This window comes from Corvus hawaiiensis, chromosome 2 (genome assembly GCF_020740725.1).
Source record: "Corvus hawaiiensis isolate bCorHaw1 chromosome 2, bCorHaw1.pri.cur, whole genome shotgun sequence".
Taxonomy (NCBI): Eukaryota; Metazoa; Chordata; class Aves; order Passeriformes; family Corvidae; genus Corvus; species Corvus hawaiiensis.
This window is the reverse complement of record NC_063214.1, coordinates 39,767,357-40,920,789: the sequence shown is the minus strand read 5'-3', so window position 1 is coordinate 40,920,789 and position 1,153,433 is coordinate 39,767,357. Positions and strand designations below refer to the sequence as shown.

The 1,153,433-nt window shown below is 40.5% G+C and overlaps 3 protein-coding genes and 5 long non-coding RNA genes across 20 annotated transcripts in view; 6 read left to right on the top strand and 2 right to left on the bottom strand.

Moving 5' to 3' along the window:
• Positions 1-1,056, top strand: part of SLC36A4 (solute carrier family 36 member 4) — a 203,815-nt gene extending 202,759 nt beyond the window's left edge. Inside the window, 1 exon segment of the mRNA XM_048295281.1 lies at positions 1-1,056. This exon segment is cut by the window's left edge and continues 1,894 nt beyond it. The gene's annotated coding sequence lies outside the window, so the exon portion shown is untranslated.
• A 25,105-nt stretch (positions 1,057-26,161) lies between these two features.
• LOC125322240 lies at positions 26,162-39,199 on the top strand. 2 transcript variants are annotated; one of them, XR_007201893.1, is made up of 3 exons: positions 26,162-26,583; positions 37,151-37,187; positions 39,048-39,199. It is a non-coding gene; the product is annotated as an uncharacterized LOC125322240 (long non-coding RNA). The 2 variants fall into 2 exon arrangements; XR_007201892.1 differs by lacking the exon at positions 26,162-26,583 and adding an exon at positions 32,838-33,029.
• A 6,654-nt stretch (positions 39,200-45,853) lies between these two features.
• LOC125321814 lies at positions 45,854-51,115 on the top strand. The gene is made up of 5 exons (XR_007201697.1): positions 45,854-45,928; positions 48,054-48,165; positions 48,298-48,471; positions 48,563-48,669; positions 50,724-51,115. It is a non-coding gene; the product is annotated as an uncharacterized LOC125321814 (long non-coding RNA).
• Positions 51,116-56,621: 5,506 nt separating this feature from the next.
• LOC125321828 lies at positions 56,622-106,819 on the top strand. Its single transcript, XR_007201701.1, has 5 exons — positions 56,622-56,706; positions 56,821-56,969; positions 60,396-60,552; positions 99,984-100,090; positions 105,901-106,819. It is a non-coding gene; the product is annotated as an uncharacterized LOC125321828 (long non-coding RNA).
• Positions 91,327-118,458, bottom strand: MTNR1B (melatonin receptor 1B). Its single transcript, XM_048295181.1, has 2 exons — positions 118,189-118,458; positions 91,327-96,600 (listed from the first exon to the last, which is right to left on the bottom strand). Exons 1-2 carry the CDS (start codon positions 118,403-118,405, stop codon positions 95,732-95,734), a joined length of 1,086 nt encoding a protein of 361 aa, XP_048151138.1. The 5' UTR covers positions 118,406-118,458; the 3' UTR covers positions 91,327-95,731.
• Positions 118,459-230,914: 112,456 nt separating this feature from the next.
• Positions 230,915-638,769, bottom strand: FAT3 (FAT atypical cadherin 3). 12 transcript variants are annotated; one of them, XM_048294523.1, is made up of 30 exons: positions 565,323-565,348; positions 564,505-564,664; positions 540,776-544,087; positions 449,189-449,503; positions 367,546-367,607; positions 341,337-341,651; positions 339,235-339,445; positions 338,726-338,794; positions 329,909-330,048; positions 320,147-320,422; positions 318,378-318,588; positions 310,957-315,030; positions 302,026-302,222; positions 300,786-300,939; positions 299,711-299,944; positions 285,389-285,778; positions 282,959-283,173; positions 282,067-282,204; positions 279,265-279,408; positions 278,515-278,712; positions 275,194-275,992; positions 267,337-267,471; positions 266,160-266,317; positions 258,143-258,611; positions 248,841-248,994; positions 247,044-247,699; positions 244,179-244,292; positions 240,687-240,746; positions 238,099-238,134; positions 230,915-237,484 (listed from the first exon to the last, which is right to left on the bottom strand). In XM_048294523.1, exons 3-30 carry the CDS (start codon positions 544,068-544,070, stop codon positions 236,865-236,867), a joined length of 13,839 nt encoding a protein of 4,612 aa, XP_048150480.1. In that variant the 5' UTR covers positions 544,071-544,087; positions 564,505-564,664; positions 565,323-565,348; the 3' UTR covers positions 230,915-236,864. The 12 variants fall into 12 exon arrangements, with proteins under 12 accessions (XP_048150480.1, XP_048150481.1, XP_048150479.1 ...); XM_048294534.1 differs by lacking the exon at positions 565,323-565,348 and adding an exon at positions 238,515-238,590 and having other exon boundaries at positions 237,429-237,484; positions 564,505-565,113; XM_048294524.1 differs by lacking the exons at positions 564,505-564,664; positions 565,323-565,348 and adding an exon at positions 638,635-638,769.
• On the top strand, positions 607,448-1,042,755 carry LOC125321528. Its single transcript, XR_007201576.1, has 3 exons — positions 607,448-607,499; positions 799,300-799,306; positions 1,042,715-1,042,755. It is a non-coding gene; the product is annotated as an uncharacterized LOC125321528 (long non-coding RNA).
• LOC125321529 lies at positions 918,918-932,286 on the top strand. Its single transcript, XR_007201577.1, has 3 exons — positions 918,918-918,927; positions 930,509-930,514; positions 932,215-932,286. It is a non-coding gene; the product is annotated as an uncharacterized LOC125321529 (long non-coding RNA).
• Positions 1,042,756-1,153,433: the final 110,678 nt, after the last annotated feature.

Below are 1,153,433 nucleotides of genomic sequence, written 5' to 3'. Positions count from 1 at the left end.
GTGCCGAAGGACTTGTCCAGTTCAGAGTTTGGTGGTGATTTTGGAAGGTGCAAGTGAATGCTGCCATGGTTCTGTCAATGAATATTTCCTGAGCTGGGTACCTACAGCCTACACCGTGCTACCCAGTGAACGTAACATATCCTTGTGAACGTCAGATAACTTGTTCAGAAGCTTGATAGGTTTGAGGGTTCTAATCTTAGCCATCAGAGCTTGGAAAGGCTGGCCCAAATACAGAGCCATGCACATCTTCCTGCTCTGTCTGACCATGGCGCAACCTGTCAAGGCACAGGTTTCCAGAGCAGTGTGTGGCCACCGACTGACCAGGTATGAAGTAGTGCTTTTATGCAGCTGGCCAGTGCTGCCAAGTCTAACAATGTTGTACTTTTGAATCTTTAAAATGTTTATGAATATATTTTGCACAATGTGAATTTTCTCCTACAGTGTAGGCTTTTTTAACACTCATACAACACATTTGCATGGCCTGCTCTTTCAGACAGAAAGAGTCAGGAATCAGAGTGTCCTGCTTTGGATAAGATTAAAATGTCGTGTGGTAAAAAACTAAGTCTGACTAATAAGAGCGTCCTGTGAAGCATTGCCAAAGACTTGAAAGAGAGGAAATTCTGACAGAAACCTCATCTGAATAAGAGTGTTCGTTCAGCTTTTAAAGTACTGTAATATTAGTTGCAAGTTAAGAGGCAGGAAGTGAAACTGAGAGATTTCTTAGGTATGGTTTACATTAAGGTATATATTTAAGATGGAAATGTACTTTAGCACAAGCTAAATTAAACTGCAAAATGTGTGTGATTAGCTTATGTTCCTGACAAGGAGCAGAAAGCTATTGTATTTATATACCGTATATGAACTTATATTTTACAATATAATATTGTTAACAGTTTAAATGTAATTTAATCATTAGCTGCACTACAGGTAACTGGATAATTTTCTTGTCTGTAACTGTTCATCCTCAAGTATTGGGCAAAAAAGAGGGTGGGTTTGCCTGATGTTCTGTAAAACTTAAATCTTCTGTATGAATAAAACTACAAATTACCGTGCAAACTCAGTGTTATCCTGCTGTCATGGGTTAGCAAAGCATAGTCCCGGAAGCGACGTTCTTGCAAAAGGTTGCTTACAGCTTCCTCTGGAACCTGGTAGAACCTATCAGCTGGCCAGTTTGAATATGGACAATTCTCTAAGCCACTTAAAGTTGTGACCGCCTCTGTGATCCACACTTAAGAATAGACAAACTCCCCCCCCAAGCTCTCTCTCGTTTCCGGCACTGGGACAGGTGGCTGCGGGCCCCGTGTGGGGCCAGCGGGCCCGGCCAGGCCCTGCTTGGGCCAGGCGGGGCCGGGCCACGGCCATCCTGGAGCCGATGGACCTGTTCCAGCCGTGGAACCCCCCCCCCCACCAGCAGGGCTGTGGGCAGCCGGAGCAGCTCGTCTCCCCCCCCTCCACTTCGATAAGCCACACAGCTGCAAGGCCGAGGTGAGATTAACCCTTTTATTGCTGTGAAGAGCTGAAAACCTGAGGGAAGAGAGAGAGGAGATGCCTAAAGCTGAAATTCTGTTGTAAAGCTATGATGTATCAGAGTATCCCATTGTAATTTCATGAAGGCATGGGGGTGGAGCATTCAACTTGTGAGCAAAAGCACCTGCGCCAAGATAGGCAGATGCTGACACAGCTGTAATTTCATGAGAAGTTTGAACAGGGAGAGATGGAAGCAATGAGGCCTTTTGCTCCAAATGGAAAGGAGAAGACCTCAGTTCCTAGAGATGCTCCCAGAGATAGTCATAGAGATGAAGATGAGGAGGACCCTTTGCTCCCAGGGAAGGAGAAGGGCCTCTGTTCTTAGAGATGAAATGTTCCCAGAGATGTGTAAAAAGAACTTTTATTTCTGAATGGCTCAACCTTAAAATTTTACCCCAAAATCTTCAGGAGTGGACCCTCTAAAGCAGTTGTGGGAAAAGCTGCAAGTTGGGGGAAGGAACTCGCATGCAAGCAGAGAACCAACCCGGGCGGCTGTCTTGTTGTGATAATGTTTTCATAGCATGGGCAAGAGAGACTCCTCTTCCTAAATGGGCTGAAAAAGGTTATCATGGAAGTGGTAAAGAGACTGAACATCTCAAGGGTTGTCTTTTTACATTGTCAGTGGGAGAAGGGAGAAAGGTGGGGGGAGGAGAAGAGATCTGAAGGTGTGGTATGATTTTGATTTTTTTTTTTTCCTCTTTTAGGTCTGTTAATAAACTTCTTTATATTCTTTTAAGTTTGGTGCCTGCTTTGCATTTCTCCAAATTCTTATCTCATAGAAGGTAAACAGTAATGAGTATTTTGGACCAAACCACTATACCTGCCTGTCACCACTACTGCATCAGTAGAAGAAATAGCTGTTCTAATGCAGAATTTAACTTTGAAGTTGTCCAAGGAATAGTGACTGGCGTGAGACTCACAGGCAAGTTCCAGAGCTTATTTTTCATTGATAATAAATCTCATTTTAAAGTCACGTAGATACTCCTGAAAAATCCCACCTCCAGTCCAAGGGTTTTCATGAGGACACAGTTAAAGTTAGGCTTCTATATCTTTTTAGAGGTGCTTTAGTAAATAACTTAACTTGTAAATGTAAGAAGAGGTGCAGGTGTTCCCACTGAAATTCCAGTTCCTATTTAGAAAACCCCAAAGAAAAATCCAGACTTTTTAAAATTGGACAAGCCCTTACATATTTGCTCTGGACTTGGCCTTATCTGTAAGGATGGAGTGCTGTCTCAATTATTGACCGAGAAGGGAAAGTGTTAACTTGGAAAACTATTGACTAGAAGTGAGGAATGAGATTAGTTGATGAACAGCCTAAAGGATTCCACTCAGTTCATCTTAGGGAGAGTGAAAGGTAAGAGGAACATAATGGAAAGATGCTTATTCTATTAATTCTATATTTAAAATGTTTCCAGACGAAGGTCTAGAGAAGCTGTATACATCACTCACTACCATTCCATAATTGCTGGAATGTATTATGAGCCTTGTCAGACCTCCCATTCTTCTGCTTTAATTCATTTGGTTCTGTATGGATTAATCAGTATTTCTGCTCCTTAACGGGTTTCTCAAGTGTCAAAGTGTTCTCTGGTCGAAAACCAAGCAATGCAGCCAACATCTGTTGAAGTTCACTTTTCACATGCTCTCTATGGGAGAAACCACTGCAACATCTTGGTGGCATTTCAGGAAGGGAGAAGAACGTTCTCCATGTTTCTGTGTGTTATCCACAGATGTTTTGGTCATCCTGGACCATCTTAACATAACACAAGAAGTCTGAATTTTGCCCACAGTTAGCTGAGTTACCCTTCAGACTCCCACATAGTTCTGATTAGTGTAATGTAGATCTGTAAGCTGACTATATCCCTGGACATATGTACTGAGACTAGTCTAAATATTAGTTTGTAATCAATATTAGTAGCTCAGGTTTCATCTCCTAGAATGCTTGGATGAGTAGCATCTGATAGCAGTCATTTTTTTACTCTTGGTTTAATTTGTTTTTCCTAAAATGCTTTTCTTAACAATTAAGAATTGGATCTCAATTTACAGTTCCATAGATTCACTCCACGCAGACAGTAGCTGGGGTGTAGAAAGCAGCATCGAAGTAGACATTCTGAGTTTGAGTTCAGCAAGCTTCTCTGCATGCAAAAGGAGGTGCCTCTCAAATTACAGATAAAGAATCTGCAAGGTTATATGGCAAAGCACTCATCTCCACAGACACAAAGGAGCACAGAGGCACAATTGTGAGTGGATGAACCCCACTTCAGAGAAATTTTACCTTGTTTCCCATTCTTACAGGCTAAGTGTTAATTTCAAAGGTGCAAGTTTCACAGGTTGCACCAAATGATTGAGGAGCCTGTCTTGTAGCATGGCAAGGAAAAGGAACAGGGGCCTTTGGTGTGGCTAAAGACCAATCTCTGTCAATGCAAAGGAATGGGGGAACCTAAATATCCTCATCAGAGAAATGGAGCCCCGACCCGGCTGCTTCTGGGGTTTTCACAGCACTACAATCAGTCCATGGTCCAGGTGAGAGAATCATCAAAAAGGGTTGACTAGGGAGCCTCTCTGAGGATCAATGTATAAACTGAGAGCATTACTGCTTAAAGGGACAGGGAGCATCCTGTAGGACAAATGGGAACTGTATTTTGATTTCGTACAGGACTTGTAATGGAATTTTAGGGTAGGAACAGAAAGTGGGAGAAGAGAGGAATCAAAGTGTATTGGAAAAAACTGCCTTTTATGATTCTATGAATGTAGAGATAAAAGGATCCAGTCAGTCCCATGTGAGCAGGGAATGGTCAATACAGGTGTCAGTCCGTGCATGCCCCGTGCCTGACCAGTGCAGTCTCTCATGTCTTCTCACTGAACTAGGACTGAATCCAGCTGTTCCTGGGCTCCTCTCTCTGAGAAGGAGTTTAGAAAGCAAGGGGGTCCTTTCTGCACCTTGTGACTCAGCGGGAGGGCTTCTTTAATAAACTTTGGCTGAAGCTTCCACTCACACTGACAATGTCCCAATACCTCCCCCAAGGGCAGTTTTCACACCTGAGCCAGTTGTGTAAGGGAGGACATTGGCATGATAAAAAGCATTATCCCACCTCGCAGGATCCGCTTCTTATTGGTCTCTTCTGTTATCTGGCTCAAGCCCCAGCTCGGGGTTGTGGATACACGCACGGTCGCTTATCAGGAGTATGTGCTCAGCCTCACTATGTGCTGGACGGGGAGCTGTGGCGGCCTCACTTCCTTTCTGCTACCAGCTGTGGCAGCTCCTAACAGACCCCCCTCATATTTCCTGAGAAAACTAGATTCTCTGGGGCTCAGTGTCATTGCCTTGTACTGCAGAGCTTTGGCCTTTCTCTCATTTTGCAGGTAAAAGGTACATGTGCCCCCAACACTCCTTTACTTTAGATAATAGTTTCTTTAGTGGTTTTTAAACAGCTCAATTGCTTCTTAAAATTTGTGGATGTGGCATTTTGTGAGGTGTTTTTGTCTCTGGATAATTTATGCTGTACAATCTTTGTCTCTTGACCTGATGGATTTATTTGACTTTGAATGAGTGAGCTCAAACTACTGAAGCCAGTGAAGTCCTTTCAGTTTTGTTCTTACATATGCAGTCAGAAACAAAGTTTTATTTTGGGAGTGTTCCCATTCGTATCTTAGATACTTAGTGAAAATTGATTGTTCTATATTTTAGCTTTCAGTAACTTTCCAAAATTCAAATAATCTTCAATGTATCCAGCCCTCTAAATGTTGACATACAAATATGATTGGAAATTTCAGAGTGTATTGATTTTTTCTGGACCATCTTCATATCTAATATAATAATTTTGCAGGCTCAGCAAACTTATTATCACTAAATATGACCCAACTATATACAGGAGTAAGTCCATTAATGGGAACTTTCACCTCATCAGCCTTACAAGCCACCCTTGAAAGAGTACACAGCTTTTACAACACAGGTACTTTACTTTAATCTCCAAAACTTTGATGAGACTATTGCATGGATAGTTGGATCAGATTCATCTCCTTGCTTTCCTCTCACTTGACAACTCTTTATTGTCTCAAGTTTCTGTTAGAACCCATAGTGTGTATGCTACCTCTGCAGGGTTATTGCATCTGAATGCTCTCTCTCCTGAGGCTGATCAGTGCATGGACAATTTTGTGTCTTCCCAACCTAATGTTTCACCCTATCTGTCTCTGGGGCATTCCTTACTTTGCTATTTTTTAGTGAATTCTCTGCCATTTGAAGTTCTATATTTCTATTATAATTGCTGAACTCATGTCAGTTTGGTTGAAAGGACCTTTTTATATATAAAAATAAATATATTTTTATATACATGTTTATTAAAATTACCCGTTCTCTTCCTATCTAAGCTATTTTCTTGCAAGTCACTGCTATGCCTTGCATCTAATGATCTTTCCTGGCTCAGAATGCAAAGCTAGCTCTGTCCCTGGCTCTCAATTTTAGACTAAGTCACGCTCCTCATCATTGCGCTGTGAGCTGTTGTTTATGCTCTGCCTTGTTCATTCAAAACACCTGTATATCATAAACGCGTATCTGAATTATATTTATTCTGAATCTCAAATTTCTGCTTGTTTTATTGAACCCAGATGTCACAGCCGATTTTAAAATGTGAGAATTGGGGGAGGTTCAAGCATTCAGTTGACAGTGATTCTAATAAGCAAATGTGCCTGTGTCCAGTGGAGGTATCCAAGAAACAAAACAAGGTCTATTCAATTCCATTCTATTCAATTCACCTCCATGAAAGAAGCCTCTCAGGTGCACCCTTGATAAAATCTCCTTAAAATAGCTGTGCTCTTGTGACTGCAGCACAGATAGCTCACGGAAAGGCTTCCTTCATTATGTTCCCTCAGGTAAGCTCCAAAAGTTGTTCACCGGGGCACTTGGACTGTATCTCCGAGGTGCCCTCCAGTCTCCAGGTCTTCAGTCACTCAGTTCAAAGCCCTGGACGGGGTGGGCCTTGGCTCTCTTCTGTAAAACCCACTGTTTGTGCTGATGTGGTGGGATGAGAGCAGGACTCGTGTGGACCAGGTCTCAGCAGAAATGCAGCTGAAAAAGCTGAGCTGAAGTTCCGGGCTGGAAGCTGGAACACCCTTCTGGATGTAGTCCAAGTGCATGGGGACAACCCAGGGAGATCAGAGCTAACAAGACCTGACCCACTGTTGAGAAAATCACCAGCAACAAGCAGTGGCCTCAGCTCTTCCCTGAGGCCTTTATAGGCTATTTTGGGACTGACCATCTGTCCTGCCTGTTTTCTACAGCCTCAGACTACACAATAAAGATGTGCTTTGTTCACAAAAATCTGTACCAGGCAAGCTCTTCCAGAGACTTCCTTCTCCCTCTCTTCAGCAGACAGCTTCTGTTTCCATCAGATTCAGCCAGCTCAGCTGATTATCTTTCCTCTTTCCTATTGCATTTCTGCCATGTAACATTTTATTTCAGTAACATGCCTCTCCTGGCACTATCACATGCAGTGCCAGTTGTTATCACAGTTTCTGTGGTTTTGTCCTGTAAATGTTGGCATCTTGTTTTGGAGGCAATGCTACAGTTTGTAAGAAGCTTTTCAAACATTAAATTACAGAACTTCTTTTCTTTGTTAAATCATAAGTGCTACATTTCTTAATTGAAATGCAGCAGAATGACCCTTCTCAATGTTCTAAATCATAATTCTTTTTTTTAATATAGAACAGGGCTATGGACCTTGTGACTGTCAGAGGCCAGGCTGGCATCACAATTCTCCTACAATAGTCATGTTGTTCAATATGATGACAAATGATCCCTTACAGAGACTGCAATGCCAGCAAAATTTGCTGTGACAGTATTATTTTCCCAGTGTAGTTTGTTTCTTTTGGGGCTTAGGGGAAGAAATCTGTGGTTTGTCCTGCAGTGAGGTCAACTACCCTGTGGCAGCAAACGAGTCTCTGGCTTGCCTGGAGACTTTGCTTCAAACTGTGTAGCTTTTGGTTTTGCAGTGGTTGTTGACTGCCCTGTTTCAGCCCTTACTCTCACATCTCTCTGTATTTGTGAGAGAAATTGGGTTTTTAAATTTTTTTTTTTGTTGGGACTGTATGGTTTCTCTCTCTGTTTCCATGTTATTTTAGAGTTAGCTGAAGTGAGATGGGAAGAGTAGTAGTGATGTTCAATAAAAGAAGTATGAATCAAAAGAGAAAAATGTATAAAGCCATCACAGTATTCCAAAATCAAACAGAAAGTGAAGTTCTTACTAGCACTGAAGACAAGGTGCTGGGCTCGACAAACAAACATAGCAAATAAATCCACTTCCCTCAAGAATGTACCTGCCATAAAGTGTTCAGTGTTCTCACTTACAGACAGCTCTAGTTCACTGTGAACTGCCTCGGAAGCCAGAGACTCATTTGCTGCCACAGGGTGGTTGACCTCACTGCAGGACAAGCTGCACATTTCTTCCCCTAAGCCCCAAAAGAAACAAACTACACTGGGAAAATAATGTAGCAGCAAATTTTGCTGGTATTGCAGTGTCTGTAAAATGATCTCCAGTGTGCTATGCTTTGAGGAAATATTTCAGATTTTTATCAGCTAGCAAGGGTTTAGCTCACCACGGTAGTTAAGCAGGTGAGAAAAACTGATACCTGTCTTCCTGTTTTCTTTCTTCTTTCCCTTCTTCTTTGCTGCTGAAGTATGACACTTCAAGAGCAATACTACAATGTATTCCTATCAAAAGATAAAACTGGAGGGGCAATTACCCAGAACTGTCTCCAGTACAAGTTCTTTTTTTGCAGTATCTCAAGTCAGGCATGCAAGTGAGGTCCCCAGGCCTGATAGGTACTTTGGAGAATCTTGGCTCACATCAGCACATCCGTACTTAGGAAGGGACCATCCATCAGGGAGTTACGGCAGATGTTCAGTGCTCTGCATGCATAAATGTGGATAGGGGTGGCTCACTTTGGGCAGTGTTTGCTGAAAGCTACAGGTATTTATTAGCTGATGCCTTACTCGTGCAACACATCCTCCCCTGTAAAATAGTATATGAGCAGTTATGAGAGTATTGTCATCTCATGTGCAATTACCTCCATCAAAGTTTGGCACAAAACAGGATTTTCTGTCTGCTTGATCCATGTAATCAACAAATGTCATTGCTGTGTGTTATGAAATACCTCCCTAGCATTTATTTTTATCTTCCTCTTTGGTTGTTTGGGAGGTTATTTCTGGGTGTTTGTTTGTTTTGTTTGTTTGTTTTGATATGCACAGCTCTAGTCCTGAGATAGTGGATTTTCCTTCTACTCTGATCTTCTCTTTCCCTGTTTTGACCAAATGCACTATTGATGTGCTCCTCGGTCACACAACGCACAGCTGCTCTCTGGGAGCATTGTGATGTTTTCCTCCCCAATTCTGCAGCAGCAGCTCCACTAGCTCTCGCCTTCGGTGGGATTGCTCAAGGATAGGGTGGAAATTCCATGCTCAGGACTTTTAAATAATACACTCAGTTTGATGAGTGTATTGTTTATCCAGATGTGGTTTGAAAGCAGAAGATATGTAACACATCTAGCTTATCCCTGACATCAGTTAAATGTTGCTTGAAAATATACAATTCTACCCTATGATATTTACCCTTTCTTAGTCTAGTTTAGTTGAAAATATCTGGAAGTTGGAAATTTGGAACCATTGTAGAATCACAGAATGGCTTGGGTTGGAAGGGACCTTAAAAACCATCTAGTTCCAAATCCCTTCTGTAGGCAGGGACACCCCCACTAGACCAAAGCCCATCCAGTCTGGCCTTGAGCACTTCCCAGGATGGGACATCCACAGCCTCTCTGTGCCACCAGTGGCTCACCACCCTCATAGTGAACAGTGCCTTGTTTCTGTTTAAAGCCATTCCCCCTTGTTCCATCACTAGAGACCCTGCTAAAAAGTTTGTCCCCATCCTGGAAGTCCTCTTTAGGTACTGGAAGGTGCTATGAGGTCTCCCTGGAGCCCTCTCTTCTCCAGGCTTGGAAGCTGTTACCCAGACCAATACCTCTTTCTGTCAGCAGATCCTGATTAAGGCTGGTTGAATTGTTCATTGGGAATATATTTCTTTTTGAGCTGAACTTTCTTTGCCCCTTCTTATCTTGTGAATCTCCTGCAGCCTTGCTTAACATTGCAGTTATCATGTGCCTTATAAATGGTGTTTTTAATTGGAGCCTGATAAAGGTAAATGCATTCAAACTTTCCTGTAATAACTGCATTGCCTACAGCTCAAAAGTCTGAGAATCTTTGGTTTCTCCTATTAAATCAATTTTTATTGGGTCTATAATATATATAGAGACAAAATAAATATCTCCAAGAAATCATGCAGTTTGGGATAATGACATGCTGATGAAAAGCCTCACAGGCAATATAAGAAGAAAATAGCAGAAAATATTTTGCAAAATGCTGTATAAATACACAAAAAATATACCTTTCTGGTTTCATTTTGTACTTCACAGTGCTTAAGTGGCATTTGGGAAAAAAATGAAAACATATATAGCCCAGGAGTATGAGTAAGGGACTAAGGCTTTCTTCAACTTCTTCTCATCCAACTCTTGGAACAGAAATGGGTCTGTATTAATAAAATATGGATTGATTCTAGTTAGGCTAGGCAAAAGGTTTTGAGTTCCTTCTCGAATTGGCTAGAAACTGAAACAAGGAAAGGAACAGCTGTGAAGGTGTAAAGACAATATTCACATATATTCATAGAGCTTACAAATGAAAAAGGGCAGCAGGAGATCACCAAACCTGAGCCTAATGCATTACAGACTGTTACATCAAGAGGCTGAAAATCCAACACTTTCTCTGGTGTTTTGCTGATGAGTTTAGTCTCCCTCTCTGCTAGAAGTTTGTTTGTAGTTTCTAATTTAGATTTCCTTTTTGCTTCCAGACATCTTTTAAATTTTTTTGTTTTTATTCCCCACCAGATTAGAGCCCCATTCAAGACTTAGAACACTGTGTTTTCTCCCATAAAGGTATTTCAGCATTTGAATGACATAATTTTTTTATTATCTTTGAAAACTAATTCAACTCTTAATTCTCTCACTGGAGAATAATCCTTTGTGATCTTTTTCTAGTCTTTCCTGATGGATCTGCAATGTGTGCTCACTGCCCAATATAACCCTTATTTTACTGTTGGTAAAATCCCTTGGTGCGTAACTATTGCATTTCTTTTTCCCAGGAATGTGAATTTGCACTTATTTCAATGAAATCACTTCCTCAACACCAGCTTGCTCTTAATAATGTTTTTTCTCTGTTACTATTTTTTACATTTTTTACTTTTTTTTTTACTGTTTTTTGCATCATCAACTCTACAAAATTTATCTGCAGTGATTTTATATTTACTCCCAGTTTGTTGATGAAAATGTTGAACAGTGTCAGGTGTTGTATTGATCCTCAACCGTGACAGCTAAAACGTCTTCAAGCTGAAGAGGCAGTGAGCTCTGAATGGCTTGGCTGAAAGTCCACGCCAGGAGATTTTGGGGGTGCATGTAAGGATGACAGTGGGAGGCAGCCTGGGGCAGTGTTACTTGGCAATATTGCTACCAGAAAAGTATCTTTGTAACAGTACCTTTTACTGTTTTAAAGCTAATATAGAGACTTCACTTTCTTAGCACTTCACCTAGTCTGATTGCTGCGTCAGTTGCTGGTTTTAAGTTGCTCCTCACTTCTTAAAAACTGCATTTTATTTCCAGTCTTTAAGACCTAGATTCAGTCTACAATCTTTGTGCCTTGTTATGGCATTTATCTGTTGCAGAGGGAATCCTTTGCCACTCCTCAAGGATGTGTGAAACAATCACACCTGAATCATCACTTCGTTTTCTCTTTGGTAGAAACATATGTCAAGTTTCTGTTCCCTCCCCACAAAGCAGATTGCATATGGATTGCACTATTTTCTCCTTGGTGACATTTTACTCTGGGAAATTTGAGATTTTTAGCCTGATATGCCAAGGCAATGAATTACATAGTTGCATATTCGGATCTTTGCCTGTCATATCACCTTTTAATGACCTTGACACATTCGGGGCAATTCACCAATCTGGCAGAGGGCATAGCTATCACCTTGAAACTGTTTCCAAAGATACTCTTAAAAGTTTTCTCAAAACTGTGACTTGGGGAAATGCATTCAGATGAACCCTGTGGGGCTGTCATCTGCTCTGATTATCGCACTTGCCCATGGAGCTGCAGCTCCACCAGCAGCACTCCCAACCCTTGCAAGCAACCAGAGCTTGCAGCAGCATTTACCCCTTCAGTTTCTAGGAGATGGATGGGGAGTTTTGCTACAGGAGGAAAGAAAACATGGGGGTGTAAGCATCATTAAGCTCCGATGTGTGTGATATCAGGCTTCATTAGATTTCTTCTTCATGGAGGAACCTGTTTACACAGTGGACACCAACTGTGATAACTGGTGAGATGAGGTGGATTAAATTTGTTTACTTGGTGTTTTTTATTGCTCTTGGACCTCCCTCCAGAATCGGTTTGCATTTACAGTCTTTCATCTGGAAAGAGAGAGAACAGATACGCTATAAAATAGAAAAAAAATCTTTTCAGAGAACAAGAAAAGACTACAAGAACATTGGGCAGATATATATGGTACTGCATTGTTCTTAACTTGGTTTTGGAAATAAAAAACCCACTTTGTGTTGACATTCCCTCTTCAATAGTGTATTACCACAAAACCAGAAGAGAAAGGTGGAGAACTTGACAGTGAATTCTCTGGCCTGTAAACGTGCATAAATGGTTTATACCCTTAGTTTGTTCATGGGAAGAACAGTGTTGTTGGTCTTTCTTCTCCTAAATGATATAAAGTCCAGAATGTATTTCTACAGGAGTGGTAATCTTTGCAGCACAAAGTGCTGGAGCACCTTTAAAGTGTTACCTTTGATGGGAAGGCCAGAGGCCAGGTCTTGAAGGGTTATCAGTAGCTTGTTATGAAGCAGTTGTCATGTTGATTTGTTTTCTGAGAATTAGGGTTATTTTTCCAAATGATACGTAGAAATAAGTTATGTTCCACAGAGTGACTTGATGGCAAGAAGTATCAGCTCACAAATGTAAACCATGCAACATAATTAGTAATATTGAGTATGGAGACAAAATTTAGTATGTTTCTTTTTTTAAATTTGTTTTTTAGTGGTTTAAAAGTTGACCTAGCCTGTAGCTGTACTTATCATCTCCTTTCTTTGATGGGCTGGAAACAATTGTCCTCTTTGGAAGGGGCTGAGAAGGCTCCTGAGCTCAGGTTATCTCTCCAACCACCGTTCAAAGTAATTGGGCAAATATTGGATGAAGAAGAGAGATTTTGTTCTGAGATTTATGTGCATCTCCTCAAAAATGTGTCTTACATGAAAACAAGTGTGGTTTCACTTACTGAAGCACCTCCAGTCTGTATTTGATTTGATTTGAGCTTGGAAGACTTCTGTGTAGTTTTGGAGTCTAAGAGCCATTCACAATTTGAGGAGGAGGATTCAGAAGACCTGGTTAAAATGGAAGAAAATGTACCAGATATAATATCAAATTCTGATCCCATGGAGTATAAACTAACAATCACAGCTATTACAGGGTGCATTTTGCCCTCCTACATGACCTACATGGCACCAAAGTGTAGATCATGTTTTGAGTCAGGTTTTTATTGCAGAAACCTGATCTTGCTCATGTTCCTCATTTCAGTGATTTCCCCTGAGACAACAACTCATCCTGAGTCTGTGAAGGACAAAGTACAGAAGGATAAAAAATGCTATTTTATGTGTTAGCACAAGTAATATAACCACAGCTGAAGTGTAGAAGTTTTCAATAATGTGAGGAGAAGGAAGAAAAAATTAGTTCATGTCTATGGAGCTGTTTACCCGTATCTACTTCATTAGCACAGTATCTGAGATCTTAACTTACAGTGACATGTTTTTCTTCATAATATGCCTGCAAGATAGAGAAGCTGTATTTGCATTTCATGGACAGTGGGAATGGAGGAATGTTAGTGGTTTTGAATATGCTAGTACTTCTGTGGGTCTAACAAACAAACAAACATGTCTGTATGCTTTCAAATGAGATCCAAGATGTCTGAAAATAAACAGATAACTCCAAATCAAGAAAAAGTCTATATGATCTTTTTGAAAATATTGGTTAAGGTCAGTATCCAGAACTTCTTGTCTCTAAAGAAGAGGAATAAACTTTGATAAAATGCCCAGTGCAAAATTGGCATAATGATATTTACTTTTATGGAGGTTTTCCAGCTTAGCAGAGAAACAGATAACCAGCCTACTGGTGAAAAAGATTTGGTCCTTAGAAGCACAAGGAAGAGAAATGAGCATGTTTATAAAGAATAAATCTTGCCAGATTTTTTTCCATAGAATGGCTAAGACACTCATTGAAAGCAAAGCAGTTGATCTAGTTTATTGTGCGTTTGGATTAAAACACATAATTTTCTTAAGCAGTGAGCATGAACTGCAGTGGTTGAAAAACTCACACTCAGAAAGAATTCAGATGAGCCTGAATATGAGCTCTCCTGGGACTGAAAATGAAATTAAGAACATATAAGGTTAGCACTAAGGGTAATATTTTTGGCAGAGCGAGGTGGCAAACCAAGGATCTTTGTAATTACTGTTGTCAAGTAGTTTCTTCAGTAATGATGCAGAAGAAAAAGAAGATTGTGTGTTAGTGCAATTAAATGCCCCACACTGAGAGGAGTCAGGCAAAGGCAGAGATGTTGGAGGTGGGAGTAGAGCAGAAGGAAAACTAGGGACATATTGTGGAGGCATCCTCAAATTCTTCAAGAAAAGGGCGATTGTTCAGAGAGATGTGTTAGAAAGGGAGCAAAAGTAACACTGGAAGTAAAAACTACTGAATGTTAAAGATCCAGTGTGAGGTGTTTTGGATCCCTGACCTCCAAATCTAACTCTTAAAATTAAAACAAAACATAAAAAATGGAACTAGAGAGACTAAAAGAGCAAATATTTGGCTTAAGTTTGCTAGCTGCAGAGGTCATCTGCCAGACTGGAGAAGCTCTTGATTATCCTTGAGGCTTAAAGTAGCAAGTTTTGGTGTTTTGGGAAAATCCACTGGGAAAATAAGGATTTAAGGACACTGGAGTTCCTCTTAAATATACTGGGGAGAAGTATCCAGTAAATATCCAGGAATTAACAGGAGGTATCTCAAAAGGACAGCTCTAGTGAAGATGTGTAATGACATGATGTAAAACTTTTAAAAGGCTGTTCATAATCCTCAGATAGTTTTATAGTAGGAAGGTATTTTTAAAATAAAATCTCAAATCAAATTATAACTGAAATATCTAGTAAATTGTGGATCTTTCCCATTTGCTTTCAATGTTTGGGAGGGTTTTTTTGACAGAATGTAATAAAATTAATGTTTACGTAAGGGAATTTTAAATATGAGCTCTTATCTGCATGAACTCTGACCTGTCATTTTTGAAAGTTTTAGTGGTCTGAATACAGGAAAAAAGAAACAGGGTACCATGACGTGTACCAGTCATTCCAAGTTCTTGAGAAGGAATACGAAATATCCACTCCCAAAGCTGCAGAGAGCCTTCTGGAGGGATAAAATATTTTACTGGAAATGAGTGCACAATCTGGAAGGGTAAATACATTTGATCTTTTTTCAATCTTCTCATGAATCATTTGGAAAAAGAAGAGAGTGAAACACAAGTAAGGCATAACCCAGCATGGTTGCCTGAGCCCCACTCTTCTGTATGTGAGCAGAACAGCACAGGAGGAATATTTATTCTGCTCAGTGTTATGGTTAGAGGAATACTACACCAGTTAGAAAATGGGGGACCTTTGGTAGGCAACAGATGACCCGTGAGTCCGATCTCAAGTTTATTTATTTTCTCTGTTGGAAATAATAGTGTATTCTGTTTGCATTGCAAGGTTTTGATAGTGGGGGCTACAAAGGTGGCATCTCTGAGGAGCTGCCAGAAGCTTGCCCCATGTCTGACAGAGCCAACGCCAGCTGGCTCCAAGACAGACCTGCCACTGGCCAAGGCCAAGCCCATCAGTGATGTGGCAGCGACTCTGTGATAACAAAGAAAAGGAGAGGAAAAAACCTGCTGGGGAACAGCAGCCAAAGGAGAGGAGTGAGAATATGTGACAGGAACAACCCTGCAGACACCAAGGTCAGTGCAGAAGGAGGGGCAGGAGGTGCTCCAGGTGCCAGAGCAGAGATTCCCTGGCAGCTCCTGGCGCAGACCACGGTGAGGGAGCTGTGCCCCTGCAGCCCATGGAGGTCCATTGCGGAGCAGAGATCGGCCTGCAGCCCATGGAGCATCCCAGCCACAGCAGGTGGGTTGTGACCCCATGGGAAGCCCACAAGGATGTTGTGATCCCATGGGAAGCCCATACTGAAGCAGGTTTGCTGGCAGAACCTGTGACCCCATGAAGAGAGGAGCTCACACTGGAGCAGGTGTGCTGGCAGGACTTGTGACCCCACTGGGGACCCACACTGGAGCAGCCTGTTCCTGAAAGGCTGCACACCCATGGAACGAACCCATGCTGGAGCAGTTCATGAAGTCCCATGCGAGGGACCTCAGGCTGGAGTTGAGGAAGAGTGTGAGGAGTCCTGCCTGTGAGGAGGAAAGAGCAGCAAAGACAGTGCGTGATGAACTGACTGCAGCCACCATTCCCCATCCCTCTGTGCCACTGTGGGAAATGAGGTAGAGAAATCAGCAGTGAAGTAGAGCCCAAGAAGAAGGGTGGGGTGAATGGAACATGTTTTTTCAGCTTTGTTATTTCTCATTATCCCACTTTGATTTGTGGGAATAAATTAAACTAATAAATTGTAATAAATTAAACTAATAACTGTTCCCCAAGGCACGTCTGTTTTGCCCATGGCAGTAATAGGTGAGTGATCTCTCCTTTCCCTTAACCCATGAGCCTTTTGTTGTATTTCCTCTCCCCTGTCCAGCTGAGGAGGGGAGTGATAGAGCAGCTTTGGTGGGCACCTGGCATCCAGTCAGGGCTCCTGCATACAAGTACACGCTCCCCAGTCTGCCCTCTACCATTTTGCAAAAGAACAGTGTTCTCCTAAAAACCCACAAAGGCTGTTATAAGTATTCCTTCTTTCTTTTTCGTAATTTTTTTTTATTTTGTCCTTTTTTTTCTAGACCCTTAAAATTTGAAGTTTATCACTGTCAGAATTTTCTCTCTTGGTTTCAAGGCATCCCCAAATTCTTCAAGAAAAGGGAGATTATTTAGAGAGATATTTTAGAAAGGTGTCCTAGTTTCCTAGCTTTATGTGGACCTGATTCATATACCACTTTCTGAGGCAGGTGGAACACTGGTTACACTGCCTTTGTGTAGTGAAGTGCCCCTTGAAGTCTTTCAGAAATAATACAGGTTTGGATCCTCCCATCCTACTGGACCTAAACACAGCTCTTTAATAAATGTAGCTACAGACAGATCTTGGAATAACAGCTAGTTATTAAAAACAAAACAAAGCAAAACGAAAAAGAAAAAGAAAGAAAAGGAAAAAAAAAAGGAAAAAGCAACAAGAAAGCCCTGCCTTTCCACTGAAAAAGCATCATTAGGTACATAAAGCACCTTCCATGACCATTGCTGGGATGAGTTTGGACTGCTCTAAATCCAGTTCTAATGGTTTCTAAGCAAACTGCCCTTTTGCAGTGGTGTGCAAATACTTTGTGCATTTCCTAGGCTTTTCTGACATCCTTTCTTGAAGAATTACTTTCAGTGGACTGCATTCTCATTCAGACACTGTGGAGGTGTAATTTCTCATTAGCTAAGAAAATCTAATTCTTTATTACCTGGAGGCTTGTGGAAAAGTAATATTGTTTCTTTTAACTAAAATAATTAATCATTTCCTGATCCTGTTCTTTAGATCTCTTCTAGCTGGACTCTCTTGGTCTCTGTCTCAAGTGTGGTACTCACTGTAGCAGGGAGAAGCAAGGTGAGATGATCAGACCCACTCCTTCCAGTACTGCCTACACCTTTCTCCTCACTGAAACCTTCTTGTCATTGCAAAGGTATTTGTGCATAAAATATCTTCAGTGTTACCCTGCAAGAAATACTGTATAATACTATATATTTGGTATTAACACCTCAGCAAATCTCTCCAGACCCTTCAGAAGGTGTGGAGAAGTACAATGAGATTTGTGGTGCATTCAAGAGGCAATTTCTGGCAGAATCTTAGGAGTCACAATCTTGAGCCTAAATTGAGAAAAATGGGCAGCATGTGTTCCTGTGACAGAGCAAAGATTTCATCTGTGTCCCAAAGCACACCCTGGGATGTGGCACTTTGAGGCAACCCTAGAGGCAGTGGGAGAAGAGTAAGAGCAGAGAGTAACTCAAAGAAATAGATCATGTGGCAGCAGGTCAGGGAGTTGGAGTGACCTGGTCATAATGACCTCTGTAGTGTAAGTGAAGGGGATGAAGGGCACAAGTTATCAGCTGGAGAGTGTCAAGGGTTTGTGAGTAATATTTTCCCCATTAAACTCCTCCCAGTATTTGTGAAAAGGATTTGGATGTCCTTTGGATTGTTGCAGTGAAATGGCGAAGTGATCTGCTGTGGAATTACTGTGCTGAGCAGTATTTCAAAAGGGGAATTGAGGACAGGGAACGAGACGTGGGAACCTGGTTCTGGCCTTGTGGTAGAAGCACCTAGCCTGGGGCTTCCCTCAGCACTGCTCTTAGAGATCCAGCCTGGTGCAAAGGGAAATGGGCTTGAGGGGTCCTGCCTGTTTTACATACCTGACTTGCAACACAGGCCTGGGTTATGTACCCCGAAGCTGTGTAGTGCTGAGAAAATGGGACAATTTGGGGATTTTTTTTTCTTATGTGGTGGAGATACACCACATAACTGTTTTTTGCCCCACAAATGGGAAAGAAATCGTGAAAGGTTTCATAGGATGATTATAAATTTTGCAACATACCATCTCGTTTCATATATTGTCTCAGACTGGGTGCTAGGAAAGGTTTCAGTAAGGAATAGTGGAGGAGTTGATATGAAGGAGCCGTGAGAGACCAGGTCACTGCCCTCTCTGGTGGGAACAGCCCCTTGGACACTAGACAGAGACAGAGATATTGGCAGCACAAAGGGGAAACAAACTGCATATGAAGACTGGAGTGTGCCTGTAAGTAATGCCCCTTTTTGTGTCTGGGTTAAGCCCTTCATTTTGGCTTCTGTGGCACAATACTAAATGTATTTTCTTTTCTGACTTTGGCATGAGTATCTTTGTTTTCCAATCTCTGCTTATGCAATAAAATGTCTCCCGAGGCAGAGGAAATGGAAGATGTAATCCTGAAAAAAACCAGTCAGGTGACACAGGGTGACACAAGCAGTATTTCCTGTTAAAAACTTGCATAAAAATCCAATGTGATAGTCAATCCTGTGTAATATGCAGATTATACTAGATTAGTTAGTTCGAATTTGGCATAGCCTGTTATACCTGAAGCAGAGATTGTTCTAGAGCATTCCTTAGTCCTATTTCAAAGAGTAGTCTCGATAATATGACGGCAGTTGTTGGAACAATAAAGAAACATACCCAAAATTGACTACAATTTTAACAGATAAACCATGTTTCCACTTAAAGTTTGTCATCCTGTTCTCAAGAGAACTTGTGGTCTTCTTGTGTTCATTCATGTTCAGTCTTAGGCTATTGTGCCGTGCCCTGCTAACAGCAAGAGTTTTGCTCCAGTTGTGCAACTGTGCACTAATTGCCTGCAAATCAGAATTAGATGTGAAGATGCCAATGAATTTCCTTCTAGAAAAAAAAGTAATGAGAGTCATTCTCTGTCCCCCAAAATTACTGTCATTCAATTTGACTGAAATATTCCCTCCTCCACCATGCATTATGCCCAACCAAGCAGGAGTTAATAGCATTCCACTGATATAGCAAATTACTTTTTACTGGTGATGACACAGCATGCTTAAAAAATTTTGCCCCCACTTTCATTTTTTCCTATTCTTCCAACATGATTCACCCTCCTACCCCTTTCTTTCCATTGCCTCATGAGTAATTTCTCTTTATCTGCATCAAGCAAATGTAATGCTGTATAAAAGCTGGAAACAGCTGCTTTTGTACTGTAGTTACTATTAATAAGTCTCTGGTGTTAACAGTTCTCTGATCAATGCATCCTGATTTTTCCCTTGTGAAATGTAATGTTCAATTTGTGAAAAAAATGGAAAAAGATACAGATCAGACATTTATAGTTTCTTGTAACTTGAGCGGGATCTCAGATATGCCCTTTCTTTTAGTCCATCATTAGTAAAAGTAGATTGCATGTGCCTACCCTTTTCAAGGTAAACATCATTCCTGCTCTTAAGTGATATTGTTGTCCATGCAGTAGAAGCAGTATGAGAAAACCTACCAGCTGATACAGCATGTATGTTGTCAGCTTTCTCCACAGTTCAGGACATGAAAAGGATGTTCCATGGAACAAGGAGGTGCAGCAGATTGGGATGGTCACAAGGACAAGACATTTGAGATGTGTTCAACAAAGCCTGGCAATGTGGTAGCTGTGGTAAAGGAAATGGAAGCCACTCATGGGCTATTTTCACTTCATTTAATGGCAGCCATGCAGAAATAAGTCAGTGGTCTCCCTTTGTTGTCAATGTTGTCAGAGCAAACCATGCAACCTGTGGGTAGGACCACCTGTGGAGGTGACCATTTCTCTTCGTTTAGGGTGGACAGCTGTGAGAACATGCACAAAATTAGACAAAAGGAATTCCACTTTGCACTGTACTAAACTGAGAAACATCTGTGGGAATTTCTAGACCCTCAGTCCTGACAGACAATAGACAGTTTATGTAAATGCTCGACGAACTGGATGAATTTGTGTGCTTCAGCAGCTCTGAGAAGAGCACTATCCCCCTGAAGTTTCCCTTTAACCAATGCTGATGGGAGCCAGGGAAAGCTGGGAAGCATACGCAGCTCACACTGCAAAGCTTTTTACGCAATAGCCAAGTGCTTATAGTGATACACACATACATTCCTTGGACTGAAGGTCTTCAGTGATGAGCTGGAAAGGAACATTTAATTACTCTATAGAAAAATGAATAATTAAGTGTATTTAAATTTGTGATTCCAAGACTGTGGTACTGAGACAACAATGTGGAAGGACAGTCAAATCAGAAGAGCAAGTCAACAGCTGCCATTCCCTGTTATTGCTGTGCCCTTGTACTGAGCCATTCCTGCATACCCTCCAGCAGTCTTTCACCACTTGTTCATTTGGCAAGGAAGGGAGGTAAAGAGGTGCTGGATGCATGTTTTAGGCTGTTTTCACTGGCTTGAGGATGACGGTCTTCAAAAACAGCTCAGTGTTTCTGCTCTGGAATAGAGGACTAGTACAGAAGGACATAGCAGTCTTTGAGAAAAGTCAGCAATGGCTTTGCGGAACTGCATCAGTTACACCAGCACTCAAGAACACACATTGCAGGCGTGGGAGAGACGAGTAGCTCCAGCATGCTTCTAATTCAGGTCCTTTGCAGCACATGGAAAATGGTTATGCTGTTCCTATAAAAGCCTTGGAAGCAATAATAAAGTTGGATGGCAAAAGATTACTACTTTGTTACTGAATATAAAAATAACAAAAGGATTGTAAATGTCGTAAGATTGGGTTATTAGGAGGGATTAAACTTCTTCATGAGCCTTAGATTTTTTTCTGATTCAGACTCAGCTGGCTTATTGAAACAACTTCAGAAAGGTCAAATGTTCACCAAGTAACTCTGAAGATGTGGAAGGGCCATCTGTGCTGGAAGTTCCAGATACTCCTTCCAAAATACAGCAGCAGGGGTTGCAAGCAAAAATCCTTTTATTTATTTATTTAATTTAATAAATATTATTTAATTTAGTTTATTTATTCAGAAGAAGCCAAGTTGTGGCTGCCAGACTGAATATGGGAAGTATGAAACAACCCCTGTGCCGCAATGCTACTTCTGCTACATATAAAATCATAGAATTGTTTGGGTTGGAAGGGAGCTTAAACATCATCTAGTTCCAACCCCCAGCCATGGTCAGGGACACCTTTCACTAGACCAGGTTCCTCCAAGCCCTGTCCAACTTGGCCTTGAACAATTCCAGAGATGGAGCATCCACATCTTCTCTGGGCACCTGTTCCACTGCCTCACCACCCTCACAGTAAAGAATTTCTTCCTCATATCTAATTTAACCCTTCAGTCGTTCAGTTTAAAGCCTTTTCCCCTTGTGCCATCACTACACACCCTTGTAAAAAGTCCCTCCCCAGCTTAGTTGTAGGACCCTTTAGGTACTGGAAGGCTCCTAGAACGCCTCCCCAGAGCTTTCTCATCTCCAGACAGAACAGCCCCAAATCTCTCAGCCTGTCTTCACATTATTGCAAAGGAAAGAGCTAAAGGGCTGGTTGGAGAGAGCTGAGCTGGCACTGGGTGAGTTCCTGTATCTTCATGGGAAAACCCAGTGTATGCATTACTCCCAGAAGCAGCAGAGCTCTGCTGACTTGTTCACACACCTTCCTGAATTAAGCTTAGGGGTCTTCTACAGTGTAGGATGTGGAGAGCTCCCTAGCATCCTTATGTCCCAGTCCCTAGCTTTAATTAGCCAGGAACAATCTTGTCCTGCGTTCCATACTGCATACCTAAGCATTGCTTTTGACCCCGCCGGAGACGAAACATATTTCCAAATTTTACAGTCTTGCAGCTGGTTTTCAAGCACAGATAAGAGGTAAGCAACAATTAATATACCAGATGGACTTGTATTAGTCATATTTAGGGCTGATATGCATGATTCTGAAGATTGAAAAGCAATTTTTGAAGCTACTTCTTCAGTTGAATTCCTGTTCCTTAAGAAGGATAGAGACTAAACAAGGTGGGCATGATTTCTAAGAGCTTTGAGTGACTGAGCAGAGCTGTATTACAAAAATAATTGAGGAAAGTGTGAACATGAGTAAGGAAATAAAAGTTAAGTGATAGAAGTGATACAGGATAACAATATATTATCCCTTAAATGTGTGTAGTCTTCAGAAAGATTTTACATTTACATGAAAATAGTCTGAATGCAAAGATTTTTCTTTTGTTTTTGCATTCATGTATTACACTGTTTAGAAATACAAAAGGTATTAACACATTTAATAGATGTTTTGCAGAAGAAGAAGAACGGAACTTACTTTCTCTTCCAAAGTTTTTGGAAAGTATGTGTTAGAAGTGTATTGCAGAGATGGATTGTTGATAAAAACCAGTAAATAATGACATTACATAAAAGCAGTAAAAAAAACCAAAACAGAATACAGGATGGTAATGAAGATAAGACTGAAAAATGTAGAGGAAAACAGAGAAAGATGATGAGGAGGTGAAGTGAAATGAAAAAAACAAAAGAAAAGTGAAAGTTCAGGAAAAATACAACATGTAGAAACTAGCAGTGGATTTTATGCTATTGTAGGGAGTATAACAAGGAGGAAATGTCTTCCAGCAGAATGGCATGTGGCTTGACTACAGGACACTGCTTATTTCAAGGGTGACATACTGTGGTGCAATGTGCCCTTTCAGGAGTGAAGTCTCCAAAACTGGTTAACCTCACCAGAACCTACTGCTGACCTCTCAGCCAGAACCCACTATGCCAATGCAAAGACTAAGAGTGGAACCCATTTGACCACATCTGGCTGGTCACAGGACACTGCCTCTCTTATGCCATAGGCAGGAATGGGTCCTGCCTGTTGGAGTGATGCATCTCGAACTAGAGCAGTTGACTAAAATAGGCTCAAGGAATTGTGATATGAAGGACATCTGGCTGGAAATCTAAATATAGGTAAGGTGAACTTCATCACCCTGACTTCAGCAGGCCCTGGCATGGTTTGAAGGAAAAGCTGTGTGTGACATTTTGTAAAAACATTGTTAGTCACCACTGCCTTCTGCTAGGGCTAGTGAAAATAAGCTATTACTGCATATAATCAAACCAAAATTAGGCCTTTGAGGAGAATGAATCTGTAAACAAATGATGAATGGCTTACATTCTCTGTCTCTTTTCTTCTCATATGCCCAATTATGAGCACTGCAATCAATTTCTGTAATAGATTTTTTTAAATGGAAATGCACTTGTTCAGTCAAAATGGCTTTTCTACCAAGTGCAAAGCTCTGTTTCACTGACTTGTCTTAAGAGGACCACTGGCACTTCATAGGAGACTTTGAGGAACATTTAGGACAGAAAATGTTCTATGTCTTTGGCGAATGTTGAGGAAGAGGGAGCTTCTTTATTCCATTTCTGCTTTTCTGTTATTCTTTAGTGAGATGGAGATGTTGACTTTTGTTCCTTGCTCTTTCTCGTAAATCTGGAGATAGATCTTCTGGGGGGAGATGGACCTCTGACAACAGTAGGTTCAAAAGCTCCTTGGCCACTTCCAAATTATGTCAGCAAGGCAGAGGCTGCAAGCAGACTCCCCCAGTTGGTCCATGCTGACTATGAAGCTGGTACTGTGGGGAAGCCTGTGTTACTAAAACTCTGACTTACGATGATAAGATGATAAACTGGTGTGTGGATGAGAACAAGGGGTTGCTAACTCCAGCACAGCACAGGGCTACTTCTGCTTTGCTCTGAGTTTTCATGGCCCTGTGTGCCTGTGGACTTGCTGACTTGCAACATTCCTACATTAGCTATCAATATCACTTTGCTTTTCAGAGGGTGGACAAAACCCTTAGGCATAATTTGAGGCAACCATCAAACTGTGTCCAGAGTCTCTGTCAAACCGTGTTGGGTGGGCACTGCATTTTGCATCTGAAGTTACATTAATAATTTATTATCTGACTTCAAACAAAGAAACCACAGACAGGTAGTGAAGACTGTTGAAGACATAAATGAAAAAAATCTGGCTAAGGAGTACTGTACTGTGAAAAAGCAAGAGGTATTTTCAGCTCATCTTCAGCTGCTCATGTCTGCTAACAGCTGCTGTCTGCTGGCAAGGTAGCAGCAGTAAGGGGACCTGCAGCGATTAGAGGTTTAGGAACAGGGGCAATTAGCAAACTTTTTAAAAACACCTTCTCATGCAATCAGTAGTGCTAATGGTCACTGATTTTTGAATAGCCAGCTGAAGGCATGCTGTCTTCCTCCTAAGGCTGAATTTAAAATGTGGCTGAAACCAGAGTTGTGCCCCAGTAGCCATTGCTAAATTCTACAGGAACTGATTAACCTGGATCATTCTGAGAGCCAGGCTGTGCCCAAGCACGGGTGGGAAGCACTGTTCTTACCTACAGAGCAGAGAAGATTTAAAGCAAAATACTACCCTAAAGTAAGAGTAGTTTAACCCATGCTCTCCTATGCTGAATAGCTCCCTACCCTGATAGAAAAGTAGCTTTGAAACCTCTAGGACCTGCAGAGACTGATCTGCAGTGTTTCCTAACCACTGAGTATCTTTGGCCCTGGGATGGCTTTACAGAGCTGAGGAAGGTAAAATGCTGAGAAGAAAAACGTGCTGCAATCCCACTTACACTCTGAACATTAGTTTTCTTGAACGTACCAATGTATTTTGGGGAGACTGAGTGCATCCTGTAATGTCTCTGGGTCTAGGCAACTATCAACCTTTTAATTATGGTTAGTACACCATTTCCTCCCTTTCAGGAAGGGTAGGGCAATATTTGCACTACCAACCTTTTATGTAATATTTTAGTGAGTAAAACACATAACCAGACATGATTTTTACATAGTAACACCTGGTTTTGGAAAACCCCCATTTTATAATGGATAAACTATTCCCTGGAGGGTGGAAGAAGGAAGAAGAAATAGGAATGAAAATCATATTGGTTTAGCTCTGGTATTTGAACCAAATTACTTTTTTTTAATTAATCTGCCCAATTTCCTCATTAGAGTGTCACAGATTTTCAGACAGCATTGGTTTTGTCCCAAAACTTATCTCGCATTTATTTGCAAGTATCACCTTAATGCATTAAGGGATCTGTTTCTTTTTGTGCTCGCACAGTGAAAAAAAATAACAGATTTGTAATTCCCTCTGCAGTCCTTTATACTGAGAAATACTTCAGGAATAGGCAATTTTAAAGAACTTTAATTGCTTCTCCCTCTAGCAAAAAGTCTGCAATCATTGATGAAAGGGCCCTTCTTTACTGTTAATGAACAGTCAGCAGTGCGAGCTTCTCTAGCCATCCAGTGTAGAGGCCACTGACTCATGCCAAATACTCTAGTACTCTTGACTACCTATTGAGAGAGAAACAGCCTGCAGAAACAGCTACTGTCTCCATTCCTGAAACTTTGAATTATTCCAAATCAGTTTTCTCACATTAGTCCCTTGTATTGGATTTGCTTGGCAAGCTTTTGGTTTCTGTGAGAATCTGCCGGAAGCTTCCCCCACATGCGACAGATCCAGTGCCAGCGGACTCCAAGAGAGGCCCACTGCTGGCCAAGGCCAAGCCCAACAGCAACAGCGTAGTGCCTCTGGGGTATTGTATTCAGGAAGAGGGAAAAAAATATAACATGCAGAAGTAATTGCGGTCAGAGACAGAAAGAGTCAAAAACAGCCAAAGGAGAGGAGTGAGAATATGTAACAGGAACAGCCCTGCAGACACCAAGGTCGGTGCAGAAGGAGCGGCAGGAGGTGCTCCAGGTGCCAGAGCAGATTCCCCTGCAGCCCCTGGTGCAGCCCATGGTGAGACAGCTGTGCCCCTGCAGCCCATGGAGGTGCAGGGTGGAGCAGAGATCCACCTGCAGCCCATGGAAGACCTCATGACAGAGCAGAGGGATGCCCAAGGGAGGCTGTGATGCTGTGGGAAGCCCACACTGGAATAGGCTCCTGGCAGGACCTGTGGCCCTGTGGAGAGAGGAGCTCACACTGGAGCAGGTTTGCTGGCAGGACTTGTGTCCCCATGGGGAACCCACCGTGGAGCAGCCTGTTCCTGGAAGGACTGCACCCCATGAAGGGACCCACAGTGCAGCAGTTCATGAAGAACTGCAGCCCCCGGGAAGGACTCAAGTTGGAGAAGTTTGTGGAGGGCTGTTGCCCATGGGAGGGACCCACACTGGAGCAGGGGAAGGACTTCTCCCCCTGAGGAGGAAGCAGTGGCAGAAACAACATGTGATGGACTGACCAAAGCCCCCATTTACAGTCCCCCTGCGCTGCTGTCAGGTAGGAGGTAGAGAATAGGGATTAAAGTTAAGCATAGGAAGGAGGGAGGGATGGGGAAAGGTGTTTTCAAGATTTGTTTTTGTTTGTTCTTATCTCAGCCCATGAACCTTTCACTCTATTTTCTCTCCCCTGTCCAACTGAGGAGGGCAGTGACAGAGTGACTTTGGTGGGCACCTGCTGTCCAGTCAAGAGTCAACCCACCACAGCCCTCTTAACCAGGAGAAATTCTTTCTCCCAGAGATGACATTGCAGTCTGTCAGCCAGATGCTGGGGCTAGTTTCAAATTTTATACATGGGAATGTGAAGCAGGAGAGATCCTCCTGTTGGAGTGGAACAAGAGTTATCAGCCTAAATACACTCCGCAAGAGGGAGGTAGTACTTTGCTTTGGTTTTAGGTTGGGTTGCTTTATGCTGCTCCTTAAAGGGATAAGGGAAGGAAAAATGTAAAGAAAATTATCACAGAATGTTTTTTACTCATTTCAGCTGAGTCATGCTAGGTACAACACCAGACATGAATCAATCATCCCCTGAAAAGAGATGTCAAAAAAGACTTCCAAATCCTTCTCATCCTTCTCATACAGCTCTGACTTAGACCCATGCTGGCAATATTTGCAAATAAGGATTTTTTTAGAGGGAAGGTTATAAGAATCCGTGTGTTTTCTTTACCAGAAACAGTTGCTGGATCCTTTCTTTTATTATCAACGTTTCTGAGCTACCAAGAATTCACTGCATTAAGTTTGCCGACTTTTTCTTCAGCTCTTTCAATTCTGCAGCCCAGTGGAATAGGGTGCCTCACTGTTATAAATTATCTTGCACTGTACTCCAACCTTTTTATGAATTTTTCATCCCCCTGAGCAGTGTTCAGTTGCCAACCTGTTATCTCCTTTCTCTGGTCCAATTAATTTAGAGGCGATCAATTTAACCCTTGAATAGTTTGAACAGATGCTTGCCTCCCTCCAGCTCCTGTCCATCTTTCTCTGAGAGCTTCTCTGTTGGTGATACATGCTGTGTGCCAGACCACATTGCATATTCAGGGGTAGCATTCTGGAAGAATGGAAGCTCATGGAATGGAAGAAGAATTCATGACAGCATCTCAGATAGCAAATAAGAGTTGTCTTCATTTATGCAAACTTAAGCCAGGGTTAAATTCAACCTGTCCCATAGGATTGCCACAAGACTTGTACAAAACCAGTGCAATAGGATTCATTTTGCTTAAATAATTTTGTTTACAGAATGGCTTTTCACACATCTTTCTACATATTTGTGTGGCCAAATCCTTGGGGAGAAAGAAGCCAAGACAGTTTTTTTCCTTGAATCATTAAAAAAAACTATGAGGCATTTCATCAAGGGAATGATGCTGGTGAGTTCCTGTGCTCTGCAGCAGAACTTTTGAAGGTATGAACCTACTGTCAGTACTTAAATGAACAGTGTTCTCAAGCTGAACCTTTCAAAAGGAATTTTAAAGAAGGAATTGGTCCAGAGCCAGAAGAAAAGTAGAAAAAAAGAAAAGAGCCACTGAGCAAAAAAGCAGGATGAGGCTCAGCAGTGGGTAGTATTGTGGGGTAGCATTGGAACTGGTGACATTTATACAGTAATAGCATTTAAAGGATGTAGTCAAAGGAAAGGGCACTTCAGACAGGCCTTGTGAGTATGTGAGCAGCTGAGTGATAGAAGAGAGCAGAGTGGTGCACATGGAGTATGAAGGACAATTACTATCAGCTGAACTATCTGGTCACAGTTCACCCAGTGCACTGATCAGTACAGAGGAGTAAATTGTTGAACAAAACATCAGCACTCCCAAAGTAGTGGCAGTCTTTCAGTAGCTGGTTAAGCACTTGACTGGTTACTACTGGTTACAATCCCTGTCCTATGCTTGGATCCCATCGTCTAAAATCCTGTTCATTCATAAAGTCACTGTTAAAGATACGGACAGGGAGATGACTTCTCCGTTACCATCTCATTCAAAATAGACTGGACATGGGAAATTTAGTTTAATTGATTTCTAGTTAGTAAAAGAGAAGGATAATGAGAAAAAAGAACTTGAAACACCTTCCCTTCTATCTCTCCCATCTTCCCAGGCTCAACTTCACTCCTGATTCCTCTACTTCCTTCCCCACAGTGGCGCAGGCAGATGGGGAATGGGGGCTGTAGCCAGTTCATCAGACTCTTCTTCATCATCATGTCTCTGCCATTCCCTCCTCAGGGACAGGACTCCTCACACCCTTCCCCTGCTCCAGTGTGGGTCCCTCTCATGGCATGCAGTTCTCCACGAACTTCTCCAACTTGAGTCCTTCTCATGGGACACAGTTCTTCATGAACTGCTGCACTGTGGGTCCCTTCATGGGGTGCAGTCCTTCCAGGAACAGGCTGCTCCACGGTGGGTTCCCCATGGGGACGCAAGTCCTGCCAGCAAACCTGCTCCAGTGTGAGCTCCTCTCTCCACAGGGCCACAGGTCCTGCCAGGAGCCTATTCCAGTGTGGGCTTCCCACAGCATCACAGCCTCCCTTGGGCATCCCTCTGCTCTGTCATGAGGTCTTCCATGGGCTGCAGGTGGATCTCTGCTCCACCCTGCACCTCCATGGGCTGCAGGGGCACAGCTGCCTCATGAGGGGCTGCACCAGGGGCTGCAGGGGAATCTCTGCTCCGGTGCCTGGAGCACCTCCTGCCCCTCCTTCTGCACTGACCTTGGTGTCTGCAGGGCTTTTCCTGTCACATATTCTCACTCTTCTCCTTTGGCTGCTGTTCAGCATTCATTAACTTTTCTTCAGTATTTTATCACCACCATTGCTCAGCTTGCTCAGTGGCAGGTGTGTCTTGGAGCTAGCTGGCATTGGCTCTGTCGGATATGGGGGGAAGCTTCTGGCAGATTCTCACAGAAACCACCTCTGTAGATCCTCTGCTACCAAAAGCTTGCCATGCAAACCCAATACACCCACACAGACACAGATATGTGCATATCTGTTTGATTAGGTTTTGAGGAAGTTCCTTCGACTGTCTGATTTTGCTGTAGGACTCTATTTTGGGTATTGCATCTTCATTTTCAGTAGTTACTCACTTCTACACATACTCTGTGACAGCTGCTGTGTTCGCTGGCCTCAGTAAAATTCAATATAAGCTATGTCATTATTTTCTATTTGTGTTTCTTTTAGGCCTAATAACACAAAGCTTGGGCCTGATACAGTCAGGCACTGGAAAAACATTTAATACTGTTCTTACATCCTAACAGGGTGCAACAACAACAAAAAAATACTGTAATTTGAAGAGATGGGCCACTTAAAATACGGGAATCAGGAGAGTTGAGAAAGATACAGCAGCAGAGGGCAGAGATTAATGGCTAAATTTTCACAAGATTGTAAATTCTCTCTTTGGGACCTGAAGGAAGTGGCAGGGCTGTTTAAAACTATTGAGAACCAGCTGCCTTATAAATTAAACTTTAAGTGACATATTAACATCTATCCAGAAATCAGTAGTCAACTGAGGAGCTGAATTCAGATTTTCTGACTCCTAGACAAATACCAACCTACAAATCCTCTGGGCAGAATCTAAGTCCCTGGAAAAACTCCTATTATCTTTAATGGGAAAGTTTCCATTCTCAGTTTCCCCCCATATCTGACACAATACATCACAAATATCCCAGGTATATGTATACAAGATGGGAAAAAGGATCTTTCTTGGGAGTCATCCTATGCCTTACAGTGCAAAATCCCTCGCAATGAGAGCACTGTTGTGGTGAACCACTCCCATTCAAATTAACACAATCTGAACTTTAAAGTTTTTTCTGCCTCCTCGCCTGTGTTTCTGTGCGTCCATCAGGAAGCCACAGAAAGCATACAGGTGACATTCTCAACAAAAGCAAGATACCAAACTACTTAATCTTACAGTTTTTACTTGCCTCTGTTGGGGAATATGGTTTGTTCTGGATAGTGCACAATAGTTCTGTTGTTTGTCAAAAAGCTGAGAAATTTCTTTAGATAAAGAATAAAATTGATTCACTGGCAAAAAGGAGTTTTACTTCTCCAGCCCAGAAAACTTCAAAATGTCATATTTTGCTGAGAGAAGAACATGACAAAGAGGAAAACTGAATAAAAACTAAATATAGGACATCTTTGTCATGAAGATAAGAAAGAAAAAGAACTTTCCTTAAAGGAAAAGCAGGAAGACAAGAAAGAACCTTCACCTTCTTTCCCCAAAAGCTTCTAACATTTTGGAAATGTGCTGAGCACAGGCCAAACAAAACAGTTTCTTGATGGTTTGTAATAAACTTTTAAAACATCTTTTTCTGGTACAGGAAATATTCTTATCACCCAATGCTTCCGGTCAAGACTTCTCCAGTCTTGCCCAGCCTCCCATTACCTTCAAGTGTTGCACACCTTCCTATCCCAGGTTAGGCATTGTACATGCTCTAAAACAACCTCTCTGCACATTTGGATTTTAACCTTTTTTATTCTGCCTCAAATTACCACTGTTGCCAACATTTATTATGATTTCCTCTGAAGACATCAGGTAAGCCTGAACTGGGATTTTAAAATGATGTAGATTGTTGGGATTTAGTGATCTGAGTGTGCTAATTTCAACTCACAGTCCTTAAAATTTTAACTCTCCTTGTGGACTATTTTCTTCCTGACGAAGGCGTTCTGCAATGGCCAGCACAGCCTTCATCATCATCCCAGCCAGTAATAAGAAAAGTTTGAACATCATTATTTCACTGGCCTCTGGTATCTTATGTTTTATTTCTGGGAGATTATTGATGTCTTCAAGTTGCAGTCATTTCTCATAGGCAATTCAAACTTTCAAATTAAATAGTACTATACTTATGGCAAAGTGACAATCATAGTATTTTTAGTGGTTTTGGATATGAAATCTTACACTGTTATGATCATCCTATGTTAAAGCCTAATTAATATTCCTCTGATAAATTATTCTTAAATTTCAAATAAATTAATTCACAATAAAAATTCATTTAACTGCACCTAAAACTGAAAACAAGGAAACAATAAACAGGGAATAATAATAATTTTTTTAAAAGCAGCAGCTATCCATTTAACTGTATTGGTTTTATAGTTCATTGGTCATTATATGATCTTCACTCTTGAAACATCTCAGATCTGACTTGTGCATTCGCAGAGATTTTTCTCTTTTGAGGTAAATATCTAGAGCAATTGCCAGAGGGGAGCTTCTACTACTGTCTTTATGGAAGTTTGTACAAATGAGCTGCACCTTTGTCTTTCTATTGTGATTAGCTGAGACGGTGTCCCAGAGAATCTGCACCATCTTGGGCATCCTCAGGCTGTCCTTGGGGCAGGGACCAAGCTCGCTTGTAGAGGACAAACAAAAGAGGACATGGGATATTGTTCTGTACTGTGAATTAGGAGTTGCAAGAAGTGGTTGGGTGACTTTCTACCCACTCTTTGAGCCTCAGGGTCCTTTTTGTAGGACATCTGACACTGTAGCTTTTGCCCAGGGAAGAACCAGGGCTGTAGCTTGCACTGGCATCCGGAGGTGCTGAAACCCACTGGTTTCAGTGGGTGGGACATGCTGCTGTGCCATTTGGTGCCAGTGCCCTTAATGCTGACTACTCTGTTCTTTCACCAGCATTCTGCTTTCGCTGTGCATTTTCTCCACTTTGCTGCTTCCTTTTTTGCTCTGTCCCTTTTTTTTGCAGCAGGGCTCACATTCAGCTGCCACTGCAGAAGGTACCAAGAGACACTCAAGCTCATGAAAGCTCAAGAGTCTCCAGTAAATTTTTATTGCCTTACGTATCATGCACATAATTATACATGATGGTGTACATAACCATTTATTTTCACCTTATCAAATCAATTTGCCATGTAAACCTGAACTATAGTATAGTGCTAATTAAATAGGAAAAATACTTAAAAGGGGATTTCAGGACAAACAAACAAACAAACCCCCCCCAACCACACAGAAGGGTGTGTATGTCACTTATTTTCTCTTATGGGCAGTGCAGATATCTAGACTTAAGCTGTCACCTTACACATGATTATTTATCAATGTTGTCTTGAACCATGCTAAGTATATTCATGACTCTCCATAATACATACAGAAAATGTGTGTATCATTACAGAAGAGACAATATGAATGGCTAATTCACTGACCATTTCTTTCTAGAAATCTATGTTCAGACTACCTTTTCATAGAGGAGGTAAAGGATGTATATTACAAAACACACCTGTCTGCTTAGCATGGTGACAAATGCCTGGCATGTGTTTAAAGAGGAGATTAGGAAGATGATTCAGTGATAGAAAAGTGAACTGCAATGAGATTTAATAGTTCTATACTGAGGATTCCCAAGGGATGTTTTAAGATCTAAATGTCAACTCTATACCTGCAGTGAAGAGGACATCCCTGAAAGCTGGGCATTAGTCCTTTGATGCCACTACAGTTACTGGGCAACCATAAGTGTTGCCATGAAAGTGAAAAATGGGTAAGCAAATCAATTTAATTTTTAATTACATTCTCTTGAGACAGACACATTTGCTTCACTTTTATTAATAACATTGCTAAAAATATATGTGTCCTGCAACATCTTTTCATGTGAGGATGATGGACCTAACGTATACGTTTCCTCTCTAAATTCTCTCCTGAATTGCAATCAACATCAGGGGTTTTATTTACATTTCCATGGCTTTTTCATTTTCAAACTTGCTCACTAACTTAGTCAATTAGTGCGTGTCATTATACACCAAGGCCAAGGAGATACTCTTTTTAAATGCAACATAGAAAATCATTAACCCTCTTACTTTTCTTGTTACAGTTCAAATTTCCACATATTTTCATTGCAGATGCAGTTAGACAGCAATAAGTTTCCCAAGGAAAAGTTGAGCTATGGCATGTGGCCAAGCTAATTGTTTAGCTGAATACAGGAACAAGATGAACAAGCCAAGTAATCATCCTAGAACACAGTGGTCCCAAAGAGAGCTCTGTGTTTACAGGGACCTGCATCTTCCAAAGTTAATTTGGAAAGGTTTCCTATTGCGTATTTCAATAGAAAACAAAATGCAGTTTCTAATTTACTCTCCCTGAATAAGAGCCTTAAAATGTTGACAAGTGCTGTAAACGTCATCTGCTTGGGATGTGCCCTGTATACAGTGATAATACGGGAAATTTCTTGCAGAAAATTCTAATATCTTCAACATTAATCCAAAATCAATGGAGCTCCCTCTGCAGAACTGGGTGGTTTGAGTTTGTTTTTTTTTTTTTGTCCACCCAAAATGTGATATTGTGTCAATTTTTTTTTCTAATTAAACAATACTGGAGAAAAGACAGAAGTAGCAAGATAATTGGCACACACCCCAGTGTGAGCATAGGCATTCAATTTACTAACCAGCCCATCACACTTAGGTCTTAGGAAATAACTCATTGCTTCCAAAGAAGTTCAGATTTTTTTTTTCTGTAAATCTCAGATGTGGAAAATCTGCATGAGAATTTCACAACGTTATATTGCCAAGCACCTGGAAAATAGATAACTCTTCTACACAAATTTCTCTTCTTAGATAAGGCTGGGCTCATAGCATGGTACACAGAGTGATGGGCCAAACTTTGCAGCCTTCTTAAATATGTCTGACTCTCCTATTCTTTTAAAACTTCATCACTGGTAAAGCAAAAAAACTTCTTGCAACCGTCTTCCCTCCCTGACAATTACTCCAGCCTCCTGATGCATTCACCTCTCTTCTCTGTGGGGATTTTGCTGTGTCTCTGTCACTGTGCGTATTCCACATATTTATGGCATTCTGTTTCCTACTTCAGATAGCTTTCATTCTGCGGAATATAGATCTTATATAAATATATACCTATAAAGTATATTTTCCTCCATTATCTCTAATTGTGTCATTTTTAGACATAAAAAATATGTCACAGGTGCAGGGTATGATATTTACTTGAAACGGGGCCAACCAGTGTGCTAGGCAGATGTAGCTCAAGTTTTGTCACTGGTAGGCTTTTTTTACTTTTTCTTAAAGACTTTGCAGGTGTAAATGAGGTCTCAATTTTAATAGTAATCCTGAAGGGATTTGGGTTAAAATATGATGTGATCACATATGAGAACAGAACTTGGTCTGCTGTCTTCAGTGGCTTTAAGGAAAGAAAGAAATTGGTGCCTATTGCTCAGGTTGGCACTTAAAAGAATAAGAAACATTGCCAATAACACATTTGGCCTGAGGATATGACAGTTCTTCAGAAACACTGATAATTAGTCTCATGGTACTCTTCTGTGTAGTTCGTACAAGCTTCTGTTATTCTTATTTTACAAAATACAGGGAAACACAGAGGGTTAACCTGTCACTCCAAGAGCCTTCAAATCAGTGGCAGAAATACAAATGGCATTGCCCTCACCCTTGCCTAATGTCAGATCCCATTGCAGGAATTAAAACCTGAGATTTTGAGTGATTTAGAGCATGAGTGTGACAGTGTCATCATTCCAAGAGTCCTGTTGAAAACAAAGGGAATACCAAGAATAGTATCAGCAAAGAACAAACCTAATACCTTCTGATTTTTTTTGCCTCAAGAAGCCATGTTCTGTTTCCTGTGAAGTCTGAACAAGATTTTTAGGAAAATCATTCAGTGCAGGTCAGCACTGTATTATTTATTAATGTACTCACCATATGGAAGGATGAAGTCAAAGAAGTAACAGTATTCTCTAGGTTTGGCCTGAAAATTCCCCTTTCAAACAAACAAAACAAAACAAAAAAGCATGCCCAAAATAAATTAAAAGAACATAAAGCAACAGCAATAAGGTACTCTAGCGGAAGTTTTATAAGCCCATTACCATACACGCTTCAAGGCCTTAAGGGGAAAAAGACCTTGTTGATGTGCTTGGAATAGCTATGGAAAATATGCCCACTTGTGCTTTACTGCGTAATTAAATGCTCTATAAATTGTTGATGTACCACGATGGCACACGAGAGAATAGAAAAAAAGAGTATTACATGGAACCATTGCTTCAAACCAGTTGTCTCCTTCCTCAGATTAGCTGACGTTTTCACCTCCTAAAAGGAAGCTAAATGATGTATGAATGAGAGAAGGCGCAGACAGCCAAAAGCATTACAGTTAGAATTTCGCTGCTGTGTTTTTTAAAGCATAAAATTGCCATGGATAGTGCAGCTTGGGGGGAAAAGTTTATTTCTGAAACTCAGTCTCAATGAAAGGATATTTTGAAGTCAAAGATGTCACAGTCTTATCCTGAAATTTATTTTTTTCCATCTCTCCTTCTGCTGAAAATCATTTGACTTCTGAGAAATACAGGGATGGGCAAAAAAGAACAGTGAGTTACTCTCATTTGCACTCAGAAAACTTTCATCGTAAAGGATTTGCTAGAGCATATCTTGCTGCCTTCCACAGGATACAATCGGAATTGTCCACTCATTATTTGTGGCCTCCGACATAAGCAGTCAAGAGATTCAAATCACCATGAGATTTTTTTGCCTCACGTTTGTCATAGAAAAGCTTAATTTTTTATATCATTTTTTCAAAAGGAAATAAAAATGAAACATTTCTTTTCAGATTGCTTTTAGCTAAAGTGTCCTTCCAATGGCTAAATACAATAGTATTGTTTCCTGAAGCACTGACTTTTGAATCACAGACAATGGAATGCATTTCTCTGTAGCACATTTCCCCTGGGGATCTCTGTTACCAGGGATCTGTTTTGTTTACTTCTGGATATGGGTCTCTGGAGACTCATAGATAACGTGTTGATTATTGTCTGACTGTCTATGAGGTTTTTCAAGGACACTGGGATATTTTGATAGTAGTCCAGAGAATACGGTCAGGCAAGGCAATGAAGACTGATGAAGTGCTTATGCATTGCCTTGCTGAAAGAAAAGTATTATTAAAATTGAAAAGACTTGGAACAATCATTCTAACAATAATTTGCCTGTGCCCTATGAAACAAACAAATATGTACGTGCCAATATTGTGAATTTCATAATGTGTTATTTTGATGATGCATATCGAAATGAGAAGTCGACATTTCCAAATGCATTCAGTGAAAAACAATCAAAAAACCACACCAACACACACACACACAGACAAAACACACAGACAAAGAAAGACAGGGTAACTTTGTCTTGTTTTTTATAAACCACATGTGGAAAGGATGGAATTTCCCTAAACTGTTCAGATCTTTCTGTGTTTTCTTCCTCTCTGTAACAGATGCTGACCGTACACTTCGCAGGGGACAGACACTTGGCTTTCAGCACTGGAAGCATGGGGACTTATCCTGGTCTCATAAACACTTTTGAAAACTTACTGTGCTTGCCGTGGCCATCTGTCAGTGATACCCAAAACATTCTTTCTGTTCAGATATTTTTTTAAATCCCATCCATTTCTGAAAAGAAATAACCACCATCTGCCTTTGTTTTCTGACAAAACCAAAATTGACAAAGTATAGGACATAGTAAAAAGTGGAGAGTCCTTCCAGATGTCAGATTGTAAGAATTTCATTTTGGGGACAGAGAGGAAATTTGAAATGAAAAGCTAAAAAAAAAAAACAAAAAAAACCCCCAGCATTTATTTGTTGTAATTCTAACACTCCCTCCGTGTTTTTAACAGTGATTTGGAAGAAAGAGGGGTGATCCACGTTCTTCAGGTGAGTTTGCAACAGGATTACTGCAGTGCCAAGTGTTCAAAGCCCAAACAGAAGAGGAAGGGAGTGAGGACTGCTGCAGTGCTGAGCAGCCAAACAGTTTCATGGATCAGTAGTTCATTCAGCACAAAAAAAGCACGAAGAAGATAAGCAGAGATGAAACTGAGATATTAGTGGTTTTCCCCAGGTATGTGATGAGGAAAATGAATTATCCTGAAGATATTTTCAGGGATGAAAGGGGGGACAAAGCAGTGGAGATAACATCCTGACTGGAGTTTGATCCAAGGGTGAGGGCTGAAAGAGGGCAGAGCCTTAGTTTCTAGATTCAGGAGACTGCAGGCAGCAAGCCTGAGATGAACTTTCAATAACACCCATGCAGGCTTTGAGTGGTCAGAGGGTAAAATAGTGACCTGTTCTTGATTAAGGAGAGCTGAGAAATTTTACAGTATCAAGTCATGCACGACCTCATGGATGAAGTGCCTGGCCTTTTCCTTGGGTTAATTCATAGTAAATATTTTGGTAGTATTTTAAACATTCTCATTCCTGTGTGTGGCTATTCACTCCCGTGTTTTACTATTCATGGCATCATTTCATGCCATGAATAGTAAAAACATCCCTTGGATATGATAAATCCATTTGAGGGCTATTTCTTGCAGCACTTTGTGCACAGTTTTCCCTGACTTCACAGTTTGCAAAAGAGGGTTGTTGTGAATTGGTTCACTAATAGTTTCACAATGTCGTTGGCAGGACAACCAGGTGTGGGTCAAGAACTATAAAGCGGTGTTGAGTTAGTGTAGTTTTGTTAGTACTAAGCTGAAAGTAAGTCACAAAGAGTAGATCAAAGGCTATACTGGACACTTAAACAGATGAAAATACAAGTTTAGGTGATGTCTCTCCAATAGGAAGTCTGAAGATTAGTAATGAACTTAAAACTCAGCAAACAGCAAATTATTTATTATAGCAAGAGTTTATTGTGCCTATCTCTTTGCTGAGTCTTGCCTTTAGCTGCCTAGTGGAGTTTTCTGGGTAAGAGATAAAAGTGAAGGGAAATAACTCACTCCTAATGAGCTACAGGTAATTGCAGAAATAAGTGATTACCATGAGATGACTTCTTACTGGAGAAGTACAGAATTTTGTCCTTCTTGACAGATCAGAAGACTGAAGTCAATCCAGAATATCTTTTAGACTCCTAAACTTTAACTGACTTCACTGGAAGTATGTGTGGGAGAGCTGAAATTAGATGACAAACACTTATTCAGTTCCTGACTTAACAGTTTAAAGGAATGATTTTACTTCTTGTTTGGAGAAGGTGATTTCATAGAGACTTCTCTTTCATGGCTTTCACCACACTCTCAGAAGCAGCTCCTATATAAGCATATACTTGTTCCTTAGACGAAGAGGCAAAGCTAGATTAAGCCTGGGAACTTTGTGTAAAGCTATGATACGCCAAATCATGTCTTCTTGTGACAGAAAACCCTCAGGCCCTGGGCTCTTTAGGTGATCTTGGATGTGTTCTACAGCCCTGACAGTTTTAGGGTGTGTTGTGTTCTCTGTACTGTTGCTCCTGACCACAAGATGAGTTTAGTCCCTTGCCTGCCCTGTGCCTGCATCCTTATTTGCTCCTGGGGTGGATGCTCAGGAAAAGCCACCTGTTGTCAGAATAACTCCTTTGGGAGACCCGTGGTGACAAAAAACAGCAGACATAGTGATGGGGGTAGATGAATTGCCTTGATGGGCTCAGGTATTCCCAGGATGTGAGGGGATGCTGTTTTTTAAACCATACATATGAGGAGCAGAGTTCAGGATGCAAAAGTGAGTAATCGTGAGATCGTATGAACTCATATCATATTTCTTTTTCTCTAGGGCCATGGATCATCTGCTATGAGATTGAACTGGGGTCAGATGAAGAATTTGCACTAACCCAGCACTCCAGCTGTCTTGAGCAGTGCTTGAGTTGCTCAGAACCATAAAGTGTAGTGAGCCATAGAAAATACAACTAACACTGAGAGCCAGAAACAAAATATATCAATAAAAACATATGACTTTGAGAAATGATTTCTTGCCCTCGTTCTGAAAACCCAACACCTACCCTTAAAAGAGGCTTTACACACACAATTCATACACTTCGCCAATATAAAAGTTATTAAGAAGGAAAGGGCAGCCAAAATTGGGGTTGCGGGTTTAGGTGTTGTTTTTTTTCCAGAAAATCTAATCCCAGAGTGAGGACGAAAATGTTTCAAATATTAAGGAAGGAAGAAATGAATGCATTAAGCTGTAGGAAATTTGAACATAAATATCTTGGCTCATATGTAGCATTCATCTGCATTGGATCCAAGTTTCTGTAGCCTCAACTGGAACTGGAACACTACAAAGATGTGAAGTTTCAATATGACCGTATGCTTTGGGATAATCGCTGGCATCATGTGCAGGGCTGCAGCCTTCTTCAGTCCAGGAAAAACCAAAAGCTTTTTTATATTATTTATTTTATTTATATTATTTTTTATATTTATTTTATATTATTTTATAAGTAGCCAGTGGCCTAACTCATTCCCCTCCCTCAGTGGGGGTCCTTGCATTTGGCTGTCATGAACTTTTACAACATAATTTGAAAATCAAGCATGAAAAGGGTTAGAAAAAGCGTCAGACATGTAAGTCAGATAAGACTGATCTAGAGTATAAAGAATTATATAATATTTGCTTGTCCTGTGGTGACTGTGATTTTAAGAAGACTTTAATTGGTTAAGACCTCTTTAACTGCTGAATAAGCAAAGAACAAAAATATTATCTCTTCCCACAAGAGTGAACATCTGTAGCCTGCACACCTTAAATTCTTTACTTATTGTGAGGTAGATGTTTTTAAAAATTACACAGGTATTTCAGATGTCTCTTAATTTTTCTGATTAAATGAATAATCTATTGCAAGTCATCTCATAAATTATTTTATCTTGCAAGATTTCCTACATCCTTCACCTTTCCTTTCTGGGCACATACATCAAGAAAAACAGTACTGAATACCTGTAATTTGGGCTAGAATTAGCTTGTCTGATATGCTGCAGAAATATGCTTTAGATAAGGGAAAAATATTTAAGAATTAATTCTAGGTTTCTGTATATGTGGGATTTACTCTCCATGCTGCCCTAAGCATTGAGGTAGGAAAACTCAAAGAATGGTAATTTTTAAGAAAGTCTACATTGAAAACACAATTTTTATTTCGATCACTGTACTGCTCCAGATATAATCGGCATTAAAATTCTTTCCTGTAATGTGGCTAGTTTTATAGTTAAAATAATCAGGAAAATGCATATATATAATAAGAAGGAATAAATAAGAGTAGGGGAAAACTGCTGCGGCTGTACTGCTGTCAGGACATAGCCATAGAAATTTCACAGGTAGTTATTACTGCATTTTACATTCTGTTGGAATGAGATAGTTTTGAAATTATAATGATGCTCAGATAGTAAAACTGAGTAGAGCTCCAGCATTTATGAAGCAGGTAGTAATCTTCTCTTCACTCTGATGGTGTTTGCAAAGTTGATCAACCCTCCCAGAACAAATCACTGGGAATAACCTGTATTTCACATTGGTTTGTTTTCAGCGCAGCCACCACTCTGGATGGCGCAATCAGAGGAGCAAAAGATAAAGAAGGGATAGGGAGTGCGTAGGGCAGAGGAAATTTCAGAAGAAATGTATATAAAACAAGAATTTATTGCTATTATTAAAAATCTAATCCAATAAGCAAATAACAGTTCAGACCTAATAATTATGTAAGAAAGGAGAAGAATACTTCAATGCAGAAAAAGTTTCAGCAATAATATAATAATGATAGCTATACAGTTACAATTATTATTCTCTCCCTGTTTAATTTCTAGACCCCTTCTGCCTCACTCTTTCCCTGCTCCTCTGAGTCCTAAGGTTGATGGTTTCGTTTTGGTGATTGGTGGTGATGAAGAAGCTCTGGCCCACTGCCAACATCTGGAAGTACATGATGTTCATGGTGGTGTTTTCCTCTCCCTCTTATTAAGACACACGTGGGGCCACATTTATGTATTTCCTAACATATTTTTACACCTTACTCTTTTTTCATTGCTCTGCCACTCCACATTACATCTGAATATACGATATAGGGCGCATTTTACATATGTTAGAAGTACTCGCTCTTTGTTCTTTCTGTTACCCCTAAAGCCAGGTTTGGCTGGCTCCAGCTTGTCTACCTTGTGCAGGTTGCAGTGGTCAAGGAAAGCTCAGCTAGGGCAAGCCCTTCCTCTGAGACCTAAAGAGCTCAGTACAAAGGCTGTGGCTTCTTAGTGACAATGGCAATACTCTATTACAGGTTTGCATGGTAATAACCTGCCCATTTTCTGCAGTCCATTTCCCTTGTGCAACAGCCAGCTGTTGCAGTAGGGATGTTTGAAGGCACATCCTGCCCACCCTTTTAGTATCCCCCTATGGGTCTGTTGTGAATTTTCTTTATAAGAAACCTTTCTGTCAGACATTATTCCAGGGAAGAAAAAGTCTTTCAGAGAAAGTTGACTTAAACCAGCCTTTATCTTTGTTCTTTAGATCTCCCAAACTAACTGTGTGCTCCATCTCTTAAGGACCAACTGGAAAAAAAGGAAGAAAGTGAATTCACTATGTTTGTCACATATGATAAGATCCATAGAAAGGACAATATCTTCTTCTAAAATGTCTGTAGGAGACCAAGCACAAGAAGGTGCTCATGTGGTTGGAATCTCATCCAAATTAGTTGGCAGGGGAACACTAATAAATCAGATTAGACAGGTAAACCTACTGTTTCTATAATTTTTAATTAAATTAGCTTTCTTTCTCTCTGTTGAAGATATTCCAAGGTGTCCAGTGGTGAGTCACTTCATCTCAACCACCCACCCAAAGAAGAGGAAAGATAAAATGCAGATGAAAGGGAGCACAGCTCACAAAGGGCCTGCGAGTATTGAGAAGGGTTTATCTGATAAATCTTTGTAAATATAACTTTATCATAGAATCATTCTCATAGAATAATTTAATTTGGAAAAAAAAAAATCATCAAGTTCAACTGTAAAATTATGCTGAGTTTTATTATTTTATTATGTCCCTGGTCCTCTGCCAGGCAAGCCTATGCTAATTCCAGCACTGGAATCTTGCTCCTGAGCTTCCAGCAGAGCCGGGCTGTTCCTGGTGGTGTGGGCACCGGGGCTGGCCATGCACACACACACGGGGCAGGGGGCCCCACCCCACCCACATACAGCTTTCCCTGTTCTCCCACCACTTCCCCACATGGTTGTTCGGAGCCAGCCAGCCATTCCTCCGGTGTCCTGCAGCAGCTCAGTACTGCCAGTTTTACCTAAATAACTTAGTGTCCCAACTTGACTTGAGTGTTTTCTTAAGGACGGTTTAGAAAAAACCACAGGGTTGTCTACAGGCAGAAAGGGACCCAAATCAGGGAAGTGTCTTGTGGTAGTGACACTTGCTCTCCAAGATGTGTTTTGCTTGTACACTGGTGGAAGGAAAGTGCTGTGAGACTGTGACCTGGCCCTGAGGAGGTTTGTAACCACCCTCTCTGCCAACTTCTGTGAGCTTCTCTTCTTGGGACTGTTTCTGGCTGAAAGGCAATTGCAGTATTTATCCCACCAGCAGCATTAGGGAGCTAATGTTCTTTGAGCTTCAAACCATGGAGATAAGCGCATGATGGAAGTTCCTTTGCAAACAGAAGTTGTTGGAAGAGACAAGATGTAATTAGCAGATAAAGAGTTGCATAAAGGAGTATGCAACAGGCTATGTCCTGAGAGCAAGCATCTCCCAATGTTTGTGCATCCCAGGGAGGCTCAGAATATTTTGCTCAATTATTATGATCAGATAATTCAAAAGCCTGGGAAGGAATGTGAATAAAGAGTGTAGATAAAATCACCCAGGGACTAATACACAAGAACAGATACTCTATTGGTATGCAAGTGGTGAAAAATGCTAAACAGATATATTAGTTTTGTCTACAGTGAAGAAAAATATCAAAGCTGATGTTGTGCTCTTTATGAGCTTGGTACTCTGTGGCTGGTCCCAGTAGAACTTAGGGTGCAAATTTCAGAAGGAAATGCATTTCTGGAATGAGGTGAAGAAGGATTATAAGGGATAAAAGAGCAAAGAATCATAGAAATGATTACTTCTGATGCTCTGAGAATAATAAATAAATTCTCTGATTAAAAGTGTAGAGTAATTCCAGTGCACAGAACTAGTCTGTTCATCAAGCAGATAAAATCTAATAATAACCAGTAACAGGTGATGCCTGGGAGCAAATCCTGCTGCTTTCTTTGAGCTATACCAGTGAATACTGGCAAACACTGGTGATGGGATGAACTGTTACAATCAGGGAACATTACATACAGTTGGATTGTGAGAGCAGATTTTTTTTTGCCACATGCTAAATATGAAAGCTCCTGTGTTCTTATACAATACCCAGTGACTATGCTGGAGGTTTGATAGCAATATCCTGTTACTTGCACATCTAAATGCTTTCAAGTTGTAGTAATGACCAGTGTGCTAACAATCAGGTGGAATGGCCTGTGCCATTTCTATTTCTAAGTGTCTATTTCCCTGCAACAAGCCAATTACTTGCAGCAGAGAACCACCACGTGACCCACACAAATCATCAGGAGGCATTAAGAGTAACTGGGATTTTCACTTGTTATTTCAATTAGCACTCTTAATTCTGAATGCTGGCTGTCCAGTGTGCTGGGATAGCATCAAACACAGCATTTGCAAAGATGTGCTTTAGACTAGGCTGCGTGAATGAAATGCAATATTGAATGAATGGAATTGCCTCCAGTCTGGATAATTATCGTCGCACTGTTTATGGCATTCAGTGAAGCAAGACAGTATTTGGGTGACACTTTGGCTCTGGCAGGGTATCTCTAGGGGACACAGAGTAACAGCCAGTGCAGCGGGATGCATTTCTCTATACTGCTTGCTGATACAATCCCTGTAAGTGAGTCTATTACATCCACTAGAACAACTTCTACTCATGTAACTGGTGAAGGATTAATCCATGCAAGGAAAAGACTCTGTGGTCTTGCCTCTTCTTCAAGCTTTTGAGAAGCTAGCATCCAAAGTCCATGCCTTCTTTGGAGGCACAAAAGAATACTTCACAGTTAAGGGCTCTGACTTTTACCTATGTAGTCAAAATCTGGTTCCTGATTATTTCTGAATGTTAATTGTTCCTTGATGCTAAATTACTAGGGAATTATTTTATAACCAACCAGTGGCCTAACTCATTCCCCTCCCTCAGTGGGGGTCCTTGCATTTGGCTGTCATGAACTTCTACCATATAATTTGAGAATCAAGCATGAAAAGGGTTAGAAAAAGCAGTCAGACATATTTTCCCCATTAACAGGATTTAGCAGTTAGATATTAAAGCAATCAAGACTAATCTTTCATTTATATTATTATAGTCTTTACAATGACCTTTTAGGTGAAAAAAAAATCAGTGCATATGTTGGGTATTAGCATTTCTCTAAACTTATTTTCTCTCCTTGCAGTTTTCTCCCACCTGCTTTCCACTGTTTTTCCTGATAGAAGAGGAAATGCAAAATCATTCCTTAAAATGGCCTTCTCCTCAGAAAATTATTTTTTTTCTCTTTGTCTATGCATATGTAATGAACAGCCCCCTCCTGCTCGTGATAGAGGGCTCAAGGTTTTTGCCTCTGAAGTAAGGTATTTTAGTGCCAAGAGAGTAAGTAGATTTTTAAAACGGCTGGGAATTTGGGGTGCTGAATTCCCTTGAAAGTCTGACTTTAGTGTTTCTATAAAAGTGTTTATGGCCCCAGTTGAGGCTCAGCTTATTTTTTGAGTTCTTGCCAACTGCTAGAATGGAGCCATTGAAAACTCATTTTCTAAATTAGCACTTTTAAAGGCTGCCCAAACCAACAGGAATTTTGTCTCTGTTATTGATTTATTTAAAATGAACTTAATGAGTCTAACTGGGGTGTTCAAAGGTAGTTATTAATTAGCTAAAGTTTTAACATAAAATGATCAATGGATTGAAGAGGACAGAAATACAGTTAACTATTGATTGCTGGGATTAGGATATGGTAAACCATGGGAGACTTCCAGTCTGCCTCCTATTCAAAAGCCTGCCCTTGGTTTAGAGGAAACAGGAACAGATTATCTCTAGAACACTGTATGCCGATGGGAAAACACAGTCTCCTGGGAACCAGCAATACGTCAGTTTTGTTATTTATTAATTTTTTTCATCTGGGCTAGCATTCTTCATTATTACAGCACATACGTCTTCAGACTTTCTCAAAAAGAGGAAGTCTCAGGCTGACTGAAACGCTGCGATTTTGATACTACAGGCTGTGTTACCCCAGCTACCCCGCTCCCCGCCGGAGCCGGCCGGGCCCGGGGCGGGTGTGTGCGGCCCTCCCCGCGTGTGATGCCCGGGCGGTTCCCCGGCGGCTGTCCCGGCGCATCGCCCGCTCGTCTGCCCGGGGCCGGCGGGGCTGCCAGCCTCCGCCACCGCACCTCGCCTCAAGGATCTGCGGACCCTGGCCCCGCAGCCGCTTCCCCGCCCCGCCCGGGGCTCGGCACGGGCCGCCAGGCACCTCCTGTGTCTGCCGAACGCAGCCCGAGGCCGCCGAACCCCGAGCCATGGTCTTGGTCACCCTGCACAGCGCGGCCGCCAACACAGACCTGGCCCGGCTGCGGCAGCACTGGCGGCTGAACGAACACCGCATCAATGGCTACAACCGGGACAAGCAGTAAGGGCAAACAGCAGGCCCTCAGCCTGTTCAAAACGTGGAATTTGTCACAATTATCTAAAGTCAGGGTGGTTTCTTTATGTATGTATTTTGCCTACTTTCAAGCCTAAGCAGCAAGAAAGGAGACAATCAGTGGAACAGGCAGCAGTTAGTATTCCTTAGCCAAGGACGTCCTGGAACTAACAACCTTTAAGGAAGTAGTAAATCAAGATATTGTTGTGTCAGTAGAACAGACAGCAGTTAGCATCCCTTAATGAAGGACATCCTGGAACTAGCAGGCTTTAAGGCTGTAGTTAATCAAGATGTTGATGTATTTCTATGTATATACATTGCCAAGTTGGCAAAAGACTCAAGGTCCATGTATCCTATAGCTGTATTGTCATCATTATAATACTTAAATTCACACCTACAGGTTAAAAAGACCCCTGCCCAGGTGAAGACCCCTCCCCTAAGCATGCATAGAAGTTAGCTGTGATTACATAACCTGTATGGAAATTATTAACCAATCATAGTAGAGGGGCTGTACTTGGAAAGTTACTTATTCTGAACTTGGAGGTATAAATAATAGCATGGAAAGTCCGGTGGGGTGTGCTTGATTTATGAAATACCACTGAGCACCCAGGAACGTGTAACTCTGAAACACTTATCAGTGTCTTTCTCAAGTGTGCAACAACTGGCTTGCTGCACACCAGGTAACAAACCCAATTTTGCAGAGAACACCCCATCCTGGCTGGAAGAGCCAGCCAAGCCTAGTACTGTGCCTGGCAATAGGGCCAGCCCCAGAGCACCAGCCTTACAGGAGCCCTGCCTGAGCTGAGTACGAGACAGTGAAAGCCCCACTCTGCTCTGGCCTGCCTTGCCCTGCTCTGCCAGCCTGGGCCCTGTACTTGATCTTTTTCTTGTCCCATCTCTGTTCATCCAAGTGTTCAGGCTGGATGGGGCTCTGAGCATCCTGGTCTAGTGGAAGGTGTCCCTACCTATGGCAGGGGGTTGGAACTAGACGGTCTTTAAAGTCCCTTCCAACCCAAACCATACTAAGATTTGATGATTCTGTGGAGCTCATCAGGCCTTCATTCAAGCAGAGACAAATCCTTCCCAGGTGCCGGACTGATCAGCTTGGTTTAGCAGGGCATGGATTCACAGAAAGACAGCACAGCTTCTAACAGTGCTGTTAGAAGTCCCACCCTGTCTGTCTCTGTGATAAAACTGCTGAAGCACTGATGGGGAAGAAAACCCAGGGGCAGACACTGATTCTGCACTCTCTGTAGACTTAGACATCCTCCATTGCTAAGCACTGTTTACCCTAAGCCAAGAACATTTCAGTGTCTCATGCTTTGCCAGTGAGAAAGTACACAAAAAGCTGGGAAGGAGCATATCCAGGTCAATATTCTGGAAGGGGATTTGGCATCAGTCAGTGGGTTGTGAGCAACTGTATTGTACATCACAGGTTTTTCTTGGGATTTTTAATTTGCCATTATTAGTATTATTATTATATTTATTTTATTTCCTTTGTGCCGACTTTCGGGTGGGGGAAGCCATGCAGGCAATCAATGTGATCTATAGAGCAAGCTTCGTTTATTGGCAATACAGAGGCACCTATATAGTGTCAGTATATATGCTTGTCAGTTCTTGATTGGTTTAAGCTTACAAAAGCACATTCTTACTTCTACATCATTGGGTTAGATAAAAGACTACATTTGGCAAGCTTTATGTTTTGTTTTGAGAGATCAAAAATCTTCCTCCCTTCTCATGGTCAGTATATCTTATCAGCACAGGACTGTACCGCCTTAAAACTCCCTTTTTGTTTCTCAGGCCTGTTTCTCACACAGGCACTTTCTCATGGAGGTTTTTTCTCATGCAGGCCTTTGCTTGCAGGCCTTCGCCTGCACAGCTGTTGATTTGTTCCCTTTATCAATGATCCATGTCCCTGATCCTCTAACCATTTTGCAACACCTTTGATCTATTTATCAATCTGTTTTAATTTAATTGTTATTAAAAGTTTCACTTTTGATTCTCCTCCCTGTTCCACTGGGGTGGGGAGGGAGAGGGTGTGAGACAGTGGCTGCATGGTGCTTAATTGCCATCTGGGCTTAAACCAGGACAACTGTGTATGTTTAATTTCTAGGACTCCTCCGCATCTTGCTTGCGTAAACGACCATGCAGATGTTCAGTTTCTAGCAGAAAAGAAGTGCAAGCTAAACCCTTGTGACAAATTCAATCAATCACCACTAATGAAGGTATGCAGAAGGGGCATATGTTCCCTAATCTTTGAAGACGCTCATACTTTCCAGTGTTGGGAAGATGTGGGAGTTCTGACAGTGAGGAACATAGATGTTAGAAGTTATTCCTCCTTTGTGTCTTGTTTCCAGGCAGTAGAGCACAAGCATGGGGACTGTGTAGCTATTCTGCTGGAACACGGTGCCAACCATGACCTCAGAGGTGCAAGCAGTAACACCGCCCTTCACTTTGCTGTCATGGGTTCTAACAAATCTCTAGTGGAGCTGTAACTTGAGCACGGTGCAGATATTGATGCTGAGAATGAAGTAAGCTTGGAGTTTGTGTAGAGCTCCTCTTCCCAAGTCAACTTGCTCGACTTCTCTCTGTTATTCTAAGAGATATGACTTCTCCTTTCAGTTTGGATAGACTCTGCTTATTCTTGCAATCGCTGAAAACCGTGAAGAAATGGTCATGTTCCTTCTTCAAAAAGGAGCTGATGTGAATGCTCAGGATAATGTTTCCAGGTAAAAGGTTTGCCAAAAGTGCATGTGGGACTCCTTAGCACTGGTTGAGTTGGATTGAGGGGAGGCATAAGAATGAGCTTTGAAAAAGGACCAGGAGTCGCCCAGAAGGATCTTCTGTATGAAAGCAGACCTGTGCTTGGGTGCTCGCTTTCTTCAGGGAGTGATGTCCACACTGAAGACTGCAAGAAAGCATTGGTTGCAGTGCCACATGCCCACACGCATGTACACATGCAGGCATACAGGCCCTGAGTCTTCTCTGGGCAGGTGGTTGTCCTGGAGACCTCCTGAGGTCCCACCAACCTGAATTCTCTGACACTTGTAGGCATTTGGCTGTGCTTTCACTCTGCCTGTAGGAGAGGGGAAATGAAGTTTTTAAGGAGCAAAGAGGGATTAAAGTATTGGCTATGCAAAGTTTGTAGAAGCTGATGTATTTACTCTTATCTCTTGGATGCCCTAGGACCCCTCTTACAGTTGCTACTGGTTCTGGGAATAAGAAAACCATAAAACTTCTTCTTCACCATGGTGCTGTTTTTCCTGAGTCAGACATGGGAAACTACACAAGTCAAGCTTTGACCAAAATGGTTCAAAATGATGTGTAAGTGTTTTACATCCTTGTTAGAACAACTGTACTCTCTGAATGTCTGTGCTGATGTACATCCCTTTTCAGTAACAGCAGGAGGGTTTAATGAGGTGCTGAGAGCTTTGTAGAAGCTGAGCTCAGTAATGTCTTCTGATGTATCTCTTTCCATGTCAAGAGTAGATTTAGAAGTCGAGGAAAACTTTCTCCCTTCCACCCAGTTCTCTCTGAGAATTCACCTGTGTGCTTCCAAGTTCCACTGCACTCATTAGCAGCAACTACTTGCCTTCTGTTTCAGAGGGGATCTAACTGATATTCCCTGTGTGCTTAACTAGCCCGAGGAAAAAAGCCCTCTTTCACAGTGATAGTAGCCAGGGATGGGTGAATGTACTGCATTATGCTTGTGAGCATGCCTTGTCTAGCTATAAACAATTGCCTATGAACTCTTGTCACTGAATCTTGACTTCATTTCTCCTTCCCCGCCCCTTCTGGCAGCCTGCATCAATGGGAAGCAGGAGAGAAGGGAGCCTGTGTAAATTGTGGTGTAAGAACCCCTTTAGGAATAAAGCATGTTTGAAAATTGCTCTAACATCATGTGGTGCTCATTCCTTCTCTCCAGGCTTCTGGCACAGTATAAATGTTGTTCTAATGCACCATTCTGCACAGCAGCCTTGGTCTGGAGAACCAATTTCTTTTTTCTCTTTTCTCTTTTCTTTTCTCTTTTCTCTTTTCTCTTTTCTCTTTTCTCTTTTCTCTTTTCTCTTTTCTCTTTTCTCTTTTCTCTTTTCTCTTTTCTCTTTTCTTTTCTTTTCTTTTCTTTTTTCTTTTCTTTTCTTTTTTCTTTTCTTTTCTTTTCTTGTTTGATTGTTTTGGTTTTTTTTTTTTTTTCTGTTTTTCTGCTTATTAAACAAACCCAAGCCTCAACTAACCCAGGGTTGTTAGAAGACAACACAGGTCTTGGAATGCAAGTGCAATATTTGTTGGTCTTTTGATAACCCACTTGGGAGCTCTCTAAACTCTCAGGTCCTCAGGCTAACCATGGGAATTTCTGAAACCCTTCAAAGTGAGGACCAGGATTAGGAGACATTAAACCATCATGACATGGAGAGTAGCTGCACCATTAGCATAACATCCAGCTGAAGTAGAGGCTTTGGCGATGTCCGTCTGCCAGGGGGCTTGAACTCACTGGCCCTTGAAATGGAGAGGGATTTATCAGATGAGACTGTAGCCAGACTGTAGCAGGGGTGAGTTACTCCACAGATAAGACCAGGCACCTGTACTGTGAGCATGTCTGTAATGAGGATTTCAGTCTTCATTACTCTAGGACTGCAGTACATTCTTTGTGTGTGTGACCCTTCAGCAGCTGTCTCTGAATATGGGTAGAATGGAACATGCATGGCTTTTGCTCTTTCTGCAGAGAGTGCATGGAAGTCTGGGGGGATTTTACCTAATGCATCTTCTTCCTTTCTGTATTTAGTATTGCTAATGAACAAATTGACACCTCCTGCTATGAGAACACTCCTGTCACTCCCTTGGAAACACCTGCATTGGCAGAGTCATGTAAGATACTTTGCTATCAAAGAGGTGAGGAGGAACACCACTGTGGCCTGTGGCACAATGACACCAAATCAATGGGATGCTGGTCTGGAGGGATGGGCCAAAGGACTGGAAAATAAACACTTGAGGCAACAACACGCTTATCTTATTTCTTGGGTGATGTGCCAAAAGAAGAAGCAGTGGAAAAGGAAGACAATGGTCCTGCTGCAGTCCAACATAAAGCAAGTGTGCTCTCTATTGCATTGCAGCCTTACAGAGGTAATTTCAGAGGGACTAAATGGTTACCTTTGTAAGCCTCCCTGGAGTGAAGCAGGTGAGGAAAAGCAGAGTGAAATAAGCACTCACGGAAATTACACACTTCTTATCTTTTGTTAGAAGATTACAAAGCAGAAGGAGCAGAGAAAAAGGAAGACAAATGCTCCCTCTGCACTCCTAAGGTACCTTCTCTGAGGGAGGCAGTGGGATCCCTCTGGCTCCCTGGCTTCTGGGCTCATTTTCCTTTGCTGTTGCTTCTGCCACACACTCATAACTTGGACCTTAACCAGCCGCTGCTTCAGATAGTCTGTTCAGTTAGGACTGGGACAAAGTGAGGTCCAGCTAGTGTCATGTGTCTCCCTATGGGTTACCTCCAAGCAGGACTTCTAGGACAAAGAAGTAAAGCTTCCTTCTGGTTACAATCCTCTGAAGTCCTAGAAGGCTGGTATTGTAAGAACTGATTTTTTTCTCCTCACAAATCTCTTTTGTGAATCATCAATGTCAAATGGTTATATATGACCCACAGTTTAGATATTTATTTCTTCTGCCTAGGTTCTCTTAACCTTAGGGAGGTTTATTTTGTCTCATTTTGAAAACCCTGCTCAACAATGCCAAACGCACTGGCTGTGCTTGCCCTTTTTGTTCTTTCCATCTCCTGATCCCTCTCTTGTTAGGCCTCTTGGCTGAAGCAGAAGATTTGAGCATGGAAATGTGTTCACATGGAGGCTGTGCCAGTTCTCATATGTGTCTTTTAAATTATACAGTGTCTCAGTGATCTTACAGAGAAAGTGATTAACCCTGTGTGGCGTCCTGCTAGAAAACACAGTAGAGTGGGCATGCACTCTGTTGCTGAGGAGCATGGCAAAGGTAATTTCAGAGGGACTAAATGGTTACTTTTGTTGGCTTCTCTGGCGTGAATCAGATTTGGAAAAGCAGAGTGAAACAAGCACTCAGAGCTCTGACGAGCTTCTCACGTGTTCTTAGGGGTCTTGCAACCAGCAGGAGGAGAAGCAAAAAAGGAAGATACTGATTCTGCCTGGGATTCTGAGGTACCTTTTCTGAGGGAGACAGTGAGGCCCCACTGACTCTCTGGCTTGTGGGCTCATTTTTCTTTGATGCTGCTTGTGCTACATGCTTCTTAAGTTCGACCTTGACATGCCACTGCTTCAGACATGCTGTTCAGATGGGACTGGGACAAAGTGAGGTCAAGCTAATGTCCTGGGCCTCCTTGCAGCTGGTGTCCAAGCTAGATTTGCACTAAGGATAATGTAGTGAAGCTCCCTTTTGGTTACAGTTCTGTGAAAACCATGCAAGGCTGGCATTGTGAAGATTGCTGTTTTTCTATCAAACAGCTCTCTTCTGTACGTGCAGTTAATGTCAACTAGGTTCCCATATGACCTACAGTCTACAGATTTATTTCTTCTGCCTATGTTCTCTCAAGCTTGGGCAGGTGGACTTGCTCCTGTTTTAAAAATGCTCAATAGAGATACCAAACACACTGGCTGTGCTTGCCTCTTCTGTTTTTTCCGTCACCTGATCCCTCTCCTTAGGCCTGTTGTCTGAAGCAGAAGCTTTGAGTGTGGAAGCAGCTTGTGCCAGTTCTCACATGCATCTTTTAAATTACACAGACTGATTCCAAAAGTCAAGGGAAAGCATCAGTCAACGTGCAGCTTCCTGCTGCAAACTACAACAGGTTGGATGCACGCTCTGCTGCAGTGGAGAGTGGCAAAGGTAATTTCAGAGGGACTAAATGGTCAGTTTTATATGCCTCTCTGGAATGAAGCAGATCGGGAACAGCAGAGTGAAATAAGCACTCACAGAAATTACACGTTCATCCTTTTTTAGGAGACTACAAAGCAGAAGGAGCAGAGAAAAAGGAAGACAAATGCTCCCTCTGCACTCCTAAGGTACCTTCTCTGAGGGAGGCAGTGGGATCCCTCTGGCTCCCTGGCTTCTGGGCTCATTTTCCTTTGCTGCTGCTTCTGCCACACACTCATAACTTGGACCTTAGCCAGCCACTGCTTCAGATAGTCTGTTCAGTTAGGACTGGGACAAAGTGAGGTCCAGCTAGTGTCTTGGGCCTCCTTGCGGCTGACCTCCAATCAGGATTTCTAGTATAGCACAAAGCAGGAAAGCTCCCTGTTGGTTACAGACCTCTGAAACCAGTGAAAGGCTGGCACTGTGAGGATTGCTGTTTATCCATCACTCAGATTACCCCTTGTCCCATCTTGCTATAAAAGGGGAGTCAGGGAGGATTCCTTTTGATAGATTTCTCGGACGAAAATAAAGCGCAAGTGTGGCAATATTATATCTGAGAACTGTTCATTGCCAAAGAAAAGTGTTGCTACCGAAGGGGGATACAAAAGGGTGCAAAGAGGGGAAGAGAGACGGAGAGAGAAACAGAAGATAGGGACAGATCGCTTCCACTGCACACTGGAGCACGTGTGCCACAAGCTGTGATGAGTCCGCGTGGCTCCTGTGGTGGGCTAGGTGTGATTTCCAAACGGCAGCCAGCTGCGTGTCCCTTCTGTCGGCGGAGAACCAGGCTGCTGTGGCTATGGGAGCACTCGTGGAACAGCTGTGGGTTCTCAGGGTTGGGGCACGGTGGCTGCGGGAGGCGACGGCTGCTCCGCTGGGGAAACAGCGGAGCACGAGGTTGCTGTGGCGTTGAGCTGCCTTGGGGAAACTGCGAAGCAGGACAGGACAGGTGCGGACAGGGAAGCAGGATCGCAGGGAGGAAAAGACGGGAGGCAGGGGGGAGTGAGTGAGCTGACCCTCCAGGCAAGGCCCTGCTCCCCTCAAGAAACCCAAAGGAAATGGTCCCTGTTGTGGTGTGGTTCACTGCTTCTGCGTGCTAAGGCTCCTCCCATCGGCCCCATTTACCAGGCATTTTTTCCTGGGCATCCAGGGTTCTGCCCCACTGGCAAGTTATTGGGGTCGCTTGCCGCCAATCACAGAAACTTTCTCTGCCCTGATCGGTGGCCAGGCAAAGGCTCCCCGGGGACAGGGATTCCAGCACGTGTACAACCCCTATAGTCATTTTTCCCCTCATGTATAACATATGCTGAGGCATAAATAAAAACCAGATTGGTCCCTCTTACTCCTCCAGATGCAGTCAATGTGAAACAGGTCCTGTATGACCTACACTTTAGATAATTTCTTCTGCCTAGGTTCTCTCTAGCTTGGACAGGTGTCCTTGATCCTATTCTGAAAACCTTGCTCAACAGGACACTGAATGCGCTGGCTGTGTTTGCTCTTTTTTTCCTTTCATCCCCTGATCCCTCTCCTTAGCCCTGTTGGCAGAAGAAGAAGTTTTGAGCAAGGAAGCGGGTGGAGAAGCTGCCTGTGCCAGGCACAGTCCTCACGTGTGTCTTTTACATTACACAGACTGATTCTAAAGGTGAAGGGAAAGTGTTGGCCAGCATGCAGCTTCCTGCTGCAAACAGCAACAGGTTGGATGTGTGCTCTGCTGCAGTGGAGTGCGGCAAAGGTAATTTCAGAGGGACTAAGTGGCTACCTTTGTAAGCCTCTCTGGAGTGAAGCAGGTGGAGAAAAGCAGAGTGAAATGAGCACCCACAGAAATGACATGCTTCTTATCTTTGTTAGGTGTCTTGCCAGTAGCAGCAGGAGAAGCAAAAGAGGAAGACAATGATTTCTCTTGGGGTTCTCAGGTACCTTCTCTGAAGGAGGCACTGGGGTCCCCCTGGCTCACCTGCGTCTGGGCTCATTCTCCTTTGATGCTGCTTCTTCCACATGCCTCTTCCTTGGATCTTGACATGCTACTGCTTCAGATAATCTGTTCAGCTAGGACTGGGACAAAGTGAGGTCCAGCTAATGTCTGGGGCCTCCTTGCAGTTGATCCCCAATGTCGCGGGTTCGGTTTGTAACCGGGCAGAAACACCAATTTAGTGTAGTGGTTTGGTCCAAAATACTCATTACTGTTTATCTTCTGTGAGATAAGAATTAGGAGAAATGCAAAGCAGGCACCAAACTTGAAAGAATATAAAGAAGTTTATTAACAAACCTAAAAGAGGGAAAAATAAAAATTATACCACCTTCAGAACTCTCCTCCTCCCCCCACCTTCCTCCCTTCTCCCACTGACAATGTGAAAAGACAACCCTTAAGATGTTCAGTCTGTTTACCACTTCCATAATAACCTTGTTCAGTCCATTTAGAAAGAGAAGTCTCTTCTTGCTCATGCTATGAAAACATTATCACAACGAGACAGCCGCCCACTTCCAAATATCGTTCAGTCCATTTAGGAAGAGGAGTCTCTCTGCCTGCGTGTGAGTCCTTTCCCCCGACTTGCAGCTTTTCCCACAACTGCTTTCGAGGATCCACTCTTGAAGTTTTTTGGGGTACAATTTTAAGGTTGAGCCGTTCAGGAACAAAAACAGAGGCCCTTCTCCTTCCCTGGGAGCAAAGGGTCTTCATCATCTTCATTGTTAGGACTATCTCTGGGAGCATCTCTCGGGACTGAGGTTTTCTCCTTTTCCGTTTGGAGCAAAAGTCCTCATCTGGTTCATCTCTCCCTGTCCAAACTTCTCATGAAATTACAGCTGCGTCAGCATCTGCCTATCTCAGCGCAGGTGCTTTTGCTTACGAGTTGAACACTCCACCCCTCATATCTTCATGGAATTACAACAGGATACTCTGATATATCATAGCTTCACAACAGAATTTCAGCTTTAGGCATCTCCTCTCTCTCTTCCCTCAGGTTTTCAGCTCTTCACAGCAATAAAAGGGTTAATCTCACCTCGGCCTTGCAGCTTTGCAGCTGGAATGTTGAATTTTTCTTATCGCAGTGGAGAGGGGGGAGAGCCGAGCCGCTCCGGCTGCCCACGGCAAGGCAGTGGGGGGGGTTCCATGGCTGGAACAGGTCCATCGGCTCCAGGATGGCCGTGGCCCGGCCCGGCCTGGCCCAAGCAGGGCCTGGCCGGGCCCGCTGGCCCCACACGGGGCCCGCAGCCACCTGTGCCAGCGCCGGAAACGAGAGAGAGCTTGGAGGGGGAGTTTGGCTATTCTTAAATGTGGATCACAGAGGTGGTCACAACTTTAAGTGGCTTAGAGAATTGTCCATATTCAAACTGGCCAGCTGATAGGTTCTATCAGTTCCCAGAGGAAACTGTAAGCACCCCTTAGCAAGGACATCCCTTCCGGGACTATGCTTGCTAACCTATGACACCCAAGCTGCATTTCTAGGACAAAGAAGTAAAGCTTCCTTCTGGTTACAGTCCTCTGAAGTCCTAGAAGGCTGGCATTGTGAGAACTGATTTTTCCTCCTCACAAATCACTTTTGTGAATCGCCATTGTCAAATGGTTGTTTATGATCCACAATTTAGGGATTTATTTCTTCTGCCTATGTTCTCTCTAGCTTGGGCAGGTGGACGATGCTGAATGCGCTGGCTGTGTTGGCCCTGTTTCTTCTTTCTATCACCTTATCCCTCTCCTTAGGCGTGTTGGCTGAAGCAGAAGCTTTGAGTGTGGAAGTGGATGGAGAAGCAGCCTGTGCCAGTTCTCATGTGTGCCTTTTAAATTACGCAGATTGACTCTGAAGGTGAAGGGAAAGTGTCGGCTGCTGTCCAGCATCCTGTTGCAGACTGCAATAAATTGGATGCACGCTCTGCTGCAGTGGAGCATGGCAAAGGTGATTTCAGAGGGACTAAGTGGTTACCTTTGTAAGCCTCTCTGACATGAATCAGATGCAAAAAAGCAGAGTAAAATAAGCATTTGTAGCTATTACGTGCTTGTCTTTTCTTAGGGATCTTGGAACCAGCAGTGAGAGAAGCGAAAAAGGAAGACAGAGTCTTGCAACCAGCAGGGGAAGCAGCAAAAAAAGAAGATGGGGTCTTGCCACCAGCAGGAGGAGAAGCAAAACAGGAAGACAGGGATTTTCCCTGGGATTCTGAGGTACCTTCTCTGAGGAAGACAGTGGGGTCCCTCTGACTCACTGTCTTCTGGGCTCATTTTCCTTAGCTGCTGCTTCTGCCACACACTCGTAACTTGGACCTTGACATGCCGCTGCTCCAGACAAGCTGTTCAGATGGGACTGGGACAAAGTGAGGTCAAGCTAATGTCCTGGGCCTCCTTGCAGCTGATGTACAAGTGGGATTTCTAGGACAAAGAAGTAAAACTTCCTTCTAGTTACAGTGCTGTGAAGTCCTAGAAGGCTGGCATTGTGAGAATTGATTTTTCCCACCTCACTGATCTGTTCTGTGGATCCAGTCAATGTCAAATGGTTGCATATGACCCACAGTTTAGAGACCTATTTCTTCTGCCTAGGTTCTCTCAAGTTTGGAGAGGTGGACTTTGTCCTATTTTGGAAGTTCTGTTCATGAGAGGTGCCAAATGCGCTGGCTGTGCTTGCCCTTTTTGTTCTTTCCATCACCTGATCCCTCTCATTAAGCCTCTTGGCTGAAGCAGAAGCTTTGAGGGTGGAAGGAGGTGTGGAAGTGGCCTGTGCCAGTTCTCACATGTGTCTTTTAAATTATGCAGACTGATTCTAAAGGTCGAAGGAAAGTGTTGGCCAGCGTGTGGTGTCCTGCTGCAGACCAAAATAGAGTGGACATGCACTCTGCTGCAGTGGAGCACAGCAAAGGTAATTTCAGAGGGACTACATGGTCACCTTTGTAAGCCTCTCTGGAGTGAATCAGTTTTGGAAAAGCAAAGTGAAAGAAGCACTCACAGCAGCAACACTCTTATCTTATTTTTTATCTCTATTGTCAGCTGCAAGAGCAGAACAGAAGGAACATTTTATGTCCTTTTCTGAGAATAAGGTACTTAGCTCTCTTCCTGAGCTCTTACATTACCCTTGGCAGAAGTCACATTTCTTCATGCTCTCTGCTTGAAGGCAATGTGATGCTGCAGTCCTGCCGAGGGTTTGCTTCTCTTTTTCCTTGCTTGCTTAGCTTCCTACACTACAGGGAGAAGATCTTCAGCTAAAGGTTGATTCTTCAACTCAAACAGATTCTGACCAGGACGAACAGGTGACTAATTTTAGAGACAGATGCAGATATCCCTAAATAGAACCTACCAGTGTAAGCACGTGTTCTTGCTAGTGAGTTCATGTTGAAATAGTGCCAAGCGGAGGTGATTGAACCTGGACCTGAGCTGTGTTTTGGACCTCATTTCATATGTATTTGAAGCAGAAGGGCTGCAAAAAAAGGTTGCTTGAAGTCTCATTCAGCTTCATTTCGAACACCTCCAGGGATGAGCACAACTTGTGTTCTGGATGTGTGTTGTTCTCACTTTGACCTAATGGTGCTGGTCCAAGCATAGGTCAGGCCTTAGTATGAGCAATGTGCTAGCTAAAACCTGATCAGGAGTTGTGTGAGCAACCGCACACATCCTTACAGGCTGCCTCATTCTGAATCCTCTCCTTTTGTTGAGTTCAATTTCATTGAGTTACATCTCAATTTTGTTGAGTTACATCTTCCAGACAACATGTTTTTGGACAGGCATCCAGTTTAAGCAATACCTGCCCTTTAAGCGCTTCAGTTAAAACTACAACTGTAACTGCCAAGACTTCATTAGACACTGTATTGCTCAAAAAGTTAAATATTCTGTTGTCCTTTTTTCACAGAGGGATTGGTTTCCAATGCAAGGGTCTTTTTCAATCAAGCTTTCATCTCAGCTTTAAGAAAAAATAAAATAACTAGCTAAAAGTACGTAAATATTCAGTGCTTCATAAAAGAATGAGCTGAAAGTGAAAGAAAGTTCATTTTTGCCTAGTCAGTAAACTCCTACACATGGACTTTGAAGAAGTTTGTAGCATTTAATAACACTGCGGCTATTTAGATGTAGACTACTTAGACTGAAAGTCTTTTATTTCATTATTTTTCTGTAGTTCCAGATTGGCAGATGTCATAGCTACTCTTGGAGACTGTTATTACAGAAACTGCATAAAAACATAATGAGGTCAAATAATCAGAAATTTTTGAAGTGTTCACCTAAACTTTAAGTGCTAACCTTACTTCTCTCCTCTGCACGCTGCTTTGGCTGCAGGGCTGTGTCCTCCTTTTAGTTCATAGAGGGAATAGATAAAAGCATTGCTATCTTAACTTCTGCGTAATGTTTTGGTAAGAGCATTGCCAAGAGACTTTAGAAGTCATTATGGTTCAGTTGATGTCTCACTGATGCCTTCTCTGTGTGCGGAGCCGCTTGATCAGTCTCCATTTCCTGTCATGTAGCAAATAGTTTTGCCAAGAGTTAAGAAAATGGAGTATTTTTGGATTTGCCATTCCAGCAGGAGTCCTCAGATTAGGGATAAACTCTTGAAGGATTGTGACAGGGTGTCAAAAAGTCAGTTATTATTATCATCATCTTTTGTTTTTTTCTAAACTGCAAAACCAAATCTTATTTCAAGAGCAATATTGGGACAGTTATTCTGAAAGAAAGAAGCAGCTTAAGATACCAAAATTATCTTCCTGCATATCTCCCATTTCTACTGTCCATTTGACAAATCCAATGCTCCACTTTGAAGTACACTTAGCTGTACACTACCTGCCTTTGGGGCTTAGTCTTCCAAATCTCATCAAATTGTTTCTCCTAATGAAAAAGAACAACAAGCAAATTCTTATGGAATGAAATATCAGAAAGTAAAGATTACACTGATAACAATTTAGTACATAATGTCAATAATTTAAAGCTGTGACTGAAAATGACTTTACGATAGAACATTTCTAAAAGTTTTAGCTGCAGTGTTTCAAACAGAGCTTCAAAACTCTCCTGCCAGGCCTCCTGCCTCCTGTGGTCTCTTTACCTTCATGCAGTTTCTCAGGTTTGTCCTCTTTGTGGCAAATGTCCCTCCACCTATAGCCAAAATGCCTGGTTCTCTTCAAGCCATCAAACACAGCAGACCTGTTGCTGTAGTGCTGCCATTCTCTTCAAGCATGACCAGTTATTTTCCATTTCCACAGCTGGAATTTGTCCTTGGCTGAGTGATTTTAAACTTAACTGCCTTGCTGGCTAAATATTATGATTCAAACAACAAAAAGCTCTAATGATTTAATACCCAAAAATTTATTTTAAAGTAGTACTGATTTCTGGTCAGAGAAAGATGGATACATGGCTTAAAGTGACTGCAGGAGGAGGGATGCTTTAATGAAGATGATTAACATTAATGACAGAGTTTTGAGCTTACACACAATTATGCTTTGACTCAGATTCTTATTTTGAGGTTTGGAGGCTGCCTGTGCCTTGTTCAAATGGGCCCTGCATTTGTTAATATTCATATATGCAGCACACGCATTTCTACAGCCTGTATTTAACTAGTAAGTAATATTTATGTAAAGCAATTTCACATGTTAAGCCACATGTTAATTTGATCTTTAATAGCAGAACTGCTAGAAAACAACCCCTTTCACCACTGCTTGGGTCCATCGGAGCGAACTGTGACACTTAGAAAACAAAAGAAGCAGATCTCAGCTTCTCGTTCCTGAACTGCCGACAGTGTGAACCGTGAGACCCCAGGCGCCATCGATACAGTCTGCAGGTGAGGACCCGGTGTGACAAGGGGCTGTGGGATCCTTTCTTGTTTTCTGTAATTCTTTGCGTTTTCCTACTTTTCTATCTTTCCTCCTTGCTGTCTTCCTTGATAGTAAATAAAAGTGCGTTATTGTTTTGCTTACCCACATTTGACCTCATTTGTGTCTTAATCTTGCTCTGGGTATATTCAAATCCCTTGCACACCCCGTATTCATGGTTTAGGATGCATTCCTGGATTAGGACATAAATCTGTCTCCTGCTACTATACCCACTTCCATAACTGATGTTACCACCGCATATGGTGTCCTTCACATAATGATCTCAAAATGTGTTAAGGTCATTAAATGACCAACCTTACCCAGTGGTAATTATGTAAGGGAGTAAAATGCGTTCTCATTATTCATGTGGGTAAAGTAAGGCACAGAGAGATTAAGCTATTCTATCCATCAAAGCATCATGGGAACTAGCAATCAAACCTTATAATCCTGCTTCTCCTCATCCCAACTGCACGTGATTCTCACTTCCAATCACTGAAACACACACTTATGTGTAGATCCCCCTACAGCTTCCAATAATGTGACAAGATAACCTAACTCTGACTCTGTTTCTTAGGTTGGTTGAAAGATTCTGTAAGGGAAATAACCTATTACTGTTCTCAGACAGAATCACAGAATGGTTTAGGTTGGATGGGACCTCTGGGGGGTACCTGGTTCAACCCCCCTGCTTAGGCAAGACCACCTAGAACCAATTGTTCCAGACCATGTCTAGACATTTTTTAGTACGTCCAAAGATGGAGACTCCACAACCTCCCTGGCCAATCTGTGCTAGCGCTCACAAGAAAAAAGTGTTTCCTGATGTTCAAAGGGAACCTTCTGCGTTTCAGTTTGTTCCCATTGCCTCTGGACCTGGCACTGAAAAGAGCCTGGCTCCGTTTCCTTTGCACCCTCCCTTCAGATATTTATAGGCATTGGTAAGATCCCCTAAAGAGTCGCAGCTCTCTCTGTCTTTCCTGATATGTTAAGTACTCTAGTCCCTTAATAATCCCTGTGGCCCTTCACTGGGCTCTCTCCACTGTGTCCGTGTCTTTCCCATACTGAGGAGCTCTGGACACAGTACTTCAGGTGTGACCTCTCCAATGCTACATAAGGGGGATGTATCACCTCCCTTGACCTACTGGCAATACTTTGTTTAATGCAGCTCAGGGTACTATTCACTGTCTTTGCAGCAGGGGCACTGCTGACTTGCATTCAGCCTGGTGTCAGCCAGGAGCCACAGGTCCTTTCCTGACAAGCTGCTTTCTGGCTGGGTGGACCCCAGCATATATTGCTGCTGGGAGTTGTTCCTCTCCAGGTACAGGACTTTGCACTTCTCCTGGTTGAACTTTGTGAAGTTCCTGTCAGCCCATCTCTCCATCCAGTTGAGGTCCAGCATTGAGAAAGCATCTGATCCATATTCCTCTGAACCATTACTGCAGGATGATGTTAAATTGAATTGACTCGTGGGGGAGCATTTAACAATCCGTAGGCAAAGTGAACTGCATGACACAAGACCATCTTGGCAGAGTGAAAGTTGGATGTCTGTGAGTTGTAGAGAATGAATGGTCTGAGACTCACTAAAAAGAAAAAAGCATGAAATCAGAGCTAGGTGCCCAGTAAGAACACTAAAGGGGAATTGAAAGCTGGAGAAGAGTTTAGCGCACGAACAGCAATGAGAGTTGGTTTACTCCAGCTCTGCTTCAATGCAGTAGAACAAGAACAAGCTTCAAGATTCACATAAACAAATGGCAGCCAAAAATACTCACAGCCCAGGTGGCAGGGCAGAGGCAAATCTCTTTTCCAGCATTCTCCCTGTGCCTTCATTTTGGTTTTGTTTGTGGGGTTTTTTAAGAGAGAGAGAAATAAGGAAATGGCATGTAGAAGGCAAATTGGAGATAACCATGATTGTTCTGTTGCTAGGATTAGCTGGAGCACATAAAATAGACTCAAGATGATCAACGGTCACTTCTCTAGACCCTTGTAGTCCAACGGGTTACTCCTCAAAGTGAATGCACAGTTCCATCAATTCCAAATTGTGTAAGGTATGGGAAATCCATGCAGAAATTTAAGGTGAAGGTGTCACTAAAATGTATGTAACTACATGCATATCTGTTAAGGGGAGGAAGGAGAGCATGGTATGATGGAGTGCAGAGGAGGGCATGCTTGCATGAGACTGTATTTTGGATTGATTTATGGGGTTCGATGACTGTGGTCCTTTAATTTTGGTATAAAGTCCGTGCTTGGTAAGATCTGTTTGTGCAGGTGTCTTTATTGGAAAGAGCTTTCCTTTAAGAACAACAGTAATAATTTGCTTCAGTACATTGTGAAGTTTAATCAGAAGAGATGGAGCTTGTGTCCCGACCAGCTAGGACCAGTATATGGCAAAATGAGCAAAGGAATAGGCTTTAATGCGGTAAACACTAAGCTCTGCTCACTTTGGTGTCCTGATCAATGCCCCTGCTGAAGCTGTTGGTGTTACTTTTTGTAACAGGAACTCCTATAACATGGAACCCTTACCGACTTATGTTATCCAGTTGGCAGCTCTCACCAGTCCTGAATTCTGATGGTACTGGATGCTCCTTCACTTTTGCCCATTAAGTAATAAGATTAGAGTGGGAAGTCCAGGCTGAGTAGTTTCCCTAGCAATGTTTGGTCACAGGGGTGGCTGTTGTGCAGTGGGCTGTGACTCACAGCTGGGAAATCCTTAGGCTGGAAGCGAGCGTGTCAGTGCTGCCTTGCAGCGAGTGAGGGAAAATCCTGTAACAAACATTTACGTTGGCACCGAGTACAAAAAGTAGAGACCAGCCTGTAATGAGGACAGAGCTAGAATGTAGCAGTTTCTGACAGTTTGATTTCTGCTGTTTGTGAGCAACACCGTTGGCAGTATTTGAGGCTGAAAGAAGCTGAGGTGCAAGGTTGTTTGAGCATCTCGGGTGTACTGCAGGAGGGAAGGCACAATTTTATTGTTTGCTTTGAAGACAGATCTTGTGCAAGGTGATAACTTCACTTATGGATACAGTCAAGCATGATGAGAAAACTACTTGAAACGACATTTTTGTTTTGAAGAATCTAGGCTGCATATCCTCAGGAAAAAAGAGTAATAGCATGATGCTGACTGTAATTTCTGGTGGCAGACTTCTAGTCTGCCAGCTTCTGGAGTTCAATGAGATCCAGAGACCTATATTTTAGCAGCTGAAGCATAAGTATTCCTTAATAATTTGTTACATGAAATACTTTTAAGGTCCATGGAAATCATTGTATTGTCTTTTTCTTTTTTCTTCATGTGATACGTGACAGCTATTGGAATTTTTTTTTAGAAACTGAAAAGTGGAATTGTCTAAATTCTGAAAGTTGAAAGACAAGGCTCCTAGCAGAAACAAAAAGGGCTTGCAAATATGATATTCTGAATCTCATTCTTTTTAAAACATTGTGTTTGAGAAATCTCCCCTGTGATATTTTATATGGTGATTGGTCAGACGGTTCATGCTGCTGACTGCTGGTATCTGAAACCTAGACTAGAAACAAAGAGCTGCATTTTAGGCTGAACTGAGGAAATTGAATGTGTTAGCAGGTATGATAAGAAAGGCACTTCCATCATCAGGTCTCCCTGCCAGGATTTCTTGTGTGGTGGCCGAGCAGCTAAGCTATCCTTTGCTACAAAGGCAATATCTCAAGTTTTATTTTTATTTTAAGTTTTTATTCCCTTTTAAAAATCATCATCATAACTTGACATCCTCTGTCTTGGTTTGTGGGATGTCTGTTGGGAGATTTTCATGACAGTGGCTTGATTAACCTGTTGTCATGGTTTATCCCCAGCTGGTAACTGAGCTCCACAGAGCCATTCTCTCAGCCCCCCTCCCCCATGATGGGATGGGGAAGAGAATTCAAAGAGTAAAAGCTAGAAAATCCATGGGTTCAGATAAAAACAGTTTAGTAGGTAAAGCAAAAGCTGTGCACACAAGCAAAGCAAAAAAAGGAATTAATTTGCTGTTTCACATGGGCAGGCAGGTGTTCAGCCATCTCCATCCCACATCATGGTGACTTGGAAAGCCAAACACCATCACTCCAAATGTCCTCCCATCCTTATTCTCTCCCCAGCTTTATCTGTGAGCATGACATCTTATGGTATGGAGTATCTCCTCGATCAGTTGGAGTCAGCTGTCCCAGCTGTGTCCCACCCTGACTCCCTGTGCCCTCCCAACCTCCTCACTGGTGGGGTGGGGTGAGGAGCAGAAACGGCCTTGACCCTGTGTAAGCTCTGCTCAGCAGTGACTAAAACACCCCTGTGTTATCCACGTTGTTTCCAGCACAAATCTAAAAGACATCCCTGTACAAATTATTGTGAAGAAAATTAACTCTATCCCAGCCAAAATCAGCACACATGTGAAGATTTGCAAATTAAACTGATAAAAGCATACTGAGTATAAAATGAGTCAAATTACTCTGTCTTACCCCTAACACAGAAGAAATACTCTGTCAAAGATGCTGCTTTCTGCAGCTTCTCTCTTTTCTGAGCTTAATGACTGTCATCTAGGATTCCTGTCCTGAATAGGTTTCCATTGTCATCCCTATTTGTCTTTCCAGACAAAGCTATCTACTTCCCTGGGTACTTGGAAAGATAAAATATTCATTTTGACCATATCAGACCAGCAGTCTAGTTTCACAACAAAGTGGGTTGTCAGAATTTAGCCATGCTGGACATCTAATCTTAATCTGACATTTAAGTGAAAGTTGAGGTCATTGAGGCCATATTAACTGAAACCAAGAGGCAGAAAAATCATCAAGACTTCTGTGATGTGAGGCTGATAAATTTTAATGGCCCTTCAGTGAGTTCAAGCGTCTTTTAGAGGGATTTAACATTTCACAATAATTGCATCCTTATGAAATAGAAATCACAGTGGATGGCTTGCAGGGGAGTGATGACAATTATTTTTCATCTCATGATGCAGAAGAAAATGAACCTTTCCAAAGTGTGTTCTTTCAGTCATAAGTCAGAGAGTTTTATATGGTTTTATTGTCAATTATGGTATTTATGTTTTTTCATGGTGGGTTACTTCTATTATAGAGAGAAAAAAAGGGTTGATTTTAAGGTTAAGAAATATTGAACCATATTACTTAAAAGAAAATTATAATAGCACAGAAGCATGTTTTAGAATTTTATTTTTGTGTGACTGTGATGGTTTTGGCTGGGGTAGAGTTAATTTTCTTCACAGTGGCTTCCATGGTGAAATAACTGGATCAGAACTTTTACCAGGTATATTTGGGTATATTCCCCCTCATCCACCATGTTTGCGACTTAGGACACATTCCCAGATTGGGACGCCAAGATGCTCTGATTCATTTCTGAATTCTCCAGTTTGGCTGCAGGGCTCAGCTGCAGCATGGATCACTTGCCTGGTCCCCCCATGCCTGCAGATGGAACACTGGGTCTCTTGTGTCTGGCAGAGAAATGGCTCATGAATCTCAGTAGCAGGTACATGTGCTCACAGCAGTGAGCCCAGCATTCAGCAGGAGGCCAGGGTCACTTACCAGCTGTCTTCTGCCTACAGAAAAGACATCTTGATTATTTTTACAGTTTTTAACTTATGGTCTCTGTGCTCTTGACGGGTGTCAGCATGTGGACATGGCTTTCATGTTTTACTAATCTTCCACAATCCTAATGAATTTCTATTTTTTTCTTCTATCAAAGCTTGTTCTAACACTTTCAGTCCTGTTTTGCTTTTCTGACATACTAGTCCTGAAGGCACCTGTTGCTATACTTTTTATACATGATGTTAAGCATTTCCAGGCTTGAAGACATAGCCTTTTTATCTTGAACCCCTTCCTTCTTTAGACAAAACCCGCTCAGGTGCAGAGGCCCATGGTGTTGAGTGCTCTACAAATGTGACACCAAAACAAGTTGTGATTCCCTGCACTGAACTTCTGAGGTTAGACATTCATGCTAAGGAAGAAGACAGCTGAACATGGACTGCACTGTCCAGTTTAGGGGTCTCTGGTGCATGACAGAGATCAACAAACTGGAGAGAGAGCACAGTGAAGCACCACTAGCATGGAGATCAACTGATGAGAACTGGGTAGGTTTAGCTTGGAGCAGAGGAAGCTGAAGGCTGATTTAGTTGCAGTTTTTCACTCTCATAATGAGAAATGTGGAGACGATGAAGCCATCATTTCCTTGAATGTGTGCAGTGAAAGGAGAGGAGGTGATGGTCAAAAGTTGCAACAAGGGAAACTGAACCAGTATAAGTTAAAAATCCTCAGCATGAGTGTTGTGTGGCATTAGGATGGGTGCTGAGAGAGACCAAGGGACATCTATCACTGGAAAAATTCAAAGTTCAATTGACAAGGCTATGGGCGACTCCAGATGAACTCCAGAGGCCTCTTTCAATCTAGATATTTCTAGAATTCTTTGAGAAATTACATCTTTTGCAGAAATTACTGGAAAGATCATTCTGCAATTACTGAAAACAATGGAAGCAACGCTATACTCAAAATGACCCTGGAAGTGTCACTAACAATGTAGTATCTCAGAGTTCTGACTGGGTTGCAAAAATAAGGATTGCACCCCAGCGATCTGTGGAAAACAGTCAGTGCTAAAGGGGAACCAGAACATGATATACCCAATAGTATATTTGAAGGACCATTAGAAAAACTATTTTCTCGCTGGATGCTTAAAGGAAAACACAAAAAGAGATATGTAGAGTATTGCATATATTATGAGGCCATGAAAACCCTAGTTTTCATGGATACATGCGGGTACCACCAAAATGTCACAAGGGATTGACAGGTGAGTGTATTAAGTCTCTGCTACAAAAAAGAATAAAACTACAAGTTGTGTATGACAGGTTATGAACTGCTGGTTCTTCCCTTGCTAATAGGAGTATCCTAGAGGAACCACCTCCTGTAACTGTAGTCACGTCCTGAGGGACCACTATTAATTTGCAGGTCTATTGTCAGTGATTAAATTGCCTCTTTGACAAGAACTCAGTGTAGCCAGGACCCACACACTGGTGAGGCTGCCTGTGGGCTTCTGCCATCTATAGTGAGGAATAAAAACAAGTACATTGCAAATAGGGAGCTTTGTAGCAGCAAGAATAATGTAGCCTTAAATTATGCCTTTACCTCTGATTAATTGCAGAGAGATTAAAGTTTCCAAATAATGGAAGTCAGGTTATTTGGTTTTGTACTGCCGGCAGTCTGGTGCTCTCAATATGTGTTGCTTGATGCATTAACCTTATAAAGATGTTTTTTCAACTAACAGAAATGAAGACAGAAAAGAAGCTGACTTTGAAAAGTCCATTTCATTAAGACTAGCTTCTTGGTATAACTGAATTCTTGTCACATTCCACTGAAATTGTCATGCTACCCATAGAAGCGTAGCACCTTCCTGCAGCAGAGGACATTACCTGCACAGGAAAATTGAGCTGGAGTTGTTAATTGGAATTGGTTTTGGCTAGCAACAAAGAAAAAAGCAAAGTTAATCTAGTGATGAAGTAATGGTTTTAGCAGATTACAGTGATAATAATTTATCTGATGAGGTAGTTACTGGGTTTTTCTATTAGAATTTAGTACTCTGGACTTTTAAAATATATTGTTCTACAAGTATCATTTGGAAAAAGTTTGGGAAGTTGAAATATAACATATATAAAGTAAGTTATAAAAGTATATGAAGGAAGAAAATAAACAAATATTGTGTTTTCTTTCTTTCTGAGTAACATGATATAGTGGAATATTCCCTGCTCATGACAGGGAGGTTGAAATTCGATGATGTTTAAGGTTCCTTCCAACACAAACCATTCTATGATTCTGTTTCTTTGTCTTTAGTTCCACTTTCATCTTTCCAAACTCTTCAGATTTTGCAAATCCTGCTTAATTTTAGTTTATGGATAGAATATTTTTTTTTTCAAAATTGAGGCATTTCAAAAATAAAGTGGTAGTAAAATAAAGAAGAAGAAAAAATACCCATTTATATGTCATCTGTTCCATTGCACGCTCAGGGACAGCTTGCATGACAGGTTGAAAGTGAGCTCAGCTGGACAACCAATGCTGCCAGAGGGGCAGGGATCTAGATGAGTGTATGAGTGTATGTGTAAATCTCTATAATGACTAAATTTCTCTTCTTGAAAATATCTCTTCTAGTTTCTAAGCCTCTGTCGAAGTCAGCAGGTCAGTATTTTGAGGATCATAGAGGAAAAGCTCTGCCCAGAGTCTCAGAGACTCCTAGAGATGTACTGGAGAGTACCTGGGAGATGAAATATTACTGAAATTTGCTGAGCTGCATCCAGACTGTTGGCCAAGGCATAATTCTGCTATTGCACATGAGCCCTGCTGGTGTTCCTACACTGATCCAAACTGACTGTGAGATAGTGGAAGGAAAACTGAAGGACTGGGGACTCCCATCTGTTCCTCTGGTGAAGGGACAAAGCACATTCACATAAAAATGTATCCAGTTAACAAAGCCACAGCTAAGCAGATGGTGCTGTCAGGAGGGCTTTCACTGCTTCATCCAAGGATATTTCATGAGTCATTCTTTGACTGATGGCAGAGTTTAGAACATGTGAAAGGGGAAGAGAAACTCAGAAGATTATTTTGTAAATGTCTTGTGGAGAGTTTTAAACCAGGACCAAGAGTAGCAATGGACAGTGCACTACAGATGAGTATAGCCAAACATGACTTGCTGACTTGAACAAAAGCCAAGAAACTAGAAGAGATATTTTCTTTCACAGGGTTTAGGAGTATCAAAGGGGATTGTAGCATAGGCTGCCAAACATTTTAGGTTTCTGTATATGATAAAAACATCTGTAAACCTGAATATATTCATGCAGAGGATTAGAATGTGATTTAATTTACAGAACAGACTTGGAGAGAAAATTCACATAATTGGCATATTGATTAGAGGTATAAATTTGAAGGGTATAATGGGTTCATGGACAAAAGGAAGGAAGTGTTCCTTGCATATCAAAGATGTAGGCTAGATCTGAGGTCTCCAATGTGGTAGGAAGTGAGTCATACTGAAAATCTCTGGGTAGGGATGAAAGGGAAAAAAATACATACAGCATAAGTGGGTCACTAAGTGAAGAGTGTGGATGAGAGTTTGTGAGAAAAAAGCCAATCAACCAAAACATAAGTCTCATGAGAGTGGGAAAATCACAGAATAAGCTGAGTTGGAAGGTACCCAGAAGGATCATCTAGTCCAACTCCTGGCCCTGCACAGGACACTCCAAGAGTCACACCGTGTGCCTGAGATTATTGTCCAAACGCTTCTTGAGCTCTGTCAGGCTGGTGCTGTGACCACTTCCATGGGGAGCCTGTTCCAGTGCCCAACCACCCTGTGGGTGAAGAACCTTTTCCTAATATCCAGCCTAAACCTCCCCAGTCTCAGCTTCATGCCGTTCCCTCAGGTCCTGTCACTGGTCACCAGAGAGAAGAGATCAGTGCTTGCCCCTCCTCTTCCCCTCACAAAGAAGTTGTAACTGCAATGAGGTCTCCTGTCAGTCTCCTCCAAGCTGAACAGACCTAGTGACCTCAGCCACTCCTCATATGGTTTCCTCTCAAGACCCTTCACCATCTTTGTTGCCCTCCTTTGGACACGCTCCAATGGCTTAATGTCTTTCTTACACTGTGCTGCCCAAAACTGCAGAGAATATTCAAGGTGAGGCCACCCCAGTGCAGAGCTCAGCAGGACAATCCCCTCCCTTACCCGGCTGGTGGTGCTGTGCCTGATGCACCCCAGGACACGCCTGGCCCTTCTGGCTGCCAGGGCACTGCTGACTCATGTCCAGCTTGTCATCAACCAGGACCCACAGGACCCTTTCACTGCTTTCCAGCACTGCTTTCCAGCTTCTCATTCCCCAGTCTGATCATATATCCCGGTTTGACCCATCCCAGGTGCAGATTCCTGCACTTCCCCTTGCTGAACTTCATATGTTAGTGATTTACCAGTCCTCTGATTTATCAAGGCCTCTCTGCAGGACCTCACTGTCTTCAAGGGAGTCAACAGCTCCTCCCAGTAAGAAATAAAGGAACACAGAATTTTTACCTCTTCTGCTACAGGACACAAGGACTGATCTTTGGGTCTGAGGCACAAGCATGCACAAGGGTTTGCTTCCTTACTGTTGAGGACAAACCTTATTTAGAGCAGAGGGACACAGAAGAGAAGAGAGTGTCTGCTCTTCACAACACTTTGTTCTGAGTCGACTCTGATCCCCTGTGGTCCAAGGCACAACTGTGATTTTTCTATATCTTCTTTTGCTATTCAATGCGTGTGAAATAATGCAAGGGCTGTGTTACAGCTCACCAGACTGGTGCTTTCATGGCATGGAATGCAGAACACGTGCTGCTTACCCCAAGGATAACATATGAAGGTAGAGTCCTTCAAAAACAGGTTACATAGTAATTTTTCAGGTGAGATTTTGGTTAGGTGTTTTATTTTTAATGTACAGTCAAAATACATAAAGCATCAGCAAGGCAGCTTTATTGTATTTCTGTAAGTCTGAACAAACAAGTGGCGTAACTAAATAAGGAGCCAAGAAGACTAGAGGGGAGTTTGGATTTAGCTGCTAAGGAAAATTGAGGCATGATGGAAATCCTAGGGGCTTGGGAACATTGCCTTATATAATCGTGTTGCACAGTACTATTGTGCACTGCATATACACACACCTGATTCCAAAGTAAACTGTCAATCACCTTAATTTCAAATAAATGGAAATTGGCTTAGCTCGCACTGATGCTTCTTGGATCAGACTAATGCTCCCCTGACACAGGCAATATCCATTTCTCTAAGAGCATGGCTCCTACTGACCCACCTCCTTCAGGGTCATCCTTTGGCCTCTGCATGGCAGTTGTGTGCTAGAAGAGCTCTGGGACCACTGCATGGGCCAGCATTCTCCTCTTACAGTCTTCAAGTATTGCTCACCCATTAAGGGAGATTATGAGCACCCCAAGACCACACAGTTGTCATCCCTGTAGGATCAAGAATCTGCAGGAGCTCCTTGGAATACAGACAGTCTTATGTCTATTCAGCTCTGTTTTGGAAAACGTGTACAGCTAGCTCAGACACAGTAACACAGTTTTTCTCTCTTTACAAACTGTGTTGTGGTTTAACCCCAGCTGGCACCTAAACCCCATGCAGCCTCTCTCTCGCTCTCCTTACATTGAGATGTGGGAGAGAACTGGAAGAGTAGAAGTGAGAAAACTCCTGAGTTGAGATAAAGAGAGTTTAATAAGTAAAGCAAAAGCCACACACAGCAGCAAAGCAAATGGAGGAATTCATTCACCAATCGTTATGGGCAGGCAGCTTTTCAGCCATCTCCAGGACAGCAGAGCTCCATCATGGGCAACATCGACTTGGAAAGACAAACACCATCACTCCAAATGTCCTCCCCTTCCTTCTTCTTCCCCCAGCTTTATATACTGTGTATAATGCTATATGATGTGGAATATCCCTATTGTCAGTTGGGATCAGCTGTCCCAGTAGTGTCCCCACACAACTCCTTGTGCACCCCCACCCTCCTCACTGGTGGGGTGGGATGGGGTGAGAAGCAAAAAAGACCTTGAATGTGTGTAAGATCTTCTCAGCAGTAACTAAAATATCTCTGTGTTACTAGCACTGTTTCCAGCACAAATCCAAAATTTGCTGCCCGCAAAGTCAAAAAATTTACATTGTTTGGGGGGAAAAAATGATGCAACAAAGGTACAGAGGAAAGTCTCCAATTCACATTTTCAAATCCCTAGAAAATTGTGTGGAAGTATAAGCTTAGAAAAGATGTATTGGTGCAAGCAGCTAACAGTTGGTCCTGACTTTAGCTTTTTGCATGCATGATGTAATGTAATATATTGGGTAGATGATCAAGAGAATTTCTGAACATTCAGGCAAATCTTGACCCTGCTGAATGTACTGAAAAGCAAATCTCAAGCACTGGTTAAAAGATTATTCCAGAAGCTGGTTTTTAATTTTTTTTAGACAAGTGGCCAAGATACTCCTAAATTTATCTTGGTGTGTCTCAAGCTCCTTCAGTTATGATACTGGTTTTGTCTCCTTACTCCACCGGTGGAGCCCTTTTTTCATGCCCTGATTCATTCCCTTCCTTCATACCCTTTTTCACTCTTAGTGGCTTATTTTTCTAAATGATGATTCCAGGGTGTTAGGCTAAAGGATTCTAATGATATAGTTCAATCTGTCAAGGAATAGGATGCAATACGTAAGGTTTGGTCTAACTTAATAGTTCTCATGAGTTGAAGTTAAAAAAGAGGATATAGGAAAGAAAACAGAAAACCACACATCGACTGAATTCTTAATCATCTCTGCTGTATAAAAATACCCCAGAAAGAATTACTTTTTATCACATCCTTGGCTAAATGAAGCACGTATTCTAATTACAATATTAAGCAAAGTTATAATGATGAAAGGTCAAAGTAATCAAGAACTATCTTCACTCACAGTATGTGCTACCCATTCTTACACAAAGAGCTGTCTCTTCCAGCCCTCCTCACTTGCTGCCTGTGATAAGGAAATTAAGCAATTGTTTTGAACGGAAGTAAGATCGAGTGACATATTATGACTAATGAAGATATTGATTTAACACTTGCACAGGGAGGACTAAGCAGAATGCGAAGATTTTTCATTTTATCTTTCTTCCTTTTAAAACTTTGAGTTCTTACTCGCAGTGTATAGACTGTCTTTGCAACCTACAGCTTGCTGAGTTGGGCTGACAGAGTCTCAACCTCAATCACTCAGGGACTGGGAGATTTTGGTTCCATCACAGAATAGAGGAATAGGGCACAGATTCAAAATGCTGTCTTGGGAATCCTAGCACTGTTAGCCCACTTGACACCTATAGACCGACCAGATGGTGGCAAGCCCTGAAACTTACTTAGTCACCATCCTTGGAGATACTAAAAACCTGACTTGGTGTCCTGAGCAACCTGAGACATCCTTCCCACCTTTTGTCGTATGTTTGGTGCCAAGAAGAGACAAAAGTCTGTGTGTTACATTGTGTCTCTGAAGTAAACCCTAAATATTTCTGATGATGCCTGTGAGAGACTGAAAAGATTGATGTCTTGAGACATTTTAGGGTGCATGTGTGTGGGGGAAGGGGCCTTGCCTGGTGAGGCAATGAACCCCCCAACCCTCCCCCACCCCTAGAGCCTGTATCCCAGCCTGGCAGTGGCTCCCAATCCCTGGTGCACTGGAGGCAATGCTCCACACCCCACCTCTGCAGCCTCTACCACACCTTCTGAGTGGCCACATGATTGGAATTCCCACCTGGGGCAAGTGCCCAGAAAAGCAAAAGGCTATTTGACGTGGAACATGCACCTAGCACATGTCTTAACCCTACCTCCTTTTGGTATTATTATCTATCAGCTGAACACCACTGAAAACCAGGAGTTGGTAGCTATGTGTGTCCTTTTCCGAATTTTTTTTGTCTTTCTCTTTCTTCTTCTTATAACTCCATTTTCTTGGAATTTTCGAGTAACTTAGTATTGAACAGGCTTAGAGTTTGCTAAGCTGAATGGGCTAAATTAATGCTTTGAGAAGTGTTTTATGTTGATTGAATGCTGCTCTAAAACTTTTGCCAAAGTTCTCTGGTTTTCTGAAGTTGCCAGTAAAGATTTCCATGTTGTTTTTACCTCTTGAGAATATCTTGTCAGTATTTCTCCCATGTGTTTAACTCAGAGTACATGAAAAACTAAGCCCTTTCAAAGTCTTATCGAGTCAGGGTTTTTTTGGGCCTTACAATGCCAAGCTCTGGCATGTGATATCTGCTGTTTCAGTGGGTGCCATCATATCAAGTATCACAACTGTTTCGTATTACTTATTGACAAGGGACCTAAGTAAATGACTGGGATTTGATTTTCAAAGGTTAGATTCCCCTTGACAAGAGGGGATGCAACCAGCCCTCACATTGCAGCCTACAGCTTTGGAAATCCATGTTAACTTTCTAGTTTTGCAACAACTTTGCACCACTTCGAACAAAAAGCTTGCTTTGTCCTGACTTCTGATGTAAGGCCCCAAAAATTGGCTTTCCCGGGCCCTTTCCCCAAGTAGAACTTCCCTGTTATCTGGCCACTCAGGAGCTGGGTTAGGGACTCCAGGGTTGAGGTGTGGAGCATTGCTTTTGGTGTGCCAGGGATTGGTGGCCACCGTGGGGCTGGGATACAGACCCAGGAGAGTGGGGTGTGCAGGGCAGGGCGTTGCCTCCCCAGATCAAGGCTCAACCTGCCCCTTCCTGCACACACACACCCCTGAAATGTTTTAAGCCAGGAATACTTCAGTGTCTTACACCTGGTTCCCCTTTTTAAAAGAGGAATTATAATGCCATTTTTCTTCTACCTGCTGTCAGCCTTCAGACGTGCGTTTTGTAGGTCGGGCTGTGCTGTGTGTGCGTCACTCTGAGCACAACAGGGTTCCGTGCTCCCTCACAGTCAACAGCCTCTGAGCAACACAAGTTGTGAGTTAATTAAAAAGGAAAGGCTGCACAGTCCTCTGAGTGAACAAAACTTGCAGTGGGGCCTTGGCTAATCTGAAAGCACCAGGGATGCTTTTTCCTACAAGAGGAATCAAGACTCCCGTCTTTCTGTCTTTTATTTTATCTGACTTCCATAAACTGCTTACTTCCCAATGCTTTAGTTTTTAAAAGTGGATATAGTGCTTTCTAGTTTTGCCTTTTCAGCACACTGTCATTACTGAAGAATAAGTATGCAAGGTATAGCAGAGCAACTCTTGCTCCATAGGTAATGGGCAAAGAGCTATCACAGATGAAACTGACTTTATTCATCCTGGAAACATAATCAATGTATGTAACTAAAGGAGTGAAGGTTATTAGTTTTTTTTATTAGTTTGCTACATGATTTGAACACTTCATAGAATCACAGAATTGTAGAAAGGCTTGGGTTGAAAGAGACCTTAGATATAATCCAGTTCCAATCCTCCTGTCATGGGCAGAGACACCCTCCACTAGACCAGGTTTCTCAGGGCCACATCCAACGTAGCCTTGAATACTTCCAAAGATGGGGCATCCACAGCTTTTCTAAGCAACCTGCTTTAGTGCTTCACAACCCTCTGAGTAAAGAATTTCTTCCTAACATCCAATCTAAATCTCTCCTCTTTTAGTTTCAAACTGTTCCCCCTTGTCCTATCACTATCTGCCTGTGTAAAAAGTCACTCTCCCTCATTTTTATAAGCCCCCTTTAAGTACTCCAGGATAGTTAGTGCTGTGCATTTACAATCAAATTTTTAAAGTTCAAAGCTAGAATTTTCAAAAATACTTCTTCACCTTGCTTGTACCAGACTAAGGAGTTTTCCACTGCCTTAATTCAAATCCACATTAGACTAAAACATCTCAACCTTTCAAAAACCAAAATTATCTGAAGACTCTTTTACCAGTTCTGTTGCTGACTGAATGATGGCAAAAAAAACAACAAATGGTTAGAATCTATTGAGTGTTGTAGGGTCTACATGGGAGGGCTTCTCACCACCAGTTCTAAAAAAGTCTTCAAACATATCACAGGGAAAAACTCCCAACTTATTTTAAGACCACATATGGCATATGAGAAGGCATGTGGGATAAGTTCCATTTGGAACCAAATCTGGCAAGGTATGTTGAAGACAACAAGAAGGGCTTCTTCAAGTACATCAATAGCAAAAGGAAACTACAGAAAATGTGGGCCTGCTGCTGGGTGAGGTGGGTGCCCTGGTGACAATGGCTACAGAGAAGGCAGTAGTACTGAGTGCCTTTGTTTCAGTTTTTACTGCTAAGGCCAGCCCTCTGCAATTCCAGACCCTGGAGGCAAGAAAGTCTGAAGAAAAGAAGACTTTCACTTGGTGGAGAAGGATTGGCTTTAAGATCATTTAGGCAAAACTGACGCTCACAAATCCACGGGTCCCAATGGGATGCACCCATGAATTCTGAGGGAGCTGGCAGATGTTACTGCTGTGCCAGTCTCCATCATCTTTGAGAGGTCATGGAGGAGAGTAGTCTGAGGACTGAAGGAAAGCTAGTATCACTCCAGTCTTCAAAAAAGGCAAGAAGGAGGACCCAGGAAACTGGGTAAGAAAACAGTGGGTTTAACAGAGTAGGTGCTTGTGAAGTAATGAGAGGAATCTGTACTTACGCTAACTCAACCTGCTCAGAGCTGTTGAAAATGTCATTAAAAGGATTATTCTCTAAATTTCAATCATGCCTCTCACTTTTTGATAGTTAGGAGTGAAAAGAACATTCTTTGGATGATCACAACCATCTTTATAGTAACTAGTGACAGCATTCATTGTTGGCAGTCTAAGAGTGTGATCAGACATAAAAGGTAAGATAAGGGAACTGCTTTGAAATAAGAAGTGTAAGCAAGTACTGGAGATATAATATGAAACCAGTGAGCAATTTATAATGCAATGTACAGTGTGGTAAAATTTTTGTTGCATTCTGAGCTGTAACAGGAGAGACACCTTGTTTTCTAAAATTAAACTGTTTATTATATAGTGAGATGTTTCTCAAGATTATGTGAGTGGTTCTGATGTTTCCAGCTATAGACAGCCACAGATGCCTGACTGTATCTCCTGCCCTTTGCATGACTCTTGGTTCCAGTCAGATTGCTGCAGTTACTGTTACCTTCTCTTCCAACGTTGGTTTTATTGCATTGTGGAAGGCATTTTCGCCCAATTGTCATGGCCTTTCAGTTTAATTTCAGGTCAATGCATATTCAATTCTGATAGCCTACTAAAATCAATAAGCTTACTATCCTGTTTTAATAAGACAAAAATCTGTGGAAGAAAAAATGTAAGCATTGTAAGTGACTATTCTCAGCTCCTTTTCTCAGAAATTATTTTAACAGGGAGCCCTGTAGCATAAGACTCTTTTTGCTGTGTGTACTACTACATGCTCTCTGGATGTGACTAGATCCCTTGAGCACCATGACAACTGATGAACAAAACCTGGTAAAGGCTAAGCAATCACAAAAATAAGACATGTTTCAAAGCTGGTTAGGATGATACCAACAAAAGGATATAAATGATGGGCTAAAAATGTAGTTTATTTTTGTGCTTTGTTTTGCTGTAATGACTCACAAACACTTATCACCTCTGTATAAGAACAGGAAATGGAGAAGAGCTGTCACTGTTCCACACCTGGCTGCGGCTTCTCTTCCTCAGTTTAGCAAGTATGTCCAGCTCAGGTGTGCAATCCTTGAGAGTCTGTGTTGGGAGGAAACAGTTACAACTGCGAGATTTGGCTAATAGGAGGGAATAGTTTCCCTCAAATTGATCTCGCAGCTGGAAATGATGAAATGTTAGTGTGGGAAAATTCAATTTATTATGCCTTATGTTGTTTATCATCTGCCTGTTTTGAGAAGTAGAATTCCTGTGGAGAGATAACACACTCTCAGACACATGTGGAAGACTTTTGTTATAGTGAGGCAGGTGAGCCCCCACCCTTGCTGTTGGGTAGGATGAACTGAGCCAAAATGAGCCTGTGTTGCCTGTGTGTTGCTAGTGAGGTAGTGAAATAAATCTAGTCTTTGCATTTCAGCTGTGGTTTGATTGCTGCCCTTGGTTACCTGTATGTGTCAATTCCCACAGGCTGGGAAGTTCAGAGCCATGACATCTTGTAGCTTTGCAACCTGGTGTCTCAGCAAGAACAGGCCTTCTGACCAACTGTACATTTATTCTTAGAACCTGGTTCAAGACCCGAGCTCTGTCTTTAACTTGGTGCCAGAGAGGCAAACAAGAGCTGTGACTCTTTTCTTTTCAATTACAGCACTAACAGTTCAGTCTGAAAGTGCATCACTTGATTACATCCTTTTGTCCATAAATATCCTTTGTATCCATTGTGCTCATTTGTGAGCCAAGACTTGCTTTACAATGTTCCGGAAGCTTTATGTACACTGTGGTCTGAACCAAACCATAACAATCGTGATTTATAGCCTAATGTCTCCCATAAAAAGTTGGACAGTGAAAAAGAGAAATATTCAATGTAGATGGAAGATCTCACCCCACACCTTTCTCACTGGTGAGAAATTACTGCAAGTGAGAAACTGAGTTGACCTAATTTGCTTCAATGATAGTGATCCGCTACCTACTTACTGAGAGCACCTCTAGATAATTAGGGTAAAATGAGACTTTTTATCCTGGCAGATAGTTTGAAAGTCTTGCTGGTATTTAATATTTAGCATCTAAGCAAAGCAGAACAGAAGTACACAAGCAGAGCTCTACCGAACAAGGATTTTGTTGTGTCAGAGGCATTATGGAATAAATTTGTCATTAGTAAAGTCCAGAAACTGAAGCATTAGAGAGAATTTCCATGAGTTTCAGTGGTGTATTGAAATTTGCTGTATTTTATTCCAATACCAAAAGTTTTTTACTGAAAACAAAAAAAAAAAAAGGAGAAGGCACACCTTTAATGATCACCTAGTTCAACACCCATGGTTTGGGCTGTACTCTAAGCTTAGTTTTTCTTGCATTAAATTTTTTTTCTTTATTTTCGTCAAATTCTTCAAGTAAAATGGAAATTTAACTTGTACCTATACCCAAGTCTGAGTCCAAGACATTTGGAAACTGTGAAGATGTTCCAATAGCATATAATTATATTTACCTGCTTTTGCACTTCCTATCATCAAGCAGAAGTGCCTGGTTGGAGGACAAATTGCCACAAACCCCAAGCACTCCAGTCTGCCTGGAAGGCACCTGGAAGGGTTTTAGTCTTCTTGCTATGACTCCAAACTCCAATTATCCTTTTTCAAGTTCCTACCCCTGAAGAAGGAGACTAAAACCAGATTGTTCGGTGTGATTTCATAGTACATCTGTAACCTGTGCGTGTCCAGAGCTTTGTAGAGCTTCACTGGAATCATTCTTCACTGAGATACCAATGCTGACTCTGAACCTTTATTTGCCAGCAGAAGTGCTTGTGGAACTGAAGTCTACACTAATTAATTAGGCACAATCTAACTTCTCTTAGGTAGTAGATCTCTTTTAGTCTCAGTTGTACTGAACTAATTCTGCCAAGGAGCAATTACATGGACAGTTATGCCGTTGGATGTGAAGAGCAATGACCAGCCTTTGGGCACAGGCCAAGGAAAGAAAAATTTTCATCAGTCAGCCACAACCAAAGACAGGATATGTGACACTAATTTTGTGGTATTTTGAATAGAGGTCATGAACCCAGACATTTGTGGAAAAGAGCCTACTATTGAGTGCACAGCAAGATTTCAGATTAACTTCGAGCTATAAATACTGAAAAGTCAGGAATGAGTGGTTGTTGGGATTTGATCTAGTCTAACAGGTAGATGAAAGGGAGAAGATGAGTGATATAAACCTCATGCTCAACTTCAAGACAGTTCCCTTCTCCATAAGAGTGGAGATATTTCCCTTGGTTATTTTGGGAACCATTCTTTTTTCTTCTTTAAAGAGCTGACATTGTATTAAATTATGTGTCAAGTCCTCCACAGATCAGTTCTACCCACTACTGACAACCAAGCTGAATTTATTAAGCTTTTAGCCTGTATTGTGTTTCTTAATGTTGGGAATTGTTTGTCTTTTGGATGTGAGTTTTCAACCGGAGGTCTCTGCATCACTAGATCCTAAAGACCTCTAAATGGCCCAAGAAAGTAAGTCAGGTGTCACTTAGCTGAGTCAAGCCCATCATTTTGTTGGAAAATGATTTAGAGGTTTGAGATTCTATAGTAAGAAAAAGAAAACCCACTGACATGCTTTAGTTACATTAGACACTATTATTATTGTAAATTAATTTAATTAATGTCTTTAATTGCTTTAAGTCATTCACTTATTAAATGTAGTTCCTGGACTGCTAGGTGTTTGTATTGAAGATGTTTGTATAAAACAAAGCTGACAAAGCACTAATTATCTGAAGCGTTGCAAGAAAAATGGTGTTTTAGGAATATGAAAGAAGCTGAAAACCATGTCAAAGAGATCCTTAGTTTTGAGGGATGTATAGACCACACTCAAAACTAACTCTCATGTGGCCTGTGGAATTACCCTTTGCTTTCCAAATCTCCATGAACCACTACAATACACCAGTGTAAATGTGAGGTTTCACTCTTTGGTATCAATTTTTCCTTACTGATGTTGCAAAGCTTTAAAAAACTAAATATTTTTCTTGATTTTTGCATGTCAGCTGCCTACCTGATTTAGCTTGATTCCTTGCTAGATTCCCCACAGAAAATCTTCCTTATTCTGGGGTAGAGCAGCCCCTCTGAGTCAGTAGGGAGAGGCAGCAGGGAGCGCTGCCCACGACTCCACACACAGTATGATTCAGATCTTTGTGGGGGTGTCTCTAAATGCTGTGTAAAAAGCTCTTGCCTCCATCATGATGACATAATACAGGGTTTTAACTTACCAACTGTAGATGTGCTCTTTTTGTTTCCAAACGAATAGTGAACAGACTGCAGATACTATAAATATTCTATGTAGTTTCTTAATAAACCCAAATGGCTGTAAATAAAACAGGACCTTTCTGAATTAGTGAGTAAATAGTAATTTCTCAAAGCTCTTTTGCTCCAGAAGACCTCAATTACAACTTCAGAGTATGTCAGAAAACATTTAATTACCTTCTAGAGGATTCTGTGATTCTGCTTATATTGACTACACCTCCCTATTATTCCTGTGCAAAACCTACCCTTTTGATGAGTTATCATCTTGGTTTTGTTTCTGGTTTTGATAAAAAGAAACAAACAACTCTAGGAGGAGTCTTGCTGCCTGTCCACCGGTCCTTCTTTCTGAGCAGAAAATTTGCTGTTCCTTCACTCCTTGTTTTCAGGGCTAGGAATGGTGCTGACACTTCAGTGGGATAAGATCTGACATCATCTGAAGTCACTAGCAATAGGTTTAAGTTATAAATGAAGACATCAAAATGAAAATTATCATTTATGGGCCAAGTGTCTAAGCTCTCATCTATGACAGATCCACTCATAGAACCCATGTGGCATTGAAAGCAAATTTTCTGACCAGACACAAGAGGTCCAACTGACCAGGCTATGCAAAGGCATTTTAAATGGTCTGAAATACCCTAGGGCTTCTCCAGAAATCCGCACATTTCCCACAGGTCCTTGGTCATACATGCCTTAAAATATAGCCTCAGATATCTCAGGTATGATCCCACTACTGTTTGTATGTTATGGATTTATATGAACATGATTCTAGATTTACCTATTTCCTTAAAATTTCATCTGTGGAGGAAAAGTGAACCCAATATTCCTTATCCAGTACACTAAGAGCCTGTTAAAATGAAGGACTACAGGGAACCAAAATTAAGCTAAAATTAGTGATTCTACTCTCTGCAACATGAGGACTTTAGTCTAGAACCTCATTGAGGAGCTTAAAAATGTGGCCCTGTAGCAACTAGGAGGTGCCACCAGGAAATCTGTGGGACCCTACACACCCATGTGTGTGTGCTAGGTGGCTTAATATGCCTGATATGTAGCTTAATCCACTAGCAAAAAGACACTGACATGACAGCCTTACGCACAGGAGTCAGGCCAATCTAAACCCGTGCTGTGTTCTTGGATGTTCCAGAATCCAGACTCTTAGATGAAGAATGTGTAGTGTGTGCAACCATTGTGCCCTTGTAGTTGATCCCTGAATACAAGGAGAAATGCAGAGTACATTTAGATAGTCTATACGTACATCTCTTGCTCTTTCTTCCTACTCCAGGAAAAGAGGGTTGAAATTGTGTGGCTGCACTGATTGACAGAAAGAGTAAATAATGGACAGGATTGGCAGCTGTTTTGGTTGTTTTTTTTAATTTATTTTTTTGATCTCCTGAAGGTTTTTGCTTGATTTCACTCTGGTCAAGAGGATTCCTTCTCATTTCGCCAAGACGTGAAATCTCAGGGTGTTTTTACTTACCTTTTATTTTCTTAAAATATAAACTTGTGGCAGATCAGATGCCATTTAGTAGCCACCTATGATGAAAAATGAAATCTGTGATGCAGAGACTCCCTCCTACACCAAAAGGCAGCATCCCTATTATCATTGGCAGTTTGAACCTAACTGGGGCTGTACATGTATGTCTTGCATAAATACATCAATTATACAGATAGATGGCTGCTGCAGCATGGGATGAGGCTTCTATCTTGTTTTGTGGCAGCATGGGGGATTTAAATGGTCTCTTCCAAGTGCCTTTAAATGCTATGCAGCCTGAGAATGGCTGTCCTCTATTTCAGTGCAGCTATTCAGTTAAAAACTCAGGTATGTTTTCTTCTGCTGGAACCCTTACCTTGCTCTTTTCTCTCTGTAATTATGGAGACTTGTATCTATATAATCTAGAGGAAATGTCATTCCAACATGAAAACCTTCATTGTGGAGTCTGGAAATCATGCAGCAGTTTAGCAGTTTGAAGTTTAGAAAATAGCACATTAACATTTAAAAGAAGTGTTAAAATAATAGGCTGCTGCTGAAGTTCAAAGCTGAGGATGTGAATTTTTTTACAAAGGGCACTTTGCATCTTCAAAGAAAGAATCATGGGCTTTTGAAAACCCTAAGTTAAATCTTGCAGGCAGTGCCAATCCAGTAAACATAAATGAAAAGGGCCATGAGAAGAATTACAGAGGCTCCATAGCAAGCTATGCAATAGTTGCCTGGAATGAGAGCATCTGAAAAAAAAAGTCTCTTAGGCTTAGTTTACTCATCCTTTCAAAATCAGCTAATTTAACACTTGGGTGGCCAGGGAATCCTCAGTAAAATCCGAAACATTTGTCTCTACATGAAGAAAGAGCCATTATCCTTCCAGCAGCTATGGTCTCTGAAGAACCATAGGAAGTGATTCAGCCCTTATTGCTGTCACGTCTCATAGAGCAGAGAAGAAATATGGATGCTACGAGCAATATTTTATCATGTTTTCCTAAAGATCACTTGGGTGCTTGCTTCTTCTTTTCCTGCTGCTTCACACTGTAGAAAAAGAGGTCTACCAGTATATTTAAAGGGAAAAGAAACCAGACATAAAGATGAGGTGGTAAAAAAACCTGCCTTCCAAGTGTTTTCTTCTAAGACATTCTCAAAAAGAAATTTTCTTTATTTTTAAATACTTTGTGTTGCAGTTTATCCAATTAAAACTGTGAAGACACTGCTTAAATGCAACAGATAAGTGAGCTGGGAGCCACTTGGAAACTAGGAATGTGTTAACTACTTGTGGCCTAATGAGAGACTGTGCTTACTGCTTACCCTCCAAAAGTACACAAATCTTTTACAATACAGAATTCCTAATGAAATAATGAGTCTCTAAATACAAAGAAAGGCCTTTAAAATTAAAGGAACATATTTTTAATACATATGCTGGTTTTTAAAATAGAAATAGGCAGTGATGTTTGGGGAAGAATAAAATAAACTTCTTTCCATGTACTTCTGATGAGAGATAAAACATTTTACAGTGTCATTTGTGTGACAGAACTGTTCACCCATGTTTCCGATTACTGCCAATTCAAGTGAACATTTTACCATAAATTAAAAAAAATAATTATAGGATGGAGTGGAAATTTCAAGTAAATTTTCCCCCTTTGTGGAACAAACTGAAGATTGGTATGTCTTGATTTCTTAAGTATATCCCTCCTAAAGGCTCACAGTGGGTTTGGAACTTAATAAATAAGTTTAATCCCATCCTGCTTGTGCAGTCTTTCATGGCATAACAACTCCAGGGAGTTGTATGTGTATGTGTGGTATTGCATGTTCACATAAGTCTGTAGCTGCTATTTTTTACCTGTTCTTACAAATATGCTGCCACCATACCAAACTCTCACAGCACCTTTGCGTGCTGGGTCTCCCTTCACCCACACGTATGGGCACTACAGAACTGGTAAGGAGCACAGATCCCAAAAGGATTCAGGTTCCATTGGATCATAAGGAATTAGGAACCACGCATTGCGGAGCCACGGTCCTCTCTTCAGCTGCTTCAGCAAGGCCCATAAATGCTGAGGCTATGGAGTGCCCCCAGGGTTTGGGTGGGAAAAAAGCCCAGGACCTCAGTGGAGCAAATCCAGGAAGCCAGAACTGAAAGAACTGACAGAAGTGCTGGCTTCTTGTCCTTACCTCGAAGTCATGAGGTGGTGTGTTCTAAACTGGGAATACTAATATTTGCAAGACATCAGACCAAACCTCTCTACTTTGAGTCTTCCATGGAGCCATGAAAAATACTGCAGGTTTTAGCTCTGTATCATTAAACTATAAAGCATCCCATACAAACTACTTAAAAGAAATACCATCTAGGACAAAAGAGAAGCAATATAGAATCACAGAGTAGTCTGTGAAGTGGAAGTGACCTTAAAGATCATCTCATTCCAAAATACTCCCATTTTATTGATTGTGTCTAGCCCTTGTGGTTTTATCACTAGTCTCATGATAGTTAGGTGTTTTCTTTAGCATATAGTCTTATGATACAAGTGCTAGTGGCAGCATTAGAGCAGGAGGAGGGCAAATATTACTGGCAGAGTCATGGAGGAATCCTGAGCCTACTGAACCATTTTCAGAGAACCTGGTTTTGCAGATGCCTGCCTGTGTCCCAGAGGAGGGTGTGAGAAATTCATCGGTGCCTGTATTTGCATATGTGTTGGGAACTGATGTCCTTTCCAGAGGTCATTACTCTGACGAGCAGAAATACTTTCTTTGTTTGACAATTTGCATCACAGCAAAGCACAACAAATTCATCCTCACAACCAGTATAGTCTGGCTTTTTACTTGAATCTCTATTCTTTAAGGCAGTATGATTTGTAGTGCCAGCAAGTCTGTTGGATCAAGAGAAAAAAAACCAAGGTAGAAAATCTGCTTACCTGGGTTTAATTTTCAGGAAGTCATGTAGGACACGTTATGCTCCAGAGATTCCTACTGCTCTGGAGAGTGTTCAGTGTATGCAAGCAATTACAGGCATGGTGTGTGACATCTGGGAGGTTCTCATACCATGGATTGGATTATATGACTGTAGAGATGCCTTTCATGACTTTTATTCATATTCATTCCATGAATAAAAAGTATGAGATGTTTAAAATACCTTCTAGTTAGAGACAGCTTTTCTGAAAGGAATTTGAGTAAGAAAGACACATTATTTAAGAAGATCAACAACAAAAAAAGACGTGGTGTCTGCATATTGGCCCTCTTGCTGTGTACTGGCCTAAGGACAGATAGAATGGATCATGATTTGTATGCATGTTCTTTGGTGATTCCTGCAACTTCAGCTGCCATTCATTAACAAGCTATGAAGAAGACCTCATTGTTTCTGATACCTTTTTAACATAATTATATGTAGTTGAGAGAGCCACATTCAAATTTACTGTAAAATTCCTTCTTAGTTCCAAGAAAATGAGCACATAAGGGAGAATCTAACAGAATAAAAAGGACATGGGATGATAGCCTTGTTGTAACAAAGCCCTCTGAGGTGGCATAGGCGAGGGGCACAGAACTAAATGCATCAGTAGCACATCAAATTCTTTCAAATAACACCACTTTTCATTCATAGGTTTCAGTTCAATTCATGCACTTTTTTGCATTGAAAAAGTTAAGATGATGGCAGAAGTTGTTCAACAAGCAAGTGTATCTTCTGGAGGGTCAGCCAGAGAATGAATCAGAGCATAAAACTCTAGAATCTATATACCTTTCCCCCAAAAAATTGGTACTTGAGGCCACCTAGTTCCTTGCATGTGATGCTTTTGAGAGGTGGTCTCTGTATACGGGACATGATCGTGTTGTTTGAGGATTATTTGTGGGTTTGGGTTTTTTTAATTGTTCTCCACACAAACTCTATATGCAGAAAGTGCTTTAATACAGGTGACTTGAATGCCCTACCAATTTATGATCTACAGCAGAACGGGCTATTAGAGCCATTGTATTCACTTTTTTTATGTCAAATCCAAGAGTATCCAGATCAATCCTTGCAGTAGGTTTTTTGATAGTTTATATCTGCTGATTGTATAAAATACTCTAAAATATTGAATATCTACTTGAAATTTAGCAGCAGAACGGCTTTCATGGTGTTGCAGTGACACCCAATTTAAGAAGAGTGCTACTTCAGGGCAAACGAAAAAAATCTTTTATGTACTATGTTTAAGGATGTAATCTCGCCTTAAATTCCAATTTCCTGCTGTGCTATTGTGTAAAGTGCTTAGACTAAATCCAATTAACCCTTGCAGGAACCTAGTTCTATGAACATAAAATTTTCATTAATTTCCAGTGACATAGCAATTGAAACATGACAAAAAGACTTCCATTGATTAAATAGTGAATTAGAGTTAACTATTTGAAAAGAATCGGAATCACTAGCTCTTAAATTTATGGATTATAATTTATAAACTAAGGCATGTGGTATTGGTGAATACATTAAAGTGTGGAAAATCTAGCTTAAATTTTGAAAGTTATATATATTACATATACTTTTAAATATTTCTGGTTCATTGCCATTTAAACAAAGTGAATTATAAAGGAAACAGAAAATAGGTTTGCAGTATTTCCCCTGACTAAGCAACTTTTGACAAATATGCTGTAACACTAAGAGAGGCACAACTACTTGAACTAGACTTATGAAATGGACTTTCAACAAAATTCTGCTTGAGAGTAGTGAAAAAATGCAGAATAACATTTTCCTTTTTAAAAAATATGTTTTAGAAGTCCCTAGATTGCTACTGAAATACAGGAGGAAAAAAAAATCCCAAAGCCTGTTTTATCTTTTTGATTGATTGATTCCTTCACAAAAATATGTCCTTCTCAACTTGCTCTAGAATTTGATCAAAATGTCATTGTTCAGGAATATTAAATGACATGCCACTACAGTCTCTCTCACCCTGGGCTGTGCATTCAGTCTGGATCATCAAGATTAGCTTGCACCAGCTCACCTTAAGTCACACAAAATAGCACCTACTCCTCCCAGCCACAATCTCAGGCTGCTGCAAACGGAACGGAAAGGAAAAGGCTTCTTCAGGCTCTGAAGGCAAAGAGATTGAAATTGAATTTGTGCAGTAATCACCTTCACACAGCATATAAAGACCAGAAATGAGCAAGGTGAAGGGCAGCAAGGACAGTATCTATGAAAACATTGGTATTAAAGGAAGGGTAAGAACTCTGGGTGCCCACTTACCAGTGGGGCAGGGAATTTAGTGAGAAATCATAAGGAAAAGACTGATTCACTCATTGCAGTTTTCATCTCAGTTTTTTCATTGGAAGGCTTGTCCTCAGGGCTCCCAGGTCCCTGAGCCTTCTAGCAAGATCCATGGGAGCAAACCAGTACCCACAGCAGAGGAAGAAAGTTAGGTATCATTTAAATCTCCTGTGCATACATGAGTCCATAGAACCAGATGGGATGCATTTAAGCTTGCTAGTGCTATTGTGATGCCCCACTGCATCATTTGTGAGATGCCATGGCAACTGTGGAGGCTCCTCAGATCTGGAAAAAGGCAGATGTCACATTGTTTTTAAGAAGGGCAAAAAGATGCATTCAGGGGACTACAGACTAATCAGCCTCACCTCAGTCTCCAGGAAGATGATGGGGCAAATCCACTCAGAATTAATTTCTAAACACAAAAATAGACAAGAAGGAGATTAACAGCAGCCAGCACAGGTTTATCATAGAATCATAGAACCACAGTGTGTCCTGGGTTGGAAGGGACCTTAAAGATCATCTAGTTTCAACTCCACTGGGACGCCTTCCAGCCTTCCACTCAAAACCCCATCCAACCTGGCCTTGATCACCTCCAGGGATGGGGCATTCACAGCTTCTCTGGGCAACCTGTTCTAGTGCCTCATCACTCTCACAGTAAAGATTTTTTTCCTAATATCCAACCTAAACCTACTCTCTTTCAATTTGAAGCCGTTCCCCCTCGTGCTGTCACTGCACGCCCTCGTAAATAGTCTTGCCCCATCTTCTCTGTAGGTTCCCTCAATGTACAGGAAGGCCACAATGAGGACTTTTCTTTCCCAGGCTTTACCTGTTTTTCTAGGTTTACCAAGTGGAAATCATACCTGATCTTCCTCACTGCCTTCTGCGATGAGGTGATGGGTGCTGTGGCCAAGAGAAAGCAAGTGGATGATGTGCACATCGATTTTAATGACGTCTTTGACACTATCTCCCACAATCTCCTTATCATTGAATTTGGAAGATAAGGGCTGTATAAGACAAAATGGTGGGTGGGGAATTGGCTCAACTGGTGGAACCAAAAAGCTGTGATTAGTGGTGCAATTTCCAGCTAAAGGTCAGTAACTAATGGGGTCCCTCAGTGGGCAATAATGGGACCAATCCTGCTTAAAGTCTTCACTATCAACCCAGGTGATAGGACAGAGTGCATCCTTAGTAAGTTTGTGGACAACACCAAGTTGGAGAAAGCAGTCAATGTCCTGAAGGGCAGGGCTGCCATCTGGAGGGACCTGGACAAGCTGAAGATATGGGTTACAAGGAACATCATGAAGCTCTATAAAAGAAAGATACCGCATGTAGGATGGAATAACGCCATGTAACACTACAAGCTGGGGCTCAACCATTTTGGAAGCAGCTCTGGAAAAAGGGTTGTGGGGCTCCTTTGTGAACAAGAAGCTCACCATGAGCCAGGAGCATGTGTTTGCAGCAGGCGGCTGCATTAGGAAAAGGGTCACCAGAAGGGCAAAGGAAGTGATCCATGTTGCTCAGTGATTTTAAGACCACATCTGGAACAGTGTGTCCTCTTTTGGACTCTGAAGTGCAAGATTGGTATTGATATACTGCAGTGTGTCCCGCAGAGACCGCCAAGATGGTTAAAGGACATTGAACACAGGCAATATGAGAAAAGGCTGAGAAAGCTGGGTTTGCTCAGCTTGGAGAAGAGAAGCTGAAGGGCAGACAGTGCTTCTGTCCACATCTAGCTGATCAGAAGATGATAGAGCTAGAGTCTTCTTGAGGGCACACAGTGATAGGACAGGAGGCAATGGGTGCAAGTTTGCAAGGTGGGAGATTACAAATAGATATTAGGGCAAAAATATCCCGTGAGGATGATCAAATACTGATGCGGGATGTCCAGAAAGGTTGTGTAGTCTCCATCCTTGGACATGTTCAGAATTGACTGGGCACGGACCTTAACAACTTGATCAGTTTAGATCTGTTTTGAGCAGGAAATAGGACAATTTGAATTTTGGAGATCTCTCCCAACCTAAGACATGATTCTGGTATTCTGACAGTATTCTTGAGATTGTGAGGGAAAATTTCTATCTCCTGATATGCTGATTGCCACAGAGATATGAACATTGCAAGCCAGAAAGTCTCTTAACAATGGTTTTGAGGTGTGTTTTCTTTTTTTTTATTTTTTTCCTTTTTCATAATAACTATTTGTAACTAGAAAAAGTACTGACATTGAAAGTAAGAGGCTGTGAGAGAGTTGGTTCTTCCTGGAAAAACTTTTCTGTCAGTTATAGAGACTGCTAAAGACTCCTCAGTCACATAAATTGTTAAGGCTGGGGAAACAAGGCTGCACCAAGACAATCTTGACATGAAAAATGGAAAAAAAAAAAGCAGCATGAAAAAGATGTGCTAATGCAGTGAAGAGTCAAAAAATAGAGTCCTGGAAGTTTGCTGTCAGCAGAAGATTAGGAGGTGACAGTGACAGTATATGCTAGAGGAACCACATTTCTATTAGCAATAGTTGAGGCCTTATCCTCCCATAAACCATCGTGGACATCAGCAGGTTTCCAGTGCTTCCTGGGCCTGGCATATTCTTGCACTGGTTCTATGTTCAGAGTAGTCAGGCAAGCTCTGTTTTGTGGGCAAAATAAAAAGCATTTAAATTCACAATTGTGCATCTTCCACATTTTGCCCTCACACCATCCTGTGTATATTTCAGTGTCCTATGGAGACTTCTGAAAATTAGGAGTGCATATTTCTAGAGTAGAGTATCTTTTGCCTTGGAACAAGACTGTATAATTTAACTTTTGCAAAGCCTTTTCGATTTTTCTTCCCAGGATGTAATGGTTACACTTACGCTAAATACAGGCAAACTGGTTATTTGCCACGAGCAATTTAAAAGAATGATCACATGAATTGCTTTCACAGGCTTTTTTTGTTTCTTTTTTTTTTCTTTCTTGAACAAAACCTCACTGTTCATTAGTTTGTAAATAAAACACAGCTGGCATGAACAGACCTCACTTATGATTGCCTGTACTATCAGTTCACATGCATTTAGTTGATTTTATCACATGACTGTAGGTAAAGGGAACCTCAGTAGGTTTACAGAAGAGTAAAATTAGTTGCTATGTATTTCAGACATAAAATATGATTTTTTTAAAATGCTGGTTTTGTGGCCAGCTCTATTTTGTTCTTCCAAAGAAGAATTCTCCTTTTATACAGCAGTTTCAAGGCTACGTTCTGCAGCCACTGAACTATTTTGAGTTTTGCCTGCACAATGTCATGAGATTAACGTGTTCTGTGGGTGAAACTCAGCAGCATTCCATAGGACCTTCCCAGCTATGCACAAGGACTAAAACCCCCAGGGCTGAACACAAGAGTCTCTACAGTTAGTGAATGGGACAGTTCCACCTCTGTGACCGAGTCCAGGGGGTCACACAGTGCGTCACGTTCTTTGTTGGTTCAACCTCCAACTCCAGTTGTTAAATTAGGAGTATTCAATTTTTCACAGCTAATTTGTGTTCTTAACTCGGTGTAATTTTACGCCACAAAAACATTTATAAATATAGACTGAAAAAACAATCTCATTAGTCAGATGAAGGTGCTACTAACAAGACAATGAACAGGAATCAGTTGTGTGTTCTGCAGCTGACTTTTATAGTGGTCTCACTGCATGCTCATTGTAACTTGAGGTAAAATACAGATTTATTATTATAGATAATAATGATGTGCAAGATCCAGTTAAACTAGCAACATATCAATAGATGACTGAAAATAAATTGTCTTCCTCATTTTCCATTAAATCTGTAAACATCTTTAAGTGCAACAAATTGTTCAGATGACCAAAATTGTGTTATATACATATTAAGAAATATATACAATCTTCCATATATATTTATTCATTGGCAAATTCCCAGACTTGTGCAATTCATTAAAATACAATTGGGAAATGAAAGCAAAAATTTTTGTCTAAGTATTTTCTTAAAGGAAGAAGTGGAGAGACAGAAACGCACTTCTGCCTCTGAGAATGAGCAAGGCAGAATTATTTCATTCAGTCAATAATTTAGTGAGAAATCTCATCAAACAGTTATAGGACTGTACCTTTAGTTTTAATTCTTCTTTGAGAGTGACATTTTCACTTGTACAGAAAGACAGGATAAGACTAATGCATTGTTTCAGTCTCATTTAGACATTACCACACCTCCACTTCTCTCTTTACTAAAACAGAATTTACAACTGGTCTTCACCCATCTATGCGAGAGTAAGCTGTTTTCTAATCTGAGTTCTACTGTAAGAACAATTCTAGAATACATTTACTTCTTTTAATCAATAGAAAAGACAACACTTTTTAATCAAGATAACACTAAAAGTTTGAAAACACTCCACATTTTCTGGAAACAGACTTTGTCCCTGAGGCCCTAGTTTTTCCTTCACTAGTTACCTTGTGCAGAGCACAGGATGTACCTGACTTTATTCCTCTTTTTTTCTTAAAGTGCCTATATCAGATATGCTGGTGTAAATACTTTTATACAACAAAAGTATTAATTTCCTCAAAGATGCATGAATCTGTTCAGAGCTGATATGTTCTTCCTGACTACACTTTCAAATCACGCTATAACCATATCACCTCTCTTGACGGTGCATTTATGAAGTTTTCCTTCAGACTTAATTTGAGAAAAAATAGATTTTGAATTAAAGTATGAAAAGGGAGAAAATTAATTTAAGGCTTCTGATGTAGGTAGAAATATACATTCCTACACGAAGACTTTTCACCATTGAGAGCTGCATTTAGTCATCTAAATTAATATAATTTTTATGCATTTGAATGACTTTCAGGAAAATTTTAATTTTATGGATTTGATTGATTTCCACATCAACTCAAATGCAATGCTTTGTAGTAATACATGGATAAAAATTATTTTAATAGGTGTGAGTTATTGTCCATACATCAGGACTCAACAAGTACCAGTACCTGGCACAATAATAGCTCCATTGACTTTGCAACCACCATGCACTGCAGAGTCCCTTTCAGGTAATGCTGTGGTGGTAAAATCCACACCTGATAGTTTAGCACTGTTCCAAAAATCTTCCATCATTTGTGAGGAAGGATCCAATTCTGGAACACTTCTCTCTGTGACAGTGGTGAAACACTGGCACAGGTTGCCTGGAGAGGTGGATGCTCCATCCCTGGCAATGTTCGAGGCCAGGCTGGATGGGGCTTTGAGCAACCTGGTCTAGTGGAAGGTGTCCATGACCAGGTCAGAGCAGTTGAAATTAGATGATCTTTATGGTCCCTTCCAATCCAGGCCATTCCATGATTCTGTGATTCTCTTCAATTACTTGTGTGAGCTTCATTGGGAACATATGAGAACAAGGATTCTTAAAGTGGTATTTAGTTTTTAAAGAGCAGATGTAATTTGTAAAATGACTTTATACAAATTCCAAGTCTTCTCATGAGTATCAAGAGTGATAGCAGCTCATTTTTATGGCCAAAGAAATGGTTCCAACATTTAAATTTATTTTATGAAGCTAAACCAATAATTTTTGGACTCTATTCTGACTCATTCCAGCAAGTGATAAACCAAGATCTACCAATTTACTTCTAATAATAGTTTATCTATTAGTCAGACAACAAATTTTGACTTTCAAGTCACAATTTTGAGTACTCAGAGAAGCCAGAAAAAGTAGGATTGTCAAGGAATCAAATTTTATATCCTTTCCTACAAGTTTCAGAGACTCTTGAAACTCCTTATTTACTCTGGGGGAAATTTTACATGTGGATATAAATGTACATTGATTTTGTGTTCCATATCTTGCTGTGGAAGTCAGGAAGAATGACAACACATATCAAAATTGTTTCAGACTTACAAACTTATGTTTCAGGTAAAACCTACCTATTAATGATTGCTACTTTTAGCCACAATGTTTTTATTTTCTGCTACCAGGTTATATTTGTCCCATCTCTTTATTACCTCTACCAACAAAGTTTTCAGCTTCTTATCAGCCTACTACTGTATGAGTCTGAGGGTACTGAACTTCTGAGATTATCCAAAATCATGTGAAGAACATGAAAGCAGCTAAAATAATTATCACATTTGTTGCTTTGCTGTACTTTACATAGGCTTATGGCGAGCAGATAGAACATTTAAAATACTGTGGTTCTTTGATATTTTTCTATCACTCTAGCAACATAAGGGTGATATTTAATACATCTTTATGGCTTCAGAAGCAGTATATTTGCTGTAAAAATTAATATTACTACAGAAATATTTTTCATAATAGCCAGATCAGGAAACCCAAACTGGAATGTAACAGCAACCTGAATTCTTCATTGTCCCATTTCAATACCTGACATGGATTTACCAGAGACCTAGCTCCTCTACACTGAACAGCACTGCTAAGAAATGCTAAGAGTAATGTGCATTTCAAGTCTAATGTTAAAATAAGCTCATTGACTCTGTACTTGCACATAGATCCTTAGTCTGATTTAGAGATAGTACAACCATGTTGTGTAAATCACTATAATGCTCTGTAGTACAACCCAAATTGTAATCTGATCTGCACAGTCACTGTTACGATGTCTTACCTGGAAAAACGGAAATCCAGTTGGAATTTGAGCTGAGTTTTAAAATTAAGTGGAAAATAATATTTTTATTTTATGAACTGCAAATACGAAGTGTAGGTACACTATTTATGGAATTAATATCACCTGCCTTTGCCTGAAGTGAGCTACCTGATCTCTGTTACAGTCAGTGAAGGTACGGTCACTGAGTTCTGTTGATCAGCTCCCCTGACCAATAAAGATGTCTCTTTCAAAAGAAAAGGAATAATTTCCTAGAACTCTATGGACTACTGTGGGTATTTAGAAAATGGATTGTGTGCAAACATCTACACTGGATTCACCCCAAATTAGGCAAAATAAATCCCTCTCTAGCTATCCAAAATTAGATCTTTGAACTAGTGATCAAAGCTGCTTCTAAAGTCAGTGAAAGGAGACAAGCACCTCCATAAAGCAATTAATCTTGTCCTTGGACATGTGTTTATCATCACATATGGAAGGAAACATATCTCCACTATAGGGAACCTTGAAGGTTGTCTTAGGTTAGACGCCAGCAGTGGGTTTTGTTCGAGATTAGATGTAGACGTGAGTCAAGTATATCAGCTACCATTACAGTCAAAAGGGCTTCTTCTTTTGGTTTAGCATCATTTGAGATGATCTAGGATATCCTGTTTAGTGTCCAGTTGCCACTCCAGATGATCACAGGTCATATGCTATAATCTCCAGTCTGTTGCAAATGTGTAAGGTGTGCTAAAGTGCTTCAAATGACATTTTATATAGATATTTTGGTAAATAAATGAGGTTCAATTAATATTCAATCTTTTCTAAAGGAAGAATATTGTGTAAAGTAAATCTGTGAGAAATCAACCAATTGTATTACATTATCTACCATAAAATTGACCACAAAAGATGAACAGAGTAGACACACTGTATTCCCATTCTCAATGTAGGTGAGTATGAAAAACCTGTGAGGAAAGTCTCTAATGTTAATATTTGCTTTTACACAAATATTCTTCTCTCTGGTTTACAAATTTGATTCAAAGACACCATTACAGTCAGTACACCAGTACATCCACAGAAATGCAATGTTTGGCTTATGTGTGGAAAATAGAGTGTCTGTCTCACCCTCTGTTCAGATACAGAAGGGAGGAAAATACCACTCCAGAGCCTTGATGAGCTGCTGTACACATAGACTCACTACATCTTCTAAGAAATGAATCCTGATCTTGTATAAAGAATGCAAAACTCTCACTGAAGTAAAAAAATACCTCATTCATATGTCTGGAAGCCGGATTCAGCTCTCAGAACTAAAACAGCTTGCACCCACCTGCTGCTTTAATTCTGAAACATATTTTCAATTGATATCTTGTATAAATCATGAATCAAGAGCAATGTGCTTTACTATGAAGACAGTATTCCAGTCATGAAGTGTGATCCAAGTGGAAACTCCCAAAATTAAGCAGGAATGACTGAACATTATGTCTATGATCTTGGTTTTCTCCATTACAAACTCTTGCATTGACTATTACACATTTACAAGGTGTCAGTTTTCATTTGGTTATTGTTGTTTAAAGCAGGCGAAGGCTTGCTCTTCTGGCCATCGGTTCCTCCTTTGGATGTGTCCTGGAAGAAAAGCCTTGGCATCCACAGTGACATTAAAATTCGTTTATATTCATTCCGAAAATTCTGGTTAAGAAGACCATATATTATTGCATTAAGGCAGCTGTTGAAATAGGCCATTAAGTAGCTTATAATGAATAGCCATTCAGGAACTTTTGGTGCCATTTCCGTAGGATCAATGGCTACAGCCAGTCCAATGAAGTTTAGAGGTGCCCAGCAAAAGGCAAAAATCACAAAAACCACAAACATAGTAAGAAAGTTTCTGAAGTCACTTGGCTTCAATCTTGGCTTTGTTTCTGACTTGACTCGTCTTCTGACTTGAAGCACTAAAACCCAAATTCGAAGGTAGCAGAAGCTGACAATGGTGATAGGGACAATGAAGTGAATGACCACAACAGCTATCGTATAGTAGGAGCTTGCAGTCTGGACAAACGTGCACGAATAGATGCGTGGATCATACTTCAAAGAGCCAACAAAAAAATTTGGCACAGTTGCAATCACTGTTAAAATCCAGACTAAGGAGACATACAGCATTGTGTTCCAACAGCTGTACACTTTGTCATAGGCAAAACTATGACATATGTAGCAATATCTGTTTATTGCAATTGCAGTGATGTTGAAAATGGAGCCTATTACACTCAGTCCCATCACAAAGCCACTCGCTTTGCAGTGCGTTTCACCCAGTGTCCATCCATTGCGGAAAATAGCTAAGAGCACCAGTGGATATGGATACAAGGCCACCACCAGATCAGCCAAAGCTAGGCTCACCACAAATGCATTACCTGGAGGGAAAGAAAAATACATAGACATAAGTCTGAAAGCAAGCATAGCTGTGAACAAGAAGAAAAACATTACATTATTTTGGGTGTCTGCAATGCTAAACTATTGATGATGTCAGCAAGCAGCAGATATATAGGACCAATAAGGAAATGATTTTACAATGTAACTTAGAACACCATAGAAATATCTGTAGAAACATGATATTTCAAATCTGTTGGTAACTGGATTATAACGTCCTTGCTCTTTTTGTCTTTAATAAACATAGCCATCAGTGAGCCATTACATAAGCACATGTTGGTTTAAGTGTAGCTAACTCCACAGCTGGATTGAATAAAATGAAAATGAAAAAAAAATCTAAATTGTGCCAGGTAGGTAAGCCATTGTGTCATTCTAACCTATCACTGGAATGCTAATGGGCTTGACAATTATCAAGGAGAAGGATATACAGAGACTAGGTCAATAGCTATTGGAAGGATGTGTTGTTTTATGCATACTCTAAATTGCTACAAAATACTCTGTAGTATAGATATTTTCTGCATGAATGGCCTACCCATACTGCAGTTATTTTCTCATTGGATTGTCTAAGCAGGAGTGAATTGCCTTCACCAACCTCCACAGAAAGGCGTATTTAAATAAACAAAGAAAACTTCCATGCATGCAACAGAAAGTATTCAAATTTTCTGCTGATGACATTATGGGAATATAAGTGATATGTTTAAGCCATATTGTCTCTCTTTAAACAGTGTCCTTTTCATCAGTTTGAAATTTCTGACATTGTATCTAAGGGTATTTTTATAAAACAGTGAGATAATAAACTACATTCCAGAAAAAATGGTCTTTAAGAACTTCACTCTAGAAGACAGAGATACTAACTTCGAATTCTTGGCATTTAGGTAGTATAAAATGTATATAGTTTGTATGGTTTTGTATATGGCTTGCATACTCTTTTTTTTTCCTGAAAGTCCTTCACAGCATGAACCAATATGCAAAAAATCCAAGCAATTTTAAAAATTGTGCATGGAACATAATTACTTTTTTGAAAAGAGCAGTTAGATGCTCCATTCTAAAAATTCTGAGCTTACTAGTCCTCAACTAACAAAGCAGCTCTCCACACCATTTTAAGAATGGCATTAACTGGAAGTCATAAAAGTAACAACCATATAGAAATATACTCATCAAACATGACAGAATTTCACCTCTACTCTGTTTTCTCCACCTGCTTTACATCTGTAGCTTCCTGAATTAAGGAATGGGGAGGTATCTTTCTCCCATACACTTTAGGGGACAACCATGCTCATCAGAATTTGCACAACAGCGAGTAAACTTAATGGAAAGCAGGATTATCCATCTGTACCTGCAGGAATATTGGCTCATCTCAAGAGTGGTGCACAACTTATTTTAGATGGCTCCCTTTTATATATTTAGTAGCCTGTTTTATATATTTTTAAAAGCTTCACAAGCGTTTCCATAGCTGCAGCTTTATGATTTGTGAGGAAAGACTGAACAAATTAGGGAGAAAATTGAGTGGGACATGATAACTTCAAATAAGCAAAGCAGGAAGGATGTAACCTGTTCCCATGACTGTTGTGAATCCAAGCAAACTTCAGTCACAACAAGGAAGTTTCAAAGTAGGTGGCAAGAAATAGATTTTAATGGAAAGAAGAAGGAAGTGTTGGAACACCTTGCTTTGAGTCTGCCATCGAAGGTTGTAAGAAAACATGAAACAAGTATGTGTCAATACTGGCCTAGACAAAGATGATCCCTTTGTACAGGAAGGATGAGATGACTGTGAAGGCCTCTTCTAGACATATGGTAAACAGACAAAAAGCCAAAACTAACAAAAGAACAGGGGCATCTTTATCAGAATGTATTTACATCATAGCAACAAGCATTTCTCTTATGTTTTGTCATCACTGCTGTATCTGACATTTGAAGATAGAGAAGTCAGAAGCTGGAAGAAGGAAGGAAGGAAGGAAGGAAGGAAGGAAGGAAGGAAGGAAGGAAGGAAAAGGAAGGAAGAAAAGGAAGGAAAAAAGACTTTTTTGTGTTTTAGAAGGCCTTTTGGAGAAAAAGAGAATTTAGTCTGGGGTGTGTTCACTAAGATTAATCTAAACTCTAAGGCCTCCCAGCATCAGCTTCTACCTGAAATGTAGTTGTTCAGTTGAAATAGAGTGGGCATTCAGCTCTTTCAATCATATTTGGAAATTTACTGTAAAGTACATTTAGCGAGATATTTTCAAAGTTTTGAATGCAATTTACGACTTGAAAATTCTAGGTGAAATGAATAAATAGAGTTAGCAAGGAACTTGTCAAAAACTTAATTTACTAGTTTACAACTCAGAAGAAAAATGGTCCAATATCTATAAAGGCCTCAGGTGATTTGTCACTTCTATAGCTGTTTACAGGGTTGAATGTTCCCACTGTGTACTGCAAAGTAAGGTCCAATGGTATTTTTCTGTCTTTGTGCATGACTGCAGAATTAAGTTTAATGTTTATTATGGCAATGAATAATCTACAGAAGTAGAGAGAAACTTTCCTAATTCATAAAACATAAATAATTGACATTTTGAGAAACCAAAAGTCTTAGACATCTTTTATGCGCTTGGAGAAAGTTAATGTTCCTTGATACACCTAACCCAGAGCTTTTAGAGTGGCCTAAATTACATTCATAATATAACTAAAGAGGTAACTTTTTGCTGCTTGTAACAAACTAAAAAGCACAGAATTCTCATCTAGCTGGAATTATTATCATTGCTTCTGGAATTTACTCGATGGACTTTGTTCCTAGATTTCAGTTTCATAAGAGAAAGAGATATATTCATTTGTAAGAAAAACATTTGCTCACTGGAATGGAAAGACCCCTTAATTACAAGCAGTAGCTACTAAAAGCCAGATGTCTTGCCAGGTATTCAAAAAGATCCACATCTGTGCTGTTTTAAACACTGGTAGTTGTATGCATAAAAAAGAAAATAAGTTCTGATATTTGCTTTGCATGCAACAGAACTAGATCAATATTTCATGAAGCATTCCTGCTTATTGGTTTTCTTACTACAACTAACAAGAGAAAGAGAACTGCCACACCCTCTTGCAATCTTGATATGACTTGATGTTGTAAGAATTTACTCTCAGAAAAAAATTTTTGGTAAGGCCAAAACTTTTAAGGGCTAAGCATCTGCCTTCTGAAAAGACAACTGACTTCTAATGTCTCTACCAAAACCAGAAGCAATTTCAATCAGCAACTATTTTTTAAAGGTTTTTTTTCTGTCTTTGGTTTGAAACTGGTGAAAATGTTTAATTATACATTGTAGTGTTGTTTGGGGTTTTTTTTAGGTGGTGCTTTGGTTGTTACACATTTGTTTAACAAGTTGTTCTACATTGCACGCAGACATCGCCCTCTTCGATCTATGGCACCAGCAGCAGGTGGAGCAGAGAATTAAGTCTTTCACACACTGACATTTGAATTCCCTGTGACAGTACAAGCCAAGACCTAGGGTAAGCTTTGATTTATTGAGACATGGTGATTTGGTATAATGTTCAACAGAGTGTTGCTAACAGAAGGTGTAACATAATGCTCCAAACAAATGCCAGATGGGTGTTTGTTTTCTTTGAATATGACAGTTTAAAAGCAGTGATATGCTCTTTTGTAGTTATGTTTCATGATTTCAGATATTAGCGAGGTATACTGCAAACTTTGATGTAAGGGAAAGGGACAGGCAATAGATTTCCACCAGAACAGCATATTTTAGAGACTCTAGCAAAAAATATAGCATAAACAATGAATCAAAGCTGGTCTTCCATTTATGGAACATCCAGGTTATTTCTTTTTTAGGAAATGTGTGTTCTATGAAACAGTTCAGAATAATTGGTCACTATAACTGTCCTCTTACATGTACAAAGAAAAACCCATCACTGGGAGTAGAATCATAAAATCATTCAGATAGTAAAGGACCTTCAGGATCATTAAGTCCAACAGTTAACCCAGCACTGCCAAGTCCACCACTAGCCCACCTTCCTCAGTACCACATCCACACCTCTCTTAAATACCTCCAGGGATGGTGATTCCACCAGTGCTTCCAGTGCTTCACAACCATTCAATGAAGAAATTTTTCCAAATATTTAATCTAAACCCGCCTTGACGTAATTTGAGTCCATTTTACTCTTGTCCCTTCACTTGTTACCTGGGAGGAGAGACCAACCCCTGCCTGGCTACAACCTCCTTTCAGGTAGTTTTAGAGAGCAATAAGGTGCCCCTGAGCCTACTTTTCTCCAGGTTAAACACCCCCAGCTCCCTCAGCTGCCTCTTTCCCCAGCTCTGTTCCCCCTCTCTGGACATGCTCCAGCACCTCAATGTCTTTCTTGTAGTGAGGGGCGCAGAATTGAATATGGGATTCAATTGTGCTGAGTACAGGGGGACAGTCACTGTCTTGGTCCTGGCCACACCATTGCTGACACAGGCCAGGATGCCATCACCTGGGCACACGCTGGATCGTGTTCAGCTGCTGTCACCAGCACCCCCAGGGCCTTTTCCATCAGACAGCTTCCCAGCCCCTGCCCCCAGCCTGTAGCACTGCCTGGGGTTGTTGTGACCCAAGGACAGAACCCAGCACTTGGCCTTGTTGAACCTCAGACAGCTGGCTTCAGTCCATCAATCCAGCCTGTCCAGATCCCTCTGCAGGGCCTTCCTGCCTTCCAGCAGATCAATACTCCTGCCCAACTTGGTGTTGCCTGCAAACTGACTGAGGGGGGCACTTGATCCTCTTGTCCAGATCACTAATAAAGATATTAAACAGGACTGACCTGAAGAAGAATGCAGGACTCACAAGAACAGAAGCTTAGCATGTTAAAAGGACCCTGAGATTGTGGCTTAGTGACTTGCAGACTCCTGGACTGGAACAGACCTGTGTTCTTGGCCCTACATCTGAAACTATGAGTTAGTGCTGGAAGCTACACTTGCAGGAACTGAATTTTAGGCTTATTAGGCAGAGCCCTCAGGTGTTGACACAGACTTACTGAAAAGAGGTACCTAAGTTGCACTGTTGTTTTTGAGATCATGATTTTGGCATGGTTGGCCTCTAGGTATGAGTGTAACCCAAAACAAAACCTCCACTTTTCCTGCGTGCTCACTCTTCTTCTTCCTCTGGTTAAATATGGGAACGCCAGTCCTTGCTGCGAGATTGCTGCCTTGGGTTTCCTAACAGACACAGCAAAAGGCTGTGCTGTTAAAAGCTTAGTAAAAAGGCCTGAGGTTTGTAACCCCTGGGTGTACAGTTTTGCTCGCCTGTGGCTTCCTCTGGTGCCGGTGGGGACGGTGGTGACTCTCTGTTGCCACCTAGTGCAGGAGCCACAGCAGAGACAGCACACTGCATCATCTGGCAGGGCAGGAGGAGAACGCCAGCGTCTGGTTCTTGCAAAGCAAAACGCTGATCGTTAATCAGATACTACATTTATGGGGTGATAAATACTTTTCTGGGCTTCTGATACTTTCTGAGATTGCAGGAACCTTTCCAGTACTGGGTATTTTCACAGAGAAAAGGGGAAGCAGAAGAGGCAAGACAGGCTCTACTACTAGAAATTTCACTGTTGCCTAGTGGTTATACTTCCACGGTGTAAGAGCCCTTCTTTGAAAAAGGCTTGAGCTTATGTCTCCCATAGTCCCCAGAGAGTGCCCTACTCACCAGCCCTGCTGCTCTTCTGGGGTTAGCGTGCTTGTCTCTTTCTAGGTTATGTTCAAGAATTTCAGCCTAGAATCAGAATACACAGATTATCACTTGTATTGTAGAGTGCTCTTTATCAGTATGCTCATAAAAAAAAAAAAAAGTAAAAAGTCCTTCTCGTGACTTAACAGTTGAGAAACTGAGATAGACAGGTGCAGGAACTCTCCAAGACACTGATTAGGAAGAATACTCGAGGTTCATGAACCTTGCTCTTATTTTTCTCTATTAGAGAATACCACCACTGTTAGGCATACTCTGGGAAAAGTGGCACTTTTCCGGTCCAGCTTTCTTCTCCCAAATGACATCGTAGTGGCACACTGATGCTGAGGGATGGAGCCAATAGAAGAGCTAGAGCTATGAAGCAAAGCTAATTTTATTAAAAGCAAACAAAAGGGGGTGGTTGCTGCACTAGGTAGTAAATCCTTAACAGATATTGCAGATGTAAAAATTTTACTTGTGTTCAAGGGAAGACTGGAAAAGTACTTGTAAGAGACATAGTTTGAATATTACTTAACAGACATACCATGCTAGGTTTGGGAAATCCTCTCAGCTGGAAGGAATCACAAGTTATAAGAATACAGAAGTATCATACAGGGTTGCTCTGTTCTCTTTTTCTCCTCAGTGCCTGCTTCCATCTACAGTTAAAGACAAAGTATGAGTCTAGCTATGCCTTTTTCTGTGTCCACCCATCTGAAACTGAGCTGCATTTTGCAGCAGGCTCAGGGAAGATCCCTTATATCCATGCCCTAAAAGTGAAGTCAGGCTCCTTGAGGGTAATCTAGGTAATCTAGGATGGAAAAGGCCCATGTTGTTGCTGAGAGAATCACAGACTTGTAGAATCATAGAATGGTTTGAGTTGGAAGGGACCTTAAACATCATCTCATTCCAACCCCCCCTCCCATGGGCAGGGACATCTTCCACTGGATCAGGTTGCTCAGTGTCCCATCCAGCCTGGCCCTGAACACTTCCAGGCATTGGGCATTCACATTTTCTCTGGGCAACCTGTGCCAGTGCCTCACCACCTTCACAGCAAAGAATCTCTTACTAATATCTAATCTAAGTCTACCTTCTTTTGTTTAAAATCTCCCCTTTTTCAGTTTAGATGTCTCTCTCTAGGTACTTTTGCTTTTCATGTGGGGAGCAAAGCCAAGACATTCACTCTGAGGGCTTAGCACTATGGGCTATGGGCACCAGTGGCAACCCAGCCTCAGACCCTCCAGTTGCTGAGCACAATCACTAAATAACAACAAAAACAGACTGTTTTTTCACTGGTTCATGAAAGAAGTCGTGTTTTCTGTATCTGCCAGTACATATCGGCTTAATTTTCTTCTCTTGAAGTAATCACAGCTGTTGATTGCTTCAACTAAGAAAGAATAGGAACCCTACTTGTACAACTGCAAGTATGAAAACGCATTTACTGCTGACAAAGGGGCTAATATGAAAAGCTGTAAAATACAACAGGTGCAATCTAGTTAGATCCTATAAAGAGCTTGGCAACCTATAATTTTTAGTAACTTTTTTTTCAGCACTATATTGCATGTCATAGAAAAAAAGGTGAAATATGTAGCATTTTATAGGATGTTACTTTGTTAAAGAAACAAACAAAAACCCTACCCCAAAACTTGTTCCAGATTGACTATAAAAGACTGAAGAGTGGAAGAAAACAAAGTAAGGATATTTCACTTCTGAAAACTCTGGAAAAAACTTTATTATGCCCTGACAGATTTTAATTTCTATTGTATGAAAGGCTAGTTCATTCCATCACCTTCATTATTACTTTCATCTTTGTTACTGTCTAGAAACTGAATTTTTTCGAAGGCAATTATGGGGGTTTTTTTTTCTTTGTTACTGCAACAAAACGTTGCTCAAGTCCTTAGAATAACTTAACTTCCACCTTCTTTTAGAAAGGAGGACAGGAAATTGAAAAATGAAAATAACTTTGTTCAAACTAAAACCATGTTTTATTTTGTTAAGCTGTTTGTGTTTTGTTTTATTTTAATATTTTCTAGCCGATGAGTTGAATTAAAAAATCCCAAATAAAAAAATCTCAGACATTAAATAATTCTATTTTAAAATGTAAGGCTTAAGATATTACTGAAGATACTCAGGCTATCAGGCTGGTATATGAAGTGAATAAAATTGGGGACTATTGGAGACTATAGGACACAGCACCATTTTGCCAGGAGATTTGATTAGCCATGATAAGGTGCATCCTGTAGTTTTGCCCTGTAGACCAATGTAAACAGCCCAGAACTTCTAAATGTGAGTGTAAATGTTGGGATCTCCACTTACAGAACCGAAGTCATGCCAGTGGCAATTTCCACAGTGGTTTGCTCAGCTGCTCCGGAGGGCTGCAGGTGAAGAACTTGCAGCATGGGACAGCTACAGAGACAAATACGTGCAGAGCATGTACATGTCAGCTGGTTCCATTGGCAAAAAGAAACCAAATCTAAGCCCATTCTTGCTGCTATGTACTTTTAAGTGTTCCCGTGTTCAACTTCCAGACACAGTGGGGGATCCCAGAGTTTTATAAAATAGGATCTGATACACGGCAGTAAATAGAGTACACAGGAACATCTAATTGGAGAGCACTTATGTTGACAAGTTGCCAACGCTTCTAACAACCTATGGAGTCCCTTCATTATGATCTTCTTTTCTTCTCTTGTTTCCTGTTTCAGCAAGTAAGAAAATAGATGACACTTGACGAAAATGGCCATTATAACCTTTCAGTAAGGAAAGGTCTTACCCTTTTTGTTCTGAGCTTTTGGAAGGCCTCATCACTGTACATGCATAAGGAGATGAATGTCTTCAGAAGCTGTTGTCAGTCTCTGCCATCTGCTTCTTTTGGAAACAAGGTCTTAAAGCAAAGTACAGTGACATGATTCATCTTATAATGATACTCATAGGTTTGTAAACAGCACGTGAACAGATGAATAAATAAAATGCTTTTACAGAAAATGATTGTGTATTCTCTTCTGAAGCATTAGCTGCTTTGTGCTCCAACTCAGTACAGACAAAGTGAGTAATGATAATTTGCTGAATCAAGGTCTTTTCTGAGAGCCAGTAGAAGCCTTGAAAAATCATAAGACAAAAACTGCTGTGGCTGGGCCTGCAAGTCATGATATTGTTGAGATAGGTAAATGAAGGGTGATAGGCATGCAACCAGTATAGCCATAGAATCATGGAAGTTGGAATTGATCTCTGGAGTTCATCTAGTCCAACCCTCCCATTCAAAGAGGGACAGACTATAGTGGGTTGTTCAGGACCATGTCCAGTCAGCCTTTCACTGTCTACAGCCACAGAGACTCAACAAGCACTCAGGGTGACCTGTTCCAGTAAGGAATGAGTATACAGGATATTTACTGTTTCACTAGGGAATAGAGGCAAGATGCTGTCAATTTTGCAACCAATGAGGGGTCTACTTGATCTACTAAATAGCAAAGGGTACCTAAGATCATACCTGTTACTATGCATGCAGAGACCAGACATGGTGAGTAACAGTGAGCTAGATTTGCTTGGTCAGAAGAAGAGGCCCCAGTGAAGATTAGAGTTAATGGGGCTTTGTTTTATTTATCCTTCGGCCTTCAGATTCCTTGTGACAGCAGAACTGAACAATCTTTGACTGGACATAATGGCCTGAGCCAAACAGAGAACCTGGACCAAGAAACATTTCCAGACCAGTAAACCTAGAGACTGGTAAAGGTACAGAACTCCAGAGGGGTGGAGCATGGAGTGTGGTAAGGGCTGCACAGAAAGAGGCAGGAGGCACCAGCTCCTAGCAATTTTTGGAAAGCAATTCCCATTGGCTTTAGCAAGGCTAGAATGTTCCTCCTTATCTAGATACTCACATACTAGGTTCAGCTTACCCCTGTTGCAGAATCCTGTTCCACATGCTACTTTGATGACCTTTGACTGCAACTAGCCTTTCAGACTAGCCTCTTGTGGCAGTTCTAGCTGGTACCCCAGTGAGTGACCTGGTGGCCTGTCATCCAGAAAGAGAGTTCTGGGTGACTTCTGTCTGCCTAACCTACTGAGTCACACCTCTTCGACTGCGTGAATACACTTGCAAACTGGACCAAACCAATATAATCTTTACTAAATCAGGCTCAAATGGAAATCACTATATATACTACACGAGAATGTTTGAAGGTGTTTGAAGGTCACCTGCTTCAATATTTTGTTTGGTCTCCATAAGCAGAGCAGATATTCTTGCTTCATCTTTAACCAGGAAGCTGACTGTACAGCAAGTTTTACAATCTTTATGGTCCTAGACTACCAGGTGTTTCTTAAGAGTCACTAAAGAGGATTGCATTGTTTTCAGATTATCTAACTAAAGGCATAATTACAAGGCCTCAACTTAGTTAATTTTTATTCTACTTTGAAACAATGGATGTCCAGTGCTGCAACTGGACTCTGGATTGTGTAGTTGGTGTTTCGTACCCAGGAAACACAGGTAAACTCTTATAAACTCTTTCAACCCACTTACCAGTAAATAATTTTTTCTAGGCAAATCAGTGTGATCAAACCATCTTTTTACAAGGCTTGCCTCAACGTCTAATTAACATGTTACACATTTTGTTCTAATGATTGCAAAAGGAAGAATAAAAAAAGAAAGTCTTGCTTAACATGAAAACTGATTCAGAAAGTAATCTTTTGTCAATAGGCTCTAATCCCACCTATGAATCTAATAACAAGTACTTTTGCAGTCACTTTAAAAATATCACAGGCAGACTTTTTGTCCTTGAGTAGGAGTGCTCTAAATTTCCACAGCACAACACTCACTTTCTGACACTGTATTTTATGCCAGTAAAACACCTGGAACATAATGGTGTACTATCTGACTTGTGGCAGGGAAGTTTGAATTTTAAATATTCTTTCTCTCATGACCTCTAACATAACAAGACAAAGGCATATAAAGATAACCGTCACCTATTAATCAAGTATTTTTTCCTCTGTAACAATCCAAAAATTACACCCTGTGCATTCCATAAGTAACAACTTATTTCAAACAAGCTGGTTGGAATGTTTAGTCTCTTGAACATATTCCCAAGCATCTTAAGAACCATAAGTGGCAGTTCACAGAAAGAAGGGATGAGGTAATTCCCAGTTGGCACATAGTGACTATGCCACTTGTATGTCTTTATTTGTCTTGAAGAAAAGCAGCATGCTTTAATATAACAGCTTTTTATTGGTCAGTAGAAAACCCGAATAGAGTTGGCTGCAGAGATTGAAGACTCTGGCTCCTGTCAGCTGACTGCTTCTGAGAACATATTTTCAAAGTCCTAAAGATTACATCTCCAATGAACTTCACCACGGACAGGATCTGCACAGAATGGGCATCTTGAATAGACACTTCTTTTCTTTAAACTGTGTAGATGATATTCAATAAGTAGGACATAAAAATACCTAGATTGATTATTATTACATATATTCATAGGTGACAGACATCTCACAAAAGTTTCTTTTCCCTATTTGCACTCAAATGAAATGGTGTGAAGACTTGAATCATTTGGAAAAATGGAACTGGCTTTAGAATGAGACGACACTGAGAATTTCAGGCAGTATTAGCGCAAATCATAAAGACATGAGGATGCCACTTTTTGGTTCCTGTCTTCTTTGCAGTGATATATTTTACAATTTGCTGCTAGTTCTAAACTTACAATCAGTTAATGTAATTATATTTGCAAGGCTGAGGTACCAAGCGGATATTTTTCCTGTTAGTCAGACTGTTAGCTTCAGTAGCTGCATGTGATACCTTCTGACAACAGTTGTTGCCTACGTTGTGCAAATATGGCTATCTAAACCAACAGGTAAGCAGATGTTGTTCTATAGCAGAAAGATGACAGTGTTTATGGAAGTACCATATAAATTATTATAATCTTCATAAGGTATTTAAACATTGAAACTGATCCAAGCCCATAAAAACAGCTGAAAAAATTATTAACTCTGTCAGAAGGGTTATGTTTTTTCTGCAGACATAATTTAAGCAGCATTTATTAAACATTGTAATCAAATACCTCTATAATTAATAAATAATTCAAAAAGAATTCCAACAATCAAGATTCTAGTAATTTGATTAATGTGTTTAGGCTGCTGTTATCTGTTTTCATGTCGAGACATAGCTATCCCATATGAAGCTGAAATGTCAGGAAAATGCTGACTCTCTGATATAGATCAGTCCTTATCAGTTTGGAGATGAAAAGTAAACCAGTTTGGAGATGAAAAGTAAACCAGAAGATTCCAAAGCAGCTACTGTTCTTGGGGAGAACACACCACGGTGTTGCACCCACAGTGATTTAGACAAGTTTCTGTGGGTTTTTGCTATCAGGAAGTCTGTTTTATGCCCATATCAAGGTGGAAGGTTAAAAAGCAGAACAACTGCTCAGATTGATCTTTAGGAATATGAAAATTGCCATAGCATTACCTTCTTTCTGCAAATGAAAAAAAAATAGTTTTGTTTTATCAGCTGTGGATAACATAGCTGTTCTCATATTTATTCTTGGGAACATGGAAGGAACATTCTATGTACCTGACAGTCTGACCCAAGGTACCAGTATGGGCTTGTAAAGGATAACTTCTAAGAAGCTAAAATCTGAAGCATATCTGAAGGCAGTGGTACTCATAATAGATCTGAATTGGAGTAGGAGTAGAATTTACTCCTAGAGGCAGAGAATCGGTTGTCACCAATTTAATGGAGTGAGTGTAGTCTCCTATAACATCCTCAACACAATGATTCGAGTCATCTGGTGAATATATATCTGCTAAGAATAGATGAAAAAATTAGTCTTTTAAAATGAGCTGTCCTAGCACTCTGTGGGAAGGTTTGGTCTCTTAGCTCTTGGCTGATTGTGCCAAAGAGCACCATGAATCCTGGAATTGCTTCTGCTGGTCCATCCAAGAATAGAGCTTTACTGCAGAGAGGTCATTCCTCATGCAGTAAGTGAGTCTTGCAAAAGGAATGTCAGTCCAGAGTCCAGGAGAGAGCTGGCAGGAAAGGGAGTGCTCCTAAGACACGTCGGAACTGCCAAAATACAGCTGCTAAGAGCTCCTTCTAATTTCCTGTATCTGAGAGTACATTTGCATTGGTTATTTCAAGGAGATGAAGGGAAACTTATTCATACTTTGAGTTGAAAAAAAAGCAAAAAAAAGCTGTGTGACTGTGTTAGACTTGGCCCTATGGAGAGCCTGAGTACAGTGTTGCAAGAAAAGCACCACACTAACAGCATCCTTTGGTTTTCCTTTCCTTGAAACATTGAGTGGACTTGTGCCAAATGAAATACAAATTGTAAATACAACCTTAGATACTTTTTTGCAGGTTCAAGAAAACATACCTCTGCGGCTCAACTGAATCCTTATCATTCTGTTTTCGCTAAAGATAATCACACCAATACCTCCGCTTACTAAGTGGGATAGGACTTACTATTACATCCTAAAATAAAAGTATATTGCAGCTGATCTTGGCAATAAACTTCCTATTTACTTATCAATAAATGGAATACTTATTGCACAGGATAAAAGTAAATGATAATTCAGAGCAATGATAATTTGGCAATATGGCGTTGCCAAGTGCTTCAAAGGAGGACACAAAATACCCTATGGCTGCAGAATAACCTGCCTCAGGTTAAAATTTTATCCTAAACAGGATTCCCTGTGATGCAGATTGATAGAGAAATTATTTTTCTAATTTATGATGTTTCTGTACTCCTAAATACTTCTTTCAATCCCTCTAGGCTCATAATTACCTCACAAACTTTCTATTTCTGAAAATTAAATACTTTTTAAGAATTTTAGTACTTTAAAATTCTGTGTCCTCTAGAACAATCTTAACTTTCCACTTTTCACTTTTTCTAAATTTACCTGCAAGATTTACCTGCATTGTCAAAGTAATTTTCCTGTTTTGCAAATTAATAATATTGGCTTTTCATTTTGCTCTTCTACTTTTGGATTATTTACAGGTTAACAAAGCTTAGAACTATTATTTCATATCTTTGAAGACTTATTTTCTCATTTGGTTACTGTCTGAACAAAGTCTCAAAGAAAAGAGAATGGAATTGGTGATGAACTTATTCTGTTTCCTCTCCAAGAAGAGAATAGAAGCATAATTACCAGTATGAGATGAGTCACGGGCACATGACTGAATAGTTCTAGAAGTTATATAGAAAGATTTGGAGTATTGATCATTTGGAGGTATTTTCTGAGAAGAGGTTTCATATCTTCACGGACAGACTTCACCTAAGCATATGGGATACCAGCTTGCAATCCAAGCTGGCAGAATGAATAAGAAGAACTTAAAATTGAGAGATGGGAAGAGAGCTTGAGAAAAAATCATACAGTTTCTTCATTTAACACCCAGGGCAAGGGAATTTTGGCTTCAGGAAGGTGGTGGCAACAAATATAGAAAATAGGAGCTCAAACATTGTAGAGTTCAACTGAAGTGGTAATATAAAAAGCAGTAGAACCAGTTAAAGGATGCCAGGAACCTATGCAATAAAACAGGGGATCCAAAACCAGTAAGAAATAAAAATAAAACTTTATGGAAACAATTCTGTTAGAATGGAATTGCACCAGTGATTGGAGAAGAGAAATACTAACAAAAAGGTCTATTGTCTTCATAAAAAAAGGGGAAATGAAGAGAGAAATTGAGAGAGAGAGAAAGGATATCCTGGTAAAAGCCAAAATTACACTGGAGAGGAGTTCTAAAGACAATGTGTGGTGAAGAATGCAGAAACCTGAAGCAGGATGAGAACGCCTATCTTTTAGCAGGAAAACACTAATGGAGCCAATTTAACATCAGGACAATGCAGGTCCTCATATGTAAAGGGGAAAATAAGCACAGAGCAGCTGAGTTCTGGACATACACCCAGCAGATTTCAATTCAGAGTCTGTTTGCCAATATACCCCAGCCTTTGTTTTCATGAAGAACAAAGACATCCCTGAAGAGCCTGCCATAGAAAATAAGGTTGTATTGAAAGCAGATGACATTATTTTGGTTAAATTAAATGGAAGAATAAACAAAGCAGACATCACTAAGAAGAGGGCTTGCACATTTTGATAAATAAAAGCAGCTAATTAGGAAAGTGAAATCAGCTGTATTGAGGAGCTTAGGGACTTAAATGTGGAGGAAGGCTGGCATTTCTTCATATTAAAGGTACAAAAATATTCTCTGTAACTTGCATCGAAAAGAGGGGAAAAAAAAAGCCATAACAAAAAGTTCCAGGTCTAGATGCAGAAAAGGTTGTCTCAGTAAGGATACTGGGGGCAAGAAATGAGGCTAGAAGTACAGGATGCATCCACCAAAGAAAAATGCTAGACAAAGCAAAAATGGATTAAATGGGAACTGACAAACCCCCTAAACTTCACTGACTTTGCAAAGACTTCTAAAATAACTAAAATGCCTTTTCAACACAGTAACAAAAGAGAAAAGATAAGTTACTGGGGAAGGGGGACCCTGAAAATCAAGTTAAAATAGCTTTGGTTTGAAGAAAGATTTTAGTAGACCTTTTAATAAGGACAATAGTGGTGGTCTTGGGGACAAGGCAGGTGAGGAATTAGCATATCTACAATAAAGCAAATATGTCAGAGAGATTGAATATACTTGATGGCAGGAATTTTTTAACATCTGTTTTCTCAGTGTCGTGTTCAGAAAGTACTGAGAGCTACATGTGGGACCTGTAAAAAGGGGCTGAAATGTTCTCTAGTCCTCACTGCCAGTAGGGAAGTGCAGATTTCTCTCAGGCTTGAGTGATTTGATTTCTCTCAGAGCTTGGCTCCCACATGCATCCCGAAGAGCAGTGTTGCCATGACTCACTTGCAGCTGTGGTGCTCTCACACTTTACTACCCATTTCCTCCTCCTTTGCTCTGGTGCTGCACAAATGCTGTTTCTTTTTGCATGAATGGCGCTCCCAGTAAGTCAGAAAAGCAATTAGGGAGTAATGAGAACAGTAAAACAGTGTTGCCATCTCTGGAAGATTCATTTGTCTACCATAGAGTATGTGCTAACATGGCACCTGTATTCAAGGTGGGAAATTGTTGAAAAGGAAGAATGAATCAAGAAATCTTTGGGCTCTTAACCTCATCTTAATTGTAGGCAAGGCTGGAGAGACAAGCTCAGAGGGATAGGAAAATTAAAGATGCAGATACAGACAAATGGAATAAAAGTCAATGTGAGCTTACACAAAGTGGCTGTACCAACTAATCAGATCATCTTTATTTAATAAAAGTTGGGCTTGGATTTTCTGGACCTGGGAGGTTGCTCTAAACGAATCTAGCCTTGGAATCACCAGGGTACCACTCACAGTCTGCTGCTACCACTGCCTGGATGATGATGAAAGAAAATTGTTGGACCAGAGGGAGGTAACCTACATTAAACTAATTTTGTCTGTTTCAGAAGTATTATGTCACAAAACACAAAGAGAACTAATGAAATTTTGTGATAATACAAAGTTGAGAGCATACACTGATACAGGGAAATGTCAAAATCTTTTTTTGCGTGAGGACTAAAAGAGCAGAAAGTAGATAGAGTATAATAACAGGAGGTATGAGGTCAGGTACTGAAGGAATAATTGTGTAACAAAAGAAAAAGAAGAGCTGCATCAGCAAGTGAGTGCACCAAGAACAGCCATCTATATGATGCTACCACATAAAAGGAAAATGTGGCTTCAAGGCATACCAGATCTATTTTGTCCACCCAGGAAAGGACAGAACAGAATAGAATGTTAATACTTTCTTGAAAGTATTGGCGGTACTTCACCTGCATTACTGTGAACAGGTCAGTTTTCTGTTTAAGACAGATTAATTCGGTTTGGATAAGTGATCTAGAAGGCCTAAAAACCCAGGGGAATGAAAAGCGCACCTACTTAGAGGAAACTAAAAGCATTTTACTTGTTTACTATGGCAAAAAAAAGTTGAGGGGTAAATATGTGTTTACTCGCCATTAATATTGCACAAAAGTTCTCAACAGGTGAAGAAATGATCCATTCACATTAGATGACAATTGTAATTCTACAAATAAAAATATCCACTCTAAGTTAGCAACTAAAAATCACAAAGTTAAAGTAAAGTACAAATGAGTTTGAGTCATGGTAAGAGATAGAAGAGTTTAAGTGTTGGGTTCAATGAACTTTAGTGAATGCTGAAGCTCTGTTCCCATCAGTTTCTCAGTGTTGAGCACCTTCAAGCTGAATGTGAGAGAGAATGTGAAGCCAAACACACACAGTCCCAGAACTAAGAATTCCACAGATCCAGGGTTCAAGAAGACAGGAGTACAAAAGCTGAAACTATCAGAGTGGGATCTCATGCTCTGCTCATCTAAATATGTTCTTGTCAGTATCACTGCTGTTATTAAAGGACAATTTTGCCAAGTGGTTTCAGAAACGGGTTTCTCCAGTGTAGTTTTGTAAGAGATGGATTCCATCACAGGAGACAACTGTCCTGTGTCCCAGTGGACAGGAATAATAATAGGGGAAGAATAAAGGAGGGAAAGAGAACTAGTCTGGCCAAAGAGAAGAAGAATAACTGAAAACGGCATTCAGCAATGGGGATAACTTACCTTCAGCTATATCACAGAAATGTGGATTGAAGGCTGTAGAAAGGGAAAGAGCATGGAAAAACACTACAAGCCTTGCTTATATTGGTGAACATGTTTATTTAGTAGATAGATGAGGACCAAAATTATAATTCTACATGCAGGATTGTTTATTTTGTACAGATACACATATGAGAAGCATTGTCCAGCTCTAGAGCCACACACACATTAGACAGAACTAAACATGCAAATACACCAATGTTCTTACAGGTAAAAGAAATATGAGTTTTGAGTTCATTTGTGTTGCAACAGCACCTTGCTATTCAAATGGAAATCAGAGTCTCATTGTGCTGTGTTAGCTGTTATATATAGAAAAGAAAATAGTGGAGAGGATGAGGAGGGCTGACAAAATGCACTAAAAATACCACTTTCCACTAATGCATTCTTTGGAATTGCACCAAGGTTAATATTAATATTCTGCCAAAAGTCAAAGGGTCCTAAGTCTTCATTACTCTTTGAAATGATATTGAGTTAATGTGCCTAATTCTCACTTCTCACTGATTTTATGCTGGCTTTAGTGCCAATGAAGTATAAACAGTTTGCTTTATCTCCATCGTCTGGGAGATGCTTTGCTGGTTCCCATCTTCTGGAGTGCTTCCTACCAGGTTCTTATCGCAGCCCATAACGTTATGTTTACAGCTATGGCTCTACAAAAGTATCTTTAAAATTCTTAAAAGCATCTAGTGGCTTTGATTTACTTGATACACCTTCAGGATACTTGATCATCCAGCAGTGGTTGTTGAGCACATGTAAACTTCACCACTTCAAAAATTCAGCAATTTAAAAGCTGTCTTCAGCTGGGTATGTTTAATTGGAAACACACAAAATCAATAATTGTTTTTGAAAATTCAGAACACATTTGACATTTCAAAGAGAAAGACAAGCTAATTTAATTTTATTATTTCCACATACAAAGTTTTATTTATTTTTGTAGTGTGTTAGATGAAATTACCCTCCTCCCAAATTAGAACTGATAAAAGCATTAATTTCTGTAAATTAAATCACTTTGAAAGATCAGAAGTTGCTCAGCCTCTCACAGAAAGACTGGGTGCAGTTATGTAAGACAAGCATGTTGATTCATACCAATTATGCTAAGCATTACTTGGAAGAGTGTTCACAGATTTTCCCCAAAACCAAATTTAAACATGGGAAAGAGGCTTCTGGATGATCTGAAACAATCATTCTGTTGTAAGGCTGGCAAAATTCCCATGGTTGAGGAGTGAAGGAGCAATGTCCAGAAACACCAGTCTTAGCCATTCTTTATGTCTCTCCTGCTGAACATAATATGTGTCAGCCCAAAGGCTAATGGGTCATATTTCATTCCATTCTTGCACCTCCCATTATATAACAGTATTAGAATAGATTTACTTTTGGTCATGCTTTAATTTTAAGGAGAGTGATGCATAACTACATTGTTTCCACTTATCAGATCTCTCTATAAAGTCTAGAACAGAATAGTGTTGAAAAATCCTGGAAAAACTGCTAAAGTCCTGCTTCACTTTCTGAAGGTAAGATTACTTCTTGTGCTACAGAAGTGGGTAGAGCTGGTTAATTTATTTCTTTTACACCTATGACTTATTTGAAGCCCCAAACTCTCATCCAAAAAAAATCTCTCATTAGCTTCTTCAAAGGGAACTGAGTGCTCATGATACTATAGCTCTTCCTTTTTCCTTCAATCATCTGGATGTCTGCCTGTCATAACCTTTCCCCTAATTTCATCTTTTTCTTCTCTGACAAGGTCTAATTCCTTTCATGCCATTTTTCCTCATCATTTCACTTTCTACCACATTCACTCCCCTTGCAAATACAAATGCGTCGTTTCTTGTTTGCTCAGAAAGGAAAACTGCAAGTCCACCTGTTTTTCCGTCTTCTTTCCTTGTCAGAGGCTAAGGGCTCCCAAGTATTGCCTTAACTCTCCACCATTTTCTCATCCCCTCTATCACTCCACCCACATCAGTTTTCAGTCCTCTTCCACTCTGCTTCCTCCTTAAGAAATTTTACCTGAAAAGACTTCTGTGGACATTTACCAAACTATACCCTTTCAGTTTCACCTCTAAGAGACACCTCTCCCTGACCTAAAACTAAGAACTGGCAATTTAAAAGGTATTTAACCTTATGAAGATTATGCAGAAGGAATTCCCTGCTATTCTTCACAGTACTTATCAAAGATAAAGAGATTGTTGGGACAGGGTCAGTGACATCACATTAAGGATGATCCTAGAAGGAGATCAATTAGCAGGTATTTGGACTAGACGACCACGTTTGCCTTTTTTGTTTTGTTTTGTTTTGTTTTCTGAACAGTCCTAGGGTGCCACTAAGTACTTTGATCAGTATCTTGAAACTTACTCTTCCAGGTATCACTCTCTTCCAGTCCACATCCTCTCCTTCGCTGTAGTTTGGGCGAAGGGAACGTTTCAGAAGAGAGCCCCTCTCTTCCTCCCTCCGGAAAGGATTTGATGCCGCGGGCCGGCCGCCCTCGCCAGCCTGTTCCTTCGGGCGCTTCCGCCCCGGAGCCCAGGCTCTAATCCCTGGGGAACACTCCTTCCCCCGGCGCCGAGCGGGCCGGGGAGCGCCGGTGAGTCACAGCGTGTCCCGCGGGACTCCCTGCCCCGCCGTGGCGCTGCGCCCAGTCCGGCCCAGCTCAGCCCGGCTCCGCTCGCCCGGGGCAGCGCCCGGCGCTGCTCGGCGGCCGCGGTCCCGCTCGGGGCACGCAGGGCTCCGGCTCCGGGTCGCGCCGGCACTACCGGCCTCGGTACGGCTCTGCCTCTCTCGGCTTGCCCAAGCACAAGCGCAAGGACCAGCAGCTGCCTCCCTAAGTCTTCCCTCGCTTAGCCAAAGCACCCTTCCAGACACTCTCAAGTTCGGTGCTGCTCGGTGGGGTGTGATCGCTCCGCCCCAGGTAAACAGGATTTGCCGGCATCCCCCGCTTGCAGTTAGACGTGCAGCGACTGGGGAGCGCCAAGACTTATCCTCCATAAACTGCTTTTGCCCCTAAGTAGGATTTAACTTAAAGCAAGCGCGAACGAGCGCCTACTCCCCGTCAGCAGGATTTCCAGTCACCGCACGTGAGACACGACAGCGCTTGGGAAGAGACACTGGTTTAAAAAAAAACAAACACAAACCAACACCCCCTCCACCCCGGGGAGAAACAAATCAGCGGCTTGTCCCTCCTTCCCCGCGGCAAGGGAGCACCCGCTGACACAGAGGACCGATGGCAGAGCCCTCTAGTTCCGAGTGCGGAGGACGTAGTGCTTCGGACTTCTGCCAGCTCCCAGCAAAGTTTGGTTACCCCGACCTGCGTGCGCATGGCAAAACGAGGGCACTCGTGTCTCGAAGGAATGAGCAGTTCCGGGAACAGCTAGGTACTATGAGAACTGTAGTAGATACACCACAATTTCGGGGGTAGCACTTTATACCGCACCGACACCCAGCATCCAGCCGAGTGCAGGTGTGCCCAGCTCTGCGCATCAGGAAACAACCGGCTCCGTCGACGGGGAGAGGAGCAGCGGGTGTAGGATCCGCACGCAGCGGGACATGCGCGAATCAGGGAAGTTGGCCAGGAGGCAAATCCGCGAAGTTGGTGCTTAACTACAGAGTTTTGTAGCTTGAAACACGTGTAACGAGCCCGGAAGAGGTGAGGAGAGAAAGCCAGGAAGTTTAGCAAGTAAAGGCTGCAGAGCAACATTCTAGCACACGCAAGGAGAAACCTTAGACACGATTCAAAGAAAACACCCCACTTTATTTGTTGCGTTCTGGTTGAAGCACATGCGGTGAGGAGACAAGAAGACGATTTTGTGAAAGCCTACCGTGCACTCTCAGGCAGGCTCCAGAGAGCGGGCTGAGCCGCTTCCCCACGCATGCACAGCACCGCATCTTTAGGACTCTTGAGCAAGTTTTAAAAGCTTCTCCTTCATTCCTCCGACCGCTTTCGGCACGCTTTTTGTCTCCGGTATTTTAAGCAGATGGCACTGATTCCCCTCCTCGGGAGCTCCATAGACACCAGATAATGCCTCATTAGGAACCATTCCACGACCTGCATTCCCGGACGGAGCGCAGGACGGAGCCCGAGGGGAGCGCGGGGGGTGACTGAGAGCCTGGGGGCCCCTGCACACACGACAGGGCAACGGATAGGGCTCTGGTGCCCCGCCTTCAGCGGGCGACCCGCCCGGACTTGACGAGCAGGCTGGACTCCTCAGGACAGCTGGAAGCGAGGACCAGGATGTCCGCAGGACTCCGGGCGCTCGCCACTCCCTGCCGCCGCCGGGACAGGGTGCGGGGACAAAGCCCTTACCTGAGTTCCGAAGCTTGCGGTTCTTGAAGACGGAGAGGATGACCAGGAGGTTGCCCAGGATGTCCACCACGGTGGTAAAGATCAGCACGCTGGACAGCACCGGCACCACCCAGGCGGGCCGCGGGACGCCCGCCGCTGCCGCCTCCCGCTCCGCCAAGCCGAGGCGGCCGCGCCCACCCGGGTCACAGCAGTTCCTCAGGGAGCCGTTCTCCAGCATCGCGGCCACCCCGTCCCGGCGCCTCCCCGCGGTGACCGGCGGCGGCCCCGCGGACTGACCGCGCGGGCCGGCGGGAACGGCTTTAAGGGGCGCGCCGGGCGCTGCTCCACCGGGAGGGGCGGGGATGGGGCGGGGTCAGAGCCCCCTTCCCTTTCCCGGGCGGTGGGGGAAGCCCGGGGGCGGACACGGCTCCGCCTGCCGAAGGAGGGAGGGAGGGGGTGGCCGGCGGGAGCGGCGGCGCGGAGCGGGGAGCGGCGGGGCCCTGCCGGGGCGGGGGCAGCGGCAGCGGCAGCGGCAGAGGCAGCGCCAGCATCCACGGGCAGCGGAGGCGGCCGTGCTCGGCCATCCCCGGTGACAGCTTGCGTGGCCGGAGAGCCGCGGGGACAGGAGAGGGCGGCGGAGAAGCCCCTGTCCCGGAGCGCTGCTTCCGCCGCCGGGCTCAGCCGCGAACATCCGCCATCCGCCGCGGGGAGAGCGCTTGTTTGGGGGTTGTCTGCGTATTGGTTCTGGGGGGTTGGTCTGGTTGTTTTTCCCCTGCCCCGCGGCTCGGACCGCGGTGTTCCCGGCAGCGCAAGGCCAGCGCTCCCCCCGCCTCTCTCGCCGCCAGGCACGCCGTGCGCCCAGACGGGTGTTCCTGGCACATTCCTCCCGTCGGTCTGGCAGCAGATCTGAAGGGGTTGTACACTGCCTTCACCGTGGCCTTGTGCTTTGTGTTTGAGCACAGCGGTCTGTCAGGTCGAGACTAAGGGCAGCGCCCGTGGGGCGATAATTGCGAGCGCCACGGGCCGGACGTGCCCGCGCCGATGTCGGCTTCTGAAGCTGGGCGGGTTTCGCGGGATTTTCCTTTCGAGCTGCAGGGCAGACAGAAGGGCATCGACGGGCTTCACTCTGAAATTACGCTTGAAACATATAGTTTCCTTTGGACCCTCAAAGTGACAGATACCATATGCTCATTTGCGTTAAATAAATAAGCGAGATGCGTGCGACAGAGGAGGGCACAGCCCGCGTGTCGCCGTGCCTGGCTGCCGGCGTGGCTCAGCCGCCACGTGCCGCTGGCAGTGTGACACCGGGCTCACACAGCGGGTGCCGGCAATTAGGGCTTCTCTCAGCAGACGTAACTCGGGAGGGTTTTGTGCCTTACTTCACATTATTTTCAGGCCATCCAGGCCACATTGTAACGTTGTCCTGCTTTCAGAGGAAGGTATGCCCTTCAGTTTTTCAGGAATTAGATCCTGAAGTAACCTGCCTTGTGGTGTTAGTTTGGAAAAACAGGACAAGTTTCTGTCTTTTCTAACGGCAAATAACTTTTTGTGGAACATTGCTTCTTTGAGACTTACGTCTACACAAATGTAATCAAAATGTAATCTACCGGTGTAATCAAGATGCTAAAAGTTACTGTGTGGACTTCTTTTCCTGTCAAATTAGAAATAGTTTATTGTTGTCCATTTTAAATTCCTAGTAAATTTAGATATACCAAAGTAGTCCTGGTTGGAATGAACATAGAATCGTGCATGTGGATTTTTGCACTAGTCATACTTACACCGATTGAAAAAAAGAAAACAACCCTTCAGATGCTGTCTGTTTAATGTAGGCAATATGTAAGGCATCCTGATCCTTTTCAAACTAGAGATGGAGTTATCACAGCTTCATGGCTTGAACCAAAGAATAACCTTTTTTTGAGAATTATCATTCCTGATAGTTATTTTGCAGTTCTGCCATAGGAAAGTAATAATTGCACACGACAGGACAGGCTCATTCTTGATAGAAGCAAAAATTCACTTGATTTTCTTTTTCTTTCTCCAGAAGTTTAAAAGGTAGCTGATCCAAGGAAATGCCTATTTTCTGTATTCATCAGTGCTAAGGAGGATTTTTCATTAGTGAATAATGATCTACCTTTAAGAATAGCTTTTGCGTTACAGTGTTTCCCTTTATCTGCCTCTGTTCCAATTTCCCCTTTCAGAAAGTCATTATCCTCACTGCCCATTATCTATGTACTGCTCTAGACTTATGAACTTGTTATGGAAAACTTACACATATTATCGTTTATTTTCATGCCTGAGGCTTTTTCTGGGCATCTTTCCAGAATCTGTGTAAGTGCTTTCAGGAGAACTGTACCATTTTGTTGTCTGTCATTACTACAGGATTTATCTTTAACTGTTTGTCAAAAGCTTAAACTGTCCCTGAGCATAAATGTGGCTTTTCAAGGTAGGCTTTGCTCCTGGCATTATCCAGGTTTGCAGTTTGTCCCCACAAGAGGAACAGTGTATTTCTCCCTGTCACACACAATTGTTATGTATCGTCGCTCACTGTGTTTTATAACTCCCCAAAGTGTGCCAAGTGATTTAGAGAAAAATTAGAAAGCTATGGCCTGAGCTTGGCCTGAAGTATGAGCCTGCTACAAAATGTGAAACAGAGTAAGTGTTGCTGGCTTTGGAACAAGTCTGACTTCTGTGGCTGCACTGGCATTTGATAGTAGAAAAACAAGCAGGTAGGATAAAAATGGTACCTTTCCTGCCTCAGCAACCCATGAAGAGCATGCTCTTCATCTGCTCTGAATTCCCACTCTCTTCATTTGTATCAGGAACATAGTTTTGAATTATTATTTAGAGTTGTCTGTAAAAGGATAAATTATACATATTAATCTTATTTGCTTTGTAAAACGATTGATTAAGCTGCATTAAACGATCTGTGGATGATCTTACTCAGCTTTTTAGTAACCTTATTTCAAATAAACCAAGTTTTTTTTGAAAGTGAAATGGATTTTTCAGCCTATTGATTGTAGCAGTTAATATGAAATAACTCATGGTTGCAGAAAGCTGTTCATCTCAAAGAAAGAGACATATTCTTCACAGTTGGATTTTTAAGACCTTTATATTTTTAAATTTGGGGAAATTTTCTTCTGTGTCTAGGAAAATTAACTGTGTCTTGTTTTCCTTTTTGAAAGCAATCTAAAGTTTTCTAAAGGCAAACTCTATTTGTGTTGCAGGGTAGGACCAGGAATTGCCTGAATGGTGGAACAATCAAATATTCCATGCATTGCTCTGCTGCCTGAGGCTGAACTCTCATTTGTCTTTTTCTTTTTTCTTTTCATTCTGAAGACAAATGACTGCTTCCTAGAGATACATTCAAGCACTTTGTTTTTGTGATTTGTTGATTTGACTTTCTGAATCTGCAATTGGTCACAGAAGTCAAAAACTTTCATCAGCACAAGTGAAATTTCAGGACAGAGGATCCTTTTGGCAAAATCTTTTGAATTTCAGGTGTTGCACAGAAGAATAAACTGTATCTCTTCTATGTTTGTTATATCAGCACACATTTCTACCAGACCAAGGGGCACTTGGACCTAAAACACACAGTCTCCAAATAGTGTTTCTACTTCTAACTATCTCAGTTTGAGTTGACTGTTCTCACAGTGTGCACCATGGCAGCGGCTTGAGTCTGGACTTTTATACCTCTTCCATTTCTATACAATTTGGGGTATTTTTATATAAGTCTCTCTATAGTTTTAAGTCAGCCTGAGCCCACTGTTTAAATAAAAGTCTGTTTTCTTGTCCACTGTTGTCATGAGCCTGTGCAAGAAAGGTGTATCTTCTCTAATTAATAAGGGTCTTTCTTTTCTGTAGGAACAGAAGATTCACTGATTAACATTTTCTGGTCTGGGTTTCATCTTTTCCCATGCAATGTTAATACTTTCAATGTAGCAATCAAAGCCTTACTTAGAGGAACGTTATTTTGTCCATAATTTTCCAACCCCCTTTTTAACCTGCTGGAAACTGCCCATAAAATAGGATCTGCCATCCCAGTCTCAATTATTTATTGGTGTTTTAGTCACACTGAATTTCCATAGCACATAACAGGATCCTTTTGCTGTGAATTTTCAATAAAAAGAGTCACCCATTTTTGAAGCTTTAATCAATAGATTGGATAAAACAAAGATGTTAAGTGGGAAGGGATTTAGGTTGAGTACCTCACAACCTAAGAGAGAGAGAGAAATTGAGACCTGCTTCCAAAGGACTGTGAGCATTCATTGCACTGTGATCATTGGATGGGTGTGGGAAGTCGGTGGAAAAGATAACCTTGTGCATGTGTTTCTGCCAAAACTGGAGAGGAGCTTTGAGGACTAGCTTAGACCAGATACTGCGGTGTGAGGTGATTAAAGGGAACTCTTGCCTGGGGAAGATTACTCCAAGGGTCATGGCAGGACTAAAACTACACGTCAGATCTCTTGATTCGGATTCAGTGTCAAATTTCAAAACATTTCAAAGCCATCCTATCTCTAAACATGCCCTCCTATTCCACCTTCCCCCTTCTTTAGTGTAAGTAGATGTATGTATATATGTACTTTATATACAATGTATGTACACACACATGCTCTGTGTACATCACAAGCTGCTGTTGCTGTTCCTCTCCTGGGACTGTTCTGCCAATATGTGTTGCGCTTTTATAAGCACAAGCTGAAATGGAATAAACTGATTTTCATTCATGACCTCAACTAATATTTGAACTTACATTTTTCAGAGGTGAAAGGCTAATTCCCTAATCCTGCATAACCCTATGACTAATCCTTTTTAAGATGAAAACCAGAGCCAGAAGAACATAATTGGTTTATATTATTAGAGAGAGCTACCACAATCCCTATGTTTATGTACTATTCAGGTGCTGTTATCTCTGTCCTTCAGCTTGTTTTTTGCAAGCAGCTGCTAGTTTTGTCACAGCCAGAAGACCTACATGGGCTGGGGAGGGAGTGATGCACTGGCAATCAGGAGGCTCTGAAGTCCTGGTGGTGACTGTCCCACAAATCTGTCATGGGACTGGGGCTAACTAACTTTGTTTGTTTGTCTCTTTTGTCGCATTAAAATGGGGCTAAGGAAAGTCTGTTATGCACGTCTTGGAAGGGAATTGAGAGTGAAATTTGTCAACGTTTTAAAATAAATTTAATTTTGCTATGAAGCTTATTGTCTTTTGTTTAAGTTAATGCAAAGCTGTCACGAATGGTCTAAGCTGCATAAAAACAAGCCCGTAGCTCTCTGCCAATACCAGCAGTAGCAGATGGTCTGCCTCACAGGGTTGACCATGCATTCGACATGAGCTGAAATTTGAAACCAAGGAATAATATGGTTTGGTGAATCAAATGAGTTCAAAACTTAAATACAACTTTTTTACAAAGATAGAGGTCAGGTTTCATTCTTCAGCACCAGTTTCCACCAGTGTTGTCCCCAAGACAATATGAACTGTGCTGTCTTGAGCTTTCTCATGGTGTCCAATTGTCAACTGAGATGTGAAGTTTCACCTGAGGTCAGTCAGGTGGCTGATTCAATATACACAAAACACAGTTACAACTGACTTTTTCCCAAAGGAGTGGAAGTCTGGCTCTTCTACCCAGTTCTCGATTTTCACAAAATGTCTGGAAGTAAAACAACCTCAAAGTTCGAGGCCAGGACTCAAATCTGGTGCAATTTAGCAAAAGTTTAAAAGTTGTTTTGAGGGGCTAAGAATGGGCCAGATATGTTAATAGAAGGGCTGATTATCTTAAGTCCAATTTTCATGGGAAGTTTAGGATACAGTGGTTCTGTAATAGGACACTTCCATCAAGACTACCAAGAGCTGTATCCACTTGATGTTCCTCTTACATTTGTTCTTCTGTGCCAGGGAAATAAGAACTGGGACTGGAGTGGAACATGATGGACCCCTGGAAATAAAATATGAATCAGGCTTGGTGATTGCTTGATTAGAATATATAATTTTCTGATAACCACTATCAAGCCAACCAAATAATGTCCTGAGCTGAATTTGTTTTCCCACTATTACCTATGATTCATAGGTAGTGGGTTGACCCTGGCTGGATGCCAGACACCCACCAAAGCCTCTCTATCACTCCCCTCCACAGCTGAACAGGATAGAGAAAATATAATGAAGGGTTCATGAGTTGAGGTAAGAACCAAGAGAGATCACTAGCCAATTACCATCACAGGAAAGACAGACTCAAATTTGGGATGTTATCTGGATTTATTGCTAAGAAAATCAGAGCAGAATAATGATAAGTAAAAACAGACCTTAAAACACCTTTCCCCCACCCTGGGGGTCATTTCATCATACATTGTTCGTGCCCCTGCTCAGGGAGAGGAGTTTTTCCCCTGCTCCAGCATGGGGTCCTTTCCACTGGAGACAGTTCTCCATGAACTTCTCCAGTGTGAGTCCAGCCAACAGGCAACAGCTCTCCACAGACTGTTGCAATGTGGATCACTCTTCCACGGGGTGCAGTCCTCCAAGAACAGACTGCTCCAGTATGAGTTCACAGGGTACAAGTCCTACCGGGAAACCTCCTCCAGCATGGGCTCCTCTCTCCGTGGGTCTGCAGGTCCCTGCCAGGAGCCTTCTCCGTCATGGGTCTTCCATGGGTTTGCAGCCTCCTCTCAGGCATCCGTCCTCTCCAGCGTGGGGTCCAGCTCCTCCAGGGGCTGCATCCCTGTGGACCTCCATGGGCTGCAGGGGCACAGCTGCCACACCATGGACTGCACCACGGTCTGCAGGGGAATCTCATCTCTGGTTCCTGGAGCACCTCCTTCCCTCCTTCTCCACTGACTTTGGATTTTGCAGGGCTTTTCCTCTCATGTTCTTGCCCTGCTCTTCACTGGCCACAATTACATCTGTGCAATAACTTTTTTTTTTTCCTTCTTAAATATGTTATCATAGAGGTCTTACCATCATTTCTAATTGGCCAAGCCCTGGCCAGTGGCATATCCATCTTGGAGTTGGCTGGTATTGGCTCTGCTGGATATAGAGGAAACTTCCAGCATCTTCTCACGGAAGCTGCCCCTGTAGCCCCCTACTACCAAAAGGTGGCTATGCAAACCCAATGCAGCAAGAGTCTGGCTCTTTGACTTTGATGATCAACAGGACCACCAGTGAGTCAACAGTAGCAGATTTTGTGGTGCCATTCAGTTGCAATGTAAGATGGATCATGTCTCCCAGGACTGGGAGACAGAACAATAGATCGTGGCGTAAATTGAAATTTACTGTCTGGATTCATTGCTTTGCCTGAATAACAAAAGCTGACCCACTGAATAATCTACCACCCAAGGTATAGCTGCTGTTCAGGGGCAATGCTATGTGTCTGTCTTCAGTGGCAAAGAACGTAAAGGCTAAACACCAGTTACTCTAGTAGTGTTTAGGAGGGAAACATTATTGTAACAGATGAAGTGATGCAGTGCTCTTGTGATGGCTTTCCTTCCAGGTGAGTTTCATCTATTAAAGTTATTGAGGTGGTTTTATGTGTATTAAATAACTCACTGCACTAGAGTCTTCTTCTACTTAATATTGAAAATATACACCTGGTTTAGGATTTTATTGTGTCAGTTTCAGAATGAATTCAAAAGAATTTCCAACTGCTTTTTCATCTGGGTGATAAGTAATAATCATGCTTTTCTTCTGGCAGTCTACTAGCACAAAGGACAAAATCACATAGGACAAAGCTATATTTATAGTAAATGTTAACTATTCATGCATTGACTGGAATTCATTAACTGTACAAAATGCCTGGAGGTATGTTTGTAGAAGTAGCTCAGAATTGTTTTTTAACTCAGTATGATTATTAGCTCAAACAATAAGAAAGTAAATACTGTTGGAGTTGGTATGGCTGGCATGCAGGATATGACTGAAAGCAGAACAATAAATGAAGAATTCAGGAAGCAAATTGGAACATGCTGTGTTGGCATTATGTTTAAAACGAACATAAAGGAAAGAAGTGTATCTAGCTTTATGAAGTGAAACTTGGCTGGCAGTAGAGGAGGGCTGCATGGTTTACAAGGAAATGGTACGGGCCATGGATGAAAATTTGGAAAGGAAGACATGACAAAAATGGCCGTTTTTTTTCTCATTTTGAATTTTAATTAGTACATTACTGAAAACAGGATACTTGAAAAATGCACTGTATCATAAGGGGCTAGGCAATTCAAACTCTCATACTTTCAAGCTTTCACAGAAGGGAGGGGAAACAAAAACCAGCTCCAATTTTTAAAGTTAAGGTCTCTAAGGTAGGATAAAAAGAACAAGAGAATATATAGTCTTTTCCACTAAAAATCTTAGAGGGGCCACATTAAAAAACCCACCAGTACACTACTGAGATATGCAAATTGACAATACACCATTGTTTTGTCAGGAGAAGCCTAATAATCGTTTCAACACCCGTTGGTGTGGGCAAAACTTGATCCACATATGGAACATATTTGTCCCTTAGAGATAGTAAGTGGTCATCCAAAACTGTGTCGTAGGGTGGCACAAAGAGGGCTGAATTCAGATTTTACCAACACCGATTTTGCTATTTGTCTGACACGTGACTTTGCAACCTTAAGCTGCAATTTCCTGGAATTTTTTATATGTCATGTCCTAGATGTTTTTTTAAGGAAAAGCCACAAAAATTGAATACTCTGTTATTCAGACTACTGACCTTCCTATGGGCTGCCACTGATAATGAAAATTATATATTTAAATGTTCTCTCGAGCTCTCTTCAAATTGATCACATGACAATTTGTTGTGATTCTCTTTTTTTTCATCAACATTACATTAGTCTGAGGCTATTGACTTTCTCCCTTGCTGCTGATTCCTTTTTCTCTCCCCAGGTACCTGTCTGTAGCTCATTATCTCACCTTACTGCTTTGCTCACTTTTCATTTCTGAAAGTCTAGTCTAGGCTTCTCGAGCAGGCTGGCCCCTGTACCAGCGTTTGCCAGCCAGATTGTCCTAACTGACCAGCTCCTCTATGTCCTTCTGACTTCCATTGGATTGATTTTTGTCCTCCCCAGACTAAGTGAAGGAAAATTCCTTGGTGTGCTCTAATGGTGTTTGCATGGTTTGAGGGAAATGAGAACTTAGGGGTCTTTTTTTGTTTGTTTCCAGTCATAAACCCAGTCCAGTCACTCTCAGGACAGAGGTTTCAGGGGAGACTTTGGGAAGCAGCTTTCTAATGAACCATGAAAAGTCAGGTCAGTGTGAGCAGTATGGAGGGGATGAAATACATTCAACCACTCTGCTAAGGGGGCATTCGCAATAGTCACTGAGTGGAGAGAGAAGAACCTCTGCATGTTTGGGGGGATTCCCCCAAATGGGATTCCCCCATTTTAGCCAGCATTAGAACTTGAGAAAAGCTCATACATCTTCAAGGAGAATAGAAGCTACGGACAGGACTGCCCTGTAACTTTGGAGATGACATGACATTAGCCTAAAATTTGGGTCCAAGCAGCTCAGTTCCATAGGACGAATCAGCAACAGGGGGGCATGGTGAGGTTTAGATATCTTCTTGAGGGTCTGTAGCAGAAGGGTTGGCAAGGTTTGAGATTACTTGCCTGTATCTTCTGGGAAAAGGAGGTTGAAGAGAATAGTAGCTCCAGAGCATTCTCTCCCAAGTGTCTGCCTAACCACAGTGTGTGTGATCTGCAGTCTTAGATCCATATATGTGCATGTCATTCTGCTTTGTCATTGTAAATTTTTTTTTCTTTTTTGGCCAACTTTTGGGACAAACTGGACCTTTTTTTTCAGTCGGTTTTTTACTAGCTATGATTACCATTTCTTGGCATCACAGTCCTTCTGTCTCTATATTTATAGTAGAGTTTCTTCATTCCCGAATTTGTGTCTCAATGTTTGAAGAAGCTTTCATAATTTTACAGGAATTTCCTTTATTAAAACCTTTCCAATCTTGTTTTCTTTTTTTTCCTTTTTCTTATTCCACACTAGCATAATTTTAGAAAGCTGTTTCAAAGACTTCCTCAGAGGCCCTTGAAATTACAAGCATTTTCCTGTCTTTTCCCCTGTGTTTGAAACATGATGGCTTACACTGTTATATAAGTTCCCTGTTTCAGTCAGGGCCTTTACGACTGTGGAGACTACATTTTTTCAGGGACCATGGGACCAGGTAGGTGAAGCTGGAGGAGGATAGTCTAATGGGTCTAGTAAAATGGCAGCATTTATATCACCTTGTGCAGTCCTAACTAAAACTGTGTCACTGTAACATGACCAAGCAATGAAAAGAAAAACTAATTGGAAAGGCTAAGGAGCATGCTGGAAGACCATAGAATAGTTTGGGTTGGATGGTGGTAAACTTCCCAGTCTGACCATTCATGAGACTCTCTGGAAGTCACACTCCCAATGCCAGAGACTGGGATCGAAGCCCCTTCACAGCAGGCAGCTCCAGTGACCCATGGGACCTCACTTAACTCCAGACACACCCCACGCTCACACACAGGCAGACCAGGTTTCCTTACCCCAGACTTCAACCCCAGATTTGACCCCAGGTTTTACATAGCAGAGTCTTAGATGTCTTGTTCCATAAAGCAATTTATTCATGGCGCAGTAACACAGAAACAACCCGAGCTGATGCCATCGAGAAGGGATCCCAAACAAAGGAACCCCTGGGGCACTTATACCCTCACAGTCCAAGCCCATGAAAGTCTCAGCTCTTCCTCCAGATCCTTCAGCTCCTGCTGTATCACTGAGTGTCTGGTCACCTGACTGGGCCACAGGTCCCCACATCTTTTGTTATGCAATTGTCAGGAGTTCATGGCTTGGGCCTAAAATGTCTGTCCCCATCTTCCTTGTAGGATCACTTTAAGTATTGAAAGACTGCAGTAAGGTCTTCCTGGAGCCTTCTCTTCTCCTGGCTGAACCATCTCAGCTCTCTCAGCCTGTCTTCATAAGAGACATGCTCCAGGTCTCTGACCATCTTTATGGCTCTCCTCTGGACTTGCTCCAAGAGGCCCATGTCCTTCTTGTGTTGGGACCCCAGAGCTGGACACAGCACTCCAAGTGGGGCCTCATGAGGGCAGAGCAGAGGGACAGAATCCCCTCCCTTGCCTTGCTGGCCATGCTGCTTTGATACAGCCCAGGATATAATTGGCTTTCTGTGCTGCCAGCTCATGTCCAGCCTGCCATCCACCAACACCTCTAGGTCTAAGATATGCTCTTATTCACTGATATGAAATCGTCTTGTCTTCCATGAGACTGCAAAGGCTTCAGAGGAAAGGAAAAAGTAGCCTAACACTGTTGTGTCATAGGACTCTCCTGGTTTTGTAACTCCTACAGAAGCACTGCCATTTATAATGCCCACAGGAATACACCAATACTTCTATGATGCCATGAGGTTTTGGCACTTGAGTAATAGTGCCTGTGAGCCTTAATCTTCACTTTGCTAGTTCTGCCTACTTGTACTTCTGGTACTGCTATCTCACGTCAGATAGCAAGTTTAAAGCAGAATTGTTAAGAATTTTAGTTGTTTAGGGGAAAAAAACCTCAAATGTTAGACTGAAATAAAGTATGTGCCTCCAAAATTTGTTTGTGTCAGTAAAGCCTTTCTGAAACTCATGTTTATATAGAGCAAAGGTTTTACTGGGACGAAGTTCCCACTAATAGTTTTTAATATTGAGACTCTAAATCATTGTACATGAGGTCAGGATCAGGACGGGGCAATGGAGGATCTTCTTCAAGGCTTTCACTTTTTCCCAATTGGTTTTGTGATGTGAGAACTTGCAAAGGTCTAAGGGCAGCCTACTGATATCTTCTAGTACTGGTACCAGCCTGTTAAGCTTTGAATTCCTATATTCCACACAATTTACACAGGCACCAAAATCACCCAGATCATTCTTCAGGCATGAAGTCCAACTCAGCTCACCTTCTAAATACCCTTAGCATTTTTGGCAATTGATTAAAATTCACCCCAAAAGTTTAATGGCCTATTATAACACACATTTGCAATAATTTCATTCATAAATGTTATTTTTAAATGTATATAGTAACAGATAACATCCTTCCATAGAATTTACTAAAAATTCATACATACATATTGTAAAGTAGCTTATGGTAGTTTGGGCACAAAACACGCACGAAGACCATTGCAGCCTGCATAGAGAGTTACAGATTAATTTGATAGGGATGGCACAATTTCAGAGTCACTCTTGACCACTTTTTGAGCAAAAAGCTGTTATCTTCCTAAGTGTAATGCCTATCTTGCCCTGATGTTTGCTGTCTTCCTTCTGTAGAGACTATCCAGATAATTCCATCTTGTTCCACCCCAGGTTCATGATTTTATTCTTAGTCGTTTTAAAAAGCCTACACAAGCGGCACTACACAAACATGCAGTCTTTTAAAATGCAACCCTTACTTTGTGTACCTACCTTTGCTTTTCAGCACTTGGAATAGTACATTCTATAAACAGACAAAATCATATCCATGTGCATTTTTATATTACATACACACCTTTATGAGTTGGTGATGTATTGATCATATTCATATGAATAGATTAAGATATGTCCTCCATCAGTGAGAAAACTAGACAAGGCAATTGACCTATAAAAGCATTATATCTATCCCATTTCAGGTATGATAATAAAATAAAATTAAAATCAAGTGAAACGAAGTCAAGGAACTTATAATTAAATATATTTGTAGTGTTTGAATAGATTCCTTTTCTGCTCTACCACTGGCAGATGAAGCAGAAAGGATTGTTATTAATAGTTATCCGAGTTACTCCAGCTTAAGGGTTGTCATTAATAGTTATCCCAGTTACTCCAGCTTAAGGGTTGTTATTAATAGTTATCCAAGTTACTCCAGTTTAAGTACCTCTCTCCATAGGATTTCCTAGTGATCTTAAAGGCCTGATTAACTGCATGTTTGTTTTTTTATTTCACATAATTCATCAGCTAATATGGCTATGCTATTGTTTTTAAGCACACATTTAATTTTCATTATCCATTTCTTATCTATTATTTATAACTGATAAGTTTGTTTTATCTTAAATTAGCAGTTCTTACATATGCATAGGCTTCTATCACCTTTGCCTTCCTTTTGTTTAGTTGTTTTGGTTGGTACATTTTGTTTTGTTTTGTTTTTTCATTTCCTTCTCTGTACTCTGAAAAAAATACTGGTTTTCACATGTCACTTAAAATCAGACATCATAGTGTTAACTTCAATATTCAAGAGCTAGATCTCTCCAAGTTCAATGAAATAGCTGATCCCTCTTATCTCTCTCCCACTGACGGGTCACACCTAATTCACCGTACTTGCAACTGTTAATTATTTACATGTGTTACTTTGTCCTTTTTCTTTTTCCCTCGATTTTGTAGCCAATGGAACCCCCCCTTCTAGGTTTCTTTCATGCACCTCCTCACATGCCTCACTGAATTTAACAATATTCTCTGTGAATTTGAATGGCTCATTTTCATTCTAATTGTATGCCATTTTCTTGTCTTGTTCTGCAGTTTTAAACACTAGCTACTCTAGCAGTTAGGTACTCTTTTGTATGTGGCTCTCTTATTCTTTCAAAACTTTTCAGAATGAATGTTAGAGGAGTCTCGGAGCTGATGCTGCCTTTTCTTTTCTTGTTTTCTACTTCTGGGATTAGTACCATATTTGGCTCTCCTATTCATACAATGCCTCACTCTTATCCCTCTTTCTTAAGTCCGAGTGCTGCAGGTCATCATTAGTAAATGATAAAGCCCTGACTCATTCTTGTGTTTATTATCTCTTTGAGCCTTTTGTTCACCTCTCAACATTTTTCTTGCTTATTCAAATCTCTGTGTTAATTCAGCCAAAGAAATGGTTTCCAGTCTGATTCAGTACTTGCTGCTGCTCTAGTTGGGTTCCCCTGCTGCTAATCCAATGGTTCTCCCTCATTTGATCCATCACTCCATGAAGGTATGCCTGTTTAAGAGCACTGTCATTTTTCTAACTGGTTTAATTTGCCTGGAATTTCAGTTCCTTGCAATAGCAATTTGCTTTCCCATCTCCATCCCTTCCCATTTACTACAATATTGTTGCTTAAAAGAGCTGTTGGTTTCCTCTGCGTCTGTCAGAGCTGAGTTTGGAATAACGAACAGTGTGGTGAATAACAATGCAGCTGTGGTGAGTTCCTCTCCAGTTTTCCCAGCACAGTTATTATTATCAGTCCCTACTCTGGTTTGGTCTGGATCACTCTGTCTCTCTTCATCCTGGTGTTTCAGGTGTCCTAAAGAGCTGTAGCAAACCCATTTTGACTTTGAAACTGTGCTGATGGAGCGTCTGTGTGTTCCACTCATCCTTTAAGGTCAGCCCTGGCAGGAGAATAGTAGGGGTCAGTAGCCTGTCTGATTCCAGAATTAAAACCTGCACCTCTGGTACTGTCTTTTGGTTTTCTCTCATTCTGCTGCCTCTCACTCAACATTCTAGATTTACTTAGCCACCTTACACCATTTGAGTTTACAGGATAAAGAAACAGCCTTCTGCTTTTCACAGCCACACTCCTATCTGCTAAATCTGACACTTTCCAATTTGGCAAATTCTTCCAAATTGAAGCCTGTTGTTCTAAAACGGCTCCTCAGACCAGGGTCATTTGAGTGCACTTAAGCAGTTGCTACCAAGCATCCGGGAAGTGGCAGCATCCTCACAATCACATTCCAGTCCAATATTACAGGGATGCTCTCAATCCTAGATGCACGTGCAACATTCAGTTGTGCAGCAACTTTGGGCAGATGTTTGGTCCTGCCCAAACATTGTCTCACAGCCAGGACTGGCAACTGCTGCTCTCTTCTACTGGTGCCTTCTCAGTCACTTGGACTTAGGTTTTGCCTTGAAAAATACATCCCATCAGAAACAGGCTGAGTGGCAAAAGGTCTGCAAAGAGGAGCTAGCATCTGATCTCAGAGAAGGGATGTAAATATGAGCAAAGTTGCTGTTTCTGTCTTCATCCAGTTGCTGACATGCTTCTTTCCTCTCAGTGCGGCCAGCAGTGGGAGGTGAGAAGGGCTTGGGGAGAGATCCTCAAGTTTTGGGAGTGTAACTGATTGGTTATAAATTGAGTGCTTTCACACGTTAATATTTATGCAGTGTGTCCACAAACAGCAAAGGAGGGTTAAGTTGTATTTTAGTGCAATGCATATACAAAGAGGTGTTGTAAGACTTCAGTGGCACAGCTAATATGAAAAAGTGATTTTTTTTTGTTTGATCAGTATTCAAGGGAGTATCAACATATAAAATCTTTAAGTTTTCATGAATGGCTGAAGGTACATTAGTTCCTTCATCAGTTTCACAGCCTGTTGCAGACATTTTAATGAAACTGGTTACTGTGCTATTAATTATTAAACGAGACCATATTACCCCTAATGGGCTTGAACCACCACTAAGAATGTTTTAGCTTTGATTTTGACCATACTAATAATAGTCTCACCTGTCTTGTTGCATGGTACTGTTACTCTAATGTTTTACTTTCTGACTACTCTAGAAGCTGAACTTACTTTGGTGACATAATGGTAGGATATATACAGGTTGCAACACGGTTTTGATCTAGATTCCCTTTCCAAGTTCCATTATATCAAATCCATTAAGTGCTTACATGGGCTGTAAAAATAACTATCAGAAAAAAACAGAGGTGCCATATTTCTGTCTCAGTGACTCAGCAGCAGATCTACTGAGTTCACAAAAAAAAAAAATCTATTTTTCAGTCCTGCAAACTAGGTTTCATCTTTGATAGTCAGCAAGGCTCTTGACTTTACAGTTATCAGCACCGCTAATAAAGAAAACTCATTGAAATTATCATTACCATGCTGTGTTCTTTTCACTACATCTAAAATTGCTCTGACAGCCCCCTGTCTCCCCATAAAGACATTTCTGAAATTATTTGAGACCATGATTAGCCAGGACAAACCTTACCTTGATTTCCAGAACCCCTGTTGAAGAAACAGGATTCGCAGTTAAAAAATCCTGTAGTTTTTAAAGTCTGGAATTAAGCAATAACAAAGAAAAAATGCAGAACTTCAGTCACCTTGCAGATTTCTTTACTACTTAAGTTAATTTAGCACCAGTTATAATCTGGCAAAGAAGTATTTATGTTTGGATATGATTTAGACTGTGATTGAATACCTTGGCAAGAAGTAAATGGTCCTCTTTCTGGTGACCTTAAACCCTCAGAGAAGAGACATGATATCCATATGCTGGCTTGCTCTTTCATATATGCTTTAATAAGCTAAAAAGATTTTTAAAAAATAATTTAATTACCTTTAGGCAAGAGATCAGTATTGTCACTGGCAGAGTTCATGCAATTCACCTATTTAATCACAACCATTTTCACAAACTGACAGACCTACATGTAGCAGGTGTACAGGGAGTACACTCCCTATATATTAGCTGTCGAGTTTAGACAGCAGCTAGATCAGAAGGAAAAAAATTAATTCCTGTTTCTTCAGAAGCATCTCTTCCTTTCCACAAAATGGCTATGAGGATGGATCCCGAAAGGCAATGATTTTTTATTTTTTTAATTAAAAAAAAATATTTTTAAAGGGCACTACGGAGAGTTTGTTACTGCTTGTGGACTCTTCTCCAGCTTTAGTTTTTTGAGCATACAATAAAAAGATAACAAGGGTACTGTAGGGCTTGTGTTAAATTCACTCTGTGAACTGGCAAATAACTCCCTGTGCTCTGAGCTCTGAGTTCTGTTATTCTGGTCTGCTCCCAGCATTGCAGCACACAGCAGTCCAAAAACTCCACCATTTAATAAGATTTTGCAGGTTTTGTTAGTGTACACAATACAGCTTCAAGGTTTTCCAAAAACTGTGTGAAACCAAGTAGATAAAAATTTCCCCTCTGTAGGATTGCTGACTGTGGACGTAAAACTGCTCTCAAGGTCTCCTGAAAATGGATAGGCCATAGCTGTGGTTTCATTGCAAAGGGTTCAAGCAGCTGTTAGCTCTGCTTTATCACCACGTGATATATCATGCTGCTCTGGGCATTTATTTTTCCTGTATCCACCACACACAGTGTGCCTGCAACTTTTCCTTGTCAGGCAGAATTAAGTTCAGAGGTGCTGTTGAAGCTAGCAAGCTATTTTACATGCCAGGAAATTGGAGTCTAATAAATTGGTGTAATTTACACAAGAAAGCAAGAGTGATGAGAGGTGTCAGAAAAAGTAGCCAACAGGGAAGCACATGAAAATAATTCAAGACTGCAACAAGGCCAAAAAGTTGACTTTACCCATGTTCTGTTTAACACCCACCACAGGGTTTTTTTGAACCAGTTCTGTTTTCATCTGGCAGCAAGCCAATAACTTATGCTGTATGGGCTCTTCATTGCTTTGGAAGACTGAGCTGGAGTCTCATTGACCTGATCAGTCAGTGAGGAAACAATGGAATTTTAATTATTGACTCTTCAGTGCTGATAAAATGAGTAGAGGAATAGAGAGCAAGGGTGATATCTGGATTCCAGATCTGTGGTTGTTGGTAGTTACACAAGTAATATTTTAACTTCTAAAATAGCACTGCCTTGTTATCTGCGAAATCCTGTTTTATCTTTCTTCCCTTTTATTGCACGAAGTTTGTCATTCTTCTTCCACCTTTAGGGTATTGCATAATGATGTCACTTCTGTATATTTCATCTCCTCGATTGTTAAGTTGTGCTTTTTCTAGTTGCATAGCAGAGCTGTTTGGAAAGTTCTGCCTCTCCTGCCCTGCGAACGCTTTTCTGAGCTTACCTACCAGTCTGCACATCTCTTTTCATTCAAGTACTTCCCTAAAAGTTATTTCCATTCTTACAAATAATCAACCAACTACCACTGAGTGGGAGACACTAGACAGTCACTCCACACAATAAAAATATTTGAATATGCAAAAAATTGTTTTAGTTATTTTCCTCCTAGAATAGATGTCTCCCTTTCCTTATTGTCTAACCTTTTATCCCTTTAGAGGAATAGTTGAGATTACTTCTGTTCAGAGATTTATTTCTTTCCATGGAATTTTCCAGAGATTGTTGGAAAATCAAAAATGTGAATAATCGATAATGCTGGGAATGTGATAATACTGAAAATGGAAGTAGGAAAACCCCCAAAGTCAGACAAAAATAATCTCATTTTTATATCACTATAGTCACATTTTAATAGCTCATGTCACACGCAACACCTACTTTTAAGAGTCCTCATATTTCCTCCATTATCCTAGCTTTTCATTACAGCTTTTCAAATTTAAATTCATATTTGGACATGAATAGCAAGTGTATACAGCATTCTGGGTGAGTCATATCTTACGCAATGCTTCATGCTCCATATGGGAAACTCCTGGACTGATTTACTGCAGGATAACCTTTTTCACTTTGGTGGCTTATGCTTATCCTGAAGAATAATCAGTGTCATCTCTTTCATTTGCTTCCAATTGATGACTTTTCATCTTTCAGACAAAATTCTCATTAGTTGATTGGTACCCAGAGTACCATTTTGCACCGTTCAATGCTCAACATATTTTGGTTACCAAACCATCCAGTTCTTTATCTGTACCTTGGTATTTTCTATGCTGCTAATACCAGCTAAATTTGTGACTATGTCAGTGAATTTATCCTCTATTTCCAGTTTGTCTTCCTTCAAGAGTGTTTGTTGTCACTCATTCCTTTGCCAACATGCAGTTTTTACGCCTCACTTGCAATACAACTTATAGGCCACTAGAAAGGCATGAGGTTATGAAAGTCTCCACTTCCAAATCCAGCAGCTGGCAAAAGTTCAACATGGCTGCAGAAAAGAATGGATGGCTTGACACAGTCCAGAAAATGTGAGGCAAAGAGCCAAAGACTTCTTGCATGGAGTCTGAACCACTGCTGTAATATGCATCGGCTCATTGCAGGAGTGACTCATCTGAAACCAAAGATGGTCACCTTATGTAGTAATGTGATGGAAGAGCTCAAATGTAACACTGTTCCCTGAACAGAAGATTACAGTGAACTGGACACCCCAACCATCCCCAAGAAAACCTCAGGAGCAGTGACTGTTAGCTTGATAGTGTCTTACCACCGGAGAAGTGACTGGAGAAGAAACATCAGGAGAAGGTGCAAAGCTATGGTGGTGTTGAAGAAAGGCTTTCAATACTCTCTTCTGTAACATTGTCATAGAGAGGGGATAGATCAACAGATAATACAGTAGGTAGAAACCTGGAGAACAGCTGAGTGCAAAGGATTGTGATCATGGCAGGAAGTCTAGTTGAAGGCCAATAACTAATGATGCACCCAAGGGGTCAACACTGGACCAGTTTTATTCAACAATTTTATTAATTAACTGGATGGTGGGACAGAATGTACCCTTAAAATTCTGCTGATGACACAGAACTGGGAGGAGTAGCTGATATGCCAGAGGGTTGTGCTGCCACCCAGAGGCATCTGGATGGTCAGGAGAAGTGGTCTGACAGGAACCTCATGAAATTCAATTAAGAGAAGTGCAAAGTCCTGCACCTGAAGAGGAAAAACCCCAGGAACCTGTATGTGTGTATATATATATATATATATATATATATATATATATATATATATGTATATCATACTTCCAGCTGGGAAATAGCTTGGCAGAAAGGCTGAACACCAGGTTGAATGTGGGCCAGCAATGGGCCCTTGCTGCAAAAGCAGCCAACTGCATCCTGGGCTGCATTAGCGAATGCATTGAGGGAGAGGAAGGTGATCCTTTCTCTCAGCACTGGTCGGGCCATATCTGAGTGCTGTGTTTAGTGCTGGGCTGCTCAGTACAGGAAAGACATGGACACACTGGAGAGAGTCCAGTCAAGGGATGATGAAGGGACTGGAGCATCCCTTCAGAAGAAGAGAAGGTTTAGAGGGATCTCACCAATATCAATAAATAGCTGAAAGGAGGGAACAAAAAGGATGGAGCCAGGCTCTTTTCAGTAGTGCCCAGTGCCAGGACCAGAGGCAATGGGCACAAAGAGAAAGACAGGAAGTACCTTCTGAACACCAGGAAACATTTCTTTCCTATGATGATGACTGAGCACTGGAACAGGCTGCCCAGAGAAGTTGTGGAGTCCAAGCATGTGGTTTGTTGAAAGTTTTCAAGAGTCAGTGGGATAAAGGTCTGAACAACCTGGTCTGATCCTTCTGTGAGCAAAATGTTGGGCTAGAGGCCTCCTGAGGTCCCTTTCAACCTGGATTATTTTATGAGGCTCTCATATATTTATCTTCTATGATTATTCTAGTATTATCCTGGAGATAGTACTCTGATTTGTTACTCTAGCCCATGGCTACTTTCCCAGTAATGTAAATTTTTCAAGTACAAAAATGCACCCATGATTAGTTCATTGCAGAATCAGGACAGCAATGGGCATAAGAGCCCATACATATAACATAGTTGTATGCTGTTTCATATCTCTCCTATGTTTTTCAGATTTCAAATGATGCATCTGATTGCCAGCAACAAACTCAAAATCTGTGAAAAAGAAAAGTGAGACTGCCTTCTTATTGTTTCATTATCTGCATTAAGAAAAAAAAGTTTCATTAGAATTTTGTTTTCAGTTGAGGAGAGCTGAGTGTGTCTCTCTCTTGCTTGGTACACCAGAACTAATGCAGCTAGTTAGAAAAAGAAGATATTTTGCCCAGATACTATCCTGTCATCCCAATAGGGGGAACAACTCTGCTAAGCAAGGAAGTGCCATTATTATGTATCTTCTTGTCTGACCTTGGTTACATTTTAAGCATTCTAGAGTCAAGAAATGCATTTCGGCTTGCTAACATCTCATTGTGATAACAAGGCTAGATTTCCTTTTGAAAGGGAAGGATAATCTCTTTGCTTGCTACCTTTGTTGTGCATTTTCACCATGGTTGTAGTGAAAAAAAAGGGAACATTGAAGAGGTGTATTCGAGTGATACAGTAGAAATGATGGAGGTATGCAGTGCTTCATTTGAGTCAATGCAAAAAAGGCAATGTCAGCCATCACCAGGTACTTAAATTAATTTTAATGACAATATAGAGGTGCAGAGCGAGATAGAGCAGAGAAACATTAAAGGCATTTAGATAAGTTAGATGGATTCAATTTGTTCAGACCTACTGAAGTTCACTCTAAAGTCATTAAAGAGCTTAACCATTAAAAATTGCCTGCAAGAATTTCTGTAAGTGAAGAGATCCCAGCAGACTTCAGAGAGCAAAATTTAAAATCAACAAGATTAAATTCAATACAGGTAGTCATGGAGAATGACTTTTAGCAATAGGAAATCAAATGCACAAACCTAAAAATGATGAGTAACCCAGCTGAAGAGATGCGGAAAAAGGATTTAGGGGTGCAATAAATCTGAAACCAACCAAACAAGTTATCATGTCAAAGAAAGTGAGGCACAGTGCAATGTTTTTTCCAGAAATACAAGTTGTGTTGTGCATTAATAGAAGAGGAAATGATAACACAGAGTTGGGGTTTTTTTCCCATCTACTAAGTACTTAGCTAAGGTAAGCCTTACTAAAATGCTTCTTATAGTTTGAGCATCGTGTTTAAAATGTACACAAATTCTAATTGCTCTCAGAGCTCTTTCCAAGAATAATTAAACAATTAGATAACATGACTTTAGAGGAACATCTGAAGAAATTGGATATGTTTAATCTAGAAAAAGAAAACGTGAGACAAAGTATAAAGACAGCATTCTGGTTGTAACAAATTGCTATAAAATAGACAATGAGCAATTGTTCTCCACATGTGCTATGATTGGAGGAGACAGAAGTAATCTGATTTATTACAGTAAAGAAAAATGGGTTCTTATTTTAAGAAAAGATTTTATTTCGGGCTTGGAGACAGATTTCTGTGTGGAGGTAATGAAAAATCTAGATTAAGGAAGGTAAACCAAGCTCAGACTGGAGGCTTAAGGTTTGCTACCAGAGAGCTAGGTAAGGCAAGGTAGCAACAAGGCAAATTTGTACTCTAAAACAGAATTTCTGGAGGCTCTTGACTGTAAATCAAAGGAGGTCATAACTCATTCATGCCCTCCCACAGACACGCCTGTAAAATGTGCAATTACTTATTCATGCGCCTGGCAATGCTGATGTTGAAGAGAGTGACTGAATAAGGAATGACAAGCTGTGTGAAACATGAAGCCTGAAATTGAACGAAATGTATATTGAACAGTGAACGGACAGCAAATGGAAGTGCAGACTGCGAGATCCCTTCCAACATAAAATAGAAATATATTAACATCACTAGTGCTTTTTTCTGCATTATAATTATGTTCTCATTTTGTTCCATTACCTGTTTGCATCAGACCTATGCCTGCCTATGAAAGCCAGTAAGGGTGAAATGTTACTGTCAAGGAGGTTTATGTGACAAAAGATGTCTGGATTTATGGATGAAAGGAGGGATCTAGGAGCAGAGAAAGAAGAAACAGGCTCTCTATCTACCCAAGTGTCCTGGGGTGACTGTATGATACTGTATTCTCTAACCAAGTTAACTGGGTTTGGTAATAACAGATCAGCAGGTGTTGGAAAAGATAATTAAGATATGAAGTTTACAGTACTGTGAAATATTCTATAAGGATGGATAATTGTATTAGGAAAACACCTCTGATGCTCAGTGGGGAGCAGCTCCCTGCCTGAAGAGTCTCCAGGAGTATGAAATACAGTATATAAGTACATCTAATAAATAACAAATACCAATCAGCTCAAACCTTGATTTGCCTGACATCCCTGTGAGTCAGGTATGCAGGTCGCATGTGCAGAATGGATTTAGTTACTGCTTGAAGAATTGGCAAAGTTTGTGGAATCTTGCCTGTATGTTCAAAAGGAAATTTCCTTCAGAGTTAAGACTGGTTTGTGTGTCTGTAAATATCCATGTGTTTATGCATACAAGTACATTTTCTTTGATAAGTAGACTACATTAAAAACTATTGTAAAGTGCAGGGAATAAGAGTGTGTCATTTAACATCTCTTTACATTAAAAAAAGTAATGAAACATCCAAGTTACTCATTTAAAGAAAAGTACATCACTGTTTACCTTCATGTATTGCAGAACATAGTGCCTTCATGAACCAAATAATTTTATCAGTGAATTCATGAAATAATTTATACTGTTAAAGGAAAGCACGTCTTTAAAATGAAGTGGGTTTTTTTCTTCCTCATTTTTCTCTTATAACAGTTGTATCGACACATTCCTTCAGAGGAAAATAGTTCATGGATTATTTCTTAATTAATAGGGCAAGAAAAGCGAAGAAGGAGGGTTTACAGCAGGCCAGTGTATCTGTATGTCCCAAAGCCTATCTATCAACATCAACGTGTGTGAATGCCCCTGCAAACAGAAAGGATGACCAGTAAATCTAAGGTCAGCATGAGTAATTTTTTTCCTGAAGGATTAGTTTCTGGACTCACAGTTAAGCTGAGGAGCAGAATGATTCTTCAGTTTCATCACATTCTTTTCCATCTGCTTTAACCTAAATACAGGTAACTGGTGGCAGGCTGCACATAAACACAGGGAATAAGCCAGAAGGCATTTGTGTTAATTCAGCACTCTTCGTCATGCTAATTCTTTGATGCCTCAAGTGGCTGTTCTTTCAGAATATCTGCAAGGTGATGTGGAGTATTTATGAATATTTGAAGAAAGTTTCTTGCTCATTGTAATTATGCTGATGCTAAACAGCAGAGAGAAGCAGATCAGTTTGCTGTATCATCACTGTGCTGTCACATTGTCAAGCAAAGGCCACCAGGGTCTGTTGAACGCTGACAGCATTTAGGGTAGTTTAAGACATGCAACATAGTTCTTCTTGTTAGAAATTAAAATTCTGGAGGAAATAGGTATGTAAGATGCAATCTCACTGTGAAACTCCCAAATAAAAATTATCCCTATTTTTATTTATTAATTTCTATTGTTTTTGTTGACCCTTTACTTGAGGGCAGCAGGGATCAATATAATGAAAATAGGATAAAGCTTAAGAGAACTGTGTAATTCTATTTATCTAAATTTTTAGAATTCATTCTTTAGCATAGCAGGCGAGTGTCTTCTGTATTGAAAACTAGGTGTCAGAGAAACTTAGGGCTGATTCATCTGACTGTGATATTTTCAACTACTGCTGAACTACTTGTTCCCAATCCCAGTAACAGTAAATTAGTGAAGTAGGTGAGATGGTTTTTCTGATAAAATTGCAGTGGTGGTTTTCTTCTGAAATAGGTATTTAATAAAGCTCAAGTGAACCACATCTGAAGAGTGCTTTCACCAAAGACATCTACAGTAGAGTTGCATTAAATTTTTGATGGCCTCCTTCACGCCCACATGCTTGTTCTGGCTGGGTGCAAGAATTGTCCTGGCCACAACACAGACCTTTAAAGATGCAGATAAGGGAAGTAGATTGGCTTTCTAATAATAATTACATCACAGAATTTCCTAAATTTAATGATATGCATTAAAGATATGGTGGTTTGAAACTGTTTGTACAGGTACTAGATATGAAACCTGGAATAACTAGTCTCTAATAGGGCAGAATGCAGAGTGAAGAACATTTTGCCTAGATTGACATCTACACTTGCAAAACCGGTTTCTCTCTTGAAAGGAAGCCTAGTCTCACTATCTCTAAAGCAAGGCAAGATTAGGCTGGCTCAGAGAGTGCGAAGACACTATTGCTAATTTGTAAGACCTCTTGGACTGCAAAGATTAAATTCCAGTTAGATAAGGCAGACATGAAACAGAAAAGGTGAGAAGGTGGCCAGGCTGAGGGGGAAAGCAAATATCCAATCTGTGGGAAAAAGATGCATCTACCTTTGCTAGCTCAGATCAGTGCTCCAGCTGCAGCCCTCCATGACCTGCTGACACAGCAGCCACCACCAAGAAGGCTTTTTTGTACTTCTTTCTGGAGACGTATTGTACCAAACATATCTGCTTCATAATGCAGCATGTGACAAATACAGTCTTCACATTTTTTTTCCTTTGAAAGAAAACAGCAACACGGTTCTGCATAGTTCAGCTCTTTCCCATTTCAGAGACCACAGCCACAGTCTCAAACTTAGAGTGTCTTAGGCAGGCTGATAGCTTGTGCTCTTTCATTCTGGCACAAGCCCCTGCTCACACAAGGGTTGTTTGTTTCTATAAAGTCTCTCCAGGGGCTCTTGGGGTTTTTGCTGATGTATTTTGTAGACTAGAAGAGAAGTTTTAACAAAGATTATGGCCAGTGCTCAAATGCTGATCAATACGCATACATGGGCTATATTTTTGTATAGAAACACAGAACTGGGGTCATCAAATCAAATCAAATGCAGTCCTTTGTAACTGAGGTCAACCATGTAACTTTTGTCAAACACACAAGATCCCAGATCCCACAACACCCCTTTGGTCGACAGTATTCCTCTGCCATACTGCAAATATCCTTTAGTAGACTAGCTGCCCAGAAAAAAAATGCGATATGTCCAGGATGATTCACCAGAACAGGAAGAGTTTGTCAATGTATACCTGACATAAATCAGTAAGCATTTTCACCATGGTCCATGGGATTTTGGAGCTAGAGCCCCAGTAACATTTATGCCTTCAAATGATGATGAGAGAAATCTCATGCACTACATAGCTTGGTTTATCACAAATATGACTAAACTGAAGTCCATCCTGTCAAATTATAGTTATAACTGAAGCTGTATGGAAAGTAAAAAGTCATTTTCTTCAACGACTTGCTAATTAACCAAGCTGACAGATATGTATCCCAGGGAAGAGGGTGTCTGACTGGCAATTTGTCCCCAACAAACAGAACTGTTTCTCACTCTTGTTTTTCTTTTTTATTTTTCTTTTCATAGCTTCTGATAGAAATTAGTTTTATAGTCAGAACTGCAGTTAAACAATGCAGTTTGCATCAGATAGTGAATAAAAGTTTATGTAATGTCTTCACCATGTTCTAATGACTCATATAGGTGTTAATGATGAGCAAGACACGACTCAAGATCACTAGGTCTCTGGGTTCATGTATTTCATGTTCTATTTCCCAGACTGTCGGTGAGAGTGTTACCATGCACTGCAATCACCACTGCTCATTACACTGAGTGTCACTGCTTCTCATTATACTGTATAATGGGCACTAGTTTAATCTCATTGTGTCCCCCACACAGATACTTGTTGCTTTCTCTTGCTTGAAGCATCATTGACTGTCTCAGGTCATCCCACAGTTTCCTGAAACTGGCTGATCTCATCTGCGGCACCTGAGTACATGAAGCTTGGTGAAGTATGCACCAGAGTTAAGACAAAGGATTCAGTTTGAAATTAATTTCTTTAAACTAGGGTGTGGATGTCTATATGTTAGCTGTGTGTCTAGGCTATGATTATAGTCTGGAGAGCTCTAGGGTTCCTTTCAGCTAACTGCAGTTCAGTACATAGTGTTATGTGACATCCTTGAGGCTGCCCAGAATCTCTGCTCAGGGCTGGCAGAAGTGACAATGGTCATACAGCAAGCCTGTGCCCTTTTGGCATTGCACCTCCAAGTAATGACCCCATACCACCTCAAATAATACTAGAAACATCTGCCTAGGCAGGTAAGTCCTATTCATTACAGTCAAGGGAACCTGGACAGAATGATTCACTTCATCTTAAAGCAGGCATGTAGAGGTTGGTCATTCAGGAAGCTCTACTGACAGCATTGACTAGGACTTCAATTCAGGTTTTGGAAGACAGCTCACTGCCTTTGAATATCTAAGGTATGCTGGCTTGGCACCAGCTACAAGTCCAGAACAGGACAGCTTTTACACAGGTTCTGTGTTGCATTAGCAAATCCCACACAGGTGCCTTAAATAACACAGGGTATCTGCAACAGCACTAGAGCTTCGTGTTTATACAAAAAACATTAGGCATGGAAGCCCAAATACTGTGAAGGAAGCTTAATTTGTGTGCAGAGATGCACAGAAGTGTCTAAGAGTAAAAGTCAGCCTGTAATTGCTCTCACCCAAAAGTGGTGGGTTGACCCTAGCTGGACACCAGGTGCCCACCAAAGCCACTCTATCACTGCCCTCCTCAACTGGGCAGGGGAGAGAAAATAGAATGAAAGGCTCTTGGATTGAGATACTGGCAAGCAAAGAGAATTCACACATTATTGGCATAGACAATACAGATCTGACATGGGGAAATTAGTTTAATTTATTGCCAATCAAATCAGAGCAGGATAATGAGGAATAAAACCAAATCTTAAAATCATTTTCCCCTCACCCCTCCCTCCTTCCTGGTCTCAACTTCTCCCCCAATTTCTCTACCTTCTCCCTGACAGTGGTGCAGGGGGCTGGGGAATATGGTTGCAGTCAGTTCATTACACATTATCTCTGCTGCTCCTTCCTCCTTGGGGGAAGAACTCTGCACACTCATTGCCTTCTCCAGTGTGTGGTCCTTCCCATGGGAGACAGTCATTCACTAATGTCTTCAATGTGAGTCCTTCCCACCGGCTGCAGCTCTTCACAAACTGCTGCAGCGTGGGTCCCTTCTATGGGGCACAGTCCTTCAGGAACAGGCTGCTCTAGTGTGGGTCCCCAATGGAGTCACAAGTTCTACCAGCAAACCTGCTCCAGTGTGAGCTCCTCTCTCCATGGGGCCAGGAGACTGCTTCCCTAGGCTTTCCGGCATTTTGAAAATCCACACTGTTGCAGAGGTTTTAAAGGCATTTAGCACTTTGAATTCAGAACAGCGGGAGCTGCTGTGAACTCATAATAAGACTCAGAGCTATGAGATGATCCACTCCACTTATTTAATTTATATTATCTAAAAAGGAATGCTAGATTCTTTGCTGGCATAATTTGTTGCAGCTTAATTGACTTATATATGACTGGTGGTTTTTGGTTTGTACTGGTTAGGATTAGAGTATGTGAGTCTCAGTTCTAGAGAACTTGAATAAACAGAAATTAAATAATAACCTCACAATCTCTACTGATTTTTGTAGGAACTGGAGCAAGGACTTAACTCTTGGACTTGGCAAGATCAATTCTGAAATGAAATTAAGGTGAAACTGAAATAAAATATCTATATTGAAGACCTTTTCTATTCTAGGTCTCAATTCTATTCTAAATTGTGCCAAAATCTTTCATTTAAGCAATGACTTTGTCGAGGAAACTGAACATGAGAATGGACTGGGCCAATCACTCACTGAGATCACTATCGTAACTAGGCACCGAAAGGTAGCCAGGTGTTGTGTGCTCTGGACTCTATTAAGGGGAGCTGTAGATGGTTCTCAGTCTCAGCATTTAATTAGTTATGAGATCATTAAATGAATGTAACTCATAGAAATGTTCTGTGTTGAATCATGCATGATCAACTGGGAGTAGGATGCACAGAGAGTGATATGTTCTTAGGCCCCATAGGAGAAAATTAGCAAGTTATTAATGCTAAAATTTAAAATAGAGGTTGATCTGACCTTTGGAAAAAATGTTCCTGGTGCAGAACTTTTCTAAACTTGAGGTATACTAAGGCACAGATGTTTCCTAATAGCTCATTAAACTGAAGTGTATCTGTTGTCTCTTTTTGAACCTGCAGATTTACAGAAAATTGTATTAACCAGCTTTCATAATTGACAAGTGAACATCTTTTTCATAAGATGTCTTTCAAATTAAATATGAAAGGAATTGGTCTGGCTTACAAAAAACCTGAATTCAATAAGAGGTTTTTTCCCATAGGTTGCTTTTAATCAGGCCTCAAGTTATGAGTAATACTTCATGGCTAATTCTTTACTTCTGTAATTCCATCAAAGTCAGACACTGTCAACTTACAGAAGTGCAGCTCAGACAGCAGTCAGATGTTTCAAAAATTATTTCTAAATTGTGGGTCTTTTATTCATGTGCATGTCCTTTTCCTTTTTATGACATAAGTACTGGGTTTGTTCCTCTCCATTTTCAGGGAAAATGGGATGAGGGAAGACAGGCTGTGCATAATTTCTGGTGTGAAGTCCACCAGGCCTTGCCAAGTCAAATTCATTATTTAATGTGTCCTTTCTGCTTTCTAGCCAAATTCTTATCTTGTTGAAATTCACATGGATTGTTAGCACGCTTTCTCTTCCCAAACAAAAATTTAAGAAACTACTGAATACTTCAGCCTTCTTTGCATCATCTACTATATGATCTGCAAATAATATTGAGTCTTACTAGACCTGTGCTTTCCTTAGTTTTTTGCATTTCAAACATATTTGTAGGAAACTTTTTTTTAATTGATTTTATATGATCTACTAAGTGAAACTATTTTTTTCCAGCTTCGGTTTTTTACTCAGAATAGCTTATGTAATTCTTTATCCCTTGTCATCATCATGCTCTGCAGATCCACTTGATATGAATCTCTACTGAATTTCAAGTTTTTAGAGACCTCTAATGCAATCATAACAATCTCTGTATTTTCCTTCTTCAATAGGATGGTTTGCTGTGGTACATCTATCTCAGTAAGTCCTGCCTTTGATATTACTCTTGGATGACCCCAGAGAGTTGTACCTCATAGCTTCTAGAGTTTGACACAAACTGAAGTTTTTGTTGATTGCATGAAAACATGACAGCAGCAGAAGATTCACAAAATCATTCTGGTTGGTAGGGACCCAGACATCACTAGTCCAGCCTCTGCCTAAAGAAGGGTCAGCTAGGAGATCAGACCAAGTAATTTCAGTTACTCGCGGTTTTGTCCAGCTGGACCCTGAAAAACCTTCAAGGATAAAAATTCCACAGCCTTTATGGACCAGCTTTTCCAGTACCTGTCTGTCCAGATGGTGAAAAAGTTCTTATATCCAAGTGGAATCTTTCTTCTTACAGTTTATGACCATGGTTACGTGTCCTCATGCCATATACAACTGTCAAGAACTTGGCTCCGTCTTCTTGAAAACTTACCCATAGGTACTGGAAGGCTGCCATAAGGTCCCCCTGAAGCTGTTTTTTCTCCATTCTGAACAAGCCCAGCTTCCTCAGTGTCTCCTCACAGGATAAGTGCCCCATCTACTCTGCTCTCGTGAGATCCCACCTCGATACTGAGTCCAGCTTTGGGGTCCCCAGCGCAGGAAGAATATTGACCTATTAGAGCAAGTTCAGAGGAGGGTCACCAAGCTGCTTAGAGGGATGGAGCACGTCTCCAGTAAGGAAGAGCTGAGAGAATTGGGATTGTTCAGCCTGGAGAAGAGAAGGCTTTGGGGTGACCTAACTGTGGCCTCCCAGTACCTGAAGGAAACCTACAAGAAAGATGGAGAGATACTTCTTCTCAAGAGCATTTAGTGACAGGACAAGGGGGAATGGTTTTAAACTGCAAGAGAGCAGATTTGGATTAGATATTACAAGGAAGTTCTCTACTGTGTGGGTGGTGAGTCACTACTACAGGATGCTCAGAAAAGCTGTAGATATCTTATCCCTGAAAGTGTTCAAGGCCAGGCTGTATGTGGCTCTGAGCAACCTGATCTAGTGGAAGGTGTCCCTACCCAAGGCAGGGAAGTTGGAATGACATGATCTCTAAGGTCTCTTCCAACCCAGGACATTCTAGGGCTCTATAATTCTAGGATCTCCTGGGTATTTTGGTCCCATGAGGGACTTGAATCAGTTTATCTACATCTCTGTTTAGACACCCTGAACAACTTCTCTCCTCAATACTGTCTCCCATGGAATACCATCTCTGACCTGCCTGAGCAGCCTGAGGTCTACTGACCAGAACTCCTGGCTGTGTCCTCTGCTCCTTGCTTTTCTCAGTCCCTCAAGCCCTTGAAGGACACTATTTCATTAACACTAGAGCTAAGATTGTCACCAGTTCTTCCTTGATAGTGAATAGCAGATGCAAGTGTTCATCATCTCTTCCAGAGACATGGAATCCTGCAGCAATCTTCTGGATTGCTTGAATCTGTTGTATCTTTTCCACCGTGTGTCAAGAAGATTAAAGATACCGTTGAAAATCCCCAACAACAACAACAACAAAGTCCCAAAAAAACCTAACCCCCAAAATCCTCTCTGATCCACAGACATCTTCAGTTGGTTTCAGAGTTCTTCCATGGTTGTAATGGTGCTGACACAAACCAAATTTCTGTCGTTTATTTAGTGATAAGCACCACCAAAAGGCCCCAACAATTACAGTTAGGCTTATTACAGTTTATATGCTGTTTACATGCTGTTTACATGTAAGCATTTTGGCCTAAGTGTGTAAAAATAATGTTTACAGATTTTAGCTCATCTAAATGTCATATCATTTTGTTATGCCTAAATAAAGAGTGATTGCATAGATTAGAACCCGGTTATTTAAAGAAAATCTTGTTCAGCATTGGGTTCTCTGAACATTCCCCTTACTGTTTCTCTGCTCTCAGTGGATAACAGCAATGCCATTTTTGACAGCGTAACATATGGGCATTCTGTGGAGTTCCTGGAAGGAGACAACCAGACAGATGACTAAGTACGGGCTTTCCCAGATGCTTGTATTTGAAACTGTAAAAAGGACAGCACCAGACAGAATCACTTGCCTGTGTGAACACACAAGTGCCATGAGCCAATGCAGCTAAATTAGAGTGTTCACACAGAGACAGGCATACTTCTCTAGTGACTTGTCCTCTATAAATACCCCAGGTGGCATCTGAAGTTCATCTTACCACAGGCTGTCTTTTGCTTGATGACAGTCAAAGTCCTTATGCAATCACAGGATCACAGGATAACTCAGGTTGGAAGGGAAATCAGGAAGACTCTTGTATGCAGTCTGTCATATCAGCATAAAATGTATTTTAAAGCAGCATACAAATCCATCACTAGACAATGCAGTCAGGCTCGGGTGAAGGCAGAGGGTAAGTTGGTGACTCCTTGCCATGTAAACAGGAAAAATCTGACACCAGGCACATGAATACCTTCTCTCTCCCAGTAGAATGTCCCTGGGTTTTCCCTTTCTGTATTCCACAAAGAACTTAATTCTAAAACCTAAATCTTTAGAGAAATAGATGGGATAATTCCTGTACTCATCAAAATCTTCCTTGAAAATCTGAGCTCTGAAGTTTGGTTTGATAGCTGTTTCATATTATATTACATTATATTATATTATATTATATTATATTATATTATATTTTGTAAATCCCAGGGGCAGTTAGATGTAAGATCTGTACCAGAATTATGACTGAGTCTTCTGTAGTGGAAGATCAACAATGACCAAAATTAGCGTGGATTTACGTTCAAGATTTTGAGTCGAAATTATTTTCTGTTCCTTTACAGCTGGTGGGAATGTCTAGTACAAGAGAGCATCAAGAGTCTGTTTACACCTCCAGATCTCCTTTAAGTGAAAGTTTGGTGAGGAGAGAAGTAAAGGCTGTGGTCAGCACTGGGAGGGCACAGGGAGCACCTCCTGGGCTAGAGGAAGCAGCTTTGGGAGAACAAGAACCAGGCAGTCCAGATTACCAGAGGAGTCCTGGTGTTCATGCCTACTCAGTGGTCATCTTCAGACCTTTGCCATGGGCAGTGCTCATGCATCAATGTGTAAGGCTCTTTGGGGAGTCCTCCAGGCTGTGGAGTGATCTCCGATCAGAGCAAATGGCTTTTGGAAGCACTGCTGCCTTTTCTGCTGTCACTGAAAGGAGTATTTCTGCGGCCAGGCATTCTCCAATAAAGCATTCAGCAACACACAGCACTGAACAACATATTCTACAACAATCAACTCTGCACACTTCAGCTGTTGGAATTGCCTTGGGTGGGAAGAAACTAAGAAATAAGGCTGATGAGCATAAAGTAAAAATCTGTCAAGAAGGAAGAACTGAAATAGGATTTGTGTTTCTCCATGTTTATTTTTTCAACATAGTAATTGTGTACTCAAAATAAAAATAAATAAAAAGTTATAAATAAAAAGCTATAAATAAAATGTAGTAAAATTATAATTAATATTAATTTAGTAATTATTTTAACATAATACAATAAAAAGTTTTGCTGTTTTATTTTGAAATTGCAGCATATTTGTTAGATTACTTGGTGTTCTGAAGAGAAGTGGTATGTGAATATACTCTTTGGTTCTGTGTTAGCTTTTAATGCTCTATTTGGATAATTAAATTGACAACAGCTTAAATGGTGCCACATTAAATCTTACCTGGTTAAAACAGCCATTAGGTTGTTAGAGAGCTTTCTTGTGACCTGTGTCAACTTAATGTTAGCACACCTGAAGGCTTAGCCTCCAATTTAACCCATCTGTAGCGGGTTGAGTTTGAAACCGGGCAGAAACACCAATTAAATGTAGTGGTTTTGATTCAAAATATTCATTATTTACTTATTTTCCTTCTGTGAGATAAGAATTAGGAGAAAAGCAAAGCAGGCCACAAACCTTAAACAGTTGCAGTACAATGAAAGAGCTTTATTACTAACAGAATTAAAAGTAAAGAGAAAACAAAACAAAATTAAAGTAAATTCCCCCCCCCCCCCCTCTTTCCAGCACTTCTCTCCTTTTATCCAGCTCACACAAGGGATAACAGAACATGGGATGTTAGTCAGTGTTGCAGTTCTTGAAAAGTCTCTCTCTTATGCTTAAGGAAAAAAGGGTTTTCCTTCAGTTGCACGTGGTTCCCAAACTGCCACCAATAGCAGACCCGCCCGGAAACAAACAGTCTGCTGTGTGTAGAACATCTCTCCCATGAAGAATTTCACAGTTCTTTCACACTACAGAACATGGGCCATCACATGGGGTTATTCATCTTTTTAAGGATAAGTTATTTTGGCCTGCACACAGAGGCTTTTCTTCGCCACAGGTCTCTAACAGCCTCTTACTACTTCTGTATAGCCTGGCATAGGCACTCTTCACAAACTTCATAGGCACACGTTGATTCTCCACCCCCCCCCCCCCCATGTTCTTCAAATGGATTAAAGAGACAAACAGTTTGTGGTATTACAGTTTCTTACCACGGCATGCAAGAAGGTTTCTTTTAAGCTGCGCGCCAGAATCGCGGCACCGCCCTCTTTTCTCCTGTCGCCATGCTCAGCTCCGTCCCACGGGACTCACTTCTCTTTCTCTCTGACTCTGAAGCCGCCATGTTGAAGAGTGTTCTTGTTCGGGCTTTACGGTGGGGAAAGCCTCGCTCCCTCTGTGCTGCTGGCTGCGTGGTGTCCTCTTCAGTTCAGCACGGAGTGTGCTGGCTGCAGACAGGAGGCTCTGCCGGCTCCCGCTGGCTCCGCCGGCTCCGCATGGAGAGGAGAGGGACCCGCCTGTCCCCAGAAGCCGCGCTGGATGGGTTTAGCTGTGAGCAGTCCATGGCTGGTTTTAGCTGCCTGCGGCTCTGGGACAGTCCCCCTCAGTGACCCAGGGTCCGTGCTGCAGCGTTGGGAAAGGGGGAAAGGGGCAGTGGCCCCGGCCCGGCCCAGCGGGGCCGGGAGGCTCGGAGCCCCCCCACCTTCCAGCAGGCGAGCTCCGACCAAAAAGGGGAAGTCCCGCCTTTCCGTGCGGTTTAAATATGTAAATTGTGAGAAGCGTAATTGGTCTTAAAGACTGTCCATCAACTCAGGGTCAACCCAACACATTCCACCCCTCGCTTCTTAAAATTTACATATCCAAAAGTTACTTAAAATAGCAAAACCAGAGCTAAAAGAAAACAAATTACATAAACCTCCACCCCTAGAATTTTTACCACTACTACAAAGCAAATTTCTTCTATTATTCTACTTAATTTTATAACTTTCTACTTGCTTTGCTTATTATTTTCTCCTAATTAGTCTTCATCTCACAGCACTCATTAATTGCCCGCATTCTCCACCATAAATGTAGCGGGTTGAGTTTGAAACCGGGCAGAAACACCAATTAAATGTAGTGGTTTTGATTCAAAATATTCATTATTTACTTATTTTCCTTCTGTGAGATAAGAATTAGGAGAAAAGCAAAGCAGGCCACAAACCTTAAACAGTTGCAGTACAATGAAAGAGCTTTATTACTAACAGAATTAAAAGTAAAGAGAAAACAAAACAAAATTAAAGTAAATTCCCCCCCCCCCCCCTCTTTCCAGCACTTCTCTCCTTTTATCCAGCTCACACAAGGGATAACAGAACATGGGATGTTAGTCAGTGTTGCAGTTCTTGAAAAGTCTCTCTCTTATGCTTAAGGAAAAAAGGGTTTTCCTTCAGTTGCACGTGGTTCCCAAACTGCCACCAATAGCAGACCCGCCCGGAAACAAACAGTCTGCTATGGGTAGAACATCTCTCCCATGAAGAATTTCACAGTTCTTTCACACTACAGAACATGGGCCATCACATGGGGTTATTCATCTTTTTAAGGATAAGTTATTTTGGCCTGCACACAGAGGCTTTTCTTCGCCACAAGTCTCTAACAGCCTCTTACTACTTCTATATAGCCTGGCATAGGCACTCTTCACAAACTTCATAGGCACACGTTGATTCTCCACCCCCCCCCCCCCATGTTCTTCAAATGGATTAAAGAGACAAACAGTTTGTGGTATTACAGTTTCTTACCACGGCATGCAAGAAGGTTTCTTTTAAGCTGCGCGCCAGAATCGCGGCACCGCCCTCTTTTCTCCTGTCGCCATGCTCAGCTCCGTCCCACGGGACTCACTTCTCTTTCTCTCTGACTCTGAAGCCGCCATGTTGAAGGGTGTTCTTGTTCGGGCTTTACGGTGGGGAAAGCCTCGCTCCCTCTGTGCTGCTGGCTGCGTGGTGTCCTCTTCAGTTCAGCACGGAGTGTGCTGGCTGCAGACAGGAGGCTCTGCCGGCTCCCGCTGGCTCCGCCGGCTCCGCACGGAGAGGAGAGGGACCCGCCTGTCCCCAGAAGCCGCGCTGGATGGGTTTAGCTGTGAGCAGTCCATGGCTGGTTTTAGCTGCCTGCGGCTCTGGGACAGTCCCCCTCAGTGACCCAGGGTCCGTGCCGCAGCGATGGGAAAGGGGGAAAGGGGCAGTGGCCCCGGCCCGGCCCAGCGGGGCCGGGAGGCTCGGAGCCCCCCCACCTTCCAGCAGGCGAGCTCCGACCAAAAAGGGGAAGTCCCGCCTTTCCGTGCGGTTTAAATATGTAAATTGTGAGAAGCGTAATTGGTCTTAAAGACTGTCCATCAACTCAGGGTCAACCCAACACACCATCTCAACACTGCACTTCAGGACCTGCCTATCCTATATCCTGTGGGGGCTGAAATCACAAAGTGGGGCCCTCATTGTCTCTGGACTTCTCCCTGAAAGATAAGAAGAAATACTAGTAGCCTACAACTGGCCTTATGAAACTTGGAAACACACCCAAAACACAGATAAATGTCTGAAATCTCTGAGAGCTAAGCATTGTCTCATGAACTGAAAAAAAGGTATCCAGGTATTTTCACTTTGAATAGTATCTCTGTCCATACTTCTAAATTATTTTCTAGTGACCTCAGACTGCCTGTTATTATTCCTCTCTTTTTATTTATTTATTTTTTAACTGGATGTGTTGTAAAGCATTGCTGGTGTCTTTTTCTGCATCTTAATACCCCTGCCTTTTTACGATGGGAATGGTAAAATGTGGACTAAGGCTTCCCCACTGTAGTGAAAAACTTTATGGAACAGAGGCAGTTTAGAAGTATCTCCTCCAAGAAAGTGTAGGATTCTTATGAGGCCCAGAGTAGCTGGAGCAGAGACATGGTATACATGGAAAAGTATAGTGTATGTTTCTAAACCAATAGATACAGCTTTACAATGTGTCAGCATTAACTCCAGGACTAAAGAGGATTTTAGTCATGTTTGGCCTTTCTATGATCAAAATAGCTAGTTCTCCTAAAGTCTGAGATGCTTGTATAGTACTAGTAAAACTATTACATGTTCCAGAAGAGTAGCTAAAAACAGTGATTATCTTGTCAGAAGTAAAGGTTTCAGAGAAATGAGTGCCAGTATATATTGATTCTGATGGAAAATATCTAAAATCTACCATGCAATTCCTACAACAACAGGCAGTTCGGAAGAAAGGCATCATCAGCTTATGACTCATCTGTGTCCTTTGAGAGGTCAGAGAGTGTGGGACATAACTGTCTGTGGGCTTTGTTTCTTCTTGGCAGCAATGGAGCCACAGAACATGGTCAGCTGATGCAAAACCACAAATAATCTCCCAGACTTTATTAACAATTGCATAATACAAAGAGACAATGTCAGTATAGATGAAAACCCACTAAAACCTGGAAGAGGCAGATCATCAAAGCTGGCACACAAATGTGCTCGTAGCTTTCTGCACCAGCTTGATTTGCTGTGTTTCATTAGTATTACAGCACTTTCAAAAGGGAACATGCTGATGAATATCTGGACAATGGAGCAGATTTTATGGCTCTGTTGATATGCTAATGTAGGACAGATATGCCAAGAAAGCAAAAAAGTGATGATGAACATTTACCACTTGTCTAAAAGTATGCATACAGCCAAAGTGGTCTGAAGTATCTTAGGTAAAGGACATAATTTATAAATTTATTTGGTAAATGTTGAGAACATGATTGATGCTGTCAACTTGACCAAACACCCTGCAAAATCTTTTGTCTTCAAAGAGCAGTTCTGTTAATGATCTTTCTCAGTGTCACTTTACTGAGCTCAGTGAGTCTATCTGGAATCCCCCATTTGAACATGACACATTTTTTATTCTCTAGCAGTCTTTCACACAATACCTTCCCTGCAATGGGAAGGCCACAAATCAAGCATCAGTAGCTATCTCCATTTTCTTCAAATCACTACCTGAAATGCAGGAGACTCACATGAGCTATAAGCTCAGGAAATAACTTTGGGTGATTAATTTTACAGAACGTTGTTGCAATTAACATCTATCACATCCTAGTGATAAAGCTGCCAGGACTGAGCTGAACATTTGACAGCTTTGCAGATTGTCATGTTGGCTTTATGATTAATGGGCAAAGAAAAGTCCACGAAGATCCAATTGAGTCGGCGTAAAGAAAATAGCATTAGAGACATCTTTATGAACTTCTAGTATGTTCTCAGCATGAAGAGCCCTTAAGTGATATACAAATTTTCTGCACAAGTAGAAAATAAATTCAGTCTGAGGAAAAAAGCTACAACTTTTTCAACTTTTTTTTTCTGAATTACTTAATGTACTTAATCATTATGTTAGAAAAAAGCTTCGGAAAAACTTGGTATCCTTGTAAGACTTGGTACTAGCTATCAAAATTTTTGGTCCTGATACGATATAAGATTGTTATTACAGAAATTATACTATAGTTAACACTTTTTCCCTAGATTTTCTCTGGTGTATTTTTTTAGGGGTTGTTTTGTTTGGTTTTTGTTTTTGTTGTTGTGGTTTTTGGGGTTTTTTTTGGTGGTGTTGTTTGGTTTTGATTGGTTTTCTTGGGGTTTTTTTGGGGCGTTTTTTTTTTTGGGTTTTGTTGTGGTGGTTTTTTTGGTTATTTTTGTTTGTTTGTTTTGTTGCTGTTGTTTTGGTTTTGTTGCTGTTGTTGTCTGGGGGGGTGTGTTAAATTCTATTTCCCTTCTGATGATATCTGAAGTGACTGGAATCTGCATCCAGACTTTTATGAGACTAAATGTTCAGTTTTATTTTTACTATTGCCCAAAACTTGATACGGAGGCTTAGGGCCCCTGAGATCTATGTGAAATTCTGCCCAGATTGATACAACATGACAAGAAAAACCATGAGAAAAGGGGAAAGTCCGGTAAATCACATCCCTCTAAAGAAGGATGGAGTCAATTAAAGATTGACCAATTTTATATTACATGAGTAGCCAGCAGGAGGAATGACTGCATTGTAATATTTTTTGTACTCCGTCCTGACTGTTTTCTAGCCCTATGGTTATCTTGCAAATGCTCCTGGTCTGTCAAGGCAGGACTTATCTGACCACCTCCAGGTGTTTGCATTGCAGGCCCTCACATCTGAGTTAGTCACCCTGATTCCCCTCTATAGTCATGATTCACCTTACTCTGGTTTGATGTCTGTAAGGTGGGTCATGCGAATGCTTCTGGGGAAACACCTGGAAATGCCTCTCCATTGCCAACTGAGTTGTGAGTTTCTCTAGCTGGATAAGATTTATGTTAAACAGGCTCCTAGATGTAGTACAGGGTCAGATCCAGGATCAGGACCCCATAGCTATTAGTTAATCAGTACTAGAAATTAGTTATCAGGGTTATACAATATCCCTAAGAAGTTTAGGCTTATTTTAATGCTTGAAGCACTCAGTCAGTATTCCTTTTACATACCCACAGTATTAGGTCATATCTATGGTCTCTGGGGTTTTTGCTGACCACAGGCTGCAAAAATCTCTGCTTATAATTTTAAAGGAGTTTAGGAGAGATTCCAGGCCTCCTCTTCCTGAACGAGATCATTCTACATTGGACTGTATTCTCTTCTTCCTTCCTAAGAGGACCCTGTCCCAGTTTAAATTTCTAATTGCAGGATTACTACTGTAAGCCAGCGGTGTCCCTTCAAACATAAATCCGAAAATACTGAGCAGTCTGTATGAAGTTATATGACTGCAGCCTGACTAGATTATACACGAACACATCTTTGTGTGTGTATGGATTTATGACATGTTCAGCCTTATAATGTGAACTTTGCAGCTGAAGGGAGGGGATTCTGCTCTTTTAACGCACTCTCCGGGTAGGACCCCACCTGGAGTACCGGGCCCAGCTCTGGAGCCATCAGTACAGGAAGGACATGGACCTGTTGGAGTGAGTCCAGAGGAGGGCCATGATCAGAGGGCTGGAGTATCTCTGCTATGAAGACAGGCTGAGAGAGCTGGAGTTGTTCAGCCTGGAGAAGAGAAGGCTCCAGGGGACCTCATAGAACATTCCAGTACCTAACGGGGGCTATGAGGGCATGTAGTGATAGGACAAGGTAGAACAGCCTCAAATTGAAAGAGCATAGGTTTAGACAAGATAAAAGAAAAGAAAAATTACTGTGAGAGCGTTGCAGCACTTGAACAGGTTGTCCAGAGAAGCTGTGGATGTTCCATCTCTGAAACTGTTCAAGGTCAGGTTGGATGGGGCTTTGAGCAACGTGATATAGGGGAGGGTGCCCTTGCCCCTGACGTAGGAATTGGAAACTTAATGGTCTTTAAGATCCCTTCCAACTAAAACTATTACATGACTCTGTGAATGTGAAAATTTTTGTCCCCATTGAATGAAAAAGCAATTTTCAGCTGTACAATGCTTTCTGTAGTAATTTTTCTCTCTTTCTCTTTGTTGTCATACCCAGTGAGCAAAAGAAATAAAAAAACCCTGAAGATTTCCTGATAACTGGGGTAACAAAATTGTTATGTTATTTTAATAATAGGAGGAAATTGCAAGAGTCTTTCAGCAGAAGTTGATAGAAGTGCAATTAGGAAGGAAAGTGTTTAATTTCCCCATTATATCAAATTTTTATGTTCTGCTTCCCCCTTTAATTTAAGGAGCAGAACCATGACATCATGATAAAAGTAGAGAACGTTTCAGCAAAGAATCATATGGAGGTTTTTTATTCATCATGTGTCCTAAATGAGGAATAAAAAAAAATATTATGCTTCACATCTCCAAAAATCTGAGAAATATTTCTCAAGCTGCATGCTGTGGTTACTTGGGAAGCATTATCCAGCTGACCACAAGCCATGGTGCTGTCCTAAGTTAGGGTAGGGCTGTGTGTGAGCATGCATACTTCCTCAATCTAGCTGTCCAAGGGCCCGATGTTTGCAGGAAATTAGAAACTGGATTTGGAAGACTGCGCAGCTTGGTAGACTGCCTGGTCCATCCCCATCCAAGCCCAAAAAGGTGATTCTAGTAACTTCTGTGCGTTACAAATACTTGTAGGTATCTCATCCTATAAAAGCTCGGAGAACTCTTGAACAGTGAACTTACTGAATGCGAGCCACCTAAATCAGTTGTGCTCTTCAGCTGCTCATGGTGCTGCACTCACAGTACCATGATAGCTCTACTTCTGATTTGTTAATGAATGTTCTCCACAATGACACCAATAAAGGCCAGCTATTACTATCCTCATTTGTATTTGGGGAAATGCAGTATAGAAACTAAGTAGGATGCACATCCAGAGGCAGAAATCGACACGTGGGTGTTTGGAGATGAGACAAGAGTCTGAGCTCCCACAGCAATCAAAGAAGAACAGAGAACAGTGAAAATCACCCAACAGCAGGCATCTCTAAAGTGCTCAGTAGCTTACATTCACTGTACTGCTCATGCACTGATTAATATTAATATTATTAGTAGTAGTTCATCCATTGGCTAAAATGGAAACTTAGACACGGAAAACAGTTCAGTTATTTCAACATGGGTGTCTGGGGCTGTCTGAGAACCATCTTTGACATCCAGATGCTTTGCCAGAAGTACATGGGCTCTACATATCAATTCTGTGCAAATGTGTCAGTTCCCCCACAGCATCTCAGCTTGTCAAGACTCATACCTGGGGTGGAAGGGTCAGGGCTATGAGAAGTAGGTTGGGCATGTCATTTGGATGTTGGAAATACAATCACTGCAAACTGATGCATTTGTTTATAGAAGAAGGGTCCACTTGCATTAGAAATCAATTTGGCTCCCTTAACATCAACTTGTGGCCCTTGAGATGCTGTAAAGGCTGCCTTACTGGTGGTCACAAGCCTTTTCTAGGTGCTGTGACAGCCTTGGGTGTCTGTACCAGGCACCATGGCACACCCTAAATGACATTAGATGTTTCTGTGTGGGCAATTGAATCAAGCCTTTCTTGTTTACCAAGACACTGGTTTGTCCTTCTTGTTGATATAACACACTGGCAAACATATATTGTGTGGGCTTATGGCCAGATGCCTGAGGTCCCTCTGCAATCTTCACGCTCATTAAATATAATTTTAGTTTTCTACTTTAGATATTAAATAATAGCACATTTGAATTGGTAATGGTTTTAAACAGAGGCATTTCAATCAGAAGCAGCAAGCCTGCACTTTCTTTCCTTTTTCTTTTTTTCTGGCTGATGCATTTATACAGAACTGAGTTGGTTGAGCAGAACAGAAGTAACTTCTTTGTGTTTGTGAAATGTCAGTGTGACATCCTGAGCATGGGCTATTGGAATCTCAGGAGAAGCTGAGTGCAGTGAGTAACTTTATTTTGTCCAGAAGTGGAGCTGCAGCCATTGGTGAGATGTGTATGACGCACTATTGACATGCCTTACTTGCGTGCTTTCGTGTGTGATGGGGCAAAAATGACTCACTACTGTGTGGGCTGGCTATCAGCTCAGCTGAGCTTTCTAACTTCAATGCGACTTTGTAATTGACTCTGACAAGTCCATATCTATCTTTTATATAATATTTTATAACACTACACCCTAAGGTCAAAATAAAGTTCTGCTCCTCTTGTTTAACCTTCTTTCACAGAACATGAAAAAAAAAAAAGGACTAAACCAGCTGGAGCTAAGTATTATTTAGGTGAATGTACTGTAAAGTAACATTTTTTGTCTTTGTTGACAAATAAACTCAGTAACAAATGAAATAATAAACTCTGCAAATGTCAGAAGACCCTCACTGCTTGTTAGGGAATATAAAGCTGGTCAAATGTTATTCCTGGAGTGGGTGGTAGGTGCTTTTATTGCTAGCTAGAGAAGTCACTGTGAATTTGATTGCGAAACAACCAAAGCCAGCCTTCACTGTTCTGTAGTGCAGGGTTGCCCTTATGTTATGGAGTACCACAGCTACAAAGAATGCTAATGTTTACAGGTAGGGAGCAAAAAAAGACATAATGACTTTGAAATAAAATCTTCTTTATTCATAGAATCACAGAATGGCTTAGGTTGGAAGGGACCTTAAAGAGCATCTTGTTACAGCCCCCCTGCCATGGGCAGGGACACCTTCCAATATACCACATTGCTCAAAGCCCCATGCAAGCTGGTCCTGGACAATGCCGAGGACTGGGCATCCACAGCTTCTCTGGGCAACCTGTGCCAGTGGCTCCTGCCCTGACAGCAAAGAATTCCTTCCCTATATCTGATCTAAACCTACCCTTTTTCAGTTTAAAGTCATTCCCCTTTGTCCTATCACTACATATCCCTCTAAAAGCTCTCTCTCCAGGTTTCCTGTAGCCTACCTTTAGGGCTAGAAGGTCCTAATGTCTCAGAGACTTCTCCAGACTTAACAACCCAAACACTGTCAGTCTGTCTCCATAGAAGAGATGCTCCAGCCTCCTGATGATTTCCATGACCCTCTTCTGGTCTCACTCCAACAGGTCCATGTCTTTCCTGTACTGAGGGTCTTCAGAATATTTTAGGGTGGGGTCTCATCAGAGAAGAGCAGAGGAGCAGAATCACCTGTTGTCCACACTGCTTTTGATACAGAGCAGGATACATCTGGCTTTCTGGGCTGCAAGCACACATGGATATGGGAAAGTGTGGATATGTCACTTGAGGACATGGTTGAGTGGCGGACATGATTGTGGTGCTAGGTTGATGCTTGGACTTGATGACGTTAGAGGTCTTTTCCTTCCTTGACTATTCTGTGATTCTGTTGTTGTCAAGTTGTGTTGAGCTGCTCATCAACAGACACTCCAAGGTCCTTGTCCTCAGGGCTGCTCTCAGTCCATTCTCTGCTCAGCCTGTGTTTGCGCTTGGGATTACTCTGACCCAGGTGCTGAACCTTGCACTTGTTGAACTTCATGAGATTTGCACAGGCCCACCTCTCAAGCCTGTCCAGATCCCTCTGGGTGGCATCACTTCCCTCCAGCACTGCACAACACAGCTTGGTGTTTTTGGCAAAGCTGCTGAAGTTGCCCTCAATCCACCATTCATATTGGTGACATTGATGTTAAACAACACAGCCCTAGTACCAAACCCTGAGGAATGTCACACATCACTTGTCTTTCCTTGTGGACATTGAGTCACTGACTGCAAAAATTTTGAGTGTGACCACCCAGCCAATTCCTTAATCCACTGAGTGGTCCACCTGTCAAATCCATGTTTCTCCAGTTTAGAGACAAGGATGTCATGTGGGGCAGTGTAAAATGCTAATGATGTAACTCACTGCTGAAGGCCACCAGATTTTTCAGGCATCATTTGCCCTTAGTAAAGCCATATTGGCTGTCACACATTGCCTCCTTATTTTCCATGTGTCTTAGCATAGTTTCCAGGAGGATGTGCTCCATGATCTTGCTGGGCATCAAGGTGAGACTGACTGGCCTGTCAATTGAAAAATGGAAGCTGTGTTTCCCCTTTTCCAGTCAGTGGGAACTTCAGCAGACTGCCACAACTTCCCAAACATGACAGATAGTGCTTAGCCACTTCCTCCACCAGTTCCCTCAGGACCTCTGGATGCATTTCATCAGGTCACATGGACTTGTGCCCCTTCAGGTTCTGTAGATGTTCTCGAACCTGATCTCCTGCAGTGCATGGTTTTTCCCAGTCCTTGATTTTGCTTTCTATGACTTGAACTGTGGCTGGAACACTTGCTGGTTTGAGGCAAAAAATTCCTTGATTTCCTTAGCCATTTCCATATCCTCAGTAACCAGGTCTCTCATTTCCTTCTGGAGAGGGTGCACATTTTCCCTACTCTTTCTTCTATCTCTCACATACCTGTAGAAGCTTTTCTTATTGCTCTTGATGTCCCTGGCCAGATTTAATTCTCTCAGTGTTTTAGCTTTCCTAATCTGACCCCTGGATGCTCACACAATCTCTGGGACAATTCTTCCAAGGCTACCTGTCCTTCCTTCCATCCATCCTCTGTGGGCTTCCTTTTTTGTTTGAGTTTGTCTGGGAGCTCCTTTTTCATGCACACAGATCTCCTGGCATTTTTGCATGATTTCCTCTTTATTGGGATGCATCATTCCTGACCTTAGAGAAGGTGATCCTTGAATATTTCTTGGGCTCATCTTCTCTTGAGTGCTTTGACCCTGAAGACACATAAGTCTGCTCTTCTGAAGTCTAGGACAGTGACCTGGTTTTGTGCCCTCCTCACTGCCCTAAGGATCTTGAACTCCACCATTTCATGATCACTGCAGCCAAAGCTGCCCTTGAGCTCCACATTGCCTCCCAGGCCCTCCTTGTTGGTGAGAACAAGGTTCAGCATAGCATCAGGGAACAAGGTCCAGCATAACACCTCTCCTCGTTGGTTCCCACATTAATTGGAGAAGGAAGTTATCATCAACATATTCCAGAAACCTCTTGGATTGCTTGTGCCCTGCTGTGCTAAGGATGTCAGATGCCCAGACTCTTGAGACACTGTTCATCTGTTTAACTTTACCCATCTTGGTCTTGAGTGTGTCATTCAGGACAGTCCTCTAGTCATCTATTATCCTTTGGCAAAGAGAGTGACCAACATCATACCTCACAGTTGATTAGTTTCTATTTAGACATCTCTTTCAGAATAGGATGAACTCTCCTCTGGAGATGCTAGTTTCTCTTTTACTACTTTAGTTTGGGACTTAGCTTTTAGAATGAGTAAAGTTAGAGAAGGTAAATCCCATCATTAGGTGCTATTTTGAGGAGGCAGGTAGGTACTAGCTTTTTCAGGTATGTTTGTGCAGTGACTGGCCACTGGTTTTTACAAGCAGACCATGGTTTATGATGGAAATTCTCCAGTGCTACTGCCACACCTTCCAGCTTTTAAGAAACCTTACTAATGTCATTGGGTATTATTGTAGTTCAGTTCTTTGGGCTGATATTAAGTACTGTCTAGCCCAAAATGAGGATGTGTATAGATAAGAAAGATAAAAGATCAGACTGAAATAATGAAGATGCATACATGTTATTTGCTGCAAGATAGATTGATAGATAGACAGATAGAGAATGGACAATAAAAGAGGCAATTTTTTGTTTTATCTGTACGTATTTATCATATGTCTCAGATGCTGCAGCTCAAAAAAAGAGAACACATTTAAAAAGTGACGTGGTAACGTCTGAAAATTGTGCCTGAGAAAGTGAAGACAGAATTGGATTCAGTGAGACCAGAAGTATGAATGAGGAGAAGGAAACAGATCTGCTTCTGAGAGTATCCCAGTGGCTTGGTTGAAGACTAACACAGTGTCATGCAGGCACTGAAATCATAAAGCTTGTTTATTGTGACTGTATAGCTAAAGTAACAGAAAGCTTGAGACTGTGACTGATAAATAGCTGGGTAATGAAAGAGTTGCCTGCAGCCCATTAAAGAAATGATGAAAGACTGAAGCTTGCCACAAGGTTTCTGCAACCTGACATAGATGAGGTGGTGAAGACTGGGAGATATCCTGATCAGACTAACAGATAACTAGTAAAAACTGAACACATGGATCTTGCATGCATATGTAGCCTGGGGCTAAAGATATTCACCAATTAAAAATGGTGTGATGAAAGATGGTAAGGGAAGATGGAAAATGCGTGAGATAAGTACAGGGAGCAATGTAAGTGGCTGGGAATGTGCCAAAGATCATGCAAAGTTATTGCACCAGCATTAGTGGGAGGTGAGAAGAAGACCACAGGAGCTAGAATAAAGGCATCAGACCAGTAAGACAGTGCAAACATAGGGGCAGGATGGGAAGGCAATGAGGGAGTATGGCTTTTAATTCAGCAGAAGGGAACTGCAATGCAAAGAAAGTGAGCAGCCGTATGTGCTGGAGAGTTTATCAGCTTTGGGGCTTACTGTACCTTCCCATCTGTACATTACCGTCTGTGCACTTTAGGTGGTCTAATTCTGCTAAGAGTCAGGATGATCTAACAGGATGGGAAGGAGCATGGAAAAGGACATCGAAGGGTTGGTGATACTAGTGAGTCAGAGGGAGAAATTAAAAGTTTCAGCTGCAAGATAAAAAGAAGACAGGACAGTTTTGAACAAGAACTTTGAATTCTGATGAGAGTGGAGCAGGGAGAATGATGTAGTGCAGTCCACAGGCTCCATGATGATAGAACACATTTTGGGGAGCATGAAAAATCTTATGTTCACATGAACACAAGCTGCTTGCCCTCTCCCCTCCCCTCTGCTCCCCTTCCATCCCATCCCCAACCTTTTCATCTAGCTTCCAAACACAAATCTCCAGCCACTGCTTCCCACCCATTTCTTGACCTATTTGCTTTGTCTGAACACACAGATTGTATTTATTCTTAACTGTGTGGGAAGACAGCTCTAACCACACAATCCTTTCTCAGGGTTTACTAGGTTTACCCAACTTGAAGTGGTAATTGACCTGCCACAGCTTTTCAGAACTTCTCCCATGGGAAATGGGGATTTCTGGTTACTTCTTAGGCCCCTTAAGTGGTTTCCTCAGGGCTCCAAACATCCCTGCAGGCCTGTGAGTTGTTGTGCTGACACCAGTGAGGAGCATGAGACAAGCTTGAAGATCTTCCCGCTTGAACAGACCTTGAACAGATCTTCAGATCTTGAACAGAGCACCTAGAACTATAATTCTATATATGGTACATATGAAAATTACATCATTCCTTGACCAAAGTGTTCTAGCATTTTGTTGATTTTTCTAACTGTATCAAAAGGATGGGAAGACAAATTTGTGATGGATGAGGTCTTTTGCTAAAGTAGCTCCCATAATATGAAGCTGACTACCCTTGACTGACTTCTTCTTCTTGGGGCAAAAAGTTTGCTGTTGGTTAAAATTTACAATTTCCTCTAGTTAATTTCACAAACTTCTAATTACAGACAGAGATTTTACAGTCTTTTAAGAAACCTTATTTTATGGACTATTTCATAATATAAACCATCTCTCCACAGTGATAGACACAGAAAGTCTGTAATTTGAATATTTAATGTGTTAATACTGTCTTTGGAAGAATTTTAAATCTCAAGTTGATTACAGTCATCCTTCCCATAGGGCAATAAAAGCACTGTTCCACTTTTTAATACATCTGCTAATCAAACACTAAATATTCCCTTCAAACAAATCAGTGAGGCTCAAGAGAACATTAGAGTAGGCAGTCCAAGGGGTATTTAAAACGTCAGATGACTGTATGAGATAAGAAGGCCTGTGTGGGCTGACAAGTTTAATAAGCACTGCAATATTTAGTAAGTCTCCTTCCTTAATAGCAGTTTTTCTAATGGAATAGGGTAGCCAGGAAAGTCTGTCATTACTTTGAAGTACACATTTATTTTAATCTAATTCCACCCAGTTGCGTGTTCTACTCAGAGTGGTCTGAAAATCCACTCTCTTACAAGATGCCTCTTTCTGAACATCTTCAGCATTTTCATTGTGGCTGCTCATGGTCTACTACAATACCAAAGCTCTTTCCAAACCGGAGAGGAACTTGATTTTTTTCATACATATGAATAAATATGCCTACATGGATTTGACTATAATTAAAATGTCCTACAAATGTCCTTGCACTTTTCTATTGATTTTAAATATACATTAAGATAATGGCTGTCCAGGAAAATGTAGGACAAGTTTTCAGCTTGACTTTGTCTGAAGTCTAACTTCAATATGACTAAAGCAGAAAAGAGGAAAAAGTAATGACTCTTGTAGTCTTTTCCCTACATGCAGTATGTAAACCTACATATATTTTCCATCTTTAAAAAATCAAAAAGTCAAGGAGTAACTTGCAGTATGTATGTAGTTTGCAGAATAAATACTTGGAAAGAGGAACTTCTGTGCTAAACCCAAAATTTGACACAAATCATTAAAATTAAAATTTTTGTTAGCAGCGTGTCTTGAGCTACTTAGCCACTTCTCAGAAAAGAGTGATGAAGAAAGCAAATAGTAATAATGCTGACAGGGTTTTCAAAAAATCTATTTGTAACAAATTTCAGTGAAAAGTAAGTACAACACTGATGGATTATGAGTACAAACCTGTACTTTGTAATCCCAGAATGAAAACTAATGCTAGATAGTTTTATTAGGGTACCAAAGCAGTAATGACTATGATCACCCCAAGCAGTCCCTGCATGTTATTGTTCTTTCTTTCTTTCTTTCTGTCTTTCTGTCTTTCTCTCTTTTTGTCTTTCTTTCCTTTCTTGATGTAATTGAGATGAAACGCTTGGTTTCTTTGGCCTGTGCTCTTCTGCAAAATGGTGTACTTCAGACTTCAGTGAGTCACTGAGGATTTTCTGACTACCATGACGGTGAAAGAAACATCAGGAACTAAGTAAAGGGTTTGAAAAATGTCCACAGGCAGGACTATTCTTCATCATGTACAAGATGGTAAATTATCCTTTGCCAGTGTCTTGGTAGTGCTCACGGTCCCAGCTCACTCAGTGCTGGCCAGTGTCAGAGACAGGGTGATGGACTTCTCAGCATGTTCATTTCCATTAGCCCAGTTTACTGGGGATCTCAGGTCATTGTTTCCAGTCTCCTTCCTCACTTTGATTCCTCAGGGCTGGGATGGAGCTTGTGGTAACGGGCCCTGAAGCTAGTGGTAGTGAAGAAAAAAGGGAAAATATGGGTGATTTTATATCCGAATCGGCTTCAGAATACAGAGCAAAACCAGTCGGTTTGCAAGGACAAAAGTAAATGTAGGATCAGGGATTTCACAAAACCAGAGAATTTTCTGAGTTGGAAGTGACCTAGAAGCATGACAGAGTCCAGCTCTTAAGTGAAGGGGCCATGCAGGGATCAAACATATAATCATCTCTGGCTTTTTCTACCTTTTGCCACTATTGGCACCCAAAATCTTGTTTATGAGTGAAGAGAAAGCACATCTTTTATCAATATATGTATATCCAATCATTTAATTTTAGTATACTCAAAGACTTATCATTCTAATCATTGTTAGTCCAGATAGAATCCATGCATGGTAGCTTTTCCATCATTTCATGTTTTGAAGTCAAAGTTGCATAATCTTCTATAAATATTCTACAGGAAGGAAGGAAAAGGAAGGAGGTAAGACCTAATGCCAAAATGACATGGTAAAACCATAGAAGTTTCAGTTCTTCAGGAAGGCAAAGAAAACTGTCAGTCAAAAGTGTGCTCCCCCCAAAAGCAGGAGCACACTGCTTTTGTGTGGGGGAGTGTGCTTTTGCATACTCACCACAAATGTTAGGCATTTGTGGTGAGTGGAAGGTGTCCTCAGTAGCAGTCTAATGAGGACTCCTGCACATCCCCTCTCCTCAGAGATGAAATGGGATGGGCATACAGAGCCTTACAGACAGCTTTCATCTCCTTGTGCCTCCCTTAAAATGCCAATATACCTGAGTACCCATCTCATGTCCTGACCATTACTCCTCCCCTCCAACTTGAACTCCATCTTCATCACTTTCTGCTTTGCTAGCCTCACCTTTCAAAGAGGGATCCTATATTCTATCTTAAACCTTACTCCCCCTCTCCCCAAACAGCTGTGATCTCTGTCCCAGCTGGAGCAAAAACTGCTGCCCACCAGCATCCCCACAGTAGCTCTTCACGTGAAAAGCCTCCCTACCAGCTTTCCAGGCATAGGACTTCCTTCCTGCCATCAGAAAAACAATTTCTATCTGTGTCATTTGAGGCTTGGATGAGGCCCTGGATATTCCATTTAGTCACTACTACTGATATTTAGAGATACTGTATATGTTAACCTGCTCTGTCACCACTTCCTATATACCCTTTAATACTTGTGTGGGACTATAACACTGTTGTCTTTAAGAGGAGATCATGAGGCAATGGGAGAGGCCATATGATGTTCAGGTTCAGCTGTAACTTGCTTATACAGATTTCCTGGTACTCCAGCAGTTTGTCAGATTTAATTTTTAGAAATGCAGTGCATTTCAAATAAATCAAATTTTAAACCTAGCAGCACAGAGCAAAATTTCCAATACATGAGAATATCTATGGAATGCAATAAGCTAAGCTAGATTTTATTATTATTATTATTATTATTATTTTAAATTGCTCTGACGTGGAGAGAAAGGAGCTTAGAGGATAGTAGTTTTATAAAGAAAAAAAAGTGACAAAATTTTGCACTGAAGAAAAGAGAAGGAAATTATTTTCCTTCTAGAAATAATGTAATTGACACAGAGTGTATGTTTTTCACTGTTTTTTAAGCAATGTATTTTTTATTCCCTTGATTATTCCTCCTCCATCTTTCCCATGCATCCAGGATGTTTGATAGGTCCCTGTGAGTAGTAAAATCACACATTAATTCTGCGGACTTACCTATCCTTAGTCAATCAGGCATGAGTCCTAGAATTTCTGAGCAATACATTTTCCCAGATCAGATAGCATTTTCTCTGTTCTCTTCCAATTTGGACTCATTTCTAAATTATCCTCTGCCACTGTTAAGAATCTCACTTGAGTGAGATCTGACACTTTAGTCCTCAGTGTTTCAGAGATGAACTCACAGCTGGTATAAATCTAGAAGCTTATTCTGTTTGTGAACAAGTTTCTGCGCAACAAATGTCTGCAATAGCAGCAAACTAAACCAGGGACTAAATGTCTCTACTGCTGCCATATTCACACTGGTATGAAGGGAGTGCAATAAATGAAACATTAACCTCACCCTAACCAGTTTATATCTGTCAGCTTAGCCAAAGTAGCTCATATAACTATCAGTGTGGTACAAACTCTATTCAAACAGATCAGGTTAAACTTCAACACAAGTTGCTTCTTAACTACCATGTAATCCATCCACACTGTGTCATTCAAATTATTTGTGCACAGGTACACCAGATGATTATATGAAGCTTCTCTCAAAAGTCATGGGTTTTGCTCTTTTGTTTAAAATCCTAGGCCTTGGAGCCAGATGAATGCCATGGAATCTTAGTTTCTTCATCAGAAATCTTAAGGGTGAAAAAAGCAAGAAAGCAAACAAAAATCCTTAATACAAAACCTAATTATTTTCAAAAGTAAGAAAGTAATTAAAAAAAAGAAATTTGAATATATTGTTCGTACATGTAAAGATTTTCATCCATTCTCAAAACTTCGGGGTGCTTTAATTAGATGTCACCCTGATGTCTTATCTCCATGGCTTTTTGTAGTTTGAAAAACTGTAAAATCAAAACAGCAAAAAAAATTTATGTGACAGATACTAATCCCATCACTCAGGTACATTGGGTCTATTTATGCCTCTCTATTCATGCAAGCTGATCACACCCAGAAGCAAACACTAAAGGAATCATATTACCAGTAATATAGAGCAGTTTGGGTTGGAAGGGACCTTAAAGACCATCTTGTTCCAACTCCCCTGCCGTGGGCAGGGACACCTTCCATTAGACCAGGTTGCTCAGAGCCCCATCCAACCTGGCCTTGAGCATTTCCAGGGATGGGGCATCCGCAACTTCTCTGGACAACCTGTGCCAGTGCCTCGCTAGTGCTTTTGCCCTAGGAAAAACCTGCTCTCCCGCAGAACAAAGACTTGTCAGAGGAAAGGAATTTGAACTAAGCCTGGAAGAAACATGCTAGATGCAATAGCTCCCCTCAGAGCTTTTCAGTGTGCACTGGATAGAAGCTCAGATTACTCATTTCGTGCATATTTTCCTGCAAAATCTTCGTCAGAACTGCACAGGAAGCTTAACAGGGAATCGAAGAGATTCCCTGTTAAGGGATAATCTTCTTCACAAAGTGTAACGTTGCGATGTACTTTATGGTCTCTGCCCATTCTTATTCTTTCCCTGCCAACAATTCCTTCAGCACAGCTATAAATCCCATTAGGTGAGGTCACCAGCTTGAATGAAGAAAAACATGTTCTTATGTACATTTCCCGGTGTCACCCCAGACAATGCATTTTTATGGTAGACATTTGGGTGATCCCCAGGAACAGAAACCATGTCAGTTATAAATACTTTTGGGAAAAAAACCAAACCCGTCAGACCATTACAGGCAACAGAGTTGTACTCAACTGTTACTGCAGAACTATCAGGTGCGATGACAGCAGCCATCAGTTGCTGTTGCTAAAATTCAACCCAGTGGTCACTTTGCTGATAATCTTTGGAGCTAGAAGTAAATCTTGAGCGGGTGCCACATGAAGAAAGGTAAAACATTAGTGTTAACGTTATTATTTTCTGGAAGGAATGTACCTGGTAAATTATGGGCAAACAAATAATTTTCACTGAAAGAAATGGCACTTGTTTCTTTAAAAATATCAGAGAGACTTTACTTAAAAGTACCCTTTTAAAATGTAATACCACTTGCCCTACTTTCCCCTCCTTCTGACAAAACCGATGAAATAGAACATACCTGAATCGTCACTCTTTGAAAAATGACACCTTTAACTTTTTTGCACTGTTGCTATTTGCAGTATCCAGTTTCAGATTGTTCCTGTCTTTTGAAAACAACATGCAGCTGGAAACCTCCTTCCAATTCATTTAGTAGTGAGGCCAGCTTTAGGTTTTAATAATTATTATTGACAAGGTTTAAGAGTTTGCTCTGCATAAATGCCTTTGGATCTTTTTTCACCGCTTCTGTAGAAAGTTGTCTAAGACAATAAATGCTTGTTACATTGAAATACCAGTGTATTCTGTAAGCCCTTATGATTCTTTTCTCCTGTACTTTTATGCTGCATGTCTGGGTGCACTGCTGCCAACAGTGCATTTAATACATAGCAGTTTCATGCTCCTTTTTTCTTGGAAATTGTTCATTATGTGCTTGTGTTACTTTCCTTCTTTGATGGAGTTCCACAAGAAACTTCCCTAGAACCAGAAGACAAAAGCAGAGGAACTCTCTAAGGTTTCACAATAGCAGAAACTTTCCAAGAAAAATTAGCAGTCACATGTCAAATAGGAAAATTACATTCCCTTTGATTCTAGTCACATTTGTTTGCTAATCCATTTCTTTTCTGATATTCCAATCTTCTGGGCAGAATAAAAAACAACCTTTTAAAAATTCTTCATGTGAGAAAAAGGTGTTCTATTTGTCCTTGTGGATAAATGAGTTCTCCCTACTGTGAATTTTTCTTTTGATCAGCTTTGCTGCAAGATGATTAACACTCATTTTTGGGCTAGTAACATGTTTCCAGTATACCAGTTTCAGTGTCTGGAGCCTTGTCATCCTGTAAGTCTGGAGAGTGTTCTGCATGCTGAATCAGAGAGGCTGAGTTGCTGAAGGGGACATGTTATATTTGTTAGAAGCCGAAAATGTCAGGCTATTGTCCTGGAAATGGATACTTTCAATATAGAAACATCACTTTGGAGGAGGGTTTTTGCATCCTTTTTAAGCTTAAATTCTTGTGTTAATTTAAAATGGAGGCATCTAATTACAGGTCTGAGAAGGCACAAAGTTTGAATATCTTAAGCATGAAAAAATCTGTAAAACATTTAAAATAATTTTTCTGTAACCTATGTAGCATATGTGTAACAGCTAAATTTATTTGGCAGGCTGAGATTTGCTTCATAGGCTTCAAAACTTTGTTTCCAAAACATTTGAATTTAACATCTCTCAGTGTATGCTTATTTGGCAAAATTTCTGAAAACTTCAGCTATCATCTATCATGACAAAATTCTAACCTTGCCTAACATAGATGGAGCTCTTCATGCAAAGAAGTCAAGAAAAGAAGACCCAAAACAAAGAGAAGCAAATACACTGGAAGATATTTTCAAATGACATTTATGTATGGTATTCACTTCATTGTGATTGTTTTAGGTAAAAACCAGCAATTGTCCACACAGAAGGTAATGTAGAGAATGTCTGATACTAAGAGTAAAACTGTCATATAAGTAATTTGCTTTCAAAATCATGCACGACAGGCTTTTTTTTAAAAATCAGGACAACTCTGAAATTCAGTTGGTTATTATTTTAATATTTTTCTATTTTTAATTCTAGTTAAAACTAGAATAAAACATGTTCACCTTTATGTATTTAATACATGAGCGACTCAAGCCCTGAGGAAAGTGCTAATTACACCTAGCCACATCACATTGTGGGGAAAGTAGATACTGTTGGAGCTTAAACTGAGATTTATGCCTTTATAAACATAAGGTTTACATCATACATAAGATTAGATACATCTTGGACATTCCTATTATTAAAAAATCTGCAAAACAATCCTGGCTATCTGTATGCAGGACAACCTCATTAACGACATCCCATGGAAGAGAAGCACTGCAATTGAAAGGATGTCACTCCAAATGAATTTTCCCAGCAGAAGCTACTGCTGAATCATCTTATTTCCTGTATATTGAAACAAATTGAAAGCAAGGACCTTCCTAGTCACAACATGCTACTGGAAATTCAGTATTAGAAGCTATTCTGTGCTTTAAAGGCACAAGTAGTGAAAGATGCCTTAACTGCAGATACTGCATGTGCTGCTCCCTTTTCAGGTGAGATATACAGGAAGGCAAGAAAGCGTTCAGATAGATACAGTCTTTTGGAACTCAAGTGCATTAAAATGCTCAGAGTCTGGAAGAGCATTTTGAGATATACCTTCAGGTAACCTAAGGAGGAAACTGGGAGTTTGCTGAATTAAACACTTGTCAAGAAACCAAAGTTGTAAAGCCAGCTCTGCTATCCTCATTATGTGTGGGATGTGTGGGATCTTGGAGCATAACTGGCTTTCAGCAAGCTGCAGTGTGGCTCTCTCCAAGTGCAGTGCTGGGAAGCTGTCCAAGGGATATTGACTTCTGGATTTCTGGATCCAGGAAATAGTACTGTCAAGTCCTGAGGGTAAAATTAATCCTTATTTAATTAAGAATTTTGATTAACTGAGTTTGGGTAAACAGGATGGTAAAGTAACCAAAATATTTTGAAAGCAAAATGTTAAGAACTGAAAGGCAGGTCCCCTGCCAGCTACTTGTCAGTAAAGATACACTCTTAGTCTCTCTGCTCTTGCAGCTTCTGGGGATTAAAATGCAGCCTCCTGGCTGCAAAGGGATCAGTGTGAGCAGACATGGGAGAACACTTTGGTAGAGCTTGTCTAAGGCAGCTGTCAGCAGTGTTTCATAGCATTAGCTGTGCTACCAACTATGTTAGAAGAAAAAGAATGAACCTTCATACTGGGTCTGCTGAGATGAAGTTAATTTTCATAGCAGCCTGGAGGACGCTGTTTTGGATCTGTGGTCAAATCAGTGTTGATAACATATTTTAGCTATTGCTGAAACATGTTTGTCCAGTGCCAAGGCCTTTTCTTTTTCCTACTCTCCCCTCCCCAGTAGGTTGGCAGTGGACAAGAAGTTGGGAGAAGACACAACCAGGACAGCTGACCCAAGCCAGCCAAAGGGCTGTTCTAATCCTATGTTGACATGCTCAGCTATGAAAGCTCAGAGAAAGACAAAGAAAATGGGATGTCTGACATTTGTCTTCCCAAGTAACCATTGCAGACAATGAAGCTCTGCCTTCTAGAGATGGCTGAACATTCTCCTGCTGATGAGAAGTAGTGAATTAATCCTTTTTTTTTTTTGTTTTGCTTGCATGTACTGCCTTGCTTTGTACTTATTAAACTGTCTTTATCTCAGTCCATGAGGTGTTCTTGCTTTTGTTCTTCTGACTTTCTCTCCCATCCCTCTTGGGACGCAACAGGGTGGAGCTTACCTGCTAGGTGGGGTCAACCCACTACAATCTTGCAACAAGGCCCTAACAAGTTCTTCTCTCTGCCTCTCCCTCCAAACCTTCACCCTTAAACATTTTTCCCTTTCAACTCATACAAAACATGTCCAAGAGATACTCAGTAATGGACCAAAAGAAGAAACATGTAAGTATGCAGTTGAGTACTTATAATTCAGGCGCATAGCTGTGAGGTCATATGCAAAGGAGGCACTCAGAAATTAAGGCTGGCATCTTTTGAGTGAGCTGCTCCTTTGATTCTGATTTGTCCAAATGTTATTTAATACATGTGATGTAACTGCTCTGATTGTGTGACTGACCTCTTTGGAACGCTGTGCCAAAGGCTGCCCTCAGTGGTAGCCATGCAACCGCATTGATTTCCGTGTGATCGCACAGGCATGTTTGCAGACACAAGATCACCTCAGTGGCGTGCCCTCCTCCACTGCAGAATCACCCACTGTTTAGGTCTCATTTTTGTCATCAGAGCTGGTTGCTGCTTGCATAACTAATGTGTCAGTGTATGAGTGATTCTGTTCTCCAGTCTGTACAAAGGCATGTTGTCCTTTGTCCATACCAGGTCATCCCAGGAGAGCTTCCTCCTAAAATCCTTTGCCTCCTCACTCATTAGCTTATCAGAATCCTCTTTACAAATCATCCAATAAAATTTGATTATTTTACTTTACAACAAAAAATAATTAAAATGGAAATTATTGAGAAATGTTTTGAGGCACTACCAAAGTTCTTTGACAGAAATTTTTGTAGGAGGTTAGTGTTCAGATCATTCTGAACTGTCTTGCTCCACAGATAGATAGAAAGGCCCTATATGCAAATGTGGGCTGAACAGGCCCCTGATCCAAAAAACATATTGATTCTTAAGGAGGGTGGCAAAGGTCCCTGCTCCAGGAAAAAAAAATGCATTTATTCCCACAGAGGATTGAACAGACCCCCACGCCACAGACAGCAAGATGCTTTGTACTAACACAGACTGAATTGGCCCCTGTCCTAAGGAGGGACACATAATGCGTCCAGGTCTGGAGTCCTCAGCACAGGAAAGACCTGGATCTGTTACAGGAGGTCCAGAGGAGGGTCACAAAGATCATGAGAGAGCTGGCCTACCTCTCCTGTGAAAAAAGGTTATTAGAGCTGGGATTGCTCAGCCTGGAGAAGAGAAGGCTCCAGGGATGTGTTCTAACAGCCTTCTAGTACCTAAAGAGGGGCCTACAGGAAAGATGGGGACAGACTTTTTAACAGGGTGATAGGACAAGAGGTAATGCTTTTAATCTGAAAGAGGATAGATTTAGACAAGATGCAAGAAAAATGAGGGTGGTGAGGCACTGGAACAGGTTTCTCAGAGAGATGGCAGATGCCCCATTCCTGGAAACATTCAAGATTGGGCTGGATGGGGCTCTGAGCAACCTGCTCTAGTGAAAGATGTCTCTGCCCATGGCAGCGGGTTTGGACTAGATGACTTTTAATGGTTCCTTCTAATTCTCTGCATTCCTAGGAGTGGCTAAACAGGCCTGTGCTCACAGGACTGACACACACCAGTTTTTCAGGAGGGTTAGAGAGGCCCTCACCATCAGTTATAGTTATCACAGTATGTCACCACTCTCAGACTGTGTCTCTTCCTTTGTCTGAAATTCCCTGCTCCTTTGCAAGTAATTTGTACCATTACTATACATAGCCATCTCCTCAAAATGTCTTTTCAAAATATACCTGAATGTTTTATGCTCAGTCCGGAAATGAAGGACAATTTTATAAATACCTTGATTTCTTCCGCAATTATCTGTCACTGTATGTCCTCAGCAGCTTTAGTGACCCCTTGGAAGCAGAAGGATAAAAAACAGCAGTGAGGAGAAAAGTTTAATAAATACCCATTAGCATCTAGCATCCACCTTATAACCCATGAGACACAATTTAAATGATGGATGCTTCTACCTCGGTCCTCATGGCCAGGCTTCTTACTCACCCAGCTATGCAGAACAGCAGGGATCAGTGTTGCCAGGGAGCCAGTTAACAGTGTCTTGATACACTCACAGCCCGGGACATAGAGTGCAGCAGGCTGCAGGCTGCTTTAATAAACTCACAGCACATTGCACCTACACAAGAGCAGCTGCTCCAGTCCCTTGTCAGCCCTGCCAATTTACTCCAGTAGGTATCAGGATCCGGAGAGTATTGGCACTGGCAGTGCTGACTGCATGCATCAGAGCAACCAGCACCAGACTCACGGCCTATTTCCTGAGTGGAGCTATGTGATCCTCTGTACAATGAGATGTTAAAGATGAGATATATATAATTTTGTCACTATGTCATCAAATTACTTTGATGGGATTTTAATGGTTTTTTGACTGGCATCCTGCCTGCAGGATTTCTCAAGGGCATTTTCTTCCGTTCTTTGCCCCTGTATGGTCAAGTTGGGTTTTCCACATCCTACTTGAGTCCTGAAGAAATTAGACGTTGATTTTCAGTGGAAGTTGCTGTTGCCTAGGCCCAAGTCACCTGTTCTCAGAGAACAAAGTGAACTAACACCTATGTAAGAGTGTTGGAATAAGGGAAATAAGCTTCCATGGGAAGCAGAGGACAAAAATAATAATTCCATTTGGTTCACTTTCTAAAAAGGCTTGATATTTTAAATCAATTCAATCAACTTCAACTGTTTGAAATATGGATATATACTCTTAGTAAAACAGACGTTAGATGCCAAATTAGGTGTCTATCATTTCACTTTTCAGAGGACCATTGGTGTCTCACTGAGACTGGACATGTCACTTTTAGGAAGTAGCTGTAAGATGGAAAGAAACCTTTTCTTGGAGGAAAATAACACCAGAATAAGGTTAAAGAACCTGCTCTAGGCTGAGTTAGAAAGACAAATCTTATAAGGTAAAGGTCAGGTAGCAGATACTGTCTGTGTTTCCCTCAAACTATGCTTAGCATCTGTGGATAATAGGCAACAAAAGTCTAAACTGCTCCAAGCTAATTTATGTCAACAAATGAAGCATAGGCATCCAGCACACGACCCAGATGAACCAGCTCTCCAAGGATAGTGCTCAGAGCTAGTTACTGGCTCCTGCCCTCAGCATTCACCAACCAAGGAATGAACTGCTGTCCTTTGTCTCTCCCTCTCCATCATCAGAGATTACAATTCGCTCCTTTCTGTAGATTTACACTGTAATAAAACTGCCTGCCCTTGGAAGTGTTAAATAATCCTGATCATAAATTCTCAGAGAGGTATTTTCCAAAACCAAGATAATTTGTCAGAAATAGGAATGAATAGGTGGGGATGGGTTGAGGATGGGAACCACCTGAGCCAGGTGCAATAAATAGAATAGGCTTTCCTCTGTGCTCTAGTCTTTTTCCTCGAACTGAGACCTTGCCAGAGTGAACAGCTGGGTTTATGTAAGAACACAGTCCTGTTTAAGATGCTGAGGTGGAGTATTTTCCTAGAATAAATAAAAAAGAAAAAAAAAAACCTGAACTTTATTTGCTATCCATGTTTCATGTATAAGAACAGCAAAAAGAAAGGCTCCTGTCCCTGAACAGGAATTTGCAAGACCAAGACCAAAGTAATCTTGGGAGGTGCATTTCACATGGCTGTCATTCCATTGCCTGAATAGCTGTTCGGGGACTTATTAGTCACAACAGACTATTCTGCTTGTCTTCCAGTTGCTCCATTAGAAGAGCATGAGTCTTATGTGAGGCTTATGTCATATTTGCTGTGTTGGTGCAGATATGCTGTAACCCTGATATTCTATGTTCAATTTATTAGTAAGGTGAAAATAAAGTATGAGTCACCAATGTGCACTTGCAGCCCAGAAATCCAATTGTATACTGGACTGCATAAAAAGGATTGTGACCAGCAATCTAGGGAGGGGATTCTGTCCCTCTATTTGGCTCTTGTGAGACCCCACCTGAGTGCCGTGTCCAGTTCTGTCCAGCATAAAAAAGACATGGTCCTGTTAGAGCAGGTCTAGAGAGGAGCCACGAAAATGGTTAGAGAACTGGAGCACCCCTCTTGTGGAGATAGGCTGAGAAAGCTGGGGCTGTTCAGTGTGGAGAAGAGAAGGGAGCCTATAAGAAAGAGGGAGAGAGGCTTTTCACAAGGGTATGCAGTGACAGGACAAGGGATTTTAAACTGAAAGAGAATAAATATACACTGGATATGAGAATTTTTTTTATGAGGGTAGTGAGATACTGGCACAGGTTGTCCACAGAAGTTGTGGATGCCCCATCCATAGAAATATTCAAATCCAGGTTGGATGAGGCTTAGAGCAACCTGCTCTAGTGGAAGATGTTACTAGCCATAGCACTGGATTTGGACTAGATGATCTTCAATGTTACCTTCCAACACAAACCATTCTATGATTCTATGATACTGTCTAGTTCACTTCCCTTTAGGCAATTAATCCTGTCTCCAGTCCAGCTCCTTATTTTTTTATGGGGGAAGTGGCTTAACCATAATTTGAGTCTTGATAGAGGTAGGAGCACTTTAAAGGTAAAAGGAAAATGCAGATTTGAGGACATATGAAAGGACGAGAATATTTATGAATGATGTCTTCTGTGGATGCATATGATGTGGTTTCAAACTCAAGTCAAGCAGATCCTGTCCTGCATATGGCACAGTTCAGCTGCCCTTCCATTCAATGCAACTCCTTGTGGAACTGCCACAATTTACCCCAGAGGAAACTAGCATGCAGCTACATCTGCCCAATCCATGCGGCAGTAAGTTGTGACTCAGAGGCAAGAAAAAATGACTAGAGAAGAAATCTATCATATCATCTATAACCTTGGATAAAAATCTGTACTAGATTTCTTTACATAAGCTCACAAACTAGAAATCCTTTATCCTGAAGATGGACTTACTTGAATGCTGCCACTGCATTTAAGAAAAAGGCTTACCAATGATCTGATGGAAAGGGGGAATCAATTTGTAGTTTACAATGAGAGAAAGCTCTTCATTTTCTGTCTCAAGGCCAGTAGAGCAGTTCGTAGAGCAAACCCTTATACCTCTCAAGCTCTATCACACAGGCATTTTACTGCTATTCATTACACGTAAATGTCTCTTTGTCCCAACACAAACTTGCAGCTGTCAACACAGCCAACACTAACTACCAGGAAATTAATCTGTCTGAGAAGGAAATGTTGCAAGCTATCAAGTCCCCACAATGTGCTAAAACATCCGTAGAGGCAGGCTGCCAGGAGTTTATTATAAACTATGGGCCATATGTTCTTTTTGGCTTCCATAGTTTTGAGCAAGGAAATGTGTCATCAAATAATCCTGAAGGGAGGGGAGAATGAACTGTGCAAGGGAAGAATCGTAATGATACTTCACTGGGATGGTACCCCAATGTCTGCTTTCCTGAAGAGTGTGAAGGCTTAAAAGACCAATAGAGATATAAAAAGGGGCTTGTTACTAGAGTGTGGATAGGAATAAACTTGGCAGGAACTCCACCATATGGCAACCTCAGGAGATGTGATGGGTGTCTGAGGAAAACCTGCTATATCATTCATGCTGGTTCAAGAGACAATAACTTTCTAATGTATATATTGCTCCTGACTCCAGTCAAGAGAAGTATGTCAAGGCATGTATGTATCACAAACTCAAGATGAAGCAGACAGGTGACCCTACCATCCAGGTTTGCTGACCATGCTGTTAAACTAGCTCCACATACATGCAGTGTAGATATGATAAGTGTTGAAAAAGAAATGATTCTGGTAAAATAGATCCACATAGGTAGGAGACTGAACTGAGGCTAAATCAATCTTTACCATCTCAAGCTGGTAACATTTCTTTACAGGCTAATGTTTTTTATGTTAATACCAGACAGTGCAGGTATCACTGCCTCTTCCACCCCAAGTCCTGCTGTTTCAGAATACTGAACTCCATGGGTTGTGGCATATTTTTCTTCATTTACCTGACAGCTGATATCACTGGTACCCAGAATTACTCTCACAGTTCAGTGCAATGCCCTTTAGAGCTTGAAAACATGTTGACAAGCAGACACTAAGAGTGAATCAGCAGTGCCTCAGGTGAGGCGACCAATGAAAACAGAGATTGTGGGACACGGTAGGAAGCTCCAAGCATATGCTTCAAGCATAGGCAAGGTTAGGGCAGAAGCTGAGTGTGTTCTTGCAAAGATGAGGTTGGCCAATTGATGACAAAACAGAAGCACACTTATGAAAGACAAATAAACCAAAACATATTTCACTGAAGCATGACTTAACTAAAAGGGGGTAGATTTAGACTAGATATAAGGAACAAACTTTTTGCAATAAGGGTGGTGAAACACTGGAACAGATTGCTCAGAGGTGCCCTGTCCCTGGAAACATTCAAGGTCAGGCTGGATGGGGTTTTGGGCAACTTGATCTAGTTGAAGATGTTCCTGCTCACTGCAGGTAGTTTGGACTAGATGACCTTTAAAGGTCCCTTCTAACCCCAATTATTTCATGATTCTATGATTCTGTCTGATTCTCATTTTTTCTTAGCTGCTTCATAGACTTGTGCTCTAGGAGGAGTCTTGGCTGACAGAGCAGAGGGAACAGATTCCACAGCACCTCCTCCTCTGGGGTCAATTAAGTTAATTTTCCACAAATTGAATGTGTTTTGTTCACAGCAGTAATTAGTAAGCAATCCTTCTGTCTTCATATTGATCCACATGCTTTTTTATTCCTGTTCTTCTTATTTTTTTACCCTTTTCCGCTTCTGTCCTAGGGAGGAGGGAAGTGAGCAAGCAGCTGGGGGGGAGTTAAGCGTTAGCCATGGCCAGCCCACCACAGTTTAGCATCCCTACATGGCATACACATGACAGTCTTAACCGATTGTGTATTTTTTCTTCCATATTTTGCTGTCCCAGCTTTCATCATTTTTGGAGTCTCTGCTGACTTTTAGGCACTTAAAATTTTGTCGAACTAAAGACCTGGTCTGAAACCCACAGTTCTATGTGTTTACCTCTGACATTTTGGAATAAATATCAGCAGTCCTAATTAAAAAAAAAAAAACGTGTTTATTATAAGCACTCTTAGAAATTAATTCATTAAGAACATTCAGCAATTCTGTGCTTTGAGAAAGTACCTATAATTCAGCTGATGGTCTCACAACACTGTTGTGCTTTTTGAAATCTCTCTAAATATCTCTTCAACTTTGCCCAGTTAAAATAGTATTGGACTTTCAGCTTTTGTGTGTGCTGAAGACACCAGGGTAAGGGATTGCAGTTCATTTCTTTGGTATTTGCATGATCAATCTCCTTGATGTGACCAAGACTTCCCTTGTCCTCTGGAGCACATACAGAGGGCACAGATACAGTGTTATGCCAGGGCCTTGAAGGAGCATGTACACCTTGTAGTCAGGTATTGTTTGAGCTTATAAGGTTCCTCTTTCCTGCACATGAAAACCATGTATAAGTGCTGTGCAGAGACAGTTCAACAAGATGCTTTTATTTCAAACTTAAATGCCTTAAGTATCTTCTAACTAGGCATGACTATGCTAGGAAATTCCTTTCTGTGTCTTGACTCCCAATATACTCTGCCTCAGAAGTGTGTTACTTCGTTTTTCTGTATTGGAACGAATAGAATCAACATGATGCAGCTGTGACAGTGACTCAGCAGAATAGCTGTGAATCTTCATGTGCATGACATCCTGTGACAAAAAGAATCTCACATTTTGAAGATTTAAAATGTCTTAGTTTCATTAATTTTTTCCTCAAGGGGAGCTAAAGTTATTTTGAATAGGAGACAGTAAAACTGAAATTCTACTACACCAATCTGTCAAGATGGTAAACATGGAAATTATATCAAGAATATGTTACACTTCAAATTTTATTGAATTCATAATTATTTTCATACATCCCAGGCAAGATTTAGGAGTTTCTAAAGCAAGGCTTAAATGTGAAACATATGGCAGATGAAGTGATGCTAATAACAATGGGGACTAATGAGAAGAGAAATGTTTTGTTAACAAGCGTATCTTACTTTGTAGACTTTTCCTCACGATTAAGGAATAAACTTGGACTTTGAGATCTGGAGGAGCAAAATGATAGAAATCCTTCAGCATCTGAGCATTTAACCTCTAAAAGCCCCAGGTGAATGGACTGCCTTTTACATTTACTAGGAAAAAATGGAATCAATGATTGATGGAATTATCGGTTCTGGTTGGACTTTTTGTTTGTTTGTTTGCTTGTTTTGTTGGGTTGTTTCATTTCCTTTTCAGAGCGTCTTAAGAATTCTACAAGGCCTGACAAAACCAGTAAGATTTGCCTGTTTGAAAATACACATCCGAAGTGGCTTTAGGTGGTTAAGTTTTCATCTGCAGCTCTGTCTTTCTGCCTCTACAGCAATGCACAAGGGTTTCTAGATGTTTAACAGGCCTCTTTCACTTATGTTCCCTCATATCACCTCAAAGAAAGATATACAACCTCCACTTGACTCTGTTGCACCAAAGTTCCCCATTTGCAGATATTTAACTTCCATACTAACTGTGGCAGAGCAAAAAGACAGCCTGCAAACAAGCTCTGATACAAATGCATTCTGACTTTGAGTTAGCCAATAATCTATGCTGAAAGAAAGAGGCACTAGCAAGAAGAGGTGTTTTCCCAGACCTTTTAGGTTACCATATTGTGGCTGGTGGGGCTTTAGCATCTGGAGAGGGACTAGGCTAAGGATGGAATATATCATTAGGTTGGGAAGGGGCAGCAGTGACAATTCAGCTTGGGAAGCAGAACACAGTGGATAGCTGCCATGTGCAAAACCTGAGGGTTTTCAGCTGTTATGTGTACCCTAATCTTCTCTATCTCTGATGTTCCCAGGACTGCTTTCTGGGATGAGGACTGATGGGTACAACCACTGCCTATCTTTCAAAAAATTTGAGATGATCCTGAGCCCCTGCTGAGGCCAGTACCCAGATCGGTTATGGGCTAAGAGAGTGCTCATTGGTCTTGCCCAGAGCTTCCACAGTCCAAAGGTCCAGGGCCCTGTAATGTTCCTACCTATTGTTTGGGTCATTATAAGTAGACTTAGCCAGTGAGCTCACTTTTGGGAGTGCCCTTGCCTTTCACCACTTTACTTTCTGCCTTTGATAACTTCTGAACTCTTGTTCACACTCCTACTTCTTAGGCTTCGTGGGCAAACTGCATCAAACTGCAGGATAAAGACAAACACCATCCAATACTCATGTGACTCCTTTAGAAAAGTGTACCTCTGAATAGTCCAACCAAAGCCACCACTGTCCCTGCTTGCCAGTATCCCAAGTTCCTTTCAGCACCAACTATCTAGTCAATGGTTTCTGAATTTCTGGAGTACTTCATCAATATTTGTCAACTTACATTTCTTCTACCTTTGGTATTCTATTCCATCATGAACTTCAACTTTATCCTCATTAAGTGCAAAGTCCTGCACCTGGGGGGGAAAAACTCCATGCACCGGTATATGCTGGAAAGCTTCTTGGCAGGAAAAGACCTAGGAGTGGACACCAAGCTGAAAACAAGCCAGCAATATGTCCTTGCTGCAAAGAAGGCAGATGGAATCCTGGGTTGTATTAGGCCAAGAATTGTCAGCCTGTTGGTCTCCTCTGCTCAGCCCCACCTGCAGCATTGTGTCCAGTTCTGAGCTCCTCAGTTCTAGAGAGTCATGGACACACTGGATAAAGTTGAACAAGGGGCTACAAAGATGATTAAGGGGCCGGAGCACCTCACATATAATGAAAGACTGAGAGAGCTGGAACAGTCAAGCCTGAAGAAGAGAAGGCTCAAGGGATACCTTAAAGGAAGGTGCAAGGAGAGCAGAGACAGGATCTTTTCGGTATTGCCCGCTGATCAGAAGCAATTGGCAGAAGCCAAAACATAGAAGGTTCCCTCTGAATATCAGGAAACACTTTTTTTATTGTGACATAACTGAGCATTGACAGATTGCCCAGTGAGGAATCTCCATCCCTGGAATTTTTCAGAAGCTCACTGTACATGGACTTGGAGAACTAGCTGTAGTTAGTGCCACTGTAGTGTGGGGGTTGGACCAGATGATCTCCAGAGATCCCTTCCAGTCTCAACTATTCTCTGATTCTGTAAACATCTGGAAGCCTTTCCTTCAAAATGTTACTATATAAAGGCCCCACAGAGTTGCTGCCTATGGACACATGTGGCAAATTCCATGGTTATTTGTAGCAAATTATCATCATATCATAGTGATTTTTTCCAGACTCAAAGGCTCCATCCACAGTGAAAAAAACTCTGTTTTCTGAAAGACTGTATTTTAGCTGCCCAGAGGAGGATTAATCACAGTGTTAGTCTTATCCTGTAGCGAAAAATCCGCTTTCCATCTCCTAGTGACATTCAGTTGAGATTTAGGCACTGAAAACTAGTTATAGGGTAGGTATTTAAAATACTTCCACAGACAATGGAGACCTGAATCCTCATTCAGTTGCCTCAACACAGTGTGTAATGTCATTGGGATTTCCTGGGAAAAACACCTGCATAGGGCTGGCTACCATGATAAAGAGCCTATAGGAAACCCGTATCTTTTCAAAGAGGTTGTTGGAGGCTCAAATGGGTCTGCACATGTCTGGGTATATGAATCCCTACACTAATCAGTACAATCAAGAGTAGAGTAGAAGGCAGCTTGGTAGAGATCAGCCACTAGGAGTGGGGTCCAGGTATCCACATCTAGTCTGAGTGCCTGTAGCTAGTCCCAGCAGCACTGTACTCACAATGTGTTCATGGGGCTGGTAGCTCTGTCATGGTACCTAGAGCATACCTACATACTCCTGAAAGGCTACCTAAAGACCACGAAGAGTATCCTGGCTTATATACCTTGGTTAACTGGCACCTGACAAAATAGTGAGGGCAGTTAAATTTCTGACTGAAAGTGATGGCATTGCAATGAAATGCAGTTTGGGGCAGGTCCATGTACCTTTATGAGGGCTCTGTTAATAGGGATATATCCTAGTTTAGGGAACAACAGTTTTCAGGATTCAGAGGTGGCAGAGCTTGTTATACCTGCTCATTGCAAATGTGTGGATAAGAGCATTCTTGAATTACAAATTCATCTTCCAAAAGGTGAAGAACTGACTCTGTGTATCCTCACAGTGAAAGCTGAGCACAGGCCGAAGCAAAAGCATTTGGTTTGTGTAGGAGGAAACCTAGGCCAGTGATACAGAATTACCTCCCACACTTTGGCTGGTATGTGTCACACTTTGAAAAGGGTATTAAACATTAGATGAGACAACAGAGAAACTTTCAGTCAACTGGCATTTTGTTCTGCTCTGTCTGCACCCCCTACACTTCTCTGAATGCCATTCCAGTATTTCCCTTTTGGCAAAATTCTAAGTTTGTTAAATCTACCATTGATCCAGTGAAGTTCCTGCAGGTCTCCTTGTTCTGCAGGTGACACCTGGATCTCTCTGTCAGGGTCTTGTGAGGGCACTTCTCTCCCCATTCCATCAGCTTCCTTCCAACACCTGGCCTTCATCTTACCATGAGCAATCTAGGTGGTGTCCCATGTGTATGCCAAGATCCTGTGATTGCAAGCTTTGCTTACGGATGCAGGAGAGCTCAGCCTTGAAAGTGTGGTCTGTAAGGTGCAGAGGGTAAGGACATATGACGTGTTCTACCTTGTCCTATTGTCCATCTGACCTAATCCTGCATGTCAAGAGAGCATGTGAGCCTGGCCTGTGCAGTCAGTGGTTTAAGGGTATTGGTGATAAATCTTTGTGTTGTCCTTTTACTATCTCTTAATGTACTTGCTTTCCAAAGACCTTACCTATTAGCCTTTTGGACCTGCCATATTTCTACCTGTATATGCATATGGATACATATGCATGAAATCTAAGGGCAGAATAATTTTCAGGTCAGCTAGTCCACTAAAGATAAAAAATCAACCCAATTCCTCCACCTCCTTGTTAAGTCCAAATATGTATATTACAACAAGCTATTTCATTGCTCAGAAAAAAAATCCCCATATTCCATCCCACAGGGATAAAATAAACATACCCATCCTCCTTACAACAAATTCTGTAAGCCCACATCAGAATACTGACCACACTATATGGTTTTCCTTTCCTGGCTTTGGCTGGTCCTTGGTTTTTAAGAGAAAACCAATATAAAAGAAATCTAGGCCTTCCAAAGGAAAGTACTACTGGGGTAAAAATCATTTATGCTAGTGCAACTGAAAACAAAATTTGTCCCATTTTTATCCTTTTTCTCCCATCAGCCTCCCACTTCTGTGTTTCATTTATCCTCTCCCTCCTGCTGCAAGGTTTTCCTTAAATCATATCTTCCCTCAAGGCTTTGCTATGTGTGTTTTCCAAAAACATTTTGTGTTTGAATTCCTCTGGTGCATTATAATTTTCTGAATGAGGTAGCACATTTATCAGGACCCAGACCCTGTCTTTTAACTTGGAGTGGAGAACTGGGAAAATGTATAACACTATGGAATTATTTACAAGTTTAAGCTCTGTGCCTTTTTTTCCCCTCTGATAAATATGATTTTTGTTCTCATTAATGATCATGGCAGCATGTCACATTTATAAGCTGTTATTGTACCTTCTGATTACAGCAGCACCTCTAAGCCATGGATCTGAAAAAGGTTTGCAGTCTTGTCATACTCCATTTAAGAGACAGGTAGTTTATTATTGCTTTCTGAAAGACACTGAACTTCAGTGGTTTACTTAAGATTTGTCAACAACCAGGCTAAAACCTAACCCAAACATCCCGTGTTTCTTTATGAACAACTTTTAGTGAGATTCAGCTCAGAAGTAATTTTAGGATTGGGATGTGCTCTTGAATGTAGAGAGATGCTGAGTTAGACCAAGCCTAGTATTTATATAATAGAAGTCAGGTCAAATGAATCATAGCATTGGTTGCCATGTCATTACAGAAACTTGGGAAGTTTCTTAAGGCAGAAAGAAGACTAAAAAAGGATTTGGTTGTGCTTCTCTTGACAAAGTGTTCCAAGTCAGAGGACCGGTGCTGCATTGCTAGCATGCCCACAGGCTGGGCTGGGGCTGTCTGCTGCCCAGGAGCAGCACACGGCCTGACTGCCTCCTGTTAGACCAGCTGAGCATGACTGCTTCAGCTTTGCTGCCCTCTGCCCTGCACTGACCTCCAACTGTGCCCCCAGAACTCCCCTCTGAGGGTGTGCATAGCAAACCGTGGGCTTCACACTGTGAAAACATCTTCCTACTGGGCTAAGACCCACAGCCTCACATCTGCTATGGATCTGAACAGGGGAAAACCGCAGGCGAACTGAGTAGGAATTACGGCTTAGGGTCTTCAAGGGACTCATCACGTTGAACTTGGAAGAGACCCAGGGCCTAGGGCTGCGTAGCCTTTCTCCCTGGCTTCATGGCAAGATACTCTCTCAGCAGGATGCTTCCTCAGTTTTGTATAGCAAGGCAGATGTGTTATATGATGTAGTCAGACAAGAGTATATAAGCAAAGCACAGAATTTTGTGTATTGATTTACACATCCTGAACATTGCAGCTCTTTAGAGAATGGCCACATAAAGATTACTCAACCCAGGTCTGCTCTGCTCCAAAGCTGCTGAAAATGACCAATATTTAATCAACTCAGACAGTAAAACTAATGGGATGAGAAGAAAAATATTATCACATTTTTAGAAGAATAAGGATGTGCTATTTGAACTTAAATACTGTACTTTCATGCTTTCTGAGCTTTTCCTGCAATTTAAAAGACATTTTCAGCCTGTGCAAATGTGATGTGGATACTTAACTAAGAGTAGAACCCTCAACAGTTTGAACTGAGATAGTACCAGCTAAGTCAGTTGCCTTAAGCAACTAAATGTTGTATGAATCTAGTCCAAGAAACACAAAAAAATAATCAAATTTTGACTGAAATTGTCTGGACTGATAACTCACTAAATGGCATTTCATATTGTTAGGTCAGCATCAGATGCATGGCAAGTGAAATTGCAGGGTTCTTTTGAAATCGTATTAATGAATAAATGAAGGATGTTCTTATCTCACGCATGAATGGTAATTTCATGGTGAGGGAAAATAGTACATCCTATCCCTCTGCCTCACACTGCTGGCTAATCAGTCCTGATAATACTGGGGATTCCCATGCACTGAAGTGCAACCAGCAGCAGATGAACTTAAATGGAAGGACAGGATCTGGATTATTTCAGAAGGATTTCCCTTTTCAGCTAGATGTCATCATTACTGAAATTCAGAGAGGTCAAATCTTGTTTTCTGATGAGCTAAATGCTGATTGCTGCAGTTGTCCCAGCAGCACAAAACTGTCCAGGCCCATACTTTGCTCCACATGGGATATGACTGAAAGACAGCCTCAATAAACTGTTAATGTATTCACTCTCCAGACAGGTCAAATCGTAACTAATCTCATGCTTGCTGCTGTTACTTTGACAGCTAACTCATTGTGGACCATGCAGCTATAATTTGATCTGATAACTACCATACAGAGGAGGTGATAAAGGCATGCAGCGAGTCACAGGAGCTGTGAAAGGAAGGGGTCAGGCTGAACAGGCCCCTCTTTGAGAAGGATGGACCCCATCACAGGAAGGGCTTCTGTGCACAGGGGTTGCTGTGGGCAGTGGGGTAGCTGAGGACAGACATGGCAGCCTAACATTGTCTGCAGTCCCAGGATCCTGGCTTTGCAGTGAGTGTCAGCCAACCCTCCAGACGTCCAAACTCGTCTAATGGATGAGGTGTTCCGAGGCAGCTCTGCTGATGGATCTAGACTCAAAATAAAACACTTCTTTGTCAGGCAAAGTTTCATTACACCCATGGCAGCACTCCCACCACAGTTTTTTAGTTTGGAGATCTTTTCTACAAAGGCAGACTTGCCAGTGTGTTTTCTGCAGCATTTCTTCTCTCTGGCAGAGACATAAAGATCTTCAGGAGGCATTTTTTCATTTGTTCCCACTGGTGAATACCCTTTTGTGCATAAAACACCTTCTCTTTTATGTAATTTTGCTATTAATACTGTGGTTGTAATTATGCTTTTAGTAAATTGTTATTTCAACTCATAATCCCTCATTTATTGTCCCTTCCTTACTGGAAGAGGAGGGGGAAGGGGAGTGACTTATTTGGAGCTTAATTTCATTGCTGGGGCTAAACCCAGCACATTTAATTGATGCCCAACATCAAGGGCTCAACAGAGAAGTTGAAATAATATTTTGATGGAAGTATTTGTGTACTGCATACAGAACTCTCGGTTTACAGTGCTCGATCTGTTCATGTGGGTGTGGTACCTAGCCCAGCATATCTTCCTGTATGTGCTCCTCCTGATAATATTTGTCAGGGTAGGGAGAGGGAGTAGGATTGCTTTGGTGATGTACTGTGACCTCAGTTTATGACATGATAACGACAAGGACAATAAGGGTCATTTGGGATGTGAATTTGGTGTTGTTCGCCTGTCCTGGCCTTGGCTGCTGCCTCTGGCAGTTCATTAATAATAGTACCCAGCTGATGGGGGGAACAGGAGAGGATGACTTTTCCCAGCCTTTTACCCTCTTATCCTCATTCAGGTCTGCTACAACAGTTTTTGAGAATTTTGAATTCCCTTTGGTTGTTAAGGACAGCATATCCTTGCTGCTAAATCGGCAATGTCTCTCTGTATGGTCTACACTGTGTTAAGAGTCAGGACAGAGATTTCTAGAGAATTTGTCCAGAGACCTGTCACAGGGGTGGATTGCCCTGAGTAGCATGAAATATGAAAGAAAATGGGCCTGCTTTTGAAGAAGTATTCTGCTCCAATGATTTGGAAGTTGATCCCTGAACAAATACAGGACCCTGATAAAATGGCAGAATATTTGAAAGAAAATGCTGTGGCAGTTCCAGAGAGGAATGAAGATGTGCTGGGCCCTGGCTACTGCCTACCACATGCTGTTTCTTACTGTACCGCACCTTCAGGGGAGGGGAAGGAAAGCAGACCGACAGGCACAATGGCCACTGACACTGCAGCTGAACCAGAGGGACAACCCACACCAGTAGTAGTTGCCCCTGTTAAGGAGAAGTACGAGACCAAATCAATTCTCATAGGGGGTGATTAAGAGGAAGCAGGATCTTCAAAACCAGTCAAAGAAACGGGACCAGTGATAATCACCTGATCCCCATCCCTGAGGGAGCCCCTATTGAGCTGGCTGCTCTGATGCTGGGACATTGTGGCCAATGGTGTGGCACTAGATAGTAGTGAAGCCAAACAACTGGGATCCCTCTCCCGGGATGCTGGTATTGACCAAGGAATCAGGAAAAGACCAGAAACTTGCAGCCTCTCTAGACAATTCTTGTCAAGTGTGAGGGAAAGATATCCATGCAAAGATGAGTTTTAGTGCGCCACAAAGGGTGGAACAACATGGCACAAGGTGTCTGGTACCTGAGAGAATCAGCTGTGCTGGAGATAATATTTTCAGATAATGAGCAATTCCCTAATAATCCAGACAGCATCCAGTGCACATAAAACATGAGGCAGAAATTTGTATGGAATGAACCAGTGTCATATCACTGGGAGTGATCTCATTGAAGGAGGGAGAACCAAAAGTGGAAACTTTGGTTGGCACGCTCCAGATATAAGAAGAAACTATTTCTGCCTCGTTAACGGCCTACATCTCTTTTGTGGAAAGAATGATCAAGAATTTCCGGAATTTAAAAGAGGAAATTAAAGAGAGCCACAAGAAACTTAGAGAGGAGATTAAAGAGGAAATTTTCCATGCTCCACCAGTACAGACCAGAGTCTCTGCTATCAAAAGCAGGTGCCTCCCCATTCAAGAGAAGGGGTACACTCCCCGAGGTAACCTGTGGTTTTACCTATATGAACGCGGAGAACACACGAGGAAGTGGGATGAAAATGCACCTCTGCCCTAGCAGCCTGGGTTGAGAAGAAGAATGACGTCTGCCATTGTAGTGCACAAGGCTCCTCTTATTTTCTGAGAAGTTAACAATGAAAAAATTGAACAGTAGATGCAATAACAGACTCTCCTTCTCCCTGCCCTTGATATGATCTGGTAGTCTAGAAAGGCACTGATGGAACAGGTTATGTTATTGCCAATGGATTTCCCCCATGCATTGGGTCTGGAATCTGAGATAAAGGATTTTCCTGAAGCATAGGAATTCAGGGCCAGGATTAGATACTGATGATACAGACTGTACTTGAGGGGACCAAACCTTGACCAAGGCTGCAAACTGACTCTCATGACACTGAAGCCTACAGGTTTGATGTGAATTCTTTATTGGCTGCAAAACTTCCTAAAGAAGGCAGGACAAATCATGGAGTAGCTCATGGTGGCTAATGAGCCCTCATCTTCCAAACCACCAGATGCTGCCATTCACTGGATATTGGAAAGGCAAGGCATGGGAGTAGAGAATATTTCATGGTAAAGCAGCAAGTGAATTTTCCAGTCATTCTTCACTGCCACAGGTAGGTCACAGATCCAGTGTGCCACATCAGATGATGAGAATTGCTTATCTCCTCACTTTCTCTGTTCAACACTTACCTTTCCTATAATTTCCGAGACATGGCAATGGTCAAACGGGTTTAAAACAGCAAAGCAAAGTTAGATTACAGGAGTCTGCACTCGGGTTTAACACGTCTCCTTGTTCCAGGAGAAAGCCACAGCGCTGGGCTGCAGGACACATCTCAGCATGTTTCCTGCAATTAGGGAAAGAGCTGTACCGAGCCGCTGAGGATCAGCAGGGCTCTGCCCTCGCTTTGCTGCTGCTCCCAGGGAAGAGCAATGCTAATGTTCTGAGGCCACCTACTGTTTGCTTTCAACACCTACATGTCAATGTGTAGGATGCTATCCAAGAGAGCAAGCTTATCCTAATGACCAGAAGGTATAGTCCTTAAGCATGTCAAGATACATCAGAAACAGAACTTGCTCTACTTTAATTGCGCTGCTTTATAAGTATAATCATCCCCAGCTTGTTAAGATGATTTTTCAAGGAAAATAAATATTACGATCTTGATAATTTTTTACTTTATTAATAACCTCTGCAATCTCTCTCTGTAAGAATACCCTTAAAAGTGCCAAACCCTCCCAGAGCTTCCACTTTCAAGTACTCAGGAGGAGTCTGGATGCACAGAATGAAATCCTAGCTTCACTGACTCACAAGCAATTATTCCTTTTTGCATGAATAGAGCTAAGTTAGGGTTTTTCTCTCTCTCAGTTCATCATAATAGGAATTTGCTGATCCCATGCTGTTAAATCCATCTGCTGCCTCAAGCTTTGACTTGAAGCACAATGAATAAAAGAAGGAGAGAAAAAAGGAGGAGGAGAATCAGAAACTGTTATCCACAATATACCCTAGACTGAAAGCCTCAAGCTGAGCCCGTGGAGGCCAGCTACTGCTGTACAAATGGAAAGAAAGCTGAAACGCCAGGCACTAACAATCTCCTGCCTATTACTAATAGCAGGATTCAGTTGACTCTAATACACAGGGACTCCCTTCCATTTACACATTCATTACACATTCTCAGATGCTATTTAGGCATTGACTCCCAGTTCATGTTGTAACACAGGTCCCACTTCTCTTCCTGTTAAATGGGGTCAGCTGGGTGCTTAGTCCTCTTCTTTTAGTCTCATCTAATGTGCAGTGACACATTCAGGCCTGTTCACACCAGTATCTCTCACCAACATTTGGCTTGTAAAGGCTTCAATGCATCAATCAATCAATCAATCAATCATCAATCAGTCAAAGCATCAATGGCTTACTCTTTTTTGTCAATTCTGCTCCACTAAAGCTCCCTTCTATTTAAACCACATTCTCCAGAGACCTTTAGGAATCCATTTTCCCAAATTTCTCTCTCCTCTGTTTTCTGTACCTTGGTTGGATAGCAGGTCCCGCTGTGCAGAAGCACTGCTGCTGGGTGCAGTCTCCAGATCCTAACAGAGAAGTTACCTAGCAGGTTCTGCAGACTTCCAATCACGTATTTCCAAGGAAAATGAAACAACTTGGAGCATGTATAATCTCATATACTTTTTAACACATTTAAAATATTGTAGATAGAGGAAAATATATGGAAAATTATTATTTTAAATCTCATTGTAATAAATAACAATGTTTGACGAAGTCCAAGTAAGTCACTTTCAGGGACTGAAGATCTTAAATTCTTTATTGGTTTCTTCACTCATTGTTAAAACAGACCTTAATATTATGACTTAAGAGTCAGTGGTACATGAGTGGCTGGGAAATTTGCTTTTCCTTTCCTCACCATCAATGCAAGATAATTAGAAGTGGCTTGCCCTTTAATTAAAAATATTACAACTTTCTTCCTTAAATTCACCTTGGAGGTTTACAGGACCATGCTGAATTTAGAAAATGAAATAATTTCTGAAACAGCTACATGCTACCTGGATACCAGCTACCATGACCTGATTATTCTGGATTTGTAAAGACAGAGATGGTCCCAACTGTAAGACATATATTTTATGGTTTTTAGGGGACATAGTTTTCAGTCTAAGAAAAATTATCAGTAAAATAGAACAGGAGAACAGTGTAGCCATGAGAAAGCAGATGAAATGGAAGAGGAGTATTAGATTAGACTTACACTGTAGAATGAGGCAGGGCTCAGAGGTGGCATAGAAAATGACAGCTTGGTGGCTTAGGCAGTGTGCTCTTCAATGGTGGGCACCAAATTGAATATGCCTTAGTGGCTGTGTATAACAAATCATCAGCATTAACAGTGTAGCAGACAGGAGCCCTTAAGCAAACAAGATAGTAAAATCCCACAGTGTTGGGCTCAAGTCCCTTCTTCAGCAGAGGAAAGAGGTCAGCCAGTGGACAGGAATGGCAAAAAATAAAAACGTGAAAGTAGGGAAATAGCACTATGTAAAATATAAAAAATGCATAAAACTAAAGAAATGAAAGGGGGGAAATATAATAGTGCTAGCAGTAATGAAACCCTAGCAATAGCAAAGTCCTATTGTTAGGTGATATAATGTAAAGCTGATGTACTGAAGGTTACATATATGGAAGGAAATGTTAAGAATATTTCCATTCTAATCCAGGTTTCCATTCTAATGCTAAAGATAGTGATACCTCTCACTCTTTAGAGCATTTAGCTTGCTTTGGCATTCCTCTTAAAAGTCAGTACTGTACTGCAGAACATGAACTCTGTGGATTAGGCCTTTGGTAAGTGAGGTTACATATGTGCTATCTTTTCAGAGTCAACACACTTGAAACTGCTAGAGAACATTTCACTCACTTACCCACTTCTGTGCAGCCACTGTGAAGCCACAGAGCCTCTAACATGGAGCGTGTGAGCCTGGTGTCCAGTGTCCACACTGCTTCAAGGCAGTCTGAGAGGAAGCTGTCTACCCAATTCGTGCATCTTGGCAGCAAAGAATGTGGGACCCCTATAGGAAGGACTAGCAATAAGCCCCAAGATTTATTTTATGACTATCCTTGATAGAGATCCAAGCAGGAAGGCAGATCACAGCTCAGACTCAGAAAGAAGGGAGTCCCGTACACAGTGTAAAGCTGTTAAATATAACATGAATCACACCTCAAACATGAATGACTGATCCTATCAAGTATAAGCCCATTAGGAGTTTAAGGCATTGAATTGCTTCATTCAGTCTCTCACTCTGTTGCAGATCAAACTATAGACCAACACAGTCGCCACAGCAAACAGGAATGTGCAGACAGAATGACTGATCAGGGTTGCTTAGTATTCTTAGTCCATCCAAGCTGTGTTTTAATACAGCCAACAACAAAGTTACACATGTAAGTACCAGTACGAGGTGGTAACACCATGTAGAGAATACACAGCATGGCAAAGTAACTCCTAAGCAGCAGCAGTTGTGAAGCAATTTCCTGACTGTGTTGAACAAACAGATGTGGTGGTAAAAAGAGCTAGTAATACTGAATCTGTAATCAGGACAGTAACTGGTAAACGTCGTCAGACTGCTCTTTTCATTGTGTATTTGGGATAAATAAACCCAGCACTGGAGTACTGCATCCTTTCAGGAGTGCTTAATAATATCTGTAGATGATCAATAGAGAGCCACAGAAATATTTGAGGGCTGAAGGAAATTCTTGTCTGGGACCAAATTAATGAGCTTAGTGTTTTTAGTTTGTTAGAACAAAATCTTACAAATTACTTGTTTTCAGTCTATAAGACCAATACTTAGTGTGCTCTCATGACACAGAGGAATGCTGGAATTTAAAGAATTAGAGAGAAAGAACTAAGAATCAATACTAGAAGATGGAAATAACCATTTGCAATTAAGAAATTAGGCAGAACTTTTTCTGTTGTAAGCAATTGACAAAAGGAACAAGACAGCAAGGGAAGGAATGGGACCTCTGTTCCCTGATATCTTCCTTTTTGGGCTAGAAGTCAGTCTGGAAGGCTTCCTTTAGTTTGGCACAAGGCCTGTCTGTGCATACCTGGGTGAAATGCAGTGGCCTGTGTTGCGCAGGGCTCAGTGTATCGCTGAGTATTTTACCTTATATGCCTACAGCTGTGTCTTCTCTTGCCTCTGTCTCCAGCTTGCCTGCAGAAACACTGAGCATAGGAAACCTGGGCACTATTATCTATTATCACTGTTTATCTTGTCCACAGGCTCTCTCCTTGGGTACAGGCTGCAGTGATCTCTTCAAGCACTAGCACACAGCTAACAGATAAGCTCTATCTTGTCTTATGCTGATCCCACATGCTACTTTCACATGCTACCAATGTACGGTGCAGGCAGCACTGCAGACCTAAAGGGAAACAAAACTGTTGTGAATGCACATGAGTTTGCAAAAGAATAGAATAGAATAGAATAGAATAGGCAAATTTAGTTGGAAGGACCTACAAAAATCATCTAGTCCTTGTGCCTGACTAATTTAGTTGAAAAACTATGTCCAAATGGTACTTAAACACTGACAGGCCTGGGGAATGGACCACCTCTTCAGAAAGCGTGTTCCAGTGTGTGATGACCTTCTCATAAAGAAATGCTTCCTCATATCCAGTCTAAATCTCCCCTGGTGCAGCTTTGAACGATTCCTATTCATCTTATCTCTGGATGATATAAGGAGGAAGACGTAAGCACGTCTCTCACTGCGGGGATTACTGTAACACGCATATATCAAACCAGGAGTCCTGAGGAAAGGAAGTATATATGGACAGATTCGTGGTAGATATTTCAGAGGTGTTTATTTCTCCAGCTGCATGGCCGGGGCTCTCCTCAGGAACTCTGCAGTCACGGGACCCCAGGGTCCTTGGCCACACCGGGGAACACAAACCAACCAATGGGAAATGAGGCTGACCAGGGGCAGGGAAACCCAGCGTCTCCCCCCCAGGGCCCCTCTCCCAGGGCTCCATGGCAGGGGAGGAGACCCCAACATCTCTCCACTTCCCCTCCTCCAGAAGCTATAGAGAGCAAAAAGTTGCCTGTCAGCCTCTTTTCCTCTAAACTAGACAAGCCCAAGGTTCTTAGCAGCCCTGCATAGGACATTCCTTTCAGCCCTTCCACCAGCTTCCTTGCCATCCTCTGGGTGTGTTTAAGGACCTTCATATCCTTCTGAGCTCTCAGCTCAGCACTGCACACAGCATTCAAGGGGAGAGGGTACCAGTGCTGAATACAGCAGGACAATCACCTCTTCTGGCCAGCTGGTAATGTTGTGTCTGACAGACCCCAGGACAGGGTTTACTCTCTTGGCTGCCAGGGCTCACTGCAGGCTCACACTGAGCTGCCGCCAACCAGCCCCCCAGATCCCTGTCTGCAGGACTGCTCTCCCCAGTCAGGTCTTCTGCACCACTTACTTTACTTAGGACACACTGGAATTGCCTGCTCCTGATCTTATAAAAGATTGTTCTTAAAGACTGACCAGCCTTGGAAAGTGAAAATACTTTGCTAAATATCTTTGTGAATATCTCAAAGCTTGTGCTTCTGAAGGCCGGGGTAGAAACTTCGCTGTCCTTTATTCTTATTTCACTGAAAATTTTAAACTCAACCCTTTTGTCGTCACTGTGGCCAATACAGTCTCCTGCCATCACATCAACCACATCACCACTAACTGTAAGGACTGTGCAATCAAACCTCTCCCTTACATATAGTGTCACACCTGCTATCTTGCCTCTACTGCCTATCCTTCCTGTAACCCTCCACCCCAGCACTCTGGGACTGGAGAGGACCCTCTCTCTTCTCCAATAGGATGAGAATTTCCCCAGTTTTCTTTATCCTGCTAGCCCCAGAAGGAAGGTAGGGAGAAGGTTACACCCAGTGTACTTATTTAAATGCTTATACAAATATAACAAAAATTATGTGTACATACAGCCACATAATTCAAGTACATGTGTCACAGAAGGTCCAAATAAACTGTAATACATGCAGTTTTATTAACAGTCAAAATTTCTAATTAACCCAAGTATAAATCATAAAGTTCTGTAATTGTGAGTTCCATGCCTTGAAAGTCACCTGGTGATTCATGGATATTGTCAAGTTATGCGAAGTTTGCAAGACTTATGGACATAGGAACAACTGATGTCAGTGAGCGATATCTGGCATCTCCTTGTAATTAATACTCCCCAGTCACTAGCAGTAGCAAAACCACCATCAAGATTGACATTTTGTTCAAGCAATATCCAAAAAATTTTTACCTATGGTTATTGCATCTACAGAACAAATCATGTACAGAACTAACCACGTGCACTATGCATGTACTATTTTACCCAAGACATTGCCAAACTAAGGAAAAAAAACCAAAAATTAAATATTAGTTTATAATTTACCATGCCCTAATTGGTTTTTGTCAATGTTTTAGTCTCTACTATAGTAAGTCTCAAGTTAAAAGTAACTCTCAATGCCAGTTCTTCCCCAAGGAGGAATACTGGTTAGGAACTTCACTTGTTTCTCAATCAATTTTCTCCTTTTTCAGAGCATTCCCTAGGAAGCATTCAAAGACTGTGTGCTTGCATATACACACTGTGGTCTTTCAGTATAAAAAGGGGGCTTCTAAGAAAGATGGAGACTTTTCACCATGGCCTGCAGTGACAGTACAAGGGGCAACATTTTTAAATTGAAAGGGGATGGAGTTAGATTGGACATCAGAAAAAAATATTTTTACATTGAGGGTGATGTGACGCTGGAACTGGTTGTCCAGAGTTGTGAATGCCACATCACTGGAGGTGTTCTCGGTGAAGTTGAATGGGCTTTAAGCAACCTGGTCTAGTGAAAGATGCCCTTCCCATGGCAGGATGGGTGGAACTAGATGATATTTAAGGTCACTTTTAACTCAAACCATTTCACAATTCTTTGATTCTAATGCAAAGGTGGGAAAGAATATGAGGACATAATGATCTGCATGTGTGAATAAGTTGATAAAAGCACTCACCTGGGGAAGTGGTTGAATCACCATCCCTGGAGGTATTTAAAAGGCATGTAGATGTGACACTTATGGGCATGGTTTAGTGGTGGATTTGTCAGTGCTATCTATATGGTTGGATTCAATGATTTTAAAGGTCTTTTCCAACCTAAATGTTTCTATGAGCTATGATTCTCTATATGCAGAATAAAAAGAGAGTGATGCATTACTTATCCTCTGAGGAAAGGACAGTTTCTATAAATGTGGGAGTGGTTATGTGTGACTCATTAATTCATCACTCCCTTTAGTTGTCTTGCAAGTTTATGTCAACTTGAAAGTCATGTCCTTTTTGTTAGTGTGACAAAATTCCCTTTGAGACGAGTTGGTCCATTTGTATTCCGTGGTGATCATTATAGCAATTTCTTGCCTGCTGCTAGTATTTTAACACAGAAGGCCCAAACTGCTAGCAGTTGCATCCTGGGCAAGTCCTTTGTCTGCAGTAAAATAAGATTGCATGGACTATTAATTAGTGCAAAAATTGTCCAACTTCTGTATTGTTTTGGGAGCATGCACCAATACAAGAAAAAAAAGCAGTTATTTGATAGAACAACCACCTGGACACCTTAACAGCAATATGAACACAACAAACCACTTGAAAAATCAGTGTCCTTGAATTTTCTTTCACAATTGAAAATGTCATTTTAAGTGTCATGATTCATAGCTACTCAAATTCTGTACTTTACAAAGAGCATTTATACATTAACTTGTAATACAGGTTGTTAAAAATGAAGAAGTAGTGCTTAGGGTTTGTTTTTATTAGGATAGATCACACTAATTAGCCCTGGTATGGAGGGGAGGAGAAGTTTCTCTTGAATGCTCTACGCTGCAGTGCATTATTAATTTTCTCATTCATTCCTTTTTAGCTCATTAGCTTTTAAATGTTATAGCCTAATGCTGAGGGGAGGTTGCAAGTGTCTGTTCCCTCTGCCACCCATTTCAAGCCATCTCACAATCACTGTCATTATGGTTAATTTATATTGCAGTGGTACCCAATCTAGGGTAGGGATGCTACCATCACAGCTTGTGGTGATGACAAGATGGAACTCTTAAAGAATTATTTCTGTATTGTTTTAGAACATTTTAGGCTTAAACTGAATTAAAGAATGAATTAAAACTCAAGTAATTCTCCCTTTTTCAAAGAAAACTTATTTAGCAGATAGGACTAAGCATTATTCTTTGTAGGCAGCCAGCTCAAGAAGGAAGATTATCAAAATACTAATGCAAGAATTGTGGACTGACATCCACAATACCAGATATCCTTTCAGGACCTTTGAGCTGCCAGCTTCATTTTTCAGGATATACCTTTGACGAAGGAATTACTAAGCTCACACTTCTAGAAGAGATCTTCCATATGAGATTGTACAAAACTTTATGGCCTGAGGCTGTAAATAATTAATTTACACTATTTTTTAAAAAAATGCACCATGCAATGAATGTCATAGAGCTCTAGTCAACTGACCTACGATATCTTAGGTATAATTGTTCAATGTACCTGTAAGTCTTCCTTTGTCAGTGGTGACTCTGTTAGGTACACTGCAGAAAGCAGCTCCTTCCAACACTGCGCTAAGGAACAAAAGTACCAGGAGTTGGTGTTTTTAGGAGGCAACTGAAATATGTGAGTTGTCTGAGAGCACTGTGATCCTGCTTTTATGTGTTAGAGTGTACTACTGAAAGGATTATACGGAGTGAGAAGGGATTATTTTCAAGCAGATATGGTTTCTCCCACACTGTGAAAAACATATGACTCACTTTGTGCTAATCACACAGTATTTCTGTAGCAGTACGTGATAGCAATTTCTTCAGTTCTTGTCAGTAATTTACCTTCCTAATAAGGTGGAGCTGCTGAAAGGGAACCAAGAATCAATAGATGTTGAAAGTCAGTGAAATCTGAAATATGAACCTAATGATGAATCTCTTCAGCTTTACACTTTCTCCCATGCTTCCCCCACCCCTTCAAATCCCTTTTAAAATCTCCAATTATTTTAGTCCCTGCTTAGTACAGGTCTCAGAGGAGCATCTCTGCCGCATCTACCTTGCTTGCAAAGCACATGGGAAACAACTATGCAAAGCATGGCTCTACCCCTAATAATGTGTGAGATAAGTTCTGGATAGACATTACTGCGCTGAATGTCCTGCACAGCACAGAAACATTTTTCCCATCAAGACATACCCTTTGCATGCACTATATCACACTGTTAAGGAAGAAAGCTTATTTCAGGTCTTGCCAAAATCTATGCAAAGTCACAAAAAGTTTACATTATTTGAAAAAATGTACGGCAAAGGTCTGATGCTTTTCTGGTCTTTACCTTTCACTCCTTTTCGTGTCTTCACTATAGCATTGCCACCATCAAATGCCCTTTTTCCATGCTGTTTTTTGCCTAAAAATTAGTATGTTTATAAAATAACTTATCTCCTGCTTTCCTGATCCCAAATATCATGTTTGAAATCCACTCTACATGCCATACTGCACAAGTTGACACAAAATCTGCTCTCTATCCCTTTTACCCCAAACGTCTGAAAGCTTCGTAACCACTCCTTTGGAGAGCTGATGATACAGCTCCTGAGTCTGACTGCACCAGCTGGAAGCACAGTGGCCTGGAGTGCTAGAGCATTGCATTTCAGATCTGTATCCCTGTTGGAAACAAATCTACAAGTCTGGATTGTGGGTCTGTTGCTGGAGACTTTCCTTACAGTTTTATAAACTGTACCTATTCATTGTGATCCTCTCTTTTAATCTACAGCTGCTTCATCCTCATGGATGAGTCTTGCACAGAGCTGTTTGCACCAAATATAACAGCTGATTGCTGCCAAAAAGGAGGAGTCCCAGTTCTCCCTCCTTGGAGCACATTTTTGCTCTTATCTTCTGCCAGCCTTTTCTGTTGTTCTTTAAGCTTTTAATCACCCAGTAAAAATGGGGGATATTCTTCTGCTATCTTAGCAAGCCAGGTGGATCATAGTATGCTCCAGTGAGCAGACTGACATTGTGCTCATTCACAAGAGTGAGTGCATGGTTTGGAGGAGACAAGGGAGGAGCCTTACTGCTTTATTTGATGGATGGGATTGAATCAACTTGGATATCTGCTGGATGCATTGACGGTGGTTTATGGTCTATCACAGGTGCACCTTATCACATGCCTTCGAGTCCACTGGCTGGAAATAAATGACAGTCAGTCACTAGTTCTCTATGGACACATCCTCACTGGGACCTGGAATGCAATGCAGAGATACAAAGCTGGTAAACACCTGAGGCAGTAAAGCTACATGATGTGGTACAAGGACTTGATTACTAACAGCACAGCCCTGCCTCTACCATGCTGTGTACAGGGCAGGGTTCCTTGCTTCTTTAGACTGACAGCACATCTGTTTGGAAAGCAACTGGCCCCAAACAACACAGCTGCAGAGGGAACAACTGCCACAGATGTACCAGGTCTGGACAAATCCTCATGGACAATTAGGTGACACTTGGAGAAGAAAACACTATACCTATTAAAATGTTTCAAGTAAAAAAGTGTTCTTTCATTTAAAAGTTACTTTGTTAACACAATTCGTGAATAATAATTGTTCTCTTGCATTGAAATGATTTTGTCTCTTTGTTGTGATAATAATTTTAGTGAATTTCACTCTAGCCTATTCGAAATTAAAAGTTTTCTGCCTCCAGAAATTAAAAGTTCAGAAGGTTCATTTGAGAAATGCAGAGTGCTAGAATAAAAAATGACCATGACTTCATACTGTTGCCACTGCTACTCTTTATAATAAATGGAAAAAAAAAAATAAATCACCATTTTACTTGCAAGTTTGAGCAGTGGAGGCATTTTCGTATCAGCAGCTAATTTAATAGGTTATAAAGGAATTATAAAGGTTCTAAAGGAGCTGGACTTGATGATCCTGATGGACCCCTTCTGACTCAGTACATTCTATGATTCTGTGATAAAGGATATTGATGAGAAAAAGACCTGCAAGTTGTATGTTTCTGAACTCTCTTCCAGATCAGAAAGCTTCTTAGTTCTAAATGTTCTATTATTCCCTTCCTGGAAATATCAGCTTTGTTTCTGAGTCAGCCAAGACCACCCAGGCTGATTTAATCCCCAACCCAATGCATCTCACTGACAATTTCCACAGCACGGAAGGAGGTCAGGCTCTTTCATCGGGCCAATTACTGCATCCCCAGGTGCAGGATTTGGAGGTGAGAGCTCATCTCAAAATCAACAGTCTGGATGGTTCTCTTCATTACACAAAAAGTAAACCACATCCAACCTAGTATTTATAATATAATTGTGGTTTAAAGCAAGCTGGCAACTAAGCCCCACAGAACTATTCGCATTTCCATGACATTGGCATGAATTCTTCCCTTTTCCCTCTGCCCTCAAATCAGTAATCATTTTGATGTGTTTGTTTGTTTGTTTCGGGTTTTTGTGAGTGTTTTTTGTTTGGTTTGGTTTTTTGGTTTTATTTTTGCTTGTTTGTTTTTTTGATTGTTTTGGGGTTTTTTTTCCAAATCGCTGAATTAAAGCAAACAGGGAAAAGATATACTTCTTGGCTGGAGAGTCAAGTTTACATAACACGTTTCTTCTCAAGCTTTTCTTTTATTGTGTTTAAGAGTCATTAAATAATTTTCCAGCATATCCTGTCTGACTCTTACCCATTAGCAGTAATTCCCAACCATGTCTTCTTTTCTCTTGATTTAGAAAGAAGGAAAGTCCATAAAAGAAAGAAACTCTGTCTTTGTAACAGACATGGAAATTTCTGGGTTGTACAGCTGACTGGGCATTTAAGAGGTCTGGCTCATCTTGCTTGTGACCTGTGTCTTAGTAGTGTTAATTGATGAACAACCTGATAAAGAACTAGGCATGAAAATCCCTCCTTCTCCTTTTCGTTCAAGCTCTTTCCTACAATTTTTCTTCTTTTATCTTCTGTTATATGGAAGCCTCCTCAGAGATAAACACTCTGAGTCAAGGTTCATGTTAGTCATCACATTAGCCACTCTACATGGAGTAGTGGAAGTGGAAAAAGAAAAGTGGGAGAGAAGACTTGAGAAACTGGAGCAGAAGGTAGAAACCCCAAAGCACCTCAAACACTCCAGAAATCCTGCCAACTGGAAACATCAGTGGCAAGGATTTTGTGTATTCATGAATGCAAATGGACCTTCTGGAAAGGAAGACACACCAAAGGTAGCAATTTTTATTTTAATATTAATGGATTGGACACACTAGGCTTAATAGCTATATTTAAATGAAGAAGAGTAAGACAGCTAGACAGTCACAGACATTTGAAAAGTACTGTGCTTTGAAAAGAATGATGCATTTGAAAGGCATCAACTTGATATGAGAAGCTGAAAGAAAGGAAGGGACTGCTGCATCATTTATAACAGATTTGAGATTGCAGAGCTGAATATGCAGTTTTGGAGGGTTTGCAGAATCTGAGTCCAGATGGGATATGAGGGACTCAAAGGAGAAACAGAACTGCTAAGGCTCCTTTTTTAAGTTGAGGAAAAGCAATCAGATTTTGTCAGGCTGCAGAAAATAACTGTTCAGAAGGAAAACAGAATAGTGCATAGTGGACTGCAAGATCAGCAAGATCCTAGAGACTGTGAAAACGAAAACCAAAATCACATATCCAGAGAAAGGATTTTAAAAGTACAAGTCGAGTATATTTGCATGATAAAAAAGAAATGAGAATTTATTTTGAGGATAGTCACCATGCCTCTGAGAAGCAGTTATTTTGCAAAAGCCTTCAAAAAAAGGATGTACTTAAAGAAGAATGTTTCCAGTTGACTTAGAGAATCAGTAATCTTTGTGAGAGCTGGTCAAGATACAGGTGCTTCCAGTGCATAGATATTACTTTGAGGGCAAATGCAACTCTCACAAACAGGCTACTGGGGCTCCAATACACGGCATATTGTACAGAGACAACTGTATCTGTTGGAACAAAGAGGTGAACTTCAGATCTTACAAGAGGGAATAATTCTTTGAAGTTCTTTCTGAAAACAGATTACCTTCCGTTTAGGGGGAACACAGCCCACATCAGGGTTAGGGATAGTCTCACCTAACTTGAGGTGTCTGCGGTGCATGTATCTACACCTGACCTGGCCCATTGGGCCCTCTTCTGTGAAATGGAGAGGAAGAAGAACTTTTGTAATTCAACCAATTCACTTATGTGTCTGCACCAGGACACACTGATTTTTGTCCTTGAATTGTCCATTCCTCTCTGCCTGTTTGGACATTGGAGGAGGGTGGCTGGCTCATGTATAAGCACATGAAGTCTGATAAATCCCACTGAAGGTATCAATGACAGGGATTGTTCTTTAGAAGCACTGAAGCCCAGAAGGTTTCAATCACCCTGTCTTCTCTATTAGCAGCTTACAGTTCCATACAAATACGTTTTAAGGGAAACATTACATTTTGTGTGAAACTTGTTTTTATCCACAGAGGGAAAAAATAGCATATCCGTATCCAAAAATAATGATGGGTTAAACAGGCCGTTTTCTGTATGAATATACATTTACTAACAATGGAGACAAGGGATACCACTTCTGTTAATGAGATGATCATCACAGTCAAATTACTGTATTTCCTAGGAAGGTTAGATTTGCAGTTCAGGAAAACAGAGTTTTTGTGCATGGGAGGGCACAGTGGGGCTGCTTCTTGCAGGATGCTTTGCATTTTTCAGGGTAAAGCTGACAAGCAAGGATTTATTGTATATCATTGGAAAAGATGAGTTTTCCTTACATCGATGAATTGATAAATCTGTTTCTGGTAACAGGGGATAATGAATCACCACATAAAGAGCAGAATCAGCCATTTTGTAGTCTGTCATGTTTTTGAGAAAAATGGTATTTTTCTGCCCCCAGTAAGAATCTTGCAATTATCTTTTCTATGACTGTCTGTCCCCAGAACTGCACAAGTTTTGAACATGCTGGGTGCAAAACTAGAATTGTCCTATTGTGTGTGAATCCTTTCAGCAAAGATACTTTTGTGAATATTACTGCCCAGACATACAGATAGACACCATCATTCTACAAAGGGCTCCTTCATTTACCATGTATTTAGAGGCGTACAAGTGGGAAGGACGGATATCAGCTCTATTGTTCCATTCTGCAAGGCTTGAAAAAGCTGTGCTTGAAAATGGCTCTAAGCCCAGACTGGCAGGTAAAGTTGGCCTAGCAAACAGCTGTGGTGGTGTCAGGACTTACCGTATTCTTTGAGGGTGTCTAACAGCTCCTTCCCCATTGGAGTGGGTGGCACTGGCTGTGTGCCTCAGTTCCCAGTGTGCATGCCATGACTGTGGGCCAGCAGGGGAGTCAGGGGCCTGGGCTCTGCTCTGCTTGTTGTTCATCAGGGCCAGCAAGTACCAGCAGAAAGGTCGAGCAGGCAGCTGGAGACATCAGCAGCCCCACAGCAAAATTCACATAAAGCTATATAAAAGCCCTAGGCCGTGTCTGTGTAAGAACCAGGAGTAATGTTGGTTGGAGGGGTCTCTGCAGGTGTCTTCTCCAACCTCCTCCTTGAAGATCACCAGCATTAAAGCAGTGTGGCTTTACTAGCTGACTTGAAAATCTTAGAATGGATAATTTTCTTGGACAACTGTTTCCAGTGCTGATGAAAAAATTAATGTCTAACCTGAAGCGCCCGTATCCTGGTCTGTGAGTGTTGCTAATTTTTATGTATTCTCTTACTGCTGTTGCTGAAAGGAATTTCTGCCTCCCCTTCAAGTCCTATAGACTGCAGTTAGGTCTCTGTTCAACCTCCTCTTCACAGTACCAAACAATCCCAGCTCCCTTAATGTCTCCTTGTTGGAATTCTAGGTACTGACCGTATGTACAGCCATCCTTTGGACTCTTTCCAGTTTCTCCACAACCCTCTTGGTCTGGAAGACCCAAAACCAGACTGAGTTTTGCAAGGTGTGGTTTCACCAGGGCCAAGGAGATGATGCTACTTGCCTTTTTCCTGTTGGCCTTGCTCCTCCATGTATAACACTGTTCTGCAGTTTGTCTTATTTGTGAGGAGAGCACACTTTAGGTTGATATTGAGCCTTGTGTCCATCGTAACTCTCAGGTCCTGTTCAACACTGAGCCAGTCTGTTTCCCATATGTATTCATGTTTGTAACAGTAGAGTTACTCTGCCCCAGATGGAATGCTTGGCATTTCTTGCTGAACTTCTTGAAATTTCTATTGGTCCCATCCCTGAATTTAACAAGGTCCCCTTGAATTAAATCTCTCCTGCTTTGCATATCAAGTGCCTCCAATTTAACTTAATCCACAAATTTGCTGAGGCTTTGTCCTGCCTCATTGCCTGGGTAACTGATGAAGATAATCAACCCCTGACATATTTCATCCATAACTGGTTTCCCACTGGGCACTGAGCCACTGATTACTGCCCTCTGATTCTGGCAGTCCAGCCCATTTTTAACACATCTAATAACCTGTCCATCCGGCCTATGGTTTGGATCAGTCCCAACAAGCACTCTTCCCTTCAATGCCCCGGCAGGGCCTGGCAGACACAGCAAGTTGTGGACCATTCCCAAAAGGCCCTCTGGGCAGGAAACAATTGCATGCTAGTTGGACATAACATTAGATATTCACAGTTTTATTTTGTTATTCAAAAGGAGAAACTGTCTCATAAAATAATGGATGCTATAGTTGGGTTTTAATTGAAGGCAATTTTAAAGCAGCAAATTGTATTTTTACTAAATATTGCATTCAAGCATGGAAGTCAAGAAGGTTCATATGAGATCAGATTAAAAATTTTCAGGGGTTCCCTGAAAAGAGTTTATTCTTTCCCAAGAGCCTTTCTTGTAACTATTTAGGGCTTATTTCTCTAAAAAGACCCAGAGTAAGGAGACATCAGGTATCTCTCTGTTCCTTGATATGACATCTTATAAATCTATTCTATAGGGGAGGGATAATCCAAGTGTTAAGAAGCTGCTGTTTCTGTCTCAAAAATGTTTTGCCATGTAGCAAACAATAACTAGGTTTAAATTTGAATGATAATTCAAGAGATAACACTTTCTTTGGGAGGAGAAATTATGAAAATATTTTGGTTTAAGTATTTTCAATTATCTAGGAGGTTTTAGCCACATTTTAATCCTAATTTTAATTTTTAATAATATTTAATATCAAATGAAACCTCTAAAGAAAAAAATATTTTTGCCTGAAGAAAACCAAATCCAACAACATTGAAATTGGATTTTTAGACAGATTAACATTATCTATATCTTCTTCTACAAGAAAAAAAGTTCAGCCTCACTGGAAGGGCACTTATTGAGAAAAATGTAATAATTTTTCTGGCAATTTCTATTTGCTTTCATGAACAAAGAACTATGTATTTTCTCTAACATTAACCATTTCAGTTGTGTTGGTAGAGAGAATGGAGTGATGCTAAGCAGAGAAAGACCTGGCTAGCCTAACTTCCCCATCAGTGTCTTAGGAATCAGCATCTGGAGATTTTGGCTCAGTCCCAAGTAGGAAAGTAAAGAAAGCAAAGATGCAAAACCATTGAAGTTTATGATAAAATTGTTATTGTATGTCTGCACAGCATCATGTCCACAGAAGTTTACCCTCAGCAGGGTCTTGAAGCAGAACTCTGATAATAAAAAATAATAATTCACTGGAAAGGAAGGAAAGCAGAAATGCAAAATTTGAGACTATGGTGTCTTTTTCTTGCTCTGCTACACCAGTGGAGGTGATTACCTGCTGTGTATATTTTCAGGGGATAAAACCTAACAGTATTCAGACAAAAATATCTAAAATGTAAAGGGTAAGTAAACCTTGTGCTGGATAACAGCACATTTCAAAACATACGGATGACTTTGGCGTGTCTGAGGGAGAGCTAGTGCATTTAAATGGAAAGGTTTTCATCCCAAACCTGTCTTCTCAATGACTGAACTGTTCATTAAACATTTGGACTTGCTTTGAAACGGATGTGTTTTTTACAAAGGGGTTCATCAAAGGACAGCTTGTACCTGTGCATTTTTGTCTCCCGCACAAGAGTTTCAATCCATAGCAGTTGCTCCAGTTTGGGTAAACTATCTGAAAGTGAATCAGTGCAAATGTGGTGCTCTCACAACTGCTCCAGGCTAAGCAGTCACATGGGAATAGCTATTTTGGCATAACGATTCTGGAAAAAATTATCTGCATGAAGATATTTACTTGGGAGTAAGTATTGAAGCATGAAATAGATGCTGTCCTTTACCTTCATAACATATATTATTCTGTCTTAACTGCTAGATGTAGCTGGGTACACTATAAAAATCTCATTTTCCATCCAAAGATTGAATATAGGGTGGAGACACCATAACAAGGTTAGTGAGAAAAGCAAAGCTTTCACTAAAAACTGAGCTGCTGCATCAGGTGCATCATGTGTTAGCTCACACATCCGATGGTGACTAACCCTTTGAAGTCCTTGCAGAGCCTCACCTCTGTTTTTAGTCACTGCATGATCTTCACCTTTTTTGCTTTGAACTTTCTAGTTGTCTGGGCAGCAATATCATCCCCTTTTGAAGTATGTGCTACAGTATTAGGGTAGAGCTCCAAAGTGTTTTTCACATCTTCAGAGTGGCCAATAAAAGTGTTTGGGATTCTTTTGGCTTTTTTTTTATCTTGCTTTTTTTTAATCCCAAACCAAAGCATGCCATAGTCCCAGTCCCTCCTTATCCTTTATAGCTCTGCTGGCACAACAGTGAGGAAAGGGAATTATGATGGCCAGAAAACTGCACCATGAGTGAGAGTAGGTTTGAAATTAATAGGAGCACTCATTTTAACCCCTAAAAATCTTTTAAATAATTTAGCCTCTTTGTTCAAGGAATATCCATGTTCCATACACTGCAGATCCTACATGGCTCATTGCTTTTTAGCCTGAGAATGAAAATGGCCTCACCAATAGAAAGTTATATTAATTTTATTAGAATGTTATTCAAGAACATTAGAAAATATTAATGTCTTTTTATAGTTCTGCTTTTTAAGACATTTTCTATTTTATGTAACAAGGATCATTAACAGTAAGGGAACAGTTCTGTTTTCTTGTACATGTTATTAAACATGTCATAATATTTCAGGTATATTACACAGAACATTGAAATGAAAGACCTCACCTTTAAAAGCTCTTTTTACCCTCATCATTATACATGTCCAAATTTTATACTCTTACTTACAATAAATATGAATTGAAAATATTATTCTGGAAGCCGCACGGTTAAGAATAATGGAGACGTTTACATAGCAATATACTGCTTGCCAGGAATAAGGATACCTGCACTAGTCCCTGTATGTTAGTGATAAAATAAAATAGGAATACTAATGTAGACTTATGCTAAAATAAAATGTGCCACCAGACATTATGCATCACAGGAGATAAGCCTGTTTTCCACTCTTCCAGACTGTTGTTAATCTCATCTTACAGGACTAGCACATTTCTCCTCATCTTTCCTTGCACTTACCACAGAGGTCATACTCTATTACGTTGTTCATTCAAGCAAGAGTGGTAGATGTCAGAGGGGTGTTTAAGGCTAGGAAGGGGTCTAAACAGAGGTAAGTGGACATTATGATCAGAAGCATCCTGCTCTAGGCACACATGTAACAGCCCATCACTCCTCTGTGTGAGTAAAAGAACCATAATTGGCCGCCCTTTATATAATGGACTGTTTTCATTCTACCTTCAGCTGCAGAGACATTAATTTGCTAAAGCTGCAGTGATTCAACAGAGCTTTGCACTTAGGTGAGACTGAAGTATTCTAGAGGCTGTGATCTCCAGAAAGCGTATTGCCTCTCCATTTTCCCTTATTAGGCATGCAGAAGTCATATGCATATTATTATCCCTTCATTCCCTCCCCACCACTGTCTTCTTCTCATACTGCCTTGAAGTTTGTTCCAGTCTTGTGATGCATTCAGCAGGTCTCTGTACAGGTGCATGTGTCATCATCAGGAGACCCAATTGTCCTATGGCTTGGGACAACAGCACTGTAGTAAACCACTAAAGGATGAAGGTTTTTGAAACTGTGCCTCAGGAACCTGTGAAGAGACCAGTGCATGACTCTCAGCCTTCAGAAAAAAGTGGAGCTGGAGGTTAAAGAGAAATATGGTTTGGGGAGACAACTCTGTTACAGGAAGAACAGTCAGAAAGGGACTGCAGTGAGAAATGGGAGCTGATACCTCATAGAAAACTGATTGTTAGTCCTTGCTGTAGCCAAGGTCAAAACCACAACCTGTTTCACCAAGGCAATCAGTAGAAGGGCTTTTTTTCCATGCTTTGATGTCTGTTGAATTCAACAGTAGAGGCTTAAAACCTGGTTTGTTATCACTCATCCCCATGTTACCCTTCTCCTGGTTCAATGCAATTGCCTCACTCCAGAAGTCCCTCCCTGCCCAGCCAGCCTGGAAGCACAGCACCCCACACCTGTGTAATGTGTGAGGGGCCAGCCCCAACACCTTGTTCAGCAGCTGAGATGCCTTTCCCAGCTCCTTTCACCATGCACGTGATTTTTCAGCACAGCTGTGTGCATTTGGCTCTTTTCCTCCAGGTGAGTGGGTTTTTGTACATGATCAGGAGGTGACTTGACCTTTGATAAAGAGATCTGAACACTGTGTGTGCCAGCGGTTCACAGGGTGACACATATGGTATTTTTACTCTGTGCTATGTCCGGTTTCTTTCTGTCCATGTGTACATAAAAGAAGGGGAACTCATGGATTTGATGGATGTGCTTGATAATTCTTTTCAACCAGAACACGCCAATGTAGATATGTATTAAAAACAAACAACACCCCCCTCCCCAGCCCCTACTGGTAAACACACCTCCATGTCTACGTTGTTCCCATTGCCAAGACCCAGTGCTTCCAGGGTGCTGGCAGTCTGTGCAGGAGGAGGCTCCACACCCCAGCTTTCTTTTGTCACAGGTTCATGGCCTGCAGATACTGCTGGCAGGTTCTCAGGGTTTGGATTGGCTTTCTTTTAGGCACTGGAAACAGCAGCAGCTGCTGAGTGCTGAGCATTGCTGATAAAATCGTCAAACTTGCTAGCATTTTGGTAAATAATGCTCTTGCTGGAGACAATCTAACACACGGAGAGAAACTTGGTTTGCAGATGCAATCCATCTTTCCCAGCAGAGAGCACAGAAGGCAGGACGTGCAGTGGACTGGATACTAGAAGGGCTTTTGGGAAGCCCTTGTCAGGGAAAGGACTACAGACTGTATTAGCCCCAGGGTGGGACACCAAGAACCCTTTTGGTGGGAGTCAACACATTGCTGATGGGCACCTTCATGTCTCAGTGCAATTGTGTCATGAACCCCAAAGGAGAACGAGGGCCAACAGAATCCACGTTTAAAAGAAGAGGGCAGCAAAGAAAGTAGAGTGTTGGACACAAGGAAAAGAGAACAAGTGAGGCCTGGGAAAAGAAGGAATGTATAGGGAAATGGAGATAATGACCCAAGCAGCCATATCACCTTTTACTTCTATCCCCTTAGTCGTATGCCCCGCCTCTTTACCAGCCATTTTTCCTCATTTTGGATCTTCAAAGACCTCTAGCTAAGGCATCACCAAATGGGATGAAAGAAAAAACTTATCCAATACCAATTCAGTGTGAATAAGCAGACACTTCTTTATTGGGGGTGCCGGGGACACAGGAGAGAGCTCCTCTGAAATGTGTCCCACTCAACAAAAAAACCCACCCCTTTTACACACTTTTTCTGCTAAATCATTGTTACCTAAGTTCTTTTACACACTACGCATACTATGCCCGCTCTTAAATTTAATCCTTACATTGATTGGTTCCAATAGTTAATAACTTCATCAATATTCACATCCTAAAACAGTCATTGACTATTTATGCTGAGGTCTACTCTTCAGAATCCTTAATATTAAAATCAAGATCGGATGGGTAGAGGGTTTCCAAGCAGCGTAATTGGTGAGTGCGATTGTCTCCACAGTTTCTTGACCAAAACATAAGGGTCGAGTAACTTCTTGGTGAGGTTTCTATGGTTACACAGCACTCCTTATATTTCTATACCTTATACTTCACAATTTTCTACTTAGAATTATAGCTAACCCTTTAATATGATTTAATTGATTATTTGATCAAAATATTCATAACCAGGGGATTAGGAAAATCATGGTGAATCCATTAATCCAGGGGAAGGTTTTTCCTCTATGTTTTTTATTACTTTTGGTATCAAAAGAAAGCCTTCACCAGAAGATTAAAGTGTTAGTTTAATGACATAAGAAGAGACTCCTATTGGAAAATAGAATTTGATAAGGAACTGATGCTCTAACAAGTCTGTGAGATGCTGACAACAGTATTGCTTAAGGCACTTCTATAAACCACGTGCTGATAAAGTTCTCACTCGCCTGATGAACTGGACTAAAAGTCTATCTAAAAAGACAGGCTTCTAAGACTTTACATTAAAAGTTAACTGCAATTTTCCACTCCTCGAGCCCACATGGAAAAAGAAAAGCAGGACAAGACAAGATTTAGGATTTATTCCTTGCGCCCAGAGGTTGTCCCTAAATGTAATGCTTTCAGAAGTCTGCTCAAAAGGCATATTGGGAAGCCTGACTTGGAGGCATTCATGGAAGCCCTGCATGAGCAGTGATCTACCACAGCCTTTTTCTATAAAAAATTACTAATGAGGGTGGAGTTTCTACTGTGAGGGACACACAGGGCCTCTCTCTTGGCCCAAGTGAAGAAGCTTATGTGCTCTTTCCTGTTGAGGATTCCTTTATCAGGGAGTCTCAGAGTTGGAAGTTCACCTGTGCAGTTGACAGACTGTTCTTTCTTAGTTCTCCCTGCATATGCCATGCCCTGAGGCTGTAGCAAAGATCTGTAGTCCTTACACAGGACAGGCAGCACAGGCAGGGGTACTTAGCATTTGGCTCCGCCTTGGCTTAGTTTCTTCTGCTGGAATCTTATGATGGATCACTAAGTACCTGTGACCCATCCATATCCTGCTTAGGACCTCTCAGCTTGTGCATACTTGGTGGTCCTTCATGCCTGTGTTTCTATTTTGCTTTTGTGATGAGTCTTGGAAATGTATTTGGGCAACATACAAAGCCAGCTTTGTGTTGTGACATGAATGAGGATTTGACTGTTCATTGTATGAAAATTGCATCCATAGCATAAAGTCCAAGCTGCCAGGACAGACCACAGACAATGTGTTTAAAAGTGATATATTTTTCTGCTTCCAGGTGGAGGGAATGAATTTCTCATTATTTCAGGTTCCCCCAAGAAATGGGAAAGACAAATGTCATTTACAGTAATAATAGGAATTTAATATAGGAGTAAACAAAATGGTTGTTTTTTTCTTCAAGGAGTAATTTCATCCTGGCAGAGGGACTAAACTGGTATTCTGGGAGATCCTTTGCTTGTCTATCATAAACAGCATTAATCTGTGTATGTCTTCTTGTCTGCTGCAAGCACCCCATGGGTTATGCGCTTGAATATAGGGTTGTATCTTGAACCAAATGCCTGTCTATTATGGAAGCCTCTGGAGAGAGAGTTCTCCGTTAAGAAGTGCCACTGTAGTACATTTATTTTTCTTTCCACCATGTTATTTAATAGACCTTTAGCAATTGTAACTGCCCAATGCAGATTTACTGTTTGACAGGCCATGATCTGGTGGTAACTAAGTGGTGATGACTAAGTGTCCATTTCTAAGGAAAATGCACAAATTCATTCCAAGAAACCTGAGCTTGTTATTCTGAAAACGGCACAGACAAAGACACTTTGGTTCCTGAAACATTTTGCTCCTTTCCCTGCGATGGCCCCTTTGATACCCTCCAGTAACTTCTCATTCTCACAAGGGTGATTATCAGTGTACAAACAGGAGTTGCAGTTTGTGCAGTTTGCTGTGAATATAAGGCATAGTTTTATTTCTCTCTGAGACCTGATAGCTATGGCAGATCAGGGTACCAACAAAATGCTATGGGAATTTTTCACCTCCTTATTAGTATATATGTGTGATATTGAAGTCAATCACAGCATTATCTTAATTTATTCCATCTTTGGTTTACTTCCAGGGCACTTTCCAGCAGACAGGGAAGGCCTTGGTGATGAACTGCTACTGCCACCCCCAGGGCAATAGCCTGGAAACCTACTCAAACAGAGACCCCACAAGTTTTACTGGCAGATTTTCTTCAATGTGGTGGTTTGCTTTGGTTTGGATCCCAGTGTTTTGCTGCTTCTGTCTCTTCTTCTTGTCCAGTGTGTGGTGAGGAAGCGGATTGGTTTATCTAGAATTGCCATTATTTTTCTGTAACATCCCACACTGAGAGGGTTTCTTTTCCCACTGGAGTAGTCCTGAGTTAGTGGAGGGCATTTAGCCTTAATGTTTTCCAGGTCACAGACTCGGTTTATCTAGTAAAAGTGAATGTTTTCCCCATTTGTTGGGTTACTCTGTGCAGCAGGTGAAACACCTCTGAGTCATTCATACCTTTTAATATACAATATATTCAGACAGTATCTTTCAAACAAGTCTTGGCAGTCTCTTGGCAGTTTAGCTGTAGAGGAGCCAAAATTCTCAGTGTGCTTTGATAGATTTTGTGTTCTATTTTTCCTACACATAGCTGCTCCAGTTTAGGCATTTAGGGGCAGGTGCTCTGTAGCTGGAAGAAGAGACATCCCTGTAAGCCTTCTGCCTGAGCCTCTGTGTGGCAAGACTAAATCCAGGTTATTTAATATTCTGCTGTTGGTATGTGATCGTGCAACCTCCTGTTGTCTGACTCACCCTTTGCCTGGATGATGTTGTCCAAGAACCTTGTGAAAGTCTCTGCCTCTTCCTCTTACCCCATAACAAATCAGAGCAACAAATCTTACATTTAGAACTTTCTAGTTGGGGATTTTCCTTCTTGTTTCCAGTGTTATTTCAAGCTGGTGCAAGTCATCATCATTTTTATTAAATCTAGAAGCTGATTTCCTGGCATAGTTACTTTTCTCTCCATGCTTTCCCACTCCTTTCTGCCTTCTTCCCTGCCTGCCATCCCACCCAATACATTTAGGCTCTAATTTCACACATACACTTCCGACATCAAGTTGAGAGAGTCTTCTTTCACTACGTATTCGACATTCTTCCATTAAGTGCTCCCTGAAAGTAAAGTTTTTGTTTCCTCTTAGCAGTTTCCTTAGAGAGAAATGAGTATGAGATGGATGTGCAAGTACCACCTAAGAGAAGAAATGAGAATTTTTGTCTGACTGTAGTGCCAGCATTACTCTTTGAGGGGTCAAAATGGCATCTAAGTGGTTCAGTTCAGCCATGAGTATATACTGCTATACTGTAAAACTCCTAGTTTTACATCTATGAGTCAACAATCAGCTGTAAGCCACCTGTTGTGTCTGCATTCTGAATGACATATATCTGCATATTCGCTCTTCCTTCCCTTCCCCCCTCATGAGTACTGCAGAAGTACAAGCCTGTATTAACAATGTCAGCTTCAGTTCAGTTTTTCAGCTGTCTCTGTCAAACATTTTGGATTTGGGGTTCATATTCTTTAAAAACAATTAGCAATTGCTGAAGCTCATCTGTTTCTCATCAAGGAAGGATGGTGAGGTAACTGAAGGGTCTCAGTTTATGATCTTCTCATAAACAAACTTGAAAAAGAAAGATTCTTGGTTTGTTTTTAAATAAGCAGGATCCACTGACACAAAATCTTTAAACATCCTTATATTTTAGAATATAGTGTGCTGCCAGGAGAAAAAAAACAATGAAGTGCATCCCTGCCTCCAGGTAGTCGTTGCATATAATGATTCATCTACTTAAATGTCAAAGCAGATGCTTGAAATCAGACTCTACTTGAATGCGGAGGAGTGGCCTTCTTGTACCCATCCCCAATAGCAGTGACTGGATATGGTAGTTGCAGTGTCTAAAATTTCACTTTGCTTTTTGTCTTTTCTGTCTCATGTTCCATCCTTTTATTTCTCTTAATGTGGAACCTAAGGGGCCTCACAGGGAAATAGTCTTATCCTAGACAACAAAGAAATCAGAAGTTTGTGCTGAATCCACATTTTTAGGAAAAACTTGAAGTGAGATTATAGACAACTGGCCTCCTAAACAATGCTTCACTTTCTTATTTTTAAGAAATCCTCAGGTTTAAAATTTTTTTTTTTCTTGCTTGATGATCATAGGTACTTAGCACTTGTCACTCATACATGAGACATCAGAAAAAGATGTGAGATTGCAGTTAATTTTGTTCTTGTTTATCAAGAACAGTTGACTATAAATAGCATTTATTTCAGGTTTAGCCCTGTACCTCTTTGAAAAACTTACATGAAATTCAGCAACAGCTTAAACATCATTATTGGGTGATGACAGACACTTGCATTCATGTAAACACAGAGAATATTGTTGGAGTGGATAAAGAGGAAATACACACTCTTTTCTTCTCTCCTTGACCCATCTGTAAACAAGAAAAGTGTAAAAGGGAATTAGGAGCAGTTTCCAGACCTAAATACCTGTGGTAGCTAACTTGGCTATTGCACTGTTCAAAAATCCAGAGTGCCAAAGGGAAGCACTTAGCTACCCTGTACACTCACTGAAAACATTCTGGTACTTCTTAAGAGTGAGTTAAAGCATTCTCTCCACTGACTAAACAAGGTGCCTCAGTACTTCATACATCTACAGACTGGTTCATAACATCTTGACACTGAGCAACGAAAATACCAAGAACCAAGAAGCAAGAAAAACTAACCACAGAGTATGCCTTAAAATGGGCCTGAATTGGACCTGCTTTATGGGCATTGCTGATTACAATGGGAACAATGACACCTTTCAGAGATTGTTAACAAAAGAGGTGAAGGGAGGGGCAATGATGCAGTAGTGTAATAAGCAGAACTGTCCTCAATACTGATGGAGTCCTGGGGAACCCCGCTTGTGACCAGCCACCAGATGGATGTAGCTTCAGCTACCACCACTCTCTGGGCTCCGAAACCCAGCCAGTTTTTTACCCAGCAAAGAGTGCGCCTGTCCAAGCCATGAGCAGCCAGTTTCTCCAGGACAATGCTACTAGGGACATTTTCAAAGACTGTAATAAAGTCTAGGTAGACAACATCCACAGCATTTCCCTCATTCACTAGGCAGGTCACGCTGTCATAGAAGGAAGGAGATCAGATTGGTTTGCTGCATACGATGTGCAGAAGTCCCACTCCATGCAAAAATATAACCTGTTCCCAGGGACTGAGATTGCCACTCACAGTGTAAAGGCTAGAAACACAATATTCACTGGTTTGATGTCATAGCTATGAATTATGAATATTTCTTAGTCATCGTCTCCAGATTGGAATGCTAGTAAGGAAGTGCAATTTGTCCTATTCATTTACTGTGGGTGTTAATACAGAAAGGCCTTTTAACACATTTTTAGCTATCAATGCAGAGAAGATTTTCATCCATAAGCAGAAATCTTTTAAATTCCTTACTATGCTTTAAGCAGCTATTATGATGGTTTTAGTTTCTTTTAAAAAAACAATCATTTTGGCTGCCTGTGTTTAGGATGCCTCACTTTAAGTCTGATTTTCTGAGCTCTCAGCATGGGCTGAAAGCTTTTGTAACCACACTATGCCTCAGAGGTAGCTTCAGAAAGTCTGAAGAATAATCTGCACACAGATTTTTCTGGTCACACAGGTAGCTACTGGACAGGTACAGCTCATGGGCTAGGGTATCAAGCAGCAAACCAAGCCCCTAAGCTCAGCGGTTTTTTGAGGTGTTTGGTTTTTTTTCCAGTGGCAGTTAAGTTTATTTGCATGCAGTTTTAACTAGCCTGGTCTCTAAAGGCACATGGTATTCCAAATCTCGATGTACATACTTGTTTGCATGTATATATGTTTATGTGTGTGTGGATACAGATAACACATGCAGGTGCTTTCTGTACAGCTTCCAGTAAGCTGTATCTGATCCTTTTTCCCTGAATAACAAGAGCTTCAGGAAGCCAGATATCCACTGCTGAGTGCCTGGTTCAGACCTGCTTTGCTGTGTATCTGTAGTTCAGTGGCCTGATGTTTCCTTTCTTCCTTCAAAAAAACAATCCCTTCTCTTTGCACAAGTGCATATAGCTGACGTCCAGCCCCCTCAATGACCTGGTGTTTCTGCAGCTCTGACAGCTGCTCTTGAATCCATTTAACCAGTGAAAGCTGTAATTTATTCTGGCAGCATGCCAACCAGGTCAGTCACACCCAGGAACTGTATGTCTGAACTTCAGATGAACCTTTCCCAAGAACATGATGGCAGATGAAGACAGTAATGGAAATTAATGTAAATGAACATCAGTACAAAAAGTTTTACAGGGCCTAATAGTCAGATCAGAGCTGATCACCCAGACAGTTGTTAAGCACCCTAAAACACTTAGTTGAACACTGAGCATATCAGCCTCTAATTCCAAGAGCATGGTTCAAAAATAGGGTTGGGATTTCAACTGTAGTAATGTAATTAATCTTGTGCGAGACAAATGTCATATTACAGAAGGTAACCTGAAGTCAGATCACTTAGCTAAACCAAAAAGCTGGTGCTTCTTGAAGAGAAATTGATACAAATTAAGTGAATACTGCCAACTTACATTATAAAGGAGTACTGAGTTTTGTGCTCCATAACATAGCAAATTTAGAGTGTAAGAACACAGGGTGACACTAACAGCCCATATATCCTGTCTATGAAGGTAACTAGCACAATATGCTTAGAGAAAGAACATAAGAAATAGGATAACTCAAAGTATGTAGTGATCCTTACTAGTAAAGAGGACTGGGGAACTCTCCTAGGAAATACCTGAACCAGAGATTTCCTTTAAACAATTTCAGTTAAATAGCCATCAAGGGATCTGTAAAACATTTGCTTTATAAACTTCATATGATTCTGTTTCTACTGTAAGCACCAATTGCATTTTAGACTCCATAACTTTTTAAATCAAACTTTTCTCAAGTTACTCTATATAAAGTACTGCTTTCCATTTGTTTCAAAATCATTGCTTAAGAATTTCATGGAGTCCCTCTAATTCTGTCTTAGGAAAAGCAGTGAATAATTGTTTCCTAGGCATGTTATCTGTACAAGTGTTCCATGTTTTCCTAGTGTTTCCAGGTCTTTATCATAAAACATTTTGATATTTCTCTCTAAGATGCAATATCTTAAAATACACCTTCCTGTATGGTGGAATACTGCTATTGATGTCCTTTTCTGCCCTTTCTGCAGTTCAGCTATGGCCTATGTGAGATAGAAGACCACAAAAACACACAAGGGTGCTTTATTGATTTAGAAAGAAGTATATTTTTACCTGAATTTTCAATTGCTTCCCTAATAAGTCCCAATACAAATTGCTTTGGAACAACATCTAAGCATTAAGTTGATGTTCTCAGAAGAAACCTCATTTTCACAATGACTCCTGACAATGACTCCAAGATTTATTTTCTGAATAAAAATGCATCATTAGAACCCACTATACACAATTAGAGTTATTTTTTGCAATGCGCAGTACCTATCATTTATCAACATAAAATTTGATCTGACATTTCTGCAAGTGTTTGTAGTCATCTAAAATTTTGACTATCCTGAATAATTTTATATTATTTGCACACTTTGGTACAACACTTTTGTGAATAGTTTGTGAATATGTTGAACTGCCCAGATTCTATCACAGAGCCTTCTAAAATTAATTTTTAACTCCGTGATATTAAAACTCATGGCCTCTTATCTTTTATTTCTGATGTTTTAACCAGGTTTTCCCCCGAGGGATCTGGCTTTGCACATTAGCTTAATTTCTTTGATGATTTTTTTCTTGTAGGACCACACCGGAAGTTTTTAAAAGACACTAGGTACAGCACATTCACCAGATACTCGTTACAACATCCTCACTGACTTCTCCAAAGAATTCAAGTAGATTTGTGACAGATTACTTCTACCAACCAAATCGATGCCAACTCTCCTCTAATTCTATTCTCTGTCACTGTTTTGAGTTATTTGCTTAATGCAGTGGTCAATCTTATGGGCCTGTAGTTACCTGGAGCTAACTATCAAATTTGGCATCATACTTGCTGTCTTCAATTTCCCTGGTGTTGTTATTAACTAAAGCAATAAGCTCATCACTTAGAAGTGCAGCAAATCTGTAACCGTAGAACTCCTGGGGAAATTCTAGGAAATTCAGATATCAATTCACAATTGCGCAATCCTGGCCCACTACAAAACATGTTTACCTTTACAGGAAACAAATTTTCACTTATTGACCTTATCTAGGGTCACGAGAAATCTCGTCAAGAAACCTGAGATGTTTAAAGCCCTGATTAAATGTGTAGTTTCACCCCATGGTTTGGTTTGTGTGCTTTCAATAAAGTGGTACAAAGGAACTTGAGTTTTAATCTATGTTCCTATTAGTATTTTGTTCCTAAGTTCCTGTTGTAAATAGATGGAGTTGGATAATTGAGAGTTAAGTATTTCCATACTGAGCTAAATTCTAATTATCCCTTATACTGTAAGTGCTCCATTTATTTTGGGAGACAATGGTACGTAACTTAGCAAAAGGGCAGCAAAATTATTGCAATATTAATAAAAATGCATCACAACAGTTGTGGAATAAACTATTAGGCTTTAAATCGGAGAACTAATTATAGGCCTATTATCCAATATGGCTACAGCTGCTCTGTGTATTTATACACACAATTGCTTTCACATATACACCAGGAGGACTAGAACGAAATAAAATCCATTAAAAAAAGTATTTATCCAGGGAGTTGGAGTAAAAGCAAAGATTTCATTTCCATATCAAGAAAAATGGAACCAGGCAGCTGTTCAGTTATTTTGGATTCTTGTTCTTGCTTGAAAATGATTAAAGATATTAAGAGCACCAAAATGACATGTCAAGATAATAAACGAGGTTTTCTTGGTGATCAGCATCTGTCATCAGAACTCCTATTGCTCTCAGGAGTATTTCTCTTCTTATCAGAAATTGCTCCTTCCAATAAAGATTACATTTTATTTTCAGTTTCACATACTTCTTTTTTTTTTCTTTTTCCCTGAATATTGAACTTTTGCATTGCAAAACTCTATATATCCAAAGAGGAAAATGAGAAAAATGATTGGTAATAAGGGATCTCACGAACTGTCCACTTTAACTGAATGAAAATCCAAAGCCCATGTGTGCAAAATGTTCATAGGTTTTCAGGAAATCACTACCAGTATAGTTATGAAGCCCATGTTGGTCTGGCATCCAAGTTCCTTCATTTCTGTTGTGACCATGCACAAACATTTCTGCCACGCTTCTCTTCTCCAATGTGATATTCAATTGCATTCTAACCTAATTCACAAATTATGTTTTCAAATGTCGCTTATTTACGGCTCACGATGCACTTTGAATTGGGGTAGTTTCTGTGGGCACTAGAGGGTGCTTTAGCCACTCTAATCTGCTTTTAGAGAAAGTTAAAAAAACCCCAAACTACAGTAACTTCTTTGAGGAGTAACATTTTTATGTTACAGGCAGGAATTGGGAGAGGGCAAAAGATGAAAAACACCTGTACAGCCAGCAGCAGTTCCATAATCAGCCCCACTGCAGAGTTATCCAGCTTTTGCTTGCCCTGCATTCGCAGGACAGAGGCTTTGCCACCCCATGCTTTAGGAAATAATCCAACATATTCATCTGGAATAACAAGTCACATGATCTCCTCAGGCAAAAAGAGTGTAGGGAGGAGGAATGCCTCTGCTTATCACAGTCACCACAGGCATGCTGGCTCCTGATAGCACCATCTTATCACATCCGGAGCAGCGTCTCCCAGGCAATTTGCTCCTCTCTGTGCTCAGACAATCAAAGTAGCTTAGCTTTGAAAATAGTTTATAGGACAAAAGCAGGTGTCCTGGGATCCTGCCCTGAGAGAAAGCCATGCTATAATTGACACCATGAGTCTGAAGACTAGAAGAATCCACTTGGTGTGAGCAACAGCAATGAGATTGCAATAGGTGGTGGTGCAGAGGCTGTTCGTTAGAGGGACCTGCACAGATGGAAGCACGTGGGAGGGAACCAGGCATCAGAAAGCAAAGGAAAGGGCATATACAGGCAGTTGGCTGCTGAGACAACTTCTGTTTGAGCATTGGACCCACACCAACGCCAGCATCACTACCCTGGTTGTTACAGAGCAGCCCCCACTACTGTGACTCACCCAGGTCATGCCCAGAATCTCCAACCAGCCAAAACACTGCAGAGAAAACAGCTTCTTCAACTTGACTCTTGTTTCCTCCTTGAACTTTATTTTAGTTAAAGCTCCCTTTTTATACACAGCCTCAATGTGGTTTCCCTGAGCTAATTTTTCTATGCATCTTGTTCTACTTTGTGGATATATTCTTCTGCCTCTTCATCCAGACAGGAAAGCAAAGGTTAGAAAAAGGACAACAATTCAAATACACACTGATGAAAGGGCCAGCCTTTCAGGAAAAAAAGATACAAGAATATTGATAACAGCAAGAACAAAAACACTCAAGTAAGCATGGAGATATCTGACTGCTGGACAGAACAGACATCTTCTGCCTTGCTGCTCCCCTGGCTGGTGGAGACTTGCTGTTTGCCTGTCAGGTTGCTCAGTGCTCTAGCTAGCAGGAAATTATGAAAGTTCAGTGATTTCCTGACAAATAAGGAAAGAAGTAGGAGTACCATTTGCTCATCTTTGGCCTTTGATGTGATTCTATTACATGGAGGAGAATTCAGAAGGGCCCTAAATCAATAGGGAGAAGGATACTTTTAATTGTCACTGAGGCAGCTAACCAACAGAACAACATTTCATGGGAGACATTGTTTTGACTGGAATAAGTTTGAGATGATTAAATCAATGTACGTTATTTCAGTGCTGCCCTTCACATACCAGGAACTTGACTACGCTTTTGTAAGAGTTTTAAATTACTACACATTGCTTCCCAACTGGAAAGGCGTGTTGACATCATTCTGGAAGACAGCTGAAAGGTCAGCTGAGATATGCTGACATGGTTACAGTCAATTATAGAGCATTAACTTAAAATACACAGCTTGGATTTTGTTCAGTTTCTCAGGACCATCACAGAACCAGGATGTGTATCTCTGCATTATCTGCAAGACTTCAAATGCTTATCAAGACACGCATGCTAAATGATCCTCTCCCAAATCCTGAAAACTCATATTAACACCGAGTTCTTCAAGAAGCAAACCCTTAAATTCAGTGAAACATATGTCCCTAACTTGCTGTAGCCCTATGCAAAACTCAGTCACTGGCTTCTGCTGTTGAGGACCAGGTGGCTGTGGCAGTGTCTTTGTAAGCACTCACACAGCAGTTACCACAGTAGCCCTGTGGGATGCAGCAGGAACACCCGACACAGAGGTTTTCCCTATAATAAATCTCAAGAGGTCATTGTTGTATCACTACAACACATATTCTAATTTGGTGACCTAGCTGAAAGCCCTGAAAGCCCCTACAACTGTTGTCTTGTGTGCTGCCAAAAGTGTATCCACTGTCCTTTCTAATCTATCTGTGCAGGAACATGGAAGATCTCTTTCAGTTATCTAAAACATTTGTAGTTTGAGTTTCTAGTGAGTGCTTTTGACAATTTGAAGTTTTTCTCTTTTGCTTAGTTTCTCTAAGCAATGAGTAATTCTCCTTCGCATGATAAACTCTATTGTCCCCTAAAATTAGTCCCCTGTGAAGAAACCACGTCAAAGCAGTGATCTAATGTCAAAAACACCTCTGGCTCTTGAAATCAGAGCAAACAAGAAAGAAGGAAAAGAAAAAGAAAAATTAAAAACAACTTCATTGGCAATTTGGAAGAAAATTTATTTCTTCCTACAGAGTGTATGATGAGTAATTCCTTTGCAAATGCTAAATTCCCTCAGAAAGTGTTCTGGAGTAATATTGTTGAAGTCTCATGCTTTCAGTATTGCAGTCAAAAAAAATGAAATGGTCCCTTGATTAAAAATATGACTTCGGAAAGAAAAGAAGCAGGCGTTAAAATAAGAAATAAATACTGAAAATGATGGATTAGTGCCTATAAATCACCCATCTCTCCCTCAGTGGTTCCTATCAAAGCTCAGCTGCAGACCTGGCTGACCAGGGCAGGAGTGCTGCCATGGTGCTCCACAAGGCAGACATACTCCAATACTCCGGGAGGTTTCCAAACAGGATCTGCTCAACACCAAGGGGAATTTTGTATCTCTCAGACTTTTAATTTCTTATCTACATGAATAATATTTTTTTTTTAATCATAGAAGGAGTTAATTTTGACCACATTGACTGGCTTTTTGTTTACCACAGACCAAACAGCTTTCCTGGGTATACTGTCAGTTCTGTAACTTCGACCTGAACGACAGCGTATCTTTCAGAGATACAGAGGGAGGCCTGTTTAAGAACAGACAGATTTGAGATCAGAGTGATCTTAAGATGTCTAGTGATGGGCATTCAATCCAAGCTCTAAGTGAGTAATTTCTCGATGTCAGTTCCCTGCCTTGCTACAGAACTAGCCTGAGATAGACAAAACTTTGTTTTCTCTAGTAATTTTTAACAATCTTTTGATAGCTAAATAAATGAGTCACTGCAAAGTTTGGACCTCAACTCTTATTTCAGTTTTGCGGATTTTCTGAATGCTTTCCAGCTTCTCAACATTCCTTTTTGTGATTTGAATGAGTCTTAGTAAAGCTGGAAATATAATCTACCTACTATCAGTCTTATGCAGCCAAAGATTGTTTCTCAGCCATAGATCAAACTCCTACCATCACACCTAAAGCACTTATTCAAAGCATTGTCTACTACACTATTTCTGAGTTTAGTTCACTGAGACACAATACCAATTCACAGCTGGTAAAAAATCATGCTCAAACGCATTTAAGGAAACGCACCAGCTGCAAGGGTTAAGACACATGAGAAAAGACAATAAGGAAGGACATGTTGTTGGGAAAATGGCTGGAAATGCTCTTGGAAAGAGGTGCTCCATGCCAGAGAACGTACACCTGAGGGGACTGCAGCTGTGGTGACTTCATGCAGGGGGTATGATCCCCTCTGAGGAATTGTGGGCAGGGAGAACCCTGCGGGACTGCATCTTGTAAAACAGTTTTTTCCCTAGCTTTTTGTGCAATTTGTGGTGTTTTTCTCTTCTTTTCTTACCTAGCTATCTGAATAATCAACAGTTATTGTTAAAAAGCAATGAATTATACTAAATAAAATCCCTTAAGTAGAGACTGATTTGAATATGACAACCTCTTTTGTATCACCAGCTGGAGCAATGCTGGCCTCCGTGTTCTCTGGACTCTCACTTGGGAGCGCTGCTCCCACACCTACCTACGTCCAGCCCAAGGGAACAACATGACAGGGGGTCAGACACTGTAGTTGCTTTGAAGAGGGTGACTAAACCACAGCCTCCAACACTCCAACTCACCAGGCCTTTGGGTACTTTTAAGAGGAATTATTATGTTCTTCTGAACTTTTTTCAGTTTGCTATTACTCATAATCAATTTTTCTTTAAATGGCCTAAATTCATCACGGAACAAAACAATCAAAAGACATCAACTAGCCTTACCTCTGGCGTAGGAAAAATGACACCATTTTCCACAATGAGAGGGCTGTGCAGCACAGACAAAGCCAGGCATTCGGCAGTGTCACAGTGCTGTATTTTCCTGCAATCTTAAAATACGGCTGTTCTCCTGGCACCTCTTGCTCTGACTCTGCTGCGAGCTGAAGAAATCCTGCATCTCCTGTAGACCAGCGGAAAAAGTAACATTCCTAAACATTTTCAGGTTTTCAAGGGATGGAAGGAGGAAAAGTGGGTTTGTGGCCAACCTGGCTAATCCTGGGTGTTGAGTAGGTCTTCCTGCCTCACCAGCTGCACTGATGCACAGCTTGAGCGTTGCTGGTTCCATGAGGCTACGTGTGGGTGCATTAAAAAACAGACAGTAGGACAGCACGTGATAGCGAAACTTTGAAATGGAAAAATGCCTTAATCAGAGCATTGTCTTCTTGCTTCAGGAGTAACTTTTTTTTTCCCCTGTAGAGTAACATGGTTTTGAGGTTTGCATTAATTAATCAGTACTATTAAAAATTAACACTAAGCAGGGATTATCTAAAGTGATTTTTCCTGAAGACCTACTAAATTAGATTTACATTTACAATAATTAATGAAAGGCAAATAATATCTATACATAGCAATGGAGAAATTTCAGTAGAATAGAAAACATTTTATTTCTTAGGACACAAAGCACAGAAATAGATAGAATCACAGAAGAAGGTAAGTTGAAACCCTTAAATTCTCCCCATATGTCATATATTCCAGGCCCTGGTCCTCTTAATGGCTCTCTCCTGACCTCTCTCCAGTTTGCTTATCTCTTTCTCTCTCGTAGCAGTAAATGTTAAACATTTATATTAAATTAAATATTAAAGCAATTAGATTTTAATTAAATATTAAAGCAATTATATGAAACAACAATAGGAAATTATGCCCTGGAGGCAGAATCCATAGGACCCAAATAGAAGTTCATGGGTGAGACGATTATCATCTGGAATCCTTAATGGCCACTGAAGACAAATAATCTGTTCTCAGAAGGTGTCCTAAAGTCAATATTAACATTAGTTTAGATGACTTTACATCCTAGATCTCTTCACTGAACATAAAATATCCAAGGATGACTGGCTCAGAGGGAAGCACTGCCACTGCAGATGTCTGAGGGTAGATGACAAAAATCCTTCCCCCATGGTTGTATTTTGGTCTGCGCTGGGAAGCAAACACAAGGCAGAGTTTTGGACTGGAAGCTCTGCAGGCAGCAGCTCCAGTGCTCCAGGTATTAATCTTTGACCTCAAGATGCACAGAAACTGTTAACTCTACTTTGCTTTTGGCAGGATGGAGAATGACATGAACTTGTTCTCCTTGCAACACACCAATTCACAACTAACTTTAAGTAGCATATTTAAGTTTTCCTAGCAAACAGTTCTGAGGAGAAATCTTTCCTGTTTGTATTAGGGCAGTGGTAATGCCTCAACAGCTGGATTGCAAACATCCCATTCTCAGGGAGACCTCCAAAGTTACTGAAGACAACTGGAATGACCTAGCAGACTTAACCAAATCAGCATATCACCTTTTATGTGGAATAAGGCTTAAATACTCATGATGCTTGAATCCTCACACATTGCTCTGTACAGATATGATTGCTTTCTATCATTGTGTTAACACCTAATGCATTTAATTTTCTGTTATTTGAAATACATGCCTGAAAGTGACTTTAAAAAATTATCTTCATATTTCTTTTTCTTTTTTTTTTAATATATATTTGCCATATAAATGATCTTACAAACACTGCCATGTAACTGCTCAGTAGGCAGCTGTTCTCTCTGCTTGGCCTGTTTACAGCAGCATTTTTCCATAGAGGGCAATCTGTGACATGTCTGAGCAAGCCAAGAACTAGCCAAGTGGGACAGCTGGAATTGGCATCTGTGGTTTTTTGTACTTTCTGTCTTCACTGAGCAATAGCTTCAGAGTAGCAGTGTCCACTGAGCTCCATGGATTCACCCTGGCTTTTAACGCCCATCTCCTGCGGCAGGTGCCGGTGGCTATCCAATGGCTCCTGGAAGCTCAGGTTATGTGTGCTGCAGAACATTATTCCAAAGGTACTGGAAGCTAGAAGTCACATGAAAACAGTGGCAGACTTACAACTCACATGCTTGTGAATAAAGACTCCCTTAACTGGCTTGCACTTGATCATCCCTGGCCATACCTCCCTGATAAACAAACACGGAATCACAGAATCATAGAATGGTTTGGGCCGGAGGGACCTTAAATATCATCTAGTTCCAACCCTCTGTCATGGGCAGGGACACCTTCCACTATCCCAGGTTGCTCCAAGCACCGTCCAGTCTGGGCTTGGACATTTCCAGGGATGGGGCAGCCACAGCTTCTCCGGGCAACCTGTGCAAATGCTTCAACACTCTGACAGTAAGTTTCTTCTGTGGCAGTGGCCTAAGGGACACTGTAGGGTTTCCCTGCCACGGCTGGTCACCACATCTTTAGGTGTCTGGCTCATTAAGTCCCATAAGGAGCCCTAGTGGATAACATCTCCTCCACACCAGAACCAGGGGCATGGTTTCAGGTGCTGGAAGGAAGAAATTTAAGTAGTCTCTGGAAGCCTAGAAAAAGCAAGTTTAAGTGGGTATATGAGCTAAATATATGCACAGAAAGACCCTCGGTACCGCTGGGGAGAACATACATCTGAAGAAGTTAAATTAAGAGAGGAAGAACTTGACATTCACCTGCTGTTACAATTTCCTTGCCTGTTCTCCTATGAAACCACGCATTTCTCTCCACAGCCAGGAGTCCTTCCTGCAACAGGCTGACGTGCCTTCTGGAAAATGCTTTCTTCTTTGTGCCTGTGACTGCTGGCTGAGAAGAGGTAGGGGGTTTCTAAATTGCTTTCTTTGAACATTAGAGGAAGTCACAGTCATTGCACTGATGTTTTGTCCCCCATTGCATGACAGGGTGGGGGGAGGGAGAACAAAAACTGCAAGCAGGAAAGGTTTTACCAGCAGGGAAAAGTCTGTCTTTGATCTGAAAATGAAGATGCTTAGTAAGTGCTCAGATAGGAAGGACTGTCTCCTTCATGTCCACCTGACTGACTCCTACAATACTACAAAAGCCCTTCAAGTTTTTCTGAAAAGCTGTAAATGCCACAGCCCGACACCTATCTCTGATTTTCACGTTTTGCACTACAGGTTTTTCTGTGCAAATAAAGGAAAACGTTCTGTGTGAAAAACCTCAGGTCCATTGAAATCACTAGAGCTGTCATTTTAGTGTCTGCTCCTTTTCATACTTTCTCATGAGGCGTTCCCCCTTTAGTTTTTAGACCATAAAGGCTTCTGGTGCTGTGTGACTTCATGCACCAGCAGCACTGCAGTGTTAACAAGGGGAGGGGTTCCACTGTGACGGATTGGGTACGCTGTATGTTTACAAAACCTGCTACCAAACCACATGGAAGGAAGAAATAACTTATTTTTGGTTGATGTTAAGGGGACAATCAGTGGTGCTAGTTCTATTTTTGACATAACACTTAGGTGCATTTTGACCTGTTTGCCATCTCAGTTCTCATCTTTTCCATCCTAATAGAAATACTGATGTCATTTCGTATGTCTAGCTTTGAACATTAAACTGAAGCAAGAATTTTACATCATGTAGTCGTGGATGTTCTCTAAACTATACTCACTTTCTCTTATAATGCTCTGCTCCATCTCACTATGACAGTGAGCCTCGCTGAACTGCCAGGCTACTTCTGCTGCCACAAGTATTTCCCTGAGATTGTGTCAAGATCTCTTGGTAATGGTGGAAAAGAAAAAAAGAGCTCCTCTACAAGTAGAAATAGAAATAGAAAATTAAATAGGAAACTGGCTAAAATAAGGTAGTCTTCCATGCTAGGAAAAAAAGAAAAGGGTATTCTTGAGGGAAGAGACACTTCCAATGTTGATTCGGTATTTTTCCTTTCCATAGCTTAAACTTCTGTTTTGAAGATTGCTGAGAAAGGGGTATTTGTGTGCTCACTAGGGGTGACTGAAACACTACTCTGAGTCCTAGCTCTAATGGAGCACACACTGCAGGCAGCATCCCTCCTCCCCAGCAGCATGAGGGGCGCTCTTGGCTGTGGCATGGCAGGGTGTTCAAAAAGCTCAGGAAGGACCATCTCCCCTTCTTCCTACACTGAGCTTCTGAAGCCATACTTCAGTCCAGTCCAAGGCAGCTTAGGCTGTGGAGCTGGACAGGTGTGATGAAGAAGGAATAAATGGGGTATCCCTGAATGCAACCCCCAGCCAGACGGAGTATCATGCCCAGCACAATGACATCTCTTTCCAAGGGGCAGTGCTAACACATAAACTTGACCTTCTCCCAGCTGGTTCCACCTGCCAGTGCCATGATGCTGGAGCACAGAGATGCCCATGACAGGCACATTGTGGAGTGGGGTGCTGCTTTACACACCCACTCCTTGTATTCCCACTAAGCAACGAGCACAGGACAGCTGGATTGTCCCCTGAAATTGTCTCAGTTGATGGAGCTCACTGTTTAGATGGCTACACAATGCGATGATGCCTTTTGCATTCTTTGAGGATGTGGATTTAATTAGGGAACTGCCTTAGCTTACACACATCAGCTGAACAACTCTTGGCAAGTGTGCTCTGCAGTGCAGGTAGGGGCCTCTATGGAGGAATTTCCATGTAATAATGAAATTAATTTAAAAGACTCCAAAAAAGTAGTATTTTCTGCAACACAGAGAAGCAATGAAATCCTACATTCCTTGAAGAACTGGTCTATCTTATCTTGTTCCCTCCTTTGAAAGTAGGAGAAAAATCAAGAAGCAGTCAACACAGCTGGGCTTTTCTTTTTGTTTACTTGGAAAACTTGTTTTAACCATCAACTTTAGCAAATTTTGGCAGTTACAAACCTGTACACTTTTTTTTGTTGTTTTGTTTTTATAGCAAAAGAACACAAGACAATACTGCCAACAGCAATTATGAAGGAACAATTAGTTTTCAGATGAAGAACTATACCCACTCAAAGTGATAAACCTTCCCTTTTGCATAAGGTTGAATTTGTTGTCATTGGAAAAATGACATTTCTTAATACCTACTTGAAATGGAATAAAAATCATATCTCTAGGTTTTTTGTGCAAAACATATTCATTTAAAAAAGTCAATAAAAAAATCTTAAAACCAGAAAGAAGTTAAACAAAAAGAGCTGAACCCAAAAGAAAGTTACAGTACATTTTGAAATGATTAAAAAGTTTTCAGATCTAAAATGTTTTTGGTTTTTTTTCTGTTATCTTAGAAGTTTAAACCAACTTTGATGACTCTTCAGAATTATATCAAACAAACAAACAAATAAACAAAAGAAATTAAAGCAACCTGATTGGCATCAAATATCTACAAAAGCCTGGTAATTTGAAACCATTATATACATTATTTTATAAACTTCTTTTTAAACACCAAAACATACATCTTTTACAAACCAGCCTGCTTGAGACAGGTAAAATTTACAAGACAATCTTTTCCAATACAGTGCTTTAAAGAGAACTGCTTTCACTCCTAAACATCTTTGTCATCTCCTGAAAAGCGGCAGTATGGGCTCATTGCATTGCTGATTAATAGCGTTTCAGGTATTCCTATGACAAAAGAATGCTACAGTTCTGAGGGCTCCAATCTCTTTCCATAATACAGTTCAAGTGCACTCTTAACACTGGTAAAGATTCCTTATGGCCTTTGTGTAATACGACATATTTGCAATTATTGCTTTTCATTATTACATAACGAAATGAATTTAGTTTCATTTCCTCCCCATCCGCCCATCCCTTGGATGATGCAGCTAATTTACTAACTGAATGGCCCTTCTGATAATGGAGATGTTAAATGCCATGAAACACAGGCTAAAAACCATGGGTAATGGGCAGTGGCCTAAATTTCTAAGGCTCAAATCACAGTTTGGTGTATTGAGAGGAACAGAGATGCAAACAGGCAAAAAGCACAGTTTTTACCGCATGGTAAATGATGGTAAACCGTCGGGGAATGAAGCTGAAGATGTAATTCTCTTGTTGGAAACCAATGAAATGCCCATTATTACTGAGTGAATAGCTCCAAACATTATCTACAAAGCACAGATGTACTTTCATACTGGTTCTGAAGAGCTGGCCTCCTCCATTATTAGGATGTTTCCTTTTCAAATGAAGCTTAGCAGAACTGGTCCAGGGCACCTAAAACTCCCATTAATGCAGTTACTATTCACTGTAAGGATATACTTACTATAGCATCCATTTAGCTTTTTCAAGCAGGAGCTAGATGAGGAGTAAAGTGGGTTCTTAGCCATTTGTCCTGTCCAGCCCACATTTTTCTTTATGATGGAATTTATTGGAGACAAGCGGAACAACTTTTATGTCATATTCTCAAAATTTCTCTGCTGCCTGGCTCACAGAGACAACAGGCTGCTGCCTCCCCATTGATCAGCATTTCGTGATATGCTTGTATTCACTGCGCTGCAGCTGCACTGTTTTTCTGACTAGAGGGTACTGATACATCAAGGCTCTCACTACTTCAGACTACACTAGAGAATTTATAAAACATGAGAAAAAATTCCAAAGACCAAAATTTACATTCTTAGTGGGACATGCAGAGGGGGAGAGCCTGCTTGACAGATGGAGCACACAACTTTCAGATTCAGGAAAACAGTGGCAGTGAAAAGCCTTTGACTCCTTCCAGCTGTTTACTGGAACTATAGGTTAAAGAAACCCATGGCATAGTTCAGGATCAAAGACATCACTGAGCTTAAGGAAAAGAGCTTGATTGACAGGAAATCACAATTCTGTAGTGAATCTCTGTGTTCCAAAGTCCTCCTGGTTGCCTTCATATGCTGTATCCTATAGGAGGGTCCAAGAGGAAGGCAACTTTATGGTGGTCTTCTAGTGGGGTTGTCCATTTTGTCCCATGGGAAGGAAACGTTTCTGCAGCTCCACGGTGTCACATTTAGCCCTTTACTCAGCTTTAAGATACTGGTCAAGGACAGCAACTACATCCAGTATCTATAGTTTTGTGGGGGGGGGGGGGTTGCCCTTCTTTTTTTTTTTTTTGAATGTTTATAATACAAAGGCAAAATAATTAACATACTTAAGAAAGGTACGTAAGCCTAATTTTTTCTTTTGCACAAGGCCACTTAATGTGGTATTGGCAGCAAAAATCATGTTGTAGTCACAGTAAGGCTCTTTCCATTGCCAGAGTTATTAAAAAGGCTGGCACTGTGCATGGCATTCTCAACTTGATCAAAATGCAGAGAACAAGCACCCTTTTACTTAGTCTCATACACTCCCGGCAAAGTTTGTGATTTCTGATATAAATGTGTATTTGTATTTTAACAAGTTGCTTTTTCTTTTGCTGCTTCTTTCCAAAAAGCAAAAACTTTCTTGATCCTAAGTTATAAGCCAGTGATACTCAAAAGGACTTCATTAAGCCTATGAGATCATCTGCTACAGATGATTCTGAGAGAAAACACCGTGTAGTGGAGCCATCTGCAGGGATATAGTTTGAAATACAAACACACAGGATAAGCAGAGATGTGAGGGGTAGCTCTTGAAGAACCAGGGACCTGGGAATGACAGCAGCAGTGATACAAAAATCATCATATGGCAGAAAAAGGAAATATATATTGGAAGTACTAATATGAACAGTAACTCTTACATTATGTTATGAATGTGTTTTTATGTTCCAGATTAGAAGCTTGTGACTTGTTTGTGTGGAGTAGTAATTAAAAGGAAAATAAAATGGCTTGGTTTAACAAGAGATGATAACATGAGAATCACTCCCTAAGAGGTATTTCACCTTTAGATCTGCATTTGGGTCTTATAATTATCAAAAAGAGCCTGAACAAAACCAGAAAGGCCACAGAAGTACCAATATTCACAGAGGGGAATCTGAAGATGGATTTGGAGGGGAGGAGATATTGAGGTATAGAAATGATGAACAGGACAGAGAAGGCTGAACGGGTGATCCTTGGCACCTTCCCAACAGCACTTTAATAAGTAGGTGTTCCGTGAAATGAAATGGCAACAACATCAAACAGAAAAAGTACTATACATTGTATTTATGCATATTTTACTAGTAAAACTCACTACCAACAATATATTACTGAGGCAACAAGCTTGGTAAGAAACATTGATTTTTTTTTTTGTATGGCAATCACTAGGCTCCCATCATGCTGTCCCTTGTGACACTTTTGATATGTCCCAGTAAAGGTTTGATATTGGTGTCTCAGGCTAACGCAAGAACTTTCACTACTGAAGACAGGTGACAAGTACACCTAATAACTAGCTGGGGGCTCAAACAGAATTAATTGCACAATGGATAAAAATGTCTCAAACCAAAACTGAGTAGGAGCAAACCTCATGTAAACTGCAGCCCAATGCTAAGAGAGCATCACATTCTCAGAAGGTCATACAAGCTTTAAAAGTGCGGTTAAATTTGCAGAATTGCTTTGCCAACTCTGATGCTCCTAACTCTTGAAGAGACATCAATCTAATTGCATTTCCTTTCCTGTAACATAGACTTCATGAACAATATGAGTTATCTTCTTTCCGTAACTCTAGGCTTGCCAAACCATTTTATGGCCTTCTGGCAAATCCCTCAGTTCCTTGCAATCACAATACAAATTTCCATATTTTTTTCTTCTTAAAAACACAGGAGTAATATCAGGGGAAAGGGTTTGAAACGCACCATGAGCACATTCAGAATATATCACTGTTACAGAAGCATGTTTACTTAGAGAAGACCAAGTGACATTCATAAATTCAATGGACAGGACCTATTTGCAGACAAGTACTTGATAATATTTGTATGTGCAGTACATTCTTTCTAGAAGTTCACTCATTTTATTCATACATCTGCATAATGAGCTGTTTTCTAATGAAGAATTGCTGTATCATCCCAAAGAAAATATCCACACCTATCTTTCACAGCTATATGAGCTATTGGAGGGGAGCAGCAACACACTGTACCTACTCCAAGAATTCTAGAAATCCTGTTTTATTAAAAGTGTTACAAACTGCAGTTATTTAAATTACATTCTATTAATAATTTCCTTGTGTTGGGGAAAATTTCTGAATAAACCCTTTCTGTATGTCAAGAAATGGCCCACAATTTAATTTTGTGTGAAACTCATGTCAGTCAAGAACATGCCCTGGCATACAACTGCTGAAACTATCCAGTTAAGGTGATTGACCAAGGGACAGGATGTGGAAAGCAGCACAGAAAACCTGCTAATGAATCTGTTCATGTATCACAACGATTTAGGTATTCAATAGCTTCTCAGAATGACAGAATTATGCCATGGAAGGAATGGATGACAACCCAGCAGTAATGCAGGCGTGTAGACTCACATTCACTGGTAAGTTACAAAGACACTGTAAAATGCAGTGGTAAAAACATCTTCAGAGCACTGAGAAACAGGTGTGTATATTCTGCTTTCATACATTGAGTGAAAACCCCATATTTCCAGATTGCATTTGACTGCTCAGGCCAAATCAGTGTCAATGGCCATTTACTCCAATCAGGCTGAGGGAAGCATAAAAACATACAGATGCCGTGGTTTTCTTCATACCACAACAATATTCTGAAGTCGGCAAACTACCTTTGGATGTCCTCAAATCCTACAAAATGATGCACCCAGTGGAAAATCTAGGGACAGACCTTTGGCCACAGTCCATGCATGCAGCTCCACTGACTGAGTCAGTCTACAGAACCTGAGAACTCAACCCGTGAACTCCAGGGATGGACATTTGCCAAAAGATGTTATACTAACGACATGAGGTTACAGCAGCCTCATATGTAACTTAATTGCAACTAATTTTACTGCAGTAACTGCAGCATGAGGACTGCTGTTAAAGAGCTGATTACCCAAGCAAGAAATTTCCAAAAATCGATCAGTTGTGTCGGTTACCCCATGTTTTCAGATCCATGTTCACGTTGCATACATGTCAAATGAGGGTGTGCATACACCAATGGGGCAACACCAGGCCACTCCTGAGCCAAACTCTGACATTTTGGGAAGACCTCATGGGTGAAGCTATGCACATGCACCTGACATCAGGCTTTAAAAATGACAACCAAAGTAAGCCAATTTGGAGCAAATATAAACTGCATGTATGTGTCTTGCTCTGCACAAAGTAGAATGAAATGCTACGTAATAAACAAAGTATAGATAAATATTTATGGACAAGTAACTGATCACTTGTCTTTGATAGGTCTATTTGTAAATGTTGCTTTTTTTAGCCATCTGATGTGTTGCATGCAGCAGCCCCTGCAATCAAGTGCTTTCACTCTTTGCTGACATAAAATTTCATGCAACAGTGCATCCTAGAATGATACATACCAGTTCCTTAATACTGTGGGGAGATCATAACACTGTAACACTTTTAATAACAGAATGCCAAAAAACCCCCCAAAACAACCCGACTTTGTGAGAGAGAAAGAAATTATTTAGCAGTTATTTTTCCCCCCGCCTCAAAAGCTGAGTTTTACTCTTGGTAATAAATAGAAGGTACACACTCTCCAGATTGTCTATAACAATTTTGTGATGTATAATACTTAACACAATTGGTCTCTTCGTGTCTGCACATACAGTATCATTTCTGAACAAGTTAATAATGGGTTATACTGTACTTTTCTTTGCCCAATATATATAGATACACCTTCAGCAAAATTTCTTCTCAATATTTATACTATTAATTGGACCAGATGACAAAATTAAAAAAAGAAGAGGAAGAGGAAGAAGAGAGGAGCTTCCTTTACACTTGTGTCTGATGCTGGGTCTCCACAAATGGAATGTGAACATTTTCTAGGTTGAGTTCCTCCACGCTTTCAAAGTCACTCATGGCTACTTCGGAGTCATCAAAGCCGCAGCCGGCTGAGACGTCAGAGGAGGAGGCGTCTAGAGAGTTGTGCAAGGATAAGGGCATCTTACCTGCACTAACATTTTCTGTGTTCTGGCTTGGGCCAACAGCAAAAGTACTAAATTCTTTCCCAGTTTGAGATCCTGTGGCGTCCGTCTCATTGGGGAACTGGTGAGGAGGGAGGTATTGGCTCGGGTGAAAGTGCGGCCGTCTCCTGCAGTCAGGGCTGAGAGTACTTGCCATTGAGACTGGCTGCGAGGGAGGGAGGGTTTCATATTGGTCTGGGTAATCCTCTGGAAGAGGAGGTGGTAACTGGTCCTGGCTCAAAAACTCCTCTTCGTGAGGGGGAGGGTAGTCGCTGTCAATGTCGTAGCCACCAAGGTAGTAATCTGTTTCCAGTTCTCTGGCACTGCCGTGATGAGCCGAGCCTCCATCTGTCGTCTCAAAATTGGGCACCTCCTCGATGTCGGACAAGCGGGCACTTGGCATCCAGTCAGAGGTATCCCAATGATACGCTGCAGCAGGGAAGAGAACCACAGTGCTCTGTTAGGATGAGACCACGGAGGAGAGCAGGGTGTCCTGCATGCACTCGCCCGAGTCCTCACAGCACATTCAAATCACAGCATGCGCCACAGGCCACAGACACAGGTCAGCCATGCTCTGACCAGAGGGGTAGAGGAGGACAATAAATTGCATGATGATGCTAATGCAAACAAGCAAAGAAACAAAACACTGCCACTCTCAGAAATTTTGCTTTTTAAGATGCTACTGGGTTATATTAGAAACTATGAGTCTAAGAAATCAAAATGTCTCAATTACTGCATTTCATAGTTATTTGAAAAAAATATTTAAATGCAGTCAGCATGCTTATGGCATCTCATCTCATCTCCCCTTCCACCTCTAATGACTTCAAGAAAGAAAGTGTGCAAGCAAATAATCTGATTGAGTGAAAACTGAATTTTGAAACAAAAAAAGTGGCTGACCATTCTCATGCAGCTTTTGAACCCGACAGAATTCAAACAAAAGAGTACATGTGATGCAGTTAAAGAAAAAAACCCAAATAGATCAAGTCAGTGCTCTGCCCACCCCGGCCCAGTCCGACAGGCAGAAGGTGTCCCAGAAAAATCACCTCTGTTGTAGTTCTGTCCTTGATCCATTACAGACACTGTCAGACACAAAGTGAAAAGCAAAAACTGGTAACTTGGAGCTTGTCACCAGCATTGTATTACAAAATACAAAACTGCATGCATATTTCTAAAGTACAGCTGTCTCGGTGTCAGTAGGATTTTTAATTGTTCTTTATTTTAACATACAAGATAAGCTTGCCTGTCAAATGCAGACATACATAAAGAAATGTTTATGTCGTGTATTATTTTCCTTTTCTATCATATCTTAATTATTTACCCTCACTGAACAGATATGGAATTACATTAGAGCTGTAATTCTTAACACAGAAAAAGGCCATCCACCATCTATATGGTTTATAATTGCAAAGTACATTTTTCTCTCACTTGTTCACTTTGAAACAGAAAAATAAGAATCTACCATTCTCAGGGCCGGTTCAAACAAATCTGGGCCCACCTGGGCTCAGATACCATGGTGATGGGCACGGTATAAGAACCTGAATAGAATAGAATACAAAGCCATTTAATGGGGCTATCAGCTACAATGCTCCGCAACCCCATACCCACCTCCCACCTGCACTGCCATGCTAGCCGGTGGGGAGGGAGGCATTCCAGTATGGAGAGGGTGCAGGGGTGGGGGAGAGAGCAAGGAAAGAGGTTTTATGTGAGACAAGAGCGGGGAATAAGCTGCAGCGTTTTCTAGATGGAGATGCTCTTGTTCAGCCGCATGTTATTGGGCTTCATGCAAGAAGTCATCAGGCAAAGTCTCTGGATGACATTGCTGGAGGAGGTCTGGCAGCAGAAAGAGACCTTTATGGCATCACAGCTCATAACCTCTGCGGCTCAGACACAGGTGAGGGCAGAGACGACTTCTCCAGCCCTTCACCTACTAAGACCACACTTGCCCTTGGTCATCACCACATGGTGCACGTGGTGATGGTGATTTCTTCCTTAGCTCAGTAGCCAGGCAGGAGCTCTCCACCTGCTCTGCCATCCTGGAGCGAGGAGGGCTGGGGCTACTGCAGGTTTAGCAGCAGTGTCTGAACCGGCCCTAACCTCTCTTCTGCACTTCTCTCTTTGTACGGTAGATTTTGCTGTGTTTGGGTCAGCGTGATAGCATTGCACCCGAGATGAGTCAGGTTCCTCTGAGTTGTGTGGATCAGGATTCAGGAGAACCTCACTAATTTGCTGACTTGCACAACCCCAGGCAGGTCCCTGGGGCAGGAGCCCCATCCTCCCGTGAGTCTGCGGCAGTGATTCTGCCCAGACCTCCATTGTGGCTAATTATTCACCACTTCCATCAGCTCTGCTGCAGAGCACGCAAGAATCCTAAGTCTCATATAAGGAACTGGGAATTGGGCAAAGTATTTTCAGTGACAGGCTCTTGAAACTGCTGCCAGACAGGCTTTTTCTGACCTGTAAAGGATGATAACAACCCAGTGTGTTTGCTTAAGCTTTCCCTTAGGAAGGCAAGGTCATTTACAGTGCCTGTGGTTTCTTTTCAAGGTTTTGTTTTTTTTTTTTTTTGAGTGCGACTTTCTATTGAATTAACCTTGGCTAGTTAATTTTTTTTGATAGTGAGAAGAATGGCACTCTTACACTTCAGGAAATCAATAAATGTGCTATGGACAAATACTGAAGAGGTATCACTAGCTAGGAGTTAAAGTGTTTTTCAAAATTACTGTGACACTGGCTCAAGAAAAAAATCAGTAGTTTCACAAAAATAATTTACTTAATCATCTTTAAGCATTATGCAGACTAGATTAACTGAAGTACTCAAATTCTGTCTCAAGTTTGCTAAGGACAGAGGAAATTTCTGACTTGTGGATAACCTGAGTTGACGATGAGTTGACATTTGCCCAAGGGTAGGAAAAATACTGTAAAATAAATAGAAGTAATGTTTATCTATGATAACACGACATTTCCTCAGTGCTTTATGGAAAAAAGAAAATTGTGATATCCCCGCATTACAGGTTCACTTATAACATGATATGCCTGAGGTTACCCAGGAGGTCAGTGGAAGAGGTGAGTGTTGGCTCCTTGGAGCACATTGCCATGCTCTATTCCATGGGCACATCAACCCCACGGGAGAGTCACAGCATCCATGGAGCTGTGCCCACACATCTGCTGTTTGGCAGGGGTACCTGGGGGAAACCAGCCACCAGCCAAGCACCTCCATGTGATACCACTGGAGTACACAACCCAGTTCTGCTGCAGCATGAGATACTTTACAGACTTCCTGTGTCACCTTCTGTGTCCCAGTCTCTGCAGCCAGGATGATCTCAATGATATGGCTCCATTTTATCAGTCTATTATTTTCTCTGAAGACAATGAGAATAAACAAGCAGAAATATTGACTTGAACAGAAGAGGATGAAGGCTTGACACCTTTTCTACCACCTCCAGTTTCACACAGATATTTTGTGGTACAGTCCTCTGGCATTTTCATGTTTGTTGGTGAACATGATGATCTGCAAAACCCAATCCCTGCCACAGGATTGCTGGTCAGTGTAGATTAGTGAGGTTCTGCTGGAATGTTTCACAATGAAAATAGGAAGCATTGTTGTATAACAAGAAAGAAAAAATTTAAATACCTTCATTTTCTATAGTGTCAACTACATTGTTGACAAGCTGTATGACAGTCACTATGGAAGCTTGCAGGGGAAGGAAAGCAGAAAATAAAGGGAGGGGAAGGACAGCTTCAGGTTAGTATTTAAAACACACATCGTATGTTACCACAATAAATTCTCTCAAAAGACAGAACTGACATTGAAAAAAAAAAAAAAGGCTGCTGACCAATGCATGATTTATGCAGTGGGTTGCAGGACATTTCATTTCAGATAATCCCATATATCTTTGGAGTGGTGATAAATTCCAAACCAGCATTTCCAGAAAGGCACATGGGATGATGTGTATCACCTCATAAATTCAAGCAGACTGGTCAGCTGATTCAATTAACCAAAGCAGTATCTTGCCTACCTGACACTAATTTCTAATTCATTCTTGCTTAGAGGTCTCCAGAGATGGTGCCATGTGCTCCAAGGATCATTATCTTTTAGACCATCACACCATCAGAAACGGTGTTAAGCTCAATCTATTTCCTAAGAGGAATGTTTTACTTATTTACTGTCTGTGCCATGCCATGTAATACCTCAGGGAGGTTAAGCAGCACAGCTATAATTAGGAGGGCACATCCATGTAGCTGTGGTTCAAATTTTGACCTGTGATTGACAGAAGAGTTTCACAAATGCTTTGTGTGCTCTCTGCAGATGTTCTACGAAAACATACTTTTCCCTTAAAATAATTAATACAGACTGTGCAGTTGTTTAATGTAGAGGCCTATAAGGTGTGGTCCTCTAGATGATCTGCATTTTGCACCACCTAACGCCCCTGCCTCTGAGGACATGAAGTAAAACCCACCAAAACCAAAGGGAAAGCTCTGGATGAGTTGGCACTGGATTCATCCCTCTTCCTTTGTCTTTACTTATGAGAAAACCATTTGCTTTGGAGCAGGCTGAAAAGGGGACCAGAAATGTGGGGCAAAACATACTTTTTTTGTTTCACACAGCCAACAGACTGAGAGGTCACAAGAAATGTGTTAACAGTGCAGACATACGTTGAATATTTTCACATCTTTGCTAAATTTTGGGCATGGGAACAGGGATATCATCCAGTTTCCTCAGTTTTTGTGAGGGCTTAGCAAAAAGAGCCTTGATAAACCAAAGGACCCATGTTCTGTGTCTACGATCAGCATATTAATGCCACTAACAGCATTGGTAACTATACAAAGCAGACTTGTACTGGCTAATGCATAATAAACATTATAGAAAAATAAGGGACTCCATGCAATTAGTGCTGCATGGCTGGGAAAAAAGATGGAGGGCAGCTGGAAACTCTTGGAGGACAAAAACTGAGAGTGAAAAACAGAAGGTCAAAAACCAGGGCCAGCACAGTTTTCCTTGCAACTAAGGGTTGGCTCTGGTGGGAGCTGTGCAGAGAACATTCACAGAAAGGAGGGAACCCCACCCCGTACAGCTGAGTGCAAGTCAATGTTCAAATACAGCATTGCTCAGATTTTTGCTTTTGGACAACAAAAATTACTGCTAACTACTCATACTAAGACTAGTGGGGGGCTGAGCAATTTTAGTGAAGGAGAAATAAGGTGGGGGAAAAAAAATGTAGCTTCAAAAACTTCCCCCATGTGAGTTTCCATGGTCAGACAAGCCCTATTGACCCAGCAAAAGAAGGGTCCAAGAGCCCGGGAGAGGGTGAGTGGAGGCTGCCTGCCTGACACAAACTGAAGAGGATGGGGCTGTCTGCACCTTCAACGGGATTCATCCCAGTGCTCCACTGCTGCAAGATAGGTTTCCCCAGTCAGACGCTGCTACCCAGCTTCACAAGTCAGTGTCAGCACAGCCATTTGTACATCTGTGTGACACAAGCCTGTCCCCTCTGCTAGCCTTTTGAGAACCCAGCAGCATTGCTCTTGGCTTTGGAGGAAGGGGTTTGAAGAAGGAGCCACTGTACTATCTCCCCCAAAGAGCATGGATGCTGAACTGCATTTCTTGTGGTTTCACTGACAACCTTCTAACCTTTGCAGGTATGTGAAGTATAAAGAATTAAAACGACAAGAAGAGCAAGGATTTATGGCTTCAGGACGCATATCCATTAGCCCTTAAGACAGGCATGTATGCATATACTTACTTATGCCTGACTTTGCCTTTTAGGCTCTTTCACTGCAAACCTTCCCTGCTGCAAACCAGAGTACATGGTCTTGCATCGATCTCTGCAAATGACTCAGAAGATTTAAGTTTCTTCCCTCCTTCTCCCTGAAGATAGGGATTTGTTTGAACCCCAAACTAGAAATGTTACCTCTAAAGGCCGTATTTTAAATGCAGCTTTCACAAAAAATGAGTGGGCACAGAAGGTCCAATCCAGCTTCTGTGGGTACTGTGTCACTGATTTCAATGGAGACAGGATCAGGAGTTTGAAATGTCTAATTAGAATTTGGGAGATATAAAAAGTAACAATGTACAAGAAAGGACCACTTGAGTAATTATCCCAAAGGTAGCTATATTGTAAATACATATCCTAAAAATAATACTTATTCTAAAAAAAGGCTAAAGGGTTTTTTTTTTTTTTTTTGTTCAGGGGCAGAAAAGCATTGAGAAGCCTGACAAAAATAATTGTAATGCTTCAGCCAAAGGAACTGCAAGTGTACTGCTATCAGTGCTTTTTCCAGCATTTCAGAGTTCCTAGAGAACAGCTGCATGTCATGACTGAGGAACTGAGTCTCCAGACAGTTCATTAACTGGCGGCTGAGGAAACCAAGTATGATTTCTTTGTGCTAGTCTTCTGTGTGTCTGAATAAGGCTTCCCTGACATCCACCATCCCTCCCCAGCAGAAACATCTTGACTTTTCTCAGACCTAGCGCTCAACATATATGGGCCACAGGAACAAAGGTTTGCTCTGACTTTGTGGGCCTCTTTGTGGGCTGTGTATGGCTCTGCCCATGTCACCTCCTGAGATAATGACGCAGGACATGAGAGGCAGGCACTGAGTATGCACCAAACAAGGATTTAATGGTGCTCTATTGTTTGCTGAGCTGTGATTGCCAGGGAGGAAGCCAAGACACTGGGGACAGGCTCATCCTCTCATTGTTGAGGCTGAGCACCAGCAGAATTTTGTTGGGACCATGACTGAGACTGGCAAATAGCACAGAAATCCCTTTTATTTGACTGGTGAAATAGGAAAGTCATGCTCTTCCAAAACGGAAAATTATATAAATTCTACAGTTTCACTTGTGACCTATTAGTCAACTTACATTTGGCAATGTGACTCTGCTGTATCATACCTCTAATTCCATGTAAAGCTTGGTCCTGATACAACAGCTGCAAGCATCAAGATTTTTATTACGTTCCTATAATTTTGTAAGTGGAACACAAAGTGAGGGTTTAAACCCATGACTTTCTTACTTTTGGCATCATTAAAGGGTTTCAAGATGTCACATAGATGTTTTAATAATATGAGAAAGAGAGATAAATAGCTTTTCCCCCAACATAATAAAGATGAAATTATTTCTTACCATTATCATCACCGGAATCAGACTGGAAGGAGCTGAGGGACTGTACTTCAGAGTTGCTGCCTTTATTACTTCCTGAAAAACAGGTCACTTCTTCAGCGTCATCAACCCCTTTACCTTCATTGACAGCAAAAACAAAGCAAAATGGTACTCTCTAGGTATGCACATTTATCTATTTATACCATGGACACATTTAAATCCTGCCTTCTATTATTTTAGTCGGAATAAAATTATGTCCTTCACACAGAGGACGTGACCTATTTGTCAAGAAGGCAGTCGGTGAAAACACCTAGACTTTTGAAGTGTCTGAATCCCAAAGAGTCTTTCAAGTGGCTGACAACACTGCAATCCAGGAAGAAAGATCTGTATTTAATACTGCCTTTTTAGATGACATACAGTCTCAACAGCAAAGAAAATGATGACTTAAGGAATGTGGTATAAAACAGCTTATACAAGAGATTACAGTTACATTTATCTTTACTGTTCATTTTCTAATTTGAGAGCCTCATTAAAGGCTCATTCAATGCTCAGTAAAGTTACTGTGCATCTTGTTATTCTTATCAGTGGCCCTTGGATCAGATTCTCATAGCTCCATCACTGACATATAATAAATTATGCTTCAATTTACACGGCTTTTCATCAGGGACATTCAGTCTTTACAACTCTACTGTTTAGAAATGTAACTGCAACCTATGGTATAAATTCTCCTGTAATTAAACACATATGAATAAACACATTCAACTTCGCATTATATGAGCAAGAATAATCAGGAACACAAAAAGTTATCCTCCACTGTAAGTACTAAGCCAATTACAAATGAAGAAGCTCAGGTGCTGCCAACATGGAAGTACAGCTCTCTACTTGCCAGCTGTAGGTATTTCTACCCAGCACGGCACACCTCCAAACTGTAAGAGCTGATATGCTCCTGCTGAGCAGCAGGGTATGGAGCTAATGGAGTGAGTGCTGCAGTAACAAAGCTGCACTGCTTCCCACTCCTTGACAGCTGAGGTCTGTCTCTGCGGTATGGCCTCATGGTGTGCAGAAATTCATACTGGTACCAGCAGTGGCACAAACACGCAGGAGAATACAGAACAGAGCATGTGTGGGGGCTGGTGTGCTGATGCTTTCCATCAGCATAACTATATTTAAGGGTTTAAAAGGTCAGACACAACACATCCCTGAAATACAGCCCAAATATATAAAAATTAATTCCATTTTTCACTACAAGACCCTAGCCAGTGTGTTGTCTCAGACGAAAATGTGCCAATCAGGGCACAGGCATACAATCAGAAACTCCGTAAGGTTTGAAAAGACCTCCAAGCTCATCAAGCCCAATCTTTGACTGAACGTCACTATGCCAACCAAACCACAGCACTAAGTGTCATGTCCAATTGTTTCTTGAACACTTCCAGGGATGGTGACTTCACTGTTGCCCTGGGTAGCCCGCTCCAAGGCTTAACCACCCTTTCAGAGCAAAAATTCTTCCTGATGTCCATTCTGAACCTCCCCTGGCACAGCATGATGCTGTCCTCTTGACCTGTTGCCAGTTGCGTGGGAGAAGAGGCTGACCCCCGTCTTGGTGCAACCTCCTGAAAGGCAGTGCCAGATTCCTCTCTCTATTCCTCAGTTCCTATTGCTTTCAACTACAGGTCTATGAAGGTTTCTGGATTGTGTAGTTTTATGTGACAGCTTTGGATAAAGCTGTGTTGCAATAGGGTTGAAGATCATAGAATCATAGAACAGTTTGGGCTGGAAGGGACCTTAAAGATTATTTGGTTCCAATTTTCCTGCCATGGGCAGGGAACCTTTCACTAGACCAGGTTGCTCAGAGCCCCATCCAACCTGGCCTTGAACACTTCCAGGGATGGGGCATCCACCCCTTCTGTGAGCAACCTGTTACAGTGCCTCACCACCCTCACAGTAAAGAGTTTCTTCCTAATAGCTAATCTAAACCTACCCTTCTTCAGCTTAAGGCCATTCATCATTACAGGCCCTTGTGAAATGTCCCTCTCCAGTCTTCTTGTAAGCCCCCTCCAACAGGTACTGGAAGATGCATTAGGAAAAACTCCTAAGAGAACACATCTTTAAAAAAAATCATATACGGTGTAGCAAACATATGACATGTTCTGACTTGCAAGGATAGATGATGCAGGGCCTTAACTCTATCCCAGAAAACTGGTATTCCCTGCCATGACAGAAGATGTGAAGTTTGCTGCACCTCCAGCAACTCCTTCAGGAATGGAGGGAGTACTGTGTTATCAGGTGAGAAACCATTCACAGCACAAATAGGGTAAGTGTGGGGATTGAAAATTATGTGATGACTGATACTGAATGCAGAGGGGAATGCAATGGCCCAAAGAGGTGATCCCATATATCAAGCAGTACGTGATTTTCTGCTTCACTTCACAGACACTGAAAGTAGAGAATATTAGTTCATTTGTCCCTGATGCAAAACAGGATTTCTTCTTGCAGAAGGTTTAAGTATTTTTAACTCCCTTGGGAAACAAACAGCCTGAACCTAACAGAACTTACATTTGAGAATTCTGCCCCAAACTGTTTTTTTTCCAATAGAAAGATGATTGCATCGTATCACTTGAAGAATGCTCAGACCACTTACTCGTATGTGCTTTCAGAACAAGTGAAATAAATGCATTTAGTCATACTTAATGCATAGAAGTAGAGGTCTTGTATGCCTGGTTTAATCATAAACTTTCAGAATTAAACCAGATCACTTCTTGGAGAAATGTAACAATTGACATATGTTAGGCTGGAGCATTAAGAGTACCTGTGCCACTGTACTTGCTGCACCCTGAAAGCAACCCTTACCGATGGCAGGGAAGAACGAGACCGGCACACAGTGCTACTTACTTTCCGTCCCAGCATCCCACGTGCTCTTTCTGATGGAGTCACAGTCGGAGCGACAGGGAGACACAGCAGGCAAGTTTGGAGCTACACTGCACACCACCACCCCCCTCCTGGCTGTCAGTATTCGGGGGGACTCAGGATGAAACGTTGTCATCTCCTGGTGCTCCACACCAAGCCCATCCACTATCTTGTCCAGGTTATTCCGTGAGTCACTCTGGAAGCACGGGGTATAGGCCATTGGCCTCACAGGCACCTGTGGAGGCCCAACCTCTTGGTAGATGTTTCTGCTGTCTCCACTGTTCCTGATGTTCTTGAATTGAATGCCATTGCTCTTGTTGAGCAGGGCCGCAGTAGCCGGATCCTGTACGAGCGTGATGTTGTTGCGGGAATAGTTCTTCCTGAAAACTTTCTTGCGAAAAATGATGAAAAGAACGATTAGCACAAATATGACAAATAGGACCACGGCTATTCCTATCAGCTCCTCCTTGCCAACGTAGGAATGCCCAGCTTGTATATTGGGAACCACCATGGGGCGAAGACCACAGTATTGACCCACGTAGCCAGGGGTGCAGTTACACAGAAATGAACCAAAGATGTTGACACAGGAGCCACCATTTTCACATTCTTCTCTTTCACATTCATTGATGTCTTCTTCACACCTTAAAAGAAGAAAAGGAGAGTCTGGAATCTGGAGAACATCTAGCAAGCAGTTCAGCCTGTGCATGATGCCTTAACTTGTCAAAGAGGTGCCATTAGTTAACACCTTGTGGTACTCTGCAAATTATCTTATTATTTCCTATTATTTAATGGCATTTAATTTTTTCTACAGCTATTCCATGGGTTTTTTTAAGACAATAAAATGGAAATATCAACATGGAATTAAGAGTTTAGAACATCTGATAGATATCAAGAAAGGAATAAATCACCTGATAGGAAAAGGTTCCGTGACCTTAATGAGGCATACTGAATGTAACAGAGAATATTTTTTTTATATTGTTTTTGGACTACCCCATGGGTTTCAATACAAAATATTAGAGGAGGATTCAAGGAAAAGATAGTTGAGAAAAAAGATAGTAAAAAAATCAGAGTATTTATGGAAGAGAAGAGAAGAGAAGAGAAGAGAAGAGAAGAGAAGAGAGAAGAGAAGGATATATTGACTATGTAAAATTATTTAGGTCTGGAGATAAAATAAACAAATATTAGAGAGGTGGAGGAAAAAAAAGAACAGGAACCATAAAGAGAGAGGAGAATTGGAAAGAATCAGAGGTAGTAAAATGCAGAGGAAAAAATACAAACAGTAGACAAACCAGATGAGAAAAAAAGCATGTTGATGGGCAGGTCATGATTTTCTATGTCTACACCAAGTATATGATCAAGGTAGGGATTTTAAAAAATGACTGCAATAAATTAGCCTTTTATGTCAGGGATAAGGTGACCAAATAATTGATCCATTTTCAAAACAAAGATTACACAGCAGCTTCCACAGGTTTTACAAGATAACTCAAAAAGCTGGCATCACTTAGACAGGTATATCTCAGAGAAAACTGTATCGAGATAACATCCTGAATCAACAATTTAGGAGGATGAATTCAGGAAAAACATTTCTGAGCATGAAAGACTCAGATTTGAGAAATCAAAGGGATTTCTCAGCTGTCATTAGCTTAGACTTGGAATAAGTGCTGAGGTTGGGGGTTTTTTTTGCGAGGTGAACCATAGCTTTTGGGTACAAAATCCTGATCAAAAAACCCACCATCACTGAGCCAAAAAGCTCCCATTGCCCACCTGGGGAGGGACACTTACGTTACTCCTGTCAGGCCATTTTTGCAGTTGCAGATGAAAGCATTGCCGATGGGATCACATGAGCCTCCATTCCGGCAAGGATTTGGGAAGCAGGCTGTGATCTCTGACTCACAATTCCTTCCTGTAAACTGGGAGAGGCAATTGCAATGGTACCCTGGGAGGTAAGGGACAGAGAGAGGGAAATTAGACTCCTACCACTGAGTCTGTCTAAAAGCAAGAGGAGCCATTTGGCTGCTTTACACTGAAAAGTAAATTGTACTGTGGGGGCAAGGGGATGCTTACACTCATTTTGGTCTGTCCATGTGGTCCACACTAATGCTAGTCAAGAATTTGTTTATCTGAGATGCCCAGACAATCAGAGCTCATGTCTACAGCCAGGGACCAGAAGACTTGCTGCAGCCCAGACCATCCTAATTGTCATGATTCAGGTAAGAATAAACATCATTCGTGAACATCTTTTGTAACAAGAAATATTCTAGATCAAGGATGTATTTCCCAACATTTTTGAAAAAGTTTGCTGATAGCGGCAGTCAATTCTCCTTTGGGGCCTCGCTGAGAACAAATATATCAGCTGAGAGCTTTTCCACCTCTTCCCTTTACAAGGACGACACAGTGGGGATGTGACAGTAATAAAACACCAGTTTTATAAAGTGCATCATCAAGGCAGAAACTATAAACTTCAAAATACCAGCTGACCTGGGCAATACAGCCCTTATCAGAGCTGATTATGTGTGTGCTATCAAATTCTGATTAATCACTGACTGCAATACATCAGACATAACAACACTCAAGTGGAGGGGGACCCTGTCAGGGATTGAAGTCCCATTTCTGTTTTTTGCCAACACAGGAGCAGAATAAAAAAAAGAAAAAGGCTTTAAATACATCAGTTCACCCTGCCAAGTATCAAATGACAAATTTCTTTTTTCCTTCTCTCCTTGAAATTTCATATGGCATAGTGCCATTAATAAAAGCCTTATTTAAGGTCACAAAGAAATCCTGTGAGGCAGTGCATCTCTTAATGTTGTGAACTGGATATGGAAATCTGAGTGCTTTTTTGCTTGAAAAGAGCACAGAACATGTAGGCTGTGAAAGCCATGAGATGATCCTTGGAAAAAGAAGACTCCTAAGTTAGAGTTGTCAAGCTAGCAAATTTTCCTGGACGTCTGTAAAAAAACTTTGGCTGATCTTTTAAAAAGCTCCTTACACAATCCAAATGTCCTAAACAGATGTGCAGTCAAGGTTCAAGCTCCAGTTATGGGGTTCACATAATTACTGAATGTAGCACATTAAGCAACTGAAACAAGGAACCTTCCTGCCATTAATACAGCTGCAGTTAGAGCTGAAATGGTTGAGCACAACTCAATTCAGCATCAAAATTATTTGCAATCAAGCTGATGTAGTGGAAGTATCATCTGTCAGTGGTGAGCCTTTAAAACATATTTTTAAAAACTTTCTATATCTATACATATGGAAAAAAACCCCAAACAATTGTTTTAAAAGTTACTCTTTCTGCAAACATGGCAGGAATTTCCAGCACAGTTACAAGGAAAAGAATTTCATGGAAACAATACGGAAAAGCCCAGTGGAGGCATAAAGAAAAAGCAATTCTGCATCTAGACTCCCACATCTTTTATGTCCTATACGGTTCAATTCACCTTGTTCAGTTACTCTAATTGAATTCTTTCATGAGGACAGGCTTTTCAGAATAAACTTGGAACCAGACTTGCTGGCATATTCCGTTAAGAGTCCAATACTATTTAATTGAAGATAAATGAAATAGATACTCAAATATCATGCTGTTTCATTGTCCTACTACAAGGGAGACAGATACACTGATCTTTCCAAGGTTACAGAGTTAAGAAGATAAATTATTCAACTTTTGGGCTTCCCAGAAAGCACGTTTAGTCAGCATCAGCAAGATGGGATTATTTCTTTTTGTGTCTTAAAAATATCTCACTCAGACAATGTGAACAGCTTTCTGGACCTATAGAGATCTGGGTCTGAAGAATTACAAACCTGTGACTGTAGGTAGAATTCACAGCCATGAATAAATAAAGCTGTTTCAGGGCTCCCTTTTTATGACTGAACAGTGACATCTATAGTCCAAAAATTTACAGTAATGTTTTGTATGTTTTTTACAGTCCAAATGAGTTTAAATGAAAGGAGAATGTTCAATTCAAATATAAACCACTTTATTCATAATCAATTCTGTTGCCTTATATAACAACAGATTATATGTGTTATCTGGTATTTTATAAACCTCCATAACTCTAAAGTGATGCTAAAAGCCAAGTTTCTGTTGTTTTTTAACTAAGTTCTTAGGTGCCAATCATTTGTAGGACAAAGCCTTTAAACCACTTACATGTCCTCATGTTTGTTTCAGCTGACTAAGTTCTAGGTTCTCATTCTGTAACATATTTCTACGTTTGTTCATTGTAGAAAACTTGAAAAGTATTGATTTGATTTAAAAAGACAGTTTTATCACCAGCAATAAAAGGAACATGGATTTGTGCATTTTATCCTAAGACAAGATGAAATTGAATGCACCAGATGGGTCAGAGCCCTGTCCAGCAGTGGACGAACAGGACCAAAACAAAAGTCCGCTTCTGAAAGCCTATGTTTTTCACCAAATTTGATTTAATGACGGTGGAACACACATCAGATGTTAGAAGACTACAGTATTCACTACAGATTCTAAGTATCAAACGTAGAAATAAAAAAGGCACTAAAACAAGACAACGTTAAATTACCATATTTATTACTGGTGTTTCCTCTTGTTGGATTCCCTGCCATACACCTGCCAAGTCCAAGCCACTGGCAAAAGACACAGGACACACATGCTCAGAGCTGTAGAGCATTCACCCGGGAGGTCTCCAGCACAGCAAAGCATATGTCAAAATTCATGGAGTAGGGAAGAGAAGAGCTGATATGATGGCTCAGTAGACAGCATATAGCAGCTCAGCCAGAAGACCAGCCAGACCTTTAATCCTTCTCCAAACCTCTCAGCAGAGGCTGTAATTTTGCCTGCTACTGCACACTTTAGCCACATGGCTGTGGACAAAGGTAAATTGTAAAGAAAACCCTTCTGGCAGGGAGTGCATCTTGGGTCTAATAAAGAATTTTTATTATGCTTTTAATTTAATATCCTGGTAATGTACCATTCATTTCTTCCCTCCTGGTTAGAACAACAAACAAACTTCTCACATTCAAGCATGAGAAAAGGCTCAGTGCCCTGTTCTCTCACCAAGGGATGAAAAAACTCTTTTAAAATGTAGGGCTTGATCCTGTTTAAAATGAAAGCACTGAAGTCTTAGAAATTCATCACTATTTAAGATGATACAGTCCATCTGAGTTTCCTCCAAGAGGAATGAATATTTCATTCCCAGAAATGTTGATCTGCATTCTCCAAGGCAGCAAATTTTGTGATGTCACCACTGTATTTCTTCAGAGGAAATCAGTGGAAAAAGATAGGAAACTCTGGAAAACGCCTCTGCAATGCTTCTAGGGTGGGACCACAACATTCTCAGCATGTGCCATAGCAGCATGTACCAACAGCTGACCTAAGAGCAACAACAAGCTATGAGCAACAATACAGCCTTTTTAGGTTGTATCTACATTAACAAGTCCTGCAGAGCAGCATCAGTGGGTCTGTGGAGCCAAAGAGCTGGTGCTGAGGACCCAGCACCCTCAGTGCATGCAGCTCAGGGCTTTGGGACCAGCTGTCTTCCAACTCAGCCTGGTCCTGCCCTCCGAGACCTTGCCTCTCCACAGTGAGAAGTGAAGCACAGGGAGAGATGATGATCAGAAGATTCGCATCAAAGGTCATTCACAACCTAAAACATTTTGTAGACATAGGTCTACACATTGTCTTGGGCTTATTGGTTGTTTTATAAGGCTTCTCTCATGCTCCTCCACCCGTCTGAGTACTGAGTAAACTATGAAATTAAATCTTACCTTCTCACTGTGACTCAAACAGTTCCTCTCACTGCTCTCTTGGCATGTCCCTATCCAGAAGAAAAGGTATTTTTCATCCCAGACCTTACTGAAGAGCAACATGCAGTAAGCCAGGACACTACACAGGCTCCCTGCCTATACCTATGCTTACTTGGCACTTAAGAAGCCGAGGCAGTGGCACAAGGCAGGCACGGTGCCACCAGCAGATGGGGTGTCGTTATGTAGCGAACATCTCTGCTGGTAGCGTTCCAGCCTGAGCATCTGAATGTCTGTCTATCCTAAGGTTTACTTGGCTTTATTACAGAGGATGCTCCGAACTGCTGCCAATTTTTTTTTTTCTGAACATGTGTATGCTCCTGTTTCTATTTATCCCATGCAAGAGAGGCTGGCTTTTATCTGTTAACGTGCTTTGGCTTTTCCATTGTGTAGTTTCTCTCCTTGCTGTGCAGCTAGACCTGACAAACTCCACGTCCAGAAACAGCCCTGCCTTTGGCATTGACCACACAGTGTTACATAGCAAGCTAACTGATGAGAAATACTGAAGGTGAAGAGGACCTCTCCCAGCATTTGTATTTTGGTAGGTCTATAGGCAAACCAGGCCACCTTCAAGAAGTGTGTGTTCTTCAGCCATACACAGTCCTGCCACTCCAGATTTAACTTATCTGTCTTCAAACAGATGATTGCCTCTTGCCACTTGTTGGTATGAAAATGAACCTCAGTCTTTGCTGAACCAGTGCTTTCTATGACAGGATTGGCATGGATGTGCTTTGAAAGTGTGAATTTAAAACCAGACGCCTATAATCATAGCTATAAAAAAGATTAAACGCCAACAAAATTTCTGAAAAGCTTTCAAAAAATTAATTGATGTGCATTTGGTATACTCACGTCACAGTATGTTGGGTTGTTTGTGTGTGTGAAAAAGCAAGATAAAGAACATTAGTAAGACCAGGCCAGTTCCATGGTATTTTTACACTAATTTTTCCCTTATTTATTTCTTATGAACTACCTGATCATCAAAACCAGCCGTGCTGCCAACAGCATTTAAAACATGTATTAAATCCACCACCCAAGTGCCATGTTGTATTTTCTCCTCCCTTTGGATTATAACTCTGTTCATGAAAAAAGAAAAAAAAGAATAGAAGAAAAAGTGAAGAGTGGGGAAAGCAATGACTTTGAATCCTCATGCTCTGCCCACTGAGTCCTTGACTCAGTAGATACTTCCGCTCAAATGCTTCACGTTCAAATAAAATCGCCTACTTATATAAGCCATTTACTTCAATCAAAGCCAGATGTACATAGGACTGATCAAATTAAAAGGAAGTAACTATACTTATAATTGCAGGCTTTACAAGCATGAGGTTTCTTTCTGTGGTTGAAAACCTTGGTGCAGTCTTTGCATGTGATTACAGTAAAGCTTTCTATTGCTGAGATTGCTCATGCTGTTACTCATGCAGATAAACATACATTTACTATTGGCAGCCCTGGAAAGTGCTACACTATTATTAAGGTTGTGTGACATTTCCCATTTTAAGACCTCATATTCAGCAGCTTTCAGCTTAACCACACTTTAAACACTTGGTTGAATTTTCTTGGGAAATTTCAGTTTGAAGAGCCAAGCTGTTTCTGAAAGTCACGCTGTTTGTCAGGTTTCAAAATGCTAACTTTCTTTAAAAATAGCTTTACTGACCCATACTTATGGATAGAGACTGAAAAGTCTGGAAGAATGTGGCCTACACTTCAGGGCTGTGGTTTCCACTGTCTTCCAGTAAAATTATTCTAAAACTGAATATGTATCTTTCTGCTACGAGTCTCCTGAGCTGTCAGACCGAGTGAGTTCTCATCTGCCAGCCCATTTAAACATGCACTGGATCTCCCCATGGGGCCTCTGGATGCGCAGCCCCTCCTCTTGAACCACTGGCATCACTGGGCAACCACTGCTGCCATGAGAGCAGAGATTCCTGTCATGGTCACTTTCTGCTGCTCAGAAACCAGAGTTTGAAAGCAGAGAGTCTTTTCAGTACTCTTGGAGTTCTCACCTGTGCTGTCTGTGTTCTCTTGCACAGGCTGACATCCCCATTCTGCCCTGCTCCATATGCAGAGAGGTCAGGCAGAAAGAGCCAGCGCGGGTCAGCTTAGCCCTGTGCCAGCCCTGCTTTGGAGCAAGACCTCTGTGGTCAGTCCTGAGCTCTGGGCAGCCCAGGCACAGCCCTGCCCTGCAGCAGGCGCTTCGAAGCCGCTGGGAATGCATCCATCCAAACCATAACAGCAGCAGCACGGACGCATACATGATGCATATGCTAATGCATACAGAGCACTGCCTTAGCAATTCCCCACACAAGGCCACGATGTGACCCTATTCCCATAACCACAAGATGAAGAAAAAGGTAATCGAGGTATTTATTAATGGCAAGCAGGGCAGCAGGCACTTCTACTGAAAGGAAGATTTCACAACAGGAACACTGTTATAGAGGTTTGTGTCGTAGATGTTCAATTTATGCAAATTATATGTAAATTAGACACGGCCTCTTTGACTTCTGGTATGTAGCCAGCAACTCTTTCATGTTATAATGTTGCGTAACCTTTGCTTGACTGTTTTCTTCTTAAGTTAGCTATAAATCTCAGCTTTCTTTTTCTCTCTCCTAATTTTCTTGTAAAGCACAGTAGGTTGTCCATAACAAAAAGGATGTTAATAGTATATGAAATCTGCTTTGTAAAATTCAAATTAGAGGATGTATTTATTAAAACAAATCTTATGCCAAGTACTCTGTTTAGGAAAAGGAATGTTATTCTCCAAAAACTTAAAAAGGATGATAATATCATAGAAAATATTAGTCAAGAGAACCTGATGCTACTGAATGCCCTGCAATTTGGAAAAGGACCTTTGCATTGTGTATTTTTGCATTCTTCCCCTCACCAAAAAAGAAAAAAACTGCTGTTTTTATTCTAAGAAAATTCTTTAAAAAATGAACAGTTTTTTTTTTCCATTTTAAATGGAAGTCAGCTGCTAACATCTATGTCAGCAAGTGCAATGCTTGATGGTTCTTAAATGCACATTACCATTTGTAGCTCTGCATCTAGGATTTGCAATGCTGTTGGACTCCTGTGCTTTTAAATTTAATTACATGGCCTTTCTGCATATGGAGGACACTAACAACAGAATTGCTTTGCCTAGTGGAAGCACAAATGCCCATGCCTTCTCCTTATGGGCTGGGCTGTAGAACCACCGACATACAGTCAGGGCCCACTGCACTGGAATTATGGCTTTATAACAATCCTTTATTTACACACACTGCTGAGACAGTAAAAACACCAAACAGATTTTTTGACGGCAGGCAGCCAAAACATCCCTGCAGGGCACATGCCCCTTGCCGAGGCAGGAACCAGGCAAGTTAAATCAGTTCTGGGACTGCTTTCCAGCAGAGAATTTTGTTGACATGAAAATGGTATTTGCCATTCCAGTAATAAGATGGGTCCAAACTTCAGTGCCACTTCTCCCCTACCCTGTGTCTCCCCTCAGTTTGAATTGGCATGCACATGGAGCTGGGAAAAAAAGAATTACTGTAAAGAGTTTTGTTAGAAAGGTTTCAATTTACTCATCATGAGATTGCTGAGCAATACTGTAAGTAGACTCACAATAGAAGGAGCTGTTCTCATGTTTCCTAGGATGTGAGGCGAATGGCTAGCCCCATTTAGTAAGTATGGACTCTGAATCAAAGCCATCGCACATATGTTCCTGTACATCCTACCGCCATTTCCCGGAATTTCAGTAATCATCCTTAGCAATTCTTCCAGTGGTTGCAGCATCGTTCTGTTTCAGGAAGATTTTCTTTTGCCCTTGTTGTGCAGCCCTCCTTTTCTCTCCTTCTCTTGGTAAATAAAGACACTTAAGGACAAACACACACGCAGCAACATTTCTCCTCATGCCCCACAGCACATCCTGGACTGCCAGGGCTGTGCTTCATTCCTCCCAACTGTCCTCCCATCTCTTTCCATCAACAGCAAAGCCGACAGCATCCCTGATGCATCATTTGTGATAGCATGGGAGAAGAGGTGGCTGAATCAAAGCCAAAGATCCAGAGGGGATGCTAGCTGAGACAGCCCAGCAAGGACAAATCCACATTGTCAGGACTTACTTTATAAGGGTGGGGCTATCCAACTGAGAAACTTATCACAGTTTTGCTCTAATCTCTCCACATGTCGGTCTTGAACCGATCAGAAGTTTAGGTTTAAAAAATCTGCACGGTGAAGGGGACTCAGAAAGGAAATATGAGAGCCAATCCTGAACTAATGAAAAACAGAAATAATAAGTATGGGTGCAAGGGAACTGCATGGACACATTAAAGCAGAAAGCTCTGGGACAGTGGTTAAATGCTCCATAAAACAAGAGTTTAGCGGGAACTTTCCTAGGGAACCATGACCAAAACCCACTGACAGTAAGTGGATGGAAAGCTCTGAACTTGCAGAAAACCTCTCTGTTGAGCACCCTCCTTTTCAGAGGAAGTTTTATTCTGCCAGAAAAGGTGTGCAATGCTGCACGCTAATATAGTATGGGCAACTGGAAGGGAAACTCCTACACTGCAGAGAGAGAACTGCCTGAGCGGGAATGTTTTACATGTGTGCCATTTGCTTTTCTCCTGCTAACGTGCTGACTGTTCTGGTAACTTGTGCACTGCAGTAAGTCACTGGTATCAAATCACACAAACCACCACATAACCACTGGATAGGAAACTCCAACACAAGCACAGTTTAAATCAATGCTCTATAAAATTTGGATAATATTACTTAGACCTTAGAGCACTCAGGCCTCCAAGAAAGCTGTAAAATACAGTTCAGGAGGGGTTTATAATGGGCCCAACCTGCTATTTTCAATGCAGACATGTAATCAAATTACTCACTTATAAAAGGACGAAGGTGTTTGTGGACAGCTCAGTAATTATTTGTGACAGCTTTGGAAACAGAGTAAGGCAACACCGCTGTTGCCTCTGTGATGGACGTTTGAAATCACCATCTTTGTGTACAGCCCTCAGTGCTGTAAGGATGCTGTAAATGGATCCTGAAAAATCCAGCTGAACATTACAGTAATTGTAATTCTATTGGTTTCTATAGAAATAGGATTATCCTAACAGCCAATAAATCAATTTCCTCCTGGAACACTAATGCAATAAGAAGGGGCACCATTTCACTGTTATTTATAGAGCAAACAGCTTTTACCCAATTTGCAATACCTATCAGAGTTTTATAGAGTTCATGAGATTTTTCAAGCATGTTGCTGCATAAAACCATCTCTGGCAATAAATTACAGAGGGAAACGGGGAGGGGGAAGCCCATAAAGTAATGAAAACATTTACCACCAGATGGCACGGCAGTACAGGTGCCGCCGTTCTGGCAGGGATGTCTCTCACAGGCATCGGGATAAAGGACGCAGCCAAGTTTCAATTCCGTCAGGCCAACCACTTCTGCGAAGCTGCTGCGCTTGTTCTGGAGTGGCAGCTCATTGTTATTTAGGACTACTGAGTCCAGGCAGCCCTGAAAGCCACTCAGGACCTGCGTTGTCCTCTTGTCAGTCAGGCTGCGGACGTTATCCACTTGGACCTGGGCGCCGAAGTAGACAGAGCTGTCTGTGCTGAGCGTCTGGAAGTAGAGGGGGGCCTTGCGGCGTTCCACGTAGCTGTCGTCCAGGGACAAGCTCGTGAAATTGCGATTCAGCTCCAGGAAGACCGAATGCCAGCTTCCATCATTAACGGCCCTGCCAGAAATTCCCAGGATTCCTGGGCCACTTCCGCAATCCAACTGGAACCAGAGTTTGCCATCGACAATCTGCAGGAGGAAAACAGAAATCAAACCGCTTCAGGCACTTAGCTGTCTCAGAATATGCTCTCGCAGAGAATCTGGAAGCACAGAGAACTTCTAGACAGTCTCTGCACACTGTTAAAGCTGCTCTCCCACATGACACTAAAATAGCAAAAAACTGTGCCTTTATCATCAGCAAAAAAAATATAAAGTGGAAAATATCAGCTTACTTTGAATTTGCCCAAAGCCAACTACTGCAGGAAAACTGAAAATATAGAAAATCGTATGGGTGCAGAACACAGGCAAAACCTGGGATAATTATATGTTTTATTGAACAGGATATGGACTTGAGGACCCTTATTCTGCTCTTGAACAGCTGTGTCTTTCTCAGCAAGTCCAAGAGCTTTGATTCTGCTCCCAGTGGTTGACGTCACCAAAAGGACAGTCAGGGCACAGGATCACCTCTCAGTGTTTGAGAGGCTTGTGGCGAAGTCAATGGTCACGCTTTCAGCTGGTGATGTTAGGTACTCTGCTCATGCAAACATCCTGTGCTTCTGTAACCTTTAAGAGCATCTCAATGAGGTGTGGAGTTGTCCCTAAACATCCTAAGTTCAGCTTCTCTAATTACAACAGTAAGATACTGGTTGACCAAAAGTCATTTCCCCAAGATGCTACACAACCTGCTCTGTGTATACCTCATAGATGACATAAGATGGGTCTTACTTTCCTTTCTTTCCTTGTATTTATGCTGAGCTCATGGACTTAGAGAGTTTGTAGGGGATTTCTCACTCTCTCTCCTGTCCCTCACCCATCCCAAGTCCTCACAAAGGGAAAATCTGTGCTACTCTGCTGGTGCAGGCAAAGTGAGGGAATAGGTAGGAAGCGTTGCTTTCCTGATTAGCGTTTTACCCAAAGATTTTAGGTTTCTCTAACAGATGGCAAATAAGTTTAAAATGGCTGACAAGGTTGGAAATAACTTCTTATGACACATTAATTGGATTCAAGTTCTCTGAAAGCTCTTGCAAGTATTTTACCTTTATGTCATGCTCTAGGAAGCTCTAGGAAGTATTTATTTCTGCAAATCCCATTTCAAGACAGTTCTGTCACATTATTTATCCCCCTGAAAAGTTCAGATGCTGTGTCATTTTTCATCCATCCAGGCAGCTCACATTGTCCTCTCACTGGTGTATCTGTTACAGAGTCTGACTGCTCCTCCCAGTGAGAGCAGAGTTGCCACAGCTGTCAATGCAAGAGCCCCACAGAGCTTTGGTGGCCTGCTGAACCGGCATGGTGAATGCAGATGTGAGGACGCTGCAGTGCGTCCATCTGCCTTTGGCCATTTTTGGCCATTTCTAGCATGAATAGTCTTGTTAGCTGGAGACCTCCCTTGGCATGTGACTGCGTGCTCAAACTCTTTCTCAGCCAGGCTCCCTGATGTGGCTTGAAGGTAAATGGGAAACTCTTAATCTACAGGAGCAGACTGTGCTGTCGTGTCATTATCAGCATTTTATGTCCTTGGAGGCTGACAAAACTACCTGGAGAAAAGCTAAGAGTAAAATCTTGAGATGGGTAGATCCCTGGATTTCCTCCTCCTTTGCAAATGCTTGGTTTCTTGACTGGCTGAATCTGAACTGGACCTCAAGCCAAGACACACTGGGCAATCAGGGTATAAACCACACCCCTCCTCTGCTCGGCAATTTCTTGGCAGTGAGGACACAGAGGTGCTAAGCATGGGGCAAGCTCCCTGTAGATTCCATCTGCCCACTTAGTCTGCATGGTATGAAGGGCTGTAGAGGAATGAATACACATGTAGAAGGAGCCAAGGGAAGGAGCTAGAATTAGCCCCTGCTATGAACAACTGGCTGTTCTGAAGTCCCTGATCTGTAGGCTGTAATGAAACTGAGAAGAAATCAGATCTATGACTGCAAATACATGCTTAAGGGATGGATGTTGCTTGGTACTCCTACAGCTCAATCAAATAAGGCTAATGGATGTATAGAATAATGAATCTGGATCATTTTTCACTAAAAAACATTTTTTTACAGGAATCAAAACTCAGCCGTAAACAGTTTCTGCAGATTGAAATTGGGTCTGTTAAAGCATACTCTCAGGAGGAATCCTGGTAAACAAGATGCCCTGATAAGCAGAGAATTTTTTCTCTCCAGAGATGGAGCAATAGTTTCTTTCCCCCATGTGCAACAAAATAGTCCAAAAACCCTGAAGGTGCTGCTCAGAAAGTGTGGTCTGTCTCACCAGGAATACAAATCAAACAGAAAAATGCATGCCAACATATTACACTTTGAAAAACAGCCATCATTGGATAAGCAGATAACTCGCTACTTACTCAAAAGGCTTTTTCCTATGGAAACTCTTCTACTGATTGTGTATAATATACATATACCTCCCCTATGACTACTTATGCCCTGAAGGACCTACGGCCTGCATGTCTATTACTCTTACTCACAGAACATGTTTTTCCAATTATCTTTATAAATACAACACCACATTTGAGCACCTGGGATAAATATTACACCACTTGTATACAGGAAACTATGATCTAAAAGATTTGCCATTAAAATATGTTTTATACATCTTTCTCATCCACTTTTATTTCTTTTTACCAGCAGACGATCTGACATACACAGTAAATATATATTGTCTGAAGGGTTAAGTTTCCTTCCTGTTATTGAAGAAACACGAGTAACCTCTACCTAGAGTGAAAGATGGAAAGGATGGTCTGATGCTTACAGTACTAGCCTAAGACATGACAAATCTGCATGGGAATCCACACCCTGCAACATTCTTCCTCTGAGATCTCAAGCAAGCCATTAGTTTCAGGTCTCCAGCAGTAAAAGAAGGGTAACGTCATTTCCCTACCTCACACCACTGCTTTATGGATACATGCATTAAAGACTGTGTGACATGCCCAGATACCCCTAGCAATGGGACCATGAAAGTACTTTCATTAATCAGATGATCACAGTCCTGCTGTAGAGGGGCTGGGAGGAAATATTCATCCCCCTATGGACCTCGAGGAGGAGTAGGATGAATAGGAAGAACTGGCAAGGAGTAGATGCTGCAAAGGGCTCCACTTTTTACTACTTAGCAGCTAGACTGGCCGGGCAGGGAGGAGAAGGTTCTTCCACTTAACAGGTAAAATTGCTGTCCCCACTCCTAAGAGCAGAGAATTCAACCATCATTCAGCAATTAATCTCTGGTGTTCCTGTGATTCCTTGTAACCACTGAGATGTCAGGGTCACTGCTCAATCCTCAGAGAGGGTTTTTTGATTATAGCCTGGACCTCGGTACCAAGAAAAGCTGAACTTCAAGCTAACTTAGGGACATTCAAGCAAAAAGTATGGACCTCCAATGAATATCCAGGCTCTTGTCCAGGCTCAGCAGTTACCCAGACATTAACCTCAGTGGGATGATGGCTGGTCTAGTTGAGAGTCGGTAGCATCAGACTGTCAGTCCAGCACTGAATGTGTGGCATTGCTTTTTTTATTCATCTCTGTAGTGCAACACAGCAGAGAGCCTGAGTTATTCCATCTCACAGCAGAGACATGCAAACTGTGCAACTCCTCACCACTGCAGCCCATGGCATCAGCAGAGACCCTCTGCACCATGAAAGCAGAGAGACACTGCTTCATCCTAGCTGGGCAGAAAATTCCCACAAAGCTTCCACTTCCCAGAGTTTTCTAGGCTCAGTTATAACAACGACAGGGAGGTTAATGTAAACTTAAGCATATATGCCACAGGATTTCTCACCTGTAGAGAAGTAAAAAGAACAGAGAAGACTCCAAAAGCTGATGCAATCTGCTACATTTCAACAATTTCATTCAGTGAGCAGAATGGAGCCAAACACACACTGTAAATTATATTAGAGTATTAGTCTGGCTAAGATGTTTGGCTAACATCCATATTTGTGTATCAACACAGGTAATAAAATGATCAAATGGTTCTTCTGAGACCACCTCCAGCTCGCACAGTCCATCTGCAGTCAAACACCATGGATACAGCATGCTGCCTCCTAATCTATCTGGGGAAATATTTCGTTAGCTGAATTGCATTTCACGTCCGTTTGTGTAAAATGGTGTATTTAATTAAAATATTACTTGTTTCAGCTACAGCCACAACTGGGATAATATCCAAGCTTCGGTCCTATCCAGCATAAGCCATGCAGCAGTAATGCATTAAAATGTATAATACATACTTCACTAAACCACACAAAGTTTCACATTAAGTGCGTGGACAGAAGAACATATGCCTGCCTTTTACCATTTAGCAGTTGTATTTATGGCATGCTGGGAAAGTCTTTCTTTGCCTATCTTTAATCCTTAAAATTTCACAAAACAAGATGAATCTCCATTATATTCCTTGGAGGAAAAAAAAAAATTTGAATTCTCTTCTGCAATAGCCTTGTAATGCTTTAAGTGGTTAAATCTTACTTTTCCCAGTTGGCTGCTACATAGGTAAAAATGAAATGGTGATATTGTTTTTGGGACATGCAATCTTTCCAAAGGAAAAAAAACCAACATTGACCTGCATCTCATTTTGCTCCAATTGTCTTAAAAGCAAGAGTGTGCAGCAAAAAAAAAAAGGCCAACCTCTCAAAATCGATGGATGAGTTGCTTTATTTCAAACAGCTGAATAAAAAACACCCTTATTTTATTATATCAATACAGTGCAGCTGGTAGGCTTGCAGCAAAGTAGTAGACAAGCAGTTTGCTCTGTGGAATTGATTATTCCTCCAGGAAGGACACTGTGTTACGGTTATGAAATATTTCCATCTCTGGAGTTATCATGAATGTATGAGCTCCCAAAATTAAGCTGGTCATTTAAACACCGAAAAGCATATTGCAGCATTAATGTTTAAACAGACTGCAATGGTAGAGACTTGCTTCAAAACAATCAATGCCACTGTATGCCCCAACAGCACAGGTGTTTTTTCTGCCTGTCTTCCCATCAGTTCACAACCTGTGGGTCTAAATTTCTTCTACCTCCGCCTTTATTTGAAGCTCAGTGATGGTGCTGGGCCTTCTGGTGCTAATCCAGCACATACTTAAGTAGATGCTTAAAATTAAGGTATGTGAATAGTTCCAATTGCTTTCAAATACAGGAAGTTAAGCAAGTGATTAAGTGCTTTGCTGGACTGATGCCAGAGTGCTCAAAAGAACACAGGATTTCTTCCTTTATCCTCTATTTGGAAAGCTTCTCCTCATGTTTAATTTAATTGAAAGCAATGCTCAAATGATAACAACTTCACATTTATAGACCTCTAATTAATCTGCTTAATGGCCTCATTTCTGAGCGCCTCCCTACATCCCACCATATGTACCTGGTTAAAGGAAAAAAAGGAAACCTTACTTCTGGTTTACTAATGAAAAAAAAGTGTGTTTAGAAAGTCCAAGCGTAACTGACTTGAAAACATCTGAGTCAGGGATCCCCAAAGTGCAGTCCATGAGTCAGCTGCCATCCCTGAAGAGACCTGATAGGGTTGAATCCTTTGAGCATGATGCCATTTGTCTGCCACAGAGCACTTTTGTGAGAACTTAGCCTGATACTCCTGGCTAAAAGACCTTCACAAACTAAACTCTGACAATTCCTGATCTTTGAAGTGCTACCATTTCTTAAAAAACTATACTGCATGTAATGATTTTGCTTCCTTTAAACCCCATGCATGCAGAAGCCCAGGGCCAGACCCGGGAAAAGGACATACACACTGCAACAATGAATCCTGCCCTACTTAAAAGCTGAGCATGAGGCTTTGAGAAGGTAATTCCCTATGTCCTCCCCTGCTCAATGCATAGGAGAAAGCAGAAGCTTTGCATCCATACACGACCCCGGACCTCACTCATTGGATACGTGAGGTAGCAGCCGCATCTGAAGCTCTACTTTCTCTTTCTTTGTTTCTTAGACCTAGGAAGCAAAACAGCTTGACATGGAGGTTGCTCACTGAGATTGGAGCACAATAACCACAGCTCTTGTTGCTGCTCCTTGAAGTATTATTTTTAACTCAGCATCTTTCAAAGCAAAATAATTAGGTGATTATGTGAAGTGGTGACTGAAAACATGATTCCTACCTCACAAGTGAAAACTCAATTCAGGTGATTGCAATGAGGGGTTCTCTTACTGGATTGGTTTTGTTTTGTTTGTTTTAATTTGGTTTTGGGGTTTTTATTTATTGGGTTTTCTTTGTGTGTTTGCCTTTTTTTTTTTTTTTTTTTTTTTTGTAGCAACAGTAGTAGCATCAACGTTTCTATTTTGGTGGCAAAATTTCCCTGCTTCAACTGGAGATTTTCACTCAGTTGTCTATGATCTGGATATGCTGTGCTCCTTAATGATGAGAGCTTTATATACAAAACTCTACCAAAATGAATTCTCCTATCACCATTCTAACTCCAATTCAGGCCACCTCTGTATCATCTCCTATTGTTTTCAATTGGCACCTTCCACCAGGGCCATTTGTTTTTTTCCTAGGTATTTTTTGAAATTACAAAATTGCAAAAATTACCTACTTACATATGCTAAGAGCAAGCATGATGAAGACTTCAAAGAAGGTCTTCCAACCTGCAGGTTTGGTTGGTTTTTCTTTAAACAAAAAAATATGTTTGAAAGTTCAAACTGCATTTCTACGCATCTCAAAGCAGAGGTTAATTGTCTTGTACAAATCTGAATAATGCCTACAGTTCCTGGTGAATGACAGACAGTACTCTTGCTCATGAAAGAAATACTTCAGTCTAACAGCTGTAAAATTATTTGTTGCCCATTAATAACTCATCTAGCCACTTGAACATTACCTATGCATTCAGCCAAAAGTACCCTAAAGATTGCAAATACAGACACAAAACGCTCTGTGCCATTTCTCCCACTGCTGAATTATAGAACATGGCTGAGTTACAAATGTCAGTGTTTTCATTTTGTACCTTAGAGGCTATAGCAGAAGTACTATATGTGCAGGCTCTTGGATGAGCCTAGTACTCCCTTTCCATCCAGCTTTTATTTGCCATTCCACAGAAACCAAAAAAAAGAATAAAACTGCATGGAGAGCTTATCAATTAAGTATTGATTTGGTATCAATCTCCATTGACCCCATGACTCTCTCAACAAAGAATCTTAATCCACAGAGTGCCGAGATCTTCACATTCAGTAGGAGACATGTTCTAAGCAGTTGGTTCCTGGAATTAAATTGCTAACAGTGAGGGCATATCCTCTAACCACAGACAGGACAGAAGGGAAGAACAGCAATTTCAGCAGGCTTCGTTTTGACTACATAGTCATATAAATGGCCAAATCTTGCATCTCATGCAGACTGGCTCCTGCACACAGACACACATAATGTGCTTATAATGAACAGCACCCAGTGGGGAATTTTCCAAGTAAAGTACCACTAACAAGCTGCTTTTCTGATTATTGTTGTTGCTGCTGTTGTTGAAATTGTTTTTCCCCGTTAGAATCAGACTTCATCTTCTCAATCTACAGCTGAAATGAGAACAGCATTCCCCAAATCAAGAGCCAAGAGAAAATATAGAATCAAGAAAAACAACTGCAGAAAAGATAAGTTATTTTAATTACCTTCAGAATTATACAGGGATTTGCTCTGGTGTACATTATAATCCCATTGCTTTGCAGGGTTCGCAGACGGAGAGCCAACTTGAATTCCTCTTTCTTGCTATTTTCAGAAACACGGTATTTAATGTAGCTATTCCCAGCAAAGCTAAGGGAAGTGTGGCCTGAAACAAGACCATTTTGAAAAGACACATGTGCTTTTAGTGATACATGAAGTAACTCCTCAACTGTTAAATAATTGAAGAATTTATAAAGGTAATGAGAACGACTAGGAAGAAATAAATAAACCCCATCTTTGATGAGAGAAAAAAAGCTGTCATCTACTGCAAAATATTTCTGCATTTCCTTTTTTTAACTATTTTTCAGGGCACAGAGGAAAGTTCTATTTCTCCATACTTAAACATAAAAAACAAAGAGGTTTCTCCAAGTATTCAGCATATTTCAGCTTATACACTCCTGGAGGCACCAGTCTTCCCTCACTGGTAACAGAGAGAGTCAAAAATGACCACACCTGTACATAAGGCAGTTGAGTTATGGGTGTAAAATTACATGTGGGCAGATGTCAGCCAAACCCTTACAGTGAGCTCCCTGCAACCAGTGCCCAGGACCACAGTCCAGTATCTGCTGTGCTTTCATCAGGCAAACAGCACAAATCCTCTGTCCTGCAGCCTGGGATTCCCTGAAGTCAACAGAAAGCACTACTTCACTGGCCATCCACCTGGCTCTTCATATCCCAGGGGAGAACACAGATACAGAGAACTAACAAATGTCCTCAAACTTTCTTTTTGGGATAGTGTAGTGTTTTCATTAATAAAGGTTGGAATTTTGGTAATCTAAATAATAAGCAGAGGAATTAATTACAGAGCTTGCCCATGGCAAGAAAACATCTGGCATAACATTCTCTAGGAGAAATCCTGTTTTCTCAGCAGCCTGTTTTACTGAGCTGGTATTCAAGCAAGCCAGTGGGAATTTCCAAACAGAAACTGGATCAGAGTCTACATACAGCCCCATAGCTATAAAGACAAGTATTTACAGGGCTTATAAAGAGACACACCAAGTGCCCGTGCTGAGATGGGTTAAGCAGTGCATTTTCTGTTGACTTCACTGGCACCTCTGCCTACAAAATGAGAATGGCAGCACTTTATTGTCCAAGTATATCCCCCTTTATGGCTGTGACATGCACCTGAACACTCGCCAAGCTTTCCTGGTGGGCACTGGCAGATGAACGGTCTCCGGTTGGCTTCATACCCCACACACTGCATGTCCCCTGGACATGGCTTCTCCAGGCAGGGATCGTTGGACCCTGGGCAGAGTCCTCCTGCAATAAGGTAAAATACTGTCAGGGATCCACAGTGTAAAGCATGATCTGCTGCAATAAAAGACTAATGAAAGACAATTATTGATCGCACACTTCAGTACTGGAAAAAAACCCAAACAAAAAAAATAATACAATAATAATAACAACAATATTAATTTTATACTGTTATTAACAATAACAGTAATATTTTTAATAAAAATAATAATTGTTAATTATATTAACAACAAAAAAGCCCCAACAAACCTTCACAGAAAGGAACAGCTTTTGGACAAGTACACAGCAGAACTGCAATCGTTCTTTTTCAAAGACTGCCCTTAGCCCCATGAGAACATACTATAAAAACGAACTATTATGAGCAGTAACTGGTTTATAATCGGTATTATAACTCTCAGGCCATTTATTTTCCCACAAAGCTTCCTGCACAGGGGCTTTAGAGATATGAGGAAAAAAAATCCCTTGAAGCTATGCACTCCTTTTGCCCCAGCACATCCACAAGAAGCTAAGTTAAGGAGGTAGAAATGGTCACAGCACCAAGCCTGCCAGAGTTCAAGAAGCATTTGGATAATGCTCTCAGGCACATGGTGGGATTCTTGGTGGTCCTGTGCAGGGCCAGAAATTGGACTTCGACGATCCTTGTGGGTCCCTTCCAGCTCAGGATATTCTATGATTCTAAGCCATGCCTGGGCTACAGTGTGACACCCAGACTTTTCAACATCATGCTACACAGGACACGCTGCCAGCTTGGTCACACAGCACAGGCAAACTTGCCATTTCCTTATGTTACTCCTGACATTTCTGAGATCTCACATCCTATCCAGCTTGCCCAGGCAACCAAAACCTGCCATCCTTTCTTCTAATCTGCAGGGACAGAACTATACTGACTTTTAAATTTGCTTAAAATACTTGAGTGACACAATTATATGTACGTTTTTCAAAACCACCTAAATTCTTTATCAAACTGAGCATGTCAAGGACTTACTTTAAAGCCTGCCATGTTAAAAGAATTTTTTGCATTTTGTGGGGTTTGGCTAAAAATTCTATATAACTTCTAAAAGTTATATAGAAAGTTAAAATCTGTTTCGATTGCCCTAAACTTAAAAAGATTTGCACACACTGTCTATAATAATACAAAACACGATAAAACTACTGCTGCTTAATATATGAATTTTCAGCAAATGTGACTTCCACAACAGCTAGCCTCTTCTTGGTTGCAATAAAGTACTTGGGAGATGCAGGGTCAGTTTCTACATTTGGGCATTTGTGTATGGCTGGAATGAAAGTAGACTTCAAGCGCAGGAAAAAAAGGCACTCCTGCCCTTGCTTTTGTTGATTTGCAGCTGCAGCATGAGTGGAGGGAAAGACAATAGCTGGAAATGTACAGACACCTCTTCTTTTGTTTATCAAGTTAATTTATTTAAGACATGCAGGTAATCAATTTAATGATCAAAAGCACCTTCCTACCCATCACTTTCTGAATATTGGCAGCTCTTGTATATTTCAGGATCTATGCTGTAGGATCCTTACCATATTCAAAAACTGGTTTATTTTTGAGCATGTTGTTTTATTTACAGTTTATAAAGGAAAGAACCTGTCATGGAGTACATCTCCGAAAGTAATGAAATCTTATTGCCTTCACACTTTTGTACAAGCCAAGCAGGGCTCATAGTAAGCATAGCTGAAATTACCTGACACTGTAAGTATTTTCAGCGAAAAGAAAAATTACTACTGTAGCTTTCAAAGTGGACATGGACTGACTACAAATATGGCAATTACTGTAAATGTCTTCCTTGATGTACAGCACAGTCAATTTAATGTTTAACATCCTCCCCTCCTTTATCAAACATTTGTTTGAGAGGTCTATGCAGTGAAAGATTTACAGTACTGCCTGTAGCACTGTTAGAAAATGATGCATGGCAATCTTTATTAATCACATTAGTAGGTAACATTAACAGGAATAACAGCTGCAATACACAGCTACACTTTCAGCCTTATAGAATCAAGAAACAAATGTCATTTAACAGGGTTCTGCACTACAGAATTATATTCTATTTAAATGTAAGATCTGTAGAATTTAACAGAGAATATAATGTTTTCTACACTTTGATTTCTTTGTTTAAGAATAAAACTCCACATTTCTAAGAATTCAATGGTAAATAACAATTATTTCTGAAATTGTAACAGGTTGTTAAAAATTCTGCAGGCTGCTTTGTATTTTCACCTTGGTTGTTTTAGCTACTTTAACTCACTCTTATGTGACAAATACACAGCATTCTGGTGTCTGCAGAGTATATATCTTCTTTGAACAAACTTGAACCTTTTGTGAGGCTGCAATTCAAGTGAGCCTCTGTGCAGCTGACAGACATACCATTTGGACTAAAGCCCCACAGCTCATGAGAGTGCAGCAGAAAGAGGCACTGAGATTTCCAAACGTGGCTCTGCAAATTTTCACATCCCCTAGCCTATGACTGTATCTTTGACATGAAGCAATAAAGGAACAGATTACTTTGTTATCCATCTCTGCCAGGTTTTTTATCTGATTCAAACTCTGATTTGTACTTTAGAGCCATCCTTCCACATTCAAAAAATAGATGGAAAAGATCTAATGTACTCAGTGCAACTGTGGAGATAACTGTTTATCCTGAACGGCCAAGAATAGTCCTTTTGGTAAACTACAAGAAAACCAACTCTTTATTCATCCTGCTGCAGCAGGATTTCATAGCTGTCACAAAACTTTAAAATATCCAGACTTGGGAGAAGTGCTTTATGCCTGTCTGTATGGTTATAAGTACATAAGCTACAAATCTGCATTATTGCATTGCCTCAGCTAACACGCATTTTCAGGCTGATTTCACAACTATGTGGAGCAAAATTGTAAAATTGTTCAAGGTTACGTTGTCCACATCAAAGATTTACAGCCTGAGTTTAAATAAAATTATTCTAATGTTGCATTTCCACTCCAAAGAGCAGTCTATTTTCCATCCAATAAAAGGTTCAAGAAGTATTGGTTTGAATTATCTTTTTTTTCTAGGCAGGTCCAGACAATCCACAGCATTCTACTGAAACTCACATTAGTATTAATAAAACTGTTCTCTACAAGGTATCACAGAAACACACGAGCTAGCATCAACCAGTGCGTGGCAGCAAAAGGTGGAATAGACCCACTTGATTTTGACAGATCATCTTCAGTTTAATTCTCTAAAAGAAGATAAAAGTATTTCAATCTTTTAACCAATATACTGAGGAAGAAAACACTGTTCCATTGCAAGATGAGAGATTTATTTAATTCCTATTCCTTCAAAAAAGGAGCACTCATAGGATTGTAAATATATTTTGAAAATTGAGTGCTTCAACAGTTTTAACTTAAGCCTTGTGGTATTAGGTAGTTTTCTATCAGCCCATTCTTCTGAATCTGTATGAGTATTAAAAAGACTCTGTTTCTCTCACTTGTAGAAGAAAGCTTGAAAGGAGGGAGATTCCTGAAGGCCAGAGTTGTAGGAAGCTTGTAAAGCAAACCCCAAATTGCTACTTCAAATAATAATTAGTTTACTAGGGAGAGAAGACTGGCAACTCATGATCTGCAATCTGGTTTAATTTTTGGAGCACAGTGACCAGGTATTGTAGACAGTGATTATTCCATGCATGTCAGTGCAGACACTATGGAATTGTTTCTGCACAAGCCAGCAATAGGTTTCAGTAGGCTCAGGTGCCCCTGGAGAACTTTGTGTCACACTGCACTTCCCAGTGAAACAGATTCTCTCTGAGTTTTAGAATAACAAGACATTTGAACTCTTTCATGCACTCCTTGATCCCAGCTTCCATTAGGGCTCCTTAAGTGATAGACAGCAATTCCCACTTACCCTGGTTCCACAGTCATGCCCCCACTTCATGCTTCAGCTCTCCCACATTTTATATGAGCTTGTGCATTCTCAGCATGGGCTTTACTACTGGAGATAGTCACAGTGAGAAAACCTTCCTTAGACAAGTGTGACATCAAACAGACTACGGCCAGATCTAACAAAGTTATATGCAGTTCTTTGTTCCCAAACACACACCTTTTTCTTCAGTTTTCCAGGAGAATTCCAGGCTCATTAATATGTATGTGTGTGCTTCCTGAAAATGGGAAGAGCAGTGCTGTACACATAAGAACTGGGTTACTGGTGCCCAGTCCACTCAAGACTCTTCTGGATGCAGTGTGTGCTCTGTGGAGCTGAGGCCAAAAACCATCTCTGAAGAATAGGTCCTATATTAATAGCAGATCCTCACAGTCTATGATTTCCTTTTGTCAGAGCATCCACAAAATACTAGAACGGGCTTCATAAAGTTTGAATTATCTTGTTTCATGAGAAAGTGGTCCAAGACTGCTATTCTCTTGATTAAATAACATGGATGTGTCTGCACTTTCGCTGAACACTCCTGGGTCTATTAGAAAAATTCTTTCAAACTATTAGGCCAGAACCATATTAAACACTTGAAATGGAATTCATCTCCTCTAACTTTAGGGCATGATTCATCTGACTGATTTTAGACATCTAGGGAGAGATGTATCACATTATTAAAAAATACCTCATTCTTCCCACTATCTGCAAATAGGGCCTGGAGTGACCAGCACAGATGCAGATATATGCCCATATTTGTCAAGATTATTTCAATCCAGCCTTCTCCCATGAACATATTAATGTAACACCACTTTTTTAAGATTGTAATGCAGAACAACTCCACAGCAAAGTAGTCCCAACAAAACCTGCTGTGTCCCTGCACCTTTGTCTCAACACAAAAGAATTACTCTGCATCATGAAAAAAATATGGAATAGATTTTTGCCTCAGAAAAATGAGAATGCCATGAGAACTATTTTACAGGAATATACTTATTCCATTCCTCCTACTTTTATTTCCCCCAGCACTGACAGATCTTTGCATACCCCGTGCCATGTGATGGGAGATTGGTAACCGCATAGCCCCTATGATCATGCTGACACAAACCCCAGTTTGTGACAATATTTTTAATACAAACACAAACAGATGAACCAAAAATCTAAGGAGACAGTCTGTTATTGGAAAACTCTTTAGTTCAATTTTATTGATCTAAAAGCTGATTAATGCACGTGAACTTTTGAACTTATCCTTCCAGAGCTGAGCTGCTGAACCTCCGAAGTTCACCCACTGCCTACTTTACAGTCTCCCTGCATTTTCACATTAGATATCTCTGTTTGCTCACAAAGGTAATCTAGGTAAGTTATGCACAGCTGGCATGCATAAATTGTGCATATCTGTGACATCTGCCAGTGGGAAAAACACTCCAAGTATGATACATATTTCAAGAATGAGTGAATTAGTTCAAACTCAAGCTTTCTGGCCATAATTGAATCAGATCTCTGGAAACATATGCAATATTTTAATGGCTTTTTCATAATTCAAGCTATTAATATTTACTGGATGTGGAACTCTCTTAGCAACAAAGGAAGTATAATACTTTTATTACACTACTAATATCTAGCTAATGCTGTCTCATTAAACGAGCCTAAATAAATTTGTGCACTTTTTCCTGACTTGCCGCATTTGTGCATTCATTTACAAGAACTACTGATCTAAGAAGTATTTGCATTTTTCTAACTCTTTTACTCTAGTCTTTAGCTTTCATGAAAGCCAAACTACCCATACATTCTCTAACTAATATACTCTCACCAGTCTATGTTGCCTTCTATGTGAGAAAACAGTGTTTACCTAAATACCAAGGTATCTTCTGTGGCTCCTTTAATTAAAAACAGTAGAAGATGATGAAGCATTAACCAACGAGGAGAAGATCCAAAGCATGAATTTTTGCTTCCCACCAAGGTGTCTTATTTCCGTGCAAATAACAGGCACCAAGGTGTTCACCTCTTTGGCAGCTATACCTAACTCCGCAGCTCTGGACATTTTTTTACTACAGGTTGGATGGCAGGCTGGCTGTGCTTAACCCCACCCCAAATCATGTGGATCCCCCTTGGGAAATCAGCACACAGTGGCTCTAACGGAAGCAGTGGGAATGCCTTCAGCTTTTCAGCAGGACCAGGACAAGCTGCCTGTTGCAAACATTCCCACACAGCAGTCTTCAAGGCTGTGGCCCAGAGGCTGGGGACCACAGCCGCTCTCAGAACCACACTGCCTTTCCAGCAGCCTGTCATCCATTTTGAAGATTGACTGGTACATGACAGAAAAATTTGGAAATCACTGTCCCAGCTGAATTTCTGTGCTTCCATTGCAAACTTGCTGTGCCAGGAGAGCTGCTGGGTCAGAACTGTACTGCATTGCAAAGTCCCCTTTTTTGGAGTTAAACTAAGGGATTATGAGGCACAGGGAATAATACATCATTATTGACTTTAATAGGTAGTGAAATGAAATGATAAACAGTGGAAATTTTGGCTGCCAAAAACCCAATTTCTGACTGTGAGGACTATCCCCATGGAGATGAAGATTTGTGATTTCTTGATACAAAAGTGAGACTAAGCTATAACTCAGAGAATATAAAGAAGTTTTGCAGACAGTATTCCTGCACTGACTCCTGGACCTGGCTGAAGGATATTGAAGCATTGTCTCTTTTAAACCTGTGAAAATCCTTTATTTCAGAGCCTTTCATGTGTAACAAAATGCTGACTTTTGTTATAATAGATAGGTCTATTTGAAACTTATAGCACTATTACATAAAAAGTGGCCAGATAGTCTGCTCTTGAATGTACCTCAGATAGAGAACCATGGTATTTTTTACAGAATTGAGCTTCTATGGCATTATTATCCATGTGCTGCAGGAAAAAAAAAAGATTTCTGGTTAAGTTTTATGCAATTTATGCCTGTTTTCATCCCCATTGAGGTCAGTGGTAAAACATGAAGCCCTGCTGACTGCTGCAGAAACAAAGGTTGGTTATTGAGGGATATGGCTGCTGAATTCTTGTACTGCTCTGTGTGTGTGTGCATGTGTGCTTAAGATGAGGGAGACTTAGATGTACAGATTTTACAGTAGCTTTTTTCTCTGCTCTTATATGAAGTGGAATGAGGAGCAAATAGCCTGGCAAACAAAAGAAATAGAGCCAGTATTATAAATGCCTGAGGTCTTAAAATCCAAGTGCAGAATCATACAGAAGATTGGCTCTCTAGTCTATTTGTCGTATGTTCATGTGAAATCTCTGCCAAAATGTGGAGCAGCCTGAAACCCACCCTACCCCCTACAGTAGCATTAAAGGTCAGGAACAGCACTTGCTAATATAATACTTCATTGGTTTCCACGGTTCTCTGCAACAACAGGACTGGAAAAGGCCTTTCCACCTGCTCAGCTTAGGTCAGAGGTGCTATTCCTTGGAGACTGCTGGTGCATTGCTGCAGACCAGGCTGCTCTGCTGTGGTCACAATCCAGTTTATTCCATCAGCTGTTTGGGAAACTACATCCCTCTCTCTCCTCTTCCTTCCTCTCCCACTCCTCCCCCACCCCTGGAAGCTGGCTGATGGCTCTGATTACGGAGCCTCCAGGAAAGCAGTCTTTGTTGTAAAAGGCCAAAGTTCATAAACTTCCATTTACATCAGTAAACACGAACAATTCTTCCCGAGCCTGAGAAATCAATTCCCACAACCCATCAGCCAGTCATGCTTTAGTGGACTGAATTGAAATGCCCCTTCTAATCTGCATAAGAGGAATAAAATGGATCCTATCGCATAATGTGCCATGATGGGAGGGGAAGAGGGAGTAGTACTCACCATTGCACATGCAGCGCACATTCCTGTAGAAGCGGGGACACACAAAACTAATTCGTGCTGTGCTGTAAGTCATCAGGGAATGTGAATCAATAGACAGGCTTTGCTCACAGTGCTGCTCCTGACAATCCAGTCCAGAGCAATTCTTCTCCAGGATAGCAGAAATACGAATCACATTTTCCAAGTGTCTCCTTGCATTGGTAAGCTTCTGAATCAAATAGGCAGGCTTATAGAAACCACCGCTGTGCATCTGAACAGCAAACAGCATGTCAAGCTGGCTGCTGCCCGCCACCGGCTGAATGCTGATGATGTGGAGGCTGTCCTGCTTCTGGGAGAGCACCGCGTTGCGCAGGGTGCGCCGGAACCCGTGCATGTGCAGACCCACGAAGTCTTCTGGGGAAACGTTCTCAAAGCGGATGGTCACCGTGTTCTGCAGCATTTCTTGTAGCAGCTGCTCAACGTGGACCACAACATCGATGGGCACCTGGAACCGACCATCGCTGACAGAGACATTCAGGACGTACTTGCCGTTATCCAGCCCTCCAAGAGCAATGATCTTCCCGTCATGGCTGTTGACCTTGAACAAACTTTTCTGCTCTGATTTCAGCATGTATGTGAGGACATCGTACACATCCTGATCTGTGGCATGAATTTTCCCAATGACTCCCCCAGGAAAATCATCTTCCATGGTGACAATGAAAATCTCCAGTGGAATGGCAGTCGGTTTGTGAATGCTCTCTTCAATAACCCTCACCTGTATGTAGGTGTGGGAAACCTGCTGAGGCTTCCCAGAGTCCTTTGCCTAATGTAATTTAGAAAAAATAAAAAAATAAATCAAAAAAACCCCCACACATAGAAGGCAGCCTACAACCTTAACTTCTTGCTATGCATATTCTCATAGCATCAGTAGTTCTGAAAAGAAATTCTCAAAAGAATTTCTCAAATGCATTTGCAAAATACATGTGTAAAGAAGCGTCTCAGCCATTTCTAGCGGTGGAACTTACAAGCTCTTTAGGGGAAGCACAGATCTCTAAGTGGATTGCAGAGAGAAATGTGTCAGTAGAATGTCTCATTACTCAAACTGAAATCTTCCCAGGATCCCACAGCTATCACTTGTCATCTTCACAACAGAGAATATACCAACAATGTGGTATATTCCGCACTGAACAGAGTTTGGGCTCACTTCTACCCTGGAAAAGAGCCTGAAATACCAGCTTTCTGCATTGCTTGGTGTGCTCCAAAGCACTCCAGACTGTTAGCTTGTGTGGATGTTAGGGAGTTCAGCATTTTTCTACAGCATTTTGTACTTCCTTACCTGAAGCAATCAAGAAACATGCTTGACATAAATGAAATTTATCATCCTCCAAAAATGAAATAGGTGCTTGTGCTGTTACTAATGACAAAATACGAGAGCAGAACTGCACTTGGACAGATGACTGTATGACCCAGAGCAGCTATTATAGCATCATTTGCACTTTTTTCATAGAGAGCAAAAGAGCATGACAAAAAACCCAAGGCCATCTTGACAGAAAGGTGTGCAAACTTGAATCAGTGTCCTTTTCTACAATAAGAAAAATGTTTTATTGTAGCCCCTATTAAGATATACTGCTCCACACATTTATTTGCTCCAGAGAATAACAGAAGACTAAACTGCCACTGGGAAGAGATGTAGCACATGTTCAAAGATCTTTGTATTTGGACATGGGGTGCAAAATTTACAAGCTGAAGAAAAAAATGGCAAGATGACAACAGTAATATGGATATTACTAGGCATAGATTAGTAATTCTAAGACACTCTTAAATTCATTCATCTTCAGTCCTAAAAGAGCTGGGTGGAATATTTAAAAATATATATATTTTATATATTTTTATATATATATATGCAGACAGATACCCATGTACATGCCGAAGAGATTACGTCTCATTTCACTTTCTATTTTAACATTAATTCTTAATAAACCTAATACAGAGGTTATATAGTAGGATATAGTGGATAGTGGAAAGAGATACAGTGGAAATACAGTGAAAAAGAGAAAGGAGCACTCTGGCACATATGGATGGAAAGAAACTATTCTATGGTCTATATACAACAGGAAACTATAAAATATGTTTTCACTGCAGAAATCCCTGAAGAAAATAATACTGGGAGGAATCATGCCTCCACAATCCAACAACGTCGTCTTCTGAGCATGTTGGTGCATCTCAGGCATGGTGGTCTGTCTAATATTTCATTGATATGAAATACGTGGATCTCTAAGCTAGAGGATGCTGCTAAAATTTAACTCTCATGCCCAGTTTTGGCTACACGAAAACTCTGGCTAGCAAATTACCCTGAAAGCAGGGTATTTTATGATTAAGGCATGGTAAGAAAGAAAAGGTGACCATTTTTTATTTTCCTACAGGGCTAAAAAAATAGGTTTCAAGGATATTAAATGGCAAACTTGTAAAACTTTTGATCTGAACTGTTAATTAGCATCAGACCTTGTATTTTTTGAGTCGTAACCAACAACTGCAACTAAGGATGCTGCTGCTGTGAATGGCATTAAATGTGCTTGTAAAGGAACAGATAGGCTGTGTTTAGAGATATCAACCCCAGCAAAGCAAGTGGAGGAATTTGAGACATAGCTTATGGGACCATGACTCATTTCAGAGAAGAGGTTGATTCCCCAGACTTGCATATTTACTGAACCCTAATACATCTTCTCTGGCAGGCCTGAGAAATGTGGACAAATTACTTTTGGATTTACAGGTTTTGGCAATCAAAATTACCCTGGTTACAAAGCTTCTCAACAATTATTCTAAAGCTAAGTTTGAGCCGGACTTCTATTGCATGTCTTATTTTGACATTCTTTAAAAGCTAAGTTGACCTTGGAAATGCGATTTCATGAATTCTTGGAAGGCTTCCAAAAATTTATGATTAAATTTATGACTTAAAAGCAGAAATGATTTTCCTTCCTAGAACAGTATTTTTCAGTCACTTGTTCTGGGGTGTATTTATATGTATATAATGCATTTTTGCTCATTTTCCTTCCTTAGCTACAGAAAAAAAATGATGAAAATCTTAAACCATAACAGTTGCTGCTCAGAAAATTCATTTCATGCCAAGGAAACTGGAAAGGTGGCTGGCTACCTATTTATATTTATATGAAACCAGGTTTAAGAACATCAAAGAAAATATTCCGTATTGTGCATTTGCAAACTGGAATGTGTGGTATTTACTTGCAGAATCCAGTCCATCAAAACCAACCCATACAGGCAAAGTACAGGTTACCTACCACTAAGAGGTTTTTTTGTTTCAGTGTAGATGTAAAAATGAAGCCTTACCTGCACGCAGAGCACATACTCAGTTGAGACCATGTGCTTGAAGATGACTGCAGACCTCAAAACGCCGTGAGGGTCCAGTGTAAACTCCTCCTCTTCATTGCCAGTGAGGATGGTGAAGGTAAAAGGGGGGCCATTGTGAAAAGAGTCTTTGTCTGTCACTACCAGCTGCAAAATGCTTGTGCCCACTGGTTTATTTTCCTTTACACATATACACAGCGTATAAAGAAAAGGATTAAAATGATACATATTGCAATCAGAAAATACCACATTTTGCTATTGAGAATATTCAACTGAATGCTCTCTGCCCAAGCTGGCATTTCACAAGCTGTGGTTTTTTGACACCGCTTACGCCCCATGGACCAGCGGCAGAGATGAAGGTACCTGCCACACCTCCAGGGCCTGCTGAGCTCTGTCTGATACTCTGTCTGATTAGGACTGACTAAAAGTCAAGACTCACAGCCAGAGCAAGGTGTAAAGAAGTGTGAACTTATCCCAGAGCAGACATTTTGAGGTTAGAGTACCTGGTGCAGCAGGGATGAATGTTAAAACGTGTGACAGATGCTGTGGTTAAGGAGCCTCAGCAAACAGAAACTTACCAAAAGACTCAAGAAAGATTTGTTTATACTTTCCTTTAGATAAGATCACTTGATACATGTTTTGCAGATAGATCATCAAGAGGTACTTAACTAAAACCAAATGCCCGTGCATTCTAAAAGTCAGAGAAGTTTTTGATGTGCAGGATAAACTTACTTGAATTACAGCTGTGTAGTTAGCTGGAGTAAACACAGGGCTGTTATCGTTCACATCAGAAATGTCCACATTGACCGTCACAGATGAAGACAAAGGAGGGGTGCCACTATCTCTTGCCTGGAGAACTAATGAATAACCAGATATCTGCAAAAAGGTGAAAACACTAAATCATTATGAAGGCAGTCCTAAATTTTAACCCAGCTTCTTTACATTCAATGCACCCCCCTTCCATATTCTAAGGAAGGCTGTTTGGCCTCATTACTTTACGACCCTTAGTATATAACATTATCCTGTTTATCGTGATACCGCAACTTCTGTTTTATAAGGCTACAATAAACACAACAGCTTCATTGTATCAAAATAACTGTATCAGATAAAGCAGTCCTGAAACGAAGGGGCAGACAGAAAATAAATGACAGATAATATCTGAACTCAGCTATTAGTACTGTAAGCTTACATTTTCATCTCTCCTAGGTGTCAGCTGCGAAATGTGACCTGATTCTATTTATCTTGCAGTTGGTTTCCAAGACATTATATAAATTGCTTATTAGAGCCAGCGTCAGTTTGACACATACTTTTTCTAACACAGCGATGGAGAGCCAAGAAAAAGTTCACAGGCAGTTGGCTTAAACACACTTGAAAACATTTGGGAGTACGAGGGACAAAAGTCTCTGTAGCAACATAATATTATCCACCATTCTGCAGAAGATAAGTAGGCTTGAGTCTACTTGTTTGCAACAGACACAAACAACTCAGTGCAGTGCAGGCAGTTCAGCGCATCATCCATGGGCCCTCTACACACATATGTGCCCGTGTGTGAGGTGTGAGTATATGTGACAACTTGCAAAAGCTCTGTCTGTGCACAGTTTATGGATGACAGTTGGATTTTCCGAACTGCATCGTTATGTTGGCTTCCTTAGGTCTTAAAACTGCTTTTTACTGTATATTGCTCCTTGCTCCACAGGGAAAGCTGCTGACATGTCTGCCCCTGAATCCTCCCACAGGGGAGCAAGCGAAGGGCAAAACATGCCAGATACAACACTCTGCTGCACCCTCTCAGTGCAGGGCTGGAAAGGGGAAAAGCAAGGTCCTGCCGAGAGGAACAAGATATTGTTAAAGGGGCTTTTTTTGGAAGGGTGTGGGTGGGAATGAAATCCAAATACATTTGAAAAATAACACCTTTTTTGTGGTAGGGAGGAGCTCAGATGGAGCACACAAAATAAGGGGGCTCGTCTGGGATGTGGGACCAATACAAAGCAAAAGAGAATATGTTTTTGGGGGGGTTGTATGGGGGAGATAGACTGTCATTTGGTGGGGTCATAGTGACACTGGAGGGAAGAGGAATCCTGAACTGTGGAAAGTCAAGAAACTTGAGGAAGAGAACTAATCTTTTCTTTTTAACTGTAATTTCCACTGCTAGCTGAAGACAAGACAGAGAGCTTTGTAGAATCTTTCCCATCTTTTTTTTGGATGTTTGCTTTCATTTCAATGAATCCCAGAAAGGCAGATGGCAAAAGTCATGGTCTCTATGTGATTATAGCTCTGGAAATAAGTTTCCTTAAACCACTGAAACCTGGGAGTCAGCACTGCCTTTGGGGATCTACAGCAGATGGGGCATCATAAACTTTCCCTGAAGGGGTCAGAAACACCTGTGTCTAGGAAATGTGCCAAGGAAGCAAAAAAAAAAAAGACAATATCGCAGCTTATTTTAACTGAGGGAAACTTTGGAAAATGCAGACCTAACACAGCTGGCATTACACTTGCACATGCTTGTGAGGGTGTGTGTGTCTGAATGCAGCCGTACCTGAGTGCACTTCAGAAACTAAAGAAAAGTCATATTAAGAAACTCAGCCTGTACTTTTATTGCAGCCAATTTGTAACATGTACAGCCATTGTTACTCCCCTGTTCTAGACAGTCTGTGGTGAAGTCATTCTACTACCAAACACAAACAATTTAATCCTGCCTATGTGATAATACAGAAGGGGTTTTTTCCCAATGTTTTAAGAAGCAGGTCTGCTTCCATTAAAGAGCTTCTCCAGCTGAGCCCATATTCTGAAGGCAGCAGTCTGCTTCCCCAGTTTTGTGGGTGCATTGCTGGGAGGCAGGAGGCAGGGATTTCCTTATGTGTAGCCATGGATTTCTGAAGCCGTGTAGCACTCTCCTGCCCTGCTAGTAGCACAGGCAACTGCATTTGTTTGGTTTTTTTTCCCAAAAGCTGCTAATTGCTAGCTATAGAAAAATGGTGATAAATAATCCTGAATGAATAATGGAGTGAGCAAACAAAGCAGCAGAATCTGTTTAATGAAGCACTCTTTCACTTTTGGTACAACCTGGCTACTTCATAACATCCCCTCCCCAGTGACATGTTTTGCAGAGTGCTAATTAATGGCTGAGGCCTCAGCTCGGTGCTCGGTGCCACAATCTGGAGGATTTTGTAAGCACTCTGTTGCACACACAGCTGCACGTGTGTGCTTGCACGCACAGGGGAGAGCAGGCAGCTCATTAACACAGCAGCAGCTCCCGTCGGCACCATGGGAGAAATCCAGTGCTGCTTCTCTCCCCTGATCTGACCCCAGCTGCTGTGTGGGTGCAGGGTGGGAGTAGCAGCAGAGCAGTTGGCTTGTAGATAGGATTGGGAACAGGGCTAGCATGGAAAGAAGTGGGGAAACATTTGAAAAACCTGTTGGAGAATCTTAGGCTGTAGACTATAAAAGAAACTTCTTCAACACGAGCTAGCAGCAGAGTGGAGACTGATGCGCATCTGTAACTCATTGCAAGTTAAGAAGTCCCACATGTCTTACCCTTTCTCTATCCAATTTCTTTTTAACCTTCACGAGTCCCAAAACAGGATCAACCGAAAATTCATTGTCTTGATCCCCATTCACTATGGAAAAATGAATCTGGCCATTGGGAGGACTGTCCAGATCTTCTGCTATCAACTTTTTTTGAGAGAAGAATAAAAAATTAGCAAAACAAATATTAAGTGATCTGTATGATACATTAATTGCTCAACACTCCAAAAAGTAAATTTCATTTTCCATCAGACCAGTTACACCTGAACTGCACACCTCTACAGCATCAATCCAATAGCGTTTTGTTAGGAGGCTTCGCTTGGGCCTTTTCAAAATTCTAGTCTGAAAACATACAGAATATTTTAATATTCCATCACTTTGGATCCTCAAGCTGCAAGATGAGAAGACTGTGAGGTTTGGGGATGGCACACTGCGTGCCAGACTATACAAATACTATGTATTTGGAGCTCTGAGCAACCTGGTACAGTGAAAGGTGTCCCTGCCCACAGCAGGGGGGTTGGAACTAGATGATCTTTAAGATCTCATCCAACCCTATGACTCTCTGACTATTTCACTGAAAAGTTGAATTCTGCCTTTCTATTAAAACCTGTTTTTTTCTAGCTGACTCATGAAATGCAACACCTTAAATAGGCCATCACTCTTTGACAGCATAACAGGGTGTAGCGGGTTCAGTTTGTAAAAAGAAATAGTCAGTACCACTACTACTTTCTTTTGGGGAGAAACTGACAGCAGCTTGGAGAGCAGTAGCAGACGCAGAGTATTGGCTAGAAAATGGTTTGGGGGATTCAAGACATAGAAATGATCATTATTAGCCAGTGCTGCATTTTGTCAGGGGCAGAGGGCTTCATCGCACCTAAATGCCACCCAGGGCCCCACTCACCATGACCACGGAGTCCCCGATGGCTGCATCCTCGCTGATGACGGCGCTGTAGACAGCCTGGCTGAACGTGGGCGCGTTGTCGTTGACGTCCGTCACGTTCACGTTCACTGTCGTAACCGCGCTCAGGGCTGGAGTGCCTCCATCCTTTGCTTCCACTACTAAGTAGAAGTCCTTGCACGATTCGAAATCCAAAGTTTCAAAAATGGAAATCACTCCTTTGAAGCAAAGGAGGGAATGTCAACAGCCAGCAAAAACCAAATCATGCCGCGGAGTAAGGGATTTGACTGTAGTAAACAGTACAGCATGCTATTTATCACCATGGCACACATAACAACACTAACTGCAAGACTGCCCAATCCAATAAAAATGTTTATTCAGGTTTCTACTGCTGTCGTTTGATTAAAGAATGATGCCAATTGCACTCTGCAGAAAGGACCTTTACAAGGCATGAAGCAATGAATGGTTCCTCATGAAAATAGCTTCCATTATATGAGTATCATAGATGAAGAAGTGGGAGCCATATCCACCAATTTACCATTTCATTCACAGAGCCTGTGGGAGAACTGGATGCTGACTCTGGAAATCAGCCCTGACAAGTCAACAGAAATTCACTCCCACACAATTAACTTCTCATGAATTAAATACAAATGAATGGGATATGAATACCTTTGAGAAATCAGTTGTCTATCATTTAAGTGATTAAACAGAGACCTCCCCACTCAACTAGGTTTATAAATTTTGTGTTACTTCACCACACAACCAAAATTAAAATTCTCTGTAACTTGATTGACTCCATGCACCCAGACTCCCTCTAGGATAGAAATGATCTGATTTCTAGTGTTCTTATAAACCTCCAACAATCAGTTTCCTAACCTTCTTAGGAAATGTATTTCAGGACTTTATAATCATGACAGGTAGGAATTCCTTCCTATCATTTAAGCAAAATAATTAAAACGTAATTTAAGTCCATTCGCAACTTCTTTTCTTATGACTGGGCACGGAGTACAGTTTATTCCCCTCTTCTTCACAGCTACTTTCTACAGGCAGGAAAACTAACAGCATGTCTTCTCTTTTCTAGCTTAAAACAGCCTTAATTCCTTCAGTCTTTCCTCGTAAGTCACATTTTACAGACCTCAAGTCATTCATTCCTCTTAATCTTGTTTGGGCTCTTTCCAAACGAATTCTACCTTTCAGCATGACTTGCTGAAAGCAGGAGCCCTGAAGAGAAGCTTCCAAGTGGCTAGCAGAGAGTTCCCACTGATAAATGGTGTGAAGGACATTATTTTTCAAGCTCTGATCAGGCATGCTACATCTCCACTCTGCTGTCTAGAAACTGAGCTCCTGCCTGTAAACTGATAATAATGGAGCTGTCACACATTAGTGAATAATATATAGTTTTAGTTTTGTTTTTTTTTTCCCTGTGCGATTAAGCTTCATTATGGGTTTTTATTGATTTATTTCCTTGGCTTCATTGTCAAATGTGAAGTTAAGTATCACTGCCTAGGCGTATTTATGTTTAAATTTTGCTAGCACTAATCAACATGATGAAGATGACAGACAACACACAGTTATGTTAAGTCCCTCACATGAGAGGCAGCAGTCCCTGCAGAGTGGAGAGCCATTTTTGCACACAATTATAAAAATGACACAATGCATAATTTCGAGATTTTTTGTGTTACTGAGCTGCACTCGAACAAGTGTTTCAAAATCAAGACTGTTTTGCTCTCAGACTCTGGTGGCAGATTTGTACTGGGCATCCTGAATGCTATGAGAATAAGGGAATCCACTACAGGAAGCAGAGAAGAATGCTTACTGTTGATGGAATAAAAACTCAGTGAGGATAAAAAATATATTCCACTAAGGTAATTCAGAGAAAATGAGACATTTACACCAAATATGACAGCTTTGCTTGGTATTTCTTAAAGAGAAGCAGTGGTGTATTTCTAAAATTTGTGATGTATAACCAAAAAGACCTCAGCCCAGGCCATGGCTGAAGTCAAAAAGACAAATCAGAGCAACCTAAGTCAAGGAAGCTGCATAAATGGCAACCACGTGTTAGGACTGAATTGGTCCTAACAGGTCCTGGTAGCACTGTTTGATGCTTTCTAAGGGGCAGACAGTTGAGGCTGTACTGAGCTGCTAAGCAAATAAACATTGCAAGTGTTCAGAAGTGTTTTGCACAGTTTGGCTAATAGGTTGTCACACCTATATTGGCTTCAACAGACTTACTTGAGCTGGGGCAGCCGAGTGTGACCGTAATTGACATCACTCTCCAACCTAAAATTTCTTTTTAACCTGGTAGTTAATTACACAATGACAAACTGTGAGTCTCTGGCCTTGGGAACCTTTTGGTCCAAGAGCCTTCCCCAAAGCATGCATGTTTTTCTGATGCTTTCATTTAGCATTGCAAGTAATAGCCACTTTACAAACCTGTTTTTGAGTTAATCCTGAACTTCCCTTTCTCATTCCCTGACCTGATGAGATAGGCAATCTCAGCATTTGTACCAATGTCTTGGCTTGTAGCAAAAACAGAGAGGACCTCGGTGCCAGGTGAGGTGTCTTCAGGTACTGTCACAAGATAATCTCTTCTTTCAAACACAGGGGGGTTGTCATTAATGTCTAGCACTGTAATGGTAACAGTGGCAAACGAGGATAAGGTCAGCACAATGCTTTGATCTGAAGCCTTTACAGTGATGTTATAGGAAGACTGAAGCTCTCTATCAAGTGGATGCTCCAAAATAATGATTCCTGATGACCGGTCAACTGAGAAGTAACCATCTGCAGAGTCTGACAAGGAATAGGTGACTTTTCTGTTCACGCCTGAAAAAGAAGCAAATGGGAAAATGATAACGTGAAATAAAAGAAAAATCTCTTCCCATCTAATGGAAACCCTAAGCAAAATCTGCTATCACACTGAGTATTTCCAGTGGGGGTGGAGGTAGGAGTGCCTGTGGTACAATATTGCTGAAAGTTTGGGAGATCAGGACATGCTCTTCTCACATGACAAATCCCTATGGATAAGTTCCTTCCCTCACCATGATACTTTTTAAAAAAGATTTCTTTGCAGAACTGCTGTGTATTGAAACTCGAAAGCAGAATCCAGATATGGTCCTTGCCCAGAACAGCTTATAATTGAATTAGATGAGACAGGCAGAATGCTGAAATTGGAAATGCCTCAGAGCGCATCTTGAAGGAATAGAAATGTACATAAGGGGAAAATAAACCCACAGAAATACATCAGGTGGCACAGAATGTACTTGCTACCTGTGCTGCCATGACTCCACTGCTGAACAGAAAAATATTATCATAAAATGATACCTGTTAAACAAAAGCTGCATCAAAAAACTCCTGCCAGAATACGAACATTTTAAAAAGGAAAGTCCCTCAGTCTCCCAAACTGAGAGCAAAAATTGAGTTGTACAAAGATATCCCATGTTTTTAAAATCCTGCCCATCTTTCCCAATATAAAGCACTTATCCACCCGACTGCTGAATATGCAGATCCATGCTAAGGTCGTTGTCAGTAATAAGGCCTGAGGGGATGGTACTGACTTGGTTTCTGCACTACTGTGGGATAGCCATTTCAAATCTAATTAAAAGTGAACACAGATATAAGCTAATTCAACTCCCTTGATGCGAGTTGATTTTGTGATTTTGTCCTGGGTGCTTCAGTAAGAGATTATAACTAAAACACAAAGATCCACTAAAATGGAGAGTCTCTGTTTTTAACATCTCTCACTTGAGCATTTGCTGTTGTTTTTGTTGGAGAACAGACTTTACAAGCCTGACATTAATCATATGAACAAGAGCTACCAATCCCTCCTAGGCATATTTTGTTAATTTAAAATTTGTGACAGTATTATTCTGCTTTCCAGCAGCAAAGCATTGTAGAAATGTCTGATCAAAAGCAGCACAAATCACACTTGTTTTCTGCTTGATGTAGCAGGAGTTGAGCATCCACACAAGGGGGAGCTGGGAGACTCTTTGTTCAATCACACACACATAAAAGCTAGAGCAATTACAAAGTCCCAGTCCCTGCTTGAAGGGCGTTAGGAATTACTTTTTGGCTCTTCAGAGAATAAAGTTTTTATGCAGTGCTTGAGATACCAGAGTGTATTTAAAAGGTTCAAATGTCTTTAAAATATGGAACAAATTAAATGGCAATATTGCAATGAACCAGGCTGTTAGGTTTCTTGTGTTATTTTGTTTTGGTTTTTTAATCACAGCAGAGCCTCTCTATCCACTATGGTATCACAAATGTGAAAAATAAAAAGTCAAAGAAGTTCAGCAAAACAGCAAGGCAGTCAAGGAGGTGACTCTTGTCTTACAGACGAGGAACTGAGCTCCGCCCATGAACTTGCTGGAGATTCCTTCATGCTGAAACACATAGGCTCTGAATACCCTACAGCTGCTGCAGAGCACATTTACCCTTTCCCTTAGTCTCTTGATACACACATCCAAACACTCTGTCAGCTGACAGTCAACTCAACTGACAAACATGAAAAAGGAGTAAAGCCCTCTAGAAAGTGGAAGATTTTCAGGGTCTGAATGGTTGGAGGTGTCTACATTTCCAGCTGGGGAGGCTCTCCTTCAGCTAGACATCCTCCATGAACTTCCACTTACAAAAAAAGGACACACCCGACTATAACAATTAATGAGTTAGTAATTACAGATGATCCTCAGGGATGCTGGAAAATGGGATTTTTTTCCCCCCGATTCAGAGCATGCAGTTGAACACCCAACTTACACAAGTTTTAACTGTAAAACTATTTAGTATTCTGCACCAGCCACTCTTGGTGCCTGCCAGTTTCTAAGCAGTATTAAACACTTCCCTGAGGCAGGGGCCTTAACACACACCTTCTACACATCTGTGACTGCAGGAGAGCTTTAGCCCAGTTTGCACTTTTCTCTGGCACAAACTCCCCATTTGATACTCACTACAGCACACCTGGGCACAACACAGAAGATTCAGATACCACAGTCTTTAAGGGCACAAATGGCTAGAAAGGAGATGGCCAACCCAAGACTTGTGCCTTGAAACACCACCAAACTTCAGCAAGGGTATCTTGCAATGGGGAATGGGGAGAGAGAATTTGGTGCATGTGACACCATGGACGGTGAGTTTATGCACAGGATGTGATAACTCCAGTAAATGCAACCTGACATATAATCCAGCCCCTCTTCTTGTATTCTACTTCCTAAAAGTGATGTCCATGAATTAACAAAATATTAATAATGTTTTTGCAAGTTACTTCTAGTGATCCTACAATGGAGAAAAATCAGATATAGATTATGGTGTTCTGGTTGCTCACTCTAATATATGAGATTCTAAGGCAGAAACAGAGAAAGTAAAATCTTGAAGGTAACTGCTCTTATTTTTGCTTCCTGGAAAATGAGAGAGGAATACAGAAGTTCCAGAGATGTATGTTATCTTGTACCAGTCTGGTATGATGAAGAGAACAATCTTATTTTTCCCACGGGATGTGAAAGAAAAGCTCTTACAGGTGAAAGCGCCATTTTAGGCAAGGAGAGACAGATGATCACGTCAGAAGATCTGAGCTGGGATACAGGTACCAACCTTTGGTGGCTTTTGGCCCAAATGCTGAAAGGAGTAAAAAAGAAGGAGAAATACAGAGGGAGATCTTAGCCCCATGCTGACCCTCTCACAGAGTGTTTTGAGGGGTGGAATTAAATACTTGCTTCTTAGGGGTAAAATCACTGAAAAACTGTGGCAGAAACAGTACTTTGAAGAAAGTGTTGAGTTACATCAATAGCTGTTTCCACTCAACTTTTCCACTCAGTTACTTCTCAAGGCTGGAAGAGAAATGGGCATGAGGCAAAGGGGAAGTAGGAAGCTATTTCTACTGAAATTCAAAATTCTTAAGTCTAGAGGCTACCCTCTCCTGACACACCAGCGGGTGTCAGTGGCATCCCTGCCACAGAGGTGATGGTAAATTCTGCTGTGACTATAGAAGAGATGCCTTCTGTGGAAACAACTGCTTCAATGCCATGGTTCTTGCACTGGTAAAGACGGCAATCCTCCCACACTGCTTGCCTACAGCTGTTGGGGGATTAATGTTTGCAAACAGTGTTGTGTCAACTCACTTACTCAAACTTCTCAGATTTCTAAGGTGCCAATCATGAACATGAGATATTTGAAGACAGAAAGCCTTTGCAGGAATCACTATTACAATACGAGGATTGCAGTACATTTTGTTTTAATAAATGAATAAGGTAGCACATTTTCTATTTAGACTTGTATTAGCATATGATAGAATATTGCCCTTTGCCAAATCTCTGGTGTGAAGAGCTTGTGAAACATACACCCGCCTAGTACCTCAAATGCCATTCTTCAAATAGGCTTTTATTCTTGGTTTCTTCAGTACTAAAACAAAGGAGCATGCACTGAATGTCACATCATGACAGCTCCTATGTTATTACTACTTTAAATAGCATCAGGAATATATAATAACTTCGCTTCATAATTCAAAAATATCAATACCCTTCTTGTATAAAGCACAGAATCACAGAATCATTCAGGTTGGAAAGGACCTTTGAGATCATCAATTAGCTAGCCCAGCGCTGTCAAGCTCACCACTAAACCACATCCCTGACTGTCACATCTGCACGTTTTAAATACTTTGCAAGACTGTAACTCAACCACTTCCTTGGGCAGCCTGTTCCAGTGCTTGACAATGCTTTCAGAGAAGAAATTTTTCCTGCTCTCCAGTCTAAACCTCCCATGGCTTAACTTGCTGCCATTCCTACTGTCCTATTGCTTGCTACTTTGGAAAAGAGGTTTCCTACTTCACTACAACCTTCCTTTAAGCTGCTGTAGAGAGAGAGAGAAGGTCCCCCCTGAGCCTCCCTTTCTCCAGAATAAACACCCCCAGCTCCCTCAGCTGCTCCTCACAGGACTTGTGCTCCAGCCCCTTCCCCAGCTCCGCTGCCCTTCTCTGGACACGCTCCAGCCCCTCAATGTCTTTCCTGTAGTGAGGGGCCCAGAACTGAACACAGGATTTGAGGTGCAACTCAACTGAAAATTGTGGAGTTATAACACATTTTGATCCAGACTGACACCAATTAAAAGGCTGAGCATTAACACAACAGACATAATCCCCAAATGACAGTAAGTTTCTGCAGTGGGCAACACCTTTATGCATCACACATAAAGTAAAAGTTACACATATTAAAGGCCACATATAGTGTTTCTCCTTCCTGTTTTAATCTGCCACCCTGAACTCATTATTTAATGTGTTTCTCCAAGTACAGCTAGACCACTCATTTTTGTTTATGTCTGAAAAATTATGATTAACTTTGTCATCTGCTCATTTTCATCTTGGAAACCTATGCAAAGAAAAGTAATAGCAAGTATTAAAAATAAACAAACAAGATGTAGACCAGAAAGCAAGTTGTAAAAAATTTATTTTTCATTTTAGCAGTATTTGCAAACATACAAAGCAAGCTATCTGATTATTGTGCTTCCTCTTGCCTCTTTTATGGTGTGATGATTAACGCTGGTGTGTACCTATGACCTTTCCTGACTACCCAAATGTTAACCACAAGGCCAATTACTAGAAGATAAAAGTCCACAACTTTGTTAACAGCAAACAACACAAAAGATGAATTCTAAACCAGATTTTATAGTACTCTACTCCATCATTTTGAGATGAAAGAGAAATCTTGCCTGAAGTACCTTGTTGAACTGTAGAAGAATATATAGCCCCATAGGGAAGATATTTCAAGTGATTTTTACAACTTAAGCAGACAACCTGGCTGAGTTCAATCCATAACACCGCTACCAAGAGAGGCTTTCACTGGTTTTCCCTTTTCTGAGGGGAAAAAAGTAGCCTTAAATACCAAAGGCCTTTATTCACACCACTGCTCCAATGGAGTCAGGGTACTATGGGATGAGGGCAGGGCAGAGCTGAAGATAATCAACCCCTTACTGAAGGGAAATACTGGACAGAAATGGGAGGCATAAACTGTTAGCAGTGTGATACCATCCGTGGGTGTCTCAAACCCTGCTTTTCATTTCAGCTGGGTCAGGTGTTGTCTTTTTTAGTGGGAGGTAGGGACTTGGATGGTTGGCTCACCCTCTGTCTCTTTCCTATCAGACATTTACATTTCCCTGGGTACTGGCCTACATCACTTGACATGTATACTTGTTTTCTTCAGTGCTCCCGAGTCAATTTTCCTGAAGTCGGGATTTTGGCTATACCTGATTTAGGGTTACACATTGCAGCTGGCAACATAGAGAAACATAACCAGAAGCAGTGGAATGCACGTGTAGAGACAGATAAAAACCATATATACATATATAAAAGCATGACTAGAACCATCAAGGCTGAAAAAGACCTCTAAGATCATTGAGCCCAACTGTCGACCCAGCTCGAAACCGTGTCCTCAAGCAGCGCATCCACGCACATTTCGAACATTTCTAGGGGTAATAATTCCACCCTGGATAGCCTATTCTAAAGTCTGTGAAGAAATTTTTCCTAATATCCTATGTAAACCTTTCCTGGCAAAACTTAAGGCCATTTCTTCTTGTCCTTTCACTTGCTGCCTGGGAGATGAGACCAACCCTACCTCACTACAAGCTCCTTTCAGGTAGCTGTTAAGAGCAGGAAGGTCCCCTCTCAGTCTCCTTTTCTCCAGGCTAAAGAACTCCAGCTCCCCCAGCCACTCCTCATCAGACTTGTGCTCAAATAGTTTGTATTATATATATATACATATACACCATATTTATATAAACAGTTGTGCTCAAATTTGCCTCTGTGTATATATATATATATATATATATATACATAAACATGCACACATACATATGGATGTTTCAGTGATCCAGTTTAAATACAGGGTTTATTCAGTCAACGTAATCCAAGAGGTACAGTTTTTCATCTAGTTCTTTGCCTCTATGTTGTTACCAATGTCCTGGAAATCTCAAAAATTAAAGAAACTACTAGAAATGAGAGACTGTAAAGACAGCTGGAATCTTGAGAGGTCATCTAATTTATCCCTGCACAAAGACAAGATGGATGCAATTTATCCCCAAACACAGGCCTATCCTTTGATCAGGAACTTGCATAACCTCCCTGGATAACACACCTCAGTGCCTCTCTTTTCTTACAACTAAAAATCTTGTTCTGACTTTTTGCCGAGATTGAATAAAATTAATAAAAGACAAGGGGAAAAAAGAAAAAACAAGGGTCAACTTCCTTCCTCAGAGCTACTTACCTGACAGCTAAAGACTGTTATACTTTATCATCTCAACTCTTTTTTCCCTGGCAGGCCCTCTCAACTGTTTCAGTATTTCCTGACTTTTCTTCCACACTTGTGATCTTTTTTGTCAATCTCGTACATCTTCCTGGAAGATGTAGCCCACATCTTCTTGGAAGTGCTGTACCCAAAACAGCACAGCCTTTCAGGGCAGGATTTGCCAACACCAAATAAACAGAAAGAACTACTTCTATTTTCCAGCATTACTCTGGTTTACCCAACTCATTTGTATTTGCCTTTCTACACTATTAGGAAAGTATAAATACCTTCAGCCCATGGGTCACAGTGATACAACGGCATCTCTGCAGTTCTGCTGCCCAGTCAGTCACTACCCACACACCACCAGTGCACTTGGTTTTCTTGCCTAAACACAGGATGTCATTTATCTTGATGACATTCACTGGGTTTTTCCATACTCCTTATCCAACTGTTAAACACCACAACTGCAGCTTCGACACTATCCAGGGAAACTTGCAGCACCACTCTGCTTTCTGACATTTAGCAATACAGTCCTTACGCCTACTTATGTGTTCAGGAATCAAAATAGGAGCCATGCTGCACCCAGCAGCTTTTGTAACTTACCCCTCCAGTGTAATGGTTATTACAAACTCTCCTGATAACAGTTTGGTGCAGACCATGTTTCCCTGGCTTGCACATAAAAATATTGTGCAGTACAATGTCAAATAAACTCACTAAACCTAAGCCATTAACACCCATAATGTTTATTTCTATATGGCTTCCTCACATGTTGCAGAAGAAAATAAGATTGGTTTGATGGCTGCCGGTTGCTGAGCACAAACTAGCTTTTAGTCATCTTGATACACACATCTCATTATTTTAATGCAAGGAGGGTGACTGCATTCCCCTGACTACCTACCAGAAGCTTTAAAAATCTGGCCCTCTGAGGGATTCAACAGGGTCATGCTGAATGTTTTGATAGAGATTTTCTATCAAAATCCCCAGGTTTATTTACCTCCTAACAATAAGTCAGTCTAAACTGCAAAGAGCCTATTATTTTTTTACACAACAAACACCTTTCCAGAGAGAAGGAGTACAAGGGTACATCATCATGGACTATTACTATTCATTGAATAAGCTCTGAGGAACAGAGCCCAGAAGCAAGTCACTCACTAGGCTATAGAGCAATGCTCACTCATGCCTTTTGTGTGGGTTTTCTTTTTTTTTTTTTTCTTTGTTTGTTTTGTTTTGGTTTTTGGTTGATTGGTTGGTTGGTTTTTTCTTCCGTGGCTGATTCCTGAATTCTTTCTGAAAACAGCTTCAGTGACAGTGGAAAGGCTTCCCTACTTCACCTACACCCCTTACTTCATGCAATGAGGTTTTGGATTGCTAGAGTAAAAGGAATTAATAATTCATATCTCCTTCATATCCTGCATTAGAGCCCTAACCCTGGTACTATTTTAAAAGTCTGTGAGGCAACGATGTGGGTGAAGATATAGGAAGCACCATGTATATTTTAAAGAGACTGAGTCATCCTCTGTAAAGGATCTTGTAATATTTATCTTACAAAAACTCAGACAATACCCAAAAATGCCATCTAGCTGGCCTCATTGCCGAAGTTAACTACCTATTGGCTGCTGAGTTTTAGTAAATCTTCTGTCCTATTATCTCTGTTATTCTTATTCATATTTTGATCCCTGCTTTTGTCTTTTTCAGATCCTGAATGCCCCAGAAGTTTTAGATCCCGTTTAAGGGATATGCCCAACATTAACAAACACGCAAAGCAAAGGTTTGCTGTGTACTGCGTTTGCCAGAAAATGCCAAAATCAGTATCTGCTTTAGCATTTCTATTATTTTGTTACTCACCATTACACATCATTCAGAGAGCTGCTCTCCAATCAAGCTATGACTGTCTTGCACTTCTCTCTGACGTTTTTGCAACCTCACCCAGCAACACTTTACATTTCCCCAAGCCCAGCTGTGAGGCAGCTGTGACTGCAACAGGCTCAGTTGCCCTAATTCCTTCAAGACCAAAGCCCACCATTGATAAGGCTGAAGTCTGTACTCTAGTTCCATGCATGTATTCTTGAAAGTGGTGACCCACTGAACAGCCTGAGCGATTTTTTTCTGTGCTGGGCTCACCAGCATCTTGATGCCACTTTCTAAAAACCAGTGATAAACCTCAGAGAACTATCGATATTCCCTGGTTGCTATTTCTGATAGATAGTTCATTTTTATTGCTTTAGTTGTTTCTCCTTTTTTTCTCATTGACACCAAGAGAGGACAGGAAGAAAAAGAAGATAAAATATGCTTGCTTCCCCATCCTCTTGGAGGTAGGTGCACTCTAAGCTGGACTGGCTGAAACCTGAAGGAGAAGTCATATTATCATTCTTCCCTAGAAAAGACATTCCTTATTTCCTGTGCACTTGACTTGTGAGCACACATGGTAGGGGCTCGGGCTTTTTTGGACAAAGCAAATATTTATTGAAACATCAAAATCAGTGAGGTCAAACCTTGCAGGAAAAATATCAGTTTTGTTACAGATTTCTTTGAAATCCAAGATAAAATTTTCCATCAGAAGCTGAAAGAAAATGTCACTCCTGTCACCCCAGTTTGCCAGTTTCCCCATCTATTCTTGGTGGAGAAGTTTGGGTTTCAGAAGCAGAAGTCTCCTCCTAAGAAGGTCAAACAACTTCCCCCAGAAGGGCTGAGTCTCTTCTGCTGAGGCTTTTCCACCTTTTGCGAAAAGGTGAATAATTAGCTCCCTGCACCAAGAATCAGACTGATTAGAGACTTGATTGATTTAAACTCTCCAGATTAAACACAAATACACTAATCAGGTGACAACAGTGTTGTTATCAGGGGGCCGGGGGTGGGCAACCCGGTGTGCCACGACCTTCCTAGAGAGAGCGTCCTGCAAAGAACAACTCTTCCAGGGGTGCTGACCGGCTTCCCTGGGCAACAAGTGATTTCAGGAAGTCTAGCGATTTCTCAGCTACAAGTGATTCCAGCTCCTGTGATTCAGCCCTTTGTGACATCACCCAAGGCAAACTTGGGGACAGAGAGACAGGAGCCTCGCATAGCAGTTCCACAGAGGTAGCTTTTATTGTCCAGCAGCCCCTGTGAAGGGAAGCCCAGGGACAAAGGCTCCCTACTGAAGGGCAGAAACAGGGGGCTTTTATGGGAAAGGCAGGGGGTAGGGTAGAAACCAATTAACCAACCGGTACAGGCTATTACCATATAGAAACAAGGCATGCTGGGAGTGGTTCACTTTGTCACCATGACCCAGAGGAAGGTTGCTTATCTCTAGGGAAGGTCGTCTTGCCCTGAGGCCTCTCTCCTCCAAGGGAGTGCAGAGGGCTCTTGTGCCAAGGGCTCACAGCCCTCCACGCAACAGAGTCCTTCTCATAAACCCTGGTCCAAATAATATTTAACTCTATACAACTGCTTAAAGAACACAGTCAAACTCAACCACAAGTAACCCATATAACCTGGCTGTATAAACATATCTCTGGGAGGGTCTCAGATCCTACCCTGGCTTCCTGAATTAGGTTTTCAACACCCATTTTTTCTCCCACACCCACCTAAGTACCAAAGCTTCAAATGCTAAGAACAAAGAACAGAAATCCAGGCTCACCATTCAAATCTACTGACCCCCAAACTACCTGCATGTTTCTTTCAGAATTGGTGAATAAACCTTAGACCATTCTGCTCACAAGGCTACAAGCCCCGCAGAAGCTGGGACACATTTAAAACTCCGGGCAACCTACACACAAAAGCAAGAAAACGCTTTGAATAAAGTAGCACACTGCTTATTGTTTTTCTAGGTTGCATTACTCAGTGCTATTAAATCTGCTGTAAGATATGGGAGGGTATTTCCCCAAACTACACTTTCTTTTAACGTACAACAGATCATGGTGAGGATGTTACACTGTTTTCTGTATTCACAATGCAGGTCTCTGGTTATTCCCAGAGGACCTCCAGGATGCTCACGCTGCACAGCACTCAATCCTTGGAGAACAGCATTCTCTATCCTTGGAGGTAGCCAAAAGTCATCTGGACTGAGTCCTAGATAATCTGCTGTAGGTGTCCTGCTTGAGTGGGGTGGTTGGACAAGATGCCTGCTATTCAAGGAAGAAGCAGATCAGTCTCATCAGTGACTCTGAGAAGCTCCTAGATTTGCCCTCCCAAACCAAAACATGGATACCAGATGGCTCTAGCAAAATGCACGTTACCACAGCTCCTGTGTGATGCATGGGCATGGGCCCTGGGCTGGGGAAGGGCTTTGGGGGTGAGGGGCAGCTGAACACAGAGCAGGGCAGTCGGCACACTGCCATGAACTCTGCAACCAAATAAAGGCCACTCCTGCCAATTTTTTACCTACATGCCTGTGTTCTCCTGCCTGTTGGCTGCATGCAATATAAGCAAGGTGCTGGCTCCAAGATTGCCCAGTCCATCTGTACTGGCTGGTTGTGCAGGGAATGGGGAGGATCTGCCTGATGACTACCAGCCATGGCTTTAAACATAGGCTAACGCAGTGGCAGGCAAGACAGAGCTGCCTGACAAGGCTATTCCCATTTTGAGCAGAATTAGAACCTCATACTCATCATAAACCCAGAAAAAAAAAAATCAATCGGTCAGTGAAATCACTAAACTGACGACAGATCTGGATGGCTGATCTGATGCCCCAGTGGTGATGAAGAAGACTGCAGAAGGATGGATAATGCACTGTTCATTTTTAGTGCAGTAAGTGCTCATGCCTTTGGTAGACTACACCATCAGTCATCCTGGAAACAGGCCTGAGCACGGAGGTCATTCACAAAGCACAGCATCTGCAAGTGAGGCAGGATTTAACCATCGCTTAAAGCACTGCTGAGCTTGGATGAGGCTGTCATTCATTCTTGCACTGTGTGAGCGAGGCCACAACTCACTGTGCATGCAGAAAAGACAAGCAGCACTGGAAATGAGTATGTGCCTGCACCTCAGGTTTGGGCTCCACGTTTATTCTGAAGTTTATCAAATTTTTAACATCATACTTGCCACAAAGTCCCATGTAGTTTTCCTCAGAGTTGCTGCCCTAGCACGACCCTAATTCCTTTGAAACAGGGTGATATTGTAGTTGTCTGATGGGTTTGCTCAGGTAATTACACCTCGGAATTCACTCCAGCTCTTCTTGTGCCTTAATTTGAACAAAATGGAGTAATTTTAGCACTTTGCTTTGGAGACAGTGGGAGGTGAAAAATTCACTGCTTCCTGTGAACCTCTTGAAAAAATGTAAAACCAGCATTTTGCTTTTATTTCTTAGTTTGAACATTTCCAAACCTGCTGGTGGTGAGTAAGTAGCAAATACCATATTGTGGAAATATCAAAAACTTCCAATCGCAGCAGTATGGGAGAAAGGATTGTTTTCAATTAAAACTACTAAAATATCCTAACAAATAGACTTATGTATATTCTCTCTTCTTCAGGAGACCATGTAATTTAAGATCCCCAGCTGTATGTAGAGGTTATGGAAAATAAACTTGTGTGCTACTAAACAGTTAAAGCTGTTTTCTTCTGTTAAACACTGAAGAAGAATCACAATTCTCCCTCAGTGTGTCCAGCTGGTACAATTCTCCCTCAGTGTGTCCAGTTTCTAAGTATGTATCCAAATCATAAATATATTAAACAGAAATTTATGGTTCAGTCCTGTAATTTCACAGGATATTATGAGATCAGAAACTTCAACAGATATCAAAGGCACAAGGCAGATATAACACTATTTTTCTCATAACTGGAAATTGTTGTAATTATCCAACAGTGCCCAACCACAGTATTTTCAGGATTCTGTTAAACTGTGTTTAGTTGTGGACCACGAATGCTCCTGTCCTTATACTACATGGCCCTTCAAGCCCAAAGCAGAGCGGACAAATTCTAAGACTGATCGCAAGATGTTTCCTAGATGTTAAAAATTTATTTGTATAATGATTACTGCCTCCACTGATCTTTTCAGGATAACACTGCAAACCGCCTTAGAGGAATATCACAGCCCATCAGGAATATCAATAATATATTTTTCTCTCATGGGAACATTACTCTACCTGAACTCATTCATTATCTAGCAATAGGGAATCAGTGATTTTAGTAGGGACTAACAGAACAGTAATTAGAACAAAATCCAGTTTTAGGGACTTTTAAAAAGTCACTCTCTAATGATACAATGTATGGTTTGATTTTCAGGTCTAAGCATTAAGGAAGTACACAGCCCCTTCTCATTCATGTGCATCCCTCCATTTAACTTCTCTAGTTTCAGAAGGAAGGTACAGCAACTAGCTCATGGTTTGTGGTTTTTTTTTCTTTACTAACCATCTTATTATGTAAAGTTGGTGCTAGCAAGAACTTTTGTTGACAACTTTTTATTTTAATTGTGTCCCCTCTCTTCTTGAATGTCATCTCACCTACAAGAAAAATGGTAATTAATACAACAGTGGAAAATAACAACACTGTCTCTTCAGATGGTTCAGTAGTTTACCACCAGTAATTGGCTTTTCACTGCAGGACAGTATCATAATTTTAATAGTGAGTTTTCAACCACGGCATATAATGCAGCTCTTCATAGATACATTAATGAATGTTTGCTTCTCCTTTATTAATTCCTGTATATCCAAACTATCAGCCTCACGAATAACTGAGACTTCCAGCATGCACTGTACTTGGAAAAGAAAAATATTTTTTTTTCATTGAATGAAAGATCTGCTTATTACGTGAAACTACTCAGGCCATTGTTTTTACAAAACATCTCCAAAACACAGGAAGAAAAAAAAAAAAAAACCCACACTAAGGGATTTATTTATTTCAACTCAAGTGAATGACCTAAAAAATTTTCTAATATTCAGTAGGTTTTACCGCTGTATTATGCAAAAAGACCCCCCTCTTTAAATATTTATAATTGGGCCCAGATTTCAAGGCTAAGATATTCATATAATAAACTATTACACTTTCAAAGAATGTGCAGTTAAATAACCAGAACATTTATAATGTACATTCCCAGTGTACAATAGTTTTATGCTAAAGTAACCAGCTGGAACAAATGGGAGCTATTGCAGTATAAAACTCTAGAAAAGCTGTGATTAATCAGGTATAGGTCCCTGTGGCATGTAACTATATTATTTGCATAAATAGAGGCATGGGTATTGAAAATCATGGCTCAAGAAAAGAGGTGAGACCACTGAAGGAAGGAAGAAAGTCACAATTTAGCCCCCAAACGATCATTTTCCCCTAAACATAGCTATTGCTGATCAAGAGAAGACTACATGCTTCTGTGGCTGCTGCAATGCTTCTCTATTTGTAACACCATTATGTCAAGCTCAGACACAATCATTTTGATGTAAAGAAAGAGAAAGAAATGGGGAGGATAAAGAAGCAGGAGGAGGAGAAAATGAAATTTAGCAACAGTAAAATGAATCTGCATAGTAATTCCAACAACCCACGGAGTTTTCATGAACATCAATCATTTTTTGCAATGCTGTCCACTTACCGACATCAGGATCAGTTGCTTGGACTCTTGTTAGCAAAGCTTTAGTGGCTGTGTTCTCATAAACACAAGCTGTGTAGTGGTCAGATGAAAACACTGGTGGATTATCATTAACATCTTCTAAAATAAGATGGATTTCTGACTGGCAAAACCTGCCACCACCATCAGTGGCTCGGGCAACCAAGTTGTAGGCAGGGATTTTCTCTCGGTCGAGAGGGGCCAAAGATTTCAGCTCACCTGAAATTGTTTAAAAGCAGCAGCTATCATTATTACTGCAGCAACATCACTAATTCTAGACAGCCTAAGTGTCTCAAAATCATGTGTTTCCCAGAAATAGGAAAGAGAAACAAAACCAACATTGCTTATTCCAATGAATGGATTAAAAACTCACAGTAGCATCAGTTTCCCTTCCTCTTTACCCAAAAAAGTGAGGTGCCATATGAGTGCAGGGATGACAAGCCATTCATGGTGGCTTTACAGCAGCCTACAGCTTTACCCGTATGAACGCCACCATGTTTTTCCAAGTCTTTCTGTCTCTCTCAAGATTTATAGACTCCTAGACACAGAAACACATCCTTTTTAGCAGTACCTGCTGTGATATGACAAAGGGGAATGATTTTAAATTAAAAGAGGGTAGATTTAGATTAGATATAAGGAAAAAAATTTTTATGATTAGGGTGGTGAAAAACTGGCACAGGTTGCCCAAGAAACTTTTAACTGGATGGGTCTCTGACCAACATGATCTATTTGAAGATGACTCTGCATATGGCAAGGGAGTTGGCCTAGATGACCATCAAAGCTCTCTTCCAGCCCAAAATATCCTGTGGTTCTATGATAAATCTCTGATCTAACTTGAAGTCTGCAGGGAAACAAAAGGATCAATATCCATTGTTCTAGTTATAACAACCAACTTGACCAACAAAGACATCGCTCTTTCTCCCTCCACCATTCAAATGCTCACCCACACCTGCCAAAACTGGAACGACCACCTGAAAGCCAAGTGTAACCTAAGTAAGGAAACCAGCACTCAGATGTTGAGGGATTAAGGCTATTCAGAAACATCTGGTTGTCATCTTACCATTTTCTGGATCTAAGAAAAACTTATTGTTCCCAGAACCATAAAGAGAATAGCGAATTTCACCATTGGACCCAATGTCAGCATCTTTAGCGCTGATTTTAAGAATTACTTTGTTTGATGGAATGTCTTCAGGAAACAATGCTGTGTATGCAACCTAGAGTCAAAAACAAGACAGGTAAGCTATGCTGTAGCAGTATTTTACAGTCTTTGTACAACCTTTTTTTAAAAACTACTTGTAGTGCATCTTTCTATACAGGAAACAATTTTCCTTTACACAACACATTCCTAGAAATTCAAATCACTGTTAAGCTTTGAGGTGTCACAGAAACAATGCCAAATTATGACTCTGAATAGAGCTCATCTTAGGTGTTTAATGTGATACGATTTTGTATCTTCTATTTATTCCTTGACACCCATGAAATGAAAATTTTGATGAGTGTGCTAACAGAAACAACTGTTTTTATCACCTCATCCAGCGGTTTTGAGGAAAATACAGATTGTGATTCCCCAGAGTGGTAGAATAGTTCTTGCAATGACAGTAATCCATCAGTGAGTGATAATGTAACGAAGGGAATTACACGAGTATATGCATGCACACACACACACACACACACACACACACACACAAATATGTATTTATTTTCTGTGAGTAGTACCAGTAAGGAACTCTGGGTTTTATCATGTCTTTTCTTTCACACAGACCTTTCTATTGCACTAACATCAATTCCCCAGATTGCCTTTCCACAGAATACACGACAGCTAGCACTCTGAAAGCTGTGGTCAGGCCACACTGAATGCATTCCTGACAACAGGACAGCAAGCTACATTCTTCTGCCTTTTCCACTGGATGTCTGGCATCTGGAAAGTGGAGGAAAGCTGGACTTAAACTAGACTGATGACATTTCCACTTGGGTTGTGAAGGGAGAGCACCTTCTTTTCTGCTGGGAAGGAGTAGCTGCCCAACGCCACCTCACAACCCATCATTTGTTGTAAAGCCAACTAAGGCCACTGTATACAAGACTCCTCTGCAAGCTTTGTAAGATCCTTCAATCTTGGCTTCACAGGAATGCTTTATCCTATTTCTCTCCCAGATCACTGCACGTTCTTCAACTAAGACCATAAGGATGAAAATCAGCATTGCCTACGAATACTTTGGATACTTGCACACAGCAAGAGACACCCATAGGGAAAGCATCACTCCCAACACGGCAGCCGATTGCCGTGGGTGGTGTTAACTCACCTGTTCACAAACTGGATTATTATCATTAACATCAGTGACAGTCACTTCCACAGCAGCCTGGGTCACAAAGAGGCCATCTGTGGCAGTGATGTTCAGATAATAAATGTCTTGCTCTTCCCGATCCAGAGGCCTTTTAACATAAACCTTCCACTCATTCTGAACCAGTCCCAGAGCGAACTTCCCTTTGGGATTCCCTCCTGCAACAAGACAAGCAACACACAATGAGCTGTGGTGTCCCTTCAGAGTTCCCACTGGGTTTAAACACAGAGACACATTGCAGAGGACCTGAACTAAGCAGCCATAATTTCTTTCACAGCCTTTGGTGCTTCCAAACTTGCAGACTCAGGAAATCTGTAATGAAATTGCACTCCCTGTGTTTACTGCCCCCTGAATGCCCTGTATGAAAGTGAACCGATAACTTTCAGTGGAAAAAAAATCCATTTAGCAGAGCTGAAGATGATCTCTTGTTCAGTTCCCCGTAATCAAATTCACACTGTGAACAATCAATAGTCCTCTCGGGCTGGTACAATTGTCTTTCCACTTACTCTCGGGAGAGGATGTAATACACCGTAGCTCTTGTTACCAAGACAAGTTCATTAGCTGTTGATTATGCAATCAAGGACTGGAAGTGGGTTCTATTAAGAAATCCTCTAATGAAAGCTTTATCGTACAGCTGCGCCATTCTTGCGCTTATTAAAATTCTAGTTTTTAAAACAGTTTATACGACACAGGGAGACACATTAGTATTAAATAGTCCTAACAAGAGGTCATTTGAGGAACAGTTGGAAGATAAGCAGTGCAAATAGACCAAATGCATCCAAGAGTGAAAGCTGGTGAAAGGCGTGCAGGAGATAAAGCAGAAGAGTTTTTTACCGTGCCGTAACAGTGACACTGAAACCGGCAATGTTGCTCTTCCACATCATTAAATTGCCTGGTTACAAAAAGAGGCTGGGAAAGTTTTGGTTCACATCGTCCTCAGGAGAGAAGGAAGGAAGAAAGGAAGGAAGGAAGGACGGACATGTCACATGCAGAAGCATGCCATAATTAAGGCAGGCACAGTCATTAATGCTTCCAACAGTATTTACTCTTTTATCGGAAATGGTACAGTCTCCTGCCTGGTACATGAAGAGAACACCTTCAATCACTTTTCTCTGAGTCTGATACAAACCTCCTGTCAAACCAGACAGTAAAATCTTTTAAACCAATGTTATGACTTAACTGTGCTAGTCAGCTCAGACCCACACAGCTGCTTGCTCATTTCCTCCCCAGTGGGAATGGGAAGAGAATCTGAAGGATAAAAGTAAGAAAACTCATGGGACAAAGACAGTTTAATGGGTAAAGCAAAAGCTCTGTGTATAAGAAAAAAAAAAAGGAATTCATGGCAGGTGTTCAGGCATCTCCAGGAACGCAGGGCTGTGTCACCCTGAAAGTTACTTGGGAAAAAAAATGCCATTAACTCTGAACATCTCCCTTCCTCCTTCTTCCCTCAGCTTTTATATGCTGAGCATGATGCCATATGGTGTGGAATATCCCTGCGGTCAGCTGGGATCAGCTGTCCCAGCTGTGTCTCCTCTCAACTCCTTGTGCACCTCCAGCCTCCTCACTGGTGGGGTGGGATGAGGAGCAGAAAAGGCCTTGACTCTGTGTAAGCTCTGCTCAGCAGTGACTAAAACATCCCTGTGACATCACAAATCCAAATCATGGCTTCATAGCAGATTCTACTTAGAAAATTAATTCTACCCCAGCCAAAGCCAGTAAAGCCAACTACCCAGTCTTCTGTGCCCAGCTTGGTCTGCAAAAACATATCTGCACATTTAAAAATTTAGGATAGAGCACTGTAGTCACAGCAAACTCCTGTGCTACAGAAACTGAGTGAGGACATATTAAAAAGCACCATGATGCTCCACTGAGTTAACTGTAACTGCAGCTAACCCACTACTATCTCTTTGCCCACCATATTAAGCTTTCTCCTATGCTCTCCTTACAGGAATTCAATTTCAGAACTACTTTTGATGTTGCTCATGTTCAAAAGTATTAAACCATTAAGGGAATGCTTATTCTTTCTTGTTACACATTCAAGAATGTCAAACATGCTAGTGTGCATTTGCTTACAAATTAATCAGGGTTCTGACATGTGTCATGGGATCTGTACAAGCTGGACGGAAAGACCAGGTTCTTGAACATTCCCCTCTAGTATTGGCACTGAATGATTGCATAAGTAAGTAGTAAAAAAAAAAAAATCCAAGGCTCAATTTATTTGTGTTGACTCTGTCGTCAGGCAATTAGTGTCTCTGATGTTGCTTCTGTTGTCACAATTCTGTCAGTTCTCAGGGACCTTTTTGGCAAAATAACAATGCAGAGGAGGTCTGAACTGGAAGCTGAGCTTAAAACCAACCAGAAAAGCCTAATGTCACTCCAAATTAAAAAATATATAAAAATGCAACATCTTGGTGCAATTCGACAGTAAAGATGAACACACCGTCCAACCAGGATCCATTACAATTGCCACAAGGGATGTTTCTCATTTGTGGGGACAGAATTTGGCCTGCAATCCCCTCAAATGTCAAAGGTGGTCCATGCAGCTTTGGAAAGCTTTCCTTGCTAATGCCTAATGCAAAAATGGTAAAAGAACGTAAGAGTAGGGAGAAAAGATTTGCTGAGTAATATACATCTGATTGTAATGACAAATTTGCAGCTTGGAATTTTGGACAAAGGTTTTCTGCAGCTCTCCTTTTACCTGGTGCTGCTGCAGGAGCAGCCTTAAGACAATTGGATCAATCGGGCTGCTGGCTAAGTAAGAACTCTCGTGCTGTCTCTCTCGCACTGAGCGATATGTTAACTGATGTTCAGAGTGTGAGACAAGCGACTCTGCAAAACAGAGCAGCAATTGATTATCTTCTATTAGTGCATGGACATGGATGTGAAGAATTTGAAGGTATGTGTTGTATGAATTTGTCGGATCATTCAGAATCCATCCATGAAAGTATACAGCAATTAGAGGATGGAATAGCTAAACTTGGAGAAGAAAGTGGATCTTTGCTGAACAATTCGTTCAATTGGTTTGACCTTACACGCTTAGGAGAAAAATTTTCAAGATAGTATGTATTGATTATTGTTGTAGTTCTTTTAGTATGTGTGCCTTGTATACTTCCTTGTGCTGGATGAGCCGTGGACAAAGCTGTCAAAGAAGTGTTTTTGGTTCAAACAGGAGGGGGAGATGTGGGAACCTAGAATGCAGAGAATATTTCTCTGACTGTTTTGAAAGGTTTTACCCCCCTGGACAGTACTGGTTTTGACCTTTGTCCATGGGAAAATTTGCCTAGCCTCTGGGAAGAATTTGAATCTACAATGGTGTGAATTAGGTGATAGAATACTATGTGAGATTATCACAGGGTGAAAAATTTATAGAGTTTTTAGGTCTATTTGCATAGTAAATAGATAGAAGTAGAAAACCTCAAAATGGAGGACATGTTGTAGTTAAAAGCTTCTTTCTCCTTCTTCACTAACTCCATATTTTGCAGCAAAAGTGGTTTGGGATGATTGGATACAGAATTCTGCAGTTCCTGTCTACGTGATTTAGGAACTTGTTGGACATTGGTAAAAAAGTGAAAATATCTTGCGTTTTAAGCTTTCATTGGGTAATTTACCTTTAAAAAGGCTGTGAGATCTTGGTAAGTTGTCTTCTTGCTGCATTCTCTGCTCTGTGCTATGTCTAGGCCATGCCAGTGGCTTGTACTCCTTAGATAAGAATTAATAAACACCTATCTGGAGACTGAGAAGCATGAAGTCCCATTCACCTCCTTTTTTCTCCTGGCAAAAATCTGAACATCTCCCCCATCAGGGAAGACAACAATTAATGACGCGGACAGCGTTACATTCCATACCTTCTTTCCACATCAAAAAGCAGAAAAGAGGTCACAGGTTCTAATCTATGCCTTGTTCATTAGCTACCAGTGACAAGATAGACTGGTTTCTATTTAATATGAAAACTAAGTCAGTTGAGTCAGGCTGAGCAAATCTTTCTTGTTAAGAGTCACCATTTGTGCTAGCTGTGACTGTGCCAAAAAAAGCAAGTTGTAATGAATAAGATTTCCAGAAAATTAGTCAGATAGGCATTATAATTATAAAAGGCTTTTGAATCCTACAGAGCACTAAATTCATATATCAGATACAGATATTCTCTGTTGATAGAAAACCATCCTTTTTGATCAGAAAACCAAGCAGTTTTCCCACTGGTTTCTATGACAGTCTGGAATAATCACCAGAGGACACATTGTTTAATCTGTTGTTGTCATATAAACACACATTTCTTCTAAAGAGGGTTACACAGAGTGTTGATGTGTACAACTGGCCACATCTGAATACAATCCAAGGAAATGAGAATCTGTCCACTGACTTGAGTCTGAATGTGACTTCAAAGAAGGCAGACCCCTGCTGATTGACACTAAATTCCCTCTATTCAGTCCAATGCCAGCAGAAAAAAAGCTTAACTCTCCTTCATAAAACGCTGTAATCTTGTCATAGTGAGTTTAATGTTGTAAACCATTAATAAAAATAGACTTATATATTCTTAATTTGCTTCATTATATTAATCAGGGCTTTTCTTCATATTACTCCTTTTGCAAAAGGAAATGATTAACTGTCCTGACCAACAGGAAGCAACACACTCAAGGTATGGACATCCCATTGCAAAGAAAAGAGGAAAGGTAAAATCTAATTAAAATTAGCTGGTGGCTTTTATGGTTAGCAGTAACACTACCGTGGAGCAATTTTAAAATTATTGTTGCTTTGTTGCTAATGGAACAGCTTTAAAATCATACCTAGGAATTTGGGGAATATGTATAAAGAAATGGCCCTTGGGATGTCTTTTCTTCCCTTTTACTCCAGCAGAAAAGAATCAATCTGAATGACCAAGAAACCTGTGCAATAAGCAGGAGAAGTGGTTTATCTGCATGTCTTTTTCACTGGCACTTTTTTTTTTTTTTTTTTTTTTTTAACGTCTCAGGACTGGCTCTATACTTTATTGATGGAAGGCAAAGGTGGACTATAATGTGTAAGAAAAATAATGAGATATAAAACTAAAATACCATCAAGGAAATATTTTTAAAAATGGAAAGGCAAAAAAATCCACACTGTGGCCCAGGAAACCATTTCCTACGACTTATACATATGTCTTGATGCAGATCTCATTCTGCAGTGATTAATTAACTTTTTCACTAATATATGCAAGCAGATTCAGTTTCCTAGGGGCATTCTAATTAATTAGTTTTTCACTCTGAATAATGTAGCTTTTCTAAACGGAAGCCTCCTGACTACATGTATTAATGGATTCTTTAAAATCTTTTGGCAGTTTTCTTATGTTCTACTTTGAATGTCACAACAGTGAAGTGCTAGCTACAAAAAACACTCCAGTAACTTTTTAGAAAGGCTTTGAGGCTAAAAGAATCAGCAGTATCTTTTATCTTTTGTTACTTGGAAGTTTAAATAATGCTCTCCCTCCCTCCCTCCCTAGTCAGCAAATAGTACAAAGCCAAATCAAGCTCAAGTTTAAGTAAAGAAAGAAAACAGCCAGATACAAATGAAATGCAGAGACACAGTGATCCAAAATAAACAAATCCTGACACACATCATTACTAAAGCACACACAGAGGCCATTATAGCAGCTAAAAGGGAATGGAAAACTAGAAGCCAACAGCATCAGTTTTCACTGCAATGCCCCCATCTGGGAGGGGGAACTGAATATTTACTAACTCATTTATTTAGCTTCTGTCTTACATTTATGCATTTATTTAGGTACTTTCAATTCCCCGTTAGAACTCTAGGCATTTGCATCACACAAAATCAATAGGTTTATCCTCCACTCCCAGTTTAAGACGCTGCATGTTTACTGAGCTTCTGAAATGGCAAATCCAATCCTCTTAGCTTTACTACCATAAAATTGCAATGGCAACACAAGGCCTTCCCAAATGCTGAAACATCCACTTCTCCACAACTCCAGTATCTCAAATATATGACAAAAACTAACAAAAGCCACACCTTTGCTCATACTGGGCTATCAACCCAGCAAATAACCTGCTCTATACAATACCACTTCTTTCTTCCAAAACACACTGTCCATCTTCCTTGTATTCAGCTGAACCAAGCTTAAAGACAATTGACTCCCTAGCTTTATGTGCCTGATGAAGCCTGATTAACCTCACTGAGGAACACAAAACACTTTACCATACCAATGTCTTGGCAGCTGACATTTTTCTGGTGGCTTTTCATGGTTTGCCACTCTTAAAACTCAGTAATATCTGGCTGGGTGTAGGTTGGCTAGACATCAGAAGAGCCCTGGTTTTAGGCAAACTGCCTTAAATGACATAGGCAATGACCTCAAATGAGCCTTCAAAGAAAACTACTGTGCTTCCTAAGTGCATTTGTGCCATCTGCACTTCCTATTGATTTTCTATTAAGATTTATGTTTAGTGCTTTTGCTTTGTGAACATCTACAGCTGCTATTGAACTACAAGAAACAAAGGGTAAGTGCAAAATTTTTTTCCCTCACCATCAAATGCAAATGAAAGTGGATTTGAAAATGGCAACTACTTGCCAGTAATCATGGAAAAAATCATAAACTGAAGGAATCCAAGCAGAATATTTATTTATCCACCAGAATGTATCTACCCCTTTTCAAGATTGACCAGAAGACTGCAACAGGCACTTGTATTTCTCAAAAGAGCACAAAGGACTCTTCAGTGATCACATCTGACCCAGAATGTTTATTTCTCTTATCTTCTAAATGATGATTTCTTCCATCTGTCTTCTGTGTGCTACTTTTCTCCAGATGCATTTTCACAAAGCTGTTTTTTGGTGGATCCAAATGACAGTCTCATAATTTGTTTTCTTCTTCCCTTTTGTTAATTTACCATTTTTTCCTCAGAGTTTACTGTATTCACAGAAGTTTTTATGAATCAAAATGCCTCCAGAAAGCCACAGCTTTTGAATAACCATCTAGCTAATCTGATTCCATGAAATACTCAAGAGCACTTCCTCAGATCAACTTGAGGTAAAGTGTGAATAGACTATTTTGTGAGTGAAACTGTATTTTAACATGTTTTGACAATTTAATCAAAAGAACCTAATTTCTTCTTGTGCATTTCCCAAGCTCAAATGATATATTCAAAGGAAGTGGAGTTTCTGAGACCATGTGCTTTAGTAAATGTACAGTAGGAATTAAAGAAAGTTTCAGGCTTTGACATCTAATGTTTTCAGAAGCTAATAGAACAGCAAAATATCTGTCATATTTGAACTGTGATACAAACTAAGGTACATAATTATCTGTAATTTTTGAGTCACATCTGGCAGCTGTTATTCAAAAGTCCAGTTTTTGCTAAATTAACAGCACAGGTATGTGAAGAAAAAACACTATGTAACTAAAGGCATCATTCATTATAAGAGATGACTGCCAGACTTCAGAACAAAGCCAATGATCACAGTGCACTAACATATATTTGTTACAAACATAAGGGTTTTCATTTCCCGTAGTACTTCCTACACTGGGATTCCCAAACTCCTTCAAATATCCCAAAATCTCTAGTATGAGGCACTACTTATTTACTTTTACATATGTGGGAACTAGGTCACCAGCAGCTAAAGCACCTTGCCCAAAGCCTCTAAATCCTGACAATTTCCCCACAGGACTACTTTTGCCCCCACTTCTAATACCCTACAGCACATTACACTGTAAACACATAGTCTTTGCAAACCTTTAAAGTGAATGAAAAATTGCAAGTTACAATTAATCAACGAATTCCTGGTTGCTTTGAAAATGATGCTACTTCTGATGTGTAACACAGGCAGTCTGTGCCTAACTGGAGTGTCACACCTCTCCCTACACACTATCCCACAGCCATTTTCATTTTGATAGCTAACAAAGGGGTAGGAGCCTTGCCCTCCAGAGCAAAATACACAAACTATTTTCCCATTAGTTAAGTCATTTTTGCCCACAGCCTGCTTCCTATATGTGGTCTTATATATGTCAAATCCCATCCAGTGAGAAAAATGTGAATTTTTCCAATAATTTGGTTATTACTAGGTAGTTAATACTAGCTCTTGAATTGCTAAGGTTGGAGGGAGTGACAAAATTGTTGCCTAACAAAATCTATTGGACAATGCAAGATGGAGGCAGAAAAATAACTGCAGCACTCATCACTCATAACATACTTACACAAAAGCCAGGCTGAATCTAGGAGAAAAGAATGATAATAAATATTACACAATAGGAAAGAGCAACGTTACTATGCTTTGAAAAATGTGTGAGTAATGTAATCAAAATTGCCTTATGCTGTATGTAACAATGCATGGCAGCTAACCAGTGCTTCTAAGTATATTACTATTTCCCTGGCCAGAAATCTGTGCTGGTAAGAAATGGCATCCTCTCACTCCATAATGTAAAATCAATCCATGTCACCCTCACTCCCCATTCCAAACAGTGGTATTTTGAAGTGGCTCAAGCATCTACTTTCCTATCTCAAAAAGAAAAACATTATTTCCAAAAAAATTTAAATGCTTGGAAATACAGGGATTTTCTCTGTAAGAACAAAATTTTCCTTTTCCCTTGTTTGAAACATTAAGTCATGATGGTTTCCAAGCTGACATATCAATGATGATGGGTTGATGGTTACACTACATTGCACTGCAGCAAATCAGGAAGCATTCATCTCAGAAAATTGAGAGAGTAACACAGACACAAAGACACACACACATTCCTCTCCCTCTTTTCAGCTTTGCTGCAAATTCTGTCCAAAAAAAACCAAAAAAGGAATGTAATTGACTCATTCACAGTGATAATTCAGCTGAAACCCTGCTAAACATTAACCTAGAACTGGACACATGTACAGTTCTTCAGTAAGCTGGTTATGGGAGGAAAGTATGCAAGCTGTTTCTTACCTGTAATATGGTAGCTAACCTGCCGATTGACATCAGACGTGTCTTCATCCCAGGTGCTAAGAACAGCCACAACTTCCCCTGGAGGGTCACTCTCCTTCACTGATCCTCTGTACACCTCGTGCTCAAAGACAGGTGCATTATCGTTGATATCTGTCACAGTAACTGAGACCAAGGTGGTTGAGGATAAGGACAAAGCTTCCCCCAAATCTGAGGCCACCACTGCAAACGTGAAAGCAGAATCCTTCTCATGGTCCAGATCCTTCAGTGTACTGATCCAGCCACTGTTGCTATCAATGGTGAATGCTTCTGTGATCTTCTCCAGTTCTGATTCCAGTGCAAGTGTGTATGTGACCTGCCCGTTCGCACTTGAATCTGCATCCACCGCTTTAACTTGCATAAGTTTTGTTCCCATAGGCATCCCTTCCATTATTATAGCATCATAGCTAGCTGTTTCAAACACAGGCTTGTTGTCATTAACATCCAACACCTTTACCTCCACATCCACAGTCAACACGATGTCTACTTTGTCTAACTGAATCGTGGCTGCAACTTTGAAGTGAAAAGCGGGATTTGTTTCATGGTCAAGTCTCTTATCCAATTTTATGAGGCCTGTGTCTTTCTCTATGATGAAAACCCCATCTTTGTTGTTTTCAGGTAGCTTACCATTAACCATGCTATACAAAGCACCCTGATTGGGCAAAACATGCAGAATGTCAATAGTACTGCCTATGAGGGTGTCTTCTGCCACTGTGAAAGAATACTGGGGTTGAGAAAAAGAAGGCAAAATGGTTTCCGGTGGTAAAACATGGATGTAGACAGGAATGAGGGAATGCTTTACAGGAATGCCACCATCAACTGCTTTGACATAGAATGACAGAACTGTGTTTTTCCGCTGGTTAAAGCTACCCTTGGTGACCATCCATCCATTATCTGGATCTATTTCAAGCAGATCAGGTACTGAAACAGAGGCTTCACTATACAGAGAATAGGTAATTCTGGAATTGGCTCCATCATCTGGATCTACTGCTTGCACTTGGGTCACCAAGTAACCTTTCCCAACATCTGCTTTGACACTTGCTCTGTATTCAACTGTCATAAATTCGGGAGCATTGTCATTCTCATCCACTACTATCACTCTCACAGTGCAAAACGTAGTCCTGCCACCTCCATCGAGGGCTCTCAAGAATATATTGATATCACTTTCCAGCGGGTTCTCACGGTCCAACCTCTCAGTTGTCAGAATCTGCCCATTGCCATCAATCAAAAATCGGTCCTTGGCAAAGTCATTTATTATGGAGTAGCTGATCTGGCCATATACACCTGAATCCCCATCTGTTGCCTTCACATGGATTACCTTTGTTCCAGGAGCAGTGTTTTCTCTAACCTCTGCAACATAAATGCTCTGTGAAAACACAGGGCTGTAGAGGTTGGCCCCAAGGATCTGTATGTGCACCTGAGCTGTGCTGGTGAACAGCCCGTCTGACACAGACACGTTTAGGCTGTACATGGGCTCCATCCTCTGCTTGCGATGGTTGGAAAGAGTGATAACACCGCTCTTGCTGTCCATGATAAAACTGGTCCGATCATTTCCTGATAGGATGCTGTACTCCAGTCTGTCAAAATCAGAGCTGTCGGCATCAGAAGCTTGGACACAAGTCACAAAATGACCCCGAGGTGCCAGTTCACTCACATACGACTCATATATTAGCTGATTAAAAACTGGAGGGTTGTCATTCATATCTGTTATTGAGATACTAACGAGAACCTCACTGCTCAGTGGTGGGAAGCCATTATCAGTTGCTCTGACTTTCAAGCTGCACTGCTGTATGAGCTCATGATCCAGCATCCGGGCTGTCAAAATTAGGCCACTGCTACTGTCTATATGGAAATAGTCAGTGCTGTTAAAGGTGTCCTGGACTATCTGATACTGTACAATCTTGTTATTGTCAGAGTCAGCATCAGTAGCAACAACCTGCAGTACAGGAGTCCCAATCAAAGAAGCTTCAGACAGAGTAGCATTATAAGCTGACTGATCAAAAACTGGAGGATTATCATTAACATCATTAATGATCAAGTCCACAGTTACCTCAGCACGAGCGCCAGTGAGGGCATCGCTGGCTCGCACCACCAGCTTGAAAAGGGAATTTATTTCATAGTCCAGTGGGCTGATGACACTCAGAACTCCAGTATCAAAGTCGATATTAAACTGGTTGTAGGGATCTCCATCGACAATGATATAAATGATACCCTGGCCTTCAGGACTGGTTGCATTTATGCTTAAAATTGGCGTGTGCATTTCTACATCTTCATTCACGGAAGCTGTATAGAAGGGCTTGTCAAACACAGGCATTGCTTTGTTAACAATAGTAATGGGGAGCTCTACCAATGCAGACAATGATGGGTTACCACCATCTTTGGCAAGAATGACAACTAAGTACTCTATATTAGACAAATCAGAATTAAAGGCTTCTTTTAAAGTGACACTACCAGATCCTCTATCAATTTCAAAATGTCCGTAGTCTTCCTTCAGCAGGTATGACACCTCACCATTGTCACCCTTGTCTTTATCAATAGCTGTCACTCGATAGATCAGGGTACCAGGTTCAGCATCAACCTGCACAGCAGCATAGTATGGAAGTCCTACAAACACTGGGGCATTGTCATTTATGTCCTCAATGTAAACTCTCACCACGACTCGAGCGACACGGAGGTGATCTAGCTCTCGGCTTGCTTCCACCACCAGCTCATACAGCTCCTGTTCCTCTCGGTCAAAGGGGATGCCAGTGGTCTGAATGACTCCTGAGGTGGATTTGATTTTAAATTTGTTTCCAGGGTTTAGTATGCTGTATTTCAAAGGCTCATTGAGGCGGTTGCCAACAGCATTCACCACAGCGATCTTTGTGATATTGGTGCTGTTTTCTGAGATAGAAGTGGAATAAAAATTTTGTGTGAAATGGAGTCCACTATCCATGGCTTCTTTTACCATTATTGTGACCATAGCAGTGCTATAAAATTTCCCGTCAGATACTCTTACTATTAGCATATAATGGTCTTTGGAGAGACTATTGTTTTTAATGGTGAGTACCCCTGTGCTTGAGTCAATTAAAAAATGGTCCATATTGCCTTCAATTATACTAAATGTTAGTTCAGGAGGAATCTCTGAATCTGGGTCTGAAGCTTTGACTTTGAGAACCTCAACACCAATATACGTGGGCAGGAGCAAGACTGTCTCAAATACGGCCTGGCTGAAGACTGGTGGGTTGTCATTGACATCAGTAACCTCAATGGTCACTTCAACTGGGCTCTCTGCTGTAAGCTGGGGATTTCCACTGTCTCTAACATGAACATGGAAATGGAAGTGGGCTATTGTTTCATGATCTAAATTTGCAATTGTTCTGATTGCACCTGTGCTGGAATCTACTGTGAAATACTTTTTTGCAGTCGATTCAACAATCTGGTAGACAAGCAAAGCGTTCTGGTTGCTGTCAGCATCGGTGGCACGTATGACGAGGGGACTGTTATTCGCACTCCGGACCACGCTGTTCACAGGAGCAGCTTCGCTTATGCTGCCCGAGTACTGAGAGAAGAGAAAAACTGGTGGGTTATCATTTTCATCAACAATCTGAATGTTCACAGTGGCATTTGATGCCATGCCTGCCATGTTTGTTGCCTGTATGATGAGCTGATAGGAGGAAGCACGTTCATAATCAAGGGCCTTTTGACTAGTGATCACTCCAGAATATGGGTTTATGGTGAAGACTCCATCAACATTGCCATCTTTAACCTCATACACTAATGTGGACTGACTGATTGCAGAGAGAGAAATGACGGAAGTACCAATATCCATATTTTCATTAACCTCTGCTTGGTATTCCTTTAGAGTAAACTTAGGGTGGGAGTTATCTGCCATTGTCACAGATATCCGCACAATTGCTGTTGCAGACAGAGCTGGAGAACCTTGATCAGTCACTTTGACTGACAAAACAAACTGTCCCATTGTGGTTAAGTCTGGCTCCTTGAGTAATGTAATGATGCCTAAAACTGGTTCAATCTTGAATGTGTTTCCCGTGTTTCCTAAAACACAAATATTGGAACAAGATTAGAAATGAAATATGACTCACTTGATGACAACTTAAACCAGGAGCAATAAGCTGCGTTTTTAAAGGAAGTTACTAAAAAAAACCCCCAAAAATCCCCAACACATAAGTATTCTGAAGGCCCTTCCAGCCTTTCTTTCTGCCAGTCAGAGAGCTCAGTAGATGGTGTAGGTATTCAAAGCATCAGAAACTCAAGTGTTGCTACCTCTATCTTGATTCTGAGCACCAGCATCTGAGCAAGACCTGCATGTACAGTACTCCTACTGAAGTAAGGAAAAGCATCCCTAAGTTATAGAAATTAGTCAAATACATGTACACCTAAGGCAAAGAAATGAGATCAGAGGCTAACAAGCCAATTACATGACTAATGGATAACAACTCAGGCTCCTAATTGAATGGGATATTAAGAAACCATACAGGAGATTACAATAGTTCAAGACTCAAAGAACTGAATATATAAAGGTTAAAGTGGCATTTAGAAAAAATAAAACAGAGCAAATAGCATAGAAAAGAGATTCAAGTGTCTTGTGGCCCAAAGGTTTATCATATGATCTCTGAGGAGGATGAATCCAGATGAATGAGATTTAGTAGAAAATGTCATGAAATGCCTGTTTCAACATGAAAGCACAGATATCATTCACTGCATAAAGGTGAAAACAGTAAGTTTGGATCAGAGAACTTTTGGGGGGCCTTTATTTCTTTCTGGTCTTTTTGCCAATCTCTTCTTCAGCAAGACAGGTTCGAAACTTTCTATATGTATTCTTACCCTGTAATTAGAGATCACCTTTAATTAGCAATCCATAATTTTCTGTTTTATTTGAGTGCTTGCTTAAAATATAGGATGCTTCATATGTATATGGCACATATAAGCATACAGACTCTATTTCTGAATTTGATACTAAAAGCAAACAGCATATACTGAGTCACAGTGATTTCAATCATTATAACATGCTCCCTCTATTTCAATTCACATCTTAAAACCTAGAACTGCTTCCAATCTACAGTCAAGCATCCATCCAAGTCTTGGAGAGAAATATATCTCAGGTGATATTTTTTTTTTTAATAGTGACTGTTACAGGTGCTGTGCAGAGCAATACATGTGTAAATTGTAGTTGGAATGCCAAATACATGGAATACTAAATGAAGTGAGGTAATGAGAACTATTTTTAAGATACAATTCACTATCTGTTGTAAATTCTGGAGGCTAATTTAAGATACATACTACTCTATGTAGTTCAATACTGGTAGTGGCTTTCTATTTATATCCTTCCTTTCAGATCAGTAAAGTTTACTCTGCTGGCTAAACCAAAAATTGCGCTATTCACCCAGGAGCTAAGAGTCTTCCAGAGCTACAAAGTCTCATAAAAATCACAGTATCTGTCACATTTCCAGACACTACAAATGCTGCTGCAGTTATTTTGTCAGTGCTTGCTAATACAAATAATTTTGAGCCACTGACTGCCTCCTGCAAGGCCAGAGCTGGTTCTTCTCCTTTAGGAATTTCTTATGAAATTACACATAAACTACTTTTTTTTACCAATTGCTCTCTTCAGAGCAATGTAAGATGAGGTGAGTAATTCCCCTGAATGAAAGAGCGGTGTACAATCTGAATTCTGCCGTTAAAATCAATACCCTCAACTGCAGATTTTATGGATCTTAGAAACTACAGCAAGACAATACTGAATTTTGAGGCATCTGAGATTGGGACATCTGTGAATAATGAAACTGGAGGAGTGTGAGGCTTACAGTAAATGGAAGTCTGAGGTCTGACATTGCAGGGAGAGCTCATGATGAAACAGAAACAGGCTGTAATGAAAAAGAGAGTCTCTAGAAATAATCTAATAGCTAAAGCATCTTTTCTAATCATAATATTTTTCTGTCTGCATCATATCTGATTCTATTACCAGTATAATGGGAACCATACTCCTAAGATGTCAGGATGCTCTTTACATTGTGGTGGCACCTCTAGATGATTGGGAGCCCATAATAGTAATAAGGTGTCAAGAAAAAGCTGGGAATAGTCTTGAAAAACTTTGCCCCAGGAACCTGATCTAGTCTGCTCAGAGTTTGTTCCACAAGGCACAGCATTGTCCTGTCTGGACATGTGTAAGACTGCCCCTACTCTAAGTTAAAAGCCACTGGAGAATACTGAGAAATAACTGCTAAGACCAAACGCAGTGCACAAAGGAAATATTTGGTTTGGAGTGCTAACATCTTCCTCGCTCCAAGTTCAACACTTTCAGCTGCAAAAGACTTCACCTTCTGGTTTGCTGAAGGTAATCTCCTTCCACAGAGCATACACGATAATGAGAGAAAAATGGTTCCTTGGGTCTTCTCTAAACTTCCGGTTATATCGTCTTAATTTAAGGTGTGAGCTTGTTATATGAAGCTAAATCAGTATGAGATGGTGCAGATATTCTTATTTCATTGCTTATTTGTCATTTAGCCTGTTCCTAATTGACATAAGCTATCCTAGCTAGTAACAAGTCTTTATAATAATACAGGGATAAATAATGATCCAGTAGGATAGGAGCCTAATGGTGGGAAAGGCTTGTGATCTGCCTAATATGGGGACAATCTGAAGTACCTGCGACTTTTTTTTACAGCAATATAAGTTTCAAGTTTTGCTATTAGTACAGTGGAAAGATTCATATTAGGAATAAAACCCCCTAAGTAGAAATGAAACATTACAAAATTCAAAGGCTATTAATTTCTAATTGTTTCTCTCTTTTTCCAGTTACCCCCCTTATATATCTGCCAATGGTTTATCTCAAAGATAATTCTTAACTTCAGATTCATCTGACTCAGAGAAACATACATTCACTTGCACGTGTGTCAGAGATAATGCAAATGCTTTACTACTGTGGTATGTTCTGTGATGGCTTTGACCCAATGGCTTAAGAGGTAACAGGCCCTGTAGCCATCTCGTGAATAAGAATCAGTCACAGAATAACAGAATGGTTGGGCTTGAAAGGGACCACTGGAGAGCATCTGGTCCAACTTCCCTGCTAAAGCAGGTTCAGCTACGGCAGGTTGCACAGGATCCTGTGGGGTTCTGCATGTCTCCAGAAAAGGAGACTCCATAACCATTCTTGGGCAACCTGTTCCAGAATGAGTTTGTTCTGACAGGTTTTGGGTATAGTAGCTTCAAAACAAAATTTAAAAAAACCCCAACAAAACAACAAGAAGGTGTCTCCTTTGCCCATCTGTACAGCAAAAAGTAGACCAAAGAAGCTGAATCGTGTGTCAAGACAGATCACCATCACAGCACTGTTCTGTGTCTGGCATGATCCGTGATATTTCACTTTTGGCCTCTGTCCTAACCTGCTTCAATAGTATAGGTGAGCTCTGCATTTTCTCCTTTGTCTTTGTCCAGAGCCGTGACCTGCAACACTGCTGATCCAACTGCTGCTGATTCAAACACCGAGGCTTCGTACAATGGGCTGGTGAAGTAGGGACTGTGGTCATTGGAGTCTTCCACATTTATGATGGCTCTGGCCAGGTTTCGTCTATAAGGGAATTCTTGATCTCGGACCTATAGAACAAGTGCATAACACAGAACTTCATAGTCATCTAGTAAAACTTCACAAATATTACTCATCTGAGTGTGGAAACTACTTTCAGTTCTATTTAATACAAAGCAATAAAAAAATCCATTTGTCCCAAAGAACACTGAAATACATTCACACACAAGATGGCAAATAGTAAAATTAAAGAAAAAGGAAAGATCTTAGGGACTTTTTTTTTTAATTGTGAAGAAATGCATTGCAACTAACCATCATGACATGAATTTTTGAAGTGGCAACCACAAGAGATTTTAAATTTGGGTTGAGGTTCGCAAGAAATACTCTTTTTTTTTAAATACTTGCTGAATGCTCATGTCTTTATCTTGCCATTGCCTGCTTTACAGCATATAGCATGTCAGTCTAGTGCTCGTAGCTGCTAATTGACTACTTCATGACTATAAATGTACATACCTTTTGGAAGATGATGATACCAATAGTGAACAGAGTAGGAATTACCTTATGAAGTGCTTGCTGATAACTGCTAACAGAGGTGTAAGTTACCACACCTGTCTCAACCCCACACAAAATACCTCAGCACTGCTTCACTGATAATCCTGCCACCACTATCCCCAAAAGTTTGGTTCTTCTTAAACAGAGGAAAAGACCTATTGTAATAGGTGGAGATCAAAACCAAGCACCACGGAATTACCTCTGTCAGCCATGTGTTTCTGTGATTCAGTTCATAGCTATTTCTTGATCTGCTTACCAAAGGACTTGCAACATTTCATTTTGCGAGCGGAGACCACACTCAGCTGCTGCTTGCTGCATCTCACAGCAGCTTTCTGCTACCTAGGGTGCCCTGCCAAAGATGCCCCTGTACCTAATACACCATGAGTAGCTCCTTAGAAGGCCTCTGCTACAGAAGTCTTAAGTGGTGAAAAAAAATAGTGGACTACAATGTTTAAACTAACATAGATTTTTTTCTCTTTTAATTAAAAAAAAAATTTTATGTCTATGATATACAATCTCCACTTGAAAACAGACAGATTTATGTTCTACAGCTTAGGCACACCAAGCAAAAATTGGTAATTAACATTTTTATGTATACCCCAAGATTTGGAAATGTAGATAAAAGAAAGCTATTTTGTATATCAACAGTTTATGTACTGAAATAAGTCCATAAAAGTAAGCTATAAATGAGGTTTGTATTCAGAAAGGCTGTAGCGTTCTCCATGGCAAGAAAGCAGTTATCTCCCTGTGAATAACTTCTCAAATAACTTTCAGCCTCAGTTCAGAAACTCTGAAAATTACCTTGAGGGAGACGACCAGATGCCAAGAGATTAAATAATTTCCCACTTGCTCTGCCTTGAGATAGCGAATCATATCACATTCCATACAATGAGTTCACAATAAAGTTTCCCAAAAAGCCGAAATAAAAACTGTGAAATAAATACGCAGCAGGGCAGGCAAGATTAAATTAGTGACTACTTATTGCACTGAGTCCTTTGCTCACACAAGCACTACGCCATGCATGTACCTGAAGCAGCCATGACTGTGTCCTGACCCAAAGGAATATTGCATTCTTACCATGACATTAAGGATGTGCTTATCTTGAGCTTCATGGTCTAATCTCTCAGCCGTATAGAGAACCCCGGTGTTGGGATCAATTCTGAATTTTCTCATGCTGACTGTATCGATGCTGCTGTGAATAGTGTAGCTCAGCTTATGCTTTTCATCTCTGTCTATAGCTTCAATTTGCAGAATTTCAGTATCAGGGAGGATGTCCTCTGAAATGGTGACATCATAACTTGGCTGAGAGAATTCTGGGCCATTATCATTGTTATCCAACACTTTGATAAGAACCTACAGTTAATAAAAAAAATTCGAAGTTATTGAAGTCTAGTCAGACTACTGAATAAGCACCTAGAGAAATGCAATTTACTTTGGATGGCTGAAGATGTTATGCTGCTGCACGGTGGGATTGAGAAACATTATTTAATATTAAATGCTTACTTTTCAGATCAAAAGAAATAGAAAGGATTTGACTTTGGAAGTAAAACGTTCCTAACTGTAAGGCCTAATCAGAACCTGATAAAGTAGTCCATATTTTCAGTATGTATAGACTGGAAAATATTTCTACAATGGTCATAAGGAAAGGTTTTGTCCTTCCTTGTAACTGCTTTGGTTACAAGAGACTTCTAGAGCTATTATGTAATTTGCTTTCCCCTTCACTATTCATAAGACTATAAAAGAATCCTTAAATCTGCTTTTATACAATCAAGATTCAGCTGAACCCTGTGTTTTCTGCCCAGTATATTGTGTTGGGGCTTAGTGGCAATGTCAAATTGGGACAGCATTGGAGACGTCAAGTTCTTCTGACACCTCAGATTGCTCTTACACCACTTGAGGTGGGCACAGGAGACACAACCTCAGTACCATGCAAGCCTACCCCACACAGATAAATACGTACCACCAAGGACAGGTGATCTAAGGGCACTGGTGAAAGAGAAGGATTATTTTTTTTGTTACATCCTTGCTTTTCCTTTGCCAGTGATGGCAGCCTTTATTGCCAGCTAATTCACTTCCCCTCCAACACCTACTTGCCTCCTTTCTGTTGCAGTTTATGAATGGTAGGATGCTAAAAATGCGAAAGAATGCTGTGTTCAAAGGAATGTGTGCTTCAAATTTGTCTTTAAAACCTCAGTATTGATTCTTAAGGAAACTTGGGAGAGGGGAAAAACAGGCCAGCGTGCTGCTCTTGCTGCCTATTACACCCATTTCAATGTATCACAAGCTGACTCTGATAACTAATAAGAATCACTATTTTCCAAGCTTTGCCTTTCACAAATTACGTTATGCATGTGTCACTCTGATGACATTTTGTGGGTTTTGCCATTGGAGAAGTCACTCCCTGGGGAAAATGTGCTTTCTAGACTTCGCACGCCATAGATTCCTGTGGACAGTGTGGCAGCAAAAGCCCTGACAAATTGTGTAACACTGAAAGCTGAAATGTGAAGAGTTGACTCTTTTTCAGTGCTAGAAACAAAAATTATCTTTTGCAGAATATGCCTGTGAAAGCACACATCTAATTTTACAGTAAGTGAAACAGAGCAAGCTTTTTATTCAAAGGCTTTTAAATAAGAAATAGTCCAATTAATGACTTGGGAAAGGCATGAAAAGGACTCTTTGGTCAGACTAGGAGACTGGACTCATCACTCATGATATTTTCTTTGTTGCTTTGAAAAGTACTTAGCTCTTTTTAAAGCAAGTATTTTATTATTTTGCTTGATCAAGCCCTGTTCACCCATACTTTCTTAACAGAAGAAAAATACAGCTATACTTTTACTGCAATATTGCACAAACAGATGTTGGCCTCAGAGAGAAATGAAACTTTAGATTTCCATGATATGTGGAAGGGTTTGCAGAATACATTACCAGGAGGAACATGAGCAGTTGTAAGAAGCAGTTGTAATGAACTAGCCTGGGAACTGTTTAAAAGACAGCTGAAATAAAATGCTCTGTAAGTTAAATGGCATAAGACTTGCATTCCATACAGTTTCATTTTCACCAGATTACAGCACGCCAGAGCGAAGCAGGGCGAAGCCTATATTAAGTTATGCTTCAGTCTTGGACAGACAGCAATAAAACTGGGGGAAATACACATTGCTGGGCCTATAATAATGATGAAGAGTTACTTAGCTTTTTATACTTTTATTGTTGCTATAATATATCAAAGCATGTTTCTGATCTGACTGAGGACAAAAAGAAACCCAAACCTACATCTTACAAATATCTGAAGAAACTAGTTGTAACATATGAAAGAAAGCCTGAGGAGAAGATTAAAGACTTGACCTCTAATCTAATGGGATGCACAGCCAGTGCTGAACCACATTTTTTAGTGTAAGGAAGAGACAAAGAAGCAATAGGAGTTGGGGATAATCAGTGTTTAATACTTATAGATATCTTTCTTGAGCAGTTTTGATACTCGGTCCTTGACAGGTACCACTGTAACATGACTGGATTATTCTACTGCTGCACTGTTAACACAGATAATTTATTTTTCTTTTACTTCATGGCCAAAAACTTTCTCATGTATCATTTTAGACAGCCCAACAGAGAAGTAAAAACTTTTCAAATGGATTGAAAACACCAAGAAGGTTTTACTCTGCTGATGCTAGTAGAGCACAGCCTACCTTGAACAAGTATGCTTCCATGTGAGGGACAGGCCTGTATCTGTGAATTTATTTTTAAAATTGGGGTGTGGAAGCTGAAAATGTCCTGGAAGACAAAAAAATAAATCCACAGAAGCACACTAATGTTTCTTAAAAGTACTGCTACAGAAGTGACATGCTATGTTGTTTGCATGGTATATAATCACCCCAGAGCAGGGATTCACTTCCTATAACATCTAATGCATTTTGGGATCACTGGCAAACTGAGAAAGCAGAGGAGGGCATAAAGGTTTATCCATCCCAAAGCTTGCACTATGACTGTCCAAACCATGGCTTCATGATTTTTGCCTTCACTAGACTGCACAAACTACACAGGGTGGGACTGGATCAGCATCAGAGACCAAGGGTAACCCATGAGACTGTGGAAATTACAGCACAGATTCACAGAGCAGAGTTTCTTCCCACTGAAAAAGGTGTAAGGTATTGCCATGACACACTTACGGACATGTTCGTGCTTGGGGAGTGCAAGGCATGGAGAGGGGAAAAGATAAAAAAATTGAGGACCTCATTCACTGCGATCATCAAACTTACAGGGAGCTATGCACTTAAAATTGCTTTGATCATTGCCAGAAAAAAACTTATTTTTCCTTTTTTTTCGTTTTCTCTCTTTCACTTTACATCTACTGTAAAACTGATTAAGTGCCTATTTAAGTGGCAGGCATCTTCCTCCCTAGAGATGACAGTATTTTAATGATTTGTCAAGTGATCCACATTGAAATACACATTATTTATTACATACTTTGCACTTCAACAGCCACTTCCATCTGGAGATGGAAGACGGTGGGTTAGAGATGCTAATGAATAAAGAAGTCATTATTAATTCACAATTTCTTCTATTTAAGCAGTTAAGAGCATTTCTAATTTTTGTCAGCTGTCCCTCAAAATTCCCGAGAGTCAAATGTAATTTTAACATTTCTCTCCTTTAATAGAGGGGGGTGTATTTTCCTTGCAACAAAAGAAAGTTAGGTTATATATGGGAATACTGGTTATACAGAGCTCTGTTAAACCTATCCACGGAACTCTTTAATCTTCTTAAAAATTGAACTATCTTGGGAGGTACTTGAAACAAAACCAGGTAAAAGAAAATAGAGTTTAAGTCCCATTTTATATAGGTACTAGTCCCTCAGTTCTTACATTTTTATAGAGGAAGTGACTGTTGTCCCCATATTTTGCCCAAGAAAACAATGCCTTGCAGCAAGGTTACCAAAACCATGGGTGAAGGGCAGTGGTAAAGCTGGGGAAGGTGTTTTATTTGAGCCACATCCCTTTTATTAGGTCACTTTAAAATGCCATCCTTCTTATGCAGATTTCCTGCTCAAGCAGGATAGCTTCTCGTAAGATGTTACTTGAAAAGAGGGACCCTTGTCTTCAATAAAGGAAAATGTGACACTGACATGAACACCAGGTTCATAGAAAACCTGATGCTACAAACATACGTGAAGTTGAGTAAACTGAGTGCTGCCAGATTGTTAATATGAGGAAGTTTCTCAAATTCATGTAATGGCTGCCAACTTTAGGCATAAAGTATTGGTTCTACTGGCAAATTTCCTACTGACTTCAAAAGGGTCAGCAGAAGAGTCCCTGAAGTATTATGCTTTAGCCAGCTGGTAGCACATCTTTCACCTCAAATCAAGTGTTATACTACTGAAGTGACTCAAAGACTCCCAGTGTCTGTGTAATTTAATATTTTCTCCATATTTATTTCCAAATGGAAGATATGGCAAGAATGAGCTGTGTGGCATAAATATCCTTTATTACTGCATAGATGCCTGGGGTGTTAAGCTGTGACAATACCCATTGTGTGGAATCAAAGCCAGGCTTTAAAAGTTTCCCAACACATCTCCAAAAGGTGACGAATGGAAATGTTTACTATTTGTTGGCTGCTAAGCAGGGATTCCTCTTCACTGAGGACTGTTCAAGATTACTGACCGAACTACTCTTCATTGACAAACATTAGTTGCAAGTCTTTTTTCCACGCTCATAAAGCAAACATGCAGCAAACCAGTCTCTGCCTGGTTCTTCTTGAAAGCCCGTATCTTTTCCAGAGCATTGTGGGCTTCAGAAAGGCAGGCTTGCCTCCTTCTGCGTCCATTGTGTGGAGTCTAATTTATAGTCTGAACAAGCGCTTCGCTATAAAAGACTTGCTTTTCCCTGCTCACTTCCTATTTCCCACAGTTAAAGCAAGTTTCAAATAAAGGAATCATGGGCCTCCAAGATTACAAATTAGGCAAAGTAACACTCAGAGCATTAGCAAAGACTTTGTACTCAAAATGGTAAGTGAAAGGCCTAGAGAAATACAATCAAATCAAAGCAGGACAAAACCTAATGCAGGAAGTCTCTCCAAAGCTGTTTTTAATGTTGCCCATAACAAATACCTTTGGTTTAGGCACAGACGTATTTGAGTGAAAACTGGGTAAATGCCAGCAGCTGCTTTACAGACATTTGAAGCTGGAAGAATCTGCTTGGCTAATTGCTTGGTCTGGGCACAGTGTTGTAGTACAACCTATTAAGTGCCTGAATTATTTAAACTCAGGTTACAATTCTGTACAGGTTTTGAAACCTATTTTGATTTAATACTGCTTTCAATAGTGTTACCACATAGCTTTATTTTCTACTCCCTGACAAGTTTTTCTTTCCTCCAAATCCCAACCTTAACACAAAAATTCAGTTTCCCTACCAGCCTCAGTGGCCAGTTATTTATACTTTACTGCGTTCTTTGTGTTATGTTAAAATTGAAGGAAAAATCTTTGCTTCAATGCAGTGCTGAGATTGCTGGATGTGATAGAAAAAAAAAATTAAGGATTGGACACATTATAGTTTGGAGGAAATGTTCAACAGAGCAAAAGTGAAAAACTGAATTGAATCCCCATGTCTCTTTTTCTGCCCTAGAAGAATCCACAGCCCAGAACTACTTCTGGCGGGCTCTAATGTCTGCTCTACATTTTGGCCATGGTCCTCTAAGAAGAGCTTTTCACCATTCATTTAAAGAGAACCACCTGCACTCAGGGTGGCTGATCAGCTCCTCTTAAGAAAATGTTGTAAATAAAAGGTGATCTCTGAAAGGTGAGACAGAAACTCAGAGTTTAAAGTCAATCCTCAGCACAAGAACAAATGCAAGTCCAAAACCTTCTGCAGGGAGAGACAGAAAGGGGCATGGAGCAGTAACTTCTTCTGTCTGCTGTTCCAGTCTGGTTGGCTCCAGCAGAAGGTATTGTAAGCGAACATGTATTGATCTGCAAAAGCTTTTCAGAGGGAATTGCATGTTACCCTCTGAGTGCCCACTCTGCAGGGAAATAGGTGGTTTTGCAACAAGTGAAACGGAGGCTCTTTTTGTCTCCTAGATTGGAAGCAACAGCCTTCGTGCTCTAGCACATCTTTTCTACAGAAGTTAGGATGATGAGAAAGAAGGAGAAGGTAGGAAAATAAGCAAGGAGTAAAACCATATTTTTCACATAGTAACATCACTCCAGAGGTTGTTAGAAAAACGTAATTATCTGCTAGGACAACATTCTCAATAACAGTGAAATGTTATAATAACTGACATGATAGTTCAATGATTACCCCCTGTACTCTGCTCCTGTGGGTATTTTAGCAAAACTCGCGAGTATGCACTACAAATAAATAAATAAATGCTATTCTATTCCTCTGCTGTGCTTGTATGTAAAAGATCTGAGTTGTTCAGTAAAAAAAAGGGGTTTGGGATAAACCTGACTCATGACCAGGAGAATTCCTAATGTTGCACACTCAGTTAGTCAAAATTGTGGCAGAAGTAGGCATTTAGATGCCATTATAATGATTCCTTGTTGGGAGAGACCTCTCTGTGCTCAAGCAAGGGCACAAGACCCCTTTGCAGCCCAAAGGGAGGTGATGGCTGTGGCAAGGAGCAGAGTCACTGCACAGAGCTGCTGTCCTGGCTCTCTCCCCAGCACACAGGATACAGAAGCCCTGATCCCTCTGCAAGGCAAACAGCTCGCCTGGCAGCTGCAGGAATTGTGTTTCGTGGGAATTTAGAGCAAACGTATGCCTTCAACCTTTAATAAATGACTGTGTGGCCTCAAGCAATGATGGATAAAAGAAAGGGAAAAAGCAAAAGCTCTCCCTGGCTAAGTCAGGAGACTTAGCCATCCTAGAAGTTAATTACTGTGACTGAAGTTTTATACCCACACTTCAAATATATAAATCAAACAAGTCAACATTTCTTCGTATTTTGCCTTCTCCATCCCTTCTCATCCCAACTGCTGCCTGGATGGTTCAGGCTTAGGTGGATGGGCAGCATGGTGAGTGGCAGTGGCTCAACAAGTCCTGGCACTTTGGTGTTCACTTTGGAGACTGTATTTCTTTTGGAAACCTTGATCATGCCCAAAACAAGTAGGCTTTTGGTTACACAGAAAGTTTGTAACTTTTTTTTTGTTAATACTCCGTATGTTCTTTTTGCCTCTTTTCATAACAGTGAAACCATTATTACAACAGATGCAACTTTTAAATCAAAATGCTTTCCTTCCTCTCATAGTACAGTAATGAACCATGTGCACAGGAAGGCATGAAGGAAGTGAACAGTTCATCGGAGTTTAAGGCATGCAGGAACATTGCTGAAGAAACTTCACCAAGTCCATGCCAGGGATCATGTTACCCAAACAAAAATCTTTGGCATTTTTATGCTGTATTTTACCACCTTCAACTGTGTAACAGACAAAAGGCCAGGAAGAGATAAAGGAAAACAGCTGGGGTGGAATAAAAAGCAAGAGTGTTCCATTGCACATGGTGATCATCAGCTGCTTCATAATAAACCATCATTCAAAAGGATGTATTTACAAAATTGCTTTCTATTTGCTTCATCTTCGACCGTATCTTCCTGCAGCTACAGTTAAAAATGTAAGTGGTACTGTGTACACGGAACAAAATTCTTAAAATGTTGCTTTACCAAAACTCAGAATAAGGCCACTGAGAGCCATCAGTAGATGACCTATTCCATGACATTTTTTAATTAAAGCTATCAGTTTTACTTTTTATTTATTTATTATTTTTCTAAAAGGCAATTAAGATGAAGAAGGTAACCAAAGGCTCCAAAGTACACCCAAAAATACAGTAGGAAAGCTTTGCAAAATGGAGCAATAAATAGGCAGGCCATAATTCTGGCAGTTTTGAGATAACAATCGCTTTTGAAATCTCTATTGTGAAGACCAAAAGAAACACATGCTTGGATACCCTGGCCACAATTAAATAATTAAACAGTATTCACACAGAGAGAAGAAGGTGGGGGAAGGAAGGGTCTGAACCCACCGGTGATCATTCCTGCTGTACTATTGCAATCTGAAACTATCTTACATTCCCAAATGGGTCACATCACTGTTAAAAAGAATGCTCAGGCCTCTTTTAGAATGCAACAGCTTTACTGAAATATGTTTTTACCATATGTTTTAATTAAAAATGTAGGCGTTTCATCCAAATAGGTTTTGAGGACTGTTACGTGGGTCAATTTATTAAATCAAAAGCAGCAGAAACAATGAACGCAACATCCATAAGAAGAGAAATTACTTTTATCCAGCATGGTTGAAATTCCCTAAGCTTTTTAATATTTTTTTGGCTGAAATGTTTGCAAGAAACAAAAAATAAATAAACATTAGGCATTCAACACCATCTGAAATGTGGACTAAGAATGTAGTCAAGATTTAAAACCACAGCATAACAAAAAGACTACTCAAGAGTTGAAGAAAATGCCTTATGGAAAGGGAACATAAAGAGGTCAGTCATTCTCCTTTGCTTGTCTACCGGAAGACTGGGAGGTGATTTGAGTATTGTGAGTGCCTTCCTGGGGAGAAAATAGTGGTTTTTAAAGAGTTCCTTAACAGAGCAGAGAAAGGCGTAAAAGGGAACATGGGCCAGATATAATCAAGCTTAAAGTCAGGGATGTTTTTAGCAGAGATGCAATTAATTCTGAAACTAACAGAGAAAAACAGTGCATTTCCTATCACCTGACTTACTATCAACTGATGTTTTCTTACCAAGGTGGATTATTGGCAGAAATTATCAGATATTTTAGGGCTGGTTGTAAACAGAAATTCAGATTGAGAAAGCACTCAATGATTTAACAATTTCTTAGGAAAGCTGGTGTTGTGGCTCAGTGAATACAGATTTACATCCAAAGCATTTGAGCAAAAAGGCAAGGTACAACAGAAGCATCTGTGTGTGCAAGCATATATGTAAACATAAAAAATGTTCAGGTCTTCCTTCTGCATTATAAAGAAGCAAGTAACACCACAATCCTATATTTTTTTCATTTCCCCTTGGGAGTAACTCAGATGTAGAATTTCAGGCCCTGAGTAATCCATAGCCCACAACTCCACCTCAAATCAAAGCATTTCGCTGTTTGAAGTCTTCCTGGTGCCACCTGGACCTCAGAGTGCCCGTCCCTGTGCCATGACCCAGTTCCAGACTGGTTCCCACTGAACAGATACCCAGGCTCTGCGTCAGGGTCTCTCCTGCAAGGATGTGTCAGAGCCAGCTTTACCCCAGCCCTTCACGTTTGTCTGACCCAACTTTTAATAGATGAAAGGCACCGAGCCTGATAAGCAAGCCTGGTTTTAAAAGGTTCAGTGGGGCTGTTTCACAGAAGACAATGTACTCGTAGGCAGTGACACTAAAGGAGGGATTCTTTGAATTTTAAGTTTTGCCTCTGAACAATTTCTTTTCTGAACAATTGATCCTGTGTCCCACATTTGGGTCTTTGGAGGATGAGAGGTATAAACTCCATTTAACACAATCAATAGCAATATTGCCCAACACCATGGAAGCACTATTGTATTTTGGACCATTATGGGGCGACACAATTGTCAAAATCTAGGCTTTGCTGCCTGTGATAGGGACTCCCTCAGCTGGAGGAAGGCAAATTACTTTCATGTGAGCAGGAAGAGAACAAAAGGAGAAATCACGCTTTGAAACATTCAACAGCCGATTCTTTACAGCCAGATGGAAAGGCTCTGAAAAATATCCCCTCCATTAGTTATTGGTGGTCTCAAAGGATGAGGTTTCACTTGAATGGAAAAATTATTAATTTTTATAGCATATACATTCCAGTAACAAATGGATAACTTGCCAAGAAAGGAATGTGGTATTCTACCTGAGTTGAGGCAATGTTTGTTCCATCGGTGACCTCCACAGTCATATTATACATTGACCTCTGCTCTGCATCCAGGGGCTTTGCAATGACAATAGTGCCCGCTCCCTTGTCCGCGTCGAAAGAACTATCGTAATTCCCTCCTAATTATTGCACAAAAACACAATCAAATTAGCCATCTCTGGAGAACTTCCATTGCAAATATTCCTAAAAGTGGGCATATCTGTTTCGTGTCATCCATCTTAACGGCCTGCCTTAGCATACACAGTACGTCTAGTGAGACTTCTTTGTTCATAACTCATTTATATTTCAAAGCACAGTTTGTATATTGAAAAGCAGATATCATTAAAATGCATTGCCAAAAAAAAAGAATAAAAATCTAGCAGTAGATTTAAGTAAAACATAGCTGAATCTATAAAAAGAATCAAATGGCTATAAGCCCCTAAGATGTGTGCCCTTGTGGTTTGAATAATGAACAAGAATAATTATCTTTTTGTATAAAAGTAATTTCAAGAAGGTTTTATTCTATAAATTTTATTTTCAGGAAATTCTCACTGATGCTTCTGGATGCAAATACCATCATCTGCGTTTTTAAAAATTACAATTATAATAAATTTTAAAAATGCAAATAGAGATTTGTTATGTTAATACCAAGGACAATGATAATTACTGGCAGCAAAGGTCAAATCCTGCTAGTCTTTTAGGAATTATTCAAATAGATCTGACAGGATACACATCCTAAATTCCCTTCAATAAAAAAAACCCCTCACAAAGCACTGTTCTAACATTAACATACCCTTTCCCTGTCACTCACTGAATGATGCAGCAGTGGGAAAACCCTGCTGAGTATTGAGTGAAAGAAAGAAAAGAAAAAGAAAAAATCTATTAAAAAGTAAAAGAAAGCTATAAATAATATAATCTCAAATATAATTTGAGATTGAAGGGTTATAAGATTTGTCAGCCACAGCTACAGTTTATAAACTTGAACCACTCATTATTTTCAAAAGCAAAGCACACACTCCCTGCTGATAAGCTGTTTTCTTACTCACTCATTTATAAAGTGTAATTTAGTATTAGCTGAGTCCAAAATTTTTGGAGGCTAGGGACAGGGAGAGGTGGGGCACAACACTGCTGACAAACAAACTCTTAAGGTATATTCATCACACAGCAACTCAGTGCCACTAGCTACATTCTCTGACAACCCGGTTCTACAGAGAGGAAAAGCCCTTCAAACCCCACCGGTTATGAGACTCATGTAACAGCTGCTCAAAGCTCTTGAGATAAGGTCCACAGGTAGAAAAATATCCATCCCACTGACTTAGCTCAGGTGCAATATATATAAAGAGAGATGGATGTGAATGGCTGCTAGTGTCACAAAATGGCTCTCAAAATTTTAGGGCTGGGGACTGAGTAGAGAAGGGGAGAGTGCTCCGTGCTCTCCCATCTGCATGGTTTGCTGACCAGGAACTGACATTATTCTCAGAAGCAGTCATACATTTAGTGAGAGAAGAAGGTTTTGGCATTTGAAGAAGTTGAAGATTAGGGGGAAACAGCAAAATCGCAGCCCCTGAATTCCTTAATGTGAAGGAACCCTCACTTCTACCTCTTGCACAGGCTATTGCAAAGAAAGGGTAAGCTGGAAGAAGCACTGCTCTGTCCATTTTTGCCTTGAAAGGCATTCAGAGATGAGTAGAAGAAAATGGGAAGAAGACTAAGAATGCAGTTGACTGCTGCAGAGGAAAGACAGAATTGGTGAACTTCTGCCCACTGAAATGATCCAAATCCAGTAATTTCAGATGTGCCATCAGACTTCCACAAGTTGAATAGATGTATGTACATATATATAGGTCTAAGCCTAATAGATGAAGTTGTGGTTTTCCAGGAAAGCACTGCCACTGGATCTGTTGTCATTTATGGTGAATAGAAACATTGCTTATTCCTTACCCTCATTCTGCAAGCTGTCCTTGATATTTAAGCAACAGCAAGGTATTTGAACATGGATTATATCTTCGATGCTCTTTTTTTTCTTTAAAAAAAAAGTTAGTATGGAAGAAAAATTAATGTTTTAAATTGAATTACTTGAGAAAAATTGCACCATGAAAACCTTCTTTGAAGAAAAGAGCTTGAGATTCATGCAAGGAAATCTCAGCTGAAATGAAACTAGCCTTGGGACAGTAGGCACTTTACAAAGAGAATGTTTCATACTGATAACCATGAAAACAAAATGAAAGTCTATACTTTGAGATGCTTAATAACCATCTTAATGAACAATCAAAAATTATATGCTATCAACTGGCACACACTTCCAAAAAAACCTGCCTTTAAAACTTCCAAGAAGTAACATGGAAGGATCGGCAACAAATGTTTTAAATGACCTTCTGCTGGCTCAGAGCTGGGTTTTCAGGGCACCACATAGTCTATTGCAAATAGACCAACTTCTTCAAGACATTTCCATTAAGTGAAGTATATACTCTTCCCCTAAAATAAGAACTGAATCCATCATGTGAATTTTTTACACATTATTCACATCTTCCAAGTTGGTCTAGTGACAAACAAATTAATCTTGGTGCCAGCTACCCCAGCCTTCACCTGTAAGTAACCAGGCAATGCAGTTCCTTCTACATTGAATCGTTTTCTATTAAACAAGGGAGAAATTGCACCAAACACTGAGGCAGAAATGGATCAGAGAACATCCTGCTGTGAGATTTGTTATTATAATCTATTTTGGAGTGAAGCCCTGAATTATTCATGATTCAGTCTTCTACATTTTAACAGACCATGGTCAGAAGAACCACCATGCAGATGGATGAACTTCTGGGAATACTGCCTGAGATATTGGATCCTGCCTCTCATCTGCAGTACTAGAGGCAGTCTGCAAATGGCTCATGTTGCTCCTCAGCCTTCATATACACTCAAAACAGGTCGTTGTATGATAAATGCTTCTGAAGCTGCACTAAACACTGAAGAATTAATGAATTACATATAAATGCTACAAAAGTTAAACATTAAGAGTCTTACAGATGTGTTAAGTCTATGCAAGGTCTACTATGAAGCACCCAGAGAAGCATCCACCACAATCATCTCTGAAAGATGGGTGCTGGAGTTGCACAAAGAGAGAGGTATCATTCTTGTGTAAAAACAAATGAATCTTTTCATTACTCTTGCAGCTAGGAACTCCACATGAAACCATTTCCTTCCTAAGGTGCCCCTGTAGAGGTTGGAGGGCTGAGGGCCTAGGAGGTAACAGCTGAGAAAGTGTCGGCTTCTGGGATACTGGAGGCTGTTTTTGAAAGCCTGATGCTGTGTGTGTACCAACCCTTTTGAAGTGAGCTTGTCTGCAGTGCCGCAAGATCCCACAGAGTCAGTTTTAACAATTTTACTATTGTCCATTTAACAGTTTCTTTGATCACAATCTTCGGCTAAGAATGATGGCATTTTGTTCAGCTGCTCAGTTTTATTAATGTGCATTTTCATTACTTATTCCACTTTCCATCATTTGGCACATGCTTTCCTTTTCATTGTCTACTAAACCCTGCTTTTTCAGATATGTAGAAGCTGTCTTTGCTAATGTGCTTGCAATTGCATTAGGAAAGAAATATTCCAAATTAAGATAATACATTGTGAGTTCCTCAGGCACTTTGGGAAAATCAGTGACAAAGAAAGCAAGATGATTGAACTGACAATTTGGCTAGACAGGTTGTCCTGAGAAAGCATTTTAATACTGAATAACCCCAGAGAGACGTGGATTGGCTGTTGTCTACGGTATCATTTCAGGCTAAAATGTAAAGCTGATACGTCTTCAATACAGATGAAAGACTTCCTTAAATAATCTGATTAGACTGAAGCACTCTGAGTAGGATTTCATTAAAAGTCCACATCTACTTTAAATGCCATCTTTGGATGAGAAGACTTACCAGGTTGGAATGATAAAAACTCATCCAGAAAGTACTTTTTCTCTCTAATTTATTGTTAAGATTCCCAAAGTGACCTAGTGAAGATACTTGTATCTACACTTTGGACACCTGAAGTTAAGTGAGATGATTTCCACCCTTACTTTCTTGAGGTTGATCTTAATGCTTTTGCATAAGCCCTGGAAGCATTAAATTTTTAGAACTAGTAATTTTTTATGTCATCTAAAAGCGTGTTTTTAGTTTATATAGGATTTTCCAATTCCAGCTGTTATCAGGATAGCTCTAGAAACAGCTCCTGGTACAAAAGATCTTATTAGCTGGCTCTCACTACAACTTTCTAGAACAGCCCTGATTTTCAGTTTAACAGATGGTATAGCACAGTTAAGAAGGAGATCTCAGGAAACTGAACTGAGACACACCTGGGCCAAAGGACTCTAAATTGTGTTCTTGGCAGAGAGTTGGTTACATTCTCTGGCTGAATCCAGAGCGTTACCTTCGTTCTTAGCTTATTTCTTGGCTTCATAGTCACCATGAACCATTTTCCTTCTGACAAAAGTCCCGTATGCTTTGGAAAGAATTAATTTTCCTTCTTACAAAAAAGATACCTAAAAAACCCCAAACCACTGAACCTTGCAAGGCTAACAAGAGAGGTGCAATGGACAGGGCAAGGACAACTTGAACTGTCAAGAAGGATTTCTGGGGGTCAGCAGAAGAATTTGCCTAAGGCAAGGCACAATCCAGATCTTGCACTCCCACAGGATGTGGGCTCTGCATCTCTGTCCCCTTCTAATTTCAGTGTTGGGGTTTTTAATTTTCAAGCATATTCTTCTTATATTGCAATTTGATGCAAGCAGTTAATTTTTTTGGTAGAGCTTTTCCTAGATGTGGTTCCTTTTTGGTAAGATGCTGAGCCTCCCTATGTTCCTATCAGTTGCTGATACACAGTTTAAGATGGGATCATGCTGCTGGGAAAAAGCATTTTTTCCTCTGAGAAGAAAACATGTCAGCAAATCTGGAGGTTTTGTAGGCAAATGAGTCCCAGATGAAAATCTTTTCCCACATTTTCCAGTGGGATGATCAAAAAGGCTGGGACTGAACCCCATCTCAGAAGTATCTGATGACTGTAGAGAACCAGACTTGTTCAGTCTTAGACGGAAAGATGGATGACACAATTCTGGAGGACACATCCCCAGTTCAAACACTGGCAGGAGTCTTCCTCACTGGTAGATCGCAAACAGCACACAGTGTTCCATGCTCAAACTTAACAGAGCCAGCATATATGGACATCCTCACACAGAGTCTCATTTGTCCATGCCAAGACGGACAAATGGAAGAAAGAAAAACAGGAGATTACCTGAGTTAGAGAACAGTCCTCTAAACCACATTTTCTCAATGCAGAGAAGATTCTTAGTTGTCTTGTCCCAAAGAAAGCTGACAACAATGAACAATGATGATAAATTGGGCCAATTGCTACAATTCTCACATTGCTCAGAGAAGAAAATCAGAGCAAAATGCAGGAAACTAATTCACCCTGAAACTCAGAGGGAGGCTAAAGTACCTCTAGGATTTTCAGAAAAAAGAAGCAAAGCCAAAATTTTCATTTATTTTGTTTTCAAAGAAGATTAAATAACTTAATGACTGTCTCAAGAAATAAAAATTCAATTACAGATTTTGTTAATCTTAATAAATATTAGTAAAATAACATGCAAATATGAAAATATGTATTCTTTTATGTACTATATCATGCTAAGAAGAAAGTAATTCAGACTCCGAATTTTAGATAAAACTATTGTAAAGACAGTCAAAGCCTTGAGTTTGCTGCTAAGAAGCTGAAAGCAAGGGCATAAGAAGCAAAAAAGAAATCAGGAAGGTATTTTAGATAGTTCTCAGAGAAGATTATTCAAAGAAGGCTAGGGAGCTACATGTTTTTGACATTAATGAAAACTTGCAGCACTATGAATTAAATGTATAATTAACTAAAATTGATAGATAATAAAAAAGCCATTTAAGCACTCTTGGTAAAAAGTTCTGATATGCTTTCAAAGCTTGGCTGCTCTTATAAAGGCACAGGCTGGGGGAGGAAGGAAAGACAGAGGGAGGACTGTTTGGAAAACCAGAGAGATGTTGTGCAACATGCTACTTAAGCAGAAACTAGCACCATGCAGCTTAGCTCCAGTGTTAAAGTAGTCATCCCACCATTCCCACCAGTTACAAAGGAAAAAACAGAAAGGACTCAATTTACCTGGTACAAATAAAGGTCTCTGACTTATCTTGGAGTTCCCATTGAAAATTAGTTTCTCATTAATGACTGAATAAATTTAATATCACTGATACAACTTACGTTTATGTGTTTCACATTGTGGGATCTGCATGAATTGGGAATGGCATTGAATGCAGTCTGAAAACAGAAACCAGGTATGACATCTCAACTGTTTCAAATTAAAGAAACAAACAATCATCCGAGGATCCTGTTCCTCCCTAGTCCATCAGTGGAAGATCACCTTCCTGCCTGTGAGGCATCCTCCTCTCTTGGAGCTGATCAACTCAAGAACTTAAACAGCTACTTGAAGTATGTATAATTTAGGTGCAAAGTTAAGCAGACAGAATACTTTATAGCCAAACTTTATCTGCTCTCCCTCTCTTTTTTTTTAGCTGGGAGAAGTGCATGTTATGCATTGAAAAAGAGATCCTCCGGAATTCCAGTGCCCATTTAGTTTGAAAAGGTCATAAAGATAAAGGTCAAGCTGCAAACTCTATATTAAACCATGCCTCTACATAAGCCTTCAGGGGTTTTGTTGACATTACTGTGAACTATGCACAGAGGTACAGAATCACAAAATACCAGATGGAACAGGATCAGGTCTGGTTTTACAGCAGCACAGAAACCATCCCTTGCATCAGCAGTCCCATACAGCTTTCTCTATATGACAGTTAACTTCTACAAATACCCCCTGTGTCTTTCATTGGGCTTTTCCACACCAGATCTCAGTGTTGATGGTATTTAGGAACAGTGAGAAGAAGTGGGGTTTGACACTGTCTAAAGGCAGCAACAGTGATCTAAATACACAGTGTTCTGTCTGTAAAACTCTCAGGATGGGTTTTGCTTTGCTCCTTGCATGCCAAGTGTCTGGAACAACAGGCTCTTCTGCATGCCCAGAATTGCTGGCTATTCCTGTTGCAGAAATGGGTGCTGTTGGGAGTGCTATTATTTGTAACAGCAGCAATATTTAATGAAAACATTCATATGGTAACAGAACCAAACTGGACGGTCAGGGTCCCTGATTTCTCATTAAATCTAGGAAAGCTCTGTCTCAGTGACCCTCTGCAGTGATGCAGTATCTTGCAACATCAGAAGCTACAGCCGAGAGGGAAATCATTAGAATTGTTTAAATCTTCTAAACCATTTGAACTAGTTTAGTCATAAAGGCCACATTAAATGACAAAGGCTAAAATTTCCTAATGTTCTCCCTATCATCTCTGTCTGGTGGGCAAAAATTAAATATCATTATAAGGTGTTGATTGATTGAAAGCGACTCTAATAAGGAAAAAGAACGTAGCAGAAGAGCAGGGGCTTCTCTGAGGGCAGAATTTTAATGAGAGTTGGTCAAGTTGCCATGGAAAGGACCAAAAGAAGTCCAGCAAAAGGTTCAAATAGGAAAAAAAACCTGTCAATAACATCAAAAAAGATGGATTTGTCCTGGGAGGAAAGGGTCAGTGAGAACGGGAATGAAAATGTAAACATTAGCTAATAAACTGCACGTAGCATACTGAAGCAACTGAGGAAATGGCAGGAAAACTGTAGGAAACATATGCTGTCCTCCCCCAGGGACTAGCAGGAACCCTAGAACATGATAGTAGCTTTGGGTTTAATTTTAATATGATTGACACATCAGAAACCGTGCCACAAAGAGGAAATGTTGCTGCTTCTGTCTTTTATCTGCACAAATTGGCAATAAAAGGTGGATGAAAACAACTCTGACAGACCCTTTCTCCTGTGGTCCCTGTCCTTCCTGTCGGCTAAACCCATTTGCAAATAACTAGGCTGAAATGAGAGCCAGGCTCAATTCCTGTAAATAAAGACTGCTGATGAACACTTTTTGCTAAGTCCATGGCAAAGGCTTTTTGTTTCTCTAATCTTTCATATAGCATTTGCTTTAGAACCCTTCATTTAAAAATACTCCACTTTGTCCAGATGCACTGTTTTACATCCAAAGGTATGCAAACATTACGTACAAGCATCTGCAAATATTAAGAAGCACGATAATTTTGCAGGGGAAATTCTCACTTTTGAGATGTTAAATGAGTTATTTTAAATGACATTAACTGAATCAGCAGCAGAAGTGGGAAAGAAATGCTTAGGAACATTGACTCCCATTTCTTTACTGCAACCAAGCAAGACCCTTTGCTCCCTGTTGTTTTGGCAGATAAAGGCATTTCCCTGTGATTTCAAGACTTGTACGGCTTCTCCTCCTTTTTACTAAGGATACTTTTCCCTCCCTATTTTTATAAGAAATTTTATGTAAGGCAATTTTGTGGTTGAAATCTCACATCAAAACACATTTCTCTGTTTCAGCTTGCATTCAAGACAAACTTTTGGTGGCTCCATTTGTAACCCATATGTTGAGGCATCCCATTCTGTTTCACAGTTAAATGGATGGCACTGGACTGTGAAAAGTTTGAATTAATTATTTGTGATAAACTGTGGAAAATCCGTGAATAAAATGATAATAATTGGACACAAATACGGTAAAAGCTGTCATAGAAAGAAATGCAGCACATCCATGTGTCGCATCGCATCCTGTCACAGGCACTTATGAAAGATGTAATATAAATTGTCTCAAAAAACTTGCAAAAATAAAAGGCAGCCTGGATAGTTGTATTTTAGCAAATGTGTTTGCACTAAGGGTACCTTCTGTTGAACAGTTCTGCCCACAAGCTGTCTGTAGAATATAGAACATCTCTCGAGCATGCTTGCCACCTTGAAGCAGGGCAGTCGGAAGCAGAAAAAAAAGAACAGAATGCAGAAAAAAAGGTGAAGAAAGAGAGAAATGAGGGACAGCAAGTCTAAGTACCATAAATACATTTAGAAATGAGATTAGCAAAGTATGACAATAGAATTTAAATGACAGACAACATTAAGATTGCAGTAAATAACATAGTATGAAAAAAAACCAATTCAGCCATACAGCGCTCTTTTTTAAGCTTAGCTAAGGAGTCATAACAAAAGCAGGAGTATTATTACTACTATTATTGTTATCACTATATTAAAATAGCATTTTCATTTCATCATTAGGAAAGTGGCTTTAATTGGGGGGAGGTAGGGAGACAGTTCACGGTTAGTTTTCTTGCTGTCAAAACCACACGTCCATATGCTTTGCTTCTGAGGCATCCTCCTTGCACCACTGGCTCCCAACTTACCCACGATATCGAACCAGAGAGGGATGTTCGAGGGCTGCACAGAGACCACCCCGACCATCTCGGTCACTTTGTCGCTCTCCATGACGGTGAAGTTGTAAAAGGGTTCATCGAACGTCAGGGGCACGGGTGAGGGTGCAGGCTTTTTTATCCACTCAATGTGGAGACGTGCAGTTGAAGATTTTTGGGGCCGGCCGTTGTCCACTGCTTTTATCTGGCAGGCACAAAGGAAAGAGGGCTCAGGCTGAGCATCCCAGCTTGGCAGTTCAGACCTAATTCTATCGCAGTGTGATGACTGCTTGGAAAATGCCCTTTGGAATAGTGTATGTAAAATCCCATGAAAAAAGAGGAAGATAAGCACTTATTTCTCAGTTCTCACTTTTTTTTTTTTTTTTTTTTTTTTTTTGCACAGTGCTTTGACTTTTCCCTGAAAAAACTGATTTTAAACTGAAATGTTTTGTTTAAGAAATACTGGTGGGAGGCCTCCTGCAGACGCAATTCAAACACTCCCCACACAGATCCTCCTCTCCAGAACCAGCTTCCCTCTCTGATTTCATCTTGCACCCAGCTCCCTCTTGCAGCAAAGCTGGAAGTTTTGTAAGGGCCCTGTGTGAGACCATGTATTTGCAAAACATGCTCACCCAGGGCATGTTTGACCGCTTTCAGGTGGCATGTGTGTTGCAGATAAGTATTCCTTATACTGCCTTCCTCTGGATCTTTAATTGAATTAAATAAGTTTCAGGTAATTTCCCTCATTCTCCATAATAAATCAAATTTAAAATTTTGCCATATTTTCTTTTTTTTTTCCTGTCATGTTCATTAAGAGTTGCTTTGCTTGGTGCTAATTCTTTTTATTATAAAGTCCTCCAGAAAGATGGATAGACTTGATATTTGTGTGGCAAGCTTTATGGATTTAACATAGCAAAGACAAGATGAGCAGCAACAAACAGTGGGCTTAAGAAAAGGCTGAATGCAGGTTACAAAATGGGCGCTTTGGTGGATAACATCAATGTTAACCGAAGAGCTTTTCTTTTTTTTAAAAAAGGTAAAGTTTCTGGCTATATAGGACCACTGGTGTAAATATGCCGTTATATTACCTTTTAAAAACGGGAAATAATTTTTTTTTCTGAAATATCATGCCCTATTTCTTCCTCTGGAAATGTGTTAAGTGGGTTTGATGCTAACACTCATCACCCTGCTCCATTCCAGGCAGGCAGGCCCTTTGTGAAAAGATGCTGAGGGTGTGATGAGCAGTTTCTAGGTAGAAAATCTTCAGTTGGTGCATTGTAAGAAGGCTCAGATCTCAGACATGACTTTGAGGTCTCTGGAGGGAAAAGTACTCACTCACTAGAAGGCTGCTCTACTCTGATTCCTAGGTATTTCTCAACATTTTGTTATTTATTAGTTTTCCAGCATTATGAAGGTAACCCGCTTCTGTAAGAGATATCACTTCCAGATGTCAGACCATGGACCTCTGTCATTTTTATTTCAAACTCCTTAACTACAACTTGGCTTATTTCTGTAGATGAAGAGAACACATTCCAGTCTTATACGGCTTTATATCTGCCTAACCATATTTTAGTCTCCCTTTCTTTGACTTTCACTCTATGGTTAGAGTTCTGAAAAAAGAGTTTTGACTGAGATTTCTTTTAACTGAAATTGCTCCCACAACACAGAGTACACAATACTCCTCCTCTGTTAGGTGCAGCCACCTAACTGGGACAGTAGGTGCCCTCTGTAAGGGCAAACACTTGTGTCCACACAAGAAGTAAGTACCCATTTGTAGCTGTATCTGCCCACGCCATCCAGATACAACTTTGGGAGCAGACAAATGCTTATTCAAGGGAATGGCTTATGCTAACAATTTGCAGGCTGACTTAACACTCAGAGAATACATCATGACCTGCAAAAGCATGAATGACCTCTCAGACTCAATTTTTTGGCAGTAGTTCTATATGAATACTAGACTTCTTAATTTAGGTCTTACATAAAGGGCATACAGTAAACACAGTCATATATCCCTCTTTATACAGGAGGGCCTGTTTCTTAAAAAAAAAAAAAGTCAGTCAAATCATGGGTTTGTATGTCAGTGAAAGAGTGCTTACTGTTAAGATGTCATAACTCCCCGCTGTGAACTGCTTTCTGGAAGAAACCATCCCTGTTTTGGGATCAATAAAAAACTTCCCATCATCGTTCCCATCCACAATGCTGTATGAGATTTCTGCATTAGGGCCTTCATCTTTGTCAAAAGCAAAAGCTCTGTAGATTGGCTCCCCTCTTTTCTTACGGTCCCTCTCCGGCAGCTTGATCTGATAGACTTTCTCTGGAAACTGTGGTTTGTTATCATTCTCATCCAGAACCTGGATCACCACCCAAACTGAGGATTGCTTGGGAGATGTGCCCCCATCTGAGACAGTTACCTGAAAAACAGCAGTACAAGTTATTGCCAACAGCTACAGTGGGACTTCATGAATTGGAGAAAAACATAAAACAAAAGCAAACACCTTGCCCTCCCCAAAGCTAACCTGCTAACATGTATGTACATGACACATGATCACTACAAACATGCTTAGTGCTTAAATCAATTTGTCCACAACGGCAAACCCAGGAATCCAGAAGATTTTTTACTTCTGAGCTGAACATGGAATAAGGAAGCTGCAGGCTAGGAGGCTATTTCTCAAAACATAAAATCCTTTAATCTCAGATTCTGCAAGTTTATCTCAGATGAGAGAACTGGAATTAACCCATTAATCAGGATCCCTGCATTTTTTGCATACATATTTTAAAGTTTCTTCTATCGCGGAAAGAATTTGAAAGATGCATTTCTTCCTAAACCCTAAAAGAACCTCTGTCATTTTTCTCCCATTAATTATTTGGAATTTCTTAAACAACAAAAGGATTTCTGTCAGTTCTTTTCATTCATTACCCAAGATGTGACAGCTCATTAATTCCAAACCTGCTTTATAAGATTGTAAGGAGCACAGAGAGGCAGGTAACAAAAAATTTCTGCTGCATTGTGTAGAGAGTGCACTGTGCTGCCAGAAACACATAAGAAATAAAATCTTTGAGATGAAAGTTAATTAGTAATTTAGCTGCAACTTAAACAGATTTACTAATAATTTTCAATCTGAAACACTATGAAAATGAAATGATTCAAGATCAACAAGCCCTCAAGAGATTTAATAATAGGCTTTCAAAATGAAATCAATATGTTTCAAACTTCTCCCTCAATATTTCGATCACATTTTTAATGAGAAAGAAATAAGGCAGAAAGTTATTTCTGTTTGCATGAAAGAAGTTCAAATTTCATTTTCAGCTACATATGGTAACATGCCAAATCCCACAGTAGCAATTTCTGATGAGAGTGAGCCAAGATATTACATACCCTTCCCTGCTCATACTGATCACTGCACATCGATTGGTTTGCTGGTAATTTCTTGATGTTTTTATTTTCCTTAAAAGTTTCTGTGCTCCCTTGCAAACCCTATAGTCCTGATGTCCAATCCTTAGGCAAAGCAAAATTTTCTGGGAATAATACCCCTTGGCATTGTGCCATCCTTGTGTAAAGAAGTCTAAACTTAGGGTAACACCAGTTTAACACTGGCATCAGCAGAAAAAACATACTTTCTATGAGAAAGGTAAAAGACATTATCCCTTTCCTGTATTTAACCATATGTTTAAAAACTGATGCAGTGGAAGGAAGCAGACTGACAGCCTCAGAGACTGAAACAGCTCATTTACAGAAAAGTGAGTGGTATGGCAACATATAGTGGCAATGTAAATTCCCCAGAACAGCCGAGGACCCATTTGGAGAGCAGAGCCTGTCCTCCCAACAACACGTACCAGCCTCTTTCTCTCAAGACCGGAGTAGAGTCTCCTAAGTGCTGGGTAGCTTTGGCAATCAGCAGTTGTTGGGATCACCACTCCTGTGATGGGGACAACTGTTCACAGAGTGCTGGACGGGGATCAGACGCATTGTGCAAAGCCACTGTCCTGGGGTGACACAAACTGAACCCGCTACAGCCACCAATGTGACATCTGCCAGTCACAAGCACAGGGGTGTGGGAAGAGGACCCACAACATTACCAGTGTGCTCAGCCATCCAGTTCCCACTACCAACACTTTCCAAAACAGCATTTTTAATGCTGAAAGGCTGTACACAAGTCTGTGAACCTGCCTTTCCACTTGGTGAGAGCCACATCACCAGGGACCTCAGCCTCTCCACTTCACTTATGTTCCCCTCTATTTCCGTTCTACTCCATTGCAACTGGCCAAGCACTTGGCCAGACCACAGGTTAACAAAGGAAAACCTTTTTGGGGTTTCTCCAGAGATAAAATAATCAATGATGAAAAGCAGTACAGGCTGTATTGCATAGAAACAATCAGAGACACACTAATCCAAACTCAAAAAATATCAACAAAATGCTTTCTTACGGGGTAATGTTCTTGCATTAAAAAATATTAGCAAGATTCTGGAAACTCTTCTTCTCTGAACAAATACAACTTGTTTGTTTTTTTTAAAAGACATTTTCTTCAACCCACTAGCAGCAATCTACAAAAAAGGTGTGTGCATGAGATAGTTTACAACCAATGACAATAAAACCTATGAAAACTGCAGCAGTATAAACAGTCAAGCAATTATGATGAAAAACCCTACTAAGTCAAAGAACTGCTCAAGAAGTGAAGCATCCTCCTGTCTTACCAGTACAGTCTCACAGTTTGTTAGGTTGCTGCTGAAATCCTGACTAACATGGACTTGTGGCAGTAAATATTTGAATCCATTTGCTTGTTTTTGTAAGCCCAAACCTGGGGGAAATCTATTCAATAACAGAAAAGCTGCACTGAAAATATTTGCTGCCAGCTAACAGAAAAGAGTAACAGCTATAACACAAAATGACAACTAACTAATAAAAATTAACAAAGAATGCCAGAAGTTAGTAAATTCTACTTGGGCTAAAACTTTACATCCCCGGAAAGGAAGATGCTAGGTACCAGCTAAGCCTTTTCCTCTGGGTGACACTCAGAACTTTGCAAAATTACAGGATGCAGCTCCACTCAAAAAGCACTGAGTGCCAGACACAGGAGCTGAAGTTCTCTCTTTGCAGGCATGTAAACTAATTAAGCCTCCCTCACAGCAGTGATGTGATTATTTCCCTAACTGTAAATCTGCACCCTGGCTGACCCCTCGTCTGTGCTCTATCATCCTGACCCCAGCCTGGCTATTCAGGTTCCAGCCATAAACAAGGCAAAAGACCTGCAAAAATTTCCTCTGCCCCTACAGAAAAAAACCCCACCATGACAACACATTAAAACAAACCAACAAATTGCTGCCAATACAGAACTGTTCCCAGACAAAAACGGAGAGAACTGGAGAGGTCATTCAGCACATCGCTCTGCAAATCCCATTTGCACCAGGACACAGTATCACACCAGCACTTAGGGGCCCCTCTAACCAAGGCAATTTCAATTCAAACAGTACCACAGCTCTCAGCAAAATCCTTGAACAGCTGGAAATTACAGTAAAAAGTAACCAGGGAGGGGAGGGAGGTTAGGATGTTCATAGGACAAAGCTAATTTACAGCTGGCATCTCTGGAAATGCGAAAGGCAGATGTGCAAGGTACAGGAGAGCTTGTAGGAGAGAAGCTGTAATTTAGGACCAGTGAGGTTCTTTTGTTTAGAAACCTGCATATAGCATGGTAGGCAAAAGAAACAGAGAAGAAAGGTAATACAGATGAATGACATCTGTCATTTATCTGTCAGTCTGAGAGAGACTGTCTCAATACATGCTTGTCAGGATGTGCCATTAAAAACCCAACAAGAGGTGACTCTCACAGTAATCAATGTGGGAAAAGGGTAAGGACAAAATCACGGCTTTCCCAGTAGAGATGAGGAATGGCTGCTTGGCCAGCATGTGCTTTCCTAAATGGTGAACACCTTCTCCTGTCTGTGTGATGAGTCTGGTGTCCGGATCCAACTGCTGCAGACAAGCTGCTGCTTGACCATGCGCAGCTGAGGTGGACCAGGCCAGCTACTGTCCGCTCTACTCCACTGGTTAGATAGTGCTGCTCATGCTGTGTCAGGACAGCCTAACCAGAGGATACAACCTCCCAAAGCTGGGATACAGCCATGAAAGCAGCTGAATTTGGACTCTGACTAATCAGACAAAGGGCTGGCCTATTCAGCAAGGGTGGAATGTCTTAAAAGGAATGTGATTACATATTTAATAGGGCCTGAATGCAACAGACAACAAAAGTAATACGAACTATTATATTTTCACGGTGAAATCCTAAGCATCGCTGCTGTTTTCCCACAACCTACAGACAGTTCTACTACAATTTTCTCCATAAAATAAACATTTTCTGTCAGGAACCTGTATTTACCCATTGGCTTTAATGCTTATGACTTTACCCAAATATGTCTGTCAATACACATAGAGGTATTGGTTACCTGGGAATTTCTTTGCTGAAGTTAACAACAGTCACACCTCCCTTACAGGATGGACCAAATTCCCTCTACTTCTATCAGTTATGTATTTTTTGAGTAAAATGCACTACACAATATCTCCTTCTGCAGAGTATGACAAATTCAGTGTAATAACAGAACTTCCTCTTCAAGTAAAATAGTTTCCACTTCTTCTGCAGGATCTGCTTCAGTAGGTTTGGTCTACAGACATTAACACTCCCTTTCCTACAGGACTGAGAGATATTCATGTTTATGTTCAAATCCACAGAACAACTACAAAGAGATTCCCATAGCAGTGGACCTTCTCAGTGAAAATGAAGATTGACACTGACTGTTAACGTAGAACAGTTGGAATGTTAGATGTGAGAATTTCTTCTTTTTGTGACCATGGAGAAGGCATGGAGGAGACATCTACTGTGAAGGTATTGCGTGAAACACAGCATCCAGCCTAGCAGACCTCAGCGATGGTGACAAATGGAACTTTGCTGTGAGACAGTCACTCCTCCTATGAGTCAGACTGTGATACTTTTCTGAATGCAAATACAACTGTGAGGACCACCCCCCCTGAATTAAGAGTACTATATTGAGTCTCATTAACAAAAGCTCATGACTTCCAAGATAATTATTAACTCAGCTGGAGGGAGTAGCTAACAGGGATGTTACTTCAACAAGTACAAGACAATTAGCAGGTGTTTAAGGTGAATCATCAAGATTTGAGAAGAACAAGTATCTTCTTCCATATCATTCTTTGGCAGGAGGAAGTACTCAGCCTACCCAATTTTTAAGTTATGAGAAGCTGCCACATTACTGTCATTAGCACAGCAAAAAGCTGAAGATGTCATAATTTCTTATTTTTTTAGTGTGATAACTGCTTAATGCAAAAATAAGTGAGCTGAGATGCTTGTGCCTCATCAAAGGAGTGTGCATAACAAGGTTTTCAGGTAAAAGTCTCTCCCATCCCCCAACAAGAAATGCTAATTTTGCTTCAGAAAACCTCAGAAAAGAGAATCTGCTTGAGTTACTGAAGACAGAAAAATGATCAAAGGGAGCAAGAGAGTTGAGGCATACCCCTGCTGTTAGTGACTAATGGGTTTGTTTCTTCTGCCAATGTGTAAACGAGCTGCAATACCTATTGTAAGTCTCTGGAATTCAGCCCAAGTAGGAGAAGTGAAAGATTATAAAGGAGAGCTCATCGAGGGATGAATAGAACCTTAAAGTCAAATGCAGTGAATTACTATCTCTGCCTACTTCAGAGAGAGACTAAATTCGTGGCTAAATTCTTACAAGGAAATATTTTTCTGAAATGCACGCTGTTAGTGAACTACATGTCAGATTATTGCTACAAAGTGAAGGCAGTGTAGCTCAAAGATATATAGAATACAAGAGAAAAAATAAATGTACATTGGGGTTTTTCTTTAGTTCAAAACAAATACTGAGTTAGCTGCAGCAAACCAGACACCTTCTCTTTCTAATCCTTTATCTAGCAACTGTGGGAAAGAAATGGGTAGTGTTTATTTCACTTATTCTAATAGGATGTGGTGCTGTCTCAAAAGATCAATTGCACTTCTTGTCCAAAAGAGTTCCAATCATATCACTATGATCCAGCTTTCCTTATTTCCTTTATGATGTGCTAATCTGAGAAATCTTGTTTTCAAATGTAAAAGAATTTAATACATCCACTCCAGCCAGGTATGAGAAATAAATAGTTGAGAGTACATTTTAAATAGAGATTATTACTGACATAAACACTCTAGGTGTTTGATTAGGAATGTCAATGGCTTCCAGCCACACTCAAGCTAGAAAACGATGCATAATGGTCTGTTGAACCATTTGAGAATTAACGATGACATCAGGTAATTTCAGCACTGTATTGCCAAAAGACAGGAAGAAAGGAAGGAAGGAAGGCTTTTTCATTTGGAGTTAAATGCTCCCTGTAGTATTTGCAAACCTAAATATTAGAAGAGTGTACTGAAGAAAGCCTTAGAGCCTTCAAATCTTAACTTTTGTCAGACTCAGAGTGCTGAGACCAGTAGATGGTAATCAAAGGACCCGGCAGAATGAAATATCAGAATGGGTGACTTAAAAATGTTACTACTACTTCTACTACATTTATCCTATGTCACACTTTATTCTACAAGCTTTTTGAAAACAGAAACTGTAAACAAGTCTCTGAAAAGAAACTAAAGACTTGTATTTCAGCTTTAATAGCAATAAAAGGAAGAATCTGCATAGCTCTTGACGGTGACTCTCTAAAAGAAAGAGAGCAATTTTCCACAGGCATTGCTTTTAAAGTTCATTACTGTTTAGAGATCCTGGTGACCTTTGTGCATCAGGCTTTCTTTATAGTGTTCTTCAATCAATACATGCTAAGTGCGGAACGGACCATTTACTCCATCAGATTCCCAGGACAATAGAGCAGCCTGTCATGTGTTAAAGGAAACTCCTTCAGGCAATCTCAGAAAGCACCTTCCCCTTCCTTTGCCTGAGTAGAAAGAAAACTATAATCCTCAAGAATGTCAAGATCATATAATTTGCTTTTGATGAAGTGTAGATTAAACTTGGTCCAGAAGTGACTCAAAGCCAGTCACTTTCCAGAAGTCCAGAAGCGCCTCTTACTTCCACTGCTGGAGTTAAATACAGAAAAGCTTTTCCTCTATTGCCTAACTGTAGTATACAGTCACATAAGATCCAGCATTTCCCTTCCTCTGGTAAGGAAAAGCATTGCTCAACTAGGACTTTTTCAGACCTCCTAAGTGATAACAGCAGTTTGAAACTGCACGTATCATATCCCATGCTGGGAAGTTTGCAAAGTTTGCAACATGAAGATTGGAAAACCTGGCATAATCACAGTAAGAACATCAACCTCAGTCTCCAAACAACTCTAAAGGTCTTCTGAGTACATTATGAGCTTCCTCTCTTTGCTCATGAGGCTACAGTAATGAGTCTTGCTAAATATATAATGAAGAAAAAATTGGAAAGCAGAAGGATACACTCCAAGCTTTCTCCTGATAATACCTGTCCCAAGGACATTTACCCACCTTCAGACTGACACCTTACAAACAAGATAAAGTATGATATGCAATTGCTTAAAAATAATTTTTTTAGGCATATGAAACATCTTGAGGAACAACCTATCACTAAACAGGAGTATAACTACCATCACAGCCCCTAAACGAGAAAGAAGATAAAAGTTGCTTATTGATCTTCACAGTAAACTTTGAAGAAGGTGTTTAGCTCCTGCTGACAGTGAAGATTACAATCTGAGAATTTTGTGAACAGAAAATGAATAGTCAAATGTGAGAATATTTCACTTCAAGCAGATTTAAATAACATAAAGCTTGCAAATCAAGATATGCATGCAGTTTAATGTTAGTAGTACTCTCTATGTCAATTCTAATCTGATTCATACCTGAATTTCTACTTCAGCTGTTGGTAGATTTTGCTTTTCTTGTGATTAGAAACACCTGTGATTAAATATTGATAAGTTCCCCTCTATCAGATCTACCTCTACAGATAACGCCTTTCTGCAAAAATCTTATCTTAGCACTCAGGAAATACAGTAGCTCTGAGTTTTTGTGCTTCAAAACAGGTGTGCATCAACTTCTAAGATCACCACACAGATGTTTTCTCAAAAATTCAATTACTCTTCATTTTCTACCCAGAAAAGTCACTTGATTCTCATCTTCACTATAAGCAGGAACCAAACACCTTCTTCAATTTCTCCAAAATGATGAGGATTGTTACACATCTCCAAACTTCCATTTTTGCATACTAGGCCAGCCAATATGTGTAACCACACAAGAAAAACATTCTGGCTATTAATAAAGACACAGTATGTTATCCATGCTTCCAAGGTATTTTCCTAGTATTAATAATTCATGTTATGTTTTAACCATCAACAGACATGCCCTACTCAAAAAATATGTGCAGATTTAATGCCAGAATTTAATCAAGCTATATTACTAGTCACCATGGAGTTAACTAATCAACAGTATTTACTTTATATCCTTGTTTGGGTGTGCAGCTGTCTCACTTTGCAGCACAGGACACCAGATATCAAAACTGACAGGGAATTAACTCCCAACTCTTTTAGCAGAAACTCAAATGCAGAGCAGGTGTGTGGCAATAGCCCTCCATCTATCTGGCAGTAAGTCAGCAGCACTGCCTCACGCTAACGTGGCACAAGCTGTTGGAGGTCCTCTAAAAAAAGGTATAGTGTGAAAGGGCTTGCTCTGCACACCCTTAAAAATATTGTGGTAGGAGCTTCTGTTACAACAAAGCAATAACTTCAACTAAAACTTTCAAAGGAAATAATCATCTTGTGTCCTAAACTATAAAATAAAAACCTACTTCTAAACAATTTTTGTCATGCTGACGGCCACTACCTTCTGATGTTGGATGAAACACCCTCAGGTGAGACTCTGCAATGGTCAATCTTAAAACAATATTGCTGTTACTGAGGAGGTAAAATGTTTATTTGGCCAGCAAGGAGATGAAAGATACATGCTGTAGTTCCTTAGATTTGTTTACTTTATAGGTACACTGCTGCTATATAAAGCAGAACTAGGGATTTTCACAAGAAAGATAACACTTTCTTTTTTCTTCCCCCCAAGCACCACTTGGTTGTGCCAACAGGGGATGACACCACCTTGTCTCTGGCAGAAAGGCAGATTAAGATGCATCCAGCCCCGTCCCCAGCCCCTCCTCCAGCCGTTTGTTCTTCCCCTGCTGCCCCTTTGCAGCCACCTCCACCTGCCAATAAACTGTTTGTGCATCTGTGCTACGAACAGGGCTAATGAAATAATCAGGGTTTAAAACGAACTGCTGAAAGAAAACAAAATCCCCCAAAAGGCAGATGGTCAGTGAGTGATGGCAATGACAGAGCAAAAGGAGGAGAGGCATGCCAGCTCCCCAACTCAGGCTGGGGCAAGTTTACTAAGATGTTTGGCCATTGAAGGAATGTGCATTGTGCAACTACAATTTTGGTGATGAATTCTGCAATTTCACTACAGATGGAAACTTAGTCTCCACTCCCATGCTGCCCCCCAATCTCCCCCCAAATTATCTTTGAACTCATCACTTACCAACAAGCCTTTGATCAATAGCAAAATAGGCAAAGCCCGAGCCATTAACATGAACGTAAAAGACTTTGTGTCCCATCAGTAATGCCGAAAATACCCAGTTTTCATCTTACACTGTTTTTCCACAATATGCAAGAAATGAGTGCCCTCCATCCACACACAGAGGTAAAACATTTCAAACCAGTTTTACAGCTGACAGGCTGATGAGTAGCCTCTGACATTTAAATGCAATTTAGCTTTTTCACAGTAAAAAATGAAGCTTCCACAGTTTTATGTTCACAATAAAGCTTACTGGTTAGAAAACTGATGAATAAAAAATTGATTTCGTAGCTGGGTAGAAAGCATATAAATCAGACTTTTAAGTGATACAGGCTGTTCCCAGCTTTTGAATATCCTGTAGAGATATTCTGAATTTGCAAAGAGCAAAAATGTTTAGGCCTCAGAAATTTATCTGACTTTACTGAAGAGTCACTCGGGAAAATTGCAGTGATTGTTTTCATTAATCAAAAAGGAAAAAAAAATGAAGATATGATTTTTTTTTTTTTTTTGTGATATTCAAGTTATTCGATAGTCATTTCTTTGGTTATCAATGAGGTGCAAACTAAAATTTTAATCCACTTAGAGGACAATATCATAGCAATTATTCATGCATATTTGAATAAAGTAATTTTTGGAGTCAGATGAGGATTCCACCCTAAAATATCTTACAAAATAGTATAAAAATTCTCAGAAAATCAATATGAAAAGTAATTAAAATAAGGTGAAGGAGATAAGCATGAATAAGGAGTCTGGTTGTTGGGGTTCTTCCCAAGGCACATTTTTTAATGACAATATCATCCCTTTTTTGTCAGACCAGGTTAAAGTAAATCACATCAATAATTGCTTTGATTTTTGTAATAAAAAGTTCTACTTGAATTCTTGAGGCCTACTTCACAACTTTCTGTTACAAATCAATTTTGGACAGATAACAGGCATTAATTGGGCCATATTTAATCGCACTTTCATCTAATAGGCAACACAGACAAGCCTTATTATCTCAATCTCCGTTTTTCTTTGATTTTACATGTCCTGTAAATATCTACTACCCAATTTATATTGACATGGGGTCAATTTTACAAGCTGGTTGAGAATCAATCAGCATGGGGAAAAAAATGAAGATTCCAAATTTTGAAGGAAAACTCATATTCTTGGACCAATCACCATTTTCACTTTTCCCACAATGATTTCCAGCTTGGAAAACTCAACCTGGAAAATGGGCTCAGGTGTTCTGTCCAGTACAAAAGACATGAACCTGAAGTTCAGGTAAGTGTTCTGGTGATAAAGGATGAGAGCCACCATCCCCCTTCCCTGATGGGTGCAGTAGGACTCTGTGTTCACCACACACAGGACAAACCTTGCTCTTTTTCACAAGACAAGAGTGACAAGAGTAACCCTCTTCTTCACAAACTTGGTTTAGTTTTCTTCTCAGCTCTGCTGAATCTCTAAAAACCTCCACAAACACCTGAGAATAGTCTCAGCCTCCCTAGCCAAGCCATGGACAGCAGGGTACACCGATACTTGCACAACTGTGGAAACACACAGGGCAACTCTAGAGACAAGTATTACCCTGCTGAACTGAGCTCATGTTGTCTGAGCAGCCAAATAATTACAGACACCTTCTTGGTAGAGAAGTACTTGCTCAGCAGTCCCTCAGACTTGGAAATCAATGGGAATTTTCCCATTGACTTTGGTGAGAACAGGGTGGCATCCAGAGCTCAACAACCTAATTACAGGAGTTGCATTTCTCATTAAGCTTTTGCCTAGCCCTGGGTTTCAGTTGCATGAGTACCTGGAAGCTGTGAGCCTTCAGGTAAAGGGTGGGGATGGTGTGCACCCCTGCAGCATCACCACTGGATGCCTGATAACTCACTGGGAATAATCTTATTTAGTACCCACGCAAGCGTCAGATTTTCTGTTTGCTTTAAAGAAACAGCCATTTCACATGGAATTATTTTCTTCAGCATGATTTTTTTCCCTGTTGGTTCAATCTGTTACACACATAGCCAGTGATCCTGTGAACAGCGATGTATACGAATCATTTTCAGAATGTGTCAAGACCATACTGCCAACATAAATAAGTAGGTGTGTGTATGGGAACAAAGTCATTTTGGGGTAACGGCACAACAAGAAAAGCCATCCCCAAGTTTTAATATCTCAAATGTGTTGGGAAAAAAAAAATCCTGTCCCAAAACCTTAATTTCCCAGAGTAACACTTGGAACGCATTAAAATGTTCAGGTTATTAATATTAATTAATCAATTAATACTATTATAATTAATTAATTGCATAGTGCCTGGAGTCCTGGAAAGGGATCTTTATGTGTTGGAATAATAATAAGATGGTATTATACTCCTGCAGTGCGGGAGGAATTTTAAAAGATCACAACTTTTAAAACATTCTTAGTACTTTGATTCTTCTGCAGAATTAGTCTTTAACGTGCATTTGGGTTTTGTAGCCACAGGATGGCATTCACTGCTGTGCAAAGGGTCAGTAAAATGTAAAATGTGAATAGAGCTTAGGAAGAATACTTTCTATCTAAGGAAAGGAAATATTTAATGAAAAATGATTAATATAAATTTACTGTTTTCTACTGATGACAACCATTGATTCAAGAATGTAATGAAGAAATCTTAACATGCATACCCCTTAAGGTTCATGTTCTTACTGCATGGGCATCACAGCCCTCAATAGATAGATATCTTGCCTGACTCCAGTAAGCTGGGACACTCTTAAAAATACAGAGCAGCAATTCCAGCTCGGGATACCAGCAACTGCATGAAGCGCTTCAGTTTCACTTCCATGGTTTACAGAGTCAAAGTCACTCTTTATTGGATTTATATAGGCTCATAATTTACTGTTTATTTTCCCATTAGGGCAGTGTATGGGCTAGGTGTTGACACATAGCATACCAACGGAGGACAGCTGGACAGAACGAATGGCCAAGGTGACCGATAATTGGACTGCAAATGTCAAAGAGTGGGGTTGAAATACAGGTATATCAACCCACACATACTTTTCCCAGTTGTGAAATGAAAGTTAAGAGCAGGGGCCATCAGCTACTAGTAGTTACAATTTAAAGAATTGGGCCTGAAGTCAGCAGCAAGCAGCACCCAATTAACGGCAGTAGAGGCGTCTAAAGCGACTGGTGAAATGACTGGATTTAGAGTGATGAGCAGGAATGTCAGATTGAGAGACAACCAAGTAAAGCTATTAACCTTTGTGAGATTGCCCCGCCAGTAATGTGGTCTGGGGGACAATAAAACACTGCATGAGACAATATGCCCAATTTGGTAGTTGCAGGACTGATATATGGGAGAAGGTGGCAAATTTCCCTGGATTCATTTTATGGGCCTCCAATTAGCCCTCACTCGGTGAAGGGAGGGAAAGGAAGAAGCAGAAAGGGTCCCTCTAATGAGTTGCTTTGTTGGTTTGTAGCAGAAAAGATTGAAAAAGTAAAGTTTTAGGAGCTGCTTTACTTTTGAGATTGTCTCAGGAGGTGTTAAAGGGGCAGGGTACTTTGTTGGAAATAGGCGTGAGAAAGCTCCTGATTTATGGGAGGTCTTGAACAGCACAAGTACATCCTGTCAGGACCAGTGCAGGAGGTGTGATCCCTTGGCACAGGCGAATCAGAAATGCCAGCCCCATGCACTAATCCCTACGGTTAGATGCTGGGTCACTACTGTGGATAATCGCTCACCATGTGGAGCCCTGGCTGACACTACCTAGAGATGCTGCCACTGCTCCCTTTGAGAAATTCCATACTAAATATAAACAAACTTGTTCTCCAAAAGTGCATCCAGTTCTAGACATGGAGTATTAGGAGCAGATCTAATCCACAGATTACTAATATGACAAAACATCTAAAACTGATTTACAGGCTTAGTGAGGCAAAGGCAGTTTGTCAGTCAAGTGAAGTTCAAGGTGCAATTCCTGTTTTGCTTTGTAAGTGTGGTGAATGGGTGCTGAATAACCTCTAGAAAATAGGGCACAAATGTGTAATTTATTCAGCTACTACTTTTTAGGCATTCAAGGGCTAGTGTAGTGTATTGCACTCCAGAGAAATCAGGGGTTTGTCTCAAGTTAGGAAGCCATGAGGTAGCTCTCAGCTGTAGCTTGGAGGAGAGGGAAGGGACATCAAATTAGCTCTGCAAGAACTGAACGAGGAACTGAAAACACAGCCCACAACTCTGAGTTGGGTAATTTGCTTTGTCAGGAAGCAGGATAAATGACTGCCTCATGCTGAGCACTGTGCTGCAGCAGCAAGGATTTCTTTTGGGACCTGAGTAGCTTGCTGGAAGTTGGGCATCCCGTCACCACTGTGATCCATCATCAGGCACCCTCCCAGGGCTGCAGAAATAACACATCTTCTATACAATTCAGAACTTCTTTTTATTAAAAAAGCCACAGCTTTCAATTGATACTTTCACACTGAGAGCCGGATATTATGAGGATTGAATGCCTGAAGAGAAGGCATTCAAAGAAAGTATTATTTTACTTTTTAAATGTCATTCCCCGTCTGAGGTGCTGCAGTGAAGACTGCACTCAGGCAGTACTTAGCGGATTGCAACAAAAATAGTGAAAGATCCTTAACTGTATTTGGTAAATGCCAGTGAAAAAGACAGAACAGGCTTTAGTATTCAATTCCATCCCACAAACATATGTCCAAAGCTACACAGAGTGAGTTTGTGCAGGTCCATTTGAACAACAGGGTTTTGGTGAGGAGGATAAGGAGTAAATGCAAATTAACCTCACATGTCAGCTAATATTTTGATTCCTTCTGCTACAAATTATGGTCTATTGAGACCAAGCTAACACACATCTCTCACTGCCTTCTGTCCCTCTCAGTCAACAGAAATCATGCCATTTTGGCATACTTGGATGTATCAGATAATAAAGCATTATCTCTGCTTAGCTAAAATGTGTGGTCTAAAATAAATGATTTTGCAGAAATTTTCTAAGTGTTTTTTAAAATGTGGTCAAGTGTTGGGGTTTTAAAAAAGTGTGGCAATGTAAAACCATGTGTTTATATTCTCCCTGGTTTTTTGTTTTTCAAGAAAGTCTTTAAAATAACTGTCTGAGGGTTAAGAACACTTGTTTTAGTTCATACAACACCTTAAAAATTATCTGGACAGATAGTGGAAGGAAACAAGATTCAAAGAGAAAACCAGATATATTAGAGGATCTGGAAGAAAATATTAAGTTATTCACTGGTATCTGGATTAAAGAGAACATGCTGGGTCTCAGAAAAGTTGAAGCCATAAATTGACAGACTGCTATTAGCAATATTTGTATTTTTTACTTTCCCAGGGAATGTGAGAAAAAATAACTCATTATTTTGATTCTGACATTTTTGCTCTCAAGTGCTCATGTTAATCCTTGCTTTCGAATATTTAGAATATTCCTTGCCAAAGAAAGTAATATTTTTTGCCAAACCATAAAATGTACTCTAGGACTGCTATGATAACATTTTCAATGTCTCTGTATCATGAGAGCTTAGCAAACAGCAATATTACATTTGAGAACGATGAGATTAATCTGTTTCTTGACAACTGAAATTTGTTAGGCTGTGAAAAGAGAATTACTGGTTTTGAGGGCAGATTTCTTTACACTTGATGCTTCAGGGCCTTTGTACTTTTCTGTTTAAATCGTATCTTCATAAAAAGAAAAATAACTGTTTGGTCTCTGATTATTATCAAGCTGAAGTCAGATAAGAAAAACATTAGGATTCTTATGTTCCGTGCTAATATATTTAGAGAGAAAAAACGTGTCAATTATGCTTAGTAAACTGATTCTCAACCCGATTAGAGGTTTTCTTATCTCTAGGTATCTAGTAAATACCTTAATTTGTGTCATGTTACAAATTATGCTGAGAACTCCAATCTTATTTGAGCACATTTCACACAATGATGCACATTTGCCATAACAATTTTTTTTGAAAATGAAAAAAAAAAAAACCCAAACCCGACAATTTTTTCAAACTACCATGATTTTGCTTGACATTTTTCTATCCTGTCCAGTATATCTTTCTTGCTCAACATGAATGTTTAAGGATTATATGGTGGAGGGACAGTGTGGAGATGTGGGAAAGATCTGAAAGATCAGAAAAAGAGGGAAAACACAGTTTATTGAAGGACATTACAGGCTGCAGGGAGAAGACTGTGAGATGCGATGAGGCTCAAAGAAAATGCTGTGTATTCACTGTATACTGGGAAAAGGTTCTCACCAAGTGCACGGACTGGTGGGGGCAGTTTTGTGGAATGCTGACTTTTTAATGTATCACCAGTACTGGAAATTATAAACCCCTGAATAATAAGAGCACTAAGAAGGGAAAGACAAAAAAAAAAAAAAAAAAAAAAAAAAAAAAAAATCAGGGCACAGAGCATTGACAAAACCCAGATGATGTTACTCTAGATTGACAGTTTGACTCAATGGATCAGACCTCCTCAAGAATAAAGATTATCTTCACCGTCATGGTAAAAAGGCAGCTGTAGGGGAAATAGTAAAATCTAAAAGAACTTGCAAAAGGGAAAGAGCTGTTCCAGTTATTCCCTTGTGGAGAGGCTGCCTGTAAGCCAAAGAGCTCACAAGTGAAGATGATCTGGGGAAGGGACAGCTTAAGCAGTGGGTGTCCTGGGAACCATCTCCAGTCAGACTCCATGGTCACTGCAACAGCCTGTGATCAAAGAGCATGTGGGAAACCAACCCAAAGGCCACTCAGGACAAAGGAACTGCTTTGTTTAGTGCTGGGATCCCTACATGATGTATTGCCAGGTGGTTGGATTTGGTGCGTGTAAATGACGGTGGCAAGAGAAGCTGCTGGCAAAAAAAACCCAGAATCAACTTTTTTTAGCAATAACAAGCCTGAATTTGGAACAGCTGAGTACAGATCACCCTGGGAGAGAGAACAAATGGATGCAAATCTTGTTTAAGGGCATTTTTCTAAATGATGGATTAATTAAAAGGCATGCTAGGATTTCCTATGCCCAGAAAGAATTTTAGTACAGATGCAGTGCATTCCTAACTGAGGAAGAAGATGCTCCCCTGCCTTAAATGCAACTCTCAGCTTGGTCTTAGCTTTGAAGGCAGAAAAATGAGACCTCTGGAAAACGTGTGTGTGTGCATGCATGTTTGTGTACTCAAACACTACAGACATAAATTAACAGTCTGACAGCTGATGGGTATTACACATGGTACAAGCACCATGATATAGCACCAAAGCAGACATGCTTCACATAACACAAAGGCTCTGTATATCTAAAATAGATTCAAATCATGTGAAAGATTTCCTGTGGCTTCTGCAGAAGATTAAAACATTGGTACATTCATAAAAAAAGTGAAGATTTAGCAAAGCAGTGCACCCTGCACAATGACTCTTTGTTTCACCAAGCACGGAGCCTGGCAAAAGAGACACCCTGAAAGAGTATATCCAACCAATTTGGGCCTGGTAGGTGGGCTTCAGCTCATAAAAAAGGGAGCTACAGATCTTAAGAAACATACAATGAAGAAAAAACCTGTTAGCCCTGAGCTAATCTGTGAACTAATCCCTCAGTGAGAAAGCAACATTAGACCAAACTTCTAAATCCTGACTGAAAAGAAAAGCTCGATATAGATTAACCACAGAACTTGCCTGCACAAGCTTAGCATGAGGAATGATTTATAAAACAAGAAGGAAGACCACTAATACATCCCTCTCTGTTTCAACAGCATTTAACACATGGATGCAGACCAAATTTTCGAAGCATCCAATAATATTTGATGTTTTAATAATACTTTTCCACCCATTTGCATTGATCTAATGCTCTGCCATCTCATAGTTCTGCAAACAGAAGAGAGGTATATTTTGAGTACATTTTAAATTGCTTTTCTCTCATGTATTCACCCACCCATTTCCAACACACCTGGGGAAATGCAGCCATGGGCACCAATGTCGAATTCTTTTATCCTTGGATTATTAGGGATAAATTTAGGAAAATCATTGCTACTGAAGCCAGACTAAGCACACCACTCAGGATAAGCAAAGGAACTGAGCTAGCCCCCAGCATAACACTTTCCCCTCTCCACAAAGACATCATGTATGTCTTAATATAATGATAGTTAATCCTAAGGTAACTTTCTTGCACTACTCCATGATGCTGAGTCCAGTGAGATTTTAATTAGGGCCAAAGGGTCAAGGAAGTGCTGATACACTCTAGGCTCCCAGCAGATACTCAGAACCTTGCAGGGTGGCTGACAGCAGGCTAGATTTCCTTCCTGGCACAATTGCCTCTTGTCTGTTATGCCTTTAAATCATTTGGAAAATGCCTGATAAGACAACACACAAAATCTATATGCTGAATATCTCCTTCCATGCTTCCATGCTATGAGATGCTTAGAGCCAAGACCTGCTGCTAGAATGCTGTGGGTCAACAAGGAAAATTCTAAAAGAGGTATTTGATGCCCAGCATGAAAAAGCCAACAGAGCTGTGCTTTGTGGATATTGATTTCTACATTTCATGATCCAACAGTTCAGGTCAGTGATTCATGAAATCTGTAAAACAAGCTCCCTCCCTCCGCAAATGTCAGATATATGCAAATCATGCCTTGACTAAGGCAAAGCTCTAGGCAATCAGAAATGTGATTTTTCTAATAAGACACAACCACCATGGTAGTGTGTGAACCAAAGCCCTAGCCCTGGATGACTCTGATCTTGCCATGCTCTTCAAAACATGAACCTGAAGGAGCATCTGCAAAATCATCTGTATTTTTATACTGGGACAGATTTTCATCTAAATAGGTCATCGGTTTTTTATCCTGCATCATAATACCAATTGTTCCCTGCCCATTTCTAGCAGACTCACTGTCCAGTGAAACATGATTTTGTAAAAAATATATTTGGGGCAGTATTCCACTGTACATGGTGAATCTCTCATCATATATCGATGAACTGGTAAAATCAAATCTTTTCCATGAGCTGAGGAGGGAAAAAATAATATATGAGCTGTGCTTTCTTATTTTAATACGAAATAAGTTAACACAAGTTTACATTACGTCTATAGAAGGTCTGTAAGCTATCTGGCTCATTCCTGTAATCATCAAGCATTCATAACAAAACCCACAGTTTTGCATACTGAGTTATGAAGATTTTTTACTTAGGCAGCTCATTAAAGACAGAAAAGAGGACTGCTTTTCTTCATTACTACTGGTATTCCAAATCAATACAATAGATTAACCAAACAAGTGTGAGATTTTTAATGCTGGACTGAAATCCTGCCATGTAAGAACTTCCAAACAGTATCAGATTAGCTAGATGGCTTAAACACTCTCCAAGAGAGGCCAGAAACAGATACTATGATATAAATGATGCACTAATTTAACTGTCAGTACCGTATTTGTCCTTGACATCACCCTGTTGTTAGCATGTGCAAAGCATTTTTAAGAGAATCAGACTAATCTTGAGGAAGTTAAAAGAATGAGATTAATATTATCTAAAAAAAATAAAGAGTGAAATCAGCCATTAGCATAAGGCAAAAAAGTAAACAAACAGCCTCAGGGTTGACTTAAAAGTCTACAAATTTTATGGAAACGTCACAGACATTCTTTGCACATCCAGTCTCTGGAGGCTATTGGTATTTCATTGAATACCTGAAATGAACTGAGGGTCACTGCCAGTATTTGATATACGCAGACCCATTCTTGCCCTTCTCCTTTGGTATATATACAGTGCCATCAGAATTGTGGGCACATTTTCCAATGGCTACCTGAATTTAACATGGAATACGAAGGACTTTAAACACATAATTCTTTTTTTTTTTCCAATCCAACCTTAATTTGCCCCATTATTATAAATTTATAAATAGATGATTTTTAAAAAAATTTAATAACAAAACAGAATTAAGATTCTGCACGCATGAAGAAAAGTGTTATTAAATTCAGTTTTCCCAATGCTTAGGCTCTGTCACTTGTGTTACTTCTCAAGACGTTATCCAAAATAATGGGACATTTGGGAGCTATTGAAATTTGCAATAATAAAAGAGAGTAATCTGTAAAAACACGATGCCTTAATTATTTTGCTGTTTAAAATTTCTGTTCATATCTCTTGCACAGAGACCACTTCCTTATTATTAGTAATATTTTCAGTGATGCACTTGAAAATTCTTCATCTTATCAGATCACACGAATTAGAGACAACAGTCTTCATGAGGAGACCACTTATCACTGCAGAGAGATGAATCCCACCAGGACTTTTCCCATATTTTGCTGTGTAAGACTTTCTGCCCAAATACACATGAGAAGCAGTGTGCAATGTCATATGGAAATCTGCCTCTGAAAGACAGTTTTAACCTCCAGTCACCTCCTGTCTTTGGAAAGTTTTTGGCTGTTTCTGAAAACAGCAGCCGAAGAACACAGGGTGCAGGATGGAAACCTGCATCATGGGGTGAGCGAGCTCAGCTTGGGCTTCCTAAGCCCAGACCTCGCGTCTCTGCTAGATCTGCCACCACACTGGCCAGGTGGATTTCCCCTCTGCTGATAGCCCCCTGGAGAGGTAATATGAGATGAACACGTTTTTGATTTTCTTTAGAACTCTTTGTTTTCTTCCCTTTCTTTCCTCCCCACCCTCCTTCTCTCCTTTTCCCCTTTCTTTCATTTTTTCCTTTTCTTTTTTCTGCTTAACTTTGAAGCTGACATTAAAGTTCAGTGTGTCACCATTTGAAGATGACATTGATACATCTTTCATTGTCTTTTTAGAAAGCTGCCTCCATAAACCAACTGTTCAACTAGAAATACTTCCAAGTGTTTTAGAAATAATTAAAATAGTTCTCTCATTTCCAGCAAGCACAACCAGTAATACTTTTCAAACTCAAGATGGAAAAGAAGAGGCTGTTTACCTATTTTTTAAACAGCCCTTGCATTTTCTGATAGGCTTCAGTGTTAAAAAAGGGAAAGGCATGTGCCTTTGGAGCCATTTAAACCTCAGACAAAATGTTCAATCAGACACACTGCCTCATTTTTACACCATCACCAGCATGTCACTGAGAAAAAATGCAGCTTTCTCTGCCAAATGTGGGCAATGCTAAAGAACCATGAAACAAATGCTTACACAGACTTGTAATCCAGGATTTAAGCAATCAGTGTGCTGTAGAGCACTATTCAGCTACACAAACCCAATGAACTTCAGCTTTAGTACTTCTCCTGTAAAAATATACATGAGCATATTGCCACACAGCTGCCTATATTCTTCAGAAAATGTTGCAGTTTCTCACAAAGGACCATGGACTTCAGGCATCGCCACTAGCAAAGGCTACAGCCCAACTGAGAAGGCTCAACAGCAAAATGAAGTTATATTTGTTAAGTTCTTGTGTGGGAGATGCTGGAGGAAAAGAGGAGGATGGTGGAGAACACAGGCTGGTCCAATGCTGAACCACCACTGTGGTGTTTGTGGGAAGAAGTGAGAGGTAGTGCTATTTTTAAATGCCACTTTGAGAGTCTTTAAACTCCTTCTCTGCTGCAAACCGTGGCCATAAACTTTCCGGCAGCAACTTCCCCTGTGATATTCTGGACCAAATTCCAAGTGGAATAAAATTATAATCCCTCTATCAACATTCCCCTCACATTTACAACTCCCATTAAATGAGTGGAAATTTGAATTCTTTTTAGAAGGCTCCAATTACAGCAGATTATCATGTTTCCCTCTAATTACTGAATATAAATACATACCATGTAACACAGTTTATTGTACCCTTAGTGTACTTACAGTAAATAGAAACCAATATGCTTCATTCAGCCCATGTATTTTGACACTCACATCAGATTTAGCAATTTGTCTTCATTACAACCCCTTGCACTGTTACTGCCATCCTTCTCAGTGCTGTGCCTATTGCTGTGCTTGAGCTGTGCAGCAGGAAGATTGATGAAGCTTGTGTATACTGATTTGTGACAAAAGCAGGGCACTTGAGAGGCACTGTTACCATTCTGATAGCACTAAGTTCGCTAAAAATTAGCTGCACTAAGCCAATACTCTGCTCCCGCTTCTCCTCCTCTTCAATTAGGGTACATGACTTGGACCTTTAAAGGCTAAGGCTGCTGTAACATTATTTTTAAACCTATTGCCTTCCGTTTGTCACTTCTGAAGAGATTTAAAGTTCTGACCATGCTTATTAAAAGCTACTTTTATTCTTTAGAGACACTTTGAATGGACAAGTTTTTCACCATGACAAATGTTAAAAGATATTTTCTGAATGAATCTACAGTGGCAAATTTAAATAGTTATTTTAGTGTTTTGGAGGAACAGATACTATGGATACAATTTTCAAAACTGGCTAAATGTCTGAAGAGCCCACACCACATGTGCTCATCAGGGAGAGACTAAACAGCCTCAGCACTTTAAAAGCACCCACTTATATTCCATTATCAAGAGGATGGAGAGGTCATCTCTTGCTACAGACAATTCATCCCTTCAGTCATGAAGTTTTAAAGACTTGCTAGAATTGCACACTGAAGCCTGTAACTCTTCTGGCCCATTCTTTTGCTAAACACAGGTCTTGACACAGCAATTCCCAACAAGCTGAACTGCTCAGTGGTGGGTACATTTTGCAGACGCTTTCTGTGCTGGAAGCATAAGTAATAAAGCCTCTGCAACAGAGTGTTTAGAAACTGCTCAGGGTAAGAAAAACGTGCTCAGATCCACTTTCTGGGCTAAATGTGCAAGTCAATGAACTGTAGCCTGGATTCAACAATCCTCCCCCATGATGTTGCACATATACACTGGAAAGCAGACCAGGAACTATTCATGTTCTGGACATCTCAGAATCAGCTGACAACATAAAAGGTTGCAGATCCTGCATGAAATGGTTTAATTTTTATGCTTGTTATTGGACCTCCACCACTCCCGCAGCTGTTTGCATAAAATCACATAGCAAAATCACCAGAGTTTGTAAAACTGTCTACCAGCACTAGGAGGCATCTACAAAAACTGTGGGCAGAAAAAACCAGCCAGACTGGTTTTGTGGGGTTTTTTCCATAGCTCAAACTCCACTGACATTATCTACTTCTAGCTTCTTCTTTTTAGTAAATTAGTGTAATACAAGAAAAGAAAGTGAAGTGTTTACATGTGTCTACATTTACATAAAAATTATTAGAAGACAACACATATCCAGAAGATGGAGGAAGTAAAAGAAGGAAAGAAGAGGATAATGTATTCAATTATTGAAAGAAAATAAAGCCAAATCGTCTGAAACTTGCACCTCATTGGAAAGACATCATTATTCTTGTTCACTTGCAAAGCAAGCAGGTAGCTCTCAGGATTACCTTTCCTCTTTCAGATTGTTATTTAAATACTTCATCCCAACTACAAAATCTTTGAGAAAGTCTATGAAATGGAACAACTGCTTTTGTCTTGCTTCCTGTGAGAAAGTAATGTAATCAAGTGGTCATTTTCCTCCTATTTCAGGCAGATCTGTTCCATTAATAAGAATCCACTAAAGCAAGAGACCATCCTGTATAAAATTCAGTGACGTCCAATTTAAACCACAGCAGCAAAATTCTACCTGATAACAAGCACAGAATACAAGTTGCAGCTTTGCAAGGCATTATAAATGTCTCAGAAAAGAATTAGGCCCTCAACTTCAGAGCTTAAAAAAATAAGCATCGACAATGCCACAACCAATGAAAAACCTGGGAGAAGCAATTATTTTTTTCCCCTCCTTCCAAAATTCCAAAACAAACAAACAAAAAACGAAACAAACAATACCCAAACAAGATCACCAAAGCAAACAGAAAATCTCAATGATTATAAAGGGGAGTCAATTTCTGACTTCTTCATGCATCTTTTGGCTCAGGTTCTAGACATGTTTCTGCACTCCCTTTGGAACATACTCTTTGGTAAGTGGAAGTCCTGTGACAGCAGCCTGAGGTACCATTAAAAAAATCCATGTGGACACAGGTCCATACATCTAAAGGAGAAAGGAAGAAGAAATGCACATCTGACCTGGGCCTCGGTACTTACTTTGCAACAGAATTCTTGTGCAACTTACAAGGAGAGTCACTTAGATTGACCTTTCCTAAGCATGGCAGCCTTAAAAATACACATCCTGTCATCGCTGGTAATTCATGTTTCCTCTGGCACGGACAGGGGCAGGCAGCTCGGGAAGAGCAACTCTAAGCCATCACAGGCGACGTTCTGGAGATAAGCGCTGGCACTACACACAACTACAGTGACTAACATCTGCTATCTTATTTCACTTCATTTTCCCAACAGCTTCGGTGAAAGAGGTGGAAATGATGTTAATAATGAAATTTGCTAAGTAAATACTGGCAGGTACTTATAGGGTATAGTGTTTCCATCAAAGACAGTCTTATTAAGAACAATTAAAAAATTGTATCCAGGAAAGGTCTGTCAGTGCCTCACACACACACTGGGCCAAGGGGGGCAAGGGTTGCTAGGTCAAGTACTAATCAGAGCTTTTCAAAGAGAGCCAAGTTTGCGCTCCTTTACACCAGACAGGCTCCTGGAAGAAGGGTATGAAATGAAGCCGGAAGGGAAACACTGTACTAACTGGGAAACCACGTCTGTCTCGGCAATTAAGGCCTCCCCAGGGGGTTAATTACACAGAGACAGACAGGCATTTTAGAAAAGGTTTCTCAGTTTGCCACAAGAACAAGCACAGCTTGACCAGCCGGGCTCTGGATCGCAGCCTGTGCACGGATGTGCAGCAGGAACGCGCCTCCCAGGAGGCAGCGATGGGCAGTGTTTCAGCAGCAGCTCAAAGGGGCAATTTGACCAGGCTGTGTCTCCACCAGAGTCCAACTCCCCTTCCCACTCACTGTTCCCAGGTGGGCTTCACAATGTGGTCTTCTCCGCACTTCTACAGGACACCTTGCTCCCGTGTTTCTCTTCTCCGTAGCCTGCCCTTCACTTTACTCCCCATTCACAAGCCTTCAAGCACTGTATCACACAAATTTCCCTCTACTGCATCTTCAGCCCTCAAAATCTTGCAGATTGTTATTTTTTCAAGCAAGATACAATTCAGGGGAAAGAATATATTAACTTGTATTGATGACTAAAGCTGAATTCTATAAGTAACTAATTTTTTTCTTTTTGCTATTAATAGTAGCACTCCCCCATCCTTCGGAAAATGTGTATTTGGCATGTTTCACTGAGATCTCTGAGGCAAACAGATAAATCACAGAATTACAGAATCACAGAATGGTTGATGTTGGAAGGGAACTGTGGAGCTCATCTAGAGTCCAACCCCTGCTAAAGCACATTCATCTAGAGCTGGCTGTGTAGAATCACATCCAGGCAGGTTTTGAGTATCTCCAGAGAGACTCCACAACCTCTCTGTGCAACCTGTTCTAGTGGTTTGTCACCCTCAGAGAAAAGAAGTTTTTCCTCATATTCAGATGGAACTTCCTGTGTTTCATTTTGTGCTAACTTGTTGTTCACCAGGATTACCTGGTCCTTCTCTGCAGAGCAAAGGAGACTTAGAGACCCCAAATTCTCATCAATAGACATACTTCAAAATCAATGTCCATTTCATTCCATTTGTGATCTTCACTGACAGTATAAACTGGAAAGCTTGAAGTTACTAGAACACATGATTACTTTACTAACTTTACAACTCAATAAATCCTAAAAAGAGAAAAATCCTTGTATTTCCCTCCATTTATTTATGACATGGAATGTATAAGAATCTACAGTGAATTATCAAGAAAAAAACCCCAATTCAAACTTGCACAGTAATAATCAACCCTTCTCTCCTGTGTTCTGCACTAATCAAAATAATTTGGGATTTCTAGCAAATAAAAAACCTAATGAAAATATATGCAAATATATGCAAATATATATTTTACTACATTTTGCTGTCAGACAGTGATTGCATTAGGAATTATTGTGTCCAGATGTTTTTAGCTTGTATGGATTTGAAGAGAATTTCCTAAAATACATAGTAGGGATGATTGATTATGTGGAACAATATGATTCTTTTTACTTGTACCAATGGGAATCAAGAATTCCTTACTCCACAAACAGACAAAAGAACAGAGACAAGAAACTTTTACCCAAAGGAAAAAAAAAAGCCACAGCATGGTGTACAGCAATGTTAAAGAAAACACATGTGGCAAAACCAGTAGTTTACAAGTGTATCACTCCATATCCGACACACGTGAGCTACTTATAAAGTGAAACATTCATCACAAGGGCCAAGGGAATGGTTTAGATACTCTTTTGTAAAAGGCAATTTTTAACTTGAAAATTGTTGTTAATAGTCCCAACAAGCGAAAGCTAAAAAAAAATCATTGATTCTGATAATGCAGTGAACGTGAAAAGGTCAAAGTTTGCTTTCATCCAAATTATCAGTTTGCATATTAGATCCAAAATGCAAAACTTTAAACCTGTTTAACCTGAGAGACTAAAAATCCTGGGAGGGTTGGAGTCATTCCGCCTGCTCTTTAAAAAACATTTTGCTCTGGATATTCTAACTTTCTGTCACGAACAAAATTTAAGAGCTACAATAAAAGACTTAACTGAAGTAGATTAGAGGTGGAAAAAACCTGTTCAATTTTTGTTCAGCTTTTTCCTGCTCTTGAGAATTAAAAAATGTTTTATTTCTTCTGTATAAACAGGCAATTCCCAGCTTTGTGTGAGACTGTTATAAATGAAGAGAAGGGAGAATACCACTCTCCTGGAACAGGAAGAAGTGATTTTAAACTACAAAAATCAGCTAACCTCTTAACATATATTTCCACTTAAACATACCTCTAAAAAATGTTCTGCTTGCTGCTCCCGATCCAATTTTCTTGACGTTGTGGTAATCAGACCTGTGAAAAAAGGATGACATTTGATTGTGAATACCCATTGAAAAATATGTATCTTTATCAACCTGAATACAAATGAATTTTTAAAACACTCAAAGGGAAAAAATCTACTTGAAGCTATATCAGACACAGATTTCTTGACATCTGTCAAGCATTTTATTTCTCAGTCCAACCATTATCACTTTCTGACCAGCAATGAATCTTTAAAGAAAAATGCTGTGAGAAAAGTAACTGAGAAACAGTTAACTGTGTGTCTACAGTTAACATGCTACATTTATTACAGTGAATGAAAAAAATTCACTGAAGAATTGCTATTTGTCTTATGATTAAGAGTTTCAATGAATCATTTGCATTTGACTGAAATTCTTCCATAAAAAACCTCATTAAAGATTTCAGAGTTCTCAAACAATTAATGGGATAGGATGCTGATTATTTCCACGCCAAGAATACTTGACAAAGAAGGTTATTTCTGTAATAACTACTTGTATACATAATGATTTCCAAATGTAATCATTCTAATGCATTAAAGGTTTTGTACTACAATTTCATCAATTTGTTCCATGCTCAAATTGAGTCTTTAAAATAATGTACTCTTTTGCATGAGGATGATCAAGATATCTTTTATTTTAAGCAATGTACTTTCATGAATGATTAAACTCCTGTGAGATTTATACCAAGGAAAAGAAAAGGAAACACTTCCAAAGTTCCCTCAAGAAAAATGATGCATATCTTCTAGGAACATAGCTTAGTTTTTTATTTTGTTCTTACTAGAGATTTAAAGGGCAGATTTGAAGTTTCCCTCATACAAAACATTTCTTTGGATAGGAAAATGCATCATGTGCTTGTTTTTTTGACAGACCAACTTTTCCTAGAGATAAAGCTGATTTTGGAGACGATGTCCACGGGCCAAGTTGTTCTCAAGAATTTGTCACCTTTAAGATTACCAAGGGAAACAAGAAAATAAATTCTCCCTGGATGAACTCTTCTACCTATTGAATTTATCAGACTAGCCAAGCATCTAAACAAAAATCCATGATGACCCTGAATTCTTAAAAAAACCTATCAGCAACATCTTACATCTACATAAGACTTCTAGTCCCAGAAGGCTTCTACAGCTACAGCTCCTCATATGCTATCACCTTCTCCTTGGAGGAATCTCTTCACCTATTTTGGTGAAAAGGGGAGAAATATTACTTGAAGTAATGCGATGAAATGAACAAAGGGAAGTGGACTCTGCTTCCAGGATTCCAGACTCGTTACAAGATGTATCAGACCACAGAAGTGACACCCAAGGGAGGTCACAGAAATTAGAGTGCATCATTACAATTACATGGAATAACCTGGTGCTGGGAAAAAGCTGAAAAAACAAAACTGGTATTGCCTGCATCAAGCAGTTGTAAGTATTCAAAACTGTTACACCATATGGGAGACATCTATCTACTCACTGCATGAGTTTAAACAGAAATGACAGCACAGATGATAAACTGGTGTCATTCACACAAGATCTCCCCATGTCTAAAAAGAACAAAAAGATACAGGCAAGAAATTCCTAATTATGAAAGAAGTTCAGCCCCACTAAATTGATAAAGGAAAGATTTCAAATTTGAAATATCCCCATTCATCACATGCATAGTCACTATGGATATTTATCAAGCACAACCTAATCACAGTAAGGAATATCCTAAGTTTTACAGAATCTTCCACTTCATTCCTAATGTGCCATTGTGAACTCTACCTACTGTCCTCTCAAACAAGAGATCTCTAGCTGTAAATTATAGAAAGTCTCTGTCCTCATCAACTTCTTCAGGCAGAGAAATTCACATTCTTTTTTAAGACCAAGAGCTAACATTTGCAACTGAGTATCATGAACTCTTAGAATGAATAGTACTTGTCTTTCATTGGTAAAACTAAAACTACTACTGCTGCTCGTTCTCACAAAACTACTGTTACCACAAAGGAGGCTTTTTGTTTCCCTTTGTTTAATGTAGAGCCTTTTTGACTGCAATAATTGTCAGAGTGCCTTCAGACCTGAATTTTCTTCTAAAAGAGGTATATGAATACATAGCAAGTCTCTACAACAGAACTGCCTGTATTTTAAATGTAGCAGATCTCAGAAGATTTATCACTCAGATTCCACAGCCAATCCTAAGGGCAGGGAGCAGACCATCACCATCAGTTCTGCAGACCTGATCGTGAAGTATGTTGATTGTGAACCATCACAACTGCTTGTTTTTGCTTTAAGACAGCTCTACATACAACGCCCATTCTGGGCAGTTTCATCAGGCTGTTCAATTAATGTGTAGGAATAACTGTTCCTATGTGTGTGCAGTTATGAGGCCTTTAGTTTCCTCTCCTGTTCTCTGTTCTCACACATTCCTGAAGTCAGGGACAGATCATGCTGTCCAACACTACAGCTCAAAATATGACTACACATAAAAACAGGTCTTAATTACATGGTATTAGTATTTATTTAATTATTTTAATGTATTGCCATGGATATGAATCTGGTTCTTTCACATTACAAAACTGTATTTCAAGAAGTTATGAAGAGTAGTCATCAAAACTGAAAAAATAAGTACAACGGTTATGTCGAACGCTACCCACAGCTTTACCAGCCCAGTCTCAAAGAAATTAATTTCCTGAGTTTTATGAAAAGCCTACTGTGTTTCTTCCTCCTGTATTCACTACTCCATGCCACAGATACATAATAATAGTAATATTTAGCAGAATGTAAAACTTCAGTTTCAAGACATTGGGGCAACCGAGAGAAACTTGACTTTGTACAAGAGACCATATCTCAGTTTTAGTTCTTATCTAACTGTACTGAATTGTCACACTCTGCTATGGTGTAAAGGCATTATCTACAGAAAGCAACTCACAGAGAAAAATAAACCCAAGGAAATTATGTTAGGCTGCACTCCTAGTTATGATAGAAAGTCACAAGGGGACAATGATAAGAAATGACCCTTCTCTTTTTTCCTATCTTCAGTATGTGTTGCAGCCCTTACAGACACAGCCATATGGACAACTCTCCAAAGCCAGCTTGGAAATACAGCATGCATTTATCCAAAAAAAGTCAAACCCACTAACAAGTTGCAGAAGTTCTTGCACACCTCTCAAATGGTTTTTCTCAAATTTCCAGGGAAACATCATGGTCTTGCAAAGGGCAGTAGATATTTATAACTGTGATCTTTAAGAACATCCACAAAAGTGAAGAGGAATACTGTATTCAATACAGAAGTTATTTACAGTAAAACCATCCAATAACAAATGAAGTTATGTCACTCTCCTCACAGAATTTCATACTTTGCTTTGACTTTGTGAGTTAAAACATCTCTCTCTTCATCCTGGCACATGCAGTCCTCAGACCATATAAACAAGTTGTTTTGTTAAACTCCAAAACATTGCTTGACCCAGTATTTCAGCTTGGAGATAATTTGCTATATAAAACCTTGGAGGTCTTACACACCATGCTTTTCTATGATACCTGTCACTTTTGCTGTTGGAGTGTTTTTCCCATCTTAACAAATAAACAATTATTGTTCTACTCCTGTTACAGAGTTTAGAAATGCTGGAAGGTGAACAAGTTCACTCTACACAACATGTCCCATAATACTGCAGGACATAGTCACAAGTCCCAGCTGACACCGACATGGCAACACCCCTCCAAAACCTCACTGTACACTGGATAAGATCATCGCTGTCTCCCAAATCATTCCTCTGTAAAAGGAAATTCAGCATGTAGATGGAGAAGAAATGGCAATGTTTTTCATCTCCTCACTTTATAATGTGGATGGAACAACCAGAGATGTAGGGTGGGCAACAAGGCAGATATGCCTTAGTGCTCAGATGCAGTCTTAGTGACACAGAAGAAAGAACAGGACCAACACAAAAATCCTGACAATTTAGTCAATACATCAGCCTATACAATCTTCAGCCAATGCATCACCTTGCAAACAAATCACCAGTTAAAAGGGGTCAGATGTGTGATTGAGACATTTGAGCAACACTTAGCATTGATGCTTAGGATAATGCTTTTAGCACATTGCAATGTGCTGAAGAAAGGAAAAGGCCATCAGAGACAAATCAAAACCCACCTGAGTTACCTTGCACTTGCAATTAGTGAAGCCTGAAGTTACTGGAGTGCAAATGAAGAAATGTAACTTAATAGCAAACAGCGATAGGTCTAATGTCATAGGAGTAATGCCAGGCATGTGTGCGGATGAATACACGTGTGTGTCTGGATCACTGAACATGACATAAAATCAGGAATAGTTACAAATTCAACAGCATGACTAATGCTTTATAATTTTTTAGATTGTTTTTTTGTAGAATTTGATGATGATCAAAGTGAAGGATTTAATCCATGCTCTGCCTTCAGTTAGCTCTCGTTTCACAGAAGGGTGCTCACAGAAATAAAACCTCTGCGTGCCTGTGTGTGCTGAAGTAGACAGACAGTGCTATACAAATACATATATAGTGCATGTACAGTCAAATATTAGATTATGGATATGCATGTGTGTGACATTTTGCATCTACCCCATAAACTGAATATTAAAAGTTATCCTAAAACGCACATATTTAGAGAGGTATATTTAGTCTAAGGTTTACTGATGTTCATTCTTTCCATATATATGCGTTATTTGAAGTGGTTTTGTTGGAAACAAATTAATTCATTAATTCAAATTTCTTCTGTGGACTTGGCCACAGAAGAAAAATTCATAAGGGGCTGTTAAGTGCAAAGGCTATGGCAGAGGAAATCTTGAAGCACTGGAGAGCTTGAACAGTATTACACAGAGGGAAAAACTGCTCTGGGTTTGCTTCTTCTGATGCTTATTCTCTACACATCCAGAACAGCCCACGGCTGTAGGTGCGATAGTAACTAAACTGACCCTTGGCTTAGAAGAAATTCACATATTTTCAGTACTACAGCACTTAGGGACCAAAAATTAGGTTTCCACAGGCTATTTTGGGACACAGATTGAATTTCCCTAATATGGCTGTGAAGCCAAGTAGAGTTCAATAGCCTTCTCCTTATGAAATTAAATTATTTTCATTCAACCTGTGGATGGATAACCTTACCTGAGCTGTTTCCTGAAGTACTGCATAAAAGATAACAGAATCTGGTATGGAGAGACTGCATATTTTACTGCTATCTCTGGAAGTGCTGCAAATTTTACAGTATAAAGAATTTTTCTTTTTTTAAAAAGAAATTCTGAAGTACTCCTTTATTGATTTCTCATTCTCAAACTTTGTTTAGGTGAAATATGAAAAAAGTGTAAGACAGGTAACAAGCAGGCTAAAGTAAAAGAAGCCAAATAAATTTTTTTTTGTTTTAAGCTGAAGGCTGAGTGTCTTCATAGAGATATGAAGCTGAGACAGAAAGCAACGTCATCCCCTTCCCTGGCAAAAGATTAATAGGATACAATCTACTGCACGTTTTACTGTCCATTATTAATTTTTTTCCCCTGCTCCGCATATCCATAAAAAACATTTTATTAAGAAAATGCAAGTGGGGGATGGATGGGTTGGAAGCGTAACAAGGGACTTCAGGTTATTATGCAGGGTTTAAACACAACCTCAGGACGTGCTGCCTGGCTCCAAGTCATAGCAGTACATGCTTTACACCATTCCCACTCACAGTGCAGTCAGGATCTTTGCCTGGGACTCCCAGGCAGCACAGGGCCACACATGTCCCGTGCACACACACACAGAGATGGTCTGGATGGATTAGCCGAAAGGAAATCTTCCTCATCTGAAAGATTTCCAGACCCTAGGTGATGAGGGAAACCTTCTCCTCATTCAGATATTGATCCTCATCTTCAAAGAGAACAATTTTGAAATGAAAAGAAGAATATGAAATTAGACACCTTTCTTCACTGAGTTCTTGTGCCCTGTGAGATGCTCTGAGCATCCTGCAGCACTGCTCCTATCCTGTTACAGTCCAAAGTGGATGTGCTTCCCAGTCTGCCTTTTTCAAATACTGTAAGGAACAGGAATACAGAAAGAAAACCTCAAGAAGATATCAAAGGAAACATTCTGTAGAGTTAGCCTTGAAAGTTCTGCTTGGAAAAATAATGCCTTGGGACTGCTTGCTGGAAATAAAGGCCTTTTAACCCAACCAGTTAAACAGACAAAAGGAATAAGTAAAACAAACACTGTTTTTCCAAAAATGTTCCATAAATTCAGTGACTGGTTATACACACTGCTCATTCACCAAAGTCCCAGGGCTGAATTGGGAGAAATTCATATGAGAGTTTTCGGGTTTACTAGAAATCGAAAATATTTATTAACATTACACACAAAGGTATGAACACAGCCTCTCCACGCATTTATGAACACAGAAGAGAGTACGCAGCTGCTGAGAAATACAGCCATCAGCTGTCAAATGTCCCACTATTCTTTGAAAGTAAATTTAAGTCTTTAGATGGATAAAAAAAAAAAGGAGCCACAATAAATAGCATTAGGATTTGCACTATATATTCAGGAATGTAAAACTATCGCGTATTTCTAACCATAGAAATGTCGAAATGAATAGCAATAACCAGGGTAATTCTATTATCCACAGGCAGCGAGAGGCATTGTAAACACTCTAACAGCACATTCATCTCCTGCAATAAATTAGGGATCGACAAAGCAAAATTGAATTTCAAAGATAAATGACAGAAAACGACGTACATTTTACTTGGAGATGTAAACAAACATATCATTTTATATAATTACACATGTAAACCTCTAATTTAGAAAGACTGTATTCTGATCTAAATGAATGATACTTCATTGAACAAGAAAGAGAACCCACCAGGCGAGCCTGTGCAATTACGTGGAGGACTGCTGCTTTATTGTTTTTCCTGAGGTGACAATGAGAGTGGAACGACCTTTTTGAAACAAGCTAGGTATAAAAAATGATTGCTTTTTAAAAACAGTTACATTTTCTAATGCATGGTTACGTCTGGGAAAAAAAAAAAACCAGGAGAAGCTGAAGCAAAATCTTTTTGTTCTTCTTTCATTGTCCCTTCTGTCTCTCGTTAAAGAGTTCCGTCAGCTTATTGCTGAAAATATCAAAACTCTGAACAAAATGCACAGCAAACATTCACTTCAATGAAGATTTTGGATTACACTTTCCTTTAAAGGCAGATCCTGGCTTTTTTTGTTCCTAGAATATGTTTAAAGTGACAATATGGTGTGCCAGTCTGTTCTGCCTGTAAAACAGGGGACTCTAGAGGGACTCCCTTTCATTCTTTAAAACTCAGCCAGTGCAGTCCTCAGGAACTGCAGGCAAAGCCACTACACTTTTCTAAATGTTCTTCACTTGTGGAGTGCCCAGGTTTTCTGTTCTGTATATTTCTCCTGGAAGGTTATTTGCGAACACGACTGTTGAATATCCTGGTTTCCAGACTGCATTTATGAACAATTTGCACCTTCATTTTTGTCAACTAAACAAGACAAGCTGTATTGGCTCCCTCTCACCTAATGAATTTGCCATTACCTTCCCTGCATTACAGTTCCAGCCTTCCTTCCTCCTAAGCCTGATGGATGGAGAACACTGTGCTCCAGATAACGTCTATACAGCCACACTAAAGCAGTCTAACTACTGATTCCCGTGGATGCATCTAGCAGGGAGCAGCAATCTAGTACTAATCCTCAAATACACTGTTTAGTTTACTTCATTAATGAATTTCTACTCTTCAAACTCCTAGAGATCCTTTCTTCTGTTTTTTTTTTCCTTTTCCCCAAACCCTACGGTTTGGATGATGCCTTCCAACTCTGGATGAGAGCAAACTGCCTCTCTTGATGCCAGCACCACTGAAGAAACCACCATATAAGATCATTTGTCTAGCCAATACTTGACATAATCTGTTAATGTATGCCCTTCAGCATGCAAATTCCTTATTCAAGACTCATCATTTTTATTTCCTCTTTAGCCAGGCCCATATGCAGTATCAAGTCAACAATTAATCTCCAAGTCCTCATGCCTCATAAATTCTGCAGTGCATCAAATGCATTACTGAAGTCCACGTAGATGACATACAAAGTATTTCTTAGAACATAATTTATCTTGTCCATGACATCAAGATAGGCTGATACAATTTACTTCTAATAAACCCATGACCACTGTTATCCTGCTTTCTATTTATTTTCATGTTTTTAATTATTCTGTCCTTCAAAATATGTTTGAAAGCCTTGCAGTTGACAGAGGTCAGACAAATAGTTCTGTGACTGCAAGGCTTATTTCTTCACCCTGTCTTCCTGCTCTTTGCTGCTGAAATTTTATTTGTTATCTCTGAGCTGCATAGCTTAAATCTCAGATTTTATAATACCCCTCAGTAGTTACTTGTTACAGGAGTTGCATTTAAAGTGCCAATTCTTTCACATTTCTGGAGCAGAAATTATCATAGTTATTCTTACTTGATATAAGAGTGATAGCAGTGAGGTATGTTTGGCCAGGAAGAAACCAAATCCAAATTTGCTTTGGACAGCAGGATAATGTCTGCAAAGGTTGCCGTACCAAACCACAGTCACCACCTGACTGTGGTCACTTTGGACTGGAAATAGCTTCAGGCATCTCAGTGATGTGCTCCTTGAAAACTCATGTGGGATGAAACTCAAAGTGCAACCCAAAATGCTTGCCCTCTAAAATAATCCCTCAGGACCTACCCTTAAGATTGCAGACACAGTCTGCAGTCCACAGCTGCAATATTTAAATGGTAATATTCAATGTGCCCAAGCTGCTCTGGCCTCTGTAGCACAACTGATGAGCAATTTCTCGGCGCTTCATCGTTGCCTGAGTCATCTCTTGGGGCTGTGATGCTCTGGAACAACTGAGCAAATGCCCTTGAGGGACTCTCCCACACAGGCTTAGTGCTTCTAAAACACTTCACAGAGAATGCTTTGTAGGATAAGAACGTTTTCAAGTTTAAATCCTTTATTTAGGCTCAAACAAATATGTAAGAATAGAAACAGCACTCCCATCTTCTTTTGCTTTCTTCTCTTCAGAAGTGCAGTGCCACCTAAAAACCTAATTGCTAATACGATGCCTCAGCACAGATTTTAACATCTCCCTGCATTGCTTCCATTTTCAGGGAGAAATTACAGAATTCTATTTGGGTTATAATTAGCATATCATTATTAGTGGCAGGAATAGCTATAAATATCTCTAACTGGTGGCTAGCTTAGTAACCAGCACACATCATCATTAAACAATTTTCTTTAATTTTTTTGTGCACAAAGGCCTTGTAATTCTGCAAAAGCAACGACTGATCCTAACTAGACTCTGGATATAATTTATGCTAATTAATTTCACTGTTTGCAGGAATGAAGACTTATATAATATCTGTGGCAGGGGTGGTGGTATCACTTTCAGTGGAAAGGGTCTATGCAAATATTCTGCACCTTGGGTGTGGATACATCATGAATTCTTGTTCGATCTCTTTCTTTGGCATATTATGACAAAAGAAGGAAAAAAGAATAATAAAAAAGTCTCCAATGTATGCTTTGTATAAGATAGGCCACAGCATGATGAATTCCTGGTATTTTCCCTTCTCAGCTGTGGAGGAGGTGTGGAGAGTGGGCAGGGCACAGCTGTCAGTTTCTCCCCCCAATCTACACACCCTCGTTACCTTTTAAAGAGAAGTGATTTTGCATTTTTCCCTCAACCAAGCACTGTTCTTGACAATGGAAAAATAACACCAGCTTTTTCCCCAAATGTGTTAAGAACCAAAAGGTGCTGATTTCTCATGACCATCAATTGTCTCCAGCTCAGTAAAGCCACAGTGCTGAAGAGTGGTGCCTTGTGCTCCCTGCAGATTCCCCAGGTCAAGTCAATCTCATCTTCATCTCTAATAAGAAAATGATTCATTGGCAAGGTGATCTTGCTGATTATGGAGGCAGAACACAGAGCTGGGGAAAGAAGCTTCACAGAGAAGATATATGGCCCTCTTTCATGACATGCAACTCGCACTCAGCACTGTCAAGATCTGCTGCCCTTCCTACGGTCGTCTCCTGCCTGAGAAACCATACTGAGACACCTCTGTTAGATTTCCTGCTCACCCTCTGTCTTGGTCTGTAACCCTATATGGCACATTTTCTGTCTCTGTGCTTCAGTTTGCCCTCCCATAAAACTGGGATAATGGATATGTTTCTTTGTAAAGTGCATTGTGACCTAGAAGGAAGAAAGTTATTTCTGTAAGATATTATTAACTAACAATATCATAAAGCTCAGCTACAACAGCACTAAGCATTTTCTAAAATTTGCCCTTTTTTTGCTTCTCTGAGCATGGATTTATAAACTGTTACCAAAAGGTAAAATACAGTATTAGATGTGCCCCCCACATCATTGGCTCAGCACATAATAAACAGCAAAAATGCACAGCAAAACTAGAACAGGAACAGTAGCTGCTTTTCACTGTGAAGCCAGCCCAGTGCCCCAGCCTTGTGAAACAGCTTAGTCCTCTGCGTAAATCCAAGTCTTCTTACATGCCTCCCCCTTGCACAGGTCCCTTTTAAAAATATGATGGATATGGATGAAACAGGAATGGAAACGTGTATGTGTGAAAGCACTCAAAGAAACTACAGTCAGGTTTAAAGGAATGGTCTATACTGCTAAGCCAAGGAGACATCTGGGAAACATACTGTTTACATCTGGGCACACAGCTCTGATAAGGTCCCAGCATTGACCTGTCACAGCATGAGATCTCTGGTTTGGTAACAGCAGGAGGGCACAAAGCACATCACCTATACTATCATGGTAAGAAAAGGACAGATGATGGCCTTAAAGAGATCCAAGATGAGACAGTCAGCAATGAGTTACAGAAACAGAAATAAAGAAATTTGCAATGCAAAGGTAACTGTTAATTCCTGAATGTTTAGGAGACCTGTTCAAAAAAACCCCAACTTGTTCTGTTCCTTGCCAGTGAAGAAGAACCCAAGAGACAGAGAGAGGACTTCAGTTTCCCACGAGAGTCATCTTGGCCACAGCACTTGGATACACGTGCCTTGGTGTGCACAGTATGACAGTGTAAGAAAAAAAAGTTCCAGATCAAGTTAAATAAAATAAAATGTCCTTCTCCCTTCACAAGGTCTCACACTGAGTTTTGTTACAATTAATTGTGACACTCTTGTTTCAGCTAGTTTTAATCTAGGCAGCTTCTCACTGAAATGGATGCCATGTTTAACTATCCTGCTGACCACAAGCTGAGGAGAACCATAAGGATAATACATACACCCATTGTGAAACCTATTCTGTGCTAACCTATCATGACTCAAAAGCTGGTTGTTATTGCACTACTGGATACAAAGGCTCCGAGGCAGAGTGGGATGCTTGGTGTGCTCATTTGCATCTCATTACCCAGCATGCTCTTCCTCCTCGGTGCTATTTTCATAGTGGCATTGTTGTCCGAGCCCTGGGAACAAGTGAAAAGATTTGGTGACTTTGGATGCATGCAGTTCTTTTCTACTTGCTTTGCTCTCCCTTTATAATGAAAGGCTTTGCAAAGTGGTGGAAATGAATCGATTTTCCATTTTTAAGGCTGTATGGGTGTGGGTTTGTTTTTTTTTGTTTTTGTTTTTTTGTTTTCCCAGTAGTTTAAGCTATCAGGAGCAAATCTTGAATAACAAGTAAGATTACAGAAATGTGAGCCTAATGTTCCTCTCTACGAGGTGCTCAAGCATGAAGGTTTTGATCGAAGAGTAAGAAATGAGATTTAACTTCCTTCTGATTTAAGTTTCATTTGTTCAAAGAACCTGTTTCAGCAAAATGTGATTGCAAGCTCATTATTCAGTGAAGGGCAAATATCTTCAATCGCAATCTAGTAAGATCATCAGCTTTTTCTGTGTTACAAGCCTCAGTGAAGAGAACTGAACATACTGGCTTCTGTCATTGTCTACATCTGAGACTGTGATGATTTCACTCCGTCCAATTCATTTCAAAAGCTGTAGCTTCCAATTAAATGTATAAGTTGTCAGCCAGAGTAAGTGTCTATCATTTGAGCCAGATCAGTTTTGGTTTCTGGCAGTTTTACTGCATCAAAGGGTTGATTTACAGATCAGTTACATTTTATTCAGTACTGAAGGGAATAAAACTGCCTCAAACATGGGACTCAAAACAACACTAAGTTACCTGTTTTCCATAGTTTTCAGTATGTTTTAACGAGCTGGAAATAAAACTTCATTCCTCAGTGACTCGATAGTTTTCAACATGCACTTAAAAATAATTAAAAAAAAATAAACTTCAGACAAATCTAAGAACCTTAACATCATGTTCTTTAACAACATCTAGCACACAAAGATTACATTGTACCCTATAATTGTCAACGAATTCAGCACCAAAAGCTTGTGTGAGGTATGAGGTCAGCCCCTTCTCAGGTTAAACAGATTTCTCCTATTTTACAGATAAGGAATCTTAGCTATTAAACTGTGTGTTGAAGACTGGTGCTGGGCACAGCAGAAGAACACTGAAAACACTTCAGTCTCTCAGGTTCATGTTTTAAGAATCTGAGCAATTTTGAGAGTCATTCTTGAGATAAAAAATGGGTAAATATAGGTAAAAATAAAGCACAAGTACTTGACATAGAGTCTCTGTGCAAGGAAAAACTATTAGTTTTGGGGTTTTTAAGACTCAGTAGTTCCTTAGAACACGCAAAGCATTTGCTCCTTGGGCTTCTTGTGGCAGGAGGCTGAGTGGCATTTCACAGCAGGATCCTGTGACGATGCTTTGAAGTGTTTGTGCTGTATAACCCTTGATGAATCAATTACGCCTCCTCACTCACCCAAACTATTCTTTTTAGTTGCAGTATTGTTTTTACAGCAACAGCACAGCCCTAAATCTAGAAACTGGTCCTGTAGGATCCAAAAGGATCAGGTTATAACTGCTGTAAGTAGTGTTTGATGAAACTAAAACACTCAGAAGTAAAAGGTAAATGGGTTAGGTTTTTAAAACATTTAAGATGGAGGAAATCGCTACCAGGTAGCTTCTAAACAGTATCTACCCCTATCTATTGAGGCACACTGAGCTAACAGCCACTGTGTGGGGAATCATGGAGACACGCAGGAGTTGGGAACAGACTGGAGACTGCTTGGCAGCTGGGATGGGGCTACATTAGAGTCAGGAGAGCCACAGATCCAATCCCACAAACAAAATCCTGCTATTTTCAAAAAGGCCATGATATCTGGTAACAGCGACTGAGTGTGCTGCTGAGGACCTGGGCAATCCTGGTGGCTACTTTGAAGAGTGGTGATGGTGGTTCAAAACCAGGAGTGCAGAGAGAGCTACAACGGCCTTTTCTCTTCCAGAAGAATTGCTTGTATGAGCAGACAGAAATGAATCAAGGTAGCCACAGTGTGAAGTAGCAACATAATCAACAAAAGTTCATTAAAAAGTGAAATGAGCAAACAGTCCATTAAAAGTTCACTAAGACACCCAATGCCCCAAAATAATTTTGCTTTGTCAGTTAGAGGACAGAGGCACAAAAAAGTGAGAGTAAAAGCAATTTTAGTACATGGATTTTTCCAAGAGTCAGTAATATTTCTTCAGCCACATCACCAAAACCTCTCTTAAAGCCAAGGGCCAGCACAGGTGCCATGGAGCAGAACTGGCCCCTGGTTAACCAGGACAGGTAAGACCCACTGCACTTGCATCCTACCCAGCTGACAAACATCTTTGTACAGTCAAAGCAGAGAAGCAGGCACATCTTAAGCATGGTTTATATGGGTTTTTTTAGATATCCAAGCTAAGAGGAGATAAAACGTAGTTTAGAAGTGTCTCTCTCTCTCTCCCCAGTCACTATAAAGGCAGTTCACAGATGGTGCAGATCACTACAGTTTGGTAGGGAGAGTCACAGCCTCTAAGCCCTAAAATAAAAACCCTATGAGGCAGATGAGGGAGGCAAACTGGATTTGGGGCTGTCAGTGTGGTTTTATGGCATGAATTAGAGCAGTCCCAGAAAGAAGGGAAGCAGCTCTCCACCTCTTATTTTAAGCTACATCACTCTCTTTCCCATCATTGATATTTCTCCGGGAGGGCCTGCTGGCTGGCTGTTTCCCTGTCTCTGTGCAGGAAGGGACCTCTCCCATCCCGTGGCTCAGATGGTTCCATCATCCTCCAGCCACTGCAGTTCAAGGAGGGAAGGCAGCACCTGCGACCCCTATTTCTGCCGCCACCATAAATTCAACTTTCCATTAAATTTTTATTTCTAGGTCAAGACAAGAATGATAGATTAAAAACAAAAATAGCTGAGCATTCAGTATGGAAGCTGCTGCAGCACAGCACTTCCAGCCTGCCAGACCCCAGACAGCCTCCAAGTATGCCAGTTATTGATTTTTGTACCAAAACATTTACACTGGCACAACCCCCAGTGAGTGCAATTACATGGGTATAAAGGTGCTTTATACTAGCATAGATTATGAGATAAACAAGCTCATTTATACCGCTGTAACTGCATTCACTTCAGGGTATTTGTACTGCTTTAATGATACCAGTGTAGTTAAAGCAATACAACTTGTGTCTACAGACAAGACCTCAGCCTGATGGTAATTAACACGGGCATTTCCAGCCACCCTGAGCAGCTGAGGTTAGTGTTAGAAATAGCGACTGACCCATAACAATCTGCAACAGCATCAGAAACCTCTATAAAACAGCTCCACCTTCAATTGATTTTTTCCACATTTGCAGGAAGGATGTTTATTGTGCCCCTTTTACCAGGCGGCCCCAAGAGCTAAAAGTTGCTTGTGGCCACTTTTCTCTCACGTCTGGACAGCAAAACAACAAAAAATAATCAATTCACCCAGTGGCATTTTGCTGTGAAATAGCGAAGCCAGCACAAAAACGCTGACAGAAGTGGCGGTTAACCCTGCGCTACCCTCATTGTTCCTTATTCACCAGCTCCGAGTACTGGAGCAGCCCGCGGAGCACGGGGGAGAGGGCTCTGCCATCTGTTGCTAGGGCTGACATCACCCCTGTTTGCTCAGGCATTGCTCCTCGGAGCTGTGCTTGCATCATTAATCAGCACCAGCCCTGTGCTGGCCCATTCAGCAGCGCCTTGGCTGTCAGCTCTGGAGAACCTCACTGCAAAAAGGAGCTGCCAAAGTGCTTGGCCTCACTCGGAGAGAGGTTTGGATACATCAAGATTGCTTTAGACAGAGTATTTTATTTGTCAACTCATCCTGGGAGAAAGTGCACCCTGCACAGTACACAGCTTGACAAAGGGAGGAAAAACAATCCCAGAAAACCACCCCCATCTCCCATAAGCACTCTCCACAGGTTAAACTTCACTCCAAGCCACAAAAAACCAAATTGCTCTTTCCCTGAAACCAGGTTTGCCAAGAGGCTGCTGAAACCATCAAAGTGATAATGGATACACATCACTTTATTTTTTTTCCCTGGATAATACTAGCACAATCTCTCAGGAAACAATAAGAAATTCCTTAACCAGAAAAAAATAAAAGGAGGTTTAATAAAAAAATGGGCTGCCAATGCAGACAGGGAGCAATGCTGACACTGGACAATTGGGGAACAGAGGCACAGAGGGGCTCTTAGTGACTTCCTCAAGGTCAAACACATAGAAATGCACAAGCAAGGAAAGACTGAAGCACTGACTACAAATACTGCAACAGCACAGATAACAACTAGACACATGGACTCCTCATTTCCAACCATCTTCTATTTCCCCAAATGTCCGAGTGGGCCATGCAATACTAGGATAAACAAAGGGCATATCATGTTGGAAATACATAGGGCATGGATATGGAAAATGCTGAACAGAACTGACATATACTGAACAGGTTTCTGGAAATATGCAAATGTCCGTGAGGAATTGTTTCAGGTTTTTTCTTGGGGAAGAAGAAAACACAAATTCAAGTTTCTTTTACAGGCAGCAGAACTGTTTGAAAAATTAGTAATTCTTTAAACGTGAAACATCAGATGAGAGTCATCTTGAGACTAAGACACTTGAATTTAGGTGTCTGCATGTGATGTAGAGAGCTCATGAGTGCATGTTCCTACACATAAGCATCTAGGGCTTTGGGTACATCTGGCTCCCAGCCATCACACCCGCAGGACTTCTCATTTAGCACTCCATGCCCACATATGGAGTGCTTTTCTCCCAGCTGGAGGGATAAAAAGAGAATGTTACTTTTCATACATGCTCCTGCAACACAGTGATGGGGACAAATAATTTAAAGAACAATTTAGGTTCCTACTTCCAGTGATTTTAATTTAATTTTTGTCTTATATGGCTTTTTCCCAGACCCTACCTGGCATCAAGCTAATTCATACCTTCCTAGGCTGCTCACCACTAGTGATAGACTCACTCCCAAGTGATTTTGACAAAATTGGGCATCAAAGGAAGTGCTTTTCTCACTTTCCAGCAGTTGTGAGGGTTGTTTTTTTGTTAAAAAAACCAACCAAAACCCACCCACACCTTTTCATTACAGTGTTTTTAATTTCAATATTTTTTCTCTAAAACTAGGAGTTTGGATATGAGGATCCCACTGTGCTGTCTAATGGTCTCTCTTCATGCCTGGTCTCTCTTCATGAGTCCAAGTTCTCACAGGATCTCAAAGAGACAAAACCTATTGCTCAGAGGAAGCTGTCTCAGTGGGCTGTCCATCCCAGGGGAGTGAAAGCTGTAGTAAAGGCATTTAGACTGCTGTTCTCAAAAAGAACAAAGAGGTATTTTAAATTTTGATTTTGACCCCCCAAAAAAACCAAACTTGTATTTTCTAATGGAAATAAACCCCAAACCACTCAGTCTCTCCTGCGCTTTATACAGTGATATATTGGACAATGCTCTCAGGCACATGGTGTTATTCTTGGGGGTGTCCTGTGCAGGACCAGGAGCTGGATTTCAGTGACCCTTGTGGGTCCATTCCAACTGTGAATCTGTGATTCTATGTAACTTTGAGGCATGTCACCAACTGAAAATCCTCCTTGCAGAAGTGGTTTCTTGGCTGATAATATTTGGTTTCTGTAGTACTGTCATCCCCTGACAAATAGGTCCAACCTGGAAGGACTAAGAAGTCAAGTCAGACCCCAGCTAGCCCTTGAATGAGTGTGTGCTCAGGGCTGCAAGCAGATGTATCTATTTTCTTGCTTTTCTCAATACTCAGCCACCCATGACAGCAGCTTCTGAGCACCAAGAGCTCAATTTTTCTCTGTCCTCTTATCCTAAGGGAGGAAGCAAAGGATTGGCATTGGACAAGGGTCTGCAAGAGGATACTGTGTCTCCATTCTTGCTCCGCACTGCCATTACCACAGGAATGATACCAGCAGAATATACAACCTTAAATGGAGCTGTTTGAAAGCTCTGCATTAAAACATCTAAGGGTGAAAAAAATCACACCTTTCCAGTAATTTCTTGAGAGTTACATCATGGCAACAGCATGCTGTCACAGGAACAGTATTAATATTTCAGCTGATATGATTCCAAACACCACAGAGAACAAAAGTCACCTTGTCTGGTTTTGGCTAAGTAAATCTGGGTGTCCTGCCTAAGCCTGTAATCCAGGTTTCTGCTTTAAGAGACACAGGAGGGCCTGCTGGGCAGCCTGGATTGCCTCCTCTTTCCAGTACCTACAGATCAGTCTGCATGCCTGGCTAAGCACAGAAGCCTAATTCTGAAACGACACTAATTAAATAAGGGAAGACTGAGGGGAGACCTTGTGGCAGTCTACAACTTCCGCACCAGGGGAAGCAAAAGGCAGGCACTGATCTCCTCCCTCTGGTGCCCAGTGACGGGACCCAAGGGAATGGCCTGAAGTTATCTCAGTCACAGCACCAGCCTGGCAGAGTTCAAGAAGTGTTTGGACAATGCTCTCAGGCACATAGCGTGACTCGTGGAGTGTCCTGTGCAGGGCCAGGAGTTGGACTCAATGATCCTTTGTGAGTCCTTTGCAACTCAGGATGTTCTGTGATTAATCCCATCCTTCAGTGTCAGCAGCACCACCACAAAAGCTGTCCTCATCACTCTTTGCTCTCCCCTCTCCCCCCTTGCCCATTCCATATATTTAGTAGGCACCCTGGGCAGCAGCATGGTGGTATTCAGAGATCTTGGCTTCCTTTGGCAATTTAGTACCGAGCTTTAGCTGTTTATACAGGAAGACTTAATGAGTACAGTTACTTGTGTGAAAACACAAGCATTTGTGGTTGTGATTATGGCTAAATTCAGCCTGCAACCTCAGCTGTCAATAGTTTATTATCTTTTAAAAAATATAATAAAACTAAATCACATCCTCAATTATAAAGGGACCATTTTGAGAAGCCTGAAAGAGGTGACCTGCACCTTCTGGGCGGGAGTGCACTTGCTGTGCGACCTTCCCGTCACCCGAAGCCTAACGAAGCAGAAATAATTGGGAAATTCCCTCCGATGTCACCTCTAAGATTGCGCTTGCTGCTTCTCAAGGCTGTCATCGCGCTGCCGCCTGCTCGCAGTAATCGCTGCTGGCACAGGACGTGCTCGTACCACGCTCCATTATTAGCAAGCTGTCAGACACCGGCGCCGCAGAGCCCCCGTGCCAACACACAGAGAGTTATAGGGGTAATAATGTTGTTTGTTGGGTAAAAATAACCGAACTCTTAGTGTAAAAATTAAACCACAACACAAAACTCTAGTCTGTGGTTGAATCCTGTTTTCTTTCTTTCCCAGTGCCAAGCTCAGGAACGGGTTTATGAGGTGGGTGCAAGCTGATGTTGAAGAGCAGCAATTTATTTCTCAGAGTTCTCTCTGCAAGCCTACAATGGTTGCTAGGGGCAAGTACTTGCTATGTTATAATGGCTTTTTATAGGCCAGATAGTGCCTGTAAACGAAGCCCTGAGTAAGGACTTGAACACAACCTCCACCCCAGGGAGACCAGCTCCAGGAGGCATCCTGGCTCAGACATGTACTCCTGGGTCCCACTTACCCTCATACTTCCCTGTCATGTCCCCAGGGCAGTCACCCACCATGGACCCACGACAGTAACACATCCTGGCACAGCTCCCTCTGCCCTGGCTCCCTGGGAAGCCCAGAGGCAGGAGGAGAAGAACACCACACAGTCCTCATCCCCCTGCTCCCAGCACAGGAATGGAACAGTGAGCAGTGACCCTCTGAGCACTACACCCTGTGTTTGGAGCAGCTGAAAAAGGAGCAGGGGGATTCACACTCTCCTGTAAAAAATATCCATCAAAAGTCCAAGTCCAGCTGTCAAACAGTTAATTCCTTTATACTATCTTTCCCTACATAAGGAACAGCCTTTCAGTTCAGTTTTCAACCTAACACCTCATTCAAATCTCTCCTGGAGCCCATAAAAGAACCTGTGAAAGGCAGTAAAAATTTCAGGAAGAACAAGTCCAAGTTCCTGTCCTCTAACCAGCTCCTCAACATACACTCTTTTCCGCTTCTCCTGTTTCAGTTGTAAACTCAGGATACAGGAATACGATCAATTTGCAGCAATGTCAATTGTTCAAGTATCACAAAGACAACAGGATAATAAAACAATTTACAACTAAGTTGAAACACTTAGCAGCTGACCTCCTCTCTGTGCCCATGATACGAATAACCAAAATTTCCTCTTCTAGAACAACTGTAGCTTAGGAGCTTGGATCCTGTACCTCAATGCATGTAGCACGGGATGGCATTTTTCCAAAGGATATGCACTATATTAAATGGAAATAAAATATGACCGTATACTTCTTATCCTCTCCAAATGACTGAATTTAAGATTCATTTACAGACACAACTTAGAAAACTGGACAAAATCTGTGTCATTTCCAGCAAAAACTGAGAAACAGGCGCTTGGTCTGTTCCTTGGGGTGTCCTACGCAGGGCCAGGAGTTGGACTTCCAACTCAGCACATTCTATGATTCTATGATGTTTTTCTGAAACATTTTTTCTTGCTTATACAAACAGTTAATACCTGATCTGAAAGCAGCATTTAAATCATCATCATTTTTTAAACTGGCACTTCGGAGAATAGTTTCACACATGGCCATCCTGATACTGAAGACCTATTTTACTAATATGAGCAAAGGCTGGGTAGATGCTGGATCCATGATAATGGTATTTCCTGTCCCCAAAACATCGCTGAGAAAGAATATGGTGAACAGTATAGTGGACTTAAGAGTTTTGGCTCTCCCATATCAACTCACTAGCTACTTGGCAAAGGGATAAATGATCAGTCACTTGCATCCATTCTGTCAAATCTCATCATGTTTCTTAGCATAGGAGTAAGAATTGATGTGCTGCTAATGTTTCTACCTTTGCAAATCAGAGCCAAAGGCTAAGAGGAGTAATCACCAATAACCAGGGCTTGCACCTGCTGAGCTGCTCCATTCTCTTCCACATCTGTACAAGATCCACAGAAATATCTAGGTCAAATTGTTGCTAGAAACCAGAAAAGGCTGCAGCCTTGAATGGCAGCAGTGCACTGGAATGCTGGCAATGTCTCTCTCTGAGCCAGCTTACCAAGCAAACAAGCCTGCACCTGAAAGAATTGTAAGTAACTGATGTTAAGGTTCAGCAGGGCAATTACAGTTATTGTGCTCTTAAGCATAAGGGTAAAAACAGTATTTCAACAACTACTTTTAATTTTCAGATGTAATAATCTGGGGTGCCACAACTGAAGGTACCTTAAAAATGTTTTTAGAAGACTGAAAAACTACATCTTCTAATCAGATCATTTTTTCATTTTGGGTGCCCCTAAGCTGAAGTAACTGAAGTTCCTAACAAACTGTTTTCATAATTGGTCTGAATTAAACTAATGACTTTAAAATAAGGAGAGAAAATACTTCTGTGTTAATATGTGGCACATGGACGCAACTCTTAGGAGTCAGTCCTATCTGCTAAACTCCTCTTTTCATGATGAGCTCTGGTACAGATTTTACTATATCCAGTGTCCCTCCTGTCAGTCACTGAATGTAAATTTGTGCTTTCTGTCTGACGACTTGATGACCTTAGAGGTCTTCTCCAGCCTGAATGATTCTGTGATTCTATGCTTTGTCAGCACATGGTTACACCTCTGGCTGCATTTCACTGGCTCATAGGGAAGGACTATTCACAGCTGAAAACCATCTACTGCAGCAGAGCAGGCTTAGAGCTTGAGTCACTTCTTCACACCCAGTGCTTGGGAATGCTGCTGTGAGAGATCCAGGCAGAAGTGTCCAGCTCTGAGGGCAGTGGAAAAAAGAAATCCACCAGGAGATAAAAAAATTGAAGGTTCCTGAGTGATCTTTATGCATATTGAGGCAATATGAGAATCTGGCTACTGCTGCTCTTTAGACAACCTGGGGAGCATGTAAAATGGGGCAGAGTGGAGCAGAAAAGCTACAACTATTGCTCCTCTTTGGGTAGAAAAGCAGGGGAACCCAGACAGGAAATATATGAACGTATCTGTGTACACATACAAAGAATGAATGCAAGAACAGAGCTCGTAGGCTACAACCTTTATAGGGCTTGTGGGGAATATATCAGGCTTCTCTGTTGAACAAGGATGGGAGGAAAGCAAGAAGCAGTGATCATGGTGGCCTCTCTACATGTGAGGCAGCTGATGGGTGAGACAGACCTGTCTGACTCTCCTGTTAAGAAAATTTTACAAACATCTGTACCTGATACACTTGTCAGAACATGATGACTCCAGATAGTCAGGGATCAGGCTGACAACTGCATCAGTTTCTCTTTCACTTGGGTAGCTCCAAGGAGTAATCAAAGCTGCTGTCAACTAGAAGCCATTATTTAAATTTGGGGATCAAGCATAACTCTTCTCAGTAATTCCACAAACACCCTGTTCGGTGCCTGTTTGTAAACAAGATCTTTTCTCAGCGTAACTTTATCTGAGATTTGCACTTGTGCTTATCCATCTGGTCTTATGGGATAATTCTTGGGCATCTTTTTTCTCCTTATTCCTAATGCATTCTTGGCTTATTCAGTTAAGTTGAGGAGTGTATCAATTTATTTTGCCCTTACAAATAAGCATTACAGAAATCTACTTCTTCCTTTGAAGATGCTAAGCTGTCCCTTTAATAGACAAGAAGATCATGAAAAATCCCTGTGCCGTTACTGTATCTTCACATGTATACTGTTAACAGCAAAGTTAGGAGGTCAATGTGTCATTTTGACAGTACTGGTTTTTAGTGGACAGTATCACTGTGTCTCATCATCTCTTTTCCTACTAAACCACTGGACTATCAAGGAAAGTTACCAAAAGTCTATCCTCAACCCAGAGAAGACAACTTTCCATATCTGTGGATAAGATGCAGTTTACATTGAAGATAGGAATGGCACACGTAAAGTACAATTAACTACCAACACTTTGAAGACACCACAGCAGCCATTCAGTGAAATATAACACCCATGATAGACCAACAGGGAGATTTACACAAGTTTGACTTTGAGCATCTGTATCTACACATTTTGTTTTTCAGTTTTTGCACAGAGTATTTTTCTTCTCTCTCACACACACATTAGGATGTAAAAAAGTGAGTTACCTGTAGCTACCTCGACCAATTTTTTTTGGTTTTTCAGGAGGACATAAAGTAATTTATGCCTGCACCTATGAAAGTGAAGGATCTGTCACGGTCAGACAACATAGCTAGCAATCAGTAGCTCACTAGATCTCTATTAAAAGTTGTAATTATATTTGCATCTGCCTGGACAGTAGGGAAAAGGTGGAGAGAAGCAAAAAGGCAAACTGATAACAGCCTGAGTTATAGCAATTGTGCAGGTCTTCCCTTCTGCAACCCTGTAGGGGTGGCTCTGTCCCAGAGACACTGAGATCTGAAAAGAACCACAGAATCACAGAATTGTTTGGGTTGGAAGGGACCTTAAAGAACATCTAGCTCCAAGCCCCCTGCCTCGGACAGGAACACCTTCTACTAGACCAGGCTGCTCAAAGCCCCATCCAGCCTGGCCTTGAACACTTTCAGGGATGGCGACTGTGAACCTATCTTTACAAAAGGGACAAAACCAGGGGTTACGAGGCACTACTCTCTTCCTTGCTCTGAAGATCTCTTAATGCTTGCATAATACACTGCAAGCAATCTGTATTGATCCAGGTTCAAAACATGAGATGCACGTTTGAGAAAACTGTAGGGGGGTCGGCATATCTCAAGACTGGACTCTGAGGCATTAAATATAAATGCAGTAAATTTGGTAATAAAAACACTGGAAAAGTGAATGGACAAAAAAGTTAGTTTCAATTTGTTAGGTTTTGGAGGGAAAACATTCAGTAAGATTTACTGTGTGGCAATGTAACTGAAGTCAACAGCCCTCATTCTTCAATTTTACACTACCCTAGCTCTGCTGACTCCTCTGTGGCCACTTCCCATTCATGGTATTGTAATTTGGATGAGAATTAGACCAAGCACCCTCATGAAATTTTAATTAAACACTCAGCACAAGTGCTCAAGAACATTTTTAAAACTGCAGCAAGTGGAAGCAAGTACATAGAGTAACCGGCTGGGAATGCTGCTGCAACGCTGTGAGAGAGACACTGTGCTAAGCCTGCTTTTGAATGGCTGAAGCAGCCCCAAAGAATACATCAGTGACACAGAAAATTACCAAACATTTATAAATAATACAGTATGCTCAAACCTATCACACTGCAAACAAAACAGATCAGCAAGCTATCGAGCAGCTGATGAGAGAGGAAGAAACAAAGTCAGCCAGCCTGAAGTCAGCCAACTGATGACAACTGGTGTTAGCAACAGGGCAGGTGAACTGAGGTTTTAACAAGGGCTGTAGCAAGGGGGCTGCGATGGTGTGAGGTGCCTTCATGGTCCTGACTCTTCTTATAACTGCTTCAGGCTCCCAAAGCTACAGCCATGGCTGCCACCCCTCAGCCGCCGGCAATTTCTGCGAGAAAAATCAAGAGAGAAGGAGTGGGGTACGAGGAGTGAAAGGAAAAGTGTGATGCCAGAGATTATCTCCAGCAGCAGAGTGGAAGTGACATTGAAAGCAAGCTTCACAGACAAAAGACAAATGCAGTCAAGAAATCTTAAGTACTATTAAAAGGCTCTGCAAACGGATACGCCTATTGTGAGAAGCAGTGTAATTGGCTCTCTTTAAGTCTGAACGTCACTCAAAGAATTTAGCAAGATGTAATAAACTACATCTGCAAGGAGATTCTTTTCCTGAACCATCACTGAACAGTAATGTTAGATAATAGATCATAATGCTAAAACTGAGTGCTCTTGTCATGCAGAAATTTAGGTAAACTCACATTGCTTTATTTACAGGATTTGACTGTCAGGGTCAAATCATCACATCAAATCAAAATTGGTAATGAAATTTAATGGATTCTAGCTATAGTAACTAAACCACGACGTAAAATCCACCACCCTTCTCTTGCTGACATACAAGTGTCACAGGCAGACTGATGTTCACTCATAATGTACCCTTAGTTCAGCCTTTTTTTCTGAGGTAACAAGATGACAAGATTGTACTGCCTGATAAAAGCCCATTATCACTTTTGCACTGCCTGGTAAAAGCCCTCAATTATATTTATAAGGTGATTTCAACAAAAATTAACAGAAGAGTAGAGGTCTCAATTATACTAATTTGACACAACTTGTTACAGATTTCAGAAAAACCCCCGCTGTAGACAGGGGAGGCACAGCAAGCTGACGCCAGTGGTGGTGGATCGACCCATGTCAGTAGGTCAAAGCCTCAGTATCAAGGGATACCAGCAGGGATGGCCAGTCCTGAGCTCCTGACTGTCTGGGGTGTGAACCAAACCTTACATCCCCCCTCCTCAGAGAACACCCAGCTCAAACCCCAGGGCATGTGTGTGGAACCACAATGAAACAAACTATCTGGTTCCTGCTGCTGGTACTGCACCAAAGCAAAACAAAGTATCTAAAATTTATTGGCGCTGGGAGAAAGCTTAAACTGGATCACCAGTCTGGAGCTCTTTGGTGGAGAATCTCACCTTGGATATTCTCCAGTTTTACATTGGCTATGTTAATTCAATTGTGGTTCATCAAGAAACACCAGGGCTGCCTCAGTAGTAGAGAAGAGCGTTTGAACATGCCCTCCCAGGTAAATGCTCACAGCCCTGTAACAGAAAGTCGTATTTTCTCTTGCTCCCTCTGCAAAGCTTGCTGTGCTTTACTCCTCTGCTTCCATTACAGAAAATCATTCATCCTCTTTCTGCACTGAGAATCAGCATAAAAGAAAGGGTACTGAAGGTATCATTATAGTGCATCTAACCTAGTACACTCATCTGGAAGAGGAGAAATGCCATCTTGAATCTTTGGGATGAGAGAACCTTAAGCTTCCTGGGTAGCCTGCTATAGTTACTACACTATTTCATCGAAGACAGAGCTCCTCCACTCTTCTTACACCCATCTTCTAAAATAGCCTGGCAATGACAAGGTGCAGGCTGCCCAACCCATCTAGTAGGCTTTCCTTATGCACACAGAAACCTTCCTGGATCAAGCTGATCCAGTTTATATGTGAATTACAGTCCAGGCTGATCAGTCCTGTGTAGACCACAGTGGACCCCAGCGCAGGGTGAGTGTTCCCTATTAACACAAATGAGCTGAAAAACTGAAGAGATATCAGGGTTGTGTGCAAGTAATTATGGTTTTGGGACTGCAATATTGGATTTATGTCTTTATATTCTAAGTCTCATTTTACGCAAACGATGTCTTCTAGATCTGGCCCCTGGTGACTACTTAGCTGAAGTAGATTTCCTGTTGCCTAAGACTATAATAATGATGTTTCACCAGAGTAACCACCCAAGTGTCCCCTCACAGCCTTTGGAACCTGGCTTCAGAAATGCTGAATTTTTAGAGGTCCATATTCGGTTAAGCAAATCCCATCCCAGGTGTTAATTTCACCCGCAAAAAACCAAAACTAAACTACATTTTCCGTGGCCCGGAGGAAGCGTACACACATCTGGGGGTTATATTGAGAGGGAAACAGATGCTGGATGCTTGGATGCTTGCTGGGAGAGCTGGAATGACCATAGGAGGAGGAAGGGGACAGCAAAAGGGAGGTTTTGCCACACAGTCTGAATGCTCTTTCCACGCCACAGCCTAGCCTCAGGCACACTGCACGTACTGTGCTCGCCCGTGCACACCACGGGTCCAAGGGTCACACATGCACAACTCTACTGCCAAGGCTAATCCCAAGCAATTTCCTACAGACAGCTATAACACTCAAACAAGATGATTCCACAAAAATCTCCAAAGCAATTTTAAGAGTAAAACAGTGCCATTTTTTTTCCTGACAGTCTATATTAGAAAGCAAACTCACCCTTTGCAGCTCCTACCATACATCTTAACCTTTTCGATGCCACAGAAGGTGACAGGGCTGCATGAAGTCTAGGTTTGAGAATTTACATGCTTCTGTGCCCTAAAATTGTTATTTTCCCCAGCTACAGCCTCTACCTACACACTCTGGGTGACCTCCAGGAGCTGTCTGTTTTGTACTTGTCCTTTACAAAAACATAGTGACACGAAAGTGGTGTGAGCAGGGTTCAATGGCTGGAAGATCTGGCTCATGGTTTTTGCATGGAGAGAGTAGATGGTTCTCACACAAAAACAGGAGATTAGACATGAAATTTTAGGACATTCAGTGGCATTTACTTAAAGAACACCGTCTATTTTAAACCTGGTCCCTGTAAAAAAAAAAAAAAGCATAGCTTGTAGCTACTATACAAAGCCTGCCATCAGTGTGTCTCAAAGCAGTTAAAGAAAATAAACAGCACACCCACCTAAGACTTCCTCCAAAACATACTAATTTTCTAGTCATGTTTTACTTAAGTACAAATGAACTCCTATGCAGATACAGATCTTTACCTTCTTTACCCAAACCCAAGTTTCATGCTATGGGTACATAAAGGTTCCTTCAACCCAGTCTAAAACAGGGTTGTCCTGCAGGGATGGTGATGGATGAGGCTTTTGAGGACAGGCAGAACCAGACACCATGGCCAGAGAAGGCTCATCCTCCTTGGCATGGAGCTGAGAGGCTGATGGTACACAAAGTATATGGGGCTGGACAGCAGGATTGCACAGGGTATGATAGGGCAGATGGGCGAAGCCTTGCACAAGCAGAGTGACATTCACAGTATCCACACAGGCCAGGCTTTCCGAGACAAAAGATCATGGAAGTGTGGAAAAATCATGGAAAATACAGGGCATACATATACAACAGTCCTGCTCAAACTGCTTGTAGAGCTGTGCCTTTCCTATTCTGTCCTTTCAAAACAGAAAGCTCACACAGGCCTGAGTGTGGTTAAAGATTCTGTGCACTGTTAAATGAGATTATGCAGTAATAAGGAAACAGACTCTAAAGCACTAGAGATGTAAATTCCAAACTTCACAGGTAACAGAAAAATATTTGGAAAGAAAATCCTGTCCCTTGAACAAAGAGAAGTAAAGACAGCTGGCATCAAGTAGTATTTTACACAAGATTCAATTTTAGGACAGTTTGTTACTTTAAACACATAATCCTTGTCAGATTTCAAGATGTGGACTGATGCAGGGCCCCAGACAACACTTAGGTGGTAAATTGAATAGGAGGTATCTGGAATGAAGAGAATTAGGACTGGATTAAAACACTTCTAATTTCAGTGAAATAGATCCTAAACTTCATGATAAGTGTCTGATTTGCACTTGGACTTGCATAGGCAGATCCCTGAAGCCTGCGTGGGTCCCTGAGCAGCACCAGCAGGACTGACTACTTAGCCCTTGTTTGACTGAGGAGAGCTGTCAGAAGGCATCAAATCAGTGACAATTTTCATAAATAGGGAATTGATTAAAATTCTTCACAAGAATTTTCCTCTTAGAGAAAAGCTCAGAGAACCCACAAGATGCCACAGAAAGCAGCTGGCAGCGTCTCTCTCTGTATCTCTGGTACATCACTCAGACTGAACCACGTTCAACACTTCCCTAAGGCTTGGAGCCAGTCCTTCCTCCCAGTGTTTTGCAGGGCCTGACTAGCACTTTCCACAGGGTCTGTGGCCACTTCTTCTGCAGCACAGCACCCATCTGCAGCCTGGGAGAGGTCCTGCTGGGACATCCTGGCTGCTTCGGCTCATGGGATGCAGGTATGGAGAACCAACCCTATAGTACAGAAGGGACTAAACATGTAACTCCACAGTGGTAACGAGGGACTCCTACAAGGCCACACATGGACTTCGTGTTGGAGCAAAAGCACAGGCAGCTCTGGACAGCAAGCTCTACACCTGGAACAAAGGCATCGGAATGAGTCCCTACAGTGCTGTGAAATTACTACGTCATGGCCTGATAAAGCCTTATCATCATATTCACAAATTATTTTTGAACCCCCAGAATGCTGGAAAAAGCAGATGGAACAATTTAGATTAAATCACAATCAAACTCATTTCAGAACACTGACCCATTTGTAGTGTAAATGGTTGAAGTCCAGATTGCTTCACTGCACTCCTAGAGTCAGACAATGTCTTCGAATGCAGGAGAAAACCCCAAACCCATCAACAACCAAAAAAGCATTTACAGGTTATTCCCTAACCATGGCTAGATGTATTGCATCATAAAATGTCAACATCAAAACAATATAGAAAAAATAATTACAGACAGTGTTAGTGTTGTAAGCTGATAAGGACCAGATGGTCTTTTGTATTTATGGTTTGCCTTGTGCATACAAATGCTTTTGGGATCTAATTAGCCTTCTACAAAACTCAAACTGGGTAATTACTATCATTATCCCCTTTTCAAATAAATCTGAAGTCTAAACTGCAATTAAGTTTTTTATCTTACAATTCGTATCCACGTATTTTAAGGATTGTTCTTTGCTATCTTTTCAAAACTCTTCTTCCAGTGATTGACATAAATAAAATGGAAGAGCTTAAAATAACTTTTAAAAGGATGATTTTGTACAAAGAGGAGTTTTTGGTTAGTGGAGTTAAAGCCCTCCTGAGAAACGTCACATTTGTAGTGAAAAGGTTGCTTATTTCCCAGCCACTTAATCCTGGCACCTTCATGGTTGTTGCGTGTCCCACATTCCTACTGACAGCAATCATTAAAAACAAAGAGTGGGGCACAACTGGCAGAGCTGCTGACAGACATGTGTAAGGAGGTGCATAACTCCTCCTGTACATACAATAATCATCTTTCATATGACACGAAGTGGCAGTCATTCTAATTAACTTTGAACTTAGGCAACACATAGGCTGATGATGGGCTATGAAAGGGTAGTGGTGCAAATAATAAGCAAGAATGTAATTTTTATTGGTTTCTTACCCTCAGGACAGCTCATCACATGACACAGGTAGCATGCTACAGGAAACCATGACACTATAATAACGCACACCATTGAATTTGCTTAATGGGGAATTAATCAAAATCTGTCAAAAAATAGATAGCAGATGAGATTACAGTGTTATGAGCTAATCTTCTTCCACCCTCATCCCCGACAAATGATTATACGTTACAGAACTGCACTGCCATTTCCTCTTGCAATAAAGAAAGTTCTGAGTTAAAAACACTAAAACACTAAAAACCCAAAAACCCCCACCACAATTCTGGCAACTAAGGGAGGACATAGTAGCTAGTCAGATTTTTGATGCAAATTCCTATTTTCCTGATGAAGTATTTTATTCTACTGCTTCTGTGAAGATCAATAATAGAGTATCAAAAGCAGTATTAAAATCAGAGTAAATGCTGTTTCAATCTGGATTGGCTTTCTGATATTAGTAACAGTGATTTCTCCAGATAAATTCTGCAAACATTATCTTCTTTCTCATGTGAACTGAGTAGAAAAAACACACTTAAATTTGACTGTTCTGTGAGGAAGGATTTAAGCATTTTTAACCCCCCGACACTATGCCAGGTATTTCAGACATAGGACCGCAGCAAGTAATTCAGGCTGGAAGGGATCTCAGAGAATCCATTTTGCCACATTCACCACGGGACAGCTCATCCTCTCCATCTTCAATGCATGCTTTTGTGCAAACCAGGGTGAATTTTTATTAAACTATTTTTTTGCAACACCAAACACTGAAGCATTGAACTCAGCAGATAAGCGTAGGCTCCTGTGCCGATACAGTGAGATTCCCAATACTCCTGCTCCATTTCCACTCAGACAAGTTCCCATCAGTGCCTGCATTCCTAAGCCCGCATCTGTCGCATGAGGAGGAAAGAGTTTCACGCCTGGCTGAGTTTTGATGCAACTCAAAATAGTCACCTGCTTGTCTATCAGCTCATTTAACTGCAGCAGTGATGGGTGAGGGTGCTTCTAGCTTGCCTAAGTGCCCGGGCAAGGACAGGCAAGTGTGGCCATCTTGCCTCTCCCACCTCCTCATTCAGAGATTAATTTCATCTGCTAACATATGCAAAATTGAAATTCAACTCTTCCCTTCTCCTGCTCAGTAAGGACAACAGATCTGAATCCAGGCCAGAAGGAGTATTGCAGTTACCTGTCAGGAGTTTTCTGATACATCCTAGTGCATCTTCTTCATTAGCAAAGAAATAATTGTATGTTCATGGGAGCAGGGACAGAAAAATAGATTTCTCTTTTCCCAGATGACTGCCTGTATCACCTGGCTACTGAGTCACTGTCACTCTTTGTGGCCTAATTCTGTAATGATTTCCATGACAACAGAGCTATTTGCAATTTGAATATTGTGGAGTCTGAAAAAAAAATTTAGAGATAAAAATGCAAATAAATATCACAGATAATATTAATAGCAAAAGAAAAAATGAAAAAAACAGCCACTACCCAGGAAGTAATCCCTGTCTCTGACTTCAGCAGACAATTTCTCTGTGTTTTCAGGAAGCAACAAAAACTGTTTATGGGCATCATTAATTTTTTTTTTTCTGCCATAGTGAAATAAATACATGCTTAGTTGCTGATTTCCCAATCTTCAATTAACACAAAAAACCCCAAACCATAACAAAACATTCTGGCAGACCTTCATCTTTCCCTAGATGATACATCTGTTAAACAGACAGGCCCTGTCTTGGAATGTTCTATTTCTTTGTAATGATTATAGAGTCAGAGAAATTTAGTATAATTCAGGTTTTAAGGGACATGTGAAGGATATATAGAGCATTTCACTGCAAAAATCAGGAGGAAAAGATCAGGTGGCTCAAGGACTGGCTGAATTTCAAGTATCTCCAAAGATGAAAACTCCATAACCTTTCAGAGCACCTGTTCCAGCATCTGAGCATCCTCAGAGTGAAAAAGTCTTTTCTGATTTGTATCTGAAATTTCCTGTATTGCAACCTGTAAGCCTGGAGTGATGAGGATAGGTAGACTGCAGATGTCTAAGAGCAGGGGAAGTGAATGTTACTCTAATCATTCTTCCACAGGCAGAGCAAACAATATTCCTTCCTGACTGTCATGACCTCCCACTAACATGTCCAGCACCTGCAGGAGCTATAATCTCAAAAACCAAGTTTCCTGGTATCTTGGCATTGCAAATCAACACAAAACCAACATAGGATTGTGTTGTGGTTGTTTTGTGGTTTGTGGGGTTTTTTTTAAATTCTCCTGTCCTTTTCTCCCCATTCTTCTAGTCTCATCCTTTACCTTTACAGTGCTACACTACAATCTCACACTTCTTTTGGCCATAGGAACCACTGAAAGAAAAGCGGTGAGAAAGAGGTACACAGCCTTGTGAAGGGCTTGCCAGACTTCTACTTGTGAGAGTCATGAGTGGCAGACTGCCTAATCCTGTCCTTGTTCTACAGTAAGAGGATGGGACTAACTGGATGAGGGCTGACTGATACAAATGTACGTATCCCTGAGTTCACATGTAAGCCTCTATAATTCCTCCACGGGAATCTGTAAACTGGACTTCTTCTTCATGCCTTCCTGCATACCTCCAGAGATATCCACCTGTTACACTGATGGAGTGATGACTGTTTATCAGAGGAGGGAGATGAGCCAGACAATGCGGCAAGCAAATCAGAAAACTCGTCTTGTGCCACAGTGGTGGAACATAAAAGCCAAGGGAGGGAGGGCTTACAATGTAAAACCAATACATCCTTGGTGGTGTGATCTGCTTATAGAGTCAACTCTTAAGTGGAAGGAGGGCCCACAGCCAAGAGTCATTTTAAGGCAAAGGATGTCTCCAGAGCCAGAACACAACAAAGGGTGAGCTGGTGGCAGACAGGCTCAAAGGCTCAGGAACCTTTCTTTCAGAGGGCTCCCACGGCTTCTGTGGGAGGTGCTCAAATCTGCAGGAGTTATCAGCATCACAGGGGGAGCCTGGAAAACCCATTTTTGTAGGCAATGCCAATGGAGTAGAAGGTAGAGTTTCCAACTAGATTTGGAAAGATGGGGTTAGCGTGGTTAATGTTTCTGGACCATCATGAAACCTTAGCAGTGCAATTGCAGCTGCATCATTTGTGACCAGAGTTCTGTGAAATGAAGTGACACCTCCAGATCCATCAATACTCATGGAAAAATGCACGGAGAAGCCTACCAGTATGGAACACCAATATTCACAGTGCAAGGCTGCAAAGCCAAGCTCGTCTCAGACAATTGTCACTCTGAAACCATGCCTTGGATTTCAGTACAAGTTTGTGCCACCCCAAGTTACTGCATGCAGCTCAGTGCTCTGCTACAGGAGCAGAGGGTGACTCCACTAGGAAAACTAGAATCAGCTCTCAACAGGCTCTTTTCTGAAAAAAAAGTGGACAAAAAACACAGACAGCACAATTACCACAGACAAAGGAGTCCATGGACATGGACTCATAAACCTCTTATCATGGTGAGTTGAGGAGAACCACGATAGTGACCAAAGGAGTGCTTGAATCAGTCAGGAGTAGATGAAGGCATCCTTATTTACAGAAGCACCTTGGTACCTGGTGGAAACAAATCGCATCTGAACTGACGCTGACCTAAAGTGGCCCAGCTTCATGCATGAGTTGGGCTAGATGACCTTCTGGTTCCCTTTCAATCTAAGCTTTTCTGTGATTCCATAGATGAAAACAAATAAAAAGAAGAGATGAAAAGAACAGAAAGGAACTCATCCACGGGACACAGACAGGCTGTGAATGCTCCCTCTCTCAAGAAACAGAAGTTGGGGAGAGCAGGAATTATGCAGTATCATTCATGCCCCTTTGCATGGGGTCCTTAAAGCATCTGGATAGACACATGAGAGACAGATACACTATGGAAAACAGTCTTGGCACTTGCGTGCTGGGTGCGTGGAGGTCTGCAGTGCAGCGTGCACACAGGCGCTTTTAAGGATAACTATATTTTATTCCCCTGCATAAAACTCAATTGTCCCAATAATGGCATGGCTTGCAGCCAACAGTACTGTTGTGTTTTGCTCCAAACAGTAATTGAGTTGACAGTCCATTTTTTCAGTGGAGGTTGAAATATCAAATTTGATCAGATATTAGTACTGATGCTGCTGCATTTTGCCAGCTTGACAGTTTTTCTGGATGACAGGGGGATTTGTGATCACAGCACCATGACTTGAGAGCCACAGCTGTGGCAGGAAATTGCCTTGGTCATGGATTTGGAAACATGTGCTGCAGAATATAATACAGTGCAAGAGTGGGAAAATGGGTCAAACAGATAGAACTCAGACCCATGAGTGACAGGTGACTCTGAATTCACTGAGTTACTGAAAATGCCGTGGTTTGAGATGCCTTTCCTGCAACTTTCCAATCAAAATCCTGCCTCTTCTGGACTTTGAATAAATTTCTAACAAGAGGGAAACACAACACAGATAATGAAAATTACAATATGTGTCTTTTCTGCAGCTCTGTTAAAGTTGAAGTTGGTGATTATATTTAAACCTTTGCAGCCATTGGTTTTCAGATTTTTTTTCAAGCTTTTATTCAGGGAAACACACTGTGCATATGGTTTCGTCACCTTGTTTTCAAGAACATGCTTAGCTTTAGAAGTGTGCTTAAATGCCTTCTCAAACTGCTTTGTGATATGTGCCTTAATGTGGGCTGGCATAAGTGCTTAGCCACGTAGCAGCTCACCCAAAAAGTTCTTACTACCCATATGGCTCATTACACCTCTCTCCTGCAATCTCTGCTGGATGCCAAATGGCTCCTGTGAGAACCTTAAGCAGTGGTACTTGACCTTCTAATGCCACGTGCAGTTGGTATTGCTGGGGAAGCCACCCTTCTTCCCCTTGATAAAAGCCAATCACACTCTTCTGATGCAGTGATGGTGAACTAAATTACTCAGCATAAAACCTTCATGAGCTGCAAAGAATGCAGGCAGGTAGGGAGCTCCTAAATACGTGCATCTTAATGATACTTCCTGAATTGTGAAATGCAGCTTTGTCCATCAGAAGGTACACCTGCTGACATGCTGTGAACCTCAGGCAAACCCCGTTCCCAAAGAACTGAGAGTTAAGTGGATACATTATGTGTGCCTGTCATTCTTTCCCAATAACGTTTTTTTTTTCTCTCTTAGCTGATTTTAACTTTCATTTGACAGGAAGAGAGAATTCTCTATCCAAGTTCCTGAGAGCCTGATAAAAACAAGCAGCTGACTGAAGGACGGAGGGCCATTTTATTGCCTCCCTCTGCTCAAGCTGTAGCATGACTTCAGCTGACTTAGTGGGGATCAGAGAATCCACATGTCCAAAAATTTAATTATGAATGGAGGAGTCATAGATAAAAAGCAACTCATCAAGCCCCAGCAACACCAGATTATTTTTTTCTCTGATGACCATGGTATGCACAATCATGTTTTATGTACCTGCTGCATCCTTGATCCTCTTGTGGTTTTTAACCTTTTTGGATGGTATTAACTAAGCATGGCAGAGGGGCAGCTAGAAATAGGAGAAAAATACCCAAGAATTCCTTTCAATTCACTTCCAAAATCCTATCAATTAATTTCCACAGTTCTATGTAGGAGCCTATGTGTCACTGTCAGAATACCCTGAGAATGGAAAAGTGTAAGAGTGGAACTTCAGAGACGTATAGAGAGAGAAGAGAAAATGCTGTTTTCCAACCTTCAATTTAAAAGAATTTTTAGATGTTTTAAAGTATGATTTTAATGAGGAGAACCACCTCCCCCAGTTGTGGATCCCCCCTGTACCTAACCTTTTTGAGGAAATCTCCTCTAAGAAGCAAGTTCCCAGATGATGTTTGTAGGTTATGGCCCTTTCTGGAGTGGAAATGTATTTAAGCCTGCAATCCAGGAAGAGGCCCCTGGCCAAACCCCCAGCATGTGCTCTTGATTCTGGCACACAGCCAAGTCAGCAGCTCTTCCCAGGTACTTAAACACTCTCTATGCCTTGTTACAGTGCCCAAATCATTCAAACACAGGAGTGCAGCAAGGTGCAGTTTGCAATACTCCCCTCAACCTTAAAGTATTTGCCCCCATAGCCTAACAAACTGATCAGATGTAAGAAGAATCTTAAACTGATTTTAAACAGGAAAAATGAACACAAAATCCTTTTCCTTCTGTCAACACTAAGGGATAAACTTAATGTATGCCCTACTGGCTCCTGTAGTTCTTAAGGAAGAAACTGGGTTTGCATTCCAGACAATGGTGTATTCACAAACATTCACTCCAAGAGATCTCTTTGGAGGAGAGATGATGACACAGTTATTACAAAGAATTTTGCTTTGTTTTCCAAGCTGATTTGCTTCAGAGAAATGACAGAGAGATAAACTCAGTAGAGTTTCCACAGGACTTTGAGCTCGAGAGGAGACAGGGAGGCCAAGTTGTGCATCAAATGGAGCATGCTGCTAATCCAAAACTACCAGTGCTGGCTTTCCAGTGCTTCAGAGCAGGTGCTTCTTAACAAATTAGAAATGACAGATTCAGTGCAAATTTAAAGGGAGTAGAGTATTGATACAGGAGCCAGGGCACGACCTAAGCTTTTGTACCGAGACAAATGCTTTGGTTCAGTCCCTGCTCCCTACACACAACATATCCCACTTTTTCATTTCTGCCTGACCAAGGAGTCCTTGACATCTCAATACAAGATACTTGATGTTATACGACTCTGTCAACTCTCCCGGCTTTTTCATCCATATGTCAATCTACCACTTGTCTACTTACTCCCGTTTCCCTTGGAACTCAAAATTAGGGCTAAGGTCAGAGCTTTGGCAGGCAGAAATCAGCTCAGCTTCAGTGAAATCTCGCATCAAACCAAGCTGTAATACAGCAAATCAACTACATAGCTCTGGTCAGAAGGGGAGCATCTCTAATCTTCCTCTTCACTCAGCCCATACCCCCTTCCAACTGTTACAAGCTTGATGGCATCTGTTACCACCGGTCGGAGAGCAGTTTTATTTCTATCCTCCAGTTAGACTCTGGTTTTATGATATGTTATGACCATCCACACCCTGTCAACAACCACTCCCATTTCAGAATTGGACCTGGAACATTAACTGGAAGGACGAGGCTGCCTGTGCGTGTTCCCTACCCACAGACTGTCTCTCTTGAAGACCAGCTCTCCCGACGGAAGCAGGAGGTGTCCCTTGAGTTGAAGCCAAAAGACAAAAAGAGGACTAGTGCTACACAAACCTCTCCAAACATTTTCCACTAAAAATGCCTGGCAATATGCAGTGAAGCCCAGAACAGTGAAGTAGCACTGTGTGCTTCAAGCATGAAAGTATAATGTGAGAAGACTTTCAACCGGGAATTGTCTAAGACAGAACCAGGGGCTGCCAAAGAATTTTAGTTCCTAGTGGTCCTACTCTTCATGACAGTGCCATCTAAAGTAAACATCTGTACTTTATTAGATTATACTGTAATCTGTGTGCAACAACTCTAAGGCAATAGACCTTGGTATTTGAAAGTGCTCCAAACATGAATGCATACAACCACGGGTAGCCTGCTACTCAGAGCATGTTGTCTGCACTCCAGCTTCAGGAGCTTTCAATCTGTTAAAATACCACAGAATGTATGTCAATATATCCATGGAAAGGGGCCATAATCCTTTCTATTACCCTTCCTGCTTCATTGCCAGTCACTTTTGGAGCCAGGGAAGGACATTTCTTTGAACATTTGTGTTTCACCGTGCCTTCATTTCCATCAAGACCCCCATAACACATATTGCAGTCTGTTGCAGGCTTCTTTATGCCCTGAGGGAAGAGAGGGGTGCGAGCTGTTCAAATCCAAATCCTCGAATAAACATGATGCAGCCTCAGCAACTGAGGCCCTGCTGCCAGTGGGAAAGCTATTGCACACCCAGCACCATTGGCTGTGGGAGGTTTGGGCAGTAATGAAACCCTGTATGTAATGCTGCTGGAGGAGCCTGTCTGGATTTAGCACAGTGAGAGCCACTGACTAACCTGGGACACAGCTTGGTGTGTCCTGCCTTCCCAGGATGCTTCCTGGGAAGGCAGGAGAGCTGGGTTAGAGACCTTTGCAGGCACAGGAGGGAACTGAACCTGGTTCTCCCTCTGGGAGGATTTTCTTAAGCGTCAATGAATCATGCTGCACAGGGATGATACTGTCATCTCCTTCTTGCTACTGTTTTTGTTGCCAGTCAGTTCATCCCAAACTCGCCTTCCTGGAATCCTGGAAAAGGTAGGGTTCAAACTTCCACGCACAGATAGAAGCCCCATGGCCCAGCCAGAGCCCTGCTGGTAAATGATGGTGCTTGTACCACATCTCAAGTTTTGCAACAATAATTAGCTGTATGAGCTATATGTGACTCCAAACCTTATAAGACCTTGTCTGGTCTTGAACATGTTTTAGCTTGGTGTTTGCTGTTCCTACAAAAGTCAAGAAATTTTTGTTGCTGGCTCTACAATCAGATGCCTACTGCCTCACTTGAACAGCTGTAAAGTGAAATTTGCCTGTGTTTATTTGCCTGTTGACTGACTCATTGTTCTGAAGTTGTTTTAGTTGCATCACCACCTAATTTACTAATTTGCCTTTACTTACTTCAGTTCTGCTTAGCTTTGTGCAACTGCAGATTCCTTTCCTGCTCTAAAAGAGGAAACACGTTTTATACAGCAGTCTAGCAAAAGTAAGTAACTGTGGCTCAAGTAACCTTGTGAATCAACAGGAAGCACAACCTATGAACTACTGTGACGCTGAACTATGGAGAAAAAATAATTTTGAGTGAACTAAAAACTCAGGAGAAGGAAATCTCCATCATCAACATCACACTCCTCTCGCAAAGAGCATGTGATGCTGACAGCTCCATCTACTAATTAGAGAATGGAAATGTAAAATCGGACAGATACTTAGGAACATAATTTTACTGCACTACTAATGATCCTTTACAGAAATTTGGTGATCTCGATTCTTGTTATAATTGGTCTAATGAAAAGCAGCTGTTGTTGCATTTGATTATACTGAAAAGACAGTAATTAAAATAAAAAAAAATCGGAGACTTGCATTCTTGTATTAGATGTGTTCTTTTGGTTGCCCATAATTTGTATCAACACATTTGGAATTCTATATGTAAAAATATGCATGTGCATATATACACATACAGTGATTTACAGAATACTTTTATTACACAGGAGTGCAGCTGTGGAAACTATCACAAGGTTGATTCATGAATTTAAAGTAAATCAGACCAAGTGAATTGCTGGAAGATCTGTATGCTGCTATGAACAGCCATAGATAAAGTGCATGAAATATCTGTGAAAGTGATCCCACAAATCCCAGAGTAAATATATTTTATTTAAGTGGACTATAAGGAATTCCATTTTTTCCATTGCTTAAAAATATTTCACTATAATTTGCGTTGCCAAGATCACATCTCCTTCTTAGAAGAGATAATACAGGACAAAGCAGACAGCAAAAGCTTCTTTATAGAAAAAAGGGATCAAGCCAATCAGTTCAGTGCTGTTCTGAAAAACAGCTAAGCTCTGAATCTAGACCTCACCCTACCCAAAATATCTAAACTAAAATTCTGTTACAACATTTATGTTACTTACAAGAGTCACAACCAAAGGGATGCTAGTTAAATGAAAAATCTGAATGCAATTTTCAGTGCTGACCCTTTCAATGCTCTTAATTTTTAGTGTCACATCAATCTCACTCTCATCATAACTATTATCATCAAGCAAAGATGAACACTCTTTATCAGCAATCAAAAGAGGCTTCTGAGCGTTGCCAGCAAAGAACTGTTAAGGGAAAACTTTCCCAATTAATAGGCTATTTTCCTGTTCCTCCTGAAGTCAAAAGGTTATAAGATTTCCTTTAAAAAAATAGATTAAGGTAAAAGGAAGTCTTTGTGATTATGGGACAAATTTCATTTGAGATGAGGTCAATGAGTGCCTTCTCAATTCATTATTAGGCTGTGCAGCAGAGGACCGGATGGCCAGCCCCCAGGTCTAGCCACAATCATCTATCACAAGGTAAAATCAAGTCTTTCATTTCCCCTGCTGTTTCATGTTGCTCAGAGGGCAACGTAACAACAGTACAATCCTCTGCAGGTTTGTTCTTGGCCACCTCTTGCCCTGGTAAGTGATTACTAAAATTATTATAGAGATACTCTGCTGAAGTTATTCAGGCTGGTAAAGTGCGCCCATTTAACCAATGCTTTAATCACCAGCTGCTACCCACACTGCTGCTATCAACTCACTGCAGCTTTATCTAAAGTGAAGAAAACCATCAGCTTGCTCCTGCTCTGGAAACAGTAATAGGAATGAGCAGCACAGGACTGGCTGAGCTAAACACTAGCTCTGCTTTTATGAAGATAACCATGTCAAGGGCTGGATAGAAAGCATCAAGCTTTCAGGGACTGGACAAATCACTCCAAAATGCTTCACTGTAAAAAATCCTTTAAAATACGTTCCAGCCAAACTCATGACAAGGCAGGGACATAGACAGTTATGGAGCAATACCAAAGTCATGATCTATGCAGACATAAGGGTGAACTGAAATCCTAAACCACTGGAGTCATTTAACAGTATATGGTACAGCTGGTTTATTACAGCTTCTTTGTGAGTACTGCTTCCTATTTTATTTATATCCTGATCACTATTACATCTGTTGTTTCAAGCATGCATCTGATTTTCTGCTTCCAGTCCTATACCATTTATTTTTCACACATTTTTTCCCCAAGGAAGGGGAATCATTCCTCCGCTGACTAATTAAGAAAACTCATATCCATATATAAATCTAATGCTCCATATAGCTGCCAAATAATGTGCAATCGGCATTTTCATCTTTTAATTTATGATATCTGACTAGTGCCCTGAGCAATTCTTAACTCCACCACCTTTACTTTAACAGGGATGAGCACCAGATGTTCCTGAAGAAGTTACAAGAAGACATCGAAATATGTACCCTGTGCACTGTGGAAGTTTCTTCATGCCTCCCTCCCAATTAAGGGCTGGCTCTGAAGCATGAGGGTTTATAATTCTTGGGTATTTTTCTCCTTTTCCTACCTAGGACAACTGGATATTCTCATTAGCTGGTTTCCTATCAAGTTCCATACCTTAAGGCCACAAGCAGCACAGGCTCATTATCTCGCATTACTTTTAATTCTGATTGTTCAGTCCTTGAAAAAATGAACAGCAAAAGCTTCTAAATGCCTCAGTGACATGAGATTCACTAAGGGTGCTTCTCATGGGAAATAAAGCCACCTTTTCCACAAGGAATAAAGTACCAAAAGTGGAATAAAGCTTACCATGATCAGTGAACATGCACTACATGCCATACACATGCTTTTACATTCTTAAGTTTTACACTAAACATTTACTATGTGGCTACAACTTCTCATCCTACATCCCTGCTGAAGGTATTTCAAAATCACTTAAAGCCCTAACAGCTTTAGTTTCTTCTTTTTCTAGTTTTGCAAGCAAAGCAGCAATTTAAGTCCACATAACAGACACAACAGATTTGTATTAAAAGTGTGACTTGAACACAAAAACAAGGAGCCTTTTGACAAGCTTGCTCTACAGACTGATGAATATACTGTACCTAACTGTGATTAAATATTTAATACTATAGACTATTCACAGTTCACTTATAAAAAGCCGCTGACAACTCTGAGCGAACTGTGAAAAGCACAGTGAAGAATTCTGCTGATGAACTACATTTTCAAAGGCAACAGTTATTCTTCTATTTTCCTAACCAACTAGGTTAGCATTAAGAAACTGCTTATTGTGACTTCAACAATACCCTCCTGCGGTTTCATCCTCACGTGCCTTCATAAACTGTGTGCCTGTGATTGTGCAATCCCAAGTACTGCAGTGGCAACAAAGAATCACAGACATCTGAGCAAAAAGCAGCAGACAATTTGGCGCAGACAAGGCCTACAAAGAGTATTTGTTCAGAGTAGCCTTAGCTCACATATATCCAAACACAGTATGAGTTCCTTTCACTGTTATAGCTCCAAATTAAACGACAAATATGACACCGGGAGAGGAAGCTGGAAATGACACAGGCAGAAAGAAAGGGCTTGGGATCAAGAGAAAGAAGAAAGCTGTGCCTTAGAGAATATCCAAAGTGAAGCTGAACAGTCAAGATGTTTGAGAAGAAGAGAGCTAAAAAGGGAGCCCAAATGAGATGCTGGACTGCAATGACAAGGCTGGGATCCGATGGTTCATGAGAGACAGAGGGCAGGAGCCCTCAAACCAAACGCATGCGCACCTACAGTGCAGATCTGTACAGCTTAGCAACCCCACATAAGTTTGCAGTCAATGAGGAATATTCTCCTACAGATGACTCAGTTGGGTCTTGTTTGTTCTTAGTATGCATTTAGGGATTCCTGGGGAACAAGATCAAATGTAAATACCACTACTACTACTACTCAAAAACTAGGTGACATCAATTCTGCCATGGGCTCAGCAACATAGCTGTTTCGAAAATAGATGCCTGGGAAGCTGTTGGATACAAAATTTGGAAATTTGGAAACTCTTTTTCCAACTAGGAGCAATTTTTAGGAAACGTCAGTGAATTCTAAAATTTAAGAGGTCTCATTGTTTGTGTTCAGTGGAAGTTACAGTTGCAGATTCCTATTAAATAAAATTCCCAGGAGTAATAAGAATGTTCATGTAGATCAAGAAAATATAAACCAAAACTTTAATGTGATAAAGCAAAATGAATCCAACTGCTAATACAAATCTACAAACACCTGCTAAGAGCACAACCTTACCACAAGGCATGACTACATGAAATGCAGATTTGATAATTTTTGCTGTTATTGTCCTGGACATACAGCCTGGATATAACGACTTGAATACTGTAATGTGTCAGTGCCTTCAAACCACCGACCTGATTTACCTTGTCACATGCCTCATTCCATTGCAGTTAAAACTCTGAGCTGTGAACGCTGTCATAACAAACTTGTCACCTGTAACTGCTTGAGAGCTGTATCAAAATGGGGCATCAAACCTTCTCTTGAGCCCAAAATTAATTTATATCCAAACTAAGACCAAGGGCAGATGAAAACAAAGTCAACATCTGGAAAACAGCAGGGATTAAAGTTTCTGCTCCCAGCAGGACCTGGATGGAAACTGAGGCTTGCAGACCAGACAATGAGGTGGAAGACTGCTCAAGCAGCTGAACTCAATCTAACACCAGTCAGCCCAAAACAAATTCCAACCACAGTGTTTACACAAGGCAACCAAACTGATCCAGGATCCCTACAAAAGGGCCAAGACTGCAGCAAAACATTACGTGATGTGTAAGCCCCCAAGCTATGAACATCCTGGTGCAGTAGGGATCCAAGCAGGGATTCCTTGAGACCAGGTCCAAGGGTTTCAATCCCACTCAAGCCTCTCATATGGCTTGTGCTACCTTCAGTAATGCAAAACAGCCACTGAGGACAAGAAACTTGTCATCTGGGCCACATCACTTTAGTTTTATAGTGATGCTGAAACTACCCTACTTTTTGAGTAAAAAAACCCCTCATGTAAATGTAAGTCAGCATTTCAGTAAACTATCTGTGCCGCAGAACACACATCCTTACAGAAGAATGATGAGAAGATTTCATTTTAGGGATTGTGGAAAGTTATGTTACTTAAATCAGCAACTTTCCAGATCTAACCATCAGTACTGAGGAGGAAAAGGCCATACTAGAGAGATATAGTTTTATTGATATAATTCAACTATATATTTATGCAAAAACAGCAAACAAAAATAAAGTAACAATAAATACATAAATATCTGAACAAAGCTGCCACTGTCAATCTTGAATATTGTTTGTAAATTCTAGCCATGGGCACTTCAGCACAAACACAGAAACATCACTGATTATAAAATCAGAGAGGGATTCCCAGGAATAAAGGCAAATTTAATAATGCACTTGAGTATTAACTTCTATCAAGAATAGAACCAGCAAATTTAATACTTATGGGATCAGTTGCATGAATGCTTATTACCGTATCCCGCAGCTGTAGGGAGGAGGAGAGAGAAGATCCAGCAGGCAGGAATTGTGCAGCAAGATTGATTTATTTAATTATTTTACAAACTCTTTTATAGACTTTTTTCTTCATAGTCTAATTGGACAAAGGATCAGCCACCCCCTGGGTGGACTGGCTAAAATCTTAAAACATCCACTGTCAAAATATTTTCCTACTGTACCATAAACAAAGCTCTGCAAGGTCGCAGGTGTTCATAGTTTAGAGAACTTCCGCAAATATCTTCGTGTGAGAGAAAAGTATCTCAAGGGCTTAGAAAGGAGCAAGAAAAATTCTTGCTAGCAGCAATATTGTATCCACAACTGCTGATACTCAGTTGCCTGCAAATGTTCCATGCTTGGGAATATTTGTTATTTACTGATCTCTAGTTTTAGTATTTAACAATGAAAGGCTCGCTAGCTGTGTAGGAGTTATTAATTTATATGCTGCCTTTCAGAATGTCTGGAGTCACTTCTTACAACCGAAAAAATTAAAGATGCCCAATTTGCTGGGCCTGGTAGAAATACAAGAGATTCCAGGGTCTGGCAACAAGCAAGTCAGTAGCAAAGCTGTTTTCTTTCAGCAGGTTTTAGAGATGTTGACAAGACTGGATTCTCTTTCTTTTAAGTCTTCCCAGGAGCTCCTTTACTAATGAAAATGGCCATTTCTTTTTGGAAATCTCTAGGGTCTTTCTCAAGAACTATTAATATTACCTTTAAGAACTCCCCATTCCAGTAACTCTTGTCTCTGAAAAGTCACAGATTCAGATATTCATCAAAACAGTCGTTGTGCAAACACACCACTTATGACACAGCTTAGGTCAGCTACTGTCTCAGTCCTTACTGAAAATCCTTACTGAAATCCTCTTCTCAAGCACCCGGCAGAGTAAAAAGCCTTCCACCTGTATCAGTTTGGGGGTTGATTTGTATGCTGTCTTAGTCTACGGAGCCTGGAGAAAGGGATAGATAGATAGATAGATAGATAGATAGATAGATAGATAATAGACATAGGCAGCCCTGATCTCACATTTGAAAAGTTCATCACTGCCTCTTAAAACACACCTTACAATGACCTCCTTTATATTACACATTTCATTGCTCAGACACCCACGTCCAGGGCGACTAGTATGTTCAGAACAACCCATTAATTAAAAAATTTAATAAGAGAATATGAATACAGTACCAGAAGGACTTTAGGAAGTTTTGTCCATCTCAGGGCCCCCAAAGACGGATCAGCAATATCTAATCCTTTCCCAACAGATATTCTCTTTACTACCCTTCCTACTCCAAATATTCTCTTACTACTCTACTACTCCTGAGGATATTTCATGGCACTTCACATTTCATCACTGAAATGGACAGCTTAGCTGTCCTTATGGTTAAAACATTTCCCCTAAAGTTTAGCCTCATTACCATGACACTTGCTGAGAAAATGAGCCTGACATTTTCTTTTGATCACAAGTCCAATGAAAAGGTGTCACATAAAAATTGATGTAAGAAAATCCCTTGGAAGCCCCCAGCCTGAATATCAACTAAAAGAGAAAAGCAGGAGTGATAGGAGCTGTTGAGGCAGAGCACACTTACAGACGGGGCAGCAGCATCACCATCTGCTGGAAGAAGCGAATTTAGCTAATGTACCAGTTGCCACCAAAGGAGGAGTGAGAAATGCCTTTGGCAGATATGCAACGTAAGGAGAGGAACACAGAGATGCCACACGCTGCCCAGTTCACAACAAGTGAAAAATCAAGGGGCTTTCCCATTCCACGGAGCAGAATGAATCTACCCTGACAGTCTAAAGTAGTTTCAGATGTTTTATCTATTAACCACAGTTTAGATTGAAAGCCCAGCCTTTTTAAGATTTGCCTCCATTCTGGTGGAGGTCACCTGCTGTGATGGAGGATTCCTGATCTCCTTTGCCCAAGCAGAGCTGGAGCAAACCTCCCTCACTGAGATGGAAGGTCAGCTCCAAGGGATCAAGCTAGCAGGCATGCCTGTGCTTTGGGATCCGCCCATCCGCTTGTGAGGAGCCAAGACCAAAGGGAGTATGAAAAGCTGATAATTGTCTCGGGAACAGATTGGGCTCCTCACAAAGAGGAATTTCACACTTCTCCACAGGCACCGCCTGGTCAGATGGTGCTTCTTTGTGCTGTCTGTGTGTGGCCAGGCAGTGAACGCTCACAGGTTCTTGCTAATATCTGTTCTATCCCTCACAACTGCTGTAATAGCTCCAGGGGCCCTGCAAGAGTGGGAACAGGAGGTGTCCATGCACAGCCGGACGTGGGACACCCTACAGCAGAGCTCTGGTGCTACTGCAGGAGTGCAAGGCTGCATGGTACTCTCCGCAGGGATTCACAGCATCACTGGTGACTTCAAAGAACACCAGGGAGATAGCAGTGTCCCAGGGCATTTGGCTGCTAGATTTCACAGGAATAGACTGGCTCCCAGTGCTGCCAGTTGAGCCTTCCCGAGGACTCACGCTGACAGGGCAATGGAGGCAAATTTCTACTGTGCTGACTTCAGTAGCCTGTGGTGTTGGTTTTGGTGGTGAGCCCAGGCTTGGAAAGGTGTTGAAGATGGTTACCACATGAATTAATGTCACCTTTCACCACTGATGAATGGTGTTGAGAGGTGTAGCAAGAGGAAAGCCTGCCGACATTACACAGCAACAGCTACTGGGGCTCCAGAAGACACTTTCTGTTGGGTTTATCAGTAAAGAAAGCTGGGAATTAAGGGTAGGATGTAAATCACCCAAAGTCATTCACGTGACACTGCTCATCCCTCATCTGCAATTCATATTCTTGAACCTTTTCAAAGCTGTTCTCAGGGAACCCCTGCACTGAGCACCAATGACAATAAGCCAGGAAGGAATATATTTTATCTGCAGGACAACCTGTGTAATTTATCCCAGTGCAGAAGTGGTGACAAGGTCTTTTGGCTGCTGTGGAGGTATGGAGGGTGACTGCTGGTTTGTGTGCTAACGAGCAGTGCAGGGAGGTTGTCATCACTGACGATTTTAGAGTAAAGAAACCACTGTGTGATAGCTCTGGGGGAAAATAAAACAATACTTCTGGCTTTGTGACACTGGAGATGGCCCTGGTGTCTCCTGCATAGTCCTGCCAATGCAGTGTAGGTTTGCAGCATCGTCTCTCGCATGCTCTGGTGAACTGCCCAAACCCACAGCCCCACCCAGCTCCAAACCAAGCCCTAACACTTCTCTTCTGACAACCCATTTTCTATCACAGTTGTTTTCCTACTCTTAGCAGGGAAGTGTGTGTCAAGGAGTCCATTCCCACCCTTGAGATCTACCTATGACATTGTATTTAAAATATCTCTGTGGTATTGAAAAGCTGTAGCTATCAGCAGCCCACATTCTGCAGTCTGCTGAAAGCTGCCTTTGCACTTCACCAATATCTGATACGGGAGTTATTTTTAAGACACATTTGTTTCTTGATGTAAGAAAAGACCAAACCCGCACCACTTAATGCCTCTTCAGAGCCCACAAGCAAAAGCTATTATCACCGTGTGCCTGAAATTGCTACTTTTTATTAAGCTGGCATGTCACATCCAAAGGAATTGCAGTGAGCAGTCTGCCTCATGGATGTTACTACCGTGAGTATGGCCCCGCTCCACACACTGCTAGGAAAGGAAGACTGATCAGATTTCAAATCTAATAAAAGGTGGGAGACTGAACTCCTCTTACTGCTAATTGCAAAATGGTGCTGATTGAGGAACAAGTACTGAAGTTTCCAGTCCTGAGACTGTTACAAACATGAAATTAAACCTCTATTTATAGAAATCAATAACGTCATCGTCACCTTAACATCATTGTCACCTTGTGCTCTGTTATTGTCCAAGAAATAATGTCATGTAAATCAAAATGAAGTCCCATGCCATATACATTTGAGGTGATACCTCTACATCCATATTGTCAACTGTTGTTGGTGCTACCCTTTTGTGACCTGTACTGTCACAGTCTCCTGAGCTGGACTGGACTGAATGGGTGCTCTGAGAGCAGGGGTGAGATGTGACAGCACCCAGAAGTGCGTCACTAACACTGTGGTGGCTTACAGTGATGCTACATGCCTGTGGCCTTGTTTTGCATATTTAGCAGCTCCCAGCTAGATCCAGGAGTAGCAGAACCAGGTGTTTTGACTTCAGTGCATGAGTTGGCATCAAGTGCACAAGACTTCACCATTAAGCACCAAGGAATACCTTTGAAAATGCGGATTTTAGGCTTTCCTGAGATTTCTACTCACTATCCCCTTAGCTGAGCATAGGAATGCACTGCAAAAGACAAACCTCTCCTGAGGAGGTATCATGATTTTTCAAATTAATACTCTGCCTTGTTTAGAAGGCTGTCTGCTGGTCACTGTAACATGATAACGCCTTACAATAGTGAGTATGCTATAGCAAACAGGATGCCAAACGATCATGTTCTGATTTCAGTCATGTTCAGTATGAATCTCTACCGATATTACTGCCTTCATACAGTACAAGCATGTATTGTTACCCTAATCACACCAAGGAACCAGTGATTTCAGTGTCCCCACACATCTGGGAAAGAGATTTCAAGAGTGGAAAAAAACAGAGGACTAAATGATCTATCAGCTGGAAAGGAGAAACTCAAAAATGCAGCTGTTTATACAATCAAGTAATATCAAGTATCTGCTACAGAGGAAACTTTCTTAGATGTGGTAAGAGTGATCCAGCCTTTCCAGAGCAGGTCCCTAGAAGGTGGGCTAATTTCAGCAGTGCTAGAAAGCTGAGGTTTCAGCTCTTTCAATGGCCATTTACAGGCTGCTCAGCACTGTTGAAAACTGAACCTGGTTTCCACCGACTGATAGAACGGCCTACCAGTGGGACTACTGGCTTCCCCATCATTTTTCATAGAAATAAATAAACCTCCAACCCCAAACCTTTGCCTAGGAGTTCTTCCTATGAAAAGGAGAAATGTCAAAGACTTTCCAACAACCACTTCGGTCTTTGGCTTGTGAAGGGGTTTCAACAGAAATTATGGGGGCACCTACAATGGCGGTACCTGCAATGGCATCAGATTTGGAAAGTGATGACCAAGACCTGCTATAGCTCAGGAGTGCCAGACAACAGTTACTTACACAACCCAGGACAATCAGTGGGTGCAGTACCTGAGGGAAGCTTTCAGAGCCCTGGTTTGAACACAGCCCTCAGCATAAACCTGTGGATCAGCAGCCTCACTCAACAGACTACTTGAATTTTTAATCATTCTCTTGAATTCAGACATCAGAGCAGGTGACTGAGTTTGACACAGTAAATCAGCTGAATATGAGCTATGTAATTGCTTCTGACTTTACACAGAAAAAGCTTGGATAATGTTGAGAAGGGTATCAGAGACATTTGAATAATGTTGTGTTAAAGCAAGTCAAGCTCGTAAGCAAGAGAAAACAACGCTCAGAAAAAGGAAAATGTGTAATGGTGTCAGGAGGAACCTCTTCAGAGAGTTCACCAAGTCCCATTTGATTCAGAAGCCATTACCCTGCATCTGTATGTTAACGAAGCAGTTGTTCCAGTGCTAATTGCTGCTCCAACAAATTGCATTTTGCAATTACAATTTTATTATCAGATTTATCACTTCAAACTGAAATAGATGTATTTCAATTTTAGAAAGACAACAGAATGGTGCCAGTCTTCCAGAAAGGCAAAAATCAGAGTCTGTAATCCCAAGGCGTTATGAGTTCTTCAGAAGCTGAGCAGACATCTAGGTACATGTGTTTCCTGTGAATGTCTGCTTCCACAAGGATGCCTAGATTAGCCTCTTTTAATTGGGTTGCCTGGATAAAATCCAGGCATTTTAAGCCTTATCTAGGCATTTAGGTAAATGGCTTGATTTTTAGAAATGCTAATACAAACCCCATATCCATTTCAGTTTGGTAGTCTTGGACATTTGAGGCCAGAAAGTGAATTAATCTTTAAGCAGCATTACAGTTTTCTTAGAGAGTCCTCTACCATAAGGCTCTACAATCAGTGAGGTAACTAGACTTTCAAATTAAAATTAACAGACTTTTAATACTGAATTAATCACTACTAGAAATATGAGACCTGAAGGACCTTTTAGTAAGTGTAGATGCCAAAGTTTCTGCGACGGCCCACCATAGCTGGAAGGACACTTGTCTGGTTACTATTTCTAAATGTAGTGTCTGACAGAAAGGCAAAGAATACTCTGTTAACCACAGCAGAAGTGTAAGTTTGGTTTTCTTGGACAGGAGGTAGAGGCTTCACAAGCCTTTGTCCAGTTCATGCAGGTGCTGTGGTTTGCAAGGAGCCCCGATGATGATAGCGTAAGAGCTGTGCTGGACAAGAACACATTCACAGCTTTGCTGCACTGGAGAAAGCTGTGCAGGGATACTTGGGACCGTGAGGAGTCTCATGAAACAAAAAGTAAGAAGACTAAAGCATTAGGCAGCAAAAAATATGATTTTGGCAGCTTCATAGACTCAGACACATGGTCTTGGGAGGATAACACATCTAACACTCTGAGGTGGTCTCAGGAGGAGAGGAGAAGAAAATTTCTAAGACATCTATTTTCTCTACTGCACAAAAGAAACTGTGCTTTATAAACATGTCCCTAGCTTGCAGAGATGGCATAGAAAATTCATGCAATACAGGGGAGTGATTCTATTCTTTTGTTGTGTACTATAAGCATTTTTCTAAATATTGCTACCAGGCCCTAAAATTGTGTCTTCACTCAGCTGAATGAGTAACTGTATTTACTCTTCAGAGGAAAGTCAAATGATACCACAAAAATAAAGCAATTATTATCCTTGTAGGAAGACCTGAAAAACAATATCCAGTCCAGAAGTGGGGTGCAAACAAAACTAATTTCAAGGACACATTTGATTCACTCTACTCCTTACAGCAAACACTTCTCTGAGAGGGCAAAAGCAACCACCAATAATACTACTCTATTTTCACTGCTGCACTGCTACTAGAACTACAGTAAGGGCAGCCAGTGCCAGACAACTGCCCCTCTACCATCAGTGATTAGGAAAGATTTTGGCTGTATTTAGAAATGTAGAATCACTTAGGACCTCTAAGATCATCAAGTTCAACCGTTAACCGCGCACTGCCAAGTCCACCACTAAACCATGTCCCCAAATATCACATCTACATGTCTTTTAAATAAAAGCAGAACTGTTAATTTTCATATTATTTCCTTTTTTCTTATTCTTTTTATGAACACAGAATGCATTTTGCATTTTTACATTTCAAAACACTCAGTTTTCTAAAAAGGTTATGGTAGCTTTTTAGAAGCTGGAAATAACTCTGACAGCAAATTTATAACTGGAGAAGTAACTGCTTTAAATACAAACAGGGCAATAACCATCCATCTATCAAGCATCAGCTTAGAGTAATGGATTACAGAGAAGAGCCACTTTAGTTAATCAGGTTGGACTTTGCAATACTTCTGTGTTCCATAAATAATATTCTAACAGGAGCTTTACTGTTGGAGACCACTTTGAGCAAATGGTGGAAATGAGTCTGTCCTTTTCCAGAAAGTATTAAATGAGAAGACACACTGATGGCTATCTCTGCCCTTTGAAGCAAACTATTAGAAAATTAATCTTGTTGAAGATGACCTGAACCAGCCCTAGAAAAAACCTAGCAGCTTCAAAATCATATACTGACAGTCTGAAATAGCAAGGCTAAAAGGGGTAAGTCATAGACATGCAAATGTGGTTAGTTTCTGTACTTAAAAAAAAGGAAAAAAATCCCACACTAAAACTTTCAAGGTCTCAGAGACAATGACTTGGAAATACAACATTTACCAAGGAACTTTGCTGGAATCTATGAGAGATATGACTACGTGGTCATGTAAGAACAGCATGCCAGGGTCCTTTTATGTATTTCATTTCACCAAAAATTGCCTCTAATGCATCACATTGAAGTGAAGTGTGGGAAGGCTGACAATTTCCTAGACACTCTAGAAAGTAAGTTTTTCCTAAACAGGTACAACCTTTGACTCCCTAGGGATATTTTCTTGAGCTTCCTTTAAGAAGTCTATCAATAATGTAGCAACAGCAATAAGGTAAAATGACAAATCCATTTATGGCAGAGGAATCCAGAAAGCTTTGAAACAACACATAGACCTGACACCTACAAGCATGTCCTTCAGGAAGAAAGGAGCCTGTTACGATGATCAGAACCTCAGTGTCACTCAATGAGATGTGTACATTGTGCCAAAGAGGCATTCCCTGATGGGTAGCTACCACAGCACTGAAGGCTGTAGGCAATTAGCAAAGCAGCACATCGTGCAAGACAAAATCCTGTCTAAAGTGATTTAGCAAATTTCTACTGTTTCAGAAAGTAGTAATGGAGTGTAATGGCTACATATATCAGATGGGGTCTCAGTCATTAAGATCTCATTCCAAGAGAAGAAAACACAGTAAAATGGGTAGTCTTTCATTCACATAACAGGCAAGGATAAACACTGAGGTGATTCTGCCAGGATTTACGTCTGTGGTTCCAGGAAATCAAGGGACTTTTGGTTTGATGCTTAAGGTTAACAATCTATCTCATCTGGCTATTCATGTAGCATCTTTCATCTTGAAGTATTCTGTAGCACTTAAAAAATAATATACAAATCAGAATCTCTACTCACAGGCGCATTCATTTCTACTCTTCACATTTTAAGAGCTCCTAGCACATGCAACAGATAAGTAATGGGCACAAGCACCTTGAGGTTTTAAGGCCAGCACAGCTCAGTTTCTGCCACTGGTACCATTAAATAAACATATAGATATCCAAGCTCCTCCACTAACATGCAAACAGAACTCCATCTGGCTCTTGAGTTTCTGCAGCTTTCTTTCTCTTGCTTGAGCTGCAGTCTATAATAAAAATGGAAACACACTGAGATTAGGCATGAATAAAAAGACAATCCTTGATGAAAAAGCAGGGTGAACACATACATTCCTGTCCACTGTTCTTGAATGCTGAACATTAGCCACTGCCACAGAAAAATGCCAGCTACTCTGATAGATCTATTATGAAAGCAACTGAGGCTGCATGGAAAAATCCATGATGAAAGGTTTGAACCAATAGTAAAGCAGGATTTAAAAAAATCCCAATTCCTCTCTTCTATGCAACTGGTTCCTATTTCACAAACTAATGCTTTTGTGATCTCTGTTGGGAGTGAGCCCCAAGGACTGCTAAATGTCCACAACCAAAAGCCATGAGGGTGTATATCTTTTATAACAAATGAGCCTTGCATTCCAAAGTACATACATTTTTAATTTAAGTAACGCATATAATGAAATCCTTCATTATTTTTTCTCTCAGTTTACCTGCTTTGCTGGATATTATCTCCCTCATATCATTTTTAAAGACAGCAATGGTGTTATTTGAAAGAAATGAATGGTTGACTCAGAGTAATCTGGTATTATACTTCCAACAATGACCAGTGCTGCATGCTTCCCATGGAGATGCAAGGCACCTGTAGATGGAAGATTTGTCTCCATGCAGGACAATAGTGTTTTTAACTTTATATCAGAAGAATGGAATTATTTTCTGTTCTAAAGCATAAAACCTGGTATCACTTATAATTTAAACTATCACTATAATTTAAACTATAAAATTTAATTAAAAAAACCTTTAATATTTAAACTTTAAAATTACATCACTTATAAAATAACAACAAATACCCTTTTTTTTAAATGGTTCTGCTTTACATCACCAGAATTTCTGAACATGGCTCCGGGAAAATCTAGTACATTAAGGATGTATGAGAGGATATACAAGTTCTTTAGGTGAAGGAGAATGACACAGTGCCTTTTGACCCTAATACAAAAATCCTTTAAAGTGTAGGTCAGTCACTTGGTTAATTTAGGGACACTGACAACATGGTATTTGTTCTTTGAGCTCCAGGTCTTTGGATTTGCTTTCTTTTTCCTTTAAAAAGTCCCCTTTCCTTGAGGAGACTCCATTTAGTACTCAGGCTCAATCCCACTAAAAGATTTCTGGGATCAATCTCCAGCCATTCTACGAAACTGCCCCACATAATTATAATATGTGACAACGTTCTGAACATTCTTCACCCCGGGAGTGCCATTTCTGCCCTTTGAAACAGAAGTACAAAGAGAAGAGGACAGTGCATTTTACATTCCCCTTTGCATTACACATCACCAAATTTACTTATCAGAATAATTACGAATGTTTCAAAAAGGAAAAAATAACCTTCGATGTTTGAGTGAACAAAATCTGCACATTTTCCCCCCTCTCTAAAATCAGTTAGAGAGCTTCTCATATTTATTCTTTCAGGCTTTAGGCAAGTGATATTCAAAAAACCTGAAGATTTCATTATGATCTCTTGTATTTTCAGTAATGGTCTGATGGAGATTAACCTCCAGGTTACAGTGAAAGCTTTCATGCCTTGTGTTTGCCATGACTACAAGTACTCTCCAGCTGCACAGGACAATTCCCTTAAATGAAACTGAAAAGTTCACACAAAAGTCTTATCATACAGTCAGACCATACCATACTAAGCCACGCTTAACCTGAGACAGACAGACAGACAGCCCTAGGCAAGGTCAGTGCAATCAAAATTACTGCACTTCACAGATTTACCACTGAGTCACCATGTGCATGCTCCCACCCTGCTGCAAATGCAAAGGAAATCATGTGAACTTTAAACTGCCCTCGTGGTGTTTTTTGCACTATCATCAGTCAAGAGCATCTGATGTCCACCACCATGGTCTGCTGATGAGAGAATTCCTTAAGCACAGCAGCTCCAGTATTTACATCTATCCGTGTCATCCTCCTGCAAGTGCTGGCAAGAGTTGTCAAGGAAGGTGTCACTGCAGTGCGGAAGGACAAGTAAAAAAAAAAGACATTTCAGACAAAAAAAAAGAAATCAACACGTAGGTTCCATAAAGAGGCCAAATGAAACAATAATTAGGCAACTGGTGATACCAATGTACTTTGTTTAAGCAGAGGGAGAAAACAAAATTCTTGAAGTAGTGAAGACAAGAGGACTCCCAAATTTAATTGTGGTTTACTAGAGGCAGTTCTGTGATTCTGGAATAGGAAATGACATCTCCGGACTTGGATTGCAAGTCTCCAAACTGCACAATAGGATATAAATAAAAGCGACTTAAATCACCCGTTTTAATCATGATTTAAATCAGCAAGCAGGAAACATTAATTTAAATAATCAATTCTAATCTTGCTTTGCAGCTGTACTTTTTAGTTATTTCCCTAAAGTAAGTTTCAGTCCAATGGTTGGTAATCATTAAAACACACTGAATTGTGACTAAACTGTAACTGTACGCTAAATTGGAAACCTTTTTTTAACCAGGACAGTATGTTAAATCTGCACACACTTTAAAGAAGTTCTATGCTTTCCTATGGTACATTTGTGGTTTTCTTTTCCTAGATTACTTTTATTACTTCATTTTATATTTTATATTTTACTCCTGCATCAAATTGCCCTGGGAGGCTAACTAGAATTCAAATACAAAGTTCATAAATAATATTTTAAAAATTACATATTACTTACTATGAAATGATAGATTAAGTATAGGAAAAATGGTAGCTGATTTATTAAATTAATGAAATGCTAGTCAGAGAACTGAACTGCTGATTTCTAGTCACTATGTGAAAACTGCAGATTTTGTGATCTTCCCAGTGTCTGAGCAAGAGGCACATCACAAGTTTTGGTAGATTTGGGATGGATGAACTAATTTGGTTTTCTACTAGATTTATGCAAGAATCACATTTCTAAAGGCCTGCTACCATACAAATATCACTGGATTGCTCTAGGAGACAGTAAGAAGAAACTGGCAGTGAGTACGGCGTATAAACAGATTCATTATTCCAGAAACAGTTGGCCTTTTGTGATTGTGCTTCTACATAAGGCATAGATAAGATACTGGCTCTTAGGCATTTGTGAAGAGGGATGTTAAAGAACATCACATAAATTTATTACTCATCTTACAAGAAGCTGGCTGAATCCATACAGTATTGAATATCACTAAATCAGTTTCATGGATTATAAATAGATTGGGATCACGCTGAACCTTAGAGTGACACTGTGTATAAAATATATTACTTGCACAAATTTATTCTTGCTTGCACTCCGTGTATCTTTGTTCAAAGACAGCCTCAGCCAGGAACAAGTACCTCCCCAATACAGGACGAGATGCAGCCCAAGGGATCCTCCCAGCCTCCTCCACTGCGCAGCAAAGGGCTGTGCTGAGGCAGAAAACATCCTCCTAATGGCCAGACAGCATCAACACGCAAATGCAGCCATTTAAAATGCAAATGTCATTAATTTTAATTAATGATGCACCATACTTCGGTTTGAATATTTACCATTTGAGCTCAATGTACTTAGTATTTTATGCCCCTGCTCTGAGCACTCAGCAAATACAAGCAGTGAAACATGTGAAGGGGCACAAAGGTTACACAGGCTTGCTTAAAACGTGCTACCGAACAAATGTGACATAATTATTGCTACCAGAAGAATTAACTACTTTACTATGAAAAAAAAAAAAAAAGCCCATTTTCTTTGACACATTAGTTTTATGGTGGAAATTTCAAGTGCCTGCTTTTTTTTTCCCACATGTATGCATAAGGTTTTTACTGCATTATGCAATGGGTGAGGATTCAAAACAGCTCTACAGTCATTTGTGAGAGAAGATACAAACTACACATTAGCTTCTGCAGAGGAAATGACAGATGTGAGGAAAAGAACAACAACAAACCAACGGGATTTAACAACCTCATGTTTCATGAGAGATGGATTCTCCTTCAAGTTTGGAATTGTGCTGCAAAAACCCAACCAAACAAAATAAAGCACAGTTGCAGAGTGTCACCTCAAAATAAGGATTTCATATAGTTTTCTGCCTACTAAGGTATTAATTAGATGTGTGCAAAACCAATGCAATCAGAAGCAGTCTCTGGGGCTTTTAAACATGATCCCACGGTGTAAGGGCTCTTTGGAGAAAGTAACACATGGTGCTCAGGAACACATCTCATAATTGTAACAGTAGAATATCATAATTGTACACATTCTGAAAGGGAGTAATTGCCAGCTCTCATTCTGGAGTGGGACTACTTGACTTTTTAAATTGTGTTGGATCTAAACGTCTGTGTGGGTTGCAAACCATAAACCACAACAAAAATGGTAGGATGCTAGAACGCTGCTTCTGCTTTTAGGATCTTAACATCAGCACCTTGTTTATTTTCAGCTCAAAATGTGGTCAAATAAACCAGAAGGGATTGGTTCCGCTAATTCAGAAGCCACTCTCAGGATGGCAGTTCTGAGTTTTAATAAAGCAAAATATTCAAGTTACACTTATCTTGAGTTATTAACTATACTTAGCAATGTTCTTTTTTATCTGCACTTTCTATAGAACATTCTGCATTATTAATGGAATAGAAAATTGTATTTATAATATAAGGTACTGACAATATGGAGGGCTTTTTGCACACAGAAATCTGCCAAAGCACACATTATTCCCATTTTTTCTCAGGCACTTTCCAATTTTTCTTTTTACCTTACAAAGGTAAGGTAAGGTTCTCTCTCTCTCTCTCACACACACACACACACACACACACACACACACACACATATATATGGCCAACAGGACCAGGGCAGTGATTGTTCCCTTTCACTCTGCTGAGGCCACACCTTGAATCCTGTGTTCAGTTCTGGGCCCCTCAGTTCAGGAAGGCCATTGAGGGGCTGGAGCGTGTCCAGAGAAGGGCAACTGAGCTGGGGAAGGGTCTGGAGCACAAGTGTGATGAGGAGTGGCTGAGGGAGCTGGGGGTTTTTAGCCTGGAGAGAAGAAGGTTGAGGAGGGACCTTATTGTTCTCTACAAGTCCCTGAAAGGGATGTAGGCAGGAGTGGGTCAGTCTCTTCTCCAAAGTAAAAAGCAGGAGTAAATTGCCCTCACCTTGCTCTCACACCTGAGAGGAGCAAGTGATGCCCATTACAGTTGCTCACCACCTGATGACCAACACCCAGCCTGCGCCCAAGCAGTGGTTGGCACCTACTGGCCAACTTCCCCCAGTTTATAAACTAAGCATGACTGTCCGTGGCATGGAATATCCCCTCAGCCAGCTCAGGCCAGCTCTCCTGGCTGTACTCTTTCCCAGCTCTTGTGCACCTCCTTGTTGGCAGAGCACAGGACACTAAAAGTCCTTGACTTAGGGTATGCACTGCTCAGCAACGACTTAATCATCAATGTGTAATCAACATTATTCTTATACTAAATCCAAAATGCAGCACTGTAACAGCTACAAAGATGAAAATTATCCCAGCTGAAACCAGGGCAGAAATCAAAGTAAAAAGTGAGACCTTGAGGTCCTGTCTTCCAGTAGATGGGTAAGACAATTCAAAGAACTTCTCTCTGTCCATCCCAACTTTTGCAGTTGATAAATATATTCTGGGTTGGAGGAGTAGTCTTCTTTAAAAATAAGTAAATCAATCAAAAAGTTTGTGACACTAAGGCTTGTAGAAAACATACCATGCACAACAGTGGGAAAAGCTATAAACTGGTTATAAAGCTGGTTCACTGCCTTTGAAAGTAAATGCATTAGTAAATTTTGGTTCAAACAGTCCAATAGCATTAGCACAGAAAAAGATGCTGTAGGTGAAAAGACTTCCCTTAAATCAGAACCCAAAGCAAATCTAAAATAATTCCACCATGTATCTACCTTGTTAAAATACAGTCTCAGAGATGTCTCTGTCTTGCATGGATGCCCACTTTTATTTAAAGAAAAAGTAAAGATGCTTAACCTTCAAGTGGAATGTATAAGGAACAAGTCAAGTGACTTAATGGCAAAATACATTGTCTATCTTGTCTTGCACTGAAAAAGTGACTGGAATTCCTAATGAAGTTCAGCACACCTCTCTCTTTCATATGCTCAAAATGCCCTACTTTCCTCATGGTGCCGCCTGTACTAGAAATGTCACCCATACAACCCAGCTTCTTGCACCCAGCACTCTGCACTCCTTTCCAAAAAAACTTATCTACAGCAACAGACACTGCTTTATTCACCTGGCTGTTTTTACTGCATCCTTCTCTCCTTCATCTTCATGCAAACTTCAGATGAGAATAATGCACATTTGTACTTTGTTCCAATGTACATGTCTCACCAGGAGTTGCTAGTATTTTCTATGTGCTGGCACCTGGGTAATATTTTGGAAGCCTCAGGCAAACTACCTCTTAGATTTAGACATTCCTTTTATATTGAAGATGTGCCTCTCCTTGAACAGCTCAATAACTGCAGTATAAAGTGTTTCTTCAGTTGTTGCCTCATAACAATAAAAGTAAAAATAGAGAACCTAGATAAACGTAGGAAGAGGGATTAAAATAAGAACAAATAAGAAAAGGTGTGCTATGCCTTTTGTGTATGGCAGTGAATTCAGGGTATGGAGTCTCTTTCTCCACATAGAAATAATCCACTATAGCGAGGTCTTACTGAACAATGAATTTTACAAAGCTGCTGTCACAAAGTACAACTACAAGTGTAAAACTTGTTGTCTTGTCACATTTTGGCACCAGACTACCAGGCTACCTTTAATATAAAACAATTCTAACCTTTCATCTCATGCTTGCAAAAATCTTTTTTTTTTTCCCCTGGTAACATTAAATTAAATAGTTTTAATATATAACACACCTTTCATGCATGCTGTATTTTCTGCATTGGTTCTCATCTGTATCTGTATCCAGAGTCTTAGCACTTCAGAACTGAAGGGCTACATATTTAGTTGGCTGTGTAAAAGCACTCACCTAGAAAGTTTGCTCTCCAAACCCAGATGGCCACAGAGCTACAGCATACACTGAAAAAAGGCAGCAAATAGGAAAAGTACTGGGTATGTTGTGACACAATGATCTTTTTGAGTGCCAGCGGTTGGAGCTGATGATCTTAAAGGTCTTTTCCAAGTTAAAAAATTCTACGAATTCTCTGATGTTGCTGACTTTTCACAAAATTAATGAAATGCCTCATTTTCTCTCATTCAGATTTTGCTACAGAATGCTAAACAAACTCTGGTTTGTTAAAGAACACTAAAGTTTACACTGGGTGTCGAAGGACTGCCCAGAAATAAATTATTTTTAATTAAAGAGTCCTACAAATTGAGTTCCCCTTCTGTTATTTGGAATAAAAGAGGGGAAATGCTTTGACACCTCCAACCCCCTCTACACATATACCATCTCTTTTGCAACAAAGAACATGGACTACCTACTTTTTATGACTGCTAGTACTGCAATGATCTTCATGTCCAGATGACTTAGCAGAAAAATACTCTAAAACATACTTAAAGTGGAGGAAAACAAAGGAGGCATGCTCTTTGTGGTGTGTGCATGTGTGGCAAGGCACCACACTGACAGCCACAGCCGCAGCCTGTGCTGTGAACCTCCTTCACCTTGCTGCTGAGACATTAATCAAGCTCTGCTCCTCTGCAAGGACTTCAGGATGTTTTGGTCAATGTCAATGCTGGGAAAATGAGAAGTTTGCCCTTTTGTCAAACTTGCCTAGAGAGACATCTTCACCAATTATATCCAGGGCTGTTCAGAAGAAAGCTCAGACTGTACGTGATTTGTACAAAGGTACTTGACAGCATAAAAAATGACCAATAACTCAGAGTTCCCTTCCCTGTGGTTTACTGTCTCTTTATATCTTGTTCAAAAGTACTTATGCAAAGCTGTAGTGTTCATCATTAATCCACCTCCTAACAAGTTACTGTGGCACTGAACAAAGCTACCCAGCATGCTCTGAAGCTGTGCACTTTGTTCTTTATAACCCCAGAAGTAATTCTGATCAATAGGAGTATGATGCTGGGACTCCGGGCCTAGGAAGTCATTTTAGGTTTTAATAACATGAAAGGTTCTTAGCATGCCAAGGCAGAACAGGTGAAAACCACAAAGGACATTGCTCCACTGTTATCAGCACTGCTAGCCTGGAGAATTTAGGAACTATGAGGTTACTCTAATCAGAATGAGGTTTATAAACAAATGAGACAGGGTGGGCAGATAAGCTGTCTTCTCCCTGTGAATGATTTCTGATTAGTCTCCTGGACCTCACAACATGAAGTTCAGCAGATGTTTCCCATCCCATTTTTCAGGCTCTTCTCCACCACTAACTTCCTTCTGCACCAGAGTGGGGGTGAACTGAGCCTGGGGTGGATCTCTTACACTGTGTCCACTACAAGTTCACAGTGCTGGTAAGTGAGTGCGACTGTGCTGTTTGTGTATGGTTTGGAAGATAAAAAGCTTCTTCTCATCTCCCATAATGAGCCTTACCCATCATCAGGTCTTCCCACCCACACCCCATCCCCTGGCCTCGTCCCATGCCTGTGCATGCAGCCAAAGCTGAGGCACTTGCTGTGTGGTATTTCTGAAAATGTTGAGCTGTATTTTCAGCAGCCTGAGGAACAGTAGTTTTTGCAGTGTTTGGCTTTCAGCCTATCCCTTATGCCTCCAGAGCTGTATTTATTCAGGCTCTGAAGTCTTCCTCATGGCTGTAGGTAAGTGCTGGCTGGTTGGATGAGCTTTAGCAGGGTATGGTTTAAAATTCTGACACACACTTCATGTGAGAGTGGCAGAAGGTACATTAATGAAATTATGTGACTATAGCCCAGAAGTGAAGATGGCAAATGTAACATGAAGCTGTTTGTTTTGTTGTTAGAAAACCACACTGAGATGCCTGACAAAGCTGAGGCTGAGATGCAAGACAAGTGCCAAGCAGGACTGAAGTTGGATATAGGGTGCCTCTTTGGGCTGCTACAGAGATTCTCCTTTGTTAGGCAAGTCCCCACTGTGGAGACCTCAGGAAATTCAGACAAAGGCTGAAGCCAACATGATCTACAAGAGTGCTAGCAGCACAGACCCCTGGAGAAGCCCACCACCTATTTATACACTGACAGCTGCAGTAGAGGCAGAGCAGACTGAACAGTTGCAGACTCAGGAAAACCACACACCCTCATTTCAGGAGACCATTGTGATACACAAGTTGTACAGCCGTTTTTGTTCACCTTTAAAGAAAGAGCTTAAACTAATCAATCTGTTCTTAGAGACGGCTAAGTGCTCCTCTTCAATGACTGCTGAATAGCGAGCACTTGCCAGAGCCCAGAGCATCTGAGGAGAAAAAAATATTGAGACCCTGATTTAAAAAATGCCTGGCAATTTTATCTGCTTCAATACCCTAGTGGTGTATGTTTGCAGTTGATTAGTCATTACAGATCACTTTTCAGCCCACATGGCAACAGTTGTTTTTTTTTTCTTTAACTGAGAACAAGGCAAATCAGTCCCAAATGGTGAAACTGAACTCTTAAGTTTTTGATGTCCTTACAAATATGAAACTTTCTGTTTACTTGTAAAAAATACAGCAATATATATTTAGACTATTATGACAAAAATTAGAGGTGGTGATTAAAATGGCACTTTAAAATTCTGTTAGTATTTTTTTAACACTCAGGAAAAAGAAAAAAAAAAACCAATAAAGGACCAACTAAAAACCCCACCAATTCCTGTAACTATATTCCTCTCAAGTTTTGAAATCTTATCATTATGCAGTGTCAGAAGAATACTGGACACTGTCTTCTGACAGACAATTAAATAATAACCAGATTGTTATGTAAATGAAACCTTGGTAAGTCTCACTCAACCATTTTTCTTCTCTGTAACCTCTTTAGAAAGATGCCGGCTCCATTCTACATTTTTCATTAACACACCAAATCACACGAGGTTGAAAAGGTTAAAGATGTTTAATTGTTACTAGATGATAATCAGCCAGAAATTATATTCAAGCATGTAGCTGGCTGGCAAAGATGTTGTATTTTCAGACACATCCCTCCTAATTCTTCCTTTCCCTTTGGAATTTATCATTAAATGGCATTTATCTGTCTCACGTGACACATACGGTCAGGAATCAATCTGAAAAGCCAAATCTGAAAGCTCCTTGCCATTTCTCATTTTCTGTGATCAAATAAGGGAAGAAACCTGCATGACTTAGATGGCAGAGACCAGCTTTTCTGTTTACATCATCTATACTATGACAGCCCTTGGAGGCCCTAAGTGTGGACCAAGACTAATTGTTCCAGACCCAGGGCAGGCAAAAATTGAAAACAAGCTGGATGCCAATATATATATATATAATTTCACACCTCTCTTTAATCTCTCTTTACTGAAAGTGCTGCTAAACTGGGGCTAGAAAGGAAAAGGAAGGAAGAGCAAAGGGATTTCTCATGCTACTTGTCCTGTGATGCCCAGAAGTGGTGGGAGATGGGGGAAAGAAGGAGGACAATAGAGGTAAACTTTTGGCAATTCCTACCTCAAAATCTCTCCCTCCTTTTTATCTTCTCCTGGTCTAGAGCCACATATCCTACCTACCATGCTGGTAGTGAGTTTCCAAACAGCGAAATTATTCTCTAGAACCTTCAAAGACCCACTCACACCCTCCAACTAAAGTCAGAATGGGAAGATCTGCCCTCTGGAGAGGTTTCTCTCTGTGCTTTCATTACAGAGGCATTCTGAAGAGGTTTTTTTAATGCTTCTGGTTTATATATGCTCTAATGCAACTTGAGAATTGAACAGTATATTAATATTTCTTATATAGAACAAGTCTGTATCTTATTGGAAATGTTAAATGGATTGGTTAATGCATTTTTGAAAGGTATTTAAATGCTGTGGCATTAAAGATTTATGTAAAAATCTGAATACAGAACAAACTGCAAGATGCTATAGTACAGACACTACAGTAATTCAGGCACCAATTTAAGTGGCTAATGGTATTTTTCTATAACCCTACGTCTGCCTTTGTTAACAAAAAAAAAAAAAGACATAATAGGCACAAGAGCACAATAGCCTTGAAAGTGGCAAAATACATAAAAGGTCACAGAACTGGATGGAAAAAGGATGTTTTGAAATTTCCTATTCTCCAGATACTGAGCAATACTGCAACACCTGCAAAACTCTGTGACTGGGCATGAGCTTGGGTCCTTGGGCAGACTGGCAGGGGCACAGACGGGGGAAGGCTTGGGAGCTGGCACAGCACCCACATGGCACATCCCCATAGAGAGAAGGAGGTGGCAGTTCAGCTGCCAGTACCAGGAAATCTGTCCTGTGGGTTTGGGCCCTGGGGAGGCAATGAAATCCCCATGTTCCCTTTAAAATCAGGGAAAATGACTGGTTGCCTCAAACTACAACAGCTCTTTCTGGCGTTGAAGCCTATGGCAGCAGGTATTGCTTTGTTCTCAAAAGCCAGCAGACCAAGCTGCAAGAGGTGATCACCAGCTAAGAGTGAAGTCACAGAGAAACCTTGTGAAAGCAATCACAAAAATCTCTATCTGGAGTCAGGTGCAGGGATAATCCAAATAGCATCACAGCAGCCTCTTGGCACGGAGCAATGAAACCATGCAATGGTGGAAACCAGAAGAGAAGGACAGGTGCCCCGTAGCAAATCCCCTTGTCCCAAACCAGGAAGCTCCAAATGCAAAGATCTCAGTGAGAACAGAGGATGTGTGGGAACAACCTGTGTAGCTGTGTCCTGCCACAGAGCCAGGGACTGGAAGACCACCATGCTGCACTGTGAGCTCCCCAACACCTGCCAAAGATGGAGCAGCAGCAATGCCAAGTGTGACTTTGGGAGTTGACTTTGGTGATGGAGAACATTTCCACTGAATGCAGATTGTGCTTCCATGAAAGCCAGTGCTGCAGCACACTACATCCTTCTAAACAGTATTATTAAACTACCATAATAATCACCCTGCTCTTCAATCCAAGGTTTCAAAGCACATTACAGGCAGTAATGAAATAACTCACACGAGCACTGTGCGGAAGAAGGGAATCATTACTGCTGCTGCTCGCAGTCATAAAGCCGTGCCTTCAGACACAGAATTTCATTGCAAGGACCAAGCACACAAGCGTCTCCACATACTTCACTGCCAGTTATGGGTCCTGTCAAGGATTTGTCATTGCTTTCCTGATGCTCCGTATTTTAGCCAAAGTCTTGAGACTCTTGTTAATTACAAGAGACTCAGCTTTCATTTACAAGAAACAAAATGAAAACAATCCCCAGAAAAAAGCTGTATTTGTGGATCTGAAGATTGAAATCTGTTCAGTCTACCCTAAACCAGAAGGCAAATGAAAACAACAAAAATGTATTTTGTTTTTGTGCTTCAGAAACTCCCATTCCCTTGGGGAGATACAATTCCTTCTTGGGGGCTGAATCAGGCTTTCTGTCTCTGTGTGGGCACCAGCCCCGCACTGATGGCATGAAGTCAGCTGTCTGGGGCAAAGTCCTGACCTCTGTGCAGGGGAAGCTGCTCCAAGAGACATTTCCAGATTGTGCACGAGCCTTATGGCAGAGTTAAGGAGGGAATCCAGGTCTTAATTACCGACATTTCAAGTTAACAAGGAATTGTTAATACACAAGTGAGTTAACTGCCATTCTGCTAGAGCAAACACCATGCAACATCTTGTGGTTCCGACTTGTAGCTAGAGTTCAGAGGAGCCAAGTTCTAACTCATGACTCTCCCCCCACTTTCTCTCATCAACTAAAGCCACCCCCTCACCCATGATAGCTTGTTTTTGAAGAATACAACTCCCTGTGATTTATTACATTGGCTTCTGTGCCATTAGAAAGGTTTTGCTGGTGGGTAAGGAAGCAAGCACCATCCTGTTCATAGGACAGAGCCCATGGACTGGATGGGAGAGCAACAAGGGACAGCATGGACACCAGCGCCTGCCATTTCAGTGAGAAAACATGATTGCAGCGCTCAGGTGATGGTTCACACTGGACCTCTTATATTCTGTGTTATACAAGGCTGCTCATCATCTGCAGCTGATAAACCCACACCTGTCAGGCTCACAGTGTGCATAAAGCTATGATCAGTGAGAGCAGAGTGGAACCAAACTGTAGTTTATAAGAGCATCTGCTGTACATTCTGGAAATATCAGAACTAGGGTCTCCATATTTTTTTTTTTCTTTAAACATATACTGTGATGTTTAGAAAGCTTACGTCTGTCCAGGTTCCTTACCTCAAAAATGCTTCCTACATATTTAGAGGCAACAGCAAATTTTCCATATTTTGATACCAAAGGAAGCATTAAAGGGGATAACAGCCCCCCAAGCCAAAAACCTTCCATCTCTAACTGTAACAACACTGGAGTAATTTGTCCTTGAAGAAGGGGGAAATAGCCAGGATGGATGACAAATAGCTAAGCCATATGCATTCACTTCCTATCTACAACAGAAAGAAATTAGGCATCTATCAGCTTACTGTGGGAGCCAGCGCCATGAGCAATAATTTTTGTGAACAATAACCTGGCACACCTTCTTTGCTGCATTGGCAGCTGCTGCTGCTCATGTTGAGAAGGTCCTTGGAGCTACTTCATACCCCCCTCTGCACCTGACCCTGGCTTTTCCTCCTGCGTGTTTCAGACTTGAGCCAGGAGGACTTTGGAAGTCACCTTTGGACTGTGACCACAAATGGCTTTATGGAGGCAGAACAGCCTGCATTTCTCTACATGTAAGTCAATGACAATATGGTACCAATTAAAACAGTGCTTCTTTTCCTCTCTGCATTAAAAACTATACTGTCTTTAATTAATTAATAATTGGATTAATGCATATAAGTACCTGCACAGGGAGAAATTACTAGGGAGTAAAAGGTTTTTTATTCCAGCAGAGAAAAGTACCGTGAAATCTAATGGTGGAGAGAAGAGGCAGACAAATTCAATGAAAAATAAACCAGACATTTCAAAGAATACAAGAGATAAGCATCAGGGAAAAAAAAAAGGTCTTGTAGGCTTTAAATCAGTACCTTCCTGGAATATGGGCTTTAGTCAAACACCTCAGTGCAGGAGTAATTAGGTGATTTTCTACCATGTCTACTATGAAGGGGTCAGAGCAGGTGATATAATACCCTTCCAACCTTAAGACTGTGAATCTGTTCATTCACTATCCTATCACACAGCAAAAACTGCAAAACCTCTGCTTCCATCTCTAAACCAGAAAATATCACAAGTAGGAAAAATAGAGGATCTCTCATGCACTATGCTGGGAGGTCTAGTAGAAAATCACTTACATCAACAAATAAATACAGAGAATTGCGTTACAATAGTGAATAGAACAATAGCATGAAAATTTGTAATACAATATAGTAAAAAAAAGGAAAATAACTATCTTAATTTGATAATTTTTTTACCTAAAGGTAACGTACATACTTAAATCCAGTAAACTTTTGAGGGCAGAGATTTGAATTTTTCTTTCTATGTTAAATTATAATCCCTTTAAATGGAGGAGATACATATGGGGGGAAGGGGTATTTCATACTCATGACATGATTTGTGGTCAATATGCTGAAAGGCAATGGAAATCAGCTCCAACTGCCATCTTAGATGAGAATTTGTCTCTAATAATTTCAAATGAACCTGGCTAAATATATTTTCTCATTTCACACTGAGACAGTCACTAAGGGTTCAATCCCACACCCATCTGCAGCAATGGCAAGAATCCCATTGACTTCACTGAAAGGAGGATGAAACTCTTTCCTTGAAGGTGTTATATTTATAGCCTATTTCTTCCAAAGTATTCCTGAGACAAAAGAGTGGGGTTTGATGGGGTTTCTATTAATTATTAAACTAATAGAGAAAATGAAGTTGGGGTTCTTCTACACCAGCTCTGATGTAGACAGCCTGGTCCATGTGCCACGTGCACAGCACCAAAGCATTCAACCCAGGAGCGATGTTAGGAAATCACAACAAAATCTGGGAAGAATGTATTTGCAAAGGCATCTAAAATGGATTCTAAAAAGCCACTTCTAAAAATCATTTCCAGGCACTTTGGGTGATTTCACCGGGGTTCGCTCTGTCATCTATCCCACAAATCAGTTTCGACCGAATGAAAGATTGCAACACAATTCAAGGTGGGAAAAGGATAAACTCTAAAGTAGTAAGATCAGACTGTTACTCATTTAGAGTACTTTCACATCCTGACAGTTCCACAATTTCTGGGAAAGATTTATCTTGTCCTAACAAAATAATTTCTCAAGTGCCATGACTCAAGTGGACCTCTAGCAAAGGCAGGGCTGGGGACTGGGTGCCAGGTGGGAGTCAGCACCCTGAGTTTCACACCACCAGCAGCATGGACACCTTGATGCAGGGGGGATGTCTCTCTTTGGAGGCTGGGAAAAGTGATCCTGCGGTGATTCTGAAACCACATGAGCATGGAAAAACTATCAAATCCGAACAACTCAGTCTTACCTTAGGGGAAAAAAGTACACATAACTTGCAATTGGAACTCAACGAATATTTTTGGCAAAGACTCACTTATGAAGGGCACTTCATGGACTCTATAAATAATTTCTAAGGCACTCACAGTTTTATTTATACCTTTTCTCTTTTTAAAGGTAACTGAATATTCAAATGCACGTTTGTATTTTAAGTGTAATTTCTAATTACATGCACAATTGCTAATCCATCTGTTTACTACATACTGAAAATGCCTGTCATTCTATATGCTTGAATAATTATTGAAAATTAAATATTGTAAACAGTCAAATTAATTTCTCTCAGCATACCAAATTGCAAGAAGGCTGCAAGATGATAAAATATTACATGCCCCCAGAAATGGAACAAGTCGCTCCTACCCCACACCTCACTGAATGTGCTTACTGATGTTTTGCAACAGATAGGAAACTTTTAATCCAAAAATTTGTAACAAGAGTCTGAAAAGCTCCATTTCACCTTACTATCAGTGAGAGAGTGATTAAAAGGAATATGGTCTGCTGTGTTTCAAGCTGTTACAGAATGAGAAAATCATGTTTCTTATGTGAGACAAGTTGGTGTTAATGTTTTCTTATTTTAATCCTGTTAGAATCAATATAGGAATATATATAACAAGTTTTTTCTTTTGTTGATTTATTTATAACGTTTTACAGCAATAATGGCATTCAAGAAGCCTAGAGGACAAAAACATGGGACAACACTGTATTTGAATATATATTATCCATTACCAGAGGAGATATGGCCTCTCCTCCCAGCTTTTTGTGCAAAACCGAGCTGTGCCATAAAACCCCCTCTACTGATATGGTAATTTTTGTCTTAAACTGTGTTCATCATGCATTACTAGGTTTTTAGTACAGATCAGATAATCTGTTTTGTGCTCCTGGATAATAATAGTCAGGGAATTTCACTGCTTGGCCCCTGTGTCTGGACCATAACCTTGGAATAGCACCTTTACAGCTACAACTATGCTGAGCCAGAAAAATAGGACTATTTCTAGTCTGAATTTCTCTGAGGTCACTGTCTTTTTTGCCTTTTATCTGTTAGATGAAAGAAAACCTTTGTCAGAAATCCTGTCCCTATGTAGGCATACACAAACCATGAAGCCACAACCTCTTAAATTTTTCTTGACAAATTACACAGAGTGAATTTCTTCAGCTCCCCATGGTAAGGTAGTGTAAATTTTAGGTTTAAAAAAGGGAATTTGAGAACCCCAGTGATGTGACCCTTTTAAGTCGATGGACTGACACAGGATCCAGTCATGCTCGAAAAGAGATGAGAATCTTGCTCTGAATGTCTGACTGTGTCATTTAACATTGAGTCCCTCTGCCCACACAGGTAGACAGGTGAAGAAAATGTAGGATTTTAACTCTGGCACACCTGTCTATATGCACATCGTTACCAACAAGAAATGAAGCACTCAGAGGCCTTCCTGGATCCTACCCTGGCTGTACACAGCAAGTGTCTCTATAAATCCCTGCAACAAAACCCCTGGAGCTCCAGTGTCGGAGGAAGGGATGGGGATGCTCCATTAAGTATTTTATTTTTCTAACTATGGTGAGGACAGTAGCCAGCTTTTCCAGAATACAAAGGAATTTCACCTTTCAGGAGCACAGCTGGACATCACGTTTGAACCTTCTGGGAGCCTCTGCCCTCAAGTCCAACTCAAAGAGCAGTTAAGCCCTTCTCCTGTAAGACTGCCACTGTCTTTCTTTTCTCATGAAAACTGAGAACAGGGAAAAAGATCTCCAAACTTATACATGTGCCAATAAAGAAAAAAGAAAACATCCACTTTGAATGTTTTTTGCTGACAAATTCTTTAATTTAAAAAAAAAAAAAGGCAAAAAAACCGAAACAAAACAAAACCCAAAAAAGAAAGAAAGAAAAAGAAAAAACCCCAAACCAAAACCCACCAAACCCAACCCCTTGCAATTTGTGCTAAATTTTGGAAGAAAAAAAAATTAAAAATTGTATCTATATATACACACCTCAGAGAGACGAAGGGAAATCTCTCCACAGATACAGATGCAGAAAATATATATATCCTTTATCCTACTTGGATCAAATCCCTTGCAGCCCCTCCCTGCAAGCTCTGCAAGAGGCTGGGAGCTGCAGCCACAGGACGAAGCCCCTGGCACACAAGGGCACGGTGGCACCTTGCCACCATGTGTCCAAACTGCCCACTGCTCCGTTTTCTAAAAGCCTGGTCTCCACTCCTCCGCACACCAAGAGTGCCCAGCAACAAACTTAGCACTGATCAATACCGCCTTGGTTTTTCTGACGCATCTCCATCTGCTTTTCCCCATCTGTTGTCTCAGGCTCCCCCGAAACTGAGAGCTTTTTCGGCGTAGCAACCATCTTTTACTCCACTTATCCTGCCAAGCACGGCGGGGTGCTGCCTCACGCTGCAGCTACGAAGGTGCCACAATATTGCAAATAAATACTAAAAAAAATAAGTCACCCTTTCAGCTTACCAAAAGGCAGCACAGGTTTTGCTTTTCCTGACTGAGTTCTTAGCTATGAATTATTTTTAATTATTAAATAATGAAAATAAAAGCACTGAAGAAAATCCACAAAAAACACACACTTGTAAAAAAAACAAAAAAGGAAAAAAAAAAAGAAACAAAACCACAAAAACAAACGCAACCTGAACCCCCACAATCCTTCTTACTTTTCTTGCAGGATTCAATGTGCAGAAATTAAGGTATCTTGAAGATATGATTCTGGGTTGTTTTGTTCTTCCCAAAGGAACTATTAGAGGTGGGGATGAGCATCCATGATGACAAAAGCCAAGTCCATACACATATATGGGTGAAACAGTTTTGGACATGCAATATTTTCCGTGTGATGCAACTGTCTTTATACAGTCAGTTCAACAAAAGATGTATTAGTTTCTTCATGTTTTCATCTCCTTTCCTCATGTTTGTTTATAAGCAAAAATAATTTCTCTCCACATAGGAATTTTTTTCTTCTCTGACGTTTTTTCTTCCCATTAAATCTTAATTACTTTCTCAGTACTGCATTTCTGCTGTTAATAAGGCAGCCTGGTAAAGAGGTTAGGCGGATGCCTTGCGGGGTGTTTGTAAAATCCCAGCTATTTTGCACAATGACTTCAAGCAGAAAGTAGAAACAGAAGTTTTGGAAGTGGAGAGGAAACCTCCTCCTGCAGACTGAATACAATAAGAAGTCCTTGAGATCCTCCCTGCTCAACACCAGGTAGCACAGAGAGATGCACCGATAGATTGGAGCTAAGCTTGGGAGTGGGACATGAAGCCCCGTCATCCAGCTGACCAAACAATGGCTGTATCCAAATCCTGCCTATTGGCTTCTCTTATGCTGAGCTGTGCATCCTCCTTAAAGGACTGTTCTCTGCAAGTGAACCCAACCCAAGCTGAGGGGTTTTCTCACACAATAATGCAGGGCACGGACATATTATTGAGTCAAAGCTGCAGGTCACCCCAATAGACTAGTCAAGTTAATTCTTAAGCATGTGTTTGCCTTATTTTTCTTCCCTTTAATGCATAGCATTCCCTTAATCAATTTGGATTACATTAAGTGTTACAAGAAAGAAATAAAAAATCTCAGAGAAATCCCCTAAGAAATTACAGACTCACATGAAAAATATCTCAGCATCATGCATATCTAAGCTGTTAATATAGTCTAAAATTTTTCCATCCATGCAGCTACTTTGGGTAATCTTGTGTGTGTTTATTCTCTGTTTAATTAATCTAATTCACACCTACTCAACAAATTAAATTTAGCAGCAATTATTCTTTGCGTCATTTGCAGTGCATTCCCAGGTCGTGTCTCAAGAACTGCCTCAAACACAGAATAATAAGGATAAAGAGAAAATTCTCCATCCCTGTTTGCCTCTCCTCAAGGATCTATTTGAGTAGGCTTACAGCATTCCTTCAAAGATTTAAAAAAACTCATCTTGTTCTCCTATTAACAAAAATAACTTCAACATCTTTGAGCAATGACAGCACCTTTCCATAATAATATCTTCTTAAGGCTATGACGGTCAAATTCTCAGGTGGCACAAACCACATAATTCAGCTGAAGATGTAGCACCACAAGCACTTGTGCTTCTTTAAGCAACTTTTGTTTTAACACTGCACATTTTATTACATAGAGTCTGTGATTAAAGTGAAGGTCAGAAAATACAAGCATATGGTGAATGGAAGCAAAATTAATTATAGCCAAAATATTCTCTTGCAGAGCAGACTTACATTTATCTTTTGGGTATTGTGGCTACATTAAAAAAAATGTGCATGTGCACTGCTGTTTATACACTGTTGGTAAGTTAAAATTCAAGAAATAATACTTAGCTTTCAAACCAAATCCCTTTAAGAGCTGCAAAGCTACTTGCTAATTACCATATAAATAGATCACTGCAGCACAGATTCCTTGCACGCAACTCATCCGACACAAACATTAAATTTCTCTTAGAAGGCAACAAACCCACAGTATGTCATGACATTGACTCATACACACAGGAAGCAACGAGGAAACGTTCTTGCATAGAAAGTACAAGTAAATGAAAGATCATGATTATTGGGGGTAGTGGGGGACTTCTAGAGCTCTGGGTTTGCTTCCTTGCTCCGTGACAGCACCACACTAGGCTGATGGAGAAGAGGGTTGCTTCATACACTCAAAAGAGAAGAGTCAACTCAGCCCTTAGATGCCCAGGTTCCAACAGAGCCATCTGAGACTCCTTGTCCCTGTGCAAACTGTAATTCTTTCTCTCTTGTGGGCAACCCAGGCTTGCCTTTGGGCAGGAGAGAAAGAAAGGTGAGGAAGGACTGAAAGGCAGGGACGGGAAATGGTGGGCTAGTTGGAAACAGGATAGGAAATACATTCTGCTGGGGCTCCAACATGCCCAGGTAACTTCTGCGCACACAGTAGAAAACACTGGTGCCAGGGCAGCCTTGGATTTAGCAGGGCAGGATGGGCTGGACCCATGCCACAAGGCTTTGCATTACATGTGGCCATTGGCTTTGAAGGCAAATTAAAACCCAATTTTTACTGCTGGCATTGGATGAGTAAGCTGCTTCCTTTGCATCAGTTCCCTCCTTGTAAAAAAGTAAAAATGGTCCTATTCTACCTTACCAAACAGCATGAAGGACTTAGCTGCCACAGAGGGAGAAATCAAGTAGGTACAACAAGCAATGAAGTAGAGGCATAGTAGAATCCACATGACAATCAATGTAAAAACAAGGTTACAAGAGCATGGTCCCATGTAAAGAGGGTTTTTTAAACTCTAACTTCAGAGCTCTTAGAGCTCTGTAGAAAGCTGTGTATAATGTGAAAGCTGTGATTAGGGGGCTCTTCTGATATTTAACCCCCAGATTCTGCTTTATTTTTACACATGTATGTCTTTGGTTAAATTAAGCTCTGTGCATGCAGACATATGGCAGCACGATCTGTACAATTACACAGATAAGGTCACATACTTAACTGGCAACAACACTAATTTCAAAGAAGTTGTGTCAGTCTTCCCAGGAAAAGAAAAACACTCTCATTAACATAAGGGGAAGGGGAAAGGAGGGGAGAGTAATTTCACAGAAAATAATTATCTTTGTTATAACAGCTTAACTCTGATGGAAACAGAGAGTTGGGAAAAAAAAAGGGGAAATAACACAATCCACTGTTAAGCTTAATTTTTGAACAGACTAGTTCAGCTGAACTGTGAGGTGATGAGGCTTCGGGAGTTTAATAGGTGCTGACACAACCTCCTATGTTGGAAGACAAAGAAGAAATAATAGTTGGTGATTACTGACATCGTTATGGCCTATGCAAACACACCTGCCTTCCCAGTTGCCTTCTCTTTTTATTTCCATTTCTGAGCTACGTTATTTTTTTTAATATCCACATGCAGCACAGGTCAATCTAATTCTCCAAACAGGAAATATCACTGTTTGTACCAAGGATCAGATGTTAACTAAAAGTAAACCAGAACTACATTCCTTGCCTCTAACTTCCAGTCCATAAAGAGATTTTAGAAATTGCTCACACAACCAGGTGAAACACTATTCAAGCCATGAGTAGTGCCTGTTCTAAGAAGACAATGTGACTATTCACTGCAACTGAGCAAAAGGGGAAAAAGCTGATTTAATGTTGTCTGCTTGGAATTTGCAGCATCCAACACCACAGACACCAGTAATAACTTTGACTGTCGAGCAAAAGATAAACACAAGTTACTTGATTGATTAAAAAGAAGTAGGAAATAAAAAGGAAAAAGGAAACCCATCATCTACCCCCATCTGAAGCTTTCACCTCCTCTGGGCTAACATCACAGCTTTATTTTCCTCCCTGGCAACTCCCTCTCCAGACTCCTACCCCTGCATGAACGCCAAGCTTACAGGCTCCACACCTCAGTATCCCTAACTCACCATCCTAATTCCTCCTGCCAGAGTTCAGATTTGGACCACAAGCAATTACTGTAATTCAGGGACATTTGCTGGTATTATCATATCAATGTATGGCAGGATATGACAAGTATCCGTAGCATATGCATTGTGCCTACATTTAACAGGGCTGTTACTCAGTACTTGTGGTACAATTTCACCCAGTAAGCTCAACTGTCCTTCTGACATTGATAAGAATACTAACAAGAGAATTTGGCTACCTGGAAGTGAATGGAACAGCCCTAACTACAAATTACTGAAGGAATAGTACAGCATCTTAAAAAGGTAGGTGATTTCTTGATCAGTTCTGCCTAGCCATGACTTCCGGAAATTTACGAATACAGAAACTGACCTGACAAGGTAGAAAAATGAGTTTCACAGCTAAGCTGATAGACAAAGCTGCTTCTGAATAGGCAGAAGGTATGCTCTGCTGATGTTTTTGAAAAGAATAAGTGACTGATGTAATACACAACAACATAGATTTATGAGATTAGCGGCAAAATTGTTGCTGTTCCAGAATTGGTGCTGGGGCAGGAAAGGAGGGAGCTGTCTGGTTACTGGGCAGCAACGTCTTCCATCAGAAAAAGCTGTCCCACTGGGCCTTGACATGTTTATGCCCTTCAGAAATAAGTCTCTACTGAAGGAAATAGGGAGTTCATATTAAAAACTGGTGCTGCATTGAGTAAGTGAGAACACAATTGTCCAGTCAAGGCAATGGGAACACTCCTTAAACTTCTTACTGTGAAAGAGGTCTAAAAAAATCATCATGGACATCTAAAAAAAGGTTAAAATTTCTGTAAGACAAGTATAAAACTGCTGATTACAAAGAAATGATATTTATAAGAAATACTGTATCTTTAAATGCCATTTTAAAAGAGGCACTTGATACCAGAGACATCCAGCAATCTCAACCATATTCAGTGCCTCATGAATAAAAACCCACTGCTAGCAGAAATCAGGTCTGTTCAAGAGAAATCATAAAACTGGATTTATTATTTTATTAAAAGCAGCATTACTGTAGCTGCAACTGAGGTGACACAGCTCACACCTTTATCCCCTCCACAGAAAACATATACAGATCGAGAAGGGAATCACTACCAGGGAGGAAGGGAAGAGGGAAGAGACATGCTGGCTGAGCCCAAATTTTGTCATTTTCAGCGGAACCAGTGGCCTGGCCATTAGACAATACTTAGTCTAAAATCTTCTTCATCCTACCATTTTGGAAGTGATGCTCCTCTTTTTTTTTCATGCCTATGAATCATGACTGTGAATGCATGTCTGTTAACGCCAGGATGCCTGAAAAATCAATAGCTTGCATTCCCAGAGCGTATTTGATCTGCAAACTGTCTACTGTGAATTAATTTACAGGACAATCACACAAGGCAAGAAAATACTTCCACTTACAAAAAAACCAAAAGAAAAAAAGAAAAGAAAAGAAAAACCATGAGGTGAGGTGACTCACTCAAAGTCAAAAGAAGAGTTCATGTCCCTGCTGTGCTGCAGCTCAGGATCTAATTGAAAATTTACTCTGGGGAATAAACGTGCCCTGGCAAGCAGATGGACTTGATTTACATCCTCCTCCCTGGTTTTTTTCTTCTCCTCTTTTTTCTTAATAACTACTATTATTATTGTTATTATGACAAATTCCTTAAGGGAGGAACTTTGTCTAATATGCTATACAGTGCCTGGCACACTTAACGGTCCCACTGTGATTAAGCACGTAACTCCAACATCCATGGTCCTTTGGTTTTCCAGCTGTTAACCCTGGGCTCCAACCACTGAAAATATGGTGTCTAGTAAAGAATAAGCCATGCCAAAGCAGAAATTAAAAGCTTTTAGAATGCTCCAAAGCTCAATTTTTAACAGTGAGTGTTATTACAAAGAAGTCATTGAGAGCCACGCTTTTAAATAATAGAGAAGTGAAAGCAAAGAAAGTAGATCATTTAGCGTGTGTTGATACAACATAAATTACAGAGAATGGAAGCCAGCTAATGTGGTAGGGGAATTACATTGTAAGAATCTGTATTAGTTATGGTCACATATCAGTGATGGGCTGGACTCTGCAACTGTTGGTGAACTCAGCATTTGTACAAACAGCGTTAAAGAGCACAGAAGGAAAGGGAGACCAATTCCTCAAATTCACCATTGAATGGAGAGCCCCATAATGAATGTCTTTTCCCTCTGCAAGATCCTGTCTGCTCTTGGACAGGGCACGGACACTTACAGGCTGAATAGCATTGAGCTATTTGTGCTATGACATGATTTGCAGAGCTGATTTTTATCATACACATGAGCTGCCAAAAAGGGCTCTATGGCCAACACATGTGAGGGAGACATCCTTCAGAAGGAGCACCCAGTGGGAAGGAGATGACCAGCAACGCCATCAAAATTCAAAATACGTTTTCTGATTTGATCATTATAGCACCTAAAGCATATCCTGGAGAAAGAGTGCAGGTTAGACTAAAAACCCCAAAAAAGCTAATGGCCTTAATTTAGAAGATATGGAAGATCTTATTTCAGAAGAAGCTTATTAAGAGTTAGCAGCATGGATGGAGCAGCCAGGACAGGCGAGTGTCCCTTGACCACGAGAACAGGCTGAGAAACCCAGAAACCCTCCAGGACCACTGGGAAACCCTCCAGAGCTGCCCAGAGCAATCCCCTCCTCAAAGTCTGCTCTAACAGCAGCTATAATATTTAAGGATAATAGATAGATAATGATAGATAATAGATAAGGATAATGATAGAAGGATAATCCCTGCTGCATCCCTGGAAATGTTCATGGCCCAGCTGCATGGGCTTCTGAGCAACTGGTCTAGTGGAAAATGTGCCTGCCCATGGCAGATGGGTTGGAACTAGATGGTCTTTAATATCCCTTCCAACCCAAACCATTCTGTGATTCTGTGATTTCTGGGCTGAAAAGAGGCACTGGGTACCCAGCAGCTGTACTGCTGTCAGCCATCAGGATGTGGAGCAGCAGCAGCAGACCACTGGATTTGTCTCGGTCTGTGAGAGCAAAGATTTCTTGGGACAAACCAAAGAGAAGTGGCTATAAAAATCAGGATGTATGACAGGAGGGTGAAGCACTATTTGAGTATGGCAGAGCAAACGTGGCTTTCAGACCCAGCAGGATTCTACGCCAGCTGGCTTTGTGAGTGCAAAAGAAAGCAAAGCCCAGCCTACTAAGAAGAGTAGCATTCATACCAATTAAATTCTGACACTAACTAACCCTGTATTAGCTTATATAAATATTAATACTACTTCAGCATGAAAATATCCAGAGTCTTTACAAATCTAGGTGCAGATGTGACAGTTCAGAGACAACTTCCAGAGGCAGAGTATTGCTGCTCTGCAAAGATTAACTGACCTATATGCACTATTTCTAAACCTTCTAGTGCATCCTGCCTTCACCACTGCAGCAAATACTATTTCAGGGGTGCCAGGGGTCTCCCTCTGTTTAAATGGTGCCAGCAAAAGGCTAAGCAAGGTGTAAGCAGATTTTCCAGACACACAAGCATAATTTTAGAGTAACTTAATTAGTAACAATGTGCACAAGAGTGAAATTTGGTCTGTTGTCGTGTTAAAGAATCTCTTAAGTAATCTACATAAGACTGAAGAGAAGCTTACTGGGTTTGTTCAAAATATGTTAACACTAAACAAAATAATGCAATGGTTTGAATTAAAATTCGTTTTTTCCAAAGCTCAGAAACATAATAAATCAATGCAGTAAATTACCCCTGTGCTGTGAAATTAACACCCATATACATGAAATAAAAATAAGAATTTACAGCTCTAATCAATCAATTTTTTTTATTAACTACATCTTCTGTTTTATTTACCTTCTTCCATATGCCTCTCACCCCGAAGTAACTGACTCGGCTCAGGCCAAATGTGGCACTCCTGGGAGCTGGTCAGCCCCAGGCTGCTCTGGCAGCAGCTCTGCTGTCCTCCCCATCTCACACCACCCACAAAGGAGCACAGTCCTGTGACCCTGTGCTCTGCCAAAGCAACCCTAAGCCCTCCCAAGCACATAAGTCAAGCTATGAAGAAAAGCCCTGGCTCTCCCAGCAGCCACACCAGGGTTTGGGTTGACTCACAGCTGCTCAAGATGCTGAGCTCCAGGAATGCCTCCATTGCTGCTGCGTGTATACACAGCTGGGAAACAAATGCCCAGGGGAATGCCTTTCCCTGTAGTCATGTAACCCCTAGAGTCACCTCAACTTTTTGGAAAAACATGTTTCCTACCCTCCTCACAAAACTGTACTTTGCAATATATTCCTCTTGCCCACTATAAAGGAAAATCCCAGCTTGCTCTGTTGGACCTGCTACACTCAGGCTGCAGAGTCCACTAGTTTGCAGAACAAGGCTGCCTTGTTCTCCAGAGTGAATGATTTATGGTTTCACACGTGCTCATGTGCTACATTATTCACTTAGTACTTGTACCTAGGAATATCAGCTCATGAGATAAAAGGGCGTACCGAGGCGCAAACTGCTGCTTGGCTGTATTTTAATAAAAATATCAAGGTGAGAAAAAAAAAGGCCTTCATGGGAGGTTGCCCACACTGCCTTTCCAATTCTGACACACATGGGTGGGCTGCTCACGTTCCTGTCCTCTTCCCTGGAGTACCCATATAAACCCCAAGCCTGAAGAGGAGGGCCCTTGTCACCATGTATTTGTGCCCCCGCAACAGAGTCAGCCCCCAGCGAGAGCATGAGCTGCCCAGGGTGACTTCAATGCCCAAATCTTGCTATCAGTGGCTTTTTAGCAGCTCTTCATTCCTGCAGGAGCAACTCTTCATTTCTCTAAAACCTACAGAGCAAGCCGCAGGTAATAATCCTGAAAGGTCTGAAGACTGCCTTCAAACAGATCCAAATGCACGCGATACATTTGCAGTTTGACTGCCTAAAATAGCCACTGTGAGCTGTGCCAGTCTATAAAAATGTAGGAAGTGACAACTTGTCTATTAAGAGGTTTCTCCTGTCTACAGATACAGCACACAAGGAGTAATGTTGCTTCTGCTATCCAGATAATCAATCAAGAGTGTGAGAATTGGCTGCAATTATGATCCTGAATTAGAACCAGGAACAAAACCTGGACTCCCTGTGTCCCTGCTTGATCAGACATGTAGTGGTCCCTGTGCCTCCATAAACCTGACTGACCTGCATGAGCTACAAGGCAGCTGAAAGAGAGCTCCAGAGGAAGGCAAACACAGTCACTGCTGACCTCCAAAGACAACTGAGAACATCCCTATGCTCCAGCAAACTCCCCATCTCTTCTGCTGCTTCCCACTAAAAGATGCAAAGAATGCAGGATGCTGCCTTCGTGTTGCCTCTCAGCAATGGATTACTCATAAGAGTAAGATGTCAGTTTGCTGGCAGTGTTTAAACTTCCAAAGTGACACAGAAAATAAAAGATCCCCTTTCTCAAATGACTGTTCTCCCCGGACAGCAGGAGCATGCTCATTCAGCCCACGTATGCAGCAATCGCAGCATATTTGGGTTCACATTAAACCTTTTCATCTTGATTATACAGCATGCTGTCGCATTTAGGGCTGCTGTACGACGCTCTACGTGAGTTACTGCTGTGCTGGATCCCAGCAAGCGTGCAGGGCTGGCACACTACAAACCTCTTGTGTGTGTGCAGAAGTCTCCTGTACAAAACAACTGGAGTGTAAATTACTGTCTTAGAGATAACTAGTGCACTGCAGGGAGATGGCTGAAAGGAGCCTTGTCAGAGACCCCCAGGGGCACTCTCTAGGAAAATCCATTATGCTTTTATTTCTCGGACATCAGCATCCCATCAGGAGAAAGCCTTCTCATATCAAGGCCTGGCACTTCCCTTTGGGAAAAGGGATCTCTGCACACACACTCTCTGTCAGCCTCATCGTTTTCAAAACAAACTCAAAGAGGCCACCTTGCCCAGTTCTCACTGCCCTGCAATTGGCACTGAATTGGATAGAAGGGGATGATTTATCCTCTCTATGACAAATCACAGCCAGTCACCAGCAAGGATGCTTACCGAGTGTAAGGGGGGTCCTTTGGGAGCTGCCCAAGCAGCAAAGTTACTCATCCTGAAGCCTTTAAGTTCTCAGCCAGAAATTTCCACCGAGCAAATGAAGATTAACCAGTGTCAGTGTTAACTGTGAGAATAAGATTTCACTGCTTGGAAAAAGTATCCCTGCCTGCTCTCCAGAGGGACAAAGAGCCAACCCACAGGGTGTGCCACCAGTCTAGGGTGCTACAGGGCTGCCACATGCCCGGCTCCTTGTCATGGGCTCACCCTGGCAGATAAGCAGGGCTGTGCTGAGCAGATTGCTCTGAGGGAGGAGCCGATGGAAGGGAAGCACAAGCATTAAACACTGTGAGTCCTAACTCTGCTACTTTGCCCAGATGGGATTTATGGGGTGGGGAGGGGGAGAAGGGATGCAGATGGAGGAGCATCTTCGGCCATTCCAAGTGTTAAAAATAAGTGAGATATGTGCCTTAGGGCTCAGCAGATTGAACACAGTGATTATACATTCTCCATAATTCTTCACCTGGGCTTATGCCTGAGAAGATCCTGACCCCTTCTTATGTCACACATTGCAATAGGATTGCCCAACCAAATGTTGAAAACCTATTTAATGAACATCATTTCCATACAGAAAATTTAAAATGTTCCCTCTCACGTCTATTCCTTCTAGTTTTTTTTAGCTGTTTAGAAATTTGCTGCAGATATAAATAAACCTTTGGGGAAAAAAAAATCAAAACCCCAGAACAAAACTAGGAGCATAACAACCAGAAGGAGCACTATGTGAATTCTCTGAACTGCCTTCATAAAGATCAGCATATTGCTCTGAAAGACCCCCTTGACTCTCCAGCTGCAGATCATGCTGGAGGGTCCCCACAAGCCCAATGAGTGAGGAAAGCTGGGTACATGCTGGAGTGAGGAACACCTGCTGCCAAGCACAGGTAGGCACCCAGCAGAGCATCCACGACCTCAGGCTACATCTCCTGGGGCAATTTCTTCATCAACCTCATTCAGCAAAGGCACCTAGGGTACAGACATGTGCAGAGCTGCTCTGCATGGGTGCCATGCTCCACTGCCAGCCAACAACAGTATTTTAACTTAAAACAATCACCATCTCTGCCACAATGCACCCACAGGCTACATCTCCAGCTGTTACAAATCAATACAATCACATGGATTTTTTTTTTTAAAGGCCAGAGGGACTTTTAGGTCATCTAAACTGTGTTTTTGTATAAAGCAAACTCTAGAATTAAATCCACCTACTTTGGATGCCTGACTACATGTGCTGGACAGCCGTCATGCCACCCATTTCAGTGGTGCTACACCAGCTTATAAAGAATGAAACACTGCTCTGTAACCTGCAACAGCTTGAATCTGCCTCCTAGCATTGCTCTGCAGACTCAGTGCAGCAGTCTCATCCCTAGAAACACAGAGAAGAGGCAACAGCCAGCAGCAATTCAGTGACCCAGGGCAGAGTGATTGCTGCAGCAGCACATCTGCAGCGCATCATCTGCCAGCGCGTTCGCACACCGATGCAAAGCAGAATGCTTTAGACATGTACAAGATGCTTTAGTCACATTGGCAACCAGAAAACAGAGGTATGGAAAGCAAGGCAACACCAGTGCACCCTGAAGGGTTGAAAGCTGATAAATATGTAAATTGCATTTTCCCACTGGCCTGAGGCAACAGGGTTTTGTTACCTGTTTTGGGATTGATTACAAAGAAGTTCTGGGGATTTCCACTTGTAATCCGGTAAGTCAGTTTTTCATTAGTGCTGGAGTCAGGGTCCTGGGCTTGGATCTGAATGACAGATACATCCTTTGGGGAGTTTTCCATGACGACTGGATAATAGATAGGCTCGGAGGTGAGAGGGGCATTGTCATTCACGTCCTCCACTTCAATGTAGGCTTCAATGGTAGTGTAGAGTGGGACGACACCATGGTCAGTTGCATACACCGTCAACCAGTAGGATTTGGTCGTCTCCCGGTCAAGAATATCAGCTGTGTAGATAACTCCTGCAGAAAAACAGCAGGCAGAGGATGTCAGGAATAGGATCAATAAAACATCATATCTACTTTCATTTGGCTGTACTACAGCAATGTGTTCAGCATACAACAAATGCTCCACCTGTAGAAAAATTCAAGTTGTGCAACAAATGAAAACAGAAGCCTGAGTTCAGGAATTACTTTGTGAACCCAGCTCAGAATCTCAATCCGTTGTCCAAGAAACTGAGTAGGAGGGAAAGTAAAAAGATGGCTCTTCATACATGTCCTAATGCCACAGACATTTCTTTGCTAGAACTGCAGCTGGCAGAGTAACAGAAGAAACACCATCATTTTCTGCTTTGTGATGCAAACTTGTATAAACCTTGGTAGACAGAGATACAACCATTGACAATGAATTGCACAAAAAAGGTGGCTTTTCTTTTCAAGTTCCTGCCTGTGCCCTTGCTCAAGAAGAAAACCTGGAAGCGAATTTAAAATTAATCCATCCAAGTCCAGAAAACAGACGGTAAATTTAAAATTGAGCTCACTCATTGCAAAATCCCAGATAACAAGCAATCAAAAGCTCACACAGTAGCCCTTAAACAACGAGTATATCCTCTTTTATCACAGAGGAAGGAAGGGATTGGCCACTTTACCTACTGGTGTTAAGAAAACATCAGTTGGTTTCCTACCTGGTCCTAAGAAACACAGGAGAAAGCGTGTTTGTGTGTAACAGAGCTACAGAGAATGATTGAAGTACCACTCCCATGCTTGAACAGTCCTACCATGAAGGACTTCCACCCACCTCATTTCTGCCTTCAAGTGCTTTAGAAATCCATCTTCCCCCTGACACGAACACCTGGCTTGTCTCTGGTTGGAACCAGACAACTTTTCAGGTCCCTTCTAAACCAAACCATTCTGCAATTCTATGATAAAGCAGAAACTCATTCTGCCACTCTAAGACTTGCTTGTACTGATGTAATCCAAACCTTCACCGGCTTAAGCACTGACTGTGGTGCACAGAGGACCAAATGCAATAGTACCACATGCAAAATCACACCAGCATCAAAATAAGCAAACACACTTCCTCACCACTTTATGACTCATATATCAAGAATATTTTCCTCTCCTAATACAGCATTGTTAAATCTTGAGAGACACACTCTAATGCAGTGGACCTCAAGTTTAAGAAACATTTAAAGGACAGTTTGCAAACCATCGAATCATGTCATTAGAAGATGGAAAATGATGGAGAAATTGCAGGGCAAAACAGGAACACAAGAATCCTGAATTTAGTCTCAGATGTGTTTGATACTATTTAGAACAAAGTTATCAGTTAATCACAGAGGACAGAGGTACTCTAAGGTCAGCACTAACAAAAGAGCTGTGTGTCTTTTTGGCTTTTGGGGGTTTTTTTTAAGGATCCAACTACACTGTTTCCATGACAGCTTGAAGTCTTGGAGAAGTTTTCAAGGTAGCACAGAACCCAACCACACAGTCACAGAGATGACACATGTATTTGCTCGTCTTACAGGATTTCTTTTATTTTCTTTATATTACTAATTTTTTTTTTAATTTTGGATTTTCATTTTTATGTCTTTTAATGCTAGTTTGAACTGACAAGTATAGTCCTAACATTTGATCAGCCATATAAGAGAGGAAGGGGAAAGGAGCAGCACTGATTCTGGTCGTGTAAGGGCTTAGGTCTTTTCGTAGTAACCTTAGATCCAAGTCCCTCTCACTCAGATGTATTATTCACCCACCATAGGTGAGCAGGGCAGCACTGGAGGACAAAGGCAGAGTGTATTCTAAATATTCTTGTTGGCAGCAGCCTGTGCTATGTAATGAGTTTCTGTAGAAACATGGGTGAAATATATGGTGAACTGTGATGAAAAAAGCCTACAAGTCCAGAAGAGAAATTACACTGCAGGGATGAGAAGAGCCCATGACAACCCATAGAAATAAATAAATAAATAAATAAATAAATAAAATAAATCCACATAGGAAAGAACAATGAAAAAAAAGATGAATATTAGTGACCCTAGAGATGATGATTTATTCAGAAGACAAGAAGACTTATTTTAGATCTTTAAACAAAATTTGAAATAGGTAGGTTTCTCCCCCAGAGAGAGCACAGAAGGTTTTAGCAGATTAACCTATGTTTATGAAGCTGAATTTCACTGATACTGAGGTGATAATAAATCTATCTTCTGAGTCATGCCTTCATTTTATAACTCCTGGCAACAGTTACTTTTCATTTCTGTATTTCAGAAGGAAAGGATCATTTAACAAGCATTAGCTACTGCCAACAGGTCTGCTACACTGGTTCTTACTTTTACTTTTGATTTATTGTAAGGTCCCAGACACAATTAATTCCTTTCCCTCAATAAGTCTTGTCATTTCACCTGTCAACACCACACAGCAGCTTGATAAATAAGAAGGATTTTGTTCGCATTCAGGTCTTCCACATGGAAAGCCTTCCATCACCCTTGGGAACACCTTCCGCCATGCTCCTGAACGTTCAGCACAAAATGCCTCCTTGCTGTACACCCACACATGGGTATAAAGGTAGCACCCACAAGAATACACAAGCTGCCCCAATATTTAATGAATCTCTCCACACAGGTATGGATGACATCCTTCCCAAGAGACGTCAAATGCCATCCTCGTATGACGAGTTAACCCTGGACACTAATGATGACACTTGGTTATCAACACTGCTGCTTCATCACTTCGGCATGAATGGAAAGAGGCTGATAGAGCTGGCATCAGGAGCTGCAAAATATGCCCTGGGGCAGTCCACAGATAGGCTCTCGCCCATTTTAGCTGAGTGAAAGGAGGGGGAGATCCTTGAATAAAATCACAATGAATTCAGAAAACACATCATTTACTTCAATGTTCATAGATATTGACAAATACTACAGAAAGACAGAATCTGGTTTTCAGGATCAGGAGAGCAGAAGGGAGGAGAGGCCTCTGGGAGCAGCTCTAAGGGCTTTTCTTGGACAGATTTTGTGGTGCACTCTTTCCAGCTGCTTGCTAATTAGAAGAGAAATGTGAACAAAGTAATGACACCTGAACTAAACAAATCAAGAAGTAAGAAGAAACACCAGCAGAAATCATGAAAATTTCAAAGGGACTAAAAACCAAGAAGTTCCAGGATTTTGCAGACACATTTCTGAACAAGACAGATAAAACAGATGTTCTCATCCACTGGGATGCTACACCATGGAGGCACTACTGCATTTTTACATGAGACAGCTGAAATCCAGCCACACAGTCTGTGAGCCAGCTCTTTATGTTGCCCTCGGCCAGATTTTGCAGTATCCCTGAAAGCCTAGATCCAGCACCACCTGAGGTCCAGGGAATCCTCAGAAATAAAGCCAGCCAACAATCCAAAAAGCAGTGCCACTGATATGCTTGCCACTGCATTCCTCCAAGTACATATGCCCCATGCAATTTGCCAAATACCACGTGCATTACGAGCACTGTAAGTGAAAAATAACAACAGAGTGCATTAGTTGTTGATTAAAATCCTCAGCACATTTATATGTAAATTAAGTGCAGCCCTTGGGCTCGGCAATGTGCCAGCAATGTGAAGGTTGTGTGCTTGTTTCTCTTTAAGGCTTGTTTCCCCTCTTTCCCTGAGAAAATAATGGGGTAATGTTTTCTGTACGGCTCCTGCAACTGGACACAATGAGACACTGCATTATGAAGGACGAAGGCAAAAAAAAAAAAAAAGGGAGTAAGAAACTAGTGACTATTAAAAGTGGATGAAGAATCAGCAGACTGGATTTCTCTCTTCCCTCTCCCAGTGATTTGCTGTGTTCATCTGTCACCAGACCACTTCAAGTGATGTGGTCCACTCAAAAAATATCTGAAAGTCATGTATTTACTATCATGATGAGAAACCTGAGAGGCTCTTAAAACAATAAGGGTTTGGAGAAAAGCATTATTTCTTTCATCGCCTCTTTTTTGCCCCCTGTTTGTTTACTTTACATGTTTGACAGTACTGTGTATATAGGTAGTGTGATGGATGGACCTGCCACAGCTCTTTAAGAGAATGTTTACTGGAGCTGTCAGCCTGGCTGTTTACATAGGTGCCCATCGCCATGGATATCTGCTACACACATACGTTCCTCCTAAAAGTCAGATCATCCTTCATGAATACCCTCAATAGCACAAACATTGAAAGGAGTTCAGTCCTGTTTAGTTTTTTCAAAGCAAGATGAAAAGACAACTTGGTGGTCTGTAAGAAGCTGTGCATGGAAAAGTCAGAAGAGAGTAACAAAGCTCTTTAATCTAGCTGAGAAAAGCAAACTGAGGTCTGATGGCTGGAAGTCAATGGCAGAAAAAGCAGAGTGCAAATATTCAACAAGGAGGATATCTGGCAGGAGCAACTGCTTGTCAGGGACAGGCCAGAATCTCCCATCATTTGGCACCTTGGTACTGGGAGAAGACAATACAACCTATTCTTCTACCCAAGTTATTGGCTTAGCTGCAAAAACTAATGTAGCATGTGATTTTGCTGAGTGACTCGGTAGCCCATGTTATAGAAGTTGCCAGTAGAACAATGAACGAGATATGGGGAAAGAAGACTGACTAGGAACTATCTGCTACTCTTCCAAAAACTATCATACAGTAATACTACAGAAAAATACTTAATTCTCTCTTTTTCAAAATACTGCAGTGGTTTTGCAGGGGACATGTTGCATCAGCTCAGTTAGCAACTGAGAAGAGCCTCAGTGACAAAAGACATTCCTTATTCTCCTCAACCCTTTTCAGGAGTATGAGCTAATTGCACAAATGCGCACCTCAGACTGGGAAATCAGGAAAGGTTAGATAAGGTGAATGGCCCACATATTTCCAGAGTCTGGCCCAGGAGTGGCCATAGAGGTGGGCAGGAGGAGTGGGAGGCAGCAAAGGCAGAACATGCCCTCATCACAAGCTGCAGCCCAGGATGAAAGTGACACTACAGTAACGCACTCCCAGATACTCCCAGCTGCCAGAGTGCAACACGCCCATTCCCACCCAAAGCCAGTTCCTTGCTAGTGCAAATGCAAGGTTTAGTGGTTAAAGTCACTACAAAAATATATAACCTTCAGGGTGACTGAAGGACTAAGGGTAATGCATGCACCCTCCAGACCCCAGCAAACTCACTCAATATGTCCAAGGGCCATGTCAGCTTCTGCCATGAAATGCTAGAAAAGCACATTTCCAGAGCCCCCATCTGCCTCTCCTTCCTCCAGCTTCCAAACAAAGGGATTCAGTGCAAACCAGATACAAAGCAGCAGCTGGTTTGTCCCCAAATTAAAATGACAGAAATGAGGCCATGAGGAAAGCCAACTAACAGTGAAACACTCAGGGCTGTTATATCCCTCAAAGGAAGAAACAGAAAAATCACTGCTTCCAAAATGCTACTAATTATTCATGATCCTTTATCAAAGACTCTGTGAGTCTCCTGGCAGTAAACACAACACCTTGGCTGTCACCGATCCATCAGCCAAAGGTCCTCGTTTACATTGCCTTGCTGGGAAAAAAGTAATAAAAAAAAGTAACTTGAGAAGAAAACAGTTGAATAATGAGTTTTTAAAATTTTTTTCTGTCTAAAATACAGAGGGGGGAGAAAGAACTTACATACCTCATCCGGCTGCACCAAGATGAAGGTTTTACATCTGCCTACCCACGCTTCTAGCCCCAAAATCTGGCTGGATCCTGCCCCCACACATCGGCGCACAGGGGAGCCATGGAAAGATTTGTGAGTGTAAATGCAAACGTCAGAGCTAATTCAGATTCCTTGCATTAAGCAGAAATGTGATTTTTGAAGGACACTTAGCAGAGGGCTATTGTAGGCAGGAAAAGCATAAAAAATATTGCAAGCCCATTATTCATCAAACCAGTGAATGTAAAATCAACCAAAATGTCATAATTTGTAGACAGGAATTTCACAACCAATTAAGGAAGAATATTTATGATTTTAAGAACACTAACATTATATCTAACTCTTTTTTTTTTTTTTTAATTTAGGTCCTTCACATAGAACACTTCTCTGTGCATAAAAGCAGAGTGAATACATCTTTTGGGAGATATTTTATTCATTCTTTCCATTAAAGGGTAAACTGTAAATAGAACCCAAAGGATTAAACAGTTTTAGCATAATGAAGACGTGAACCTCAGCGCCAATGCCAGACCGATTCAGCACACTGGGGCCACCGAAGCTGGTGGGAATCAGAATAAACCACAGATTATATTCCCCCCTTTTTAAAGTCTTTTTCAAGCCATAAATAACCAGGGCCAGTTCTGAATGTGGGCAGCGGTATCCCATCAGCCACAAACTCAACCGGAGCATGAAGGAGACCTATCGCTCATGCCCCCCGCCGCTCGCAGCCGGCACCTTTGAAAATCTGCCTCCTTACTCTGGTGATTAAACGCTATTTCAGCGCCTTCATTTAAGGCTCCCCATTGTGCAAAGTGTGCCCTCCTGTTTTTATGTTATTGCACAAATTTTGTAGGCTTTACTGCATATTAAAACACAAACTCAATTCCTACTGAAGCAAGAAGAAAAATCTCCACTGACTTAAATGGAGATTAGATCATGCCCAGGAACGAGTCCAAAACCAATATTAACTTTGGGAGGCTATACATACCTACAACTTCCTAATATTCTTATGTCTGGTTCAAATACAAAACATATATAACAAACCACTCTTGTCAGACAATGAAAGACAGGTTACATTCCAGTCTAGGGCTTAACTTCTCATTTTCTCTTTTTTACTTACGTTTTGGATGTACAAATTTACTGTTACCTCAAAGTGCGGTTTCTGTGGTGAATAGCATGTCTGAGTTCTCAGAGCAGTAAAAGAAAATCAGAAAGCCAACCCTCAGCAATGCTATTTACAACAACTCCAAATTAGTCTGCAAATAAACCTTTTACCATGATATTACACACAACATCATGAACATCACAACCAGCCAGAATCTGTTCAACAAACTAAAGGCAATAGTTAAGTTCAGGTCTGGCCACTGCCCTCTCAAACAAAAATAATTATTTAAGAATGTAGTTGAATTTTTTATAGTCATATATGAATATATTAATACTTATGAATTCATTAGTATTTATATTTTACATAGATATTTATATAGGAATGATGTGATTCCAAGGGTGAATGTTGCATACTGAATTGGCAGTGCCACCCACCATAAGGACTGAATTTTTTCTGGAGTCAGATCACATCTTCCCAGGTGTCGCAAGGCTGACACCAGGGTTGGAGGACTGCTGCCACGAGAGCAAACTTCCAGTGAAGCAGCACCTTAATGGCACCAACATAGGGGCACATCTCAGATTAGGTGCTTGACCTTCCAGGCTATTTATATTTTGAGTGTTGAGGAGAGATTCTTCCCTCTTTACCTTGAAATGACTTAAATTCAATGCTGGTTTCCTTTGCTTGCTTTATTTGAGGCCAGGGGGGAAGGCTTACAACTTCACATCAAAATGAGCTATCACTTAAATATGACATCTTCAAGGTCACTTACACATCAATTTCAGAGCAATTTTCCAAACATATCATCAAGACACTGAACCAGAGGCTTAGTCAAATAAATTCTCTATCTTCTTCCACTTACGAATTAAATGAAATAAGATGTGCCAATGTTTTTACCTGACTAGGCTTTATTACCATTTTTGTATCTTCCATCACATCCCTCTACTTATTTAAAGAAATATCCATATTCATCTTGCTTTAATATCTTTTTCTTGGGGAAAAAAGAAAAATCTTATATGGATAAACAAAAATTACAGAATGGACAACTCCAGAAGGAACAAATTGCCTTCAAAAGCACAAATACAGGAAGGAAACCTCTCACTTACGAATAATCTCTGTCAAAGCTTAAGACACTCCATCACTGCCAGAGAATGCAATAAAACTCAGCAGTAAAACCAGGCTGAGAGGAGTCATGAAGCCCCACTGATGACTAAACTGCTGCCACATTCTGTTCCCTACTTGCTAAAAGTGCTTGAGAACAACGGGGCAAACCGTGATGCTGCTCTGACAAATGGGATGTGTTGCCACCTCGCATGGCTTGAGCCATATTGTTCAACTTCTAGGAATATGGGCTGCCACTGGCATCCCTTTAGTGGTGGTCAATCCACCTTTCGCTTTGGTCTCAGAGGCACAGCAAAATATGATGCCTGTGTACTGAGTGAACTTTGTGCTATTCTCTGGATATGCACAGGCTCAACTTTTCAGCCGAAGGGGCAAGAAAAACCAGTGAAAAGTGCAATTGTGTGACTGTGGCAGGTGTCATGTAAAACTCAGACACCTCAAACTTTGAAAAAAACTTGCAGGAAGATCTACTGTGGGAATACACTCTCAATGTAACTCAGAAGAACAACAGTTGATGGTATAATTCCACCCTAGTGACTATGGGTTTTTTTCCTTTTTTTTAAAGCATTCATGGGTACTGCATTTCTAGCCACACATGTATTACAAACTGGGAACTCTTCATTATTATAGCCTCTCTGCATGCATTTTTCCCTCTGGATCTGTTTGTCCCTACAGCAAATGACAAGTTCTGCCTTATTTTCTGAGCACTGCTGGGATTTCAAAACCCTTGCATGCCTTGTGCCCACCTTCACAGCCTTCCCAACCAAACCAAATGTGGGGATGGTACCAGCAGAAATCCTCACATTGCTAGCACCAAATGTTAACTCTCAATAATAATCTGTTTCAATGGAGGCGTTTTTTTCCTCAAAGGGTCTGGCTAATGCCCAGAGTAACCCAGATTTTTCACACATCCTCTTTAGTAGATTAATAAAGAGATCAAAGTCCGACCCATGTGTCCTCTGCCTGGAGGACTGAGAAGCTATTTTAAAAAGAAGGGTTTGCTCCTGGTTATTTTAGAAATATGATCATAAGTGCAGCAAAGCTGAAGCAGAAAGAAAAGATGAAGAAAAAAGGCAAAGGATGCTCAAAAGGATTCTGATAAAAGTCCTGGCAAGAGACTTATGTGCAGGGTCCTCTTCCTTTACACAAAGATCTGCATCTTTTGTACTCCCTACAGTACAAGACATTGCTTTGGGAGCCCTTGTGCAAAATCTGTGCCAATCTGCTTCAGGTGCTCTGTACCAATGGTGAGGGAGGTGGAGGGAAGAAGAGGCAGCTCTGCAGGGGAGCCTGGCTGCTGGGGGAGGTTGCTCCAGAGAGCAAACGATCCTGCATACTGAGCAGTGCTGGCCCAGGATGGTTGGCCAGAGCAGACAAGGAATATTCCAGCTAGGAAATGTCTTTCTCTTTTCAGTTATATATATTATACTGAAAACAGAGTATGTATATCTTGCTGGAAAAAGAGTCATCTTCCCATTCACTTCCCCGCTCTGTCCTTCTTGCTTGTTTCTTTTGGCCAGCAGCAAATGAGCAACCCTATGAAAAAAGTAGTAACATTACCCTGGAATCTGCCTTTATCTCTCTATCCAAACATTAACCCAGAGGAGCAGTTAAAAAGGAAAGAAAGAGTACCTCTGAAATGGGTTAACAGCCATGCTGCCCCTGAACATGAGCACTGCAGGAAAGAGGAGTGCGATGCAGAAAGCCAGCACAGGAGCATCATTTAACCTGCCCATGTTTCCTCTTCTCAGACATACCATGCCTGACTCTGGAGTCTGTTTTACAAAACATGTCAAAAAATTGGAGAAGATGAACAAAAGAAGGCTCCAAAAACAGTCTGAGGAGCAGAGACAATGATTTACGGTAAGGGAGTTTAAGATTTCAATCTCCTAAGCTTATTAAAAAGAAGATGAAGAGGCAACTTGATTAGAAAAATCCATGTAAGGTTCATGGGGAAATATTACTGAGAAGCAAAGGGCTCTTTAATCTAACAAAATAAGGTGGAGCAACATCTAATGATTGGAAACTGAAGCCAGGAAAAATAAAATTAGCAATCAGCTTGATACCCTTTTTTTTTTTTTTTTAAGCAGATGATTAATTCCTGGAATAATCTCAGACATCTGCAAATGAGAGCTACAAACTGTTGAGGGAGAAACACTTCATGGCAAATGTATGCTATGCTTTAGTTAGAGAAGGATCATTTAGTAAAGATGTATAAAAGTGATATATAATATATAATATCAGTCTATATAATAGACAGATAGATATAAAAGAAAAAAAATAGACAGATAGATATAAAATTATCTGTTTTTTTCTTGTTTTAAGCACTACAGATCTGTGAACACTGTCCAGCTGTTTCTCCAAAGAGCTTGGTAAAGAGGAGGTTCACCGGGTGATGCTGGGCTCCTGCAGTGCTCCCAACATGCCCAGCTCCACTCCCAAGGTCATTTTATGTTGTCCCAAAAGCTTCATTGCCATCCCCACAGTGGGGAGAAAACAAATCTAATGAAAAAGAGAAGTTCCTGGTATCTTCTTGCTTCGTGTAGGAGGGCATGCAAGAAACTGAAGAGCCTGTTCTAGAGACATGCATTGGAAGCAGCACATGGGCTGGATGGGACCATTGGTGAGCCTGGAGCAATGCCCACTGCTCCTGCCCAGGCAGAGCACCAGGTGGGATGTACTGCAGGGGTGGCAGACAGGGAGCAGCCTGGTCTCAGACTAGAAGATGGTCCCAGACAGCCAACTTTGTGGCTTTGTAAGAACAATCAATTGTCCCTTTGTTTCTCTGAGTGAAATTTCCAGTGGTAAGGGCAGTATGTACTTCACCAATATTGCAGCAGAACATTCCTGTTTTTCAAAGGCACTTTGCGTTTCACTGTGAAATGCAGACTGGATGCACTGATACCTGAAATTTTATCTAGACCCATTTGCAGGACTTTCCTCAGGTCCATAAAAGGAAAGTTTTTTCTCTGTATCACATCGGTTTTGTTTACTAGGGGCCAAGGTAAGCATGTGAAGACAAAAAAAAAAAAAAAAAAAAAAAAAAAAAAAAAGGTGACTTGTTTAGGATCAGTACTACTACTTTAAATTGCCTGGAAGCAAAGCACTTAATTTTTTCTTAAGTATGCTTTTAGGTGTACTCTATCCTCTCTTCCCTAGAGAGGCTGAAGAAGAGACTCACCACCTTTCATGCTTCTTATCGAGAGGGTGTAAAAACACCTCAAGCTGCTGCTTCTGCCCTGGGCAGATGTTTCAGTGACTGCAGCAGAAAAAAATTCAGGAGGGTTTCCTGGAGGCCAAAGTTTCGGTCAGATCAGCAGCCAACATTGAGAAGATTAGGAACATTTCTTGTGTTGGCCTCAGAAAGGACAGGAGTTCTGTCTCCCTTGTTGAACATACACAAGAATGTCTCCACTAGCACTTCTAAGAACAAGGACAGTTCTAACACCCCAGACCTATTTCACTAATGGGGAACTAGCCTCCACAAAGCAGTCCCCATGAGACACCTTTTGCATAGATGCTGAGCCTCTGCAGGGAAACCACACAGGCAACATGTTTTCACTCACACTGTCTTTCTGGATTTAAGCGAGTAGGGCAACAACCCCCTGTGGATGGCTGGTAACTGATAGCTGAAAAGCTGATACCCACGAATTCATACCGAAACCTACCTTCCTTAAAAATTTGAGGGGATTTTTTTTGTTTTGTTTTGTTTTTAAATGGTGTTATTTTGTGTGGAAGATGGTAAGATGTTCCCACAACTCTCTTGAAGCTCCTTTTCTGACTTTCCATCAAGTACCCCACCAGCATACACCTTTCCCCAAAAACTCTCACCAGTCTTCAAAGACTTCTCATAATTAGGCTGATTCTCTCTTAGTATGGAATAAATATCCACAAAAATTGCCAAGTATTGTATGGAAGGCACCTCACCTACAGCCCTATCTGTGACTGCAAAAAGTGAAATAACTAGGATTCATTTCCATGTTGGATTTTTTCCAAATCCCCTTGAGCAACCTCGCAGTACCTCCACAGGAAAAACTGCACATGATCATTGAGATAGTCAAAAATTTAATTTTCTACCTTTCATACAGGAAATGGAGCTGGGGTTATAACGTCAAACCTAGCGCAGACCCTGCACAAGCAGACCATAATTACACTTCTGTTTCACTCTCCATATTTTGTGTGATAATAAATCCAAGGTTCGAAGAGTATATGGGGAATATGCCCGAGTATGCTGGTGGAAAGCACTGGGTTTTAATCTTGGAGAAGCACTAGTTTTATATTTATCTTCAAAAATCTTCCACAGGTAGGATATTCTTCTTTGGACAAGGGAACAGAAGGGAGAAGAAAGCTGAGATACACAAGGGACTGTGGCAAGTAAGAGCAGTACAATAAAAGCCTTGACTCAGACAACTCTATCGTGATCACTGGGAACAGTGCCAGTGACTCTGTGGGTGCTTCCTTTTGGCTCTGAAGAGAGAGAAGCAAATAAATGTGCTCTGGCTGCTCCACTCCAAAGTATAACCTTTCATGTAAGACATAAAGGTCAGCTCTTATCCCACCACTAGAGTCTTCCAAAGTCATGGCACTTTCTACCAGCTTTACCTGTTCACGGTTCCAGGAGATGTTATGGCTCTACTCACATGCTTTGGGAAGCAAAGTGGGCAGCCTGGCACTAAAGGGGTGCCGAGACTTCAACATTCACCCAGATGTTCCCTTGCTATTCAGGGCAAGGCTCAGATGCAATCTGTAGGAGTAAGTACTGCCTTCCCCAGCTGGTGTATATGTACATGCACAAAAAATGCAGCAGCTCAATTTTAAAGTGTTTTATGATGAGGCGAACTAAGCTCCCTAAAGAGGCAGGGAAAGTGAGCGTCCTGATAAAGTAAATAATGAAATGTTGCAGTACCAACATACACTGTGTGATCCCCTGAGGGAAACCACAAGCATGAGCCCTAATGAAATAAGACACAGAAAATAAGGGCTTTGCTGTGGACACAACACTTATGTGCTCATTATGCACCACAGTGACTTCTATCACTTTATCACACTTAATCATCATGGTATGTATGATATGCATAAAAACACATGTACATATACACCCACAGACAGATATATTTCAAAAGAGGGGAAAAGGAAAGGCGATTTATTTTATTTTCTATAATGGCCAGACATAAATGCATAGTATGGTTTCTCTGCATGGATTGCCTTGCAGATCTATCACTGTATGTGGTTAAATCTATCATTGTAAGCTTTCATAAACAGCATTTGAATCTGCACTTGTGAATATTTCAGCTTTTAAAAATATACTTGTATTTCATGCTTTAAGTTTTTAAAGACTCCGTAATATCAGTGTGGGCTTTGCCTAGGGCTAATTGATAGGCTGAACTTACAGAAAGTCTTTTTGTCTATTTATACACAATTTTGAAATCGAGATTATATTTTCACTGTTTGAAATGCATCAGTTTTAGCAAATCATAAAATGGAATGTAATTATTTATTTATAATGCAACTTTGCTGACTGTGAAAGCAATAAACCCTATCAAACAAAACCCAGGAAATTATCCCTGATCCAAGAGCGGAAGCATGGCTCCCTCTAATTGAGTTTCCTTTGCTCTTATCTTCTCAAGATCCCTTAGATTGTTTTCCAATTTTCATTTCCATTTCTTCCATTAAATGCTTCTAACCCGTGACCTCCATTTACTGCCATCCATTTATCTTCCATTCTTAATTGAGATGTAACATGTCCACTTGTCCAGTGCTGAGCACTAAAACTCTGACAGCACGCTTGATAGGTACTGGCTTCTTCAGGAAAGCTTACTTGGGAAAGTGCAGATAAAACTTGATTCTTGAACAGGTAAGTCTGTTCCATTAAACTTGAGTTTACTTTATAAACATACTGTGGTGAGGACCAAAACCCCAATAACAAATAACAATATCTTTGGGTTTATTTGCTTTTACTGCTACAGGATGGAATTATATTTGTCTTGACCCTGGGAGGGTAAAGGGTGACAGGGCCAGTGGGAAGAAAACATATAAGGCAGCTTTCAGCAGTCAGTCATTTTTTACTTTCAAACAGTTTTAAATGTGATGGTTTGCAATCAAACGCTCTCCCTCAAGACCCAGTGTAGAGGAATTTTTGAAGGATGGCATTCTTTAGAAAATAGTTAAGACTTTAGACAACATCACTTCAGGAGCTCTTGACACACATTAATAAACTACCAGCAGCCAGGTGCTTCTGCACCTATTTTACAGAGGGATAAGCCCAGCATCAGTCAGAAATACAACAGAAGGGAAAGAGTAAAGCTCCAGCTACCAAGCAGTCATCATAATCTTACGGAGCATTGCTAAACTAAAGCAGGAGAGAACCAAACAGCCATATCTTAGCCTCTTGGAGCAGTAAAGTAAAATTAATACAGCACCCCAGGCTACTATTAAATTGTAAAATGTAAGAAAACATACTGTGGTCAGGCATTCAACCTCTCAAAATAAATAGATGAATCACTTCATACTTAATTCTAAGCGATTAAATGTTTGCACCAGTGATACTAAGTAAAACACAAATTCGCTGGGATGCTGAAGGCAAATAAGAGGAAAATTTGTCATTCAAAACCATCATACCAGGGACTAGGCTGGAAAGCTCCATTGCCAAAATGCCTGAGTGGAGCACACTCCTATTTCAGACTCCAGAGGCACAAACTGCAAATGGTGCTGACATACCCAGATGTCTTTAATTCCAGGTCAAGGCTTGGTACTGACTGATAGTGGTGCCGGTCAGGCCAGGAGCAGGCTAACTGGACAGCACTAGGCTGGCTGTGCCCGAAGGCTGCCCAGCAGCAGCACAGCCATGCTGCTGTGTGAGTGAGTGCCAGGCACCTCCCCCAACACTGCTATGTACAAGTGTCACACACAGAACAACAAGCAGGTATCTACATGGCTCCCAGCTGAGCAGAATATTAAACTTTATATTACAGCCATTTATAGGCTGCACAGTATGCTGGAATCACTCCTGCTGTCTCCTTGCATCTGGATGCCTGATGGCCAAAATGAATCCCACCTCAAGACTATGTCACCCACTGCCTGTATGCCCAAAGTGACTCTCCTTATGTCTGGATAGCTGCTGTCACAGGAACAAGTTGGCTGAAAGGATCTCTGTTAGCTGGAACTGTAACCATGCCACTGAAAGGCAGCACAGACTTTCCCCTAATTAAATTTGTAATGACAAGAGGAACCGTGCTATCAAGGTTTCTGATCCCGAATGCTGCCAGAGAAGATCCTGGGAAGACACAAAAGCATTACTCTGGCCAGTCAGTAAGTTTAAAGCAATGTACTGAGTGGCAAACCAAGGTCTAAAGGAATGGTCCTTGCAAGAGACTTGAAAGCACAACCTGGAAGTAAAGCAGAGGCTGAGAATGAGGAAAGACTGTTGATGCTCACTGCAGAAGGCACCGCTTTGAGGACAAAACGAGAGGGGAAGCAGCAATGGCATTGCAACGACATTGGCATTCCCAGCATGAGCGTGCCTCTACTCACTCACTACCAAACAAGCATCTGGTGCCACCTAATTAAAACACCAGTTCCAGGATGTGACATCCAGCACCATGAATCAAATGAAACATCTGCTAATTCTTACAACAGCCAGACAAAACAAGCCTAAAAAAGGCAAAACAAACACGCACGCACATTACTAACTTTGGCACTGACATCCCGACTGAACATCCGAACCGTATAAAATTCCCACATTATTAACCAGTGCATCTTCAGTTTAACTGATTGACTGTGCACATTTACTACAACACATGTTCAGCTGCTCAGTGGGCGAAACTGGATCAAGTTTTACAGAAGTGGGCAAACACGCCTCACCGCACAGCATTGCTCTGTGCAGGGGAAGCCTCCCTCGAGCTCGTGCATTCTAATGGTGCAGGCTATTAACTCAGGTGATTAAAGGACTAGGGACTGCAGAAATCTCAATACATGCATGGCCTATTATAGCACAATGCAGGGAGTGTTTTCCCCAGTGACAAACAGATGCTTTGTTTTTATTTCTGCTATAAATAATTCTGGGGGTTTTTAATAGGTATACATAATCAGGCATTTACATGGTTTCCAGCAGAGAAGCAATATTAAGCTACTATGTTACAGCCATTCATAAACTGAATACAATGCTGAAATTACTTTTTATTGTCATTATTATCCAACAATCTCTACAATATGCGTTGTTACCGCAGCAGCAAAATGATTAGATTCTGAGAATTGCTGGAAGTCTGTAAGTAACACCATGGAGGTGAACCCTTAGCAAAATCAAGTATTTAAGAAGAACTTTCATCTTTTCAGATGGTCTCATTTTCTCAACGCTGTGGTCTCCTGAAAACAGAGCAGGGACACAGTTCATTGACTCTGTTCTGTCATCTTTTACACCATTTTTTACACCAGCAACATTTCATGTAGACAGTTTAACCCTACCAGTGAGTGTAACCAACATATGTGTGATAACGTTTTTTGAAGTGCTCCACCTCAATACTGCAATAGATCTCATTAGCAATTTTGTTTATCCTTGCCTTCTCTCTTGCACAAACTTGTTGTCCATCTTGCTTGGAACTTGTCTTTTTTCCTAATTCTCTACTGTAAGACTTTGCAAGCAGAGGCTGTGTTTAACCTGAACGAACCCTCCAGAATAGAATGTCACTTTTGTGCCTGGTTACTGATTTTCAAGCAGCATTTTGTATGAAAGAAGTAATCAGAAACCAAGTGAGAGGACAAAAGACATTCTGCATCGACTCCAGAGAATATTGGGCCAATCTGGCACTAAGGATGGAGATACACGAAGGCATCTGGAAGTGCTGCAGAAGGAAAATCTTACAGTAACCCTTAATGACCTATTTATTCTCAGTGAAAGAAAAAGAGACAGGTTTTGCTTCCTCCCCCACACCCCCATAACGAAAGAAATAGGAATTTCATGAAGGGATAATACACAAGCTGATTGCAGCAACTTGCAAATGTACTAGCAGGGGGTGTCTGGGAATAGACACCAATTTTCATTCCAACCGGAATGGAAATTTCTATATTAATGGGTATTATTTCTGATCAGCCAGCATGGAAGGAGAAGCTGGTGCAATAAAAAACGTGAAATTTCTACGTGATTGGGACCAGGAAGAGAGAAGGAAAGCAACTGAGGCTGCAGCCTTGCTAAATGCTAAGATGAAGGGGATATGGAGAAGATGCAGCTGCCAAGGCAGTCGCTGAACAACACACTTCAGAGATAAGAGACACCAGCCATTCTTCGAAGTAATTGTAGCTGCCAAGAGCTATAGAGAAAAGAGTGAATTGAAGGGGATAGAGGGGTCAACCACAGTGAATATGAAAACAAGTCAAGGCCAAGGACAGGCATGACGCTTTGGGATTTGGCCAGGAGGTGATAATTTGTGGGTTTAGTCAACTGCAATCTCAGTGGAGTAGAGAGGGCAAAAACTCTCTGAAAGAGAGAGTTGGCAGTGGGAAGATGAAGGCAGCCAGAATACAGAGGAGGAATAAGGAGCTTGGGTAGGAGAGAAAAGACGAAGGGGCGCCTGGCAGCAGCAGATATGCTTGGAGAATTGTGGGGTTTTCCCTGTGCAGGGACACAAAGTTGAAGGGATGCCAAGAAAGAAAACAGGGTTAAGTGAGGTGGCACGAAGAACAGTGAATAAAGGTCGCTAGGGATTGAAGGAGGAGCAAGTCAAGAGCAGGAAGAATGAGGTTTGTCCATTGTGGGTCTCACATGAAAGAGCTAAAAAAAAAAGGATTTCTATCCCAAAGCAGCAGCGGTTGCTGCTCCTTGGCCATGAGGAAGAGCTGTGCCCTCCCACTGCATCCTCCTCTGCTGGTCCTTTGACACCTGTGTGTGCCTGCAGTTTGAGAAAAGGGATATCAGAGTCTCCCGAAGAGAAATGGCATCCTTTTCACATCTTCTGTTATAAATATAAACTAGATTTATATAGCATCTGGGTTAAACAAGGTACAGTATACTCTTATCTCCCTATCCTTTCTAGTTTAAGCTCTGTTAGGCTGTAAGAAGCAATGACTTCGATTCGCTTTCATCTGCGCTTACTACACTCACAGAGGCGTAACACGTACCAGTCCTGAGAAGTCTATTTACCTCATCTTCCATTAAGACCACAGCAATAACCTCTAAGCAAATGTTGCATGAAATCACAACGCCATTCACATCAATGCTGAATCTCTCATGCCTCTGAAAAAAATCCAGATCTCACCCTCCAGTTTTAAAAGTCTCCTGTAAGGACAGCTATAAAACTTCTCCACTGGTCATATCATCATATATGTGTCAACAAAATCACCCTTTTCTAGTGGATATATTTATTATCAACTTTGGGATACAATTTCTTATGCTATTTACAGGATAGAAAAATACGTCCTCACAGTTTATAGGGGAAAAAGAGTGTTAGGATTAGACAAGGACAACACCACTGCAACCAGAATTACAACAAAACTGCACTTACTGACCACAGCAACAAAGGAAGAGTTGGAGGGAAATTCTGTGTAATATTTTATATCCGGAACTAATTAAAGATCTCATTCCCCAAACAGCCAGATAGCAAACATAAGCAGTGCCTCCAGATGAAGGATTCCTGTTTTGATGGTTACTGTAATGAGCATATTCCCAAAGGAGAGAGCCAATAAAAAGCATCTCCTATCTGGAGGATGCTGAATGGAAGTTGGACTTTTCTTAATTTTACTGCAATTCCTTATTGCATCATATCAGCCTCCACCAAAGGTCTCAGTTCAATTTTTCTATAATGAATTTGGAGACTCAAAAGAAAAATTCCACCCCATCTTAACCAGCTAAATTTCTCTCCTTGACTTACAGCTGACAATGATTACGAGTAAAACACCATTTTTACATCACTCTATGCAGTTTTAATTAAAATTTATTAACTCGAGAGAAACAATCTCCTTATCACCAACAGACATTTAGAACAAAAATGCCTTTTATTGGGTTATTAAACTGTTTCAGACAGAACCACCTCTACAGCACACTGTAGCTCAGCTGTCTAGTGGCAAATTACACTGATCTTTTCCCCTGCCCCCACCTTTCTTTTCACTTGCAGTGTGCCTCAGACAAAACAAAACAAAACCAAAAAACTAAAAAAACCCCACACTACTTTCTTCAGCAAAATTTTGTACCTACACTGATAAAAAAACCCCTATGTACCTTGCCCACTTCTTGTAATTAAAAAAAGCAAATAACAGGGGCCAGGCTGTGATGCACCAACCCCTGGCTCACGTGTGCTTTCTAAGGATCTTTGGAGTCACTTACAGAAATGATAGCTGAAGCTAAGATAGTCAGAGCGAGAGCCCATAAAAGTAAAAACATTTTTTGAAAAGTACTTTTAGAAATGGAGAATATTTAAAATACCAGTGAGTATTATGACAGGGGGTTAGGTAATAGGGAATGATTAATGGAGTTGGAAAAGTAAGCTGTAAACCAGGAGAACACCAAAGTCCAAACAGGAAGAGATGAACATGTTGGGCAGATTGGCAAGATGTTACTTGAGACGAGGGCTGAAGGGAAGAGTTATTAGTGACCTGACTAGTACCTTCAGTGACAAGGAAGAGACAGAAGAAACTAAGAAAATCCCTCACCTATTTGAGGGACTTGAAGGGATGTGCTAGATGTGTGATTACAAATGAAACTCAACCCAGTGTAAGAGTGGTGAAGTAAAGTATTGCCACCAGAGCAGGAATCAGACAGAAAAGAGAGACATGATGGGGGAGGAGGACAAAAAAATAACAGAGATTTAGATGGAAGAAGAGAGCTGTGGGACCAAAGGTTGGTCAGCCAGAAGAGGTAGGATGTGACACAGTTAAAATTATGAATAAAACAGAATCAGCAGCGCTATCAGCAGAGTAACTCTTAAAATATGATTTTACATGTGGAGTTCACTCATAATGTCACTCTTGTACTGGATGGAGAGGAATGGGGACCACAGACAGAGAGAAACATAACCATCGTGACCACTTACATATTTCTTTCCTTAAGGAGTAAAACTGAAAAAAAAAAAAAAAGGTAGAATTGCCAGAGAAGCAATGAGAAGGTTTTTCTCTTTGGGGCAGAGGAGACACCAAGTACTGGATAAAGCACAGATAAGCACAAAAAAGGAGAGGCTTCCCAAAGGGGGAAGGCTCACTGGGCTGAAGTGTTAAGATTATCAAGGAAAGCAGAGCCAGGAATCAAATTGCTTCGGTGAGAGAGAGAGAACGTTCAAGGTGAGAGACAATACACTGGAATTTACTGTGGCAGACTGAGCGGAGTGGGATCATTTACGTGAGCTTTGAAAAACACTACAAACACAGCAAGCAATTACACCACAATAAATAAACCAGCAGCACATGTGCAAATGAGACATCTAGCACAGTGTGCACAGCAGATACAGCAATCTCCAGGAGAGTCGATATTTGAGGGGCCCCGAGGGTGCGACAGGGAAGCTGGCCCCAGCACAGGCAGAGCAAAGCATGTGCTGTCCTGCATAGCCCTTCCTCTGCTAACCTGCTGCATGCAGATAAAAGTGTCAGATGCCTAAAGTGGGAACAAAAAAGCATGTTTTCAGTTCTCTTTCTCACTGCCTTGAAGATAGCCGGCAAAGTTATGCAAACACTTAGTTAGTGCAGGTTGCTGATCATAAAAATCAATCCACTTCTGTTTAATGGGATTTAGCAATTAGTCACATCCCGGTTCCAGTAATTTTGCATGGCTTTCTAACCACCTCTCAAACATTATTGTAAAAGCACAAATATCTTCAATATCATAAACCTTCCTCCTGCAATGTGGTCCTTGTCCCACTTATTATAGCTAGGATAGACCCAAGATGGCCTCTGCCCTATACATGGATTCCTGCCTATGTATGTGCTATCAGCCACAGTAAAACATCTCTGAGTTTGGTCTCACGGAGTATGGCTATTTTTATACATTATTTAGTATTACCAGCTCTTAACTGGCCTTTTCAGCTTGACCAAAAGCCCCCACAACACTCCTGGCAATCTCACCACCTGCTGTGGCTGGTAGCACTGCACAACACACTATCCCAGGCCTCACCTCTTCCACCAAGAGCACACTTCTTGCCTGGATGGGTTAAAAGTTGATAAAAACAACCAGGTCATCCTATTTCAGTAAAACCTAGGCACAAACCCATAGCAACACGAGACAAAAAACTGCCATCTGTATCTCTACCTAGAGTTCTGGAGGTCTCAGATCAGGGCTGAAGTTGAGGATGATCCCAGGCACTCTGGACAAAATTTCCCAGTGAGAAGATGAAGTTTAGAGAATTAATAATTATTAATAATACTTATTTTATTCAGAATCTATAATTTTAAATCCTTTTTTTTCAGGACTGATCATGGAATGCAAACTGAAAGCATTCTTAACTTCATGGCTTCCCTGGAAGTTGTTAAACAAGTCTGAAAACCTCTTTTATTTCCCTACTCATTTAAGGCTCTTCTTCAGTGTCTGGGAGATAAAACAGGACAGGTTTACGCCTAGCTGAAAAGAAATCACGTTGGACTGAAAAGGTGGAGTCAAAGTCAATCCCTGAACCCCTCCCTGCCCCTCTCCAAGCCCTGGCTGAATTGCAGCTGTCCAGTTGCGCTGGAGCCTTTGGCAAACGATGGCCTGTTGGAGTCAGGTGCACAGCACCCCGCCCTCACTGCCTGCCTCCCAGCAGCATCTCCTCCTAATGGCCTGCAGTTTATACCTGCACAAAGCACCTACCCACACAGCATTTCTGGGACTCCCACATTGCATGCTGCACTGCAAGGTGTTTCTAGAAATCCCGTCTCCTAAATTAACAGCAGAAGTGAGTGTTTGGCATAAACAGGACATCTTCTACCTACTTTTTGCCCCCTTACAATGAGGCTGGTGGGGAGGGCCTATCTTCTCAGATGTAAAGCTTATGTGTAGCTTCACTGAGTGAGCTAGAGAAAAGCCTCTGTCTTCTTTACTCACAACCATCACTACTTTGTCAAACTGTCTGTCCCGACTGAAAACAATCCTCATATTGATTGGCACTGGGATGGAGCTTAAGGCTGGCAGGAGGATAAGCACTTCCCCACCTTAAGCTCAGTGATTTTGACAAAGAAATGTGCTTGGACAGCTACAAGTCTCCTTTTACAAAGTCAGTTTTCAGAATAAAATAACCCAGTAAAGGCTTTTCACTGACAGTCACAAATAATTCCAGCAGCATAGTTATAAAGTGTCTAAAAGATGTTTTAACCTGTCTTGAAAAACCTGTATGACATCTTTGGCTGTCATGAGAAGGAGGAGGAATAAAAACATAGTTACAAGCATGAGGGGTTACTCCTGGAAACTGGAATAGCAGGCAGCCTAAAAAAGATACACAGAAAAAAATAAGAAAAACAAAAAAGCCCACAGCTCTGGGAGCCTGTCATGATGAGTCCCTGAAGCAGAGGCTAAAGCAACAGGATTCTCCAACCCAGAACCTGAGTGCTACTCATCGTCCCTAGGACAGACAAATGCCACAAGAAACGAGGTGCTCATGTCCCCACATCAGCCACATGTAGCTGTCGAGAAGTGACCACAGTATTAAACTTTTCTAACCTGAATACAGCTGGGGGAGGCATGCTATGGAGTGAACTGAAAATGAGCCAGGCAGTCCTGAAAATAGTAGTTTTAACCTTTCATTAATCAACCCCTCAGCTCTTCCAGCTGTTAAAACCTCTCCCAGTACAGTCTTGTCTTCTTCACCCCTTCAAAACACACGTCTCCACGCTGACCACTAACATGCCACAGCCACCAAGCTGCACTGAGCCTGGGACACAAAACACAACCGTTCAAATCACAAACATACACAGAGCCTGCACTCAGGCTTATCATCATTACTTAATCACATGTTAAACAAGCTAAGAATTAACAGTTAACACATGAAAAAAGTTGGCTTTCCATCAAAAGCAATTATAATTAATTCCTAAGAAACGTATTTCTGGATGCCAAATCAGATGGAGGAATCAACTGGGGGATAGATACACTCCTTCCATAGCTCCACTCGAAATTCTAATTAAGAACAGAAATACAAAAGTGGTTGTGGTGGAAAGGTTAATAGAAGAGGAGGAATCTCTAGAGAAACCATGCCAGATACTCAGTCTCTCTTTTTGGCTCTTCCATATTTTCCCCTTAATAGACAGTCCCTAGATACACAGATATGCAAACACACACAAACATACCCCACCACATGGATATTTTAGCAAAAATAAGATGACCACAAAATCATGTGCTCTGGCATACTAGAGATCTTGTGGACAAAATGGCTTTGAAATCATGGGCTCTGCTGTAGTCAAAAATCAGCTGTGTCAGAAAAGTTGAGCTGCTGGGAAAAGGAGAGGAAGGAGAGATCTGTAACTCTGAGGATGCTGAGTGTGCAGCCTACTCCCTAAACAACAGCGGCACTGAACAATTACAGCTCAGACAATAGGAAGACGGTGTGCACTTCAGAAGAGCAAAGAATGCTTTTCAGCTAAAAAGCCCCTTTCTTTTGCACAGATTCTGCTGAAATATTCATAAGATAAAGAGAACCTGCACAGAAGAACGAGCTTTCTCAATGAAACCATCCCCCGACTGGGAGCAAAATTAAGAGGTAAGTGCTTCCAGCAATGTTTTTCAAAGCTAATGGTCTCCCAACAAGGATGCAGGAAGAAAGCTCGAGATATGGGAGAGGAGAAGACTTCCCTGACCTCCTTAAGACCTGTTACCTTATCAGAAGTTTCAAGAGCAAGCTGGATGTTCCCAGTTTGCAATTCCTGGCTAAGTTTGCAATAAACCTGACTGCAATACTTCTGAGCTATGAACTACCCCATGTATTTGAACTGCAGGTATTCCAAATACTGAGAAAAACACTTTCAATATCACTGCTGTGAAAACCTGGGATTGCTCACCATGAGTAAAACCAGCCATTTTTGGTAAAGGCATTTTTGAGGACAACAGAAAGAGGTTTGGGGAAAAACTACCAGAAAGATTTTATTTATTTTTTTTTTTTTAAATTTTCATTTTTCAACCACTTCTCCCATTCCTCAATGATGCAGAAGACAGGGAGGAACTCAAGCATCCAAACCAACCTCTACTGCCATCTCCCAAATCCTTGTGCGTATGCTGCACAGTAGGGAATTCTGAGGGAAGACAAAGCTTATTAAGACCTATGAAACATTGTTCTGTGAGAAGGAATCACAGGACCATGGTATTTTATTTTTACTTCCACTTAAAAAGTCTTCCTCTGAGATAGAATATTCTCCAAAAAATCACCCCACCGTGGTCACTCAGACACACCCATGAATGGTGCAGTGGTCACCCAACATCAAATTAATTCTTAACAAAAACCTCTTGCTTAATGTTCCTCTTTTGATGACTCAAATGTCATTCATCTGGAAATAAAGCAGCACAAAAGTCCCACTGCCTGTGATTTCCATAAATATTTAGGCTGCTTAACCAAAGTACTGTGCATAAAGGTATCTTCAGGATTATTCTATACTTGTCATCTTATCAGAAGAAATTCTTCCCTTCCTATTATTTATCTTACATAAAGTGAGCCTTTAGTGCTGGGTAGTTTTTTGATATTTTAAGATTAATTTATTGGAAATTCTCTTTCTGCATCAAGATTAATTTAAGACCACTAAAACTGATAAACTGTTGTTATTGGCCTCAATCCACACCACCTTTTAAATCTTTGTATTTTCATTCTAGGGCTCTGATGAAAGATTCATTCCACATACCTCAAGTAATCTTTACTTTCTCCTCTCTCTCCTACACACCACACTTTTCCAGTATAATCCATTTTATGCTTTCAGTTATAAATACATAGTTCTGTCTACCTGGCACTTCAGATAACAGACGTCCCCATATAGCACAGTCTGCCTAGACCATGTTTGATGTCAATCACCAGGACCTGCTCTCTTACTGATGCTGGTCATCTCACCCTTGGTGTAAAACAGGGTGATGAAGTATTTCCATATTCAAGGCAGAAAGACAGAAATCACAACTCCATCAGGTTTCCACACCTCAGTAAAACACCATAAATAAAACATTACAAATCTAGCAGTTTGGGTATCAAACCCAGTAAAAACTGACATCCAGAAGAAATGGATAAATTTTACGCAAATTGAGGTTATTTCATGCTTTACTTCTACTATTTCAACTAACTGAAACTGGTAAGCCAAGTGATAAATAGAGAACTGGCTGCCACAGAAAGCTATGAAACCAGGTGGAGGGCTTTTGTAAAACTATATTTTCAACTAAATGATTTTTTTTTTCTTTTTAAATTAAAAATCTCATCACTCTGGAGAATTTCTGATGCCATAGGAAATAACAATCTGCAAACAAAAAGTCTGCCCAACTTGCAATACACACACACACACAGGTGCATGGAAATCAACACAGTTACACACAGAGTTTTAACTTCATTGGGTGTATAGTTGAATTAAAGCACACACAGGCACGTAATGTCACACCACGCAGGCACTAAACCTAAACTAATATTTAGCATCCTATGATGTAGGGCAACAAAAATCAGGTCACAAAGGTTGAAACTTCCTAATACAATATTTATACCAATCAACTTTATTTTTTATAACATCTTGCAAGACATAAAATACTTTAGAGGGTTAAATAATAAATGATAGGAGAGAAATGAGAGGCAGAACACTGTAAGGACTTAAATTTATATCATCTGATGAAATATAAACCGACATGAACTCATTGAAGGAGGAAGATACAAAGAAGCTGGCCCAGATAGGGAAACCTGCAGAGGCCCTTTAGTGTTAATAGAGCTCGTTTCTTTGTTTTTTATCTTGAATCTTATTTTCATTCTATGATAATACAGTATTCAGAGGCCAGCTAAGGGGTAAGAGCTTTGTCAAAGGACAGCATTTATTAAGATATTATCAAATACTCTCCTATTCATGTTCTGTGGTGTTTTCAAATCTTGCCTCAAATTTTGTGCTTTTTAAAGAAGCTTTGCAGCTGGCAGGTTGTTTGTTCACTGTCAGTGCACACAATGGAGAACAATAGCACAGAGGCACCTCCCAGACCTTACTGCAGAATGGTGGCTCAGACACACTTATAGCTATCATCATGACATAATTTATTATTGTAGCATTGGCACTATGTTATTGATTATTTTATTTTTTTTAGTATTATATAATTGCTTATTCCGCTGTATCATTGCCACCTGGGCTGGCAGGATCACATGCTCCACTGATGCCAAAATACCACTTCCCTTTCACTGACAATCAAACTCCAAAAAACATTGTCACCAGATCCAATGAATTACTGTGTTACGATTACCACCAAATACCAGGTTTCCTACCTGTGAGAGTATCAGACTTCTCAGTGAAGCCTCAACAGGCTGGTTACACCACTCCTGCTGGGCCACCACATGCAGCACTCACAAGGTGATACTGCATAAATAACAAGTATTTTCTTAACTGGGTCTTTCAATTATTTAGAGATACTCGGCGAATGCATTGCTAACAGCTGTTTTATTACAGATTTCATGGTACCATACACCTGGTGCTAATGCTTCAGCATGTCTAAATGGTTTTCTAAAGATTACACAATCAAACATCGTAAGATAAAATCGCTGTAATTGGAGCCCTCATCAAAGAAGAAATTACCGTTACACTTTACAAACCGAACACACGACTTCCCAAGGCTGAGCAAAAGGTAATACTATGATGGCCATAGAGCTAAAAGATCTCGCCTAACCCTGCCCCAAATACAGGGATCCCATTTCTTGCGGTGATTCTGTAACAGGCTTACAGGGTCCACCTGATAATACGGAAAATAAAACCCATCTCTGATGCACCTACTTGATTTTAAGCTAAATAAACATTCCAGCTTAATATCCAAAGCAGATTATTGCAAATACTGTGTCACAGACCCCTTTTGCTTTTCTGGAGGAACTCTAAAAGACTCAAAATTTATTAGTGACCTTACAGTCATACCTTAAAAACTGATTTTCTCAGCAGTGGTACTATGCTGAAAGCAATTATTCCAATCCCTAAATACTACAGAAATAAGTGAATATTTTTTAGATGCTGAGTATCAAATCGATGCCAGATAACTCTTAGTTTCACACAGGTGTTTTCAATAAAACAAGCTGGATAAAAGTAATGCAACACAGACTTGCTGAATCTAGTGATGGCTTTGGGGAATTTGCTGTTAAAACAGCACACAGGAATTGCACGTGTATCTCCAGGTTTATAATCTGCCTGGAAATCCATGAACAGGAAGAGAACTTTTAACTATGTTAATTTTTGCATGTATTTGAATGCTGCAGGATCACCTGACTGTGATTTGCACAGAAATGGCATCTCTGCAGGTGTTTAGGTGTGCAAATATCCATATTGGGAGAAATCTTAGGTTAACTGAAATTAATACCAATCTTGCCACTAACTTCAACTGTGATTCTGAACACAAATAGATTATGTTAGATGAGATCACATTAGATCACAGCAGATCAAAGACGACTCTGAGCTGAATAAAACAGAACTGATGGGCAAAGCTGTGGACATGCAGCCACGTGGGCAGCTTCTCCTGAGCTCTGAAATCCCACAGCATCAACTGGGAAAGTTGCCATACTCCTCAATTAATTCCTAGGAAAAAGACCATGATATTGGTCAATAAGCAGCCTCCTCCCAAGGGTCATTTCACAGGGGACCTGCAGAGTGAAGCAGCCACCTCACTGCAGACCTTTTCACCACCACCGAGATTAAACACAGAGTTTCTGAAGTTGGTGTGAGTGAAACTGAATACCCACTGGCTTCTTGGAGCAGCTCAGTAACACTGACTGAATTAAAAGAAAAGTTACTCTGATTAACCCCCCTCTGTTGTCCTCTCTTTGGGGAGTCGTGCACCCACTCCAAAAGGCTGGAAATACACTGTTTTTATTAAATCACATTCAATTACAATGGTATTTATTAAAACCAATAACTGCAACTGGTAAGAATCCCCCTGTGCTTGTTTCTACGTATTTAAATTAAGTTAAATGCACAATAAACTTTGCATCGTTTCAATTTACATGACCCCTGAGTCTTTAGACATCCTGTAGGCAAAATTCACAGACTTATAAACTTCTATTAAACATGAACACATGGTGGACTCGGCATCCTGTGCTGTTTCTGCTCTTACTGAAGGGTTATGAAGTGCCTTGCTGCTGCTAAATCCACTAAAGCAGCCTTACACCAAGCCAAAATCCTCTTTCATCCCAAGGAAAGGTGCTTTACTTCCAGCAACAGCTCTGGTGCAACAGTGACAGTCCCACCACTGAGATGTTTGTTTTCTCTATGTCCTGGCACATGCCACTGGACCTGCATTTTACATAGCAGATATGCCAATGTTCTGGTATCTGGGCCACTACACAATTCACAAACCTCAGAATCCGCCAGGGACATGGATTTGCACAGGCCCAGTAACATGAGAAAGTCTCCTTACAGAAAGATATCCCCTCAGCTGCAGCTGAGGAGGTGTTTCACATGGCTGCTTTCCAGTACTTACTGAAGGCTCCCAGCGTGGTACCCAGGCTCCCTCACCCACCCAACAAATTGCTTGTATTCAAGGAGAGATTCCTTGCCTTCATGTGGCAACCACTCTCAGTCCTGTGTGAGCCACTGCTCTGCATCAGCTTTCCCTGCATTTGCATTCAGGATAGAAGCAAATCATTGAATTCCTCTGGCCAATTCTTGTAGCTCTTCTTTCTGCCCTTCCCTTTTCTAATCTCACTCCAGGGTTCAAGTCAATATCACATTCAGACAAATACCTATTTTCATTCCATTCCCTTAGTAATTCTGCCTATAACATATTTCTCATGGTCAGAGTTTCCCATAGTCACTTTTTCAGCATTTTACATATCTTTCACAGTAGAAGTGCCACTTAGTTTCCCTGAACTAGTTTGAGTCCTGAACTGAAAGCAAAGACTTAACTACACAATGTAACATCTTCCCTGTACAATAGACAGTTCATACAGTATTTTCTGAGAACTCACAAATAGGGTCATTTGTCATTTTGTGAACAAAAATGTGAAAACGCATTGGTAGCAACCTTTCTCAGGCACTACTCTTAACCATATCTTCATCCCTCAGGCACAACTTAAGAGGAAAATGTAATCTAAAAGAACAATTTAATCTGTTTCAAGACTAAAAAGAATGAAACCCTATTATTCACTCACAATAATTATATAGCTATTACATGACCTCAGCATAGAACAAAGTCAAGATTCTTTGGGTGAACTGACTGTTCATTTCCATTCCTGAACATGTTTGATTTATTTTAACGTTAACTTTAATTCTAGATACATTGCATCTATTAGGTGTATTTTAGAATATTTGCAGTATTCCTGTAATGTGCCCAGCCCTAAATTGCTTTCAGATACTCTTAATCCTTACCTGCATTTTAATAAAACTTTAATTTTGTATTATGTATTGAATTATCCCTTTGCAGAACACAAAAGAAATTCAAGTTTATTTTGACTCTGTGACTCTGAGGAAACCTTTATTAGAAGTTGAAACACTGTTCAATGTGTCCGTTCATGCCTATGCTGCTTTCCTAAGTCCCCACCTCACTTCAGCAGCTTAAGAGCATGTAACCAAACTCTTTTCTTCTTCTGAAACCTCTACTGTTCCTGCTTATGCCTTCTGCTTGATATGCAATTTTCCCTCTTCTCCTAATATATAAAACCTTGCAAAAACTCATTCTACTTCCAGCAACTGAACTGAACACCACAGTATTTGTGCAATACACCAGTAAAGAAAGAAAAACACTATTTATTCAGTCATCTACATGATCGCCTGTAGTACCTGGATTCGTCACTAATGGGCTCTCCCCAAGTGCTGATTAAGTCACATAGTGCTTATCTTCTGACAGCAGGCATTACATGGTAAAACTCAAGGAAGGAAAATAATAATCTTAGCCCATCTCACAAGAATTTTAAAAAGTCCTTGCCATTAATCACTACACTGCTTTCAACAAACTTTATCTGGCAGCAAGACAAATCACCAAAGCCACAGCCTGTATCAATATTAAAAAGAAAAGACTATAGGAAATTTCCCAAAAGAAATCTGGTGCAAAGACATAAAGCTCAGATTCTACTTATCAATTTTGACATTTTTTTTCTCCAGACAAATAGTATCATAACCATGAACTGTGTGTAACAGATGCGGGTTATCCACAGAAAATGGCACACAATAATAGCTTTTAAGGTAAAAAGGAATCATGAGATCACATAATCTAACCTCTCGTGTAACACAGACAACATTATTTCACTCATCTGACCCTCGACTGGACTTCAAAATTTGTTCTGTGCTGTTTATATACTTGCTTAAGGCTTATTTTCCTGAGGACATGGGTAGCTGGGTGTAGGTTTTTGAAGTGTTGGCTCTGACATTCAACTGCAAGTTATCTGACTGCAACCTTCCCTCTCTGGGGTCTCTCCCCTCTTTCTGCGCTGCACTGAAGAGTCTCATAGCACCTGGCACTGTCTATGGATTAAGGCTTCTATCATGCCAATCAATACTTCACCTGTTTAGATAACTAAGCAGAAAAAATTCTATGAGTTTAAGACTTCTCACTGAAAAACAGCGTCCATTACTTCCATGACTCCAGTCATTTTCCTGTTTCCTTGCCAGCTTTTCTGACTCAGATGGGGGCACAGATATCCCCTCCTAGTCCTTGTGGACCATGTAAGAAGTCACTGAACTTTCTTTTTTCTCTTGTTTCTTTATGCTGTCAGTCAGACAAATTATTTCATTAAGGTTTCAACCAACCCAAAACTTAAAACATTCAGCTCTGAACTATATAAACTAGTCAGAATGTAAGTATAGGTCTAGAGAAACAAAATGTGGGCTTAAACTTCTGTGACAGCTTGTGCCAAAAAGGCTGAACTATATCCACACGCCCAACACCACACTGGATGCTACCAGCATTCACGCTTGTGAACGTCACTATCCTGTTTGAGTCTTAATCATCAACCAACCAACTGCAGTGCTCAGCAGCTATGAAACCCATGGGAAGACAAAGGAAAGTGTGCTGCTGTCAATTGCTTTGTTTGATGTCAATGTTGAATCCTGACAAAAATTGTCAGTAGAGAAGGATGGTGAACAATAAAGGTAAATTTATACTTATGGCATGATGCTTCCTTTTAAGCTGTAAAGGTAGTAATTATACATGCATCTTATTTCATATAGTCTTAATAGTCTGAGGCATTGATTTTCTGGCCCTCTGCTACTGAAATCTCTTCATGCTGCCATCTGCTTCCTGAAGTCCATCTCCCCACTTCTCTGGACTGAGCAATAGACTCCTGCCCTGGCAGGCCTTACTTTTCAGACAAAATCCAAACCAAAACAACCAAAACAATCCCTGGCTAGCCATAATGCTGAGGTGAGGAAAAACCATCTGCAAGCTTAAAAAAGCCCATGCACACGCACACACACAGATAAAACAAAGAAACCATTTGAAAGCAATAATAAGAACAGTTTTTACTGAAGTCAGAAAAAAGCATGGGACAGGCTTGGAAGAACCAACAGCAAAGGAAAAAATATCCTCTTAATTGTTTTCTTTTGATACCTTAGCTTCAAATACATATTTCTTATGTATTTATAAGAAACGGGGGGGGGTAGCAGTTGCTAGCTGCTGGGCAGAGCCATTAATCCAAGGGACTATACTGACATTAGAAGCAGCATTTTCCTTTGGTCTTACTTCTCAGAGGAGAGAAGGTGATGCTGCTCATTTAGCCTCCAATTGCTGGAGGGAAAGAAACTCAATGACTGGACCAAAAGCAAAGTTACTTTTGGGATCTTGCAGGAGATGTCCATTTTTTAGCCCTTTTATTGAATTTTTTTTTGCAAAATTGGGGAAATTAGTGAATTTGATTATATGTATAGATTGACAAACATCATCTATGAACTGACACATTAACTGTGGAGACTCGTTTTAGTAAAACTGTAATAAATAATCATATCTGTTGAAGTCTGAGTGTACTATACACAACTGTTTTGCTGTTTGCTCACCACCAGCCTGCAGTAACAGGGCAGTGGGGAAGAGAGCCCAAGCTGCTCCGCAATCCCCCGGGGTTTTGGAGCACCAATCCCACATCCTGCCCTGGCTCACCCCGTGATTTCCCAACCATGCAAAACCCAATTACTGCACTGTAAGAAACTCCCAGCTCTCCACACGTGGTTTTAAATTATCCTAGCACCCTCTGCAGAGACTTAGTTTTTTGTTTGGGATTTTTTTTTTTTTTTTGGTCTGAGTCAGTTTTCTGAACTGGAAGTCTACCATAAAAGACCATGAAGAGGACTTAGAAATACAGTCACGGATAATTTCCAGTGATTCACCTCATGTGAGATAAATGATTAATATTAGCCCAATTATATGTTACAAATTTTATCTTCCGCTTCTTTGCTTTGCCAAGGAAAGGCAGATGGTAACTCAGCCTACAACTAAGACATGAAAAAAGAAAAAAAACCCTTCAAGACAAGTAAGTGCAAACTGACCTACTTCCAAGTGAGAGTTTTAAAGAGTTCTGGGGTTTAATTACAGTTATATTAAAGCAATGCCTCCACAGAAACTTCCAAAAATATTAAAAAAGACTAATTTAAAAGCTCAGCAAAACAACAGGCACAAGAAGGTCTGGACTGAACCAAACCATGAGCTCATTTTTGCTGCTGCCTGGAGCCAGATGTAAGCCTATGGCATGAGAACAGGGAGACCTCCCCAGGCAGGCCTTACAAGCTTCTGGCAACCTACATTAAGAGGATTCCTGAGCCATGAGGAATAATTGTTCCTTGGCTAGTAATAGCTCCACAAAGGCATTTCATCCATGTCTTTCTGTAGCCCTTTTGTGTGCCCATTCTGGCCCTGGCACGCAGAGCACCAAGGGGTGCAGAGCCATGCAATCCCAACACAGGGTGCTGGGGAAAATGGGGTCCCCCTTTTTTGCTCAGAACTTGCTGCCCGGTTATTTCGTCTGACACACCTAGACCTTTTATAGCAGGCATATCCGTGAAAAATCACTTCTTTCTACCTGCTCTCTGCCCCTTGGAAATGGCATCTTCACACGCCACAGACCCTCTCCATTTAATTTCCTCTCACACAGAAGCCATTTGACGAACACAAGCGTCACTATCGCCTCACTGCAGCTCCCCTGTGGCACATCCTTTTGATCCAGCGACGGGTGTATTTTTACATACATTTCTCATTTTTTCAGTCTCCATGCCTTGGCAAAGGGTGATACTGATGACTCAGCCTCGCACGGTGCACACACAGACGTATGCATTTGCTCACATGCTACAGAAGGGGAATGTGCACTTCAAGTCCATTCACCACTAATGTAGAAGCTTTTGGCTGTGGGACTCTGCTCCTCCACACTTTGCCAAACTTAAATGACTCAGTATTTAAACTTTCATACGGGAGATCTGTGTCATCAAATTAATTACCATCACTCTTTATTGCAGGCCAGAGCAAAACCAGCTACCAGTTTTCTGACTGGAACACTTTGCTTTGTAAATTTGGTGAAGTGAGGCTATGTCTGGTCTCCTAGCTTTCATGGGATGAGTAGATACGTATTTGTGCTTGACTCTTCAGGATGCTCTTGGTGTATGAGCTGCAGATCCAGGGTGAGATGTCCCTGTAGCTGCTGCTCTGGCTGCAGCCGTGCTGGTCACTGTGCAGGGGAGCAGTGGTATTTTACATGGTATGTTAAGTGCCGTATGATCACATAATCATGGAATTGTTTAGGTTGGAAAAGACTTCTAAGATTATTGGGTTGAACTGTTAACCCAGCACTGCCAAGTTACCAATAAACAATGTCCCCAAGAGTCACATCTACACATCTTTTGAATACCTCCAGGGATGGTAACTCAATCACTTCCTTGGGCAGTCTGCTCCAGTGCTAGATCAGGAAACGGAAAACTTGGGAGCACTGGATTGGGTAGAGATGGACTAGGACAGACAAATGAGATTGGGACAGTGAATGATTGTGGCAATCCCTTTTCCCGCACCTGAGACTGGAATATGGAAATCTCAGACTCACCACTTCAGAGTTTCTGCCAGTATCTGCAAAACCCACAGGCAGGCCTTACCCCCCTGCTAGTCCTGTGGGGTTTTCCAAGCATATGCAACAACAACAACAATCATCATCATCATCATCAATGCTAAGAATTACAACTGCAAAGTCAAGCAGTCTAACCTAGAAAATACTAGAAGTTGTAATCATACAAAATTTAATTCATCCCCACTTCAAACTTTTTATTTTCTTCTTTTTTTTTTTTTCCCAGAAGTTTGTATCTTGTATTAGAGACCAGAAGTTACATCTGTTCCTTGACTTGGGCCCCAAAGTATCATCCCACCACAAACATACATGTTCCCTGACCACGTACAAACTCAGTTGAAATTACCAGCACAGAAGAAAATTATCACCTTGTTTACTGCCTAGCATATGAAGGCATCATGGCTCTTATTCCTACAAACAAAACAAAACAAAGCCAAGCCAAACTAAACCAAAATCCCAGGAAGAACAACAGAAAAACCCAACAAACCCTTTAAATAGTGCCTCTGTGTGCGAAGTCACCAGTGTGGTGCTCTGCAAGGAGGGATGCATAGGAAAGGGGATAAGCATGCACACATGCACACACAGAGCTCTAGATAAAGGTTTGCACACAAGCTCAAGCTGAAGAAAAGGAAAGGTGGCCAGGAAAGCAACTCCTTACAAAACAAACCTTACCAGCAGCAATGCATCATTTCTTCCATAGCACTACAATTTTGTTGTTTCCTAAGTTCTGGGTTTTTTCATTTCTATTTTGAAACAGAGGGAAGAGATGAGGGGCCCTCTTCCATAAAATGCTTCTGTGTACTATGTTAAGAAGCTCATCTGCACTTTAAAAATCCTGTTAGTGTTACTGGGTTTGCTTGAACTTTGTGGTGCAAAGCAAACAGGAGTCTCTCTAGACTTTCAAGACTCAAATATAATTCCATTAATTTTCAATTAGTAGTTGGTCCACGTACACGCAAAATAAATGATTTAGCACCTTAGTCCTGAGATACCAAAATCTAAGTGGAGGGGTTTTTCTTCCTCTATTGTATCCTGTCTGCAAATATTAGTTACCATAATAGAATATCACGTAAATCAAATAACTGCCTCTTTTTCATAATCGTGCTGGCAGCTGCAGTGCCATGTTTCAATGGCTATCCACTGGAACTCATTAAGAAAGCATTATGTATGGTAAATTAAAATGCAGGGTCTATGATCTGCAGACAAAAGAATGACAAAGCTTATCAAATGTGTACTGTGGACTTCTCATTAACTCAGGGCTTTAAACGGCATTGTCCTCTCCAAGCAGGTTACTGTGCTCAAGCGTCTCTCTGTTTGCAATGAGCAGCCTGTACCTCATAGAAATTGCTCTGAAGAAAGTCTGTGTTCCTTATTCAAACTAAGATGAAATTTTGATTTGGATGAGATTGTACCCTGAGCCAGCTATTAGAAATGTCCATGCATGTGCAGAGCCCCAGCACATAGTCTCATTCAAGGCAGTGGGTGTCAAGCAGAGATGAGAAGCACTGGTGATGACTTGTTTTTGCAACCTCTTGTAATTTTGGGGAAGCAAGAACTGTGGCCTGGCAGCAAATGCAAGGACAGCTGAGAGACTGGTCCCACTGAAACCACCAGTAAACATCCAGCCCTGCAGACACCAAAATCAGTGCAGAAGGAGGGGCAGGAGGTGCTCCAGGCACCGGAGCAGAGATTCCCCTGCAGCCCCTGGTGCAGCCCATGGTGAGGCAGCTGTGCCCCTGCAGCCCACGGAGGTCCATGGTGGAGCAGAGATCCACCTGCAGCCCTTGGAGGATCCCATTCCAGAGCAGGGGGATGCCCAAAGGAGGTGACCCTGTGGGAAGCCCACTCTGGAGCAGGCTCCTGGCAGGACCTGTGGGACTTTGGAGAGAGGAGCCCATGCTGGAGCAGGTTTTCTGGCAGGACCTGTGATCCCATGGGGGATCAATGCTGGAGCAGCCTGTTCCTGAAGGACTGCACCCCATGAAGGGACCCACGCTGGAGCAGTTCATGGAGAACTGCAGCCGATGGGCAGGACTCATATTGGATAAATTCATGGAGGACTGCCTCCAGTGGAAGAGACCCCAGGCTGAAGGAGGAACATGGGATGTGTCCTCCCTGAGGAGGAGCAAGTGGCAGAAACAGTGTGTGATGAACTGACTGCAGCCCCCATTCCCCATCCCTCTGTGCCACTGGGAGTGAAGCTGAGTCCCGGAAGAAGGGAGAGGTGGAAGGAAGGTGTTTTAAGATTTCCATTTCATTTACCATTATCCTCCTCTGGTTTGATTGGTAATAAATTACATTAATTCCCCAAGCTTAGTCTGTTTCACCCATGATGGTAATGGTGAGTGATCTCTCTCTGTCCTTATCTTGACCCACAGGAATTTTGTTGTATTTCCTCTCCCCTGTCCAGCTGAGGAAGGGAGTGATAGAGCAGCTTTGGTGGGCATCTGGTGTCCAGGCAGCATCAGCCCACCCACAACTCTTGATTTTGTGTTACAGATCATTGTGTTTTACACTATAGATGGTGCACAAAGCAACTACACCTCACAACATGGTATGTTATTGTGAAAGAAACCTGAAATCCAAACAGCTGACACAAATTTTCACAAGTTTAACACAGGGATGCAAAGAGCATTTGTCAGCGCATCTGACAGATGCATAGTTATCTTTGCCCATAAGCTTCGCCACAATACTGCAGGACTTGCACTGAACATGACAGTGAAGACAACACTGGTTGTCGCTTCAGTAAGCTCTGATTTCCCCAATGACCGCTATTCAAATAACATCACTCACTCACCAGAAAATTAAAAAACACATCAACAAACTGCCCAGACCCTTGCAAGTGCTTAATTATCTACAGTCTCCTTAATACAAATTGGGGCATCGACATTGATGCTCCTTGACTCAGCTTCAGAAAGAGAAAGAAATAATTCATTAAAAACAGTCATTCAATATTCATCTGGGCTGCAAAATTCACAAGCAGAAAAATGTAAGGAAGGAATAAGTAGTAGGGACAAAAAGGTTAATAGCTACTGTTTAAACACTAACAAATGAACATGTCTTAGACCTTAGTAATTGAAAGAGAAAATTACCTATTTTCAACTGATATTTCTATCTATTTTCAAAGCATCTGAGTAATTTCTTTTTGTTACTTTCCAGTGTTAGGCACACTGACAGGCAGTGCTACATAAAATACAGCACAGCAGCAGGAGAAATAGCACATGGCAGTGTCACGTCTTAAAACAGCGCAAGACTGCGGCGCCTGTTCAGACGCCAACACAAACAGAGGTTTCCCGTTAGAGGCAGCCACCGCAAGGACAGTGAAGCAATCTCCAGGAGTACCAGCTTCCAGCTCCGCCAGTCTTCACAAGCCCAGACAAGACACCAGCCGCACAACAGCACCCCTGTGGTTGCCCCATCCCATGTGCTGACGCCTCCCTCCTGCAGGCTCTGCACTGCAGGTAGGTCACCGGCCCATGGATCCAACTGGATGCCCACACCAAAGCGACCACCTGAGTTCTCCCTATTTTCTACTGCTGGCTCTTCAAAAGATCCTGACCAGGCCTGGTGCTGTTGAGAGCCACAGCCAGGTGTCCTCACATCAACCCAGCCTCTGTGCAACTCTGCTCACAGAGTGTCTTCACCCACAGGATGGACCTCCCAGAGCTTATGACACCAAACCTTCAGCAGTTAAAATAAGGAGATGGGAGTAAAATCCTGACTTATTTAAATTTGCTCCTAACTCCACGGTGTCAGTATTTAGCAAGAATTTCTGTTCAGTGTAAAGGCATCAGAGGCTTTCAGGTGGAGGATGCTGACCAGATGCTCCCTTGCCTCAGGCCTGCATAACACACAAGGTGTGGGAGATGGCATCTACACCTCACATAGACCTCAACTCCCCTGTATCACAGCCAACATTGTCCTTTAAAACAGCTATTAGGGACTTCTCAGAGCCTAACTTTTGTACAACTTTGCAGTACAGACAAAGACTGAATTTGAGCCTGTCAGCCCACCCCAGAGTAAAGGGCTTGGGTCAGACCACACTGGCTCTTCACATGTATTAGCTCCTGCTTCATTTTCAAAGAGAGATCTACAAAATCCATCTTCTAAGTGACATGTAAAACATGTATGATTTTTCCCCTTCTTTTCCCTCACCTCTTGGCTGTCTTCTACTATGAGACTGAGTCTTAGTATTTGTTTATGTTTAAGTGAGATGTCAACATAGCTGGAGAAGGAAAAAGAAAATGCAGATTAAAGCCCCCAACCTTTGCCAAACAAGTGAAGCTTATACAAGCATTATAGTTTTTGTCACTGTGCACAAATGTGACTGGGGATATGGAGTTATTACTACCCTTCCTATATACTGGTAGGGCTGAGAGCTATGAGGCCCCTTGGCCAACCTCTGAGTCTAAACAGGCTTTTGCATTTTCACAGGGCTAACCGGTAGTAATCATCCCCGTTACCATCCTGCTTGGCACTTCACTGGCATTTGATGTAGCAGACAACTCTTGTTTCCAAGGTTTCCAGTGGAGATAGTGTCCTGCTCCCTGCATCATCCAGCTGCACAGGAGCCTGGTCAGGCTGCTCCCTGGGGAGGACCAGAGGCTGCAAACAAGCAGCCCAAACACGACACACATTCCTGCCGCACTGCCCTTCCAAAGGTAAAAAAAGAGGAAAGAAACAGCTTTGGAAGAAGGGATGAGACGAACTCACGGACACTGTAAGACCTGTATTTTAAGATTTCACATACATTTTTCAAGTCTGTGCATTTGAAGACTTGGTTGGGTGTGTGCCTCCCCATGGATAGGGTGCTGCTGTTCAGTTCTGCTTCCCAGATGTACAGAACAGGGCCCCTATGGAGTTAATCATCAGGCAAAGGTTCAGCCGTCTTGACAGAGTAAATACTCAAAACAGTAAAAACATGTGATGGTTTTAGTCTGCATGGATCTCCTTGCAGGCCTGAGGAAGCCAAAGCTGGACTGAACTGAGCTGAGCCATGCTATCAGACAATGACAACACTGCTGTGCCTGAGGCATTTTATTGGTTTACCAGTCATAGCAAGCAGGTTTCAAAAATAATCATATGTGGGCTTTGGTTTGTTTTTGCAAACATTTTGTTTTTTCTTGTGGGTGTCACTAGATGGCAGAGCCCATCACAAGGCTCCTACAGCTACATTCCTACAGCTTTCAATATTTGGATTCCAATTAAGCAGTACATTCCTGGGGTTTTCAGTGTCTCTCTCTGGGGTAATTATAAAATCAACGTCCTTTAAAACAAACAAAGAAAGCTTACAAGTTAATGATATGAATGACTGACCTCTCTTAATATACTCCATGTTTGGGATGATGACATAAATTTAACCTTTGACTTGAAATTTATTTAAAATACCATGCCTGAAAACTGAGTAGCCTCTGAGAAGGCACTATTTGGTGCTCTAACATCTGAATCTCTGTGACACTCTCTGGAGCAAAGGCAGCCAGAGAGTTCAAGCTCCTCATGGTGGGAACCTACATTTCAAATGCAAGGCAAAACGTCCTAGCCTGGATGGTTAATCTGCAGTTCATTTATGCACTGAAGTTACTGACAGCAGAAGATGAAAAGGACAAGTCACAAGAAACAGGTAACCTGGGAAGCAACCTGCACAAATCCCAGCATGAGAAGCTGTGTCCTGTTATTATTTAAACCATCTGGGCTGAAAACAGGCTTTAACAAACTCCTACTTCATTATGTTAGACTCATTTAAAATATTAATAATACAGAATCCACTTTGTCAAGAGACTGAACCACATTCTCAGCAACTGCTGGCATCTCCAGGGAACCCCCCATCACTTGGGGAAGGACCTTCACTGTGAGACTGAACATCTCCAACACAGGCCCACAACTGGCAGTCACCACAATTCAAACAGGCACACAGAGACACACAGGTCTGTGCCCTGGTTCTGGCCAGGACAGGGTTAATTGTTACAGTAGCCAGGAGGAGGCATGGCCAGGATGGAGAGGTTATTCTACACCACCCTACATCATTTTCCAGGGATGGGGGAAGGGCTCCCTTCTGGGTGGTGCAACGTGGCAGAGGGAGCAGTCAGGCAGTGTTGAGGGGTTTCCACATGAATCATTTGCCTCTTTCTTTGTACCCTCTGTCATTAGAATTGTTGTTGCTACTGTTTGGTTTTTTTTATCTCATTGCTGTTTCCAGTAAACTGTTCCTTTCTGAAGCCATGATCTTTACCTTCTATGCTGCCAGTTCTCCTCCCCATCCCAACTCAGGGGAGGAAGAAGGGAAGGGGGTGTGAATGAGTGGCAGTGTGGCTTGGAGCGGTTTCAGTGCAAACTATAAATTGGAGAATACCATTCCTAAACATTCAGTGTGCCATTTCAATTTCATAAACAACAGTATGACATATATAGATAGATATATATACACATACACATGTAGAAGCAGAAGAAAACAGCTTAGCCACCAACTACTACCATGAACAATGGATTGCTCAAAACCAGCAGAATCCAGCTGTTTATTTCTATTTTTCAGTAAAGGTTCCCCTTTACAATATAATTTACTGTAAGAAGCTATATATATCAACTGGTTTTTGAAGCTGTCAGAAAGGAAGACAGAGGCAATCTTTATATCAGTCAGAGTTCAGATGGAAAATTCTGGCTTTTCCCAAAAAACCACAGAAACTAAAGTGTTTCATACAGTTTTGGAAAATCGTGGAAAATTTTCCTCCAGGAAATTAAATCACTGTAACACCTTCCTCCTATTAGTCTACTTGCCAATTACTTCCTTCCCATTATTGTGATGCTCTTAGAGGAATGAACAAGCTGGAAAAATGACGTGCACCTTCTGTATGAGATAAGACTATCATTACCCTGCTCCTGACAAGCCAAGGTCCTCATGCTTCAACTGCTCCTTTTTTTATGTAAGTTCTACCCATGGGGACAGTCAAGCAGGCCAAACCCTCCTTGTTCACGGTGCTGCAGGTGGTGAAGGGGAACTGCAGGATTATGTCCTTCTTCCTACCCTAGGATGCTTAGGGCTGCTGCTGGGAAGGTTCTGCACACTGGGGTGTTCCCACATTGGAGGTTCTTCTTTCTCCCCAGCAAAAGCAAAAGGGTCCCAAGGAATCCAATTATCCCTTAAAACTCACCAATTTTAATTAATATCTCTGGTTTTAGTGAGAGTAGCACCATACTCAAATTCAGGGATTATAGATTCAGTCCTGAGGAACCCAGCAAAGCCACAACAGAAGCTCGAAGAGCTTCAAGAGACACTTGGGGTAGAAGATGCCTCTTTGAAGACCAATCCAATGTAGACTTTTCCTATGTCTACATTGAAACCCTTCAGGATGTGAACAGAATTGTCTACTGGTCAGCATCAAGGGTGCCCATGCCAATACCTATAGAAAAAAAGGCAATTTCAGGAAAAAACCAAGCCAGCTGTGTTACTGACTTGGTCTCTCCCTCTCTAGAAAACTGCTTTTCCAGAGTATTACTTTAGGGCTATTTATTCCTAAGTGATGGCTTTCAATTTAATTTACCCCAGAATTTATTTTGTTTTGAGGAAGGGCAGCACTGGTCACTAAATGCATCCACAGCTGTTGTCTGATTATCTCCCGGAGAGAATCATGTCTCTTTAACCTTTTTCTTCTTTTTTCTTATATTCGGCTCCTTCACAGGACTCATCAGAAAAGCCTCCTAGGGATAATTAAGTATGTAAAGCACCTTAGCTAACCAAAAATGAAAGAGCTCCTTGAATATGCACAATACACAACCATAGGAGGAGTTTCAAAGGACACGAAGACAGCTGACAGGGTCTTGAATTTGCATGTGCTGTGGCTACTAGGAAAAAAAAACCCAAAACAACAAAACCCCAAGCGCTTGAAAATGCATATTCACCATTAAACCTCACCAGAACAACAAGGAGCAGGAGCATTTTCTAACCAGCACTGGGGGGAATGAGTGAATATGAAATGTGAAATATGTGAAGGTATTAGCCTTTCATCTTTCAGCCTGCTAGCATGAACCCCAGGTTAGCAGCAACAGGAAACTGCTCTCACAGGGCACAGGTGGTAACACCAGCACAGGCCTAAGCTGAAAGAGTATAAAGAAACACTGTGCTTTCTAAGGCTACCCTGTCATGCCCAATTTTTGTCAGGAAGCATTAAAAACATTTGTTCTGCATTGATGACAAGGGCTCATCTATAGGAGAGAAATTCTGTGAGCTGAAGTGTCCTTTTCCTTTTGATTACAAATTTCCTTTTAAATATAAATCGAAGAACAGAAGGAAATTGCACACACAATGAAATGCCTAGAACCTGCACCCAGATACACTAAACTTCCATGCATTTTCTCAGTACATGCGTTTGTCACTCATTTCTGGGAATATTGCCTGCCATCCCCATTTCTAACATTTTAAGGAATTCTTTTACCACAAAAGCTTTCAAGAGACCTCATGCTACTCCTTGTGGCTTCTCCCTGCCATGCCCCTTCCCCAGTCTCTCTCCAGTACCTGATCAGCCTGTTAGCTGTGCTTCCCAGACCCTTAAACCAGATTATTACACCTATGTTTAAAAAGAGTCTGTAAGTATTTTTACAGTAGAAGTAATATTTTTATACAGTCTTGATTTTAGTACTTGTATTAATGTGGTACTCTCAGTAAGTAACACCTCCTGGTATTTGGAAGTGAGGATAATGGTATCAAGGTTATTGATAGCAGCAGAGTTCCTTCCTCCAGTGCACAGCTCTACATGGCCATGCATGGAAGCCTCTACAACAGGCTAAAACTCTGAAATCTGCCATCAAACCCATGTCTCAGCTGCTCACCTGGCACAAGCATCTGCATAAATCTCCCTGGGGCTGCTAAAGTAGGTTATTTAAGGATGTTAGGGGTTTTTTTCTGTTTTGCTTTTTTTTTCTGCAGGTTTGGAGGCTATGTCAGGCTTGCAAGGCTTCACTGCTTCACAGGGAATGAGCCAAAAGCGCAGGCAGTGTCGGTATTATCCAAGCAGAGTGTAGCTGAGCACAAGCATGGCTTATGATGATAATGGCTCAGGTATCACCATCTTGACAGGGGCTCAGATATCACTGTTTCCAATGGCATAATTTACCAATGGCATATTGGTGTAGAAAAAACTTGTTTAAAGATTTCTTAGCAAGTGGCAAGACTTCTTTGTGAGCAGGAAGGAGGACTGTTGAAAGATGCTAATACACACACATTTCACATGATGTTAGAAACACAAAACAGCCCAGGTTGGAAGGACCTCAAAAGACCATCTGGTCCAGTCTTTCATGGGAGAGAGAGCTCAGCTGAAAAATGTGGTTTGAAATCTAATGTCATCCACAACCAGATAATCAGTTGTCCATATCTTTAAATTGCTGCACATTTAAGCACTATAAAAAATGTTGAGGACCGGCATAAGAACACTACTAATCATTTTTTAATTTACCTAATGATCATCCCTCTGATATACTCCTGCTGATACACTCATCCAGTAAAAATTAGCAAATGGCCATCTAAAACTTGCAAAACCCCAAAATATTAATTTCACTCAAATAAAAAGGCTCAATACAGAAAAAAAAGAATCAGAAGTATAAGCAAAACAGTGTGCCATCCTACCAGACTAGTAATAGATCTTTCCATGATTTTTAAATGGGATCAGACAAAGGAAAATTATTTGAAGGCTTAGAACACATTGTCTAATTTCATCCCCTAGAAGCATATTCAAGACCTACTTCTGGCTCTCCAAGCAACGTTGCTGCCTCCACCAACCTCAGGTCTGGACCTGCATGCCTTCAGCCATGCCAGTCCGTCATTGCCTCTGGAGGGCCCCTCTTAATTCTCAGTTGTTGCACAGGATCAGGAAGGCAGAGGAAGAGCCTGGGCTAATATACTCTTGCTAAAGTTCTCACATTTTCTTTGAGCTTGCAATTTAATTCAAATATGAAGATAGCAGAAAAAAGAAAACTCAGCAAACCACTTCTGCATCTCAAGTCTACTGAATTCAACACAAGTCTGTTTCTGGTGGGTTTTGACATAAGCTTGTCTATGGTTTTAACTCTCAGTTATGTCCTCCAGTGGTCTCCTGGATTAACTCCTTCCTGTCCCTGCAGACCCCCAGCTCCTCCTGTGCAGATGGTGGATGCTCCAGGCAGCCCTGGCCATATCCTGTCTGGAAGGGTCCAGGTGACACCCACAGCACCATTCCCTAATATTAAAAGTGAAGGACTTGATGAAGCTGTCTTTAATGAAGCTGTATTTAAATAGTATCATATGGCCTCTTCCTCTATTGTTCCAACTTTCTGTTATCTCACAAACACTGATGTTCACATGCTGGCAGTAATTTTAGAGATCTTGGGTTGTTTCATTTACCAAGACAGGACTTTCATTTAGTTTAACAAAGTTCAGCTGTACAAGGTGCCTTAGCATGTTGCCTGTGCCATAAGCATCTGCCTCAGAGGTTTTCACAGGTCAGTAGCAAATGCATTTCAGGAATTGCAGTTACTGGCATCATCTGACAAGCGCCCAACTGCTGGATGAAAAAAGGGAAAGGTCATTTTTAGGAATGAAAAACATTCCTTTGCATTAATTTTTTCTAATGTTGTTGTAATGGCTCATAACCGTCATGTAAAATTAGGGCAGACAAATTACTCTTACAGGAAACCAATCCAGTTTTTACTGACAAGCTTCCACAGCCAGTATTTTTGAGGGTTATTACAGAGCACCATGCACTTCAACCCAAATCCCAGAACATTTGCAGAAAGAGCCATTAAACCCAGTGGAGGTGCTTGGCCAGTTCAAGTCTCCATTCAGGTCTTTGCAAAGACCACAAACCTTTCTTCCCTCCACACCACCAGCCTGTGAAGCAAGACCTTCACCTAGTGCCAGGTGAGGCAAGGGAGCACCCTCCCAGTCACAGCTGAAATGAAGCTCGGCCAGACAGAAGCACATGTAACTCCCCAGCTTTGTTCACAGGGCACCTTCCCACGATGCCAGCTTACTAAGTGATGAGCCTGCCAGGCTGCTGGTCAGCTCTGATTTAAGGTTGAGGTGCAATCCCTGACTCGTGTTCAACACTTTTAAGCATTGTTTACTGTCTCTGGGTGATGATTTACAGGGTTTGATTACCCATTTTTCAAAACAACCAAAAGTGAGATTAAAATGTTTTAGAGGCAACTGCTCATATTAATCTCTGCAGCAGGGGCTGGGAGCAGAGCTGTCACTCAGGGATGGGATGGCATCCCGGCTGCCAGCACTGCTACAAGGCTTGCTTAAAAGCAAATACCTTCTCATAAGATAGACTGGTGATGGGGAGAAGCACAGACAAGCAAAGAGGGTTTCTGAACAGTAGCCAACACACACACAACAGCAGTCAAAAATTCACTGACCATCCTCTGCTGACTACATCTCAGAAAGGTAAAAAAAAAAAAAAGAGCACTGTAACATTGCCAACACTTTGTGGGAATATAGCACATGCATTTTAAATATCTGTATTTAAATCACCTGCTCCTTTGCACCTAACAGGGAGCAAAAACTAAAGCCCAGGCAGGAGTAACAAATTGGGTTGAAGGGAGTCACTTTGTTGAGGCCCCAAGAATGGGATGGAAACTCCAAATACGGAAGGTTGAGATGGCAACAGGAGCAAACAAGCAGTGGGCAACCTCTCTGTTCCCTCCCAGTCTGAGCCCTCTCTAGCCAAGACTGTCGAGAATTTATCTTACCTTTCCAGGGGGAAGAAACAGGAACAAAGAGGGAGAGAGAACATCAAAGTGACTCCTCATTAGACTTCAAACTACCCGATAATATCCTCTCCATACGGGAGAAAATATATTAAGAAAACCCCAAACAAACCCACCAACCTACAAGTCACTTTGCTATTTTCAAGGGGTTTTGCAAATACCTGAACAATCACAGTTATTAACAGCAGCTACATTTTTGTGCCTGATCCACAGAAGCAAGAAATGCAGAGAGGGAAGTTCAATGTGCTGCACATCAAAACTATATAAATAAATCATAATTACAGACTGCTCTGTTCCATCACAAGGAGAGACAAACATTACTTTCTTTGCCAGTCTGCCCAACCCCCTGGCCTGCACCACCTTTTTTTTTCATTCCTGAAAATAAAATAAAAAAAGTAAAACCTAAAGCATTTACTGTAATAATTTACTGCTGAGGTCAAGAACATGCTCCAGGGGTGGTAGTGGCAAAGAGGAACTACAGTGGGAATACAAACAGATACTTTCCTCCTAAGCTGCTTTGATGTGCCATTCCTGGAAGACTGGCTTTCTTCCCTTTATAGCTTCGGGCCTGTGAAGACTTTACACTTTTTCTTTTCTTATTGTTTTTTTTTTCTTTTTTCTCCCAGATATCCTTAACACAGGACCTTTTCTCGACCTCACAGTAATAACAAACAGGAGATGAAAAATCTCTGTGCCACCTTATCTAAGCCATCTGTAGAATTTAAGCTTTCATTTAAAAATAAAAAATTAAACTTCTAGCCTTTAAAGGTTGCAGAGATAACCTTCTCTGTGTGAACTGATCCAAAGCCATCCTCTATTTCTATCCTCCTTTGTCAGACTTTCCTGAGGTCTGTAACTGCTCCCCATAATCAAATGGACTATTTGGGAAAAAACTATTTCACACATAATGTTGGCTTGTCTTTCCCAAGTGAAATACCATTGGTTTCTCACTGCTGATATGTACAGCTGATAAGCAGTAGTGAAGCACGGCTTCTGCTGTACTCTCCATGAATCCACAGCACCAAAACACGGACACCTATAACACATAGGTATCTAAGCTCCATGTTCATGAGCCTCATTAGAGTTCTTGAGTGGAATTCATCTTGCCAACCTGCCGGGCCAGCAGGCAGAATCAGGCACTACTAGGTGTGACTCCTCAGACACATCACAGACACTGGCCTTAAGGTGAACTGCTCTCAGGCCGCCTAACTCTGAAGGGAAAAAATGGCCTTGGTGCTCACAGTTCCTACTAGAGACATGGCAGGGAAATTATTAGGGACAATAAAGGCAAAAATGACTGCCCCAGATGATGGAGGAGCCCTGCTGCAGAGATGAATTTTTTCCAAGTTCTCTGTTAATCATGCAGTGGAAAAATCTCTCCTCCCTTCAAACAGCTATCGCTGTGATCTTGACCACAGAAACAAGCCTCCCTGGCCAAACTGGTAGGCCTAAGCACTCGTCCATCATGTTCAGTTTTTTATCTCCAAATGAGGTCCCTCTTTCCCCAAGGAACAGAAAAGAAAAAAAAAAACCTCAACCAAACAAAGAGAAAAATAGACAAAGAGAGACGAAGCACATCCCCAATTAATTAGGTACTGATAAAGCAGTGATTCATCCATCCTGAACATAGTGGGCAAGTTTGAGAGAAGAAACACAGAACTGATTTTATTTATCAGCTGCACAGAAAGCCTCAAGTATTAAAACTTTCCTGAAGACTACACTAGTAATCTTCACTTTCATCAAGGGCAATAAAGGGTCAGGATGAGCAGGTGGAGTGTGTGTGTGTGTGTACATATATATATGCATTTCTTTTTCAAAATAACTCTTTTTAGATTTTCCAAGCCATGGGACTATCACCTTCTATTGCAACCATTCTGGTACCTACTGACTTTCATTAGTAAGCAGCAGTCCTAATTCAAAGTAAAAGAATTCTCACAAGGACTTCCAGTCATTGGGTCTTGTAATGTGTTCATCAGGAGAACCACAAAAAATGCTGGCCTTCAATAACTGTTCTCTGTGTAACTACATGGAGGGATGAAGAAAGCAAACAATGTTTTCTTGGATAAAAGCAACTGTCGCTGCTGGGGCGGTCACGACACACACGGACAGTGCCTCTTTCAAGGGCCAAAAAGCCATTTATTAAACAAAGCAGCCTCTTTATACACCTTTTGTATGTTATCATTCGTATTACAGACTCATTGGCTGCTAAACTACTACAGCACGCTACCATTGGCTACCTATAGCATAAGCATTCAAGCACTCAGAAAAATAACAGGTGCAGATATGTTGCTGTTTTCTCCTTCTACTGTTTAACTTTCATGCTTCTGTTGATACTACATTCTCATGGGTAAAAGCTAATTGTTTTTCTTCTCATGGACTTTTCTCACAGTCCTCTAGCCGCAGTAACAGGCCTGAGCCATAATTTTACAAAGCAACAAGGCCTTCATTTTATAAGATTTTACTTAAAAAGCCACAAGCAACTACATTGAGCTCCTTGCTTTCATATCTCCTGCAATGACTGAAGTCTCCTTTCATCTCTGCTCAGTACCCCACTGCCAACACCAGAATATGACACCTTTATTTTGTTTTGTTCTGGCCAGTATTTTTTTTATGCATCAGGAATTAGCTGGTTTTAACCCACACTGACAAACAGCCTCCTCATCTTTAGCACCCTCACCTATCTTTATCTCATCTGCAAAGATTTCATACCATTTTCTAGGTTGCTGCAAAAATTACTGAGCAGCATCAGGACAAGAACTGCTCCCAGGAGTATCTAGCGAGAAGTAACCTCCTCACTGATATCCTATCCCTAACAATGACATTTTGACACGTCATTAAACCAGTTTTTAATCCACGTAGGACGTACTGTTATGTCTGCACAAGTCAAAACAAAAGATCTGGTGGCACCAAGTCCAAAGCCTTGTAGAAATGCAAGTACACTGTTAACAGCAAATGTTAGGAAATGTGTCTCAATCCTGGATTGGCAGAAACCATCTTTACAGATATAGTAGCTTCATAATGAAGTGACATCAAAAACTTTTTGCTTTACTTAACAAAAGTGAAGTATGCAAGAAGATGCAGAAAATGAAGTAAAAAACCCCAAAACAGTGTCAAAAAAGTAGGTGTCAACAAATACAGGAGTGAAGAAGAGAATGTCAGCAAGTTCACAGTAGAATTGAGTATTTTATTCGCAGTAAGAATACAAAAAAACCCCAGCATATTAATCTAAATTCCACTGTTTCCTAGACCAAAACTGCCTAAGCTACATGTGCTATCACAAAGCTGGAAGAATCACTGAGTAATATATTGTTTCCATTATTCAAAAAGATGAATAATGATCCTTTCAGGTTTTAAATTCCCTGTCTCTAACAGACAGAATAAACCTTGCCTACATCAGCAACAGTATGATCAACTGGAGCATGTCTGTATGGCAGAATAATAGGTTCTGAAGAGCCCAAAGCCATACCCTGTGCATCGGGGGTGTGCTCCAGCCTGCTCCTGTGGCTGCACACCCATGCCACTGGAGTGCACCAGGTGCTTATCTCCCAGTTCAGTTTTCCAAAAACGCAGCAAATTTGGGCCCTCTGAGACTTTTTCCCAATCTGGATCAAAGACCAGTAAGTGGGGATAAATGGATTTGCTTCCAAAAATCCCTCAATCCAAACATATCCACGCACACGCATAGATCTCAGTCTGCTGAAGGAGGGTGAAGTCTGGACGCAGAAGGTGAGCAGGGATCATTTAAAACGAGCAGAATGTTTTTAAGAGTCAGGAAAGCCGTATCTTTACCAGTGTGACATTTTGGGGCTGACTCCATACTGATAAAATTTAAAGCCATTAGTAACAGTTGTGAGCAGAGGAACATCATTACTAAGCTTATTGATAACAAAAATGCCTACAGGACACAACTGGCACTGGGTCCTACCACAACCACCACTGCAGGAATGGAGGGATGCTGACTCAAAGGGAGCAAACATCTTGGTGATCTACCCTCAGGATATTAAAATACAGATACCACTGCCTGGATCTGGGGGAATTACAGCTATTTTTGTGTCATGCACATCCCCCAGGATGTGCCCAAGCACTTACTCCCACAGCTCACCACCTCCTGTAACCACTGTGTAGGAGAGGAATGTGGTCTCACCACAGAGCCCTCAATGTGGATGAGAACAAAGCATAAGGCACTTGGACTCCCACTAAGTATCACAGTATTTCCAAACGCTTTTCCCCAGCTTTAAGCCAATTTTCTGAGCTTTGGCCAATATATTTGATTATTTCTAATTTTACCACAAACAAAAAAGGCATGATCCACAGACTGGGGTGCACCCGCCTCTCTTTTTTTTTTTTGGCTTTCAAAGCAGCCATTTTCTCCATTAGATCATATTTGTTTTCTTTAGACTTCAGAAATAAATAGCAGATGACATTATGCTGCAGTTACTGTATGTGTTTGCTTTATCCATTTTTGTATTTATTGAAATGACAATTTCCATGCATGAATTTTTCCCCAAATGATAACACCCTCCCTCACATGTTCCTATTTATTTTTCACCCTGGAAATGATATTTCTGGAGGTAACCCCATACGCTTCTCAACCACTGTAGCCAACTGTATATAATGCCCTTCCAGTACTAGGGGGTCTGCCCTTATTTTATCTTGTTTTAATTAAAAATCTTTTTGAATTTGAAACTCTTCCTTTAGCCATGTCCTCCTTAAGGAATGGAAAAGAAGCAGGTCTAGGTTAGTATAAGCTGAAATACTGTATTTAAACAATTCTCAAAGGATCCCACTGGAAAACAAAAGAAAATAACAAAACCCCCAAACAAACATAGCTCAGGCTTGCCCTGCTGCTAATGTTCTTTGCTGCTCTGTAACACAGCACTCTAGAAATGGGCAAAAACACCCAAAACAAATCACAAGAAGCAAAAAAATTCCATCACAGAACAACAGCCCTGAGAATCCTACCGATGAAAACAGGACCTTTTTTTTTTGCCCCAGCAGGTCTGAACGTTTTGACTCAAGGTCAAAAGCCTGGGAAGAACTGAGGTCCAACTGATGGGCAAAGCCTAGAGCAATTTCACAGCAGCCAAACACCCGTGTCCTGCAGGCCAGTGTTGTGCGTGGTGGGGTGGTGGCAGCATCTTCTTCACCCACCTCCCCCCACCCAGCATCCTGCTCCTCAGAGCAGCCTCCAAGTCCTGGGTTTGTCCTTAGGGAAAAGAGGAAAATGTGTCCTCTTTTTCTCTGTAATGATAAAGCAGGATTGTACAAGGAGGAACCCAACACAGATGCCTCTCTTCCATCCTGCTTTTGCCCCACCAGCAGAACAGATATGTCTACCATGAGAGTTAAATCAATGAGTGCAACAGAAAAAGCATTCTTGGGGCCCAGTCCAAGACTGCAGATTCAATTCCTCCGGGAATACAGGCATGGAGCAGACATGCATATTTAAAAACAAAAACCAAGAACTCTACCAAGCAAAACATCTCCCTGCACGCACACGCTGCTCCGTGCTGGCAGGGAATAAACCACAGAAGACAAATTCTGGCCATCCCGCTTAATGGCCAAGATGATAGCTATGAAAAGGGAGGCAGCTGAGCCAGATGATGCAATCCCACATTAGAGCATCATCCCTGAGGTCTAGTGCAAACACAGGAGGACTGCATCTCAGACATGTACTTGGATAGGAGGGAATGCACTGTCACTACAGAAAACCTAAGGACATACAGTGGATAATATGCCATGGACCTGTACTTTCTGCAATACATGTTTGCATGCTACCTGACCAGACCAATATCATCTCATAGGCAATGTACAGATTGAGTGGGTTGCAGGGGAGGGAAGGGTTTCACTCATTTTTCTTAGGATATCTAATTGCTTTTGGTGTTTAGAGAAATATAAATAGCTATATCATCACAAGGCAGACATTAGATCTAAAACATCCCTTGGAATGTAAAAAACAGATTCTTAGAAAGCTTTTCTCTTTTGAAGCATGTGGAATAAAGGCCATTATTTGACACACTGGCCAAAGAAGGGGCATTTCATGGAGGAAAGATTCATGTAAGCATTCCTCTTTGAGAAAGCAAAGACAATGCTTTGTTCCTCAGGAAAAGAAACATATTACAATCTCATCTGGAGCAAGAGTGATTTCACTCTTTAATATTCATGTGAGAAGGCAAATAGTTCATCCTTTAAAGTTTGCTTGTTTATCCATGTAATGAATGTCATGCTTCACAGAAAAAATGAGTTTGGTGATGATGCAATTTCTTTGTGTGCTAGTTTAAGTTCTCCTTTTTTTTAAAGAAAAACCCTAGAACACCAATAATAATTTTCTGCTAAGTGATCAGTGATCCATTTAATGTCATCTGTTACAGAATGTAGCAGCCTTAGGATGGGCTTGTTGAACTTTAACAGGTTCAGTATCAACTCTCTGTTGATTTCTTTCTCAGTTCCTCCGGTGCGTCTTGTAGCAGGAAAACTGGGAAGTTCTTAAGCACTTAAACTGTTTTTCCCAGGGTGATGAGCCACACTAAACATACAGTGAAAGCCCTGATTAATATTTTCTTCAGAAAGCCTGACCAGTGGCATTAATAAGTCTTTTAAAACCTTGAGCACTGTGGATGCCCTCTCTCATCTCACTGGCAAAGCAATGTCATTCACAGTAAGAAGATGTCCAAACTCTATTTTTAGAAGCAGAGAATCCCACTTGAACAGTGTGGCCATGCCTGTCATGCGTGTGTGGGAGCAAAGGCAGACTGGAGCCTCAACAGCTGAATATTTACCAAAAAAAAAGCACATTAACTCTGCGCTGCTGCACCTGAGATCAGCATCACAGCTGTTGACATCTTCTGCTCCCCTTCTTTCTGCCGATCCATACAATAAGAGAGGATCAATTTTGAAAGCTCATCAACCCCTACAATTATGACAAAATGTACCCAGGAGAAAGGCTGAATTTGCATGAGTATTCCCCAGGGAAGCTGATGTTTCATTGTCCCAGCCAATTGACTACAATGGAAACATCATCAAGCCTCAAGTGTACTCTTGTCCAGAGAGGGCTCTCATCTCCCTGGTACTAGAGGACCTTATGAAACCTAACCAGCATCACTGTGGTAAAAGAATGCTTTTATCCCTGTTCACAGAGAAAAACATAAATCTCCACACCAAAAAAAGCATAAAACTCCACACCAAACTGCGACCGAGATCAGGAGGAACTGCCTATATACTTTTCAGGGGATCTGAACCTACATATTTACTGAAAATCCTCCAATGTATCATTTTCAGGCAAGAAAAGGGACTTGAAGCCCCCACTCTGCAGCAGCTCATCCTTTCCAGAGGACCCACAGTCCCATGAGCAGGAGCCTGAAGGTGACTATCAGGGTGCAGTCCCCAGGTGCTGAGCACTGCTCACATCACCTCAATCTACCCCAGTCTGTCCACAGATACTCTCCACCATGCCCATGAATTGTGAAAATGAGAGAGGCATCGAAGAGGCCTGTCACAGGCATGTCATCACCAAAGGCAGGGGTGTGTTAGGTCCACCCACTAGCTGAGCTGGAAGCTGCCTTATTTATTTGGAAGAACACATGACTGTCTTCCTTCCCCATGTGTAGGCTGGAGGACTTCAGATTGGAACAGTATTCCAACACCATGGAGGAGTGCAGGAGTCCAGAGCCACATGCAGGCAGTTTGCTTAGTTACCCCCAACTCAGTCCTGACCAGCCTTGCCAGGGCAGCACTTAGTTTAAAATCACTACAAGGTATAAACAGAAAATAAAGCCATGATGCTTGTAAGTTGAAACAGAGTTATTTACAACTGTCCATCAAGCACACTGAAAGCTGACAGGCAAAAATGGGTTACTCAGTTCCTATGTGTGAGGCTCAAGTTCTGCCCAGTTCTTGTGCAATGCTATTTCCTTTAAGCTTTCACAAGCTAAGGATCACGAGATCCTTGTGTATAATAATGTACACCCAGGACACATAAAGCACACAGAGAGCTGGACAGACACAGGTGGACAGTGAGGTTATGTCCCTCTCATCTTGGTTCACACTCCTTCAGCACCACAGCTCTATCTAGTGCTAAGAAGGACATGGTAGAAGAAAACTGAGCACAGAGATCTCTTCTTAATGCTGAAGTCTTAACAGTCTGTTCAACAGGTTTTGAGATGAAAACATGTATTTTTGAGGCAAACCCAGAAATATCAGATAGCACAACTAAAAACCCTTATGCGGCATGGGTTGCTTACTCCTACATTATCTGTTTATTTGTAATAACCAAGAAAGATAAAAAAAAATCAAAGACCATGAACAAATAACTGTATATGGCTACCAAGATACCTAAAAGTGCCATTAAGTCTGGATCCTGATCCGGCTTTCTTCATTTGCAGAAGGACCTGGCAGGTTATCAGCTCTCCATCAATAAAAAGTAACTGTTTATAGTGTACCTCTGTGGGACTGTCAGATCTCAGGCTTCCTCTAAACTGAAAACACCATCCGTATACAGCATGCAGTTAACTGAAATATCACATTATCAACTCTGTGTGATACCCAGACAGGATGCCAACACCGGTCTTGCAACCAATTTATGGAGTCCTCTAAGTTTCTGTTCCCAGTGGTGCTGGGAGACCTTTCAAACAAGGAGAAGTGCGGAAAGCACATTATTTTTACAGTGGAAATCCAATGATATAAAGCAGCATGATTGATGGAGCCATTATAAGACCAGCCCCCAAAAATATACTTGATGCTCTGCTTGTTTTTTCCTCTTTAAGTGAGCTGCAACAGACTATTCAGCTGGTATCTCACTCCCCCCTTCAATTTTCTTCTTTTTTTTTTTAAATCCCTTGGGGCAGAGCCAAGAATCTCAATGTGCCACAATAACCACGTTTACTTATTTCCAGCTCCTGCCTGTAGTATCATATCATATCAGCTCAACCTGGCATCAACATGGTGCTCTTCACTGACGAGCCCAGTAAGGAATCCAATCTGTTCCTCATTATGTGATGCTCGGGAGATATGAGAGGGTGGGAAAAAAAACCCAAAAAGGAGAGAAGGGGGAGCTAACCAGGGCAGCAGTGGACAGAATGAGAAATAGGAAGAGAGCAATGAATGACAAAAGTGTGAAGGAGGAACATGACACAGGGATGTAGAAAGAATGAAAAATAAAGAAGGTGAAGCAATGAGGGAATGGGACAGGTGGGAATGAGGAAAGCAACAAGACAGAGTCAGAGGAAGGGGAAGTGAGAAATCCTAAAGAAAACAAACACTCCTGGAACAGAATCCCATCGCTTCCTAAAGCACAGGCTTTCTGAATAATTCTTCCCAGAGCTTAATTCACTGATGGAATTGAAAAAAAACGAACAAAACCAACTTCCAAGGCTGGTGAAAAGTGTTCCCACACCAACCCACTACCAAATGGCTGTGATTTCCTCTAATTGCAAGTGAATAATCAGGTTCCCCCCTGGGCAAAATGTTAGTGAAAAAAATAGAGCAGAGTGAGCGAGGCAACACCTGCTTAATGAGTGGATTTGCCTTTCCAGAAAGGCTGGTGTATTGGTGCGTTATGCAGAGTCACAGCAAAGTCAGGTGTGGGCGTGAGCTTACACAGTCTATTAAGCATAATTTAATTGCATTTAAATAATTAATAATGAAGCGTATTTTAATTGCATACAATTTCTTTGTTGCGCAATACTGTGCACCTTGCAAAGCCCAAGTCACAAACACTCAGCAATGCCAGGTCTCAGCATGCCCAGGCTGCCTGCAGTCACCTGTACCCGTGCCTTTAGACTTGAGGTACAATTAGCCCAACACACACTATTACTTCCTCCACAGCCCTGACTCCCCCATGGGCCACAGAATGGGAACAGCTCCTGAAATACAACTGCTGTTCAATGTACCTTTGCTGTCCAGAGGGGCTTGGACATGCTGGAGAGGTGAGCCCATATGAACCTCATCAAGTTCAACATGGCCAAGCAGCTTTGAGGACAAGGACCTTTGGGTGCTGGTGGATGAGCAGCTCAACATGACCCGGCAATGGGCCCCCACAGTCCAGAAAGCCAACTGCATCCTGGGCTGATTTCACCTTTCCTCCCTTCCAGTGAGACCCCATCTGGAGTGCTGTGTCCAGCTCTGGGGCCCCCCAACATAAAAAGAACATGGACCTGTTGGAGTGAGGCCAGAGGTGGCCATGAAGATGATAATTGGGCTGGGGCACCTCTCCTATGAAGACAGGCTGAGAGAGTTGGGGATGCTCAACTTGGAGAAGAAAAGGCTCCAGGGAGACCATATAGCACCTTCCAGTACCCAAAGAGACTACAAGAGAACTGGAGAGGGATTTCTCATAAGGGCATGTAGTGAAAAAATAAGAGGGAATGCCTTCCAATGGAAAAAGGGCAGGTTTCAATTAGGTACCAGGAAGAAATTCTTTACTGTGAGGGTGGTGAGGCATTGGCACAGGTTGCACAGAGAAGCTGGGGATGCCCCATCCCTAGAAACGTTCAAGGCCAGCCTGGATGGGGCCCTGAGCAACCCGATCTAGTGAATGGCATCCCAGTTCACAGCAGAGGGGGAGGAACTAGATGATCTTTCAGCTCCATTCCAACCCAAACCATTCCCTGTATTTACACATGACGTTTTGTGCCATCTAAAGGCAGAGGCAATAGATCTTGACTTTCTATGTAAACTGAGCTTAAACTGGCAGTCAGGTAAATGCATGCATGTGATCTCACAAGCCTGCTCCCTGGTATTACCTAAACCTAGAGGTAGCTTCCAGGAGTTTCCTTCTCAGTCCCCCAACAAGGCTCCCCGCTCAGCATACGGATTCTATGATCATTCATTCTTTAGTCATAAACATTTTTCCCCCTCTTTTTTTGAGGGATACATTAAGGGAATCCAGATGCTCCTTTTCATTTGTCTGCTGGAGCTCCATGCTTAGAACTAAGGCTTTATTTAGCTATAGAAAATATGTAAGTATGGCTCTTGTCCCCATGCTTTAAAGTCTCCCAAAGATTTCGAAAGCAGCTGCTTACTTGGTTTGCCTTATATGGTTTGCATGATGGTGTGATTAATATGGGTTCCCTTGGAACTGGCTCAGGTTGGTTTCCACATCTCACAGCCGATTAATCAAGAAGCAAAAGAAGCCCTTTCAGGCCAGAGGCTGATACAGAGTGCATGATAAGGGCACTGAGAGACGCCTGAGGCATCTGCATTACAGGGAAGCAGCTATTTCCTTCCTTTCAGAAACCATCACACTTATGCCTGCTATGCTCAGACACTGTGAGGCTCCAGGTCAACTGAATTGTATCAAAACCCACTAAAACAAACAAAAAAGGGGGTCTGTGCACCAATGTGCATGTACAAGGTAGCTAGAAGTCAAGGGAAGAGACATGATGGATAACTTGGGAAGAAGAACGGACAAGTGTTTGCTGCTAAATTCACAACACAAGTTCAGAAATTTCCATCAAATCATTTGACTCGATCTTTACGTCACACATGTTCCAGCTACTCCCCCATAGATCCCAGTACTTTCTGTTTCATTGAAGATCAGTTTTGCTGGGCTAAAACAAGACTTAATTTGAAAACAGAAAGAAAAATCCAACATTTCCAAGGATAATGTGTTCCAATGGATTGTAACTCTGTTAAAAATGTATCTCACTTTCTGTGCAAATTTGCCCCAGCTTTTAGACACCCCTTTGTGTTCTCTTTCTCCACTAGGCTGAAGAGCCCTTTAGTGCTTAATGTTTTCTCTCCTTGAATGTACTGAATGCTTGCAGTGAAGAACTCACCATTTCAGACAATTTTCCTTTCCAAGCCTGTTATTTCAGAGTAACTGCATACCAAAGTTAAAAATCACAAAAAGTGTCTAGACTAGTGTATTCCTCCTGATAATATGCTTACTAAGCAGGATTACTGGCTAAAGCTCAACTTAGCTGGTCAACTGTATAATAATGTCTTGTTTATTTAATACTATTTCCAAAGGCTTTACAAATTGCTTGTATAAAGAAGTCTGCACGTCACCAAAATTGTCCTATTCTTCACCACAAATTGGTGGCTGGGTGAGCCTGAGCAATGCTCTGCAACAGGGAGTGAAGTGGCTCTACCCAACATGCTATGGACACCTATGTCTTGCTTTTCTACACTGCTTCCTGAATAGATGTTTACAATCACAAACTTACAATACTCCAGTGTAACAGCTATCCAAACCCAAGCTGGTGTTCTGATCTTCATTCATATCACTCTACATGAGAAAGCATCTTGTTGATTGCCAGCTGCATTCAGTGCTACACGGAAATAACTGGTTTGTGCTATGCAGGTGCATGAACAAACCCACACGTGTTAGCTGCTGGTACCAACACCTGGTGTTATGGTTGCCTGAAAATGCCTTCCACAAACACTGTTTTTGATGGCTTACTTGCTACTCATCCAGACCGTAACCTGTAACTGCCTGAGATTTTCCAGGCCAGACTGCCCGCACCGTGGTAAGTACCTTTGAAACTTACTGAAGACAGAACAATTCCTTTCTTATGACTCATAATAAATCAGAGCTGTCTGAAGATTTCTTCTGTCCATGTCTTTTGCAAGATGGACTTTGAATTGGCATGGGAGCAGCCTTCAAGTCCCAGTATTTTATTTCTTTTCTCTGTTAAATAATGCCCATTTTCTCTCCCAAATTACAAGCCTTCAAAAAACTGTCACTGACAAATAGTTGTTGCTCATTTCCTACAAGCTCAGAGCTGATCTGTGCTATGTCCCTGCAAACCAGATGCGATCCACTCCCTATCAGATAGGATGTCACATGCTATTGCTGTTACTGGCTGTATCAGGCTTTGCAACCTGTTTGTCCCAGAGATCAGTGCAGGCATTGTGCTTGTCAGTGCTCTTAGCAGTCTCCCAAGACAGTAAGAAAAACTTTCAAAAAACATATAAAAATTCGAAAAAAATGAAACCAGCAAGTGAGGATGAGGAGAAGGGAAGAAAGGGGAGAATAAAGAGAAGAGGTTATGTCAAAGATGCTGAAGAGAAAAACCAGGGAATGAAAACCTGAGAAGCAGGAAGAGGAGATTTGGAACTGTAAGTAAAGGAGGAAGCTGGGATTCCCACAAAAACAAGAATATAGTTATCTGAACATTAGAGAAAACGAGACCCATGACTGAGGGCCAAAGAAGGGAAAGGATGCAGTTACAGGGTTCAGCAGGGAGGAACCTGGAAAACAACAAACACCCTGACAAGGAGGTTGAGGCTGAAATGAAAGGCTAAACAGTGGAAAGTATGGACAGCTAGGCTGGGGAGATGAGCCAGAAGAGAGGACACAGAAGACGAGAAGGGAGGAGGATAAAAAAAAGTTATACCAAGGACAGGCAGAAAAAGCCTGTGCCTAATAAGCTCTCATTCAAAGCACACACTGAGAAAACAACTGCAAAATCCAATAGAAATGTGTGTTGCATCCATGCCTAATGATGGCTGATGCTAGACAGTCTGTTACTAAATGGAATTGCCATTTATCAATGCCATGCCAGCGTATTTCCTTTACATTTATCTTTCCCAACCAAGGAAATCACACGCTGAAACAACAATCGCTACTGTGTGTACCCAGGAGCAGCCCGAGCTCTTCTCCCAACTATCTCCTCGCCTGCAGGCAATGAGGCTGCTCTCAGATAAGACAGGACCACAGAGCTGTGAGGGCTTGTTGATCATGAGGATGCTCATGCCACCAGCTGCATGAGCTGGAAGGCAGGCAGGGGGGACAAAAGGGGGTTAGGAGAGCAGAAGCTCAGCTGGAGGCTCCACGGGCAACTGCACCCCAACCCTTCTGTCACAGACATATTCTGAAACAAAGGCTGCATGGGCAGCTTCTACCTGCGCACACCACACCCCCACCTACCCTGGCACCTCCAGGTGTAATGGTCCTCAGCAGATCCAGCTGGCACCAGCTTTTCCGAGCACGTAATCTGGTGCCTTCTAGAGGTACGTGTTCAGGCAAGTCATCTACAGAAAGATGCCTTTTGGGATGTTAATCATTCTCTATTCAAATGCTGCTCTACAAACTTCAGTTGGAGTATGGAAGAGAAAGAAGTTGAGCAGTCATTCAAAGCCCAAGCACCACTCAAGAAGGGAACAGAATAAGGTAATCGGTTTGCAGTAAAAGTGACTGCTCAATCCTTTAATTTGAAACCAGGGGATACTGCAGGGCACAAGAGAGGAAGGGCACCATGGGCAGCCTTCACCCTGCAACCAGTTAACTCTGAATGCTTGCATTCACTGCCTTATTAATCTTCTTTTAACATAACTGTTTGCAAAGAATAACCAAAGACATGGTTTGTTCTCTTAGTGACAGGCAACTTGATTCCTTTATGACTGTGACACCTACACCTTTCTTTGTATTTTTTTTAAACAAAATAATAAATGCATATCACTGGTTTGAAATTTACCTGCCCCAACGTAGATACAAGCTGTGTTTACTTTTACCATGAGATATTGTTTCCTAACAGGAAGGCAGAATTATCTGATAGAAATCACAGTTAATGTAGCACAAACAAGTTATTAAATGGAGTCCAACAGGGCACATGATGAGCAATCCCAAAACCACAGTTCAATGGGGTAAAACACCACCATGCAACTGAGCAAAATAACCTGCTTCCAAGGCTTAGAGACCACATGGGATAGAAATAATTTTAAATCAATTGAGTTACTGTTTCTTGGCAATTCGATAGAAAGGAGAAACAGTGTAATTGGCAATCAAGTACTCCTTTGGGAGCTTCCAAACAGCCAGCTGGATTTGTAAATGCATGTTAAACTGTCGGGGCCAAATCCAGCAAGGCGCTTAGAGCAGTGGGGTAAATTGCAAGCTGGGTGTAAGTTGTTCCAAACAGGGATGTAAGCAGTAAAGCAGTACACTCGCATGTCAAAGGAGTGTTGCTTTTGTCCCTAAAAGTAAATACAAACCTGCCTTCACTCCCCTGCCAACACAGAGAGTTCTTTCAATGTAATCAAGCACAGATCTACTCACGCTTTACTTGCTAAGCAGTAGCCAAATATAGCTCAGGGATGAATATGCAGTCTGCATGATTAATTAGCTGGTGTCTTTATCTAACTTTCCTTCAACCTTTATGCGCTTAATAATATCTATTTATTAAATCAATGAGCTTGTGTATAAAACTGAATCCATTAGTTTATTTTAAGTCACTATATATAGACAGGATTTCATTGCAGGAGCAAACACTACGGGTAAACTATTGGAGTCATCTGGATCCAGCACTTGGGAGGGAGGGGGGACACTGATGATGACCTCACCTCGAAGGGACAGTCATTAGAGTCCTTCAAGGATTGTTTCAGGGTTTGCTTTGAAAAGAACAGCATTCCAACTGAATTAATAATCTTCTTGCATTCCTTGAAATAATTTCCTTCTAGTAGTGACTGTCGTTATCTGAAAACTATGAAGTTTTCCTAATACCCCATGTTATGAAGGAAGATGAACTAGAACTGACCTTTCTTGCTCACCAACCAGACTATTCAGATAAAGAAATTCAATGAGAAATTATTTTCAAAGAGAGATATGCCTCTTGCCCATGACTGCATTTCTAAACCATCCAACCAATCAACCATCTTAGGTATTCCACTTGGGAGAGGTGGCACTGTGTCATGCAGAGGACTCTCTCTATTGCATTTATGGCAAGAGCCCAGATGACTACCTAAAAATACTCATCTAACTTCCAGATAGCTCAAGTCAGGTGAGAGGAATCCCACCTCACTCTGGCATGTCTCTGAAGAAATGGCTGACGTTCTGTAGAGCATCTCCAAAGAACTTCACTTCAGAATCACAGAACCGAGTTATATTCTGAGCTGGAAAGAATCCACAAGGACCATCGAGCCCAGCTTCTGATCCTGCATAGGACAGCCCAAAGAATCACACCACATGCCTCAGAGCATTGTCCAAATTCTTACTGAACTCTTTTAAGCTTGATACTGTGACCACTTCCCTAGGGAGCCTGTTCCAGTGACCAATCACCCTCCACATAAAGAAGCATTTCCTAATATCCAACCCAGGCCCTGCCCAACACAGCTTCATGCCATTCCCTCGGGTCCTATCACTAGTCAGCAGAGAGAAGAGATCAGTGCCTGTCCCTCTGCTTCTTCTTGTGAGGAACTTTGATTGATTTCTGACAAATGCCCCACCTTTACATAGAATTTGTGAAAGTTTCTTCTGTCCTTTTTATCATATATGTCCTCCAACAGTATTGGAAAGGAGAGATGGTGCTGAATCCTAGTCCTATTGCTGTCCCCTGAGAGGTGTTTGAAATCATTCATAAAACCAGACCTTGTAGCTGCGGGGACAGGCGAGTTGCAAATACATCCTTCAAGGTTGCTGGGAGAGGCCAGGCCAGCACCTTCTAGATGTCCCAGGCAGTCTCATATCCCACTAACTTCTGCACTGAACACAAGTTATTTCTGAGGGATTTGCAAGCCAATATGTGTTAAGTATGAGCAGTTTGGTGAATGACAACTACTTTGGGACTGGTGCTTTATAAGCAACACAAAAGGTGTGGAAGAATAAATTCTTCCCATGGGGAGAATAAATGTAATTATATCATGCTCCTTGCATTTCTCCCCCGGTAAAGAACAGACACTCCAAGACGTCAAATTTTCTCTGACCCATTAACATGCAGCCCTTCACATTAAACAAAGCAAACTGAAATTCTACAACTGCGTAGTAATTCCTGAGGGGGGGGGGAAATTAAAACCAAAACCACAAAAAAATCCCACCAAAGCCCCCTCCTCAGGTTTCACATCCTCTGAGGAAGCAAAATCGTGATGTCTGTGTCGGTTCCAAAGGTACAAGGTGAAATTAGATGTCTCAAGGTGTAGCAATTCACCAACATGAAGATGGCCTTTTGTTATTCCTGAGACATTTCAGAATGACCACTCCATTCCGCATCTGGCCTGCAATTATTATCTGAATGCATCTCAAGGAAAGTGCTGCGACATCCACAACAAGGAAGTGTTTTAGAACTAAACCAGACTAAACAGCAGAAAATACAACAGCGAAGTAAAATACAGCACTGTTTCCCCAGAGATGGCTCTATTACAGCCTCCAGTAGTGCCAAGTACCAGAGGATTACTTCCTTCCTCCTGGTTGTGATTAAATGCTAATTTGGAAAAATGTACCATAAAAAACCCCAAACCTTAAGACTTGAGAAAAGATTTCAATGGTCTTAAACCCAAGGCCAAATCCCAGCACAATCGATACAAGCTGCTGGCTTCCTTCATTTACACTTTCCGTTTTCATTTCGTCCTAGATTCACACCTTTTTCTAAGTTACTTTGTTGGCAAGCCTCCAAATTGTCCCTTCTGAGCCCAGAGCTGGCTGGAAGACCTCTGGCCGCGCCTGCTGTACATCGCTGATCCTGTAGCTCAAAGGTCAGGTCAGTAAATCTCCCTTGGCACGCCAGGAGCAGGACTGCAGGAGCAGCACCCTGGGGCTCCCTGCTTTCACGCAGCAGGATCCACATGTCAGTGCCCAGGAGCAGCTCAGCCAGCCCCCACTGCTGGGTGACCATTGCCATGACTCAACCAGGGACCTCAGAGGGATGCAGCCAACACACAGATGTTGGGATGTGTGCCCTGGCCTCCGTCGAGCAGGGTGTAAAGCAGCAGGCATTGGTAGTTTGGGATGAAAAGTAAGGAAATCCACTTCTTTCTCATATGAGGGACAGATATTTACTAAAGACAGAACTGCAGCATGCCACCAGGCCGTGGAGCTCTAGCACGGGTCTATCACAGAAACCTGAAACCCACAAGTCTCCTGAGATAAGGAGCAAGAGAAGAGCTCCCCATGGGAGGAGAAGGAGCGGGATATGGCAGTTTATTTTTGGCTATGACTAATACAGCATTCAAAATACGTGCTTCCCACCCAACTTGAAAGGGGAAGAAAAGAAGAATCATTTATCTCTATTACCAACCCTAAATGCAGTACTTCACTAACTACAGTACTCTTTGACTAACACTGTGATTAAAAAGTATATAAAAAGGGCAGGGATTTTGCATTTGAACCTGAACAGCAGGGAAGAAAGTCGTCCTATTTTCACTGTATAAAGATTAGGAAGCCTATTGTAAGGTAATCACTTCATTTCAATTTTAATTCCTGAAGAAAGCAGCCCCCTATGCATGCCTCCAAAACACAACTTTTTAACTTCTAACATTAAAATCCCAAGAATCCTGTTTCTGCAAATCTAAGAGATGACAATGTGAAACAGTCAAAGACTCTCCTCTCAGTATGGCAGCTACCTGCTCTCCATTTACTCACAGGAAGCTATCTTCAATGGAGAAACTGGATATAGTTTGGAATTTTACTCCAAAACTGCCGTGCAATTGAATACACCTTTTTCCTTGTTTCTTTCTCTCTTCCCTGCCTTCTTTTTTTTCCTGCCTCCTAAAACTACTTTAGAATTGAGAAATTAAAACCATTAACAATTATAAGAATTTTCTACATTGAGAAACTCTGAATGAGAAATTCAGTTTCTCAGTTCATTGTAAAAGCTTAAAATTGTCTTAAAATCTAATGTTAACTACAATTTAAACAATGAACTGAATTAGTTGACAATCTTGACCTAAATTTCCTGGATTCTTAGTTTGTGAAAATGTTCAGTTTGGGCTTTTTGGATCATTTCAAGAAGGAAGAACCTTCAAAATATAGAAGATACTATGGATTAAACCAATTCCAACCCAGACAACACATCTGTGAATCCTAGTCTCTACATATTTGGACAAAAAGTAAATGTAGATGACCAATATTTTTGTTAGTTGCTTGGCTTTCCACTTCTAGAAACTTCATCAGAGGGAAAAAACAATAATCAAACCTACCAGAGCTCCCTCCCTTGTCTTACAGGATGTACCAGAGCTATCTCTGAACTCAGCCCTTCATTGTACGATGCCAAATGGACTGTGAAATTGTTTACCTTAATGGACAGTGCTACTTTCTCTTAGAAACAGAAAGAAATTTATGGAGTAATCTAAAGCAAAACCACTGGATTTTATTCCCTCACAGTGCAATTGCTTCTGTCACTTCTCTGCTCACATGGCCACTAACTCACCTGGGAAGGTGAAACTCCAGCAGTCACACCTGTGCCTCGGTCACACATAGGCAGCGCCGATGGGAACCACCGTGCTCGGCGTGAGAGGAGCTCGCCACACCCTCAGCACTGACACTTACTAACATGGGCAACACATCCTGCTAAGCAGAACACTGGGAACAGCCTCTGCACTTTAATTTCTGAGTCAAGAATTGTCATTCTTCAGTGGCCACACAATCTTATATACTTAAATCTTCAACCATTAAGATAAAGCCCAAAGGCATGTAAACATAAAATGTAAAATAAGAACTGCAAAATCACTATGTTTTCATCTAAACAGGACCAGACCCAAAATATTTCCTGTTTACTGGCCTTCCTCAAGGATTATATATCAGTGGGTCCTTATAGAAACATATGGAATAATCTCCTCTTTTGAATTACTGTCTCCTGACAGCAGAAGTCAGACACTGGTCTAACCCAGAGACTAGGAAGCACAAGTAGGTGATGGCAGTGACAAATGGGGTTACAAGCCATCCAGACTTCAATCTCATTTGATGTTTAGATTATCACTGAAGTAACTCAAGGCCACAACAGAACATAGTTCAGAAACTGGATGAAATTCCGAAGCACAAGAACTAATATCCCTTTCAAAATTCTTAACATCAATAACAATAGATCTTCATGGCTTTCAAAAAATCTGGTTTAAAATACAGGATACCTTCTAATTACTTTTTGCAAGTTATCAAGCTAATATCAGACAGCAATGTTATCAGCCCTGGGCTATAAATTAGTAACTGTTTCCACCAACAATGCCATAAGCTCTTATAAATTTCTTCAAATTTCTCTTTGGAAATTCTGCCAGAAGTAATCCTGTGACACAAGACTAGTACATGGTGTGCAAGCAGGAGACCTCCATAAATCCAAGCACCTCCCTTGAACCTCAGAGGTGCAGTAAATCTAAGTGCAAGGAGCTGCCGACCTGGTGTGGCCAACCCCAGACATGAGCACAGACTGCAAGAACAACTCATTGAGAGCAGCCCTGTGGTGAATGACTTGGGGGTTCTTATGGATGAGAAGCTGGACATGAGCCAATGGTGTGCACTTGCAGCCCAGAAAGCCAACCTCGTTCTGGGCTGCATCCAAAGCAGCGAGCCAGCAGGGTGAGAAACTGGGGTTGTTCAGCCTGGAGAAGAAGGCTCCAGGGAGAACTTCTAACAGCCTTCAAGTACCTAAAGAGGCTACAAAAGAGCTGGAGAACAACTTCTCATAAGGGCATGTAGCGAAAAAACAAAGGGGAATGGCTTCCAATGGAAAAAGGGCAGGTTTTGATTAAATATTAGGAAGAAATTCTCTACTGTGAGGGTGGTGAGGCACTGGAACAGGTTGCACAGAGAAAATGTGGATGCCCCATCCCTGGAAGTGCTCAAGGCCAGGCTGGATGGGGCCCTGAGCAACCTGATCTAGTGAATGGCATGCCAGCTCACGGCAGAGGGGTTGAAACTAGATGATCTTTCAGCTCCCTTCCCACCCAAGCCATTCCCTGATTCTATGATTCTAAAGCTGCAAGCCGTGGTATCTGCATTCCTCTTTATTTCATTTTACTTTCTGAGGGAATGTAAGAGGGAAAGAAATTTGAAATTGCTAGAACTGCTATAAATACCAGATGGACAAAGTACGGCAAGCTGTAAAAAAAGATGAAGGGTAGAGAAAGAAAATGGGGAACACTCCAGGATAAAGGATTCTCAGATTCTCCATCTGCCCTGACTGTCCAACTTCACGGAAATAAAGGAACCCAGGAACCTCACAGCATGAAAAATAATTAAAATGGAGAACAGATGATTTTCAGCATAATGTAAATGCCACAAATTATACTCTCTAACTTCTGAATAAACAAGTTCAAATCCAAAGAAAATTAGAAGGGGAGAGTTAAAGCTCTCTGCTATTTATTCTCATATAATTTATACAAACAATTTACAGAACATATCCAAGCAGTCCTATAAGCTTTGCTTTTAAATCCATCTTCCTTTCAAATTAGAAGGAAATAACATACTTTGATTTCAAAGGCATTTAAATTAGTGTCTTAACCTGAAATCTGCTATGGAAAAAAAATGCAAGACCTTATCTTGAAATCTTTGGGAATAAAAGCTCCTTTTTTGAGCTCACAAAATTCAGACATGATTCTGGGTGGAAGAGAAGGAGAGAGAAATCATACTTTTCTTTTTCTATAATCTCAGAAATGTAAAACTATAGTCATGTTTTTCCAAGACTAACAATAAAACAAAGACGTCATAATGCATCTAAAATCGTGGCAAGGAAAAATACAGTGAAGAAGAGCTGAAGTTCATTCAAATCAGATGGCAGCAGAACCAGGAGCAAAACAGGAAAGTTCACCAAACAATGGACATGGTGGGAGACACAGCTGACCCTCAATCACTCAGGGTTGACTGACCAATATGCATCATCCCTAAATCTCTCTCCATGTGTCCAAATGGTTAAGAAATTCTTGGATGATATTCCAGTTCCTCCCATCATTTTGCCAGCACATCAGCTCCATCACATGTACTGCCCATCCTGCCTCTACACGAGGGCTCAGCTGGACTCTGCTCCCTGGATATACTGCATTTTACCCACTTGATGTGACTTGGCCACAGCTAAATAAACTGAGATTAACTAAAGCTGCAGATCACAGAGCCTACAAGCACAGATCAAACGGCTTCCAGGTCTGGCTTCCTAATGAAAAAGGCAGATGTTAACCAACGAAACTGGCATAATTTCCTGCAGTCCTGGAAACCAGTCTGTATTTTATTTAAGGGTACAACTTCTCTATAACTATTCTTACATGTCTACAAGTTCGGCATCTGGTCTGATAGACTCACTGTGCATTCAGAGCAGAGAAAAAGCCATTTCCAGATGGCAAACCATCCTCACAAGAGCCTGTTACAGAGGAAGCTCAAGGGACTGGACACAACAGGCAATTTCTAGACTAACGATGTCAGGTGAATACACGCTACACCATCTGATTGACAAAACAGAATGCCAGCAAGTGTACCAAATACATAACCCAGACTAGGATGCAAATAAACTTCCTTGGATGCACTCTGGCTCCCACAGCCAGGCAGAGCTGGGTCCCTCCTGATGCCTTGAGAGGCCACCTAAAAACTGAGACTAGACAAGAATAAGGGAACAAGGTATGTATTTATTTGAAGGACCTTCAAAGGTACCCCCTGGGGAGCCAGAGGCTACTGCCAAGATGGACCTCAAGATGGATGACAGGTCACAAGTTCTTCACACTTTGGTATGTTTGGTTCATTTGCATATCAGCATAAATTCCCCAATTAAAGCTTCAGTTAATGATGTAACTTCAATGATGTTGCTTCCCCAAGCCTGCCCCCCCTTCAGAAGCTTTTGGTTTATACTTTTGGGCCTAGGATGGTCTGGGTGTCCTTGGAGAGCAGGCCTGGAGAGGCTTTGTTACGTCTACCTAGCACAAGAGAGCAGAAGTTAACAGGCTACAAGAAACTTCAGAGTTACACACTAGGCAGTACAGGATTTGAAAAATATAAAAGTTAAAACCTAAGGCATCACTCCCACCCCATGGGGTTAAGACCAAGCTTGTACTCCACAGAGATGCTAATACCAGGTATCAGAAGCTTATGAGGGATAAAACCAAAGTGTGCTGACACTTATCCTCATACTACTAGAAGAAGTTTTCTAGTAAATATAACAACTACTTCAAGTAACATCTAATAACAAAGAATCCTTCTGCTGATTAACAATGAAAACTCTAATTAAAAGCATCACAAGTCACCTTTTCAGTTCAATGTTATCTTTGCAACCATGTCTGCTTTCCCTTTGCAATCATTACATTTCACAGCAATCACTGAAGGCAGTTTATTTCTATACGTAACTTAGGGAAACTGCCAGTTTGTGAAGCAGGAAGTCCTCACACGTGGCATTGCTCTCACATCATAAAGTAATTGTACACATGCCATTTTATAAACACATTTTATTAGCTTGGCTAAAACAGTTTGGCTGCAGTGATGACATTAAAATTGCTAGAAATTAATTTCAGAAGTGTCTATCTTCATTTGTTTGAAAGTTACCTGGTTACTAACCATTTCTTCACTAAGCCTTCTATGCCACATACCTGCCTTCAACTCAACCTTTCCCTACAGTTCAGCTTAAATTAGTAACACGTTCAAGAACTGCATTGGTGAAAACAATTTTTAAATGGTTTTAATAAAAGTTGAAGTATTTTCTATGAGAGGTCCTAGCATTTTCTTGATTCACACTGGAAAAGGGGTCAGAAGTGGCAGGCAGGTACAGATGTAACCAGCGTTTTTGGAGAGCTTGGTCCAGGCTTCTGCTGCCCAGGGCGGCACCCAATGAAGAAAGGAGGATCAGGGAGGGCATTACATGCTCATAAAGTGAGCAAAAGGCAAAAGCAGAAGGCAGCGTAAGGAGTTGCCAGCCAAGAAAAAAACTCTACATGGGGTATGAACAGCCTCAAGTTGTCCTTCCCACCCATGCAGGAGCACGTAGGGAAGTACCAATGGGAGGTACCAGTGGGATCCAGGTCATTAAAGCAGGTGCTGGCGTGGCTGCCAGCTGAGAGCCTGCAGTGTTGGATCTGCACGGAGGCACCATGCTGAGCATTGCAACAGACTGTCCTCTAAAAAAATGAGGGGGGTGGAGGTTCTCTTTCAGCTGAAGACAGCTCAAGTCCGAGGTTTGGTACTCATGGTGGATCTAGCAATGGCCAAATCAAAGCTTTACTTCAAACACAACTCAGTATGCTTTTCATAGTCTTTGCAGCATAGTTTAGGGGATTTGGACTGGATAGCTGGACAAGGTGAAGTAACTGGCTGGACTGCTGGACACAAATAACAGTGGTCTGTTATTAGCCAAGTGTCCCTGGCTCATCCATGGGTTCATCATGACAAGGGATCCTAAAGGGTCAGGAGTGGAACTGTTGCTGTTCAGCTACAACCTGGGTGGTGGATAAAAACCAGCCTCACCCAGTTCACAAATGACACCAGTTTAGAAGGAACAATGGATATTGTGGAGAGCAGGGCTTCTCTTCAGAGGCACTGCAGTAAGATAGAAGATTGACTGACATGAAAATAGTTGACAAGAACCACCCAAAACTTCAATGAATAAAATCCTGTACTGGGATTTGCTATTCATCCACTGGAGCCCAGTGGGAGCAGGTCAGAGGAAAAAGTCATGGTGATTCTGGCAGGCAACACAGAATGAGCCAGCAGTGTCTCCATGCAGTGAGGATGGAACAGCAGGCCATGTTTTAGACTCCTCAGTGCCAGTGCCCCTAATGACAAACTGATGTCTCTCCAGTAAGACTGTCAGAGGACCCAAGCATGCAGCGGATGAGAAGAAGGGAACTGGGTCTGTATAGATTGGGAAGAAAATGTTAGTGGGGGCAGAGGGAAATCTCATTGCAGTCTTCCCACCTAAAGAGAGGCTCCAAAGAAGACAAAGCACAGAGAGGAAACTGTCACAAGTGGCAGCAAAATAAACCTCTGCTAGAACTAAGTGAAAACTCATTGCCAGATGTGTGGTTAAGGACTGGAAGAGACTTCCCAGGGACATTTGCTCAACCAATTTGGACAAGGTCTGCCTGGAGCAATTGGACCCAAAACTGAGGGCAGATCAAGCTGAAGAAAGAAGATAGGCTAGAGGACCTCCCAGTCCAAAAGGTTCAGCAATTGTCTGATGTGCTTTGAAATACAGATGATTGTATTTTCTGAAAAATCAGACCACAGCATTTCTGTGTATTTCCTGCCTTAATTTCTCTGGGCCTCTGTTCCCCATCTGCAATGTGTTATTAACATTATTATTAAGGATAGTAAGTCCAAGTCCAGATTCAGATTCTTAAACGTAGGTGTCTCGACGTGAGCCAAACACCTACGCTCCCCTCATGCTCAATGAACATCTGAAAAATCAGCTCCCTCCACACTGTCATTTAGTGCAATTTAAAGTTCCCCAGCATATTACCTGAGGCATCCTCAAGGGATGGACAGATATGACAGAAATTATGCACGGATTGATAATCCTCTGCAGTTCTAGCAGGAGACTGGGTAGGCAATGCTGGGACATACATAATGGCACCGCTAGCCCTTCAGCTGGCCAAATGCAGGTTCACACTCAGAAACACCTGGCACCGTGCCCACAGGTCTCCACTTGCAAGTCTCAACTCCAACTGAATCCCAACCATGATTTCCACAGCCAGTTAGAGTCGTCTTGAAAAAAAATTAAGATATAAGTGGGGAGTGAAGAGCATCAAAGGAATATGAGTTAAACATAATGCAATTTATCCTATTTAAAAATATGTTAAAAAACAGTGAATTTGGCCACAATAAATAAAAGACAAGGGAAAACCAAAGTAATGAATAGTCCCCAAAATACTGTGCTTTGACTAATAAAGACCATGCAAAAATGCTACTGCTACCACTAATGATCGTGTAATTAAAGAGTACCTGATAATGCAGAGAGTGGACAGACTAGATTCACACAGGTATTTCCCTAACTTGCAAGTTTTCTGACTTTGTCACTTAATCACATTCTTTTAATGCACTTTCAGTATGCAGTGTTCCAGGCACAGTCATGAGTATATGAATATTAAAGAATGAAGTTTTCAAAGACACTCAGTGTTGGATTAACATTTCTCTCCCTGAAGACCAGGGTAATTTCTTTATCTTTCTGACATCTTCCACCCCCTCCTCCCCTCCCCAGCTTGAGATTTATAATGTAATTTTATACAGCCTTACTTTTTCTTCTTGAAATCATTCTTGCTGCTTTATGAATTACATCCATAATATCATGTTCCAAATACCTATTTTAAGGAGTTTCTTTTGTCCTAGTAGTTCATACAAAAAATAGGTTGAGACTGGCAACACTCCAGTAAAATCCACATTCAGTTACTCAATTAAGAAAAGAGTGAATACTTTTGCATATGCACTAACCTAAAACATAAACTAGAACAAAACTGTGAAATAAAGCCATTTATTTGACAGCACCAATATAGTTTTCTACCACATGCCCTACAATGAAGGGTTTCCTCAGGGTACAAAATAAAAGCGCTCAACCCTAAAAATTATAATTTGTCAACACTTAAGTGTTTAAAAAAATTATTTTATTTCCTATCATATTAAATAACACAAATTGACAGCAACTCTATATGCTGAATGCATCCAGATGCATTTCCTGACTGTAAAGAATCAGCCATATAATGTAGCAGGAGACTGGTATTGTGCTCATTAGATCACTAAGCAGCAGCGCTTACAGAATATTTAACTACACTCTACAAAGATATTCAAATGTAGCTGTCAGAATGTACTTGGAAAATTTCCACCTAGTACAAAAATGCAAGAGATGAGAAATTATCTCCCTTAAAGGAAAAAGTTCAAGGTGAATGTTACCTGATTACCTCACTTTGTTATTAACTAAATTCAATAAAAATCCCAAATATGGCATGCCATCTTTTATTAGCATTTCTGCAGAAAAAAGAACTATGCTTATAATTTAACAAAATTTAGTCAGAATTAATGAAATATCAAAGAATAATAACACAGTGGAGGAAGTTAAATTCAAAACATGACACTGAGGGGAGAAAATGTAGTATCTCCTAGAGAGATTTTAAAAAAAACCTAAGGAATATTATTACTATGCAATTTGCATATATTTATTTATACGTATATAAAATATGTGTGTATATATATAACCTTATTACATACTCCATATGTATTGCATGCTGTAGAGATAGCAATTTCTTTAAAAGTGCTTAAGATATTTTAAGGGGGAAAATGTCCATGTAAGAGCAACATGACATCAGAAACATGATTCCTTACTCTGCTTTCCACCTCAACTGGACTTTTTTTTCACCTCTTGCCATATGGTACAAAGGTTCATTTATTTGTAATATGAATTTGCCAAGAAATGGCCTGAACAGTATTTGTCTGTGAAGTCACTCCAGTTTCAGCATTCACATTAGCCTACCACCTAACCTACCATACCCTTCCAGCAGAGAAGACAGATCTGCTTTAGCATGGAAAATGGGCAGCATTGCCCCCATTCATTCGGGACATGAACGACGAAGATTTGCCCAGGGAACTTTTTATCTCTGTTGCTCTGCCAAACTTTCACCCCAAGACAGGTATAAGCACAGAAGTAGCTGTCTTCTTTCAACAATACAGAAATGAACACCATGAATATTCCATACAAATCTGTATTTCCATGTCAGTGGAATTGTAATTAGTTGAAAATATTCTTTTAATCTCAAAATACTTCTTCTCCGAGAAGGTATATTCCCACTCGAAAGAAGTTTCCATGGTAGAGCCTTCTAGCATTAGGACAAAAAAGGGAATCTCCAGGTATCTGAGCAGAAGTAGTAATACAGAAAGACTCACTTCATAGTTTAGCAAGAATTAAAGCCCACTTAATCAGAAAACATTGCTAAATCTGTGGCTTACCAGAAGGCTCTAATGGGTATTAATTGATGTCATCAGTACACAAGGAAGAATCCATTTGTGACCCAAATGTCATGAAAATCAGCATAATTACAGAGTTTATAGTTCAGGTGATTTTTTCATTAAATTAGGAGTTCAAAGTGTGACTAGAGTTTCATCATTTGATTAGCTTTATCTCATGGAGAGCATTTCCTTCCAGCTAAACCTTGAGAGCAGTGAGGAGAGTTAAAGATGTATGTGAGAACTGTTTAACATACAAAGGGCATTAAAAGTTGAAATAAAACATTTTTCAAGCTTAGGAACTGGTAGTCAACCAGAAGGTACCAAAAAGCTACAAAATTATACTATGTTGCTGGAATATAAGAAATAAGTAGTTCACACAGGGAGAAAGGGACCCTTAAAGGTTCCTTAAAGGACTAAGGAGACCATCAGGGGGAAACGATAGGAAACTCCACCCCCATCCCTCCTCAGCGAATGGGACAGTGCTAGCCTTCAAAAAAGAGAAACCTCAGCAACTGTGATATTTGATTCAAAACATAAACATGCCTCAAGCTACGAAGTTATGAAAAATGTTCTCAGCAAGTTTATCCATGAGACAAATCCATCACTCCCGTGAAGCACAAAGCACTTGGGAGACAGAGAACTGTATTCCCTCATGGTGCAAGTAATTTGGGAGGCACCATGGTATTTACTTAGGGAATGACTAATTACGTATGAAGACAAGTGAAAAAAAAAAGAGGGGGCCTCCTAATGTGGGAGAAATATAATAATTTTTAAAAATGCATGAATTGCAGCTAGAAACATAGTCTTAGGGAGAGGCCAGGCACACATCAGGATTCAGCTTCAGCTCTCTGAATCAGTTTTGTGTTAAAAGGATTTATTTGTCACCACGCCAGACACGGGGACACCACTGAAGTAACGATGAGGGAGAAGGGGCCAAAGTGGCAAAAAGGAAACCCTCCTATATCAGTCCAACATGCACTGTGGAAAAGAGGGGCAGTCTCTGGGCATGAAGTCAGCCCCAAGATGGATGGTGAGAACGGAGAAGAAGGCTTCCTGTGACAGGGAGAGGAGAAGCACCCTGCATATTGACTGTGTCCAAAAATATTTGTAAGAAAAAGTGGCATGAATTTCTACCTGCTGTCCAAACACAGCCACACATCCCTGCACTAATAAAAATCTTCCAGAATAAATGTCCCCACACTTGGGACATTTAAAATGAGGGCCTAAGGTCATAATGCAAGGGGTCAGGAAGATCATTAAATTACCTGCAAGGTCAAGGTAATTACGATGACTGATACTTATGACTTCATCATGTACTCAAAAAAACTCAGGAACTGAATTGTTTCTGTTAAAAAAATACACCATCCAGCAGGCTTCTGTACACCCACACATGTACTTATCCAATGCACCACTACCCAAACAGAACAAAAATATATTTTAACAAATCTTGCACAAAGTCAAAACATAATTACTTTTACAGACATGTTAGTCCACAAATCTGCTTTTTCATTCAGCTTAGACTGCTAGAATCTCTTATGGACATCTATTACAGAGATCTGCCAAATCCATAATTTGCTTCTTGACATTAAGTAATAAATACATAATGCAGGCACACATTTGTTCTTTTCAAAATTCAGCTGAAATCCATTTCTTTAGATAAGACCATAACCTGTCCAAGTCACCTTCCAAAATTCAGAAAATCCCCCTCCACTGAGGCATGCACTCCAATCTTCACATTCTGGCTCCTACTGGAAAGAGGAGCTACGTACATCCAAGCATTTGACATTAACATAGGAATTTATGACTGCTTTGAGTGCTATTGGCATGTGGAAGTGCCATTCATAAAGCAGACACTCATGGCAGGGCTCACTGTTCAGGCAGAACCAGAGGACATCAAGATCCGTAATTAAAATTTTCACATGGAAAACCCCATGCAGGCTGCTCCTAAGCCTGGACAATGTTTCACTTTAATCTGTTCAACCTTACATGATACCTATTAGCCTGAGTTAAATTAGTGGCAAACCTCGTATTTTGGAAACAGTTACACTCAAATTATCTTCTTAAATTTACTTCTAAGAAGGGACGTTGACGCTGAGACCAAAGTTCACATAAGAAAGTATCTGGCTCTGTATTGCTTAAAAGGGCTAATGTAGCTGGAAAGGGGTCTGTACTATGCAACACTTAAAAAACCTCCTGGATACCAGCCCTGCTGATTAGTGCTTCAATCTCATAGTCAAACGGAGGTCACTGCAGTAGGTGTTTTTCAAAGGAAATGATTAGGATGGAGAAGGATGTAGGGAAGATTTGCTAGAGATGAAAATAAATGACACTGGCCTTGCAATAAAAATTCTGAGTGCAGCAGGGAGGGGAAGATGTATCATCATTAGCTCATTTACCGGTTGTGAACTAGCAAGGGCTCATATCCATGAATCTTTTCACGCTGCATGCACAGTTTTAAGAAGGCAGCAAGCTCTAGCACGCACAAGTGAGATTGGACCCAGTGATCACACGAGTAATATGCACCCAGAGAGAAAAATAACAGCGTAAATTTTCTAGCTGGCATATTGCTGAAGTCTGTCGCACTGCAAGTGGAACAAGAGCCACGGCAGACACCTCCAAAAATATAAGCTGTGCTCTGCTGGGCAAATTCTCCCAATGGAAGAGGAAGAGCTATTTGTCAGCTACTGCTGGGCAAAATTAGAATCACAGGATAGAATGGCTCGGATCAGAAGGCACCTTTAAGATGCTTCTTTAACTAAAGACCTACTTCCAACCCTCCCACCATGGGCAGGTGAATTGAGTTTGCATGGCCAGGTTTTGGTAGCTGGGTGGGCTACAGGAGTGGCTTCTGTGAGAAGATGCCAGAAACTTCCCCAAGTCCAGCAGAGCCAATGGCAGGCAGCTTCAAGACGGATGTGCCAGTAGCCAAGGCTGGGCTAATTAGAAATGGTGCTAACAGCTCTGATAACATACTGAAGAAGATGAAAAAATAAAAAGTACATTTTCTTGTTAGGTGATGTAAATTAAAATACTGGCATTTATGACAAGGCAAAGCTGACTGTTAACTTCTCCCTCCATGCTCAGTGACTTCTTGTCCTTAGGTATGAACAAGATTGTACTGGTGAAGAGGAGAAGACAGACCCAGCAGGATGGACCACTCTTGCGACTGGTTCACTGGATTTGAGTTCTGGAAATAGGCATTTGGATTTATAGAGGAATTTAAAAGCCTAAACCATACAAACAGAAGACTCTTCAACATTCAGAGGCTGCAAGCTGACTGCGAGCACATCTTTATTCTCACTGTTTTTTTATCTCTGGCTCAACTCTTCATCTACACAACTGTAGACTGAAACACTGCTTTCGTAATAAAGGGCTGAGTTTAGTAAAGTTAATCCCCTTCCAAAACACTCAGGCAGGTATTTAAATCCCACTGCCTTCATTGGGTTAAAAGCACTCTGCTAAATAAGAGGCCAGTGCTGGTGGCAGAGAAGAAAAATCCATGACGGATAGACAGAAAGAGAGGACATACCAGGCTATGCACGAATTTGCTGGAGAAGGCTTTGGAAGGAAATAAAAGACAGAATTAAAAAATGGGAGAAAGCTTTCTACTTAATTGAAGATTAGAAAGAAGCAGAAATAGGAAATGCCACACAACTGAAGGTATGACAGGTTGACAGAAGAAGGCAGGAGATTACTTATAGTTTTACACAATTAAATTAATTCCTTTTAATCTTTTTATACATATTGTAAACAAGATCTCTCTATCCCATGAAAAATACCTTTTAAAGGCTGGGTAAATACATTAACTAATCCTAAAATTCAAAAAATGCCAATTTTTTTTTTTTTTTTTTTTTTTGAGAAAACAGAAGCCAAGCAGGGAAGAGCACTATAAACAGTTCTGACCTTCAGAGAGCCTGGCTTTCTCTTCATTGATTCCAAAAAAGAAACACTGCTTAAAGCAGCTAAAGAAAAAAAAAAAAGGGTCATTTAAATGGAAATGGCTACACACCTCATTTGCAGTGACCAAGAGGATGCACCCTAAACATTCACAGTATTACACAAAAGCAGAGAACTGGTACCAGCAATTCTCACTTTCTTTTTTTTTTTTGGAAAACAGTTTGAAAAGCAGTCTAAAGCATCTAGCAAGACACAGGAGTAAAAGGAATTTTGATGATGGCTCTGAATTTACTGTGACAGTTACTTAATTGCTACTACTCCTTCACTGTGCTGATTGCCAAACACCGTAATTCCTGCTGGCATCTTTTACTAGTGCCCCAGGTAAAATAGCAGCACCCTGCACTGGCATGGGGGCAGACCCAGTGGGTGCTTGCATGCCAATTTTGGACATCATGGAGTGACCAAGGCCACCCTCAAGGCCCATCACTGCCACAGGGCTGTGGGTGCTTGGCACAAGCCAACTCCATGCTGATGGGCAAGTGACCTTGCCACCACCACGACACAGTCATTTGAATTGCGTCATTTCATTTTCAAAGACTGATTTTCTCAGAACAGAGTAATATCCCGATGCACAATACAAACAGGCTACATTATTTCCTTCTGCTCATTTTAAATATAGATAGATAGGAATTTTGATTACAGCCTAAACAGTTCTTGTTTCACCCTAATATCAAGGGTACAACACATCATGCTCAGCAACATGGAAATCTCAGTTAACAACAAAATAGAAATGTTAATTCGTCTAGGAACTGCTTCATGAGAACAGAGATATCCATCTATTGCTTACTGCCCCGTGCTCATTCAAGAGAGAAACCACATCTAAATAAATAACTAGAGATGAAAATGCCAATGCTGCCCCGAGTAAGGAGATCTGAAGGCAAATTGCAGGAAGCCTACAGGATAGGGATACTGCGTTAATGAGAAACGTGGTTTGGAGGATTTTGAGTTGAAGTTTCCAGACAATAAAACTCAAATTCAGCAGCTGTTGCCATGACATAACAACTGGCAAGACAAATACTTTTCTTTTATATACTTCTTTTTCATTTGTGGCACTATACATTTTGTTGCCATGACAACTGAATGTTTTCTGCCCATCTGTATGGTGACAGAACAGACGCATACATCTGTTCACAAATCTTGTTTTTAAAAGACAGATAATATTTTCCCAACTTCTGTATCTTTTTAAAGCACTCTTCAGAATGAAGGAGAATATTGCAGTTTCTCTAAAATAGTGGACCATAAATCACACCACTCAGGCAGTATCTTGCCCAGGAGACACTCGTAACATCACTCATTGCCACCTCAAATGAAAAAGTCAAAACAGAGGCTGGTGACAAGGACCAGGGAACATTAGTTTCAGCATGACTTATTCCATGTTGCATTTGCTTATCACCATTAGCAATATCACTGCCTAGAGACCAACTTCCTTTCTGGCTGATTAGAAACACAAAGCCATTTTCACACAAAAAAAGACAATATTTGAACGATTAGGGATAGGGAAATCTTTTTTTATTGTCATGTAGTTTAATATCTCTTTAAAGTTTTTGTAATGTTTTCTATCCCAAAGCTTCCACATCTTTTCAACATATAAGTCAATAAATAAATTAATTAACTTCAGTGACATCAAGCAACGCAACCAAGGCTGTAGCATCAATAACATTTCTGTTTGCCTAAACATTAGTTACCTCCTTTAAATAAAAAGATTCTTTCCTGCATTACCTAGCCCTGTTCATACAGACAGGCCAGGCTGTGACACTGGCACATGAAATTATTCCCAATTATGACAGATTCCTGAAATCTTTAAGAAGATTTCCAGTCCTGTGCTTAGCTCCAGCTAGTGAAAAACTGAAAAAACCCACCCAACTGGTTCTGGAGTTAAAGCAGTGCAAGGCAGAGAAAATAGGGGGTTTGATAGGGAATAGTTTGGAATTTAGATTGTACTGGGAAGAAAGACACTTCCACAAGAAAATAAAACCAGAAAAATCCAAGAAAAACAGAGAAGGTCAAGCATCCCATGAAAGAAAGGAGAGGTCTGCAACTCTGCTTGCAGGGTAGAAAGCAAAAGTTTAATCGGAGTGGGAAAATGGGAGGAATATGAGATGGCAGAGAATCTACAACTACCACCTTCTATGCCACACAATGCAGCAAATGTTTTGGCAAGGCAGTGAAGCCATGGTAGACACGTCTTCCTTCAGCACATTTTTGAGCCAAAATACCACGTGCTTCAGGCAGCATTAATCTGCTTCCCCAGCTTCTGCATGCTGCCTCAAATTTCCTGGCCCCAAGCCCAAAAATGGGAATTAGTTGCTCAGATTAATTTCTGTCACTTCCGGTGAGCCTCGTACTGGATTTAAAACAAGGACACCGTGGCACTGCTCCTTATTGACATGGAAAATGCCCTAAGCAAGCAAATGAGAGCAGATGCCGGAACTATTTATTTAGGTAAATAGAGAGAATCCTCAAATGAGCTTCTGCTGCACTTTGCTCTCATCTACAGCTTTCCCTCCTTGCTACGCTCACATTGCACCCATGGCATGGACACAAAACCTGCACATTCCTGGCATGCTTTTCTGTCTACTGTCCTGCAACCGGGCATGCTGGGCTGGAGGTCCTCCTGCTTTCCGGAGGATAATATGGCACGAAAATTCTGGTTCTGGATAAAAGCACAGCCCCATCTTAGCCTGTGCCCTCAATAAATTATGTATGGTATCACAAAAAGTATTACCTATCTCAGGAACACTGAAGCAGCCTTTTCCCATGGCGCCTGAGAGCCAGAAGCATAATTCCAAAAAATTCTGAGTCCACCAAAATGGTTTCCCATTACATCTTAAAAGGAATGCTTTCACAAGGCAAAAATTCAACAGCTCCATCCATCTATGGCTATCCGCTCCACAACTGGGAAGAATGGCTAAAAACAGTATTTTAGCTTCATTTTTTACCCTTTTAAAATGCTGCATCATAGGACTACTTGCAGCACGAAGTCACAGCCAGCCCCTTGGCCAGGTCAAAGAGACACAGCGATGATGGCATGCAGGGAGCAACAGTAAGAATGTCTCACTTGATCCTGAAATTTATTTAGCACTGTTTCCACCCTACACTGCAGTGAGCCAGGCTTTGAAGCATCACTCACTCCTGGAAGGCTGAAAGAAATGACTGAGCAACCTGAGCATGTGGCTGTTGCGTATGTCCAGTGCAGTCACTGTAACATTTCTATAGTTAATTATTTGGAATAAATGTACTGGCTGAAATAGGTCACTGTGATGCTACAGTTCTCCTGGGAGATTAGACTGGGAAGAAGTGACTCCTGAAGGGACTTCTCCATTAATACCCTCCAAATACCAAGTGACTGCATTACCCAGTTGCTGCACTGCATTTTGATACGTCTTTCCATCAAAATCACTCACAGCATTTTAAAGCCATTAATCATGCAAGTATCACAACTGGCACAAAACTGCCTTTGACAATGTGATGATCATTAGACTTATTGTACAGACAGGTAAAGTGAGGCATGAAAAGGTTAGTTATATTGCCAGAGGGATTCTGTCTCTCTCCGTGACATGTAGCAAGCAGCTTTAGCCATCTGATAGTTGTTCTGACTTGTGATTTCAGCTCGAGGCTCAGGGACCCACACCATAAACACCATGTAGCAAATAAGCATCCTAATCAGCTAACACACCAAATCCCCCTGTTAGCACACATCTTGCTTGCTCCATCACAACTGCCTCTTCCACACACCAAAGCCAGGACAAAGCAGTAGCTCTCGCATGTTTTATTTCCAAGCCATTCCTCTATCCTGCTAAAATCACTACTGGTTTATCAGAATGACTCTCCACCAAGCAACTTCTACAAAACAGGGATTTCCAAATTTCCCATATCTACAAGTAAACGTCTAATATGTCTCAGTATGAATTTCAATGACACGAAGTACACCACTGCAGCTCTGTGCATGGATACTCTCAAACCCACAGGGCCACAAGCATCAAAAGGGCAATGCAATACTTTGCTTTGCACTCAATCACCTCCTCTAGCTCCACCAAAATGGCTTGTGATTGCAAGGATCAGGGAGCTGATTTTCCCACTCTCTTCCTCAAAGAAAGTGAGTTCCTCTCTCATTGCTTCCTTGAGCTTGTTCACCAGTGGCTTTGGGAAAAAACAGAGCCACTGAGGGGAGGCAGTAGGAAACAGCACTCAGGACCAGGAATGGGCTGCCTCTGTTGTGGTCAGAACAGATATATGCCAGGGATAAAGGAAGCTGACAATCACAGCCTTATTTTATTGAAAACATAGGATACTTCAGAAGCAATTCAAGTTGCAAAAGCTTGTTGTTAGTTTTCTTGCATGATTGATTGGGAGTTTTTTGTGTATACATCAGCCCTTTAGCAACCCTACTGATAAGGCTGGATCCAGCTGACCAGGGAAAGGGAATCCATGGCCCCTTTACCAGAGGTTCCCACCCCCTCCAGGGACTTGCCAGGAGAGTCCAAACCCTCTTGTCCAAGCAGACTGGATTACGACTGACAGTGTGACCACACAGTTACTTCTGACCACATTCAGTGTCTAGATAGAGCTTCCAACTGTTATCAGTTGAGTTTTAATTTGTGGGTACAGAGAACGAAAAACAGATTTTCTGAGAATTAGCTGGATTTTATCTTTGCCAGTGACAGATTAATGTTCATTATGAGAGATTAGGCAATTAAAGGAAATCTCCATGAAAGAGCAGAAGCATATGCAAAAAGTTTTAAACACTGGCATGTTTACACAAAGACAACAGGAACCCTTCTGTGCTCCTAACAATACAGGAATAGAGCACTTTGCAATGTAGCAATGGCTACAGCCATTGGTGCAACATGCACCAGCTGAATGGTTTTTTCCACTTGCAGCATCAACAAATTCAATCTTTATAGTTGAGAAAATTCCAACATTATTTAGATATTACCCTCCATTTTTAGAGAGACGCTACTATGGGTTTTGACAATAAATTGATGGAGGGACAAACTTTAGAATCAGCAGTCCTAAATTCATTAGGTCACATTTATTTAACAGATTTTGCTATTTACCCTTTCGCCAGCACAGCGAAATGCCAGTCCTGGCCCTGACTCATAAACAGCTCCCATCTCCTCTAGAAACGTCACTATCAGCACAATCTTCCTTTTCTGATTATTTTGCTTGTCTCCAGCATGACACTCTGTACCTCAGAAGCAGCTTGCTGCCCACACTGAACTACTGCCCACACTGAATGTTCCAAAAAGGAAGATACCTCATTAAAGGCAGAGCCACACTGGGTTTCAAAGGAGCCACACACTCACAAAAAGCATCTCATCTCATTAGCAAATGGCTGGTGCAACTGCTCATCGTGGAGACGAAGACACACCACTAATTTGAGGTACAGAAGGCACGGAACAGACTGCCCTATCCTGGTACTGTGGGAGTGAAAACAGCACATTAAATGTTTGTTAGGTTTCCAATGGAAGCGGTACCAGTAGCTCACAGGGGCTCAATCTGCTGTTTTCAGGATTTCCTTAAAGAGAAGGATGAGGCCAATGTCTCTGAAGGGCAGTTCTGGGAGAGGGTAAAGTGAGGGAGGCCGCTCCCTACTGGAAAGTACACCCCATACTGGGAAGGCCCCTGCAGCCACTCAGAGCACTCAGTGCCACCCAGAAGAATCAGCCCCAAAAGCCTGCTGAGGTTTCTCTCCAGCTGCCCGTCCTGTGGGGAGCCCAGGGACTCTGGCTATCCCTGGATTAGCCCATGCTGCCGATGCTTGTGGCTATCCACTGCTCTTTCCCCCACAGCAAAGCAGAAGGTTATCACCCCAGGGGAAGCTGCATTAATCACTGATGTTGGCTTAGACTACAGCCTGCCATCATCAAAGAGTTCCTGCTAAACGATAATTAAAGTAAAGTAAAAAAACCAAAACGAAGTAACATATGCAGTGGAAGTAGAGCAGAGCGAACCAAACCAGTTCTTCCTTACAAACTATCTCAAAAAGAAATGGTAAAATCCAGTCCTTTTAAAACCAGCTCCAAGATCCTGTACAGTGTAAGAAGGGTGGTCTCACATGGAAAAACATGCTGGGAGTCAGAAGAATCTGTCCCATCCTCCACTGTCTGCTGTGGCTAAGTACAGCTTCGTCATAGAGATGCCAAACACCTGAAGTTCCCACTGCTTTTAATGAAATTTCTGCATTGTCATTCCCCCACTTCTGAAAAAGAGAAAAAAAATCTCAAAACTATTAACTTATCTATACCTTTCAGTAAAATGGGAAAGTACATAAACATTGTACATCAAAGAGCTTCCTTCATTAAAATGTGGAAAATAATTTGTGTACTTTAGATGAAAGGTGTTCTGGGACTGTGAAGTATTCTGGAAAATTTAATTAAATCCCATAGTTATTCTCTTGTAAAATAAAGGTTTTTGGGAAAAAAAAAAATTAACCGATTCACAGTAACAGTTTGTTATCTTCTTTTTGCCAAATCTTTACCTTATAAACTGAACCACTGGTGAGAAGCAAAACCATTTTTAATGACCTATGTGTAAAGTTACATTTCCAGAACACAAATTCTCAGTAAAACTTTCAAATGAAGACAGAAAATCCCCAAATAAAGATGCATATAATTCATTATGGGCTACAAAGATCTAAAATCAGAAATTAATTTGCTATGCGTATTTTAGCAAAACTGAAAGCCCAAAGGCTTCAGCTGTGAAAGATAGGCAGACCTTGTCATCACACTGTGGAAGCAGAGAGCTTTTGAAACCACGTACAATGAGATTACTCTCACCTTTCCAGTCCATCACCTTGAAGAACTGTTGCTCATACATGTACAGTGAGCGCATTTTGCTCAAGTCCAAGATGACAATATCATCAAAGTAATTGAAAAGCACTTCCTAAGAGAAGTAGCTACAGGCTGCCTCCCTCTCAAGGGGGGCTATGGTAACCAGACTGTCTCCAGTGGGTAACAGCTGCGAAGTTGAGACATCTAAGAGCAAAAAATCAATGCATGTATCTCAATGGAGGGGTGGGTGAGTGCCACAGCATGTCCTGATATCCCCAATCATTTAGGTGGGGGATGTGCTGGTGTGTCCCACAGCTGTCTGCACGGAGGAAACAAAGCACAGTCCTACACCTTCACACACTTCCCACTCTGATGGAACACTGCAGCAACACTTGTGACAAACTTCTTGCCACACCTGAATGGATCTTCCCTTTTTGTTGACTGTGGACAAAATGACCAGGTCAATGCCAGTGGACAACTTCACTCTGAGATACACAGAAATGTATTAGTGCAAACACCTAATGCGAACCAACTGCTAAGAAAACCCCCTCACTCTGTTTGGCTTTTTCTCAGTTATTTCTTACTGGCAACACTTCAATGCTAATAAGACACCATAAGTGTATAAAATGCAATAAAGATGTTTACATTAAACAGCAGACTACAGATTAAAAGAATCTGTTCCATGAGCTATAGAAGCTCATCTCCAAACATCTATTTTCAGGTAAACATGTATGTGCGAATTCAAAGAGATCTGACACTGGAAGGGCTTTTTAATTTTATTTTATTTTTACCTTGTTGGCAAACACCTAACAAGTTCCAAGACTTGAACACTGAAATTAGCCAAACAGCCTTAAAATATGACATAATTTTTTAGCAATGAGAGCAATGAAAGCTTGGAAAAGCTTTCCAAGCAACTGCCTGATTAACCATTACTTGTAGTGCTTGAACTGCAAACAGCTTCATAAAAAGTACCCTTTAATCCAGCTTCCAAGGTAAATCCTTGAGCCTACGTGTGTATTCAAGCAGCGGAAGAGATATGTGATCAGTCCAGTGTTATCACACCAAACCAGCCCCACAAATTCCTGATTAACTCTGTCCAGTTCTACTGTTCCCATGAAAGCCACACAACCTGCTGCAAGGTCAGACAGCAAAATATGTCCTCAATTTTATTGGCCAGTGGAGATTTCTCTCTCTTGGACTTGTTACAGGAAAGGATTAGGCACTACAACAAAATGGGTCCATGTAATCTTAGACATTGTCCAAGCATCCTCCTCTTTATATCCCTGGAAGAGAGAAGTGCTCATATTGCCCTCCATACGCTTGTAAGCTCGTGGTTTTGCATGAACAACATCACTTCTCAATGCCCTTTGCTTCCACTGGTGTTTTGGAACAGCTAAAATGGATTTTTCTCCAGTTTCTTCTGAACTACCATGAACTGCTGCTCGTGGTCTGAAGTGATGCCAGGATAAAGCTGGTGCTCATGTGCTCAGAATGAACACCAGACACTGGAAGTCAATTTTCCTCTAATATCATATAACTCAGTGCCTTGTGGCTTGGTCCCTTTGCTGGCATCTTGGAGATAAGCTTTCTGCGGGAGCACCTGGGTGTAATTTAACAGATGATGATGCACAAACTAATTCTGGGATTATACACTAAGAGAGAGGATAACAGAAACATATAATACAAAATGCTCTTGGAAATATCTCTGAAGGGTAATAAAGGTGACAGGAGGAAATACAGACTACACATTTCTTTATTAGTAAATAAATTACTCGGAGATTGAGACAAAATGTCCTATCGCCAGGAGCATCCTGAATAATAAAGGAGATTCTCTAAAACATTTTCCAAAGAAGGGAAAGCATGCAAATTACAGCTAGCTGTAAAAATTGTATGTTGTGAGCTGTTTTATGGGGTATGAAGTCTAGAGGACTGAACAGCTTGAATGGAGAAATTCTGCATGACTGGCCTCACTTAGGAAACTTTGAAAGTATGTCAGAATGATACTCAGAGCCTTTTAAAGTAAATATTTTCATACGCTTAAGCATTGTTTTAGGGTTCATATTATTAAAAAAAAGTTAAATAAATTTGCTCCAGTGAAACTAAGACAAGCCTTGTTCTTTACTAATTTACATCTAGAAATGACAGGGAAATTATCAACACACAGACACAGAATTTGTTTAAAAATTATTGGTTTTCTACCACAACTAATTTTAAAGAAAAAGAAAAATGTTAGTGATTGTTGTCCTAAAAGTGGAAATCTTATACGAAGGAACACTTGCACTGTTAAAAGCTGCCAGAGATAACTCACGGAACAATGGTAACACAGTACCACAGGCTCAGAAATAGTGGCTCTCAGGAATGCTTTATTCCTGCCTGACACAGATGCAGGCTGACAGACCAGATTTTGGCCAGCACTGTGCTCTGTGATCCATCTGGCACACTCCTTCCCAAAGAGGCTGCTCAAGAGAGACACCATGGACGGGCTGAGAGCTGATGATCTTGTCATGAATGCCTGCTGCAAGTGCAGCAATTCTCTTTCCCAAGCTACCTCCCAGTAACACCCACTGGCACTTCTCTTGTGGTATGGCCTGAAGTTACTTTGAAAACTGGATTTAGAAGCCTGGGATAATTAAGCGGCTCCAAAATACTGGCTCTGGGTAATGAAATTTGCCTGCACTTTCCAGGAAGATGAAGAACATCCGTAATACTAATGTCTCAAAACTCCATAGTGAATTCAATTCTGCCAGTGAGTCCACCCAGATCCACCCATCAGCTGCTACATGCCTCCATAAAATTAAACAAGTGAGAGGGAGAAAAACACGTTATTACAAAAGATTTTCATTTTACTTTATTTTGTTTCAAGGAAACGCTAACAGTGGTCCCACAAAAATATTTATCGAACCACTCAAATTGCAGTAAATGGAAGTATCCTTCAACCTGCATACACAATAACTGAAAACTATTTTAGAAGACAGGGACAAGATGCAAGGAGTCTGAAGCAAAAGTCCTTTCTGCCAAATAGATGGAACAGTGCAGGCAGGTCTGGTTTTCTTTAAACGATATCATCTGGTGTTCCTAGTTTCCATTATTAGTTGTTTGAAGCCATGATTAAGGTTTTCCAGCATCAACTGCCTTCTCTAGCCACAGTTTGTCAGGAATTTCTACCACTTTTGAGATAGTCAAAGAGAAGATCAGACCACTATCCTTAGCACCATAAATAAACCCATGGAGTCTGTAATAATTTGAATTCTACCTCCATTTAACAGTACCTTTAAGTTTTCTGCACTGTGAAAGACAGGACTGGCTTCCTAATGTGCATTTCAGGGCTGAAACACCTAAAGATAACAAGTTAACAGGGTCATCTACAGCTTGCATTCTTATCAGAGGTCCTTTACAGGGTTAGAAATTAGTGTCAGCTAACGCTTAAATTTAAAGTTCTAATGAAAGTCAGGTGAGTGAGGTTCCTGAACAACCCTAGGAAATAAAGTTAGTAAGCTTTGAAAGCATTCCTTAAGTCCGTGCTCACGGGCTTTGCAAGTACGCTAAAGATCCCATAAGCATTTCACTAATACCACTGTTTTATCTTCACGTTCAATTTCAGTGGGACTCAAGATGTTTCTATGCTTTCCCAATAACTAGTAAAAAACTTGTTGCTTCCGTTTTCCCACTTGTGCAGTGGAGTTCGCAATTCCTTGCATGTCAGGATGCTGCCACACCAACTCTGACAAACCCTACAGAAGCCTCTGCAGCAGAAGATGCTGAGTGTGTCTCATCTCTTTGCTCTAGAACTCACTTTGATCATTTGCTATTAGCAGTACATCCACAGGTAGCATAGGGGTAAAATAGAAACTCTTTGAGTTCCAGGCTGTTACATTAACGTGTAGAAACACATGCCAGACTAAAAAGTGGAGCTAGCGTAAAAATGCAGTTTAGCTGAATCACAAATCACTGAAAAATGAGAAGGAAGATTCCAGCATTTAGGCCTGATCTCATCTAACTCAACATTTCAAGAAGTCAAGAACTCCCACTAGTTGTTCAAATCTCCACTGTGGCCAGAAAAGAGGTTCTGATAGATGGTATTTAGTCTCCCAAGGCGGGTGATACCATAAATCCATACGCATTTGTTGGACTCACCACCAGCTCCCAAGAAAACAAAAATATACCACTTTGCTGTGGTGTCAGCACTATGAGGGTGAACACACCAGAGCTAAGAAAATCCAGGTTTTTAATAAAGCAGCATAGGACCTCTGACAGAGAACATTTCCACAAGAGTAGTTGTAACTATTAGAGCTAACCTATGATGGAAACTCAGAGCACACTCTCATCCCACAAAAATTTTTACCACGTCTGCTCATTTCGTGTTACAACAATCTGGAGATGTAAGAGTGGGTTTTACACAATTTTCTTCTAAGGAACTGCAATTAGCAGACTGGCAAAGAGAGTAGAGGTGCACACCAGGCAGGAAGCAGTATTAAAGATGAAGAAATGACTCCAGTTTCTCTGTAGCACCAGAGTTGCACATGGGGAAGGGTCTCACTTCTACAAGTAAGATCAAAATATCAGATATTGACCAATTTCCCTAATACCCAATCTAAACCTCTCCTCGCCATTTCTTCTTGTCCTGCCACTTGTTATCTGGAGAACAGACTGACCCATACCTCACTACAACCTCCTTTCAGGCAGCTGTAGAGAGCAAGATCTCCCCTGAACCTTGTTTTTTCCAGATGCACCTATATACATCTACAGTGGAAGAAGAAGAAGAAGCCACCGTGACAACAAATGTGCAGCTGCATGGTGCAGTGCGTATCCATCAGGAAGGCCTGCTTCTCCTTGGGTATCCTGGCATCATTTCAACTCCTCAGTATCAATGTGCCTCACGGAGCAAAAGCACATCTCACTCAACACACACGGCAACACCATTAACATGTAATATTTCAGAAAAATAAAAATAATGCACTCGAGCAGAATTTTGCTGAAAGCACAGACTTGCTTGCAGTCTAGCTTGCTCACATATCGGGATGAATTTGGCCCACTTTATGTTCTAATGATTGTAATGGATGCTGCAGTCATCTTTTCATTAAGGCAGCAGCCAAAAATATTGATTTGTTGTACTTCACACTCCTGCTTACCTTCACAAATTTCAGGAGAGACGGTACAGAAGCCAATAGAGTTGGTCAGTTTAAAAGTGACAAATGAACTGTGCTGAAAGTAAATAAACAGCTATCTCTTTATAAATTAATTCAATATGTGACTTAAGCCCTTTTCTACAGCTAGAAAGCTGATTCATCATTCAGCAGCATTTAAGTTGCCACCAGTTCAATAGCAGAGTATTAATGTTGCATTCTATTTGACACAGAGGGTCAAATTCTGCATTCAGCTTACAACAGCATGACCCAGAGTAACCCTGAAGCCCTGCCCTCCACATCGCCCTGTCTGCAGCTCTGCACCCGAAGTGCTCTTCAAATTGCTTTCAAGAAGGCTTACGTGGTATTGAACATTTGGGGAAATCAGAACAAGAATCCTAAATCTTTTTATCTGCTGAATTATCAAGTCTCTTCTGGAATGATTAAGTGAAATAGCACAGGCTGGTTTATATTCATGAAACACTCATGAAAGAGTAAAAGGCAGAAAAATCTTTGCATCTTGAGAGATTTGGGGCTTTTTTTTTTGCCTCCACAAAATGTATTTCAATTCTGGAAATAAAGTAAGTATATTTAATGTGGAATATTCAGTACAATTTCCTCTCACGTTAAAACATGATTTGTGCTTAACTGAACAAGGGACCTAACTTATTCTAAGCCATCACCTCTACTAGTGTAGGCACAGGGTAATAAAACGGTTATTTTACTTATGAGTGACACGCACGGAGTTACTTTCCCTACCAGCTCGTTTAAGTTCAATAAATGTTGAATGCTGAGATTTCTGTATCAATACTGCAGCATTTGGACCCACCTCCCAGTGCTTCATAAAGAACCCATTGAGATGAAGTTGATGCTACTCAAAAAGTAGGTAGGACGAAATTTTCAAATGAAGGAGCTTAATATTTAAATACATGTCCAAATGTCTAAATAATGTTCCCTGAATGCCTTCTGCTACTATGAGCACTGTAGGATATGCAAGTTCCTAACATTTCTGGAAACTAGACTAGGTGCCCTCTTGACTTCTGACACTCAAGTCTGATGTTTCTGGACATAAGGTTTTGACTGCAATCATCTGTGTACAGCTGTAGCAGCGAGACTGTAGCAAAAATAGAATAAAAATATTTTTCTCTGCTTATACTTAGATGAGAGCCATAGCATTTGTAATGTCGTCTGTTTTTCATAATGTTCAGTTTAGAAAGTTGACATTTGATTAAACAGTTTGAATTTGCCAAAACATACATTTTAATCTTATGTTTAATACCACATTCTCAATTAAAAGCTTCAGAAAAAGACATACAAATCACAGTAAACCCACAGACCTAACATATTTAGTACAATTTCTGAAACTGTTGACTAATATTTTCTAATTTCCTCACTACTTCTAGTGGTGCACAGCTGCACCATTACTCCCAACAACCATCAGACATTTAAACAGCCAGTTTTTAAGTGTTTTACTAAACACACTTTTATATTTAGTATTTTGAACATTTTCCAATAGGGTAGTGTGGTAGTTAAGTTCAACATCTTAAAAACCTTCACTACATTAACAATGCTTTCTAACGTCAATGTTTATAATACTACTGCCACCAAAGGAAAGCTAGCACAGCTCATTCACAGTTATGAACATTTCCCTGGATTTCTACCTTTCACATAAGCACACCAACGCTGATGAACACCATGCTACAAGAAAGTGTATTACACAGGATGGTGTGTCATTCCAGAATAACTCCCATGAAAAATGATTCCCAACAACAAAAACAAGACCACAAATAGGTTTTAGGACAAAATAATCTGTTTCATGCTCCTTGTTTCATTGGGTTTAACACTGGATTCAAGGTCATGAGTATTGTGACTCTGTGGAGGTGACCTGACTAATTTACAGTGATCAACAGATAATGCGGTGACTGTAAACAAGTCATTCTGTAACTATCACTGCCTTCTAAATGGAGTCATCACATAGCTGCTGAAAAGAAATGTGTATTATTTCACATCCACAGAGTGACGAATGTAACCAGGTAATTAAATTATGTCATTGCTGTGCCTGGAAAATCCTTATTTATAATTCTGTCTTGCCTGTTAAGAAGAACTGAATTTCGTGTTAAGGGTAGAAAGCAATTATGCCTAAGCTCTGCTTGTGCAAAAAAACCCTATGAAGGAAAAGTTGGAAACAAAACTCACCAGTTTCTTCATCTATGCTGAATCTCCCCAGGCCACTGCCATCCCTTATGGAATACTGGATCTCCCCATCTCTTCCAGAGTCCTCATCTCGAGCAACAACTTGCAAAACACTTGTACCAATGCGGGAGTTTTCCTTTACAGATCCAATGACAGCAAAGTCAGGAAAATAGGGGGTATGAAGATTTTCGTTAACATCCACCACTTCAACTTCCACAAAAGAAAGAGAAGACAGAGAAACGGGGCGCCCCTTGTCCTTGGCACGCACAGTCAGGTTGTAGAACTGCTGCTTCTCGTAGTCGAGCTCCTTGTTCAGGCGGATGGCGCCGCTGGCTTTGTCGATCTCAAACCGCCCGTTGTAATCATTCACCAGCGAGTAGCGGACTTGGCCACCCAAGCCCAGGTCTGGATCATGAGTTTCCAGCCAAGCTATGACAGTGCCAACTGGCAGGTCCTCAAGGACCTTCACGTTGTAGCTGGATGGTATAAAGGCTGGAGAGCAATCATTAACATCATCCAAAAAAACCTTCAGAGGCACAACAGAAAACTGCTGATGGCCACTCTCTGCTCTGTCCCTAGCCTCAATCTTCAGAGTGTAGTTTGCTTTTGCCTCCCGGTCCAGTTGATCTGCAACATACACCACTCCCGTGGAACTGTTGATACCAAATTGATGGGTGTCTGTCAGTACTGAGTAAGTCACTTCACCATTAGATCCTAGGTCTTTATCTCTGGCTTCTACCTGGATAATCTCTGTACCAAGACTTGTACTTTCTAAAATATTAACCGAGTAACTCTCCTGTAAAAAAACAGGCTTGTTATCATTTGCATCCTCCACAGTGACAGTCAGCAGTCTCCATGCAGATTTCTGTGGATTACCTAAATCATAAATTGTAATATTAAGGAGATAGAGCTCTGTTTTTTCACGGTCCAAGGGCATGAGAACACTAAGTATCCCCATCTCCATGTCAATGTTGAAACAACTATCTACATTACCATCAGAAATTGTATAAAGTACTCTTCCATTAAAGCCTGAGTCTGCATCATAGGCTTTTATCCTCAGGATGGTGGCACCAACTGGCAGATCCTCTGAAACCTTTACATCAGTAGGAAAGGATTTGTCAAAATGTGGTGCCTGCCTGTTGACTGAATAAAAATCAAGAAAACCATCTTCTAAATTCAGCTTCACATTTGCTTTTGCCTTTTTGAGCAATTTTTCTGCTAGTTTCTGAGCAACTCTAGTTTCTCTACAGCTAAAGGTCTTTGAAGACACTTTCCCATGAACTACTGAAATATTAACAAACATAGCATCAGCAAAGTTCTCTCCATCAGTTGCTGTTATCTTAAGGCCAAAATTGCTGTTCTTTATGCCGGAGTTAACAAGAGATTTTTTAAGCTGCAGGACACCAGAGTCTGGATTTAAATAAAAAATGCCAAGTTCATTTCCAGAGATTATTTTGTACTTCACAAGCTCCAACTCATCTATGTCTATTGCAGAAACAGCAGTGATGTGACCACCAACAGGAAAATCAGACGAAATCACTCCCTGACAGGCCACTTTTTCAAAGAGGGGTTTGTTATCATTGACATTGCCTATGTATATGGTGACATTCACCTCACTTTCATGGCGGTAGGGAGAACCCCAGTCGGAAGCTCTCACAATGAATCTGTAGCTTTCTGGTGAGGACTCAAAGTCCAGTTCTTCAGATGTGCTGATGACACCTGTAAACTGGTTTATTGTAAATGGCAGTGAGTTCAGACTGGCAATACTGTACGTGATGTATCCATTTTCTCCCCTGTCTTCATCAACTGCTGACACTGCCAAAACGCTGGACCCCACTGGGACACTTTCATTGACAAATGAACTGTAGGAGAGCTGCTGGAACTCCGGAGTGTGATCATTGGCATCTTCTAACCTGACAGTAACCTGTGCTTTTAAATCACCACCTTTGTTTGCATATACTTCTAATTCATAGAGGTCCTTCTCAATGATTTTCAAAGGAAGAGCAGTAGTAATAAGGCCTGTGTTGGGATTGATCTTAAAATACTCAGCTTCCTCACTTGGAGATATTCTGTATTCCACACCCTGTGGCTCAGGCATCAACTTAACTACTGCAACCACCACACCAGGAGGTGAAAATTCACTGATCAAAACATCATATGCTTCCTTTTCAAACTTCAGGGGGATACTGTCCTTCTTGGGACTAGCAATGTGGACCAGTTTGACTGCAGAAAATTTCTGAGGAGATCCTTTGTCCTTAGCTTGGAGAGTCAGGTTATAACCATACGGGAAGCTGTCCCAATCAATAGGCTTTCTTTCTTTGATTTTGTACTCATTCATCCATTTCCCTTCTTTAGTCAAAAAGAATTGCTCTAGTGAATCTCCAGCCACAATAGAAACAGATTCTATTTCTCCATTGGCTCCTTCATCTAGGTCATCAACGTTAACAACTGCATAGGTAGGTTCCTTGTCTGATGGGAAGGGAATATGGGTCACTACATTTATTGTTGGGGCATGTTCATTTATACGTTCAATGTGAACATAAAGCTTGGCAGTGCTGCTTACGCCATTGCTTCCATAAAGCTTCATCCCACGGTCCACTGCCAAAATCTCAAGGTCATATCTGTTTTTCTCATCATAATTTAACCGGCCACTTAAGGAAATAACACCACTTGTAGGATGAACTGAGAAGAGATCAACTTTATTTTTAAAGTAATAATAAAATTCACCATTGGACCCAATATCCGCATCTGTTGCGGTCACCTGTGCAATGCTAGTCCTTAAAGGAGTGCTTTCTGCTATCGTGACAGAGTACGTGGTTGGTGAAAACAAAGGTCTTAGGTCATTCATATCTAAAACCTGGATGTTCACTTTTGTCCACGCTTCCAAGTCCTCTCCTCTGACAGAACCTTTTACCATCAATAAATAATTGTCCTGGATTTCTCTGTTCAATATAGCAGAATTCCCACCTTTAGTCCTTATTCTGAGGAAGCAGAAGTCAGCAATGATGACTTCCTCTGCTTTAAAAAAGCCCTCATCATCACCAGACACTATCTTGTACTTGATATCCCATGAAAGGTCAGCCATGGTAATGCCCATCCTCGTCTGACTGTTGACATAGGTCCTGGCTGCAGAATTCTCATACACTGTGGCATTATAAGTGGAATGTGTGAAGTGAAAGCCAAGTGGGGCAGTCCCGTGAGCCACCTGGCAAATGCAGGCCAGGAGCTTGACAATCAGAAGGGCAAGGCATGACGGAGGTAGCCGTGAGCCTGACCAGCGGCCCATATTCACGTCCATCACATCATCCTTTCACCCTGTGACAGAGAGAAAAAACAGGAAACAGTTGATGAAGAGATAAAAACTGTATCGTGAAGTGACACGTTGTCATGATTTAGCATAACTTGGTTTTTAGTTAAGGAGAAATCCATCAAGGTTTGGCCCATATCCTCCCATTCTCCACACCACTCAGGATTTTCCACACCTGGGTCAGGTGTCTCATCAGTCACCCTGGAAATCTAAGTTCTGATTCTATTTCTCCAAAATCCTTGTCTCACAGAGGAAAACAGATGTGAACTAAACCCCTACACATGTCAAAATTACTTACTATATTTCTAATCAAAAGTAAAATCTATGTAATATCGATTCACCATATTTTTAACAAAACAGGAAGAGAGAACACTATACACACACACATAAACAATCACACCAGCTCTGGGTATTTTCACACTTGTCTGAGTAGTATATACACATGTGCACATACGGGCACATATATATAGCTACATATATACATGTATGTACACTTTTTTAATATAAAAGACCCTACCACATCCATACACGTGTACATAGTCCAGAATAATAATCACAGTGAAAAAAAATTAAAATCAGCCACACATATTTGTATCAGTTTATATAGAAGAATGAATCACATACAGAAATTTTTGGTTTTTACTTATCAGCAGCTCCAACTAAGCCTAAACTTGCTTGTTTTCAGAGCATATTGGAAAATTCATTTTCAGCCCCAATGTTTGGAAGAGAGACAGAATTTTCATATGTATGTAGCACTGTGATAGTCAAATGTTACCTTTTTTTTTTTGGTCAGTTAAGAATGATGAAATTTGAGCCAGCAAGAACAATAAAAAGTCATTATACAGTCATTACTTTAAATACAGATACATTCAGAAAAGGCCAGGTGCCTCACTTCAAGAATCTAAATTGTGAGGTCAAGCAGAGACAGAGTAAGTGGAGGCACTGGCTGAAGGTTGCTGGAGGGTACTGCAGAAGCTGGGAGCCAAGTCCTGCTTATCGCTTCCGCCTTGAAAGCAGAGGAAAGGAGCCTGAGGAAACTAGGCAGGTGCTTACAGTAAGGCAGTGGGAATAAACGTCTCTGTTACGGAGTACATGCACTGCTACTTGTGAAAATCATAAAAATTGATTTTAAAAGGCAATCATTGAAAGACCCAATGCACATACACGTTGTTCTCATTGTCATTTAAAAGCTGCTTGAAAATGTAGCTTTCTCCAAGCTAGAATACAGGGAGGAAAAGGATAGGAAAAGTTGTCAATAATGACAGAGGTTAATTTAAACTTCCAACATGATTTCAACTTCCCTAAGGAGATCTATAAATTGCCTGCAAGTTTTGGAATATGAATTCACGTTAGTTATTACCTCCAATGTAACAGAGGGACTATTGCAGTTTCAGTACTAACAACAATCAATTTATCATACTGATATTGCAATGTCCACACACAACACTCAACTTCCTGATCCCAGTCTATAACCCATTGTTTAACACACTGATCAATTTTGTCAATTCTCCCAAGTGTTTGTCAAAGCACTCATCTTTCAATACACTTATTTTCACATGCAGTTTTCCCCCTGCTTTGTTTCCTTCTTATTTTCTTCTTATTATACAAAAAAAAAAACCCAACCCACCAAAAAAAAGGAAAGAAACTCTTTAAAAAAGAGAATAAAAATATAAGATTATAACACCTTCTGGACCTGCATTCCCCAGCAACCAGCAAATTTCATTCATGGCAGTTCCTTTTCTGAATATGCCCACTCAATTATTGTGCATATACCATGTGAGTCCTACAATTAACATCTTGTTCCATACAGTTCATACATCAAATAAGCACAATTCTCCAGTATGCTTTGGGTACATGAGGGAACAGGTCTCCCCACGCTCAGGTTGACCTCCAGGAGCCCCAGGATGGAATTTTTCTACTTCATCTAAGATTATTTTATTGTTGTCGCCATTTTGTTCAGCTCAAAGATCAGCAGTGGCACCCTATTCTTCAGCACAACAAACATTCATCAATTTAATCCACCAGTATGAAAATATCAGTCACTTATTTTCATGGGGCCTCATGTGATCACTTTTGAGTACTGACATTAAAAGCTGTTGCTTCAGACTACTGTGGGAGATGATGCTAGTTGTATTTTATATATATACATATATATGTGTGTGTGTATGTATATATAGACATATATATATATATATACACACAACATACAATAAACTGCCGAGGAAAAGCCAGCCAATGAAAGTGAGAAATTCTAATGAGACACAACTCATGAGAAAATAAAGGGCTCTTCTATGAGGTGCATTATTAAAACAATCAACAGACAATCACTGTATTGCTGCCTTTCATGAAGAGCATTTCAGCATCCTTTGTCTATACTACAATACCAGTCCCTCCCCCTGCTAAGAGAGAGAGAATTTTTGCTGGCTTACAAAAGATACTGGTATGTTTCATATGAGCACCTAGACTTCTTCCACCACAGTTCAGCAACTTCCTAGAAATTCATTTTCCTATCCTTTGGAGTAAGGAAATGAATTGTCTTATCCTGTTTATGTCTCATTTGGTGGTCTAGTTTCTCCTGTCCATGCCATAGCTCAGCATGAGCTGGTTTCTCTGCATCTTTCAGGGTTGTCAACATCAGGTTTTCAAGTCCAGCATAACTGGAAATCAGTTTTCCTGAGAACATCATCGCTACAAAAAAAATTATTCGAAACTTTACTTTCAGCCCTACTAAAGGTTACAGACTGCTGTGACAGAGAGGCACCAAAGTAGATATTTACAAAGCTCTGTGATTAAGGCAACCTAACAAAAAAGTTGCGTATATCCTAGGCAATATAACACAACAACCTTATGCTCCTATTCCATTTATCTTGTAATTTCTAGAGAAAGCCAAGGCTAAGACCGAATCTCAAACACACTGCGGCAAACCCAGTCATGTCAATAGTCTACAAAGTTTTAGAGGTTCAGTGCAATCAGTATCAGTCCTGAAACACTAAATTCCACCTGGAAGCAGCATATGTATACATGTGTGTGTGTGTGCACGCGCTATTGAAAGCATGTTTTAGCTATGTGTACATATGTATACACAAACACACAGTTTGTGTATTTTTAGGCAGAATTTCATGGTTGGCACTGGAAAAATTGGACCTTTTTGTCAGGCAGCACTTTCAGAGTTTGATTTCATTTCACATGTGGTATGCAGAGTTTTAAAAAGCTCCTCATTGAAGTTATTCATCTATCCATATATTTATATGGCTATCATCATTATATTATATGAAAGTCCCAATGGATGAGCTATTAAGCTGCCACTTGGGCAACCCAAGAATGTTTTATTCATTTACTGAATTCCTTTCTTCTGGGATATTTATTTTTAAGGGCTCATAATACATACATACTTAACACACAGGAAATGTAATGAGATAGGTTACAGAAACAAAGTACAAAGCAACCCGCCGTAAATTAGGAGGCATTTCTTTAAAGGCACTTCTTGTCAAAAAATGTTATGGTTTCAAGTGAAGAGAAGGGTTGTGATTACTTTTGCTTGGTTTTAAAATGTTTAGGCAGGAACTACTAAAAAATAAAATCCCCTGGTACTGCCCAACATAGTTAGTATGAAAGAAAAAAAAAGGAAAAAAGAAAGGAAATTAATGGGAAAGGGAACTGGGAAAAGGCAAAAGCTTTCTGAGAGAAGAAAACTGCTCTACAACAGCAGCAGAGACTAAAAGGAAACAACTCCCTTCTAACTACCCACGGAGGTGAAAAAATGACACAATGTAGCAGTCCAGCATCTTTCCACTCCACCTCTCATCAAGTATTCTGGCCTTGAAGAGGGAAGGAAAAAATGGAAAAATAGAACAGTGTGTTTTGATTTTTAAATACTCTTTAAAATAAACTTAAACATCAGGGAGAACTCTATAATTTCAAATTCAGTTCATCATTCGAGTCATTTCCTGTTGCTCCTTGAACAAAGACTAACTATGTGACCCAAACCTTGCAGAATAGCTGCAAGGACCTGTAGGTGGCTGGTACTCCTTAGAGGAATGGAGAGAGGTATTATCATCATTCCTTTATCTCATCTTGGCTCTGGCAACCTCCAGTCTGGGCTGCATCCAAACATAACACCCCACCAGACAGAGACAGAAGACTGAAGTCCCAGGAACTGCCAGGATTCGTGCACACCAAGAATGTGGCTCTAACTCAGTGAGCAGATAGGAAACAAGTGCTGTGTGTTCCTTGGTTCGACTCCTTCTCCCTAGGCTAATTTTTCTAATTCCAGAGATCTCTACACCATAAAATACTTGAAAAAGAAAACAGTGCATATGTCTCTTGGGTAAACAAGAGCCAAAAGGTCTTTTACAGAATATAAAGAATACAGCAGGCAAATTTCTTCAGCGAACAGGAGGAATAAGCTTTTAGCAGGGCACAGAAGGGATAACAGAAGAGCCTTCTCCTCTCTCCCTACTTTACCTCCAAGCCCAGTTATACCCTGTGAGCATGTTTCCAGTTGGCCATTAGGCAAATTAATTCAGGTGATGTGACTAGCTTATACAAAACAACCATTAAAGACTTTTTTACATGACCTTTGAAGACAGAAGAAACCCATCTGTGCTTTAACTTCCAGCTTCACTCAACGAAGGGTGAAGAACCCAATGGAGTTCTTATACGTAGGTCCTCTGGGCTATGAGGAGGAAAAAGCAGCTTCTCGACTTCAGATGACAAATTTCTGAGAGTCAAGGTATTTATGCACCAGTGTGTATGGGGAAAAAAAGGGATCAAGAAACCTTGACTTAAAGGTTTTCATGTTAATTAGTATTTCTCTTGGTGAAGCTGGGAAAGGAAAGGTATCTCCTCACACAGGACAGGACTGGTGACCTCATGGTATGGAAAAATACTACAGTTTGAAATTACTGTTGCTTCCTTGAGAGAGTTGTCACAATTCTCTTTCACATGGTAGCTATTTAAATTTTACTAAATAAGCAGCTTTAGAGTAAAAAAGGTATATGTGGAAATGTAAAGGTATTTTTAGGAAGCAGAAGAACAATAACACCACATGCACATGAAGCCTGAAGAGTATGTAGAGAAGTCATGCATTCACTGCAGGAACAGAAGCTCTTGATTTCTTTGGAAGTGATCTTAATTTTACAAGGTAACTCCTTTCACTCAAACGTCAACATAACAACAGCCAATCCATTCTTGTGGTCTCGTCATCAAAGCACAAATCCCACAAGCTTGCCACACAGGCATGAAACCTCTTCTTCTCAATGTTCTTTTCTATCAACAACAGCAACTTGACTACACAAAAACTTCTGCATGACCAGGCCACAAGATCTGCAAAATGGATAAAATGAAGATTGCAAAGCATTGTGATAGGTTTGCAGTTGTCACCTATGAAAGGCTTACATCAAGCTGCATTAGTGATAGAAAAAATTTGACAACAAATGTTTTGTCAATATTGCAACCAGGAGGTGAGAGCCCGTGTACATCAGTGCCCTCTCTTGGAAGCACAGAACCACTAAAAACTCTTCCGAACTCATGGAAATTAGTGTTTAGGCATATGGAAGATATCAGTCTAGGAGTTTAAAGACCAAGGTGCCATTCTTCCTGCAAAGCTCAAGCACAGACTAGAGAGAGACATGGATTTTTTAACTCTCCTCTTATTACACAGGCAATGTTGTCAATTACACTAGCACGTTGTCAAATGAATACTAAGGGAAAAAAGCATGTTTAAACAACACTTTTCCTAGCCAGACAACTTCCTCGCACTCCACAGCAACTCGCCCAGTTAGGAAAGGCTAACAATTTACTGGCCAGGAAAACAAATCAGAACACAGAGTAAGAATTTAGAACTTGTGCCATACAGAAATGAATTAAAGATGTGTGTTCAAATTTAGGCAGGAGGGGAAAAAAAACCTTACTGACACCAACAGATTTACAACAGGAAATATATTCATGGAGCTACCTGCTCCCTGATGAGCACGAAGATCTGCTTTTCCATATATATGACTATATCATGATGTGTTTATCCCCAAAAGAGAAGGTGAAGACAAAATGATCATTTCTGCAGAGTAAGCCCTTGCAAGAGACAGCGCTATAAATCCTAACCTTTCTCAGAGCTGCAAATCCTCCTGCTGCCTGCATGTCATTCCACACGGGAGACAGGCCGCTCAGCGTGTAGCAAGTGTAATTCAGGCCGTCCCTAGGAAGTGAAGATTTAGCCACCCAGCTGTATGTTATGAATAACTTTGTTTTGCTAGCAGGTGCTGGGGATTTTTCCATACAACACCAATTTTTGGCAAGTATCAGTTCATCAGCAAATGCTTCCACTAGCGAGCAGGAGCCGGGCATCATTTTTCTTCCTGAAGAGAGGGTGCAAAGGGTCTCCTGGACTCTCCCCTCGAGGATGAAACGTGGCTTGGGGAAATGGCAGGAGGAGGGGGTAGGAATAATTTGCTGCCATGTGAGATCTGTCAAAAGTGAATTCCTGGGAGCCACCTTACAAAGGATTTGAGCTTGTCCCTTGGTGGTCCGCCCCCAGGGAAACAAAGGCTGATAACCAGTTTTCATGCTTTGTGTGTCTCAAATCCCCCCTGGCTCCTGCGTCTTAGTCACTGTAAAATGGGGATGGCTTTGGGGCAGTTTCAAAAAGAGCTGGTTATTTTCATGGGGACTTCCTTATGAAACACACTCAATAACATTATTTCTTGCTTATCTGGCCTTTTTTTCCCCCCTTACGTTTTACTCATAAATCTACTTTGACCCTCATCCAAAGAGCTCTAGCTTGAACGCTCTTTCAAGGTGCCATGTCAGCAGCAAAAATCCAGCACTGGTGAGTCCCACTCCTGTCACTGCTGGTCTTTCCCTAGCTCTCCCTTCACCACCTTCATCCAAGTAACTTTGGATCCCCTCCAACCAACCAGCTTTTTACCAAGCTGCACCTCTGATCCTCAGGGGCAAGAGCTCTACTCGTACACCCAGAGACTACTGAGGGTGGGGAGCAGGACCACAGCCTGCCATGGGGCACATTCCAGCTGCATACAGTGGGACTTGAGCAGAGATCTGACTGGGCTCTTTGCAACTCTGCCCTTACCATAATGCAAATAATAATAATAATACAATTGAGACCAGATAGTCTTTTGTACAAAATCCTAGAGCAACCCAAATCTCAACACTTTTCAATACCTGGTGAAACACAACAATGGAACAAGCACTTTGTGAGCCGCAGCACTGATGTGAATGGGATGACCCCGCAGCTAAAAAAGCACATTCCACCTTTCCCACACAAGGCTCAGTTCCCACCATGAACTCTCTTCCACGGTTGTTTTCCTGAAAACTCACACCCGCTAGTCCCAACTGCTGCTGGTTGCTGCCTCCGGTCTGCTCTGTGTTTGGAATACTGCACATACTCCTTTTGACAGCTTTCACAGGCTTGTATAAACTATTTGGATATAGTTTATAGTAAGAAAGAAGTCCATGAGATTTACAACTACTGTTTCCAGGGCCATAATAGGTATGTAGGTATAAGGACTGCAGTAAGCTGTTACTCTCAGAGGAAAAAAATACTATATATCTCCCTCAGACACTGTGTGTGGGGAGGTATGGCAGCTCAAATGGTCCAGACCTTTATATATGGGCAAATGAAGGAAGATTGAAAATAGAGATGCATATACAAAAGCTTCTTCACTGTTGACAGCTCCATGTAAAATGCACAACACAAAATGGAGATTAAGGAGAAAGACTGTCAGGTTGGACTAGGTGATATTTAAAGATCCCTCCCAATCCTAATTCTATGGTTCTATGATTATGAGATGCCAAATCAAAATCATGATCGTCCAGTAAAGATTTTACAAAGAGACTGTAGGATAAAGTTTTTCACTCTGCACCAAAGAAGACATATGAATGTATCCAGGTGCCTTTAAGAAAATTAAACAAAACAATTAAACAGAACAATCACTTGAGAAATAGCTAGATCTTACTAGACATGAAGAAAGAAAAAAAAAAATTTTATTGATGCTAGGAATTGGATTATTGGTTTTGCAATGCCATTTCTCTGCAAGATAGCTGTGACACACAGCAACAGAAAGAGATCATGATGGAAGTGGAAGGAGAAAATATTTTGATTGAGATTCTCAACAAGTTTGAGATTTGAGAACAAAACTTAGATTTAGCAATGAACATTTTTCCTTTACGGCAGGACAGGAATCTGCAGGGTGCTGGCACTTGCTGCTGTGTCACAGGCATAACACGGAGCTGCTTCTGGAGCAACACACTGGAGCTGTCTACAACCAACTAGAGATATCTACGTGGGTCTGGCTTCTAGGCACTGCAGAGCAGCCACCTTTCTGAAAGCCAGCTCCCCAAAATCTGCCTCTCGGTGGCCCTCTGATGAAAGTGTCTCTGAAAACTTGGACAAACTGTAAGAGCCCACAACTATCCGTAAAAAAAAAAGAAAGGAAAAAAAAACCAAAGAAAAAGACTGTTGATAAATACAGTGGCTGCTCTCCAACTTTTTCTGCAAAACATCAGAAAGTTTGTTATTTGTTCAAACAGGCAGTATCTAGAGAGAGGGCTGTTGCCATTACTTTTTAAAATTACATTCAGCTCAGGCCATAGTAGTTGGTTAACCTGCCTAAGTAAGAAGCCATCCACAGCTGCATCAGGTCAAAGAAATCACACTTTCTCTCAGATAAGTGGAATACACACTGCAGACATCATGTGGGAAATAGAAAAGTAGATGGAGTCAGCCTTAAAGCTAACAGTTCTGAGAGAAACCTAGAAATTTCCTTCCAACTCATATGTTAAGGTTCAATCACTGCAAAGAGGTAAGCTCCCCAACAAAGCTGGCCTTGGACTGCTATATGCATTAGAAATGCCCAAAGCCTTACAAGGTGCTAAATCCAATTATTTTGAAGGGGATAAAATAATATACTATTTTCCATGCACACAAGGGAGTGCTTGTGGCACTCAGAGAGACAGATCTGCCTTGGCTATGTGGAAGAACTTCTGGTACCACCTCTGGTGCCACCTCCACCAGTCGCCCCTACCCAGAGACCAGTCCCCAAGGGAAAGGCACAGCACTGGAACTCTTCTGCACGCTGGACCTCACCTGCATTCAAACATTTCACCCATACTGAAACCACCTTTCTTCCCCCCTCCAGTGGTTGGCTCATGCACAGATATTTGAGATGATAACCACTTTTTAGCTAACCACAGCTTCAGCTTTCCAACTCGGCCAGTTCAGTCACCATAGCTGGGAGTCCCTCAAAGCCAGTTGCATGTTTGGAAAGGTTCAACTTTGCAGGCATGGCTCAATTAAAAGCTCCACAGAGCAGAGATCCCTATTTAAAGCTGAACTGTTCTCTTTTGTTTATTTATAGCAAAACCATTAATTGCTAATCACATATTTGTTTGCTGAAAAACCAACGCTCCAAAATAAACACCAAGTTTAAAGACTGTTCACAGAACACTGAACGGTATCAGGAACAGTGCTAAAAATGTAAATCAGAAACATCAAAATGCATCAGGACTTCAACTGGAGGAACAAACAACCCATTATTTCTGTGCCAGAAAAGAGGTTACCCATAAGCCACCGGTTACCCACAGAGTCATCTACAGTCCAGCAGTTATTTATGTCCTGAAGAATAACAGACATCATGGCAGAGTATCTGTTGAAAATATCTTCATGGCAATCAGGATATGTTAGATTAAATGAGGTATCTCTTAATGCAGATTTTTGATAACCACCTTGGAAAAGTGCCTTTAAAATATTTGGCATAAGAGGCAGAACCTCAGAAAAAGTATATTTTCATTTATGATCTAGTTTCAAATATCAAAATCATACAAAATTAAAAAAAGAAGAAAAAAGAAGCTTGGCTTTCTTTTAGCTCTCCTCACTAACAGAGCCCCATGCTTCCCTCTGGAGAAGCATGTTCCTCAAATATCTACCGGAGCACTGCATGGAAAGCCAAGGAAAACTAGCCATACAGAGCTATGATCTCTGCCCTTTCTCTGTGAAAGGCACTTTACACAAGCACAACAGCCCAGGCTTCATGGAGAGCCTCACCACCAGTCACACTGGGAAGCAGGAACAAACTCCATTGCACACTGCTATCTACCTCCTGCAATTCCTGTGGGTACTGGACTTCTCTGAGGCACCCACACTCACTGGCTGTCACAAAAGCTTCAACTGCAAAGTGCCTCCACCTACCCTGACAGCACTGCCCTTGAGGTCCCTGATTTTTGTGCATAGTTGAAGGTCAGGTCAGTGCACACACTTAGCCCATTTCTAGATGAGGAAACAGGCACAGCAGCTCAAGCCCCATGCCTCAGGTTACACAGGAGACCCCTCCCACATACTCCAGCTCTCACTGCCTCGCTATGCTGCCCTTGGTACCTGCAAAATCTAGGGCAGGAAGGTTTCCCTACAAAGCAATACTCGCCAGCATTTTTGGCCTAAATTTCCAGAACACCGGGTCATTCAGTTTTCTCACCACCACTGCAGTGGCTACCATTCAAAACTCATCACAGGTCAGCAGTTTGAGTTTGGTCTTCAAAATCACATGTAGATCTTGGAAAGTTAAGTGGACACTGATCATGAAATGGAGACCAGTAAGGCAGGGGTAATAAGAACAACAGGGGTATATTAGTAACACTGACAACATTATCAACAGTGTTATGACTCCATTATGTTGTTGACAATGGCAGCCACTAGGAAGAATGGCCACATCTCAATGCCTCACCCTTTTCTATTTGTTCTGGAGTCAGGATCACCTGCAGCCAAAGGCCAAGTTGCAAAGCCTGCGCTCCCAAATCCTGGGCATGCACACCAAACACTGGCTGGAGTAAATCCTCTAACCATGCAAGGCAAGGTCCCCCTAACACTGCATTCATCATGTCTGCCTCCCGTACGTCAGTCTGCCGTCAGACTCCTTGGTCTGACTGCTCCCTGCCTCTTGGGAGCCCACACTGTAGTGGTGCCACACCAAGTCCCCGCAGATAAATCTTCTGAATAGAGCCACCCCATCCCGTAGACACTTTGACAAGCAGAGGAGTTGGTAGTCAAGTGGCCACCTCACATCACATGCTGAACATTCAACCTAGTGCTTGCCAATAAATGGGGCAGGTCACACGTCCCCAAGCTGCTGATCCATGTTCCCAAAACACAGACAGTCACTTGTGGGGAGAGATAAGATGTGGTTATGTCAGTCACTGGCTCTACACCTTCTGTTTGTGCACCAGGAGGGGAGGACTCAGTGCTGGCAACACCATACCATCCCCACCTGTTCCCTCAAAACCCAGGCTGCTCCATCATTTCTGCCTCATCCCAAGGGTGCCATGATGGTGTGCAGCTTCCAGGAGATGCAGTAGGCAAAGGTACATGGATACTCCCTCTTGGAGCATCCCACAGAAGCAAGCTCAGGCCACATGTTCACCATTTTCTTACCATTTTTCTTCTGACAAGAGAAGGAGAAAGCTGCTCAGCTGAAATAAAAAGGACTCCAGCCTAAGTAACAACACTTAACTCATGCCCAGTGAGGCTCACTGCTCCTGAATTTGAAACCTCCGTTTAAAATGAAGTTCCATATAACAAGGCATTACTTGCAAATAGCTCTTCCTCGGGCTTCACCACGCACTGACTGAAAGGCAGCTGCCATTTCAACCTGACCCCTGCAAATCTCCAGAAAGGTAAAAAACCAAAAGAAGCTGTTTCAGAGAGCATCAGGTCAAAGATCAAAATCATTGGAAGTAACTTAACCTGTTTCCTCTGTGTTTTAAGATAAAAGTATATGGGAGGCGGGGAAGGGGGTAAAAGAGATATAGAATAGCAATGTAGGTATAGAATACCTACAAATCCACACAGAAGGGGGAAAAAAGCAGCATGCCTTGCTTGTGAAATTATTATGGGTAAGGACAAAATATCTGTGTATATAATACAGTTCTATACCACTTCGATAGGAAAAGACTGCCAATAACTTTTGGCATATGAAGGCTGCTGTGAGGACTTCAATAAAACTGAGTGTACTGTAAAAGAGCCTTCTCATATGCATCCCTAGAATTTATCTTCAAATGCCACTTTATTAAATTCTGTATTCTCTGGCTTTTGGAAAAAAGCTTTTATTTTATTAAATGAACTACACAATATATTGTTTCTCTGAAGAAAAAGCATCAGTGGGAATATAAAGTAGTTCTTTTAACACTAAAAAATGCACGACGTTTTGAACTTGAAACCAGCTTGCAGTAAGTGAGCACACTTGTAGTTTGAGTGAGGGTGTACACACACACGTACAACCCATTTCATCACGCCCAGCTGCCCTCATACCTCATGTAATTACACAGCCTGTGACAGTTACAGACATTTCAGAGTTTAAATCCTTGTTGCTGTATATCTAAGGGATATCCCAACGAGGATATTCCAACGAGGTCTCAAAGAACATGAAAGCATTAATTCTTTTTTTGACATGCAAAAATATTGCTCCCAAGCAGACATTCCTCAAGTGCATATGAAAGCATCCTCTGCAGTCAGTGGAACAATCAGATGCGCTGAAAGCCATGGAGGTGACACACACAGAGCTTCATGCTCATGTGCAGGATCAGTGAAGGGCCACGACAGACAGTGCATCACCGTGTGAGCCTGGGCACCACAGCCTGAGGCTCCTACCAACTTCTTTGCAAGAGTTGCAGACACACTGCACAACTAAACCTAATTATATTCAGACATAATCCTTTCATGCCACAGCTTGGTGATCACTTTACAGCAGGATAAGCCACCGTGGCCACCAAAGCAGCTGTTCTAGACTCAATCCCCCAGCTTTTTCCTGTTGGGTTTTTCTTGTGTTTTTATTTTTTGTAGTTTGTGTGTGTATCCACAGTATGGCATTGTTTTTGTTGTCGTTATTGTTGGTTTGGGTTTTGTTTATTTGCTTTCTGTTAATTTTGTTCTCAGTGGGTATTGAGCTGCCCTATTGCAAATATGCCTGTGAACAAAAGGGAGGGAGGGAGACGGGAACGGGTGCCTGGGGCAGGCAGGAGAGATCCTTTCCATGTCCATGGCAGCTCAAACTGTTTGTTAAACAACAGCCGGAGTTGAGGCAACCAAGATGGTGTGTAAAGAGCAGAAAGTACCTTCGAGAAACATACTGAACACTATCAAAATACCCAAGCCTTAAATAGACACATGAAGTATTTAAATGCTTTCACACCCATAACAAATTTTGTTTACTGCCCAGCATTTAAACAGCTTTTTCTTTACTATTGTAAAATTGTTCCCAAACAGTGTGAATTTCATGTTACAATGAATAGTAGCACTCTAACCCCTATTTACAACTCATTCAGCAACATAACTCCAGAAATGGCACTCAGGATTTCCACACTTTAAGAAATAAAACCAGTTCTTGGCTCAAAAGAATTTGTGTGAATTAGCTGACAAGAATCACTTCCTTTTGTTCTTGCTCTTTGATATAGAATATTAAAGGAAAAAGAGACTCACTAACCAAGTAATATGAAAAACTTTTATTAAAACCATTAGAACCACGACACGTTAACGTCCCTCTCATAATTATATGCAAAATGTTCAGTATCCAAGGAAACAGCGTAGTAATGAAGTTGGAGACTGCTGTATAAATGCACCTTCTAAATCACCACCAAAAATGTCTATTCCAGAGGGACTGGCCAGTTTATTAGTGTGTGACACCCTGATTGCTTAGACATGCTACAGCTTAAAAACAAAAAGCTAACAAGCTACTTTTACATAAAGGGCCCTTTTGTTTCCCATGTATGAACAGCCCCTTCTTAGCATCTAGTTACAGAGTTCCTCTGCAGAGCTGAAGATTTCTCTAAGCCCGTATTCACCTCCATGGGAGCTGTTCAGTAATGATGGACACTAATTAAACTGCATAACCAGCAACAAATGAGGCAGAGATGCTGTCCTTTGCTCCAAGTTCTCAGCAAACTGAAATGTGCAATAGGAGAAATACTGAAACTGTGCTCTTCTCTGAAGCCCATTGGTCTGAAAGCCACTTCATTAGCACCAAGCACTACCACATATCAATTCAAGCCCAGATTATTAAAGTTAACTCAAAAATGAACACTCATTCTCCAATACCAACAGCTCATGCTCTGGGATGTTTCCTAGGAAGGCAGGCTACAGTAAGGAAGCCAATGCAAAATTAACTCCTGCTTTTTGGTGTTAGCACTCAGAGCATCATGCCAAACCCCTGGGTTTTGGGCTCAATTTCAGCAAGCATTCATTTATTCTCCTGATTTCTGTGGCAGCTTATTCCCCCCCAAGGACCACTGAATATAAAGCAGTTCCAGTGGGTTCAACCACTCTGTCACGCTGAGGATGAACTTTGGTATTCCTCCCTTCCAGTACGTCTGACAGTTTATAGGAGCACATACCTCAACATCCTTGCTTCTCCAGATGCCCCTGCAGTCTTTCTGTGCGACCTTTACATTCCTTTTTGGCTCATTCTTTTCCATGACTGACCAACAACACACACAGTAACAGAACTCTGTCACTATCCTGGATGCTTTCAGGGATGCTGATTTGGTAAAAGAGGTTCCAGCACCTTCGTGCTCCCTCCTCTTTTGTGCCTTGTCTCTTCAGTTTTAACAAACTTTACTCCTTCCCCGGTGTAACCCTTGTCATCTCTGTAAGATCCAAAGGCAACTTGTCTGCCCTGCTCTTTCCACCCACACTGCTTTGGGGCGAGGGGGAGGTCGGTCTTGTATCGTTTGAAGAACTTTCACATTTTCAGTATATTCTGTTACTTTTTTTTACACTTCCCCTCTTCTAGATTGTGTAGGGATGATCCTCATTTTTCCACCATGAACAGCGTCATCTCCTGGAATACCTCACTGCTTTGTCTGCTGCTTTCTCTTCTCGAGCTCCAAAGCTCACTTTCACATACCACAATAAAGATCTTGCCCAATTAACCTTTTTAACTGGCTCCTATGGTTAAAATGCTTTCTAAAAAGGCTGTACAAGTTCAGGCCATAGCTTTCTCTCACTACTCCTTTTCTCTCTTTGTCAGTATATCCCAGTTGTACAGCATGCCCTAATGGGAATTTCTGCACTGTATCAGTATACCTACAAATCTGGCTTACAGCACCATAATTATCTGATTACAGACTAGCTAAACCCTTTATCTTCTAAAAGGCATTGCCTTGTACCCTTGTACTTTAAGCAGTTGTGCACTCAGAGCAGTTAAGTGAGTGAAATTTCTCATTTCTGCTCCATTTTACTGAATGGTCAGCTCATCCACTTCAGTAGCATCGGGTTTTTATTTTGCCTATGACCAACAGCCATGACAGCAGTAATGTAAAGAGTATCAAACCTTTCTCAAAAGGCACATCAAAGATGGAATAACTAGAAACACTATATGAAACACAATGAAGTCAGAACCCAGCAACGGTCACAACCTGTTAGTGTTGTGAGAGCTGGTGCACCTTTCTCAGGCCTGTTCTACTTAATGCAAAAATCCAATCAAGGCTGGTTAATTCAGAAAATTCCAGTCTGGAAGGGCATGAGGACATTTCAGCAACTTCCCAACATAATACTGCTTACGCAGACTCACCATGAACTCAGCAGCAAGGAAATGCTGAGGAGATTTGAACAAATTCAATCTCTAATAGGCAGGTGCTGGATGCAAAACTGCAAATATGAACTACCCCCACAAAATCCAGTGCCAAAAGGGTAGCTCTCCCAGCCAAGTCAACAGCACCCTCATTTTCAGAGGTACATGGCACCTACAGCTTGGTTCAATGGGAATGTCACTGTTCGCTACCATGGGAAACTTGAGCTCTCCACCTCTTCCTGTTTCAGTTTATTTATTGTGGTTTATGCTTATCTGTCTGCCATGAATGTCATGAGGTTTAACTCGTTTTGGTCTGCAAAACACACTGAGTTCCCCTGGAAAAGCTGTATATGCAATCACAGTATGATCCCTGCAAGATAATTTTCTTGGCATCCCCAGAGGATCACGCACAAGCAGCCAGAGGACAACTCCAAAGACAAAGTACTCAAAGCACTAAACTCTCGGCAATCCCCATCTGTAGCTTGAGGATCAGAAATTTCAGGGGCAGCATTTTGGTGCAACACATAACAAAACTGCTGTGGGAGTTACAAAAAAGTGCTGGCAAAAACATTATCAACAGCATCTTTCAGCATAACTAAACCAAGTTAAAAAAAAAAAAAAAAAACAACAAAAGCTTAAAAAGGAAATATTAGGGGGAAAAATGGAAATCAGAAATACTAACAAAAGCACCATGTGGGTTTCTTAAATATCCCAAACAGCTTAAAGTTGCCCAGACTCCTGTATTCATTAACTGTTCAGGACACAGATTTATTTATTTATGGCTCAGAAAAGAATTCCCAGCTCAGAAGCTTTCCAAAGAACAACCCTCCCCAGTTCTTCATGGGCACCTCAGCCAACTTTCTCTGCCATTTCTTATTCTGATGCTAATGCAGTTCAAACAACCCAACCCTGCATTTTTTATCTATGCAATAAGCCTATCTTTAGGTCACTTGGTTGTGTCAGTTTAAATCACAACATTCCCACAGAGAAAAATCTGATCATTTTATTTACTTCTGGGGACAGAGAAGGCAGAAGAAAAAAAAAACCTCATTATAAAAACACTTTTTTTTTTTGTTTGTGGTGCCTAATTCAAGCCCCTCTGAAATCTGTGTGAATTTAAACAGCAGCTGAACCACAACAAACAACAAATTTTAATTAAGATTTGCTGTTACCTTCAAGACAAGGTACCCTGAAAAAACCTGACTATGCACAGGCCTATCATATAATCATATAATATCATTAGGCCCTATCCAAAGTCTGCTGGAATAAAGGCCAAGATTCTATTGATCTCTGTGGGTTTCAGATCTCTCTCCTTTGTAAAATAAGGCTGGATTCTGCTACTCCAGTTTTCACAAGCATCCACACAGGAATATTCACAAGGCTTCTCACAAGAGGGAAAAACCGTGAAGACATCCATGAAAGGTACTGGATTTATTCCAGATGTGGAACTGTTTTTAATTAATTTGGAAGCATTTGAAGTATTCACTCATTAAATATGCTTTGCATTTTACACATGCACATAAGAGAGTAAGAAAACCCAAAACTGAAGCCAAAATCATAATGTCTTATTAAAAAGACTCTGACACCACTTCTAGCAAAATTAGGCTCATATGAAGACAAGAGTTACAGCACTGCCATAACACACCAACATCCAAAATATGCAGTTCCTGCACTGCCCATCCATCGCTAGGCAAACTCACCTTGACCTGCAGAACTCACTGGTTGGGAGCTCTCCTATCTCCACTCAGCCCTGCACCTCTCCACACAGGACACTTCCCACTTTGCCCATCCCCACCAGACAGAGCAATCCTTTAAGTTCAGGATAACTTCTCTACAGAAGGATGAAACAACTTACGGTAAATCTATGTGCCAAATCTTCCCTACTGGTAAAAATCATAGGATATCATGAGTTGGAAGGGACCCACAGGAATCACTGAAGTCCAGCTCCTGGCCCTGCACAAGATAGCCCCCCAAGAATCCAACCATGTGCCTGAGGGTGCTGCCCAAATGCTTGAACTCTGTCAGGGTGGTGCTGTGAGCACTTCCCTGGGGAGCTTGTTCCAGTGCCCAGACACCCTCTGGGTGAAGAACCTTTTTCTGATATCCAACCTAAATCTCCCCTGACACAGCTTCAGGCCATTCCCTTGTGTCCTGCCACTGGGCACCAGAGAGAAGAGATCAGCACCTGCCCCATCTCTTCCTCTCATAAGGATGCTGAAGACCACGATGAGATCTCCCCACAGTCTCCCCCAGGCTGGAGCCAGGCAAGAGGGAGGTTGTGCACAGAGGCAGGGGCAGGTCCACAGGCAGAAACTCCAGCACAGACGAAGCGTGGGCACGTTTCCGCTCTGTCTAAACCTGTCTCAGGACACCACCCACCACAGCAGCGGGATGCTCCTTGAGAAGAGCACCGGTACCAGCCCACACTACGCCCCAGCGAGCCCCGCTGGGTGCTCCCGGCACGCAGGGGAGTCAGGCTAGGCCAGCTGTGCCCACGCTCGGTGCAAACCCAGCCGCGGACCGCCGGCTCCCGGTGTTCCGCCGGCGGTGCCAGGCACCGGGATCAGCGGCTCTCGCCTCCCCTCTAGTGGCTGACCCGCCGCCGCTCCGGGTCCCGCCGCCAGCGCCACGGGCTGCACGGAGCGGGTGCCCTCCTGCCCTGGCACGGCCGCCGCAGCCCGGGCTCCTGCTCCTGGGCTCCGTGCCACGGCCGGACAGCAGTACTGCTGCACAGGGAGAACGCGCAGGGCAGGACTGCGCACATCTGGGCAGAAGCACAGCTCTCCTGCTTCCACGGAAGACTTTCAGTTTTGAGATGAGGTGAGTGAAATTGCCATATAATAGTATGAAGAACTACAACTAAGTTCAGAAGAGTTATATTTTTAATTATCTCTCTTAGACATCCAAAATAATAACGTATTTGGTGACAACAAAACTCTCAAACTTTTCCTGTCCTATCAGACAACAATGGTTTTGTCTCCAAGGGTCAAATTTAATTCTAGCGATCACCAAGCAGGTCAGGTTCTCAGTGATCACAATTCTACCAAGTGCTACCAAACTCTGTATGATGTTCTGTTCACAACCAGCAGAGAAACATTAAAAACCCCCAAAACTTCACACTTCTTCACAAGCCATAGCTTTTTTTTTTTTTCCCCCCCTAAAAAAACCCCAAGCAAGAACATTCCAGTTTCTTTCCTTTGGTTGCCAGTGCTAAAATATGCTAACAGCATTAAGGCAAGGGACGACTTGAAGAGCTCGCAATCTGTATTCAGCATAATTAGCAGATGCCAATTTAACTTATTACTGCTTCTTATACTGCTTTCTATATTATAAAAAGGATGTCAATGAAAACCTGTTATCTAAATGACTGTTTTCTCAGTGCTGATATAAAGCAACAATAATGGGAAAATAGGAGCCACAGAGCATGTGTTAGGAAATATCTGATTTTGAAATAACATTATAAACAGCTACAGTAAAGAAAGAAATTAATTCCTGCAGACAGGAATTTTCTCTCTTCCTTCACACTTTGTATTTTTAGTCTGTTTTTAAAGTAATTACATATTTGGTGGCATTCCTGGTTATTCAAATAAGCAATGCAACATTTCTGGCAAAGCGACACCACTAAATCAGGTTGCTCAACTGTCTCAGCCACTTATGATTGCAAAGCATGAGAAATGAGCACCCTTAAGATGCATTTTCCATGCAGAGAACTAACAGCTAAAAAGTAAGAACACAAATAACACAGTTAGAGAAAGCAAAGCAAGCCCTCCAATCAGCCCCTTCCAAAATGCCAAATAACAGGCTGTGTCACAGCTAAGGGGACAGTTACAGAGAGCACTTCTGCCTGCCTGCAAAGCAGAAACACATTAACACATTTTATAAAACAATGCCCTCTTGAACTAAGAGGCTGTTGAAAGATGTATCCACCACACATGCACAAAAAAGCAGCGCGCACCAAGGTTGTGGATTAAACAGGTTTCTAACACATAAATGACATAATGATCCAGTCCAGGCATCATTCACTGCTAATTCTGCTTGGTGAAGATGCCTTCCTGCTTACAGTTCTGCATATTACAAAGCAGAGCAAAAAAATATTTTAAACTATCTTCTGACTCCCAGGCTAAGTTGAAGAGCCTTGTAAGGCTATGCTTCCTCACAGCTTTAATCGATTTCAGCTATAACTTCATTTGCTATGCCTGACAGTGTAAACTTCACCCTTCCCAAGAATTAAGAAGAAAATAACATTTCATACTCCCCCACAAGCAGCGTATGGAAAGCACAAAACAGAACCGCTGCACACATACCCCCCAATTAAACTGGTCTCTGTGGAAACTAATAACTTTCCACAGTATGCACTGTAATCCAAGTAATAATTTTAAACAGGCATAAGCTGCAGTGTGCTGAACTAAGGCATTCTTACCTTGTGAAGGGTGCTTGAAGACATTTAGTTACAGTAAGAGAGGAGAATGTGCATGTTGCCAAGTGTTTGCCATGCACCGGGGCTATGCCTTGCCCCACATCTGCGCACGCACACACCAACTGGGTGCGTGTGCTCCCTAGGTAGAGAAAGAGCACCAGGAAAGATAAGTAGCAGCGATAATGCCCCAGCTTTATGTCTCAATCAGTAGCGAGCTGAGCTGGAGGAACCATTTGAGATGAAAAGGGAAACTATTCCAAGAAACAAGATCTTTTTTTCTCCTCTGGATGCAAAGAGCTTTGCTTGGGTGACCTATAATACCTTAACACAAAAATCTTCACAACCCACCTCCCTCCTGAGCCAGGGAGCTGCACATGTCAAATGACACCACACAAACAATGCACAAAGACTTTAACAAAAATACTAAAGAACCCCTTACCTTTTAGTCAGAATAAGTGACAGATAACAGTCATGAGAAACTCAGTTGGCACAGCTGCTGTACGTATTTCTCTGCGGACTTCTTTTTAGTGGTCCCAAAAGCACTGAACATAAAAAACCTCCAGCCTGCCTGCTTCATTCTTCAGCAACAGAGATACATGCTGTCACGGTAACGCAAAAAAAAAAAGCAAAAGGAACTATAGATCTTAGTTTTTAAAGCCTTTGTGCTTGTAGGGAAGAAAAAGAGGGAGTAGGGAAAAGGAGAAACAGAGCAAACACTTTTTCTAAGAGAAATGTGGTCTTGGCTATGTAAGCAACCACAGCACAGGAACACAGAAACATGCAGTTTGAATTTCCCTGTTAGCAAGCTCCTTTGGAAAAATAAAAAAAAAATTCGGTCTTTAGGGGAAAAAAATCAAATGCATGGATGGGGGGAAGGGAGAGGAGGAGGGTACTGCTCCTATGTGACATACATATGGAATGAGCATTAGAACAATGCTGACAGGACAGCTAAGCAACTGCACTCTGGGGCAGCAGTTTTCAAAGCAGAGCTTTTGCAGCTTTGCAGAAAGGAGAGGAAAACAATTCAAATAATAACAAAAAAAAAAAGCCCTCCGCAGATTGGGGGGGAAAAAAAGAAAAAGGAAAGAAAAAGAAAAGAAAGGAGCTGTTAATTCACGAGGAACTACCAGACTTTAAAAAAAAAAAGAAAAAGAAAAAAAAAAATAGTTGGCTAATTTCTGAAAGGGGGGCGGGTGGGAACCGCCGCGACTGCTTCCCAGCGATGCAAGCAGAAGCCTTGATGTCTAGTGCACTTACATTTTATGCTGCGCACAGTGGGTCCCCTCCTCCCTGCCTGCCTCCCTCCTTCTCTCCCTCCCTCCCTCCGCCCACCCTGCCTAGGAAGCTCTCTCTCCCAGGGGACAAGAATTCCAGTGGACCCAATTAACACTGTACTTTGCTGGCTCCTTGGTATGATCGATATTAAATAAGAGGAGTTTTAGCAGCACTGAAAAATAAAGCAGCCATGTAATGTGTGCCTGATGGAGACTGCATTTTTTCTCCTACGTCTCTACTCCCCCAGTCTCGAAACAATCCAACGCAGCAGAAAAAAACAATTTCAAAAGCATGTGCCAGTACCAGTGATCCAAGCTGCATCAGATATTTGTTAGGAACTTGATGGGAGCCCTCGGCTGCTCATTTCACGAGCTTCGGCAGTACTTTAATAAAGTGGATTTACAAATCAATGGAAGGAATCCAAAGGTTCACAAACAGGCTCTTTCATCAGGTCCGCTGCCTGACTGTACAGGAAGTTTGCTGAAGGGGTCTGGGGACTGTTTCACCAGCACACTTGTTTTCAATGGACTCCCAACAACATGACTTGTTTGGTTTGGTGAAAGAAAGGCAGTAAGAGGTTCACTGCTTTAAGGGAATGCAGCCTAGTGTGTTTACTGCTTCATTCCTGAAGCACGTGTGACAAGGCATCCTACAAATTGCAAATTATTTTAATTTGAAGGGGGAAGTTGTTGGGAGGCAGTAACCTTCTTTGGTCCTGTTTTCCCTGATCTATCAATCACCGATTGCCATGTAAAAACAATCTACTCCAGGCTCTCTCTATAGAGGAAAAGCAATTACCAGCATTAACTCTTGCAGTTGCAAATTAATACAATACAGTCCACAACTGATGGAGTCTGCCTGCAAAGCCATTAATCTAAGAGTAAATGGGTGGTTTGCTTAAATCCAACTGGACTGAAATTCACAGGTTAAGTGCTCCCCTTTCCCTTTCCATAGTTCTATATGAATTTGTAGAACTCAGTGGAAAGAAAAGAAAGCCATATTTATTTGCTGTGGCCAGTACAATTCCACGCTAACAGTATCCATCAGTGAAACTGACTACAATTACAGGATCTCAGCACCAGTAGCTGCTTTTCCTTTTTTGTTTCTGAGGTGGCCATGATCTTCAAATTAAACCCAATAAATAGCACTGAGCAATATCCTTGATTGAGCAGCTGGGTTGACCACTGATTTGAATCCATTCTGTTAAATTAATGTTAGATTACATTTCCATACAAATAAGATCAATTAAAAATACTCATAAAACCATGAGATCAAAGGCAGTGAAGAGTTAAATTAATTAACTCAAAAGGCCTCCAATTAAATAATGTTAAGGTTATGATTCTCCCTCTAGCTAACAGAGGGGAAAAAAACCCAGCAGCAGGACAAATTTCTGTTAGTGACTACAAGCAGTAGATCCAAATATCACAGCATTTGTCACAAATTCTTTACGATGCCAAGTAACATCCTTCACAGTTACATAAATGTGGGGCATGCCTAAATCCCAAGCAGTGGTCAACTATCCCAAGGGATATCACAAACCAAAGGTTTATTTACGTGGGAAGATCCAAAAGAGTGCAGCTACACTGCTTATAGACATGAAGGCACGTTTCTTGAGCTACAGTAATTCCAGGCTCAGGTACTTGCACCTGTATTTGTGCTAAAGATACTGCACAAGTATCTTTTAGCTGACATGGTTTTCTTGAGCAAAAAGGGAGAGGGAAGAAGTACCCCTGATTAACACAGCGCTAAGCAGGACAACACTGGGTCCAATTTCAAAGAGAGGAAAATAAAAAACCTTCACTGGAAATGACGGGATTTTATGTAGCTCATCATGCTTCCCAGTTGTTACTGATCCAGCACCACAGCATGGCAAACTGGATTTGAAATGAGATAGAGAGATCACTGGTAATACCAACCTGATAGTCCAGAGCCAGCAAAATCACATTTCTCTTTCAGTCCTCTAACCTAAATTAGGGGGCAATGCTAATTGGCTACAATGTCCCTGAAAGTGGCCTAAACCTTGCACACAACGCTTCTCTGGGCAAGGGGATCAAATCACTTGGCAATTGCTTTGGGACAACATCAGAGTGAATGAACACATACATACAGTCACCCTGGCAATCAAATTTTTTTAAACAGAAGAACACTTTAATAAGGATATAATGCACTGAATCTATACTGGGGGCCAGTGGGTGGCTGCATTTTGGGAAAGGTTGAGGTTTACAGCCACAAAGGGGCACATAAGTGCTCTTGGAACCTACAAATGATCCTTCAGTTTGTCTGTCATCTCAACACTCCCAGGCACTGGGAATGTCTTTATTATCCCCATTTTGGAGATGATGATTTGATGACTGAAAGCCTAAATTGCCTCCCCAAGGAGATGCAAAATGTGTTGGAGAATAGCAGGAAACTGATTCCAGGCTTTTCAAGTCCTTTACTTGTGAAGACTGTTCTTGTTTCAAGCACAATCAACTGAATTTGACATATTTTTAAAGTCAAGCTTTGTTCCTTAAAAAAATACCAGCACCATTCTAGACTACTCAAGTTTGAATCAAAGCACTATTAATGGTATTTGAGGAGCATCTCTGCTCCTTAAAATTCTGCATGTGTATTCACTCTCAAGTTTTATTCCAAATAAAAATTCGCACTATTTTACTAGAAAATAATTTAAAGATTGTTCAACAATTACAATTACAGTCCCTGTTTGGTAGGACACTTCAAGTCAGTGGGGAGTTCAGTGAAAGGACACTTCATATGTGTGAAGAAAAAGGGATAGAAAACATTTCTCAAAATAAGCAAGTATTCCAGGATCAGACCCAGTTATTGGTCAATGTCCTCTTAAAGTAAAAAATCTTGAATGCCACAGTGAAGGTCCCGGTCCCTGGCTGCCAACAAAACAAGCCCTTCTGTTGCTGGAGGCAGGGAAAGACGGATGTGCCGCAGTCCTGACCCGGGCAAGAGACTCCTAGAAAGAGTCTGCCATGCACAGACGTCCTGGTGAGCTGCCTGTTCTGCCTGGAGGCCTCCTTCTCCCTGGACAGCTTCTGCACACCCCACCTGACAGGGACAGTGCAGGGAGATCAGCATCACCCAACACACAGGCCGCCACCACCAGACACGGGACCCTGATAATCCCACAAACAGAATCCACAGAACAGGACATATTTAGCCTAAAATAATTAGGAGGAAGAAGCACTGTTCTCAGAATCTGCTTTACTCACATGAAAGGCAACTCCATGTAAGCTGTAAGGAATACCTAGCCGAAGCCCAAGATGGAAAGATGCATCAAAGAAAAAGAGTTGCTACCAAAAGAGAAAGAAGTCAGTATTACTACCTGAGGGCAGGAACTAGTGATTGCTAAGGGGGCAGTGCTATGTGACCCAGAGGAAAAGCTATGAAAATTTCTCTCTTTTCTCCTTAGGAAACTATATTGGGAAGTGGCAGGATTTATAACTCTCTTTGGAGAACCATAACCTATCTGGGTACCCCCAAGAACGTATGACCGAAATCACAAACATGGAAGATTAGCTATGTAAAGCTAAATGGTGTAACAGAATTTCTAACAGCTAATCCACTTTATTACAGGCATCATCAACTCTGTTCATCATTATATAAGCCTCCCAATTCAACTGTTCTCAAAGACTACAGCCTTTGGCACTATTTAAAGTTGCTTACAGTTTCTTTCAAATATACTCATTTTGATTATTAAAAGGGAAATAAATTGGTAGGCTTTTCTCTCTTTATATCTGTTTTCATAAAGTACAACAGATACTAGAAATTACAAAAGTAGAGAAAACATTTAACATTTAACACACCTCAGCTTCATAAAATCAATACTCAAAAACAGAAACAAGGCTGAACACGTGGTGATGTGGTCTTTGCTCAAGAATGTGAAAAAATGTCTGCAGATATTTTAAATATTTACCAAATGAAGGGGATGTATATCAGGTTGCAGAGCTCTGCATTAAACACACTTTCAAGAGATGATGATTCATGTTAATGTACACCAGTAGGGTTGGAGGTTTGCTTTGTTCTTTTTAATTTCTAATTACATTTTAGTATCAGAATAAACAAAGAACACATAAAGCCAGAAACTAAACCTAAACTAAAATAAAGGAAAAACAACCTTTTAAGGCACTTAACATCAGAGAAGGTTAGCCAGCCAATTACAATTTACAACCAGGCAGTAAACCATGGTGAGGTTCAGCTGACTAATGCTCTGCACCATTATGTAGCAAGTACCAAAGATAAAAGGCCAATTTCCTATTTGAAAATTGGGTTTCAGTAATGTGCAGCTGCCACTCTGTGGGGCTCGGTGATTACCTCCCTGACGGCATCCACCACGGAGGTCCAAAAATCCCAAATGGAGCTGCAGCGCCCACTGCATCCCCTTCCATTCCCCAGCTCTTCAGAAGGTGTTCAGACATCCCAGAGAGGCGTGAGGGGCTCGCTGTAGTCTATGCCAAAGCAACCACGCTTTGGTGAACTGGGAATTGGGAAGTCTTGTTTACATCCTCACGATCCTAACAAACTCTCTAAAGGCACTTTATTCCAAGTGACAAACAATTTTGACTGGATCTAATTTTCACATTTTTAACGTCCTTATTCAGTGGGTCTGCAAAACAGACCCTCCTGGGGAAGGTGCTACAAAGTATAGTAGAACATAAACTTAGAAAACAAAAGTTATTTCTTACCACTCCCACCAGAGAGTCTCTTGCTCTGTACGAGGAGGGTGGTGAATGACACTGCACACAAACTCTGACTGCAGCACAGATAAGCAAACCTAAATTAATTTTAAACAAGACTGAACAGCATTGCTGTTCGCAACAGTGAAGCTACAAATATCAGCACAGACCACAAAAATCTTATCAGGGTCCAGGGGGCTCTGACCACAGACCATACCATGATAAAGCATCTGTTACTGTGGCTTCATGGCAAACACAACCACTCAGGCAAGCCTGGTTAAAGCAGCTGGGACACTTTTCATGCTTCTGACCGTAGCATTAGAAAGATCTGTAATTTACTGGGGAGGGAGGAGATCTTTCTAGAATGAACTGGAATAAAAAATTTAAAATTTAAAATAGCATTGGAATAAATTCATACTACTTAGCTGTAAGTGCTTGGTTGTTGTTCCCAAGGCAGCTACAGGTAGTGCTGTACAGCTCCTGGGACATCTGCCTGCCCCACTGAGTACATGGTCAGCCTGGGATGCTGCTGCTGCCAGCTTGATGCAGCCCATCCTAGCAGGTATTTAGGGCTCCATGAGGTATGTCTCACCCCTATCCCTGATCCGGCTCACACTGAGCATGAACACAGGACACAGCTCTTCTCAAGCAGTTTTTCTATAAAACACCTCCAACCACTTCTCCCAGCATAGACTGAGTTACCAGGCTTTGGTTCCTTCTCTGCAGCAAGGAAAACTTCCCCCACCGCTCTGGCTTGGCAGCTTAGGGACAGAACTGGCTCAAAAGCAGAGAGAGACATGCATCCTAACAGAGCCAAAAGAGCTTGCAGTGTTGGTTAGGGCATACCAGCCAAAATCTACTGAAGAAGCAACTACATGGCATAGGGGGAAGGGAGAATAAGTATGCATAAGAGCATTACAAATACCTAAGAAAATTGCTATGTAGCCGTCTGTGATTTCACTGAGAAGATTATATGATGGTATGGCTCTATTGCTAATTTTGGTTACCGATACATCAGGCCTTTCTATAGGATATTGGCATACAACATGGAATATATTTCAAGTGTCACTTCACTTGAATATGTATCTCCAACACATGCTAATAACAGTTCAAATGAAAAACTATACCACATCACAGATGCTCACATCTATTACCTTCGAAGACAGAAACTAACTGCTAAGCGTCACTCCTCAGAAATGGAGAGAGAATGTGGGAAAAGAGATGGATAAATTTGGCAAGAGATCGCAAACGCCTAGGATTTCTGTCTCCCGCTCACTGCAAGCTTGCATCCTTTACTCCTTCTCCAGTTTTATTTTAGCAGCAACTTTTCTAAGCACCTTTTGCAAGCCAGCTCAAGAAAACATGAAGTGTTTTGGCACATCCCACCACCACAACCCCGTCACTGTGGTCAAGCAGTCAAAACCCTCATCAATGTATTTTCAGAATATGCGTTGCATCGGAGTAGTCAAAACCACTCCTTGTTATATGTGGACTCTCCTCTAAGAGTCTCCTTCTGGGAAGATTCTGGAAAGATACAACTTGTAGGGGATCTTCAGGCACACCAGGAGGGGGTGATTACTGAGCTCACCCTCCCATTTGAGGGGCATCCCCGAAGGTCAAGCTGTAGCTCAAGTATGTTAGTTCCAGATTAGTAGGTAAAAATACTATTTTCTCCTCTGATGCCTTGTTTTCCACTGGTCTGGTAATGATTTTTCTCACCAAAGCTCTTCCCCACTCCTTTCCCCTCTTCCCCTGCCCACCTTCCCCCCAGAAATGCTTCATATTCTATGATTTGCCTATATAGGTCTCAGTTACCATTTAGAGAGGAAGAAGGAGAAAATAGAGAAATCACTCTGAAAGACCATCTATTTCTAACAGATTTCCAGCATGGCCAGGCTGATGTGCCCATTCTTAGGAGGGGTTGGATTAGTGTAATTGTCTTACAATTTTGACAGTTTCTGTCTTTCTCAGAACAAATGTTCTACAAATAATGCCCTATTTCCTAAATGTCATCAAGTCACAATTTCCATCCATTTTGGGGAGGTCTTCTGAAGTGAAGTGCATGGGTCTTTAATGTAACTTGTGCCCAGGACTACTTCTTCAAAGGATACAAAGCTGGTTGCTATGGTTGCTGAAGGTTAAAACTCAGGGCTGATACCTTTATCAAACCCAAGCACCAGCTGTGGGAATGAGTCCTGAAGCTTGTGGATGCTCCACAAAAGCAGCTTCAGGGCTAGAGGTCCTGGAAAAGGGAGCTGGAAGTGAGCAGAAGAGAAAATGCAGCACTCTGTTAGAAAAAGGCAACTGGATGGTCTAACCTTGGTGGATTGGTAGAAGAGAGGAACATGCCACTAAAAAGAGGAAATAATAAAAGATCAGGTCTCCCCTTTCAACTTAGTTTCAACGTATGTGACTCCAAGTCTGGCACAGTAATAGATATGTATCAGCCCTCTGGTAATCCTGGGACTAAACGGCATTCACTAACATGGGCTTCCAATCCCAAAGGCAGGGAGGATGGGAACTCAGCAGGTACAGTCTGCTTTTCAAGGCAATCCTCAGCCAGCCTCAGGAGGACCTCCAAACTCTTGGTTTGCTATCTCCACCAAAGACGAAAAAACAAAGCCCAGAAGAATCCATTTTCCTTAGATTCTACAGTATTGTCATGAGAAGAAAATTTGCAGCTTCATCTGTTTTCATAGCCTCTCATCAACTCCCTAGACCAACACAAGGAAGAGGAGAGAGGAGCAGGGGTGAATAAATTTATGTTGTCCTGGTTGCTGCTTTCCTAAGTCATTTTGAACTCATCCTTCCTCAGCAAGTAGAAAGGTCAAGAGCAGTGCTGGACATCCATGACAGGAGACTCAATGGGCAGAAGACAGAGCAGCACCATCTCCACCATGTGTGCCATGATTCACTTGTGCCAGGGCTCAATGACCTCCACTCCAAAGCTCAGGTTGGGGTCTGTAGCTTATGCACTGTATTAGAGTTCAAACCTAGACTTCACAGCTCCTAAACTTCTGATATTTTACACAGAATAAAAATGTCAGAGCAAAAGACATCCATGTCACTTGCACCGAGCCATCTCCCACCCCATCTGAAGGTAGTAACCTGAGCGAAAATGTGACAAAATCAGAACTGCAGCCCATAATATCCAGCACTATACAAAAATGAGGGCAGAAAAAGAGAAATGGGATAAAATTCAGCATATCCTGTGAGGTTCAAGTTGTGGCAAACAATGGAGACAAGAGGTCAGGGTTCACCATATAGAAAGCAAAGACTTCAGTTTAATTGTTACTAAGCTATGTGGTACATGAATAATAGGGTTTATGGATGTTCCTGGCAGAGACAGAGGGAAACCCATCCTCTTGGGGCAGCTAAGTGCTTGACTTCTGTGTATTTTTATGTGTTTGTCAAACACTTAGACACTATAGGCACTTAGAATCCTTTAAATAAATAAAATGCATTGCGTTAGTTCCGTGCAAAAAGGCACTGTATCAATGCATGTTAACCACTTTCAATGGAAATTATAACAGGGCATATATGGGCATAAGTGCAGCCAAAAGAAAAGCTTAATAAAAATATAAGGTAGGAAGAAGAGAGGGGAGGAAATGTAAGGCTGGCAAAATTGCAGCCTAAAAAGAATCGGAACAGTAGATCTGAGAATAGCTCAGATCATAAAACAGGGCAGGAGAGAAAGCACCTCCTGTTTTACTGCGATTGGGCCAGCTTACATTTCATTAGAGGGAATCCAGGATAGGCAATTGTGTAATCAAGAGCCAGACAGCTTTACTCATTTATAATTAATTCAGAGTACTTTGAAAGTGAGCTTAGAAAATAGCCAAGTGCTTCCCTTCAAGGAAACCTCTTGTAATGTTTCTGCAGGGCACTGCAAGCAAAGCAGTAGTTGTTCAGCTGAAGACAAAAGGTTTTCTCCTGACATAAATGAATAAAGTGTTACCACAGGCAGTGAAGCGGAGAACATGGCCCATCCTGAAGGAAAGCTTTCATCCAAGCCCTGTATTTTTACAGCAAGAAACACCATTCTGGACTGTTTTACACCATTTAAAGGGTCAAGAGAAGTCTCAATACATTATGGACTGAGATGCAAACTATTCAGTCTTCTATTTACTGTACACAGACAACTGTTCCCTTAGAGGCAAGCACGACTTTTGGCTCCAAAACCACAACCAACACTTCCATCTACCCACAGCACTTGCCAGAAGAGTGGGCCTTAAACCCCAGCAGGGTTGCACTGTCCCCCACCCTTCCCACCACTCTGCGTTGGTGGCAGAGCCCTGAACGCTGGCACTGCTTGTTTGTTCAGATCCTCAGGTATTCATTAGCTGTCCTCTGCCCACACAAATAATTCAGAAAGTTAAATACCGCCTTCCGTTTCGTGTAGTTACTAATTCATCCACACTTAGCCTCTCATCTGTAATTCACATTGACATTAATGAAGAGACAAATATGTGTGTAACAGAACAGAGGCAGTCCAAAATAAATGAGAAAAAATGTGGTCACCAGAAACCAATTATACATTCAAAACTGTATTGTGGAAATCACCGGAGTGTTGAAATCAAGTGAGAAGGAAACGTACCAAAACCACACACTTGGACTGGGGGAAGAAGGGGGGTGCAGGGATGAAGTTGCTAGCACATACAGTCAGTCTCAGCCTCATGGAAAAGAATATAAATATTTAGACATGAACAGACCTCTTAAAATACAGTTGCAGAGTCTGCTGGCACATGGACAAACATACAATAAGCCCACCAATGTGGAGACACAAATCAGGTAAATCAGACATGAAATTGGCAGGCAACATGCGCAAGATGCATTTTGTAAAGGCAAAAATGTGTTCACCACCAAATACAAAGATGATTTTCCATGACAATCTGAAGCTGCACTGTAAAAGAAATAAATATTAAATATTTAAGGCTGTTCACCTAAATGCTATCAACTGAAGCAAATGGTGGCTTTTTCTTCCACCAGCACTCTTCTCGCTACAACAAAAAAATGAAGGATTTAAAGAGAAATACTTGAACAGTCTTGCTACTTTGAAAGCAGGGCCATCTTCACAGATGGCCCTGAAAGAGTTAACTGCTTCAGAGCTCAGATATTCTTCTTCCCATGTCTCACGGTAAGTACTAGAAGATTTATGTGCAATGAATTTCCAATTACTGATCTGCACCAGCTGGGCTGTCAATCAGCCTGCCTATACAGTGCATGCCTTCACCTCACCATGTTCTCCTTGCATGTAGAAGCACACACAAAAGCATGTAATTCCTATATTCCTACCAATTGGAGTAGGTGAAATGCTGCTTTGGACTTTCCTTGCTACTCCAGTCTATGAGACAGGCATTATTTTCTCACCATGGTGTCCAGGAGAACAATTCCAGTCATGACTTTGAGACATCAAAGAATATTTCAAAAGTGGAGTGACATTTCCTACCAAGCTTATTCCCATTAGCAGTCATTTGCAGGGAATGCAGGTTATGAGGGAAATCTGGGAGGGACGCCCTAGGATCAGGACACAAAATTCTCCTACGCTGGTATATGAGGTCCAGACACAAAGGATTAAAGAAAAGAAAAAAAACTCACTAACCTATGGAAGTCTTTAATTATGATTTTGCCCAGATAAAAAAGTACAAAGTTTTCGTACAACTAGATACAGGAACTTCAGGATCTTCAAAAAGCTCATCAGATTCACCTGAACTCCCAATAAATTTATCTCCCAATAAATACTAAATTCCTTCATGGGCATCTCACAGTTTCAGCTCAGTATACATTAAAAGTTCATGAAAACAGGCATCCTACTCAAGGTCATCAACCAACCCATTTTAATGGATTATCATTTATTTCTTTAATACTTGGGAGTCGTTCTTAGCACCACCGCACATTCTTTACTTAATTTCTCAGCCATATGACTAAGGGAAATGCTTGAATCAATAAACCTTCGCAGAACAAGAGTAAGCAATATAACCAGTGATTAAATCTTGGTTTTGATGTAGAATTCAGCCTGAAGAAGCATAATTAAAAAAAGAAAAACCTAACCACAAAGCTCAGAAAAAATATTTTTCTCTCCTGTTTTCTAAGATTTCACTAAGCCATATCCCTGAAATAAAAAACAAAACAAAAACAAACCAAAACATCATAGACATGGCATCATCCTTGAGACTTTGCCTGTTACAACATGGTATTACCCCAGGCTGTTGTTTTTGCACCTGCATTTCACTTCCTAACCTGGGTTACAGAGAACATAATTCCTGAAAGGTTAATTAGCAGCTATGTAAACAGCAAATGCTCGCTATGTATCAGAGTGAGTGTGTTTCACTGCAAAGGCTGAGCATCCTGCGAAGGGCAGGACTTTGAGATACAGCACCAAGCCAGATCCTTTAGCAGGACCCATAAGTTTTTTGTGCCTGTAGAGGCCTTACCAGAGCATTCTGGAAATTTTCATCCAGACTCGCCTGCCTATAAATAGAGCAGCAGCTCCCGGGGGCTGTGTGGCTGTGTGCTGCTGGTGTGCTCCGAGTTGCTAAGGAGATGGCAGAGCGAAGGCACAAACCGCGTGGGGAAACCGAGAGGAAAGCAGCACCGCTCCAGGGTCTGGCTGGGAGCCAGGGAGGTATCCTCCTGCGGCTATCCTCTGGATCAGAAGGGAAAAAAAGAAGAGAAAAAAAATGGATGGAGCTTCCCTCTCAGCCTGACACAGGCCAGATGCTGAGAACACCAGGGCAGGCATTCCCATCAGCGGACTCCTGAATAATTATAACAAACCATCAGCCTTCTGGGCTCTCGCAGCATCCCTGTTTCCTGAATCCAGACCTGGGTTCTTTATAACAGAGGAAAGTAATTATAGCTTGTATTACAAAGCTCCAACTAAAGGAAAAGGAATTTTTGAATCCTTTTATTATTTTGCATGTAGACTTGTAAACAAGACAGACAGGCCAAAAGTCAAGCTTTGAATTGTAGCTGTGGAACAAACTTCCTAAAGGAATTGAGACTAGGATGACTCCTCATACAGAGTTTTCAGATCTAAGACAATTCATTTATCTTTGACTAGAGGATGCCTGATTGGACATGGAGTCTGGCTCAAGACAATGAAGGAAGATAAGGGTCGTCCTGATTTAAAACTGGATGCAGATACTACTGTCCATTTTAGCTGGTGAAACTACATCCCCAAATAGGAGAGGACTCAAATCACTCTGATGGTAGCAAACATCAGCAAGACTGAGTGCACACCCTGACAAAAGGAGGTTTTGCATTTTCACCATGAATGGAATTACAACTTTACAGGCATGTATCAAGCTTACTTAAAGTTTGTGCAGAAGCAACTTTACAACTGCTTCTGGTGGACTGGAAAACTGCTCAAAGATAAAGGTAACTACAAGAAAAGTATAAGAGCAATTTCTAAGAACAAAACCCTTAGTAAAACAAAAATGACAAAGAAAGGTGTAGGAATTTCTCAAAAGAAACAGGCAAATACCAAAAGAGCCAAGGTTGTTCCTGCAAATGCAGCAGAAATGCTCTGTGGTGTTAGCTGTGGTTTCTCACAAGATCGCTTAGTTGGGATAGAAAATTAAATGCTTTTGTTTGCCAAGACTGATCCATGGCTAAAACAAAGGCAGTCTCTCTTGCCAACAGTATAAGCTCACCTCTCACTGAACAAAACAAAGACTTAGCAGAAAATGTGTCTTTTTCTTTGTGGTCACCACTGTTTCATGCCATGGAAGTATCAAAGTGTGTCTGACAGTTTCTCAATATTAGGTGAAAGAGAAAACTGAACCTTTTTTTCCCCCCAAGACAGCAGTGAAACCACACTAAGAATACTTGAAATAAAAAGCACGTAGAGCACGACTGATTTGAACTCTTACTGTCTTCCATCTTTCACAGACGCTAATGCTCTCAGTAACTCACTAGCAACAAACTGATGGAAAGAGAAGGAACATATGATCACGGCTTATTTCCCAGTGTACATATTTCTTAATATAGAAAAGTGTATGATAGATCTGCCACCATCTGATCTTGATTGTTGTAAAACCAGTCATTCTGCCTTCATCTGCCAAAAGAGTTTGAGAATTACTGGGGATATTTTTGGCAGTCTTAAGAACACAGAAGCACTAAGGCATATTCCCAGAGGACAGCTGAAAGTTTCTTAATAATTTCTATCTATTAAATGACACTTTTGCACATTACTTGAGGATTGTCCAGTGCAATTTTAAGTTAATTAAGGTAGAGGGGAAAGTGGGTAAAGAGGCTTCAGATCCTAGTGCTGTTACTGCCTTTCTTTTTTCCCCACAGAAGTTTTATTTTTTATGATACTCTTAAAAAATCAGAAATCTGATCTTGTATCTAGTAAACTTTATGACATAATACATCCACTGAAGAGGCAACTTATTATAAAGATCTTATAAAATATTATTTGATCATAAATATAACCCTTAATGGGGTGGTGGGGGATCAACAACCCTCTCACACATAAAACCGGGGGTGGAAGTGGTGAGAGTTCTTATTCAATGATATACACTAGTTTTTGAAGACCTAACTTCACATTTTTATTTCTGGAAAAAAAATATTTCTGCCCTGATTCAGCCACATTCCCTATGAAAAAAATAATTCTAATTTTTTCAGGAAATTACAAGGATGAATGAGCCAACATAATTTAACAAAAAGGTGGAATACAAATTATTTGTATGAGGAATATTATTATAGCCAAGATGTAGGTTACTGGGTTCTGGGGTCCAGTCGGGACGGCCGGACATAGACGGTGACGGATGGAGACGAGAGATCTCTATAGGCAGGTCTTGGGACACAGTCGGTTTATTGTAAAGGGCGTGGGTATTGGGGCACTGCTCAGAGCTGGTAGACTCAGCTCTGAGCAGGCCCAAGAGAGCAAGAGAGTGAACGGGTGAGAGAGAGAGAGAGAGAGAATTGAGAATGAGAATTGAGAATGAGAAGAAGAGAGAGAGTGAGAGAATGAGAATGAGAATGAGAATGAGAATGAGAATGAATAGAAGTCCTGGTTACAATACAATAAATCATCTTCTGCACTGAATATTCTAATTGTCACTAACCAATCTAATACAAGATACAAATCCTATAGCATTTACATACAGCCTATAAGAGTTCTTATATTACCATAGAGTGTTACATCTTAACTTCTAAAAACTACTCTTTGGACCCCTTCTGCTGAGCTAGTAGGGTCTGCTCTGACCCTTGGACCTGTTTGCAAGCAGAGGGTATTGTTCCATCAAGAGGGGATTACTTCAGTCGGCCATACCATTGTTTTCTAGTTGTTCAGTAACTAAGACCTGGTATTTCAAAAGTGGCTTTCATTTCGATGTTGCCTGTAGTTTTCATATTCCCAAAATCTTTTGTCAGGCAATCATATTTCCAAGGCTTTCCTGTTTCATCTTCCCCAACATCTTCCCCAACATCTCCCCCTTTTCGATGGACAATTAAGATATTAGACATAGTCTTACTCGTCATTTTTTGCACACACTGAAGTATACAAGGTACTGCTACTAAAACTATAATTATTACTACTAGAATAATCAAGCCTATTTTACAGAGTTCCCTTAGCCAAGGTGCAAAGCTCCAACCATCAAACAAACTGTCTAGCCAAGACGAGTTATCTGTTGTAATTTGGTTAGCTAGGTCCCTTAGTTTGTCTTTGGTTGATTTACAGGTAAAGCTTAGCTACAAAAACTAAAACATAAGAATAAAAGCAACATGCACGCGCGCAGATGAGAAAGCTCCATTATTTTCTTGAGCTGTTTTTGGCAGATCGCTTTCTTCTGGTGATTCTGCGCACTTTAGGTTTGGGTGCTTGCTTCCTGGCTTCCACTTGCAGGGTCACTGGCTGGTGTGGAACAGACAGTGGGCTTTGATGCGTGGTACAGCTTCACGTTCTTTGCTGGAATCCACTTGGTTCCTTCACCTGTGGAGAGACATGCAAATCCCTTTCCCCACATTATAAGATCATAAGGTCTTTCTATTTTTCCTGATGCTAAATTCTTAATTAAAACTGGAGGGTGCTCTTTCAGTTTTGCTTTTTTGTTGTTTAGGAAATGTCTATAGATGGGGGGTTCAGGCTCTTCTGCAGAGCTGTTCAAGAAATTAAAAACATACAATGCTTTATTCAACCTTCTTTGAGGTGTAGCCTGGGCTTTTCCCCTTTTCTGTTGATTTAAAATGCGTTTTAAAGTTTGATGTGTTCCTTTTAGGGTACTTTTTGGCAGTTGTTTAAGATACGGTGAGCAAATGCCACTGTATCTTACAGCACTTTTTAGTTCTTTAATTTGGAGAGTGGAGATGGGAGCCCACATTTTAGGACTGTCAGGCTGTTGGCTAGCTATCACAGGCTTAGTTAATAGACTAAGACTTTCATCTTTATAGATTTGGGGTCTTATTTCATGGCAATCTGTTAATTTAGAATAATCTGAGCACTTTGGAGGATTTTTTGATTCAGAAGGTAGTGCTGACAAACTTTCAGAACTCGTTTTCTCTTTCTGGGTTGCAAGATCCCCACCGCTTGCCGACGGGACTCTGGGGCTTATTGCAAACAAATCTGGCTGCTTTTCAGAGTTCACTTGTGTTAGATTTAAAGCATCAGCTCCGGCAGCGGGGCTCTCCGTCTCCCCTGCCACTGGAGCTGCATTATTGCTCTCGGTTCCCCCCCTGCTCGCAGCTTCTGAGGCAAGGCTGCGCTGCGCGGAGGGATACGGCTGTACGGTGTCGGGGGACCCCGGCGGGGGCGGCTGCGGCGCGGGGATGGGACCCGGCAGGGGCAGCGATGGAACGGCAGAGTTCGGGAGTGGTGCAGCCGATCTCGGTGGCGGCGGGCGAGGAGGCGGGGTGGAGCTGCGCGGCGGAGTCGCGGGAGGATGCGCGGCTGGTCCCGGGAGCGGTGCTGAGGTTGGAGAAGTCTGAGCGGACTGATACCACTGGTCCGGGAGTTGCAGCAATGGCGCATGCGCGTGTTGCGTCATCAGGTCCGCGCGGTAGGCTGTAAGGGCAGCAGTCCGTGTGGCGGGCGGTTCGGGCAGAGCGAGAGATGGCAGGACTGCAGAACCAGGGGCTGGGGCTGCGGTCGCGGGAGGCAGGAGGGCTGGTGGCTGGATCGCGGCGTGCTGCTGCTGGAAGCTTGTAGGCTGGGCTGGGGTGGGTGGTGGTGCCGCGGGAGACGGGGCTGCAGTGCCGGGAGACGTAGCTGGAGCAGGGGCAGGTACGGGGGAGACTGCAGACATCCGTGCAGGCAGCGCGGGCACCGGCATCAAGTGGCTCGCGGAGCTGGGGCGCTCCCAGCGCAAGCGATGGTGTGCCGGGATTGGGGAACCGCACAGAAACGGCAGGAGGAGCGGGAGTAGACACAGGCGGCTGCTGTGCCGCCACGGGGCCGGGGGACCGCTCGGGGCGTGCTGTGCGCGCTTGAACGGCAAGGTGGGGGGGTAGGGTTCCTGCGGTAACGTGCAGAGGGGGTGCCGGAGACAGCAGGACAGCCGTGGCCGGCGCTGTAGGCACTAGTGTTTCGGGAGCGGCAGGGGACTGTGAAGACGCAGCAGCGACGGACTGGGATGGAACAATGGCTATCATCGGCGCCGTGTGGGGGGGGGGGACCTGGGGGGCTGGAAGAAGGGTCGCCGCTTGGCTTTGGGGGGGGCCGGCTATAATGGCAGCCATGGCCATAACCGGCGCGGCTGGGGGAGGGGTAACACCCGTAGGTAGCAGGGGGGTAGGCGCTGGTCCCGCAGGGGTACCGCCGGGGGGCGGGGCCATCATGATGCCAGCAGCGGGGGGTGGGGTAGCAATGACGGCAGCAGGGGGGGGTGGAGCCGCGGTGACGGAACCGGGGGGGGGGCACGGAGGGGCAGGGGCAAGGGGCGGGGCCGCGGAGACGCTGGCACTGAAGGCGGGGGCCGCGGGGGATGGGACAGCGGGGAGGAACAGGATGGCGGGAGATGGGGCAGCGGGGGCCGCGGGGAATGGGGCAGCGGGGGCCGCGGGAGATGGGGCAGCGGGGGCCGCGGGAGATGGGGCAGCGGGGAGGAACGGGATGGCGGGAGGGGCGGGAGGGGCCGTAGGGTCCGGTGGGGTGGCTGGGGCCGGGGTAACGGGCGCGGGGGGCCGCGAGCGCGGGGGGCGGGGCGGCGCGCGTCAGCCGGACCGCGGGTATCGGAGCCACGGGGTCCGGCGGAGGGGCGGGGGCCGTGCTCCGCTGCGGGCTCGCGACGGCAAGGGGCGGACTCGCAGCTGGAACCGGGCTCGGCGGGGTGACTGCTGCGGGCGGCGCCACCGCAGCAAACAGCTCTACCAGCGCTCTGCAAGCTGGGATCAGCTGTGCAGCTGCCATATCTCGGTAGGAGATATTATTAAAGAGCTTAACTCCAACTGTGTCCCAAAAGTCTCTTGTAAAGACGGCTGAACGGTCAGCATTTGGGAAATTAAGTCGGGTCCATTCTAAAAGATTTTTTAGCTCGTGTTTAGGCAACTGACTTGGACCAGAGCTTATAAGTAAATGCTTAAGTTGCTTATAGAGATCTCTGTCATGGGCAGAGTGGGTTTGTCCCATTTTTTAGACTAGTATGATACTCACTTAGGTGATGTCGCAGGAGCAGCGTCCTTACTCAGATGTCTGTCGTGGGGGGCTGGCCAGGCACTCCACTCAGCACTCAGGACGCCGCTTTTCGGTCCTTTCCCAGAGCTCCGGTTTCAGGCGTCGCTTGGCAACGGCTTTCCGTGCTCAGGACCTCACGGGTGGGTCCGCACTGAGCTCCAGTGCGGGCGGTGCTCAGCACTACTCGCCTGTGCTCGGGGCGTGCGGCAGATTTCCCTCCGCAGAGCTCCGGTCAGTACTGCTTAGCAGCGTGTCCGTGCTCGAGGGGTGATACGGCAGACCTCCTCAAAGAGCTCCAGGGGGCCGCTGCGCAGCAGTGGCGGCCCGTGCTCGAGGACTGCCAGGCAATTCCCTCCCAGAGCTCCAGGTAAACCCTGTGCTCGAAGGCTGCCTCAGCAGAATTACAGAGCTCCAGCTATTACGATGCGCAGCATCGGTATGCCGTGCTCACGACACGTTCTAGGTGGCTATAACTGGTCTTTTAGTTACCGTCCATGGAGAAAAGTCCTACAGATGGAGAAGGCTGAACCGGGCGTTCAATCACGTTGTGTGCCAGGCTGCAGGTGCTGGGTGTGGGTTCGGCAATCACGGTGGGCGCCAGACTGTAGGTTATGGGGTTCTGGGGTCCAGTCGGGACGGCTGGACATAGACGGTGACGGATGGAGACGAGAGATCTCTATAGGCAGGTCTTGGGACACAGTCGGTTTATTGTAAAGGGCGTGGGTATTGGGGCACTGCTCAGAGCTGGTAGACTCAGCTCTGAGCAGGCCCAAGAGAGCAAGAGAGTAAACGGGTGAGAGAGAGAGAGTGTAAGAGCAAGAGTAAGAGCAAGAATAGAAGTGGAAGTGAGGAATGTCTGAAGTCCTGGTTACAATACAATAAATCATCTTCTGTACTGAATATTCTAATTGTCACTAACCAATCTAATACAAGATACAAATCCTATAGCATTTACATACAGCCTATAAGAGTTCTTATATTACCATAGAGTGTTACATCTTAACTTCTAAAAACTACTCTTTGGACCCCTTCTGCTGAGCTAGTAGGGTCTGCTCTGACCCTTGGACCTGTTTGCAAGCAGAGGGTATTGTTCCATCAAGAGGGGATTACTTCAGTCGGCCATACCATTGTTTTCTAGTTGTTCAGTAACTAAGACCTGGTATTTCAAAAGTGGCTTTCATTTCGATGTTGCCTGTAGTTTTCATATTCCCAAAATCTTTTGTCAGGCAATCATATTTCCAAGGCTTTCCTGTTTCATCTTCCCCAACATCTTCCCCAACACCAAGACACAATGGGAACAAATGGAAACACAGGAAACTCTTTTTAAATATAAGAAAAAAACCACACTATCACTTTTCTACCGGGAGGATGGTCAGGCACGGGCACAGGTTACCCAGAGAGATTCTGGAGTCTCCCTCCACGCAAATGTTCCAAGTTCAACTGCTCATGGCTGTGAGCAACCTGCTCTCACTCGCCCTGCTCTGAGCAGAGGCTTGGACTAGATGGCCTTCAGAGGGGCCTTCCCACCTCAGTCAGTCTGTGATTCTCCGACTATTAAGAACAAAGATCCAAATTTACCAATTGTGTTAAGGATGAATATCAAATTTAATCTAATCTCAGCTATACAAATAAAGAATTTAATTTTGGAAACTTAAGCCATAAAACTGGTAATAAAATGTCATTTTAAATGAACAGTAGTCATAAGTAATCATATTTCACATTTGCTGGCCCACAGAAGAGTGTATACAAAAGGAAAATACAATTTCTTTTTACATACTTTATATTTCCAACACTTGAAGTGTTGTGCCAAGAAATTCTCAGTTTTCCCATTAAAGGAACAGTTTTACAACATGGGTTCTGGATTTCTCTCTTCACATTGCTATAATAGTGTTGATGGCTATGACCTCTTTTCCTGTCAAGTTTCATTTCCATATGCCATCTGATTGACTGTCACACCTCCTGTATTTCCCTTTATATTTTTTCCATTTCCCAAGCTTTAAACTCATGTGGAATTATTCAAAACAAAAAAGCAAATAAACCACGCAGCCCTTTGCAAGTGTAGGAGAGTTAGTAGCTATGAAAGCCTCTTCCAGCCAAGTCAGAAACGCATTTCACATCACTGAATCATGCTCTGTCCAGCACTGGCTGTGCAATCCTCCAGTTATTGCTTCGCCATCACTGCTAGAGTTGGAATTAAGTGGCATGAGCAGTTTTGCCATCAATGCCACACATTCAGCACAGGTAGATTCACAGCTCTCTCGGACAGGTCTCAGAGGGACAGAAAAAAGCTGCAGGAGCTCAACCTCTGCTATGAGCAGAAGGCTGGAGCATGGACAGGAAACCAAAATTTGAAAAGCTAAGCTGAACATAACCACTGAACAAGCAGTATCTAGGGGAACACAAATCTGGAAGATAAGAGCAAGCACAGCAAACACAATGGTGCAAGTCACTAGAGTGCAGTGTTAGCGAAGTATTTAAGGGCCAGCAAATTAAACTCATAATCATCTGAATCCAGGTATTTCTACACTGCCAGACAAAGAAACTTCTCAGTTTCTTCCTTTAAAACACAGATGTTAAAAATAATAAAAAATGGTGAGCAGGGGTGGGGAAGTGTCCGGTTAAAACATACTCAAGAAAATAACATCCTCACATACATTGTAGAAACTCTCAACTCTCACTGTGCTGGTTTACTCTGCACATTCCTCTCAGCCAGGCTTCTGGGAGAGGAGGGAACTGTGGACAGACTCAATACAACATTCGGGTTTGTATGCATTAGCACTGTTAAAACATCCAAGCTGATCAGATTTAAAGGGTTTATTCCTCTGCTGAAGCAAAACCTTTCACTGGGTCAAAACTGAATAAAATTTGCATAAATGTGTGGATTCAAACAAGCCCGTTTGATAAAAAACCTACACTGAGAAGCCTGGGCTCCTTCTGAGCATTCACTGCCATCTCTCCAGAGGTTCGAGTTCCCTTTACTGCCCTGATGAAGAGGCAGGGGAAAAACGGGAGCAGCAAATATCACTTGGCTGAAAATTGGCTCAGAGAGCTTTCAGAAGCTTATTGCTGTGAGTGCAAAGAGTTAAACTCCATAAGGCATGCTCTGATCTCACACATCAGTGAAAAAACAGGAGCAGCTCTACCCAAAGCAATGCTGCAAAATAAACACAAGGCTGAATCAGACCCATAAGCTCTTAAAGAGAACAGTGAGCTAGATATAGATATGAATTTCCCAAGGTGAACCACTTTTGTACCAATGCAAGCTCTGGACACTATTGTTTAACCTTCTTCGGGATTTAGGTTTGATTTCAGGCCAACAGCAACCAGTTGGAACAGCCATACAAAGGAAAGGTGAAGAGTACTTAAAAGGGCTGAGAGAATCCACCTGAAACAAACACTTGGTCAAACCTTGGCAGGGCTGAAAAATAAAATTCCGGTCAGCACAGAGGAATCAACTTCAGTTACACTCTTAATGTTGAATTCATAACACTGAATTATCCACTTACCACCTGAAGTTGATGCAAGCTAAGAAATTAAATTATGAGACCTTATCAGTGCACCTTTCATTATCTGGGCTGGGGGAAGCGTGCGAGGGGGGGAGGGGAGCAGTGCTGCTATTTAAGCTACAAACAAAACTCTTAAAAATTTCTCACAGTATTAACACTGCCCATCTGCAGTCCCCACAGGGTTAAAGTCGGAGAGCTCAACCCTGCTTCTCAGTTTGGAGCCTGCTACCACTGTGACCAGCTGTTAGAGCTTAGGCACATCATCAGGAATTCAGTGACACAGCAAAGGTCTGAATGCACACATACATTTGTGACTCCCTGTAAGCTGAAAGCTGACCAAAAAATCATACCCATGACTAACAAGTCCCATCATGCCTCCTAAGCCACTTCAGTATAAAATTATATGAGAATGCAACATTCATCAAAACCATTGCCTTTTCTTAGCACACTTTTTTGTTTAGGTCAAAGTGGGCATTTTATGCTTTTTATTTTGTTGAAAGTATTAAAGATATTCAACTGTGATAGAAACACGGCCACTTGCAAAACAGATCCTGTTCTGAACCTTGCAAATACAACTAATTTTGTTTCCTGCATTGCTCTAAGGGGTCAGAAAGAAATCAGAATTCAATCACTAGTGTGAGCAGTAGCACATTTCTCTCTCCAAAATAGCTGTTACCCAGGGACATGAGGCATGGCTCAACCACCCTGCTTGGTGAAGCGAGTCCATCTCCATGCACAAGGGCTGTGGTGGAGCTTCTTCATCCACCAGGTTTGGGAGAGGTGTGACAGGAAAGCGAGGGGAGAGAACTGTCAGGGGATGGAAACATGAATAGAGATTAGAATCAGGGAACTAATGCCAAGCAAGAGGCAAATATTTCCTTTTGTTCCTCTCTTTTTCTTTATTTTAACTTTCAAAACACTGCCAAGAGAAGGAAGGGGAAGAAGTTAGTGAGCGTGACAGCATCACTGGAAAACGCAGACTGGGATACTGGCAGCTCAGACGTGCCAGGGCACAGCCCAGGCAGGGACACAGCAGTGGGTTGTGGTCCCAGCCACTGGCCATGCAGGAACACCATATAGGAGCTGACAGGGTTCCCTCGCAGAGCTGGGCCAGGCTACCCCACAAATGACAAACAAAATAGGGTTTAGGAAATGAAAAGTGGGTCACAGCTACAGAGAGGAGGATGAGCCCAATGCAAGGGCTGTGTGCAGTGGGCAATGGAGAAGCAATCAGCAGGAACCTCAAGGCCTTTATTAGTGGTGCTATTATGCAAATTTGGCAGCACCCATCATCCTGTCAGTCTGGTAGCAGTGAGCTGCCCTGGGCGAATGCCATTAAGTGCCCCTTCCCCAGCCTACACTTCATAATTCCTGCTTTACCACAAAGGCCATGGTCCTCCTCTCCCAGCTCTGCCCTTCCTGCCCCAGCCTCCTGCCTGCCCTGTGCTGCCTGAGACCCCTCTGCACCAGAACCCCAGGCAATCTATTCCTTCCATGAGGGTCCATTTTCAATCCCATACCTCCACACATCCCTGGCACTGAGCAGCGGGGTGGCTTGGGGCAGGGGACATTTCGTCCCAACCATTTCCCGCCTGGGCTTTGCCGCTTGCAAAGCCAAGGCACAGGGGCGCTGCAAGTATGGGCACATTTGATAAGGCTGAAGTCCCCATATGCACCTGGGAAAAGGAAACGGGCACAACCAAGCTTCTGCAAGAAGCAGACCAGCATACACCTCTCACCTCTGGGAAGGACACGAGCACCGAGGTGAGTGGAAGCAGTGCTGAGCACAACAGCCCTGGCCACGCTGTGCATTCTCCCCGTCCTCCTCTCAGTTATCATTAAAATCTCCACAGGAAAAAAATCTGGACGTTTTAAACAGTGCTTAAATGATTCTCTCCCCCAAAGAATTAAATTACCATTTATAGCCTGTTCTTCCTATTAAAAATTAATCAATTTATTCATCACTTCTAGGACTGAAACCTTTCATTTGTTTTACAATGAAGAAACCTTTGATCTGCAATTCTCCAAGGCTACCATTTTTTATTCTTTAGTTCTTCTCATTAAAAATAAAACACCTCTATTCTCCAAAATGCCTTGATGGTACTCTCGAAATGCCCATTTTAACAATGAGAAACCTTTTATTATCCTTACCTTGTCACAGGCACTTCAGAAGTTTACATGAGGTTTTTGGAGGTGTTTTTTTTAATCATAACAATACTGCACTGGGGGGAAAAAAAAAAAAAAAAAAAAAGAGGGTTTACATTCATGATCACCTTCTCTCAAAGACACAGAAGCAAATACCTAAAATAGAGTTTCACAATACTTCTTCACCTGGCATGCTGCTTTAGGCTAACCTGAAATAAGTTTGCCCTGAGCCTCCGCCAGCCTGTCTCCAAAGGGCAAGTCTTAAATGGAGCCTAAGCTGGAGCATGCATTAAGACTCAGAGGAACAAGCTGCAGAAGAACATTTGGAAACACTATTTTAGCATTTTTCCCCCTTGTCATCCTGTTTTCCACAGCTAGACACATCTTTCAGCAAAAGACCTCTTTCAGCAAAACAATGATCAGCACTTGGGTGTGACTAGGACTACAGAAAGCAGATTTACCCTTACCCAAGCTGCTAAGTGTGTGTTTCACATCAGTGGCTCTCAGGGTGCTCCCACCAGAAGCAGGACAAAACGACCAAGTGCATTTGCCTTTCTGCACTCCTGCTCCAGCTCGCATCTCACCTTCTGCAAGGACCACACACTTTGCACTGGTTTACTGCATAAGATCTTCTTCATTAGTTATTAGAAGCACAAAGGTTACACACTACTGATCAATAGAACAGGGCCAAGGAGCTTCCACCCAGCTTCAGGTTGTGTGGCACAGCATAGAAGCATTTTCTATACAGTTAAATCCTACTTTCTGCACACCTCTGTCATAGACGGCTGAAGACCAAGTTAAAGCTCCTAACAAAACTCCTAACAGACTCCTAACCCACCCTAAATCTGAGTTCAGCTCGGCTGCAATGCAGGATCAAACCCACAGTCGTCTTCTGAGGTCAAGGAAAACAAAAACCTAAACCACCCAATTCCCAACACTTGCCTTCAGCAACACCAAAGCAGAACAGCCAACTAACTTGGTAGAGAAACAATAATATACTCCACTACTGAAGCAGAGCATACCAGAGGATCAGAAACCACTTAGTGTGCAAGCCTCTGTTTAGTGCAATGTAAACTCTCCAGCTGCTAAAGGGAGAGAAAAGCCAGCTTTTGCCAGCAGACACATTTTTTTGGAGCCCCAGTTACAACCACAGGAAACTACCAAGTGTACCTATGCTCCCTCCTCCTCATCACAACAGTTGTAGCTATGTTCATCAGGAGGGAGCAGAGGAGGAGCAGAGCCATTAAGAAGCACAGAAATCCAGAAAACTACTCCATAAAATAGCACGTGGCTAAGTGCAGCTAATTACAATTTTGTCACCAAATAAAAGATGGACCAAAAATATTAGTCTTGAAAATCACTTGCATATGCCAGAATATTTCCACTCTGCATAAATGGATTCCATTCAAATATTGTGAAAATGAATTCATCCCAAAAAAACATGACAGGCCTAACTGCATGTCACCAGATGTCACCCAGGCAATGATGAAGCCACTTGAGTATGCTCTTCACCAGCATTGCATAAGAGCCGTGAATGTCTGATGAGCCCCAGGAATATGGGTTTGCCAAGCACTTGTCAATCCCCAGCGCATGTTACTCCTCTTCAGCAATCCAATGCCGGCATCTTGTTCCTGTGTATATAAAAGCTTGCTCAGCGTGTTCAAATTGCTGCAATTCTGACAGTCTAATCATTTGGTGAAATGCTGCCATATTAACAGATAACAGCCTGCCCCCTCTGCAAACAGGAGGCTCCTACTCTGCATCACTCATTTCGAGGAAGATGATAGATGAAGGAATTACACCTCCTGCTCCTCTTGGTGGGATAATAGTATCGATATTTAATGCCCACTAACCCCAAAGCAGTGCTCAAATACATGCTGGGGGCTGTTTTTTAGGTGAAATAATACACACATAGAGAGAAAAGCCATTATTCATGTTTTACGGAGTGTGTCACAAAGACGGAAAAGAACTTTATGTGACAAAGGAAACGTGTGGACTGAGATGGAAAACTGAATTCATCCCACCTAGTTGTAGTCCAAGTAACCATAATATTATTGAATTAGTGCTCTGTTAAAAATGAGTGGGGATCGGAGGTTCCCAAAGTGTGGTTTGCAGTTAACCTTTGCTCCATGAGTCACAGGAATGACTGACAGAGGTCAGGCCAAAGGTTTCTCTAACCCAAATACCGTCTGATAGTGGTCCACAACAAAATGTGTATGGTGGAGTAAAACCAGGCAAAATCCATTGTATTAACTATAGACAGCAACACAGCAATTTGCAGCTCCCACATTTCAGGAACTGGAGGGGATTTTTCTCTTTTTAAGAGCATCTGATGATTTCTCTTTCATAAATTTGTACAGAGGCTGTCTGATGGCACGAAAACTTCTGACCTCCACAAGATCCAGTGGTAGGCAAACTGCACAGCTTCATTACAGATCTCCAGCAGGTCACTTTAAGCCTGATGCCTCAGACTTAAAACAGCTGGGACAAAAAGTAAATAATCCTTCACTTTCCAGCTAAGCAAGTTTGCCTTTCTAATAATAGTTATTTTAGATCTCATTACTGTGCATACAAAGTTATGGTTATTCTTTGCATAACTCTGCATTCAGGTCCACCCTGAGGAAAACACTAAATTTTTGCACCAAAATGCAGCAAAGTTTTAAGGTAGATCGTCTATTTTAAAGGCTTTTTTGTAGTTTTGTTGGTTTCTTTTAGTATTAATGTCTTCCCCTTCCCACAGGGTCTGACCAGTCAGAAACAACTCCTATTACAGGAGTCTTGCAGCAGGTCCTCCCAGTACGGCAAGGAAAACGGTTGATTTAAGCCAATGGTTCCCAAATGGTCCCTTCGACGTGTGAACAACCTTCACCCTACGGCATTTCTTTCCACAGAAACCCCTCCAAGCAGTCTTCCCTTAAACAGGTGATCAACTCCATCCTCTTGTTCCTCTTTGCATTTTCTCCATGACCCCAATACCCACGTTAATGCTCACAATACTGTTGTCAAGTCCAAGGCCTCTCAAAGAGACCAGTAAAGGGAATGAATACCTTCACTATATCAACAATGCATTGATCAATGTATAAGCTGGTTTGTACAGGAAATAAACAACCTCCCTCCTGATCAAAGGTCCTGAACATGTAGCCTGACAGACTATAAGGAAGTGTTTTAAACACTGCAAGGCACTATGTTCGCATTTACTCTTTTCTTTTTTATTACTTTCCTTTTTTTAAAAAACACTTATCCCCAACCTGTCAGTGTTTGCTTTCCAATATTTGTTTATGCTATGTAAGCTGTAGGTTATTTCTGTAAGAGACCCTAATTTCCTCCTCTGCTGGGACTGTGGCGATAGCCCCAAGGAAGTTTACACTGAGAGAAGAGCATGACAGGCAGTGAATTAAGTGGTTCAGAAAGAGATACAATTAGCTTTCTCAGTGGAGGAAAATGAAGTTAAAAAAGAAATTCTTGGCAGTTCTACTCTCTTGTCTCTGTCTCAACTTCAGAAAATGGACATCAAAAGACAGTCAAAGAAAATAATCATCAATATCTGAATCTTGATAAGACATGTGATTTATTGACACAGGACTAATACCAAGATCTGTCCTTTTTTTTTTTTTCTTTTTTGGTAGCCAATTCCTTTGCTGGCTGAGTTCAATTCATTTGTTTCTACTAAATGTTTGCTTTTCAAGCTGCCCTAAAATTAGATGGCAGGAAGCCTAGAGCTCCTGTGTAGGCATCTTCCTTACCAACTCCTAAGCTGTGAAGCACAGAAATGGTGTGTTTGTTCCAGCGAAGAAAGCCTGGCCAACATTTCCACAGGACTTAGAGATGCTTTGAAACCCAGCACTGAAAGCTCCTGGACTGAGCAGGACTCATATGCCACAGGAAAAAATCCCAACCCAATGAAACAGTAATACCAGTATTGAGGAGACAGATCCTGAGAGGCGTTTGAGTCCTAGTTTTTGAAAACGCCAGGTATTTCTACATCTGACGACTAACCTACTAAGCTGTTCCATCAGGCATTGGTGGAAGCACTTATTATTATTTTTAATACATGCTGCCTCCAAGCAGAGGCAAACAAAATAAAAAAAAATGACAAGTGTCCCTTCAAAGGGAATGCCAGCTGATCTAAGAAAGCTGTAAGTATAGTTCAGACTTTGCACTATCAAATGCATGTGCACCTACAAAGAGAGTCAAAGCTTTACAATCATGCTATTCTTCAGTCCAACCATTTCTTTGCATTTAAAAATACACAGAATGCCAGGAACATTATTATTCTTTAATGGCACACTTTGGCCAGGAGAAACGAATGCAGGAAAAGGAAAGATACGAGTTGCTATTGAAAAATGAAGGCTTCTCATTAAAAGTTCTTAAAAGAAAAGTGGAGTAGTTAGGAGAAAGTATCCACTTCTAACTGTCTTCTCTTGTTCCTCCCCAACTGTGCTCTGGACCATGAAGATTGAGAAAGTATTAAGAAAGAATGCTTAATAAAAGGTGGATTTTTCTTAACAGCAGATTGCAAAAAGTGTAAAGGAAGCTTAATTTGATTAAAATAATAATGACATTTACCAAACCAGAGACTGTTTTTAACTAAGGAAGTCTACATGCAAACCAATGATTTTCACACTTTTGTGAACAGAAGGCTATTGTATGATAGATTATAAAAGGCTGTGTTCAGCTGTCCTTGGGATTTACAAGGCGCTAATAATATCTCCCATAAATTGTTCACTACACCAGCAATACATTCAGATAAATGCCACCATGGTGGGTGAGTGATGCTACTCTGAGAGGGCTCAAAGTACCATGGAGTTTTGAAAGCACAACCTTTTCACCATCTTCCTTGGTAATGTCATATCTGAAATAGGACAGGCATAAAACTCAGAGCCTGTTAGAAACAAAAGCATGACGTGTGGGACATCTACTTTATGAAGACTAAGCTGTGAAGAAACAGTAAGTTATTCCATAGTCCATCTGTTTTGAGCACCGCAGAGTTCTACACAACCAATAGTGGCAGTGTGCAGTACAAACCTCCCAGGACCGATCCCAAACATTCCAGCGGACACGCCCAAAGCTGGACCTTGTAGCATTCTCTGGACTCTGCAAAAGGCAGCAGCTCTCAGCTTCCACTCAGTTTCTACTGGCACATGCAACCTCTAATTTAGGAAAAAAAGGCTACAGGGTGGCATACCCTCACTGAAAAAGTGTCAACACCTACTTTACAATAGCCCTTTTAAATTCCAGGATCTCTTCCAGTCAGTTTCATCTAACTTCCATTTAATTTTATTTCTACAGTCAACAGCCTCTTTGCTCAAAAACGTTTTAAGCCATTATTTCCTGAAGTGAAAGACAATGCATCATTATCCTATATCATAGGAAAACACAATGCAGTACTAGATCGATATCTCAGTCTGCTTAGCCAGCCACAAATCTTCTTGTGCTTCTCACTCAAATAGTGAAATACCTCATAGAATCACAGAACGGTTTGGTGTGGAAGGGATCTTAAAGATGCTCTAGTTCCAACCCACTCGCCATGGGCAGGGACACCTTCCACTAGACCAAGTTGTTTAAAGCCTCATTCAACCTGGCCTTGGTAGAGAAACCTAGGGTTCTTCTCTTCCACAAAAAACTCTTGAACATTTCCCATCTTTCCCACTTAGTGGCTTTTTTCCTTGAAGTCAGTTGCCCATATTTGAGTGATGCATTTCCTCTATCACTTCCCCATCTGCAACTTACGCATTTTTATGAATTTAACTCTGACGAACAATAAATTCAGAGCCAGAAGAAACAGCAAGCAGTCATCATAAAAACTTGTTCAAATGCTTCTGCCTTCATTTTGGTACAAGAGCAGTCAAACATCTACTGCTCAGTGGGGATCCATCCTGTGTGCCAGCTGACATACCAGAGAGTCTCTGATGACGAGGCCAACAAGAACAAAATTTCATCTTTCCTTTACGAAAAGGATCTCAAACTTTTCTTCTGCTCCATGCGTCTCATGTTGGTCAGAACTGCCATCCCCTGGCAGCAACCTCGATCCAGTGCTTTCCCAATCAGACTTGAACTGGCCACCAAGGACTGAGCTGCCCTACCCAGATGGTATCATTAACCTGACATCACAAACTGGTTGGGGATGCACATCAGTCACAGATATTTCTATACATTTTATATACAGTTTACTTGGAGAATGGGGCTCCTTTGGAAAGGAAAGGTACAGAGGACATTTCCTATCACTATTACAACAGTATCTTAAAAACTGAAAACAGTGGTCACAAGATACAATTCCTTACCACTCTTACAAGTCTTCAACTATTGAACCTGTTTCATCTGTTAAAAAAAAAAAAAAAAAAGAACTCCTCCAGATAAACTGTGATTGTTCTGTTTGGTTTCAAATAAAACCACATCTGGTTTCCAAGCACATGCATTTTTTTCTAATCTGAAAAGTTTTTCCAGTCCTGGCCTTTGGTTGGTTGGTTGGTTGAGCTTGCTTTTTGCACAGCTATTTAAAAAACCATATAAACACAGGGAAAGGTTGACAAGGGATGAGAGAAAGCAGTATCCCAAGTCATCAGGTCATGAATCTTTCTACCACATAGTCCCAGTAAGGCATGGTCTTAGTGTATCTTCAGAGCTTCCCTACTGACTGCACAGGACAAGTAGTCCTGGGGAGTTTATATCCAGAAATAATAATAAACAAACAAACCCCAAACCACCCAAAAATACCCATTTGGTCTGGACACAATTATTAAAGGATTTTTAAGAGAATGGGACTATGGACTTAGAGGGGAGAGGGGAGGAAAGAAAAAAGAGCAAGTAAAGACCTTCCTCCTCCTGGTAGCTCTCAGCCAGAGCTGTCCAGAGGGAAGGGCTCATGGACCAAAACTGCCAGCTGACAATGCCAAGCCCTCACTGTGGCCAGCATAGCCATGGCATATGGAACCCATCCATCTCTCATTAGGGACATTAGGGGGACTCACATCTGGACTGGAGAGGGTCAGCCACACAAAATTTCCAGGCACTTGAAGAGGACAAGCTCCTTTTAACATTGTTAATAAGCAGGAATGGCTCAGATGTCTCCCTCAACCTGCTGTGTGGGCTCTTGCTACTAACAGCAGTAGGCATGGAGGGAAGAGGAAAGTAGAAGAGGGGGTTTGTGGTCTCCGGTGGGAGGGTGTCAGTCACCTAAGAGACCCAGCACCTCTGCCATGCCTGTACGTCCTCACAGGCACAGGGCTCCCCAGACACCAGGGAGCTCCTGACAGGTTCCCAGCTCTGGGTAAGAGTACAAAACCTTGGCTTGCTCTCAGAAAAATATCACTGTTCAGCATGGATTCAGTGTAGTATGCATCCCCTGACTCCAGGGGAGCACATCAGGTGACAGGTCTCCTCAGGCGGCGGGTAAGGCTATGGGTGTGACCTGCCCCAGCCACGGCTGAGACCTGCCCTGGCGTCGCTGCACGTGCTCCCTCTGGATTCTGGAGACGGGAGTGAGAAAGAGACACAACTTCAGCAGTCAGGTCTTGATCCTGCTCACCAAGATGATCGTATTTCTCTTTGACCAAGACCCACCAGCCCAACTGTGTCTACGACTGCCTGGAAGAAGGTTACAGACAGGTGGAGGTCAGTCTTTTTTCCCAAGGAACAAGCGATAGGACAAGAGAAACTGGTCTCAAGTTGCATCAGGGAAGGTTTAGATCAGGTGTTAGGAAAAAAAATTTATTCACTTAAAAGGCTGTCAGGCATTGGAGCATGACCAAAAACACCACAAGAAAAATCCAGCAGTATCAGTAAAGAGTTTTACATCATGCAAATGATCAGGTTACTTTGTCTGCGAGTGCCCATGGGGGCCTCCAGGGGCAGTGAGTACATCTGGAGCCTCCTGCCCTCTCCTCTTAGCTGTCCCTCACCAAACCCAGGCACTGCCAGCAACATAGCATGGGCTCCACAGCTGACTGGCACTTTCCCAGGAAGAAAACTTTCCATTTGGTTTCAATTAAAAGAAGCTATTCTGAAGACAATTTAGTCCCGTTTCCAGACACAGTGATTTCCAGCTCCCCCTTTTAGAAAACTCCTCTCCAAATACAGCCAGTCTCTGGCCGCTCCACAAGCAGTGCTCTTTTTAGGCTGTGGAAGTTAATCAAGCTGCTCTTTATTTTTAGATTTTCTTCATATGACTTTACGCCACAAACTCTATTAACATTATGCCTTGGAACATCAGAGTTATTCACAGATCAATCAAACTGACAGAAAATGTTCCTTCTGCCTTGGGAGAACTGAACTCAGCTGGCTTTTTAAGAGCAAAGCTAAGAGAAGAAAAAAAAAATTTAAAAAATATTCCTCACACCATAAATCGACCAATTGGACATCTTGCTATGAATGAAATTTCTCTGAGGAGGTGAGGAGAGAGGGAACAGAGCAGCATTTTTTCCCCCCAGATGCCTGTGTGCACAGATTAAACACCCCTCTGCACAGAAGTTTGACTTCAGGGCAGTGCCCAGTGCAGGCTGGGGAGCAAGGACCCACCTCTATATTTCCAGTCCATTTAAAAATATACTGTGTCTCACTCTTGTTTCCTTATTCTGTCTCTCTCAGTACACCAAAGGGTATTGCAGCTGCAAGAAAACTCAACCCCTGATCTCACCCCGGCCTTATAGGAACCTTCTAATTCACCCAGCTCAGAACTGAAATACTCAGCCGATACGCTGTGACCTAGGGCTGCTGCAGGTAGGGTGACCCCTGTGGCAGGGACCAAGGAAGGACTGCAACACTACGTTGCACTCCAGCCACCTGCCTAACCCATGCCTAATCAAACACTTCACTCTCCCCTTCCCCAAGCAGGATTAAGAGAGACTGAAAATAAAAAATACAGTCACTTCAAACCCTGTCTTTTCTGTTTAGTGTACCGAAGCCTGCTCTTGAAAGCACGCCCCCTCCCCCTCTCCAAAAACAGAAAGAAGTCACAAATCAGCAGTGTGCCCTGTACAAGAAGTTGAATTGTATGTAGATTTCCTCACCAACACTCAAAAGTACTTGGTAAACTTCTGCAATGTAGATTTTTGTTGGCACTTGGAGGCACAGAGGTAAACCATTAATCAGGCACCTAAAACACTGCATCTGTCAACTGATGGAAGGGTAAAAAACATGCCAACCTTGTAGATTCAAATTAAAGACTTAAGGTATGCTGTCAGCTAGTACCACCATTTCTGACTGGCAAATTCTGATCTGCTGCTGTTACCAGCAAAACCTTATTTATGGCAAAGGAACAAATGATACACTTATTTTTCCCTCCATGTGCTTACACTGAGCACAGAAGCACAGCCAGAAACTCTCACGAGCCCCATGCAACTGCTCACAGTGCCACAGACAGATGGGGAGAGACCCAAACCAGGGAGTGAAGTTCCAGCTCCATAGATATCAACAGCTGTAGTATCATCAGAGGTATGCAGGGACGTGTTAGCAGCTACAGACGGTCTGCTCAGACCCAGCAATGCAAAGCCAGGCTGGGAGTAACAGGACACCTTTTTCCCCTTTCAAAGCAAAAATCCATGGCTTCCTTAATGTTCCTCTGTACATGTATTTCTCTACATTCACTGGAAAGTACTGAGTACTTTCGCCTGCTTTGCGCCTTCAATGTGAGCCACCCAATAAGCTTGTGCTCTGCTACCATTAAAAAAAAAACAAACCTAAAACAAACAAGCCCTAAACACAAACCAGTAGAAGACAGTAAATACTAAAGACATTTCCCAACCCCTTGCTAAATTAATGCAGACTAAAATTACACAGAAGAAAAAGGATAGAAAAGTTTGGCTATGGAAACATTCCTCTGTTTGGAATTCCATGCACTGGCACGTAATTGGGTTAGTCTTAAGACTGGAGGAACTTAAATAACAACTTTTGTAAAAGCGGCAAACTCCAGGAAAATTCTGTCACAGGGCAAAGCAATGTGACATTGTCCAACACTTCTCCTTTTTCACATTTATGAAGCAGGGGATTGCTCTAAAATATTTCACTGTGAGCAACTTTACAAGACAAACCACAGCCGAGAACAATACAATCCTATTCCAAAGGTGTTTCAACTCATCTGTGAGCTATCCTCCAACCCATGGAAATGAACAAAAAAGCACCAAGCAATAAGCTGTATGTTTGCACAGGCAGCTCCTGGCAAAGCCCCAGGCGTGTGAGAGCTTCCACCCTCACTGCCCACACCATCCTGTCTGGGTCACCGGCAGGATCCTGCACACCAGCCGGTGTCACACCACTGACCAGTGCCACGCGCCGGGGCCTCAGGCAGCGCGTCTATCCTCCGTTCATATTTGCCACACAGAAGGAAGACCATTGTAACTTCTGGAAAATAGAGAACTTCTATGGACAAAGCCCCATAGCTGCTGATGTGGGAAGGAAATCAAGGGAGGAAAAAAAAAAGAAATTCAGCTAAAACTGTGTTTATGATTTAAAGACCAGAGGACACAAGTTTCTTCTCTGAATATTTTTTGTTCTATTACCAGTCATTAATTACTGGTTCTGCCATGTCAAAACAAACAGGGCTTTTGTTATGCTTTCTGAAGTGTTATATTTACACATCTTGGTTATATTTTTCTGGCTGCTCCTCTGATGCTTAAGGAATGATAAGGATTCCTTACTGCATTAAGGGGGTTTAAAATGCAGCGCACAGCCAAGCAATTTGGAAGCAATTGCTATGTTTCTAAAGTGAACTTTAATCTAGAAATGCTCATAAAAATCATATTATGGCAAACGGAAACAATAATGTTAATTAAATAATTTGCATTTACATAGCAATCGGTCCCGAGGGCCAAGCATATAGTAGCACAATTCACATGAAGTACACCACGTGCTCAGCAGCAACAGATTTTAAAGGTTTGACCTGAAGAAACCCAAGTGCATGCAACACCTGCTTTCCCTTGCACCTCCTGCCCTCAGCCCTTGCATAGCCAATGGCAGCCACGTTTTTGGCTGCCTCAAATTATATAGCAGGACTTTCATACTTGGTGGTTAGCCGTCTGAGACGCATCCACTCCTCTTGGCCATTCTGTTTTGTTCTTCTAAGCCACAGTACACAAGTGGCAACAGGTTTCTGTTTAGCAAGATGCTCCTGCCAAGCACAAGCACTTTAACTCGTCATGCCAGCTCCTGTTCAGCCAGCTGGGTGCAGGACAGCTCCTCTCCAGGAAACACAAACACAGACAGGACCATCCACCCTTAAGCCTTCTTTCCTTTCTTCAATACAAACAAAGGTATCTGTGGAGACACTTAACACCCACAGCCAGCTCTAATTCAATATTCCTGGTCAGAGAGGATTTGAACATGACAGATATAGAACTAACTGCATTACAAGAGAAATGAACTCCTTCCAAGATCCTGCCCATTTAAAGAGCAATGCCAAGCTCCTTATATTTTTGTGTGTCTCTTAACAATTTAGGAGAAGAATTTGCAGTGGCAAGAACCAGAAATTCCAAAAGCACACAATTGTTTTTAAATGACACTGTCAAGATTAAAAAAAAAAAAAACATATATATAGAGAGAGAGAGAGAAATAGAAATATATATATGTATATATTACACACACACATTCTTTAAAAAAGCATAGACAACCCCATCTTCATTTGTGGTTTTTGTTAGATTTTCTGCAGCATTTATTAGCTCTGTCAGGAAAGCAGCATTAGCTAATTTCATTACTTGTTCTCAGCCAATTTGACTTTTTGGCTTCCTTCCTATGCCCTAACAGAGTTGCTCTGTTTCCAAAGAAGGAAAAACAGTCATTGCAATACTGGAGATAGGATAGCTTCCCCAAGTCCACTCTAGCTCCATGGGAGGAAAGCTCCAAGGCACTGCTGGGAGAACATATCCAGTCCTCACCTTCTTCTGGCTGCTACACAAACACACCACAGGCACAGGGGTGCAAAATGAAACACCTGCAGCCTTTCCTCCTAAGCAGGCACTTGACACTGCATTAATGCAAAAGACTTCAGGTAGTGCCACACAGGAGTAGCTTTAATCTACATTACCCAGTGAAATGCCATTAAAACAAAAGGATGCATTAAGTAAGGCAGATCTTCATATGCCCAAAGATCCCAATGTTTTTTAACATGCCCCTTTAGCAGGCCTATCTTGCCTCTTCATTTCTGAAAAAAAAAAAAAAAAAAAAGACAAAAAACCCTTAAAAGAGAAAACCAAAAAAAGTCTAGTAAAAGGTAGGCCTTATCTAAGTCCCACAAGTTTCAAAGGGATTTGCACATACCCCAGTGCTGCCATAGCATTTTTCACATCTGTTGAGCATTAAAGGAAATAACCAAATCTTGAAATTAGAGTTGAGTGTTCCTTGTGGCAGTGCTGAGGAACTGAGACTTTTTCCTCCCCCCTTCATTTTCTTTCATCTTCAATTTTGTTTGCCACTGCCAACTTAACACACAGAAGTTAATTTCTTTCCTGACTTGAGGTATCACTAGGGGAATATTGAGTGTTACTGTGGTGGCTGGAAGTCATTACCTCTATACAAAAATTAACCTGTGGCACTAATCTCTTTACTTTTTTTCGCTTTTTTTTTTTTCATTTTTTATTTATACAAAAGCACCTGCCTTATTAATACTGGAGTTGAAGCAATTGCTAATGCAAATAACTGAAACTCTAACTACATTAAATATGCAAATGTAACCCCCTAAGCTTTTCCTTAAATCAATATAAATAAAATCTTGTTTCTTGAACTGAAAAAGTAAGAGTTATCCTAAAGCAATGTGGTGTAGACCAAGAAGAGAATGGTTTTCCATCCTACCCATCTTTACAACAAACTTTTCATATGAAATCAGGCCTCTTATTTAGGCCGGCCTAAAAGGAAAAAGGGTAACTAATATTTATATTTCAGACATGGGTATTAGAATAAACCCTTAAGGAAATTAATTAAATGGACTGAAAAAGAGGAAATAATGGACAGCAAACAACTGAAGTTGTGGAATACACTGAATATAATGTTTATATAAACTTAAGACATTCAACCCATTAATCCTAATTTCTGAAACGAACTCTTCCATGCCCAAGTACATACCAAGTGTAAAAAGGGAGGGGGAGAATCACCACCACTCCCAAAGACAGCTAATCAGAGTAATTTTATGTTTAACACTCTTCTTCCAGAAGTGTTACAAGTATGTCTACACTATTTTCCAAGACATTTGGTGCACACAAGCAGCAGGGAAATGAGCCTGTGCTGAGCTCCATGCTGCCATTGCTTGACTGCAGCTAGTTCTCAACGTATCATTTAAAGCAAGCTGTGTTTTTCTACACTGCAGTGTATTTTGGGGACTGCTGTACTCCTACCAATGAGGTCACCCAGTAAAGAAACAAAACTTTCAGGCATGTGCTCATCCCAGAACTGTATAAAAAACTATCCACCTATTCTCCATTCAAAACCATTTAAACAGATAGTAGATTTAGATTAGATATTACAAGGAAATTATTTACTGTGCAGGTAGTGAGGCACTGGAACAGACTGCACATTGAAGATGTGGACACCCCATCCCTGGAACATTTGAGACTAGGTTGGATGAGGTCCTGAACAATCTGGTCTGGTGGAAGGTGTCCCTGCCCACAGTGGGGGACTGGGACTATAATCTTTCAGGTCCCTTCAAACCCAAACAATTATAGGATTCTGTGATTCTATGAAGTATGTTCAAACCAACACAAAGGAACGGAGCAGTTTTTAGCAGAGATGAATTACTCTCACTTAAAATCAACCCATGTTAAGGCTTTTCCTGGGGAAGGGTCCCACCCTCATCAGGGAAAAGCAACCAGCACCTCAGCAAGGCAATGCACCCACCACAAAAAAGATGCCACAAAGGAATGGACAAAACACTGCTGGGTACCAACTTTCTTTCTCCTCAAGGGAGAGAGGGGAGGATGGTGTGCCTGGTTCATGCTGGGCTGCCATCTCATGAATACTGATGTTCAGCCAGATGAAGGCCAGCCTGCTGGACAGCCCACTCACTCCAGCAGCACAGCGGACAGCAGTACTTTCCACATAGCTAGGATTGATTCAGGTTAGAGAAATTAATCGCTGGGTCACTCAGGGGCAGCTAAATGTTTTCAAAAAAAGCCAGACATAATTAAAAGCATATCTGTGCAAGAACGTGAGGTGGGAAATTAAAAGCGTGTTTCTAACTGCTCTTGTGTATTTTGCTACACTGAGATTAAAGGGCAGGTCACTCCCCTGCCAGCTTTCAGAGAGAGGGATATATGTATTTACTAAGGAGTTACACAGAGCAAGTTACAGCTGGGAAAGTAACGCACTACCAGTCACCACCTTGACTTACCCCCTGGAAGCCTGAGAGTTCACCTGACACTTAGAAACTGCAACACACACATTTGTCAGCCCTGCACACCCTTCCTCTGCATCCTCCTTCACCGTTCACTGAGCTCACTGGCACAGACCTGCATGTACTCTTCTTTAACTGGGAACTCCTCCGGCCAGGGAGTGCATCCCTTTCCTCTGAGCATGGCAGGACTCACACCACCAGTAACAGTGCCCGAGACACAAGTTCAAGCGCAACCCAAAAGGACATCTCCACACCAGATCTGCAGGGAGACATGAGACTGCACCCCCAGGCAGCAGGTCAGGAGGAAGCTCTTCATCAAGTGCCAAGCAGAGATGGGGCTGTCAGGTCCTGTGGAGGGACAGGGCATTTTGGCCAGGGGTATTGGCAATGCTTCTGATCAACATCCTTCCCTCTGGTTTGGCATACAGCCAAAGGGAGCCTTCAGCAGCTTGCCATCACAAGCCTTCAACAGTCTGAAATGCTGTTCTCTAACACAGTGGTGTTACTGTTATCACTCATAAATGAAAATGATCGGGCAACCATTCAATATATAGATTTTCTAATTTTTTCTCTTAATTTCACAGGACCAATATCTCCCATATGCTATTTCAGCTAAAGTTCTGACTCATTCTGTGTCCTGGACATCTGTCCTGCAGCAGATGAGAAATCAAACACAGCAGCACCTAAGCAGCTTGAGGCTAGAGTCTGAACTTGAACCTCACTGCTCTCTTCTAAAACTATTTGCAAAGCGGCTTAACAAGTGGGAACTTTTTAATGTATTTAATTTTCTGCATCTTTTCCAACTCTACCTTTCTTCCAAAATATGATCCTTCACAAAAACCTCTAAAAAATCCCACCTTTTGATTTTCTGGGATAATACTGTAGTGAAAAAGTACAGTGTCAAAGTTGGAGGATACAAAAATTATACAACTGACTCCCCTGACTCTCCCTTTTCTGTAATGAACTACTACTGGACTCCCCTAAGATAACAAGACTGCTTTCCTCTCACTATTCAAACTGCTTAGTGCCCACCCACAAAACATAAATTAGGTAACTCTTTACTAATGTTTTTGGCATCTTTCACATTGGTACAAAACCTAATGAATTCCAATGCATTTCTTAGGTTTCACCACTCAAGTTGCCATTAGCATAATTTTGATGATCACATAAATTTTCTATCTATTTTTGCTAGATCAGGTCCAGTTACGGTGCTCATTACAGTCAATCTAAAGCAGCAAGGTTGCTATTCCTTGGACCCAGCAAATCTGTAAAATAAGTGAAGCAAGGACCACCATGAATGGTGGAGAAGACAATTTTTATTGTGGGTTTACTTAGGGATGATGTTTAACCAACAAACAGTTTATTAACTCACAACTATTTTCAAAGGTATGGAAATTCAATTCCTCAATAACTTCATTGCAATCTGTCGTTCTTAATAATTTCAGAATAGGAGGCCATCAGATTCTACGTAACCTATCCAAAAACTGTAGTGTAGGCTACAGCATCCATATTATAAAATTCTACTTTTGACAGCTTACAGAAAGCCGGGATAAAGCCTCTGTCTTTTCCCCTCACTGGTTTTGACACAAGCTGAAGATTTCTGACATTGGGCTTCAAAATGAAGCTGTCCTGTTCCATATTTAGATAATGGAAGCCTCTATTCAGATGCCAAATCTGCAACATTAGGATCATCTCCGGCCTTCTCTGCTGCACAGGCTGTTTGTCTGGGTCTGTAACTACTGGTCCTTCTGTGCCTATACATACCTGTGCAGCTGAACTGGCTTTGATTGGGAATGAGAGTTACACTCCACTGAAAACAAAACCACTCCCCTTCTCCCAGAAAAAGAAATAGAAGATTGCCCTCTGTTCAGAACACGATCCAAGGGAACAAGAGACACAAGTGCACATTATGGGCTGAATCTACCTCAGAAGCGTTACTGAAAGTTAAGGAAACCAAAAGAAGTCAAGCTTCGAGTTCTTAGCGCATCAGTACTTACAACTTCAGTGAAATGTATGCAATGCAGGATGGACTAACTTCCTCTTCTCTCTAAAAATGGCCTGCCAGTCTGATAAAAACAGGACTTATAATTCAGGTTTACCTTTCAGAACATGAAAATGGAAAAAATAAACACAAACACATCACAGACTGCCCTTCTCTTTTCAAAATCACACAGAGCTCCCTCCAGGCCATGGAAACAGCAGTTTACAAAGCCAGTGATCCCAACGCTAAGGAGCTCACAGGGAAGAACCTCTGAGACTCTTTCTGGATGCAAGAAGCACCAAACCAAAGTGATGCCTAGGCCATGACTGAAGGAGTGCCATACTGCTTGCCACGTGCAGCCTGTTTGCTCCTCCTACCCAAATGCCAGGGAAAGTTGGTATTCTCAGCTCTGACTCCCTGCAGAAAGTCAATGCTTTTACCTTGATAGCACCAAAACTCCACAGAGGAACCAACTGGAAGGCAATGATGGCTCAGAAACTAAAGAACTTGCAGTCTCCATTTAAGATAGAATCCCACTATCACTCAAAATTTCTGATGGCTTTATCAAATGTTCTCTGCAACTACCTGAAAGGATGTTGTACAAAGGTGAGGGCCAATCTTCTCTTTGATGTAACAAGGGATAAAAGAGAAAATGGCCTCAAGCTCCGGGGAGGTTAGATAGTAGGAAAAATTTCTCCACTGAAAGGGTGGAACAGGCTGTCCAGGGCAGTGGTGGAGTCACCATCCCCGAGGGATTTAACAGATGTGTAACTGTGGTGCTTAGGCACATGGTGAAGTGGCGAACATGGGTCCATGGTTGGACTCAATGATCTTAGAGGTCTTTTCCAACCTTAATGATTCTATGATTCTGTGATTCTATGAAATCATGCATAAAATGCAGGAGCTCCTGCCAGGAACAGAAAACACTGAGTTCAGAGCAAAGACTTTGGGTGTTCTGTGTTCTTTCCTTTTCAGCCTGGAGGCTCACAACATCATTTCTGTTGGGAAAGGTCATTGCCAAATGGTAGCTAAGCAACAGCTGAAAAGTTGTGGTGGTCAAAACCAGCCACAATGTTTTGTTTTGTTTAAGTTAACCTTTTCATAAGTGATGGACAGTCCTCAGAACATCCAGTGACATCCCTCACAGGAAGCCAGTTAAGGGGATTTCTTTTTATTTCTTAAGTAGTTTGCATATTTGAGCCAAATGAACCTAGGAACTAATCTGGAAAAATACTGAATAAACATAGGAGAGGTAGTTGAATTGCTCCCTGGCACTGTTTTATATTACACTGAAAATTCCAACTTCCACAAGAAAATACTGAGAGGCCAGTGCTCAGAGGAGAACCTGATCTGTGCTCCCTTTTGCGCCACTCTGGAGTCCCCATCTGCTCCAGCCAGGGCAAGGAAAAACCGTCTGCCCACTTCTCACGCTGCACAGGTGGAGAGGTGTCCAGGGGCACCAGCCCCAAACCCTTCCACACCACGGAGCGCAGGTCAGTGTGGCTGGAGATCTCCACCCTGGAGATCTCCACTCTGCTGAGCTCCAACCGCCGATGTGTGAATGCAGATCTCAGTTCCAGCTGCACATCCAAGGGTTTGCCAAACAGTTCTCTGGTTATCTGTATAACAATTGCATTAACCCAGTCTTTGCAACACTCTGGTCAAGTTAAAGCCTCAAACTGTACAACTTTGTTTTACAGGGTTGGGTCCCCACTTTGTTTGCTTCCGCCCCAACCTTCAAATCACTGGCTACCTTAGCTTCAAAAGGAGGAGCAGAGGGTGTCCACTGACTCTGTAGTAACACTGCTGAAATGCAGGTGCTGCTATGTTGTCACTGCCTCTGGGGCTGGAAGGCCTTATATTGGTATCCTGAAGCACCTTCTGCAATTCAGGCACATAGAGATGAAGCACACACTTCAGCAGCCAAAAAAACTTTAAATGCCCCTTGTGCTTTACCTGTGCTTTAGCTCATCCACCTGAAGCACTTCCTCTTTGGCACATGGGTAGTCTGACCAGTCTGCACAATGCTTGGTGCCCAGTCACACCAAAAACCTTTGGGGCCTACTGAAACAGTAGTAATGACAGCAGGCAAGTCAACCAAACCTTACAGCATCTCTTCCCCAGTCAACTCCCATGCCAGTCAGAGACAAAGGAAAGGGGTGAGAAACACATTCTGGCTTCTGGATCCTCAGTGCCTTCAGCTCTCAGCTCAGCCCTACAGCCATATAAACAAATGCCAGCAGGGCAGTCTGTGACCTACTTTCCCTCCCTCACACGAGGAACTGTGCCATTGTGAAACTGCCACTGAATTTCAACTTCACAACGATGACAGGAGAGATTTCAGGCAGCCACATGCTGTGTGACTAATGGTGACACAGTGGCTACTGCCCTGGCATCCATGTCTTCTGCCAGGGAGCCTCTGCTGTGCCAGGCTCCAGCTGCTGCAAGGGACTGAGGTACAGCCCTCCAAGGGCAGCATGGCAGCAGCCCACCCACCTCCCCAGAACTGTGGTTTCTCCCTCTTTCCCCTCAGCAACTGTCTGGACAACTATCCCTAAGTGACTGCACTGAAGTTTCTTGCACACCGTCTCTGCCTTTGAAGACCTTTATGGTACTGAGACCATTGCTGCCTCCCTGCTGTCTGTCACAGAAATGACCGTGCCATCCCATTAAAGACACAACCAGCCCAGAGAGCCACCTGTATCCTGGACTGCATCAAAAGAAGCATGACCAGCAGGTTGACAGAGACAATTCTCCCCTTCTACTCTGCCCTTGTGAGACCTCACCTAAAGTACCTCATCCAGCTCTGGGATCTTCACCACAAGAAGGATATGGACCTGTTGAAGTGAGTGCACAGGAGGGTCACAAAAATGGTCAGAGGTCTGGAGCACTTCTGCTATGAAGAGAGGCTTAGAGTTGGGATTGTTCAGCCTGGAAAAGAGAAGCCTCTGGTGAGACCTCACTGCAGACTTCCAATACCTAAAGGGGGCTTATAAAAAAGACAGAGAGTAACTTTGTACATGGATAGATAGTGATCAGACAAGGCAGAACTGTTTTACACTAAAAGAGGAGAGATTTGGGTTGTATCAGGTTGAGTTTGGAAGAAACTCTTTACCTGGAGAGCAGTGAAGCACTGGAACATGTTGGCCAGAGAAGCTGTGAACATTGTTGCTTAGCACAGCTTTGAAATGACCTAGTGGGTGCCCAAGTATGGATTTGAGCCTAACATCAAGCACACAACTTTCACTAGGGGGGCTGAAAGCTCACATTAGGATCTCCAAACCAGCTGTGCAGACCCCACACCAGACAGCCAAGCCTCTTCCAGGCAGCAGGAAGCTGGTCCTGCAACAGGAGCCCGCTGCGCCCACATCACCTCTAAGCAGGGCATTTTTGGGCTGAGCAGAGCATTTTTGGGCATGAATTGGGCACTGCTATCCCAGTGACACATCCTCCAGACCAGAGCAAGTCCACTGGCTGAAGAGGGCGAGCTCAGCCCATCTGCACAGACGTGCTCCTGCTACAACAGCTTCTGCATAGCAAAAATACCTGTCCTTTGTCTGGGCAGGTTTGAACTCAGGCTCACGGAGACCTGGCCATTTTCAGATTCCCGAATCTCGTTCATCTTTGGGAAGGATGAGCTGGCCAGGCAGCCTTTCCTGAGGGCTGATGACAGTATTTCCCTGCATTACCATTTACTACTTAGCCCTGCAGCCCAGGGGAAAATTTTAAGTCTACACAGATTAAAACTCAGGACAAATGGGTGTCTATTATGTTAACTCCAAGGCAAGCCTAATTCAGCACCTCCATATAATATTAAATTAAATGACAGGGGAATAAGAAGAGAAGTCTCCTCCCAGTCTTACAAGAATAGACTGATCTTTAGATGTTTTCTTTTCCCTCCTATGACTACAGAAAAAGAAACAGTCATAGCGCCCACCAAACATTGCGCCTAACTATCCTGGTCCACATGCACTGAAAGCTATTTTAATATTTTGATAGTTTGATAGTACCCACTGAGGGTAGTAAAGTCCCTGAAGAACTCCTCCTCCACTTCCCGCATAGGGACGTGTTGAGCAATACTATCTTGGTATTCCACAATCCTTTTCTTAAAAAGAACACTGTGCTATTAACATAATTATCTGATTAATCTTTCAGCCTCACTTTGCATTAAATAAGCACCTGGATGCAGAATGCTTTTTCCTCAAAGAGAGTGCACCTCAAGTGTTTATCCAGCACACTTAATGCAAGCGATACCCCCAGCAGTCCATCTGGCGGTCAAGAAGGAAAGCAAACACTACTACTGAGCATGCTGGGTACAAGCAGGTATTAAAAAATACATCTAAGTAAAAACCACAATACTCATCTGTTTAAACTTACCACCTCCTCACGATGAGATAATTCCCATTTTATAACTATAAAAAAACTTTAAATGAATATATTGAAAACACACACACAAGTGATCTGAGTGCCTTACAGAATTTAAGGTCAAGAGCACACTGCTTGACTGCTCAGCTTAGGCCAAACAGCTCCTGGATCTAGTGCACCATTTTGAACTGAACTACACCACCTCTCAGAGAGGCACTCAGTTGTGAAAGCAGCTGACAGCCATGCATAGCATTTCTGGATAAGCTCTTCCTAATCATTAATTGCACTCACTGTGAAAAGAAAAATTCAAGTGTGCCTTATTTCCTTCAGTGCTGCTTTCCAGAACACTGGGTCTCCTTACACCTCCACCTGATAGACTGAAGTACCACCTAGCCTCAGTAATCTTCACCCTGTGCTGGTACAAACAGACAAATACTTTTTTCATTACTACTTCCAATTCCATCTGAGAGTGGGATGTAGGGTTGTGGTTTCTTTTGGTTTGTCTAAAAAACAACGCCTACTTTCTGGCTTGCAAGATTACAGGGTTTGGTCATCAGGTCCAATTTCCTTAAGCTCCCAACTCCCATTCACACTACCTCCTCCAAATCTTTTGCTTTTAAATCATTTGCTCATAAATGCTGTAAACATATGAGACGTTGAGATGTTCCTCCCATTTTCTATGTAACAAAGGTGAGTGGAACATACACAGCAATCAGAAGGACATGGAGCAATGTCTGCTACTCACCTTTAATAAAATGCTGGGTTTTTAAAGGTCTTCAGAGAAGTGAAACCTCTGATACCTCATGTTCCGGTTTGGCCAAATTTAGAAATATATATATATTCTGAGAGAAGGCACAACCACCCCTCCCCCCACCAGGTTCGGGAAAAAAAAAATAAATTTTCCTCGAAGGAAAGTGAAGAAGATAAAACTATTTATTTAACAAGCACACGGGAAAGGAAAATAATGTTAAATGGTAAAATCTTTCGCTGTAGAGGAAAAACCTGGGAAAGTGTTCGAGTCCTCCCTTTGGTCTCCTCGGAGCTGGGGCTTGGCCCAGGGCCAGGCCCTCTGTGCCCGGTGGAAAGTCCTCCCGATGTGCTCTGATGTTACAGCAATCAGGCAGTCCAGTAGAAAAGGGAGAAAATCCGAAATTCCAGAGAAGGAAAAGTTCAGCTCTCAGCCTCTCTCCAGAGAACAAGGAACTGGAAAAAAACTGGCCAAAAACTGACTGGAAAAGCTGCCAGCCGGGTGCTTCCTCGCTCCCCCCTGCCCCAGCTGGAAAAAAACCCCTGCTATCTTTATGTGACCTTGAACAAGTTTCAAACTGCTTTGAGAAAGTTTTGCTCAGTTTTTCTTCCCCCTCTCAGGCTCAGTTCAGAGGCATAGAAAGGCCAATAATTAATTTCTGGGCATAGGCAGCGATATGGGATACACATCATAAGGTCACCCCAAGACATTCCACCCCTTATCCCATATTGTTGGCTCAATGTCCAAACTAAGATAGTCTAATTCTCCACACACACATTAATACATAAACTTATATATATACACAGCTATGTACGAACAGTGACAGTGACACTCAGCAAGCAAGGGTATTCTGGCATTTCACACTACAGGTGGTTTTCACACAACAATCAGATCTCCCTGTGGTACACAACGTGTTGTGCCATCTTTCTGCATTACCCACCATGTGCAACCAGGTCCCTGAGCAAAGACAACCCCACGGATGGGTTTGTCTGTACTCGAGGCAGAATTTATCCACACAGTCTTTCCTAACAGACCTCTGACATGCACTACTGGGACCTTATCTCCATCTGTTGTATGCAGGGATTCAGATTGGGCTGGACCAGCTCTATTGGTGGAACCTCGGGTGTTAACTAACCAGGTGGCCTTTGCTAGATTCTGTTCCCAATTTTTGAAAGTTCCCCCACCCAGTGCCTTCAAAGTGGTTTTCAACAATCCATTGCACCGTTCCACTTTGCCTGCAGCTGGTGCATGGTAAGGGATGTGGTACACCCACTCAATGCCATGTTCTCTAGCCCAGGTATTAATAAGGCTATTCTTAAAATGAGTCCCATTGTCAGACTCGATTCTCTCAGGGGTGCCATGCCTCCAAAGGACTTGCTTTTCAAGCCCCACGTTGGGCGCCACTAAATTTGTTCCAGTTTGGCCAAATTTAGAAATATATATATATTCTGAGAGAAGGCACAACCACCCCTCCCCCCACCAGGTTCGGGAAAAAAAAAATAAATTTTCCTCGAAGGAAAGTGAAGAAGATAAAACTATTTATTTAACAAGCACACGGGAAAGGAAAATAATGTTAAATGGTAAAATCTTTCGCTGTAGAGGAAAAACCTGGGAAAGTGTTCGAGTCCTCCCTTTGGTCTCCTCGGAGCTGGGGCTTGGCCCAGGGCCAGGCCCTCTGTGCCCGGTGGAAAGTCCTCCCGATGTGCTCTGATGTTACAGCAATCAGGCAGTCCAGTAGAAAAGGGAGAAAATCCGAAATTCCAGAGAAGGAAAAGTTCAGCTCTCAGCCTCTCTCCAGAGAACAAGGAACTGGAAAAAAACTGGCCAAAAACTGACTGGAAAAGCTGCCAGCCGGGTGCTTCCTCGCTCCCCCCTGCCCCAGCTGGAAAAAAACCCCTGCTATCTTTATGTGACCTTGAACAAGTTTCAAACTGCTTTGAGAAAGTTTTGCTCAGTTTTTCTTCCCCCTCTCAGGCTCAGTTCAGAGGCATAGAAAGGCCAATAATTAATTTCTGGGCATAGGCAGCGATATGGGATACACATCATAAGGTCACCCCAAGACACCTCAACTGAAAGATTTCCCTGAATCAATGGTCAGGATGAGGCCCTGATGCAATGTTTTACAACTGAATGTGAAGCTATTTAAAAAAAAATAAAAGCCAGTTAAACACAGGACAGCCAGAAAGTATACGCATTCATTCTTCAAACTTCACTAACACAGGCTAGTTCAAGATAATTTCCTACCAGTGTACCAGAATCTTCTACTGTTCTCCACTCCTGGGTAAGGCTGCAAGGCAGCTCAAACGGCTCTTGGAACCTTAATTCTGCTTTCCACTTTTAAAAGACAAAACAGTCGATATTTTAGAGAAGAAAGCTCATCTTGTTTCTCCTTTCACGTCAACCAAGTGCAAAGGAACAAAATGAAGTGGGAGTTAAGTATCCTGCCACCACGACAGGCATCACAGGGCACCCAGAGGACTCACATGCCTCTCCCCTCATACAATGCAGCGTCCAATACCAACATTTTCTTTAATGACACACATAGGCCAGTGTCTGTATCTTTGGAGCAGAACACCCCCATCACACATACAGGGGAACAAAAAAAATTCAAATTGATTTTATTCCTGTGTTTACAAAGTAATATGCACCAGAGTAAAAGAAAAATGTTTCAGTTCTCCTGAAGCAACAATCTGCCCCTCCATCTTCAGTACTTCAAGCAAAACACACAAACAAAATCACATTCTCCATCTCGTACCTTGCTTTTGTTGCTGTTGTTGATAAGTTTCAGCAAAATCCCTTCAGGCACATCAGAATGCTGCAAAGGCATAATTAAACCTTCAACAACCATGAATAGTATTACCTTTCACAACAGGAATGGGTAAGAAAGTCCTATACTTCCTATACTTCTGTAAGGACCAGATCTGCTAGGTGCAGCATGTGTCAGCCCCTCACTTGATCCTTCATTGTTTAACTGTGTAGCTAATGTGATTAATACTAAACATAAGAGACGTAATGGAAACCTCCACATGACAGCAACACTGGGACAATGGTGAAACCCAAAAGATAGCCAAGGTGTGCTACGATCCATCCATAATTCTCCCATATTCCCTGCAGAAATCTCCCAAGGCTGGCAGAAGCTCCCTCTCGCCTCTGAGAGAGACTTCCTACCCTTGCCCAGAACAGTGAAAGGCTCAAAGACAGAATCACGGTGTCAGTTTGTGTAGCCAGCATTGCACTGAGCTGCAGACTCAGTCTGGAGGCTTTTTGCTATTTTCTTCCCTCCTTCCCAAGTCCATTATCAGCTAAGGTGGATGGCCTCACCCAACACCCATGATCTTTTCTGCAGTCTGGGGAGCCTGCCAGACACCTTTTCATCCAGCTAAAAATCCATCCTCAGCACCAAAAACGTAGAAATACAAACCAAAGACAACCTATCATGCCTCTTTCCATGAGGTGATCCATAAACTTGCAAAACTTGAGAACTTGGTTTGTAATGAAATAAAACAGCAACGTGTCAGCCTGCTCAGTTGACAATTGCTCTGGCACATCTGTGCTGAAAAGATTCGGTTCACTTACTCAGAAGATTTCTCACCCCCTGACCAGTGGTGACTGATAGGCAATGCAAACATGCAGTCTGATGCGCAAAATTTAAAATCCTTTCATTTTACTCACCTCCTTAGTAATTTTTTTTGTTTTAAATGAATTCCTGAATCACAATCTCTCAGCATGTTAGTAAATTCCATCTGCATTTATCAAGATTCAGGCTTTAACCAAGATATTTAATATCTATGCCTATTTGTTACCATTACTAATGCTGAAATCCTTGTAGCCCTACATGCTTATTTGTCAGACCAGTTTAGTCAGCATGGTGGATATAATGAGGCACAAAGCACTTCAGGTTCATCTTAACATTAGAGAGAGCCTCTGTCCCACATAATCACTGCAGCACACAGGCACATCTTAAATGAAGGAAGACCTAGAGGCTGGAACTCGACATATCCCCAGCTTCCATTTATACTATCAACACAATCATTTGGTCACCTCTCCTCTTCTTTGACAGCTGTAATATCTGCAATTAAAATCTGAATCAGTGGGGACTATTTTAAGAACAAAGAAGGTATTTCAGCTCAGTAGAACGCTGCCAGATTGGGTAGGATATGCTACAACTGGCATTCCAGCTCATTAGAACAACTTTGCCGTGGACTATTCATTCTGAAAGCGTTCTGCAACTGTATATACACAATACAAGCACCACTCAGCACCAGCATTTGCTGAAATCCAGCCAGCTTCATGCTGCCCTTGCACATGAAGGAACTTGTCACAACAGCCCTTCGGGGTCAGATGAATGACTGAAGCCAAGGAGAATTCAAGGGAAGCACAATTCCTTGCTGAGGACTGGGAATGGCAATAACCTCCGCTTCTGCATGAGGCATCACAGGAACACTGTTGTAGTAACCAAACCAGCAAGGAATTTGTTCCATGCTGCAACTGGGAGTCACCCTATGAGGTTCTCCTGCTTCTGCTCCTTTTCCATGGCAGTGACAGCTACTACTTACCTCCTCAAGAACCCTATACACCACACGGAATCCCCATCAAAAACTAAATCCCCCAAAAGAATAAAAGCAGAGAATCATTTAGGTTGGAAGAGATTTCTAAGATCATCATGTTCAACCATTAACTTTGAAACTGGCTTTAAATGTTATAGTACTTTTTTTCTGTAAGGATACTTGTAAATGTGGGGGAAAAAACGTTTAGATTTCAGAAAAGATCCACAGTCTTGCTTGGAAATGCATCTGGAAGAATACATGTTCCACTCAGGAAGGGTGAAAACAGGTACATCCTGTGTGCTGAAGGAGTTTTGTGCAGTTGAGGAAAAAAGAAAAAAAATTTAGGCTTAGCTTTACTCCCTTTGGGTATCCTAAGCAGCTAGAGATCAGTTTTTGCATTTATTTGCATATTCTACCTGTTTAGAGATGGGTTCTCATGGGGCCAGATGCAAAATGCCTACTACAGTGCCAGATTAAGGTAGAGGGGTTTTTTAATAGTTTTCAAAAGGGGTGGGAAAAAAAATCAACAAAAAACACCCCAACCCTAGGAAAACTTGGATTCTTCTTTCATTTATTTTTTGAGCTCCCTTCATTTATTTTTTCACCTTCTCTTTGCTGAGATTTATTTTAACAATATCCAGTTATTAAATGCACCAGATAGCATGAGAGGAGAGATAAGTTTGCCAGACATGACAGTGAAGCAAATTAAAATAGTGGAACTTGTCACTGCATGCCTAATGCCTGTGTAATGCCAACCCCTGTCCTGCTGTGATGGTACACTACTGAAGAACTAGATACAAGCACATCCCAATGAAATTTATCACAATGATTTAATACATTGCAACCTTTAACTTCCCTTTACTGCACATTCTCCTAAAAAAAACCAATATTCCAACTTCCTTAAAAATGGATATTGCTAATATTGGATAGGTTGCTCAGACAAGTTCTGGATGTCCCATCCCTGGAAGTATTCAGGGCCAGGTTGCATAGAGCTCTGGGCACCCTGGTCCAGTGGAAGGTGTCCCTTGCCCATGGCACGAAGGGTTGGAACAAAAAGGTCTTTCAATGTTCCTCCTAAGGCAAGCCATTCTATGATTCTATCATATATTGAACTAGCACAATTGATCAAATAAATTGCCCTTTTGAAAGTATAAAAAATTGTGGAGCATCACACTGCTTATCCCCCTCATACAGCAAGTCATCACTTAATTAACAGAAGCCTGCAAGAGCTTCATCTGCCCTGTCACTGGGGCATGGTGGCACCCGAGAGGCATCTTGGAAGCTGAGAGATCCATGCCCTTTTGAACCAACAACGATGTACTACCCTGAAGCTCCTAACATGGCACCAGATATGTCTGTTTAGGCAACACAACTCCAGCTTTCATGCCTATTTAAGCATTGCAGTGCTCAGTGAGCATTGCACCAGTTGGCTTTGGGCCTCAGTCATTTGCGTGCCCTCCAAAAGGAGCCCATGAATGCTGCCAGGACAATGGATACCAGTCAGAAGCTTTTAAAAGGAGTCGAGATGGAAGGGGAATACGGACTGCATCCAGACACTGTCAGCATCCAGACACTCTCAGAATGACAGACAGCTGATCAGATAATTCCTTAACCCAAAGGAAAATAAAATCCTCATGAATTTTCATAATGCATAAAGTCATTACAAAGAGCAAGGATGGGATAACGTGCTCTCTGCCAGTGTGGGAGTACTGTTTGGGTCCCTGTATTTGGCACCATCTCTGCACCCATCACTTGTCTTCCAGGAAGAGATTAAAAACTGAAGCTCTGAGAACAAGCTTTCACTAGATTAGCTCACCAATTCTCTTTTGCTTGCAGATCACATCAATTAAGCACAGAGCACAGACAAATGTACTGACCTGGTATGAGGACAGCCCAAGTTCAAGTCCCTGCACCACTTGATTCAAAGTAAGCAGGCTGAGAAAATGGGCTTGGATCAAAAAAGGCATCCGAATTGCAGTACCCTACCACTTTCTGGTTTTATGGAAAGGAAGGAAAGCAGAACACATTTGGACTGTTAGAGAGTAAAGTCTGATTTCAATCTTTGCAAGTTACTGAAAGCCCAACTGCATTTCTCCCATCAGCTTGACACTAGCTAGCAGAGTTAGCACAGGTAAGAGCACCTGGGACTAACCTGGTCCTGCCAAGTTGCCCACACTCACAATGCCCATAGGTCTGTATAACCTTTTGCAGTTTCCTTTGCCTTTCATGTCCCTGATTGAGTAGTCACAGGGACTTTTTCATTGCTGGGTCAAGCACTTCTCTAATTCTTTGCCAGCAAACTAGGAAATCCATTCACTCTTTCGTGTATCCAGGGAAAAACGTAGGAAAGCTCTGGAGAGCCTACTGCTACTCCATGAAAAGTGGGAGGGTCACCAGCTTGAGTGAAAGCAGAACATGGGCACCAAGCCATCATCAGCACAGCCAGCTTGAAAACATCACTGCATGCAAGGAGGAGTTTTCTGTGTGGGCACAGGAGGAGTGAGACACAGGACTGCAAGAAAGCAGGAGGCAGAACAGACTCTGAAGTCAGGGATGTTACCAGTGAACTGGGCCAACCTGCTGCTTCCCAGCAGTGGTCACGGAGAAGCTGCTTATGCTTGGTACTGCTGTGAGCCTCATCTCAGGACTAGAACTCAAACCCAGAAAACCTGATTCCAGTCCTCATCTCTACAGCAGACATCTCTCTCGCAGAAGGACAAAAAATTGGCACCAATGATGCAACACTGACCACTAGAAAGCCACTAGAAATGCCAGCATCATCAGCCTAAATGCTCTCTGTTCATGGGCAATTTCTCAAAAAGAAGACTATCAGAAATCTTGTTTAAAGAATAAAACCAACAAGAAACAGACGTGGTTTGTTTGATTGTTTTTTTCCCCAAAGATATCCTTAGTTGATGTCAGGCAAATCTTACTGATGCCCTACCTCAAGGAGAAGCTTTCTCACCTTCAGTGCTATCTATCCCCACAGGTGGTGCTTATAAGTGAGGAATTAAGGTCACAGTGGCAAGGTATAATATGCTGGTAACAGACTAGGCACTGTAACAGAGAATGCGTAACGTAAAATGAAGAAAGACTCTTCTGCATTACCTCATTTGAAGTTTAATACTATAAGAATTTATTCTTAAGGATGCTATGGGTAAACTGGGTTTGCCTGAATTGCCTGTGTGTAGTATCTCTTTACATGGAAGTTTTGAGCATCCTGGCTCATTGGCCCATCACCCTGTGGAGGTAAAAGGAAAAAAAAAACCCAGCTATTAATAATCAAGCAGACAGAACAGTCAGGGTGCAGAGGAGGAGAGGTACACCTTTAGAGACACAAGTTTACACTCCCCCAAAAGCCACATCCTGTCAATCCACCGAAAGCGATAACCACTCCATTCTCTGCATTCCATCAGATTCAGAAACTGGTGTTTTAGCTACACTTCACCAATGGACTAGAGAAGTTCAGATAGTTCTGAAACCTTTTGCTGCCTCATACAAACAGGAGCCAGCCCTTGCTATTCAAAGACAATACACCACACATTTTCATTCACTGGTGGCATGCGGAGAGTCACCTGGCACACCCTGAAAAAACTCATCAGGCTCCTTATCTCCCACAGTCTCATCTGCTGGCTTCAGCTTCTCATAGAGAAAGGAAATAGTTAACTCTTGCATTTGTTCTTAGCAAGTGTTTTGGACTACACTTTGCTATGGCATGCCATAGCTGCCGTCTCCTCATCTCATTAAGGCTGTACTGATGTGCAACAGAGTGATGAAATAAGTCTTGCTTTACTTTCATTCAAGCTCAAATTTAAGGAGGTCACAATGGTTTCTCCAGCACAATCAGAAATGAAGAATAACTTAAAAACAAACCCAAAATGTTATTTCAGTTTTCCTCCCTCAAGTCTAGCACCGTAGAGTAAAAATGTCTGGATCATTTCCACAATGAAAATATGTAAATTAATTACCCTCTTATGTTGATTGATGCAAGTTATTTTGGTTGAAAACAATGCAAATCACCCGCAGTTTACAAAACAATATGTCAATAAAATGAGCTAGACCTGCTGAAGAAAGTATTTGTTGTAGCCTAAAGCTATTTTTGCACATGCATAACCTTGAATTACAGTTTTTAGAAAAAAAAAATACCACTTCCACGTTTGGATCAGTAACTAGTAAGTTGAAACCTGCTTTTCCTCACGTATTAATGAAGCTATTAATGTACCAGACGAAAATACATGTAAGAAGGTTACACAGAGCACATTATCACCCTTCATGATCCCAGCAAATGAGAAGTGACAAAACCGAAAAATTTACAGAAAAAGCTTTTTTATCAAGGAAAACATGCTTCAAGGCATCGAGCGATACTCTCTCAGCAAGTTTTCTCTTCCTCCAACCCCCCCCAGCATATTTGCATAAAGAAAGTAAAACTGTACAAACAAAATGTCACTACAGATGAAGCATCACTTTCCATCAGACCTCTAAAACACTTCATAGGACCTTCTGTAAGGGCCAGAGCTGCTTGGTGCTACAGCCTGACCTGTGACACCAACACCCACCCACCCTGGTCAAGAAGCAGGACACAAATCATGCTGGGGAGGGCAAGAGGGACCCAGCAGAGGTGTTGGTAGAAAACAGGTTCAGGGTTGGAGATGATCAGGCAGTGATGGTTAAAGACACTTCACATAGTCTGAGGTGTGACTACAGCTATCCATAGGATGCCAATGGTTAGGACCTGCACGTACATCACCCTCCCAGGATGCCCAGCTCGGGGCATGCATCTCAAAGCCCTTACATAGCAATCCCATAAAAATTAAGGGACTTGCTGGTTTGCTCCTTTTAAGATTTGGGCAAACTAAAATGAGTCATAAGTACCAGAAATCTTCAAATATGCAAATATATACTGCAAGGAATCAAAACATTTACCCGACACCTGCTTGCTGGAGGATTTAACGCAGTCAACAAAATTTGCGGGTAACTCTGCTGAGTACCCAGCTTCTTGTCACCATCTCAGCTTTTGGGGATGAAGAATCTGGGATTCCTGTCAGAAAACTGTCTCCCACTCCTATCTATTTCTTGTGTTAACTTTCAAGAGCAAGATGGGAGAAAACTGTGAAGTTTCACATTCCTCCGCAATCCAAGTTGCTGGAGAAAGCTCACTTTGTCACCTCCTCCCTCCTCTCAAAGCTCTTCCTGAGCCAGAGCTATAGGAAATCTGCTTTTATTCACCTCCCTGAACTTGCAGCATCCTACATTACCACCTCTCTTGAGGATACCTCTGGTATCACTCAGTGCTGCTTGCTGCTCCCCAGAATGACACCAGCTACTAAGGGCAGCTCAGGGACAATCCCCACCAGCCGCAAAGCTCCCGGTATCAGCTGCAGAACAGACCGTGGGTCCTGCTAACTTCACTCTCCAGCTGCTAGGAGAAGTATTTCAGCTGCTGATCTGCATTACATGAAGTTGTTGCCCTAGAAACGTGATATTCCAAATTCAAGCTAAAAAAAAAAAAACAAAACTGTTTTTGCAAAAACTTTGTACTTCTCGCTATACCTTTTTCCCCTCCCCCTATTTCTGAAAAGGCCTAAAACCCAGTAAATGCAAATAAAATCTCAGAAACACATGAAGAAGCCTTCCAATTAGAGACAGGGAGCAATTTCCAAGCACTAATATTACCTGCATCTTTTTGGACATCATATTGAGATTTGGCAAACTAAAACAGTTATTGCAATGGGGTTCTATTACTCAGGGCCAATTAACAGTGGATGTAAAAGTGAAATGAGATAAACACTACTTTATGCAAGCAGCCTTACTGAGTCTGTGACATTACCAAAGATCAAAAGAAGCATCTTAAGCAAGATATTCTCAGTGCAAAATAAATAAATACATTTTAATGAGAAGGAAAATATCCTGTGTGTCAAGAATTAGCAACTTGAATGTGGAGCAAGACTCCCAGACTGCAATGGAAAGCAGACCTTAAAAACATCAGATTAACCAGAAGCTTGCAACAACAGCTCACCCTATCACTTCTTAAAGCTCAAAATACAGAAGGAAATGTAAACTAATACATATTCTATTTCTGCAGGATACCAATTTTCCCTACTCACCTCCTTACAGACGGATATTACTTCTCCATAGGTGTATTATCTCTCTCTATTTCTATTTCCCGAAAGTAATAAAAAGAATTGCACCAATCTGAGGCCAACATAGAAACAGGAAAAAAAGTCCCAAAAGTCACCTCCCTGCCTCCTCAAAAACTTAGACCAGATGTATCACACTGAAGATGCTATAACAGAAAATCCAAACTAAAAAAAAAAAATGAAACAATCTGAAAATCTAAGTAACTAAATAAGAAATAGAGTAAGTAAATAAATCAGTCAGAAAATCTAAATAAAGAAAACCCAATGGAAAATTTTAAAAGATGGATGTGACCTGGTTTTTCACGTCTTTTATAAAATAGGCAAAGAGAAACCTTCAATCTCTTAAAAATTCTTGAAAAATTCATTTCAAAGATGACTGAATAAGATCACAAATTATGGGTTATACCTTTACTGTACAAAAAGCAAGAGAGAAAAAACAACCAAAATATATTCCAGAATTCTTTTCAACCACGGACTTGCTAAAGCTATGAAAGGCAAAACCATGCAACAATCACAGGAAAGAATACTCCATCTTAACTGCAACCTGGACTTGTATTAGAAACACCCATACTTTATCAATATAAAATCCACACCAAAGCATGTAATATAATGCTTCTTTATCTATTAAGTTGACTCCTCCTAAAGTGAAACACAGTTCTGGAGCTGTGCTACAAAACCAGTGACATCACAGACTCCAGTTTCACATGCTTTGTTATCATGAACATGGCAAGTGTTTTTCCCTTTCAATTTCAGGCTTAGATTTTATAGCAAAGGTAAAATTTCTCTCAGACAGCTACATCTCATACAAGAGATTTTATTAGGCCAGTTTTTCACTTGTATTTGCACACTATCACCTGAAATCCGTAATTCTGCAAAAACATTAACTCCACGCTTACAACAGGGAAAACCCAACAACCTGATGCAGGAATACCACACCTAAAGAAACTCATGCCATGTTAGATGAGGGATGTTTCCAGTCGGATGGTACTGCCTCAGGCTGAAGACAAAGCACCAGTGAAGAGGTACAGAGCAGAGAAGGAAAAAGTGCTTCCCTTTTATTGTAAATTCATTGTGATACTAACAAAGCCACTGAGATACACAAATATGACACTCCAAAACATCAGGTTTACTTTGAGAGACAGTTGTGCAATGAGGCTGTTCTAAAATTCCTTGTAGGACGGACTGCACAAACAAGACCCCATGGCAGAGAGAGACTCCCACCTCCCTCTGGAGGCAAAAGAGCCACATACACACCTCTAATAATTCCTTTAATTTATATCTTTCATTAATGCATCCTAAGCCTTCTACAGATTCATTCGATACTTTGAAGAAGACTGGACTTATCTTTTTGTCCCAGTCATTTGGCAGGTTTCACTTTCATTACTTCTGCAACTGATTCCACCATACAGCTGTGCATTAAATAAAGAATCATTTCTTCTCAGAAACTCCCCACTCCAAAATATAAGCCTGTTATACACCAAGAAATTATTTTAATATCTCATATGCCTTTAGTACTGCATCACTAGTTTTAAAAACCTCTAGAAGACTCCAGAAATTGTTTGTGTAACTTCCTTATCCTGCAAAGTAACAGGATGACTCAGTTAATTTATTTACATTTTCTTTAATTTGGCATGCGAGCCCTCAGAGACATTACTTTGTTGTCATCTCCACTCAAATTCTGCCTTGTTAGCATCTAGAGAAATCAATGCCATGAAGCACTTCATTTTTATAACTTCATCTTCTTTCAACCTAGAGCTTCATTAATGTGATAACTAAACAGGTACACAGCTTGCTGTCTCGCTACATGTTAAGTAAATTTATACAAAAAATAAAAAGAGAAAAATTAGATGAGGATGCTTTTTTAATTCTGTGCATGCACACATTTTTTATTAAAGCATCTCATTCAAGTTTATGGAAGTTTTTTAAACTGTTTGGAAAATAACTGGCCGTTTCAAGGTGCAACAACCATATCACTTGCCTTGCTGCCTAAACAATGGAAAAAAAATCTGGAAGAGCTGGAAAATGGGAGAAGTGTTCCTAAACAACTCTATTTGGGTGAAAATCCTTTTTTGTCACAGCCAAACCAACCAAAGAAACATAAGTAAAAATTTAGAGGTTCCAAAATACTTTCAGGACAATGGTTCATTCATGATTTCTCACCATATTTTCCACTGAAGCAGCAGATTTGGCTTCCCAGGGTGCTGGCAAGTCTCCTGCTGCAGCTTTGTACCCACCAGTCAGCCCCAGAGCATTCCCAGCTCAGCAGCACCAATGCATACCCCACCCATTGCTGTCATTGCACCAGCATCCCATCCCAGTTCAATTCTTCCAGCTGTTTCAAGTTTCCTAGATTGAAATCTCATTATTTGAATCCCTCATTCAATAAACATCAGTTTGCATAAAGACAGGTTTGAAATTTTCCTTCCTTAAAAAAATTAAAATAAATAATGGTTAATATTAATAGACTTAATTCTGTTTTGTATTGGCATGTCCATATTCTGACCCATGAATTACTCCTCTATCATCCCCAGGATGTTTCCAAAAAAGGCTAAGTTATATGGTCTCATTCTCTTTCCTACTCTACCTCATGTGATCCCCAGATATACCATGACAATCACATCATCCTTTCAATAACTTCAAACCTCAAGAGCCAGAACTACAACCATAATCACATAACTAAATAATGAGGCTTCCCAGTGCAAAATGGAAGCAAGAGAACATTCCCATTTTGCCTTGCCAAACTCCAGTCCTTCTTTCAGCGATCTCCTCATTATGTGCACAATAATTGGACTCTTACACTCATGCTCATTGGGGAGCGGGAATTGTGTCGTCACTTGCTCATCACGCAAATGGCTTTCTGAATCAGGGCACCTCGACTCCTGCACACCCCCTGTGACAGCAGCCCTGAGCAGGGGGTCCCACGGTCCCTCTGCCACCCACGCCGTGGCACGGTTTGCCTTGCATGGGACACACAAAGAGACAGCGCCTCGCACCAAGGTCAGCAATCACATGTGCAACACAATAATCTTGCATGGCCTCAATTAATCTCCTTTAGTCCCTCCATCCATAAAACCAAAGACAATGGCTTTGGCTATCCCTGCATGGGAATGCAGGACTGACACAAGTTTTATCTTCATGTTCAAAATCAAAATAAAACATGTTTTCTGCAATGCTGACTATGTATCCAGTACTCCTTGTTTTATGAAACCAATCCCTGATTAAATTGCCATCTCAACACCCTCACTGTATGAGGACTGCAAGTCTGTTTAGGGTCCTTTTCAGCTCACTGACCTACTTGCCACCAAAAAGACAGGCATTAACAGAACTTCCTCTCTCTTTTAATTTCTGCTATCATCTTCTTTTTTACTGCTGCTTCCCAAATAGAGTTCCTGTAAATTAAGCTTGCTTACCTCTGTCAAGAACTTTCATCTAAAACTTTCACAGAACACAATGCCGAAATGCTCTCAATAGCAGATATCTACAGAAAGCATATTAGCAATTTCTAACCATCCTGGGTCTTCAAATCAAGAGAAGCCTAGCAGTAACATAGTCTCTCTCATCTGTTTTCCTAAATACCTTTCTTTATTCTTTTCTCTCACCAATATAGTTCTCTAACAGACATTAGTGTGGCAGCACTATTGGAGGTCACTAAACTCACCCAAGATGATAAGTGGGGAATTTTTTTCATCCAATTCAGATGGCTAAAATTTATGAATCTAATCTAAACTAGTCAACTCCACTGCCATGGTAATCAATGTAAGCAGTATGAATCATCCACCTGGAGTGCCTGGCCAGATGCATGGGAAGGAAGGAATGAAACCCACCTGGAAGTGCTTATCATTAACCATAGAGGGAGGCTTGTTACTAAGCTGGGGTGACCTTTCAGGCATGGAATTCCTTTATCTCTAGCTCTGCTGATGATAAGGAGGCCAGGAGACGGGTTGTCTTTGGTGGGGAGGGCATCAGTTCCCAGGACTCAGACAAACTGCAGCTCATGGGTGATATTTGACTACCTCAATATCTGAATCAGTGCTCTTTAGAGAAATACCACATAAGTACTTCGAAGCTGCTATTAAGCTGCTTTGAAGCTGAATTTCTTATAGGAAAGGGAAGAGCAGGAAGGAAACCTTAAGTTAAATCAACATGCACAGTGCTCTAACCAACATGAGTGACTTTTTTAGCACTGCAGTGCTAGGCCAAGCTTATGTGACTTCTTCCCCTTGGACAGAATTGCTGAGCATAGTCTGCTGCTCATCAAAAATCTGAGGACACCTGGGTCCCAGATGTCACTCAACCTGTAGCACTTTGTGGCTGTGAAGAAAGCAAGTTCACCTGCCTCTGCCTTGATTAATTAATTTCTAAAATGGGAGCATGTCAGGATCCTGTCCTAACTGTCAAAACCTTTTTATATGTATCAGTGAAATACACTACATGTTTGTGGGCTGGAGCTGTGTCTCCACAGCGCAGACACAAGCCTCCAGATGGGGCTGGCTGGGATGGCCAGTGAGACCATACCAGATAGCTGCAGCTCAGGGCTGCTTAGCAGCACTTTGACTTGTTATCAGTCATTCCTACTGAACTGCTCCATAATCTCCTCCTTCTAAAGGTTCATCTTATGCAACACTAAATACCGAGATATAGTAGATGTTTTCTGGGAACTCATTAGAGAAAGCAATCGCTAGAACAAATCAGGATCCTGTGTCTGTGCAGTACTACCACTACTGCAGGTGGAACACAGGCCTGTCCATTTAAATGGGGTATGAGGGCCCGGCACTAATCCCTTCCTAGGAGACAGAGCTTTGGGACTTACTGCTAGGGGTGAGACAAGCTAACATCTGCACTGAAACCTTGACCCTCAGAGATTCTGCAGACTTGTATAATACAAGACAATGCAAGACCTGAAGGTAATAGGCAATAACATCTCTCTCCAAATGAATTTGGGAAATATTCTCTAATGTGTCAGTTTCAGGATTTCCACTTTTCCCTTCAGGTTCTTTTTTCAGTGGAAAAAACACTGGCACACAGGGACAAAGATGGTAAAATGGTTTCCTTGGAACAACTGTTGGTCTGCAGACTTATTTCTTCACTCTCTAACTATGAAGTGAGTATCTTGGGGCAGATTTGAAAGTCTGGATATTATAGAAGATGCCAAACGTTTATATGCTCATAATACAGCCAGCAATGAAGTCTGCTCTATCTCAGGGTCCACACTCTTAGGGAGAAAAGAGTTACTGGTTTTGTAAATGGTGGCAAACCCCACACACCTCATTCCTGTTTTTGTCCCAATGACCTAATGTCAAAGTCAACTCAACAGTGGGCAGGGAAGAGATGTTAAGAGCTAAAAAATGAATCAGTACAGGAAAGCAAGCTAGAAAAAGGTTTTTCTTTTAAATTAACAGACTGACTGATACCTTTAAAACCCACAGTCTGGTGTGTTTTTAGCTTAATAGTGTGGTTTTGTTTGGCTCATGATAAAATAACATTACTGCAAATGAAGTGCTCCTGCTGGCAGCGGCGAAAACAAGATGAGTTCGGTCTACAGCGTTTCAGCATCTAGATCTCAACAACCACCTGATTCCTCCAGCTGCACCTGGCGTCCACCTGCTGGAATAAGCAGGTTGAAGTACCTCCATTTGCAAGGGATGGCATGCAACTTTGCATGATGGTTGGTTTTAAAATCCTGCTCTGTTAACAGCAGGCACTCAGCAATCACTTTGCAAAGGGCTCTGCTCCCATCTCCACACATGACATGGGCTTCAGCGTTATTGTCATTGCCCAAAAGGAAGGAAGGAAAGAGCAAATCAACCAGTCACATCTCCCTCAGGAAACACATCCAGAATTAATCCAACTTTGCCATTTTCACAGAATATCAGCCCTAGGACTTCCTAGCAGGTATATGAAAAGCAGATACACCCAAAGACTTAATTTTTCCTTTGGATAGGAAACCTTGCACTGACTTTATTAAGGCATATTTGAGCAAATGCCATGCCACAGGCAGCTCTGGCTGTTTTGAAGGCTGTTTTGATAGACCTAGAGCTGAGTATTACTGCAGATAAAGCTATCCTAAAAATCCAGCCCTGAGCTGTCATTTCATTACGCTCAGAACTGTATAACCAAGAAAGGTTTTCAATTACAACCTGGGTTTACATTTTTAAATATTTGTTATAGTTAGCCCTGGATACTTTGGTGTGAAACTTGATCAACATGTTGATATATGCAGAGATTAAGTCATCCAGCCTCTACTGGCAGGGAAACGAACATTCATGAGAAATCACTATTCCTTTCGTCCAAAATCCAAAGAATTAGTTTCTAATCTCAGTTTCACTGTGATGGATTGAAAATTACTCCAAAATTGCCAAGAACTACTTAACCAAGAGGACAGCAGAAACTAGGACTTCTGCTGACCTTCAGCAACAAATACAGTTACACTGTCAGTACAATAAAGACAGCCCACGCATAAAGTGCACCCTGAAGGTGGCCAATCCTATTATGAACAACTTTAAAACACGTAAGAGCAACATTATTTAAATCCGGTAAGGACGTACTACAATAACAGCCACGATCCTCAATGTACACACACACTGCACAAGAACTCCCACTCCACACAGGATAATGACCTACATAATTTCTGCTTAATGACTCCTATTAGAGCCAGTGCATATCTCCATATAACCCCTGAAGGGCGTCTGCGAGGATGGCCATGAGCACAGCATGCTCTGTGGCTATGAAAAGCTCCCTGCCCAGCCTGCCTGCTGCACACAGCTGCTGTGCGAGCCCCAGCTGCCCAGGAGCACCATCCACCACCATGTGCACTTGGGTTCACCAGCTCAGGCTTCACCTCTGGCTGTAGTTCCTGGTGGCAACATATTAACAACCCTCAAGATGCAGTGTTGACATACACAACAGGACTACCAAAATGAGTAAGGATGCTCCTACAGCTCCAGCAACATAGCAATCAGGAGAAAAATTAATTTTGATGTGAACGGCTAAGCTCTCTTTTTGCACTGGTACATGGAACTGGGGTGGTCTCACTGCGGCTGGGCACTGGGAGGAGAGCACACAGTAGATGGGAGAAAAGCAACAAAAGTGAGAAAGGCATATTATATGCACAGAAGATCACCACAGGATGCTTCCACTTCCCTCCTTTTGCCAAGACCCTCTTAATGTGGATGTGAGCCAGGCCAGTCCATGGGGCATACACTGTGACAGACTGTTACATTTGCAGGAGTCATGGAATGCTAAACTCATTTCATGAAAGCTTAGGTTAAGGGGAACTTGTGCATCACAGCAATTGCGAAGCCAAAAGAAAACTTGGAAGAGTTAGTGAGAAAAGTGATGTGAATTTCTTCAAAAAACACAATCCTTTAGCTCATCTGCCTATCGCAATAATGCCTTAGTCAACATTTCTGAGAACAGGTAGAAAAACTGCTTTTATTATTACCACCACCTTCATTTTTGTATACAAAACAACAAACCAATAACATAAGGGATGAAGCATTCCCAAAGTAACCAAATTTTGAGAAGTCAAATTTGATTCAATCTCAGCTAGATCCTTTGTACATCACTGTCTCCCAGAATCTATGTGCAGACACATTTCCCACTTGCATGTAGTTAGCTAATGAAAAACTAAGTCTGAAAGCACATTTTAGGTTTGTCAATCTACAAACACCAAACAAAGACATCAGCTATGTTGTTCTAGCCATGCTGAAAATCTCAGGTACTTAAGACAGCTTAAAAAAAAAAATAAATAAATAAACCAGGTAAAGGCTAATATAGCTGAAGTTCCCCATCCATCTTTCTCCTTCTCCCCGTTCCCCAGCCAGATACCTAGCATAATCCAGGACCCCAAAACTTCCATGTTCCTTTACGCAGTCACCAACATCAGAAAACTGCACCCTCCCACTGTTTCTTTTCCCTATCCTTAGCTCGTCCACATCCATTAACCCATGTCCAGACAGAGCAGTACATTCTACTCACTCCTTGCTTATCTTGAAATCTCTCCTCCCTTTCACTTTTCCCTTAGTCTTTCCTTACGCACAATCTACACGTGAACAAGTCAGCTGTGGATCAACTGATACTTGTTAATGTTCAAGAATCATTTTAGCTGTCACTAAACCACTACAGAGAGAAACAGCTCTTGGAAGGGTGTTTCAGAACGCAGCTTCTGAAAACAGCTGAGGAAGCAGAGAGAAGGGAACAGAACTCTGTATCCTGCTGCTCTAACATAGTATGCAGGTCTTTTTGCATACACCATGATAATCCACAGGGAATCACCACTGGCTTAACTTCCAGCAGGGCCCTTCAGGCTCTAGCTGTCAGCGTGATCTGCTGGTTTGCTCCAAAGCAGAACTCAAGCATGCACTGTGCAAGCTCAGAGGAGCAGGGCCCAGCATGAGTCCAGCTACACCTCACCATGTAAATTCACCCAAAGACAAATCACAGCCAAACAGATGCATCACGGATTGGCAAGGGTCAATCCTCACAGCCCCGACAGCAGCATATGTGCCTCACCATTTACTCCTGACCTCAGGATATGGCTGCAAAAGCACACAGAAAATTGCTTATAGTCCAAATGATCTGAATCACACTGGTTTTTACTCATGCAGTAAACCACACCAAAGGAGCCTTGTGGGCATCTTTAAATACTCCCTGCACCAAACATGCTGGGTAAAGAACCTCCCAAACAGATGCTGCCGTGTGAAGCCGAGGGAAGCGAGCCAGCAGCCTGCACAGGGCAGGCTGGCAAAGCCTCGTCCAATGCATCAAAGGTGATCCAAAGCTCACACATCATTTGGAGAGAACTGCGTTCACATGTGGAAGGTCAATAGTAAGACTTTAAAACCAGTCTGTTCCCCGAAGACTCACAAAAATCCCAGAATTATCCAGCCTCCTGGGTCCAGGCAAGCGGCAGAAGTGCCAAAAGGCTTTACCATCATGATGCCTCCAGCTATTCAGTATCTGACAACATGGAAGGCTTTGGCTACCGGAAAGCAACATCTGCCTTTTCGCTGTTTGCATCCCAGCCCTGAATGAAAACCTCCAGCTTAAAATAACAATAGTAACAATTACTCCTGCTGTTTGTTGTTCCACCAAGTCCTCTAGCTTCTCTGCCAGAGGAACATTTCCTTCTGGATAGCACAGACTTTTTCCAGGTTTGGACCACTACAATAATATGGACACCCACTATCAAGGGCAAAACAAAAGCAACACTGATCTTTGGGTTGTTTTGTTTTTGTTTTTTTCAAAGTGAAAGAACAAAGAAAAAGGCTGGTCTTCTCTAAAGGAAACCAGCAATTATGCTTCCTTGAAAATCCTAACAGTGAATAGTGGTGTCTCAATTTTCACTAAAAAATATCACAGCAAGCCTCTGGAAAAAATGTCCATGTAAAACCTCAGCTCTGAGTTTATTGACTACCTGTGTATCTATCACTGCACTACAGCAAAAATCCATAAAGCTAGGTCATCCCAACACAAGCTAGCAACTCTACCTCACATGAAATCACACCACAAAGACATAGCCATGCAAGCAGTGACTTCATGCACCTAAATGCAGCAAGAGCTGCCATTGTCTAATTGCCAATTAGAGGATGAATGAAAGAATCTCAAACACCAGCTTTCAAAAAAAACCAAAAAACCAAACCTGAACAACCAACCTAACCAAACCCACCCCACCCATGCAAATCTCAAAATTATTAACTATTTATTTAAATATGGATGCATGGGCTCCTGGACAAACTCAAACACAAAAAGGAAGCTTCCAGAGCATGGCAGCAAGGATAGGCACCCTGAAGGGAATACAGTGAGATTGTCTGAGCAGATAGGGATGGGGTTACGAAAACCAAAGAACTGATAGAATTAAATCTGGCCAGGGACGTAAAGGGCAACAATAAAAGCTTCTACAGGTACACCAGTGATAGAAGGAAGATTAGGAAATACGTGGGCCCTCTCCAGAAGGAAACAAAAGACCTGGTTACCTGGGATACAGAAATGACTGAGGTACTTATGACTTTTTTGCCACAGGTCTTCCCTGTGAAGTGCTCCAGTCCCATCACTCAAGCCAGTGAAGGCAAAGTCAGGGACATGGAGAAGCCATAACCACCCGCTGCAGGACATGATGTTCAAGAGTATCTATGGAACCTGAAGGGGCACAAGTCCATGGGATCCGATGAGCTGCATTTCCAGGTTCTGAGGGAGCTGGCTGAGGAGGTGGCTAAGCACTATCTATCATATTTGAGAAGTCATGGCAGGCCCACAAAGTTCACACTGTGGCATTAAAAAGGGAAAAAAGGAAGATCCGTGGAACTACAGGCCAGTCAGTATCACCTCTGTACCCAGCAAGATCACAGAGCATATGCTCCTCAAAACCATGCTAAGGCACATGGAAAATAGGCAGGTAATTTGTGACAGCCAACACAGCTTTACTAAGGGCAAACGATGCCTGACAAATCTGGTGGCCTTCTTCTTTGGGGACTGTACTGGTGAATGAGAGAAGAGCAACAGACATCATCTACCTGGACTTGTGCAAAGCATTTGATACTGTCCTGCACAACATCCTTATCTCTAAGCTGGAGAGACATGGATTTCATGAATGGACCACTTGGTGGATAAGGAATTTTCTGGTTAGTCAAACTCCAAGTGACATTCCTCAGGGGTAGGTACTGGGAGCAGAACTTTTTATAATTTCTGTCAGTAACATGGACAGTGGGATTGAGGGCACCCTCAGCAACTCTGCAGGTGACACCAAGCTGTGTGGTGCAGTTGAGATGCTGGAGGGAAGGGAGGCCATCCAGAGGGATCTGAACAGGCTCAAGAAGTGTGACTGTGCAAACCTGATGAAGTTCAACAAGGCCAAGTGCAAGGCTCTGCACAGGGGTAGAGCAATCCCAAGCACAAATACAGGCTGAGCAGAGAATGGACTGAGAGCAGCCCTGGGGAGAAGGAGAACTTGGGAATGTTGGCGGATGAAAAACTGAACTTAAGCCAGAAATGTAAGCTGGCAGCCCGGAAAGCCAACCATGTCCTGGACTGCATGAAAAGCAGCATGAAGAGCAGGTTGAAGGAGGTGATTCTGCCCCGCTGCTCCACTCACAAGACCCCACCTAGACCACTGCACCAAGCTCCATGATCCTCAGCATAGGAAAGACATGGACCTGTTGGAGTCAGTCCAGAGGAGGGCCATGAAGATGATCAGAGGACTGGAACACCTCTCCTATGAAGACAGGCTGAGAGAATCGGGGCTGTTCAGCCTGGAGAAGAGAATGCACTGGGGAGATCTCCTAGCAGCCTTCCAGTACCTAAACTGAGCTTTTAAAAAAGCTGGAGAGGGAGTTCTCATTTTACAATGTAGTGATGGAATGAGGGGTAATGTCTTAAAACTGAAAGAGGTCAGGTTTAGATTAGGTATTAGGAAGAAATTACTTACTGTGAGGGTGGTGAGGCACTGAAACAGGTTACCCCGCAAAGTTGTGGCTACTCGATCCCTGGAAGTGTTCAAGGCCAGGCTGGATAGGGCTTTGAGCAATGTGATCTAGTGAAATGTGTCCATGCCCATGGTAGGGAGGTTGGAGCTAGCTAATCTTTAAGGCCTCTTCCAACCCAAACCATTCTAGGATTCCATGAAATATGAGGAGTCATCAAAAAAATTCACCCTGTAGCAGATACAAAGGCATCCGCTTAAGACTCTGGGTACCATGATTTGTTTAAGCAATGTGGGACATAATCATGTTTAATATCAAAAAGATACCAGTGCAACACATCTGATAGCAAAACTGATATTTATGCTGTCATTATATGGACTTATCACCAAATATAACCTGCACTATCATACGAAGTGCTCAGATAGTTTGAAGGGAAAAATAATACATGTTCAATGCTATTTAGGAATATTAATAAGCTCCTTTTTTTAAGATGTAAACATTAATAGCTGTTCTGAAGAGGGCTTACTTTTAACCTTTAACAACATTCAAGTGTCTGTAATTTTTATCAGATTGTTTGGATTTTGATTGAGCTAAAGTCCTGAAGCTACAATTAAACTTGCAGCTACCTTCTCTCAATAGGCTTCCTGCAACAGCTGGAAGACTCTTTGAAGTCTGCAAAGACATGGAAGAAATGTTATTTATGGCTAGTTTGCACAGTGCAAGCAGAAACAAGTTGTGTTTCTGGTGCATTTCCAGTGCTGGTGACAGATCATTTCTCACCAGCACTACAGGAAGTCTTCAAAACTATTTTCCTCTCCCCAGATGCTCTACAGGACTAAGCTAAGAAGATGGAAATGCTGCAGGGCAGGATTTCAAGTGTTCCAAATGGCCCAAAAGCAGTTCTTACTACAATCAGCATTAAATCCCACCACCAGCTCCACTGAAGACAGAAGTGGCCTAACTCAGCCTGTTCATGGCTACCTGCCTGGAAAGCCCACCACATCTCAGGATGGGCTGCTAAATCTACTTAAAAATTTTTTTAAATTTTAAAAATCAGGGATGCCTTTTAGAAGGAGGGCCAAATCAGTGTAGACAGTAGAGAAGGAAGAGGGATTTCAGTCCAGAAGAGCCACCCCACATATTGCCACATCTCTCTGACCAGCTCGGCAGCCAAGGGATGGAGCTGTGGACTCTGCAGGAGCAGAGGGACAACACCACTGGGGCTCTGCAGCAGGGGCTGCACTGGGCTGGCACATGTGTAATGACCAAGCCAACACGCGCTGATGTCAGAGGAAGTTACACTCACACAGTGGAAGCCATACAATCAGTAGTGTCATCATCTAGGAGAAAGAAAGAAAATATTGTTTTCTCCCAGGCAAAGCCACTGGCGTTTTTCATTTGTGTTAACTTGCTTTAAGTGCCTGCAGGGTCCATGCCTTTGATTTACTGTGGGTGACAGGCAGTACAGGCATAGACATGTTTAGGTATAATTATTATAGTAGCCAGGCTCATACACCAAGAACAGCAGCAAAATCAACAACAGCTCAATAAGACAATGGAGAATTTTCCAACACAAAACCCTACATCTCTCTACATCCCTGCAACCCTACTCAAAGTCTGCTCCTGACTCTTTCAAGAAAAAAAAGAATGAAATCAGGAAGTTTTCATATCAGTGCTACTAATCCCATGCAACACCAATTTCACCCAAAAAACCCCTTGTAGTTTTCATAGAATCATAGAATCATTTACGTGGGAAAATATGTCTAAGATCATCCAGTCCAACCATTAACCCAGCACCACCAAGTCCACCACTAAACCACATCCCCAAGTGCCACATTGCACATCCTTTAAATCACTCCGGGGATGGTGACGATTCCCTTGGAAGCCTCTTCCAATGCTCAACAGCCCTTTCCACAAAGAAGTTTTTCCTAATATCCAATCTAAGTATCCCCTGGCATCACCGGACACGATTTCCTCCCATCCTATGGCTTTCTACATTGTGGAAGAGACTGACCTCCACCTAGTTACACCCTCCTTTCAGGCAGTTGTAGAGAGTGATAATGTCCCTCCTGAGCCTCCTTTTCCCCAGACTGAACACCCCCAGCTCTCTCAGCAGCTCCTCATTGGACTTGTGCTCCAGACCCTTCCCCAGCTCCGTTGCCCTTCTCTGGACAGGCTCCAGCACCTCAATGTCTTTCTCGCAGTGAGGGGCCCAGAACTGAACACAGGATTTGAGGTGTGGCCTCACCAGTGCTGAGTACAGGGGGATGGTCACTGCCCTGATCCTGCTGGCCACACTATTGCTGATCCAGGCCAGGATGCCATTGGCCTCCTTGGCCACCTGGGCACACGCTGGCTCACATTCAGCTGCAGTTGACCAGCACCCCCAGGTCCTTTTCCACTAGGCAGCTTTCAAGCCACTCTTTCCCCAGCCTGCAGCACTGCACATGAAGTTAAGAAAAACAAGCAAGCTAAGAACAGCAACTCTCTCACACCACTACTTGATGCATATTCCAGTCCAGCACCCAGCAAGTCCTGCCTCCAGCTCAGCCCTTAAGTTCAAGCACTAAAGAGAATAGTACTTAGGGTTTAGACACAGAGCAAAGGATACAATTAACAGGTATCATCAACTCTTTGACTTGCACTTATGCCAAAAAAAAACAACAAACCAAACCGCAAACCCAGAAGCTGGAAGTCCATGCAGATCCCAGAGCAGAGGTTTAAACGACAGCCCAGCAGGGTTTGCTCAGATCCCTCTTCACTGCACTGCCATCTTTTGCATCCTGACAGTACTAACAGTGCCCAAAATTTACTTGCCATTAATACACACATCTAGATGTTAACCATTCATATGACTTCAGGGTCTAATACAATGACTGTTACGATATCTGTAACTTTTTATACTGGGATGAAACGAGGCCTGTGCACTCGTATAAAGTAAGTAGGAATTAGTATTGTTTCATTTTGGATGCATAAATCCTCATAGCAAACAAGCTAAGAAATATTAACAAGGTATATTTATAACTGTTTAACATACTCTCTTTATTTAACTCTGTTAAAGTAAGGACATAAGGATGCACATGCAAGACAGGCTACTCAGTTTCACATTAGTTTATATTTTCATTCCTTTTGTCATCATATAGGAGCAAAATACCTAAAAGTCTGGGGTGAATGCATGGTAGAAGAATGTACTGTAAAAGAAAACTGTCTGGACTGGAATTACAGACGTCACAGTGTTTCCACGGGAAAAAAAAAATTTAAAAAATCAGACAGATTCAAATACCTCAATCCCAGTCAACGTTTTTGGTATATATTAACAAACCCTCTTCTATTCCACTGAATATAATAAACTGAAGCAACACATTCTTGTTGTAAAGATCAGTTTTATTACATGGCCATGACCTGGACCAGCTTTCAATCAACACTGATTAAATGCATATTCTGATATCCTGTCACACACACACCTTTCAAGTCATGGAAGAACATAGCAAACACTTCCCATTTGTCACTGTCATGTAACATAAAAATTTATCTAGATGCTGTATATATGAAGTGTCTCTGAGAATAACTCACTAGATAACATACACATGGGAAACTCACTCACTGTGCACAGGCTAAGTAGGGTTGAATTAATGAATGCACTGTTGCTTCACATATTGAATGTCTGTCACTAAACCGATAATTTGCAAATGCAGAAGCAGGGACTGGGAGATGCACTGGCTGCAGGCACTGACAGATCCCTCCTCTGCAGTTTCAAGAAGCTAACTGTGCTCCATTCAGAGCTCTTGATCCATGTTCCTGGGAATGACTTAGGACACAAGCAGCAAGACAGTCAGTGTGTGTCCACATTTGGGGTTTTGTTTCCACTCCTATCTGCCCTGATTTCCTTCCCAAGAATGCTGTGCTTGTGAAAGGCACAGCATGACATCCTAAGAGACTTCTATCTTCTCTGCCTAACAGACTCAGTCTGGGTGGCGCAGAAAAGCAAAAGCTTCCCTAGAGAATACACCAGGATTACCAACAAGAAGGGAGAACTACTTCTGGATTGAAGCTTTGGCCCATTGTCATCTATGGCAAAACTCCCACTGAAGTCAGCATAGCCAGGATTTCACCTCTGTCACATTAATTTTGAGTCCCTGCCCATTCTGCCCTGGAACTTCCAGCCATCACAGTAAGGGTCTTAACAATGCCAAGAGCTTTTGTGTTATGTACTGCATGCTAAAGTCATGAAACCCTTCACATAAGCAAGCAAATACTCATCAAACAGTTAGGAAATTTAAGACACTGCTGTACTGTAAGGGATTCAAACCTGAAGCCAGAAGCATGATGTTTCACACTGGCACACCATTCTAAAACAAACCTTATCCTAACCAACTTTCTGTCCTTCACAAAAACCTGCCTGTAAATACCAGCTGTATGACTGCAGTTGGCATGTGTCGGAAGACATTTTAGAACCCAGCACAGAAATATCTCTGTAGTGGAACAGCACCCACAAACTGCTCCTAACAAGCAATGGCTAAACATCCTAACTCACTCCCTCCTAGTTGTTCATTTCATTCTATTTGACAGAATCCATCAGTCAGAGTACATCAGGTCACAGTAGTGCAACATGGTAGGAGCCATGACAATATAACCTGGTGGAACAGAAGGCCCTTGTGTGAGAAAAGGAGCAAGCCAGCATTTAGGGAAACTGGGGGGGGCTATACGCCCTCCCTGTCCAGCACACAGGATAACAACACAGTAACATAACACACAGTTACGGAATCATCCTAGACACCATCGGCATGCAGGTATGGAGCACAGTCATTACAATGCCAACAGATGCTATGTAAAGAATCAAGCTTTAAAATAAACAGGAACAAAAGTAAATAAAACTATGATTTGCTGCATCAAGGCAAGCACAGCCAAACTGCTGATTTTCTACAACACTAGCACCACCAAAGGATCAGACAGAGGGATATCCATAGTCTGCAGTCCTGCAGTACATTGGCTCCTGTATGGCTCTCTCAACAAGACTCCAGTGTTTTTTGGAACACAACAATCACACCTGTAAGCTCTTTCTCAGTAGCTCCAAGAGCAAGCTAGATCCAGAGGGATCACTCCTTCTCTCCTTGCGCCCACCACCAAGTTCTCTCCAAGCAACGAAAGGAAATTTTTGTTCACATGAAGGAGCAGCCCTCCAAATGTCAGCAGGAAGAGACAGACAAGTACTAGCCAGGCTATTCTGCCTTGCTCTGCTTTCCCAGTTAATGCTTATACCCTTACACAACTGCTCCAGACCGGGAATGAGTCCTCAGTAAAAGCAGAGCATTCAGGCAGCAACTAGAATGGGGCAGCAACTCTCCTCTGCATTCCTCATAGTTCACCCTCTCCTGATTTTTAATTCCTTTTCTGAGAACTTAAACCAAATTTCATAAAGCATTTGCTAAATGAGAGATAAGATAAAACACCTCTGCCTGTGAAGAGGACTTTTTCTTTCTTTCTGCTGGACAGAGGTTGGTTAAGAACACACGAATCCTGATCAAAAGATACATATACCTCTCTAAGCTGACAGCACTGCAAAGGCAAAGCAAATGAGTACCAACAGAAGCACTACTTTCCTCGAGTCCCTTCCTTTTAATCAAACTTGATGTTTTAGTGCCTCTGCCGGGATGCCAGTGCTGACTTCCCTTTATGGCCCCTGTAGTTGCCATTTATTTTAATTGAATCTAGGACTAAGGACACTCGGCAACGCTTAATCCTCCCAACAACAAAGCAAGGGCACTAAACCACCATGAAAAATAGTAAGAAAAAAAATTAAGGAAAGAAAAATTAAGAAAATGCACTGATGCATTCCTTGGGGCAGCGCGGCTCCCTTTTCCCCCTGCAAATAATCCAGCGGGATTCAAAAAGTGGGCAGGAGAGGCTGGATTACTTCCTTTAATAGCAGAAGTTAGAGCTGGGAGAGCCACGTTTAACCCATCGCCAGCCGGAGCAGGTTCCCTTCCCAGGGATTCACACCCCAGGCACGTCCCAGCCCTTGCACACACACACACGGACAGACACACTGACACACGGTCCGAATTTCGGGGCGCGCAGAGGGCGGAGGGGATGGGGAGCCCGCAGCGAGCGGCCCCAGCAAAGCCCGGCAGGGACGAGGGGACACGGCTGCTGCCCCCACTGTCCCGGACAGAGCGCTCTCCCAGCTCCAGCCAGCTCCCCGGCGCCGGAGCCTGAGAACGGGGCGAGCCCTCCCTCCTAAAAACATGGAGGAAAAAATAGACGGACAAACAGATAGACAGACAGACAGATAGAAATACGAACAGGCAGGTCCTCCGGTAACACCCGTCTCTCCCCAGCCCAAGCAGCTGCAGCCAGTCCCCAGGCTCAGCCAAGAGCAACTGCAGCTGAAGAGCAGCGACAGACACGCACACCCCCTCGCCCTCGCTGCCACAAGGTAAAAAACAAAAAATTCAAAACCCAAAAAAGCTGCCGCCAACAAAAAACTACAAAATAAAAGCACTTAAAAGGCGGCGAGGAAATTTTTAAAACATGAAAACCCAGCTCTTGCCCGCTTGCGAGCTAAACCCCAGCGCGAAGCGGGGAGCGCACCCGGGGCAGCCGCCCACTGCTGCACCTTGCAGGGCAGAGCAGGAGCGCGACCGGCCGCTGTCAGGGGATGGGAGCGGGACACGAGCACAGTGCAGGGACAGTGCGCGGCCGAGTCCCCGCAGCAGAAGTTTCACCGAGTCGCGGCCGCAGCCCCCGGAGCCCCCGCGCACCGCCGAGTTTACCCGGCGGAAAGTTTCTCCGCCATCGCCTCCGCGCCCCTCCCCGAGCCCCAGGCGGGTACGCACCGGCCGGTTCAGCTCCGGGCGCTGCCCCACCGCTTCCCACGCTGGGTCTCCATGCCGCCTTGGACGCCGCCGGGCTGTGGCAAGGGGCGAGGAGAGACGGCAGTGGGGCGCTCCCCGCCCGGCGCAGCGCCGAGCTCAGCGCAGCCCAGCGCAGCCTGCCGGGAGCGCGGCCCGCGCCCGCCTCCCGCCCGCGGGGAGGGACCGGAGGGACCGCGCCGCCGCCGCCGCCCGCCCCGGCCCCGGCCCCGGCCCCGGCCCCGCCCGCCGGGGGGTTCTCACCGCCCGGACCCGGCGCAGGGGAGGTCGAGGAGGCGCTCGTGGAACGTCTGTCCTACAGTGGCCTCGCCCAAGGTCATCCGCTCCCGGCAGGGCGTCGCGTCGCCCGGTGTCCCCCGCTGCCTTCAGGGGTCCCCGCTGCTCTCCTGCCGCCGGGCGGGCGGGCAGTGCCGGCTCTGCACTCACCGGCTGCCGCCCCGTCCTTACCCGGCGCGGCTTCCCCTGCACCCCGAGCCCTGCCGGGAGCCGCGCTGGGCGGGCGGTAGCAGCCGGGTCCCCGCGCAGAGCAGCGCCAGCCCGAGACCCTCCCGCCCGCTACCCCCGGGTGGCCGCTGGCTGAGCACGGGGACACGCTCCGGGGTGGCAGCCCGACCGCAACCTGCCTGCGAGCGCAGTTGGGCGGCTGAGCCAGGGGTCTGTGAGAGTCTGTGACACTCTGCTGCGAAAGCTACACCTGTCCAAAGAGCTGGTCCCTTTGGCTTTAGAAGGGAGGAGATATATCTAGTGCCTTCTGCGCTTGTGAATTTATATCCAAGTTCTCACTCTACCTATTTTAATAGGATGTTGTGGTGAGGCACCTGTTTGATCACCTGTTCAGTTCGTTTCCTTCACTAGCGGTAGAGCCCAGGCCCCTGCCTGATCACGTATGTCATTCAAGAGAGAAAGAGATCACTTTGACATCTTTTTTCCTTTTCTTCTTTTTTTTTAACAATGTCTACCTTTAGCTATTTTCTCCTCTGCAAGAGCTTTGAAATGCTGCTACTTTTGTTTGTTTTCTAGTCTGCTGTTTTCTCACTTTGTCCATGCCTCCCACTTGGCTGCAGGTCAAAACTGCTAAACCCAAGTATAGGTAAGAAGGTCCCTGTGAGGAGCGGAAGCATAGCGCCCATCACTGGTTCTATAAAACACTCGTGCCCCAGGCAATTTGCTGCTGTGATTTGGTGTGAAGGTGAAAAAACAAGTAAGCAAACAAAACCAGCCAGCAGTTCCACACTAATCGCAGGGTCCGGGGTAATAGCCACAAAGCAGGAGGGCGTGGTCTGCTCTGTGTAAAAGGAGAAGGAAAATAAATAAAAAACCTGCTTGTAAAATTTAGCAGCTGAAATTAAAAGTTCTGCAATGGAAGCATGCACCAAAACCCATTAGCTTTGTCTAAATTCTACAATAGAGCTAATGATTTTACACCCACCACCTGGTTGCACTGGTCATGGAAGGCGATCTTGGTGCATTAAAAAGCTATTTAGAAGTCACAAGTTCAGAGCCTCACTGTGGCACTCACTAAATGAACACACCAAGAAGATGTCCTATTCCAAAAGGCCCATAATCCGCATCAACAAGACAAATTTAGAGTGGGAGGAAAGTGTATTATGCTGCAGATGGCACTGAGAAAGAAACCGATTTGCCCAAGGTCATGCAGGAAGTCTGTGGCAGAGCCAAGAACTAAACAGAACTCTCCTGAAACCCAGACTAAAAATAGTGCTTGATAATTACACATGAACTCCAGAAAACACACATTACACAGATGATCATCTTTTGACCAGTATTTTGGAGTTATCGGGCTCCATTTCATTATAATTTTCAACTGCACTGATAACTGAATGGTCACTTTCTAAATTTAAACCACATTATTTGAAAGTCCTCTACCCAGAAATTCATACTGTGGAACAAAAGGCACTAACAGATAGCATCTGGGCCAACACAGATGCTTTCTGAGTGTGCCTGCTTTTGCTACCCCATTCCTCAAGCAGAACCAGAGGGTGTCCAGATCTTAGTCCTGGGAGGGGGAGATGATCCTGCTCCTCACAGTGTTTTCCTGAGGCTCTAAAGGGGCTGTGTTGTCCTTACCTACACTTTCCCTGGCAGAAGCATCCTGGATTTAATCCCATATTCCTCCAGCCCCTGTTTAGCCCCATTAAAATGTGCCCTGGCGTACAGCTTTCATTTGCTCTTATGACAGACCTGTCTCATGTGTCAGAACGTGCTTTCCGTGTGTCCTCTTCCTATTTCAGCTCCCTCTTACTGGCTTTCTTAGCCAATGCAGAAGCATTTCTTGCAATGCAAAACCCACACAAGCAGAAAACAACAGTAACATAATGTGGCACCCTTCAGGCACCCTCAGTTGTCACTTTAGGAAAGTAATTTACACATATATTTAGTGGATTTTACAATGTATAAATGCTAGTGAGTATTAGCAGAAGCTGTTTTCCTAATTAATCAATCCTACCAGCATGGTAATGATTTCTGTTGTTCTTCTGGAGCTTCCTCCAGCAGGGAGTGAGCTCTGTTGATTAACAAGACCATTTTGCATGTATATAACATTTTTGTTCATCTATAACAATCTCATTATCTTTTTTTGTTTTTTTCCTCAAGGAGGTGAGCAGTTCTCAAATTATGCTTAAGGAATAACTAGGGCAGAAAGAATCATATTGTCTCCCGTATCACCATTTTATAGTTGTGTATCTGTCAGGTTCAGTAAAATCTACGTTATTGTGCAAGGTGATTCAGAGCAGGTTGAATAAGATGCCCCAAATCAAGAGCAAGACGGGGATGGCCAGGAGCATAGCTCCTACCTTCACACCTCAGAATAACGTGCTATTTTACAGCAGGTCTTTAAAGGTGAAGAGCTTCAAATGCTTGTTTAACATCTTTGTAGCTGGCAAGGATGGTAGAACTGAGGGCACCCTTGGCAAGTTTGCTGACAGCACCAAGCTTGTGGTACAGTTGACATGCTGGAGGGAAGGGATGCCATCCAGGAGAACCTGGACAGGCTTGGGAGGTGGGCCTGTTGTGAACCCCATGAAGTGCAACAAGGCCAAGTGCAAGGTCCTGCACATCGGTCAGAGCAATCCCAAGCACAAATACAGGCTGGGCAGAGAATGGATTGAGGGCAGCCCTGAGGAGAAGAGCTTGGGAGTGTTGGTTGATCAGAAGTTGTTGATCAGTGTTGATCAGAAGCTCAACGTGACCCGGCAATGTCCCAGCTGCGTGAAAAGCAGCATGGCCAGCAGGTTGAGGGAGGGGATTCTCCCCCTTTACTCCACTCTTGTGAGACTCCACCTGTAGCGCGTCATCCAGCTCTGAGGCCCCAAAAATAAGAGCAACATGGACTTGTTGTAGTGAGTCCAGAGAAGGGACACCAAGGTGATCAGAGAGCTGGAGTACTTTTCCTGTGAAGACAGCTGAGAGAGTTGGGATTGTTCAGCCTGGCGAAGAGAAAGCCCTGGGGAAAGCTTATGGCAGCCTTTTAGTACTTAAAAGGGGCTGCAGGAAAGCTGAAGAAGGACTTTTTACAAGGGCATGTAGTGATAGGCGTGGGGTAATGGCTTTAACTTGAAAGAGGGCAGATTTAGATTAGATATAAGGAAGAAACTCTTTACTCTGAGAGCAGTGAGGCACTGGCACAGGTGCCCAGAGAAACTCTTTACTCTGAGGGCAGTGAGGCACTGGCACAGGTGCCCAGAGAAGTTCTGGATGTCTCTGAAAGTGTTCAAGAAAAGGTTGGATGAGGCTTTCAGCAACTTGTTCTGGTGGAATGTGCCCATGGCAGTGGCATTGGAGCTAGATGATCTTTAAAGGTCCTTCCCAATCCAAAGCATTCTATAATTTAATATGATATTGGAAAGGTGGTGACAGTAGTATCAAGAACTGGAGGCTCAGTGGGAACCCCCTCACTCTCTACAACTACCTGAAAGGAGGTTGTGGTGAGGAGGGACCTGGTCTCTTTTATCATGAGAGGACTAGAGCAAATGGCCTTAAACTGAAACAGAGGAGGTTTAGATTTGATATCAGAAAAAAATTTTTACTGTTAGGGCGCCCAGGGAGGTGGTGGAGTCACCATCCCAGGAGATGTTCAAAAGGCATCTGGATCTGGCACTGGGTGGTAGTTTAGTGATACAGGGGTTACACCGGTAGTGCTGGGTTGACAGTTGGACTTGATGATCTTAAAGGTCTCTTCCAACTCTGACAATTTTCTGATTCTATGATTCTGTGTCTGATTAATAATGCCATCATGCTCTGCAGATAGAGACCAGGAAACAGCTTTTAGATTCTCATATCCTGAGTAGCAGGAATTTCTCCTCATTTTCCTGCCAGGACAATCAGATTCAAGAAGAGGACAACAGAGTATTTCACATTCTCTTAACTCAGTAAATTGCATTGAAATTATCATAAATAATTCAGCTAGTAAAAATAAATATAAATCCAAGCAGAAAGGAAAGGTTTTTCCCAAAGATTCAAGGTTCAGGAGGCAGTAAGGCAAGTTTTGGACCTGATGTTAACTGAACCAGTACTGAGCTATTGAAGCTGAATCTCAGCATAATATCATAAATTATGAAACATTGACATTTCACTTTGAATTAATGCAAAGGGCTATTTATACACTGTTTTAGAGGCAGTTGCTTGGGCAAATTAATACACTTTTCCCGTCACCAGGCCAAGTGTTAGCAACACTGCTATTTTTCAAAGTATCAAACTATTTGCATATTGGAAGGGTTTTAATACAATCTGTCCCCCAGGGCTGCTGTGTGAGTTACTTTGAAAAGGTAATCGGTCATAATTCACTGGCTCCTTAATCCATAATCTCACTTGATTCAGTATACTACCAGTGATTTTCAGTGTGAGAGGTTGCTTGTTTTCATTCAATTGCATTCTGTTTGAGAGCCACAGGCCACCAACGTGGGAAGAGGCATTCAATGGGCTACAACTGCCTTTCTGGGCTTGCTACCAATAAAAGGTCTGGATAGCAGATAGCAGTGGAAGAATGAGGCATGACCACGTAGCAAAAATATTCCATATACTTTCCTGAATTTTGAGCTTTGAATGTGACTGCAGAGAAAGACACCATTATTGTTCATATGTATTGACAATGCTTTTGTCTTTTTTTTTTCCTTTTTTGAAGGGTGAAAAGTACAACACTTTGAAGTTACTTTTTGTGAGATTGTTTTTTACAGATCAGTGTTCTAGTTGTCATTTCTGTAAAGTATTGGTTAAGAATGTGCTTTAATACCAAGTGGTTAGGCTTGCAAACAGTGCTTAAGTACTTCACTAGACTGGGGTTTAAAATAATTAAAACAATTACTTGAAATGTCATCCAAATTGTACAAAAATCATTAGTCACCTTTTGCAAATTCCATGAGTTTCACGTCCACCATTATGAACAAGATACTATGGTATCTCCTGCTCAGAGACTTTCCTTTATCTTACAGAGAAAATCTCCTAATTCAGAAGTGCCTCAAGACTGATGTGATCGAATCACAGTCCAGTACCCCGTAGGTGGGTTTCTCTCTGACTGTCTGATTCCCTGTACAGAGGCAGCCTCCTGGTCATACCAAGGACTTCACTACAAATTTCTTGCAGCCTTTTTGTCTCTTCTCACTTTTCCTGACAGTGAGTAGCACTAGCGCAGTGTTAAGGAAGTTAACAAGTAGTGACAGTGCTCATAGACTTCTCTAGAAACATGATGTGGCAGCACAAGACAGCTTGATGGTGACGACACTGGAAATTTGCTTCAAGGCCATTCTTCACGTTTCCTCAAGAAGCAACATTCCTGCACAAATGTTATTCAAGGGCATTGCATGGTACTGCTCTGCAGGAGGGTCAGCAACAGAGGATTTGCAGGAATAATTAAGGGGATAGGTACAGCACAAAGCTTATCACTAGCTTACGGTGCCATTCAGCCAGAAAGATCTGTTAATGCAGGAAAAACTGGATCAGGGTTTTGCTTGATATCTCTATCTCTTTTAGAGGCTGCAACGGGATCACACATCAAAAGATCCATTTTGACAGTGCATATTGAAGTATTGCCTTGTATTATGGCGGATTATGCCTTGCAGCACAAAGTTATTAGCATTTCTAGCAGCTGAATGTCAGAGGTTTGACTTAAACTCACAGAGTGAGATCATCCCATGTAGAAGGGAAACTTCCAGTCTGGTGTGTCTGATTTTTCCATTTGAAAGGTACAGCAATAACAGAATCATAGAATATCCTGAGTTGGAAGGGACGCACAGAGATCATTGAGCCCAGCTCCTGGCTGTGCATAGGACAACCCCAAGAATCACACCGTGTGCCTGAGAGCATTGTCCAAGCCCCTCTTGAACTCTGTCAGGCTTGGTGCTGGGACCACTTTTTTGGAGAGCCTATTTGTGAAGGACTGGGTTAGCTCTGACTGTTTAACTTGACTTAAAGTTTGCTTTTCTCTCTGCTCTAATTTGCTCATCCCAGCCATAACCCAGTCTCATTCAAGCCCAGCTGTGCTTAGCGCTGTCTCAAAGAGCAATGCATCAAATCCACAGATTCCCTGCCCAGGGAACAGACCTGCCAGTCAAAGAGGGTTGCAATGTCATCAGTGTGCTGAAGGCAAATCACAGGAGGTGATGCTGGAACGCTTACCCTCCATCAGGGTAATAGTGCATTTGATGGCTTGATCTAACGTATCAAATCCTGCTCACAGAAAATTGAGAGCAGGTTTTGTGGCTTTTTTTATTTTATTTCAGTGAAACAGATCTGAGAGAGGAAGGAAGTGCTGTGTGGAGCCAGAAGTTTCCATTCGTCTCAGTTCTGGCAGCGAGTTTCCAGGTAGCTCTTGACCTTTACCTTAACCTTCTTGAGTTTGATTTCCCATTTTGAAAAATTAAATACAGAGTCACTAGAGATCATAAGAAAAGATACATTTTTGCAAGTTTACCAGTCAAATTGCAGTTTGAGTCCCTGTTTTACTACTTGTATCTTGTGAGATTTTAGAGAAATCATGGGTTGTCTCTGTGCCTCAGTTTTCTGTCTGTGATACAAACCCAGAAACACTTTTTGTCTGTCTTCTGTTTTTGGACAAATAAACATATATGTTGTCTTGCATTTTACAGTGATTTACCTTCTAGATGTCTGACTTTGACTAAGGTCCTTTAATTTTATTAACAGGTACAATAAATAGTTCTGAGATTTCTCCTTGGAGCACTCTGAGGTCGGTGGAAATGTGTACCACCAGAAGTATGTTATGTTAGTTAATGAAAGAGACAGAATTAAATGAAAGCAGCTTGATTTTATAAAAATTGTGAAAGGTTCTGCAACCAGACAGTAGAAAGCTATAAGGATCAGGATACCATGCAGCATTGAGGGAAGGACTGATCTTATCCACAATAGCTTTGCTCAGCTTTTACTGTTCCTTGTACAAAGAACTGACTCCAGTAAACATTCAAACGTGCTTAACTTGATAGACGAGTGGCTTTTTGACTTAAATTTAAATGCACATTTAAGCTTAGGCATGGCTGTTTGTGGGGTGGGGATTTAGTATGGGATTCCCTGATTCTTTGCACACATGATTTCATTAGGTGTTGTCTGTTTCTGTAGCACTGCCTTAGGGCATGAGCCAAGCCTGGTTGAAGTCAGGGGAATTTCTACAGATTTTGATGGCAGTTGGACTGGACCCTTTCTAGGAAATAAAAACAGATTTTGTGGAACATAAAAGCAAAAAAATATCCTGCTAAATTTGTGGGGATGAAATAGTCATTTCCTGTTTTAGGACTAGAGACTTTATAAATCAAGCTTCTAACCAGAGAAAAATTTTACCAGCTGTACATTGAGCTGCTGAAAATAAAGAGGAAGTATAACACAGACTTAGCAAACCCTTAGTTTTAAGTGAGCAGAAGGAATTGCTTGGCTGTGCATAACAGTTCAGCAGGAGGTAATGATGATGTTTATTTGGGTTCACAGGTTCTTTTGCTGTTGTATGCTTTCATGGTACCTGCTTTAAAAAAAAATCTAGGAAGTGTATATTTACAAATGCCAGCTTATCTGTGGTTGCATGCCATAGCTGTCATCTCACATCAGGTGAGATGGCTTTCAGTTGCCATGCCAAGCAATCCTAGCTTAACTTGTATCACAGCTCCTGTTTCTGCTGTTGGCATCAGCTCATAATAGAGTTACAGGATTAAAAACTTGTCATTCCTAAAAGCCTTCTTGGTAATGAGCAGGGTACGAGATGTGAATTTGAGTCCTGTTTGATTGCATTGTTACTCTCCCTCTTTTGGTGGCCGCATTAATGACAGGTTGTCAGGTGCATTTTGTAATTCCAGTGCTGGCTTTGCATGCTGCCCTCTGCCCCCTGCTTCCAGCTGAATCATTCCTGAACTGCAATCCCTGGTGCTTGCACTCAGTGAAATAACAAACAGAAATGATGGAAAGCAAGGAGAAAAGAGATGATAAAAAAGAGGGGGAAAAAACCAGATAGTGGCTGGTCAAATGAGCACACCCAAAATGACAGTGTTGGATGACTTCAGTAAAGACAGGTAAGAATAGTCAGCTGTATCACAGGACACAAAGAGGAAACTAGAGACCGTAAAAGATTAAAGGACATTGGAAGTGAAAGGGTAAAATGTGATAAAAGTCAATCAAGACAAATATAGCATTGTCATCTTGGGGTGTCACTGTTTTAAGTACTGCTACCTACTGCATGCTGCTGCCTCACAGCTCCTCAAAGTCCCCATCAGACCTGGGAAGTGAGATGATCGAGCTTTGGAAGGATTCTGTTTTTTACTGGTACCATTTTCACAGTTTTCTGGAGATAGCTGCAAAGGTTGCTACTCATCATACACCCAGAAGATTAGTTACTCTCTGGGGGTTAAGGGAAGATCCAAAGGAAGTACAAGGGCTGTAGATGTTTAATAGTGCCTAGCTACAGATGATGCAAGTTTTGGAGGGCAGTTTGCAACAACTAGAAAGGGACCTGGTTAATTGTTGGCTGTTTAATACCCACTGAAAATCGGGAAGCTCCATCACTTCCTTCCATCTGGGAAACTGAATCATAGTTGCAACTCTTACCCTGGGGCCACAAGGGCAGAAATGGATTCTCTGGCTTCTATTAAGATGCAAATTGAGGTCTTTTCCACTTTAGAGAAGTGATGGTATCTCTTTGTAGAATGAATTCTTTGGTATCTAGTAAGTCTCTTTCAATCTTTTTCTCCTTTCTTGCAACATATTTTATAACTCTTACGGGAATTTAATATCTTATAGATCCCTATCCTTCTAAACAGGTATTGAGAAGTTTTGGGAGCAGACTGCCTGACAGAGGCAGTAAGGCACAGTGTGACTGAACAAAGCTTTGTCTCAGCAAACCAGTATGCAAGCACAGAAAGCAGAAGGGAGTATTTCATTGACATGTGAAATAGGGAAACCCTCGGTGTGTTTGACTTTTGTGATTTGCACCTACTGCAAATAGGGCCCTTGACTGATGTCACTTTGCTTTCTGTCCTTGGTGGCAAAATGGCTGTGATCTTCAGTAAGACCAACCTGGCCAAACCTATATTAAATGCAGTGTTACAACAGGCTCTGCATCATAAACTACACAAAACAGATGCTCTTCCCTTTCCCCCCATCCAAATATGCTTCACCTAGCCACCCCTAAATAGACAACATACACCAAGACTCTTATCCCACCCAAAGGAGATCCCATCCTCTTCCCTCACCAACCTCTTTTCAGACAAAAAGGTGCTTCAGCCTGAGCAGGTTGTTAGATGAGATTATGGCTATTTCTGTCTCGTGGAAGAGGTAGCAACCCATGGGAATGCCATATCCTGAAAGCAGCATGAACTTCTTTGTTATATTTAGGAGGCTACCTTACAAAATAACTCCGTAATCTCAATTAAAGAATGTATTTTAATACAAAGAAAAATCATCTTTCTAGTAGCAAAATTTGAAGCCTTTTTAATGTCTTTGTTCCACTCTGCAGTTGGTCCATATATTCCACAACGCTTCTGAAGTCACTAGGGTGTGTAACATTCACACAATAAGGTTGTCAAGCCACTCTTATTTCATACATGTCAATTAGCTGCTGGGATTAACTACACACTACAGGGAGAAGCAGCAAGGACAAAGTTAACATCAGTCTTGGGGCAAGAGAAAGGAGAGGAGAGGAGAGGAGAGGAGAGGAGAGGAGAGGAGAGGAGAGGAGAGGAGAGGAGAGGAGAGGAGAGGAGAGGAGAGGAGAGGAGAGGAGAGGAGAGGAGAGGAGAGGAGAGGAGAGGAGAGGAGAGGAGAGGAGAGGAGAGGAGAGGAGAGGAGAGGAGAGGAGAGGAGAGGAGAGGAGAGGAGAGGAGAGGAGAGGAGAGGAGAGGAGAATTGAGAGGTACACTTAGGAGAGATCTGGGGAAAATGAGAAAGAAAAGAGCTAGAGGGGCATGTGTTGGGCTGCCTGGGGAATTAAGCTTCTGTGAGAGGTATGTTAAAAGGCTAAAACAAAGTAAAACCTGACAGGAGTGTTTGAGGCACTTGAGGCCTGGCCCTCAAGAGGAGAGCTCAGCAGGTGTTTCAGAAAGCTGGAGGCTGTTTGTAGGTTTGCGTGCATCCTAAATATTGGTAGTGCAGTGTTGTGATGTAAAGAAATCTCAACAGATTTTACTGGAATCCCAAGGCAAAAGCTGAGGCCATATCTCTCTGTACTGCAGGATTCATCATACTGTTAGGTCCTCTTCACCATCTGAAATGCAGGAGCTTATTGTCCTTTCATCTGCTACTTGAAGGGCTTGAACAAAGCAAGGAAATGTCCTGAACTAGACTAATGAAAAGTTGAAAAAAAACCTTCTATATTTGTTTTATCAAGCATGAATTTCATGTGAGAATTCCTGGATTGGTCTTCACTGGAGATCAATCATTTGATAAAGTGAAGTGCCACACTTCAATTATGCATTGTGACAAGAACTGGGGTACTGCTAGACTGGACCCAACCAGACCCTATCAAGATTCAACAACCTGGCTCTGAGCGTGACTGTCTCCTGATGTTTTGCAGACAGAGGCAAGAAACAGCCTAACAGATGATGAGGGAATAACTTGCAAACAGAAAGTTTCTTCTGGTTAACTCCAGAGAGCCATTGATTGGCTTCTGTCCCGAGGCATTACAGTTTATATCCCTAATATACTTTTATATTGCCTAATAAAACTGTTGGCTGTTGCCATTACGTGAGTAATGGACATTTATATAAAACTCTTTATGAGCTGTAGATGGGGATCATCTTCTTCACCACACACGTGAAGCCACCTCTGGAGTAAAATGCAGTAGGTGTTTAATAGCATTGGCTCTATGGATAAAATGCAGTTATATCAAAGAGGAAGAATGACTCCTCATCAAGTCAAGCATGCCTAAGAAATTTAGAAAATCAGATTTTGCTTCTCCTAGAAGAAATTAGGCCAAAACAGGGCCTTTCTGCCCTTCCTGGAAATCAGTAAGTCCAAGGAGTTTGGATTTCTGTTTGTACATTTCTTTTCTAGTCTAGCATGGAAGAGCTCCTTACCAAGCATCGTCTGCTGCAGTTTGAGAGGGACGGAAGATTCCAGCATCCCCTGAATTAATCCAAACATGTTTCTGCAGTGAGATTTAATGTAGAAAAAAGGGCCTGCTTGAACACCCTTGCCTTTTTAGTCATCTATTGTTTTTTACTCCTCATCAGTTGAAATAATTGTCTCTGTTTTTCTTTTAATTTGGCTTTTGTAGATCACAATAAATTATTCCTCTAGGAATGAAGAAAAGTCATCACTGAAATTAAAAGTGATAAGGGATTGCCATTTCCTTTTACAGAGCCATGGTTCAAAACACAGAGTGAAGTATGGCTACAGAAGCTACGAAGTCCTTGGTCTTGGGAAGAGAAGGACTGTCCGAAAGAGATGCAAACAACAAAAATATTTTAAAAAATCAATTCAGGCAATGTTTTCAATGAATCAACATAGCATTCAATACTGTGAGTAAAGAAAAATTTCTAGCTTGCTTGATTTACACAGTACATAACATTTGATGCAAAAATCTGTTTCAAAAATAAAGTATTTCTCCTGTCATTGCTTTTGTACACCTAATAGTATACAGCCCTGATGCTAAGATTTCTATCTTCAAAAGACAGGAGTTAGTTATAATCTCTCAAGGGCAAATATTCCCTTCCTATATCATTTGGAAAACTGAGAACGGAGCTTACGTGGATTGCTGAGGGCTTCCTGTACCTGAGCTGGCATTAGAACAGGAGAGTCCTTGTCTCACAGGTTTTCCTTCTAAAATGGTAGCAGGGAGTTATGCCCATGCCATTAATTTCCCTGTCTTTCTTAAATACATGCCATCATTATAACATATCTTACCCATTTGAGTTAATCGGATATAAAACATTAACTTTTGTAAAGGTATTAGAGCTTCACCAAAGAGCACTCAGAGATATTACAGGGTAACATCAAAATTAACATGCAAGCAATTTAGTCCTTGAGTTTAAATGCCTTCAGCAAAGGATTAAGACTTTCCCATCACCACTCAAGCACTTCCTTACATAGTCCCTGCTTATCATGCTCCCCTCCCTTACTGTGCTAGTTACCTTTTTAACATAAAAGTGATGCTGGGAGTCTTTCCTTTCGTTCCTGATAGCTTCATCATTCAATTAAAAAAATCAAGTGATGGTGTTTTTATCAATGCGTGTGTTATGCTTTTCTCTGGATATTACCTATAAAGTCCAGATGACTTAATGTCTGTGATGCTTCACCCCATTGAGGGCAAAGACTGAAACTAAATGCTCATATGAGAAGGATTATTGGATGGGGAAGGCAGCGTTTGTTAATATGTCCCATTCAGGCCTAGTGAGGAAGCCTTGGATTGGCAATGAAATAGGATAAAAAAAGAGATTTTCCAGTTGGTAGAAGTGATAGTGCTGAGAAATGTGAGGGCGTTTTGGTTTGTAGCAAATAATCTCCTGTCCTCTTGCAGTGCAGCAGAAGGAAGTCCTCTACTGAGATTATAAGAGAGAGTGGAGGTGGAGGTGAACAGCAAGTGTACCCATGAACGTGTTTCAGCCAGAGCAGTCAACAGCAATCAGCAGTCAATACAAGCTTGGTGTCTGCACCCATTCACCCATCATGCCCCTTTAGATACCAGAACATGTGTTTTTAAATTTTCACAGGTGACATTTCACATGACATGTTGATCCAATTTGCCTGGACCTTTTTTATCAAACCCTTCCTGGGTCCTTGTTGGGCTTGTTTAGGCTTGATTTGGTTTGGTTTGGTTTTGTTTGTTTTTTTTTTTTAAGCAGCACTGCTTGTGTGGTGAATTTGTGGTGTGGGAGAAAGTTACATCTGCTGGAGTCTCTAGTTTGTGCGACAAAGGGAAAATAAACTAGCTGAAGTGATCATCAGGTGCCAGGGTGACCTGGCTGGAAGCTAAGAGCACTCTGGCCTTAAAGAGACTCAGAGTACATACTAAAGTCTGGTCTTGGAGAGGCAACAAGAGTCTTTGTTTCGTTCTTCTGTGAGACCTTTAGGTTAGATTAGCATAGGAGGTGAGAGAGCATAGACTGGGAGCACTGAGATGGCAAGAGTATCAGGGAAGCTAGAGACTGGATTGGGACAAATAACAGGGAAGATGCAGTCAGGAATATAGTCCTGCATTTCACAGGAGAGGAGTTGCAATGATGTCATGGAAGGCGGAGAATGAAAGGGAGAACGGATTCCGGAAGGCTGGAGCCACCTCAAGGACAAAGAACCTGTATAGGAGAGGAAATGAGATTTATTCAGTGCTTGGACAGGCATGTTGATTGGGAGGAGCCCCATCACCTCACTGTTTGAACTGGACATCATCTACACCTACAAGTATTTGTTGAAATTTGTGCACCTCAAATTTGATCTGAATTTTATCCCTCATGTCTCTGACCACAGAGCAGGTGCACAAGTTTGTTAAACTGAGAGGGAGGGTCTTCTCACTTTCAAAAAGGGACATGCACTTGGTGGGTAGTCAAAGCTGGTGGCTCAGTGATGAGGCAGATACACAGTCTTGTCTGCACAGGGAGTGACAAAAGTGGCTCCATAACGTGGTTATTGCAGTTCTCTGTGGTTGGACAGATATCCTTGATGTATGGGAAGGGGCCTGGAGTTTGAGATTTGCCTACAGGAGAAATGTACGTGGGGAAGCAGATTTGGAGAGACTACTTGCATCAGTGCTAGGTGTGTTTGTGCTGTTCCATCTTCCAAAACTATGCCAGTTAAAAAAAAGGAACAAGAAAAAAGAAAAGAAAAAAGAAAAAACAAAAAGGAAAAAAGAAAAAAGAAAAAAAAATTTGTGTACAGCAGCTAGAGTCCATGGTGGTATTCTCCAGTTCTGAGGCTGGTAGGAGCTCTGTCTGCTTAATTTAGGCTTAAGAGGGACTTGCAGACCATCAGGGCACAAAGCTGGGGATGCCTCCAGAGGACAAGATGAGCTTGATGTCGTTTGGGCTGCTACCAAGGGACGTCTGGTTTTTCTCTTGGGCTGTTCTTGTAAAGATTGTTGAAGCTAGAGTGGGGGGGGAATGTATATGGATACTTATTTCCCATTTCTCCCTCCCCAGGTGCTGTTCCAAGCTGCACAATATCATAACAAAGTCAGATGATCCTCTGCCGTGGTGCTGACATCAATGTGTGGTGCTCACGTTTGCCCACAGCATCAGCAGCCTTTGGCCTGGCATTGGGCTTCAGTGTAGAGCATGTGGCATCCCTCCCTCAACGCTGGCTGGTGAGATCAGCTGGAGGAGTACTGCTCTGTCATGCTGGGCTGTCTCCAGACTATTCAGCTTTTTTTCTTTCTCAACCTTATAAAACTGGGAGGCTGCCACCAAGCTGTCTGTTGGCCTTTGATCCATGCTAACATCTAATCCGTGGCTTGAAGAAGGTACTTGGCCTGGGATGCGTAGTGTCAGGAACTCTCTGACAAGTTAGCAGTCTAGAGGACTGATTTCCAGTACTTGGGAACATTCCTGGCGCTATTTGTAAGCAGAAGTGTATATAAGCTTACAAGCATATGTGTAAGCATACTCTCTAACTACTGTTTTCCCACAAACCCTGTCATTTTTCAATGATCCTTCATTTATTCAATCCAGATAGAAGCTGGTTCCTTTGATTTACATTTTTTACACTCCTTCATGCTCCTGCATATTTTAAATCTGCAGAGAGTGTTTGTGAACTTCCAGTCTGATTGCCCACGTAACACTGCATTTCCCCATCAGTCGACAAAAGTGATAGTTAAATGGTTAAGGCGTTCCCTTTATAAGCAAACAACCTGTTCTTTTGGCGCTTTTTGGTGCACTTGGAAATGTTCACTGATAGATTTAAATTAGCAGGATACCACTTTGAATGCAACTACACCAGCTTTTAGTCTGCTTTCATTTTGAAACAGGGCTTCTGTGCTCATATTCTCTGTGCCTCTATCTGTCACTCTCTTCCCCTGGGTTTTTTTGGCTTGTGCAATTTCAATCACATTTAGCAATGGTCCCAAGGAGATTATTTTTTGACAAGTTCTAATATAACAGAAGGTGGATTGATGAGAGAGATGTTGTTAATATCCCTGGGATAAGGGTCACAACATGTACTCGAGTGTTATTAAGGCACCAAGAGTACACCTGCAAGGCATAGATCCCTCGGAGACCAGGCTTCCTCAGTTTCACTGCCTGCTGATATTGCATGTTTTGTCCATATTTACCAATATGACCATAATATAGATCTCCAGGATTTTTTCCTGATTTATTTTCAAATTCATTCCCAATGGGTGTCCTTAATGAGTGGGATTTCTACTTTTTCTGCTTGCTCCTATGAAAATCTGAAGAAATTCCTGGATCTGATTCCAACAGGCCTTTTTCTTTGAAAAATTACTATGATATGAATACAAAAGTAACACCACTAGGCCAGGAAAGCTCAAAACTTTGTTTTTCATGTGAATGAGTAAGAATCTTTCAGCAATTTTCAGCTTGAATGTCTATTCTGTTTATGGCTCACAGCAGAAGGAAAAGAGGGAAGTCATAAAAATATTTTTGGAGTTGAATTATAAATGGGAAAGATGTTCCAGAAATCACCTCTGCATCACTCGCAGTCTCTGGTGCTGGCATACTGCGCCTCAGGACTTGCTGCTGGGTTTTTGAACAAAAGCTGTAAACTGGAAAAATAAACCAGTTTGTGGCTCCAATTTTGTGATGTCTATCCACTGAACTGGATCCTATCAAGATGGAACAGCCTTCTTCTGTAGCAAGTGGCAGAATATGAAGCAGCTGGTAGCAGCAAAAAAAAAAAAAAAAAAAAAAGGCAGGAAAAAAAAAAGAAATTAGAAAAATCTCATGCAAACACTAGTGAATCATCCCCACAGGCTTTCCGCTTGCCCAGCATGCTTTCTGAGTGCCAAGACCAAGGAAAAGCACACCACTTTATTAAGGTAAGCTGCTTTCCAAAGTCAAGCCTGGCATCTCCAGGCTGTGTCTGAGAGAGCATGTTGCAGCTTTAACACACCATGAAGATGCCCAGATGATGGCAGGTGGGTTTTTTTTGTTTGGTTGGTTTTTTTTTATGAGAAGTACTACTGGATTGATAGCAGAGAGTTTACTGTCCTTCTCAGCCCTACTCCTGATGACAAATGGCCTCCTTTTAGATTAACTCTATTGAGATCACCCTGCTGTTAGATTGTCAAGAGAGTCTCAGCATGGAGGAAAACCTTGTTTCATGGATTTCTTTCTTCCTGTGTATGTGTGACAGACGCTGTGAAAATTCACCCAAATAAATCTTCAAGATGTACCCCACAGGTTTCATAGCTGGCACACAGAGTAGCACTTGTGGGCTTTCAAGAGCTGTTTCACCTGTTTTGGGGCTAACAAGAAGATACGCATTCATGTTCCAGGGCTGCCTGGAAGTGGTGTTGCTCTGGAAGGTGCATGCAATGTTGCTGTAAATCAGCTGCATCCAGGAGAGGAAAACTTTGATTACAAACTGGATCTGGGAGCACATGCTTGCTGTCAGACAGGAGACAGGCTGAACTCAAACCAGGTCAGAAGAGAATCATAGAATTTGGGTTGGAAGGGATCTTAAAGACCATCCAGTTTCATCCCCCTGCCATGGGCAGGAACACCTTCCACTAGACCAGGTTGCTGAGAGCCCTGTGCAGCCTGGAATTGAACACTTCTGGTGATGTGGCATCCACAGCCTCTATGGGCAACCTGTGCCAGTGCCTCACCACCCTCATGGTAAATGATTTCTTCCTAATGTGTAATCTAAACCTACTCTCTTTCAGTTTAAAACCATCCCCCCTTGTCCTGGCGCTGCATGCTCTCATAAATAGTTTCTTTCTTGTAGGCTCCCTTCAGGTGCTGAAAGGTCACAGTCAGGTCACTCTTTTCCAGGCTAAACAAGCCTGATTCTCTCAGCCTTTACACCTAGAAATTAGGTTGAATTTTTTGCCTTTTATCCTGGTGGAAATATCTGGAATGGGAAATGACCAAAGTTCATCATCTGGCCAGTGCTGGGATCAGGATTGCTTGGGAAAAACTAGATTTCACAGGTGCTCTTTCTAAGGGCATGCAACTGGTTGCAAGTGCCAAAAGCACAAATGATGATAACTTCAAAAGGCATTCAGAAGGTTGAGTCAGATGGGAATGTTTAACCCTTGGTTAACTAACTGGGTGGGCTATATCACCACTCTTCAGAGCCTGTCCTATTTGTTGACTTGCTTCAGCTGCTTTCTGGAAGCAGTGGTACAAAGTCTGGTCAAGCATCAACTCTGAAAGATGCTCCTTTTTGAAAGGCATCATGTCTGGTTAAAAAGGATGCATGTGTACTGTGTTTGAGAACCCCAGGGTTTATGCTGCTGGTGTGCAATGGTGATTGCAGTAGAGTTCAAAATGACAAGTTTCTCCACACAAAATAAAGGCTAAGAAAGTAAAGTTCAGATTTTGGGACATGCCTTGTCAACAAATGTTACTCCAGGCATCAGAAACAGGTCTTGGTGATGATTGCCAGTACAGTATGAGTATGGGATGAAAGAAATAGCTTTCTGATATCACTGCAGCTTGCTGGTAAATACATCCTCAAGTTTCTGGAAATCAGCAGCTAATTATGCTGAAAAATCATGATTCTTTAAGAGTGTAAATATCTTTAAACAGCAATTAAAATAATTATAACTCAAAAGCTATGATGTATTTGAGAATAAGAGTCAACCTAGCTGGACGAGGACATGCTGCAAATTGAGGAAAATTAGTGGTTTATATTTTGGGATAGTTTTTCTAGTACCAGTTTTGTTCACGGCTATGGATTGCCTCTTAAATGCCTGCTTCTTGACCATGTTTAAGTGACCCATGTGAGCTGAGAGGGTCTTAGAGTATCCCTGTCCTTTGCAGCAAGGTGGGAAGCACAGCCTGTATTAATTTTCTCCATTTCCAAACTGAGTCCTCACACACGGGCACCAGTTGTTAATTTTCTCTGTTACTGTTTCTTTTCTTCTTTGCCTCTGTTTCGTGAGTTCTTTTACTCAGAGTTCGAATTAAAATGCAGGAGACTGGGAGTTTATCTTTGGACTTAGATGTTTATTATATCTTATCTATAGCACAGCTGCACAGAATGTGCCTCCAAGTTAACAAGGTGGAAAATGGCCCCGAGTTCTAACTTCCAAGGCCTTTTAAGGTCCAAATCACCCAATTATGGAATGCCAAATAATTTGTTTTTACTTATAATACAAGAACAAACTATTCATGATCCACACTGCGGGTTGTTTGACCCAATACCAGAACACCTGGATTTGTGAAGAAGGAAGGAAAAAAGAACAAATCCACACCCCAAATCCTCCATATTGTTACATATATCCCATAAACCTAATTTTTCTACATCTTTACATATTCTATCCAGTGATATAGCTTTTAATTACACAGCAACAACCTCATTGTTATCACACAATTTAGAAAGCCTTTCCCAAGGCTTCAGGTCAAATGCAGTGTGCTTCTGAGCATCACTATCTGTCCTTTTTCTGTGATTCATGCTTGTATTTTGAGTTGCCATCCCTCCAACAGGTTTTAACTATGTCACTGCTTTTGAGGAAAGTTTCTTCAAAAAACATGGGTTTTTTGACTGTCAGATTCACTGAATTATTTTTTTGAGAGCTAGGCAGGCTTGAAATTAAAGCAACAAGCAATGAGTTAGCAGGATTAACCACTTAATTATGAAATTGTTTGCAGAAGGAAGAAACTCATGGAAGTTAGCCTGTGATTTTACTTAAATGCATGCTTGTCCTTAGCTCTTCCAGTGTCTCAGTGAGACGCTAGAATAGGAAGCTGCAACACCATTGAATTGTGCCCACCACTGTGCTGGCTTGGTTCAGGAGACATAAAGCTGCAATTTCCTGCTTCCTTGATTAAAGATAGTTTCTTCTTTGATTTTGTTGCATGTCTTACTCCTAACTTCTGTTTTTTTAAAATAGGAATATAATATTAATATTTGTGCCAAATATGATCATGATGACTCATGGGCTATAGGACTGTGTTTCCCCTGCTGTATGCAGTTTTCTTGTAATTGAATTAGAAAATACAGATATAGCAAGCTGGACCTCCTCTCTGCTCTCAAGGTGTTTCTCCAAATGTACTTCTTGGTTATATTGCACGATTGCACAAATTTTTGCCATACTTTATACACCCCACAAGAGTTTCATCTTACAAAGAATTTGGCCTCAAACATTTTCCTCCCTTTACACTGTGTATTTTTTTGTATCCCCAGGCTGTGGTGTGCTGCCTTTCCTCCTGCTGACAGAGCTCTCGTGGGATCATCCCATCAACTGCTTCAGGAAACCAGGTTCCTTTGCTGGTGCAACACCTGGCATTGTGAAACCACATCCTTACATGTTATAAATGGTCATTTCTAGTTGCTTTTTTTTTTTTAAATCACTTGAGAAAAAGATGGGCTAGATTACACAATACGTATGTAGATGACAGAGCTAATTTGAAATGCATGTAGGTACATAAACTACAAATGCAGGTACATAAACTCTAAAAGTGCCTCACATTTTCCTTAAAATTTGCATGCAAAGCTGATTTATTTTGGGGGTGGAGTGACCAATACTCAAGATCAGTCTGACATGCCTCATACAGCCCCATACATAAAAGGTAAGGAGGATTCAAGTCCTGCAGAGAACTATGAAGAATTTTGTCATATTCTTGAAAAAGTTTTGAAGATGGCCACTGTCCTGCTGTTTGTCACAAATTGTGAAAGTGGTTGTAAATGGCATTTGAGATCCTTTTACGGCCCTATTTCCTACAATTTCTTTATCCCCTTCAAGTAATTTCTCAATTTCACCTTGGCTTTTCTTTGAAAAGACACATCCTGTATTAATAATACAGATAACAAATAAAGCATTTTGAGTAATTTTTCTAAGTTACCTCCTCTCTCTGAAAAGCACTTTCTGTCAGGTTTGGGTTCTACCATCACAGCCATATATTCCAAAAAGACACAAAAAATTGGCTCCCATTTCATCAATAGATGCCCGAAAAATACCCCTGAAGCCCAGACTGTAGATATATGATGCTCTGCTTTTGTGTCCGCTTCAGTTCAGTCTGTGAGGTTCATTGTTATGGGCCACCTGTGGCCCTAACCTCTGTATGTCTGTCTGTCTATCTATTGGCTACTGAGCGGGCAAAAATTAAAGTGATTTAGCAACATGCAATGAAAATGTCTGTGACTGGTTAGGCAGCTTGGGTCAAGGCGGTTCTGACAGCAGGCAAAGAAAGACCAAGTTTTTCCAAAGGACTGGGAAAAGATATGGACTTGAATATGGCTGTGAAAATAATCACATCTGGGTAGCAGGGCCAAAAAGCAACAAGAAGATGTGAGAAATTAAAAAAGGCTGACAAAGACTGGAAGCAACAGAAAAAGGTCTGAGGGTAGAACTGTGTGGATGAAACATACCTACATTAAAACAAAACTCAACTGGCTGATTTTACCATTTCAGCTTTTTGAAAAAGCTTAGACCAGGAAGACTGACTTTGTGTTTTTCATGTGGCTGCAACTGTGCTGATCCTACATGCCCTAAAGTCAAATTTGCAACCTAGAGCTGCGTCATTACTTGCATTGGAGAAGCATCATTGAGGTGCAACATCATTGTCTAAAGTCAAGGAAGTCCCCAGACTTGTCCCTCAGCCTTGGGCTCATTGCAGCAGAGGAGCTTAAAAACAGAGTATCTGATGCATGAAGGAGTCCCTATAATGAGGGTACCTTGTACTTCTCCAGGAGATATGGTAATCTTGTGCCTTGCTGGATGTGTGCTCCAGGATGAACTCAAGGCCATGGAGCCGGCATAAAACATAATTCACATTTTGTGTTACTCTCTTTTACATTGGAACTGCTGCATGACTTGAGTGACACAATGCAACATGGAAGATGAATTCCTGTAGATGTGACACCCACATACACGTACAGGAATGTAAAAAAGAACAGGACACTTTTCACCACAACATTGGCCCTTAGTAAGGCCTTAGTTATGAGCAGCTGAGTACAGGAAGCTGAAGGCAAATTGGGACCATTAAATCACTGAACTTCCTGCACATAACAGGGTATTTAATTTCATTCAGTTACCCTGCATGAAGCCCAAAACCTGTGTTTGTCTGAGGCACAAGTTCAGGAAAGGTGTAGAGTCCTGCTCCAAAGGCCCCAAATGGTGGGTAGTTCACCACTTCCTTTGGTAGTTTGTTCAGGATATTAAGCGCTTTCAGTGCTTTAAAAATGTGTGCTCAATTGTATTTTTTGGTGTGTTTTTATTCTTTAACTTCATATGTTCGTATTTTGCTTATTTCTGGTAGGATGATGAGGTTTCGATAGCTCATGTTGGGGATGTTTAATGGCAAGTTTCACAAATAAAGGAACATATTAATGTGTCCTAATTAAGAGATGGAGTGAGGAATATAATGACTGAAGAGCACGTGTTCTTTTTCTAATCTTTGACGTTACTAGAGCATTGTGCCACCTGGTGGGCCCTCTTCCCACGTAGGAGGAAGGAGATTGGCCTTACCGAGACCCAGAAGGTACACCAGGGCAGAGGTCACTGGTCGCACAGCTGCACAGCGGACTGGCCCTGTCCATGCTTTGGAAGCACCACAGTCACCGATGGCAGCTTTGGACCCAAATGCTTGGTGCTGCTTAGTGTGGAGCAGATCTTCTGGCTGAATTACTGTACTGATGTATCTGAGCTACTTCTGCATCTAGAAAGGGCTCAGAGGGCATTTCCACCCAACCCAGTACTGTCCCATGGCAAAACATGGGAGTGAATGGGTGGGCCTGGTTCATGGGCAGCATATGTACTGGAAATCCACACCAGCTGCTCCTTTGGAAGGCCTCCTGGGCATGCTGAAAACGGATGCAAAAACTCTCGTCACAAACTGTGCAGAGCTTTGTGGGCTTTCTGCTGTGCTCTGATGGGCCATGAAACAGTTAACAGTGTTAGCATATGAGCATCTGAGTTAGCATCTTGGATGTGAGGAGTGCAGCAGTTTATATTTCTTGGAGCAATTGTTTCAGGCTGCTCTGCTATTCCAAGCCCACGCCGTTGCTCTAGTGAAGCTCAGCTTGGATTTTCTTCACAGTTGTGACAGCCAGAGATGACTAAAAATACAGAGTGCTGAGATTCCTCAGAACCATTTTGAATTCTGTCTTCCCTTTCTTCCCAACTATTCCTTCTGCTTGCCAGGGAGAAAAGTTGGGTTTGGGGGGCAGAGGGTTAATTTCTTTCCCTTTGTGTTTTTAAAGGTTGCTTTATTAAGACCCTGTGGGAAGGAAATAAGTCCTGATAGATGCACCATCTATAAACATACAGTAAGCATGAAACACAAACAGTTTTGGAGATTTAATCCATGTTTCTAAAGATGTGCAAAACCTTTGAATTAATGTGTTGTGTTGGTATGTAGTATAATATATAATTATACTTCAGTAAATCCAAAACTTAACATTAGAATTATAGAGGTCAGATATATTTTAAACTTAGAAGGGAAAAGAAAAAAAGAGATACATTTTCTTGCAGTTTTTGCTTCCAGAGATGTAATGCCTTCTCAGTCATGGAAGGATTTTTAGATTTTTTTTCTTCTGATTCTAAACACACCTTTGCTTTGCCCTTTTTTATTTTTTTTTCTCCTGGGAACCATACTGCCATAAGCTACAAGCTTTGATTCACTGTTAAGAGCGACATATGGTTCCTCGCTTTAAGGAATTTGATAAGCATATCACTTGATCTTTCATGTTGAGTAGGAATTCTAGAAACAAAAGAGATGCCAGGATGCTGGTTGGTAGCAGAGGATCTCTGACTCAATCATTCCTGCCAGTTCATTATCAGTGTTGTGCTGTAAATAGTTCCCAATGCAAAACCAGAAAAAGAGCAATAGAGGCACAAAGTAACTGAAGGGGACTGCCCAGACGTTTAGAGGGAGGATGGGTAAAGTCAATTCCCACAGGGTTTAGTCCAAGCACACAGAAGTTCATGCTCTGTCATGATTCCTTAATGCTCTAACTGCTTTTGTGGCAATTGTTACTTTATACATTTCTAAGCAATAAAAAGAGATGCACTTAAAGAAATTGCCACCCCCAAGCAAAAAAATGAACACATGTTTGCATTTAATAATCACTAAAACTTGAAATTCTAGATTGGATTAATTGTGTCTATTATAAATTGATGGGGGAATAGCTATGCATTAGCCCTGAATAATGATTACCTGAGAGGTTCCACTTGGAGTATAATTAAGAGCAACTTCATAGTAGTGGTAGGTGTATGATTGAATAATACATGCATCCCCTGCTGATGAAATTCAAGACAAAGTGTTCATGGAGAAGGAGAGCTTCTTTTTTTTCTTATTCCTTCACTTAAAATGTTGAAGGATTATTGCAATTGCAGCCCATGCTTACACTATTAGCAGAGATACGCCAAAGGTCTTGATGCAAACACTTTCAACCTAAATGGGGTTGGCAAAAGAATCACAATTTTGCAACTCAGCCCTTATTCTGTAAAGCATTGTGTTCCTAGGTGCCTGTGGTGGCTGGTTTAATTAGGAACATAGATCAGAGCTTGAAAGAAGCACATTTTCCGACAATACAAGGGACACCACTTTGTTGACAGCTCATTCCTTAATACATATGCCCACTAGATGGCTGTAATTGGTGTGGTCATTTATTAATTATAAAGTATTTTACACGTTCCTGGCTTTGAAGCCTTGTTTACTCCTGTTCTTCAATATCTCCTTGTGCTTTCTCAGTCTATGAAGATACCTAGTCAATGCATAAACCCCATCAGCTTGCAGCCATGTACCAGATTGAAGCGGAATATTTCTAGCCTTCAAGACTGGACAACTCCCTTGGGTGCTGCAGTCTGACCCCTTGTAAGAGAGTGCAGGGGGTTTCACAGCGCTGTACCCACAGACAGAGGTGCTCTAAGCCCTCCATCGCTCTGATGAAGGAGGCAGCACCACCACATGTCTGTTCTACTTCAAGTGGCCAAAGAGTCTCTGTCTTTGTGAAATTGCTCCTGCTTGCTGAGATGAAGAGATTCAGGAATAACAGCCTGAAGTGGTGGGAGAGGTGGAAACTGAACCGTGAGAAAGGGACAGAGCTGTGTGGTGGCACATGGAGGCTGTGTCAGGGTGCATGCATAACACAGGACTGCCTATTCCTCAGGGCCTTGCTCTTGAGCAGTGGTTCTGGCTTTTCCTTTTCTGCTGTTCTGTCCATAGATGTTTAATTTTGAAATTATGCATTTGTCATGCTTGTCACCACAAAGGCAAGACATTCAGCTAATCTCTTAATTCAGCATGTATCATTATGGTGAAGAGCTCATCATTAGAGTGAAGGCACGTCTAACCATGTTTTACTGATATCAAAGTGGGAGAAGTGAGATAATGCTTAGCCATTTTGAAGCCCCACTCATGAATTACAGATAGAGAGGCAAGGAAAAGTTATCTTCATGTTGCTGACTTCCAGTCTCAGCGTCAGAATCTATCCTCAGCAGTGAAATGGCAGGTTTTATGCTGATTTAGTAATTCCAAAACTGTACTGTGGTGACCCGAGGGAAATGGCCTACTGACAGCTTGGGCCACGATTCTGAACAGGATTTAACAAAACTCCTTCAGTCAAAAGTTGGGTATAGTGGTATATGATCACCCCCAACGGTTTCAAAATTCTATTGGTCCAGAAAGTTTGAGAACCACCATGAGTGTTTATAAATATATATTTACACTTGTCATGCATAGATAACAAATGATCACAGAAGCCTGCTTAGGTATTTGTGAATTCAGCGGGAAGAAAAACTTCCTCTAGAACCACCATGTTGTTGATCAGTTGGTGCCCAGTCTTTTGAAATGCTGATGACCTTAACTTTTTGTGTCCTTCTTGGCATTCAATGGCACTGTTGTCCTGTTGGCACAGTTGTGCTGGCAGCACTAAGATCTCTCCTGAGGTACGACACTGAACACCTGCACGTCCAATACCCAATCTCAGTACAATCTGGGCTAGGTTACCACTGTGGGTTTTAGTGCAGGTAAGGTGAAACCTTGGAAGGCTGCTATCAATACATGAACCCTGAGCCACCCTGATGAAGACAAGACAACTTTGCTTAAGAGGAGATTGGCAGCTGTGCCTGCATGGTCATTGCACCTTCAGTAACTTTGGTAAATCAGTATCAGAAAATCTCCTATTTTCTCACTTGCTTTTCTTAGAAATCTTCCAGCGTGCTCTCTGCAGGCTGAAATCTCAGATGACCTGATGGTTTCAGCACTATTATCTCACCTCGGGTTCAAGCATCCTGTTTTCTGTACAGATATAGGATCTTCATAATCCCTGGCAAATATGCTTCTTTTTTCTGTATACAGGTGTATTTTTTAAAACTATATTTTCCAGTTACCTAAAACTTTCAAGTGATCTGTGTCCTAAGATTACCTTTTAACTACTTATCCCTTATGTGGTTTTCTATATATTATAGGTACATAAATGAAATAGAAAACAAAACAGAAACCCCTAATTTGACACATTTCCAGAGGCTAATTATATAATGAAAAAAGCATTCATTTTTTTTTTAATAGGCTGAAGTATTTATTCTTTTTTTTTTTTTCTCTTTTTTTTGGCTGGAAATGTGTAATATGCCTATGACAGATACTGTGACAGAAAGAGCCAGCCAGCACATTTTCTTCAAACTGACTGGTTCATAACCCAGTGGTATATTTTCCAGTGTTTTTGTCTGAGCAGTGAAAGTGGAAATTTGCAAACAAGACTCTCTGTATATGCACCATATGAGGATAGGAAACAGTGGAGTAAGTCAGCAGCAATTTGTTTGTGAGAGACAACATGTCATCAAAAAAATCCTTACCTTCTGTGTGCCTGCAAAATGTTGCTTTGTCTCTATACTTCTTTTACCACAAAAGTAATATGTAATGAAACAAAAACGTGGTCCCACTTTTCTAGTCTGGAAGAAGAAAGTGTCCCCATTACAGAGAATATCAGGAAGGAATTTAAAAAAAAAAAGGTGAAATCTTTTCTTAGATATGGTAAAAGTGAAGTCCAGCCTGATTACCCTTGCCCACAGTCACACAAAGTGAATAGAAGAAACCTTGGAATTAGACATCTCATGTGTTACCTTCTATATTGGTCCCAGTTCTCTGCCTTGGAAACGTTGCACAGCACATAGGCATCACCAAATTTCTCTTAGTTCTATTGATTTATAGGGGGAAGTTCAATATCATCACTTCAGTGGAATTTCTTCAGTGTGGAATATATGCTATTCATTGAAGAAGGTGTTCCATGCAAAATATCTCATGCATTCCAAAGCCAGAATTCTGTCATCTTTCCCTAAAAATTCTCATGTTCCCCACACAGCCTGGGCCCACTAAATTTTGACCCAACACACGCTCTCTTTCATAGCCATTTCCATGTTTCTTGTTCTCCTTGTGAGCAAATCATCCTCATTTGGTAGATGGGAGTTTGACCATGGACATGTAACTCTGTGAGGGTCAGAGGTTCTGCTGGTTGAGGTCTTCTACAACATTCCCCCCCAGGCAGATTCTTATGGTAGTGAGAAAGCATCATTGGCAAATGATCTATGGAGTCACTACTCTTTGCAGCATGTGCTGTGGCCAACACAAGTGAGGTTGCAGCTGCAGTCACTGTTCCAGAGTGGCCAGTCCTTTGATTTGGGGATCAGTCCTTGGAAAGTGACATATTCCTGCCCATTTTATGTAGGCCAGTATCTACGCAAAGGTCTAGTCTAATGGTAGAGAGGAGACATGAAAATGGGAGGATTCTTTGTCTTGTTCCTTTCCAAACACAACTGATCTCTTTGGAGTACGTGTATCTTGGGCTGTTTAATACTATTCTCCCACCTCAGTGCTGCACGTTCTGGACATTCAAAATTCAGGATTCACAGGACACTTTCCAAATGCATGAGATAAATGCAGGAGACTATCAAATTTTTGAAAAACCAATTCTTCTTCCCACCTCCTACTGTATTCTTGGCTTCCTTTTTTATTTGTCTTCATATCTTTCAAGCTTCAAAATTTCTTCTTCAGCCATAAAAAAAAATAGATTCATTCTTGAAAAATGAAAATAAAGCTGACATATAGACACCAGACCCAAGGAGACTCAACTTTAAGTAAATCAGTAAATTTCTCAAGCCTCAGTAAAACAGAAACAGTTGGCAGCCCTGGAGTACTAACCATGCAACCTTATTTATTTTCTGATATTTCCTTTTTATGCATGTGTCCAGAATGCAGCACAGCATGCTGAAGTAAAAAATCCTTGACTCTGCAGAACCCTCAGTGTGAGTCATAGTAATCCTATTTCTAATACACAGCTGTAGAGAGAGCCACATCACTGACTGGATCAGGAGCCCAGCAATTTGTGTGCTTGAGTTAGAAACAGCCATGTTATGCTTCTGCTGCAATCAGCAATGAGGTAGGTCAGTTTCTTAAGGTGTTTTGGGTTATTCCAAACCCCATATGGATCAGGCCAAGAACATTGCAGTCATTTTGAGTAGCAAAATACGGATGTACCTCACCTTTACTCTGTCTCCATTATGCCTTTACGGTGTATTTGCTATCATATTTCAAAGCATATGTTTTTTTCCTAGCATGGACAGAGTTGAAGGAAGTTTTGTCTTCTCAGTTCTTCCTTGAACTTGTACATAAGCATGCATTTCCTCTGGGAGAGAGAAGATATTAGAAGCTCGTTTTATGCTCTCTCTGCTTCGGAGACATGAGTACTTTTAAAGTTTCGCATGTTGAAAGGTGATGTATTGATGGTAGAAAATGTCACATCCCTTGACATTTGAATAAGCTAGTGGTCTCTTCCCTAGGGCTTTCTAGCATTGGAAAAACCCCAGGAATTCTGACATTCAGCTTGCTAGAAGTGGAATTACAGATTCTTGCTGAACTCGTTTCAGTGAGTATGAAAATTGAGGGCGAGGAGTAAGCAGAATAGCACAACAGCTCTTTATTGCCTGCTAATAAAGTAGAAGTCAGCTCCAAACACTATTTAACACAGAAGTCTCACAGGATGTAGAATGGAAGAATCCTCCTTCCCTTGTAAAACAATTTGGGAGGTAAAGAGCTTGGGGAAAGGGTATAGTTTCTTTGGTAAGCAGGGACAGCTGGAATGTGCTGTACCGTATCTACATAACACAATCAGTCTTTCTTCTGGGGAAACGAGTAACAATTTATTTGAGCAATGACCACTATCCAAGAAAAGAGTTTGAAGTAGTTAAAAATACAATTTCTAATTGTTTATAGAAATGTTGCTGTAGTTTCTCTTCCTGGGGTACTCAAAGGCTGTTGACAAAACCATGTAAAACTGCTGTATCTCACTGCAATTAGGACTGTACTGGGCTTATTCTTGTGGGATTAATTTTTCCTTCAGATTCCACAAATCTTCCAGGTAAGTCCCTGACCTCCAACCTCTAATGCATGTCTTTGTAAGGGAGAAAAAAATAAAAAGACTTGCTTTATAATAGCTTTTTATAAAATGTTCATGTCATTTTGAAAAGCTTGGAGAAATGGTACCAGGTAAAGCATCTACTTCAAGATGTCTGCTGAAAGATGAGCAATTCTGACAGTAGTCAGATAATCTTGGCAGCAATATTAGCTCTATTATATCTTAAGCAAAAGGCACTGACTTCCCTTAGATGAAAATCATACTGCAAAATCTGTTTCTGATCATGTTACTGGGTTTTGTTGGGTTGAGAATACAGCATCAGCCTGCGGTATGCAGGACATCTTGGCACTGATCCAGCACAGCATGTGAAAACCATGTTTCTATAAATATGTGTTTAATCCCCGTTTTCAGTGAAGAAAGGCCCTCATTATCTCTCAGCACTGAAACTTAAGGGAACAGTCCTACTGCTGTTGAGGATAGTAGCAAAGTGCTACATATTTAATGGCAAGAATGTGGTCCAGGGTCTCACCTTGCTATGTACCAAGTGGCCCCAAATGTCACCAACACAATGGAATAAAACTATCAATTAAAAGCTTTGTACTACTCAGTTCTATCCAGCATTTATCTGGAAGGGTCTTATACTTTCCTGTTTAAGCTGGAGATACTGTGAATGTTTATATTGTTAGGATTCATCTTAGATGAGGATGGAGATCACGATTGATTGGGTATTCTTGTGCTCTCAAGGGGCACGTTTTTCTCAGCTGTCCTGAACAAATCCTCCTAGTTTCTGGGGTGCTGGGGCAAGTTAATGCTGTCAGAGTATTCCCGGATGTGAGCTGCCATCCTTTGTTTTGCACTGTCAAGTGTGTCTAAGATCATTAGTTTAAATTCCAATTAAAAAAAAAAAGAGAAAAGGAAGTTGGTCCTTTGCTTTTTTTTTTTTTTAATCCAAGGGTAAATGTGAATTGTGTGCATGGGCTGTGTAATTGAAATCTCTTGACTGAAGAACTCATATCGTAGACAGAAATGATCGTTTTGTGGTGAGATGAATGGGTAAATACCCAGGAGACCCGCTGTCTATTCCTGCTTCAGCAACAGATGTCAAGAATGGTTTGAGATGTGTTACTTAATATCTCTCACCAGCCTGTAATATCCTGAATCCAGGGTGGTGGAGAAAGTGTTTGAAGAGCAGCAGTTATTTAACTTGCTTGTGGCAAGTGCTGTAACAATGCAAAACGTTATTGCTATTACTGAATTTATTTTGATATGTTGCTCCAAAGTAAGCCTGTGCAGAAGGAAATTATGTCATGAACTGGAAAGAGCATATGGGCATTTCCTTTTCTTAGTCACTAAATATCTGCAATGTCAAGTTCAAGTTACAAATCTTCAATTTAACTTCTGTTTCTACCTTAACATATGGATGAAGACTGGACATTTGTCAAAGTTACAACCAGATACATAAGTGCCATTGAAGGCTGGAGAAAATTAGTAGGTGCTAAATAGATGTATAAAAATATTGAAACGCATTAAAGAGTTCACTGACCTCCTTATGTTTACGGTTATCCACCAAATATCTGGGACAAATTAAAAATGAGCCCAGAGTCTCAGCTGTGGGAGATGTGCTGTTGCACAGTGAGAGTCAGAGGGGAAAGATTAAGAACCAGAGGGGGAAGATCGTAGAACTTCCTTAGATTTCCTCCAGGGAGGAATGTACCACAGTGGTGACTTGCAAGGTGTGTCTCAGCTGTGCCTGACATTTAAGTCTTTCTGTCCTATGCAAACAGACTCCTGGTGAGACATGATCTGAACATGAGGAGCTTCAATCTCCTTCCCTCTCCTTGTGTTCCTTCTTTCATCATGTGTCCCCCCTCCCAATCTCTTTTCCATGCCAGGTGCCAGGAGCTTCTTTCAGCTTCTACCACTCATACAAGACTGAGGTATTTTTTTCTGGGTGTTATCAAAAACCTGCACTGGGAGCTGAGTGTACATATTTCCATGAATTCTTTACTTTGTTCTCTCTTCTTCCAGTTCTGTAAGCAATACCTTGTTAGCCAGAAGGTTACCAGTTCCAGGTCTGTGGGAATTTGTCCTTTGGAAATATTGGTCGTGTTGTGATAAATTTATGGAACACGACTGGAGCCATGCTTTGACTTCAGCAAAAACATTTTTTTGGCCATGTATAGGAAGACATTATTGCACTTAAAAATACTTTACTATATCATAAACAATTGTGAAAACTGTTATGAAAAGGAACCAGAGTTATCTTGCAAAGACCACAAAATCTACTCTTACTTCAAAAATCACCTGTGGCAGAGAGCCTGTATGGCCAAAGCTGAGTTGTGTGAACACAACTTTCCTTGCTAATGAAAACACAGCCCTGTGTTTGAAGTCCTCTACCTAAACATTTCAGCCAGAGGTAGTTATTCTGTCTGTCTATGGCACTGAGAGGGTGTTATCAGTGTTTTGTGTATGCACACATAAGCAAGGAGCAGCTCTCTGATGTTGTGATCACACTGCTGGGGTTACAGACAATCCAGGTTTCCTTTAATTGGAATCCCCTTCTAATAACGAGACAATTTTCAGATCTAAAAGAATTACCAGCCTGATCACTTAACAAATCATAGTAATTTTCTGATTCAGTCAGATTTTTGAGCATTTCTTTAGATAATCTTTAGTTCTTAACTGTGACATACTGAATCTAAACATCCAGAAGCATTTTATGATTCAGTAAGGGAAAGGATTTTTGTTTGTTTCTGTGTTTGTTTTAAGTAAAATCAACAGTTTTGATGCCATTTGCACATGACTGTGTCGGGAACTGATTGAAAATTTGCAGTTAGGAAAATCTTTGCAGGAAATCAAGTTTTAGTGAAGCAGATATTTTTATGAGTGTTATCTGCTTTCCATAAAAATCATGCATGTGTTGTGGTAAGAACTGTGAACCATTGAAAAGAAATCCTGAAATACTGTGGATCTAATTGCTTTTTCAGTTCCAACATCTGTCCTGTGTGTGCCATGGGCCTGCACTTTGCTGCTGTCGTTGATACACGAGAGGATCATTTTACTCTTACTGAGATCATCTTTCTTCCCTTTAAAAAAATACCGTGGTAATCAGAAGTCAGAGAGAGAGTTTTTTTGGGTAGTTTGGCTGCTAAAGAAGCATGGGAAGTTGAGGGAGATGGACAAACCCATGCAAAGTGTGTCCAGGGTTTGATTTCCAGAGCCTTGCTGGGTACCTGCATGCAAAATACTGTCAGTGGAGTGAGACCAACTCTCTCCAGTGCTTCTGTCTTCCCACTGTGTTTCAAGTGGCACCTCATGGCTGTTGATTTTCCTCACACACTTAAGCTACTGACAGGCAGTGAATTCCTTGCCTGGAGTGTAGTTGTGTGGGGACTGTACTCAGAGGCAGCAGTGGAGACTACTCGAATGAGAGACAAGAGGAAAGCACGCCCATGGAGGGCAGCATGAGAGGGACAGTTGAGGTTTCGATTCACCCTAGTGCTTAAGCACCTATCTGCTAATGACAGTAGGATGACAAGGAGACCTTCATGTGTTTGAGTATCGTACTCAATGGAAGGTTGAACACAAAGCCAATCAAGAGAAATTGTGGTGCTATATTGAATATATTGCATATACGATATTCTGTAAGTTATGTATATGTTTTCTATTTGTCATTTCAATATGAACTTCCCTTTACCCCGTAATGGTTCATGTCTCCTCCAACCCCACATATGGTTTGTAGTAAAATTTTGGGTTTCTCTTTCTAGGGCACCTTTCCCCCTCTAGCAAGGCTCTGTGTGCATGGGGCTCTAGACAGAGCGACGCATCTGTTACTCTAATGCTTCATTTCAATTCACTAATTCCCTCATCATATTCTGCATTATGCAGCTCCAGTTTTTTGTCGTCCCTTAAATCACTTTTCACACACCTAGAAAACAGAACTTCAGCTTTTTTCTCCCTCTCATTTAAATATAACATGATAAATAAATAAATACATACATAAATACTTAAATTAAAGTGCTAGGGAATCAAAGTTGGCCTCTGAAATGTTTTCCCACTTAAGCTTTTTTCCAACTTGAGTACAAAAGGTCCACTTGTGGCTCCTTTTTGTGTGTTTATTGCTTTGTGCAGCCAGATTTTGATAGAACCAGAACCAGCAAGTTCTCCTGCAATATTCATTAGAGATTAACCTCACAAGGAGAACCCTTCTGAGTATGTACTTGAAGCTGAAAGGCTCCAATGGCTATTGCAACCCTTTTGTTTGTTTTTAACTGGGGCACTGACATAGTTGAGAGGTTTTAGCATTTAGCTGGGTTGGGAAACATTTTCTCTTGTTTACTTTGGAGGAGTAATAGGTTTCTTTCCTAGTGCTAAGGACATAGTTGCTATGTCTCTGCTGCATTTGCAGAGATTAGGAGATTTGATGGTTTTATTTTGAGAATGCTACTCCAAATATCCATCCCAATGAGAACCAGTTGCTGCAAATGAAGACCCAGTACACCAATACAGATAACTTGATAAGCAGCTTATGTTTTTGCCCTTTGCAAAAGGAAATTTTAGTATATGCATACCTGTATTTCTTAAATGTTTCTTTGAGTTGGAGGTTTGTTTTTGTTCTCTGTATGAACAGCCTTATCTTGTTCATTTAGTGCTGTTTGCATGTAGTTAATATACTCTGCTGCTGAAGGAGGTTAAAGATAAAAGGTACTACATTTGTTTTGGTGTTAGAAATTCACAAGTTTTGTGTGGGTTGTTTGGTTTTGTTGTTGAGTTTTTTTTTGTTTGTTTGGTTTTTAGTACCCAGGAACAGGAAAAAGAGAAGTCATATTAAAAATAATACAAGTTTCCACACATTTTACGAATAACACAGTTGAAAAAATTATTAACTACAATAAATGAAAGACTTTCTTATGGTATTCAGTATTCTTCATCTCGAGTGACCAGTGACCTCCACATGCTAACAGATGTATTTAAATTGCACATGTAGCCTCTTTATTCACCAATGAGGGGAAGCTTCTTAAATATTTGACAATGGTGTTTAACACCATCAGAGAAGGATGTTTTAAATAAAAAACACAGTTGGTTAAGAGGGAGTATAGTCCAACATTAAGATGGAAGCTGCATTCTTACATAAAGTGTTCAGGGATCAGTTACAATTTCCAGAGCTGTCATTTTATTTCATATATGAAAAACAGATGTATCTTATCTTGGTTTCTCCTCTCCTGGTGATCTCAAGTTTACCTTAGAAATGCAAAGACCAAATCACACTCAACTTCACATGTGATGAAACAAAAGCACAAAGGTTGTCCTGCTTTCTCTCTCTATCCATCTATCTCTCAGCATCATTTACACCTCTGTAAGCCATGTGTCTAACCTGGCTGTTCTGATTTAAAGTCCTCTTGCACTAAGCCATTTTGTTGTGACATAGAGATGGCACAAGGCAGAGTAGAATACAACTTTTCTTCCCCAAAATCACACAGATCTCAGTAGAAAACAATTTAAATAACCCAAATTTCTGGCCTCAAAGATCAGGTGCAAGAGCACCTTTCCTTCCTTCTGAGAGATCCAGATGCCTAAATGCCCACGAAGGATCAGGTAAGTGGCAATTTCACCTGATGTAACCTGGCAGCTAATAAAAATAAATAAGAAAGAACAAACTCTTCTCACAGTTTGAAACCCTCCTTCAAAGTCCCACATAAGTGGGAATATGTAGTATAAGTGCAAATCAGAGACTTAATATGATTTCCCGGTCCTCTCTGCAGATGTAAGTGCAAAGGAGTAAAGGAGAATCTTAAGCTGCTGAAAAATTCAAGGATTTCCTGGGCATTCAGATATTTCCCTTTTGTGGGAAGGGAAAGAAGCCATAAGCCTCTCAGAGCTGTGGTGAGAAATAATGGCTTGGTCCTTGTCTGCTCATGTATTAAAGGTGCCATGCAGAAGCAGAAGATCAGTGGAAGAAACCTGGAGCTGAGAGAAGGTGTTACTTTCCATTTATTATAGGTAATGAGGAGACAGATGGGAAAGAGGAGGCATTTTCTGTGGGTTGATTAAAACTTGTTTTTGCAGAGGTAAAGAGATTTCCTTCTCCCTTTCTCCCATCCCCCCAATATCTGCGTCTGTAATTCATAGGGGTGTGATGATCTAGGGATGCAGTGCCACGGCTGATCTCTGTCTCAAGAGCAGCTCAAACCCGTCTCTCAGATCAGAGAAGCTGCTGTGCTGTGTGCATGTATGTGTATGCATATGTGCAGTGTGAAATCCAAATTTAAATCAAGTTCACTTCATCCCATCTGTGGCCTTAACTTACTTGGATGCTCTTCAAAACCTGCAAAAATGAATGCCTTGAACAAAGTTTGAAGCATCAGAGTAACTGGCTCTTTTTCAACCTGCAGGACACCCCCTTCCACAGAAATTGTCCCCACAGTTTCAGCCCTGTTGGTCACCACTGTCCCCAAGTCAGAGGACTGTGATATGGCCAACCTCTCCAGCTATCTGGGATGGCTTTTGCCACCAGCTACTGCCTGTGCAAAGGAGGAGGATAGATGCACCATGCTGTTTGAAAGCTGCTGCATCTGCTGCCAGCGTGCCCTCTGCTCAATGCTCCCCAAGGGATCTCTCTGAGTCACGCTTCCACCCCCAGACATGTACAGGGCTCTCCTTGGGAGAAATGCAGAACAGCAATATTTACACACAGATCTTTTAATTTTAACAAGAGAAAGCCAGGTTTTGTCTTCTTCATGGAAGGCTGCAAACACGAGTGTTATCCAAAGGTGCACCAAAACATCCACAGCGTCCATGTGTGTGGACCTCCAAATTGTGGGTTCTTTCTTGTGAAAAGCTTCTCCTGAGTCAAGCAGTTTATCTGTTTGACTGTGGAGGTAATAGGGTGCCAAAGATTGTCCCATCTGCAAGAGCTCCTTTGCAGATAGATATGTCCTCTGGGAGGCTCTTCTTTTCAGCTTGCAGGCAGGAGTTAATGGCCATCACCCTGTTTCAAGATTCTGTGTTCTGCGGCACAGGATGCCAGAAGTCCCGGGGTGGGAAAGCGCCCCAGGGCTGTATTTCTGCTCTGTGGGGAGAAATAAAGGGAGGAACAAGGAGGAGCATGGCAGTTCCTCAGCCCAGCTTTGGCAGGACTTCACATGTATGCTCTGCGTGGCTGCGGCTGCATGTGCCTGCAAGGATTCATAGGCACGATTTTGCTCCCTTCCTCTGAAAATCTGACTGTATTTTTCAATAAAAAAAAATATTTTTTTTTTCCTTTGGGTATTGCATTTTATATGATGTTTCTACCAATGCCAGATGACAACATTCCCTCCTGCCACTGTGGAATGAAATGAAGGAGAAAATGTGGAGACAAAAGGAAAAATTCTTTTGATTTGGAAGCATTTGTTGATGATTCCCCCTTTGGTTTCAGGCTGGAATGATTTTATTTCTTCACTGCTTTGTATGTATCTAGGTACAGAGAGACCACATCAGGCAGTCCGAGTGCCTGGGGTGCTATAATTTGACAAGCAAAATTGCAGACGTGCTATTAGCATTCATGATTGCCAAAAAGACGGTGGAAGAGAAATCGTCTTACTCTTACGATATGAATATATCTGTTTCACAGCTTTCTCAATGGCAGATACAATGCAATCACTTGTGAGGCTGGATTTTTAAGTTTTCCTGCCACTCTGCTCTATTTTTATCCGTCGCTTGAGACATCTTGTCCCTGAAAAAATCAAAAAAATTTTAAGATGTAAAAAAATTCTCATTCACTTTTGAAATGGCCTCATATCTTAGAGTCAGTGGGGATGTTGCATCACTGGTAAATTCAGCATTTAACATCCACATGGTTGCTTGCCCCAGGGAGGTGGGAGAGAGAACAAGTTATTTCATCTAATACCATCAAGTGATTATTTATGGCCTACTATCTTTTTTCTGACATTTATCTAGAGTTTTCATTGTTCATAACCTTACAAAATGCCTATCGGGTTTCTCTTGCTCTTCTATGGGGACAGCAGAATTTTAAATAAGGGCACAATTAAATGGAAAGCTGAATTGTAACCAGCAGGATGTTCACAATAATCCAGCACACTGGGGTGCTGTGCAGGATTGATCTCCTGATGTTTCACTGGAGGGTGACTTAAAGCCAAGCTTCTTTAGAAAGTTGCAGGTTTTCCATTGAAACCTCCCTTCCATTGTAGTCGTGAGTTGTGCCAGGCTCTAAGTTGATATAATTAGTTCTGATGAGAAACAGAAGTTTGAGATTTAAAAAAAAATCTGTCTGGATTGTTATTTATCTTTGTTAATGACTGAGCTCTGATGTCTGTGACAGTACCTACTTAACACCACTTAGAAAAAAAAAAGTAAACCAAGAGCACAGCCCTCTTAGATTTAAAAGCAATTACTGGCCACAGAGAGAAAAGGAGTGAGAAATTAATCCTTGCAAAGATGTGTAAGAGTAGATGGTTTCACAAGCAACTGACATTCTACCTCAAAACAGAGAAGCTGCCAAAAAATAAATTTCCTGATGCAAACTTAGTTAACTTTTCTACATAAAAGCACTAAACTCACCTACACACATTAGAACTTCCACATTTTCTATATTTATTTCAAAAATGTCGGCATACCCAGTAAAGGAAGAAAAATACTGCACATCATTCAGTGTAAATCTCGCCTAGGGCACCATCTGTTAGTTTTTTTTTCAATATAATAAACCAGACAAAAGGTAGGGCATCATCTTTTATTTTTCAGCCTCTGAGGTACAGTTTGGGACATTAGTGTGCATAAAAAGCTGGGCCTTTGTCTTTACAGAGATGCAGCATATAAATTGAGTTTTGCTGTATATTTGGGGGAGAGGAAAAGTAAGGTGGGGAAAAGTTCCCCAGTTCGGATTTAGACGTCTCCAGTGGAGTTGTCTGTGTGAGAAGCAGTCAGTCTTGAATCCCTGCTAATTAAAAGGAGCAAGAACCTCTAGAATGTTATTAATCTCTTTCTCAGGTGATGGCTAAAACGGATGATATGAAACATGCCTCAGCAGAGTCAATTTCTCCCCCTCTTCCACAGGGCTCTTGATCTGTGACCAAAGATCCATCCATCCATCCATGCATCCATGCATGCATGCATCCATCCATCCATCCGTCCATCCATCCGTCCATCCATCCATCCATCCATCCAGTGCATCCTTCAGCACGTGACTTTATGATTTCAACGTAGGGTAAGTGTCTGTTAAGTCAGATGTCAGAACTGTTCATGGGTGTTTAGTCATGAGACCAATGGCTACAGAGGGGACCTGCCAGGTCTATCTCAGATGCTAAAATCAGAACAGCAGAGGACTAGGAGGGAGATAAATTGCATCTATGTGCTTTGGGGAAGAAGTCTTAGTTCAAAGGAAGCAGCTATCTTATTCCTGGTAGGTGCAGATCCAGTGAATCATGATGAAGACAGAGGTGAATTTGGCTTCCTTTTTGAAAAATATTTTATGAGTTTTCCCTGGATTAGTTTTTATATAAATAAATAAATAAAATAAATTGATGACAGTACATGACCTTGTTCTGTTCCTTGGTGCTGTTGGAATAGAAAATCATTTATGTTCTTTCCATGCTGAGAGTTCACTCAAGACTTTAAATTGCTATTGTCATCTAAGACTTAGAAATTAGGAGAATATCCATCTAAAGGTGCCAAAAAGTGGGAGGGAGATAGGATCCTAAATCTTTTTCTTTCAGTGTCAGCTAAGGAAGAAGAGTTCAAAAAATGGGCCACAGCCACATCATAGAGTCTCTTGCAATTTCATCTGAGTATAAAAAAAATGAAAAAAGTGATTTTCAGTGACAAGCTCAGAAACAGGGTTAGTACATTTCATTATATGGGATCTAATCAGTCAAATGGCCAAGGTTATAGTGCTGTGATTAATCACCTCACTTGCTGCTGGGTGCTCCTGTCTCTGTCACAACTCCCAAGAGTCACTTGGGATTCTCAAATGTCCAGCAGTTTTGGGCAAGAAAAGCAGCATGGACATCTGTCAGATTTTATTTAGGAACAGATCATTGGCATGGAAACTTGGATGTACCATGGCATGGGGAATTCGCAGACTAGAAGCCTTTTATAGGCATCAGGCCTGTCTATGTAAACCTCTGGCCACCCCCATTTCTCCTGCCCAGGTTTGTGAATGGTCTTATCTGTTGGAGTGCTCTCTACAAGGTAAAGTGATCTCAGCCTTGTGGTGCCAAACCCTCTGGAGGGGAGGTGCCATATATAAGCTCCACTAGTACCATTTACACTCAATAATAATTGAGGCTGATCCCATCACGTGCCTGGGGTTCAAAGCAGGCGTTTCTTATGCTGTGAAAGCATAGCAAATATACACAATTAGTGCATGTATCAAAATGGACCATCTTGACCAAATTCTTATGCATTCCTTTAACAAGTGGCTCAGATGCACATCCATCACATAACCGAAACTGATCTCTTGTGTGTCAGGACAGGACTGGGTCAGGCCCTGTGAGAGGAAGTGCAGCAGTTCTTGTGCATGTGGTCCAATGCCCACAAGCACTGCTGTGTGTCTGGATGGATGGATGGATGGATGGATGGATAGGTGGATGGATGGATGGATGGATGGATGGATGGATGGATGGATGGATGGATGGATGGATAGGTGGATGGATGGATGGATAGGTGGATGGATGGATGGATGGATGGATGGATGGATGGATGGATAGGTGGATGGATGGATGGACGGATGGATGTACACGCTCCATATGTTGAGCTCTTAGCAACATGTGCCAACAGACACTTTGGAGGAATGGATGAATCTACAGTCAAGGAGTTGAAGAGACTCTGCAGAGCCCTCAGGAAACAGAATGATGAGGACCAGGCTGAAGTCTGCCTAAGTAATTAATCTATTTTGCAGCTCAATCCCAGGTACCTACAAGAAGCTGATTAGAAAGAAAGCAGCTGGCTGGGGCTCTGGGCAGATGGTTTGGCTCTGGCAGCTTTGTGGTGGTACTACTGGAGGCTGCAACACTGCTTGAGAGTGAAAATTCAAAATGTTGAAGTCCTGGAATGAATGAGAGTGGTATTTCTGAAATTACTTTGGCAACTGAGTCAGTTATTGATTGATACTTCAGATACCCAGGGAAAGACCTGCATCAGTAGTTGGGGGCATGACATAAATCCAAGGACTAGCTACCTGCAGATCTGGAAATATGTCATGAGTCTTTTCTTCTTTTTCTCTGTTTTAACTCAGAACAATTGATGATCATATTAGAAATCCTGTTAGAGGCTTGGCTTTACTCATGTTCCTGAGACTTGACAAATTGCTTTACACAGGCTATGGAAACGGCAATATCTCAGTCCCCAAACAGGCTGCAAAATTTCCTGGAGTTAAGGCCGGAACCGGCCAGTTCATCATCTAACCTGACCTCTGCTATACTTATCCCAAGCTAATAAGCTTCATCCAGTTTCCACCGCACAGTCCCAGTAACTTGGCTTGGAATAAAGCAGTTATTTCTGATCTGGAGGTGAATGACTGCTGAGTTAAACTGTGTATGATCAAGATTTTCTCTTTTCTCAGTCACTATGCAATGCTGATATATTTTGTTTCATTCCAAAATGGAATGAAAGCTATGTGTTTGTTTAAATAATATCCATAAAACTCCTTTTTTTAGAAAAAAACCCCAACTATCCCAAGCTTCAAGCAAAACATTTAATATAAAGAAAGCTGAAAGGATTTGTTTTGTTAACAAAATACAAAGCATTCAATTTTTTAAAACTTTCTTCACTTGCCTAATGTGTAATTCTGAAGGTAAATGGGGAAACAAAGTATCATTGAAGATCAAAATGTTCTGTTCCATTTTTAAAGTGAAGTCACACTGAAATCAAGATGTAACATTCAGATGTATACAAAGATAACATTGAAGTCTATTAAATCTAGGTGCCAAAGATAATTAGCTGGCTTCCTGCTGAACTTACAGTTTTTAGGTAAGAGGAGTCAGAGATCAGGAGAACCTGTTTTTCTATGCAATATAGGTAAAGCTACAGTGGAAAATATGTAGCTAAGTTGGACCAAACCTGGGCGCTCCGATTACTCCCCGTAATGGTATTTTTGGATAGTAACCCAATCACTGGAAAATCCCTCATCAGTCCATCTGCTGAGCTTTCACATGAGTAGTTGTCAGAAGTACAGGTGCATGTGGTCATTTGGCATAAAAATTATGTAGGTGGCAAATCTCCACAGGATTTTATTGTGTGATGCTTTCCCTTTCCTTATTAATGTGATCTCCTTATAGGTCAAAAGGATGGATCACTTAGTGGTTAACAAGGATGGTGATCCAAATGCATCCAACACATTGCCATTTGGTCTGTGGCCTAGTCCCTGTTGCTTTTCTCAGCCTGTTGACTCAGCCAAAATGGTGGAACAGTCCTACTGCAGAGATCTCAAGATTTAGGGCCTGTATCCAAGACTAGTGCTGCTGACAGGCTCTCACACCTTCCTTGGTGAACTGCAGATTATTAACAATAAGTATCTTGTGAGGAAACTCCATTGTCCCAGCTGTATTAATTAAAATGTAGCCTGTTGTGTAGCATCAGAGGACCGCAAGTGGTTCCATGAAGGATGTACTTTTTTAAGAATTTACATGTACCTAGAAAATTGAGGCCGTATCTTCATACTGAGCTTTTGCAAGGTAAATCTCAACATTATTATCAACCAGACAAAAAGTGTCATCATCAGTCAGGGTTTTGTTTGAAGTTCATCTTTCCTGAGGGTTGCACTAAGTTATTCTTTAAAGGGGTACATCTCACACCAGGAAATCACTCTGAAAAGGCACCCCAGGAAGTTCTGCTGCTTTGTTTCTTGTTGGAATATTGGAATTTATGCAAATTGGACACTTTATTTCCCACAAATCTGCATTTAATATTCCAGCTGCCACTTAATTCAGTTCTGACTGCAAAGGAAGTCAGTCCTGAATAGCATCTGAAGATGCCTGATGTATGTTTCATATGAAACCATTGTAGCCGCTTTAATGATTTTCAAAGAATTAGATATAATAAACTGGCTGGCCATGAGTGTTGGTCAGTCCGGAGAGTCAATGTTTCACTGAGAGCCAGCAGAAATGAGAAAAAACAAGGGCATTTCCATAAAATGTGCCTGTGCTTTATTCCAGAGAACACCTGTGCACTATGTTCAAGTAGAAATATTTTTTTGCTGTATGAACAAAACCAACAAATGCTGTTGGAGAATTTCCCTTTCATACAGGTGGCTCTGCTGTTCTGCTGCTGCTCTTTGATTTGGAGTCTTATTCAGAATTAAGCTGTAAACTGCAACTCAGAAACATAGCCCCATGAACACTGATCTGGGCAAATTTGGGTGAAGGAATCATGACTTACTCCCTGATGTCCTTGATGTGCGTTTTTGATCAGTAATTAGATCAGCACAGAGTGTTTCCTTCTGTGTGGTGATGCAGCTCTGTGGCCAGGGTAACGATGGGTGAGATTAGACCTGCTGTCCTGCCAGTCCCAGCTGTTCTCCTGGCCTTGGGGAAACCCAAGCACCAAGGGCATTTTTAGACTGGTGTTCACAGGAAGGGTGAAGCCCTGTCTAAGAAATGCCTGCCTCTCTGTAGGGTCTATATGAGGAGTATAGCCTGTGTAGTCAAAGGTTTAATTTCTGGTTGGGCTGGTTAGAAAGGGGCTTGAATTCTGAGTACATGCCTGACAACAGTATCCTCTGGGGCTCTTCACTTACACCCCGATCCTCTAAATATTTTGGGGTAGGAACCACCAAAGGAAAAGCTGAATGAATGCCAGTGTGCTGTTTGCTGATGCAGTTTGCTTTTTAAATTGAATTCCATTCAAAAAAACCTCATTCCTTTTGTTGTGAAAAGCTATCATATTGCTGGACACATCCATACAGATAATTTTCAACTTGTTAATATGACTCGAGGAGTTCCTGTCTGAAGTAAGCGTAAATTAAATTGTTCTAAGTGAAGGAAATCCATTCCCCTACATGAGCTCAGTGCAGAACATATTCACTTCTGACTTTCCATTTATGGTAACTGCTGAGTTTTTTTAAAGCTTGTCATATATAGGTCACAGAATAATTTATGAGAGTGAGAATATAATTTTTCCGTCTAGAAATGTAAAGCACTATCACAGGCTTTTACCACCTTAGTAATACTCATTCAGAGAGTAGAGAGCTCACATTTCTGAATTTTAATATGAGGCCTACTATGTGAAGCAAGGCCTCAGGTGGTGCATGGTGATATATGAACCATTTATGGATCTTCCCTAATGGGATGAATTTTGCCTATCAGAATTAGTGAAGAGCAATCCAAATTTTTACTCAATGTCTCATCTGTGCACCTAATTTTAATTTCATTATTATCAGCAGTTTGGAGTCTAACTTGGTTTGATATTAACAGCAAGTATTTGTATAGGAGTCTCCCTAATTAAACTGAAATGTCAACTTTATGCCTCCATGTGATTTTATTTTCTAATTTAAAGTTCTGTTCTACAGGAAGTGCTTTAATTTAAATAAATCTCTTGGGTTATATTTATTTATTTTGTGAATTTCAAGTAAGTTATTGTCTTTGAAATAACCAAGCCACGCAATGGAACTATGTTGTCTCAAGAGTATGAGATGGAAGTTGGAGTGTTGCAGAACTGCAGACAAGGGGTGTCTCTAGTCCTGACCAAAGGGCAGCTCTCCAGATGGGCTGCTGCAGTCTCCATAGCTCCACAGGCTATGAGGCTGGGCATTTTACGGCTTCCTTGCTTTGCTGCTGAGAAATGGCAGAGATTAGGTGCAGAGCCCATAGATTTCCTTTTTGCAGATGATTTTTAAATATTGGAACATTTTATTCTGAATTTGGATAGAATTTTGACCCCTGCATGCCCCCATGAAACATGGTGACCTCTCAGCACAAAGCTCTGATAAGCACATGCTTAACTGTTTTTTGAATCAGGACTACACATGGAAAGGCTGAAAGAGTTGGGACTGCTCGGCCTGGAGAAGAAAAGTGCAGAGGAATTTTATCTAGAAGTATTTCATGGAGGAGACTAAAAGACAGAGTTGGACTTTTCTTGGCAGTGTTCAGTGAGTGCACAAGAGGTGATGGGCCTCAACTGAAATACAGGAAATTCTGTTTAAACATGAGAAAAAAGCTTTTTCACTGTGAGAGTGGGCAAACGCTGGCACAAGTTGCCCAGAGAGGTTGTTTAGACCATTTGAATTATCAAAAGACACAGCTGGACACAACCCTGAGCAGCCTGCTTTCACTTACTCTGCTTTGACCAGGGAAATGAACTAGTTCATCTCCAGAGGTGACTTCACACTTCCATGAGTCTGTGATGCTATGAAACTGCAGGGGATCTTAGTCCCTCCCCAACCATCCCCAGCTGGGGTTGCTGCAGGAAGGGGACTTTTTAATCTGGGAGCTGATGTTCAGACTTCATAGCCATTCCAGCATGATGCAGATGATGCAGTGCCGTTGCTTTCATGGCAGTTTTGAAGTGGGGATCTGTGCCTGAAACATTAGATCTCCTTTTCACTGGGGGATGTTTTGAAATCCTCCATGGTTCTACATTAAAAGAGAGCAAATAGTGGAAATACTGACCCCAGACAGGTCAGTGGCAAAATTCCCTGCAACTTTAATGGATCTGAGAATCCACCAAAGTCAAGGTACTTGTAACAGCAATGCATCTATATTATGTCTGAATCTTGTTTACCACCTTCTGGAGTATTTATCTTTGACAAACAATCTTTGCAGAGCACCTGAGTGTCTAACTGCCTTGAAGCAGAGCTATTTGCAAGTGATTACTGAGGATTGTATTTAAAAATGAAACAAAGCTATTCGCAGTGGGACACAATATAGTGGGACTATATTTATAGCTATAAGAAATGCACCAGACATTAAAAAAATTACAAACTTTTCCGTTTTTGCACAACTGAGAGACTTACATAAGCAGCTTGAGAAATCTGAAAGACAGCTCCAATATAATCCTAAAATCTGGATTAATAGTTTTATTTTTATCCATGCAATATTAATAGCTGGTTTATATTACATCTTAATTGACAGTGGGGGAGTATATATATTGAAAATTAGCATCTTGAAAAATTTATCTTTGTTTTCTTGAATTTCATGCCCAGCACTATTATACTAGGTTCGTGCACTAAGTGCTTCTGAGAAAAATACTATGGGATGTATTAATCTGTTGTTACTGGTGAGATTAGCTGTGTTTTCAAATTGGAAGTTTGGAGATGCGGGATTTACATATATATGACCATTGCATGTGCAGTGATACTTCACGTGAGCATTCACCACGAACAGTTCAATGCAGTGTAAAATCCTGTCTTAACTGGGAGCATCCTTTGGTTCAGGTCTTCAGGGCCTAAAAGCAGGGTGCTTAATGCATGCCAAGAGCTGAAAAGTTTTCCTGGAAATACTTAACCCAAGCATAACCCAACTGTAGTCTACACTGAAAATTGTCAAACATTTTCTAGATAAAGCTACAGAGAGGATTCTTATCTGAAAAATAGCAAAATTAAGTTGTTTTCTTATCTTTTAATTTTGTGCCAGCTTATTACCAAAAATTTATTAGAAAATATTTAAGAATAATTGGCATTAGAATAGGTAAATGGAAAAAAATGCATAAAAGTTGAAGATCAGAAGCGGTGAAAGTTTAGTCACAATATTTATTTCTTGCTTCAACACAGTGAGATCATCTGTGGCCTCACAGAGCAGCTGCAGTGAGCTGTGTCTGCAGCCCCAGTGCAGTCTGTCCCCTTGCCCCTACAGCTCCTCCAGCCTGGGCAGAGCAGGCAAACCCCTTCATCTCACTTGTCTGTGTCATTTCAGCAATAGAAAGAGGCTGAATCACAAGCAGAGTCAGGTGCTTTCTGTTCCACTTCCAGACATGTAATATTTAGAAAATTTTAAATTAAATTATTTGTTTGCACAATGTTCAGAGAATTAATCCTGTGTTAGAAAATGTTTAGTCTTTTACCTTCTGCCTTCCCCATCTTCTTGAGAAGTGTTCATAACACTCGCTCCAGGGTTAGGAGTGGTGGGGGATATATTTTGGTAGATATTTTCTTGAGCAAGATATTGAACATCTGTAACGATTCTTCACAGTTATTAAATTTAGCCATTTCCAAAGAACAAAGCAGAGGATCATTTTCCTAGCTAATTTGTCTGCTTTTTAATATGTTCTTTCTACCATATTTTTCAAGTCCAAATTTTAAAAACAGCCTGCAATCCACCCATGCTCTCTAAGTAATATCTGTAATGTTGCTCCTTACAAAGAGTGACAATGCCAGCAGTTGTTCCTTGGCTGTATTCCCAGCAAGTATAATTTAACAGGTGAGAAATAAAGTATGTGAGTGAAATAACAGTGTGATACTCTAAATTTAGATGATATTGAGGGTTTTTTTTGTAAATTGTAATTATTCTTTCTGCTTTTCCTCAGTAGGCATGGAAAGTCTCAGTATCATCTTTATTAAAAATGAGGAAGGTTCTGGAGTTTGACTGAAAAAAAAAGTTCCATCTTTTTGCAAGTTGTTATAAATCAAAGAACAGTTTTTGTTTTGGTTTGTTTGTTTCACAGCCTTCTTCTGAAAGACAATTGCTTTGGAGCTAGTTTTAAGAAAGATAGCCAGGAGCCAGCGTGTTACTGTAAATTTTGCTTACAGATCGTACTTGATTAAATTCCCATTTTAGCTGACTGAAGAGTTCATTTCTACTCTGCAAGAAATCTGGTGGATGGTAGTGAAGACATTTAATTTTCTGCCTTGACTCAGCTCGGACAGATCCAAGAACACTAGCTCTACACAGTACATTCTGGAAAACCTTGCCACCTAAAGGCTTTTTTTTACCTTTCTCTGTTTTGATGAAGTCACTGGCTGTGTGCTGGGATTCTGTGTTGATTCTCAATTTTCTCAAGTCCTGGTAATTGTATTTTGGAAAAGAAAAATTTGGAAAAGCTCAGGGTCTGTTGTGGTATACTGATAAATGGGCAGTTGTTAGGTTTCTACAGAGGTGTGCACTAAGGTCATGCATCCAGTAGGAAATTTTGTTTGGGTGCCTCTTATGCAAGGTGTCCCCAGCAGTTCAGATCATTTTCCATGAGTACAAAAAGTTCCTTTTATTTGAAAAGGCATGTTTTGAGGTACAGAAGAAGAGTCTGTTGTAACTAACTGGTACGGCTAAAAGTAGATTTAGATGTAATGGATTTAGGATTCTGGAGCTGCATTCCTAAATAGGCAACAAGGCCACTTGCCATCAGGGCAAAACTTGATGTTAAGACACAAGGACTTACAGTCCTACACCTTGTAGATACTTTTGGAAGTCTTATCCATTGACTTAATGGCCAAGAGTAATTATAACTTTTAGTTTCTTTTGGAAGTCTCTTGGCTCAATGGCCAAGAGTAATTATGTAGCAATTGTGATTATCAGATTTTGCCAAAATATTAATACAGTCTGTTCATAAAGAGATAATGATCAGTGTTTTTTGAGACAACAGTCTATCTGATCTTACATAAAATGCCATCCAATCCTGTATGTAAAATGCTAATTGTCATTGTGTTGGAGAGGAAGTAAAATCTCCAATATTCTGCATCACTCTATCAGTTTCATTACAGTGAAAGATAGGATGTAGCTCTTTGTGAGGTGTATCTGTTCATTTCCAAAGGCTTTTTGTTGCAGAATTGGAAATAGAAAGTCTCTCTAACAGATTTCTCCCTAAACTTTTTTAATGTGTCTACATTTTGTTAATTTATTTGGAAGTAAGTTTTTAAAGCCAAATATTATTACACTATAATGGGCAATACTGAGCTGCTTTGATTAAAGATATGTTATTACTTGGAACCTATTAAAAAAAAAATTAAGCATCTCAACCTTGGATTTTGAATTGAAATATGTAATGATCCATGTATTCTCTGCTTTGAGTAGCCTGTTGATCAATATGGATTTCAATACTCTTATATTTTAATAGCTCCCTTTCTTACCTTTTGTTAGCATTTGTCATTTTGATGGTCTCCACAGCTATCTTAAAACCTAAGTACCTTCTCAGAATTTTATGTTAAGAGTATAATAATGAAACTCAAACAACAGGAAGTCATAAAACTTATATTCATGTTTTCTTTCCATTTTAATAAGCCAGAGTTTGATATTTTTCTTTCACCACTATCTCTTTACTTCAGGAGTGATCCCAATGGTTTCAGTAAGAATTTTTGGAGAACAGAGCAGTATTCTGTCAATAAAATAGACTCAGAATGCATCTGTCTTGCAGTATTTATGTATTCCTATCGTAAGCATCTTTAAAAATAGGAAGAGAGAAAAAGGTATAAAAAAATTCTATGATTCTAAACTTCCCTTCATATTCATGGACAAGCTAAGGGATAACAGAGAAGTTGATAACTAAGACAGTGTTTTCACTGTTAGCCATCTTTTACATTAAAAGGAAGAAAAAGTTGTTTTAGTTTCAGCCTCTGAATTCTTCTTTCAATGATGTCTGCCCAGTGAGTTTAGAATACCAGCTACTATATAGTTATACAATTCGTCACAATTACTGAAATTAGATATAAGTAGAATTATCCGACTTAGCATTTCAGAATCCTTCAGCTGAGTTTTCTATATACAATACCTGGTTATATGCCAGGCAGAGGAGAAGGTTGGATCAGAAATAAACTAATCTGTGGATATCTTGGTAATGCTTCTTTATTGCCTTCAACCCCAAAGAAATCAGTTTGTAGATTCTATAGTTTCATGAAAACATCTTAATTGGAGAAAGGGAAAGGGCCTGAAGCTTTGAAAATACACAGATACACACTACTGTGGATTTTGACCATGATCATTGGTGTCAGGGATTATTTTTGTCAGTGGCTTAAGAGAACTGTGTTGTAAGCAGCTTGATCAGTCTTTGCAGCTTTCTGTAGGTGGTTACACTTTGTTAGCTGGCAGGACAATGGCATGTTTCCCTGAGAAGGAACGGAGTATATAAATCTGCCTGCTGACACTCCACAGTGTCGTCTGGAAGGAAAGCAGAGTGTAACCACCTCTCCTCTGCAGTGCTGGCAATGAAGGCTTGAGATCTATGCTTTTACAGGAACTGGCTGTGAGAATATAGTGAGCTGGTTTTTTGACCTTTTTGCTCTTCTCGCTGAGTGCTCTTGTCTTACTGTAAACTTCTAAGTCTTACATCTACATAATTCTGTCATAATGTGGCTCGGTTTTGCACTTGGTCACGCAAGTAAGTACCATGTAATCTTTCCATGCATTAAATGCCCCATCTATTACCTCTGATGGATGTCTGACCCACCAAGAGGGTTCATCTGGACTCTGGTCTGCTACTGACTTCCATGTAAAGGTGTCCCAAAACTGGGAAGGTTAAGAAATTTTATTCAAATCTTTTGGGGAAGAAAATGAACTGTTGGGCTTACTGAGATCAACTGTTCACTCTAAACACATGCCATCATATTACTCCTCATGGCAGGAATTTTGGGCTAAGATAAATTCCATGGTAAGGATTTGGGCACTGCTGGCCTTCCACCAGCTGGACAAGCTCTCCTGTCTTCTTCACTATTCGTATATTAGTGTCACAGCTCACTGCAAATATGAGTTGGGAGAGTAAATATTCATATTGTTTACCACAGAGAAAGCCAAACTGTCAAAGGAAAGGTTAAACAGAACTTTACCTGAAATGGCAAACATCAGTATGCTAAGTAGCTCCAAAATGAAGTAATTTGAGAGATAAGGTGGTTTATCCATAAACGAAGCATGCAACCTACTGACAGCAAGAAAGAGAGAGAAAAACAAACATTTAATATACAGAGAAATCAAAATTCCTCCTTAGAAATCACTGTCAACTTGGCTCACCTAATAGGTGAAAAAGTAATGCTGTTCAGGGACTGAGTTTCGGGAAAGGTCCAGAGGCACGTGTAGGTGAGACTTTCTGCATGAGCATGTTCACTGAAAGCAGAACAAGAGATATAAAGCTGTTTACTTTGGCGAGTGATTGTGCACAGGCTTGTTTTTTCAGTCTTGGTATGGGAAGGTGTCAGCTTATCTCTCACTCTTCACATCTCTGTTCTGATGTTTTCCTGTCATTTTTTGACATGACAAATGTGAGTTGCTCTGGGGACTCAGGCTCCAGCTATCTGCCTTGTGCAGCTCCCCCAAATGGCCAAGCCTGCACTGGCTGCTGTCCTGGGGATGGACATGGTGTCTGCTCCTCAGCAGTGCTGCCAACGGCATTGCTTCCAGGCTTGTTACCCCACTGGAAAGGACAAGTGGAGCTAACAGGAGCTTATAGGCTGCAAAAATGCATAGGTTTCCTGTTGCTAAGCATGCTATGAAGAAAGAGGGTGGAATTTGTGGGTATATTTTTGGCAGTCAGCTTTAAGGTGTAAAGAAACATTTAAAAATATATAATATCATTGATGGTCTCCAGTCTGACTTTCAGGCATGTGATTTGAGGATGGTGATCTTTTGGGGGCGTCAGTCTGTAATGAATTCAATACTGGGGTATAAACCCACTAATATCACTGCTATAACCAGGGAAGGAGTGGTAGAGTGACAGAGGAGACAAAGTGGCTGCAGGCCACCTCTGTATGGAGATGGATGTTCACCTGGTCCTGAGGTGGAGAAGAAGCTGAAGGGCTGAACCTGATCCCATTGTGGCTGCAGCTGATGGTAGGTGTCCTGCATGAGAGGTGGTGAAGCCTCTCTGTAATGACCAAGAGTTTGTACACGTTTCAGTTGTATCATTTCTATCTTCTTCATATTTTTCCTCTGTGGGAGTAAACAAGCCAAATGTTTCTGTCTGTAAAAGTGGATCAGCTGCAGTTAAGAATGCCTTCTGCACCAATAGCTACAATTAAAAGCAGATTCTTTGCATGAGTGGGAATGTCTGAGAAGTGTCACCTTTTGGGAAAATTTATAGCAGTTTATTTTATTGTTATAGATACAAAAGACATATTGAGTAAGTTGGTGCTAAATAGAGTTATAAAACAGACAGAAACCTCATGCGAAGGACTTGCAGCAATACCTCAAAACTCAATCTATCAGGGAGCTTGAGAGCCAGGCAAGTAGACGCCATATCTAAGGACAAGCCAAACACCCATCTCCTCCGGGTTCTCCCCTGGGGGATGTCAATTGCTTGCTGTCCACATGCACCAAAATCCTTCTGACTCCCTTCCCACCAGAATCTCTTGCCCCTCTGAGGTGAAACAGGCTCCTGCACAAGGGCTCCTGTGTTTTCTCCCTTCTTCATTCAGTTGCACAGTTACCTTCCTGTGCCTAGTGTCGACAGTCCTTTCCTTAAATTGCTGGAGGGTTTTTAGCTGCTGAACTGCATGGAGCTCGGTGGAACAGGGTACTGAGCTCTGTCTGGGAAGGCCAAGCTCTCTTCCTTACTCCACAAGTGATCTCTCCACCCAGTGCTCCCATTTCCCTCATGCTTTTGTTTCTTATCTTAGGTTGATAACTCAGAGACAAGAGTGCTTCTAAAAACATAGTTATTCCAGGCCTATCCTAAAGGGTCCTTGGAGCTGTGGAAGCCTTAGTCTTCAGGAGCTATGGAAACATCTGATATAACAATTTTTCCAGCTGCAACTGAAGAAAGTGCAAGTTACAAATACTTTTGTTAAGGTGACTGATCTTCATACTTGACAAAGAGCTGACTGGTGAGCAAGCACTCTCTCCTTGGGAGAGCTACTATCTACCTCAGTGAGCAAAACCAGCTGTCAGCCAGCTATCAAAAAAAAAGAAAAAAAAAGACACAGATTTTTTTACAGCACAGCCTTACACCATTCAGGGGAAAGGAGGAAAGTTATAAATGGGATTCTGAGGTCTAGAGTATGTTTGGGACCCAGTAGGAAATTTCCTTTTGGTAAGACAGCTTTTTGGGGCATGAGCTGCTGGTGAGTAGGGTTCACACTGCATTGGCTTCTCTGCCTCCTGGGCTGGAGGCCAACGCAATGCTGGTGGCTGGCATTGAACACAGGTGATTTTCCATAGGCCATAGGAACAGAATATAAAACTGGGGACAACTGGGAATGTCACTGAAATCTTCTTTTACTGGAATTATTTGGCTGATGTACTCCTCAGCTGCAGTTTGGCTAATGCCCACAGGCTTTGAAGGTGCTTATAGGGTTGAACTCTTCATGCTTTCCTATGTCTTTATCTGATCCCTTTCACTACTGCAGCTGGTTTACCTCAAAATAATAGATAATTCAGCATGGTTCAAGTTGTTTTTTCTTATTTTAAATCCCTCCTTCCCAACTAAAAATGATTACCCAGAGCAGATTCATTATTAATTTGTGAGAAGAATCTTAACAACTACACTTACTTCAGATACTGTCATAGGTTAGCAAGCATAGTCCCAGAAGTGATGTTCTTGCAAAAGGGTGCTTACAGCTTCCTCTATGACCTAACAGAACCTATCAGCTGGCCAGTTTGAATATGGACAATTCTTTGAGCCACTTAAAATTGTGACCGCCTCTGTGATGCACACTTAAGAATAGTAAACCCCGAGGCAGAGGTTCTGTCTCGTTTCTGGTGCTGGGACAGGTGGCTGCAGGCCCCGTGCGGGGGCCAGCGGGCCCGGCCCAGGCCCTGCTCGGGCCAGGCCGGGCTGGGCCACGGCCATCCTGGAGCCAATGGGCCCTGCTCCGCCTGTGGAACCCCCCCAACAGCAGGGTTGCGGGCAGCCAGAGCGGCTCGGCTCCCCCCTCCTCTCTACTGCGGCCAAGGCCAAGATTTCAGCTAAAGCTGCACCGCTGTCTGGCAGAGGTCATGTGACCCACAGTGATAAGCAACATTCCAACTGCAAGGCTGAGGTGAGATTAAGCCTTTTAGTGCTGTGAAGAGCTGAAAACCTGAGGGAAGAGAAAGAGGAGATGCTTAAAGCTAAAATTCTGTTGGGAAGCTATGATATATCAGAGTATCCCCTTGTCATTCCATGAAGATATGGGGGGTGGAGTGTTCAACTCGTGAGCAAAAGCACCTGCTCTGAGATAGGCAGATGCTGACGCAGCTGTAATTTCATGATACGTTTGAACAGGGAGAGATGGAAGTGATGAGGACTTTTGCTCCAAACGGGAAAGGAGAAAACCTCAGTCCCTAGAGATGGACCAGATGAGGACTTTTGCTCCAAATGGGAAAGGAGAAAACCTCAGTTCCTAGAGATGCTCCCAGAGATTTCTTAGAGATGAAATGCTCCCAGAGATGGGTGAAGAGAACCTTTGCTTCTGAACGGCTCAACCTTAAAATTGTACCCCAAAAAACTTCAAGAGTGGACCCTCGAAAGCAGTTGCAGGAAAAGCTGCAAGTCGGGGGAAGGGACTCGCATGCGAGCAGAGACTCCTTTTCCTAAATGGACTGAACAAAGTTATTTGGAAGTGGGCGGCTGTCTCGTTGTGATACTGTTTTCATAGCATGAGCAGAAAGACTCCTCTTCCTAAATGGACTGAACATTATGGAAGTGGTAAACAGGCTGAACATCTGAAGGGTTGTCTTTTTGCATTGTCACTTGAAGAAGGGAGAAAGATGGGGGGAGGAGAAGAGTTCTGAAGATGTGGTATGATTTTTTTTTTTTTTCTTCTTTTAGGTCTGTTAATAAATTTCTTTATATTCTTTCAAGTTTGGTACCTGCTTTGCGTTTGTCCTAATTCTTATCTCACAGAAGATAAACACTAATGAGTATTTTGGACCAAACCACTACACTAAATTTGTGTTTCTGCCTGGTTACAAACCCAACCCACTACAGATACTCACTCAAAAAGCTTACAATTAATTTTATCCAGACACCTTACATACATAACTTTTATTTTTTGCCCATCCCATTTACGTTTTTGTGACCTTCATGAGATGATTAAACCATGTTTGGAAAGATATCACAGTGCATTGAAGTAGAAGACGGGAAGAACTGTGAAGTCTTACGTTGGTTCATCAATCGGAACCTCCAGATTGTTAATCTTCTTTTTTTTTTTAAAGATCTGGCTCATCATGACTTATCTGAGTGCTATTTGTAGGGTTTTTTATTTTATGTATCTGGTTTGGGTATTTTTTTTCATAGTTACTGTGGATAGGTAGAATGAAATTAGGCGGCCTAGAAACATTTGGGTAGCACCATAGTCAGAAATGCTGATATTGAGATATCTGAACACCTTGCAGGTGGCTCTTCAGTCACAGTGCCTGTCTACAGACATGGTTCATTTAAGATTGCTATAAAGCTGGAAATGTCTTAAAGATAGTTAACTAACACAGTTTTCAGAGCAAAGAGAGACCAAAAAAAATGTATTCACTTCATCAGAACAAGGAACGAAAACCTGGAAATCCAGAGAGATGATTTTGGCTGAATGTAATAAATATGCAAATTGTAAGACTTGGAAATAGAGGGAAGAAAGAAAGGAAATAATCCTTATGGCTCTGACTCTGAAGAAGAAATCTTCCCTTAAATTTGCTATTCTTTTTTGACTGCCAACTCAGTCAAAGAAGCTTGTGACAAGTAACAGAATGGATTGTTGGCGATAACTATTAATAAATGTGATAGTTGCAATAAAGTCTAATTGCCCCTGGTGTGTGTTCAATGAACTCTTATTGTACAAATGCAATGGAAAGAAATATCTCTTGTACATGACATATAAAATATATAAATGTAGCAGCAGTTCTCAAGCATTGCTCTGGAGCACAGGTTAATCTGGGGAAAGAAGCTCAATAACCTTAGGGTGTTGTGGTTTGTTTGTATGTGGTGGTGTTGTTGCTGCTGTTTTTGGTTTTTTCCTTCCTTCAGTATTTCGGTTGGGAAATTCACACGAATCCAAAGGAGGAATTACACAGTGACGGTTAAAAACAAACTCTGGGATGTACAAGGCTGAGCTACCCCACAGACACTTCTCCACAAAGCTAAACACGGCTGCAAGTCCTAATAGGTCAGTGACAGTGTTGCAGGAACATCTCTGAAGCACATTGAGAATGTCCTGTCTCCATGTCATCACTCAAAACATTGGTGTTGTATTTCTCTTACAGCTAAAAAACCTGTTTGTTTTCCCAAGATACATTGTTGTACTTCCCAGAACATGCTCTCTGTTTACTGGGAGTAAACGGTCCAGGGGAATGAGTGCTCAATGTGATGGGCAGAAATGGGATCAAGTGAGACATCCAGTGATTGTGGATGCAGTAAAAGCTGTTCTTTTGCTCAGAGTCAATGTTAATCATGTTTCCACGGTTCATGAATAAACTCACTCAGAATATGAAGTTCTCAGGGGAAAAAGAACAACCTTTCATATTAAAGAAATATGTCCATGTTTCTATCGAATCAGAAGTCAGCAGTAGCAACAACAGTTGCTGACAGTAAAATAAATAAATAAATAAATAAAGTGCATTTTTTTTATACAGTCAGTTCAAAATCCTAAAGACATCAATGCAGAAATACCCTAGCTCTGTATGCTGCCAGTATTTCATCCAAGCCCATGGCATCAGGATATCAGCCAGTTCAGATCTCTCTCTGTGTCAAGATTTGTTGACTTCCCTGGATCCAGTTCAGGGCTTTCCTGGCCACACCATATGCCCAGATTTTCTTTCTGTTGGTAGCAGGGAAATGAGAAGTGCTGCACAGTATTGTGCCAATATGCAGCCCAGCAGCTAAGCTGGAATATGCTTGAAACCCACATGCAACTTCTGCTTTCTCTTCTCTCTGGCATTCAATTCATCTTCATAGACATTTTGTCTATGAAGGTCTCCCATGAAAACATAATTGATCTGCTCAGCCCTTCCCTTTTTTTTGGATGTGGAATCCTATCTGATCACTGGCAGGGGCTCTCTCACGAAGATGTGTCTGTGCATTTACAGCTTGGAGAAAAATATATTTGGTATGTAATTTGGATTTTGGTGTGAAACAGCTGCAGCATGGAGCTGGTGAAGATTTTGATATCATAGAGCTTTGGTCAAAGGTCAGACCACGCAGATCTGGGGAAGCCTCAGCATGCAAGTTCACACCAGCACCTTTTTCAGTTGCTCTGGACTGGAGTGGGAGAGATGATCTCATGACCTCTCACAAAGGTGAGTTGTGAGGATGCTTCAGAGTGACGCTTCATTTTCATGCCAACAGTGGACAAGGCTTCTGAACACTGGAAAATTCAATGCATAATTCTGACATGGATGAGAGGATTTGGGTGGTTTTGATCCTTCCTGGTCTGATGCTGGTGGCAACACAATGCCACTGGCCCTGCTGTGCTTTGCCATCTCACAGTGGCACACACGAGGCTCTACAGGTGGTGTGCCACACATGGATCTCTTTTCCCATCAAGCTCCAAGAGAAGGTAAGAATCACAAAGACGTAACAGCCTGCTGTGATCTTTGAAAATTACGATAATTTCTAAATGCTGAATTTTTGGTTAAGTCTGCTGCCCACTTGTCTTTCAGGTGTAAGAATTGTTGGTCATTTCTGAAATACTGCCCTAAATCTGCATTTAGACAGCATGCTGGACAGCTGCAGTCTAAAGCTTTAAAGTGCAAAATATTAACCCTAAGTCAAATCTCTGAGATTTCAATTCATGTCCAGTGTGATAAAAATATATTTATATAGACTATACTGCATATAAATTCATTGTGATGGACATACAGCCTTGTTTTCCTCCTCTAAAAATAAACAGTTTAATTAAGGACATATCGAGTAAGCATGAGCTTCTCCAGCTATAATTTACAGGAAAAACATGCTTCATGATGAACGAGAGATAAAAGCTTACAACCGAAATAGACAGATAATATAGTTGGAGACAGGCTCAATCATTCAATAAAGGGCCAAAACCATGGTTTTTATTGAGAGTGGATTTGATTTTACTCAGTGTATTTTTGTGTTACCAAACTATTCAAGTGTGGCTTTTCTGTCTCCTTATCTGGGTTATAGAGTAAGGCAAGTTTTCCTAAACAGGCTGCATCAATCCAGGAATTCCAGCTAAAATTCTCAGCGCAAAGTCCTGCAAACTGCTGGAAATAATTTATTATTAGACATCCTTTATCATTTCTGAAGCAAAGCAACAGATAGGAACAGGAACATTGCATAGCATTTTAGTGATGTTTTTATTGGATAGAAAGAAAATATATGTCTAACTCTTAGTTGAAGGAATTGCTCACAGTTATGTAGTTAACTTCTAATTCATTGCCAAAATTTATTTGCTGTTAGGTGACATTGACTGCACTGACCAATGGCTCAGATTATTTTTTAAGGAACAATTTTATAGCTGAAAAGACCATATATTACAGAGCCATTTATAAAGTTTAACTGTCTTAAGCTAACAATATGTGATTGCACAGCCAAAAGTAAAAACATTATGGCTTGCTAGGAGAACTCATAACTCTAATACATGGTTATGAAATTGGGCTCACGACAATGAAAACACAGCTTATGTCAGCACTCTCTCTGTAATGAAGCAGCAATTGTAATAGAAATCTCTCTGCTTCATCTTACCTAGGTGCTCGGCTTGTGCCTGTTCCCTGATTGTTCTGATTTCACGCAGCCACACTGTGAAGCTTTTGTATGAATATTTAATACCACAATTTGCATTACACCAGTGCAATTGTGCAAGGGTCTTTACAAACTACAAAGCGAGAGAGTCATTCTGCAATGAGTTTAAATTTTAAATTGACAAGAAGACAGAGACAGTGGGAGAGGAAAGATGAGTAGACAGAAGGAAAGAGGCATATCCACAGTTTCCCTGAAAATATGTAGTGCAGAGAGAGAGAGTCAATACTTCTGAGCCTTGTGTCCTACTCGTTCCCTCTCTAGGAAGCTTATTCATGTCTTTGGGTTGTGATAACAACATTAAACACACTTGATAATTTACATCTTTACTCATTAACTAGATATTGGCTCCTTCAAAGTGATTGTGTCTGTTCCTGTAGTAAGGAACATCTCATCACCAGCAGAAACAATGAAAATATTTCATTCACAAAAGGAAGCCCACAAAGAGCCCATTTTAAAGCCACAGGACTATCATATCTTCTCCTGGTTTGTGGGATTTTGTTTATGGTCTAACCCATGGTAGCTCCATTTATGTTTTATCTTGTGCTCAACTGCCAGTATACATTGACACCTGCAATTTCACAGCAAGGCAATGAAGCCACTGAAAAATTTAACACTTTTTATATGGATGACACAGATAATGACACCAGTGGTTTCTATGCTGAAGTGATAATCTTTTCTTCACTTCTTTTTAATCAGCATCATTCATCTATGTCATCGTGAGTGCTAGAATTACCTTCAAGAGCAAATTTATTTTGGGAACTAGGTACAGAAATTTGTAATTTGCTATTCCCATATCATATTTTATTAATGGCTTAGATGTTGCCAGTGATTACTTCAATAACCTTCCATTCACGCAGTTAAAATGCAGATGATATATTTGTCTCATAATGGTTCTTCATCAATTAATTGGCAAGGCTGGAGATGCTTTAAGCCAAATGATAGCCAAATGCTCTGATGAGCTGTGAGATCAGAACACAAATGCAAGTGAGAAGCACTTGTTTGGGATGTATATGAAGGAAAGTAAACTGAAATCCATATTTTTGAAATTAAAAAAAAAAAATCAGGATTAAATTTCACAGTGCTATAGGCAGTAGCTAATATGCTATTTAGTTTTCTTCAGTGTATCCTAGTGTTTCTACTGTGTATTCAGATGACGGAAAAAATCACTGGGTATATAGATGGAACAGAATGGAATGGAATGGAATGGAATGGAATATTATATTTCAGTTGGAAGGGACCTAAACTGGTCATCTAGTCCAAGCAGCCCGACCAGTACAGGGCTGATAAAAATTAAATCATATTATCACGATTTAACACAAATTTATTATTAAATTTTGGAACAGGTTTCCTAGGGAGGTGGATGATCCCCCAAGCCTGTTGGGATTTAAGTGGCATTTGGAAAATATCCCATATAACATATTTTAGAGGTACACAATCTTGCAGAAAATTGTATATTCTTTTGGGAGCATGCATGGAAGGATGTAGGTGTCTGTCTATCAGTCTACAGCCTTGTCTACTTGAGGATTTAAAGGCTGTCTCTTTCCTAAAAGGCATGATCACATAAAACCTAACACCAACAGCAAAGGGAGTGCTTAATCCATATGCAAAAGTACATATGCAACGTGTGGCGTGATCTAATCCTTCCTAGTACAAGGCAGTGAGACAAATGCTTTGTACTGCTATTTCTGTATATTGCTATTAAATATATATTTACACCTTTACATGTGCTTCCGCATATTAAAGGAAGTGCTTCAGGAAGGCTTTTCAAAGTTCAGCCTAGGGCTGGAGACAGTCTTTCATTAGAGGAGCAAAGCTTTGTATTTACCTTCTATGCAACTGAAATGAAGAAATTTTAGGGTCCACCCCTGTGGTTCTTTTCTGTTAGCCATGTAGCTTCTAGAAAGATGTTATTTACATCATTGGCCTGAATTTTCCCATTTCTTACCCATTCTCATAGCCATACTTCTAAAATGCATAGGAAACATACTTGGGCTTCTTTGTAATAAAATCCTAGCACATAGTTCTAAAGCATTACCCACACATGCAAACCAAAAATCAGTGTTTAGGGTGAAAAACCAGTCATGTGTGTCAAGGTAGAGCTACTACAGGAATTCCCGTTTTAAAAAATCTGTAAAAAATGTGATATCAAAAATGTAAGCTGTGTCCTTTTCTAGTAGAAGGTGCCTAAATTTCTGGTCTTTTCTTGCCTTTTATATATTGCTATAACCACTTCTGCATAGCAAATGAATAGTATTATCATCTCCAGGAGAAAGAAATTAAAGAAAAAAAAAAGAAAGCCCAACAACAACAGACACTTCTTAATCATCTTACTTTAAGAGATATGCTAGTTGTGAGCCAACAGTGTGTGTGGAGAGAGATAATTAGAAGAAAAGCAGAGATTAAACAAGAAAATTTAATTTATGTGTAAAAAGGCAAACACTCTAAGATAAATGTTTAATCCAGACTATTTAACTATTTCATTGTTCAGTTTGCTAGTTGAAATGAAACTGAATGAAAAGAAACAGAAGCTTGTTGTCTCTTTGTGCTTTCCTAACTGGATCCACTTGTCTCTTGTTTTGTTCTGGGATGACAAACTCTAAAAGGTAAGGCTCATTTTCCTCACTTTCCCACTACATTAGATGAGGTCTCTTGAATGCTAATACAGAAGTGCATGTAGGTATTCATAAAGATGCAGAGTAGTTACCCTTCACGATAGTTTGACGCATTATCAATACACCGGCCAGCAAGTAATTTTTTCCTGGGGAATCAGATCCTGATGTGAAAAACCAGCCAGAGAAGAGTCCTGGAGAGTCTGGTATCAAGGGCTTTTAGAGAGATTGATAGCTGCAGTGGGCCCCAAGCCCAGTTAGGCTTTGTACTCCTTGGCTATTGAACTTAATTCCTACTCTTGACCTCGCAGATATTTAAAATATTTTGTAAAAAAAGGTGTGCCTGAAGTTTCATGGAGACATAAAAGCTGAAACTACTGTGTGAAAATGATGCTGTTTCTGGATAGCCATCGGGTGTGAGTTGTGGAAGCCGTTCAGCTGTGCTGCCACCACGTCTACTGCTGTTCAAAGACCATCCAAGAATTGGGGTGCTTCCCTTGACACTGCTGCCAGATGGACAATAAATAATAGGACAGGTAAGGCCTGGCTGCAAAAGATATCACTGAGCCAGAGAGAGATAGCTTTGGACTTTAAATTAACTAAATGGCTCTTTCTGAAATCAACTCTGTTGCCAAAGAATGAATATTAAAAAAGAACAAGCTGAAAAGTGTCAAATTAATCCTGAGATATATGCCTAGAATACAGTGACAACACAGTATCTTGGGTTTTATATATATTTCAACTTCTGCTACCTGACTGGAGGCTAATTCTTAATCTGCCATGCCAAGGCTGCTTTACTCTCTTCTGTAATAATCTAGGATTATTCAGTAGCCAAGAAATGCACCCATAAAAGTCAAACACAGTAAGAGCATAAAAATACTTGCAAAACCCAGTGAAATTCAGGATGTTCAGGGCACGTGAGACCTTGTAGGTTTGGGACCCAAGGCTCATATGGCTCCTGTATGTTGCTGCCTGTTCTGAGCTTCCCTTCCCCCTCCCCAAGACAAGCCAGGATTTGCCTCTGCCATGTGCTCTGACCTCCTTTGTTCCAAGCGTGGGCAAAACCAAATGTAACTCAAACTTGTCAGCAGTGTCTGATTGGCCGGTCACCCCGGGTCTGGCCCCAGTCCTCCCCTTTCCCCTTCTCTGAATAAAAGAAGGACCCGAGAGGGGGGCCCTCCCTCTTTGGCTTGCATCCTTTCTGTGAACATCTTGTTTCTGTCTCTATTTGAAAGCTTCTAATTGCAGGAATTGGCAACCAAAGGCTATATTTCTGCCTCTTTGCTTCTGCTGGTGGTATCAGCTTTGCAGCTACCATTTGCTGCTTTTAGAGCTACTGAAATGCTGGATTGCCCGTGCTACCTCTCTAGGCTGCCCAAGGCTTTCTAAGGCATTGAACTACGAGCATAGCCGGTAAAAAGCTGTGAGTATCTCCACACCTGTAGAGGTTCCAGCATTTTTCTTGACTGCCCTGCTTCTGTGTGACGTTATTGACCAGGTCATGATTTACAGTGGTGTAATCAAAATGAGAAGCCAAACCTTGGCAAAGTGAAAACACAAAGGACTTTGACTAGGTCTGAATCACAACACATTTAATACTTTACTGTTAGGTTATTTGAATATTTATTGGGAAAGGGAACACACTAATTAAAACCATATTTTTTTTATATTAATAGATGTGAATTTAAAGTCTGCCTGGAACAAAAATATCATAGTTCTCCTGTCTGGTCTTGTTAACCTACTAGTGAAGTAAAAAAAAATGAATGCAAGAGGGTTTTAGTTTTGCTTTTTTTTTTCTAATTTATTTGGTATCTTTTTCTAAGGCCTATTTAAATACATACCACACAGAAGCATTCAAAACCGGAGGGGGAAAAAATATGATGAGTATTCACTGAATTGCATTTTTTTATTCCCTGCCAAGAGGAAGGTGACAGGTTCAGCTGTCGCAGGTGGAGGTTTGCTCTCAGTCAGAGGAATCTCACCAGGATGTCAGTCAGATCAGGGGCAGTCACTTCTAGTCACGGTAGAAGGTTTAGGGATTTCCTGGTTTCAGTGAATTAAAAATAAAAAAAGTGAAAACAAGTCTCAGCAGGTCTGTGAGATGGAGTGATGGGAGAGTGACAGGAGTGTATTGCTACATGTGTTATCAATTATCATCACGTGTAATTTCAGATAAAAGAAAAGGCGAACAAGCAAGGGCTGTTAAAAATCAATAGTGATCCCAGGTTCACTTATATTCCTCAGAGAAGAATTTTTCTAATCTGACATGTGTGGTGCAGTCAACATGCTGGAAGGAAGGGATGCCATCCAGAGAAACCTGAATAGGCTTGAGAGGCGGGCCTATGCAAATCTCATGAAATTCACCAAGGCAAACTGCACGGTCTTTCACCTGGGTTGGGACAATCCCAACTACAAATACAGGCTAGGCAGAGAATTCAAGACTAGCCCCGGAGAGAAAGACTTGGGGTTGTTGGTTGATATGAAATTGAACACGGCCCACAATGTGCACTGGCAACCCAGAAAGCCAGTCTTATCCTGGGCTGCGTCCAAAGCAGCATGGGCAGCAGGGCGAGGGAGCGGACTCTGCCCCTCTGCTCTGCCCCTGTGAGAGGTCTGGTGAGACCCTGCCTGAAATACTGCATCCAGCTCTGCGACCTCCAAAATAAGAAGGACATGGACGGGTTGGAGTAAGTCCAGAAGAAGCCACAAATACGATGAGAGAGCTGGAGCACCTCTATTATGAAAACAGACTTGGTTGGCCTCACTGTGGGACCTGGAAGAGTTGGGGTTGTTTAGTCTGGAGAAGAGGAGGCTCCAGGGAGACCTCAGAATACCTTCCAGTACCTAAAGGGGGCCACAAAAAAGTTGGAGAGGGACTTTTCACAAGGGCCTGTTGAGATAGGGCAAGGGGGAGTGGCTTTCAATGGTAAGAGAGTAACTTTATATTAGGTATCAGGAAGAAAGTCTTTACTGTGGGGGTGGTGAGGCATGGGCACAAGTTGTGCAGAGAATCTGTGAATGCCCCATCCTTGGAAATGTTCAAAGCCAGGTTGGATGGGGCTTTGAACAGGGTTTTCTAGTAGAAGGTGTCCCTGCCCATGTCAGGGGGATTGGAACTAAATTGTCTTTAATGTGCCTCTTCCAACTCAAACCATTCTGTGACTCTGTGGTATTAAATCTGCTGTTAAAACTGAAATCAGCTGCTAGTGTACATGCATAAAATATCAGTGCAGCTAAAGAAAGGAATGTGCACAGGCCATGGCAACTTTTTTGATGTGCAGGAGATGTAGGTTTGTCACACCTAACTTCTAATGCCCTCAATACAGCTTAGATGGCAATGGACTGAGCATAGGGAGCAATACTCATCAGCAGCTTAGCACAGAGTAAATGACTACTTTTGATTATCACTGTAAACTCTACTCGCCATATTGACTCCATTTACTCTGTATAGATCTCAGTTAATAATGCAAGTATATTAGTCATCCATCAGGATAGGACCTATATCTCAGTTGATAATATGGGCTTTCTGTAGATAATGGCACTCTGTCTACCTTCTGATTGGAAGCAAATCTATGATACAGGTTTGATATCTTTTTCTCTGCAAATTAGATTATTAAACCAAACATTGCTAATGTGCTGGCGCTGTGCCATGGAAGACCTATCCATTAGGATATGAGCCTTGTAGCCCAGCAGGTATGTGTGTATGTGTGTGTGGATAAGGCAAAACTCAGTTTAGTTTACGCAGGTGCATTGTGCAGGTGTCCTGAACCCTTCAGAGGGTCATCACCATCTGCAGGTGGTGCTTTATGTGATGTCTGTCAGGAATAGCTCATTCTCTCCAATCTCAGCCTCAGGGCAGAATTGCAGGATGCCTGGCTCTTTGCATTTTTTCCCTTCTTTTTCTTTTTTTTTTTTTTTTAATATTAGGTAATCTGCTTTTCTATGGTAAAGGAATGCCCAGGCAGCACAGGTGTATTCTCAGTGACTGAGCATCATGACACCAGTACCTGGTGCTCTAGATCATGTGAGACAAAAAGGGCTGCTGTGAACCATATGCAATGGTAAGGCCCAAAATCAAGTTTCAGAAGGAAAATATGCCTTTTCAAGGTAAGGGGAATGTGGCTCCTGCTGTATTACAACACCATGGCTTCTCTCCTGCACTGGTGCTTTATGCATCCAATACAGACAGCTCTAAACAGGCTGTGAAACCTGTGAGCTACCAGCCTTTATGCAGAGTACCAGAGGGAATCATGTGTAGGAGCAAATGCTGCAGTCCAACTTGATGCAAGATTGATCAGGTTTGAGGGTACATCTATCTGGGGTGTGTCTGTGTCTTCCCCCCTGTGCTTTGAGCCATCTGGACCGCATCCAGTTCTGATATGGAAGCCGTGCACTCACAGTTGATTAGAGAGCACCTGAGCCAGAGCTGGCTTGTGGCCTGCTAGCTTTGAGTTATGAATGAGTGCCATCACCCTCCCATACATCCCAAATGCTCTTCTACTCAGCTCTTCTTGCTGAATGCAAGCTTTGGAGTTATCTGTGGGTTTCTTTAAGCAAATTTGTTCCAGAGATTCACATCACCTTTCTTAAAGCTTCATTGCCTTCAGACCCAAAGATTACCTCAGGGCCGAACCCTCTGTGTCTAAAGAGTTTTCTATTTGGAGGTTTGGGTGTATAAGTCTGGGTCAATAGCAATTCTGCAGCATTTGTGAGTTTGGGTGAGCTGACCTCTTTTCAGAAAACCTTGGGGAAAAGTCAGGGCAGTGAGCTGCCTTCTCCAAAGCCAGACAGCAGCGTGGTACAGCAGCTATGCTCTAGCCAAGCCTGCTTTAAGTTCTACAACAATTTCCAAGTCCAAGGAAATGTACTGCCTCCTGTCTCTTAGACCTATGACAACCCTTGTCCCTAAGCTTTTAACTGGTATTTGGAATAGGAGGAGGAGGAGAACAATTTTATACTCTTCTGTGTGCCCACGCAAGGACCAAGGCCATGCTGAGCTGTCCATTTAATGCAGAAGGAAGGTGTCTGCGTGGGTGCTTTACTTGAAGACCTCCAAGGATAAATCCTCTTATTGTCACCCCTCCATCTATCTGTTTGCCATTCAATAATGCCAAGTCAGTGCTTTGGATACACCCCATTAGAATTGTTCTTTGTTAAGCACTGACGGTGGATTTGGCAGCCTATAAAAAAGAGCAGAAGATGCCACTATCTGGTACTGCCAAGGTTGAGAATGTGGACATGGAGCATTAGCTGTGCCGTGGGCTCAGCTCTCGTGTTTTTCACAGCAGTGGATGTGACATCAGCAGCAGGGTCTTTCTGAAGCACTGAACTGCAGAGCACTCTAAGTGCTCTGAAGGAGCCAGTCCTTCAGCTGGGACTTTATGGAGATGGACTTGAGCATCTGCCCAAAGACTTTGAGGATTGCTTTTGCAAGAGGGCTGCCAAATCCAGTTGGAGGACCTAGCTCCTAATTATTATTCCTGTAAAGAACATTCCATCTGTCACCAAGATTTATTTGGGAATAAGTATTAAAATTTACTTCTGATTTGATGGGATAGTATCTATCTGATGGCAGCCTGACTAGAAGTCAATGTGGTGTAAACTTGGCCAAAAGAGAGAAGAAGAGTGATATAATTTTGTATATATAGGCATATATGTTTATGTACATATGTATCTCTATGTATTCACATATGTGTCAATAGACACATATAAATGTGCATTTATACATATTGCATGCAAAGTCAAGGTCGCTGTCGGTCCTTTAAGCTTGAACATGTGAAGGGTGAAAACATCTGAAGTCTTTCTTCCCTGGCCATTTTTTTCCCCTGAACTCCTCTTCCGCCAAACTATTGGAGTGACAGAAACATTCAGTTTATTTAATGAAAATAGATATTTCTTTTAAAGAAACAATAAGATGCACCTTGAGTTCAGAGATGGACTTTGATTTGATATAAAGCAACCTAATTAATAGAGCTTCAATTGCTACAACAATTTACAGTTAAGATGTATTCTCATTTTTATGTTATTTGATTTTATTTTGAGCAGCAGTAGATCTACAATCTGTCTCTTTATTCTTTATGTATTCTTCCCTTTGGTGAAAGATATATTTTTAAAAGACTTTACAGGATTAAGCTTCTTAAGTATCACAAAAATGAATCTACCAACTTCATTGTACTGAAATGTGACCTTTTCCTTCTGAAAAATCTTAAAATAATTAGGTCAAAGTTTTTATTGTTGGTATTTGTGCTACAGTAATTCATGGCTGATAATTTAATTGAATTTTCATATGTATGAAGCAGATGTTATAGGTTCTGTGCTACATCACTATGGTAGTGTTAGTCATGCAGATTTATAATAAAGCAATCCCTTATTGTTCCTTCCCACATTTATCTACATTTTGTGCTGCAGCTGATTTCACAATTGTCTCATTTAATTATGAACATTGACATCATTTACAGGATTTATGCATCTAATTAAGTGGGCTCTAATAGAGAAGTTTCAGAAATAAAGCCAAGAGACTAATATATGTTTGCTAGTGGTTACATCGGTCTCTATTGTTCCTTTTCAGCAAGAGGACTGAGGGAAAAAATAAGGTATTTGTCTCCTGATAACAGAAGGAGTCTCAAAATAAAATATTACCAGTCTTTGCAGTCACATTATATATGAAAGAATATTTTAAAATGTTAAATTTTTTGTTCATAGTAAATACTGAGCAAAGTAACAGAGCAGAATACAAAAAGAGTGTGAGAACTGAGAAGCCATGGTATAGAGGCAGTCTGTTGACCAAGGTCAACAACAACTGGTAAACTACTTATTAAAGTGTATATTTATTCATTGAATATGACTTTATAAACTGTATGTGCATGACACTAATACAAAGCATGAACCTTTTCATTCTCCATTCTCCAGGCAAAGATAAAATGAAAGAGATTTGTTGATTAATGATCCTCTAAACTGGTGGAATGGCCCAGCAAGGTCAGGAATGAGAAAAAATCCAGTTCATTAGTCAGCAAGTTTTCCTCTTCATGGTTTAATTGCTCAAGCTTGCTTATTTATTGGTCAAGACAAGGAAAATGAACAGGAAAAAGGCCATCTATACTATAGTCCAACTCTGTAACAGGCAGATATGGCTTTCTGACCTTCAGGAGTTTCCATTCCTGCTCTTCCCCAAGACATCAAGAGTTGGCGTGGACACAATTCACCAAAAACCACAAGTAATATTACATTAGCCTGACCTCCATCACAGACAGGACAATAACTGTGTTTGTTCATGTAAATGAATCTGTTTAAGCTTGATGGTCCTTCATGTTTTAAAGCCTTCTGGTGAAGGTACAGCCTGCTATGACCGTAAATGCTTTGTTTGGTCATTTATCCAGGCTCATCACCAGGAGCTATTTCTCATTAAAGATGGCAGTGAGATAATTGGGGTGCCGCTGGTGGGAGTAAAGATGTTCTATCTCATGGTAATGCCTCGTATCTTAGTAAGTCTTAAGGAATTAACAGACATTCAAAAAGATTTGAACCTAGAGTACCTCACAATTTCTGAATAATGGTGGTTGGTGAATCATGGAACAGCAGAATTCAAAGGGACATCAGTCATCTTAGCCTATCTGTCTGCCTCAATTGTTATCCCTCTTTACCTATGATAACCTTCCTCTTCTCTTTCCTCAGTCAGAAAGTTCATCACTCTCTAGGCAATCTGTTTGCATGAAAAATACTCATGAAATTCTGTGAGTTTAGAATGATTCTGTATTGTATTGACATAGTCCTATAATTTTTGTGTCTACTCCCAGAAAACATGAAAAGCAATTTATCGCTTTCTTTTACATTTTTGAAGGTTCATATGTCTCCTTTCAGTCTTCTGCACGCTGAACAGGATTAATTTTTTCTAGTAGGGAATGGAGAGATATTCAATACCCATGAACTGAATACCCATGTGTAGGAATTTTCAATTACATAGATGTCATCTGTCTCCCACAACTTTTCAGTGTAATTGCAATGATCAGTGTTTCTTTCTATTATGATCTTTTCAACAAAATCTTGGTGTTTCTTTTGTTTTCATGAAAGACAGAGATCCAGAAGTCATGGGATCATTTGAAACTTTCAACTTTTCTTGGACAAAATTTCAGAGAATTGTAGAAGGGCGGAGTAAGAAGGGGAAGTTTCTTCTGGGTCAGTTTTTTCTTCTTCTCCCTCCTTATCCCTATGAATGACTTTTTTTTCTCTCTTTCAGCAAAAGCTGTTATTTTGCTTATTTTAGCAATTTGCATGAAAGAACATTTGCCAGCACTGTGTTGGCTAGCAGGCCACACGAGAGGTGTGAAAGCTTCCCAGCACCCATGGTCAAGTAGGAAATGGCGACTGTACTAGTTGACAAACTGCAGTGTTTTTGAGAAACCCATTACCTCCAGGAGAACTGTGGTATCTTTCTCAGAACGGGGGAAAATCTGTTGGCTAAGGTATGGTAGTTTTCATCTGCATGCTTTCAATTTGAATAAAAACCAGAGGCAGAGGTACTAGCTTTCATTCCTCATAATATTGTCATTCCTATCAGCAAGCTGGGCTGATAATACATTGAAAAACTGTAGCTGGGCGGCCATTACATTTAATCCTCCTGCAGTTATTCTTACCCTGTTGTTTCTCATCCTTACAAAGACTCCTTGCAAATACCCCATGGTTTATCCACTGCCACCGAGCACATATTTCTGATGGAGTTCCCATGTAATGACATGGAAGGCAGATCAGGCTAGCTGTAAAACAAAAAATGGATCAGGCTGTGTGAGAACCACAAGGTGACTTTACAACAAGAACTCTTTCACAGAAGGAGAGGTGTGACTAGAATTAAGCAGAAGACAACTGTGGCAACAAGGTGCCAAATGACAGGATGGAGTCATCTGTCTGAAAATATCTTAATGTCTGCCACTTAAGCATACACAAGTGCTTGAATAGGTAATTTATTAGAATGTTAGTGTATTGCACTTCTTGTTTCTCCATGCATTAGAGGAGAATGCATGTTTCATCTTAATATGCTGAATGTGTTTTTCTTCTGTCCACAATCCACAGTTGAGTGATTTAATTTTCATGTCTGACTTCTATTTCTTCCACGGACCCAGAATTGTTACATCTGTAATGGTCTGATGAAAAATCCTTTAGAAGTCAGTGAAAAGTCTTCCACTGATATTAATGGCCTTTAAATCACACTTTAAGTCAAAGTTTTAAAGTGAAGAACTGAGTTGGTAGCCTCTGTATTTCTACAGATTAGTTTGTTGATGACACTGAGCTACATTTTTAAGAACTGAATATTCACTTTACCATGAAAAACAGCTAATTGCTCTTCTATGTATAATATCTGAAAATGACCACACTCTTTTCTGAAACCACAGTGGACGGCTTTTTTCTCTTTTCTTAATGCGTTTCCTTTGTGTTAAACCAAAAGAAAAATTAAATCATTCTATTGCTGTAAGATATTGATATTGTCATCATCTGTGTATCTGTCAACCTTGAATATTCTTGTAGGGGATAGTAAGAGTGGGGAATACACTCATCTGAATTCAGCAGGAAATTAAGGGTATACTTGCAAAATAAAGAGAGCTACAAATAGAAATGCTTTCAAAGAGAGAATTCATGGAGAAAATGTCCAAAAGTACAGAAGAAGGAGTTTACTGGTCCTAAGCTAAGGGACCATGCCCAAAGTAAGATGAGAGGGCATAGGTGGGATGTGGAGACTTTGCTTCCTCATGGGATCTAACAATTACTATGAGAGAGATTCATGATGTTACCTTCCTGCATGCTCTAGTGTGCTCTGGTTTTGGAAATGTGTGAATTGCCTGCAACTGTCAGTCTAACAGAAGCTTTTGCATTCCCCTTTTCTGTCTTTTGTGAATACCTATGAATTCTAAGACTTCTGTTCTTTTGTACATTTTGTCTTGTCTCTCTGGAAAGGGAATAGAGGAGGAAAAAGGTGCTTGAAATATACTTAAAAGAGACTGGTTGGATACAGTAGCTGAGAACAGGTGTCCCTGATGCACATCACAGACTCTCAGGTGCTAGTGCTGGTGTGTAGCAGTGATAGCAAGACAGCAGTTCAAAGCTTTTTTGAGCTTCCTTCCTCCATCTGTATTTATACCCATAGATATTCTCATTTTGCTGAGAGAACTCTATTTAGAGAGACGATTTTCACACCTGTAATTACCACTCATTGTTCCCACCTTGGAATAGAAGTGCGAACATGCGAGGACATAGAATATATTTTATTTTTTCAGAGTCTAATGAACGTTTTGGAAACATTTCCAAGCACATTCATATCCTTCACAAAATGCTTACAATGTATACAGCAGGCAAAGGAATGTTCCAGAAGAAAATTGCATCCCTCATTTCTATCTAAACACGGTAGTATCTCCATGCAAAACTATTTTGTACACGATTACTATTTTGTCTGAAAAGCAGTTTTTCTTCCTGAAACAGATCCCAATGTCCTGCTGCCCTTCCAGCCTTCCTCCATCAAAAGCAGGCAGACAAGGTAAAAACCAAGCTACAAGAGGAAGCAAACCAGTCCCTTGAAAATAGAGTGGCAGGACTTGTTAATTAGACACAAGGCTTTACACAGTGCCCCACATGCTTCTGCAGTGTTGAGTTCAATCATCTCGAATCTCTAAAAGCAAAGGCAGGTGAGCAGCACATCCGTAGTTCTGTCATCTCGGAGTGGTGTGCTGTGCCTTTACCACACATGCGTGCTCCCTGTCTTGGAAATGAATTGAGTGGGAAATGCCTGATGTAACATACTTTCCATGCTCTGAAAAAGCCACACATCTGCTAATATTTGTGGTTCTTCACTTTCATTTGTAATCCCCTCACCTTTCATATACAATGCCATCTAACACCGCTCTTTCATTTTCCAAGGATAAAAATCCACAGATTTCACTTATCTCACATTTAACGGATTATAATCCCCGAGACAAAAAGAGAAATTATGCTAAGCTCCTGGCACAATCTATTCAGCACACTGCTGAAATGAGGCACCACAGCCCCTGCTGAGGTGCATTTGCAGCTCTTCCTCTCTCCACACACACAGAGGACGCCTGAAGCACTTCACATCACAATCACAGCTCTCCTGATTGCTCCATTTCATCTTCAGCCCTTCAGGACACTTACAGCTAATAAACTGGGTGCAGCTAAACTACTGGCAGGTGCTTCTTCCTTTCTATCATTTCAGTCAGGGTCAGCAGGGTTAAAGTTATTTGGGTAAATAATGTATATGTATGGCTTATCTCTCTTATTTTCAGAGGTCTGAGATTTAGGAGTTACAGAAAATACTGTCAACAGCTGCAAATATCTCTGGACTTTGAAGAAGTATATGTCCTGATGGCTTTGAGTATTTTTACAAGAAAAGGAAACTCCTCCCTAAGTATACATCCTCGGCATATTTTGGATTCCAACAGCTAGAAGTGAAGGTGTTTGTGAGAGAGTAGTGGGTGGCATCCCTCTCCGTGGTAGGGGAGGTTGGAATTAGATGATCTTTAAGGGCTCTATGAACTAAAATCTTGCTATGATTCCATGAATTATGATTCTACAATTCTATTTTTCTTCCCTGTCTGAGCTATAGTTGATGTCTGCTTGAGAAACCACATGATTCTTGTGTGAGGTTCTTGTCTTGCAGATATTGGATGTAAAGAGGGAAAATATCTTCAAGCTGTTGACCTTCAAATACCAGTTCCAGGACCCATGTTCTCACATTTCAGACTCTGAGAGTCACTTCAAAGTGCTGAATGTGTCTTTCAACAAGATGTGTACAGCCTGGATTTCCTTGTACTTTATTGGACGTTAAGGAGCCTTGGCAACTTCCAGGAGTGCCTGCAGCAGTGCTGGCCACCGGTGGAATTTCTGTGTCAGGCATGAGCCAAGGAGGAGCACTGCTTTTTGTGGTGCTATGTACTGCTCCTGCCCAAGGTTGTTCCATGTCACTGCCCGTGGCCTCAGCATGCAGCCTCCTCCTTTGCCATTGGGAAAGCACAGAGGAGATATTTGTTAGAGGGGTTACAATCACAACTATCCCTTTAAGGAAGTAGGACATAACCTGTCCTTATTCAGTTTAATAGGTAACTTATTTTATCACTTTTTCACATGAATTAGCTAAGTATTTGAGGCCTCTCCTCTTATAGAACAGGAAAATCCTATGAAGCTTGTCTAAAGACAAACAACCTTTCCTGTAAACCTTCTTTTTTGGTGAAGAGTTGTTTTTTGATTAACAGATGTTCTTAACCTGTAATCAGAGAGTTCTTAATAGAGCTGTACTGAGCAGTACCCAGGAGCTGAATATCTTTTGCATATGCTTTTCAAATCCAGAATATACCTGCACTGGTTCTGCTGTGTCCAAGACTGATCTCCCCTTTCACTCAAGGCATGCTCAAAGCCAGGAAGATGGGCCATGTCATATTTTCTTATGTACCTCAGTATATTTTCTATGGAAATACAATCTGTTCTACTTAACATTTACCAATTTTCCTCTGTATGTTTTGAAGTGAAGAACATTTACCTGACCTGCATCTGGAAATGGAGCTGTACCTCTTCAGACAAGTTAAGGATATCATACTACCTGGCTGCCAGGAACCACTGTACTCCCACAGATCACTTATATGATGGCTGTCTGAAATCATATACAATGACCTAATTCTTTATTTAATAGAAATTTTCCTATGGATTTAGCTGCTGCAATAATTTTTTTTTTCTGGGGAAATGAATTCTGCCAATATAAGCAAAATCCTGTCAGTAATGTTCATTTAGTCCATATGAAGCAGAACCATAAAGACCTCAATTTCTAACAGTAGCCACTGAGACTCTGGCTTTTGCTACAGCTCTGCTGTACCACTTTTCCAGTCCTTTTGACTAATCTTTCATATTCCTGTCCTGTGTGCTTGCAAAACACTGTTGCAGTTAATTTTGTGTGAGTGGTAATTCCCACGATTCCCATCTCACCCCTACACTTCTGCAATTACTCTTATTCCTTCACTACAGAGAATTATTCCCACATTTTCATATTATTTTTGAAATATTCTGAGCACACAACTCTGCTTATGCCTGCAGATTTAAGACCTGTTCCAGCTTTCTGTACTTGTCCTGCCCTTGATTTACTATTTGAAATGGTGAATGTGGAGCATTTATGTAACACTTTGCCTATGGAGGCTCCACGGTGCAGAACAAAGGTGGTGGGTAACACTATCCCCGTTTTACAAGTGGTAAAATCTGACATAACAGTGTTTTCAGCTGATTCATGCAGTTCTAAAATTAGGGGAGGAACTCACTGTAGTTGATCTTCAGCAAAGTAGTGTTGAATTAAGTATTTACAAGGCACCAGCCCTGTGATCTCACCACCTCTTCTCACTGACACAGGGCTGAAGAGCAGCAGTATTGAAATGGGGGGAGAAAAAGTGCCGGAACAAACACGTATTTCCAGGTGTAAGTAAAAATTGGGAGAGGAGTGCTTGGAGAGCAGCTCTGTAGGGAGGAATCTGGGAGTGCTGGTCAGCAGCAGCTCAGTGTCAGCCAACAGTGTGCCCTGGCAGCCAAGAGGGCAAACCACATCCTGGGGTGCATCAAACAGAGCGTCACCAGCCGGTCAGAAGAGGTGAGTGTCCTGCTGTATTCAGACAGGTGTTCCACATACCTTTCCCCTGCCCTTTGACACCTCTGGTATGTATAGTGAGGTCTTAAGCCAGCCTAAAGCAGCGTAGCTCCATGAAAACCAACAGAATGACACCACTTAGAGCCAGCTGACAGCCTCAATCATAAACTACCATCTCCCTCTGTAAAGAGACAGTCAAGCTTGCTTTTTAAGATGCAGATGGGTTATCAATTGAAGACCACCAGGATAGTTTTGTTTCCGGTGTAAGCATCAGTCTTCATTATAGATTAAAACTACTGTGTCCATGCAATCGCTCCACTTCTCTCATCATTTATTTTAATCACTGCTGACTTTCTGTTTTGCCTCCAGTCACTTTGCTGTGACAACAATCATTAATAAGGATAATTCAAAAAGATATTCATGGACAAAGTAGGATTTAATATCTTGCAACAAACATGTAACTTACCTTTTAAAGAGAGAGGTCTAAACTTAAAATAATATTTTAAAAATATCATCAATTCTGTAAGTAAGCCATGTAAGCCATGCTGGACTTATATGTGACAAGCACACTGTAAGCCAGTCATGCTAGGGAATCATTACATAGCTTGCACCAAATAATTAGAGAGACATGGGAGACAAAATTAAAAATGTGAAGGGATTTCATTTTGGTTAATCACAGGTTATTTTCAAGACTGAGTCCATTCTGCAATTCCATGTGTAACTCCTGTAAAACCACATTCAACTTGGAAATGAGGCATAAACAGAGGATTTTCAAAAAAAATTATTAACAGCCATGGACTGGAACCCGAAAATCCTTTTCACATTTTACATGCCACTGGGTGTTACAAAGAGTAGCCGCAACCTGCTTTTCATTTCAAGAAACAGATGCAAACCATGGATTGCAAAGGCCTTGGTCTATTTTGTTTCAGAATTTATTATCTCACTGGCTGAGACTTTTGCAGTTAAGATTCAAATAAGATACTTCCTATGCCACACAAGACTAAATTTTCAGTCACATTCAAGTTCTGGTAGTGCCAGCTCATCAGCCTTGTCTTTTGTTGGCAAATGGATGCTTGTATTTTCTAAAGAGTTTGTGGGAATAATACAGCCAGTATTTAAGACTGTCACACAGAGTTTGATCAAAATGTCCAAACCCATCATCAGATTTCTAAAGCTCTACACAAATAGATCTAAATTAATTTTCAGGAACACTAGAACTCTGTCACTGCTCTTGACCTTAGCAGTACTGGGCTAGTCCACGACTGGGAGAATGAAGACTCTTTTATTTGTCTGCTAGGTATTAATTTAACACCTTAACCTGTTTGATCTATGTCTGTCTCACCAGGTTAAGCATGGTGGTCAAAACTGCTGGGCGTGGAGGCATATTGCTCTGGATCAGTTCCCATTTACAGTAGGTGGGTGCTCAAGTCACCAAGAGAGGGTGAAGGCAGCTATCTTATGGGAATGGTTCCTGGCCAGTTCAACATATATGACGTACCTGGGATTTCAGTAAAAGAGATGGGGTGAAAAGCCCATGTGTGTCCTGGGGAGCAGTCTAATGGTTTATTAGCAAAGATGACTTTGATTCAGGGTACAAGAACCTTCCTGGACATATTTGGATTTATTATCATAGGTGCAGTGTTTTGTGTCAAAATTTTGCTTACGCCTTCTAGGTGAGTCAAGTATAAGGTAATGCATTGGGGTAATCCTGTGGTTTTCACTCTGTTGAGAAACTTAGCTTTCCAGGAAGGTAATTTTTAGAAAATTAAATCCATCTAGGTACTTTAGGGTTCTCAGCTACCCATTGGTTCAAACATCTACCATGTCTGTGAAGGACCTTGCTTCACTTCATGTGATACACAAGAGGAAGCACTTGTTCAGGAATAAATCATGAAAATGGTGAGCTTAGCACAAAAGCTGCATGAGCTTAGCAGAAAAGCATAAGGATTTATGTTGAATCTGTTATGAGTGATATTTCCCATAGTATGCGAGAAACTATCAGGCATCTCACTCCCTTGTCTCCTACTCCTTTTCAAACACAGTTATGGGCTTCTGGTGTTTGGTGTGGGCCCTGCTATTTGTCGTCTCACACCTTACTGAGTGCCTTTTACTTGTGGGCTGGCAGTGAAAGCAGAGCCTTTGCTGTTGGCTCTGGGATCCCAAGATGGTGTGGCAAGGGCAGTTTCTTACCTTGACTATAGCTGGTGTGATGGAGGTGTGATGGAGCTACAAGGCAGTAGCTTTAAAAGAAAGCTCTCTTTTATTTTTCTTTTTTATTGTTTTCTCTCTAAGGTAAAATTGCGGAATCACTGTGAATCTGTAACAGCAGGAGCAAGCTAATATTCAGGAGCATTTATTTGGAATGCCCATGTTTTATATTCTCTCTTCAAAGGCTGAAGTCAAGCTTCATACCACAAATATCATCTCATCTTGCCCAGGGTGAGTGAGATAAAAGTTAAGATTGCACTCCTTCCCCGCCCCTTCTCTCCTGAAGCAGAGCCCCAGAGCTGGAGTGGGAAAACTGTGGCTCATTTATTCTCAGCCCACAATGTAATGCTAACAACAAAGTTTGCATAAGAGCAGTAAGCAATGCTTGGTGTTTGTACATGTCATTGTACATGTGAGTTAAGATCCATTGCCACCTGAGATCTGAATTACTCCAAGTGAATTCCTCCCTTTCTTTAAAGATATATGAATTTTCCACATTTTATTATCAAGTCAGAAACATGCCTATACTGCCTGAGAACTGTTCAGTACCTGTTTACCCAGTAGCCACACAAGTTATTAGGTGCTCAATCTGAGAAAGAACATGGTAAAACACATTCCAGAGTGCTCCAAAGAGGGCAAGCACACTTATCTAAAGTGGATCAAGAGAACACACGCATCTATACCACATGTTCTTTTTAATTAACAAACACTTTACCAGCACAGTAGCTTGTATTCACAAGATGCATCTGAATGGAAATCTGACTTCAGACTTCTTGAAAACTGCTCTAATGAGAAATTAAAGCTACTGAATGATCTTATCGGCAAGGATTCTGAACACTCTCCTTGGACTGAGAAACAAAATCTCTGAATGCCCTTTTGTGCTCAGAGTCACTGAATGTTGCTGGCTTCTTTAAAGAATGTTTTTAGCTGGCTATTAAATGAGATTGGAACCAATCAGACAATCTCTTACTGATGATTTCTGGAATAAAGCATGAAAAGAACTAGATAATTTGATCCCACATTTTCTTTCCTGGTTCTTTCATTTTGTTTAGCTCTTGTGACTGATTAAACAGCATTCAAATGCCAAGAAAGGGAAGGAAGGTGGGATGTGTTTTGAAGGCCTTAGCCAAAAATAAAGTTCATTAAGTTTCTTTGCAAAAACAGCTGAAGACCTCATGGAGAAATATCTTTGTATGTTTTTGAAATGCGGCTCCTTGGAAAAAAAGAAAGCTCTCTTTTCTTGGGCATGGCCAGCTAGGGCATAGAGAGAGGATTATAACGGGAGCACTTAGGAGCACAGCTTTCAGGGACTGTGTCTGGTCAATTTTCTAAAAATCTTCCTATTTCAGATAAGGAAAATATATTTGTCAGTTTTTCCAAATATGAACTAAATAAGAGAATTGTAAAGAACACTCGAGTTACTTTCTTTCTCTCAGAGACAAATTTCTGAAGTGGTAATGCATGAGTACATCAGAAGCTCTGTTAAATGTGACTTACCAAGGGTTAATAGACCAGGTTCAAAAGAACACATGTGCAGAAGAAGCCAGAATTTGGATCTGTGGAGCTTGCCACAAGCTCCACAAGGGCTGAGATTTAGTTGGCCTCTAAAATGTTTGGGAGTGTTAGTGAAAGCCTATGAATTCTGAGCTGCAGATTTTTGCTGGTTTTGTAACAATCAGGAGGTATTTCTTCAGGCTAAACAGATGACTTACAGACCTCTTAGAAGTACCATAAAAACGAATATTAGGAAATAATACACTCCACACTATGTTGGTTTTGTGTAACACATTGCATAATGTTTCTATGCACAGTACACTTCCTCTGTTGTGTGAAATATTCACAAGCTTTCTCAGAGAGATATAATTTTTCTACTGTGGCATCAGCTGTGTAATCAATGTTTTATTGGCCAACAAGATTGAAATGCAGCTCGTTCAATATTATTATGTGATTGAGGTTAGAAATCCCTCCCCCAGCTCCAAAATAAAGTATTAGATAACCTTTATTTAACATTCTAGTAGTAAATCCTTTCAACTGAATACTTACAACTTATACTCTTAGACAGGATATTTTTATAGCTGTGGAGGCTGGGATGGTGGCACTGCACATTTGTTTAATTCCTTATCATCATGATGATCAGCAATGTTTGTTTGCTGAAGGCAGGTGGAATGAAGCTTGCAATCGTAGAGATCTGGCAGCAGTGACAAATTGTGTACAGTTTCCACTTCCTTTCAACAACAAGACCCTGGGAAAAACCTGCAGAAGCTTCGGATCACTTTGTTTCAGTTTTGGATGCCTGCTCTGAATAAATCTCTGTCATCATCAGCTTCCCTTAGTCAGTGGAATGATTTAGGCATTTAAGGGCACAAACTGGATGCCTCCTTTTGGGTGTCCCATCTTAGATGACCAGCTGAGGGTAAACTAATCCATTCTTCTTCAATGGTTATTTCTTTCCAAAAAACTGTAAGGGGAAGCTAGGAATCTCCCTAGCTGTTGAAGCCTACACTAAAGACATTTAATCAGGTGAAATCCAGCCTACAGAAAAGGCCAAAATGGTACCCAAAAGCTCTTTATTTTAAATATTGGTATGGAGGAAAAAAATCATCTTACAACAAAAGAAGTAAAACATTGACCTTCTAAGGAAAATGACTACTACATACTCTTATTTATATTTTCTACTTTATTGAGAGATTTTATCACAAAAAATAGTAGAAGGAAAAGAAAGAAATTTAAAGTATATACAGTGGAGACAATTTTTATATTGTTATTGTCAATTATAGTGAAAGTTTTTTTGTCCAAAAGAGCGCAGAAATACAAAGCTTTGCAAGTGGCTGCACACAAAAATAACCAGATTGAACAAACACTCATTGCAAATTCTTTCAGTGCAAAATAATTCACAAACAGAAACACCTTAAGGTTGTAAAACATCTTGTCATGCATCTTGAAACATGTTGATGTGACAAGTTACAAGATGAATGCAATTTGGCAGATATACATTAGGACAAGTACTGTATCATATGTAAATACTTCCCTGTTTTCAATAGGATTTAAGCTTCTAATATTCCAAACTGCTTTCAAAAAGCCCACACAAGCCCTTTTAGGCAATGTGAGCACAAATGACTGCATTATTCCTGGGAATGAATCTAAAGTTACACATGATGAAGTGTGATCAAGCCAAGTAAAGTCAGAAAGATGCCACCCATCATCTGGTACCACCTAGCTCTGATTGTATGTTTTTGGCATACAATCAAGAATGATCCAGTCATTGTGGTGTAAGAAATCAATGCCCAGCAGCTGGGTGGTAATAATTGACTCTTCATGCTGTCCCCCACCATTGGGAAACACATTTTGCTTCCTCTAATACATTCTGGTTCATTATTGGACTAAGCCAGGAGGCACAACTGTCCAGATGTGGGAGCTCAGCTGCACAGTTGTAATTTGTTCACCTGTCATAACTCAGCCTTGTTAGATCATGTATCCACACCTGGTTCTTTCAAAATGCTTCTTTGGGTACTAAAATGTAGAAAAATGTTGAAAAATTTCCCTTGTGCATCAGTCAAATAGAAATTTTATTACAGTCTAACCAACATGGGCATTTCAGTGACAACAGACACAAATAAATAAATCTCTGTCAGTTCAATCTTGTCTCAAGGACTGGTTTGGAAACTGTAATTTTTCCCTCTGGTGAGAAGTTTCAGGAGAACTAAGAGGAAAAGTTTTAAAAACTAGTAGTGTTAAATGGCGAAGAAGTCTGTATGCAATCTTTCTTCAGAGCATCAGTACAGATGAAAGAAGGATCAGAAAGCTCTTTTTTCCTACTGCTACCTGAAGGAGCAGACATTGATATGGAAAATCAGGCTGTCCCACTGTTTTTTACAGAAAGGTGGTCTGGAACTCACTCTCTGAAATAAAAACCTCTAGAAGATGTCTTCAATCTGTTTTCTTTTGCACCTTCTGTTTCAGTAAGCATCTCCAGCAGATTCTTTCTGAAAATCTCAGGGACACTAGAGGTCAAATAATTCCTTAAGACTATCCTTTGGGACACATCACTGAGAAAACAGAGAACAGCATGAACTATAGGAAATTGTTTCTATAAAATACATATTAGAGCAGCACAGCAGGATAGGACTCCATGAATAATTGTTTTCTTGATTTGGATGCTAAATGGAAGAGGAAGGTTTTTTTACAACATGCAACTTTTTATTTTTTTAAACTTTTCTAAATTAAAAAAAATCAATAAAACACTGGAAACATTTAATTTGATCTGTAAATGAAGAATGTTATTCTAATTTTGGAAATCTTAGGAAAAATTATACCAATGGCTCTAGAGGACTTTGTTTAAAGTATTTTCACAAAATATAGGAAGAAAGTGAAATGTGTCCCTTTTAATCAGTCCTTCAATATCAAGGGAGCTTTCTCAGGACTGGAAGACTGGAGTTCATTTCCCTGCTTTGCCTAGGGGAAGGAAGACTCAGATCTTCTATGGATATTTCCTTAAATTGCTACTAGACTTTTTGAGAGGGTTGCTCTCAAATTGTAGTTTCATAATTGGTAGAGTCAGGTCCTCTTTCTGATTAAAGCTACAAGATTACTATCCTCCCACCTTTTCCTTGGATAGCTGTTCTGTTTCCCTCCTTAGAGTTGTTGCTAACCCTTGTAAAGCCAGAAATATGGCCTGGCTGCAAGCTACCTCCATGTGGAAGAAAGAAATAATTGCTTGTGCCTGGATCTGATCCTGTCTCCAGGTTTGCTGCTCAGCTGCTGACAGCCTAGGACTGGTGCGAAGGGAGGAGTGGGACTGCACTGCTGGAGGTGGCAATGGAGCATGCAGCCCAGGGTTTTAGCTGCCTGTGACCCACAGCTTGGATTTTGAAACCAAGCTCTCTGGTTTCAGCTTAGCTCAAATGAAAAGAGCAGCTGTTGAGCTCTAAGGGAACACAAGCCAAAGCCATGCAAAATAAGAAAATTCAAAACACAGGCAGAAAGAAAATTAAGTCCTCAGGAGAAAACTACTGACATGTAATGGCACAAAACACCAAGAAATTAGAGCAATTCGGGAAGGTCAGTCATTTCCAATGAGGAAGCTGACACTTCCCCATCTGACTGACTGCTGCCTGGACAACAGACACTCGCAGGGTGCCTCTGTCACGGGCAGCAAGAGTGCTTCTGCTGAGCCTAGTAGCCTGTTATCCTTCGCTGCCTGCTGTGTGCAATAACTGATAAATAATTGTTGTGAGCTCACAGAATGTTTATATTCCTGCTTGCATTGTCTTTGCACCAGGCCACAGGGCTGCCCACATCCCCACTTTTCCTTGCTCTAAATATGACCCTGAAATGGGCACGAGAGAGGCTGGCAGCTACTCACCACATCATCCACTTTAAGGGGTCAATTAACGCAACCAAGGAGATGTTTCGATGCCCTCCCGCAGAGCTGGGAACCAAGTCTGGGTCAAAGCCCTAGTCACTGCAGTCCTGGGTGAAACGGGGTGAGCATCAAACCATGCAAACAGTTAATTCACTGTGCTCTGCTGCAGCCCAGCAAGAGCCGTCCAGTGCGATGTGTCCTCTCTTGCTGCAAATTAGCACATGGCCTACCAGCAGCAGAGACAGACATCATATTGCTGGTAATTGACATGCGTGGAGCTGTGCCAGTCCACACCAGCTGAGAATCTGGCTTATGGACAACTTGCATTGAATTTATTGGCAGCTCGGTTTATGCACATAAGCTTTGTCTTCAGTGCAGAGAGGGGGTTTTCTGCAGGATTTACAGCTATCTTCCTGTAAAACACTAGGAGAGACAGGATGATGGTAGCTTTTGCCACAAATTAGTAGCCAAAATCAATTGCTGGTGGGGTTTGTAGGGCTCAGTTCATTTAGTTTAACTGAGGTTACAATCTGTGCCTTGTCATTAGGATTTTGCAGCAAGAGTCATCTCTGCATAGAAACAGCCATCACTGAAGACAAGCTATAGCTGACACCCAAACTCATATAACACATCATGTTTCCTCCGTGGAAAGAGCACATGCTGGGATGAAGACAAAAAATTCACTGAAAGATATTGTTTGGTTTAGTAAGAAGACACATTACATCTCTTTTGCACATTATAACGGTGAGCTAAATTGATCCTAAAAACGTACTGGTCCATACAAATGGGAAAGCTGCTGCATTCATATGTACATAATGGTCTCAGCCCTGCTGGGGAGCCAGCAATAGGTTATGGGTAGTTGAGAATCGACATGCCTAATTGCTTCACCTCGGTAATCAGTGACAAAATGTGGGGCGAGGAGCAGGGGTAAAAGTAGCAGGGGTGGCTATCAGGCAAGGTAATGCATTATTCAGCTATTTCTTCTCACGAAGCTTCGTTTCCAAACTAGTGATCTTCACTGTAACTTCCATCCTCTTTTTCATGTGTCTCATTAGACCCACTGGACTCATTTACACCTGTTCAGATGAGTTAGCTTTCAAAGGCGATAAATGAAGGGGGAAATGAAAAAATTGCCTACTCCCCAGGGGTATTTCTGTGCTAATCCATCCATTACTGCTTGACTAATGTCCTGAAGCATGAGATTTTATACCCTTTATGCATTTTATTCTGTTCTATGCAACTGGCTGATATTATCCCTATGTCTAATTAAGATTCCCACTCCTTAATTCTGAAATAGAAGAGAATTGCTGCTGTATTTCCTCACGTAAAACTATTTTAAGAGCTGACAAAATGATCTTTGTTCACAACCTGTAAAACTGCACTTCATGGGAATGAAAAATGTTAGCGAACTTTTCTGGCATATTCTGACATATGAGTGTAGAAAGGAATATATTGGCATTTAGAGGCTTTTCTGTATTTGGAAATTCAAATGAGGGGCTTGAAATCAGTCAATTGTTTAGTAGTTTCAGGGTAGATAAATGAGTCTGCTACATTTTTTTTTTCCTAAGGGGAGTTATTCAGATCAAGAAATAATCAGCAAAATTGGCAATCAACAAATGAGCCAAAGTAACATGGTCATTGAATTAAACTCCTGAAGATGCATTGCTCCAAGACTGAAAGCTTACTTCATGAATCTGTTGAAAAAAATGATTCACCTTCTTTCATGATTTTTTTTATGTTGACTTTATTTTCAACCCCTCCTGTAGCTTGAAAATGCAAAGAAGAACTGCAGGAAAACGTTTTCAACCCTTTCAAAATCAGCTCTACTTTTGCTCACATGTTCTGAAAGAACCCTGTTTGTCCACACAATGTTTTCTAAAGGTTTTACAGAAATGTATTGAATTTAAAGTTTCCTGTTACAATCATTGCACTTGTAAGAATTTTTCATGGACAAAGTCTTTTGCTTATCTATGTTTGAGGCATCTTCATTTAAATATTGTAATAAATAGAGAATTTTGCTCTTATGAGTAACCAGATGGAAAGTAGTAAAAACTTTGAGAAAGAAAACTGGTAATTTTATTGCTATAATTTTAGGATTCCAGTGCTGGGCTTTTGTCCCAGCTCTTCTCATACTGCTGTAGTGTACAGATCATTAGTGTCTCCCAAAGCTTTTTCCTTTATGAGTGTATTTAGTCTACAGATATGTAGATGCCCAGGGTCCTGCCCTTTCATTTGCTTCCTATTTTTCACTTGTGCAGGCTTATAATCATGCTGTTCCAGAGAATATCTTTGATCTATGTAGGCTCTGACTAATGTTAAAATGTAGATATTAAGCATATTTTTTTGTGTGTCGGGGCTGCCTGGAATCTCCCTTAGCAGGTTTTTGATAGCAGCTTCTGTATAATTTAAAGAGCATACAGGATATGCTAATGAGGCGTTGAAGGTATTAACAGCACTTGCAAAATTAAGAATTGGAAGTGAGTCTCAAAATGAGCCCTTGGAATTTAACTCACATTTGCAAGCACAAATGTACATACTTTCTGTTAGTGTCTGCAAAAATTGTGTTCTGCCATGTTTACAACAGGATGAGGTTTTACATGGCTTATAGGAATTTATCAAAACAGTGTGGTTGATTTTTTACAACATTTTGTCTTGGGATATGTTTTCTTGAGAGGACAGAGTATATTTGCAGACATATTTCCATCACTCCATCTTCTGCCTGCAGAACAAAAAAGGGCCTGAAGTGCTTTCTAAGAGTAAGACTGATGGATAGCCTTCATCTTTAGTCACCACAAACAAACAATTCTCCTGCAAAAAAAGAGAAAGCAATGAGAGATATATCTAATGAGCTCCTGGTGACAAGCAGTGCAGGGCACGCTCTGCTTCCTCCTCTCCCATGCTGGCCATCCTTATCAGGGTAAGACCCCTGGCCCCATAGTGACCATCCATGCAGCACCTTGCACACAGCACCTGCTCCACTCCAGGCAGGAAAGGGAGCTGGAAGCATATCTGGGGGCTCAGCCCCTGTCCAGGAGAAGCCAGGTGATGTCAGATGTTTATTTGCTCTCTATCTGGCACCAGCAGTATCAGTGTTTCAGTATATGAACACCCCATGTGCATGTCCCTGTGTTGTGTAAGAGGAGTTTTCATACAGCTGTGTTGATATCTAATGACATTTATTGCAGCAACAGCTTTTTGCACTGGGGCAGCCCTTCTGAACAGAAAGGACACTGCAGAACATGGCTTTATCCATGCACTTTGTCTCTGAGGCCTTACTGGGCCTGATACTGATCATAATTTGAACAAAGCTGGAGGCTCTCCTGGTTTTCAGTGTGTTTTTCCTCGATCTTTTTCGAATGACCATCTATCTTCTATATCTCACAGTTTTCTACAGCATCCATCACTGTTCAATCTACACACTTCCCTGCTAAATCAATTCTATGTTGTGAAGTCCCCGCAGGACTCTGCGGCTGTTTCCGCTCAAGTCCACAGCCTGCTTGGGGAATACTTTAAATCATCATTATTCTCAAAACCTTTTAAATCGTGCCAAAGTATGACTGTCTTTCTAGTATGGACAAAAAAGGGCTTAGGACTGTGTGTTTGGAGGGAGACAAGATAATTTAAGATATGTGGTTTTGGTCAAAATGCCAAGATGTCTTTTTGAAATCAATTTATAGGGAAATAATTCTCTCTAAGCAATGTATATTGAATCTTCATTGCCTTGTGTGGAATTCTTCACTGTTTCAAAAGAGGCTTTGCTGAAGGAAATAAAAGAAATCAAAGAAGAGAAGAGATATGTGTTGTGGCTTAAGGATCTGTTTAGTATTGTTGTAAGGTTCTAGAAAAACAGCTTCTGAAATACAATACATGCTGATTTGTATCTGAGGCTGTTGGTCACAAACCCTGGCAAGTTTTAAGAGAGTGAATACATTAGTACAAATGACAAAAATACACTGCTTCACCACACTGTTAATGCTCTAGTAGTTACTCAGTGATACCCAGTGTTGAGGGTGTTAATGGAAAAGAATAAAAGATCTGATGGCTGCTATTGATCTTGCTAGGGCTGTATGGAGTAAAGAATGTCCCTTAACCACTCTACTGGCATAAAACATCTGCCCAGGACTCAGTTTCTGTGCACATCTCTTCTACATAGCCTTATTTCTGTGACTTTAGTTTTCCTTTACTTCCACTCTGATTTCTGTTTCACCATCAGCCTCTGCTCAAATTGGCTCTGATTTTTGCACTTGTGGAGGAGAAAACTGCTGTCTCTGCCCAGAGCCCCTCTGGTAATCAATAGAGAGTCTGCACGGAGAGTGGCATGCTGCCGGTCGCCAGGCTTTAGCTTGAACTTGAAAGATTTTGGTGTCAGAGCTGTCATCCTACTGTTTGTTACCTCCAAAAAGGTGTAAAAAAAATGAAGCTCTGAACCTGGACAGGGTTTTGAGCATGTGGTCTTGCAGACACTAAGGAGAACCCCAAGAATCAAAGAGAAGCAACCTGCAACTCAAGGGAAATAATGCAGAACCAAATTTTTTGAGTGCTTTGAGATCTCTGGCTAAGGAAAAAAGCACTGTTCGTATCAATATCTAATTGATGTAAAGTAGGTTTAACTGGACTTTGCTTTGGTGGGGTAGTTTAAGTTCTTCATGACTAAAAATATTCAAATCCATTTTTCGTTCTAATGTTTCAGATAATTGCTTCCCATTGATGAGCAAAAGCTTCCACTTCTTAACTTCTAACACAGTGCTTTGTCCTCCCTGCCCAAGCTGTCTGCCTCTGGTCATCTCTCCTTCCATATGTGATGATGAAATGGTCAGTGGCTGTGTCAGGAAAACTTCCAGCCATGCACACGTAACATTACTGGAAGAGACAGGGTACAGCCCTGTGAATTTATTCAGGGCTGTCCAAGAGCTCACAGCACCAGGAGCTTCTATCAGTAACAGACAGTGCAACAGACGCCTGGAGGCTGAGCAGGATAGTGCCAGACGATGCACAGAGGCTATGGTCCAGCATGTGAAACAAGATTGTTCTCCCCATTAATTTCCTTTCCTATCTCATGTTCCCACCTGCTGTCTCATTTCCCTGCTGAATCTGGCTACCTGCCCATTCAGCTGTTTCTGTATGGGAAGGGGCTTCCCACTGCTGTTTCTTCCCCTGCCTGTTGTGCAGCCTAACGGGACAGTGCTTTTTCCCTCTGGCTGTTAATGTCTCCTGCAGTAGGAATGAGGACTGTTAATTCAGTAGAGAGATCAAGAGCAAAGCCTATGGGCCATGAGCTTGCTGCATATTGAGTGGTCTGCCATAACTGTCCACAATGATTTGCTCTTTCTGCAAGACACATGTTTCTGTGATAAGGAATGAGAATCACCTGTCTTCCACTGGTGGTTCAAGTAACTGGTATATGATGTCAGATAAAATCATAGAATCACAGAATCATGGAAAGGTTTTTGTTGGAAGGGTCCTTAAAGATCTGCTTCCAATGCCTTTGCCATGGGAAAGGACACCTTCTGCTAGACCTGGTTGTTCAAAGCCCCATCCAACCTGATCTTGAACCCTTCTGAGGATGGAACAGCCAGAGCTTCTCTGAGCAACCTGTTCCAAGGCCTCACCATCCTCAGAGTAAAGAATATCTTCTTAATGTCTAATATAAATGTATCTTCTTTCAGCTTGAAGCCATTATCCCTTGTTTAAAGCACTACTCCTTGATATCATGTCCACAAGCACAACCCAGATCAACCTGCACACTTCCTAACATGTTCACAGCCAAGGTTATACAAAGGAACCTATCCATGCATCCCTGCTCAAACAAAATTTTGCTAGGCAGCTGTCTGAATTTCAGTTAATCTTTGGGACACTCCCAGGAAAGTATTTTTCTCCTGCTGACAGGAGAGTATTGCTTTCTCATTAGTGACTGAGTAATATGTTTGAATTGTACAGAAACAAATATTTACAGCTCATAGGGGTAGAGAAAGGAAAGCATTAAGGAATAAGATTCTGCTATTGAGGCTCACTCTAATTATGTGCTTCAAATTCATATAGGGTTGTCATATTTCAGTGTTCTTGGTGAATGAGCCTGTATTTAGAATGGAAACACCGTGGAACCATTATCTAGTTAGTCTGGGTTTCTTTAAAAGAAAAAGGAGAAAATTTTCTATGACTTTTTATGGTCTACAGTTACCCAGAGGATATGAAACATCTGCTTTTCTGTGGTAAGTAAAGAATAACTCCAGCTGAGCATCCAATCACAAAATTAATCTGCATTTTATGGTCTATCTAAAAGAAACCAACAAGTTATGCTCTTTTAGATGATATAAGGCTATGTTCTAAAGAAATTTTTGAAAACAGTATTAAACAATTAAATAAAACCAAACTGGGGACTAAATAGTATATCTGATTTTTTTTCCAAACTCGAGTTAGATTTTTTTTGGTGTATTTTTTTTCTCTGGTAGAACTTTCTTTTTTTGGTTGAAAATTAAAGCTAATTTTAGTGATACCTAGAGAAAAAAATAACAAAATATATCTTTGTGCAAACTGAAAGGATATAAAAGCACAAAATGTTTAATAATTTATTTCAGGTTCTTGTTAATCTGAAAAGATGTCTGAGGTGAAGCCAGTGAGCAGTGTTTCAATAGCAAGCACTGGAAATGAAACTGACTTCAGACAGAACCAAATTGACCAAAATTGCATTTAATGGAGGGAAAAAATAAAAAAAAATAAAATAAAGAAAGCTAAATGAAAAAGGAAGCAGGCAAACAAAAAAAGAGCAGAAGAAAACTAGGTATGGATTTTGTTTATCTGGAGAATGTTCCTTTAAACAGGTTATTTTAATTGTATACTTACTATTTTTTTCCAGTTATTCACACTACATTTTACTTGCAAGTCCAGTTTTGTTCCAAAGCAAACTTCTTTTCTTTCTTGTTTGTAAGTGTATATTAATTATTTTACTCTGTTTGCAGTGGAGCTTGAAATGAATATTTTTATAGTTTTCTTACTTGTACACCAGCGTTATCAATAATCCTGGCAGAATATTAGTAAGAGGAGGTGAAACGGAGCCCAAGCACCTTGATTTGCTTGATATAACTGTAATGACATAAATAAGCTTGCTACTGATTTACACTAATGAGATTAGAACCAAGCCCTGTGAAAGCAGAGTGTAAATACTACATTTGACTTGTCTGACTTTAATTTGCAGGGCCTACTCTTGCTGATGTCCATAGCAAAGGGCTCAGTAAGACATGTTTTTTGTAATACCATTCCTAGCTTTAGTGAGATACATTGCCTTTATACTGGGCTCTAATGGAAGCCCTGTGTCTCTCCACGATCTTCAGTTGATTAGAATACAGGTGGTTCTGCAGGTGGATGCTTTAGACTGATGGGATGAAGTCCTGGTGACTTCCACTTAGCAGTTTAAAGTTAGGCTAGTTGACTACATATACACTGCAGTTGAGAGGAGAAATGTCACTCCAGGCCAAGACAGGCATCTGCATAAGAGATTTCCTCGCTCCTCTTACCACACCTGTTTCTCTCCTTGGAACAGAGCAACCCGCTCTCTGACACCAGCTCAAAAGTTGCAGAGTCCCTTCTCCCCTTCCTCCTTAGATGTACTGTCTGCTTCATTTCAAGGGATTAATTCTGATATCCATATCTGTACTGAACCTCTCACATGTGCTCTCCTGTCCATCCCACCCTCCAGACTGCCTGAGGAACATTTTCCTCTGCTTTCTCATCCGGGGTTCCCCCACAAGCTGTGCTAGGTGTGTGTGCAGTGGGGAGTGATAGCTGTGTGATGCAGAAGGCTGAGAGCTGTCACTCTCATCCATGCTGTAACATGTTGGGTCACAACTTCTCAATTTGAGGACATCCCAAAGTTTCAATATTGCAGGGTTAAAACTCCTTATGAAAAGTAATTACATTTTTATTTGAGCTGAAGAAATGTCACAATAGATTTGAGATTTTGCATTCAGGTCAGTGACAAGAGGAACAAGGAAGATGGTTATGTGCATATAAAGCAAACAAAATTTTTTTTCTCTATGTAGTACTGCTGGGACCATAATTGGAATACAGCAGTCCGTTGCAAATGCCGTGTTGCAAAGACAACACAGAAAAGGTAGGGAGAGTTCAGAAGAAAAGAAACAAATACAAAGTTTTGTCAAAGAAAACTTCTCCAGGTTTTCTGGAGAAGTTCAAGAGCAAGAGGCCTCTGCATACAAGGAAAGAAGTCTGAAAGGGGACAGAGTAGTTAGCCATAAACATAAAAAAATGATCACACAAGGCTTTGCCTTCTCATGCCACCTTGGTATTGTTGTTTCCCCTTATGGCCTTGGCCAGCCTTGTGCAGGGTGTTGGTCAGCAGAGACCTAATGAGTCCTTTGTGTGTGATCTGCACAAATATAGAAGACAGGTTGGCAACAGCCAAATTGCTCAGAATTTTTTTCCCATGGATCTCTGTGTGTTTACGAACACATAACCAGAGAAAAAAGTAATAGAGAGTATTAAATGTCATTACTTGCAATTGATTTTGTTTACGGTGGTTCAAAACATCCCTGGCTTTCATTCTACAGCTTACACTGGTGGAAAAAAACAAATCAAAACACCATGAAAAGACCTAATTTCTTTCAACACTGCCCAAATGAGCTATGCTATGATTAAAAATAAAAGCCAATTTTGTCCCTATAAATACTCATCTTCATTTCACTCTACATGTGGTTTGCACTAGAGATAATCTGGGAGAAAACAGACATTTCTGACCTTAGTACATAGCCCCCACCCCTTGCACTGAACAGTAGCATAACCACCATGGCACCAGCTGCAGCCACTGCTCTTCCTGCAGATACCAGCCCTGATGGTCCTGCAGAGGAATATGGCTGCAGAACTGTGGATACAGACCACTGATGTTTTCCTTGATCAGAAATTAACTGCACAAAATCCACAAAGTCTCCCTGAATATCATAATTGCTTGCTCTATAAGTTAGGAAATTAAAACACTTCTGTCTCAAAGATGACCTCTCAGAGGCTGGAGCACTTCAGGCAAGGAAAAAGCAAAACAGTCTTATTTTTCTCACTGTGGGTTATCTCAGCCTGAAAGAGAAGAAAGCTTCTTTATTTTTCTTCCTAATTATATTTCATAGATGTCCCAGAACAAGCCATTTCTGCAAAGCCCCTTGAAAGTGCATGGGGTGATGTGAAATATGGTGTGCTTTCCCAGAAGAGCTATTGGAGTGCCCTTTCTTGGCAATACAAAGTACACACTTGAGCACTCAAGGGGCAAGTGCTTCCCTTCAAATGCTTCCCAGTTGAAAAGGAGGCACTGAAAGAAAAATTGCTTTCCGTGAGCTTTGACATGCTGTGTAAGGCAAAAAATGATCCCACAGAGACTTACTGGACTCAGAGTATACCTGCATTGCCCTCAGAGCAGCTCACGACACCATATCCTGGAGCAGGATAGCAGCCTAACCCTGCTGAGGTGAGCTTGGGGCTGCTTCAGCTTGGCAGTCACTGTCTGGGTGGTTTAAAGGGAGTGTCTCTACATTCTCTGCACACATCTCTCCTTTGGTTGTGGGAGGCAAGTTCAGCTCCCTGTAGCATTAAAGCAGAGTCTGTGACCTTGGGAAGAAGACCTCTCCCTCGATAGTCACTGATGGAAAGTGAGGGATCCAACCCAACACCATGGCACCTACATGATGCTCAGAGGCCGATGCCCCTACCAACCAACCTGTCTAAGCCTATCAAGTCATTACATTGAGATGCCCAGTTTGTGACCAGGTCACTAAGGTGAGAGGAAATTAATCTGAAATGAATCCTCAGCATATCTGCAGAGCCAGGGAAACTGCACTCATAGGCTTCCTTCCTCTATTTTACCTGCTTTGAGTCAGAAGCATTTAGGCCAAAAAACCTCCTTTTTCCTTTTTTCTTTTCTTACTTATGCTCTGGAAATCTGATCTTAATAGTTGTTTGAGACTTTGCAGTAGGGACCAAATCTATTTTCTGTATTTGCACAGAAGGTCATGGTCCTCTACTCTGTCTTCTGGGCACAGACAGATTCAGAAGGCTCATACTGTAGAAATAGAACTTTCATTAAATCTTTTACTGTCTTCAGTTTAATATATGCAACTTCAGCTTATATGTCATGTGATAAGAAAACAATATGCACTTATTTAAAATAGATTCTCAGAAAAAGAAAGTTGATCCTATTTCTCACCTGCAGATTCTTGGGGTTACCAGAGGCAGCTGATTTCTTCCATTATCTGAAGGTAAATTTGATGTAGCTCTGAACTTGAGAAAGCAAGTCAGACTGTCAAGCTTAGAAACTTGAAATTGGACAATACACAGTTGAAGGTAGACACCTTTATAAATAGGAACTAATTTTCATGTTTTCTGAGCCCTGTTTTTATTTTTAGTGGCAGGTACAAAGATCCCAGGAAATTTGACTTTATTTTTAAATCCTTAGTTTTAGACTTATGTATGTCAATTCAGGTACTGAACTAAGTAGGAAACACCTCTCTTCACAATCACCCCAGCTTTCCTTTTGTGAAGCAAGGTCTAATCCCCGTACCTCTAAAGTCAAAGGCAGGACTTGTATTGATTTCCATATGGTTGGTGGCCATAAGGCCTTCTCCAGATGATCTAAAGAAGGGTTCATTTGCTTGGATGTCATGCTTAATTTGCCACCACTATTAAGTAGCTGCACTGTCAAGAATTGCACAATTGGGCATTTGGCCCCCAAATTGCTACTTCATTTTCATTTTTAACACTCAATTTGTGAGAATGGAAGTGAAATTAAACAGTAATTAGGGGACCAAATACACAGCTGGGCAATTCTTCGGTCCCCTGTCATGCAGGCCAATGACCACAGGCCTTAAATAGAAAAGCCAAAGGAAGCATGAGCAGTTCATCATTTTCATGCTGTTATTTCAGGCCTTTAGAAAAGTATTCAAAGATAACTGTGTTGCTAAAATTCCTCTTCATCTATGAATGCTAACAACAATACACCTTAAAAAGGGTGTTTTTCAGTTTTGCATTTTTATGTGGAAGTTGAATCCTTTGATAAATGGTAGGTATCCTAATTTGCTTGCTAGCAGGGAACTTCTAGTGAAACACAGTGTATTAATTTTTTTTCATGGAAAGAACGCATAATATATGAAAAACTGTGAGACTTACAGAGTTTGATGGTTTCTGATACTGGTTTTTTGAAAAGAAATATCCTTTACATTTAAAATACATGTTTGATCTGTATAAGCTTTCATTCTAACTGGTCTAAAATGTAGAAAATAAATCACACTCTGCTTGAAGATAACCAAGACTTTGTTGATAAAGTGTAACAGAATATTGAGAGCAAAATATCCTTTGTGATGAACAAGCCAAGAGATTGACTCAACTTTTTTTCCCACCCTACTATTTTGCAGCCCCAGGTTAAATCCATCACAAGGAGTGCTCCCAGAAAACAGACTGATAGGTAAACCCCATTAATAGATTATAATGACTTCAAACTGCCCTTGTTCAAGGAGGAAACATATGGAGAATCCCAAGTGGAAGAAGAAAGCACTTGATATTCCATGGATGCAGCTGGAAATGCTTCCTTTTGACTTCATGAGCATGCATTCAAATAGGCATGACCTTGGATATTTTTCTCCCTTGCAGTACACAATTAGCATTATCCAGAATGATAGTTCATGAGTAATTTTTAATTGTGCAGAAATTGTGGTGTTTATAGTGAAAATGGTATGTCATTGAATTACTATAAAATTCATAGTTAATTAAATGCTTTATACCTTTAAGCAATTAGGTTTGTGTAGTAACCTGTTGCCATTTCCTACATTTATTTTAATATTTAACTACACATGCTCTGTCAGCAGAGAATTGAGCTCTCTTATTATGACTGGAGACAGGGGGAAGGAGGAAGTGAGTGGGTGGGTAAGAAACAATGATAACAAAGGTTTTATTTCATCCTGCAGGTGACATTGAAGACATATTGCCATCTGGCATGATAAACATTATAATATATCAGTGCTTGTTTGCCAGATGTTGCTAGACACAAATAGAGAGTGGTTCTGATGCATAGGGATGATTTAGCAAAATGCATCTTGCTAAAATGGAGTGTCTGAGTTGTCACGTTTTATCCAGCTTACACTGGCAAAGTGTGTAAAGCAGGAGGGAAATCAGAGTTATTGAAAATAAAGCAAATTGTACAGTAGAGCCAATATTCTACTGCAGACCAACAAGAATAAGGGCACTGTGTGTAACAGCTAGTTCAAATTGATAGTCCTTGAAACAGGCCAACATGTGATAGTGTGCTCTGCCAACACTTCATACACACGTGCAAGCATTTTTCAAACAGATTGCAAGGCAAATAAATGTACCCATATTTCTTAATTTTTCCAAGCAGAACTTTTTACTTTCCATTTTGGTCAGTGTGCCTGTGTTTGAGTGCATGTCTAGGTCCTCGCTGTCTGGGAGTTTTTTCGTCTTCCCTAGCTGAGACCTAGGAAGTCATGAACATTAGTATGCTTTTCACACAGAAAAACAGACATTTTCTGTCCCACATTGCTTAGACATCAAATAAAGCCAGAATGGTAGGGAACCCTAGACCCTCTGAAAATAGAAAGTGAACATCAGTAGACATTGCAGACACTAGAAGGAAATTTGAGTGGCAGGAATTCTTCATTACCCAGAAAGTAGTCTGTTATTTTCATCTGTTTTGTAGCTATACTGGGAGTCAAGACAAGCTGGAAAAAACCCCCAAGACACAACAACCAACTAAGCAAACCCTGGAAAATTTCTTTCCTCATTTCATTCTTTTTGTATCAACTCCATGGGCAGCCTATGGAACACATGGGAATGAAAGGTAAGAATGAAACTGGAATAAAAGGTGTCTTCTATGATCCTTGTATATTTTCATTTCTCCCAGGAACATCCTGTCTATTCAGAATAATAGATGGGGGATTAAAACTGGGGGAGTTAGGAAATGGCAAGGAAGCTTCCACCCTGATAAAGCATCTATCTAGTCTAGGCTGCTGCTTTGACACCTTGGTTATACTGTTGCTGTAGACCAGACTGATGGATGATATCAGAGGAGAAGAAGAAAGAATAAATAAAGCATTGCTATAGAGATGTCCTCAGGGCAGGGCTTATGTCACATTTTTTCATCTCTTGAGAAAAAATGAAATATCTTGCTGGATTAGACCAGCGGCCCACATAGGACAGGCTTCTGACAGTGCAGAAAGTGAGACTGAGCGTGAGCCCATCTGCCACCTGCAGTATGCTTTCCCTTCCCCTGTATTCCCCAATGTGCCCAGCTGCAGTCGGTAGCATATCTGGTTGTGGATTTTTTACCTATGGCTAATTTGTTTCCGAATCTGTTTGTCTTGTGTCTTTCCATAACTTCCCATGGGGACAGCTTCAGCAGTCGTGAAAAACTAAATATTTTCAACTGTTTTAGACCAAAGTCTTACCAGCTTCTGTGTTCTAAAGCTGGTTCTAAAGTGTTCCAGATAGTTGTAACATTGTGGGATCTGTTGAACAATAATTCTGCATCCTGATAATCTACTGTCTTCATAATTTTTTGAAGTTCAATCAGATTTTACTGAGTTTTCTCTCCAAACTGTAAAACAGATGTTTTTAATCTTTCCAGATACTACAGCTCCATCCTTATCATAATTTTCTTCTCTCTATCTTGTCTATCTTTGCAATGACCTTCTGGAGGTGTGGAGATAAGAACCATGAACAATAATCAAGATGTGTGTGTACCAAGTTTTCATACAGTGGCAACAGAAAGTTTTGTGTTTTGTTCTCAGAGCCCTTTCTGATGATGCTTGTTACTTTTTGGTCCCATAGCTGATCCTTTTACTCCACTCCGCAAAATCACCATTGACCCCTACCTTTTGGTTCCCATTCTTTAAACAGTTTCCCACCCATAAGGGCTTTTCCTTCAACCTCTTATCATTGCTTCTTTGCCGATCTTTCCAGAAAGAATCTTCCCAAAATCTTCCTGGAGAACGAAACCTATGATGTTCATTGGATCAGCCTAGGGACACAGCCATTGAACCAAGGCAGGAATTCCCTTCATGGGTGCTGTGCTGACCCTTTCCCAAAGGCTGTCTTGATTCCGTGACCTTTCACTGTATTACAAACCCTCCTGTCATGCTAAGGCTGGAGGTCAGACTTGGCAGTCTGTGCTTATGAGACCCTGCCTGACCTTTTCTCTGGTCAAATCACCTTGGCACCCCACCATTCCTCCAGCACAGGGGATTCTAGCTGTGGTGTATTTGACATGTACCGGCTGTGGCTCTGCAGTTTCATGGTTTCTTCAGGTCTCCCAGGTAAATGCCACCCAGTCCTGGTGATGTCTTGGTTGTCTGTAGGCTTTAAAACACCCCATTTATTTGTCTATATCCTGTCAAGCCTCTCTGACCCACCTACTACAGGAAAGTTAGATATGCAGGTATTTCCCCTGCGTAGGATGGGGAAGGCTCATGGAAAGTCTTCGCTGAGCTTTTTTGCCATAGAATTATGTTCCCTAAGTTCCTTTTTCATACTTTGGTCATCAAGCAGTTCCAGTGATTAAGTCACCTGCATCCTGCTCTTTAAGTATTTAATGAATGTGTGACCATCAGTAAAAAAAGCCAGCCTGTGCTTGTTCTGCAGTCCCAACCCTTTAAATGACCTGTTTTCCTTTTGACCTATTTCCCTTATTTGAGCAAGCTTTCAGTTTTTTAACTGTTGACCTTTTCCCTGTGACAGCCTCCTTAACTTTCCCGTTGAGCCATGCAGAGTGTTATTAGATTGCTTTGTTTTCCTTTTGAATTATGGCACGTATTTTATCTGGGATCCTGCTATAATATTTTTTCCAAAACCTTCATTATGCTTATAGATTTCTTGGGTTTAGACTACTCCTTTTAGGCTATGTTTTTATTTGTTTCCTCTGAATCAATTGCCTAATTTTTCTGTACTCTCTTTTCTTTTTGTATTTTATTTATGAGAAACAAATTCTCCTGAAAAGTTAATAGGGGCTATCAGGTCCTTGCTGGAGGTCTGAGTGGATGGATCAGAACAGCCAGGGGCTTTGAGTCACTCACAACAGCAGGGCAGTTATTGCAGCTATCAGTCTCCTTTTTATTGTTTTTGGAATAACCCAAACCTTTTTGGTTTTTTCTTTAGTATTCTCCTTTCCTCCAGTGTCACGTTATGTCTGCTGTTCATTTAGATATTCCCCACACAGATTTTACTGTTTATATATATATATATATATATATATATATATAAATCGTTTGTTTTTAACATGGCAACCTTTCTTGTCATGCTTTTTCCCCTAGAACTCTTGGAAAATTAAGGGTCTTTAATGAAAAAGCTGAAATTTTATATATTCCTTGACATTTTGATGTTTTTTATTGTTGATTCTTCTGGTTTTCTGAATTTTCAGTGTTGGTTAACAAAATTATATAAAGCATGTCTAACCCATTCCTCTGAACTTATCTTCCTGCTCCTCATGCAATTTTCCTTTTTCATAACCTCTCCCAGTACAAAATCCTTAGCTCTTTGCTTGTGAAAATTTCTGAGCATCAACAGGAAAAAACTGCAATGAAAAAGAGGATGGACCTTTATGTACCCTGAGTAGGATAGACAACATTTATTATATTTGCTAAATGATAAAGTGAGAAGATGGGTGCAAAGAGGCCTTTCCAGTGCCACAACATTTCAGCAATAACTTTAAATTTCTTGAGAAAATCTTCATTGATTTTTTTTCACTTTCATTTAGTGGGGTTTGTTTTATGCCTTCAAAGTTGGCCTTTTTCTTGCTCTTATTTCATTTTTCTTTGATACAGCATTGCTAAATTCCATCTCATAGATAATGAGTGCTGCACCTTTGGATTGCACGGTTGACATTTCCAAAACTGGAAATACCAGACTATACAACAAAGAAAATAAAGTATTTCATGTCATAAATGGCTATTATACCCTGTTTCTTTAACTAACTAAATTTATTATTTTTATTTATATATTTAAAAGAGCCATTCCCCAGAGTGCTATACCTCAGCACATATTCATCCCCAACAGGGAAGAGAGGTGAGAGTAATGGGCTTCTCACTTATGGGACATTACTTGTGTCTGTGTATAAATTAGAAGATATGTTTCTGATGTCATTGTTCCCTGGAGGAAATGTCATTTAACTTCAGATGGTGCAAAGAGGACTTCAAGGAAACTGAAACTAAGAAGAGAGTAGTGGAGTAGGTAAAAGATTTTAAAAATCAAGGAATTCCATATGGAGAACTAGAAAGCTTAGCACAGGATGGCGGCTTCCTCTTGGGTCTTCATGAGAGAATAAGTTCTTCTGTTTGTGTTCCTCTACTATTGTCTGGAAGCCCTTTGAATTTTCTTTCCTACTGCAGGTTTCTCTGTAATTATCAATAACTAGATGCAATGAGACAGTGAGATAAAATATAAAATATCTCCTATAAACTAAGTAACACAGGACGGTCGATCTTTAATGAGAAACTATAGGAAGGCAGGTGTAAGAGCTGATGCAATCTCCCACCTCTTCTATAGTTAACAGGCTCCTGCTGAACTGACTTTGGTGGCTCTTTGCAGAGGCAAATTGCTCATCATTGGTTTCTCTGAGGTACAGCAGGGACATGAGTTTTTTTGTTTTAGAGGCAGCTAACTAAAAACCAGTCTCAGTTCCGACTCTTCTGAGTGTATGTGGGTCTCTGCAGGAGGTACAGTTGCAATGCACCACACTCACTGCTGAGAATGATCAAAGATGCTCTGTTTAGTTTAAAACCCACGTGGTTGTAGGAAGAACCATCTTTCTTGCTGACGGAAGAAATTTGCACACACACATGAGCTGTGAAATGTAGCTTGGTTGTTTGCTGGGTACAGTCACTTACTTTGATTGTTCCTTGTGTGTTTTTCATTCTGGAAAGGACCATCTGGCTTCAGGGAGGCTCATTTAATGAGAATGATAAACGTCTGCTGGAAGACTGGTAACTTTCTATGACTTTGGTAGGTACTTTAGAGATTCTTTAGCCAGAGGGTCTGACAGACATTAAAGTTCCTTCTTTTAATAATGACTGCTAATATTAAATGCCTCATATTAATATTTAACATGGTAATAAATGAACTGATTTTCACTGTTCTTCAATTCAAAAAAGTCAAGGAAAATTAAGCTTGTACAGCACATGCAAAAATGTTATCTTTTGCTTTGACACCCAGTTTTAATGCATCTGATTTTGCCATGTCATCCTAAACATTCAGTAGAGGTGGAATGCATGTAGGACTTGTCAGATCCTATTAAGCGACCTCTACTCTCATATTCTGAATGAACAAGCTCCTTTTCAAGAGATATAGGAGGGAATCTATTGACAGGGTCATCTTCTTACCATGCCATACAACAGGCAAGAGTCAACCATGATGAAAACATCTCATCCATCTATTTGTCTTAGTCCTCAAACTCTTGTTCAGAGTAAGGTCTGAGTAACTCAATTATTCATGTTTTATTTAATGCAGACATTATCTCTTAAAAGACTGTTTTGTGGGGTTGGACGCAGTCACCCTACTTTTTTCTTTGCTTAACTTGGCAGGTCTGATTATTTTTCCTGGCCATTCAAATGATCCTTTATGCTTACTTGCTGACTTTTGGGGACAACTTTGTGAAACTGAGTTGTGCAAAAAGCTTAGAGGCTTTTGGGGTTTTGTGTTTGGTTTTCTGTCTTTCCCCAAGTAAAAGGACTAAAAATAGCAATGGCTACCAGTGCATGTAAACAGGAACTATTACTGTGCTGAGATACAACCTCTCTGTCACTTTAATGCAGCTGATGAGTCATAATTCTTGCTACAGGTCAGAGGCAATGAGTTTGGAATTTACATGTGATCTCCTGGGCAGGGAAGCCAGCCCGTGTTGTACATCCCTGGATCAGCTGAGCTGTGACAATGAAGTCTGGATTAGAAGCAGCTTCTCTACTTCTTTCTAACACTGGAGAAGTTGTAGCTGTTCACAGCTCCCCTCTGTAGAGGCACTGCAAGGTCATTGTAAAGATGTGTTTTCATTATAATTAGTGTGAACCTCCGGATTGTTTACAGGAAAGAAAAGGGAGAAAGGAAGGGGAAAAGACAAGGTGATCAAATCAGAAACATGCTGGTGCTGAATATAAATCTTGCAGGGATGAGGTTTTGGTTGAAAACTCTAATTTGCAATAACAGGCCCCATAGCGCAAAGTTAGAACAGACTGAAAAACTGCCAGACAATTTAAATTCTGGAGAAAGGAATGGTTCTGAAACAAAGACTGGACTAGAAGCAAAGATTTTATAATTAGTTGTTGCTCTGTTTGGAATCAATGTGAAATGCTGGGCTTTAGCTCAGGAGTAGACATGTAGGAAGTTTCAGTGAGGTCCTTCTCCCAAGCATCTGATCCCAGGATCCTGGTCAATGGATATGTGGGCAGGGTGAGGGATGTGACACTAGTCTGCTCAGAACTGTATTATAGAGCAGCTGAAATTTGGAGAGAGGATTTCAAGGGATGTTCATCCTGGACTGCAGATCCAAGACCACCTTAGGAGAGTATGAAATGGTGGTTAACAGAGTCCCCTTGGATCCTAGAATCATAGAAAAATGGAATGGTTTGGGTTGGGAGGGACCTTGAAGATCATCTGATTCCAACCTCTCTGCCATGGAGGGGATGCCATCCACTAGATAATGTTGCTCAGGGCCCCATCCAGCCTGTCCCTGAACACTTCAAAGGATGGGGCTTCTCCCGAGTGAAGCAATATTTAGTTCTAGATAGCTTTAAATGATCCCTCTGCCAGGTTCTGAGAGAATGCAGTACAGCAAGGTATCTTCATAAGTCTAGACTAAAGTGTGTGCTTAAAAGAATGTTTGTGTCTAGCTAAACATGATGCTGGATTCAAACTTCTACGCATTCCCTGTTGTGAGCTTCACTTCATATTGTTCTACTCCTCCTACAACATCAAGTGGATTTTACTAAAAAGCCAAAAAGCAATAGAACATACAAGAGATAATTTTTGTAACAATCCACAGTAAACTCCTATTGACTACTAGAGAAGAGAGACTAAATTGGGTTGAATTAATTTTTAAGAATTATAAAATAACTAATTATTTTGCTGGACCATAAAAGAGTGGGGCTAGGAAACATATTTTTTAATCTAATTTTATTTTATTTTGTAATAACACTCTCATAGATCATCTGAATTCTCTGAAATGTTGAGAGTCTGGGTAGAGTCAGAGGGATTAGTAGCATTTGTTATTACATTGGGTTGGGATTTTGGGTTGGGTCCAAAACTAATTTTTGATTGCTTGCAGCTGAGGGTGTTAGACTGAACTGCTTGACCAGGATTGTTCTAGAACAATCACATTCTGTTGGAAGTAAGACGATAATAACAACTAATACCAAGTCCTTCATAGAATTAATTCAGTCTTTTTGATGTTCATGAATTGTTAATGAGCAGCCTGCGATTTTATTTGAACTTCTAAATAAATTAATTTTCTCAATATTTTTGATAAACACATTTTTGTTTTCGTATTGTTTATAAACAATTAATTGCAAGTACTCCTCAATCAAAATTTAATTGATGTTCATTAAATTTTATCACAGCCAATGTTCTCTGTGTTATATTTAGAGCTAAGAAGTAAACATTTCTTTCACCTTTTTTAAAATTTTATTTTAGTAAGGCTTAAAAAAACCCCACAAACATTTGGAAATTTCTTACCAAAGAAGAATTAGGGTGTCATGGTACCCAGTGATATCCATGTGGGCTGTATAGTTCCTGCAAGGAACAAATCCTTATTCTATATTTTGAATTACAGTCACTTGGAATATTGCTGCTGCTTTTTTTTCCTTGTATTTTGTTATAGAATCATTCCTGATGGAGATTTTATTTGCACCAAGAAACCTAAAGAAAAAATGTTTTGATTTAAGGCAACAGTATTTTCAGAGGAAAGTGGTTTTGATGAAAACCCCTCTATTAGCTCTCACTTTAACATATTTTAAAACAGCTAAACTTCTCAGAATCAGGAAGAAACCACCATCATCTTCTGTCTTTTCAATTCAGCCTTCAGAGAATAAACCAGTTTAAGTATTTGGCAATGGAGAAAAAACCCAAACAGCTTTTCGGGTGAAAAACTTTCTGTTTGCCTGGCACAGCATTTTTGTACCCATGAGCAAGCTGGGTGAGGTGAGATTCGCCTGGCCAAATGAAGCCGTCTAAACCCAAGTTAGTCAACTGAGGTTCCTTCTAAAGGACATTATTTCTCTTATCTTAAGGTAGATGTCTACATTAGATAGACTGTAGGTGGCATGGCAGTATTTTTAACCAAACCCTGCCTGTATTATCTGAAATGATAATTTATATGTCTTTGCATTAGTGGATAAGCTCCTAAGACTTTTTCCCAGAATAAACGTTCTCCTCTGCAAGTCCCATAATCTCATGCTCTGTGAATTCCTTTAATATCCATTTAGAAAGAAGCATTTCTTTGAATACGTGGTCCAGCCAATCTCTTCTCTAAATGGCTCTTGGAAAGGAGGGGATGTGGTGTGTTTGATGTTGGGCTACCTAAAGCCTTTGAGATGGAATGACTTCTAACTTCTAAGATGTGCGCCAAGAAGCATCAAATATTGCTAATCTCTAAAGCTTTTGTGTTATTAAAACACAAAATAACAAACTACCATGACATAACTCTTTACGTAGAGGATACTTGGACTGAGGCAGATAGAATTAAATGCTTAAAAGAAATCTGTCTGCTTTGCCTACACATTTTGTCCTTTCAGGGCACTTTTTTTTCTCTTTTGTAATCCTTTGTGGACATAAGCAAACACCACGGGATCCCTAGGAAAGCTTCCTTCACATCGCTTTTCTAATATGACTTCAGATATGTCCTCTGCTGCCAGGAACCCTCCAGCTGTGTTCTGGAGTTCTCTGTTCTGTGTTTGGACTCTGTATATTCCTAAATCCCTTTTTGTGCTATTTCACTCTTGAAACTTCACCCAGCTGTGATTATTCCAGGATGATGCTATTTCTTCTCTGTTCAGATTACACCACAATATGTAATTGGCAGAGACTTGGAACTAATTAAATGGCTGCATCATCTATTGGAGATGGGAAAGCAAGTTGTCACTTGCTGTTATATCTTCCTCTCTCTTTAAAATCTTCCTATAGTCTCCATTACAGATGTGCCTGTGCAAAGGAAGGAGTAGCTTGTTTTATTTTTTACACAGCTGTTGACAAACTTGCAGCTGCAGTACATACTCTTACAAACATACAGCTTCATTTCTCTTAGCACCTCTTTGAAGAGCTCCTCAGTTTCAGAGTTTGTTTGGGAAGCTGCAGCATTGTTGTTCTTTGATTTGAATCAGTAAATAAAAATACGGACACAAGCACACAAACACAAAAATATACATGTACACACATGCCTTGCATTTTTTTATTTTCAGTCTATATAAAGCTTGAAATCAGCCAAGATTGTCAAGACATGCCAACAGAAAATAAAGCAGTGACCCTGATACTTTTCAGTTCCTCATTACTATCCAGGTGGTCCTACTGCAGTTTGAAGACTTGTTACAATTTGATTAACACTTCATGCTTTATTAAAGAAAATATAAAATAATACTTGAACACTTTCTATGCTGGATAAAAATGTAACAGATGGAAAAGGTTTTTCCAAGCAATCTCTAAAAAAATTGACTCAACAGGACACAAATTAAGTTGCAATAGGAAATTTCTACAGGTTTAATTCTTAGCTCATCAGCCTTGGGAAGAAAGTTTTGTTACAAACCCAAAACTTGGTATATTATGAAAATGTGTACTTTCTGCTAGTTTTCCTGAGAATTATATATAAAGCATGTGAGCACCCAAGACCACATGAAGAGTAAAAATGAACCTTAGGAAGTATCCACTCCTGGTGGAAAAAGTCAAGAGGAGAACAAATGTGAAAAGACATTACATTTGTCTGTCCTACTAAGTGGTAAATACTAGTTTGGAGGAACACAGATCTTGTACACTAACAGTGAACTGTGTGATGTGAAGAAACTGAAAAAAAAAAACCACTGAAACATAGCAGTCCTTTCAGGAAAAAAAAAGAGACATGAGATTGCAGTATTTGTCTGTATATTTGAGAACAAGGCAGCAATATACATAAGGAAGTGGGTGTTTGTTTTCTTATATTTAGCTGGAAACTAAAAAAGCCAGAACCAGACTGTACATTTTATAATTGCAGGAAAGCATCCACACTTGAAATAGGTGTCTGCCTTTTGCTACTTCAGTGTGACACTACTGATATTTTATTAAGTGAATTGTAATATCCTTTTGCCTTTAGAGTCCAACATCATGTGGTGATGTAATGGGATGTTCTTCCTTTTATGTTCTTTCTGATTCTCTTCCCCCTTTTATTAATTTAAATGCTTAGACGGGTGGTTTGAATAAGTCAGGAGTACTACCTTCTTATGTACTTTCTATTTTGTATCCAATGTTAAACTGTGTCCACTGAGTAATAGGAGAAGGGGTAGTCTTTTGCATGAATAGATTTGTGCATAATAACCCCATTTTGTGGCGCAAGGAGGGGAGGGTTAGCAGAGATCTGAGGTTTTTTTCTGTAGTTTCAGGAAGGTGTTTTTTAGATGTTTTGCTGTTTCAGACATTCCCGAAACCTGCATCTTGGATGGACATAAAAGAAATGTAATTTGTTTGAGAATCACATCTGTTTTTATTTTTAAACGCAACCTTTTAAGGGAGAATGGATAGATTTTACCAGACCAACTGAGACAGCTGAAGAAAAATAAATGTTATTTTCTGCTTAAAAATTCTTCTTTGGTTCCCTGACTAACCAAGAATTTGAATGTGAAGTCTGCCCATTTTTTTCATTTGTATTTTGATTAGTAGGAGATACCACGTGTCTCTAACTCTTCTGCCTTAGGACATGTTGGCTACCTCATCTTTATTTTATTTTTGGCATTTTGGTTTCTGGCTGGTTAGTATATGGTGATTTGTCTGCATGGCAATCTCTTCTCAGTTTTAACCTGTTTTTCCTCTCTTCATTGTAATTTTCATCATCTTATATAAAAGACCTAAAAAAATTATTGCCTTTGTTACACAGAATATAGAATCAGAGGATCATAAAATGTTTGGGATTGGAGGGGACACCTTCCTTTAGATCAGTTTGGTCTACCCCATCCAACCTGACCTTGAACATTTCCAGGCAAGGGTTATCTACCACTTCTGTGGGTAACTTGTTTCAGTGTTTTATAACCTTCATTGCGAAACACTTATTTCTTATATTATATTTAATCTAAATCACCTCTCTTTTAAAATCATTAAAACCCCCCCAACATTTTTAAAAAATTGTTAAAAAAACATTTTAAAACCATTACCCCTTGCCCCATATCAACCTGTCTTCATAGGAGACATGCTTCAGCCCTCTGATCATCTGGGTGGCCTCCTCTGCGCTCTTCCTGACAGATCTATGTCCTTCCTGTGCTGGGGACCCCAGAGCTGGATGCAGCACTGCAGGTGGGGTCTCACAAGGGCAGAGCAGAGGGGCAGAATCCCCTCCCTGGCCCTGCTGCCCGCGCTGCTTTGGATGCAGCCCAGGACACATTTGGCTCTCTGGGCTGTGAGTGCCCATGGCTGGGTCATGTCCAGCCTCTCGTCCACCAGCACCCCCAAGCCCTTCTGGGCAGGGCTGCTCTGATCTGTTCATCCCTCAGCCTGTGTTGGTACAGGGGGTTGCCCTCACCCATGTGCAAGACCTTAAACTTGGCCTTGTTGAACCCCATGAACGTCTTATAAGTTCTTGAGCTTGTCTATGTCCCTCTGGATGGCAGACAGTTTTCCTAAAAATTTTATCTCATATCTTGTTACTGCTTTATTATTGCTATTACTATATTTTTTTTCCCTACAGGAAAGCTATTTAAACAGTCATCCTTGCTTTCATGGTAACAATTTTCATATATCCCTGAAAAGATTTAAATAATTGATCCTGTTCTCCATATAAATAACTGGTTCATACAGCTACTGAGCCACTACCATTCTTGTGCCAGCTTTTGAGCATGTCCTGAATTGAGAGCATAGAAATATTTTTATAACATGCTCCTTTATCATGAAAGGTCTATTGAAAATGACTTGGCAAGGAAGAAGTTCTGTAAGATTTCCAAATACATAAAGGGCCTTCATCTGATCCAAATTAGAGCAATCTGTCAGCCTAAGCATATGTCCACTGAAGGAATATCAAAACCTCCTATTACTATCAAGAATACTATTCAAAAGCTATTTCTTGGGCTAAGGACTTGATCTGACTTTAAAAAAACATGCAAATAAAACTGCTGTGCCCGTGTGAAATCCCAGCAGGGCTGATGGACGGGGTTCGTCCAGGACAGTTTGGTTATGCATTGCAATTTGTGAGGAGAATAAGCTGCTTGACATTGAATTGACACAGAGCCTAATCAGCCTGCAGGAAGTAAACAAATTCCCTATCTCTCAGTGAAGTACACAGGGCAAGGCTGAGCAGCATCGGGAATTCCCAGGCTTTAAATCAAGACGCATGTCAGCTGTAGGGCTTTGGGAGCAGAGAGCTGAGCTAACTCAGCTGTGACATGGGAGATCACCATCATGAAGAGCACATGCTCCAGAAAACTGCTCAGCTGTGGATGTGGGTGGCAGCTTGCAAATGAATGAGAGGTGTCTGAAAGTGTGAACAACTGATGTTGATAGTGTTTGGAGTTAAGTGCCTGTCCTTCCTCCTTCTGGGAACTTCTTTGACTAGGAAAAGCTCTTGTCTGGCTCCTCTTAGTCTCAACCCCTTATACTGCCAGTGTACGTTTGGTGGGTTTTGCAGCTGTAAGAGCTCTGCATTTCTTTCTGTTTAAAAGCCTGGGGGACAAAAATTCTCTGGAGTTGATGGAAATGAGATATCCCTCATGACTGTGTAAAGAAGCTTCATAACTGACAAATAATGATATTTTAGAGTCAAGGAATTGTCTTTCTATCAAGGACAAATTTTAACAGTTGAAGATTTCTGGAGACATGACAGTGTATCTAATGCACAAGGCACATGGACGTGGACTTATGTTACAATATTATAACTTATTTAAGAGAATCATAGAATGGCTTGGATTGGAGGTGATGTTAAAGATCATCCAGTTCCAGCCCCCTGCTCTGGGCAGGGACACTTTCCACTAGACCAGGTTGCTCAGAGCTTCATCAAACCTGGCATTGAACACTCCCGGGAATAGGGCATCCGCAACTTCTCTTGGCACTATTCAAGTGCCTCAGGGCTCTCATGGTAAAGAATTTCTTCCTGATATCTAATCTAATCCTACCCTCTTTCAACCTGAAGCCATTCTTCCTTGTCTTCATGCCTGTGTAAATTGGCTCTCTCTGTCTTTCCTGTAGGCCCCCTTGAAGTACTGGAAGGCTGAAATTAGGTCACCCCTAAACCTTTTCTACTCTGGGATGAATGATCCCAGTTCTCTGAACCTTGTCTCTTGGGAGAGACGCTCCATCCCTCTCATCATCTGGGAGGCCTCCTCTGGACCTGCCTCATTGGTCAACATCCTTCCTGTGCTCCTCAAAGTTGGATGCAGCACTGCAGTGGGGTCTCACCAGAGCAGAGCAGAGGGGCAGAATCCCCTCCCTGGCCCTGCTGCCCGCGCTGCTTTGGATGCAGCCCAGGACACGTTTGGCTCTCTGGGCTGTGAGTGCCCATGGCTGGGTCATGTCCAGCCTCTCATCCACCAGCACCCCCCAGTCCTTCTGGGCAGGGTTGCTCTGATCTGTTCATCCCCAGCCTGTGTTGATACCGGGGGTTGCCCCAACCTAGGTGCAGCACCTGGCACCTGGTCTTGTTAAATATCATCACATTCCCATGGGCCCACTTCCCAAGCTTGTCCAGGTCTATCTGGATGGCATCCCGTCTTTTCAGGAGTGTCAGCAGGACTATTCAGCTTGGTGTCATCTGCAAATTTTCTGACAGTGCTCTTGAGCCGTTCATCTGTGTTATTAATGAAGATATTAAATAACTCTGGTTCCAACACAGACCCCCTGACGGACACCACTCATCAGTGACATCTACTTGGACTCTGAGCTGTTGACCACTACCGTCTGGATGCAAGGGTCCAGCCAATTCCTTATCCACTTAACAGTTCACTCATCAAATCCACCTCTCTCCAATTTAGAGAGAAGGATATTGTGGGGGACTGTGTCAAAGGTTTTACACAAGTCCACATAGATGACATCTGGATCCCTTCCCTTGTTCACTGTTGTAGTCACTCCATTGTAGAAGGCCACCAGGTTGGTCAGGCAGGACTTGGCCTTGGTGAAGCCATGCAGACTGTCTTGAATCACCTCTCTGCCCTCCATGTGGCACAGCATAGCTTCCAGGAGGATATGGCTGCATTAAACTATGCCATGCCGTACCCTGCCATTCCATGCCATGCCGTAGCACACAACACTGCACTGTACTATGTTACACTACACTATGCTACAATATACTACACTTTTCCATATTATATCTAGGAAAAAAACAGGCATGACCTATTTACCTGCTGTGGGCCTTGCTCACGTTCATCTAGCATATAATGGTCTTGCTTAAAGGCAAGTGTCATTCGTATTGATAACTGATTTTTAGTTCAGTAGTTCCTAACTTTGATCCCAACATCAGAGAAAATCTGAAATACATGTAACAGAGCTGCCACTATTTTTAGAATGCAGCAATTCTTTTATACAGAGACAATTCTTGTACAGTGTATATTAACTCCTCAGAAAGCCTTTCCACGTGGTAAAATAGATTTGGAGAACAAAAGCACTGAACATTGCAACTTGAATAAAACGGCGGTCTTTTATTGTTAGCTTTGAAGCACTGAACAATGTCTGAGACTTGTTCTGCAAAAGAGAAAGGGAGAAATAGAGACTTTCACCTCCATTTATATTCTAATGTTCTCTCAAAATAGAATTCCTCTCTGGCCCTTGAATAAATACCATAGGGTAGCTCGGGGATATTGCTTTAATTTCTGTGGCTGGTAACACAGAATGGGACATAAACAGTTACCTTTCTCCAGTGTTTATTGCCACTGCTTGGCTGGGGATTGATTGGGAATAACCAGCGCAGGGAAAGCTTCCACAGTACAAGGGCTGCCCTGGCCTGAAAAATCACACTGATTCCAGTTACTAAAATGATAATCTGGCATGGCTGGCTCTAACAGTAACCTGTCTGCGGCTAATAAATCCCATAGTGAATTGGCAATACTTCCCATCAAACAGTCTCATTGGATACAGGAGCTGGTGACAGTGGTGATGGCATAGTGATGGTGAGGAGGGGGCTGGTTGCATGGGAAGATGCAGCAGGTAATAAAACGTGACTTGAATGTAGGGTATTGTCCTGCTATTTAGTTTCCTGACAGCTTATTTTTTTCTAATAATTTGTTTGATTAGCAAACACAAAACCCATCAGAAGAGAGAGGAAGAACTCCAAGAGAAAATTGATTTGCTGACAGAGACATATATAATTTTGAGTTTCTTACAGCTAAATCCTTTCCACTCCCAACATACATTTGCATACTGTCTCCTGCAGAATATCTGCTTTATATCTACCTGCAGCTACCTAGCCCTGTGTGCATGTGTCTGAAGTGCTGTCATGTTGCATCTAGCTGGCAGCACTGGGATAAAGCAAAATCTGAAAAACTGTCTGCCCTTTTCTTATTGTGACAATCTACGAACTGTTTGGCTATTATTAAAGTTGTCAGCATGGTGGAAACAGCTCACTGATGTTTTACCAGGGTTATGATTGCTCTCATTTGGCATTACTGTTGGCACAGGCACACAAGGGAAAAGAAAAGGAACTTGCACATTGTCTTAGGATTGTTGCTTTTAAGACAATTTTAATTCAGTATGCAGGAAAAAGGAAGATCCTTACCCGCAGTATCAGTCCAGTATCCTCAGTAACAGTCCAGTAGGAAGTCAGCTGGACAGAGAGAAAGAATGATCAGGTAATCACACCACATAATATAGGCTAGATGCAGGCAGAATTTAGTGCTTATTTTTTCTCTGTGGTTAGCACTTTAACACACAGAATCCTGTGTGCTTTTGAAGTTCAGATCAGGGTTTTCTGCTGCATGCTGCATGAAAAACTATTGCAGAGCCATCATTGGGGAAATTTTGGATGCCGTCCAAAAAGCTGTATTCTGTGTTCTGTCAAAACAATTTTTTTTGGAAAATACCATGCTATCTGGTCAACTAATTTTGGACCTATTCAGAAAGTCATGGTAAATTAACATTTCCCATTATATAGCACTCACCTGGCAGGCTGAACAACCAGAAGCTTGAAGACTCATAGAATGGTTTGACTCTTTAGTGATTCACATGTGTGTGAGCATGTTTGTGTGGAAAAAAAAGAGACAGGCTGTGCTTGGACCTGTGCAGAGTTTATTGTCTAGATTGTTCTGTATGTTACCACCTCTCACCCTTGCAGTTTGGTTTTGCACATGTTCCATCAGAACTAATTAAATGGTGACATGTATTGGTGATGAATTAAAAACACACTTCAGGAAAGTATGGGGTGACAAGTAATTCTGGATAAAAAGGCAACTAAAAATTAAATTTTAGATTTTCAGAACTCATTTGGTATTGACTAAAATCCTGTCCTCAGCTGGGGAACCGGTGAAGAGAAAACCCCAGGCAGATGCAGGGTATGACTTATCTTTTGCTGCCCACTTCATTCTGTCTGCCTCCTTGATAATTTAAGTGTACAGAAATATTGTACCCACTGCTATGTGTCTTGCTTGGGTCCTTTTCAGATGTGGCCTCTGGCCAGACCAGCATGATGAATGGTGGCTCAAGTCCAAAAAGTTAGTTCAGATTGTAAAATCATTGCAAAACTAAGTTCTCAGAAGACTGAAGGTTTCAGCTCAGCTGAGCTGTGTCCTTGTACTGACCAGTAGGACTTCTTACTGGTTTGTATTTCCATCGATGTAGAGCAATATGTGGTGCTGGGACCAAACATATCGACTTGGTGGTTACTGCTCAGCTGCATCTGCATGGCAAGTTATGAGGGGAAAAAAATCTAACAGTCTGAAATAAATTTGTGATAATTTATCCTTGCTTAGCCAATGACTGCTCTTTTCTTCTCTGTGCTAGCTAATGGCCAATATCATCTTCAAGATCACCTGTGCTCTTTCAGTCTCTGATGCTCAGCCTCTACACTGGCACAGTTGCTTTTCAAAGAGTGAACAAGAAGACCTGATTTGCGTATGTTTGATTTGATCTGAATGCCATGGCAATGAGAATCAGTCATGTTAATACTTGGTGGCCATAGCAGCAGTTCTAAGGTAAATTAAAAAATCCTTCTCTCATCCTTCTTATTTGGTAATTACTGAACCAGCGGGTTTTAGAATGTATTTTGGAAACATCATTAAAAACATTCCTTAGCAGTCTCCTGTCAAATGCATTCAGCCTAGTAAACACTCAGAAAAAAGATAAATCAGTAACTTCTTGGTTCCAATTCTCTCTTAGTTCATAGCTAGACTCAAGGGAAAAAAAGAACGGGAAATTTAGACAGATCATCTGTAGTCACTCTTGTGCAATTCTTTGAAATGGAAGACAGTTGTATTATAGTTATTGATTTCAGTGGAAATAAATTCTTGTATCAAAGAAAGGCCCATGCCATGGAGAGGGAAGCTGCCTCAATATAATCTATTTATGCAGAAAATTTCCTACCTGGGGTCTGGGATGCCCTTCTCCTTGTCCAGACGAAAAGGTACCAAACCCAGGTGCTCAGCTCTGCTGTGGAAGGAAGCTTCTGGTCTGGCTCCAGGGGCAGTGGTGCTAGGATTGAAGTGTGAGCACCATGGACGGTCACTGAGGGGGCACGAAATGTGGGTAAGATACGTGCATGAAGCGGGAAGCATGGCACGTCTAACTGAGAGCTGCTCAGGGAGATCTGGTGTTAGGAAGAAGATTTTGGCTTTGGCCCTCTTCACATACATGGATGCTGAAATACACAGAAGGAAGCAGCAGTGGAAAGCAGAGAGTGTAAAAGGGAAAGAAGGGAATAGAGTCTAGGCAGGCAAATCTGCTCATTTTTGGCATAAAGGCAGCGATTAAAGCTGTGCTTACCGAAAGAAAAGTATTACCAGATGGATGAGGGAGGAGATCCTTCCCCTCTGGTCATTGCTGGTGAGGAACATCTGGAGTTCCGTGCCCAGGGCTGGGCTGCCTGCTGCAGACAAACTTGAACATGCATGTCCAGCAACGGGCAACTAAAGTAATCAAGGATTTGGAGCATCTGCCATACAAGAAGTGTCTAAAAAACCTGGGTGTTTTTAGCCCAATGAAGACTCAAGGGGATCTTATCAATTTATGGCTATAAATACCTGAAGGCAGGGTGCAAAGAGGACAGAGCCAGGCTGTTTTCAGTGGTACTGATTGAGAGGACAAGAGGGAGAGGGCACAGCCTGAACCACAGAAATTCCATTCAAATGTAAGACAAAAGGTTTTTCACAGTAACTGAGCACTGAAACACTTTGCCCAAAGAGATTTGGTAGTGCTCATCCCTGGAGATATCTACTACCTGACTTCAAAATGCCCCAAGCAACCTGCTTCTTCTGGCCTTGCTTTGGGCAGATGCTTGGACTAGATCTCCAGAAGTCCCCTCCCACCTCCACCATTCTTTAATTCTCTGGTAAGAGGAATATTTTATGGAAATATGGATTTTATTCACCAGCTACAAGTGCTAGGCCTTCTGTGTGTTATGCTATTTTCAACAGTACTTGATTCTCAAAAGTGCTTTGTGGAGCTCATCAGTTTAGAATGAAGACCCTTAAATATGATCCAGAAAGGGTCTGTAGATCCTCACTTTCCTTTCATTTCAGTATTTAAATCCTCAAATCGTGTAGATTGCCTGTGAGAGTTTCATTGATGTAAAGTGAAGATTAAAAAAAAATTAGGGTTTTAACTTTCCTGAAATAACACAGAGAACATCATAATGAATTTTTTATTACATATTGTTATAGAGATCAGTACGTCCCTTAGTCCCCCAATATTTTAAGTTAGAAATAAAAAAGGAATCTCAATATTTTGTTAAAAGTAGTTCTATGTGATATAAGAGAAAACTCTTTGTGATTTATTCCATAACATTTGATTGATATACATCTCTCCCCAAAATGTTATAGGGTGTTAACTTTCCTTGATATTAAGATTCTGTTAGTAAGACATAGGTAAAGGGTTAATAAATGAATGGTATTGAGAGTAAATCCTTTATAGATTTGGGCTGTGTCTTAGTTATAAGGACATCAATAGATGACAATCTTGAATATCATAAGAGCTAATCAATCCAGCCATTAGACTGCATAAAATGTACATCCATTCTTTAATAATTTCTTTAAAGCTCTGAGCATTATAAATCCATTATAAACCACTTCAAAATGAAATTTTAATTAGAAGTATAGTGTGGTGTGAGTAAGAACACCTCTGACATTTTAAAGACCTCAAGTATGTCTTCTTTAAAGTCCCTTTGAGGACGGTCCAGGTGCTACCCATAGTACCTGCAGCTGCAGAGGACCAGGCATAATAACTTAGAAGTTCTCTTCCAGTTCATGCTTCCACACTTCAATGGGCGAACATAAACTGAATATGGTCCATTATATCAGCAGGATGGTGTCAGGTTCTGACATGTGAACAAGAGCCACCTTTGCTTCCTTCCAAAGAGAGTGATAATTACCTGAAAGACTTCTCCTTCAAATGATGAAACCATTTGTATATATTGTATACTCCTCTCTTGTTATGCAACAGAATTTTGTAACTAAGGACCAGAAGCTTTCCCCTCACTTTATTAAAATGCACTCTATAAGGTAGAAATCCTAGGTACTTTCCAGACAAGATAGGCAAAGAGAATCCACTAAAATAAATCAAGTAAACAAATTCCTCACCTATCCTGAAAACAGTCAGGCATATCTGATGTTCTTTAAGATAGAATTTATGACATTTCAGCATTAGTATGCAAGATTGGTCTACAGTGGTGAAGGAAGCAGCGACCTGAATAGGAGGCAGAATAATACGCTTGAATAAATATTTAGGTATCAGTACAGCACTTAATGCATTTCTTACATTGTTGCCTCTTGAAGAGAAGTTGGTTGGAGAGGGTAAAGATTGGTTTGCTACTTACGGTCATGTCATGCCTGGCCTTTGGCATAGGCTTTGAAAAATCCTGCTATCATGAAGTCCTGAGAACACAGGGCCAGATCAACCATCAGCTCATGCACGGTTGACTGAGTAGTAGAGCTACCAGTTAGCAACACAACAACAGATATCTGGGAAAGAAGCTGGTGAGAGCGAAGAAAGCAGCAGAAGCTCCCACTTGCTCTGTAGCAATTTTAAACCAGGTTTAGCTCCATTCACCAAAACCAACAGGGAGCCAAAAATCAAATAAAGTCAATTAAAATAATTAGTTAAATAAATTAAAGTCAATTTACAGTGACATAAAATTTGGCTCACTGATGTGGGAAGTAAATGTCAGTACTGATGACTTCCACTTTCCTGTGTTCACCACAAAACTTCACTTCTTTGCTCAGAGTCCTGTTAACATGGAGTAAATTCCAGAAATTTGATAGATTGGAGAAGTTTGTTGTTTTGGCTCTCTATAGAACAATCTCTGTCTGAATTATCTTGAATAAATGTTATGATTAATTGTGTGGCTTGTGACTCTTCTTAAATGGGTTTTCATCTTATGCACAGAGGGGTTTGGAGGCTGTATAAACCAAAAGAACCTGCTGGTGATGACACCTGACTACAACATGTTTTCAAACTTTAATAGCTTTGATTGGCTTACAGGGGAATCATCTTCTTGGAAAAAAATAAATGTTTTGCCTGGACGACTCTCCCACATCTGTGTTTTTCTAGTGAAATCCCTAAAATAAATATCTGATAGGGCCCTGAGGTCCTGGAAAGATGCCATATGCTGCATTTGGAAAGATCAGAATTGCAAAATAGATGTTTTGAAAAGAGCATACAAAAATCCTTACATGGCCCCAGTGTAAATGGAGAGCAAGAGCTGTCACATGGCCAAAATGTGTCAAGCGTTGGGGTTTGTATAACTGTATTCTTTATTAGCTGCAGGACTATGTATGCATAGGGAGTTGCAGTCCTCAGTTGTCCTCTTTAATCCATACCCATAAAATGACAAACCAGAGTCTCCAACTGTTATCTTCATGTCTATACCTCCTCAAGCTACTTCTCCTTTTAAAGTCTAGCTGGAGAAAAGGCTTTTGACTTGGAGTGTTGCTCTTAGCTCTGGCAGAGCCTTTCCTGGTCACACTAGCCAAATCACAGTTCAGAGCCCTCAAAAAGGGCTTTGAGCTTGGCTTGCAACCCCTGAGTGCTCATGGAGTTTGCAGAGATGGGCACTGCTCTTTCTTTTCCTGTGTGTCTTGCTCTGCAGTCCCTAAAGTCTCTCTTTGTGTTTTGTTCAATACCTGGCTTAGCTGGACTTCAGTCTTACCTTGAGCTGCAAAGAACAGCACCTGAGTAACCAGGACTCCACTGAGGAGTGTGTAATAACAAGAACAAAGAAAGTAAACATTCTCATTGAGCATTGCTCAATGCTCATTTCATGGCCATGAAAAGTGTTGTCATAAGGAAATTTATTAAAAGGCAGTGTTTGACTGACTCCTCTGTGTGTGAGTTTAAGAGAGGATTAGGGAAATCAAGTCAATTACTCAGAGAAGCGACAATTATAGGACAGAAAATTCCCTCTTTTCCTTTCTGTTCCTTCAGTTTCAGAACTTTAACTCTGTCTGGGTATTGCACATTTGCATTTCCTAATTGACTGAAATACAACATCAAAAAGATGGTGAGCTGAGTAGTGCAGAGACCTGCTGGTGAAAGAGTATGAGGTATAGCGTACTAAATATTGACTGAATGTACCTGTGTTTGTTTGATTTATTTTGGTATTTCATTTTCCCTCGCTTTTGAGAGCCAATTAAAGTCTTGAGCTGGATTCTCAGCTGTCATGAATTACTCAAGTAATATGAAATCAATGAAGCTACATCGATTCATATCCACGAAGGATCTAGTCCATCCATTGGTGTCAATGGAAAACATGGATTTGGCACAGCATATTTGGGAATAAGGTGGAAGTATTCAGCACAAAAGCATTTTCACATTATCTCTCTGACTTGCAAGTATATACAAGCACTGGAAGTTTTATGGAGGTATCAGGCTTCTTGGAATATGAACAAATAAACAAAGATAAGTTTAGGACTACAAATTAGAGGGGAAGTGCCCTCCAGTGTGACATTTTGTAATTCTGCAATGTCTCTGAGCATGCCTGCAACCAGAAACGTAGAAGAAAAAACTGCGCAGAGGACAGGTACATCAGCCCGCCTTCCTGATTTTCAAATGTCAAATTTTGTACAATCATAGAATCATGAGAAATTTTCTCTTTGTTCTCAAACACTAGAAAGAATAGACTGAAAGTTTTGGTTCATATTAATGGTCATAATTGGATAGGGTTTTTTTGTTTGATATTGGTAAGGATAAAATATCAAATGCTTTTTAGGTTGTGTTAATTTATAGTTCTGAAGTGTTCAAGGCCAGGCTAGAATGGGCCCTGACCCTGGTCTAGTGGAAGGTGTCCCTGCCCATGGCAGGGAGGTTGGAACTAGATGGTCTTCAAAGGTCCCTTCCAATTCAAACCATTCTGTGATTATATGACTCTTGTGGCAATTAGCTAATTGCAAGGCATATATTAGACTCGTATTTCTGTGCAGAGGTTTTTTATTCCCAAAAATTAATTTGTATGCTTTTTTCTCCCCCTTCTGTTCTTTTCAGACTCATTATTCTCATTGTGTTCTCTTCATTCACAGAAGGAAAAAAAGAAATTTGTGAATCTTTCTTAAACATGGTCTTTAGACTTACTATTCTGCATCCATCTTTCAGCACATTGCTGTCAGTTCAGGCGTCAAATGACCCTCTGGGTTTTACACAGAGATTTTGATTAGGTTCCTTCTCAGACCTTACAAGCACCTGTGCACAGTGCCTCTTGTTGCTACTGTTTTCCATGATATTTTTTAGTCAATTTTGCATTATAGACTCACCTCTTCTGTCGAAGGTCAGCCACCAAGAGGCAGGATGCAGGGGAGTAAGAGTTCCTCTTTATGATTTTGGTGCCAGTTCAAGCATGTTTTCAGACCTTGCTCTCCCTTGTGTGCATGGATCACTCATTTCAAGTGCTCTTAGAGAGGAACCTCACAAAAGTTTCTGTTTTACTAACATCACAGACTGATCATCAAGAGTGATTTTCATTTATTTTATATGACACTAGAGATTTGCCAGTAGCTTTTAGGACCCTTGTGACTTTTATAGTAAGTGCTAATGGGACTGTCTAATGTGACATCCTGCCTGGTAAGACTGGAAATCTCCAAGCAAGCTCAACATCAAGCCTAGAATTCAGAAAGGACTTAAAATTAACATCTGGCTAACAGAAAAGATACTATTCAAGGTTTTGGCAGGGAGTATTTTTTTCTGAGTAAATAGTATTTGAACTTGTGTGTGAACCATTTGGCTAGTCATGTCTGTAGCTGACCAAGAAAACATGTTACAGATCACTTACCTGCTGCGTGTGTGATAAGAGAAGAGAGAAACTTGCCATGGACAAGTCTAAGTGTCATAGTCTACTAACATTTGGAAAAGGAAGTCAAGAAAATTTCTTATTGAAGATTGCTAAGGACATGAAGATGGGAAAGGATAAAGTAATTGGATAAATAACTCCCTAAAAGATAGGAAACAAAGTAGGAATAAACGTTCATTTCTTACTGGGAAGGAAAATTACCAAAATAAACCCACATTTGCAAATGGTCAGGTAAGAGGATGGAGCAATGAGGTGACAGAATTTGCTGACATTCCTGTTATTCAAGGTTGAGAGTTGACTGAAATACTGAAGAATGTCCTTGCCTTTCTGAATGACCAGGTGAAAAAAATGGCAAATGACATTCAATTTAGATATGTATGTGGGTGATAGGTGGATCCCAGCTTTGCAAATATGATGCTCTGAGCTGACTAAGACTCAAGGATGAAGTTTTTATAACTAGGATGTTTAAGTGTATGGAAACCCCAGCTCAGGGCTGAGTAGCAGTAAAAATATACACAGAAAATGGGAAGGTAGGAACTCTTAGGAAAGCAAACCAAACCAAAACAAAACAGAAAAAGGTGTCATGTGATTTCAAAGATGCCCTCATCTTCAGCATGGTATGAGATCTAGCACAGTCAATCCAACTAAAAGATACAGTAAATCTGGAAAATTATACTAAGCAGAGAAAAAGAAATCTGTCATATATACAGAACTCTTTTATACAAATAGTTGTTGAAGAGATGAAATCTCTTTGGCCCACAAAAGAGGTGGTGAAGGTCCATGCAGTCATCAGTGAATACGGAAAAGTGTAGATAGAATGTTCTGGAGCACATCATGTTACAACTGCACTTAAAAGAATAATTTAAAGGCAATGTTACAAAGAAATTATTGTAGACTTGGAAGCCACTCAGCAAATAAGCTGGAAAGCAAGGAATAGTTGAAAATTCACCTCGTGACAAGGACCATGTTGCTTGCCTTGACCTGCAGAGCACTGAGTCTGTTCTGAAGACCATAAAATGCGGGTGGCTAAGTGAGGGTTGTCTGTCCATGATGGACACAATAAAGCCTCAGACTGCATAGATATTAGTCTTGCATAGGACCTAGGATTTTGTAAGAAATGAGGGGGAAAAAAATCAAAATAGCAACAAAGAAAACCCAGAAAGAAATTCCCAGCTGAGTACCATCAGAATCTGAAAAAATCCCACCTCAAAACCCTCAACTTCAATACAAAGTATAAAAGCTGACGAAATTTTGCTTTTCAGTAGCTCTGATATTTTGTAGTAACAGGGTTGGTTTGATAAATCTTGCAATTTTTGACAATAAAGTTCCACCTTAGGTGACCGTATATAATTCCCTTTGCTCTTTGAAGCACTAGGATAAGCCAGAATAGTTATTTACCTCCTCTGTAGAGATTTCCTGGCCCACCTGCTTTAAGAACACATCAGTGAGTGGGCTGAAAGTCTTCCCTTCCTTGGGTGGCTGCTTAGTGAGTGGCAGCAGCCTTAGAGGTGGTGCTGCTGCCTTTTTCCCACACATGATTTGAGATTATCAAACGACACTTGAATTTAACGCCTTGAAAACAAATATAAGGAGGTGGTTAGAGTGGCACAACATAAAGTTAGGGTGTATAATGTGTTGCCAAAGGCTGTTGCAGATGCTAAACATTTACATAAATGTTAAATGTTTCAATTGGTTGCATGGATAAATTCATGGAAGAAAAACATATTCAAAGCTATTATAAAGACACCAGCTTTGGCTCTGGGGCTTCCTGTGTTACAGATTGTGGAGCACTAGAAGAATATTCTGGGAAGCTGTGATAATGATTGCTCCGACTTTTAACTATTTCAGAGGCATCTTCTATGTCGCTGCTGGAGACAGGACGTGGGGCTAGTTGGGACCTCAGTGTGACCAATGCATCTGCTGCTTTGCCAGACCACCTGGTTCCAATGGGTTTGAGTGCTCATACCCAGGGCTACAGAGAGATGTCCGGAGGATCATGAATGACCTCCTTTCTACACTCTGCCCAAGAGCAAGTGAAGGGTGGGAGATGGGGAAGGTGTTGACTACAGCAAAACCTCTTGAGCTTTGTAGTAGATGACATGCCTCGTGCCCTCTTTGACCTCTGCTGCTGTGCTGTGGCAGATAACCCCAGCAGCTGTCATTGTTGTGACTTTCTGTATAATAATAAAATATGATTGCATTTCCAATTCATATCACTGTGTTTAGTACCCTATATTGAAGGAGATTTATGTTTATTTTCCTGAAGGGGCTATGGGAAGGAAGACAGCCTTTCATTCACAACTTACTTGGCTGCCTGATGAATATACTTCTTCCATTTCTTCCTTACCATAGACATATTTATACCATTAGGAACATTGTAAAAATACCAACTAACAAACACTTGGATTTTTAACAGAAGATAAAGGAAGATTTTTACAACAAGTTTAGTTTTGAAAATTCCTACAAATGGAGCCATGTGAGCACATGCTCAAAAACATCAACACTTATTATATTGAAGAAACGAGGACACGGTCTGGAAAAGATAAATGACTGACAGCCACAGAGGTCAAGATCCTACAGAGCAGAGATTAAAGGTAAAAGTGCAACCTGCTACCCTGAGTAAGTTATTCACTCAATTCACTAAATCACATCCTGGAAATGCCACTGAAAACTTACTGGAGTTCCTTTCTTAAATAAAAAGTCTGGAAACTGTTCCAATCTTGTCCTTGGCTTATTCTCTCCGCTTGAATTGTTTGTGCATCATGTTCACTGTGCAGCCTTGGTCTGTCTTGGAACAAGTCCTGTCTTAAATCAGCTGTAAAAGAGAGGGCAGCATTTTCTGAGATGACTGCTAGAGATGTCTAGAGAATTGCTTTATCTTTTATGGATAGTGTAACAATATGATAAAACAAAACAAATACTTACAAAACCACCAGGAAGCAATTAAATATCTGCAAAAGCGGTTAGCAGAAAGAACAATAGCACAGAGCAGTAGATTTCTCAGTGAATGCAAATCCTTAGAAGCATATCCTTGGCTCACTGTAGGTATTTTCAGGCTACTTAACACAATGGGAATGAAACCAGTTCATTCTGGGCAGGTGAACATGGCACTGCATGGAGATTTTACCAAGAAAACCTCCAAAGAGGATGTGCCTGGAGTAAGATCATATGTCTTGTTGAGCCTTGGTTTAGCACAAGAGCTCATCTGGTACTAATCTCTTTGCTGCTTTATTTATGCAGGTCTGTTAGTGGAGCAGAGCCTCTACTACCTTGTCTGACTTAATGTCTTTGTGGTGGAGGAGAGAGAGAGATTCTGTTTCCTTCTTGTCTGAAGTTACGCCAGTGATCAATGAACAGCTTGTCCAGAAGAACAGAATTGGTTGTCCTTGTGAGCCTGCTCTGGGAGCAGCTTTGCGTTTATCAACTGCTTTGAAGAATCCCACACACTGCCCTGCTCACGAACATACCAAGCTGTCATTTCATGGCCCCCAAATTGTTTTCTGTTGCAAATATTGCTTAAACTAGCCATATTTGCTCTTCTAGTTATTTGTCTGAATGTCGCTAATGGGTCCTGTTATGCACAAGAATCAAGTACAATTTATGCCTGCAGCAATTTGTAGCAGCTGGAAACCAAAAAATTAAAGTATATTTAGGGTCAAAAGGGTTCCTTAAAACTAACTGATTTCATACATGAAATAGACTGAAACTTTTGTTTGGCAGTATCCTGTATGAAGTCCATAATTCATGGTTAAAAGATGAGGAGATGTGTAGAAAAAAACCATCCATCTAGATCTCAATCCCCAAATGGAATTTCTCTGAGGAGAGGAAAGTTATTTCTGATTAAGAGGAATCTTCCATCTTGATAACCCTAGAACATTTCTGCTCTGCTTTCACATTTAGTGTTACAGCAAGATCACTCTGGATGCTCTCTGGATCACATATTCAAAGCTGTACTTTTGTATTATAAGCTGGAAAGAAATTAGCAAGAGCTCAAGGGCAGTGAACCTCCCATTCTTCTCAGCATGAGTGAGACTACATTTGGAGTCCTGTGGCCATATTTTGGCTCCTCAGCACAAGAAAAATGTGTGTGTTCTGGAGCAAGTATACCAGAAAATCACAAAGAAAGTCATGGGGCTGGTGCATGGGATTGTTACAGCGGGGATACTGTAACACGATGTATTAAACCAGGAGGCCCGTGGAAAAGAAATATATATGGACCGATTCTTGACAGATGTTTCAGAGATGTTTATTTCTCCAGCCGCATGGCCGGGGCTCTGCCGAGGAACTGCTCAATCACGGGACCCAAGGGTCCTTCTGCCCGCGCAGGGGAACCCAAAACAACCAATGGGGAACGAGGATGACCAGGGGCAGGGAAACCCCGTGCCTCCCGCCCAGGGCCCCTCTCCCAGGGCTACATGGCAGGGGGAGGAGACTCCAACATTTCACCCGTTTATTTTTAACAAAAGAGATGTAAAACTTAACATTGAAAACAACAAGGACAGTTTCAAAACAAAACAAGCCACCCTCCTGAGTCTTTGAATGTCCAAACAGATTCTGTGGAACATCTTAAGCCTGACAGGCTTAAGGGACACAGGACTCTCTGAGCATGCTTTGTGGGGAAACTGAGGCAGGAAAGATTTAATTTCTTCCCTCCCCCTTTTCATCCTCCACTCGGCATTGGAAAAGGATTTTTGGGGAAACAATTGGCAAAGGTATGGTTTTGTGAGGGAAACCATGGATGAAAAAATGGATTGGGAATACACTGGCGGTAATAGGACATAGGGTAAAAGGGAAAGGTGGGATTAGGAAAGGAAGACTGTAGGGGGGGCCGACAATGGAGATATTGTCTAACATGACTACGATTTTTTTGCATATATACTGCCTTTTAGAGGAACACCATCAGGCCCAGTGACCTGCGATGCTTGTAACCCTTTTCTACCTTGTATAATTTTGAATTCCACCACCTTTCCATCTCCTAAGCTTGGGATGCATTTTTCAGGGTTATTATTTTTAATAGCAGTTCTATGCACATATATGTCTTGCTGGTTGTCACACCTTGTTATAAAACCATAATTTTGTTTAACATATACCACTTTACTATTCCAAAAACCTTAGCTACAATATTTTCCTTTTTCCGAGTGGCTGTTGTTTTCTGTCTCGCTGCGTTCTTGCTTTCTCTTTCACTTGCTCCCATGTTGGAATTGTTGGAGCTGCTGGTGCCTGTGCACTCTTCCCGGGGCCGCGTGGGCTGGGCTGGGCTGGGCCGCGCCGCTCAGTTCTCCGCGTGTCTCCTCCTCTGGTCGCAGCTTCGCTGCCGCTGCCAGGCGCTGCATCTCAGCCAGGCCCCCGAGCGACGACTCCCCCGCGCCCTGCTCCAGCGCACGTCTCGGCTGGGCGCGGCTCCGCTCCACCGCCACCGCAGCCAGCCACCGCCCGCGCGCCGCATCTCTCGGCCGGGCGTTCACGGGGCTCGCTCCACCACGCGCTGCGCGGGGCTGGGCAGGCACCGCCGGGTCCCGCCGCTCCCACCGTGCCTCGCTTCGCCACCGACACTCCAGCTCCCGTAGCTCCACCCGCACACGGGAACTGCCTCGCTGCTGCTCGCAGAGGATTTGGTCCATGTGGCCGAGGCTGCAAGGTCCCTGAGCCAGGCTTCCCTTCACCAAGACACAGCTGACATTGCTCAACAGTCTCAGTAATTAAATAATATTCACGAAAATATTCTTCCGTCGGCATATATTTTGACTCAAAAATTAACTGGGTCCAAGCGGTGTTCCAAAAGTCTTTGGTAAGAATTAAATCCCAAGAAACATAGAAAAAGTTCTCAAACAACCATGCCAGGAAGTGTTTCAGTTCCTTTTGAGCTTGAATTAAGTTAAAATTTACAAATCGCTGTTCAGGAATCTTGTTAAGTTTAAGATAAATGTCCATATGCGGCTCTCAAAGCCAAGAGTCTTCCCACTGTTCCTCCATAGTTTAAATATGGAATAGCAAAACAAAACCAAGAAGAGGAATCCAAAGTTTCTACGGTTTACTCACACACATCAGTCGCTTAGGGATCGGGGATCGTTCTGCCCACATTATTCACCATTTGTTACAGCGGGGATACTGTAACACGATGTATTAAACCAGGAGGCCCGTGGAAAAGAAATATATATGGACCAATTCTTGATAGATGTTTCAGAGATGTTTAATTCTCCAGCCGCATGGCCGGGGCTCTGCTGAGGAACTGTTCCAGTCACGGGACCCAAGGGTCCCTGCCCACGCAGGGAAACACAGTACAACCAATGGGGAACGAGGCTGACCAGGGGCAGGGAAACCCCGTGTCTGTCCCCTCAGGGCCCCTCTCCCAGGGCTACATGGCAGGGGGAGGAGACCCCAACATGGGATGTAAAAGGAGATGCTGAAAAAACTGGGGGGTTTGAGCCTTAAGACAAAACAAAGGGAGATCTTGCTGCTGTCTGCAGCTGCCTAATGGGAGGCCGCCTAGAAGATGGAGCTGCACAGATACAGACAAGGACAAGGTGCACAGGACAAGGGTCAGCAGCCAAAAATTAGAATATGTGAAATTGTGATTAGATGTAAGGAAATAGGTTTGGAGCTGTTGTGCAGGAGGATAGTCAAATCTCCACTACTGGAGATCTTCAGAGTGCAATTGAATGAGTTTCTGAGAAGCCTGAGCAAACTGGATCCAGCTCCAAGCAAGGGGCTGGACTACACAACCTAAAATTTTCTAATCTAAACTGCTCTGTGATTCTGTGCTAATTCTGCTTATACATGTTATGACCTCATTGACATGCTGTTTTTTTCAGTGCTGAGCTTCCTGAGGGACATCTGCCTGGGAATTAAATGTTGTTTGCTGATCTTGCAGAGATAGTTGAAAAGTTATACAAATACTCATACTGAACAGATACCAAACATCTCAGTGCCCCAGAAAATATATGTGTATATATGAAAGAATATTGCCACTGGAATACCAGTTCCTACTTGCACATATTTGTAAAGTGACAGAATTCCTTCTGGATTTCTCAACTGCCAGGTGTAATCTTGGTTTGTGTTGGTTTCTATCCAATTTAATCTAGCTGAAGCTCTTGGGACACTGCAGAGGACAAAAGGGAAATATTTATACAGGCTGTGTCTACAGGCAAGAGATACTGCAGAGATAAAAATATTCAGAAGTTACCCTGTTTGGCAGGAGTTATTCTGAGTGCTACAATAACACACTATGCTAAAAAAAAATAACTGAACCAGAGATGGAATGACTCACCAGCCTTGGAGTTAAGACAATACCCTAAGTTTTGGAAGTTGGTTAAAGATCTTGCCTGAATGATACACATAAGGGATCTCTATTCTTTTAGGAAACACTTTGTGTTGAAAACTGTTTCCTACCTCAGTTGAGCACGTTGTTTAAACTCAGGTAGCATTATCTGGAGATACTGAAAGAAGTCTCCCAGTAGTATTCTTGAATCCAGTGCTTCTGAATCTTTTAGGTAACCTGGGAAAATTGTTCAAAAATTTTCTAGCCAAAGAAGTAAACTTGTACTTCAGTGCTTGGAACAAGTATCATGTGCATTAGAGCAAAAGCATCTCTCTCCCAATTTTCTCCCTTGCTGTTTTTCTATTTTTTCCCACTCAAACCTATTTGATGTTTTTGTTCTGAGTTATAGATGGTTACAGTATGAAGGGACTGTGCTGTTTGGCCAGGAGCATATTTGCCAAAAATATCCCTGTCTTTTTTATCTTTTGAGTTGTATTGATGGGGGTGTAAAGCACTGGAGGTTTTGCCTGGTTCTGGGAAGTATTACTGCAAAGGCTGAAGATCCTGGTCAGAAAGCCTGGGAAGAGTAGGGAGATGCTCTAAAGTACATTCAGGTAAATGGCTATTTACTAAAGTATGAGTGCACGACCACTATAGACCCTGGAACATTTTGAACACTGAGATGTGAGAGGCTTAATGTGTGGTGAGACATTTAGATACCATAGCAAAGGGAGCCATTGGGGAAAAGACAAAAACCAGCATTTTTTATATCACTGGGCAGCATCGGAAACACAAAGATGACAACTTCCATTGGCAGATTTTCTTGCATAAGCAGAATTCAGGGGGGCTGGATGGCTTTCAGTGGGGATTCAGAGCAGGAACAAAACCCCCTCAAATGTTTTTTTCTGCAGACACGAGAGAGGAACATGCAGTGTCCTTATCAGTTAATCACTTTGACTAATACTGGTAGACTAGGATCTTGAAACAAAGATAGAAAGCTTCTCTTTATATTTTAACTCTCTGGGTTCATTGGTTGACACCAGTGTGAAATAAGGGGGAAACGAAGAGTCATTCCCTTTATTTTTAAAGTAATGCACTTCAAAAAGGGAGATGTTGGGAGAGTGACATAGGTGCCTACATTTAGGAATCCATACCATTATGGATGCTCTGGGATATCCAAACTGTCTATCTGAGGTTGATGGATATGACACCCTAGGTTGTCTCCTCTGGCACTTAGACACACCTGTTTAGGTACTTAAATTGCTAAATAGAAGTCCAATTTAAGCCAATCTTCAAGGTCTCCTCTGTAGTCAGTGGAGAGGGATGAGATGAGATGAAGCATTCTGCAGAGGTGCTATCGTTTTTCTTCTGACTACAGAAGGAAGGAGGCAGCCTAAAATTGCTCCTGTTCCCATCTGGCTGCAGTTAACTGAGATGGATCCTGGTGCATTGGTATGAAATGTGGTGGGCCTGGATACTGCTTAATAGGGGAGTTCCCACTCCATCCTCCTGTCTCCGCCTTTCCTCTTGACTTCAGACTGTGTACCCCCACCACTTGCACTGTGCCAATTCTGGTGCACAGTAGGTGCATTCATTTAGTTCAATAGTACAGACTCAAAATTCCTGTTGTGAGTTGAGTTAAAGATGTTTCTTGTGCAAGAGATGTAGCGAAGGATGACAGGACAACTGCAAGCAAGGAAGGGGAGAAGGCTGTGGAGCGTGGCTGTGAAGGGGAGATCCCTCCACTTTCCATGATGGGGTTTAAATTAAATTAGCTTGACTGTCATGGAGCGCAGTCAAAGTGACTACCACCAAAAAAATTGCATACTGATGGTATGGGGAAGGTGAGTTGGGCACCTTTACCAATGCTAGTGTCAAGGGGAATCATGTGATATGTGCTGTGACTTAGATTTTGAAAAATGAAACAAATGCTTTAAGCTCTTCCTGGATATTTCAGTCTTTATTGGATATCTCTGTGTGAGCATAAGTTTAGACTGACCTTAAGGGACCTAACGAGGTCTCGCCACCTGATGCTATGGTTGCAGTCATATTTAGCAATAAATTACAGGAAATAATAAGAATACTTTATCACTTATGGCATCTATTCTGGGCAGGTCGTTCTTTGAATACACTTTTTTTTTTCCTTTCTACAAGCCAGTGAATACGTCCAAACACATTACAGGGCAACATTTAATTAAGAATAAAAGAGATTTGGCAGAAGGGAAATTGCTGTGAAGGTCATTTTTGACATTATTCTCAAACAATCAAAACACTGAAAACAGGACTCTGAAGGCCCACCAAGCAGCCAAAGAACACATAGAGGGCATGTAGAAATGTGTGTTGAAAAGTAGATATTCATTCTACTTTTCATATCACAGGATGATCCAATCAATAACATAAATAAGTGTTGAAGAGAACCAAGAGAGGAAAAGATAGAGAAAGTGTGCATGACTGAAACTTTTCAAATACCACTTTAATTATATCCATACTGTGATGTAGGTTTCTTTATGTAGCTCTGTAAAAGTAAATTTTTGCATATTTCCCCCTTTTTCCTGTGCCATTAATGGAAAGACTGAAGAATGAGTTATTATATATGAGTTACTTATGCTACTGTCCATATATATGTGTCTACCTATCAGTGGAAGAAGTGTGGGGATGATACGTCACTTAAAAATGCTGATATATAATGATTGTTGCTGACCAGAGGAGGATAACTGCTACCATATTTAGCATTGCTGTAATCCTTTCCAGCTCTGAAACACTTTCCAAGTAGTTATTAGCTACTGTAAATCACCAAACAATTTCTGTAAAAAATGTTTGTGTGGTGAGTGCCCACCAAAGCCACTCAGCTGGACAAAGTAGAGAAAACATAATGAAAGGCCTGTGGGCCAAGATGAGGACAGGGATTGACCATCTCATCAATTACTGTCATGGTCAAAACAGACTCAGCTTGGGGAAATTAGATAAATTTGGGGTTATATGAAATAAAAACAAAATCTTAAAACACCTTCCCCCCACCCCTCCCTTCTTCCTGGGCTCAATTTCACTTACTATTTTCTCCACCTCCTCATCTCCAGTGGCACAGAGGGACAGGGAATGGGGGCTGCGGTTACTTCATCACTCACTGTCTCTGCCACTCCTTCCTCCTCAGGGGGAGGACTCCTCACACTTTTCACACTCTTCCCCTGCTCCCAAGTGGGTTACCTTGCACAGGAGGCAGTCTTCCATGAATTTCTCCATTGTGAGTCCTTCCCTTGGGTTGTGGTTCTTCACAGACTGCTGCAGCATGGGTCTGTCCAGGAAGCGCAGTCTTTCAGGAACAGGACGTTCCAGTGTGGATCCCAGTGGGGTTACAAGTCCTGCCAGCAAACCTGCTCCAGCGTGAGCTCCTGTCTCCATAGGGCCACAGGTCCTGCTAGGAGCCTGCTCCAGTGCATGTTTTCCACGGGGTCATTTCCAGCCTCCTTCAGGCAACCCCTTGCTCTGGTGTGGGTCCCTCCATGGGCTGCAGGTGGATCTCTGCTCCACCATGGACATCCATGGGCTGCAGGGGCACAGCTGCCTCACCATGGGCTGCACCATGGGCTGCAGGAGAATCTCTGCTCTGGTGCCTGGAGCACCTCCTGCCCCTCCTTCTGCACTGACCTTGGTGTCTGCAGAGATGATTCTATTATGTGACTAAAGGTAATATCTGTCCATTACTTGGCTTAAGAAGTTATGCTCAGTGCACTCCAGGAGTTTCCTGATTGCCTACAGCTCTCTGTGTTATTTTTCCAGCAGATATTGGGGTGGTTGAAGTGCCCCAGCAGGACTAGAGCCTGTAAGTGTGACGCCTCCTCTAGCTGGAACAGGAAGCCTTCATCAGTAGGCCCACCTTGATCAGGTCGCCTGTAGTAGACATCAACCACAAGGCTCCCTTTTTTTCCTCAGTTTCTAATTCTTGTGCATAAGCTTTCACCTGTTCATGGATATTTTTTTCTCAGTTCTTCACAATCTCTCAATTTCTTAATGTAGAGGGAAAACCCTCCATCCCTCTGTCCTCTCCAGCCCTTCTGAAGTCTATTGGTATTGATAGCCACACTGCAGTCATGGATTTATACCATCAATTTTAAATAATGGCAACTGGGTCATATCTTATTAGCAGCCTGGTGGCTTCTAACTCCTTCTGTTTGTTGACCATGCTGAGTAAATTTGTGTAGAGGACCCTCAGATGGACTACCAGTTGTGTCACCTTCTTAGAGGAGCATTGCTTAATTCCTTTGAGGTATTTCACTGGAGTTTCCCTGTTGGCTCCTATTACCACAGGAACCCCTGGCTCATCTCCATAAGACTTAAAGTGTGCAGCAGTGTAGCCAGCACATCTCAGAGCAAGAGACATATACAAATAAACAGGATGGATGCCTGAATCTCTGCTGCTTCAGTGCAAACTCCTGCAGCTTAAAATAACTGCAGGGTAAAGTGGGCTTGGTCTCAGTCTTGACATGCTCTTGCTTCAGTACCTCTGCTACGAAGGATAGGCTGAGGCCTGACAACAAGCAGTTATTAAGTTGCTAAACTGCCAAATTAAGCCCATTGTTGATCATCTTGGACTTCTCAAAATTTTGACATGTTGTGAAGTTATCTTCAACCTGTATATGAAATTTGGACACAGGTGCAAGTTATTAAAATATGTTTCTTTAGTGTCGAGGAGGGGCCCTTTGTGCTGGGCTCTGCCTGCATGTTTATGTTGCAGGAGTCATTCTTTGCCAGGAAGATGAACAAGGTCTGGTAGATAAATCAGCAATGGGTGATAAATAGAAAAAGAGAAGTAACTTCTCCATGGTGATGCAACAGATCTGGAGCAGGTCTGCAGCAGCCTGTGTTGCTTCAGAAGCTCTATTCTATTCCTGTGCTCTGCTCTGTTTCAGTGTTTTCCTCTGTCTTAAATAATTTTCAACATGATCTGAAGTAGAAGGCAATAAAGTAATTTGGTTGCTGAGGGCTTATTACATTGCTAGGATTTTGCAAAAAGCCTATTTAGAGAAAGCAACACATACTTATCGATGGATTTAGGATTACTATTCACTAGTTAGACACTGTAAAGAAAGTAGAGATCATCTTGTTCATGGAATAGTATTTACTGTGATTGGAATGAAATGCAGCTGCACACTTGCTTCTGAAAAAATAAACTGGAGATGACAGTTTGAGCTAAATCTTGCAAAAAAATTTCTATCATAATCCTTGAGTGGGCATATTGGAAAGAGATCTATCTATCTTTGACATTGCTTCCATGCTAAAAAAAGAGCTGAGAATGATCTGCACATCCCAAACAGAGTAAATGCTAATATTGTCAAGAGTCTTGACAGTTTATTCACCAAAAAACTTGGCTTTATGTGCAGGGAACTGCAGTCTGGCAGAAAGGTGCAGTATTCCCAAAGCTTTCCTGTGGCTCCTGAAGGAAGCTGCTTGGCTGTCCCCAGTCTGATGGAGCACTCCTGAGTCTGTAACAGGCTCTGCTATGGTGAAGGTCCTTTTCTGCTGCTGTGTGATAACTGTTTTTAAAATCAGGAATTCTCCTTCCTGCTTGGGGAGCAGAAAGGAGAAGCTAAAGCATTGCTTAAGTCCCCAGACTTTTTTTCCCCCCTGCAAGAAAATATTGCCCCTTGGTGCCCTTTTGCTACCAAGGATCACTTTGACATGGGTACAGTCTGATGTAGTTCATTTAAAAATATTAAAAGGTCACCAAACATCATTAGTTATATCATTACTGATGACCTGAGGGTTGGAGCTTTGGTTTCAAATCCATCAGTTTTCAGCTAATAATGATCATTAGCAAGTAAAGATAAATGAGGGCTGTTATGTGCTACATCTGTATTCATTTGCTATATTCAGGCAGTACATCTTCTACTGCAGATGTGAAACTACCAAAATGAGGGGGATAACAGAACACAAAACTGTTTTTCAGTCTCCAAGAGACAGTTTCTGGCTAGAAGAAAGTACTCATTGACAGCAACTGCTGAGAGAAAGAAATTGTGAGCTACTGGACAGCAAATGACATAAAATCTCAGCAGCAAAACTGATCAGTCAGAATTTGCAAGTGTGATCTCTTTTCATGGCCTTGGGAGCTAATGATCCTTTGGGATCCAAAGTGACACTGGAAGTTAATAGCCTACTTCTCGCTACAACAAATAAAATTAAATACTTCTCGTTTTGAAGAATCATTTTCAGGACTGTTAATTAGAAGGCCTGGCCCTAACAGAGATCCCAGAGTCTGCTTTCCGCTTCCTGCTGACTTCTGGGGACTGATTCAAATCCTATTGGAGGCAGTGGGTAGACTCAATAGGGTTTTGAATTAGGTCGTTAAAATTAGTATCTATGAGCAAGTCACTTTATCTCTCTGAGCTTCTTTATGTGTTCACATGGGGACAGCTAATAATTACTTACATCAGGATCTTCAGAGCATTTTTCTATGTGGCCATGGACAATATTATAGAAGGAAAAATTAGTCATTTAAAAGTGCATAATCTATTGTTTATTCTAAACCATATCCAATAAATAACATAGTTTATGATAGAATTAATATCCTATTCTGTAATAATTGGCAGTTAGCTTTAAAGGGATCACAAAGAAATGCAAATAAAGCATTAACGTATATGAAGTAAATGATTTGTGAGAACATCTAAAATCACATAAAAACTTAATGAAACATAAAAAATAATTATGATAGAGGCAGAAACAGCACTAAACTATGCTAAACCTGTGGTGTTAGTGATTCTCAGTCTTGTAGTTAAGTGGTGATAAGTAAATACAAAATACACAGCAAATCATATTGTGCAACATAATAAACAAGGCTCAAGAAAGAGGATCAGTTATAATGGTAATTAATGCAGGGTGGATTCTGTCTTGGATTAATTCAGCCAGCTTCATTTAGGCAGTTCCAGGAAGGACTCCTGAGTTCCTTCTACTGTTATCATTTCCTTTCTATGTAGCAGGCTTTTTTTATTTTTTCTTTTATTTTATTTAGTTTTATTTTATTTTGTTATTTGGGTGAATTATTTCACCACTGAATCCATTTGATCATTTCCTTCCAAAGGAAGTGTGACATCCATAGTAATAGAAAGGTCTTTAGTTTCAGAAGTACTGATCTTAGAATAGAACAGAATATTAATCTCAGGACAGTTCATACCCTTGGTCTGGATTCCACCCTGGGTTAAGACTCAGGCCAGTGACACTTCTCCTCCATCCCAGTTTTTGTGCAGGGGGGAAACATCAACCCAGTGTCACACACCAGAAGTTTTCTTAGCTGATGATGGAGAAACCCTAATCCCAGCCTATGGGAGCTGAGACTCAGCAGCCTACATATAGAAAATAACTACGGAGCAAGCAAATAAGAAAAGCTGGATGACATCTGTAGTAAAACCTCAGCTGGCTTTGCTGGGAGTGATACCTTTCACAGACATACAGTGTGTTTGTTACAAAAGCCAAGGAAGCTCTAAATCTTCCCTCTTCAAAGAAAACTCCTCCCTGGGCCCCACCGGGCAGCTGCAGCAAGGAGTGAGGGGGGACCTGCAGAAGAGGCTGCAGCCCTGCACAAAGGGAGCTTCTCTTCCCTGTCAAACTGTCCTGTAGCTCTAAGGAAATGTGGTTACCTTAGGAGATGAGACCATGGGTTATGTTATATTTGCACAAATGCTTTTCAGGGTCACTCTGGTGACTGAAGAAACCAGAAGAAAGAGTGCTTTCTTTCATCAGAAATTATTCTAAGATCACAACTGTGGCAAGGCAAAAAAATTTCTTCTCTATTTTTCATGAGAGAAGCAATTATAATTTTTCTTGGTGAAACAGAAGTGCTGGTAAGTAGCAGCATTCAGTATAAGGAGCCTGGGTGAGTTCTTCCTTGGTACAAAAACTTTATTTTTATTGGCATAGAACAGCAGTCCTTAAATTGCCACTTAGGAACTTAAAAACATATGAGGATATAAACATAGAAAATACTTGAAAATGGGATGCAAAACAAAATAATCCATCTCTTAATGTCATCAGCTAGTGTAACCACCATAATAGATGGAAAAAAACAACCAGTTCCCTGATTATGTGTAGTCTGTGCTTGTATGCAAATAGACATGTGTGGGCCAAGTTATGCGGGCCTGAAAATTGCCTGAAAATTTGTGTTTTCACTGTATTAATAAGGTCAGAATGTTCTTTCCTTTATTTAGGAAAAAAAAAGGAAAAAACCCCACCTCAATACCTAAACAATGCTATAAAAGTGATGTGCAGCAAATGCAGAAGTTAAGATAAAATCCACATGTCAATCTGTCTGTGGGAAGTATTTTGAAAGCCAAAGGCAACTCAATAAAAAAGGCAGCAGAAGCAGCATTTCAATTAGGTGAGAAGAGAGTAGGCCTTGACGGTTCATTACTGAACTGGCTCTTCCAAATACTGCCTTTTCTTTTTTTCATTGTCCCGTTTAGTTCATTAATGCGGGTCTCCAATTAGGAACAGTATTTCTAAAGACATGTCTAGTTAGTAACCTTTGCTTTTTTTTTTTTCCCCCTGCCCATTTCATAAGTACAGTTGTAGAATTGTAGTGTAACTTCTGAAATATGAGGTCTGAATTGCCATTAGTGATGGTACATTAAATCACTGAGCCCCAGAGTACAAAGATGCTAAACGGTAAAGTCACAAGAAAAGGAAGAAAGAGACGGAAAGAGAGAAAATCACAGCAGAGCTGACCAGTCTTTGGTCTTGTCAAATGCACTTGCTTTTCTTGCAGTTCTCCTGCCTTTAGGCATCACATAAACTCTGGGAAGAAGTGGTATCAATCTCAGGCTTTGATGAGGACTGTGGCAGCAGGGATCTTTGCTTACTCTGTCTGCCTCTGCAGCAGTAATTTCAAGCATGTCCACTGTGCAAGCTGGAGAGATGTCACTGCCACCCCAAAACCAGAGAACTCAGGTGCAGGAAGGGGGAATTTGGTACATCAAGCATCAAGGTGCCACCCTTCCTCATGGTTGGGGGTTGGAACTAGATGGTCTTTAAGGTCCCTTCCAAACCAAGCCTGATTGTGATTTATTCAGGATGACTGTTTCAAGTCCTTCTGTGGATCTGTTTCACCATGCTACAGTTTCCCACTTCTTAGCTCTTTAAATGTGAGAACAGAGCTAGGACAGGCGTCAGACAAGTAGGAGAAGACAGATTTTCATTCTCCAGATACCTGTGGAGTGGAAAACTGCTTCCTGTTTTTCAAAGCTGCTGCTTTCTGATTTATTTTTAATCTTAAATTATGCAGCTCAACTTGGTGCTGAAAAGACCCAAAGAAATTTCACTGACTTGAAAAAATGGCAAGTGTAGCACCTAATTCTTTGTTAATGAATCACCCTCTTCATAACATCATTCAAAAATCTTACAGCATTCTTGAAAAATAAAGTCTTGTAAATAATACTTCTAAAAGCTTCTAATTCCTGGAGGATATATGTATTTTGTCAGAGCAAGAAGGAAGTACTCAGCATAACACAAGAAACCTAGCTACTCCCCAGGCATGACAGTTTATTCTGCTTTAACAGACACATCTATATCAAGATGCATAAGAAACAAGAAATAAAAATTGAGCTTGGGAACTTAGTATTTCATAGGTATATTATGCTAAATGGCTTTCCCCTTATTGATTCACACAGTTATTAATCAGGAAAGCCTGAGTATATAATCCCACCTGATCCTTAGGTCCTTGGAAATGACAGTTAAAGCTGGCAGCTGGCTTAGTGGAAGAATGGTGGGATGAAAAAAGCAAATGAATAGCATGTTGCATTATTCATATAATTCCGCTAACAGAGACACAGGACTTCCATTAACTGTTGTTGCTCAAGAGCAGGACTCAGGACAAATGTACTACTGAAAATACTAGTATGAGGCTGTGCAAACCCACCATCATAATTTTTCTGGTTTGTTTGTTTGTTTGTTTTGTTTCTGTATTTCGTTTAGTATTTGTGACCTATGACAAAATATCAAGGTTTCAACATTTAGTTTGTCTGACTGAGACGTGCAGCTCTTTCTGACCTTTCTCATGATTTGTACAAACATATTTAGGTATTGTATTTGGTCATAAAAAGCTGCACAGTAATGAAGAAGCAGAAGCTGGTGTGGCAAGCGCATATGTTGCAAATCACCACCAAGTAAAATGCTACATATGTAAATGGCTAAGCAACACAGTATTCCTGGTGTCCAGCATTATTCAGACTTTTTTAAACACCATTATTATATCACTGTCATTATAACAGTGTCTAGACAGCACAGACAGAAGCCAGGAACCCTGTTGTATTAGCTATTTAGTTAAATGAAAGAAGGAAGCAGGAAAAGAGACATGAATATATGAAATTACTTGCCTACCTCCATTGAGCAAACCAGCAGAGAAACTAGACTGGACTTTACCTTTTATTTCACACTGTCATGTGTTTGGGAGGGATTCAACTAATTTTGCTTCAGTCTGGGCAAATTTAACTTTAAATGTGAGCTAGACATCTAAATCCAGATATAGTCTATATGCCACAGGCATATTTGAAGAGCTGCTCATCCCTTCCTGGGACAAAAAATACAATATGGAAAGATGAACTGTTCTTTGGTAATGCCTCTCTTTTCCCCTTGACTACAGAAAGAAACTAAAGGTTTGACTTCAGCTAGGTGCCTAATTCAATGAAGTTAGTTCAGGTGAATGTCACACTATTTTAATGGCTCATAGTATGGATTCCAATACCCTAGATGTGCAGCATTGGGCTCTTCAGAGACATATTAGTCAAAAATCCAAAATACACTCAAGGACATCTTAATTTAAACTTTTCTACCTTAATGTGAATGCCAGAGTAATATTATCTGATTTAACATGTACCTTTGTTCTTTGAAACTTTGTCCTCACCTAATACTTTACTTTTCTGAGGTTTTATTCTCAAAGGACTTTTACTTTTTCACACTGCAGTTTTCCAGTACAAAGTTACACCAAAAAAGATTTATTTACCACTGCCATCTCTTTCACTTCAGTAATTACAGGACATGAATACAAAATTAAGCAAATTGTGTTACGGTGGATGAACCAGAAGTCTTTACTGAAAACAAATCCCTGCTCATTCCAGCAGCAGGCGAGTGAAACACGGGTCCTGACAGGTGGGGAATGCTGTTTAACTCAGGCGTCTACCCAAGTGACATACCACTGCATATTTTTCAGGCAGCCTTATTTTACTGTGCCAAAGAAAATAGCTTTCTCTTGTTCTAGTAATGTGTATTTTATATTCTATGAATAATGCATACCCCGTGTGTAACTTTTCACTTTAACTTTTAAAGGCATAGGGTGCTCCAATTTCCTGTTTCATACCATGATGTGCACCAACAACGATTATAGAGTTCCTGAAGTTGCTCATTTGTCCAATGAAAAAAATTAATACAAAAACCTTTGCAGACTTCTGGGACGTGACTATTTGAAGATTAACACAGAGCCCAAGCCACAGGATATGTCTTTTCCCCAATGTAAAAGACAGCCTCATGCTGTCAAGCTCTCTGTTTCTCAAATTCATTAATTTCACACAAACCCCAGACACAAGTCATAGTTTTGCTGATACATTTTAATACTAATTCCAAATACAAGTCAACCTATGCCAATGAATTAATGGTTTGTCAAAAGTCAGTGGGATCTCACCCTAATATATGCCATCATCACAGTATTTGGGATTTTTCCTTATGGTCTGGAGGGCATCTAGTAGAAAGGTATGTGCTGGTAACACTCCTGATGTAACTGTGTAATTGCCAGTACATCTGGTCATTTCTGCAAGCAGATAAGCAGGGCTGGGTGTGGCCACTAGATGCACAGCTTGCCACTGCATCTTCAGGAACCCAGTCTGGGGATCCTGGAAGGCTTATTAGAAGTGTTTATCTTTTATTAGGGTTTTTACAACAACTACAGTTTTGAATACAGAGAATTTACATGACAACACTTTTTTGCTTTTTGAATCTTTTGCTTTGTGCCAGTTCAGTAGCACAGTGACATCCAGTTATGGCTGATGCTGTTATAGGGAAACATGGAAGCTTTTCACCGCACACAAAGGCTGTCCAAAAATGGCAAGTAATGAGGTTACTGCCTTCCTCTGTACTGTGCACCATCAATTCTGGTCAAAAAAGCCTATTTTTTTCCCACTTGGTATGCTTTTTCCTGCTTATATAGAGTTTCTCAAGGCTAGAAAATAACATCAAGCACAGGAAGCAACCAGTGTAGCACTTAGAAAAAACTTTCCATCTAGAAAAAAAATTTCTTTTTTACTTCAGATCACTTTACAAGTGATGTGAAAATACAGAATTTGGTAGGACAAAGATGAGAAATGAGTAGGTAACAAAGGCACTTTTGCTGCTAGACAAGGAAAATAATATACAAGGACAGAGATGGAGATGAAGGAACACAAATATGGATATTAAAAGAAGCAAAAGTCCCAGGAATGTATTATCACAGCCTAGCTGCAAATGATGGGGAAATACAAAGAACAAAAATGGTGCTTAACATTTATCAGAAGCTGAAGTGTACAGGAAAGCTTTAAGGGAACAGTTTAAAGAGGAATCAGTGCTATGAAGGGGGTTAGAGAGAAGAAGGGTTTCCCAGAGGATGCAGCACCAGCATTGGGAAACAAACTCCCATGTGTGGAGCTTCCCAGAACAGGTGGAGGGAGTGAAGTAGAACAGCACAAGCAAGAGGGATGGGTCTGATGCCAGGGAAAGTGATTAATGTAAAATATCACTGGATTAAGACACATAGGTCAGGGTAAGACTAAGTTAAGCAAAGCAAGTATTTTCTTAAATCCACTTATACGCACTTTCAAATTAACATTTATCCCTTAGTAAAGTAGACCTGCTAAAATGCTAATGGCAATTTTGGTTTGTCCTGAGACTCTAATTGAGCTTGAGGAACAGGACATAAATGCCCAGTTTAGAAGACAGGCTCAGGGATGAACTAAAACTTGGGCAGTCTCAAGTTAGAGAAGTCCCAAACCAATAACCTAGTATAAACAAACCAGGTGGTTCTTTATGTTTACTTGTGTTTGTCTCACAACACCGACATCTGTTTGCTGTTTTAATTGCCAGGACTGTGAATGATCATGTTTAAGCTTTTTACATGCTGTACAATAAAAAATGTTTCCAGGAAACATGGAACTGTACAGGCTGGTTCACACCTGAGCTCTTGACTAGACCCTTCAAGTTTTGATAAAGCTACAACTTTCATCTGAAAAGAAAGATGAAGAATGTAAGTTTCTGAAAAGCTGCTCTGAGAGGACCAGAAGCCTGCTTTGTTAAAACATCTAAGACAATATCAGAAATGGGGGAAAAGGATATAAGAAATATTTTTTTATGTTGGGTTAAGGAATAAAAGCCTGATTTTTTATAAGAAACCACAGTGGTTATTTCTGCTTAGGAACGTTAACGCCAGTTTTGGTCTCAATATTTGTTTAGGTCACAATCTAACAAAGCCTTTAGAGCAGTCGTGAAACAAAGTCCCTCCAGAAGCTGTGACCAGGACCTCATCAGGATGAAGAAATTGCTTAGAGGCTTTGCTGAATCTTTGCAGAAAATTGAGTTGTTGCTAAGGTGATGTTCATATCAGTAAGTAAAATGGGTGAGGGACTATTTTCTTGTCTTGCTGAGGAATGGCGTGGCACACCTTGCAGCTCCTATGCCTGTGATTCAGCTTGTTTTTCCCCAAAAACTTTTGGAGGCAGCTCCAGGGTGAGAGCAGGAGTGCTGGCATGGCCCAGAGCTGCACCAGGGCTATGCTGATGATTACTGTGAGCCTGGACTCACAGCTGCACCCGTGTGCTGTTTTGTTTCATGCTCTTACTATCCCCTCCAGGATTCTTCATGGACCACTTAGTGTAAAACCCTGAAATGGTTTTTCCTTTGTTCTTTTAGTCTTTGCTAGCTTAGGTCTCCATCCCTGTGGATGCGGACTGGATCTCTGAGACATGACTGCCTTGCAAATCCATGCTGTTGCAGACACTCTGCTGATAGGTATGGCAGGCACATCTACATCTGCATCTACAGAGGCACAGGAGGAGATGCAACTCTATATAACACAGGGGTAATTTCACTTAGATTTGATCTCTGTCACTGCAAGGAGAGGAGATAAAAATTGGAGCAGTCTTTAAAAACCTCAAATAAACAAATCCTTCAAATCACGGGGAAGATGTCTCAATAATAATCCTACTGCCAGGTAAAATGCTGTCATATAAAGAAGAGTTAAATGGAAGATGAGCACTGTCTGGCTCAATAGGATATATATGCAGCCTGAACTCTGCCTTACAATAAAGAGAATATATGCTGTAAGCAGAAGCACTGTGTAATAACACAGCCCTACTACATTTCAAAGCTGCTTTTACTGAACCCTGTCCATTTATCTAATTCCTTCTCTTCAGCAGGTTTGTTGGGAATTATTTTATGATTCTTTAGAAAAGAAAAAAAAATTAAGAAACAGAAAGAAAGCATCTGACTGTCTCCTGTATTATGAGTTTACGTTTTTTTGCGTGCTCTTCTTGGTGTAAACAAACTGCAGTACATTTTTTAGGATATAACAGGAGATATTTGTAATGGGTTAAATTATACAACATAAGAGGAAATAAAATAGGTCGATTTCTATTGGAAAAGACAGGTGGTGCTTTTGAGTTAGTATGGACGAATTTGATTCAATAATACAATGACTAAATGTCACTTAAATTAAAATCAAACTGGACCTTAAAAGAAGTGACAAATACACTAAGTGAAAGTATTTTAAAATTAAAATTCTGCCTCTGATGGAGGTATTATATATTATATTTTATGTAGAAGGTGTTATTCTGTATTTATCTGAATTTATTTTAATCAAATAAATGGAACATGCAAAAACAAATGGATTTTTTTTTTTTTTTTAAATGTGTTATGTTATTGACTTCAATAGGAGAAGGACTGAACCATTATTCTCTGTCCTGATACAGTTACTGAGTTTGGGGTTCAGCTTATGTAGCTTTGGGAAGGGCTTTAGCTGCTTAAACACAGATTTTGGATGCTAAGGATTACCAAGACATCCTCATGAGACTGTCAGCTATGGCAACTTACTATAGGCAAGTGGCACACCTTTATGGCATGGCAGCTGGAGGCCAAGGGAGATACTCTGCCACGTACCAAACGTTGCTAGAAGCCTACTTTAGGCAGCAAGATTCCCTGAGAGGTGTCTAGGATGTAGAGGTGGCTTCCACTCCAGATTCAGACACCTACATTTAGCTGTCTACACATAGGTGTGTAGAGGTGTGCTGGTAGCTAACACTAGTAGCTGTGAGTACTACTAGTAGTAGAGTACTCACGGTTAGCTGCAGCTACTGTCTCTGCTGCCAGAACTGTCTTGTGCTTGCACTTCAACACAAGTTTTCTTAGCAGAAATCATACTTGCAGTCCAGAGAAGACCAAGAAAAGAAGTATTTGCCCACTGACCAGAAGTTGAAGTTAGGCCTTTTAATTGTCACAATCTCATCAATTATTTGTAGGACCTTCCTCGTCCAGTAAGCACCAAGAAACTCGGGTGGCTCAATTCAGCAAAATGAGGCATTGTTTTGACGATAGGATCCAGATGAGCTAGGTGCAGAGACAGCACTGCTGTTAACACAGATGTGAGATGAGATTCTGTTGCCTGAGCATGGATGTGTAGTACCTGAGATGCTGTGCTCCCGTCCATCAGCCCACACAGTCTCTAAAGGGCACAAGGACTCTTGGACTGAACCTTGGGATGCCAGGCTTTGGTACACCTGCAAATGGTGCTGTCACACCGTTGGACTGGGGAGCAAAGAGGTCTGTCAGCACACTTTCACTCTGGTAAGGGTTAAGCTGCTATTAAAGAAATACAACTCTGGGTGATTTTCAGCAGCTCTGTATCATGAGGAGCAAAAATAGCAGCTACCACCCTGTGTGAATTTCCAGGTGGTTGTTTACATTTCAGCTACCTTCAACAATACAAAAATGCAAGCAGACGTCTGAGAAAATTCCAGTGGAAGCTTACTTAACTAAGAAGGTAATTTTTTTGAGTCTGAGGATTTTATTTTGATGTCTGCTAAAAGAAGGCTGACATTTTAAAAAGTGTTCGTATTCCAAATTCCCACTGTTTTCAGTGAGAATTAGCCATTTAATCCTTTCCAAGCCTGGCTCTGACTCCCAGGGTTCCAAGCACAGCCCCTGCATTTTCCCATTTCCGTGCCTCCAGTTCTGTGCCAGTGTGGATGTAAAGCAGTAGCCCAACCCCACCATCCATCTCAGAAGGACACCAGCACTGAAAGTGCAGAAGATGCTTTCCCTCCTGGTGGTGTATATGGATATTCTCTGCATGTGCAGGGGCAAATGGGCAGCAGGGTCACGGGGGTGGTTGTGCCTCCAGGACAGGCAGGTCTGGGAGTCCAGCCAGGTGGGCAGAGCTGCCTCTGCTGATTGCTGGAGGGGACAACCAGTGTGGAGCCTCTTTGTCCATCAGGTACAGCCATCACCACCAGCAGATATAACTTTTCCCTGGGGAAAAAACATGGTACTGTATGACTTCAGGCAGCAGTCTCCCTTACCCTGGATTTTAATGACTAAGTATACAAGGAGTTTACTGAATTATTATTGATTTAGGCAATTTTTTGCCAGGAATATGGTTTAATCTAGTATATGTTTCCCTGAACCTGCATGTGCCTAAATTGCAGAATTGCTTTCAATAGGAAACTTTAGACCATGATTGATTTTTTGCTGACAAGCAAAATCATAATACAAAATATTGGACTCTCTCATGGAATAAAGTTGGCAGCATACTTAAGTTCAATTAGTTACAATTTTAATTTTTCACAGCCTGCTCATGTAAGAAGGTGAACATGCTGTACAATACTAATTATAATATGAATATATGCAAGAATGAGATTAATACAGTATGAAAGTTGAAGCAAGATCTGATGTATTTTCACTGTAACAAAACAAACTTTTAAGGAAAATAGAAAAAATTTTCTTGTTTTTCCCCACAAAACCATAATCAAATTCTGTATATTTCCACAGAGTATATCAATACAGAAGTAATCACATTTACTAATGGAAAATCCGTTCTGCTGAAATAACCTGATCAGTCCCGGTGAAGACATTCAGTCTGGTCCCATGAACACTTACTTTCCCTCTCCTAATAGTTCTCTCATACCTGTATTGAGGGCATAGTACATTCTTTGTCATTTTGAAATATTTTTCAGTCTTTGTTTCTCCCTCTTGGTACATTATTTAAAGGATATATCTTTCTATGCTTATGGTTTACAAAATCCTAAATTAAAATTAGCTGGCCTAGAAGAAAAAGAAATAATTTTTTTCTACATTCGCCAGTATTTCCCTTCTCATCTTTGTCTTAGAAGGGGTTGGAAAATGGATCCCCTATTTATTTTTTTATCATGCCCACCCACAGCACGGTAAAAGAGGTTATTGCTCACCACAGTTACTGGTTAATGTCACAGTGCCCCACTCCTACTGTTCAGCAATGGGGAGAGCTTTCTAATGAACCTGACATCACCAGAAACCATGCTGGTTTTAGATAGTCCATGAGCATTGTTTAATAATTAATTAATGTTATTAACTGCCATCAAAATATATTGTTTTATTTTCTGGACTTACCTTCTTCGAAGACTGTGGTGTGATAAATGTCATCATTATGGCTGTGTAACTCATGCGTGGTGAGCTTTCAAACCAGGAATCTCTTCTCAGTTAATTGTGCAGTTGTTATTATTTTTCCACTGGGATGTATTTCTTCAACAGATAGAAAATGCATACCCCTCTTCTGCCTTTTTCTTGATTTCTTTTTTTTGTGCCTGTTTCTATTGTTCATTCTCGTTTTGGGGGGAAAAGCTAGAACAGAGCAATGCCAGAAGAGAAGGGATTTGAGAAGACTAGGACAGGTATAAATGTCCTAGCGTGTGGTACAGGGCTTTAGAGGGAATAACTCTACATGGAAAAGGCTAGCAGAGAAGGCTAGCAGGAACTCATTTTGAGGTCAGTCAGGTCCACAGATTTAGAGATGAAATAGCTTGGCCTTACCTCTCGTTTGGGGCAGACTTTCCAGTTTTCCTCACCTGCTACAGCCCCGCTGGATGTGAAGGGAGCAGGCTACAAGATGGGTTGTGATTAGAAATGTTAAAACCCTTTTAAAACCTCTTACTCACTCCCATTTCCTTTTGTGCTGAATGGCAAGATGTCACATGTGGGGATATAAAGGAGCACATGTGTTCAGAGGTGTGGCTTTGTCACCGCAGCAGCTGGACTGTCCCTGGTCATGGCAGAGCACAAGCACAGCCAGTGCATGGGCTGTGACAGACATCCTGGAGATGCACCCCAAACCTGTCTCTCTCAACACCCCTTCCAGTCACGGGTAGAGTATGACAGCATTTTTGTGATTAACAGCTATTTGTTCCCCAAAGCAAGCATCAAGATGTGCTAATTCAGGTTAAATTAAGTAAATAAGTTAACTTATGAAAATGGAGAAAACAAAGTGGATTTTAAAAAAATATTTTTGTGATTAAGCTGAGTTCCTGTTTTGAATTATGTCTTTATAAGTTTAAGTTGCAAAAAAACCCAAAGCAAACTAACCCAATTTTAGAAATAAATACTTGAGAATGAACAAAAATCTTTCTTTAGATTTAACTGAGACATTTATTTGATTCAAAATGCATTATATCATTTTTTAAGTAATGAAAGGAGGAAGACAAAAGAAAAGAATCTTTTAAGTCAACCTGATTGATTTTTTCCTTACCTTTTTTTTTAATTTTTTTGTTTAGCTACTCTATCAAAAATTCATTTATTTCCACAAACATAAAGCCTTGCTAAATCTGAAGGTAAATTACTGTAATTGCTAACTGTCTCAGACCCTGGCAGGATGTGCTGGTATCTGGAAAGAAAATCCATAATTTACAGACAGTATAAAAATGCCCATGCTATGTGGATTAGAAAAATAAGAAAAGCCCAGACTAGTACTCATGCATAGAGATAAAAAGCTGTAACAGTTGCCCCATATACTGGCATTTTCAGCCCTTGCCTTTTATGGAGTGAAAAGTTTTTATTTAGCAAAAAAACCAATTTTGTTTTCAGTTTTAAACTTTTCATTAATTACTATGCCTATTCCAGCAATAACTGGAAGAATGAGCTGGGACCAAGGTGTTCACTGCACTATAAAATCAGGGATTAGAGAAGGACTGGAGATTTTTCAACCTAAAATAGGCAAAAATTGATACAAGACAACTAGAAAACAAGGTTCAGAAATAGGTTGGTAACAGGAGTCCCTGGGCTCTAACAAGGAAATGAGTAGTGGGAGGGAAATGCCAGGGTTCTTCTGAGGATGGAAATGAAAGAGCAAAGAAACAAGTAGCTGGCAATTGGCAATGCTTCAGTGCTGAACCTCTGCTGGAATGCTAAATGTGCAGAACAGTGATGCTACCATAACCCTAACATGATGACCCATCTGCTGTACAACAGCACACAGACCATGGAGCTCTTCTCCAGGAGATTTAACAGGCGCTGTCAGACCTGATGGTGTTTGTCGCCTTTTCAGCATATGATTGCCAGGAATCTTTATCCCTTACTACCTTCTGCAGACCTCACAAACTCATGCTTTTCCTCTAAAAGAGTTTAAAAATGATACTTACCATCCACAGGGAAGAGTGGGGAGTACCTGGCACCCAGGGGCTGCAGTGACTTCTGGAGAGAGAGGACTCCCCACTGAGGACAGGGACCATCAACTTTTGCTTCCGTTGGGGCAGAGCTTCAGCCTGAGCATGGGGTCAGCTGTAGGATGCTCAGCTTTCACTGTCACTTGGCCTGGTCTTTTTGTTCTGGTCTGGCTTTGCCTTTTTTTTTTTTTTTTTTTTTTTTTTGTCTGTGCTTGTGTTTTATCGGCTCTAACAGCTGGTCTGGCTATGCGTGATGGCAACAGTTGCAGCAACAGTCATTTTAATCTGGAAAACACTAGGGTGGGTGGTACAAGTAATTTATGTGCTCTTTTCCAATTTTGGGAACTGAGAACTAAGGCTTCCCTGGTGATAGGAATTGTCGAAATTAATAACAAAGAGGGAAGAGCAACACAGGGCATGACCTAGTCTTTTGTGGAAATAAAGGAATCCAAGAGAAATGGGAAAATATACGACCTCATCACACACCTGTTCCATCTGCCCCTTCTGACAATATATCCCTGGAGACTCATTGAGCATGGAACTGCTAAAGACTTCACCATATCCCAGTGGCTTAAAAAGCCACTTGCTCTGCAGGGGTACTAAATGTTTTATTTAGAGGAAATCAATGTGTTCTGGTAGCATCTGCCTTGAAGTACCCTCTGGCATGAGGACAAGGTGAGGTTCCAGGGCAGTGTCAGGACAAATGAAACACAAGATGCTCTTCTTCCCACAGAGATTTAATAACTGGACAGGAATGTGTGCCCTGGATTAAGAGGACAGCTAAGGTGGACAGCTAGGTGGACAACTAAGATGGTTAAATAGTGAAGGATTCTGGTTAAAAACTCTCTAACTTAAAACAGGTTAAAACAGTACTTTGGACTGCATACATGCAATTTAGGTAGATATTTGTATTTTGATTTGTGTTCTGTGCTGGTTTCCTCTGATGCACCCTCAGCCCCAGGTCTCCCAGTCCAGGCTTGGCCCACTGCACCAGCTGCTGTACAAATACACGATACACGTCTCACAGCATAAAGGAAGAAATGGATTGGAGATGGGGAGCTGAGGTAGCAAGAGATTAACAAAAACATCTGACATCATGACAGAAATCTTTGGCAGTGCTGTCAGAACTCATATCTCTTCTGTCTTAGCCTAGTGTACCTAGGAATGGAGTGCATCCGTCATCTTTGGAAACAGCTCCAACTTTATCTATCAGTCCAATGCAGTACATGGAATTTCTTCCTGTATGCTATTTACAGAACCTGAAAATTAAAACACTGAAGCAACTTTTGTGCCGCACTTTTTTCATTTCACATTTTATGGATGTGTGACTTTTGTGTTGAAATTATTTTTCCCTCTCCAAGCACAGTAGTGTCTAGAGCAAGAATATGTCACTCAGGCAGTCTGCTCTGCAAAGCAGTTTCTTTCATTTATTTCACATGGACAGCTGAGATAATGGCCAAGATCGGGAGGTGCCATCATGGTTTCAGCATGCCCCATTACAAAGATATAATAATACATTCATATTCAGCTGAATCCAGACTTTTTATCTTTTGACCTCACAGCCCCCACTTTTAAGCATACTGGGGGCAGGACCTCAAGGTCATTTTCTGGTATTTCAGGTAGAGACTGTGTGTTTTCTTCCTTCTGCTTTTATAGGTCTGAGGCCTGAGGATGGAAGGGGAGCAGGAATTAACTGAATTAACCATTCTGTCCTGAGTGCAGGCAGACAGAAGTGAACAAAAATTTGGGAGGAGATAAGATGTGTTGCTATACACCGGACAAATGTCTGTGGTTACCATAAGGGCAGCTAGAGTGGTGTTTCAGTCCTTTCCACTACGAAAAAGTGGTGTTTTCCCTATTGATGTACTTTCTAGTATTTCTTAATATCAGTTATTCTGATGAAATCACTGCTGCTTGGGAAGATAAAGAAAGTAAAAAAGAGGCATCAGCAACTAATAAATTCCACCTACTTTTCTAAAGACACTGTCAATTCACTCTGAGAAATGATTGCTCTTGGTTAAAGGGGATCAGGCTATTGCGTCTGACAATATCTCTACAATAACAATACAGACTTCAGGCATTTTTAACTCAAAGCAGTTTAGTACAGATCACAATTGAAATTTTACCTTAGTTATGTCTTTGTTACTAATGGCCAAATACTCTTCTTGGTGCTGCATAGCTCAACAAAATGAGGAAAGTAACATTCATCCCTCCAAAGCCTTGGGTTTGTTCATGGCTTTGCTATGAGACTTGGATAAGGGCATCAGTACTGCAACTTGGTTTTGGGAACACCCTGAGGGGAACACTATGAAACCAGGACTACGTCTGTACCAGCACTAAATCCTGCCAAGCAGCATATTTGAGGTACTTGGGCTCCGTCATCTACATTGTTTAAATGTTCAATTTTTGGAATGGCTCTTGGCGTGCTTTTACAGTTAAAGTACTGTTCTCCTAAGCAACTCCTAGCTACTATTCAGGTGCAAACACAGGCAAGGCACTGTTACCAGGAGACAGTGTGCATGCTACCAATATATTCTGAAGGGCAAGAGGATAAAATGTTGTGGAAATACACAGTACTCTGCACATTGGCCTCCCACACAAAGACAGTCTAAGATTCAGTTACTGTTGTGTTGGTGTTAGCATTTCCACATAGAATCACAGAATATTCTGAGCTGAAAGGGAGCCACAAGGATCATCAATTTCAACTCTTAAATGGATGGCCCCTACAGGGATCAAACCCATGACCTCAATCTTATTACCCCCATGCTCTAACCAACTGAGCTAATCTCAGGTTACTGAGCTAATCTCAGGGTTTAGTATATAGATCAGGAGCCTGGTTTTGAATTGAGTCTCCCTGTTCATGCTTTGGTTCACATCCCATAGAAGGCTTGCAGAGCCTGATCTGGATTGTTCTTGGATGACACTAACCCAGAAAATGTGCACAACTAGCACAGTCCATCTGCTAGGCTCCAGAAGACCATACTGGAGGCCTCTGCAGGAGTCCCTTAGATGTGCACAGTGTGAATGCTGGGTCCTTGGCACCATCTCCTCCCTCCTACACAACCTTTCCTGCTCCTTCTTGCTCATCTAGACTTGGTCTGGAGATTTATACCTGGGTTACACATAGGTGGTGATATGGCCACACTGTTGTGTGTATCAAAGAGGAGCTACAGCTCTTGTCCCCCTGGAACTGGAGAAGAATCCCCACGAATTCCCATGGTGAAAGTATTTCTTACGTCAATGAGGTTGTAGGTAAGTCCTAAATGTCATTATGGTCTCTCCTGAATCTATAGCACAGTTTTCAACTGAGATTCTGAACCTACAAATGTTTTCATGACACTGGCTGCTGCTTTTGAAAAACTTCAGGTATCAAAGTCACTGTGCAGGGCCAACTGAGTGGCCTTCAAACCCACGAAATGGGTTACAACACAGGTATAAGTGACAACATGAAAAGTCGCAAGCATCCAATCAGAGTAAGGGTCTGTAAAGTGTGTGATCTTGATCATGAGAAGATGCAAGTCAAAGTAGTCATTTCTTCTCTCAAAGAGCAGCAGGAATATTTTGGAAATATATATCACAGAGTTAAGCTTAGCAAAAGCGTTATTTTTCTAACATGCTTGGTCACAGCCCTAGAATGTTCATCTAGGCTTGGGTTCATTTTAAGTGAGCCATGTCAGTGCCAAGCTGATACCTGCTACATGAGCAACTTGAAATATCACTGAAACTCTTTGGAGGCTACTGAGTATTTTTACCTTGAAATTTCATAGGACTGCTACTGTAATCATGGTTCTCCAGGGAAATTCAGTGTCCTCACAGGCTCACACCTCTTCCACTATAGTGTGTGGACTTTGCACTGGTATGCTCCCACCCATAATTGAAACCATGCAGGTGTTGCAGGCCTGCACCTGGCTTTTGTGTACATGGACATCATTTGTGTAGGATTGCAACTTTACATGGAGCCTAGGATCCTGTCTGGAGGTGCCTCCTTGCCTGCTGAACCACAGTCCACACATTTTCCCTACGAACCTGCTCCTTTTTTTGATTAGAGCTGTAATATTGCAGGTAAGGTGGGTGGCAAAGGAAACATATAGAAAGACTGTGCAAGTCAGGAGAGATGGATGGGGTGGATTTTTATCTAGCAAAATAAATTAAAAAATAAAAAAATCCCAGGTGGATTAGCATACTTCAAGGCACGTTTGGCAAAGGTGATGAAGCTGCTGGACATAAACAAAAGCAAGAACTCCTGGATGACATACACAAATGCACCATGACTATGATAAAAGTGAGAGATTTATGAAAGCTTCATATATCTTGTGCTCTTCTTCATCACATCCTGCTCATTTAAGTGGCATCAAGTGTAAATATTGAAAACCCAGATGACATGCTATTTTGGATATTAGTTCAACCTGTTTATCCTATTATCACCATGACATTTGCAAGTGTTATCTTTGGGTACCAGAGCATGGATGAATAACTATGAATGATATTTCAGAGCTGTCCTATCACTAATGAAATCCACACTCATAATTAGTTTCATCTAAAGAATATGAAGTTCCCTCACTAATCATTTATGGGGTTTATTCCAGATTTTTAATATACTTACTGATACAGGAGTTAACAGATTAGGTTGCTGAATGCCTGGAGTGATCTCATAGACAATGGAAACAAAGCATCTTCTAAATCAATCATCTTGCTAGCTATTTAGCTGGCTTAGCTCCTAAGAGATCATTGGACAGAAGACATTATTCAAAGGAAAAAGAAAAAAAATCAAAGACAAGAAAGTGCATTCATTATTATTTTCTAACTATGCACACATACATAGCCCCAGCTGCTTATGCAATGTGAATAACATTATTTGTATTTCTTGAAGAGTCCCTAATCAGGTTCTGTAGTGCTGAATGCCTTTGTTTGGGAGGTAAGCATGTCTCTGAATTAACCTCTCTAACACTTCTCTTTCCCTCTGTGCTGCTCAGTGTGCACGTAATCCTGGGAACCGTTCATCTTGCATTCAATTGTCCATTGTCTGAACAAAAGACCAGACATCACTTAAGACTCTAGGAACTGACTGACTATTTACAGTATATCAGAAGTCCTTTGGGCTTTCATTTCAGGTTTTAGCAGAGATTTGTGGTGAAATTTGTTCACCTTTTAGCCCTTTCTGCAGTGCTGGATATGCCTTCTCTCAAATCCTCTAAATCTATTTATCTGTCTAGGACATTAACGCTCAGCCCAAAACAATGAAATTATACAAACAATGTTTTCTGTAAAAGTCTGCTTAATGCAGTGTATTAAGATTTCTTTTGGCCTTTTACAAGAAAGGTTGTGGAGAGATGTGTGTTTTGCCCGGAACCCAGTGTTGTGCTTTCCAAGTTATTTCCGAACAAAGACCTCCACGCAGGGTCTGCTTTGTCTGAAATACTATTCACTTTTTCCATTCAGGTTTTCTTCTCTTCATAAATTTAATCCTCAGCCCTGGAATTCTCTCCTTATTTTTTTAGTTATGATGAGAGGGAACAGCTGGACCATTTTGCAGACTTTGTTGACAGTGCTTAGTTCTTACTTTTTCTTCCCCCCACTCTGTTTTTCAGACAGTCCCTGGCTCACTTTGTCTGGCTACTGTCTGACATGTCAGCTTACACTATTTCAACTCCCAGCTGTTCTTTCCTTTCATGCTATGGATTGTTCTTTGCATTATAGTCAAACACAGGTTTTTATTTCCAAAGGGCTAATCTGTTTCCACAGCAACCCATAAAATGGGGAAATCTGATCTCAGAACTTTTCTTTAAAACTTTAAATGTGTATATAAACACATATGTATTTGTCCATCTTAAAGGCAATTGCTCTATCTGTGAGATGGAAGTTGTTATGAACACTCAGGAATCAGTAAGTTCTCAAACTGCTTAAGCTACCTCACATTTCTGATTCTTATTATCGATATTGGCAGAAAAGGACTGGGAATATTTTCCATCAAATGCAGTTGCAGTTGCAGAACTGAATATGTTAAACTTAATTATTGAGATCTCCCTGTTTACTAAGTGTCATATATTTCTGTGTAAATTTTTCTGGTTATCTATTAATTGTCATCGTCAATGTCACTCCTGCAAACTGACTTGGAACCAAGAGACTGAGCTGATAACACTTTGTTTGAGCTGTAAATGCTCTGGAATCAAATTGAAATACTGGTATGCAAGGAAAGCAAGATTATTCCTTCCCATTTTGAAAAGCTGTCCTTTGTGGCTACTGAAGGCTAGCAGCAACATAAGCTTTCATTCCAGTGGATAAATTGAGATGAAGAGCAAATACCTATCTGTGGAGAAGTCTCAGTCTTCTCTGTATGTGTGTGAGCAGTTTTGAATGAATGTGAACATCTAAAATGAATCAGACCCCATGCAGAGTCTGTTCAGATGTAATGGCCATGCCTCATCACCTGGAAGTTCAGTAAAGTGCATTGTTCTACCCTGTTCTAAAGCTGCTGATCCTCAGTGAAGATTTGGCAGCTCCAGATGGCTGTCTTGGTGTAACCAACACATTTAAGTTTTCCCAAGCTAGGTGCCATAAATCCTCTGTCTTCATTGTGCATTGGCAATTATTCAATACGAGGGCTGAGCCTTCTTCACAACCCATGAAGACCTGTCCTGTGTTTATAACCTTGGGCTTGGCACTCAAGCTTAGAGGATGTCTCTGAGGAGGTTAGACCAAACTTTGATTCACCATTTGTGTAAGGATTAGCTTCATTATGTTCAAACAAGGACAGTGAGCAGATACCTGCTGAGCTGGGAGCAAGAAGACTAAAAGCTCAATGAGCTCAGCCTGTTCAGGGTATGCTGATTTGATTTGGCAAAATTTCTGGCTGCCTATCAATCCATGATCCAGGAGTGTCAGGAGAGAAAAGCCATGTCACGTTTCAGTTAGTACTGAGACCTTTTCTTTACACAGTTTTTCACCAAATGCAGAACATTAGGCATAAATGCATATTAGTAAAGCGTCTGGAGGAGAATTACTAAAGACTCCTGAAAATATTATTAGGTGCTCTTAAGAATGACCTAAAACAAACTGATATTGAATGGAATATTCCTGGGGGCATCAGTTCACTTCGAATCCACCTCTTGCATTGTCACAGAGAAGTTTTGCTTCTTATTGAATTTTTATTTTAAGCAGTATATATTATGGGAATAAACTGTAAAGATTTCCATCCAAGTACTGCTTAAAAGAGAGCACTGGAGCCCACTGTCCTGGCACTAAGAAGAATCTTGATTCAGAGATTGCCCACGTAACTGTTCATGGACATTGGGCATGTGTGTATGCCCATCAGCCTGATCTCCTCCCTGTTCCTACCCACTGCTACATCGGATATCACGCAGATACCCAATGTACTCTTATGTGTTCACATGTAAAGCCACTTGTTAAAGATACAGATTTTCAAACTTGTTTGGACACAAAAGGTCCCATCAGCTATGGTCTTGAGAAGAGCCTTAACAAGACTCCAAAAACACAGCAGTGAAGCTACACTCAAGCAATAAATTTGATTGAATAGGTTCCTGGAGGATCAGAGCTCAGCTTGGTTTGCCCACTGCTTTTAATTCCTGTTTTCATCCTGCTTTATCTTCCATGGAGTTTCAAACTTACTCCTTCCTTCACATTTTTTTTCCTTCCCTTTCAGCTCAAGCCCACCCACTGTATGAATTGTGTTAGTGACAGAGAAGTTTTATTCTTGAGCAGTCCTTGCAAAAATTTTCATAGCAATGTAGGTTGCTGATGCAACACCTCTGGGTGATACTGGCATTTTAAACACAGTTTGGAGGAATGCTCCCATTCCCTAACACAGTCAGTCATTGGCTCATGACTAAAATCCCAGAGCAGAGTAATAATTTGCTATAATAAGGCTAATGAGGCACTGTGACTGAATTATCATTAAAATTGGGGAAATCTTATTGTCCCTGAGGATTTGTGAATATCTCTAACTAGTCTTGGAGGGATGCCAAACTATTTTGATGTTTTTCTTCCATCGTGGCCTCCTCATCCTTCACATCTGCTTCCTAAGTCCTTTGATGGTTTGAGCGAAACAAAACCCATGTAAACATAAATATAGATGTGCACTTTCTCCTGCTTAATATCTAAACTTGTGTTTTCTATTGAGTTCTACCTTCTGTTGGAACTTCAAGAGAAATGTGGTGTTGATGTTGACAGTGTTACCTCTTCTTTTGCCTGAAATAATTTTAATTTTCTCTCATCTGGATTCTTCTCTCCCTCTCCCCAGCACCTTTCAGCATAGGCTGCTTATCTGAGATTGTTCAAAATAATAATCAATTTTTTTAACATCCTTCGAGTTTTGAAATAGAAGCAAATCTCTCATGAGTGCTTCCAAGGGCCTAAGTCATTTCAGGACTAACAGCAAGCCGAGGAAATGCAATTATTCTTTTTTTCATGCATGACCTGTGGTAGTGGAACCAAAAAATTGTACATAAGGAGATTAATCTCATATTGCACCAGTAAATGCCCATCTGTGGTCCCTCTGCCCATAAGCTGAGCTGGTCAGTGTTCTTGTGCTTGTCTGTGTTGTTTGTTGTGTGAGTTTGCTGTCTCTGTGAAGCACCAAGCTATCTGTCATGCTCTGGTTTGTGCACATGCAGAGTCCAAGAGGCTTCAAAAGCATTAGCAGTGATTGCCCATGCACTGACCACCTGCCTGAGATTTGATATTTTTGGAAGCATCAGCTTTAGCACAGGTGTCATGGAGCAAGTTTAGATACCTCTGACATTTAGGTAGTTGACAAGGTGCAGAGATTTGCATTTCTGCGTTGAGTGAAATACGTACTGTACAGTTTCAAGCACCCCTATGTTTTTTGAGATCTTCACTTATTTATACTGAATAAATCTGAAAAATTCTAATAAGGCCATTTCATCACTGACCATGTGAGGGATATGAATTGTAAAGCTCAGGCATCTATGGCCTGTGCAATGACACGTGCACCAGTAGCAACACAGGGAGCCACAGCTCTCCTCCAGCCTGGGCTAGCACCATAACCATTTTGGCATCCATTTTCTTCCTCTTGGGGTGGGTTCCCACTGTTTACCACTGCCTTCTTGCAACATAAAGCAATGCAGAAACATCAGACAAGGGCTTTTTCTGTCTCTCAGCCACCTGTGCACCTTTTTTTTAAACAACCAATGCAGACAAATTTCAATACTCCTTAACTGACACCAGAAGGAGTGTTTGAAGGTGAACAAAGAGCTGTGTCTTCAAAGTGGTTCTTTGTGCTTGTGGAATAAATGTCTCTTCTCTCTAAGCTTTGTGGCCCCAGGCGATAAGAGCCACTTTGGACAAAGGACACAAACCAAGATATATGGGATGGACAGCTCTGTAACTTGACGGGCAAATGTGAGTATTCCACCCCCAATCCTCTTTAACAGTTGGACTTTCACAGTACAAAGCCTCCCAGAGTCTGGTTTTCTAATTAAAACAACTTTAAGAAGAAAAGGTCCAAACCTTCACACTGGTAATTTTTTCCTCCTAGGCTGTACATTTGCAATAACAGCCAGTCTCAGCTTGTCTGAACATGCTTCTGATATAATGAGCCAGAGGAATTAACTAATTTACCAGAGCTGGTCTCACTCCTTTGCCTCGAAAATTCCTGTATTTAGGTAATTCAGATGTGAACTTCTCTCCATCACAAAAAGAGACTGAGGGACTAGAAAAGAAAATGAAAAGATTTTAACATCTCTCCCTACTCCCTGTATAAATCTGCCTTTGGGGTTTGTTCATCCTGTCCCAGGGCGCAGGGATTTTGCTTTGACGTTTTAGTCGAGACAATCCTGAGTATTTTGATGTATTCTCCTGTCACAAACATAGATCTTGCACTTCACTGGAAAATCCTCCCTCGTGTCCACTCTTCAGATAGTATATAAGGTCATTAGTAAAATTCTTTTAACTCACACAATTATGGCTTGAGCTTAAGCTCCACTTCACAGTGCAGTAGTCACAGACATTCACACTTGCTGTGTTTCAAGGATTACATAAAAAGGCTGGAAATGAAGGAGGTTAAAACTCCCATTAAAACCATGATCTACGCAGTCTGATATTTATGGGATTGATCTGTGTTAATAGCGGGGAGCATCATGAAAACCATCTCCTCTATGGTGTATGAGCCTTCACAGACCTCTTTATTTCACAGCAGCTGTCCCCATGATGTGTGACTCCTTCAGGGGACTCCCAGGAATCGACCTCTTTCTAAGATGTCTAACTACAGGATGCATAAGAAAGGCGAAGATGCCCTAAACCAAAAGAAGTAGGGACTTTGGGATAGTTTAATGGCTGGCTTTGTGACAGTTTGATCTGCTAGAGTGCATTGGATGTGTGTTTCAGGAGAGCTGGGGGTGGGGCAGACATTCTGATGGCACAGAGAGTACCCTTCCTCTCCCCTTTGTTTCATGAGCTCAGTGATGTCCCACCTGTGTTACACTGGATGAGAGATGTCTTAATCAGTGGCTCAGTTTGTCTGGGATGGCCACAGTCACAGAGGAATATATGAGTTCTTATGAATATGGGCATATATGGGACAAGAAAATGTGAAAAAACCTGGATTTTATTTAGGATTTTATGATGTGCATGGTGCTCTTCAGCAAGACATTTTTGATGCTGTGAATCATCATTCATCAGTGTTTCTTGGTCCGGAGGAGAGAAACTTCTTGTGCAAGAAGTTTGGTGAAATGTTTTATGCACTTGGGCAGAAGTTGCTAGTGCTAAGGTTGACTCCAAGTGCTGATGTGGACATATGCTGAGATTTCCAGGCTCCAAAAAAAGGTAAACTTCGTCCATGCCTAGTTATCTGGGCTCATTTTTTAGCCTTCACTCATTAACAATTTGCATGTTGGCTGTTTTGAGGGTCTGTTTCTCAATTGTGAGCTGATTATAACATAGGGTATTTAAAGATGAAGTTGCTGTTAGTTTTTCTGTTATATTTTGTATAAAATATGTAAGAATAAAAGGAAATAGAGAGTCTGACTCACTATGTGGCATACGAAAGATGCAAGCACAAACTAACTTTCTGATTAAGAGCATCAGCCTGAAATGCAACAGTGTGCCTTTCAGAAAGTGCTAGCTTTAGTGGCATTCAAGAATAGGAATGTCACGTGTTGTTGCACCTTTAGAAAACCTTTAATTCCTCTGTGAGATGTGAATTGAAAGCTTGATATTCTGCATATGTTCCATAAGTAACAAGCTTTCCTACATCCAGTCTTTTTTCTGGTCTCCCCTCTACAGCTAAAAAATTTATATAGAATTATTCATCTTCAAGAGAAGTGAGCATCCGGCACAGAATTTCTTGTTTATGTAGATTAAATCATTTTTTAAGCTGTTGGTGTGTTCATATTTCCTGAGAAGAGGAGGAATCTGAACTAATTCTCCAATTTCTGAAGAAATGCTGTTAAGAAACACTCCAGGGATGATGTTCTCTAAGAGTTTCACCACTTACTTCATTTTATTCTACTTTAAAGCTGGAAGCACTGAGGGGATTCAGTCTGAAATTATTCTGGACTTTTTTTCTACTAAGAATATAAGTATGCAAACACACACACATAGGGCAGGAAAGAAAGAAAAAGAAAAAGAAAAAGAAAAAGAAAAAGAAAGAAAGAAAGAAAGACGAAAACTCCATTAAAACCACATTCTTGCAGAGATGTTCCTGTCACTTTAGCACTGCAATTTTTTGCTTCTCCACAGTTTGCCTCAGTGATCTGTCTGGAGCAGGTCTTTCCCATGACCACTTTTTCTCACTTTTTTTCTATAAATGAGTATCTACAACACAAATCCTTTCTACACAGAGGAAGAGGCATTTAAATGTGGCTGTGCAATCTTCCTCCCTGCTTTCTGTGATTATGGGATTCAGTGCCTCAGGACATTGCAAATTTCTGACAGAGAGGAATGATTCCCCACACAGGAGAGTTGCAGTCCACATAAACCACAGAAGCATCTCCCACACTAGAGAAATGTCTTCACTCAAGATGGAATTCGCAGAATACCAAAAAGTCAGATAAATTTATGGTCTGTTTAATATGTACAAACTGTAAAGGTTCACAGGTCTGTAACCAGAATCTCCAAAACATGTAATCAAATTTTTGGCTAGATTTCTCTGCTTTTTGTACCATCTCTGATATAATAATCATAACATTTGGGGATATTTTATTATGAGCAAATTTCCAGGCATTCTAAAGCAAAAGCCACAAGTGATCTATGCTTGCCCACACTGATTCTAACTGTAACAACCTTAAACTTTTTTATTAAATGGCACCTTTTTCTGGACACACTGTTGTACTGCAAGGACTTGGCACAAACGAGGATTAATAGTGATTTTTCTTGGAGAGAATGAGTGCCTCAGGCAGTAGATAAGAGGGTATGAGGACCATATAAGTACTTAATAAAAAGGAATAAGCTTCATTTCAACTGTGGCAGTCAATGAGAAATATAATTCCTCTTCTTACTATCCTCTTTATGGGGTTCTAAATTGTGAATGGTTCTTTCTGGATAAGGGACATGACATGTTCCTGTAACATTAAACTTGATTTAACTTAGTAAAGACTATAAACTAAAGAAATTTGAATGGCTACAGTGGTGAAGGGGTGATGCTGTATATTCACTAACATATGGATCATGTTGACTCCCCATTCACTCTTACATATAATTTATCAAATAAAATATGGGGAAATATGAGTGTAAACTGATGCCCAGGAAAGGCTTCATCGTTGGAAAGTGGTAAGAAGAATGTCTCTGAGCTCTAGGCTGTAGCTCATGGCAGTTGGCATGAATGTGCATTATGATGCTTTATAGATGGACCATGAGCTCATGGGGTAGGGCTTCATTTCACCTCTGGACTTGGAGTGCCAAATAGTGGGAAATCCACAGATACTGACCATTAGCTAACAGGATATGTCCTTGTATGCAAGGGATACAAGGGATGACCATATCAGCATGAAAAATCTGCAATAATTGGGGTAGTTCATGGGGCAGAAACTGAAGGATGAGAGTAGGAAGCAGATTTCCCCACTAGTAGTACAGAGAGAGCTAAAGGCATTTTGCTTTACTTTTTTTTTTTTCAGTTTTGTGTTGGAGAACCAAATGAGTGCTTTGGAAGAAACTCAGACATGTCCATGAACCTCTCTAAGTCTGGAAAACCTAGCAGGCTGCTGCTGACTTACATTAAAGCTTGAAGGCAAGTGTTTTCTTAGCTGTGAGAGCCTGGTTTTCTACAGGTATTTTTCAAACAATAAAATGAGTTTTCTTCCAACATTAATAATGCTCACAGCAGTCAGGATGAAGAGTGTAGGGGAAGGTCCTTTTGATATATGGCAGGGCTAAAACCCTAAACATTTATCTATTTAACAACACTTCACAGTTGCCAGATTTATGCACACATTGTATTTAGCCCAGTAGTAAAATTTATAACGCTCCTTTTGGACGGCATAATTCTTTTCCTCTGCTAGGAGAAAACTATATCCAGGGGAAAAGACAAATTTCCTTTAAAGACCAGTCAGTTGTTCTGTGAAATGTTTAATGTATATTTAAAGACAACATTAATTGTGATAATATTTGTCTGTTACTAAACCTGCATAGAGAGTTTGTCTGCAGTGGATATTTTGTGTAAGGATATTTGGGGCTATATTTGGAAAAAGTATTTACATGGCTCATGTAAGATAGGCATCTAGTGAGGTTACAAAAGCAATGAATGTTTTGAAAGAAGCAGCAGTAAAACCAGGGTGCTCTGGTGCTTTTGAATGAGTGCTACCAGCTTCTCAGAGTTGTTAGGCAGCTAGAGCATTCTGTGGCCTTTTGTCTAATACCCCAAAGGCAGGTATTGTATGTTGCATCTCATGAGGGTCATAGACAGCCTGTGTGACTGGCCCATTTTGGAGGAGAAGAAGCATGGGGAGACGTTGGAAAGAGATTTCTGGAACCAAGGGAAAAGGAAGAAAATTTTGAGAGTACAGAACCTGATTCCCAGGAGGAAAGGGAAAGGACAAACTGGCAAAGTTCAGCTATTTTTGAATTTTCTGTATTTAAGTGCACTGGCTCCACCAACTTCCTGTAAGTGCTTTGTGTACACTGAAAGGTAGAGGTAGGACAGGTAGAGGTAATGTTAAAAATTGACTACATTGGAAATGTTATATACTACACTGAAATTTGCTGTAAGAATGGGATGGTTGTGCTGGGGTACATGAGGCATGCTCTGAAATGCAAAAACCCTCTGGTCTCAACTCCATGCTTAGAAATGCTGACAAATGAAGGGCTACTGGTCTTGGTGGTCTTTGTTTCTTGTCAGCTTTTCAAGAGGGATCCAAGGAGGTGGTGGCCAAGCTGTCAGGAAGTAGCTCTCTGATGTCTGGAGCTTCACTAGATGAGCATATTTCTTCTTGGTGTTTCATTTCCAGTGAGCCTTGGCATCTGATGAAAACCAAGCTTCTTAATGGCACAGACAGGTGTGCTTTAGTAGAATGGTTCAAGGAAATACTGCACTCAGAGGCACAGTAAATGATAACTTTTTCCCTTTCTCTGTAAAAGAGAACAAATTGGCTTCAGACAGTCCCTGGCCTAAGTCAACATCCTAAATGGTGTCTCAGAACTTTGTACAGAAAATGATAGAAAAATGGGCAAAGAAAATATCCCTCTGTAGGAATAAAATTTCTAAGGGCCAGGTTTGTGAAGGTTGTTAGGTAGTGATGCAAAGGCAAATGAATATATAAAGATGTTTTAAAGAGCTTCTAGTTGAGTGATTTTCATTTTCTGAGGAGTTAAGAGAACATTATGGGCACTTACAGAAATAGATAGCAGCAGACGCCTTAATAGACCTTTGTAATTCTAGGGTTAGGGACATTTCATTCCATTCTGCTTTGCCCACTTGAAGTTATTCTTATATGTTACACTGAACAAAATGATCCTCTGGAGCTGACTGTCTGCTGCTCCATCAGGAGATGCAGGAGTACCATTGTCTTTCTTAAACATATGCTTCATACAAATTGCGTGGGGCTTAAATGTGCATCCAGGCACTGCACAACACAAAGATTTCAGTACAGTCATAGCTAACCTTGCTGAATTCATCATTTTCATAACTGATTTAATAAAAAGACAAAACAAGTAATCATACAAACAAATCAAAACAAGCAAACAAAAAACATAACAAAAAACCCTATGGCTTTTAAGATTCTCTAAGGCTGAAATTGCTTGGGCAGTTTTCCCCAGCAAGAATGGATCTCAAATGAAAACTAAATAATGGTTTTACTTTGATCTTGTGTTTTGTCTGAGGCATTCTGAACCAACCCACAAAGTGACTGAGACTGAGATGGAATTCCTCCAAACAGTCATCTTAGCCTCCTAATTCCAACACTAAGCTACTGAATGGGAAATGGTACAGAATTGAATAATTGCAGCCAGACATTATAAGCAGTAATTATCTGTAGTCTGTCACAATACTTCTGTTGTAATTTTATACCTCTTTGTAGACACTCTGTCTACTTTACCTTCCATATACCAGCAGTTTTCTGTGGTAGTAAACTGCTCTGAAGCCTTTTTTTTCCTCCTGTATTGACATGATTAGTTGGGCAAACTTGCATCATGGTTAGCCTGCCTGGATAGCTGAGTGAACAGAAATGTTAACACTGGCATCACATCTGCTGTGATTAATCCAATCTTTCCTTGAGTATCAGTATTTGCTTGGGGCTTGAAGTTTTCTCTGGAAAGCCGCAAAGATGTCTGCCCTGTGCTAAGTGTGTGTATCAAGTCTGTTGATTATTATTCACTGTGACAGTGGGATGACTGATAAAATAAATGAGGAGAATAAATAGCAGAATTAGTTATTAATTTCTTTTTCCCTTGATTGCTTTTACTGTGTGTTTGAAGAGGCATGAAATTATGGTAGCTCTCCTATATAAAAAATTGCCAGGAATTCTTGTGGATTCACTTGCAGAAGGGCAGTCTCACAAGACCTACTACAAAGAGAGAGGGAAGGAAGACAGGCAATTCACAAGCAAAAGAAAAAACCTGCTTTCTTTCTTGAGTATTTTGTTTATAAGCATTCACATCAAACATTCTTCTGGCAACATAATGTTATATATGTAAGACTTTCATGCTGATAAGTTCTGTTCATTAAATTCTGTGTTTTGCCTGAGTAAATGCTACAATATTCACAGTCCTATAGGCATTGCAGGAATTGTGGGTGTGTTTATCACTTCGCATTTGTCTGCATTGGTAATATCTTCTCTCCAAAGACATACTGTTTGACATCTTTGTTGATGGCATGGACAGTGGGATTGAATATATCCTCTGCAAGTTTGGCAATGACACCAAGCCATGTAGTGTGGTGGACACACTGGAGGGAAGGGATGCCTTCCAAAGTGACCTGTGAATACTCACTCCTAGCACAGGACAGACTCTTTATGGGTTTCCAGAGAAAATCAATGAGAAGCTCAACATGTCCCAGCAATGTGCACTCACAGCCCAGAAAGGCAAACATGTCCTGGGCTGCATCCAAAGCAGCATGGCCAGCAGGGTGAGGGAGGAGATTCTGCCCCTCTGCTCTTCTCTGGTGAGACCCACTCAGTGCTGCCTCCAACTCTGCAGGCCTCAGCACAAGAAAGATGTGGACCTGCTGGAGCAGGTCCAGAGCTAGCCACGAAGACGACCAGGAGGCTGGATGATGTCTCCTATTGAAGACAGGCTGAGAGAGCTGTGGTTGGTCAGCCTGGAGAACAGAAGATTCTAGGGAGAACTTCAAACAGCCTTCCAGTACCTAAAGGCGCCTACAAGAAATCCAGAGAGAGATTTTTTACAAGGTCATGTAGTGATAGGACATGGGGTAATGGCTTTAAACTGAAAGAGGGAAGGTTTAGTTCAGTTATTGGGAAGAAATTCTTTACTGAGAGGGTGGTGGAGCACTGGAACAGCTTGTCCAGAAGTTGCGGGTGCCCCAGCCCTGGAAATGTTCAAGGCCCTGTTGGGGCCCCTGGAAAAGTTCAAGGCCTTTGAGCAGCCTGGTCTAGTAGATGGTGTCCCTGACCATGGCAGGAGGTTGGAAGCAGGTCCCTTCCAACCCAAATGGTTCTATGATTCTGTGATACCGACTCACACAGGGCCAGATCATGAAATTGTCAATACTCATATGATGCTCATTTAGCAAGTCTGCTCATGATGCACAGGTGACCACACGGCTTTATCTAGTCCATGGGACAGAGTGCTTGTGGATGTTGAGTGTGCTAGTCTGACATTTGACTGTAGGAAGCCAGTGTCACTCTTTGCAGCTCTTGCCCACATAAATCAGTGCTCATTCTATTTATTTTCTTATGTGAATGATTGATAAGCCGCTGAGTAATATATATTGTATTTTATTACTGTTTTAGCTGAAATTCAACACCTCCTTGCAGGGTTTTACATCTGTGATTTCATGCCAGTTTTCTCTCCACACGATTCAGGTACACCATTTGTGTTTCATCTTATACTGAAGAGGTATCAGCAATTTTATTAGGTATATCCTAGTTCATTTGAGAGAAAAGTAAAATCGATAATTTTACAGATGTTTCTTGCCAAAATGCTCCATTGCTATTTGGTGAGCTTGTTTAAATAATGGATTTTTACATTAACTGTCTCTTAGGAATTATTTCAATAATTTATATAATACAACTTTTTGCTTTCTTGCTTTCTTGCTTTTTTTTTTTTTTTTAAAGGAATGGTAACAATTTCTAAAAGCAGAACTAAGAACACAATTTAATGCACACATTAAATGGCCAGTAGATGGCTATTTAATGTGTGCATTAAATTTGGCCAATTTAGGTCAAAACATTGCCCTGGCCTTAAAATCCATCTAATTATCATATTCTGAAAGTCATGGGCCACACCAATGCTAATTTCTTGTACTAAGTAGTCAGCATTTGCTTAGTTTACAAGGCAATATGGATCCAACAGACCATACCTGTCTCCTTGTCCCTGTGGCAGCCAATCAAGTAATTCAGCTACAGAATAAACTTTCTCCATCTGTCAGTCTTTCCTTGTGCTTGTATATAATACTCATGTTTACGTGTGAGACGTGTTCAAACTAAGAAGTTTCTAAAAGATATGATTAAAAGTAAAAAAAAAAATTAAAAAAATTGGTGTCTAGGTTAGAAGACTATTTGTAAACTTTATAGCCTACCTAAATGTTCTTGATTTAATAAAATATAATAATCTTAAATTCAGCTTCAGTGCATTGCTTAGCAATAGCATGTCCCTTGAACTGTAAGCCAGATACAGCTTGTATTTCCTGTGCAGATGTTTGCAATGAAATTTAAAAAAGACTTTCAAACACTTATGTAGATATTAATTTATACCTGGAGATGAACTTTATCACAGTTAAATGGTTGATCGTTTTACATTGAATTCTGTGTAAAAATGCACTATCATTTTTATTGAACTGTATCCATCAACATTTGTGCATAGAAATCCATGGTGCTCTCAGCTGCCATCTTCTGTCCCAGATCTTTGAACTTTTAACCCTAAAAACTTTGTTGACAGGCTGTAAATTCCTGAAATAACAGGAGGCTTTGTTGATGCACCAGCAGGCATGTGGTTGAGGGGATGAGGGTATCAGCATGCACCTAATTTCATGATGATATGGAAGAGAGATGTCGTTGAGATGTGTATTCATACCTGGGAGCTCAGCAGGGAGCATGTGGACACCAAATGTCACGAGGAGTGTGGAGAAATACAGTATTTTATTTTTTTGAGGTTAATATTACGATTTCTCCAGATTCCCATAAAAGACAGCAGCAGCACAAAAAGGGAAGCGCGTGCCCCATATTTGACCCCACAAGAGGCCTTGTTGCAGTGAGTTGCGATGGAGGATGTGTGATGACAGCAGTCTTTGCTGATAAGTGTGTCACCTCCCGTAGCACAAACTGAGAAGATTTGGGTTGACACAGCAGAGGAGCAGCTCTGTGGCAGGAGCAATGATGTCTTGGGATTGTGAGGACTTTCCAAATATCATCCACAGTGCATAAGGCCTTGAAAAATGTAAATATTTCTGTTAGGTGGCCTTTGATGGTTAGGAGATGTGAGAGGTGAGAATTGCAGGAGGTGCATGTGTGCCCAGTGTGGAACTGCAACTTCCGGAGGCAGTTAGGGGAAGGTGAATCCTGTGTGACACAGGCTGAGCCATGGATTTATTATGCAGGCATTCCAGTGTGTGTCTGTATGAATTTTCAAAAGATAGTATATTTGAGCAGGTTCCAGTAAGTTTGCTCATTTGTTGTAAAAATAGTAAAAGTTATCTTTTAAGGTCTAGGTTATGTGTTTTCTCTTGTTCTTTTCAATCTTACAGTTCATACATATGCACCATGTACATTTTAGAGGCACTTGCATCTAGAGGTCTTGTTTTTCTGACAGTGAAAAATGTCTTTACACTTAACAAGAAAAAATTGTTGATCTGCATCACTGACAAAGGAAAAGAAGCTTTTTTTTTCACAGTGGTTTGCAAACACCAGCTATTCCATACTATTAAGTATTTAGATACTTAAGAAAATGTTTTAGCAGTAACTTGGCATTAGCTTCTTCTAAGAAGGTAATTATGTAAAATTGTGATTTCTTGGCCTGAAAGGCCAGTCCTGAATTCCACAGTAGCTGAACGCACGTGTTTACTATTACTTTGTCACATGTTTGTTTAATCACATCAGTTAATATTACATTGCAAGACCACTCCAGGTTCATTTTATTTGGATTCTGCTATAGTTTATTTTTGCACATGTTCCATTATTAATGAGCCTCCTAGTACTTTGTCATGTATATTGCATCATGTAGTTATTAATTTATGTTTATTTTTCCTGCCTGTTTCCATGTATGTTCAGCATGTACACACAAATTCCAACCTCTGGCTGAAGCAATGAAGGAGATTATGGTGCTGATTGTGTTAGCCATTATTCTGAATGCTGTTATAAAGACACATACAAAACTTCACCCCTAGTTCTCTCTTTGGCTTCCAGCTGCAGTCGTCATGACCAGCAAGCTACTTTCTTTCCTGTTGCTGTAGAGTCCCAGATTGTCTTTATTTGCATTCCTTTTCCCTCGGACCACCACTCTTGATCTTCATCAGATCTGTCATCCAGATTTTCCAGTAACGACACTGGGATCCAGCAGACGCAGCTCCTTGGGGATCAAGGGTCCATACTGGCTTATAGGAAATTCCCTTTTGACAACAATTATGGCTTTCTTCTCCTAAATATGACTTTGTGTGAGCTAGTCATCCAGTACTAAATAAGAGCTGTGATGGGAGATAGGACAGGCTTGGGGAGGATGGTGTCCTTCACTGCTAATTCCTTCAGCTCCTCAGAAGTGAGCTTGTGTGAATTCAGATTCGTTATCAGTTCTGAATTTCTGCCTCCATGGGAACATCAAAAGGCATGTTGCGGATAGAAATTTTACCTCTTGATGAGTTCCTATCTCAATCAGAGCTGATGTTTCACAGAGAAAGCAGATGCAGACTGTCATCTGGCACGGCAATTTAGTACTGTCCATGCCAGCAGTGGTCCAAGCAGTTGCTTGCATATTGGCTCTCACAAGGTCTCCTGGGCTAGCCTGCTCTCCAGAACAAGTAGAAACTATCTCATCAGGGACTCATCTGAGCTGTCACAGCCATCAGAAGTATGGCATTGTTATGCAGGAGTATTGGTGCTGTTCAGTGTAGAAAGTGGCATTTTGGCACACATTAGCATAGACACTCCATCTCCGGTTCAAATATCTATTAGATGATTTTGAATTCACAGGGCTGCATAGAATCAGAACCAGTCCCTAGCAAACTGCTTTCAGTATGGTGACAGATGGAAAAAAATTAGAAAATATGCAGCAATATTTCTCAGCTTGCAAAAAGCAGAAAAAAATTCCCATTCTCTACAGAGAATCCTAAATCTATCCCACAACTCAGTCCTCACAGTGTTTGCTTTGTCTGCCAGTTCAGGACAGTCACAGACCCAAAGACCACATCTTCAGGGGTAATGCTGAGGAGACATGGCCACATTTGCCACTGGCCCAAGGCATGACACTGATTAATACCTACCAACACTCTCGCCTCCAGAGTGCTTTTGTTTTTATGTGCTAACCTTGGGAGATGAGCAAAACACTGAACCGAGTCCAACAATAGCTCTTCTGCAGTTGCTGTACAAGGTTATAGTAAATTGGATTATAAGATCTTTCTGAAACCAGAGTTTTCATCTTATTTTAAGCTTTCTCCAATATCTAATGCTCTTCCTCTTCTTTCCAAAAAAATGAGCAATAGATCCTCGTAAAATATCTAAAGTTTTTGAAACGAGGAATAACAGCACATCTGTTAGAAAAAATCTCCAAACCACACTAAAGCTTCTCTTTATTTTAATGGCCAATGTTCTCAAATAATTTTCCCTGACTGGACATTTAATAGGAAAGATTTATTTAATTTTATTTATGGAAGGCTCTGGCCTGTGCCACATTAAAGACTGTGTGCTGTACTGTGTAGCAAGGGAATTGCCTGCAACAAGGAATTATGGGCAGAGATGGAGAGTAAGTTTTACTCTTTAGAGGACCAAGTACACATTGTAATAGTTGTTGAGGGAGATGGTACAGCTCACAGCTTGGAAAAACAATTGCGTTATTGGGAAGGAAAGGAGCCACCAACCATGTTAGGGAAAGGTAAGAAATGTGGTTAATTGTTTGGATTTGTGCAGAGAGCTGAATTTGTTGTTTTACTAATGTAGATAAAAGCTAGGAGCTAAAAAAAAGAAATATAGGAGAAGACTATAAACTTTTTCTCTGTGTTAAATGTGGGATGATGCTGTAGCATGTGAAAGAAGCATGAGAAGGAAAGACTTAATCTAAAATGGAGAGTGCTTACAGGGCTATCAGAACAGAGATGAAAATTAAAACTAGATGGAAGTAAGGATACTCAGGGACTGTGTTAAACAATTTCAGTGAATTTACCACAAATTCTTGTTGGGATCTGCTTCTTTCTTTCCTGAGTCATGTAAAATTTTTTTCAAACTGCAGGTTATCTATTCCACAGTGAGATAATAAAAAGTTGGCCTGAAGGGATCCAGGTCATACATCCTCTTGGAGGAATCATCAACATTTTTGCTCTTCAGAAGTAGTATTTTCTGTGAGATTTGTATGCATGCATATGTGACCATGAATACCATATATTTTTCTGAAATACAAGTGGATTTTGTGATATTTAAGTGTAGCACAGGATGACTATTTCCTTGATGGAATAAAGAGAATTAAAAATATGTTATTTTAAAAATAATTTGTATATCCATTTTAATGAAAATATTCTGTTTTAATATTATGGGTACCACTGCAACAAGTTGAGCTGAACTGAACAGAATTTGTGCTTCAGAGTACTTGTCTTGGCAGCTGTGACAAAACCTAAAGTCAGCAGTATTCCAGCTGACTGTTTTAACTGGAAGACCCTGTGAGAGAAACACCCAGCCGACTGAAGAGATCCTAGATTTAAAAAGGAATGCTAATTTCTTTAAAAACAAGAGCAGGAAAATGTCCATGTGAGAAAAAACCCCAAAACTTACCCTTGTGTATCCTTCTCATAGTTTGCATAATCCAGCTGCTTTCCCTTAGAAGACTTAGATTTCCACATTTTCCAACTGTCACATGTTGATTACGGTACTGATGTAAAGCAAAGTGAGACAAAGGAGCAGGAGGACCTCTTTCTCAGCTGAGCAACTCAACAACTAGATTAGAGCTCAGGTATCTCTTGTGTCTGGCTAGATGGATCCCCAAATTTTCCATTGCTGCCTTCAGGAAGAACCCTAACAAGACAAAGATATTTACTCAGAAACCCCATACCACCATGACTGCGGTTTTCTCCTTGATGATCAGGTTGGTATTTCCAAACTTTTTCATGCTGACAGGTCTTAGAATCTACTAGTCTCATTTCTGAAACCAGTAGTTTCACCATCATTTAAACTTGAAAGCAGCTCAAGAGATTGGATATGCTCTGATCATGACCAATACATTTACCTGACAAATGGACTTTGAACCAAAGATTTCTGGGTTTTTGTGTTCCAGATGGCCTGAAGTGCCTTGGTGGCCAGTTCATGAAACAGAGCAAATTTTGAGGGGCACCTAAGGATTTGATTTTATGAGCCTACAGAAAATTTTCACTTCTGAGGTTCTTCAGCAGTATAGTTGGAGATTTCTTTCATTTCTTCCTGAATGTGTCTGAATTTTGCCTGAGGTTTCTACATGCTTTTTGGGATCAGTCCCATGATCTTTGGATATGTAGAAGATTTTAGAAGGAGCATCTATATGTATATATAAAACTTAAAAAAAAATCCATGTAAGGTATTACAATAATAATTTCTGTTTTCAATGTTTAACAGTCATCTTAACCATTTTCACGGGACAAAACCCTTAATAATGAAATCACCTCAAGCTTGATTTCAAAAACTAGCATTGCAGAACAGCTATGGATTTCAGTGCCTCAACCACCTAATCTTCTTATGAGAAATAGCCAAGGAATAAATGATATTTGCTTACTTAACTGAGATAAGAACTGATTCTAGAAACCAAGTTAATAGAAAGCTGAGGCCAAGACACGGTATTAAGAAGATGTGGTGTTTCCTCATAAGGACAATGGTGGTTTGGAACCCAAAACTCTGTGGCTGGAAAAGTCCTTTGGTTAATTTCATATAAAGACACAGTTATATTCCAGTTTTAAATATATACTCCTTGTAACTTCAATGTAAGACAATTTTTAAAATTTCTTGTCCTCTGCTAGTGGAAAATGTTGATGTAAGAGACTTTCTGATATGCCACGGGTTTATTTATTAAGTCCTTAAGATAAGGACTTGTTGAACCAGAGTGCTTATTTCTAAATCCAGTAGAATAATATGTAAAACACTTTGGCAAGTTTCAGAATTAAACCCATCATAGAAATTAAAGATTCCCATTATTAATCTTAAGAAATAGATTTAATTCATACCAGAACATTCCAGTGGAGTGTAAGCAGTTGTCCAATATCTGCTGGTTGCTAAATTGTGTTCTGCCAGAAAATAATGCTTCTCTTATCAACCCATTCTACTTAGTAACTGAACTTTAGCTCCTGTAGGAATAATTAGGATCACTGATGAGAGATATTAATGTTTTCAAAGTCCTGTGAATAACATGATGATGTGATTTCCTGACTAGATCTAACCCAGGAGCATTTATTCATTCATGCACTGAAGAATAGCTGATAATGATTAAATGTAATTTTATAAATTTGCTTTTATTTCCTACACGGCTCAACCCACTCTCAGTGCTACAGTAGATAGTTAACCCTCCTGCAGACCTTTAGATACCCAGGTTATAGGAGAGCCAGTAATTCACACTGAATAGTGGGTGCAATGGTAACAGAGGCAGTTTATCTGTCCCCGCTTTTCAGAGTTCTTAAGAAAACATCTTACTGTGTGCCCAGGCCAAGTGATTCTTTGTTTTAATTCCCTGCAGGGCTGTTCTCCAACGATAAAACACCAAGCAGAGAGGACAGATCCTTAATATGAAGTTGTGTTGTCTGTACAAGGCAGTAAGATTGGCCATTGATACACTCCCAGAGATGTAAGACCATTTCTTTTAGTATTTCTATACATTAAATGAGCTGTTAATTTTCCAATTTATTTAAAATTCATATGTTTTGTAGCAATCATATTTCATGTCTCACTTCTGCATTAAAAACAGAGCTGGGTAGCAGATCCAAAGTTAGTACTAAGAAATTGTTACAAACTCTTTGCACTGTTAAATAATCCTTAAATATTTACTGTAGTTTTTTTCACAAGCCCCTCTCCTCTGGAATTCCTCCAGGCTGAAACACCCCAAACCCATCTGCAATTCAGCACAGGAAGGGCTGAATTGGCCTAGTGGAACCAGCTTGAGAGTATTTGAGTTTGTATATATATCTGTGCCAGCACATGTCTGTGTGGATACATTATTTATCTTGACACCTTTGTTCCAACAATCCTTCAATACAAAACCAGTCTTCTGCTTGTACATGCATATATGTCTCCCACCATACATGTGCTACAATCGTTATTAATGACTTCTAGAGCCGCTTGAACTCTTCACCTCACGGGTGTGAGACAATGGCTCTTCAACAATGCAGCTATGAGAACAAATATTTGTGACAGAACTTAACAAAAAATTCCTGTATATGTTTATTCATTTCTAAAGTTATAAAAATTCATTCATCTCTTACTCCTCTAAGTAAAAGCAGAAAATAAATACCTGTCATAACAAGTGCAACTACAAATAAACTTCTTGGAAATGTCTCCAGCAAAAAATGAGCTATTTTTGCTTCATATTTGGATTATTTCACTTTAATAGCAGAAAATATTTTTAAAACTCTGGGAAAAATTGGAGCAGATCACCCACAAATCTCCTTCCTTAGAGTTGCCTGGCTCCTCTCTGCAGCGGTACTCGCTGATCTTTTGGGTTGCTTCTTTTAACCCACATCACAGTGGCTTCACCTGTATTAAACTTTCAATGATTTTTTGTTGCCCAGAACCACGCTGCACCCAAACCCTAGAAAACCCCACGTTGCTCAGCTGTTAAACAGTGTAGAGAATGAGATGCAGGTCACCTGCTGCAAACAGAGGATGAAGCATCCCAAAACGTTTTGCTTCACTCCCAGTAGTCTCAGAGTTATTTTGGCAAACAGAGGTGATTAAGTGGGTGTAAATTCCCTACCCCAGTCTCTGGGAGTGAGAGATGGAGGAAACCACCACCTCAGAGTGCCCGGGAAATACCTTTGCCATCAGAGTACAGAGAACTTGCTGCTCCCTGGGGAAGAGCACATGCACCATCCACTCTCTCTCTTCTGTAAGGCAAAAACTCAGACCTTTCTTAACCATCTCAGTTAAGACAAGTCTAAGTTAAGTCAGACTTGTCATAAACATCATCTCACTCCCATGTTTCTGCATAAAAATTGTAGGAGTGTGGCCAGAGGTGAGCTGTAGTGTGACAACCATGTAAATTTAGGCATGGTCATGGCACACAGATATTTGAATCATGCTATGCAATGTATTGAGGTAGGCCATACACAATGAACCAAAAATTCATGAGGTAAAGCATGGTCACAGGCTGAATCACCATTTTCTTGATGTAAGAGAAAATTGTTAAGAAGTGGTGTGTCCTCAGAGGCAATGCATTTATTTTTGGGCTGAACTTAGAGGGCTATGCATAGTGTCAGCACTGTTTAAACTTCTTGTTCTGCTTGCTTATCTGTGTGATGCATTGTGCTGAAAAATATCTTTTTTCCCCACCTCTACTCCAAATAGCATCTTCAAAACTGAGCTCAGAAAATCTAACACAGCTAATGACAGTGCAATTGGGCAACCTGTTCCTATGATATTTGGCAGCATTGTCACAGAAGAGAACAATGTCTAAAGGGGAATATAACTAGAAGGACAGTATATTTTATGGAAACAGAATGCAATTATTCAGCTCAAAATTAATGAGTTATCAGACACAGTTGTTCCTTCATCACCAAGCTGTTCTTCTTTACTGACAGCAAGCAGAGAGGCCTTGGGCTTCTGTCATATCTTAAAGAAGCTGCCATGAGTCTTTAAGGACCATAAAAGGCAAAACCGTGGTTTTATGTCTCAAGGCTGATGTCCATTTTCTATACATGATTAATGTGTTTTACAAACAGTACTTTGGCCACAGAAGTGGGAGGATATTTGTCAAAAAAACCCCACCAAAAGCTTGAAGAACACAGATGAATGGATCTGACTGAGATTTGGAAACAGATATTGCATCTTCCTTTGAGTGTCTGGATTAGTCTTTCCTGTGTTTGAAGACTAGTGTAAAACAAATCAGGAATCATAATAAAGGTGTTTACCAGCTTGCTCATGTAGAAGTCTGTGAAGGCAAATTCCTGCAGATTGACTTATATATTTCTGTTCTTTGTCCAAGTCAATTAAAAAATACTCCTTCAAACCTGTTCATTAGTTTGTATAACTCCTGCTCTGTAATGTTCACTCATCAATTTGTCAAATCAAGCAAAAGTGGATTATGACCTGGTGAAATGGTTTGCAAAGATCATCTTTGAATAGAAGGTCTAGGAATTAAAAAAAAAAAAGGAATAAATGTGTTGAATACTTGATATAGCTGACATTTTGAAATTATTTAATTAATTCCTAGTCACTTGTTTCACCTGACTGAAGTAATAGTGCTTTCTGAACTGAGACTAGAAAATGTCTCCTTTTTAGCCACTCATCTTCAGCTGTCAAAATGTACAGGAACAATTGTTACTGTCAGAACTGACATGAAACATCAGCCACAATCCTGAATTAACTTCCCTTTGGATGTCTCTCAAACTGCTTTCACAAGAGTGATCCAGTCTGTTCTTAATTCCGCAGACTTAGTTCTTAATTCTTTTTTCTTTGGTTTTTTACAGGGGATTTTTGGGTGTGTTTTTTATTGAATTTGTTCTTTATTTATGGTATTTATTTGCCATTCTCTCTAGCAGCTAGTCTGCATGGCATGTGTAAAGTCCTTTTTGAGCCTTGCAGAATGGGAAGAGAGGAGCTGTGGCATTTGTCTGGTAAATCTCAGAGACCGATGCTAAGAGGCTGTGAAAAGAAGGAAGGAACAGAAGCAGAATTTGTGCTTTGCTCAAGCAGGCATTAAGGCCAGCCTTCTTTACTGTCTGAATTTGTAGCGAACTCTTCAGTGATGGTCTCGTACATTACTTTGACTGTCCTCAGATAAGGGCAGGGACAATTCTTAACCCTGACATCCTGCAGATGAGCTGTAATGAGGACTCACATTGGGCCATGTGTCCTGCATGGGGCATGGTTCCTTGAAAGGTTTAACTGCACCAAAAGAATCACTGAATGTGACCAAAGACAGCAAATCTTACTTGATTTGCTAATCTTGCTCTTAAAACAAGTTATACCTAAATGTGGTTCAGAAACATGTGGCCAATGAATCTCCACCTCTTGTTGAGATGAGACCCAGCATGCATCCCATTCTATTCCATATGTAGCTGGGCCTTGGAAACTGGAAATCTAAATATGAGAGCAGGTAGGGAAAGGTGGTGCAGTCCCTGGGATGGAGACAGCATGGCACAACATACATTCCAACAGGTTAAATGCTGCCAGAATTACCAACTTGATTGTAGGGTTAAAAAAGGCTTGGTTTAGTTTTTCTAATGATAACTTCAAGCAATCAACTCAGTCTAATGAGATGATAACTGTATCCTTAAATCTATGTACTGAAAGGCCAGGGACTCAATTTTTTACAGCAAATCATATCTGAGCATGATTGCAAAGTTGTTTCTTTTTAGTTGGATAGAATGACATATGCACAACTTGTGAGTTTAGTGGAAGTTTCTTTGTAGATTTCTATGGCTTGGATTAAGAATATGATATTTACTGGGCTAAATGACATATCATTATGATATCTTAGAATGAATTATTGTCAGATAAATGGTAGCAAAAATCCAGTGTAAATTGTTATGTTTCTCAGCCTCTTTCTGATGCTCTGATGGTTAAAGCAGGATATATATGCATATATAAATTGCTGCTGGAATTTACCCACAGGACAAAACACATTTGCTCTTGAGAGAAATCCAGGTGCATCTCAGGCAAGGAACTAAATACCACTATTGCCTAAGATGGCAAAGGAACTGGAGGAACATTTCGTTCAGTCCACGTATAACAATTTGGGGATTTTTTCCTCTCTGTCCTCACCTCTGCTGATGCTCATGCTCACTGAAAGCAAAGGGTAGAGTTTCATCTGGAGATGCTTAATAGCTCTCAGATGAGGCACTTTAGATGAGCATCAGGCCTGATGGAACAACTGCTGTAAACTCCAGTGAGTGACAGGAGAACCAGAGCCATTCATGATGGTTAATACAAGCTGCTGGCAGACATTCATTACACACATATTACATAAACACATATAAAATCAGAATTTTTATATATATGCATGGTTTTTATATACATAGATCACGCTTTAAATTAAACACGTACAAATCATAGGTCAAGCTCGTAAGAGGCAACACTGAAGTCAGTGGAAGAAAACTGGGATACAGAGACTTTTAAAACTTATTTCTGCTTTAACCTACTTGGATGTTTCTCAGAACAGAATTTGCTTCAGTGGGAATAGTCAGGTGACTAATGACTGCATTCCTAAGGAAAAGGTTTGAGAATAGAATGAGCAATCTTTTGATCTCTGAGTCTATAACCAGAGAAAAAAGATGAAGCAACTATGATTTCTCATGCCCTGCATTTTTGTTTTTTGTTTGGATGAACAAGCACACATACTTAAAAAACTCTTTGCCAACAGCAATAAAAGACTTTGTGCCAGACTGCTATTGCTTATATTATAATATTACATTGTGACTGGAGCTGTATTTCTTGTATTTGGTACTTTTGTTTGTGCATTGTTATGTTTGGCTGGCTACAGCACTAGTGTACTCAGGGCTGGCAGATCTTTCACTCATTTTAAAGTGAAAATATTCATTTTCACAAAGAAGTGATGCTTTTTTGGGCCTAATGAATTCAAAGTCTCAGCTATGCCTTACACACAATGATTAGAGGAGAGAAAGAAGGGAGGAGACTCCTGCTAAGATTTTTTTTGTACCTATAGTTACTGTATGAAATGAATGAAGCTAATTAGAGGCCGACATTCTGATGTCTGTTGTAAGTATAAGCCAGACACTTTTATGGGAAGAAAAACAATACTGAATAAGCAAAATTTTTCTTTCTTTCTTTTTTTTTTTTAATTCATTTCTGAGTGGAAAAGGGTTTCAGCTGGCAGAAACCAACACAGATTTATTAATCACCATGGAATTTCTCTGGCTAACAGGGTTTACAACAGAGAAACCTATCCAGAACTTAAATGTATATTGTCTTCTTTTCATAAGAAAGAAAAGCATATTTGTCTCTTTTTATCCCTTCTGAGGAAAACAAAAAACCACAAGAACAAAAAATCCTTACCAGTCTTTTCCCTAGTCACTTAGATCAGAGGTATGTTGTCTTACATCTATTTCACCTCAAAATATGCCTAAAACCCTAGGCACCAAACCTTGGAGAGCCCTTTGCACTTCTGGAGCAGAGCTTGGCATTTCTTATAATTTGAGGTGCATTTGAGAATTAAAATTGGACTCTTATTTCAGGGAGTCCTACCTCCCTACAGAGTACCTGCTTTGCAATGTATAAATGTCTGTATTTCCTGTGGTAGCTTATCATCCTTTAGAAAGTTTCTTCACTAATAGGTTGTACCATCTGTTGGGCAATTTGCCTAGATTCCATTTTGCAAGCCGTGCTCCTCTACTTAGTCATGCTGCAATGTGCACTAATAGAGTAGATAGACACCTGTCTCCCTTTTCCCTGTGTTTGATGAGGTTGTGTGGAAAAAGCCTTGTGTGTTTTACTTTTCTCTATTCCTTTCAATAATTTCAATCTGCTCTTTGCTTCCTCTGTGTAAAATACAGAAAAGATTCTGGGACTAAGCATCTAAACATATCCTTAATTTTTTTTTTTCTTTCTTAAGTTCTATTTATTAATGAGAGGAGAGGGAAGGTGATGAGAATTTGAATTTTAAATTTGTTTTCTTTCCCTTAAAACCATGTAAGTATACTCAGGAATGTTCCTGATTCTTGCTGTTTTGTTTATGGCTTTTTTCAAATGTCAGTGTTTCCTTTGCATCTGACCAGTTCTATCTAAAATCACAAGGATCAGTCAAACTGACCTCACAGAGAATAAAATGATACTATGGGTTTCTTACTGAAGCATTGAGTCTGAGAGCAGCTACTGCCATTACATGTACCAGCCGGGACATAGCAAAGGTGCTCCTGGATCAATCAAAGCCCTGCACGCTTGCAGGGCATGGGACTGTCTGTCACTGTACAGGAGCAATGCCACGTGGGTGCTTGTCTTCTGGTTGCATGATGCTTCTGATATCCTCTGGAGGATACCCAGTAACCCTCTAAATTGGTGATAATCTGCTGTGAAATACAAGGTACTCCTGGATGGTGACATCCACCACGCCTGCAGTGAAATATGCTAAAGTGAGAACCCTGTGTCCTTGCTGAGTAGCTGGGAAAAGGGCACTACGTAGCAACAGCAGGACAAACCTTGTTGGAAATTCATTCCCTTTTGTCCTTCTGGATAGCTGTTATCGCATCACACTCCTTTCATCTGGGAAAAGCAAAACAAAAAATCATTTAAACACCCTGTAAAAAATGAAACTTGGAGTTAGTAGAGTGAAACAAAAGTATATCAGGACTTTAGGGTGCTTATAAGGGGCAGCTGGAAAGACAGAAGGGGGGGCAGATGCAAGACAGAGGATCACACGCTTATGGATTCCAGCCAGGACAATTGTCCCAACCACTCTTTCTTCAATCAGTTAAAATGCCACTTTAAGTAGCAGTTCAAGCTGTAGGTGCTATAAACATAGCACTGCTCCCAACTTTGAGAATCAAGACAGGTCAAGAAGAAGATGCAGTACTCACAGCTGACTTTTTGGAGCACTGTATGGAAAGTGATTGACAGTTTTCATTTGACTTAAATCTTCAAGGGCTAGGAAATAGTGTAACACAAAGTCATTTCTCATTCAGTCCCTATAGGGACATTAAATGTTTAATATTCAGTCAAAAGTCACTGAAGTTATAAAACTCATTACATTCTATTTTAATTATATCCATTTTTTTTTCTTTTCTTCACTAGGTAGCAATTATTGGTGAATATATATATTCAAGTTAATCTACATTTTCTTTCTAGTCTGAAATCTAATATGCAGTTGCATTAAAATTAGTCTGTTACCAAGAGAATACTACAATGAAACCCGGTAATAATAAAATAATTCTGTTTGGATTTAATATAATTCCATATTAAATACATTAAGGGTTCTTCCATAACCTCTTCCCTCCTCTGATATTCTTCTTTTCCCTTTTTGGTGCTATTCACTAGTGAAGCTCATGAGCATAAAATCTTATCCTTGTCTTCAGAGTGCAAAGAACATAACTGCATACAGGCTTCCCAAAAATGGGTTGTACTTTTAAAAATATCTATGCTGATACTTGTGACTAACCAGTAAACCTCTAAAATGGAAGATGGCTAAGAGGAGATGGGTAAAGGCAATGTGCCCATGAAGCCCGGGGAATAACACAGGATGTGATTGACCGGAGCTGTCACAAAGAATGTGTGTTTTATCTCGCCACTAAAAGGGGAGGGGAAGGTGGCCTTTGTTACAGACAAACAACTATCAACAGCTGAGCAGATCAACTGAGGGTGTAAATATTTCTCTCTGTGGTCATTAGATCAGTTACATCTCTCTGAGTCAGTCAGACCAGCACAGGGAGAGTAAATATAAAAGCTGAGCTAAAGCAAAACAATTTTGAAGAGAGCAATGGCCTTGAGCTGGCTTCAACTCATGTATTCCTCTCTGGAAAATAGGAAGTGTCTGATGGTGAGTGTATTATAGGGACCAGTAATGGAACCACATTAGTATGTGGTTGCACTGTATAATGTAATTACTACACATTTTGAAAAGTGTAGCATATATTTATTGTGTTATGCAACACATATTTACCACTGTTAAATCAGGAATCCCATATATAAATTAGTAAATTTGATATTACACCTTAGTGTTATACAGTTTTTAAACATAAATATTTTTGTGCTTTAGTAAGAACAACACAGCCCTGCCTTTCTGTCTGTCCCCAGATGCTGAAGATTCATTAGCAGTCATTGGGACCATGTTTTGTAATAGTATAACATAAAGAAAAGGTTTTATTTACCTTATTCAGTGAGAAGAGATCAGAAAAAAAATTTTACAAAGTTCCTACAGTGTTGAAGTATTCCCTTTCAGTATTTGAGAAATTCTGCTGTATTTCTGTTTAGAAACCATATTTAGTTTTAATATTTCCTTCCATGTTTAACTATGTATCCTTTTATGTTACTATATTAGATGAATAATAAGCTGTATTATGCATTTGTAAACACTTTGTACATATGAGGTAGTCTAAAAGGAGAAAAAATCTTGAAATGCTTTGATCTGGGCAAAGAATTTCCAGTGATGCAAAATATAATGCCAGAGATAACACAATCTGCAGGGACAATTCTGATAAGTTGTCCACAAAAGTGAAGTTTCCATGCTCTGATATTCTCCTTTTTCAGACACAGCTTGAGAGCTCAATCAAAATTGGTCAGAGTAGCTTGAGTAGCTGAATGGGAAGAAATTAAATTTAAAATACTATTAGGATTATAGTGGTATTTTAGGTCTCTGTTATACCTGCTAACAGGATATACTAAGGAATTGTTAAACACCATCAAGATTTTTAAGTTAAGGATGTATCTGAAAAATAGAAGATTGCATGACACTCTCTTACTAAACCTTTTGCCAAGGTTCATTTCTTTGCACACTTCACAGCAGCTGAGAACATCTGGGTTCATTTGTTCCCCTGCCTTCTGTTTTGTCTGCAAGCACCCGAGACAGGGTCTGTGCTACAATCTGCTTTTGCACACAGAGACAGGCATGACTTGCCCTGGTTTGTGACTCAGGGCACACCCACACCAGCACAGGCCTGGCAAGAAGTACCTTGGGCTGACAAATCTGGGGTAGTGGTACAGGTCTCTCAGATGTGAGAGCTTGATAGCTCTGGGCTTAGTCTGCAGTGTAGATGTAGTTGGTGTGTACAACTCCCGTGAATTGGGTTGTGCACGTGCTGGAAGGGGTCTCTGGCTTAGGAGGAAGCAAATGTTTATTACCACAAAAGACACGTGGTCCCACCTCCTGTGTGGTTATAGAAAGAAGAGGCAATGGAATGACCTTTCTGAATGTTTGCATCTTTCTTTTCCTCAATCAGAGGAATGCAATTACTCTGCTGAGCTTGGTGGACCTCATCTTCAGAGCTCCTTGGAACACAGTTGTGCCATCCTTGGCCCGTTTCAAGGAAAGGCAGGATAATGAAGTGCCTGGCTCTGGCCTGGTCTTGCCTGACTTGGAAAATCATTAATGGAGACAAAGAACCCCAAATACTGACTTCTAGTTTCTTTCCTTGACTATGGAGACATTTTAAGCTCTTTAACAGAAAAATAGTAGAGATAACTTTGACACTGTTCTCACCTGGTGTAACCCAGAGATGGTTTATAAGTCCACAGATACTCTAATGTAGTACTAGAAATGCTGTCAGCTTTAATTATTTCTAATTGTGAGCTGCTATATTAAATGGCTAGCTCAATTTGTCATGAGGCTTAAAAAAATAGGTATTATTCCTTTAGATATAGTACCTACTCATTGTATTTTTAATTTTTCACTTTAAAAAAACCCACAGATTTTTCAAATCAGGAATAATTGGTTTTTGCTTTAGAAGAATAGTCTGAATTACTCAATAATTGCATTGAAGGGAAAAAAAACCTAGTCAGGACTATGGAAACTGTAATTAAAGTACAGCCTTAAAAGGATTGGAAGTTAATACCTCTGAATCAAAAGAGAGTCTGTAAACCTGTGGCCTCCACAGTCTTGTCTTTACTTTAAAGCCATTAACCCTGAGAAGCGGTGTTAATAACTACCTTATATTTTCATTCTAACGTACTTACGTCAATTTTTTTGAGTGCGTGGCAGAGGTGCTGCTGTGAATGAACCCTGCAGCTTCCTCACCAGAGGCTGTGACCGCCTCTGTGTGCTGTGGTTAGCAGGTCATTCATTGCAAAGCCACCTTCTGTCCAGATGACACAGCCACAAACTGACTGAAATGCTTCCCCTGCAGCAGTGAGGTGTCACATCTGACTTGTGAAACCTCACCTTTATTGCTCAGGCTCTGCTGTAGCCTGGCACTGGAATAATGGTGCCTTTTCACAGGGAACAGAAACCCAGAGCTTTGAGGGGCAGGAGGAAAAAGGGTGCAAGAAACCCTTTTTCTCACTCCTCCCCACCCTTACAGAACAAGCGTCAGGAGTGAGTTTGGGGAAGGGGTTTTGTAAAGGGAGAACCACACAGAGGAACAGGATTGTAAAGTCCTCAGAGTGGATATGTTTGGTTGTCTGCTAATTTATCATCACCCTTCTCTAGCCTTTTTCTGTGAATATCCTATTTCAATGGCAATGCTTCTGGATAATATCAAAGCCTATTACTCATCCTCTGAGCTACTGAGCACATTTCAGATGCTGGATAATCAATGCCTTTGATGGGAAAACATGGAAGGGCTTTACAGAAACAGAGACTTTTGTCCAAGATCTTTTCTGTTGTCCCGCAGGTGACATGATGAGTGTCCCTTTTCCTCATCTTGCAACAGTGTCCCAGAGGCTGCTCCTTACACACTCTGAAAATACAATGGAGACCTCTTGCTACACACTCCAGTTGTATTGATCTCTCCATCTGTTTTCCGAATAATAGGGTCCTTCCTACATTTCTCTAGTGTTCTCTGGATGTCAAGCTGCTAGCTCTGATCATGGCCTTAGCTATAGTGCACAGGGAAAGGCCCATCTGAGCATCTGAAGGGTGGACTGGAATCATACATACAGTTGGAAATACATTATTTTGGCCACTGGAGGGCTCACAGTTTGTTCATCAGCTTTGTAGAGAAACAGGAAGAAAGAGGGGGAAAAGTGAGTGAAGTGCTCAGTTCCAGAGACCTGTTACCTCTGCGCATGGATGGCAAAGTCTCTCTAAAAATGTTTTACAAACTCAGGCTTTACTTCTCATGTTATACTCCTGCATCCATTACATGAGGAAGTCAGGAGGGAAACAGGGGTCATCTTGAGGTAATGTGCAGTTTTTAAAAACCTCTGTAGGAGATTACCTGCTGCTTTCTGTGACCTGTTCTCTCATGCCTGTATTGCTTCTGGCTCAGGAGCTTGAGCTATTTCCTGCATTACACTGTGTAGACATGCTCTGTGCAGGTAAAAGGTTTCTCAAGTGTCTTGGATCACTTGGACAATAAAGTAATTGGTAACTTGGTATTAGTGTTCTCTGCAGTCACCTGGGAAGAAGCCTGGTGAAGGCTATTTTGGTATCTTGGTGCAATTCTTGCAGGGAAGAGATAAAAGTAGTTATTATTTGGCTGGGGGACACACATGAGTGCTCACAATTTGGCTGCAGTCCATCGCTCACCAACACAAGAGACGGTTTTCTAGTGGTCTGCTGTGCCATCTTGGTTTTGCTCTGGTGTTTCACACTGCATTCCTGGAGCAATGAAAGTTTGTGTTTGGCTCAGTCACAATTTTATGGCGTCCAAGCAGAAATCCCACAGAAATATCTGACAGCTTGTACAGTGGAGGACATCCAACTAGATGCTTAAAATTACCATGAGCATTTACAAACTCACCACAAAAATAGCAGAAAGAAGAAAGCCTACTGTCATCAGGTTATTACATATCTCTACCAGTCAGAACTCCTTTCTCTTTTTGGAGACGTTCAGCTGCCAAAGACAGTGATACAGTCTCCTAGTAAGAATACTTTTAGGCTAATTGCTGCCATAAATTGTAGCTTATGATTCCAGTCCTCTTGAAGTCAACCTACATTTTTCCCCTGACATCAAGAAAAACAAACTTTGATTGCAGTGGTTACCATATCAACTTCCTCTTAATTTGAGTTGCACTCCCAAAATAATTTTTCTTCTTTTATGATAATGTATATATAGATGTTAATCTGTTTGTGTAAGAAGCTATTAAAATATCTCCATATTCATCTCTGTCTATCAGTCACTGACAAGCATAAATGCGTTAATACTGAGAGAGCTACAGTGAAATTCAATTAGCTTATTAATAAGACATCAGGATGTTTTAGAGCCTGTTAGTGCTGTGCTTTGGGATATGATCCATACTCTGATAAATCTTCTACAGTGTGTAGGCAGTGAGCAGAATGCATCTCCTTGTCAGTAACATTGCGACCACGGACAGAGAAATGCCTGTCAATTAATTACAAATGGCTGTTGCCACAGTTCTTGCTTTGTCAGGATTTCCAATGCAATCAAATCTCACATGTCTTCATGTACATGATGTGACACAATACTCACATTGTCTACTCTCAATCATTTAATGGAAGTTCTCTGAATTGTCCTTTGAAGACACCTTCCTCTCCAGTGTTTTATCAGAGTACTGAGTTAGTGCTCTCATAGACTCTAATAGACTTAAATTGTGTGAGCTCTGTCTCAAGTACAATCTGTGGAGTCCCTGCTCCTACCTGGGCCTAAGTCAGGTAAACTGGATTGGTCCCCTTGTCTAGTGTGGAGAGCATGGGGCAAGGCGCAGCTTGCACCCAGACAGCTGAACTCCCTCCTCACCCCAAAAGAACATTGGCCTCAGCCATGGAGTCTCCTGGAAAGAATTTCATGACTTGGTGATAACCTGAGCCATGGCTGGGCATTGCCTGGAGGACTGCAAGGTGGAAAAAACTGTTTCAGGAGCATGGTAATATAGGAAAATGGGTTGCCATTGGACAGGGCTTTGTTTCCCCTGGGCTTGTTTCATTTATTGCTCTAGATATAGCTCCTGAAAAGTCAGTCCTTAGAGCCATTTCCCAACACAGCATCTACCAGTTATCTTTACCTTAATAGAAATATTGTGAACTGCTTCAAATGTGGAGAAGGGTATGGTTTGGAGACTGAGCTAGGACCAAGAATCCAAATTCTAAAGAAGGGAAACTTCTCCTTTTTAAAGAATACAAAGAGCCCTATACCCTCCATCTAAGCGAGGGAAAGGTATGCACATCTGAATTAAATTAAATGTAAGAAAGCTTTTTATACAGGTGCGGCCTGTTATGCACCCTAAAATATGCACTGAGATGTATTCTCACAGATAGAATCCTATCATAATTCTAATTAAATTTGAATTCCTTATGGAACAATAAGTTTGATGTCAGAAAGAAGCTGTTTCTCTTAAAAATAAAGATAATCTAACTCTTTTGAGAGCATTGTGGAGTGCAAATTTCCTCACAAGATTTACTCATGAGAGGAGTAGTTCTCTGGAATTAAGTCAGCATTGCTTTGCATTGTACAGGGTACCTGCCTAGGGTATTGTTGTGCAAGGACATAAATCACTTAATAGTTTCCACAAACATAATTCATATTTGACCGCTGGCCTTTGAGGTTAGAGAAGAAAAGTCCCAGGGCGAATGTGAGAAGCAAACTGTTTTGAAAATAATAGATCTGCCTGGGCAGATCAGGTACTATTTAGCCATTCTCAAATAGTTCCCTTTTTTATGAAATTGATTTTTTTTGAAGAGGATTTAAATTAATACAGAATGACATTTTTTAAGCATTTGAGAAGAGAAACACCCAAATGGTGCTTCTTACCAAACCAGGGAATTTGTGTTTGTGTATCCAGAGTTTCCAAGCAGTTACTCTAGAATTACAGACCTTAATATCTGTCTAAACTACTTAGAATTTCCTGTGAAAATGGAGAAGCAGCTCCTTAATTTTATAGAACTAGTAGTTTGTAACCTTGGAGTAGTTCTAATGGCTTAAGCTTATAACATAACTTCTGATGAACTGCTCCCAAAAGACAAACAAATCCTACTCAATCACAAGTTAGCTGTTTAGGTTATTTATATTTTCTGATGAGAACTGTAGGGTTTTTCACTAAGTTCATTAACTACACAGCAGGGGACTGGTAGCTTGCTTTCTATAATTTGAAATTAATGAACTACAATGTAATATATTGTAAGCAGAAAATGGACATCCTGATGATGCAAATAGGGAGAGTGGTTGGATGGGTTTTTTTTTTTTTTCATTCTCTATTGTAATGATTTCCAGCCTCTACAGACACTTTAAAAAGTCATAGAATCATTTAGATTGGAAAAGATCTCTAAGAGGGTCTAACCTTAAATGAGCACTGCTAATTCCACCACTAAACCATGTCCATGAGCACCACATCTACGCGTCTTTTACGACACGTAAAAGTCATAAAAGTCTTTTTAGTCACACCTTGAGAGATGGTGACTCTACCACTTCCCTGGACAGCCCATTCCAATGCTTGACAATTCTTTTGGTAAAGAAACATTTCTTAATACCCAATCTAAACTTCCATTGGCACAACCTGAGGCCATTTCCTCTTGTCCTGCTGCTTGCTACTTGGGAAAAGAGACTGTCAACCTCTCCTCACTACAACCTCCTTTCAGGGAGTTGTAGAGAGCAAGGTCTCCCATGAGCCTCCTTTTCTTCAGGCTAAATAAGTAACTCTCCAGAGCTGAATCAGTCTTTACAGTACTTTAGGCATCAGTTTTAATTTATAAACATTTTCTTCACTGCAGGTGTAGTTTGAGGACTTCTGCTAGACTCCCAAACGTACAGATGAAAGATCATTACACTAGAAATGCACCAACCCTCCCTTATGCTTACCCAAACTGAAATAAAGGCAGATTTAATTCAATTTTAAAGCAAATTCAGTATTGAATAGGATGGTATTTGCTTAGAAAGGAAGCTGAATCTCTCACAACTGTTATTAAGAGAGAATCTGTAACTAACCTGGAGGTTGAGGGAAAGCAGGTAACCAGGAGGATTGTTTAGTAAGCTGCTCTTTTATGCTGTTTGCAAAGCAGACTGGATAATATACAGAAGCCAGATGCTTTGTTTTAGCTGGTTGAATCAGTATTGCAAAAATAACCAATCCACCTCAGGGACCTGTATGTGTATTTGGGGAATATTCTTTTCCTTTTGCTTGAAATATCACACAGTACATTTTGAACTCCTGTTCCACCAGGCCTGAGCTCTGAATCCTTACCCCACACTCCAGGAAAAGGATCTCACTAAGGATACCCTGAGCAGACTAATGCCTTGCTGCTCTGCTGCTCATCTCTTTCCTCCCAGCTTCTCTACAGTACTCTTCACATGTCACTTAGTCCCTAAAAATATTTCTGCCACTTATGAGGAATGGTGCAGTGTTAAGCTGGAACTGTCACCTAATGAGGTTTTCCTCACCTCTGTCATGCCTTGATGGCAAAAGGCAAAGTTGAGTTTTAGGAATGCTGAGACAGAGGAATGGTTTAAGTGATTCTCTGCTCTGTGAGTATAAGACAAAGACTAAAGCTCAATGTGTATCAACAAAGCAGGGGAAATACCCTCCTCCTGATGGTGCAGGTGGGTTTTGCAAACACAGTATGGTTAGAACAGTAGCTGTTATTTCCTTGATTCAGGCTCTGGGAGCTGGATGCAGACCTTCCAGACAGGTACCTCTATGACTTGTCCCTCTTATTATCCCCCTTACTGTTTCTTGAAATTTACTTTTGTTGCCCTCCAGGCCCCTTTCCAAATAAGTAGCTCAAAAACCTAAACTCTTTTCTCCACTGGTCTCAGTTTTGATACATCTATGCTTTAATGGGGTATTTCTAGCACTGTTATTGTGGTCATCCCAGTGTAGCCTGGTGTTGCTGCGGTGGTTCCCCATGCTGTGCCAGCTCCACTCTCTGAAGGTCTCTAGGGCTCCTTTCCAGTGTTGGTGTGGTTTGCTGTCCCTCCTCACGTTAGCCTCCCTTACGCACCAGTGACACCAGTCACCACTGCCCGTGATTTTGTCACATCTGAAAACTTCTAGTTTTATCCAGCGTTGAATTTGCTTAACCTCATGCCATGACCTGGACTTTGGCCTATCTGTTACCTGCTGGCCCAACAATCTCTACACACTTTCAGATCATTTCGGTTTTTGAGACATTTTCCCTCCCTTCGATCTTGCCTGGACTCTGAGCTGTCCATTGTGCAAGGGAAGGAAGTTTCCTTGGAGATACACCATCCTTTTGCTAATGGTGACAGCTCAGATGTATAGACAAGGGCTGTTCTTGCAATGGATCCCTACAGATGTTGCAGGAAGCAGGCAAAGTGTGGGTTTATATTAATCTGGTGCCTTCACTGCTCTCTAACACTGCTCCAAAGATCAGCTGGAGATGGTCAGCTATCCAGACCTGTTTTATGTACAGATATAAAACATCCTTAACTCCTGTATGGAGATCATGACACTGACATAATGACTGTGTTTGAGCCAAACCCAACATGTTTTCTAGGCTAGGGACCTCTGAATTCAGGGTTCGTCTTGATGAGGCCTGTAGGACATTTGGATCTTCTATTCAGGGGCATTTATGCACCATATGTGCAGTGTCTTCTGTTAATGAGCTCTCCTGGATGCATCTGGCAGCTTCTTGGTGCCACATTCCTCATGCAAACAAAACTGTCTTAAAAAATTAACAAAGTTTTGGAAACCAGGTTCAGGTGGCCGGATGGGGAATTTCTTGTAAGAACAAAATAGTCCTCATTCTGATACAGAGTGGTCGTATTATTTTGAGTTAAAAAGCAAATTTTTAGTGCATTCAGATAGGACTTTTTTCATGTTTTGCAGATTGTAATGGGTCCTCTCCTCTCCAGGACAGAAGCAAATGTATAAACTCAACATCAGGGGGTTGCATGCTGATGCTGGATGTTAAGTGGGGAGATGATGAGTAGGACTGATTCTTAAACAAGTTTAGAAACTTTGATGTTTCTGCAATACTACTCAAGACCTGAAAAAATAAAATTCTGGATTATAAATCATCTATGTTGAAATTAAATGTATGAGTCACTCAATAATCTCATGATTCAGTTATAGCTGGCTTGACAGACTTTTCTCTGGTATTTGTCTCATTTTATTGCAAATTTCTTGACTTCTGGGGGAAAATGCAGTCATTTTGAACTCAAAATGGCATTGAATCTGTAGGCAAAATTCCTTTAGCTGTCAGTGGGAACAGGATTAGGTTTGCATTGGTTACTACAGCAAATTTTCTGAGAGATTATTAGAGTCCCTTCCTAACTTTTCCTCATTTGTGATAATTCAGATATAGCTGTTCATCTGCTTTTGAAGCTCTTAAATATCTTCAAATCCATCTCAATCAATGACAAAGTGAGCTGCATCAATACCAGGAAAATTACAATGGATTCAATTAACTTATTAATAAGACATTGAAATATTTTATAGCCCAGTAGCATTGCACTTTGGGACATGATGCATTCACTGATAAATCTTTTGTAGTGCTGAGCAGAAAATGGATTCCCTCTCAGTGATTCTGAAGTCACACTTAATCAGACAAAATCAGATATATTATTCTCAGCTGCTGCCTTGTGGAATACTGATGGTGGAAGCTGCAGAGCAGCAGAGATGAGGTATTTTGAAGTACTAGGCACTTTCAACTGTAATTTTACTTGATTAGGAGAGAATTTGAGTCTAAACCCTTCAAGACACTGACTCCATTTTGATTTGTGTCTATAACTATCAGTTGTAGTAGAGATGCTCTTAAGTATATTTGTGAGGCAGTGTTACTTAGACTTGAGTGGATCTTTGACATTACATAAATGCTTATAACTGATGGATCTCATAATACACTGGTAATTCAGACTGTTAAACACCTCACAGATGAGAAAGGAAATGTTCATAACATGTGAATTCTGAGGAAAGCGGAACTTTGTTAATCTGTGCATGTTTTTATTCGTAGTGATGTAACCAGTAGTTTTCTGTACCATGCACTAATCCTAAATGCACAAGAAATGTATTAATATTACAGAATACTGATAACTGACATCTTATTTTCTTTCTTATTGTTCAAGACCCTAGGTTTGCCTTCAAAGCTTATTACCAAGGTAGAGATGGAAGAGCTATTACTGGTGGTCAAATATTGTGACTGAGTTAGCTGTTGTTTGAGAGACTGGGCAGAGAATTTTGGCCTGAGAAGATTTTGTCAACTACCCACAACAGAAAAAGTGAAATTCAGGAAAAACACTGTTTTGAAGGACTAGGGTGGGCAAGAGGCTACTTATACACACACACACACACAAAGGTACAGTATATATGCATTTTATTAGTGATATCCCTGCCTGATTAATTGGAGATTGGCACTTATTTCCTTAGTTTGATTGTTTTAATCTGTGATTTCTCAGGGTGTTGCTGGCTTTTCTAAGCAAGAATACATTGTCTCTTTCCCCCCATCTGTTGCAAAGGATCAGTGGCTACCTGTACACTTGAAATAAAAGGAGTCAAAGTCTGGTCTTTGCCAGCAGGGTAAGTAGCATGTGTCTGTATGGTTAAACTTGCTTGTAGAGCAGGCTGTCCCTGATAATAATGATTTTTTGGGAATAGTTCTTTATTTGTGCTGTTCCTGAATTGTGCCCACACACTATCTGGTAGTAACATGGAACCAAACCATACATACCATGGTAGCTAACAGAGGCAGTTTGTGCCTTTATTCTAGCTGAGTCCCTGACTCTGTTCAGAACAGAGTAATCAATAATTCCATATAAGCTGATCTATCTTCTCCATTCTGTTTAGTTGTTGTTTTCACGAAAAATGGCAATAAGGATTTTAACACGTGCTATAGAAAAGCTTACAGTTTGTCAGTATTTGGGGAAATTAATTAAGAGGGAGAAATTCACATATTTCTTTTCTGTAGTTCAAGAAGATAATTTATTTCCAAAAGTAATCTCTTTAAAGACAAAAAACAATATATGAGAAGTTTTCTGAGAGTTTTTGATGCAACAGTAATGATCCTGTGTATAAGGCTTTGGAAGCAGACACGACCGAGAGAATTGGTTCTTGATTTGACAAACTTCATAATGACTTGTACAAACACTTAGCTTGTTCTTGTGTTCCGAAGTAAAACAGCCATATGAGCTGGGTCCAAGATCAGGAGATTTCAGCAAAAACAGTAAATCATGAAATGTCATAGGGAAAATTGTTTGTCAAAGGGAAAGGACTGTAAGCTTTGTAGCCTTCATAGCCCAGAGACTTTGCAGGTGTATGAAAGAGCTTGCCATCAGCTCCACATCTCTATGGGAGCCTTCCTGGGTCTATCTGTTGCCACAGATCAGCACCTTTCTGCCAAGAGACATGGTTGCTGAGTCCAATAACCCAGCAGAGCCCAAGATGCTTCAGCCTTGTGCCCCCAGAGCCAAGCAGTGGTGAGGCTGAGCCTTGGTCCCCAGCAGACAGGGACATGCAGAGCACGTGTGCACAACATGCACAAGCACACACAGAGAACACCATGGACAAAAAACACAGTGGTCTCACAAATACAAACACAGATATCTCATTCTGTTTCCTTCTGTGGCTGATAGACAGGAGATATATATGTGTGTATAAATGCATATATTTATAAACAAACACATCAAATATATATATATATGTATATATGCGCGTACATTTGTATTTATACATATATATATATATGTAATTTGTACAATATGGATCCCTCCAGCAGCTGCACTCAGACACATAACATTTTCCTGGATTTCAGGAAGGCTTTTGATACTGTTCCTCACAGACTCCTGGTTTGTGGTGCTCTGGAGAAGAACTGGCTGAAGGGCTGAGCATGAAGGGTTGTAGTGAATGGGGCTAAATGTGGCTGGTGGGGAACTGAGCTGCGATACAATTCTACAGTTCACTCCTGTTCAACATACTTATCAATTATCTGGATGATGGAGTTGAATTCATCACGAACAAGTTTGCTGATAATGCCGAACTGGGAGGTGGCGTGGACTCTCTCAAGGGAGAGGAGGCCTTGTAGAGGGATCTGGTTTGATTGGTGCACTGGGCTGTGATTATTGGGATGAAATTCAACAAGTCATAATGCTGGATTCTGCACCTAGGATGGAGTAATGCTGGGCACAAATATAAATGGGAAGAGCAGTCCTGCAGACAGGGATCTGGGGGGCTGGTTGGCGGCAGCTCAGTGTGAGCCTGCAGTGAGCCCTGGCAGCCAAGAGAGTAAACCCTGTCCTGGGGTCTGTCAGACACAACATTACCAGCTGGCCAGAAGAGGTGATTGTCCTGCTGTATTCAGCACTGGTGTGACTCACTTTGAGTACTGTGTGCAGTTCTGGGCCCCACAATTTGAGAATAATGTGAAGGTTTGTAAATGCCTCTGGAGGAGGGCAATACATTTGGGGAAAGGGCTGGAAAGAATGTCCCGTGTGGAGCGCTGAGGACACTGAGTTGTCTAGCTTGAAGAGAAAGAGGCTGAAGGTGACCTCACTGCTCTCTACAGCTTCCTGAGGAGGGGAAGTAGAGAGAGAGGTGCTGGTCTCTTCCCCCTGATATCCAGTGATAGAATGCATGGAAATGCTTCAAAGCTGCACCAGAGCAGGTTCAGACTACACATTGTGGAGGATATTTTCACTCAGAGGGTGGCCAAACACTGGAACAGGCTTCCTAGAGAGGTGGTTGATGCTCCAAGCCTGCCAGTGTTTAAGAGGCATTCAGACAAGGCCCTCAGGAACATGCTTTAACTTTTGGTCAGCCCTGCGGTGGTCAGGCAGCTGGACTATATGATCATGATAGGTCTCTTTTGACTGAAATATTCTGTGTATGGTATTCTGTGCTATGCCGTGTTAATTTGTCTGCCCAGTAACACCCCCCCTGCCACACACACACACAAACAGGTCTCTCAGTCCACACCCAGACCCTACAGTCTTTCTAGCAGTTGTCCTGGACCCTCTTGCTCCTCCAATACCCACCTTGGATTGGTTACGATCTTACCACCTTGCACCCATCATTCCCAGACATAAAGTTCTCATTTCTTGTTGTAACTAAAAAAACAGTTTGCTGAAGATAGAATGGAATCTGGAAATGTATTTCAAAGCCTGAAATACTTTAATGTTTGCCTTTTTTTTTTTTTTTTTTTTTTTTTTCCTGCTAGATGTTAAATGTTTTCTTTGATTTTCTGAAAGTTGTTTTGGAGAAGGAATGAAAGGACAGGGAATGCACATGAGATTCCTGGTCCTCTAAATTCAATGGCAAGGCTTGCAAGGAGAAAGTTTTCAGCTGTGGAGCTTTTCCAAGTTTTCACATGCATTTTCTTTTGTAAAAAAGTGAACCAGTGCCAGAACTTCAGGCAGTGCAAACTGGATTAAAAGCATTTAATCAATGTATCTGTTTCATTCTTCTTCAACAGAAGACCTGGCTCTCTGTTTCAAAGGCAAGAGTGATAATTTTAAAAACATAAAGTTTTATGTGTATCCATCCTCCTGTTATTAAGGAAGGTGAAAGTGTTACCTGGGAGTGAAAAAAAATTAGCTTTGAAATGATTTTGCATATAGCTACTTAGATTCCTTTTTCCTGTCTTTCTTTTAGCAGAAAGAACATGCTTTCTGTGCCTGTTTTGAAAAAGTTTGATCTGAAGAAGACCAGAACTTGCTGTTTCACTCTGACAGCTATGACGTACTCCATGGATGCTTGATCCAAACTCCACTAAAGTGCCTTCATTACCTACCCCCATTCCTGTCTTTCCCATCTTCTATTACTTGAAACATAGGAGCAGTGCCTGATCACCTCTAAACTGAAGCTGTGTGCTCATTACCAGTTTCATAGCCACAGCTGGGTAACTGCTTTCCAGAAGGAAATTAAATCTGCATGGAAGAAAGGGAAAAATTAAAGTAGTTTAAATAAGGTATGTTTTCTCTATCTGGTAGTCTTAGGAAAACAGAAATTGTCAGACTGGATCATGCTCCAGGTCTGTTCAGCCCAGCATCCTGTCTCAAACAGCAAGCAGGACAGGCTGCCTCAGAGGAAGACATATGAACCCCAGCATCCACAGACATGGCATAATCTGTTCCTCTGTGATATCTCATTTTTCCTCTTTGGAGACTTATGTTGGGGTAATTGCTGCAGTTCTGGATCTTGTGTTACTGTGTAAACTTCCATTTCTTTTAATGCATTTTTTCCTCCTTTTTTTTTTCTTTTGTCTGGAACAAAGTAGATGTAGTTATACTTCCATGTAACCGCAACTGAAAGGGAAATACAATTAAAATCCTTAACTGACTGCTGTGGGCTTTTCAGATAGATGAACAGCAAGTTTTGTGGGGAGCATTTTCTAGCCCCTGAGACACAAGTGAATCAAGTGCAGGTGTTATGGCAGGTTTCTGTCACAGGTCTGGCGCTGGGACCGTACTGGCATGGGGACTTCAGGCTGGTGCTGCCTTTTGAAGGAGGTGAGACAGCAGGTATATGTGAGCCTGCTCCTGAAACAGTCTCCACACTGAATCCTGCACCATCCTGCCACACCCACCCCATATGTGAGGAACCTGTGATGCGTGTCACGGGTCACAAAGTTTTCTGTACCACTTTTAGAAAGGTTGGCACACCCATATGGAGTCCCTGGTTGCAGTACAGTGTCTTGTCTTTCTAAAAATCAAAGAAACATATATGCTTGCTGATTTTTGACACATTAGAGAATTTCAGCTTTTCAGAGTAATACCATTTTCTTTAACAGGCAGTCACAACTAACCTCCTTATTTCAAGAATGCAGAAATCACAGTTCTCTAGCTAATATTGGCTAATTAGCCAAAGCGATCTGTTGTTTTGATAAGTCCTGCCAGAAGAGATTGAATAAAACTCCAAGCCATAGAGGCAGCCTGGACATAAGAAGCACATGGGATTTTATTTCCCTTACTAGAGGCTGTGAAGTTTTTTTTAAGATTGATGAACTGAGATGCATATATGTATCTTAAGCTACCTAAAGCCTTCAAAAACCACTGCTCAGCTGCTGATTAACTCAAGAGGGTTAAATGACTAAATTTCCACTGTTGCACATATACAAAGCAGCTTATGTGCTGATCCTGTTCCATATTTTATGAGCTTCTTGGATCCCTCACTCAAACAGCAGTCCCAAACCTGGAGTTAATTCCCCTTGTCAGTCTCCCATAGTTCTTTCAGAGCACTTCTCCAGTGGAGACTGTTCCCAGCATGCCAACTCTTTGGCACAGCACACCAGGCTTGCTGAAATCTTGCTTCCTATTCAAATTTTCCACAAAGCTCTCAATGAATAGCCTTCTAAAACCAAGAGACCTAATTTATTCTACTTAATGGGAAGGTAAGCTCCTTTTCAAATTTCAGTCAAATCCATACTCTATTCTCCAGACTACTTTCAGGTGAGGTGGGACAGGATTTGGAGCAGGTACCCTGCCTTGAAGAACAACCAGGGCTCTGACTCCCGAAAAGAAGTCAGGGGGAGAAAGACAGAAATGTGTTCTTGGTCCTAAAAGGAGCAGAATAAAGATAATTTATTGATTATATTGAGGAAAATCCATGTAACAAAGCTTATTATTTTAAACTGAAGGCAGTTGATCTCACTAGCAGAGTTGTATTTTTTTTGACAACAGATTTGTAGGGAGAAAAAACCCAAATACTTTTAAAAGTTTTTTTCAGTTTTCCATAGCTGGTTTTTTTTTTCACAGTGTCAGTAAAATAAAAAAGTGTCTCCCCAAAGTACTTCTGGGTCTACTGTACATTTAATAACTTCTATGGACTCCTATCTGTACTGAGAAATGAAAGGTGAGGTGCTGACTCTATTGGAAACATCACCTTGTTTGTAAACCTGTATGATGGTTGCTGCACAGAGGGTGAGAATTGCCCCATGATGTGTATCCTGTCCACTTCCAAAAGAGAATTTCTCTACAGAGCTGTCTTTTTTCTCAGGAAGTCTTATAAGTTTACAAAAGAAGTAAATATATAAAAAAGTGCTGCACTCTTCATTTTACTTCTATTCCACTGTCCAAAGACTCAGAGCTTCTGCCTATGATAATTTCTAATGCATGCTTTCTTCTATATCACCAATTTACATGCATATAACCTGTAGACTATCTGTAAAGAAAGCTGGTGTTTCAGCAGCAATGTGGACTGCATTCAAGGGTGAGAAGCAAAAGGAGTATTTGGGAAACTATTAGAGAATAACACAAAAGGAGTATTTGGGAAGCTATTAGGGAATAACACTGTCCCTACTTCTGTTTTCCCATAGACTAATCCGTGTTCCTCCCCTCTCGTCTTGTTTGCCTTTTTTTTTGTTGTTTTTTTGCTGGTCTGTCAAGGGAAAAGTTCAGCTGAGATCTTATGTTCAGGTTCTTGTAAGGGGTAACAATTATTGCAAGTAAACACAGTACGTGTGAACACGTGGTTGTTATAAGGTCTGCTGATGTGAAGTCCAGCTCTTTCAATTAATACTGTCTACTTCCAGTTAATACTTTTTGCATTCAGAGACAGGACAGCTAACCCTCTCCCTCTCCCCCCCATTATATATATATTTTGCCCTGTTACATTGCCCTCACAGCAGCAAACCTACTCATGTTGCCCTCATAGCCCCATGTAATTTGTGACTTTGGAGAAATTTCATTAAAGCATCAGCTGGAGGCTCAAGCCTGGAGAACATCTCCAGAAGCAGCTGAACCAGCAGACATAATGGTGTCAGTGTGGAGCTGTCGGTACAGTGGTGCCAATGGGCCTTTTTTGTACCTACCTCAGGCTCTGTATCTCAAGCTGAATCTCCACTTGCTAATAATGTCAAAGCTGTGGGTTCAATCCCTGCATGGGCCATTCACTTGAGTTGGAATTGATGATGCATGTGGATCCCTTTCAACTCAGAACATTCTGTGACTCTGTGTAACCACACCATCTACCTTAGAGAACTGTCCGGTATGTCTGCTGCGTCTTCTGCCAGCTCTCCTTTCTCATTCCTCCCTCCTTGTATAACCCTTTTTTTCCTTAATTGGTCATTTCTTTTTCTCTTCTATATTCTCAGGTCACCTCATTCTCTTGACAGGGCAGAGACTGTGCAATGCCCAGCAACATCAGACCTCCATGTGTCTTTTGTCTCCAGGCACCACTGCGATAGGTCCACCAATAAAAATATGACAGGTAGAACCAGGAACTCATTTTCAAAACATTGCTGCAGTTAAACTGAGGAACCTCACATATTCATTAATGCAACAAACTGCAAATGACCAGAAGTCAAAATCTTTGGAGTTCTGAGTCATTCTGTAAGCATGCAAGCATGCAAAATGGTTTTGACTGAATATTAATGATGGCACAATTCAGAGGAACCCTGTCTATAAATAACTAACCTGTTTCCAAGGGAGAACCTGAGCTGATGTTCCCACAAAGTGAAATTACCTACACCCACCAGCCCTTGATGTTGTGTTTACCAGCTTGTCACCTTTCTCATGCAGGGACAGCTTGGGTGATCCTTAGCTGTGCACTGCTTGCCAATGAGGAGCTGTTTGCTTGGTGAGGACAGCAGTGGATTAGATTTTGGAAGTCTATAAACTCCCCTGTCAGTGCTGAGCTACTCCTTTTCCAAGGCACCCAGGTGTATGTGGGAGTCACCAGATGTGAATTAAATTTGATATAGAGCAAGAATGAACCCCCTCGTGACCTTGGGCAGAACATCATCAATGCTGGAAATGTTGCGCCAATGAGTCAGGTCAGCAAGGAAAGGATTGATGGGATGGCATTTAGCAGCAATGACACCAGGTTAGCAGGATAATTTTTTTTTGCAACATTTGAAAACTGGAACACTTTATCATCTTTCCTCTAAAAATCACTGTTTTGTGGTAGGATCAATATTTTGCTCGTAAATGTGTGAGCAGAATAACAGCTCTATGACTTTAGAATATGATATGTCATCATTGTCAGATAAGTCCTGAAAAACAGAATTATTTTGAAATTTGCAGTCCTGAGCTTGCCAGTTAAGAAATCACAGAAATCATTTGCTATAAGCAATGGAATTATAAATAGAATACTAAGGGTCATTTGGTGATGGAGGGTTTTTTGAGATTATAAACACTGATACCTCAAAAAATTTAGTTTTCAGTAAGTGCAAAAGGAAAGCAAAAACCAGAATTCTTCATGAATTTTGATCACCAGACTCTGAAATATTTTCAATAGAGAGATTTTGAAAATGTTCCAGATCTTCCAAAGGACCAACTCAGGTAAAAGTGAAACATTTAATCTAAATTAAAAAGAAAATGTATGTGAATAATAAAATTTTCTATTAATAAAAATGTCACATGACTTTGAAAGAATTTTCTAACACATGTGAAAGTTGGTCTGGGTGGCACAGCACCATTTAAATTCACTTAGGTTCTTAGCTGCATCCTTCTCAACTGAGGTTTTAATAGCTGTCACTGTGAGCACAATGTTGGAATACTCTGCCATGGCGCTGGCTTCAGTGCACAGAGGTGTCAGGTTAACAGTGGATTTTATGCCTGGGCCTAGTTAGCAAAGCCAGACTTCTGTTTCTTTTCAAGAGAAACCACTAGCAGTTAATCTATCCGAGGTTTCTATTCATAAAAGGCCACGTAAAAATTGTTAGGTTTTGATTGCAATTTAATCTGCTTCTATTAAGAAGTTCTTAATTTGCAGCCTTATGCTGCAGGGAAGGGTCTCTGCAGATTTAGCCTGGTTTTGTTGTGTTTCTCTATAACATTTACTGTTGACCACTGCCAGAGGGAGGTTAATGGGCTGATTGAATCTTAGCTTTGGTGCACTTCTGCTTCTTTTATGTTCCCAGCATTCCTGTACTTGTTTTATTAACATTGTCTTCTTGTAAATACATAGTTTGTAATCCTGTAGTCCTTGGTTTTTCAGAATCTGTGTTTCACAACAGGGAGGGTAAGATTTTGTTGCCTAAATATAGGAAGTTAACATCATTTTAAGCACAGAAGGGTATCCTTTTAAGGCTTCCAGCTGCTACTCCTGAAGGCTGCAGATCTTCCAGACATGTCCCACTTCATGTGTTTTTAGGGCACTCTTGGGCATCCCTCATTACGCTTAGGAACATGTAAAAAGGCAGCTGAATCTTGCCCAGACAGCTTTACACTGTTTTACATGTTCCACAGTCCCTAGCACAATGAATCTCATATCCTGACAAGTGACCCTGGGTGCTATAAGCAATACAACACTCTTTGTGAAACAATCGTAAATGTAAACTCAGGAAAGACCACAGATAGGTCAAATAAGTGCTATAAAATATTTTCAGAGTGGAAACATTTATTTTTCTTGTCAGGATTTGGCAAGGGCAAATACTTCATAGGAACAAATACATTTTAATTTCATTTAATTTTGAAAACAGGATAAAATTAGCTCAATAAAGGACATTTTGATGGTCCGACTCCAAATGGTTTTGTTTCCATTTTAAAATGCCACTGTAGATGTACGTACACACGATGACACGTCCATCTGTCTATTATATCTAAGTGTAATGTATGCCCATAATGCAAGAGGTAAAGTTGGAATGGAAACTTTGATTTCTGTTCTCAAGGAAGATTTACATCGCCCTGGAGTAGATTTGCTTGCATTTAATTTTATGGGAAATTTTACAAAAAGCTTCCCTTTTGTAACACAAAGAATTTTGTTGGAGGGCTATTACTTGAGGAGAAGGTAAGCTCCAGCTTCTCACCAGCTCCATGGCTGTAGAATGAGTGATTTTTTTTTTTTACCTAACATAGGAAATGGTAGTGAGCAGCTATTTTTTTTAACACATACAGTTTTAACATTAGATTGAACACTCAAAAAGCTTGGGTGTTTCCTTCATTGGGTCCAGGCAATCACAAGCACAAACACAGACTGGGCAGTGAAAGGATTGACAGCAGCCCTGAGGAAAAAGGGCTGGGTTCAACTGGACTTATGGGTTCTTGTGGATAAAAAGCTGAATATAAGCCAGCAATGTGTTCTTGCAACCCAGAAAGCCAACCCTATCCTGGCCTGCATCAAAAGCAGAGTGAGCAGCAGGTCAAGGGAGGTGATTCTACCCCTCCACTCCTCTCTTGTGAGACCCCACGTGGAGGGCTGTGTCCAGCTCTGGGGTCCTCAGCAAAAGAAAGATGTTGATCTGCTGGAGCAGTCCAGAGGAGGCCACAAAGATGGTCACAGGGCTGGAGCACCTCTCCCATGAGGACAGGCTAAGAAAGTTGGGGCTGTTCAGTCTGGAGAATAGAAGGCTCTGTGAGATTTTATTGCAACCTTCTGCTACTAAAGAGGCTACAAGGGAACTGAAGAGGGACTTTTAACAGGGGCATGTAGTGATAAGACACGGGAAAATGGTGTTAAAATGAAAAAGGGTAGATACAGATTAGATATTAGGAAGAAATTCTTTCCTATGAGGGTGATGAAGCACTGGAACAGTTTACCCAGGGAAGTTGTGGATGCTCCACCCCTGGAACTGTTTAAGGCCACGATGGACAGGACTTCAAGCATCCTGGTCTAGTGGAATGTGTCTGGGCCCATAGCAAGGGTTGGAACTAGAAGATCTCTAAGGTCCCTTCAAACCCAAACCTTCTACGATTTTATGAGCCCTATATGCTGTATAGTACTATTATAAGAGAACATTGAATTTCACTTTAAAATAATGGGACTACTCATCAAAGTAAAAACATTCTTGATGGAAACCCTGTCCCATAATTTCAGCTCCTCTGCTTAACACAGATGAGAAAAAAATATGTCAAAAATTTTACATGATGTCACCTTGTCTACACTGAATTGTACGGTTCCTGCTTTGGGAAATAAATAATTTTCACTCTCTTCTGATTTTGCAATGAATGCTTTCAACCCATGCAAAAATAGGGTAGAACTATTGTCCGGATCCTAATTATGAAGAGTAAGACCATTTGCATTCACTGGGATGCTGGTAGTGCTCATCATACTTTTTAGCTAGAAAAGGCAGTGATCGTAAACACATACAAATAGAGCAGAGAGATTTAACTTTAATGCAGAACTCATTAAACTATTTTCCCCATTTTCTGAGTGCAACTGATCTGTGATTACAGTTGGCAATATATACATATCCAAAGTGATTCTCCAAATGTTTCACACAGACAGCTTTCAGTTGATTCAGTCTTAAACAGCTTTTTCTTTTTTTGTGTGCTGCTGATTTTCAATGTGTTTTTTCAACAAATGTTGTTGGTTTTCAAAGGGTTGTGTTGGTGTTTCTCTTCCTTATATGGTTCTATGCAAGCATATAAGCAGGACAAAGGCTTAATTAGGTTGGCTGTGGTGTCAATATTTGAAGTGCTGTAGAGACTGTCATCAAGCTTTCATTGTCTGCAGAAAAGGAGAAGAAGGACAACCTTATGATCAAACTAGTGGACTGTGACTCACGATATCAGAGTTCAATTCCTTCATCTAAATGTATCGCAATACAAAAAATCTAAGCCTCATTCTTTAGTTTCCATTTATGGTTGTCTTTACCCATCATCCAGTTGCTTGGTTCAATCCTTTTGTACCACATGAAGGAGGACAGTGGAGGTTAACAGTGAAAGGTTAACGCATTAGGGAACATGCTTTGAAATCAAATGACCTGAATTATTGTTGCGTTGATTAGTATGCAAGAGATATTGTGTGTGAGACAGCATCATCCTAAAACAGCCTCATCTAAGTGAAAGGACACAGAAATATTCACCCCATGGGCATTCTGAAATATTTTTAGCTTCATTGGTATGGAACCAATATCCTTGGGAGCTGGAATTGAATGTTCTTAACGCGAGGCAGAAGAAGCCAGTGCAGCACAATAACGAAATGTGACATGCCATTAGCAGAGTCCCAGTGATTCTTACTTTTCCTCGTTCCCCAAATAAATGTGCATTAGTAACAGAAATTTTCCTTTTAAGACGAAATGATTGAAAAGTAGAGACTATCAGGCCTAGACATCACTGATTTCAGGTGACATAATGGAGTAACCTGACAGAGCTGAACAAAATCGTGTGTGTGCAACAATCATAGATTTTCCAGTTGTAGGGTGTCACTGTTTTTTCCTGAGTTAGTGAAAAGTGAGAGAACAAGGACTGCCAGGGAATAAACATGCTTGATAGCAGGGGAAGGGAAAGTCTTAGTTGAGGGAATAGGCAGAGTACCTGATTGCAGACAGGCAAGAGAGAAGAGGAAGAAACCGGAGTGGGATGCTGGTAGTGCTCATCATACTTTTTAGCTAGAAAAGGACTGAAGCAATATGTAAAAGAGAAAATTTCATCTTCGCTGGGTAGAACAGCAGTAGGCTGCCAAAGGCATCAAAAAAAAAAAAAAAAGGAAAGAAAAAAGAAAAAAATAAAAAGGAAAAAATATTTAAGGAAGACAGAAGAAAAATCTGGAAAGATGGAGAACTAAATAGCTGATCTGCTCCAAAGAGCCAGTCTTAAGAATCCTCTGACCTAAATTCATACTACCTTGTCTTGGCTTCTATTTGTTTGGAGCAGGAATACTGAGTATTTTTGTAGCTGTTTTCCCCCAGAATGATTTGTTTTATCCAAAGTGCTGGTCAAATCAAAAGCACTAACTCCTTTTCTCCATCACCTCTTTAGACATTTATGACTACAACAATGTCCCTTCAGCTTCCCAGAGAAATGAAACCTTGCACATCAGAGAGTGACAGCTTATTTCTTTCCTGCTGCTTTAACAGCTCAGTGAGCCTTAACAAAGTTGCTCTTTGCTGTACCTGACTTCCTTGCTCTGCCTTAGCATGCTGAAGAGCACCCTTGTTTCCAAAAAACTTTGGCAATGTGTCATAAATGGAGCTTTTCTTTACTGGCACTGGTAGGAGACAAGAATTAAATGTATTTCTTTTTTTACAGATACCTCTGACCAGTATGGCATACTCTCTCATATCACTGTCATCAAGGCTGCTAACCTCATCTCCAATGTGTACTAGAATTGCAACTGGTTCTGTAATACACAATACACATGAAACAAATAAGAATGACAAGAACTGAACAAGAACCTAGATAAAATTTATTGAAACTTCTTGTTGAAAATTTTTTAAAATAGCTTTACTCCTCAGGCCCATTTTGAAGTTGTGGTGTGGGGTTTTATTTTTTTGCAATTTATTTAGGAGTTTTTTTGCTTTGTAGCACTTTGTTTTTTCAGGGTGGTGAGGTTTTTTGTTTACTTTTTGACTAGTTCTTCTCTTGATTCTTCTCTCAGCTGATTATTTCCCAGTAGGCTTGCATATGAAAGTGACCGTAAACCGCTGCTGTACTTTGACACATATCAGCTGTAATCCATAAAGTTTTAAGTTTTTGAACAAAATAATTAAGTAATTTACAATCATGGCAAAGTAACTTGAAATTTCCTCAGCATTTGTGTGCCATGGGGTATTTTAGATGGATAAACCTATTGTGAATATTTTAAAAGATTTTGTAAAACTGTAAGAACAAGAAAAATACATGTGCACATGTTGCTATGCCAAATGTATTGCAGTTCCATTAAGCTTATCAAAAGTGGCACAAAGCAATAATCAAATTAAGGTCACAACCAAGAATGAATCAATGAGTTCAATGATTTAACTTTCAAATTAATATGCAGGTAATCAAATCAAATTATGAGTTTGACACTATTTTAATTACTTTAAGTTAGTTTTTCTTGGGAAGAATTGAGGAGGAGCTAGATTTCTTTCATCTATGATCTATAGATAAAAATATTTATGGGGTAAGAAAAAAGTTCCCATAAGATGGAAAAGTACTTAATCTAAGTGCAGCTTCTCTCTCTTAACTTTGTTCATCTGAACATTAGATGAAAGGCAAGTTTAAAGTAGTAATATAGTCCTTTTGGGAGTGACGAAGAGAGGCACAAACCAGAGATCTATTCTGCTTTTCTAATCTTAAACATTCAGTTTAGGGCAAGGTGAACTGCCATTGGAAATCTCTCAGTTTGTGCAAAGAGTATGTGCAGGATCAGCTTGGTCTGGACAACTATTTCAGGTATGAAAAATCCTGCTTTCGACATCCAACTTTTATTTAATTTTTATGGTTTGGTAAAATTAATCTGGGCCTGAGCGTCTGTTCTGGGCTTAGCCCTTTGACAACACAATTCAGAAAATACAAGTGATGAAGTCCCTTTGTTCATCTTAGCAGAGAGGGACTAGATGAATGCCATTTGAATGTCTCCTCCTTAAATCTCAATGCTACACATTACTGTGGTTCTTATTCCACCCCCTAACTTTAGAACAAAAGAACCTTTTCAAAGAATTCACACAGAGGTGATGGATAAATCATACACATTAACTGCTTTTGAATAACACCATTTTAACCTGAAAAATCTTTTAATTCTGTGCTGTTTACCTTAAGAAAATTATTTAAAGCATTGTTTATGCATGTGCTGACACATGCATATAATTGAAAAAAAATAATAAGGAAGAAAAAATGAAGGCATTTGTCATCACACACAAAGAGACTGAATTCTACTTCATTTCTTCAGAGCTTGCACTCCAATGGATGTTGTTCTTTGTTATCTTTATGTAGACCACAAATTTAATTTCAGGACTGGTAACATTCAGGATATCTGATCAAATGGCAGGTGACTCACGCTGGCTTTACTAGTGATTCAAGCCTTTATTCCTTCCTTTTCTGTTTAATGAAAGGTGGGCAGATTTGACTGTGATTTACAAGAAAAGAGAAAGACCCTTCCTTATGGTGCAAAGATTTTTCTTCACCAGGATGCTATCCTGTCTGCTGTATCCTGTGTGTACTTCTGTGGCTTTGTAGGCAGTTAGGTAGACATGAATCCTCATGGCTCATCCCCATAGGAGGAAATCTTTAGTGTATGATAAAGAATTCTATGACTTTGTAGGCCTAATATTTGTAAAAGCATCAATATTGATTAGGGACATAAATACTCAGAGCGGATTTATAAGGGGAAATCATCATGTTGGCTGCCTACCTTACCATGATGGATGTTATAGTTGACAAAACCTCGTTGTTTACACAAATATTTAAAATCTGCACCTACTGAAAATAATTTTCACATATTTAACACTTAGGGAGTTGGGTACTTACTATTGAATCATACGGGGAAAGGCAGAATGTAATATTGTTTAGCATTAGCCTGGTAAACATTAGGTATTTAAGATACTTTTTTGGGTTCCTTCCACAATCTGTAGAGAGTGATAAACTGCTCTAGAGGGCAATTTGTCCTGCCTAATTTAGACATCTCTCTTATGTGATATAAATTTTCATCTGAAGGAACCTATATTTGTATACTGTGGAGCAGGTCTAGGTAATTAGCTTAGGCTTTGTAGTTATTTTTAAATGGCAAATATATCCAAGAGTTTCTGGCTAAGTCTTCTTCTAAATTTTTTTAATATGTCTTCCTCACACTGAATTTTCCTAGGCATAATTCAAACCTCATCTCACCCTCCTTAGAGATGAACCTAGGTCTGTTTAGGCATCTATATTGCAGACATGTAGTCTTTCAGTAGCCTAGACACCAATTTCTAGTGCCATCTGAGATGCCCCAGGGTATTCCATGTGGCTCTGAGTAGTGCTCCTGTAGCTTGTGTCATTCTGTCAGCATTTCATGCATGATTTGGACACTCCATAGTGTTGCAAATTTCACCATATGTTTGGGCAACTGAACAGAGCCTGTAGGGTGGAAGTCAGCTCCAGATTAAGACATTTAAACTCAGATGCCTGTATGTAGGTGTTTACCTGTGAGTTAAGTGCCTAACCTCCTGCTTTAGTCAATGAAAATTTAATCACTACGCTGGAGCCTGAAAAGCAACTCTGTTGACCCTCTGGCTTTAGCCAGACCTAGGATAAATTGAATTGCTCTAGACTGTACTTCCTATATTGACAAGGGACTTGAAGCCCATGGCTGAAAGCCAGACAGAAAGCTTAAGGGCATCTCAGATAGCACTAGAGGCTTGTGTGAGGACAAATGAATTGACTTAGTCTGTGCTGCTAACAGGAGCTTGGACACTGCTGTACTGTACATGGAGACACAACATGTAGGCATATTATGTTAGCAGTAGTTTTATCTCAAACTGAATCACACCTTGAGGCTGGAGGAGATAAATCCTGTGCTTGATATATGGGCACATGTTTACAGGTATTAGATATTTTACCTCTTTAACGATGAACAGGGAATTGTGTATGCAGAAACATAATTTCTACAGTTTCAGACAGGATGGGCTGGGAAATCACTGGCAGAGCTGGAGTTTATGTGACTTAAGGAACACGACACAGACTTCTGAAACAGTAGACAAAAATCTAATAGACATCAACACAAGTAAAAATGACAGCGTGAAGCTGAAGGCAATTACTGACTTGAAAAAAGATATGAATTTAGTGACTGCACTTGGTGAGGCAGACCCAGCAAAGTCTGTGAGCAGCAGACAGATTGATGCAGATGAATGGTGTGATGACTCTGTGTTGGGAGGAAATACTGAACAAAGAGATTAGGAGGCGGTGAAAGAAACTGAGTAGAAATACATCAGAAAAAGTTATTTTTAAAAGGAGAAAGGTTCCAATTTTGACACAGTGTGGGCTGAGGAAGTTCTATGGACCAACTCTGTGAAAAAAGCAATCATTTCTCATTTATAACCTTTAGCTCATGCACTGTAAAAAGCATCTCCTCTACCCAAATACATAGATCTCCATGTTTATTGCCAATGGTTTTGTTACTTAAGAAAATTTTGGCAAGGGAGGTTGACAAATGCAATTAGCAAATATAGCATAGACTGCTTTATATCAAATATTTTGAGAAAATTGCCCTTGAGGTTAGTGGGGAGAGTCTTGGCTCCCACTAGTAGAGTTGGCTCAGGAAGAATGAAGGAGGTGAAAAAAATGCCAGTCCACAATAACGACCCATCGGGAGTGCCGTATGCTCCATACCGTGTGCTGTCAGGGAACCTTTAATTCCAAGGAAATATGGATATTCATTTGTGTCTTGCATGTGTCAGACACATTGGAGCTGACATTAAAAAATCAAGCTAGGCAAGTGCTGTAGTGTTACATCTTACATTTAAATCATTGTGCTGGCAATAATTTTTTATTTGAGCCTATTGGGGTGTGAAAAATGTCTGGCCAGAAAACTCTTCCATGTCACGGCTCTATTAATAAAAGGAGATGGTATGGTGACTAAGACTGACAAATTCTGTGCTTAGGTGTCCCATTGTGGGGTTTTTTCTGAGGTGGGGGGAGAGTTAGGATTTTTTAGGGGGACTACTTCATGGTTCTTGCCAGAGAACCTAAAAGAGAACAAATCTTTTTAACAGGCAAAGCAGGGAATTAATTCACTGATTTTTCTTACATGATAGGGTCGTTACATCAGTGCTGGCAGAAAGTGCAGAAAATACCTTATTCATGCTTTGCTTGAGAGTTTCCTATGCTGGGAAACCATTCATGAGAGCCCTGTGCACCTTTCTAATCTCTTGCCTGTGAATGGAACTGGACCAGCACAGGAAAGGGAATTATCATCCAACCCATAAGTTTACTTGCATGTTCTCGATGGCCATTTAGAACTCAGATTTTACAGTATTACCTCCAGTTCTAGGTTGAAACTTCCTACACCTTGTGCCAGACTTTGTACAGGTACACCTAGTATGTTATAACCCAGCCCAACAATTAGTGAGAAAAAGGCAGGTTTATTACAGAAACAGTTAAGAAACTGTGGTATGGAAAAACAATTCTCTTGGACCCTGGCCTAAATTTGTGTCAAAGAAAAGAAAATAATGATATGTCATAGTTGAGTCATATCACTAATATATGTTTCTCATCATTAGGTAATAGAGATGCATTGGCAAATCAGTATATCTGAGGTATCATCAGTCAATCACGGTTACCTTATGTGTGATCTTGTCTTCACAAGGCGCTGCTACTCAGCTATTAACGCCTCTCCTGCTGAAAGGAGATTAGTGGTCCTTTGTAGGACACCAGCAAGGTAGAGACAAAGGGCAGAAATGTAACTAAAACTACATTCCTTACAGAGACATAATGCAACCTCATTTGCCTAATTGGACTTTTTCAGTCTGCTTTTGGCTGTTGGTTTCTCTCTTTTGTAACTAGTCAGAGGTACACATAGGGACTCATATTTTTCTCTGACCACTGCAACACAGGGAACTAAAAGCCACTTTGAACTGCTGCCACAGCACTTCTTTGTGTTTGGGTTTTGCAGAGCCTCGAGGCTATTCCTTGCAGGAGAAACACAAGCTGAGATTCCTCATGAGTACATGCGGGATGCCTTCCCACAAATATCAGCTGTACTCTGTAATGCTTTGCCCATCTGACAGGAAGAGGCATGAAAATACTGTCTTTAATAGGCATAATTGTGTCACCAAACCCTCCATACACCTAGCTTTTGGCAATAAGAAAGAACTCTTCTTAAATAGCTCATGTCATTGTGGGGAAACTTATCCACACTGGGAAAAGAGCAGCATCTACTTTCCTGTGCAACCAACTCAGCAGCACCTTTTCCACCTAGAAATCTTCTGGGTTTGTATCAACCCAAAGGCTTATATGCACAAACTGAAGCTGAAGAACAAGGAACAAGAAGGACTAGAGGACAAAAAAAAGAATCTAAATGTCCTCCAAACTGTCCTATGCATAATAGTTACATATTTATATGGTTTCATTCCCCTATTTAATTTCTTCCCCCTACAGGCTTGCTAACTAGAAGTCCAGCACACTTCATTAGTATTTACCTTCTACTGAGTGCTTCATTAGCCTTGGCATTGTATAGCTGAGGGGAAATAACCCATAAAGTGAAGTTTTGAAATGAAGAATGCTTAGGATGTGATCAATCAAAGAAATAGATAGTTTTATTTAAAGGACCGCAGGAAAAATTGACCTGAATGTTACTCCCAATCAACATAATATCTGGAAATGAACGGAGGTATGTCTGATTACTGCTATCCTTGCAGTTTTGCTGATAGTGTGATGCTCATGCTCATATCACCTTTTGGTTCTGCTGATGGAGGAGATGTTGCACTGTTATCCCATTTATTGGCAGGAGTAGCTACCGACCTTTGTGTTTTCTGTCAGCAGGTGCTCATTCTTACCATCCATAATGCACAACCCCGTTCCAGGCGTGCACAAGCACGTGCGTTATCATTTCTACTGATGGACTGGCAAAGGCAGCAGGGCATTGCACAGACACACTGTCCTGTGTAATGCCATGCACACTGACACATGGAAATCCTCCATACATGATCCATAGGGGAAGGGATCTATGTGCCGTCATTCTTTGCATGCCCATGATTCCCACTCTTGATGTGGTCCGGGAGGGGAAGTCTGCATGTGTGTGTGTGTGTCCATTTTAGGACATAGGCTCTGTAATGACAGAAGCCAGTACATGCTCACATTTAATTGATGGCATAACTTACTTTGGAGCAAAATCTGAGATTTTAGTCCCTGCTGACACAAAGAATGGAGAGGAGAAGGTCTGAGAGCACTAAACTGGAAGGGTGTAAAACACCATCTGCAATCCACTGTGAGACTGGGAGTCTTTTCAACTCTCTGTATCAATTTGCCCTTTCTTCCTCCTGTTCTGTTCCAGAGGACCTCTGGGCAGCAGGGATATCTCATTGTATATGTTTGTTTAGGTTTTTTTTTAGTTTTTAATAATATTGGTCTGATTTTGAATAGAAGTTGTAATTCTAGTAATGACTAATAATGATAAGAATTACACTGTGCAAAACAGTCGCTGCTGAAAAGACCTGCAGTCACTGATTAGTGACCACATATGTTCAAACATGGAATTTCCCTTGGTGTTTGAATATTTCCTGCAACTTACTAATACATACATACTCTTTTTTCCTCCCCTTGGACAGCTCAGCTAAATTTCAGTCTTCAGGGGCTTCATAGATAAGCACACAGTTAGCTTTTCACTTCTTTTTTTTATTCTACTTTTCTTATGAGGTATGGCTTAGCTGGTTACTTTGAAGGAAGTGACTTGGAGTTGCACAGGCTTTTTTTTCAAGAGCATGCCTCTTGTCACTGTTATTGACATGAAATGCTGTGTATTTCAGCACTTAATTGGTGGCTTAATACAATTTCAGTGTTCAGTACCCTGCAATTCTGAGATTCACTTTGGCTGTGTAGAGGAAAATGAGAACATTGGGGACTGCATGTCATTCTTATATCAATAATAGCTGGAAGCTACAGTACCCAGGTCTTAAACCAAAATGATGACACATGAGGCAACTTTGTTTTCTCATCATACCATTCCTTGAACTGTCATGAAATTGTGTGTTGTATGTGCATGGGAGATGTTGCAAAAGCAATGAGGTTCCTGATCCATGCACTTCCCTGTTGATCTTCCTGACACGGGAAGCAGGAAGAAAATAGGATGTTGTACCTCTCTGATGTTCCTCTGGAGGAGGAATATTAAAAAGCTCACATCTTTCTCAGTTAAAAACTGCTTTCTTTGTAAAGATTTAACATTGGATTTCCACTTGTAAAAGGTCCTATATGAATTCAGAGTGATTACTCTTCTTGAAAGGGGTATTCCATGTACAAGTTTAATTTGACCCTTGACATAACTTTGCAACTCAAACAGAAATCACATTAAAGCATATCCTCTGCACGCCTTCCCTCTGCATAACACAATCAATATTCTTTAATTAAAGGATGATACTATTGATTCTAATTAAGCAAAATTGCCTACCTCATTCATTTACAGTTCATATGTGTTCCTAGAGACAAGATGATTTAGTGCTCTTGATACTGCTTTCCATATACAAGAGAAACACACTTATTCAAAAAAAAAACCACCTCAACTCCAGCACCTGGTGCTGCACATGTCATTTTTCTCTTGACGAATGGACAATTTGATGTGTGTAAACATAATTTTAAAATAATAAATTATGTACATAGGCAATACAAATATGTAAACACAGGGTTTTGGAAAATTGAATTTAAAAATTTTGGAATCATTAGATTAATGAAAAAACCTCTGCAGCTTTTAATGACACAGTTTAACACATCTTGGAGATAATACTTTTCACCCCAAATAAGCTGTCAGGAAATAGTTTCTGTGAGGAGTGTGCAAGTATTGCACTCTGAGGTGTGCTAAAGGGAAAGCTTTGTGAGCATATTCATCATTGCATTTGAAAAGAGGAATCTTGGTTATATTGACACAACATGAAATTTAATGTAAACAATGGATGATTATTCTTATTCTTTTTTTATGATGGGAACCAATGTGTAACCAAGGATTAACGACCTTTGGTTCTCTGAAAAGCTACATTTTAATTTTCATTGGGTGATAATTTAAAGAGAGAAATTTAAATTCACTATATATGGGAATATCTGAGTCTTAACACCCAGGACTGGTATGGCCTTAGGTTGCTTTGCTTAATTACACTTTTTAATGTTTTCTTTTTCTTTCCTAGGAAGAGCCATTAGACAGTAATTATAATATTATGATACACGCTGAAAAATATCTTACCTGGGGGCTCCATGTGTGGTTTTGCAGAGGAGATATACTGTGTATCAAAGACTGTGAGAGTAATGGACTTGGAAGACATTAAGAATAGAGCACTTATAAGAAAATTTAAAATGAAATAAAAAACCCAAAAGCAGTGAACAGCCTGCTGCCATTTAACGAAAGCAGTGAGGTTTGTAAGTGTTAGCTGGTGTACTTGATTTATTTCTGAGATAGATATGATCTGATTTATTTTCCTAGTAACACATCAGATAGGCTTAAAAGAATGGCTGTGGTATAATCTACATTGAACATTTCAGCAAAGCAAATCTGGAAATTCCCAACAGTGTTTTATTGATACATAATATTTTCCAGACACAGCTGGAGATGACCCTCTGAACCTGATGTTTGTGGACAGAGAAGGACTGGTGGGTGATATGATGACTTGAATTGTCTTGGGTGCAGTGATCATGAAATGATGGAGTTATCGATCCTCTAATAAGGAGGGGGATGAGCAAAACTGCAGCCTTGGACTTCCAGAGGGCAAATTTTGGCCTATTTAGGAGACCGGTTGAGAGTGTTCTTTGGGAGGCAGCCCTGAGAGGCAAAGAAGTCCAGGAAGGCTGAGAGTGCTGGTCAGCAGTGGCTGAACATGATCCAATGTGTGCCCAGGTGGCCAAGGAGGCCAATGGCATCCTGGCCTGGATCAGCAATAGTGTGGCCAGCAGGACCAGGGCAGTGACTGTCCCCCTGTACTCAGCAGTGGTGAGGCCACACCTCGAATCCTGTGTTCAGTTCTGGGCCCCTCACTAACAGAAGGACATTGAGGGGCTGGAGTGTGTCCAGAGAAGGGCACCGGAGCTGGGGAAGGGGCTGGAGCATAAAACTGAAGAGGAGTGGCTGAGGGAGCTGGGGGTGTTTATCCTGGAGAAAAGGAGGCTCAGGGGGGACCTTATCACTCTCTACAACTGCCTGAAAGGAGGGTGCAGCCAGGTGGGGGTTGGTCTCTTCTCCCAGGTAACAAGTGATACAACAAGAAGAAATGGTCTCAGGTTATGCCAGGGAGGGACGTTAGATTGGATACTAGGAAAAATTTCTTCACACAAAAAGGCTGTTAAGCACTGGAACAGTGGGTTGAGTTACCATCCCTGAAAATGTTTAAAAGAGGTGTAGATGTGGCATTTAGTGAAATATTTTACTGGTAACTTTGCAGTTGCTGGGTTAGTGGTTGGACTCAATGTTCTTAGATGTGTTTTCTAACCTAAATGATTCTATGACTTGAAGCAACACAGTTACTAAGGGTGGGCAAAGTTATGGCAAAGATTTTGGCATAGTTTTTTTAGGCAGACACATGGGATACTGAAATATTGCCAAAAGTTCTGTTTCCATACCAGTGGAAATGGGAAATTTTTTTATACAAGCCTGCTTGACTTACTGATTGTTTGAAATAAACCTTGATCTTATAGCTAATTTTGCTGAGGGCAAAACTAATAGCTGTGTGGTAGTCAATGAACTACAGATGAATATGTTTCCTGGAGCTAACCATTCAGTGAGGGGATGTGGGTGATTTTATGATTTATGCCCTCTTATTTTAAAAGAAAACCAGAGCAAATGAAAAGCTATATAATACAGTTAGCATACTCGAGCTGCTTCTTTGTTGCAAAAATCCAGCATGAGATATTGTACAGTCTCTCTTCAAGCCATAAACCTACAGGGGTGGATTCTGAAAATAAGACACTGGAGACATGCCAATATTGTCAAAAGTGATCAATCTATTTATATGGCTACTCCTGTTCTTTGGGATGTTGTATGAATAAATGGAAGAAGTAAACAAAGTTATGAATGATAAGGGATCCTTGGGCCCTAAAGTTGAAACGAAAACACCCTTTGAGGTTATGATTAGCTCTGTTTGAGAGTTCTGGCAGGCTAGTGAGGGAATGCTTGATTGAGCAGGACTGATAGTAGCACTCACTGGGTTTAACAGATGAAATAAGTCAGGCCGGCTCAGCAGCATGGTGCGACTCACACCCATGCAATTTAATTTTTTCTCCTAGAGACATGACTTCTTCCATATATTCAAGTGAGTGAAAACTGTCATTTGGTCAGTCTGTGCCATCCCTCACTGATACAATGGATGGTCTAGGATTGTGGTCTTTGGTCATGACTGTGCCAAAGATCTTGCCAGCAGTTAGCTGGGAAGGATAATCATGCACCAGTGCTTGAAACTGTATGCTCATCCTGTTTATTTTTTTTTAACATAGGAATAATCAAGGTTATCATCTTCTCTTTGCAGTTTTGTCAGTCAATTAAATCAGACAGTAAAGGGTTGATTCTGTTCCCTGCAGAACCTTGGGTAGATTCAAAGAACAACAGATAAATTGTAGCCACTGAAGAAACGAAAAACAGGGAGCTATTACCAAGAGATCAAGATAAGGGGTAAGGTACCTTGCTATGTAGCAACATGTATCTGCAAGTTTCTACTTATATATAGTCAAATTGTGTCCCCAGATATAGATAACTGAGATAAACCCTTACACAGGTACAGACCAGCACAGAAAATAAACTGTTTGGTACCTGAACAGTGATACCATCCCTACAGAAAGTGAGAGCATTGGTTTGGAGGAGACAGTGGTGTGCACTAAACTCAAACCCATTTGGCTGATGGCTGCATTTTGCAGCACAGTATCTCATAATATCTTATCTCCAATTCCACCTATTCTTTGTTGTCTGCCCTTGTGTCTCCTGGTGCTGCAGCCAGCTATCTGATTCGTGATGAAGAGACTCATGTGGCACTGAATTTCAGTTGTGCATTGATCTTGCCGGGAATTAGTAAGAAAAAAGAAAATCAATTGGAGCATCCTGGTTACCAGCCAAAAAAAAAGGATGTAAGTGACTCATAGTTACTGTATGATGGGTCAGCTTAGCAGGTGCTCTGGATAACTGACATGAGAGAACATAATGGTTATTGTGGAGAGGCAGTGATAGTATTGACAGGAACATGGATGCATTTCGGACTGAAAAAGGAAGAAGGAGATTGAGACATCCATGGCCATGCCAGAACTGCTGACTTTTTAACACTTTCTCAATGAGGGTCACTGCATTTTTTCATTGGAAGGCTGGTCTGTGGAGTGAATAGATACCTGATATGTTGCTTTTGATAACCTGTACCAAATGCTTATATGTAACCAGACTGTGACAATTAGAGGATAATTTGTGTAGATGAAACAAAATGTTCAGTGATAAAAATAATACACCAATACAAGCAATTGGGCTAGGAAAAAAGCCTGTTATATTTTTCATTAATTCAAAAACTTAGAACTTTTTATTCATTTGTAGATTCATTGTATTAAATCACTCTGAAGTTTGTATATGGGTTTACAGGCTTGACTTGACATGGCAGGCATAAGGAAGAAGAAAAAAACTGCCAAGGGCAATTTTCTGTTTTCTGGAAAGTATAGATAATGTGCATGCCTAAAGCTTAATCAGACAGTCTGAAAGAAATCAGGTTTCAGACTTCCTTGCTTGCAGAATTGTCTGCTTATGCTGGTGAAAGTGGGCTGTGCCAATCCGTTGCACCATGGCTCACTCTGCTTTGTAATACACTGGGCAGAACCAGGTTTTCTTGTGTACAGTTCCTGCCACACCGCCTGATCTAGTCAGTGGCATCCCTGCTGCAGGCAGAGAGGTTGGGACTAGCTGATCTTTAAGGTCCCTTCCAACCCAGATGATTTTGTGATTCTATGATTCTACGAATACTCAGAAAGTGCATCCACCCTCACTGTACCCTGAAGCAGAGCACACCAAGGACACCCCATGGAGGACTTGGAATCCTCAAAGCTAGGTTTTATTTTGGAACAAGCTATGAGGATGACCCATGAAAAATCTCTTGCTTTATGTCTCCTCCACATCTTGACAGGGCTATTTTCTCCCAAACCTTTCAGTGGTTTCCCATTTTCTGTGGGTACTGCAGTCTCCCTTATGTCTGGGTGTCTCCTCTTCTGTGTCTTTCCCAGAAGCCCAGAGGTTTCTTCTGGCTCAGGATCCTCAGGTACTCTTTGGAAAAGTGCCCTTGTCTTTTCTTCCCAAAGGGTGGCCCCAGGGTGAAGTATCAAGGAAAATGTGTACTTAGTCTACACCAAGCAACAAAGTGTTGCAAGTCAGAAAAACACATCCACCTTCTGTGATGATCCATGGATACATGTATGTGCTACTCATATACAATACAAGAGGAAAGATATTCTATCTCATTCCAAATGGATTGGGTGTAATTGCCTTAAGGAAAATGTACAGAAATATGTGCTAATATTTATGAGCTATCTCATTTTCTATACAATCTCCATACATACCAATGCTCTAAATAGAAAAACTGCCTGGGAAGTCTGTAGATTTCTATACTGTGTATATCTCACGGCTCCTTGTCTTTTAGGGATAAGACGTAGGTGTGCACCACGTCTCTGTGAACCCTGGTTTCCATTAGTAATCAGGTTTTGCACGTGCACTGGAATGGAAGACAATTTTGGGGAGAAACTTTTAACTACTCATAATTGAAATCAACATTTAAACAATATGATGTTGTGTTATTTCGTTTTGGTTTTTTGGTGGTTTTTTTTTTTTTCAAAGCAAGAACCTTTGTGTTATTATTGGAATACACTGGACCAAATTTATCTGCTGTATAACTCCTTGGTTTCAATAAAATTGCTGAAGGTAGCAAACTGTCCCATTTTTTCCAGCCAAGTGTTGAATTCCAGCCTGTTATGACTTTTCACTTTTCAACTAAGGGTGTTTCTCTCAACAGTAGGCAGGAAATTTTATACTTTGCTTTTCAAGAAACCACTTTGATTTCCATGCAACAGCTGATGACCTGGGATCAGCTTCTAGTCATGTTCTATGTTGGCAATTGCAAGGGCTGTAAAAAAAACAAACAACAACTTTTTGTTTTGCATGAGATTCAGGACAGGAACTGAGTGAGATTTATGCTTGCATTTCACATGGCTCAGTTGAGTTGCTTCATCCTCTAGGCTAAGATACCAGTGTCTCTCAGTGCTTCTCCTTCTGATGCCCCCATGTAACTTGTACCATCATTCACTCACCTCTATCCTCTTTTCCCATCTCCATATTTTGGGAGATGCAAAAGCAAAAGGAAAAGTAGTTTCCTTTACCTCAGCTTTGTTAGACTGGATGTCGGCCCATTTTTTTTCTCTTGTATTTCAGGGTGGAGTAGGAGCTGTCAGAGTATGTCCTCCTTTTATGCTTTTCAGCCACTAGATGTCTCTAATGCTGTAAAAAATTCAGAAAAAAAGGCATTTGAACCCTGGTAAACAAGGAAAACAAAGTTGGAAGTTGATGCTTCTGGAAACTGTATCTTTGTGCCATGATTCATTCCTCTTTCCCCTATAAATTATTCTTACTTAAAAAAAAAGCCACTCATCTTTATCTCATGATAGTCACATACTCTTTCCCCTTATTTCCTAAGGTAAAATATTAATGTACTAATTTTTCAAATGTCCTCCTTCTTTACTAAATTTCCATCTGGGAAATAGGTAGTCAGCTCTCGCACCTGTGCTCTTGCCTCCATTTTTGAAATCGGGCTTGGCTTTTGCAAGGGATCTGAGATTATTTTCCTGTCCAAGTCCAGTGGCATCCCATAGATGTTAACACAGTGATATGCTTGGATATAGAAGCTCCTAAGTGAATTGAAAAGGTCTGTCCTTAGATTTTGTCTATATTTTATGCCTGGCTACTTCTCCTTGAAACAGAGCCAAATTTTTTAGGCCTGAATAATAGAAGATTGGCTCCACAGAACTGAGACAAGGCAGACATTGACTTGGGTTAGTTGCCAACACAGAGGTCTTGGGTGTAATTGGATATGTTGGTTGGCAGATATGATGCAGGACCTATGTTAGACCTCTGTGCTGGAGTGGCAGCTGGTATTCAGACAGCATACTCCAAAACATCTCAAAAGATACTACTTTGTGTGAGCAACCAAGTCCAGTCCAAGACACCTAAACTGAGCACTGGTGTCAGGATTAACTTCACCCAAATTTAGCCATCTAAAGTCTAGTCCAAGCTAATCATTCATCTAGGTTGGGCTCAGCTGCCCACATAAAAAGGGTTTTGTATGATTAGAGGTGGTTCAAGATATTCCACCTGGTCACCCTCTACTGTGTCAGAAGAACTTGCAGGTCCCATGCCGTAACTTCCAGTTCCTTATGGACATCTTATGTACCCTAGGGCTTCTGAAATGAGAGGAAATACATATATGGGCATCTTCCACCAGCTTCCTTTGCAGACAAGTGTGAGAAAAAAAAGGTAAAGTGAGATCCAGAGAGGAGCTCATTTTAAGGAAGGTTTCTTTGATGGTAGAAAGAATTGTTCCATAAAGCTGCCTCTGATTCTCAAATAAGGTAGACCAATTATACATAAATATTTTATAACAGGTACCTAACACTTAGAATCTAGATGGAATGAATCTGCAACAATCTCATATTTCTGAAACCAAAAATCCACCATTAAATATTTCTTGAGACACAACTGTTCTATATATTTTGGCTGTGATATTTCCAGTCTAAATCCCATCTTGTTTGCTTTTACCAACAGACCAATGATCATACCCTATTTTTTCCCCAATATATAAACACAAAGCTACTTAAAAAGTGCCGTGGACCATAGCCAGCAGTGAGGGCTGTGTACCTTCAAAGAGCAAGCTGGAATGTCAGCATCTTAGGTGCCCCACATTACATGGAATAAATTAAAGCCAAGAGGGCATAACTTGAAGGTTCAGGGTGAGCAGATTGGAAATGGCTTACCAAGTTAAGTCTCCTGGCCCAGCAAAATTCTGGGAAAATCTGGGACAAGGAAAAGTGAAAGTTTCTCCAATATGTGGTTTCCAAATGGTCAGAAAATTGTCAGTGGCTGACTACTGGTATGCTTTTAGCTGCACAAGAACAGCCTATAGCACAGCACATTTGAACAGAGCAAACCCAAGTTAAGACAGCAACATCCTTGTTCTCCTTTGTCTTCAGGGCAAACTTGTCTGAAAATGAAAAACTGAGGAGCTAGAAACATCTATATGTGGAATTTGATTGCAGGATAGGAAGCAGTAATAACAGCTAGCTCCTTTATAAATCAAGTGATATCAAAGTAAGCTGTTTAGCAGCAGGAGTGAGAACGGTTGTCCCACTGCCCTTGCTACAGAGTTCAAAGCCATAGAAGAGGCTGAAGAGAAGGCAGCCTGCGGCTGCTGGCTGCTGATGGTGGCTTGGCTACCCTGCTTCCTATCATAATTGTTGTTTGAGGATGTTAATTCCAACCAGTATTTAATAATATGGTTTTTTCTTTATTTAGGTGGTGGTTTTAGTCAACTGACAGAGATGAACAATGGTCATTCAGAGAACCCAATAAACTTTTTCACTCTGGTTTTTGTTCTGGTTTACAAATAAGTTCCTATAAGTACACATAATTGTAATTTACTTTCTTTTTTTCTCTTTTTTTCCTGATTAATATCAAGGACAAGTTCAGATTTTTTTGGCTTATTTTTGATTTAGAGAGAGTGAAATGAGCTTGAAAGGCAGCATGTCTCAGAAGAAGCAGATGCAACAGATCCAACCCTATGAACACAATTTTCTAAACATCTGCTATGACTGTAGAGTACTAAAACCAAAAGTTGAATACATTAACGGCTCAGTACACACAAGAATATGGCTTTCAATCTATTAAAAATCGCACCAAACACAATTACAGAAAATAAGACTCATTTACTACAATAGAACTAGGCCAGGTGTTTTTCCACTAAAAATCTGTGGGAAAAGCTGAAGTGGGGCATAGAACTGACCTCATGTTTTGGTTGTGTGTGCAAAACTGCAGAGATTCCTTTTGATTACACTTCTGTAAAGGTACTGCAGAATGGAGTTGGAAGCTATAAACTACAGGATATAAAACTACATGACCTGGCACTACCTGGCTTTCAACATCCAGACACTCACATGGAGAGGGAGGGATTACAGCCAGTACCTTATTCCACAGGCTGCACTGGGTAAGAAACTAGAGGAAGTTTGTGGAAAGTTATTTCTCTGTGACTCAGCAGTTTAGATTTTGCCACCCAAAGGCACATGAGTGCTTCCTCTAAACGAGGTACGGTTTCTTGGTTGAACTGCCTAGAAAGAAGACATCTGAAATGGTAGAGAAATGTCCCTTCTGTGTATTTTCCCCTATCTCCTATGTGGGTCTCATCAAATCTCTTGCCTTTGGCACGCATTCAGATCAAGACCTGAGTTCCTCAGTCTGAACTGTCAGACACGGAGGATGACAGTCCTACTCTGTTGCTAGTTATGTGCACGACACACTCCAGTCTCTGTATGTGTTCCTGGTTAGCTGTGAAGGCCTCTCTAACCACCATTTGTCCATAATATGTTATAACAGGGAAAGAACAACACCACAGGGAGATAAATGATGCAGGAAACACTGTGCCTGGGATTGCATTAAATGGCATTGGGTCACAATGTATATGAAGCAAATGAAGGAAGAGGCTGGTGCAGAATGGATTATTGTCCTCTAGATTTTAATAAAACCCAGTAACCTTCCTGGAATTATTTGACCATATAATGTAATACTCCCCTCATACACTCCCTGTACAACACTAGCAATATTACCCGTCTCCATTAATCTCAGTACAGATTTTGAAGTAATTTGCTGATCTCACTGGACAAACTCATAGGGGTTCATTTGACATGTAGACATATACATTGTTGAAGCTAGTTTTCTTGGCTTCCTTCATACTCAGTGGAGAGTAACTGCAAATTATAGGATGTGATTAATTTTGCCCTAAAACCAATCACATGTATCTGACTTCTTCTCAGTTACTTTAACAGGAGATAGTTTGAGATGACTGGTTCACATGTTCATGACAGTGTTATAAAAGTCTCAGGATAGGTGAAAAGACTACACTTTTTCTGTCAATCACTATGAGGCCTTTAGTAACATTTTGCTTCTTAAAAAATCCTCCAACTCATATTCAGTACAGTTAGTAGAAAGGAGTTGAAATGTCCCCTGGAAGACTAAGTACCTGTGATTTATAGGCAATCCTTAATAGGAAAAATGGCCATATTTCATTTTCTAAAAGAGAAAGATAAATAACTCAATAATACTTGCTGACCATGTTTAATCTAGAGAAGAGCAGACTGAGAGGGGATCTCATCAATGCATACAAATATCTCAAAGTCAGGTGCCAAGAGGATGGTGCCAGACTCTTTTTGGTGGTGCCCAGCAATGGGACAAGGAGCAATGGCCATAAACTAAAACACAAGAAATTCTACCTCAGCATGAGGAAGAAATTCTTTACACTGAGGATGGCAGAGCACTGGAACAGGCTGCCCAGGGAGGCTCTCCAGAGAGGTTCCAAACCCACCTGGACTCATTCCTGTGTCACCTACTGCACATGACCCTGCCTTGACATAATGATTGGACCGGAAGATCTAGAGAGGTCCCTTTGAACCCTAGCAATTCTGTGATTATGTGATATAAGGCTTAGAAATTATTTATTGTGTATTTTCCCTCTAGTTTTCTTTTTTCTTATTTTTTTCCCCCATGGAAAAGTCTCCTTGATATACCTCCCCTTTTCCATTTCGGCTGAGTTCCACTCTGTACTTCTTTTCCAGATTAATTTCATATTTAGAAGTGAATTTGACGTGGTATAGAGCACTACACACTTAAACATAGTACAGTTTAAAAAATTATTCTGGTGCATTCCCCCAAAACTGTTAAGCCACAGATAAAATCCTGATATTTACAAACAAAATTCACAAGATGACAAGTAATTTTCATGAATTCTGATGAAGAGGTTTTGGGGATTTTCTCCTCAAAGAGAAGAGTGCTAGAGTAAAGGCAACATCAAGCCATCTAATAAAAAATGCGTTTTTGCATCTAAAATGTCTTAATTTTTCATAAAAATGTTTTCTAACCTGTGCTTATTTCTACTTCTTAAGAATACTATAATTTTCCTAGGGTCTTTCTTCCTCTCCAAAACATTTGCCAAGTGTCACTGCTGTATGGCAAAGGATTTTTTCTGAGGGCCGGGCACAAGCAGCCGGGGGAGAGAAAGTACAAAGAGATGATGCAAAGGAATGTAATCAGAATTTATTCAGTTGTTTTCTGAATAATGGTCCTTGCTTAAAGGAAATTGCCAGAAGATAAAAAGACTCAATGCAAAACTGGTGACAATATCTTTGAGAAAACCAAGCACAGGTCTCAGGAGATACTTACATTGCTTTGGAGTGGCCATGGATTGGGCTTAAGACAGTTTTTTTTTTTGTTAGGAAAGATTTACAAGAATGTGTTCCATGATTACTTTTTTTTTCATTGTCAGTGCTGGGTTTTTCTCAGGATAAGCCATTCTTGTGGTACTAATTTGCTAGAGTTAGGAATATGCTTTCTCCATCACCTAAAATATATGCCTATAACCAGATGGAAAGGTGAAGAAATGCTGGTGTTTTTTGAGATGGCTTATGCCCTAGGGCAACAAGGAGTCTGGAGGTATCGCTGAAATCATTGGACCAGGACAGGAACGAATCCCTGCTAAGTCAAATGGAAAAAAATAATAACAAAGCTCAAGTGCATCTGGGAACTGTCTTCAGGGGAAATTTCCTTTGCACAGCACTAAATTTCTCTGTCTTGTTTATATTAGCCTGCAAATCCTAATTTCAGCTTGGCTCCAGAAGAATCAGCCTACATTTCTTCATTGTTTCTTTCAACTGCCTTATATATCATACTAGAGTGATATCCAGAAAGAGCCTTTGGTCTTCTTTTTTTGTGTTTGATTAGCCTAACAAAGGTTGATACAAAAGGCAGCTTTGGAAGAATGAACATAAATGCATGGGGCTTTTCCATTCTCAGGAGACTGTAAGTGATCTCACTACTTTCTCAGGCTCAAATAAGCCTGCTGGCATTCAAGATGAAAACTCTGAAGATTTTAAAAATTACTGCTAACAGTGTCTCAAATGACCTGTTCAATATCCTTAAAAATTAAGCAGAAGTTGGGACCGAAGGGAGCTGTAATAGGCAACTTAGAGCCTTCATTGTGTTGCACTTCAGAGAAGGGATTTCCAGGTGCATTGCTTTATAACTGGGTGACTGCTGAGAGCAGAATCGGTAACAAATTTCAGCTTTTTTCCGCCCTCTGTGTAACACAGTAACTAATCGTTTCACAAAATGGAAAGTCTTGCTGAGGACTGTAAGCCACTGGGAGTATTAAAGTAACCTTGTGGCTCTGATTAACAGGCTTCCAGATGCTAGATTAATGAGTGGATCTGAAAAGTTTACATCAGCATAAGCTTCACTCTTGCTGAAAGCAGTAAGCATTTTGCTAGTACACTGCAGTAGAGATGAGTCAAGCCTTAGCATGTGGAAGACCACTTTGCAAAAAAACCTCAATATAACAGCTAGACGCTGAAATGTGTGCTTTTTCCTCCAGCAACAAAGCCTCTGCAGGATGAGATAAATCCCCTTTGGCTGCTAATTTTGGTCTCAGAAGTGCAGTGTGTTGTATGGCTGTTTCATTTACGGCTGTATGGTCGAGAAGAATGGTTTCACAGAAATAAACAAGCAAACAAAACTGCCCAAAAACCCTAATGAGCAAAGATAATAGATTCTGCTTAGTAGTGGTGAGAAACTTACTTTGCTCCATCTCCTTCCTTTCATGCTGGAAAAGACCTCAGTAAAGCAAAATGCTGACTTTGAAAGGAAGCAATATACCCTAAACATAGACACTTGTGAAAGATGCTGGACAAGATGTTTCTAGAAAAGGATGACAGGAGGCGACAGCAGGGAAGACTGTATAGGGTTGAAACAAAATTAATCTTATCCTTTTCTACTTGATCATGCTATAGGAGAGCTCTCATCTGAACATATGACAATCTCATTACTTATTTTTGTGCAGAGGCCAAGTTAATGTTTCTACTTAGAGTTCAGTGGCTGATTAGTTCAGGCCAGTCAATGGCAGCCAAACAACGGAGCACAAGCTTGGTGATAGGTGTCACCCCCAGTGCCATTTCTACGCATTGCCAAGCAAAGAAAACTGTGTGGGAAGTACTCTGATGTTCAGTACCAGGTAGGTACCCTGGTCATTTATCTCAGAACAGCTCACGTGGTGCTGTGAAAGGGCATTTCATGGGCGCCTAATTTTCCGTGTGGATTTGCTCCCTGTCTCTGGTCAGTTATTTTGCTGGGTCCTTAAATGAACTTCAGCGTTGCTGCTTGTGCTCAGGTACATTTATCTGTCCAAAGAGGCAGCTTTGGCTGTCAGCTCACTCTATATATTTTGCTGTACCTGCTGCAAACTTGTTTTATCTTCAACAGTCAAACTATTCCTTTGTGGAAATGAAATACTTACCAAAAAATGGCAAAAAAATATGATACCCTTACCACAGCAATTTATTTCCTGTTCAAAAAGTAAATTTACTGGTAAGATGATTAACAGACTGCTGTCTCTAGGGTAGTTTTGATTGGATTCATAAATGTTTGGCTGACATTATTTGTACATTCTATACTGAGCAAGATTAAGTCCTGTTACTGCTTGTATTCTGTGCTGTGGAGTCCTTTTAGCTAACCAAGAAAATGCTGTTGTGGTACCTGCAGTTTATTTTTGTAAAGCTTCAGAACAAGCATTCCATGCTGTTTTTTCCATATAGGATGAGAGAAAAGAACATTGCAGACAGCAAGTGATAAGATTGGCTTTTGAAGGGTACTTTGTCAATTTTGATGCCAAAGTGACTTCAAATTAAAATAGATAGGTAACAATTCTGCTCATTCCAAAGGGGAAGAACGCACACAGCAGCAAGACACCTACTATGTGAACAACAGAAGAGCCTCATGACAGATATAAGGTTGTGTATTTCATGTTAACAGCAGCTCTTAGCAGCGCCTGTCTCCCAAGGCTGCCTTTAGTCCTCTGAGGTTCCCAAGTGGAACTGTCTCCAGTGCCCCATGGAACTCATTGTCCTATAGGTCACTGCAAATGTGTCTTACAAAGTGTTTGTCCAACCTGCCTTTCCCCAAAGAGCTATCTTCTTCACAAGTAAAAGAATGAAATAATATCCTGTTTTGACCTGGACTTTAGAATGCAGCAAGCCTTCTCTCACCCCATGTTTTGAAACTAATGCTCACTAGGCTTTGTGCTGTGAACTTATTTCCCCTCCTGCAAGCCTGTGCCAGCTTTGAGGCAGCAGAGTTACCCCAGGGTGGAAGGAGGAATGAGAAAATGAGTGTTTCCAATCGCTCGCAGGCAGTGTTCGCAGCTGACGCTGAGCTCTGCCATCTGCGTGCTTGGTGTTTACAGTACTGACTGCGGTGAAAATGTGATCGAAGAGCAGCTCAGTAACATTTTCTGTTGGTCGATTTTGTTCCAGAGCAACTGCTTCCAGGGCCGATTTGGGATTTCACCTGAACAAGTGAAGTCATCTCAGGTTCTAATTTTATCTTCTCTCCTTCAACCAGTAGCTGTAAATGGCATTTTTCAGTCTCAAAAGCACCTTAGCTGTGGAGCTGACAACAGTCCTCTAGCAAATAATGATATAAAGAAAAGTTCAGGGGCAGAAATCTCACATGAGATAAAAAGTTATTTAGTACAATAATTGAAGATTGAAAAACCTTGTCAGCTTGCATATATGTCAGACAATTTACCATCTGTGGATTAATCTTTCTGGTCTCCAAAAGTACTAATATCGGTAGTTGTAGGAGAGTTTGTCTAACACATTTGCTCCCTGTCAAGCATTATTTGCTCTTTTCATGTCACTTCTGGATAGGCTTATTCAAATACAAATGATACAGACATATCAGTTCCAGCACTAGAAAATTTTTTACAATGGAATCATTGCTTGATGGACTTAGGGATTTCAGTCTCTATTTCACACACTGATCAGCTATTCCATTCCCAAAACCTACCTGTAACCACTGACTTTAATGAACACAGGAAAACAAGAAAACCAGGCCATTACAAAGCAAATAAACTGTTCTTTGATATGAGAAAAATAGATGATGCTACTGAATACTCTTGAAAAGATTCCTGTAATGCTTTGAATATTTTGGAATCACTCACTCCTAGCAATTATTGGTTATTTGCTGTTTACTACCAGACTTGCAATGCTCCTCTCAGGGCTTGCTGAGCTGGGTTGGAGTCACCTGGAGAATAGTAGGAAACAGCACTGGGACCTCAGCAGTCAGTGGTCTCTGTGTTGGAACAGGGAGCAGTTGCTTCTTTTGTTTTGTTCTTGAAGCACAAAACTGAGATCCTGTCAAATGTGACAAGATAGAGCAGTCCTTAAACTAAGAAGACTTTTGGACATGGATGAATTGTAGTTATGCATCCTATGAGAAGCAAGTTAAACATGTCTGAGGATAAAGAAGGCCCTCTGTGCCTGTTGAGGGGAAATTCTTGAGTGATTTTTTGCTGTGTCCACAATAAACACAAATTTCAGACATACAGTTGAGCAATGGGAATCAATTTTTCTCAGGTATCTGTGGACAGACCTTGATAATGGTGTGAAATCCTAATAAAACTAGACAGTATCTATTAATGGAATGCATTTTTCATGAAAAAAAAATGAAGCTTTGTCAATGCTAAAATATTTTTCTCAGTTGTCTGTTTTAGCAGCTTCAGATGTAAAAAGCAGCAAAAGCCATTCAGAGAATGCTAAATCGCTTTGATTCAACATGAAGTGTTCTGCTTCAGACCCACTTTCGTTCCAAATAAAGCTTAAATCTGAAATTAAACCTTTTGCTTTAGGATTGAATAAGCTCCTGAGTTTTAAAAAAGGAAAATTTAGACAGATAAGAATATACATATACATGTAAATGTAAATATAAATATAAATATAAAATATATAAACATAAACATAATTTTGGCAACAGTCAATATAGCAGAACAACAAAAGTTTCTATAGAAAGAAATTCTTCCCTTCTGTGAAAGTATGTGGGTTATCTGATTCCCTTGCCTTTTCTGGCTCCTTGGTGCTGATGTTTCCAAACACTGTGCCCACATGTGTGACTTCATGTTGCTGCTTGTCCTTACATCATAATCCAGTTCACTGTTGTCTTAATAGTGCTGTTAAAAATGTCGGTGAGATTGTTCCACACACCTGATTTCTTTACTGCCTGTCTCTTCATAAGGCTTACAGTGATGAAGGACAGTGGAAGGGAAACACCAAAGCGAGCATATTGGATTATTTAACTCTATGATCCAATAGGAAATACCCAAAAGAAAGTGAATGAAATTAGATTTCTAGGTTAAGACATTTTCCCTAAGTAAAACATAAAATTATTTTCATGTTGTTAGTGTAATTGAGTTTCAGACCCTGAGAATATTCCCTGGCTTAGGAAAATAAATAATGGATTTGGTAATAGGTAGCTGAAGTCGTGTTTTCTGTCACTGCTGAGTGGCTGGTAGGTTGCTACTACATAGAGCCAAGTAATAACCTTGCAGTGAGGTACCTGTGCATGAAGTGGACCTGGTAGCAGGTTAGGATAGGAGATAACCTTTTTCTTACTCCTCTCCTGAAGCTGAACAACCATATTTCCAGCAATAGGCCCAGCGCAGGAGACAGAGCTGAAGAAGGATCCTGAACTGCACTATCAGTGCCATTTCCTGACCCCTTTCTCCAGGACCTCACGTTCATTTTACATTCGACAAGGTAGCATCAGCTGAGGGAGCAACCTTTACCCATAAACACAGAAGTCCTCTCTTTGATTCCGTTCTACCAGCTAAACAGAGAAATTGTGTAAGGGGCAAGAATGAAAATATTAATTGGTGATGGCTGAGCAATAGGCTGGTGACAGGCCTGGGAATTCAGCCCAGATTTTCCAATTTCCAGATCAGTGGTTTGCCCACTTACCTACGCTGTTTTTAATTCCCAATAATCATATTCCACTGTGTTAAACTGCCATCAGTCAAGATCTGAGATCTCACTAAACATTGTTTATATCCAGAGACATGGCTCTAACATCTTTGGGTACAAAGGTGTATCTGAACATTCATCTTGACCTTATCTCTTTTTGGTAGATATCCACAATGAAAGACTCTGGGTTGATGGCTAAATTATTAAGAGATTTTATTCTGAGATCCTTGATATATTATTCAAAGACAGACATGTGCCTGGGGTTTATATATCAGAACATCTGATTTTCTTTCTCAAATTATACAGCAGCATTTCTGGTTTTCAGAGCCAGAAGATGAAGAACAACCCCATCTGACCTTATAATCACTTTGAAAGCTTAAATATCGGATGAACACATTTTGGAAAGAGCTACAGCCTATATTAATTTTATACAATTTTGTACAAGGGGAAATTTCAAGCATTAATGGCATGGAGACATTTCTGGGAGGGTTTCTTTGAGCCATAGAAACTGGAAAAAGTCTTGCAAACCCCACTCCTCACTGTTAACCAATTCGAGGAGGGAGAAAAGAGAAATTAAAGTCCAAAGGTTTTCTTCTGTCTTCATGATATTCCTCTCAATTCCCAGACACTCTCTTTCCTGTCTGAGACAAGAGGCAATGGGATTTTAATGAAGGAGATGAACAGACAATATGTTGGAGAAGGTTGGCCTTTTATTACGCTGTAGGCACAATAGATTTCCAAAATGTCAAAGTTCATGCCAGAGTTAATGCTTGTAAAAGCACAACTAATTGATGCAGATGTCACTGTGGTCTGTGACGTGCATGTGTCCAACAGCAGCTCTGCTTCTGAAGGAGCTGGGTAATATCTGTAAGATATTTGTAAATATCTTACAAATGTCATCAGTTAAGTCTTCAGTGATACAAACTGCAGAGATCAGTGGATCTGGGAGATGGTTTCCCAAGAAAATCAGTATTTCTTCCTCTAGTAATATCAAAAAGAAACGCCTCTGTTGAGTCTACAGTTCTCTATCTTTTGGATCGCAGATTTTACTGCAGGACATATACAGTGAAGAACCCTAACCTTGAAGTGTGGCAGCCTGTAACAATGGAGCAGCGATGTTAAGCAAACAGAGTCTCATTGGATGTATTTAATCACTCATCTTAAACAGAGTACTTGGCATTTAACAATTTGGTATGGCATTTCAGTGATGATTCATGAGGAGTGTTTTTAACAGTAATTATATTTGAAGCAGATCCTGTGATCCCCAAAAGCCACCCATTCACACACTGACCAGGATTTCTTTTTTTGAAGATCTACTGAAAAAAACCCCCAAACCGATAAGACTATGCTGCCATCTTTCTAGATCATGTTCATCTCACTTTAGGTTTCTAAAATGTAGGTGTCTGGTCTGAGCTACCTGTATATCTTATTGCCATACCCAAAGGAGAGATATCTCCACATAGTTCATTCATCCCACAAATGGAATGAAACTGTGTCAGGGGAGGTTCAGGCTGGATATTAAGAAAAGATTCTCCACCCAGAGGGTGGTGGGTCACTGGAACAGGCTGCTCAGGTAAGTGGTCATGACGCTAAGCCTGCCAGAGTTCCAGAAGTGCTTGTACAATGCTCTCAGGCACGTGGTGTGATTCCTGGGTTGTCACTTTCCATTAAGAGTAGTCTGATATCACCTCCTAACTTGGTTTATCAGCAAAAAATTGTTCATGGCAAAAGTAAAAAAATTCATATCTTGCTCTAAATGTTGTCTTTTCAAAGCATGCCGTGAAAATCTGATTCTTGTTTACCTGAGGGCATAAGACTCACTTGTTTCCACTGTTTGCCTCCAAAAACTCTTGGGTCTTCTGTTGTCAGTTCATTGGTCCTTTACAGAAACAGCTTTAGAATTAATTTATCTATAAACAGGTCGGGGATTTGAGATTCCACCATGTCGGGTGCAGTATAGCAATGCAAATAGAGCGGGAAAAAATAATTCCTTTAATGTGGTGGGAAGGCCTAACACCGAACTGCAGAATTTATTTAAAATTTTGTCATAGCTGTCAGTGGGACTAGGAGTTCCATTCATAGATGTCCCTATTACAGACAAAGTGTCAGATCTCAGAAAAAATAAATACATAAAGGCAGGAGATAATAAACAAAAGATAGATAGATAGATAAACAAATAAACAAAGAGGAGGACAATGAAAAGACCTAATAGGAAGTACTACTTTGGCTTGCAGTCTGATTATAGAGTTCATGCCATTTGCACCTGTAGACTGACCAGACTTGTAGATGCCTTTGTTCCTGGAAAATATGGGACATGTGTCCCATGTCAAAAAATGTATCTCCAACATTAGTTTCTGACTAATACACCAGATGAGAATGTTGCCATTCAGAAGGGCCTGGGCTGGAGTAATGGGCTGACTGGCTGGGAGGTTACTGTACAAAGTAGAACCTTGGGTTGCTGGTAGACAGCAAGCTGACCATGAATCTCTAAGGTACCCTCCTGGTGAAGAAGACAACAGCCTTCTAGATCTGGAGAATAGAAAGCTCAGGGGAATCTTATAAATGTGTAAAAATACCTGATGGAAGGAAAATGGATAGGAATCCAGACTCCTCTCCACACTGACTACTAATGAGCCAAGAGTCCATGGGCAAAAATTTAAACACAGGACACTCTACCTGAACAACAGGAAAAGATGTTTTTACTATGAGGTTAGTTAAACTCTGGAAGAAGCTTCACAGAAAAGTTGTAGAATCTCTGCCTGTGGTGGTATTCAAAATCTCATTGTCCACAACCCTGGGACATACACACTTCAAAGCTGAATCCTGTTTCACAGGGGATATTTCTTATCACAAAACTAAGCTTCTTTCTGGACTGACGAAAAAAAATTTTGAAGTACAATGAAATGGTGGTTTTCAATTTCTTATTTGCGGCAGGTGTGGAGTAATTGCAATGCAGATATTAAAAAAATATCTAAAGACAATTGGCAGACAACACAAATTCGCTATTTGCAAAATTATTAAGGTTTCTCAAAGTTGAGGAAAAAAAGTTTGAAAACCACTATTCTATAGTAGAGGCCATGTTGTTTCCATCATGAGTTATATATATATTTTATATATATATATATTTGCTTTAGGACATGGTACATGTGTTGTGAGGCATAAGTGAACTCCACACTTCAGTTTAGAGTTCACATTCTCAGTTTGAAAACAGACCTTTACAAATCAGCTGGCTGAACTAAGACACTAGTCCTTGTGCATGGCAGCTCAGAGCTCCAGAGTAGGAGTGCAAATCCCAAGGAAGTTACTTTAGGAAGCAGCACTGGGAAAAAGATGGATTTATTCTGGTGTGGGAACACCATCGACATTCAGACTGACTGGGAACTATGACATATGATTATGCCAGTAGCAGCTCTTGTCCTCTTTGAAGGGTGTTAAAAATTGACGCAAAAATAAATTATATATGAGAGAAAAGTGGAGTATCCCAGGTGTTCTTGGCAAATGCTGCCATGAAAATGAAATAAAATAAAAGCCCTTTTAGGAGGATCTGAACAAGCAATCTTTCATGTTTCATAGTGAAGCCACTTGCTCACCATCACCACCTCACTACAGATGAGGAAAGAGACATAGTGAGGGCTCTTGCACTTTATGAATGATCACAGTGAATCAGCACAGAGTGATTTAGCACAGGTGTTCTGTAATTGGGCTGCACAGGAGAAATTCTGAGTTCATTCAGTGGTTCTTAATGTCACCTTTCCAGTGGGGAGTTCAAGTGAAAAGTCTGGCATGAGAATAAAATGGCTACATGTGGTGAATACACACAACCTCGGTATCTCCTCTCCTTATCATGAACTCCTTTTATGGGTCTATTTTTTAGAGGTACTTATTTCATTTCTATAAAGAGCATTTAACATGTAGAATACTTTAAAAAAGTCACAGCTAGTTCTGAAAATGTTACTGCTGAAACACTTCTGCTCCCTGTGTTCGTTCTGAAAGGACACTGCCCCTTTGCCTGTGCCTTGTGGCAATTCTCAGCACTTTTTTAGGCATCATTAAAATGTTATATGATTTTTATGATTGAATTTCTAGGGCTCATTTGAGGGAGAATTAAAAAAAAAAAAAAAGAAAAATAGAAGGGAGAAAAATACACCAAGATGCATGAAAAACTGATTAATACATCCATCAGAGAAACAAATATATTGTCTTGGAGTGTTTGCTCTATGGGATATTTTTGACTGTCAGAGATGAGCAGACATTTGTTTTTTCACAAATTCAGAGTGAAACCAAAAGCAATGTCATGAATTAAATCTGGAAACAAAATGGAACACTTGTGCTCTGCAGCACCTGGAAGAAATCCTGTGCACTTTCAGCTGGAGTTTCTTTAGCCCGTTTCAGTTCTGACATTGAAATGTGACTACTTACATACTTTCCATAATTAGAACATACAGGTTTTGTGCCAAGAGAGACAGGGGTCTGTGAAAAAACATTTTCCCTTAAGACTATTTCTCAGCTCCTTTTGAGCCTCAGCTCATGTTGCCAAACCTATAGATTACTAAAGCTCCCTGTTAATACATTAGTCTCTCAGTGTTCCATATTTATGGAATATAGTTGTCCTTTGTTGAATTTTCCCCTCAAAGCAAACAGAGTTGCAATTAGATTAAACTCACAGCAGCAAGGTGCATGTTGTTCTTTCAAAATAAAAAAAATTGGAAGAGCTAAGACGAGGGGCTCTTTGTTGCTGACAAAAACCTGGTCCAAAAGCCCTACTGCACTGAAAAAGCAGTTTCCAGCCTACATCCAAGCTTGGCAAGCCCTGGCTCATAGTCACAATGCTGGCTCCAGCCCTCCAAAAGACAGGCCTGCCTTCTCCAGTGTGCCTGCTGGAATACCAGTGCACGGGTTTGTTTGGGTACAGAGGATCCCAAAGCCCTGGAGGGTGTACTCCGACCACATTTAATTCATGCAGGCAGGTTTGCTGATGGAATGACATTAAACCCAGGGTATGGCACATAAATTTTCAAAGGCACAGGGAATCCCAGAACAAGACACTGACTTATTGTCCAGGCCCTATTGTCGAAAATGACATTTTCACCCTGAAACCGACAAGTAAGTAGACACTTTTCACAGCATCCCTCCAATGGCTTTTTGACATCCCAAATATACTGAGTATGCAGTATATTTGGAACTAAACCCGGTATTTCTATGCTACCTCCTAATTGCCAGGCTCATTAGAAAAAAGAGCTTGCTGAGATTCAAAATAGATATTATACCTTTTGTATTGCTAGACTGGCTGATAGCGAGGTGTACTGGAAAGAGGCCAGAAAAGAGTTAGCTCTAAAGAGATGCATCCAGCAGGTTGAGGGAGGTGATTCTTCCCCTCTACTCTGCCTTCATGAGATCCCACCTGCAGTACTGCATCCATCTCTGGGGTCCTCAGCAGAAAAATGACATGACACTCACACTGTCGGAGTGAGTCCAGAGGAGGGACACAAAGATAATCAGAGGTACCTTTCCTAGGAGGAAAGGTAGAGCTGGGGCTGTTTATCCTGGAGAAGAGAAGGCTTTGGGAGCATCTGATTGCATCCTTTCAGTACTTAAAGTGAGGGTACAAAAGGAAGAGAGACTGAGGTTTTAAGTAGACAGGACATAAGACAAGGGGGAATGGTTTTTAACTAAAAGAGGAAAGATTTAGATTAGTTTTTAGGAAGAAAATCCTTACTGTGTGGGTGGTGAGACACTGGCACAAGTTGTCCAGAGAAGTTGTGGATGCCCTATCCCTGGAAATATTCAAGGCAGGGTTTGAGCAACCTGAGCTAGTGGGCAGCATCCCTGCCCATGGCAAGGAGAATGCAATTAAATTATCTTTAAGATCCCTTCCAACCCAAGCCATTCTATGATTCTATAATTATTTGGGAAAGTCATCCTAGACAAAACTGCACAATACACTGTGCTAAGAATTAATGTTTGGACCTGGATTACTTGGGAATACTCATGTGCAAGGGCTTGAGTTTATGGACAGGTCCTATTTAATTTATTAGTATGGATATAGACTATGACAACATTTTATCCCACTGAGGGTTTTTTTATGAAATTTTGTGTCTTTCTTTGTGTGAAAGAAAAGCAACACTATTTAAATATGGGTTTATTTGCACTTAACACAGTGATGAAATAAATGACACTGTTTAGATTCCATTGAATGACTACAGAACATTGGCATTTGTTTATGAAGTAACAGATAATTTTAAAAATTCTTCTTCTTATAGAAAAGCTTTATTTTTTTTTTCTTCAGAGTAAAAAAGAAGGACAGAGAAGCAAAATGTAGAGAAATGGGGAGCCTCTTTTCAGAACTGCCAGAAATGCATAACTATAACTCGTGAAATCCATATATTTAAACAAATGAACATATACTTTTCTTTCATGCAATAGATACAGAAGATGAAAAGTCTTCCTGCAATTTACTTAGTGTGGGAAGTAGAGAGGGTTGCACTAAGTAAGGTGGCATATAGATATCTTAAACTTCTTAGACATAGGAAATATTTGATCTCATCTCTTTACTTCACCCAGCACCCACACAAAAACCAGACTTTGAAATGGTCCTTTTGTCTGCTCAATTTTATTTATCCCACAGAAAAAAAAAATTACTGTATTTGTGAAAAGCTCTACAGGATAAAGATTCCAGAAAAGGGATTTGGGATTTTCATAGGTCATAAGAAAAAGAAGAATATTTTAATTCACCTGTCAAGTTCAGGCTCAATATACTTTATTTTCCATCCTCCACCAGCTGGCTGGTACGGATATCTCAGACTCTCCAGACTCTGCACTCCTTCACTAGATATTTCCGTTCTGTATTCTAGGATTAAGGTTTCAAAATAAATCACATTTGCTTGCAGGTGTTTGGTACTGGTGCTTTGAGATGACTTTCTATTGAGATACACAAAAATTTGTATCTAGATTAGCATTTCCTGCATATTCCAGCAAGGCTTGAGGCATTATTCCTTCAACAGTACAAAAGATTGCCATGAAATTCTAAAAAATCTTTCAGAAAGAATTCCCACTTATCACATCTCTATGAAAAATATTGCAAGAAGAGTTTAAGAACAGAGATGTAGGAAAAGAAGAAATTCCTTGACATGTGAGGAAGTCAGTGTGCTTAACATCCCACTGTCAGGGAGTCAGTATGCTGAGCTAGTAATGGTTGGAGGTAGCTTACAGTACACCCAAATCCTCTCCATATATAGGGTTAGCCCCTGAGCTGACCCGAGGTCTCAAGGAGTAATTTACCTCACTTTAGTTAATCCTATAAACAACTATATTTATAAAGATTCTCCCTACTTATTCTGAAATTTCTAACTTCAGCTGCCCACTGAGATGAAAACTGGAGAATCTCGCTTGTGGAAAGGCTGAAGGAGGGGGGCTGTTTAGCCTGGAGTAGAATTTGAGAAGGGATCTTATATACATGACATAGAAGTACATACATTGGCCAGGCTCTTCTCAGTGGTGCCAAACAACAGGACAAGAAGCCATGGGCAGAAACTGGAACACAGGAAGTTCTACCTGAACATATGGAAGAACTTCACTGTGTGGGTAACTGAGCACTGGAACAGGCTGCCCAGAGAGGCTGTGGAATCTCTTTTCCTGGAGACACTCAAAAGCCATCTGGACACAATCTGAGTAACCTGCTCTAGAGGACAATGCTTGAGCAGGGAGGTAGGACTAGATTACCTCCAATGGTCCCTTCCAACCTTACCCATTCTGTGATCCTGGGAAAAATTCCTGCTCTGGGGAGAAAGGTGGAAGTTTATAATCCCTTCTATAAGCCTCCAAAAGTCATCTTCCTTTCTGTTTTTCTGAGTTCACCAGGGTCATGTAGGTATGCCAAATTCTACAGGATGAATAGCAACATTTTAGTCTGGGATATCCCTTGGCATTAGAACACATTATGACCTATTCAGCAGCATAAGCTCAGTCCCATCAGGTTGAATGGTGCTGAAAGTACTGGACCTCTTGCTTCTTAGATGCAATGCTCTTCAGAAGTGTCTAATTTCCCTATTTACTCAAATAAATACCTTCGATATATATTATGGTATGGGATGAGTTGCCTCTGGTGGTGTCAGTCTCTTGCTGATCATTAAAGAAGTATATTTCCACTTGTAATTTATATTTGAGGCAGTTAACATGAAGTGAGATGAATAATATCCCAGGAAACCATGACTGAATAATCTCTTTTACAATGATATGTTTACACATTGGGGTTGAATGAAGATTTGCAAAACCAGCACTAAATCTAGAACCTCTCTACTTTTAAGTGTCCTAACATTTTTAGTGCATATATCGCATATATATACAGTTTCTTAATTTCCCCTAGAAAACACCCCATTAAAATGGCATGCTGCCTGAGGAGGACTGCTTGAATAGTTCTTACTCAGCTCCCACAGGACGGTCATGCCCAGTGCGTGGAAAATCTAATGGCAGGAAGAAGCTGGAAGCAGTGGGAACCTGGTCAGGGGAGTTACAGTCTGTGGAGAAGGCATCTGCCAAACCCAGTCTGGAACCAAAACCCAGTCTGGAATTCTTTTGGAGGCAGTTTGCTAGCTAGTTTCTTGCTTTTCATTTTAAGTAGATGTGCTGTTTTGGACAAATTTGGAAATATATCCTCTGAGAGAAGGCAGGTTACAACCACCCCTCCCCCCACCAGGTTTGGGAAAAAATGAATTTTTCTCAAAGGAGTGAAAGAGATAAAAACTATTTATTTAACAGACACACAGAAAAAGGATAATAATGCCAAATAATAAAACCTTTTGCTCTGCTGAGAGAAACCTGGGAAAATTTCAGAGTCCTTCCGCAGATCTCTTTCCCCTTCCTTGGAGCTGTGACGGGGTAGTGGGCCCACTTCCAGGGCCAAGGCCTCGGTGGAATGTCCTCCCAATGTGTTCTGATATTGAAACAGTCCAAAAAAGAAGAAGGGAAAAAGAAACCAAAGTTCCGGGAAAGCAAAGTTCAACTCTGTCTCTCTCCAGAGAAAAAGGGCCAAAAGCTGGCTGAGAAAGCAAACAAGCTGCTTCCTCTGCACCTGTCTCTCCCTGCAGCAGCACACAGAGCCGTCTCTATCTCTATGTGTCCTTGAAACACTGCAAACTGCTTTAAAAGTTCCTTCGGTTTCCTCTCCCCCTTTCAGGCTCAGTTTAAAGGCACAGAAAGGCACAAAATTAATTTCTGGGCATAGAACAGCGATATGGGATACAACATCATAAAGTCACCCGAAGACAGTAGAATGAACCATATGTATGTCTCTTATATTGGGGCTTTCCTTCCCTTCCCTTCAAAATTTCAGGTTCTTGATGCATTAAGTCCAAGTTCTGGAAGTGCATGAAGTGGTCACAGGATAAATGCACTTTTTTATTCTTTTAATTAAGGGGAAGACATACTTTGAACTTGGATATAGCTTGCCTATTTTAGTTAAAAATTCAAAATTATTTATCCTGTGGCAGAACCTCAGCATGAAGATTTAAGCCTGTAGTGTTAAAACTTGGCAGTTAGAATACAAAGTCTCATGATACAAAGCGTGAAAGAAGTTTAATTCTAGACATGGTTGCCTGTGCCTCTTGATATTCAGTTTGGCTCTCAAATCACAAAGCACAGAGAGATGGCAGCTTTTCATTTGGAGTGATACGGTCTGCAGAGTGAGTCTTGAAATCTAAAACTGTAGAAGGTCCTTCAATTATGTTTTTCACTTTTCCACATGGCATGGAAAATAACCCATTTTTAACATTTGAAGTAACTCACAGTGAAAAAAAACCTCAGATATCTTCCGGACCAAATGACAGCCACATGCTCCCATGTTTTGATTCTTTTTTTCCTGCTTAACTCCTGTAGCTTTATATATTCTTGTTTATATGTGAGAAAACACAATAAATTATAAGTTAAAATTAAACATAATTAAGACTGCACAGGCTGAACTAAGTAAAAATATGGTCTCCTTTATTTTTGTCATGGCTCTTAAAAATACCATGAAGGCTTTTACTACCGTAACTAGGATCATAATGAAAAATAGACAGACTTGAGTTCAAGCAGTATGTTACCTTGCTGTTAAAGAAGAGTCTGCTTCTCCTGCCAAAAAAAAGACATCACACCTAAGAAGATATATGAGTTCATCTATTTTACAGGCTACTCTTCTAGGAAATTCAGCTGAGATGGCTTTGTGGAATAAATTGTTGTGCATGCAGAATTCACAGACAAATGCTGATTCTTCACAGATGTGTTCAAACACATCTGGTATCTCTTTCAGAAGTACCTACCACTTTAAGTTTGCTGTTGAGAAGAGATGACGATGTTTAAACTTTTAACTCCAGGCATAGGAAAAACAAGTTCTGGTTTATCTGAAGGCAAGCAGAAAAGGTAGAAAATGAGAATGTGCTACTGACTCTTCTGTAGTTAAAACTTTTCCATGTATGAAAGTGATCACTCCAGCATTGGTGAATAGCCAGGGAAGGACTTAACACTGTAGGAAAGGCATTACTAAGAAATAAGGCTAGAAATAAAACCAAAGATACCTGCCTTTTGGCACAATGGTCAGAAATACCCAGTTAGGAAAATTATATAAACATGGTGGACAACTTATTCCATGTCAAGGAACTTTCCGGAATAAATGAGGGCAACCTTGCCCTAACTTAAAAAGAAGAGGCTATACTGGAAAATGGTCTTTTAGCAACTCCTGTCCTGTCTATAGTTGTTGCGAAGGCTTGTCAATTTGCTGAGCCTGTTAATCAGTCACTTCCCTATAGGAACTGCAGTTGTACGATTTGTTTAAAAAAAACCCCAAAACCTAAATAAACATAAATGTAAGGCATGAGCTATATGACCCATGCTCAGAGTTCTTTTTTCTGAAGCATATTTCTTGCGTAAAATTTGGATCTTTAAGATCTATAAATATTCAGGGAAGTCCAGTGTGTCAGGTACAAACAACTTAGGCATCAAGTTCCCTTGGAAATGAGAAAGCGCACCAAGTTTTCCCAGTCATTTTTAAGCCAGAAGGGGTGACAGGGAAGAGCACTGGGACATTTTCAGGGGCTGCAGAGAAGATGATATTTTATGTACTCTCCTCTGTCTGCTCTGCCCCGCCCCAAGATGCCAGGGCTTAGCTCTGGGTGGTAAAATGAGAGGTGCACACTGCAAAGCTGGGATAGATAACTAAAAAGAGCAAAGCAACACTCAGAACTAAATACAGAAATTACTGCAGTGTTTACTGGGAATTTGGCTTCAAACTGAAGTTCAAAATGCTGAGCATATTTCACATTTCTGGTCTTAACTTCTGTGCTTTATCACCTGTTTTTCTCTCTGTCTGACAAACAGGTTTGATGTCTCAACTTCTCAACTTTCAAGGCTGGTCTGACTTAACTGTAATTCAGGGATTGCTTTCTTTTCCCCTGAAATCTGTTCTTTCAGGCCCTCTTGATAATGAGCAATAGCTGCTAATTCTTCTTCACCTTGAAACACATTTGGGTGGGTATTGACTCAAAATATGGAAAATCTAGTGGGTGTTTTATTTGCTTTATGGTCTATGACCTGTGATGTAGACACACTGAAGGTCAGGAGCTCTCCTTTATATTTTAATTATAGGCTACATGATTTATTCATTTATCAGCAACCCTGCATCGTAGCAACACTTATTGAACTTTACTGTTATTATAAAGATCCTTTGACTTTTTTCATCCCTATAATAAAAACATCAATCAATTTACCATCACAGTGATCTTCTGGAGTAGTTTGTCATTTCAGCTTTAGAACTCTATGGAATGGAACAAATCGTTCTAAAAATATGCATAGGTTTCTAACACCTGAATCCTCCTGAAGGGAGGAGAGCAAGAAGAGTTAGATGTTCAAATGTCATTTAGGATCTTTGGTTAAATAACTTGTCTGCACAAGAAAGCTGTGGCAGAATTGACCACTGATTCCAGCTGTCATACACACAGAGTCTCACCTATTAGAGCATCATTTTGTTTTATAGAATAATACAATTTATCCAAGTTAGAAGAGACTTTAGGATATGTCTTAGTCAAACACCTGGTCAGTGCAGAGTAGGTTGCTCAGAGCCTTGTCCAGTCAGGCCCTGAAAATCCCCAAGGACAGAATTTTTCAGGCCAAACTCTTCCAAACAGTAGGTTCTCCCAAAGCCTTCTCAGCTCCAGGCTGACCAAGCCCAGCTCCCCGAGCCTCTCTGCACAGGATGTGCACTTCAGCCCTCACCATCTCAGTGCCCTCCCCTGAACTACCTCCAGTTTGCAAGCATCTTTTTTGGACTGAAGAGCTGAAAACTGGATGGAGTTTCCTGGATGTAGCATAGAAAGTGCTGAATAGAAGAAAAATCATCATTGCCTTCAGTCCAGTGGCCACCCTCATAGTAATAAAGTCCAGTATGTTGGGACCTTTCACATCTATCAAGACATGCTCCTGATTCATGCTTAGCATGGTATCCATCAGGATGCCAGTGCCATTTTCAGCACAGAACACATTTACCTATGTGTTTAGGAGTGGTAAAACTGAATTTGCAGTGAAAAGGAAATAGTAGGTCTTTTTAAGGTGTAGGGTGAGAAAGTCCTATCATCCAGAATTGTTTATTAACTTGGACTTACTGCTAGAAAGAATCAGCTGTTCTGAGCCTCAGCCTGTTTATGCATTGCTCGGGTGTCTCTCCATTTCCGTTTTCAAAGAGCAGTCAATAATCACCAGCTGGATATACATACAGTAATGGGAGGCAGAAAAAACACCCAAAATTTGCTTCATGGTGGAGAAAAGTTTGCTTCATTGTCCAGACTAAAGAAGACAATGACTGGACTAAGCTAGTGCTCATTCCCACTAATTCTTTCTGGTGTTTTCTGGGCAATTTGGACTCTTGCTTGTCACTATAGGTCATCCTCTGGCAGGGTGGATCAAAGCTGAACTTTCAGACGCTCTCCTTCACTCTCTCTCCACGGTCTCTCCACAGCTGGCTTTCCTTGTCAGCACGCCCATTTTTGGGGGGTCCTGGAGAAGAATGGAGATCACTACTGAGTGTATAGCCTTGTTTATGCTATAAATCAGTGGAGCTTGCCTGATTTACTGTCAAATGCAGCTGGTAGCCAATGGCTCCAGTATACTGAGGTGAAACTAATATCTTAATTCAGTGGGTGAGGAAGCATCTTGACCTTTCCTTTCTAACAAACTGGCTTCCTTATGTATTAGTAAGTTTCCTTCAGTGCTACTAGTTTTTATCCTATTTTTTCCTCCTCTCTTGTTATTAATTCACAATTTGGGACTCTAAATCTGAATATTTCTGGGATTTTCTAAATTAATTTCAGCATAAGCGGACTAGGACTCAGGAAATGTGAGACTGCTTTCTGTATGAGCTGAATTTGTGCAAATCACATCCTCATATTTCAGTTTCTCAACATCTAAAATGGTGCTGATAATTCTGACTCTCTTTATAAGCATTTTGAAAGTTGGCAATGATATATCCTGTTATAGATCTGGACGTTACACCTTGCTTTCAGTTCTTCAATTTATTTCAGTTTTGACTTGTTTGTGAGCGATGAGAAAGCATCAGGGAACTCATAAAGTCAATGTGTAAACTGGCAATGAATTTGAGATTCTCCTGGCAGCCTTTCCCATGCCTGCCTGGGAATTTCTGCCAGAGAATATAAAGGTTTAGATGAGGTGCAGTTGTGACCATTCTGCAGGAAAGCAAAATGAGTGTACTGGGAATCAGCCAAAGGCTACTATCCACAGTTAATGCATTTAAGGAGATCTCCCCTTCCACTGAGGATTAGAAGCAGTGTTCTTTCAATCTATGAGAAAACAGAGAAGAGTCATTCATGTGTGAAATCAGTTTCCTTCCCTAGGTTGGTAGAAGTGGACAAGAGACTGTGGTTTCCCCTGGGTGAACTGATTTTACTTCTGGCTGATTACCTTGTTCTCTCAAAAATCGTTATCAAAGCAGCCATAGCAGTTGTTTGCCCCAGCTGCAAGATGGTGGGCCTGGACTACAAGACCCCGAGCTATGCCTGTCAATACTGGTAATAGGTTCACTCTAAGGATGAATGAAACCTCATCCATTATTGATGTTTCACTTCAGAATAACCAGTGAGATCAATACATTGGTAAATTGTTCTCATCCTCTTCTAATGCACATCTCCTTTTGATTCCAAGAGACTGTTCCTACATTGTGATTTAGGGAGTATGCTTATTGTGTCTTGCTCAAAGCAACTAAGGATGGGAATTATCCTTAATTTTCAGATACCCAGGCCTCTGTTTCCCAGAAATTGTTGTGGAGAACTGACATAAAAATCCTCATCAAAATACTTCTTCCATGCCAAAACCACAAACTAAATGAAAAAATCTTTATAAAAGTTAATTACATTTTCATTTTCACTTTGAACCATAACAAAGAATTTTGAATTTTCCTTAATTTCATACTGAGAACCAAAATAAAACCAAAGTCCAGTTGTTAAAATAAGTGGGAGTCCAGTGTTAAAATAAGTGCCTTTCGAAGAAAAAAAAAATCAAATAAGAGAGAATGGAGAAAAAGCTGTGAAATAAATATGCCAATGGTTACCTTAAGCAGAAATAAACAATTGTAAATCCAAGTGAATGGGGGTTTTTCTTTTATGAAAGTTTTAAAATATTTTTCATTAGGTATTTTTTTTCTATGAAACTCGCATCTGTTTTTTCAATTTATCTTCTTCAAAGTACCCTAGAATTTCAGTCCCAGACCAATACATATATAGTGTTTTCATGAAAGACTATAATAGTTTTCATCAGCTAACTCTGAGAAGCAAAGCTCTTCCATTAAGTTAATTATCTCCTTTTTAACCGTGTTAGTACTTAGGTTATCCCTAGAACTACCAGAAGCAACTTTACTGATGGGAAAGGCATTTTTTTGTTAATATGGTTTGCCAAAAAGTTTTTCAATTTACTAGAAGTTCAGAAGATGACCTTTGTATTGGGTTTTATTTTACTTATTGTTTTCACATTTCCCAGATAAATAAGGAGCTTTAATTATAACCTGGGACTGCACAGTGATATGACACCTGCTGAAGATGCTACAAGCATTTTCAATATTGCATGTGGAGGATGAATCTAAAAGCTGAGCTATGTCAATAGAGAGTGCTGCCATCTCTGACTGACTTGTTGGGAAATCTGACAGTGATGCTGGTGCCTCCAGCTCCTGCTTTTAATCCTCTACAAAATTTGGAGAAGACATTGATTGTCACATTTACAAAATAAATTATCCCACCATTATGCATGTTCGACAGGTAAAGAATACATGCGGAATAAAAACCCACGATGGTATTTGAAATATAACAGGTTAGATCCTCAGCACCTGGAAACAGACTTCCGTGAAGTTACACCCACTTGTACCTATTTCTGTTTTTCTCCACCATCCTGCAGGTTTTATAGGAGAAGCCAGCTCTAAGCCTTCCTGCTGTGTGCTTTTCTTACATTCAGAGAGATCGGGCACTGGTTCCTAAAACCTGTCATGCCAGGTTAAGCCGTTGGTCTGTCTAGACCCATATCACGTTTCTGACAATGGTGAACTTTTGGCTTTAAAAAAAGAAAGGTTCTCTAGTAAGATATCTAAGCTACTGTGGAAAAATACATCAGGTGAAGGGATAGATAACATTCCTTTAACTGACCATCATGGCTGAGTTGTTTACATCTTGAAATATGACCTTTTGTTATCTATTTTATTATATTAAATTTCTTTATACTGCATATCGTTATTAAGCATCAATTTATCTCACTTCCTTAAAAAATCTGGGCATAGAGGTGACTTAAAGATTTAATGTGGGAGTAAATTCTAAAAGGATGCTGTAGGCTGCATATAGTTCTTATTCTCTGTTTCTTTCACATGGACTGCCCTTTCATTTAATCATCTCCCCTCTTGTCTTTTTGATATGTAACAGAGTAAAGAGAAGAAACTGTTTAGTCCCTATGATCTTCGTAATCTAAATATCCACTCTTCACTTAGTCTCCTCCTCTCCAGACAAATACACTTAAGCCTCTCTGGTTTTACTAATCTCATCCCAAATATTTTACTATTTTTATTCCCCACACAGCTCCTTCTGATCTTTACTGTTTGGTGTCTAGGGGTTTAAGGCCTAAGGGATCAAAAGAGTAATCTTACCAGCTCAGTTGTCCTCAGAAGTCTTCTTTACTCACTTTCTATCAGCTGTCAACAGCAATAAAGTTTTCGAGGTTTTACTTCCATCAAAGGTTCTCAGCATGTCTTCAGAAACTCACTCCAGTCATAGGTGTGAGGTGCTGATTGTCCCAATGACTCCAAACGGTGGCTGCACCCAGGAGTCTCAGCACTTCACTCTCAGCCCAGAAAGGCAAATATGTATTATTAAAAAAGAGAAATATCTCCACAGAAGACACAACATCTCTAACTTTTGTCTTCTTGAATCTTAGGCAACAATTCCAACTGACAGCTCAGTTCCATCTGACAGTTCTGGTTATTTGCAAAGAGGAATCTTGATGCTCTTTCCGTGAGCTGTAGTTCCCATCTTGTTCTTTATGACCCCTAGACTCAGCAGCCAAGATGGGCAATTATGTATTAAACATGAAGGGAAAGAGTAGAAGAGTATAAGGGGCTATGGACACACAGGGTTGAGTCTCAAACATAAACCCAAACATAGATGAACCCAGAGGAGTCTCAGGTCATACAGTGTAGAAAAGACTGATGAGAAATATCTTTGTTAAGACTTACCTTCAAAAGGCCCTTGCCTTCTCCAACCAAGATAACTTATTGAAGAGATCCTAATCTCACAATGCCTACTTTGCATATGTTGGGTCTTGGTTTCAAAAGAACTAAAAGATTATCCAGCTGGAATGTTATAGCTAGAAGTCAAGTCTTACCTCTTCAGCTGGAGGAAATGGGTGTCTGACTGTCAAAAGCTATGTGGAGAAGACCAGGCAAGACCTGGTACAGTCGTCTCCCCTAAAGTCAAACCAGGCTCCTTCCTGGTATGGTGTTTAGCTCTTTCTCATTTTGCTGAATGACTGAAGCACGGGTGCCCTGTCAGAAATTGTATGACCATCTTGCTGTGCTTACCTTATTGTTGTCAGTGGTTCTGCTATTACCCAGGAATACAGTGAATCAGATAATCCAAAGAGTACTGTTGCTTAAGGCCTGATGAACTCTAGGCTTCTCCAAGAGAAAGCTTTTGGCAGCATTTTCATTGCAAAGGCTGGTTCTGTTACACAGAAGGATTTGTTTGAAAGGTGCCATTTCTTTTATTTTTATAAGCTAGGGGAGGCTAATTCATCTTGGCTCACTGCAGCCTTCTGCACCGTCTGTGCTGCCTGCATATTAAACAGGATTGGTTTTATATCCCCTTCTTCCATCTCAAATTTTACTTCTGCTTTGGAAAGAGGTTTTTTCACTCTTGTGAATTAGGAAGGCCATCCTATCCAGCCAAAACAGAGGTCATCTGAGATTTAAATCTGACTTCTAGGTTTCCAAGCCAAAGTCAAACTTGTCTTTGGATAAATTGTGACTAAAGCTGGACACATTATTATAACTCAGTCATCTGTTCTGAGTGTTAAGTCAGCGCAAGGTAATGGGATTGTAATGGCACCCAAGGCAGTCCAGTCTCTAGGACACCTTCATCTAGACTGTTTTTCCTTCATGCTGTGTGTCCTAATGAAGACAAAAGGAATTATAAACATAAAAAGATAGTTGAATTGCAGAATATTTACTTAATCTTTCTCAAAAACAAATCTCAGAATTATTAGATCAGAAAAATAATTTTAAGTTCTCTCTCAGCCGCTCTGCTCATCTGTATGGGGGGGAAAAATACGACGAAAAGTTGATGGGTCAAGATAAAGACAGGAGCATTGCTCAACAATTACCAGCACAGATGAAACTGACTCAGCTCAGGGAAATTAATTCATTTGATTGCCAATTAATAACAGACTTGACTGATGAGAAATAAAAGCAAACAGTATTATAAACAACTTCCCCCAACCTTCTTCTTCACAGGCTTAATTTCACTCCTGAGTCTTCTACCTTCTCCCCTTCAAGCAGTGCAAAGAGAATGGAGGTTTAGTTTGGTTCATAACACTTCATCTCTCCATCTCCTTCCTCCCCATACTCCTTCTCTTCCCCATCATGGGGTCCTTTCCATGAGACACAGTCCTCCATGAACTGCTCCACTATTTCCACTGGGCATAGTCCTTCAGAAACAGACTGTTCCAATGTGGGTGCCCCATGGGGTCACAGGTCTTGCCAGAAAACCTGCTCCTGCATGGGGTCCTCTCCACAGACAGCAGGTCCTAGCAGGAGCCTGTTCCAATGTGAAATCTCCATGGGCTGCAGCTTCCTTCAGGACACATCCCCCTGCTCCCACATGGGGCCTTCCATGGGCTGCAGCATGAGTATATGCTCCAGCATGGTCCTCCATGTGCTTCAGGGGGATGACTTTCATCACCATAGTCTTCAGAAATGGCTGTAGGGAAATCTCTGCTCTGGTGCCTGACAGCAGGATCTAAATAATTGATTTTTAAAATTATTTTATTTACATAATTTTTGCTGTGGTGAAACCATCTTTCAGTGACCAGACATAAACTGGACTATTGTTCTTTTATTTTTTAAAAGAAAAAGATCCAATCAACATTTAGTGCTGTAAAAGCAGTACAGTAGAAATTTTGCTGGATTTTGGTCCAAAGATACTATTAATATAAAGAATTTAAATAAGGCTTGTGATAATAAAGGGTGCAAATTGTTCTAGGCTGTCTGTGGTATTTTTTTTTACAGGCCTCCAGTAGTTGCTCCTTGGTTTGGATGTGTGACCTCAGCTGCCATCTCACAGCCATAGTGTTGTTGTTGTGCTTCAGATGTCATACAGGACCCATAAGAAATAATTAATGAAAAAGAAGGCGAATCCATAGGTCATAAGTTTAAAAAAGAGAAATTTCAGAAATACAATCTATGAACTTGTTATCTACATTTTCTCAAAGTATCTCTCAGCCCAGGAGTTTGATCAGGTTTACGATCTTTAACTTTACAGTTCATGCTAAGACAGAAGAGGTGACTTTGTAAGCTCCATCCTTGTTATTCTATCGTAATTGCATTTTTCTGCTATTACTGGTCATAAAGGCAGCAAAAGGTGTTTGGTTCTACAGATACCTGCAGTGACTAATCATCAGTGGAATTGTATGGAAAATCCTTAAAAAGCTGGAGGCTTGGCTTGAAGCACAACATATGCCTCATTTCATCAAAAGAAGCATTAATTGGAGCAGATTTAAAGCTTTAGCTCGTAGATCCTAATCAGAAATGACCTGACTTATACCACAGTCAAGCACAAAATCTATTGAAGTCAATGGATGTGAAGGGAAAATTTGTTTAGCTAAATGCATGTCAAGTCAAGAACTTCTAGTGTTTCTGAGAGCCTCTTACAGAAAAATGAAAAATATACTGTAGCTCTTTAAATGTTGTAGTGATCCATTCTTTGGGTCTTTCCCTGGGTCATTTCTCCCCTAAATCTCAAAACTGATAAAACTTCTCTTAGGTGTTTGTCCATCTATCCACAGCAATTTTGTGAGCTGGCATGTACAAACGAATAATGAACCAGACAAGAACAATGTTCCTCTCAGAGCTACAGAAATCACTCAGCATGCTTGTTTATACTCCATTAACTAAGCATTAAAGCATGAAATGCCAATTTACAATGCTTTCAGGGAAGTAGTGTTAAACCTTGCACACAGTGTCTGTAGAACCTGGAAGGTCCTGGTAAGCATGCATGCAGCGTTGTGTGCTAGTAGAATGCTCTGCATCATAAAACAATAGACAACCCAAATCCATTCCAAAATATTAGAAAATCCAAAGCCAGCACCATCATCTGCTTTTGGAATGCAAATTTCAACTGTCAAGGCTTAATTAAAAACTACCAGTCAGCACTATTTAAAAAGTGGAAGAGAACTAAGTGGTAGGTTGTTGCAGAAAATGTGAATGTTGCATGCTAAAAGGAGTCGGTAGGGTGACAGGTATATAATTATCATCACATCAGGCGAAGGACAAGAAGGAGTCTATGGCTCCTGAAGAGGTGGGGCTTCAACAATCTTCAATGTGGCAAGGGGTTCCTCAGGCAGAGATAATTTGTCATTCGATTTATTTCAAAGGAGAATCTCCTTCTATATGAAACCTCTGTGTACATTCAAAACTGGTGAGGTGCTGTGTGAGGTTCAGACATAAATAGGTTAGTGTGAACACAAGCACTTCTGTTTCATGCATCAGTGAGGGCTGAGTTTGAGGAACAATTCTGTGTTCAGGTGTTCGACAGTTTCTGCTCAGAAGCACATCACAGCTGTGCTGTACTCCCACATTCAATGGAAAGCTGCAAAGCATGAACCAAAGGCCCACTGCAGTGATCATCTGAAGGCAAGAATTTCTTGCATCTTCTGCAGGTTTTAAACCAGCAAAACTGAATTCCTCTGCATGCTACTAAATATTGAAAGTTATGGTAAAGGACTAAGAAGGAGTTACCTAAGAATTAACTATTTTGAAATACCATTCAGTGCTCCTTGAGACTATGATATTAATGCTACAAGCTCTAACAACACCATCCTCTTCCCCATATCTACATAGAGAGTGAACATCTGCAGAAAGATTTGTTCTGGTTAAACACAGCAGTGCTGTTTGCCCAGATCAGATCCTCTGACCTTCACCCACTGCTGCAGTTGAATATAAGTGCACTGAGGAACGGCAACAACCTTGCATCCTAAAAATCCATGTTTATGGTCTTCCCTATATATCTGTACATTGGGTGCTTGTATGGCACTCATGGTACCAAACTGGGTACAGAAAGTGAAGAAAACTTGCAGAAAAGAGGAGTCACTGATAATTATTTAGGAATACTTTAAGAAAGTAGTGCTGATTTAGACTTTGAAACTTCTAAATTTGTCAGCTTAAGTCTGAGAGTGGGAAAAAAAAAAAAGGTAATCTATTTTATATTTAACCTGGGAATTTAACAGTCAAAGCTCAATTTTATAAATGACATTGCTCTAAATGAACTTCCCTCCTCACTCCTCAGTTAGAAAACATTAGCCTTTAAATCTCGACAGGTTTGGAATATCCAATGTCCTGGATAATATATAATCAGTACTGAAGAGGAGAAATGTATTAGCTACTCAGAAATCTGCCAGAAAAAAAATCTTTCTTTAGCATTTCCCACATGTATCGAATGTATACTTGACACATTTAATTTGAGTGATCTTTCATAAATAAAAATAGCACTGTCATACTTAGGTATTGCCAGGGCTTTGAGGTCCCTGCCGAGCTTTAATGGCCCTGCCCAGCCCAGGGCCTCCCCCCATGCCCATGGCCCAGGGCCCCATTTCAGCCCCGCAGGGCTATCACTCCCTGTCCTGGTGACACCGCAGGACATTGGTCCCAACTTGCCACAGTCCTGCTCTGCCCAGCCATGGGCCAGCATTCCTGTCCTGGTGCCCTTGCCAGGCCACCTAAGGGCTGTGTCTGACACTGGTGTCCCTCTCTGGACTGGATTCTAATCTTTCCCTGCCCTCCTCCCCAGTGCTGCACAGCCTCTGGCACCTTCTAGGGCTGACTGCAAACCAATTCCTTTTCGCCTTGGCCCAGCTGGCCCCTGGAGGTCCTTGGGATGGCTGGGCACCTCCTCCACCATCGTCATCCCACTCAGCTTCTGGCCTCCATCTCCTAAGGAGTAGCCAGCTGCTTCCTGACAATTATAGTGCCACACAAACGCTCTAATCCTTAATTAAATTAAATTATCTTTTTTTTTATATGCCCAGGTTGTATTAGGGACCGCTATAATTCTTATGCCCTGATGTTCGCTGGCTTTACTTACTCCAAGATCTTTGGGTCATTCGTGTGGGTTGCCTTGGGAAGACGATTCAAGTTGAAATAAAATTCCTTGGATGGAATGAATGTTGTCTCATTTTTAGCAGAAGTTTGACTTTTTCAGGTGACTGATCTGCTCTTGCTACTATCAACATGTGCAATGACTTCAGAACTATCATAAATCAAAATAAATTGAATACCATGAAAGATTGTGTGCAAATACTGTCCTGCTTATCAGTATTATTATTCTCACTTACCAGAAAGGTAAATAAAATCAATGAGCTTTTAACAGATACATTATTTCATTAGGTGACAGTTAAAGCACAGTCTGAAATCAACAGAAATCACACATGGCACCTGCCAATGCTTGTTGAGTTGAATGTGTTTTTCAAGCTTATGATTTAAAAACATTAAGAACTGGAATAATAGTCCTTCAATTTTGTTAAGCATTTTTCCTCTGAAAATCCCCATAGAACCTAAGATCTGCATTTGCAAACACATGGATTGGTTTTGATTACTCACATCCTCCATGCTGTGTTGTGGTTCCTGAGATGTTGGTTGCTATATAGTAAAAGCATTACAAGGCTTCCTCTGAACACCATGGCACCTCATTCTTCTCTTTCATATGTTTTAAACTGTACTGTTACCTGATGGCAGCAAATATCCTGGCAAGTCACTGCTTTGTACAGCTCCCCGTTGTCATTTTGTTCAGATTGTGTTGATCAGTCTGGTGAGGTTCATGTGACATGACATGCTGGAAAATCAGACCCAAATTTTACGTGGTAACTACAAGTGTCTGATCCTTTCCACTTTCTATTACCAGAGTGAAGACAACTAATTTAGATGGACTCACCACTGTAGAACTATGACATTAGATGAGATGAATTAATTTTCTTCTATTGCCTGTCTTCATTCTCCACTCTCCCAGCACCAATGTCAGTATCTTTCAGCTAAGCAGACATTCTTTACCTGAATCTCCTCTGTGGACATAAAAAGGACTTGGTGGGAACAGACTTCTAATGGCATCCTGCACAACTGTAAAAAGGTGCAGAATCATTTTCTTTTCCACATTCTGACTTAAGATACTCTGGTTTGGTGGGTTTTTTTTGTTGCTGTTGTTACAATAGTATTAGAATAAGCTACTATTTAGTCATTAATAATGAAAGTTCTGCTGATACTTGCTCTCCAATCATTCATTGTTTGTTGCTTAAAAAAAACATTAAAAGTATTATTTAGTTTCTCTCCTTTCAGCAGGTTTAGCAGAAAGTATGAATACATAAGTGTTAGGTCCTGCCTACACTTAAGTCACACTTCAGCTTTCTTTTTATTTCTCTTTCCTCTGAAGATCATAGAATATTTTCAATATAATCCACTTTCTTACACTCCTGAACTTCTAGTTAGAGACCTAGAAAATGTACAACATAGTCTAGATGTTATGAGAAAACAGCACTGTTTTCTATCTAATTTACATATTGTTATAACATCTTTTCACAGAATTTTTTTAAAGTGTCTGGCAGTGGTGGGTGGCAGTGAACTGAATTGCTCCATCACCTAGATGATATGACAGTAAGGATGACTAAATTGGGACTACTAGGGAAGATAGTCACAATACAGCCCTTTGTCCTCAAATGCTGGTAGGAGCAGGCTTTTTAGATTTATGTCAAGTTCCTTGGCTGCCTGTGCTGCAAAAACCCCAAACACACTGGAAGGAAAAATACACCTTATCCCAAAGACTATTAAATAAATTTTTTTCTTATATTGAACTGCTAGACAAAAGTGAATTGCATGTTTCTGAGAATCAAAATATTTGTCAAAAGGATTTTTTTGACCAATGTTGTAGTGATGAAGATCTGTAGTGCTGCATCTTGAGGAAAGCCACATTGCTGAGGAAATGGCATGTAACAGGAGGGACTGCAGTTGGCAAAACAGGCTTCAACATGTCTGTGTCTCATCTCCTTGTCAGTCTGAAAGCTGGGGATTTTTTTGAGTGGCTTTGTAATACAGGCAGCCACTTAAAGAGAAAGAAATTTCCTGTGCTTACCATGGCTGAGGCTCTTCACCTCTTGAAAGTCAAAATGAAAATCTGTATTTTAGTCAGTCAATGTGTTGAGGAAGAGCATATATAAAACTATGCCATTTCTAGTAAAGAAAATAGAGCTAGGACAGCTTTTTGATACTGATGAGAACAGCCCACATCTGCACTGTGCATACTGTTCTTCTCCAAAACAGGCCGGCAACATACAATTGCCCACCTGAACCCTGTCCAAAAGTTTCTTTTGGCTAACTCCTTTGACACAGAACAAAAACGTGCCTGAAAAAGTGCTGGCACTGTAAGTAAAATGAGTTCCTGTGCCTGCAAACATCTCCTAATAAAATTTCACTGATTAAAATACCTGTAACTCCAATGCATTTTTACAGACATAGGTCTCAAATAGCCTCAGTTTCTGAAGAGAAGTTGTCAGGTTTTGTCTCTTCCCTTAGAATATCAACATTTTTAAATGAGGGCTTTTTTTTTGTGTGAGTGTCTGTTTGTTTGTCTTTGAGTGTCATCTTACTGTGTGAGGGCATGCTCACTGATGAGGACATCTGGGAGCTACCAAATTCTGTGGATAAAACACCAAGAAGCATTTCTGGTAGAAGAGGCTGTGCAGATTTCCTGAAACAGCCATACTCACCTGTTAATATTCTTATGAGAAAGAAACTTACGGGTTCAGATTTGTCCTTGGAAAGTTTATTCGCATCTGCAGGGAATGTAAAAAATAAAAAAAAAAGAAAAAAACAATGAAAAAGAGGATTAGTTTTAATGACCTGTTTGTTGTTATTTCCAGCCCTCTGCAAAAACAAATTAGGATTTGTACTTTTACTGTTTCCCTCCCACAGAGAAGAGAAATATTTAGTTCTATAAATATTTGATCAGGGCTCAGCCACCTGGAAAAGATTGTAGAGGAGGAAATAAACTCCAAGAGGCCAGATCTTCTTTTGGTGTCTGGTTCACTGTATTGGACACAGAAATATTGGGACAGATTTCCCAAGGAAGCTCAGGGATCATTAGTACCAGCTGGTGTGCTCCCACGCTGTATGACACAGCTCTGTTATGGAACCTGCACCTGCCTCTGTATGCAGCCAGGCTTGTGGGTGGGATTGAACTCACTCCAGGTTAAGTATACACGCTTAGCCTCTGCAACAGAGACGAGTCATCTTAGCTTCCATTTTCAGCCAATGGATAGTAACAGGCCTTTTAGAGTATGATTCATCTGATTTGTTTCAAATTCCTACCCAGAATGAGCCTAATTTCACTTTAGAAATACCTGATTTTCTGTGTTTGTTACAAAGAAAGCCTGGAGTGGCTAGTTATGTATGGACATCTCTCTTTCATCTATCAGATGCCATTCTGTTTCAGAAGAAATATTTTAGATGTTGTCATCAAGCTCAACTGTGGTGACCTTGCTGAGTTTTTAAAATTGATTTGCTATCAACATTTGGTAGTAGGTAAATATTTATGTTTGTCTATATGACAATCTTGTGTATGGGAATTCAAGAAAGAGCAAGATACTTGTCAATACTTTCCTAAAATAGCAGCTGTAGTGAGAAATTAGAGAATCATATTAATGTATCACACCAATCCTACAGCCATGTGTGATGGGTATGACCCTTGAGATGAAGATGGCACAAGAAAAGTGTTCACTTCTGTGTAAGGCATATTTGGGTCTTGTATTCCTGCAGGATGAAGTTCCTTGATATGAGCTGGGACAGAGGCCCTGACAGCTCAAGGCAGATTTTCATCCTGAAAAACCTTTCCCATTCAGTGAGCTCAGCTCCTCTTTGGTCCCTGTTGCTGAGGTGGCTTAAAGTGATGAGAAAACTATGCCATGTTATTCAGAGCAGAACTGGCTGAATATATTTGGGTTGCATAATTTACTCAGAGCATTCTGTAGTCTTATTTGTATGCATTATTCACTGGGTTTCCCTTTCCTCCCATCGTTCATCCAGTTCATGAAGAGAATAATTTGGGATTATATAGAATAGTGCAAGGCTTTGTCAACATGTTTCAGAGAATATTTTATGTAAAGTCATTGTATGTTATTTGCTCAGGTTTAATAAACACACCAGGAAAGAAAGAAAGAAAAAAAAAGCGCTGTTAAATTTTTTCCCTATGCTGCTTAGATACTAAGGATGAAAAGCAACTGAAGGAAAGGAAAGACCTGCTTCATTATGTGAACCAAGAAATAGTATTCTTCCTGTGATGGTAATATGCCAACACTTAACCAGGAGACAGAGCTCATACTAGGTATTGTTTGTCAGTAGGCAAACAACAAAAATTAGGTTTATTGACTTCTAATCAAAGTTTCTTCCATGTTTAAAAGGGCGTTCTGGATTAGCTGTATCAAAGCTCACACCCTGCGGTGAATTTGGAGATGATTCATCTTAATATTTTGCTTCGGCATGTGGGGCTCTCTGTCCTTAGCACATAAAACATACCTATAAGCTTCACAAGGAATAAGATTGACAAATTTTAAAGTCTCATAGGTTTTATAGTGGATTTTGTCTTAGATCCTAAAATAAATAAGCATGAGGTAGGACTAGGGAAGCATCTGTTGTGTGTAGTGCAACACTGGGGTGGGAGGAGGTAGGCGGACAGGGACATCTTCCTGAAAGGCATCACCACTGCTCTTCCTCTTTTGTGTGCTGCTGGGGGAGCAGTTTAACAAGCAATACATGCAGGCAAACAGTGCAACAGATGGTGCAACCTACTATTGAGGAAACATTTCAAAGGGTAACAAAATATGGTTGAAACCAGCTTACAGTTTACACACTGAATGCAAAACCGAACATGCTGTTTTCAGCAGGCTGTAGCTGTTTTCATTTGTTGATGCCAAGTGCTTTGGGGAGCCGCAGCTCCAAAGTGGTTAGTGCAGCAGCAGGAATCCCTGGAACTGTATAGACTTGACTCAGCTGGATAGGTAAGTTAGGACTGTATTCCTATCTGCAAATGGGCTGTAGTGCAAGCAGAGGCATCCCTCAAGGATACTTCCAGTGAGGTTCCTACGTTTGGTCTCCTTCTCTCTGTCTTTCTGTCTGTGTGCCACTAATAACTTATAAACCCAGGAGATGTTGACAGATATACATAAATTTTGTATGGAAGATCTTATAAAAGTTAAAAAATAAAGTTGTAGTTTACCAAGAAATCACACAGTATTTCAGTGAAGATAAAGATTATAAAAGATTGTCGTGGTTTTGCTTGGCCTGGTTTTTGGTAGCAGGGGAGCCACAGAGGTGGCTCCTGTGAGAAGCTCCTGGAAACTTCCACCATGTCCATCAGTGCCAATCTCTGATGGCTCTGAAAGATGGACATGCTGGTGGCCAACACTGGGCCAATGAGGGAGGTTGGTAACACCTCTGTGATGACATATTTAAGAAGAAAATCAAAACAAAGTCACAAGGTTTTGCTTCTAGTCAGAGAGAAGGAGGTGGGAACATGTGAGGGAAACAACATGGCCACACCAAGGTCAATGGAGAAGGAGGGGCAGGAGGTGCTCCAGGCACTGCAGCCGAGGTTCCTCTGCAGGCCGTGGTGCAGACCATGGTGAAGCAGCTGTGCCCCTGCAGCCCATGGGTCCATGGGGGATGCAGAGATCCACCCGCAGCCCGTGGGGGAGGTGCTCACACCGGAGCGGGTGGATGCCTGGAGGAGGCTGTGATCCAGTGGGAGACCCGGTGGAGAGAGGGGCCTGCTTCCAGGCTGGAGGAACCTGTCCTTGGAGGGCTGCACCTTGTGGAAGAGAGAGCCACGGTGCAGCAGTTTGGGGAGGGCTGTGTGCCCGTGGGAGGGGCTCACGTTGCAGCAGGGGCGGTGAGGCTGCTGCTCCTGAGAGTGGACCCACGCTGGGGAAGTTCACGGAGAGCTGTGTCCTGTGGGAAGGACTCCTCTCCTGGAGCACTCTCAGGAGCAGCAGCCACACCACCCCTGCTGCAGCACCTGTGGGAAACTCAGCTGGAAGGGGCCCCTGGAGTGAGCCCCTGGCAAAGAAGAAACAATAATCATATATTTTGTTTTTACTAAGCGTTTTTATATTGCCTTACACTGCATTCCTGAAAGCAAACTGGGAGGACATATCAAAAGTAAAATTACAGTTGGGGAAGAGTGTGGAGTGGCACATAACCAGGTAAAGTTATCACTTGTTCCCCATCCATCTGGAAGCACAGTTCCTTTCGCTATGAATTTTAATTACATAAATTAGATAAACAAATCAAGACTGTTATTAAATCCATACATGTCATCATCCTTATAAGAACTCTAAGTACGACACAGAACAATACTAAAATTCAAGTTAATAATTAGAAAAACAGTCTGAAAGAAACCAGGACAAAGGCAGAAATACTTCACCATTCCTTAATAGAATTTTGGACCAAGTAATCAATGATGATAAAAGTTCACTCTTTAAAATCAATCAGAGACTGAAAACTTTGGACAGAGAAGTTGCAATGGCAAATGTGGATCAGTTAAAATTAGAAGAATGGGATATTGAAAGACATGCAGACAGGGAAGGATAAGAATTCTGAAATAATCTAGAAATGTTAACTATAAATAAACAAACACTAGCAAAAATATTAACACTGTACTTTCAAAAGGAAATTAACTGAAACCCATCCAATGTAATTTTAAGGGTCAGCACTCTGGTTTTTAAAGTAAAGGATTAAATGACACTGTTAGGCCCTGCCACATTTCTCTCATCTTTTCTATTTTTTTAAATGTTTTATTTATTTGAATTTTATTTATTTATCTATGCTTATATATTTCTATTGGATTTTGTAGAATGATCTGTAAAGTACATGGGTACTGATGGATGTTAGTCTACTGTGGTTTCAGTATTCTAATGCATTTTAAAATATGTTTATTTTGACAATTTTCTGAACATTACTGTGCCTATTTTCTATTGACAGATTCTCACAGGGCAGAATGTCACTAATTGAATCTAATGAATATGGCTGGAGACTTATGGTATACTGGAGGCAATGCATAAAACAACAGATATATATCAAGACTTCTGTGGATATTAACAGCAGGATTATGTCCATCAACAAAAAATATCACCATAGCTGCAATTTGCACATGCGAATACTCGGAGTTTTGGAGAACTGATAATAACAGCAGGCATGCACTCTAGGAGAGTATGATATTATGGGTTTATGGATAACTTACTTATATGGAAAGAGAGGTAGAAACATAATGAGACAGAAAATGTGTAGTAATTTTGAATGGTCTAAAGGATGTAACAGGAACTGTTATAACACTTTGATTCTGGATCCCTTGCTGAAAGAGCTGTGTATGGCTTGGACATTGATAAAATTGTGCTATGAATGGGATTAAGGCACTACTGGTATTTTATCCCTAAGATGTGTTACTAAAAAAGAAAGTAAATATACAGATTTCTTTTCTATTGTTAATATTTTGAAGTGAAAGGAGCTTCTTGTAACACAGTTTTGTTAACAGAGTCCATCAGAATTTAGACTTCCACAGAGGTAGGAAATAGCAAACTGGCTAATTTTTAGTTATTCAGTATTTCTACTTACAAACTGATTATTTGTCTTGATAGATGAAGCGATTACAAGGGTATCAGGAAGAGATCATTACAAGAATAGATCATTAAAATCATCTTGTTTTGGATTTTGGCCATTTATTAAGTTTTTGTCTGTCGAGAGAGGAGGGAGCTCTGAGAACTGGAAATGCCACGGCTAAACTCTATGAAGCTAAATAAGGAAGGCACAAGGACCCTGTCCTGCATGTCAGCAGCCATGGACTGGCTAAGGTCCACACAGTTTTGTCTCAGCCCTACAGGACCAACAGATTATGGTTCTGCTGTTAGGGAGCTGTTACATACCACTTGGTCATGTGTCTCCTCTGGGCCCCACGTGCGTGTCATGTTCTCCTCAAACACCAAAAAAATGCATGAGGAAAAGCTAAAAGTGAACTTTGTAATGATTTTTTTTTCCTTTAGCAGAATATTATTGCATAAGTCTGGAGGTTAGTCAGAGATGCTGGTTTGCTAATTAAAGGATTTGTGTTCATCGGAGTTTGTTTCCTCTGCTCTTTTTATTTGCTTTGTTCATCCAAAGGGAAAAATATAAAGGAAAATTCACATAAGGTGATAGTTTCTCAGTTCTAAGACAAAATAAGTCTAAATTCTTTTGTGTATAATGAATTTTTTTATAAGTCATTCAGAGGGTTGTTTGCTTGTTTGTTTTTAGAAACATGTCACTCAAGTCCTTGTTAACCTTATTATGTGCAATACAATGCTGCACAGTTTAACTGTTCAGTCTTGGGAATGAATAGATGGTGGCTGCTGAAATGTAGGAGCTTGTTTGGAAAATAGACAAGGTTGTGCACCAGACTATCCTATAAGAAGAAAGAACAACTAGACCATGAAATAGCCATAGGGGGGAAAAAAAGTAGAAAGTGTAGTAATGTGAAAAAAAAATAACTTTGGTAAAATTGTTATATGTGGAGGGCAGTTCTGATTAACTGATGTGGTGAGCTGGCGCTGGATGAATACCAGATGGCCACCAAAGCTTCTCTCCTCTCCTCAACTGGACAAAGGAGAGAAAATAAAATTAAAGGCTTGTGGGTCGAGATAAGGACAGGGAGTGATCACTCACCAATTACCATCATGGGCAAAACAGACTCAACATGGGGAAAATCACTCTATTACCATTCAACTCAGAATAGGATAAGAAGAAATAAAACTCAACCTTAAAACATCTTTGCCCTCACAAACCCCCTCCCCTCTTTCTTTTCTGTGTTAACTTCGCAGGGTGCAGGGGGACAGGGAATGAGGGCTGCGGCCAGTTCATCATATGTCTCTGTTGTTCCTTCCAAAAGGGTTAAACCTCACTCTCTTTGCCTGTTCCAATGAGGGGTCCTTCTCACAGTAGACAGTCCTCCATGAACTTTTCCAACCTGACTCCTTCTCATGGGCTGCAATTCTTCATGAACTGTTCCAGCATGGGACCCTACCACAGGTCGCTGTCCTTCAGGAACAGGCTGCTCCAGCACAGCTCCCTCAAGGAGGTCACAAGTCCTGCTCCAGGGCTTCTCTCTCCATGGGGCTGCAGGTGCCAGGAGCCTGTTTCAGAGTGGGTTTTCAGTGTCTGAAGCCTCCTTCAGACATTCCCCTGCTCTGGCTGGGATCCTCCAGGAGCTGCCGTGGATCTCTGCTCCATCCTGCACCTCCATGGGCTGCAGGGGCACAGCTGCCTCATGAGGGGCTGCACCAGGGGCTGCAGGGGAATCTCTGCTCCGGTGCCTGGAGCACCTCCTGCCCCTCCTTCTGCACTGACCTTGGTGTCTGCAGGGCTGTTGCTGTCACATATACATGCTGGCTGCAGCTGTGCAGGGCTTTTTTACCCTTCTTATATACTTTATCCCAGGGGCACCACGACATCGCTGATGCGCTTGGACTTGTCCAGCAGCAGGTCCACCTCGGAGCTGGCTGACATTAGCTCTGATGATGTGGGGAGCTTCCAGCAGCTCCTCACAGAAGCCCCCCCTGTAGCCCCTGTGCTACCAAAACCTTGCTATGCAAACCAAATACAACACAACACAATGAAATGGGATAAGGTAGTGAGGGAGATATAGACCTTTCAGAGAAAAACTATGTTGTTCATAAACATTAGTTATCTAATAAACATGGAAACAGACCAGTGCGAGTAGTCTGTTATGAGAGTTTGTAATAAGAACAGGAGAAAGAAATAATTTTTTCAGAATCCTAAAATATCATAAATGAAACATAATAATGTTTATTGATCACAGCTTAAAATGAAGAGAATGAATTAAAGTAAGATTAAGCAAAAGACGTTATAGGCCTTTTATTTGGAAGAATTGCGGTGTTGTTTAGTAAGGACTTGGACAGGTAAATAAGAAATCCTGCTCATTCATCAGCCTTGCCAGTCTACTTGTATCCATCTCCTCTCTGCTCTTTTATATTGGAAGTTCAGATTCAGGTCAGTGAGTATCTTTGTGTTCACATTTCTACAGTTCAAAGGGTTGTTCAACATGATTTCTTTGCATCAGTAGTTTAAATTAAAAAACATACAGTAAAATAATCAAAGGTTGGGATTTCCAAAGCCACAGTAGGCTATTCTCAAGGCAATACTGAGGTGAATGCAGAAGATAATAATGAGAGGAATGGTGAAAACCATATTTTATCTTAAAAGGGAAGAACTTTTAAAGTAAAACTGAGTAGTTCTTGAAGTGGCAGAATGGATTGTTCTAAAGGCCTGATTCTGATGTACAACTAATACAGATAATAGTAACTCAAAGAGCCTTCTAGGTACACCTGCAATGTAAATAATAATGACAAATAAAATTCTATGAATGTAGCGAGTTTTCAGAATGTCAACTTAGTATTTGTCAGACACCACTTTGAGAGAACAACTCATTGAATTTTGATACACTGCAGTCCCATGGAATTCTTGGACAGGCCAGAATGGTATCCGGTCCCTACATAGTGCTTCCCCTTTAATACAGTTGGGATTTTCTCAGTTCCTTGGTGGCTCATGCTCAATATTAAATTGATATAACATGTGCTAAAATCACTTCCCAGGACAAAACACATAATGCCCAGACTTGCTATCCTTAACATTTCTCCTTTCCCTTAGACAGAGGCTCAAGTTTGTTTTATAGGAGCTGTAGTGCACCTGCTATGTTTAAAGCACTGTGCTGAAGACTGAGGATACAGAGCAGACAATCAAAAGGGTCAGACAGATTCTGCATCAGGGAACATGTTTTTGTGTCTGTGCTTCAGACAGACTCCAGACATCAGAAATCTGTAAGATTAGCTCCAGATGCTGAAGAGCTCCTAAGCTTGTGTGATTTGTCCATAGAAAACATGCTGGAAATTTTGATAAGAGTTGGAGGATTAAGCGTTATTTCAAAATGTTTAATATGATAAAGAATAGGCTTGAGTTCAAAGTGAGAAACTGCTTCAGAAGAACTCATGTTCTTTGAAAATATTTCTGAGTAAAGAGACAAGGGTTAAACAGAGACATAAGTTATTCATATTTCAGTAAAAGAGTTGGTATTTGAATAAATAGAAGATTCCATCCCCTCTCATCCATAGCTAATATTTTTGCAAAATATATGCAAAAAAATAATAAGATTTTTTAAAGAGAGTGTAAACAACAATTTTAGAGGGCTATAAGGAGGTTCACAAGGAAGATTTAGAAGAGTGAGGAGTGGTACTTGTGCACAGTGCAGTGCTTGTCACTCTTCCAGATTTTCGTGTAGATAGTTTAATCATTTTCTTAGGGAAGAAGATAGTATGTAGCACTTAAATCGGTGGCACCTTCACATGACATTGCCTCTGAAGGCTGAAAGATCAACTGAGCCTCCTAGCTGAGATAAAAGATGGTTGTGGCTCTGCCACCTGTGTACCCACTACACCAGTGCTTTCTTGGGCTTGCATCCTACTGTTGGAGGACTATTCCAGTAGTGGAGTAGGAAGGGACGGAAGTAGGAAGAGATGCATATTAAATATTTTGCCTTTATCCTTAAGACTGCAAAGTTAATTTTTTCCTATGCAGGAGAGAAGTCTAAAACCATCTGTAGTTTTTCTTATGCTCTGCTATGACCAGAACAGCACTGAGCAATTCAATACTGAGGCCAGAAAAAAAAAGGTCTTGAGAAAGTCAGGATAAATTGCTTATATTTTGCGAGAGTGAGCTTGAATGCCTAATGCAAACCCTGAGTTAGTGGTAACATGACCTCAGCCTCAGAACTCCTACCTCTATATCATGTTGGGTAGCAATTTGAGCAAAGCAAGACACCAGTTCTGGACATCTCATTCTGAGTTGGAGACAAAAAAGTTGGCTTTCAGCATGAGATTAAGAAACCTAAACCTAAATGTTCCATATGTAGGGATGTACACTTACCTAAACTCTCCAGTGGGTATGGTCAGTGGAAGTCTTCAGTTGTCTGCCCATAGGCATAAAATATCTAAGGGTATCAGCTGGCCCCTGTGTTTTACTCCACAATACAGATGGCTCCCATGGATTTTGTGTCATAGCTGCCAGCATTGTACAGATGTTGGTAAGTCTCTGTGGAGGTAATGTTAAATAGTGCTACAAACATATGTTTAGGCAGCTGTTTTGCATCTCTCATCAATACAATCAGTGGAGTCTAGAAAGTGATTGATCTATCTGAACAAGTGTCTATATTGATGGCAGTTGCAGCTTAAATGTAGAATAAAATGATTTAGACATCTGAAGTCAACTGTATATACCCACTGTTGAATCTCATCTTTAGAGTTACATGAGATTAATTGCTTCCAAGATGAGAATTCAAATATCTTCTCAGTCTTGGCTCCAGTATAGGTCAGAAATACCAAAAATGTAAATTTGGCTGTAATCAAGCAAAAGGTTTCTGACAAAAGCTCTTTAGCATCTGCAAAAAGTAAATAAATGTATCTGACCCACTGAAGCTGAATTTTCAGAGCTGGCCTCATTAAGGAGAGATAGTTACATTAGGACCTCCAGCTGGAATAGGTTTATTATGCATTAATGACTACATAATTGAAGAGAGAGACAAGAAGACAGGTACAGTGACTGGGAGTTTCTTAAAAAGTTACGGTATTTTTATGAAAGATACAAAATAGTGTTATTCAATGAGTTTTGAAACTAATTATCCTGTTGAATTTTGTTGCATTCAATCCTTGTTGGGAGTAGCGTTATGAAAATCTACCCTTTATTTTATAATAAATTACTATAAAGACACATAGTAATATTTTTTGTTTAAAATTCACTGTTTTACAAAACACTATCTTGGCAATGCTACACAGGGTGCACAATGGGAGATTCTGTGCTTTCACATAGTATATGTTGCTACTGACTGTGTTACTTCATGTGTTTTGGACAGTGATCCCCTAAATATCTGTTGTGGTATATTGAGAACTTAGAGAAATTACTCTTTTCTAAGATAACTGTATTTTAAAATTTTTTTTCCTAGATTAGAAAAAGAAAAGAATGGAAAGTAAACTGGTGCAATGTTGGAACAGAGGGAGCAACTCTAGAAAGTACTGGAGCAGCTAAATATGGGGGGGGAGGGGGGGGACAAGGAGGCATGAAACAGAGAATAAGACCTAGAATTTACGGTGAGTAAAACAGAAGAGCAGGTATGAAAAAGACCAGCTGACTGTCACCTATGGATAATATGCTAAAAAAAATCATCTGCAAACTATGCTAAGAGAGAGTAGAAGTACAGGAAAAAAAAGAGAGACTCATGTTGGGTTTCCACAGGCTCACATCTGCAATACAAATCATCGAACCATCTCTGGTTTGACAATAGAGTACTACTGATTAAATCCAGTACTAAGAGTTGACCTGTGCTGGTTTTGGCTGGGGTAGTGTTAATGTCCTTCGTAGTAGCTGGTGCAGGCCTGTGTTTTGCATTTGTTCTGGAAACAGTGTTGATAATGCAGGGATGCTTTAGCTTTTGCTTAGCAGGACTTACACAGAGCCAGGGTCTCTTCTGCTCCTCACCCCACCTCAGCAAGGAGGATAGGGGTGCACAAGGAGTTGGGAGGGGACACACCTGGGACAGCTGACTCCAAATGATCCAAGGGATTTTTCACATCAAATGGCATCATGCTCAGTATATAAAGTGTGGAGAAGAAGAACAAAGGGGGGACATTCAGAGTGACGGTGTTTTTATGCCTGAACACAGGAAATGGGAAGTAAATTCTTCATTCTGCTCTGCTTGTGTGTGTGTCTTTTGCTTTATCCATTAAACTATTTTTATCTCAATCCAATGAATTTTCTCATTTTAACCTTTCAATTCTCTCCCCTATTGCACTGGGATGGGCAGGGGGGAAATGAGTGAGAGGCTTTGTGGGGCTCCATTGCTGTCTGGGGCTATGCTGTGACATAATGCTACCGACACTGCTGAAACAGATCTTCCATCGAAGCTAATCAGAGTATTGAACGAATAATCATGCCACCCTGGGTTTTCAGAGGGACTGTGCTGTGTGCCAAGGTCCAGTCTCACCTGACATGTTTGCAGAACAGGAGTTCCTGAAAATTCTTCTCAGACTCTGAGTCTGTTTTGTCATTGAGTCTCTTCAGTCCAAAAAGTTCTACACCAGGTTTTCAAAGATGAAACAGTAATGTTATCTGTGTGGTTCACATGCTGTCTTCTCAAATGTCCAATAAATGCAAACAAAAATACAATAGTGGGGGTTCATATGAAGAGATGCTGATTCAGGTGTTCTGAGGGACTGCAACGAACAAACATGAACAGGGGAAAAAAAAGTGTGTACAATAGATGCTCATGCCTGAGCCCTGTGTTTGCCTCTACAAGCACATGACGCCGTTTCTGTCTGACCTTGCCTGTCTGTCCTGGTCAGGAGGTGGCTTAGGCAATCAGCACAACAAATAATTTATACTTCTTAAGGTGTAAATGTGGCCTGAGAGCTTGATCTCAACTAATGATTCCCCTGAGTTCACAGATTCTTTTAATCAGTGTTAGGAAAATATCTCTTTTTTAAACTACTGTTTGTATAGCCTTAGGAAAGAGTTGTTTTGCTTATAAAGCATTCAGTGAACATTCTCTGACAGTTTCAAAACAAAACAAGGTTGGAAAAAAACTATTAAAGTGTATCACCATAAATTTTAAAAAACAATACCTTTTTTTCCTGTTCTCCAGTTTGAGTGTATTTATCCCACTGAGGGATTACTTTTATTTTTCAGCTGTGATTCACTGAATGTATGACAAAGCCTTGTTTCAAAAAATTTATTGAGGCTGAAGAAGATGTTAAAAACAGACAGGCACCTGGAAATGCCAAAAGTGGGAAAAAGAACAAATACAATTTATTTCAAGGGGAGCCATGGCACAGTCCCTGATTCCTCCTGTGTATTAAAAAATTGTATTAATTCTCCTACTCCTGTACTTCCCCCCCTCTTAACATTTCATATGAGCTCAGAGGATAAAGTTTATTTATCAGTCTGGTAATAAAATTATAATATCCTGAAAATGCATTTTTGAGAAAACTGGTGGGACATGTCTTTAGCCTTCTGATACACTGATTAAGCTGTTAACTTTCCAGAGCCATTATCTCTAATTGTAACATTTGCATATGGATAAACCAATTAGTGTGTGTGTATGTGTGTGTGTGTGTGTGTGTGTGTGGTGATTTTCATCTAACCAGACAGGGAATTTATAGGTTTTAATTTCCTGGAGTCAGTATCACAAGCTATTGTGATAAATATTTGGAAAGAAATACAAGGAGTGCCCTTTGAAATGAAATTAGTGTAGCCAGCCGTCTGGATGAAGTATTAATATGCTGTGCAACCCTGTGTGAACATTTAGCCAGACAATTTTAATGTTGGATCCAGAAATGCAATAGATTAAATTGGGAGTTCTGTGGTGGTCAAAAGTTCTGATACAACAAAGCCTTTAAGTATGTGAGTGATCCAGTCTTCCTAGAATAATTTGTTTAAGTACCTTTTTAACTCTTGTTGTTTTCAGTGGGATTTAACCACATGCTTAAGATAAGCACATACCCTTTGCTGAAATGGAGATGCAATGTATAAACTGGCCAGATTTCTTTCTAATGGGAACTGAGGATGCTCACCATCTTAACATTTGGTCTTTTAGTAAAACATCTGTCTGTTATCCTTTGCCTCTTCAAGTCTGTGCCTGCATTGCAACCTCCTACTTGTATAGCTATTAGAAAACAGCCATGTGATGAGGTGTGATCTTTGGCCAGGTCACAAAAACCCTTAATGCGGTTGCATTTATAATGACAAAAAGGTCTTTTTTTTTGTCCCTGTAGTTAAATATGGAATAAAGTAGCCAGCATTCAGATTTGGCAATACAGATTAGCATAGGTAAGAAGGATTTTGTAGTTGTCATTTCCTAAGGTCTTTACTATCAATAAAGTGCCTTTAAATGGGGAATTAGCTTTCACAGTTTCAGGTTTTAAAATATTTTGTGAGACAATGGAGCAGCTAACTAAGGGAGAAAAGAATATTCTAAGTTATTAGAGGAATAGTCAATGTTCTTTAAAATTGGGAGTCTGGTCTCATGTGCAGAAGTAATTCTGGATGAACTGTGGTGAGTATAAAGAGATCTGGAAAGATATTTGATACAAATAAGTGGTTCAGAAAATTGAGGATGGTTTTGAATATCAACCTGGAGGGGGAAGATTGCATCAATTGTATGTTTACTTTCTGACATATATATGTCTTTGATGGGTGAAGAATTACTTCTCTATATATACCTAAAATGAGGAAACTTGAAAGTAATTACAGAGCTCCCTAGAAAAAAATATTTTGACTAATAACTGGAGAATCATGTCACTGAGCTTGATGCAGTCAGAAATAAGGCATTTGCCCTTAACTGGTTATCTCCTATTCCTTTGAAGTCACTTATGGGTGCAATGAGAGAACCTTTCCTGAAAAGAAGTCATCCTGTGACAGACAACTCCTGAGAGGTGGGATGAACAGTCATATGAAAATGCCACTCTCTCTTGGCTGAACGAAGAGGCAGTAGAAGTGTTTCCTTAAACTTGAAGCCAAACTTTTAGATATATACATGCCTATCACTTTAATTTTTAGTGAGTGTCTGGAATGCCCTGCAGGAGGCACCTGCCACAACAGCCACAGAATAAATAAAGGAAAGGAAGATATTTTGGTGGTTTTTTGGATCGGATTAAAGATACAATCTGGGAATTATCTTCAGGGCAAAAGTATTTATGGAAATATGATGTTACTCTAGATACAGTTTCCTTGGAGGTGTACTTTCCTGGTTATATAAAAATATTTATTGATTGGTCTGTTGAATGCTTAACGCCACCTAGATTCTACTGCCATAGCCAGGAACACTGTGCACATTTGTGCCATAGAGGCAGCATCACTGCATAAGGCGACTTAACTGAAAAGACACATGACATGGAAAAACAAATGGAATCAGGACCTTTGGATTTGTTACTATTTTTCAACGGAGCATGTGTTGCATTAGAGGTACAGAAATTTGGCAGAAAATAAGCCCCATTGCTTTCTAGTTTGTCCTCACAGAGTGAAGGGGCTGGGTGCAGCTCAGTTTAATTTCTGATTATAACTAGTTTGGCACTATAAGTCTGGTCACATTCAGTAAGATATCAGATGTATCAATAGTGTGGGTTACACTATAATTCTGGTCATATTCAGGATGCCAGATTCATGAATAGTGTGATTTACTGATTTGCCACTATAAGTAAGAGAGAGTTCATTAAGAACCTTTATGATCACAGATTGACAAATACTGTGGAATATTGAAGAAACAGGCTACAAATTTTTGTGAGATTGTCAGTGATAAATACACTAGACCTAGAAAATGTGAGTCTATAGTGCTGCATGCAAGTATTTCCAGGAACATTCTGATGGAGTTGCAGGCAAAAATCTTACCAGAGAGACATCCCTTCTTTGGGGAAGAGAGAGAAGCAAGCCCATCAACTTGTCTGCAAGGCAGTTGTATTCTCATCCTGTGCCATGGAGGATTTCAAATGCCATTTTATACTTTTGGGAGAAGTGGAGGTGAGACTGTAGTCAGATAACCTGTTGCTGCTGTCATAAATGGGGGAGGCAGTCATTTTGTATGCAAAAAGATATTGATAGCTACAGAGAGAGAGATGATTATGAAGACTGTAGGTCTTGCATGAGGATGGACCAGAAATGTGTAACCTATCAGCCCCTCAGCACACCATATTAATGGAAATCTCTCTACCACGTATCTCACATCATGTCTCATAGCTGTAGGCCTCATTCCCACAGCATGTGGGACAAGGAGGAATGTCTTTAAACTGAAAGAGAACATATTTATATCAGACATTAGGAAGATACTCTTTACTCAGAGAGTGGTGAGGCATTGGAATGTGTTGCCCAGGGAAGCTGTGGATGCCCCATCCCTGGAAGTGTCCAAGGCCAGGTTGGCCGGGGCTTTGAGCAACCAGGTCTAGTGCAAGGTGTCCCTGCCCAGAGCTGGGGGGGTTGGAACTAGATGATCTTTAAGGTGCCTTCCAACCCAAAGGGGTCTAGGATCCTGTGATTCTATGAAATTTCCTTTCATGTCCGTGGTAGAAGAATGAGGCCCTGGCGTTACTCCTGCACTCTGAGGAAGGGTGATCTCCAGATGGTTGTGCAGATGGTACATTACACCTGCCACTCTCATCCTGTCCACATGGGCTTTGTGCGGAGTGCTGACAGCCAGCCAGCCTCTTGGAGTATTCTGTAATGTGTGATTTCATTTGAACAGGCTAAAAACACAGAGACAAACCATTTCAGTGGTGTGAGCTGTGACAGCAGTCTGATTGGGTGCTTGGGCTGCTTGTGTGTGCAGCCTTCACTCTAGTCATGAAGATGTCCTTGATACTGTCCTCAGGGACAAGAGCAGGTATGTCTAGAAGACTTGTCTCAGCTCAGCATGTACAAGGTTTACAATTTGGCTTATTTTCCCTAGTCAGAAGTAGTTGAATACAAATCTCTTCAAGTTGTTACTCTTAGTACCCATGGTTGTTTTATATTAATTTGGGAATGCATGCTCCCATCATGACTTGTTGATTTTCCTCACTAATGACCTGGATGTGGATTTGATTAGGAGAAGAGAATTTTTGAACAATGCCAATCCACTGCATTCAAAAACTTTCACAAGAAAGAAAAAAAAAATGCTGTTAAAAGGATACTGCAATTCACTTTTTTTAAGAAAGAAATGTTTTCAGAAGCCTCAATTTTCTGTGCGTTTTCGTTCCTTTTTTTGGATTGGATTTTCTGTGGGATTTTTTTCAGAGATGCTTTTTCATCACTGTATTGGAAATAGTAGAGGAGTGATTAGAATTTTTTTCTGGCAATCAAAAGGTAGTTATAGCAATATGATTCAGACAGCTGCATCATATTCAAATGCCATTAAGACAACACTATTAAGTCAGTTTTTATAATAGCTCAAGGGGGTAGATTATCATGGCATAATTCAATCACTAAGCACAGGCTCTTAACTCTTATAAGAGCAAATCTCTAATATTGATCTCCAAAACAAGAGGCAAACAACAAAAAGACAGAGCAATCATCACAAATCATGGCACATTTCCCAGGCTGCCTCATGGACCTTTGAAAGTACAACACAAGTATTTATATTTGAAGGAATAGCTCCTATTGAGTCAGGCCAATAGCTGAAATCAATAGAAGACTTCTCCATATACATCTTTAATGAGGAGTACACCTGGTCCATGTCAAATAGTGATGCATATTTTAACAAGTTAGGAAGTCATGACTTCTGAATTCTGGGTCTGCTTAGATTTCTGACTCCTTGGATAGTAGTCAATATGTCATGCATAATTTTCTGATCTGTGAGAGCTGATTAGAACTGGGAGTTCCAGGGCATGAGACCCTTTCAAAGTCCTGCAGTATGTTCTGTCTCTATTTATCATGCTGACTTCAGGAGCTTGGGTGAATATTTCTGTATACACTGATGGTGAGCATTGTTTGTCCATTACACCACTAAACGTGACCAGGTTTGGTTGCTTAAACACAGGCACCAGTGCCATTTGTGACAATCTGAGACATGCCAGACTGCTGTATGTGAGGGGAAGATAGGCCTGAGAAAGATCATGTCCTTCTGAAGAAGTAGGTGGAGATCAATGCAAGATTCATTGGGGTTATTCAAACAGTAAGAAACACTTTTCTTAGGGAAACTGAATCAAGTTCTGAATGGCATTAATGTCATTATATTTAGTTGGCTGAATGGTAATTATGCAGTCTAAATTACTGGTCCAATTTTCTGAAGAACTGCCTTACACTGGGGTTCTTTCCCCCTCTTTTGGCTCTGTTACAGAACGCGATGAATTGTTCTCTGGAGTGGACTGTGTCTGCAACGTAGCAGAACATTGACAATCAGTGTTGTTTTCATATTTGGACAACTGGAGCTGAATTCACCTGTAGCCCTACTGATATTTGAGAGGAACAAGTGTATTCTTTGCCTTGCACTGTCAGTCTAGTAGGGCACAGGTGTCTCCTAGTTCCTGTGTCATTTCTGCCAGCCCCATGCAGAAGTGTTTGATACCTGAGTACCCTTCATGTACGCCCTGGTTGCAGAGATGCAGCAGCATTGAGAGCCATGGGAGTGCGCCCAGGCTGCTGTTCTATGGCACTCACATCTTTGTTGGCAGCATGCTCCCAGGGGGAGGAAATCGTGAGCACACCCTGGAAGTGGATCATTTTGCCTCCCTCTCTCCACGGCTCAGTAGGTTGGTGGGATCAGCCTTGTGCACTGCATCCTTTGCCACTTCTGCCTGTCCCCTGCCCACTCCTCTGAGTCATGGCTCCAAGACGTGGTGCTGAAAAGCAGCACCAGTGTGGGAAGTGCCATGTAGAACCAAGTGGCAGAGGTAAGCCTGAGCCCAGCCAAGTCCAATGCGAGCCGAAAGGAGCCACGCCGAGCCAGGCAGAGCTGAGCCAGGCAGAGCTGAGCTGAAGGAACTCGAGCAGAACCGGGTGGAGCAGGGTGGAGTGGCCAGAAGGAATGGTGCTAATAGCAGCCGCATGGTATTGAGTCCAGCATCTGAAGCAGCAGTGCAGTGCAACGCAGAAGATCTAGCTTTCAGAGATTTGTCCGTCATTGTTTGCCAGTGTCTTGGGCCTGGGGAGGGTGAAAGCCGTCTGTGGGAACAGCCGCCATCTTGTCTTTGTCTGTGGAAAGTCATATGGCACTGGGTACAGAAACAGCCGCCATCTTGTCTTTGTCCCAGCAGCCACACGGAACTAATCTGAAGTGGCGAACAACTTTTGTGGGTAAAGCACCTTCTTTTTTGTATACTTTTGTTTTTAAGATTGCTGATGATTACTGTGTGTTTCTTATTTCATTGCATTTTGCCTTCAGTAAATTATCTCAACCCACAGTCTCCACCTTTGTCCCTCTCTTACCAGAAGGGGCGGGGGGAGGGGAGTGGTTTATTTGGAGTTTCATTTCCGGATGGTGTAAACAACAATATGTTACTAGGTTGCTATACATTGTCAGCTATATCTGCCTCCAGATGTTTGGGGAGATATATTCCACTTCTTCTTTCTGGTTTAAAGGACTTGCTATAAAAAGACTCTTTTCCGAGGATTAGCACTGGATATAAATAGGAAAAACAGATATTCAGCAGATTTGAAATTCATAGGTTTTTGTATAAATTTAAGTGTTTAAATCTCTGCATATCAGGTTAAACGTGAGAGGATTGTGTATGGTGTTAACCCTGAAAATTTTTACAATTTGTATAGTTTAACATTCCCAGAAGAACCTTCTCTGTTCTTCTGGAATTGCTTTCTATGCCCAGAAATACTTCAACAAAGAATTTTGTCACTCTAAATTGTCATTGCTGTCATAGTAGCAGAAAATATTTAATTAATTAGGTTAATTAAGGGTGCATTTGGTCTATAAATGAACATTTTCATGAATGCAGGATTATGTTTTTGATTCAGGGACTAAATTTTCTGCTGGAGAACAAGAGAGTGAAAAGAACAAAGAGAACAAAAAGCAAGAAAGAGAGGATGGCAGCATTAACATTCCATTTTCGGGTTCTGTGAGATTTCGCTGTGAAAGCATCAGTGACAATTACAAATTTTGACTCTGAAGTGCTCTGTGTATTTTTTGTTTGTTTTCAGTTAAAACAGTAGCTAAAGCTAGGCCTCCATTTGCTTTGCATTTCCATGTAGTCTTAGTTAAGCATCTTAGCAGGGTTAGTAATTAGCAGAACCGGGTGACATGCTAGTTTTTGGCTTCAAGGATTAACCTTGAAGACTTTTTCTGCTGAACTTTAATCTCCCTGCCCTGACTTTCTCTAACCATATGTTTTATGATGAGCAGTAATAGTAATGGGATCCTGACACACAGTTGCTGCAGATGGCTTGAGACTGTAGTGATGTTTCTGTCCACTCCATCTCTGTGCCAGGGATTTCTCTTTGAACACATGGTGGTGTTTTAGTCACTACAAATAAGCCCATCATTTTAGCTTAAATTCTTGAATTTTCAGTGTAAGACTGGAAGAAAGTACATGCCCCTTCTATTTTCAAGAAATGCAAAAAGGATGATCCAGGGAACTACAGGCTGGTCAGCCTCACCTTGATCCCTGGGCAGGTGATGGTGCAAATAATCCTGGAAGAAAGCTGAATAGAATAGAATAGAATAGAATAGAATAGAATAGAATAGACTATTTCAGTTGCAAGGGACCTACAATGATCATCTAGTCCAACTGCCTGAACAATTAATGGCAATCCAAGTTAAAGCATGTTAAGTGCATTGTCCAAATGTCTTGTCAACACTGACAGGCTTGGGACATCACTTGCCTCTCTGGGAAGCCTGTTACACTATTTGATCATACTCTGGACAAGGAAATGCTTCCTAATGCCAAGCCTGGAGCAACTCTGAACCACTGCTGTGTATCCTGTCACTGGACACCAGGGACAAAACTGATCAGCATCTTCCTCTCCTCTTCCCTTCTCTGTAATCTGTAGAGATTTCCATAAGCATAAAGAACAAGAAGATGATTGGAACTAATCAGCTCATATTTGTGAAGAGGAAATAATTCCGGAGCAACCTGACAGCCTTCTATGAGGGGCTCACTTTGAATATGGTATGTCATTTATCCAGGTAACAAATGTCAAGAAAACACCACAGAATATTCTCAGTCACTGAGGTTATATTCAGGATTTTTTCACACCAGAAATCTTACACTTTACCTATGAGGGATCAGAAATGTGGCACGCAACATACAAAACAGTTTTAACATTTTGTACTAAAAAAAACCCTGGAGAATTACCAAATTATCTCCAGATCAGAAGTTATCACACAAGTGATGCTGAAAATAAACAGAAAATTTTGATTTTAAAAAAAATTGTAATTAGGAAGAAAAGAGAGCAGATGTATCCTCTTTTTGTATTTTCCCATCTTCAGTGTTGACACTTTAGTGATCTCCTGGAGCATAGATGGAACTTTGTTCTTTCTCTGCCTTCTCTCTGCATTGCAATTAAACATGTGACAGATTAGCTTAATTTCACTTAATTTAGAAGATTACAGTGTCAACATCGTATCTGACTTGGCCTTATAAACCGTCTTAAGTAATCACATCAGAAAAAGGAGGCACTTACAGGATATGATTCATCTCACTTTAAGGTAGATAGCTAAGACAAATCAGAGGACTTTTGCTCTAAAGTGCATGTTTCTCTAAGTTAACTGCTCAGATATGGATTCAAACATTGTTGACAGCTAAAAACTGGTGTGATGAATTTCAGATCTTAGGACATTTTTCTGTTGTCCAACCAAAGCACCAAGTGGCATTTGAGATCCTGAAGGTTCCCCTGCAACTTCAGTTTTCTCGTTTCAAACAGTGAAATGCTCTATGTCATATTTTATATTACTTAGAGGATGCGCTAGTATGTTTGTGAATTAAAAAGCACAATAGAATCCTATATTTATGCTATTAAATGGAACTCTAGGAGTCTATCGTTCCACACAAGGGTATTTTTGCTCATGGACAGATTTCCTTTCAGACAGAGTTTGAAAATTATGTAGCTTTGTAGATGTAAAGATTTTTAAGGACCTCAAGAATTAGGCACAGTGTAAATGTCTTCCTGTAACCCTGCTCTGGACTAGTTGTTTCTATCAATAAAGATTATTCCATGGGTAGGGAAAGACCATGGAAGCAACCTTTGCATGCTTTCTTTTTCCTGTTGAACATAGCTTTGAGATTGAAAAAACAAAGGAAAAAAGGAAGGGGAGAACAATTTCCCTTTCAAAATCATAAATTCAGATATATTGGTGTTTTTTAGTACACCGAAATAGGCTGCAATCAGATGTTTAAGGCAAGTTGTTTCAAAGAAAACACCTGTGCAAGTTATATACTGAATTGGTAAAGACAGCTGTGATAGTGCTAATTTTCAGGGTGTAACTCTGCTGCCAAAACAGAGGTGTGGGTCCCCATAAAAAATTCAGGAAGCTCCATAAATAGCACTCCCAGTGTGAAGGTGCTGCTGACAGAAAAGGAGTTGGAATGACAGCCATGTAAAGCACACTGTGGATACCCCAGAGGCTTTCTGAAAACTGAAACTGTATGGTTGCTTCTGAGGTGACTGGAAAAAGAGATTGACTTCAAGATGCATGCATTTAATAAACTGATTAAACTGTGACCACCTGGGGACCTGGGGGAGACTTCTAAAGAAGCTAAATGCTCTGAGAAATGAAGGATGTTTGCATTTCTGCCCAGGCCTCTGCTGTCACACAGTCCTGTAGGTTAGCAGCTGTCTTTACAGGTGCTGAAAACAGTTCCCCAAGACAGATTTGTCTGCATCCTTGGAAATAAAATTTCAAGAACATTTAGACACTGTTTTTTAAACATTTCAGCAGATGAGAGAAAGTACAAGTTTCTTCTGACTTTTCACATTTTTACTGTCATCTCCATTAAGGAAAGCAACCTACTGCTTTTGGGAACTGCTCCTGAAGAAAAAGTCTGACTTGGCAATGGTATACCTTTCTAATCAGATATTTAAACCTGGGATGTGCTTTGTGAGTCACAGCCCATAGAAAAGCAGGATGCCTTTTGCACTAAATCTTGACAAATCAACATCAACAAAGTAGAGATTGCGTAGCTTGAGTGAGGACATTCTAGAAGGTTTTTTAGTTCAGGTCTATTTTAGACAGTATTTTAGACAAGCAGCTGTCAGTCTGGAAACTGATTCATGTGTACCAATGCAGTGAGTCTAGATGGCTGGTATAGTTCAACTATACTGATGTGCAGCAGGGGTAAAATCTATGATAAGAACAGGATTGAGGTAAATTATGGAGGATAATGGCAGATTAGCTGAAAAAGCATGGCTTAGCAGATATGTCAGTGATGAATGGAATTTAAATGCTTGTAAACTAATTTACATAGCACAGCTGCTGAACACAGCACCTGTTCGAAGTGGCTCTAAGACACTAATAGATGTAGTAAGTGCAGAACTTCTGTCTGGTGAATATTTTCTAATGATCTGAACAAGTGCTGAAAGGATGTGAAGTAAATTGCAAGTTCTGTGCATAGACATGAATGTTTACTTTGAGTGTGAAAAGTATAAAAATAATGAATATTTGTTTTACTGTTAATGAATATGTCCATTAGAAAAGATAAATAGTAAGACACAGACCTACTATGAAACTTTAAATAATATTGATAATTTAGTTTCTCTCATGATAAACAATATTACGAGGCAGACACTAGACTTTTCCACAGGAATTTTAGAGAGGAAGTCTATGTTGTGGAATCTGACAAAGTTCCCTCACACCATGTGCACCATGGATGAACCTGAATGCCAAAATGGTGATACAAGAATATCCTCTTCTACTTAGTTTCTCCTCTTTGGTGCCTTGGTTTCTATAAAGAGAAAATTCAAGGAGGAAGGCCAGGTCTGACAGGAAAAGTATGCTGCAACAGAACTAGAAATTGAGATGGTCTGAATTACTTGTCTCTCTCTGTTCACTACACGGCAAGCCTGGGATCCCAACTTAACTATCCAAAGGGAGATGCCCAAAGGTAGGCTGTGTGACTACCTCAACAAATACACGGTTTTGCTGAGAGTTGTACAGTTCCACAGAAGGTGATGGAACTGGAGTGGTCAAAGGAAAGAAGAAGACACTTAAATATTCTACCTGTAGGAATGTAGAAGTTTTTTTGGAGCTCAGGCTCGATACATTATCCTGTTAAAAAAACCTGAGGTGTAAAAAGGAAGGAAGGAAGGAAGGAAGGAAGGAAGGAAGGAAGGAAGGAAGGAAGGAAGGAAGGAAGGAAGGGAGAGAGAAAGAAAAAAGAAAAAGAGAAAGAGACAGAGAAAGAAAGAAAGAGAGAAAGAGAAAGAAAGAAAGAAAGAAAGGAAGGAAGGAAGGAAGGAAGGAAGAAAGAAAGAAAGAAAGAAAGAGAAAGAAAAAAAGATGTCTATAGTTAGCAGAGCAAATACACCCCACAAGCTGGAAAAATAAACACAGAGGTCATTGGCAACTTCTTCAGAAGCTGTAAGATTGTGTGCAGTTTGCCAGAGATTTAAATGGATATGAATGAATCAATGTAGTTTGGGATTGCTCTAAAAATCTCTGAGACGAATTACTACTGAGAGGGGAATATCTTGAAAGGTGCATGAGATAATGATGCAGGAACCCATGTAATGTGTTTTTCCCTTAATGCCATTAGTTGAGCATCGCAACCTTCTCCTTTGTCTGCATGATTGTAGGCCATTCCAGTCCGCTCACCTCTGGAGACTGAAATACTTTAAGCTCCCATTGCCTTCCAACTCTTATTTATCTTGCCCTTCCTGTCTAGTTTTAATAAACCTATTTTGTGAGAATCACGGGACTGCTTTCTAACCTGTTGTCTGCACTTCTGTTCACTGAAGGAAGGGCTGTAATCTTGCTACCCACAGCTGTGCTAGTGTATCCTTGATCATTCGTCTTCTCCTTGGATCAACTCAAAGCTTCGAACATATCTTGGCTTTTAATTAAATTAAAATGGGAGGAAAAAGTTCCCCTTTTATGAGTGTGCTCTGAAGGGAACAAAATCTTGCAAGTGAAGTGCACACAATGATCCTGTCTATTTAGAAGTCTTAGCATTAGATGAAAATAGGAAAAAAGGAAACTTTGTTCTGTTCAGAACGACAGTTTGATGTAAAACAAAAAGGGTGGCTTTCTAAAACATTTCAAAAGAGTTTTCTTTTTTTCTGAAGATGTGTTTGTAATAGAAATTCCAAGCCTACTTCCAGGGCTTTGTAAGCCAAGTAAGAAAAATAGAATTAGTTGTAGGACCCAAATCAGAAACTTGGATCCAGGGAGTAATAAAAGTTGAACATGTTTTGCACTTTTCTGTGTAAAATAAAAAAAAAAGACATGAAGATCAACATACCCAGTCTGAAGACAGAACTTTGCTGCACACTGGATCGCATTCCTCCAAAAGGAAGTCTGGTTTCTCTGTCTGACAGTCACCCATGGACATAAGGATCAGACTTCAATGAGCCACACAAAAGTCTTTTCACTCTTTTTTCTGTCCTTCACACACTGAGTTCTGTGTCTGGCAGGGCACTCAGAGAGGTCTGAAGAGACTTCTGAAGAAGGATTCATAATTGGGTGAATGTTTTCTTTGTACCCCGTAGCCCAGCAGTGAAGATACAGGTTAGAAATGCACCTTGAGAAATAAATACCCCCTGACTACTTTTCCTGTGTCTCATTCAGAAGAAGCTGCCTTCTAGTGGAAGATGTCCCTGCCTGTGGCAGTGGGGTTGGAACTAGATGATCTTTAAGGTCCCTTCCAACCCAGACCATTCCAGGATTCAATGAATATCACACCTGAATTTTTGTTTGCCCAGTGTTTTCTTATCAATGGTACAGCACAGATAAGCTTCACATCACCCATGTTACTGGTGATTAAAACCAATCTGGGGTTTCACAGATGGCATATTTCAATTTAATTACATTTTCTGATAGTGAGTACATCTGAACAAATGAAAAAATGATGTGATGCCATATTCTTCTGCAAGGCAGAACACAGTTTGATACCAACAGCCATAAAATCTTAATTCAGGAACTGTAATTGATTAGCATCAGGATTACTGCTTACTCATCATTGAACAGCCAAGACTGGGGTGGAAAGCTAGAAGGCGTCACCTAAAACAGGAAGAGATAACAAACTAATAGACAGTATGGTTTGAATAGATAAACAGTCATCCCAGATGTTTCTTTCTTTTTCTCAGTGAAAAACAAGATCAACAATGAAAGTTACATGGGACTTACATCACTACAAGCAGGAGCAGAGAATTGCCCTGGCACCAAGTCTGCAGTCCTGACAATTCTCACGAGTGCCTACTGAAAGCTATTGCTATCTGACATATGTTCCTATAAGTGGTAATTAAATCTCAGTGCTGTGTTCTATTATTAAAACAAGAGTCCTTATTGCCGCTAAACAGAGCTGCCTCCCTGCAGAAGCAGAGCTATCAGCTGCCTTGGTTTCCCTGATATGTCTTCCTTTTCTGTCCTTGGAGCACAATCTGAGCAGATTTTTGAACAAGTGCAGCCCGTGCCTGGGCTTTGGGAATTTCCAGCAGAAGCTTCTCAGCTTCAAGCAGAGAGCTTGGCAGTCTGCAGCAGGCAATGGCAGGGCAGTGGTGAGTGTAGGCAGGCAGCAGGAGAAGGAAGGAGGAGATGTTCACACAGCACTGCATCTGAAGTGCTGGCAGCTGCTGAGCTTGGCCTGCATCCCCAGAGCCCCAGGCATGAGCAAGGCTGGGGCTGGGGGGGAGCAGAGCTGGGGGTGACAGGGTGAGGGTTCAGTATAGGACGGGACTTAGGTCAAGGCTGAGGGAGCAGAGGGCTGTGGGGGTATTGGGGTTAGATGTGTCTGAGGGTTAGATGGGAAGTAGTGGAGCTGGTGATGGAGATCTTGGGACGAATGAGGATAGGACTACTGTGGCTCTGTGTTGGATTTGGGAAGTGTGGGAAGCTCTAGGCCAGAAAGCCTGGGACCTGGGCATTTTGGGACAATGAGATTTGATGTAGGGCTCTGGTACTGGTGTTCTGTGGGTGAAAAATTGTGTCCAAGCAAGCCTCACCACATCACACTGTCATTTTGTTCTGAATAAGAATTCATGATTTTCTTTTCAGGAGAGAGCATTGGACGGCAATACATTCCTTCTACTCCCTACTTCTTTTAGATCCTTTTGTCTATTTTTCACTTATTTGGAAAAGTGGTTGCATTAACCAGGATTCACTGTAAGATTTGAATATACCTCTCTCCACTAGAGAAGTACTCACTCCATCTGGGGCAAATGAAAAAGGACTATAACAATGAATTGTCTCCCAAAATCTCCTTTCCCTTGTTAGCGTTGGTATTACTGGCTTTTAACCATTCTCATAGTCCTGTTGCAAGGACTGCAATGCCAGTGTGAAGCAGATGGCTTTTGCACAACTGTAAGAGTGAGAGTGCATGTAATGCATCTCTAAATGATAATGATGTATGCATAGAAATTCCTTGCTCTGCTACTTAACAGAAGGTTTATCCCTACTGAATGCAGGAGTCTTGTGCGCCTGTTTCTATTGTAGGTGCCTAAATTTAGATGTGATCAGTACTTCCCATGTCTGCCTTCTTTGCATAAAATTCTCAGCCAGAGGATATTCAGAGCAACCAGATCTGGCTGAATATTGTCCACATCTACAGCACCTTTTGCACACAAAGTGAGACTCAACCCATGTGCTTGCTCAAACCTGGAGAACCTAATGCTCACAGCTTCTTGTTGGATATATAAAACCAAACATATGCTAGTAGAGTATGAAGAAAATTTCCCATCCTTTATGAACAACTGATAAAAAAATGTCAAAGTATACTAAATATTAAGTCTTCTTCTCCCCACCCCCCATGAATCAACTGAACAATTGTAGAATAAATATACTGTAAATATAAACACTGTTTAAAAGTTAAGAAATTCAGTAAGACAAATGCTGTAAAAGATGCAGTATGGTAATCTAGTCTGCCCACACACAAGCATCTGCGAATAGATGCAGGAACATGCAACAATTCCTATTCTCTGTGTACAAATCCTGCTCTCCATTTTTAATAAAAAATGAAAACATTTTGTGATGAGCCCCACATAGCCAAAAGAGATGATGTAATCCTGGAATGGTAGGAGCCAGCATGAGGTCACAGGCAGAAGACTGAAAAGGTCTGTGCATGAGCCAGCATGCTGTTATCCCAGGCAGCCACGCTGCAGAATTTCATTTACAAGCTAATTACACCCTACCTCAAAAGCATGTTGATTTCTAGCTCCTAATACCCTGACAAGAAAGTTCCAGCACTTCACTCTTTTTCTGAGCAGAATATATCTTCAAGTTCTCAACCTGAATGCATTACTGAGTAGTTTGTGACCATTCGCCTTGTGCCAAACTTACCATGAATTTACTAGGTGATTTTAACCTCCTCTTCCAGCTGCAGTATTCCTGGTCACTTAAAAATCAATTGTTACCTTCTCTACTCCACACCACAGTTCTGAGAATGCTATAGAAATTGCGCAGTAATTTTTTTTTTTTTTCATCTGTGTTACAGCATCTTATTCTTTCTTTCTAGTTTCTTTCTCATCTGAGTTAAAGAGATTTGTTCAGGGTATGTTTTCAAGCTTTTCTTAGAAACTTAAAGGAAAGAGAAAGACAGTGGGATTACCTACATTGTAGGGCTATTCCTGGCATTGATCATTAAAGAAATATTATGTTTGATTATTTTCATAACCAATAGTATTAGAATCAGTTGAGCCAAGTGACACAAAGGCACAAAGGACAAATCTAGTGGTCTGGAGGAATTCACTGTAGCAGCTTCACAAAATGTGTTTCTTCAAAAACTGATTGTTTTCAATGACAACTTGAGTGTTCTCATGTAGCAGCAAAGCATTTTAATGGCACATTAGACATAACCAAGAAGAAATGTGTAGTTCTGCTGAGATTTTTTTTTTCCCTTTTCTTTTGTAATTTAGGTCATCCTAACTCTGTGCCCAATAGCTTTCTCGAATCTAAATGTACCTGAAAGGTAAACTTAAGTGTTGTTTTTCAGGTCTGCGTGTAGGTCCCAGCTTTTAGGTCTTGGTGTTTTGTAACCAGATCATTTTTGCCATGACCTCAACAATAGTTTCTTTGAAATCTTACGTTGAATCCACTGAAAGTTCCTCAAATCTGAATCACTTGGAACTCAATGTTTCTGGATCATTACACTGATTCTTTCTTTGGTAGAAAATTTCAGACCATCTGAATAGGAATTCTTATTACTAGTATTAGTATTATTGGTGTTATTTAATTTCTGTGAAGCAATCTGTAGGATTGTGATACCTCCCTAAAGTCAAAGAGATGGACAGAAAGAGAAATGCTGGAGATGGGATGAAAGAATTGTGATGAGTGCCCTGTGTAAAATAAGCTTCTTATTTCCCAAAATCTCTGCAGCCATAAAATAATTCTCTTGAGAAAGTAGCATGGAAACAATGAGAAAAAAAGTGCCAATTTTCCTTCTGACCCACAGTCTGAAAAAAAATCCACAAAACAAAAAAGGAAAAAAGCGTAGGAATGAGATACTTTTCCTTTATCCTTATGTTGTGATCAAATATAATTATGCCTGCACAGACATATAGAGAAATCCCGATGTCCTGGCTGACACCCTTCATAGGCTTGAAGAATTAGCCTTACAAAGTGTTTAAGCTACAGCAAGGGTAAAATAATCACTGCATGTACAGAGCAGCCCATGGGAAGAAGTACTGAAACAATAGCCTGCATGTAACAGCTTTGAGCAACTACACACAAATCCAGCCCAGTGCCCTGGAGAAAACTCACACTGGAGTGGAACCAAGCATAAAAAAATCGAGGTTACAGCCATGCACCTTGGTTCGATAATGTTGCGCTCTACAATAGAACATTTTTTTCTCCTCAGCGTATTTAGAGAGTTTCTGCAGCATCCATTTTATTGTCTCTATGGTGTGAATTAATTACAGGCCAAGATTTGTGCCTGTGCCATGTTTTTAGGCCCTCAGGGCCAACCAAAAATATGCAGTGAATACTATATCAGACACTTTGGAATAAATGAGCATTTATTTGGTCATGTGGATATGTGCACATGGGTTACTGTTCTGTCTCCTTACATTTGTGCTGCAGAGTCTTCCACAAAAGGAGGGCTAAGGGCTGCCAGGGGTTCTTGGTTGCCTTTCAATGTGACACACAAACATTCAGGCATATTTCTAGACAGAAGTTATCGCTCTCAAAATGCACATTGCACAAGCTGATAGAAGTGAGGGTTTAAATCCTGCCATCTAATTTCTGTGTCTCGTTACATGTTGAAGGCATGCTGTGGTCAACAAGATTACAGAGAAGAGCAACAGCACCTCTCAGTAAACACCTCTGCAGGGTAATAAAGTGATGTGTATTAGAACAGATTTTATTTTTTTATTTTATACTGTGTCTCTTTTGGCATAAGAGTCAGCTTTAATAAAATTGTATAAGTATGGCTTTATGCTTCAGGGCATAGACTTCCACAGATTCCCTCTGGCTTGAGGGAGTTTTTCTATGTCAGGTGTATGTCTCATCAACTACTCTTTATAGAATTCCTCCTGCAGTTCGTTTTAAGAAATTCAATAGCCTAAAAGTACCATCTATTTTGCCCAAACCACTAATTTTGATCTTCAGTACTTGGCAGTTACTTTTGCCATTTACGAGCATACTGTGTCTGTAAGGAACAATGTTCCAGTATTTATCCCTCACTCTGTATCTCTGGTGGTGATTTTATTTAGCCTTTAGCATGTGCAACTAAGTAGGCAACAATTAACCCACGTCTGTAAAATGAAATTGCTGGAAAGGTTATTTTGCTAGAGACAGGTTAAACAACCATCTGCACCTCTGGCATATGTGATTTAATGCTCACTCCAGAATTGCATGAGACAGTCTGTCTCTTTCACCCAGCAGATGAGTTGTTGTTGTTCTTTAAAGTTTGACAGCCCCTTCATTTAGGCAAAAGTTCCCATATTTTACTTGGAAATTTAACTTTTTTTTTTTTGTTCAGTCAAAGTGTATCTTTCCTTGTCAGTGTATTGCTATTTATGCTAACTAAAAAAATGAATACTAAAACTTGACATTTTTCTCCCAAGCACAGCAGCATTAAAGGTCACACTTTCAAAAGGACCTGTAAAACTCCTCTAACAAATTATGTAACAGTATTTGAGTGCACAAACATATTTTTCCAAGAGTGAATAGAATGAAGAATGAAAGCAATTTTGTTTGTGTGTTTCAAAATTTGGCAATGAAGCTGAATTAATGGAATTAGGATAATTTTTCAGAAACAAGTATGTTAGGTAGGAATCTAGATATTATTCTTCAGGTTTTAGGTGAAAAATCATTGAAGTACTTACAAACATACAACCTTTATGATGGGAAATAAGGAAAGTAGAATTTCCATTGTTAATAACAAATGCCATAGTTATTGCTTGGTATATTAAAATAGTGTACTGGGACTTCCACAAGACAGGAAATTTGTTTTACTAGGCATTATTTAGTCACACTGTCAGTCCATCACAAAGAACTCTCCAGACTGGGAGACAAAATAAAATGTGGGAGGGGAAATGGACGGTTAGAGAGGTGAAATGAGAGCATGAAGTTCCACAGATGGTCAGGCACTGTAGTTTCCTTTGAACTGTGCAACAGATTTTTCTTACCATGCAGATGATGCTCTCTCCTCAGATATTTTCAGGTATTTGAGTAAACAAAAACCTATTGATCAGCCTACTATTGAAAAAATAGACAGAGGAGAGCTGTAATTGTAACTAGACAGCCAAAAGATATTTGAGTAATCTTTAAGACAGTCTGAAATCTTTGTCAACAAAAACTTCCAAAAATTGCTACCTTGGGAGGGGGGCTTCTAGCCATTTATATCTTGTGCTTACAGACTGTCTTGACTTGCAAAAGATAACTATTGTAAGAAACTTGCCAACAAAATTAACCTAACAAAGAAGTTTAAGAACCAAGTCCTAGGCTTTATTTTTAAGGCCTGTCTACTGGGACAATAAAGAAGGTTATTACTTTGCACTGATTTTCCTCAAAGGATACGGGGACTTTTGTTACATGGATTGCCTGGCAGGTAGGTAGGGTAGCAGTGGCTTTTTTCCCCTCCTATTGGGTTGTTGGTACTGTGAGATTTTTCTGTGATGCCATGTGGAAGATATTGGAAAGTCTCTGGAGGAAGATACCTGAGGTCAACCTTGAATTTTATTGCAATTATTCTTTAATATCACTTTGTAGCTGCTGTGTTAATTTATATTTATTTGTCTACCTTTTTTTTTTGTTCTTTTCCTAGCCACTGTTGAGGAACCATGGGGATTGTAAAACCTTGAGAGAAAACATTGCTTTTCACTGGCAAAAGAAATTCAGAAATGAAGGTGCAGAAGCTTCTGTATCTAATGCCATGTGGAAGGAAATGGTGCTCCCACAGCTGGTGGATTGTGTAGGAGATATCTCTGAGACAGGTGGAACTGTTGCTACTTAAAGCTGTGGGGTGAAGAGGGAAGAGGACTGGGGGAAAAGGTACTCTGATTAAATATTTTTCACAATATTGAAAATTTCTCCAAGTTATATTTTCATTTGGTCGCTGGCACCACTTAAAGATCCTTCTTTGCTCTTTCTTGGCCAGATTGGTGGCTATGGCAAAGACCATGTCTGCAGGTTTTTCAGATACACTTAAACTCGAATGCCCTTCTCTTTTCCACTCCATTTTCAAATTTCAAAAAGTGAAGAGTTTTGAATATATCTTTGCTTTTGATTTTTCCCTCTACTTTGTTGGAGCACACAAAGATATTGAGTGATATCTAGTTCAGGTGTCCTCAGAGAAAAATAAAAATGTTAGTCTTGTCCATTTTTACATACCACTAAACAGCACAATAGGTTAGAGGATTATTTGTTTTGCTGTTGCAGGGGCAGAGGTTTCCAGTCAACCTAAAAATAGCATTGTAACTTCTTCCACACAGGAGTGAAGAGCCCTTCAGCCACTAATTTTCAAATTATGTGCATGTACAGAAGGAGTCTGTGTGCATCAGTCTCTCTAGCAGTGGCTGTAAGCAGTGAGAGGTCCTGCACTGCCAGTTCAGAGGTGTTCTGTACTGCAGTTAGTTGAGGACAGGACTTCAGGTATTCCTTAGAGAAAGCAGTTTGAAATGGGTAGCTTAGTGGCTCCATTTTGCCTCTTTTTGAACCATTATAACACTGAAAGCCATTTCATCCCTATGAGGGTTCAGGAGGTACAGAAAATAGAATTGCAAGTAAGGAGAGGGGAAACTTCAAGTTATGCATTTGTGTAATCCACCGGTGGAGTCATATGTCTGCGCACCCCTGGAAAGAGATAACTTCTTTTTCTGACTGAGGCAAGAGACCAGCCCAGTCTTACTCTGACAGTATGAAAGTGGAAGCTGTAAAATGAAGGAAGGTAGGAAAGTCAGTAAAAGACAAGTAGCCTCCTAGAAGCAAACATCTCATCCAGTTGTTCTGCAAGTCAAGCGGAGTGGTAGCTGTTTTTATCACTTGGAGGCAGGGTAGAGGGGACATGAGGTCACTCAAAGGACACTAGTTTTTGTTCACTGAACATGAAAATGCAACAACTGATGCATAAATACTCCCCATGAATCATAGAAGGAAATAAAAAATACACATGATTAGATCAGATCTAACGAGACCAGAAGCAAAGTATTAACTGAAACCTCTGTGGGAGACCAAAGACTGCTTTCAAACAGGCATGGGGAGTTGTGGGCTTTCAAACAGGCATGGTGGCTAAGTAATGGTAAATATATTAGGGAATTCTGCAGCATCCATCCATATGTTTGCACTATGAAAGATCACCGGGCTTGAGTAGATCTTCGAGGTCTTTGCTTCTGTATTAGCATTGACATCCTGATTATCCTTTGATGAGGGCCACTACTTTACATGACATAGTTGTCTCTGCTGATTAACACTATGGACAGGTGGCAGGAACACCACTGGACTACTGCACACCACATTCTTAGTTTCTTGGGAGAAGATTTCTTATTCTGCTCATTACCTAGCTTCAGGTTACGTTTTTTCAGGCCAAACCCTTTAAAGATAACCTCAGAGTTATCCTTCATCTCCAGAGCTTCCCAAAAGTTTGAATCCTCTAAAGGAAGCAGGGACTTGAGACCTTTACTTTTGTAGCTTAACTCTGCATCAATATTTAAAGATGAAAATACCATCCTGTCCCAGTGACCCCTGAACAGCTGAAGGCAAATGAATAAACACAGCTGTTGGTCCTAGATAGAATACAAAATAGCTCAGAATGATGGCAGGATCACTGCCAAAATGCCGTGGGCTGTAAATAAGTCCACATGCTCCTTTTGGTTTCAAATAGGAACGCACTAGTGCTCTTATCAGTTAATCCATACTAATCCTTACATTGATGACTGAAAGATGAAATTCACAGAAAATCTTGCTGCATAGAGAAACTATTTAGGGAAGTTTATACCTTTACATGGTTACAGCTGTAGCTGAGATTTAGAGAAAACAAAGTGAATATGAGCAAATGCCTAAGCAAGTCTTCTATTGAGGTATTCTAGGTAAAGAAAGGTTTCTAGGCTTCTATTCCTTCCAGGTGACAATAAATATATAAAAAAGTACCTAAAACTAGAATGGAATCACTCATATCTTAGTAGGGAGCTTGGGAGAGAGAGAAAGACACTTCTGCAGGGCAATTTCAAAATCTACATAGGCCAGCTGGTAAGAATTATCCTGTTAGAAACACCAGCAGGGTAGCTAAAGAAGCAGGTAGTTAAAAGTATGGGTTCTGAGAGAAATTAATGAGACTACATATCCTGTTGATATTTTAGTATTTTTTTGTATTAATCTACAGATGCTGAAGTGTTTTATGTGACATGCTGTTTGAAGAAACTTTTTATAACTAGCAAAATGTCTAAATATAAGGAAACATGAAAGTCAATGCATTCAAAATTTTCTTTTTTTTTTTTTTTAATATGTTGAAGAGCTCCTATTCACATGACTGTTTGAATGATAGTGGGCTACCTGTGTAAAATTACACATATATATGAGTTACGCCAAAATTTCTGTGAGGGAAAGAAAAAAAAGTGGAAGTTCCAATGTGCATGAAACCATATTGAAGGAATTTAAATCTTCTTGCTGTACAACTTTACTCACTTCTTTTTAATTAATTAAGCAAATGCTTTTATGAGTACACAGTTGACTCATAAAAATCTTATGACAAGAATCTTCTTCAGTTTACATAGATTTTATAAACCTTGTCTTGCATATACTTCCCTAACTTTGTGTAGGCACTCTTACTGCAGTGAATGTGCTCATAAAAATGTGGGTTTTTTTTTAATAAGGACTTTTAAAAAATAAACAGCAATAAGGTTAGGAAGAGGATATATCTCCACTGTTAGATGGAGCAAAGTCAGTAAAAGATCTTCACTTTCCCCATCTGCAAAAAAACCCATCTATAAAGTGGGCTAACAAAAGTAAGTGGAAGATAATTAGTACCTCTTGCCCTTGAAGCCAGGATTTAGTTCATAGACCCTTTTCATTGGTAGCATAGTCTGTAAGTCACAGTGGAAAGGCTGCAGTGCAAAATGCAAACAGATAAACGGAATTTTGATGTTTGCTTTGACCTTCTTTCTACAAAAGAAATGATAGACACAATGGAAAAAAGAAAATTATGGGGAAATAATGTTGAAATATTAATCTGATAAAGACTTTTCTGAAATGACACAGTAGAGACATCAGTAGAGAATCCCATCCCAAGTCATAGAAGAAGGTTACAAGGTGTTGGGGAAAAAAGAGGTGGATATGTGTTATTAGTCGAAATACAGCTTGAATTAACCTGAGGTTGTTTGAAATGCTCCTAGTCTTAGATATCACTCTTGTGATCTATCAGTTTTTGTTGTACTGTTTTGTTGGATAAGTCTTAGTTAAGAAATTTAATAAAGCAGGTTTTTTCCTTTTATCATTCAATAGTAGAAAAATTAACCTGATTTTGAGAACCTTTATATCACCAGACTCCTTATAATGATCTCACCTATCACATTCCCAGTATTATTGCATCACTTCTAATTAACTTCCCGGTTAATGATTTGATACTCTTCATTTTGCAGTTTGAGAATGTTATCAAAGATTTTCTGAAATTTACTGCTATTAGTTCTATTCATTGCTTAAAGTTCATCATTGGCTTTTTTGAATTGTTAATTGTTTCATTAAGAGAGCACAGCCAGAATACTCTATTATCCTGCTAAGCATTTGTGTGATCATCAGCATAAGACCTGGACACTTCTTATTCATTAAGGATTTTTGTTCCCTCATATCCATGGGAAACAGTGAAATATTATCCCTACTCTATGTAAGGAGAGGTGAAACAGAGTAGATTATGTAGACCATTCAAGATAATATGGAAATCAAAAACCAAAACTCTATATTAGCTTGTGGTTGACCATATATCCATTGATTATCACATTATTCAGCCTTTCAGAACTTAGGAAATGCTGAATTTGCAGCAAAATATAATAAAATATAGATTCTGATGAAGGAATGGGAATATTCCTAATAATTTTTTCTGTACAAGATAAATTTTCAGCAGAAAGGGTTTTTTTCTGTGTCCCTCTTCTGACTGGTTAGTTGAAGCAAGATGCAAAACAAGCCAGAGGAAATGGTTATTCATGAAAGGGCAGCAGACATATGGAACCCCTTGCCAATGAATACAATGAAAACAAAATGCTTTGGAGGAAACTGGAGAAGCAGTTGGAGGAGGGATCCATTATTATGCAGTGTAGAAAGCTAAATGTTTTAATGGACAATTTTTAAAAGATTTTTTTCCACAAAATCTGTTTTCGCACATGATCTAAACCAAAAAAAAGAAAAAGACAAAACAAAAAACCAAAAATCCCAAGTAAACAAAAGCAAACAGTTTTGCTAAGAAACACTGTAATATGTTTTGGATGCCTTATGTCCCTGTCCTCCTTGAAGCAATCTGTTTGGACAAAGTAGGAAGTCTGTCATGCATCCTGTCTTCTGTCTTGCTTGGTTATTTGGTTTTGCATCTTGCTTCAACTAACTTTGACTAATAGCTCCTACTATTCTTCTTGTATTAGAAGGTAAAATGAATAATGAGTTTTTATTCATCTTCTTCATGCTTTTCAGGATTTTATAGATCTGTAGTATATCTCCTCTGGATCATCTCTTTTCCAGACTGAAGATCCTTCGTGACTCAGTTCTTCCCCATATGGAAGGAAACAAAGGTACAGATTTTTGATCATTCTTCCTTCAATGTTTTGCAGTTCTACTATTTTGTTAGAGATTAGGGGATTATAGCTGTACTCAAGATTTTAAGACAAATTTAAACAAATCATGAATTTATACAGAAGCATAATTACATTTCCTGCTTCATTCTCTGTACCTTGGATTTGGCCTTTGGACTGAGAGGAAATACTGAGCTGGTGTGTTTGTGGAAAAAGAAAGGTTCGTACTAAACTCTCTATTTCTTTATATGTATTTAAAGTGAAAATTCTTGCCTAGCACACTATAAATTTAGTTTCTGAAAACAGAAGAATAGGATGCATGGAAACTAAGAGCTGGGAGAATGCAGGAAGGGTCTAAAGATGTGTGTCTAGCCTGTTGACATGAAACCAGGATTTTCTCTTCTGTGAAAATGAATGACAGAAAAAAAAAACACCAAACATTTACTATATTGCAAGTTAAACTCTGCATTTGAATTGCTTCATTATGTTTATGGTCCTTTTAGATTTAGCCTATAATGGGTTTTTAAAAAGATGAAGCTTCCTACCATGCTATTTAGAGTGTAGTCCCTGAATCACTAGGTAACCAGACAGCATCAAGGAGGCAGCATGTTTCAATACGTATGACATTTATCTAAATCAGTCCCATATAATATGGCAAATAAACCCCTTCACTACAGTTGTAACATTTAGCACCTTTTCCATGTAATTCAGCTCATAGATCTAATTAAAGATCGCTGAACCAAGTGTTTAAAAGGCAACCAATTTAATTGCTGTAATTGTGTGATTTAGATGAATAATAAATGGGCTAATGATACTGTAATATTAAGTGTTCAAGTTGGTGATCAAGTCAATTAAGATATAATTATAAAGCAGCAATCTACAAATAATGAATGAAATCCTTCCTATTCAGAATTATGTTGACAGGAACAATATACAGTAACCTTATCACACTTTTGCACTTAATTTGATAGAAAAGAGCATATAGACAGATTTTAATCCTGCTGATCATGTAGAAATCAGTGTGCTTATTGTCCTCCATCTTTCCAACAGATATACGGACTTAGCAGTTGGAGGCAAATTATAGCAGGTGTTTTAAAAGGTCCTTGTTTGAATTTTTGGACTGCCCTGCAGAGAGATCTTCAAGAGATCTTAAATCTGGGGTGATGGCCCCACCTGACAGCTCCACCAGAACAGCCAATTGCAGTGCAAACTTCAGCTGTTTTTCAGAAGTAGCCTTTCCCTTGCAGTCAAACAGAAACTGAAACAATGTTTGCCAGCTTCAGATGACAGTATTGAAGGCACCTACTCTTCCTACTAACAGAGTGGGTGTGAGAGAGAAAGAATGAAAACCAACTCAGAGAGCTGGAGATGCCTTGACCTCATCTCCAGACGTCTGTGGTCACTCTTGACATTCTTGAGGTCATACTTGGCAGTGTCATTGGTGGCAATCTCATGGATGAGCAGCAAGAATTGACAGCCTGGAGAACTCCAAGATGTCAATGTCCCCTGAGAGATCAGTGCAGGTTTGCAGATGCCTTCTTCCATTCTCTTCCAGGTCTGTCACCTCAGCTTTTCCCTCCTGATGTGAAGGTGGCTCAAGCCCACTTGTTTGTGGTTCTGACGGTCTTGTTCCTTTGTGTTTGTATGAGTCCAAGAATTGCAGCTCTGAAGGGGAGAAGGAGCTTGAATGACGAATAAACTACTGGTTCTAGTAATAAAGGTGGGCAGTGATAAAATCATTATGTGATATTTGTTTTCCTTGTAATCAGCCACCAACAGGAGACATATCTGAGTGACTGCTATTTGAAAAGAACTTCAAGGGTATATTCAAAGTGTTGTGTAAGAGGTGTGTGAGCTGGACAGGAAAAATTGCCCTCTGAAATTAATGTTCTCACCAGTAGCCCTAGAGGGGGATTGCTTTAGATTAAGCATTGAGCTCTCAGGTATCTTGTGTTAAATGATATATATCCTACCGAGCTGGACTCATATCGGACTTTTTTAGTATAAATTAGTGCATTTGTCAATTAAAGATATTTTAGTTCTGTGAAGACTTTGCTCAAATTTGTTTTCACTCTGCAAATAGTTTCATATGAAGAGTCAAGTTTTATAAACCAAAATTTGGAATGTGTCCTAGAAGTTAAGGAAACTTCTTTTCCAAGGAAACTAGGTTTTCCTGGAAACCTAAGTTCAAATCTCTTTCCTTTCTTATTCACAGATGATCTTTAAAGCAAGATCACTGTCACAGGAGAGTGCTATAGCCTCCAGACTTCCAGGTCTTTTGGAACAGATTCAAATGCCACTTAGTCCAATCAATACTCTCCTGATTTGCTGACAGAGATTAGGTCAAGTTTTGCTTTGCAGGTGGCTTGAAAGGATTGGTTTGTAAGTCTGCATGGTTTTACATTTTGGTGTTAATATTTAGGTGTATTGCGCCAAGTGGAAACTCGTACAACAAACACACTGTTAGTCCATCCTCTGTGCTTTCACTTGATGGTAAGATATTGCTGTGGCAAGCCTTAATTTGAGTTTTCCCACTGAGAGAAGAAACTACAGTCTCTTTGTCTTGCATGGAGAATTCCTTTGTTTTTCTTCTCCCACAAATGGAAGGAAGTAATGTAGAATAGGAAATGTTAAATTTTGATTTTTGAAAAACTATATTTTGTTCAATTCATACCTTTCTATTTCTTTTGCAGGCTACAATACATCCTAGATTAAATATTTAAGGCATGCTGACACCCAGGCATAAGCTATGAATCAATGGAAATAAAGTTTCTACAAAAGCATATATAAAAATAATCTTATGTAAAGTCAGAATTATAGAACACTGAGTAATTACAGAAGAACATAATGTAATCATCTTTCATGCTATCTTGCTTTTCATTAGCAGTAAGTAGCTTAGTGTTATTCAAGGTGTCTATATTATGCATGTTTCTGAGCATGCAGTTGTTTAAGAAATTGTTACCACATCTTTATGTGGTAACAATGATCAAGATCACACACCATGGTTATTGGTAGACCTACATGAATTCACTTATAAACAGGATAAACAAAACCTTAAAACTGTGCAACACAACTACAGAGTGTGCTCATTCCCCCAAGCACAGCAAATGTGTGTGGTGCCTGAACCTGCCCGCAAGGAAAAGCTTCTAAATCTCCCAAGGCCTAAGGAAAGAGATGTAGTAGAGCCAAGTTAGCCCTGTGCTCGGCATGGACTCATCAGAGCTGTCAAGAAACAAGGCTTGTCCGTGTGGATGTTGTATTACCTGCCCCTAAAAGGCAAACCAGGTTGTCTGTAATGAGCTCCAGTATCTCTGTGTCAAGGCAGGCTAAATATATCCAAACTGCCAGTCCAGGATCTTTCTTAGAACTGGTTCCACTGAACTTGATAATAAATTGAGAGAGGTGCTATGTTTTACAAGAGAAATGTTTTTCCTTGACTGTTCCTTGTTTTGGAATGAACTATTGTAAAATAAATACTCATAAGCACTGTGAAACTTTTCCTGAGGACAGCCAATATATCTTAGTAATAAGTTTTTACCCTACATAAGCAATTTTCCATCCTATCAAATTAGCATAATTTTTAATTGAATCATATCATTTTCCTTTTTTTTGTTTTTTACTAATGCAGCTAAACTATAATTACATTAGTCTCTCTCATAAAACATGATAAAAGAATACTAATCAGACAGTAATGAAGTATGATGCAGAATTATTACCTGGAGAATGGATAGAGAATATTAATTTTTTCCTGGGTTGGAAGGCCTGATTTTGTCCATTCCTTCTACAGTTTTTTGCTTATTCCTGCTACCATCCTCCCAGTATACTCTATTTAAATTAACAAGGAATTGTCCCCTCAGAGACAGGTAATTCCAGATCTGGATTACAAGACAAGTTGCTGCAGATTGCTGACTATAGTGCCAAGAGATATATAAAAACATGTTTGAGGTTAGGCAGGTTCATAAGCATTTTCCTGTATAAGGGTAGAAATACAACTCTTACCACACATCAATTTTATGATTTCAATGAATCCTAAAGAAAAGTGCTTGTTTTCAAGCTGTCATTTCAGTATCTCCTCACAAATGTTCTCTCCTGGTATAAACTCATCACAAATATCTGGATATTGTTTACCTTACTGAATTTTTCAATTATTTACTCTTTGTCAGTAGCAGACACTCTTAAAATATAATTCCCACTGCCAATGACTGCAGTATATGGCCTTCTTTTTGGAAAGGCCTCTCAGTGCTGATGACTTTTTTCCATGGCGCCTGTAAGACTTACATTTTGTTCATAGGCAAAGTCTCTGATGTGTATAATTTGCATTTGCATTTCTACTACTGTAGCAGGCTTTCCATTGACCACACTTATTTTCAATACATTGAAGCAAAGGTTATATTCTACCCAGACTATATATTCTTTTATCTTTTTTTCTGCCATTTCCTTTTCATGATAATAGAAAACACAATCGCCTTCTGTCCATACTTTTCAAATCCTTTCCTCTATCTTTCCTTTTCTCTTATTGTCTCTTACCATTGTGGAAGGTAGCATCAGGTGATTTTTCTTCCATCCCAAACTACGTAAGATACTATTCCTTATCCTCAACAAATTACATTTCCCAATTTTCTAATTCTAACTCTCACCAAATTTATGTTCAGATAGGAGAAACACCACACGTATATCTACATAGTCCCCATACATTTTCCCCTTCAATTTTCTCCTAGAAATGCTCTATATTCTTCAGTCTGTAAACACTCTGTAACCTTTTACTTCTTTCTATGGCTTTGTTTCTGTGGTCTAAGGATCCAAGGCTGGGGTCTGATATTGCCCAGCTGTGTAACTTTGACTCAGACTTCAGAGGAAATAGCTAAGCTGTGAAAAGGAACTGTGAGAAACTGTCTAGAGCTGACCCATGGAAGACAACAAAGTTAAATTAGAGACAGAAGTTGTTGAGGTGAAGATTGCAGAATTCGAGAGAGAAAATATCAATATTACAAAAAATAAGATTCCAAAGCTAAACACAAGGAGCTGACAAAGTTGGTGGAAAATGGAAACTCAGCAACATGGGAAAAGACATTTCAGTGAGAACTAGAAGCCACCCCTTCTTCTGATTCATGCCTGCCTGGCTACCAAAGAGTATTCAGGTGACTTACTAGGGTGGTGAATCAAAGCTTAGGCTAGGAGCTCCTTGCATTTTAGCCATCGTTGGTGTGTCAGCCAATAAATAACTGCTTCATTATTGAAGTTGTATGTATTTATGTGTGGTTTAGCCCTAGTAGGAAGCTCAGCCCCACACAGCCACTCGCTCACTACCCTCTCTGCCCCCAGTGGGATCTGGGAGAGAATCAAAAGGGTAAAAGTGAGAAAACTTGTGGGTTTTCATTCAACAGTTTAAAAGGGAAAGTAGCAGATGCACACACAAACAAAATGAAAATAAGGAATTAGTTCACTATTTTCCATCATCAGGCAGGTTTTCAGCCATCTCCAAGAAAGCAGGGCTGCATCATGCATAATGATTACTTGGAAAGACAAATGCCACCACTTAGAATGTCTCTCCTTCCAACTTCCCCCTGCTTTTATTGCTGAGTCTGACACCACGTATTATGGAAGACCTCCTTGGTCAGTTGGGATCAGCTGTCCAAGCTCTGTCTTCTCCCACATCCTACTTGCCCCTGCTTGCTGAGAGGGGCAAAGTGAGGAGAGGCCTTGATGCTGTGTGTGTGATGTGACTCTTCAGTGTGTTACCAACTCCACTCAAGCCCAAACCAGCATACCTCCTTTTTTTTTTTTTTTTTTAATTTATTTTGTGTGTATCCTGTTTGCAGAGTTCTTTACATCGAGGTATATTTGCCCAAATAATGTACCCAAGAGCAAATTCTTGGCTCTAATAGTCATGCAAATCCTCCCAGCAAATTATTTATATGCATAATATACATATATGTGGATGTCTACATACCCTTAATCTCAGCTTTTTGAAAAAATATGGACATTTGTATGGAGTAATACACATCACACTCGAGTTGAAATTATTCAAATGACTTATATGACTCTCAGTCTAGATATGCTGATTTCTTGTGATTGGCTGTGAAAAAAGACATAGCTTTTGAGTTAAACTTTGGGTGTCTAAACTATCTGAAGTGAGCTAAGACAACGCCAGTGCCTTGCGTACTGAGATTCCTATGTGATTATTTCATTTATTCTCATTCTCTCCTCTGTCAGTATCTACCTTGTGTCTTTTATTAGATGTCAGTTCTTTGTTATTAAGGAGAGTCTTAAAATTGAAGTAGTCAGTAGAGTTTAAAGATACTTTGTGCTGGCATAGGGAGTAAGAATCTGGACGATCCTTACATTATCTTCTAAAAAATTATTAATATAGAACAGTGAAGGGGCCTGAAATTTAGTATGCTGTGTAAAGCATCCAGCACAATGGAGCATTCATACATGCTGAAAGCCTCTGGCTTTTATCACAAGAGAAGTAATAAATCATCTCTGAATCTTGATCAAATCATATCTTCACTTTTTGCCTATTTAAATGTCACTTGCAGATTAAATTGGATCATGAGGGGATTTTTTGTTCTTTCTTTTTCTTCTTTCTCTAAACTTTTTGTAATGTTATTTTAAAGCAATAACCAACTGTTGAATAATATGAGACATTTGGATTTCAGTCAGAGAATATGAATTCTACTTACAGTCCTTCCAAAGGAACAAGGACATAGAAAGTTTAGAGGACAAGAGGTGAATAAATTAATATTATTTAAGTGCAGTTCCCTAACTGTCCAAGGAATGGCCGAGGGAAATATTTCTGTCAATATAAAAGAAAATCAGATAAGTTTGTTTCCACATCCATAAAAATGATTGTTTTACACATTGAAGAGCCTTTGAGAAGCACATAAGATCACATTACTAAAAGCATTTCTTTATTAGGGAGATTGCTATGGCAATACATAGCAAAATATGGCAAGATAATATTATTTACAGTCAATAATGATGGGATTATAGTTCAGGTAATCATACACTTCAATGTTAGTGATGGGATTGCAAGCTCATCCAACTTCATTGAATGGAAAAAAAGTTATGCTGAAAGTAAGGGCCTTGATTTCAAAAGGCAAATGAGGACAAATGAGTTGTTTGGATAGTCTGAGAAGCAGCTTGGTTGAGGAGAAGTCAGGTGTAGAAAGACTAAAGTATCTCTTTGTGATGAAGGTTCTCAATACAGTCATTGCCCCATGCATGGAAGCAGCGCTGTCACAATGGTACAGTTAGGTTTGCTAGAACATGAGCTTCAACATGTGCATTACCATGGACAGAGCCGATATTTTTGGGGGAAGCTGTTCCAGTAACATGGGACTTTGTCATAGATTTCCCTGTATATCCACCCCACCTACCAGTTGTCATAAAAATTGCTAGAACATCTTCTAAGGCCTAAATCCTTGTTACACATTTGTGGGAGACAAAATGGGGTGTAAATATGTGGGGTTTTTCTGGAGAAACAGAAAAAATGTTTGTATATTTTGACTTTTTAAAATCTAAAACCTGTTAATCTGTTAATCCCATACAGATAAATAAACAGAGAATTTTAGGAAACACATGAGAATAATTTGATATATACCTTTGATAAGTTTATAGATTTTCAAGACAAAGGTAATATATCGAAATAATCTGCTCTTTCTCTAAGAATTTGATGTAGTGACCCGCAGGAAAGGATTTTAGCTAAAAGAAATTAAGAATACAAGGTTGTTAACTAGAACAAAGGCAAATATTAACTTGAAGAGAAGAGACTAAAGGATTGACAAACAAGGACTTAACAAGTGAAATTTAAAAAGATGTTAATATTAAACTCAATCAGTGTGACAAAAAGCAACAAAGTCAAGAAGATATCAGGCTTCATGTGTGTTCAGGAAGAAGGTAGTACATAACACCTCCATATGTTGTGGTGAGAGAAGAAAAACCAAACAGGACAGAGGTTGCAACAGGAATTCTTAAGAATGTGGGACTGTGTGATTTGCACTGGCAACTTTAGCATAGAAGTTCAAAACACGTTTGATTTTAAACAACAATCAAGAGCTTCTGCAGGTAGATAACTAGAAGCCCTATGAAGACACTTTTTTCTTTTTCTCCCACAATAATTTTCTTTCCATATATGAATACTTTTAATTGTTTTAGAACACTTAATTAGTCCTGACACTGTCAGTATTCTCACATGGGGTAATTTTAGATAAAACTCCCAGCTGGATCAGCAAGGAACTCTGAAGAAGGAGTGTAATTTTACTTGAAAGTCTCATTCTACATTTATTGGAAAAAAAAAAAAATCAATGCAGATTATTTGCACAGATAAATATCATCAAGAACAGTTCTGCTCCTTTGTTTCTTGGAAATAGCCAAAATCCTGGGGGAGCTATTATCTCATGCCTCTGGAAAAGAAAAAGTCAAGAGTCTGCTAGAACTTTGCAGTTCTTGTTGTCAAGTTCAAGAAAAAAAATTTGCTCTGATTGACAAAAAGTAAAAAAAACAAAACCAAAATAATGGTCTTTTTTTCTAGGAATAATTTCTTCCTTTTAATAAGTTACTGATCCAGCAATATTAGATGTCTAAAGGCAAAAAGCTCATCATCAGTACACTCAGTTAAGAAAAGATTGAGATGATAGAAAGACACAGCTTTATTTGAATTATGTATCAAAGAGTCTGTATAGCTATGGCTCTATAATTCTGTAAGTAAATAATTTTAAATGCTGTCTTTGTGATAGAATGCTTGAATTAGCATTGAAAATTCATCTGGTTAAAGGAAAGCACTTATTTTGCCAATCAAAACTGAAAAAAAAAAATAAAAATCATGCTTTGGAGCTGAACTACTGGTGACTGGTATAGCTGGCAACTTTTGTTCTGGCTTTTTGCTCTAACTCCTCTGTTTTATTGAACAGTTTCATTACAAGTGGTGATCTCAACAAATATGAGTACTTTCAAAAGCACAGCTGTAAAGATCCAAAGTATCTCAGAAATTCAGCAAGTATGGCTGAAAATTTGGGTTTCCCACTCCTTTCCCTAAATCAAATAGAAACACAGAAGCCCATAATGGTTTGGGTTGGAAGGGACCTTAGAGACCATTGTTTTACAAATCCCCTGCCATGGGCAGAGACACCTTCCACTAGACCAGGTTGCTCTAAGCACCACCAATGTGGCCTTGAGCATTTCCAGGCATGGAGCAGGCACAACTTCTGGAATCCTGTTCCAACACCTCACTACTCTCTGAATAAAGAATGTCTTCCTAATAGCTAATCTAAATCTCCCTTCTCTTAGTTTAAAGCTGTCCCCCTTGTCCTTTCACTACATGTCCTCGTCAAAAGTCCCTCTCCAACTCTCTTGTAGGTCCTTTTAGGTTCTGGAAGGTGCTGTCTGGTCTCCCCAGAGCCTTCTCTTCTCTGGAAGGTGCTGTAAAATCTCCACAGCATCTTCTCCAGTCTGAACAACCCCAACTCTCTCAGCCTTATCTTCATAGGAGAGGTGCTCCAGCGCTCTGATCATCACAATAGATGATAGATTTGGAGATACTGAATAGAGAGATAGTTATAAGACAATGGCCATAAGGAGGATAGTACCATATTGATCCAACTCACTGTAAAAAGCTTGTTGCAGGATCTGCTCAGATACATTTGAAACACAGAAATTTGGTCATTTCAAATCTTGCACTACTAGTAGCACACAGCAAAACACCTTAAGTACTAAGACTTTTGAAGTATTAAGAAAGGATTTGAAGTACAACAGCAAGATTATCTCAAATCATCCTTCTCTTGTACCGTAGGAGAGAGGAAAAGCTTAAAATATGTTCTTTGACATGGGTAGTGTCAGTACTCAGCAATCTGGAGTCACATCTGGAGTCAATAGGGTATTTTCAAGAAAAGACAGATGTTGTTACCACAATGCTTACTTAAATTAATCTGTAGAAACTTACTTAATGCATCCATTTTTGAGTTGATAAATCTTGTGAATTGGTCTCTCAGCAGTTTGATGTGGCCTGATAAAGGCAGTATGGGACTTCTGTAGACTTTTCTTCAGCCCACAGTGTTAGTAAGGAAATGTGGTCTAGATTGTTGCGCAAACTACTAATGTGCTTATACAAAATACAGTCAATATCTTTATGATGATGACTGGAACAGAGTGTACAGTGGGAGGGATGGGATTTGAGCACTTTCACATTATGTTCCAAATATTTTGTCTATAATGATGTGTTGTATCCTGCTATTGTTTTATATGCTGCTTAAACATTGTGTTATATCCTGTAACAGTCACAGAATTTGTGAAATAGCAAAACACTGGGGTTTTTTTTCCATCACTAAAAGACTTCAGCTCAATATTAACCTGAAGTATTTCTTTTCTGCTGGGGACTGAGGTGCACTTCCTTGTGATTGCTGCATCCCCACAAAAGGCAAGCATTGCTACCATCCCTTGACTTAAGTCCATGGGGCTTTTAATGTATGAATGATTAAAGCAATAAAAAATGATTGCTACTTTTAAAGCAATAATGTTGGCTCAAGTGCAATCTCCAGCTCAGTGAATTCCTAAACTGCTGAAAGATGTGAAGGTGTCACCATGGGGACAATTATTCTATACCTGCCACTTTCTTGGGCTCTTTCTGTGCCATTTTTCTTTTTATGCCATTGATCCTTCCTTGATTTCTGGCAGAAAAGTCTTTGCTATAGTGAAAGCAAGTTGGGAGAAAGAGTGTAAAGAAAATAATGTAATTCAGGGTCATTTTTGGATGGCTGTCCTCCTTGGCACCACCTGTCAAATGCAGAAAGAGGTGAGGTTAGTTCTGGGGTATTCTGTATGAATATGAAGGATCAGTGTGATGGTTCTTAACCTGTTAAACTTCTTCTCACTCTCTTATCTTAATTTGAGCTTCCCACGCACACTGAAATTGTTGACAGAGAAACCAAGAGTGCAATAGTCCTGAGTCACCATCTGGGGAATAAAAGCTGTTTCCAAGTTAAATTTCTGCCACCAAATACCTTTGTCAGAAGAAGCCAGTCCATGGCCTGATTCTCCTGTGGCCTGATTCTCCCTTTTCTTGTACTCCTTTCAGCTTTCATTCAGCTTCTGATTTGATGAGAAATAATTCCTTTCTATTCTGCCCTTGGCACCTTTTTTTATCTGTTCAACTTGGCTAAAAGCACAGCACAAGGAAGATCTTTTTGTCATTTCTATCAGTAAATGGAATTGATAGAAATTTCTATGAATAATTAAAGGATGATAATTAACAGGGTGTAAACATATGAATATTTCAGGATTTTGACAATAGGTGACGAATGCAAGAACGTGGAGTGCAAAGAATTGTCTGTGTAGGTCTTTTATGACATCTGAAGTTTCTAAAATGTTACATTCTTCAGATTTGAGCAACATTTTTCCATGTTTTTTTTAATATCAGTAATGACCCTGAAAAACCAAAACATTCTGGTGAAATACCCAAGCTGAAATCCCAGCTTATGAGTACTTTTGTCTACATGAGAGACCTATTCAATCTTTTGATGAAATATTTTCAGGATAGGTCCCCTAGGTACGGATAGATAGATCTTAGAAAGTCTTCAGGAGAATTGGTTCATATTCTTAGTCCCTCATGGTGGTAAAAAAAAAAAAAAAAAAAAAGTTTTCTCTATTTGCTGAGAGCTGGAATTTAATCATATTATATAGTGACCAGAGCTTGTAGGGCCACATGCAAAACTTCCTCCTCATTTTTAATGTTCAGAATGAAAAACCTAAGTCTTAGCAGAATGCTACTGGACCAGGACACTGGAGTTTTTCAATCATCTCTCTTTTATTGCTTGCAGCATACTCCCTCAACTTCCACATGTAGAAAGCTAAATATAGGAAGAGCTCACTGCATATGTGCTTCTGGCTTGCATGTATTGTTCTTCACAATAAGAAAAATGGAGAACTTATTCATAACAGAAACTCTGGATGAGTTAAGCAGTGTTTCCAAAACTGCGTCACACAGTTTTTAGAATTGTGTTCATTGTTTCTCATGGTTTGATAGAGACACATGCAAGGTGTCTTCACAAAAAGGAAACACAAAAATTTTTAAATACTGAATGGAGAAAAATATATTAAGGAATTATAAGGATAAGAAAAGGTTCTTATCTTATTTTTAGATTCAGGTGGCTGTACCTGGGATTTATGAAATTCAAGAGAGACAGCATGGTTAGACCTCGATTACTCATTGACTGAGAACTAATTTTTATTAAAGAAATTACTGGTTAAACAAATTACTTTGCATATAGTTATTGAACCCTCAAGTCAGCTAGGAATGACAGGGGAGGGAGAAGACAGCCCACAGTCAAGTGAAGAAGTAGCAAATCAGGTTGGTAAGCAAAGGGTACAGATGATTTGGGCAGAAGAGACACTGAAAGAAAATACTAAACAGGACCCCCAAGTCTACTTCCACAAAGAAAAAATTGTCTACAGGAAAGGACTGTGGGATAAGATCCAGATACTTTCTGGAGGCTTTTGGGAAACGGACAGCATGAGTGGATACCTCTCTGCAATGCTTGTACAGTAATCCATGCACCATAGGGAAAATCAGGAGAAATTAGAGGTCTGTGCACAGTTTTAGGGCTGCCTTCTCAGTAGGTTGACAGAGACCTGCTGGGGTGGCTCACACAGCTGCAGTCCTGTGATGGATGGATGTAGGCTCTTTAGGAAGGACAGAATGAGGAGGAGGGGGCTTTGTCCTTTATTTGAGAGCAGAAGGAACACATGGAGTTGTGTCTGTGCACAGGAGAGGAGTCAGTCAAGAGTTTATAGGTCAGGATTACAGCACAAATCAACAAGGACAACACCTGTTGGTGTTTTCTTCATCCCACCTGATCAGGTAGAAATAGATGAGGCCTTCTTCAGACAAAGGGGAAAATCCTGATACTGACAGGCCCTGGTCCTTATAGGGGAATGCAATTAACCCAGAATCTTATGGAGGGACAACACTAAAACAGGGCTCAAGCAATGCAGGATGTTTCTGGAGTGCATGATCAACAGCTTCCTGGTGCAAGTGAATGATTAGCCTATGATGAAAGATGGCATGATGATCTGATACTTAACAAACAAGGACGAATGGTTCAGGCAGGTCAAAGCTGGGTGCAGTGATTTTTTTAGTGCTGGAGTTCAGGATTCCAAGAGTAATAAGCAGGGTAAAAAGCAGGATCACAAGTGAACTTGCAGGCAGCAGAATTTGGCCTTTTCTAGGTCCTCTTCCCTTTTTAATGGTCGTGAAGAGATAACAGGTCGTGGGGAGCTGCTTGATTTTCAAGGATCACTTCCTCCAAGCTCAAGAATGGAGCATCCTGATCCGCAGGAAGGCAAGCAAAAGTGGCAGAAGTACTTACACTTGATGGCAGGGATTAAAGAAGATGGAGCCAGAATCCTCCATGGTGATCAGTGAGCACAACTGAAATACAAGAAATTCCACTTGAAAAATAAGACTTTTAATTATTTATGAATTACTGTAAGCTTATACAGATTGCCTGAAGATGTTTCAGAGTTTCCATCCTTGAGGTATTCAAAACCCAAGTGGACATGGCCTTGACCAACCTGCTCTCTCTGACCCTCCTTTGGGCAGAGGTCTGGACCAGATTACCTTGGGGGGTCCCTTCCCACCGCCACCATTCTGTAGTTCTGTGATCTTGTTCCTGCTGAGCCAGGCACTCTGACCAGCTGCATCTGCTCTGTTACAGCTAATAGAGCTTCCAACTGTTTCATCTAAACCCCACACTTCCAGCAATAGCACCTGTTCTTTGGTTATTTCTCATCTTAAACAGCAGTTCATGCAGCATATGGGATTACTTAAGGACCTTGTTGCTCAAAGGAGAATTCTTATTTCTTACTTTCCCCAATGACCTCTAGAGCCCAGTACTGCAAGCCTCCTTCAGGTTAAAGAGACCTTTTACTGAGGCACATTTAGACATAATTAATTGCTCCCAATTTTAATATATATAAAAGATATTAAATTTCCTCATTTTTTTATGACTTGCTCCTTTTGAAAAGTTATGCCTTAAATATTATCAAATAAAAATTTTAAACAGAACAGATTTTGCACCTGGCTTCATTCCCCTTAGTTATTGAGACACTAAAAAAGAAAATCACAACTTTTTCTTTGTTTTTCTTCCTCTGATTTTCACTGTTATGTTTAGCTATTTGCCTTACACAACTACAGTTCTTGCCCCTGTACCTGTTCACGGCAGCAGTTTTTAAAATTACACAGTATAACTCATACTGAATCCAATGCATTTCACTCCTAAATATTATAAAAACACTGTTTTGCATATTACTGCTTCAGGAGAGAAAGGTATCTTTCAAAGCATTTTCCATCTATTTTTTTCTAAAACTGCTACAGTGCGCTCTGTGGAAAGGGAAGTTGGGTCATGGAATGTAAAAACTGCAGTGCATTCTGGGATTCCAGCATTAGAGACTGTGATAAAAATGGGATGCTGATAAGATAGATCATGTGTAGTGCAATCAGATGAACATAATTAGCTCTGCCTAGGGGTTACACCATCTTACAGTGGAGGTAAAGCAAGACCTAAACATCAGGGGTGCAAAGGTGATTAAAAACTTCCCTATGTGCTTTGAGCAGCTTGAGGCCAGCAATGTGGTTTTGCATTATGCTTTATGTGATCCCTCTGTACCACTGATGAAGGGGTGCACTTCACTCCTACTTTTCCCACCTCCTCCCCTATTTCCCAGATAGGGATGCTATCCTGCTTCACGTCATGGATTATGCTGCTGCAAGTAAGGCAAACAGCTCCATGACTTAATGTAAAATAATCCCTTTGGTGTTCACAGCACCCTCCATTCACCATGCAGCCGAACAAGTGCCAGCCCAAAGGGAAGTCAGGATTGCATGACTAAGGTGAGGGCAGACAGCAGGAAGCCTTTTTTGGCATGTCAGCCTTAGATTTTTTAAGAACAATGATCCAAGTTTGAAGAACTTGATCTTCTCCTGGACTATATGTCCTGAGATCCTACATGGCCTGATATCTGCTCTAACCTGAAAAAAGCCAGGACAAGTTCTATCACTCAGTCTGGAGAGCACAGAAATGGTACAGTGCAATAAGAGGTATCCTGGGCTAAAGCAGGCAATTTGGCTGTTTGTGCAACAGCAAACATCAAAGCATTTCCATGTAGGAAATTAGTCAGGTACCCAGGCTGGCAGGGGTAGGTGTGGGAGAGATGTGTGATCTGTGCAGCACCAGCCAAAAGCCTTGCAGCAGTAGCACTCATTATATTCATTATGATCTTGCTTCACAAGTTTTGTTGGCTTGACCCGTCATTCTGTGATAGATGTTCTTGACTGATAGACATTTCCCTAAGGGATAATATTATTCACAAATGATGTTGTGTCATTTGCATGGTGCTGAAGCAGTCTAAACTTTCACCGGCCAGTAAATCAGGCTGTCTGCTGACCCAGTGAGAGAGGATTACCCTCTCCACTGTGTTTCTTAGATGTCTGTGGGCTTTGGATATAAAACCCAGTATATCTTATCTAAACATTGGTGTAATATTTGATTTCCTATTTCTTTTTCTGAATAGCAATACAATGGGAGGTCTAAAGACCACCGACTACTGCGATTCTGTCTATGATGATGGCATTTGTGGGAGACACAATGGGAGGATTGGATTGCACCAATCTGGTCACTAAGGACTGAAAAAAAGAATTCACCTCCCATACTGTCAGTCTTTAAGTAGCAGATAAATAAATACCATGTCCCATGCCTGGTTTGGTCTTCAGCATATGTTTAGAAATACTGTTTTGCTCTTACTGAAGAGAGAAGGATGATCTCCAGCATACAAAGAGAATAACTGGAATGGATTTGTCCTTGTCTTCTTCCCTCTGTCCCTGTTCTCCAGTTGTGATCAAGGGCATTAATCTTTTGGAAGATTCCCGAGAAGAACCAAACCACTGAACAGAACACATGTTCTAGAACACATAATTTTATATTATTTAGCAATTCTACTAAAGGCATCCTGAATTTTCTCTACCTGAAGTCTTTAAATAGGAGATGGGATAATGAGTCTTATGTCTGTTTGATAATATTTTTTTAAATGAAAAATAAGTCAGGATTCAAGACAAAATATTTTTCCAGTCTACAAATGACCTTGCCTTTCACAGGGCTCAGTTTCTGTTTGCTCACCACTTTTTTTTTTTTTTTTTGCCACTGAAGTTCTGCAATGATAGCAGTTTTCCTCTGCATCTCATGGCAAGACAGCAGTTTATTCAGCATGCTAAGCAGGAAACACGGTTCTCTCATTAAGCCTTTTCTAGCCAGCAAGGAAACTGAATGTGTATCTGTCATCTCAAGGTAAAATAGGAACCATTGATTCCTGGAGCCTGGCAGGGATTATTTTGTGCCATGTAACATGAAGATGAATCTTTCCTTGCAAAGTTTAACTAGCAAAGGATGTGTGATGGAAATACTTGGAAGGTGGAAACACCAACTGGGGAAAAATATATGTTGTTAAGTGTTGCTAGAAATGTCCTAAAAACTAGTGTAGTTAGAGGGAATTTGTTACATGCCCTTTTTTCCCCAAATGTCTTTTAGTCTTTATTTTCAAAAGTTTTTTGTATCAAGCATCACTTGGCTAGCATTCTTCAGTATTTCTTTCACCTTCTGTTTAGTTCCTCCTGTAATTCTTTCATCATCTCTGTCTTACCTTTGGCCCTTCTTAACAGGCTGATATCAAAATTTGGTCAAATCCCATCTTAGGTTACAATATTGAAAACATTTCTGAGAAATTTTATGGAACTGGAACTTGCCTATCCCATACAATTATCTAAGCAAATAAATCTTCAGGAGTGAGGCCAAACTATGAGAAGATCCAGAGTTTCCAGTGCAAATCCAAGCACACTTTTTAAAGCAACAGTAAGGATTTAACGGAGTATGTGAAATTCAGATGCCTGGGGAGGAATAACAATCATACAAAGGAACTCTTGCCTCAGAACAAGGATTTCTTGTAGGAATTACAATGCATAAAAACAATCTGGATATGGCTTTCTGAGAGAAAATTATTGCTTAAAAATGACTGTTAAAAAATTTTTACTTTTCAAATAAATTTGATTTTGGAGGGAAGAATAATGAATTCAGGTGTAGAGTGAGGACTATTTTGAAAAACAAGGAAGTGTGTGGAAAGAACAATTTTTGGAAGAAAACAGTTAATCAACTATTAAAAGTGGTTTTAATGGGAAAAGACAAACAGCTCTACTTAGAAGCTATTGAAGTTAGCAGTTGTTCAGTTCAGTGCTGTTATATATATTGCTTGTGGGTACAAAGATATTATTTAGCATTCTAAACTACATTTTAAGAACTTCATATTGATGTGCCATGCTGTTGAGAAGCATTGTTATGGTATTGAAGCTTACTTAAGGCTTTCATATTCTTTTGTCCTCGTGCGCCATTGCTGGTAGCAGTTTCAGCTTTGACTGTGTTTCAGATCCATTGCTGAACAAAGATGCTGCAGAGAGGCAAGGAACTGTAATCACTATTGATGAGGCTGTGCTGTGGTATATAAAGCTGTGGAGTCCTACACAGTATAGTGGAGTGTGATGGAAGGCAGATAAGCTGAGAGAGCTAATTAAATGACATTTTCTCTCTATCAGGATCAAAAATAATTATTATTAGAAGACTTGAAATGAGGAGTTACTGTCTATTATCTGAATTTCCTGCAGCTTTGGGGAGAGTTGCAGTATTCCTCTGCTTAGCATGTCATCAACGTGTCTCAACCAAATTGAAACTTAACCCTTTAAATGGGGGTAGTTCACTGAAAGTGAAACAAAGGTTTACTAAAAAGAACTAATACCACAGTGAGTCTGTTTGTGAGCACTCAGGTGACAAGCAACAATGGGGAAAAGAGGGAAGGATTCTGAAAGTGAAAATGCTTTATAAAGGAATAAAAAAAAACAGTTAAAGAGGCAAAGTGAGTAGTATGAAAAATAGTATCTCTGAAGCAAAGAATTAGAAAACAGGATCTAAACCCTGCTTTTATTTTTTTTAAATTTTCTCTTGTGCCTAACTCACATGAAATGGGGGAGATTGACGGCTTTGAAAATTAAAGCTTACTGTTTAGGATAATAATTTTCAAATGGGATCTCTTTATATAACAGCCCTTTCTTCCAGAATTGTTGTGAAGTGCTTTAATAGAGCAAAGGCAGGCACTGCAGCTGGGGAAACCTGGAGTGGAGCAGTACCAGCTAGCTCAGAAATACCAAAGCATTTCTCTTTGTACTAGAAAATATCACTTCAAAGTCAGCAGCCATTTCCTCCAGTTTCCCCTAGGTTTGCTATAATAGAGGTCCAGATTTCAGCAGTCCACTTAGTTCATGTCAGAAGACCAAAGGGATGGGACCAAGGCTGAAGACTGAAGGTCCAGTCTTGTATTACTCATTTTTCTCTGTGAAAGAATAAATATAGTGAGCTCACTGGGAAAATAATTCCCATCTCTGTTCAGATGTGCAAGAAAGCCCTTCTGCTTCTTCTCTTGGTGAAGTCTGTAACTCCAAGTTTAGGGAGGAAGAAAAGGGAAACCCACCTATGACATCTGCTACAGAACTGCAGGAGCCCTGGCTCCTGCCAGCCCTTCACACTTGGGAATTTAAGAGGGAAAATTGTTATGTCTTAAACAGAACATTCCGAGGTTGCAGGAAATAAGTCTCTCCATCACAAATGGCCTCTGAGCTGCTCCCAGGGTAACACAGTATCTGAAGCTTCTTATGCACAAAGGTGTAAGAGGAGGGAAGTGAATCTCCATCCATCACAGACAGGGATGCTTATTGGAAGGGAAGAGTTATGAATTTAGATATAATAGTATTTCAATTTTAAGGAACATTCCTACAATCCAGACAAACCACAAGTGAATCAGCTTCCTCAGTCCTGTGAATCTGAAAGCTGTGGCTGCACCAATTTCTCCTTTCCAGCCCTGCTAAGTGCAAACACTGGGCAACGAGAGTAGATGCTTGCATTTCCAAAGGAAGCATCAAAATTTCCAGTGACTGTTGTACCAATCCAGACTCACTGGAACACACACTTCTTTTGGCAAGAGGTCCTAATGAGTTTTGGGTGGGCTAGAGGGGCTGAAGAGTCTGAACAGTGTGTACAAGCGGACCTGGCACTGTCACAGCATTTAGGAAATCTCACTTCCATTCCTTCTTTCATTTCAAGTCTGTTGTGTGTGACCTTGGAGACTTTGTTTTATCTATTCTGGTCCAGCTTCTCCCTTCAGAAAGAAACCTCAGTCAGTTTGTGAAAGCCTCTCATGCAATGTGACCACAGCCCTGTTGTTGCCCCTGCTTCCAGAGAGCCAATATTCCTGTCATTGGTAAAAGGCTCAGGTCAGTCTGCTCTCTGTTCAAAAGACAAATGTCTGAACCCCACTTAAACAGAGGCCTTGTGCTGGCTCTCTGCTCTCTGTATTCCACTGGGTGCTCTTTATCCTTCAGAAAGAAAGAAAACAATCCATACATGCCAGAAAGACAAATGTGAAAGCAAAACACTTCTATTTGCTTGGGTTAAATGCATAGATCTTGAATTGTTTTGGTCCATTGAAACATTACAATACCAAAACCAGCAATCAGCTCCTCTGGATAATTTTAGAAACTGTCTTTCCTAAAGCCAGCGTGAGAGTAATGAGCAGTGACAAATTATTTGTGCTATTTCCAAGGGAAACTGTTGGCATTAACTTGATGCACAGTCTTTGTTACCTTATGAATAAGAAGTGCAGTTAATATATTATACTCCATGTGTCTTCCAACCCTACCCAGAAAATAATTACACTTTATGGAAAGTTAAGTAGGCAGCAAACTAAGCAGTATGAAAACCACACACAGTAAAACTCCGTTGGCTGCAAACACTGAACAGTTGTTTTGTCCTTCTACTTTGGAGAACTTCATAATTATACATTTAGTGCTACTGAGAGATCCACTGTGCAATTACACAGCCCAGCAATAATGGCACCAGTTACTGTGCAAATATAGGGAGCCACAGGAGATTAAAACAAATGCAGCAATATGCAGAAACAAGATGAGAACAAGGAGTGGGTCCAGGTGTTACTCTGGGAGAGAGTTTTATGGAGGTTTGTTCAATTAAGACAAGAGCATTAGGGCAGTGGCTTTGTCCTCCAACAAACATGGCATTGGCCCAAAGCCTCCAAAGCGAGTTGGTCTGGTTTGGTAGGAGCCATGGCATCAGCTCACAAGGGGAGACACTGCCAGGGCTATTCAGCTGCACAGACTGTTTCCTGGCTCACATGGGACTGGGAAGAGGTCTGAAAGAGATGTGGGTCCTAAAGGGATTGGAATAGAGTTTGTACCTTAAAACCCACCTATTAGAGGATGAAGAGACTTCCCACTTCCAAATTATCTAAGCATATCACAGTCATTACTAAATACATTGTCACAATGCTTTTATGACACAAAGTGACTTAGATATTTCACTTAACCTTCAGGTGTCCAAAACTTTGAGCAGAAACTCCTATCTTGCCTTGGAGGGAGAGACAAGCACTTCTGAATGGGACTCCCAACTTTTAGAAGAGCTGTGTGAGGAACAGCTGAAGCTACTCTGTGGGAACTGATGAGGAAAGGAGGACTGTTTGTGGAGAACAATGGAGTGTGTCTAAATACTAGGTCACAGGACAGCTGCTAAACCTTCCTAAACCTAGACCAACCTTCACAGACTCTAGGTTGGTATCCAACTGTACATCTCCATTGACTCTGCTCTTTGCAGTTTTCTAGAGCCACATAACTTCTTATGGAGCTTAGTTACAATTTGCTGCCAGACCACAGACTACTGCGTACAGACTACATGTTCTCAGCTGTGCCTTTCAAGACTGAAAGCTGTCACTGGTTTTATTTTATAACCAAATGGCTGTATTTCCAGTGTAGCTTCCCCAGACTTCTACACTAAATCAACAGTCCATGCGGTCTGCTGATGGGAAAATGAATCTCTAGGCTCTTGTCCAGCTGAGGAGGTGCATCCCAACATCTTTTGTCTACTAGGGAGAACCAAAATTACCAAGCATAAAACTGTTTTCCAGCTGGCAGGGATTCCACCTCTTCTGCTGAAATTGTGCTAAAGTCAAACAAAAAGCAGTTTTTACAGGGTGGGAGCCCAGCAGAAGAAGGAAACACGGCTCAGTAGCTCTGGGGTTACTTCACAGACTTAGGAGGTGGGAAGCTGGGGCCATTTCTAGAGCAAGTGGCTTTTTCTTTTTGCTCCCTCTATCCTTCTTTGCCCTGAATTGCTTCCTTGCCAAACAGAAGAGATATTTAATCCTTCCAGAGAACCCTCGTGGTTCAAGCAGTCTCTTGGCAGTTGTGACTTGGGCACAGGACCTCCCTAAAGGCTTGACTTTTTAAGCAGTTTCTGATTCCTGTGCCATCTCCTTTAGCACCAGTCAAAGCTTATTGTCATCATTTAAGGCCTTGAAAAACACTTTCTGCCTCTTTTAGAGTAACTTTACCTCCTGAAAAGCTGCCATTCCAATTTGAAAATAGCATAGGAAGGAAAAAGACAGAATTTTTCCTATTTCCTACATCTTTATTATTTAATGTTTCTCAAAAAGACTTTCGATTTTCCACGTAATTTTTGCAAACTTCTTCCTCTTCCTAGTCTGTCATCTAATCTTTATACTTTTTCTGTTACACTGACTGGCAATACCTCTTTTCTTTCTGGTCTCTTAGAACATCCTCCCTTTACAGTCTAGATTTGCCTCATGATTATGTTGAATACAATTTCTTCCAGAGTACAATAAATCACACTATCCAAACTAGCCATCCTTTCACAAGTGTGCCTTGGCTTTGAGATGCAGACAAAGAGCATTCATGTAAGTATACCTTTAATGGAGAGCCGACTGAATGTGAACCTGACTAATGTCTACAATAGTATTTAACTTACTTTAGTGTTACTATCTAAAAAGGTCTGTACTTTCTTTATGGGGAGCTTCTTTCAGAATTAGCTTAAATCAAGCCTGGGAAGAGACGTAATTCAAGTATTCTGCTGCTTGGTTTGCAACTCATTTGTAGACTTATTTTATGCAGTCATTATCACATTTATATATCTTGCAGAGTTCTGTTAAGATCTGGTTTCTTCACAGGTGGGAGTGGGAACTGCTGTTTCTCAGCAACTGTTTACCAATTCAAATTAAATTAATTTTATTAAAATTACAACAGCACTCTCAGCATACTCAGCTAGTTCATTGTAATAGAACTCTGAATTTATACAGCCTTTTTTTTAATACAGCCTTTTTTCTAGAAACCCTGATGTATACTACTATGTCTAGGTCAAATCAGTTCTTCTAATACCCCTGTGAGAGAGGTGAATAAATATACTTTAAAGACTGATTTTCTTCTGGGCTCTGTTTAGTTACTCAGATATATTTATAGCCTTGAAAAAAATCCTGAAGTCAGTTTTAGTGCGGAATAAATCCCTATGTTAATTTTCCAGTGTTAATTCTTTTTTTCTCAGGTGCTTGAAATTACTGAGCTGCAGCACTTGCCAGCACTAAACTAGAGGCCTGGAAGAAATGTGTGGCTGTGCTTCAGAGTTGGAGCTAGTATAGCCTGCCTTTCAGAAGTGCATGAATTGTGGCCTAATTTTTGGAGTTCAAATATATCTGAGATAGATGAGACTAGACATGCCATCAGCAAAACACTCTGTAGCTGTATCTCTGGCTATGTCCTAAAGCTACACTCCTCTTTAAAATCAAAGTAAATTTTTTACATCTCCGTATTATATATTTGGTTGGAAAAGTAATCTGTTTGTTCTGAACAAGTGTATTATAAAGTGATAGTTAAGTTGTCCCAGTTTTGACTGGGATAGAGTTCCTTTTCTTCCTGTTTGTTAGCTGTTACAGTGCCATGTTTTGGATTTAGGACAAGAATAATGTTGATTACAGACTGATCTTTTAGCTGTTGCTTAGTAGTGCTTACCTGAAGCCAAGGAGGTTTCATCTTTTTATGTTGTACTGTCAGTGAGGAGCTTGAGGAACACAAGAGGCTGGGAGGGGACACAGTTGGGACAGGTGACCCCGACTGACCTAAGAGGTATTCCATACCATAGGTCATCGTGCTCAGCAGGTAAAATGGGGGGAAATTTGGTGGCCTCACTGCTGAGGAACAGGCTGGGCATCAGTCAGAGCAACTCTGGCTGTTGCATCTCTTGTTTTTCTTGGGTTTTATTTCTCTCTCTCTCTGTTATTTTCCTTTTCATTACTTCTTATTACAATTTTATTTCAATTATTAAACTGTTCTTAACTCAACCCACAAGTTTTCTTACTTCCACCCATCCAATTCCCTCCCTTAACCTGCTGGGGGAAGACTGAACAAGCAGCTGTGTGGTGCTTAGTTGCTGGCTAGGATTAAACCACAACACAAATTTATATTAATTCAGTCAACAATTGCTCTGTTATTTATCTTTTTAAATCAATTCTCTGGTTTACATTAAAGAAAATTCACCTGTTGTCTTCAATGAGAGTTTGACTATGCTTGGTTTTGAGTCTACAATATTTCTCTTACCTCTTTCTTTCCAAAAATTGAAAAAAACCAAAAGCATCACTGCATTTTCATAGACACCTATATTATTTAAAACCACATGTTATTTGTATAATCATTAAATCAACTTAATAACATTCCCCCTTCTCATTCATACTTTCAGCTGCTAAAATTGCAATGTTCAATGCATTCTCCACATTCATTTGACTTGGAAACTACATTGCTTATATCAAACAAGAATGCTTGTGTCCCAATCAGTGGAAAAAGCTGGGTATGTTGTTTCACGCACACATGACACAAATCCCCATCAAAATGGGAAGATAAATAGAGTTTGGGTATCAAGGGTTGCAGACTGAAGAACATCTACCTGTTTCTCTGTTCATCTCTCTTACTGGCACCCCTTTAGGAGTTAATTTAACTCGCTAACCTGGCTAGGAAGTAACTGAGAAAGAGTGACAGGATCAGCTCAGAGAACGATCTGAAAAAATATTACTTCAAATGGTTCAAGTGAACCATGTTTTGAAGGTGCCTGTTTCTCACTCTGATTTTAAAAGGAGTACATGGAATGAGCTCAGAACCAAATGCCTACACTGAAAACATCTCTACGTAGGGATGACAGACCTTACCTTAAGAAATTCTTGCTTGAGCTGAGTAACCCAGTCTGCCCGTGAATTTCAGACCAAGTCAGACATGCTGACAAGACCAGGCTCCTCAAAAAGATGTGGCTATAACTTTCCTTGTAAACACAACAGAAACAGTTTCATTGCAGTTATACAACAGCTGAGGTATTGGAACTAGGGTGAGAGACACCTAACTTTACTTCCTCCCTAACGCTCCTCTTCAGCCCTGGAGCTGCCGTCTCCCAGTACTGTAACAAAATGCATCAATTTCCAGGCTACATGCTGCAGAAAGGAAAGAAAAATTCTGGAAATGTATCAGCTGTTACTCTTTTCTGTTTCTCTGTACAATTGCTTTTGTAATTCTCTTTTCACAGAACAAATATCCATTAGAAAAAAATGTGCTTTACATAATCTGTAGTTTTCTACAACAACAAAAGAATGGATTGAAAAATCAAACTCTGGAAAAGCAAATACCTTTTCTTAATACATGATCATTCTTAATATCAGCTTAATATCAGTGTAGGAAACTTCATTGCCTAGTTTAGGTATTGATGTTAACACCTTACTGTCATCATATTTCTTTGGCTGTTTCAGTAATAATTACACAAATCAGTGCTAATTTTGATCTGAAAGAGGAGGTGGAGTACAGGTGGCAGGTAGAGGAATAAAGGGATTGATTGATTTATCAATTTAGCTAACTCTTCTGTTTTCTAAGAATAAAACAGAGATGCTTGTAGCCTGTTAAATGCCTTAGAAGAAAGCAGCAGAAATGGATTTAAAAAAAAAATCCAAAACTTGTCCCTTCTTGTCTTTCATGAGAGAAGTGGAAAGCTGAAAGGAAATTAAAATGCATCAGCTAGCATTTTCAAATGAGGAGCTCTTAACACATGTCAGAGCAATGCCATCATCAGGATGAATGGGTTTGTGGAGACTGGCCTCTCCAGCATAGCATGTACACAGACCTGCAGTAATCCTTCACGTGGATAGCCATGAAGTGCTTACATAAGTGTTGTGAATATTTTTGGCAGTACTGAATTTGCTGTTGGGAAGAAAAATATGACTTGTTTGACATCTAAGTTTAAAAGTATGTTGGGGAGGGAAGAAAGAAATTGTAAGATTTCTTTAAAACTTGTTTATGTAGACAGTTGAATGGAGGAAAGTGTGAAAGCAAAAAAAATTAAAATCAGATACTTTATACTGTGTACCTTATGTTTTTTCTCTCATTTGACACTCCTCTGTGTGAGGGGAAGTAAAAGCAGAAGAATAGGAATAGAGTTTTAGTGAGTGAGTAGGATTTCCACTGCAGAGGAGGCAAGATTGATGTCTGGGACAACTCTTATCTTTTAGAGCTCTGCTGAACAAGAAAATTTGGGACTGAAATCAGGAGACCAGGTAACTTGAATTCTTGCGCACAAAATGATCCACAGCCGAGGCTGGGATTGGGTGACAAATCAGCAACACAGCTATGCTGTGGTGGGGTCCCTGGTGCCTTGTCCCCACAAGTTCCTCGGGCAGGGAAGGAGGTAGGGGCTCTTTTGCTGCCTTGTAGTCCACTTCCTGACACATTCTTCAGTGATGGTCCCAGTTCATGCCCTGTTTTATACGCCCTGAGGGACATGCACTGATCAATTGACACCAGCTAATGTTGGCATTGGTCATGAGAGGATTGCTTGCACATCCCATTACGTTATTGGCACATCTGTCACTTGGAAGAAAAGGTGACGGCGCACACTCTCTTCCTGTGCCTCCACGAAGTACAAGACAGCCTTCCAGTGGAAAGCTGGAAACAAGCTGAGGATGTGACTAAGTAGTCCTGGAGTTCAGCTGAACTCTGGGGAGCCCAGGAGCTGAATGAATCTACGCCTACGTTTTCAAGTTTCTGATGTTCCAGCCTGGTTACTTTTACAGTGAAAATATTCTCTACAACTTGGCAAGAAGCATAATCATGTTCTATTTCTTTCAAGAAAACACCCACTTAATTCTATTATGTTATTGTTTCCTCTAAGTCCTCATTCTGCTGTAAAGAGAGACAATGCAGTGCAAACAGAGAGAGATATATAAATTATTAATTAAGCAGCCCTTTGCTGTTTAGCTACAGGCAGTGTCAGTGTGCTTCTTCAATTCTCTCCTGCCTTTTCCTTGGCAAACCACAAGCTGCAGATTCCCACTACCTCCAGGGTCCAGAAGAGAGGGAGGGCTGTGCTGTAAGGATAATTAGAGCACCTGAAGATCTTGATAGGTTCTTCAAAGGGACATAGGCCCTAATATGGGTAAGAGGCAACAGCTCTAGTATACAATCACTTCGGGGCTTTTTGGCCTTGCCTCTACTGTTAAAAAAATAAAAAGGCAGGAAAAGATCTCTGTCCCTGAGAAAAAGTGGTTAACAGCACTTGAAAACACAATAAATTTTGTGCATAACTTATCTCCCTCTTTAGCAAATGCTTAAAAACAAAGCTGAGATTACCTGCAGGAGAATTCTCTCTCGCTGAGAGGTGTCAGCACATAAACAGTCCAAGGAACAGACCAAGTGGATAGGGTTTTTTTTTCTCAGTGGATGATGTAGTTTTGGGTGGAAATAGACGGCTAAACCTGTAACAATAAACAAAATAGGAGCAAGGACCTTTTTGCTGCCACTGAGACTAAGTTGCGTGGCCCAGCTGCATTCATACTACTTACCAAGCTCTTCTATACACCAGGTGGTAACCCAAAGAGAGAAGTCATTATTTTTTCTTATTTCTTTTTAAACTTTCTGAAATATTGTGAGGAGAGTGCATCAGCCCATCAGAGTGGAGGTTACATAGCACAGTGCTGGGCAGCATTTGTTGCATGTACTGAGGTATCTGAGGCAGAAAGGTTTGCTGGGACAATATGTAAGACCTATACATGGCAGAAAGAGCCAATTTGAAGTTGTTTATCTCTTACTGATGTTTATTAGTTCTCTCTAGGGAGCTACTTCAGAACAGTTTTTGGTCACAGCCTTGGTAGAGATAGTTGAAAAATTAAGAGAAAGCCAGTGAGCGAGCTAGCAACCAAGCAGAGGAAATGAGCCAGGGGTACTGTGATGACAACCCTGGTTCTCTTTTTTATGGATGTGATGTACCCTGGGCATCAGCTGAGCCACTCTGCCCCACACAGATTGAGTTGTCATGTGATTTATTCCTAACTCTATCATAAGATCAAGATATGTAAGGTAGACCCATAAAAATCTGATATGTTTTAATAACCTTTTTCCAAATTGACTTCAGATCTTCAAACTCCACTCAGTTGCTTAAACTCTTCAAGTGTTTACCTTTCTGCTAGAACATTTTCCATAAACCTCAATGCCTGATAATGAGAGACACACCAGCCCTGACAGGATTAAGCCATTTCAAGTCCAGGTTACTTCCAACTCATGCTTCATCCTGTCCATCTTGCCTAGGCAGCACAATTCAGGAGACCTAATTCTATGCCTAATCCAAAGCAAAACATAGAGTAATTTCACCAGAGGTCCCTAAAGCCTGGAAGTTTATTCTTTGCTTGTGAGCCTTAGTATTTCTAACTATTCACTCAAAGAGCTTCCAGGGGTAGGAAAGGTACACCTCTGTTCCAGAAGGAGGTTGTGAGGATAAATGATCCATAAAGGAAAGGAAATATCTATTGGTTAAACTTGCAGTTGACAGAAGTTTGGTTACACAAAGTAGTGCAGACAGCTGGATTAAATAGAGGAACAGGAAAAGCACCTTATACTTGCAGAACTGGAGACTTCTGGAAAGAAATAAATTAAATAAAGATGTTGGAGTTGTACTTAACTCGGTGTGGGCTCTCAGTGGATTTCTGTCATCTGAAGGATTAAAACCATTCTAGATGTATGAACAGGGAATCCCTTCAGCTCTGTTTTCTATTCACATGGCAGTGATACTATATCACTGTGTCTTGCCAACCTGTATTTCCATGTCAAAAAGAGTGCAGATATACTTGTACTCAAAAGGATCCCTGTAAAATGATCCACAGATTAGAAAGCAACATTACAACATGAGGGTAGATCCTGTGCTCTATTGAGCTCCATTCTGTGCTGAGTTCTTCCATCTGATGATGGAAGGAGGTGCTTTCTTTCCCCCCAACATTTCTGGCAGACAAAAAATAAGATTCAGCACCTGAAAACAGAAGTTATACAAATTAAGACATAATATCCTATTTTTGAAACTAATTAAAACTTTGAAACATTTTATCCAGTCTATGTCTCTATACTTGGGAAGGATCTACTGTCTCCTGATGTCTTTCAGACGAAATTGTGTGTCAGTCAGAAGAGAGATGCTTCAGTCAGAAGAGAGATGCCTTAATCCAGCTACAGTTTGTACAGGTCTCATGGCCCCTTCTGGCCCTGGAATGAATTAATGCAGATCTACGTCTGTGAATGTTCTGCTTAGTTCTGGTTTTGGTCACAGAGAGGGCAGAAAAACATACAAAGTCCTCAGAATACTGATAACACTTGTGGCTTACTGTTAAGACTGCAGTGAAAATCAAAGCTCATGTGTCAAGCCTGTAGCCAGTTGCCCTCAGGGCAAAGGAGTGTGAACATGGGCTCTAGACAAACAGACCTGAGTGAAAACTAGAACTTTAAATTTTTAGTAGAAAAAAAGTAGCTTCTGGCAGTTTGCATTGCATACACATGAAGTTACTGTGGAGCAATATATATTCATGTTAAACCTATGAATAAACTTGTACTATACAGTTCTGCTGCTATTATACTTAAGGCCCCATGAACTGGAGTGTTAATGAACTCTCGAACCCTTATTAGTGTGAAATGTGCTGAGTGTGTCAGGCAGGGGAGAAAAACAATTAATGGGCTAGTGGATGACATCAAGGCTAGGGAAGGCTCAGTTAATGGGAAGTCAAGAGCATGGAAGATAGGACATCATGCATTGTCAGGAGCCAGAACTTTTTTCCCAGCATTAAATCTTGTCTAATTTAGACCATTCAAGAACTACTAACAAGATGGTTTGTTAGTATGCTCCCAAACTAAGGAGGTGTGTCAACATTTCTACCTTTTGTCTGTTAGAATCCCGAAGTGTACTTTAAGAATAAAATTTTGAAAATAGACTCCACTTTAATCTGAGGACAAAAACAGGAGATGAAATTTACTTAAATTCTGATACATAAATCTCTTACATATAAATGTATGTGAATCTATAATGTCTACATACACCTTCTTAAGTATTTCCATGTTCCCCCTTCTTTATGCTACAGAAGTTTAATAGAAATGCTAAATCAGTTCAACTGATCTATCTTGTAGTAAACTAAAAAGACAGATGAAGAGGCGGATTTCAAACTATTTTGGGCTGCAAACATTGATACCCCTTAAATTTCTCTCTCTTTCTCTGGAGGGACACGGGATAGTGATCTGAGACTACATGGCTGACCTCTGTATGGATGTAAGTAGATGATATTTGATGGCTTGTGACAGCAAAACAGCTATTCCCTAAAATGACAGCACTTATTCCACTGCAGGATTTGGGCATTTGAGTGGTCGGGCATCATTCTGACTTTTAAAAATCACTTTTTTTTTTGTGTTTAATTCTGTAATTGTGACACAATTCAGCCATTTGAGACTAAGGAATAGGAAAGATTATATGACAAGGTCAGATGTTTAGGATTTTCCTTGCCATGAGTCATGTCTTCACCTTTATGAACACACATTTCTCACTAAATTAATCACTCTCAAAGAGAATAAAACTCTCACCAACAGGGAATATGCTGCCTTTCCCTGTTCCTAAAATACTCTACACAAAACAGGCTCAGCTTTGTTGCCATGGTTGTCTGGAGCCAATGGGAAGAAGGTCCAGGAGCATTTCCAAGGTACTTCCTGAGCCAGCCATTGAGAAGACAGCACTCACTTTCCATCCTCTGTAGAGAAGTTGAATTGCTGCTAAAATATGAAATAAATGGGGATTTTGGATCTGTTCCTCTTCCCTGCTTTTCTAGAGCTTTCCATATGACAAGCTTTCTATGTGTCTCAGTGTTGGAATGGACTCAAGCACGTGTTTTGCTTAATCAGCAGGTCAGGGTTATGGGGAGACAATCAAGGCAGCCCCTGAGAGCTTGGAGCTCCCAGCAGCAGGCTTGCATTTGACAAGCAAGTTTGAATTTACTTCTTCTTGCAGCTGTTGAGGAGATTTTAGTCTCTGAGTTTATCATGTGACTCCTGAACCCAGAATTCACACCGAGTTTAAAAATCAACTAATTAATTTAGTGTCTTGCAAAAAAAGTACTTAAGGAAAGACAGGGAAAATTTGGAAGGAGAAGTAAAATATAGCTCTGTCCTTGATCTGCTGTATGAGCTTAGGTGAGTTATTTCACCTTCAGTCTCTGTTTCTCTTTTATCTTTCTTGGCTATTCAAGTACAGGCTCCCTGAAGACAAAAACTGTCTCTCTCTATTATAGTCAGACAGCTCCTTGCACAACAGTGTCTTAGCCCCTAACTATATATTTGATGTTTAGTAATGCAAATAAAAAAATTAACACACTGTTAACATGTTTAGTTCTGTAAGATGCAAACTGAGTCAAGTTTTGTTATAAAGGCCTTGTTACTAAAAACCATAAATTATTTGGGCTAAAATGGTTAACTGTTGTCTGCTTCTATCTACTCCTAGATGAGATTCTCCAAGGAAAAGGCGATTCTCCCCAATAGTTTTTTTGGGTAACAGGAAGAACAGTATGTTTTTCTGTTATGAGCAAGCACAGGTATATTTGGATAGTTTTAATGAATTTATAACACACTGAAATTAAAGAGGCTACCTAGGAAGTGACACTCTTTATGATCCAGGAATCTCCAGGGCACATCTGCTTTAGGCTAAGGATAAAGGTGTATAAATTTATGAGCTATGCCAGGCAAGCTAGCTCTGGAAACAGAAGAGGAATAACCAAGTATGTGTGTTTCTGTGCCCTGGTTAATTAGCATTGCCAGCAGACCAGGGTAATTAACTTATGTGCTATGATGAATTAATGCTGTCCTGTGTGCAGGGATCAATTGGATATCTCTGCCAAGCACTAGGTAATATTATATAAATGTTCCAGCTAGTCCAGCATGATGCACAGCACAGATCCATCCAAAATCAAGCTGCAAAGACTGATCAATCTCATCTTTGAATCACAAGCCATTTATCTGTGTAGTTCAGGTAGGACAGTGTTCACCAACTGCTACATTACCCTGATGTTTAAATACATTACAGGGCTTTCCAAACTTCATTTGAAACATCAGGCATGAGAAAGTGCCAAAAGCTTAATAACAGGTGAGAGACAGTGAAGTCGTACTTGTTTCAAAAACATTTAGGTAATGATTCAGGAGGTAGAAATGCTCCAAACTGCTCAGCTTTCAAGCATAACTGCTTTTTGACAGATAATCTCACGAGAGAAATCAGGCAGAAAAGACACAATCTCCTTTTCCTACCAGCAGACAGACCACGTTGAGTAAGGACAGTGACATAGAAGACTCTGAGGTTGATATATTAGATCTGACAAGCACACTGTATGGAGTATGGAATATTGTGTGGCATATGTGTATTGGAGTTGACCTGTCGAAATCGGAGTAAGAAAGAACCACGGATCTCAGCATTTCACTCATTTTGGAAGGCATGAATCTCACTAAATGTAGACATCCATACTGGAAATGTCTACACCTGAGCTAGTCACTCTCAATTCAGTGGAGAAGAAGAACTTTCTGAGCAGAATACAGATAGTGCAAAAGAACCATCTAAACCAGTTCACATGGCTCACTACAGAGGCCTATTTTAATTTCCTTGTTTTAAAGGAAGTAGCTCAGAATTATTAATTTATATCAACATGTCTGCTAACACTGAAGATGTTTACTATTATGTCAGATAAATCTCACTGTCTGATTTATTCTCATCTGATATTCATGAATTGCATAACAACCTGCATTACTGAAATATAGTAGTGATAAATATGAATGAAGAGTAAGATCTATGCCTTATTAGATGATAATAAATACCCTTGGCCACACGTTATTTTTTTCCCTGAGAGAAAAAAATGTGTGTAGCAATAAAGGTGTATGGAAGAAGACACACATATTTACGTATAGAGCACAGCATATAATACTTCCTAAAACACACAAAGGTGGCTAGAGGAGGACTTCACTGGATGGAGATTCACAACAGCTGCCCATGCAAAGCCACCTCTGTGGTCCATTATCTCATTAAGAACCAGTTCAGGTTCTCTGCAATAGGAACATTCAAGGGTGTACAGTCAGTTTGAAGGTGCTGTTGTTAGGTACACACTCACATTCATCCTCTGCTGTCAACAGAAAGAAAACGGCACCTTCATAGGTCACTTCAGAACTGAGATGTGAGCACCTATTGAAAATCTGTCTCCCTCCACTGACTGTGCAATCTATGCTGGCCTTTGTTATGAAAATTCTCTTCTCTATTGTATCAATCAGTCTTTATAGGATGACAGTGTATATTAACTTTGTTAATATACATTAGTCCACATTGTCCACTGTAATGTAAGGAGGTAGAGAAATTTGGTATGGTTCATACTTAAGCAAAACAAACTAAGGGACAGACCAAGCCTGTAAATATATTGTTTCTTGGAAGCTTAGAGAGGCCCATGAAGGATAAAGGACACCCCTGGAAAACCAAGATAACACCAGCACCCTAGTCCCTCTAGAGTCATAGAATCATTTAGGTCGGAAAACACCTCTAAGAACCTTGAGTCCAATCATTAACCCAGCACTGCCAAGTTCACTGCTAATCCAGATCCCTAAGTTCCATGTTTTAGGAATACCTTCAGGGATGCTAACTCAACCACTTCCCTGGGCAGCCTGCTCCAAGTCTTGACAACATTTTTCATGAAAACGTTTTTCCTCATGTCCAATCTAAACCTCCTCTGGCACAACTTGAAGCATTTTCCTTGTGTCCAGTCACTTGTTATTTGAGAAAAAAGACTGATCCCCACCTGGCTACAGCCTCCTTTCAGGTGGTTGTAGAGAGCAATAAGGTCACCCCAGAGCCTCCTTTTCTCTAGGTAAAACACCCCCAACTCCCTCAGCTGCTCTGCATCAGACTTGTTCTCCAGACCCTTCCCCAGCTCCATTGCCCTTCTTTGGACATGCTCCAGTTCCTCAATGTCTTTCTTGTTGTGAGTGGCCTGGAATTGAGCACAGGATTCAAGGTGTGGCCTCATGAGTACCAAACATGGGGGAACAATCACTGCCTGGGTCCTGCTGGCTGCACTATTGCTGTTTCTCTAACCAGTCTTTGAAACCCTCCTAGCATCATCTGGCATCATAGACAAGTAATTATATAGAGAATGCTTCCAGGGACGTCTGGATCTATAGGAAAGCAGCAGGAATGCTGCAGAAATACGGTTGCTTTGCAAAGTTTTACCAATATTAATAACTGGTAGTATGGGTGTGTGATTAGTCAAATAATATTTACCTAAATATTTGAAGGGTATAAGAACCCTACATAAAAACAATCAGCGTTCTTAAATTTGGCTGGGACACCTGATACACATGAACGAATATGTACCTTAGTAAATCTCTACGTGGCATCCTAGCCTCTCTCCTTGGTCAGCAAGTGTCACTTGTGAATTTTCATAACATCTTACTTTAATAGCTAATTAACTCAAGTAAGATAAATTTGAACCAACAAGAGTAGGGGATTTGCTAAATTGCAAATAATAAAATTGTTACATAATCTAAATTAGAACCAAGATTACCTAGACAGAAATGGAGTGTTTGGACTACAAGGCTATCTACCTTTCTATTATAAGTCTTTGTGTATGCAATGTTATCACTCATAATTAATTTTATCACCAAAATTAAACAGGCCTTGTACATGTGTAAGGAAATATGTCAGATAAAATCTTTCAGTGAACTGAGCTCACATTTGTATGAACAGAATTAGATTATTAAGTAGGAGCAAGGTGTATATTTTTTTAATAGTGAGCTGAAATCAGCGACACTGGGAAAGAAAAATGACTGAATCAGACCCCAGGTTTCTAATGATTCAAAAACATAAGGGGGGTTTTTTCTTTCTACATTATTAATAGTATTTTTGTCAAATACTTTTCAGAGTCAGGGTATTTTTAAACTCTTCACTATTCAGCAGTAAAAGGAAAATAAAAAACAAACCCACCACAAATAAACCACAAAGCAAATGCAGAAACTGCTATTTCCTCCTGCCCATAGTTAACAAATTGTGTACCATTTCTTTGACTTTTAATTTTAAGCATGAAGTAATATAATCCACAAAAGCTTCACGCTGTAAAAACCAGATAAACTGGAACACTAAGCCATTCAATACATCACCACCATCCCTCATGTGGCATCCTGATTATCTGCTGGATATTAAATATGGCATCCTGATTATCTTCTGGATATTAAATAGAGTTAAAAATTCTTAATTTTATACTGAAAACTCTTCTTTCCAGCCAGAAAATACACTTTTCTCTCTGCAAGCAGTAAAGAAGAATCTCTGAAACTGTCATTGAAAACTTAGTGGGCTGTAGGGCTGACAGTGGAAATAGCGACATACCCAGGCAATGCTTATTTCACCAATATTCCTGAGCCTGTCAGAAAATGGAATGTAATACCTTTGACACTCTACACTTTAGCCCTTCAGATGGGCTAAGCAAGGTGCTGAGTGGGGTGCAATCACGACAACCGATGGGAAACATCTGGTGGCAATCTTTAGGTGGAATAGGCCACCTGAATCTGGTCCATACAATGTGATATTCCAGGAGCAAAAATCACTTGGCAGATTTCTGTGTTTACAACTAAAGGTCATACTCCTTCTCACAGCTTGTCCAAAGTGAGAGCAGGCAACAGTTCATATGCAGTTTGATGTATGTTCCCAGCTGACATGAGACAGAGCAGCCATCAGAAGCAGTCCTGAGCTGCTCTCACCCCATCTGCTTATTTGTGGCCCCCTTCCACTCTTGATCTTGTGTTGGCGCATGTATTTGAGAACTGTGAAATGGAAATGACCAGGGAACTGATCAGAGTGAAAAATTACCCTTCCACAAAAAAAAAGTTAATTTTCTCCCTTCTATAACTCAGTGTTTAAAGTGCCCTGACCTTGTCTGTTATGCAGTGAGTTCCTTTCCAGTGTAAAGGTAAGATATACTGTGATTCTTTTTTTCCTTAAGATACTTATAAATTCAGAGGGAGGGACTGAAGCTCAAGGTGACATTGCCCCAATCACATTATTTGCTACATTGCTTGTTGTGTTGCAGCATTACAATTGCTAAGCTTTAACATGTCAGGTATATGTTCCTTCACCTTCCAGTATTCTATTTGATTTCTTACACAGTGCTTTTGCCTCTCTGAAAAGCAAATCTGGAGATGAGAGACATTGATTATTAGTGTATTTCTGCTCTCAACTTCAAATTAGCTTCTAGGCTTTGCATAACAAGGCACAAATTATTCATGTGATAAAACCAAGAAGTGATTTATTATCATGTCTGATTTCCAGTGAAGAATTTTCTTCAGATCACCCAGGAAGGAGGCTTTCCTATTTTAAATAAGATAAATTACAATTGACATTGGAATTCAAAACATTACTCCAACCTTTCTAGTTCTTTTGGTCATACAGAAACAAAGCCCATGAATTACACTGACAGCAATGTTCATCAACAGTGTTTCTGAGGCCAGCTTGAAAAATCTGAAATCCTTTGCACAGACTCAGCTCTGTCTATTGCTGCACCACTAGAGCGCTTTCCTTGCCTTGAGAAGACAATAATGGTCTTTGTCCCCATCTTACAGAGGTGATGTCTGGAGTGGTTGGGGAGCAATCTGTGGGAGAAAACTTTTTGACTGCTATGTAGAAATAAACAGAACAGGGAAGGTTATGCTTCTTGGATACACACATGGAATACTGACATGCAGGCATGAACACTAATGTTTTAACCACATCTTTCCTGTGGTAAACAGAAAAACCATTTTTTAATTCAAACCTGCAGAACGTACAATTTAATGGAAAATATGATAATCTACTTATGGTATAAGGCAAAAGGCTGATGAAATAAGCACAATTTTAAATTGAAGAATTAATAGCAGAAAGATGGCAATGGAAGGTTGCTTTGGGAATACAGAAGCTAAGATCACTTGTGCTAAATGGTAGGAAGCACTATCAAAAAACAAGTGAAGATAGGTAAACTGTCTTGAATATCTGTCCCTGTTCTGGAGCAGAAAGAAAATCTCCAAAGCAGTACAGAGGAAAGTGAAGGAGCTCAGGCAAAGCAATATATGGGGATGGGAGACTTGTGATGAGGACATTTCTCTTAAGATGCATCCTTCAGTAGCCCCATCTCCTCTGTCTGTCTTGATTTTTGACACCACAGACCTTCTCACTTTCCATCTTGAGAAGCACAAGTAGCAAGATGGGGTTGATCCTACTTATCTCCGTTTAGGTTCTTCTTCATCTCTTGCTGTGGATCTGTTGGATAGCTTTGTGGATGACAAACCTGTGGTCTCAGTACTCTAGAGGTCAGTAAAGAAGTGATGGTTGCAACTGTCCACTCTAGAAGAGACTGCTCTGAGTTTAGGTATGCCCATGAGAAAGGAAGGGATGTAAGGTAGGGCATGCAAAGTTTGGTGGCCTTGGAGTCTAATTCACTTACTTCATCTCAGATAGGATCTTTAGTATCTTAAGAAAAAAATCTTAAATTTCTAGTCATGCCTAAGAAAAGAAAATTTCTTTCCAGAAAGTAGTCATTGAGTTTCTTAATTTGGAATTACAAATACTCAAACCTGAGTCAGAATTAAGATTTAATAAAACAACTAAACTATACGTGGGTGACTGCTATGAGAGCACCTAAGTGTCCAGTTAATATTTTAAATCTCTTCAGAGCTTTAGAGCAAGGTGAAGATGATTGGACTATCAGATTTGTCTGCTGTTCTGATAAAAAAAAAAAGGAAAAAAAGGAAAAAAGACTCATCCATTAATCAACCTTTGCCCTAATAACCTAATGGGGCTCTAAAATGAATGGGAATTTTGCTATTCCCTGTAATGAAATGTGAACCTAACCTGTAGCTTCACTTATAGTAGAGCCTGGATGCAGCTTTAAGATGTTATACAAAATGGCTTTAAAATTGGTCTAATATTATTAGACCAGCTTCTTGCAAGATATATCTATTATTTCTCTCCTGTTTTCTGCTCTTACCCCTTTGGCAGTCTTGAATTTTATAGACTGTAATATCTCCCAGGCAGTGGCAATGTCCTTACTCATATCTGCCTGCAGTGTATGTGGCACGTTTTATTCAATATCGCAACCCAACAAATAGGAAATAATAATTTCTGGAATTATGCTTGCATTTCAATAAGCTTGTAAATGTCTTTGAATTCCTTAATGTGACAATAAATTACATGTAAGAAAAAGTAATGTGTGTCAAATTTTTTTGGAGACCCACAGCCCAAAAAACCACACAGACTATGTGTTTAAACATATAGACTATATCTATAGAGAGATTCCCACTCAAGGAAGGCACTTAAGTGGAACCAAGGAGATTAAATAACTTTGGTGATTCCAATCTGCAGGGACTGCCTGATCAGCATATAGCCGAGGACTTTATCAAACTATGAATTTTGCAAGTATACAGTGAAGACTGATTCCAAGCCCTGAGCGCTTGCATGCTAAGGAAAGGACAGTTAGACAAGGAGTAAAACGAGATCTAGTCCAGGCCTGTTTCAGGGGACACTGGTTTGAAATCCATTTAGAATGGCAAAGACACAATCATTGCTTGGAAGATGCTGTTTCATCAGTAGCTTTCCATGTGTGGGCAATCCCACTGAAAGGTATTTGTTGCCTTTTATACAGAAATTTTCTAAACAAGACAAAAAGCTAGCATGAGAAGGAAGAAGGAACTGATGAGGGTAGTAAAACCCAAAAAGGTTAAAAGAAGACTGTGATTATTTTCCAACAGCAGATATAAAATCTGAATTGTAGTCCCTCTGGGCTACTTCCATCTCCTATTAAATCTGGTGTTTTATTTTCAATTTAGAAATGTTTACAGGTAGTAAGGAACAACATTTCATCAACATGGTAAAGTTGCAAAAGATCAATCAGTTCCTTTCTCTGGTTTTCCAGAGTGGAGTTTCTAACACTTACCTGAATTTGTAGTGGTAATTTCAGGGAAAGAGTTTGGAGGCAGGAACTGGAGAAGACTCAGACTGCCTCTCTTCAGAGCCAAGAATCCATTGCACAGACAAAAATGACATAAAGTCTTGTAATATAACACCTCTAAATTCTTACATGTAAGTAGAACGGACCTGTTTCAAGCAGCTAGCTTAGGTGCTCCCTTTAAAATTACCAGTAAAAAGGGAGTTATAGCTGCAGTTTAACATGCATGTTCTGAGTTGCCCTCCCCAGCTGTCTATCTTTTTCTTCTGAATATTTTAGTCTAGGCTCTAAACTCAGCCTCTCAGTCTGCTACTGAATGTTTTATATGGTAATACTGTTTTAAAGACTTGAAATCCCTAGATTCACTCAGTTAAAAGTTTAGCAGGTGCAGAAAAGATGGAAGAACTAAAAGAATCTTTTTGTACTTCATGCTTTCAAGGACTTTTGTTTTCCTACAATCTGTAAACACACTTTAGGAAAGTTACATGTTGGCAAATTCTTGAAATACTTTATACTTTAGCAGCAATATTTGAGATTGAGCTGTGGAGTGACCTTGAGTGAGTGACTGAGAGGCCTTAACAGTCACAGACTATTTCAGGGAGAAACATGCAAACTTGTCCCCATAAAAAAATCAGTATTTTTCTCGGTTTAATTACTTAATTTTGAGAAGCTAGTTATAAAGTCATAAAAATTCTGGATGGCAAGTAGACCATTGTTCTTTTCAGCTCCGCAGGGAGACAGCAGGAACATCTGCAAGGCACTACCTCCCACCAGGCTGAACAAGGCAGGTAATGATGAGAACACACATGAGAATAATTATACCAAACACAGTTTCAGAAACACAACTAGGAAAATTCCAGAAAGCTTGACAGACCTGAAGTGTGAAATTCCACTGTTCATTAGGAAATCTGCAGAGTTCCTGTGTGTTTTGTGGAGTTGTGTGTCAGTTCTACCAATAAACCAGGATAGAATTTTGCCCAAAATCTGTGTTGTTCAAAGTGTAGGTGATGAAGGAGATGTCTGCCAAGAATTCTAGAGTAAGAAACTATGGGCATGTGCTCTCTGAGGAAGGGTCATTATCCTTTTCCACAAAAACAAAACGCTGGAAAATTTTCTGACAGCCTCTGTTGAAAATGGAGTAATAAGTTTTGAAGCCTTTCATTCTTCCAGTAGAGGCCTGTTTCCCCATTGCCTTGCAAAGTCATTTACAGCTTAGGCTGTACATGAAAGATAATAATAGACTTCAATTTATTGCTGAATAACAGTAAATACAGTGCAATGGAGAAACAGTTGTGGCAACAGTTTAAAGCCCAGCTGAGCAGGAAACATCAGAAAGGTGCTGACAGCACTGTTGACGTTGATGCTTTTTGATGAAGTCTCTGTGACATGAATGACTCCACTTACTACTCACAGCTACTGTCCCAGTGTCAGCATAACCAGACACAGGTAACTTCTGTGCATTGCTGATTGTCAGCAGGTATCAGGGATTTTCAGAGGAGACCCAAAGCAACTGGTAGCAGATAACATGTTTGAGAAGAAAAAGTAGGTCACACCCCGATGCTCCTTCCATGCCCACCCACCCACCCCTCCTGCATCCTCCCCAGTCCATGAATGCTATCTGCTGGAAAAATCAACAACTGGACACAAAAAAAGCAAATAATGTGGAACTAAAGAATATTAATTAGGATGGTGTGTCAGCAGCAAGTGGCTAGAGAGTAATCTCACCTTAAGAGTCTGCTGCTCCTTGACTACAAGTGAGCTGACTGCTGACTTGTCCAATAATTCTTCTGTAAACTGATACTGTGAGCAGAACTGCCTTTAAATTCCCAGATATATTCCATAATCATAAAATTTTGACTAGCTGAAACTAGGTATCTCCCCCGAGAATATAAGTATCAGTATGAAAAATGGATATGGTTTCTGGTCAAAATAAAAATCCTTCCAAAATTTAAAAACAAGTTTGAAAAGTAAAAGTCTTGCACATGGATGTACATGAAGCTGAAATAGAAATGGGAAATAACATATCCGAGAGAGCAAAAATTTATTCTACTTCTCTCATATTTCTGTTGGATGCTCTCACCACTGATTCTTAGAAGAACAAGGCTGAGATTGTCTCTGTTTCAGGATGATTTCCACAGTGTCCAAGAATGATTTTTTAAACACCAAATCATACCTTGAATGAGGACTATTGGCCACTTACCCTACACAACAATAATAGTTCCTCTCCTGTAGGAGAGTCTTAAGATTAAGTGTAACGAATATTGAATTACACAAGGCCACAGATTTCATGCACCAGCTTGAGGCTATATTTGAGTCTAAACCCGCTCTGTATCTTCACTCCATAGAGATGCAGGCAGCTAGCTACTCAGCCATGAGCTGGAACTGACCTGTCAGACCCACTGGATCAGAATCCTTGGAAATGAACTAACCCTTGACGAGGACACTGCCCTGTACCTGCGCGTGGTGTAAATGGTTTCTGTAAGAGTTTCAGCTGTCTTTGTACTGATTTTGTGTGCCTGTACAGACTTTTTCTTAGCGTATTAAAGAACATCAAAGTGCACTACAGATTAATCATCTACATAGAACATGGAATATGGAAATGTATTGTTCTTCTCACCTCTAGGAAGACAATGATGAAATGAACCTTTTTCTCCTTTTTCTAAATCCTGTCCTAGTCTCCCAGTTGCCATTCTGCTGTACATGAAAATCTAACATCAAAGATTATTTGACAATCAGACAAGTGTTTTTGTGTTTGATATACCCCAATGGATTATATTTCAACAACAGAAAAGATCACCCTCAGTTGTCTTTGAAATTTTAAACATATGAGAAGTGAGAATTTTCATTATTTTGCAATACTACCATTTGTTGCTATGAGTGACACGAAAAAAGAATTAGAACCTCCATAACAATCTTCCCTTTATAAACTTGTTTCTTGCATTTCTGATTAACACTGTGCTAATTAAATATGCAACTCAGCATGATGCATGGGAAATTAGCAGAATAGTTCTAACATTAAAAATACAGTGAAAATTTATCTCACTGTCTTACTAAAATGATACTTGTTTAATGCATAACAGTAACATTACCACAAATTTTAAGGATATATCACATTTGCAAAATTAAAGCTTCATATGCAGCAAACCTGTTTGGTTTGAACAAATGCACTTTGCACACATGTTAAAAGAATTCTACTAAAAGCAATTGAGATGTTACAGAGCATAAAACATTCATTCATAAAATCCACTTAGAATAACAGTGTGCTGGTTTTGGCTGGAGTGGAGATGAATTTCTTCACAGTAGCAAGTATGGGGCTGTGTTTTGGATTTGCGTTGGAAACAGCGTTGATAATGCAAGATGTTTCTCTTATCGCTAAGCAGTGCTTACACAGTGTCAAGGCCGCTTCTGCTTCTTGCCCCGTCCCACCCCGTCAGTGAGGAGGCTGGGAGTGCACAAAGACTTGGGAGGGGGCACAGGCAGGACCGCTGACCCCAACTGACTCAAGGGGTATTCCATATCGTATGGCATCATGCTTGGCAATAAACTAGGGGGAAGGGTGGCAGGGGTTGATCCTCTGGGACTGGCTGGGAATCAGCTGATTGGTAGTGAGCAATTGTTTTCATTGTTTTCATTTTAGACACTCATCTTTCTTGGGTTTTACTGCCTTTTTCTTTTTTTTTTTAATTGAGAAAGAAATCCTCTACTGCAAAAAGGGCAGCCACTTAGAGCACTCACAAAGCAGGGGACATCAGTCGGTTCTCAATCCTTGGTCGCATGCCCTTTTGCAGAGTTCAGAGCAGGAGGCTACAGAACAAGTTGCGTATGGACACTGGTAGCTTCTTTGGAAGCAGTGGCAAAATGCTACAACCCTGGGGCAAGATGGATGACAAAAAAGAAAGAATGTAATTCAGAATCTGAGTTGTCAAACTACTTCATAAGCATTGGAGAGACTGTGCTCTGATACTCATTTCTCCAGCAGTTGAGGATTTGGCACTCAGACAGCATTTGGATGCTTCACATCCACTGGCACTGACCAGAGTGCTTGAACTCAAGAGTGCCTGGCACACACTGGAGGGGCTTTCCTGATACTCCTTCTGGAAGGAAGCATAAGACACCTACATAGACATTCTAAGTGCCCTGGATCCACACATCAATGCACAGAGTCACCCCACCGCACCGCACACTGGGCATTGTAGTGAGGAAATCACATACAGGAGCTTAACTGTCCTCTGGGGGTCACTCAAATGTTCAGTCAGATGAAACCTATCTCGGTTGGTTGACAACAAAAACCAGTGAAGATAAATAGGCTTCTAAATTAGGAGCTTCAGCTTGCTTACTAAAATTAAGATGAATCTGAATCCAAATCCTGAGATACGAAACGCTTAAATAAGAGGTACTTAATGAGGTGCTTTGATCTTAGACTTTCAATGCTTCAGTTTTTCACCTGTAAAATAGGGATAACACAATTCTATCTTGCAAAAAATGTTGAAGTAAATGCAAGGGTTTGAGGAGCAAGGATCAAGGCATTAGCTTCCTCCCCTGAATATGAGAACTCAGCACAGCTCCCCTGAAGATGAGAGTAAAATACTTCTAAGAAAGAAAAAAAACAAAGCTGAAAGAAAAGCCTTGAGATGAACACTGGTTTCTTACTGATAATCTGTTTGTTTAAAGAGGGAGACTTCAGCAAGCACAGAAACTTTTTATTTTTCTCAGTTTATGATCTATGTTCCAGGGAAGCTAAAAATCACATCTGTTCATTCTCAGTCTTAGGCAGGAAACTTTAACCTAGAGTTTTGGAGATACACATTGACTGCTGTGTTATGTTTTAGGCCTTTTTATGTCAAACTGTTTTCATTGACACTGGTGCTCATTTCATACACCAATGTTTCACTCTTCCTTCTCTCTGTAAAGAACAGGTGACAGCTTAATATTTGTGCTATACTCAATTGGAAAATACTCATGATCACCTAAATAATTTTAAATGACATGGTTTCCATAGATGTGTTCGCACAGATTTACAGCTACAGAACATTGTGACGCTGGATGGAAAATAGCTGGAGGAGGTCTGGCTACAAAATTTCCTCTGTGGAAGTTAAACTTAGAGGACAGTGGAAAAAAAAATTACATTGAACCATTACAAAGAGATTAGAGCAATAAAGAAACAAACACACAAAAAGATGAATTTGAAATTGATGAAACATTACCTCCAAGCAGCTTCCCTGGAATTCAGTCATTTTGTTTGCAAATTTTTAATTTAAAATGTAAAAAAATCCCCAAAAACCCCACCCAAAAAACCTTGCTAATGAGGACTGAAATTAATTATATATTTATAAACACATCTAAATTTTTTCTTGAAGTAAAAGCCTCCACTCCATCTCCTCTGACTTGCTCCATGGGAATGAATTTCTGGTCTGTGGTAATTAGGTTCCACTCACATGGGCTGACTTAGATGATAAAATTCCAAGGAAACTAACAGGCCAAATGTAATAGCAACAGAGAGTACTTGTGAATTTAAAGATTTCTACTGAAGCTGATAAGTAAAATAAATATTTACATGGATAGAAACATGTGAGTAAGATACAGCTTATGAATTTTTTTAGAAAATCAGTAATTTTCAATTTATATCTAACTTCAATAAAATACATCCTCAGAGAATAAGTACTTTAATCCATGTATATTATCTCCCATAGGCTCACCTTTTATCAAAAAATATTACTTTTACATCTGATTTTCACTGGTTTTATTTATATATTTTTGCCTTCTTTAAAGGACTAAAATCTTCACTAGAAGAGACTTGAGGTGCTTTTTTCTGTTGCCTAGAGATACATATCATTATTTTCTAGAAGTTATATCCTAAGCCAGTAAAATTACCAGAAATTTTGTCACTGGTGCTGGTGTATACAAGTGCCTTCCTGAGGGTGTCTAAATCTGAAGATAGATGAAATACTAAACAGGCAAATAACCTGGTATAATATCATAATTTCTATATTCCAGTTCCTTCTGTATATCATAAGAGATGGTCACAGTTACTACAAACAGATACAGAGCATCACTAATTTAAAAAAGCCATTAGGAACTCCAGCTGTAACTTTTAATGATTGTCAATTTAAATTTATGCTGATGAACCATAAGGATGATGTAGCAGGAAAACTATGATGTCAATATTGTTTTACAAAAGGGCTTTTATAAGGAAACAGTCACAGGGGAATATATATACTTATGGAATGTTTCTATCCTCTTATCAGAAAAGGCATATCAAATATCTTACCCTTTCAGCCTTCTTTCCAAATGCCTTCTTATCACAAACCTAATGAGTGTGTGAGGCCATATGTATGTGTCCTATGTTGAATACTCTACTGCTATTATTCTCAACCCTTGTGACAAAAAAAATGTCATTATTCACTTTAAGTTTGAAATCCATTGCTTCTTTGGAAGTTTTTGTTTCACTGGTTTGTATCATTGGTATTTAACTAACTTGACTTTTTTCATCAGTGCATGAGATGTCTTGTCTGAGCTAGTAGTTAGTTATCTGTTGTCTATAATTTCTCGAGGGTAAATGAAAAGAGAAGGAATCCCAAAAGGGCAACTATTTGCATTTTTCTTAGATACATATTCTAGAATGGGATGGGAACTAGAGTAGTTTATGTTTCTCAGCTCATTATAGCCAGTACCAGCACAGGTAAGTAATACAAGTTTCTGCCCATTTTCACATACTTAATTCCAGACCTGAACTGACCAAAGAAAGAAACCACCTTTCAAAGAGTAGTTTCAAAGCACCTCATATAAAATTATTAAAGAAATTCGTATTTGCCAGGGAGACAAAAGTCTTGTCAACTGCTAACTTAGCTGAAGTTTCCTTGACTTGATTTTTCAGTTTGAGAATTTTACTTTTAATCAAAGGGCTTGGCTATGACAAAAGCCAATGTTCTACTTGAGTCTTTTTAATTAAATGGCTCATTCCATAAAACACAAACACTTTACAGAGAAATAAGTTAATCTAGTACACCTAATTAAGCATTATACATTGGAGCCACGCATCAGTGATTTGAGTTATATCAATGGACCATTTCATTTATCGAGGCTGACAGCGCAAGTTCTTAAATACAGTGATAAATGAATTCCCTTCAAGGGAATGATACTTCACCTTGGCAGTTCTCTCTCTTTTTTTAATACTTTAGAGACAGCTAAGAGTGATCAGTTCATAAGCATCCTAAATAAGCACTCTTCCATTTGGTTAGTTTCTGTAGTCTATCTCCCTCACTAAGTCTTCAGGGTTGCCTAGAGGTGACCGCACTTTCCCCTTCTCTCTGGTCTTTACAATAAGATTCTATTCAGGAGAAAATTTGTATGAACATTTGTATAGCCATCATGGCTCTTTTGAAGTAATTTTGAAGACAAAAAGCAACTCTGACTTTGTGAGACATACAGCTGGCTCTGTTTAATGTTGATAAGCTGGGGATCTCAGGCTGGGGTGGAATTTATCCACTAAATAGTGTTCTTTCTCCTCCTTTGCTTTTTTTGAGAATATGGAAATATGTAGTTCTGCCTGAACTCATTTAATTCAGTGAAATAAAATATAAATCACATTGATAAAAAGGAATGTATTGTTGCTTGCTTAAAGGAACTTCTCTGGATGAAATACAGCAAATTATCTCTTAACTGTATTTTTCATTTACCTTCAATTTTTTATTTTTCTCCCTTGTGTGGGATGCTTTCCATGAAGGTGTTAATTTTTTACAAAAGACCTAAATATATATTCACTATTCACTTTTGGTATTTGAGGGAAGCTGCAATTTTGTTTCTGAATGTTTTTATTTTGATTCATATTTTGATTTGGCTTGGATAACAAGATGCAAGCCATTGTACATTGTCTTACTGCAGAAAAAGCAAATGTCTGTTTTAGGAAAGGCTTGGAAAAGCTTCTTTACTGTCCTTTTACAGTATTTAGGATGAATAACTACGCAATTGTTTTTGAAAACCCTCTGGCTTCTCTTAAAATTGTTTTATCCTCTTGCAAATCGAATTCCTCTTATCTGCAGTTGTTCTATTATAAAAGTTCTTAATGTTCTCAAACTGAATACATGCCTGGATTACACAAGCTGTCAGAGCACTTGCCTCATTTTAGCTGAGTTGCCCTAGATGTTGCAGGATGTCTCATCTATTTCAGAAGGACATGCATCTCCCTTAAACCTTGCTTTATATCATTTACTCCTTGTAGAGGTCTCAAAATCTTTGAAACTCTCAAATGGCACTAGATGCCTAAGTTCTGGAAAGAAGTGTTTTAAGCCCAGGTTGGATGGAGCTTTGAGAAACCCGGTCTTGGGGAAGGTGGCCCTGCTCATGACAGGAGGTTTGGAAATGAAAATCATGACAGGAAAATTATGATCTTTAAATTCCCTTCCAATCCAAACTATTCCATGATTCTATGATTCTTCTTTCACAGGTTTTTCTCTGAAATATTTAGAATTACTGCCAGAAATGCCTACACTGTGGATTGCAAAGAAGTGCTATGTTTATATACTTTTGGCTCCTTGAATTGTCTCCTGATGTGCTGAGAACCAATAAGGCATTAATAAAAGAAAAAGCTCTTTTCACTAGTTTTGTGTATATTGTTTCTTGACTGTGACACAAAGAAAATCTCCATGAAACTATCAGTTTCTATACAAACCAGTCTTCATCCAGCTATTTCAGGAAAGAGCATAATCAGTCATTGACACCACAGGCTCAGGCAAGAAGCTTCCCAATACTGATAGAAAAGAAGAGGTGATTTGTCTTATACTGTAGGAAAGTTTGGCAGGATACTCAGTTTCTTATATGATACTCATGCTTAGAAATATTTATTTCCTTAACTTATTGCATGTCAGTGGGATAGACAGCCCAGAGAAATAGCACTCCTGAAGCTGGTCCCACTGGGAGATGCAATAGGGTGCATTACAGTGTAAAGCAGCATTGTCCTCAGTTGCTCCTCTGATTACTTCAAATGGTAAAAGCTAAATGATATTAGCTTTTCACAGCTGTACCATGCGTGGTGAACCACTGCACTGGGTCTGGTTAGGATGGATCTTTCCTCATTGCAACCCATATAGTGCTGTGCTTTTCATTGGTGCCAGTGTTGATAACACACCAATGTTCCAGCTGCTGCTGAACAGTATTTGACAAGAGCTGGTGCCTTTTCTCTATCCCACTCTGCCCCCTCACTGAGCTGGTTGGGTGTGGGCAAGAGGCTGGCAGGGGACACAGTTGGGACAACTGACTTAAACTGACCAAAAATATTTTCCATACAGTCTAACATCATGCTCAGAAATAAACCTTAGGGGGAGTGAGGACCAAATTTTCCCAAAGTAGCCATTTCTCAGAAACTGGCTGGGCATCAGTCTGCTAGTGGAAGGTGGTACATGATTGTCTTTGCATAATTTGATTGTTTTTTCCTTTGATTTTTTTGGGGGGTTTTTTGGTCATTGTTTTTTGTTTTTTTCTTGGTTTGTTAGTTTGTTTTTTTTTGTTTGTTTGGTTTGGGGTGTTTATTTGTTTTGGGTTTTTTTTTTGGGGGGGAGTGGGATTTTTGTTTTTTGGATCGGGTTTTTCCCTTTTTTTGCTACCTTCACTGTTGACCTTGTCTCTATCTCAATCCCTCATTTTTTTCCCTTGCCAGAAGCCTTCCTGAGTCTCTCTCCCATCCCACTAGGGAAAGTGACATAGTGACTGGGTAGGGGCTTAGCTGCTGGCCAAGGTTAATCCACTACATCTGTGTAGGTCCTTGATGTGGTCTAGAAACACGATGGCAGCAAGCAGAGCTCTGAGCCTGGAACAGATAAATCCAGCCACGTTCACTATCTTGGAGAGAAGGTGCACACTGTCCCATGGTAACAGCATGCTAGCAGTAGAGGCTGGAGGAACAGCTGACAAATCTTTGTTCCTTTGCTGTGCATTTGAAAGTAGAACATAGAAGAGAGAAGATGGAAATACAAAGTTCCTTTAGTGCAAGACCAGGAAAATGACCTGCAATTTTGGCCACAACAACTCCTGGAAGCTGTTATTCAGAGCCATGTAGAGAGGTACAGCATATTTAGAAAGTATTTTAAAACTCTAAACATCTTCTAGAGTTACTCCAAAAAGACATTGTTGTCTGCGTCATCACCCAAAATAGCCCAGAATACAAGCATATAGCATCTAGAATCATCCTCAAATTGTTATTCATGTCATATGTCTGAAAAGGAGGTGAAGTACAGTTTTACATTTCCATAATTATTCCAATTTTTAACAGAAACATGTATGGAGGAGTTAAAGAGAATATTTATGCTCTGGGAATAGGAACAGAGCAAACCTGCCACAGGTGGTCAGCAGGACCAGTGATCCTGACACAGAAGCCACCATGGCTATCTCTGCTGATGAGTACATCAGGTCAGGAGCAGAGTTGTGCTAGTGGAGACATACTGCCTTCAAACCCTGGTCCAGGGTTCTTTGCATTCCTGCTCTGCCCTACAAGGTCAGGGCTCTTGGAACTGTGGTCCACCACGTTTCAAACATCTCCTTAGCTATGCAGGACTGCTAGAACACATGCAGGAGAGCCAATAGGTTCTTACAAGTAAGTTTGAAATAATTACCACAGGATATGTAAATTTAAAACTCTGTAGGCCTCACACATGGGGTTTTTTTTGTCTGCTGTAGTGCCTTCAAAGTGTGGCTTGGACTGTAACAAATTTTCTAAAATGGAATGGGCGGGAGGGTTAAGGCATTACATCAGTGTTGCAAGGATGAAGAGAAACATGTACAATACAACTCTGTCTGTGTATGCATGTTCCAAAATAGTCACCCAAGTAGCCTGGCTTGGGAATAGTATCATATCCAACTGTACACGTACACTGTACGTGCATTAAAGTTTGAAAGAGCTTTTAAGAGGTTTTTTTCTTAAATTAGACCATGGCTACCATGCACAATTGGCAAGTATCTGATGTGTGAAATCAGCCGTCTGCAAGATCTAAGAGAAAAGGAAAGCTGAGACAAATTGAGCTCTGTTGGCCTCTCCAGTCTGATTAGTCCATGCTGTCACTTGAAGTGAAGCTGGATCCTTGGATGTCATTCTTCTGTTGTCTTACACAGTGATGTTAGATATTTCTGCTTGTTCCCATTAGTGCTTCCTAGGAATCATAATTAATTTATATTAGCAAAGACAATTTCCATTTGCTATGGCAGTTCTCCAGCTCCCTCAGGCTTTTCAAGTAATAATAAATTGTCTAAATAAGACGTATTACTTCACTTCTGTTACAGTCTTTCACATTTTGAGGGTCCCTAAACCTATCCAGCAATGCATGTTTAACAAATTGGAATTCAAATGGCCTGATAGTCCTCACCCATATTCCTAATGTGGCTTTACTTCAGTGGCTTTTTTTTCCTTGCAGTGATGTGCCAATCCACTGATCATAACAAGCTGTATTTGGAGACCTACACATGCTCTTGCTGGGAGGATTGAAAGGGTGAATTTATAGCTTCCCAGTTGGATGGCAGAACCCATTTTTCATGCTTGTGTGCACATACAAATGATTAAGAGAAAAAAACATGTTCTGTCCTCTTAGCTGCAGTCAAATGCAATGATTAGTGTCCCAAATACATTTTGTCAAATTCTGAACTTAGCATAATTGCTTCATAGCTCATACCACATCTTATATAATTAATAAATGTTTTGTTGTCAGTAGAAAAAGTGAGGGAAAATGCAGATTGATGGCTGGAAATGATCTGTTGATCTTGTATTTGGGGTTTAACCCAAGCAGTTAATTTATTTTTTTCTTGGATGTGCAATACTGGAAGTCCTGCACGCAATAGATTCATTCATGTCACGCTTCAGCACTACTGGCAACAGTCAATAATTGCTACCTTTTTATTTTCTAAATTTCTCCATTTTAAGGATTGTGATTTGGCAGCTCTGTGAAATAAGCTTGAGAGTCTTTTACTCTATCACCTCTCATTTCTGTAGAACCCAAAGTACTACAGCAGCTGAAGTGATTAATAAGCCTGATGACAGTGTCTCCATGAGCTAATGAGTGGAATAACCTCAGGAACCAGGGATTTGCCGTTTCTTCGAAATGGATGTTAGATTGTTGCATGAGCAGCAGTCCTATCTGCATCCTACCTTGTGTGGGTAACAATGATTGAGCTTACAGATAGGGGAGCCTGGGTGCATCTTTTGCCTCATTTTTAAGCTAGGGATGAAGGGATTGAGAACAGCCCTGGGTGAAAGACTTAGGGGTGCCAGCTGACAAGAAGCTCAATATGAGGCAGCCATGTGCCCTTGCTCAAAAAGAGTGCTTCAGCCTGGGCTGAATCAAAAGCAGTGTGGCCCGCAGGGTGAGGGAGGGGTTTGTCCCCTTCTGTTCCTCTCTGGTGAGACCCCTCCTGCTGTGTCCAGCTCTGGCATACTTAGCACAGGAAAGGCATGGACCTGGTGGAGTGGGTCCACAGGAGGGCCACAGAAATGATCAGAGGGCTGGAACATCTCTCCTATTAAGAGACCAGCTGAGATAGTGGGGGTTGTTCAGCCTGGGGAAGAGAGGGCTCCAGGGAGATCTTATTGAGGCCTTTCAGTACTTAAGGAGGACTGTAGGAACCCAGAGTGCCGAGAATATCTCTCTGCCTGTTTTTAAGGGTTTTTACCCCCCTGGACAACAGTGGTATAGCTTTAAACCTTGGAAAAAATTACCAACAGTCAGACAACAACTAGAAAATACAGTGGTGTGAATTAGGTTATAGACTACTATGTAAGATTGTCACAGGGTGAAAAATTTAGAGGTTTTAGGCTTCTCTTTATAGTAAATAGATAAGAGTAAAAAATATCAAAATGGAGGATTGTTGTTGTTCTCTAGACATTCTTCTCCTTCTTCTACTACTCCATATTCTGCAGTAAAAGTAGTTTGGATTGATTGGATAGGATATTCCGTAGTTCCTAGTTGTGTTACTGAATAATTGATAGGAAAGTGAAAATAATGTACGTTTTTAGTAACTATTGGTTAAAATATCTTTAAAAGGCTGTATAAATCTTGATAATTGCGCTCTCTCGCTCTCACTCCTACTTTGCCTCCTTCCATGCTGTACCTGGGCCACGCTAGTGGCTCAGTTCCTCTGATAAGACTTAATAAACAACTATCCGGAAGCATTGAAACTACAGAAGACGTCTTGCTTTATCTTTTAAACTCCTTGTAAGGACTTTCAGCAAATTCTCTCCCATCAGGAGAGACTCGATTTATGGCACGGTAAAGTGTCAGAGGACCTACCAGAAAGATGGGGACAGGCTATTTCAGCAGGGCCTGTAGCAATAGGACCAGGGGTATTTAAACTCTTTTAAGAGTTTGGTTCTGACTAGATGTAAGGAAGCAATTTTTTACCATGAGGGTGGTGAAATGGTGGAATATGATGCCCCATCCCCGCAAACATTCAAAGTCAGGGCAGATGGGACTCTGAGAACCCTGATCTAATTGAAGATGTCCCTGATCATTGCATGGGGGTTGAACTAGATGACTTTTAAAGGTCCTTTATAAGAAAAACTATTTTATGATTCTTGCAGACTCTTCAGCCTCCTGTCCCTAGAACTGTGTACATCAGTCCTTGTAGGTTTATAAAGCCTTATCAAAACCTGTGCTCCATATAATCTCTGCTGTCACTGCCTCCTCTAGTTAAAGGATGAAAAGACAATTATTTTCCTTAGACACAGCTGACATGCACTGCAGACAAAGCCTGTGCCAAGTTGCCAATGTTTTCTGATGGGATTATACAAATTCTCCAGTATTTTAGCTTTACACCTGAGGTGGATGGATAGAGGATCCATCCTACTATTTCCATTCAGCCAGCTCAGAAGCTGGATAAACTAGCAGCTGACATTCTTTGCAATGAATATCCAGAGAACCAGCCCTTCTGCCTCCATCTGTGTGCATACATGGAAGGCTGGAAAACATAAAAAATATGTATGTGTAATTATGGAGGAAGACAAGATGACAATACATATAAGGAAGTTTGAGTGCATGCTGAATGCAAGAAAAATAGACCCTGCATGTATATAAATAGCAGGGGAAGATTAATATGAGTAAATCTTGGTCTTTGCTGCTTTATTGTTACTCAACTAGGAGAGACAGGCTCATGTTTTCAATGGAGATGGATGATTCAATGCTCTTTCTTTTTGGTTTAGGTCAAGTAACAAATGTTTTTCCACTTCTTTCTTGTCCTTTTCCTATCTTGCATCAAGTGTAAAGACATACTCTCCATATGAGATGTGCTTATGTAAGACAGATCATGAACCACAAGATTTCAAGCTGGGAGAGGTGCTTACTTTTTGCATGAGGTGCAACATTACAACTTTTCCCTGATAGAGATCTTGACATCTGTCTCATAAACTCACCACATGGGAAAGCAAGGCTCCTGCCATGGGGAAGAGGAATTTGCCACAACACGAAGGCAGGAGCTGAGTGATAGAGAAGTCATAACTCCTTTAGCTTCTGGCCTGATCCCAACTCTGCACAGCTGCACTAGTCCATGTTTTCAGCTGTTCAGACACTTTTCAAAAGTGCGGGCCCTCACTCTGAAAAATGCCAGTGTTTCAGCTCTAGAAATTCAAGTGTCATGAATTTGACTACTGATAAAACTGAAAAGCTTGGACTGAAATAATGAGAAAATGTCTGCACTGTTCATTATTGCCTTGCAGTTTTTGCACATTCAGAGCACACTTTTATCATCTCTCCCAACTGGACTTGAAACAGGGTTGGATACTTTGTAGGGTCTTTTATTTTTTTCTCAACCAAAAAACATAGCCACTGTTTTGAAGACCTGTAGTTAAAAAAAAAAAATCCCAAAGTCACAAAACTTAAAATGAAATAACAAAAATGGGCAACACTGGACCATACAACATAACAGCTGCCTAAGTTCAAAAGGATCCATTTTCAAATGTCTAGAAAGAGAAGCATGTATGAACAAGTACAAGGGTGCCAATAATGAGAAAGCATAGTTACTAAGAAGGAGACAGAAACAAGTTTGGGTTAACCAAGGACAAATCCTGATTTTAGTAATTCTGAGTACTCTGCAGGTAACCCATCCCTGCTTCACCCTTGAATGAATCAGATCTAAATTGCTCATCCTCTCTCATACCCGCCTGTCAGAGCCTGATTCTTCAACTGTGGCCGCTGCTGTGTGATTCTCCCCAGTGGTATCCTCCAAGCTGTGCCTCTGCATTGTTTTAGCAGAACTTCATTTTTTTTCCAAAATCTCGTATGCGATGGATGCTCCTGATCCCTCATATTGCAGGGCCAAGCTGACGAGGAATTATTACCTATTATTAATGTTGCTGTTTAAGGGATACACAAATAACATGATGTGTATTTCCCTCAATCTCCATACATTTGAATACATATGTGTATTTCATATATTTTCATACATATACCTAAAAATACATCTAGTAATCTATCTAGCTCTACCTATTCTTACCTACTGCAAAAGTGGGAGGTTCAAAATAATAATATGAAAAAAACAGCCATGTGGGCTGTATATAGCAGTAAATATGCATGGAAGTCTAGGGTCATCAAATCTTTAACAGAAGATGCAGTACATGAGGAGACTTATGCCCAACACTCAAGTATGATAATTTATACAAGTAGCAAGACTTTGGAAGGTGGTGTAAATCTCATTCGTTCTTGAAAATGGGAAAATAATAAAAAATTAGGAGAGTGGACAAAAATATTAGCCTTCAGCAATTCACTCCTTTTTTTTCCTTCTAAGGCCTGGTATGAAGAATTTAAAACTTTGAGAAACATTTGAAAAACAAAAATCTCAGTATGTTGCATTTGGTCTGATGTTGCATTTGGCCAGATGAATCTGTATTGACATGTCCAAGCTTTACATTTCCAAGCCTTGCAAAACATTTCTATTAGTTACAAAATTAGCTTTCTTTTTGCTTTATAAAACAACATGAAGACACTGGGCTTTTTTAACCAGTTCATCACCTTCAGAAATACTGTAGCAGACAAAATACATGTAAGTGCACAAAATCAGGTTAATTTTAGGTATATTTATCTATGTATATATGTTAGTCAAATACATTTTAAAAGTATCTTTACTCATTTTATAATAATATATAAAGACAATTTCTGTGTACAGAGGAAATTATACGTAATTCAATTCTAAATCTGAAGGAATTAAATACAGTTTCAAGAATTAAGTAACAATTGCATACATTCTAATTTGGCTCCTAAGAACCTTTCTTTTTAAATTAAGCTATTTTTCATTAAACCTAGTAGCTGTGGGGAAGCCAAGTGGCAGAAAGCTAAAGCTGTGCCAAGTCTAAAAAGAGAGGAAGGGGAAAGATGCAAAGAATTACAGGCTCATCAGTCTCAAATTTAGCCTAGGCAAAACAATGAAACAGCTGGTATGAGGCTTGACTAATAAGAAAGTAAAGGAAGACATTATAACTAATGGCAAGCAATACAGAATTATGGAAAACAGACTTCTGCTAACTAGCTTGTTTAGATTAAAATAATATTCAGATGGATACAAATAATAATGCACTGTAATGTAATAAACTGTACCCAAATTTTCCTTTGAATTCTACTTGATTCTACAGAGGCACTTATTTAAGTGCCATAAATAGCTCACAGTAAATAGATGGGATGTGCTGTGTCTGTTGGTGCCACACAGTAGTCCAGAGGTCTTGGTTCTTGTCCCTGTCACAGCCCAGTGTTTTCAGTCATGTCCTATATAAGCAAAACAAAACAACCCCATAAAATTATTACCAATCCGTATGGAGGAAACTGAAAGATGGAAAAAATTATAAATAATGAATGAGATGAAGAGCTATGTGGTTCTTTTAGTAAGTAGGTCATAAGTAAAGGCTTTTTACATGGAGATGGAAAGTTCTGAATGCAAGAAGAGAGAGTGAAAGCTGCACTTCTCTGAAGGGACCCTACCTTTGGAGCAGTGACTTCGAGAGACTCATGGATGCCTATTTTCCCCCTCTTCATGAGAGCCATCCCCCCCAGCTCCTCTCATAGAGGATTTCTGGTAGTTCCTTCTTCCCGGATGCTAAGTGGCCTTACTGCAGCAGGTACAGCTATAAAATGATCCAGTGGATGAAAATGGTATCTAAAACACAGAAAATAGGAATTGAGCTCTCATTTTTAAACCAATGTGTGACTAATACTTGCAGTAACACTTCAGTGTTGTGAGTTCTCTGAAAAGTTAAAATTAAGACTGCTTGTAATTTAAACACTGAATTTGGTCAAATAATTCCTAGGGGTCTATGCTGTGTAAGAGGTCAGACTACCTTGTCACAGTAGTGCTTCTTCACCTTATAAATATGAATGATAAAGCTCTCTGTGTGTTTCTTAAAGCCCAGTATCTGGGAAATGTTATTACATAGCATTTCAGCTTCCTTTTAAAAAATAACTTGCAAAAAGTTGTATAAAACTAGAACCAAGGTTGAGAAAGCAGAAGAAAAATGGAGATAACTTTATACTTCCTATTTTTAAAGAAATCTTGTAGCTTCTAAGCCAATCTTCATTTCTTTTCTGTGCATTTCTTGACAGATCACAGACAATTCCAGTTTTCCACTTCCCTGCTGGTTTCCCCAGACAGCAGTACTGATGTTTTTCTGCAAAGAATGTGTCAGATTTATCTATGTGAAGGCAAAACTCTGAATTTCAGTGCAATAGTCTGTTTTTTCAGTTCCTACTAAAGAACAAATGTATGAAATTATCAGGCCTCATCTTATTTTGCAGCTCTGCTTAATGGTATCAGGCTATTCTCTCCCTACATTTTCCTACTCCATTGGGGGATTGCCAAAAGACTTTGTTGCATAGTTACTGCACTCTTTGAAATTTTTTCATGGAGTCACTTAGCTAAAGAATGAGGAGTTTTGGGCTGAGCTCTGGGCTGGTCCTTAGAGACTTTTTGACAGCATAAATACCCTTCATGTCTGTAGTTTAAGTCTCCTTCTATGTATTATAGTCTTGAAAAAATAGAAATTAATCCAATAATTAATGCTACTACTGTAGTATGAAATTTTAAAACAGAAGTAGAATCTACTGTAAGTCAGCTCCTCACCTAAAGAGAAGTCCTAGTTACAACATCAGCAAAACTGGAAATCGCTCTAATTTTTCCCACTATTTTATCTGACACTGTCTGAATTTCTTGTGTGTTGTGAAAGCTGGAACATTTCTTCTCCTAGAAAAGTAGTGTCTGGTCTTTTACAGCCTATAAAAGTGAATGGTGTGTCGTTGGAGCAGCTGTTTGTTATTGCCCCTCTCCTTAACAATTAGAATTAAAAATAAACTTCTCAGCAAGAGTTAGCTCAGAAGCAGTCCTGGTGTTTCTCTTGCCTGCTTTCAGTTTCATTTTTCCCCCTCAAAATGTAACAGGTAGGTGACTAAAAGAAGAACACGGCCTTTGTGCTCTATGTGTAAGGCCACTAATTTGAGTCCCAGAGATGGATGGCTTTCCAGTCCACTCTTCTTTGTTGTACTGCATCTGTGATTACCCTGGAGAATGAAAAAAATGAAAAAGTGGCTCCCTTGCCTCTCTTCTTTATTACTCCAGGCACAGAGTATCATTATCAGCCTTGGAGTTGATATAAGAAGAGCCCTCAGGTTAGTGAAAGTACAAGTAGTGAAATGGTAGTTAAGATTCCTTTTGGGTCCTCCCTATCCACATGATATCACCTGTGTAGTTTATTTCCAATCATTTTCTCTGTCTAGCAGTCAACCAGGGTTCAACAACCTGGAGCATATAGCAATAAATTCTTCATAACAATCAAACCTGTGCTTTCTATAATAATACTAATAAAAAAACCCCTAATATTTTCTGTTTTCCTTGTGTAACTCAGCATATTACCCCACTCCACCCTCCTCCTTACAAGCCTTCTGTTCTTCTACATTTGCAATAAAACATCATTCTGCACCCTTGATAGCTTATACATTCTTCCCATCCCCACCCTTCCTTTTTGCTGTCTGTTACATTCTCCACCTGTATCCCCAAATATGGGTAAAGAAAATATGAGCTGTAACCTGGAGAATATTTTTTTGATGGATAGTCAAGCTTGTCAGGAATGGTTTTGTAGCAAAATTACAGTTTTCATCATATCTTTCAGCCATCAGACTGAGTGAGAGAGACTTGTCCACCTCTGTTGTGTCCCATTCAATAAGGAATTTTTAACAATGGTGTCTGTCCAAGTGGTTCACAATCACTTGGTTAATGTGGCCAGAATTCAGACATAATATTCTGTACTTGCAAAAGCATCACAGATTAGAAGTACGGGAAGAATATCAGAAAAATGTAGGATCTTTTTAGACTTGTAAGATGGGACCTGAGGCAGAAAGCGGGGAAAAGGAGCTCTTCAGGCTGGGAATAATACTGGGAGTAGTAGGAACATTGCTAATATTGAAGAGTTGTCACACTGATTGTAGGTTAGGGAAACTGTTTTTCAGTCATTCCTTTAACATGCTTTTTCATCAATATGGCAGTCTCTGTATCATGTACATAAGAGTCTGTATTGAATAAGCACTATTTATGCAGTAACTGAAGCAATAAATTCAAGTTCCATGTTTTTTGGTTTTGGAGTTGTGTTTATTCAATATGAGTACAAAAGAAAAAAACAGAGCAAGGAATTAGATCTCATGATTTTTCTTTCATTGAAATAATTATATTTTGTAGTTTTGCTTGTTGTTTACTGAAACATGGAAAACTTCTCCGTTCCCTTAGAAAAGTCTTGGGTATTTAGAAATTTTCTGTGTGTTTTTAAGCTGATAAAGATGGTAAAAGTCTTCTTTAAAAATTTTTTTCTTTTTTCTTATAGCCTTAAATAAGCACGGTATCCACCAAAACCAGAACAAGAGTCTAGAATTTGATTTCACTGTCACCAAGTAGTATTTTGGAGCAACAGGAAACAGAAAAAAAGGTGCTTCAATTCATTGTCATGTGATTTTGACACAGGACTTGATGAGTCAGCAGAAAATTTTCCAGGGGGTAGTAATTTGTCTTGAGCCAAAATGTAATTTTTCCTTTGTTTTTCAGAAAGATAACCCTCCTGATTTCTCAGTGTGATCCCAAATGGTGTCTTTTATTTACTTTTGAAGTTATGTAAGAATTTTTAGTTGAACTCTTAAATGGTAGAACAGTTTATAAAGGAAAACTTCTGTTTTGAAGCAAAAAGTGGAAACATTTCACTCTGAAAGATATCAGAATTACTTGTAACCATCCTTGATTTTCTACCGAATTCAATCCATTTTCCATTCCACAATTATAACCTTGAGATGTTTCCTATTTGTCAATGAAATATTACCATTTCCACCTTAAATATCCAAGGGAGCATTAATCACCAACTATTAGGAAATTAGTAGTTGAAACACTCAGTTGAACTAAGAAATACCTAAGTCACAACAGTCCTTATCTGAGCCTTTCCACCTCATGGGAACTGTCATCAATGGCCTCGGTGGAAGGGAATACAATCCTGAATTATTCCTTCCATCTTTGGCTGAAAACTGAAGTGTTGTGGAAAAGCTTCATTGAAAGTGCTTATTCTGCAGTCCTGTCTTGGAGGCAGAGGGGAGCCAGGATTTAGAGACTGGGACCTTCCAAGAGCATTATACACTCTGTTTGCTTTTGCATGTAAATTTTTTTTCTGCATACTCCTGCATCTTTTATTTTCCTTTTTTAATGAACCTATCAATTAGGCAGATGAAGCAAAAGTAGCATAATAGAAATAGTGAAGTTTTCAAATTCTTTAGTAAGGAATATACTTCCTTAGGGACTTGGCATAAAACCTCTCTCATTTTCAGGAACAGGAAGGTTATTAACTGTTTCTTGCCTCCATGTAGCCATGTGAGTTTTTCCATGTGCAAGAACTGGAGTAGTAAACTCACAGCTGGAAAAGGATAAATATTTTAAGGTCCTGACCTGTGATGGCTCTGTTCTTGTGACAGACAGCTCCATGGTAACTGTGGCCAGCAAAGTATGAGTGCATGTCCTTTTCTGCTGAGTGTCTTCATAGAAACGCATGGAGATAAAACAGAACTGAGTAGGAATGACATAGTGATCTACTGAATATTAAAACTGCTTTGAAAATCTGTGGGGAAATCCGGATCTAAGTGAAAGTATCTAGAACAGTTCCTCTGTGACATAATGGAGCCAGGATTTCATCTTGAAGAAGGCAGAGGAGACGGTTTCCTTGCTATAAAGGTTTTATTTTGTTCCGTAAATTGAACTGTAAAGACACACATTTTCCCTTCAATTCTATAGCAGCATCCAAGAACTATAGAAAAATAATTTTCTTTTTTTCTTTTTACTTTTATTTTCTGTTTTATCTTCTCAGACTTGGCAATGCTGAACACAGAAATCAAATATAAAGACACTGGAGATTTTGAAAGTGACCATGGAATATAAAAATATTAACAGTCTAAATCTGAGGTCTATAATTTTCTCCTGTTTTTTGTCAATGTACTTATTTCAAGGCCTTACAGCATTGCTATGGTCATCAGGAACCAGATCTTCTGCACAACCCACACTGCTGCATTTTATACAGGATCTCCTTCACCCAAAGAAAATGTTCTGTTAAACCTGTTTTGTTCTTTGGCTGAATTCCTATGTCAGTCACATTTTCGGAGTGACTCCTTAAGACTGGGATTAAGGGATATGACCCACTTCAAGCAGCATCAAGCACTCATAAGTTTATTGAGAGCCATAGGAGTTTTGTTAGTTTTGACCACCATATTGTCATAACAATGCCATAAATGGCTGGGTACACCAAAAATGAACTTCAGGCAGTAATCACACCCTCCTCATTAAGGCCCAAATCACTGCCAAGTAGATAATTTCACATGGAAGTTCAGTTAATCAAGTCTCAGGGAGGGACGAGCCAGCAGGTCTACTGAGGAACTAAGGAAGGTCAATGGTTCCCTAACTCACTAATAAATGTTGCTGTTGTCTTAGAAGTACAAATTCTGATACTGAACAGCTAACATGTGGCATACACTCAGGAGCTGGGCTTGCAATAAGAAAAACCACTTTTGTTAGCTAAGTACACAGGTTCTCAAATGACCTAATAGATTCCCCAGCAGACCTACTCAGAGTCCTGACATGGCTTCCAAAAAAGGTGCTTTTATACAGACTTTATGCCATTTAATTTGGACTCTCATTTCAGTGCGGTTTCCTGATATCTCAAATTAAAACAACTGTGCTTTACCTCACTGCTTAATTTAAACTATATGGAATTACTTGACGCAAACTTGTGGTTAAGGCAAAAAAAGTTCAAGTTCTTTTCAGTCTATGTACCAATGTATAAAGCCACAACTAATGAATGCACATAGAAATTGGGAAGTATACATGAAATAATTTTGTAGAATCATAAAACCGCTCTTATACTTAGTGACTGCTCCCAAAACTTTCAGATGTGTTGCAGTAAAGATAATTGAACTGGTTTTATCCTTACACATTTTGTTGTATACCTCCCAGAGAAAAGAAAGAGCAGGATCCAGTTCACAAATGGAAGTGTTTAAATCACTGAAACTGAAGATACACAAAAGTCTGAATTTAACTTTTCTTGGCTGAGAATTCATCATTCTTGACTGAGAATTCCATATCATCTGTTAGGTTCAGCATATACCAGTCTGAATTAAAGAAACACACTACCAAAAAATTTCTACTAGAATATTGATTAATATATTGATCAATATATATTGTATATATCGATTGGATAATTTAGACTTAGAAGGCACGTGTTTGTTTCAGGTCACAGAACAGAAGAGTGACAGAAAAAGCTTACTCTATCTTGCCTGATAGTCAAATAAATTTACTTCAGAAGGTATAAATATATAAATATGAGACCAGAATTTGATCTCCTTTGCAGAGGATACTCATTTGTACACGTACAGTATGCTGGTCCAGCATGAAGCAAACCAGAATCAACATACGTTTATCTGATTGAATTTACTTGACAAAAGGGGAGTTTCCTCAATATCTTTTGACTTTATGTTAATTCAAACATGTCCTTTAGATATAATGTAATTCCTGAGGTTGCAAATGTAAAATATAAAAATTTCTATATATGTATGCCAAATGTCCAAAATAAATATTTTAAATTACAGCCACTTTTGTTAATGTTAAAATTGGTGATACACAGATTTAGTAATTGAAACACTTTTTGGTGATGAATTAGAGGGTTTTTCTTTTTTACTATTTTAAAGAAGACTGTATTTTGACAGATTATAGAAAAGTAAGTGTCAGTCTCTTCTCCCAAGAAATCAGGGCAGGGATAAGAGGAAATGGCCTCAAGTTTGTATCAGGGGAGGTTTGGACGGGATATTAGGAAAAATTTCTTCACAGAAAGGGTTGTCAAACATTGGAAAAGGCTGCCCAGGGACATGGTTGAATCGCTGTCCCTAGAGGTATTTAAAACATGTGTAGATGTGACACTTAGGGAAAGGGTTTAATGGGGGACTTGGCAGTGCCGGATTAATGGTTGGACTGAATGATCTTTTCCAACCTAAATGAGTCTATGATTAAAACAGATATTTCTCATGTGTTAAATGAACAGTTCTATTATAGAATCTACTTGTAAAATAAATATTAACACTGAAGTTAATTAGCTTTTCAGTGCTTAAGCTGAAAAGGAATGTCTCTAGCTTTTAGATGAACAAAGCAATGGTTTCTTTCTTTGAAGCTGACCGAATCAATTTTTTTCTGAATATACTGAACAGGTTAAACTGTTTGTTTCCATGGTAACAAAAGTTAATCAGAAGATCTTTAAAGTCATCACATTAAGTGCATATAACAAGCAAAACTGAAAGAAACCCAGGAGTGAAAAATTCTTCAAAAGTAAGTGTGAACTGAGTGACATTAAAACTTGATCCAACTTTATCAAAAACTATCATTTTGTGGAACCAATTTAAAATTAAATTCCCTTATCATTGTTTAAATTTTAATAAACTCTGGTGATACACATATTTCAGGAACATATATAGTCTCATCTGCAACTGCATCAACTTTCTTGATATATTCTTAACGTATTAATACTCAGGAATTCTGTATCATTGGGCATCTCTTTTGGTCCATGATATGTCAAGTATGTACTTTTCTGGGTAGGGGTTGCACATAGTCAAATGAGTATTTTAGGATGTAAGATCTGTTAGGGATTTCTCTTTTCAGGCTGCTCTGGAAGTACTATAATTTTACAGTACCTTATAGCTTTTCAGTAGAAAAACCTTCCATCTGCAATTGGGCTTAACAGACCTTTGAACAGAAAGAAATTACAGTGATCAGAAAACACTGCTTTCCTGGTCCCTTGTAAAAACTGGGTTTTAAATTTTGCTGGCTTACACTGATTTTAAAGAACTTCTGTCACTCTTTTTTACAACTGCCATTTCGACAGATTTTGTCATTGTGCTAGAATGACAGCTGAACACAAATGATTTGTCTGAAGAGCTCTCCAGTTCACCTTCAGAAAGATTAACAAAACCCTCCACCTATAACATCTGCTGTAAAAAAACACTCTTAAAGGGACATTAGCAGACATGATGGAGAAGAATATTTCCTTTCCCCAAATTAACATGTTGCCTGAACATATGCATCCAGATACCTTGCCTGCTAGGTGAAGAATACCAGAGTGGGAAGAACTGTTTTTTCTCCCATACCACAGATTGAGAAGATTGCTACTAAGAAACCACATAATCCAGCATCTTGTAAGGATAGATATGCTTCAAGGAGAAAGTTTGAACTCAAGTAACACTTAAGGACTGTTATCAATACCCTAAAATCATAGAATCACAGAATATCTTAAGTTGGAAGTGACACACAAGGATCATCTAGTCCAGCTCCTGGCCTTGCCCAGGGCACCCCAAGAGTCACACCATGTACCTGAGAGCATTGTCCAAATGCTTCTTGAGCTCTGTCAGGCTTGGTGCTGTGACCACTTCCCCAGGGAGCCTGTTCCAGTGCCCAGCCACCCTCCAGGTGAAGAGCCTTTTCCTGATATCCAACCTAAACCTACCCTGACACAACTTCAGGCCATCTTCTTGGGTCCTGGGCACAAGAGTGAAGAGATTGGTACTTACCCCTCCACTTCCCCTTGTGAGGATGTTGAAGACCACAATGGGGTCACCCCTTAGTCTCCTTTTCTCTAGGCTGAAAAAAAAATTACCTCAGGGCTCCTGATAAGATTTTCCCTCCAGATCCCTCACCATCCTCCTGGCCCTCCTTTGGATAACAACTGAATAGCTTAATGTCTTTTTTTTTTTATTATTGTGGTTTAAAAAGTTACTTTGCTAATATTTGTAATATTTTTCATATCCTACACTCCTGGGAAATACCAGCTAACACAGTAAATCTCAATAAGAGTAATTTTAATTGCCTGGATTGAAAACAGTAATTTAAAAGTGCATCAACAAGCTCTTGCTTTGCTCAGTTGCTATGCATATCTGTAACCCTGCGGTATGCGTGCCACTCTATATTACACTGCCAGTCTCACTGCACTTCAGTTTAAGATGCCTAAAAATCGGTGACATTTTCATATAAACATTTGTGAGGTGCAGAAACATTGTCACTGAGATATTAAAGCAGGAAGTTGACAGATATGCTGTTCTCTTTTCTGAGTAGGTGCTTCCTGGTTAAACAGAAGTTTTGGTATACTCTGCATCATCATTCTTGTCATGATCCTTTCTGACTCCATAAATAATCTCTTTTTGTGCTCTCGCTCATGTTAGGAGGTGAGCAGTTCAAACTCTCCTGTGCAGTCATGCAGAACCCAGAGCTGTTCCTAGAGCAAAGAGCTGGGTCACATAACAGTGCACATACGTGATACATGTGCCGGCTGTCCCTGGAAGAGATGCTGGTGGGGGGAGCTGCTCGGGCTCTGTGAGGAGAGGCAGGCTGGTTCCAGCTGGCTCCAGCAGACCCATCTCAGGAGATAACTGGGACAAGTGTGGGGTGCCCTTGTGAAAACATATTTAAGAAAGGGAAAATAATCTGGAAGAGCAGAGGAGTGAGGGGGAAAAAGTGAGAATCAGCAGTGTGAGCACCAAGGAGAGAGCAGGATGAGGGGGAGGAGGTGCTCCAGGCGCTGGAACAGGTGCTGCCTGGCAGCCCACAGAGAGGCCACGGAGATGCAGAAATTCACTCTGCAGCCTTTGTTAAGGACACACACTGGAGCAGTTCCCAAAGGACTGCAGGAGCAGGGGAAGGACCAGCAGAGTCACAGCTACTTAGTGACCGTAACTCCTGTTCCTCAATCCCGTGCACCATGTGGGATGGGGATATTAGGGGAGCCAGGAGCGAAGTTGAAGCTGGGAAAAGCAAAGCTGTAGTTTTAATTTTTGCCTCAGTTTCTCACCACCAAAATCTATTTTAATTGTCAATACATTAAATTAATTTTCTCTAAGCCAAGTCTGTTTTGCCCATGACAGTAACCGTTCAGCAACCTCCCAGGCTTTATCTGAAGCAACAACCATTTTTCATCCGCTGTTCTCAATGTCCCATTGAGGAGAAGCAGTGAATGAACACTGTGGTGGGACTGTGGCCTTTAGCCAAAGTTAACCCATCACTACCATGAATGTAGCTCCTTGCTTCTAAACCTTGTTCATGACTACTGTGGCCACACTGTGAACCTTGCAATAATAAAATAAATCTTATACCGTGCAGCTCTTTTTCTACCCTCACTGGTCTGGCCCTGTCACCAGCCCCTGGTGACATGGCCCCTGCCCATGCTCTGCCTGCTATGACAGAGCTGCTATCAGAGCAGGGGGAGGGTGGTGCCAGCCCAGCCCTTGGCTTCCCAAGAAAAAGTTGTTTTGTTCTTCAGATTTGCTTGAATGCAGAGGAACAAATGGTAACTCAGGCATATGAGGACAGTGACCGACATGGACAGCTTCCTGTCACTCCTGTCTATGTGGGGACATCTTGACATCCAGGGCTGTGGCCACATCTCAGACCCTCATCACCCCCAGCCCACCCCACCTCCCCAGCTGTCAGAGCTGGGGCAGAAGGAGGTGGAGGCCAGCATGAGGGTGGAGACAAATAAATGTGGTGTCTAAACACTGGGGAGCTGTTCAAGTGTTTGACATGCTGAACCAGTGCCTCTCTGGCTGTCTGAAAGCCCACTATCCTCTGAGCCTTATATTCTCTAATATCCTCTTGTGTAGTTTGTAAAAGGACACATGAACACTCTTTCAGAATATTAATCAGTGTGCAGTTATGTTGGAGAAATTGTTTCTAGACTTTTAATGAGGATTAAGTATATGTTCAACAAGTAGTCCAATACTTCTAAATGAGAACTTAAGAAAATCCCAATTGCAACCAGGTGAAATTCACGTGGTAATCCACTTCAAACAGGAATCCGCAAGCAGAATGCATTCAATGCAAACTTTATTAATTATTTGTTGTTTTTATTAACATGGCTTAAACTTGGAATTCTTGGATGAAAAAGCATTCTAAAAAATATTCTAACATTCTAATATTCTTATTAAACTTTTAATGAAAATTCATACTCTTGTCCTACCATGTTATAAGATCTCTCTGAGTGGTGCAATACACATACAAAATTTTTTAAATCTGTTCTAGGAATATAGATTAATTACACAAATTCACAACTACCATTCACATTGTTTAGTTACAGAAATTTAAGGCTGAGAAGGCATGATCAGTGCAGCACCATACAATCACTAGTCCTGGCTCCATGACTCTGCTTTTACCAATCTGCTGGCTCACACTGTGACTATCTGCCTTGTAACCTGATTTCAGCTGCATTATTTGTATTAGGGGAAGGGAAATTAAGTTCTATATCACTGAGACTCATCTCCCCATGAAAATGCAACACCAGCAGTGTGCACTGTCTTCTGAGAAATGCTCTCACTCCCACAATTTCAGTGTAACTTTAAACTCCTTACAAACAGAATATAGTAGTGTTCTGGGTCAGTTTTGGAAGACTCCAAGGTTTTCTGTTACCTTTAATGGGGTGTTAAGTGCTGGCTAAAATGTTTACCCATCATTAACACAACTACTGCAGAAAGACCTAGACAAATTAGAGATGGGTAATTACCAAACGTATGAAGTTTAACAAGGGAAAGTGCCAGAATCTGCACCTGGGATGGGGCAACCCTGGATGTGTGTATAGACCAGGGAAGGAGAGGTTGGAAAGCAGCGCCACAGAAAGAGTCCTGTGCGTCCTGGTTGATGGCAAGCCGGACTTGAGTCAGCAGTGTCCCAGCAGCCAGGAGGGCCAGGCGTGTCCTGGGGGGCACCAGGCACAGCATCACCAGCCGGGCAAGGGAGGGGATTGTCCTGCTGGGCTCTGCACTGGGGTGGCCTCACCTCGAGTGCTGGGGGCAGCTTTGAGTGCCACAGTATAAAACAGACATTGAGCTGTTAGAGAGTGTCCAAAGAGGGCCACAAGGATGGTGAGGGGCCTTGAGGGGAAGCTTTATGAGGAGTGACTGAGGGCAGTTACAGCTTCCTCATGAGGGGAAGAGGAGGGGCAAGCACTGATCTCTTCTCTCTGGTGACCAGTGACAGCACTCAAGGAAACTCAGCATGAAGCTGAGTCAGGGTAGGTTTAGGCTGGATATCAGGAAAAGGTTCTTCACCCAGAGGGTGGCTGGGCACTGGAACAGGCTCCCCAGGGCAGTGGTCACAACACCATGCCTAACAAAGTTCAAGAAATATTGGAACAACACTCTCAAATGTGTGGTGTGACTGTTGGGGATGTGCTGTGCAGGGCCAAGAGTTGGACTAGATGATCCTGATAAGTCCATTCATAACTCAGCTTAGTCTATTATTCCACTGAGGGCATCATTATAGCTCACCTTTTACTAGCATTATTTATAGGAAAATTAAAAGGGTTTTTTTTAGTTACAAGACAACAAGTAATTTAATTTTGAAAAAAAAAAATTCTGAAATTATTTAAACTAGGTGTTTGCATCTGCAGTGTGTTTCCCTCATTGTACTGGAAATAGAAAAGAGGTATAGAACACTTCAGATTTCTAGTTTCTAGACTGTCACTGAAGTTTAAATTCAGATGGCATCAGTAGCCATCTGTCATGGCTTCTTATGTATAACATATGACACCCCATTGCCTTTTATTTAATTACCCCTTTATTAAGCATAATAAATTATGATTTATTTGTATCTTGTCTTTTAGTAAGTGCTTTGGTCTCTTTGGAATAGACCCTTCATTTCAATTACTCTGCTACAGGCCAAAATATCTATCTGAGAAACAGTTTAATCAATTTAACTAAAACTGATGAACACTCTCTTTCATTATTATGTTTCTTTTGGATCTCCAGATAGTCTCTACTACTATTCCATACATCTGAAATTCAGACAAATAACAAACTTCATCTTTCTGTCTTTTAGGAAAATGATATTCACATACTGAACTTTTCCTGTTACTTTTTTCTCTACAGCAGACAGAAATAAAACTTGTTCTGCTCATTCCTCATTACAGAAGTACTCATTTGACCACTACTACAATTCCAGCCTTTACACCTTGAGAGCATTTTTTTCCTCGAGACTTCATCACAACCTTTCAATATTACTGATGCAAATAGTAGAGACAGAAAGAACACCTGTACTGCTAGTGACACCAGCACCTAGCTAGCATTGCACCTTTCCCTTTCCTAGCAATCCTAGAATGTAAAAAAGCATCTTACCTAGAGTTGTTTCTGGGGAGGAGATAAAATAACTGATGTTCATGAGTACTTGCTAATCATATATCTATTAATCTGCATGGGATAACAACTAAATCTAAAGCCATGATTTTAGGTTTGCATTAATTCATTAATTCAGGCTTTTGCTGAACTATAGCTTGATGAATGCACTGATTATTTATGCCTATATTCATTAGTATTCTTTCTTGTGCAGTGTGAGAAGCAGGCAACTGAATTATAATATAATACGTACGGCATATTTATACCCACATTTTCCTTGCTTAAAATAGTTTTACCAGATGATTTCTTTGCCTCTGCACCAACCTCAGATATAGTGCTCAAATCTTAATAGCGGAGTTCCTTTAACTTCTGTAATATAAACACTTAAGAGAAAATTCCTTATTGTGCTTTTTGAAAATAATGCAGGTCTTTGTCCCAGAAGAGAGATTTCTGCAAAGCAGCCCAGCTCAATATACTCAAGCATGGCATGAGTTGTTCAGCCTGGAGAAGAGAGAACTCTGGCGAATCCTTAGGTGACCTTTCAGTATTTAAAGGGGGCTATAAGAAAGATCATAGAACAATAGAATGGTTACTGTGGGAAGAGATGTTAAACATCATCTAATTCCAACACACTTGCCATTAGACAAGTGTCCCATGCACCCTGGGCTTAAATACCTCCAGGGATGGAGCATCCACAGGTTCTCTGGACAGCCTGTCCCACTGCCTCACCACCCTCGCAGTAAACAATTTATTTCTAGGATCTAATAGAAACCTACCCTTCTCCAGCTTAAAGCCATTCTCCCTTGTCCTATCACCACATGCCCTTGTGAAAATTCCCTCTCCAGCTCTCTTCATGTGCTGGAAGGTGCTAGAAGCTCCCCCCAGATCCTTCTCTTCTCCATTCTCCAGGCTAAACAGCCCTAACTCTCTCAGTCTAACTCTCATGGGATAGGGGCTCAACAATAGGTTGATAGGATCAACACAGTGATCCTCATCTGGACTCATTCCAACAGGTCAATGTCTCTCTTGTGCTGAGTCTGTTGTGATAGGACAAGGGGTAGTGGTTTAAAACTACAAGAGGGTCCATTTAGATTAGAAATAAGGAAGAAGTTTTTTATGATGATGGTGGTCAAACACTGGCACAGATTTCCTAGAGAGGTGGTAGATGCTCATCCCTGGAAACACTCAAGGTCAGGTTGGATTGGGCTCTGAGCAGCCAGATCTAGTCGAAAATGTGGGATATTGGACTAGATGAGCTTTACAGGTCTTTTAAACCCAAAGTATTCTATTGTTCTGTGCTTAATGTAAATGAGCAGAACAGTAAGCAATCTGCCTGCCTTTACTCAGTCCTTCAAAAATGAATAAAAAGCATGCAAATGGTGAAAAGTAGAAACTGCTCATTGCTCTTTCTTTGATTTTTTATATTTACAAATTGACAGGCTAATTATTTTAATTTATTTCCATCAAAATATACACATCTGAAAATAAAGTTATTTTCAAAATCCACATTTGAATAGCAGCATAATAAGACAAAAAAAAGAGAGAAAGAAAAAATAAATTAATTTAACAATTGTATAGTCATTAAAAAGAAAGGATGAGTCACATAACTCATAACTCAAGGTTTTTGTGTGGTCTTTTCACAGTATGATAATAAAAAATTGGGAAAACACAAATGTAACAGAATTTAAGAACACAGAAATTTGCCTCTCAGAAAAAGCTTATATCACCTATGCTTCCCATGTTTCTCATCGTTTTTGATACCCCAAATCCTTTTTGTATCAAGGTCTTCAATGCTTTTTCCTGTCCAGCCAAACTTCCTGAAACTATTAGCAGTTAGGCAAAGGTCACAGTTCCCAGACTGTGAACCCGTGATAACTGACTGGAGCTGGGTGGACTTAGTATTTAAATGCATTAAATCATTTTGATATCTGAATGCAAAACTCCAAAATGGTTAAATGAGTTTTTTCTCAGACTGATCTTGCTCTCTCAAAGCTGGTATTAGTAGGACTCTCATAGGGGGACAAGTGTAACAATGGTTTCTATGAATGTGTCAGGTGGTCATAAAGCACTCAGCGTGTCATGCTCCTCAGCATTCCTTGGAGGACTTTTATGCTGTGAACGTATGAAACCATAAAAATAACAGAGAAAGCCCTGCTCCCATCTTTGCTGTAACTAGTAGGTCAATGTAACTATGCCCTCTCACCCAAATCCACAGTCTAGTACTCTAAGCTTTGTGAGCATTATGAAACTACGTGACTCACGAGCTTTAAGCAAGCCTAAGTGGATTAAAATTCCAGTTTCCTGTTACATAGTGAACGTTTTAGTTTTTCCAACTTACATGGTCAGGAATGCTGTACTTGCATCCTTTTACTTTCCTGAATGTTACACTTCACTCTGCACATGATGAATTTATTGGAGTCATATATGTATTCTATGGATCTATCCAGCTTTTCTTTTCCAGAAATGTAAATTTGTATGAAGATATAGATAAGTGCCAAAATTAAAGAAGACAGTGAAGGAAAATGAAATACCATATCTTCATATGTATACTTGATATTAGACACCAGTTGCTGACTAATTTAACTAGTTATTTTTCTTAGCCACTCTAGCTCCTTGTGTTGTGAGCTGCTGCAAACAGAAGGATTTTTGTTTACCTTACTCTCTGCAAGTGAGGTTAATTCTTCTACATGTCATGGTTCTCTTGAGCTGTTTGTTAGAATTCAGGCCAAAATATATCTGATGAGAAAGCCATTTCAATGTATAGCTGTAAAATAAATTATACTACTTTATTATATTACCTTAGTAATATTTCTTCCTTTTTTTTTTTGTTAGCTGTTAGTTTTTTAACATACTTTCTGAAGTAAAGAGTTTTGAGTTTCTCAAAAACAAAGATAATTTTACATAATCACATACAGCATTTTAAAACCTATTTGTTTAAAATTTGTTGAAAATTCCAAAGCTATAGCATGTCTTTTTCCACAGAAAGTTTTGATTACGTACTGGTGCTTTTATGAGTCATATGGCGTGATTTTCCTCCTGATTCTAAGGAGAAGAAAGTATCTTTGAATTGTGAACCTCATGGAAATCCTGCAGATACAGATACATGTTTTAGAATTCTTTGCAATTTCCAGATTATTTGGCCACTGCAATACCATTCTGAGAGTTAGTGTGCACTGGAAAAAAACGTAACAGAAATAGCTCCATGACCTACAGGACTTTCTTGATTCTTTCTCATTCTGATAAGGAAAAATACATAAGTGAAAGTGAATAAAGTCAAAGCAATTTGTGAAATTCAGAAAAATGTTCTCTATGCATTATATCTATCCATTTGAAGAGACTCCTTTTGTCTAGTTTTATGACTTGTGTTTGTAACAGTTGACAAGACCAAATTCTTTATTTTTTTTCTAAACACAACTTCCATAAAGCTAGGAAATACTATCCCATTTCATATAGAAATCAGTAGAGGATAGGTACATTAAATGGAATGCCAATGCAGCATAGGACACCATAGATGAACCAAACCTGGAATGTTTCCTTTGTAACAATCTTCTCTTGCTTCTTTTCCCATGCAGGCTCTTATGCAGAGTTACCTATTGCTCATGAATGTGTAAATGGCTGTAAAGCCACACCTGTGATTCTGAGAGTTCAGGTTTCTAGTGGTACCCACTCTTGGGTGGGAGTAGCCTGCTGCAGTCACCTTAGCCATTTGCTGCATCTGACCTGGCTCATATTTTATACAAATTGCAAGTGATGTAGGAGGGCTGCAGGAACATATGGTTAATTATTTTCGCCAGGCACCCTTTATCTTTTCTCATAGAGTCATTCTTCACCTACAGAGGGAACAGAAGGACTCTTATTGCTGTGTTTTGTCATATGTGGCATTCATCAGTTCTGCATTTCATTTTTTACCCATTACATTTGTGGATTCTTAAAAAACTCTGCATGAATTCCACTTTTACTTATTTGAATTACAGAACTTGCACTTCTATGGCTGAAAGAAATTCAGATGTGGAACCATCTTTAGATATCCCCAGCATGATAGCATTGAATTTGCCTCTTTGCCAATAGATGTCATTCATTAGACCTAACTAATGCATGGCACAGGCTCCCCAAATGGCATAGACATGACTAAGACATGTGAATAGGATTAGGAAGAAGTGGCCAGAAATTCCTCAAACAGGAATTTGTATTCCTCATAGTCTGAGATTAAAACTATTGTTGAATCCTTCCTTACTAATATTCCTTGTTTAATTTCTCTTACTTGGTACTTTATTTTCACTGATAAAAATTACTTACATTGGTTCTAAACACCACTAAAGACCTATGATTCCATTAACTGTATCATGCACCCATGGGGAAAGGGCACAGATTTCCACCAAAATACTGGAACCTTGGTTCAGTCCTTCCAGACAGCCTCATTAATATTGTGGATATTCCTCTTTGGAAAATCTGTGCCATCTGCTTTCTTTCATGGCCCAACTATTTTTAAATTTTCACATTGGAATGCAGTCAATGTATGCAGACTACATTTACTATCTTGCTTAGAACACATATGCTGCTTGGAAATTTTTCATTATTATCATTTATTACAGAAATGGCTTATGAAAAAAACCCCACGACACAACCTTAATATTACTTTCTATCAGCTTGTCAATTTAGAATATTTTAAAATATTTTTTATTAATTGTCTTCAAGAAGAAGTTTTAACTCCATTTTACCATCAACCTATTGACTTTTTAAAATATTTTATTTGGATACTTGTTCTTTCAGAGGAGGGTAAGTGAGGGGAATATAACCATTCAAGATGGCTCCTGGGATATGTATAGTCAGGCACCCATAAAGCTCCAAAGTTTTGGGGCAGTGTATTACAAAAACATAATTTTTCACTGGATTTTACAGAAAATTAAACTAAGTGAAGTCAGGTAATTAAAAAAAAAAAAAACAATTTTTACTTCATTTTCTGTTTGGAAATGCCCAAACATGTCATTTTGACTTGTTCTAAACCTCCATCTATTCTGGATCAATTAACCTAGAACTTTTAAAAGACATTTATTCAAGGAAAAAAGAGGTCAACTTACAGGATTTCATTAAAAATCTTGAATCATTAATAAATTATTCAGGATGAAGTTTTCTCATTTTTACCAGTGTTATGTCTGAATCTCTTTTAAAACTCCATATTAAAACCTACAGACATTTCTTAGTATCTCTCGCCGTATAAAGACACCATCAAGAGTGTTTCAGTTCTTACACTGATTGAGGCAGGATTCCTCTGTGACTGGAAGTTCAATCATTTGAAAATGGGGAAAATGATAGCTTTGGAGTTCATCTTAATTCAGGTAATTCTGACTTTTGTATTAAGAAAAGATGGAGAGCTACTCCAGCTGAGTTCTGTTCTCTCTCCCTTCATCATGAAAGTTCGAGATAGGATGTACTGGTAATAACTTTGCTTGTTGAAGTTACCTCTTGAGTCCAGATGTTGCCAAGTTCTTCTAGTCTTTCCTGAATACTGGCAAACCTTGGAAGTGTTTGGCAGTGACTTGAAACAACTTTGAAATTGCAGAATGATGGCAAAGCAGTGATGGAGGAGTTATCTGTGCACCATAATACAGATGCCATATGACACTTTTCAGAGTTTTATGATACCTATTATACTGCTTCTCTCTTCTTTGTGATGTCAGAAACATTTTTTTACAATTTTTGGTCTTAACAGTTTTACACAAACACAAATTTAAAGTGTCTTCTCAGATGGATTGCTGTTCTTTAATTAAGATAATATATCTTCCCAGGAGATTATTCCAAAATAATGGAATCTGCCCTCCAAAATCCTTTCTCCTGCAGCTTTTGGACTCTTTTGAGGGCTTGTTTGTTCAAGTCTTTAGAGGCCAATTTAATGGGTGAGACTTTTTGTTAGAGAATATCCAAAAAGCAAAAAACCAAAAATTCACCACTCATATAGCATAAAAATGATGAGACTTTAAGGTTACTTCTCAACGTCAGAGAAGACATTTTTATTTGGGAATTGTTCAGTGCATTGGCTTAAATGTGATACTTTCTAACAGAATTGTTCAGACTTCTCATTTCACTCACCAGCAACTCCCAGGAGTAGTAATCCTTCTGCCAATTGCTTATCCGGTTTTAGCTCCTGGTGAATGCCAGGCAGGACCCCATACCAGCCTCCACCTAATTTCAGTCTCTTCAGTCCCCGTCTTCTCTGAATTTTGTGTATCCTGATCCAACCAGTAAAATTTTGTCTTTGGTGCCAAAGTTTTCTTGAGCTCTGAAGAACAAACGCTGGAAGAATGGAAAAAATTTCTTACTCTCTCATACAGAGCAGACTCAGCACTGCTGACTTTTTAAGCTTACCTGGGCCTAAGGCTTTAATAACAAAACATGAACTGAAACATCAGTTATCTGTGAAAGTCATGCTGTTGACAGAAAAGATGCATCTTCTCTACAGATTGCAAGTCCCAAGTTTCTGTGAACGATAATTTTGTAAACAAAAAGTTTACTCATTTGACTCAGCATAGGCAAAATGATGATAAATGTGAGGTTGAATATCTGTTTTGACATTGATGCCTTTTCCTGGTCTTAAAATCAAGAGTCATACACCGTTAGAAGGGGAAAAGGGATTTTACCTTGGTATTTATTTTAAGGATCCTTAGGTGCACACGTCCAGGTCATATGCATCGAGATGCACACTGCCCAAGTATCCCCCAAAGATCGGGTATAACCTTATAGATTTTACTAATTAGCATATCTATCAAAGATTCCCCAAGGAGAGGTTCAAGTGAGCCCCCCTCCCCAAGGAACCTTCCCCTGGATGGCTCTATCTTGGTTTACAGAATGTGTTCTGGAGAGGGCCTTGGGGTCTGGGGCACACTGATCCCTAGCTACAAAGCTTCTAAAATGTTTAGTCTCTCAGCTTGACAAACAAGTCCAAGAATGTAGGCAAAAAGCACTAGGAATACAGAAGCTGTAAAAAGGTATAACAGGGGTATAAAAGAAAAGGCAAAAAATCTTCATGGCATCAACTCTACCTCTTTTAGAAAAGCTTAGCTTCTCTCAGGCATGCATTGTGGAATATTTCCAACCAAAGATTTGACTAAGTAATGAGCTACTACACAGGTTATCTTTCAACGGCATCCACAGCAATGGTTGGTGCTAGGAAGTTCTGTACACTAAGCTTGATGCCTTCCTTTCACTGTAAAATGATTAAGGAATTTCTCTCCTTTTTTTCCTCAGATGGCTTTGTAATGAGATTTAAATCAACATTGAAAGTGATTATTACTATAGTTTACCAGAAAGAAGTTTGATCATCAGCAACTCCAGTGAAACAAAGGATTTCATACAGTTATCAGTGTTTAACCACCAATATGCTTGGCAATATATTACGCAGAAAAACTGTTCTTCAGTCTGCATGTGAAAACAATTCTTTTAACATAGATAACTTTTTTTGTTTGATAAGGTTCTAAATTGTATTGAATACATTAGACAAAAGATACACTCTCTACTGACTTGGTTGGGTTAGGATTTTAGGATTAGAAAGAAAATGCTTCGTGGAAAAGATTACGTTTCTAAAGACTTTTTACTCTGAAAATAGAACCAACTAATAGGGAAAACAACTCAATGATCCCAATTGTTGTACTTTAATGATGTATTTGAATACTCCATGATGTTATATTTTAATAATTTCTGATTTCCTGCAGCATATATCACTTTCCTAAAGCACCTGAGCAGTAGACAAAGAACTGCAAAATTAGACATAGAGTTGGATAAACTGCATCTATGCTGCTGAATAGAATATACCTGTAAATACATGTGTGAGGGCATTAAGGTAAGACTTCTGGCCCTCATGAGGGTGGAGGCAAGTAAGAAGCTGTGTGAGGCTTAGCTGGAGCCAGGGCCAACCCACTAGAAGAATGTAAAACCTTTATGAAGTAACTATGCACACATTGGTAGATGTATCTTTGATATCTGCCTGCCATTATTCATGTATGCAAAACTGCATAGCCTAAAGGGAGGAATTAAAAATTAAACTTTAATTTTTTTTTTTCTCAACAATTAAAACTTCAGGCATATCCTAAGAGTCTTGAAAATGACAGGAAACAGAAAGAAATACAGGTTCCAAAGTGATAAATTCTACCTGCCTTTCTGCACAGCTGCAGCATGCTTTTGTGTGCCACACAACCTGTCATTGGAATAGTGTGCTGCAAGTTTGATCATAACAGAAGAAGTATTTTGTTCTCACCCTTGCCACATGTACAGTCTCTGTGTTCCAATAGGTCACAAAACAAAATTGCTTTTCTCCATCTGTGGATTATTCAACCTTTCACAAACCTGACATTTCTTGTCCTTTTCCCTCCTCCCTTCTTGTAATATGCATATGAATAGCACATCCTGAAAGACAGGTAGAAATGAAAAAAATAAAGAACAGAATAAACTGGGTTTAGTAGAAAACTTAATTTTATGAAGATGTCTATGAATTGCAATATTTTTAAATTCTTGCCTTAAAATAAAAAAAAAAAAAAAAGAAAGAAAATGTTATTTTCTTTTTAGTCTAAACCTTCAGATTTTGAAAGGACTACATATTACCCAGTCTCTGTGATAAAACTGTCTTGTATCCTTTAAAACACATGTAATATTAGTGTGTACAAATGGCCCATTTTTCTTGGTTATCCATTCATTTTAGCTCTTCTAATCATCACCTTACATCTCCTGCCTGTTTGTGGGTTGTGTCCTGCTTTCCTCTCCCTTCGGGTGATACATAGATCTTGCAAGAGAAAGGTCAAATTGTGATCAGGAGAAGGATAATAACTTCACATATCAATGTACATTTCTTCTCTCTTGACAAATGATCACCATTCCTCCTGAAAATTCCCTGCACCACATGGTCCCCTTTGACCTTTTGGTCAATAAATAATGCATTCTCTCTAAAGTAATTGAACCACCTTATTTGGCTGCAAAATCTCATGTACCAGAAAGTGTGATACATAGGACAGTGAAATATTACACTGTGGAAAGAATCCAGTTTTACTTTAGCTTTTGGATGAAGACAGATTCCTCTGCGTTCTGACCTCTTTTTCTCACTACCCAATAACTTGATCTAAACTGAAGTAAAATACCCAACATTTCATAGACCAAATGAGGTTTTTTATTCTTTTTAAGGATAATTGAAGAAGAGTTTAGAACAAAAAGGATTTTAAATCAGAATATATTTGGGAATGGAGGGCTAGGGGGAGGGGAGGTGTCTGTTTAATTACTGCAAAATGACTTGGGAGCTGTACATTCAGAATTTATTGTGCTAATCAATAGCAATTTGTAGCTGCTCACCTCTCACACGCAACCCCCCCCAAAATGGAGTTCAACATTAGACCTCACTTACAAGTTCACAACAACACTGACAAGACCTATTCATATGCAACATTCCATGTACAAGATAAACATTCCATGGTGTTTAGGACCCATTTCTAGGTTTGAGAAGAGACTAGAGGAGACTGTGGAGGTTGTAGAACTATTAAGCTTTGTAAACACAAAATATTCTATGCTTTAAATTCAGATGTGAGATGAATCAGGGAGCTAAGTGAAACTGTAGGGTTTCTGCCTGCTTTCAAAGAATTTGTTCCTCCAGATCTTTTCCATTTATTTGAAGAACAGGATCAAGACCAAAATAAATAAACTGAAAAAGTTGAGCTGTTGTCTACTAGTATTTTGAGTTACTTCAGTATTTTGTTCCTGAGAAATGGAACCTAAATTTTAAATGCCAGGCTTTCTCCTGGATATATTTCAGTGTTTCATGAAGAGATCCTTGACCAAATGAGGAGTAGTTGTTTTTTACCTTAATTGCAGGTTAATAAAGTGTTTTGTCTGGAATTAATACATTGTATTTCCTACAGCATGGTATTGAGTAGTTTGGGAACACATAAATCACACTGGAACAGTCTGTGATGCAATCAAACAGTATTGTTTCATGATAGACTGTTGGGTTATTACTGAACATTCCCTTGTGAAAAAGTACCATTTTTCTTTGCTTTCTAGGCTTTTTATTCCTTCCCTTTTTTTCTTTTTTCTTTTTTTTTTCATAAAAAAAACTGTACCTGAAAGTGCTAAAGCTTAAAGCTATAAGGAAATTGCCCTGAAACTGAAAACCTTCAGGAAATTGAATCGACATACTACACACAACATCCAAGATATTATGCCTTCGTTCTGTTTCTTGGGATTTAGTGTTGGAAATTTTTATTATACCCAGCCACAGATACATTTCTCTGAACAGAATTTTGACCAGCCCTGAAGACATTAGACATATTGGGAGGAGCTCTCATGCTATGCAAGAGGTCAGTTGCTCTCCCAGAATGCCTATTGTTGAAAAATATCTTTTAAAGAAAATCATTACAAAGGTCTTCTCTGTGATGCCTGCAGAGGAAACCTCTATAAATATCTCAGCAATATACTGTTAAGAGGTGGTGCTGGAAGGGAGATATTTTTCCTTCCATCCAGTTATTTCAGGGCAAAATCTTTCATCCAACAAAGCTCCCAGATCAATAACAATGCTAATGATGGAAATAAGATTTTAAGAAACACTTCAAAATATGTATTCTAGGTTCTGAGACCAGCCACTCTTGTAGTGAAGTTTTTCTCTACTGCACAATCCTTCATTTGATCCCCTGCCAATCTTCTGTAGAGATACAAAGACTCAAAACAAGCTTATAGTTCAAGTACTCAACATTTTTCTTACCGTGGATCAGTTAAATATTTCTGCAAAAAACTTCGAGGTCAGACATGGTCAGGTCCTCATGGCTGTCCAGCTTTTAGTAGTTTCTGGGTCATAATCCTTTCCAGATGGAATGCATTTCACCACTTCTTTTCAGTTGGTCATAAAAGCTTTGGCTTTATACCACATGCTTCTGCTTTCGCAATCTGCTTGCCCTTGTTACTGTACATGCATGTGCAAGGTTTCTCTTATAATAATCACCAGATCTTCCTCCTCTGAATGTTGTAGAAAGGTTTACATACAGAGATTGCCTTATTTAGTTATTATGAAAATCACATTTTATCCATATCTAAAACAAATGTGAGAAGACAAGTTCACAGATGTTGTGTGCTAGTTGTCAGGAGTACCCTTCTGAGAAGACAGAACTCTTCAGGAGTAACTTCTACACATTACCCATGTCTTTCCCATGTGACTCTTTGTAAAAAAAGGAGTCTTCATCTTCTTTGTAGCCACATTTTAAATACTGGAACATGGTGACAGGCCTTCCCTAAGCCTTTTTTTTTCAAGACGGATCACATCCTGTCCTCTCAGCTTTTTTTTTCATATAGCAGGCTTCCCAGTCTCTATTTCCAGTCTCAGCCCTAGAGCCAATCAAGTTTTTGATAGTTTCAGAGATATTTTTCTTCAGTGCAAGCACAGAGAAAAGTGGTTTTTCAGTTTTGTAAGAACAATTTTAAGGGTAGAGTTAAACCTTTTAAGCTCTATTAAGTATCCAGAAAATCAGGGCCTTCATGACCCTTCTCTGGACCCTCTCCAGCCTGTCTACATCTTTCTTGTATAGCAGGGACCCAAAGTGAACACAGTATTTCAGGTGTGGCCTGACAAGGGCCAGGAGAGCATGATAATTTCTTCAAAATTTGAAGCTGAGATGTCATTGTTTCAGGATGAAAATAAGATTTTATAAAACACTTCAAAACATTTATTCCAAATTCTGAAAGTAGTCATTCATGTTGTGGTTTTCCTCCTGTAGTGTTTCACAGCACTTTCACATTTATTAAGTTCTTTTCCTGATTGCAAATATAGAAAAAGGATAAAGCTGTGGAAGGAGAAGGAAAAAACTTCTGAAAACATATAAGATAACACAGGAAATTGAATTTACCACCACAGATGGGCAGGGAAAAAGACATAGGATCCTGGCCTCATGACTTAATGATGCATTATCCCACAGTAATGAGGCATCAATAAAAGAAGAATGGTACCATGAAGCCAATTCCCTGTCTTTAATAAAATGTGTTTTTTCAAGTTGTAAGGATATCTAAGCAGAGCCATGGGGTTTCAGGCCCATACATCTTTCATTTTTTCTTTTTTAAAATGAGGCAAACCTTGTCTCAAAAGTTATTTGCACTCAAGAATGATGACAAAACAGATGATTATGTTTGTTTAAATGTTGTCAGTCTGACATGAACAAAGCCTGTTTGAAAAATGCAAGTCCTTTTTTCCCTCACCACATGAACATTTTGAGCAAAAGAATCTGGCACTGGAAAGAATGTGCCAAGACCCACTCACAGAAGCTATTATTTATATAGTACAATATGCTCATATCATCAAGACCTTGCTCTCTGAAATATACACCTCAGCTTGAAAACTGTCAGTATCTACAAGAAATGAGATGTTAAAAAAAAAAAAAGTGATACCTACTGTTCAAGCATTACTGCTTCATTAACATGTCTTCACTGAGGAGAATTACTAATTTATACCTAGGAAATAGTTAGCATCTTCCAGACATACTTTTACTGTCATCAAGATATAGGAGAAGTATAGTTTTGTTCTCATGTGCTCTGAATCCAGTTCAAAGTAAGTGACAGTGTCTGCTGATGTCTTCAGACAACAGACAGCTGTCACTATTCACTTTATTGTATTAGGACAGGAAGCTGCTGTTTAAATAATAACAACATTAAACCTATGCCATTTTCTTGATATGATTGTTCTTATTTTTACCATTGTCTTTTCTATTATTCATTTAGATTGTGTTCCAAAGGTGTAACAGTAAACCACAAAACATAGCACATGATTAAAATTTAAAGTAATTCAAGTTCATTTTCAATCTCAAGATACAGTAGCTTGCTAGAATTGCTTTTCTCAAAGGAGAAAAGAAAATATTTAGAAAAAATCCCTGGCCAATCAGTGAGAAAATAAACTGCTACTGACAATGCACCTATACCTCTATCCATCCATACAATATTTTTAATTAAAGTGGGCTTTTTTCCTAAGTCTTTCTAAGTAGATAGAGCTCCACTGGTGAATACAGTAATTTGTCAACGCCAATAGCTGTTCTGGTGCCATCTTCTGCTAGGTAAACAGACTTATACATGCATCTATTTGTTCATTTATTTATTCATTTATTTATTTATAGAAACATAGAAATGGATACAATAAACTGCAGTTGTGGTAGACTATAATTCTTTGGAGGGATTCCTAGAATTACCTTGGAAAAGGCTGCAGGTTGCAGAAATGGAGAGGGAGAGGAGTACATCACAAGATGGATGAAAGGGTAAGTTAGGAGCCAGAGCCTCAGCTGTGGCAAATTACTGTGGTTTCGTTGATTTCTGAAACCCTCCAGTCTTTCTACAGCAATATCTTTTATCTCAGTAATCAAGCAAGGCACCAAAGAAATACAACTCCATGAGAATGGAGTCTGGGAAGGCAGGAAAAGGAGTGAACTACAACTTTTAAATTCCATAACTCTTCCCCCCAGCTTCAGGACTATAGTGAGGACTGAGAGAGTTTCATGACAGGATGGAGATGTCACATTCAATCTTTATTTGGAATCTAAACTCAGACAGTAGTAGAAATAATTTTTTTAATGAGTCGGTTAAGCCGTATTGTCTTTTTTGAGAATCACAGAACTTGACACCTCTCCAGCCCAAACCTAAACCTGTAGCTTTGGACAGAAAGAGTTGCCTTTTATGCATCCTTCTATACACATTTCATGACTATTTTATTCTTTGAAAGTAGAAGTATTTAAAGAATTTCACCCTTCCACTGCATGTAATACTTTGTAAATAATGAGCAGGTTAAAGAAATGTTGCAACAGACGGCTTAAATTCGTCTTCGTGGATTTTACTATGGTTAAGAAAAAGCATTCCATTAACACCCTTCATCCACACTGAAGATGCAGTCCAAAAATACTCCAAGGGAAGAGAAAGCTGACTGACGGAACAAACCAAGAAATGCTGCAGTTACACAGGCGTGTGCTGCGGTCTTTATGTTTCCAGAGGTTACAAAGCAACAAAACTAGCTCAGCTGGATAGGATTCTGTCCTGCCTGCATAATAAGGAGACCTCTCACCTTCACATATTTATGTTTGGAAGCACAGATGGGTTCTTCAAGGTAAAAAAACCCTTGCTGTCCTAGTAGCCATCAAAGCTTTCTCTTCCTTTTGCTTTTGCTTTTCCTTTTCCTTTTCTTTCTCCAAATGAGCCTCCTCCTTCTTGACCACTCCCTCACCCTGGAATCTATAGTATTTGCTATTTTTAGATCATTATTTGAATAAAATTAAAGTTTTATCACTGTAATACAGTAAGAAAAAACCAAGCTGATGACATTATGTAAGAGAACAAGAGCTTTTTAATATCCACCAAAGAAAAAAGAAAGAAAACATTTACACTTTCACTAGTTCTGGTCTTTGTTTTAGGCTATGGCATTGTTTTCTTTAATTTTTTTTTTTTTTTTAAGAGAAGGCTATCAACCAGCTTATTACAGTGACTGGAACAGAACTTGTCAGTGAGGGAAGGATGTGGATTACAATTAAGTGCTCTGCAAATGAAGCTGTTCAGTGAGCAGCAAGTGTAAGGAAATGGGAGATGGTGGGTTTGGGAAGAGGGCTCAGAGAGAGAAGAACAAAGGGGGAAGGAGGCAGTTTGGGGAGCTCAGAATGAGACGCCCCATGTTTATTGCTCCTTCATACCTTTTAAAGTAAGTGCATAAATGTCTATATACACTGAAATGAGAAGATTTAAAATAAGTAATAGCAAGTTCAATGAAAACTTTGTTGAACATCTTCTTATTATGCATATGAAAATGCTGGCCATATGTATATAGTTATTTTAGAATTAGGTATGTAGTTACACAAATCCTACCTTTTAACAGTGTAGTGATAGTGGAAGTAGAGTCATGCAGTAATATTAAATATTTGGCTAACATTTCCTGACTGCTACAACTTAGGTTTAGTTAAAAGCTCTTTATAAAGACAATAAAAATTATGTATGCATTTTATTTATACCCAACCAAGATATTGTGCTTCCACATCTAGACTAGGGCCAGAATCAGAATCCTCTTTTTTGCTTTATTGTTTTGTAGCCTCTTTGGTGCTGAGACACAGCATCCAGTTGATGGCATATAATCCTTCAAAGAACTCAACTGGGTAAAGATGCATTTCCACCTTTAACAGTGTTTGAAACAGGCAAAGAATCCTTTTCTTCTATGCTAAAGTAATGCTTTGTCACCTCTAGCATCATAGTGAAGACAAAGACTCACTCAAATCATGTAATCCTTGTCATACTCCATGGTACCTCTTAGCTGTGTAAGAAGAAGCAATCTCCCAGAAAAAAATCTTGACACAGTTGGGGGGAATAGTCCTGCCACGGACCAGGGGCTTTTCCCAGTAGTTAGTGAAGAGGCTCAAGAGAAGATGAAATAAACCTTTTGTTGTTTTTTACTGTATAGAAACATCTTGTTTGTATGGGTTTTTGCTTTCTCTGGTAGCCTCTGACTTCAGTAGTAGATACTGAGACCAAACAGAGAGATCTGTAGAGTCAACCTGTTGGTGCTGAGGAGTGCACTTGTTTGGGTTGTTCCTTTTCCCTTGAACTGACCACCTTTTGGAGATGAGAATGCAATAGGTGTGCTTCTGGAGCACATCTTGTTAAGTCTGACACAAAAGGTGCCTTGGCACTGCTCTGTGTCATGAAGCCAACCTCAGTAAAAAACAGTTACTAAGAGATTAAATCCAGAAGTAGGTGTCAGATTAGAATCAGAAAGCTAATTCAAATGCAACTATCGCTAGCCCGAGCTCCGTGGCCTCTGTGCCGCAGTGTGGGGTGCTGTGATCTTTCAAGAGCATCTTGTAAACCGCTTGGCGGGACCAGCCACACACTCACACACGTTTGCACACACAAACGCACGGACAGCTTCAATAACATGGGTCGATGGCAAACAGGCAGGAAGGACTTCTGCTTAGAGTTCCATGGACGGAGGTTTATTGCATCTGCACCATGAAGGAATCAAGAGGCGAAGACTGAGAATAATGGAGAGCTCAGGTTTAAGTACGGGAGCAGAGGGAGCATCAGAGACCAATGATCTCATGGCACAGGGGCGGTACAAAGGCAGGACTAGGGAATGGGAGCCAAGAGGGACGCTCTGGGGGAGCGGCGAGGGGCAAGGGCCAATGAGGGGAACTTGGAGTGGAGAACCTTCTAGGACATGATTCGTATAAGGTAGCAAGAGGGTGGGGTGGGCGACGGCCAACCACGAATGCAAAACTGGGATATATTGACATACCAGAACAATGCATGCTGTGGGAAGGCTTTTCTGTTCACCCTAACCTGGGGAGGATCTCTGATACAAGAGGCTGTCTCACCAGCAGTCTCTCTTTCTCCCTTGTACCCCTGGCTCACGGGCCCTGACATGCAACCACAGCCTGCACAACTGGTGTACAAAGGTAGCAGATCACAGGCCCAGTCTGAGCTTTTCCTGGTTACCTGACTTAGCTTTCTAATTCAGATAAGTGAAGTCAAGATGGTCAGGAGCAATTCTAAGCCTTTCCAAAACTTAACTGCAAACCTGCGACTCTATTACAGGCAAGAAACAACTACGCCTAAATCGGGAAATAGAGTAGGTGGTCTGAATTTGGATCCCCTCATCCTTGTCCAGCAGAGCCCAGCTCTGGAAAACTCTTACGCTTCAGTTGTTTGGGTAGCTTTAGAACATGCTGGGGGAAGATGGCAGTAAAAGTATCCTTGAGAAGGGATTTTTCTTCTAATAAAATATTTAGCTGATAGTAGATGTAAAGTCAATGAGCCTCTAGTTGAAAGAAAGCGCCTCCTCCCCCTTGGACTTTCTCCAGTTCACAAATCTCCATCTGCTAATTGGCCTTAATCCACAGAAAAGAAAGCCTTCACAGAACATGGAAAATACTGAAATGATGCATCGATCCATTTTCATGTTTTAAGCAAAAAAATGTATTTCTTTAACCTGGAAAACTAGGTGATTGAACGAGTAGCTTTAAAACTAAAACCAGAAGTTAGTGGGAGGAATTTTAAAAAAAGAAGGAGTTGGGGAGTCGAGTTAAGAAACATGACTATTAAGTAATAATTTTTTTTTTTCTCAGAAAATGTACACATTGTAAAATAATCAAAATCAGCCCTCCCTCAACAATAGGAGCTGGTAAAAGAATGACACAGTTAATATGTTTTCCATGCCTTCTCATTCTGCAATTAGTGCCTTTTTTTTGCTATGTTAGAGCAGGTCCTTCTGCATGAACACAAGTTGTTCTTTGAACCAAATCCCTCAGGTTTTCAGTTATAAAAAAAAATCCTGATAAGAATAAAATTTAAAAAAGCCCTTTAGGGACTTTTAAGCCAGAATGAAAATTGTAGCTTGCCCTGCCTCAGAATTTTCCACTCATTTTCTTTTCTTATAAAGCCTGAGCTTCATCAATAAAACTAAATGATAATAACAGATTAGTCAAGACACTTCTCAACAAAACCTCTCCCATTAACACACTAAACTACACTCCCACAGAATTAAAAGATTAAAAATAAACTAATTACCCTTACTTTAGCATCCTAAGTAACTGTTCCAGCCACCTGGCTCACAGCTGCTATGGAAACTATTCAATTAATCAAAATAAGGTTGCTTATTTTCCTGATTATTTAAAGAAAAAGAAAGGAATGAAAACCCCCACACATGCAGTAGGAAAAACCTCACCCTTCTGAAATATTCCAGACAGATTTTAATCAGTCCGAAATATCGACATATGAGTATTACTATTGCAGAGAAGTTAGCATTTATAATAAGATGGTGAGAAACTTTTACTGTCTTCGCTGGCCTCCTAACACCATGATATGAACATCTGGTACAAGAGTTTATCCTTTGTTTAGTATTTGGTGAAAAGCAGAGTGAAAGAATGATAGTTTCAGATGTCTCTTGCTCCATTTCCATCACATCGGTGAAGACGAATGCGTGCTGCATTCCTAACAAACATCCCAAACTCTGTGTGAAAGCTTCTGCACTGACAAATTGTAAGTTTGTTGACACATAGTCACATGGTGTGTGTGAGGAGGAGGAAAGGTTATGTGTAGAAATATGTCTTGCCCTCACCTGTGACTTGTAAACACATTTCTGGGAGACTAGGAGCAAAATGCTAATTTAATATGGTCCAGAATTTTCAAGAGACATTAAGGAAATTCAGTAGTAAACCCCTCACAGGGCCTTTGAAAAGCCAGATCTGAATTGCCTTTAACTATACAAATTCAATGACTTATTATAAGAATAATCTGTCAAGCCTTACCCCTGGTTTCAATGAAGAGTAAGATTACAAAAATATAAGAAACCCCCCCCACCGAAACATGAAATAAACTAGAAATTGGGTAAATAGTGTAGTCCAAATTTAGATCTCAATAGTTAATCAAGTGGAAATGTTTCTCACTTCGTCCTACAGTCCTGCAGGATTAGGTCCAATTTTTTTTTTTTTTAATAATTTGACCTCTGGTGGGAGACACTCTTTACAAGGTCATGTAGGAGCAGGACAAGGGGGAATGTCTTCAAACTGAACGAGAGTAAGTTTTGCTTAGATATTAGGAAAAAATTCTCTACTGTGAGGGTGGTGAGGCCCTGGCACAGGTTGCCCGAGAAGTGGATGCCCCATCCCTAGAAATGTTCAAGGCCAAGGTGGATGGAGCAATGTGGAAGGTGGAAGGTGGAAGGTGGAAGGTGGAAGGTGTCCTTACGCATGGCAGGGGGGTTGGAACTAAGTGATCTTTAAGGCCTCTTCCAAGCCAAACCTTTCCATGATTCTATGATTCCATGAACTAAGAATAAATATGATATCAGCACTTTTAACTTTGGCAAGTAGCAAAAAATAGAAGAAAAATTTCTACGTTAACAAGATAGCCCTACAGACATATACTTGGTAAACTGAGCTTGTTAAAATAAACTGTTCTTTAATGCATCCAAGTACAAAATGCATATTCAGGGCCAAAAATTGAAAGATATGTCTACAGAATTTTCAGAGAAGAGGCAGGTGAAGGCACAAGCCTGACACAGATTAATATCACCAAAATTTAATTATCTGAAAATGTAGTAGCTCTCTATCAAAACAAGGGAGAGAGATTTATCTTCAGGGGCCAGTCACTTATCTCTTTTATGAACCTGTCCCACAACACAATGAATAATCTTTTGAAAATGTCTGTTTTACACTCTTCCCAATAGAGATGAATGTAAGCTTTTTAAAATACCTGTCTTTTATTGGAGTAAGAATACAATCAGATTGGGTTCAGACCCACAAGAAAGACCTGCCTTACACTGCTGTGTCTGTGTCCTTCCAGTTGTCTCCATTTTTGACATTTTCTGGACTTTTTGTTCTTTTCTCACATTCTTGTAAAACTGGATACATGATGAGCTTGGAGCATCACAGGGAGCTAACAACTAAATACAGGTTCTCATGGTAAACCAGGGCCAAAAAGACCGGTGTGATTCATAGTTTCCTAAGCCAAAAGCCAGTGAATGGTGTATGGAAGGATCTCTTTGCTCCTGTATAAACCACTGGTGGAAGCAGCATGGGTCTAATTTTTACCAATTTTAGAAGAAAGCTGGAAAATCAAAGGTGATACAGAGAGTAGCAACGTTCTGATTCAAAGACTAGAGGAAACATCTTCTAGCAAAAGACGCAGAAATCAATTTAACCTAGTAAAAAGACTGAGCTGAAAATTAGTCACAATGTGTAGCATGTTTTTATGACAGAGACACCATATACTAAAAGGACCACGTGATGCAATAGTTTCATTTGTTCTTTAACTCTGCTGAATAGAGATATGCAGGGTAACTCTGCCAGTGTAGAAATGCTGTATAATAAATAAGATTAAAAATACGTGATTACATTGATCTTGAGCAAAGTGGTATTACGTGTGCCTTATGCATTGGTGGGAGGTTCTGGGAACAAAGAGCAACCTGATTCTGGTTTGGAAATAATAGGTATGTGGCTTAATCTGACTGGATTCCTTTGTATGTAATAAAAATTGAAACAAAGGTATCTAAATGGAAAAAAGCAAGTAGTCCTCTTGACAGTGATGTATTCACTTCAGTTTCTGTGATCTAACCGTGTAGCCAATAAATGTTAAGATGAGAACTGCTCAGGAACACACAGAGAACAGTAGCAGGTTTTCAAATATTTATGTTAGGGGTTTTTTTTTCTCTTTCAATCTATCAAATAGCATGAGTCTGCTTTAAAAAGAGATTTTCATGCCAGCAAAAATGTTCAGATCTTTCAAAGTAGAAACTTAAATGCATTTTCCTTTTGGATTATTTTTGTAGTTTTCATAACTGGCATTCCACTGGGACTGGTATATCTGCTGGCTGTAGGGGGGTAATGGTCCCACAAGGATATGCTTTGCTCTCTTCAAATAAATATAGGCATACATTAGCTGGAAAAGCATCCTTGGAGAAATTTGCTTCTCAGTTTGTCAACATTGCATGCAACCAGGCATTATCATTGCTTATTCGTATTACAGTAGTGTGTAGGGAGACTGAGGCTGCATTGTAGGCAGTAGAAGATTACGCAGCAAAATAAAGTGTCTCCAACAGGAAGTCTTTCGTAAAACTCTTAAGTATGGCAAAGGAATCAAAGTTGAGGGAAGTGAAGTAACTTGCAGAAGACACAACAGATCAGAATCAGAGCTACTGAGGAAGTCCAGGATTGCTGATTCCCTTTGTATCACGCTGTTGAGCCAGTCCAAGGAAAGATGACTTTCTATCCCCACTGGGTATAAATATAGATAATCTGTCCAGATAAGCAGCTGGCAGAAATCAACCAAATCCCACCAAAGTCAAGAGAGATTAATTTATTTATACCACTTATAATTTGCTATAGGGGTTTTCATCAGAATCTTTGGATTGAACTCAAGGAAACTAAAAATTTAAAAATAACAGAAAAATCATCATGCCATAGCAGTATAATAACAAAAAGAAAAATACTCTGAGAAAGCATAGAACAAATGGGAAATCTGATTTAAAATAAGCCATGACTGATGGGATGAGCTCAAAGGGAGTCTCTAGAGCCTCCAGAGGCCTCTTTTTACATTTAATACCCACTTGAGTCTTCTCTCAGTGGCTGCTCATCCCTTTTTCAAATACTGCTGAATCAACCCTGCCAGACACCACTCATCCCATGGGAACCTCAAGCACTGAAAAACTTTTGTTTTGTTTTAGAAGATGTTTGATACCATCACAGAGCAAGTATCTTTTTCAAATATTTGTTTCAGGATCTCCTTGCACTGAGCTACCAGCTCTCCACTCTATCATCAGCTTAAATTATACACCTTGCTTTTCTATCACTATTCTCTGTGTATTTCTAAGGATCAAAGCACAAACTACCGGGCCATAGGGCAACAATCTGAGAGTCTCTAGTTGGCAAGTCTTCAGCAGGCAGTGCAGCTCACCTTCCTCATGCTGTTGGGAAGTTCTGTAACAGCTTTTTATGCCTGAAACTTCTTCCTGCTCAGTTTTGGATCAGTCAGAGCTCTGAAAGGTAGCTGTTTTACCTTTCCTTACATATTTCTTGATTTGTAACCTTGGAAAAAACCCAAACCAAAACAAACTTCCAAAACCCAAGCAGCCAACCAGGTGACCAACCAAGCAACCAAGCAAAACCCCCAAACCCAAAAAACACCCCAATAACAGAAAGAAATTTTTTTAATTCTCACTAATCCAGCTAGATAAATTGCACCTACCTACTTGTAGACTAAGAAAGGTCATGAAGAAGATGTGATACTTCCCAACTCAAACTATACATAGCACATCACTTCTAGCTGTTGGCCCAAAAAAAGTAGATATACAAAACCTAGAGCCTGCAGCCTGTGTTTGACGGAGGAATTGCTAGGATATACAAACACCTAATCTATCTCCCTGCTCATAGTGAACTGGTCCTTGTAGATCAATGAACCAAAACCTCCAGGAGTCCCCAGGTTATTTACTCTTGCACTTGTTGCAGCATGAAATTGCTGGTCTTCTAATATTTTCTCTCTGAGTTTTATCCACTCTTTAACTGATTTCACAGCCCAGACTAACATGGGATGAAGTGATGCCTGCAAATTGACTAGACATTGCACCACAATAGTTGCAGTACAAGTTGGCACAGCACAATAAACAAAAGGAGCGGAAAATGTTGGGATAAAGCAGCGCCTTGATTCCCAGGCTGCTTATCCCACATGCAAGGAGCTAAAAGGAAAATTCCCTGGCAATTCTGTTCCCAATCTAACTTTTGGGAGGTAAAAAACTTATGGTCTCCTGCCAGCTCTGCCTAATTTGTAGTATCAGACCCTGAGAGAAGATGACAGCTGCAGACGGTGTGGAAGAAAAGCCACCTTGCAACATATTTTGTCAAGTTGCAGTCTCTGGCATTGGCCCAGAGCCGGTATTGCTGGAGACGTGATGAAGTGTGAAAAGTCCTGGCAGGCATTTTAGACAAATAAAAGATGGGAGGCTAGGGAAAATCAGGACCAAAAGAGATTAATATTTGTGAGGTTTATAGCAGAAGAGGGAAAACAATAGGAAGTAAGAAAACCTCCACAGGGTATTTATTGTGACAGCAACAGATTAAAACCAGGATGGACCTGAAGAGGAAGCGTATTTTTTCCAGCTGGACATTCACCTGAGAGCAGAGATCAGGTTGTGAACAGCAGTCTGAGAAAAGTAAATAGGCAATAACGAGAGAATTTGCAGCCTGAAAATGTGAAAAAGTTCAGTGAGACAGTGTGTGTGTGTGTTTAGAGAGGGGAAAATGGAAGAGTGTGGGAGTTTCTGAGCTGGGGACCATAGTGGCACTGTGAAGCTGTGCGTTTACTACGGGAGATAACTCTGCAGTCTAGCTCTTGTCTGTATGGGTTGGTGGTGTCCTAGCTGCACATGGAGGTGGGAATTGCTCATCACTCCTTCCCCTGAGTTCTGGTTCCCTCAGAAAGAAAGACCTGAGGGGAGGGAGGAAACTTCAGAAGGAGCTTTATCTGGAGGATCAGGGATGATCATAAGGACATGCCATGTGACAGAACAAAGGTGGAGTCACTGCCTGGCTCCACTGGTCAGACCTGCTGGGTGGTGGGGTCTGTTTGATATGCTGGAGATCCATGTGTCCACATGGCAGTAGGAAAAAAAAGTCACATCATCCAGGGAAAAGACAAAACCATTTGGAATAAATTTAAAAAAAACCAAAAACCAACAAAGCATGAGGTAAAGCTGGAGAGAAGGGCGCATAGGTGGAATGAAATGTACAAATTTCACGACAAAACCCAAAAGGTGTTCATGTTTCCTGGTATATGGTAAATATCTGAGTTGCATTCCTATGAAAATTTTAGTAACCTTTGTCTGTCCAGTTTATTATATCAAAAGTTGAAGCTTTGGATGAATTTTTTTGCTCATGGATCACCAGCAGTTATGTGAGGAAATGTAATGCTATTTTTGGCAGTAACTTGCCATGTCTAGCAAAGTCAAAGACTTTTTTTTTTTTCCCCCATTACAGTCTTGTCAGGAAAAGTGTATCCATTTCCTGACTGTGCAATGCATCACTGGTAGACCACAGAGTAGCTTTTTTTAGGTGATGAAACAGAAGTAACCAGTGGAACACAATTCTCTCTAGTGAGGTACAGAGACCAAGCAACTACGCCCTGCTCCTATGAGTCCACCAAGTATAGAGTATCAGGGCATGGCTCTGACAAAAAGAGAAGGGAGAATAAAGATAATTATATGGCAAAGTCAAAAAGAACTGGCTGGGTAGTTGTCCCAGTTGCAGAACTGGTGTCCTGAAATCAGCAGCAGAAAAAAAAATGATATCAAGTAATTTAGAAAAGGAAGAAATTCATTCCACTGAACAATGAAGAAGAGCAAGAGTAATGGGGTGGGCAAAGTGAACCAGTAAAACCAAGATGTACTCACAATACCGTGTCAGGTTTGCTGTTATCCTATTTGATACATACCTGACACTTTATAACTCCTTTGCCATGCAGATATTTACATCTACTGCTCATCTTCAGCAAAAGTTTGTCCCTCATGTCTGTGCAGACCCACCTGAAGTCAGAGAGTACCTCAAACCTATAGTTCTACCTGCATGGATCTTCTAGCAGGATTGTGTCCTGGTTTTCTCATGTTGTTGCCATGACTGATGCAATGATGTTGTAACAGTCATGCCTGCGAACATAAAGTTACTGAAAGTGTGAGAGGTTCCTACTGTGATAGGGACCATATGTAAACCTCATTGTAAGTCCATACAGACTGTGGTCTGTGTCTATCATTGAGTTCAATTGCAGTCATAAGCTTCAAAAGAAAAGGAAATCTTTGTCTCGTCTGCTGTTTCAGCCTTGTTTATGTATTATGCATATCCACAGTTTCACAAGTCCCTTTACAGCCTAGTTTAGACTTCTGTGGTTTTCTCTTACGGAGTTCTCTGCAGCACAGGAAGAGTTTGTCCCCACCAATGGCACAGAAAAGATGGTACAGTTAGATGGAAAACATCACTTAAGGACTTGGGGTAGGTCCTGATAAATGGAGCTGGGTCAAAGAGTAGGATCTCAGGAAACAATTCAGAGAAGAATTCCCACAAGACAGGAGACACAAACAGAGAGTAACAATTTCTAGGCATCTTGAATTCTTCTCTTAGCAATGAAGGGTTTAGGTAGAAGGGTAGAGCGATCTCAGAAGTGCCTGTGAGCCCTCCTCCACCTGCTTCTTTTTCACATGGCAGCTTCTCAGATAACCTGCTATTGCACTGCCTGCTTCTGCATTTGGACATGCCTACTATTACTCCAGCCTGTTTGCTGACATGGTGCTGGCATAGGAATTTGAGCACAGAGGATTTCTCATGTATCAGAGGATGGGACTCAGTGTATTTTTATTGAAGTCATTTGTTCTTTGGTTGTCCTGCAGGTTGCCCTGCATGATACCATGCATCAGTGGTATGATAAGTACATCAGTCAGGTCCTCACATTATTGTAATATTACCTTATTGCTATTATTGGCTTTTTTTTCCCATGACAGATTCCCCTGTTGAATGTATCCAATGCTTCCATATATGTAAGAGAAAATGAGAATGTGTTCTTTTTTTCCAGATTTTTTTGGACATGTGCATAGCCTCACCAAAAAATGGGGTAGACTGTCACATTGCCTTTTGTGTGCTTTTCTTTAATGTCTTTTCAAGACTAAATACCTTTGAACTAAAAATAAGTGCTATAGGCACCTGAACAGCTATTTGAGTATGAGAGATGGCATTATAGGATGGACATTTTTCTTCCCGTCTTTTTGTTCCCTTTTCACAGACTCTCCTGGTAATACTAACTTAAGTAGCTCACACGGGTGTTGTGCAGATTAATTAAGTGCTAAGTATTATTAAGCAGACTGCAAACCTAATAAAGTTTAAGTTGAACTTTTGAACCTATGCTGTTCATGTGGGTGCTAAATTAGCTAAATGAGCTTACATAATATTGCAGTATCCAGATGAAACAACCACAGTGAATTTAGGTATGTAAATGTAATTACTTGGTCTGGAATTTGGCCAAAACACCATAGACAGAGTACTAACCATGCTCATATAAAAGCAACTGCAGTTTTTTAACTACTAGAGTAGTATACATCTTAATCTAGATGGATTTTTAAATCACAGGTGATTGGACTAGAAATGACTGAAAGAATATTTTTCAGATTTTTACAAATCGATCTCAAAAGAAACCCCAAAATATTCTGATTAGAAGCCACGTTTTTTTAAAAATGAACAATCATAAAAATGGGGAGAAGAGTGAGGTTTTAGTTGAGATTTTTTTAATCCTGAAACAAAAATCTCAGTTCTCAAAAATGACAGTTACTGGGACATGAGCACACCTTGGATGGAAGTATTTTTGCAATGGAAGAACTAAGTCAAAGTCTACTGTTGAACTTGGAAGATTTCGGTGGTAATTCACAGATTTGTAGATTTTTTTTTTCATTTTCTCCCATCCCTATGTGCTAAAATGTTATCGTTGGTTTAGATTATATTTCTTTATATGGAGGCTTAACTTTTATGTCGGCCTATATATGTTCTTCTAGCAGCATGTACAATGCCAGGTTTCACATCTCGTTTTATTGACTTTTATAATTTGGCCTCTGGCAATGGCATAGTCAAGCCACCAGAAGGTTGTGATCTGCTGGGTGCAGACGCCATGAGCTGTGTCTGTAATTTATGAGATCATCTATAGCACGATGCTATAAGAACTGGAGCCTTTTAGTAAGGTTTACAGGTCTAAAAGGCTGCTGAGGACTTTGCATGTAGTTATTGTAAAACCCAATCTAAACATTCCTTCTCTTGTGTGAGCACACAGATCTTTGCTAGGAAGTGCAAACAAGCAGTGACTGTCATCAGCATTTATTATCAGCTGCTTTGAACATAGCACACTTTCAAGGATGAGTTTGACCAGCCATTTGGCTTTCATCTCCAGGGCCTTCTTTCAAAATGTAATAAAACTGAAATGTGCCATAGCCTTCAAAATCTGCTTGTTCTCATGCCCATATTTTTGTCTAATATCTCAGTTTTGAAGACAATTAAAGCATGGATCAGCCCAATTCAATGCTGTTATGTAATAGCATAGAGTTTGAAAGTATTTTTTGTGCAGATAACCACTGTTTTATTAAAAAAAAATTGTTTCAGTGTCACAAAAATTTTGCAAGCATTAATTATAAAGTGAATTCAAGGTAAGCAGCCCCATCCAGATATTTTAATGATTTTCATAAAATTAATTCAAGGTAAATAGTCCCATTCAGACTTTTTAATAATTGTCTCACTGTCCTGGGAAATAGAAGCAGTTCATGGGTTTTATTTAGATATTTTTTATTTTAAAATGTCTTTTTACATTGCTCATGTGTGGTCTTTGGCGAACATTGCAAACAGTGAATTGCAAACAGTGAATTGCAAACATTGAATTCTACAGTATTCCAGGAAACTGTTGTGCCATTTTATAATGAAGAAATGAAAAAGAGTAGAATTAAGTGAGATAAAGTGAAAAAAAGTGGGTTTGTAACTGAGGTAAAAATTGGTAACCAATTTTCACTATTTTGGAGTACTGTTCAGTCTACTATTCTTTAGTTTGAAATCTCTTTTCTAAGGAAATGGATTTATTAAATATTTCTTTTTCTCTTTGTTGGTCTCAAGAAGAGAGTAAGACTCAACTGAAAATACCAGATTCTAACCAGATTCAAATCAAGTACTTTCAAATGCGATTTATATTTTTAATTTGAAGACATGTTTAGTCTTAGAAGAAATTTAGAAGTAAAGTCAAAAGGGGAAAGGATATATGGTAAGCAAGACTTTTTTAATTTGTAAATCTTCTGAGTGTTTGTAAGTTTTAATTAGAAGTGAGAAAATTAGTGATATTCGAGCAGGGATATTGGTAAAACTAACCTAGCAGGTAGACTTGTTGTCTGGGAATGTTTACTTTCCTCCTTATATGTGATGATTCATATATGTAACCTCTCCTTAACAAGCTGAAGACAAGGCTCTGATAAACATGAGGCTTTGCACACATTTCCACTGTGACTACATAAAACATCTTTCAATGGCCAGTGCCTCTAAGCTGCCACAGCAGTTCAGCCCAATAGTCCTTTTCCCTAATATCCCTTTCTCTGATAGTAGCCAGTGTTCAAATGCTTAAAGACACAGAATAAGAAATGAGATGGGTGTTCCATAAGCTTTCCTGGATTCTGTCTTTCGTTGTTTTAAGGACTTCCTGAGCTAGGAGGTTTCATGTGGTTCATTCTCTTAAATAGGAACTTTTCTCCATCACTATGAGGAATCAGGTCTTGAATCCAGTGCCTTTTCTGAATTGTGTTAATGAATTTCACAGTTTAATTCTTCTAGCTCAAAAAATATGTTTCCATTTTCTCCCCTCTCTTAACCTGCTTCCCAATCATCTGATGCAGTGACAACTATTTCTTTATTCTTCACTACTTTTGAGAACTATATCGTGCCACAGATGTTGCCCCTTGTCCAGAGATTTATACATAGTTTATAGTAGTAATTTCCAGACTCCTCTAATTCCACAACACCAGGGAAACCTGAAGCTGTTCAAAATTTAAATTTGAATCCTGCTGAAAACACTAGTTGTGATTCAAAAAAAATAAAATTATGTCTCCGTAGTTTTTGACTGGGAAGATTGTTGTCATATTCACTTCTGCTTCCAGGAAGAAAGCAAAATTTATCTGGATCGGCCAAAAAAAGGAGAGAAAGTAAAGCAGAGCTGCTGCTTAGACAGCAAGACTCTCCAAATGCCCTAGCCCCGAAGCCAAGCTGGAGGGAAAATTGTCAAATTCCCCTTCTGCCACAAACTCAGTTTCTGCTGGAAATGGAATTTGACAGTGCTCTTGGTTGGCAGCTGACAGCTACATCTGAAACAGGTTTTTCCTACTCCCCTTGAGATACCTTCACAAGGTATTCCTCACTTGTGAATTTTCCTTACAATTATGAGCTTTTCCTTTTCCTTTTTCCCCTTCATGACTTTCTATGTTTTTTTCTCCCAGCTGCAAGATCTGGTGAGGCCTATAAACTCTAGGGGTGCCTTAGTGCAGAATTTCTATCAGTTGTATTTTAGACCATCATTTGTCAAGTTCAATTTTAAAGTACCAAGTGATGGGGATTTATTTAATGGCATTTCTCTTTACAGAGTGACTTTGGTGGTTTTCTTTCAAGCTCACTTTCATCATCCCCTGCTAATTAAGACCTTTTGAGAGGAATATAAAAATTAAGCTTCTGTTGATAACTCATTCTTTGTGAAACTCTCTGACAAGGCTCACTGCCTTTACATAAAATGTGATTCTTCTGCGAAATTGAGTGTAAAAATTAATATATGAGATTCATTTTTACTTCTCTTCTTGCTCTGCTTCTGGATGTCTTGCTGCCTTCAAACAGTACCAGTCTATTACAAGAGACTCAATGACAAATTCTTGAACTTGAATAACTTTCTAAATTGCTCCTGCAAAAATTAACAACTGTCATTATAACAGTTAATTACCAAGTCTTGCTGTGTATTTTCTTATGATCTAATGTCTTACATAACTTAGTGTGTTAATTTTTCTGGTTGATGTTTATCTCAAAGATTATAGAATTTGAAGACTGAATCTCTCATTTATTGCAAGAAGGAAAATGAGAGAGGATAAAAAAAGCCCAAATGCATGGCTGAAGTATTAGGGACACCTCTGCAAAGCCACCGAGTCTGGCTCTTAGTCAATCTCAATCTTTCTTCCATTAGATTAAACTGATTTGGTGCAGAGGTGAAGGCTGCACTAGGTGAGCTAAATTCATTGAGAAATGTTGTATCTGCTGTCTTAGTGTGAGTTAAGCTGAGGTCAGTTCTAGGTATAAAGAAAAGCACAAAAGGATTATTTCCCATGCAGTACTTGCCTCCAGGCATTCAGCAGACTTGCTCATTCTTCCTGAGGACAGTAGTGAAGCAAGGAGCTTTTATGTCAGACAAGACATAGGTAGTGGTTTCACATATTTTTGGCTTTTTACAACATCAGAATAGCATCAAGGGGCCTGTAATAGCTGTTCAAACTGGGTTTATTATGTTCAAATTAAAACCGAAGCAACATCCTTGTAAAAAGGGTTATGAGCTTGCAAGCTGAACAGGGTTGAAAGGGGCAGTCATCTATTTGCTGGTTTCTGAAGTCAGCAGAAGAGTCTCAGTGTCCTTCAAGGGAGTAAGAGGTCCCCATATTTACATAGTTCCCTTTGCAAAAGATTATTGTTCTCTGAGGTGTCATTATTTAAAAAAAAGAAAAGTCACTAATACAGGCTAATGTCTAGATAAAAGAAGTATCCAAAATTTTAGATTCAGATCTTGAGGATATTAAGTATTACAATATAAAAATATGTTGCTGATTTTTTCAGGACATTTTCACTGGCAGGAAGTTCTTCCAGTGTTATTTTCTTAACAATAACAGGTGCTGCTCATATACTGCCTACTCAGAGCTCTTCCCTTCAGATCTCCAGTTGGCCCGTGCACTTATCAGTCAGCATTTTCAGGAGGAAATCATAACTTGGGGCCAAATTAACTTGCCTCCAGGAGCTGTGCTGTTATTGAATTATTAGATATAATGGCATCATTAATGAGAGCCCTTGCTGAGTGCTGTGTTGTGTGAGGTTTATGTTATGGTTCTATTTGAAAAGTTACCAAATGCTTGTGATAAGGTTGCAAGCTATACAGCATCACATGGGAAAACATTCTTGTTTGGATCTAAGCATGTTTTTGATTATATGAATTCTGAGTTCTGGACCACTTTCCACACCATCTGCAGCCAATCTGCATAGCCTGGGAAATTCAATCAGACATCTTGCCCATCTGTAAAACCAGAACTGCTCTGTTACTGTTTCCCCCTAATTAATGGGATTTATTTCATTTGCTTCTTTGTTTACTGATAGCCCTGCGCTCTTAAGTCCTACACGAGTCCCACGCTAGTTTCAGCACCTGATTAAAACACTTCTAGAAGTATTATCTAGGTTATCTAGAAACAATTTTACTTGATAAATTAAACATGTCAAATTATGTGGACATAGCAGATATGGGAATATACATGTTTTGCAGTTCCAGTCTTAAATAAGTAACTGTTACCAAAATCTCTTTTTAACTTACTGCAGATTGGTATTACATATAGTTTTAGGAAATTAGATAATGTTGCTCAAAACAGGTGCACTAAAACCAGTGTTAAAGAAAAACAGAGAAGGGGGATATTAGAAGGTTAGAGAGCCACTGACAGATTTAAAACTATAAAAAGGAATATTAAGATTTGGTGCTTGTGCTGCTGTTTGGTATAAACTGAAAATAATAATAACCTCAAAGCTCTTCAATCTGTTTGTCTCAGATAAAACACATTTTCTAGGCGGCAAATTTTTATTTAGAACAGCAAAGACACAGAAGGAAGAAGAGTGAAAGGAAGGGCTTGAGACGTTGCTATTACTACACCACGAAACTGCTTTGGGGGACACGAGCTTGCTCAAAAGTTCGATTTGTCTTCTGAGCTGCTGCAGAAACAGAATCAAATCCCAGCTGCTGCTAGGCTAATAGAAACTATGTTAATCAAATAACAGAAAATGTTAAATGAAATCCTCAAAACATGTGCTTTGTCCCTTGGTTTGCATTTCTGCTATAAACTGCTTGCCAGGTACAAATTCCACTTCTAATGAAAGCTCAGTTACTCTCTTCATTGTTTCATGCTTAGACTGAAGAAAATGCTGGTTGAGATCTTTTGTATGCCTACTAAATTGATAAATTTCTAAAACTAGAGGAAAATCCCTTTAGCTATTTCAGAATCCACACACATGCACACACACACACCTTTCTAGCTCTTGATGATCTTGAAAGTTTACGGTTGAGGGGATACAGTCTCTAGAGACAGAAGGTCAGGTGTGAGCAGCTGATATTTAAGAAGTGTTTTATGCAGGGATTTCATTATACCCACATAAAGCCAGAAAAAAATGCTTTCGTAGGTCAGGCATCTGACCCAGAGTTACAGGATGTGATTATTTTTGTGGTCTTTCAAATAAAGCCACAGCTTAAGCACCCGTAGCTCTGGAAAGGCCCTTGGGGACCAGCAGCAGGCAAATGCTGCCTGTGACACAAGAACAGCACCTTCCTTCTGTGGCTTTGTGTACTCCACCTTAGCCAGACAGAAAACTGGGATTTTAAGTATGAGAGAGAGACTGCAGTGCATTCCTCAGCACATGTGCATACACCCACTCTTGCTTTACAGGCTCGTTTCTTGACTAAGCCCCATATTGCATCTTCTGCAGAGCAAAACCTTTAAATCGAAAGATGAATGGGTCTAATACAGATTTTCAGTGATTCAAAAAAATTAAATACTGTTTTAATGAGCTCTTTTTTGGGCTCTCAGCTCCTTAGGGCAGTTATTCTCCCTTCTGAATGTCTGGAAATTGCTGAGTACTTTGTGGTCACTACCATCAACTACTAATGAATAAAAATGATGGTGATTATATCACGAGAACCAGAACTCTGAAAAGCTTTAATCACAACAATGTAACAGATTAATTAGGATGTCCAAAAAACAGAAACAATGCATCTGATTTTGAGATGCTTGAGTGGGAATTTTTACAAGTGTACAGAGAATTTTAATAACATGGAAAATCAATTATATTTGTAAGAGGTATAATAATCATAAATACATAGTAAATGTTAATGCCAGCTCTGATACAGTGCCTTGTGTCATTAGATCTCAAAGCATTTTATAAAAGAAGCATTCATTAACATCATAATGAATACCAAATTAGTTTTGCTAATTTGCATTATGCACAGAGCTGTATCATCAAGGTAGAAAAGTAGGCAGATAGCTGTGTGTGCAGGTAAGTCAGTAATTTAGCTTATTTATTAGGGTGTAGAAAGTGATTAATGGGAGCTGAAATGTTTTGCAAGCCTCACAAAGAAAGGAAAAGAAGTAAAAAAGAAAATGCTCTGATTTGATCTAGATGTGGTAAACTGCAGTGAAAAAGAAAGGAGCAGTTGGGCTTTGCTGTTTGAAATTGCCCATAATGTATTTCCTAAGTTATGAGGTTTCATATGATTAAAGAATGGACTTCACACATGTGCAATGAAATGAATATTCTTCCCTGTTTTCAGTAGTTTAATCACCTGGGGCCTGTGGAGTCCTGGTAAATCCATTTGCAAGACATCACGGAAGCACCATTGGAGAAAAACCTTGAGAATGGCAATCCAGAGGGACTGCTTATTTTCTGTTTCCTGCATGTACTTAGATTTTTTTTCAGTTTGACCTAAGATTTCCTATGTTTACCCACAGAGCTATGGTGTATGTCTACAGAAGATATACTGCAGAAAGTTCCTCTGAAGCACTATAATCATAGAAACAAACTTTGTCACAGACATGCTGTAGAGAGCTGCCTTGTAGTCTGGTCACACGCTTTCCAAAGGAACATTTTTCTGCTGGGAAATGCTATGTCACCTCAAGAGTATGAGGACAAGTTTGCATTTGTAAATAGAGTTTACCTTCTATTCTTTTTCAAAAGCATTTCAGTTTGGAAAGTTGTCTTTTTTTTTTTTTTTCTTTGTCTGAATTTATTATTGTTAATTTAATTGGGCAACTCAAAAAGTTGAAAATGAAACAAAAAAAATTGATTTTGTTGCAATTATGTATTCCAGTAAGTCAAAAATAACATCTTGTACTTTGCAGAGTATAATGGATTTATACTTTGCTTTCCTTTTTCCTTTGTTTGTTTGTTTCCCCAGTCTGGAAGAAAATTGCATAGGAGATCTGTGGAATTTTCCATGAAGTTCAAATTCCAGTTTACTAGCTCCCTGGTATAGGCATCTGAGTGAGAAATTTGGAGTAAATGTATTCGGACAATTAAGCTTCATTTTCTGATCCCTAATTGCGCACATGGAGAGGGATTTAATTTAAACATGAGTTCCTCTGGTGTTAGCAATTGTTTGACCTGTTGTTTGACCCATGGTTTTATCGAACGGATTGTTGCTTAGCACTTTTTTGTGAATTGTTCATCTGAGCTTTTCGTAACATACTTTCTGCCTGACTGTGCTCACAGGTACCGGATTTTAAACCAGCCCCTTCCTAAGCTGAGTTTTCTGCATGACACCTGCTGTAAAGATGTTGTGGAGCATCTCTTTTCAAGTCCCTTTGCTTGAAGACATTGGCAGCTGTAACTCATAGCCACTTCATATAACCTGGAGAAACATATAACTGAATGCATTTTAGGGGTGTATAAGGGTGTGACCTGAAGAGTATATTATAAATTGATTTAATAGATAATATTTATGGAACCTAACTTGTAATGACAGGGTATTTTTTCTCTCAGCAGCTGAGTGTTTTACTCTCTTGTGCCATATGCTGTTATATAGAAATTGTGATTTAAAATGCTGTCCAAAAAGAATAATGTCCTTTTGCATAAGTTTTTGACCACTCTCCATATGGTGGTCTCAGGGAGACCTTCAGCATCTCCATCTGCTCCTATTTTGTATCTCCTTGATAAACACAGATGGAAGAGGAAAAATAGTCTCTACTGAACAAACTTATATACAGGCTGAGGAAACGAGAGATTCAAAAGTGTTCAGATAGTAAGGAGCACTTCAAGAAAGATTAGGGAAATTCTTCAGGCATTTATCACAAACAATCCTCCAGATGCTCACTACAATCTATCAGCATCCTCTGTTAACTCAAGCCAAATCCCTTTCATCAAAATCCTGCCTTGGCTAACTCTTAGGAAACCAAAGAAAAATAAATGGGGTGAAGCCTTTGAGTCAAACAGCAATGTGGGATTTTCCATATTATTTAAATGCTTGAGCATTTGTGGTGCAGTTTTGGCTGTGCCCTCTACCAGTGCACCAGATCATGTTTGGACAGGCAGGAACCTTACCAGAGAGACAGTTTATCCAAACCTATCTTTTTTGAAGTGGAAAAACACTCAACCTGGATGCACATCAGCTGTACATGCTGCTTGCTCTCAGAGTCAGCGGTCAAGCCCTAGCCTGCTTTCCTACAATAGACACAGCCAGGGAGACCACATGGCCTCTGGTGAAGAGGCTAATTTGCAACGTAATGAGATTTTTTAGATACCCTTTCAAAGGCTCTGTGCCTTGTCTCCCTATTCCCCAGAAAGGAAAGTCTTCTGAGATTCCAAAGGTCATTTGGAGGTGGGACAGAATCTACTGTGGGATGTAACATGCTAAAAGTGCCATAGCTAAATGTAGATTGACTTATTCTCATTTTTCCTGCATGACTTTAAACTATCCAGAATCGGTGTCTCCCAGGGCTTTTAGAAGCCAGAAGTGTCCTGGAGACTTTTTACTTGAAGTAATTTTGGGTCTGCTCAGGCCAGACCCCTCACTGTATGCAGGCTAATGTCATACATATCTCCTTCATACATGCCTTCATTGCTGCTCACTTTAAATGCGGAGAGGTAATGCTGCCCCGGATGAAAGTAATCCATGAATGTGGCTTATTTTTAGCTTGTTCTTAGCAGTTTATTCAGGATTCCATGGCTATCAACAGCACCAGAATGAACTGACATATGCAACACCAGCTTCTTTGCAAAGTGGGTGCTGGGTGCCTCCTGATGGGGAGCAGGCATGCTCTGAGCAGTCAGCAGGAAGTGAAATACCTCAGCATCTCTAAGACTGGACCCAGCATGGTGCACAAAAAGCACTGTTTCCTACTTGCATGTACCTAATTGTATTGAATTGTAGTCCTATTTCTACAGTGAGATAATGTAATGAACCTCAGCTGATTATGCTCTAGTTTACTTAATAGTTCACATTATTATTTAAATGTGAAGCAGTAAGTATGCCAGCCTATAATTGCTTCTACTATTTCTCTTTTTTATTATAGTGCATCTGTAGTATGTGATTTAATTATGTTTTACTCTATACTCTACATGTAAATGAAGAAAATGGTCTCTTTTATTTGTCTTACATGCAACAATGGTATTAGGGAAGGGCAAGCTGCTGGGAGGGTGAGGTCCAGGAGTGGGAGGAGATGCAACAGGCAATCCGTGAGCAACCTTGACCAAGCCATATGGGTTGCATTTTCCAAGGCAGGACACCGGAGATCAGTGCACTGAGCAGCCGTCTGCTGTTTTTTTGTGTGTGAGAGGCTCTTCTTTGCTGCCGAGGAAAACTGAGCAGCATGGTGTGAAACAGACATACAGCTGTGAAATGGCTGTAGATTTAGAAGTTAATGGGTAGTTTTTCAATCCTGCCGAGTGCCCAGAGCTCCTGTTCCCTTCAGGGGAGTAGAAGCTGTAGAAAATCAGGCCACTGCTTGGGTTGTCTAAATAAAGATTTGGTTTTTTAGCTGTTATGAGCCTCATTTCTGGCAAGGCATACCCATAAAAAGGGTAACAGTCCTTTGGCAAAATACTGCTGCTTAGAAACATCACAGTTGTTTCTTTACTACTGATCACATCCACCTGGGAACTATTTGGGATGAGCAGGGACAGCATGGAAGCCTGCATTCCATCAAAGCACAGGCCGCTGCCACTAATCCTGGAGTGATACACTTAGCACAAACACCTCTCTTGGTTCATTTCTGGCCCTGGAGCTCCCAGGTAGCAGCCTTCCATGTGTGTTCTGGTCTGCTGGTTTGGGGCCACGGCTTTCCTATCTCTGACTGCTGTCTTTGCCCAGCAGGCAAGTTTCTGAAGGTACCAGATTTTTACCTAGCAGTGTAAGCAGAAGAGAAGTTGAGGTTCATACTCATAATCCCATGACTGGCCTAAGGCAGAAGGAGTGCCTGGCAGCAGGAGGGGAGACACACAGAACAGATGGAGAATGAAGCCCTCAGGACCATCAGTGGAAAATACTCCAGGCTCTTCATCAGTAGCTTTTCTACCGGGTTTCAGGTGATTAAATTCCTGAAATGCTCTGAGATTTGGCTAATACAGTCTTACATTATAGTACCACATTTTTAAATGTGAGAAAATATAGTGAGCATTGATTTTATTTTGCAGCTAATATACTGTATGTCACATAATAGTGGCTGTGTTGTAATGCACATATGCAAGTGGGGAAAATAAAAGCAGACAGAATATTTGGCCTTAATTAGTGCTCCTTAAATGCCAGGTGCTTACATATGCAACCATACTGGAGCACTGGCGTATGTGATGATTATTACCTTTATCTAACAGAGTATAGTTCTCCTCATGGAGATGGAATCTATCTAACAAGTCTAAAATGGTGCAAACATGAGCAGTGTAATAAGGCAATCTGCATTTTAGTCGGTTTACAGTGTTCACAACTTGGATGAGCGGATTAATTTTAGACCAATGTTTTCACTCCCTGACACCTGAATTGCAATCCTTATCCTAGTTTTAAAAAAGACATAAACAAAACCAGAAGCTAATAGGATGCTGATTGTTTTGCCTTTGTTCTGATCTGACCAAATACCCGCTGGGCCCTCGGTGAATATTATTGCAATTCATTTTGTCCTTATAAGTTGTCCAGTTCAAAGCTAATTTTTTACCCTATAGAGAGAATGACAGTGCCAAAATCGGAAACATTTGTTTTATTGCTAGATTCTTGTACTAGAAGTGTGGCCTTTGGCTGGAATTGCGATCTCCTGCTTCACTGTCTCAGTGACCGGTGTCATCTGACCCTTTCTGCTGTATCAAATCTATCTGACTGCACAAACGGGATTTCAGTGGGCACAAAAGCTACTGCCAAAATCCAGGCTCGATTGTGAATGGATTTTATGAAGTCTGACATGAGTGCTCATACTGTCTTACTGTCCCCAGCTTGTTAGAGCAGGCAATAGGCATTTTTCCCTACTTTAAAAGAGAACAGTAAATTCAAACCTAGCAGTAGGTGCTGCCAGCCCTATGTGCTGCACAAAGCAGGTTGTTTTCAGCTAAGAGTTATTTTGCAGGAGGAAAATGAAAACTGTATTCAAATGCTTATGGGGAGAGGAGGAAGAAGGAGAGAAAGAGTCCTGAGGATCAAGATTACAAGGGTTTTCTGCTCTTTAGGGCACAGATTGGTGTGTTACACAGAAAGTACAAGAGACGTCTCTGCTTTGTAGGGTCATGGTGAAACATAAAGGTCTATTAAACAGACCTCTGATTTTGGATAGCCCCCTTTTGGATTTCCACAACTCAGATGACCCAAGAAATATGGAGTTTTTAAGCCTGGTTTTACAGCTTTGGAGTAAATATCCGTTTGAACTTGTGAAAATGAAACTCTATAGAGAGGAGGAGAGATGATTTTTGGGAAATTTGACTGATACCCTTAGAAAGAGGCTAAAGGCACCTCATGAAATATAACAAAAAAAGCAAATATCTTTCCACCCCTATTTCCTTTGCAGCACAGTTATGTAGTCTGGATATAATAGAAGCTCTTGAGAAAAGGTGCCCTTTGATTATTACTTCAGGGTTTTAAAGTGACAAGCCATAAAGGGTGAAGGCTGACTCTTTGATCTTAAAGAGCTTGAAAAGAGGAAGATTTACTCTGCTCAAATGATTTCAGGTAATTGTAAGTAATCTGAATTGAGTCTCAGGGCTGCAGGGCTTTACATAAGTGATTCGCATTTGGAAAATTTCTGAATAAACATTGGCTGAAATTTAAGGAGCCTCTTTAAAATTTTAGATACTTTCAACAAATTTTGGTTAACCCAGTCAGGCTGAGGCCCACTGTGCAAGAGGCCATGAAGAAATGATGATGGAGGCAAGAAGGATGGAGGAAAAGGCTGTGGTTATGCTGTATGTCAGTGCTGACCAGATCTGCAAAAGGTGCTGTACTGTCTTTTGCACCTGGGTAATGGACAAGTCAAGGCATGTTATCAAATGAGCTGGTGTCAGCAGGAAACATGAGCTCAGGGATGCTGGAGGGCCTTGTCCTACTGAGACTTTTAGACACACGAAATGCCTCGATGCCCACCTTGCAGAGAGATGTCCATGGTACTGGTGTTCTGCACCGACTGTCTTGTGCACGCAGCCTGTCTGCAACTCTGCAATGCTGGGATCACATATGGATCCAGCCTTCGAACAATCTGCCTGCTAACTGAGAGAGGGTAGGTTTAAACCAGTATTAGGAAGAAATTCTTCACTGTGAGGCTGGAGAGATACAGGAACAGGTTGCCCAGAGAACTTGTGGATGCCCTATTCTTGGAAGTGTTCCAGGCCAGGTTGGATGGGGCTTAGAGCAACCAGGAATAGTGGAAAGTGCCCTCCCCATGGCAGGAGTGGCTGTAGAGCACAAGAGGCTGTACATCATGTCTTGTGTAAGGTATTCAGTCTCATTAATGCATTTTTATTCTTGACAGCTGTAACAGGATCTAATTTCGTTCTTAAATAGCTTTATTTTTAGAGCATTTTATCTATTTATCTATTTATTTATGTATTTTGCAAAGATTTTAGTCTCTTTAAGTTGTCTAGAGATGCCAAACACTTCAAAATCAGATGAAGCACACGTCAGGGACTCCCAGCACAGCAGTTGCTTTAATTCAGTTCTACACTTGAAGATAATTAAAATAACTGCTGACTTGGAAGTTGACTCTGGTTCTAGGGTTTTCAAAGAAGACAGGCTTGTTTAGTGCCTGGGGAAGAGATTCCAAACTCTCTGTATTGAGTCCAAGAGAAAAAAAAAAATCATTTTTCTTCAGGCTGTCCCTAAAACATGTTGGTATTGAGGGAGTGGATTTTTTTTAATATGACTTCGGTCTCTCTACACAAAAATATTTTTGCTGTTCAAGTTTTAAAATAAACAGACCAGATCTGATCTGATAATATTTTTGGGATGTTCATAAAAATGTAGATTAGCAGAGGTTAGGCATGGGCATGATTAAAGGTAGAAAATATGAAGAGAAAAACTGACACTAATATTGCTCTATACCTGCCCCCCTGGTTTGATGCAACACAAAGTTAAAGATTTTAATCTGAATTACTACTCATATAGTCTGAGAGAAACACTTAAGTGTTTTAAACTAAGCCAAACATTTAGAGAATACTCATTCTCTAAATTCATAGAGAATACTTAAACCTCCTCAGTTTAAGGGTCATTAATTTACTAAGATAGCATTAACTCTTGAAACTGGCCATAATCTAATGTTTCTCCCTGTTTGCAGTCTTTAAATCAAATCTAGACAAATAAAAAAGGCATCGAAGGCTCACTGACCAATATTTCTGGGTGGCTACAAATTCTGCAGTTACTACAACATGAATCAAATGGGAAGACAGAGTGAAAAAGAGCTCCTGTGAGTAGGGCAGAGCACTTTCCCCCGGATTGTCTTTCTCTGGAACTGTATATACTGGAAAATAGTTGGAGAATATCTGATTTATATGAAGAAACAGAACCAAGAGGAGTTTGTGAAGTATGAAAGGAAATCTGAGGAGGTGAGAAAACTGTAAGACCAAAGTCATTATTTGATGAGGGATGATTTGGAAGCTGGACCTCTTAATGTGTGAGTCATTCCATGCACAGCTGCTTCAAAGTGAACACACAGGAGGATGAAATGGGCACATGGAAGAGACACGGCTTGGGAATCACTGTATCAAAGAGACCATATGTATGTCCTTTCTTCTGAAGAAGTGAAGACAAACTAGCAGAGTGGAGGCAGATTGTTGCTCAGCGTGTGTGTTTTGCTCTTCAACTCACCTGTTTATGTATCTATTAAAATATTATAATTCTATGCTAAGCTAATTAGCAGCCTACAGCTTGATGATATTCCAGTATCATTCAGCGCATCACAAAAAGACACATCTGTTTTCTTAAAATATTTCACACTTCATTTCAGAAGTTGCCAGTTTTTTATGTGTTCTCAAGGGCATTCCCAATGCAGTAATTTTTTTGTCTGTAATGTCAAGAAACAGGAAACTTCCTTAGGATTCAAATGATGTTTATAAGGTGATTCTTACGTTCTACTGAATGTAAAATTTTATTTATGGTATTTTTCTTGCAGAACAATCAAACAATGATTGTCATATTAGCCGTCAAATAAACCCAGGGCTTTTTAAAGGATAAAGAGTAGGAAAAGTGCCTACAGCATGGAGTTACTGTTTTCCTTCTGACATCTAGACTGAGAGTTATTAAATCTCAGGGTGGGTCACTTCTATTATTATAACATGCCCTAAAACTCTAGAAGGTCTTAATACTTCAGGCTGTTAATGCAGTGAGGGCAAGCCCATGTAATGCAATATTTAAAATATATAAATAAAGTTGCACCTCTTGTGAGTATTAAAGTTCGTTCTTAGAAGAAAAGAGTGTTTGCCTTCATGGGCTAGTCAAAATACAGCTAAACTAACCTGCACTAGGGCTACTTTAATTTACTGAATTTGCTGGAAATGCCTTTGTTTCAGCTGTACATGCAGTGGTGCTCTTTCAAGTGTGCATGTGTTGTCTGTCTGCGTGTTATGCCACATCATTGTGCAGGATGTATTTGCTTGTGGGATAAAGTGAAAGGTAGACTGGGAATTGTTTCATAGCGTGTTGGTTAGAGGTGTACAGGCATTAGGAGGCTATATTGAAATGTAGGACTTATACCAATTTATATTAAAGTACCTGTACAAAGAGAGGACTTTACCTTAGGTACATGCCATGCCTGTGATCACTTACTTGTCTTAATTCTGTGACTTGCCTTTAAATCTCAGCGGGAATCTATGCTGAAGAACTGATAGTCTCCTCTCTCTCTCTCAATCAGCTCTTACAATATTTTCAACTTTTTTATTCTTGCCAACTGAAGCATATTGCTTGGCTTCTGTCACTGTGGTTTTCCATTCCTTTGAGTTAGCTGTCAGTATGGTAGGACTTCTCAAGCGTTAAAAATTGACTTTTGGGTAAGTGTACCTGATACAATTTTAAAACTTCTTTGTGCCATAACAGGCACCTGTGTGAGTGTAGCATTCTGTGTGAAAAAACTGGTTGAAGTTTCATAACCAGGTTATTCAGTGTTCATATTAAATCACACTATTGATTCTTCCTGACCTTAAAATGTTATAAACTATGAACTATATAAAGTACATGGTTAAATATTACAAGAATGAAAAAGTATGAAATATGTTATGATGCAAAGTAGTTAAGAAAGATTTACAAGTTGCTTAATGATAAATGAAGTATGACTCCTACTATAAGAGAATGGAGAAATTTGAAGGAAAAACTTTTAATCTTTGAGAGAAATATTCTCTTCCACTTTAAATAATTCTGATTGCTTCAGTACATATTTTGGCAGTTTTATAAATAACATCTGTTTGTTTTACATGCATGCTCTTAAGGTTTTGTGGGTTTATATCTAAATACAAACTATGCTGTTTAAGCACACATAATGTATGTAGGTATTTCAGATTCATTTTCCACACAAGTACATATCTTTGAAAGGTCTTCCTTTTAATTTTGTGTTCTATTCAAAATACCAGTACTGCACAGGCACTGACAATTTACTGGAAATTTTTAATCAATTTCCACACATGTTCTATGACAGTGGAGCTTGGGCAGGTCCTTTACACGTTAAATATGAAGAGCACTGCATAGGAAAAAGACTAAAACTCCAGAAAATAGCCGAATTAAAACAGGTTTACTTGGGATTACATGAAGCCATGGCAGGAAGTTATGCTTCACTGTCCAATTTTTAATTCTGTCTTCTCTTCCCAAGCCATCAGAAATATTTTATAAGATTTGCAAAAATCGTATAACAGTAAGACACAGATTTTTCACCTTCAAATGTAACAACTGTTTACATTCAGGGTTTTGAAAGCCATTTGACAGCTGAGAACACATTTTTTCATTTTAAAAGGTTAAATTTATAAGCTTGTGGTAATGTGCTTTAGGAATGGAAATGCAGGCATAATATTAACTTCAGGCATCAGTATAGACCATATATAAAAATGAAATTCCAGATGGTGGTCCATTCAAAATGCCAACTTTCCACACAACATAATGGCGCAATATTTTATTAGCATAAGACACATGACTGATGAATCAGGACCTATAAATTTTTATTTTAAGGCAGTGGGACTCAAATTTTGTGTTTATTATGTTTCCACTCCATTGGCCAGGGTAAGATGCAGCTCGGGACAAAGAGCACAGTCCTTATCCTCAGATCTTAAAGTCTGTGGATAAGACAAGGGCAGGTGCCCATAAATGGCAAACAACACCAAGCACAGAAATGATACTTGCCATCATGATCAGGACACAGTAAACTATTCAGAAAAAAATGCTGTGGCATACCAATGACATTTCGTGGACACCACAGCTAAGTAAGGTATTACAGAGAGATTTTCAGCAGAAGAAGGAAATGGGTTTGTAGATGTTTAAGGTGAGCTTCTCCTAAGCAACAGTCATTTCAGAGGACAAAGGACACTGTGGTTCTTCTGAAGTCTGATGCCACAGTTCTCTCCCAAACTTTCATCTGAATGAGTGCTAAAAGTCAGGAGAGCGACAAAGACTATTTGGGGCACTGGGAATAAAGATGGATGAATGACAGCATGATGCCTCAGCTAAGGGATTCACGTGCTGGTGCTCTGGGAAAACAATAAATTATGGAATAATCATGGCAGCAGCTTTTTGGATGGATACCTGTAGGCAAAGTGACCTGAACCCTGTGAGAATGACCGCTGCGTTAGGTCTGATGAGAAAGACAAACTCTTTCAAGAGTCAGAGAATCAGATTACGCTGATTCCAGTGTTATCCCCCGATGGCACTGGAGGTAGAGGAAACTTTCTTTTCTCTTGTCTCATTTGTTCTAACTTTTGCATAGTCATCAATATTCCTGTTGGACTAGGTTTGGGGGTTTTTATATTTGAGAATACACATGGCAGGTATTTAGTGACTGATTACAAAAATGAGTGCTTGAACTTGATATTTGGATTTGGATATTTAGATTTCTAAACTTCAGGTAGTCAATGCAATGAAGAGAGAGCTTTTTCTCTCAAGACAAGTTTTTTACCTTGATGGAGCCTCTAGACAGCCTTCTTTCTCTCAGGTGATGAAAGAGAGTTCAGCGTGTCTGGCTGATAGACGTTCCCTTTGTCAACACTAAACGCAAGTGAGAAACAATAATTCAGAGTTTTCTTAATTCATTTCTTTTAGACCTCTTGTGCTGTATTGGAATTTCCATTTTGATTCAGGATTACTCCTTGCTTTTTTATCTTTTTTGTTTATTATTATTTTAACTTCCTCTAAATGACAAATTCTCACAAATGACAAATCTTATTTTCCTAACTTCCTTCTGGGGAAAAAAAAAAAAGAAAGTTCTGCTGATAACCCATCAAAAAGTTGAACGAGATCTCTGCTAAACTTGAAGGCCTTGAGGAAGGGGACTATCTGTTATCTACTTTCTACCTGCTGTTGTCCTCACTGCTTAGTGATCCATAATCATTACTGATTTGTGTTTTTCCAATCTTCTTATGTAGAAGGAAAAAAATAATGATTCTGTCCTACTGAGAAGAAATTGTAAGTAGGGGACACGTGGTCTGTGACCTATGAATGTTTCAAACTGACGTGACTTACCAGTGCACTCCAAAGTGGTGTTTGCTTCTGCTTTTGGTCCACAGCTGTGCACCTCTACTGTTTCCCATGTATGAGAGCTGCAACTGAAGTTGGTCCAGCTTATCTGTGGAAAATTAACCTACTAACACGCAAATGAGCAAAAAAGATTTCTCTGAAATCTCCTTGTTTATCTAAATCCTGAAAGGGATTATTTGATCTCACATGTGAAAAGAGACATAATGCCCAGTTGATGGCGTGGAGTGAGGAGAAAGGAGAGGAGAGGGTGACTGTCTCTGGCAATGACCTGAAGAGCCACTGGATTAGGTGCAATGTAAAATACCACAGATATCGGCTGGCTGAATCAAAACTCAATCACACTTCCTACAAATTCTATATCCACACTGTTAGTCTATCCCTGTGATTTATTTTCATATGAGTTTTGGCTGGAGACGAAGGGTCTTTCAGTGATCAGAGTGTTTTCTGAAGACAGTATTGTTTGATTTCCCTGCACTACAATGACATCTCCCTGAGTTCACCTGTCTCTCCATGCTCCTGCTGCTACAAGATGATGCTTTCCTGCCTTGTGGAGCAGTTGTAAAGACATTTTCAGTAAAGACTGGTGCTCTGACAGTTGGACATGGGTATGTGGGTCAGACACCCACATTTAACCTTCATTGTGACTTATTTGGCAGTATCAATGATCAGATTCAAATTTTAGGGCATCACTTGCAAATCCCTAGCCCAAGATGCTACCTAATCTCAGGCTGATAATTTCCTTCCCACATACTTTTCTTCTGCACTTGGAGGTTGTTAAGCCTTTCCAGGGAGCAAGGCCACAACTAGCAGCCTCCTCTCCCTTGGCCTCATACAGTTGCCTGCTCGTTTAAGCTGTCCTCTTTGTTGCAAGGTCTGTCTTGTACCATTCCTTGCCTTGCTTTTGTAGGTGCTCTGACTCACTCTAGCAGATCCTGAAGTAGTTCTTTGCTTCTTAAAAAAATACAATTGTGTATTAAGACAGTCTCTCACATCACAGATTCCAAGTGGGGTTTTTCTTTGTCTTCTGTATTCTCAAGGAGGACTCTTCTTATCTGAGGATCACATATAATTTTCATACAAGTACTGGAGGTTGTGGTTGTCATCCCTGGGTCACCACTCAAAACCTGCACATCTGGACAGGGCCATCTGACCTGGACTGTTACTGCTATCTTATTTTCTCCAATTTATAACTCTGTTCTTGGCAGAAAAGAACCTTATCCGCACTGACCCACTAGATGTTCAGGCCTTTTTTATTTCTCTCCCTATAGCTTCACCAGAGGCTGATTGAGTGTCTTTTAGTATTTAGACTTGCCCTTCCTTTTCCTGTGATGACGGGATGGTCCAAAGGTGTCCCTTTTACCTTCTGCCCTTGGCTGTCTGACTGTGCGTGTGTCAACCACTATAATTACTGTACCTCACAGTTTTCCTTATCTTCTTTATCTGCTCCTATCCCTTCCTGGTGCTCTACTTCTACGTCTGATGCAGTACATTTTGACCAAGGGGACCTGTGGCTGGGCAGTCAGCACGTCTTTCATACCTCAAAGATGAGACATAAAAATTATGGTCTTTCTGCGAGCAAGAAGGTGAAGACAGTGCCAAGATTTCTTGGTTGTCATTCATACACTAACCATCAGTCTGTTTTGCTCTAAAATAATTCACAGCACATACATGATAAACATTTGTTAAACAAAATCTGGCTTGTCACATGGGCCATACATTGTCTAGCTTGTAGATAATAAATGTCAAAAATTGCAAAAAGGCAGATAGGAAAAATGCAGGTACAGTAGGTATTTATTTGTGTAACTTTCACTGTATAATGAAATTAAATAATTTTGAATATGTAATTTTTCTAATCACCAAATAAATTTACATAATCTCTTTTTCTCACAGTGATTATAGGATTTTTGTGGCAAGACTTACTTTGAAGCTGCATATTATTTATCTTCCCATTTGGTATTCCATTTTTCAACATAGATGGGTTTTATTTCTGATTTTCTCTTGCATGTGCAATCAATTCTTTTCCTAAGCAGCCCTGTTTGAAGCTGAGAAGTACTCTGGGGATTTAGCTTTACTGTATGTACTAGAATTTTAAGCTTTATGCAAAATTATTTGCTATCAGGGCTGAATATCCCTGCATACCCCTAACATAAATTGACAGTTTCTAAAAGCTTCTGCAGTCGGGAGGATCTGACAGAGTAAAGAAACACAGTATAAATGGTTGTGTTATGTTCTCCTTCACTCCTGTGTTTGTAGTGTCAACACATTGTCTTTGAGACTTGGGCAAATAATTTTTAGTGATTCAACCCATAAATTTTGCCTAATGTTATTGTTTGGAGGTAGACTGCAGAGCTCAGGTCTCTTCAATAAAGTGTTTATATACTCTGTAAAACTCTGCTTTCTGCCTTTGATAAAACTAATCCCAAATTTGACACTGAGCATGAATTTAAGGCACCAAACTTTTTTTGTGGTAGGTCACCAGTCCCTGTCTGCAGAGTAGGCAGAAGCCCCTTATGGTGACTCTGACTAAATGAAGGCATAGCAGCATGGTAATGAGCATCCTGTATTTTGTCTGTGCAAAGATCCTGGAATGGCATGGTGAGCATTGCATATTTCAACCCATGGGTCAAGAATGCAGCTTTAAAGGTATCTGCCAACTGGGAAAGCTTTTCTGGCTTTCTGCTAGCCTGTGCCTTTGCAGCATAATGTGTTGTCTCTCTTCAAAATCTTAGTCTTCAGTATTGTAATAACTAGTAGCTGGGGATACCCAGTAAGTTTTTGGTGAGTCTTTCCCTGACTTCTGGGCTCAATGCCATTATGAAGCAAGGAGTTTCACTGATGCACCTCAGCACCAAAGATGTCTAGAGGTCATGTTAACCAACTCCCCTGCTCAAACAGGGTCACCGAGAGTCAGCTGCCAACAACAGAAATGGTCATATAGCCCCAATAGCACAGCTGTTGCCCCACACCACAGCATTAATGGGGCTCCAGTGTGAGCCACAGCTCCTTAAACACTTCCTACCTGATGATTTTCCCAGAAGTCACAAGAATGTATATTTACTTAGAAGAAAAAGCACTTCTTGTTGTAGCATAATTTTTACTTTTGGGCTGTTTTTTCCTAACAACATCTGTAAATACATCGGAAGACAAACTAACCATGGCTCCCTCTCTATGTGTGTCTGGGCTTTTTCCTGCGCAAGTGTTAGATTTGTACTAATGATTTCCAATGGGATAGAAATAAACCATCTCTAGGCAATTGATATCACAAAACTCTGATTCTGTTTTCATTGACATAGGTTTGCCCACATCATGGGAATAATTCCAGTTTACCCCATGGTAACTTAAATCAGAATCTATCCTTCAGTATTTAATAAATTTTCATTTTGCAAAACTGTTTCAAAAATTAGTGTGAATGAAGAAGTCCTGAACTGGGATTTTTGATTGTCTATCTTGACCTTCATTTTTAAATTTATTTTTATTTTGTTTCCCGGATAAAAGCAATGCTAAACTTCCAAGGGCGTAAGTCTCCTTGTGTGTTTAGATGTCTGAAAAGCAAACGTAAGGGATTAGAGATCTCACAAGTTAGAATTTCTGCTTAAAATATGTATAGTTTTAACTGGTTTTCAGCCTACATATAGGACAAATCTCAGTCTGAAGTCTCCTCCGCCAGACCTGCTCCTGCTGTTACACTCTTTTCTATTATGATTAATAATGTCTGAAATCTGAAACCAAGTCAGCTGCACTATAACAAACTTGGTATCAATTTTACAGGTCACAAATAACCATGTAATTCAATAACCCTCTATGTGTTCCAGACCAACGTGGGACCACATGCTTGTGGGGAGCAATGAATGGGTAATTTGATGAAGAATGAAGACCATATTCAGGGAAAAGACTCTGAAAGCTGAAAGCATTTTCTGCAGGAGAGCAGGAGTCAGAGTCAGGAAAGGAAGGCATGTTTCCCTGAGATGGTTACTTTTAATGCTATGAACTATCTCTGGACTTTTAAAAGTGTCTATGCATTTTGGAGTGTGTCCAAATGATGAATAATTCATCCTGAAGAGAAAGAATGCGAACAGTTAAAAAACATGACATCAGACTAGAAATGGTCAGTCAGAGAACTGGTGAGTCAGATTAAACAAAAAGTTTGCTTTGAAGGTGAGATTTGGGATCAATATAAGGTGATCTCACTCAATTGCAGTCAATACTGATGTCAAAAACTACAGGAGATTGCGTTAAGAACTGGGACCATTCCCTGAAAGCCTATGAAAATACTTAGAAGGAAAGGATTATGTGTTCCATATCTAGCTTGCAAAATGATGTGGTTAAGTATGATTCTCAGCTTTCTTTTTTATTTAAGAAAATTAAATTTCTTTGGTCACAGGTGTACAGAAAAGCTTGACAATGTGAACCAAGTGGACCCTACAAGGAATTCAGAAGACAAATTGTGCCCTTATTCTCATTTAAGCTTAATCTTATGGTTGCATAGCCTCCTGCATAGCTTTGCTACGTCTGCCTTCCATTTGTTCTGCTCTGTATACTAGCAAAAATTTGCATGAGAAAGATGTTATTTTTTCACCTCTTAAGGATAAATTGTACCTGAAGGAGACTCATGACCACAGCTGACATCTGTTAGTATGCACAGACCTTTCCTGTGTCCACCTTGTACTTGCAGCACCTAAATCCCATCCGGATATAAGTTTCTGACACTGATAAAATGCACAATTATACAACATCTGAGAAGATCAGTCACTAAAACCCAAAGTGGCAACTGATTCTCAGACATATTCTTGCCTGTCATATTTGTATGGCCTAACCAAGCAGGGTTTTAGATATATACAGTAGTTCACCTTTGTTGACAGAAATCCAAAACATAGTGAGGAGAAATGCAGGATTTTTTTTTTTTTTTTTGGTAGTTTAGGCAGCTTCTAAACACAAGTATTTTGTTGTGTTTTTAGTAGCCTTGTTCCATTATGATCACTTTGGGCTTCTCAAACATTATGACATGTATGCATATATTAAAAATATATTACACATATTTAGAAACATATATGCAGACCACATGAGGGTTGCTGCAATGTTATAAAAACACTAGTCAATCAGGTGATGAACCTCTCCAGGTGGAACATTGGATCAGAACACTGCCATGTGAAAATTTTCTTTAAGGATTTATGTTAGTCTAAGCTGCAGAAAGAATTGCATTATAATCCCTCTTCTCTGAAACTTCAATATATGAAGATATTCACATTAATTTTTCATTTTTTTTTTACCAGGATTAGTAATATTAAAAACTTAAGTGTGTTAATATTAAATTTCAAGAGTTTAAAAATATGTTACTTCAGATTAAATATTTACTTTAAAAAATATTTAGCTTCTTTGGTTATTTTTTATTTTAATATCTCAAAAATGCAATATAAATTTAGGAACAGAAAACTTCTTCTCTAAAACCTTAAATTAAAGCAGAACTTCTCCTTTGGTTAAGAATTTGTGTTTCGTTTAATTCACTTTAGCTGAACTGTTTGATAAACTTAACAATTTTTACATATTTCCTTTTTTTCCTGTTCCAGGTTTTGGTCACTAAAAAGTAAGCTAAAGTATCTCATTTAGCTGTAGGAAAACACCCTTAAAATTATAAAAAGGTTTGAGTTAAAAGGGACCTTAAATATCTTATAAATTCAATCCCTAATATAATATAGAATATACTATATAATCCATGCCTTTCCCAAAGTCCTCGTTGACCGAGTCTCTAGTGAAAAAAATAAGGAACTGGAGATCGTATTTAAGTCCTTGCAATAATAGATGAAGGATGAGATTTTATTTTGCATACTGTGTACAGAGAAATTCAGACTGGCTCTTCCTGACCTGGAATCCAGCACTCTAGAAAGCATGCTGCTGAGCTATCAAAACAGTATTTTCCTGCCCATATTGTTCCTTGGCTCTGGCAGCATGATCACACCACTTCTGAAGAGGAGGTGTTAAGCAAGAAGCTTTGCTGTGGGAACATATTCACACACATGGGCTGCTGCTGATAGCTTGAGGATCTCTGGATCACACTCCATAGCTCGGTGTAAAGGGAACCACAGAGCCTTCACAAGAAGCAAAGAAACTCAGCCAGAATCTTCCATCCCAAATATCTTTGACTTCAGTTCCAAACCTTAACATCAAAATTTAATGCCCAACGTGAGCATTTCCTACTGGTGGCCGTGGTGTGCATGTGTGTGATCTGAGTAATGAGGCATTTGCACAGCCAGCTATAGCTCAGATTGTTTTACTGCCAATCCACCTCATGGTCGAAGGACAGAAATGAGCATTCGTAGGTACAGTTGAACTCATCCTGATGTAAACAACTAGAACAGGTCAGAGAAACACATCTTAGGAATGTCTTCTGTAAAAACAAGAGAAACCCTGAATGTTAGGAATGGACCCTTACACTGGAGATGCCTAAATAGCTTGTCTTATGCCTGTGCAAATGCTGACTTCTTGAGCTGATGAATGACCTCATTCACTTCCTCTACTATTTCAGCAATATTTTCCAAAATGTTCCTCAGTTTTTGTTCACTGCCATATGATTGTATCTTTTTGTTTATAATTAATTCTGCATGAAGAGCTATTAGAACACTGTGCCTGCTTACTGAAGGTGAGTTTCCACAACACCCTAGTTGCTTGCCACCTGAGAGTTAGTCTGTGTTTTCCACAGAGGCTCTTTAAAAAAGATGATGAAAACCTGATTTATGCTTTGCATTCATAGCACTGGGCAGAGATGATTGTAACTGGCCTCCCATCTTCCTTCCATTAATCATCAACAGATTGTCCAGAATATGCAGCTGCTCAGGTGCTGATCTGGATTCCTCCCAAGCAGCATAGCATGTTCAATAATATTTTCCTACACTGTGGCCCTTTGTTCTGTCAATTTCTTGTATCTTCTTCACTTCTCTTTTGAATGCAGCTCAAATACTAATTTTCTGCCTTCTACTAGTGTTTTAATGTGTTGAGCACTTGTATTTTCAGTTTGTTTCAAAAGGTTCTTGCAGTAAAGCCTCTGCTACAAAAGCTTGGATCTTTGTCTGATTGCAAACCTAGCTGAAAAGGTCACTTATCTGTGGAATGACACTTTCTTCTGACTGTTCTTTTTGGACTGAGGGCTGGTTCATTTGTACAGCTCCTTCCTATTCTGAAGTTGGAATTTCTCTTTTGACTCAAGAAAGCCTTAAGTATAGTCTCAAATATAGGATACTTAATTAAATAAATACACCAGAAGGTCTAATCAATATAACTGACCACTTGGGAAGGTTAAAGGCCTTCAAGATACATGTGGGAATGTGATTCAAGGCAGTCTGGAGTCTGCTTCTTGTTTCCTGATTTGCTGCTTAATCTTTCTCATCTGGTGTGAATCAGTCTAATTTCAGTACAGCCAATGTGAATCCACCATCTGGGATTCACACCTCTGAAAATATCCACAGAAACCCCATTGGTTAAATTCTTAGATGGATCAGAGAACACTTTTTAATCCTCATAAGACAGAAGACAACTATTCCTCTGGATTCAGTAGAAATTTGAAGTTAGTATACTCAAGGAAGTGTTATTCCTGCTCCTTTCCATGTCCCATTTCCATGTACGTTTTCATTTCCACATATATGTTCTCCTTCCAGCAAGATATGAGACAGCATTTATACTTCAGATAAAACCAAGCAAAAACTGTATCCTGTGCCTCTGCCACTTTATGCCTGGCGTCTTATCGAGGGAACTAAGAGAGAGAAGAGTACTGTGTGACTAAGTGATTTACTAGCATTTGAAGACTCTCAAAAAGAGTCCATCTCTGGGGCCCCTAAAAAGGAAAACATGGGCCTGTTGGAGTGATTCCAGAGGAGGGTCACCAAGATGATCAGAAATCTGAAGCATCTCTCCTGCATGACAGGCTGAGAGAGTTGGGGTTGTTCAGCTTGTAGGAGACAAGGCTCTGGAGACAGCTTATAGCAGCCTTCCATTCCCTAAAGGGGGCTATGAGAGAGCTGCAGAGGGACTTTTCACATGGGCATGTGAAAAGGAACATGTAAAAGGATAAGTGGGAAGCTTAAAACTGAAAGAGGGTTGGTTTAGATTAGACATTAGGAAAAAAATCTTCATTGTGAGGGTGGTGAGGCACTGGAACTGGTTGTTCAGAGAAGTTGTGGCTGCCCCATCCCTGGAGGTATTCAAGCCCAAGCTGGATGGGGTTTTGAGCAACCTGGTCTAGTGGGTGGCATCCCTGTCCATGGCAGGGGGCTTGGAACAAGATGATATTTAAGGTCCTTTCCAATCCAAATCATTCTATGATCCTATGAAAATGGGTTTTAAAAGCTTTTAACTATATAAAAAAAGAAAAAGTAACCTTTAGATGCTGTGTCAGTGTTCTGGGCTGAGGAAAGTTCCTTTTTTGCTGTAGCAGGTTGGCAACTCTACATGCATGCAGAAGTCAAGAAAACATTTGAATTAATTCCAGAACAACTCAGAGCAGGAGCCAGCTGTAGTTTTGTTAGAAGAGGCCCTGCTGCTGGGGAACCTTTTTAAAAGGGGTAAAAGAACTTTCCTGTAGCTTTAGAACCAGGGACCTCAGATGAAGTGTCAAACAGGTAACTCCTCAAGGCTGATTCTTCTAAGACTACTATGTTGATGAGTCTCAGATATCCTCACCGAGCACTGCTTGAAAACACAGTGGTTGCAATTTTCCCTGAGGAATTGGCCGCATGTCATTACACTTGTTTGGCAGTAGAGCAGGAATTTAGAGAGCAGCCTGGGGACAGAAGTAGCACTTTTCTCTCCTGTTGACCTGCTCTTTGGTACACAAGTGAACATGAGTAACTGGAAAAGCACAGGAGCTTAGAGGCAACTGCCCTTCTGCCCCGTAGTTTTATGAAGGGTTAGCAGCCACAGCAGAGAAATACAGAGGTACACAGCTGCAATTTCTTCCTCTGTATGTCCCAAGAAGAAGCATTCTGGGCAGTTTTCATATGCCTAACGTCCAGAAGTTGTCACCAACTGATCTCAAGCCCTTCAGCACCAATTGCATGTCCCATTTTTCACCTGGAAAGTCTGAGACAAGAAGTGATGAACGTGAATGAACTGGTGGTGGAGACACTGTCAGCATACAGGGCTGTGAAGGCCCATACCATTTCTCCAGTACAGGCATGCAAATTGTTCTGTTTGCCATGGCATGACTCAATGCTGAGTGAAATCAGCACTACATGCTTCCATTGGCTTCAGTGGTAGCAGATGATGTCCTTAATGGGTATGTGGATCATAAAAGAGTGAAAGGTACAGGCTTTGAGGGGTGGTTTTATTCTGTTCTTTTCCAAAGACATTTATTTTATCAGAAAAGGGAAGAATTGGTGAGCTGGGTATTTTAAATACAGCTTTTAGCTTGTCATCAATATGTTTTAAAAGAGAGCTGTGAGTTGAAATTTTTATTCATCTCTCCTCTAACCTCTTTTTCCTTTTTTTTTTTTTTCCTTTCCTTATAAAGAAAGTTGTAAAGCAGGCTTGAGTAGAGGTGGTTTGAAGGGGTTTTTTCTATATATATTCTTGGTGTATATGGTTTTGACTATTATTTTTGATTACCTGTTCTGGCATAACCGAGATTTCCTGTATGATTTCTAATACTTCTTTTTCCTCCCTGGGGAAATTTCATGTCTGCTTTTAACATTTGTCCTTTATTTTTACTTTGTGAAAACTGAGGCAGGGAATTAACTTTGTGTCACTGCCATACCTATTTTTTAGTTAATAATATGTTACATTTACAATATCCTCCTCTGTAATCTCCTTGGATGACCTTCCTGCCCTAACACATTTCTATTGCTTCTATTGTCTCCTCACATTTTATTCTTTTCTCTACACTTTCTCATCTCTCCCTTCCATAATCCCCATTTTATCTCTCCCATTTTTTTCCCCTTTGTAACCTTGATTACTTTCTACAGAGCATTTTTCTTTCACATTGGCACACCTTTTCCTTTACAGTATATTTACTGGGTAGGTAGCATGCACATACACAACATTCCCTGAGGCAAACATGAATTTTACTTTAAATGCCTTCCAATTTCGCTCACTTGCCCCTTCCTTTCATGATTCTCTTTCACTTTTATCCAACAGTGTCAGTTCTAACAAAGCTTGCTCCACTGAAATTAAACACCCATACTTTTTCTTCTGTATGGAAGAATACTCCCTTGTTTACTCCCTTGTTATAAATGTAATTAGATTATTCCTCTATTTGCCCTGCTCCATGCCTTTGCCTGCTGTCTGGATCAACTAACGAAAAATACATTAATGAAAGTTTCTTTTTTTTACTCCATGCTTCTACATTACATATATTAAAAAAACCCCACCTTACATTTTTGCTTTTTGTTCTCTCAAGAGTCTTTCTCCTTCCTTACCACCACATTTTTCTCCTTCTTTGTCTGCTCTCTCCATGTGTCTTTTTTCCATTCTCCATTTCCACTCAGTTGTTCTGTTTGAGAGTTTTGCCACTGACTACAAAATAACTTGTGTTTGAACTCATATGCCTTTTCCCCTGTGTTCCTTAGATTGCTGCTAATGCTGAGAACCAAAGGTTGTAAGCCTGTGCCCTGTTTCTTGCAGTAAACTTGTTAGCGTCACAAGAACAACAAAAAATCTCCTGTCTGCTCAGGAGAACCCTGGATCACTTCTGCATGCTCCACTCCATCCCACTCCTCACAATGAATCTAGGTGACCTCTGTGCATGACTGGTGTGAAGGGTTGTTAACTGTCTGGTGTATCCACAGGGAGTTTAAAATGGGCTTGTGTGTTGCATTCCTAAATTCAGGGTTGGCCACCTGGCGATATTTTTGACAAATTAAAAATAGACTGGGTAGAGCAAAAATTCTCTGGTAGGTGTCTCATGGCTTTCTGTGCCCACACCCCACCAATCTTAAAAATATATCTGGCTGGGTGTATTGTTTCTTCAGAGATTTCAGCAGGGTTCCTTTAGGGTGTTTGCAAAGGACATACTTACAGGATGTAGTTTAGTTCATAAATAGCTGTACCAGGATGGATACCAGCATGTCCTACTTCAGTGCCTCTGTGCTAGAGAGGAGCAGAAAAAAGGACTGAGCCTTGCACTCATGGGCAAAGTAGGTTAGTCAGTGAGTAGCAAGGATCTGTCCTCCATGTAGGTGCCTCAGGAGAGAGTAGGCAGTTTATTCCACTGCTAGAGGAAAGCTGGTCAATTCAGATCTTTTCTGGACAGGGAATGTAGGGGCAGATTTTGATCTGAAACTGAATTAGAACACCTGGCATTAATTGCAGCTTAAGAGTGGTCATGAGAGAACACTCATGCAGACTGCCTGGTAACTTTATATTCATGATCAAAAAAGCAACATGGGAGCTTTGCTGACTGGATAGGCTGTCTTGACTTCACCTCTGGGTTGTCTACACCTTCTCTTACATTACTGCAGACTATTTATAAGCCTTTCTTACCACCCTGCCCAAAAGAGAAAAGCCCTTTGTATCCCTAGTTTTTGGAAGGCTAAAACATTTGGCTGGCCTGCTTGTTCTAGTGCCAGCTCCCAGACAGTGCTCCACCCTGCCCAGACAAAGGCACTTACCTGCTGTAGGGCTCTTCCTGGACTGGAAGAAGCTTATTGCCTCAAGCTAGTAAATATTGTATAGCACTACAGTAAATTGGCTCTCAAAGACAGCAGTTTGGCTCTCCCAGCACTCAACAAGTCAGCACCCTCTATGTATATAATTCTCTCCCTAGATATTTTCATTTACAAAATATTACATCTTGTCTTGCTTGCAAATCACGGATTTATTCTCACAGAGGTATCTAATCCTCAGTCTCCTGAAAGTTAATCCTGTAGTCTACCTTTTCCCCAAAAATACTCAAAAAAGAACATAAAACAAAATATAAAGACAGCCAGGATCACGTACCTTTTAAAACTTCAAATTAGTCCCATCTGTGGCATGGTTGAACACAGAAATGTAATATAAAACATTATACCCATACTTATCACTTGAAAGATTTGGGGGCTTAACAGAATCCTTTCTTTTCTTTATGTGAAGATTTAAAACCGTATTTATCTCAAATTAAAAAAACCAAGCAAACTAGTTTTTTTCAATTGGTTAGTAATACAGATGAAATATTAATAATAATAATCGAGTAAATGTATTGAAGTTTTATTCAGATTTTCTAAATTGTTTAATATTTCTGAGATGCAATTCAAAAGGAAGGGAACATCATAGCCTAGCAGAGTAAAAGTCTCCTCTTTTAGTTTTGATACCTCAATCAACAGTTCAGACCTGAGTCTGTTGTCAAGCCCATATTCACCAGATGCAGCTCTACTGCAATCAACTGAGTTACATGATGTCATGCCAGAATGATATCAGCTTCTCACCGAGGTTCTGCTCTTCTTCAAGTCAGAGTAAAACTCAAGGAAAAACAAGGAAGCCAAAGGACTTATTCTAACTTTATACAAGCATTGGTAAGGAAAGAATCAGTCTGAATAATCAGTCAAAGTCATACAGTTCAAACCTTACCATTTGTTTTAAAGCGTTACATTTTTTCTGAGGTGAAGGAAGCTAGATTTGTGCTTCCTTGCAGGAAGAAGTCAAGACATTTTGCAATTAATTTTCATAGACCAACAAATCGTACAAAACTGGGGGTGAGGGGTGCTTGATGTTTCCTACAGACATTATTCAATTTTTCATGGGGTCTAAGTGTAGAAATGAGAGAATAAAATGTATAGGACTCTCACATTTCTTTGCTAATACTTAATGGAAAAAACAGATGGGAATTACTAGTTTTTAGCTAGAAGGAATAATTTTTCTAGTGCTGTGACTGTCTGCAGTAAGAGACATTTTGTAGGTTTTGTTCATTACCTGGTGTCAAGTGATTATTATTCTGTTACTAGGAGGTGAAGGGATAGGGTCCTTTGTTTCTAGGTTAGCGGATGTAAGGATCATTTATCTTTGGCTCCCTGAAAGAAAAGTCTCTTTTAGTGAGTGTATGTTGTCTGGCACATATGACAGCCAGCTACTCAGATCAGCTCAGGGACAGAATTTCATCACAGTGTTGGAGAGGTGTTTTCAGAAAAGTTTAGCTCACATTCAGGAACGTGACTGCAGAATATTCTCAGGAAAGTGAAGAACATGGCATTATCACAGCAAGGGCAGGGAGATTGCCTCTTGCATTTCTCTCTTTCTGTTTTGAGAAGCAGAGTGTTTTAGATTTAATGCTTTCTCAATTTTCCAAACTGCCTGCTTTGCCTGAAAGTATCCAAGCCTATGCTTGCACATATATATGTGCAGCTTTGCATTGAAGCCCAAAAGGTGGAACTGTCTTATGTTTCCAGCACTGACATCCTTGATGAGCTAATAGCAACTGAGATCTTGCCTGATTCATCAATTTTAGTCTGGGAAAGCTACTAAATACAGTGGAAAAATAAATGGATGAGGACATGGTTGTCCCAAGCGTTGCTTCCCTGCAGAGCACAAGCAGAATCTTGTCTTCTCTTTCCATCAAACACATGTAATTTACACTGGAGTTTAGTGACACCTGAAATTATAAAGCAAATAAAAACAAGATTAAAAAGAAAAAAAGACAACAAGAGTTAAAAGGGATGGAAAGAGAAAAAAACCCCATTTTCTATACCTAAGAAGCTAACTAGACAAAGGTAATTAAAAAAGAGCAGAAAAAGAGACAAAGAGCTAGACCATGACATCATTATTTATGTTGGGATAGCAGCTTGTTCAACAAATGTTCTTTTCTTTTTGATGCAGAGCAATCTTCTTTTTATTTTCATTTTTACTGCTATAGCACAAAAGAGGCCCCTTTATGGGCCAAGATTCACAAGTTCCTTTCACTGTGAATAATAAAAGACAATTGTTATTTTCTGAGGAGTCCCTTGTGATACAGGTATTTTCCCCACTATGTTGTGAGGCAAGGATAGAGAGCCAGAGCCTGCCCTGGGGGATGACTCACCATCACCATGTCCAAAAAATTCCTTCCCCCCACAATTTTGTGGAGAGGCACCCTGCTACTCCTTGGGCCTCCTGATCACCATGTGGGAAGAGTAGGTGTGTTTAATATCACCAGTCCTGGAGTACTGAGATACCACTGTGATCAACATGAATTCACTCCCTTATTATGAGATAGAGAAGGTAAAAGCAAATTAAATTTTTTCATGCTAAACTACCAGGTGTAAGTAACTAGTTATTGTATTTGATAAATCAAACAGTACAAAGCTATAATTAGCTTTGGTTTTGATTTTCTATCTGAATGCTTTCCAGCTTCCCCAGCTGAGCTCTGGAAATCCCCGAATGGAGATCCCACAGCCTCTCTGGACAGCCTGTTCCAATATTTGACAAATTTCATTGTGACTTGTATTGTCTTTATTCTTAGCTGATATTTCCCTTGCTGCAGCTTTGGATTCCTGCTGCTTCTTTTTTCACTGAGCATCTCTTGGCAGAGTCTGGCTATCTTATAACTCCTCCATGAGGTAGTTGAAGAGAGCAGTTAGGTATCTACCCAACTTTCTCCTTTTCAGGCTGAACAAGGCCAGGTCCCTCAGCTGCTCCCTGAGCATCTCATGCTCTACCCATGAGATTTGTCCTACACTGGGAAAATTAATGAAATTTATAATTTTTAATTTATACTTTTTTTCCCAGAGTACTGGGGACTTAAAAATTGGGCACAGTACTCCAAACATGAATTCAGAAATGCTAAAGAGATGAGAATATTCACTCCCCTTGACCTGGTGGCTATGATAATGTTAATGGCCAGGAGGTTGAGGGAGATGAATCTTCCCATCTACTCTGCCCCCGTGACAAAACCCCACCCAGAGTGCTGCATCCAGTTCTGGGGGCCCCAACATAAGAAGGATATGTGCCTGTTTGAATGAGTCCTGAAGAGGTCAAAAAGATGATCAAAGGGCTGGAGAACCCTTTCTGTATAGACTGGCTGAGAGAGTTGGGGTTGTTCAGCATGGAGAGAAGACTCCAATGAGACCTCATTGAAGCCTTCTAGTACTTAAAGGGTGGTTATGAAAAAGAGTGAGAGTGACTTTTTATATATACAGAGAGAAAATAATAGGACAAGGGGGAATGGTTTTAAACTGAAAGAGGAGAGATTCAGATCAGATGTTACTAAGAAATTCTGTACCCAAAGAATTGAGTAGTGAGTCACCAGTACAGGTTGCCCAGAGAAGTTGTGGATGACCCATCCCTGGAAGTGTTCAAGGACAGGTTGGATAGGGTACTGTGTAACGTGGTATAGAGGGTGGCATCCCTTCCTACAGCCAAGGGATTTGAAATTGATGATCTTTAAGGTCCCTTGCAACCCAAACCAATCTATAATTCTATGATGATGAAGCCCACGGTGCTGTTGGGCTCCTTGGCTGCAAGAGCACAATGCTGACTCCTCCAATCACGTTTCAGTTCAGTGTAAATTATTCTACCTCATATTCCTGATAACCAATATTATTAGGAAAGTGGCTCACCTCTTAATTCCTGTCATCTAAAGCAGTAATTTTCTGACACAGCTTTCATAAAAAGAATATCATATCCAGCTGAATTAATTCTGCTTCTACTAGTGTTCTGCAGGTTATGAACCAATACATGCCACATACAAGTTCATGAGCACATCTCTTCCTGGCAGACCAATCCACATAATATTTTACATAATACATGAGATAATATACATATTTTTTTCATATAATGCAATTTACATAAACACTTAAGTAAAAGCAAGAATGGTGTTTCATTAAGTAATTTATTACTTATGGAGTGGAGATTCAACAAGAGGAAAGATAAAAATCACTGAGATAACATTTGTCCTATTTTAGATAACCCCTAAAGGGGCTTTTTGGGACTGGGAACTCTATGACAACACTCTAAAGAGATGTCATCTATCTGTAGGTAACTGCATGCAGAGGGAAAGGGAGTAAGTTATTGTGGGACACGTAGAAGCCTGGCATCCACGTCCTAGAGGCATAACTACTGTCAGATTTGGTGTGGTAAGAGACTCTTAAAGAGAGTGGGAAGGAAGACAAAGAAGACATATGATAACTGTTCCCAAGTATGATAGCACTTGAGGAACAGAATGAAGAAAGCAAAAATTGCTCGGTTACGGACATAGAAAGTTAGCAAAATGGAGGCAGAGATTTAAATATGAGACAGAATGGTTTGTTTTGACAGTTTTGTCAAACCAATGTAACTTTGGTTTGATGTGACAGAGAAGAGGCAGGCAGGAAAGGGATTTAATAAGAGGTGTGTCCATGGCCAAAGTAGAAATTGCTTTGGTGGCAAGCCCAAGATGGAAGGATCAAGGCAGGGTAATATGATTGGATGAAAGTTTGTATCAAAAACTGATGGATAAAAGCTTGTATTAGAGCACATATTAGTTATCTGCTGAGGTTGTGAAGGATTAGCCAGGGAGCAGCTGTCTGCATGTGGTGCCACAGCAGAGTCCTCCAGGCTCAGCCTCAGACCATTCCAAAGGTGCACCAGTCCACTCAAGAGCAGGGGAGGTTGCTCTAGATGGTACTCCACTGAGAAATATTTCTATAAATATTGATTTAAGGAGGACAATCAAACCCATGTGGTGCTTTAAGATGACAGCATAAAATATTGAGAACATTAAAAAAAAGGAAAGGACAATTTTAGCTGACCATTTTCTTTAAGAAACTAGTTAGAACAGAGGTCTAACATGTCTTTGCATTAAAAAAAGAAGAAGGAAAGAGGAAAGAGCTTAACCCTCCAAAAAGATAATTGAAGGAGATTTCCTTTAAGTATTTTGATTCGGTGGAATCAAGAGTCAGAGGAGGAGTTGAACAGAGAGTAAGCCACTTAGCTATTGGGAAGAACAGTGAGTTCTGATAAAGTTGTTGCAACAAATAAAGGAACTTGAAACAGCAATAATTTTAAAATTCATTAAGGAAGAAGAAAAGGAGAAATCGTAAGATTTAATAATCCTTTAAAAGAATAGTGTAAGGCCTCCTTGGAATGCAAAAGATCTGAATGACCTTATTAAGGACAGACAAAAATAGGAATACCTGAACCCACAGAGAGTGGATGGAGTTGTATTACAAGATATACACCAAGAAACCAGAGGTTGTTAAATTAAAATAGGATGGAAAAATCACTTACTGCACAGTTTTTCAAATAAAGCACAAAATCTAAAACAGACAGCAACTTTAGAGGGGAAAGTATTTATTTTATGTTATAAGATATGCCAGAGATCCTGAAATATGCAAGGTCAGAAAGTAGTAACTGGAACGGTACATATTAAAAGCAGTATTTCTGGAACAAATCTCTTGAGAAGTGACTTGCATGGTTTTTGTCCAGCTGCTGGAAAAAGCTTATGAAGTAGTTGTTTCAGAAACATTACTATGCAGATGTTGGTGGTTTAGACCCATTGTGTGCTTCTCTTTCTGTCCTGATTTAGCCACAACTCCCACTAAAATTGATCAGTGAATGGATTACTTGCAGAATAACCCACTTACTTTAGTCCCTGGCTGAGCAGTCTTTTCATGCTTGCTTTCTCCCTTGTATGTGTTTTACAGGATAACAGTATTCCCCAATGAGTTTTAAATTGGATTTCTCAGCTGAAGAAACAAAGTGCTCATTCACTTAAACAGTGATAGAACAGAAGATTTTTGGTGTCTGTGGGAGCTGAAGCTGAGAAAAATTACTGAGGTTAGAGAGTTCCTTGGGTTGTGTGATGTTTTGAGGTCTCCATGCAGTAGGTCACTAAAACTGCTTGCTGGTGTGATGAATTTGCTATCTGAGCCCTTCCAAGTACCAGGATCAATGTGCAATGGCTAGGCTGGATCAACCCATTCTACCCAGTGCAATCAGGAAGCATTTGAGGAACAGAAAATTTAACAGTAAGAAGGTTTTGGAGTGAGAATAGGTGGAAATGAATGTAATCATAACAATTCCAACTTAGAAATAAAGAGGGAGGGAAATGAAAATGCTGAATCATTTCATTTTGACATTTTTAAGTATCCAATATTAAGTGATATATTTTATCATGGAAACATGAGAATGTTATTTTCAACACACTTTTGAGAAAATCTGCCAATTCTTTGGTATCAAACCAATATTTTTGGCTTAAAAAGACTGAAATTCCTTTTAAAAGATAAGGAAAACAGAATAAAATGATTGACATTAAATCCCGCGTGTAATTTAATTTTTTTGAAAAATAAAATTTATATTGAATTTCTCTTTTAATTGAAAAAAGGGAAAATTTTCTCAGCCCTACCCAAACTAGGGATTTTTATTCTCTTTGAATTTTCTTCTCTATTGCTATGCTGGCCCCACTAGCCAATTTTTACTGTGAAGTAGAAGAGGAAAAAGTTAAATATTCGAGTTAAATGTCAGTCAGTGTGTCAGGTTTGCCAATCCACTTGTAGGGACCCATCACATCTGCAAACTTTAAAAACTACTGAAGCAAAGTATAAGAAATGCATGAAGAAAAGGACTGTATTTTGGAGAGGGCATGCCACATTTCAGACAGGAAAATGAGACACAGGGTAGCCCAAAGCTGACTATTCTGTCAACAATTAGCACAATCCAGTTCTTTGTCTAGCAGAGTTGTTCACTGGATTATATTGTCCAGAGTATGAAAAAACAAACCCATTTTTTCTTTCCTGTTGGTTGGAAGATTCCCTGCATATTTACAGAATGGCAATGGCATTTGTTGAGCTTCCCTAAGCACCTCCGTTTATTGGAGGCATTTTGGGATTTAAAAAATACCCAGAGAAATAGAATTTTCTTTTCTCTTTCTCTAGAAAAAAAATCATCAGAAATAATGACATCGAAGCTGATTGTAGGTCTTGTCCTTTTTTCAGAGAAATTGCTTTTGGGTTATGCCTCCAGGGGAAGATACTTCATTTAGCTTTGAAAGCGGGGCACGGTGCTCTGGAGAAGTAAATATATCCTGAGCCTTGGCACAGTCAGCTGGCACAAAGAAGGCACATATTAATATATCTGGTCTGCTTCTGATTTTCAGGTGGCCCTATACCATCCTGGGTGGGAGCTTGAATGGTCCAGGAGTTTGTGTTTAGCTGGCTGGGCATGATCGCTTCTTCCTTACAGGTCAGCACCAGCCTTTAATTGGCACCAATTTATAGTCTTCTGTGCCAGAAGACTATAAAATGATGAGAGTCAAGGAATAGGCCAAAAGGGAATCATTATTTACTGTCTTTTCCAATGCAAGAACTAAGGAGATTTAAATGTAACTAGCAGGTGCCATGTCTGGAAAATCAAAACAGAATGTTACTTCACATAACTTGTGAAACTCAGAATATTGTATATGAAAAAGTATGTATGAGTTAAAAATGAAAAAGCCAAACACATGGGAGAAAATCCTCAGGGGGAAAAAAAAATGAAAACAAGCAACCAAACCAAACCAAAACCCAAGACAAAACAGAAAAGAAGCAGCCATGAGAAGAAGATTTCTACAGACTCGTAAATGCTGCAGGAATTTCTCATATCCTTCTATGCTGTCCATTACTAGAGACAGCTACTGGGCTAATCCACTCCGTCTTGGTTTACAGATGTTCTTATAGCTTCATGGTCTTTGCTGATGGAAAGAATCAGACACTGAAAACTGTAAGAATAGAGGCATGATAAAGAAATAAATACCATCCAAGGCAAATTCAAAATTAATATAAGAAATGTTTTTCTCATGAGTGCATACTATGCATGCACTGTCAAAATAAGATATTGAGACAAAGAATTTCACAAGTTTCAGAAATAGTTTGGAGATTTACTTGGAGGACAAGAATAACCAGAAAAAATTTATGTTAAGTCTTGTTAGTCAGTGTCTAAAACAACCAAGTATAAATAGAGTGTGATATAAATGTGAACCAGATTATCCCATTTCATAAAACGTAAGTTGTTCAAAACCTTCTCTGAATCTTCTGGTACTGGCCAGCACTGGTTAGAAGCTGGGAATAGGACTGGTGGGTTCAGTATAGTGAGTTCTTTGATCCTCTACATATTTTTGTCACACAGTGTTGCACCCGAAAATATTGAATGGAAAGGAATTGAAATTAAAAGGAGCAGAGTGTGTTGAACTCTAAACAGTGCAAAAAAAAATGAACTCCTCCCCCCCAATAGTATCTGGTGGAGTTTTCAGTCACGTCTGTAGTCTCTCTCTGGTCTCTGTAGACCTACCTTAGTGGTTACACAAGTACCAGGCTGTACAGAAGCCCTTCATCATCATCGACTCTCCAGGTTGGTTAAATCACACCAGCTGGGTGGGGCTCACCAGTGGGGCAGGATGAGGTGCAAGGACACCTTGGGAGATCCTTCACCAAACAGTTGCAGACTCTTTTTACATGTACTCTAGGAAAATGCAGGATTTCATTTAAAAAAAGTAAAAAAGAAAAAACAAACCAAACCCCAACTTTCAAAATGGCTTAAACAGGAAAATAAGGTTAAAGAACTGGCTTGTTAATGAAATATGTCAGATCTCTCCTCCATGACTTATTCAATAAGATATGAAACTGGCCATATTAAGTTTGTTTAAAGGTCCATCTAACCCATTCTCCTATCAGTTTAAGTGACCAGAATTGGATTCTCAGAGAAGGGTGTTTGAATATAGCCAGCATGTAGTAACACTGTCATAATGTCTTTCTTGACAGATTCATGTTCCTTTTTTTAAAAAAGAAATCTTATCTTCCTTTTGTATAAGCAAAGGCTTTCAAAAAAAAAAAACAAACCAAAACCCAAAAAAATCCAACTATGGTTAAGCTGATCATAAGAATTTGCCTAGAAAATGCCTGTTGTTAAACATGACCTACTCTTTCTTTAAACATTATTCTCTTTTTCTTTTTAATCTTTTCTTTTCTCTCGCCTTTTTTTTTTTTTTTCTGGAACTGACCCAGTTTTTAAATTCCTATCAGATATCTGATGGTTTGTAAAAGAATCCATGCAGTGTATTATAAATCAATTCAGGCCTTCTGTAACTGATGAGGATAGACAGTGCTACGTCAGTATCATCTCACCACTGAAGCAGTTAACCTGATACAGATCTTCCTAACGCGTGTTTTCTCATGTGTTAGCAATGAAATGAGAAATCCAAGCCTTTGATGATGGTTGACGCTCTTTCGTTTCATATCTGTGCATCCCTTATTAAAAGCTTGAGGCCTCAGCCCTGCAACATGCTAGTGAGGAATTAGTGTATCCCTACTCGGCAGAGCACTGAAGTACGTATTTATGTATTCCTGAGGTCAGAGCAGGGTAAGTACGTGCTTAAATATTTGCCTCGTAGTGAATTACACATGATTTTAAAGTTAAATCTGTTCTTAGAAAATATCCTGCTGGATGTGAATGAAGCTATAGGTGAAATAGAATGAAAAAGATCGTCGCACACACTGCTCCCTCCTGTGGGCACCATTGTGCACCGATTCAGCAGTGCTTGTCTGTGGGCTGGGGAAATTATTTTGAGAATCAAACCCAGCAATGACAGGCTTCTGAAGTGCTGAAAAGTCCCTTTTTGGTGTTTCTAGAGAAATGTTTTGATTTTTCACTTCAAAATGTCTTAGGAGAACAAAATCAAAACAGGAATGTTTTGATTAGCCCCCAAAGACTTTCTGAAATATTTTGTCACATGAAATTAGGTTTTTTTTTCAATCCGCTTCTAATGAAAAGAAAAAAATATATAATTTTTTAATCTAAAGAAAAAAATTCCCTGATATCTCTGTTAAAGATGGCAGAGCATGGATTGAAGGAAAAAGATTATTTTCTTAGAAAGATATTAATGTTTGAGGAGGACTATATTTTTCCAGTTACTTTTTCTGTGTGTGTTGTACTAGAGGAATTCCAATATCTTAATTTTAATCTTCTATTTATTTTATTTGGTTAAATGAAATAAACGTCTCCTTTCTGTCCTTACAACTCGTGATGGAAACAAAAAAATTAGAAAATATTTTTCTTTAATTCAAATAAAATGTAAAAAAAAAAGGAGCAGCGTTAAAAGTGTAGCTGTAACATTTATAGACTACTAAAAGAAAACTACATAAAAATCTTAACTTTCTAAAGAGAATATAATGGCAAAAAAAAAAAAAATCAATACAAATATTTCCAACCAACACACAAACATCCCAAAGGGAACTGAAGTTGTGCTTGGCTGTACTATTATTTTATAGATGCAGGGGAAAAATCTCTCCCTTGGAGGCCTTTAAACCTAAAGGAAACAGAAAAGGGGAAGATAAGAAACCACCATAGAAGGAGGGAAACATTGAATGCTAAGTTTTTATTTTATTAATATGGTTATTAGGTACATATTATTGTATAATTGCCTCAGATTAGCTATCAAGTCCTGTCTGTGTTACAGTTTGTACAGTCTGATCTTGATTAAAGACAAAATTCTGTACAAGAGTATAAAAACTGATGTGTTTGCAGTACAATGGTTAAAATTTTTGTTCTAATAAATCTCTCTGAGCTTCCTCCGTGTTTTGGGGTTTTATTCAGACAGTCAGTTCTACCAAGTGGAACACTTATTTAAATACTTCCCATAAAAATTCACAGCTAAGTGAGCTAGAGAAAAATAATGGTTATCACACGCTGTCTATATAAACCTTCATTTCCAACAGGGCTTATTGGGAGGGCTAATCATAATTATATGATTCACATGGCTTAGTGGGTGCAGCATGTTCAGAAAGGTACAACAGAAAAATAAAGAACAGAAAGACAAATCCTATTTCACATAACAGTTTTTCTTATAACCACCTCTGAATTAAAAAATTTGCCAGATTAATATTTTCACGTTTTACGGACCCCAGAGAAGACTTTGATAGGTGTCTGGAGAAGATGCTGTGGGTCTTGTCCAGGGAGAAGTTGTCCTGCCAAGCTGTATAAAGATGAACCAGAGTGATTCGTTTGGGCCAAGTTCTTTATTCCACTGAGTTCAGTGGATTAAGGACACATTCTACTCGCTTACCTTCTGAGTTCCCTTCACAGCTATATGTGAGTTCTAATGATGAAAAATTCAGATTTGAGTAAAGACAGTATCATATTCACTAATAAACAAATCCAAAGAAAAGAGAAGAACCAACTCATTCTCATTTCTGTGAGAAATGTTCTGAGTCAGCTCAGGCTGTATCTGTGTGTTGTAAAACATGCAAGCTGAATATAACCACACTTGGAAGCAGATTTTTAGACCAAGTTCATGAGCCTGCCTTGCTTAGCATCACTCATATATCTGCGTGTTTGCTACTCACACCAATGCAAGATAATACTGTTGAAACATTTTTTTATTATTTTCTTACTGTCAGAGCACATTATGGCTAATGTGCTGGAGATAATTTCCCATTGGTTCTTGAGAGCATTGTGAATCAGGGCTATAAAAAGCACTGATTAATAATCCTTAATCTTGTCTTATTCTTGGCATCATTCTTCTCTAATTCCCATCTTAAGCAGCTGACTTTGTTCTCACTGTGACATATTGGAGGGAAATTAAGTCCTCTTGTTGTATCTGGGCTAATATAGCAGTGGAGTGTATGACAAAACATGGCATTTGGCATTGATTAAACACTGCAGTAAAGTCCACCATGAACCAACGTCCAAAAATTCCATTCTTCCTAGAGATTAGACTGAACAAGAACTTGAAATCTCTAAAGATGTATGTGTTAGAGGGTTTATAATTGAAATTGATATAATTCAGACTAAACTCAGAAAAGGTGAAAAAAGCTAATCTCAGCCATTATTTGGGGGCACAAAAAAATTGGATCAGCAGGATGTTAGTTTTAGACATAGTAATCTCTTTGTTTCTTCTATAACACAACTTAAAATAAGAAGACTAAACTGGCCATAATGAAATGGGAGAATAATTTGGTTTATAGGATTTTTTCTTGTTTTCCTGAGGAGTTGTGAGAGGGGGAATCTAACATCTGAAAACTTGTTAAGGATGCATAATTTTAGGAATCTCTTTCTGATGCACAACTCATAAACTACAAAAGAGAGAAGGATACAAGGTTAAAGAGGTGCCCAAAGTCACAAAATTATATTAATTCCATGCAGAAGTCTATGTTTGGAAGTTATTTGCAGGTTTTTTATTCACAAATCTAGCAAGAACTGGGTTGGGTTTTGTGTCCCACAAGCTAAATAATTTAAATAAGTAAATAGTGATTGTCAGTTGTGGGAAGGAGGGATTAATACATCTTTCTAGATAGTGGAAGTCAGAGTATTTGTGAAAAAAAGAAAAAAGTTAACTTTTCTTAAGTTCTCTTCTCTATGAAGTGGTTAAATAAAACTATTTAAATCATTCCTAGAAAGCCATATCTGGATTTGATTCTCAAATTTCATGGACAATATAAAAAGAAATGTGGAAATTGCTCATGAAAGAGCAGAAAGAATCATTTGATATTTGGGAAGCTGCCTTCTAACATGCTTGAACTGTTGCTTACCCATGGGGGAATAAAAATTTTTTTCTATTTGAATTCCATAGCTGCCTACATTAATTTGTAAGACTGAAGGTTCTTATATCAACAGAATGAGAAGATAATACAAAGCTGTAACAATGGAAAGTGAAGATAAATTCACACTAAAAATTCCAATAAATTTTTGTCACTAAGGATGATTAAGATGTGGTTAAATATCAATATGTTCAATTTCAGCATTTCAATTCTTTAACAATGATTTGTACACTTACTCGAAATCCACTGTACAGTAATTTCAGAGGAAAACTCTGTGTCTTGAGAGATGTACAATCATCTTCTTTTGAGATTCTTACAGATTTTATAATCACCAAGTCTTAATTCTTAAGAACTGCATTTTATGGTTATAAATATCACGACTAGAATGTGGTCTAAGAAATTATTATTTTATTGTGCCACTGGGATGGATCATAGGCAACAAAAGACTTTTCATTTGCATGCTGCATTTAATACACTATTCTGTTTTGCCAGACATTCAAAGAATTGCACTTTGACTTTGAACTTTATTAGCTCTATTACTGTATTTTCTGAGTCAGTCTTCTTGCTTTGTTTCAGCAATTTCCATTCCTTTCATCCATCTGAGAGATTTGTGGTGCAAACAAATCAATTTTCTGGGCTGTTGCTCAAGTTTTTACAGGGGGAGTTATCTGCACTTGAGGATACTGATAGTTGAGGAACACGAGGCACTAGTTTCTTCCATTTTTGGTGAAAAAAAAATACTTTGTGGTGGTTTACTTTCCTGGTTATTTGAGGCTCTGCACTCAGTATAACTTTTGTCAATTAAGTGTTCATCAGTAGATGGACAAATACTGAACATAAATGGGGAAACAAACATTAAAGTTGCTATGGGAAAGAAGCTTTGGCTCAGTTCTCAATTCTGCTACAGTCTCCAATGGTTAGTTTGTATTAAAACACTCAATTCAATTTGTTTCACTTTACTCCTCTATAAAATGGGATTAGAAATATTTTCTGTAAATATTTTCCATGATTAACTTACAGTTAACGTTGTCTGCTATAACTTCTGTTACTGCATAATTTGCTGAAAAATTCATAACAATGAATAAAAAAGCAGGAGAACAAAACAGGGTTTCGATTCATCCAGGCACCCAAGCCTCTTTCCTAGTGATTATTTTCAGTTGACTGAAGGGCACTACTTTGTTGCACTTTGTAACAGCCTAGGAAAGTAGAGAATATAATTGTATTATTATCACACTTAGGAACTCTAGCCAAGGACTTTGTGCCAGTACTGTTAATTTACAAAATAAAGTGGTTCCTAGCTGACAGAAGTTAAAATCTCAGTGTAAAATGAGACATGAGAAAGAAAGAAATCTGATGAAACAATAAAGCAATTTAATTGATTTTATTGTCCACTCTTGTGAGGCGATTGATGCCCCATAGCACCATAAGAACCAATCAGTGAAAGCAGCTTCAGTTTGAGATAGCTAAATGTAGGCATCTGCATGAAGGTATCACCATAGCTGGGCATAGGGAGCACGTCCCTAATGGCCTCCAGCTGCCTCTTATGGGTGCAGATGACCCTTAGCATGGGTACACACATGGGACACAGCCCACCATTCCCTGTAGCTTGCAGAGGTTGGAAGGAACACATCAGTGTGAAAGAGATACTGAGGAGACAAAAGTCAAATCTAAAAGATCCAGTGCAGATTTCTGATGTGTTATTGTAAATGGCATCTTTACTAACTCACAGTACGTTTATGACCACTCAGAAAATGCTCTTTTAGAATGTCAAACATGAAGCAAATGGAGAAATGATATCTTGTACAGAATACATGACTCACTTTGGAACTGCCAAAGAGGATTTCTTCCAGACTTTCTGCGAAACATCAATTACCTCAGACAATTTGCTGCCAGGGGCAGTAACAACTATACCTCTGGATTTGTTAAGATAAAGGAAATATCTTATGCTGTCCACTGTTGTAATGTAATGGTCCTGTTAAATTTTGCAAAGTTTTCCTAGGAAAAAAACCAAAAAAGGCACAAAATGAAAAGAGCAATTGAGGGCCTTCTTTCTGTCGACCATTTTATATGCTTTTAGGATATATGTTTCAAAGAACCAGAAACAGCCTGTTATTGAAGTAAGATCCCAATAAAAAGAATTGAAGATACTTTTCATGAACTTCACTGAAGTGTCTCCCACTTTTTAGCATCAAACTAGCAACAGAAGTGTTAAGAGTGGAGGTAGAAATTATTTTGCTATATATATATATATAAAATGTCTGTGAATCATCAAATGGGAATTATTTTTCTGCACTAGGATTCTGCTAGTTAGTGGTGGAAACAACTAGTGAAAATATATAAAGATGGTAAAGAATCATTAAAAAACTTTAATTTTCAAATTTAAGATGTACTTTCAATTCTTCAATACTTATATTTCTAAAAGATTTTTAGCTCAGTGAAAAAATAATAAAACTCTCAAGCATTGGGATCAGAACCTGCCTATCCTGATTTCTAACCTCTTCATTCATCATCTGAAAAAAAAAAAAAAACCTTTAAAAAAGTATGATGGAAATGAAGTCTAGCTTCATAGATTTCCCAAATAACAAGTTTGATCCTGTGGTGATCTGTGGTAAAGACAGTGTGGGAAAGGAAGTTGCAACAAGAATGTGAGAGAAGCTAAAGGATCCGCATTTAGAAATTTGGTCATGCTATTTCTTGGCATAATGATTAAGTAGTAAAAAATCTGAAATAAAGACCTTAGTAACAATGTACTTAGTCCACACCACAGATGGAACAGAATTGTATAGATACTTCATTAGAGAGTGAAATGCAGCCAAAGCTGCACAAAAATCAGAAAAATGTGTTGAAAGCATCATTACTTCATGATGCTGCTTCCCATGCTTCTATCTTAAAATAGTTGCAAATTTTCTGAGCTCAATGAAACCTGAGTTACAGAAACTTTAAAATACATTTTTAAATAGTTTTGATCAGGGTTTACATGAAATACCAAGTGCCAAAGGTTGCATAATAAAAGATTTTGTATCCTTGAAAATCTAATAATTTCAGGTTAATCATAAAGGTTAATAATTTCAGTTATTTTTAAAAGCATCTAGGGAATATTTTCAATTAACAAAAGAGATATACCTGAAAGTATGGTAAATAAAAATGACATTGCTGAAGTATTTTAAAAAAAGCCTTTCAAAATGCAGCTTATAAATTATCAAGTATGGCACTTTACCTGTATATCTTAATACATTAAGTGAATTTGGTGGTCACAGGACGGCTTTGATTTACAGACTGGAAATCAGCATGGTCTCTGGCATAGTAAAATCTTCCATATTCTCATTCCAACACTTTAGGTCATGGTGTCCTGTGACTTGTAGACTCTCAGCTGATACACACTGGTATCATGTTCCCATGCCCATGATTAATTGCATAGACATTTGTTGCACACAGGAAGGTGAGACGGGCCCACATGCATGAAGATGTGTGAGCAGGGTCCTCACCACATGACACACATCGACTCCAATTTTGGAAGTTACATTTGGGGAAAAGGAGGGAGAGAGAGAGAGAAGGGAACATGAAAGGCTTTGAGAAAAGGAAGAGGAAAGGGAACAGAAAAGGGGAAACTCTCCAGTAGCCAGGGAGGAGGAACAATGATGGATGCCCAGAATGAGCGTTCCCAAGTAGGGGCTCTCTTCAGTGCAGGAAGAAAGAACAGCAATGACTGATAAGAATGATGACACTTTCACCATGCTTTTTCCCTAGTATCATAAGACTTTTAATCAGGGATGGCTCAAGCTTCATATTCCATGTTTCTGCCTGTGAAACTATTAGCCCTGGCTGGAGCAGGCTAACTGGGTACAGATGTTGCACATCCATTGGCTGCTAAGCCTCTGGCCATGTAGTCATGGATAGTACTTGTCAAATATATAACTGGCTATTATCTACTGTGCTGCTTTTCTTGTTTCTCTTTTGTGTAAACTGAAATCTGCCAAGCAAGAAGCAAAGCTAGGTGTTTCTTATGCTAGCAGCTGTCGCTTCCCATGAGAACTCGTGAGAACACCAACATCAGGGTTTGGCAGGCACAGGGTTGAGGGCAATAGCACCTGAACTTAAGCAAGGGAGAAACAAGGGGAAAGTGCCACAGAGAATTTGGAAAACCACTGTTATGGCACCTTAGGTGAAAGGGTACAAAACTGCAAACTCTAGGCCCTGAGCACTGCTGATATTAAAGCACAAAGACATCTCTGCCACTGGGCTTCACTGCTGACCCAAGAATCCTACTTTTTCACCACTTTGTGTAACTCAAATAGTCAGCCAGATACTCCTCCAGGCCTTGGTCCATGAAGGTGCTTATACCTCAATTCAGTGTCAACACTGGAGAGCTCTCAGTCATTGCTCCTTATCCTGCAGGTGGAGGTGACAGTCCCAATAGCTGAGATGTGATAGATGTTTGTAGGAACATGTTTGGTCTACTTCAGTAAAACATAAACTAGGTCAGCAAACCATCTTTGCCTGAGGAGGTGTGCTTAGCAGCCCAGGGCAATGTTTTCCATCTGTCCCACCACAGTCCTCATGAGCTGGTCTGTCAGTCTCATAGATGTAGCAGGAGAGAAGTAGAAGAAAGGGGAACTGAGCTGTTTTCAGAGTGCCTACAGCAGGCAGCTGTCTCTCTAGGGAATCCAAGGGAGATCTGACACTTTTCTATCAAGCTCTCTCTCTCTGCCATTACAGAGTTTAGAAAGAAGTAAGAACTACTGAAATTTGGGAACAGGGAAGAGCCCTATGCTTAGATATCTAGTGATCTTGTTAGCCCAAAATGATCAGATGATATTTGTTGCTTTTAGAGGTTAAACATTGTTGTAAAATTTGTGGTTATATTTTTTGTTTATTTAGCTGGAATACAGAACAGCTTTAATTAATCTAATGTTGTTCTAATATATTTTTAACAACATGCATCTTAAGAAATGTATAAATAAGCTTCCTGAAGAAACTAAGACTGGGGAATACTACCCCCTCCTAGTTTTAGGGAACTGATTCCTGAAAAGCTGCCTCAGCTGAAGAAATTTCTTCTAAACCCAGATTTTTTTCTTTACAGTTCATTATCCAACTTCATTCTTATGTGTCATCTAAAGAAAATAGAGAATGCCACTTAGACTGCATCTTCCTCCTGGAAGGTGTTCTTTTGAGGGATGACAGTGGGGAGAGCTGTCCACACAGGAGCACGTGACACACTTAAGTCAGCTTTCATCTCCGTGGGAAATCCAGTTTTACTTGCAGCTCATAAAAGGGGAGTGAAAGGCAAAAACCTGGCATTGTGTTGTGGTTCTAGGTGCAGAATACTTCAGGCACACTGCAGACATCTATAATGCTGGAGGGAAAACCAGGCTTCTGTAGGATCCAGAGGACACTTTGTTACAAGATTCCAGCAGAGACTGTAGGAAAATGTGCATCTCATTGCAAGCTATAAAGAGAAGCTGGATGCCTTAAACACAGCATTAGAATTTGATCCGATGGCAAAGACACACTTTGAGTAAACATCATTACATATTGGCCTTACTAGGTAAACTGTGGGCATATTAGAAATTGAGATATGAAACATTAAGAAACTAAAGCAGCACAGTAGGACCCGGATGGCATTTTTAGTACATCAAGAATAGCATTTCTTGCGTACAAACTATTGGAAAATTCCAGTTATTGAGATGTCCTCTGTGTGTTTGTTCATATGAATTCTTCCCCAAATAAGCAGAAGTGGGAAGATAGACTTTTTTCAGCACACAAAAAGAAAGCAAAAGTTGTGAAAAGAGTGTAATCCTAGCAGATTAAGCTCTGCATCCAGTCTGTATCATTGATTGCATTTATTTTTTATAACAGCTAAAATACTCATTTTACCTCATCTTTTGAAATTTTGTTTCTATTATTAGTAAATCACACACAAGAAAAAAAGTAATCTGAAACACAAAATAAAAATATTGAATTAAAAAAATTACTAATCAACCAGATTGTTCTCAACAGAAGATATTAATCAAAAAACAACCTCTCAACTGAATTTTTTCCATTTGACAAACAAAATTTCTTAGTGGAATAATAGAAACCACTCTGAAGTAGTTTCTTCTATGAATGTCAAGTTCTGAGTCAAAGGGTAGTTGAAATATGCAAGAATACCATTAATTTCTTTAAATTCTTGATAAAGATACAGCCATTTAGGAAATTTCCCTTTGCAACTTGCTGTGAAGTGTTATATCATTTAAAACGTGTATGAAGGGCTAAGCAGAGAAAACTGATCATTTAAGGATTATTTTAATTTCTAGGCTGGCAATAGTCTCTTGTCACATAAAGTGACAGAGTGAAGAAGACTAATTTCTTTATGTACTCCTTTGCTTGGATGACTCTTTGGGTATGAGCCAATGTCTATCATTATACCCTGTATCATCCTTTGGTAAGCGAAATTTGTGGCTCCAGAACTCAAACAGGCAAAAAGACTACTTGCAAATGGGGAGATTCAGCTGCTTTAGAGTTCTGAATGTGCTTTAGAAATTAATGCATTCAGGACTGAGCATAATCCAGACATTTCTGGGGCTAAACTGACCATAATTACCAGCTTTTACTGAGCTGCCGTATTCACACCCACATATGGCGCTGCACTGCGCAAAAATGGGATACTCTGCCAAGTGTTTTGGGTTGTACTTTTCAGGTATTACCTGAAAAGAGACTCTTTTTCTTGCAGCTGTACATGACCACGAAGCCTCATCTATTAGCCTGTTTCAACCACAAAAACTAACGCTGAGAAAGTTCTTGCCTCATCCTAACATGCTGAGATGGTTGGATTAGGGTTTAAAACCTCAGCAGAACATTTCCTAGACATGAAACATGACATGTCCTCCTCAGAAATAGAAAGGACAGTAATAAAGCTGGAAGGGCTTAAATCTGTGATGCCAACAAATTTAAATGGTTGAGACATCAAGCTTACCAGGTTTTTCCAGGTCCAAACAACCAAAAGCTTATGGGTCAGAATTGAAAGGAGGGCAGGGACAGGTGACATTATAGTGTGGGCCTGATAGAAGCTGCCAATCCAGGAAGACTGAGAGGATGAGGCCCTCTATGGACAGATAGGAGCAGCCTCATAGTCACAAACCCTGCTTCCTCATGGGGGACTTCCACCACCTCAATATTTGCTGGAGGGAAAACACAGCAGAGCACAGGTAATCCAGGAGGTTCCTGGAACGCATTGATGATCAAGTGGTGGTGGGGCCAACAAGGAGAGGTGCTTTGATAGATCTTGTTCTGTCATGCTATGCTGGACCTTATTCTCACCAACAAGGGTGGGGAATGTGAAGGTAAAGGGCAGTCTGGGCTACAGTGACTACAAAATCATGGACATCCTTAGGACAGTGAGGAGGGAACACAGCAAGCTGGATGCCCTGGACTTCAGGAGAGTAGACTTTGACCTCTTCAGGGATTTGATTAGTAGAGTACCGGGGACAAAGTCCTTAAATGACCTGATATGCAGTACCAGAATGACAAAACCTGAAAGTTGTTACTTTTCTTTAACAAGCTGTTACTTTTTTTTTGTTTGCATCACTGAATATTTGAAAGTGCCCAGGACTCATTTGCCACTGACTTGGCCAGAGGGAGACATCGATGTATTTTATCATGAAAGGTATCTCGGCACTCTATATACTCTGGGAGAGGAAACTCTGTGTATTGCATTACAATACAATAGATTGTCTCATTTCTACAATGCTTACAGCACAGCACACACACCAAAATGTTTTACTCAAAGAAAAGCTGGAGCTAGGGTTGGGAGATCAGCCTCTGAAAATGGAGGTCATCCTGAACAGGAAGAATCATCTCAGCCCTGCTCAGCACTATTTTTCACCAAGGCACACAACAGAGACAGCTTATCCTGGTCCTGCTGGCCACACTATTGCTGATCCAGGCCAGGATGCCACTGGCCTTCTTGGCCACCTGGGCACACGCTGGCTCATGTTCAGCCACTGTTGACCAGCAACCCCAGGGCCTTTTCCACTGGGCAGCTTTCCAGCCATTCTTCCCCCAGTCTGTAGCACTGCCTGGGGTTGTTGTGACCCAAGTCCAGGACCTGGCACTGGGCCTTTTTGAACCTCACTACTTGTTGATAATGAGTTGATCAACACAGGTGGTTTAAAAGTGTTCTAGGAGAAGGACAGAGAATTCCACATCAATTTGGCAGACATTGCCCAGAATTTAATGAAATTTTACTTATTAATACTGTACTTCTACAATTGCCTTAAATAGTTCAGCAGACTTCTGCAGCTGCTTCAGCTACTTCAGAGAAATCTTAGAGAAAAGTTAAATACCTGAGGGAATAGAAAGTTTTTGTTACATCCCATCATGAATTTCTTTGTTGTCATGGTAGCCAATAAAAGGAATATGCATCCATCAAAGAGAATGGGGAGGCTAAATAATTAAGCCTCTTTGGAAGGAAAAATTACTCATCAGCAAGTTTGCTATTTCACATTAAAAATGAGTTTTTGAAGTCACATTGAAGTGTTACTGTATTCCAGTAACTGATCTTACTGACAAACTCTCCAGAAAACAGGGAACAATTTGTAGCCCTCAATGGCAATTTGAGCCAAATATGGCAAATACTTGAGAAATTCTGCATGTGAATAAGCTGAGATGCATGTGATGCTGCCTTGCAACCCAGGGAGACTGGTCTCTGTAGGTACAAAAATTTTCTCACACTTAAGAAATAAAGATAATTCTATTTTTAACTCAGGGATTTTTCATCTCTTTTGTGTTACACGAAGTATTAAGACTAATTTGCTATCACTGAACACTTGAACAGTGCTTTTCTTACAGCTTTGGCTTCTTTTTTAAGTGCTCTGAGTGGCTCACTGGTGTCCAAAGAGCCCCTTTTGTTGGCTTTCCCTCTGTATCATCCTCCCCTAATGATAAAATGCATTAGATAAGCAACTCTTCTGCATTCTGATGGGAGGTATAATCCTTCAATCCACAATGTAGTAGTACTTCAAGCATCCATTTGAGAGTGATTGTGAATCATTTGCACAGAAATACTGGTAGGAATGACTACTGACAAGAAAGTGTTCATTCATGGATAGTAAATACTGTCCAAAAATGTGTTGCCTTGGCACAATTTTTCTCCCCACCTTCCTGTTCACCTACCTCTGATTATAATGTATACTGTAAAGATTGTGAAATCCACTGTGGAAAAGTGAATGATGAAAAAGTTTTTCTAAACTAAGCCAAATGCAGGAAGATGGCCATACCATGTATTAAAAATAGTCTTGTTTAAAATGCAGAGTCATCCATGATCCATACTGAGATTCACATGGCAGTGATACAGAGATTTTTAATTTTCTCACAATGCTGAACTCCTCCAGTTGCTCTCAGTAACTTTGATTAAACAGCTCACATGTGGTCTCCCTTATGTGATTCATTCATCAGTATTTAGGGTTATAGTTTTTTGTGCAAAAATAAAGAAGGGTTTATATGTTGTTCCACTGGAATTAGAGCATGCTCTTACCAAACCATGATCAAATCTCTCTTGGGAGAGTCAGTAGCCCATTCTGGAGCTTTAACATCTGTTTTTTATCTTAGTGGCTTGTGGTGACACATCAACCAAGCAAGCTTTCCCCACATTTGCTGTGGACATCCACTCTTCCACGGATTCCTTGGAAAAGAATGTTACTCTGAGTACCCACATAACTGTTTATAAGTACTTTACCAACCATTTAAATATGGGCAATTACAGGAGACAGAAAATTACTAACATGAAATTACCCCTTTTGCCTTCTGAAATAATTCCGGTTCTGGGTAAACCGTTTTCTACGTTTTCATTTTTACTCTACTGATTTGATAATCCTTTGAAATGAAAGATTAACATCCTTGGAGGCTCACCATTGTTAAACACGCTGTGTAAGGCTTCAGAGAAATGTGACTTTTATTGTTTTTCCCTCAACATCATTCTCTTCTCAAACATGCTTTTGTAACTGAGAGCACAGCCTGAAAGCTTTTAAAGTGATTTTTGAAATTTCAGTCCTCAGGCATTGTACAGTGTTCCCAGACTGCTTCAAGATCAAGTGCTAATTTCATCTGGCTCCTTACATTTTAGCTATATTTCTAGGTTAATCATATTTTACCATTTTTAAACAGTATCTTTCATACTCATTAGAATTTGTGGTGAACTGGCCCTGCTATCTCATTCTCCTGAGAACATGGTAGGGTGAATAATGATTTTTTTTGTTTCTGATCCATGACCAAAAAAAATGTTTTGGATCAACCTCAAAATTTTCAATGGTCTAAAAAATAAAAGACTATTTAGAGTCTCAACAATTTGAGGTATTTCTAATTGTTATGATGTTATATGGAATCACTAAAAGAATAATCATCTTACAGAAACAAAGTGGAAGGATGGGGTTTTTCATCATTTTTTCCCCAGTTTCTGAACAGTTTAGTGCCTACAGGAAACATTCTCAATATTGTTTGTTGTTTGACTTCACTAAATTTTCAGTTGAGATGTCATCTGCATATTCTTCACAATTGTACTTGCCATTAAATTCCAGTGGTAATGGAATTAGGGTGGTACTGAAGAGAGAAATTTTTTTAAACGTTCAAAACTACAATACATTGGACAAGCTGAAACTGAGCATTCAGTAGATTCCCAGAGCCAAGACATCTTGCTGTTGTGTACATTGTAAATGGCTATTAATTATTTGTTGTTGATCAGGGTTTTTCAGCAGTCTGGTTTTAAATTTGTAAAAATTACCTTGTAACTTCTATTACACATTGAAATGTTATTAGAAGCTATATAAAACACAATTTAGCCCCTTCTTTTCTGTTACTTGAAGGTATATTTTCAAAACAGACTCAAATATATCATATGGCTTTGTCATTATTATAACTGGTGTTGCCTTTTTTAATAAATTAAAAGGAATGAAAATATTTTTTGGTTTCCCGTAGAAAAAACATGAGAAAAACTATTCTACAGTCCAAGCAGATGTATTTTTAAAGTTATCTTAATATCAAGGAAAAACAAATCTATGAAAATCATACTTCATTGAACTTTCCCCCAGCCTGAATTCCACTTAAATCTCTGAGCCTGGTATTTCCCATTGGCTGCCTGCCTCTAAAAGCCCAGAGCCAACAAAGAGGTACCAAGACTTACATGGAATTTAGGCTGAATGAAAGCCTCCAGGGCTAGGTGTTGGTCATAAATTAGAGTAAAAACAAAATTCAGTTGCTTTCTTCTGTTCATTTTGCATGGTAACACCTCAAGACTGTTGTACTCCCTCAGCCATGCCTGGGGATTGAATCAAGGCTTTCAGTGTTCTGACTGCTACCCCCTACAAAACAAATTTCTCTGTTCTAAATGTCTTGTGGTTGGTTTTTTGTTGTTGTTGGGTTTTTGTTTAGTTTAGGCTACACATTAGGTTTTCAAAATATCTCTATTTCAGGAATAGTAGACATTTGACAAGTTTCAAAAATTTCCTCTGATTTGTGAAATTAACTATCCTCGTCCCCTACACAAGGCATATGATGCTTCATATCCTGAAAGCTGTGCGAATTCCTAAATGTGCGGCAGGGGGTGGGAATTAGGAATCATTAACACAGGCTCTGGCAGACTGATTATCCTTATCCTGCTGAGAAGTGGGTGGAAGGGAGTCACAGCTAGATGTTACTTGAGTCCTCAGAAGTTATATCATCTGTGCTTTGCTGTATATCATCCCATACCTTCCTGTTAGCTCCCTTTTCTTGCCACCTAGACTTTCACGAGTTTTGTGGTTGAGGGAAGTGTGTTGACATACCATTGGAATGATATGTAGCAGGACAGAGGTGGAATATGACAAGGTGTGCTGACTTGACCCTGACTGGAGACTAGGTGTCCACCAAAGCGGTTCTTTCACTCTCTTCCTCAGCTGGACAGGGGACAGAAAATATAATGAAAGGCTTGTTGGTTGAGATAAGGACAGGGAGAGATCCCTCACCAGTTACTGGCATGGGCAAAGTAGATTTGACATGATGAAATTAGTTTATTACCAACTAAAACTAGAGCAGGATAATGAGAAAATAAAAACCAGACCTTAAAACACCTTCCCTCCATCCAGACTCAACAGTGTGTCCATCTTGGAGCCAGCTGGCCTTGGCTCTGTTGGACATGGGGGAAACTTCCAGCAGCTTCTCACAGAAACCACTGCAGGCCCTTTGCTAACAAAACTTTGCCATGCAAAACCAATAAACCAGGTAACTGAGAAGGTGAAAATAAATGAGATAGAACTGGGATCCTATTTGGTATGAGATGTGAAGGGCATATGTTAGGGTAGGAAAGGGAGGGAAATAGTGACTCCCTAATTATATATGAAGCCTGTCACAGAGGTGGGAAATGCTGCCATTTCTATCAAGACCAAGGACCACATCTTCCTTGAAGAGTGTTAGTGGTTGAATTTCTCAGAGCTAGCCTAGAAATTTTAAATAGTGGTGATTGTGAAAACAAACATTCAGGTATTGCATATCCCTGCGCATGTAGGTTGATGCAGGCATTTTATAAGTTTCAAAATAACACACAGATCACATATTTAGATTACTTCATACACCACTTTAGTAACTCCTCTGTCAGTGATCTGTTAGCTTCCTACATCTTTTTTTTTTTTTTCATTCTTTGGTTTCCTTTGTTCATTTTGGAGAAAATAAAAGCAACCATTCTTTTAGAAACAGGACTACATCTTAAACAAAAATCCCTTCAAACTTTTTCCTACCAGAAAATACTCGGGGCAAAGAATAACTGTTTCTTTCATATTTGGGAGCACTGTCTTTATAATTACAGTTTAAGCAAAATATTAACTAGATGAAATCTTTATGATTCTGTATTTTTAATTTCAACTGAAATTTCCAGCCATTGCACCCACCATACACAGAACCTTGTCTAGGATTTTTTAAGAAGCACGGTAAAGGAGATATATTCCCTCAGGCCAGAGAATGATGAAATGTGGTAACAAGCTTCACAGCTCCTATTATTAACAGTTCAAGGTCAGACAGAGCACCACCTTCCAAGCCTCTGTTATTTCACAGAAATATACAATTATTATGAAGAGAAGAATAATTTTCAGCTCAATTTCATAATTTTTGCTGCCTGTGTAACCAGTTTACCATACAAGTGTTAACAGACAGAATTCATGGGAAGATCTGACTGAACTGGAGATGGAGACTCCTTCGGTTGAAGGGAGTATTGCTGTTCAATACAGGAAATGTGCTGCCAATTTCTTTGTAGGTAGCAGATAAATAGAGTACTTAAATGCCTTTTATTTTTCCCTGGAAAAGCTATTTTAAAAGATCAGAGTCAAGCTTCATCTCTGACAAAATAAATCAGTCATCACCATTACTTCACACCAACCATCACTTCCTTTCTTCCTTCACTGTAATTTAAATGATGTTAGATATAGCAGAAATGAGATCCCAGTCCTAGGCATCAGCATTCTGCAAATGATACAAAACAATCTTTCACAGCACATCAGTTGGGAGTTCTCAGTCATACTCAGTCTCATTCCTGGTATCTGGTAAGCTCCCTAAAATGCATATTACTTAGTATAACTGACTTTCCCTAACACTAAGAGCATAAATTACATTTTCATAAACATTATTTTCATCGTATCACAGTTTCTTACTAATGAATCTAGAGGAGAATTATATGTATATTCTAGAAGACAAAACAGGCTCACCAATAAATATGAAAGGATGAAAATATGATTATTATTGCAAATGACACACAGAATCTCTATTAGCATTTGAGTTGATGAGATGGCACAGTACATGCAAATAAATTCAAAGACAATAAATAAACCAGTGAATTTTTTTAAATATATGAATAAGTGAACAGGAGCTGTAATTATTTACGGGGGGAAGCATGAGGATGACAAGAAATATGCATTATAATTCCATACTTTTTACCTCTGACAGTAAAAAAGAGATTCTCTTCTACCATATTGAGCTTTGATCACAAATCACAATCATTGTCACATCCTGGTGCTAATAGAGACCCTCAGACTAAAAAAAAGGTTGAACCATCATACCTTGGGGCAGATCACTATCAAGTTACAAGGCAGTATGTCTGAATGCTCTATTGATCTTTAAGCATAAAGGAAAGAAAGTGGGAAAAAAGAAATGAAAACAGTTGAGGCTTTTGAGCAACACAAAAACCCACGGTTAGGCCTCTTAAACTGTTCAACATGTGCTGGCCAGGCAGTAGCTGCAGGGGGTGCCTGGCTGTGAGAAGGGAGCAAGCAGAGGTTGTTTGGGATGGCATGGTTGGCTGGCTCCATCAGGCTTGCCTACACTGTCCTTGTCCTATAATTTGAATGCCAGGATCCCTGCAGATGGGCAGTCATTTCCAGTTTGTGAAGCGTTCCCAGACCACACCATATTTCACCTCGGTGGTTATGTGGCATTTATGGCTTTGTGGTGCAAGACAAGGTGAGGCGTTCAACATGCAACTCCTGGAGCCAGAAGAGCTGCCCATCTCTGAAACACAAATCTGTTCAGGATAGAAGAAATACAACTGGAGAAGGACTGTTGCTGGTTTAACTTTACACAAGGTCGTCAATCAGTGTGGCATTAATTAATGTTTTATATATAATCACCTAGATGTATGCATGAATTTGCTGTCACTGGCTTCTCATTTGAGAGAGCATATTAGCTTAGAACATAGTTCTCCAACTGAAGTTTGTGAAAAATCACTTTAAGCATGTTAGTTGAATGCACGTATTATTTTAAGTGTTTTCAATTAGAAGTTTGATGCTAAAGTTGCACAGCCAACTGTGAGAAATGCATTTCACCATTGGTATAAGGAGTCTGATAACTCTTGGCTTAAGTCCTTCCTCTGTGTTTTTGTGTATCTTTTATCCTAATGCATAAGATTGGACTATACATGGTATGAGTTTCTCTTGGATCAAGCTACTGCTGCATCAGTGACAGGATAATAGATGAGAACAGTCTATCAGTGAAGGATGGATTTAGACCTACACCCTGAATTGTGATGCTATTGTAATTAATTTTAACTGCTGCTCTTATTTACATAACCTTAACTTCCATTAGATTTTAGTTCAGGTTTTTAAAATGGCATGCATACACTTAAGGCATAAAGACCTACGCAAACCCTAGTGGGGAGTCACACATTTTATCTAACCTTGTGGTCAACGAGCTGCTGTCAGTGCAAACTCCTCTTTTTCTACCAGTTGACAGAAAAATTGAGTTAAGCCTACAGCAGCTGCCTAACTTTGTCATACCTCACTGAAATGTAAGTGCTTGAACTTTAGAGATAGGGATGTTGCCCATTGGTATCTATGCTTTATGTGCTGACTGAATAGATGCCTCCAATGAGCTCCAGAAAGATGATAAATTTTCCTAATCTGCAAGACCAGTACCTCCCTCTGGAAACTGTACAAAGAATACAGCCTATTAGTTGATCTTTCACCTGTGAGAGGAAATTCTAGATACTCAAGTGTCATACTTTTTATTATTACTATTCATGGATGCTTTTATATTTCGCAGACTTGGATTTGTACATCAATTTCTAACCTGTTTCTCAACAGAATACCCTAGGTGCTGAGTTGTAGACAGCCCCTTTTCTAAGAAAAGATATCTGTATTAGACCTGTTAAAGTTTTGATTAAGAAATAATGCAGAATCTTCTTTACTGGTACCCTGTTTACCCTAGTGCAATCCATGCTTAGAAAGGAAAGTGTTTCATTGCAGGAAATTTTTATGACACAGTACAGAATGTGTGGCTTCCTATAAATGATACTTCATATGAAAACAAATAGGCAAAAAAAACAAATTCAGGAACTTTAATCTTCGCTGGCATCCCGTAGAACAGATGGAGTCATTATTGCCTTTTTCCATGATGGAAGCTCTTTACTGTCTCATTAATTACTCCATACTTCCTTTAATGGTTGGTATATCAATTATTGTACCACATATTTTGGTTTTTCTGTGTTTCTAAATGTATTCTACCATTAACAGTAGTCAAATTCTCATCTTGCATTTATTTTCTCTGTTTCTTTCAAGAATTACAGAATAATGTTTGTAAGAGGAGAGTGTGGGAATATGACAAGATGCTCTGCTATTATATTTGTAAGGACATCTTAAAAGACTATATAATTTTCAAGTGCTTGTGAAGCCAGTTTGATAGTAAGTGTCAGTTGTTTTACATGGGCTTTACAGTGTTCAGCAGACTATAAGACTGGCTGCCTATAAAGACAGCATTAAATATATTGGCTAAATTCACCACCTTTCTCTCCTAATCAGACTGTGAACAAAGGTTTGTTTTGAATCCTGTTTATAAGCATGCATGAGTTTTATATCAGTATTGTGTTAAGAACACTGAATACCTGGTGTTCGAATGGTAATTCTGGGATACTGTGGGCTTTGAAGATAAGGATGGAGACCATGAATCTAATCTGATACCTTTAGGCAAGCAATATACTGTTTCAAGAATAGGGAGTCATGCTTCAGTGCTCTGGGCCAGATGGCAATTGCCACGTCTGGAAGATTTTCTTCCTGCTTATTCTTCTATATTCCAAAGTAGATGGTATAAATGCATGAAATACTAAGGGTTTGCTTGTCAAGATAAACCAGTTCCTTCTAACCAGCTGATACTGGTAAAAAGTCATGTTCATGAAAGGCTAGTCAGTGATTTAACCTTGAGATTGTTTCACAGTATTTTCCTGCTGGAGGGCACACCATATTTTACTCTGGATCTGCATCAACTCTTCCCATGAGTTGAATAGAGTCAAGCTTTGAGCTACATAGGTGTTGATGATTTGGTCAGATGTAGTGAGGGACAGTAGCACTGAATAGTTAACACTTAAATCTATGATCCCTGGACTTTTTCCCTTGTAGCTGCTTATGGATTCTGACTAAGGCTGGAAAGATAGCAGGTTGTTGCATGATTAGAGACAGGCAGTCATAGAATTGAGCTTTCTTACTGCTCTTATTAAATGTGTGTATTTTAGGAAAGGCTACTTTGGCACACTCCTTTGGAACCTGTGTACAGTGCTTTGTAACACCACTTATAGGTGAGACTGTAATATGCTGTGAGTCTCATGATTTGAAATGAAAGAGAAGTACAGAAAAAACCAGAACATCTGTCTTCTATGTCTTCATAGAAGGACATAAAATAGTCTGAGTTGGAAGGGACCTTCAAACCCTATCAAGTCCAACCCCCTGCAATGTCCAGGGATGTCTTCAATTAGATCAGGTTGCTCAGAGCCCCATCCAACATGACCTTGAATGTTTCCAGGGATGGGGTATCTCCCGCCTCTCTGGGAAACCTGTTCTGTTCATATACATATGAGTGCCCCATGACATTGCAGTTTCTGGGATTTGTTTTAAACTACTGATTGTATCAAGGATATTAATTTGACTTGTATGTATTACTTTCTGATCTTTGCCTAACTCCATACTATTTTGCTCAGCAATGGAGCTACAGATTATGACTGCAGAACAGCTATAATCAGCTTGGTCAGGGTAAGTTTTCTTATATTTGGCAACAGTGTTAAAGGGGAAAGTAAGTAGTATTTTCCCATGAAGCACCCCAGATTGTTATAATCAAAGCCCATTGTTTATGATGCTGGAATATATGGCCAATTTTCAAATCTATGGATTTTTTCATTGATATAACAAATTCGAGTTTTGCTTTCTACCAAAATTAATATCATCTCATATTCCCTTAAGGCATGAATTCATGGGTTTTTTTCTTGTCCTATTCCTTAAGCCAATGTTATTAACAAAATGCTAATCTGGGAATAGTGTTTGGTGGCTTTGGAACAGCTGTTTACTTGTCATTATGTTGCTAAGCATTTTTGTTAGGATCAAGTGCCTCACGGAGTAAATCATTACCTGAAGTGTTTTGAGCTTTTCTAAAAGAGTCATAAAATAGTACTGTATAGTATAGTATACTATACCATTGCATGAACTAAACCCTCTTTCAAAGATCTGTCTCTTCCTCCTTTTTCTCTATAAACATCTGTGTCTTATATTTGCTGTAACTGATGCTTTCTTGCCTGGTTATAGTTCCCTGATACAGTCAATTTGATTTAAACATTTACCACCACTGTTAGATCGTTAAAGTTAGAAGTGCCTGTTATAAAACTTATAAAACTTAAACTGAAAACATAAAAATGAACAAAAATAAAACATGCGGTTTTAATAGCGTACATGGTGGAATAATTGCAAGTTGTGGGGCTAGATCAGGCTAGGGAAAAAAAAGATACATTCTGGTTGTACCTGCCTTCTATCTATACATATCAAATTTCTTTTAAATTGTTCATTAACTTGACTTCCCAATATCAGGGAAATAATATCATTACCTTAGCTTTACATTTAGATGAGACCCTTTTTAAATCTGAAGACCTGTCTGAAAACAGTCTTCACAAACACTTGTAACCCACTTCTAATAAGAACAACAGCAATGCAGATTGTAGTGAAATTCCCAGGTTATCATTGTCATGTCCAGTCTGGCAGTAACAACAACAACAACATCAATAATTAAAGACTTTAACTGCTTATGAAAACTGAAAATCTGTAGTTGAAGTCATCAGCTAGTGAAAATCAATGCTGCGTTACTGGAGTTATTGTATGAGACTCTCAGCTACCAGAAAGTGATGCACCTCTGCTGACAGCAGTGCTTGATTAAGACCAGCTGGAAATGCCAGCCATGGCAGACCAGCTGGATATCTCACTTAAAAGCTTTCTGCTTGGCTTGCACATACTGATAATATGCTGCAAATTGCTATTTTTCAGTTACTTTATTTTACAACAACTGAAGTTCTTTGCACTAGTCCTGAGCACTTGAGCTAAAGGAGATTATTCTCCCTTATCTCTGCTATTATGGAGGGCACAAACTGCAGAATAGCTCTGAATCAAGGGATACAAAACCCTTTTGCATGGTCATTTAGAGCCCTAAGATTTCTTCATGGCAATCTGGGTATATTCCCATCACTATCTGGGATCTGAACTTACTACTTACCCTCGTCTCTTGGTGGGCCTCTTTAGGACTGCTTCGGCAACAAAGCATTATCTGGGTGCAGGAAAGATATCAAACTATTCCTTGTTCATGTCTAACCTGCTTGCAAGATGTTAATTAACAAAATAAATCCCAGCAGCCATTGACACCTCTCTTGGGTGACAGATGGCCAACCATACCTACTCTGTTTTGAAGGTGATTCTTTCTGCTGCAGTAGTATTTGAATCAGCCAGCTTGCTAATTGGAGGGTCTGGGTGAGAATCATGGTCGGTGCAATGGACTCATGTGGTTTTCACCAAGGATATTTGTAGCTGATGCAGCTGTGTCATCAGCCTCCACCATCTCACATTCCTGGTGTTTCAAGTCTCATTGTGGTGTACACTGTATCTTTCTTCTCATCAGTGATCTTCTCCATTAGTGGAAAATGAAGGAGCAAAAATGTGAGACCAGTCAGAAGAGCATGTTTGAGAAATTTGAAGTGCACTGGCACTGTTGTATGAAATTGAAATGTCCCTGGATAATGAAACCAAAGGCACTACTCATTAACAAGTGAAGCCAATGAGTTCTTTTCTGTCTCAGATCTGGAGTTTGTCTGTCCTCCTCAGCTTACCTTTGCGCAATATCCAGATTCTTGTGACGTAATCCAAAATGGTAGCTGTCAAAACTGTGTTTCCCAGCAAATCTTATTTTATAGAACTGAGGAGAGACCTCTATCATGAGAAGGCAGAAGAAGGCTGTGACAAGTATAAGGGATTGAACTTCAAAAGACACTTTTGGATTTAAGAGTATCTGCTCTCTGAACCAAAGTTGTATATTGTTATCATCTGCATTCAGACTGGTTTGTGAGCTTGCCTTATTTTATAGAGAGATGACATAAAATGTCAGCTTTACATATTTTATTTAAATGTATGATACAGGAAAAGCCTAAAAGAAGTACTTAATGCTTGGAAAAGTGAATATTTTACAGCTTTTAGAGACTATTATCCTTTTAAAAATAATATTTTCAGTATTTATCCAGAAATATATTCACTACTTTTTAAATGGTGTCTTTTTCCATAGTGATGTGTTTTGATCTTCAATTCAAGATTTAAAGTATTAGAAAAAGTCTAATGCTAAACAATAAGCAAAACCACATGACCACTTTAAAGGACAGGCCATCTTTAAAACTTGTACCAATCTACCGAGCCAAGTTTGTCCGTATGTTCTTCCAGAATAATCTTTGCTGGGATTACTGGGAAATGCATTTTACGCAGAGAGCACAAAAATCCATAGATCAATTAAAATGCTGGATTGTTGTTGTGCACCATCATCAACATTTCAGAACTGCTTGAAAAAATTAAAAATGCAGGACAAACCAATGGCACTTGTAAAAACTTACTGAAAAGTGGGGAATCTGTGAGGCAGGGTTGATATCCCAACTCACCTACAGAAGCTTCTAGATCAGTGATGAGGTTTAAAAGAGCATAACTCAAGTTAGCAGTTGGGATTCAGGTCGAATTAGTGGAGCTGTCAGTTAAGAATACAGAGTATTTCTTGTCCTCTCTCCTCTGTAGGTTTCAGTCATGCTTTGGCTTTTAAATGTTCAAGTAAAAACAGGTTCCCTTGAGACAGGACCTTGGGCCGGGTGAGCCCATTGTGGTCCCATCCAACATTGCTTTTCTGACCAGATTTTTATTTTATTTAGGGAAGTTTCCTAGGCTTTTCTTTTGTTGTTGTTGTTCTGTAGTTTGTTTCAGTATCATGGATAAAGCACAGTATAGACCTTGCTGAAGAGAGAATGGTGTTCAAGATGTCTTATTGCCATAGCTCCAAGATGTGCTGATACGGAAAACTATAACAGCTGCAAAACCATGCTTCCTATGCTAGATGGAAAGAGAAGCGTTGGGCAGAAGTACTTTAATATTTGCATGTTAATTTTACCTTAATTAATTACCTCAATTACCTGTTTCCTTATTCTCACAGGGAAAGATGGTGTTTGCATATGTAACTTAATTGGTAACTCATAAAAATGTGTAATTTCAGAAAAAAAAAAAAAACCAGACATAAAATTTGACTTTCACATTTTATTGCCTGTTTGCCAAATGTGATTTACATAAGGACAAATTATAAAGAGTTGCAAAATAAATGCACAGTTTAACTTCCAGTTTTGTAAAGCTAACTACAGACATAAACAATGGCATAAGCAAATATGCAAAATCTTTGCTCTCCATTCCTAGATTTTTAAATCTAAGATCATCTGACAACAGCCTAGAGGTATATAATAACACTGAATAGTGTGAAAATGTGATAATTAATGCCTCAGAATTCAGATTTACCTTTAAGTGTAAAACACAATTTGAATTCTCGAGCAAGCCAATGAAGAAAGGTGCTTGGAAAATGTTTATCTATGTGACTGTTTTAAGATACTGATCTTATTAAAAATGTTAAACACTATGTTTTAGATATTTAAAGATAAAACATACCATGGAGACAAATTCCATATGAGATCAAATCGGAACAGGTGGCAAAGCAGTATCTGGCCATGCAAAGACTTCATGCTAAGAAAACTCTGAACCAGGTGGATTCCCAGAGGCTTTGCCCTATCTGAGAAATGTGAAGCAACCAGTAGAAGGTGACAATAATTTAGTCTTCTGTACTGAAAAATATCAATTTGGACAACAAAGAGAAAACTGCACAGAAGCCACCTAATCTCAGTGTGAGTCCAGTTTCAAAATGTGCTTTCAAGTGAGTCAGCACATGTTTGAATAATGCTCATATTCATGTGTCTCTTTGAAAAGGGATTTGAATTCAGTTCACATGCATATGTGACAAGTAAACAATTCAAAATCTCTGAAAAATAATATCCTGAGTTTCTTGATACAGATCTGTGAATCTATTACACAACAATAGATTATGTATGTCAAAACTGCATCATTCCTGGAATTTCAAATAAGAGCTGCTGAATTACGGTCAAAGTCTCTTCCAAATTTTGTTTTCAGTATTTCTTCCTCCTTATGTAGTGTAATGCACAGTCAGTGCTTGGATAAAAGACAATTTAAAAGTTTCAGTAAAAACCTGAAGGATTTAATTATGGAGTGAATTTAAAAAAAAAAAGAAAAAAAGCCACAGATGTTCCTCTAAAAATTCATAACTTTAAATTAGCATTTTCCACAAATAAAAGTGATTCATCTTCGGCTCCAGGTCTTCGACAAATTGTGTCATTTCTTACATGGTAATCAGTCACAACTTTAATTAGAAGTTGTCATTCACCCCTACATACCACATCTCTGGCAGAGATCAAGTACGATTTTGTACAGCTGCTATCCTGATTCTCCTGTCATCTTTGGCCTGACTTTGAATTGCTTCCTCTTTTTTCTCTCTTTTTTAGATAATCCTGCTTCTTCTTCTCACCCCCACTGAGCTGTCAAGAGTTTCAATGCTGTGATATGAAATCATTGCCTCTGTAAGACTGAAAAAAAAGCCCTGCTTGCACTGGATTCTGATCAAAGAGAATCATTCATAGGAGAGATGCAGCAGGAACTTCAGGGAAATTTTTTTTAGCAGCAGGACCATGTGAAATGGGAAAGACAAAGTAACAGACTCTCAACCCTTTTCTAAACCTATAACTACATGATTAAGGTTTCTATTGTATAATGTTTTTCTTTTTTTTTGTCTTTTTTTTTTTTTTTTGTTTTTCATTTCTTCTAACCTTGATGCCATGCTATTCAGTGCCACAGTGAAATGGGGTCAGACACGTTCATGTAGCTCCTGTGGAAATAGAACAGCCTGGAAAACTCAGGAATTACAGAACTGCCTTTTGTGAGAAAGGGAAGGGAAGGGAAGGGAAGGGAAGGGAAGGGAAGGGAAGGGAAGGGAAGGGAAGGGAAGGGAAGGGAAGGGAAGGGAAGGGAAGGGAAGGGAAGGGAAGGGAAGGGAAGGGGAAGGGGAAGGGGAAGGGGAAGGGAAAAGAGATGAGGAAGAGAAGAGAAGAGAAGAGAAGAGAAGAAGAGAAAAGAGAAGAGAAGAGAAGAGAAGAGAAGAGAAGAGAAGAGAAGAGAAGAGAAGAGAAGAGAAGAGAAGAGAAGAGAAGATGGAATATTTCACAGAAAGCAGGAAGTCCATGAGGAGAGAACACAGATTACCCTTTTGAGGATGTAATGGGAATAGGTGAGGACTTTTTGCACCACTTCCTATATCCTTCACTCCTACCACATCTGTGTTGTGAACCTTCCTGTTGCCATCCTTGTCATGGCTATAGAACAAGGGAATGTTAATGCTGAGCTTGCAAAAAGCACCCTCCTGTTCTTCTGTCTCAGGTTTTCTGTAGGTTGTTTCGCTCAAGGGTGTTGGTGTCACTGCTTCCTACAAATTGGTTGTGATGAACGGGACCACCCAACCATTAAAGTGAATAAATACTGTCAAAAAATGGAAAAAAAATAATGCATTATTATATTTTTTGCACTCTCAACTCAATATGCATTTTTAATAGATCTGTCTTGTACTAAGGCTTGTAATAAATACCGAAAGTGGTTTACTGTGAATCTCTTCTTTAGCCAGGGATAAAAGAGGATGAAAAATAGAAATTCTAGGCAACTTCCTTCCAAATTTTACAAAACTGTTCTGAGATTTTTGAGGATGCTGCAATACCCAAAATTCAAATGTGTTAACTCTGCTAAAAACAAAGAGATACTGAGCTCTATTTTTTTCCTCTTTTATTTAATCTTTTCTTGATGACTATACAATAGGAGATGCTTGGCACATGCTGATACTCTGTCCTAATATTTTGACTGGTTCTGATGGAATGGACACAGAAACATCAGAACTGAGGTCCTCATTGTTGCTTGTGACTACTTTACCTTTCATTTACAAATCAAAACACAACTTAAGGCAGATACATGTTGCCCATCAAGCCCAAAGAGCTGATCTCTTTCCAAGGCTTGAAGCCCAGCATGCATCCACCTATACCATTAAAGAAGAAATGTCTTCCACTTTCACAAAACATCTGTGAAGCCCTTTTTGGTTCATTTGGGCTGCTGTCTACCTTGGGGCTGAACTGCCTCATGTTTGGCTGCAGTAAAGTTACTTTACATGCTTCTCTTCTGAGGCTGACGTAGGGAATGGTGCGTGGCTTTGATTTCCTATGGGGAAACAAAAACAAACAATCAGCAAATATTTTTGTAAGCCTAGCTATGAAAACTGCTATCCGTGGGCCTGAGTTTCAGGAAGAGACCACTGAAATTCTTAGATCTTAACTCACTTCAACAATAATTCATGCAGTAAACATAGTGCTAGTAGATCTTTTCTTCCAGTACTTAGAGAAGTCATCTACTGCAGACTAACAGCAGGTGAGCCCACAGCTCTGATCTCTCACCTAAGTATCCAGGACAAGAGACTACAGAGAACTTAATGCCTGCACAATTTGAATGAGCGCATAGCCAGGATGGGAAGAAGCTGTAGCCTGCTGGTTGGATATGTAGAGAGGGGAAGTTTGTTATGTTTATGTATTTTTCTTTAGAAAGACCATTCATGACTTAGAAATGACACAAGGAGCCAATGACCCAAGGAGGAGGTCACCTCAATTCTACCCATCTCCTATATTGTGTTGCTTGCGCTCTAAGCCACAAAACAACAGACTTTGATTTGCAGACCCCACAGGTGGCTGAGCTCCATGGGGAATGCCTCCACAGCCACAACGTGGTGTCTCTCAGCTGTTTTCCATATCCCAACACTCATCATGACTTCTGTAAATCCCAGGCTTGGAGGCAAACCTCCTTCCCCTCCCCATGCTTACAAAATAAACAGCTCAGCAAAGTGAGCTGTCTGTACTGGAGGTGGATGTTTATGCTGTGAGTCATTCCTAAGTTGGATATCACATCAAATGCAATGTGTAGGATCTGCCTCATAGATGTAGCACTTTATCTAACCCTAAAGGCATTCAAAGCCAGGTTGGACAGGGCTTTGAGCAATCTGGTCTAGTGGAATGTGTCCCTACTCATGTCAGAGAGAATGGAACTAGATGATATTTCAGGTCCCTTCTAACCCAAACCATTCTATGAGTCTATGAGGATGTGAGCCTAGTTTATCATTAACATCTTTGTTCCATTGATGTTACTGAATTATGTGTTTTGGGGATCCTTTTTTATGCTGTCACCTGTCCTTTGGGAACATGGCTGAATTCAGCCTTTTAATTTCCCTTTGGCCAAAGAACACACAAAATGCAGCAGTATCTTTCACTTTTCCTTGATCAATGTCCCTCTAAATATGTATGAACCTTCCAGTCCTCTCAAAACAGCTATAATAGGTATGTTTTTTATCAGCAATAAATTGTATTTTTTTGACTTTTGATAGTAAAACAGAAGTCTTTACTAACACTTTGTAAAATTTACTATATGGCTTAACTTAGCATAAGAACCTGCTTCTATTTTCAAGTATTTCAATATATCAATGTTTGTATTTTCATATGTTCAGATAGCTAAAATCTTTATAGAGATCAAACAAGAATTAGCGGCAAAACCAGCATTTTCATGATGAATACCTGACCCAAAATAAGCTACTTGAAATGCATGTAAAAAAAGTGGATATACTAATGAAAGCAAGATGAACAAAAATCCTGTGGTAATATTTAATAAAACTAGTGTGTATAGGAAACTTTGAATATGATATGCAAACCAGGACTTTGGACTCTGGCCCTTGAAGATGCATTTCAGCTCATTAGCTGAGTACATGTTTAATTTTAGGGATATGCAAACACGACTCTGAAATTAAATGTAAGTATGTGCATATTTTCCTTTATTGGGAACTAATTTCTGAACCAAGACCCAAGAAGATGACAAACTGCTACTATGTCTGCTCTCAGCCTGGCAATTAAGTTTTTTTTTGGGGGGGGGGGGGTGTTGAATTCAGAGCTTTTTACAGGTGGTCAAAAATGACTGTCTCTTTGACTGCCATCTATATTTAATTCATCAAAATTGTGACTAGGAGCTTTTACAAGGTACTTCTTTTATTTTTCATGGTTGCCTTTTTGTGTTTAGTTAAGCTATTATGGACTCTCAGGTAAATATTTGTCTTGTGAGTATTATAATAAATTGGATTATTCACAAAATCACAAGATTAGATATTCAGGGCCTTGTCTAAATATCTTCAAATGTCTGTCAATTTAAAAATTCAAGTTATTTTAATAAAATATGGGAAGATTATCATGGAGCTTTTATACTTCATTTTTATTTTCAAAGTGTGTTTTATCTATATTGAGAATGCTAAAAATTCCTTACCTGTACTGCTGAGGCCCTGAACTGGACACCATAATAAAATTTTATCTGATTTAATTGTAGCCTCTCTGCCTTGTTATGCCTTGGCTGGAATACAAATTTTCCAGGGAAGAAACAGATGCATAATTTCACAAAATGTCTCACACTTTAAGATACTATTCATTTCAAACTACTTTCATCATTTTGTAGTGCCATAAACAACCTGAATGCTAATGACTTGGATTTCAGTCATTCCAAATCTCACAAGAAAAAAGAAGAAAAAGCCTGCTTTGAGTGTCCCTTTTAGAGAAGAATATCTGACAGTCATTGTACTTTACTTGGGTCTGACATCATATATTGCACTAGTTTGATAAAATACATTAACAACAAGATTTCAGCATTATGAAAATATTGACAGAGTATATTCAATAGGTCCTAAAAGAGCTAAATAATCATGGCCTGAAATACCATTCTAGTAAAATATTGTACCTCCTGTTTTTCTCGAAATCCCATTAGAGTCTGAATCCGAGTTCCAGAGACGGAGAAGCAATCCATATATTACTCCATTCAGATTTCTATTTTTTCCCCAGTGAACTGCTTTTCAGGAATATGTTAAGTAATATGACAAAAACAAATACAAAAATGCATCAACGGTCCTCAGAGTAAAATGTCTACTATGGTTAAGATATTTCTAAAGGAAATTATGAGTCTTCATTACATTTTTCTTGTCAGTAGAAAGTAGCTATAATTTTAGAAACTGGTAGGGATGGTGATCAAACTCATAACTTTCATGTATTTGGGACACCCCCTTACACCCCCTCTTACCTGAAGGAGACTTTTCCACACTGACATTTTCTCCACACGGTTCTGTTCAATGGGGAGAGTTGGCATAGCAGCGGCACTGTATTCTCAAGAACAGACTTGCATTTGATGGGCATTTCAGAGCATTACATAATTATTCTGTCTCTTATGAGATCTTTTTGTGAGACTCCTTCACAGATCCTTTGCAGACACAGCCAGCTCCTGAGCAACTTTGTCCTGCACGCTTGAGGATGTTGGACACAGTTACTTTCTGCTTCACATCAGAGAACTGTAGCTTTACACAATTTCTCATAATTTCCAACCCCCAGTGCTTCATCACTACTTGGCAAGCCTACTAATTAACATGATTAATTAGTTTTGCTACACTTGTGACTAAAAATATTTTTTGCCTTGTCTTCTACTGGGTCTTACATATCTGCCTTTTAAAATAGTCTCCATTTTTCCTATTAATATTTTTTCCCCTAAGAACACAACAGGAAGAAAATGGGCTGTGGTGTGCCCCTGTGGGAGCTCTGAAAGCATGGGCCCTCAAATCCCCACCATCTTGTATCTGGCTTAGTACATTTTTCTTGAACAGCTTTTTCCTTCCTGTTTTGGTAGGTGTAGCCAATGCCTACTACCCTGGTGAAGCTAGAAACAAGAAAATTAGTTGAATTCTGTGTAAAATTGACCTCTAATGTAGTTAAGAAGACTTTAAACGGCGTCTTCAGTCACAGGGAAATATTTCATGTTGAAAACATAGGGTGATGTGTTTTGAAAATTATCATGCCTTCTGTGCTCTTAAAAAGATTTGTGAAGCTTCTTACCATGCAACTAATATATTCCAACTTTTATTTTTCATCAAAGAACTTACTTGGGGAACCCAAAAATAGTCTCAAAGAAGAAAAAAGAAATATACAGGAATCATAAGACTATTAATCCAAGTACATAACTGAAGAACCACCCACTGACAACCGACACAGAAATATAATATACTGCAAATGTTTTCACCAAGTTTTAATGTCTTTCATTACAGCATCATTGACTTTTATCAGTTTTACAACTTCACTCTAACTTTCAAATTCCCTCCTATTTTTTATATTTGTTTAGTCATGCTCTTATTCTCCAGATGAACTAGAAAAGTCTAACTAGTTGTCTTGTACATAGTTTTCACTTCTGCTTTTATTTCTTCTCTTTGAGAAGGTAATTTCTCCTCTGATTTATCCACTAAGCATCTACCCTATGCAATTAGCCTCAAGTTAATAATCTATAGTAGCCAACTTACTTATCATTTGTTCTGCAAGACAAAGAAATCAGGCTCTCTTCTAAGAATAATAATCTCCCTCAAATTCATGCAAGGGGATCACATTTAGTGCCAGTCCTTTTTGTACAGAAAACTCAGTTTCTTTGCAGAGTAGAAATAAGAGGGCAGCCTGAATAATGCCTTTATTTCATCCCCCAAAGCTCATTTTTGTGCTGTTATGGACTACTACTATTCCTTAGCAGAAGAAATGAGAGGAAGTTCATCCAGGCCAAACCTGTGCTCTAAATTATGTTTTACATTTTAACATTGCACTGACACCTGTGCAAATAACTGTAGAAACAAATTATCACTTCCCACTTTGTTTCTGCTTTTTGCTTCATGGGAGTGGGGAGCATAGGGAGGGAGATGGCATTTCACACCTTTGGCACATGGAGGAAGATTCCTCCATTTAAATTTACATGCTTCCTCTGTAAATCCCTTCACCCTAGTGGGTCACCCCAGACTCCCTTTGCAATTCCAGAGAGACTGAGTCATTGCCAGGGAAATTCAGTTTAGCCTAAGGCAGATGTCTACAACAGATAAGATGAATCATGCTCTAAAAAAGCTTGGTTTTCCTTATTGACAAAATGGGCAGCTGAGATTACAGGTTCAGATGTAGATATTTACAGTGTGAAGTCAGGCAGAATGAATCTAAGGCTAGAAACCTCCTCAAGGTGCTGTTGATGTCCAGCAGAGAAACTAATGTGAAATATGTTTTCATCTTATTAATTTAGTGTTTGAACTAAAGATCGTGTGTTTTGGGAGGGTTTTTTACTCTCGGTACAGGGAAATTACTTCACTTCCACCTCAAGATCTTGCTGCTGGAAACTTCTATTATTTGTTTTGTGTATTTAAGCTGAAACCTGGTTTGGTCAAGATGTTTCTCACTGTATTTGCTCAGTAGCCGTCTCCTGGCAGCAGCCTGTGAGTTCTGCTTTGCACCAGATAGGGACAAAGAAACATGTAATGGTTTACATGATTAAACCAAGGGTACAAAATCTAGCACTTTGTGGTGTATTCAGCACTTCATACATTATTGACATAATTTGTAAACCCACAAATACTTGCTGTGTTCTTGCTTTTCATAGTTTTGCTTTGAAGGCTTGCACGACGCAAGATGAGGTGATATTGTTCTTCTATCACTCGTTTTTAATTTAGTTACATTGTAATGCCAGGCAGCCATACTTGAAAATCCCTTTTTTTGCTATGTAGCCCTTAATTTAGATCCTTGTGGGTTTTTTGTTTTCTTTTAATATGTATAAATGAATCCTAGTGAAGACAGAGAGCCTTGCTAAATATTCTGCATTTATGACAAAATTCTAATTTATACATCTCAAGCAAAATCCCATCCTGCAATCATTCCTGATGTGAGTAGGTGCAAAATTATTGTGTCAGTGAAGATATTTGCTCATAAATTACTGGAGTATAAAATACTGCTGCTTTTTGTTTATATTTGATAAAACGAAAATAGTTTCTGTACCCAGAAGTGTGTATATATATATACATTTTTTCTCTTTCTGTCAGGCTGGTAATCCCTGAGACACCAAGTCAGCAAGAAAATCATTCCAGTGACATTCATTAATTTTCAGGAAGTTGTCTGAACTAAATTGATAAAACCAGATTGTTATAGGTGAAATAAATTTTCCTTAAAGTTATTCCCCCTTTATTCTGAGATTCAGAATGGAAATAGTTGTTTGGGTTTATTATTACTATTATCAGATTTCACATTATCATGCAATTGTAAAAGACTTGTAATTATGATTGTTTTTCTATAGAGCAAATGAAATATAAGATTTGACAAGTATGTCCTGTCCTGTGATCATGAGTTCATTTCTGGATCTCAGAAAATGTCTCTGTGTGTTAGATAGACTTTCCATCGAAGCTGTCTGCCAACCATCACTGACTCTTTGCTGCCAGATCTAAGAGAATCACTGTTTTGTGCTGGGAGGTAATCCTTCATGTTAAATCAACTGATGTTGATTTGAAAAATTGCTGGGAAAAAAGCAGAAAACTTCTAGGCAAGAAACTGTTCTTCGAGGTTCCATGTGACTCAAAGCCTTTCTATTTCATTGCTGTTCCAACTGTATTAGTTGGTCTTATAAAAGCCTTGCTTCTTTTTTACAGATTTTGCTTTGCTCATATATTTTGAATGTCAGTGCTGTGACAGCATGTGTGCTTCCCTCTCGGGGATATCTATGTGAGCTGGGGGCACAGGGCACAGAAAGGTAGCCAGACTCCGCAGGGGAATTTGTATCCTAAAGTGTCTTTCTGCAGTGGAGATGTTCCTGCTGGTGAAACCCCTGGTAGCTGGTTGGACTCATGCTACCCTGGGTAGCCAGATACATCCCTGTTTTCCATCCCCCCATACTCCATCTCTTTCTCTCTGGCTTTTCTCTCCCCTCTTTAACACGATAACTGTATTACTAATTGCATGTCCCTGTTTTAAAAGAGTGAGGGTGCGTGCGTGTGCCATAGTTCCAGCTGGGCCTACACATCTTTCTGGGAAGGTTCTGAGTGCACTCAGAATCCTTTAGAGCTGAAGAGCCCAGTGACTTAGCTGAGAGCCTTATTCTGCTACACTGTGTGAACAACAAATCTCTGGCTCAGTGGGTGTCAACCTTTTTTTTATTAGTGGTCCAAGTATTCTCAGAACAATAGCAAATGAAAAGAAAAAAACAAAGCAAAGAAAAAAAAGAGAGAGAGGTCTGGCCATTTAACTAGTAAAGTCTACTGTCAAAATTAGTGTGATATTATATTGCCCTATTAATTGTGATGAATTTTGATACCAAAATGCTTTTCTGAAGTGTGACTCTCCTTGGGATGAAAGGTTTTAATGATGGAGGAAACAAAGTTGTAAATGGAAAAACAGCAAAGATGCAGCTGGTCTTCAGATTAGAGGTACCTCAGGCAAACTCAGCACCAGGTTCTGAAGGGAGGGACAGAATAGTGTCAGTTCTGTAGCTTCACCTTCATGGATCTCTAATTACACAGATCTTTAATTACAGAGGCCCTCTGTCTTCTGTTATGCCATTGTTTTTTCAAAATACCCTTTTTACTTATATCAGTAATGGAGAGTGTAAACATGGCCCTGAGCCCAAAACCAACATGCAAACCTATGATCAACAGGAACCTGCCCATGATGCTTCTGGCTTAATTAGCAGTGTTAGCTGTGTGCTTCTGCTGTTATTATAAGGCTTTAACTACTTCTGATTGCTGTATTAAATGCCTTGCCTGCCCCTCTCCCTAAGAAATATAAAAAAGAAAAGGAGGAGAAGGGAGGTATTTTTTAAAAATTACATTGTGTGAATTTCTTATTTTTGATGCATGAAAGGCTGTCTCATGATGCTTCAGTGGAAATTACCTGTGCTGAAAATTTTCTGCCTGCATTCTGACCTTTGCACTGGGCAAAAGATGTAATTTTTATGTATCTGGCTAAATTTAGATCAGGAAATGCACTCTCGAATTCCAGGCAAGGTGATAATATTTATTGGAGGATTTTTTTCAATTTCCTACTTATATGTAAAGAGAATATTTGTTTTGTGTCTCTCAGCGCTGTGATCTTACTTCCCCACAAAAGAAAAAAAAATCAAGATACATAAAACTCCTAACTCTTGTTCCATACCCTCAGGACAATTTTAAAGATGTCAATGTACAATTTCTCATGTCTAGACGTTACTTAGTTGTGTCAAGCTTAATTCTTTATAAAGTGTCAGTGAGACTTGCCAGACTGATCGTCTTAGAAGACAGAATCTTTCTCTTAGCTCCAGAGCACTAAATACTAGAAAAAGGAACATAATTTTCTCCACGCTTTTTCAAGACTTGATTTTGGTATGAACAATCTAGGATACAAAGAAAGGACTCCCACCTCAGCTTGAGCAGATCTCAGTAGGACCACGTCTTCTCCTGTTCCAGTTGGATATGTTTCCTATTTGAGTGTGCAAACAATACGCTGGAAGAATTATACATATGTAGGTGTGACATTAATTGCTAGTTCTCAATAACATGAGAGCTGCATCATACTAACTGTTCCTACTGTTTGTTCCTACTGCCTGATGATTTGGGGATGCATAGCAACATTCAGCATGAAATAGTCAGCAGAATTCAAAGTTTTTCTATGCAGACAGGACCAACCGGAGCCTGTGGATTCAAAAAAAAATTGTTTTGCAGCTTGGTACACTCCCCTGGGCCATCCAGACATAGCAAATGAAAGCCTAGTGCCTGTTCCTTACCCTACTTCTCTGATGAGCTCATCTGTTCTGGGTCGTCACGTGGTTTCATTTCTGTGCCTTAGGCACCTGGGATCTCTGATTAATCTTTGGCAGAAACTGGAAGAAACTGGGTACACACTTCAATGCTTAATGGGTCTGCAAAACCTAACATCCCAGAGCTTGGCAGCTGCAAAAGAGGGCCATTGTTTCACAACCCTTTGAGATAAATATAAATGTTGACCCCTTAAACCTTAACTCGATTGTTAGATACCTGTTGGAATGAAACAAACTATAATAAAATATGGTTTTGTGTGTCTACAAAAATCATGAGTAGACAGAGACCATTTTATTTTTTATAAACTTCTTGAGACTTTGTGCATCTTATTTTGAGACCATGTTTAAATCTATTCCTTTACTATTTGCAAGGTTTCCTATGTCTCCTCTGCTCTTCATCTAATGGAATCAAACTCTCTTGCCAGATTTCTGACTCACTGAAAAGCCTTTCACACAGGCTGCCATGTAGTTAAGAACCTGCTTTGTGTAACTTTGAGAAGCTGCATTGTGTTTAGAACACTCTGTTTATTAGACAGTCTTGTACAAGTTAGGATCTAATCATCTGGATGACTTGTTGACACTAAGTTTGTGATGAAATTTGAGGTTTACTGTAGCCAAGTACTTTGCCATGCCAACAGTACAGGCTCCCCTTCTTTATCTAATTTTTTTTAAATCTGGGTTTCGCTGTCCAACAAAACAAACAGAGCTGAGCTATGTATGTTATTTGAAATGGAAATTAACACTGTTCCTGGTTTCACAGCATGATCAAGACATAATTTAGTCATACTAACATTTTTATACTGCTTATCTAATCGGCTGTGCTTTCACTCTGGATTCTGGGCTGCAAATTTCCAGCATAATTCTCTAGGAATTTGCCTAGCAGCCAGAGTGAAATAAAGAGGTTTAACTCTGAAGTTTCCCTTCAGTCCTTTGTCACTAGTTGTTTGAGTTTGGATGAATTGCACAGTCTTCAGTCTTAATTAATGTCTAACTATCTTTGGAAGTACTTCTTTTAGCTCTCACCATAAAGCAAGTTTCTTTTGAGTCATAGAAGCATTAATGCTCACTAGACTACTCAGTATTGTTTGCATTTCTTTCCTATTGTGTCCTTGTTTTAGTTCCAGTACTCAGAAAAAGGCATTTCATTAAGTTTTCATGGCTCATGATGTGATGAACTTCAAATAATAAGAAGCATGAATTCAAAGAATCTTTATTTTACGTATATATAAATATAAACACTTTTTAAAAAACATTACTTTTCTAGACCTTTCTAGCCTTAGATACAATGCATCACAGTTCAAACAATTTCTTTTTCTCACTACCTTAAGACTATCATGAACAACAATATGTGGGTCAAAAAAAATGAAGCAAAAAACTTTTATCAGAAAAAAACCCCTTATCTTTACATGTATTTCACCCTCAAGATGACAAAGACAGGTACTAATTTGATTCCATCAAGATATTTTAATGCCATGGGACAATTTAACATATTTTTCTTTCCTAACAGACAAATGAGGCAATAATAAAAAGTGAAGGTCATCGAATGTAAATCAGTTAATGAAAAAGCTTAAACAGATACTAATTTCAAAAAATGTTCCATATCTTGCAGGTAAGGGGGAGCTCCACACATTTTCTTTCATTGAGAGCACAACATCAGGTACAACAAACAGTCTGCTGATCTTCTCCTTAGGGTGGGATTTTAACTAGTGGGAACTGTATTTCTTAAAGAAGTTGTTCAGAAAGAGTAACTTCTGCCTGGTCGCAGAAGACAGGATAAACCTGATGAGGGAAAAAACCACAGATTTTTAAATAAACATCATATTTTTATGGAAAAAGAAAGTAATTCTAACTCAGATTGCATAAATGAACAACTTTAACCTGATGGTTCTGAACAAAAGAGGTTACTGTCATTCCCCCAAGGATTGTGCCTACCATGCATAAAGGGTGGTGCTTTTTATCTCATGGGAAAAAACACCTAACAAAAAACCAAACTGATGCCCACAAAATAGAATAGGAATTCAAGCAATGTTTTAGGTAGAATTTTACCTAACCATTGCCATCTTTTAAAGTGGCAATATCCAGACAAAGGGTCTCAAGGATTCAGAAAGATCTGTGCAAACTCTTTTGTGGAAAGAGTTTATTCAGGTAACTTCTATACAGTTCAGCATGAAGAGCTTTGCTGTTATAATCATGCCCTCATTCTCCACATCTGTCCCATCACATCTAGATTATACTGACTGACTGCAACCATATGGTTGCATCTCTTCCCAAAATAAAAATGGTTCCTTATATCAAAATCAAGGTAACATTATTTAGTTTTAACAACTGTTGTTTTTTTCAGGATGGTGGTATAATTGTATATGTACTGTGTTGAAACTGTGTATCTGGGATTTTTTTTGCCTTGAGACAGAGCTATGCTTTTATTGTCTGTGTGGTAAACATAATGTAACAAGTCCAAAACAGTCACCTCATAACCTGAAATCCCTTATCATAAGTATGGTGTAAGGATAAGGCACATAAGGCACAAGAAAAAAGTTATTTTCCAGGATCCTTATTTGTGACAAACTTTTTAAGTTTGTTTTTTTTTTTTCCCCTGCATATGAGATATGAAGATCTCTGTTCACATTTCCATAAGAATGGGTTTCACAGAAGTTACTGGAATGTGTTCTGCTTTATCATGCACCTGAATTTTATTATTTTATTGGATCTCTCCAAATGATGTTATGCATGCTGCATATAATGTCATGCATTCCTAAGACTTGTCAGATTAGATTTTATAGGAATTGGCCACTTCAGAAATAATCAGAGAAAATTTACTAGGGCTAGATTCACTTCTACTAAGTCAGATGGCCAAAGGGGAATAAATCAGCTCCTGAGGGGCAGCTGACTGGCTTTTGTTTCTCTGCCACATCCCCAGGCCAAACAGTCAATTCCCCTCTTTAGCCACTGCAATACTTTGGATCAAAAGGTTTTCATCCTGAATGAGGAATCTGGCTTTTTGTCTGACCTGTGCAGATGGCAGCTGAAGGCCAGCAAAAGGATTTTTGTGAATGCCGGTGCTCCTCTCTTCTCCTTTAGCAAAGGCTATTGCAAGCAAAGACTCATCTCTCACCCAGAATCTTCCTTGTTTTAGACGGGGCATCAAAAAAGGCAAGTCACTTACTACCTGCCATATTCTATCACTAGATGAATGGATAGTACTGAAGTTAAATGAGTACTGGCATTTGACACTACCAGTGTTAAAACGAAGTAATCTCAAGGGCTTGTTACAATCTGGTTTAGACCCAGGAACGCAAAGCAAGCTAAGTCTCTGTGCATAAACTGGAAAGAACTTAGAAGGTTCAAAATATTCCCAGAAACGAGATTAAAACCAAACAAGGTTAGATGTTGTTGCCAAAAAATTGATGTATTTTATTTAATAGTAAAAGAGGCAAAGAGAAGGCAAGAGAAAAGAAAGAGAGAAAGAAAAAGAAGTGTGTGTGGGGGGTGGGGGAACAGGGAGAGGTGACAGGGGTTAGGTGGAAGCAAATCACCCATCTGAGGGTCCCAACGACGTCTCATTGCTCCCCTCCATCTGCTCTGCTGGTGGTGAGGGTCCCCCGTCACCGCCGTGGCCACGCCGCTACATGCTGCCACACCATGCTGCCACACTCCAAAGAGTGCAGAACTCCGTGGATTCATACACACTTTGGGCCAGGTGGGAATGCCCACGTGTCTCTCTTGCAGGGACTGGCTTGACACTGTCCCTTGCAACACTGAGGGTCTGTTGCATCATCTCTGGTGTTCTGGTGCAGGGTCTGGGGACCCCTTTGAGGGGGACCCCTGTGATGGGCCATGTCACCCCCTCCTGCTGTGGATAAGCTTCCCCCTGCCCCGCTGAGGACCCCTCAGCTGGGCTCCTCTGCACAGTGGAGGATGGGCGGTCACTGCACCAGAGGCTTTTCCAAGATACCCAAAGCCTCTCCTCCCTCCACCCTTTGGTGCAAGGGTCTGTGTGAGCCTGGCAGCTGATAGCCCTGGGGCTGTGGTCTCTCCACCTTGGAGGTGTTAAGCCTGTGCTTTGTGAATGTCCCCAGCCCTGAGTTGTTACTTTATCTTATCTTCATCTGCGAGTGGTGTAAGGCCTCAGTTAGGGCCCCATTCAGGCTGCAGTAGTCTTCTCTGCACCTTTTGTAATACAGTTTTAAAAGTCCTTTAAGAAAATGTTTAAGTCATAAAATATAATATTTCAGTCTCCGACAGGGCTATAGAAGGATTGGGAAATTATGGAATGATTTGGGTTGGAAGGGACCTTAAAGATCATCTAGTTTCAATCCCTTTGCCATGGGCAACCCACAACTTCTCTGGGCAACTTATGCCAATGTCTCATCATGTTAAAAGAAACCATGGAGCTAATTAAAATACAAAGGTCATCCAATCCACTACAAGGACAGTTGGCCAGAGAATGTTTAAAAGGTCCTAGGGAAAAAAATCCCTCTATTGTCTCACTACCTCTTCTGTCTCTCTGATTTCATGGCCTATTAACTCCAAGGTCAAGATGGTAGGAGGAGGTCAGGGTTGAGTACAACACGGTGAGTGTTTCTGTCTGAGATCCTCCCTTACCAGGTACTTATGTCGGTCTGAGACTCAACAAGAATTATGAGTTATCTCACATTTAGGGAGTTTTAGGATTTTGACAGCTGCCTTTAAGGGGATTAATCGTAACTGGACTTTAATAAGGGCTGGGTGTCTAATTTGGGTAGAGGTGGAAAGGTTCTGCAGATTAACAAAATAGGCAGCTTCAGCATCTATGATATGAACATTCACTTGCCTAAATCTGGATGAATAGCACATGCTGATGTTGACTGAGGGCTGAGGATAGGCAGTATGAATCATGAATTGGTACTTAATCATTTAAAACCTCCAGATGGCTAATTTATGGTAGATGAATTCAGGTTTCAGAGAGTAATCACATCACCTTATTTTAGGTATATAAATTAGATGCTAAAGATAGAAAGTTGGTCTTTCTGTGTTCCTTCTATAGCCAACAGGGAGACACTGGTCTTCTAGAAAATGAATCAAAGTTAGATTTTTACTCTGAACTCTAGAGAAATCTGCTGGTCCTTGCTAATTTTTCCTCTATATACAGTGATTTTATGTCTATAGACTGTATAAAATCACTGTTTCCCCATATTGAAAGACTTGAATATATATGAGTGCAACCTCAGGACCGAGATTCCAGAAGGCTGAAAATGAATCAACTCATTCAGAGGCTGGTCTGAAAATGCATGATTACAATGTATAAATAAATATTCTTTAAATTTTGGGATGCACTAGACACAGGGAAACTTTTGCTTAGTAAGCTCTTGAGAGATGAACAGAAGAGGAAATAGTTACTAAAAGTCAAGCAAAATGCATCAATTCATGGCTACAATGCAAACAAATCTGCTTTTCTGTCAGGTGCACAGACTAAAGCTGCCTACAGGCAGTTTTAATTGACAAGCACAGCATTCATGAAATAGATAAGCCATACAAATTCTGACCTTGCCTGTGTCAAACAGGGCAATATTAACATAAGGACTTCCTTCATCCATTTTATTATGATTTATACTGGAGGAAATGATGATGAAAAAATATTATGTGCCCATGTACTTATTCAACATTCTGCATGTCCTTTACTGAGGGAAATATATGGTTGTTATAGCTCATGAAAGGAAAATAAAAATCCTTAGTTTTAGAGTTTGAGAGTAGCAGGGGAGTATAGGATTGCCTGACATAAAGAACAAATCTTTCACTAGGATTTTCACTTACACTGTCAAAAATCCAAATGGTAATGATAATTCATTCACGCCTTTTGTTTGAGATTTTTGGGATGGAAACTGATTTCCTTCCTTCTGTCCTGGAGTCCGGTGTGTGACCCTTCTCTCCTAAGTGTCTCCAGTGGCATAAAGACCTAAAGCAGATTCTAAAACAATGTTTAGATCCTTTCTGAAATCAGCATCAGCATTCGTGCTGGACCTCTGCCTAGACACAGAGCTAGGTATTTTATCCTGCCAGTGTGGCAGGCACTTTTTGATAATTAGTATGTGCAAATTCCAATGACATTTGAAGAAAGAAGAAGTAGGACTCAATTCTCTGAGCACACATTAACCTGAAGTGGGGCTTTCATGATCAGTTGATTGGTATTATTTTTTATTTATTTGTTTAATCTGGATTCAGTTTCTTTTTGAAGACATGGCACAATATGTAATGTATGAGATCAATTAATGAAAGGGTGACTGAGGTCTCACTATTTCTTTGATGAACTAAATTTAATATTTATATAAAGACATATGAAGAGACAGTGTGAAGCTAATATGAAATTTCTACTTCACATTATGACCATAATCTTGAGGTGATGATTCAACATGTGTGAAACTGAAGACTGCACACAATAAATCTATCAATATTGTGAAGACTCACTATTTTCAGGTTATGCCAGCGATTTTATGTGAATAATTACGATCTTTCTGCATAGTTTATAGTTAAAGAAAAATAGCAACAACAGTTGTGACAGCTGATGCAACTAAGGGCTGTGTATTTCCAGTTTTGTCCTTAGCCGTAGCTGCCTGATAAATCAGTCACAATACCAAAAGAACTACAGTAGTTTTTCATGTGACTTGCACCCCAAAGCAAGGGCACACATCTACAAAATTTAGACAACAACGATTTGATGACATTCCTCATAAATATATATATATATATATATATAACAAAATAATTCATTTGGGAGGCATGGCTACATCTTAGGCACTGAACTTCAAACTTACACTTTCAAGCTATCATAACTCCAGATGACTGAAGTCACTTAATTTTTTCAACCTTCCAAGGTGCAGTCATTAGCAGTCTTACAATATCTGTAATTGTCTTTTTATAGTTATAAAGCTTCAGCAATGGAAGACGACAGCTTGTGCCACTTAAATGGAACCCTGCAGTGCTGTTTCCTGATAACGCAGAAGGTTATGTATGGCACCTGCACAACCCTGGGATTATGAAAGGCTGGATAAGAAAATGCAAGGAAAAGCTTGGGGAAAAGAGGATAATCTTTAGTCAGTTTGTGTCAGGAGTAACAGAAACCCTGCTGGAAAGAGCAGGATAGGACCTCAGGCAAGCTTACTCTTTACAGCTAATTTTATGTAACACATCACAGTGTGATAACCTTGGTATGAGAACAAGCCCAGGGGTGAAGTGTTTCCTTCAGATTTGTTGAAGTCCTTGTGCTAATTAAGCTGTATGTAAACAACTCCACTGTGTGATAGCTCAGGTTTTCTTCCTCATCATTGTGCCTTCCTCTGACATGAAACATTTTTAATACCCCTTGCATCTTGGCTGCCCTGTCTTGAATATTGGATCAGATCTTAGCTCTCCTGTTCTCTTTGAGCATCCCGCTACATTTCACTTCTGTTTTCCTATATGACATCACTCATTCCATCCCAACCTCCCTGCAAGAGGCATAAACATGCATTTCTTCTTTGGCTCTGCTCAATGCTTTCCCCAGACACTTGTCTAGACCACTACCTGAACATCATCTTCTAAGCCAAATATTCCAACAGCTTCTAAAATTTCTTCCTCTGCCTCTCTATCTTCTGTTCTGCTAATTATAAACTTAATTCTCTCCTTAAGGCAATTTATAATTTCTTGCTGCGGATTCTGTTGGTTTTTTTAAATTTCTACTTCAGTTATATTTTCTATAAACCCAGAACTACATTATTTTATTAACCTTAGCTTTGAAAGAACTTCTACCATGCAGCAACATATGTGTATTTATGTTCATATGTGAGCTCAGTCATTGCCATTGTTAAGACTTTGATTACAATTAAATTTTCAATGTTTAAATAAAAATTATTATAAACAGAAATGGAAAGGACTTAGGAACAAAATGTATGCATTATTTTCATTTAGCTGTTGTGTGTTAAATAATTTATACTATATCATCTCACCTTTTCTGTTAAAATACTGAAAAATATCTGCCTTCTGCCTACTTTCTAAGTTCTTCAGTATAAACAATCTCTTGAATTCTGAAACATCTTAAAAAACAAAGAAAGAGATCTTTTTAACATCCAGAAGTAGTCCATGACTTCTTGTCCTGGATCTGGAATGCTACTCAGCTTTTCCAATACAGTCTTACAGGGAATTTCTTTGGCCATGGTTTAAAAGTTAGGGATACTCAGATGCCTTCACATGCCTATTTCTAGAGTTTACTATTAACCATCTCTCTTTTTAGGCAGTTTTTTAGATGTGTCTTCTGAAATATCAAGGCTTGGATTTATCACATTTCATTTATGTGGCTGATGAAGATGATGAACCTGTGAGAGCCATTGTTCTGTTTTCACTGTACAGTAATTTCAACAAGATGTTTGCATATTAAATACACCAAATTCCATATATATGCTCAGAAAACAACTGAGGTCTTAGGAGGAATGATTCACCCTCTGAAGGTACCAAAGAGTTGTCATTGTCTATAGTGATGCCTATAGTGACTGATATTTGTACCAGTTACGAATGCCTGCGATACCTTAATCTTATGGTTTGCTTGAGTATTTAAAATTTGTGAGATGAATCTAAGCCTGGTCTGTTTCTAAAGAGTCATGTAAACATTGTATGCAGGCTTTTAACATTTGTATGTCCTGTTTTAGGACTGATCCATTGCTAATTATAGAAATCACAGTCTCATGAAAAGTCTTGTTCAGGAGAGCTATTAGTAGCCAAAGAGGGAGTAAATTGAGAGCAGAGCAGAAATGAATGCAAGTGACAGTGTGATAGGAAAAAAACCCCATCTTTTTGAAGTCTCTGAGTAGGAATTCCAGAGTAAGACACAGAGAGACAAGCTTTCCAAAACAGGCAAGTCTTTAAAGTCTTTTCATGCCTGACAATACAAATCTAAGTGAAAACTCTTAAACATTTCTAATAACATCGATCAGATTATATTAGTCCAATATCATGTATTGATGACAGTTCTGCTTTACAAATTATCTTATAACTCAACCTCTCTTATTAATTTTCCTCACGACATGGCACTTTTATGAACAATTATGTCTTTTTTTAGATCCATATATAAATTTGTCTAAGAGAAGGAAGCTAAGTTACTGACCATTTCTTAATGTTTTTCCCAGCTGGAAATTGCTAGTGTATTTTCATGCAATTTTTTGATAAGAAAATATTATATTCTCATCTTCTGTTATACATTACATATTTCTTTTTATTTTTGGGGTTTTTTAAAGCAGGGAATATATTGCAATCAAAAGCACTAAAGTCCTTTGCTAGGTAAGAGGTATATGCTAGAGAAAGCTTTCAAAAAATCAAATCAAGTTTATGAAGTACTATAGAGATTATGTCCTTGTATTCTTGTAGGAGAAGAAATAAGAAATCAATTTTCTTTGCAATATTTATTTTTCAAATAACAATTCTAAAGCAGACTGGTAGTTTATGTGCAGAACCAGATCATTCTTTCCATATCAAGTAGAACAATTTTGTCAGACTCACTTTGCTGCTAACATGGATGTCATGCAGTTAAATACAAGCTGACAGAATGTATGACATAACTAGAGTAGATCTTATTCATAATGATCAATTTTTTCCTCAAAAAAATAAAAGTTCTGTCTTTGGAGTGGTTTTGAACTGCCAAGGAAGGACAGTACCCTGAGAGAAGATATATTCCCTTAGACAGTTGGAGAGTTCTCAGTGGAAGTCATCAGTTAAATGGATACTACTCTCCACGTACATGTCTGTAGAGTCCTAATACTTCCCCAGCAGGTTTGGGGTTTAATGCCAACTCAGCCCCACATGAGAGAGTGAGAAAGTGAGGAAACTCATGAGTTCAGATAAAGACAGGGCATGATACCCCAAGGTATGAAATAACCTTTGGTCAGTTGGGGTCAGCTGTCCCAGTTGTGACTCCTCCCAACTTCTCATGCTCCCCCAGACCCCTCACCAGTCTGTCATCATGAGAGGGCTTTGACGCTCTGCAAAAGCCACTCAGCAGGGACGAAACCTTCTCTGTATTATCAACACCATTTTCAGCACAAATCCAAAACACAGTCCCATCCTGGCTGCTGTGGAGAAAATTAAATCTGCCCCAGCCAAAATCAGGACAGCCATCTATGTTAAGTGCCACTAAAATGTGTTAGAGAGAGAAAGTGTAATTTTCTACATGGACAAAACACTTTTAATTCACAAAGTTTAATTTCTGAAATTATTTATTCTTTGTGTGTGTCACTAAAGCAACTGTAGAACATGCAGTGCAAAGGCCTTTTTGTGCCAAGAACTCTGCCCATGCAGGCAGCTGAAACGGGCCTGCACACATGCACACTCAGATGTACTGTTGCTAAATGATGGCGTCCGCAATGTTAACAAATGGAAGCAGCTGAAAACACCTTTTTCTTTTTTAAAATCACCAAGGTAACACCTCCCTTGAGGATAGGGAAGAACAGCGAAGAACTATAGTCACCCTAAGTGGCATAGTTAAGTGGCACAGAGACAAGGAGGTCAACACAGAATGGTCTCAATTCAGAGCCAACAAAAATTGCTGTAATTCCTCAGCAAGGCACCTAATTGGAATCATGCACATTGACAGTTTTAACAATTTTACTTCATGCTCAGGGGCAATATAAAAACCACCTTGATTGTTTATCTGTCCCACGTGCCCATGATAGCAAACACTAAATCCCCGAAATGGTCATTGATGCACATGAAGTCCCTATCACAAGTGACAGAGCCACCTCATTCTGTGGGAACTATAGTTAAGGGTCTTGCCAAAGACATCTGAATCCAGACACAGATTTACTGTGGGTACTGCCTATTACCACCCACATAAGTCTTTGTATCTGACATGGGAACAAACATGCAGCTGCTCAGTCTATCCTTTTATTAGATGGAGACGGACTCTACCCTTGCAACTACAAATGCAGGATTTGGGCACCCGAGCAAGTTAATTCATTTGGCATTGGTAAATGATCTGAAGGGAAAGCCAGTGGGAGCTGCTTAGGTTTCAGCAACTTTAAGGTCTGTCGTAGAATTTGTCAGAAGGTTAAAAGACTTTTCACATGAGTTGGAGCTAGTCTCATCATTAAAGAAATAGTACCAGTCAGACTAAGTAAGATGATTCTTATAAATGTTGTAATACCCGAGGTGAAAGGTTTGTAGCAGCTCTGTTCTTCCTCCTTCCCTTTTCCATCTGACAAGGAATATCTTCTGATTTGAGGGCCAGTGTGTAAGGAGCACAAAACTAGCATGTGCCTGAAGATGTGAGGTGTGTTAACCACAGAGCTTTTACCACCCCTTTTTGACACAGTTATGCAAGGCTACAGACCACCTCTAGTGTGCTCAAATGCACATAGCTACAGAGACAGGGAAGCCTAGCTGAGAAGCCTTCAAGTTAGCTAAAACTAACTGCAGTTTACAAGTCAACATAGTCACAGGATAGAGAACTATAGCATATTACCAGTGAGTGCAGGAAAGAAGATGTGTAATTAGATATAATTGGTCTTTCCATATCTAATTGCTATTGACTGTGTTGCTAAAGCTTTAATCTTCTATCTTTATTTTCCTACCACCATCTCTTCTTTTTAATCTCATTTCCTTTATGGATGAAGAACCATTTAAACAGCATTTAAAGACTACAGACATCATTCTATTGATTGAATGAATGAATACTTCTGCAGAAGCAGAGCAGGACGCCTGTGATTCTTTTCTAAGGAAAGTTCACCATTTCTTTCTGGTTAGTCAAAGCCTTGCAGCCTTCTCCTCCTCTCTAGAGACCCACAGCAGTAGGTTATATGGGACTGAAGAGTGGGCAAAAACATATCAAAGAGTACAGCTGTGGCTTGAGACTGAGAGCATTTAAGTTGGGGCAGAAATATATGCAGAGGAGGAGCTCATTCGGCTGTAAGCCTCTATAGTCTCTGGAAACAAACACGTAAATACCTGTTTCAAACTCTATTTATGGAGATACTTGTTTAAAAAGGGTAAATCAATCTAGTTCTATGAGAAGACCATCATTATGCAAATTGTCTCTCAGGGAGCTTAAAATAAGTAAGTTCCTTCTTTCAGGAGAAACATGACTGAACTGTCAAATATTACTTAGTAAGAGGATTATATTGGATTTGATTTTACTTAAGACTTTCATAGAGAACAGTTTTTCTCTCTTCATTTTTAGCAAGCCACTTGCTTTTGTGATATTGGTTTGGATTCAACATTAGTCTTAATTGACATAGGTTTAGTTATTTCACTTGAGTCCTCTACCATAAACCTCCATATATTATATAATTTTATGTAAATAGAAGGATCCAGGCATGCTATAATCCATTTGCTGAGATGGAAGGCAGAAAAATAAATAGAGAAGCCTGTTTTGTGACTTTATGCCCATGAAATACATAGGTTGAAACAAAAGATTATGCAGCAGCAGACTTAACCTGATTGAAGTGTGTGATTAGTTTTCGGTTTCATTCTCTTTCTAATGATTTCCAAAATATATCAGTATGCGATCCACAAAACAGACACTTGGAAAATCAATCAGTTGCAAGAAGCTGGGTGAATTTAATACTAAGAAAAAAGAAATATAAGTAAAATCATGAACACAAAAAGAAGAGAAATCAGGGGGAGGGGAACAGCTTCAGTCACATAATGCAATCTCATGAGGTGCGCTTTGTGCTATGGTCATTAGCAGAGATCCTCAATTCTGATAAGATGTTACATCAGACCGTTGCAGAACCTAACCTTGGAAAAACTGTACACATTGGACTTTTCTCAGGGTGTTTCAGAGCAAGACACCCACAAATATGTAATTCATTAATTTGCTTCTGCCATTTGGATCAATTACATTTAGAGCTGGCTGGTGGATAAGAGGCAGGTACAGAAGGAGATGCAGTTAGATGGTCTGGAACACACCCAGGAGGGAAGCAGAATGAGTCTGAGGCAATAATTAACTTTTCTGTGGGAAAATGTTTTTTGGCTACAGTGAGAGAGCACCCAGAAATGATAAAATATGTCATTACCTACTCTATTCCTTTATCTCTTCTGTTTTAGTACAAGAGCTTGCTGTATGTTTGATAGGGCTAAAGGGATGAGAGAAGAAAAGAAGAACACCATCTGCTTGTGAAATCTATTTGCTTACCACAATAATACTGAGGCACCTGTTCAGAACATCATGGAAGTATTTAGTGTATTTCCTAGAAGCAGCCGCTTAGCTACAACCCAAGAACACAACTAAGTTAAAAAGAAGTTCTAAGAAATCAACTAGAGGAAAGTATTCAAGATTTATTTTGACTAATTCTGTAGCATCATGCTTTGCTTGTCTGACTTTTTCTTCCCTGAACTTCAAAGAATTTCAAGCAGCATTAGAACAAATTCATCCCTGTTACTCAGCAATTTCATCCTTCATACATGTCTTTGAAAATCTGTGCTTCAGATCCAAAGAAATGGATGTTATGCAAATTAAAACAGTGTAATTCCTTTGGAATTGCCAGATGCATTCAGTTTAAACCATTGGGAGCTGCACAGAGAGAGAAGGGATAAAATTCCCATCCCTTTGATCCCAGGAGCACTATCCCCCTCTGCCTGAGCTAGAGAAATGCATGTGCAACGCGTACCAATCCTGTGGCCCTGTCTACAAAGGCCCTGCTAATAGAGAGCACAGGCTGTGCAGCTGGCACAGCCCTGCACTAATCTTCAGGCAGGTGGCTGTGTGAGGGGTGGAAATGAACGGCAAGGATGGACTAGGTGCACTGGAGGATAAGAACAGGGCAGAGGTGAGGCAGGGCAAGAGAATTTATTGTTAGACCTTCATGTCATAGAAAAGAACCCAGCTTACATCTCTGCAGTGTCCAAGCAAGTGTTCTGCTTCTCCCTTTCAGTCAACTCCAGTTAACTGTGGCCAACCTGACAGGACAGGAGTGTGCTGGGTTCAGATATGCCGCTACTCTTTTGGGAGACAGCTGTCTAACTCCAAGCTTAAGCCACAGTATGAGCTGGCCCAAGTGCATGATAGATGATCAGGGAGTTTGTCATAAAGAATGAGATCTAGCTTTAAGCTGACACAACATCAAAAACACATTACAGCCCTTAGAAGAAACAAATGCTTCTCAGTGCAGAGCAGACCCGATATAACTCATACTAAGAAGAGGTCAATCTTTTTCTCAATTATATGGTTGTTTTTGACAATGCCTGACTTCAGTATTGAGGGACGCACCAGTGAACAGTTACATCTAGACTGATTTGCTTTTTAAGAGCAATGCACACCTTGCTGGTACGCTGGGCAATAAAGAAATACAGACTTAGCCCCTGTCTGTAGCAGAGAAAGTCCCACACTCACCATTGGCCGTAAGAATGAATAACTGCTTGGAAGTCGGTATTTCTCAACTGGATTATAGACACTGGGAAATGTGATGTAGAAAAAGACAGCTAAGGCACTGACCTCCCTAGTGGCAATGCCCTAGTCATGCTCAAATACCTGTTAATAGACTAACAGCCAAGAATTTATTACTAGTATAATCAGAGCCTTAACAGTCTATTATGCAATGTAGCATTGTTAGTTCAGATGTAAATACTATACATAGAGAAAAAAAATACAGAAAATGTTACAACTACAATGATAATAAAAATGAACAAACACAGTAATTTGTAATTGCTATACACACCCTTTTTCCTGGTGCTCTTTCTATTGTTCGTCCAAGTCCTAATTCAGTGGTTCCATTTGGGAGTGGGGTGAGGGAGTTGTCAGCGCCTGTATTTTTTCACCAGGAGGAAATGTTTCACGTTTGTGCTTTTTCACTCCAATCCATTTTTGATTATTTTTATTTTTGTTAACACACTTTTATACTTGGTTCTTTTTACATTATTCCGTAATTCCATATCACATTTGAATTTACTATAGATGTTGCCTTTTACATGCACTATAGTTTATTTCTCTATTTACTACCCCTAAAGACTAAAGACAGCCCCAGGACTTTATTTTTTTAACAGATCGTTTGTATGGTTTTTTATAGCCATGGGGTATGCAGTGCCAGGCTGTGCCCCATCTATTATCCCATGTCTGCACTCCTCTGTGCCATATCCTACATCTCTCCTTCTCAAGATGTCTTCTTTCACACCAAGCCTGTATTTCTCTAAACAACATCTTTGATAATTGCTTCTTTCTGCTATCTGTATAAAACTATTGTCATACTTTATGAAGATAACAAAACCAAAAGAAATTAGCCACGGACACCCATAAATTAAACAAATTGCTGTCACAGCTAAACTAATAGAGTTGCAGGCTGGCCAGGTTCAGGCAGAGCAAGGCTGGTTGGCCTCACTATTGAGGCCTTGCAAACTCAGTAAAAAACCTATAACTCGTTACTAGTAATAGCAGTAGTGTATGATGGGACTACACAAACACACACCATGCATGGTTTTCTCCGGACTGATCTTAATACAGTCTACCAAAACCAGAGTCTGGAATACACAGACTCAGAGGAGGTAGCCCAAATCATCCCAGTTTCCTGTGATCCCATGATTTCCTTTGAGTATAATTTCTGATCTCCCTTTCTACAGACCTGTTCCCAGCTCATTTGAGCACCTGGATTTATGTAAGGAAATGTGTCAATAAACCCTGCTCAGGAGAAGTAGGACAACTTCTTTACAGAAGCCCAATACACACCAAATACCTGGGTGGGAAATCAAGCAACATCAGCCCCCAGAGATTACAAATCATTGCTTTCAATACAGGAAATTATGTGACAGCAGTATTTAAAGGCAGAACAATTCAAGACAATGCAATGCAGATTGTTGGTGGCTTGCGTTCCTTTCTGTTCATGCTGGTAGTTGACAGTGTGCACAACAGTGACTTAATGGTATATTTATCACAAACAGCATTGTATAATGAATGAATACTTAATGAGCCTCCATTAAGCTTAGAAGTGCCCTGTTTTAAACCATTAGCTCATTACAGTAATAAGGTATTTTCTACTGCAGACGAGTTAAAGCAAACACAGCAGTTCTTTGAAGCCAGATGACTGCTTAAGGCAAAATAAAAGAGAAAGCAGAATTATTAATTCAAAGAAATAGAAACCAAATCTACTGTACAGGGGAAAAAAACAGCTTTGAATTTTGGTGGTTTTTTCTTTTTCTTGGTAGCATTTTCTGGTTTGGAAAAAAGCCAATTTATATTGGCAAGGTAAGAGCTTTGACTTTCACTACTGGGGGTGGAATAGACTGTCAGTCATGAATTGTCTGTTCCTGTAGTCACTTTGCCCTGCCTTTGGATTGGATTAGAATTAGCTAAAAATCATAGTATATGAGACTTTTAATAAAAAATTTCCCTTTATTTATCTTAAATTGCTTGGTCTCTTATTGCAGGCCTTTTAATACCTTAGTTTGGGAAAAAAACTTATTTCAGTGCCTAAGGCAATAGAAGGTGAGAGCTTGCAAAACATGTATAGTGTGATAGGGTTTAGAGTTATTTGAAGAATTATGTAAGAGAGATATTTAGATGCCTAAATAGATAAAAAATGGCCCAATGGCATCTTTAAAAGCACTTGAGTCATGTAAAGCTAAATGTGAGGCTGGATGTCTGCAGTATATCTGTTTCCCTAGCTGCATATCCATTTCCCTAGGTGCATATCCAAACAAAGCAGTGAAAGATTTCTAGTCAAAAGAATTAGAAAATTATTACTGCGGGTGCTTTTATTGAACTTCTGATTTATCTACAGACTAATAATTGTAGGTCTAATCTAGAGTTCATAGAATTCAATGAAGTACTTTTTACTAATTCAATATACTTTATATCAGGTTTCTGTAATTATAGTAAGTTATTCTGAATGAGGAATTCATCTCAGAGAATTAAAATGTATTTGTGGGTAATATGTGAGTAGAAAGTGGGCAAAATTTTAAATTATTTGCTATAAATTATTCACCCAATTATATTACATCTAGATAGATATGGGAATTACTCATTAATAATTATGTATTCCACATAAGCACTGGCAACATGATGAAACAGATTTATCATGAAGGATCTGTCCATCAGTAGAAAGATTCATGTAAAGTACTTCAAAGACTCCCATTTGACTCCAAATCACCAGCTATTAAACAAAGAATGGCTGGGAGCTGCCACTGTTCGGAAGTAAGATCGGTGAGGGAAATGCTGTGTGGCAGGAGCAGTATTTTTGGTATATTTCTCTTCTCCTAGCTCCTGTTGTAGAGGCTATGTCAGTGTGGTTACTCTTGTAGGAAGCAGAATGGAAAGAGATGAATGGAGAATATGTAGGCATAGGACACTGCCTTCAGCTATTCTATTCTCATAATTTCCTATAGGGACATTTTAAACTTAATGATGTCACATATTAAATCCTTGTTGAAATTAATGAGTTTAATATTTCAGCATTTCATCCATCTCTGTATCTTCAGTGTGAGCTTAGGACACTTGCAATTTCCCTCCATCTGGCTCGACCGCAGTTTGAAAAAAAAAAAGATTAGGAACAGTTATGTCCAACGCATAAAATGAATTCCTACTAGATTTAAAAGAGAAAGCAATGAATTTTAAATTTAGGAGTGCCTGCTACCCTTTTTTTAATTTCATGCTTTGCTGTGCCTGCAGCCTGCTGTGTGTGCATGGCTGGGTGCAGAACACACCTCTGTGGCGTGGCTCAGCGTGCGTGCACAGGGCTATCCGTGCATTGATGCACCTCAGGAGATCACAGCGCTGTGCATTCATGGCTCTGTGAGATGCTGTGGCCCTGTGTGTGCACACTGCTGTGCACATGTGTACACATGTCCCTCTGTGTGTATAGAATCATAGAATATCCTGACAGGGAAGGGTCCCACAGAGACCATTGACAAAGTCCAGTTCCTGACCCTCCCTAGAAGTCACACCATGTGCCTGAAAGCATTATCCAAACGCTTCTTGATTTCTGTCAGCCTTGGTGCTGTGACCACTTCCCTGGGGAGCCTGTTCCAGTGCCCAGCCACCCTCTGGGTGTATGTGTTTTAATGAAGGAAGAAATGGGCTTCTTGCTGTGGACATATGCCCAAAATACGAACATTCTGTTTGTCCTTTCCAAGCTAAATTGTGGTGCAGCTATTTCATTGTGGCTTAGCCCATTTTAGTGACCTAAAGAGTTATCTTTAAATGGACATGAGATAATTCAATCTTCATGCTACATTAGTTCTCAGCAGAATTGCAAGAAAATTTCAGTTATAGGATTTAATAGTGTGGTAAGGAGGCAATTAGAGTGCATTGTATGGACTGTTTTATTGTAGTGATTTCACATAATACCATGAAAATAACTCCAAATCATCACCCCCAGGATTGTACAGCTTGTCACTGTCATTTTCAATCTTGGATAATGCCACCCCACAATGTGTGAGTGCATATCTGCAGAGATAAAAATAATTAAAATGGAAATTCAGAACTTTTGGTGTGGATATACAAAATGTGGCAGATAAAAAAAAAAAAAACAAAAAACCAACCAAAAACTGAAAAACCCCATCATTTTGATATGGTTCCATTCTGCTCCATTTTCCTGCCTGTGTCATTTGACACAAGTGCATGTCAGTAGGTATTCACAGCCATGTCAGAAGCAAGGTTAATGAGCCAGGCAGAAAAAGTGTAATTCTCACAGCAGATCTGCAGGACATGAGGAAATTGGCTCTGTTAGCAGTGTTACTGAGCCTGCCATTCACACCAGATCCATATTTCACTGTGAACAAATTTGGACCCTCATCTTGCAGTGAGATATGAACCAAATCTTTACCTTTATTAACAATCTGGATGAAGAAATCAAGTGCGCCCTCAGTCACTTTGCTGATGACATGAAGTTAGTCTGGAGTGTTGTTCTACTGGAGGGCTGGAAGGCTCTGCAGAGGGATCTGGACAGGCTGGATTGATGGGCCAAGGAAACTTGTGTGAGGTTCAACAAGGCCAAGTTCTGGATCCTGCCCTAGGGTGACAACAACCCCAGGCAGTGCTACAGGCTGGGCAAGAATGGCTGGAAAACTGTCTGGTGGAAAAGGATGTGGGGATGCTGGACAACAGCAATTGAACACAATCCAGCGTGTGCCCAAGTGGCCAAGAAGGTCAATGACATCCTGGCCTGTATCAGCAATAGTGTGGCCAGCAGGGCCAGGGCAGTGACCGTCCCCTTGTACTCAGAACTGCTGAAGTCACACCTCGAATTCTGTGTTCAGTTTTGGGCCCCTCACTGCAAGAAGGACATTGAGGGACTGGAGCATGTCCAGAGAAGGGTAATGGAGCTGGGGAAGGGTCTGGAGCATAAAACTGATGAGGAGTGGCTGAGGGAGCTGGGGTTGTCTAACCTGGAATAAAGGAGGCTACTGGGGACCTTCTCACTCTCCACAGCAACTTGAAAGGAGTTTGTAACAAGGTGGGGGTTCATCTCTTTCCCGAGCAACAAGCGACAGAACAAGAGGAAATGGCTTCAGGTTGTGCCAGGGTAGATTTAGATTGGATATTAGAAAGAATTTCTTCATGGTAAGCGTTGTCAAAATTGGAACAGGCTGCTCAGGGAAGTGGTTGAGTAGCCCTTCCTGGAGGGATTTAAAAGACGTGTAGATGTGGCATTTAGGGACATGATTTAGTGGTGGACCTGGCTGTGCCGGGTTAACAGTTGGGCCTGATGACCTTGAAGGCCTTTTTGAACAGAAGTGATTCTGTGATTCTATTATTCTAAACTTATTTTATGCAGAGAGACACTGCCAATAGATTCACAGACTCATCATATGCTTAAAGCTGGGCAGTGTCCACACCTTTTCAGGATTAGTGAGTTAGTTCATTAACTTCTCAATGCTACAAGCAGGGAACTGTGCCTTAGTTCAGCTTCATACCAGTTTCAGAATAACAGAGGTTCAATGTTCATTGGAGTTTTTAGCTGCTTTTTGGAATATTGAGGATGAAAATAGACAGGGAAGGACACAGAAGTGGTTCTCAGAAGTGGTGTTAAGTAAATACCATGCTACTGGCATTTGCTGCCTCCTCAGTCTGCAAAGACTGTCCTGGGAAGAGATGGCATCACTTTTGTCCGTTCCTCCATGTTTTCTTGTCCTGCAATGTCTCACCTGTGTGGGGAAGGAAAGCAGCTTTTAGTTAACAGTTGCTTTCTTCCCTCTGAGGGATCTGGCAGTGAGGGCAGTCCACACAGGAGACTAATGAGACTTCTCATGGACCATTACTCCCGGAGCGGGCATGTGGAAGGACTCACAGCTGAGCCTGTAATTAATAAAGTAGAAGGCTGATGCTGACTGGCAAGGTATAAGGAATCGTTTCTGGGAAAGGAGCAGAAGGCCTGTGGTTGGATCCAACACAGTGATGGAGCAATGCTGCTGCTGCTCACTAATGGGGAACGATTGCAGCTGGAGGAGCTGCTGGGAACAGTGCTCCTCATCTGCTGCTGCACATCTGCTCAGCTGGGTGGCCTCAAAACCTTGTTCCCAAGGCTCTCACAACTACCAGGAAGTGAAGCTTTGTCTCCTGAAAACTGTGAGGCAAGACACACATGTGTTTGTTCCTGTTGCTCTGCTTACCAAGGACACTGGAAAGGTGAGAATGATCTGACAGATGTTACTAACAAAAAAGACATGGAAAGGAGACAAGAAAAAGTAAATGATAGGTACAAGTGATCAATACTCACCACTGAGTGTGTACTATTGGTGAACAGTGGGTCTCAGCTTGTTCTCAGCTGCAAACCCCTGTACTGCCAAGATTGCTGTCTTGTACAGAGATGACCTGGAACAAACTGCAAGGCACCAGCCCTGAAATCACCTGGGAAGATGAGTATGCTCCGTTTCCTGATACAGTTGTCAGCTTTTGTTTGGACCTTGTGTTGTTTGATACAAGACTAGCTGGTAAGAAAGAGGTGGCAGTGACTTTCCCAAACTCAGCATCAGAATGTGATTCCATGAGCTTTAATTCCACCAAAGCAAGAATAACTAACAAGGATAGGCAGAAATCACGGATCTGGAGTGTCCTAGAAAGCTCAGGTTCCATGGTGATCACCTCTCATTGAACAGAGTGCCCCAACACTGGGGCTGTTGGTTGTCCCTTCCAGATATGGAAACCACTGATAAGGAAAGGGTCCGATTTCTTCAGATTCACTGAACAGCAGCATAGCAGGAAGATCAGCTCCCACACTACCCCAATGATAGGAATGGCTTTGCATTAAACAAAAACCTTGAAGGCTTGTGTGACAAAATCAAACTCTTTATGACTGATTTCTTCTACCTTATTATTTACTGGCTGTACACAGCAATGAAGTTCATATTATGCAGAGGCATATCTGCAAGTGTGTGAATTCTGGGAGAACAGCTGAGCTTCACTTCACTGGAAATTAGCTCAGTGACTCACAGAAGTGCTGAAAGAAATGCAAGTCTGTAGCCATCACAGAGCCTTCTCTACTCTTTTGATTAAGTCTCTGCTGCCTACAAGAAAAAGAATTTGCAGGTAAACCTAAAAAATTAGTTTCTGAGAAATGAAACTGTATTTCTTCTCATTCTTATGCTAGGAATAAAGATTTTGTGCTTGGGTTGTTCAATGCTTGAGCAGGAGCATGTATCCGGAAGTGTGTGTATGTTGCCACCAAGACCCTCACAAGGATAAAAGGAGATTAACAATGGAGTTGACAAAAAAGAACAAAAAAGAGCGTGTAGTTCTGAATACAACAGGAAATCAAATGCTGTTTTTACTTTTTCTTTGAGGATAAAACTTCAATTTATAAGGAGAATAATAAGTTTCCCTTCTGCATGTAATTTATGGAAAGATCTAGACCTGCAATGGAGGGCAGGGATAAAAGGGAAACCCCAACTTTGCTACAGATGAGAAGATTATTAAAAATGTATAACTTCCATCTTAATTACAAATGACATAATCTGCATGTTGCTTAATTCTACTGGTGACTTGCTTTAAGCAGTACCTGAACAATGGCTGAATTGTCTTTGGAAGGTCTTTCTGTGTTTGCATAAAATCTCAGCTGTGACATAAATTATTAAAGTCAGAAATTTCTGTTTCTGTTACCATCTCTTAGAGGCTTCTTTTTGATTAAAACCCATTATATTGCCCAAGAAAAATTCAGCTGCACCAAAGAAACTGCAGTAAATGAGTTTTAAGTTAAACAGGGTTCACTTCCTGAGAGTGCAGAGAAACTGAAAGAATCTTTATAGGGCAGGGAAAGTAATTCTTGGCTTTTAGGACTATCTGGGTGGATCAGCACTGCTGACATCAGACTTGGATCAGAGCAGGGTAGGAATTGCTTCACAGGAGAGTTGTCAGCTAAAAAAAAGCCAAACCGAAAAAAGACTAATATAATGTCAGCACAGAAGATCCTTGTAGAGTGTAATTGATCAAACATAGTGGTTACTGTGCCTTCATCTCCTAATTACCAGTTAATTTGTTTTTGTTGTTACTAGGTGTAGATCAGTTGTATGAAGTGTGGCCCCTCTCACGATGACAGCTGGGTTTTCCATTTCCTTACAACACAACAGATTTGAGTAACTTGGTATTACAGAGTGCTTTGCACCCCTCCACACTCATGAAAAATATTTTATTAGATTGTAAATGAAGTTGTCTTGTTCTCTGAGGTTATTTTCTACAGCAGTTTCATTTCTTCTGTCTTTTTCTCTTATTTTGTTTTTATTGGATGCTAAGGGCAAAAATGTAAAACAGCATCAGTAAAAGGAACTAAAAAAACCCAAAAAGCTTTAATGTACTTGGAGAGAGGAATTAAATTGTACTTCCAACTCTTCAGTCTAATAGCTTATACAATATGAAATGGAACAGGGTAAGTTCTTTTACTATTTCAGCTTCCAGCAGTGTAGTTATAGGTAAAGGTGTTTCATGCTTCCCATTATAAATACTCATTTACACAGCTTTAAAAAATGTCACAAAAATTCACTCTTGATTGAAACTTACTCAATGAGGTCATAACCTAAGAACAGTTTCAGAGAATTGTTGGGTGAAATTGGGTTGATGGAGAGTCAGGTAGCTCATTTAAGCACACTGAGTTACCTGGGAATCTAATACCAAGAATTTTATCGATGTTCAAAATACTGAGGTGTAGAAAGATAACCTGCTGTGGCTGATGGAATCAGCACGATCACAGGGCTCATCTGAGCCAATTAAAGCATCAGTAATGCATTGTCAATAGGTCACATCAAATGCACCAGTAATTTTTAGGACACTGAGCTAAGAAATGCCTAAAGTATATATAGAAGGAGGGAGGGATGACAAAGAGCTGGAAATGAGCAGTCAGTGAGTGTGACTGCTTGTCTCAACTAGCTCTTTTTTCCAAGACATCCTTGTCTTTCAGGAGGCTGGAGCCTATCTACACACCTTTTCCTGACACCACTATTTTTCCTAGAGTGGATTTTTTTTTTTTTTTTTAGTTAACTGGAGGAGTAGCATCATGGGCAAATCTCATCTAAGGATCTTCACCTGCTTCCACTTCAAGCAAATTGTGCTGCCAAACAGAATCATGGTACTATATAAATACACACACATATATATATATACACAAATGTACACAATATGTACACATACACAAATATATGTACTTACATAATGGGAATTTTTCTGTCTCATTAAAATCTTTTTAGAATGGTGGATTTCACCCTCAAAACCAGAATTGCTGAAGCTCCACCTCTCCCACCCATCCCATTTGTCAAAATCCCTAAAATAGTGATGCAAGACACAAGTGACCCACAACCTATCTCTGCTCTCATTCAGGGACATTTTTGCCTTGTACCTTGGTAAGGCAGGTCTCTAACTATTGGGTTCTGGCATCAGTTCTTTGTCTCAGGAAATACTTATTTGATTGTACATTGTGGAGCAGGTAAAGAGAAGAGACTGAGGATATATATCATGATTAAGCGATTAAGGAACTAAATTAGGGCACAGCAGGATCAAGTAAAATCATGATGAAGTAGAAACTCCTAAGGAACTAGTGCAGTTTCTGTGCTTCCTTGCTTTTGCACTCTGGGTTTACAGGCATGCAGTAGGTCTCTTCCTTGTAGCTTGATGGTTTAGATGCTTAGCCCAGTAGGGCCTTAAGAACTAAAGCACATTTTGTTTTTTCAGTGATTTTCCATAAGTCACTAGTATAGCACATACAGAGGCCAGTGACCATCGGTTATACCTCCCTGGTTCTGTGGTCAAAGCAGATCAGAGATATTTCTTTCAAAAATATCTGACTTAAGAATCTGAGTTCCATTTTCACAAAGGCTTTAGCACACAGTAGCTGAAAGAAGGGATTTTTTAGGGCTTCAGTGACAAATACCTACATCCCCTTGCTTTTATTTGGGATTTGACATCCATATGCACCACTTAGTCATCTGTCTTTACCATGGTGCAATGTCTGATGTTTCATCTGAGTTCTGAAAATTTCTTCTCATTGTGAGTTCTGAAAATTACCACTAATGTACCACATGGTACCTGCAAAGTGGACTGGACTTCAGCTGATTCCCACTCTTTGCAGTTGCTGTGGGAAGAGGTTGCATCCAGACAGCCCCCACTGTTTGGATGACTTACAGCAATACAAAGTACAATGCTATTAACACAGATGAAATAATCTGAGAGAATAAACCTGAGAAAAAGATGCAAAATTAAGGTCTTCATTTGCTAGTACGATTTCACATATCCTGAGGAAGAATTAAGTCCACTCTGCTGGCTTTGCTTCAGGATTTCTTTGCCCATATCAGCTTTTTTATTTTTTCTTTCGTCATTTAGTTGATAAAATTACAAGTGAAAATATCACCATGGGGGTTATGGAAAAGAAAAAGAATACTCAGTGACTAATGTCTTCTTGCATTCAGTGGTTTCAGTGATGCCCTCCACATCTTATTTATTTTTCCAGGCAAGGTCATTTTCTCTAAATTATAGACACAAACAGCAACTTTAAAATTCCTCCTTTCCAATAATACCCACTCACTTCTTACATGAAAATGAAGTACACCAGCCTGTAAAGAGCACAGACTGTAAAAATAATTGCATTCATTCTCATTAAAATGGCCAGTGATTTGCTGCAAAAGTACAATTTGTGGTGGCAGAAGAAAGTAATTTTTAAAATAAGATATTCATCCAACTATTCATAATATGATTTAATCAGTAGATTGTATGCAGACTTTAAATATAAAATGTCCAAAATCATCATAGTGAATTATTAACACTCGATATATTTGGGAAGGGAGAATTACACTCCTTATTTGCAATGCTGGGAGAAAGGGAAAGAGGAAAAGACGAATTATATCAACCAATGTGCCCATTTTTCATTCTTTAAAAAGTTTTTCGTCTTCCTGCTGAGCTTGGATGATGACATCCTAAAAAACATAATATTTAATTCTCACAAGTTCCTCTGCAAGCTAGGACCTTAAAACTTATCAGCTTTTAATAAAGCATCATATTTTGGTGCTTTTGAAGATGTCACTTGAACATAGTTGTTATTCTAATCGACAGCACATATGCTTTCCAGAAGCTTGGCCAAGGCCTACCAAATTTCATACATATTGCATTAAAGCATATTTTCTGCCCTGTGGTTCCCTCATTTGTTCTTATAGCCCTTAGTCTGCAAAAACACATGCTTTCCTTCCCTGTATTGGACAAATTTGCTAGAGGCTACTCATTCAATCCCATTGGCTTACGAGATGAAAAATTCATGTATGATGTATTTACCTCTTTTCAAAATCTGGCACTTTTTATGTGTGTGAGGGAAGATTACCTGAAGCATATTTGGCAGTTTTGCAGAGTTCTCATACATGCTACCTGTATATGTAAGCAATTTTCTAACAACATATGGTGGGCAGAAGGAAACGTTTAGAAGTACTTTGTTTTTCACTCTAGATGATTTTAATAGCCTGTAGAGATCTACAGATTTTTTAGGAAAATATGTAGCAGACTATATATAACCTTATTAAACAAAAAGCAGTGCCAAACAGCCATAACATATTGTTGCTATATTTTTGTATGGTGTCTGGTATTTCCAGTCTGTAATTCTCAGGATTAGAAGTTTATAATATGTCTTGTTCACTGAGATTCTTAGTTCATTGGGAGAAAAAAAAATTTGCAAGTTTGATTCTGTGCTTGTTTAAAAATAGCACAAATAATCAGAAGCTATTATAATATGTGACAAGAAAGTACATCAATTGTTTTTACTAATTTTTTATACCTCAAACGTGTCCCTTCCACAAAGAAATCCTTTCATTCCTCTGGATCTGATTCTCCAGGGCATAAAACCCATTTTAACCTAAGGTAATTTTATCTCTTTTAATAGTATTATTCTTCAATAACACTGGTGTGGCGAGGTAGAGAATTAGTGCTGTTTCTATAGGGTAGCTTACAACCCTTCCTGCAAAACAGGCAAAGGAGTCCTCTGACTCAACCCTGTTTCTATTGTTCGTGTTCTGCTGTCAGAGTCAGGTGCAGGAAATCATGCAGGAAACCTGCTCCACTCCTACTCTGAGATGGCATCTCTGGCCTCTCATTTGCTCTCTTTGGCCCCTCCTGAGCACAGAGGTCACACAATCACTTAGCTCTGGACTCAGTGGTGGTTGATGGCAGCTGCTTGGGGCACAGACATAGCATGACTGCCAGCACCTGAACACTCCTTCATGCTCTGCATGTCCTTGAGAAACACCCTCCGAGGCAAAGGATTGTCACCAAACCTCCTCGGTTCCCATGGCCATTTCTGGCAGTAGTCAGCAAAGAAATAATGAGCACAGTCTACAATGCACAGTCCTCCTGCCTTCGCCAGCCTGTGCCTCTCTCCACAGTCTCATTTATTGGTGCCAATGAAATGCATTTATTAAATAATAAGAGAATAGCAGTGTTTTGCCATTATTTTTGCATTACTTAGAAGAGGATTATTTGTGGCAGAGAATAAAAAAGCAAAGTATAGGCAGTGCAGTGAGTTTTTGTGGCAGACCATAGGTTTCCTGAATTAAAAAACATCGCTGAAGGACACCAGAAATGCAGTGATGTCATTGAATATAGTAGTACCTTCCTTCTATGGAAATTCTCCAGAATCAATATTGTATGTAATTCTGCTAAATCAGATTTACAAGCAACATCCTAATCTCCTAAACACAGATTATAATTAAGTTTCTTCTGAGCTTTCATGAATTCGCAATCAAAAGACGACATTAATTTATATGACATAGAAAAATGACAAAGATCCCATATAGACAAAATGACAAGACACCCAGAGAGTAGCCTAGACAATTGCTCAGTTTCTTAGTGCTGGGAACCTAGTATTTGATTTGAATTAGTAAAATATTCAAAACGGTTCTGTATGTTATCACAGAGTGGAGCTGTGTGAAATTACTTATGCTGGCACATCTGGTAGTTCCTAACAGCTACAAAAATACAGCTCTTTGGGTTAGATTTACTTACATTTTGTATCAGCCTGGAAGCCAAAAATAGCACTATTAACTTAAGTGGTGGTGATTTTACTCATATGAAATGAATGATTTAAGAAGTTAAATCAATTTGGGAATTTTTTGTTTTAAAAAGCACTCATAATTTAGGCAGGTTTTTTTTTTTTACTATTATTTATGAAAGATTTTTCTTATACTGTGCTACAAAAAAGTCCCTCAGGTGTGTTCAGGTAATGGTTATGTTTGTGAAAGGTGCTTATCCTCATGAAAGAACAAAAAGACTGATAATGAGATCTTAAATTTCCAACTTGCATCCTAAATTTCATTCTCATTTTTATTACGAGAAGTTTGATTCTGGCATCAAATTTATGTCTAAGTAACAGTGAAGACTACAGTTTGCATGGTTTGCAAATCCACTTTTTAAAGTGAACAGAGTTTCTGTTTTCCCTAGGTGCAGAAAGGTACAGTTAAACTGTTTAAGACTTTAGGACAACCACTTCAGCCACATTTGCTTGCATCTGTGTCATACCTATGTATTTGCACACAGGTTTTCTCCTGAAGACTCTGTGACTCTTCTTCCTCCTGCTGTTCATTCTCCAGAAACATTTTCAGAGAAAGATCTTATCATCTTTTGAGGTTTTATTTTATGGGTTTGATCAAACAAAACTCTTTCATTCTTCCACTTCTTGACCACTTCAGAAGGTGTCTTCTGCTTCTTTTTCTGTTTGAATTGATTTGATCTGAACATCAGAGACTGGGAGTGGCACTGAAGGAGGTCTCCATTTCTTGAAGTATTTTAAGAATAAACTCTTTTCTCTACATGGAAAGACCCTTGGTGTTTTATTGTCATCCTACAAACCATTTGTCATAAAATCATTTAACACAACCACCTTCTCCTTTTCCTCAGCTATTTCCAGCTGATAATCACCCCATTGACAGTAATGTACAGAAGTTTCCTCCTTATGTTGTTTGTGTTCCTATTTTTTCTAGTCTTGGAGTTTTCCTGCATCTTTTGATGTGATATTCTGACATCCCTATGTATTAGTAATACACTATGAAACTGAGTCATGAGCAAATTTCATTAGCAGCAAACTTTCCATTTAGTTGAATGGCTATTTCTCTTAATATGCCTTGCAAAGATGAGCATATCCCAGATTTGGACAATTTTCTCTTCTCTTCTTCTTGATATCTAGGATATAACCTTTTTTTATGATGACTCCTTTATTTTTCTATTTTTGTATATACCTCCCCTACTTTCTAGCATCTTTTTTGATTGAATAGTTGTCTATTTAGGAGTGAAGTGTCTTCCAACGAGATTTCCCCTTGTTAGGGGATTTCCCTGCTAAGGTCAAATTCATGACAGTACAGTCCTTTGGCCATGAAAAACATTCAGAAGTCTTTACCTTCTAGAAACCTAGTCCTCTTTCTGTTCAATTCTAAGCTAGTTTCAAAAGCAGGGTCCTCCACTGCAGTTGTTATTTGTTCATTTCTTCAGGTAACTTTAAACAACCATGATTCTGGACAAAAAAAAAAGAAAAAAAAAAAAGAAAAAAGAAGCTATTTTAGTATCCTCGTTTCCATTCAAAACTCTGTCTAAAGCAATAGTATTCTGTGCATTTCTCTTGTGATTTCCTGGGACACACTGTTGACTGCCATCTCCAGAAATGGTAGCGCAGTCATTGCCATAATGTCTGATCTCCTGGCAGACAAAAAAAAAAAAAAAAAAAAAGGCTTCCTAATGATGTTTTTCTGTAGTGTTTGCGTTCCAAATAACACAAAGGAGATCTCTGACCTTGTCCAAACCCAAGCCCGTAGGAGCTCAAGTTCTTCCCTTTTGTTTCACAGCAGCAATAGACATATCACTAAAAATTTCTGTTGAAAAGGGGAATAATCCTTTTTCCTAATCAGTTCAGGAGCCTGACTACAATCTTGCTCTGAGAAGATTAACTACAGAATGTAAGTACTCTGCTACACCTCTGCTTATATTAATACTTGTTTCCTTTCAGGCACCTAGGCTCACAGTCCTCCTTTGTCCATTACAGTAGCAGCTACACTTGTCTATTTTCCCTAGTATCAAGTGTGGAAACACCTCATCTCCCAATTTTCTTTTCTTACTCCTACTCTAAAGCTTCTTTGATGAGTCTCAGTGGCCTTACCCAGACATTTCTCTACTGTAATATGCAGCTGAAGCATGTTCTTTCTATTAATACTTCTATAAAGTTGAATATCCCTGAACTGTCATCATTTAATCAACTAATTAGTCATCTTTCCATCTTCATTATCTTTTCCTCTCACTTTTTCAATGACCTGAAAAAAATTATATTGATGATCAACTGTTCCTTATCACTGCCACCATTTTCTGTGGACTGGCACAGTGATCCTTGAGGATGCTTCTCAATATGAGAGATTTATGAGAAATTGAAGAAATCAAACTGCCAAAATATCTGGAGTGTGTATGGGAAATTTCAGATGAAAATATTGAGAATGGTTGCAGATCACGATAGTAAAATACCCAAAGTGAAATTTACAGTGTATTACAGATATGATAGAGAGATTGCAAAAGGTTGGCTAGAAAATACTGCTGGAATAAACAAGACCTTTTCTGAAATATTCTAAATGTGGTCTGAAAAAAACCCTGTTATGGTTTCCTGCTTTCCAGTCGGAAATAAAGGTCTGCAAAGGTGGCGATATGAAAGACAAGAAAGGCTTTGAAACTATTGCTACTTCTAACAAAATGCTCGTATTTGTAAGATAAGCACTGCATTTTACAATTAAGAAATACACTCAGGCAAACTTGTTTTTCCCATATACAGCAAACATTTTCTTCATTTTCAATAGTAATCAACAAAGTCTGAAAAATCAAAATCGAAATCTCCATTTGTGCAATAATAAATGTCTGCTGTCATTTAGAGATACACAGAATGATCATAGATATAATTTTTTAAATTCAGTATAAAAGAATTTTTTTATTATGTCTTTGATGGTATATAAAATATCACATCATTACATGATCAATTTTGTTAGCATTGTGCTATAAAATTCAATGAACTGCTGCTGAGATTGATTAATAACCAAAACAAAGATGAAATATTGAATTAGTCTCAAAATCCTTTGTTTATACAGAAACAACAGATTAGTCCTACCATGTGCTATAAACTAAGAGGTAATGAAGGAAACAAAGGAAGCTTGGCTGGATTCTACTTTCTGTTCTACAGAGTAGGATGTGAAGACCTCTATTCTCTACACAGAGCGAATGGAAAGAGACAGGCTCTTTGAAAAGGTAATTTATCCACCCTTTCATAAACACCTGCCATTTAGACAAATCATCCTGTGGAGATGCCTACCTCCCTCATCGACTTGAGAACGTAGCTGAGTCAAATGAGACACACGCTTCTGGATGAAGATGGTAGGATGCTGAAGTGCCCCCTTCACTTCAAGCCTGTGGGTGAACTCCTACCCCACTGACATCAGGAGACTTCCGTGGCAAATGACCATCACCTAAGTCTTATGAGGAGTGGCTGAGGGTACTAGGTTTGTTCAGTCTGGAGAAAAGAAGGCTCAGGGGAGACCTTGTTGTCCTCTACTACTATGTGAAAGGAGGTTGTAGTGAGGGGGGGATCAGCCTCTTCTGCCAGGCAGCTAGTAATAGGACAAGTGGAAAATGGCCTCAAGTTCTGCCAGAGGAGGCTCAGGTTGGGTATCAGAAAACTTCCTCATTGAAAGAATGTTAAAGCACTGGAACAGTCTCCATCCCTGGAAGTGTTCAAAAAACTGTGTGGACATGGCATTGGACAATGGGGTTTAGTGGGTGTGGTGGTATTCAGTCAAAGGTTAGATTTGACTTGGAGGTCTTTTCCAACCTTAATGATTCTATGATCATTATTCTTGCATCTTCTTCAAGACAGAACTTTATTATTATATGTAAATGTTACTTAAAATATCAAATAATCTTTCCCCCTCAATCATCCTGGTGTGTTTTTTTATGCTGACTTATTTCAGTGAAAATTCATTGTTTCATAAGGTACTGCAAAAGCTGCTGTTCCTCCTCAAGGAGTCTCATGTAGCCTGACAACTATAGCTCCTGTCTCGAATATTCAGAGTTCAGTAAATATTCAAGATGCTTGAGAAAGGAGTACAGTGAAAACATTATACCCATTCTCTTTTCCTCTCTGAAACTATTCTTACCCACAAATTCTTGTGCACAAGTTCTTACGCACAAATTCTTATTCCTCATGACTTTCTAGTCTACTCATTCGCTCTGAACTGGAAGATGGATCCAAACCAGAGGTCAAAATTGTCTCATGTTTGGTCAATATTATACAGATGCATAAGGATAAAGGCAGTCCCAGGGGTTTGTTCTTTTACATGGTTTGCTGATGGTTATCATGGCTGCAGATTTTACAAGGTAGATGCTAAAAGCAGGCATGAAAGGAGGCCTGAGGAGGGAATAAGCATGAATTGAGTGTTCCTTTTCCAAACCTTTACTGTGTAATCTCAATCAGTTAAACACAGCAAATTAATTGAACCACTGCACAGAACATGACCAAGCACCCATATTTTTTATTAGAATCCTAGTGGAAGTATGTACCGTGAGGCAGAGAGATTCTTGAAATTAAGCATCCAACACACACTTCAAACACACACCACCCCCCCACTCCCTGAATCATTGTCATGTTATACTCAGCATATTTATTAAAGGTCATGAGAGCCCTTCAAAACGTACAGAATAAAGATCACGGAATTCATATCTTCAAAAACTTCTGAGATTAATAACTGAAAGAAAATAAGTGAAAATATTAACAGCTGATTGAATCAATTTAATTGGAGGTGGGGGGGGTTCTGCATTTTACTGTTTTACCTAGTATTGGCCCAAGGCCAATCTCCAGTGCAGATATGCTGGATCTGAATAAAACCAGACCTGAAAAAATATGAAGTCTAGAATAAATCAAATTCTAAGGAAATTTTGACATAGCAGATTCACATCAGAGATTTATTCTGGTATTGCTCCAATGAAATCCATCATTTTACTGCACCTGGAAATATTATATTGTCTAGAAAAGTCACTGGAAAATTGACAGGTTCCCAGTTGTATATTAGTGTATACACTAGGATAACCTTGTTTCTCTGAACCTACAGTTCTTTATACCAATGACTGATCAACAACATGTAGAAGATTTCTGTGGACTTTACTGTAATTCCCTGTGGCAGTGCCGAAACTGCAGGAAAAAAATGACTGCTTGTTGTGTAGAAAGCCATGTTTGAAAAGGATGAATGCATATAAGACACTGAAAGAGCAGACTTGGATTTGACAACAGGTGAACATCTTACATTTGGGATACTGCCCCTCATCAGCAGAACTCCTCTGCTTCTGCACGTCTTGAAAGGCAATGAACACAACTTCTGCAAGCAAGAGGGGAGGGTTGAAACAGGATGTTATTGTATAATGGCAACTTAAATTTGGTCACCAAATCCTCCATCATTTCTACCCTTTATCATTCCTGTGGTGACAAGAGGTCTATCTGCTAAAGCTGTGTGCTGGATTTTGTCCAAGTGACTTCCACTGAACTAAAAAACTTCCGTGTTCTGCTTTGGCAACCCAGTGCCCAAAGAACAATCTGCTAATGGACAAGCAACCTGGACTTTCTAGGGGTTGTGGAGGTTATTTAATCATATAGGATAAAGATAGATGTACCAATCTGAGTACATAGTTATGTGGGAAGTGGCACAATACTGTTTGAAATGCAACTTTCCTGTGATTGCTTGCTTGGAGCATTAATAAGAAATAGCATCCTACAAAATTCTCTCCTTGAAGGGCTGAGTGGTGTAGCAGAGTACTTGCATTCTGTATTTAATCTTCTCAGAGCAAAAACTATCAGTAAATATCACACTCTAGTTCAGAGATCTTTAGTGGTATTTTTTAACTATTTCACAATTGTGCCCATTTTTGGGTTCTCTGTTGCAGGTGCAGCAAAAAGAGAGAATAAAAGCCTCTTTCTGTGTTTGGTTGAACCAGAAGCCAGAATAGATGTTCACCCAAAATCAAGGTAGAAGTTGCGCAAAGAGGGCTAATAAGCGTGTGAGTCAGATTTAACCTTTGTTGAGATTAGCACTACTTTTATTCTGCTTTTTCAAGATACCATATTCTGAAGTGCATTTTGTTTCTTGACTCTGCTCTTGGAAATCGCTCCCCTAGCACCTCTTCAGTAGACAGTTCAGCTAAGTGCTACAAAATTCCAGTCACTTTCATCTTGTCCAGGCTGATGTTACCTCTCTGCTTTGCCTTCTTATAAGCTGGTATTTCTTATACTTCTTTCTGTTCAAGCCAAAGCTCTGCTGAAACTAGGGGGGGAAACAGTGAGGCATGGTTTTGGAATACTTATTTCTGTTCTCAATAGAGGAGCTCAGAATTCAAGTTACTAATTGTATCTTTAGAGAAGAGTCTAACCAATTATGCATATTTCACTGTGGTGAGGCAATATCCTTTTGTGTGGGAAGCCTCAGAGGCCAAGACTGTAGGGGTTTTATCTTTTTTTTCCAGTAACTCAGAAGAATAAAGAATCAAAACTGAGTGCTTTATCTAATTGTAACTCAGATAGTGAATTCAATTTAATGTCATCTGGCAAAGGCCAACTATTTCCCTAACTAGGGATATGGAGCCTGAGGGAGCAACGGAAGTGAGATGAAAATGTATAGTCAATCAAAATGCATATTAGCAAAGTTTGAATCTATTTTTATAAAAGTATTGTAAATTTTAAATGGCTGGATTATAGTAGTTTTTCTTTTCTTGATCTACTTAATATATATTCAGGTGCCAGAACCTTCAGCTGTTCCGTTTCAATAAAGACGTGTCCTGGTTTTCCTGTACTGTTTGTTCTATCCTTTTTTTTTGGTAGACAATGAGCTCACTGTTCTTTTCTTCACGTATGCATTGGTGCATATGTGTGCAAATGAATGAGGTTGCTCAAAACCATCCTTGTGTGCTTCTGTTTATACAAAGAATGTGTGCTTCTGTTTAAACAAAGAATGTGCAGAAGCATTCCTTTATCTTCCAGTCTTGGTTCCTCAACCCTTCAGTAGTTTTCAGTTTTAATGCACCGTATTTCAAGGAGTCCAAGATGTACATGACCTTTTTCCACAGATCAATGATTCTGTTTTTCCTAGCTATTTGTCATGGGTTAGCAAACATAGTCCCGGAAGTGATTTTCTTGCAAAGAGGTGCTTACAGCTTCCTCTATGACCTAACAGAACCTATCAACTGGCTAGTTTGAATATTGACAATTTTTTAAGCCACTTAAAATTTTGACTGCTTCTGTGGTCCACGTTTAAGAATGGACAAACCCTGGGAAAGCTCTCTCTTGCTTCTGGCCTTGGGACAGGTAACCGGGCTCGGCCCGTATGGGGCCTAGTGGGCCCGGGCCGGGACACAGCCATCATGGAGCTGTGCGGCCCTGTTCCACCCACGGCCCCTCCACAGCCCTGTTACGTGCAGAAGGCGTGGCCCAGCTCTACACACCCCCTCTCCAGTGAGGCCGAAGATTCAGCTGAAGCTGCCCTGCTGTCCAGCAAAGATTTTGTGACCAACAGCGATAAGTGAATTCCAGCTGCAAGGCCCAGGTGAGATTAACCCTTTTAGTGCTGTAAGTTTCCTCCAGAACAGATGAAGCCTGCAGACATTAAGTAAAGGAAGAAGAGCTGAAACCCTGAGGGAGGAGAAAGAGGAGATGCTTAGAAGCTGAAATTCTGTTGTAAAGCTATGATATGTCAGAGTACCCATTGTAATTTCATGAAAGCATGGGGGGTGGAGCGTTCAAACTGTACTTGTGAGCAAAAGTACCTGTGCTGGAATAAGCAAATCCTGAAGCAGCTGTAGTTTGATGAGAAGTTTGAACAGGGAGAGATGGAAGTGATGACGACTCTTGCTCCAATCGGAAGGAGAAGACCTCAGTTCCTAGAGATGCTCCCAGAGATAGTCCTAGAGATGAAGATGAGGAGGACCCTTTTTGCTCCCAGGGAAGGAGGAGGGCCTCTGTTCTTAGAGATGAAGATGCTCCCAGAGATGGGTGAAGACAACTTTTGTTTCTGAACAGCTCAGCCTTAAAATGGTACCCCAGTAGCTCAAGACTGGACCCTCAAAAGCAGTTGGGGGAAAAGCTGCAAGTCGGGGGAAGGGACTCCCACATGATGTGAGCAGAGAACCAACCCAGGCAGCTGTTTCGCTGTGATACTGAAGCCATGAGAGAACTTCTTGTGGAGATGTCTCCATAGCATGAGCAAGAGAGACTCCTCTCCCCCTAAGTGAACTGAAAAAGGTTATTATAGAAGTGGTAAACAGACTGAAAATCTTAAGGGTTGTCTTTTTACAGTGGGAGAAGGGGGAAAGGTGGGGGGAAGAGAAGTGTTCTGAAGGTGTGGTATATTTTTTTTTTCCCTTCCTTTTAGGTCTGTTAATAAACTTCTTTATATTCTTTTAAGTTTTGTGCCTGCTTTGCTTTCTCCTAATTCTTATCTCACAGAAAGTAAATAAGTAAGTGATAATTTGAACAGAACCACTACACTATTGTTTTATTTCAACTGGATCCACTCCCCCAAATCTCTTCCTACCACTGAAGCTTAATAGCTTCACAAAAAGTTTCTTCCCTGGAAGAAGTATGAGCCTGGCAAATAATGATGAATTCCCTATAAATTGAGGTATCACACTAGCTGGAAGCTGTGCACAGTCAGGATTCTCTTGGATGCACATACTTGGAGGCATAGCTTGGCAAGGAGAATTGAAATATTAAGGTGACTTAAGTGACCAAGTATTCTGGGACTGGTGGCATGGTCAGCCACTGTCTCAAGTCTGTAGTCAAACTAGCCTTGCACCTAAACATTCAGCGTTTAAATCAGTGTTTAAATCCCAGAGACATTTCAGAGAAATAATCATTGAGTTATTGGCAGGGATTCTTAGTCTAAGCCTTTTTACGATACACTGCTTATTTTCCTTACAGGCCAAACTCACACATTGCTCAAACCGTGTGAAATTCTCTACAAGAGTTGGCACAAGTATGAACCTCCTGTTTTACAAAATAGCTAGCAGTTGAGAGCACTGAATCCCTTATCTGAAGAAATTTGAACCAACATTTCCAGCTTCTGCTCATTTGAGCTTTCTGATTTTTAAAGTGCTGCATAAATATGTGAAGCTCTAGGAAATTAATTAAGTCATGAGCTTCCTGAGCATTCACCTTCTGAACTTAGGCTAGACTTTTCTTAGTCCTATTCGGGATGCAACTCTTTGCCTTCTCTTTGCTTTTGTCAACTACTTTAGCTGCACTGTACAGATAACATTTTCAGTTCTGCAACAAAAAATTGATATGTTCAAAATAAAATAAAGCTAGACCTCTTTTTAAACGTAATAGGGAAAAGAAAGATATTTTTCTGGATTTTCAGAAAAATCAGGTTTGATTGTAAACCTGTAGTTTTCAGAAATTCTCAGCCATGAAAGCATTATCTTGCTTCAGGAGAAATATTATTGATGTTCATGACTCTTTGGTCCAATATTTTCCCTCTCCTGCCCTCACTCAACGTCTTCTTTAACTTAGGTGTCAGAAGTCAGTTAGTCACCCTTTGCTTCTGTAGCATCCTCTGGATGGCATTCACCTAATCTTTAAACAGGGATCTATAGTAAACCAGAAAACAGCCCTCTCCTGTCTGTGTCTTCAGTGCAGCATGCATCCAGCTCAGCATTTTGCCACTTTGTGATGAATCATATTGTGTCAAACCTTTCAGCGTGTTTGCCACAGTTCATTAGAGTTAGAAGGGGCTGTCTGCTCAGCATCACTGGTATGTCTGGGGAACTGCTGTGCTGTGAGACTTACACAATGCTGAAAAATCCCTGCTCTGAAAAGTATCTGCTCATCGGAGGTGGAAGATATGGGGCATACTAAAGGGATATTATGGACATAGAAATTTGCATCCTCTTGCTCCAAAGAACATCACATCAATGCTGCCGCGAGGGTTCTTCGGGGTCTCTTTCCCTGACAGAAAATGCTTCTGAACCAGACGTGAATATCATCCTGTCTCATCTGTTCTAAGCTGCTCTTGCTCAAGGAAGTGTTTTTCTTCTGCCTAATTAAACAGCATCATGATTGCTGTGACTATAACTGTCTTTAAAATAACCATGTTTATGTTCTTACCTTTATTTGCACCTTCCAAGTCACATCTATTCACATGATATAAATGTCCGAATTTGTATTTCAGTGTTGCCAACTTTTATAGGCTCATGTCTTCCTAAACTAGCAACGTAATTATAACTGTGTAGCTGCTGGTATTTATTATTAATATGAATATAATGAAGTGGGTGATTAAGCAGTCACTGGTTACTTCTGTAATCACCAGACCAGCCCCCTAAGGAAACTGGGTTCAATAACATGTCACTGGAATGATAAAATCTTAATGAGTCATCAACGAGATGCAGAATTGTGAGGCTCAGCAGAGTTCAAGTCCTGTTTATCATAAAAATGAAAGGAGATGAGGCTGGGAGAGGAGGAGAAATAACACAAAATGGAGGGATAGATACTCAATTAGTGTGATTTGCATTACCTCTATTGGATATCTGACAAATAAAACCTGCTGCAGATCGGCCCTTCATCATTAACACAGTAGTTGCAAAACCTTTGTTTTGATATAGAGTTCTATTTCCACACACTCAGCTGCTGCCTGAAACCTGCATTAATTCAGAACATGTCAGAGATGGGACCACCTCCTCCCCATCTGCCCCCTATGCTCACCTCCCCATCTTCCTTTCACAAAGAGTATCTGTGATAGGAAGTGATTTACAGAAAAGAGTTTCCAAACCCTCTGGCATCTTGGATCTGCTTATAAAAGCTTGCCCTGATTAATTCAAAATTCTTCTTGTTCTAATAATCCTCTCATTTCAAAGCATCTTTGTAGTTCCTTCACTATCTTTTGTTGGCATGCAAAAGAGCAACCTCAGGTATGGATGTTTAACTTTTTTTGTTCTCCCTTTTTTCAAATTCTTATAGGCCTGGAGAGATGTGATATAGCCTGATTTTTTCTTCCCTCAATGTATTCTTCATGTTATTAATAATTCATATTCTTGAGAAGGGAGGTAAAAAACCAAATTACTCACAGCCCTGTTAGACACAAAGAAGTGACAATGCTTCCACAAGAAAGACTACAGGTCAAGTTCAGACTTGGGAAAAGCAGCAGCAACTCTATTGAACTACTTCCAGATTATTCATAACATCAAGGCAATATGTCAACTGCTCAATAATGTATCCTACTCCAACCTTCAATTAACCTTTTTATTCTTAAGCATTTAGCTTGGTAAGTCACGCAAATTAATTTACTGAGAAGCTGATAAACAATGAGTCAAAAGAATCAGGAGCTGGATGATTAGGTGTTTAGTTATATGGTTTATTATTTATTTAAACTGAATTTTGATGAATTATTGAAGCTTTAACATTAGCCCTTTTTTTTTCTTTTTTTCAAAGTATGTTTTTTCTAAGTGCAAAGATGATTTTCTAAGAGCCCCATATGACATGATCTAAGGCACACACATTTGCTTCAGTAATCTGATATTTCAGTACTTTGTGCCCTTGAGGCACAATTATATACAAGGAATTGATGCAAAAATAAAAATAAACATAAAAATAAAAAGATCAATTCAAATACATAAATCTAGAAGTTTAATACCTTCTCAAACATATTCATCTGTCCAAAGCATCAACAGACCAGATATCATGAGAGACACATGAGAGACACATCTTTCTGCAAGTAGGTACAGCAGAATCTCTGCACTGGCACTATACACCTGTGTTTAAACATGTTTCTTGCTCCCTCATAGTCAAATGGCCATATTTAAATCAGCTGACACACAGTGACCGTGTGTGCCTGAGTGCTCTGCCCTTGCAGCAGGGGAAGGTATTTCAGCTTAACTAATGGGAGAAGACAATCTGCATGAAAACTTCACAGAAATGGGCAGGTAACCAGCTCCCCCTTTGTAGGTAGGGACAGAGAGAAGTTAATAACACTAGAACTTCAGATTTAACCAAAAGGAACGCTTCCCCCTAAAACTGATATATGTCTCTGTCCTGCCAAAAAAAGCAAATGGCATCTGATGACAATGGCAAACACTAATTTATGGCAGAGAACAAACATTCCATCATTTAGTTCAGCTCAATTAGAGCTTTTTTTTTTATTTTAAGTGACAAAAAGCTTTAGTTTTTGTATTTCAAACCTGGCAGCTGACAGCAGTAAGAAACCTACTGATTCATGGTGGTAGACAGTAGATTTTACAGATCCAAAGTGCCAGGGTGAACTGACAGATTCCTCTTTTTGTTTCCCATCTCCCAGTTATTCCCCATATCTCAGGATACACATGGTCTTGGAAAATAGTACATGCATAATATACTTTTGCATGTATAGTTTTTCCAATGGGTGTGGGAAACTATCTGCCCTAGGATTTATGAATAAAGATGAGTGCCTGTGCAATTTCCTTTTATAAAATGTAAGTCTACTAAAAAAGTGGGAAAAGTGAGTAGTTACTGTTCCCTATGAATATTGTTGATCAGTGTCATGAATTATGCATGTATCCCTCCTGGGTCCAGTGTCCTCTGGCATTTCTTAAGCAGTAGCTCAATATTTTCTACCACTCTGATAAATCATTCAATAGAGAAAGGGTAAGTCCTGGTTCTTGAGCCACTGTTCAGAGGCACTGACTCATGTGGTTTGTCAAACAGCTTAGTTTTACATTCCACAGCTGAAAGTCTGACATCCAAGTCTTTATAGTCCACCAAGGTCACAGGGACACAAGAGTTGTGAAGTGAGCTTTCAGCTTCTTGGATGCTGGGAACTGGCTTGAAATCCAGCAGGAAAATTTCTGCTTCTGTAGAGGCACAGGTTTTTCTGATGTTTTTTTCTTTTTCTTTACAGAGATATGAGATAAAAATGGTGTCCCAAGGAGACAGTATTTCTTTCTTTAAGGAGAATTAGAGGTCAGATATTTCTATAATGTTCACAATATCTCTGATAAAAACTGTTCAGTGAAAATAACCCGGGGCTTTCTTTTCAGAACTGAATCTATTCTGTACATCTCTTCCATGTATGTCATGAAAATGACTGTGTAGAAATGATGGAAGAATTCTGTTGTTGACAGATTACAGGTTAACTAAATAATGCTTAAAAGAAAAATAGTGTGGTTTCATTTCAAAATGAGTGGTTGCAGCCCAACCCTGAGAACTAATAGTTTATTCCCACTGCTGTACACTACAACTTCCATTAAGTTCCCAAAGCTAAGTGAAATAACAAAGTAACCGTGCTAAATACATCTTTTACTCTTAAATTAATTTTTCTCCTTGGTCAGCAATATCATGGAGCAGATCCTAATGGAAACCATGCTAAGGCACATGGAAAAGAAGGAGGTGATTTGTGACAGCCAATAAGGCTTCACAAAGAGCAAATTGTGCCTGACAAATTTAGTCACCTTCTACAGTGGGGTTGCAGCATGTTGGATGAGGGAAGAGCAACTGATGTCATCTGCCTGTACTTGTGCAAAGCATTTGACACTGTTCAGCGTGACCTCCTCATCTCTAAGCGTGACCTCCTTTCTCTAAGGAAAGACATGGACTTGACAGAAGGACCACTCAGAGGATGAGGAATTGGCTGCAGGTTGCACAGAAAGAGCTGTGGCCAATGACCCAATGTCTGAGTGGAGAGCAGTGACAAGTGGTGCTTCTCAGGGATTGGTATTTGGACTGGCGCTGCTTCATATCTTTGTTGGCGACATGGACTGAGGGATAGAGTGCACTCGTAGAGAGTTTGTGGATGATACACAGCTCTGTGGTGCATCCAACAGGCTGGAGGGAAGGGATGCCATGCAGAAGGACCAGAACAGACTTGAGAGGGGAGCCCGTGTGAACCTCATGAAGTGCAAAAAGGCCAAGTGCCAGGTCCTGCACCTCGATTGGAACAATCACAAGCACAAATACAGAATGGGCAATGAGTGGATTGAAAGCAGCCCTGTGGAGAAGGACTTGAGGGTACTGGTGGATTAAATACTGATGCAGTGGTACTTTATGCAGTCCATAAAGTCAGCTGTGTCCTGGGCTGCATCCAAAGCATCTTGGCCAGCAGGGTAAGGGAGGGGATTCTGCCCCTCTGCTCTGTTCTCATGAGACCACACCCTGCAGTGCTGTGTCCAGCCCTGCTGTCCCCAGCACAGAAAGGACAAGGACCTCCTGGAGATGGTCAAGAGGAGGGACACAAAAATGATCAGAGGACAGGAACACCTCTCCTATGAAGACAGGCTGAGAGAGTTCAACCTGGAGAGAAGAAGGCTCCAAGGTGACCTTATAGCAGCCTTTCAGTACCTAAAGGGGTTACAAGAGAGCTGGAGAGGGACTTTTGACAAGGGCATGTGGTGATAGGACAAGGGGGAGTGGCTTTAAACTGAAAGAGGGCAGCTTCAGATTAGATACTAGGAGTAAATTCTTTACTGTGAGTGTGGTGAGGCGCTGTCACAGGTTGCCCAGAGAGGCTTGTGTGCCCCATCCCTGGAAGTGTTCAAGGCCAGGGTGGATGGGTCTTTGAGCAACATAGTCTAGTGGAAGGTGTAACCAGATCGACTTTAAAGTCCTTTCCAACCCAAAGCACTCTATGATTGTACAGTTTTATGACATTGAAAACCTTTAAGTTCTGTATTTTATTTGAGATTAGTTTACTACAGAGAGATAATTTGTAGGATATTAAAAACACACAATTGAAATGCAGAATCATGAGCATTTGTGGTGGATAGAAGTGGAAGTTTCACCTTTTTACCCTCAGGGACCAAAGATGAGTCCTGTGTCCTGTATCTCTATCCAATGGAATGCTGCAAAGAACATTTGACAGATATGGTTAAGACATTCATGAAAACTCTCTGAAAAATACATCTGACTAATATAAAAGCTTTATTTCAAGGTCTCAAAGAGCATAAAACACATTCTGTGCTTCAAAAAATTCATGCAGATAGAGGAAAAAAAATTCAAACCCATGAATCAATGTCAGGACTAAAATCTTGCTTCTTGGAGCATTCTGATAAGTACAAACAGATCCAAGGATGCTGAAAGAGGACAAAATTAGCTAACAGAAATTATAATTTATGGCTGCAAATCATGTGGAATATTTGTCAACTCTCTCTTGGCTAAAAGAATGGAAATAAGTAATGAGGGAAAAGGCTTCCTGTTTTTTTATGTTGGAAGCTTAATAGATGAGAAGTTCAATCTCTCCAAAAGGCCATCACTCCATTTCCAACACCTTGCATGAAAGGTACTAGATTTACTTCAAGAGAGCAAGAGCTTCCACACTGCCTATCTAAAAGCAGAGCAGTCCTGCAAGAATCATGTATCACACACATTTGACAGACCATTCTATGTCACTGCTACTGAAATCTTTGTTACACCTTTGTCTTGGTGCTTATTTCCTATTTTTATATCCAGCTGGGCAAGGAGCTTGACATGCTCACACCTTCTCAATATATTACATGGCTGCTTGTTAGTACTCAGTAGGGAGCTGATCATAAAGAATCCCAATTCTATTCTTGGCTCTCTGAGAGACGCATGCTGTGTGCTGCCTGGGGAACTGAACAGTCCAAACTGATGTAGTTATCCTAAAAAGCAAGACAGAAAAGGAAATAAATTGGGGTCTGAGATACTGGCATGTTGGCTCCGAATCCTTGGTCTGACCCTGCAAACTCTCTTTTATATTAAGTTTGCAAGCTTCCTTCTAAACTGCCATTCATGTTAGGTTGATGACCTTATTTAGTAATAATAGCAGAAAAATAGATGGGGATTTTAACAGCAGTTAGGACTGAGATTTGTTTTCTTCTTTTCTATTTCTGGAGGATATAGGAGTATTTGCTGAAAGTCTCTCTTTTCCTCTTGGACTTTTGTCTTTCTTTACTTGTTTGTCTGTTTGACATGAAATTTTTCCTCAGAATTGGATGGTATAATTCACACAGTAACAGAGCCGTCATGAAATTAAAGTCCCATGTATGTGTGTTGTTTGAGAATACATTTTCCTCTGTATCTAAGTGGTGCTGAAAACTCTCTTAACAGTTATTACCAGAATCTGTTACCCTAGGACTGAACAGAAAAAAGGCAATGAGGCCCCAGAACATTTATTTCCCTTCCAAAAGGATACAAAGAGAAACAGTCCAGGGGAAAGCTTGTCAAAAGACCATTATTATCTTCTTTTTCTTCCCTTGTCCATTTCTCAAGTCACTTTAACACATTTTGTTCACGCTCAAAGTTTTTAAACAGGAGACTTGGGCTTTGTTGTCACACGAGGTCTCAAAGACAGAGCTGTAGTTAAACTGAGTTCTGCAGCACAACCAGACATGACACAGAGCTGTGGCACTGCACCAGTGCACAGATCATTGCTGCTCACACAAAAGGATGGTAGGGCTGGAGATAAGTCTAGCTCACAGGTCAGCAGTGGGTCTTCACAGCACTGAAAAGGTGCCTTACCCACAGAACAAGTAAACCAGCAGAGCTATATTCAAGTCAGTTTTGTGACAGGTTGATGCAGAAGGTAGTTAGCATGTGGATGTAATGTCACTAAAACAGTAATATCACTAAAACAAGGGACAATGTCCAGAAAAAGGCATCAAATTGATGAAGGTTGATTTAATGGCTATATGAACTCCTCTGCTCTTAACATATGAACTGCTTAGCAGAAACACTTGATGGTTTCCTAGTTTATTTCAGTGTATCTAGTAAAGAGATTTTGAAAAGATCCCATAGGAGTGATAGATTAGTTACATTTCTTTTGCCATCTAAGACCACATGTTTGTTCAAGATAATCATCTATCAGCAGGGAAGAGAGAGAGGAACAGATAGATACTCCTATCCCATCTAGGATACTCACACTACCCAAGAACTATTTGCTTGGTTTTGATTGTATTGTAAATCATTGTATAATATAATTTCATAACTGAAAAAAATAGCCTTGACTTTCCATGGAAGGATATTAGCCAGCACTTTTGTGTTCATCTGTAGCTTTTTGCTGAGGTTGGAGGGAAGAACATCCACTCCTTATTACCATCAACTATTTTAAATCTCCTATGCTACCTCTTCAGAGCAAAAGCAGCTAATAGCCCATGACTTGACTGATAGACAATTAGACCAACAATGAGAGTGAAATTTACCATTGAAAAAAAATTTTCCTCTTGAAAATAGATTTATTTTCTCTGTCAAAGCACTTATTTGTATAATAAATAAAAATAAATATCACTTACTTTCAGAGCAAACATAACCCTATATGATATTTTTACTGATACTCAACTTCAAGTAAAATTTATACTTAGTAAAAAATAATTTGAAACAGGATGTTAAGTCAAAAAGTATTTGTAAAAGCACAATCAAAAAAGAGCGTTTAATGATACTATCCCAGGTGTCAGAGCAAGCAACCAGTGAATCATATTCTCACTTTATTCTTTCTATGTAGTGGACACACAGCAACACTGAAGATGGGCACCTTGCAATTCAGGTATGGGGCCAAGGCTTCCCCTGTCACCTTCTGGATCTTTTGTCAATATATGTCTCTACATTGAGAATTCATAAAATTATTTACTGTTTATGAGACATTTTCTGAACAATACACATCACAAAGTCCCACAGAATGAAAGAAAGAAACGGTGACAGATTAAATAGTCAGAGGACTGTTGCATAGTATGAGAGAGCACTGGAAGAGTGAGACGAAGGCATTGATTTAGCTACTTGGAGACATGTAGCAGAGGAAAAAAGAGAACACTGAATAGATCAGGTATACTGCTGGGGTTAGGAAACCAGCCTGCAAAGGTAGAGAAGGAACCTCCTGTGATTTGGACTTGCATGAGAAAGGCAGTAAAAACACACCTAGAGAAGCGGTTTTGACTTCTAATTGTGGTTTGAGCACAAATGCACAGAAAAAAATCACTGCCACTTCCTGAGTAATTGGGCTGTTTGGAGGTTTTCTGAAATAGGAGTTGAGGAGATATCCTAAACCATTTAGAGGGGTAGTATCCATGAAAAAGGGGAACACAGTGTTTTTGAAATGTCCTCTTCAAGTCATCATCTGACAGTCTCTTCAGTCAAACAGGGTGTTTGATATTCATACACAGTAAAATGGCACCACGTGCTTTGCTTATTTCAGAGCCTTGAAACACGGGGTGAATTGCTGCTGCTGAGAGATGGGCACCTGTGTAGTTACTCCCAAGGAAGAAGAAATGAGGAAAGAGAAGAAGGCATCTTTCATCTAAAATCAGTTGCTCTCTCTTTTCATGACAACTTGTTCAGGTAGCAAAATGAACAGCAAGGCTACCTATCCTCAGAGAGCTGTAACTCTCTCAGTCCCTTTTCTTTGCTTCCTACCTTCTGTGGGACAACCAGTTCTAAGGAGAATTGAACCAGCCCTGCTTAATCTAAACCATCCCTTCCTTAGCTCCCTTATTTAGATGCAATGCTAACACATCTTTCTCTTCCCCCTCCTGCTTTGCAGGAAACCCTGAGCACTCTTGCTAATTAAATACTCTGCAGGAAACATGCAGACAAGAAGCAGACTGGAGCAACAGGCGAGCACAGCTTGAAAGCCACCAACTTGCTGGATGTGTGCATCAGCAGTTTGAGCAGCCTGCTCCTCGTCTAAGTGAGGGTGACCCATGCAAGAGGGTTGCAGGATGATGCCCCATGTGCTGTATGGGATGTGGGGGAAACTGCCTGAACTCAATTTTGAAACTTGTATAAACTAAGAATCAATATTATTCTCTTTTCTTCCCTTCCCTTTCTTTTTTCCCAAATGCCACTTTCACCACGGCTTTCTGAAGCGGACAGTAAGTGTCCAGACATTCTAGGAAGGATACATGCATATTCAGATCACTTGGGTCATGATGGCATGAAGGGTTATAAAAAACCCATTAGCAAAAACTAGTTTGTAGATACAAAAATGCTGCTAGCAAGGATTTTCTTGCTATTTTCTAAGTCCGTGAGAGACTTTTCTCTCTCACAGAAGAGGTAGCAGGGAATGTAAACAACCAAACACCTGCAACCTTGAAAAGTCTTGTTTATGGTAGAGTAGAAAAATATTTTGACAATGCATGTTTTAGGATTTTAGCCAATCCACCCAAGGGTGGCTGATCCTTTGTCCAATTAGACTATGAAGAAAAAAGTCTATAAAAGAGTTTGTAAAATAATTCAATCAATCAATCTTGCTGCACAATTCCTGCCTGCTGGATCATCTCTCCTCCTCCTCCCTATGGCTGCGGGACACGGTGACATACCCTAGGGCTCAGGCCAGCAGTAATACTAGTTCACAAAATTCTGGTTTTCATCTGACTAAGGTTTTAGTTTAAAATACCTTAATGCTGTAACTCATCATTTGTTCATTAAACTAACCCAGATTTGGGAAAAAAATCTTAATTTCACTCCATCTTACACATTTCAGCAAACAGATAAATGGGTTTGATGTCAAACCACACTCAAAGGGGTTTATGTATCTGAAATCCTTAAATCATGACCGAATTGGAAACTTGTTTTCTACCTTACTCTAAAATGATATAATGTCTTAACTGATTGTGTAGACTCAGATGGAAAGATCATGTTTTTAAATTTATTTTCCTTTCCTTTTAATCATGTGTCCTTCTCTCTCCCTTTATCAACCTTGGTTTGTCTTTTTTTCTTACTTGGACTGTAAACTTCAGAAATCAGAGCTGTTGTTAAAATCAGTATGCCTCCATACAATATTTTGGATAGCTATAGTATTACTGAAATACTCATACCTTTCAGTCCCAAAAGGGCACCATGGCTGTTGCTTCTCTGAAAAGGAGCCTGCACACCTCATTAGGAAATTTGTCATAAAATTACTGATAATTGTTTGGCAGTGCTTCAGAGTGTCACATCACTCACACAACACACATCCTTAGCACATTCTTGCTTAGCACTGAAATGAAACCTCACTATCTTCAATATTTCCCTGCAGGGCTGTGCTACATTAGTCCTACATGCAGCAGATGCACTGTTAATATTTGATGCATGGTTGGGTGCAGGCAGGCTTTAACCATGGAATTTCTTTCCTCCAGGAATTTCATTACTCCAGTGGGGAAACACTTCTGTCTAAAATCTCTCCTCCTCTGTCACAGAACACACACAGCTACTGTGCGGCCACCTACGCCCCCAAACACCCTGAGCCCAGGGTTTGTCACCCTTACCCCTGTTATGATCCAGTTTTAAGGTTCTTAGAAATGTCTCTGCCCAAATTAAGGTGCAAACGAGACCATATGCCAGTGACAATACTAAGGGTTTTATTTGATGGTAAATATGAGAGAAAGAAGGAAAGAAAGAAGGAAAGAAAGAAGGAAAGAAAGAAAAGAAAAGAAAGAAAGAAAAGAAAAGAAAGAAAGGAAGAAAGAAGTAGAAGATAGGTGGGGGGGGACAGAAAGAGTGACTGGGACAGAGTAAGGAAAATATCACCACTCCATGGATCCCAGTGATGTTGGTTGATCCTCTCCAGCTGGTCTCTTGGTGGCGAAGGTCCCCCCGGAAGGCACAGAGTCCCATGGGTGTACATGCTCAGGCTGGGTGGGCATGTCCGGCCATGTCCCCCTGGGGTGGGGGTCAGTCTCTCACAGCAGACTCTGGGTCTGTTGCACCACGTGCAGCCCTGTGGGGCCAAGCCTCTCACGGGAATGTCCTGTGGATGTGCCCTGTGGGGCTGGGGGTTCCACAGCTGGGCCAGTTTGTGTAACGGAGGATGGGTGTTTATTGCCTCTCACCAGAGGTTGCACCATGCACCCAAAACCTCCTCCTCCCCCTCGGCTGGGTGGAGTCTGTGTAAACCTGGCTTCTGTGAGCTGGGCTCTCCCCCCACCCCAAACTCACCCGGGGATAGTTGCAGCTGGTGGCTTTGACCTTTTGTGGATGCAAACCTTTCCCTCAGCCTGAGATGATTAAACAATGGTTTCCCTTTATCTAATCAACAGTTTGACTTTCAGTTCAAAGTCCCACTCTTCAGGGAAGCTTCTTCGGTTGTAGCTTCTTTATAATGAGCAAAACTTTATATCAATGTTTGAGGCATGAACTATTTTCAGTCTCTGACAACTCCATTCTGTTCTACTGCTGTTATCAACAGTTCAATACAATAGAGATTATCTATTTCTGCATGAGGAGTTATTTAAACCTTGAAGAAAATTATTCAGATGGTACTTTTATTAGGAAGTGTTGAAACAGGACTTCTTTACATGTTCAAACAGCTGAAATATTTAACCCAAATCACTCTTTCCCGTGAGGACATGAAGTTTCAATGATTTATCAAAAAACCCCAAACAAACAAGGAAAGCACTGAAAATTTGTTGAGAAAGTTCCAGCTCTAGACCTAAGCACAGCTTTTAATGACAAAATCAGTGAATTAGGCCCCACACTGAAGTTCCTTGAAGGTCTGACAGGCACTTCTAGAGCAGAATAAGGAAAGATACAGGAGGAAGTTATTTTCTTCTTATAATATCTTTCAGGCGGACACATTATATATTTGGGTGTTTTGATATTTGGGTGAATGTCAATAATTCATGCATCTTCTTTTAAATGTATCTCAGGTGAGTGCTCTCATTTTGTTGTTCTGGTACAAAAATTGCATCCTTGGGAGATAAAATTGGGAACCCTTAAGGCAGCAACTCTCATCTGCACATGACAATTACTTGTGTTGTGTCCCTGCGTATGCATTTCAAGCTTAAATTGATTGAAAAAATGGACAATGAGTTGGCTTGACAGGGAAGTACCCTCTTGCAGAGCAATCTGTGGCACAGGACCATGCCATTATCATCCACCTGTCACATGTGGCAGCTTCTCCTTGGAGCACTCGCACTGCAGAAAAATTATCAGCTGAGCCAGCTCTGGCAACTTCCACTGGCTGCTCGAGATCAACCAAAACCAAGGTTGAAAGAGGTTAATGAGGATTTTTGTGAAGCCTGTCTTTAACTGAGCTATCTGAGCACAACTTTCTGACTGCTCAGACAGAGGAGGATATCTGTCTGAGGGTTAATGCACATATATTTGTTTGGGGATAAGCTTTGAAATCTCTTTCAATTTCTCTTTTCTCACTGGATTTAGCCTCTGAAGGGCATCTTCTCAGCATGGCACAACCTTGGCAGAGCCCTTTCCTGTAGAAGCTGTGTAATTTAGCCAAATCTTTTTCATCAGTACCCTCATACCACAGTTGGAAACGTCATGAGCCAGCAAAAGCAGGTGTCTGTCAACATGCATCCAGGGTTTCACCAGGATAAAGGCTTTTAGGCTGCAGGGCTTCTTCTACGCCTCTCACTGATGTGGCTTCATGGTTTTGCTCTTAGACCTCTCTGTGATGACCATGCAGGTGCTGATGGATTGGGCAGTGGGTCTTGGCAGGGAAAGACTACAGGATCTTCCTACCACCCCCAAGGCTGCCTGCAGGATCCCTCTTCCAGCTTGTGCCTCAGCTGTTCCTGCAGCAGCTGCTGAGCTGCTATATGGTTTGCAGCACAGCATGCACAGAAAACTCTCAATCAGTTCTGTGAATTACGATGATTTAAGTTACAGCATGAAATGGCTGAACTTATTCTATTGTAAGGATGGATGGGGAGTCAGGCTCCTTCAAGAGAGGACAAGACCACCAATTTTCAGAGTAAGCATCTGAGATGTAGATGCTTAATTCATATGGGCACATTTGAACCTTTTAACCTGCATACCCACATCTCCTCCCAGTAGAGAGAATGGATTTCAATAGAGCTAAAAACCAGCCTGTGTAAGGAAGCACCCGATTGATTTTTGTGCATTTGCCTGCTTAAATACAAAGGATTTCTGATAAATGTTTGAAATCAATGCACCAGCAAGAACCCAGCAGCCTTTGTATCAATGCAGCTGTGAAGCCCTGAGACGGCATGGAAGCAGGCTGACCTCTCCCTCCTTTTGAGCTGGTCCTTGCATGTGCAATAGCTGCCCTGATGCTATTCAGCTCTGCACTGACATTTTTTTCCCAAGATGTGTCAGTTACATGAACAGAGAAATTCAGCAAAATGAGGGCAAGTGTAACCTGTACTTAGCATTGTCAATGCAGGGGGGGAAAAAAGCATGGTAAAAATCCATATTCCAACACAGAGCAACACAAGTAGACAGCTGATCTATAGCTGCCATGTGGTTATCATACTGATTAGACAAATAGCATGTCCACAGCACTAATACACCCTTAGCTGAAAACATCAGGAGGGATCCAAAGCTTCAGCCTAGAATAAAGTCTTATGTATTATGATAGACAGAACAAGGACAAGCTGCTACAGACTCGTCTACATCTTAATCAAGCTCTGAATTAAACAGAAGGCTTCATCTTATTACTGTAGTCATCTATTTGTAATTTCAGCAGAGAAGGGAAAGCCACAGAGAGATTTGCAATAACCTCTCTCTTGTTCCTCAAGAGCAAAAGTACTTCCAGCAACACCGAGGCTTTTATACAGGTTTTGTTTGCTGTGCACATTTTCCAAACAAATGGGCTTGGAAGCTAGTGGAATCTGGGTCACCTGAGATGCTGTGATCCTTGAAGTGGCTCGTTTGTGCAAATAACATGTAATATCTGCATTCTCAAAAGTCAGGCACATTTTCTCATTTATATGCTCTTATTTTTATTTCCCTATTTTTTTTTTTAAACAACATTTATTTCTGCCTTCCTCTGGAGGTTTCTTAAGAGGGAAGCAAAAGTATTTTACTCTTCAAAAAAAAAATACACTGGAAAATTCAATAGTGCTTTGTGTCTCTTACCAAGCACAGTAATTACACAAGCTACAGCAAATATTTAAAGAAAAAGAAATACTTTTTTTATCATTGCAGTCTTCATTGATGATAATAAAAGAGCTAGACAATATTAAAGAGCTTGAAATGAGAAATATGTATGGAGAAATTGAAAAATGAATTAGCACACAATTGTCTTCCCACGGGATATCTCCTTTATTTAAGGGAAATCTTCCATTTTGGAGGGAAGGTTTTTAGGAATAATTATGGATTAAAGCTGGTTTATTATTTTTATCTTGTTATCTAAAAAAAACCCACCCTGAAGTAGGCTGGTGGAATTGATGGAATGGCTTGGTTTTCTTTGTTAGGATTAATTCCCAAGGAACAGAAGTACGTTTAATGTGTTGCTCTTTTAATGACTTCTCTAAAAATGTTTCCCAGACAACAGCAGAAATTTATCCAGCATTTTGGAAAGTGAGAACACAAATTGATTACACTGAGGATAGATTTGTATATTTTTTAATTCTTTGGTAAGATATTGTCTTATTTCCCCTCAAAGAATACCCCTTTGCTGGATAGCCATGTAATGAAAGTTATATTTATTATTCCCTTAAGGCATTATTTCAGAAAAAAGCTTAAACCCAGAGCACTCCCTGACCCATCCCTGCATTTCCAGACCTCTGCCTGTCTCTGAGTTGCCAGTGACTGAATTATCCACCCTCCCCTTAGAGGCTGACCTTAAATCCTGTCCTCATCTGAGCAGGAAAAGGCTGAGACCCGCTGCAAGGGTCAGTGGGACAGATGGAGGCAGGAAAGGCTGCTGTCATTCCCTGTCCTACAGCTGTCCCCACAGGTGACAGTCATTGTACGGTCATTTCTGCTGGAGTCCCTTCAATCATCCTAAGGCCTTGAAGGTAAATAAGTTTTCATTCAAGTAAAGTCCTCAAGTGAGGGCAATAGATACATAGATGCTGCCATATCCATTTTCGTCTCTACCTCACTGGTAGTGAGTTTTCAAGGTTGGTGAGGAGGAATTCTGCTTATTTGAGCTGGCAGATTAGCTGCAGGGGAAAGGCAGGGGTGTGATAGTCCTTTTTACAATGTATAGGGACTATGTGAGTGCTCTGAACATCCACCTTCTCTTTTAACATCTTCATCACTGCTTCATTGACCTCAGTTAATGTGCTCCCTAACTGGCATAGATGTTAAAAAATTTTGTCTAATTCTTTTTTTTAATTTCATTCTTTTCCTCATTTTATGTCATTACTCATGGTTTAACCACTTTAGTTATTTTCCCCCATTCTTTCATATTACTTCTTCTAAATATATTTTCTTTTTGGAAGTTATCATAACCCTTCACTGTGATTTTCTCTGAGCAGCATTAAAATTCCAATAAAAAAGGATAATCAGAGACTGCCTGTCTCAGTGCAATTTACCTCTACCTAAAAATGGCCTTATTTAATCTCTGGTAATATGCACTTTATTCTGTTTTGGTATGGAACTTCTAAAATGGAAAATATGAGTTCCACAAATGAAGGTTTTGTGCTTTTTTAAACTTTTTGGTGTGCCAATTTAAAGATATTCAACAAATCCAACCTGGGGCAGTGCAGTGTTAAATCTGAATGAAGAAAACAATTAATAAAAAGAGATACATATAGAGTTCTGCTCCTCGAGGAGCTACCACATGTCAGCTGAGCATCGGTACAGGCAGGAGGCTGCCCAGCTCTATCAACAGGTGGGATCACTTATGCAAACCTCAGTGAAGAGAGATCTTCATTTCAGGACTCTCAGGTACCAGATTATTTCTCTTCAGGACACTGTAAGTCTCTACTAGACATCAGGCTCTGCCTCAGGAGGCAGAGGTGTCTCTGTCGGCCATAGAGTCCCCTCCTGCAGGTAACACAGCCAGCTGAGGATGAATGTAGTTGCCAAAGCTATCAGGGACTTTTCTCCCTTCCACTAGATTTCTGTCTGACAGTACCAAACTAGGTAATGTCAATAGTTGCCTTTTTGTTGTATTTGTCCCAATATTCAGAAGCTTCATGCATAGTGTTAGGACAAGGGGGAACAGTTTTAAACTAAAAAAAGCAGAGATTTAGATTACATGTAGGGAAGAAATTCTTTACTGTGAGGGTGATGAGGCACTGGCACAGGTTGCCCAGAGAAGCTGCGGATGCCCTATCCTTGGAAGTGTTCAGGGCCAGTTTGGATGGGGCCCGGAGCAACCTGGTCTAGTGGAGGGTGTCCCTGCCCATGGCAGGGGGATTGGAACTGGATTATCTTTAAGATCCCTTCCAACCCAAACCATTCTATGATTCTATGCTCACATGGATAAATGAATTAACCTAAGTTTGGCCAAAAAGCTATCATTTATGTCAATGAAATTTCTATATGTAGCTAAAGATTTTTGTTTGCCATTCCTTCAAGGCAATTTCTGGGGCTAGTGGCATAACATACCACAACACAAATAACCCTGAGGGGGATTTATCTTTCTCTGGAAATAAAATATTTTTTTGTTTTCCTGCAAAATGCAAAATCTAAAATGGTGTCTTCACTCCCTGTCTGGATATTGCCCATCCAGAACAATTATCGTTTTAAATTTGGACACAGAAATACTCACAAGATTGTAATTATCAGTTACTTAGTTCATCAATTGCTGCTTTTCCTTTTTTTTTTTTCCTTTTCCAAGTCTTCAGAAACTGATAAAGGTGTTTCAGTATTGTTTCTTTTCCACCAAAATTTTGCCGAGGTCATAGCAGACGAAAACATTCTTTAACTAATATTTCTTTTGCAACAACACAATGCAAAACATGGGAAGCTCTGTCTTTTTTTCTGAGGGTGGACCTGAGATTTGTAGGATGGAATTTCTTGTCCAATGTCTCCATGGTCCCAGTACCCCATCTCACATCATATGCAAGTACTATCTTCCATTCAAGGTATTCAAGGGTTGCGTTTCAGTCTCTGTTTTCTTCCTCAGTACAGGATTCAGCACATCAGGAAAAACATCAGTGGGAGCAGGATGCTGCCACTAAAAACCTCTGCTCAATTTGCTTTTCCAGCTCTTTCTTTCCTTCCCTACAAGGCATGAGTGCCACAGGATGAGTGCACGCATTGGCTGTTTGCATGGTCCTTGGCCACATCCAGGCTGGGTCAAGGCACCATACCACAGGACCAAAACCAAGGAGTGCTGGCACTCTGATGGGTATCAGTGGGAATGAGAGGGGAATCAGGACAGACAAGCTGGGTGGCTCCCAGGTGCCATTGGATTAATCTCTGTACTATTGATCACTGATCGCCAGGCTGCATCATCCTTCTTCCTCTTCTCACCCTTGAAGGAAAATCATTCAGAGGAGACTTACTAAGGCCAAAGAAAATGTATGTTGACTCAAGGAGAGGCAACACAGAATAATTGCTCATGACTTGCCATTTTAAATGCTTCTTACTCTGTTTTTAATGCTCCTTCATTTGAGGGAGAAGTTGTTATAAAGTGGTTGCATGTGACAGTAATTGGAACTGCGTATAGTGCTCATTAAGGCCTAAACAAGGATGAAGAGCATGATCATCAGGACATATATAATTGATGGTGGTGCTTTAAGTATTATAAAGCAATTCTAATTAGAAAACATCCCAGGTCTTCAATCAATCATCCTTCTCTCATTCACCTTTTCTGTTTCGAGCCCCACACACATTACTCACACAGCCTGAAGCAGGTCCCTTGCTGCCTCCACTGCGCAGTCCCAGTGGTAGTTATTGGGAATACGCCTCGTGAGGAAGGAAACTGCAGCATTAAGTGCAGCACAGACTGGAAACATATCTTGGTTCTGCAAGGCTCATGACACACACTCATCATTTGAATAACTAATGCATGTGGTTCTACTACATTTGCCCATTAATGAATGGGAAAAATGCATTTCAAAAACAACATTTTCCAATTATATCTCAGGTTACTGTTGGGAATGGGGTTTTAGCTAGCTTTTGAGGTATGACCTTAGTGTGTGTTGGTGTGCATAAGAATAAGCAGACTTGCAAGGAATTCAGAAAGTTCTCATTCTCTTTTGCTACAAAATAAAAAAAAGAAAATTCAGTTTTTAGGAGAAAAAAGTCATAAAAAGGGAATTTTCATGATTTTTGTTTCCACAATGAAAGCACACTAATTTATGCTTGAAACATTTTAAAACTGATTTTTTAATCAAAATACAAAATTCTGTAATAAAAAATGGAAAGAGGACATTCCTTATTTTCATAACAAATGTTTTATTATCACTTTATTAACAACTTTTAGATATTTATAAGAAACAACCCTAAAGCAAGCAGGCATAATAAAAAAAATTTTTGAGAGTTTTGATGACATTTTTCTGTCTAGCTGTGCTTCTGTCATCCTGTGCTAACAAGCAACTAGAGCTGCCTGAGAAACAATACAAGCTTTGAGAAAAGGCCTGAGAGCAGCCCGGCATTTCAGCATGGCTGTTAAGCAGTCACTGAGCATCAGGGGATCTCAGCAGATCCAGAGCCTGCTGAAGGATATGAAAAACTTCCCCAATAATTACATCTGGCTTTGATCAAAAGGCAATGCTAGACAAGTGGTAAAATTGAATAACGATGTTTAAAAAAGATAAGAAAAAGTGTAAAAACCAGATTTGTCAAAGTAGTCACTCTTCAAGAGTTTCCATAATCCATCATTAAATAATTCACATTTTGGCACTGAAGTTTCATTATAAAAGAAGACCTAACAAATAAAAGTTTTCTATGATGATTGTCAAAAAAGAAAAGATTGGTGTTACTCTAATCAAAATAAAAATATTTACCTTACAGTCAGCTTAGCCACAGACCAAACGTGCTGGTGGAGGTCTGATTCCTGATTTCCTTACTCAGCCCTGTGTTTCCAGATGTACCTCTTTCCTAAGAAATTTACATGATACACTGTGTCTGTGTTACCACCCACTGCAAAAGGTGAAGGAACCCACGTTTTTGTTAATAAATCCCTTGGGGTGGATTAGAGTGAAACGACACGGAATGATCATCTTTGTACATGTTATACATGTAGGATTTATTGTAGAGCAGTTTGGTTGCACAGGCAAACAGGTATGTAACTGTTTTGGTTGTTGTTATCCATAGTAATATAACAATATGAAAGCATAAAAATATCACTTAAGAAAAGAAAGGGAAGGAAAGAATAAGAGCAGGAAGATCTCACCACCCATAGGCCTTGCAATGAGACTTGGTTTTGCAACAAAGAGTCAGTACCTGCCTCACAGGATTTTCCTCTTCTCTTATCTTGTTCAAAACCCAGCTGAGGTGGGGTGTGCTCACCCTCTGCACCTAGGCAGTTATTTGCAGCCTGCCCCTTGAATGCTTGAGCCATCAGCATCCCAGACTCTCTTCCAGTATGGCTTGTGGATACATTCTTCTCCCTAGACCTAGAACAGCTAGGCAATAATATCCCCTTTATCGTATCTCAAGTTCTTGTCACAGTCCAGATTCCAATTTGTAGGCATATTTGGGGAGGGGTGGGCTTCGCTGGTCACAGATGAACAGTTGCTTCTTTGCAGTTTGCTGCAGGGGGCCAAAGTCCTCCAATGATTTTAGAAATGTCTAAGCCATTAACCATTTCCGTCTCTCACAGGATGCCACTGGATTTCAGACGTACCATGGGACAGCAGCTGAGTCTGCATGTCAGAATGCGACCATGAGGCATCCACACTGAATCACCTATGAAGTACCACTGTGCTAGAGGAGCTAGATTTTTAATTTTTAACTAATTAAGATGAAAACATCACAGTTTCATTCAAATAATGTGAACACACTGCTTTGACTTTTCAAAAATCAGAAACTCATGATAAACAGGCAGTCTTTTGTTCAGATGAGAAGTTTTTAAAACAGACAGTTGTAAAAAAAGTTCTGTGTACTTTCTTGTTGAAATGAAAATAAAAATTAATGTGGGTTCAATATTGTATTTTTTATTATTATTAGCTTATTTATGATAATGATCATAGCAACATGGGACTGGAATGAAGTTCCATGTAGTGTGGTGGTAGAGCTCTTTTAGTCAGTACATGAGACGATCCCTGTACTTCAAATCCTCAGCCATCCCAGTTATTTTCTCTTACTCCTCTTAGAAGTGCTTTACTACAGTAGATCCCATTATGTTCCCTCTGAGGGGAGCAGACCCCCCGGAATTGTCTACATAAGTCATGAAAACTCTTGAAGCTAGTGGTATATGGGGCTAAGGTAGATAAAATTTACTCTCAGTGACCTCTAGCTCCAAACTGAAAGAGCAGGATTTCTTCTCTTCACAGCTCAAACCACTGCCAATACAGTGTTTGGTGGAAATTGAGAATGCAACCTAGACTTTGCTGTCTGAGGCTGACACCTTAACCCTTTTGGCATTGCATCTCTTTCACTGAAGGATGACTACTATTCTATTTCCCTTAAAGAATGAGAAACTGAACCCTTTTTAGTGTTTTGGGAACCTTTACTGAATAGATATGGATTTCATTACTCTGACTGTGCTATAGTGAGATAGCTGATGATACGTTCCTTCCCCAACATTCAATGGCATTCCAGTATTATTATGGGAAGCCATAATCCTGGCAGTGTGGAAATGTTTGATGAGACATCAGGGTCCAGTAATGCATTTTCCAGATATCCCTCTTGCTCTCTTTCTGTCTTTGTTTCTCCTGTTTTATTTTCAGCATCTAAAGAAAGGGGCATGAGGCTTTAAGAATACTGTGTATGACACACTTTGCTTAGAGGAGCTTACAGAGAGATATAAAATCTCTAAACTGAGAGATGCTGCTATCCTGCCCCAGGCTGCCCTGCAGAAATGGGGGAATGGGATAGCACGAGGACTGCTTTAATCCCAAACTGCAGCTGTGCAGCAGTGCTGTCTCAAAATGAGCTCTCCAGCCGCCAAGACACGATCTGTTTTCAGGCAAGCTTGATAACAATTGAATAATCAAAACTAATCACTATGGTTACTGTTTGGTTACCAGAATGTTCTGTACACATCTGCCTCTGTCCCCTTTTATGGGACAGGGTACCATGTTCCATCACCACGGGGTAATAGTGACTGTGATGTAACTTCCCCATATCTGAAGGTAGAAAACAACCCATGATAAAAGCTGTAGGTAAACTGAAGGCTTGATTAGAGACTTCCTAAGCTGCAATATGTGATCAGACCCTTGGGTGTTTAATAGCTACTGATGGATCTGCTCTTTGAATTAGATTAATTGTCTGATCCTGTGCAGTGGTATCTTGTGGGTATCTTCATTCTGCAGCAGTGAAGTTGGTTATTTCCTGGTTATTACCTTTACATGCTACCTTCTCAATGAGAGGACAGGAAACTGCTTGTCTTCACTTTCTAAGTTGGAAGAAATTCCAGAATTGGCAACAATGAAGAACAGGGAGTGAGAGACCTCGGAAACTGCTGCTGTATCCATACCAGGTTGAGTGCTCCTCACATAAAATTGCATTTTAAACACTCCTTATTTCTGAATGCTTTGAGGAAAGCTGAACTGAAGCTCAGTAGCATAAGATTGGAGATAAGTTTTGAGTTTCAAGATAATTGTCTATGAAATAGTGACTTACAGGACAGTGCTGCATTACTAATGGGCAATAAGATATTCTAGGATGTTTATGAGACCAAATCCATTCATATTCTGTAAATGTCATGTTTCCCTCTGACTGAAAGGGATTTTCTCAAATCCAAATAGCTTCCAGTCTAAACAAAAGCTGGGATGGGGAATCTGGGGAAAGCCACATGTGAACAAGGATTAAACACAAAAGGAATAATTAAACACATAGAGCCTCAGTCACCAAGGTGAGTAGCTCTGGTGCCAGCACAAGTGTTCTAGAGTGTTCTACCATGGTGCACGGGTGTGGTTCCTGAACCAGGGAACTCCACCTCATAGGGAGCCAAGGTCTGCCAGGAGCCTGTAGCTCACACGGCAGTGACCCATGGGACCTGGGCGGGGCAGGAATCAACCGCAGCCAAGGCTCCTGCTCCTATAAAACAAGCTCATGGGGAGCAGTGGCAACCTGGCTCACTGCCAACAGAGTGGGCAAACACGCCATGGCAGTTCCTGCAGGAAGGGCACTGAAGCCTTCACAGCTCCACCAGGGAGCTATGGCATCCACTCGGCAGAAATGGTTGCACTTGATAATCTTAGGAGTCTTTTCCACTCTAAAAGATGCTAAGATTCTGTAATTTTCTCCTTTCAAATTCTTAAAAAAAAAAAAAAAAAGTTTTGATTAGTTTCACATTTTGTATGCTCAATTCACTTACTATCTCTTTTTTTTTCTAAAGGTAACTTCATGAAGAAATAGGAATTATTGTTATACGCTTTCAATAAGCAGTAATCACTGAGCTTACTGAGCCCCAACACTAGAATTTGCAAATCAGCCTGTATCTTACACAGTGGTGAACTTGGATGTGGGAGGAAAAATGACACCTGATTATTTATATTTAACAAATTTTCTGCTTTTTTGTCAATCTACCTAGAATTTTAAAATGCTGGTCCATGGAGACATCATGTGGAAGATGGCAGATGAAGGAGAGGAAAGGAAAAGTAGTTTGGTTGTTAGATGACACAGATGAATAAAATCCTGGCCACGGTTTAAAATCAATATTATAACTGAATTTATTATAATTACTTAAACTTCTTTTCTGTTGTTTTTTTTTATTGGAGTTTTTTTTAACCTCTTTCCTTCCATATATTTAAGCACTTCTTTGATGTGTGGAGACTGACTTCTGATTCAAAGACCAGTGGCAAAGGCAGACTAGTGGCAAAGGTTCTAGGCAAATCAAACAACTTTTTTTCTTTTTTTTTTTTTTTCATTTTAATTTAATTTCCTGGACATCCATGAGTAATTTTCTATTTACCTAACTGTCGCAGTCCAGCACCTTAATTGTGTCTCCCCTGATGGGGGAGGCTTTTTAGAGTCTTTGTCAGCAGTCAGAGACGAACAGGACTTTTAGCCTTCTCTTTCTTCTGTAGTTGTTTATTAAGTCTTATCAGAGAAATATAAGCCACTGTCTTGACCCAGACATAGCATGAAATAGAGAATGCAAGAAAAGCTGAATTATCAAGATTACACAGTCTTTTAAAGGTAAATCACCCAATGAAAACTTAAAACGAAAGATATTTTCACTTTTCTTCCAATGTCTAGTAAATTGTCTGGTCACATAGACAGGAACTGCGGAATTCTTTATCCAATGATCCCAAACTTCTTCCACTGCAGAATATGGAGTAGTAGAAGAAGATGAAGATCTGGAGAACACCAACAATCCTCCATTTTGATGTTTTTTACTTTTATCTACTTACTATATTAACAAACCCAAATCCTCTAAATTTTTTACCCTGTGACAATCTTACATAGTGTTCTATCACCTAGTTCACACCAGTGTAGATTCTAACTCTTCCCAAAGGGTAGGCAATTTTCTCCAAGGACGAAGGTCAAAAACAGCGCTGTCCAGGGGGGTAGAACCCTTCAAAACAGGCAGAGAAACGTTCTCTGTATTCTAGGTTCCCACACCTAACCAGCTCATGTTTCTGGGTGCTAATTAGTGAGTTTAATAAAACACTTAATTCTCCTTTCTGAAAGATAAATTATATTTCAGAGTCGGGGAAAGTAAAAATATTAGGGCAGTGGAATGAGACCTGCTATTTTTAAAATTCTAGACTTGAATCCACTTGAAGATACCTCAAGACCAATTCTTGTATATTCTACTGCGATATCACTCTAGGCAACAGGTGGGTTATATTTACGTATGTGTATAGACATCTTAATTTTCTTGACAGAAAATGATTTGACTTCCACTATTTATTAGCCCATGGCTCATTTTGAAGATAGTAATTTCTATGTGAGCACAGTTAACATCACTGCTTTTGAAAAATCCATTGTGAGTATTAGTTTTGTTATTTCAGGGAATATGAATTTTAAGTACGAGTTCTTTAGATTCTCTGACCTTGGATAAGTTTGGACCTCCAAAGAATGGCAACAAAGCTGGTGAAGGGAAGAACAAGTCACACGGGGAGTGGCTGAGGGAGCTGAAGTTGTTCAGTCTTGAGAAACGGGAGCTCAGGGGTGACCTTATCACTCTCTACAGCTGCCTGAAAGGAGGGTGTAGCCAGGTGGGGTTTGGCCTCTTCTCCCGAGTAGCAAGTAGTAGCACAAAAGTAAATTGTCAAAAGTTGCTCCAGGGGACGTTCAGGTTGGAAAAATTTCTTCACTGAAAGAGTGATTAAACATTGGAATGGTTTGCATGGGGAAGTGGTTTAGTGGCCATCCCTGGACGTATTTAAACGATGTGTAGATGTGGCACTCAAGGACATTGGTTTAGTGGTGGACTTGGTAGTGCTGGGTTAATGGCTGGACTCAATGACCTTAGAGGTTTTTTTCAAACACCCTAAAATATTCTATGATTCTATAATACACATCTGGATATCTTTTAATTCAAATGAGAAATCTAAACTACCTAAACTCAATTTTCTTTGCTTTTCTGCATGCTTTGTCTGCCTCCTGAAGGACAGAGT

Bases quoted from the DNA above. Each gene is read 5' to 3' on its own strand.
- MTNR1B (XM_048295181.1), bottom strand. From the start codon at position 118,405: ATGCTGGAGAACGGCTCCCTGAGGAACTGCTGTGACCCGGGTGGGCGC. The intron at 96,601-118,188 runs GTAAGGGCTTTG...CTTTCCCTCCAG, and splicing joins CCGCAAGCTTCGGAACTCAG to GTAATGCATTTGTGGTGAGC.
- FAT3 (XM_048294524.1), bottom strand. From the start codon at position 544,070: ATGGACGTGAATATGGGCCGCTGGTCAGGCTCACGGCTACCTCCGTCA. The intron at 247,700-248,840 runs GTAAGTGTCCCT...TCTTCTTTTAAG, and splicing joins AATGGCCTGACAGGAGTAAC to GTGTGAAGAAGACATCAATG. The intron at 244,293-247,043 runs GTAAGTAGCACT...CTGTCAATGAAG, and splicing joins GTGGGATGCTGGGACGGAAA to GTAAAGGGGTTGATGACGCT.